General features: G+C 40.9%; 5 protein-coding genes, 1 long non-coding RNA gene, 2 other non-coding genes and 3 pseudogenes across 19 annotated transcripts; 3 read left to right on the top strand and 8 right to left on the bottom strand.

Annotated features, from left to right (window-relative positions):
* Positions 1-17,984: 17,984 nt before the first annotated feature.
* Positions 17,985-18,091, bottom strand: LOC131826140 (U6 spliceosomal RNA). Its single transcript, XR_009351436.1, has one exon. It is a non-coding gene; the product is annotated as a U6 spliceosomal RNA (small nuclear RNA).
* Positions 18,092-87,813: 69,722 nt separating this feature from the next.
* LOC131825588 (ATP synthase membrane subunit K, mitochondrial-like) lies at positions 87,814-88,001 on the bottom strand (annotated as a pseudogene).
* A 119,805-nt stretch (positions 88,002-207,806) lies between these two features.
* Positions 207,807-219,545, bottom strand: LOC131825587 (proteasome subunit alpha type-1-like; annotated as a pseudogene).
* Positions 219,546-227,415: 7,870 nt separating this feature from the next.
* Positions 227,416-231,683, bottom strand: RPL22L1 (ribosomal protein L22 like 1). 2 transcript variants are annotated; one of them, XM_059163488.1, is made up of 4 exons: positions 231,528-231,683; positions 229,748-229,840; positions 229,461-229,582; positions 227,416-227,666 (listed from the first exon to the last, which is right to left on the bottom strand). In XM_059163488.1, the coding sequence occupies exons 1-4, from the start codon at positions 231,534-231,536 to the stop codon at positions 227,522-227,524; spliced, it is 369 nt and encodes a 122-aa protein (XP_059019471.1). In that variant the 5' UTR covers positions 231,537-231,683; the 3' UTR covers positions 227,416-227,521. The 2 variants fall into 2 exon arrangements, with proteins under 2 accessions (XP_059019471.1, XP_059019472.1); XM_059163489.1 differs by having other exon boundaries at positions 229,748-229,837; positions 231,528-231,619.
* Positions 231,684-240,389: 8,706 nt separating this feature from the next.
* Positions 240,390-254,395, bottom strand: EIF5A2 (eukaryotic translation initiation factor 5A2). Of its 2 annotated transcripts, none has more exons than XM_059163486.1 (5): positions 254,260-254,395; positions 253,342-253,541; positions 252,701-252,805; positions 245,687-245,818; positions 240,390-245,123 (listed from the first exon to the last, which is right to left on the bottom strand). In XM_059163486.1, the coding sequence occupies exons 2-5, from the start codon at positions 253,504-253,506 to the stop codon at positions 245,064-245,066; spliced, it is 462 nt and encodes a 153-aa protein (XP_059019469.1). In that variant the 5' UTR covers positions 253,507-253,541; positions 254,260-254,395; the 3' UTR covers positions 240,390-245,063. The 2 variants fall into 2 exon arrangements, with proteins under 2 accessions (XP_059019469.1, XP_059019470.1); XM_059163487.1 differs by having other exon boundaries at positions 245,731-245,818.
* LOC131826254 (small nucleolar RNA SNORA67) lies at positions 246,116-246,258 on the top strand. Its single transcript, XR_009351504.1, has one exon. It is a non-coding gene; the product is annotated as a small nucleolar RNA SNORA67 (small nucleolar RNA).
* A 122-nt stretch (positions 254,396-254,517) lies between the features above and the next one.
* Positions 254,518-360,731, top strand: LOC131824870 (uncharacterized). Its single transcript, XR_009351015.1, has 3 exons — positions 254,518-254,608; positions 309,840-310,006; positions 355,538-360,731. It is a non-coding gene; the product is annotated as an uncharacterized LOC131824870 (long non-coding RNA).
* On the bottom strand, positions 296,979-329,876 carry SLC2A2 (solute carrier family 2 member 2). The gene is made up of 11 exons (XM_059163485.1): positions 329,766-329,876; positions 322,692-322,784; positions 319,618-319,880; positions 313,743-313,867; positions 310,842-310,957; positions 309,800-309,962; positions 309,117-309,304; positions 306,281-306,385; positions 302,941-303,042; positions 301,856-302,059; positions 296,979-301,769 (listed from the first exon to the last, which is right to left on the bottom strand). The coding sequence occupies exons 1-11, from the start codon at positions 329,778-329,780 to the stop codon at positions 301,569-301,571; spliced, it is 1,575 nt and encodes a 524-aa protein (XP_059019468.1). The 5' UTR covers positions 329,781-329,876; the 3' UTR covers positions 296,979-301,568.
* TNIK (TRAF2 and NCK interacting kinase) lies at positions 360,721-741,231 on the bottom strand. 5 transcript variants are annotated; one of them, XM_059163479.1, is made up of 33 exons: positions 740,791-741,231; positions 662,246-662,311; positions 515,725-515,781; positions 501,731-501,856; positions 486,132-486,242; positions 482,576-482,666; positions 480,358-480,488; positions 468,665-468,719; positions 466,677-466,755; positions 458,266-458,441; positions 453,613-453,679; positions 449,704-449,908; positions 433,590-433,700; positions 432,648-432,734; positions 431,414-431,602; positions 422,513-422,677; positions 420,122-420,361; positions 416,675-416,781; positions 407,085-407,248; positions 404,960-405,057; positions 404,077-404,100; positions 398,257-398,441; positions 387,691-387,820; positions 381,275-381,439; positions 379,638-379,749; positions 378,645-378,815; positions 376,930-377,073; positions 374,090-374,224; positions 370,445-370,545; positions 368,082-368,231; positions 366,084-366,243; positions 365,661-365,800; positions 360,721-363,436 (listed from the first exon to the last, which is right to left on the bottom strand). In XM_059163479.1, the coding sequence occupies exons 1-33, from the start codon at positions 740,845-740,847 to the stop codon at positions 363,353-363,355; spliced, it is 4,083 nt and encodes a 1,360-aa protein (XP_059019462.1). In that variant the 5' UTR covers positions 740,848-741,231; the 3' UTR covers positions 360,721-363,352. The 5 variants fall into 5 exon arrangements, with proteins under 5 accessions (XP_059019462.1, XP_059019463.1, XP_059019464.1 ...); XM_059163480.1 differs by lacking the exon at positions 404,077-404,100 and having other exon boundaries at positions 740,791-741,230; XM_059163481.1 differs by lacking the exon at positions 432,648-432,734 and having other exon boundaries at positions 740,791-741,230.
* Positions 472,922-475,662, top strand: LOC131826038 (mitochondrial import receptor subunit TOM34-like; annotated as a pseudogene).
* Positions 741,232-856,192: 114,961 nt separating the features above from the next.
* Positions 856,193-1,056,296, bottom strand: PLD1 (phospholipase D1). Of its 6 annotated transcripts, none has more exons than XM_059163476.1 (27): positions 1,056,166-1,056,296; positions 977,199-977,389; positions 976,779-976,906; positions 971,957-972,102; positions 971,630-971,735; positions 970,331-970,396; positions 961,854-961,912; positions 960,511-960,603; positions 951,609-951,761; positions 950,393-950,542; positions 949,653-949,736; positions 933,667-933,748; positions 926,189-926,299; positions 923,325-923,525; positions 922,090-922,303; positions 921,399-921,512; positions 918,503-918,631; positions 917,650-917,768; positions 915,634-915,747; positions 905,336-905,446; positions 902,877-902,965; positions 890,237-890,350; positions 888,017-888,066; positions 874,303-874,437; positions 869,885-870,038; positions 862,938-863,055; positions 856,193-861,312 (listed from the first exon to the last, which is right to left on the bottom strand). In XM_059163476.1, the coding sequence occupies exons 2-27, from the start codon at positions 977,356-977,358 to the stop codon at positions 861,088-861,090; spliced, it is 3,225 nt and encodes a 1,074-aa protein (XP_059019459.1). In that variant the 5' UTR covers positions 977,359-977,389; positions 1,056,166-1,056,296; the 3' UTR covers positions 856,193-861,087. The 6 variants fall into 6 exon arrangements, 5 of the variants coding, with proteins under 5 accessions (XP_059019459.1, XP_059019456.1, XP_059019458.1 ...); XM_059163473.1 differs by lacking the exon at positions 1,056,166-1,056,296 and adding an exon at positions 1,039,987-1,040,106; XM_059163475.1 differs by lacking the exon at positions 1,056,166-1,056,296 and adding an exon at positions 1,016,246-1,016,403.
* Between the last annotated feature and the right edge of the window lie 13,638 nt (positions 1,056,297-1,069,934).

Raw genomic sequence — 1,069,934 nt, 5'->3', positions numbered from 1 at the left:
CGCTTAGGTGTTATTAAATGTAATTAATTACTCAATGACCACAGCTACCAGACATCAGTCTTCTTGTTATTAGTTGTCAAAATATCACACCCAATTCCCAGCTCCCTTTAACTCTACCTGTCACCTTGTGGGACTCAAAAACTCTTAATGAAGATGTTAGGTATGCTAATTAACTTTGCCTTAGTGAAAATATCTTTCATTTTAGTGCCTTAAGAAATTAGCAGAAGAAAAGGCTGCTCGGAGGGAGAAGACTGGCAAACAGCACCCACTTTTCAATCTGAAAAGTGACAGAAGGCAATGGTCCAGGCCCCAAGGTATTTAGGTTTAAGAGCAGTGGCATTGACATGGCCTAGTTGGAGTTGTCACTGAGCTTGGGGCAATTCATTTTTAACCAAGAATGTATAAATGTATTTGAATGAGTGGGGATGAATGAGTGAGGGTGTATTTGGTTGTAAGTAAAGGAAAGTCCAACTCAAATTGACTTAAAAATAAAGGGAATTTATTGACTCATATAACCTTATGTCTGCCTTAGGGTCTTAGGACAAGAATGGACGACTGGATAGATAGAGGTATAGGTAGATAGATAGATAATATGTAGGGTAGAGTTCAGCATTTGTTTGACTCAGTGGCTTACCACGGTCATCAAAAAGAGCTTAACATGGCATTAAAAAAGCTTTACATCTGCTCCATATGCCATCAAGAAGGGGAGAGCATGTCTTTCTATCCCATGAGACCCTAGAAAATATACTCTCCAGTTTCATTGGCCTGGAATAGATCATATACCTCTTCCTGATCAAAAGCTCTAACCAGATATTTGGATTATGCCAATCGATATTCTGTCCCTGCAGTCAGACATGGGGTTCACTTACTCTGAATCATATGTGGGCTGAGTGAACTGGGTTGTTATCAAGGAATGAGAGTCAGATATAGGAGATGAAACTTCAAACAAAACCCATTAGGGTAGGATTATATTATTGTATACTCTCCCCCTACGCAATCTTTCTTACCTTTGAGATATTATCTATTTATCTTCATTCTACAAAGCATTTCAAGCTGACGTGGGCCATCTATAGGAAGGGGTTGAAGATAACAGAGAGAGAATAGGATTTGGAATTCATTGATGCCACATCCCACCTCTGTGACCTTGGGCAAGTCCCATATCTTATATCTGAAATTCGGTCTCTCTCATTGGTTAAATGAGAATAATATTTACCCTATTTACCTTACAAGGTTGTTGTGATCAAAGAAAAGATTACAAATTTAGTAGCATTTTCTAGTTTACAATGCAAATGAAAGTTGTTAATTTTTTTACGGCTGTCGTCATTTAATGAGGAATAGAGATTTCAGAGCAATCACTCAGCAGCATATTTGCTTTGGAAAATGTTCTATCCTAAACCTCCAGTTGCCGAAAAAAGCAGCAGCAGTGGCTTTTAGATATATGGTGCTGAGCACGGAAACAATGACTTTGGAATAGCTGGAGAAAGACCAGATGGATGCCTCTATGATCAAATGAGTTATTTTTAGAAACACGTTCAGTATCCTAGGACAGTGTCATGTGGGGAGAAATTATGCTCTGCAGTGTAAAGTACTGTACCAGTTATTCCCCCTTAGAATATCCAGAGGTAAAAAACATGAATTTTGGAACAGATAGACACAGTATTGTGGTATAACCAGGAACAATCATTAACCTCTTCGATCCTTAGGTTTCTCATATGACAAAGGAGATAATGACACTGGCCTCATTATATTTGAGAGACGTTATGTAAGTTGGTGACTATATAGTGCCAAATGGTGCCTCGCACATAGTAGCTGCTTACTAAGTGGTAATTCCTCAGGCTGTCTGTAACTGGTAAATTTACAAGTAGGTAATAATGGGAGGACCTTGCCTCTGAAGCTTTTTTGTTAAACCTCAGAAGCCCATAAGTATTTTGGATAAAATTCCTTATATACTTCATCCTAAAAAATGATTAGGAGATGACATTAAGACATTTAAAAATGTGATCTCCACACATCTTAAAGTGTCTTAGCATTCTTGGCTTAATGTTTCCAAGTTGATTTCTTACCAAACCCCTTACCAGAGGGATTTGGGTATAAAATACAGATAGCCATCCATTAATTATCAATATGTCAATTTATAGATCTACTTCTCACCTTTTGAAATTTGGAAAATCAATTTTCATCTTTACATACTGGAAATTTCATGCTGATCAGTATACATGTGAATTAATAGTTCAGTGTTGGTCAATATTTGTAATTGTGACTCTCAAGATATTGTTAGTATCTCTGAATTATCAAACATAGGCAGAGTAACATTTAGAACAGCCTTAGGGGTAAATGCATTTGTTCCATTTTAAACTCTTTGAAATCTGTACTTATGGCATAAATTCTTTCTTATCACTAAACATATTTATAGGTTGATACTGAGAACTTTGTTTCTAGACTGGAAATAATAGAGAAATAGCAATCTAATTGGGAATTCTAAGTAGACTTTGTACTCTAATAAAAGCTGTAGCTATTGTGCAAATGAATGGAAGTTCATGTTTAAGAATGATTAAACATTTATCAATAGTAATAATAACCAAATACTGTGGGCTAGTAGAAAGATCACAGACTAAGAATTAGAAGGTGTAGGTTCTAAACACTAAGCATCTTCATAACTTTGGGGAAATCACTTGACCTCCCTGCCTTCAACTTTGTTATCTAGAAAATAAGGGAGGTGTACTAGATGATTGCTGAGATGCCTTTAGCTCTTCCCATTTTATATTTCTCTTCTAATATGTAATATGTACTTTTTTTTTTTAAGGTTTATTTATTTTAGAGAGAGAGAACAAGAAAGCTTGACCAAGAGGGAGAGAAAAACAGGCCTATGTGCAGGGCTTGATCTCATGACCTAGAGATCGTGACCTGAGCTGAAGCCAAGAGTCCGACACTTAACCAACTGCACCACTCAGGCACCTGTACTTATTAAAGAACCAAATTAGATTACATTTGGAAAACTGGGAGTGGTCTATAGCAAATTTATTAACAGTTACTGCCCCAAAGTCATTATTTTTAACCTTAAGTAAGACATTGTAAAAAGAATCACTGTTTAAAACTTGAGTAAGGACTGGGGCACTTGGCTGGCTCAGCTGGTAGAGCATGTAACTCTTGATCTCAGGGTCATGAGTTCAACCCCCCATGCTGGGTATAGAACATTCTTTAAAAAAATAAATAAAATATAAAAATTTTTTAAAAACTTGATTAAGTACCGATCTCAGGGAGTAAACTGCAAGTGTGTAATTCATTATTCTGAGATTGAAGTATATTATTGAGTACTTTACTCAATAAGTATACTATTGAGTATACTATAACAAACTAACTTGAAAATCGATATATAAATAGGCCAGTTTTGAGCTAATTTGCTAATAACCTTCCATTATTAATACATATTACATAAAATGTAATCTCAATATAAGTGAATAACTTATCTTTTTCAACCTGGATATAAGTGAATAACTTCAGTTATAACACTGTTATCTATTTTATATGCTATTACAGCAAATGTCCATCAACTGGCTAAAATTCATTAATAATCCTCTAATCAGTATTTGTGCATTTGTTGACAATCTGCTTACATCCTCTAATGGACTGTTCCTTATTTAACAATTAATCATAAAAATACTTAGCACAACAAAAATATTTAAAATGTCCAATTATGATAATCACTGGGATCAACAAACATTGTTGGATGTGTAAACAGCTGTCAGTAAAGACAGCTTGTGTACAATTCTGAAAAGCCAGTGTTGATAGAGGTTAACCTGTTGGTGGACTTTGGTCATGGCATGTTCACTCAAGCTACAGTAGTATTTGTGAGGGAAACTTCCCCAGGAGTAGATGTAGCAGCATCAATTTCAGCTGATTAGATTGCTGCCTTATATATGCATCAGCAAATAACAATTTAAGGAGACAGCTGACATGCTAGAGGAGCTAGAGATCAGACACAATGAAGAATGTATTAAGCAATGGGAAGCAATGGGAAGTCAGGTGATGCTCAATCTATGTCAAGCCACAAAACTGACATGATTGTTGAGGTAAAGAAGATATGTTGTGACCCATACTATAACATGAAGCTTTGTTAGAGAAAGAAAATGTGGATTTATGTGAAAGCAGAAAAAAGGGAAGCTTTAATTATACTTACTGCGGTGAATAGCTAAATACAGATATATCCTTGGGGTTAGTCTAAATTGAAGAAAGCACTTATTATTACTCACATGGCCTTTTGTATGTTAATTTCAAAGTGCTCTTAAGCACTAACATGTTAATACTATGGCTCTCATTATAGAAAGAAAAACAGTCTTTCAAGATGGTTCAGGCAAACAAGTAGGGACCAGTGTTAAACCAGGTGTGTCTGACTGTCTGATAACCTGACAACAACAAGAACTACCAAAGTGAAATCATATAAAGAATAAGGAAATTTACCAATAACCCAGGGGTAGGTACTATCTATGCCAACTAAATTCATTTACTCCATCTTTATTTTTCTGCTGTTTTCTTGATTCTTCTCTCCCCCTGCCTGGTAGCTTCATGCCGATATTGAGTTATTGCCCTAGAATTAAACCTCCTATCGACCAATGAGGGAGCATAAAGGTAGACCGATAAAGTATTGCTTCCAGGGACTTCCTTCTAGAAGATCAAGGAATAACTTTTTCAGAAGCCATGAGAAAACATTTTTTTCCTATCTAATTGATCTAATTGATAACCTGTCTGGAGCCAGTTATTGCAAGAAAGGTGGGATGGTCTTAAGTGAATTGAGCCTACCTTTGGGGCTAGATGTGTGCACAGCTTCTGTCAATACAAGGGCACTGTGTGTGTGAGGAGTGGATATCTGAGTAAAATCAGGGTTTCATTAGGGAAGCAGTAGAAAGAGAAGAATGAATGCCCAGACACTAGTCTAGGATCTTTCTTCACTAACTGTATGAGATTGGGCAAGCCAGCTAGCCAGTTCAAGCTTTATTTTTCTTATCTGAATAATAGGGGCTGCTCACCTACTTGATATCCATTATCTCTTTCCTTAGTAATAATAGTGCCTTTCTGTTCTGATTGGAAAATTGCCAGCTAATGTCTATGTTTTTTGGTCTACTCTGTCTCTGAGGCTTTTGGGAAATCTTAAAAGCTGAACTGACAAGTGATGTGTGACTTTCTTGACTTTCTCTGTTTTATCTCACTCCCTACCTTGAAGCAGGTTGTAATCATTAGAGCCCAGGCAGCTATTTTGGATCAGGAGGGGATTTGAGAATGGAGACCATGTACAGGGGCAGAAGAGCAGAAAGATAGAAGAATACTGGGTCCTGGACTTCCTACAAAGGAGTTTTCTTTTATGTGTGAGAAAAATTCCCTTATAAATTTTTAAAGCCACTCTTATTTGAAATATTTGTTGTTGGTGTAGAATACATTACTCAAATGATCATCTCCAATAATCAGTGTATAATAATTTTTGTAGACATCACTTTGGTAAGTCATGGCTACTCAGATGGATGATCTGTCAAAGCTTCCATATGTCTGTGCAAAAAGAATTGTTCTCTTCCAATGGAATAAATTTATAATCAAATTAAATTATCATGCTTTGTATTCATTTCACAGATGAGTAGTTGAAAAATCAGAGCATGCACAAAAGACTGTGAATTTATAGAAAAAAATGAGTAGAATTTCTTTTCCATATTGCTTCAGTCTGCAACAATCTGCATCAGAATTCATGATTTATACTTCAGCACCAATTTTTCATGGAAAATTGCATCATTTTGGAGATACTTCTGTGAGTACTTCTGGGAACTAAGTGTAAAACTAAGTGAACAGTTCTTAAAATATCTTAAGTCATATTAAATTTGAACTGCTGTGAAAGTATGTCTGGAACTACTCAGTGATGGCAGAAATGACTAAACGCTTTGATTAGAAGTTGTCTGTGTTTATGCCAGGGGTTATTTGTGGAATTTTTTTTTTCTGGAAAAATTACATTAAGAGATATTTGCATTCAGTTTTTCTTAAAACATCTTTTCTTAAACATCTAAATAGATAGTATCTCAATGGAATATGACTTATACTTTCCTTCGTGTCTCCATGTTCAGAGATAATGGCACTCCCTGATGCTTGCTCTTGCTTCCAACTTTTAATCTGTACTCCATACTATGATGTCAGTACCTGCCTGTAGTTGCTTTGGCTTTGGACAATCTCCTCTCATTTTTCGCTGAGCACTCTTGTATCCTTCTTTTTCTTTTGATAATTTCTCTTTTGATTTTGGGAGTTGATATTACCTTAAGTGAAATCATCACCCTTTAGCTCCATTGAATTTCCCTTCCACCATCCTTCCAGCCACACCCAATTGATTCCTAGACCATATTTTTGAATGGATAAATAAATTGTTTAATGATTCTTCTTTTGATTTAAGATGGTGGCCTGAGTAAATGGGGCAGGGAAGGCTTGGGGCTGGGGAGGAAGCCAAGGAAGGACTGAGAAAGTAATAGTAAAATTTAGCCCTTGGTTTTAGTTTTAAAACATTGTATATCCTTTAGGTTTTTATTTAGACACATCATCAGGGCCTTTATCTCATTTATTTAAGCAATCATTTATAAAGCCTGTATGTACTCTGTGACATGCTAGTTTTTAGGAATAAATGGATAAAATCTGGGGCTTCCAGGAGCTTACTCTCTAGCTGAGGAGGTAGAGAAGTACACTGAAAATTATAGTACACTCTGGTGGGTGCTATTGAAAAGCCTAAGATAATCAGAGATTGCCTAAAACAATCATTAGTGTTTATGGCTTTCATTTCATGAGCTGGCCTGGAAATAAAGTAGGGGTTGATCAGCTAGACAGTAATGATCAGACAGTATTTATAAGTCCCTTTCACCTGCTGAGGATCTTTGCCTTAAACTTCCTGGGGTTCTTAGAGTGGCAGGGTCTACCATTCACAGAAGCAAGATGCCAGGGGTCGCCGCCCTTGGTGCTGGAACAGATATTTCTGTGTGGGTAAAACAGATTGTAAAAATGGCACTGGCTTCTAAAATTGGGGGAGGGAGATAGAAATGAAGACTTTTATCTAGAGGAAAAGCTGAGCAAAGGGTAGGCGGACTCCTTTTGGACTAAGAGAATGAAGTGTTTATGAGCAGTCATCACTGAGGACAGCACAGGTCCTGCATTGTTTAATTCCTTATGTGATTCATTGACTCCAAGAAAGGCTCAGTACACTAGTGTGGGGGAAGCACAGTGAGTGTAGGTGCTCTCTGCCCCCATGTCCTGATGCAGCAAATGCCATGGGTATGTGTAGGCAGCCGGGCTGTGGGTGTCTGGACACATAGTTCAGCAGCTGTTCATGGACCACTTTCCCCAGCAGTTATTGTCAGGGTTTTGGCTGAGACTGTATTTACAAATGCACCCTTTCCAGGGACCCACTTAAAACATGTTTAAACATGGGACTTTTTTCTATATCTTAGTCATATGATGTCTAGATTTTTCTGTCCCAAAGAGTTTGTATCTGTTTCTTTTTCAAAAACCAGTGTGGAGGCAGCACAGTGTGGAGGCAGCACAGTGTGGTAGAAAGCCAGAGAGGCCCGGAAGCTCAGTTTATTAATGTGTCGGATATATGACTTGGGGAAATTATTTCTGTAAACATTAGCTTGCTAATCTATAAAATGGGATAAGAAACTTAACTTACAAAATTGTGGTGAGGCTTTACATGTAAAGTGCAAGCACAGTTCAAGACAGATAGTAGGAGCCTCATAAATGGTGGTTATTAAACTTAAATATTACTATTTAGAGTAAGGATTTTTTTTCTCTTGGAGGTGGGTGTATGGGCAGAGAAGAAGAAGATATTATCTTTCAATAGGAGCCAATGCAGTCTCACTACAGGTAGGCCCAGAGCACATTCATTTCCCCCTTATTCTCGCTGAGGAAGAAGCTGTATGGTAAAGTGTATGGCACAGGCTAGGGCAGTGAAGAATGAGGCTTTGAGAGCTTTGAAGCTAAATTTCCTATCCAGGGTAGTCAAATGGATTATCCACTGTTCATGAATTTCCTTTTCTTCTCTTTACTCTGGAGTACAGAATTAGTTCATCATATATACTCCCAAGTTCATGCCTCACTGTCTCCTAAATTCATGCCTCACTCTCAACATTGGTTCATAGAAAACCCTTCCTTTATTTATACTTTATTTCAATATTAACTCCCATATCCCTCTAAACTCCATCTGTCTTTCCTCCTTCACTCAAAGGACCCATTCTTGCTTATTTTATGAAGGCCCATTTTACTATGCATATGCCTATGCACACATAGATGTATAAATAAAATACATAGTATTGGTGTTTTAAGTGTACAAAAATGGCATTTTGTCAGAAATATCATTTTGTTCTTTAATTTAAAATTCAGAACTATGTTTTGAGCTTTGTTATCATTTCAATATGCAGACCTAGTTCATTCTATCAGACACCTGCCTAGGTTTTCTTCTTGTATATCCAATTGCATTTTACTTATGAAATCCCCTGGTGTTGAATCTTATTCCTTACTGTTTCAAACCACACTCCAATTAATTTTAATTTATATGCTTCTCTGTGCATTTGTTTCTGTGGTTATACATCCAGGAGTAGAATTACAGAGCTGTCAAGTAGGCTTTGTAGGCTTGATTGCTTTATGGAATGGCTATTCTAATCTGCCTTTCCACCAGCAATGTAAGAGAGATTGTTTTCATACATCCTCATCAGCACTTGAAATTATCTGTTTTTTTTTTGTTTGTTTGTTTGTTTTTTGCCAACATGATGCATACAAAGAGGTATGTTTCTATTGTGTTATTTGAATTTCTCTGCTTACTGGTGAAGTTGAACATTTCTTTACGTGGTTATTAAGTAATTGTGTTTCTTGTGAATTGGTTTTATTATTTGACCACTTTAGTGTTTGCTTACCTTTCTTTGCATTACAAAATTCTTTGCATATTTTAGATCTTGTAAGTCATGGACATTATAAAACATTTTTTCTTAAATAGTTATATAACTGTAAATTTTGTTTATAGCTTCTCCATAAAGAGCAAAAATCTTTTGGAAGAGGTAGTTGAATTTAGCAAAATTTTCAGGTTGGGCTCTATCTGGAATATGACAGATGCAAATTTCGCACAACCTAAGTGTACAGCTTAATGGTTTACTACTAAATGAACACTCTTCCCTGTTCACTTTCAAGACAAGAAATAGAACATTAAGAATACATGTCTCCCTTTTGCTCTCTTCTCTTTACTACCCTTTCTTTCTGTCTTAGCCATCTATTTCTGCATAACAGATTACCCCAAACTTAGTGAGTTAAAATAATAAACATTTATTATCCCACAGGTTTTGAATGTCAGGTCTCTAGAGTCAAACTCAGACTCTCATGAGATTGAAGTCAAGATGTGGTCAAGGGCTACAAGTCATCTAAAGGCCTTATTAAAACTGGAGGATCTTCTTCCAAGAAGACTCATTCATATGACTTGACTGGAGTCCTTAGTTCTCTTGGCTATTGTAAGAGGCCTCATTCTCTCACCATGTGAGCCTTTCAAGCTCCTCAGAATGTGTTAGCCTCCTTTGCCAGAGTGGAGGTGGTAGAGGGAAGAAGAGAGAGTGGGAAGACGATCTATAGTGCCTTTTTCTGACCTACTGTCTGAAGTCACACACTGTCATTTTTACTTTAACCTATTTGTTGGAGGCTGGACTCTAAGTGCAGCTCACACTTCAAGAAAAATAATTAGACTCCACTTCCTAAAGCGAGCAACATCAAAACATTTGTAGATACACTTTTTAGATAATCACTATAGTTACCTTTACTTCTAACATCTTTGAAAACTTTAAAGAAATAGAATATATTCTTTGGTATCTGGCTTCTTTCACTCAGAATTACATTTGTAGGATTCATTTCTGAGCATAGCAGTATGCTATTTGTTTTAATTTCTGGATAGCAGTCCAATATCTCACAGTTGATATATTTGTAGGCAGGGGTTGATTTCAGTTTGGGACTATTACAAATAATATTGCATAAATATTCTTGTACATAACTTTTGGTACACATGTGCATGCATTCCTGATGGATATGTAGCTTAGAGTGAACAGCTGGGTCGTAGAGTATGTATATATGCAACTTTGGGAAATGATGCCAGAGTTTTTTTAAGTGGTTTTATCAATTTACATTCTCACCAGCAGTGTATGAAAGTTCCAGTTACTCTAAATTTTTGTTAGCACTAGGTATTATCAGTCTTTTTTATTTTAACTGTTCTCGGAAATGTATAGCAATATCTCATTTTAATTTTAATTTGTACTTATCTGATTTCTAATGAGATTGAACTCCTTTTCACTTCATTGACCATTTGGATAACTTTTCTTATATATTGTCTCTTCAGGTATTTTGTTCATTTTCCTATTGTGTTTTCTTATTTCTTATTGATTTATGGGAAATCTTTATAAATTTTCATTTCATGAATTACAAATACCTTTTTCTACTTTATACTTCCTTTTTCAGTCTTTTAATAGCATCTTTTGATGAACAGAAGTTTTTGACTTTACTTCAATTTATCAATCTTTTCCTTTGTTATTAATGTTTTTGTAGCTGTTTAATCTTTCTCTATCTCTAATATGAAGACATGAGTCTATATTACCTTCATTAAGTCGAAATGTTTTATCTTCTACAGACAGATTCTCAATTCACGTGGCATTAATTGTTGTGTAAAGTGAAGTAGAGATCAATTAATGTCATTCAAATAACCAATGGAGTCAGCATTGAAAGATGGCCTTTTCCTACTACTTTGCAGTACCACCTGTGTAAACACTTCACAGATCCTTGTGGTTGTTGCTCTGTTTCTACACTATTCATTTCATTGATCTATTTGTCTATTGCCAATCAACTCTGCTCTCTATTAAAGTTATATCTTCATATGTCTTGAATTTATTCATGTACTTCCATTTTTCCTTATTACTTAAGATTTTTGCCCATTCATAGCCCTTTGCATTTCTTTATTAATTTTGGAATCATCTTGTCCATTTCCATAGAAAAACCTACTTAGGATTTCAACTGGAAGTTTTCACTTACTCAGGTTTCTTTTATTTATCTCAGCAATTCTTTAGAGTTTTCTGGTAGAGGTTCTGTGCATCTTTTGTTAAGTTTATTCCCAGGGAATTGATATTTTTAATACTATTATGAAGATATTATTTTCTAATTTTTTGTTTATATATAGAAATACTATTGATTTTTTAATATTGACTTGGTATCCAGTAACTTTGCCAAATTAAATGAGTAACTCTAAAAATTTATATTTACAGTCTATGAATTGTCTATGCTACATAGCACATGCAAATAAGACAGTTTTATTTTTCTTTTCTAAGATCACATGCCTTCCATCACCATGCCTTCTCCCCCACTTCACATTGCTATGACTTCCAGTACAATGTTCTATTGAAGGGATGGTGGCACATACCTTTGTTCTATTTCCAAACTCGGGGTTTGAAATTTGTCCTTACTCATTTGTATCTACCTTCACATTTAGAAATTTAATCACAAGAAGGGTTTATATATATATATATATATATATATATATATATAGTAAGAGATGGGGATTCCCTCAAATTTTTTGACATACTGATATTTTTTCCCAATATCATTTTCTAAATAATAAGTTCTTTCACTATTGTTTGGTTTGTAACTTTGATTATATACTAAAATAAAAAATGATGGCCACTTACATCAGTGTGAGAGTGACAGATTTGGTGAGAAATGGCCAGGATCTGGAGGTTTTTTGAAAGACTCTTTTCTAATTTAAATGTTACTACAACCTGCAGATATAAAAAAGAGTGCACGTACTCTGAGCACAGCATGAAAGTGACGATGTTTTCTGATTGTTTTGCTTGGTCTAGGGTACATCATTTTTATCACAGATAGTCTTTTCAAGGAGGGGCACCTGCTGCTCACTGTAAGTCTTCTTGACATCAAAGGTCAAGGCAATGATGGATAACCTTTTGACACTACTATATGAAGTTGCTCATGTGGTATATGGCCTGCTGGAAAAGAATAGCAGAGGAAAAGGTAATCTTTCAATGCTGAGTCAGTTGGTTGGTTGAATGCAAGAATGCAGATAACTGCTCATCCCACTTCCTTACTAGCTTAAAAAAGTATATTATATGATGATCGTTTATTATCTCTCTCCCCCAAACTGCAGTCTGAGCCCTACAGGGGTAAGGATATTTTTGTGTGTTCACTTATGTGTCCCGACAGTGAAGCAGACGAATGCCTGACTTATTGTGGTGCTCAGTATGTATCTGCTGTATGAATATACCAGCTTAATTAGTGAAGAAATGGCATTACCACTCTTGTTAAGATTCAGGGCTTATCCAGTCTCTCCAGGATAGTCTCAGGTATTGGGACTCATAGTCCATGCTTCCACAGTACACCTTCTGAGATCTACTCCCATGACATCCTTTCTCCTGACTAGAGGAAGGAGACCTAGTTTTCTTAGGAACCAACCAGGCAGTTGGAACCATTCCATTCCCTCTTTACCATAAGTGCGAAATCCTGCTTGGAATGAGAAAAAAAAAAAAAAAAAAAACACTTCACTCTTTTCTGGTTGGGAGACCTACTTCCTTTTGGGATCCCTTTGGGACAAGGCAGATTGAAAGGCAGAATTAAAGCTTGGTTGGCTTTTACCTGTGGTTACCAGTCTATGTTCCCTGAATTAATGCCTACTATTAAAAAAAAGAAGAACTCACTTTTAACTCTACCTCTGGAATTAGAAAGTTAGTCTTTAATCAGGGAAATACAATCAAGTAATGATTCAGAAATAGGTTTCACAATTTATTGAGGAGATTTAACTCAGTGGAGTATAACAGCTTTATTTTTTTCCAATTACCATTTTAAACTATGCTCTGATAAGTCCTCCATTTTCTGTTTCTTAGCAGCATCTTCAGCCGATTCCATAATTCTCTTGTCACTTTTGCTAATTAAGAGTCCGTTCAATTTCAAAGTCTATAAAAACTCACCTTATCCCCTCCCTGCAGCACAGGCCTGAGCATGACCTCTGGATGCGGAAAGCAGAGGAGGTGAGATGCACACATCCTGCTGCCTCCTATTCTAGGGCTCCATCCTCTGAGGTAGTAGGGGGCTGGAAGGAGAGATGGTATAGGTAGGGGTCATATTATATGTCTGGCCATATATATGTGTCAAGAAGATGTCCGTGGCCAAGCTCTGTTTTGATCCCATTCGAATTGATACTGGTTGCCTTTGCTAATGGGGTGTGTTTATAGATAACTATTCAAGACTTCTTTGAGGGTGATGTCAAATTTTGTCTGATTCTCTCCCTGCCCCACCCTTGGTACTGAGGATCCCTCGGAGAGAGCTAGTTGTGTGTTTTTGGCCTGGCCAGTGGTCCATATCTTCACCCTCCTCTCCCAAGGGGATATCACTTCACCTGGCCTAGTGGCTTCCCTGTACCTCCTCCTTGTGCTACGATGTCTGTACTTCTTTGCATGGTGTTACTGAAGCCTTCTTAGCCTCTGAGAGTCCTGGGGGACTGAGCTGAGGCTTTCCCAACTATCATTTTCATACAAGGCATGATGCATTATAGTTCCTTTGCATTCTGACAAGTGGTCCAAACTGGAAAGCTTAGAGGGTCAGCGATGCAGGGAAGCAAGTTGTCAAGCATACCCACACTTTTTGGTGTCTGAAATTCCCACCATTAGAGTTAAGCCTTTAGGTTAAAATGGCATGTATGGCCATTTCCCAAGAGAAGTAATTAACATTGGTGCAGCTGCATAGAAGAGTATCAGAAAAGCTAATTCTAAAAAGATGAGAATTTCTTTGATAAGTTTGGTATATGAATTGTGAGAGGGAACTAACTTGTCTAGTTCCTACTATATTTTACTCATTTTTTAAAATCAGTGTTTTATTTAACCTTCCTGTCATCAACTTCAGGTTCACCTCATTGTTCTCACCTCACCGTAATTTGCCAAAGGACACACAGTTAGTAGGTGGCTGTGGCAAGGTGTAGTAGTGTTCCATATATTTGCTATCCTTTGTTGGGGATGAGTTAGCTCTCCCTGCTCTGCTGGTTTAAGACTTGGCAGTAGGACTAGTTTGGTTGGTAAAATATGAATGGAAGGGATGAGAGCAGAAACTTGAGAAGCCAGCGCATGATTTCATTATATCCTCTCCTTCCACTATAAGTTCAGTTTCCCAGAGAGAGGCTGGGTCTTGAGATGAAGAACTTGAAACAGAACAGCATCTGACCTACAAATGGAATGTGAACTGAGTGAGAGATAAACCTTTATTGTTGCAAGCTACCAACATTCTGGACTTGTTGGTTACTTCTCCATAACTTAGCCAGAACTGTTTAATACCGCGACCAAAAGAGGGTTGGAACCCAGACCTGTCTGACCTCAAAGCCCATGCTTTTTCTCTCATAGCATACTACCTCCCAGCAGGAAGGACACCGAGGCTTAAGCTCCACATCTGTGTAAATGTGACACCTACTCATCCCTCCTTCACCTCCTTTTACAAATGTCCAAAGGAAGCTTGGGAAAGTTTCAGGAAGGCACAGCCATCCCCAGAGGAGCCCGCCTAGGCATGAATATAATTTATAAGCAGAGCAGGTCTGATCCCCCAGTTTCATGTTGACCCCCTCCTTCTTGGAAGCACTAATGCGGGGGAGGAAAGGACAAGTGATGACAGTGAGGAGTCCCATGCTGCCCTTCCAGATGCTCTCTGGCTCGGCTTAGCAGGAACTGAAAGGATCTGGTGGTCAGACAGGCACAGACTGATGTGATGTACCAGCTTTCTGTTCCCAGCTTCCTCCCCACCCCTGAGATAACTGGAAAGTCCTTCATCCCAGATTGGATGTGGACACTCTTCTGTAGGAAAGGGGAAGGTCCAAGGACCTCTGATTCAAAACACTTAGGTGTTCTACTGAAAACCAGGCTGGGCCTTGAAGCAAAATGAAATTTTGTTATTTAGATTGACTGGTTAAGTCAAGCTAGTGGGGAGAAACAAACAGATAAACAAACCAGTGTGTGGAGCTCAGCTAATCCAAAAAAGTGGTCTGATGCTTTTTCCCCCTTCAAACATCTGTGGCATTTTTCCTCCAGAAGTTTAAACTGAGGAGATGACAGTTAACAACTTTCTTAGTTTGGATTCCCCCAGGATTCTGTGTTGCCCAGGTCAATGACTTAAAGAATTGTCCCGAAGAGTTATCCTTTCTGGCATTTGTCACAGAAACCAGGCAATCAGGAAGCAGACATGGCTGCCTGGCGCAGAGAGCACTGCAGGCTGAGTTCACTGTTATGCTGTGACCATGGCTTCCATTCTGGGGGAAAAGGAGATCTGTGGGGTCAACCTGCAGCCCCCAAGCTTCATCATTTGTTGTGTTTTTAGACTGTCTTTGAACCACTACATCGTCTTCCCCAAGTGATTAATCATATAGACTTGATGATGGGTGCTTGAGTTATTGGGTCTCTTCCTTTTCTTAGAATTCGGAGAACCAGAAATACCATTTGTTCTGTTTTACAATATATTCCCTTGGGATACCCGTAAGATAGGCATTTTGAAGGAAACTGCATAGTCAATAATGATTTATAAATGATTTTCAAAATGCAAGAAGATACTAAAATTCCCTTGGTTCCCACAATATCTATATTTTCTCCCGTGGGGCTTTCCCTCATTGCAAGGCTCCTCATTTCACACTGGAGGGAACAAGGACATCTTCTTAGCTCTGGTGCTCTCAGATCCCAGATGACTACAGGGCTGCTTGACCAGCTCCAATAGCCCAGCTTTTGTTACAGCTCTTCATTCGGCTTCTCCATGGTAGTAGGACCAGCTTTTGAAAAGGCTTCACTGCTGCTACATGCTTTCATCTGTATTGCCTAATCAAGCCCTCCCAGTTCTTGAAGGGTGGGTTGAACAGAATATTATTAGTAGCTCCTGTACGTAGTGGGTCGTACATAACAGTTATCATCGTATTGTGTGCAGCAGGGAGGTTAGGGAGTATGTCCCTTTGGTGTGATTCTGGATTATATGCTCTATCTATCTATTGAAAAAATACAGAGAACGAGACAAAAAGGGGAAAAAAGAGGAGAAGGAGAAATTGGGTAAGAAGAAGCAAGTAAGGAAGATGCGTCAGGGTGTTAGGATAATGGGTAGAGAGCCTCTAACCAACTGGAACCTTCAGTTGGCTGAATTATGTGCTCCCTCAGCAGACATGGTGGTTTTCTTTTCTGATCAATGCCAAGCCCTGAAAAGGCCTGGGCTCCTCGTAGGGGCACCCACTTCAATATTTGCTGCTTGAAGTGATGAAGCAGGATAATTTATAATGTCTTCTCTTGGATGGAGAAATTCCTGTATTTATGTGTATGAGTCCCACTCACCCGTTCTTGTCATAAACTGGTAACAAAATCTCCTAACAATCGAATTTGTTCTTGCCTAGGACAACTTCGAATAGCATTAGGGATAATATTTTCCCACTAAATTGATTGAATTCATGAGTTGCCTTGGTATCGTATGGAAACATGTGTCTCACATTATAATTTAGTGAAATAATCGTTTTCCCAAACTCGGTGCAGACAGACATACTACCTGGCACAGTAACCTGTGGCAAGGACTAACTACTGTTTTCTTCTTCATGGATTCCTGATTTTCTTTTCTCTTCTCCTTCTCCTTCCTCTTCCTCATCCACTTCCTCTCCTTCTCCCTCTCTCTCCTCCTCTTCCTGCTCTTCTCCTTCTTCTCCCCACCCCCACCCCCTCCTCACCCCTCCCCTCTCCCCCCTTCTTCTTCTCCCTCTTCCTCTTCCTCTCCTCTGCTAGGAGATTGTGTTTAGGAATCTCTACAAAGTCTCTCCCATTCTCTTCTGTATTAACTTTAACATTTAACTGTGTGCGGCCTTTAACATTGTTTCCTCAAGCGTATCTGGCTAAGCTCACTGACTCAAGTGAAAACTCTTCAAGGATAGTGTTTTGGACCAAATTGGGTCCCTCAAAATGCATATGTTTAAACCTTTAAAATGGGACTGTATTTGGAGGGACGCCCTTTCAAAGAGGTAGTAAAGTTAAAATGAGGCTGTTAGGCTGGGCTCTCATGCAGTCTGTGTTCTTATTAGAAGAGATTAGGACACACAAAGAGACGCCGGAGATGAACAATATGGAAAAAAGGCCATGTGAGGACATGACAAAAAGGCGGTTTTCTACAGGACAAGGAAAGAGGCCTCAGAGGAAACTGAACCTGCTAACACATTGGTCTTCCAGACTTCCAGAACATGAGGGCATAAATTTCTGTTGTTTAAGCCACATAGCTGGTGATATTTTTGTTATGGAGACCCTAGTGAACTCATACAGATAGTGACCTCTTCTATTTCTCTGATGTATCTGCGCCTTTGTGCCATGCGCAATGCTCAGCACACAATTTACACAGCACTTAATAAGGCTAGTTGTATTTGTTTTACTTTTTATCCTTCATGTATTTAAAAAAATCCATCGTGAACATATGTAACATAATTTGCTTCATAGGCAGTTGTTTTGGTTTGTCAGCAAATGGCTTTCTATCTTCATTAACAGAGACTTAATCATTTGTTTGAATTGCTAGTTGACGCCCAAGGTAAGTATTTAAACAGTGTGAAAGATCATATGGTGAAAAGTAAACCTCCCTCACACCTCAGTCTCTCAGTTCTCTTCCCTAGAGGCAGCCATTATTATCAGTGTGTTGTCTTTCCAGATAAATCTTTGCTTAAAAGCATGTGTGCACATGTGTGTATAGAATATACACATCTATATTATAGACATGCGGCATATATATTTATGCACAGACCTGCTTTAAGAAAAATCTCCCTATATACAGATTAAGGTATAACTATTCAGGTATAAATATATATCCTCCTCTGATTTTCTTTTTTGTTTTATTTTGTTTTTATCAAATGATGGTCTAATGCACACAGATTTCTACTGTATTTTTATAGTCAGATGTTTATTTATAGTAAAAACATGGAACACTTCATGATTTTGCATGTCATTCTTGCTCGGGGGCCATGCTAATCTTCTCTGTATCATTCCAACTTTAGCACATGTGCTGCCGAAGTGAGCATGACATGTTCCTACCTTTTTTTCTTTTTTTAAGATTTATTTTTATTTTATTTTTATTTTTATTTTTATTTTTTTTTAAGATTTTATTTATTTATTTGACAGATAGAGATCACAAGTAGGCAGAGAGGCAGGCAGAGAGAGAGAGAGGGAAGCAGGCTCCCTGCTGAGCAGAGAGCCTGATGCGGGACTCAATCCCAGGACCCTGAGATCATGACCTGAGCAGCCACCCAGGCGCCCTTATTTATTTTTTTAAAGGGGGGGCGTCCAGCAGGGGGAAAGGCAGAGGGAGAGAGAGAATCTTGAGCTGGAGCCCAATGTGGGCTCAATCTCACAACCCTGAGATTATGAACTGAATAAAAACCAAGAGTCTGACCCTTAACTGATGGAATCTCCCAGGCACCCAGACATGTTTCTGCTTTTTAAAGAAAATTAACTTAGCAATAAATCTTGGGACTTGTTATATATAGGACATGCAGATCCACCTCATTCCTTGTAACTTATCTTGTTGCATTTATTTTAAATACATCGTCCTCCCTTCTTCCACCACTCTGACCAATATCCTTTTGCACAGAAATCCTCATGAAGCACACATGGGAAATAGAACTTTAAAGAGACTCATCTTGCTGTCATTTCCTCATAGGAATATTTGAGTCAAGCACTAAAGCCATAGACATTAAAAAGAAGGGCACAGTTTTTAGGCAGTCCAAATAAGCAGGAATAGAAACAGTAGGACTTTCTCAGGCTAGCCCCAGGTGTTTCTAGACAGCACAAGAACTTCATGTATCTACCAACAACTGTATTTACAGCCCATGGTCCCTATGACTAATGTGCAATTAATATTGCATCAAGGAATAATAATAATTTTTAAAAGAATGTACATAAATCCAGCACACTAGAAAACCAAAGTGTTTTTTCCTGTTTCCTACTAGCACTTGTTCATTTGTATACATACTCTGATTGTTTTAGTTAAAAATCAGAGCAATTATGTATTCTGCCTTTGCCATTTAAAATGAATCATAAATACTACTGTTTGTTTCTATGTTTACATAATAATAATTTTATATGGTTGCAAAATAGTCTATCCAGTTGATGTATTGTTTCCTCTAATTTAAAAAAAGGGGGGAAACTGTATTATCTGGAGCTGTAATTAAATAAAACTTAAAAGAACATCAATCTGACACATATTAATGATAAATATAAATGTTATTGAGCTACAAGGCAATTGACTATAAAATGGAGAACAGCTCACATAAATTAGAATTAATATTCTCTTTACCCTATGAAAAAAAAACTTTCTAGAGGAGAGACTATAGAAAAGGAAAATGATCAGATGCCCTCCTGAAAAAGGAATAGATCTTCCCATTCTTTTAAGAGTTGGTATCAGGAAATGAGGCTGCAAATTCTATTTTCCCTTTGTGCAGCAAGACTTCTACTTGCACAGAGGTGGAGGGAGCAACGTAGTATGCCTCAATCAGATTAGGTTAACCAGAATGATATCCTAGCAACTAGCCATAAAGTATGAATACCTAATGGCCTTCTTTAATTAATTAACTTCATCAATAGGTGTCTATTGAATACCAGTTATATGCTGGATGTGAGATAATACGGGAGAGAAGACAACATCTACTCCTCTAATGTTGACAGTCTAGACCAGGTATAGAACAGTAATCAAAGACATGATAAAAATAATTACAGGTTTTAGAGAGTGCCCAGAAAGAACAAACATGCCACTGTCACAGACAGAAATGAAGGTGGGGCATCCTTTGGATGGGTAATCAGAGAAGATGTCTCTGTAGAGGTTACACTGACACTGAAACTTGAAGGAGAAGAGTCAGCCACACAAGGAGCAGGGCAAAGAGGGAACAGAGAGGCAAAAGCTCTAAGGCATGGTCACACTTGGCATGCTAGTTTGGCCAGTGAGACTGTAGTGGGCCTCCTGAAGCCCCCAGGACCTCATGGCATGAGCCTAGATTGCTTTCTAAGAACAATGGGAAGACAGATTTAAGTCTTAAATAGGTAGATGGCACAATTTACACCATGTTTTGAAAAGAACTTTTGGCTGCTAGGTGGAAACTAGTTTGGAGTACAGAGTAGAAGTGGAAGTAAAGAGAGGAATTAGGAAGTTATTGGTGTCACCCTCACAAGGGGTGACAATGGCTGGAACCTTAGTGGAAATGATTACGAAGGATGAAGAAGGAAGATACCAATAATGACTCCAGGGTTTGGGAGAGCCCCAAATATAGACATGGAAAGCAGAAATCAGGGGTTCTCTTTGGATATTTAAGTGGGAAATGCCTTATGAAGTGTCCAAGTATGGTCGTCAGCTGGGCGTGAGTCTGAGATCAATTTGGGAGTTGTCAGCAGCCTGATTATATTTAAAGCCAGAAGTCTAGGTAAGACTCTGAGGGAGGTTGTGGAGTTGGGAAAGAGAAGGGGGCCCAGGGCACACCTGAGTAGCTCAGATGGTTAAGCATCTGCCTTCATCTCAGGTCATGCTGGGATTGAGTCTTGCATCAGGCTCCCTGCTCAGCAGGGAGTCTGCTTCTCCCTCTGTCTGCTCCTCTCCCTGTTTGTGGTCTCTCTCTCTTTCTCAGACAAAGAAATTGGTTATCTTTTAAAAAGAAAGGGGGAGGGCTCAACACTGAACCTGTAACCTTCCTCCATGTTCAGTCATGTGGGGAAGTAAATTCATAGCTGGTGGAACCCCAAGCTCTCTGGAGATTCATACCGTATTCATTACTACCAGACCCCTCCGCGGTCAAGGAAATTCTCCAGGGAAATATTTCCCTTTCAGATCTTTTAGTTTCCTTTCTGCCATTTCTTCTAGTTCTGGTACCTCCTGGACCCTAGACATCCTCTTGTGAGGAAAAGACAGAGTGCATGCAGGTAAGGTTTTTCATGCTCAGTGACCACGTGGGTTGTTACCTTGAGCAGCTGTATACTGGAAAGTCTGCGCAGCTGCCAGAGTATATCGGCATTTGTTTTCACGAATGTAAGTAACTATCATGGGTTTTTCCTGAGAGCCAGAACCCCAAAACTCTCACTTAACATCTTCTAGGAGCCTTTATAGCAAAGCTATAACATAAGGAGCCAGAAGCTGGCTTTGAAAACATAAAGCCCAAGCCTCCCATTTTACAAATGGGGGAACTGACTCACCTACTAACATCCAGGAAAAGAAAGGTGTTTCAAGTTTCATTTCACCAACCACTGATAAATTTTTTGATCAAGGGGTGCCCATCAACCTTCATTGAGTCCAAGAGGTCATTGACTGACCTACTTTGGCCCATGAGAAAGGACCAATCCAATGTTCAAAACCCGTATCACTGGGAGAAAAAGTGGAGAGTATTTCCAGGTCCTGAAGCACACTAGGAAATCCCCTACTAATGCCGCACTTGCCCTTGGCCTGAAGAATTGGTAGGTTCTGTGACCCAAGTGCCCCCTCAGTTTGAGACACTGACTCCACAGAAGCTCTGAGAATGCTCTATCGTGAATGACCATTTAAAAAAAAAAAAGGCAGGAAAGACCTATAAATTGCAGACATAGGTTTTGTATTAGCATATGGAAACCCAAATCCTACATAAAATGTGTCATCTCTACTTGGCTCTATAACAATTGACTGACATGCACTGAGTGATTGATAAAGCTTGCTCTTCCATAAAGACAGGTTTTAAAAACAAGAACCAGAGGTTGTGATGAATTCAGTGGGAAAGACGCTGTTTAATCTTTTCTGAGAAATGCCTGATGAGACAAACACACATTGTTTTCTGAATCTATCCCTTCTCTGCCTGACATTTTGTACCTGATTTATGGGAGGAAGCATCTCAAGGTCTGTTTGTGATTTCAGTGAATTCAAGCACACACTCTTCCTTCTAGCATGTCAAGATTCATAGATTTGGGGGTCAGAAGGAGCTTCAGAGATAATTCAGTGCATCTCTTTTAGTTTCTGAAAGCAAAATTGGAACAATAAGGGGCTTGACCAGAATTACTCAGTGATTAGAGATGAGACCACTCTCTGGGACTTACGAGAGGTGGCACTGTTTTTCCCACTCTTTGAACTCAAGCTGGTGGAGAATTGCTCTTGATATGACATGGGTAGGATTTCATTTTCCTTGTAAATTATGCATTTTATACACGTTTGAATTTTACTCTTTTAAATTTTTTTTGGAACTTAAAAAAAAGAAAAAATATCATGCATGTGATCACTCTTAGCATTTTAATATATTTCTTCCCAGGTTCCCCCCAACCTCCAGGCATATTTTTAGATTATTACTTAGTATACACGTAGTTTTCTTTCTTTCTGTTTTTGGTTGCTATATCATTAACATTTTAATGGACACAGACTATTCAGGCAAATGGACATACTACAATTCACTTAATGTTTCTGTTAATGTGGGGCATTTAGAATGATTGCATTTTTTTGCTACAGTGTATCAACCTGTAACAGTATGTAACAGGTTTATAATATGTGTAAACATCTTATGGCATATAGTTTTTCTGATAGATTTTTACCTTAACATGGAACTCCAGAAATAGAATTAGAAAGCCAAATAGACACAGGGTTAACCCAATTAGCTATTGCTTTATGATGTCAAGCATTATCATTAAAAATATTTGCTCAATTCCTCATTTCAATATATGTGATTTCTGAACGTATTGTCTAGTTATGTGCTTTGTCTATTTACTTACTGGTGTTAGGTTGTTATTAGTTTTTACCAGTGTTTGAATATGAGAAGATAATAAGACTTTGCCTGTCACATTTGGGCTAATAATTCCTTCCAGCCAATGATTTACTGCATATTTTGAAAAAGAGAGTAGAAGTGGGTTCATCAATATGTCATCTGCTGCATCATAAAAGGTGATCAGAAGGTGGGGCAGGAGGAATGGAGTGGGGGAAGCGAGAGAGGAAAATTCTAAGGCAAAGCGTTCTGGATTTTAAGAAATGTCAGACAATTTGGTTATTCTATTTAAACAGATTGCATGGGTTGTTCAATGTGAAAAGTGGAAATGTGCTGAGCACATTTCAGGCCCTATAAAGCTGAAAAGGTCAAGCAGCCCCCATATGCAATGAAAAACAAATTCTACTCGTCTATACAGAGAGGGTAGGTTTCAATTAAAAGCCACACAGAGAAGCTGAGTAGTTTCTTAATATATTCCACTTGTTAATGAGAAGGGAAAATACTCATTAGTAATCCTTAAATGCTGGTGAATCAGCACTGTCCACAGAAAACAAACATACTACGCTGCTTACATCAAAGGGAGAAAAAAGACTCACATTGCTTTTTCTCTCTTTTGTGGTCAGCTATGCTCTTCATGTTTTTAAAAACATATCAAAAATGATATCATCACATTTCCCCTCTGGGTCTGTTGCTGCATTTGTAAACTTTAATATTTTTCTGTTTAATATCTTATAAAGCAGACAAACTCATAAAATGCAAGCTGTCAGGAGCCTTCAAGATAACATGAGCCCCCCTCTAGTCACCTAACCGGAAGCTTAAGCCACATAGCTGAAATAAAGAGAAAAGAATTCTGATTTCCCAAGATCGTTAGATCTATCCTGATTCAAAGGTAAAAGGAAGGAAGGAAGGAAGGAAGGAAGGAAGGAAGCTAAGCAAGCTAGCTCCCTTACTGGAACAAAAGCTGCTTCAGGTTAGGGACCCAGAATGGACAAATCAGAGTGTCCCCAGAACCCTGGGCAGTGCCTAGGAGACAGCTCTGAACATGTTTGAATGGCAAATAAATGATTGCAGCAGCTCTGCCTTGGAGCGTGGATACCTTCTGTGTGTGCTCCCAGGTCCTCTCCACCCTTTACTGGCTTTTCTGCCCAGCAGGCTGAGCGGCACAGGCCACATCAAAGAACTCCCTTCTCTGGCTTTCCAGGCGAGTCACCCAGTGAATCCTAGAAGTTTGGAGGGACAGAGCAGAGTGAGTTTGGGGTATTTATTCTCTTGACTTCCTCCCTGTGAGAATGCTTTCCACTGACTTCTTTTCCAAGGTCACAGTGTAGAAATTCTAGAACCTAGGTGAGGTTCGGTGGGGTGGGGTCCGGAGCCGATGACCAAGAAAGAATTCTTGAGACATCTTTGGTGCAAAATGGTGGTTTATTAAAGCACGGGGACAGGACCCGTGGGCAGAAAGAGCTGCTGCCTCGGGGATGTGAGGAGTGGCTGATTATATACACAGGAGTTGGGTAGGTGAGGACAAAGTGGGTGTCAGAAGGGCTATCACGGTAAAGAAGACTGTCAGGATATTGAAGGCCTGGTTACTATCAAGCCAAGGCTGTTTTTCCCTTTAATGAGGCATTAGTGTGCAGACAATTGGGAGTTTCCTGGTGGAATGTCACATTCCTGGTATCAAGCGTCCTTGTTAGTGAGATTTGGGTTTAGAAGAAATTTAACTTTATTTACATTTCTTTCTACCTCAGCCTCCTTCAGTTTTGTTTATGGAAACTGATGTTAGGGTTTGAGGAACTGAGTTATAGGTGCCTCTGGAAATTGGGCTATTGGTAAGGTAACTTCTTTGTTGTAAATCTCTAGGACATTTGTAAACCAAGAGAGACTCCTGCCTTGCAGGATTGTGATCTCTGCAAGTTAAATATTTGTTTTTCTTTTAGGGCAGCCTGGGGTGCCTAAGGAATGTCACATATTACAGAGGAGAGCGGGTGGAGAGAGGGTGCAAGGTGCCAGCTTTTGCTTTGCCCTCAGACAGCCTCCTGCTCCCTCATCAACAGCACCTTGCACGGGACCTTCTCCACCAACTCTTTCTTATCAGGGTCCGGTGACACTAAGACTCTCATCCCTTCAGCTGGGGAGTTCTGTGCTGTCTTTGGTGCTTCCTTCCCTACACCCTGCCCGCACCTTAGGAAATGTCTCGTTAGTAAACTTTCCTTAACTATCCTAATTGAATGCACCATTTCTGCTGGACTATGCCTGACACAGATAATCACAGAGTGAGTACATGTTGGTTCAGTGGCTGCTTCCTAAAATGCAGCCTGTAGTCTCTTCACCACACTGTGTGCTCTGGAGGAAGAGGTGCCTCTTTTTTTTCATTTTTTAAGTTTATTTATTGATTTTTTTTTTTTTTTAAGTAATCTCAAGACCCTGAAATCAAGTCATGTGCTCTTCCTACTGAACCAGCCAGGCACTTGGAGGTGCCCCTTCTTAATGCTCATACTGGAGGGTGTGGGTGGAATGTACGGATATGAGCTTCAACTTTCTAAAGGAGAAACTGTGCTGATAGATCCATTTTTTCCTGTCTCCCCTCCCAACAACCAATCCTGTGAATTACAGCTTCGCCTGCAGCCCAGTGAGTCATCTTTACCTACAGCTGCAGCCACAAAAGCAGTAACAAGAGTGGCTCCAAGAGCTCTCCAAATGTTGACTACTTTGGCTGTTCCTACAGCAGCAGAAAGACCACAAACCAATAAAAATCACCATTTGTCTGGTTGTTTGGTGTTTTGTGGCTGTTTTCACCTGTTCCTTCAGCTGTGTTTTCATGCGGACGCCCTCCCCTAGCTTACTGGAGGCCTGTGTGATGCAGGGCCAAGAGCAGAGTTGGCAGAACCTGAGCTCACCATTCCCATCTGTAATGGGTGATGACATCAGATCTAGAGGAGACCTCCATGCAAGGGAATGACCTGCCCTCATCTCATGCCCTCTCCTTCGTGGGATGCGAGCCCCAGTTCTTTGGGTGTGTGCAGACTCCCACCACCCCCCTTATTGTTCAAGTTGTTGCCAGTTGTTGCTGATGATTTTAATTCACTTCACAACTTCTGTCTCTGTGCCTGGATGGTTCAAGTAAGATGCTGTGAATTGCACCTTAGAAATAGGATGTGTCACTCTGTTAGATTTTCATGTGTTCCACGACTGAGGGTCTGCTGGGTGTGGTGGGTGATGGAGACAGTCATCTCTCTTCTTCTGCACAAAGAACTGACAGTTATCTGGGTTACTAGACCAGGCTAAGGCCTCTAACTCTGACTTGATTGCTGGGTTCAGCTATTGCTTCCTATTGTTCTCTTTCCTGTGCACTTGGAGCTCCTCTGACCCTTTGACTATGCAGCTCCTTGTACAGCATGGGCTACCGTCTCTAATGCTAGACTCAAACTGATTTTAGATCAAGATTCAAAAGAAGCTTCCAGCAGCACTCAAAGAGATGAAACCTCTAGCTGCAGACTGTCCTTGCTGCTTGAAAGACATGGGCCAGGTTTGAACAGCAATCATTAATTTCAAAGAAATTTTCCATCTCCAAGGCTTTGCATCTCACTAATTATTTTCAAGGTAAATTGAATTTGTTTTGCGGAATCTTCAAGCCCCACCCTGCAATAAGCAATTAACTTGAAATTGCTGACCTGCACTTGTTCAAGGGAGCCCTGGATTCCCAACCCTCCTATAGTTATATATAGTGTTACATTGTCTTTGAGCTGCAGCTGATTTTCCACCAGTGCAGTGATCACTTCCTTTATTTTTACCTGTAATAAGCAACACTGTAATGAAAGTGAATAGGAAAGCTTCAGTTGGTGGTTGAAAATGACAGACTATCCTTCTCTGACTACTGGGTAGGGGGAGGGTGGCGGCCTATTAGAAAATGGAACCGTAGGTCATTTGGGAAAAATGTTTTAGTGAAATCCTGGGTGATGCGCTGAATCTTAAACCAGAAAGAAGCAAGCCAAACCAAACAAAAAATAGATTTTTTCCCCCTTTGAATGAACAAAGAGCAACGTCTTTAAATGCTAAATGAGTCAGTCCTGAGCCCTCCCTGGTGCCCCTCAGGGACCATTGTCTCAACTGCCAATTAAGTTGCTTGGTTTTCTACCCTCTGTGCTTCTCTCCCAGCTTTCATTCAAATGCTCTCCGTGACTAATGGAGAGTTGTTGGTCTTGTATTTCACAAGCCCTCCCTCTAGTATCAGAGCTCTATTAGGTATTGACAAACCAGTTTAGCATAATGACTTAATTGTCACACCCACATAGCAGCCAGCGATAGCTGGAATCTCCAGATTTGGGATTTATTTCTGTTTGGCTCTAAGTTAGGTCATTTTGTCTTTGAAGTTGCCAGATGCTTTAGAAACCGATTCCCCTAGATGCCCCCTTGTTCCTCTTGTGAAGAAACAGCACAGTGCAGAGAGGAGATTGTGTGCAGGGGAGTCAGGGGAGACAGTGAATGGAAAGCCCATGGTCCAGGGGTCCAAGCGTGCCATTTCTGGGTCCTGGGATTGAACCCAGCCTTGCAGACCATTGGGATCCCTGCTTAGCCAGGAGTCTGCCTCTCCTTCTCCCTCTCCACACCCCACCCCCACTTACACTTTCTTTCTCTCAAATAACAAACAAACAAACAAACAAACAAACAAAAAACCCTCCCCAAAACACCACACAGTCCAGCAGGAGAGAAGATGCACCAGTTCAAGGAGTGCTCTTGACCCCAGAATGGAACCCACGATCTTTAAGAAAGACTCCCACAAAGTGAGGCCAAAGTTCTGAAGAAGGAGAGGGTTAGATTTCCAATGGTTTTCAACCAGGACATTCTTGTCCTCCACGGAAGAACATTTGCCAACGTCTGGAGACATTTTTGGTTGGCACAACATGAGGCGAGGATGGGCGCTAGTCTCAAAATAAGGGCATGAGTTAGAGGTCTCATCCTAGGAAATGAGAGAAGCAGACATTTAATGTCCTACCTCACCAGCTTTTACACCTCTCCCTATATGCCACCATTTCTAGGTCCAGCTCTGATGCCTCCTCCTCACTCCCAATCTCCCCACCTGGCTGCTCACCCAGCCCTCCTCAGCTCAGCATGGCTGTCCTGGCTTTGCTGTGGGGGGCGTCCGGTGTGCTGTGGGGGGGTCCGGTGTGCTGTGGGATATTTAGCAGCTTCCCCGATGGCTATAACTCACTCTCTCTTTTTGAGCCCCGAATTCCTCATCTGTTACTTCAGTTCTTTATTCAGACAACAAATATCTATAGAAACTCTATTATATTCTAGCAGTTGTCCCAGGCTTTGGGGATACCCATGGTAGATGAGAAAAGTTCCTGCCCATAGTTAGCTTACATTCTGCTGTTTTAGACAATAAAAACAGAATTAAATAAAAATTTAGTATATTGGTGTCCCTGGGTGGCTCAGTCAGTTAAGTGTTCAGATTTGATTTTGGCTCAGGTCATGATCTCAAGGTCATGGGACTGACCCCCCTCCCACACCCCTTGTACTGGACTTTGTGCTGGGAACCTGCTTGGGATTCTCCTTCTCCCTCTCCCTCTGCTCCTCCCCCTCTATTCCTCTGTCTCTTCCTCTCTAAGTAAATATATAAATAAATAGACATTTAATATATTATCGGCAGAGAGAAAAGCTGTGAATAAGCAAGGTAGGTGGATGGAGAGTCATAGAGCTGTTCTTTTGGCCAAGAACATCAGGGAGGGCCACTCTGAGGAGATGACATTTCAGGAGTCCTGAATGAAGTGAGGGAGCAGGCCATGGAATTGTGGTGGAAGGGCATTCCAAGCAGAGGGAACAGTGAGGGCAAAGGCCCTGTGGCAGGGATGAGCTTGATGTCCTTCTAACAGCCAGGGAGAGGGGGTGGCAAGAATCCTGCTCATTCTAAGTGTGCAGGGAGTGTCTTCTATGGCTGAGATTCTGCTGGCTGAGGAAGTCAGTCATCCTTAGCCCTGGCTGCACATCAGAGTCGCCTGGGCTGCTTCTTTCTGAGAAGTATCCACACAAGGGTTCATCCAAGACCACATAAAATCAGAATCTTTGGGGGTGAAGTCATCGGTATTTTATAAAAACTCACTGGGTAATGCTGATGTGTTGCCGGAGTTGAGAGCCTCTGGTTAACGTCAACTCAGTGGCAGAGACTAAAATCTTTACAGAAATGAGACTAGGAGGAATACAGGTTTCTTCCTGCACAGAGAAAGCGGGTGCATGTGAGTTAGGTGGGGAGGTTCTGAACACAGAGAACTGGGCATGGTGGAGGGAGACAGGTTGCTGCTGATGCTGATGAGGGGCTGGTGGCCCTCCTGGGCCAGACCAGCTGTGGGGAGCAGGCTGAACGGCACAGCAGAGCCTGGCCTGGGGCTGCACTCACCCAGGCAAGCCTGGCCTCTGCAGCAGGAGGCTAGAAGAGGTTTCTGTCTGGGCTTTCTTCAGTTTCAGAGTTCCCTCTGTCTGCCTCTGTTCCTTTAATTGCTCAGCTTGCACTTACCTCCTCCCTTGTCCCTGGTTTCTTTCCTGACTTCAGCTTCCAGATAGGGGGCTGGCTTTGATTCTCTGCTCCTTCTTAACCTCAGGCCCTTTAAACTCTCCTGCCCACAGCCCCCTCCCAGTAGGCATTCCCAGCCTGTACTGCGACCTTCTGATTCTAGCTTCTAGCCTGCAGTCCATAGACCTTTTTTGCACTTAGAGGGCAATTAATGTCTTTTTTTAAGGTTTCCTGGTTAGTGGACTGTTAGCGGTGAAGACGTGTAGAGAGCTGTGTACTGTCTATGATCATGTATAACACACACCCACTCACAAATGTTTCTCTTGGCTGTAACTGTGAATGGCAAATGCTAGGAACAGGTACCATCAGTCAGTTTCCTTTCTCACACCCACGCCAGATGAAATTTTCGTAATTGACTATTACGACTGTCCTAGCAGCCAGTGGTAATTGACAGACAAGAAGCAATCCTGGCTTAAAGGTGTAATCGGCCCTCAGAACAATGTACTGACCAAACATGCTTGAACATGTACCAGCAACAGGCCTCTGGGGAGAGGATGATATGCATCCTCGAAGCCGAGCAGCTGGGAACGCTGGCCCCGCTCAGGGTAGAACACCACCTGCTTCTTTTTTCTGTTGTCGCCCCTTCTCCAGAGACCACCTGTGGTTAACTAGATGATTCCTTTGAATGTGTTTACTCAACCACAAATCCTATACTGCTCCATCACACATATCTTGCTTATCTATAATCTTCTTCGACTCCTTTGTTGATTGTTGTATCTTAATAAATACAGGACTGAGGAGTTCAGGGCTGCAGTCTTCTCCACTGTGGACCCCTGTTCCCATTCTCTTGAAGCTGACCTTTTGTGCCTCATTCTTCTCCCGGGTGCCGTCGGGAAGCGGCATAAAGGTGCCACGTCCTGCCTTAAAAAGCAGCCTGTAGTGGGACACATGCAGGGAGAGTGGTCTGCCAGGAATGAAAAAACCTCCCAGCCCAGCCACCATCTGAGTGGTGAATTTTGGCTTTACAACCATCAGAAAAGGGGAAATTTCACGTACCACACGGAATTTCGAGTAAGTTAATCACAAAGGCATTTCTTTATTTATTTGACAGAGATCACAAGTAGGCAGAGAGGCAGGCGGACAGTTGGGGGGTTGGGGAGCAGGCTCCCTGCTGAGCAGAGAGCCGGATGTGGGGCTCCATATTAGGACCCTGGGATCATGACCTGAGCCAAAGGCAGAGGCTTCAACACACTGAGCCACCCAGGCGCCCCCATAAAGGAGTTTAGACACCATTTTGAAGTTCAAGCAGGAAGCTGTCATGGGGTTTTGGCAGGCAAGTGACATGATTTGAGCTGTTCTTCAGGAAGACTGATCTTGCAGCTGCATGTAGGTTGACTGTGGGTGGGATCGAGCGGACTCATTAGATAGGGTAGAAGGTGCTCCACAGTATACGGTTCCAGACTGCTCCCCTGCTCTGGCGCCAAGGCCAGCTGTGGGACTGAATAAAAAGTTTGGGGTTCCCAAAGGCTTTGAACTCCACCTTCTTTATACAAGTCCAATACCCAGACTTTGGAAAAAGACCCAGGGCTTCCCTGGAGACTGAAGAGGTCACCACACCACATATGCAGCTAAAGCAGCAGTTTCAATGGACACAGTCTTGCTACCAGAAATTAATTACCATCTAATTTGCATGGCCTGTTGATTAACTGTGCACATGGCCCAAAGGCCAGGGAAAAGCTTCTTAACTAAAAGCTGGCAATGCTTTCCTGCTGCTCTGGGAGAACATGAGTCTAAGGTCAGATGTGCTTTACTAAACCGTAACAACTCAAGCCAACGGCAGGAAGGCAAGAGGCCAGAGGACGACTTATCATCCATCCACCAGCCCCAGGTTCCCGCTCTGAGAAGATGTTTGGAACTTGGTGAGCCATCTGTGTGCAAATTGTATTTATTTATTTATGAGGTTGAATGTACACGCTAACTAAACACTGATTTATCAAGTATCTTGGTATGAAAAGGAAATATTTTTACTGCAGATCTATAAAGATTCTGAAACCCAATAGCACTCCATGGAGTACACTAATTAGAATCAAACACATTCCTGGTGAATGGAAACGAAATGAATATACACGGGTCTGTCCAGTGCTGGAGTCCCAGGAGTAACTTCACTGCTGTTATTGATGGATACCATTATGAAGTGGAAGCCAAAAGCAGCAGATGTCTGCAGAGGGAAATAAAGGACTTGGAGATGCAGTGTTGACGAGCTGGCATCTTATCTCCCTGCTAAATTAGATTTGGGCCTCCTCTTCCTAAAGAGCTTAAGTCTTGGCTTGGCTTCAGAAAAGATGACTATCAGCAAGCTGGCATAGAGAGGGGTCAGTCTGTCATCAGTCTTAGTTTAGAGAATCTAGTTTCTTTATGTTTTCACAAAAAAGCCTTTGGCTTCATGGAGTGAAGTGTGGAAATTCCTGATTATAATCTGGACACCAGAATCTATGGAAAATAAGTACCCTTTGGGGTGCTGTGATGACCAGAGCCAGATATACATTGGGACAGTGGGTCTGAACTGGAGAGAATTTCAAAGATTTTCCTAGGGGAAGTGGTGAGCCTAAAGCACATGGTGGTTGATGGAGACAGAGAAGCCCACCCGTAGAGAGTTTTCCTAGAACTAGTCTGGCCTTTGAGCTTGAACTGCAGCATGAAGAACCCAACAGTGTGAGTCCCCTCTCCTAGGACCAGTAGCACACCAGGTAATGACAATTTAGGGCTCAATCAAGGCTCAAAAAACGATGAAGCAAGAATGGTCTTTGTCCTAGGATGTAAAAAGCAGAATGTGGAGATGTTGTGGGGGATGGGGTTGGTTTTACAGTTAAGAAAATCCTGTGCCATGACTGCAAATTGCTAAATGTCATTTTGTCTATTTCACAATTACTCTGCATCAAATTACCAGCCAGTGCTTCCTGATCCTTTCCACATTTATTCAGGAATAAAATTTTCACCACAAAAAGTCCAGTGACCATCTATCTCTATTAGGAAAAAGAATTGCAATCAGAAGAAGATAGAACAGGTACAGAGATGAGACCTGGCTATGCGCTCCCTGCCCGCAGGCCTGGGCTGGGTCCCCTTCTCTACTCCCTACCCTGAGGGAATGCATCCTCCCCAGACCCGTGAGACACTGTTGGGGTTGGCTATGTGAGCTCCCTGTCTCAGACATAACTGGTCCACCTTCTAGAGGCCCACACCTGTACTGAGACCACACCTCTGCCCCCTCCCAGCCGCTTGCACACCAATCTGGAGTGGCAGGGTCTGCAAAACCGCACTCCCTTCTGTGCTTAGCTGATGTAGTAAAAGGTTTTTTGCTCCTGAGGACTTGCTCATTCAAGTTTCACTGTGGCATCTCTCTGCACACAGGGATTTCCTATGTCAGATGGGCACCATTTTCGATGCCTTTCCCCCACCTACCTAACAATATATTGACTAAGATGAGCCATTTGAAACCTCTAGGACTTGTTTCCCCTCCAGGGTGAGGGACCTTGCTGCCAAGGGCACCTGTGACACAGTTTTGGCTGGAGATGGGGCACCCAGGCCTGTAGAAGCCCGGTGCAGTGAGATTTCAAGGCAGCCACACAGCCCACCACCAGGGTTCCCCTGCAACCCCTCAGTCTGATCACCAGTTAGGAACTAGACCTTGGGGGCTGCAGGGGTCTTCTCTAAGTTTCTTGTTGTATTTGCATTAGCTTATCTAAGCAGTATCAGAAAGTTGGTTTTGTGCTTTACATTTGAAAAAAAGGAAGACTGAACAAAGGAGCCATGACCCCAAAGTTCTTGGAGTGGAGTGAAGACCGGAGATTTTCCTGAACCACAGTTTTATTCCCCATCAGGAGACAGTGAAAACGGCACAGGGCCTGACTCACCCACACCTCTTCTCCCCTGTCCCTGGGAAAGGCAGAGCTGAGGACAGAGAGTATTTCAAACGGTTCTGTGAAAAGCCATCCTCTTCACTGGGAGGGGCACGTTTAGAAAATACAGGAGTGAAGAGCGGAGTCAGCTGTAACCCCTGCCCTGGGCCAGGTTGGTTGCAGCCTGAGGCTGGTCCCCGTCAGCACCTTCAGCTACTTCTGCCAGGCCTCTGGAGGAGAAACGAGTGCCACGTGGAGGGGGACGTTCTGTCCAGAGACTGGAGAGACTGGCGCACAGCCATGTTGGGTGAGGCTGCGGTGCCGGCGACCTCCCAGCATGGCGATGCGCCGTCGCCCTGGAAAGGTTTATGCTATGGGGATGGGGTTGAGGTGGGTTGATGCTCAAGGAGACTGGGTGGTGTGTGGAGATGGTTTTTTGGCCTGGTTGTGGTCTGGTGTGTTTGGTGAACCTTTTACGGAGGTCGTGGCAGCACCCCCCTTTCCGACACTCTTGCTGTTGCCACTGAGCAAATGAGCCTTGGCTACAGCAGCTCTTGAAGCCCAGGCATCCCCAGTCTACGGGGGGCAGGGTGCTGTTTGCCAGTCTGCCATCAGCGCTCGCGGGACCCCTGCCACGCTGTCCCCCCACCTCCGCTCTCCTTCCTGCCTGCCTCCTCTGCCTTCTCCCTGCGCCGCATCCCATCAGAACCCCTCCCCTCATTAAATTTTTCCCCCTTCCTCTTCTGAATTGAACACTTTTCTCTTTCTAGACGTTAAGAAGTGTTTTGGGAACAAATGTGTGTGTGCAGGTCAAAAATAAGGAGGCCTGGGTCCCAGCAGCAGCAGCTCTGCCGTTTAGCAGGTCTATCACCTTGGACAAGTTACTGGCCTCCAGGCTGATAGTTGGCCCATATGTTCATTTAAGTTTTTGAATATATAAAAATATGGTTCAAATTTTTAAAATTTTTACAGCGTCTCCCATCCTTAGCCATGCAGTTTCCCCTCTTTATAGGCAAACAAGGCCATGGTGTGATCTCCCAGACAGGCAAGCACACACACGTTTAGATTCATGCACTTTTCCACCATTTTCATGTGAGTAGTTACACAACATACGCAACGCAGAGTTCAGGGTCTCGTGTCTTCCTCCGACATATTTCAGGTGCCTTCTCACGTGAGCACATAGACAACTGCTTCCTTCCTTCCAGTGCTTAGCATTCCACGGGGCAGTTAGTCCTCCATGGTGGACATGGGGGCAGCTCCCCATCCTTTCTGTGACTCACGCTGCAGTGAATAACCTTGCTTACACACCACCATGCCCGTGTGTGAGCACAGCTGTGGCAGACAGTCCGTGACATGGAATTTCTGGGTCAGACAACAAGTAGAGACAGCAGACAAACACATACTAATTAGATGTGTGACCTCAGGGAAGGCACTTGACGTTCCTGGGCTTCATTTTTTTTTTTTTTTTTTTAGTAAACTAGGAGGGTTGGCCTCGGTGACCTGCAGGTCCTTTCCACCTTGGGAGCTCCTGGCATTCAGCACCTCCCATCTGGGAGGACTTTGGCAAGAGACACTGTGGTGCCTCTTGTGATCTGCCCACAGACACAGTGTCCCTGGGTCTAGGCCACCACCTGGGAGCCAAAATTCATTCTGTACACAACCAGCAGGAAAGAACTTGAAGAGACAAGTGCAAGGGCCAGGACTGATGTCATCTGTCCTCAAGTCTCTTCTCTTTTGGCCTCTTTAAAGGTAGTTGCTTTGGTAGACTCTCTTTGAAATCAGAGGGGACATGGAGGCATTTTGCCTTGATTTACCAGATTGAGGGAAATGAAAGGGATGAATAAACTTTTTTTTTTTTTTTTGGAAAGGGATAAATACACTTAAGTTGAACTGAGTATAGTATCACCAGAATACTAGGGGGGGGGGTAGGAGAATATTAATGAGATATTAGGATATAAAGATTATTCAACAATGCAATCAACCAAGCAATGCATATTTTGTTGGTATACTGACTAACAACAACCTTGTCTGAAGGCTTTGCCCTCACTGAATATTGGAATTATGTGGCTGCTAGGCTAAGTCTGAAGAAAGCTACAGCCAAGTCCTGGGTTTTCTGCATGTGCTCTGACATTGTTATCATCAATCAGATTTGAGAGTCAGACAAGATACTGACAAGACATTTGACTCCCAAGATGCCCTAGGATCACTCAAGCAAGCCTCTTGGTCATGTGCAGATGAGGAAATGGGAAATAAAAATGGGCAAATACACCGGGCCTGTGGTAACTGAGAAGGAAAGGGTCTTGAAAGCAGACCCAGACGCTAGACAGGGTGGTGAGTTGATGGGGCAGTGGAAAGTCCCATCATGGTTGGTACAGCAAGCTATCTGAAAGGCATAACAACAGTAGCACAGCCAACATGTGTGAGGGGCCCAGCAGTGCATAGAAAGTGCAGTGGTTAGTTGGGGAACAGGTGGAATTCAGAGATCTAGGCAAAAGTCTTTGTGAACTCTGATAAACAGAAGAGGACTGTGAGGGCCCCCTCTTAGAAGGCCTGTGTGTGCCTGGCCAGGTTGTTGAGACCCAGACATAGGCATGAGGTCAGGAACAAGGCCACAACACAGATTCTAAGACTGAGACCTTTCATGGGAACAGTACAGAGTACATCTATCAGAACTAGGTTCCTACTAAGAGTAATTTGATTTTGAGCAGAAGCTCCTCGTATCACCATGTCTTGGATCAACATGAGCTCTAGAGACTTAGGGAAGTAAGCTTGCAGATGGGAACACTCTAGCCCTGACTGGGGAGGAGAGAATCAGGAACCAAGTGGTTCTGATTACCTCCTAAACAAATCCCCACTGAATCCTTCCCTCCTCCCTCTGAAGATCTACCACTGCCCTTGCTCAGACTCCCATGTCTCTCTCTTGGACTGATGCAATGGCTCAAATACTGTCCCCTTCTCCACTATGGTCTCCCTCAACTTTTTCACCTGGCAGCCAGATCTGATCATATCCCTCCTCTGCCCCAAATGCTCAGTGGCTCCTCAGGGCAACCTGAAGTGGTGTATGATCCTTAGTGACTGGTCTATCCCTCCTTTATAGCCTTACCTCGTGCATTTGTGTTCTAGGAGTATTAAAACATGCCATGGTATTTCTAGCCTCTGAAGTTGTGTTCACATTGTTACCTTTGCTTAGAACTTCCCTCTCTGTCTTATTTACCTGGATGACTCTTCCTTTCAAAACTCGGTTTGCCTCCTCCAGAAACCTTTCCTCTTTCCCAGGAGTGGCCTGGTCTCCACTAGGCCCCTCTAGTTCATGGCTTCTCTCAGAACTCTGGAAAAACTCAGGCTGTATGTCCAAGGCTAGAGCCCTACTCCAGACCTATTAAATTACTAGGTCCATCCAGTGCACATTGTTACTGTTAGCTGAGGTCATAATGCCTGCATCTTATTTCCCAATGGTTCAGAAATGGTTTGTGTGTGTGTGTGTGTGTGTATTTCTCTATCATGTATCTGTCATCTATCTATTCTATCATGTATTTCTATCTATCAAAGTGTGTATAATTAAGTCTTTCTTGTACTGTTATCCTACCTTTTTGGCATTTGAAATTTTCCAAAATAAAAAAATTTGAGAAAAAAATTAATAGTTCCATCCAGATTGGCCAGGCCATCTGTCCTTTTACAAAACTCCTGAGTGGAGCTTCTGCCTAGAGCCAGCGAAGATGACTGCACTCATCATTTTGCCTCATTATTGACAGGCTCCTTGTTGTGACTCTGACTTGCGTAGGAGATGGCCAGACCCTGAGAGCAGAAGCCTCTGTGTTTTAGATGTTTGCATCCCCTTGTTTTCCAGCTATAGTATGGGCTTGGCATGTTTTGTGAGTATTTAATATGTGTTCATTGAGTGTAACTAAAAGAAAATTAGATCCAAGGCAGGTAGGTGATTATAATATTTGTTATTCATTTATTCAATCAATATTTCATCATTTATTAAGCGCTTATTGTTTCCAGCATGTCTGAGGCACAATGGGTCATATAATCATCTCAGCACTATTGACATTTTGACTAGTAATTCTTTGTCATGGGGGCTGTTCTGTGCAATGTTGGATATTTAACATCAACCTTGACCTTTACCCACTAGAAGTCAGTAGCACCCCCTGCCAAGTTGTGACAACCAAAGATGTTTCCAGGTGTTGCCAAATGTCCCTGAAGGCAAAATCACCTTCAGCTGAGAAGCACTGATCTTCAAAACAGCCTGCCTTTAAGATGCCTGACGTGTAGGAAGGAAAAGAGACGCACGCCTGCAATGAAAGACAAGATGTGTAAGGATTGCGATGAGTAAGGACAGAGTGCTATGGGTCACAAGAAGTGGAAAACATTAATTCCACTTGGGGGCATTTAGGAAGACACTGTATAAAGAAATGGGCTCTGGGTTTTAATAGCTTTACAGATGGGGTGCTCTTTCAGGGTCATCACGTTTCCAAAGCTTCTGCCATCTGACATGAGTACCAGCAGTCTGCGGTCAGCCATGTCTTTTTCTGGTCCTCATCACAGTCCCAGAAGGTAGACAAAACAGTTATTAACTCTACTTTGTAGATACCAAAATTGAACCCAAGCTAGTCTGCATCAGTTGAGAGGCAATGATGTGGCTCATAGTATAGACCCTGGAAACAACCTGCCTAGGTTTGAATCCCATCTCCACACTTCTGATCTGTGACCTCTGGACTTGTTTCTTTTTTACTAAATATATTTTTCTTGGGGAGCCTGTGTGGCTCAGTCGGTTAAGTGACCAACTCTTTTTTTTTTTTTTAAGATTTTATTTATTTATTTGACAGAGATCACAAGTAGGCAGAGAGAGAGGGGGAAGCAGGCTCCCTGCTGAGCAGAGAGCCTGATACAGGGCTCGATCCCAGGACCCTGAGACCATGACCTGAGCCAAAGGCAGAGGCTTTAACCCACTGAGCCACCCAGGCGCCCCTAAGTGACCAACTCTTGATTTCAACTCAGGTTATGGTTTCAGGATAGTGAAGTTGAGCCCCATGTCAGGCTCTTTGCTGGGCATGGAGCCTGCTTAAGGGTCTCTATCTCTCTCCCTCTTCCCCTGCCTCAGCCCTGCTCAGGCTTGCACTTGTGTGTGCGCACTTTCTCTCTCTCTCTAAAAAATTCTTTATTGTAGTTGACATGTAATATTAAATTAGTTTCAGGTGTACAACATAATGATTGAATAATTATATACATTATAATATATTCATCATGATAAGTGTATTATAATATTATTGCCTGTATTTCCTATGTTTTGTTTTTCAACCCTGTAATTTATTTAATTTCTAACTGGAAGTTTGTAACTCCTAATCTTCACCCCTTCACCCATTCTGCTCATTCCTTCAGCCTCCCTTCCCTTTGGCAACCACCAGTTTGTTCTCTGTATTTATGAATCTGTTTCTATCTTTATTGTTGTTATTGTTTGTTTATTTATTTTGTTTTTTAGATTCACATAAAAAGGAAATCATATAATATTTCGCTTTCTCTGTCTGGCTTATTTCATTTAGAATAGTACCCTCTAGGTCCACCCACATTGTCAGGAATGGCAAGATCTCGTTCTTTTTTATGGCTGAGTAATAGTCCAGTGTGTGTGTGTGTGTGTGTGTGTGTGTGTGCGTGTGTGTGTGTGTATTACATATTCTTTTAATTTTTTTAAAGATTTTATTTATTTATTTGACAGAGAGAGATCACAGTAGACAGAGAGGCAGGCAGAGAGAGAGAGGGAAGCAGGCTCCCTGCTGAGCAGAGAGCCTGATGCAGGACTCGATCCCAGGACCCTGAGATCATGACCTGAGCCGAAGGCAGCAGCTTAACCCACTGAGCCACCCAGGCACCCTGTGTTACAATTCTTTACCCATCTATTTATTGATGGACACTCGGGTTGCTTCCATATCTTGGCTATTGTTATTGTAGATATGGATTTGTTTCTTAACCTCATCACACCTTAGTGTCCTTATGTATAAATCAGAGCAAATAATAGTTCCCATCTTGTGGAATTTTGTAAGACATTGACATGGGTCAAATACTTAGAACATTGCCTGAACTATAAAAACTATTGTAGAAGAGTTTGTTGCTATTTCTGTCATTACCAAGGCCATATAGCAAATTGATGACTGATGTAAAATGATAATTTGAATCTGTATTCCCCTTATCCAGTGTTTTCTCCATCTCAAAGTCTTCTTACTATTTGAACAAGAAGAATCAATTATGGATCAACCAGCAGTGCTGGGAAAAGCAGAATCCCTGGCCACCATCCTTTATCTAAACATCACCACCTAACAGAAATATCAGGAAAGCCACAGAAGTAGCAGTAGATTTTCTAATAATCATATTAAATAAAGCAAAAAGAAACAAATAGAACTAATTTGATAATATATTTTATTTAGTCAAATATATCCAAAATATTAGTATTTCAATATGTAATCAATAAAAAATTATTAATGATAGATTTACACTTTTTCTCCATGCTACCTCTGGGAAGTTCAGGGTATACTCATACAGCATATGGACTAGCCACATTTCAAGTGCTCCATATCCACACCTCACGTGTCTCTACAGTATTGGGACAGTATAGGTGTTCTAAACACAGCCAAGGGTTTGGTTTTGTTCTGTTTTTGGTTGCTGGATGCTCATATTATTTCAAACTGTGCCCTGGAGATGGCAAACCAGAGTAAATAGTGAAAGACTTCCTGAATTTTACTTGCAGGACATTCAAGCATCTCCTTGCTTGCTCCTATCTTAACTTCATTGAAATAAGCCAAATACATACTTTAAAAACTGTGAGTTCAGTTATTAATCTTTTCACTCTTGATTTAGCTTGAGTATGGCTTTCAATAAATCATGTCATAACATCCCAGATGTTACCCTTCAGGCTGCTCATGAGAACGCACACAACCTCTGGGAGCCTCAAGCTCCCACCTAGATGAAGCCTTGAGTGCCCCTCTGTGATCAGGCTGCCTTGCCGTCTCTTTCCATGGTAAACACAGAGCCACCTGCCATGACTCTGCTGGAGACGACCTCGTATCACCTGCCGGTCTCTGGAGCAAGCTGGTGTCATCCCTCCTCTGCTGTCCCTGGACTGGGGAATGGAATGGAGGCTGAGAACAATGAGTGACCTGTTTGAAGCCAGGCAACAATTTGTCATCACTGAAGGAATACAAGCTGTCAGACCCCATGGGTGGCCTCTTTAAAATGTTCTGCACTACAAGCATTGCCTAGTGCCAGGGTTTAAACAAAATTAGCATTCAGGAGGATGATAACTCAATTCTCACCATGCTTAGTGCCTTCCTTAACTGATTTCACCTTCACAGGGGCTCTCTGAGGCTGTTACCCTTATTTCCTCCGCGTTGCAGGTAAGGAAACTGAGGTACGGAGACTGCATGGTCACAGATGGAAGAGGCAGAGAAGAGTCAAACTCATTGGGAGCCCAAGATCCTCACCTCACCACAGTGAACCTTTGACTTGGGCTGACCCACCAGCATTTTCAGGGAATAGAGGCTCCTTCTCTGTCCTCAGTACCTAGAAGGTGCAGGACACTTACTAGGTATTAATAATTGTCCATTACTGACTGACCGCATCTATTCAGGGCTGGTAATGTCTCACATTAGCTCTAGACCACAATTCAGGCAGATAGTTGCTCCACTTGGCAACTTTTGTCCTGTACTTGAACTGAATTTGACTTCATGCCTTGCCTCCTGGGTTGCGCTTGACTTACCTGTGACCCCTCTGTAAATGATCTGAGGCTGGCTTTAAAGCCAGAGATGCATTCACTTGCAACTCAGGTTCAAGATAAACCTAATCTTAGCATAAGCACCACTGAGCCCATTTTCCTACATGTTGAACGATGAGACTATGCTAGAGGACTCAAAGGAGTACCAAGCTTTCCACTCTTCCAGGCTGGGATTGAAAGGCTGAAGGTTGGAAGTAGAGATAGGGTACAGGCTGATGTTTCAGGATTTCTGTGTCCAAGAAATTGAGCCCTGTGTCAGCCTTCAGTGTGGGGAGGAGAGCCAGGCACAAGCTACCCACCCATAGCCTTTAAAATCAAGCCTGGAAATAGCAGGTTCCCATTTTCTTTCCTCTTCCCACCCCAGACCTAATACAGGTCTGCCTGACTGCAGGATCCCTTTTGCTTCTACCCTGGCTGATGGCTATAGGCTCATCCCTATAGTGAGATATTACCCCACGTTCCCTTTCAGCTTACTCAACAACACTTTATTTTCTGCATCTGAATATTGGGCATAGTGGTCACCAAGAGCTTCCTTGAACAGAGGAGGGTGTTAAAAGGTGCAGCCTCCTTCCTTGAATGGAGAAGGGCGCGTGGGTGGCTCAGTCAGTTGAGCATCTGATTCTTGGTTTTGGCTCAGGTCATGATCTCATGAGTTGTGGCATTGAGTACCACTTTGGGTTCCCTGCTCAGCAGAGTCTTCTTGAGATTTTCTCCCTCTGCCTCTCCCCCCACTTGTGCTCTTGTGCCTGCACACTCTCTCTTTTTCTCTCTCAAATAAATCTATCAGTCTTTTTTTTTTTTTTTTTTTTTTTAAATAGTGCAGCCTTGGGAGAGCCCTAGGGGCAGGAAGTCACTTGTTGTCTGGAAAACTAGGCTGGTTCCTCTGCCTCTCTCCCCAGCAGGGTACACACCAGGTCTGGGGGTCTCAAGCTCATGTCTCCTGCTCTTGGTAAGAATAAGGAAACCCAAGAGAGAAGGCCTTGGGCTTTGTGGGAAGAAGCCAGAGAGCTGGGCTGTGTAAGGAAGGGATGTCTGGCTGGCTAAAGATAGGTCACACACACAGGTCTTCCCCCCAAGTTTGATTCTCAAATGGGTATGTTTCCGTGATACCACAGGACAATGTTTGGCCAATTTTCCCTCTCTGTCTCTCTCTCACACACACACATACACATCACATCAAGCCACAGATCTGAGGTCTTCAAAAAGAACCTGAGGAATATTACTCAGCCATAAAAAAGAAGGAAAACCTGCCATGTGCAACAATACAGATGGATCTTGAGGGTATTATGCTAACTGAGTAAGGTCAGACAAACAAAGGCAAATACTGTATGGCATCATTTATATGTGGAGTCTAAAAAAAAAAAAAATCAAACTCATAGAAAGAGGGAGTAGAAAAATGATTGCCGGGGTTGGGGAGTAGGAAGTTAGGGAGAGGTTGGTTAAACTTTCAACTATAAGATGAATAAGTTCCAAGGATCCAATATAAAACATGGCGACTATAATTGATAATGCTGTATTATATAACTGAAATTTGCTGAGAGTAGAACTTAAATGCTCTCACAATAAGTAAATAAATAAGTAAGTAAATAAATGAAGTGCTGATATGTTAATTAGCCAAATGGTGGGAAACTTTTCACAATGTATATGTACATTAAATCTCCACAAAATACACTTTAAAGATCTTATAATTTTGTCAATTATACCTCAATAAGCTAGAAAAAATGAAGGGCACAAGGGAAAGCCTCTCAGAGGATTTAGTATCACAGTTCCAAACTTGATGAAACAAAGCCATCTGGAAACTCTGTATCTCTCAAAGTTATTCTTTAACTTCCTCAAAGGCAGGGGTTAGTGGTGCTAAATGCAGACTGACATTTAGCTTACTGAGTAACCACAGCCCTGGGGGTCAAAAGCCTTGATGGAACAGCTAACTTTTGCCCCAAGCATTAGCAGTTCCATGGTTTGTGGAACATGGAACTTTGGCTTGCCAGGTGCTACCAGCCCTTCTGGGGACATCCTGGCCAGTCACCTCACACAAGTCCCTCCCTCACCAAAGCCTGACAGTTCAATCTTCCATAGGGCTTCAGAGCTTTCATGGTCCCCCCAACAAGATAACTGAAATCGGGAGACTCAGATACATCCCAGACGAGAGAGACAGAGCGCAAGTCACTCTAGAAGGCTGTGGAAGTGGTAGGCTGGAGATGGAGACAGGCCTGCTGAGGGGCCTGGGCTGAGGACCACCTACCTACCACAGGTGGGGAAGCCAGGGATGGGCTCCCAGAGAGGGTAACCCAGGCTGAGTCTGGAAGGATGAGTAGGTATTAGGCAAGGCATCCTTAGCAAAGCAGACAGCCAAGTGTGTGGATGTACATGGTCGGTGTTGCTAGAGGGTCAGGCAGTACACATTCGGCCAGAGATAAGCTGCAGCCCTAGGAAGCTGGTCATGGGACGTCTTGTGTGCTGCTGTGATCTGCAGCTCGAACTTCATTCTGACTGAAATGAAGCATCAGTAGAGTGTTTTAACTGAGGCAATAATATAGGCAAATAATAGTGATAGGTAGCATTTACTGAATGAATCCTTTTTGTCAAGTGTTGTCCTAAGTACTTCTCAGGTATGTATTAACTCATTTAATCCTTACAGCAGCCCTCTAGGGCACATACTAATGTTATTCCCTCTCCACACCGAGAAAGCTGAGGCATGGAGTACCCACAGAGTCACATGGCTCCTAAGTTACAAAGCTGGGATTTGAACCTAGGAAGTTTGGTTCTGGAGCCCACCCTTATCCACATTGCTATTACTTAAAAGCTTACGGTCATTTCTTTTTTAAAGGGATTTTAGGAGATTTATAATAAAACTACACCTATATAGAGTAAGCAAATTAACAATGAGATTGAAGATGAAAGAGAAAACAAATATAAGGAGAGAAGAAAGCAAGGACCTGTTTACAACAAGAGTCAGGCTGGGTAACCATGCAGCTCGAGCTCTAACCTCCATCTGAGCTCTCCGGAGAAAGAAATGCAAAACACTGCAGAATGCGACTCTCCAATTCCTTGCTGGGTGAAGGCAAGCATACACATTCATCTGGAGAGATACGCTGCTTCCTTGGACTGAATTCAAGAATGAAATTTGTTGTCTAATCCCTGACATAAAGTGTGATATAAGATGTGAAGTGTATTAGTTTTCTGGGACTGCTGTAACAAATTTATCTAAATTTGTGGCTTAAAACAACAGAAATTTATTTTCTCACAGTTCTGGAGGCTAGAAGTCCAAAATCAGGGTGTTGACAGAGTTGGCGCCTTCTGGGGTGTCTGAAAGAGAATCCTCTCTTCTAGCAACTGGTGGTTGCTGGCAATCCTTGGCGTTCCTTGGATTGTAGATGCACCACTCCAATCTCTGCTTTTGTCTTCCCATGGCCTTCTCCTAGTGCCTCAAACAGACTCCCTCTCCTTTCTCTTGTAAGAATACCACTCATCATCCAGGATGATCTCATCTCAAAACCCTTAACTTAATTACATCTGCAAAGACCCTATTTCCAAGTAAGGTCACATTCACAGGTACCAGGGATAGGACTTGGACATACCATTTCGGGAAGAAACCCTTCAATTCACTATACAAAGCACTCAACAGCAATTTTGCAAAATAATTAGAAGGATTTTTTTTCTTTAAATGGTGGTTTCTCACAGTGATAAAAGCCAAGGATTGAGTTCTGATTGCAATTCAGTCCACTCAAAATAGGAAGCTCCATTTAATTGGGTCACCAAGGGAGTTTATCTGTCTTTCTGAAAGTGTCCCTGAGTAGAATGTCTTGTGGGTTACATGTCTTTGGTGCAGAGAACTTCACTGTGGGTGAACTCAGCTGATAAACAGGACTCAGTGTGAAGCAAAGTTTTGGGCCAAAGCCTTTAGGTGGGAAGCTTCCTGATCTAGTAAAGAAGTTCCTAATAAGGAGCATACATGAAGAATCACCAGGGAGATTTTGTAAAATACATGTGCCCCAATCCCACCCAAAGCCAGTGATTCAGAAGCTCTGGTATCTATCATCCTTTCTCTTGTACTGACTTATAATGGGAATCTCAGTTTGTGTTGGAGTGGTTGGGACCTGTTCCAGGCTGCTGCTAGTTTACTCTCAATGTCACGCCATGGGTGAGGAGCACGTGGGCTTTACAAACTTTGTTTTGTTGTTGTGTTTGTTTGTTGTTGTTGTTGTTAAAATACACATAACATAAAATTCACCATTTTATAGTGTATAAATCAGTGGCACTTATAACATTCAATATTGTGCAACCATTACCACTATCTAGTTCTGGAACATTTACATCCTAACAGTCAATATTGTGCAACCATTTTCATCATTCCAAAGAGAAACCCAGTACTCATTAAGAAGTCACTCCCTATTCCTCCCTACTCCCAGGCTCTGGCAATCACGGATCTGCTTTTTGTCCCTGGATTCACCTATCCTGGTCAGTTTGTATAAATGGAATCATACAGTAAATGGCCTTTTGTGTTTGATGTCTTTTGTTTAACATGATTTCATTGTTCACCCATGTTATAACAGACATCAATAATTCATTTCTTTTTATAGCTGAATAATATTCCATTGTGCAGAAATACTACATTTTGTTTGTCCATTCAATGGTTGACAAACTTTTAGATTGTTTCCACCCTTTGGTTCCTGTAAATAGTAACAAAGATTTATTTACAAGTTATTGTTGGCAAGCCTTTTTCAACTCTTTTTACAAACTTTTTATTTATTTTATTTTTTAATTAACATATAATGTACATACTTTTCAAAGTAGATTTATTAATATCTTATTTTACAGATGAAGAAATCAGACCTTAGAGATCTTACTTTCTTTGGTCATGTATCTAGTAAGCCACAGAGGTGACATATAAATGCTGGTTTCTGTCTCCAGATTCTGGGCTTGCTCTACTGCATGTGAGCTGCGCCCAAGAAGTCAGACCTAAGTTGTCCCCTGTGGTAACCTTGGAGTTATACTTCCTTACTCTCTGCCGTCAACTTTGAAAAACTCCTTTTCAGGCACCTGAGACATGTTACGTCTGATGTGCACTTGTTCTCTCTTTCATGTCTCTCTCCCAGAAGAGCAGCCAAGACTTGAATTTATCAAGGGAGGAGATTTGTGTGACCAGCTCCTTGGATGCTTTATTAGAAAGGATTACCAGAAGTATAGTTATTTTTTAAAAATGTGTAAATATACACCCTGAATTGCCATTATGATAGAGTTCCTCCCTTATCATGATAAATGGACCTCCTGGAATCAACTTCTTCATTATGCTTGTCATTGTGAATGTGGGATTTATGGATGTTCACTTTCATAATCAGTCAAACGTTAATGACCAAAGAAGACACTGGACGTTGAGACGTGAGGAAAGTGATGGGAAATGATGGGAAAAGGAAGGACATGTGAAACCTCTCCAGAAAGAGCCAATAAGAAAGGATTTTTGAGGTGCCTAACATTTATTGGAAGCAAAGAGAGAAAACAGGGTCCCCGTTGAAAAATGAGAGTTTCCTTGTGATCTGACAAGGGTTGGCAAGGTTGGTGACCAAGGCTGGAGTCACCCATGATGCTTCGGTCTTAAGTGCAGGAACTGGAGTTTGGGGCTTTGGTATACTTCCAGGAGGAAAGTTCCCAGGTGGATTGAGGGACGTGTTTGAATCCTTGCCAGAATAATTCCAATATTCTCAAGAAGCAAGTAGCCATTTAAGGCTTGAGAGACGTGGATCAGAATAAATCAGACTTGGTGGTTGTTTGCCAAGGAGTTTGTTCAGTTGCAATATTGCTACAGAAAAAAAAAAAAATCCCCAAATAGTGGTTTAAAATGCAAACATTTATTATTTCTCATAGTTTCTGTGGGTCAAGAACTGGGGGACAACTCAGCTAAGTGGTTCTGGCTCAGGATCTCTCATGCAGGAATGGTCAGTCACCTCCCAGTGGAACTGAATGGGAGGTAGGGTGCTGGAGCAGCTGTGGTCTGGCCGGTGTCTTTTTCATTGGGTGGTCTCAAGGCTTTTCAGTAGCATCACACCACATGGTATGATGCTTCCCCACAGTATGACAGCCTTGGATTCCCTACGTGGTAGCTCAGGGTCCCAAACTGAGTATTTCGAGAGAGAGAGAGAGCAAGCCTGGTGGAAGCTGCACAACTTTCTACATCCTAGCCTTGGAAGGTCACATAGCATCACATTCGCCACACTCCTGACTCCCTCCCAGAACACCTTCTAGATGCTTCATTTCTTAGCATCCTTCCCTCCCCCAAATCATACTTTGAAAAGGAAGAGTTTAATCTTCTTACACTGCAAATTGTTTAAAGATGCTGCCTCTGGGAAACCTTGAGTTTTTCATAATCACCAAGCACTAAGCACTCACAAAAGAAAAGCACTGGTTTTTGTTTGTTTACATATTACCGTAGGCAGAAAATGAGTGTTGTAGAGGAAGTCCTGCTTAGCTAAATGTTATTTTTTTTTCCTATAACTTAAATTAAGGGTGGTAGGAAAGAAACAGAAAAACATGCTTTCCTTAATTAATTGCAGTGAATATTGTTTACCATTTTCAGTGTTTTTTTTTTTTTTTAAATGATAACTTGCCCAAAATTAGCTACTCTTGGCAATACTGTATCAACTGCTACAGCTCATTTTCCCCATGTTCAGGTAATTCTTCATTAGAAGTTCAGGAATACATACCAGAATGTATGTGTGTGTATATATTGTATATAAAAAGTATATAATTTTTCCTTCTGACGGTTATATGATACATTATGTTCTTTTTTTCATTTTTTTTAAATGAACTTAATTCTTAGAGCAGTTTTAAATTCATAGCAAAACTGGGCAGGGAAGACAAAGAGTTGTCATATACCCCTTGCATAGCCTCATATACACATGCATAGCCTCCCCCCATCAAGATCCTCCATCAAAGCGTTCTGTTTGTTACACTCAGTGACTCTACACTGACTCAGCATTATCACCCGAAGTCCATAGTTTATGCTAGGGTTCACTCTTGACATACATTCATTCTATGGCTTTAATCAAATGTATAATGATATGTACCCACCTTAGAGTATCACACGGAATGGTTTCACTGCTCTAGAATTTCTCCTTGCTCTCTGCCATCCTCCCTGGAAACCACTATTTTTTTTTTTAACTATCCCCATAGTTTGGCCTTTTTCAGAATGTTGTATAGTTAGAATCATACAGTACATAGGTTCTTTCAGATTGGCTTTTTATCATTTGACAATATGCATTTAAGACCACTCCGTGTCTTTTCCTGGCTTGATAGTCCATTTTTTTCCTAATACAAAATAATATCCCAGTTGTTTGGATGTACCACAGTCTATTTATCCATTCACCCAATGAAGGACATCTTGGATGCTTCCAAGTTTTGGCAATTATGAATAAAGCGACTATAAACATCAATGTGCAGGTTTGTGTGTGGACATAAGCTTTCAGCTCTTCTGGAGAAATGCCAAAGTGTCTTTCACCAAACACCAAACTGTCTTAAACATGGCTATACCATTTTGCGTTCATACCAGCAGTGAATGAGAGTTCCTGTTCTCCACATCTTCACCCTCATTTGATGTTGTTAGTGTTCTGGATTAGGGGCTTTCGAATAGGTATGTAGTTATTCACTCATTCTTTTGACAAATATTTACTGAGTGTCTACTATGTGCCAGATGATGTTATCAGTACTCACATCGCATCAGTGATCAAAACAGACATAGATCCCTGATCTCATGTGAGTTCTTATTAAGCATGTTGTCTGTGCTGGCTATCTCTAAGTAACTTTTGCATATGTGATCACATTTAGCCCTCACAGCTAGACTCTGAAATAAGTACCATTTTTATCCTATTCTATTCTGACACAGAAAGGATGAGTAATATGCTCAAGGTCACACAGCTAGCAGGAGGTAGAGCCACAATGTGCATCCAAGTGTTCCAGCTCCAGAATCTCTGCTCCATGCTTTGCTGCCTCTGGATCTGGAAGGGATCTTGGAAGTCAGTTAGTTCCTCTTCTGAATCCACAAATGTGGACTCACAGGTACCAAGTGATGAGGTGGCTCCTCTAAGATCAAATAGCTAATTAATATCAGGGCCATGGCTGGAATCCTCTCTTCTAGAACACGACTTTTTTCACTGTAACTCTAGATTATTTGGGCAAAGAATTCTTTGAAGGATGGGAACTTAGTCATAGCCTCATTTCCCCACTCTCCACTTAAATGATAGTTCTTTGAAAGATTAGCACCACTACTATTTTTTTCTATATTATCTACTGACCAGTGGTCCTTGTTCTGTCCCCGAAGGGTGAGTAGAAGATGCTCACATTCACAAATGATGTTTTCCAGCCCAGCCCAGCTACTCCTCATCTGAAGGTGCATCTCCTTCCTCCAGAACATCTGTGGGACAAATGTTCCCTGTGGGTGTCTGAGACCATCATCCCTCTTGTCAGTTTTTGTCTCTCTTTTTCTTGGCCATCAGGGAGCCCAGGTTCCTACACGGCAGTGTGCCTACAGTGGGTTAGTAAAGAGAGAGCTTGCTGGGATCAGTTGTTCCTTCTCAAGCATCCATCTCTAAGCATGAGATGCCATGGAGGAGGAGCACGCAAGGATGGTGCTCTGTGCGTCTCTCCTTTCCCAGTCAGAATCTTCTTGGTCACAAGTGTGGTCTCTAAACTGCCAGGAGCCTTTAGACAAAGAGAACAGAGTGGGTGCAAATATCACATCACGGGGGGCTGGAGAATAGACCTGCAGAATTTCAGTCTGGGAGTCAGTGTTTGGAAGCTATCCTTCTCAGATTTTCTAGAACAGTTCCAATTTCATGCAACATAATTGTTTTTAATAAAGTTGGCTCATTGAATAAGTAAGTAGTTGTTATTTAATTTCTATGCCTTTAACAAGACTCTTCATTTAAATAAATCTACTAATCAGGAAAAAAAAAAGCCTTTATCAGTGCCAAGGATACATATTTAGGCTTTGGAAATACATTCCCCTTATTTATGGATCATCTTGACTAGAAAGGAGTTGGCTCTGATCAGAAACTTAGGGAATCAGAATCAGACATCTCACCTGACCAAAAGATGATCATCCTACATGGCTGTATAAGTTACACACTGTACAAGGCTTCCGCATATTCATGTTGTAAATGTCATTGATTTGTATACTTATTACAACATCTCTTTAAATGACAGATGGACAGATTTTATTCTAGTATAATCAGTATATAATATTTTTGAATTTTAAATAGAATGAAGCAATGTATTCTGAGAGAAGGGTATCTGTTCTAATTTGCACAATAATGTCCTATAGACTACAGGTGGTCTAGATTGAATATCCAGCCCCCCAGAAATCATAGCGTGGGATAGACAAAGCAGAATGCAGAGCAATAAGGGGAAAGTAGAGCAATTGTCTGCAGGACCTTGGTTAAGCTGATGGTAAGTAAATTAACACATAGTTTCAGTGGTTCCTGAACTTCACTATGCACTGCAGTTTGGGGGGGGGGGGTGTTAAAAAATACTGCCTAAAAAATACTGTCCTACCCTAGAGATTCTGATTTAGCTGGTCTGAGATGCAGCTGAAGCACTGGGATATTTACAGTTTCTTCATGTAATTCTAATCAGCTGCCAAGGTCGAAACCATAGCATTATTTCTTGGATGGGAGACAGATGAATAAATAAATAGATCAATGGGGGCGTGACTGGATGGATGGGATGCAGAGATCGGTGAATAAATGAATGCACCAAGGAACTGGTCATAGGAGCTCATGGCTTACTATCGTTGTGATGATACGGCATGAAAATAGCATTTATCTCCTTTGTTTGTTAGACTTGTCTATGGTTTTGTCAATAGCTTGCATGCCCCAAATAACAAAACCACTTTGGCTGGCACACTAACTGACTTTTATTTTTAAGGTTAACACTAACTCCTATTCACATTTTAGTCCTCTACTTAAAAATAATTTTGTCCTGAAAGATTTCCAGGACTCCTCTAAACCCTGGGTTAGAGCCTGCCCTCTGTACTCCCACGGCCTCTTGGCCTACTGCATCAGAGCATCTATCACCTGGAATTGCTAACTTGGCTCAAATGGGGAGAAAAGGAAAAACCCAAACATTCGTGTTTCTGGGCCTCGTGCTGCATGGCCTCACACTGATTCAAGCATTTGAGGACAAGAACTTACTCTGGCAAAATCCTCTGATGACCTAATAAAGAAGCGGATGCATTTGGAGGATGCCCCCTGCTCTGCAGTAGTCCAGTAGTCATTTAAGTCTGCCATGTGTCGACCCATAGCATTCTCATGGAGACTGACCTTCTATATGGCCATTCAGATCAGGATGAAAGAATCTCACAATAAGGACCAAAGGTCCATTAGGAATATTCTCATCAGATTGTGCATCGCTGAGATGAGCAAATAGATATTTAACTGGAAATGACTTGCCCATGACCACACAGTGAATACGTGACAGAACTAGGACTCAAACCCAAGTTTCCTGGCTTCAAGCCCAGACTGCTGCCATATTCAAGCAACTTTGGAAAATTTCCCAGAACTCTAGAGCTTGGTCCCTTCTCCCATATGTCTCCAATACTGAGGCAATCATCTGTGAGCAAAGCCCTACATCAAAGTTAATAGTGAGGGTGTGGTGGGAGCAGTCACAGGAGAGTAGTACTGGTAATATGGGTGTAGTTACTCTCTGTGCTGCTCCTAAAGGTACTGTGCTCAGGGTGGGCCGCAGAAACCCTTTGTAAAAATTTTCCCTGGAGATTCAGAATTTAAAAAGTTGTCCTCAAGGCAGTCTAATAAAGTTACGATGGTGTAAGGGGCAGGTCACTGATAAATGTTCAGGAAGCTAAGAGGACAGGCTACTGCACTGAAGTTCCCTCTGAGAAAAGAAAGTTAAGGGCCTTTGTTTTTGAGCCAGAGACTGAACTACCTATTTATCCATGGGGGAACTGTAGGAAGCACATGAAAACACAAGAACAAGGTTCTCAAATTGGTGCTCTGTGGTCAGAATTTTCCCACAGACACATTTTCTTTGAGAAGCTTGGTGGTTTTTTAAAAATATAAGCCACTACATAAAAGTCAAGAGATTTCCCATAAAATAGGAAGATCTGGCAACACTGGGCCCTCATTCCTGCTGAGGCAGGGAGGGAAGTAGTGGCTGTCCCTTGAGATGGGGACTGAATGTCCCCATACCCTTGGGCTCACTGCTCATTCATGGTTCCCCTTGAGTCCTGTGATCTGTGTAACCAGGACTCTGAAGGAACAACTCAGCAAGTGCCTCCTACTACCTCCCTGTTCCACACCCTTCCGTATCTGACTTCTAGTTGGCATCACATTCTGCTTCATATGGCAGATTCCTGTGTGCCTGACTGACTCCCAGCAGGCTCCGTCCATACTCTCTGAGGGCTGAGGCATGTGTTACTCATTTTTGTAATCTGAGAGCCTGTACAGTCTCTGGTACAAAATAGGCCCTCAATAAATGTTCTTGAAATAAATAAATAAAGTCAGGGTTCTAACTTAAAGTTGCAACACAGATTTATGATATTTTCTCACATAAACTATTCAGGAGCTTGGTTTGTTACAAAACATTAAAAAGAATCTTTGCTGAATAAAATTGTCTGTAATATACTGGACCAGGAAAGCTAATCTTACTTTCCTTTTAGCTCTTTATTATAGGCAGGTCTCTGTCCCGTGAGGTTAAAGACAGTCATGCTGAAGGTGGGACTTAGGCTTGTTCAGATGGTGAGGGCTTTGGGTCAGCCCCAAGATCTCATTATATGAAGAGTGAGAACAGGACAAAGAGCACACTGATGGCAGGAAAACCAGTGGATTTAGAATGACACGTATCCAGGGTCACACCTGGCTTCATTGCTTTTGACCTTCTGTGACCTTGGGCTCATGTCTTTACTTCCTTGAACCTCAAATGAGGGTTACAGACTCCCTTAAGATAATTAAAAACAATTGTTTTCATAACTACTTCATGCATATGGCACAAAATTCAAAAGGTACAAAATGAAAATTAAGTCTTCCCTACCCTTAAGCCACTTAAGTCTTCTCACAGAGGCAGCCCCTACTACCAGGTTTTTGTATATCCTCCCAGAGATTGCCTCTAAATATAGAATAAATGTGGCTATAACTAAATGCTTTTCATACCAACATTAAATGTTCTGTATCTCCTTTTTTTCACTTAATTATACTTTGAAGATCCTTCTGCTTCAGGAAGAGTGCCCTCAATTTTAGTGACTGTATAGCATTCTATTGATAGATGTGTCATGAATTGATTTAAGCAGTCTTGTCAATGGACATTTAGTTCGCTTTCAAGTTTTTGTGATTCCAACTCAGCTGCAATGAGTATGAAGCACAGGCACATTCTGCAGGCGTGCATGCGACTGTAGGATCAATCCCACATCCTGGGATTGTCGTGTCCTGGAATATGTACAGTTGCATTTTGATAGATGGTGCCAAGCCACCCTATGTAGAAGTATAATTCAAACTAAAACAGATGTCTTAAAGCTCTACCAAAAAACTAGTCCATCTCTTTTCCTATGACAGTGATGTACTAAATGTTCATGGTCCTTTGTTTTCCTCTTGTCTTTGTTCATTGGCTGGCTATATTAATCTGTGAAATGGATATAGTTCCAGCTTCCCAAGTTGTTCTGAGGATGTATTTACAGTGTTTGGCACTGCTTTTTCACTTCTCTTCAGAAAGTTTCTGAGAGAATCCTCTTTGGTCATCCACGGTAGGCTAAGACCAGGCTCTGACTGCAGCAAGCAAAGAGTCCGTGCCAGTGGAAAGACTTCCAGATCGAGGCAGCACATTCTTGAGAACATATTGTTCTGAGCTAAATGAGAGATGTTCTTCTAACACCTCTGTCCGAATGTTTTACATTGTTAAATACTAATCAATTAAGAATTTCATTTAGGTGAAAGTAAAAGATGAAAGCAGTCATTCTTTGGGGTAAAAATATTGACTTATCACCAGTGAAGTGGAAAATGACTTGTTTCTCAGCCTTGAGTTAATCAAAGAGCAAATGCCATTGTAAATTGAAAAATAGCTCTTTGGATGGTCTTATATTATGATCACAATGACTCCTGATCTCTTGCTTTTCATGTACTATGCACCCTCTGTCTGAAACCTTCAGATTAACTTTCTTTGTTCCGTGTATAAAGACAGAGACTATTGTCAGTGACATTCCAATTCATTTTCTTTTTCAAATTCTCTTCTGGGTTCGTTCTCAACATCTTCCCCAAATAGAAAAATTGTGGTCTGATGAGGAAGGGCATGGGACAGGAGCCCAGCAGCCAGTCTGAGACATAAGACTGTCAGCATCAGAAAGGAGGTCCTCTGAGAGGTTCTAGAAGGCCACATGGAACTTTGCCTTCTGTGGCCTGAGGCAAGTGATCAGGATGGGGATTCTAGAGAGCTCAGTCCACACTTCAGCTTCCTTATATCCTTCCCGGAAAAAAAGAGCTGAGTACCTTCAGATTCATATGCAGAAGACTTCTAAGTAAATGAAGAGACAATTAATTATTAAGAATAAGTATTATAATTTTACAATTTAAAAATTTTCCTAAATAACTTTTGTTCTTGATTCAGATTTTTGTCAGGCATTGTGTCTTTTCAAATAGCGAAATGGTTTAGGTATTTCAGTTCCAGTTTTCATAGTAAGCTATTTTTATATTGATTTTTATCAGTGCCAAAATGGTATTAATAGCAAGCAAGGGAAGAAAGAACATATTATGGCGAAATGTATCCAAGTTCACCATTTTTGTCTACAATAGAGGCACAGACTCACCCAATGCTGCTAAAACAATGCCCAAGGATATCTTTCCCCTGAGTGAGGTCTGAGGGGGAGGGGCAGTTTGGGGTAAGTTGGCCTAAAACTAAAGACCTCTTCTGGGGTGTGTGTGTTGCAAAGAGGGAGTGGGGGAGGCGAGGTGGGGGGTGTGTTGTTGCTGTTAGAGTAGAGATTCTTGACACTGGCTGTACATTGGAATCATGCGGGACTTCTAAAACTCCCCATGCCTAGATTATTCCCTAACCTAGACCAAGGTTAGGGACCAAGTGAGTCAGAACCTCTGGTGGTTGAGGTGATAGTTGGGGAAGGTGAGTGGTCAGACCTGGGTGGGAACTACTGTGTTAGAAAAGATAGTTTCCAAAGGTCTCCATGTCACCTTTGCTCTGGGTTCAGTGGGTAGCAGGGGAATGGGAAAAGTGGAAAAAGGATGTACTGGGGGCTTTTCGACCACCTTAGAGAATGCACGTGCACTGCTGCACAGGTGTCTGCTCTCCCTGGTGGCAGTGAGCTCTAGGCTGGGCTCTGTGGGGGTTAGGTAGGTCTTGCATCTTCTCCTGGCTTCCTTTGTAGAATATATATATAAATGGATGAGGATATGCTTACATATATTTTCCATTTATATATTTATTTAAAACTATATTTATTATTTGTAATAATATAGAAAATGTTAATATATAAAAAGGTGTCAGCCACAAAGAGCTCGGGCACATTCTAGGTTTCAAATAGGCAGGTGAAGGTGAGGCCAAGCAATGACCCCAGATGTTTCTCCCTGGATCTCAGAGTGGTACCCACATAGAAGGGTAAGACCTGATGCCTTAGTCTGACCGTGTGAGGCTGAGCAGCCTCACTTAGAGCTCAGGTCTGACTTCTGGGTGGATTGGTGGACACACCCATTCCCCACCCCTTTCAATATGCACATACCCACACTTCAGTAGCAGCAGAGCAAAGATTTGCCTGTTGGTTTGTAAAATTCAGCGTTGGTCTTGGTCGATTTCCTCATACAGACTCCAACTCTGCCATTTTGTGTCTTTCTCCTCATGTTTAAAGCCAACCACACACATTTTGACGTGCAAACTTGCCACACAGAAAGCCAGGAAATCCTTCATTCCCACTTACAGAACATTTCTTGCCCCAGGACATGTTGCGGTGGTAGAGTGATAATGATTTCTATCCCGAGACTGCTGTGCTTAGCCCATCTTCTGCTGATTAAATTGAGGGTCCAGCCCTTTATTAAGAAATACATACTGCAGAGCAGAGGGGAGAGAGCAGCAAGCCATTAGCACCGCCTCTTGTGGGAGCAGGAAGACCATCACGGCGACAGACCCATGTGTTTCCCACTCAGGTGCATTCAGGGTTGAGGGTAAAACACCTATGGAGTCCCACACACCTTATGTCTTAATACCTGGCAGTTTTACATTGCGATAAGAGACTTAAGAGTCTCTTATGATAGAATTATCCTCATACTTTCACAAATACATCCTTATTAAGACCTGGGGCGGGGTCCAAGCTCAACTTTAGAATCCTTGGACTCCTCAGAGTTCCTAGAACACGATGGCATGGGGCAGCTAGCCTTGGCTCCTAATCCCTGCTGACAGACCACCCACCTTCCTTCCCCAGCCTTTGACTCTATTCCCTCTCACAGGAAGCCTCCTGCATGGAAGCACCCTCACTTACCCACTCAAACTCTGTCCACATTATTTGTGGCAGCCTCACCAGGGCCTAGGTGGGCTTAAATGCTAACATAATCCACCTTTTGGAAGATAGAGCCACAGCAGAGGGAACATGTGGGAAAGAAACCACCGGATCTTGAATACCTAGAATGTGGTAAAGAAGGGAAGATAACGGGCTCTATGTGAGCCATTCCCTAGGCCTTTTGAGGAGGGAAATGGCTGGAAGAGAGCGCAAGCCGGACCACCTACACCTGGGCCTGGGGCGGGGGGACCTCTCTTCCCTTTGTGTTCCAGAACTACTCATCTCATGAAGGGAATGGGACAGTTTCACTGTTTTTGGTATGTCTTCTGCCACCATTTCCTAAACTCGTAAACTCACAGTCACCCTTGTATTTCTTCCAGTTATAAGATTCCTTACCTAAAATTCCTCTAAGCTATGCCAAATTGAGGAATTCTTAAATCCTTTTGTGGTAATGCCTTTACATACTAAGTCATGGTGTCATATTGGAAAAATTGAGGTCAAACCTAGGAGGTCTCAGAGGATTGGAGGTCTACGGTTTGTTCCTTGAGCTAAAGGACAATGTTCCCTCCTGATGTAGTTGTAAAGATTATTATTCTGGAGTGTTGCACTGATGCCCAGGATAGAAGCAGTCTGGCCTCTGAAGACAGCCCCAGGGAGGGGAAACCTAAGGAAATGTACTTGTCACTTCTTGAAGATACCACCAGGTCCCAGTTTTCTGAGAGTTCCAGTAGCCCTAGAGTGAGGGAGGTGCCTTGTTTTTGGCAAGGTATTAAGAGTGAGATGTCTACCAGATAAATAAGTGGAAATGCCAGCCAGTTGATATTGGAGTCAGAACATCCTGACTGAACACTTAAATCTCTGGAGATGTATGGAGATGGTATTTGGAGCTATGGGAAGGGATATGTTCACAAAATAATTCGTGGCCAAAACAGAATTCTTGATTACCACCTATCTCTCCTTAAACCTTGTTTTTCTTCAAAACTCCCATCTCAGGTAATGGTACTTGACTCAGTTATGGAGGTTAAAAGCCTAGAACTTTGATTCCTGCCTTTTCTCCACTTCCCTATATTAGCTCTATTGGCAAGTTCTTATAGCTCCACCTCCGAAATATGTCCTGAATCTGTGCAGTCCTCACCATCCCCTCTGCTTCCAACCTAGTCCCGATCTTCTCTCCTGGGCTCCAGCAAGAGTCTCCAAACTCCTACTTTTCTACCCTTCCCCTCTAAAGTCCAGTCTCCATTTAGAAGTTAGCATGATCATTTTATAGAATAAATGGGACCATATATTTTTATCATTTTCAAAATCTCTGTAACTTCTTTTTGCCCTTAAAATAGAATCTAAATTCCTTATCTTGACCTACAAGGCCATATATGATGTGACCCCTAGTATCTTTCTGACTTGATCTCTGTGCCACTCTCTTTAATATTCACTCCAATTAAAAAAAAGTCATCAACAAAGGCATCTGGGTGGCTCAGTTGGTTAGGCATGTGACTCTTGGTTTTGGCTCAAGTCATGATCTCAGTCAGGGTTGTTAAGATGGAGCCCCCTATTTTTAACTTGTTGGGCTTTGTGCTCAGTAGGGAGCCTTCTTCCCCTCTCCCTCTCCTTCTGTCCTCTCCCCACCCAAGCTCATGTGCATGTGGACACACACACACACACACACACACTCTCTCTCTCTCTCTCTCTCTCTCTCTGTCTCACAAAAATAAATAAATAAATCTTTTTTAAAAATCGCTAGTATTTTTTAAAAACCACTCCTTACATATGCCAAATTCATTACTGCTTCACCCTTTGCATTTTCTGTTCCCCTATCTGGAACACACTTCCTTAAGATTAACACTTTGGTTCTTTCCATAGTTTGGCTATTGTGTACAGTGCTGCTATAAACATTTGGGTGCATGTGCCCCTTCAGATCACTACATTTGTATCTTTAGGGTAAATACCCAGTAGAGCAATTGCTGGGTCGTAAGGTAGCTCTATTTTCAACTTTTTGAGGAACCTCCATGCTGTTTTCCAGAGTGGTTGCACCAGCTTGCATACCCACCAACAGTATAGGAGGGCTCCCCTTTCTCTGCATCCTCACCAGCATCTGTCATTTCCCAACTTGTTAATTTAAGCCATTCTGACTGGTGTGAGGTGGTATCTCATTGTGGTTTTGATTTGTATTTCCCTGATGGTGAGTGATGTGGAGCACGTTTTCATATGTCTGTTGGCCATCTGGATGTCTTACAGATGAATGGATAAAGAAGATGTGGCACATATATATACAATGGAATATTATGCAGCCATCAAAAGAAATGAAATCGTGCCATTTGCGATGACGTGGATGGAACTAGAGGGTATTATGCTCAGTGGAATAAGTCAATCAGAGAAAGACAACTACCATATGATCTCCCTGATATGAAGAAGTGGAGATACAATGTGGGGGGATTGGGGGTAGGAAAAGAATAAATGAAATAAGATGATATTGGAAGGAAGACAAACCATAAGAGACTCTTAATGTCACAAAACAAACTGAGTGTGGCTGGGGGGAGGAGGGTAGGGAGAAGGTGACAGGATTGTGCACATTGGGGAGGATATGTGCTATAGTGAGTGCTGTGAAGTGTGTAAACCTGGTGATTCACAGACCTGTACTCCTGGGGCTAATAATACATTATATGTTTATAAAAAAAAATAAAGACATTTAAAAAAAAAGATTAACACTTTGGTAGCTCTTTCTCACCCTTCTGGTCTAATCTCAGGTGTCACCTCCTTATACAGGCCTTACCTACCACCATCTGGTTTTATTATCTCTATAGCCAAGGTGGCCATATTTCTTGGTTTGCCTAGTATAGCCTGGTTTATACCTGTTGTCCTGGCATATCTCCTTTCATTTTAAAAAAAAATGTCTTATACCACCTTCTTTGTCCAAAATTATTTTTCTTGTTTATTCATACCTTATTTCTTCTTATGCCCTGTATTGGCCCCTCACTTCCCACTCCCTGCCTAGGATTCTCATCCATCACATAAACTGTTGTGTCTGTAACAGAATCTGGCATATAATAGGTGTTCAATAAATGTTTGTTGAATCAATGTATATGATAACTCAGGACAGTAACTCAAATACTACTCTGTTACTCAACAGAGGAACTAGAGGGTGAGGAACTGCCTATCAAATGGAGCAAAAATGTCTGCAGTAAACCATGGGATGGCTGCAGGGGACCTCAGACCTCCTAGAAGGGACGAGGTGTTATGACCTCATGAAGTCAGCCAGACCTCATGTGGCGCAAAAATAATTGAAAAACTGCCCTTGTGGCTGTCTTTGTGTTATTTTCTCTGCCTGGAATTCTTAACTTGTACCCAAAGGTCCAAGTCAAATACTACCTCTTCCATTTTCTCTCTGCCTGCCACTCCCAACCCTGCCTACTAAAGACCCTTCTTCTCTGTGATGATGCTGTTCCATTCCCACTACCGTGAGGCTCTTTCTACATTATCCTAATGGATTAGAAAGGCAGACAGTGTTAAAATCAGCCAAACACTGAATGGTTTGACACAACAGAAGCTTATTTCTTAGCTGTGCAAGACTCAAGGTAGGGATTCTAGGTCAGAGATAACTCTGCCTTATGTCATTAATTTTGAACCTGGGGTGATGACAGCTCTGGTGTCTTCAGTCTTCCAGAAGTGGCTTCCAAGATTGATGTCATTGTCTCAGCCCTCATCAGCCAAAATGGGGATAGAACATGAAGAAGTATAAGCAGGAAACATGTGCAAGCTACACCTGAAGTAGCTCATATTTCTCTCATATTTCATTGGTCAGGCTCAGTAACATGACCACACTTACCAGCAAAGGAAGCTGACAAATGTGGTCTAGCCCTGTGCCAAGGAAGGGAAGGAATTTTGGTGACTAGACAGCAGTTCCCACTATCATATGACTATATGATAGTTATATCATGGTTAGTCATATGGTTAGTCATCTCTCTCTTAGACTAGGAACTAGAACTAGGTACAAATAAGGTTTTTTTTTGATCACTATATAAAGCAGAATTTTTTAATGGAATTTTTATTTTGGAATAATTTTAGATTTATAGAAAAGTTAAAAAAAAAAAACCAGTTGCAAGTGTAAGCAATAGGGAGTTCCTGTATATTCATCACCCAATCTCTCCTATTGTTAACAACTTACATTATCAGGGCACATTTGTCACCAGTAAAAAGCCATCATTGGTATATAACTATTAACTAAACTACAGACATTATCCAAATTTCACCAGTCTTTTCCATCTACCACCTCTTTCTGTTCCAGTGTCTAATCCAGAGTACTACATTGCATTTAGTTATTGTGTATCCCCATTTTCTTGTAATTTCTGACAGTTTCTCAGTTTTTCCTTGTTTTTAATGATGTTGGCAATCTTGAGGCAAACTAGCCAGGTACCTGTGGAATGTCTCCCCATCTGGGTCTGTCAGCTCTTTTTCTCATGATTAGACTGGGTTATGGGTTTCTAGAAAGAATCCTAGAGAGGTAAATTGCCCTTCTTGTCATTTCACAGAGTATATAAGATCCACATGGCATCATTCTTAACACCAACTAAATTTCATAACTTATTTAAGGTAATGTTTGCCAGATTTCTCCACTGTCACATTACCATTTTCCCCCTTCCATACTTTACCCTTGGTAGCATGTCACTAAGTCCAGCCCACTCTTAGGAGAATGTGGTCTAGAGTTCTATTAAATATATACATTTTCCATTAAAATATATCTGTATATATATTTCCCGTTAAAATATATTTAATGGAACTCTTCTGAAAGAATGATTTGCCTTTTCTTTTCCATTTATTTATTCAATCACTTATTTATGGTCAATATGGACTCATGTATAATTATTTTATACTTTAATTATAATCCAATACTATGTTATTTATTTTGTTGCTTAAATTATTACAGCTTTGGCCATTGAGAGTTCTTTCAGTTGGCTGCCAAGTATCTTTGACTTGCCCCCATTCTTCATTTTCTGAGCACTCCCTTTCTGGTACTAGAAGATGCTCCAGGCTCATCTCATATTTTGTCAACCTTAGACCTAGAATGAATCATTTCCCCAAGGAGCCCTTTTATTGAAGAATGGTATTAAGAACCAAGATTTGGAGGCTAGTAACAATCATGGCTACTGGAACTTTATTGTGAAGTAGGATGTTTGAATTCACTGTTTTGATTATGAGTAATGTTTAGAACTTATGTCCCCTTATCCATTCTCCTATTTAATGACATCAGAAGAGATAAAGTCATCCTGCATATGCTAGCAAGAGTGTAAGATGTTACTTGCTGTTCCCAAATGTGTGACTATGCCCCTTTTCTTACCCCCCTCATATGCAAGAAAGTCTCCGTATAAATCTGTTGGGGCTCACCTTGATTCTGGGGTTGGGCATCAACTTGGCCGAGGGGAGGGCAAAGAGACAGGCCATGCTGATGGTGGATGTTGAAGAATGGTGAGAGATAACCTTGGTGAAGTTGGTAACATGCATGTCTGCTTTTCTGTATGTCACACCAAGCACCTGAACATTGGCCTTATATATTCTTTCCTTCTAGGCACCATGCTGTTCTGAAGAGGTCCAAACTCAAGTAACTTCAGGGGCCAGGCAAGTAATGTAACTGAAATGAAGAAAGAGAGAAGAAAAGGAAAGGATATAATAAAGAAAGGAACAGAAGGCAGGGGCCAACCTGAGAGTGCTTGTTTAAACTAAAGGCATGAAAATTACAATTTTTTTCTTTACAATATTCTGCTGGCCAGATCAAACATTTTCTTGCTGAATTGGCTCCCAGGTGGTCTGGGTGTGGGGTGAGGGGTTGGGGGACATGGTGCCATACTTTTGCACAGAACCATATAGGATCATACAAACAAGACTGAGGTTTGTCTTTCTGGGCAATACTCGATCTTTGCTAATGTTAGTTGCTTTCAACTTTAGTACAATTCCTCAGCAAGAATTTTCTTGCAATATCTCAAGATCTAGAAGGAGAGTCTTCACTTGGAAGCCAACAGCTCTGGATACCAGAGATTTAATCACTTTTCAGCATCAATATAGCTAACCTCACCTTACCAAATTTGCAGTTATAGTGAGGTTCATCTGTTGGCCTTCTTGAAATGGGATATTGCTAGTTGTTTACATATGCTTTGACATATCAATCAAAATAGGATAGGCTTTGCTGCAGCAAAGACAACCTCTAAGTCAGTGGTTTTACACAAGTTTAGAACTTGCTAAAATGAACATGCATTTTTGAATTGTGTCTTTTGTTCCCTTTACTCTGGAATCCTGGTTCATCATGCTACATGTCCAAAGCAGGTCAGAAAAAGGGCTTAGTCCACTGTAAACCCCCAGAGACTCAAGCTGGCAGAGGCATTGTCTAGAAACCATCCTTTCAGGAGGGGGAAGGGAATATGGTGAGCTGCACATTGACTTGTAAGGCTTCCACTCGAAGATTATTGGCTGAAGATAATCACATGACCACATCAAACTTCAAAGGTGAAGTAAAGTGCAATGCTCAGAAAATGAAAGCTAGAAATAATTTATAAACTTCACTAATGACTACCCCACTTAGGATCAAATGTGTTACATAGCATTTGGAAACCATCAATGAAGGTGGTTTATAAATGTTTCATTTGATTTTGTTCCACATTTTTAAGTAAATAGATCTTATCTATCCTAATCTAACAAACCATGCTTCCTACTCCCAGAACACTCACAGGCCATTGTGGAAAAGGGGTGTTTGGGAACCCCATCTATTTGAAGGTCTTGAGTTTGGTTGTATTCTTCTCTGCCCATATCTTACTTGTGATCCCAACTTGCTTTCAAATTCCTTTACCACAGTTCTTACTACTTCTTAGCCCAATTTTTGCCTTCCCCTAATCCTTGAAAGTAGTAGCTCTTACTCAGTTCCTCTTTGGCCATGGGTCCTCAAACAGACACATTTCTTCAAATTTATCTCAGTCCCCAAACTCCTGTCCTTCAATTTTCATATTTGATTCCACATTTAAAAGGGTCCCCTTGAGTACATCAGGAGGGGAATGTCTAACATAAAGAAGAATGTAGGAGCTGTGCTTTACATAGGAATGGGAATAGGTAGGTAGGAAATATTAGGGTGTGTAAAGTTTAGCACAGTGCAGACATGATAGAAGTTACCATGATCCCTGTCACTAAATATTTGAAGTGCCCCACTGAGAGTGGTGCTAATATTGATACTCTGAATGTGGTCCTGGTATTATTGATACTCTGACTGTATCCTGATATTGATATTCCAGGGAGGTGCTACCACTACTCAAATGCTACTTCCACTTATTTTAATTGTTGTTTCTTTGGAAAGATCCTTCTGATATCATTCAGTTGGCTCATTGTTCAAGGTACAAAAAGGAGGGAATCTTTAAAAGGCACTGGAATCTTTCCTTTATCGCTAATTTCAGAAGCTGATGATAAATGTCTTTTGTAGAAAAAAAATGATATGAGTTGTTTTTTAAAAACACATCATGGAGCATGTACCTTGCTCAGCAAAGAACCATAATCTGACCCACAGGACTTGAGTTAAAACCTTAGGGAAGATTTTACATCATTAAAGAGAGAGGAACTCCTTATCTAAATCATTGATTTAGATAATTTATCTAAATTTATGTTAATTTATGGTTATATCCTTTCACAGCTGCTAGGTATGGCCATCTTAGGCATACACTCAGAAGCTTGGAAATTGGCCAAAGCAGTTAGGCAGTGAATGCTATTACAAACTTAGACTTAAATTTTTCTCAGAAGATTGTTCATTTCCCACCATGGCTTAAATGCAAAGTATGTGGTAAAAAAAAAAAAAAAAAAAAAGGACAATAAAAATGGATATCTTATAGTGGAAGACCTTTCTAGAGAATAATAAACAATCTTAAATACATACCTTGGTCTCCTAAACTTGGAAGTCTGCCACTTTGTTGCTTAGAAGCCTACTAATTATGGAATTATAAAAAATTTTAACACATTATTGGATGGATGAACAAAATTCCAGACGTGAGAAAATAAAATCTTTACTTTGCACCTTAGCTATTCCCCTACCTAGTCAATCCTTTTATCAGGCCTAGTACTTGGAAGCAAAATAAGATTGATCCATGTATTTTCTCAGTTCTAAAGGGATAATGCTATTAAGAAGTGAAACAAGGAATGGAAACAGAAAAATAGGGAGAAATCATGGACTTAGAAAGTCTACCATGTGCTGACCATTGGCGAGTTAAGAACTGTCTGCTGTCTATAAGTTGGGCACCTAAGTCAATCAAATCTTTATCCTTCTCTTCAACTCCTGTCTTTCTTTTACCTGAAGCCTTCTTATCCTGTGCCTATTCCTTGTGTAGGATACTACAGGTTCTTTTTGGTCCGTTTCTCTTCTCACACACGATTTTTTTCTTTAGCAATTACATATATCTCTACAACTTCTACTATGATTTCCAACCAGCTAATTCCCCAAATCAAAGCCTTCAATTCTTTCTTTTTTTAATTTTATTTATTTATTTGACAGAGAGAGATCACAAGTAGGCAGAGAGGCAGGCAGAGAGAGAGGAGGAAGCAGGCACCCTGCTGAGCAGAGAGCCCAATGTGGGACTCTATCCCAGGACTCTGAGATCATGACCTGAGCCGAAGGCAGCGAAAGCCTTCAATTCTAATGCTTCCTTGGGCTCCAAACCCATATTCAAACTGACTTCAGGTGCTCCATGTGGTTATTCAATGGAAAATCTCACTGTCTAGATAAGGGTGCCAGGCATCTAGGAGTCTGGGGTGGATATACATCATGAGACTCTGGCCCATGTTCATGGGGCTAAGGTGGGAGATCCATGAGACAACGTCTTACAGAGAAGCTGGTTCAAAATATACAGATTGTTGTGGAAAGATCTCGACAGATAAGGAGAATCTGAATATGACTATGAGAAAAAACAGGAAAAGCAGATAGCCAAGAGAAACCAGTGACTGTGAGAGGCAAAGCTTGGAGGCATTTACACAGGTAAGGAAGGTAGTTGTGAGGTTTTTACTAGAGCTTCTGTGTTCTATAAATCTGCTCTCTTGCCTCAATGGATTGGTCAGAAGTGGGAACAAAAGTCAAGATGGATCAATGAGATGCTTCCCAGTAGTTTCAGAGTTAGAATCAAGAAGAATGCAAATAGCTGAATGTTATTGAATACTTAACTAGAGAAGCAGAGGTAGTCTACAGGGAAAGGGGGGGGGGAAGATGCCCATGTTTGAAATGGTAAAAAGTTCATAACAGCATCCAAGTCCCTCATTCCAGTTGACTCTGCAACCCCACTGTATCACTGCCCTTTTCAATACTTGGATTTCCATACAGTAGTCCCAATAAAATCCACCTTCACTTGTAAGTGAGCTCAGGTTCATTCTTGAAACTGAAAGAGTTTTAATGCAATACTGTTGCCAAACCCTGTTGAAATTCTTCAATGATTGAGTCTCATGATCCTGCTTTTCCATTTCCTCTGCTCATGGATATTGTGCTCATGGAGCACAGTGGTGTTTTGCTTATCTTTATGCCCCTTCCAACTTAGCACAATGCCTTGTAGAGGAAGTACCAAGAAATCATGCATTGAGATAATTCTCTGCAGCATACCCCAGGAGCCCATCTGTGTTTCTTCAGAACTCCGATTCAGAGATGATCCATGTGCACCCTCTCACCAGTGATTTGTAGTGGAGGCTTGACCAGGATATAGGAGCAAGTGTGTGAACTTCAAGGCATGAACTTGATTTTGGCTTCAGCATCAAACAGCTTTCCATCATCACATTTGGTCTACATTCCTCACCACTCCTTCTCCAAGCAAAAATGATGAAGCTATTTCTTCTCAATCATCTCTGTGTTTCTCTCCAATAGATTATTTTTTTAGACAAAACAGTGAAAATAATTGAAAACTCAGAACAATAGCCTGACACATCCTCTCAGCATGCACCTCCTGAAGAAGACAGGAAATGTGGGGAAAACAGGAATGCAGAGTGATGCTGGCAGGGTGGGCTCTAGGGAAAGCTGTCAGAAAGACACACGTCTTATGGCCAGGTCTACTGTCAGACCCCTGCCTTCTGTTGACCAGAGGGCTGAGTTCAGCCTGTGCTCTTCTCTGACACTCCCTCCCCTTCTATTTCATTCCAGAGCATTGGAGCTTAAAGATTTGTTTTGGAAATGCTATCATTTGTTAACTTAGCTTTTATCTCAGTTGGATGCCTTTCCTGTTTCATTGTTTTCCTTTCAAGAAGGCAGAGCCAACACTTGACTCAGAGTTTTATTCAACACACCCCTGTTGTTAGATGAAGCTAAAGAAATTTTGATTAACAAGGCTATCGAGTTCTATGATGGCCTAGGGTGTGTTTCGTCCTCCCTCTGAAAGGGAGATGAAGTGAACAGGAGCTTCTGTTTGGAATACTGGTCTGCTAAACAACCCCCAGCAGCGAGGAGCAAGAGGAGGACCTGCTTGTGTCTGTGTGGGGCTGCACTGCGGCTATCAAAGTTGTTCCAAAGCCAACTCTAGAATCATGAATAAAATTCCAAGGTCCTTGTGATGAAGTTCTAGAACATAGGTGAGATTCGGTGGGGTGAGGTCCGGAGCCAATGACCAAGAAAGAATTCTTGAGAGATCTTTGGTGCAAAATGATGGTTTATTAAAGCACAGGGACAGGACCCAGGGGCAGGAAGAGCTGCTGCCCCGGGGATGTGAGGAGTGGTCTATTATATACTTGTAAACTGGGGAGGGAATTAGGGATGATGTAAGTCTCTAAGGAATTTTGGAAGCAAGGTTTCTCGGACCTTGAGGGGCTAGCTATTGTCTGGGGGAAAGGTTATTCATTACCAGTAATAAAACCTTCTCGTGAGACCCTTTAGATGTATATCAGTGGGCCACATGCTTGGGAATGATTGTCAACACTATCTTGGAGGTTTAGAGAGAAAGTTTCCTAAAGGAATTGTTAAAGTAAACTTGCAGGATCCTGGTTGGGGCTAGGGGTCAGTCAGGCTAGGATTGTCCTTTGCCCTTAGCAAAGCCTCAAGATGAAGGTAGTTGAGTCCCTAGAGGAGAGTCACTTGGCCTGTTTTATGGGCTTGTCAGTAGGTAAGGAAATTTAATAATTTTCTTCTGCCTGTTTCCCACATCACTTGTGCTACCCAGGCCTTTTTGGATAATAGTTTTCCCAGGCAATGCAGAATTCCTCACTGGGATTCTGGGAGCTTGAGAGATAAGGAGGGTAATAAAAGACAAGTCAGGAATTCAGAGATGGCATGATTGGGAAGAAGTAGCTACAGATTACTGACAAGGAGTAGGGGTATTGGAAATACTGAGTATCATCATCATTATCCTAAAACTTTATACTTAAGTAATGTTTTTTATATTTTTAAACATTTAGTTTTACAATTTATTTTCATAATCATCAACCTATTTATTCTTTAAAAACCTTGAGTGCTAGAACTATTCATGGAGGGGAGACCATAATATAATTGCATTGGTAATCCTTGAAGGGTGAAACCATCAGCTCAGGCTCAATACAGATAGAAAGGAGAGAATCTAAGAGCTAAAACTTAAAAACTAAACCATCATAAGAATTAGAAAAGAATATAGAAAACTAATTTCAGCATCTTGATGGGGAAAGGGGGTAGGTTTTGCTTATCAATTCACAAAATTCAGAAGCCCTATAGGAGAACATTAACATTTGAAGATATCAAGTGTTGTTGTTGTTGCTGTTAAAGTATTGTTCTCTTACCTTCATCATGAGGCTTTCATTACCTGTTTGGAGATTTTTTTTTTTTTTTTTTTTTTTTGCTTTTTAGTCGTAAGTGGCTTTATTGGGGCATTATTGACATACAATAAGCTGCACGTATTTAAAATATATAGTTTTGTAAGTTTTGACATACACCTACACCTGTGACACCATTACCACAATCAAGACAGTTAACATATGCATCACCCCCAAAAGTTTCTTGTCTATCTGCTCATGACTGTCAGTCAAGAAAGAGCTAATTGGAAATTGAGTGTGTGTGTAAGGCTTGTTGACTCAACTTCTCTCTTGGGGGAACTGAATGGGCCATTTATTGAGGAATTCCCAATGTCTTTATATTAGTTTCCTATTGCTACTATAACAAATTAGCAAAAATTTAGTGGCTTAAAACAACACAGATTTATTATCTCAAAAGTCCTAGAAGCCAGAAGTCCTAAATAAGTCTCCCTGAACTAAAATAAAGATGTTGTCAGGGTTGTGTTCCTTTCTGAAGGCTGCAGGAGATAATTTGTTTCCCCATCATTTCCAGCTTCTAGAGACTGTGTGCATTCCTTGCTCCTGGCCCTCTTCCATCTGCAAAGCCAGCAATAGCAGGTCATGTCTTTCTCACATCTCATTACTCTGAGGGCGCTTCTGTCTCCCACTCAACAGTCCCACAACACTTTGTAAATGCCCAGAAAGAGACTAGAAGGATATATACCTAACTGTAGAGTGAATAAAATAGCAGTGGTTGCCTCTGAACAAGGAAATGTAAATTAAGAGAGAAATAAGGGAGAACTATGATATTTTACCTGAGGATTGTCACATTTACTTTGGAGTAACAAACCTTACTTAAAAAATTTTAAACATTTTAACAAAGTATTATCAAATTTTAATTATGTCTGTCATTAGAACACAATATGTGTGATACTATGATATAAGAAATATATTTTGGAGGTGTCTCAGTGTCTCAGTTGGTTAAACATCTGTCTTCAGCTCGGATCATGATCCCAGGGTCCTGGGAGCCCATATAGGGCTCTTGCTCAGCAGGAGCTGTGCTCTCCCTCTCACCCTTACCCCACTTATGCTCTCTCTCTCACACACACACATTTTCTCAAATAGATAAAATCTCTCTCTCTCTCTCTCTCTACACACACACACACACACACACACACACACACATATACGTGTGTGTGTGTGTGTGTGTGTGTGTGTGTGTTCATTCCCTGCTTCTGGCCAGAGTTCCTAAATCTCTTGCAATTTCCCAAGTAATAATGATGTAGGAAAGATGTTAGGGTTCAAAGTGGACAACCAAGAAAGACTCCTGAGACATCTTTGGTGCAAAAGATGGTTTAATTAAAGCACAGGGACAGGATCCATTGGCAGAAAGAGTTGTACTGGGTCATGAGGAGTGGTGCATTATATACTTTCAAGTTGGGAGGAATTTAGGGATAGTGTTAACTCTCTAAGGAATTTGGAAGCAAGATTTCCAGCCCCTTGATGGGGCTAGCTATTGTTAGGAAAAGGTCATTTATTACTGTCTAATAACACCTTAGGAGACCCTTCAGATGTATATTGGTGGGCCATATGCTTGGGAGATGATTGTCAACTCATATCTTGGAAGGGGGTTAGAGATAAAGGAAGGTTCCAAAGGTATTTTTACATATTAAAGTAGACTTACAGGATCCTGGGGGTTGGGTTAAGATTGCCTTTTGCCCTTCAGAAAGTATTAACATTGAGGCAGCTGAGTTCCTAGGGGAATGTCACTCTGTTTTAAGGACTTGTAAGTGGACTGTAAGTAGTAGGGAAATTTAACTTTCTTTTGCCTTTGTTTCCCACATCAATAAGAGCAATAGGAACATCTTTTGATATAGATTTGATTATTATCACTGATTTGAATAAACTTCAGATCTATGAGGGTTGAGAGGAGTGTCTTTCAAGCTAACAAGCTCCTTTCAATCGCACTTGAGTTTATGTTAAAGCGGTTACTGTTGGGAATCCCCTAATGATGGGGAGATTGGTTACCTGAGAAATCAACCATTTGATTAGAAAGGTGGAGCTTTCAGTCCCACCCCCCAGCCTCTGGAGTGGGGAGAGGAGCTGGAGATTAATCACTAACGAATGACCAGTGATTTAATCAATTATGCTTGTGTAAAGAAGTCTCCATAAAACCCCTCAGGTTTAGAAAGCTGAACAAGAAGGTATCCACGTGCCCCAGGAGATGGTGGACCTCAACTCCACAGGGACAGAAGCTCCTGTGCTCAGCACTCTTCTGGACCTTGACCTGTCTATATCTTCACTGGGCTCTTCACTTGCATTCTTTGAAATATCTCTTGTAATAACTCAGTAATAGTAAGTAAACCATTTTCCTTGGTTCTGTGAGCCATTGTAGCAAATTATTGACGCTGAGGGGTGGGGTCATGGGAATCCCTGATTTACAGCTTGTCACTCAGAAATACAGATGACATAATCTAGCAGAACAAACTGAGGGTTGCTGGGGATGGGGGTCAGGAGAGGGTGGTGGAGTTATGGACATTGGGGGGGGGGGTGCTGTGGTGAGTGCTGTGAAGCTTGTAAACCTGGCGATTCATAGACCTGTACCCCTGAGGCTAAAAATGCATTACATGTTTATTAAAAAATTAAAAACTTAAAAAAAAGAAAGAAAGAAAGAAATACAGATGACAACCTGGGTCTTACAAAGGCATCTAAAAGGGAAAGTAATCTTGTGGGGTGTGAGTTTACTCCTGGCAGTTAGTCAGAATTGAGTTAAATTATAGGACACCTATTCTTTTTTTTTTTTTTTAAGATTTTATTTATTTATTTATTTATTTATTATAGGACAGCTTTTTTAAAAGATTTTATTTATTTATTTATTTATTTATTTATTAGGGTTTTATTTATTTTATTTATTTATTTGACTGACAGAGATCACAAGTAGGCAGAGGCAGGCAGAGAGAAAGAGAGGGGGGAAGCAGGCTCCCCACTAAGCCAAGAGTCTAATGTGGGGCTCCATCTCAGGACCCTGAGATCATGACCTGAGCCAAAGACAGAGGCTCAACCCACTGAGCCCTATAGGACACCTATTCTTCTGAGAATTGGAGAATAGTTTAGTGTGGAAAACCCCACACATTAGATGTCAGAAGTATTGTGAGGTTGGAGGACATCATTTCTTTTTAATGTACAATTTTAGTTTTAATGTAAATTTGCAGTTTGTAGTAAACAAGACTACACTTAATGGCTTCTAGAGCAGAATTATTGAGAGACCAACGTATAACTGAATAAAAACAGAGATATAAGTAGATTCTATTAGCAAAATCTGCCCCTTCGATTTGTTAATTGTTACTATAGAAATGTGCAGTGTATAAAGAACTGTCCTGTCTCCTCTGGGAAGTAGTCTTGAGTCAGATGGAATGGAAGACGTGTATAGTGTGAGATCAGTGTTGAAGTTTACAGAAAGCTGACATAGCTTCTGTATCACATTTTTCTGCCTTGGTTATATATAGCTTGTTAGTTATCACAGTAGGTGCTTTTATTAGGTCCTTTTATCACATTAGCCTTTTATTAGGCTTATGGCATTGCCCTCCTTTTGGTTTCTGATTCACCACCCTCTTCAGTTTTCTTTGTCTTCATAGTCTTGTACTTTTTCTCTTAGTCTATTTGCCTCTTAAAGCATTTCTTCTTTCTTTTTTCAACCATTTTTATAGTCCTTGAATTATTTAGATTTGATAAAATATTCTAAAGCACATGAAGGTTTTTGTAAAAATATATGATCACAGATGCATATAATTTTCAAAAATACTTCTATGTACTACTTTTAAAGTAAGTGATGCTAGCTTAAGGTTGCACAAAGAAATTCTAAGCTTACTTTAAAAAACAATACTTGAGCACATATAATTCTTCTAAGGACTATATCACATCTATGAAGGTAAATACTTGTAAATTAACAGATGTGGTTTTCACATGACCATAGACTGCTTGAATGTTCATTGACTAGTGGGAGAATGTGAAAAATCACATCAAGCTATGCCCTAACTCTTTGAAAAACTGTAGTTTTTATTTGATTTGAGAAAGAAAGAGAGAGATTTCTAAGTACAGAAGAATTGGAGGTTGGAACAGGTCAGTATGTGGTACAGTCTAGAAAAATGACTGTTTGACACCAACAGACCAAGAATTGGGGGACCAGAAGTGCTGGTTATCTCTACTTGTGGAGAATGTCTTCTTCAGGTAGCCCTTTGCAACCATCCCACTGAGACACTGAGGAAGACCTCTAGCTGGGAATGAAGAAACTGTGACTCCAAACTGAGGTTAAAGAAAAGCATTCTTCAGGGAGGAGTTTCCATTTTTGCTAAAGCAGAGAGAATAGGAGGGGGACACTCTCCTTTTTCCAGAGAGTCCAATAGTAGGAACACCATCCTGCAAGATTATCTGCAGGGACAGCAAGGGATACGTCAGTGGTCCAAATAAGTGATAACAGTTATGACCACAGCAAAAATCTCAGACTCTCTTCACTTCATGGCCCAAACAACCCACTGGCATACTCAACCCTTGGCCATTCATTCTGTAAATATTTCATCCAATGTGCTTATTAACAATCCTGACATGCTCTTTGACAGCCTTTGTGTTTCTCTACATGGTTTTCTATCTTAAGTTGTCTTCTTGGAGAATGAGCTTGTGTTTTTATAACTTCTTATGAATATACAACATGGACCTTACACAATTAGAGAAAGGAAAGCCCTCAGATTCATGCATTTGGACAGATCTCAGAGAACTGAAATATTTGAAAAGAGAGAGTGGAAGATTTTTGTTGATGTTGTTGTCATTGCTATTTTCCAACAAAACACAAGACATTTTGTATCCAGTACTCTTGAGTAATTTACTTTACTCAAAAAAAAAAAAAAAAAAAAAAAAAAAAGGAGTCAATATATCCAGAAAATATAGAAAAAGTCTAGGTAATATTCCAGTTAGAGATGCTAAGTTGAATCTAAGTATTTAATTTCATTTCCTCTGAAAATCCTACTACAATATCAGTAAGATGATTTTTAAGGTATAGGCTCACAAGGAAAAGAAATGGAGGAGAAGACCATGGCAACAAAATTGTGAAAACCAGGATACCAAAGGAACAATTGATGGCTGACATTAACAGACCAGAAAAGGCTGAATTCTGAGCTGCCTGAAGGAAAGGTAAGAAAGAAACTTCGGCAGATCTCTTAGTGACCTCAGGATTCAATGGTATCATGATGTGTAGAGGTAGGAGAGTGGGTCATTAAAGACCAGATTCATTTAAAAAGCAGTTAAGTCTTGAGATCCTCTCCCCAAATTTAAATGACTGGCATTTGCCTCTCCTCCATCCTGGATGAAGACTTGAGATTTATTTCCTGGATACCATAACAGAGGGTCTCTGGCCTGAGGGACTTAAAGATACTGTTACAGTTATGGTTGTTGCATAATTACCTTCCTGACCCTCAAAAAAACCCAGAAAGCAAAAAAACACCCTGAATGGGATAGAACAATCATTTTATAATACCTGTAGATTCTGTGAGTCAATTAATTTAGATAGTGTGTGGCAAGGACAGCTTCTTTTCTGCCCCACATGTCTGGAGCTTCTCAGTTGGAAGACTAAGTGATTTGGTGCTAGAATCATCTGAGGTTTTTCTACCCAAATAGTCTGTCAGTTGCTGCTGTTGATAACAGCCTCAGTGGCCATAGTACCTAGCTGTGGCACCAGTGTGGTCTCTGCCTCGAATGGCTTGGGCTTCCTCATGACATGGTGGCTGGATTTCTAAAGCAAGTGTCCATGAGAGCAAGCGAAAAGGATATGGCTTTCTCATAATCTAGCCTCTTTGACGATATGGTATTCCAAAGACTGAACTCTGCCTATGGTTTTGAATTATGCACCCACATCTCAGAGCAGCGATAACAAAAAATACATTCTCCAATTGAATTTTTTTCAGAGGCTGGTTTGGCTTTGATTCCAACTCTGACAATTAATCCCCATAGAAGCCATATCTGACTTCCACAATTACTTTTGCAGAGATCTCAGTTCATGCTGACTCAATCAAGCTGACTGCCTTCAGAACTCAACGGGAATGGTTTCCCTGCGATAAGTTCAGTTGCTGAGATGTTCTGATCACACAAGTCTGACATTATTCAGATAAGCATTTACTGTATATCTTTGGTCACTTTATATTTAGGTTGAAAATGTATCACTTAAGAGTCTGCTACTCTCAACTCCCATATAGAGTGTTCCTGCAATTTAGATATCCTGACTTGAGGTGTCTTAGTTTTGGTCAGAAAGTACATAGCGGGCAAGTGAAGTGAGAAAGAAGTCCTGCTTTTTATCCAACCTTCATCTTGTGAGATATATTATTAAAAAATACATATTGGAGTGCCTGGGTATCTCAGCCCATTAAGTGTCCAACTTTTGATTTTGGCTCAGGTCATGATCTTAGGGTTGTGGGATCGAGCCCTGCATTGGACTCTGGAATCGGTGCAGAGTCTGCTTGAGATTCTCTCTCTCCCTCTCCTCTTGCCCCTCCCCTGACTCATGAGCTCTTTCTAAATATATAAATAAGTAAAAATTAAATCTTCAAAATGTACATATATATGAACATCAAAGAACACTATAAATGTGTTCTTTGTATAGAGCAAAATTTAAAGAAATAAACACCTATATATATTTTTAGCATCTTATTGAACTAAGCCTCACTGATACATTTCCTAAAATTTCCTATTATCTTTCTATAGACAAAAGCCCCAACTTTTTTCTCTCCCTTTTTTGATTTTCCATTGAAGTGTTTGAGCTTATATGAAGCTTAACTCTGCCATGGAGTAATATAGTTGTACTTACAGAAATCTATAGTTGCTCTCTGACATTTTAGTCTTATGGTCATTCATTAAACTGAGGAAGAGCTGTGATCAGAGAGAGAAAAATACAGCATGATTTCTCTCCTCCTTGGAGGGGTGCCTCTCTTCCTTCTGCAGAGCGAAACCCGAAAAAAACACTGTGGTCACACTATAATCACACAGCAGTATAAAAACCTTTCTCAATTAGGGGGAAAAAAAAAGAAAGAAAGAAAAGAAAAGAAAAAAGTTCTCCTAGAAGCTCTCACTCCACGCTTATATTCATAAACAAGTCCTCCCTAGAACCTGAAGTGATGCTTTCAACAACTCAGTATATGGCTATGTAATCTGTAAATGAATTTTCATCCTGACCAAAAACTTTATAATAAACAGCTGTCAGTTTCAAAGCATAAAATAGTTTAAGCTTGATTTCTATTTAAAAATGTTAAAGAACTTTATATGTTTTTTTCAAAAGCACTTTTAATCTCGCCTTTTATGTAGTGCTTCTGTATGCTGAGTTCTGTCCAATTGATGAGATATGATTTTAGTTTTTACTTTTGGCCTACAGGCCCACCTCCAGCGGCTGGTCTCCCCCACCTTCCTGTTCTGTCACAGGTTGTAGGTTCCCACTTGGGTCTTTTCTTCCAACTCCACTCGCATCCCCAGCACCACACAGGCCAGCTTCCTACTTTAGACAGGGCAGTGGTGGAGCCCACAAGAGAGGGTGTGCCTCCTCAGTTACTTCTCCTAATTGGAATCTGTTGAGAAAGTCTCCTTAGCCCCTCAGCATACCATTCCCAGTACGAGAATAAACAGGTTCCGTAGGCACACATTTGAAAGAGAGAACTAGAGAGAGGTGAAAACTTTCTACTTGATCTATTCCAGTTTAAGGATGGTGATAAGCAAAGACACGGGGATGAGCATCAGCTGTTAGGGGGATGCCAATGGAACACGACTGAAAATACAAGGGAATAAGCTTCCATTCAATGTGCACAAAAACAATTGTAAAAGCAGACTCTATAGTGAGGAGATGTGATAATGCCATTGTGATTATTGCCATTTCTTGAGATGTCCTCGGGGACATAAAAAAAAAGAGTCCAAGAGACTGTCAAATGGAGACTAGTTTCTCCGTGGTCTTACAGCATTAGCAGAAAGAATGCAAATATTATAACGAATCACTTCCACCTCACTGGGGAGCCAAACTGCAATCAAGAGAAATACCTTCTTATTCTCTGTGCCCAGATCACGGCTCTTGGAGTTGTGGGAATAAACTTGGCTGCGACACACTCCGAGTGAGCGCGTCTCACCAGATAGAGACAACCCTCAGTCAACGTTTTCTGCTGTTGCCCTCACCGCTCTCTCTGATGTCTGCTACCTTGCTTTTCTTCTCCATCTAGCCATGAATTCTCTGAGGCCAGGCACTGTGTTTAACTCATCTTCGCCCAGTGCTTATACAGTGGCTGGCCTAAAGCAGGCACCCCAGCTGGGTTTATTAAACGAAAGATTTGGTGGGCAAAAATGAATGTAGGTAAGAAAATTTGTTCCCTGAAGTCTAAATTTTGTGTTGGCAGCTATCTTTGCCACATATAAAGTCAGTGTGTTTTTTTCTTTCTCTTTTCTTTCTTTTTTTTAGAGTTGTTGCATTTAATTTTTTTTCTTATTTAAATTCAATTTAGTTAACATAGGCTGTATTTTAGTTTCAGGGGTAGAATTTAGTGATTCCTCAGTTGCATGTAACAGCCAGTGCTCATTACATCACGTGGCCTCCTTCATGCCCATCCCCCAGTTACGCCATCCCTCTAGCACCCTCCCCTCTAGCAACCTTCAGTTTGTTTCCTAGAGTTAAGAGTGTTTTATGGTTTGCCTCCCTCTCTGTTTTCATCTTATTTTATTTCTTTTTTAAGATTTAATATTTTAAAAAATAATCTCTACACCCAACATGGTCCTCAAACTCACAACCTGAGATCGAGAATTACATGTTCTGGGGCACTTGGGTGGCTCAGTGGATTAAAGCCTCTGTCCTCGGCTCAGATCATGATCCCAGGGTCCTGGGATGGAGTCCCACATTGGGCTCTCTGCTTGGCGGGGAGTCTGCTTCCTCCTCTCTCTCTCTGCCTGCCTCTCTCTCTACTTGTGATCTCTGTCTGTCAAATAAATAAAAATAAATAAAATCTTAAAAAAAAAAAAAAAAGAATTGCATGTTCTATGGACTGAGCCAGCCAAGTGCCCCTGAATTAAGAGTCATTAGTTTTAAAAAAGTATTCCCTCTTCATTTCAGGAGCAGATTCTCCTTTATTTGGAAAGCCATTTCAAGGAATCTATCAAGCCTAACTATAGAGCTATTACTCTTTTGGAGTTTAGATTTTGAAGGACTTGTGTGAGGCAGGCTTAATTTACAAGAGCTGACCCCAGTCATCAGACCCCGTGTCCTGAAGGAGAGGAAGACCAACAGGAGCCAGGTAAGAAGATTATTGTATAATGTAACAGGAAACTTTGGAATTAAAACCAGACTAGTGAGTGTCAGACTGACAGTCTGTCCAAGGTTTGCATGCCCTTCTCCCTCTCTAGACTCTCAGCTTCTTAGGACAGGGATCAAGTCTTCTCTGCATTTCCAGAACGTGGTGCAGTTGAAGCAGAAATATCTGAAGTTATTTCATGTTTCTAGGCAGAGTAGGAATGGGAAAGCCAATATGTAGTAATGACAAGAAAGCAGGGCTCTTTCTCATATTGTCCCTGCCAGTGAAGGGAGAGGGAGGGAAAAACTTTTGGTAAACATTAGTTGTATGCCAGACGCTGTGTATAATATTTTTACATATATTGCAGAAGGTGATTGTTTCCTTTGTCTGGTATTAACAATATTTCTGAAGCTTGAGTATCTTAACTCCAAAGAGCAAAATAATAGAAAAATAATTTTTCAGGCCATAAGTAGTAAAATTTTTTCAAAGAATTTGTGTTTTTTAAACTCCTTTATTTCATATAAATACATCTTGCAAATCAGTTGAAGGATGCAGCATGTATCCATCATTACTCTGCATAGATTAAAAACATCTGGATGTATCTGAAAAAGGGAAAAAAGTGTATCTTGTTAAAACTCTAAATCTTTACACATGTAAGCATGTCTACAAAAAAGATATTCTATTCAGTATTTCTCATAATGAAAATCAGAATTCACAACGCTCACTCATTACCTTGAAACTGGTATGACATTCACGGACACACATATACATATAAACAAATATGTAAAATTTTTATTCTTTGGAAATGCTTATTGATTTGTAGCAAATTCTCCTACCCTTGGGAGTTGATACAGTTGCATCTGCAGAACAAAATTTGTAACAGCTCCTCTTAGAAATTTTCTCAGTGCTGTTCCTTGACTCTAACAGAACCTTTCCTTGCCAAGCTCCCCTCTCGGCCTGAGCTTCTGGAATATCTCCACGAAGTCTACGAGGTCCTCACAATGTCAATGTCACCCAGCTTGGGTGTGGACATCACCATGCAGTACCGGCAGCCAATCACAGCATCACACACACCCCTGCTGGAAGCCTCCTCTGCACAGAATCCCCCAGAAATGATCTTCTGTCTTGCCTTCTAATCCTCCCATTAACTGCCACTTTACAGGTAAGGAGCCTGATGCTCAAAAGGGTCTAAATACTGTGAATTTGCCCCTTCTCACACATCAAATAGGGCCTAGAATCTGGAGAGTTAGGACTCAAATTGAAGTGTCTGACTATAAAAACTGTACTCTCTTTACTTCACTTTGGGGGATTCATTGATAAGAACAACAGATATTGGGGGAATCACTGGGCAATGGGTAGAGCTTTCAGTTCACAAACTGGAGTATACAGATGTCTCTGTTTCATTTGTCTATAATTCAAGAGAATTTATTTAACAAGACTTCATTCTGCCAGAGGTAGAACTCTTATCAATCCAGGTTGCCTCCCTCCTGACTGCTCTGGCTTCATCCCAGCCCTGGGAGGATTTCGGGGAGCAGGGGGCAGGGGGAGGTTCTTAGTTGTCCACTAGCTCTGGGGCCACTAAGCCAACTGTTCCGTCCACAGGTCTGGCCCAGCATTCCTCAATTTTATGACAAACACCCTTCATGCCTAATGGTGCTCTCTGCTGCTTTTGTGCCCTTCTGGGGAAATGAGTCTCACTGGGCAATGCGTCTGGGGATCGCCTGGGTCCAGTCTCTACTTCTGGGCCGCGCTGTAGCTGGGGGACTCTATGAGGCTCTCTATGGCTCTCTGTCTACCCAGATGTACCAAGCAGGTATCTCTTCTCTGAGGTATTGCTTCTTCCCAGGTCAGGTACATGGATAGCAGGCTGCAAGTCTCTGCCCTCAGATCCCTTCTTCTCCTCTGAGGGTTCTGTCTCTTCCACCTGACTGTACAGGAAGCTCCTAACATGCAGGAGTTGTGTTTAATTCACCTTTGTATTCCAGTGCTTATCATCGAGTCTGGCAGAATAAAAAGCTCTCTATAAATGATTATTAATAATTTTCACCATCTTAGATGTGAAGCTGCGTCTGCTTTCTCCTGTTGTGTTAGGAGAAAGCTGTTTTTATAGCTTAGCCAATGTTCAATAGGTATATAATAGGGTGGAGAGCATAGACTTTATTTATTTATTTATTGGTCATTATTTTTTAAATTAACATATAATGTATTATTTGCCCCAGGGGTACAGGTCTGTGAATCATCAGTCTTATACAATTCACAGCATTCACCATAGCACACACCTTCCCCAGTGTCCATCACCTAACCACCCCATCCCTCCCAGCAACCCTCAGTTTGTTTCCTGAGATCAAAAATCTCTTATGGTTTGTCTCACTCCCTGGTCCCATCTTGTTTCATTTTTCCCTCCCTTCCCTCATGGGCCCCGCCCTGCCTCTCAAATTCCTCACATCAGAGAGATCATATGATATATGTCTTTGTCTAATTGACTTATTTTGCTTAACATAATAGCCCCTAGTTCCATCCATGTTATTGCAAATGGCAAGATTTCGGGGTTTTGATGGTTGCATTCCATTTGATGGTTGTATTCCATTGTGTATATATGCACCACTTCTTCTTTATCCATTCATCCATTGAAAGCATAGACTTTAGATCATGAATGTCCTCCTTTAAGGACTGGCTTGTCACAGCTTGAAACAACAACCCCATTCCAGGAAGTCAGCTGTGTGTTCCCTAAGGGTAGATTCTAACAGATTCTCTTGGCATCTCATCCATTTGCCCTCACCCCTACAACCTCAGTGCATACCAGCAGACTTCTAACCACTAATACTTGCATTCCTGCAAAGTTGGAGGGCTTTCCCTGGCCACAAATCCGCATTGTCTACCTGTGCCACAGGATAGTAATGCCTTCCAATAGGGGCTGTCAATCAGTGACTAACAGGATTTAGTAAATAAATACCTCAGGTCCCTGCCACTAGGGTCATCTCTGAGGCAGATGTCTACACTGACTCCAAGTGATTCTCCCAAGGTACTCAGTGTCAGTTACCCATAGTGGTAACTGACTTAATAAGCATCCTTTAGTGACTTCTTGCTCTTCCTTATCTCACCTTCCTAGTCCTCTACCCCCAGAAAAACTGCTTGCACCTGAATCTTTGTTCCGTAGGGCTTCTTGGGGAATCCAACCTAATATATTAGCAGATTTGCTAAGATCCTGAGGTACCTTTATGTTCTGGATATTCTGGATTATTTTTGGAAGTGATATATAAAAATAATGGGAGGAGTGTTGAGGAAGGAGAGAATGGGATCCTAAAAGATTGCTGTGGGTTGACTATGAAGAAAATTGCCCAACTTTCTTCAGATAGGGCTTGGAATGGCTTCAGAATTATTTCTTGTAGGTATGCATTTCCTGCTGGCTATATTTAAAAACATTGTAATATTATACACACACACACACACACACACGTACACACACTATATGTAATAACACTATATATGTGTGTGTGTGTATATATGTATATATATTTTAATGATATAATCTGTAGGCAAGAATTTTTGCATATCAATGTTCAAGGAAGTATTTTTTTTTATAATAGCAAGATATTGAAAACAACCTAATTGAGGATCCAGTTAAATAATTATGACATAATATGGTGTGTCTACTAAATGGAATATTATGCAGGCCCTTAAATGCGTATCTTAAAACATAAAATGCTAATCATATAGACCTGCATGTTAAGGACAGTTTTCTTTATCCACTGCTAGGAGTGAGGGCCCTCCTGCTTACAGTTCTTGTAGCCCCTCCATAGATATGACTTCTGAGAAGAAGGCCCAGAAGAAGATGGAATTGGAAGGAGAACAGATATACAGTCTGGCCAAGTGGACAAAATTAATGTAAATTGCACAAATTGAGGGAATGGAATGTAAAGGAACTGCATTTGCTGAGCTCTGCTTGCCACTCCACCTCCTTGGGCTGTGCACGCACCCCTGTCACCAACAGAGGGGTGATAACATGTCTACTAGGTGTTCTGGGCCTGTTAGATGCCACATACACCTTACCTGTCTAAGAAACATCATTTATCAATGTATAATATTTACAATAATCTTCTGGGAAAATATCACTATCTCCATTTTTTTCAAATATGGAAAATAAAGATTAAGATGGTATAAGGAACTAGCCTTGATCATTCAGCCATTACACAGAATTAAAACCCTAGTGTTTCTGTTGCTTAGAAAATGAGGGCTAAGGATGGAGAAATTGCATTTCTTATGTGACAGAGAAGTGATTGCTGAGCTCCAGAATAAAAGTAGGGAAATGTGTAAACACAGGAACTCAGAAAGAAAGTCCTTCTAAGGGACTCCAGGGGTGGAAGTGAGGGCTGATTTGGCAGTACTAAAAAGTGTTATTCATGAGATCCAATCTAATCCAAATATTTTAACAGCTAGGGTAACCGAGGCAGAAGATCAAATTAGTGATCTAGAAGACAAACTGATAGAAAAGAAGGATCAGGAAGATGCCTAGAACAAACAGCTTAGAAGCCATGAAAAGAGAATTAGGGAAATAAATGAAGCCATGAAACATTCCAACATCAGAACTATTGGGATCCCTGAGGGGGTGGAGAAAGAGAGAAGACTAGAAGATACAGTTGAACAAATTCTCAGTGAAAATTTCCCTAATCTACGGAATGGAACAGGTGGTCCATGTTATCACCCCTCTGTTGGTGACAGTTCATGTCCTAGAGGCAGAAAGGATATCCCCCAAGATCAATGAGTCTAGAAAGACCTCTAGACACTTAATTGTGAAATTCATGGTTTGCAATTTCAGCCAGGAGGTCTAAAGGAAAGTTAGGGGGAAGAGATTCCTTATGTACAGAGGAAGGACCATCAGAATAACGTCAGACTTGTCCACAGAAACCTGGCAAGCCAGGAAGGGCTCTCAAGACGTATTCAGGGCATTAAATGAAAAGAACATGCAGCCAAGAATACTTTATCCAGCAAACCTGATATTCAGAATGGATGGAGAGATAAAAGCTTTCAAGACTGGCAAGGTTTAAAAGAGTATGTGACCACCAAGCCAGCACTACAAGACATATTAAGGGGGGTTCTGTAAAAGAAGAAAGAACCCAAGAGTGACATAGAATAGAAGTTTACAGAAACAATCTATAGAAACAAGGACTTCACAAGCAACATGATGTCAATAAAAACTTATCTTTCAATAATCATTCTCAATGTGAACAGCCTAAATGCTCCCATAAAATGGCACAGGATTGCAGACTAGATAAAACGACAGGACCCATCCATATGCTGTCCACAAGAGACACATTTGGAACCTAAAGATACACCCAGACTGAGAGTGAAAGGATGGAGAACCATCTTTCATGCCAACAGTCTTCAAAAGAAAGCTGGGGTAACAATTCTCATATCAGATAAATTAGATATTAAGCTAAAGACTGTAATCAGAGGTACAGAAGGACACTATATCATTCTTAAAGTGTCCATCCACCAAGATAATCTAACAATTGTAAAAATTTTGCCCCCAATATGGGAGCAGCCAACTACATAAGCCAACTGTTAATCTAAATAAAGAATCATATTGATATGAATACATTAATTGTAGGGGATCTTAACACGCTACTCTCAGTAACAGACAGATCATCTAGGCAGAAAATCAAAAAAGAAACAAGAACTTTGAATGATACATTGTACCAAATGGACCTCACAGATATATACAGAACGTCCCACCCTAAAACAACAGAATACTCTTTCTTCTCAAGCGCATATGGAACTTTCTCCAGAATAGACCACATACTGGATCACAAAGCAGGGCTCAACCGATACCGAAAGATTGAGATTATTCCCTGCATATTCTCAGACCACAGTGCTTTGAAACTGGAACTCAACCACAAGAAAAGGTTTGGAAGGAATACAAACGCTTGGAAGCTTAAGACCACCCTGCTCAAGAATGTTTGGATCAACCAGGAAATCAAAGAACTTAAACAATTCATGGAAACCAATGGGAATGAAGACACATTGGTCCAAAACCTATGGAATATGGCAAAGGCAGTCCTAAGGGGGAAATACGTAGCCATCCAAGCCTCACTCAAAAAAACTGAAAAATCCTGCATATACCAACTCTCTTTACACCTTAAAAGAACTGGAAAATCAACAACATATTAAGCCAACACCACACACAAGAAGGGAAATAATTAAGATTAGAGCAGAGATCAGTGAGTTAAAAACTAAAGATACAGCAGAACACATCAACAAAACTAGAAGCCCTTTCTTTGAAAGAATTAGTAAGATCAATAAACCACTGACCAAATTAATCCAAAAGAAAAGAGAGAAGACCCAAATTAATAAAATTACGAATGAAAGGGGGAGAGATCACAACTAATACCAAAGAAATAGAAACAATCATCAGCAATTATTATCAACAGTTATATGCCAATAAGTTAAGCAACTTAGAAGAAATGGATGCATTCCTGGAAACCTATAAACTTCCAAGACCGAATCAGGAAGAAATTGACAACCTGAACAGACCAATTTCTAGTAACGAGATTGAAGTAGTGATCAAAAACCTAGAGCCCAGAACCTGATGGATCCCCTGGAGAATTCTACCAAACAAAGAAGAAATAATACCTATTTTCTGGAAACTGTTTCAAAAAATAGAAACAGAAGGAAAACTTCCAGACTCTTTCTAGGAAGCCTTACCCTGATCCCCAAACCAGGCAAAGACTCCATCAAAAGGAGAATTTCAGACCAATATCCTTGATGAATATGGATGCCAAGATTCTCAACAAGATCCTAGCTAATAGGATCCAGCAGTACATTAAAAAGATTATCCACGATGATCAGGTGGGATTTATCCCTGGGATGCAAATGTGGTACAATATTTGCAAATCAACCAATGTGATAGAACAAACCAATAAGAGAAGAGAGAAGAACCACATGTTCCTCTCAACTGATGCAGAAAAAACATCTGACAAATATGCAGCATCTATTCCTTATTAAAACTCTTCAACGTATAGGGATAGAGAGAACATTCCTCAACTTCATAAAACCCATCTATGAAAAACCCACAGCAAATATCATTCTCAATGGGGAGAATGAGATCAGGAACACAACAAGGATGCCCACTCTTGCCACTGTTGTTCAACATAGTACTAGAAGTCCTAGCAACAGCAATCAGACAACAAAAAGAATAAAAGGCATTCAAATTGGCAAAGAAGAAATCAAACTTTCTCTCTTGGCAGATGAAATGATACTTTATATGGAAAACCCAAAAGACTCTACCCCCAAGCTAATAGAACTCATACAGCAATTCAGTAATGTGGCAGGATACAAAATCAATGCACATAAATCAGTTGCTTTCTTATACACTAACAATGGAAATATAGAAAGGGAAATTAGAGAATCGATCCCATTTACAATAGCATCAAGAACCATAAGATACCTGGGAATAAACCTAACGAAAGAGGTAAAGGACCTGTACTTGAGAAACTACAGAACACTCATGAAAGAAATTGAAGACACAAAAAGATGGAAAAGCATTCTATGCTCATGGATTGGAAGAATAAACATTGTTAAAATGTCTATACTGCCCAGAGCAATCTATACTTTCAATGACATCCCGCTCAAAATTCCATTGGCATTTTTCAAAATGCTGGAATAAACAATTCTAAGAGTAGAGCTTTTCCCTCTGCTCTGTGGAACCAGAAAAGACCCCAAACTGCTAAGGAAATGTTGAAAAAGAAAAACAAAACTGGGGGGATCACATTGCCTGATTTCAAGCTTTACTATAAAGCTGTGATCACCAAGACAGCATGGTACTGGCATAAAAATAGACACATAGACCACTGGAATGGAATAGAGAGCCCACATGTGGACCGCAACTTATGGTAAACTAATCTTCAACAAAGCAGAAAAAAATATCCAGTGGGAAGAAGACAGTCTCTTCAATAAATGGTTCTGGGAAAATTGGACAGTTATGTGTAGAACAATGAAACTTGACCATTCTCTTACACCATACACAAAGATAAACTCAAAATAGATAAAAGACTTCAACCTGAGGCAGGAGTCTATTAAAATCCTAGAGGAGAACATAGGCAGTAACCTCTTTGACTTCGGCCACCGCATCTTCTTTCAAGACATGTCTCCAAAGGCAAAGGAAACAAAAGTGAAAATGAACTTTTGGGACTTCATCATGATCAAAAGTTTCCGCACAGCAAAGCAAACAGTCAACAAAACAAAGAGGCAACCCACGGAATGGGAGAAGATACTCACAAATGACACTACAGACTAAGGGCTGATATCCAAGATCTTTAAAGAACTCCTCAAACTCAACACACACAAAACAGATAATCACGTCAAAAAATGGGCAGAAGACATGAACAGACACTTCTCCAAAGAAGACATACAAATGGCTACCAGACACATGAAAAAATGTTCATCATCATTAGCCATCAGGGAAATTCAAATCAAAACTTCATTGAGATATCACCTTACATCAGTTAGAATGGTGAAAATCAACAAGACAGTAAACAACATGTGTTGGAGAGGATGTGGAGAAAGGAGAACCTTCTTAATGCTGTTGGTAGGAAAGCAAGTCAGTGCAGCCACTTTGAAAAACAGTGTGGAAATTCCTTAAGAAATTAAAAATAGAGCTACCCTATGACCCTGCAATTGCATTGCTGGGTATTTACCCCAAAGATACAGATGTAGTGAAAAGAAGCACTACATGTACCCCAATGTTCATAGCAGCAATGGCCACAATCGCCAAACTATGGAAAGAGCCAAGATGCCCTTCAAGAGATGAATGGATAAAGAAAATATGGTCCATATATACAATGGAGTATTATGCCTCCATCAGATAGGATGAATACCCAACTTTTGTATCAACATGGATAGGATTGGGGGAGATTATGTTGAGTGAAATAAGTCAAGCAGAGAAAGTCAATTACCATATGGTTTCACTTACTTGTGGAGCATAAGGAATAACATGGAGGATATTAGGAGAAGGAAAGAAAAAGTGAATTGGGGGAAAACGGAGGGGGAGATGAACCATGAGAGACTGTGGACTCTGAGAAACAAACTGAGGGTTTTGGAGGGGAGGGGGTAGAGGGTCAGGTCCTGGTGGTGGGTATTATGGAGAGCATGTATTGCATGGAGCACTGGGTGTGGTGTATAAACAATGAATCTTGGAACAACAAAAAATAAAATAGAATTTTAAAAAGAAGAAGAAAGAAATTCCTTCTAATCCATGCTGGACTGGGTCCTGGTGTGGCCACCTGCAGTGGCCTTGTTCTCATCTTGTTTCCTTAAATTATGTATTGAGCTGACAGTAGACTTGCCACTGAATTTGACACAAAAGCTTGGCCTTCCTCTGCAGTTGAGCAGAGGAGTTCTTAGGGCAGCAAACCGTCATCAAACAAGAATTTCACCTCAAAGGTGTGCATCCAGTCATGTGTCAGAGGCATCTCCTCCTGTATGTGTTCTCTGTCTCTAAAGGGGTGAAGTGGGTTGTGGAGTTGGCTCTTCACTGACTGGAGAGAGTAGATTGTGAACATCTCCTCCCAACTCTCTTCAACGATGTCCCAAGTATAGCTTGATAACAGCCATGGTGTGGATATTCCCACCACAGAGACTGGCAAACACTGTAGGTGAAGGCTTTTATCTTGGAAATACATTAATGACTGGGTATCTCCCCAAAGGACCAGAGTCTACTCATTAGATACTGCCATCTGTCCTGCTGTGGCAAAGACAAGGTGGTAACACCATGTGTAATATCAAATGAGTCTACAAACCTATTGAGATCCTGGGAGCACGTAAGTATACCCCTTTTCCCCAACCCAGTTCTGAACCAAATGTAGGTTGGTGAATGTGGTTTAGGTGTAATGGAATAAGGTTTCTAAAACAGTACTCCAGAATCGGGCAGACGTACCCACCTGTCAGAAGCCACCAGTCTCCCATATGGAACTCCCCTTCTGAAGAACTTGTAACCGAGAATCAGAATAAAATCCTTGCTTTCTGACTCCCTAGAATAAGGATAGAGGAAAAGTCTGAGCTCTCTTTACCTGGTTTCCCTCCCGAAGTCACCAATAAGAGTAGACCCTCCTTTCTGGGGAGGAATCAAGGAGGCTGAAGATAGACAGTAGAAGCATTTCTTGCACTGAGCGCCCACCACATGGAGGGAGATATCAGATTAGGGATAACCACTGATCCATGAAAACCTAGAAAACCTAGTGGGGAAGTGCTGAGAAATGTATACTGGGTTCTTTTCTTTCCAGGCTCATCATTTATTGTACAAATTGAGTATCACATGGTGAGTTGATATTAGCTTGTCCAGGCATGAGAACTTAACAGATGAGGTACAGACTGTTTAGAGTTCATATGTGGCTTTCGCAGCTGGAGATTTTTTAGACGTTAACTAGAAGTATAAAACTATCAAAGCAATGCCTCTGCATGTGGCCAGTTCACAATTCATTCTCCCTGTGGGAGTGTAAGTGTTGAAATATTTTTTTTAATACCAGAAAAATGGAATTTGGCATTCATTTGTGGACCTGCCATGATTTCAGTCTTGCAAAAGCAAAGATTCTGCAGCCTATACACAACATACACAGCTACCCCTTGGCTCAGCCAGAAAAAGCGCTATAGACTGGATTCTGTGAGTGTTAGTCTGGGCACACTCTGCCTTCCCAGTATTGATGTTGTCAAAAGTATCAGATTGCCCTGCATCTTGAGGAATATATAATGGTGTTCTTATCACATGTAAACACACACACACACACACACTTCTGACTATGGCATTGCAGATGGAGTCTACAATTGCAACTGTGATCTATATAAGCTTTTCATATTACAGCTCTTCTCCAACCCCGAGACATCCTGAGTGATCTGGCCACAGGTGAGAAATTCTTATGGGACCTGTCTGAGAGTAAGCTTTGCTTTTCCCTCACTCTGTGGGGCATTTTTCCCAGAGGCCTATGGGATACCCAGCCTTTACCCTGATATTACTGACCAGCCTTACAATGGCTGGTCAGCAGGCTACATGAGTGCTGGCATTCTGTAGTGTGTCTGTACAAAATTTTCTTTAGTGCATATTCCCCTGGTTCTCATTTAGCAAATGTGAAAATATTCTGCCCTTATCAGTCTGCTGGTATCTTACCTGCTAAAGCAGTGTAGGCCAGAGAATCTGGTTTCCAGACCTAGTTCTTAGCTCTAGTTCCATTATAAAGATACTGCCCCAGAACTGCATATCCCCTTGAAACAACAAAAGGGATATAACTGTTTCCATAGACCCTTAGCTTAGGGTGAAAACAATACCTAGTTAATGGTATGCTTTTATATACCCAACCTCTTAGTGCTTTATTATTCAGAATATTTATGATGTGGCAAAAAAAATGATAAAAATGTCTAAAAAATGGTAATTTGCTGATTGGGATATGAATTTGAATCCTGTGGAATTTCTCTTATACAAGTTGGGTCCTGGTATCAGCCTCCTTCCACTGACCTTACAAATCTCCTTCTGTCACAAAATGATCTAAAATATCTTCTGGGTCTAATTATATTTGAATTGTCATTTCTAAAGCTTTGGAGTTTAATTAAAACTGAAATAGGACTGCACTTTATATTTTATTAGTTGGATCCTTTCTAATTGATTATATTAGATTGTTAATACCTCCAGAAGATTTTCTTATTTTATTGAACATAAACCTGGACTTTATGGTAAAAAACAGTATTTGTCTGTTTTTCTATTCAGTAACTTGTTTATTGAATGCCCACCACGTACCAGGCTCTGTGCTGGGCACACTCAAGGAGTGGTATGAAGAGAAGGACATGCTGGCCAATCATTATTGGTAAATAGCATCACAATGGTGGGCTCCTAGAAGCAGTGGAAGGACGGGAGAGATGTTGAAGACTGTCTGGGTGAGTCCGGAAACGTGAATTAAACTCGAAGAGTAAAGTAGGGTTTTCAAGAAGACACCAACGGGAAGAGCCTTCCAGACAGTGTAAGGCTTAGAGAACATGGAACCAAGAGAAGTAAGAAAAGTAAGAGAAGTTCAGTATCGTTGGAGGACCAAGGGAAAAGAAGCAGGGGGTGAGGCCCCCAGTGTGCCAGATACTGTTCCAACCGCCTTATATTGATTATCTTGCCTAATTCTAGAAACACTATGGAGGTGGTGTTCTTAGCACCATTTAATAGAGGAGGAAATAGCCTTTAGAGGGGTTACATAACTTGCTCAAGATTACTGGCCTTGTGGATATTAGAACTGAGATTTGACCCCCATGTGGAAGTGGCATTACTATTTACTATACAAAACTGCCTCCCCTATGTTTATCTTCATGCCTCAGCTCATAGATAAACTTGGTTTTTTGTCCAATCAAGTAGCTGCCAAAGTCCCTGTTTTTAATGAAGATACCTTTTCCACAAGGTCAGTAAAGATAGCTGGTGTGCGGAATGCAGCCGTTTTACTGCATCATCACCCCTACACTGAAAGACAGACAGATCGAACCCCATTCTTCCAAACGTGACAATTTTTCTTTGACAAAGGAACTTCAAACTCAAATCAGAGGCTCAATAATTATCAGCTAATCAAATTGTAGCACTATCAAAACCCAGGCATACTCTTAGAGTAACTTCCACAGGGTTTGAGCTGGCAAGGGCGTTCCGGAGAAAGTTGTTTGAAACTAGAGGAATGAGTGTGTTTATTAAAAAAACATGAGAAAAACGGGTGTTAGGGCGTTCACCACTCTGCTTTCTGGGAGTCTCCCTTCTCCTGAGCCTAAGCATGAAGGGCCAGTGTGGATTGATGGAAATGCCAGTGCATCTATAGCATTAAATCTTAACTTGGTCACTTACAATCCTTTGGAGGCACCTGGGTGGCTCAGTTGGTTAAGTGACTGCCTTCAGCTAGGTCAAGATCCCAGGGTCTGGGGATCTAGCCCCACATGGGGTGCCCTGCTCAGTGGGGAGCCTGTTTCTTCCTCTCCCCTCTGCTTGTTGTTCCCCCTGCCTGTGTGCGTGTGTGCTTTCTGTCTCTCAAATAAATAAATAAATAAATAATAAAATCTTTTAAAAAAGGATCCTGTGGGAGCTTAGGCAAAAAAATTCTTGTTTTGATTTCCTTGCCTGCTTAGAAGAGGGGTTAAAAATGCAGCTTCTGGGGCCAGACTTCCAGAACTCAAATGTTCACTCTGTGTGTGCTTAGTGAACTGAAATGTTCACTCTGTGTGTGCTTAGGCAAGACCCACGACTGTGCATCGGTTTTCACAGCTGTATTTCAGGGATAGAAATAGTACCGACTTTGCAGGTTGTTGGGAGAGTAACTTTGACATGCACGGGAGATCTCAGAATAGTGTTGACAGAGAAAACACTGTCTCTGTTAGCTTTCATTACTTCTCTTTTCTTCTAGCTCTGGGTTTCCTGCTCCATTCAAGGCAAAGCTACCCTTTCTGGAGAAAAGCATTCTTTTCTCTTTAAAATTTTTTTTTCTACTTAAGGAAGGCCAATTTAAACTTCTATGTGTTCTAGTACACTTGCTGACATTGCATTGATCTCTGGTCTGGGCATGGCATGTCTGGCACTTTGCTGCAACTCAAGACCAATGACTCCTCAAGACCAATGGCTCCGTTTTGTTCCAGACAAACAATGGTGACCTTATCTCTTGTTTGCTCTGTGGTGAGAATTATTGTCTCTTTGCCATAACCAAACATTATAATCTTTGTAGAATGGAAAAACAATTGTCGTTGAACTTATTTGTTTCTTTCAATGAGGAGAAACCCATTTCAAGTTGGCCAATTCTATTAGAAATAAATCCTATCGCTATAGAAACCATGCACAATTACCCCTGGAATGTGGTTGCTATATGTGTTCTTTAAATGTACATGAGTGAAGCATTATATTTCAGCCCATATTCAACTTTCAATTGTTTCCATAGTGTTAGATGAGAGCCCGTCTGCTGACTGCTTCTCTTGTTCAGTCTTTTAGGATTCCTTGCTATCTTTGGGATGTGAACTTACGTGGTAAAGACCACAAAAATCTTGAGATTAGTTCTGGCTATGCTACTTCTGTCCATGTGCCCTGCGGCAGGTTTTCCAATCTTTTTGATCCAATAAAATTAAACTTTCTCTAGACTATAAAAATAAAGATAATGTCTCATAAGATTTGCACGAAGATCAAATAAAGCGATATCTGCATAGGTACTTAATACGCTCTAAAATGTTATATAAGGGTAGAATAGTTTCTCTTTCAGAACATTTACCCACTGTGTAAATGACATACCCCAAGTAATGTTTGGAGTTCCTGTGTCTTCCTTAGCATTCAGTTATAAGGGGTTGAAGGCATGTGAATGCATATAGGATGAATCCAGACCTACTGGGATATATATCCAGCAACGCTCTTCCCTATCTATTTAATTGTGGGCAGGTGACATAACCTCTCTAAGCGTCACTGTCTTCATCTTTAAAATGAAAAAACTGAATGTCTATCCAGTGTTATGGAATTGATTAGAAAAAAATCATGTGTCAGACACAGTTCTTGACAGGTAGTGAGAACTTAAAAATGGTACTTGAGCTAGAAATGATGATATTGTATCCAAGCTGACATCATTAAGCAAACTGCAAACTACCCAGGGGGAAAAAAAAAGGAACTTGCTCTGCCAAAGAGAATACCATTTGTCATCACCTTCAAATTCTTATCCAGTCTTGAAGAACTTTGTTCAGAGATAACAAATACTCATGGGTTCTGCCACAAACATTTACTGAGCAGCTACTACATGCATGGATAAGCAAGGTGAAAAGGCTATTTTCTTTCCTTCATTTCCTTTTCTCCTCCTGCCCTCCCCTTCTCTTCCTTTTCCCTCCTTGTTTTTCTCTGCTCCCTTCCTTCTCTTCTTTTCTGCTCCTGATTTTAAGGACAATGGAATGCCAGAGGAAGATCAAATCATTCATTTAGAGCTGGCAAATCTCTCAGACTGTTATGCCAGTCTCGTTGGAATTGACGGCACTGAGGTAACAACACAGATCTCTGGATGGATGCTGGGTCTGAATCTTACCTTGAACTTCTTTATGAGAAGCAGTTGAGCATTTCTTAAGCTTTCTCTAAGGAGAAATATCTTGCAGGGGAAGATGATACAGTAGAATCAATAATGCCCTCCAGAAAGGATATGTGGAGGCTATTTTGAATAATGTTCTTCTTCATAAAGAAATTGGACAAGAATAAAATTTTCCCTGAATAGAGTGAATGCAGAATCCTAGGAACTCTGACAGAATATACTATCTGCCAAGTGAATAAATTGACCAGTTTGGGAAATTGACCAGTGAGGGAAAAGGAGGAAGGGTTTGTGGAAGTAAAAATGGAGAATGAGAAGGAAAGATTACTTGAGGTTCCTAATTATCCTGCAGCTGCTTATCTTTTCTTCCTTGAATCACAGCTTCTAGCTTTCTTCCCAATACAACCTTCCTGCACTGCACCTGCTGAGTCAGAATAACACACACACACACACACACACACACACACACACATATCCCAGCTCCTATTTCTCTATAGCTGGGAGCCCCATCACTGTACCTTGAACCAGGACTCAGTAGACCTGAATCCCTATACACGTCATTGGTGCCAGCTCTTCAACATTAGTGACCCAGCAATCAACCACAGAGCTCCAACAGAACTTGACTACCTAACTTTGGTTGGGCAGGTAGTTCTTTTTGTGCCCTGGATGATCCTGTGCACATGGACTTATGTGAAGATCAAGGCCTTGTGGAGAAATCGAGGAGGTTCATCTTCTCAATTCCCACCCATTTCCCGGAATCCCTCTGTCGAGAGCTGTTTCATGAACTTGGTCTGCTGAACTCATTAAGAGGTGTTTAGGTAAGAGCTCCAGGCATGAAATGTGCCAAAGGAGTAGGTTTTTCATTTGGGGTGAGCCAGGATAGAGCTAAGATATAAGCCAAGAGGTCAAAAATGGTAGAGCCAAGACCCCCTAGAACTGGATGGGATGTCAGAGCTGGTGGTCAAAGAGAGCTGAAGAAAAAGGAGGGGGCTGGCATCAAGCCCAGACAATGTCAAACGGGGCAATAAGCCTTAAAATCAGAAGAAAACACAAAATTCTTATCTTGGTTTATTCATTTGTTTGTTTTAAAATTTATGAGTCTATGAACTAAAGCTGAATTTACCTAACCTGAAGACATTTTGATTTTTTTTCCTGGAGTCGGAATCTTCAATTGGTCACCATAGGTGTGGTCAGTGCAGACCCTGGGTATTCAGATGGTGAAACAGTGTAGCCTAGCAGACAAAGGGTGGTCTGGGTCTCACTCACACCAAGATTTGAGTGCTAATTCAGCCATTTACTGCTGTGTGAACTTTGGCAAGTCACTTAACCTACTCCAGATCTCAGTATCTTTATCTTAAAAATAGGTATTTAGAGGATGGTTATGAGGCTCAGATGAGATGAGACAAAGGACACACCTGAAACATGTGATGTTTTCAATCTGTGGTAGCTGCTTATGGGTGTTGTTGAAATCTACAGCATCTCACAGACCTCAGAAGACTTCCCCGTGAATTGCTTCTTCTTTGGAAGGGAGTCTAGGAGAGGGTGAGCATTCTTGAGTTTTCACTCGTTACTCTGACCCAGGGACATTTCATGGAGGTGGAAAATTAGACTGTCTGCCATGCCTTTGTAAGAGTGGCAGGTGGCCCTGCTTCCTACAGCTGTGCTTCAGGAACAATGGTGGAAGCGGCAAAGTGAACTACATCAAATGCTCCCATTTTGTGGAGAGCTGTAGCCCCATTTTGGCCTAACTTTTTGCCTTTTGCTTTTTTCTTTTAGACTCACAGGTCCCTGGCTGTCTGCTGAGAGTTTGAGTTGCAACAATTTAATCTGTAATGAGGAAATCTTAGAGCCAGCCATTTCTTTCTGCCCATAGTGGAAACCTTAAGCCCAAGTATAACACTCTGAAATGGCTGTGCTCCCATTTCAAGTCCTTTTTATACTAGATAACTTCCTGGATGAATGAAATGAAATGGAACAACTCTTAAATCGTGTCTTTGGGGTCTTCTTATAGAATGGAATTCTTTAGACCCATGAAACGAAATACACAAACCAGTGCCACCAAAAATCAGCAAAAAGAAAAGTAAGGGCCTTAGACTCATTAGAAGGTCATGGTTAGATCTGTAGCAGGCTGGACAAAATGGTAAGAAATGAATACAGAATATAATTGACATAGTGGGACCTTCCTGTGTGATAGTTGATGGGCCCTTAAGAGCTGATGAGACTCCACTCAAGGCCGGAGTATAAGGGGCTTTGAGCCAGGGTGCTGAGCCAGCCACCAAACCTCAGACGCCAGGGAGCTACTACTTTCTCATGTGTGTTCTTGATGCTGGTAGTTTGCTGGTCTGCTAAATAGCGCCTTCTACGAATATGAGTTGTCCTTCTAGTCCAACCTTCTGATCCCACTCCAACCTTCACAAACTGGCCTAGCTCAGTACAAGAAAGAGCTGAGTTGACATTCTGGCTCTACCATTTCATGATCTGTGACTGTGGGCAGGTTATTTAACCTTTTAAGAGTTTTCTCATCTGTAAAGCAACACACATTTCAAGGAGTTTTTCTGACCATTTGAATGACGTGACACAAAGGAAGTGTGTAGGACACCCAAACAAGTAAATGCTCAATAACTATTAATATTTTCCCACTTCTTCCACAGGAACTCAGCTGACATGGTCCTGAGCCTCATCTATACATTGGTAATACCTGCATTGTTGATTCTAAAGATACACTTTTGCACTTTGAAATCTCATAATTGGCAGCATCTATTGTCTTGGAGAGCCAGAAGGCAGGTGCAACATGGCTGTTTTACACTGGTGCCAACTGTGTCCACAGACGACTCTGAGGAGTGTCTCAAATGTAGGTATCAAGTGACACCCTCCCTAGACCACCATGTTGGGAGCAGAGAAAACACCAGAGTCTGGCTCTATAGCCTTGTTCTGTGAGTGGTGACTGACTTTCTAGAAGTACCCCTGACTTGAGACACTTGAGACACACAGACTCAGCCAAGAGTAAAATGGAGAGGAACCCAGGGGACCTACAGAAAAAGACAGAGAGGCAGAAGCCACCAGACTGTAGAACCAAGAACAAAGAAGCAGAGCTCCAGAAACAAAGTAGCAAAGGAATAAGAAAAGCAGGAAAGGAAAGAAGCAAAGATGGAGGTCATCTGAAGTAGCCCAGTTTCCTCTAATCCAACCTAGAGCTGGAACTCAGTGTCATGCATTCCTCAATTTTGCATTACTGATCAGATTTTTACAAGGAAATAAAGATACTTTTTAGCTAGTTCTTATAACTTCCTTTTCTTGTCAACTAAATCAGTGGTCTTTCCTCTTAAAGCATCTTTTTAAAACTTATAGAGATAAGGCTTATAGCCAATGACAATACCTAGGGCAATTAAATAAAATAATCAAAACATTTTTATATCAGTAATTCACAATAACCACAAAGACACTATACAGCTTACATTTAATTCTCAGCAAATTGTCTCAGGCAGTGATTCTCTTGCTTATGAATTTTGGGAAATAGTTAGTTCCCTTAATGTATTGCATATTTAGTATAATTAAAAGCAGATACATTTTGTTCTCAGTTCAGGTTTCCAAAAGCACAGTCTGTATTATGTTGATGCTACATTTAACGTTTGCAACACATTTATAATTAAACCAATGTATACTTTGTATATATAACTCTACATTTTCAATATAATTATACTGTGTATGTATATCATGCAAATGCATCTGAATACAAGAGGGAAGGGAGAAACCCACTGAATAATACCCTGTTCCAGGATTTGAATTAGGTATTTCGTATTTATTATTTTAGTATTCACAAAAATTGTAGGAGATAGATTTACCTTTTATAGCAACCTTGGTTGTTTTCAAGATTTCTTGAATTGCTTTCCAGGTCTTTTAGAAGCCATTTCTAAGGGACCAAAAGGTTGGTATCAGATTCTTCAAGTTGGTACCATCCTTCAAGCTGGTACCAAGTTAGCATCTGTCCTCTGACTGGCTAGGAACTTAACAGGCCAGTGGAGATGTCTTTGAGTCATCGTAATGATTTGCTTAATTCTAAACAGAGCTAAGTTGAAACCAATTACCTGGAGAAGGAAGGTACAATATATCATTATCAACTCCTGGCATCATTTAATTACCTATTTCCTTTATAATTAGATACTTTCAGTGTGTGTGTTTTTGAGACTTTAAGTAGGTCTGCTTTTTCTAATTTAGGTGTTCTTTACACAGGGACACATAACAATAAACGATGTGCTGAGTTGTGGCGGGATGGGAGGTGGTAAAGCACACAGAGGAGCACAATATGTATTTCCTGCCTTCGGGAAACTTGAGTCAGGCTGGAAATATGTAACCATAGAGGGAAATGACCACTAATTTAAGGCAGCCTTTGATATAGTATATGAAGGCTTAAAGCAATAAAAAAGTCCTGTGAGTACAGAGGGGAATGAAAAGGTATCTATCAGGGGCCTGGTGGGAAGAAAAGGTCAAGTTCGAATTGGGAATTACGGGAGATTTTATTTTCAAAGACTATTTACAAAGGTAAGTGTTGGGTAGAAGAAACCCACAGAGAGTGTTCAGTTTTGTTGTTTTTTTAAAGATTTTATTTATTTATTTGAGAGAGAGGGAGAGTGTGTGAGCACGCACAAGCGGGGAAGGGGCAGCGGGAGAGGGAGAAGCAGACTCCCTGCTAAGCAGAGAGCCCGATGCGGGCTTGGGGCTTGATCAGAGCCTGAGCTGAAGGCAGATGCTTAACTGACTGGACCACCCAGGTGCCCAAGAGTTCAGTATTTAGAGAGTAAGAGAACCCACCTGTGACACTCACTTCCTGGGGCTCAGAGCAGGGTGCAAAGTGGATCTAGAGGGGCAAACAGAAGCCCTGAAACTCACAGAGTGCTGGAATGATTTGGCAGAGGCTGCTAAGAAGTAAAAATGGACCTCAGCTTTAAAAGAATAGAAATAGAATAAATAGGTGTAAGAGGAGGGAACACAGGACATAAACATTTGGGTCTGGGAATGACAAGGGGCGGGGGAGTAGAGCATAAGGTTACAAGATAGTTCGGAGCCAAATTGTGAAGGCCTTGAATGTCAAGGCAAGGAGCTTGTACGTGATCCTGAGAAAACAACAACTGAATGTTTTTAAAACAGTAATGAAGCCAGCATCTTGGGAAAATTATCTATATCAGTCAGAAAACTTGTTTGGAAGAAAAAGGCACAGGGGAGAGTGTTCAGCTAAGATATATAACAGCCCCCTGTGACCTAACAGCAGGCAGAGAGAATGAGAAGATGAAGAAACAGACAGGAGACAGAATAAAGGAAGACACAATCCTCTTTAAATCAAGGCTGCCTTGGACACTTTCTTTCCTTCCAAATGGTAATTGTGGTTGACATGTACCATCAGTAAGCCAGTAATGCCCCATGCGAGCTGACAAGGTCCCCATCAAGCTGGACTCACAAATGTAGGGCTGGTTGGGGTATGGGGAAGACTTGACTGGAACCCACAAGCTGTGCTTTGACTCACTCTGCTCTGCTATGCATGGGCTGGGTGTCCTTGAGCAGATGTCTTGGCCCCTCTGAGCCTCCAAGTTATAATCTCAAAGTGAGACATTGACCTCTGTGGTGTTAGGGTGGTTGTGAGGACACGGTCAGTGAGATTCGTGGGGTGCCCACAGCCACACCAGGTGAGGACTACTTGGGGTTGCGGTAGAGGGTTACTCTTCTGCCTGGTCCCTCTGAATGCATTGCCTCTTTGAGCAGGATGAGCAGAGAGGAAGCAGGCTTTTGCCAAAACACAAATTTGAAAACCCCAATCTTCCTTGCCAAAGCTGCTTTGTGATCAGATTTGATTGATCCCTCTAAGCCTCAGCCTCCCAATTATCCCTACACTGCTGGGAAAGGCAGTCCATTTTATCTGACAAGGTGTGTGGCATTTTGTTTTATTTTGTTTTTAATTTTGGTTTATTTTCATTCTCACAGCCCATGACCCTAAAAGCTTTATTCTGTCGTTTCCTTGAGCTGGTCACTAATGCTAGTTTTGGCTGAAGATCATTTCTCCCAATGCTTGGTACTTTTGGACCTGAATATTTAGCAATATGTTGAAATACAGATTAACACAGAGATCCCATTTAAATAAAAATGCATGTGAAAATTGGTTGGTTTTGTTTGTTTGCTTGTTTGTTTACATTTTTGAGGTTAGTATGCAGGCACCTCTATGGATTCCTCCAATGAAACCGCAATTTTAGGACAACTTTTATAAGTAATTCTTTTTCTTCCCTTCACAGAGTGGCTGAAGAGCTGATAATAGCTAAAAAATAACATGGCAACCTTGAGAGGTAGACGCTAATAGCAGGCTACTCTCACTCACCAGCTAAGACTCAAAACCATTAAGTACAAATCCATGCTTTCACAAATTATAAATGACCTCCAGCCATGGAATTCTGTGGTTGGTTTTGGATAATTGACAGCATTACTTTAATCCCATTAAGGCAAGGGATACTCTTTAGCTGACACTAGTGGATTGGCAATAATGGGGGGGGGCAGGTAGTGCAGAAAGTGGTAGTTTATAGCAAAAAATCTGAGTTTCATGTCCCTGACTTTTCTGTGTTTCTCAATGGTTGAACTTTTTGTTCGACACTTAATTCATAAACTTCAGCAAAGCCCCTGACATACCCATAGACTGTGCTAGATGCTTGGGAAGATGGGCAAAGACTTACAAGACACGGCTCCTCTCCAGTAAGTGCTTACTAGGAACATAAGGCCCAGGTGGTAGTGATGAAGGGAGGGCTGTCTTCTGCCTCACCTTAGTCTGCAGTGATACCATGGACCTGGCTGTTTTGTGCATCCCACTCTCGGACTACTGACCATACCTTTCCAAGACACTCCCCTCAATAGTCCAACCCTAATAATTACTCAGCCTCACCGAAACCTATACTCCATCCCTTTCCCTGTCCCTCACTCCCCTAAGGTCTTCGCTTGCCCCTTACTGTTTCTGTTTCGTGGCGCAACATTAACACTCGCTCCCTTGTATTTACCGTCTTTATGCACATTCCCTTTAGTGGCTTTTCCTTTAGTTCCTTCCTCACATATGCCAGGTGAAACCCTACTTCAACCCAGCTTCCATCCTGCTCCTCCCCTGCACCCCGGCAGCTGACAGAAGCTGGAGGGAATGTCCACAGTCACACTGACGAGTCTCATATTCAACTCACGACTCCCAGCCTCAGTGGGCCCTTCCAGCTGCTGAACGTTGTGCTGCTGCTGCACATGGTGCTGCGGCTGGACATGGTGCTACATTGTAAAGATCCGCCGGTCCTCTGCTTGCTTAAATGACCCTTTCACACGTTCTCCCCTCTCTCGGAGTCTCCAGTGCCTCCTCCATCCTTGTGCTTCCCTTTCCTTCTAGTTCACTGGAGGGAAAACCAGAAACTCTCAGAAGAGATCCTCCCTATTCTCCCAACTTTCACACCCACCAACTAACTGTATCTGCACTGAAACACCCTGCGTTCCTCCATGTGGCCCTGGATGAGCCAGCCGGACTCCCATCTAACCCAGACCCTTCCACTATGCACTTGACTCCATTCCTTCTTGCCTGGCTATAAACACATTTCCAGCAATTACCTCTTCTGTTTTTTGAGTGACGATATTTCTTTTCCTGTGGAGTCATTCCCAACAGTATACAAACTTGTGGAATTACCATCCGCCCTACACAAATAAAAGAAAATCTCCCTTGACCCCTCTTTGCCCTGTAGCTACTGCTCTTATTCGCAGCAAATCTCTTATGTCCATCTCCTCTCTCTCCAGTCTTTCTTAGATACACACCAGCCAGGCTTTCATTCTCAACACTGCTCTCCTAAAAATGTTTTTATCAAGATTTTCATGACCTCCATGTTACCAAATCCAAGAGCCAGTTTGCAGTCTTCTTTTATCCAACTTAATGGCAGCATTTTATACATTGGATGACTTCCTTCTTCAAATATTTTCTTCACTTGGCTTCTAGAACACCATCCTCAGTCCCCCATTTAGACTGCTCCTTCTCAGTCTCCTCTTCCAAGCCCTGAAAACTTTTTCAGTGACCTCCAATCTCACAACTTTACATTTTATTTATATGCTTTGACTCTGAAATTCATGTGTGAAGCTGAGGTTTCTCCCTTTAATCCAGATTCCATACCCAACTGCCTACTGGCTCTCCACTTGATCCTCCCGTAGATATCTCAAACTCAACCAATACCAAAATGAACACTGTTGTCCCTCTGCCCAAAATTACTTCTCCCAATCTTCTCCATCCTCCCAGTTGGACAGACCAAAGAACTTGGAGTCATCCTTGAGTTATTTCTTTCTCTCATATTACATTCTCAATTGATCAGAAGCTCTTTTGGTTCCTTCTTCAAAATATACCCAGACTCTGACCACTTTTCACCACCTCCATTACTACCATTTTGTCTCTCACCTCTTACTGCAAAAGCCCCTTAACTTCATCTCTCCTTCTGTCTTTATTCCTTTGAAATCTATTTTCAACATAGCATATGGAATGAACCTTTAAAAAAATCTAAAATAATGTAACTTCTCTGCTCAAAACTCTCCCATGGATTCCCAACTTACTCAGACTAAAAATCAAAGACCTTCTCATCACCTTCCAGATGCTACCTCTCTGACTTAATCTTCTATCATTCTTTTCCTGGCTCACTCTGCTCAGCCACACCAGTGTCCTTTCTAGAACACACCAGGCTTTCTCCGACCTCAGGGCCTTTGCACTGGCTAGATGCTTTACTCTGAAATTTCATCCCAAGTTTCTTAATGCATCTCTGCCTCTATTCCAGAATCACTCAGTGAGGTCTTCCTGACCACCTGATATAAAAGGCCTCCCACTCTGGCATTCCTTTTTCTGCTTGCCCTATTTTTTTTTTTTCATAGCACTTATCATTATTTGATTTGGTATATATTTATTAGTTTATTAATTATGTCTCTCCTCCCACTATACTGTAAACCCAATAAGAGCAGAGACTTTGTTCATAGTTATATTTCCAACATTTAAAACAGTGCCTGGTACAAAATAGGTACTTCAGAAGGGGTGGGGGGGAAGAATGAGTGAATCAGTACATCTGAAAAAAATCTATGGCCTTTACTGCTATTTCAGAGAAGGTAGAGTATCACAGACTAAAGTCAGGGAAAGCCTTGATGTAATGGTAAATTCAAATACTGTAGAATTTTGATAAGGTTAGAGAAAAGCATTCAGGTGAGAAGTGGGTTTAAAACTAAAAGTTGAAAAAACCTCCAACAAAATTTTTGGGCATCTACCATATGCCAAGTACTTTACATTCATTCTATCATATTATCTTCACAATCACTACAGCAAAGAGGTGTTATTATATCCATTTATAAGTGAGAAACTTTGTTTCAGGGATTTTTAAAAAGCTGTTCTCCTTAGAGAATCTCCTTCTAGAATCTGCAACTAATAAAGTGTAAGCCATTCTTGCCATTGAGGTTTAGTAATCCAGACTCCATTCTCTTTCTCTTGTTATTTCTGTGTTATCATCATTATTAGTAGTGTGACTTAAGCTCATGCCCTCTCTACCTGTCATGTTCCCTTCCACACTACCTGGTGAATGAAGACCCTTACTGGATACACAGTGAAGTGATACCCAAGAAATAGAGGTGCTGGGGTGCCTGGATGGCTCATTCAGTAGAGTGTCCGATTTGATCTCAACCCAGGTCTTGATCTCAGGGTTGTGAGTGCCAGCTCTGAATTAGGCTCTGTGCTGGGCATGGACCCTGCTTAAAACAAACAAAGAAAAGATACAGAGGTGCTAACAAATGCATTCTCAGATTCTTCTCATTAAGCCAGCAAAGATGAATCCTCTCTGAGTCTATTTACATCGGAAGCACCACAAACTTCCAGCACTGTGCAGGCCATTTCCGTGGTGGTCATCCCAGCATGAATTGTCTGTCTGTTTATTTCTTTACAGAGCCTAAATGGAATATTCCATCACTGGAAAATAAAGCTTCAAGTTTAAATTTGAATTCTTTATCCCTATCTGGCAAATTGGTGATATCCTTAACAATTTGGAAGGAAATGATATTTCTGCTGCCATCAGCTACAAAGTGTTGGAAGCCCACAGTGCTCTTTATCAGATTTACATGGATTCCAGGTGAATCTGATCCAGTGGCTACAAGTACTGAGTATTAAGCTAATTGTTATTCTATCCCCCCAGAATGTCTCTGATATGGAAAAAACAACTGACTCTGAATATAGTCAGAAATTAAAATAAGATCTTGTTCACCATTTATATTCATAGACCTGCCAGGGACGGGAGAAGGGAAATTTTTTGTTGTCTTACAAAATCCGTTGCCTTCAGAATAAAGTAAACAAAAAATACTTGCTGGCTGGTTTTGCTATGGCAAAAACAACCCCAACATTTCAGTTACTTATAACAACAAAGCTTTATTTCTTACTCATGTTATATGTTAGTTATGGATCATTGTGGGGTTAAAAGTGGGTTTGCCGCATGGGTCATCTGCATTCTAGAATTTAGCTGAAGAAGCAGTTTCTCCATGGGATAAGCATTTTGGTGGCAGAGGAAAAAAAGCAAAAGAGGTATTAGAAACAAAGAACGGCTCTTCAGGTTTCTATTCAGACATGGCCTAGGTGGTCCACGTGTCATGGTCAAAGCAGGTCACATGACCAAGCCCAATGTCAAGGAGGCAGAAGCATGTCCTCCTCCAAAGGAGACATGGAAAATCCCACGGCAATAACTAGAGATGTATACCTCTCTTGCAGAATGAAGAATGGAGAACTGGTAACTTTAATAAAACCTTCCATACATTCATTATCCTAACATTCAAAACTTATGGTAGAGCCAGCCTCATCTCCTACCATAGCCCTTACTTATCTGTGTGCTGGACACAGCAGCTGGCCTCATTTCCCTACACACCGTTTGCTTTCTCACTTCCATATGTGTTTCTCAGCTGGAAATGCAGTTCCTTCCATTTTCTGCCAACTGAAACTGCTCTCAACATGCAAGATCAGCTCAGATTTTACCTACTTTATGAGGCCTTTCTCATTCCCTCACTGAAAATCGAACACTTCTCCCTTGGAGTCATTGTCTATCCAGTTCTAATTTTAATCTTCATTGGAAAGTCTGGATAAGAAGCTCCTGGACGCAGGACCCAGGGATTTTGTTGTGGTAGAGCTCTTCTCCAGCCTCTTGTGGTCAGAGTCTTGACCATACCAGATGCTTAATAAGTTCAATTACAACCCTACATATTCATCATCAAGGTTATCTGTAATGTGAAGTTTCAAGTCTTTTTTCTCTTTCTTCTTTCCTTCTTTCTTTTTTCTTTTCTTTTCTTTTTTTTTTTTAAATATAGGAGGTGTATGTGGCAAACCACGTAGAGGATTCTGGGAATTTTCTTCAGTTAGAACAGCCATGAAGATTATACTGTTTGTCCCATAATCTAGATTCTACCAGTCGTGTGTATGTGTGTTCCTTACCTTCCCACCAATAAAACACTGTGGGCACTATGTTTTCACAGCAACACTGTTTCCCTTGCCAATGATTCGTGTATTGAGAATTGATGTTTCTTTTCCTTCTTTTTCATCATCTTCTCACATTTGGTATTCCACGTGAAGCACTCGTCCATGGAAGCTCAATAGGAGGGGTGGCAGAGAAATGGCGGACCACAGGAGAGTGCTATGATGCAATGGAGAGAGTAGGAGCTTATAAGTTAGAGAATCTGGGTTAGAGTCTTGTCTTTGCCCCTTACTACCTTTGTGTCCTTAGGTGGTCACTTGATTCTACTATCCATTCAGTTTTCTTATTTGTTTAAAAATTAAAACTGAAAAGAAAATGAGACCAAAAGGAAGATAGGAAAGGATGCTGTATTAGCACAAACTAGCATGTGTGAGTGTGTTGTATTAGCATGACTGTGTGAATAGAGCCTAACATATTGTAGGAGCCCAATATCATCATGGTATGTTTCAGACTTTAAAAAAACAATGCTGTAGGACTTCCCATTTCATAATAAATCATTGGCTTCCTTGGTGTAATTCCCCAAATGGTCTTGACACATCGCCAGTATGAAATGGGTCACTGACTTCCAACTAGCCTAGCTTCCTTGATCTCATCCCATCCCTGCACACTTGGGACTTAAATTCATGAATCAGATAGGTGTGTTGACATGGCAAAGAAAAATCAAGGATAATAAACCTTCAATTTCTAGTTCCGGAGGGAAAAGCCAGACTTTACTGGGAAGTTAGGAAGAGACACAAGCTCCTGACCCTCCAGGTCAGTTACGTGACAACCACCCACTCACTCCACTTTATGGTCAAAATATGAAACTTCTATGATCAGAGGGAAAAAAAAGCTCACTTTCAAAGATGCTTTTTTCTTCTTGCTACTCAATAAATGTGCTGGATTTTATGAAAGGAGTCTGGAAGTTGCTTTGAATAGGTTGACATTGTAGGCAAAACTTTTTCTGTCCTGAGTATATGCTGAAGATCATAGGTTTTATCAGATTTTAGAGGCGATTTCATATTATATGTATATGTGTGTATATATACATAATATATATTATATACACACACATATCCTGTTGGTATTCTATCCATGTTATAATTTGTAGAGATAAAGATATATAGTTATAGGAGGGAGGGAGAGAGAGGGGGAGAGAGGGGGGAGGGGGAGAGGAGAGAGATTTTAAGGAATCAGTTTCCACAATTGTGGATGCTTAGTAAGCCCACTGGAGACTCAGGCAAGAGCTGCAGTTCAAGGCAAAGGCAGTCTGCTGGCAGAATTTCTTCTTGCTTGGAGAAGGTCAATCTTTGCTTTATTAAAGTTTTCAGCTGACTGGGCTTTCAACTGAATAGGATAAGGTCCCCCTACATTATGGAGAGCAATCTGCTTGACTCAAAGTCTACCAATTTAAATGTTAATCTCGTGCAAAGCACCTTAACAGAAACACCCAAAATAGTATTTGACCAAATATCTGGGCACCATCGCCTTGCCAGGTTGACACATAAAATTAACCATCACAGTAATATAAAACAGAAAATAGCGTGAAAAGTAGGAACAGAGAACAAAAGGGAAGCTTGGAGAACATCTAGTCTACTCTTCCCCATCTTGCAGGTAAGAAAACCGAGGCTCAAGATTACACACTGCTTTAGCCAGAGAGCTAGAGCTAGATCACAGGTCTCTGACTCTTTCTATGACAACCTAATTCAGTGTTGGTTGCTTAATGCAACATGAAATACAATTTAATGCCCTTCTATGAAAGTCAGACAGGGTCAAGTTTAGATTTGGGTTATTTGCGTGGCACTTGCAAAGCAAATTACAATTACATTTCCTTCTTAACACAATGTTAGAATATGAAATTTGTGACAATAACAACACAAAGGGGATGGAACTCATTAGGAAAAGAGTTTCTTATGTACTGTTAAAGCTAAATCAATATGAATTCAGGCCAGATTGATCTGAATTTAGGATGTTAATTGTAACCTTTTTCTGAGGTCTCTCAAGCCATGCAATTGGTCTAAATGTATAAGAAAAAAATTTATGTTTCAATGGGGAACTATGCCTCTCTAAAGCACAGCTTTCTGGGTTAGTCTGATTCTGATTCCATGGGAGCTATTTTACTCTGAAAATTGTAGATAACCGATAGCAATGCAAAATAATTCTTGTCTATAAACATGCAAATGAATTTTGTCCCAGGGAGACAGAGAAAGGATACTTCCCCCACTCCAAAAAAAAGGGCAGGTTTGCCTCCGTTTTCACATTAATTTCAACATTCCTTTACTCTATATAAATTCGGAGCATAAATTTATGCTTCTTTGACTTCTTTAATCCAGTTGTAACATCTGCCTGGTTTTCTCACTTAATTAATGAGTCTCATAAAATCTTTAACACATGTTCATTTTATAGCTCTGTGAGAGACATAATTTTGCCCTTTTTGGGGAAAATTATCCTTTAATGTCATGTCTTTTCCAGCACATGAAAAGGATGCTCTGCTGGAGTAAAATCGACCCTCTGTACAGCATCCATTCAGCTCCACTCTGCTCTAAATTCTCACATTCAAGAAAAAAAAAATTCAATTAGGGTTTCACAGAGTTTACTGCATTAAAGTCTGGGAAAAAAATAGCAGTGGAAATAGAGACTCTGGCAGCAAAAGAAAATAGGTTGGGGACGAAATGGAAGAGCACATGGATTTCTTCGCCACTTAGTAAAGGATCTGGGCAATTAGGCTGGCCAGGAAGGTGGGTAGAGGAAAATAGGATAAATAATGGCTCTAAGTAATTGCCTCTGAGACCTGCCCAAATCATCAGTTATCCCTTTACTGAGCTGTTTTACTCCACCCCCACACTACACAGAAACTTCTAAAATGGGTCCTTAGCAAATGGTTGGGGCTCCATTGATATTGGAAGGTTTTAGTTGGCCCAGAATCCTGTGCTCCACCTCTCCTAGGAAACAGCTAGGGAGGACCTGGGTGAGAAGTGCTCAAAAAGAGGACAGGAAAAGCAGAAAAGGAAAGGACTCAGGCAAATCTCAGTTCTGAGGTCAGTTCGGAGGTATTTTGGAGCCCTTTTGCTCCCTCTGTAGCCTGGGTTCCCCCAAAGCCTTATATGCATGTTGGAGCAAGGGGGGGGGGGGTGAGACAAACGAAGTGCTGGACACACTCCCAAAGCTAAACCTGGGACCCCCCCACCTCCGCCTTGCCCGGAGAGCCTGAGCTGCTTTCATGCTGTCTCGGCTGCTAGAGTTCTCCTGTTGTGTTTGTCCCTGCCGGGTCACCCTGAGCTCCCAGCTTCTGGATGGCTTTGTGGAATGTCTGTTGCCATGGCTACTACTTTTTCTAGCAATGCCTCCACCATCATCTCTGTTATCTGTTTGGCTACTTGTTTGTGGGCCCAGCTGCTCATTCCTTCTAGACAGTAGAGCTTTCCTTTGACTCCAAAGGATACATCACTCCTTAACGCTTCACCACCCTCTCTGGTGAGGAATGTGGAAAAATTCCTGGGGACTGAGTCACAGTTTACCTTTGTTACTGTATACCCCATGGCCACGGCCACATCTCTAGTCCAGATCCCCATTCACCTGTCTTCGGGGTCATGCAACAATCTTCTAAGTAAATTGCATTAGCTTTTGTGGAAATGAATGGATCCCCAAGTTTTAATGGTTTAACACAATAAAAATTTATGTCTTGTTTCAAGGTTGTTGAGGCAGCTCTCTCTGACACAATAGTTCAGAGACCCTGAGTGATGAAGACATGTCTGTGTTCAGTCTGGGGCCTCTGGGGCCTCTGTGGATGTGAAGACTCCAGTTAGCAGAAAAGGGGAACAAGAATGGAAAAACGTGTCTCGGAGTCCTTTCTGTGTCAGGTCTGGAAAGGGCACACCTCCTGCCTGTCTTTGTTCCCTCAGAATAAACAGTCATGTGACCACACCTAAGTTCAAGGGAGTCTGGGAAATGTAGACCAAGTGTGGCCAGTGAAGGAGAGAATAGCTTGGTGGGAAGGGGGGAAGTGGAGGTCTCCACTACAGAAGTTTCCTGCTTCCATTCCTTTGTACCAGCTCCTTTCCTAGAAGTTGAACCTGCAGAGTCCCACAACCACTGAGTAGTAAAGCCAGAACCCAGCCCAGGTTTATTGGACTCTGAATCCACATGCTTCTGCTCTACCTCTCAGGATCCCATAGCAGCTTTCCTCTCCTGTCTTCACCTTTCTTTGCTCTCTCCTCTTTAAATGTCACCGCATTCTCCAGAGCAGGGAGGGTTTCTGATAAGGAGCAAAATGCATTTTTTTCTTCACTCAACAGAAGCATAGGTGTTGCTGAGAAAATCCTTTCTCTTTCCCTGGTTTCTCAAATGTCTCCTTCCTAGGCTTCTTCCCACTGTTTCCCCACCGAATTCTTGCAAACCGCCCCCACCCCCATGCTGCTATTGACCGTGGGAGGTGATGTGACTCTACCCTGGGTAACTGACAGCAGTGTCTGCCCATCCCCTGTCCCACTGAGGGCTGGGCCTCTCCCTCCTCTGTTATTGCTTATCTCTGCTGTTAACCAGACTCTGGTCTGTTGGTCAAAGCTAGTCTCAGGCCAGTCCTGAGTTCATGTGTTCATGTAGGAGTCCCAAGTAGACTCAACCTCTTGATGGAGGCAGTGGCAAAGAATTTGTAGCAATCTTTAATCAGCCACAAATGCAGTAAAAATGAATGACAATAAACATTTGCATAGTGTATAGAGTCACAACATTTTTATACACATCCTTTTTAAAAGGATGGTTTTTATTTTTCCCCCCATTTTTCCAAATGGAAAAACCCATGACATAGTCGAGTGTCTCACCAACCATCACTTGCCTAGGAAGAGACAGAACCGGGGTTTGTATTAGGTTTCCTGGCTGTTTATTACATGCTTTCTCCCTTATGTCTCACTGCCTGGTTCTAGCCCTTAGAAACATGGAAGTGATTCCTTTTATTTCCCATTTACATTTACTGTGGTGACCCCAAATAAAAATGTTAGACAGCTAGTGAGAGACATTGAAGGGGTCTAAAAAATAGAATGAGCAAAGAGATGGGCTGAAACACATATTTATGACCCTAAATTTTGACTTCCAATATTCACCAAAACTACTTTGAATATGTTAAGCAAGAGGCAAAACCCCAAGAAAGCTATTAACTACTATGGGGTATGGACATGGTTTACATTTATCAAGGAAATGATCACAGGTATTTTAATGGTGGAATCTTGTAGGAAGAGTGGATCTGGGCAAGGTTTCCCTTGAGCTGATGACCCCTAAAGTTAGGTAAAAGTGTATAAATCTCAGTTTGTTATTTTGAAATCGCATATTCGAGCCATGATGGGGCTATGCCAACCACTTTAGCTGGCAGTAAGAAAAGAAAGAAGAAATAAGCAATAAGCAAGGAAGGACACAAAGGAAGCAGGAAGGGATGATGGGGCAGCTTAGAGAAGCCCAGGCTTCAGCTAGCTAGCCATGCAAGTTGCTATTCCTTCAGCCATAGTGAGGCCATAGCTCTGCAAAAGTCTGCCCTGGACAGTTGGGCAGGTTGTTCAGCAGAAGGGCACCCAGCTGAGGGACAAGTGGGAGCAGAGCTGAAATCCAGCCTGTATTCCATTTGCCAACCGTGCATTGTGGGCAGACCAAGCCTACTCAAGGTGGGAAGCGAGAGTTCCCTGATTAACTCACAGTCAGGTTTCCTGCCCAGTGTACATGTACTTGGAGTGGGTGCCTTTTCCTAATTTGTCCCAAATGTACCTTATATGCTACCAGAGGCCCTAACCCAGCAGCAGAAGAGCTGCTTACTACAGTGTAGGTTTTGATTTCATAAATTAAATGGCCATGCTCAAGTGATGCTCTTTCAGAAGCGTATCAACCTTGACCTTGACCTTCATGAGGCTCACACAGCAACCTCATGGCATGAAAACCACCCAGGCTGTATGGGCTTGTTCCATGGGCTCTTCAGCAGGTCAACGGATAGGTTGCTTAGCTTTTCTGTTTCTCCCCTTCCCATCTCTGAAATGAAGATGCTGAATTGAGTGACACTGGTGTTCCTTCCCAGTTATAATGGGCTGTAGCTCATAATTCTGTCAATAGCAATAAGCCTGGGAGTGGGTCAGACTTGCAAGTCCAGCCTGGGTTTTTCTCTGGACCACTTTACTTATTTTCTTCTGTTTGGCCATATGTTAGTCTTGACTAACACTGTGTTCAGAGGACTACAGCTATCTAGGGGAAAAACGATCTCAGCCTGAGACAGAATGGAGGCTATTAAATACACACAAACAGTAGGTCTTTTCCTCTCCCTCAGTTCTCTTGCTTGTCCAGCTGTATGCGTGTACATGCACGCACATGCACACAAGAACATGCATTCACACGCGGGGCTGGGATGGACTTCCCTCACTTCAAAGCATAAACAATAAGCTATCGTTTCCCCGCACATAATCATTTAATGCGTTCTAATCTATTCCTCTAAAACCCAGAAACAACAGAAGTGCAGAGAATCCATGCCCAGGGCATTCTATTTGCATATTTCCATGTATGATTTTTGAAGGAAGTAGTTCGTATTGGTAAACAGGTTGGTTTGCCTCCATCGCTTTCTCCTCACTGTAAGTACTATTAAAAACCTCATAAATCATTCCACACCTCCCAGACTCGTCTTTGTAGCACAAAGGGAGCCCTGTACCACTCTGAAGCCTCCTATTTATCTCGCATACACTCTATGCATTTCCATTATTTATATTTTTCCAAAAAGCAATGATTCCCCAGCTGCCCGAGGCAGACAGATGCTTTATCCTTTGTGCTGTAAGGAGTGGGAGAGAGAAGAGTCGAGGTGGAGAAGCAGGCAGAGAAAACCAGACTTGTTGGATTCTGAAATGCATGAAAATGAGGGAGAGGGAAATTTGGGAGGGGCAGGGGGGATAAAGGAGTTCAATTAATACTGATTAAATGCTTATCCAGTACTGTGTGCGCTGCTGCCTGTCAGAATGCCCACATGGGTGTGCCGTGGGCACCTGATACTCAGTAACTCCCAAATTGAGTTTACTCCCCACTGTTGCACGGATGTGCCCCACCTGCCTCCCACCTGTGAACGGCACCACCATCCATCCAAAGATTTTCACATATTATCTCGTTCAATCCTCCTCTCCTCCAATGAACTAGAAATGATCACTTCTAGCTCACATGAGGACGCTGAGGTTCAGAGAGGAAAAGTGTGATACAGTACTAGGGCTGCCATAACAAAATACCACAGGCTGGGTGAATTAAACAACAAATTATTTTCTCACAGTGCTGGAGGCTGGAAAGTCCAAAATCAATGTGCCAGCACAGTTGGTTTCTCCTGAGCTCCCTCTCCTTGGTTTGCATGTAGCCTTTTCTCTATGCACCCGAAGCAATCCCTGGTGCTCTTCTTCTTAAAGGGACACCGGTGCTATTGGATCATATCCACCCATGTAACCTTATTTGACTTTAATTACCTCTTTAAAGGTTCTATCTCCAGAAAGTCATATTGTAAGGTACTGGGGGTTAGGACTTGAACATAGGAATTTTGGGAGATACAGTTCAGTCCACAATGCCAAAGGACCCACGGAACACGAGGTCACATGCTTGTGTCTTTTCACTGCAATTCCAAAACATCTTTATCTGCTCTCATTTACTAACTTTTCAGAAGAGATGGTAGGTGGTAAATTGAGAGGAGGGGAGATTTCAGAGCTCGGAGGATTCAGTGTGATAAGCATGTCATATTCAGGTCTACATTCAGTGGCAACTGTTCATTTGTTCAGCTGCTGTTATTCACTAAGTGCCTATTATAGTCCAGATGCTTTTTCTAGGTGTAGGCAATATAAAAGAGAACAGAACGAGTCTTCGCATATTTACAGCCCAATACTTACTCAGCGTATGAAATTTACACGTGAATGAAAAATACATGGTAATGTACAAATTAATTATCACTGTGGTGAGTTGTGTGGAGCCAAAGCTGAGGTCTGTGGGGTCATGGGAGTCCAGCCGAGGGGCAAACCTGGTCTGGGAGGATGCTGTGGCTGATGTGGCACCCTGCGGCTCCCTTGCAGGACACATCACTGGATCCCCGTCCCGTGGCTGGCTCTCTGCTGAGTCTTTCTGCAGGAATTGCCCTTAGTCACAGAAAGTCTTCTCATACAAAGTGCCCTGTCCCACATTCAGTGACCAATCCATGTTGGGAGGAGGGGGTTATTGGGTCTAAAGCACGGGTCTCCTCTCCTTACCTCCTGATGCTCAAAGAACCGTCCCAGCTCCAGGGTGACCTTTTGAATCAGCTGAGCTCTCTATGGCAAATGCTTGACAGTTCAGCTCCTCCCTCGTACAGTTTCCTGTCATACCCCACAGGTGTTGATCTCCAAGGTGCTCCCCAGTTCACTTGCTTAATGCAAACCTTCATTTCAGATTCTGTTTTTCCGGGAAAACAGAATTAATTTTCCAGGGCTTCCATAACAAAGTACCAATGGGTAGCTTTAACAACAGAAATGTATTGTCTCACAGTTCTGGAGGCAGGAAGTCTGAACTAAAGATGTCTTCAGGGTCGGTTTCTTCTGAGGGCTGTGAGGGTCTCTCTTCTTGGCTTGTAGATGGTCATCTTCTCCTTATTTCTTTTCATACCATCTTCCCTCTGTGTGTCTCTTTGTGCAAGTGTCCTCTTTTTATAAGGACACCAGTCATATTGGATTAGGGCTCACCCTGAAGACCTCATTTTAACTTGATGATCTTTGTTAAAAAACTTCTCTTTAAATAAGGTCAGATTCTGGAGGGCCTGGATGGCTCAGTTGGTTAGGCATCTGACTCTTGATTTCAGTTCAGGTCATAATCTCAGAGTTGTAGAATCAAGCCCAATGTCAGGCTGTGCACTCAGCAGCAGTCTGCTTGAGATTATTTCCTCACTGGAAAAAATCCTCACCTCACTGTTTCTTTTGCTAAAATAAATAAGGAAGTCTTTAAAAAATAAAAGTAAAAAAATAAGGTCAGAATCTGAGGCACTGGGGGCTTAAACGGACTGAAACTTAGGAATTTGGGGGACTACAAATCAACCTATAACATTGTCTAACTCCACATACCTTTCTGGAGGGTAGTACTTGAAGGATGGAGGTGACTAGGTGAAGTTCAGGGGCAGTGGGCCAAGACCATGAGAGGAGTCCCGGGGAGAGGAAACCTTCTCCACCAAGAAGGGAGGGGGAAAGGAACAAGACACAGCCAAACAAATACAGTTCACGCAGAGGAGGCTGAGGCTGGGAGAAGCGCCTTGACCATTCACGCACAAGCCATTCACAACCCATCCCAGCAAGGACTGGCTGCCAGGGTAATAATACTCAACAAACTGTCTCAGGGCTTGCAAAGCAAAGATGTTGCTCCTTGAAGATTGTAGCTTTGTCTCCTCATGTCTTAGGGGAGAGTTGAGTCTGGTTGGACCAGAAGAAGTGAGATTTCGGTTGGAACCAGAATATATTAAAGGCATCTTTAAGCTCTACAAGTAAGTAGAGTCAGGCAAGGAGAGGGGCTGCCATGAGGAGTCCCTCAGAGTGGAAAGCAGTACTTAAGAGGAGAAGCCAGACAAATGGGACAATTGACAAGTCAGTCTGGAAATGCCCAGGTCCTCCGCCCACCCCAGCCCTTAAAGGAGAAGAAAGGGGAGAGAAGAGAGATAAAGCTGGATTTCCCCTACTTCATAGTTTTGCCTTCTCCTGATACCCCTGAAAGATGCACTGGCTACAAAACAAGGGCTTTTGCCCTTTAGGTAAAATGGAATAAACTGTCTTACCTGGCCAGACCAAAACTACCCAAAGAAGAACATCACTAAGCAGTAGGGAAGGCGGCTGAATCTTAGCTTCATTCTATTTTGAGCCTTTGGCACAACAACAGAGTCTGCACGTGGTAGGAATATGAAGAATACTTGAATATTTGTCTCTCTTTGGTCATCTAAGAGGACATTCCAAGGATACCCAGCATTTCCAGGTGAATCCTATGAATCTGTCCCCAGACTGGGAGACCTTCCTCTGGAAAGGAGAGCCGTGCTGTTCACTTCATTTTCAAATCTTTTCAATGCTGATTTCGTTTTTGATAAATTGTGACTGCCTGAGGCTTTTCAGGAAGGAGGCTGAGACTGCGTAGTGCACAGATCTTGGCGTTTAATAGCTCTTCTCCAAGAATGAAATCAGACTCTTTCTGAAAATTATCTAAAATACTTCATTTAATTACACAAGGAAGGCATGCTCCCTGGGAAGATGTGGATATTTTTAGAATGTGTGTTTTGAATTTTATGTTTTTGGTTCTATTTACCTTCCTAAGTCACATTTTCAACTTCCCTTATTTTCTGCCTCTAAACCTTAAGCTTCTTGAGTCTTCAAGAAGGTTAGCTTTGAAGAGTACCCAGAATGTAAATCTTCTCATCATTAAACTGCTACATTATTTATCAGACCCACTGTTTGGTGGGTTTTATATCAAGTGGCTTCATGATATCAAGAAATTGTCAGACAAGCTGAATTCTTCACCCTCAAAGGGCAGCTCTGAGTAAATAAATTATAAAGATGTAGCTGGAGCCCTGTTGAGTGTTTTTTTTATCTTTCCTCTAAAACAGGGTTTTAGACAATTTTGGTGGGAGGGTAGAGAGAACGGTAAGGCCTGCAGGTCTCCTAGGGGAGAAAGGCTGGTGGAGATAGGAACTGCTAAGAGCTCACAGGAAGTGACAGAGGCAAGTGAAAGACACATTTGACACCTACCATCTAAGGGTGCAGGTGGGAATACTGTAGAACAGATTGTCCAGACCTGAGAACACAGATTAAGGAAGAAGCATGCTGGAGATTTTTGACTGGATGTTAGCCATTGACCATTTCACCTTGTTGAGTGCTGGATACTTTTGTATTCCGGTAACCATTTATGGGATTTGTTCTCGTATACCATTAAGTTACCTAGAAATAGTCTGATCCCCTGGGCCTTGATTTTAAGCAGGATTAGGGCAGCATGTATTTTAGAGCTAATTTTCCTCCTCTCTTGAGGCAAAGACCTCTTCAAGACTCTCTCTGATGCCCTGTGGATTTTGACGTTTTCCACTCAAGCCAGTGGGATCAGAAACTATTTCTTGCTCTGTGTCAGCCCTAGCTGTGTTCTCTCTTATCCTTCGGATTTGTTCATTGACTGGCCCAGAATTTCCTTTCCTACATGTGACAACCAGTATGAAGCTGAAGACTCAAGGAAAACCATCTGTAGACACCTGGAGGTGTCCATGTGTGCAGCTTTTTCCTCTCTGCCACTCTGCCCTGAAAAGGGGCTGCCTTGCAGCCCCAGATCCCCACTCCATCTCCTCCCCTCAGAGAGGCCACCAGGCATCTGCATTCCACCTTCCTGTACCACAGCTTGGTCATTCTCTCAAGGCTGTAACCTGGTCAGTCATAGCACTATTGTCTATTGTCTTGGTTGTTTTATATACTTTATCCAGGTTCTATTTCATTTTTCAGGTGGAAATATAAATCCTATCCTTATTACTCCATTAGCTAGAGTGGAAGTCGGCTATATGTTCACTTACTTTTATGAGCAAGTCCAGAACCACAGACAGAGTCATGTCATCCTGTCTTGACAAAATTTCTTTATTCACAGCAGATTTCATTTCTTGGCGTTGTCTGATCTTTCTGTTAATAATGGACAAAAGGTAGTGCACAGGTTCTCTGCTGATTATCTTTTCTGTTCATTGTCATATCCTTCTTGAAAAAAAAAAACAGTGCTAAGTAGCAGTGTATAATAAAACAGAAGCTAAAGTGTCTTTAGACGAACATGGCTTTCACTACTGCCTCTACCTCTGTTTCTGCCAGCAAAACAGCAAGAGTGAAAGACAAGATGTGTTAAGAAAGAAACTCTCAATTTTATTATGCCTAATTCTGTACTCTCTTACAAGAAAAATGCATTTTCTTGTAACTTAAAAAATAGTTTAAAATAATAAAATACACAGTAAATCACAGTGATAATATCTGATCCACAGGGTCATTGAAAGTATTCATGAAAATAAAGCATCCTCCACAAGACGGAGTTAAAATTTAGTCCCTCTTTCCATCATTCCAAGTACAGAGCAATCATACTCTAAATGGACAATTCACAGATAATACAATCTGTCTTCTAATTTGCTGTCTTTCTCTTCTGTAAAACCCTGGGAGCATTCCTAAGGGCCAAGTAGGTTTTGGCAAGAATAGTTTGGAATTCCTTAAATGTGTGTGGACATTGCAGTCTAGATTTCCACTGAATGACCTTTGATTGGGCAAACCTCAAAAATGTAGCCAAAGGAGGAATTTAGGCCTCCTTTAAAATAGATGGGGAATTAAATTCATGATGGTAACTAGCTGAGGAGGGATGAGGGAAGGAAGATATAAAGCCTAGTTAGAAAGAAAAAACAAATCAACTTGGTGATTAATATTTACTTCATGCATACAATTAACCTCAAACTAGCCCTACCTCTTATGCTTTGAATTCCTGGCTCGTATCTCATTTAGTTTTCTTCTGCAGTCTGACTCGTGATATAGTCTTTGAACAGGTTATCACAAACAGGTACATAGTATGTTCATTACTCTTCCCTCCTTATATGGGCAAATATTGCTCAATATCCTGCTACGCTTTCTATCTGAACTTTACAACGTCTTCAGAATCCTTCTCAACACAACAACCCAGGCAACCAGAATACTCATAGTTGGCATAAAATCTGAAACCTCTTTTTCATACTATGAAGCTTTCAATGTTCATTTAGAAGACTCATCCAATAACCTAGCCCTGCAATTCTTAGACCTTGTTCTTTTAATAACAGAATGATTTCTTTTCCTTTTCAGCCATCCACTCTCCACCTAGAAACTCATCTGTTGGAACCATTGTCTAATATCCTTCCAGAAGATAACAATTTTCAATCTTTCCAACGCTTTCATGACTCCACTTCTTCTGCCCTTATTCTTTGACCACGACACTTCCAATTTATCCAGAAATTCCTCTCATGGCTTTTTTTTTTCCAAACTTGGATCCCATGGTGAGAGCTTAAACCACTCTTTGCCACCATCTTCAGTTTCTTTGACACTTTCCATTCCCCTGTCTCTTGCTATACTCATCCAGCAAAATACGGTATTGCATTAGTGCTACAGTTTCCTTTTTCCTTTTCCAAGAAGCTGAGCACTGATGAAAAAAATCCTACTACTACATAGATTCATGCAACCACAGACTTATGGCCCCAAATCTCAGCTGGACAGTCAGCGTTCCCTGTCAATCCTTACACTTGACTTTGATCGGCAACTTCCCCCATGTCTTCAATGATTCAAACATTCTCCCATTTTCTTTGAAACTCTTTCTCAATCTCTCCACCCTCAGCAAATAGTCTTATCGGTTAATTTACTGAGAAAGGCAGGAAATAGCATTTTTCTGGTCTTTTCAGCTTTCTGAACTATACCTGCAAATGTCTGTAGCAATGCCTGCCCTTACTGTCAGTATGCAGACCATGATAAATGGTGTTGGCCCATTTATGTAAGAATATAATAACAATTATTCTTTTTCCCCCAGTGTCTCATAATATTTTACAGTTTGCGTCCAAATCATGATCCAAATAAAGTCCTAAAAGAGTAATTGATTTATATGCTTTAAGTCTCTTTCCTCCAACTTTTCTATTGCTTTCTTACATCTATTTTATTTTTTTCTCTGAATTCCATTAGCCAACATGTAGTACGTCATTAGTTTTTTTATATAGTGTTCAATAATACAGCAGTTGTGTTTAACACCCAGTGCTCATCACATCACTTGCTCTCCTTAATGCCCAATACCCTGTGACCCCTTACACCCTCCCTTTCCACAACCTTCTGTCTGTTCAAGAGTCTCTCAAGGTTTGTCTCCCTCTCCGATTTCTTCCCATTCTGTTTTCCCTCCCTTCCCCTATGATCCTCTGCACTATTTCTTTCTTTTCTTTTTAAGATTTTATTTATTTACTTATTTGAGAAAGAGAGAGAGAGAGAGGGAGAAATAGACTCCCTGCTGAGGAGGGAGCCTGATCCAAGCTCAATCCCAGGACCCTGAGATCACGACCTGAGCTAAAGGCAGATACTTAACTGACCGAGTCACCCAGGCATCCCTCTGCATTATTTCTTTTATTCCCCATATGAGTGAAAACCATATGATAATTGTCTTTCTCTGATTGACTTATTTCACTTAGCATTTTAACAATTATCTTAAACTGTGTGCTTGCCAGAGAATGCCCCCAAACCTTGCTGATTGAATCTGCCCAAATTCTTACTACCAGCTTCAGCTGGACTGAGATGGCCACTGGCAACACCTGGGACCTGCTTAGGGCATGAGTACGTCTCTGAGGCCACCAAGACTACGTTAGCACCTCTCATCTTCTGAGTAGAAGGGGACACTGTTTCTTAGCTGTCACCTTGGACACCCTCTTTTCCATTCCCCCAGAGCTCTTCTTTATGCCTGTCACTGAGGAAGTAACTCCCTTCCCAAAACAGCCAGTCCTTCCACCTTAGGGTTAGCACCCTATCCATCAATCATCTTCTCTATCATCTGCACTTTTTGATCTCTCCCTATTGTTTTCTTATTGAAGTCCCTCAAGCCTGAAAAGCAAAATAGAATAAAAACATAAACTTTCTATTCAATTAAACTCCTTCTTCACCGTTCGCCTTCTTTTCATTACAAAGTGCTTTGCAAGTCTTCGCTATTATCTTTCATTTCCTTAAAACCTGTTTATTTCCTAACCCCTGAAAATGTGGCTGCTGCCCCTATAGATTTATGGAGACTTTTTTTGGAAGGTTGATGGTAACTCACAAAGCTGTGTTATTATCTACCTAAACCCCACATGGAAATATCTGTAATTTTTTAATCTTTCTGTTCTTAAAATGACTTCTTTTTTAGTCTAAAATAAAATAAGTATAAAAACTGTGCAGACTACATAAATATACAGCTTCAGGGACTGCTTTCCAGGACGAGCAATTAAATAGTGCTGGCATCCTGGGTGTGGGCTGTGATCCTTCCAATCCCTATCCCAGCCTCCTAAAGGCAACCAGTACCCTGATTTCTATGTCAATTATTTCCTTGTTTTTCCCTATTCTTGTACCACTCGTGTGCATCCCGAAATCCTTAGTGTTGTCTGTTTTTGAACTTTATATAAATGCAACTGCACAGTACATTACATTTTTGGATCTGGCTTCTTTCACTCAACATTATACTCATGAGATGTATCTGCTTTCTTATAGTCAGCTGTAGTCCATCCATTCATTTCTATTGCTCTTATAGTGTTCCACACGATATCCCACAATTTATTTATACATTCTACCCCTGATGGTCATTTGGGTTGTTTTCAGACAGAAGTAGTATGAGTAGCACTGCTATGAACACTATTGTATATGTCTTATGATGCGTGGGCACCCACATTTCTTTTGGGGATATGCCTAAGAGTGAAATTACTGAGTAATAGATTGCATGCATCTACCACTTCAGTAAACAAGGCCAAACTGTTCTTCAATATGTTTGTTCTAATTTACACTCCCACCAGCAATACATAAATCCCCACAGTTCTAAATCCTCACCAAAACTTGGCATAGTCTATTTCTTAAATTTTAGCCATAAAAGTAGATATGTGTTTTTAATTTACTTTCTCATGATTACTAATTGGGAATCTTTCACACATTTTTGGACGTTTGGATAATGCTTTTTATGAAGTACCCTTTTAAGTCTTTGGCTGGATTGGTTTTCCTTTTTCTTATCTACTCATAGTAGTTTTTTACATAGTCTGCATCACATCAAGTGACAGTTACATGTGCTGCCAACATCTTCTCTACTCTGCCTTGTATTTTCCCTTTTCTAATGGTTAATTTTTTAAGGATTTTTAATTTATTTCCTTGCCAGAGAGAACGAGAGCAGGAGAGAATGTGTGAGCACAGTACACAAGCAAGGGAGTGGCAGGCAGAGGGAGAAGCAGACTCTCTGCTGAGCAGGAGCCCCGTGTGGGACTCCATCTCAGGATCCTGGGATCCTGACCTGAGCCCATGCCAGATGCTTAACCAACAGAGCAACCCAGCTGCCCCCTAATGGTTACTTTTGAAGAACACAGTTTTTATTCCTAATGACTTTGCTCGGTATTTTCCCTAATGGCTAGTGTTTTCAGTCTCCTCATCCTTATTCTAGAAGTCCTTTCTTTTCAGTGTCTCGGGGACCTGCATTTTCTTAATTCTCTTCTCCTTTGCAAGGACCTGCCTCACTTTCCCTTCTGGCTCTATCCCCACCCAAGGGCTGCCCTCTGCCTCTTTGCTCCACACTTTCCCACCTTGCTCCCACCTCTGGAAGGGTGCTCCCCTCCCTGGCCCCAGGCCAGCATCTCTATGTGCTGAGCTGCCCAGCACTGCAGTTGAGGGGCACAACATTTGCTGAGCAAGTTCTCAGCATCAGGGATTCTACTGGTGCTGAGGCTACCAAGACAGACAGCACCCAGGCTCTTCCTTTGCGCAAACCACAGAATAGAGATGCTTATAAGCAGGTCACGCTGATGTCTCCAACACTCTAAAATCACCATTTCCTCATTTCCCAGCACGCTCTTGCTGCTGAGGTAATGGTATCATCGTTTATCTAAGCACTCAAAGTATGAGGGTCTTCTTAGGCTTCTCCTTCTTCCAAGGTTGGTTTGAACGCTACACTTTCAATTCCCATCTTTTCTTTCTTCCATTCCCACTGGTGGACCTCACATTTAGTTTCTTACTATGCCTCCAGTGGAGGCCTGAGTTAGCCTCCTCACTGGTGTCTCTCCATCCGGTCTCTTCCCTCTCATTCAGCCACTCCATTCTCATTGGGTCATTTCGCCTTGGGCACAGGCTTTCAGCAACAATTACCTGAATTATTATCTTATTCCTCTTACTGCCCTGAAATCTCTTTGAAGGCAAGGACTCTATCAGCTTGACCTCCTAGTCAGCATTCCTAATACCAAATCGGATGTCTGACCATGTCCCCTCTGTGATTCTGGGCTTTCTTGGTCTGTGATTAGGCTGTCATATCTACCTACAAAGCTTTCATGAACATCTCACCGTGTCCAAGTCTTGCATCTCCTTCAAGTCCCAGCTCAAATGCTAGCCTTTTCCTTGAAGTTTCATCGAAGCCTCCAGTCAGCAGTACATGTTCTGTCTCTGAATGGCCAGCATTTAATTTTCACTTCCAACCCCACCTATCATTTTCTCTTATGCTGAGTATCGTGGCATCCCTTGTCCTCTTAGTCTATAAGCCTGGGCCTTAGACATCTTTGTGTTCCTCACAGCCCCGTCGAAGCTTCCCACACAGCAGATGTTCAGTAGGTACTTGTTGCCTGATTGAGATGTTGATTGAGGACACATTTTGGGCAAAACTCAGTGGTAGGCACTGTAGAAAATATGTAAACAAATATAATCCCATTTCTGCTCAAAATATTTACAATCTAATAGGCATTTACCGAAATACTAACAGAGCAAATACTAATTTGTTATACATTTCATAGACAAGTTTCTAAATACTATAATCTTAATCCTGAAGCCAGTCTTTTTTAACTCGGAAAACACATAGACCCTGTGAATGGAAAGAAACTGATTGCACATTGTCAGCATTTACTTGAATTATTCTCACGAGATGTTACTTAAGTAAGAACAAGCTTAAAGCTTATGTGTGTAGCTCTTGCTACCTACAAAATCAAAACTCATTTCTAACTTGTAATCAAGCAAAATTATTTTTTATTGCATTAACTCACTCAGACCACAGAGTGCCTTTAACCAGTCAGGAGAATCTTGGTAGAGTGATCCTGGGTCAAGGAGACTGATTCTCAGGTCTCACTGCAAAAACTTATGCCCACTAAATGCTGGTTGGGAACACTCATTCTTGCAAGCTAGAGCTTCAGGCTGGGGTACAGCAAGTTTGTACCTCGAATTGCAGCAATGAGTGAGAAAGAGAAGTGGCAGAGGCAGCCAAGTAGAGGAGACCCTCAAGAATAAGGATTCTAGAACTACCAAGAGCTGAAAAGGCCAAAATGGTTCTCAGGGAGGACATGTAAATAACCCGTCAGAAGAATGCTCTTGGGGAACATTCATTTTGAGTCCTTGCTCTGTGCCGGGCTTTCTACTAAACACTTGCCATTCATTCTACATTTAATCTTCACAATAGAGATAGACACTATCATTACCCCAGTTTTATGGATCAGGAAGTGAGCACCAAGTCATCAGTCCAAAGTCACAAAGCTGGCTAGTGAGAGGCTGAATGTGCACACAGGTGTGCCAATGCCAGAATCTGAGCCTGTGACAGAAAAACAGGGACACCCCTTGGCTGGCCTCCTGGTCGCCTGGCCCCATGCATTTGTTTTCTTTTGTTTAGAAAGGCAGCCGGGAAATGTTACCAGGAAAATAAACTCCAGTCATGGAAGAGTCAGCATCAAGCATGCCTTGTGTTCTCCAGGGCAAAATGTAGGGAAGAGGAGGGAGCAGAGCTGGACTGATGTGTATTCCAGAGGATTCCTAGGGCAAGGCATCCTCACAGAGTCTAAATCTCAGAAGGACCTCCTGGGGGTTCTCTCAGAACGTTTGGTTTCAGCTCTGAATGTCTTCTACGCTTGTAATGTGTGCCTAGCTTTGTACTTGGTGGTGGTTTGATTCAGAATTTTTGAACCATCCCAGAGGTTGTTATAGCTCTGATGATATGAGCATGGTACCATGGATGAGCAGTTGTGTGTCAAACATATAAGAGAAGGGCCTGGGTTTGATAGGCTTGTGTTTGCAAGAGTCATTGAGGGACCATGGAGGAAGCTCTGTCCCCATGAGCTGGTGTTAACACTGATCTGTAGATTCATACCGAGAACCATTTTTGATGAATTAGTAATATATATTCATATGTCTCTCAAAAGCATGTATTTAGAATCTCCTGGGTGTGTAATATTGCATGCAGATTTCATATCAATAGCAGGTATCGTCTCTCTTCTTCCCTCTGGTTGATGATGGTGTAGCCGAGGAAACATGAAGATTTAAGTTTGTAGACCAACATAAACAGTTAAGATTAAAAATGACACCATTCAGGGGTGCCTGAGTGGCTCAGTCAGTTAAGCTTCTGCGTTCTGCTCAGGTCATGATCCCAGGACCCTGAGATGGAGCTCCCTGTCGAGCCTGCTTCTTTCTCTCCATTGGAAGATCCCCCTGCTTGTGCTCTTTGGCACACTCTCTCTCTCTCAAATAAATAAAAGTCTGTTTAAAAATCTAATGAATCACTGAACACTACATCAAAAACTATGTTGGCTAATTGAACATAATGATTAAAAAAAAAAAAAAATGGCACCAACCACTCCTAAAAGGTAAGGCTGGTTACAGATTATGTAAAGGAACGAGGCAGGGGAACATTGGTGTTCTCCCTACCCCTCTTCTAAATCTTTCCCTTGCGTCCATACAGCCAGATTGGAAGCTAGAAACCTGATTAAAACTCTCTTTCCTTTTAGATTTTTCAGCTCTAGGGGACCTAGAATGTGCTCACTGGGGTTTTAAGGGCTTAATACCTAAGTGTTCTAGGGCACCCCAAAGATTAAGAGATCAACTGACTTTGTCCTTGAAGATAGGGTCTGTGTGTTTGGTCACCGTTACCCATCACCTAGGGCAGTGTCCAGCACATAGCAGCTGTTTAATAAAGGTTGGCTAATGAATGAATTTATGAAGATGGAGGGACTTCAAATGCTTGATGAATGTAATGTGATAGTCAAGCATTGGGTGAGAGAATGGGGAATATCTTAGTAACATTTTTCAGAAGCTTCTGATGCCTACTAATGATGCCTGACTAACATAGATTCAAATCAGATGACTGGGCTCCACCAGAGGCTTCGTGTGGCTGCCTCTTTTTGAACAGGTGCCATCCCACTCTCTGATTTCATCAGGAAAGCGGAAGGGGAAAAAATGATATTTTGCCTGAGGCCATTTTTAGATGATGAGAGAAAAAGAATCATTTCTGCCTGTCACTGCTGCTTGTTCAATTTAAGCGAGCAAGATTCAGGAATGTGCAAGCCATTAAAAAAAAAAAAAAAGTCAATGCGACTTGCTCTGATGAGAACTCCTTGGTGATGTTTTGAAAACGTAGTTTGGGTGAGACTCAAATTGGGTTTGCATTACCATGACTGTTTGGGACATTTTGTTGTCCAGTTGAACCTACTTTATCTTACTTTGTACCTCAAGAAAGTCCAGCTTGTCAAAGAATTAGAAAGTAAATATCTCACCCTCATCAAAAAGGAGTTTTGAGTATAAAGTAAGATATGGTAAGGTTTTTTTTTCTCCTTTAGATGCACAAGCAAATTTGCTTTGGTATTTATAGATTTCATAACCTGTGATTCATGTTCAAAGAGAAAGCAGCAGCCCACCAGGGATTTGCTCACATGAAAAGTGCAGTTATTACATTAACTCAATTAGTTCTGCATTAGAATCTGTTCTCCATGTGGAAGAAACTGAACAATAGCACATAAAAATCACTGTAATTTGAGGTCTGGAGCAGCATCTTGGGTTTCAAAATGACTCACAGAAACATAATGAACAGCCCAAAGCTTACAAATTAGAACAAAAATATTTTTCCATAATTCTTCCAATACGGTGGTATAACAAAATTGTAGAAGTAGAAATAATGACTGATTTAAGATATCTGTGACCTAGAATAAGGGGTGACATGTTTCACAATTCTCGAGTCAACTGACAATTGCAAAAATTGTCAAATAAAAGTGAGGATTTCAAATCATCATTCAATGTTACAGAATTATTTTTCCTATTTACTCTTTTCCCTCATAATTTATTGGTAATATTTGTATAGCTACACTTACATTACTAATGGAAAATAAATCAATTTGGGTGGCAATGATAATGACCCATCTTTTGCATATATCAGCAATGTGTACATATATGTACATATGTATACATATGTACATATATGCATACAGATATACACACATGTATATTACATTTATATACATATACATATGTGTGCCTTCTTCTTATCATACCCTCTTTTGACTCTATGAGGACAAATTGTCTTGCAGAGTTCCAGTACTGGGATGAGATATACATGGAGTGCTGTGGACATCATATTATTCAAGTTTTGTTGTCTTTTCTCCCCCTAGGAAACTTCCGGAGTAATTATATATGCAAACCCAGAACACCAAGAAATTGCTGGTCGGAAATAAATAGCCACAATGAAACCGCTCTGCTGGTGAACTCTGACTCTCTTTATAGCCTCTTTAAATGAAAACAAGAGAATTGCCTTAATGCATCCGCTTTGCAACTTCTTCACAAATTAAAAACCCTCTTTTTCTTTCTCTCCAGCACATCTGAAACTTCTGAAACTATCTAAGTCAGTTTTCTGACAGAAATGAGTACAGGCAAGCTCTGAGGCAGCTCAGTCCTAGACTGTGACAAGAAAGAAGTGATCGCCTTTACCCTCATAAAAATATCCATTATAAAATAGGCTGATTTGACAGCAATGATAATTGCTATGTGTTGAATTGCATCCAACACCCCACCCCCACACAATTGGAATTGAAGTCCCAATCCCTGGTACCCATGAATTTGACCTTATTTGGAAATAGGATCTCTGCAGATGTAATTATTAAGATGAGGTCATACTAGTAGAGTAGGGTGGGTCCTGAATCCAATTTGACAGGTGTCCTTGTAGGAAGAGGAAAAGAAGCACAGACACAGAGGGAAGACAGCCACATGGAGATGGAGGCAGAGACTGGAGTTATGTTACCACAAACCAAGGAATGCCAGGAGGTACCAAATGCTGAAAGAGGCAAGGAAGGATCTTCGCCCAGAGGCTTTAGAAGGAGCGTGCCTCTACCAACACCTCGATCTCAGTCTTCTAGCCTCCAGGATTATGAAAGAGAAAATTTTATTGTTTTAAGCTACCAATTTTGTGGTATTTGTTACAGCAGTCCTAGGAAATGAATACAATGGTTATAGTAATAATATTAATAACAAGAACAGTGTCTCATATGGTGAGCGTTTTTTCTACGTGCTGAGAACAATTCCAAGTGCTTCATATGTATTGACTTATAGTAGTAACTACTTATTTCCTATGGTCTTATGGTAGTTCCTACTTACTACTTTTCATTTCACAGATGAGGAAGCAGGCATACAAAGCAAAGGAAAGCCTGATTGAAATGTGCAAAGGGGAAATTTGTTTTCAGATAAATAAAAGAAACCATCCAAGGAGCCTTCAAGAGAGGCCATCTTCCCAGTGCAGGCCTCCCGGACAGGGTGTGCGATAGGGTGTCAGGAGATGCTGCATCTGGCCTTGATTTTGCTACAAACCATCCTGTGGTGTTTCTTGGGTATCCATTTCCTTATCTGTATAGCGTGAAGAGAGATTGGATGCTCTCAAAGGTGCCTCCCAGCCTGAAGACTCTAGGATCTCACGAAGACTGTGATCCAAGAGATCAAAGGGTGGTGACAAGCTAGGGGCTGAGAGGTTTGGAAGACAAGACTAGACATTCCACAAGACTGGTTGTGCAAATACTCAAGACAAGGCTCTGGTTTTCCAGGCAGGCCTGTGGGCAAGTACCCAGATGCTGCTCTGCTCATCTGTCTCCAAGAGCTTAGGGATCAACAGGACACTGATGGTGGGAACACTGATTGGCCAGTGTAGGTGATCATCCCTCCTTAACCATGTTGGCCTTTGGGAAACAGCTCCGTAGCTTGCTGGAGGTGAATATGTGACCTCAATGGGCAGGGATTTTCCCAGGGAAGCCACAGACACAGAAGGCCAGTGTGGGCATGTCTACAAAGTTTGATTTCCAGTTGGAAGACTTGAAAACAATGACTGTTCAACCTCCTCATGTATTTCTTGCCTATTCCATTACATGACTCTGGGTCCATTAAGCCCTAACAGATGAAGTTCTAGCCAGTCATATCCACACCTCCCAATGATGCTTATTTGATGTCCCAGACAATCTACAGTACCAGACAAATTATCCTAAAATGTGGAAAATTTGAGAAAGTCCCAAATTCATCACCACAAGCCATGCTGCAATGCTGGGCCCTCTGTCTAGGATCTGCTCCTGCAATGCCATTTGCTGCAAATGCCTCCTGCCCTCCACTCAGCAGCAGATCAAACTCACTGAAGTTTTAGAAATTCTAATGCCATCTGTCACGTACTCTGACCCTGCATAACGTCAGAGTACACGGAACCAGAGTGTTAAAGGAGATGAAGCCAGTCAGGTAAGAAGCGTGCTGGAATATAAACAATACATAGGTAGAATATAGCAACAAAACTTGCATACTGAACCCAGCCTTATCTGGTCTAGAAGGTAATTTTTAAAACAACACAGGAAGTCTGCAGTGAGGCTCAGCTGTCAGGCTACACTGTTCTCCTGCCTAACTTTTTAGGAAAACTACAGTCTGCTTCTATAGGATTTCTCCTCTAGCTTTTGATGGAGCCTCTACAAGAGAATCATGTAGGCTCTAGAATCAACTGCCTCCCTTAGAGTCCCAGCTGTACCACTTACTACTTCTGGAAATTCGGAAAGTTACTGACCTTCTCTGAGTCTTTGTTTCTAACATCTGTAAGATGGAGCATAAAAACATTATCTTCTTCGTGACTGTCATGGGTTGAATTGTGTCCCTCCAACATTTGTATGTTGAAGTCCTAACCAACAACTCAGAATGTGACCTTATTTGGAAATAGGGTCATTGCTGAGGTGATTAGTTAAGATAAGGTCACACTGGAGGATAGTTCCCTTAATCCAATATGACTAATGTCCTTATAAAAAGAACACCATGTGAAAAGAAAAAATATACACACAGAAGGCAGACAGTGTGAAGAGATACAGGGAGAGAAAGGCCATCTGCAAGCCAACGAGAGGGGCCTGGAACAGACACTTCCCTCACTGCCCTCAGGAGGAACCAACCCTGCCAACACATTGATTTAGGACTTCCAGCCTCCATAACTCTGAGGTAATAAATCTTTGTCATCTAAGCCACTTTGTGGTACTGTGTTCGGGCGGCCCTCGCAATTATATTAGTGAGGATTCGATGAGCTACTGCAGGCAGAGCACTGTAAATGGGTCCTTGCACTACCTGAACAGAGCACAATCCAAACTGCCTGCTGCTCCTTGCCATCCGGGACCCCTCGGAAGTGGAGGAACCAAGGACTCACGTGGGACCTTTCAGGTACAAATCCCACAGTTAGGCCCCAAGAAGCTTCGGGATATTTTTCCACGTTCTCCAGTGGCTAGGCCTCCATGACCTAGCTCCGCTCCTACGATTTGTTGTGAGTTTAGTTTTACTTTAAAAAAAAAAAAAAAAAAAAAAAAAAGACTCGTGTTCAGTAAAGAACATTTTAATTTTCATAAAGAATAAAGACATAAAAGCAATCTGCTTTAATTGCTCACTTCTCAGAGGCAGCCAATTTCACTGTATTTATTTTCAATGTTTTTGCTGCTTTTCTTATACACTTGGCTTTATTCTCTCCAAAGGCACAGTGCAGTGCCTTTTTGTAGCTAGCTTCACGTCAGAGGAATTTTCCCAGTCACTCCAACCCTTCATAAGCGCAACTTTTGGTAGGCACAGAACAGTCCTTATGCAGATGCAGATGAACCTTATTCTTGCTTCTGTCTTTTGTTGCTCATTTCCCCGGTGTCTTTTAACTTCCAAACTGCTTTCTTCTTGTGCCTGCAGTTAATACCGCGAGTACTGATTTTCTCCTCACAGCTAACGCTCTTGTCTGCATTGGAGTCTTCCCTTCTCTCCCTCTCCTCATCCTGCTGCTCCCGGTCTCAGCTCTGCGAATTTACATTTATAACATCTTTTCATTAATGCCATTTCTAGAGTCAAAATGGGTTGTTTTTTTTTTCATATTCTGCATCTTATTTGCCGTCCACAAGAACCCTCTGGGAGAAGCAGGAGACACAGAAGCTAAAATTCGAGAAGTGATTTGCTTAAGCCAGGAGGCGTCTTATGTCAACATCAGACCACTCTAATGATGATTCTCTGAGAACCATGTTTTAAAAAGCTACAGAAAATACACGGATGTTTAGGAAAACCATTGTTTGTGTTTATAGGCTCTACTGAGAGTTTTAAAAATAAGGAAAAACAAAGTGGCACAAAGAAGCTTTAAGACCTCAAAGGGGCAGCAAGTGCTTATACATGGTCTTTCAAACCTCATCAGCAAGTATTATACTGGCCTTCGCATACAATTCCTTCCCTTGTGATGCTTTGAACTGACCCCCAGCTTTCTTTAAACAAAGAAAATACTAATTTGTTAGTGAGTGTTCGGTATTTTTCCTGGGACCTCCAGCTATATTAAGTTCTCTCACTGCAGAAAAATGATGCCCTTCATAAACATCCCCTTAGCCCTCTCTTTCTGGGTTAAAAACACAGCTTTCTTCAATTATGAGGTCAGATTTCCCCTTTGTACAGGTCTTACTAGGGCCAGTGGGCTTCCTGAGGAATGTGACGATAATCAGCTTTCCTGGGACTTCCTCGCTTCCCAGATGGTCTTCCCCAAACTCTGAATTTTGAATTTCCTCTTGTGAAAGAAAAAATGATACATCTTAATCTATGAATGACTACAGATTGAAACTCTGCTACTCGACTTTAACTTTTTCGGTTTTTCAGGATAGTGTTATTAAAGCACCAACTTATTTTAATAGCTGGAGCAATACTAGTATATTCTGATAATAATAGCGAACGCCTGTAGAGTGCTTGTCATGTGTTCTAGGCAGTTCTATGAATTCATTTCATTCTCAAAACAACCTTGTAAGGTAGACTCAGTTATTGTCCCATTTTACAGATTGGCAAACTGAAGCACAAGGTTGTTGGGCTTGCCCTAAATTAGACCTACAACAAAAGCCTGAGAGAGAATTTGAAGACAGTCCAGCTTCAGTCTGTGCTCTCACTTGCCACATTGTGCTGACCTCTCAGGCACTGTGCCAATCGTTTTATGTACTTCATCTTATTTAATCTTCACATGGGATAAGGTATGCTATTACCTCTGTCTTATAGATGAGGAAAATGTGGCTCAGTAGGTTCAAGCATCTTGTCCAGATCCCACATTGAGAAAGAGCCCATCTGCCTTCTTATTTCTTTGGGATATAAAGCCATTGACTGAGTGATAAGCCATTGCAGAGATTGAGCTGAATACTGATCATAGGATCTTTCTAGAAATAAAGTGGTGCAGTCAATAAACGCAGTCTAAATTAGGCTGTTCTGCCACTCTGCTGTGTGCTGCTGTATTTCTCCTTAGAAAGTAGCTTCTACCGCCACCATGCAAAGCTGAACAAGCCACCAGGGAAGGTGGGAGCAAGGGGGCTTGATGGCCATCTGCAAATAGATACGAGAGAGAGAGAGAGAGAGAGAGAGACGTTGGGGATGGGCTGTTATTTTCAGATTAGGTAGAAAAACAGAGGTGGTGAGACAACATACAGAGAGATTCTTTGAACTTGACCTTAGGCAGGAAGTAAAGTTCAGTTTAATCACGTAATAAAAGATATTCATCAAAGAGACCCAGCCTTCCACAGTTATTTCAATAGGCATCCTGCCCTGGTGGAAAAACAAGCTTGGTTTACAAATCATAGTAAGCTTGCATATTAGTGCCGCGGGGAGCTTAATTGAGAGGTAATGAGACCACCAAAGAAAATGAGAGCCATTAACTGAGGCACAGTGAAAGCGTGGAACCGTTGGTTAAGGAAAATGGTTATTTGTGGAGCTGTGGGGTGGGGGGCCAAAGGCATGATGAAGAGAACAGGAGGGAGGGGTGAGTCCTGAGCTGGAAGTAGGAAAACAGGAGATTCTTAAGCACAGAGGAAAATTTTTTTAAAGCACAACTTTACAAAAGGAGGATGTAGGTTATTTTTTAGTTAGTATCAGGAGGGGTGTGGCAACAACTTGTCAGTTATAGCTGGAAACACATTCGCTCAGAACCACAGATCCTTTGGGTCTTTTATTGCACTTGAGGGTTATTGCTGAAAATAAGCTGGATTTCTCTATGAGCTCATTGACGTGCACTGTGACTCCATCCATCCTAACTGGACAAGCAGTCGCCTTGGACTTGAGTCCTGTAATTTCTCTTCTTTCAGATTTCCTCCCAAGCCATCCCAGTCCATCACACTTCCCACTCCAAGGAAGCAGGAACTATTCTTAGCAAGAAAATACCCTTAAACATTTCAGAACCGACTTGTGTCCCATTCCTCACACGTGTTATTTGCCCCGCTCCAGCAGTCTGTCACAGGGAACACGGGCTGCTAGGGAGTCCAGCTGGGACGACTCAACGGACATGGGCAGAAATGAAAGACAGTGTCATACATCATTATTCAGGTGAACCCAGATCCTTGAGCTTTTGTAAGAAACAACCAACAGCAAAAACAGTGTTTTTCCGATTGTGTATAGGGTGCCCTATAAGTCGTCTGGATCCTGATCCGAAGTCCTGGAGGGTATTTCGGGGGACCCATTACTTCCGCTCTTACGGGATCTGGTGGATGCTTTGCAAATGGAACTGAATGATGACCACAGAGTGAGAAAGCGAAAATGTGATTAACATCCCCTCAGGAATGCACTAGCCACTCAAGCCGCAAGATTTCAGATCTTGATTTTCAGAAACATGTAGTGTGTTCAGGAGCACAGGTCAGGAAGCCAAGTCTCGTGGAGTCATACTGCTCGAAGGCACTGCGTGAGGTTCTTTGTATCTGTTCTTAACCTGGAAGGTGGCCTTCAAGGCATCCAAGGAGACAGCTTCCTGCATTTCACAAACTTCCCCCTTTCTATTGAGAATAAGAGACGATTCTCCTTGTCCTTTCTCCTGGCTTTCATATTTTCTCCTGAATTTTGCAGTTCTTTTCTTGAGTGTATCCCATATCTTTATCTTCTTGTCGATGTTTAAAACAATCTTTCCTTAAAAATTTGCTATTGTCTGGGGGAACCAGGTGGTGGGTATTAGAGAGGGCATGGATTGCATGGAACACTGGGTGTGGTGCAAAAACAAGGAATACTGTTATGCCAAAAATAAATATAAAAAAAAATTTGTTATTGTCCTCTGTATGCACTACAAAGATTAATATTTATTAATTTATTCCTTTTGGGTCCCAGCCTTGGATCCTGCAAATTTCAAAAATGGCTTCCACTATTGACGCCTATGCAAACCACAACTGTTTCCTATTATTCTCTTACTTTGTAGTTTGCCATTTGGGGAGCTGCCTTAGGTTTGCCATCGGTCATTTTGTCCATTTCCCAATCCAGCTTTTTTTCTGATTGTTTTATGGTCACACACCCCAGATTGTGAGATACCTAGTTGATTCATACAGGGCTTCACAAACTCAGGATGTAACTGCTAGAAACAACACTTCTCCAAGGACATTGTGTTATGCATAACATAAATCCCAATATTATTATATTTGCACAAAACAGTCGGCCTGTGAAATGTCGTCATAAAGGTAAAGTAAAATTAAAAAACAGCCTAAGGGAACATAAAGGAATACAAGAATCCTTTATCTTTAGGTTCACTGTGAAATCCAGCTGTTATTCTGTTATATTCCAGTGGTTAATCTCCAAAAAAGAGCAATCGTATGGAAAGGAAACAGGAAATAAGAAAACATCTTCCTCTCAATTGCTTATGTGTTTCAGCAATAATAACAAGAGCCACTGTTTGAGAACTTCCTACATGCTATGCACTGCACTCACTGCTTTACATACATTAACTTACTAAACAATGGTATAGGCTCCGGTTGTAGGCATTTCATCCTTTTTTTTAGCAATGTGATAACTGGGTTAAACAACTTGCTCATGGTGCCAGGATCAGCCCCGGGTAGGCCTGACTCCAAAGGTGATACACTTAACCACCAGGGATAAGGGGGGACTACCATAATGTATAAAAACACCCTAACAAGGGCCTGGCCCATAGTAAGTACTAAATAACTATTGAAATCGAGGATTGAAAAGGCAGTTACATAGATAGATTTGATGAGGTTCAGGAATGTTCCCTCTATCCCTATACTTTGAAGCATTTTTTGTTTTTGTTTTTGTTTTTTTAATTTTTTATTTTTTATAAACATATATTTTTATCCCCAGGGGTACAGGTCTGTGAATCACCAGGTTTACACACTTCACAGCACTCACCAAATCACATACCCTCCCCAATGTCCATAATCCCACCCCCTTCTCCCAAACCCCCTCCCCCCAGCAACCCTCAGTTTGTTTTGTGAGATTAAGAGTCACTTATGGTTTGTCTCCCTCCCAATCCCATCTTGTTTCATTTATTTTTCTACCCACTTAAGCCTCCATGTTGCATCACCACTTCCTCATATCAGGGAGATCATATGATAGTTGTCTTTCTCTGCTTGACTTATTTCGCTAAGCATGATACGCTCTAGTTCCATCCATGTTGTTGCAAATGGCAAGATTTCATTTCTTTTGATGGCTGCATAGTATTCCATTGTGTATATATACCACATCTTCTTGATCCATTCATCTGTTGATGGACATCTAGGTTCTTTCCATAGTTTGGCTATTGTGGACATTGCTGCTATAAACATTCGGGTGCATGTGTCCCTTTGGATCACTACATTTGTATCTTTAGGGTAAATACCCAATAGTGCAATTGCTGGGTCATAGGGCAGTTCTATTTTCAACATTTTGAGGAACCTCCATGCTGTTTTCCAGAGTGGCTGCACCAGCTTGCATTCCCACCAACAGTGTAGGAGGGTTCCCCTTTCTCCGCATCCTCGCCAGCATCTGTCATTTCCTGACTTGTTGATTTTAGCCATTCTGACTGGCGTGAGGTGATATCTCATTGTGGTTTTGATTTGTATTTCCCTGATGCCGAGTGATATGGAGCACTTTTTCATGTGTCTGTTGGCCATCTGGATGTCTTCTTTGCAGAAATGTCTGTTCATGTCCTCTGCCCATTTCTTGATTGGATTATTGGTTCTTTGGGTGTTGAGTTTGCTAAGTTCTTTATAGATTTTGGACACTAGTCCTTTATCTGATATGTCGTTTGCAAATATCTTCTCCCATTCTGTCAGTTGTCTTTTGATTTTGTTAACTGTTTCCTTTGCTGTGCAAAAGCTTTTGATCTTGATGAAATCCCAGTAGTTCATTTTTTCCCTTGCTTCCCTTGCCTTTTGCGTTGTTCCTAGGAAGATGTTGCTGCGGCAGAGGTCGAAGAGGTTGCTGCCCGTGTTCTCCTCAAGGATTTTGATGGATTCCTTTCGTACATTGAGGTCCTTTATCCATTTTGAGTCTATTTTTGTGTGTGGTGTAAGGAAATGGTCCAATTTCATTTTTCTGCATGTGGCTGTCCAATTTTCCCAGCACCATTTATTGAAAAGGCTGTCTTTTTTCCATTGGACATTCTTTCCTGCTTTGTTGAAGATTAGTTGACCATAGATTTGAGGGTCTATTTCTGGGCTCTCTATTCTGTTCCATTGATCGATGTGTCTGTTTTTGTGCCAGTACCATGCTGTCTTGATGATGACAGCTTTGTAATAGAGCTTGAAGTCCGGAATTGTGATGCCACCAACGTTGGCTTTCTTTTTCAATATCCCTTTGGCTATTCGAGGTCTTTTCTGGTTCCATATAAATTTTAGAATTATTTGTTCCATTTCTTTGAAAAAGATGGATGGTACTTTGATAGGAATTGCATTAAATGTGTAGATTGCTTTAGGTAGCATAGACATTTTCACAATATTTATTCTTCCAATCCAGGAGCATGGAACATTTTTCCATTTCTTTGTGTCTTCCTCAATTTCTTTCATGAGTACTTTATAGTTTTCTGAGTATAGATTCTGTGTCTCTTTGGTTAGGTTTATTCCTAGGTATCTTATGGTTTTGGATGCAATTGTAAATGGGATTGACTCCTTAATATCTCTTTCTTCTGTCTTGCTGTTGGTGTAGAGAAATGCAACTGATTTCTGTGCATTGATTTTATATCCTGACACTTTACTGAATTCCTGTATAAGTTCTAGCAGTTTTGGAGTGGAGTCTTTTGGGTTTTCCACATATAGTATCATATCATCAGCGAAGAGTGATAATTTGACTTCTTCTTTGCCGATTTGGATGCCTTTAATTTCCTTTTGTTGTCTGATTGCTGAGGCTAGGACCTCTAGTACGATGTTGAATAGCAGTGGTGATAATGGACATCCCTGCCGTGTTCCTGACCTTAGCGGAAAAGCTTTCAGTTTTTCTCCATTGAGAATGATATTTGCGGTGGGTTTTTCATAGATGGCTTTGATGATATTGAGGTATGTGCCCTCTATCCCTACACTTTGAAGAGTTTTGATCAGGAAGGGATGTTGTACTTTGTCAAATGCTTTTTCAGCATCTATTGAGAGTATCATATGGTTCTTGTTCTTACTTTTATTGATGTGTTGTATCACATTGACTGATTTGCGGATGTTGAACCAACCTTGCAGCCCTGGAATAAATCCCACTTGGTCGTGGTGAATAATCTTTTTAATGTACTGTTGAATCCTATTGGCTAGTATTTTGTTGAGTATTTTCGCATCTGTGTTCATCAAGGATATCGGTCTATAGCTCTCTTTTTTGGTGGGATCCTTGTCTGGTTTTGGGATCAAGGTGATGCTGGCCTCATAAAATGAGTTTGGAAGTTTTCCTTCCATTTCTATTTTTTGGAACAGTTTCAGGAGAATAGGAATTAGTTCTTCTTTAAATGTTTGGTAGAATTCCCCCGGGAAGCCGTCTGGCCCTGGGCTTTTGTTTGTTTGGAGATTTTTAATGACTGTTTCAATCTCCTTACTGGTTATGGGTCTGTTCAGGCTTTCTATTTCTTCGTGGTTCAGTTGTGGTAGTTTATATGTTTCTAGGAATGCATCCATTTCTTCCAGATTGTCAAATTTATTGCCATAGAGTTGCTCATAGTATGTTCTTATAATAGTTTGTATTTCTTTGGTGTTAGTTGTGATCTCTCCTCTTTCATTCATGATTTTATTTATTTGGGTCCTTTCTCTTTTCTTTTTGATAAGTCGGGCCAGGGGTTTATCAATTTTATTAATTCTTTCAAAGAACCAGCTCCTAGTTTCGTTGATTTGTTCTATTGTTTTTTTGGTTTCTATTTCATTGATTTCTGCTCTGATCTTTATGATTTCTCTTCTCCTGCTGGGCTTAGGGTTTCTTTCTTGTTCTTTCTCCAGCTCCTTTAGGTGTAGGGTTAGGTTGTGTACCAGAGACCTTTCTTGTTTCTTGAGAAAGGCTTGTACCGCTATATATTTTCCTCTCAGGACTGCCTTTGTTGTGTCCCACAGATTTTGAACCGTTGTATTTTCATTATCATTTGTTTCCATGATTTTTTTCAATTCTTCTTTAATTTCCCGGTTGACCCATTCATTCTTTAGAAGGATACTGTTTAGTCTCCATGTATTTGGGTTCTTTCCAAACTTCCTTTTGTGGTTGAGTTCTAGCTTTAGAGCATTGTGGTCTGAAAATATGCAGGGAATGATCCCAATCTTTTGATACCGGTTGAGTCCTGATTTAGGACCGAGGATGTGATCTATTCTGGAGAATGTTCCATGTGCACTAGAGAAGAATGTGTATTCTGTTGCTTTGGGATGAAATATTCTGAATATATCTGTGATGTCCATCTGGTCCAGTGTGTCATTTAAGGCCTTTATTTCCTTGCTGATCTTTTGCTTGGATGACCTGTCCATTTCAGTGAGGGGAGTGTTAAAGTCCCCTACTATTATTGTATTATTGTTGATGTGTTTCTTTGATTTTGTTATTAATTGGTTTATATAGTTGGCTGCTCCCACATTGGGGGCATAGATATTTAAAATTGTTAAATCTTCTTGTTGGACAGACCCTTTGAGTATGATATAGTGTCCTTCCTCATCTCTTATTATAGTCTTTGGCTTAAAATCTAATTGATCTGATATAAGGATTGCCACTCCTGCTTTCTTCTGATGTCCATTAGCATGGTAAATTCTTTTCCACCCCCTCACTTTAAATCTGGAGGTGTCTTCGGGCTTAAAATGTGTTTCTTGGAGGCAACATATAGATGGGTTTTTTTTTTTTTTTTATCCATTCTGATACCCTGTGTCTTTTGACAGGGGCATTTAGCCCATTCACATTCAGGGTAACTATTGAGAGATATGAATTTAGTGCCATTGTATTGCCTGTAAGGTGACTGTTACTGTATATGGTCTCTGTTCCTTTCTGATCTACCACTTGTAGGCTCTCTCTTTGCTTAGAGGACCCCTTTCAATATTTCCTGTAGAGCTGGTTTGGTATTTGCAAATTCTTTCAGTTGTTGTTTGTCCTGGAAGCTTTTAATCTCTCCTTCTATTTTCAATGATAGCCTAGCTGGATATAGTATTCTTGGCTGCATGTTTTTCTCGTTTAGTGCTCTGAAAATATCATGCCAGCTCTTTCTGGCCTGCCAGGTCTCTGTGGATAAGTCAGCTGCCAATCTAATATTTTTACCATTGTATGTTACAGACTTCTTTTCACGGGCTGCTTTCAGGATTTTCTCTTTGTCATTGAGACTTGTAAATTTTACTATTAGGTGACGGGGTGTGGGCCTATTCTTATTGATTTTGAGGGGCATTCTCTGAACCTCCTGAATTTTGATGCTCGTTCCCTTTGCCATATTGGGGAAATTCTCCCCAATAATTCTCTCCAGTATACCTTCTGCTCCCCTCTCACTTTCTTCTTCTTCTGGAATCCCAATTATTCTAATGTTGTTTCATCTTATGGTGTCACTTATCTCTCGAATTCTCCCCTCGTGGTCCAGTAGCTGTTTGTCCCTCTTTTGCTCAGCTTCTTTATTCTCTGTCATTTGGTCTTCTATATCACTAATTCTTTCTTCTGCCTCATTTATCCTAGCAGTGAGAGCCTCCATTTTTGATTGCACCTCATTAATAGCTTTTTTGATTTCAACTTGGTTAGATTTTAGTTCTTTTATTTCTCCAGAAAGGGCTTTTATATTTCTCGAGAGGGTTTCTCTAATATCTTCCATGCCTTTTTCAAGCCCGGCTAGAACCTTGAGAATTGTCATTCTGAACTCTAGATCTGACATATTATCGATGTCTGTATTGATTAGGTCCCTAGCCTTCGGTACTGCCTCTTGTTCTTTTTTTTGTGTTGAATTTTTACGTCTTGTCATTTTGTCCAGATAAGAGTAAATGAAGGGGCAAGTAAAATACTAAAAGGGTGGCAACAACCCCAGGAAAATATGCTTTAACCAAATTAGAAGAGATCCAAAATTGTGAGTGGGGAGAAAGGGGATAAAAAGAGGTTCAAAAAGGAAGAAAGAAAAAAGAAAAAAAAAAAAAAGAAAAGAAAAGAAAAGAATTTTTAAAAAAAGAAAACACCTAAGAAAAATGTAAAAAAAAAATATATATATATATATATATATTAGATAAACTAGTAAATAATCGTTAAAAAAGAAAAAGGTAACAGTTAAAAAATTTTACATGAAGGCGAGAAAAAAAAATGAAAAAGAAAAAATTAAATTAACTGCAAGACTAAAAAAAATCACAGGAAAAAAGCCATGAGTTCCGTGCTTGGCTTTCTCCTCCTCTGGAATTCTGCTGCTCTCCTTGGTATTGAAACCGCACTCCTTGGTAGGTGAACTTGGTCTCGGCTGGATTTCTTGTTGATCTTCTGGGGGAGGGGCCTGTTGTAGTGATTCTCAAGTGTCTTTGCCCCAGGCGGAATTACACCGCCCTTACCCGGGGCCGGGGTGAGTAATCCGCTCGGGTTTGCTTTCAGGAGCTTTTGTTCCCTGAGCGCTTTCCGTAGAGTTCCGGAGGACGGGAATGAAAATGGCGGCCTCCTGGTCTCCGGCCTGGAGGAGCCGAGAGCCCAGGGCCCCACTCCTCAGTGCGCCCTCAGAGAACAGCGCCCAGTCACTCCCGTCTGCCTGACCTCCGGCCCCGCTCCGAGCTCACCGAGCCTGCGACCGGTTCAAGGTAACCCCGAGCTGCGAGCTCACTGTCAGCTCTGTCTCTGTAGCCGGCTTTCCCGTTCCAATACCCGCAAGCTCTGCGACACTCAGACACCCCCGATCCTTCTGTGACCCTGCGGGACCTGAGGCCACGCTGACCCCGCGTGGGCTTCGCCCCGGTTTAGCCTCTGGAGCGATGTCCCTCAGCGGAACAGACTTTTAAAAGTCCTGATTTTGTGCGCGGTTGCTCCGCCGCTTGCCGGGAGCCGGCCCCTCCCCCCGGGGTCTATCTTCCCGTCGCTTTGGATTCACTTCTCCGCCGGTCCTACCTTTCAGAAAGTGGTTGTTTTTCTGTTTCCAGAATTGCTTTTCTTCTTCTCTTCGATCTGCCGATGGATTTGCAGGTGTTTGCAATTTTTAGATAAGCTATCTAGCTGATCTCCGGCTAGCTGAAGCAGTCTCAGCTTGCTACTTCTCCGCCATCTTGACTCCTCCCCACTTTGAAGCGTTTTAATCAGGAATGGATGCTGGATTTTGTCAAATGCTTTTTCTGCATCAATTGAGAGGACCATGTGGTTCTTCTCTCTTCTCATATTAATTTGTTGTATCACATTGATTGATTTGCAAATGTTGAACCATCCTTGTAGCCCAGGGATGAATCCCACCTGATCATGGTGGATAATCTTTTTAATGTGTTGTTGGATCCTGTTGGCTAGGATCTTGTTGAGAATCTTAGCATCCATATTCATCAGTGATTTTGGTCTAAAATTCTCCTTTTTAGTAGGGTCTTTGCCTGGTTTGGGGATCAGGGTAATGCTGGCTTCATAGAATCTGGAAGTTTTCCTTCTGCTTCAATTTTTTGAAACAGCTTCAGGACAATAGGTGTTATTTCTTCTTTGAAGGTTTGGTAGAATTCCCCAGGGAATCCGTCAGGTCCTGGGCTCTTGTTTTTTGGGAAGTTTTTGATCACTGCTTCAATCTCGTTATTAGATATCGGTCTATTCAGGTTGTCGATTTCCTCCTGGTTCAATTTTGGTAGTTTATAGTTTTCCAGGAATGCATCCATTTCATCTAGGTTGCTAAGCTTATTGGCATATAACTGTTGATAATAACTTCTGATGATTGTTTCTACTTCCTTGGTGTTAGTTGTGATCTCTCCCTTTTCATTCATAATTTTATGAATTTGGGCTTTCTCTCTTTTCTTTTGGAATAGTGTGGAAAAGGCAGTTACAGCTGAGATCCAAGAGTCAATACAATGTCAAGAGTGAATCGTAATGTAAACTCTGGGCATTGGGTGATAAGAATGTGTCAGTGTAGGTTCAGCAATAGTAGCCAATGTAGGGTGGTGGGGGGTGTTTGTAATGGGGGAGGGTGTACCTGTGTAGGGGTGGGAGAGTAGATGGGAAATCCCTGTACCTTCTACTCAATTTTGCTATGGACCCCAAACAGCTCTTCTTTTGTCTTCACATGTACACACACACACACACACACACACACACACAAATTCTTGCAGAACCCAAATCAGGGCGCCTGAGTGGCTCAGTGGGTTAAAGTCTCTGCCTTCTGCTCAGGTCATGATCTCAGGGTCCTGGGATTGAGCCCCACATCAGGGTCTCTGCTCAGCAGGGAGATTGCTTACCCCCATCTCTCTGCCTGCCTCCTCTCTGCCCACTTGTGATCTCTCTTTGTCAAATAAATATAATCAAATAAAATCTTAAAAAAAAAAAAAGAACCCAAATCAACTTTGCAAGGGAAATCTCAATTCTCTCTGTACTTTTGGTCTGTTGAAAGAAGCCTATAACTTTATACAGATAAAGTCTATTTTGTCATTTGGGCTTCTATGGAGAAAAACACTCTAATGAACCTTCACTAATCCTTATTTATAGAAATTAGACATTCCATCCTGCCACCCAGGATTTCAAACTTTTTTCACATGACATGTCACCACGTGCTGTTTCCTGCTGGCCCAGATGGAAGACAGTGTGGTACAGACACAGTTCTCCAACCTGGTAAGGGTACAATTTGGACACAGGGGCTTTGAAAGTCTCCAGTGGTTCTAATAGTTAGCAGCCACGTCGCAGAAGCCCTGCTACGGGGGCAGCCTGGTCACAGCTGTGGTGCTGGCTAATTGTATGGCCTGGAGAAGTCATACCCACTTCTCTGAGGCTTTGTTCTTTTATCTGTTAGTTGAGGTAAAAATTACAGTGTAGCGTTGTTGCAAGATTAAAAATGTGTGTAAAATGTCAGTCAAATGCAGTTTCAATATATGAGCCAGTTTTAACCTTTTTATTGAGATGTAATTTTTATACAATAAAAGTTATTTGTTTTAAACGTGTGACTTAGTAAGTTTTGACAAGTGTGTAAAGTCTTGCAACCACCCCTCAATCAAGACATAGGTAGTCCTTGCTTGAACAATATAGTGCAGAACCATAAAAATGAACATGCAAGCTGATACCTTGCAAAGTGATCTTAAATAATGGAAAAAATTGTATTGTTCTATGAGCCCCAATGAATAGAGAAATTTTTTTAAAAGGTCAAACAGATATTTATTTAGTACACTTCAATTTAAAATATCAGAAACCTTGAAAGTTATTTTATTCACTTGTGAAAAGCTTACCAAGAGTCATTTGAACAGTGCTGGCCTTCTTGTCATAGAACTTATAACACGGGGTGAGAACTTTTCTCTCCACCTTGGCAACTGGTCATACGCTTTCGGTTTTGTAGGTTTTTTTTAAAAAGAATTGTTTTATTTTATTTTTTAGACACAGAGAGAGAGAGAGAGGGAAAGTGCACAAGTAGGGGAGGGGCAGAGGGAACAGAAGAGAGAGAATCTCAAGCAGACTCCCTGCTGAGCAGTGAAGTCCCATGCTGGGGGCTCCATTCCAGGACCCGGAGGTAATTATCTGAGCTGAAATCAAGAGTTGGCTGCCTAAGGGACTGACCCATCCTGGCACCCCTTGAATCAGCTTCCAACATTGTATCCTTTGTGCTTTTAACATGTTGCCACTCCTGAAACATCCCTGTGAGAATGCCTTCCATGTGAGGGGTGTTTTGTTACCAGGGTCACTTCTGAGACACCTTCACCCCTTTCATGGTAATTATTGCCTTCACTTATGTTCATCATACTTTCTCCCTCACTGCATCCTTCCAGCTGCTTATCTAGAATCTCTCCATTGGTGGCAGCAGAACTATTTCCATGGTCAGCTATTTCTTCTACAATCCCGTTGACATTTGTTTTGAATTCTACTTCCAGAATGATCTCTTCATTTTTTTCAAGATCTACTTTTTTTTTTTTAAAGATTTTATTTATTTGAGAGAAAGAGAGAGAGCATGAGTGGGGAGTGAGGCAGAGGGAGAGGGACAAGCAGACCATGCTAAGCAGGGAGCTTGACATGGTGCTCAATCCCGGGATCCTGGGATTACGACATGAGCCAAAGGCAGACGCTTAACTGACTGAGACACCCAGCACCCTGATCTCTTTTCATTTCTTTGCTGCACTTTCATCTTTGTTAGCTAGTTCCTTCTCTTGGTTATTTATTTTTATAAAATGTCACATGGGTGTATCACTGGGACCAAGAAGGTAGCACAAATGTGTGCTTTGCTGTCTATGAGCAGCCTGGATAACAGATGGGCATGACCAGTGAGTGGCAGACTGAAAGTGACATGATCGGACACTGATCCTGATGCACAACTGCCCTTTACCCAGTGATCTGTGGACTGAAGAGCTGACTGCAAAGTCTTACATTATGCAATAACTCATGGATAACATATTGCAGTACCTGAAACCTGAGCTCCATTGTTGGGGGACTGGAGTCATCCAGCTCATCTGTGGTAGCCGAGATCTGGGCATTTCCAAAACACGCCCACCGATGACTGCTTCCATTGAGCGTTTCCAACAGCTCAAAGGGCTCCCTGGTGCCCATCTGCAGTCGGTGTCCAGGCCCAGCAACCCCGCACCCCCATGCCTGGCAAACACTGATCTGCTCTCTGGTGCTGTAATTTTGCCTCTTCTAGGATTTCATATAAATGGAATCTGTTTCAAGTCTTTTGTGTCTGGCTTCTCTATATAGCACGATGCTTTTGAGATTCATTTTAAGTCATTACATGTATATATGATTACGTGTGTGATGGTTGTTTTTCCTTCTTCTCTTGTATAGCACTGTATCAATCTCTCTCAAGTGCTACATACAATGAAACAAAATAAACAGATAAGTAAATTGGCTCCCTTGGATTCTATAGCATCCTTCCAGCCTCCCCTCTCTCTCTGTCTTCATAGTCAACCTTTCTAAAATGGTCACACTTTTGCTTTCTCTTCTGCCACTCACTCCTCAACCTACCGCATTCTGGTTTCACCTTTACCACTGCCTTTAAAGGGCCATAGACAACTCCTTTTCTGTCGTTAAACAGACACCTTCACCCCTTTCATGGTAATTATTGCCTTCACTTATGTTCATCATACTTTCTCCCTCACTGCATCCTTCCAGCTGCTTATCTAGAATCTCTCCATTGGTGGCAGCAGAACTATTTCCATGGTCAGCTATTTCTTCTACAATCCCGTTGACATTTGTTTTGAATTCTACTTCCAGAATGATCTCTTCATTTTTTACCTTTTTAGCCACATTTGACACAACTGTGTGCTCTTCCTTTATAGTCTTCTGGTTATCTTCTCTCTGAGACCCCCTTGCTCAGCCTCCCTTCTTGGCCTCCCTTCCTCCAGGTTCCTTTAGTGTCCGTGTTCCCTATGGTATAGTCTTAGAACCTCTGTTGTCACCTCTTGCATCCCCTCCCTGAGCAATCTCAACTATCCTCTAGCTCTACTCTCATTCCTGAATTCTAGACAAATGTATGCTACCCTCTAATAAGGATCTGCATTTAAATGTTCCACAGATACATCAGAGGCATATATTCAGAAATAAACTCACCATTACAATACCCTTACTTGCAAGAAACAACACCTGTTCCTCCACCTATATTCCCAGTTTCAGTACCAACCATTTTTCAACTAAAAACCCAGACTCCCCCCCCCTCTTTTGTGCCCCCCAACCCTGCCACATTAAATAAACTACCAAGACTAGTCAGTGCTACCTCCCAGACCCTCAGGTATCTATATGCTTCTCTCCATTCCCACTCCTGCCACTACTGGTTTTTGACACCATCATGTCTCCCCTTGCTTTTTTGCTCCATAATCTATTTTCATCACTATGTGATTTTTATAAAACACAAATCTGATCTTTTCCTTCTTTTTGAAAACTGTTTAGTGGGCCTCCATCCTAGGGTCCTGATGAAGAAAAGTTCTTTGTGACTGAGACCCTATCCCATTCCTGGGCCCCAGCTCACCATCCTAAAGTTTACAGATAATCAATAAATATGTGTCAGCCACTTGGGAAAAACCATTTGATCCTTTATCCCTTAGGTCCTAAATAGCAGAAACTAGGAATGTGGTAGAGTGACATATTCTTGGTTGTTTCCCATGAGGGTGGGTCTCCAGCAGACCTACTGTTTGCTTTCTGCTTCTGAGCAGAAGGTCAGTCCTCCAGTCCAGGCAGGCAAACTGTGTTCAGGCAATAACAAAACTTCCAAGGGAAGAGAAAGACATGATGATGGGCAGAGGAGAAGAATTTGCAGGCCCTGTTCTGGAATTGTGGGGATCCAGTAAATGGTCAGAGCCTTCTTGGCTCTGTGCTTCATACCACCCAGCAGCCCTGTATCCTAAAGAACTTGATCAGAAGGCTCCCAGTGAGAACATAAGCGTAAATGATCTCAGAGTTCTTCTCATAATAATTCAGAGCATCTTTGTAATCAGTCAGCTAGCGTTTGGGTAGCACTAAGAGAGCCCATGGGGCTGACGCCACTCCCTTCCTGGCTGTCTGGATTAAGATAAGCATTAAAGATTCAAACCTGAGCTGGGACCGTGGGGTTCAGTTTATCACTGTGTACTCACAGTGCCTGCTGTTTTCTAAGAATTCCTTTCTACTCCACACTTCACACCCTAATTCCTCTGCTCTTAGCAGAGTTACCTCTTCGTGGAAGAGGCTCAGTTACCAGCAGGATCCCCGCAGAGACAGGAAGACCATCTTTCCAGTGCTGAGATAACCAGGAGACAGAATAAACACATAATCTGGCCGCCTGCAAATCAGGAGCACCAAAATATTGTTTTCAAAGAATTTGTTTACTGTTCCCAAAAGAGATGTCAAATAGCCATTGTAGGAAAAAATGAGTAGTTCACTGCACTTCTTAACACTTGTTTCATAGGTTCATAGTGTTTTAATTTCAAATTAAATCTGAAAGCACACCAGAGGTTTAGTCCAGCCAGTTCTGTCATATGATAAGTGCTCAGAGAAAAACTGACCTCTGACAGACCCTTGAAGGAGTCCGAGCAAGAAATGGTAATCCTGAGCAAAAGCAATTTTCCTTTCTCAATAACTCGTAGACATGGCTGGAGAAGTCAAGAGGTCCTTAGAGGTCATTTACCCTTCCAACCCCCATTTTGAATTAAGGGAAGTGAGTGGCTGTGAGTTCAGGTGACTTGCTCAGGCTCGCACAAGTTGGGCTACTGTCAAAGTCAAGAGTGAAAATCTGGTGTAGCTCTAGGATACTATTTTCCTTCCGATATTATACATGGTTCAGCAGTCCATCATTCCTTCCTTGTCTCTATTCCCCAAAGCAGACACATTCCATTTGGGAACTTGAAAGCTGTGTTTGAATTTCTGATGTTATCATCCTTGGCTTACAGAGTTGGGTCACTTTGTTTCCTTTTCTTTATGGGGTGTCAGGGCTTAGGGGACACTGATGACTTCACCCCAGACCACGCACTGAGCCAGGGACTGAGCCAACTCCCCAGCTCCCTGATACCTCATTTTCCTTTCTGTTTCTGAGTCAACGGAGCTGGTCAACCACCCACGCTGTAAACACCACAGAGCAGAGAAACAATGAGGCTGTTTATTTAGAAAAGACCTGTTTCCCTGCTGGGGGTCGCTACATGTCTCTTTTTATGCACTTGAACAGTCTCTTCCTGCAGCTGGTTACTACGAAAACAGCCAAAGGGACGACCATGAAATAACCCCTTTGAGGGGCTTGCTCCGTATCAGCATTGAAGTGGAGACTGTGGCAAAGGACCAAGTCATTAACACCATTTAGCCATGTACACCTTTATTAGATCATGCCACATATCAAGAAAGAAACATTCCCTCTGCCCTGGAAAGGAAACCACGATCTTTCTTTTCCTTCCTTCCTTCTTTCTTTCCTTGCATCCTCCCTTTTTTTTTTTCTCTTTCTTTCTTTCTTTCTTTCTTTCTTTCTTTACCTTTTTGTTGTGTGACTTTTAAAATTTTAATTCTGGTGCAGTTAACATACCGTGTTATATTGGTTTCAGGTGTACAATATAGTGATTCAAAAATTGTATACATTACTCAGTTCTCATCACCATGAATTTACTCTTAATCCCCTTCACCTAGTTCACCCATTTCCCCTCCCCTCTGATAACCATCCATTTGTCCTCTATATTTAAGAGTCTGGTTTTTTGTTTGTCTGTCTTTTTTATTAGTTTTTTTTTTTTAACATATCATGTATTATTTGTTTCAGGGGTACAGGTCGGTGAATCATCAGGCTTACACATTTCACAGCACTCACCATAGCACATACCCTCCCCAATGTCCATCACCCAGCTGCCCTATCCTTCCCCCACACCCCCCAGCAACCCTCAGTTTGTTTCCCGAGATTGAGTCTCTTACAGTTTGTCTCCCTCTCTGGTTTTGTCCCATCTCATTTTTTCCCTCCCTTCCCCCATTATCCTCTGTCTTCTTTCTCAAATTCCACATATCAGCGAGATCATATGATTATTGTCTCTCTCTGACTTTTTTTGCTTAACATAATACACTCTAGTTCGCCATCTTCCTTAACAAAATCAAAGCTTCGGCATGCAAAATAGCCATGTTGGAGGGAAGAATCTACCTTCCTTTCCCCTTAGGCAATGTTTCTTAAACTGTAGGGAGCACTTCTTCAAAAGGCAGATATATATGGGTGTCGCTTCTAGATGAAGGGAGGTTTGGGGAGGGTTGGATGCCTGGGCATCTGCATTTCTAACAAGCACCCTAGGATAGTTGAGGTCCACTTCCAGGTGTCTGCTGCTGCCACGAGGTGGCTTCTGAAGGGCACTGCCTCTCATTTGTGACTCTTAACTCAAGTACCTCCCCTTCCAAACAAGGCTGAAAGATTTAAATAAGACTGTGCTAAAGGCCTTGGAATGAAAAACAAATAAATATGCACAGAGTAGCTTGTGATTAAATAATCCCATTTACAAGAGATAGTTTTCTCATCTTCAGTGTGGGGTCGTCTTCAAGGCTATTTCCCAGCTGGACCCCAGCCTGTCCGCAGGAGAGGATTTTCTTTTTACCACCCAACTGGGCATGCATTCAAGCATGTGTAGATGCCTTGAAGTTCAGACCCTGGAGAGGCAGGAGCTCAGGAGGAGGCTAGAGTTCCTGCTCTGGGCTACCAACAATCTACCTCCTGAACCCCCTCTTCTGTCTATGAAACTGCCCATCTCTTTCCTTGGTAATTGATTCTAGGAAAATCTAAATCAGTCAGCGGAGAAGACACAATACCCTAATGCTCATGGTTTCACCTAAGCCAGTGCCACATCTGGATCAATGTCAATGTTAGAAGATAAAGACAAGAGCAAGTTTGGAAAGGGCTGATGGTTAATAAAAGGGGTCAGTCCCTTTCAACTCAATCTGGACAAATCTTCAGGATAAGATTTGGGTGATCTGAGAGGCAGCAGCTTGCAAAAATAGGCCAGGTTTGATATTTCAATTTAGCCATTTGTTCATTCAATCAGTTTGGGTTTTTTTGTTTTTTTGTTTTTTTGTTTTTTTTGGAGCACCTACTAAATGTTAGATCCCATGCTATGCATTGCAAATACATAGAACAACTAACAAGACAAACTTGCCCCAGGAACAAACAGAATGATTTTCTTACCCATAGTTATGTGATCAGTTAATCTTTGACAAAGCAGGAAAGAACATCCAATAGGAAAAAGACAGTCTCTTCAACAAATGGTGTTGGAAAACTGGACATACACATGCAGAAGAAAGAAACGAGATCACTTTCTTAGACTGTACACAAAAGTAAATTTGAAATGGGTTAAAGACCTAAATGTGAAAGCTGAAGCCATAAAAATCCTAGAAGAGAGCACAGGCAATAATCTCTCTGACCTCCGCTGTAACAACTCTTTTCTAGATGGTTACCCTGAGACAGGGGAAATAAAAAACAAAAATGAACTATTGGGACTATATTAAAATAGAAAGCTTCTCCATTATGAAGGAAACAATCAACACAATTAAAAGGCAACCTACAGAATTGCAGAAGGTATGAAAATGATATATATGATAAAGGATTAGTATCCAAAATATATAAAGGACTTATTAAACTCAACACCCTCAAAACAAACCAGTTTAAAAACATGAATGGACATTTCTCCAAAGAAGACATCCAGATGGCCAACAGACACATGAAAAGATGCTCAACATCACTCATCACCAGGGAAATGCAAAGCAAAACTACCATGAGATCACCTCACCCATATCAGAATGACTAAAATAAAAAACACAAGAAACAACAGGTGTTTTCAGGGATGTGGAGAAAGGGGAACCCTCCTGCACTGTTGGTGGGAATGCAAATGGTGCAGCCACTGTGGAAAAGAGTATGGAGGTTCCTCAAAAAGTTAAAAATAGAGCTACCCTAGGATCTAGGAATCATACTACTGGGTATTTACCCACAGACTACAAAAACACTAACTGAAAAGATACATGCACCCCTGTGTTTACCACAGCATTATTTACAAATGTCCATCGATAAATACAATTGAATGTTATTCAGCTATAAAACAAGAAAGAAATCTTGCCACTTGCAACAACATGGATGGATCTAGAGAGTATAATGCTAAGTGAAATAGGTCAGTCAGAGAAAGATAAATACCATATGATCTCACTCATATGTTGAAATGGAGATACAAAACAAATGAGCAAGGGGGGAAAAGGAGAGACAGAGAGGCAAGCCAAGAAACAGACTTTTAACTCTAGAGAACAAACTCATAGTTCCCACAGGGGAGGTGGCAGGGCAGGGGATGGGGGCGGATCTGCGAAATACGTGATGGCGATCAAGATATGCACTTGTGATGAGCATTGAGTAATGTATGGGAGTGTTCAGTCATTATATTGTACACCTGAAACTAATATTACACGGTATGTTAACTAACTGGAATTTTGATAGATAAATGACAGATAGATAGATAGATAGATAGATAGATTGATTAATTGATTGAAAGGGCCCAGAAGTGCAGGCTGGAGAGTCTGAGAGCAAGGGGAGCAGGTGTGTCTGAGCAAGATAGATGCTGCTCACAGCTGGAGCTTGAAGTGAGAAGCTGGAGAGGTAGGCAGGAGTGAGTCCTATTTAAAATGTTGGCCTTCATCCCACGTTGCACAGAGGAAGCCACTGAAGGTGTTCAAGCAGAATAATGACCACCATCTGATTGTTTTTGGAAGGCTACCGGTGCTGTTTTGTTGAGAGTAGATTGGAGGGAATAAGATGGAGTTCGGAAGAGATGTTTTGGGACATTCATGCAGTCCCCCTGTACAGAAGCCCCTGAGGAGTGCCAACGGATGGCATCCTATCTTTTCTTCCTCTTGAGCATTTGTTCCTGCTGTGCAGTAGAGTCCCAGGCAAGAGCAGGTGCACAGAGCAGGGAAGGGTCCTGGCTCAACCCTCTGGCAGAAACAACAACATAAATTTCCAGTCCAGTGGCCATCTCACTTTGCACAAAGAAGATGCTCTGGATTTGCATAGAGCTGTGACCCTTTCTACATGACACAATGGAAAGGGTAAATTTTAAAAAATAATCACGAGAAGTGAAGCTGTCCTAAAGCTACTGACCTTCTCTCCCAGCTACTCAGCTTGTCTTTGATTTGTGTGACCCCTCTGTCTTAGACATGACTTCCTGAGAGGGAACACATCAGAGCTGCCAAATCTCCCTCAGATGTCCATCAGGTTTAAGGAAAAGGCATGAAAATCCCACAGACTAATAAAAAGGGGAGAGGTGCATATGCACGTGCGCAATAAAGTGGAAAATGACACAAACAGTTAAGAAAAGGCCAGATTTTTTAATATCAAATAGTGGAGAGAGGAGACTTCTTCTAAAGCAAATTTTCATTTTTCATCCTGACACAGCTGATCAGACTGGAGGTTATAGACCCACTAACAATTGATTTAGAGAGAGAAGAGACTGCTCATTTAAAAAATAAAGCTCCCCTTCCTTCTCTACCAAAAAGTATCAAATCCTGGTATGGGAGAAATCCATTAACACTCAGCTTTATAGTGCTAATGTGGTCTGCTTAAATTTCATCTACTGGAATATTTATTTTGGATAAAATGCAAGTTCTCTCTGGTAGTCCAGGGGAATTACAATAAGATGGAGCAAACAAGGCATTTTATAGATGAATCCAACCCCCAAGTGGGTGTTCCACTTAAATTTATTGACTCTTTTGTATCTATCGTCCCCCTTGTCTCATCTTGGGTTATCTGTACTTTATTCTAAGGTCTCAAATCTCTCTCTCTCTTTTCTTTAAAAGAGAACATGTGCAGTATGTGAGGGGGTGGTTGGGAGGAGAGAAGGGGCAGAGGGGGAGGCAGAGAAAGAATCTTAAGCAGACTCCACGACCAGCACAGAGCCCAACCCGGGGCTTGATCTCAGAACCCTGAGATCATGACCTGAACCGAAATTAAGAATTGGACACTTAACTCACTGAGTCACCCAAGTGACCCTGATCTCAAAGCTCTTTGGGGGCAGACATTTTTGTCTGCTCAAATTATTGCAGAGACTTGAAGTGCACTGCAATCAGTCAAATCAAGACATCCACTTACCTGGAGGTGAGTGGTGAGGGTCGGGGCCCAGAGTAGTGTTCCCAGTTGCCATATGCTTTGTGTAGCTAACTAGTATTCTCCAAGAACTTCCACACAGCCAAAAACTGACAGCATCTAGAAGACCACAGCCCTTGGTCATTTACACCCCAGGTATTGGGGATTTCTTCTCATTGATTATAATAAGAAGGGGGTTTAGCTGCCAGGAAGCATCTGGTATTCTCCAAACCAAGGAGTGCCTGGCCTTGTTCCGCTGTTTACTTTAGTTGAAGACCATACACCATAAACTTAATACCTTAGTCCTCATCTTCAAACCAATAGAATAAATCCAATCTTTAAACCAATAGAATAAAACCTGGAGACCTCAATAGAGCTCCACTGAAACCTATATCCTCAATTTTCACTCAACAAATATTTATGGAGCATCTGTTTTGTTGCCAGAAACTGTTCTGGGGCTATCACTGAACTAAACCGGCAGGTCTCTGCTCACATAGAGCTTGCGTTTTAGTGTGGGGAGGCATAGACAATAAGCAGATAGCTGCATAGTGCACCAGGCAGTGAGAAGTCTATAGGTGGAGAGTAAAGCAGGATGAGCGGTCAAAGGCAGCCAGGAAATGTCTTTCTGAGCAAGGTTGCATTTGAACAGAGGCCAAGCAGAGTGAGGGAGAAGCTACACAATCTGGCGAAAGAGCATTCTGGAAAGAAGAACTGGCAAAGGCAGAGTCCTGAGAAGAATTTATGTAACCCCCACCATCCTGTGGCACAGCCTGTGTGATAGACGCATTCCAAGGCCTTGAGGGCAGGGGTGCTGCCATTTTCTTCATTTTCCTTCCTCTTCTTTCCTTCTGTCCCTCCCGGTGCAAACCTTCATTTAGTAAGAGGCTTTGCTCAGTAAGGCCTAGAATAAGCCTCTCCAACCCCTTTGCTCCAGGCTAAGCCCACTCAAGATGACAAACTTGTCCTGTTTGTGGCAGGACAAGTTTCTCTTTTCTGGAACATGGTGGCTCATGAGACCAAGGGCTAGAAGGAAGGCTTTTGTCTTGTATCCCAAGATTGGCAGGCAGCAGATACTCTATTGGCACAGTCAGATTTATAGCTCGTGCTAGCAGGAGATCCTAGCAGGGCTTGTGTTTGTAAGGACTCTCCCGGGTCAGGTTCTGAAGAGGCGTGGAACACGTGCCCCAAGGGGAGCCCTGGGTGTTACACCAGAGTTCACAGAAGAAGAGGGGCAGAACCTCCATGGAAAGGGGAAAGGCTTAAAAAGGCCAAAGGACTGTGTGTGTTTGTGTGTGCATATGTGTCCGTGCAAAAAAGGACAGGAAGGATGAGTTCCGCCGACCCAGTTTTTAACCACAAGGTAGCCCCCAAGAGGCTAAGGTGAAATCCATGTGTGTACGCATGGATCTGGGGACAAGATGAATAGCATAAAAACGCTATGTCTGAACCTCCCTCAAGTTGCCTCACTGCATAGGAGTCTCGTCCTCATCCATTGTCCGCTGGGAATGGGTAAGGTTATCCATTGAACCCCAAGAACGGAACTCAGAGGTTTAGAATTTTGTGTGTTTGCTGGCTTGTTGACACTAATTGTCCGGTACTGACAGTGCCACCTCTTCTTCATATGTCAAGGAGCATAGTACGCGGATGGCACTCTCAAAACAGGACAACCCAGAGCCTCGCATCCTTGTTTTTCCAGAGCAGAGCGTGCTTTGTTATTCCGTGTCTCTCTCGGTTTTTATCTGCCTTTCTGAGCCTGCAGAAATCCCGTACTTCTTTTAAATGCACTTAACACTCCCGCAGCATTTGTTAGTTAAAAATGTGACACCACTGTCCCCACTTAGCACCAGCTTAGAAAATAGCTCTATTCATTTGACTGAGTGGTATGTTAATGGCTGTCAACTGAGTTTCCTTCTGCATCTTTGCTACCACGTTGTAGTGCTAGTGAATCTAACTGCGAAATCAGTGTTGGTGTCTTCTGTATCAGCCTCTTAGCCATTAGTGCACGCGCACACACACACATACACACACACACACACACACACACACACACACGGATCACTTGGAGCTTCCTTGTATTATTCAAGGAGTGAGAGTTACAATGGGTTAGTCTGAGGGACACCTGTGTGCTGCGTTCAGCTAGGGCCTTCCCTGCAGTGTAGAAACTGATAACGCAGAGAATTATCAAGCCATGCTTTGAGTAACCCTTTGTTAGTCTTGGACATGGTGCATCCCTGTGTTGTCAGATTGCATGAGATAGAATCATCACACATTGGAAATCAGGATATCCCACCTAAATCTGGCATATTTGGATGGCCCACAATTTCTTGTATTTGTTCTCTTTCAGCAAAAGAGATATTCTTTACTTGAGAACGTCCTTATCTACATGAGCATGTTTATTACCTGTCCTGTTTTCACTAGATTAGAGTACCTCTGTTCCAGCTGTCTTATTTCCCAATCATTTACTCACCTTGATCTCCTCTTCCCTGGGCCTCTGCATAGCACTCACTTTGCATCTTAATATTCCATGTCCTAGACAATGGGATGCAAGCCAGTTGGTCACAAAGCCAACTGGACTATGTACCAATAACCTCAGGGGCAGTTAGACACGTAGTTAATCAATTTACTGTGGTTTGGTCGTTTGGAAGAATTCTTACACACTTGTGGGAGAGAATGTGACTGCCCCCGTAGAAGGAACAATGCTCCTTCCCTGGGAAACTGCTAAGAACCCCCCCTTCACTCCTACACTGCTGCTGCCCCCACCCAATATCCACGCCAACGGAATTGCTTTGTATAGTGACAGATGTTACTGATGGAAACTTATTACATGTATAAACCATCTGGAGCCTAAAAGAAGTTGAAATCTTAGACTTAGAATATGGGCCAACAATACAGATTAAGAAAACTGAAATGGAGAAGAAACAGGTCAGTTTCACTCTCGCTGCCAACGAGCTCCAGTCGGTTCTACCCAGCTACCCTCTCCTGGGACCCCACCAAGCTGATTAGAGCCACATCCAGTCCAGAGGAACACCAGGTATGAAGTTCTTCTGTCCCCAGGAAAGATGCCTTAAGGTTTATCCTGAATCCAATCTAAGCAACTCAGGTATACTAATAAAATCAGAGATAGGCTAACAAACATCCCCATGTGCCCTGGACCAAGGGAGTTCCGGGATGCAGGATTTGCAGTACCCAAACTGGGAAAGTTCTGGGCAAATCAGGATGAATTGGTGGTCATCTTTTCAGAGATCATAATTATGTAAAAAAGAAAGCTTAAGAGCCGCCCTTTTATTACCAGTGCCATTACACCTGCAGGGAGATGATTTATTTGGCTATAGATGCGGAGAGTCATGGTACTCATGTATAAATTATATACGTTCTGAGGCTTATTTAAATTAAAAACATTTTAATGTGTCTTCTGCAAATTATTGGAACTCAATCAGTGACACTCCAAAATTAGTTTTAAGTGATAAAATTTTATGTAATTCTGACAACCATCTCTACAATAAGGGATTAAATGTTTCAATTTAAAAAAAAAAAAGAATGGTCTGAAAACAAATCTCTCTGGAATTATAAATATTCTGTAAGATATTTGCCCAATTAGGAGCTCTTTGAATCTTGTTTTTACATTCCTTGCCGAATTAGGTTGCTTAGCAACAGCAAGCCATCTCTTTTCTCTCATTAGTTTCTTCTCCCACCTTTGCAAATGCAGGCTAAAGGGAAAGAAAGCTACTGCTCTGTGATGACCTCCTCCTCTCAGTTCATAAACAGAAAAATGAGGGTTGTTTAAGTGCAATAATCCCTAATGCTAATATCAAGGCTTGTATAGTGCAAAATGATGTTACTACAAGAAGCTAAATTCTAATGGTGCTTTTAACTCATTAAAACTCATACAGGAGTCAAAGAGTTTTGGGCCCCAATCATTCTGGAAGGGCCATTACTTGACGAGCCTCGTATTTTTGTGTCCAAGAATTTTGACCCAATTATCAGCTGATAGAGAAGGAGGAAGATTAGTATTGTTGGGATCAGCTTTGTGCCATACCTTAGATTGGATGGGGCTGGCTCAGGTGAGTTGTTTTGTTTTGTTTTGTTGGTGGGAGGAAGTCAGGCAGGATTTCAGAGGGAGAGAAATCATACAGAACTCCCAGAGGAGGACCCCCAGTAGAACCTGGCCTCATGGAGCCTGGAATCACAGCCTTACCATCCCAGAGGGTCTTGGCGGAGCTTTCCCCTCTTTCCTCCGGTGCTCCATTTTTACAGCTCTCTCCATCTGCTCTCCTCGTATAGCTTATAGAGTTTCTTTTTGCTTTTACTCTCTACTCCTTATCCTTACCTTAACCACAGATCGCAGTGTATTCAAAACTCAGAGCTGCTGCTCCTATGTAACTGGTTTGCTCAGGGGCTCCTGTCTGCCTTAGGAATTCTCTCTGTGTTTCTTCCAGCTTCAGCTCTTCCTATAAACTTCCTGGTTGTCTCTAGACTTTGCAAGCCAAATGCCTAAAAATGACCTTCCTAATCCAGGCAATGTCATAGGCCAATGGCCAACTATGAATCAGAAACCCTGGCCCTATTAGCTGGTACCAGGGTAAAGGAGGTTTTGTAGATTAACTTGTGTGCCCTCACACAGAGGCTGAGGTTCTAACCCTCAGTACCTCAAAATGTGACCTTATTTGGAAATAGGGGCATTGCAGATGTGATTAGTTAAGATAGGATGAGGTCAGGGGTGCCTGGGTGGCTCTGTGGGTTAAGCCTCTACCTTCGGCTCAGGTCATGATCCCAGGGTCCTGGGACTGAGCCCCGCATTGGGTTCTCTGCTCAGCAGGGAGCCTGCTTCCCCCTCTCCCTCTGCCTGCCTCTCTGCCTACTTGTGATCTCTCTCTCTGGTCAGATAAATAAATAAAATCTTAAAAAAAAAAAAAAAAAAAGATAGGATGAGGTCATGCCAGAGTAAGGTAAGTGCTTAATCTAATATTACTGGTGTTTTTATCAGAAGGGGAAACGTGAACGCAGAATGCACAGGGAGAAAGCTTTGTGATGAGACAAAAGAAGAAGACAATATCTACAAGGCAAGGAATGAAGCCTGGAGCAGGTTCTTCTCTCATGGCCCTCAGACACAACCAACCCCGGCAACAGCTTGATTTCAGACTTCCAGCCCCCAGAACTGTGAGACAATAAAGCTCTGTTGGTTTTTACCAGTTTATGGTCTTTGTTATGACAGCCCTGGGAAACTAGCACAGATTCTGGTGCCTAAAAGTGGGGTGTTGCTGTAACAAGTCCCTGAATATGTGGAAGTGACTTTGGAATTGGGTAATGGGTAACAATGAGAAGAATTTTAGGGTTCATCATGGAACAATCAAGATTGCTCTGAAGTGACTATTTGTATTAATGTGGATGTTAAAGGAGATGCTGGTGAGAACTCAGAAAGAAAAGGGGGGGGCTATAGAGAAAGCTTCTATTGTCTAAGAGTATATATTATATTATCACAAACAGAATGTTGCCAGGAATGTAAATGTTAAAAGTGCCTTTTATGAAGTCTTTGCTTGGGCTGCTATAACAAAATACTGTAGACTGGGTGGCTTAAACAACAAACATTTATTTTTCACAGTTCTGGAAGCTGGAAGTCCAAGTCCATGCTGTCAACAGATTTGGTTCCGGGTGAGGGCCCTCTAGCTGACCTATGGTGGCCTTCTTCTTGCTGTGTGCTCATATGGTGAGGAGTGAGCTCTCATTTCTCTTCCTCTTCCAATAAGGACACTCATCCCATCATAGAGTCTCCACTCTCATGACCTCATCAAAATTTAATTTTATTTCCCAAGGACCCATCTTCAAATACCATCATGCTGGGGTTTAGGGCTTTAACATAACAATTGCTGGGGGTGGCACAAACATAGAGTCTATAACAGAGGTCCCAGACAGAAATGAGGGACGTGTTATTGGAAACTGGGAAAAAGGTGATCTCGTTATAAAATGGCAGAGGACTTGGCTGAATTGTGTACTATTGGACGGAAAGTAGAATTTATAAGTAATGAACTTAATGAACTTAGGTATTTAACTGAGGAGATTCCCAAGCAAAGTGTATAAAGAGCAACCTGGTTTCTCCTTACTGCTTATAGTAAAACTCAAGAGGAGAAAAATAAATTGGAGAAGGAACTGTTAAGCTGAAAGAAACCAGCACGTGATGATTTGGAAGAATTCTCAACCTATCCAGATAGTCCATTCTGGAAACTGAACCGTTACTTGCTAAAGAGATTAAGCATGTGATTCATAGATCCAACCAACTATCTGAGCAAAAGCCAGGAATAGAGATGGGGTTATCTAGGAAAAACCTTGGGACGACCCTCTTGTCTGGTGGCTTGAACCCCCATGTATTGCGTGAGAGGCCAACAAATTTATTGAGAATTCAGTATCAACAGAAACACTGTCAGGCTGGACTGAAAGGGACAGAAATAGGATGAAATGAAGGAATAATGAATGAGGATAGAGCCAAGGATGCTATGGCTGGCAGCATTGCTGTAACTACCATGGGCCCAGAAGACACAGATCTGGGGACAGAGCCATCTCCTCCTCAGCTCCAGAGTATGGAGGTTACCCAGGGCCAAAACAGATGTAGGAGAGGGCAGACCAGTCCCTGTCAGTGGGATATTTGGGCAGGAAGTTTCTCTTTGAGTCGTCAGCATGGAGAATAGCTCATACAGGATTTTAAATATTTTATATAATTCAATTCTCACAAAGACATGGGCATCAGTTTTACTTTCCTTTTAGTAGCTTGGAGACTAAACAGTTTTCTGGAGGTCTCATGTCTGGTAAATGGAAGAATCAGGGTTTAAATTCAGGTTTGATTTCAAGGTCTTTTCTACTCACCGGAAGGGATATTGAACCTGGCCCTTTGTAATGACAAAAAAAAAAAAAAAAATTAACTAAATTCACCTGACAGAATGAAAAGTAAGTATACTTTACTATTCAGATTATGTAAGCTTGAGTCTGTGAGTGTATGTGTGTATATGCAAGTGCATATGTGTATGTATGTAGAGGAATTGGATGTACAAATGTACAAGATCAAGTGTGTGTACACATAAAACAATAAGTAGCACAGGCCTAATAACAACTTTCAAAGTTTCAGTCCTTCTTAACTAGGAATTGCTGAAATCATTAGCCAGAGATAGCCAAGGGAAAAGTTGCTTTTTCGTTCACAGTCAATGTATAGATTCTTTCCTTTTCTGAAGGCGTTCACCACACTCACCACCTTTTGAAATGGTTGCTTCCTTTCAGCAAAGATTTTAGTACTGTTTTAGAGAATTCACAAATCTCTTGGCAGCAATGATCTTTAAAGTTCAGTCTTTAAGTCTTCATTATATGCCAGAATTTGAGATTTATTCTTCTTTAACATATTTCGCAAAATGTCAGCTGACGTTGCTTATTATCTGGAAGAGGTCTTGTCTCTATTTAAGTGGCATGACCTCCTTCTGCCCAGTCTTCCTGAGCTCTGATATGCTTTTCTTCATGTACTCGGTGGTAGGGTGCGTGCTATCAACTTGTGCCTTTAGAGCTGAGAGACAAATTCTAGCTTATTCTTCACATCAAGATGTGTCCCCAGCATAACAGTGGCTAGATTTGATGCTATTTCCCTGATGCACTTCCCTGAATATCCTCCTGTGTGCAGAAAAGTAATTTTGCAGTTTATGCATTTCCTGGCCATTATTATGTAAGCTTCATTAAGATATAAATAGCCAAAATAAAGTTCCAAGAACTCAAAATAACCATTTCAAGATCCAACCTCAAATAATCACAGAAAGTTCATCTCTGCAATTACTGCAGCCTTGCTTTTGTTTTGTTTCATTCTGTTTTGTTAATAGAGATTAATACAGTTCCTTTTTATATTTGTCTATCTTCCAGTGCTGGGTTTTTGGGCTTCTTGTAGTTTTTTAATGGTCAGGCCAAGTATAGCATGAAGTGGCAGCCACAGTCTTGTCCAGAGGTCCACAGAGATTTCTGCTGGAGGTGCTCTTATTTTAATGGTGGAGATCTGACAATTTCTTATGTAAAGCTCCATGAGAGTCTGTCTCTGAAGGGCAGAGTATATAGACTGTCTACTCCTGACACATGGTGATAGACTTAGTAATACAAACAGCTGAGAAGCTCTCCAGTGGAGGTGGCAATGTTTTTTGTCCTCACCCCCCCCACACCCCCTGCAACCCAATACCCAGTACCCCTTTTCCATACTAGGAGAGCCAGATTTTGTTCCACACCCTTTAGACCAAACTAATTATTGTGGTGCCATTTCCCTTATTATTGATTAACTCAGTGGTAGGCTTACCCTAACTAAAGAAATATGTGTGGGATTCTCCTGGAAGGCATGCATTTAGTAACATTCTTTCTGGGTTTTGCTTTTTTAAAACTCTTAAAGACACATAATAGATAAACAGATATTATTTTATGGGATGTTGCCTCTTCATGTGATATCTGGACCTGTGGCAGCAATCTTGGAAACATGAAGGTGTTTAGTACAAGGAGACTATGCCAAGGATAGCAGAGCAGGCCCCTGATGATGTCACCATAGACTCAAAAAACATTAGCAAAATATATATATAAAAGAAGGTTGCTATCCGGTATATGAGAAGAACTCACACAACTTGGTAACAAACTAACAACTTGATAAAAATGGACAAAAAAATTTGAAGAAAAAATTCACAAAAGGAATATATAAATTACTTAATAAGCAAATGAAAAGTGCTGCATTGTAGAAAAGCAGATTAAAACCACAATGGGACACAATATCTACTAGAAAGGCTACAGCAAGGAAGACAGCAACAAGGATTGACAAGGATGTGTCACAACCAGAATGCTCATACATTGTTGGTAGGAGAGTAACAACTCTTCTACATTGTTGGTAGAAATATAAAATTTTATAATCACTTCAAGGGAAGTTCTGGCAGGTTCTTAAAAAGTTAAATGTAACTGTTTTCTATGATCAGCAATTCCACTCCTGACTATGTACTTATAGTAGGCAGTACAATGACCATCCCAAAGATGTTCAGGTTTGAATATCCAGACCTATGCTACTTATCACAGGAGAATTAAGATGGAATTAAGATGGAATTAAGATGCAGATGGAATTAAGGTTACTAATCAGCTGACATTAAAATAGGGAGATTAGTTTGGATTATCTAAATCGGTCCAAGGTAATTATAGGGTCCTTTAAATTGAAAGAAGAGGCAAAGACGAGAGTAAGAGGGACATGAGATTGTAGAAGGATGGTCATCGAAATGCAATTTTGAAGATGGAGAAGGGAGACTATAAACCAAGGCAACTGGGTGACGTCTAGAGGCTGGAAAAGGTAAAGAAACAGGGTTCCTTGCCCCCAGACCCTGGAAACTCCAGAAAGGAATATAGCTCTGCCAATGCTTTTCTGTGTATTTGAAATTTTTTTTATAATAAGGTGTTTGGGAAATAATTGCAAACCTTGACTTATTAGTTGGAGGTAAAAAATACTTAAATGAGTTAGGTAAGCCTTTTTTAAAAGTAAAATAGAAGAGAACACAAATAATAATTTTAATTATACATAATACATATATACATATTAGATCATGATGTAAAATTATTTTGTACAGGGGTCAGGTCAAAACTATTGGAAAAATACTACCTTAGTCTCAGAGGTTTCCCAAGATTCCACTTTTTTCTCCTCACTATATCGCACTAATATTCTTACTCCCACACCTAATCCATGCATCATTTGCATAAACTCAAGAGTCCTTGTTCTAAAAATGCTTGCATATCCATCTATCTCTGATCCATTATCACAGTTAATGAACCACATTTTCCTAAAACAAGATTTTCTTCCAAGGGAATTCACAAAGCTCTTTGTCAGCTGTATTTATACCTTCAAAATCCCAGGGTAGCCTTTAGTAATTTTCTGCATCAGGACCCTAAATGGAAGCTTTAAAGAATTAGCAGAACTCCTACTACATGGTCTTCCTTTGTTATTCTTTTGGAAGGCATAGGCAAAATAAGCTAGCCCCTCAAGTAAGGCTACTTGGTCCTTTCCAGCTGTGCTCTTTGGAAGGTGGTCTCTATGCACAACCTGCACTTAGAGAGGGAAGAGTTATGGTGGAGTATTTACCCAAATTATTGGAGATTCTTCTGCACAAATGATATTTCTGTTCTTTCTCATTTATTTGTTCAATCATTTATATCAGTATAAACTCATGGGTACTTATTTTATGCTTTGGGTTATAATCCAACACTACATTTATTTTGTAGCTCTTTTTCCAGCTTTGGCCACTGGGAGTTCTTTCAGTTGACTTCTGTGTCCATCTGACACATCTCCATTGTTGTGAGGGTTTTTTCAAGCACTTTCCAGCTTTTTGGCACTAGAGAGTCATCTTGTGTATTTCCTCCTCCAGAAAAAGGAGACCTGTTTCTTAACTGGAGAACGGTATTAGAAACCAAGATCTGGGTACAACATGTGTTCATTACTATTGGTTTGTCATTGCTTCAAATCTCTCTTAGGTGACAGAGCCCAAAGATATATGTATGAATGTAATTCCACGTGTATAAATGACCTAGTGTATATACACATAATTATTAATATTTCTAATGTAACCATGTGAATGTCTATTAAGTCAAGCATCAGTTCATATGATATCTCCAACTTAATCCATTCCCACAAGGATCAGTCTAGCCTCCTCCCCCTTGTAACCTCCCACTCCAACAGTGAAAAACCTGGCTCTGACTCTCTGCCACCCATTTGCTTAATTATTCAGTTCCAGTATATATGCTCAGTGGCTTCAGAATTCTTAACTTCTACCTCTGTGGGAAACAATATTATCAACTAGAGTATTATGTTTATGTACAGTCTATTTTGCCTTTGGTTTTTATAGACTCCACTCACTTTATAAAAAAAAAATAAAAAATTAAATTTACTCATAAAAAAAAAAAGATAACTCATATCAGCGTTCTCTCTCCCCACTCCCTGTGATACAGGTAGATTCCTTTTTCACATTCTATGTTCCATTCTAAGATTTTCTGACCTCCTAAATGATATGTTTTTAAAAATTTGCATACATTAAGGTTTGTTTGTTATGCTATTAATTTCCATTGAGTGGATGTACAATTTGTTTATCAATTTTATTGAAAAATACTGTCATTGTTTTTTGGAGATTATGAATAAAGCTCAACAAGCAGGTTTTTGTGTGGGTATGTTTTCAGATCAGCTGAGCAAATACTTAGTGGCATGATTATTTGATCCTATAGTAAACTATTTTTAATTTTGCAGGAAACAACCAAACTGCCTTTCAGTGTTGCTGCATCATTTTGCATTCTGACCATCAATGAATGAGAGTTCCTGTTATTCTGAATCCTCACCAACAATTGATATTGTCAGTTTGGGGGATTTTAGTCATTTTAATAGGTGTATAGTAGATTTCTTATTGTTATTTACTTTGAAAGTCCCTAGTGACAAATGGTGTTGAGTATTTTTTCCATATGTTTATTTGCTATCTGTGTCTTCTCTCTGATATTTTACTGATTTTTTAATTGGATTTATTTGTTTTCTTATTGTTGAGTTTGAGTCCTTTGTACATTTTGGATACATCTTTAATCAGATATGTGTTTTGCAGATATTTTCACCCAGTCTGAGGCTTGGCTTTTCATTCTCTTAACAGTTTTTTTACAGAGCAGAAGTCTTTATTTTTTAAGAAAGTCCAATTTGTCAGGGTGCCTGGGTGGCTCAGTGGGTTAAAGCCTCTGCCTTCAGCCCAGGTCATGATCTCAGGGTCCTGGGATCGAGCCCTGCATCGGGCTCTCTGCTCAGCAGGGAGCCTGCTTCCCTCTCTCTCTGTCTGCCTCTCTGCCTACCTGTGATTTCTGTCATTCAAATAAATAAATAAAATCTTAAAAAAAAAAAAGTCCAATTTGTCATTTTTTTTCATTTCTATCGGTTTTCTATCTAAAAACTCATCACCATACACAAGGCTGTGCAAATTTTTTTTTACTTTTTCAAGAAGTTTTTATACTCTCACATTTTAAATTTATATCTCAGATCAATTTTTATTTATTGCTTATGAAAAATGTGAGGTCTGTGTTTAAGTTCATTTTTTGCATATGGATGTTCAATTGTTCTAGCACCATTTGTTGAAAAAACTATCCTTTCTCCATTGAATTATTTTTATTCCTTTGTCAAGGATTAGTTGACCGTTTTTGTGTGGGTCTACTTCTGGACTCTATTCTGTTCCACTGATCTATGTGTCTTTTATTTCACTAACACCATGCAAAAAAATTAAATATTTAGAAGTAAATATAATGAAATATGTCTACAACATGTATGTTGAGAACTACCAAATATTCTGGAGAAGGTCTAAATAAATGGAGAGAGATACTATCTTCACAGATCACAGAACATATTGTTATTATGTCAATTTTTCTTAAATTGATCTATAAATCCCATGCACTCTTAATCAAAATCCCAGTACACTTTTTTAAAAAAAAAAGATTTTATATATGTATGTATGCATGTATGTATGTATTTAGAGAGAGTGAGTAGGGAGCAGGGAAGAGGAAGAGGAGAAAGAAAATCCCAAGCTGACCTCATGCTGAGCACAGAGTCCAATGTAGGTCTCCATCTCAGGACCCTGAGATCATGACCTGAGCCAAAAACAAGAGGCAGATGCTTAACCGACTGAGCCACCAGGTGTCTTGCCAATACACTTTTGTGTCGAAAGTGACATGTTCATTCTAAAATTTACATGGAAATTTCAAGGACCCAGAATATCCAAAACAATCTTGATAAATAAAATTGGAGTAATCACACTTAATGGTTTCAAAACTTAATATATAGTAATCAAGAAGGTGTTGTATGGGCATAAGGATAGAATTGAGAGTTCAGAAATAAACCTTTGCATTTATGAGCTATATATTTTCATCAAGGATGCCAAGACCATTCAATAAGGAATCAATAGTCTTTTCAACAAATGGTGCTGGGACAACTGAATATCCACAGGCAAAACACTGAAATCGGATCCTTACCTCACACAAATACAAAATAAGTTAAAAATGCAGTATAGGGGCGCCTGGGTGGCTCAGTGGGTTAAAGCCTCTGCCTTCGGCTCGGGTCATGATCCCAGGGTCCTGGAATCGAGCCCCGCATCGGGCTCTCTGCTCTGCGGGGAGCCTGCTTCCCTTCCTCTCTGTCTGCCTGCCTCTCTGCCTACTTGTGATCTTTGTCAAATAAATAAAACAAACAAAGAAATGCAGTATAGGGCGCCTGGGTGGCTCAGTGGGTTAAAGCCTCTGCCTTCGGATCAGGTGATGATCCCAGGGTCCTAGGATCGAGCCCCACATCAGGCTCTCTGCTCCGCAGGGAGCCTGCTTCCCCCTCTCTCTCTCTTTGCCTAATTGTGATCTCTGTCTGTCAAATAAATAAAATCTTTAAAAAAAAAAAATGCAGTATAGACCTAAATGTAAGAGCTAAAACATAAAACTTGGAGAGTGAATCTTGGAGTGAATCTTCATGACTATAGGTTAGGCAAGATATTCTATGACACCAAAGCACAAAGAACAACGAAAATAGAAAAATTAGACTTCATAAAAATTAAAACTTTTTGTGTTTTAAAGGACATCACCAAGATAGTAAAAAGTCAACCCAGACAAAAATTCAAAACACTAATGATACCAAATGCTAGCCAGGATGTATAGCAACAGGAGCTCTCATTCACTGCTGTTGGGAATTCAAAATGGTATAACCACTCTGGAAGGCAGTTTGGCAGTTTCTCACAAAACTAAACATACTATTATATGATCTGACAATCTTGCTTCCTGGTATTTACAACTGAAAACATGTCCGCACAAAAACCTGTACATGAGTGTTTATAGCAGCTTTACTCATAATCATCAAAACTTGGAAGAAATCAAGGTGTTTTGCAGTAGGTGAATGGATAAATAACAGTGGTACAACCACACAACAGAATATACTTTAGCTCTAAAAAGAAATGAGCTATCAAGCTAAACATAGAGGAAACTTAATTGCATAATAGAAAGTGAAAGAAGCCAATCTGAAAAAGTCTACTCACTGTAAGATCTCAACTATATGGTATTTAGGAAAAGGCAAAGTATAGATATAGTAAAAAATCAATGGTTGCCAGGGGGGAGGGTAAAGGAAAGAGAAAATGAATAGCTGCAGTCCAGAGTTATTTATTTTTTAATTTAAATTCAATTAATTAACATATAATGTATTACTGTTTCAGGGGTACAGGTCTGTGATTTATAGTCTTATATAATACCCAGTGCTCATTACAACATGTACCCTCCCCAATGTCCATCACCCAGTTACCCCACCCCTCTATCCCCTCACCTCTAGTAACCCTCAGTTAGTTTACTAAGCTTAAGAGTCTCTATGGTTTATCTTCCTCTCTGGTTTCATCTTGCCTAATTTTTTTCCTCTCTCCCCTATGATCCTCTGCCTTGTTTCTTAAATTCCACATATCAGTGAGTTCATACAATAATCGTCTTTCTCTGATTGACTTACTTCATTTAGATTAATACCCTCTAGTTCCATCCACATTGTTGCAAACAGCAAGATTTCATTTTTTGATGGTTGTGTAATATTCCTGTGTAATATATACACATATATAAATATATACCATCTTCTTCATCCATTCATCTGTTGATGGACATATGGGCTCTTTCCATGGTTTGGTTATTGTGGACACTACTGCTATAAACATTGGGGGACAGATGCCCTTTTGGATCACTACATTTGTATCTTTGGGGTAAGTACCCAGCAGTGTAATTGCTGGGTCATAGAGAAGGTCTATTTTCAACTTTTTGAGGAACCTCCATACTGTTTTCCAGAGTGGCTGCACCAGCTTACATTCCCACCAACAATGTAAGAGTGTTCTAAAGAAGAACTACAGATAGTCAAAAGGGATCTGAAGTGATGCTCATCATTATTAATTATTAGGTAATTGCAAATCAAAGTGCAGTAAGATACCACTTCACATCCACTAGGATGGCTGTACTAAAAAAGGCCTACAATAACAAGTGCCTGTGAAAATGTGGAGAAATTAGAACTCTCATATCTTGCTCTGAGAATGTAAAACAATGCAGCTATTTTGGAAAACAGCTCCTCAAATGTAAAACACAAAATTACCATATGATCTAGAAAGTCCACACCTGGGTACATACCCAAAACAACTTCAAGCGGATCTTCGAACAAAAATGTCTCTGCTAAAGTTCAGAAGTATTATTTAAAATAGCAAAAGATGAAAACAACTCAAATGTCCATCAACCAATAAATCCATACCACAGAAAATTATTTGGCAATTAAAAGAAATGAAATAGTAATGCATGCTACATGGACGAACCTTAAAAACAGTATACAAAGCAAAAGAAGCCAGACACAAAAGCCATATACTGTATCATTCCATTCACATCAAATTGTCCAAAATAGGCAAATCCACAGAAACGAAAGACAGGTGTTATAAAGAACCGACTGGAGGGGAGAATGGGGAATGACTGTTAATATACATGGAGCTTCTTTGCACAGCATTTGAACGTGTTCTGAAACCAGACAGTGCTGAAGGTTGCACAGCTCTGCATGGGCTGACTACCTCTGAATAGTACACTTTTAAGGGGTGGACCTGATGGTATATGTGTTATGTCTCAAAGACGAAACCAGACAGGGCAACAAACTGTGAGAGACTCTCAAAGTCAGGAAACACATTGAGGGTTGCTGGGGGGTGAGGGGAAGGGAGGGACAGGGTGGCTGGGTGATGGACATTGGGGAGGGTGTGTGCTATGGTGAGTGCTATGAATTGTGTAAGACTGATGATTCACAGACCTGTAGCCCTGAAGCAAATAATACATTATATGTTAATTTTTTTAAAAAAAGAATAACAAACAAAAAATATTATAAAAATAATTCTGACTGGGCGCCTGGGTGGCTCAGTGGGTTAAGCCGCTGCCTTCGGCTCAGGTCATGATCTCGGGGTCCTGGGATCGAGTCCCGCATCGGGCTCTCTGCTCAGCAGGGAGCCTGCTTCCTCCTCTCTTTCTCTCTCTGTCTGCCTACTTGTGATCTGTCTGTCAAGTAAATAAATAAAATCTTAAAAAAATAATAATAATAATAATTCTGACTGTGTTGGCAAAAACTCAATAGCTAGAGTTTGTAATAATTTATTAAACTATCCCAGAGATTCTAGAGGATTAAAAGCATACTTACCATTTCTAAGAATCTGTATAGTCAAGTTTAATAAATGAGAAAAATGCTTGCTTTGTGTTTAAAAGACTGAGTCTACAGCCCTGTCTCCTAACTTCTCCACAAAGATTATTATTTGATTTGTTGTTTGGCAAAGCTTACTACATTTTCCTTACTGAGGTGCTTCTTTAGACAGAACCTAGAGAGCTCTAAGATGTAAGGAAGAATTAAATTCTGTTTATTTCCTGAAATCCTATGGAAAATTTAAATTACCAGTTTTCAGAAGAGTCGTTCAAAACTTCTTTAATCTTCACTGAGTATAAAGCAATAAACGTTGCTAAATTAAGTGAAAAATTTTTTTCTCCCCAGGATCTTTCATTCAAGAACAAAATTTAATGCCTGATCAGCTGTGTCTATGAGCTGATCGCCTTACCAGCTGCCTTTTTTTAAAGTTCCAGGCGGAATGTCTGTCCATGGTTTGCATCTACTCAGCTCATTGTCTCACTTCTTGTTGCTAGGATACCACTTTTTTAGTGATGTCATCCAATTGGAATATTAAAAATTTATTTCTAATTGAGTTTTTATTCTATATGGCCTTGGGAAAAGAAGAAAGTAGGGTGTGTGCTCATATAAAACAGCTTCCAGAATGACTTTAAATCTCTGATAATAAGTTCAAACGTATTTTTGATTTAAAAATTGAAAAACCTTGGGGCGCCTGAATGGTTCAGTGGGTTAAAGCCTTTGCCTCCAGCTTGGGTCATGATCCCAGAGTCCTGGGATCGAGTCCCGCATCGGGGTCTCTGCTCAGCGGGGAGCTTGCTTCCCTTCCTCTCTCTCTCTGCCTGACTCTGCCTACTTGTGATCTCTGTCAAATAAATAAAATCTTTTTTAAAAAATTGAAAAACCTGGGGCTCTTGGATGGCTCAGTCCGTTAAGCTGCTGCATTTGGCTCAGGTCATGATCCTGGGTCCTGGAATTAGCCCCACATCCAGCTCCCTGCTCAGTGAAAAGTCTGCTTCTCCCTCTCCCTCTGCCTGCCACTCTCCCTTCTTATATTCTCTATCAAATAAAGAAATAAAATCTTTTAAAAAAATAAAAATGGAAAAACCCAACTTTATCATTAAAATTGCAAGTCTTAGCTTTGTGTATTAGTTTGCCTATAAGTGGAAGGGGAGGTCATATCACAGAAACATTTCCTTCCTTCTAGAATGGCTGACTCACTTTGTCTCTCAAAGATGAAATCTCTAGGGTACAGAAAAAGTCCTCCTTCAGGAGATCCATTTTCTCCTTCTTTCTTAGGGCTCTCAGTTTCAAAACTAGAAACAAGAACAAAAAATTGTATATTTTTACAAGAAGTAAAAAATTGTATATTCTTTCATTTATTTTTATTCCAGTTAATTCAGTTCAGCAATGTGCTTTGAACACCCTGTATGTATAAGTTACTAACAGTCTGGAGAGCATGAAGGTGAAGACGCAACAGTCACTGTCTTTTATCTGATCATAACCTAGTAAAGACACAGACATGAGCACCATGTCCAGTGTCAGTCTACAGAAGAGCAGAGGATTGAGCCGCTCCAGGCAGCGGGGATAATCCCAGGACCTGCTTTGGTGTCTGCAGAAACATGGGTCTGGAGCTTGCTCTGGTTATCAGCCAAAGGGATGATTGAGATTGGCAGCATTGTCAGGGTACCAGAGTAGCATCAGAGTAACAGCTCAGAGTGGGTTACCACACAAGGGAAGCCAATGTGTGAAGAAATTCATCCATCGGGGCTTATTTGGACATTCCTAGATGGGGCCCATGGCCTCTGTCTTGGACACTGAGTGCGGCTGGTAAAGGAAGACATGGCCCAACACCCACCCCCTGGTAAGCTGGTTAATACCATGGAACGCGGCAGCTCTATCTGACAGGAGAATGGCTGGGGTTCAAGAAGGCTTTGCAAGCAGCTAAGCTGAGCCCTAAGGGAGAGGTGGGACCTTATTAAGCAGAAGTAACAAGGAGCGGGTATGCAAAAGTACAAGGAAGAGGAAAGCAGAATAGGAAGGCTAGAGAATGCTGCTATCAGTAGCAATGGCTAGTAATGGTGAATCAGGAATGTGGCGTGTATGCAGCTGTGGGAAGGAAGAAGGAGATTCAAAAGGGACGTTAGTCTAGATTTAGAAGGGCCTTGAAATGCCATGATAAGTAATTTGGACTTTATTCTATATGCGCAATGAGAATCCACCCAGGATTGCTGAGTAACACAATGTGGCATATGACCTTTCAGTAAAAAGCTGACTTATCAACCTAGCTCGATAATGATTAAAAATTACTTGCTTTTAACCTTGTCCTGGTTATTCTCTGTTTGCCTGCTAAGATCATCCTTCCCTGTCTCTCTCTCACTTGCACTGTGTCCCCGGAAGTTGGCTCCACCAGGCTCCCTTGCCCTCTGCCTCCCAGTAGGGTGTGGCCAGAGGGAGGTACCAACTGGATTTTGGCAGCCAGGAGGGAATGGTAAGGATGTGTTCCTTCAGGGACTGTGTTCCTGCATCAAGGCTCCAGCTCTTTCTGCAGCCACAGCACTCACCAAGTTCTGGTTACTTCTGCCTTCTCCTGCCCCTTCAGCTCCAAGGATGGTAATGGCTTCCTGCTGTTCCTGGTCCCTCGATGCCTCACCCTCCCTTAATGTTTCCCTTTACCTTGACGTATTAGGGGAGGGGAGATAAACCTCTCCTGGGTTTCATGGTTCACTAAGAGAACACACGTTGCTCAATACACAGTCATATCCAGGGCTGAGATTTATTACAGTGAAAGGGAAAATCAGCAAAAGTAAAAGGAACACAGGGTGAAGTCTCGAAGAAACCAGGCACAAACTCCAAGAATGCTCTCCCAGCAGAGTCCTACGAGATGTGCTTACTTCCTCCCACAATGAGTTGTGGCAGCATGGGTGAAATGTTTTCTACCAGGAATGCTCATTAAAGACTTAGTGCCCAAGATTTTTACTGGGAGCCAGTCACATAGGCACCTCTTATATAGCACCTACCAAAATCCCAGACTCCTAGAAGAAAAGTAGGTATCCAGCGTAAACCATATTGTTCGCAGAAGTGGCGTGTGCACAGTGAGCCATTCTTTTCAGGGAATAATGGGAACCTTCCCCAGATCCAACCTCTCGGGTGCCAGCCAAGGGCCAACCTCTTGAAGGAGAGCAGTCTACTATGCTAACTCTTTCCTGTATACCTGCCCACATTTCTGTAAAGGATTTCTTCATTTAAGACTTTTTAATCAAGCGCTTTGGAGTAAGTTGCTTATTTCCCCCGGGACCTTAACAAGTAAAAAACAATATCCAGGGGCGCCTGGGTGGCTCAGTGGGTTAAAGCCTCTGTCTTCGGCTCAGGTCATGATCCCAGGACCCTGGGATCTAGCCCCGCATCGCATCGGGCTCTCTGCTCAGCAGGGAGCCTGCTTCCCTTCCTCTCTCTCTCTGCCTGCCTCTCTGCCTACTTGTGATCTCTCTCTCTGTCATGTCAAATAAATAAATTAAATCTTAAAAAAAAAACCAATATCCATACCTATCTATGTATCTGTTCATATTCATATATAAATTGATGTGCAGTCACTTCAGCAAACTCACAACCTTTCTCTTCAGTTTTTCTTCAGCATTTCCCAGGTCTGAGACTCACCACGGAGCATCCAAGGCTCATCCACGGAGCGCCCCTAAGCTACTGAGGCACAGTCTAAACTGTGAGTCTTCCCCCCATTTTCATACTCACATGACTGTCTCTTTCCATTTGTCCTCTAAGGGTGCTCTGGGGATGGATCCTGTCCCTGACTCTCAGGCTGTTCATCTGAGGCTCTGAAACACTTCCTACCACTTCACATCTCTTCTTTTGGGGCTGAGGCCTGCACCCACCAGTCAGAAGATAGGGAATCCCAATGCCCTCATCTCCTGAGTCCGAGCTTGTCCTCTTTAAGAATCTTCTGCTCTAGCACCCTTGACACTGTCACTGACTAAATGGATCTGGAGTTTTCAAAGGCTCAGTAGATGCACAGTTGATTAAACTTTCAGGCATTTTGACCCCATGATGCCCTCCAATTGGGATAGTCCTCTTATGACTCATCCACTAGTCTCTGGCCTTTTTACTCCCTTCCCTCAGGTCCAAGCCCACCCCATCTTCCTTTCCTGCTATGGTATTTTGACTATCTATCATTACCTTTAAAAACCACCTCAAATTTAGTGGCTTAAGGTACCCACATTTCATTATACTTTATACTTCTGTAGACCAGGAAATTTGAGCAGGGTTTGGCTGAACAAATTTTCTGCTCCACCCGGTGTCAGCTAGGACCCCTCACTGTATTTTGTTCAGCTGGGCTAGGTCAGAGGGTCCAAGACAATAGGAAGGCTGGCTCAGTGGGTCTCTCCTCTACTTGCATGTAGTCTCAGCCTCCCCATGTGGTTTCTCTAGCGAGTTGGACCTATCTCTTACGCAATAGCCAAGGGCTCCAAGAAACCATGATAGGCACTGCCAGTCCTTGTAAAGGCCAGGCTTGGAGCTGCACAGCATCACTCCTGCCATGTTCTGTTGCTCCATGCAAGCAGAGGCCAGCCAGGTTCACGGAGAAGGGGCGCAGACCTACCTCTCTTTGGGACCAGTGTCAAAGAACTTACCGTCACCTATATGGAGGTTCCTACATATCTCACAGCCAAATTCATCCAGGTTATGACCAAAAGACTTCTTAAATGCCCCTATACTACATCTTGTTATTCCCAGTCTGAGAATCACCAAGCAGTTGGAAGTAGAACACTGATAATCATAGCAGCAGCATCAACATTGGCACAAGGCTGGGGTAGTTTGGCTCTTTCGTTTCCCTTCTTTTCCTTCTATCACTGTGGATAGTAATATCTTGGGCTAAAGAACCGTTTTCTCCTCCAGGCATTAAAGCTTGAGTCCTTCACACCAGGGGGATTATAAATCACAAACATGAGATTGGATTTTGCAACACAACTGGTGTTGAAGATCCTTTGGCAGTGACTTTTTCTCGCCTTGTCTGTTTTTTTTCAGAGGAGCATCTGTCAGGGGACTGTGGTGTCCTTCTGTGCTTATGATTTGTTTCCCTCCTGGTTCAGGCCAGGCCACCCACCCTAGGCGTGGGATGACTGTGATCTTCTTGAAGCCATTCCAGGAGCCTGTGTTCAGGCTTTGTTCCCAGGGATGTAAGGAATGAAACCACCCTATAGAAATCCTCCTGGAAAAGCCCCATGAACAGTGACCAGGAGACCCTCTTACTGAATTCTACTTTCTGGAAAAGAGTCTCTCAGGGAGGCTCCAGCATCCACATGATTTGCCACTCCAGAATGTACATGTGCTGTTTCTGAGTAAAATCGGTTAACTGAAGCACAGATGAATACCAATAGGAAACGTAGTGTTAATTGGGGAGAGGAGATTTTAAAGGACTATGAACATGTTACCGAATAATGTGCATTATTTGTACACACATTTTTAAAGTCAAAAAACACTAAAAATCATTTATAGCATTAGCATGTCCAAACACCTTTCACAGCTTGATCTCGTGGGAACCTCGTTTGGCCCTTTATAAAGTGCATCTACATCATGCAGGTGATGAAGTTTGAATGACTTACATCAATGGCTTAAGGTCACCCAGGTCTTCTGCAATCAAATTATGCATAGTAACTTTGAAAGAGAGAACAGATGGTTTTCTCATTTTTAATTAGAAAAAAACAGAACAATAAAAAAAAAATTGGGTTTCAGGGTCCTGTAAATAGGATTTTCTATCATTTCATACTTTGTCCATTTCCTCCATCCAAGTTGTAAAGCACCTTCTCCTTTTATACACCTTCACATCCTAAAGGGTAGTCTGCTGGCCTTAAGATTCACACCACACTTACAAAAGACAACAGTAGCCCCAGAGAGTCCCTGATTGCCATTTTATGTACCACTACTTGAGCTAAAGAACAGATCAAACTTCACATGTGAGAGCTACCCCTCACAAATGTTAGTGACTACCTGAACCGATCTGATTATTTTTCTTGAGAATTTGAATATGAGGCAGAGGAAAAGGTGCAGAAGCAGAAAGACTGCAAGGCAAAGGTCATGAAGCAGCAGAGGTCACGAGTTGATGGAAGACATGAGTCAATACACCATTGAGGGCCAGAAGATATTAGAAGGCAGAGGCCATTAAAGAAGAAAACAGGAGGAGGAGGAAGAAAATAAGAATAAACCAGGACGGAAAGGAATCTTGAGTAAGCAGAAGGTAAAGGACACATATATTAGAGAGGAAGGTGGTTGCTTGGGAACTGTAGGAGGCTAACTAGCAAAGAGTTGAGTTCCTATAAATTCAGAGCCCCTCAGTTAGGACTGACAGCTCCAACTGCCAAGAGGACATCCATGTCACTCAGCCTCTAGAACTGCACTGGACCCCAGTGACCTTCTAGTTCATAAATACTGTTCTCTCTGCTCCCTGGGGTCAACAACAATTTCTGGGGTCCCATGGGGGCTGATGGTTTGTTTCACTTAAGCCCAAGAGTATCCTCATGATAAATCTCCTATTATTCGAAGTGAATCCTATCTCTTGCTACTAATAAGACTAACTAATGAAAAATTACAACTGTATTCTTTATAAACCAAGTACAAGATGAAGGAAATGTTAGTGTTCTTAAAGGTTTGGTTTATCATATCAGGGGTGCCTGGGTGACACAGTTGTTTAAACACCTGCCTTCATGATCTCAGGGGCCTGGGATTAAGTCCTGTGTCAGTCTCTCTGCCCAGTGGAGAACCTGCTTCTCCTTCTTCCTCTGCTTGCCACTCCCCACCCCTACCCCGCATGTGCTCTTTCTCTGTCAAATAAATAAAATCTTTTTTTTTCCTGGTGTCTAATTTTTATTTATTTTTAATTTTTTTTAATTTTTAATTTTTTATAAACATATAATATATTTTTATCCCCAGGGGTACAGGTCTGTGAATCGCCAGGTTTACACACTTCACAGCACTCACCATAGCACATACCCTCCCCAATGTCCATATAAATAAAATCTTTTAAAAAAACGTTTGGTTTATCAAATAGGGTGCCATGCTATTGTGACAATACAGACTTAAGACAAAAAAACCCCATACACCTTAAGGATAATTTTTGCATCATCTCCCGAGTTATCCTGATGATACCAGTGAAAACACAATGTCACTGGATCAAGTGTGTATTCTCAGCCCAGAGCCCAAGACAGTGTTCTACATATAGAAAGTGATCAACACCCATTTAACCCCTGCGGTTGATAGGAAATATTGAAGATACAATCTACCAGAAGTTATAAACCAGGAGTGATAGCACTCCCTTAGGGGGCATCTGAAAAAAAGCTGGGACACTTTTACTTGTCAGTGACTGAGAAATTCTGTAGGTATTTCATGGAAAATGGTCAGGAAGGCTAAAATTGTTGCAAAGCTCATGACAGTCACATACAATGAGAAATTATCCCAATAGAAACACAAATGCTGCCTTCTTTAAGAACCCTGGAACTACTTCGCCCATATGTATGTGGCCGCCAAGCTAAACACTACAACCTGTAGCCTGATCTATGGTCAAACAACACAACAGCATATTTTAAATCACGATCATTCCAGAAAATTCATAACATGTGCTAATTTAGCTGCAGACCATTCCCAGTGCTTGTGTTCTTGCCTCTGCCTTGAAGGACAATGAACTCTCTTCTAGGATCAGTCTTGGGCTGGAACAATAAACAAGAAGATACATTTGTCAGGGTAAGAAGACCGAACATATTTGAAGTTTGTTAGCTTCATTTATTACTTGTACCTGTTGAGTCTCCTGGTATGTGGGCTTCCATTTTTAATGTTGCTCAGATCCCACATAAGTTAGAGGTGGACCTGCCCAAGCCCCAGTTGTCTGATCTATGTGTAATTAAAAGAAATAAAGCACATTGAAGGACTCAGAGAGATAATCGCTGATCTTAACTGGTATAATTGATCTACAATTTAAATCTGTTACCTCAAAGAAAACTGTGGGAAGGGTTTCTTTTCCAGATACATTGGCCAGATGCCCTCCTCCTGGGGGACCCGTCATTTGTCGAAGATTCGCAGGTTTGGCAGGGGCTCCTTGGGAGTCAGCTATGCCTCTGCCCTTGAAGTCTTGGCTTCCCATCCCAATATGAGAAAACTAGACTCTTTTGCTCACACACGAATCCTTATTTTTTGATATTCTCTTATTTTTGATGAAACAACTACATACCAAACATGGTTCATCACCTGGACTCTAAAGCACAGGAATTGAAAGTCTGATCACTAATCACATTAAGAAAAATTTCTCAGATGAATAATCCAAAGCTTGCTAACATTTCTTTTAGGGGATGAGATGAGAAACACATATTTTGCTTCCGTTAAGATCTTGCCTGGTGACGAGAAATGTCCGTGTCATTTCAGTTTCAGTCTTGGAGCGATTTTTTTTTTCTTTACCTTTGGTTAAAGCGTCAGTTTCTATTTGCTTCCTCTGATGACCTTGAAGGGAAATAAATATAACGGCATGTTTGAATTTTTTTCTGCTTTGACCCTTAATGCACAGAATTTTTCTTCTTTAGAAGACACCTAAAATGGCCTCCTTCTCAGAAATTTAACTGTGTTAGTACAGCATAGGGAATGTACTCAATAATATTGTAATAACTTGGCATGGTGACAAATGGTAACTAGACTTATCATGGAGATCATTTCATAATATATAAAATTATTAAGGGGGCCCTGAGTGGCTCAGTTGGTTGAGCAGCCAACTCTTGATTTTGGTTTAGGTCATGATCTCAGGACCCTGGGATAGAGCCCCACATCAGGTCCCGTGCTCAGCAGGGAGTTTGAGGACTCTCTCTCTCTCTCTCTCTCCCTTTGCCCCTCATGCCACTTGCACTCTCTCTCTATCTCAAATAAATAAATAAGTAAATCTTTAAAATAAATAAATAAAAATATCAAATCACTATGATGTATACCTGAAACTAATAGGATGTTATATGTCAATTATACTTTTTTTAAAAGTGTAGCTTCTACACACATAATCATCTTTTTCTTTCCACCTTTTTTTTAAAACGACGTGCTATTAGGACAATCACCCATTTAATTTCAAACAGGCTTTACAGTCCAAATGTGACTATTTCCTGAGGATGCTGGCTTGTCCTCTCAGCTGAAAAGGTGTGATGTCTATGTGGTCTCTAGCTCCAAGTCAGAGCACTAGATTAGGAGTCAAGAAATGGCTCAGATGCCAGTCAGGTGAGGAGCTATCTGGATTGCAGCTTCTTCTCCAGAACAGGACACTTACTGAAGTCACTTCCAACCCAAGAGGTCTCTAATTCCTCAGTTTAATCTCTTCATCCTGGAGGAAATCTCTGGAAAATTCCAGAGAGTCTCGGTCCAGTACCTCTACCAGGGAAGCAGCTGATTTTCCTCCTATTATTCTCCAAGAGAAAAGTAAAGGCAGAATGAAATGCACAAAGAACCAGATTCATTTTACCATAAAGGCTCTTAGACGTAGCAATTTTTTAATGATATCAAGTTCTTGTACAATATGCCTGATGTGCCAGAAACTGGTCTACAACTTTCAAATGTATTAACTCACTTAATCCTCCTTGCAACCCTATAAGATGGGCAATAATACTACATCACCAGTTTACAGATAAGGAAACTGATGTAACCAATGCTAAGTGACTTATCCATGGTCACTCGACTGTCAGTGGTGCATTGGGATTTGATCGAGAGACACAATTCCAGAGTCCAGATACTTACCAACCACAGTCAACACTTCCATCTGTAAATAAGCAGACTGGTATAGTGGGAAATGTCTGGAATTTGGGGTCTAACTATGTTAAAAGCCTGACTCTACCACCTCACAGACTTACCTAATCCCTCACAGCATCAGCTGTCTATCAGCAACACATACCTTCAAAGACCGGTAGTAAAGTTTTAACCAGATGATGCATGGAAAAGTATTCTGTAAACTTGAGAGCGTTAAAAGAACAGTAAAAAGGAATCTATCTTTGGTAGATAACAGCTAAAAGCAGCACTTTCATTAACCAAATTTGAAGTCATAAGCTGAAAGATACAGTTCTAACTTTAAAAATAAAGGCTTCAATTTCCTTTTGGGGAGGTGGTGTCTGGGGGCAAAACTATGAGGGCCAAGGGCAAAGAAAAAGTATGGCATTTTAGGGGGAATGAATCTTCCCAGGGGCCTAAAATAATACTACTTTGCCTGAACCAAAATAAGAGGAGGACAAAATGGTTTCTGAGTCACTTCCTTCAACTCATTTCGGTGCCAGCAAATACTGGGAGGATTTGGGCAGGACCTAGAAACCAACTGTCTGAAACAGGAGCCAGTGACAAAGCACAGAAGCGTCCAATATAGGTTTGGCTCAGCTTCCTTGATGGTCTGAATGCAGACCACAAGTTGGCTTGTTAAAGGATGCAGAGGCCCACCAGCAGCCATTCCCACACCTTCCCTTCTCCTCCCCATTCTTCTTTCCCAGGGGTCCCAAGGATTCAACCTGCATTTATCTCCTTTTCAGCTTTCCTGGTCTATCTCCTACTCCATACTTTGGGTTTCCTCTTCCATTAAGACATGATCTGACAGAAAGCACAGTGTTCCCAACCTCCCTTTCCTTACTGGCTAGCCAAATAAACATTTAGGTCTTTTGTTTGGAGGATTTCAACACTAACCAATTAGGTGAAGCAGCCAGTGGGTAACCAAAGGATCTTTGATGCTCATGTTATACCTTCACTGGTCTTCCCTGCTTCCCAAATGGCCAGATATAACCTCCTCAGAGAGCATCACTCCTCGAAGACAGTGCGAGCTAGACTGGATCTAGCCTTTACTGGCACCTGGATGGCTCAGTGTGGTAAGTGTCTGCCTTCAGCTAAGGCCATGATCCCAGGTCCTAGGATCAAGGCCCACATCAGGTTCCCCACTCAGCAGACAGTCAGCTTCTCCCTCTCCCTTTCCTTCCGCTGTTCTCCCTGCTTGTATGCTCTCTCTCTTACTTTCTCTCTCTGTGTATGTGTGTCAAATAAATAACTAAAATAAATAAAAATTTAAAAAATTTTTTAAAAAGATTCTAGTCCTTATGAGCTGCTTCCTAGTTTTGGTTCTAAGGGTCACTTGACCCATGTCCCAGTGTCAATCGACCCTTCACCCTCTCTTCAAGTCAATGGCTCTAGTGTCTCTACATGAGGACAGTTCTTTCCCCCTTAGCCTCCAGGAAAACATTCTCTGGTTTCAGGTAAGTTGCCTCACACAGCAGACATTTTCTTCACCTTCCCATGAACTCCCTTTGTCTCGGGCTCCCGCCCCTTCCTCACCCCTGCCTCCCCCCCCACCCCCCACCCCCCACTACAGGGCTCTTTCCTATGTGTTTTCTCTGTAACCAGCCACTCAGGAAGAACAGTTATATCTTATTTGGTCTAGAGTGGCTCATTTTTTTTCAACTGGAAATTTTTCTCTTCTTTTGTTTAAACTTTTCCAAATTATGGAAGTAACACATATTCACTTTTCTAAGTCAAACAATGCAGAGAAAGTCCATAGTCTTCTCATCTTCAGACCAATCCCATTCCACTAGCTTTACTAATGACATTAGTTTGTTTCCCAGTTTCTCCTCCAATCCTTCAAAACTGGATCCTTTATTTGCATTGATAGTTGCTCTTAATCTTTTTAGAGTCACAGGACTCTCCAATAAAAGCTATGGACACTCTTCCTAACGCCTACCTATGTGCACACACACAGATAATTTTGCATTTGGTTCCAAGGGATTCATAAGCCCTAATGTAAGAACTCCTATTTTTGTGAGCTTGTGCCTCAGGATCAACATTTCCAGCACACCTGTACTCTCAAGGGCTAGTCCCATAATCCCTGATATTTACTCTCCTTCCTCCAAGACTGGCCTCACAAATGCCTTTTTGACTTGTCTCTCCCACAAGAAGCCCTCCCTCTGGAACCTCTCACTAGAGTCCAACTTCCTGTCTGTGGAAGCTCTGTGATCTGCCGTTCATTTTAAGAACTGACAAGGAAGGGGTACCCCAGCTCAGTGGGTTAAGCCTCTGCTTTCAGCTCAGGTCATGATCTCAGGGTCCTGGGATCGAGCCCCGCACTGGACTCCTTGCTCAGCAGGAAGCCTGCTTTCTCCCCTCTCTCTCTGCCTACTTTTGATTTCTCTCTCTGTCAAATAAATAAATAAAATCTTAAAAAAAAAAAAAAAAAAAAAGAACTGACAAGGTGGTAGAACTGGATCAGATGCTAAACTAGTTGTTCTAGTGCTGAACTCCTGGCTTTTTGGTAATGAAGTTCTCCACCCATCCTTCCCCTACCATCCTCTAACCTCCCCAACGTCATCCTGCTTCCTTCCAATGTAGAACCCCTCCCATCTAAAAAAAAAAAAAAAAAAAAAACCGGCTCACAGAAAGGAGAGCAGATTGATTGGTGGTTGTGAGGGGGAAGGAATAGGTGAAGGTGGTCAAAGCATGCTAGCCATTGAGTCAGGACACCTGCATTCGAGTTTGGGGCCTGTTGTTTGTCACCTGTGTGGCTTCAGGCAAGTCATTTAACTTGTCCAATCTTTATTTTTCAGATAACAAGTTGGAAATTCTAGGGGTGCTTGGGTTGCTCTGTCAGTTAAATGTCCAGCTCTTGGTTTCAGCTCAGGTCATGATCTCAGGGTTATGGAATCAAGCCCTTCCTCCACTCCAGGCTCAGTATGGAGTTTGCCTGGGGATTCGCTCCCTCTGCCCCTCCCCCCAACTCTCTCTCTCAAATACATACATCTTTAAAGAAACAAAAGAAATTCTAATAACCTACCTCAGTAGAGCTGCTGCGAAACACCAAGAAAATGTGTGTTTGGAGGAGGCTCGTAGTACTAGGAAATATTGGAGAAACTATTACCTATTAAACCATGTTTTCTACTATTACTTATTAAAATAATGCCAACGAATATGCATTTCTCAAAGAGAATAGCCTCATAACTTCAGAATAATTAATGATAAATAATCAGGTTTCTTTGCCAAGAATCCTTTAAAAGCCAAGATGTCTTATATCAAGTGGAGGTTAGGTGACATCTTCTAGAGTGAGGAAGCTGACTCAGCTGTCCCTAGAGCTCGAGAATCTTCCCTCAGACACTGAGGAGAGAATAAATCGACAGAAACCTTTCAATATTTTCCTTCCAAGCCAAAGGTGCAGGGTACTGACAAGACACAGAGGAAGTCAAGGATACATCTCAAATGGCACTTACTCCCATTTCTGTTCCTTTCTGGCACCACAGGTTCTCCTGGGATTAATATGGCTTTTTAAAAGCATCCTCCAAGGAGCAACTGTGAGAGAGGCTCTATGTAGGAAGCACATCGCATGAGCTTTCAGTATTTTTTAAATTTTTTTTTTAAGATTTTGTTTATTTACTTGAGAGAGAAAGAGAGAGCATGAGAGGGGAGAGGGTCAGAGGGAGAAGCAGACTCCCCACGGATCAGACTCCAGGATCATGACCTGAGCCAAAGGCAGTTGCTTAACCAGCTGAGCCACCCAGGCGCCCCGAGCTTTCAGTCTTAATACAGTTAAAACCCAAACGGTTTGCAGCTGGAGAAAAACTCTGCTGACTCGCCAAGAATCACTGGGATAGTGTGCTCCAAACACTATCATTTAAGTAATAAACTCACAGCAGCGAGATTAGCCTTTGCTAGTTTCGTCCCTGAGGAACAGATATAGATTGTGATTTAAAAATTTCAGGAATAAAAGCCTTTGGCTGGGGAAACCAAAGGCAATGGCCAATGGCCAATTTGGCTCCGAGACTGGATTTGAACCACCTCTGAGGTGCATAAATACTGAACAAAATATCTAGAAGCCTATGATCACCTTGGCCTCTGGCAGACATCACATAAACACTTGAGTTGCTTTTAGGTTAAGGAGACAGAATGGGAAGGAGAGGCAAATTGACTGAAATGCTGAGCTATTTTCCTGGGTTTCTGGGAGGGATGAAGGGTGCTGTGAGCTGCAGACCAGTAGAATAATCATTCTCAAACTCATTCCATCTCGAAAATGGGCACATTTAGAGTTTGGAATACCAGCCTAACTCTACAGAGAAGTCCTCCAAAGAATATTAAGTAAGAGACGTCCATGAAGTGAACTAATTTTTCTATAGTCAGAATCAAAAGCCTTAGAAGCATAGTCTGAGTGTCCTCAGCCTACTTGACTTGGGAAATTCGCTGGGGTTCCTTTGGTGTGGTGTTGGACTCTGGCTATATTCCTTCAAGGAAACCGTTGGTATTTCTGTCACTTTAGACACAATCCTTCATTGTTTCTCATATCTGTGTCCTGTTGTAAAGGTCTCATCCAAACCAATGACATCCCCCTTCAGATAATCCTGCAATGCAAGGCATCTGCTTCTTTCCTCCTAATGTCCTAATGGTGCTTCTCCATCTTCCAACAACTATTTCCTTTCCAATCACATACACACATAGATAGATAGATAGGTAGATAGATAGATAGATAGATGATAGACAGATAGATACTCCAAAGGAGAGTCATATTGTCTTGGTGGAGTGGTGGTAGAATTTGTTGTAACTACACTCCCAAATTATAAATCTTAGCAAGAGAACAATATTAAATCAGAATGTTTCTATAATAAATTATAGAGTTTGGGGGGGAAAAAGGGTCTGCTTTCAACCTAGTGTGAAAAAAAATAGAAGCAGTATGCATAGATCACTAGTCTTCTTTGAAGTGTGGTGTCTTGGGGAATCCTACAGCCAGAGTGCCTGGGTTTAAACCCTGGTTATGTGATGTATCAATTGTGTGACACTGGGAAGTTATTTAGCCTCTCTGTGCCTCAATTTCCATCTATAAATATAAGTAATGTTAACTACAAATATTAATCCATAGAGTTGTTTTGAGGGTTAAATAAAATAATACATGTAAAGCATTTAGAATAGTGCCTAGGACATACTAAGCACTGTACATATCGACTATTATTCAGACTTGGCTTAGGAGGTTGTTTTGTTTCAACATGGATAATTAAAAGGGACTTAAAGGTAGAATAAGAGATATATGCATGTGAAATATACTAAGGGTTTCGCAGCATCTGGCACATGGGAAGAGAACAAAGAATTATTACTGTCATGGCATAGCCACAAGCTCAGCTGGCTGGAAAACAATGCTAAAAAGCTCTGTCTCTTATGGGTACCACTGCTGGACTTGAAGGAGGTTCAAATGACAGGGAGTGAGAGGTGCCGCATTATGTCACCAATCACAGAAAAACCACCTTTGCCAATGGTAGGACAACAGTGTCCTAGTTTGTGAAGGTCAGAATATTCTCTGGACATAAGGCTCTTAAAATGACAATGGCATAATGCCTCTCTCTCCAACACACACCTTCTGCCCTTCCCTCCACAACTCCCTCCAATGTACTCAAGTTCTTTCACTGGAAAGAATGTGATGAAAATGTCAGGGAATCATCAGATTGTGAGCCATATAATCTCAAAAGGTACTTAAAGGTAACCTCATTCAACCCCACTTATTTGAATAAAGGTGAGAATGAGGACAATGACCCGTGGAGTGGTACTGTTGACAGAAGAGCTGCCCCAGGTCCCACGGCCAGCCAGTGGCAGAGCCAGACTTAGATGCAGACTTCCTGAGTCTAACTCCTCCTTGTGACTTGCCTCCTCTTCTCACACTCTTCACCACCCAGCTCAGAATCTTAGACTCTGTAGTTTAAGAGTTTAAACTTAAAACTCTTTGTTAGAGAGTTTCTTTGTGTCTCCAGAAGGTACCCTTCCCCAAGATGCCACACCCTTACAGACTTCTAAATCCTTGTTAGCTGCTGCCACCTAGGGAATTAAAGTGAGTTCTCTTCCTTGGGCTGTTGCCTTGGGACAAATGCCATGCACAGGCATCCTGTTCAGTGTCTATCTACTTAACAAATCCTTTTTCATGCTCAGCTCACCAATTAGCAGAACTAGTCCTATCTTAGATACTCAGGCATACCCATCTGACCCCAGGTAATAGACATCTTTTTGTTTGTTCTTTGAAGTACTGTTAGGGAGGTTTAAAATATTACTCCAGGAGTGTTGACTGGTTGCTGAGACACAGTTTGATGTCTTATTTTTTTTTCAAGGTGCTGGAAAGAAGGGATTCATCTACTTCATCCCCAACATTGCAGACAGGAGAATACCAGACCAACTGACTCAAATTCAGTGGGTCAAGACGGATCAGTTCAAGTTCAATGACAGTCATACTTCCATGTCCCCTTGATCATTCCTCACATCAGTGTTTTATAGCCAGATGCTAGTAGCTGACAACAAAATAACCATCCACAACCTCAATCTCAATTACTTGAAAGCATTCGTTGAACCAGAAACACCCATAAACTAGGTTCCTAGGGATGAGCCCACTGACTGGTTATAGAAATGATGAAAGGGGCTTCTGAAAAACAGTAACAGTCCATGTTGGCTTCCCATGCAGTTAAAACCAGACTCCAGGAATTTCCAATACAAGAACAAGATAAATGAAAATAATGATGGTCGATTATTTTTCTAAGCAGGGAGAGTTGGAAAGCCTCCTATTTTAGCAGGTCAACATTTTTGCCTGCTTTATCAATATACTGTGCCACATAAAGATACAATTGGTCTCCTTTTTGCTATTATTATAGGTTTTTAAAGGATCTTTTGAATAGTCCTATAGCCCTGAGTTTTTCTCCATAGACTTAATACTTCTGTGATGAAAAGGATAGATAGCCTTGTAGTTTAAATACTAGGGCCTATGGACAGTTACACTGCAACTCAAATCCCAGCTCAATCACTTGCATGTTGCATGGCCTTGGGCAAGACTGCTAACACCCCTACGTATCAGGTGCCTCTGCTCTGCAATGGTGACTGTGGTACCAATGTTTAAAAGAGCTGCTCTGAGGGCTGAGGGTGAGGAAGGTTTGGTGCCCAGCACATTGCTTGGCCTGTAGTAAGTGATCAGTAAAAGTCAACTGTTATCACTATTTGCATAGTCATTGCCAATACGTATAAATTAGAGAATAAGGAAGGCATCGGAGATTAGCAAATGGAGAAGTTAGAGAATAAGGAAGAAGATTTCAGGTAGTTCCGAAAAAGCAGATGAAAGCTGAAGACAGGGCGCCTGGGCGGCTCAGTTGGTTAAGTGTCTGCCTTCAGCTCAGATAATGATCCCAGGGATTGAGTTCGACATCGGGTTCCCAGGTCAGAGGGAGCCTGCTTCTCCCTCTGCTGCTGCCTGCTGTTCCCCCTGCTTGTGCTCTCTTGCTCTCTCTCTCTGTCAAATAAATAAATATAATCTTTAAAACAAAACAAAACAAAACAAAAAATCATTGAAGCCAGGACTGAAAAATATGCGAGTTTTTAACTCAGAATGTCGAAGTTCAAATGACAGATCTGTATGACTGTTAGAAGGTACATTGCTTCTCTGGTTTTTGGTTTCCTCCTATATAAAATGGAAATAGTACTAGAAAGCCTGCAAATCAGAGTGAAGATTAAGTGATGTAATGACACTGACAGATCAGGCCTGATACTTGACCCACCGGAGCAAGCTTTTTCCTTCCCTTGCCCTACAACTCTCAGGGCCATTGCCCTTCAGCCTACCCCTTTGTGTAATTATCACCTCCTGCAGCTGAGGTGAGGAGGGCAAGCCCTCATCGAGAATGCTCCAAGGAAATCTGGCTTTATGCTTTCAATCTTTTTATCCCATAATCCCAAATATAAAGAAGGAGGCCCTTGGAGGTTTTCTCTTCAGTATTTGAGAGAAGAAAGCAAGTTACCATGTCTGGGAGACTTGAGGAGGCAGGCCCAAGAACATGAGGAGTACCAGTCAATTCTGGTACTGACCATGAGCCACAAATTTGTGGGCCAGGAAAGGTTAGGGAATGGTGGGTTGGGGAGACAGGGGGCAAGGAGTAGGACCTGGGGTTACCTGTGATCAGTGTCTCTGGCTGGATGACTCATCTCCTCCTAGCATTTGGTAGCATAAGTTGATATACTACTATTTATTTAAAGGCTCTCTGAAATATAGGTTCTATTTTCACTGCAGGTGTATTTTGAAAAGACTCGGCTTAAATACAACATTTTTTTTTCAAACAGAGGCAATATTTAGACAGTGTGTTGTATTAATGTATTTAAGTCAGTGAACATGGCTAATAATATGTGTGCGTGTGTGTGTGTGTGTGTGCATAGGTGCATAGCATTCTCCTGCATGATGCACAACAGGCTCACACAAATAAGTCAGTTATCTTAAGATGAACGGTTATTTGTTTGGAACATCACTCTCCAGAACTCTTCAGGAGCCTAGTATATAGGGACTGCTAGGTTTATAAAGGTCAAGGCCAAGTCAATATACACTATACTTATTCCTTAAGTAATTCAGTATTTGATATCCCTCCCCAAAAACCACAACAGCTTCTGTTCCCCACCCCCAGTACCACCCTGAACGCTCCACCCTAAAGCCGTATTCCCAGCAGAGTGTATCCTTCCCTTATTCCTCAGAGGAGAGGGAGGCCGTGCTCTCCCCCTAGTGGCTGAAGGGTAATTAGTGCACTCCCAGGCCCTTCTTTCTTTCTTGATTGACAGTTTTACCAGACCAGCTGTGGCCAACCTCAAGTGTCAAATTCAAGGACATTTTTGGGCTACAGTGTGGACATTTAGTCATATCTAGTGAAGAGCTTAAAAGTCTTTGGGTCTGTGTAGCATCCATTTTTCTCTGTCTGGTGTATCTTCTTTAGAATGTCCCTAGAATAGCCAAGACAATGTCCTTTAGAATGTCTTTTAGAATAGCCAAGAGAAAGGCCACACAGGAATTACCATGGGATGCAGATGTTTGTGTCCAGGGCCCTCACAACTCTAACAGCTATGGAGTCGGTCCCTAGAGTAGGAACTCCTGAGCCCAGAGACTGAAATGTCTTCATAAATCACTATTCTCACCTCCTAGCACAGCCCCAATACAAGTTATAGACCGAATTGTGCCCCCTCACCAAATCCCGTGGTGAAGTCCTAACACCCAATGTGACTGTATTTGAGATAGAGCCTTTGAGCAGATCATTAAGATCAAATGAGGCAATGAGGATAATTGCCTAGGACTAGTGTCCTCATCAGAACGGATACCAGAGATCTTTCTCTCACTTCATGAACATACAGGAAGAGTCATGTGAAGGCAGCTTTCTGTAAGCCAGACAGAGAGGTCTCACTAGAACACAACCTTGCTGGCACCTTAATCTTGGACTTCAAACCTCCAGAGCTATAAGAAAATAAATTTCTGTTGTTGAAGCTGCCCAGTCTGTGGTATTTTGTTAGGGCAGCCTGTGCACAAAGGAGAACATAAAGGAAAGCTCTTGGGGTGCCTGGCCGGCTCAGTTGGTTAAGCATCTGACTTGATTTTGGCTCAGGTCATTATCTTATAGTCTTGAGATCAAGCCCCATGGCGGGCTCTGCACAGAGTGTAGAGCCTGCTTAAGACTCTCTCTCTCCCTCTTCCTCTTCCCCACCCCCCAAATAAATTAATTAAAAACTTTTTTTTTTTTTAAGAAAAGGAAAGCTCTTTAATGAAACTCTTACAACTAGACCACAGTGCAGTTCTAATTTCCAAAGAAGGAGCTAGGATGGAAATTAATCTGTACTGAGAACCGATGTAAATGGTGCTTCTGTACCAGCTGCTTCTCAAAGACATTCACCCACTGTCCTCCCATCACATAAGGCCTCCAGGGAGACTTGTGTGCCTCCATCCAAACACCCCCGGTGAAGCCGTTACCCTGTGTTGTTTTCCTCCCACTGGCACTGTCCTAGCTGTTGGCTGTCAGTGATTTCATGGGTAGGAGAGCTTGAAATCAACTTTTCACTAGGTGAGACGAAATTAGGTAGCACAAAGCTCTCTGCCGCCCCCCACAAACTATGTAGTTCGTCGACACACCCCCCCCCCCCCCCCGTGAGTATCCGCAAGCACCCAGGAGGGAATGGTGCATTTCTCACCTAGCATTGGGTTTTGTGGCCTTTGTTCCATTTTGAGCAACAAAATTTAGTAAGAAAACTGGGCTTCCTGTGAGGAATGAGCCAAAACCCTTCTCCATATAAGGTTCTCACCATGAACCTTATCTTTCCTTGAATAACAGACATCAGGCGACCTGCAAAAACATATCCACAGTTACTAATGATTTTTTAGAAAATAAATATTCACTACGGCTTTGTAAGGGAGCAAAGGCTGTTGCCTCTGAACTTCAAGTGGCCATGGAGAATCTTCTCACCTTTGATCCTGGAAAGCATACACGTGGGTAAGACCGAGAGCCGGGCAGTCCTGCCTCCCGGGCAGGGCTCTTCCGGAGCTGCCGGCCTTGGATCCTAAGTGTCAGTCCCCAGTTGCAAGATGCGAGGCCTTGAGCAAGTTCTGTCACCTCTGCATGTCTCTGTTCTCTCATCCCAAATTCGGTGATGATAATATCATATCATAGAGAGGATTCAGTGAGCTGACACACACACAAAGCCCTCTTGAAGCGCCTAGCAAAGAATAAGTGTTCAGTAAATGTTCCGTAGTAGCTGCCCTTCCATCAGGAAAAGAATAAAGGGAGGGGCGCAGGGTGGCTCAGTGGGTTAAAGCCTCTGCCTTCCGCTCAGGTCATGATCCCGGGGTCCTGGAATCGAGCCCCGCATCGGGCTCTCTGCTCAGCCAGGGAGCCTGCTTCCTCCTCTCTCTCTGCCTGCCTCTCTGCCTACTTGTGATCTTTGTCTGTCAAATAAATAAAAATAAAATCTTAAAAAAAAAAAAAGAATAAAGGGGAAAGTGATTGTTAAAAAAGCGTAACCTTCTCCATAAAATAATCCTTGCAAGATTTCTTCCTGCAGCTCATTTTGTTGGCTTCTTGTCGAGACCTACATAAATATATATATGAAAAGTACATGTAAAGACAGTACTTTAAGATCTCCACATCCCCCCCTCCCCCGCCATGTTTCCTTAAGAGACTCCTTCCCTCCCCAATCATTTGGAGGCTTTTATCAAGCCAGATAACGGTGAAACTGGCAAAAAGGGGAAAGGATACCTTTGGGGACTAAAGTCAAAGTTTGGTTTGTAAATCCTAGACCAGGAAGGAAGCCTGTGAATAAACAGTAGATTCGGAATGTGGCAGGTGATGCACAAGACAGTCCGCCTGCTTCAGGGGAGCAGAAGTTTCTCAGGGTAGAAATACAAAGAATTGCACTGCAAAGCGGCTCTGTGCTCCGCCCACTCCTGCCCCAGCCCCAGCCAGTCCTGGGGGAGGGGAGACAAAACCCACAGGAAGGTTTGAGGTACACAAGTGGGGCTGAGGAGGGCAGCAGGTGTGACGAAGGAACCCCAAATGCAACATGCGAGATGGCCGCAGGAGTCTCAGGAAGCTGGGGCTGAACCGGCCTCGCAGACTTCCTGTTTCCCTTGAGGCTTGTTGAACACTCAGGTAGTTCCAGAAGCTTTGGAACAGGAAGGAACCGCTAGCATCAATCTGGTCAACCAACTCTCTTCAAGGCCAGACAGGAATCAGGACACTGGAACAAGAACAATGTTAGTGATGAATGGCCAGACTTCACGCCTTCCCTCCCTCCCTCCTAATCCAGCACCATCACCAAACTTCCTGGAATTTACCTAAAATACTGGATGAAAAGTAGGGTCTTATATGAGCTGAGCCCAGGACCACCACACACAGGAATACAGGTTGTTCACGACATGGAGACACCCCACCCGGGGAGCAGGAAGAAGCCAAAATGGAGTAGGTACCTTGCCATCGCACTCCTGCTAGGACAGGGTTGCACTGGCCTGAAGGGGCAGCTTTTCTGATGGGCAGTGTTGCTGTCGGCCAGTAGCAGCCAGATTGAGCAAAACTTTATTGGACAGGGTTTCCTTGGAATTGACTGAAGAGTTTTCATCATAAGCAGAATTGGGCTCAAAGTAGAAATTAATTTGTAGTATATAAAAATAAAGTTACATCTCTTGCACACCTGATTTTGTGGCCTGAGGTTTGTTATCTGTATATAGAGAAATGTAGAAAGAAACTCATCCCCCCCCCAAAAAAAAAACCCACCTCTAATTGTACCACAGTTAATTGGGGAGTATATTTTCTTCCAGTCTTTTCTTGATGTGTTTTTCCATAATTAATATCACACAGAATATGTTCTTTGATACCATGCATTTTTCAGTTTACAGTTCCATCACTGGGGAAATCACATAGACCGTGGCCCTCAACCTCGTCCACGTTTTTTGTTATTTATTTATTTATTTATTTAAGATTTTATTTATTTATTTGACAGACATAGATCACAAGTAGGCAGAGAGGCAGGCAGAGAGAGAGGGAGAAGGAGGCTCCCCGCTGAGCAGAGAGCCCGATGCGGGGCTCAGTCCCAGGACCCTGGGATCCTGACCTGAGCTGAAGGCAGAGGCTTAACCCACTGAGCCACCGATGTGCCCCTAGTCCGAGTTTTTAAAACACCTGAAGTGCTTACACAAGTGCCAGTCCCCAAGGCCATAGCTCAAGGCCAAGGGGATCAGAAACTTTCTGTGCTTCCAGGTGCCGGATCACCAGATCAAGGCACAAATGTATTTAGAATAGAGAAGATATCTGAGGATTGAATCTTCAATAACTCCTTACTCAGGTAAGTGCTTTTTGAAAAGTTAATGTGGTGTGACTCGCCTGGAGGGTGTTAAAATGTAGATTCTGATTCAGCAGGCCTGGGCTGGGTCTTGAGATTCTGTATTTGCATGATTGTACTGGTTAGTGAGCCCCATTCTGAGTACTACAAGCTTAGAGGTCAAGAAGATGAAGAAGACCGGGGGACCTGGGTGGCTCAGTGGGTTAAGGCCTCTGCCTTCAGCCCAGGTCATGATCCCAGGGTCCTGGGATCGAGCCCCACATCTGGCTCTCTGATCAGTGGGGAGTCTGCTTCCCTTCCTCTCTGCCTGCCTCTCTGCCTACTTGTGACCTCTGTCTGTCAAATAAATAAAGAAAATCTTTAAAAAAAAAAAAAAAAGAAGAAGAAGATGAAGAAGACCCAGAAAAATCATTCCAATTTGAAACATTTTCCCAAGTTATTTAAAAACTGTTTCTTAACTATTATTTTTAATATTTATGTATTTCAGACAATGAGTAAGCCGTATTTTTTTCCTCAACCACTCCCCTTCTTTTTTGTCATTTAAATTGTTTCCAACTTTGCTACTGTAACCAGGGCAGCAACAGACTCCTTTGTGGATACTTTTTGGTCACCAACTTTTACATGAGCTGCTAATGGAAGAAAATGATGAAGGTGGCCAAGCTCCCAGAGGACCACCACCATCCAAGGCACAAGTTCCCTTCCAGCATGGCCAGTGTGACTGTCCTCAGGCAACTTGAGCAATGTTTCTTTGGCTCAGTTTTCTCTGCTATAAAGTGGGCTTTTTCTTTTCTCCTATCTCTAGGCTAAAAGGAGTAAGGAGAGTAATCTGTAGCTCAGTACCTCCTTCTGTGGAGCCACTGTGTTATGAAGTATTTGTCACAGCTCAGGGATGATGGCTGAATGTGCTGAATGCCTTCCCTGGTGTCATTCTGCCTCAAAGCCTACCAGGGACAGAATTTCAGGTGCCACAGTAGTGAATAAACATTGGGATTTGGCCCACTCTTAGCTGTTTGGATTTCAGAGCCAGGGGTAGGAGATATCAAAGACATGAAAAGAAACAGCTGAATTCCAAGGCACTCCTTCAGATAAAGTTTCCTTTAAAAAATTTGTACCATTCTTCATCAATATTTATAAAGTGATGATTAGATACAGCTACATTCCTCTTAGGCTATGTCCAGAACACACCCAGAGTACCTGATCAAGATACAGTAGTTGTTTGTCAGGGGAGAGGGGCACTTTCATTGACAAGCTTCTTTGGAAATGAGGAACCAAGTTGGCCCCACACAGCAAAAAATTAAAATCAGAATTGGTTACACAAGAGATGGCACAAAGAGATGAGTACAATTTTTCTTTAAGGGTAGAAAAATCAGGGGGTTCGGGGTCCTGGGTTTGATTCTCGATAGGCCTCTTAATAACAGAGATTAACAAGCAAGTTAATTAACCACTCTGAGCTTCACGTTCTTCCTCATGAGGTACTATGGAATTTACTATGAATGCAAAGAAAAATATAACTTTTCTAGAAGGGGTTAGTTGATTAGTAAATATTTACTAACATGTTGAAGATTGAGGCCTCTTAGGATTTTATCCCATCTTCTTGGTGTGACCTTTGAGAGACAGTAGGAAAGGCAGCTGGCTTCCAAAGAAGTCTGTCCATAGATGCCATGTCCAAACGGCTCATCTTTCGGGTTACAATTCTCACCCCTTGCTTCTATTAGAATTGTCTGAGAAGGATTTTTAAAATCAGGCCCCACCCTAAACCAACAAAGGCCATGCTCTGGTATTGCTTACAGAGTTCCCACATGACTCTGTTGTACAGCCTGAGCTCAGAACCACTGAGTTACAATTTTAAGACACCTATTGGCAATCCAGGGCAGGTAAAACTGTAAATCATTTTCTTTCCAACAACCCTAGTTTCAAGAAATTTATCACCTAAGCTTGTCGGTCCCTCGCAGTACACTGCAGGAAGGGACTTAAACAGATGATTCTGGTTATGCTGATAAGGCACAACAGAGAAAAGCCAAGAGCACCATAGGAGCTCTGGACCTCCATGAAGAGTCAGAGACAGAAGGGGAGAAACAATCGTGATATTAAGCTTGTACATCCTCAACATCATCACCAGTGACCATTGACTGAGTCATTACCTGCTGCCAAATACTATGGACTAAGCATTTCACATTTTGTTCTTCCACTACTCGTGAAGAGGCTGGAGACAGAGACAGAGGTAATGGATATGGAGTAAAGAAGTGCAGATTTCCTGGAAAACAATTTGACAATATGCATCAAGAGCCCTCAAAATGTTCATATTCTTTGGCCAAAAAATTTCACTTCAAGGTGACAATCCCATGAAAAGGGTCTCAAATGCAGATGGTGGTTTTGTTCACCAAGATGTTCATTGCAGCATGGTTTATTTTAGTAAGAAACTGAGAATTACCTAACTATCTAACAAAATAGATGGCGATTACATAAATATTGCTACATTGTACACTGGAGTAAAATGCAGCCATTTAGGGTATTTTCCTCTACAAACAGATTTTATGACAAGATAATATTATATTATAAAATATTGAGAAAAACAAAGTAAGACATAAAATGGTACCTACCATAGGATTCAAAATTCCAAGCATGGAATTCAAATTCCAAGCATGGAATTCAAATTCCAAATGACTGTAAAACATGTTACATTACAAAATTGGTTGCCATTGGCAGAACTCCATTTGCACCCATATCTCCTTCAGAGAGCAAGCTTCAAATGGTTGCAAATAGAGGCACCTGGGTAGCTCAGTTGGTTAAGCATCTCCCTTTGGCTCAGGTCATGATCCCAGGGTATTGGGATTCAGCTCTGGCATTGTCCCCTTCCCTGCTCAGTGGGGAGCCTGCTTCTTCCCCTGCCCCCCACCCCAACACCGACCCCCCATTTGTGCTCTCTCACTCTGCTCTCTCCCGCTCTCTCTCAAATAAATAAACAAAATCTTTTTTAAAAAAAGAAAAGGTTTCAAATATATTGCCAAAATGGAAATCTTCTACTAGCAAACACTTGGATTAAGCACGTGGTAGTGCTGAGGAGACCTCCCGTTTTGGTTGGTACATTGAGGCTTGAGGGTGCATTCCCCTCTTGTGCAGACCCAGGCAGGGAGGCAGATGTAAATAGTCAGAGGAAATGGAAAACAAATGACAACTGATTTGTAATACAACCCAAATATTTGTTTCACAAGTTTTTCTCACTCCTGGAATCGGGTTCTCTGTGGGTGTGAAAAGAAGAGCTGAGAAGGAAGGGCAGATGTGCAGAGGAGAAGACCAAAGGAAGTGAAGAATGGGGGGGAGTGGAGCTAACAGAATCACGCTTTGGCTTGCATAAGCATCCTGAACTGTGGACTCAGGCCATTTTTATGAGCTATAATTGGTATATAATAATGATAGATGTGACAATAATACAATAAAGAATATAATTACAACATATCATAAAACAGGATACTTCTTTCAGTTTTTCAGTCTGGAAAGTAGGTTTTCAAAGAAGGCAGCAAAACCGAAATTATGGGAAGCTGAGGCCTTGAAAAATACAAGAAGCTGATATCATGTCAGTGTGCTTGAAAGTAAAATTGGTCTCCAAGTATTGCAGAGCAAGGCAGATGACTTTTGGTCTAAAGACTAACTGGTTACATTAAATTGGGCCCTGGGTTCCTTTGAGAATACCAGTGTTCTTTAAAGATTTCTTATAATCCAGATGTCCAAATCTCTTTAATCAGGGCGAATCCACCTGGGAACATATCAAAATGCAGCTTTCCTGTGAGGTTTTCCTCTTTCTTCATCACATCCGGGCTCCTATGAACTCAGAGCCCTGCCAGTGATTTGTCTCTTAGCATAATGGCCCCTTGTTTCAAGGCAAATCAGATGTACATTTAAATTAGTTGTAAGAGTTGACAAAAATTGCATAAAGAATCCAACCGTCTTTCATCTTTGCATTTAATAGCCAAACAAAATAACTCTAAGAAACCCAGTGCTTTCTACAAATTTTCTAGGAGCACTCACATTACTCTGGTACTCTCCTGTCACCTCTCACTCCAAACCTCCTCTTCTGGTCTCATTCCCATCCCCTCTGTTTTTTCATGACTATTCTCATCCATTGTGTTCTTTCCATGATCTCCTTATGCCCAACATGGACATTCTACCCTTTTCCTCATTCTCCAAGGCAACGCTGCTTTGCGTAGTAGACTTGTACTAAATATTTGGAAGTAATAGAGAAGAATCCTAGCATAGATTAAGGAGTAACTCAAACAGATATGCAACATCAGCATTCTTGAATTTCCATGGGCATCCTTTCCCAGATTGTAGCAATAAGAACTAGAGGTTGCAGTGTGGATGAGTCAGAAGAGAACCATCATCATTACTACTGCAAGACCAAGTCTGTGTCCCAGATCAATCCTCGGACCCCCAGGGCCCAGACTCATGTGGTATGCATTCAAAGAAACAGTTAAGGAGCAAAAACAAGCTTCAAGGGGCGCCTGGGTGGCTCAGTGGGTTAAGCCACTGCCTTTGGCTCAGGTCATGACCTCAGGGTCCTGGGATTGAATTCCACATGGGGCTCCCTCCTCAGCAGGGAACTTGCTTCCCTCTCTCTCTGCCTGTCTCTCTGTCTACTTGTGATCTCTCTCTGTCAAAAACAAGCTTCAATCTGTAACTGTATCAGCTGCAGGACATGAAAGTCATCTGGCCCATGGCCCACGAGCCCTTCTCCCCTCCTCCACTCCTGTTTTCAGCTCCTATGGTGATTCTGGAGACCCTCATTCTCTAAAGCCCCTTGCTCTCTGTTCTCTTCCATGACTCTTCCCAGTGCCCAGCCAAAGTGGATTCTTAATCCATCTCCCTCTCTTTAGCACTTTATTGTGTACATGAGTTCAGCCTCTCAGGCTTCCTTTAGCCTCAGTTTTGTCTAGTTCCAGGATTCAGCACAATAGAAAGGAAGATAGCAGTTGACCATCAAGCAAGAATCTTCACCCACTGAGAAGGTGGGAGGGGGAAGAGGTGCAGGGACATTGAAAAGGGAGGAGAAATCTGAAAGTTAGACACTGATCATTCCTGTCCCCACTGTGCATTAATATTTTTTAGCAGACAAACCCACCTTAGGTTAGGAAGGTAATAAGGGCCTGTTAGGAAGGCAATGTCAGGACCATCCTTCTGGTAGAGGGAGGCAGTAGAGCAGTGGTTGTCCGAGTCTAGTCCCTGGACCAGCGGCATCAGCACTGCCTGGGAATCTGTTAGAAATTCAGCCCTTCAGATCCCATTGTAAACCCACTGAGCCAGACACACTGGCGTGGAGTCCAGCACCTTCAACAAGCCCTCCACATGATTCTGAGTCAGCTGACATTTAAGAAGTAAACATTTTTTCTCTAGCCTGGACTTCTCCAAGCCAAGGAACCCATTGAACTTGATTCCAGTCCCAGCTCTGCCTCTTTATAGCTCCATGACCTCAACCAAACCATGTAAGTGCCCCAAGCCTGACAGTCCACACTGGACTTTCTATTGCAGAAATTCCTGTCAAAGCCTGGCCCCAAAAGAATTATCCTTCTTGACTCTCACCCACAAACTCTACATCTGCTTTCTCTCTTTCTCCCTCTTTCGGGAGCTGCTATCATCTACTCTGTCCCTTGGGGTACCTCTTCCCCAAGGTTGGGGACAATTTTAATAATAGTAACAATAAAATATAATAATAATAATAATAATAATTCATAACCCCTTTGTGATACTGACATCGAAACGACAGCTCTAGAATCTGCTTGGTCAGCTTATTCTTGGCCAAGAGCAGGATCAGATTTGCTTCCCTGGTGCAAACATACTCCCTGAAAATCGGAACCCTTGGAAATGGGGGAAAGCGCTTTGACCAAACACAGAAGTTCTATTAGGTAAATGGCTCACCCACAGCTAGAACAGGACCCCAGCAAGGGCTTAAAACCAAAAATTGAAACAATGTTTCAATTTTAAATCTCTCTCCCTCCACTCCTCACTTCCTAACCTCTCCTTCTCTTCAGCAAGCTCCTAGTTATCATGGGCTAGAATTCTCAGTAGCAATTTCTCTTATTTTAAGTCATTTAAAACTTGCTCTAGAAGCTCTGTCACTGGAAGCACAGCCTGAACTCTGTGCCCTTTAGTGCCTGACCAGAGGGGTTTTGGTCAGCTGGAGGATGGCTTCTGCCTAGTTTCTGATTCTCTGGGTTTCTGGGCTTTTCGGAAGAAGGTGGCAAGTAAGATTGGTTGAAGAGGGCTACATCTTCATATGTAACATAAGCTGGAAACCAAGGGAGAACAAGAGAGCATTTCCAGAGACCCAAGGTACCAGCTTGCACACATGCTGGAAAGACAAGAGGCAGGAAATAGAAATCATCTCCACACCATAGAAATGGGCTCACACTTTCCAGAAGAAACTTTCTGGCTACCTAAACAAATGCTTCTCAAGTATTCAGGTGCATATGAATCACCTGAGGATCTTATTAAGATGTACATTTGATTAGACAGGTCTGGGTGGGGCTGAGATTCTGACATTTTTGACCGGCTCCATGGGGACGCTGATCCTATGGGTGCATAGACCACATTTTGAATAGCAAGAACCTAATGTCTCCATTTGTGAGGTCCTTTACTAAAAGCAGGAACTGTAAAAACACAAGAGATTCATTAGCTGGGAGTAATGGCAAGCGTTTCTGCTGAGTATTATCATCAGCAGAGTGTAAATTAGCTGAAAATTTTATCTTTCTGGAGTGCCTGGGTGGCTCAGTCAGTCAAGTGTCAGACTCTTGGTTGGCTCAGATCATGATCTCGGGTCCTGGGATCAGGCCCCACTTTGGGCTCCGTGCTCAGTGCTCAACTTGGGATTCTCTCCCTCCCTTTCCTTCTGTCCTGTCCCTCCCCTCACTGGCGTGCTCTCTCTCTCTCTCTCTCTCTCTCTCAAATAAATAAAGAAATAAATAAAATCTTTTAAAAAATACTATCTTTCAAGGGAAAAAATGAACTATTGGGACTTCATCAAGATCAAAAGCTTTTGCACAGCAGAGGAAACAGTCAACAAAACCAAAAGACAACTGACAGAATGGGAAAAGATATTTGCAAATGACATATCAGGTAAAGGGCTAGTATCCAAAATCTATAAAGAACTTATCAAACTCAACACCCAAAGAACAAATAATCAAGAAATGGGCAGAAGATATGAAAAGACATTTCTGCAAAGAAGACATCCAAACGGCCAACAGACACATGGAAAGGTGCTCCACATCACTTGGCATCAGAGAAATACAAATCAGAACCACAATGAGATACCACCTCACACCAGTCAGAATGGCTAAAATTAACAAATCAGGAAATGACAGATGTTGGTGAGGACGCGGAGAAAGGGGAACCCTCCTACATTGTTGGTGGAGCTGCCACTCAGGAAAACAGCATGGAGCTTCCTCAAAAAGTTGAAAATAAAGCTATCCTACAACCCAGCAATTGCACAACTGGGTATTTACCCTAAAGATACAAATGTAGTGATTTGAAGGGGCACATGCACCCCAATGTTTATAGCAGCAATGTGCACAATAGCCAAACTATGGAAGGAACCCAGATGTCCATCAACAGATGAATGGATAAAGAAGATGTGGTATATTTATATACAGTGGAATACTATGCAGCCATCAAAGGAAATGAAATCTTGCCATTTACAACAATGTGGATGGGACTAGAGGGTATTATGCTAAGTGAAATAAGTCAATCAGAGAAAGACAATTATCATATGATCTTTCTGATATGAGGAATTTGAGAAACAAGACAGAGAGGATCACAGAGGAAGGGAGGGGAAGATGAAACCAGAGAGGGAGAGAAAATATAAGAGACTCTTAGTCTCAGGAAACAAACTGAGGGTTGCTGGGGGGTAGTGGGGGTGGGAGGGATAGGGTCACTGGGTGATGGAGGATATGTCCTATGGTGAGCACTATGAATTGTGTAAGACTGATGAATCACAGATCTGTACCCCTGGAACAAATAATACATTATATAATACATTGTATCTTAACAAAAAATATATATTATCTTGCTTGGAGTCCATTGTTACCTTTTCCGAAAATAAATGTTTTAAGTAGTATGAGTGTGTTGTTACTGTGTGTCAATGTGTAGTATATTTCCATTTTTTTAGCTAATTTTTTGCTTAAATACAAAGCTAATTCCAAGGAGTATGATACAAGTGTTGCTCCTAACCAGGCAAGTGGTTCAGTAGGTAGACCATGGGTTCAGAACCAGATGATTGAAGTTCCCAGCTTCTCACAGGCTATTTTCTGAAACACCACTTTGGCCAGTGCTTCTCATGCTTGTTTGAGAGGTTGAGTTCTTGCAAATCACAGTGCTCCCCACAAAGCACAGTGGATGAATGGATGATATGTATTTCACAGAATGATATGATACAATTTTACTGGCAGAAACTATGGCTCTAATACATGGATACAGCATGCAAGAACAACCTGCCCTGAGTCCTTTTGGAAGTAAGCCTCAGTTTCGTCATGGGTAAAACGAGGGTAATAACACTATCTCACAGAAGGAGACCTTTGAATCCTTCAGGGGGAACCAAAGACGCGCTGGAGAGCTTTGCTCCCAGTGCTAATGTAACGATCACTGTACGACACACTAGGACTTCTACCATTATTTTTATTTTTTTTAGGTTTTATTTATTTATTTGAGAGACAGAGATCACAAGCAGGCAGAGAGGCAGGCAGAGAGAGAGGAAGGGAAACAGGCTCCCTGCCGAGCAGAGAGCTCAATGTGGGGCTCGATGTGGGACTCGATCCCAGGAACCTGAGATCATGACCTGAGCCGAAGGCAGAGGTTTAACCCACTGAGCCACCCAGGTGCCCCAACTTCTACCATTATTCAGCATCCACGTGTGCCAGATACTATGCTGAGCACCTTGCAAATATCTCACTGAACTTGAGAACTATTCTGCTAACTAAGTATTTTATTACCTCGGTGTTACAGATGAGGGCAATAAAAACGGTTCCCTGCTACAGATCATTGGCAGAGTTCATTCCTTATTCATCTTGCAATGGGCCACTTACCAGCCCATGCTACCAGCTCCTTCTCCCTTGCTAGAAATTCGCTTTCTTCACCAAAAAATTAACATGTGGATTTTGGCCAAGCAAGCCTCCATGGCACCATTAACCCTTTCTGAGTTAAAAAATCCCTTTGACCTCCCATTGAAAAAATGTGAACCCTCTTCCCAGAAAAATGCACATAAGCAAATATGCCATCCTGCATTCAACTTCAAGTTCCCAAGCAAAGAACTTCTATCCTACAGAGTTTAGGAAGACAAAGAGGGCTTTTATGGGCTCCAAACTGAATATGACCTGCTATTCCAAGCACTGGCCTGAAATGTTTTCCTTAGCCATTTTCCTGATCATTTTATTTTTCAAATATTTATATTGATCAAAGATTAAACAAGTCCTAAATGTCAAAAATGTTTCTTGGCACCAGAGTGCCTATAGAGTTTCCAAATTTTTTTTAAGGCACTAGTCATCAAAGAGTCTATCTTTTAGTAGTAGACAATATCAGTTGAGATTAGTGAATGTCCAAAGAACGCTTGTTTCTCTTTCTCTTGGTATCTAAATGAAACAAGATACTTAAAGCATAACAATATTATTTCTCCCTCCTGGTTTTTTGACATAAGAAGAGACTTGAGCTGTTGACAAAAAATACAGAGGTGGGAAACACAGAGTTTGGTGGTTTCTATAACCTTCAAATATGAAAAAAATGAAGCAGGAGTGGGGAGGGAGGCAAAAAGGGAGAGAGAGAAGACAGAGATCAGATATTTATACTTGGAATAATTTGAAATTAACCTTTGTTGTACAGCCTGTAGAGCCACAGTTTTCAAAGTGTGCCCTCTGAACCAGCAGCAGCATCTCAGGGAACTTGTTAAAAATGCAAATTCTCAGCCCTCACGTCGGCTTCTTGAGTCAGGATCTGTAGAGATGACACCCAGCAGCCTGATTTGAACAAGGCCTCACAGTGATTCTGACTCATGCTAAAATCTGAAAACCACGGGGGTGGACAGATCTTCTCTGACAGAAGTGACCCTGCCTGCTGCTCCTCCATCAAACCACTGATTCTGTCATGAACAGGGAACATGAGGGGCACGATGGTGAGGAGACTAGTGTTCACTGAGCAACGACTCCAAGTCAGGCTCCCCATGCTCGTGACCTCATTTCACGTCAAGCCCTAAGCATGTTTACTCTTATCTCCCTTTTAAAGCTTCTTCTTTAAAAAGAGGGAGTCTGAGAGATAACACCACTCCTCTAGCTTACAGTCCTACTGAGGAGTGGGCTCACGGTAGGAAATTTGACAGGTATAAAAAGTTATAAAGAAGAATCAAGGAATACCCACAACTCCACACAATTCAGTGTACTTCCGCGTAGAATTTCCCCCTATCTAAGACCCAATTTAAAGGCTACTTTGTGGTGTCTAACAGAGTTCAGGCTCCAGGGAAGGTTCCTTTCTCTGAGATCTGAAAACCCAGGAGCCAAAGCCTTAGCCCTCGGATATGTCCTGCTTCCCCCTCTGAAAGCAGATGTCCAGATCCCTTAACTCTCCCTTCATCCCTATGTATGATAATACACAGAAATAAGAACTTTGTGAATTAAACAAGTGAGCTGCAATAAATGCTGAAAGCTGCCCTAAAATGAAGTGGGAGCTAAGATCCTCCTCTAAGATTGAGCAGAAGTGACTTTAAGCCAGATGTAAAACAAGCTGTTTATGCTCAGTGCCCTAGAAAAAGGATGGAGGCTCGTTCTAAGACGTGTGCATCTTGTGCCGGGGGCTAGAGAGAACCGCTGTTTCTGGCACCCACCGCAAGTATCTGTCCCTGGCACCCACCGCAAGTATCTGTCCAGGGCAGGACATCATGGTCTCTGTACCACGAACCAGGCATTGTGCTCCAGAGTCAGGGAATGGAAGTCATCAAAATTCTGGACGGCACTTTGTGATGTTTGGATGGTTCTCTGTTTAACCCCCTGTGGAGGCTGGTGTGTGTCTGTTTCATGCCAGACTCAGAGAAAATAGTAAAGATAAAAGACACGAGGCTTAGGCTTATAGATGTTGTTTTCATAAAGTATTTGTTTTCCTTGCTGTTAAGACCACTTGTCCAAGTGAATCATTTTGAGTTGTGTTTGATTAAAGTACCTCCAAAAAAAAAAAAAAAAAAGCCAAATGTTTTTCAAATATATAGCTGTAGGAGCCAAACATAATGAGTTTTCTCTTTTTGGAAAGAAAGAAATGGGAGGGGAGAGGGAGGGAGGGAAGGAAGGAAAGAAGGAAGGAAGGAAGAAAAAGAAAAGTTGAGCTCTTTTGCTTTTGCCACTGATTCTATGAAACCTGGACATAATTGCTGTCCCCTGGACCCAGAAGTCCTTAGCTTTCTCCTAACAAAATGAAAATGAAGATGACCTGCAAAGATTTTATATGGCAAAGGAGTGCCTGGGTGGCTCAGCCTGTTGAGTGTCTGACGCTTAATCTCAGCTCGGGTCTTGATCTCAGGGTCATGAGTTCGAGCCCTGAGCTGGGCACTATGCTGGGCCGGGAGCCTACTTAAAAAAAAGAAAAAAGATTCTCTATGATAGAGATTTGTTGTATTTAGCCTCTGGAGAATTGAAATTTACAATTAATAATTTCGTCAGAGGAATGCCTTTTAGTTTCAAGGGATCTTTATTATGTGTGTTAATGAGACAGTTTAGGATAAAGAAAGGAAGTGGTTTTGTTTTGTTTTTTTAAGATTTTACTCATTTATTTGTCAGAAAGAGAGAGAGAGCGCGCGCACAAGCAGAGGAAGGGGTAGAGAGAGGGAGAAGCAGATTTCCTGCTGAGCCAGGAGCCGGATGGATGTGGGAGTCCACCCCAGGACCCTGGGATTATGACTTGAGCCAAAGGCAGCCGCTTAACTGACTGAGCCACCCGGGCGCCCCAAGGAAGTGGCTTCTAAAAAGGACACTACCGTGATAGAAGTTAAGGAGTAACACAAGATACTCACTTGTGAGAGAAAAGTTTCCTCATGTTTTACTTTCCTACTTTTGAAGAGGCAATGCATTCGTGTAATTCAAAATTTGTTTGGTGCAAAAGGACAGAGAGTGAAACAATCTTTACACGTCCCTGTTCTGCACACCCCAGTTTTCCTTTCCAAGGCTTCTGCAGAGCCACCAGGGTCTTTTGTTTTCTGTCAGAGGGACATTATGCATGAACAAGCAACACACATAGTTCTTTGACCCGATTTTCTAATGCCAATAGGAGCACAGTATTTGACACAGACCATTCCACGCCTTGTTTTTACGCTAAAAATGTCTCTTGTATATGTTTACTTTTCAGTATACAAAGGACTTTTCTCTATGTGATCTTTACCTTAAAATCATGCCCCATAACACAGGTTCCTTCTGTTTGTATCTGTTTTGTCCCGTACTTGATGGTTTTTCTGTGCTTTTTTGGTTCTAAGCCTTCTTGCAATTCCTCTTACATTTCATTTGGCATAAAGGACGATCGGATCTTTGTGCCGCAGTGACCCTAAGCTTCTAAGAACTCTGGTGATGATGGCACGTCTGAAGAATGTTTCTGAGGTTGGAACTTGAACCTTTCTGCAGAGACAGATATGAACGGGAGGTAAGGAATGAGGAGTAGAGACTGGAGAAATGGAGCCAAGATTAAAGAGAAAAGTAACGTGAAAGAACTAACATTAGGGATACATATATCCCTAATATATTCATCATTGATCATGATTTGAACGATCGAACCAGTAAAAGCTATTTTTCTATGAGGGGAGTCCAGTACGTGCAGAGGTGGCTAATATACTAACATAGTGGAAGAGGGATTACGCTGGATAGGCAGCTGGGATTGTGGGTGGTAGGCTACAGACATCCGCATCGTCTCTACAGATGCCGGATGCAAGTCGATATATTTATATAGCCAATTTGGAAAAAAAAATCAAAAGGATTAAAAATGTACACATCCTATGAAATTGTTCAGAAACTCCTATTAAGAAAACAAGGATAAACAAATTCATCACATCATTTAAAACAGCAAAAAAATAGAAACCATCCAAATATCAAGCACAAGGGATTAACGAGTAAATCACGGCGTATCTGCAAGCTAAAATACTAGAGCTGTGACACGTTTACTGACATGAGAAAACGTTCTCCATAAATTTCTAAATTTAAAAGAAATTATAACAGCAAAAAGGCTCACTCTGTGTATCTATTTCAATGTAATGGTAATGGCAAATGTTCATTGAGACTCACCATGTACCAGACATTTTTAATATGTTAGTTCCTTTAAACCTTACAACTCCATAAATTAGGAGTTGTGAGGTTTTCCAGTTTGCCCGTGTGAAAACTGAGATACAGAGCAATTAAGCAACTTGGATGCGATCACACAGTTGGCAGGTGGAAGGCTGGGACTTGCACCCCGGTGTTCTATCTATACCTATACGCTTAACCACGAGCGACAGTGCCTACCTATGTATCAAGAAACCTAAAAGACAAAAAAGAATTAGGCATTTTCTTTTTTCCTATGGCAACCATGATGCATCTCTGCATGGAAGGAAGACATCCTTCGAAAGCAGCTCAGAGGGACACTGAGGGAGGTGGGTCCAGGGTCAGTTGCCTGGCTGCTTTGCAAGGCTTTTGTTCTGATAAGGCTGATATGGGAAACTGAAATCAAGGGTAAACAAAAACTTTAAGGAGAACTTCAAGGGACCAAAATGAATCAACTCAGTACTTTAAACTTAATTCAATCACAAAATATGCCATGCAACTGTCTGGATGTAGAAAGAGAAACAACAATAACATAACAATAACAATAATAAAAAGAGAAATAACAACAACATAACAAATATGTATACATACATTTGAAAAGTGATCAACTACTTATTTATTCACATAATAAATAATTTCTTTAGTCTTTAATGATTGCATTAGGATACTCATTATTTTTTTAATTTAAATTTAATTAATTAACATACAATGTATTATTAGTTTCAGAGGTAGAGTTCAGTGATTCATCAGTCTTATATAACTCCCAGTGCTCACTACATCCTGTGCCCTCCTTAATGTAGGATGCTGTCTTAAAGTGAGTTCTCATCATGTACTTACAATCAAATTAAATTAAAATATTAAAAATAAAAGAGCAAAATAAGGTTCTTTGTTAAAAGATAAAACAGAATCCAAAAGTCTCCATACTCACCAAGTATACTGAATAATTGTGTAAGGAGACATTGGTCATATTTTGTAACTTTTCCTGGGAAATGCTTTCAAAACCAGTTTTACTGTTAATTTATTATTCTACATTGTTTTTAGCAAAAAAAATCATTTCACCTACATGATTTACCATACTTGTCACCAAATGACCATGTTTCTAAAAGTTCAAACTCGCTGACAAAGGAGGCTTTGCCACTACAGAGACTTTGTTAAAAATAGATTAAAGCTTTTCAAGACTCAAAGAGCAATTCCTGTAACATCTTTAGTAATGTTAACATTGTCAGAGTAAGTATATCTTCCTAAGATGGCTCCTGAAATTCTGACATTTTATTTGTAAACAAAATCAGTCACATTACCTTTTGTTAATCACATATGTAACTTCAGGTTTTAAAAAATCTATTGTATAAATTGAGTTATATTTATATACACATATCTAGAATTTATTTCAAGGCATGAGAGCACAGGACTCCTTAAAGTACACGAAACACTATTTTCCTCTTCATTGCATAATGGTCTGGGGCCTTGAGCAAACTAAAATAAAGTACACTAATTTTTCAGTTGTATGTTAAAGCCTTAAATCCGCCACATAAATATTCCAAAACCAAGTCGGAGCAGTAAGCTGATGGCTGGATGGAGAGCACAATCAGAGGGATTATTCTGTCTTTGAGGGAGCAGGGGAAAAGTGTTCCTTGACCTTCTGTACTGAAAGGCTCCTTTTCATCTGGTTTCAATTCTCTTGTTTGTGCACCTTGCCGTATTTATTATTGAATTCCTGATTTCTGCTTGTTTCATGTTCCATGTTCCAATGATTTATGAGAAATTGCTGATCTAGATGTTATCTTTGGCACCCAGCGAATGCACAGAGCCCCCGAAGAATGCTAAGAGAATAAACGTGTTTTGAGCTGCACGACGCCCAAGTTCAACAGATCCATAAATTCATGACAAGCGCCAGCTGAAGATGCTTTAATAAGGCGTGTTTTTCTTCTTAAACACAACAGTAGCAAGGACCACAGGTATTTTTCCCTTCTTTGGTGGATGATTGCTAATAGAAATGATAAGATTTTGTCCTAAAATAGTGATTTGAGGAGAAATCTGGTCAAAGATAGTTTTGTTTTGTTTTGTTTGTTTTGCTTTAGTTTTCTAAAGATGAAGTAGCTGTGTTTTCTATATCAGGGATCTGTCCTGTTTGGTTTGACTAAGAAATGAAATATGCTAATAACATTTCAGTTAATTTCTAAATATCTCTGTAAAGCTGATTTAGTCTATAGATGTGTAGGGAATGAGAAGGATCTTTTTTTTTAATGGTGGCCAAATTTCTCTTGCTTAACTAACTAAAGACTAATTAACAAGTCTAATGTGCTCAGAAAGAATCATTAATTAGATAAATTTTGCAGGCTGATCAAAATATTTGGAGAATTTTCCTTACACTTCTCTCCACTAGAGGGGGTTAAACACATCTCTAGAAAACCTTGTTCTCACTGAATTTCATCTTTCTAGGCAAGTAAGTCCTCCTGTATTACCAAAATATTATACCAAACACCTTGAAGTAGACATGTGTACTGATGTCCTTGCAGGCTTAGTGTTTTTGACCTTGTCTGTAGAATTTAATAATTTTTAAATTACTACAGAGTGAGACAAATAGTAATAATAATTAGGATATCAAGTCTTAATTATTTAAAATTACATTCCTCATTTATTTCCATCTTATTTCTTCCAGTAAAATCTGAAAAGCTGCATAGACAACATGTAAAGAAGCTAAGACATGAAAATATATGGTGCACTTGCAATAAAAGGTATATAATTGTAAAAGGTGGAAAGAAGTGCCCTTTTTCTATGATAACAAGGGAGAGAATGGATGCTTTTCCTTGTTGCTCTTTTGCACACATGCATCAGCTATGCTAGTACACCTTGAACAATTAATATATTTCTAGTTGATTTTAATACATCAAATGTTCAGTTCTGCAGGTCCAAATACTTAAATCCTAGGACACTTAAGGAACAATTGGAGAAATTAAAAAACTGAAGATTTCTCCTGTGAATTTCAAGAATTTTTAAATACATACATCGATCTTGGCAAGGTTCCAATGTGCGATTTCCAGATTGTTCTTTATGGAGCTCATCAACCTAATTTCCAAAACTCAAAGTTAAACACCGTGGGCCACAAAGTTTTTACGTCTGAATGGCGAAATTCAGTATGATTTTCATTTTTCCTTATACTTTCCTATATTGTATTGTTTTTAAGATGTTTATTACTTTTGTAATTGGGGAAAATGTATTTAAAAATCCTGAGTTGCCAAACACACTTACCAAGTGCAATTAGTGGCACAATGATGAAGAAATGAGTTTTATTGAGACAGATTTTCTGAGGGATAGCTACTTACCTATTCTGCCTTCTGGGATTCAGAAATATAGCTGTAAATGTAATCTTTTTTTTTTTTTTTTAAGGTTTTACTTATTTATTTGGCAGAGAAAGAAAGAGAGAGAGAGAGAGCACAAGCAGCAGGGAGCAGCAGAGACAGAAGGAGAAGCAGGATCCCCACTGAGCAGAGAGTCCATGGGGGACTCCATCTCTGGATCCCAGGATCATTATCTGAGCCAAGGGTAGACACCCAACTAACAGAGCCACCAGGTGCCCCGCCATAAGTGTAATCTTGTATCTATCTAGTGTAGGTACCTAAGTCTCTTTTCTAAGAATTTTATAAAACAATTAAGAAAAACCAAACTCACACTAGAAACGATTTGTGATAAAGTTTAAAAACATTTAAATGAAGGCCAACACAAAAACAATATTATATAAATAGTGTACAAATAAAACTGTATTATCCTCAAACAGTTCTCAATTCAGAAGAAACTGTGAATCAGAAGCTACTGAAGAAGTTACTAGGAAAGCCATGGTCGGGTCTAGATTCTTGAATTCTCATAGCCTAGTTCAATGTCACCCATTGCTACCTCTTTGGGCTCCTTGTGGAACCAGATCACATGCTACACTGAGCCCTCACTCAAACATTTCATTTTGTTATGTTATGTGTGAATTCATAGTCTTTCTATGTCCAATTGTTCAAGGCTCAGACTTTAAAAACAATGTCTTCTTTAATTATCATGTTGCTATTGACCAGCTACTTCGTCTCTGATTGCTAGAGCACAGACCTTTGCAGATACAACTCTGTTCCAATGTCATAAATGCCCGCTGTTGTTCCCTGTTACAAAACACCTTCTTCTCTCTCAGACAATGGGTGCAGAAGGGTTTTTAGACCCCTGGACCTGCCAGGCAGTGCCCTAAGTGTTTTCCTTGAAGATGTAGGCTGTCACCCATCCTTACAGGCTAGCTCTGTCTTCTCCTCACACCAGTTAGGACTTAGGTGTTTTGTACAAGAAACACAGCCATTCCCAGCATTTGGAAATTTTTTTAGAATACACTTTATTACAGATCCCAAAGGAGAATCAGTAAAGAAGTCTTACGGTACACATTTTCAGCAAACCACTGCAAACATCCAAATCGGAGTTGACTCTCCCTGACCCCTCCAGGAGTTTTTACCCCTCGTACCGCAGAGAGGACCTGGCCCCACTGGTGCCTTTCCTTCCTCCAGTCACTCACCTGCAACCTGACTTGCCTACTTGTACAACAGTCCCCAGCAAATTAGAAGCCCTCTTTATAAAGTGAAGGGGAATTATGAATAACGATTTTATTTTCTTCTGTTACCTTCACACTAAATGGGCACAACGAGGCCTTGTAATGAGTTTCCTCACCCCCAGTTTACATTAAGGGAGCCCCAGGGACAAAGCCAGGTTTTCTCCAGAGCTTCATTCCATAGGACTACACAATGTCTATTTCCTTGTATAATCAAAAGGTGTCTGTATAACTCTTGCATAAATGAGTGTGAGATACCCAAATCAAAATCCAGACAACTACAGATCCAGGGATGGCTTTTATAAGGCAAGACAGGGGGAAAAAAAAACCCACAGAATTATGTTTTTGTTTGTCTCTTTGTTTTAATAATGAAGGAAATGATCTCAAGTTCAAATCCAGCTTTGAAGTTTTCTTCCCACCTGAGTCACATCAAAAGAAAAAAAATCATTTTTAGGCATCAAGAATTTATGTAGAATAACAATAAGCCACACATTACTCCCCCCAGGCAGATGAAACAATTTTATTTCACAGTTGTCTTCACTTTTTTTTTATTTTATTTATTTATTTGACAAAGAAATCACAAGTAGGCAGAGAAGCAGGCAGAGAGAGAGGGAAGCAGGCTCCCCGCTGAGCAGTCAGCTCAATGCAGGGCTCAATACTAGGACCCCAAGATCATTACCCAAGCCGAAAGCAGAGGCCTAACCCACTAACCCACTGAGCCACCCAAGGTGCCCCCTCACAGTTGTCTTTAAAACCACAAAGACACTATGTTCTTCATATAAAAACATTAGTACAGATAACTATACTTTCTAGAAAATGATGGTATAGAGCCTGTCAAAGAAAAATGCACACACCATTATATGATTTCAGACAAGTTGCTTGGGAAAAAACACACATGGACTGATTCCCAAAACATACCATAGGACGACCCTGCATCTTTTGGTTCACAGTATAGATTATAATCACCAGTAGTGCTCCTGCATTCTTACAGGCTTGATAATACGCATATAGACTGGTTTATGACTTAATGTTGCATCGGTTCATCAGCCCTTTCTACAGGTTCATCAGCAGGTTGAGCAGGCTGTGCCCTTCACTGTGGTCTTTCTTCAAGATCTTCCAGGAATGGAGATACATCATCATCATAAACTCCCAAGTTTTTACCAACAATTCCAATGGAAACATTCTTTGTAGTTAGGTCCTGTTCTGCAGGAAGTGTCCCTTGTAAGACATGCAGAACACGTTTAACCAGTTCATTCAAATTTCATTCCATAAACCCAGAGATGTGTCTTTCCAGGTAAGTACAAGCTGAGAGAGAACGGGCTCCAATGGACAGGACTCTACAGTCAAAATAGTTAGCAGATGGACAGGTATGGAAAATGTGAGGGCCCATATCATCATAACCAGCAATAAGCAGTCCAACACCATATGGTCTCTGGCCATATTGTTGTGTTGGTGTCTGGGTCTTGCCTACAATTAGAGATACAAGATGAGACCCAGGAAGAGGTGTGTCAAATACAAATCTGGAATCCAAACTCTCCTGGAGCATAACATTACAGAACAGTCTAGCATCGGCAGTAAGTCCTGTAACTGACATACCGATATGCTTGTCCACATGGAGAATATTTTTCTGCTGAGTTACAAGCTCTGACTGTGCTGTCTTCAATGCAACCAACATGGCATGGGGTTTTGATTTCAAACCAACTGTGGCTGAATCTTGTTTGACAACTTCCACTGCCTACTCAATTGGATGAATCCTGCCCTGAGTGCTCCAAACAGTGACCTCATTGTCATATTGGTTGCAAAACAGGGTTCCAGTGCGGATCTGGCTGCAGCTTCCTGCACAAGTGTGGACTGAGGAACGCTAAGCCACAGATTCTTAACCCCAGCATTTATAAAGATGCATGCAGGGGGCCTGGGTGGCTCAGTCGTTAAGCATCTGCCTTCTGCTCCTGTCGTGATCTCACGGTCCTGGGATCGAACCCTGAATCGGGCTCTCTGCTCAGCACGAAGCCTGCTTCTTCCTCTCCCACACTCCCTACTTGTGTTCCCCCTCTTGCTGTGTCTCTCTCTGTCAGATAAATAAATAAGTAAATCTTAAAAAACAAAAAAAAAAGATGCGTGCAATATAAAAATACACGTAAAAGAGAAAGGGAACACTAGGTATTTCATTGAACAAAAACCTGTCGTCAATGTTAGTAGAAGAAACTGATGTGGTAAAAAAGGCCTAGCAGGAAAAGACCTAGTAAATACATCATAAACACTGACACTGCTGTGGTGCATGATTCTTGTGTGTGTATAATCTTGTATCTATACCAGATTAAGGTTAAGTGTGTAGTAATAATACTAAGGTTTGGCAAATGGCTATAATGGAAGAAGGGAACTGCAATTATTTAATCTGAAAAGAGAAATCTGAGGAGAAAATCAATAGGTATTCTATTAAAGATCTACCAAAAGCAGACACATTTAAGACAAATTAGAAAGCATTTCTTAAGTAGCAAAATCACGGTATTCTGGAATGTAATGCCAAGGAAGGTAGGCAGTCTCCTTCCATAGGGGTTGTTTGTTTGAAGGGAAGGAAAGATCACCACCTCTCTTTCAGAAGCTAAGGTGATTTTGTTTTGTCTGGAGAGGATTAAATGATCTCTCCACTATCAGTTTATACTGTAGGTACACTGTGCTCTGTGTTATTTTTCAGATGTTCTTAAAGACAGCGGAAGACCAAGACGCACTTTTCAGAAGGAAATTCGGAGGTTTACTTCTAGTCATATTACCTATAATTAACTAATTTTGGATTTTTAAAATTTCTTATAGTACCTTCAAGAATAAACTTTTGCATAATTATTTCTCTTATTTACTAAAAAAAAATTACCAGAGAATCATAAGCTATCTTCTAAAAGCCTTGGAGACCGCTGTATTTTGGAATTCAGTACTTTTCTAAATTTGAAAAGATAATCTGGCACAAATACCATATATTATGCGACACCTCCAGCAGAGCCACAGCAGTGTCCATAATCAAACATGTTAATATCTTTGCAGTGACTCACAAAAACATTCACACTAAGTGAGGAAAAGACTATAAATAGTTTCACATCAATATAGGCTGTATTTTCCCATCAAATAAGTTACAAAAATCTTTGGCTTTCAGAATGGGTTACATGACAAAGTATAGAATGCCCAATTAAGTTTGAATTTTGGATAAACAACAAATAAGTTTTTGGAAATGTCCCAAATATTACATTGAACCTACTTACACTAGAAATGTTATTTAGTGTTTATACAAAACTCAAATTTAGCTGAATTTCTTGGTTTGTTTGTTTGTTTTCAAAATCTGGTTTTTATATTTCAGAATCCCAACAAGTGATTGTGGACCTGTTTCTAGAAATGTACTAATTGAAATACTATTTTTTAATTAACATACAATGTATTACTTGCTCCAGGGGTACAAGTCTATGAATCATCAGTCTTACACATTTCACAGCACTCACCATAGCACATACCCTCCCCAGTGTCCATCACCCAGCAACCCTAACCCTCCCACCCCACCACCCCCCAGCAAACTATGAAACCATAAGAGACTCTCCTAATTGAAATACTATTAACAGCTATCCTAGGAGAAAAGTTTGGTTTGGGTATTTTTTAAGGGGGTCACAAAAAGCAAAGTTTTTAAAATATGCTATCAATAACATGTAAAAAAATAAGACCTGTGCAAATGCACCCATATTAACAACTCAAGATATTTTAAAAGTTAGAAGTAGCATGGCTACTCCAAAAATGATTTTAATTTGCATCTCTTTCTGGCTCCACCTTAAAATTCTTTACCTATAAAACATTCCTTTAATAAAATTCATGAAATTCTCATGTAACAAAGATATAGCTCCATCTAATGGAAAAAATATCCAATTACAGCCCTTCATGAAGCTAGGACTATTGTGTAAAACTATAAAGCATATGTAGACTATACACAGTCATACACACACACACACACACACACACACACACAGAGTGGATGCTTATCTGTGCCTCTCTGGTTTTTTTTTTTGAAGCCAGAAAGGACCCAAAAGTAAAGTAGTCATAGCTTTTGCAAGATCTGCTCTTTTACTTATATTGGACTCTGAAATATAAAAACGTAAGTATATTTATATTTCATAGTCTATTTTATATATATGTATACACATATTCATACATGTAAATATAAATATAAATATTACACTTTCTTGTGTAAGCCTTCTAGGCCAAGGGCTTGAGGGTCCTATAAAGCCTTGTGAATTTGAAGGGGAGCAGAATATGTGGCAAAATATGCCACTTTGGCATATAGATTATCTTGAATTAAAATTACTTGAGAAACAGTCAGTACAAGGATAATCAGAACCTCCTCTGTGCCCCCTGAGAACAGAAAATAAACTCCCCATGTGAAAGTCACCTTCATTGTACTAAGAGGATAGGAAGGATTCTTATCACCAAAGACACAATTTAGGGCTGAGAAAGCTGCAAAAACAAATCTTGTTACTTCTTTATTAATTTGCTACCCTAAACCCAAACCCCTTTGTTTTGTCAATTCTTCACAAATTCATTGTTTCCTTATCTAAAAGGCATAAAAGCTTCCTGCTTTGGTCACTGTTTTGAATATTTCATATTTTTATGGGGTTCTTGTGCATGCAAAATTAAATTTGTTTTTCTCCTGTTAACCTGTCCTCTGTCAATTTAAGTATTAAGTTAGTTAAAGAACCTAGAAGGGAAGAAAGAAAAATTTTTCTTCCCTTAAAAATTGCATGCGAAATATTGTATGACTTGAATGTGTGCATTTTTCTGGAGAGAGATTTAGATCCTTACTAAAGGAGCCCATGATCCACTAAAGGTTACAAAGTTTTTGCTGTACTACCACGTGCTTCTCCCCAGGGACTATTCGCCTTCCCTCCACTGTTTTTCCCAGATGACCACAAACTAACCCAATACCAGAAGTTCCTTTTTGCTGCTGGCTGGGCTCAGCGCTTAAATACTGAGCCTGAACCAAACACAGGCTTCACTGTCAACAAGAAAGAGCCTGCCCCATGAAGTTTACAGGCTTTTTTCTTTTCTTTTTTCTTTTTTTTTTTTTAAGATTTTTTTTTTTTTTGAAGTAATTTCCACACCTAATGTGGGGCTCAAACTCACATGCATTTTTAAAACAAATAACAGCAAGATCTAGCAGATGTGGAACCAGGGACTAAAGGTAGGGTCAGAGACAAAGGGCATTAAAATAAGCAAGTCATTCTTTCAAAATTTTCAGTTTATCTCATTAGCCTTCTTGTTAAAATAAAGATAGTTCAGCTTTCCTACTGTTTTCATTTTTCTGAAATTTTATTAATTTATCACCCCATTTAGAAGGGAAAACCTTCTATTCTGGAAGCACTTCAGTTGACATTTCTCAGTATTAATTTTATTTATAAATAAACCACGTCTTCCTTGTGTAAGGTATTTGAATAAGAACTGTTATAATCAAAGGTTGATTTATTTTGGAAATATCTCCCTCTTGAGGTCATTATTATTTATGCCTCAGGAGATTATAAACTCGAGCACTCTGTTAGATACCAGTGGGTAGAAACGGAGGTTAAAAAGGGCAAACGTCTTGGAGAACACTCTAGACGCACCTATTAACATTACAAAACCCATAAATACTAAGGTCTGTAGGCAAAGACAGTCTTGCAAGCAATATGTGGTCACAAAAACTATAAGCCACCTAATGTCCAGCACTGGGACAAAGTGTGCTAATAATGCTCGCCACAATGAAATAACATAGAATTCCTAAAAGCTAGAAAATCTATGAGTATTGACATGGATTTCTCTCTCCTAGACATGCTTGCACATACATTTATACATATATAAAATTGTCTCCAGATGAATATTGGTAACAGTTGTTGCCTCAGTGAGAAGAAACCAGTCTGCAGGGGTCAGGAAGAAGACATACTTTTCACTGTATACCCTTTTACATATGAACTAAATTTTTAGCCATCTATTTGTATTATTTGTAAATTTTAAAAATCCAGCAAATTAAATGTTGCATATTTTTGAAGTAGAAATTAATTACAAAAAGTGCACAAGTCATATGTGTAAAGGACAACAAATGTTTACAAAGTTAACATATCCAGGTAACAAAAACTCATACTGAGGAAAAAAGCACTATCAGTATTTATTTAAAAGAAAATCCCAGACATTTTATCATTTTATCTATAAATATTTCAGTATGTATCATTTGTGAAAGAACTGCAATCTAAAATGGAACCAGAGGAAATGAGAGAGAATCTCACACATGTACCTTTAGGAAAACAAGACTTAAGAACTGAGAGACTGATTTCCTGCAAATGCCTGATTTACGGAAGACTGACATTTAGCTCCTGACCAGTGAACATCCACCAAGAAACTCTTGCCTTCCTCAAGCCAATGAACTTATTGTGTGGACTCTGGCTGGACTCTCCCTTTGCACTCCTTGCCCATAAATACAGTCCACCCCAAACACACTCACCTGTACCTTGTGGAGCATACATTTTCCAAACTGCAGTTCCTCCACTAATAAACTCTATTACTAATAATTTAAGCTTGCCTCAGCTTACCTTTTTATTTCAGTTGATTCTTAACAGATAAAAATATAACCTTAATGCCATGACCAAACCCAATAAAGTCCACAATAATTAAATGCCATTTATCTTGCAGAATGTCTCACATTCTGGATATGGCTAATTGATTGAATCCTCCTGGTGGGATTTAACATGTTCTTTATCCACTGCATTTTCTGGAAGCCAGTAGATAGACCTGAGAATATGCTTCTTGAGTTGGTAAGTAAAAATGTTCTACCATGTTGAGGAAATGCTATAGATTTTTGTAAACCAATGCACAGAGGCTCACAAATAATGACCTGAAAAATCCCCAAGCAAGGAAATGTTTAATTTTGCTGAAGTGAGCATTGCCCCATGTGTTTTGTTGTTGCTGTACCACCCATTACATTCACATGGAACCAGAGTCTTGTCTTACACAGTATGATGAACTCTAGGCGGAGATCTCAATGGTCTTTTCTGAGTTCTGTGATGTTGTGTAGTATAAGACGCACTGCAGATGCTCACGAGAGTGTGTTCGTAGATTAATCCAACAGATGTTAATTGTGTTTTCCATTTACAGAGTACTATACTTTCGACTACTGTTTCTGTTCTCAAGAAGACTGAATTGGTAAGTCAGCGTGTGTTCAGGAAGCAAATGCACATGCTCCTTTAAAGCGTGAAGGCAGTAAAAAACCCAGCTGTGCATGTTATAGAATTACAGAGTAGAGTGGCTTGGTGGGGTTCATCATGTAAACACCAACAGCAAGATCAGCTTTGGAGCTTAGCAACAAGAATTGGCAGCAGATCTGAGCTGATGAAGACCCCAGAAATATCTGGTATAGCCTCTTCATGACATGAAGCCCAGGAATAGCAAAGGACTCTCGTGGCTGATGAGGGATACAGTTTAAGATTAAAACGAGATGTTCCCGCTGCTAAACTTAGTGAAAGCCTGGGTAGGTTCCATTCAAGATAATTTCTTTGTAGGTAAACTGCTCTGTTTTGTTTTCTCTCCTAAAAAATCTCTTAGGATTTTCTATTTATCCTGTGGAGTTCTGAAACTTTTTCAGGATGTGTCTAAGTATGAGTTTTTCCGTATGAACATCTTGCCTGGCTTACCGCTCTCCCTTGAACTGTGGGGATTCAAGTTTCCTTTAGGCTGAGGAAAACTTTCTTCTGTTCCTTGTATTTCCATTTCTGGGTCAGTTGTTTCAATTTGTTCATCCCATTTGTTTTTCTGTGATGTTGTTTGTTTTGTTCATTTTTGGTGATCTTTGGTTGATCCTTCCACATTTATGAATAAAAAATCAGGTTAATTAGTTGACTTGGGACCCATTTGCAGTTTTAGGAGTTTACCCAGAAATGTACACGGAGATCAAGTTGACCTCGAAGTATTCACAGGCTAGTGAGGAAGGAAAACAAGTAAACAAAAAATCTGTCAAAATGTCAGCACACCTGTGTTGCAGTTTGAGCAAAGAGAAAAAGGTGGTGGGATTAGTTTATGTGACAGAGGGGTCCAAGTGTGCCTCTCCCACAACTTCCGTAGCTGTCTTCAGCTCCTCTAGGGTTGGGCTGGATGCAGGCAGGCTGCAGAAAAAAGGGAAGAGCAGAAAAGTTCTGACTTAAGAGCTATGGTTTGGTGGTGTGGCTCTCTGGACAAGAAGTTTAAGACTTTTTCTTTCTCTTGGAGGATACGCTTCTGAATTTCTCAAAGATTTATCACTGTGAATCCTTAGCTGCAACAGTTGTGACACAGGCAATGCATTTTCCTAGACTTTACACTTACTACCTATAGCCCCTGAGTATTTGGCGACACATTCTACAGATTCTTTTCACTTGAGAACTCATCTCTCTTCCAAGTAGTTCTCTTAGGTAGACAAAAACCTCACCCAGGCCTGGTCTTTCCCTATGGACCACATCTGTTCCAGAAGAAACACTAGTTCATCCCTGCATTTGTGAAAACTCACCTCTCATCACTCTGTCGTTGTAGGTAAACTGCTCTGGCCACTGAGTTTCCCAAGGGTGAGTCAAACATGCAGGAGTCTTCAATTTCTCATATGTCCTGCAAGCAGGTAGTGAACTAAGGCTTACAAAACTGGAACCTGAGCAGCTCTTCTGTAAGCTCTGCAGAGACTGTAAACACCTCACTTTGGAAAGTGGGCACATTTGGCAACTTTAGTTTTGTTCTGTTTGGGGGGCCTCAACTGAAAAGGGAAAGACAAGGTCCCATTATAAAAGCTTGTTTCATGCCTAAATGAAAAGTACAGAGGTGATGAAATAAGGAATCTTCCCTGCTGTTCCTTCCAAGCAGTGGGCCAGCTCTCATGACTGATTTTATTACAACAAATGTGTTTGCCAGACAGCCTCTATCAAGCCAGTTTTTGGTCTCAGGCAGGGTAAAAACAACAACATCAAAAAAACCACAACCAAACAAATGGAAACTAACCTTGGTTCCCCAAGAAGCTGAAGGGAGCCAGTTGAATGTACATCACTATGAGAAAGGATTACCTGGCAGAGAGGAGGTTAGAAACATGTTTACATTAAGCCATTTACAGAGCCATCAGCATTGAAGTCAGACAGGCCTGGATTGAGGTTTTAATTTGGAACTTATTTGCTCTGTGACCATAAGTGTTTAGCAATCTCAGCTCTTGCTTTCCTGATTTGTCTGAAAGGGAAGTAACAGCTAACTTGCAGGATGGCTAGAGAGATTAAATGAGATATAGGATATAAAGATTCTGAAAGAGAAGGCCCCCAATGAACAGTAGCCACTGAACCACCCCTCCATAGCCTAGAATCCCTTTGTTATTCTTTGTTCCATTAATTCCTACCTTTCCTATTTAAGGAAAGAGCTCAGGGTCAGCCTCATCCTCCAGAAGGCTTTTCTGGATTCCCTTTCCCACTACTCATGATATAGGTGCTTCCAAAGCACCTTGTTATTGTTGGGTCTGTAATCAAAAGAGCAAGACTGATACAAAGCGAAGGTCAAGCAAAGCTCTATTTCACACCAAGCATCGAGAATCAAACTGACCGGCCAGGACCCTCTCTTACAAAGAGGCGACCTCTCTCTGCCTTACAGACTAGCTTTTAAGGGCAAAGGCCACGTGGTTGGGCCTGGCCATGCACAGGTGGCCAATGAGATTGTAACACACAGAGAAAGCTACACAGTCACGCTAGGTCACACATAAGTGACCAACTGAATTACAATTTACCTTATAGTAGATATTTGAACTAGCCTATCATCTTGGTCAGAATTGGCACCCAAAAGGCACCCAAAGGGCGGGGCCCATACTCCTTGTAGCTAGGGAGACAGTATAATCTCCCACTGATTGGATACCTCCACCTGGCCTGACCCACCCTTGTATTTGGGCTTTGTTACCTGGGACTGGTTTCCGGGACTTGTTTTTAAGTAGGTTCCCCGGGGCTGCGGGGGAAGGGGGGGGGGAGGTTGTCAAGGGCGGTTTAAGTTTTACTGCATACACAACAAAATCACTGTTTAACTGGATGGAGCTGCTCTGGTTAAATAGGCCCTTACAGTTATGTCTCTATCATGGCACTAACCACACTTACCTGATTGTTCCTATGTTTGCTTCCCCCATTAGAACTGCAGGCTTCCTGAGTACAGACAGCATATCTAAATCACCCATAAGCTCTCAGGACAGGGCCCGGCAGAACAGAAATCAACAACCACACAATTGTGACATGTAATTTACCATCCTGCTTCAGAGAGATACAGAAAGAGCATTTGTATGTTAATAGATCCTGGGATGCCTGGGTCACTCAGTAGAGTAAGCATGTGTTTTAGGCTCGGGTCATGTTCCCAGGTTCCCAGGATCAAGTCCTGCATCAGGCTCCTTGCTCATAGGGAGCCTGCTTCTCCCTCCATCTGCTCTGCCTGCCACTCCCCGTTTATGCTCTTTCTCTGAAAAATACATAAATAAAATCTTAAAAGAAAATAGATTTCTCCCTTGGGGGAATCAATCATCCAATCAATCATAACTGAGAACAGTAGATCTCTGATTCCCAGTCTGGGTTTTTAAATCATAGAAGCCTAGAACAGGGAAAAACTTTCGAGAGTACCACATCAAGCTGGGGAGGGGCATATGCTACTCTCAAGGAGTGTGCATGTCTTAAAAAAAAAAAAAAAAGCTTATTTAACACTTTAAGTTTACATTTGGGAAATTTAAAGAATCTTACTTTGCTGTGTTTTGGACTAGAAATCCCAAAAAACCTTGGTTGGTGTGCATATATATGCGTCAGTTATATCATGGGGAGGACAATCAGAACTGCATAGGGCAACACCAAGTATCTGTTTATCAAAAGGAGGCAGGTTACTAAACTGCTAAACAATGGCCTGTTGGCAACTACTTCACATACAGATCTGCCACTGCAAAGAGAGCGGTGTTCAAGGTTACAGGGCTAGGAGGCAGCACAGGCAGTCTCCACCTCCAGATTAGTTCTCCTCTACTGCCCCATGACTGACTATGGCCTTGTGCAGAGAAGTGGCTCAGCCCCAGGATGGGAGAAGCACTGGGTGAGGACTGAGAGATGGATGACATGGTGTGATCTTGGGCAAGCCAACATTTGAGACTTGTTTCCTCATATGTGAAGTGGAGAAGATAATATTCTGCCACCCAGGGCTGTTGACAGATCAAAAAAGAAGAGAAGGTCCTTTATAATTTAAAAGAGGCCTTGCTGGCATTTAAATCATCCAGCTTACAAAAGAGTAGGCACAATTAAAGCAGTAAATGTAGACACTGCAATCACCACAGCATAACCACAAAGGATTTTGTGAGTAGGAAAATCAATGCTAATTAGAACTTCCTCACTACTTCTTAGTCAGGGGGTAATGGTGTAAGTGGGTAGCTACACAGAAAAAAAGAAATGTAAACTGGATTTACTTGTCAAACTATAAACCAGGATAAATTTAAAATAGAAGGTAGACTTAAATTTTGAAAGCGAAACCACACATGCAGTGGAAAAAAACCTGAATGAAGTCTTCTAAAACCTAGAAATGGGAAAAACTTTTCCAACTGCGGCTCAAAATCCTGAAGTAATGGGGCGCTTGAGTGGCTCAGTGGATTAAGCCTCTGCCTTCAGCTCAGGTCATGATCTCAATGTCCTGGGATTGAGCCCCCCAACAAGCTCTCTGCTCAGTGGGGAGCCTGCTTCCCCATCTCTGCCAGCCTCTCTGCCTACTTGTGATCTCTCTCTCTCTCTGTCAAATAAATTAAAAAATCTTTAAAAAAATTCTAAACTAATGAAGAAAAGATTAGTAGATTTAATTACATAAAAATAATGCCTCTAGAGCAACAAGACAAAACGAACACCATAAATATGGGGAAAAGACAAGTGACAAATTGAAAAGAAAATGTGCAACATGCATCACAGATGAGGGTTTAATAGCCTTATTATGGAGTGAGCTTCTCAAAATAAAGAATAAAAAGACCAAGAATCCATATATGTCCTACAGATATCAACAGGTGGCCCACAGAAAAAGAAATGCAAACGGTCCTTACCTTTGACGTGGCACTCATTCTCACTCCTAAGAGAAATGAAAATCTAGACTATCTTGAAAACCATGTCTCATCTATCAGATACACCAAAAAATGTAAAATGGACACTATACTCTGTTGGTAAGTCCACAGGAAAATGGACATTTTCATACATTGCTGGCAGGAATGATAGTGGAGGGAGAGGAATTTGGCAATATGTACTGAAATTACACATTCATCTATCTTTTTACATAGGAATCTCACTTCTATGAATCCACTCCAAAGATCTGACAGCAAAAGTAAGAAAAGATATGTGCAGGAGGTTCATTACAGCACTCATTATAGCAAAAGGTTGGAAACAACTCAAATGCCCATCAGTAGGGAACTGATTGAATAAACTATGCTATATTCACAAAGAAGTGACTGATTCCAGGATATTATTAAGTGAAAAAAGATAATGTACAGTAAGCTATCATTTAAATAATAGTATATACCTTTATAAAAAATGGATAGATAAACCATAAATTTCTTCTTAAATGGCTATGTGCAGGGGGAGAGAGGCCCTGGAATGAAGGGGACTAATAGATACTTTGTAAACATAATTTATTTTGGACTTTGGAACCTTGTAAATATTTCATTGAATTATAAAATACAAAAAGACTTTTAAGTTTTAAAAATCCAAAGTAAAATGAAACAAATAAACCTGTATATGAAGTTTGTGTCAAAACCAGAGAAAGATGAATCATTTCCAGTGGCTTTCAAACCTAGGACTTCGTTCATTCCTAGTGGGATATACCATTAGGACAAAAAGAACTGCAAAACGATCTTTTTTTGTTTTGTTTTTATTTATTTGACAGAGATCACAAGTAGGCAGAGAGGCAGGCAGGGGGGGGGAAACAGGCTCCCTGCTGAGCAGAGAGCCCGATGCGGGGCTCAATCCCAGGACCCTGGGATCATGACCCGAGCTGAAGGCAGAGGCTTTAACCCACTGAGCCACCCAGGAGCCCCCAAAACGATCTTAATTGCAAAATAATTATATTATTGGTAGTAATATTGGTATTGCTTTTTGAGGGACAATTATGCACACATTGTGAGGTAAAGCAAGCAAGTACTTATGTTGATGTCACTGAAATTTTCGGCATGGAGAAAGTAAACAGGATGATACAACAGATGAGGTAAAAATCTGTCATGCTAAATTTGAACTGGAAGTGTCAATATAAATTTCTTAAGTATTTTGAAAAACAAACATGTATTTCCTTGCTCTGTCCCCTTAAAAGGCCAAGAAACAATGACCAACACGGTAGCAGTGAACATGACTAGCACCTAGAGCACGATCCACAGCTCCTTGGAGAAATGCACGATTCCAGATCTGGGGAAGAAAATTTGGGAGAGCTAGAACATTTTAGCATACTAGAAACCAAGGAAGCAATAAAACGTTAATGAGGTTATATTACAGTACTCAGGAGCCAAGTTGAAGAGGCTCCAATTGGCCAAATATGGGACCATTTGAGAATCAATAAAAGTAATTATAATGGCTAAAACATATCAAATATTTTAACTTGAAAAATTAGTACATAATGGAAAGAAGTATGTACTTATCCTATCTTCCTTATAGGAAGTAACTGTACCTTGAGGTTAAGAGGGAAAGTACCTCTTTTAGGTGCATTCCAGCCAAAAAATAAAAAAAGAATGTTAAGAGTTTCCCCATTTGACAACCCCTAGGGAAATAATGAATCTAGGTAGTGGTCATCAGTGGTGCTAACATAACAAAAAGAGGAAAGTTAACATTATATTACTCTTAATAGATGTACACAATGACAGCTATAAGTATTCTAGCCAAAAAAAAAAAAAAAAAAAAAAATCAAACTTGAATCTAATATTTGATTAAGCTTCTAGATCTAACTTGCAATTCACAGGAAACACAACAAACAGAGTATGTTAAATAACACCACTGGGATTGTAGATGTGTGTCATGGAAATTCAGATCGTAGAAAATTCTACAGAACAAATGATTCAATTTGATCAATAAATAAATTGGGGATTAGGGCGTAGGGAGAGAGGAAGGGGAATTAGAATCTCTAGGTTAAAGGAGGCTTTAGAGACATCATTTCATTGCACACTTGGACCTTATTATAACCTTGATTTGCACAATTTAGAAGTTATGAGGTGTATGGGAAAATTGAGCCTTGATTGGATGTTGAATTACATTAAGAAAATACTGTTCAGGGGTGCCTGGGTGGCTCAGTGGGTTAAAGCCTCTGCCTTTGGCTCAAGTCATGATCCCAGGGTCCTGGGATCGAGCCCCGCATTAGGCTCTCTGCTCAGCAGGGAGCCTGCGTCCTCCTCTCTCCCCCTGCTTCTTTGCCTACCTGCAATCTCTGTCAAATAAATAAATAAAATTTTTTTTAAAAAAGAAAATACCGTTCATTTGGGGTGCCTGGGTGGGTCAGTTGGTTAAGCAACTGCCTTCAGCTCAGATCATGATCCTGGAGCTCCAGGATCGAGTCCGACATCAGGCTCCCTGCTGAGCAGGGAGTCTGCTTCTCCTGCTGACCTCTCTCCTCTCATGCTTTCTCTCTCATTCTCTCTCTCTCACTCTCAAATAAATAAATAAATAAATAAAACCTTAAAAAAAAAAAGAAAAAGAAAATATTATTCATTTGGTATAAAAGTGATAATAGCAGGATAGTTATACTTTAAGAGTCCTTATTTTTTAGACACTAAAATTTAAAGAAACAAACAGAAGTGTATGGATGCAATGAACAATAAATGAATAGTGACATGAAAAGGCAACATACTGAAAGGGAGAAAATATTTGTAAATCATGTATCTAATAAACTCATACCAATAGCAAAAAAAAAAATCCAATTAAAAAATGGACAGTCTGAATAGACATTTTTTCTAAGAAGATATACAAATGGCCAACAGTGATTATTAAACAATGATCATTAATCATCACTGAAATACAAATCAAAATCACAATGAGATATCACCTCATACCTGTTAAGATGGCTGTTAGCAGAAAGACTAGAAATAAGAAATGTTGGTAAAGATACAGAGAAAAGGGAACCCTCATTCATTACTGGTAGGACTGTAAACTGGTGCAGCCACTGTGAACAACAGTAAGGAGATTCCTCAAAAAATTACAAATAGAACTACTATATGATCCAGCAATTCCAATTCTGGATATTTACCCAAGGAAAATGAAAACACTAAGTCAAAAGGATGTATGTACCACCATGTTCACTGAAGCATTACTTACAGTAGCCCAGATATGGAAACAACCTAAATGTCCACTGATGGATAAAGACATTGTGATATAAACACACAATGGAATATTACTCAGCCATAAAAAATGAAATATTGTTATTTTTTATAAGGATGGACCTCAAGGGCAATATGCTAAATGAAGTAAGTCCCAGAAAGACTAACACTGTTGATCTTTCTTATATATGGAATCTATCTATCTGTCTATTCACCAAGACTATATATTTGAAGAACAGATTGGTGGTTGCCAGAGGTCCTCTGTGTGGAGGACCAGCAGGTAGGGAATGGGAGATAAAGACCAACTGTTAAAAGAAGAAAGGAAACATGATACTCTTTCGCCCTAAATGAGGCAGGAAGGGAAAAGCATAAACAGAAAAAACACGAAATAAAAATAGGGGAAATAGGTTCAAGTGATAGTAATTGGTATTACCAATTATTACCAATTACCAATAATTGGATTACCAATAATAATTGGTAACACAGGGAATGTAAATATTCATACAATGGAAAAACCACAGAAATCAAAACAAACTTACCAGATCTCTACGAATCAACACAGAACTCATAAACAGGGGCGCCTGGGTGGCTTAGTGGGTTAAAGCCTCTGCCTTCAGCTCAGGTCATGGTCTCAGGGTTCTAGGACCGGCCTCACATCAGGCTCTCTGCTCAGCAGGGAGCCTGCTTCCCTTCCTCTCTGCCTGCCTCTCTGCCTACTTGTGATCTCTGCCAAATAAAAATAATCTTTAAAAAAAAAAAAACCTTATTAACAATTGTACTCAGTGTATAAAATAAATTCAAAAGGATATACATAGGTTGGGACCACTTTGTAAATTATAACAGGACACAGAACAATGTTATATATATTATTTATGGATACAAATACATGTAGCAGAATTTGAAAGAACATACAAAAAATTAAAAAATTAAAAAACAAAAAGAACATACAAAAAATTAAAAAACAAAAAGCAGGTAGATTATTGTTTTCAGTTCATAGAGATGCTGGAAGGCAAAGAAATTTGAGAATCTTTCAGTCCTTCAGAATAATGACTTTATTTTTTTTTTTTAAGATTTTATTTATTTATTTGACAGAGAGAGACACAGCAGGGGGAGTGGGAGAGGCTTCCTGCCAAGCAGGGAGCCCGACACAGGACTCAATCCCAGGACCCTGGGATCATGACCTGAGCTGAAGCAGATGCTTAACAACTGAGCTACCCAGGAGCCCCTAATGACTTTATTCTTCACAGCTTCCAAACTGTGAAGTCACCTGCCAGAATGCATAGTCTGAGATTTCCTGATTTTCCATAGCTTCTTACCATAAACTAACAAAATATTCCACTATAAACATTCATTTAAAATATGTCAGATTACATTTCTCAGCTCAAGTCTACTAGTAGTTCCTCACTGTACTCAGGAAAATAGCTGAAGCAAATGGCCTGCGTAGCTAGCTCTCCCTACTTCATACCCCTGTAGTATGTAGCCTCCAACATGGCGTTGGATAGATTCCCACCTCCTGGTGTTCAAACTCTTGCACAATCCCTTCTCACTCTTCCAAGTTTGGTCTGTGTGCTCAATGGAATCAAGGAGAAGCAAATGCATAGAACTTCTGAGGTTGGGTTATAGACACTGGAGCCTCCATCCTGGTTGCTTTTTCCCCCTGGCTTGGCTCACTCACTCTGGAAAAAATCACCTGCTATGTCATGAACGGCTCCATGAAGAATGCACCTGGCAAGAAGCTATATTCTACCATCAGCCTTGTGTGGGAGCCTGGAAATAGATCATCCAGCTCCAGCCAAGCCCAAAGGAAAGATTTTTTAAAGGGCAAGAAAGTAAACAGTTCAGGTCTTGCAGGTTCTACTATCGCTATTGCAACTAGCCAACTCTGCCATTTTACACAATTCGAAAAATAACGTTCAGGACTGCAGTGCCAATAAAACTTTACTTTCAAAAACAAGCAGTAGTTTGCTAGCTTTTGTATGACTGCAGCTGAGTCTCACAGCTGACTACAACTTCATGAAATCCTCAGTCTGACCCGCTCAGCTAAACTGCTTCTTAGGTTCTTGAGCCTCAAACCATAAGCTGACTGTTTTAAGGTGCTAATGGAACTCATGCAACCCCATCCTCTACTTCCCCACCCACCGCCAAGCACATACACATACCCCTTTCACCTTTCTAATTTCACCTTCTACTCCACCACACATTCAGCTCAGGTCAGAGATCTTCTTATTGTTCCTTGAATATACTAGATGCACCCCTGCCTCAGGGCCTTTGTTCTGCTAGTCTTTGCCTGCCTAGATGCTTCTCCCATAGGTTATCTATTTGGATCCACTAGCTCCTTTAGGACTTTACACTTGAGCCCTTCTAGGTAAAGCCTTTTCTGACTCCATTTACAAGTGCAACATACCTTCCTCCTTACTACATTCCCTATCTCCCTTATTCTTCTCATATCTATCATGTACCATACATTTTACTTTACGGTCTTCCTCCACTGGAGTATAAGTTTCACAAAGACAAGTGTTTCTATTTGTGATACTGCATTATACAGCTGGCTTTCAACAGTTAAATAAATTTGCTGGTCTCAACTAACCTGCCAACTCCTTAAAGGCATAGTGTACAACAGGCCTGAGCACATATTAATGTGAAATTAACTTTGGAAACTAATTTTAAACATCTGAGTAACACATGAGATCATTTGGAAGGCACTCTAGAGGAAGAATGGAGGCATTTGGTGTCTGCAATACATAATCCTCACTGTACACTCCCAACAGGCAATTCCACCCCTCCCCATTACTACCACCTATGCACAGACCAGTGGACATCTTCACTTAAACCCTTCTTCAGGACATCTTGTGGAACACAAATTCAGCATAGCCTAAAATTAACTTTCCCCTTACTCCTGCCTTCTATTGTGATCAGCAAATGCAATCTTCTAGCCAATTATGTCACCCTCAACACTTTTCCCTACCACCAAGTTCCAGGTTTTATCCTCTGAACTCTCACTCTGTCCACTTCTTCCCATCTCCTCCAACACCCCAATGCTACCCACCATACCCACAGGATACTGCTATATAACTTCCTGTCTCCTTACATCTATGACCACTCTGAAAACCATTTTCCACAATGCAGCCATAGATCTTTTTCAAAATGGTCATCTCACTGGATCACATTACTGTTCACTCAAAATTCAATAGCTTCCCATTCTCTCCAGATTAAAAACATGTTTTTCTGTTCTGCATGGGCTGGTTTCCACCTTACCTTTCCAAATTCTCCTCATAACCACCACTCTATTCCAGATGTACTCTCTACCAACAAGTTTCTTAGTGTGCTGAGAACTTCACCTATGATGTTCTGCCTGAAACACCCTTTACCCAGTTACTACCATGTCTGCTGTTATGTCAGCTCAAATATTTCCTGTTACCTTGACTAGATCAAATTCCTTTTAGAAACGCCACTCCTTTGTTGTACTCAACAGTTTGTATGGCATTACTAGGCAGTGTTTCCCTAACCAGAGTAGGCTGTTGTTACTCCCTTGTATCCACAATGCTCAACAAAGGAATCTCAGGTGGATCTTGGTTACTGCTGGTAAAAAATGTGAACAATTCAAACAGAGCAGTTAAGAGGATATTACAACTGTCTGGAAAGAACAAAGAAGTTGCTGCACTACAGTAGTACATTAATGTTGGAGGGTACTTCAATAAGTTCTTAATGATCAAGAGAATTGACACTCTTGATGAAATTATTCCCAAAACCAATTATGTAAATCTGTACATTAGGCTGTAATAGTCAAGACATTATTTTGCAACATGTTTCTACTGCTATCAGGGTCTACCGCCCAAGTACCTGAGATAATGACACCACTTTTGGGTTAATCATAGAAAAAGACACATTACTTGGGACCACTGGAAAACAAGAAAATTGATAATGCTCTAGTACCTCCCTCCCGTTATTCTCTATCTCTCACAATCTGGATTTTTGCCAAACCATTCTATTTGCTACGAGGCCACTTTATTTGGAGGGAAGGGTCTATCCACTGAGAACAAAGCAATAGTTAACCACTACTTTTAGAATTACCAGGAAGGAGACTTGAGAAAAGGAGGAGATTCCAACTGTCTTGAGTAAATTATTTTTTGGACAAGGAACACAGCAGTAGATTTAGTGGCAAAGATATCAAGAGTTCTGATTTAAAGATTTTGAGTTTCTAGTGCCTGTAAGGCATCTGGTTTGAGACGTCTAACAGGCAATTAAACACTGGTTTAGTGTGGTACCACACTCACCCATAGAGCTTTTATGCGAACCAGGGAGTCAGCATCCTCTGAAGCAGAGGACAGGAGTGACTCAATATGAGCATGTATGTTTGAAAACTGTTCTAAGCACTCAGAACTGCATTAACAAACTATAAAAATGTTTAAGACTGCCAAGAGAATTTTAAGTATTTATATAAAGTCATACACAATACTGTGTTTCACTATTTCCTACACAATACTACATATTTTAACTTGAGGACATCCAAAAAAGGAATAAATTTCAGAAATCCTGAAAAAATTCTACCAGCTATAGCTACTTAAATATTACTTACAAAAACTATCAAAGGAAAGCCCAGAATCATATAAATGGCATATACTTAAATAAAAGAGGTGGAAGCTTAACATACAGGGTATAATGCTTTTTATTCACCAATAAACTAAAAGTCCATTTCTGGCTGTTTCCTTCGTTTTATTAACAAGCAAAACCCTGTAAGGGGCAGCTTCATTCACCTAATCTTCAGACTCAGATCCATCTTCATCTTGACTAATCTGGAAATAACGAAGTTCGTAAGTCTCCTTGTCAGATGCAACCACACGAAGCCAATCACGAAGATTGTTCTTCTTAAGGTATTTCTTGGTAAGATATTTCAAATACCTTTAAAATCAAGACATGAATCTCATTAATAAATACAATTATCGACTATGCAAAGGCTTACTATATAAAAAGCAGTTGTATTCATCTTTAATGTTCCCTCCAAAATATTTGTATCCAACATTGTTCAAGGTTGCTGGGGATCTAGTAAGGTAGCGGCTACTCAACCCCAATTACAATCAGTTGATGCCCTACAAACCCTATTCTCCCATCTCCCTAATATAAATATCCTTTATGATGACACTAAAAAGAGCAACAGCAGCTTCCTCATCAGTTTTATTGCCATAACCAGATTACCTTTTAATATAAAATTTCATTCCTTAGATGTATTATGCACTAACATGTCAACATTCCTTTCACTACTATCAACCTCCCTAACTTCAATCCCATGATCAATAAAAGGAAACCTACAACAGGGCTAAATTCATTTACAAGTTCAGGATTATCGACATACTTCCAACTAACGTATGGCTCAGTCATAAAAGCTTTCAACATGGTCTAATTTCATCACTCCAGCCATTCGCTTCAACTTACACTTTAAATTCTGGACTATCAAAGCTGTCCTTGAACTTCCCTGTTCTTAATGCTGTTCCCTTTGCTAGAATACTTCATTCCACAGGCAACACTACTCATCTCAGGTTCTCTGCAAATTCCTATGCCCTATCTTTTATCTTCGACACAGCAAATACAGCATTGCATTTTATAATAATAATGTGCATGTCTGTCAAGTCCTTGTGAACATAACCTTTCATCCCCAAATCCCTAGTGAATTCATAATCACAGATAACATGCACTTCTACTTTAGTCCGAGCCACCAAGGGCTCACCTATTCTCGCAATAGGCTCAGTCTTCAGCTTCCACCACCAAATCTTTTTCAGCCATAATCATGAATCCCCTAATTTGCATGTCTCACTCAAGCACTTCATTTAGATGAGATTTCCTTAACTACCTTATCTAATATCAACCCTGAAATCCTCTTTATGCATTTACACAGCACTCTCAACTAGTTAATACCTTATCATTTCTTTCCACTAGAATTGGAGTTAGTAATAGGTACTTGCCTGGTTGGCTATCCAGTCCTACAAGAGTGCTGCCATGTAAGTATTTAGTATTTGTTGAGTAAATTAGACGAACTGAAACCAGCAAAACGTTAGACTTTACCTTTGACTGGCTGCCCCTACTAAATAAACCACCAAGACCTTAAAAACTGAGGTATAAGAAAACACTTACATTACTTAATTTGGGACATTACTTTCATGTTACACATCTGACAGGTTTCTTGCAACATCTTCCAAACACCTAACACTGCGGAGCACCTGGGTGGCTCAGAGGGTTAAAACCTCTGCCTTCCTGGGACTGAGCCAGGATCTCTGCTCAGCAGGGAGCCTGCTTCCCTTCCTTTCTCTGCCTGCCCATCTGCCTACTTGTGATCTGTCTGTCAAATAAATAAATAAAATTTTTAAAAACAAACAAAAACACCTAACACTGTTTAAATTTATATATAATTGGGTTTCAGGGACTACTATGCACTGGACAAGAGCCCTATATATAACTTTCCTATATTCCAGCAATAAATTACACTTACTGACAACCAGCCTAAGGAACTGGCCCAGTTACTGAACCCATTTTCCATTCACATAGGCCATTAATAAGTTCAAAACATTTCCGTTTTTATCTCCCTGACCTTATCACCACATCTACTCCTGCCTATGAAGAGAAAATACAAGGACTGTGTATTCTATAAAATATTCAAACTATCATAATTTCACTAAAGTATTACGGGAAACAAATACCAACCTTTTAGAGAACTGTTTCTCAGAAACAACTGTGATTTTATTCTTGAAGCGTTCAATGTGAACAACGTTCCCCAGATTTCCAGTTTTTCCATTGACTTTAACCTTCTCCCGTAGAAACTGTTCCTGTTTTAAAACAGAAAACATGCAAAACTAGGGAAGAAAACCCTAGATATTCACTAGGGAAGGTACCCTAGGAATAGAGTTCAGGTTAAAATCAAGTATTACATACTTAAGTCATTAAGAACTCTATTACAATGAAAAAAACAAGCTGAGGAGAGCGTTACTTACGAAATTTCCAGAATCAAAAATTCCATCTTCTACTGGATGGGTAAGGTCCAAATTAAATTTCCAGGTTGACTTCTTAGGTTTCTTGTCTTTCTGCTACAGAAAGTTAACGTAATTACTACTATTCAATTTATTCACTTTGTATACAAAACTTAAAAATCTGTAGCAGCCCAAAGATGTACAATGTACTGTGATGTTGTATTTCTATATACACGAAATCGTGCAAGATCTAAAAAACTGCTTTGTATCTATTGGGTATAGCCTTTCCCCTAGCCACACTGTGTGAAAGGGGTCCTTAACTTTGTTTAAACCAAGTTTTTGTAAAATCCAGTGGGAATTTTCCCCACTCATCACCCAAGTGTCTCCAAAATGCAAAACTCAAGAAAGCTCAAAACATCTGGCAAGCCCCTATTAGTTCTCCTCATCAGATAATTCCAAAGAATCCTACACATACAACCACGAAAGACTATTACAAGAAACAACCTACTTTCTACTGTTAATTAAAACCGAAACCCACCCAGGGCTGGTTTGGACCTCTAATCAAGCCATTCTGTTCCAATTATCAAGTTTTTTAAGTTTTATGGGCTTTCAATATTTTCCAGACCATTGACATTCAATTTTAAATGATCAGGTACTGTTCACTATAGGCCAGGCCCTACGGGACAGAGGTAGTATACACTACCTTGCCCAAGCTCAATTATATGCCGGAATAAATTTATTAAATCCTTATAATAAAGTCTTAAATCCTTATAATATATACATTATATCCTTATAATATAATCTTATATATAATCCTTATAGTATGATATCCTTATAATATATTATATCCTTATAATAAAGTCTAGAAATTAAATCCTTATTTTGTTATATAGGTAAGGGAGAGGGGGACCTTTCCTGTAGAGACTTTTCAATTCAAAAAAATTTTAACATTAGTTTTCCATTCCCCAAAGTTAGACTAAAACCCATAACTGGGCTATCCAAGTAAAATGCTGCTGTGGCTACTATTAAATAGCCTATTACTATTACATTCAGGCAATGTACTGCAAACAGATCAGTAGAGGATACCATCTCCAAATTAGATCCACCCAAAAGTACACCACGTAGTAATGCCAGTTTGCTTTTAAGAAGCCGAGTAATTTGTACCACCACCACTCCCACATATCCAAAACTTAATTGCTGACATACACCTATTCTTTCAAATGCTCTTTGGACTGGATTAAACATTTTACTGATTCCCTTGTTAATAACATAAACTCTCTGGTGCACGCTTATATACACGCGAGTCTCGACTTTTATCTTTTAAAAACTTCCGTCAAGAGGTAGTAAAAAAACTTCTTCCCCAACTTAGTTCTGAAATTCTCTGAAACTTCTGTGGCCTCGGAGCTCCCTCCGCTCTAGCAAAGCCATCAGACCGATCCGATCACGCAATCTCCTTCCTGGCGCAAACCAATAGGCCAGCATCGGCGTTACCAGAAGCGAGACTGAAAAGAAACGGCCCAATGCTGCCCCATTAGGCCGGTTCATCGCTGTGAACCTCCTTCCTTGCGCTGCGACAACCACTCATCCAAACTTAGGGCCCACCTAGAACTCCACTTAGACCGCATGGCAGTCGCCAAGTGTCTCGAAAAAAACAACTCAGAATTTTCACACCGTGCTTCTGCTCCTGACCCAGTCTCCCTTTCTGCCGTCCCTTCGCCTCAAAAGAGAGTTCCCCAATTCGCCAGAGGCAAAAATCATTTACATTGGGGAAACATGCTCCCACCAAAACCCCACTCTCACCCACCGGCGCCATCTTGAAAGGCGGTCTGGCGATCAAAGAGGAAGTACCGTCGCGCGTCACGTAGTTATAGCACGACGTGCTGCGTCACGCGCCGGGAGCGTAGGCTCGCCGCCTCCCGGAAGAGAGCGAGTGGAGGCCAGTAACCCGGGAAACCCGGGCCTGATCGGGGGAGGGTAGGCTTCGGATGCAGTCAGGTTTTCTGCGAGCGCCGGCTAGCGGCCGTAGTCAATTGATGGTTTTCCACCAATGACTACGTTCGTCCGCTGACTACAAAAGACTCCGCAGTTAGCGGAGGTGGCTCCCAGAAGCGAGGGATGAAGGAATCATCTTTCACTAATCGCCTAGATCTTCTTTCCAATCAGGGCGAGGCAGTGTCTCAGGTTGCTCTGGGATCTTCTGTCTTACATTGGAATTACAATCCCACAGCGAAAAAGTTACTTCTATATTTGTGTTTTGTCTATGAGTCCTGTTTTCTAATTGACTGTTGAGGGAAATACCTGAGCCAAAGTAAACTACGTTCTCGAGGAAAAACACTCTTAAGAAAAACAGCAACAGGGTATTGCTCACTTGTTCACGTGTTGAGTTCACTGCTGCTTCACTTTTATCATGGGTTTTAGTTAACCCTGTGTAGAAATTAAGATGGAGTTACTCAGAACTTAGGTCAAGCTATGATGCAAGCAGTCAAGGGCATCGCAGCTAAGGACAGATGTCTTCCGAGCCAGCGCAGGCCGACCACACCAAAAACTGACAACCAGCGGAACCAGAGGAGGTCTGCAAAGGTCCAAGACTAATTGAATCCCTTTAAAAAGGGAGGATTTTTGCAGCAAACTGTCAAGACTTTCCAGATGCTGATTCTTTCATCTCTGACCACATCAAAAAGGCAACTGTCCTGAAGACCCTGCCCCAATAGTCTCGGGACAGCACAGAGATCTTCACTGCTTGAACATATCAAGTAGCAAGTGCTGAGAGCAGACCTAGACCGAAAGGAGGCCTTATCTCAACTGCACACTCACAAAATGACTGTATTTGCTTCATTAACTTCCTACCACTTGTTTTCATCTTAGGCAATTCCCTTGTGCTTTAATTTGTGTGATCTGTAAGAAAACAAGTTAAACACTAATAAAACGCCATTGTGTTTGGAATCCAGAACCTTCTGTATAATTATATTAGCCTTGCTTTATGATTGAATAAAGCTGCCATTATGGACAGACACAACTCATATGTGCACCTTCATAGTGTGCTCATGACATTCTAGGCCTCTCAACTTCCAACCAAAACACTTCCTAATTAAAATTCAACGAATGTTTGCTGAGACCGAACTACTAAAATGCACAAAGGACATGAAGGTGGATGTGGGTGGTGACAGTTTTGATGACAAAAGGAAAAAGCTTTTGAACTTTGAAGAATTTCAAGTTGACATCACATCAGAAAAGTGACATGCTTCTCAATGTTTTACACTTTTTTAAAAAAGATTTTATTTATGTATTTGACAAAGATCGCAAGTAGGCAGAAAGGCAGGCAGAGAGAGAGGAGGAAGCAGGCTCCCCCCTGAGCAGAGTGTCCAATGTGGGGCTCCATCCCAGGACCCTGAGATCATGACCTGATCTAAGGCAGAGGCTTTAACACACTTAGCCACCCAGATGCCCCTGTTTTACACTTTTTTATATGGAGGTGAAACTATCATACTTGGGGTCAGGGGTAGGGGTAGGGATGGGGTGGACTTTTGTTGTTCATTTGGAGACTGACCCTAGAAAGTGACAACTGCATATATCTTTTATGGCAGTCTTTAGTAATAGTGGAAGCTATGCTTTAATGAAGAATATAATGTATAGGGTCAAATAGAGGTATTGAATTCCTGGGAGAAATCCAGTTCAAGAAGATTTTTTTCATTGTTTACCTCAAGAATCATAATAATTCCACTTATTTCTCAAACATTAAGGTAAAAAAGGCAATTGGCATTTTCTCCTCAAGGGCTACTCAGTCTGCAGAGCAGAAATGATCCTTGCACTATTGGGTATTTTGAAAATAAGCCGTTAATTGTACTATTTTATTTCCATTGTTTTTGGTAGACTTCCATGTTATGACTGAAACAAAACAAAACCAAAAAACCCGTAAAGAACTGTTAAGTCATTTGTATAAAGGTGATATTGAAAACATGTGTTTCAAAATAGCTGGTAATCTCAAAATAAATAGAAACTATAGTGGGAAAAGATTTCTCCAAATTAGGGGAAAACCCTAAAAAGAATATTAACCAGAAATGCAGATGGTAAGATTAAATATTGTATATAACTTAGTGCTTCCCAAATTTTACACATATAGTATGAACACAATGCCTGTCAACAACCCTCTCCCAGATATTTTTGACAATGGATTCTAAAACATAAGAATTAAATATCTGAAAAGAGTCAATTTGGAATAAGGGGAAGTTGCTTTTCCACTTATTCATATATAAGATACTGTAATAGATGATAGATATATTTCTAATATTCAGTCATTTGATCAACATGATTCTGGAGCTTGAATTGACAAAATATAAAATAAGTGTCTTCAGTATATTTAAAAGCTATAAGTATTTAAAATATGTTAAGGGAGAGAGGAATAATCAAGTTGGCTGGACTAAAAGAACGTAAGTTCTAGAAATTAAATATAGAAAACCTCAGAAAGAGTGGATGAGTTAAAGAAGAGAGTAGCTACAGCAGGGGAGAAAATTAGTGAATGGGATATTACTTAGAATGCAACATAGAAAAGCACTACCCATCTCCAGAAAAATAATTCTCAAATAACATTGTAGCAAAAACAGTCCAATGGAAACAAACCGCACAGCTTTGACAAAGGATGTGCTCAGCCCAACTGTGCAAAACAATGATGCACTGAGAGAAACTTACCACCACTTAAGAATATTGCTTTTAACTCCTCCAACCTTTAATGTTCTTTGTCAAATACTCATAAATGAAAGTTCAGGGAAAACAGGTGGGGGAAATAGAAACTGAAATCACTGCTGTTTGTCCTCCCTTTACTAATTTTATTAGAAAGCATTAAAAACTATGAATAAAAAATTTGTGCTTGCTTCACTGCACCTCTTCTCTGTGTACTTAGGAAAAACTTTAGTGATAATTTGTTCTCATTATTTCTAACATTAGAGAAGTTTCAGAAGTAAGATTTTGTGTCAGTGCCACAGGAATTCTGAATAATTGATCAAACTTTAAAATAAGAATAAGTATGTAAGGGCCTGTTCAGCCAGAGCAGCCCCACCTTGGTTGAACAGCCATTTTGTTGTTTATGCAGTAAAACTTAAATTGACACCCCCCCTCCCCCCCCGAACTTACTTAAAAGCAAGTCCGGGAAACCAGTCCCAGGTAACAGCCCAAATACAAGCGTGGGTCAGGTCAGGTCAGGTCAGGTGGAGACATTCAATCAGTGGGGGTGCATACTGTCTCCTAGCTACCAAGGTGATAGGCTAGTTTCCATAGCTACTATGGGGTGAGTTGTAATTCAATTAGCCACCTGTGTGTGGCCAAGCCCAACCACAGGGCCTTTGCTCTATAAAAGTTAGTCTGGAAAGCAGGGAGTGGTCGTCCTCTCTGTAAGGGGCAGCCCCAACCGGTCTGTTTGATGGTCAGTCTGATTCTTGATGCTTGCATGAAATAAAACTTTGTTTGACCTTTGCTTTGTATCAGTCTCACTCCTTTGACTATGGACTCATTATTGGGGGACCCAACAAGTATCTTTTTTAATTGCTTAATTTTTGTCATTTTTGTATTGTTATTTTTAGCTTGGTCATTCATCTACTGGTGGTCATTTAAAATTTTCTTTTATATTATTATAAACAATACTTTAAGGAACTTCTTAAATTAACAAAATTAGTATCTTAAGCCAAAAGAAATGCTCATGGAAAGAAATACAGAGAGCAAAAAAGATAATGCATAAAAATATCTAAAAGCCCACTTGTTTGGAAATAGCTATTTAATGCTTTGAGGGCATGGATGTTTGTGGATATGTATGTATAAATATAAATCACTTAGATTACACAAATAATTACATTCATTTATAAAAATTAGATGGTACTATACATGTTTTCTGAATTAAGAAAGTTTTAGAAATAATCACCATACTTAAAATTGTAAAAATTATGAAAATAGTTCAAAGAACACACACACACAATTACACATATAAATACGTAAAAATCTGGATAAAATATATATAAATACATACATGTGTCTATATATATCCTTTATTCATATTTTTACCTATTAATAACACTTTGCCCTATTATTTATCATTTGTTTTCCTTTCTCTCCATTTATATCTACATCTATAAATTTTTGTGGGATGGTTTTCTTTTTTTTTCTTTAGTGCTTGGCACATAATAGGTGCTTTTGTTTTTATTTGTTTTCAGTGTACCAAAATTCATTGTTTATGCACCACGCCCAATATTCCATGCAATAGGTGCTTTCCATAATACCCACCATGAGGCTCACCCCTCCCCTCCAAAACCCTCTGTTTCTCAGAGTTCACAGTCTCTCATGGTTTGTCTCCCCCTATGTTTTCCCCTAACTCACTTCTCCTCTCCATCTCCCAATGTCCTCTGTGTTATCCCTTATACTCCACAGGTAAGTGAAACCATATATTTTACTTGTATGCTTGACTTATTCACTCAGCATAATCTTCTCCAGTCCCATCCATGCTGATACAAAAGTTTCTGATGGAGGCATAATACTCCATTGTATATATGGACTGTATCTTCTTTATCCGTTTGTCTGTTGAAGGGCATCTTTGCTCTTTCCATACTTTGGTGACTATGGCCATTGCTGCTTTGAAAATTGGGGTACAGGTGGCCCTTCTTTTCACTACATCTGTATTTTTGGGGTAAATACCCAGTAGTGCAATTGCAGGGTCATAGGGTAGCTCTATTTTTAATTTCTTAAGGAATCCCCACACTGTTCTCCAAAGTGGCTGCACCAACTTGCATTCCCATTAGCAGTGTAAGAGGTTTCCCCTTTCCTCACAACCTCTCCAACACTTGTTGTCTACTGTCTTGTTGATTTTGGCCATTCTGACTGGTGTAAGCTGGTATCTTAACGTGGTTTGATTTGAATCTCCCTGATGGCTAGTGATGATGAACATTTTTTCATGTGTCTGTTAGCCATTTGTATGTCTTCTTTGGAGAAGTTTCTGTTCATGTCTTCTGCCATTTTTTGACATGATTATCTATTTTGTGTGTGTTGAGTTTGAGGAGTTCTTTATAGATCTTGTATATCAGCCCTTTGTCTGTAATGTCATTTGCGAATATCTTCTCCCATTCTGTGGGTTGCTTCATTGTTTTATTGACTGTTTCCTTTGCTGTGCAGAAACTTTTGATCTCGATGAAGTCCCAAAAGTTCATTTTCACTTTGGTTTCTTTGCCTTTGGAGACATGCCTTGAAAGAAGTTGCTGTGGCCAGTGTCGAAGAGGTTACTGCCTATGTTCTCCTCTAGAATTTTGATAGATTCCTGCCTCATGTTGAGGTCTTTGATCCATTTCAAGTTTATCTTTGTGTATGATGTAAGAGACTGGTTGAGTTCATTCTTCTATACATAGCTGTCCAATTTTCCCAGCACCATTTATTGAAGAGACTGTCTTTTTTCCACTGTATATTTTTTCCTGCTTTGTTGAATATTATTTGACCATAGCGTTTGTGGGTTTGTTTTTTTAAGATTGTATTTATTTGTTTATTTAACAGAGAGAGAGAGAGATCACAAGTAGGCAGAGAGGCAGGTAGAGAGAGGGGGAAGCAGGCTCCTTGCTGAGCAGAGAGCCTGATGCAGGGCTCGATCCCAGGACCCTGAGATCATGACCTGAGCCAAAGGCAGAAGCTTAACCCTCTGAGCCACCCAGGTGCCCCTGGGATGGTTTCTTGATAATCTTTTCATTTTTTTATTAAAATGTTCTGTTTAGGCTATTTCTACTAAGGTTGACTCTTATAACCATATTTTCCTGAGAAATTATACCATATATCATTTAGTTTTTCAAATTTGAATAGAATTTGTTTTATTTTTATTTCCTCTGCATTATTAGTCATTCCTCCTATTATTTCTCATTTTTTATGTGTTTTCTTCCTCCACTTTAAATAAATTGGCCCGGAGTTTGTTTTGTTAGCTTTTCAAAGGACCAGAATTTTATTTTTTAATGTGGTATCTTTCTATTCACCTCACTAATTTCTTATTTATTTTTAATAATATAATATAATAATTTTATGATTAATTTATTATTTCTTCCCTTGTGCTCTCTTTTTGGTTTGTTTGCTGCTATTTTTCTAGTTGTTTGACTTAGGACTTTAATTTCACTTATGTTCATTCTTTCATTTTTATTGATACAGGTGTTAAGGCTACATTTTTTTTTTCCTACTGCTTTATATAGATTCTGATATACAGTGCTTTCACTATCATTGTATTTCAGGAATTGCTTCTATTTGTATTACCCTTTTCAGCATAGAATTATGTAACAGGTCTTTAAATTTCCAGGTAGAAGAGTTTTCTTATCTTTCAATTTTTTTTTTAATTTCACTTGGAATTGATATCAGAATGCTATTGTAAATATTTCTACCTTATAGAAACTATTGCTTTTTGTGTCCTAAATATTCATTCTGAAATTTCCATTTGCCTTTGAAAAGGTATATTCTTTAATAACAGTGTTATTGATATGTATGTAAAATCTCCAAAAGATTTATCTCATTGATTGCACAGCAATTAAAATGAACTACAGAGACAACAATTTTAAGTGAAACTCATATGCATAACTGTGATCGAAGAATAACCTAACAAAGTGTTAGGTAGGTGAGTTTCCATTCTCCTAATTAAAATCTGTGCTAGGAATCTGACGGCAACTGAGGTTGCCAAGCTTTTTCCACCCTCCAAAACACTGGGACACAAGTTGACATGCCCAGAGTGTGGCCCCAAAATTATTTTAACTGGATCCAGAAATAAATCTCAAATTGGACAATGAATTAATGCAACCTTGTAGGTGGGTCCCTTTTAGCCCAAACACACCCAGTGGTTGCAACTGATCCTGCTGAATATATCAGGGGAGTGTTAACATACCTCATCTTGTGCTTTGCTTGACTGCACTTCACAGATACTTGTTGCTTTGTTGTTGTTCTTGTTGTTTACAAATTGAAGGTTGTAGCAACTGAGTCTAGCAAACCCATCGTTTCTTCCAACACCATTTGCTTACTTCGTATCTCTGTGTCACATTTTGGTAATTCTCACAATATTTCGCTTTTCATTATTACCATATTTGAATTGCTGAAATCACATTAAACTTTAATGGTTTGGGGATTGCTTTTTATGGATGAACAAGGAAAGCGGGTTTCTTGAGATGGAATTTACTCCTCGTGAAGATGCTGTAAAGATTACTAAAATGACGATAAAGGATTTAGAATATAAAAGTTGACACAGCAGCGGCAGTGTCTGAGGTTTGAGAGGATTGACTCCAATTTTGAAAGAAGTTCTACTATGGGTAAAATGCTATCAAACAGCATTGCATGCCTCAGAGAAATGGTTTATGAAAGGAATAATTAATGCAGCAAATTCCATTGTTGCCTTATTTTAATAATTTGCCAAAGTCACTCAACCTGACTAGTCAGCAGCCATCAACACTGAGGTAAAACTCTCCACCAACAAAAAGATTATGACTTGCTGAAAGCTCAGATAATGGCTAGCATTTTTTAGCAATAAGGTCTTTTTAAATTCATGTATGTATCTTGCCCTTTTAGACATAATGGGATTGCACACTTAACAGACTATAGTATACTGTAAATGTAACTTTTACATGTACTGGTAAACCAAAAAATTCATTTGACTCTCTTTATTTTGGTATTTGCTTTATTGCAGTGGTCTGTAACCCAGCCCACAATATCTCTGCAGTACACATGTAGATATTTTAAATTCCTAGTGGAACACATACTTTAGGTAGATAGTATGAGTTCTAAATGTGGCAATTCCACAGAACACCTATTTGGATAGAATTTAATTACAAGATTGGGGATGGAGGAGAGGAGATTAAGACAGGCTGACACATAATAAATAATTAGCTTTTTCACTCTTCTTTTTTTCCTCCCATGCTTCCCTCTGGGAGACCAGGCTACTGATATTTGCAAATGGTAAAAAGAATGGGACTAAGAGCTGGAAGACTCTAATCTGGTACTTCCTTTATTGCGCAATTATCTCACTGGATTTGGAAAGGTATGGATATCAATAATATTGGCCATGGATATGAGGTCACAACTGCCATGGTAGTCCTTTGGCATGATTCATACGCCGGAGTGGGAGATGTTCTAGAATGGTACAGTGTGTAAAAGGAAGAAACGGTTGGGCTATCTAGAGATAAAACTGTCCAAATGGTATAGATTACACATAGGATTGGAAAAAGGATGAAGGGTTTGCTTCAGGGACTCATCACACCATTCATATCACTGTGGGAAGAGGAAAGCAATGTTGGTAGAGAACACCTGAGTCTGGGAGATCAGGGGTAAGGGAGGGACATTAATTGCTCTTGCATTAAATGTCTTTGGAAGAATGCAAGGAAAAGGATGAAGATGGGAATATGTTTTCACTCTTGTAACTACAGAATTTTGAACCATGGGACTATTTTACATATTTTAAAACTATTAAAAGCTTAAAAATAAAAACAAAATTGTACTCAAATATAGAACTAAATTTAAAAATTAACATTCTTAGCCATAAAGCTAGGGTGTTCTCTAATAAGGATTCAGACTATAAAAACGTGGTGAAGACAAGTTAGATTTTCTTTTAAAAGTGCTAAACACCTTAATCCACACTGTTTTCTAGTACGAAACGGTTTTAGGAATGCATATGTACAAGAATAGGGCAAGTTGTTAAGTTGACTTTATTTTTATTTAATATAACTGATGAAGTTACCAGACAAATATATCTAATGTAACAAAAAGTTACAATTGATGTTCATTATCTATAATGTAAAGGATTTCAATATTTTAGTATAGCCAAAGACAACATTTGAATTTTACCCATTTCTGAGATGTAAAATGCACAATTATAATATCCATACTACAGATGTTACGATTTTAAATTTTTAGCTAAAACATGAGTCTCTGTAGATAAAAGCAAGAATTCTCCTATACCTAAAACCAAGTGTGTTATTAATATCGTGCCACTGGATTAGACAATGCCATTTCAACTATTTCCCTTTTGGAGAGGAGAACACAAGTACATAATAGTATGGAACTAGTCATTTTCATTGTTCTAGGATAGAACTAGTATTTGCATTATATTTTATAACAAGCACAAGAGTGCTTATTTATAGTAGGTATTAACCATAATAAAGAATTCCTCTCAAGAAAGATCATAACTATGACTCACGACAAGCTGTACAGTCATCACTGAATATAGTTTAGCATCCAGAGTTTTTAAAAAATATAGTCTCAAACTAAGATTAAATCTTAGTCTACCAATACCAAGAAATAGTGTTAGGGACTTCTTCATATAAATAAAAGAACCTCTCTCTCTCAATTGTAAAATGGGTTTTACCCAATTCTAAGGCGAGAGGAATAGTGGTGGTTGGTAAAGTTTGGCAACAAGTATATTTCTAGTAGGTGAAAGCCTCATATGCATTGCTATAAGATGCATCTTTGACATAAGGAAAACTAGCTAATTAGATGTAGCAGCACTTTTCAGGCACTTGACCTCACTTGGTAGTTAAGTTGATGTCTAGATGTATACTGAATGGGGAAACATTAAATTATACAGTGACTTCAAGTCATGTTCTCACAGAACATCTGTGTTCCATAAGCTAAATCCAAATGTTCCCTGCTAAAATCAAATAATGATGCCATATATCCAATTCAGGGAAAAAAAAATTTAATAGAATAAAGTTAATAGATTGAATTTCCTCAATTTTAAGATTTTTTTCCACAATAAATTTTTCATAGCCTTTGTTGTCTATTACTTGTCTGAATGCTAGGAGGAAAAAAAGACTTAAAAACTATAAAATATTATGCCTAAGTTAGAAAATTTTAATCTGTTGATCAGTTCAATATAACACATGGTTTATGGAAATATGCTTATAGTTTGCTCTTATTTTGCCTAAGAGCCACATTTTCTCATAGTAAATTTGTTTCCAGTTCATACTATAGAATTCAGTATGTAAACATTTTCATGTACACAAAAGAGCATTATGAATTTTTGATCTGTTGTCCTTAAATATGTTTGAGAGCCACTACATCTTTCTCTGGCTCTAAAAACTATCTTTGGGGTCCATGCCAAAGGAATGCTTTCAGGTATATCATTAAGGTTTGGGTTATAAGATAAGACTATCAAATTCTATTCCAAAATGAAAAAAATATAGCAAGATTCCAGTATAGATGTGACCAGTTCTCCCATTTTTTTTCTTTAATACTTAGCATATAGGTTAAGTATGTTGATGTTAAGGATTTTTCTATTTGCATGTATCATTGTATTATAATTTGGGAAGTTTTTGCAATATATTTTCAGGCAGTTAGCTTTAAAATAATGCAACTTCAGCTCTTAGCACAAACAGCCCTGAGAACAATGCATTCAAATTACAGCTCAACTAGAAATAATCTAATTGAGAAACTTTAGTTACAAAACAAATTCTGGAAAAGTTGTAAATTAAAAAAAAAACTTACCAACATTTGAGGCACTACCAGACTACAGTACTTTTAAGAGTTGGAAGGATTTTGTAAAAAGAACAAACATACAAAGCTATGTGTGCATATGCACACACTCATGTTGTGCTATAATGAAAAATTGTGTCCCCAAATTTTATAACCTAAACATTTTATGATAGCATCTCCTATTAAAGATATCATGCTCTGGCTGCAGGAGAGTTTTGGTAATCGTTATAAAGCATTGGTACAGTATTTTGTACCATAAATGGTAACGGATTCAAGAGCTTGGTTAGCAACGATTTCAAGTGACAGACAGCCCTTGGAGGGGAGAGTGAAAGAACATCATATTATGTTGATGATGCAAATGCTATAAGTCAAAGTAGCAATGACTTGATCTATTTCAGAGGGTATACAACTTTGTAGTAGCAAATAAGATATAACAAAGTCTTCACAGTAGAAATAAAAGTTGCTCTAGAAAGAAACAAATATTTCACTTGTTAATATTGTATATAAATTGGTGAAATGCCTGCAGACAAAAATGATTTATCATTGTATAATCTAGTAACAGGACAGTCTACATTCTATACATGGTAACCTGTGATATTTAACATTTGCTACAAAAAAGTACAACAAATACTAAGAGTCAACTTTTAATATTTCTGATGTCAAAAAAGAATGAAGTCACTTCTGTTCTATGTTAAAAAATATGTTTACCTGCTTCCTTTTTAATATAATTTATAAAGCTTTACTAAATGAAATATTTTGTTCTAGAGAAACATATATTGACTTATGTGAAAATAAACAGTCCCGTATCTTTAAAATCTATACTTATAATTATATGTTAGAAGAGTATTTACACTTCATTATTGTACTTAAAATATTTATGCATAAATAGCTTTTGCCATTCAAGGTAGGAAGATAAGAGATGCATTATTATAATTTATATATGCTTACCTCACAACTAGAAATGTATTTATGTGAAGTTTGACAAGTTAGGAACAACAAGGGCATGCTAATCCAGAATTAATAGTAAACCAGAACACTAATATGGTTAACTGGGGTCATATGAGTGACCAGCAAGCAGCACAGATTGAGAACTTCCTGGGATTCCTGTGGGTAACAATACTAACCAGCAACAAGTAAAACACATGGTACAGAGTACTAAAAAACTAGAGCAGAATATAGTAGATACTTAAACGGAATACTGGAAAGAATTTAGCCTAGTTCCTAATTGTGCTTTAGATAGGAAAAAGCTAAAATGTTACACTAAAATGATTAAATACAACCTCAGTATTTCTTGTGCTTTAGAATTCTCCTTGCATTTCTCTTAAAGTATCTTATTTCTTGGGTTTGCTGAAGCCAATACAAGATTTAAAAATGTGCACAAATTAAGTAACTGAAACCTTTGGGATCTTCTATTCCTAATGCTATATTCAGTCACTGATTAGATGAGTTACAGCATCATGTATGTTTTCCTCTAGATGATAGAAACAAAGGCCTTCCAGAGGGCAAGGGATGATGGGAACGGTTTCATATTCAGTCTTAGAGAATGAAGGTATTAGTAAAGAAGTGATTTTGTTCTAAGTTTCATTTCAATATGATTGTTATTAAGTCAAAGGTCCTCACAAACCCATGTCTAGAATCCTGGAAATAAGATATACACAGTCCAAAAGACTAAAGAGAAATGTAGCTGACTCACCTAAAACAGTTTTTAAAATAATTTGGTTTGTAGAATTCTTTCCTAGTTATGTTTCATACCAGTAACTGAATTAAGTAAATAACAATCAGAAGAAAAAAATACATGTACTTCTTAAAATAAGTAAAATAATTATCGTATAAAATAACTCTTCTTCCATGATTTACTTTCATTTCACTTTAGAAAAAATGTACATAAATTTGACAATGTTCCAAACCAATTTAAAGTAAGAATTTTCAGTTCTTGTCTGACAATTAAATATTTTAATGTAAAAAAAAAAACTCCTTAAAAATGGTTGGAAAGGAGTGACTACTATAAATAACAACAATTTATTTAACATAATTGAAAAAAAGCACTGTATAATGTCCTATAAAGCAGGTCACTCCTTTAAATACAGAGAGAGAACAAAAGGAAAAAGCAAAAACATAACTAGAAAGAAACTTCCTATTTTTATGCTGATTACACAGGCCTCCAGTAAAGACCTGGAGCTCTAACCAACTCACTGTGCCACTGTTCCTTGCAGACTCCTTTATAATCTGACTGGCTAATAATAGTCACCAGACAGTTCAATGCCTCTTTGTCAACCACTAGCAGGTATCAAATCACTATATAGGTTATGTTTAGTCCTCCAACAATTTGGCAAAGAAAAGTATGACTGAGGTAATACAGGTGGCTGCACATGCCTACCAAGATAACCAACACTTTTCAATAACATGATTTCTGTTTAAGGATTTGTGCCTGCCACACACGGGCTGAAGCTGTGACAATTCCAATACATAATCTACTTATTCTATAAGTCTGAAATTAATGCAGAACAATTCAACTTAGATGTGGTACTTCAATACCACTAGATGCTACATTGTCTGATTTAAAACCCTGGTTTATCAACTAAAATTCAGGAACGATTTGCTCAGACAAATCATATCTGCTGAAGCCATCTTATCTGTTTCTTGGACTCACTGAAAACCACAGGAAAGGTATAGGGGAGACACCTACAAAACTAAAAAAAACCAGAATTTTACATCTTGATTCTTTTAAATTACCAAACGCCTGTAAAACTAACTCAGTATAATTTCAAAACAATTAAAAAAGAAATGAGGTTGCTTATGAAGGCAATAGCTTTGGTGACAACTTAGAACCAAACTTTAGATCTGTGGTTGGTCCAGACCTAAACATTTTGCTCATGCCTGATGGTCCCATTTATTTGCAGGGCTTTATGGCTACAGCATATTCTTCACTCATTGCACACATAACAGACACCTAGAATGGAAAAATGCAGGCAAAAAGTTATTCAGAAGGCAATACTCTATAAGATATATTTTACTTATTACATACTGGATATTTACAGATATTTTATACACACTGATTTTGGAAAGAAGCATCCCAAGACTAGATAATCAACTTCCTTCACAGATTTCCAAAGCAAAATTTCTCAAATTGTGGTTTTAAGATAAATTCCAGGGAATAGGGAGAAAGGAGCTGTAATTGCCTCAATATTCAGTAGATGTTACACTTCTGAGAGTTATAACAAAGATGGGGTAAATCATCTTCATGCTTTAGCATTCCCATAATACTTTTCTCATTCTTAATAGTGCAGATGCTGATCTTCAAAACAAATTTGGGGTTGGCAGTGTCTACCTAGCAAAAGGTGAACTTTAATACTTTCTTTGGTAATGGGTCTTTAAGGGTATCACAGGAAAACTCTTACAGAGATCATTTTCCATTTCGGCAGTATTTAAGAACTGTATTTCATAGTTGGCATATTTTGCTAACTAGATTAGGCCGAAGTCTTTATAAAAAGCAATCTCCCCATAGGTCTTTACCTGTACATCTTCACCTGCATTGTATTTTCCTTCTATTTCTTTACCTAGTTCACCTTCTGGCAGCTTAAGATCCTCACGAACTTCACCAGTTTCTGTCAGCAGGGAAAGGTAACCATCCTGAATGCATATTAGCTATTAAAATAAATTATACAATTTGCACTGATTAGATTATATTCACTCTTTGTAATATTTACATAGTTAAGTTGCAATCCACATTAATTTGTATAGGTACAGAGTAACACATTAATATACTCTTAGAGCTTAAAAATGTTGAACATACAAAAGTAGAAGAGCTGTAGAGACTAAAAATGCAAGTTCACTTCTTCCTGCATACCACCTTCCCCCAAATCTATATATAGTATGTCCTAAAGAATTCACATTTATGTACACAATACAAATATAGCTGCTTTAAAAAAAAAATAAAAGGGAATCTAAAGTGATTCCCTTTCCAAGGGGCCTGCTTGTGCCCCTCTCCAGGAAAGTAGCAACTTGGAATAAAATCTGGCATGCCTTAGGTTGTTGGGGGAGAGGGGATGTTTGTTTCCTTTGCTTTCCTTTGGCTGCCTACACATATACTTCAATCCCTTCTGGATAGATTGTGCTCTCTTCTCATTCACATGCTGAAGCTATCCTCTTCCTTCATACTAGACCAGAGGCATCAATGGATAGCAGGTTTCTTTAGTCACAACTATGACTTTCCCCCCAAAGGGGAAAACTATATCCACAGAATTGGTTGTGGTGGATGATTTGGCTCTTGGCTTATGGCCATCAACATGGTGACAGAAGATGACAAGAGGACTCTTCAAGACGTTGACACCTTCTACAACAGCTCCATTGAGAAGATGCACCTAATGTTGCTACATTATCCAAGGGGCTGCCCTGCTCTCTAGCCCTACCTAGGGTTCAGACATGGGGAGGGAAGGAAGGAAATCTTTCCAAATTGGAAACTAAGAAACTACCTTAGTCTCTTTAATCACTTCACAACTGTATAGATAGATTGTAACTGATTTAACTGTTTTCCCATTCATGCAGATAAAGTTAATTTTTGTTTTCTATGATTACAATGTGTTTTATAACTTGATTATGACAAACTTTGGTGGAAAACTTTTGGGTGTTCAGTTTACTATTAAAAACATCAGATTTTTTAAAAGACAAACACGAATGTTGATGACATTAATGAGACAAACCCAGTCTAACCTTCGAAAGGGCAATTCTGATATCACTCAATTTTTTTTTATTCTAGGAATGAGGAAATAGGCTGTACTCATTTATTCTCAAAGCATATACACCATCAGTATTCCTGTATTTTTAACAGATTTTATAAAAGGCAGTTGTTTAGAATTCAAGATGCTATCATTGACAAACACAAAAGGGGTCAAAGATATGACACTTACCTTCCTGTAACTACTATGATATAACACAAGCATACCACAGAGATAGATTTCAAAGCTCTCTTCAATGGCACTACCAAATCTGGCTATGACTCTCAACAAGAGATTTCAGCTTTTGTGCATGTCTAAAATCTCAAAAACATAAAAACCATCCTACAAGCAACCACAAATACTTTTAACTCATCTTTATGTCACTCAAACATATGTAAGGTGGTTGGTAAAGGAATGGGACACGAGGTTGAAGCAGAAGTGTGGTTTTTCTTGATCATACCAATCTTTGTATATACTACAAAGTGATCACTACAATAAGTCTAGTTACCATCTGTCACTGTACAATTGACCCACTTTACCCATTTTGCTCATCTCCCACCCCTTCCTTTTTAATAACCAACTACTAATCTTCTCTGTAGTTTTGTTTTGTTCTTGTTCATTTGTTTTTTAATTTCACATGTAAGTGAAATCATATACTACTTTTCTCTCTCTTATTTCAGTTTGCATAATATATTCAAGGTCCATCCAGGCTGTTGCAAATGTCAACATTTCCCAACATTTTTATGGCTGAGTAGTAGTCCCTTGTGTATATATATATGACATCTTCTTTATCCATTTGTCCATTAATGGACATTTAGATTGTTTCCATACCTTGGCTTGTAAATATTGCTGAAATGATCATCTGGTTGCATCTATCTTTTAAAATTAGTGTTTACATTTTCTTTCTTTTTTTAAAAAAATATTTTATTTATTCATTTGACAGACTGAGATCACAAGTAGGCAGAGAGGCAGGCAGAGAGAGAGGAGGAAGCAGGCTCCCCGCGGAGCAGAGAGCCTGATGCGGGGCTTGATCCCAGGACCCTGGGACCATGACCTGAGCCGAAGGCAGAGGCTTTAACCCACTGAGCCACCCAGGCACCCCTACATTTTCTTTATATAAATACCCAGAAGTGGTATACGAGGTTCATATGGTAGTTCTACTTTTATTTTTTGAAGAACCTCCATATTGTTTTCAATAGTGGATGTACCAATTTATATTCCCAGAAACAGTGCATGAAGGTTCCTTTTCTCCAAATCTTCTCCAACACTTGTTACTTTTTGTCTTTTTGATAATAGCCATTCTAACAGGTATGAGGTAATATCTCATTGTGATTTTAATTTGAATTTCCCTGGCAATTAGTGATTTTGAACTTCTTCTCCTATACCTGTTGGCCATTTGTATCTCTTCTTCAGAAAAATGTCTATTTAAATCCTCTGCCCATTTTTAAATCAAATTGCTTGGGTTTTTTGTTTTTTGGGTTTTTTTCCTCCCACTGAGTTGAATTCTTTATGTATTTTGGATATTATTGGATATGCGCTTTGCAAATATTTTCTCCCATTCAGTAGATTGCCCTTTCATCTTGATGGTTTCCTTTGCAGAAAGTTTCTTACAGAAGTTTCTTAGTTTGAGGTAGTCCCACTTGTTTATTTTTGCTTTTGCTGCCTTGCTTTTGGTGTCAGATCCAAAAACTTAATGCCAGGGCCAATGTCAGGAAGCTTGCCACCAACATTTTCTTCTAGTTTTGTGGTTTCAGGTCTTATATTCAAGTCTTTAATCCATTTTTTTTTTTTTTTTTTAAAGATTTTATTTATTTATTTGTCATAGAGAGAGAAGCGAGAGCAAGCACAGGCAGACAGAGTGGCAGGCAGAGACAGAGGGAGAAGCAGGCTCCCCGCCAAGCAAGGAGCCCGATGTGGGACTCGATCCCAGGACGCTGGGATCATGACCTGAGCCGAAGGCAGCCGCTTAACCAACTGAGCCACCCAGGGGTCCCTTTAATCCATTTTGAGTTAATTTTTGTGTATGATGTATGATAGTCTAATTTCATTCTTTTGCATGTGGTTGTCCAGTTTTCCCAGATCATTTATTATATAATTTTAAACAATTAGCCACAGGCTTACAAGGTAGATTTTTGATTTAGGCCCTTTTAGCAATTCCCTGAAGTAGAATTTGTCTATTTTAAGAATTAAAGTTTCCACTGTCATTAGTGACTAAAACATAAAAGCCAAATAATAATACTGATACTCAGTATTTATTTATATAATGGTGGTTTTTATTTCTAAAGAGTTAAGAATTCAGAAGTTAAAATGTGTGATGAAATAAAAAGCATTTCAAATAAAAAATGTATAGACATTATAAAACATCTAGTAAAACATATTTTAAAAATTAAACATCTTATTAAAATAAATTATGTGAAATAAAAGTAAAGTTTTCAAAAATAAAACGAAACTATAGAAAAATAGAATTAATTAATGAAAATTATTTTATCTTTTTATATAAATTATAAATTCTCAGATATACCAAAAAGTTACAAAATCAAATTCCCATATTTTTCCCTCAGACTTGTCCACTATTAACATTTAACTACATGTGCATTTTTTCTCTTTCTGGGTATAGGAATACATAAAATACATACAGTATACATTCTTATTCTTTTCTTCTTTTTACCGAACCATTTGAGAGTATGTTCAAACATCACAACTCTTTAGCGATTAATACTTCCGTGTTTTCCTAAGAAAGCAAACTCTTATTTAATCAGCTTATTTTGCAAAATTAAAAAATGTAGTATTGCTAAAATATTATTTAATATATAGTCCACTCAAACTTGCCAATTGTTCCAATATTGTCTTCGATAGAAGCTTTTTCCTCCCAAGTTCAGGTTTATATCTTATATTTATTCAGTGTGGATAGGGTCATGAAGACCACCACAGCACAATAAATATAACTGAAAAGACTCACAGAGCTCAATTTTTTAAATGAACAGAAATAAGTATTATATGTTGACTTGATAACAAAGGGATGTGCTTACTGAGTACTTACTGTACAAGGCACTGCTCTAAGTGTTAACTAACTAAACCTCACAATGATCCCTTGAGGAGTTTATTATTTTATTATTTTATTATTTTTTTAAAAGATTTTATTTATTTATTTGTCAGAGAGAGAGCGAGCGAGAGCGAGCATAGGCAGACAGAGTGGCAGGCAGAGTCAGAGGGAGAAGCAGGCTCCCCGCAGAGCAAGGAGCCAGATGTGGGACTCGATCCCAGGACGCTGGGATCATGACCTGAGCCGAAGGCAGCTGCTTAACCAACTGAGCCACCCAGGCGTCCCGAGGAGTTTATTATTCTTATCCTCATTTTATAAATAGAGAAAAACAGGCAAGAGGTTAAGTAACTTGCCACGTAAGTTCATATAATTCTTAAGTGTTAAAGTAAGGATTTGGACCCAGCCTGTCTGGCTTGAGTCATTCTTTTATCCATGATACAGTGTAGACTACATACCAAAGGTTGAGACAGGATAAGGCAAGTGAGGCACTAATTTTGTGTACAAAATTTAAGGTGGCAACAGAAAAACTTTTCAGTGATCAAATATTTTAAAATTAGAATTAATGCAAAAATTCCATGATGAACACAATTTCAAAATTTAAATAAGACAGAATTTGAATTACTGATTTTTCCTTTTTGCCTAAGGTTCCTATGTGGCTTGACATTGTCAGTAGTCCTGTTTTTATTTAAAATCTTGTGTTCACTTACCTCATTCCCCTAGAGCCTACTATATTCCCAAATAAAACCCAAACCAAATTTTTCCTTTATGTTAAATCTTGAGGTCCAATCAATGACTGATTAATTTGATCATAGCAGTAATTAGTGATAAATTACTGATACTATCTTTCTGAAACACTCAAAGGCAAAAGCATTTTATAGTGAATGCATATTAATGTATACAATGAATATTGAATATTCAAAGCATTCATATGTTAGGGATGAAAAGAGAAATCCATTTTTGGCAAAAGAAAACTCTATGCTTAGCCTTAGCTGCATTATACTTACTTTAATGAATACTCCCATATGCATTTAACAAAAGTTTATTGAACACCCACTATAAGCCATGTCTAAATAAGGTGCTCCAAGTATAATAAAATGATTAGATGGAATATTTATACAAGGAAAGGGGGAGCAGAATAGAACTACTTTTTGGTACATATCTACTGATGAGGTAATTATGGGATACATTTTCTCATTTAATCCTTACATTATCCTTACTTTGTAGAAAGGAAAACTAAGGCTCAGAGAGATTGTGTAATTTTTCCAAGGTCATCCAGCCAGAAAGTGACAGAACTAGATCCAAACCCATATTACCTGATGAAAAAAAAACCCATATGCTATTATTGTAATAAGACAATTCAAATTTCTACAAAGACTCCAAACAACCTTGAAAACATTTATAAGAGGGAAAGTAAAAATATAAAACTGCTTACTAGACTAAAACTATGTAAAAATATTTTTACATGTGGACAAAGAGTAAAAGGAAATCATATGTTAATTGTAGTTGATGGTAGCATGCTCTAAAGATTATGCAACACAATAAAAGGTGTAGTAAGTAAGAAATCAGTTTAAAATGAACAAAAAACTCTAAGTGTCACACTTGTATTTTTCACTGTGTAAAATGAACAGAAAAGAGTTCTATAAATGTATCCTTGACAGTGAGATTGAAGACTTACAAGACAGACTTTAGTTATGATTAATCTGAGCTCCCACATCCTATGAGGTCAATGGTTGGTTACCACCAATATTCCAAAACAACAAAATGCTATCATTAAACATGACCTATCCAAATGCATAACTGGAGCTAAAAGTTGGAAGTATATACCTATAATTTAACCAAAGGTCACAGCATGGTCACTAAATGTAAATAAAACAATTACATAGTTTTGCATGTTCTTTACCATATGCAGCGGCCATGTACTTTCTTTATATTAATGGCTTTCAACTTACTTCCTATTTAAGAAGAAGTGGCGGTGGGGTGGGAGGTTGGGGGAACCGTTGGGGCACGGATTGCATGGAGCACAGGGGGTGGTGCAAAAATAATGAATACTGTTATGCTGAAAATAAATTAAAAATAAATTTTAAAAAATTATTTTTATTCAAAAAAAAAAAAAAAAGAATACCAAATTCTGACTTATATTGATTAATACACAAACTTGGGTGGTGGAACATGAATTCCAATGATTTCTTAAAAATCTTAGGTTTGAGGGGTGCCTGGGTGGCTCAGTGGGTTAAGCCTCTGCCTTCAGCTCAGGTCATGATCCTAGGGTCCTGGGATCGAGTTCTGCATTGGGCTCTCTGCTCAGCAGGGAGTCTGTTTCCCCCTCCCACCCCCCTACTTACTTGTGATCTCTGTCAAATAAATAAATCTTAAAAAAAAAAATCTTAGGTTTGAGAAGTGAAAAGAAGTTATTTAGATAACTCCTCCTCCCATTGGGGAGGGAGTTATCTAAATTGGCAGTATTTTACAACAAAAACAATAGTAGCTAAACATTGACCTTATTCAGTCACAATATGCAGTCATGTGGTCTGAGACATGTTCAACTAAAAATGCAAAAATATTTTTTAAAAAATAGCAAATTAACCACAATTCTAGATAAGGTACAAGGGATAACTATCACTATCTTTCCAATTTCTAAGATAGGTAGTGCCTAATATTTGGTTAGAAAAATCTATAAAACTACTACCAGCTTTTGTTAAATTATAGTCGATAGAATGTATTTGCAACTTTAAGAAACAAAGCATCATTTTAAAGAAAGTTAGTACTCACTTGATAATCATTTCTCTTAATATTTGGAACATCCATGTTGTGAGTAGAAGGGCAAATATCTTCATATTTTTTGCCGGTGAAAATATCAATTCCAACAAGGTGAACCTAACAAAGAAGGGAGAACAGGAAACCTGTAATCTTTGCCAAGTATATCACTCATTACATACACACAGCACAATACCAAAGCTGATTATGACAGATTCTTTCTCCTTCCAAGGTCATCTAATTTTATTTTCTTAAAAATAAAATGCAGTGGTCATAGAATTGAGAAGCAGTGAACAACTAAACACTTTCGTGACATATGGAAACCCAGGATCATATACAGCCCAGTAATTCAATTATAAGAGTGCATAAGAGAAATGAAGTTAATGTTAGAACAGGATTTCTCATCTATAAACTGAACAGATATTCTAAGTCACTAGGATTCAGGAAAGTTTCAGTTATCAGCTAATGAAACATTGTAAAGGCCCAAAAAGGAAATGCTACCTTTCAGTGTTCAAAGCAATAGCTGGTCACCCCCAAATTGTGGTAGGAAGAAAATGTAATTATTGCAAAGTTATAAATATGGAATTCTCGTGTTCCGTACTGGAACACAAATGATCAAAATCCCAACGCAAAGAGAGATCTGGAAGGGCACTTACCTTGGCATGACCGTGCTTTCCAGTTTTGGAAGTTGACATCTCCACTATTTTGCATGGTCGTCCTTTGAGAACCACGAAGCCGTTTTTGCGCAGGGCCGAGCACTGCATAGGGTAAGTGCTGGAAGCTCCAGCATCTCCAGTAGTGAAATCAATTTCATCCGCCATGGTGGGCTGGGGAGATGGTAGCTTTTCCGAGGGAACTACGCAAAAAGTTTGTTTGCTTTTGAACAACGGGAACGCAGGCAGAGAAACATCGCATCTCGGACAGGTTACGTTCCAAGCATCATGGATCAATAGATTTTTTTCATTTATAGAACAGCCACCCAAGAAGAGTGGGCACGTTCTAACTCCGGCCTCTATAAACTTTTCCAACCATTGCTGGAGAAGTGGGGAGATGGGGAAGGAAGTCGCAGATGAGCTCGCTGGGGGTGGGGGGATACCCGCCCTGGGCACTCACCCGCGCTGGGGGCAGCAAATCCCGGTCCCCATTGTCCCACCGCAAGAGAAGCCGGCGACCTTCCCGCATCGCGCCGCGCCACCCGGCCCTCCGCCGCCGCCCTGATCCCACTGCGGGAGACCCAGCCCAGGCCGCACGTCTCCGCGAAGGATGGGGATAACGGGACCTAGCCAAAAGCACCTGGCCCTCTGGCAGCGGGCTTGCATTCCGCCCTCCAGCCTGCCGTGCCGTCGCCCCGACCTCTCAGGAGCCCCCTTGTCCTGCCGGCATCCCCGGCCCGGCGGGGCCGGGCCCCGCATGGGCCTGAGCCCTAGCAGGTCCCGCGCTCGCCTCCGTTCCCCCAGCCATCCTTCCTTCCTCCTTCCCTAGTTCAGGACTCGGTGCCCGCCGCCTTCTCCGGCCGCCTTCTCCGACTCTGCCTAGCGCTGGTCCCGGCCCCCCAGCTTTCCCCCTGTCTTCACCTTTCAGCAGGGAAAGAGATCCTTTCGCCTGCGCACTGGCGCCGGTCCCCTACAGCTGCGGCGGCAGCAGCGGTGGCGGCCCCGGCAGTTCCAAGAGACGGGGCGGGGCCGCCACACTTTCCACACCCCGGCCTCCCCGCCCTTTCCCGCCCCCACCTCAGCCCCACTTCCGGGATAGGTCCGGGCGCGTCACAGGCCCCGCCTCCTCGGGCTACCATTGGTTACAACGTTCCCGAGGCCCCGCCCAGTCACGTGAAGCGCGCCCTGGCAACCCCACGTGCTGCGGATTAATGCACTTCCGGCGTGAAGAACGCTTTCTGGAGTGCGGTTGCGGAGGGTGAACTCAAAGGTAAGTAAGCTTGTACCTCAAACTTTTGGGTTCGTTGCGCCAGGGTCCGAGTCGAAGTTAGCTGGAAGCAAAGCGGGCTCTTGATGGCCCTTGCCTTCAGGTGCGTGGTGGTTGTCGCGCGACTGTTGTCAGGACGTGCGAGGCACGCGAATTCAGTGGGTGTCCCGCGGGGTTTATGGAGGGAACTTTGGGGTCGAACTTCTGGCCCAGGTTGGTGGTCGAAACCACACTTGCTCCTGGAGGAAGAGACCAAGTGCAGTATTTTATTACCGGCTCAGCCCCAGCCATCCATGAAATTCTGGCAGTAACTGCCGGTGGGTGCCTGGGCGGGGTCAGCAGCGCCCTGGGGGGTGGGAACTGCTGAGACATCCCCGAAGCAAACAGCAGCGTGAAATGACCCAGCCCATTCCTCACACGAGTCTGTTGTGGAACTGTGGACGTGAATGGGTGTCCGACTCCTACCGCATAGTTGCGTCCAGAAACTCAGACCAGTTCAGTTCCGATCAATTTGGCTCTTCTTTCCTCTCGGCAATGGCATTTCTGTGAGTTTTAGGTATGTTCATACTCCATTAGAGCAGTTGGGTTGTCTTCATAGTCGACCAGGAACCGATAGAGACTTGACTAGGATTAAGGACCAAGGTTCTTAAAAGAAATGTGCTCCTTTATGTTCCATTTCACAATGCACTGCATTCTCCTTTGGAGAGGTGACCTACACTCCCCGGCGTATGGGGTCCTGTAATTCTGAATTGCTGTCTCATGAAGAGTCAGTCCCCTTTCTCACATTACTGTGTGGCTCTCCGGTTTGGGCAGATATTTCACACATACGGAGTTTAACCTCTGTAAGATGCAAAGGAACTCTCATAAACCGAATTCAGCCTGTAGCTAATATTTGAAAGAGTTAAATTAGAACCCTGGTTCATAAGTCCATTCAGCTTTTCCTTAGACCTCCTAACTTTTCCCTGTCTAGTGTTACCAGAATGATGGCTAGCATTTATGTGAGTGGGTAGGGCATTAAATGTTTCATATGCTTTATTCTTTTAATCTTAACTCTTGCTCTTTTTTAAACCTCGGGTTTAGGGGGCGCCTGGGTGGCTCAGTGGGTTAAGCCGCTGCCTTCGGCTCAGGTCATGATCTCAGGGTCCTGGGATCGAGTCCCGCATCGGGCTCTCTGCTCGGCAGGGAGCCTGCTTCCCTCCCTCTCTCTCTCTGCCTGCCTCTCCATCTACTTGTGATTTCTCTCTGTCAAATAAATAAATAAATAAAATCTTAAAAAAAAAATAAACCTTGGGTTTAGTAAGTTATAATTCATACAAAGTAGAATTTACCCTTCTTAGCTCTGTGAGTTTTGAAAAACATAGACAGTTATGTAACTATCACTATAATCAAGATAAACAATATTTGCCCCATTCCAAAAGTTTCCTCCTGCCTCCTTGTGGTCAGTCCCCTCTGCCCACACCCAGCCTCTGACAACCATTAACAACTACTGTTTTATGTACATTTTTAAGTGTGAGAAAAAAGCAGAGAAAAGTAATTTGCCTACAATCACACAGTTAGCAAATCAGAGAGCCAGGATTGAACTCTAGGCAGTTTGGCTCCACAGTTACTGCTTTAACTAATACCATTACTGCATCTGCATAAGATTTGGATTTGGAATCAAATGATCTAGCTTCATTCATTCAGCAAATGTGGTAAATTCTAGTGAAGTTGCTGGAACACTGAATCAGCAAATGCGGTAAATTCTAGTGAAGTTGCTGGAACACTGAATCAGCAAATACTGAACCATTGCTCCTAGGGGAAATGCAGAGTTAGGTTCCTGTGAGCCTCTGGTCATAACATTTTCAACTGACCAATACATAATCTTGTTTTATGTGTGTTTTAGTTTAAGAACACACAGCCAACAGCACTATAATTACGCCCGCGGGAGCCTATCCAACACATGTATTTTCTCTATAAGACACATCACAGTCTCTTGTGCTACAAAATACTACACAGCATTTTAGCACTATGCTCCAAGGCCATTTTAAATAGCCATGTCACCAAACGAAGTTACAAAAATGTGAGAAGTGGCACTAATAGACTGAAAAGAAACACTTGTTTAATTTGACAGCTGTAATAAGAAGGCAGTACATCACCTCATTTGGCCCCAGCTAGGAGAATATGCATTGAATGGCTTCTATCTTTTGCTGTTCTCTACTTGTCCATAAATGACTGTGAAAGCAGTGCTAGTACTGATTACAAGTAAATTGGATGCACAGGAAAATTTACAAATATGAGGTCTATGAATAATGGGGATTCACTTTTTTATTTTAGTACCCTTACACTGAAATCACCATGTTAACAAGACAGCCCCTAGTCCATTGATTTTATGCCAATACTATACAGTTTTGATTATTAAAGCTTTGTAATATAGTTTGATATCACAAAGTGTGGTGCCTCCAGCTTTGTTCTTGTCAAGAGTATTTTGGTTACTTGGGATGTTTTATGGTTCCCTGCAAATTTAAGGAGTTTCTCTTTATATGAAAAATGCCATTGGAATTTTGATAGGATTTGCCCTGAATCTGTAGATTGCTTTGGGTAGTATGGCATTTTAAAAATATTCAACAACTAGGTGTTTGTAGTCTACTATAGGATAAAATTTACCGTAACACATAAAATAAATACATCTAAAGCAAAAAACTACAGGGTATTGAAAAAAGGGTCTCCTCCTCATCTAGTCTAGGTGTGTCCAATTGAAATATAATGTAAGCCACATGTAATTTTGAGTTTTGTTGTAGCTACATTAAAAAAGTTAAAAAAGATAAAAATAAATTTCAGTAATATATTTTAATTAACCCAGTACATCCAAAATATCTCATATGTAATCAATATAAAATTATAAATAACATAATTTTATAATTTTGTAAACTGAGCCTTCAATCTCCTATGTAGAGCACATCTCAATTCAGGCTATCTGTATTTTAAGAACTTGGTAGGTATTTATGACTGGTGGCTATCTCATTGGACATCACAGGTCTAAAAGATTTCAAGACTGCTTCTCTAGGACTGACTATATTAATCTGACATGAGAAAAATGAGTAGAAAGTTGGCAGTGAGGAGGGCTTTGGAAAGGGCATTTTAGCCAAAGGGTTTAGGAGTACAAAGACTTACAGATGAGAAAATTGTGACATCATAGTTAATATCTTAATGGTAAAAAGCTGTAGGCTATGACTCTAAAATCAGGACCAAGACAAAGATACCCACTCTCACCACCCTTATTCACATAGTATTGGAAGTCTTAACCAGAGAGATTAGGTAAGAAAAGTAATAAATGGCATTCATATTGGAAAAGAAGTAAAATCATCTCTATCTGCAGGTGACATTATATTGTGTATAGAAACCCTAAGGTCTCTACCAAAAAGCTATTAGAATAAATTAATTCAGTAAAGGTACAGGACAAAAAATTAATGTAGAAGAACCAATGTGTTTCTGTAACTAGCAATGAACTATCAGAAGTTAAAAAAATGATCCATTTATAATTGTGTAAAAAAGAATGAAATATTTAACAATAAATTTAACTAAAGTGGTGAAAGACCTATACACTGATAACTATAAAATGTTGTTTAAAGAAATTGAGGAAGACACCAATAAATGGAAGTATTTTCTGTGTTCATGGTTTGGAAGGTTGAATATTTTTAAAATGCCATACTACCCAAAGCAATCTACAGATTCAGGGCAAATCCTATCAAAATTCCAATGGCATTTTTCATATAAAGAGAAACTCCTTAAATTTGCAGGGAACCATAAAACATCCCAAGTAACCAAAATACTCTTGACAAGAACAAAGCTGGAGGCACCACACTTTGTGATTTCAAACTATATTACAAAGCTTTAATAATCAAAACTGTATAGTATTGGCATAAAATCAATGGACTAGAGAAGGAGCCAGAAATAAACCCATATCTGTATGGCCAATTAATTTAGAACAAAGGAGGCATGAATATTCAATGGGTAAAAGATAATCTTTTCAACAAGTGGTATTGGAAAAACTGGGTAGCCACATGGAAAAAATGAAACTGAGCCCTTATCTTACACCACACAGAAAATTAACTCAAAATGGATTAAAGATTTGAACAGAAGACCCCAAACAATTTCCATTTGCAACACACAGATGGACCTTGAGGACAGTATTCTAAGTGACATAAGCCAAATGGAAAAAGACAAATGCTGCATTTAGATTCTATTATGTGTGGAATCAAAAAAAGTCAAACTCATAGAAACAGAGTAGAATATTATTGCCAGGGAATGGGGAGGTGGGGAAATGGGGAGAAGTTAGTAAAAGGGTATAAACTTTCATCTATACAATAAAAAAGGTCTAAGGATCTAATGTGTAACATGGTGATTACAGTTTATAAAACTATATTGTATGAGAGTAGAACTTAAATGCTCTCACCAAAAGAAAAACCCCGAAAAACCTAAGCTTGCAAAATGATGGATATGTTAATTAATTAGATGGGAGGAATCATTTCAGAATGGTGTGTATGTATATCATATCATCATGATGTTGCCTTTAATTTTTTTTATAATTTGTCAATTATACCTCAATAAAGTTAAAAAAAAGAAGGTAAAACATCTAATAATGTCTTATATTGGTTACATGTTGAAATGGTAATTTGAATATATTAGAGTAAACATATGTCATCAACTTCAAAAGAATTAGATGGGGGCAAATAGGAACAAATAAAGAGATTTATTTTAACCATACCAAAAATTACATAAATATAAGTGGATTAAGCATTCCAATTAAAAAATGGATTAAACATTCCAATTAAAAGGCAGAGATTATCAGACTGGAGAATCTCATACCCAACTATATGCCCTCTAGCAGATGCATTTTAAAAATAAATATACATATAGGTTGAAAATAAAGGGATTTTTAAAAAGATGTCAATCAAATAGAAAGCATTAAAATGCTAGAGTGGCTTTACCAATAACAGATAATGTAGACCTCAAGACAAGAGTATTACCAAAGGAAAAGAGATATTGCATAATAATAAAATGATCAAATCACTAGGAAAATCTAATTTAAGTGTATATTTATATATTATATATATATATGTGTGTGTGTATATTCATATACATGAAGCAATAATTGACAGAACTAAATACATAGCCTAGTCTACTGTCATAGTTGGGTATTTTAAAATACTTCTCTCAACAGACACAGCATCATTAAGAATGTGGTATAACTTGGAGTGCCTGGGTATCTCAGTTGGTAAAGTGGCTGCCTTCAGCTCAGGTCATGTTCCTAAGGTCCTGGGATTGAGCCCCGTGTCAGGCTTCCTGATCACTGGGGAGACTCCTTCTACCTTTTCCTCTGCCTGCCACTCGGTTTACTTGTGCACGCTCTCGTTCTTTCTCTCTGTGTGTCAAATAAACAAATAAAATCTTAAAAAAAAGAGAATGTGGTGTAACTTAAGATCATAATCCATCTTTAATGGACGTTTTCAGAGTGCTAAACTTAAAACTGGTAGAATACATTAAATTCAAGTGCATGTTGATCCGCATCCAAAATATGTTTGATGAATTATCAGAAACCATTGGCTCACCTCAGTGGAATTAAATTGGAAATCAGTTTTCATTAAAAACTGAAAACATTTAGAAATTAAGACATTTGCATGTAACCTGTAGATTAAAGTAGCAAAAACAAAGAAGATGAGAAAAATATTTTAAATTGAATAACAAAAATATGATAGATTAAAATTTACACCTTTAGAGAAAAAAGTGATAGCTTTAAGTGTTTATTTTAGAAAAGGAGAAAAAATTTAAATCAATGGCCTAGATTTCTACCTTATGCTAGTGGAAGAATGTCAAAGTAAATCTATAGCAGAGGTCTGTAAACTTTTCCAGTTAAAGGCCAGGTAATAAATACTTTGGATTATACAGGTCATACATGGTCTATTGTAGCTACTCACAAGTATGACTTTATTTCAATAAAATTTTACTTACAAAAACAAGAATTGGGCTAGATTTGTCCTATGGGATGTAGTTTGCAAACCCATGATCTAGAGTAAGTAGAATGAAGGAAAATAAAAATATAAGCTTGCTATCAATGAGGTATTTAAAAAACAGAGGAAATAGCCAATGCTGAATGTTTGTTATTGAAAACATTAGTTAAATTGATAAAAACCTTGCTAGACTGGTAAATTAAAAAAAATAAAAGGGATATGCAAATGACCAGTGTCAGGAATGAAAGAAAGGATACCATCATAGATCATATACATAATAAAAAAAGATAGTGGGGGGCGCCTGGGTGGCTCAGTGGGTTAAGCCTCTGCCTTCGGCTCGGGTCATGATCCCAGGGTGCTGGGATCGAGCCCCACATCGGGCTCTCTGCTCAGCGGGGAGCCTGCTTCCTCCTCTCTCTCTCTGCCTGCCTCTCTGTCTACTTGTGATCCCTCTCTCTGTCCAATAAATAAATAAAATCTTTAAAAAAAAAAAAAAAAAGATAGTGGTATTATAACCAATTATGACCATATATATATTTACATTTTACATAGTTATTTTAAAAACATTTTATTAACATAAATATATGTTACATATTTACATTTTATATATTTATATTTTATATATTTATGTAAAATACATTTTATATATATTTACATTTTATATAGTTTACATTTTACATTTACATTTTATATAGTTTACATTTATATAAAATTTAAGTTTTATATGGTTATTTTTTCTTACATTTTAAAAATTAACATATAACATATTATTTGCCCCAGGAGTACAGGTTTCATCAGGCTTACACATTTCACAGCATTCACCATAGCACATACCTTCCCCAATGTCCATAACCTAGCCACCCTACCCCTAACCCCCCTACCCCCCAGCAACCCTCAGTTTGTTTCATGAGACTACGAGTCTCTTGTGGTTTTTCTTCCTCCTGATCCCATCTTGTTTCATTCCCCTCCCCACCCCCCCATGACCCCCTACCTCTCAAATTCCTCATATCAGAGAGATCGTACGATAATTGTCTCTCTCTGATTGACTTATTTTGCTTAGTGTAATACCCTCTAGTTCCGTCCATGTTGTGTAAATGGCAATATTTCATTTCTCTTAATGGCTGCACAGTATTTCATTGTATATACATACACCACATCTTTTTTATCCATTCATCTGTTGATGGACATCTACGTTCTTTCCATAATTTTGCTATTATGAACATTGCTGCTATAAACATTGGGGTGCACATACCCCTTCGGATCACTACATTTGTATCTTTAGGGTAAATACTTAGTAGTGTAATTGCTGGGTCATAGGGTAGCTCAATTTTCAACTTTTTGAGGAACCTCCATACTGTTATCCAGAGTGGCTGCACCAGCTTCCATTCCCACTGACAACATAGGAGGGTTCCCCTTTCTCCAAATCCTCGCCAACATCTGTCATTTCCTGACTTGTTAATTTTAGCCATTCTGACTGGTGTGAGGTGGCATCTCATTGTGGTTTTGATTTGTATTTTCCTGATGCCAAGTGATGTGGAGCACTTTTTCATGTGTCTTTTGGCCATCTGGATGTCTTCTTTGCAGAAATGTCTGTTCATGTCCTCTGTCCATTTCTTGAATGGATTATTTGTTCTTTGGGTGTTGAATTTGAGAAGTTCTTTATAGATTTTGGATCCTAGTGCTTTATTTGACATGTCATTTGCAAATATCTTCTCTCATTCTGTCAGCTGTTTTTTGGTTTTTGTTAACTGTTTCATTTGCTGTGCAAAAGCTTTTGATCTTGATGAAGTTCCAGTAGTTCATTTTTGCCTTTCCTTGCCTTTGGTGATGTTTATAGGAAGAAGTTGCTGCAGCCAAGGTCAAAGAGGTTGCTGCCTGTGTTCTCCTCAAGGATTTTGATGGATTCCTGTCTCACATTGAAGTCTTTCATCCATTTTGAGTCTATTTTGTGTGTGGTATAAGAATATGGTCCAGTTTCATTCTTCAGCATGTGGCTGTCCAATTTTCCCAACACCATTTTTTGAAGAGACTGTCTTTTTTTTCCATTAGACATTCTTTCCTGCTTTGTCAAAGATTAGTTGACCATAGAGTTGGGGGTCCATTTCTGGGCTCTCTCTTCTGTTTCGTTGATCTATATGTCTGTTTTTGTGCCAGTACCATACTGTCTTGATGATTACAGCTTTGTACTAGAGCTTAGAATCTGGAATTGTGATGCCACCAACTTTGGTTTTCTTTTTCAACATTTCTCTGGCTATTTGGGGTCTTTCTTGATTCCATATAAATTTTAGGATTATTTAATGTTCCATTTCTTTGAAAAATATTGATGGTATTTTGATAGGGATTGAGTTAAATGTGTAGATTGCTTTAAGTAGCTTAGATATTTTTACAATATTTGTTCTTCCAATCCATGAGCATGGAATGTCTTCCTCAATTTCTTTCATGAGTACTTTATAGTTTTCTGAGTACAGATTCTTTGCCTCTTTGGTTAGGTTTATTCCTAGGTATCTTATGGTTTTGGGTGCAATTGTAAATGGGATTCACTCCTTAATTTCTCTTTCTTCTGTCTTGTTGTTGGTGTATAGAAGTGCAACTGATTTTTGTGCATTGATTTTATATCCTGACACTTTACTGAATTCCTGTACAAGTTCTAGCAGATTTGGAGTGGAGTCTTTTGGGTTTTCCACATAAAGTATCATATCATCTGCAAAGAGTGCGAGTTAGACTACTTCTTTGCCAAATTGCATACCTTTAATTTCTTTTTGTTGTCTGATTGCTGAGGCTAGGACTTCTAGTACTATGTTGAATAGCAGTGGTGATAGCGAACATCCCTTCCATGTTCCTAACCTTAGCAGAAAAGCTCTCAGCTTTTTCCCATTGAGAATGATATTTGCTGTGGGTTTTTCATAGATGGCTTTGATGATACTGAGGTATGTACCCTCTTTCCTTACACTGTGAAGAGTTTTGATCAAGAAAGGATGCTGTACTTTGTCAAATGCTTTTTCAGCATCTATTTAGAGTATCATATGGTTCTTGTTTTTTCTTTTTTTAAGGTATTATATCAAATTGATTGATTTGTGGATGTTGAACCAACCTTGCAGCCAAGGAATAAATCCCACTTGGTCGTGGTGGATAATCCTTTTAATGTACTGTTGGATCCTATTGACTAGTATTTTGTGAGAATTTCTGCATCTCTGTTCATCGAGGATAATGGTCTGTCATCTTCTTTTTTGATGGGGTCTTTGTCTGGTTTTGGGATCAAGGTAATGCTGGCCTCATAAAATGGGTTTGGAAGTTTTCCTTCCATTTCTGTTTTTTGGAACAGTTTCTGGAGAATAGGAATTAGTTCTTCTTTAGATGTTTGGTAAAATTCCCCTGGGAAGCCATCTAGCCCTGGGCTCTTGTTTGTTGGGAGATTTTTGGTGACTGCTTCAGTCTCTTTACTGGTTATGGGTCTGTTCAGGTTTTCTATTTCTTCCTGGTTCAGTTGTGGTAGTTTATGTGTCTCTGGGAATGTATCCATTTCTTCCAGATTGTCAAATTTGCTGGCCTATGGTTGCTCATAGTATGTTCTTATAATTGTTTGTATTTCTTTGGTGTTGGTTGTGATCGCTCTGCTTCCATTCATGATTTTATTTATTTGGGTCCTTTCTCTTTTCTTTCTTCCTTCCTTTCTTTCTTTCTTTCTTTCTTTCTTTCTTTCATTTTTTAAGATTTTATTTATTTATTTATTTGACAGACAGAGATCACAAGTAGGTAGAGAGGCAGGCAGAGAGGGGAGGAGGAAGCAGGCTCCCTGCTGAGCAGAGAGCCCGACGTGGGGCTCGATCCCAGGACCCTAAGATTATGACCCGAGCCGAAGGCAGAGGCTTTAACCCACTGAGCACTCAGGCGCCCCTCCTTTCTCTTTTCTTTTTGATAAGTCTGACCAGGGGTGTATCAATCTTATTAATTCTTTCAAAAAACCAGCTCCTGGTTTTGTTGATTTGTTCTACCATTCTTTCAGTTTCTATTTCATTGATTTCTGCTCTGATCTTTATTATTTCTCTTCTCCTGCTGGGTTTAGGCTTTCTTTGCTGTTCTTTCTCCAGCACCTTTAGGTGTAGTAGGGTTAGGTTGTGTATTTGAGATCTTCCTTTCTTCTTTCTTGAGAAAGGCTTGTGTTGCTATACACTTTCTTGCTGTGTCCCAAAGATTTGAATCATTATGTTTTCATTTTCATTTGTTTGCATGAATTTTTAAAATTCTTCTTTAGTTTCCTGGTTGACCCATTCATTCTTTAGAAGGATGCTCGTTAGCCTCCATGTATTTGGGTTCTTTCCAACTTTCCTCTTGTGATTGAGTTCTAGCTTCAGAACATTGTGGTCTGAAAATAGGCAGGGAATGATCCCTGTCTTTTGATACTGGTTGAGACCTGATTTGTGACCCAGGATGTGATCTATTCTGAAGAGTGTTCCATGTACACTAGAGAAGAATGTGTATTCTGTTGCTTCGGGATGAAATAATCTGAATATATCTGTGATGTCCATCTGGTCCAGTGTGTCACTTAAGGCCTTTATTTCCTTGTTGATCTTTTGCTTGGATGATCTGTCTATTTCAGTGAGGGGGGTGTTAAAGTCCCCTACTATTATCGTATTATTGTCGATGTGTTTGTTTGATTTTGTTATTAATTGGTTTTATATAGTTAGCTGCTCCCATGTTAGGGGCATAGATATTTAAAATTATTAGATATTTTTGTTGGACAGACCTGTTGTGTATGATATAGTGTCATTCCTCATCTCTTATTATAGTCTTCGGCTTAAACTCTGATATATCTGATATAAGGATTGCCACCCCAGCTTTCTTTTGATGTCCATTAGTATGGTAAATTGTTTTCCACCCCGTCATCTTAAATCTGGAGGTGTCTTTGGGGTCTAAAATGAGTTTCTTTTAGACAGAATATTGATGGATTTTTTTTTATCCATTCTGATACCATGTGTCTTTTGATTGGGGCTTTTAGCCCATTTACATTCAGGATAACTATTGAGAGATATGAATTTAGTGTCATTGTATTGCTTGTAAGGTGATGTTACTGTATAGTACCTCTGTTCCTTTCTGGTCTACTACTTTTAGCTCTCTCTTTGCTTAGAGGACCCCTTTCAGTATTTCCTGTATACCTCGTTTGGTGTTTACAAATTCTTTTAGTTTTTGTTTGTCCTGGAAGCTTTTTATCCCTCCTTCTATTTTCAGTGGTAGCCTAGCTGGATATAGTATTCTTGGCTGCATGTTTTTCTCATTTAGTGCTCTGAATATATCATGCCAGTTCTTTCTGGCCTGCCAGGTCTCTGTGGTTAGGTCTATTGCCAGTATAATATTTTTACTGTTGTATGTTACAGACTTCTTGTCCCAGGCTGCTTTCAGGATTTTCTCTTTGTCACTAAGATTTGTAGTTTTACTGTTAGATGACAGGGTATGGACCTATTCTGATTGATTCTGAGGAGGGTTCTCTGCACCTCCTGGAATTTGATGCTTGTTCCCTTTACTGTATTAGGGAAATACTCTACCATAATTTACTCCAATATACCTTCAACCCCTCTCTCTCTTTCTTCTTCTTGTGGAATCCCAGTTATTCTAATGTTGTTTCATCTTATGGTATCACTTATCTCTCGAATTCTCCCCTTCGTGGTCCAGTAGTTGTTTGTCTCTTTTTTGCTCAGCTTCTTTATTCTCTGTCATTTGGTCTTCTATGTCACTAATTCTTTCTTCTGTCTCTTTTATCCTAGCAGTAAGAGCCTCCATTTTTTATTGCACCTCATTAATAGCTTTTTTTATTTCAGCTTGGTTAGATTTTAGTTCTTTTATTTCTCCAGAAAGGCCTTTTATTTATCCAGACAGGGTTTCTCTAATATCTTCCATGTCTTTTTCAAGCCCAGCTAGCATCTTGAGAATTGTCATTCTGAACTCTAGATCTGACATATTATGAATGTCCTTATTGTCCCTAGCCATCAGTAGTGTCTCTTGTTCTTTATTTTGTGTGTGTTGAGTTTTTCCACCTTGTCATTATATCCAGATAAGAATATATGAAGGAGAAAATAAAATACTAAAAGAGTGGGAAAGACCCTAGGAAAATGTGATTTAACCAAATCAGAAGAGACCCAAAATCATAGGGGGAAGAAAGGGCATAAAAAGAAGTTAAAAAAATTTTTTTTAACGAAAAAGGAAAATATATATATTAGACTGGTGAGTAGAACAGAGCCACCCACTTAATTTTGGGAGTATTTTGGTCTCGTAGAAGAAGCTACCTCCCAAAATTTTAAAGAAAGTAAAATACACACACACACACACACACACACACACACACAAGAGTAAACATGATGTAGGGAAGGAATATGAGTATAAAGATGAAAATTTTTTAAAAATTCTATAAAGGAGTTGATAAGATAAGTTGGTTGGGAAAAGAAAGAAAAAGAAAGTGGAGAGAATTTGCCCAGGCTGGAGACTAGAACAAAGCCCTGTGCTAGAATCAGGGTGTATTTTGATCTATTAGAAGAAGTTGTATCCCAAATTTTTTAGAAAAAAACCCCGTGTATACAAAAAATAAAGTTAGATACAATGAAGGATAAAATATGACTATAATAATGAAGGTTCAAAAAGATTTTTTTAATGAAAGGTATTGTTAAGATAAACTAGTTAAAAAACTTTAAAAGAGGAAAGAGTAAAAGGTTAAAAAATTAGAATAAGAAAAAAAATAAAATTAAAAACAATAATTAACTTAGCAAGACTAAACAATTGTGGGGAGGAAGCCAGGAATTCTGTGCTTTGCTTTCTCCTCCTCTGGAATTCCGCTGTTCTTCTTGATAAGTGAACTTGGTCTTGGCTGGATTTCTTGCTGATCTTCTAGAGGAGGGGCCTGTTGTCGTGATTCTTAAGTGTCTATTCCCGAGTCGGAAATGTACTGCCCTTTCCAGGGGCTGGCCTAAGTATTTGTTAGGGTGCTCTTTGGAGCTTTTGTTCCCTGAATGCTTTCTGTAGAGCTCTGGAGGACAGGAATGAAAATGTCAGCCTCCCAGTCTCTGGCCGGAGGAGCCGAGAGCTCTCGGCCTTACTCCTCAGTGCACCCTCAGAGAAAAGCTCTCAATCACTCCCGTCTCCCTAGCCTTTGGCTGCACTCTGAGCTCACCCAGCCTGTGACCAAGCATCTCTGTCTCTGGCATACAGCCCCACCTATAGTCTCCAATCCCAACAGATCCCTGCCACTCTTCCAGGGGGGTCTCCCTGGATCTTCCATCTGTGGGGTCCCTGCTTAAAGAGCAGTGGCATGATTGTGCCATGGATCACAGTTTAAGGTAACCCCGAATTGAGAACTCACTCCTCGGCTCCGTCTCTGTAGCCACCTTTCTCACTCTAATACCTGTGAGCTCTCCGACACTCAGACATCCCTGATCCTTTGTGACCCCATGGGACCTAAGATCACGCTGTCCCCATGTGGGCTTCACCCCAGCTTAGCCTCTGGAGCAATGTCCATCAGTGGAGCAGACTTTTAAAAGTTCTGATTTTGTGCCCCATTGCTCCACTGCCTGCTGGGAGGTGGTCCCTCCCCCCGCGGTCTATCTTCCCATTGCTTTGGACTCACTTCTCCACAGGTCTTTCCTTTCGGAAAGTGGTCGATTTTCTGTTTCTAGTATCGCTGCTCTTCTTCTCTTTGATCTCCTGTTGGATTTTTAGGTGTTCGGAATGATTTGATAAACTATCTAGCTGATCTCCTGCTACCCGATGTCTTCTCAGCCTGCTACTCCTCCACCATCTTGACTCCTCCCTAAATTTTTTATTTTGAATGAATTTTAAACTTATAGAAGTATTGTGAAGATTGAATAAAGTTTCCATACACCCTTAACTTAGGTTTATATCTTATATAACCATTGTACCTTTATTTAAGAAATTCCTATTAGGATGATATTGTTACTAAGGTAGAAATTTTCTTTGACTTTTCCCACTGCTTCTCTTTTTTGTTCCAAGATCAAATTTTGGACACCATACCATTCTATGTAGCTAGTCTCCTCCAATATGAGACAGTTTCTAGGTGTTTTTCATGACTTAGATAGTTTTGAAGAGTACTGCTCAAGTTATTCTATAGACTATTCCTCAATATGAGTTTATGTAATGTCTTTTGTTCTGTGTTTTCTTAGGTCATGTATTCATTTATTTTGTATCCATAGATGACAGGGCCAGACTAACAGCCAGAGTTCTTTGCATCACCCCTATGACCTAGCATTCACAGCTACATGGAAATCATATTATAAACCTTCCAACCAATTCTGGTCTGTACTCTCAACCACGGTCTTTATCTAACTCTCACATACTAAACCAATATTTCCTCCACTTTAAGTCACCCAGGCCCAGGTACCATACTACTCTGGCTCAGAGTCAGTTGATGTTATTTGAAGTAACCAGTCCTAAGCTGTTTCTCCTCTCCTGTCTTGCCTGTTCCATGGAAAATACAATAGTTTTAGGCCGTGCTCCCCCTCACTCCTACTTCTCCTTCTCCCTCCTGACCAAATTTGGTGCTTCCCTCTGTGGTCCTGCTTGGCATGGCATATCCCTTTCTCTTGGGAATTGTAAGTAATAAATTCTTTCAAGGATATAAAGTCTCTCCATATCATCACTTATTCACCTCCATAAATTAAAATGCCATGGGTACATTTTAATACAATTTTGTCATTATTAGTCAAGTATTATGAGTTAGAGGGAAGAATAATATAGAAGCAAAGTGTTCTTATCATTTTAGGGGCACATGATACCAATATGACTTATTATTGGTTACATTAACCTTGAATATTTGGTTAAGGCAATGCTTGATCAGGTTTCTCTGCCGTAAAGTTAATATTTTTCCCTTTCTGTATTCTATTCAATAGAAATAAGTCACTAGATCTAACATTTGAGAAGTGGAATTAAGTTCCACACCTTGGTAGGAGAAATATCAAAGAATTCTTGGACATATGTTAAAAAGTAGCATAATTCTTAATAAACATTTTGGGGTAGATATTTCAAGGTTATGCACATATTCTGTTTCTCCTTAAAATGTTGCTCTAGAATTATAGCATTAATGTGGATCTTGCCTTCAGCAATTATTATTGGTGAATTGGTGAGTTATTGGTTGACTTTGGAGGCCATGCCAGAAGACAGTGAGATGACATATTCAATGTGATAAACAAACAAAAAATCCAAACAAACAAACAAAAACCCCATCAACCAAGAATTTTTTATCTAGCAAAACTGCCCTTCAAAAGTGAGGGAGAAATTAAAACATTAGCAGATAAACAAAAGCTGAGGGGATTTGTTACCAGTAGGCCTCCCCTGCAATATATGCTAATGGAAATACTGCAAGTTTTAATGAAAGGTTACTAGATAGTAAATTGAAGCCATATGGAGAAATAAAGATCTCAGTAAAGCTAAATACCTGAGAAATTTTTTAAAAACTAGTATATTGTAAGAATGGTTTGTAACTCTACTTTTTGTTTTTTTACATGATTGAAGAGACTAATACATTTAAAAAATAGTAGTTTAAAAGCTAGTATTATTACAACTTTGATTTGTAACTCCACATATTTTTCTATATGATTTAAGAAATTAATGCATTTGAAAGATTATTAGATTATACTAGATTATATTAGATAATTATCAAATCAGTGTATAAAGATAACATTTTGTGACATTAACAACTGAAAGATGTGAGGATAAAGTTGTAAAGGAGGAGAGCTTTTGCATGTTATTGAAGTTAAAACTGAAAACTTCCTTTAACATTAGAACAGGGCAAGGATGTTCACTTTAACCACTTCTGTTCAAGTACTAGGAGTTCTAGCCAGAGGAATTAGGCAAGAAAGATAAATAAAAGACATCCATATCAGGCAAAAGAAGAAATAAAATTATTTATGTTTATAGATGAAAGGCTCTTATGTATAGGAAATCCTGAGTGGTCCACAAAAGTATTGTTAGAACTAACAATTAATGCTGGGAAACGGGATATCCACATGCAAAAGAATGAAGTGGACCCTCACCTAACACCATGTACAAAAATTAACTTAAAATGGATCAAGGGCACAAATATAAGAACTAAAACTATAAAACTTTTAGAAGAAAACAGGATAAAATTCCCAACATTAGATTCAGCAATGATTTCTTATATATGACACCAAGAAAAAAATAGGCAGTTTGGACTTTTTGAAAATTAAAAAAATTTTGTTAAAAAAAAAGGCAATCCACAGATTGTATAGTTACCACATTTTATGTGAAGTGGTCAGTGTTGATGTTAAGTAGAGTGAGAAAAGTTAAGAATGTATATTGAAATCTCTGTAGTGACCATTAAAAGTTTCATGGAAAGTGGTATAAGTAAAAGGGAGCAGATAAAATGATTTTCTGTGTTTTTACAGTAGTTCATTCAAAAACAGACAAAAGGAGGATTAGGGGAGCAAAGAACAGGGAACATAGGCAGAAAGCAAAGTAATAAAATGGTAGACTTAAAGCATGTCATTAATCACATTCAGTAATTATAAGAAGACTCCTAGAAACACTCCAACAAATGCAGAGATTTTCAAATTGTATAAAAAAGTTAGACCCAACTATGTGCTATCTTCAAGAGAGGAGGAAAATAAATAAATAAATAAATAAAAACATAAATATAAATATATATATGTATATTTGGCATGCCATATATATTTATAGATGAGTATCATACATGCACATATGGCACATACAATGTTTTTGAAAATAAAAATAGAAAAAGATACATGATGCAATAAGTAAACAAAAATCTGGAGTGCTATATTAATATTGGTAAAGTAGACTCAAGGAAAAGTATTACTCGGAGATAGTACTGCAATAAAGAGAGATATGTTATAATCATACAAAAAGTAATTTATCAGAAAGACATAAGAATCACAATTGTATATGTGTGTAACAACAGGACTTCAAACCATGAAATAATTGATGGAATTAATATATAATTATATATATATAATTATAATATAGATAGCTCCTCAATAATAGTTGGAGATTTTAATACCTTTTTGTCAATAATTGATAGATTTTTTTAAATCAGGGAAGACATAAAAGATTTGAATAACACCTATTAACCACATTTACCTAACTGATATTAGTGGAACAATTCACTAAACAACTGAAGAACACACAGTCTTTTCACGTGGACATTGCTAAGTTTACCAGACTGCAATGTGTGCTGGGTCATAAAACAAGTCAAAAAATCTCCCAAAGGGCGTCTGGGTGGCTCAGTGGGTTAAGCCTCTGCCTTTGGCTCAGGTCATGATCTCAGGGTCCTGGGATCGAGCCCCACATCGGGCTCTCTGCTCAGCAGAGAGCCTGCTTCCCCACTCTCACTCTGCCTGCCTCTCTGGCTACTTGTGATCTCTCTCCCTGTCAAATAAATAAATAAAATCTTAAAAAAAAAAATCTCCCAAGTATTGAAATTTCACAGAAGATATTTTTTGACAAGAAAGCAATTATATTAAAGAACAATATGATATATGGAATAATCCAGTTACTTTGCAATTTAATATATTTTGAAATTGCCTGTGGGTCAAAGGAAAAATTCCAAGGGAAATTAGAAAATATTTAAAAGTAAATGATAATGAAAATGAAATATATAAAAAATTGGGGGATGCAGCTAGAGGATTTACAGCTTTAAAGGTTTATTTTGGAAAAGAAGAAAGGTCTAAACTCGGGAACCTAAGATTTTATCTTAAGAAGCCAGAGAAAGGGGGTGCCTGGGTGGCTCAGTAGGTTAAAGCCTCTGCCTTTGGCTCAGGTCATGATCTCAGGGTCCTGCGATCGAGTCCCACATCGGGCTCTCTGCTCAGCGGGGAGCCTGCTTCCTCCTGCCTCTCTGCCTACTTGTGATCTCTGTCTGTCAAATAAAAAATAAATAAATAAATAAAATCTTTAAGAAGCCAGAGAAAGTAGAGCAAAGTAAACCCAAAATAAGTAGAAAAAAAGAAAAAGAAAGATTGAAGTAGGAATCAATGAAAGGTGAAAACGGAAAAACAATACAGAAATTTCATAAATCCTAAAGTTTATTCTTTGGAAAGATCAGCAAAGCCGATGGGCTCCTATCCAGACTGATTAAGAAAAATAGACCAAAATAACCAGTATTATTAGGAAGTAAAGATGAGTGATCACTGAAACTCTAAAGAAAGTAACAGGATAATAAGAGAATGTTTCGAACAACTTTAAAGCAATGCATTTGACATCTTGGCTAAAATGGACAAAAGAAAACTTAAATTGACACATGATTAAATAATCCTATTTCCATTAAAAAGTGGATTCATTGTTAAAAACCTTCCCATAACAAAAACTCCCAAGTCCAGGTGGTTTTATTGTTTAATTCTATGCAGCATATAAATATAAAGCCGATTCCAACAAACTCCTTCAAAAAATAGAGGAACTACTACTTTCCCATTCATTTTAAGAGGCCAGCACAACCCAATACAACACCTAACAGAGACCTTATAAGAAAAGAAAATTACAGATCAGCATCCCCAATAATCTTAACACAAATATCCATAATCAACTATTAGTGAATCAAATCCAGTGATACATAAAAAGGATAATATTGGGTGACAAGTCAGTTTTATTCCCGGGATTAAAAGGTTGCTTTATATTTGAAAATCAATTAAAGTAAGTCACCATATTAACAGAAAAAGGAAAAAAACCCCTATATTGTCATTTCAATAGATACAGAAAAAGCATTTGGTAAACTTTATTCATTTGCTGTTAAAAACTCTCAGAAACTTGAAGAGAACTTCCTCGATCTAATAAGTGGAATATGTGAAAATGGCATATATGAAAAACTACATAATGGTGAAATATTGAATGCTTCCCCAAAGATTAAGAATTAGGCACGAATACCCATTCTCTTTATTTATACTCATTGTCTTTAAGATCTTAGCCCTTTCAATAAGATGAGAAAAAGTAATGAAAGGCATAAAGATTAGAAGAGAAAACCTGTTTTAGTTTTTGCTTTGTTTTTTTGTCCTGTTTTTTGGGCAGGTGTTACAGAGAAAATTTTAAGACATCTACAAAATACCTACTAGAAAATTTCAGGATACAAGGTTAATACGCTATTTTCGTATATTATCCTAAACTACTAGAAAATAAAATAAGTAAATTTCACTCACAATAGCATCAAAAAAGTTAAAATACTTAGGAATAAGTTTAATAAAAGAAATGCAAGATATTTTCATTGAAAACTATGAAATCTTGCTGAGAAAAAAGGATTACTTTATAAAGAAATACATACCATGTTCATGGATTTAATATTGAACTGACTCAAATGTTAGTTCTTCTCAAACTAATTGTAGATTCAGCACAATCTAGCCACAGTTCCACCATGCTTTTGATAGAAATTGACAACCTTTTTCTAAAATTTACTTGGAAATGCAAAGGATCTATAATATTTGAAGCATCTTGAAAAAGAGCAAAGTTGAAAGACCTAACTACTTATTTCAAGACTACTATAAAGCTATAGTAATCAAAGCTGTATGGTACTAGCATAAGAATTGACATGTAAGTCAGAGGACAGAAGAGAGAGAATTAGACTCACAATTATACAGGTATTTGATTTTACAAAGATGCCAAAGTCATTTGATAGGTAAAGGGAAATCTTTTTAACAAGTGATTTTGGAATAACTGGATACCCATATAGAAAAATTAACCTTCATGCTTACTTCATATCATAAAAAAATTTTTAGTTAGATCATAGACTAATACATAAAAAGTAAAGCTATAAAGATTTTTTTGAAACTCAAATGACTTAAGTTGAAAAAAATTCTTAAAACTAAAGCTATAAAGATCTGAGAAGAGTATCTGTGATTTGTGAGTAGGCAAAAGTTTTTTGGGCAGAACACAAAAAGGCAATAACCATAAAAGAAAAAAAGGGTAAATTAGACGTCACCATAATTAAAAATTATTCATCAAAAAAACCCACTATTAAGTGGTGCCTGGGTGGCTCAGTTGGTTAAGTGTCCAGCTCTTGATTCTGGCTCAGGTCATGATCTCAGGGTTATGAGTTTTGAGTTCCACACTGGGCTCTGCATTGGGTGTGGAGGCTGCTTGGGATTCTCCCTCTCCTTAACCCTCTGCTCCTCCCTCCATCCCTGTACACACAAGGAAACCCTAAAATAAAACAAAACAAAAAACTGTTAAGAAAAGAAATAATATAGTGAGTGAAAATATTCACAAACATAGATCTGATAATGAACTCTTACCTAGAATACAAAAAGTCCTTCCACTCACTCCATCAATCCAATAAAAATAGGTAGAAGATTTGAGCAGACATTTCACAAAGGAGATACATAAAAATGGCTAGTAAGCATATGAGAAACCAAGATCTGGGAGCTAGCTATGCTGTTGCTACTGCAGTATCTTTGTTTAACTAAGAAATAATTTTTTTTCTTAAATCATGGTTAGTATTGATAATTCTAATTTAAATGTAACATTATAGCATTTTTTCCTCACCTGATTTTTATATATGTATTTTTTTTTACTTTTACAGTGAAATCCTGGGTCCTAATTTTATGACTATGTCTGCTTATTTATTTTATTCTATAATTAAATGGAAAGTTTCAGAATTATGATACCTATAGGATTATTGATAATGTACCACTAAGTAAAGTTTAAAATTTCATTTTCTGTTCTTTATGTCGTTGAAATATAGCTCACTAAAGATGTACAGAATTCTTGGTCAAAATCTGCTTGAATCATTGTTTTCCCTTTTCTTATCAGTTTGATTTGTAGGTAGGTTAATTTATTTTTGTTTCTCTTTAATAACTAATGTTAAAAGAATGATATAGAAAATCATCATTTTGCAATTTCCAGTGTAATAACTGGCATAGGTAAGGAGTGTCAATGTATGTCAAAACCTTTGTGTAAAGATTTGTTGGGGTGAAGATATTCACATGGTCTCAAAGTAACACTCCACATGACATTAATTATAGGGGGTAAATTTTGCAGTCACGACTTTAACCAAGTGATCAAACTTCATGACACCAGTAGTAGAACAAGCTGACATTAACTTTTCCTGAAGAGGCGCAATTAAACTAGAGTCACCTATGAATTATTCTTGCCAAAATGTTTACTATGAACCTAATCATGGGGATAATAATCAGGCAAAATCAGAATATGGGACATTCTCTAAGTTAACTGGTCTGGATGTTTACAAAGTGGCAATGTCATGAGAAGTGGGGGAAAAAAGGTAGCGAAAATTGTTCTATTGTTCTAGATTAAAAGAGACCTTAGAAACAACAACCAATTGTGAAGTATAAATCTTGATTAGATCTTGGATAAAAAACATACATCTTTATGAAAACTGGGAAAATTTGAACATATATAGCGTTTTATATGATGATGTAAAATTGTTGTTGATTTTTCAGTTCAGGTGACGATGCTGTGTTTATGTAGAGGATATCCTTTTCTTAGGAGATTGATGCAGAAAATTTTGGAGCTTAAGTGTTTTTGTGTCTATAATTTATTTTCAAATGGTTTAGTATATGACCACATATAGAAAAAGATAAAGCCAGTGTAGCAAAACATTAACTTTTGGTAAATATAGGTGATAGTATAAGGGTGTTTACTTTAGTATTCTTTCAACTTTGATGTATGTGTGAAATTTTTTCAAAAAAAAAAACAACTGAAAGAAGGAATCAGGACTGTTAGGGAAGAGCAATCTGAAATATTGTCACCAGGTGGTGCTGGTGCTTTTCAAATAAAGCTAAATAAACCGGTGAACAGTCTGTTGACAATTGTATGTTTATTTAGGAAAAAACTTGGGTGCATGTGTAGGGGAACACAGACTACAAATTCAGCTTTTTAATTTTGCCAGTTTTTACTCTTCCTTTTGTTATTATATCCTATGTAACTTAACGAGTTTCAGCTATACATTTTCTTTGACTCACAGTCTGCCTCTTTACCTGCCCCTTTACTTTCCAGGTCCTTATTTACTTCCTCTTTTTTTTTTTTTTTTAATTTAATTTTTAATTTTTTTCAGTGTTCCAAGATTCGTTGTTCATGCACCACACCCAGTGCTCTGTGCAATAAGTGCCTTCCTTAATACCCATCACCAGGCTCACCCAATCCCCTACTTCCCTCCCTGAGACAAACTGTGGGTTTTGGAGGGGATGAGGATCCTTATTTGCTTCTTACGGGACTACTAAGTACTTCCCAATATGAGGTGCCTCTGTGATCCACGTTGCTGACACACTAACCTTTCTACAACATATCTTTCCCCTTCATTAACTCCCTATTTCCCTCCATATAGTTTCTGCTTCTCAGCAATGTATTAAAATTTGATTATCAGTCTGCTTCCCTGGTGTATCTCCCATTATTGCCTTACATTAACAATACTCATGAGACATCTCAATTGCTGCCCCCACTTCCCTTTGTCATGAATGTCACACACCTTCTTGTCCTTGGGCATTTTACTTTGTATGTCTTTGTACCCAAGATGCCTTTCTGCCCACTGCCAGTCAAAGTCTGACCTTATCTTTATCAAAGTCCATATTAAATTCCATTTCCTTTATGTAAACCACCCAAACATTCTATTCAGAAATATTCCTTTTCCCATAGCACTTTGTAATTTTTTTTTATTGAACTTACCACATTTTGTATTATGTAATAATTATATGTGAACACTAAATTATAAACACTTTCAAGGTAGGCAGATTGTAGTCTCCACATTGTTTTTAGTACTACGTGGTAGTCACTAAAGTTCAGTGGAATTGAATCTCAGGATAACTCAAAGCTAGCTAACAGTAGGGATGATGGTACTGACTAATCACCACCAATTGTTAGCCTTATTTTGACTTTCATTTCACAGATAAGTGATGAGAAGCCACTGTAGTGAGAAACCAACCTGGATGAAGAATATCCCATGGCTTATGAACCCCTACTAACCAAAAAATTCATTAACTTGAAGTAAAATTCCCATTCAGTTTGACACTGTATGTCAAAACTCAAAACTTTCGCATGTCATTTGATTCATGTATCCCAATTTTTGGAAGAATGTAAGAATGCTCAAAGATTTGCTTTAAAAATATTTAGAAGGACATATTTGTAGAAGGTAAAAATTGGAAGCAGCCTAATTACCCAACAATACAGAGTTGGTTAAATAAATTAATATACTTATATACTGGATTACTATGAAGCATTAAAAATGATGCTAGAGAATGGAAAGAGGTTCCCAATGTATTATTAAATGGGAGAAAATTACAGAAGAGTATTAACATCACAACACTTTTTAATGGAAGAAAAAAAAGAACATGCATTGAAAAAAGACAAAATAATGGCAGAGATATTTCTAGGTTTGGAGATTAAATGTTTCAAATATCTTTGTTGCTATCTTTTTAAAAGTTTTAATGATGAGCATGTTAAGAAAACAAAAAGCAAAGTTCATTTTAAAGAATTATTAAAGAATTACATCATGAAATTTATTGTATACATAAAATTCAGTAATGCATGAAAGAATTTCAAGCTCTAACACTATTCCTCGGGCTTCACATAGAGCCAAGGAACAGTGAGTCAAATGATTACACAAGGGAAGACTATATTAACAGACAGAATAGGTAAGGAACCCAGGCAGAAAAAGACGAGGGTCCAGGAGTACAATTATCATGCTCAGGCACAAAGGGAGTCAGGAGTACAAGTAGAACCATAGACATCAAGCAAGTACCAAGATTGTAATATAGCACGATAATAACTACACTTAGATATCTACATCCACGATTTAGTAATGTTTAGTATTATTGCGTATGAGGTAGGTGGTCTTGAATAAAAAATTTGTATATATATTTAAATATTTTATTTATTTATTTGACAGAGACACAGTGGGAGAGGGAACACAAGTTGGGGGAGTGGGAGAGGAAGAAGCAGGCTTCCCGAGGATCAGGGAGCCCAATGTGGGCCTGGATCCCAGGACCCTAGGATCATGACCTGAGCCGAAGGCAGACACTAAATGACTGAGCCACCCCAGTGCCCCCCAGATTCGTATTTTTACAGATCAGTAAATACTTTGGAGGTATTTTTATTTCCATTTTACAGATGAATAAAATGGCACTCAGAAAATATAATTGAAGTCATATATACATATTAGCTAGGATTTCTCAACATTAACACTCCTGGCATTTTGGACCAGGTATACCTTTGTTGTGGAGAGCTGAACAGGTAAATTAGTATGGGATATGATGATGCCAATTTCAAAAAGGAAAGAGAGACTTACTCAGTGAGAAGGAAAACAGGCAAGAGTGATTTTGTAATTCATCAGGAAACTAGAAATAATATGTCATTTTACATAAAATCTCACTAAATATTTAGTATATATCTCACCAAGGAGTGCTTTCCCCTGGGGGCACTTTGGAGAACTTCAGGAACTGTAGTTGGCAGGCATATGCAAAAATCCATTCAGGTCAAGTCAAGCTGCTAGCACATAGAATATCTCATGTCTGATTTTAAGTCCAGTGTTCATCAGAAAATGGCCTCATATCTTTCCTATCTATGCAGAGGTGGGTCCTTAGGGTAGGTGGACCTGGTTCCCAGGCTTTTTATTTTCTTTTTTTTTTTCCTTAGGATTTTATTTATCTATTTGACTGAGAGAGAGAGAGATCACAAGTGGGCAGAGCAGCAGGCAGAGGGTGTGAGAGGGGGGAAAGCAGGCTCCCCACTCAGCAGAGAACCCAATGTGAGACTTGATCCTAGGACCCTGAGATCATGACCTGAGCCGAAGGCAGAGGTTTAATCTGCTGAGCCACCCAGTTGCCCCCCGCCCAGGTTATTGCTTATATGACTCCAAGGTATGGAGATATGGAGCTGTTTATCTTCTGGTTACCTAATGCTGTCATTTGGAGTGTTACCTCCACACTTTCTATTCCTACTCCTGATTTTGGTCATCAAACTTCAATCCTTTCCCAAATGGATGGAAAGAAAGCCAGTTTTCAATGACTTGCAGGCACACCCTCCTTCACATATGCACCTCTTCCTCCTTTTTAAAAAAAAAAAAAATTCCTAACCATTATTTATATCAGTTGACAATTGGATTCTATTACAAGGACCAACAGCCAGCATTGCTCACTCCCTTCTGTCTTCTTTCTTATCCTCCTCCCTTGTCTCTTTCCACCCTTTCTTTCCTGTTGTTATGGCGAAGGAATAAGAAGATAGAATATTGGCATAACATTTTTCAGAAGTTGCCAAATCTGGGATTCCAGATTTGGAGGGAAAAAATAAGAAGTAAAGAAAACATCTAGAATTTTTTTTTTTTTTTTTTGGCTTGGAATTTTTGTATATGATTCCCCCCTAAAATACATAGTTCTAGGCCAGGAACTATCACTTCCTTAAACTTGTTTATTTTTTTCCATTTCTGCACCTAGCTCTCATTTTTCTTTTTAGCGGTACGCTGTTATACAGGATTTGTTATTGCTTTCTTGTTTGTTTAAATCACTTCATTGGGGAGTTAGTATCATTACAATGCACAGAGAAAGGCAAAACCATGAAGAAATTCATGCCAGCAGTTAGCCTCTGAATATGTTAGTCAAGTTTGGGTAAGGATGGTCTTCTGTTTGTTTCCACTTTGAAAAAATATTTCCCAAAAGCCACCCCTTCCCCTTACACAAAGTCACATATGGCATTTCATTTAAAGTATTGGGAAAAAGGGGGCGCCTGGGTGGCTCAGTGGGGAAAGCCTCTGCCTTCTCAGGGATCGAGCCCCTCCTGCATTGGGCTCTCTGCTCCACAGGGAGCCTACTTCCTCCTCACTCTCTCTCTGCCTGCCTCTGCCTACTTGTGATCTCTGTCTGTCCAATAAAAATAAATGAAATTTTTAAAAAAGTATTGGAAAAAAAGAGAAAATTGAGTACAGGATAGAAGTTGAACCCATTCCTTTCTAATTATTTTATGTAAGTAATTCATTTGTATTTAGCAAAAATGAAACAAAACCCACAACCCTTTATTTTTCCTCTTTACATGTTCATTGTGGAAAATTTAGAACATAAAGAAAAATGAAATAGAAAAAAACTTCACCTGTCAAAAGAAAAATTCATCTCCAATTCTGTAACAGACAGAAACATTATTGCTACTTAGAGTTATAACACATCCTTGCAGTAATGTTTATGTATAAATACCATTTAATTTTTTTTCTTTTCTCTTTTCTCAAATGAACAAAAAGTGGGTTTATTGGTTAATTAAAAGAAAAATTAGTGCCTTGAAAATGTGTTTCTATGTGATTAACTTATTTTTCCAACATCATTTTTAATAGAAGTCCAATACTCTACTGTGTGAAAAGATAGTAATTTATTTAACTAATCTCTTGTTAAATATATACATACATATTTCAGTAAGCAACATACAGTAAGGAGAAAGGGATATGGAATATGCTTTTTAAAGACAGTTAATTTCTATTATGTATCTGTTTTCCTCTAGTCTTCATTTTAGAGTCTAGTTCTGCAGTAAGACTAAATTGTAGAAAAATGGGATGTTAATGATGTTAATGATTTGTTATATCTTTTATTAACTTGCTCAACAAATTCACTGCCAACTTTGTGCCAGGCACTGTGTTAGATATTCAAGATATAATGATTAAGAAGGCAGAAATAGGGGCGCCTGGGTGAACTCAGTTGGTTAAAGCCTCTGCTTTCAGCTCAGGTCATGATCTCAGGGTCCTGGGATTGAGCCCCCCTGCATTGGACTCTCTGCTCAGCAGGGAGCCTGCTTCATCCTCTCTCTCTGCCTGCCTCTCTGCCTACTTGTAATCTCTGTCTGTCCAATAAATAAATAAAATCTTTTTAAAAAAAGAGAGAGAAGGCAGAAATAGTCCTTATTCTGAGGAAGTTTAGTTTTGTAAAGCAATTGGGAAGGTGTCATTATAGAGGAAGTACAAGCATCCAAGGGAGCACATTAGAGAGGTAACTATTTTAGACTCTAGGGAAGGAGTGGTTAAGTGAAAATGTTCACATTGCATGAAAATTCTGTGTGATATATTTTCATGATTGGAAAAGACTTCAAATGTCATTTAGTTCAAACATCCTCTGCTGCTGGAATTATCTGTGTCCAGTGCTGATCTCATGTCACAGGGCTTTGCAATATGGTCAGTGGATTTAAATTGCCTGGATTTGAGTCTGACTCTGTTTATTTACTATCTGCGTGTCTGATTTGGCTCACATTGTTTCAAATCCATGTGCCTGTTTCATCTGTAAAATGGAATAAATAATAGCACTGACTTAAAGGTGTTGTCGCGATAGAAGATTGAAAATAGGCAAAGCACTTAAAAGAGTGTCTAGCACATAGTGTATGTGTAATTCATGTGTACTCAATTGATGTAGTCGTCATGTTGATAGGGAACTCACTGTCCACTGAAGCCCTTGAATTGTTAGAAAGTCATTCTTAGGGCATCTGGGTGGCTCATTTGGTTAAGTATCTGACTCTTGATTTGGCTCAGGTCATGATCTCAGATTGTGTCTTAGGACTCTCTCTCTCCTTCTTCCTCTGGCCCTCTCCACCCACATCCCCACCCAAAATCATTCTTCATAATAGGCTGAAATTAGGCTGTTGAAACTTTTACCTGGAAAGTGTTCTCACCTGAAAAGTAGAAGAAATTTCAGGGAGGCAGATTTTGGTTGAAATTAATGAACTAGTTTTCAACATTTAGGGCTAAAAGAAATGGATTGCTTAAGGAGAGGTGATTAAAATAACCAAACCCCTTTTGGTTGTAGAGCATTTCTTGGATAAAATCCAAAATAGCAGATTTCAGAGCTTATCTGTACAACAAGTGGACTCTGAAATGTGTTTGGAAAGCACGTGAACACAGGCATGTTAAACTTTGAATTTGTACCACAGTAACACTGTTATTGGCAAACTCGACTTGAAATTATAGATTTGCATCAGGACATGACTGTATTATCTTGTATTCAATTCCACAAATGAGTTTAATATGCCTACCATACTCAGATTAAACTTGGCTCTATAATAGGTAATTGGAGACCACTCTCTTTTGCTATTTTTGAATTAGTATTTGTGGTGAAATTAGATTATGGCATTGGCAATCAAAACCTGCCTTCTACCAGAGACCCTTCAAAATATTTTTCCTGCAATAAAGAGACATTAAAAACAAGACAAACGAATCATTTTACATTTTGCTAAGCTTGTTTCCAAGGTTTAAGTGAAACAAATATGCTTACTACTTAGAGAAATTCTCACAATGGGTTTCCGAGAGTGAAAGGTTTATGACAGATTTTGGACTAATAGAAACAACTATGTTTTGGAACAGAGTTTAAGTGGGATCTGATGAGTGCTCATCAGTTTTGAACTGATTTACAATTCATGCAGCCCTTAGATGGCAGAAAAGAATGACTACTGCATGAGACACCTTGGTGAAGGTCACAGGAAAAATCAGTGTGTTGTTCCATTCTTCCATATGTTGTTTCAAATGTTCCAAGCAGTGCATGCGGGTTGTGAATGGAGCCTAGCAGAAGCCCACTGCTATTGTTGTAGTAGCCATTTGGTAACAGTGGGGGGTTGACTCTGTGGCCTGGTTCTTTTCTCTCCCTATATAGCATTTTCATGTCCTTTAAGATATATCTGTATTATACAACTAAGCAGTTTATTCTTTGAAGATATTATTTACATTGGATTATTTGTTAAAAAAAAAAAAACTATGTAGAGATTTAATTAGAAGTGGTGTCATATAGGATAGCATTATAATAATTATGGGTTTTTTTTTTTTTAAGATTTTATTTATTTATTTGAGAGAGAGACAGTGAGAGAGAACATGAGCGAGGAGAAGGTCAGAGGGAGAAGCAGAGTCCCCATGCGATGTGGGACTTGATTCCAGAACTCCAGGATCATGACCTGAGCCGAAGGCAGTCGTCCAACCAACTAAGCCACCCATGCACCCCTGTTTTTTTTCTTTTAAGAAAATGTTTGGCTCTTATACTTTTAGATGAGTTTACCAACTTTGAAGGGGCAATTTTGGGAGGGAGGGCATTTGAATTCAGAACTGACTTCCTTATCTTCCTCTTGAACCCACTTCTCTTTTCTCAGTGAAGATTAACATCATCTACTCAAGCCAGGTAGGCTCAAATCTGAGTCTCATAACTATAGTCTCAGGATTAGAAGGCACCTTGAAGAGTTCTTAGCCCAGTCACTCATTTAATACTTAAAGGTTTTACCATCATCTAAGTTGTGATTCCCCAAGTATTTGAGCATCTACTCAATACCAGTTATAGTATTCATTCTACTGAATAGTAATTGCTGCCAGATATTAAGCATCTTTGGAAAGAAAGATTTAGTCATAACAAGATGCAGCCTGCCTTAGAGACAGCTGAGAAATTTTAATACAGCAAGTGCTTTACAGAGGTAATGCAGAGATCTGGGGGAAGAGAGGAAGGATGCCTAGCTTAGAAGCAGCTCCAAGAAGGGGAGTTGGAACCTGGTTTCTAGAATAGGGGGCACTAGAACTAAGTCTTGAGGGATGAATAGTACTGACAATTGTGTGTCAGCACTAATAATAATAGCACTGTCAAGAAAACTATGAGGGCAAAATCCCAAAGGGACCATGTGTATCTTTCTAAATCTTAGTTTATCTGTAATATCTTAGTTTATCTGTAATAGTGTTTAGTTTACAGGATTGTCATGAAGAATAAATGAGGGAATATTTATCTTTATAAAGGACATAATAAGTGCTTACCAAGTTATTATTATAGCATTATCATAACTGCTACAATAGATTAGTGCAGACCAGATGACCCTCTAGGCCCATAATTCTTGCCTGATAAATATACTAACATGACTATAGCAGGAATGTTCCAATCTGAAACAATCTCAGAGCCTAATGCTACAAGATACTTAAATCGTTAACAACTCCCCTCACTTGCTAGCATTCCTTGTTTACTGAGAACCATGTCGTTTTGGCTTCCCTTGGGATCAGGTTAAGTCAACAGGAGTATCCAGGTTGCTTGACAACTGTGTTTCATCATTGAAAAATAATTTATCACTCTGGTATTGTGACTAGTGTCTTATTAGTTTTGCGATAACACTCATAGAGCATTAACTATATACCAGACACTGATCTTAAGACTTAGATCTCATAGCCCTTCCTCAACTTACTGAAGAGAGTGAAGAGAGTGATGGGTCATCTCTTGCTTTGAAGATATCAAATGCACTGGCCTTCACTGAGATTTCAGCTTATTTTTCATTGGATCCAGAGATTGCCCTATTCTGAATCTGTCTGATCTGTCCTAATCTGAGCTGGAAGGACCCTTAGGACTGAAAAAAAAAAAAATTCTGAGGCATACAGTGGAACATTTCTTTAGCCATATTCTGAGTGAAGATTTACATTTCTTTCGTTAGAAATGGTTATTCCATTCCCATGGGCAGTCTTATGGTGTAGGTTTTTCTCTGAAGAAAAAAGAGGTGGCCAACCACTCACCATTACAATCTCCTTAAGAGAGCCATACACAGTGGACATATTCCAGGAGAATATACATTGCTTTTTCCTGTATAACTTTGACCCCAACTCCTGTTGACCCCAAGACATCCTGGCCTTGCTAAACTAGGTGACCTGTGAGTGAAGGAGGAGGACTCCTTTTGCCTTTTTAACCTAAGGCCAAATCTGAATAGGTCTTCATCGCCCCTTTCTCAAAGCCCACATTTCCTACTTGACCTTTAAGGTCTTACCACACTGATGACAAAAAGAAGCAAGGACAGGTGAATTGCTAAACCCCAGAGTAATGTTGGCTTTAACTCCCTACCTCCAGGCCTCTCCAGGGCAGGGGGACTCTCTTAAGGCAGGATTCAGACCTATTCACACAAACATCCTGGAAGGGAATAAAAGCTAAGGTAGCTAAGAACTGAGAGAAGCTGGAAAGAAAGACATATCTCCATATAGCCCTTCATGCCAAAGCAAGGTCTTTTACCTTCTTCGGACCCAGTGAAAGCTGTATTTCCTAACAACACAGCTTTAGAGTGTCCTCTCTAGTGCTCCTTGAAGGGAGGATAAGATTGTGTTGAGTGGTGGAGATGGGAGAGAGTGGAGGCTGGGATGGCATTTGAGCAACCCCGGAAGTTGGCTTGTACCACAAATACCTTTACAAATACCTTGTAAAGGGCACATAAAGTTATGGTCTCATCTTACCTGCTCTTGAAATTCACAGATGAGACAATTCAGCATATAAGACAGGGTGAAAAGCAAGGACTCTGGAGCAAACTACCCCAATCTGCAATCCAAGTAGCCTTGTACATTTACTTACCCTTCCTTGTGTCTCAGTTTCCTTATTTTTAAAATGGCAGCTATAATAACAGTAGAGTTTAGAATGGTAAAAAATGTTAGGGAGGAGTATCTATGGGGGTGGCATAGGTTTTACAACTAGGCAAATCCATTTACAGTTGGAGATTGCATGGAGATTGCATGAAAATTCTGTGTGACATATTCTCATGATTGGAAAAGACTTCAAATGTCATTTAGTTCAAACATCCTCTGCTGCTGGAATTATCTGTGTCCAGTGCTGATCTCATGTCACAGGGCTTTGCAATATGGTCAGTGGATTTAAATAGCCTGGATTTGAGTCTGACTCTGTTTATTTACTATCTGCGTGTCTGATTTGGCTCACATTGTTTCAAATCCATGTGCCTGTTTCATCTGTAAAATGGAATAAATAATAGCACTGACTAGCACAGTTAGAGTAAGCTAACTGGAATTAAAATAAAAATTAAAAAATACTTAACAAAGTAGGTATTTCAAACAAGGGGAAAGTATATATAACTTGATAAATGTTTCTGAACATACTTACTAGTTAGAAAATATAAAGTTTGATGCCTACCTCACACTAACAAAAACATTTAGGCAAATGGAGAAGAGTGCTAAATTTAGGAAAGAACCACTAAAAGAGTCAAAAGAAAATGTAGATGAATATTTATTTAACCTTGGGGTGTAAAACATCTTTCTAAATAAAAGCAAAGGGAAAAAAAGAGCTTTTCTACCTAGGAATGAAACACTTGAGTATGTCTTTTACAAATCCATAATAAAGTGGGGGGAAGGGGAGCCTGGGTGGCTCAGTGAGTTGAGCCTCTGCCTTGGCTCAGGTCATGATCTCAGGGCCCTGGGATCAACCCGCACTGAGTCCCACATCAGGCTCTTTGCTTGGCGGGGAGCCTGCTTTCCCCTCTCTCTGCCTGATGCTCTGCCTACTTGTGATCTCTATCTCTCTGTCAAATAAATAAATAAAATCTTTTTTTTTAAAGTGGGAAAATGGCAAATATTATTGTCTAAAAAATAAGATGCCATTTTTTTTCCTGTCAAATCAGCAAATCTATCAAAAATAGTACCACTGAATACTAGCAAGAGTGCTAAGAAAACAGGGCCCTGATACATTGCTTATGAAAACATAAGTTGGTATATCTAGGCAAAATATCTATCTTTTAGGAATGAAGGGAAAGTAAAAGCATTTTCAGATGAAGAAAATCCAAGAGATTTATGTTGCCATTATACCTACTCTAAAAGAAATGCTGAAGACATTTCCTTAGCATTTCTTTAGGCTGAAGGAAATGATACTAAAGGGAAACTTGGAACTTCAGGAACAAAGGAAAAGTTAAGGAATCGGTAACTATCTGGGTAGATATTTTTTAAAACTATTTTCATCTTAAATTCCTTAAAACATGTACAACTGTTGAAAGCAAAGGATATAACATTGTCTGATAAGATTTTCAATGTATACAGAATAATATACATAGAGGTAATAATTACATTATAACACACAAGCAGGGGAGCAGAATGACTTATATGTTTTTAAGGCTTATACATTTTACTTGAAGGCATAATATATTAATTTTAATTAATCTATAAATTGTTAGGTATGTATATTGTAATACCTACAGCCATCACTAGAAAAATAATATAAGGAAATACAGCCAAAAGCCAATAAATAAAATGGAATATTAAAAATAATTAAGTATATAAAAGAAGGCAGGGAAAAGAAAACAGAAGAAATAAAAGAGATAGGAAAGACAGAAAACAAATAATAAAATAGTAGACTTAAATCCAACTACATTAATAATTGTAATAAATGTAAATGGCCTAAACAACCAATTCAAAGACAGACTGTGAGATTGGACATCATAAAAAATAAGATTTAATTGTGTTCTGTCTACAAATATAAAGACACAGATAGAAGAAAAGTGAAAGAACTGAAAAATTATATCATGCAAACACTAAAAAAAGGCTATAGTGGCTATATTAATATCAGATAGATTTCAGAACAAGAAATACTAAGGGAGATAAAAGAGATATTATATAATAAAAGGGTCAGTTAGCCAAGATGATACAACAATCCTAAATACAAGAGTTCAAAATACATGAAGTAATAGAAATGAAAGGGAAAAAACAGCCAAACCACAACTATAGCTGAAGACTGCAATACCCCTTCTCTCAGAAAATGATAGAACTAGTAGACAGAAAAATCAGTAAAAAAACAAAAAAAAAATGACATTTTAAAAACACTAATCAACATTTTAAAAACACTCTATGCTACAACAGAACACACATTCTTTTCAAGTGCACATGAAACACTCACCAACATAGACCATATTCTGAGCCAGAGAACATGTCTTAATAAATGGAAAAAAAACCTAAAATCATATAAAGTATGTTCTCTAATCAGAAAAAATTAAGCTGGAAATCAATAACAGAAAACTACCTAATTATACCAACTGCTAGTAGGGATACAAAATAACTGGAACCCTTATTCATTCCTGGCAGGAATGCATAATGGTAAAGCCATTTTGGAAAACAGTTTGGTGGTTTCTTGTACCATTAAATATATACTTAACATAAGACCCAGTAATCTCACACTCAGGCATTTATTTGAGAGAAATAAAAATGTATGTTTCATGAAAAAATGGTACATAAATGTTTATAGTGGTTTTTTTATAGTCTTCAAAAACTTAACACCCACAAGTCATTTATATAATGAATGGTTAGAGAAACTATAGAATACTATTCAGCCATAAAGAAGACTGAATAACTAAAAATGTGTTAAAAGATAACTGACGCTTATTAAAGATAAACTGAGACTTATTATAAATTTTAATAAGTAATTTTATAACTCAATTTAAAATTTAATAATTTTAAAAATGATTTAATAAGTAACAATTAATCATTTTAATAAGTAAAAAATTTACTTGAGCAAAATCAATTAGAATTGGATAGTGCCAAAAAGGTCATGGTTAGGAGTACTCCACCAACAGAAACTAGGAGCAAGACTTCCTAAGAGAAAATGCAGAAACAAACAAAAAATTAATTGATTGGCTATAGGGATGCTTTATTTGGGAAAGCCTAGTTGGCTGGTTGTGATCATCCATCCCAAGATTTAGATTTCTCACCCTCTAGGCATTTACAGACTTAGGTTCTGGTTTGCTCATATAGACTGCCAAGGCCTTAAAGCCACCTCCATCTGATGGCCTCTCTAATTAATTTAATACATGCAACAACATGAATGAATCACAAATATATTAGACTAACTGAACAAAATCAGACTCAAAAGGCTATCTAATCTATGATTCCACTAATATGATATCTGAAAGGATAGGACAGAACAGGACTAGAAATCAGAGTATGGTAGTATTTGCAAAGGATCAGGGTCAATTTGTAAAGGGGCTGCATGAGGGAATTTGGGGGAGTAACGGAACTGTTCTTTATCTTGATTGTAGCAGTGGTTTACTGGACTATGTATTTGTCCAAATGCATAGAACTATATACCAAAAAGAGTGAATTTTACTGTACATAAAATTTAAAACATCAGCTTAATGTTTTTAAAAATTTTGGATAAAATAAAAGGCAATGTACTTATCTTCTCAGGTTACTTGAGGATTTTTTCTCCATGTTTTCTGCCTATGGTCAGTTATCAAAGCATGAACCAAAATCATACCATTTAAGCCTTGTTTATTCTGTTAACTTTAGGTGATTTGCAGCAGAAGAGGAATATGCTAATCATCAAAATCCACAGATAATCCTAAAGCACAATTTTACCTTCTCTTCACAGTCTCTGAGCTACACTCAAAACCTCTTTCCAACTGCCAAGGAGGCTTGATTGAGTTTCAGCATTATTTCCAGACCTCTCCAAGTGAAGCCATTAATAATCAGTGAAATGGCCCAAAAAGAGCACTGAAAGGAACATGAGTTTCAAAAATCTGCTAACTGCATCATCAGTCTCTGATTGATTGAGAACTGAATATCAAGGCCATGGTACCTCTGCCTGTTTCACACACCTACAACACTCTGGAGTAGGAATGAACCTATAACAATGACATCAAGATATTGCATAACCCTAAGGAGACAGGGTGAAGCTGGCTCAGTCTGGAGCCGTGTTGGTTGTCATCCATCAATCTGCAAAGTCAGGAACATCCATAGTCAGAGCCTCTGACAACCAGATCCAGTTTAGACTTGTTTCCAAGGGACACAGGTGATTATTTTTATCTCCTAATGTTATAGTTTAACTAATTCACTAATGATTAAGGCAATTTGAAAGACTGAGCAGGTCCCACTAACTAAATGGCTGCTGCACTTTAGTTAACATGCAAGGGGTGTCCGCTGCCTGCAGCTAGCTAATAATGCATTATAATTAATAGTATTTGGAAAAAGTGTCCTGTCAGCAGGAACCCGGAGGTTGTTTTCCTAATGCTCCAAGATGATCTCCATCAGGCCTTCTCTTGTTTCATCAGATAAGTGATTGTGCTGTCCCTACTCTGATTCTTTTAATTCTAAAAGTAATTTGGTTCTAGTTCCAAAATCACAGAATTTTCTTCATTGAACTGACATGTGGGTTGCTGTGGCGATAAAAGTGAATAACCACCTTCTTATTTACTCATCTTCAACCCCACCTTGCAAAAGCACATCTATCTCAGCAGGAGGGCTTCAGCAAGCAAAAGCCAGGGGAAGTTAGGACAATGATTCATCCACCCCGGTATAGATTTCTTCATTTGCTTGCACTGCCTCATGCTCTTGTAATTGTTTTTTTTTTTTTTTTTTTTTAATTTCCTTGTATATAGGATCTGCTTTGCCCCACTATTCTTAATTGGTGCTAAGAAGACTATTTTGTGTGTTGGGAAACCAATCGTGAATGCCCTAGGCAATTAACTATTACATAACCTAACACCACTTTGCTGGAATAAGAAACAGATGATGATGAAATCAGAGCAGTTCAGTGAAAGCCAAGAAAATAATAACAAATAATTGCATGACAACATGGCCTAAGACCCATCTTCATCTTCATTATTATTTTTGGAAATTCAATACCCATCTCCAGATGTCCCTTCCCATCTCTGCCATCCGCCATTGCCCAACCACATTCCGGCACAGGGGAGGGATGAATGAGGTACATGTCCCTCACACCACAGATTCCAAAAGCAGAAAGCATCTAAATCATGTAAATATGATAGAACTGTCAGAAGGGGGGAAAATGGGAGATGAGTTATATATATATATCTATCTAGATATATATATATAGTGAAGTAAAAATCATTGTTCTCTTGGCTCTGCAATTGCATAAATTTTCATTTTTTGTCAAGTTAGAAATTAGATACAAAGAAAATCTCTAATAACTTTGGCATTGGGTCAGCTGGCAGAGAGTCTAGTTGTGCGGTCTGTGTCATGGGTTAGAGTGTTCTCTGAATGTCAATCAGGTCAGTAGTGTTAATAGTGGTTAATAGTGCTGTTCAGGTCTCCTGTTTCTTACTGATGATTTTTCCTCTACTTGTTCTCTGATTACTGAGAGAATGCTTACTGCAAAGAATGCTTACTTTGCTTAGCATTTTACTCCCTAGCTCCATTCATTCATTGCAAATGTCAAGATTTCATTCTTTTTTATGGCTGAATAATATTTTATATTATATATATACCACCTCTTCCTTATCCATTCATCAGTAGATGAGCACTTGGGCTGCTTCCATATCTTGGCTATGTAAATAATACTGCTGTGAACATAGAGGTGCATATATCCATTTGAATGAATGTTTTTGTATTCTTTAGGTAAATACAAAGTTGTTCTTTGGTTTTCTTTGTTCTTTGTTTGTTTTATTTATTTTTCCTTTAAATAAGTTTTATGCCCAACATGGGGTTTGCGCTTACAACTCTGAGATCAAGAGTTACACGCTTTACTGACTGAACCAGCCAGGTGCCCCTCCTACTTTGTTAAGTATTGCTTTTATGGAGTTGTGACTATTTCTGAGTTTTTAACTATATTATGCCAGCCTATGTATTTGTACTGTGCCACACTTTTTATAATAATTATTATTTATATTGCCAGAGTTAGCAAATGAAGACACAGAACACCCAGTAAAATTTGAATTTCAGATAAGTAATGAATAATATTTTTAGTATATGTATGTTCCAAATATTGCATGAGATTCTGAAATTCAAATTTAACTGAGTGTACTGTATTTTATCTGGCAACCCCAAAATCCACTATCTAGCCATACAGGTTCCCTCCAATCTTTCCCCCCTTTTAAAAGTGTTCTGTTATTTATTATATTTTTAAAGAGTCCTTTAAAAATTGGTGGATAGGTTCTTTGGGGAAGTATTTAAGTGTGATTAATGGCTATACCAACAAAAGAAAACAAAAATGGGTTACATTTTCTTCACAACAGCCCAATTTTATTTTATTTTATTTTTTTAAATTTTTAATTACAACAGCCCAATTTTAAAACATATTAATTCCCCCGAGGCTAGTTGGCCCTTTCCCTACTCCATCCTTCCCTTTTATCCTGATGGCAAAAGTTCTTTACCATTTGTCATGGACTAAACGTTTGTGTCTTCTCCCATTCCCTACTCCTTCCACTCATATGCTGAAAACAAGCCCCCAGTGTGACTTGGAGATAGGGCCTGTGAGGAAGTGATAAGGGTGATCGGAGTTTATAAGGGTGATACCCTAATCTGATAAAGTTGGTGCCCTTACAAGAAGAGGAAGAGATACTAGAACCCTTTCTCTGCTATGTGAAGACACAGCGAAAAGATGACTGTCTCCAAGCCTGGAAAAGAGCTTTCACCAAGGAAGAAAATCCGCTGGAAACTTAATCTTGGACTTTTTAGACTCTAGAACTGTGCGAAATAAATTTCTGTTGTTTAAACCATATAGTCTATGGTATTTTATTATGACAGCCTGAGCTCATTAATATACCATTATTGACTAAACTATTTGTGTATTATACAGCACATTTCGGGTAAAAAAAATTGGAAACAGCTATGTTTCAAAAAAATCCTATGGTTTAAGCAAAATTGTGCCATCTTCATTTTCATTTTACATACAAGCAAATGATTGACACTTTAGGAGATTACATAACCTACCCAAAATGACTTGGCTGTTAACCTTATATAATCAAGGCTAAACATTGGGGTACGATTGATTTCTTGGGGTTAGTCCAGGAATCATTTATCTCCAAGATTCCTTCCTGCTCTGAGTATGAGCTTATCTACCACTTTCTTTGCTGAAAAGGGACAGTTAATCTGATACAAGCAGCCTCAATTTTTCTACTCTTTATCCCAAGATGTTTCCATATCTTTATTCAGTTTTCACTTTTCTCTCACCTTTCTGTCTCCTTCTTCCTAATATCACTACCTGTGATTTCTGTAACACACTTTCCCATGCTTTGCTTATCCTCCTCTCATCCTAAAATTCTTCCTCTATTTTTCTTTTCCTTTAGTCTACAAACACATTTACACATTTCCCAAAGTAATGAAACTTCATATTGTTTCTCAGATCACAGACCACTTTATCTTTTTTTCTCACCACATATTTTTAAAAGAAGGTTAATTTCTCCCACATTTATTTTTATCCTATTACTAACATAATATACATGCACAATGAAAACAACTTAGACTGCATACTCACACACACACAATCTGAAATCCTACCACCCATGGATAACCACCAACCTCTGTTAACATTGTTCTCTCTCTCTCTCTCTCCCACTCTCCCTCCCTCTTTATACCCATTTCTCCCTCTTTATACCCCTTTTTACTTTCTCAGTCTCTCTCATCTCTCCAAAATCTATTGTTTATATATAATCTCATTTGCCTTTTTGCTACATAGTTTTTTTTAAGGTTGATTTACTATTTTAAATTAAAATGCTATTGAATTCTTTTTATTTTTATAAAATAATGCAAGTCTATAATTTAAAGGTCAATAACAACACAAAGCTTATATTAAACCTATTAAAAAACTATACACAACAGTTTCTTGCACCATTCCTTTCCACTCATGCATTTCCATATAGATGAACACTTGAAAAGTTTGTAGCTATCCCTTAAAACTTTAATTTTTATATTCTAATTTATATGCTGTATTGCTCAGGGTCCCAGTAGAAATGAGATGATTAAAGAAGTTTAATGAAGATATGATTTACAAAGGAGAAGGCCAAGTTAAGGAAGCAAAAAGGGATGAGAAAGCACCTGGGACTTGTATTAGTGGAACTAATAATAGTAGGATGCCATTATCAACTCTAGGATTGATGGGGCAAGGTCAGAGAAGCAATTACTAGAACACAATATGAACAGTAGGTGGAGGAGAGGGCCCACCTTCCAGAGTTGTGACCACGGGTAGAGGAACGCAGACACTGTCCAGCCAAGGGTGGGATGGTCAGAGCTATAGGAACCAATAGCCTACTTTCTACCTCTTCCTGTCCTCCTGGTTTCCGCTAATACATCCCATTAAGCAAACCCAGCTAGAAGCTAAAGACAAGAACCCAGATGATAGTCTGAAGAGACCAGCCTTCTGAGGCACAGTACAGGTTAGAAAGGGTTACAATAGATGTGCAAGAGCATAGGGAAAATTACCAGCACATAGGTCTATACTAATATTTTTTGCTTTATGAATTTATATGTTGACAACTATGATAATAATTAAGTGCTTTTCTCACACTTTCTCACCTTTTCTTTCTGTATATCTTATAGTGTAGTACTTTATAAATTTTATTTTGAAACAAAAATTGTAGCAATATCCAGTGTTTTACATAATTATGTAAATAATTATTCACTGCCCAGCCAAGTAGTGTACTATGATGTTTTCATTTTATAACATTCCCTACCTTACTGTAGCTCCACAAATTCATAATTACCCCATGTCTTCATTTGTATAGTTTTCTATGTGTTTGTCACTATTTTTTTCCCCTAAATATCCCAAATTATTCTTCATATGGCCAAACACATCAGTGAATCTTTCAGTTCTATTTTTCCCTGGAACATTCTTTTCCTTGCTTCAGGTTTAATCAGTTGCTTTCTTGGCCCTGATGCTAGCTCTTCACCCATGACTATGTCCTCAGATTCATCTTTCCTTCTTCCCTTTTTCTGAATTCCACATCTTACTTTCTTGTGGTTTTCTTCTTTGTTTTGGTAGAGTACACTATCTACTTGTTTCATGAGTGAAGGTGCAGAAGAGGTAAAATTTTGAGTCATGTATGCCTGGAAATATCTTTATTTTACTTTCACAGTCAATTGATAACATGTCTGGGGAGAGAATTCTAGGGTGAAAATCGTTGTCCTTCAGGATTTTATAGGCTTTGCTCCACAACGTTTTTAGCTTCCACAGTTGCTGTTCACATATTACACGCTGTGATGACTCTTGTTCCTTTGTATGTGACCTGTCTTTCTTTTCTTAATCTCTGGTGTTCTGAAATTTCATGGTGAAATTCTGGACTTTGTTTATTGTGTTTGACACACAATAAACTTTCAATCTCTTCTTGTTTTTCAGCTCAACTCAGCAAAATTCCAATATAATGTGTCTTTAATAATTTGCTCCCCTCTATTTTGTTTTTTCCTCTCTTTTGAACTCCTATTGTTTGGGTAATGGATCTTCTGATTTTCTAGTTTTATTCTGTACCCTGCCCCCACCCCAGCATTTATTTTGTGAATAACTTCTAATAACTGTTTTCAAAGTTGGAAATATTATCTCTTATTATGGGCAAAAGCATACACTTAGTACCCAATATGTGCCTAATATTCATTAGACCAGTTCTTTCCAAACACTTTTCATAATTGTCCTTCTCAGTGGATCCTGACTCTGCATGGTATGTTGCCCCAGAGTGTTAAACTTTTAGAGATACAAAACAAAGGAATACTTGGAAATAATGTTACCTGTGAAGCCTACCTTAATTAAGGTGGCATAAGAAATAGTATATTTTGGCCCAAGTTAGAATATTTCAAATTTGGGCTTTGTAGAACAAGATAATGACCACTTTTGTTTAGCAGACTTTACCCAATTATTTTCGATGTGTATTGCTCCTGAGGGAAAGACCCATAAAAGTACAGAATGTAAAGCATCTGTTCAAAATGGAGGAGACAGACTTATGGCAAGTATCCATGTGGTATTACTGGAATTCAAACATATGAAAGCTGTCACAGGAATGAGTATTAAGGTACTTACTGGAAGTGAAAAATTAAGTCATATAGAAAGTAAATCTTATTTGGAAAATTAATTTGACAGTGAGGACTGAGTTTGCCCACTAAGTTATTTATGATAGGTATTTCCCATGAATCGAGCAAGCTAAATCTAAGCTCTAATGGTTTGATGTAAATACTGCATGTGATCAAATAGAAGAGTTTTATTTTATATGTGAAAATATGAAAATTAGTATTTCATTTCTCCCAACTCCTTCTCAATATATCAGGTTAAGCAAGTTACATCTAAGTGAAAGATTTAGTAATATAATTAATAGTCTTTTATTAAATCTTAATAAAATCTTTTTGGTATACTGCCCAGAAACTAACTGAAGAATGATTATAACAACTGGATAACAAGTCCTTCAACAGTATAAGTTCTTTGATTACAGCAAAATTCAAGAAGAAGTGTCCAATGGAGTTGTTAGCTGATTTTAAAGCTTATTTTCATTAAAAAAATGAAACATTTTTATGATTGATTTTTATGTGTTTTTTGTCTGTGGTTTGGAAATACTTTATGGAATGAATATTCCATTCCTAGAGTATTATTTATGAAAATAAATTTTTTTAGAAGATTTTATTTATTTATTTGAGAGAGAGTATGAGCTGGGGGGAGGGGTAGAGAGAAGGAGAAACAGACTCCCTGCTGAGCAGGGAGCACAATGTGGGACTCCATCTTAGGGCCCTGGGATCATGACCTGAACCGGAGACTTAAATTTCTTTTAAGATTTTATTTATTTATTTGGCAGACAGATCACAAGTAGGCAGAGAGGCAGGCAGAGAGAGAGGAGAAAGCAGGCTCCCCGCTGAGCAGAAAGCCGAATGCTGGGCTCCATCCCAGGACCCTGGGACCATGACCCAAGCTGAAGGCAGAGACTTTAACCCACTGAGCCACCCAGGTGCTCCCGAAGATAGACTTTTAACTGACTGAGCCACCCAGGTGGCCAAAAATAAAATTTTTTAATATATCTGTAATGATACAGTGTAATAATAGAATTTATGCTGAATACTCTTTAACAGTAAAAAATATCCATCCATTAATATTTTAATTGATTGAAAAATAAATAACTCAGGCTTATTATTGAGATGAAATTTAAAATAATGACTTTAAAAATTAATAATTCTATCAAAATCTGCAATACAAATTTTTTTCATTTGTGTACTACTAATAATCATAAATGCTAACTCAGTCCAGAAAACAGTGTTAAACATTTTGACCTTTTTGAATGAGACATTTTTAAACAAAAATATTCAAATTATAGATAGTCCTGTTGCAGAAACTCAGAATCATCAAAGAATTGTTTTAAAGCATTTAAATTTGTTTTTTGGGATAAAATTCCTTGGGGAAATAAAAAGGAAATAGGAGAATAAAGAATGCGGTAAAATTTCCAACTGCTAATATATATGTATATATATCTCTATTTACATATATTTTAATGGTTGCATTAACAAATAGCAATTAACAAATTAAATAGTAATTAACAAATTACTATTGTATTTAAATTCCATTGGGTAAATAGAGCACAACAATTTTTAAATATCATCATATGCTATCGTTTTAAAAATCGCACCTTTTGCAGCTAAACAAAAATTGTAAAGGTCAACTTAAAAACCACTACAGTTTTTTTTCTATTTTCTCTTTCATACTGTAACTATTTGTTTTAAACTTTTATCCCTTTTATGAGAATGCAAGGGATTAAGCATATAGACAATGTTTTCTAAGTTTCGTGTCTTTCACAAAATTTTAACAAAGTATCTTATTCACAGTGGGAGCTCAACTAAACATTTACTGAAGAAATTATTTTTATTTTATCAAAGTGAGTCGGTGGTTCTTACCTAGACTTCAGGTTAGTTTTTCCTACTCTTGATAATCAAAACAACTGCCTAATGGAAATAAAATTTGAATTTAAAAAGTAACTCATGTGTTATCTTTAAAATGAGAATAGGAACAATACCATAAGAAAGAAACAAGGATATGTTACAGTAAGCCAATATTAATTTTCTTAAATGTGGTTATTTTTTATATAAAATAAAGCAACACTTAAGCATTCAGAAATGTATTTATTGACATAAAACTATAGCGTATATATATCCCTAACTAAAACCAGTCTTTTCTTAATGATTCTTTCTAATGTACACCAAATTAGAAAGCAGTAAAAAACACCAGCAGATGGCTCAGAGTGGCTGGCAACAAATCTTTTCTTCTCAGGTCACTGATAGAATTGTAATGAAAAATTATATATTCTTTTATACTTTACTCAGCATCTCTGCTTAGGACACTGTAAGAACAAGATATTGCCTAACATTGCCTTATTTGCTGCATATGCTATAATCCAGCAAGAAGTAGCTTATGCACGCACACTGGTTTACATGTATATAATACTTCTGCAGTTTTTGAGGATTATCAAGAAGGTTTGGTCTTTTTCTGTGATTATAACTTGTTGAATTGCATTTAAATATACAGCATTTTACTTGTACTTAGTATTATTCAAGAAATATAGAAACCTTTTAAAAAATAACTTAGGTAAAAACAAACTTTAAAAATAAAATAAAAACTCATAATCAACTTGGAAATGTCAAGTTTGGGTTTAAGAATTAGATAGCCTAAAATCTCTATTATTTTTTCACCATTCCTTTGTCATTGTGAAATTGTTGCTTGAAATGAGAAAATGTTATCTTGAATTTACAGAATTTCTTGTACTCAAAAGAAATTTGGAAAAAAATTTAAAAAATTCAAAAAGAAAAGAAAAATTTGGAACTGTCAATATATATGACAAACTTTTATTTTAGCAGTATCTTTGTGAATACTAATTCTAGGTAGCATTTACTAAGCACCTCCTTTTATACCAGGAACTCTTCTTAGCACTTTACATTTAATCCTTACAACTCTCTGAGGTAGGTAATATTATTGTGCCTGTTTTACAAGGTCCTCAAATCAAGTTTCATGGATGGCAAAAAGCACACATGGGGACATTCATATCCTGGGCTTCCTGAGCTGCTTATTAGACTGTGAGCTCCTTGAGGAAGAAGGGGGCAGAGTCTTAGCGTATCTCAGTGCCATCACATTGCTGATTGCATAGAGGAGAAAGATCTTCTCTTCATTGAGAAGATCCTTTCACTGGTATCATGACAGTGGGCAATAGCTAGGTGTAGCAGGTGAGTGACCAGACCAAGAATTGTAATCATGCATTGAATAAGCTAAGAAAAATCACATTGTTAGGACATTAGAGTATGAAAAGACTTCCACAAAAATAATAGAGTACTATGCAAATTAATTATTCAAACTCACATCTGATTTCCCTACAATTGTATCTAATTAACCAGTGCCAATTTTCATCCAGTTGAAGACCAGGGAGTTTCTATTATGTTAAGATAGTTCCTTTGTCTTATAAAGCTTTAACAGTTTCTTACTTCACCTTAAGGTTTCTTTTCAACTCATTTGTATCTCTGCAAGGAAAAATATATGGAATGGAAACAATGTAAATGGTTTCAATTTCTCTGAGGCATTAAACTCCAGGCTATGAATTTCTGGTGTTTACACGTTAGTTGAAATAAGTAGTTAGAACTTGAAAGTGGTCTTTTGGGTTCTTTATTTAAACTTTTACTACTTTATTTTCTTAGTAAATGAGATTGGAAATAGCAATTTGATTAAATCACATTCATCACCTATAAAAATGTTAAACTTCTTTATCTTTTAACTTTGGGCTTCTCAAAGACCACAGGCATCCTGAAGAAGAGGACAAGAGCCACACAGGAGCCATTCTCCTGCTCTTGTCCATTCAGAGTCCCCACAATTTTTCTAGAGTTCACAAGCTGGCACAAAAGTCTTTTGAACTATTTAAACTCACTTTAACTGTGTCCTGAGTCCTAAGTAACAATAATTTATTCCAAATTGATCCAAAGGAAATAAAAAGCAAAGTGAAAAGAAATCATTTTATGTTGTCTGGACTGCCAAATTATAGAAAGGTAAAACACTCTGGGGGGAAAAAAAAACAAGTGTTCAGCATTTTTTTCCCCTTCCGCACATAGAAAGTACTTTTTAAAAAGTACCTTCCTTTTATCCACATTAAAGCAAACATAAAAAGGATGGACTCTGCTCCACTTTGTGGGGAAAATAGCCTGGAGATACTTTAGCTCCCTGCTAAGCCTTTGGTATCCATCAGAATGTATTTCCATAGTTGTAAATTGACTATAAGTGAAAGTCTGTTAAATCATCTGTGCATTTCCAATTTGCCTAATAGGTAAAAGCACTTAGAACAGTGCCTGCCACATAGGACACAGGAAATGTTAGCAATAGCAATAGGACGGCTTAGATAGCATCTATATACTGCCATGACAAAGAAGGAACATCAAAGGGAATGACTATCTAACCAGAAAAATTAATAGGGATTTTGATCAAGTCTGAAATTGAGCATTCATGAAGTTTTCAGGAACCCATCTTTGGGATTTCTGGCATCCTACTCTTTCAATTTGTCTTGAAACACAAAATAGATAATGTGTTTTAACAAACAGAGCAATCCTTGATTTCAGATTTCCCTCAGACTGCTCTAACTTATTGAGAGTTTGAGGAGATATAAAAATGCCCAGCTTAATCACTGATTAAATGTATTTTATAAAAAATACAGCTGAGGAAACCAGGCTGTACTCAGTTTAAAAGAAAACTAAAATAGAGCTCAGAGGACTGAACTAGCAAGGAATTAGCATATGTTTATAATAGATATTAATATTAACAAGCTATATGACTAGATAGATATTATAATAGATATTATAGAATAGATATTATAATAGATATTAATATTAACAAGCTATATGACTGGTAAAAATCTTTTCAGTATTTAATCTTATAAGAATTATTTGGTCATCAAGCAAAGGAACTAACTTTTTTTCTGAGTCCCAGATTTGGTAAGCCTACCAAAAACAAAAGTTTTTCTTTATGAACATATATTAATATACTCAATAAACCATTCCACGTGAAAAGACAGAAAAAAATAAAATTTTAAAATAAAAATTCTAATAAAGAAAAGGCTAAGTGGGAGAAAATAGAAAATTTATCAATTTTAACATGGACCTTATTACCAACTAGCCAAAGCTCCTTTAGTATGAGGTCTGTGGGTAAGAAAATGCAAACATAATCATATTCAAATATGTAAATGAGCTGCAGCTTCAGGTTTCCAGTCACGTGCTTAATGAAGCAATAACATGATACATTGGAACTGCTTTCATTTTAGGAGAACCTCATTATAAAGAATAGAGCTCGAACACTATAATGTACTTGCTCTTTGGTGTAGTAAAATAAGCTAGACTTTTTGGTTCATTTAATTATAGAATCTTACTATCAAAAATAGATGCTCTAACTTAAAAAAAAATACTTTCTTTGGTAATTTTTGATGACATTTCTGAGAAGAGCCCATAAAAGCTCTCTAAAAAATAAAACAATTCTTTAAGACATAGATATAAAATTCTCAAAGAATCATCAATTAAAAACACACAACTTTCTTCCTGTTTCTGTTCTTGTCAAAAAAGCAGGTTATCTTTACACAGTCTCTGTAGCTCCAAGGAATTCCATTTCCACAGCAGCTTTTGGCACTTTAGCTGAGCTACTCTTCTTTCGGAATTCTGCTGCAATTTCCTCAAAGGACTTTCCTTTGGTTTCTGGGACTTTGAAAAATGTAAACAGAGTAAAGGCCAGGACCACTCCAGCAAAGAGGAAAAACACATAAGGTCCACAGAACTTCTGCATAGAGAACAAACAGAGTTCCAATTAGCAGCTGTTCTACTCCATCTCTACTCAGCAAATTTGCACAATAATAGACTGCTTACCGCAATGTATTGGAAACACAGAGCTACAATGAAATTGCATGTCCAGTTGCTAAATGCAGCTATTGCTAAAGCAGCAGGCCGTGGTCCTTGACTGAAGAACTCTGCCACCATGAACCAGGGGATGGGGCCAGGCCCAATCTCGAAGAAACTGACGAAGAGGAAAATGGCTACCATGCTCACATAACTCATCCAAGCCAGCTTATCCTGAGGAAAAAACAAAACGAAAATAGAAGTGGAGTTGAAACTATTGGCTGCTGCTTCTTTTAGCTAAGTAGACTCACTGAGTTCAGAAGTGACATAGCTCTGTTCTTGATATGTTTATGTGTAAAGAACTACAAATTATTCTTGTTTGAGACAAGTTTATTCAAGTCTGAGTTGTGCTTTTAAATGTTTTGAACTCTGTTAGAGGAAATCCTCTGGATTAGATTTTATATGATTCTCAGTCTTTTCCTGTGATAGAAGCAAGGCAAGAATCTAATGACCTTTGCTCCTATTCATACCAAGATTGCTAGACAGGATGCATTACCCTCCATGAAGTAGTGGACGAAGATGCTGGGTTGGCAAAGGCCTGGTACTTGTCCTAGGTCACATAGGTAGCCAAATGACAGAGCCAGTGTTAGAACATGAGCAGGGCTGACCCCAGAGACTATACTCTGACCGTTTTGCAACACCGCCTCCCTTGGCAACAAGTGCAGTTTACTTTGTGAAAATAAAGTCTTTAAACCCCAAAAGCTAGTTCCCCTTTTCTTTGCATTTCTCCCTTGTATTCTATGCTATTCCTCTGGGTTTATGTCATAAGTCAAACTCATTGTTTTTTAAGATTTTATTTATTTATTTGTCAGAGAGACAGAGAGAGCATGTGCACAGAGGGGGAGCAGCATGCAGAGGGAGAAGCAGGCTCCCCACTGAGCAAGGAACTCAAGGGACTCGATCCCAGGACCCGGGATCATGATCTGAGCTGAAGGCAGATGCACAACCAACTGAGCCTCCCAGATGTCCCTCAAATGTTTTTACTTACAGAGCCTGGAGCACAGTAGGGCTATCATGTGGTAACCAAATACCTCAGTGCAAAAATCTACACTTACCAGTAGTATAAGTCCCAGGGACATGAAGATGGCACAGACAAACATCCCACTCATTCCTATTAGAAACAGAGAGCGTCGCCCTGCCTTCTCCACAAGGAATACCTGAGAAAGTTTTAAAAACATACTGACTTAAATAGTTTTTACTGCCAAAGAGGTCATTTTAATTTATACAGCTGGAAGGAGGCAGTTCTATAAGCCCATTTTACAGATGTGGAATTGAGTTGGGGGGTGACTCTTACCTCAGGTGGCAGAACTGATCTCAGTGATCATTAAAATATACCTGCTTCAATTAGTCACAATCATTTGAACAGGCCATTCTGAAAGAACCATAACCTTACCATCACTCTACAATTACTACTTGAGAACACTATTAGAGCCTGTATATCTCAGGTATCTTTCAGTAGATTTCTTAAACATTTAAAATGGCTCTACATAAAAAAGGACATTAATTTATCTTTTGATAATTATCCTATTATAAGTACAATGTTTTGTGCACTGCAGAAAACCTACACCTAAAATAGTATAACTGTTGGGTTGTCAATCATTCTCATCCAACTTTCTAATTGCTTATACAGTCAAATTACAACAACTCACCTGGCAACTTACAGAATTTATCACTTTACCAAATAGATCTGCATTTTTCTGGTGTTTCTAAATGTATTTGGTGCTGGAAGTGAATTATCCATTTGAAAAGATAAGACTTTAAAGCAAAAGCTTAAAGTGCTTTCTTATCCTAATTTAGGAGATATGTCATTGATGCCTTTGGGTCTGTGGACCTTTGCATTAATGGTTAACATTTATGACTAGCCAAGACCAATATTTGTTAAATAGACTCTTCTTACTTGATCCTTGGGATACTGCCAGGGTTGGTGAATCACACACAGAAATTATCTGTCATAATTTCTCACTTCAATGAGTAAATTGGCTTGGCTCATAAATCTATCAGTAAATCAAGAGCAATCTAATACCCTTGAGCTTTGCCTCTGAGAATATCTGAAACATTTGTTTTCCACTATAATGAAAGCCCCTTTCATTTCAGAGACAATACATATTTGGTTTCAGATCACTTCAGGATGATGAACCAACAGCCCACACTTACTATTGAGAAGGTAGTATGAAAAACACCTCTTGCCCAAGTTCATAACATTTCTCTATATAATTTGTAAGTATGACTTTCAAAGTTGACTTGATGACACTATGTCAAGCTATCAAGAAAATAGAAGCATTTCTTCAGGAATGAGGGATTTTACTGTTTCCTCTGTTTCTGAATAATTTTTACTAATAGGATAATACATTCTAAACTCACTCCTTGAGGGTGGAGATGTCTGCCTGACCAGAACCCTTGTCTTTGCCCAAGACATATGTATCACACAGATTCTGGATTCTACTGCTTCTTCTCTAGACCCATCTGTGTCCCTGTTCCCTCCATGTTTCTTCCTGTTTTGTTTTCTCTCAAGTTTACAGGCCCTCTTCTACTGGCCCATTAGTGTGGAAGAAAATGTGAAATGTGGAAACATAATTCAGCATGGAGTTAGGAAAGTCTTTCTTTTCCCAAATACTCATTCAGAAAAAAAATTGATTATGTCCCTTCCAAGTTGGTGAAACATTAATATCTTATCAGTGCATATTCCTATTTGTGTGTCTTTATTGGAAAGGCTACACAGAATTCAATAACATTGGTAATTTAGAGGAGAGGAATTGGGTGACCAAAGGACTATCCTTTTTGTACTTTTTGATCCTTAAAACAAACTTTTCAAAAATAAATGTAATTAAAAATTTTAAATGTTATCTATAGCCCTGGAGGGTTAGACAGATGATTAGAGCTGATTTTAAAAATGTCACTCATCTGTTCAAAAACTTTCATAGAATTAAAGGATAAACTCTAAAAGCACATATTTAAAATAATCAAGAAAACTTTTTGAAACAACTCCTACTCCAGCTGGGTTGGGGGGAGAGGGGCAAAAATGAAATTCTGTATATGAATTCTGAATGCCTATAAATGCCTTTATAGGCATTTGCGATTTGGTTTACCCAATTTCGACAACTTGTTGTTTTACATACCTAATCCTGTTACATATAAAATGTTTTAAGCATAATCTCCATATTAGAAAAATATATTGAAGTAGGATTTGTAAAGAATATATCTCAGGAGACAAAAGAATGTGAGTAGATTACATCCCAGTAGCAGGCCTTCATCGATTTTGAGTGGCCTTTTGGCTTGAACAGGCATTATCTCTAAAGCGTGCCTACAGAACTCCTGGTGTTCCCTTGTTATCTGTTCTCCCTCTTTCCAAGGTCCAGCACTGTTTAATGTAGTCTGGACAAATCTGCTTTTTGATCTAGGTAGCTAGGCTGTAATTTATTGACCACCCTAAGGTAATAGTTAAAAGTCCATCTGCAGAGAATGAAAAACAAGTGACTAAAGTATATTGAATATAACATGGTGACCAACATTGGAAAGCACAAGCTTTTTGAATATCTTGTATTCAAAGATAAAAATAAGCCCAATATTCTTCATTTTTAGAGTGAATTACGTGAGTTGGGAAATTTTAGGGGCTTTTTGTTGTTTGTTTACTATTCTTAGATTGTTAATCTGTTCTTAGATTATTTATGTTAAATATTATTGTCAAGATACTGAATCATTCATTGTGTAAGGCATTCGGTCTTGAGAAGACTATGTGACCTTTCTTCTTGTCAGAAAAAAAATAACATTTCAAAAGTAATAACATTTCAAGTTATACCACTTCCACTCCATCTGTTATAATATCACACAAATTTTTATGCATCACCAGAAGTTATGGCCTTGTGAGCTATCTGGAAGCTCTCTCCATTAACCTAATATCATAAGAATTTGCTGAGTCTGTTTAACCATGTTACAGGCATAGATATGTTACAGAAGGCCTTATTTTTTTAAAGCATTTTTACCAAGACATCAGGATAAAAAAGAATTTCAACCATGGAAAGAGAAGAACCTAGGTAGAAGACCCAATATTGATAGAAATGACACATCACCTGATCCCAACAGATGTAAGTACAGAGCAAAGGAAAAGGAATCCAGCTATTTACACAAGGAAGAAGTCCTCTGTGCCCCAAGTCAGTTATTAATTCACAAATGAGTGACTAAATGGCATCCCAGCAAATGGGGACAAGCAGTGATCCATCTGTTCAGCTATGCTTAGTAGTATATTTGCATATAGGACTCTTCCCATGACCCACTTGGTTCTATACACCCAATACACATGAGCCATTAATTGCTGGTTGCTTTTAGATCACAAGGTGCCTCCCTCTGCCATTTCTGAACTGAGGAACAAGTGCATATTTATCTGGGGTATAAACTCACAGAGAGAGCCGTGAAAACCATGTTGATGGCACCAACTCCAATGGTTGCATAAACAGGTTGGCTGATTCCAGCTGTCTGAAAAATGCTGGTTGAGTAGTAAAAGATCTGTAAAGTAATAACAATTTAGCTTTAATCAAGAATCCTAACACTGATAGCTTGAAAGCAAGAAATATTTTAAGTTGTTTATTTTTAGTAGTTTCTGTGGAACCATGGTCCCTAGAACACCCTAAGCATTTTATCTGTCCTTTCCTTCCAGGCAGTGAGAAACCACTATCAATCTTTAGTGTTTGAAACTGATTCCTTGAAGTTCTCCTTAAATTTAGCTGAAAACTCTGAATTTACATTATCTTGATATATATTTTTTAATTTTTAAACTCTTGTTAAGGTGTAAAATACATACAAAAGTACACACAACATAAGTATACAGATTATTTTTCACAAACTGAACACACCTGTGCAAATAGCACACAGATCAAGAAATAAATCATTCCCAGTCTTCCAGAACCCCCCAGAATATCTCCCTATTTTTCCAAGGAAGCTCTTCAACTTCTAACATCATGACAAATTTTGCCTAATTTTGTACTTGCTATAAATGGAACCACACAGTGTGAATTATTTGGTACCTAGTTTCAACATTACCTTTGCAAGAATTATCCATATAGTTGTGTGTATTTGTACGCTGTTCAATATCATTGCTTAATATTTTTTTATTAATAAACCACTATTTATTATCCAGTCTACTACTGATGGGTATTTAGGTAGTTGTCATTTGGGTGAATATGAATGCTGCTGTTAAGAACACTCTAGTACAATCCTTGTGGTGAAATATGTACACATTTGCATCTAGGAATAGAATTATTAGACCATAGTGTATTTATATGCTCAGCTTTGAAAGATACTGATGAATGGTTTTCCAGAAAAGTTGTGTCAATTGACACTCTCACCAGTGTGTATAGGAATTCTGGTTGTTATTGCTTTTAATCCAAAAATTTTCACTAATCTCAGCGGACATGGAGAAATCCTCAAATCTCTCTAATAGCCTTTATTATTAATTGTGTTTTTACATGTATAATGTTTTTTTAAAGATTTTATTTATTTATTTGACAGACAGATCACAAGTAGGCAGAGAGAGAGGAGGAAGCAGGCTCCCCACTGACCAGAGAGCCCAATGTGGGGCTCGATCCCAGGACCCTGGGATCATGACCTAAGCTGAAGGCAGAGTCTTAACCCACTGAACCACCCAGGCACCCTATAATGGACTTTTTAAGGCCATTCTGTCATCCTTTCTCATTCCTTCCCTATTTAACATGTCCTGTGCTGGCATCTCTTCTTGCAGATAGGGCTAATGGAGAAGGACTGTACAGATTGTGCTCAGTGAAGAGTAGCTTATAGCACACTGCACACTGTCCTGCATTTTTAGGCTGCCCCACAGCCTCAGTTCAACATTTCCTGGATGCCTCTAAGTCAGGAACTGCGATAGGAGCTAAAGCAAGGAGGTTCAGAATGACTACGTATGGTTCTTTTGGATACACAGGCAGAGCTGGAAAAAGGATACATATCTGGTCTCCAAACCCTGAAGTTACATAGAGTGTTAGATTAAGAGGGATATCAAGGACCCATTAAAGGAGGATAGAGATGACAGGAGAGAGTATTCAGCTTGTTGAGTGAGGTTCAGGTCTCCTTTTGTTTCAACAGGTAAGAATTACATTCTTTACCTCTCCCAAGGCTCTGCCCATCCACAAGTCACCCCCTTATGGATCTGTGATTAGCTCATAATAGAGGAAGCCAAAACCATATTTTTAACAGCAGTAAAGGAGGGTAAGTGATTTTTAAAATCTAGTAATTTTTTTTTTAGCAAATGTTTATTTTTTTCTTCTAATAGCTAATTGCCAGTAGAACAGTTTTAGTCTGTGTAATGCAATGATTTCAGTTCAAAACCTAAAAGCTAGTGAAAACATACATTCAGTATGGTTTTCAATCATGTCTTATTTATTGCCCTTACTCCAGTGTCATGCCAGTTCACACTATTATTTTTTTTGTATGCTGGCTCTCCAAATAGAGTGAAAGTTTCTTGCATGGCAGGAAACTTCTTTGCAGCTAACTATTTGGTGTTATTTATTTATTTCTTTATTTATTTTCAAGTAGGCTTCACATCAAATGCAGGGCTCAACGCAGAACTCAATCCAGAACCTACAGCCCCAAGATCAAGATCATGAGTCTGATGCTCAACCAACTGAGCCATCTAGGCGCCCTGGTATACTTTATTTACATAGGTAAAACAGGGTAGGTGCCTGGGTGGCTCAGTAGGTTAAGTGTCTGCCTTCAGCTCAGGTCATGATCCCAGGGTCCTGGGATTGAGCCCCACGTCAGGCTCCCTGCTCAGCGGGAAGCCTGCTTGTCCCTTTCCCTCTGCACCCCCATGCTCACTCGCTCTCTCAAATAAATAAATAAAATCTTTAAAAAATAATAATGATACATAGATGGAGGGAACTATGGACTAAATCCTAAATTTGCTACTCAACTCTAGTAGAAGTCCCCTGTAATTTAGGGTGTTTGGGGGGGCATAATTATTCTCATTTTCCCTCTTTTGAATTAATTATAATTTTTGCTTATTACCTTCCATATTAATAGACATACAGTACCATTGATTATTGACATTTTTTAAAAATTCTAATCCAATTTTAGAAAGCAGATGCGGCAAAACAAAGAAAATTAATGCTCAATATGTTTTTTATAGTAAAACACGATGTCAACATTTTTAAATGCCTTTTAGCTATTTAATTTATGCCCCTTTCTTCCCCTATTTTAGGGGGTTAGAAAGTATTCTTAAACTTACCCCATTGATTCCAGAAAATTGCTGAGCCATGTGCAGCATCAGTGCTACTAGAATAGGCTGTCGGTAGCTGGAATTGGTGAAGAGCTGAATTATGGAGACTTTCTGTTCACTGGATGCTTCTTCTTTTTCTTTTCTCATCTCAGTGATGTCTTTGGTGACATCAACACCTCCTCTGAGTCTTTTCAAGCCTGCCCACAAATTGATCAAGTCGACACAACTCAGGTCAAAACAAAAGTAAATTTATTTTTGTTATGTTAATGAAAGAGCTGTAGTTCAGCAAAGCCCTTTCTATTGCTTTACAGCAGGAGTGTTGCAATTCTTTTTGTAAAATTAGATCCTGTTTTTAAATTTTGAGAAAAACATTTGACTTTTATCTAGTGACAAAGAAAACTCTGATCTTTGTTATCATAGAAGAATGATGCATGTAAAAGTTTTTTAGAAGCCTCTGGTTGAGTCCAATACCCTGCAGGTGGGTTTCCTATTTGGGCTCAAGTGTTTATGGGTTTGAAATGGCATGTGTGAGTCATATTGAAGTGATCTTGCACATTCTTTTTACATGTAATCATTGACTTCATTTAGAAAGTGCTCGTACCAACTTGACCAGTAAACATTCATGCACACTGTATTTCATTAGCTGATAGTTCCAAAACAATAGGAAGAAAAAAGAACATCCACAGACTTACTTTTCTTTGCTTTGACTTCTTCATCCAACTTGATGTAAAGGTACCTGGGACTTTCTGGACAGAAGAAGAGCAGCAGAGACTGGATGATGGCTCGCACAGCAGACAAACCAAGAAGGATATGCCATCGCTCATGATTGCCCAGGATGAAGTTGAGGCCAACAATCTGAAAAGGCAGGGAGGAAGCATGGCAACTGCACAATACTTAAGGTCTGCCTTCTGTAACCGTTGTTGAAAGTTATTTAATAGTGAAACCATTTGTTGAAAGCTATTTAATAGTAATCCCTGACAACTTTGACTCAAGTATGCCCAAAGCAGAAACTATTACTAGTGTGTCTTACTTCACTAAATTCAGGACTATGTGTTTTACAAAGAGTTCACCAAGGTTTATTTTCATTAACTTATATGGGTCATTTAGGATGGGAAACAACCAAACTTTTAAGAACACATTTAAAACCTAAAGCAACAACAAAAATCATGTGTAACTTTAGACCCTAAAAATTTCTTCTTCAACTACCCAGAAAAATAAAATGGGATTACATAAATAGAACAATTATTTTAGTGAGAACCAGATTTATCGTCCTATTGCAGTGGCTTACCCTTTGGATAATCCTAGGTTAGGGGTTCTGAGGACTCTGAGTCCTTGGGATAGAAGAGAATGATAGAGCCAGCTGAACAAAAAATTGCTATGGTAGTCATATACATATTAATTGTCTAGGTAAGGTGCCCAGAACAAAGGAAATCCAAGCAGTCAAAAATGTGGTTTCCTATTTGAAATCTAAACAGAATAATTAAATTCTAGACTAGCTCCTGGAGTTCAAGACCTGGCATGTTGGGTCATCTCTATTGCCAGTCCTACCACAGATCCAAGGGGAGAAGTGAGGAGTGGAGCAGTAATAATATAGCTTTGAGCTAAAAAGCCCAAGTCTCTATAGCATTCCCATTCCCAATGGTGGAACTAGTTTTTTCCGCTCTGTCAATCTATCAGGGAGGGAGAAGCTGGATAAAATAGAGGATGGGTGAGGTAGGGAATAGGAGTTTTTACCTGACTAATAAGAATGCCCGTGACAATGGCCAGCTGGTGAAGTGTGCCAAGAGCACCCCTGAGTGTGGTTGGAGCAATTTCACCAATGTACATTGGAACCAAGCCTGAAATTAGTCCTGCATAAAACATGAACATAAATGTGAAAGTGCAGCCAGGACTATTTCAATAACAATAATTTGGTTCAAGTATAGCCAGTATCCTGATTAAAAGGACATTTCAGAGTCTGTTGGAAGAAAGACCCCTTGTCCCCAGTAATAGACACAGTTTATGCAAAGAATATTTGTTGATAAGACTTGATTGAAGTTGTAGCTAGATATAGGAATAGAAAGAAATTCATAGCATTCCTTATTTAGTTAAAACCATTTAAAATCGACTCTCTACATCGTAATGCCTCAGATTGTCTTCAGAAAAGAGACTAAAGAATGCTTTAATAATATTCTTGGTCTAAACTCATGGTATTAAAGGAAGTTAGAACATATCTAAGCCAATCTCTTTACTTGATAGAGGTCAGAAACAGTTCATCCAAGATCATAGTACAATAGAACTTTAGCATGAGAACTACAAGCCCTGAGTCTCCACAGTGTGGAAGTGCCTCAAGGTCACTGTTAAAGTGATGAGGGAGGTGTGGACGGGTGAGGAGGTTAAGGAATTCAGGGACTCTTCCTTCAATTACTCTAACCAGAGCAACCCAGCTTCTTTAATCTCTCCTAACAGTGGGCTTCAGAAAAGACTTTGGTGCTTAAAGGAATACCAAAAAATTGAAAAGTTCTAGGCAATTCTGCCTTCTATAGCTTTCTTAAGCACAGATGTCATCAGTCATGTTGGAAATGGTGGAGTATCCAGCCATTTGCTGAGTGCATGAAATGGTCAGACACTATCAACAAGCAAGATTGAATGCAATGTTTAGCATTTTTTTTTTTTTTAAAGATTTTATTTATTTATTTGAAGAGAGAGATCACAAGTAGGCAGAGAGGCAGGCAGAGAGAGAGAGAGAGAGAGAGAAGCAGGCTCCCTGCTGAGCAGAGAGCCCGATGCGGGACTCGATCCCAGGACCCTGAGATCATGACCTGAACTGAAGGCAGCGGCTTAACCCACTGAGCCACCCAGGCGCCCAATGTTTAGCATTTTTTTAAAGAATTTTAAAAATAAGGCTTGTCAGAGTCTTGCTTTTAGACAGTTTGTTTATAAAATAGAAATGTATGGTTTTTGTGTAAAAGATGAATGTGGGAACTGTTTCAGTATGTTTTTAATGCTTTAAAATGTTCTTAATAGCTCACATGAACAGTTGCATGATTGATGTAGCATCTGAATTTTGGCTGACATTTATATGTGCCTCTAATGTGTGGTCTGTTGATCTTAAATAAGAAAAAACACACTTATTTGTCCCCTTTTCAGGCTGTACTTTCTGTGTATTACCTCCTATTGTATCTCAAGAACATAATAATGTAGATAAGATCACAGGTCTGAATTCACACAAATTTAAAGTAAAAATGTATATCCTATAATTTTTAGCAATTTTAATGCTCAGAACAGAACCAGGCGTAATTTTAAAAGATTGTTGGGGAGTATGAATTACTTGGCTATGCTAGTGATAGGTAGCTCCACAATGTTTATAACATTTCTTTTCAATTTTCTCAAAAATATTTGTGATTTTTTTCATACTGTATTTTTTAAAATGGAGAGAGAAGAAAGAAGAATCATGATTTGGACCTCCTTGATAGTGTTATTCTTTGCATTTTACAAAAGATCCAGTTAATATATCTAAACCCAGGCAGAGAGAGTGCCAGAATTAATTCCTTCTGAGTCTAAATCTCTCCACGTGTTGGTTGCCTCTTCACCTTAATAAAGCTGTCCTTACTCTCAGCTATTTGTATTAACATGGAAAATAATGAAAAGAGACTTTTAATTAAGTTATTAACTTCTGGCCCTTTAGAATTTTGTTTAGAATTTTGTTTCAAGGGATCATTGAAGACACAGAAGCTACAGTCTTTTCTCTTTGCAAGTAAAAACTATAAACATTTTATACATTGTTTGTGCTCTTGTACCCTCCCCTGGCCCCAGTGCTTTGAAAGACGGTTCTGTGATTTGGGACAGTGGGTTAAACCTTGGCTCCAAACCATCACCATCAGGGCTTCACTGGCACTGAGAATCTAAAAATTTGGCCATCTTAAAGATTAGGTGATCCTCCCTTCACTCAGACCTCTGCTGATTAAATTCGCTTCTGAAAGTTTGAAACTTCCAAAAGTTTGAAAAGCTGTTTCTAAGAACTAGTGATTCCAGATACTCAGATGTTAGGTTCACAAGGAAGGGGAGCAATCCTTTGTCCATTATGAACTCTTCTACCAGCTGCTCCTGCCTGACTCCCTCTCCCTGAGGTCACACCACTGTAATGCTTCACCCCGCCATATCTGGAATCCATCCACTAAGGGAAGGAGAGACAGAGACCTAGGTGGCCAAGTAGGCCACAAGAGCCGAGTTGGAGGTTCTGGGTGTAGCAGTGTGCCACTGTCTTCAGCACAGCTGGAGCAACAGCAACAGCTAGCTTTTCTCGTCAGCTGACTGGAGGCAGATTCTGTGCTGAACGTTTTACATGCATTCTCACAAGGGCCCTACATTGTAGATACTATCTCCTTCATTTAACAGAGAAGGAAGCTATGAATTAAATAACTTACCTGTGATTATGCCACTAGAAATTGCCAGGAGCGAGAAGATCGTTTCATAACTCCCACTTACTGGTCGCAAACCTCCCTGACTCAGGACTTCAAGTTTATGCTATTGCCTTTCCCTTTTGTGATGCCATCTCTGGCTCAAAAACTTCCCTGCATGTTACCAATCTGCCTTTAAAATAATTTCCAGATGTGTGTGTGTGTGTGCGTGCGCGTGGGTGCGTGCATGACTTACCACAGTAGAGTCCTGATATGCTTCTTCCTGAAATTATAAGAATGTGAGATGGTCCCAGTTTTGAAAACCCCATCAGGAGAGCTCCAACTAATGAGAGAATGTTTGCTACCAACATGGCTTTGATTCTGAAAGTTTAAAAAGCAAGGATTACAAATTCAGCATCAAAACTTGATAAAATTATTTGCTCTCAGAGTATGCTAAGATATTTACTTAAGAGCAGTTATTTTAATTTTGCTGAGAAAGTTAGCTGGGGAATTTTAAACCATAATTGCTAGTTTGACTTATCTGTGGACTAAAGCTTTACCAGTAAGTAATGTTTATAATGAGAAAATCCGAGTTTCATGCACGTGATCTCCACATTTTAATAGAGATGATTCAACTGTACTGATGACTGGTTTGATCTAAGATAACCCTTCTGAAACTTTTTCAAACAGTTAACTAATTAAGTTTTCTACAAGTTGATTGTTTTAAGTGATAATTGCCTGGTGATTGCTACATTCAACACTTTAGTTGCAACCTATGACATCCTCTTTCTTTCTCCTCTTTCTTCCTTCTCTTCTCTTTTCATTTCTCTTATTTTCACCTTCCCTCTTTTTCTCCTCCCTTCCTTCCTTTCCTCGCCTTCCTCCCTCCTTCTCTTTCTTTCTTTCTTAATGACACAGGTTTTTAGCTGATAATGTATAATGTATTATTTGCACATAGCACATATGATGTAAAGAGCTTCCAAAGTTAAATTTCCTTTAATATGAATTGTTTGGAAGTAAATTAAAATATTCCTTTACTTTAAGCCTTATCAAAGAGAGTACTCTTATTTTAGCATTGTGTGTCATATTTCCAGAACCTATAAATTAATGTCAGCCAATGTAAAATATGTAATAAAGCTGACAGTAGCAACAAAAACATCATTTTCAAAATTAATCATGTGAAAATGAACAATATTTGCAGATATCTGATACTTTTATTCCTATTCAATGGGAAAGTGGGGCACAAAAACCTTCTTTAAAATTCAATAGATGAAAGAAAAAATGAAACAAGATGGGATCAGGAGGGAGACAAACCATAAGAGACTCTTAATCTCACAAAACAAACTGAGGGTTGCTGGGGGGTGGTGAGTAGGGATAGAGTGGCGGGTTATGGACATTGGGGAGGGTATGTGCTATGGTGAGTGCCATGAAATGTGTAAGCCTGATGATTCACAGACCTGTACCCCTGGGGCAAATAATACATTATACATTAATAAAAAATAATTTTAAAAGTTTAATATATGTTAATAAAAAAATAACTTTAAAAGTTTAATGATGATGATAAGGCCAATAAAAGAATTTGAATGGACAGGTATAGAAATATTTGTGCCACAGAGAAGTGTAAGGATCTTTTAATATTCTGTGTCAATGTTTCAAACTTAAATAGCAGAGCTTTTTCTAAGCATGTATCTTTAATACCAGATAGATTTTTTTTTTTCTGGAGAGTAAAATTATGTGTCTTATACTACAAAGATTACTCAACAGATATGATAGGCTTAATAATATCCCCTAAGAGTCCACATCCTAATCCTCAGACTCTGGGAATATATTGCCTTATATAATAAAAAGGTTTTTACAGATGTGATCAAATTAATGGTATTGAGGTAAAGAGATTATCTTGGATTATCCATCCAATGATGGACTCACAAGTATTCTTATAAGAGGAGGGCAAAAGAGAAGATAATGTAATGTGAGAAGTATGATTGGAGTAATGTGTATTGCAGACTGAATGAGGTCCACAAGCCAAGCAATATGGTGACCACTGGAAGCTGGAAAAGGGCCAGAAAAAAGGAAACTGGAAATGGGTTCTTCTCAGAAGCTGCAGCAGGAGCCAGCCCTGCTGACACCTTGGCTTCAGCCAAATGAAACTGAATTTGAGCTTCTGACCTCCCAAACGCTTAGGCAATACCTGTTGTTTCAGCCACTGTTTATGGTAACTCATTAGAGCAGTACTAGAAAACCAACATATGGAGAATGTCAACTACTCAAAGGGAGGGGAAACAGTGTTTTAGAGCTGGCCAGTTTCAGAGCTGCAGAGCAGAAAAAGACAGGGCTATTTCTCTGTGAAGTGCCTTTTCTCTACTCAAGGATAGAGAGCAAACAAATTCAATAACTTTAAGAAATTGTTACTAGCTCACTCGTAGTATATATTCTGTTAGGGAGAAAAACTCTTAAAAGAGATAGCCTGAAAGTATATTTGATGCCAGGTTGCTCTAAAGTCCCTCTTCCTTACCAGCTAATGGATGCTGAAGCACTTTGTAAACTAAAGGATTTTAACTTCTGCTCAGACATGAGAAATGGACAAGAATAAATAATCCAAAAATACATGAAATCACTAAATCAGGGAAAAAGAAATACATTTCTAAGTGTATTTCTTCAAATTTTGCTCTAAATACTCCTGTTAGCACAGGGTTTAACACTGTCATCATAATGTCTTCATCATTAGAATCAGCATCAAGGGGCGCCTGGGTGGCTCAGTGGGTTAAAGCCTCTGCTTTCGGCTCAGGTCATGATCCCAGGGTCCTGGGATCGAGCCCCGCGTCGGGCTCTCTGCTCAGCGGGGAGCCTGCTTCCACTTCTCTCTCTGCCTGCCTCTCTGCCTACTTGTGGTCTCTGTCTGTCAAATAAATAAATAAAATCTTTAAAAAAAAAAAAAAGAATCAGCATCAATATCACCATCAGCATTAAAGTAAGGCTACATTCAGTGCCTGCTTACTATGTACCAGGCATTGTGATAAATCCTCTATCTGTGCTCTCATGTAAACTCTCACAATAATCCCATGAGTTAGGTACTATTTTTTTTCCTACATTGTAGATGGTTGGGAAAACATCTTAGAGAACCTAAGTAACTTGCTCATTTTCACACAACTATTAAGTGTCAGAGCCGGGGCTTGATCTGTGTGAAACCAACGATTAATGCTTGATTTTAGTGAGTTCCATTTTTATATAAAAGAAAGTGCATTCAAAAGCAGGCTGTATCTACCTTCCTTTGCTTACAATACTGTGGATTGCACAGACCATTATCTCCTCCACCATATCATAGTAATTAAATTTTAAGTGCACAGCTTCTGGAAAAATTGACCCTGAGAAGCCAAATCTATAAAACAATGGCCACCGACATTTATTGCCTACTACACTATTATAAGGAAATACTTTTTTTTTAAAGGAGCAATGAAAAAATAAGTTTTTATTTCCTTCTTTTTTATTGATAGAACAGTGACCTGGTCAGTAAGAAAAAATCATGTCATTTCTTAGTGAATCTTCCTAGAAAAATAGTCTTATAGGAGAGATTGAACTCTTTTGTCTTAATTTTGATGTTAAAATTATTAATTTTGTGCTTGTTATTCATGGAGAATCATTTTTCTACTGAGACTTGGAAGAAGCCTCACTCTTAGTTTACCATAAGTCATTTGATAAGTGATCATTTGACATTGTTTTGGGGTATCATCATTGTTAATGCTAAATTCCAATACTTGAGAGGGTATGCATCCTGTTTCCATCATGAGGACCTGAATTAAATACTTTAGTACATCACTGGACCTGTCAAAAATCTCATTTCTAAATAAGATGAGAACAAGGGCCCCTTCCTTCCTTCCTTCCTTCCTTCCTTCCATCTGTCTATCTATCTATCTATCTATCTATCCTCATGCCCACCTTGGGACTTGAACTCATGATCCTGAGATCAAGAGTCGCAGATACCACCAATGAGCCAGCCAGGCACCCTTAAATTTTTTCTTCAGGGGTGGGAAGAGGTATAAAACATTAGTAGCTGCTAAAAGAATTGATTGATTCATATTTTAAAATTTAACTTTGCTTAATTTTATTTATTTTAGAAATAATTAGTCTAGAAAATTTTCCAATTACTATGTAAACCAATTTGGTTCAAATTAAAATGATTTAAAATTTTTTGAACAATTAAAGTTGGTTTATGGACATTGTAACTTGCAGATTCTGATTTTTAAGTTTAGCTAAGTACCAGCAAATTGATAAAAATGTGAGAAACTATTATCTTTTATGGTAGAGGAATAATAAGAACAAGAATAATAAGAACAAGAGTAAAACTTGGGTTATTATACTACTCATTTTTAAAAAGATTTTATTTATTTGAGAGAGAGAGAGAGAGTAAGAGAGAGTATGAGAGCTATGTGAAGGGCAGAGGGAGAAGCAAACTCCCCGCCTGAGTAGGGAGCCTGATATGGGCTTGGCTGGATCCTGATCTTGGGTCATGACCTGAGTCAAAGGCAGACGCTTAACTGACTGAGCCTGTCAGGTGCCCCAATGCTACTCATTGTTGAAGAAAACTTCTTATAGTTTTATTATATAAAATCTCTAGTGCAAGAGGAGGAAATTATCAGAATTTTAATGAGAAAGATAAAATTATAATTTAAAGGTATTACACACAAATGATGAATCATGGAACACTATATCAAAAACAAATCATGTACTGATGGTGACTAATGTAACATAACAAAAAAATAAAAGTGAAATCTTGTCTTTTGAAAAAAAAATAAAAGTAGGAATTTTAAAAATTAGATTGTAATCCAGAATTACTAAAATAGTTACTTACATCATTTACATCTTTAGAGGTTTTTGCATTTTCTAAATTTTCCATATTTCCATATTTATTTTTATCATCAGAGGAAGGGATAACTAATAAATAAAAGGTGGCATCAAAACAGAAAATAAATCTAAAACACAAACATGTGATTTTCTCATTTTATTTCCTCTCTCTGTGGAGGGGTAGAATCCCAGTTTAGTATGTCACATGACTAAGTGAATGAAATTTTTTAAAATTTTTTTTTAACGATTTTATTTATTAATTTGACAGAGAGAAATCACAAGTAGATGGAGAGGCAGTCAGAGAGAGAGAGAGATAGGGAAGCAGCTCCCTGCTGAGCAGAGAGCCCGATGCGGGACTTGATCCCAGGACCCTGAGATCATGACCTGAGCTGAAGGCAGCGGCTTAACCCACTGAGCCACCCAGGCGCCCAGTGAATGAAATTTAAGTGTAAAGTAGTTCTAGAGAATTTTTTTTATTGACATTTGATAAAAATTAGAGCAAAGAAGTGGACACACTACTTGCTTCATCTCTGATTAGGGCTTTGAAAAACCAGTAGCAGCAGCTAAAAGCCCATGACAAGTATATTGGGCAATTTGGAGTTGGGGATATTGATTTGACCTTAGGACTTGACTGATCCAAATGCCAAATTCTAATTTGAAAATGAAAAATGATGTCTGAGAAATGGAGTGATTTGGTGAAGCAAACAATGGATTCCTTGGTTAAAAATTTCACTCTTGGCTCTGCCATTGAGTTTCTGAGTTAACCCTTTCTTAATATGTTTTATTTATTTATTTTTTTTTTAGTTTTTTAAAGATCTATTTATTTGAGAAAGAGAGAGAGGGAGCACAAGCAGGGGGAGGGGCAAAAGGAGAGGGAGAGTATCTCCAGCAGACCCCTCATTGAATGCAAAGCCTGATGGGCGGGGGGCGGGGTGGGTGTGCTGGGTCTCAGGACCCTGAGATCATGACCGAGCCAAAATCAAGAGTCAGACACCCAACTGACAGCCATCCAGGCACCCCACTGTGTTTTAAAACTAACAAATTTAGAGAATCCAATCATTTCTGTAGAAATACACACCAAACTCACTTTTGCTATAAATGACTCCATGATTTAAGCAGACTAGGGCAACTGCTTGCTCCATTATTTGTGCTAAAACCTAATTCATAAGGTCATGAATCAAAAAAAAAAAAAAACTCTAAAGCTATTCCACAAAACGGAAGAGGAAACAAAGTCTTAGAAACCCCAAATACTCAAGTTCCCATGTTTATGCTTATTTATGAAATTTGCCTACCTTCCAAGCTGATCTCCTAGCCACCCACCAAAGAATGATGCAATCATTCCACCAACTGCAAAGCTAGACACAGACAAGGACCAGAGCATGGTGATGAGGCTGGTAGATGCTGTAGTCTCTTCCTCTGCCAAAGGTGTTGGTATTGAATCCCCTAGGTATGGGACTGTGGTTATTTCCTTTGTACTGTTGATAGTATAGTTGTTGGTAACTTTTCGGTCATCCAGTGGAATACCCAAAATGTATCCATAATGGGATATTATTACCTAAGGAAATAAAATAAAAATAGTTCCAACATTTCAAATATTCTATACACCTTTTTTTTTTTCCTTTAGCATGTTTGTTAGCTGTTTAAAAGGGTCATCCCGATTATGTGTGTTTTATACACAAAATCATGGACAAATTTACTTATAGTTGACAATATTCTGTAAAACAGAGGTTGCAAATTCCAGTGCCCACAGGAACTAGGCAGGAACAAGTAAGTGAAGGAGAACCTTGATAACTAGAAGACTGAACTACTGTCTCTACTCTTGAGAATATAAAAGAAAGTGGGCAAGATTATAGCACTGGAGAGCATTTGCCCCACCTGAAGAAGGAAGCTGCAAATATGAGACTAGTATCGCATGACCTCTAATTTTCAAAAAAAAAAAAAAAAAAAAGAAGCCAGAAATCTGGGTTTTTATGTAAAATTCTTCCAAGTTTTAAATGCAGGAAGCTATTCAAATTGAAAAGGTACATTTTCACACCACTGTTACCTCTGCACAGCAAGGTTTAAATTGATTTATGTAAATATTCAATAGAAGCATATGGCTATAAGGAAAAAGATTACTAAAGATGAAGCCAAAAATAAAGTTAGTATACCAAATATAAGCATTGGGTACTATATCTTTGCTAGAAATATGCTACAAATTTACCAATAAACTTCCTGCAGCCAGCACAAGTAGGGGAAATCAATCACATATATTGATGAATTTCAAAGTTATAAACAACTCAGTGACCCCTGTGGAGGGATTGATACTGAAGGAGTTTCTTCCTCTGTGTCCTCCCAGATTTCGGTATGTAATAGAATGAACATTTAAAACTAAGTTTCACAGAGCCATAGTTTATCCCATGTTTCAGTAGAGGCAAAGGTCCTATCAAGTATAATTGAGTAAAGTCACAGCCTTTGGGCTTCTTCCCTTGTCCTTCCTCTCAGTGTGCTGATTTGGTCACTATTCAGTGGCACGAGAGGACCTCTGACAAGGACCTGGAATGTAGCTGCTCTAGGCTGCCAGTCATGGGCAAAGCCCTAGGTGGTAAAATCAGCTGAGTGAGGAAAGGGAATTGATATCCTCTTACGATAAAAGAAGTCTGACCAAGACATTTATCTCATTAGCAGACCACTCTACATGGGTAGTATGTACAGAAAAAAGCTATAAAAAATATATCTGGAATGTTCTCAGCTGTTTGTTCTATGCGGTAGAATAAGTATAGGTGATTTGTTCCAAATACTTTCTATAACAGGTATGTGTAGTTTTCACAATCATAAAAAGGTGTGATTTTAAAATAACCCTAAAATAGTGCCACGTGTCATCCCCCTAGCAAACACAAATGAAGCTGAACAACTATTCTTCTAGAATGATGTTTAAGGGGCTTGTTAAACACAGAAAGGGGCTCTAGAAAGGGTTCAAGCCCGATGCTCATGGGGGAATACCTATTTTCAAGTCTGGCTTGACTAATTTTCCTTCTCTTTCCCTGGAGAAGATGATTAAATAAGATGCGAAAAGGTCTTCCAAAAAAGAGGCTCTGCTGATTGTAAATTATGGTGAAGCTGAACCAAATTTCAAGAAGGCTGCTAAATTGGCACATGTTGTCATCACCCAAAAAAAAAAAAAAAAAAAAAGCTGTGACCCCCCAGCATTGTTATCGAACTCTCTCAGCCTTGGAAAGAACACCACACTTGTGATAATATGTGGCATCCAGAGCCTCAGGAGCAACACTTTAAGGTGATAGACTGTGGTCAATACACATTTTCCTTGGAGTCCAACAGTGTAAGTGAAGCAGATGAAATATTCATAGAGGGCACCCAACAAATGCTTTTACCTTCATTTTACACCGCTCTCCCACCCCCACGGCTTCTCTTCTCTCTCCCTCTCTTTCCTCACTAAACACTGTATTGAACACCTCCTTTATCCTAATCATTGTGCTTGGCGCTGGTGACAGGAAGGGGAAGAAGACATCTATCCTGCCCTAAATGACCTGACGGCCTTAGAGCAAAGGGAATGAAGTCTTGGTTCCCCCACTTATAGGCTGTGGGAGCTGAGAAAAATAACATCCTTCTCCTGTTTATTCATTGGGTACCAGAGTAGGGATGCACAAAATAAATGGGACAAAGGACAGAAATTATGCAATATTTTAAAAAACACCCATCCACATAGTTTACCATGGAGAAATCCAAATTTTGTTCGACTTCTTGACTATTACTTAGCAGTTATATATTATTTTACTTTGAACCATCTAGGAGAGACAGAATTAGGGGGAAGGATAGGAACTGTTTTAGTGTTAGGGCTCCTGAAGTCTTTCATCTGGCTTACAATTGGGATAAGGTTTTTGGAGGTTAGACTAGCGAGAACATATGTTAAAGCACCCGATGCACAGTGTGCTGGTGCCCAGTAAAAGTTTGCACATAAAATGAAATATATCCTTTTATTGCCTCTTCCTATTCCCCAGCATTTTTCATTCATGTTTTTACTCATATATGGCTGGGAGCGCTGAATAAAGTCTGCAATAAGCTCTTAAGTTTTTCCAAAACAACATCTGTAGGCACATGGTATCCGGCTGGAGTTTTCTGTGAGCTCAGCAGCAGCAGAGTCAGAGATCAAGAATCGGTCATTGCCCTTTCTTTTTTTGTGTGGGTTATTGAAGAGTCAAGGCCAAGTTATCAGCTTTGAAACCACGCACGTGGTGCCTGACAAACACTGGGACTGTCCTATATTTCCCATGTGGGAAATATATCTCTGTGTATGAGGAACACAGATCCCTCAGTCACTGACAGAAATTGCCAAAAAAGAGATTTGAATTGAACACGTTTCACTTGCCTCTTGAGGTGCATTGATCACACCAATGTCATATCCAAACTGGAAGGAACCCAGTACAGCAGTGAAGACAGTGAAAACCAAGGTCCCGGTGATCTGTGGGGAATGAAACACAGGGCTGGGAAACACAAGGCAATTTCCATTACCTACCGTCCTGTCAGTCTGCAGCTTGGACTTCTGGCAGGCTCCACAGGCTGGTTCTTGCTCCTTGGTACTCATTCACAGTGTGCCCTATGCTCCCAACAGGGGTCATTCATACGGGAATGTGAGAGGCATTCATCAAAGGCCCTACGTAAAGCTGAGAAAAGTTTGGGGCAATTTTTCCTAAGAGAGGAACCAAACATCCTTTTCCTTACACACACACATATATATATAAGATTAAAAATCAGAACTGAAGACTAGAATCGCCACTGACCAAAGGAAACCACTGTGATAAAACCAGCCAATTTATATCATTTGGAGAGATAAAAAAAGATACCAGTAACAAAGATCTAGGTGTCCTGGGCATTGCTATGGTACAAAAACACCTCAACTCTCATACAAGAGGCATCAGCCAGGCTTTATCATGACCACATCAATATCCTGGTGAGGATAATTTTTAAGATTTGCAGCTAGTTGAACCTAGAGTTATGGATTGAAGGATGTTATATTCTCTCCAACTTCATGTAGCTACAAAACTCAGTGTAGAAAGGGATGGAACATTCATTCCCTTCAACTCATAATTACATGTCTAGCCATCTTATAGAAATCATATCATCCACATGGAATCTCATATCAGGATATTTGATGCAGCAGTGCCTGTGTGTGTGTGTGTGTGTGTGTGTGTGTGTGTGAGAGAGAGAGAGAGAGAGAGAGAGAGAGAGAAAGAAATAGCAAAAATTTTAGAAAGAACCAAAATGTCATTCAATGGAAAATGCCCAGATAGATTCAAATACAACATGATACATACAACATGTTATGTTGCAGCTAAAAAGAGCAATGCAATCATTTTGTACTGACTTATTAAGTGACAAAGGAAGTTGTGTAATCTTATTACATTTTTAAAAAGGCTTAAACCTGAGTATTCTTTGATTTGTGCATGTTGCATGTAAGTCAGAATATTTTCTTGAAAAAATAACAAAAAGATGACCATTGAGGAGGAATGTGAGACTAAAGAATGGGGATAAATGGGTATTTTTTCTTTTATTTATACGGTCAGACATTTTATAAAGAAATGATTTCCTGCATAATTACATAATTTAAATTTAAATAAATAACATGGGATATTGTAGAAACTTCATTGACCAAATGAATGAGTCATACCAACATGAATTCTAGTTCTCACTCTGATGTTTAGGAGTATGTGACCCATACCACTTTTCCTATAGGATCTTCAGTTTTTCTCTAAGTAGAGGGGAATGATTGTAAATCCCTACTCCAGCATGAAGAGTAGGGTAGGTTATTAACCAAGTCCCCTCATTCCCTACTAAAGCTAGAGATCATAAATTTCACATCATCAATAAATCACAGAACCAGCCTGAGACCCTTGAAATTACGGAATCTAGGGGTTCTAAAACCAGACCCTCTTTAGAGAGCTCGTTACAGGTGTAGCTTCCTGGGATTCACCCCAGACCTATGACTGGATTGGAAACTCTGTGGTGAGAATTGGGAATCTGTAGGTTTGTTCTATCTTTTTCCACTAATTCAGAATTAATTTCACGACTGTAGGCTTTTCTTCCCAGCACCTTTCTTCCTGAAAGGACTTAAAACTTTCTCCAAAGATATGATATTATATTATCCTAAAAGAAGCATATATATCATATATCCATATATATCCCAAAAGAAGCATATATATATCATATATTATACATTATATATTGAGATATGTCATTATGCATATACATAATAAAATAATCACAAATAAATTCAAAGTATATTAACTATAAAATGTACCTGCATGTACACACACACACACACACACACAATATGCTACATGGTATGGGATTACCAGAGATTTTGAATTATCCTTTAATGTGTAACTAGATATCTAATACCTAGGGCCTCAGGTAACCAAAGCTAAAATGTGTTCCATTTACTTGGTGGTTTCTTCTCAAGTCCTTTTTCCCCTTGAGCTGTTTCCAAGGACAGGCAATCTTATCCTTTCATTTTATTTGTAGGAAGTAACCATTAGCAGCAGTGAGGGGACCAGGAAACACTTGGTAAGACTTCTACCGACTTCTCTGTTAGTCTCCATCACTACAGTCTAGACAATCTGATATTAGGTGCAATGCAAATACAACTTCAAGGCGTAATACTGGATATTTCTGCCTACTGTTTGGCTATTCATTGCTCTATGTGATCATCTCTTTTAACTATCAGTTTTCTCTTGCAGCTATAACATATGACACAAGTTTGTTATCTCACAGTTCTTGTAGATGAGAAGTCTGATACAAGTCTCACCACACTAAAATTGAGATGTTGGCAGCTGTGTTCCTTTCTGGAGGCTGTTGGGGAAAATTTGCGTTGATGGTACAATTCTGTTTCTCATGGCTGGAGGACCAGGATCTATGTTTTTGTGCTGGCTGTAAAGTGAGGGCCGTTCCCAGCTTCAGAGGCCACCACATTCCTTGAATAGTGGTACCCTTTCTTCATCTTCATAGCCAGAAATGGGCCACTCCGTTCCTCATATTGTGTCTTGCTCATCCTGACTACAGCCGGAAAAGTTCTTTTTGAAGAATTTATGGTATTAGATTTGGCCTATCTGGGTAATCCAGGTTAATCTTCCCATCTCAAGGTCCATAATCTTAAAGACATTTGCAAAGTCCCTTTTGCCTTTTAAAGTAACATATTTACACATATGAAGACCAGGTAATGGACACTTCTCACGGCAGCATCATCAGTGTCCCTATTTTATAGATAACTAAACTAGATTTTGGTCTCACAGCCAATAACTTGTACAATTAATGATTTAGATCCAGGAGATATGCTTTTAACTAATTGGTTATTTTGCATTTCTCAATGGTCAGAAATAGACATTCAAAAGTCAAGCACATCTAAAAATCTAGGATCATAATCTTTCTAAATAAAAAAAATCTAAGAGAGCACATATTCACAGAATTTGCCAAGTGTAATGTTAAAACCAAATCACCAACACCCACCAGTTTCAAGTGCATTTTGCCACTACCCACCACACAAATCCCTTGTTCCTCATCTACCCACAGAAAACATTGGTGATGTTTCTGTACAAAAATATAAAAAGGAAAAATCTACTCAACAGCTCATCCGTAGCTCAGTTGAAGAAGATCATCATGGCCTTCCCACTTCCAAGTCATGATATACTTACCCGGTTTCATCCCTGCATCTCCTTTTCTTCCTGTAGCAGAATGTCCAAGCACTTGGTGTCTTAGTGACTGCCCTTCCCACTCCATCCCTTGGCTTCTGTTCTCTGCTGGCTCTCTCCTCCTGCCCCCACCAGACAATCATATAGTTCCTTCTTATTGTAACAATCCAACTAGTCACCATGCCAATGGTGAGCAGGGGTGCTATGGAAATGGAAGTTAGGGGTGAAGGTGGTGGCCATAGCAGAGTTGGTTCCCCCATAAGCTTCAATGGCCCTTCCCGGCCACTCCAGATACACACACTAAGTCACAACAGTGTTAGCTGCTCCTACATTACTTTGATAAAAATGAAATTTAATTTTCAAAGACTGAAGTTCTTTGGAGCTCCTTTCTCATTACTTTCTAATCAACTTGTTCTAAGTCATTACTGAAGAAATTCTGGGGCTGCCCCTAAGACCAATTTCTCATATATAGGAATAATGAAAAAAAGGAACTATGAAGGAAATAGAGGTTTTTTTTTTAATTTTTTATTTTTTATAAACATATATTTTTATCCCCAGGGGTACAGGTCTGTGAATCACCAGGTTTACACACTTCACAGCACTCACCCAAGCACATACCCTCCCCAATGTCCATAATCCCACCCCCTTCTCCCAAACCCCCTCCCCCCAGCAACCCTCAGTTTGTTTTGTGAGATTAAGAGTCACTTATGTTATCAATTTTAAGAAGGCTACCTGAATTCTGAACTGAAGTGATAATCCCAATATAGAAGTCTCTGAAACTTTGTATCTTTCCTTCTTCCCTCTCTCCTTCCTCCTTCCATCCTTCCTTCCTGTCTTCCTTCCTCCCTCTCTCCCTCTCTTTCTCTCTTTCTGTTTTATTTCAGGTTTAATTTCCCTCTCTGAACCTTATCTTAAACTGGCTCTTTGCTTTCCATCTTTTCTTTTTCTGTTATGAAGTAAAAGAGATAACATTTATAGTCAATCTTCTATGTGTCTTGGTACTAGGCTTGGACAGAAAAGTTTTGTTTCTAAGAGGAGAAATTTCTGAAGACTGCTAAGTCTGAATGAACCCATCAGTTCTGCTCATTAATCTAATGTCTAAGAAGTTAACTCAAGGTTATGTACATAGGAGCTGATGAAAGCAGTGAGAACTTAAGATCTTACTTTGTCCAGGCTCTGGGTTCTAAATGGTTTGGCTTGTTCTTTCAACAGCTCTATAAGTAGTAGTTACTATTATCACGTTACATATGGAAAAATCAGTACACAAAGGGTAAGGAACTTGTCCAAAGCCACAAACCTAACAAAGTGGCTGAAGATCTTCAAGCTTTGTCTCTCACCTCTTCATAGGCTACAAGATAGCAAGACTGCCTTTGCTTAGAGCTTAACAATTTTAAGTTAGAGAAACTAGATTCCACATCTAATGAAAGATATGCCGCAGGATAAATGTGGGAGTACACAGATTGGGCAAGTGGGTTGTTACTGCATGGGATTATAGTAAAGATTAAATAAGATACACGGTGTGGTCTTCCTATAATGAAAGGGCTAATAAACAATTGCATCTTTAATCACATTAGCATATCATTTATCTCTCTTGTCAACCAACTACCTGTCAGCCTCACCAAAAATCTTCACAACAATACTACAAAGTAAAAGAAATTATCCCCATTTTGCAGGTGAGGAAACCAGGGCTTATAGAAGATGGAGTGATATGCTTAATACCATACAGCTAGTAAGTAACAGATATTCTAGCGTTCGAACCCAGAGCCGGGGTTCTTAAAACTCCCATTTCTAATAATAATAAAAAAAAAAAACATATTTTCAGGATCTACAGACTAACTAAGTAGGGAGGAGAAGCTGATGTCTCTCCTTTAAACTCCATAGCTCCAAATGCCAACCTAAAGGTGATCTTGCACCCAACTTTGGGAGAATCCAGGGGCCTCTTAAGCCATAGAATTTTCATGCTGAAAGGAACCTTAGAGAACAGAGAATTCTAGTCTAATTTCTTCATTTTTCACTTGAAGAAGCTGAATTCAGATCCTTTGTCTGAGTTACACCGTGCATTATTCAGTGTGAGAACTCGGGTCACTTAACCCTCAGTGCATGCTTACCCCACTTCTTTCAAAGTCTGGGCAGATTTACAAAGCTAAAACATCGTGCTTTACATCAATTCTCATTATTTCTGGCTTCCATTGTTAGGCAGGTCCTTGATTCTCAAAAAAAAGTCCTACAACAATTTCTAAAGGGAATTTAGTGGTAGTTCAAAATGAAGCTTGAGCATTCACAGTGTATCAGACACTGTGGTAAGCACATTACCTTCCCTTTTGCAATATCTTATATACTTTAGTTATTTGAACACTACCTTAATGATTTTCATCAAATCTACATACTATCTGTATAGTTACTAACTTAATATTTGTCTTTGTATCATCTTTAAAATGCTAACTACATTAGCTTTATCCTGGGCTATAATAGAAAATCTTGAAGTCCTAGTTATTTTTAAAATACATCATGTAAATACTTAACTATTAACATTAAAATGTTTGTCAGCTGTGTCTCTCAAATATTAGCTCATTTTTATATTCCCAGACTATAAAGAACTATTAGACTCCCTGCATTGCTTATCTTATATCCTCTTATTATCTCCCCATATGTTCTTATTTTGTCACAATATAGAAAACCCAAGCTCAGTTAAATAAACTTTGGTCTCACAATAGTTAAGTAGCACCAGCATACTCAAAATCCAAACCTGGCAAAGCACAAAGTCTGTGCTCCTAGCCTTGTCACTTACTCACATGAAATGCTCGGCAGAGTAAGTTACAACAGGTCAGAACTTCAGATATCCTACTCCTAACAGGGCCACAGATTTACCTACTCGTGTGATTGTATGAAGGGGTGGGCGTGTTTGGTTAGGGAAAACTTACAAGGGAACAACAGCACTATGACCTTTCATTTTTAAGTTTTTTATTTTGGAAAGTATCATATCTGCAGAGTAGCTGAAAAAGTAGGGCAATGAACACTTCATAACCTGTGTTCAGGAATGGTTAACATTTACATCTGGTTAACGTTCACTGTGTATGTGTGGGTATGTATGTTGTGTGGTTGGAATAATTTGAAAATCAGTTGCAGATATTAGTGTCACTTCATTCCTAAATACTTGAGCACGTACTCACTAAGAATGAAGACATTCTCCCACATAATTGCAATACCATCATCACATCCAAGAATGTAATAGCTATACTAATATTATCTAATGTAACAGCCCATTTAAAAAATTTCCCAACAGTCCCCATATTGTCCCTTACACTGTTTTCTTCTTTCCAAGATCTGAGATCACTTTTTGCACTTGGTTGTTAGTTCTTAGTCTCCTTTTATTTAGAATAGTCCTTCTATCTCTTATTTTTCATTCATTGTCATTTAAAAAATTTCAGACCGATTTTCATGATTAGATTCTGGTTAATCTACCCTTTTTTTGCACATTTCTTCAGTAATATGGTTATGCAGATTTTTCTTCAGAGAAAGTTACACAGACTGTTCAGAAAAACAGAGTAAATATCCTTAAAATTCTGAATAGATATATAAAATCCTGAATATGATATATATTTTAGCAGCTGAATGAACTATCAGTTGGCCAAGAGAAGTAGCTTCAAGCTATGGTCGCTATACCCAACATCCCCCAAATCCTCCCTATGGTCACCATTGAACAAATCCCCCTGTTCATTTCCTCAGGCCAATTTAAAATGAACATAATGCTGCTTTACCTTATCTTCTGTCATTTTATCGGTTGAGAGTCCTCCTCTTAATCCCAGTCCTGGGGTGAGTGTGGCCCATGCAACTGGCCAGCACCTGTCTTTCTCCAGCTTTCTACTAGTTATACATTAGAGGAGGAGGAGCAAGGCAAGGAAGCAGGCTGGCCATTACCTTTAAAGTCCAAATCTAATTTCAGCAGAGGCTGAATGTTGAGGAGAATCTAATCAATAAATGTTTTGCCTTAGTGACTTGTGGCTTCAGTGCTTGTGCACCAGCAAAAGAAAATGGGAGCAGGTCCCTCAAGTGTAAGTCACAACCCAGAGACGGTCACACTTTAACACATGTTGAATATGGCAGCAACCAGGGACAGGTGAAAAAAGAAAATCTTTGTGGCCTTTTGTAGAAGATGAGATGCTGGTTGGCATTTCATGTTGTGGGGGTGACAAAGACGAGGGACATGGGAGAAGCGCTGCACTCTGGTCTGCAGAGAACGAGTACTGTGGTGTTTATGCTTTAGAGCTGGGCTGCATGGCCAGAGGCCATTGTAGGCTTGAGTGGTTTCCCCAGGTGAGCTTTGGAGAGCCATGAACTTGGGTTTGAATCTCGAAATTTTGCTGGTGGTATTACCTTAAGCAATTGGCTCCCAGTGACTTTTCTGTGCCTTAGTTTTTTTCACTGAATAAAATGAAAATAACAGAACACTTCGTTTTGCTATATGGGTTAAATATGATAGGAAAGTGGTTAGCTTAGTGCATAAGAAGTGCCCAGCAAAATGTTGGTTGTTATTGTTTTTGCTATTATTATTATTGGTTTAGTGTATGTTGAGAGGTGCTTCTTGGAGTGTAAAGTTCTCAAATGTATCTGCTCATTTGGCTTAAGTCTGTGCCCTTCTTCTTCTTCTTCTTCTTCTTCTTTTTTTTTTTTTAAGATTTATTTATTTTTTAAGAGAGAGCAAGCGAGAGAGAGCCTGAGCTGGGGGGAGGGCAGAGAGCAAGGGATTAGCAGACTTTCCACTGAGCAGGGAGCCCGATGTGGGGATGTGGAAGTGGATCCCAGGATTCTGGGATCATGACCTGAGCCAAAGGCAGAGGCTTAACTACTGAGCCACCCCGGGCACCCCAAGTCTGTACCCTTCTGTGTCTCCTCTATCATGTTCAGTCCCTGTGGGAGCCCAGACAGTATCAAAATTTGTTGAGCTTGAACTGTGTTTGGTGACTGTTATCACTGGTTGCCCTGAGGCTTTGGTGGAACCAGTTCCCAGCAGAGGAGATACATAACAGACAGCCCCCCAAACCAGGGATGTTACAAAGAAGCAGACAGTGACAAAAAGTGAAGAGGTTTTTTGTTTTTGTTTTTATGACAAAGTGAAGAGGTGACGGAGACTCTGATTTCATGTGTCTTTTATTTCCCCATGGCCTTTTTATTTCTGTTACCTCCGTGGAGCAACCCAGCTGAGTAAATAATTCAGCTCAAACCACAAACTTGAGCCCAGCACAGTCCCAGGCTGTGAGATGCATGAGATAAATAAGACACTTAGGAGTTCATAATGTATAAGAACAGACAAACGGAATCACAAACACTCAATAGAGGGTTGTGGGCTTTTTTTTTTTTTTTTCTCAGTAGAAAAACACTAATGAACACTATTAGTGATAGTTAATCTTTACTGAGGTGTTGCTTGTTGCCAAGTGCTGCTCTCAGCATTTTACATGGATTAACTCGTTCATCAACATCCATTGTAGAGCTAAGCTTTGGGGAGCAAAGTTAGCCCAGTTAGCCCACACTGGCATTCGTGCACAGCCAGCGCCTGGCTCTCGGCGCCAGTTTCGGCGGGTGATGCGCGAGCCCCTTTTCAGGAGCGTCCGCAATAAGGAGAGGATTTCTTAGCAATCCTTTTCCAGTGACGGAAAATCCCAGCCCTGGGAGGACTGCCATCCACTGACACTGCAAGAAAGAGTCTTTGGGCGGCTGTGAAAAATGAGTTACCTTCTGATTTGTGCCAACCTTGTTTTTTGAATCTTCCTTTTGAGAGACAGAATTGGGCTTGAATGCGGCGTGGGATCCGGTGAGCCTTTAACTTCTCGCTCCGGGTGGGGGCTGCACGTGCGTGCAGGGAGCTGTCCGCCTCCTCTCTGGGAGAGCGCTGTCGCCGACCCCGACGGACGCAGGCCCTTGAGTCCCCAAACCAGCTTCCTCTGGTTTAGCCAGCCCTCCCCCGTTCCGCTCCTGCCCGCGAATGAGTAATCTCTGCACCCTGAAGGAAGGGACCGGCTTAAGTTGTCTCGGGGTGGGGGTGGACGGAGTCCGCTGCGGTGATTGCATCCGTGGATTTGAGCCCTGGGGAGCACTGCAATTTCATTTCGGCCTCTCGGGAGACTTGGCCGTGCGCCCGGAGGAGCTGCGGGTCCGATTGCTCGGAGGCATCTTCGTGTTTCCCTGGCTGTGATTAAGTCAGGTTTTTGTGTTTTGCTTTGGGGCTGGGGGCCGCTCAGAGAGGTGCTTCCATGCCCAGAATCCCCAGGAGATCTGGGCTGGGTGGGGTGAAACCGGTTCTGTGTGGTGGTTCTTGAGGCTTCACACCGTAAACTCGTTAGGTCTGATTTTGATTATATCTTGATTAATTTAATCTTCCTAATACATAGCAATAGCTCTAGATGGTGAGAGTTTCCAAGTATAGAAAAGGGCCCCTTCTTTTTTCATTCTTCTTTTCTGTAACACCAGACGTAAGCTTATTTCTTTTATAAAAGGGAAGAAAGAAACCCAGCGATCCCAGCGTGCTCTCTCGTTGGGGCAGGTAATGCAAAGGCATTTTGGGGAAACCAAATCAAGTAAGTTCAAACTAGGCCAAGGAGCAGCGCAAGGGAGGACTGGAAACTCCTTGTCCCCGAGGAAGTCCAGTGTGTTTTCAGATTTCTGCGTGAGATTTGCCCTCCTAGCTCGCCTCTTCTCACCCTCTCTAGGTACTCTCTCCTCCAAGCCGCCAGCCTCTGTCCTGACTTCACTACTGGCCTCCATAGCCCCATTCCTATCCTACAGCCCCTTTTGACAGAACAGCCAACAATGATTTTAAAAAATTAAACCAGACCATAACCCCTTTTCCTTCAAAGTATCCAGAGGATTCCCAGTTACCCTCAGAAGGAAACTCACATTATTTACTGTTGCGGGAGAGGCAGATTTGGTGTAACATTCATTCCTTGATGCTGAGACCTCTGTCCCGCTCCTCTCCTCCTCTGCTGGGCTACCCTGGCCTCAGACTTGTTTAATATGTTCCAGGCCCAGCACCTTTGTACCCCATGGGCCTCTGCCTAGATCTGTATGTGGCTGGCACCTCTGCATTCAGAGGACGGCTCAGACACTCTAACCAGGCTTCTTAATGTGGACACCACCTACCCCTTCCAACTCATTCTCAATCCTGTTACTCTGCTTTATTTTCTTCATAGCACTTATGCTTGAAATTTTGTTTACTAATATTTTATAACTGAAACATTAAACATTAAATATTTAAATAATAAATCAATGAATAATAATTATAATGATATAATTGTTATCTATAACATTGTTGTATTAATAACAAAATATTTAATTATTTAAACATTAAAATTATCTTAATTAAATTTTATTGTATTATTTACTTGTCTGTTATTTATTATGTTCCACTTTCCCCACCATATCTAAGTCCCATGAATGTGGAGACCTTGCTCATTTTGTTAGTTCCTGTGCCTGTGAGAGTGCCGGGTGCATAGTAGGCACCCTGTAAGTATTTATTTAAAAAATGAAGGAAGTACAAGAAGAGTTGCCGCGTGCTTTCTTGCAATGGGAGAAGAGGAGTTTAAAGCTGGCATTGGACATTTATTGATTTAACATTTAAAAAATGCAGTATTTACACTGCATTTTTCTAGGCATCAGTTATGACAGGGAACAGAACAGATAGGTCTCTGCTCTTATGGGGCTTACATTCTATAAAAGAAACAAAATGCATACTGAGAAAGAGAACAACAGGGCGTGCCCACTTTAGAAAAACATGTTCAGAAAAATGTTCTTTGAAGACTGTCTTTTTCCTTGATACCTGAAGGATGGGCAGTGGGGGGGGTGTATGTGCCAACTTGAGGCAGGGAAAATCTTTGGTTGAAGAATAAGAGAAGTTGGGTTAAAGCAAGGGATCAAGAGAAAGTGGCAAGGGATGCTTTTGGGGAAATAGCCACTGTACTCAGGGCCTGGAAAAGCCATGGGAATCAACTTAGATTTATGCCAAGGGCAATGGGAACTCCGTGGAGGGGATTATGCATGGAAGTAATACGATCCATTATATGTTTTAAGATTACTCATGCTGTTGAGTTAGGGGTGGATTGGATGGGGGCACCCGTGAAAGAAGAAAGGCATAATTAATTGCAAGGCTCTTAAAACAGTTCATACTTGCTATTGACCACCAAAAATAATGGTGGTAGCAGGGAAGGAAAAGTAACAAGATACATTTTGGCAATGAAGATGGACTTTTTCCCAATTGTTTTGGGAGAAAGAAAACTTAGAATGGAAGATAGGTTTCTGGCTTGTTAAATTGGGAGAGTGGATGCTATTTAATGTTACAGGTGCTGGATGGTATATTCATCTGAGTGATCATCTAAGCTCATCTCCCAGACCTCAAGGAGGATTGCAATAAAATAATCAAATACATATATTTTTAATTTTTCGAAGTTAAACTTTTTCAAATAATTTTAGTTTCACGTGTAGTTGTAAGAAGTAACACAGAATTCCCATATACCCCTTGCCCAGTTTCCCCCAATGTAACATCCTGTAAAACTACAGTATAATATCACAGCATATTCACATCTGTAGTCAAGATACAGAACATTCCCATTGCCACAAGGATCCCTCATGTAGCCCTTGTATGGCCACACCTACTTCCCTCTTACTCTTGCTGACTTCCAACGTGACAACCACAAATCTTTCCTCCATTCCTATAATTTTGTAATTTAAAGAACATAATATAAATGGAATTAGCTAGTATGTGTATTGGTCATTGTTCTCTAGAGAAATAGAACAAATAGGATGTGTGTATATAGATGAGAATATGAGAAAAAGAGATTTATTTTAGGGAATTGCCTCACATGATTGTGGAGGGTCGGTGAGTCCAAATTCTGATGAGGGAGACCGTCAGTCTGGGGACTTAGGAAAGAGTTACAGTTCAAGTCCAAAGGCTAGAGAATTTCCTCTTACACTGGGAAGGTCAGCCTTTTGGTCTATCAGACTAATTGGATGAGACCCAACCACATTCTGGAAGACAATCTACTTCACTTAAAGTCCACCAATTTAAATATAAGTCTCATCCAAAGCATTCCCCTCGAAACATTCAGAATAATGTTTGACCAAATATCTGGGTACAGTGGACCTGACAATTTAACATTTCAAACTAATTGTCGCAGCACATAACATTTGAGATTGCCTTTTTTTGCTCAGTATAATTTTCTCGAGATGCATACAGGTTGTTACATTATCAATAGTTTGTTGGTTTTTATTGCTGAGTAGGAGTTCAGGGTGTGGCTGTACCACAGTTTGTTAAACCACTTATCTTTGAGGACATGTGGGTTGTTTCGAGTTTTTGGCAATTCCAAATACAACTTCTGTAAACATTCATGTAAACAGAAAACAAAAACAAAACTTTTTGTGTGTGAACATGTCTTTCCTCTGGAATAAATGTCCATGAGTACATTTGCTGGTCCATTTAGTATTTGCATGTTTCGTTTTTAAGAAACTTCTATTTTATATTCCTATCAGCAACGTAAGAGTTAGCCGAGTTCTCTGCATCCTCATCACCTGATATCAACACTATTTCTTAATTTAGCCATGCTTAAAGGTGTATAGTGCTATCTCCTTATAATTTTATTGTGCATTTCTTTGTTTTTTAATTTAATGAAGTTAATTTATTTAAAAGAACAACATGTTCAGATATAATTTTTTTCATAAGACTGTTACTTTTCCTTTTTTTTTTTTAGTATAGTTTACACAAAATATGACACTAGTTTCAGGTGTAGAAGTTAGTGAGATGACAGGTTTATAAATTATGCTATGTTTATCACAAATGTTCCTACTCTGTCGTCCTGTTACATCACTATTACAATATCATTGTACTCATTATGTTCTACTTTTCATTCCCATGACTTACTCATTTCATAAGTGGAGTCCTAGATCTCCCTTTCCCCTTTACCCATTTTGTCCAACCCACCACCTCCCTTCCCTCTGACAACCATCAGTTTGTTCTCTGTATTGATTGTTCTGATTCTGTTTTTTGACTGTTCATTTTTTTAAACGATTACATTTATGAGTAGAATCATATGGTATTTGTCTTTCTCAGTCTGACTTATTTCACTTAGCATAATACCCTCTAGGTCCATCCATGTTGCCTCAAGTGGCACAATTAAATACTTTTTATGGCTGTGTAATATTCTATTATGGATATACACCACATTTTCCTTATACTTTCATCAATTGGTAGGTAATGAGGTTGGTTCCATGTCTTGTCTATTGTAAATAATCCTGCAGTAAACATAGGGGTACATATATCCATTCAAGTTAGTGTTTTCCTTGGGTAAATACTCAGAAGTGGAATGAATAGAGCATATGGTATTTCTATTTTTAATTTTCTGAGAAACTTTCATACTGTTTTCCAGAGTGGCTGCACCAGTTTACATTCACACCAACAGTCATAAGGGTTCCTTTTTCTCCATATCCTTGTCAGTGCTTGTTTCTTATTTTTTTGCATTTCTTTAATGGTTAGTGATGTTGAATATTATCATTTACTTATTTGACATCTGCATATGCTTTTTAGTGAAATCTCTTCCTGCCTTTTGCTCATCTTCTAATTGGATTATTGTTTTTCTTTGTTTACATGTGTATGTACGTGTTTTCTGTTGTCTTTTGACAGCTTCTTATATATTTTAACTATTGTGATTTATTGGGTAAGTGGTTGGCAAATGTTTCCTCCCACTTTCTAGCTAGTCTTTCCATCCTAACAGGGTCTTTTATGGAGCAAAAAATTTTAATTTTGTTTAAGACCAGTTTGCCAGGTTTTCTTTTTATGGATTGTCCTTTTGGTAACAAGTCTTACTTTTTGTGTAGCCCTACATCCTGAAGATTTTCTTCTTTATTTTTCTGAACATTTTTTTCTATGTCATTTTTTCCCTAAAAGTTATTATTTTATAATTTATAATTAAGTCTGTGATCAACTGTGTTGTTTTTGTATAGTGTGAGACCTAAAATTCATTTTTGTCTACAGATGGAAGTCCAATTGGTTCAGCACCATTTACTGAACAGCTATCATTCCTCCATTAAATTGCTTCTGTACCGGGGCACCTGGGTAGCTCAGTGGGTTAAGCCTCTGCCTTTGGCTCAGGTCATGATCCCAGGGCCCTGGGATTGAGCCCTGCATTGGGCTCTCTGCTCGGCAGGGAGCCTGCTTCCTCCTCTCTCTCTGCCTGCCTCTCTGCTTACTTGTGATCTCTGTCTGTTAAATGAATAAAGTATTTTAAAAAAATAAATTAAAAAAATTGCTTCTGCACCTTTGTCAAAAACCAGTTGAGCATATTTATGTGGATTTATTTTTGGGTTTTCTATTCTGTTCCATTTAGGTACATGTCTGTGTCTCTACCAGTAACACAGAATATTGATTACTATAGCTATATAAGTCTTGAAATCAGTAGACTGATTCCTTCCACTTTATTCTTCTTTCTGAAACTTGTGGTTCCTTTATCTTTCCATATGAAATTTAGAATAATTTCATGTATATTTACAAAAACTTTTGCTGGGATTTTGATGGGAATTCCATTAAATGTGTATATCAGTTTGGGAACAATTGTTATCTTTACCCTGTTGAATCTTCCAATCCATCAACATGCTCTTCTTTTATTTGAATCTTTGATTTCTTTTATAGGTATAATTTTCAGCATATAAATCTTATACATGTTTTGTTTGATTTATACTTACTTTTCTCAGTGATTGTAAATAGTATTGTATTTTTTTAATAGTATTGTATTTTTAATTTCAGTGTCCATGTGTTTGTTGCTAGAATATAAAAGTATATTTAATTTAATTTTAATTTATGTGTGTTCATTGTATATCCTACGACCTTGTTGAACTCACTTGTTAGATCTAGGAGTTTTTAGTAGATTTCTTGGACTTACCTAGGTAGATAATCATGTCACCTGAAAATAGGGAGAGTTTTATGTGTTACAATCTGATCTATATGTCATTTATTTCCTTTTCTTATGACACTGGCAACAACTTCAAGCGCTGTGATGAGTCAGAGTGATATACATGGATATCCTTGCCTTGTTCTTGATCATAGGGGAAAGGATTAGTGTCTCACGATTAAGTATAATGTTAGTTCTGGATTTTCTGTAGATTTTCTTTATCAGGAGGAAGTTCTTGTATTCCTGTTTTCCTAGGGCTTTTTAAAAAATCATGAATTGGTATTGAATTTTATCAACTGTGGGGTTTTTTTTTTTTTTTGCATCAATTGGTATGATCAGAGATATTTTTCTTCTTTAGTCTGTTAATATGGTGGATTACATTGAATGATTTTCAAATGTTGAATCAGAATTGTTTCTCTGGAATATTCCCCACTTGGTCATAGAGTATAATATTTTTTATATATGTTATTGAGTTCTATTGTTCAGTATTTCTTTAAGGATTTTTATGTCAATATTTATGCAAAATGCTAGATTTTTCTTTTTTGTACCATCTTTTTCTGGTTTTGCTCTCAGGGTGATATTAGCTTCATAAAAAGTCATCTTTTTTCTTCAGTTTTCTGGAAAGGATTGTATAAAAATGATGTTTGGTAGGATTCTCCAATGAAACAGTGTGGGTCTGGAGATTTCTTTTTGGAAGGTTTTAAATTATAGATTCAATTTTCTCAGTAGTTAACAAGATGATTCAAATGATCTGTTCCATAATGGATGAGTTGTGGCAGTTTGTGCTTTTTAAGGAAGTGGTATATTTCATCTAACTTGTCAAATTTATGTCTTTCCTAGTATTCCCTTATTATTCTTTTTATGTCTGCATGGTTTATAGTGATATATCTTGTTTCATTCCTGATACTGATAATTTTTGTCTTCTCCTCTTTTTTTGTCAGTCTTGCTAGAGGTTTGTAAATATTATTGATTTTTTTCAAAGAAGCAGATCTTTATTTCATTGATTTTCTGTATTTTTCTGTTTTTAATTTTGTCAGTTTCTGCTCTTATCATTATTAGTTTCTTCCTTCTGTTTGCTTTGGGTTTATTCTGGTATTCTGTTTCTAGGTTCTTGAAATGGGAGATTAACTGATTGCTTTGAGGAATTTTCTTCCTTCCTAAATAGGAATTTTGCCATAATATTCCTTCTCATCCCTGCTTTAACAGCATCTCAAAAATTTCAACATGCCGCATTTCAATTTTTGTTCTGTTCACTGTATTTTTTTTAATGTCCCTTGAGAATTTCACTTTGACCCATGGGTTATTTTAGAAGTTTGTTGTTTATTTTCCAAGTATCAGGAGTTTTTTCTCTCTCTGTTATTGATTTCCAGATTGATTCCACTATAGTCAGAAAAAACACTCTGTATGGTTTCAATTCATTTAAATTTGTTTAGGTTTGTGTTATAGCCCAGGACATATGTTCTATCTTGGTATATGTTCCATGAGCACTTGAAAGTTGTCTCTATTCTGCTGTTATTGGGTGGAATGATTGCTCAGTATTGATTACAGCTTATTGGTTGGTGATGTTGTTGAGTTCTCCTAGCTCTTTGGTCTAGCTTTTCTATCAATTATTGTTAGAGTCTACAATGGTAATTATGGAGTTATCTATTATTGCAAAATAAAGGTAGAAGTCCATGTTGCTCATTCAGCCTACACTGACGCTCAAAGTAGTGGGAGAGTTCTTCATTCCTGCTGGGCAGAGGTAAAATTTCCTACTCCCTAGTGGTCTCCATTGACACCAGGGTGGGAATGACCTCCTTACTAATAGGCAAGGTAAAATTCCTATCTCTGCACTACGAATCTTCTGACAGTACTCTAGCAGGAAGGGGGGCATTGTTATTTCAGGTAGTGGGGAGAGTCCAGAGTCCCCACATGATTTCCACTAATGCTGATGAAGGGGAGTCTCAAAAAAAGAGACTACTTGGCCTTTTTTGGACATCATTCTGGTAGAGATGTTGGGGTTTTTTGTTAGAGCCTCAAAAAACTGGTGGCGGTCTAGACTCCCTACTCAGTCTTTCATGACAACATTTGGGTTGTGACCACAATTTTTTCTGTGGTGACAGGCTGGAAAAAAGCAGTTGCTATCCAAAAGGGTTTTTTGCCTTACCAAGTTTTCCTTTTTTCTTGTCCTTTGGATAGAGAGAGCAGGTTTTTGAATAACTTTGTTTTTGCTTGTTTGTACCTACTGGTGTTTCTGGGTTGCTGACTTCTTCATTCCAAATCAAGAATATATGAGACAGTGGAATTCGTCCACTGCCATTTGTCAGATCCTGAGGTTTCTAGACAGTTAGCCCTCTATTCTCCACCTTCTATAGTCTTCTTATGTGTGTTTTATATTAATGTCTAGGATTTTTAATTGTACTTAGCAGGGGGAATAGGAAAAAATATGTCTACCTCATCTTCCTGGTTGCAAAGGGCTTGTCCACTTTTAAAAAGCTTTAGGGAAAGAAAATTAATTAATTATAAAACAAACACAGAACAAAGAAATAAACAAAAGATGAAGTCAAGCCAATTTAAACGAAAAAATTTATGGCATTTAACTTAACTTTCCCTTGCAGCAACTTCAGGTCTTCCCATTCTTTTTGTTTTTTCTTATTTCATCAATACTGGAGTTGAGAAGTTGCTCTTTTTCATGCCTGTACTTTGGCTTATCATATTTGGGGTGAGATTTTGGGGAAAAAAAAAGCTAAGGAGGTAGATAAATGTGGGCTCAAAACTATCTCTCTTCAAGCTTTAGAAAATTAGTTATTAACTGCTTACTCTGCTTATCTTCATGTGTCTAATAGGTACAATCTGAATTTTATCATAATTAAGCAAGAATCTTGATTTGTTACCTTCCTATCCTCAAATATGCCATTTTCTGCTAATGAGGCTTTGGGGCTCAGTATCCACTTTAAAAATAAATAAATATTTAAGAAATAAAAAGTCAGAAGACATTTCCCAGTTTAAAATGCTCCAGTTGCTTTCCATTTAAAGGAAAATAAATTAAAGCTCCTTACCTAAAAGGCCTGCATGATTTGATTCTTCGCTTATTTTTTAAACATCTCCTCCACCTTCAACTTGTTCATTTTGCAGCAACCACCATGTTTTCTGAGCCCATTGGGCTCGCTCCTTTCTGTCTGGAACACTCTTCTCAGGATGGATGCCTCCTTCTCTTAATTTAGTTCTCAATTCAGATATATCCCTCCCACACCCACCTGCTTCCTCCTCTAACCTACTTCCAGCCACCCACTTGCCCTGACAACCCTAACTAAAACAGCATCTTCCTTCCTTTCACTTATAACATAATTACCCTATTATAATTTGTTCATTGCACTTGTTAATACCTAAACTCACCTTATTTATTAGTTTCCATGTTTATTTTTAGTCTCTTCCCTAATTCAATACAAAATCCTTGAGGGACAGACTCTGTCTATCATAACTACTGTTGTATTCCAGGCCCCAGAATAATATTAATATCCACACAGTTAGGTGCTCCTAAAAGACTGACTTATTAATTTTAGGCTTTTCTGGGAGTATGATATTTGTTAATTCATAGACACCATTTGCCAGATTCCCTTCCTACCTCACATCTGGAGTAGACTGACTAAGTTGGAATCACAGTTTCATCATGTTCAGCTATATGACCTTGGAAAAGTTACTTGAATGTTCTGTGTCGTGGTTGCCTCATCTGTAAAATGGGGCACATAACAGTACTTCTCTTATTGGATGGGTAAAGATTCAAGAAGTTACTACATGGACCTGGAATGCTTCAAATAGTTCCAGGCCCATAATAAGCAGCTATTATTTTTAATGCTATTATTATTTATTACTGAACATATGCTACATTTCATTAAAGGGCACCTTCATTTTGAAGATTGTCAGTAAGGACATTGGGTTTCAAGGGATGATGACGATATTTCAAGAATTTCCTGTCTCTGATCAAAACATTGCAATTCTAGTGGTTATTATAAATTTTTATTTATTTAAATAACTATTTATACTCTTTATAATCCATGATACTTAGAATTAGTTCCAGGAAGCAGTACATAAACATCATCTCTTGCCCACTCAGAGAGAAAGGGAGAAAACTTGGGTAACTATTAGTGTGGCCTTCCCACTAAGGGGTTACTGATGGACAACTTTAAACCTTGGAAGAGCCCACAGGACCTTAGCATCCTCCCACTGCAGTGTTTTTCTGATGATGAAAGATCTTTATATTATCCTCTTTATTTTTTTTTTTTTTTGGCCATCATTTTTTTTTTTTTAATCTCTGGATTCCTAGAATTTCATATCTATTTTTAAAAATTTAATTTAATTTTTTTCAGTGTTCCAAAATTCATTGTTTAAGCTATCCTTAACCTTTAGAAAATAGCCATCAAGCCAAGAGGCAGCTTCACAAAAGAAATAGGAATTAGAAGAGTAATCAATAACCAAATTCCTATCCCCTCTTTCTAAACTACTGAACACCTGCCATAGTTCAAAATTTTACACAATTTTCACTTCATCCCTGTAACACCATTTGAGTAAGACAGTATTTTCATTTACCGGTGAGAAGACAGAGCCTCAAAGCACTGAAGGATCTATCTCAAGCTTCCACTGCTAATCAGAGGCAAAGATGTTCAAAAAATGTGTATAGATTATCTTTTACATGCCAGAACTGGAGTGAACACTGAACTAATCAGATAAGATTCCTGTCTTCCTAGGGTTTATATTCTTAGAGGTATTGGGATCCAAATTTTAGAACCTCTCTGTAGAGCACCTCGAGTTTTTCCAAATGACAACCTATGGTAGATAAGGTGGGAAATTAACAAATGTGTTAACAAATACATCAGAACAGTGAATAGCCACTGTAGCAGTTACAGATATTTAATGAACACTTTTGAGGGAGTAGTGCTTATAGGTTCTAAAGACAACTGGAAAGAAAATAAACACAATCCCACAGCTAACAGAACTTTCAAAAAGGTTGGCAAACAAGTGCTTAACATGGTGGGGCAGGTAACATAAATGGAAAGGTCTACGCATTATGTCCTTTCAACACAGATACATATATTCTTCAATTTTTCAAAGGAATATGCCTTTGTTTAATTTTCTGAAAGCACAGTTCCCTTTGCTTAGCTTTTGTTTTCTTCTTTTTGTGAGACGTTTTATCTCATTTCCCACTTTATATGGGGAAAAACAGCAACACACATACAGTGATGAATGGCATCTGACACTTGGCCTCAACATCAAAGAGAACAGAGAGAGATGTAGGGTAGGGTCTGTGACAACCTGGAGAGACTAATTCTTGTACGGCGGGTAGCCATGACCCAATTCTAAATGATTTCACCATACAGGACCAGGGATTTGTATTGCCAGAGCAAATGTAAGTCATAAGTAAATGGTGGGTTGTTTGTTTTGAGTTCTTCTAGGACCGATAAACCCTAGAAGGAAAGAAAGAAAAAATCTGAGGGGTTTAAAGGTAAGAATTGACTGAGCACATTTTCTTTTCCTGGTATTATCTGAGGATGGTTCTAGGCCTATAGATTCTGGAAAACTGATCATAACTTGTAATCTAGGTTGTCTAGTTATATGTTATTCACTGTGTGTTTTCCATCTGTCATCTCCAACCTGCTAGAAACGCTTTCAAGGGGAGCTAAGAGATGGGTCAGTGTCCACACTGAAGGGCTAAAGGGGACAACTAAGGGCCCAGTGACAGGATGGTGAATCTGGGTGAGCTTGAGTCAGTCCTGCAACTTCTAGCCACTGCAAACCATGTGGACTCTCGCTTTCCTGCTAAGATTGGGGACGTGGATTTACCTTTTTTTTTTTTAGAAGATTTTATTTATTTATTTATTTGATAGAAAAGCAGGCAGAGAGAGGGGAGGAAGCAGGCTCCTTGCCGAGCAGAGAGACCAATACAGGGCTCGATCCCAGGGCCCTGGGATCATGACCTGAGCCGAAGGCAGAGGCTTTAACCCACTGAGCCACCCAGGCGCCCCATGTGGATTTACTTTTAAGGGAACCTATAGATTTATTTCAAGAAAAGTAGGAGGTTTACAAGTATAACAATTAAGATGAAGTGATGTGAAATACAACAGTCCTGCATCTCTCATCCACACGCACTTGGGTGTGCCCACATATGTACATGAGAGATTCCTGAAGGTACAAGTCTTTGAGATTCAGTGTAGTTGCACTGAAGCTGATTGCTAGAACCATTTCATTTGTGTATGGTTGTGTCATTGATGGTTCTCATAACTAATAATCTCATTACTTTTCACATTTACAATGAATATAATTTTTTAAAAGATTTTATTTATTTGAGAGAGAGAGAGAACAAGCAGTGGCGAAGAGTAGAGAGAGAGAGAGAGAAGCAGACTCCCCAGTGAGTGGGAAGCCTGACTCAGGGCTCTATTCAGGACCTGGAGTTCATGACCTGAGCCAAAGGCAGACGTTTAACTGACTGAGCCACCCAGGCACCCCTATAATGAATATAAACTTATGGAGTTTTCACAATACCCCTCTGAAGTAGGTATTATTATTGTTCTCATTTTATGAACAATGAGCCTGGTATTCAAAAGTAGTTTGGTAATTTGTTCAAGGTCACATTATTAGGTAGTATTAGGGTTCCATTTGAACCCAGATTTTTTGCTTCTGATCCTTCTGCTCTATCTCGCTATCTTTGTTAAGGTCTGGAAGCCATTTATAAAGGTTGTCATCATATGATCTGAACCACAGTGAATGTTTGGTGCCCTCTACATTCATGTGCCTTATGTCTTAAGTTATTCAGCAACTAATAGCCAGATTCTTGATCATTAAGGAAAGGAGCAAACAGTTGTTTAAACTACAAAACTATTGTCATGGAAAACATACTCCTTCTTTTGTTTCTATCCATAATCTAAATAGAGAGTCATCTACTGCATGGAGGATCTCCATATAATAAGAATCCTTACAGTATTTTTCTTTGTGAAACATAAAATAAGGACTTCATGGAATGTATTGAAGTCAAGCATTGAGATGATTTAATTTTGAGGGCACTAAAGAATTTTAGTAAACAATTTAGAGATAATTTAGTGACCACAAAACTGTTTCAGATTCAAACCTTAATTAAACTTTGTGTCCATAAGCCATGTAAAGTAATTGGGCCAGTAACATCAGATCCTTATATCTTGGAACAGGTCTTTGGAATAAAAAAACCAATGAGCACGAAAGCCTGAGTTCTGATGTGATAGACTCAAGGGAAGGGTTTGGTAAAGCGTTGGTGTTTCTCTGATGGACAGTAGCGTGAGTGGGGGCTGGGTAGCACAATGGGTGGAAGAGGATAGAGAGAGAACACTAAAAAGAGTGGAGTCCAGGTCTACAGCCAGGCCTGCTGAGTCTGGTATATTGTTCTGGTATGCATGCTCTGGAATTCAAACTGACTTCTTGGACTTTCCCTGGAATGGCAGGGGTCTAAGAAGGTCAAGACATGGTCCCAGTGCAGTCATGGTCTCTATCTCCAGCCACACCCATGGCTGAGGGCGTCGGGGGGACTGCTAGGAGCTTAAGGATATTGTCCTGTGCTGTGATTAAAAGGGAAGAACATGGGGCAAATTATTGGTGCCAGTTCTGTCTGTGGCAGCCAATGCATTGGCCTGTTTCCTTTATTCCTTTTCTTTTCCTTCCTTGAATCTTACCTGTAATTAAGTCAATTCGATGGATTTGTATAGTGGGTCAGAAGGAAAGAGTGGACTCTACTGCTAGCTCGGTGGTTACCCAGAGAGACTCAGACAATCTAAGGTGACAAACCCAGATATACCAGAGGCCTGTGGGACCTCTTGACCCCATCCTAAAGGCAGACCCCTGTCTAGCAAGTGCAGGGCAGAGGAAATATCCCTGGGCACTGGGGCTGTGACTGTTAAGACTTCTTGGACAGACGCAGTGACCTTAATAGCCTCACAATGACCCACATTGGGAGTTACAAGTACCAGATGTAAAGCTACCCAGTAGCTCGTACAAGTCCAGGCACCATTTCCCCAGGCACCTTTTTGCTCTTTCTTCTAACTGGAGCTCATGATATTTGGCAATGAGCACAGCTCTTATTAAACGAGCAAGAGGCCTACTGAGGGGGCAGTCCCCTGAACTCGTGCCATTCGTGTCACGAAGGTTTGACAATCTGTGGCAAATTCCTTTGACAGGTGCACATCTATGGCAATTTTCCAGTGAGCACTGTCCCAAATTAATTCAGTCCAAATTGAATGGTGCTGCTGCATGTAGAAAATTTTTGTTTGTGATTTTTCAGTCATCTCAGTTTAAATTAACATCATTAAAATTCTCTGTTCCTAACCAGCTTCCAATCAAGGATGTCTAAATGGCCACAACACTCTGCAGGACATCTTTCCGTTATGAGCTTGTGTCTCTCTAATGTTCGTGGGTTAATCATTTTCAGACAGTGTTTGTAGTATTTTCTACCATTGCCTTCAATGCCATTTGCTGCTAATTTGCGGGGTGCTAAGGAGGCTTATGAGGTTGACATAAAAAAGTGGAAGCAAAGATCATGAGGTCATCATTGAGGTTTAACAAACAATGTTACTCTGTGCTGTTGACCAATAGGTCACCAATAAAAGGAGCAGTGTAAGGGAGAAATGGTTCTCGTGACAGCTGTTTACCCGACACAGAGGAGTTCCAGGAATGCACTGTCACAAGCAGATGGTGCAACTCGGCGGTGAGCAAGTTGTTGACCCAGGTCCGCCTTCGTCTCGCAGATCTCTAAGAGACACAGCCAGGCTCCGATTATTGGTCCCATTATTGGCCCCATTCCCACCAGAAAAATCTCTAGTGCTTCCAGACACCAAATGTGGGCTTCTGGCATCTCCTTAGAGACGTTTGAGAGACTAGCAGCAAGACCGGCAAACATAAAAGCAAATCGAATTTCTCTCCCTTGCAACTTGAAATCACCTCCTTTCTTTGAGCGAGGCAACTAGATTTGGTGAAGCACTCTTTGATGGTTGGTGGGAAGAGGAAGCAGGTTTTATTTGTCTTCAGTGACTCGAACCAGCATATCAAAATTGAAGGTTCGTGCTTCAGTGCCTCTGTGCAGTAGATGACTCCAGTTTCCCCAGTCCTGGGAGCAATCCTATGGGCCGCCAGGGATGTGCAAGGCAGCCTCAGAATGGAGCCCTCCTTTGCGGTGGGTACAGTCTCCTCTTACAGGGGGGAGTCTGTGCTGAGGCCATGTCTCTGCCTTTCCTCTCACCCTCCCTTCCCCTTTTTTCTTCTCTGTTCCCAAACTATCTTCAGGTGGCCTCTGCTAATCTGAAGGAAGAAATTGCTCTGCTTTGCTACAGCGAGAGCACAGGCACCCTTCTCTCTTACCCTGACCCAACTCCAGATTCTAGCCAAACCTTACAGGGGGGGCTCCGTGGCCAGACAACAGAGCCATTGCCTTTATTTTGCCACCAGTGGGAAAAGGGTGAAGAGGGTCAGAAAAACGGCTTGGTGGACAGGAGGGACTGCTGTCCTTGGAGTCTGGAGACAAACCTTCTTCTGTTGCTGCTGCAGTCCTTCAGGCCAGCTTGAGTCACTCAGTTCTGGTCTCTGCGGACTGAGGCTCTAAGTCCCTTGCAGGTATGCAATTTTCTCCTTTCGAGTCATGTAAGATAACGGCAGAGAGGATGACTAGGTTCCTTGCTGATGGCTTCCCACTAAAGGGCAAAGAGATGGTGTTCCCACAGGTAAGAGTCTTGAGCGCCAAATGCTATTCTAGTTCAATTCTGATGATTTTGGCCCCTTCAAGAGGAGGCCTAACACTCAACGTCCCTGATCCTTTGTCCTCATCATTTAGCAGCCAACCTGACTCGCCCATGGCCCTTACTCACAGGCTGCTCACCAGTGAGAATTCACTTAGCATTTTAATCCATTAACTCGCACAGCAGAGTCAGCTCTGCCGTGGAGATAACTGCTCCAGATGCCGCAGCCCTAAAAGATTGCAGTCTGAAAAGTTTATTGGGTAATGAAATTTTAAAAATCTCAAATACCAGATGTACAAGGTAATGTTTTTTTTCTCTGATTGTCATTGTTAACTTCCACAAAGACTGTAGCTGGAATGTTTATGGGAATGGAGGAATACAGAATAGATCAGGGAAGAAATTACGGGATTACCACAGAAGCTATTGCTTGGTTGTTGAGGCTAAATGTGAGTCTAAAGACAAACTTTATTAAAAAGAAGCTCTCATTAAGGTGGAGTTATGTTCATTTTTTTCTTAACCATCAAAACTTAGGGAATGAGGCAGGCCAGTGCATGCGTATAATGCAGGAATATAAACCCAAGAGCACCAGATGGAAATGTGCAAAAAACAATAGAAAGTCAATAAAAAGTATTTTTTTTTAAAAGGAGGAAGAGGGAAAAATATGATTTTGGGTATCGAGTGGCATAGGCACCTTATTCTTTCCCTCTTTTTTCTTTTTCTTTCTTTTTTTTTTTTTTTTTTAAGATTTTATATATCTATTTGAAAGACAGAACAGAGGGGTGGGGAGAGGGGAGAGAGGAGGCAGAGGAAGAGGGACAAGCAGACAATCTGCTGAGCACAGAGCCCAATCCTAGGACCCTGAGATCACTCCCAGTGTTCAAGTCAGACGCTTAAGCTTAGCCAGATCAAGCCACCCCAGGTGCCCCTATTCTTTCCCTCTTTAAATAAATAGATACACACCTTTAAAAAGCAACAATGGTATTCTTTTTATGTAGTGTTTCCTCTAACCTTTCTTGTGAATTTTATGGTCATTATAAAAGCAACTATGCACAAAATTTACAAAGAGGTTTTCCATCCGTGACCTGATGTGATCAACATGGCGCAGCTGTGAGGCAGGCAGGAATGGTCTCATCATCCCCTTGTTACAACTAAGAACACAGATGCTTGGAAAACTGTGTTTACCTAGGGTCATGTATTGCATTGGCTTCAGAGTCTATTCTTCCAAGTAGTTTAGGAATAAAGTCCCACTTCTCAGCTTTCCCCTTTTCACATGTCCTTTTCATTAAAGACCAAGTAGCAACTTTCTCCCTCAGTGATCACTGACATTGAATCAGTCTCCACTCTCATGTCTGAGGAACTAAATGCTCTTTGAAAAGGTGCTTCTCAGGTGTTCTTTATTTGAAAGAAGGGTCTTATTCGCACAGTCATTGTTATTACAGTGGTTTGGTAGACAGAGCACTAGACCAGTAACCAAAAGAGCAGGCTTCTTTGCCTACCTAAGATCTTATCATTTCCAACTCTTTGGATTTCAGCGTCCCCCTTTACAAAATGAGGGGATTAAATAGAATGAGTTCTAAACTAAAATTAAAATTAGGGAGAAAAAATTTTAAATATGATGAAAAATAATTATAATGAATTAAACAATGATTAGGACATAGAATAGACAAAACCAATAAAGCAAACCAAGAAACTGATAAATTAAGAGTAAAAAAAAAAAGAACAAAATGCAGACAAAGCATGTAGATAAAATGCTAGTAAAACAGGAAAAAGTTAAAAACAACATGCAAAAGTGAGTGCAGACATTTAATCATAAAAAGATTCAAAGAAGGAGAAGAACAAAGTAAGAAGAATTTAAAATCACAAAGATGTAGAAATCAAGACAGTGGCCAAATAAAAGGAAAAGGCTAAAAAGGAACAAAGTAAAGAGCTAAGTCGAAAGAAATTAGAATTTGGTTATCAAAGAGAGAAGTATTGAACTAAATAAGTAGTAATAAAAAATTTTATCACAACTGCTATCTAAGAGACAATAAAAGGGATGGTAAGAATGAATGGAGACTTGAAGATTTGAGACAGGCAGAGGGCACGCAGGAAAGAAATGGGAGGTTCTGGGCTGTCGCAGTAGTGTGCCTCCGGGGGTGCCGGGCCAGCTGGGTGCTGACCGCCCAGGGAGGTCCGTGCTCAGAGAGCCGGTTCCAGGTGTTTGGGCACAGCAGCCTCTGGGCAACCCTCTCTTCTCAAAGCCCTACTTGGGGCAAAAGATGGGACTGGAGGCCTGCATAATCTCAGAAAGGGGTGGTTTTTGGACACACTTTCTATGTGGGAAGCATGCAGAGTTGTTCACAGGGGGAGCAGAAAAAGCTCAGAAATGTGATGTTTTTCAAAGTGTGGGATCAGAAGGTGGTTCGGGGACATCAAAATTAGAGTCCTGTTTACAGCAGAGTGCATGATCCAGAAGTCTGCCTTAGTAATAGGCATGCAGGTGATTCTAACTATCTGGAGAATTTGGGCTAGTAGGGCCACAGCACAGCTTCATGCTTCAAAGCTGGTGTTTAGTGAGGAAATCGGGGGGCTTAGTCCTGCAGACAGTAAGTCCAAGAATGCACGGAATTATATGCAGAAAATGATCCGTTCAAAGGGCTCCTGCCACCAACACACAGGAATCACCGGCATTCCTAACTGATGGTGTGATTCATTCCCCAAGCATTGCCCAAGAGGGGCAGGCAGCTGGCTGAATCCGGATCTGGAAAGCCCTGGAGCCGGGGTCAGAGAATGGGCATAGTCCACTGATTGCTTTTCCTGTGGCACCAGCACCTTCTCTGTTTGGGCCGTACTACTTGTCCTTTACTGTGCCCACATGCTCTTCATTCCTCTGTTTCTTTGTACAAGCTGCTCCCTCCAACTGTAACGTCTCCCTCCCTATTCCTGTCCCATAGTCTGGTAGGGCCACCTCCTCCTGAAAGTCCTCCGTAAGCCTTCTCTTCAGTCCCATAGCAGTCCCTGCCTTCCTTTATCAAATGCTAGGCTCTGCTGTTGTGTTATCAACTCTGTGCCCAGTTGTAGCCCTCCCCTACAGTCTCCATCTCCCCCGTAGCAAAAGGAGACTGCAGCTCCTTAGGGCAGGGATCCCTCCTCCCTCAGCTGTTTCTGTCTCAGCAGCCAGTGTGGGGCCTGCCATGTAAGAGGCAACTCACAATCAATGGCTACTTTGCTTTTCTTCACACTGGCGGCGAGAGCTGTGTTTGCTTTCCTGGCTTGTCAAAAGACTGATCATAGATGCCGCAAATACTTAAAGAAATAAAATGGCTTATAAACAGGCAAAAATAAAAAAAAAATACTATGATGGTATTTTCTTAGTTCTCTCTTTTTTTTTTTAATTTTTTATTTTTTATAAACATATATTTTTATCCCCAGGGGTACAGGTCTGTGAATCACCAGGTTTACACACTTCACAGCACTCACCAAAGCACATACCCTCCCCAATGTCCATAATCCCATCCCCTTCTCCCAAACCCCCTCCCCCCAGCAACCTTCAGTTTGTTTTGTGAGACTGAGATTAAGAGTCACTTCTGGTTTGTCTCCCTCCCAATCCCATCTTGTTTCATTTATTCTTCTCCTACCCACTTAAGCCCCCATGTTGCATCACCACTTCCTCATATCAGGGAGATCATATGATAGTTGTCTTTCTCTGCTTGACTTATTTCACTAAGCATGACACGCTCTAGTTCCATCCATGTTGTCGCAAATGGCAAGATTTCATTTCTTTTGATGGCTGCATAGTATTCCATTGTGTATATATACTACATCTTCTTGATCCATTCATCTGTTGATGGACATCTAGGTTCTTTCCATAGTTTGGCTATTGTGGACATTGCTGCTATAAACATTTGGGTGCACGTGCCCCACAGATCATCCAAGCAAAAGATCAGCAAGGAAATAAAGGCCTTAAACGACACACTGGACCAGATGGACATCACAGATATATTCAGAACATTTCATCCCAAAGCAACAGAATACACATTCTTCTCTAGTGCACATGGAACATTCTCCAGAATAGATCACATCCTCGGTCCTAAATCAGGACTCAACCAGTATCAAAAGATTGGGATCATTCCCTGCATATTTTCAGACCACAATGCTCTAAAGCTAGAACTCAACCACAAAAGGAAGTTTGAAAAGAACCCAAATACATGGAGACTAAACAGCATCCTTCTAAAGAATGTATGGGTCAACCGGGAAATTAAAGAAGAATTGAAAAAAATCATGGAAACAAATGATAATGAAAATACAATGGTTCAAAACCTGTGGGACACAACAAAGGCAGTCCTGAGAGGAAAATATATAGCGTTACAAGCCTTTCTCAAGAAACAAGAAAGGTCTCAGGTACACAACCTAACCCTACACCTAAAGGAGCTGGAGAAAGAACAAGAAAGAAACCCTAAGCCCAGCAGGAGAAGAGAAATCATAAAGATCAGAGCAGAAATCAATGAAATAGAAACCAAAAAAACAATAGAACAAATCAACGAAACTAGGAGCTGGTTCTTTGAAAGAATTAATAAAATTGATAAACCCCTGGCCCGACTTATCAAAAAGAAAAGAGAAAGGACCCAAATAAATAAAATCATGAATGAAAGAGGAGAGATCACAACTAACACCAAAGAAATACAAACTATTATAAGAACATACTATGAGCAACTCTACGCCAATAAATTTGACAATCTGGAAGAAATGGATGCATTCCTAGAAACATATAAACTACCACAACTGAACCAGGAAGAAATAGAAAGCCTGAACAGACCCATAACCAGTAAGGAGATTGAAACAGTCATTAAAAATCTCCAAACAAACAAAAGCCCAGGGCCAGACGGCTTCCCGGGGGAATTCTACCAAACATTTAAAGAAGAACTAACTCCTATTCTCCTGAAACTGTTCCAAAAAATAGAAATGGAAGGAAAACTTCCAAACTCATTTTATGAGGCCAGCATCACCTTGATCCCAAAACCAGACAAGGATCCCACCAAAAAGGAGAGCTATAGACCAATATCCTTGATGAACACAGATGCGAAAATACTCAACAAAATACTAGCCAATAGGATTCAACAGTACATTAAAAAGATTATTCACCACAACCAAGTGGGATTTATTCCAGGGCTGCAAGGTTGGTTCAACATCCGCAAATCAGTCAATGTGATACAACACATCAATAAAAGAAAGAACAAGAACCATATGATACTCTCAATAGATGCTGAAAAAGCATTTGACAAAGTACAACATCCCTTCCTGATCAAAACTCTTCAAAGTGTAGGGATAGAGGGCACATACCTCAATATCATCAAAGCCATCTATGAAAAACCCACCGCAAATATCATTCTCAATGGAGAAAAACTGAAAGCTTTTCCGCTAAGGTCAGGAACACAGCAGGGATGTCCATTATCACCACTGCTATTCAACATAGTACTAGAGGTCCTAGCCTCAGCAATCAGACAACAAAAGGAAATTAAAGGCATCCAAATCGGCAAAGAAGAAGTCAAATTATCACTCTTAGTTCTCTTATACCCAAAGGTGAGAAGGGCAGCCTTAGTTAAGATGAACAAAACCAATGACCATTAACATATCCACATAAAACATTGCCATAAAACAAAACAAAGGCGCAAATGGGGATTCCTAGGGAAAATGTTTACAGTTACATTTTCTAAATTATGGATCAGGGACCTCAGCAGGGCTTAGGATGTGGAACTATATAACAAGGGGTCCAGTAACCCATGGGTATACCAAACATTGTTCGTACACTAAACAAAAGATTCATACATCTTAGTACTTTTTTCAGATGAATGTTACTTGCAAAATGCAGCTTCATTTGAAAGTGTTACTGAACTTCTTGCTGCTTTTCAGTTTCCTGTTACGGTTATGAAGGAGGTCATCATTTTTGAGAAGATTGGGAACCACAGGCTGATAGGTGGCTCGGATGCAGTTAGCTGATAGCATTCGTGTTTTGCCGTGTCTTCCCCCTCACAGAATGTCCCTTCTGTGACTGCACAGCAGCCCGTGGGAGTGGCCCGATTTCTGCCTCAGTTTAACCACCACTGATTTACTTTGAGGAAGCCAGCACTGTAAGTCTGAATCACGGACACCAGGGGGAGCATCTGCTTTGCTCCTGGTGCTGGAATATGCTGGTCCCCCCCATGCATTTAAAAATATTTATCCCATCAATTTTTGAGATGGTTAGTACATTTCTATACTGAAAAAAGATCTGGACTTTTGTAAGTACTCTGGAGCAGTCATTATCACCTTTTTGGGGGATTTTACTTAGCAGAAAAATTTGGAAAACAAAACGAAAGCCTCCCTAATTCAAGCCCAAATCTCGTGAGGACCTGCAGAAAGGCTGACAACTTTCAATTTTGCCGGACTAGAACCATGGGTCAAAACAAAAACTAACCACTGCCCCCAAACACCCCCAGAACTCCCAAGACCAACTCCATTCCCACTCCCCAAACCCAAACTTGAACATTTAATAAAATGAACAGCTATACATATTATCAGCATCAGCTCTCAAATACATCTTATCACTATACGATCAAAGCATGTTGTCTCCAGATAAGAGTGTCTTTGAATGAGCTTTAGGGAGAACTCACTATGTTATCCATTCTAATCATTTTGCCTTGGACTGGTGGATTATGAATGGCTGTTCCAGTGAGGAAGGAGGAGAGGGGGCGAAAAGCCTCAGGTTTATCTGAAGGCTATGCTGATTCTTTTTGCTCCAGGGATGCCTTCTGGTTCTAAATTCTTTCATCTTCCAACTGTCATCTACTTTACTAAGGGAGGTTAGTAATACAAGATAACCTGAGATCATGGAGCACTGGGTATAGGGCTGAAAAATCCGGTCATACAATAATGTTGCTAATCCATATTTTCATGACATCCTCTGATAAATTAACTTTGAATTCTGGAAACCAGGATGATGATTCTGGGGAGGGGAGAGGTGACCCCCTGTCACACTGTGGTTGTCACAGAACTTGGACTTAGTTGCTTAGAGAAATATGAGAACACATGGAGGCTGGTGATACTCAGTTTTAAAGAAAACCAAACTCCAAAATGCTTTTTCACATAAATTATGGAAGGCTCTTTTTACAGCAACACCTTGGGCATTCCCCAGGATCTGTTTCACGTGCTCCATCTGTAACTGAAACCCTGGTGCCTTATTTATTTTATAAAGAACTTCAGGAATCTGCAGCTAAGCACCATGGAATCCCCAGGTGGCTTTGGTCCTGGAAAAGGTTGATCAAAACCTTGACCCTGGCTATTTAGGATGAATTACACATTATCCTTCATCTTGACAGATTTGTGAAAAGACACAGATAATAATAAAAGAGCAAAAAAGTTATTTCATTGTTATAGTGCTTCATATTATGTCACTTCATCATCCTTTTCCTTTATTTTTAAATGTTCTTTTATTAAGTGAGCAGGAAAATACATAATGGAACAGATCAAAACTACAAGTTGTGCCCTTCACAAGACTGAGTGAAGCAATACATTCGTCAGAAGGCATGTTTCAGTTTCCTAAATGAGACCATACAACAGCACCCATTGGGGCTGGATATATACAGAAGTTAGAGCTGCCTGGGGCGAGCCTGGCATTCGCTTGGACAAATGATAAGGCCCAAACGTCGTTGGGTTTTCTTGAAGCTGCCTTGGGCAGGGGGATACATTTCCTGTTGTTTATTTCTTGTTTCAGGAAAGAGAAACGGTTGCCATTTTTAAACATTTAGACCAGGAAACAAAATGTAGACTCCTCTTCCCATTCCAGTAACTCTGCAGTACCAGGAGCTCGAGATGGATCATTATCTGTATAAATATGAGTTTTGAAATGCTTCTTTTCTGCAGGTTCTATATGACAGTCTCTCCTCCAGCCCTGCAGCTTGGCCTGTGAAGATGCTTCATGGAGAAAGTACAGCCAGGATCACAGTCAGGTATTTTCCATCCACAGTAGCCTTCCAGGAAAGAAGATCATAGGGCTTTCTGTTCTCTACATGAAAGCAAACTCTAGTGCTTTTATGATATGAACTTTGGACACAGCTTATTGTTTTGATGTTGAAGTAAAAGGAGCATATAGTTCTATAGCTTTTTTCAATGCCAGAACTCTGTTATTGTTTATTTTCCTTCTTTTATTAATTCATCCGATAAATACATCTACTGTTTGTCAGCTGTTCTACGAAGGATTGGAGCGAGGCCAATGACCAAAGTAGACACTGATAAGCTCTATGAAAAGCAATAAAGCAGAAAATGAGGGAGCAATTACAGATTGTATATGTCTCTGACAGTAAAGGAATATTTGTGTGGGACCTAAAGGAAAGGAGGAGCAAGTCACACAGAGGTGTGGGAGAAGAGATGCCCAGACAGAGGAAGCAGCCAGGGCTAAGACCCTGAGACAAGAGCACTCTTCAGGAGTGTTCTGGATAAAGCAAGGGCAGTGTGTTGGAGCAAATGAACTAGAGAGACAGTAGATGGGGTCAGAGAAGTGGTAGTAGTGGTTGGAGTTGGGGCAAAGGATTGGTCAGATTTATGAGGGCTTTAGAGAGAGTGTAAGGAGTGGGAGTTGGGAAGACATTACTGACCTGAGCAGAAAAGTGCCATAACCTGTGTATGTTTTTAAAAGTGTTGGGGCACCTGGGTGGGCTCAGTGGGTTAAGCCTCTGCCTTCGGCTCAGGTCATGATCTCAGGGTCCTGGGATTGAGCCCTGCATCAGGCTCTCTGCTCAGCGAGGAGCCTGCTTCCCCCCTCTCTCTGCCTGCCTCCCTGCCTACTTGTGATCTCTGTCTGTCAAATAAATACAATCATTAAAAAAAAAAAAAAAAAAGTGTCATCCCAGGCAAGATGTAGCATGGACTCATATCATGGATTGTAGATATATTCTGAAGCAAGGAAAAACAAATCCCCCTCCCCCCATGGATTATATGTGGTATTTAAAAGAAAATTTAAAGGTAACTATAAGATTTTCTGGTCTGGAAGAATGGAGTTGTTTACTGACATAGGACATATGTGATGGGAGTAGAATGGTGGGTGGGGGAGCAAATTAGTTTAGTTTTGGATATGTTGAGTTGGAGATCACAACTACATACCCAAGTGAAGATATCAAGTAGGAAGTCAGACATAGAACTCTGGCATTCAGGAAAGAGGTTAGAGCTGGAGTCAAAAATGTGGGTGTTTCAGTGGATAGAGTCCCAACACTGGAAAAGATCATTTAGAGAGGGAATGTTCAGGGCTGGGCACTCCAGGAACTTGGCAATGGAGACCAAGAAAGATTGGCTAGAGACATGAGAGAACAGGAGGGATATTCCAGAGCTGAGGAAGTATTTCAGGAAGTTTTTATTCACTGTGTTCAAGACTGCAGCAAAGTCAAAAGCATAAAGCCAGAAACCCAACCATTGCATTTAACAGCATGGAGATCACATTTTTCTCAGCAATATCTATTATGGTGGGGATGAAAGCCTGATTTAAGTTGGTACAAGAGACCAAGGGGGGGGCGGTTTGCTGAAGACAGTAAGTATACATATTTCCCTCTGACGGGTTTTGCTGTGAAGGGGAGCAGATAAATACGATGGTAGAGTAAGGTGGTCAAGGTGAGTGTTTGTAAAATAAGAGATAGCAGCATGAATGTCATGAAATCCTCCAGTGGGATGGGGGAAAGTGGTGAATCAGGAGAGGGAAGGAATTGTTGGGCCAGTGGCCTTTGTTAGGGGAGTTTGCAGGGGAGGTACCCAGAGCAAATAGGAGGAGCCACCCACTTTGAATTAAGTGTAGTAATTGGTAGTATGTTTCACTGGACAAGAGCAGGAAACTGAGAAACCCGGGTATTTCCAGGCTTGTCCAAGTGGATAATGAATCCACCAAGCATTAAGGAGGGGTGGTGTCGGAGCCGGTGACGGTGAGTCAAAACCTGAAAATACTTAAGCACTGCGAGGGAGGGCTGGAAGGGAAGTAGGACTTTGTAGGTTGATGGCAAGAGTTTTAAAGCGTTGCGTGTTTAGGAGGGACGGAGAATAGTCTGGAAGTGGCAATGAGGAACAAGCAGGCATCCTGCAACTATTAATGCTTTATTACTCACATTTTGACAGAGATAACATAATATATCCCAAGGCGTGGCAGTGACTCTATGGGAAAACCCTGGCTTAGAACCCACCAAATCATTTCTAACTATTGCTCAGAACAACTATGCACAAAAACTGAAGGCTTTTTGTATGCAGGAAAGAAATACTGGAAAGTACCCAAAAGGTTCAGACTAGAAAATATGCCAAGAATATTTTCTTTTATACCTTAACACAGGTAAGACTTACCCAGTTTGAGCATATTTTTGACAATGTGAAACACTTTAGAAAACTGAAGATTTCAACAATGTAGACACTTGTAGGCATAGCAGAATGACAGCCTCCCTTCCCAATCTTGTAAACTTGGCATCTCTATGGTTCTGCTGACATCGTAAATAAGAACGCTAAAATGCACAAAAATAGTTTCACAACATCCAATTTTAAAGTTCATCCGAGCTGTCATCTTTTTTCCCCCTTGCTGTGATTTCTTGCTGTCACCTAACAGTTGAAATTCTGATTCAGGGTAATAACTGAGGTTTTTATACAAAGCATGATACAATATTACTATTCCTCCACACTAACCCCAGGGTAAGAGATTAAGAGGAAGGTGCAACTGGGGCATGGACATTTGCTATGTACACAGAATGACCCACTGCTGGAAACAAAAACTCACCTCTCCACCAGCCTTTGCTCCGGCTCAGTAGTGCGATGCCTCCCACTGATGGTAAAAATAAACCATCAAAACCAAACCCTCGTGAGGAGTTGAGTTAGTTTGAAGATACCTATGCAAAGTCAAAACTCTGTAATCTTTAGAACATTTCTATTTCTAACTGTGTTGCTTAGTCTTCATCCAAATGTTTGGCCTCGTGGACACAGAGTCCAAGATTTTGATCTGAATTTAAAATATCTCAAAAAACGTATCCAGGGACTTCTGTTTAAAAACACACTTCTGTGGGGATTTTAGTTTTGCCGCATTCTGGCACTTCCTGGAATGGCAGGCCTACAATTAAGTTTGCAACAGAGAGTTAGGGTCCCCTACAGTTTAACACTATGCCATTTTTTTGAATCTTCTCGTTGCCCGTGGAAAACTTCCCAGAACAATGATACAGTATGGAACTCAAACAACACTTGAAAAATGCTTGGTAGAAATGTACCAATGGTCAGTTTTGAACCTGAAAGTTCTCAATGGATTTTCTTCTTTGCTGGGGCTTCTGAGAAGAGTTCAGTTTATACCATTTTGAGGCCCACGAAAGGACAGCACACCTTAGGGTTCCTGATACTACTATACTCATCAAAGCCAAAATGTAGTGGCATTTGAGAAATATTAGCAGGTAGATGAAATCACATTTAGATTTTTGGATTTTTACATTGTGACTATGTAGTCTCAAGGGAGACCAGTTATAGATTTGTTTGTTATGCTTCATTTGATTTGGTCAGATTCAGACTTTTGAGGAATGAACTAAAAGATAACTGATCATTCACAGAAACTGTTGAGAGGGCCAGAACTTAGTATCAGAAAGGATTTGGGAACATCAGGGGCTTGGGAAGATGATTCAGAATTGTTACCAGTGTGTTGTGGTTATTTTTCTGTTTTCCTCCAGTGGGTTAAAAAAAAAATTTTTTTTTCTTTCTTAAAAATAAGGTAGCACATTTCATATCTTAAAGCGATCAGCACAAATGCAGTGATGCCTGTTCAAGCAGACTTCCAAGGACAGCACACACTATCGACACAAAGAGCTCTTCCACATTTCCAGAATACAGTGACAAGAACTGGTACACATAATAATAAAGAACCCCCCTCCCCTTTTTTTTTTTTTAACTTCATGGAATGGGAGGTCAGACTTCAGGCACTTCTTTGTCTGGCAGTGGACAAAACCAAAAGGGTTCCGACCTGAATTTCACATCTCTGTCTAATCTACCGCACAAGAGGGACCAGAGACACCAATGACCAATGAGTCACAAGAGCAGACAGAAAACTGTTAGTAAGTCTTGACAACCAGGAATGAAGATGCTTTTTAAAAATATGTACTTGATGCCAAGTATGTAAGAAATGTATCTTAGAAAGCAATGCCATTGTATTAGAAAAATGGAGTCCCTGTCCAGGTGACCTTGTGGGATTTCATCTGGACCTTGATCTATACTGTTGAAATAGCTGTAGGTCTTCTTGAAGCATCATTTAAGTCTTCAAGAAAAATAGCGTCATCTTATATAACCAGAGCCATTGATTCTGTGTGGAACTCAGTGCAAGCTGTCTGCATTCATACCCTGTGCACTGGCAACAGCCAGGGTGTAACCCGCACGGGGAGAACGCTCACTGTTTGAACGGAGATCTTAGAGGTCTTCTGTTTCTGCAGTATGGACGCGGGAATTCACACTATTTTCCCCCTCACTGGCACCCCAAAATGATGGTCACCTGTCAGAACCTGAACCAAGACTATGGTTTGGGCAGGCTCCACGGATTTTATAGTATGATGATCAATTTAGAGCAGTAAGTCCTGAAAAGATCTCGAGAAAATTACTTTGGGGCAAGGGCTCAGTTTCACTTTGTAGAACAACAAAAATAAAATGAGCCAATTCCATAAACAAAATCCCCTCTGGGAAGAACTAAAACTAAACACTGAAAACTAATTAGTTTAAAAAATTAAAGAAATTTTTACTAGGGTGCTATTAAGATGGACAAAAAGCACAACCCTCCCCCCACCATTAAAAAAAAAAAGGAAGGAAGAAAGAAGATTAGCAAACCAGAAAACTGGGAATTGCTATGAACCATAATAGTCTGAAATACTCAGCACAACTGGGGTCTCAGTGTGTCAGGCCTAGGGCCTGTCCTGATGGAAGAGAATGTATTTTTGAAGATAAAAGCTACAGGGAAGTTTTTAGATATCTGTTAAGGAACACAGCTTTGTTAGGGGCCCTTTTAAATTTAGTTTTGCCTTGTACTCCATGTAAACTATTTGTACAAAAATATAGAAAGGCATGGCTTGATGTTTAACGTCTGTGTTTTATTGTTGGCACCAGAAAAAGCTCATGTTCTATGTTATGTCACTGTACATACTGTAAACAAGACTGCATTAATATTGTTTTTATGAGTTTTGTTTCAATGACTCTAGATTTTAAAAAATACATTCACAAACTACCTTATGTTTAAACACAATGATTCCCTTTTATTTCTTAACTGTACCCAAAATCCCACAATAAAAAAATCATTTAAAGCTGTGTGTTTCGAACTCATCACTTAGAAATCAAAACAAAACATAACATAAAAACAAAGATCAGTTTGCAACATAATTTAAAGAAGCTTCTGGTTTAAGATACCACAGCAGCGATATAAAGAGCTGGTGGCAATCACATTTGGGAATGAGACCCAAATCAATATATTTTGTCCACATCCGCATCCAATTACAGTAGTTGCTAAATTCAATCCAAAAAGTTATTGCTGAATTTGTTGCATGGAATTTGTGAAGATAGTATTGTTCATCAGCAGAGCCATAGCAGTAAAAATGAGAACGGGAGGATTTCATTGCTTTTAAGAGCTAAAGGGACCTTGATGAGGACATCTCAGTGATCGCCTGAAGGTAATCCCCAATTCCATTACTGTGTGTTACCTGTTTCAAATGGAAATGATGCTATGAGAACTACCACTACAGGAGGGCCATAATCACCTACTTCAGAAACTGCAACAATTCCCCTGCCCTTCCCCCTTTTACCCAAACCACCAGATTGAAATGGCTCCATTTTCCTAAGTCTATTTCGTTCTCATTAATAGTACATCAGCTGCTAATGTATTTAGGCAAAAATCAGTAGGATCACAGACTTCAAGAAATACAAAAATCTGTTTACAGGAATTGCTTTCTCCAGAAGCAAGTCGCATTAGTTTTTGTTGAAGTTGGATTTTTAAAAAATTTTTGAAGAACAATTTGGTCAACTACTGTTTTGTTTAAAAAGTAGGAAATACACCTGAGATTGCCAGTTGAGCTCTCTATATGTCTCCTGGAGATAACACTGCTGTGATGAACAGTGAAACAAAACAAACGAAACGAGGTAGGTTAAAACAGGAAGCGCAACACATATCGTTTTGCAACACCTCGATACCACAGGCGGCCATGCTTGTAGCTTTGGAAAAAAAAAAACCCAGACAGTCACGTCAAAGTTCAAAATCATCCGAGTAAGAGTTTATAAGGACACAAGTCAACCTGAACTAAATACATACATATCTCTGCACAAATGTTGTTTACCGTATGTTGGGTAATTTGGAGGAAGGGAAAATGATTAGGGTCTCAGAATTCTGGCCAAAGCCTTGCTTTTAAGTTCTATAAACTCTGAACCAATGATGCCTGCTGTGTCTCAGGCAGGCTTAGTAGTCTAGTCCCTTCTCTCACCAACCCAGAGAGAACACAGGCAGCTCAGAAACATTTATTATTATTATTTTTTCAGTCACAGTTTTCATCTTGAGAAAGTGGCACCCTCAGGAGAAAGCTGGGAATGACCAGAGTCTGGATGTCATTCACTCCCCAATTCCCAGAAAGAACTCAACAGTCTTACTCCTAATGAAGCCCAAAGCCAGTGACCTCTTTGCTAGAGGCTTTGTGCATTAAAAAAAGAATGTGTGTGTATATATATATATATTTATTTATGTATATATATATACGGATATAATATATAAATTTTTTTTTTTTTAGTTTGTTTCCCAGAAGCTCTTTTTGTCCAACCCCGTCAGTCATCCCATCTTTTGCCCTGATCTGTTGCATAATAGCTGAGGGAAAGTTGTGTTACAGAGTCCCTCAATCGCTAGAGCCAACTCAACTCAATGGCACTACTATCCCATTCAACACATTCCATTCTGCACAGGGCCATATAAAAATAGGGCCTGTCAGACTCACAAAAATGGTAGTTGATTTTATTAGTCTAAGGCTAGTAGTTTAGCCATTTAAAATCCATTTCCCCAAAGAGGGGAAAACTAGTATTTTTCTTCTCTTTTAAAAATTCATTAGCCAGTTGCTATCAAAAAGCAACCTTTGGGTTGGTGAAGGCAAAAGAGTTCTAAAATTACCCCACTATGCAATTATGGCCTTCAGTGTAAGGAGATAAGGTACATTTATTGTGCTGTCTCTCACCATTTGAAATTGGAAATTTCACAACATATCGTATAGTCATAGCTAGCAGGCAGACAGAATTAAAAACAGACTCATCTTCTCAGTATGCACTCTCTCCCCATTCTTACAAAGTAAGGGGATAAAGAAAAAAGGTAGAAAAACAAAACAAAAACAAAACTCAAAACCCACCATAACACAGCTTAATCATAAGAGCACACAATATTTGTTTCTATCCCTAACTCCGAAGGGCACATGGTCCATCTTTGTCCACAAACAACGCAGCATTCTTGGGGATCTCCTGGAAATTCCTGCCACCTTTTTCTCTCCTTCTCAACCAGGCTGCAACACTGAAAGATGGACTGTGGACTGTACTAGGACGGGTTGGGGGAGAGGAAGAGGGGAAAGCGGTAAGTTCAACCAAGCCTTCTGATTCTGCCTCTAGACTGGCATAAGTCCACATGAGTTATGTTCTTTTTAATTAGAAACAACGCCATGAAGATAAGTGCCAAGTGCTCTTCTGTTACCAGTTCATCATGGAATTTCTGTTGAGGGTCATGAAAAACACTTGGCTACTTCCTCCAGATCGCACGGATGCAAAAAATACCTGTTTGAAATTAAAAAGAAGTTAGTTCAACTGCATGGTTTCTTTTCCTCTTTTCTTCAACCGTCCATCCATTTCCTCTCACATGTCCTATCCTTGCCATGTGTCCGCTCTTAAGACTCAATGGCTGGTGTTTATAAAAGTGCCTTTGAATACAGTGCATCCTCTGTAAACACTCCTGACTTGATTGCTTTGATTGTGACTGTTATGTATTATGGTACGGACCTTCAGGAACATGGGAGGGGCTATATCTTGATTGGCAACATCCCTGAGGATGCTCATATTTTAAAAGGGAGTTTCATGCTAGGTAATGTGCTAGATTTGGGGCCTAGGACACAACAGGTCCTTTGTTAATCTCTGGAAAACCATAGAGGCTTCCCTTCTTTCCCCCATAATGACGATAGGGCAGACTTGAGGCCTTTAGAGAATCCTTTCAAATTCCCAAGGTCAGGGGAGGGGCAGAATTTTGGATCTATCGACTACTATACAACTTCAGTTATCAATTTTTTAAATTAAAAAAAATGGTGTGATCAGATAGGGTAAGTTGTTTCATGCTTATTCACTTTGGTATATCAAGAGTTAACTCTTGGCTTGTCTGCTGCTGCAGGCATATCCTAAGCCAAAGGAGAGATGGCATTAATAAACAGAACCACAGTCCATTAGGTCTGGGTCTGTTAAATCATTTTATCAAACAACTAAGCAAAATTTGGGTTACTGCTTGCTTGAATGTCAGTGAACCACTGCCCTGGGAAAATAATATTCTGGGCTGTGGCTTAGCCCTTAGTTAGCCAACACCAAACTTAGGTCCAAGGCATTTACTTTTGTCACTAGTGTAAAGTCTCTGCTACTTCATTTCCACAACTCCTTCAGAAGAATGCTGTCTCTCCCAACAACAACTTCTTAGGAAGTTCTGGGGGGAAATGCTTGTCATTCAGCTAATGCTACATATGTAAGTATAACTACTATTGGGGTCAGTGAATTAAAATGGGGAAACACAGAAGACCCATGGAAACACACTGGGTGGGGGGAGGGGAAGAAAGGGCTGCTGTTCTCTCGGCTGTGTGCACCCTGGGCTCTGAACCTTGGGCCCCGGATACTGGTGTGGTCCCTGCCTGCTCCAGTGGGTGTGGGCATGGCTTAGAACTGGCTTCCTAGAGTGGGTCGTCAAGGAACTGAAGTGTGAGGATTTATACCGAGATCACTCCTAGTCTTATGATCGATCCCCAGAGATTGCGCTGGGCCTAGAATTTTACTAGGGGTCAGGCCTATTTCCTGGCATACTCTGGGAAGGCCCTGGAACCATCCTTAGCACCCACAGCTATTGTCTACACAGACTGCACCAGGTCAGAGTAGCTGGCCAGGGTCAAATATAGTCTGGACTCACCCCCAGGGTTGGACTAAGGCTGGTCTGGCCTCTGGGGAACCAGGATGGACCAAGAGATGTACGTCTGTTCAACCCATCACATTCTTTATTCTAGGTGTTTCAGGCCTGCTATTTGGGGACAGCATTTCTAAGTTGGCCATAGTCCCAAAGGATGAATTCACAAATGAGCACAGCTTAGCGACTAAAAACTCTGGGTTAGTCTACAGGGAGGGCAAGGGAGAAGCCACACTGCTGCAGAGTACCCTTCTGAGGTGACTGATCATGCCAGACGGACGCCACCAATTTCACTGCAAAACAGTCCCCCTATGACACTTCAGAAGAAACATGGCTGGAATGACACAGGACATGGCACTAGTTGAGTTTGCGACTGAGCATTTCTTAAGGAATGGGTGACATTTTTTAAAAAGTTTGTATTTCTTCATGTCAAATGTTTTACATTTAAAGGTGAATATAATGTGATGGGTTGGGTTCCCCATAGTGACTTTGTGAAAAGTCTCGAAGTGGAGTGTGAAGCTGACCCACTGTGAGTGATTTACGATGGGCCAACTCTCCCACGTGTGTAGGAGAATTTGGGGTGTCTGCTGAGTTAGCATAAGGCCTGCAGGCCACAAAAGTTGCTAAGAGTTTACAAGAAATTCTTAGAAGTTTTAATGTCTTTTTAAATATGCAAATAATATATTTTGAGGGTTCATGTGAATCAAACCAAATAATGCCATTTCAAGAGAATATTGATTGTTTAACACAGATGTGATTCAAATCAGTATAGAGGAAAATGAAGGTTTCACAGGTACCTGGTGGTCTCTTAAAATGCAAACACTAATGCAAATGTTGAAACGGATTTACCTTATCATTTCTTTCACATAGAAACTTTAACCTTTGAGCTCGCTTATGCATAAATACTCCATCCAAATGTCCTGTTTCCACTGACCGGATCTCAATAGCTTTCTCGCCCCAGCCCATTATCTGATTGGAATGAATGTAGGCTGTCAAAAGGAATTTCCAAAACTGCATTAAAAACATTAGATGGGCAATAACTCACAGCATCTGTTCACATCTTAACCACAAAAATGACAAACAACTTGAGATAAACAGACAAAGCAAGTCTTACAAGTGTTATTCACAGACTTTTGTTTTTTTGTTTTGTTTTTTTTTGGTTTTTTTTTTTTTTTTTTTTTTGGTGGAATCAAATGGTCGTTTCACATTTCTTGACTTTCGTTTCATTTGGGGGGTGTAACTGCTGAAGGAGATAAGGAATGGTTAACCTACCCACGGACGTGGGCATTTCTCCCCATTGGAGCACCACATCCTTAGTTATCCGGCCATAGGTGTTTACATACACCCCCTCATCCTCATAGCAAACAAGCATTTCCATTCCATCTGTTTTAGGCAAGATGACAATGGCATGAGGAGTGATATTGCCCTGAATCTAGGAGACAAAGAAAGGCCAGGCATTATTCCTTTTAAAAAATACAACAGCGTCTTGGCTATGCATCTCTAAGATGGCAAAAAAGGGGATCCCCTCCCCCCAACCCCAGCCACCATTTTCATTCCAGAGACTGACATTTTGCTTTACTTTGCTGACTTTAACCACTGACCTGTCACATACCCCAGTATACAAATACAGAATTAGGCACTAAGTCGAGAATGTCTTATTCCTACAAAAAAACAACTGCAAGTAGGGAACACCTACTACGTGCTAAGCCCTGGGCTCTTCACATACAATATCTCTGGTCCTTAGAAGGGTTCCCTGTGGTGAAAGTCCTCTACAGACGAGGCGAGGCTTGTGCACGTCAGAGGGGCAATGTAGATTGAGCAGAGCTGCCCCGGTCTTTGGTGGTAGAACTGGGATTTGAGCCTGTGTCTCACGGACAATAAAAAATCTACTTCCATCTACTTCTAAAAAAAGATGAGCGGAATGCAAACCAGCTGAATCTGACGGAAATAGGTGACACAGGGTCAAAGGGTGGGACCCAAACAGATGCCAGCATATAGGCTCTGAGTGTCCAACATGGACTATTTATCTGGGTGCCCAAATGACAGAATAAGCCAAATTAATGGCTTGTTGAGAAAACATTTAAAATGACTGGTCATTTAAAAAAAGTCATGCTACTGGAATCAGTGTAGATGGACTTGCTGTAGGAGAGGAGATGCAGTGCGGCCGGGGTCCCTGGGCTAAAGCTGTCATAGCAGCCCACTATGTGCCTGGCGGGGAGAGGAGAGGACCGAGGGTGATCACAGTGACGCTCTAGTCACCTCACCAAGCATGGGAGCTGTTTGTCCTGTGTACACATGCACACACGTGTGAAAAGCTAGGACACAGCACGGAACATGTGCATGTGTGAAAGAGACTATGTTTGTGTGTGTATGCATGTGCATATGTGTGTTTGATGTATTGAAACTAGTTTTTTTCAATCATCACACTTTTTTGCAGTAAAGCTTATAAACTCTCAAAATACCAATCAGCAACAGATCAGGCTTCAGACTCTCCTGACGGTGTCTACTGTATGTTGGCCTTGGGATCAGGTGCAGGAAATATGACTTACACTGCACCCATCCTAAGAAGTGACACCACGGGCCATATTTCTGTTTGACAGTCAGGTTTTAGGCAGTGTTCCAGTGTTGTAATGTTCATACAACAATTTTCAGGGGTTTTTGCTAAGTATCTAGAGGTATTACTTCATTTAATGCTGATGATAAGCCTCTGGAATAGGTCCTTTTATTCCCATTTTACAGATGGGAAAGCTGAGGACTGGTGAGACTCTCTAATGTGCCCATTGTTGCAAAGTGAATACATGCTAGCGCCAGGGTAGCCTCCAGTGACTGATTCTACTACACAACACCCTCTCAAGATGAAGAGATCAATAAAGACAGCAAAAGGGGACGACTGACTTCCCGAGTCACATGAACCCATCTCCCTTCAAAAGCTGAAAATAGGACGTCATCTATTGTACTCTTGCTTAAAAACCACAATTTATGCCCCTGAAGGAAAAATGTCATATGTATTTTAATCCAAAGTCCAATAAGACAACATGTCTAGTAAATGGTGAAGAATCGCTGTTACCTATTACTCAGTTTCAAGCATTCATAAAGATCAGTTACACCCACGTTTTATGTATTGAAAGCGTTGTCTATTTAGTGATGGCTTTTAGCCTTTTTAGTCCATCTGCTGTACCAATTAGTAAAAATTAGCTTGACTTCCACTAGAAATATGCAAGAACAAATCCCTTTTCTACATGCATGTTGTTGTAGAACTCAAGAACTTACATGAGATGGTATGTAGATATCATAAGAGTTTCCTGAATCAACATCAATTACATGAAAACCAGTGTGTGAACCAAAAATAACCTTCAATCTTTGACCTTCTTCTACTGTGAGATCAACAAGCAGTGGCTTGTGCTGGAGATCTGAAAAAGACTTTAAAAAGCACCCCATGAGTGTCCACATCATTCAAAGAGGTTATCTTAATCATTGTTTCTTTTAGCCGCAGCCTGGTGGAAGTTAATGTCTGGCTTTCTTACATTGAAAAGCCAGCGGATTTCTCTTACAGCTTTAGATCTATTTGTATTCTGACTCTAGGAGGAAGAAAGGGTCTAGCACCCATCTTTGGTCCCTTCTCCACTCCTTGTCCTCTAGGGCAGAGAAGTGGTTTAGAGTTGTCAATTTCAACAGCATTGTTATCCTTGAAGAACTTGGCATCTGGGTGCCACTATTCTTTCCTGCTTATTTCTGGCCTTTTCCTTCTGGAGAATGCTCAGCCATCTCTTTGGCCCCTTTCTTTCCCATGGAACACCAGGCCCTCACATGGCCATGACCCTTTCAGAGACAGCACGGGGTGGGCAGCTGGACCAGGTCTGTGCTGAGTCTGTTCAGAATTAATGGGCACACTCTGGTTCTGATTTTCCTTCAGTGAGGGAGTGGGCATCAGATTGGTACCTCTTAAACATACCATTGTCAATAGAGGAGGGAGGGGGAGGCTGGAACATCACAAGACTCATGGCTTACGTTGGCTAGTTCAGCTTAAGTAGGAAGGAAAAAAGAGAGCTCTAGCCAAATTTATTAAGGTTCCATGTGTTTCAATCCAGAGCCCAAGCCCCAAGTAGCTGTTAAGCATTCCTCTGTTTTCTTTTGCCATTATTTCAGCACAGTCTACTCTTACTGGGCCTTGATGTCTGGGAGAGAAGAAACCACAAGTGACTCAGCTATAATGCCACTGCCACCCAAAGGAGCCTTTTCTTCAGCTTTTGCTAGTGGAGTCTCACAGTAGGGGAGGCTCCCATCCCTCCTGTTCCAGTCCTGGCTTTTGCACTGTCCTCCTGCCAGGCAGGGTGTGGTAAACAGAACACGGGCCTTTTGCACCCTCTCATGCACCAAGGCTGGTAGTAACTTCCAAACCGGAATCCAAACCGGACCTTGAGTGAAAAACTTTCGTGGACCTAGATTTGGGCACAATGGCAGCACCAATTTAATTTTAGGTGTTAGTGTTATTACTAACCTAATACAATCTAAAACTTTCTCTCCATCAAAGTGGGGAATGGAGGAAGCCCATTTCCACCGATGGATCCATCTTCATGAGCACATCACAAACGAGCACATCACAAACATCACATCCCTTGCACTAAGGGAACGAGACAGCCTCAAAGAGTGCCTCATAGTGCTCCCAAGGCACCTTCTGGCCTCACATGGTGTAAGCGGCAAGAAAGAATATATCAAGGGTCAAAGGAAGATGAAAGCCACAAGAGTGGGGAGAAAAAGTGAGGGCCAATGTGTTCTGAATAAAATGAGAGACATGGGCAGAGAGAGACAGGGAACAGATGATAAATTCACTTGGGCTCCGGATAGAGTCTGCAGCTCTGTATACATCCAAGTGCCTGCACAGACTGGTCTTTCTGGCATTTGGGGGTCCACTTTCATGAGCTGGGGTCCACTGCTCTAGCATATCTTCATCCCACTCCTGCTGAGGGGTGACCAATCCAACCATGGTGGGTCTAGACTCAGATAAGGTCAAAAAGGAAAAAGCGGAATGCAGAGAAACTAAGCCATTTCCTTATGGAACTACATTCAGTATTTACTTCAGGGGAGTCCAATAGCACTGGGGATATATGCGCATCATGTGAGTTGTTGGGGCTTTACCCCAAAAGGCTTATAAGGATGACAAGATTTGGAGACACAGTTCATCCTTGAGATTTGGTGCTGCGGTTGGCCTGCCTTTTTGAGATGACTTATCCCAGATTACCCCAGTTAGGTGCCTTTATAATGACTCTCATTGCCTAATATCACAATTAATGCTTTGTCTAGTAGCCATCCCATACTAAATGCCCCTAGGAGATGATGATTCGTTGACCTGATATGGAGGAGGGCACACCCCAATTTTTTCTTCTCCCATTCCCCAGTATATTTTATATTTATATTCACTCATCTCCCACCCCCAGTATATTTTATGGCATTTATTAGTGCTTAGTCTTTGCTTTCGGAATAATAAGCCTAAGAGTTCCTATACTTTTAAAAGGGGTTTATTATATATAGAAAAATTGGCCCTAGTCGATGTGCCAGACAGACCACTTTGTTAACTGGTACAAACCAAAAAAGAAAAAAGAAAATCTTTTTTAGATAATCACATGCCCGCTTACCTTAAATGCCATGAACTTATGATATGGTTTAGGAGCCCAGGCATATATTTCCACAGCATTCTTTAAGGCAATCACTAGGAATTTAATCCTTTCATATTTAACTGTAATAGACAAATGATAAATTGAGAAGGCATACCAACGCACTCAGAGTTTTGCATATGTAAATACATACGCCGCTCTTGGTGGGGGATTTGCTCATAGAACAGACTAAACTTTCTTTAAAGCACTCCTTCAGAATACTTGGGGCCTTTTGCTTTATACCGAAGGCTCTTTTCTTCATCTTAAGGGTTAGGACTCTCTTTAATCACTAGGTCTAGATATGAATTATTCATTGTAATAAGAACCTGCATAGTCACCTTCACGTTCCCCTCCCTGGCTTTTATAGTCACCCACATGCTAGAAGTTGAGAGCTGGTATGGCCAAATGGTAGAAAAATTAGCAAATGGCTAGACATGAAAGGGAGCCATTTGCTTATTATCCAAATATGAGTTCCGATGACTAGGGATTTATAAGTGGTTACTGCCTATAGAGAGATCCCCCTCTCCAAACACTGCATGAGGCTGTAGCAAAGACTGCTGTGTATGAACCAGGAAGCAGGCCCACAGCAGACAATGAGTCGGCCAGCACCTTCACCTTGATCTTCCCAGCCTCCAGACCTGTGAGAAATTCCTATTGTTCATGGTATTCTGCTCTAGCAACCTGAACAGGCTAAGACAGTACACGTAGCAGTCATCTCCTTCGTAGAATAGTTGAATGAACGGAATACCGGTGTCCAAAAGGGAACTGGACAGCCCATGGCAGTGAACCAAATTCTTGCTCCCTGAGCTCTTTTTCTTTAGTGTGCCCTTGCTGTTTACATATTCTGTCTTTAATATACTTTCAGCTACTTCCTTGGCTATTGACTTCCATATTTCTAAATAATATGCTTATAATGTTATTTCTTGATTTTTTTTTTCAGCTGGAGATATCTGTTGACTTGAGAGCATGGGAAGGAGTTAGTCTCTCATAACTGTCTCCTCTCTCTAGTTCTCTCTCACATGCACACACACGTTTCTTCCTCCCCCACACCACTGATACAGTTACAGTTCAAATTTTTGGTTAAATCAAGATCCCACGTTGAAATGATTATTGTTCACAGCTGAGGCATATAGCATGCCACAATTACATTTTCTTTCTTGTTTTTCACCCCCCCCCCCCCCAGTTCCTTCTTTTCCTTCTAAGCACATGTAGACTTCCTGCTAGCACTGTAAATGCCTTCAGCGTGGTCAAATGTAGCAGGTAATCTATTCATGACATTTTACTTTCCTTAAAGGCACCCCTTTTAGAATACTCCCTTGTCCCACTCTACCTTGACTGATTTCCTGATTTCTCTCTAGGCCTATGACAGAGTTGTCACCCACATTTCCTTCACCATCATTCCAGGTATTTTCTTCATTTTTTTTTTTACCTGGATTCCTAGATTTATGCCTTTATTTTGATGGAATACATCAGTCAGTAGTTTTCTGAGAACCAGTGTATGGAACATAAATGTGGTGAGCCCCTGCATGTCTGAAAATGTCTTCATACTACATTCAAAGTTGACTGATGGTTTGAGGGTGTGATGGCTAATTTTTATATGTCAACCTGACTGGGCCACAACGTGCCCAGATATTTGGTCAAACATTGTTCTGGGTGTGTCTGTGAGGGTTTTTCCAGATCATATCAACATCTGAGTGGGTACACTGAGAAGAGCAGACTGCCCTCTCAGTGTGGATAGGTTTCATCTGGTCAGTTATAGACCCGACAGAGTAAAACAACTGATTAAGAGGACACCTCCTGCCTGACTGCTGAGCTGGGACACTGGTCATTTCCAGACTTCAGACTGGGTCTGAGAGATTGGCTCTTCTGGGTCTCCAGCTTGCCAACTACAGATCTTGGGACTTTGTAGCCTCCATAATTGTGTGAGGTAACTTCTGTAATAAACTACTTTTTATACAGAGAGTATATTTACATACCCATATATGTATGTATATACCTCTTATACACACATACACCCAGGGTGTGTGCGCATGTGTATGTGTGTATCCTATTAGCTCTGTTTCTCTTGAAAACCTGGTTAATACTGATGGGTTATAAAATACTACTTGAAGGCTTTGCTCCATCATATTCTAAGCTTGTAGTATTGCTGCTAAATCTCAAGCCCCCTATATATAAACTGTTTGTTTATTTATTTAATTATAGTATGGAAGCTTTATAGACCTCCTCATTTCCTGGGTACTGAAATGTCATGTTAATATATCTTCCTTTGAGTCTTTCTTTTTTTTTTTTTTTTTCCATTCACTATAATGGTTATTCAAAGTGAATCCTTTTAGCTTGGGACTTCGAGTCCTTAGTTCTAGAGATTTTCTTATATTACTTCTTTGATACTTTCTTCCCTTTCTAATTGTTATCTTCTCTTTTTTCTAAACTCATGTTACTTAGATTTTGAAGCACTTGGACTGATCTTTTACCTTCTTGCCTTTTGTCTCCTTTTCTTTTCTTTTCTTCTGGTCCTACTTTCTAGGAGATGTCTCATCTTTACCTTCTGATACATCTATTACACTTTTTATTTGCTTGTCAATATAGTCAAATTTCTGAGACTTTTCCCTTGCTCTCTGACCTCCACTGACCCTGCTCCAAGTGTCTTCTTAATGGTCCCTAGTCTTCTCTTCTGGAAATAGTTTTTCTAATCTCTCTGAAGTTATTAGAGCTTCTTCTTTATTTTTCCCACTCCTCATTAGCTCTGGCTCCTCTCAAGTCCTTTCTTACTGTTAAAGTTTCCTTTCTATTGCTGGATGTCCCTGCTTACCCACTGCTGGGCTTCAGGTTTCAGTGGTCACATAGCAAGCTTCCCATGGCACTGCCAATGTTAGTACCTAGACATCTTTTCTTTCTGGCCATTTTGTTTCTCCAAAGACAAATCTTTCAGTCTCTTGCTTGGGTATATAAGTATGGCTGACGACATTATGGGAGCTAAAGGGGAGAAGAAGGGATGTGTGTATGTGTGTACATGAGGGTCCTGGCAATTCCATGTTCCCACAATTCAGATTGGCCATGCCAACTTTTCCTCCTCCGCTGCAGTGGGAGAGAAGTCGTGGCTCATCACCCTTCCAATAATCCTTCTGTTTTCAGTTCCACCATATACCTCCATCTCAGATAACATCTGGGGCCTCAGATTTTGGGCCTTTCTGGGTTCTGTTAAGTGGTTGGATTGAACTTGATGACTTAGACATAGAATTGAGCATTTCTTGATCATCTGGGTTAGTTACTCATCATCTAACTATTCTTGTTCAATTCTGTTGACGTATCTTGTTGCTGGTTTTTCTTCTTCTGGTCCCTTTGTCCTTGTGCGTTTAGGACATTTTTATTCCTTCACTGTCATTTTAATGGATATTTGGGAGGGAGTGTATATAAATGTTTAAACTGGAGCATAGGACTCTAGTCAAAATGCAGTCTTAGAACTTCATCAATCCAACTTTTTGGAAACAATGCAAGTATAATTAAAAGTTTCAACAATATCTCAAACTGGTAACAACTGTATCATCAATACCTAATAGAAAACAAATGGAATGAAACTTAAACTGAGTAATTAGGATTGAGTAAAATATTCCATGTCTTGACACTCACCAACTTTGTAATGTATGCAGCCTTCCAAGTCCCCAACTGTGATCCAGCCTTGTTTCTTTTCCACTTCTGGGTCGTTGTGTAGTATTCTGTTTCTTAACCATGAAAGATAGTAAACTCGTAGTTTGTTCTTCTTTCCTGTTGAAATAATAGAGCACTAATTTAAAGCCTCTGTGACAGACTTTTCTCTCAGTCCTTCCTCATCTGTTTTATTTTATTAATTTATTTTTATTTTATGTACAATTGGATAAGTGTGTGAAGGTACAATAACCAGTGTCCCCAGCAATATCAAAGTGTTGTCTATGTCAACAGCTCCAAGTGTTTTGGACAAATCACCATTTTATAATTTGTCTTTACCTTCAGGTTATTTCTTATTTGAGCAAGCTGCTTTTACTCTCTCTTTTAAATGCAAAGAGCAGTGTCAAGACCTAATTCTTCAATGGAATAGTTGGTCAGAGTTCCAGAACATTCTAGATCAAACTACATGAAGGAGTTGTTGATAGCTGGACATTTTAACATGCTTATGCATCACTGTCTTTCCCTCACCTTCTAACCTAACAGCATATGTTAATGAGGAGCCTCTTATTTGCCTATTACTTTAGAGATGACAGCTGGGATTAGTTTTACTTTATCTGACTAGCAAAAATAAAATAAAATAAAGTAAAATAAAAAAATTATAAGGAGGCAAGAGAAACAATTTTGATGAAGGCAACCTGAGCTTGGTGGAGAACGGTGGACACATTTACGATTCTGAGATCACTGCAAGAAATTTTAAACAAAAATAGCAAAGAAAAAGATATGTACTTGGGAAAAACCAAAGTTCCCTTTGGTAAAGTGCTTCTGGAGTTGGAATTCAACAATAAAAGACCATCTTAAAAATGCTGAGGAGTAGGGGTGCCTGGGTGCCTCAATGGGTTAAAGCCTCTGCCTTTGGTTCAGGTCATGATCCCAGGGTCCTGAGATTGAGCTCCGTATCGGGCTCTCTGCTCAGCGGGGAGCCTGCTTCCCCGTCTCTCTCTGCCTGCCTCTCTGCCTACTTGTGATCTCTGTCAAATAAATAAATAAAATCTTTAAAAAAAAATGCTGAGGAGTACATAGGAGCAAAATTTAATATCCTCTGTGAGATTATCTGAGTACCAGATAAGAATGTTCCTTGGAGTGGTTCTTCCTTTTCCACAAGGTGGGGGGTGGGGAGAGGTGGCTCTTCTAAGTGATCAGACATTTAGGCCTGGGAGTTATACTTCCTGAGTACTTATTTTCTCTTGATTTCTCTTAGGCATCAAAAGATGCTTTATATTTCATAGATGTGACATATATGAGAAGAAGAAAATTTATTAAAGCATTGCACACTGGATTTGACAGGACAGTGCACTCATAAATTAAGGGAATCACTGTGCAGTTACTATTCCTCTTTGTAGCCGAAGGTCCAGAACTGATCCTAACAGCTAGGATGGACAGAAAGGCCAGTGCTTCTTCCTTTCTGTGCCAACGCAGATCTGATGGCAGTTCAAGAATCATTTGCTCCTACTTTCATTCTCTTCTTTCCCCACCTATACTTCATGATAAGAGGAGGTGTTTATTTTTTAAAGAGTGGGAACATGTCACTCACAATGTAATGAAGTCTGACTGAATTTTCTGGCATCGTTTCCCCGTTTGGTAGGTGCGTGGCAGACGTACGTTATAAATTCTGATTTGGTGGCATAGCAATCAAGCAAGCAATTGACAAGAAAAGAAAGACTACGCTGAATTAAGCTCAAATGAGAATACAAGAAGAATTTACTTGCCTAACTCTTTTGGAGGAGAATAAAAAGAGATGAAACTCTAAGCATTCAGTGGAAACGCAGAAGAAAGAGGGGACGGTAGCTTCAAGTGAAGGCAATTTTTCAAAGCAGAAATATGGCTCACCAGCTAAAATTTATTCAAGGCTGAACCCAGTAGCCCTGTGTTTTCCCTTTGTGAAACAATGGCTCAATGGAGAGCCGTGGTTCTCAAACTTGGCTGCATGTTAGAAACACCTCGGGCACTATGGGAGCTAGTGATCCCTGGGCCCTACTCCCAGCAATTCTGTCCCACACCTGGGTGCATCCTGGGTTCTTGCTATCCATTCAAGTGGTTCTAATGTGCAGAGGTATGGTGGTTTCATACTGGATGAGACGGGAAGGCAGGGGAAAAAGGGATATTGTTTGTTAAACTCCTGCAAACATCATCAGAAAGCAAAGAACTTTCAATAAATACAGACTCTTTCCGGTTATGTTGTTAACTTGTCGGTAATAAGGCCTTCACTTCTGTGTCCATATTTCTTTAAAGTTCTTTTTTTGGGAACCGGAGAGCTGCAGAGTGTAGTGGTTATGATTCCCACACCCCAATCTCTTTGCAGACTCAGTCACCCAAAGGGTCCGCTTCCGCTTGCTGAGACGCCAATGGAGTATAAGCTAGAACAGTTCTTGAGAGAAAAGAGACCAGAGAGCTTCTGCTTACAGAATTTTCTACTCCGTGAAGCCTACATTTTGATGTTCTCCACCTGGGAGTAGGTACTAGAGCTCAGACTTCAAAAGATCCTTGCTAAGTCCTCGGAGAGGTTAAAGGCCTATAAACACAGAGCCTTTGTGGTACATCTGCCTGATTCAGAGATCGCGAGGTGAGCTCAGAGGTGAGAGGTTTCCCTTTGGAGGTCAGTATCTCCAGAGTCACAAAACAGGGGTGATCTCACTCCGGCTACACTGCTATAATGTATCGTATCACTGTCAGCCAGGGAGGACAGTTTTTCAGAACTGAGGTGAGGCCCTTCCTACCTGTGTAGACCTGGAGGTCTCGGTCATCCCAGCAACATACCAGTAACATACCTGATATCGTCACCAGGACATTCAGTCCCTCTAACACGTCCATCTGCTGAAATCGCCTCCGGTTGATCAGATTATAGACTTTGCCTTGCCCACTTCGGTCCAAAAGCATCAGGCCATTTTCTGTTCCCACCAGGAGGTTCACACCTGCAAATTGAAGGCGCACCCCAAGACTGACTTTTTATATGCTTCAGCCTTTCTGTATCTGGGGTCCCTGTGAAGCCTAAGAAACTGTGTCTTGTTACTATAAACTAATGGGCAAGTAGGTACTACAGTAGGGAGTGAAGAAGTAGGGGCTTGGCTGAAGTAATTAAATCACTGCCCCTCTGGTAACAAGATTAATCTTCTTTTATAAAGTGGTAGCAGCATTCATTACCTCTGGCCGGGTGCCGTCTGCTATATAGAATCCTTCTCCCGAGAAGCCTTGGGCACAGCTTCTACACCAGCACAATTAGCCTTTATTCCTTTCCTGTAACACCCATGGCTGTCCTGGCTCTCTATAAATCCCACCTCGAAACTTGCCCAAGGTTCATCCCCACCCCCGTTCATGCACGGATTTCTAGCTTACCTACCTTCAACATACAGCAGAGTGCCCCATTTCCATACCTCACTGGATGAAAAGCCTTTCCTCCTCCTCACACCAAAGTTTACATATGTCTCATACACTCAAGCTTCTGCTGTCAGGGAAATGACAAGCCAATGCCAGTGAAGGTGTTAACTGCCTGAGAGTCGCAGGGCTGTAAGGGACCACTCAGGTATCTAAATCTGGTCCAGCCCATCTCCCATGCACTTAGCCCTATTACAAAATTTCTAGCAGGTAAGTGGTTTTGTCTGGATAGCTGCCATCCTAAAAATTGCTGCAAATTAACTCCCACCTGCCCTGCAACATGCTTGCACACATGCACACGGAGGGTCCACTGTGTCATGGACTATGTTCATGAATAAGTAACGCTCTATCTTCTCTTCATCTAGTTTTTGAGTAACATAAATGTCTGTTCTTTTGTCTTTAAATTATTGAATATTAAACATGGCCATCTTGCCTCCTGTCTCTTCTCCAGAGGACAGAGCCTTACTCCTTACATCAGACTAGGCCTGCTATTTTAGATGGATACAGATGGCCACACGCTTCCTTTGTCAGTATAGGACATTTGCAGTAACACAGGCCAGGACTTGGATAGAATCTCGCCCCACCTAAACTGAGCTTGAAGTCAGCTAAAACCTAGGCATCATTTCCACAGGAATTGCAGGCTGATATTTGAACTACAAGGGGAAATTCATCATCTGTTGTCCTTTTCAAGGTTTATCTTGCCACTACTGGCCTTTATAAATTCACTCAAAGATGCTAGCTGTGAACTAGGGGTGAGACTCTTCCTCCCCTTGCAGGCTACATGAGGATCACAGAGTCTGAGTGCGGGCACATCACACAGTGCTGGGCACATAGTCGGTGTGTGGTAAGTGGCAGCTCGTTCTCTTACTGACTTTAGCCCACCATGATTATGTGATGAAGTCATTCTGAATCTGATGTTGTTGTCCTGGGAGTGAGGGTATCAACTCTTGTTACTTGTAAAACTGCTCCTGGATCTCTCCTGAGGCCAAGACAGTCCTGAGTCGGAACTCTGACCCCCATGATTCAACCACTGCTCTCCGGATGGTAAGCTCCACCATGTTTTAAGGTTTGAGGGTCGATTTATTAATGAGTGGTAAAAAGCAGCACTTACCCCACAGAGCTGCACAGAGTATCTCCGAGTTGAATCGTTTCTTGTATTTTCTGATTTCAGGTGTGTCGCTATGAGGTCGAATGTTGGTTGGGTTTACGTTTACCACTGAAATCTTTCGTGCTTCATTGAGTTTGGCCTGTTCTTGCCTAAGAAGTTCGCTAGTAAACAGAGCTTTGAAAAAAAGAATCAGAGAAGTCAGTGGTATCTTAAAAAACCAGTGGTGATATGGAGAAGGCACGTCAAAACACTACAATTTCTCCTTGTTTAGTGGGCATTATAGAAAAGGCAAGTCAATGCTGCAACTATGAACATTTTATACATTTTTTTAGTAGAATACAGTGTAAGTCATTCACAGAAGCAGTATTTTATCCATTAGTAAAACAGACTTATGGATACGACTTGGGTAGTTTAGAAAATAGATATTCATCTCACAAAATTGAACACACCATTTACTACAGCATACACAGGAAGATTTATTTTTTAAAATCCTGTCCCCTCAACTGACAAACTGGCCTAAGCTTCCCCTGATGATTAGTGAGTTGCATAAGTCCGGAAAGCAGGACTCTGCCCTAAAGCAGCCAGACCTGGGCGATAGGAAGCACAACTCGACACGTACAACTCGACACGCACTTATTAAGTGTCTACTGCGTGCACAGCATTGTACCCAGAAATTGCTTTTGAGAAGTATGTGGTAAGTTTGGAGGTCTCTGAGGAACAGCTTTTCCCAGGGCCCCTGGATACCTCTGGGTTCCTACCAGAAGCAAAATAGAAGAGATGGAAAAAAAAAATGGAGAGAAAGAAATTGTTTTAGAAATCCTACGAATAATAATAATAATAATAATAAAAACAAAACAAAACAAAAACCAACTTCCCTTTAAAACAGGACCTAAGCAGAAAATGGCTTAACTATAGGACCAATAATTCATTTCTTTATCAGATCTATCAGAAAGGAAACCTAAGCTGTTTCTAAAACATCCAGGCCTTCTAGCTTACCCGCAGCTGATGATTCTTCGTCTTCTTCCTCTTCATCAGTGGGAGACGTTTGGTACACTCTGGGGTCCACAAAGGGAGTGAAGGAGGCCTTAGTGCTGCTCCCCAGGCCGTACTAACCAATATGCAAGAGGATTAAGAAAAGCAGATAAATAAACACTATCGGAATGAACGATGCCAGGAATATTTTACTTGGGCTTTAAAATGATAACCGCTTCTTCCATCTGTTTAGCTGTTCACACTCTAACCCCTGAGTCCAAGTGTGTGCTTCTCTCTCCAGTTTCTCCCGGTCTCAGCTGGTCACTCACCATGTGCCTTTGCAAGGGCCCCATTAATCGTCAGACTGTAAGAGCTGCAGTGAGCAAATTACATTTGGGGCCATATGGTAAAGATGACCCCGGTGACAGAGCTCATCTCTCCTCTGAAGTAAAAACAACCTCATTTTGACCACAGGATCTGAAGGAAAGCCAACCCCACCAGCAACCAACTAAGGAAGCATGTCCGTGCGACAACATTTTGTCCCGAACGTATAGTCCAGCTCCTCTTGAAACTTTCGTATACGTTCTCTCCTTTGGTCTTTCGAAGAGGTCTGTGAAGGAGGTGGGGCAGGTACTAATACTCCCACTCAGAACTGGAGCAGCAGCAGAATCTGAACCAGATCCAATCCCTTGGGGCTCTTTCTGGTCCCGAGAGAGGTGTTCAGGCAGAGAATACCTGTCCATGCTGCGTGAAGTCACGAGAGTAGATGCTGCACCCTGCAACACACCTCTGTGCTTTTTCCCTTGGGGCAGACAAAGCTCGTCTGCTCCACAGCTTTAGAATCCAAAGGGCGTATCATAAAAAGTGTGTGGACAGTATCAAAACACCACTGTGCGAGCTTCATCATTAGCTTCAGGGCGTCCGTGTGACACAAGGGACTATTCGCACGGCAATGACCAAGCACCATGGACTCCTCCACTGCTCAAGCCTGCAGAACCTCCCCTACGAGCACTGCCCAGCCGACTGGATTTATTCACGCTGCTTCCGGGGACTGTTTCTAATGGGAAAGACAGTTTCTCAGTTCTCCCTTTTTCATGCAATTTGGAGTTCAGGAAGAGGAATGCTCAGAGAACCTATCTATTGATTTTTTATTTTTCATTTAACAAATAATTTCAACCTCATTTTAGGTCCAACTTAGTTTGACTCAATTGATGTAAACATGAACCTCAACTTGGCCTTGGGATCTCTACAGGCTGAAGTTTCTTCCACTGGCCTAGGGATAGGAAATCCAAGTTCTACAGAGATCTGTCACAAACCAGCTGTGTGCCTTGGGCAAGTCACTTAACCTCTCTGAGCCTCAATATTTTCATCTGTAAAAATAGGTTTGGGGCCAGATGATATCTGATAACAGTTACTGCTGTGCTTTTCCCCTATTAAAGGGGATTTACCCCTTTATTTTCCCCTATTAAAGTATTTGTAAATTTTCTGTGATTTTCCCCTATTAAAGTATTTATAGAAGTAGTTATGTAGTAGAAACCAACTGAACACATTTCAGGGAGCTTAGCGAGGCCTCATTCCTGAAGCCGGCTCCCTACCTCCCATCCTTCCCCTCTTCCGACCCAGTGAGAACAGAGCTGTTGAGGCTGTTGCCCAGCACCTACTTCAGTCCCAGATTCCATCTCCTGGGAATGGGTGGAGACGCGCCCCAGGCCCTCCGTTGGTGTCCCGGCTGGGGAGTGGCTCTGCTGCACCAGGTCTGGGAGATTGATGTGGCCAGCAAAGCCATTGCTGTCACTGTGGCCAGATCGCTTCTTCTCTCCAGATGTCTGAGGGGGCACAACACATGGGGAGCATTAGACAGGGATTAGAGAAAGAAGGCCAAGGCCACAGAGCAATGTCACCCTCCACACAACACAGGCACAATGGTCTTCAAATGGAAGGTCAAACGGGGGTCTGTAGGAAGATAACATTCACATTTCTGTTTTACTAAGAAAATAAAGAAGTTAAACTTCACTACTATTTAGTATATGGACTGACCATGGGGCCTTTTGCTTCTGCGTGAGGGGCCTTCAGGGCCACACAGGAAGTGGGGTTTCCCTGGGAAAGACAGGAATGCTGGACGCAGGTGGAGGGGCAGCACCCGAGGTCCGCATCCACATTATCTCTTTCTGCCATATTTATGTGTGTGCCTGTGAGCACACCAGTTACCTGAGCTTGCAGATTATATTATCAGATCACAAGACACAAATCCACAAGACACACACATGACCTAAAATATTGCTGAAATGAAAAGGTTGGGCGAGATAATGCTAAGAATCCAGTCATGTACCATGTACCCCAAGAAAATGCAGAGATGATATCAACCAGACCCACAGGGCTCTTTATCAGTAATGAGGTCAAAACAATGATGAATAAATCAGATCTAACAGGAGTTACCAAAAAATGTACTGGAATAATCTACAGATTATATGAAACTACGGGTTTATGTCTGGTATTAATTTTGAATTTCTCATAAGCAATTATAGTGCTGTGTAGTAAAAAATGGAGGAGAAAGGGGAACCTTCTTCCACTGTTGGTGGGAATGCAAGTTGGTGCAGCCTCTTTGGAGAACAGTGTGGAGATTCCTCAAGAAATTAAAAATAGAATTCCCTATGACCCTGCACTTGCACTCCTGTGTATTTACCCCAAAGATACAGATGTAGTGAAAAGAAGGGCCATCTGTACCCCAATGTTTATAGCAGCAATGGCCATGGTCGCCAAACTATGGAAAGAACCAAGATGCCCTTCAATGGACGAATGGATAAGGAAGATGTGGTCCATATACACTATGGAGTATTATGCCTCCATCAGAAAGGACGAATACCCAACTTTTATAGCAACATGGACAGGACTGGAAGAGATTATGCTGAGTGAAATAAGTCAAGCAGAGAGAGTCAATTATCATACGGTTTCACTTATTTGTGGAGCATAACAAATAGCATGAAGGACAAGGGGAGATAGAGAGGAGAAGGGAGTTGAGGGAAATTGGAAGGGGAGGTGAACCATGAGAGACTATGGACTCTGAAAAACAATCTGAGGGTTTTGAAGTGGCGGGGGGGTGGGAGGTTGGGGTACCAGGTGGTGGGTATTATAGAGGGCATGGATTGCATGGAGCATTGGGTGTGGTGCAAAAATAATAAATACTGTTAAGCTGAAAATAAAAAATAAATTTAAAAAAATGGAAGTCATCATGACTAGCAAAGCATTTGAAATATTGTTTATAGCATTCCTTTTTAATATCCTTTAAGGTGTTTTTAAAAAACATACAATATGCGTAGTAGAACACATGCATGATTTAGAAATAAATACAGTGTAATTATGGGGCCCCTGGTGGCTCAGTCGGTCTTGATTTTGGTTCGGGATTGTGAGATCGAGCCCCACATAGTGCTTAAGATTCTCTCTCTCTCTCTCCCTTTGCCTCTTCCCCCATTCCCCCAACTCCTATGTGTGGGTTCTCTCCCTCTTAAAAAAACAAAAACAAAACCAAAAACATTGTAATTATTTGGCATGCTCTAAAATTTTTACTGTTAGCATAACTGTTAGCAAGTTTGGAAATCTTTGCTCTGGAGAGTAAAGCCCCCTCCCAAAAATCCCAGGGAAGAAATACAGGATTAAAAGACAACTCTGCTTCCTAAAAGCCAGTGCCCACACTGTAGGCCTGGCTAGTACCGTGCCTCCTGACTTAACATTTAGGCGACCAGCTCACTGAGGTTTCTTAGAGCAGATGTGACATGTAAGGAGTCCCTTCTTTGTCTTTGCTTTCATTCATTAATTCACCTAACATTTCTGAGTGCCTACTGAGTGTAACGTGTTTTGCTGAACATGGCGGAAAGAGCCAGGATCGGGGCAGGCAGAAGCACTCCCCTGATGGCTGGCATGGGCTCACTGGCCTGATTTCCCCCTTCCAGGTCCTGTCCTGGTCTTGCAAGGACCACTCGGTACCTGCTTCTGGCTAAAAGTGAAAGGAGCCAATTTTTTTGCAGCGATTGGGGCAGGGGGTAGATGATGAAACAGATTCCCAAGTTCCTGAAAGGATGTATGTAATGGGTATTGCCAGGGAGTTTGAGAAATAACTGGAAAGCAGAGGCACACTCTGTTTCTTGGCAGCACACTCCTGGCCTGTAGGCTGCCCCAGCGAGGAGTAGTTTCTGGATTCCTTCTGCACCAGGGCTTATCCAGGTACTAGTGCCTGTTCTCAGCACGGAATGTTTTTTCTTCTAAATGACATTTATGGGGTTTAGTCCTGATTCATCTCAATGTCTCCAATTTTATGTATACTGGGCAACTTTTCCTTCCTTCTAACTTCTGTTCAAATACTGAGAAGATTTTTTTTTTTTTCCTTTAACCATTTCTCCCCAATCTCCCAGTAGCATAAATCACACATGGTATCTCTTTAGAGTTTCACGGGTTCTCGATTCCAGCCCCAGCATTCTGCCTCAAGCCAAAAATGGATGCAGACACATTGCTTATCAAAGAAGATCCTGAAGAGGCTTAACATGGGGAAAAGGCCCAGACAGTGAGAAGCCTGAAGGAATCCAGGGAGAACCCTGAATCTTCTCCCATGCCAATCCTTTTGTCCATTCGTCCAGCAGCTCAGAGTTAAATACCTTCTGTGTGCCAGGCACTCTGCTGGGAATGCACAGATAAATGAACAGCCCTGTCTCCCAGGACCTCCCTGCAGAGCCCAGCAATTTCTATAGTCTTTCCAGCCTCACCATTCCCATGGGGGTGGGCACTAAGATGTTCCGACCAACAACATGTATCTGGGATGGTGCCAAATGCTTTAGGTACAGTATTCCACACAATCTGTAAGATAACTCCACGGGTTAGCTTTCATTATCCTCATTTCACAGCTGGAAAAACTGCAGTGCAAAAATTCAGCTGACCAGCTCCAAGTGGCACGGGTTCTAAGGGCTGCAGTTGGGGGCGGCCTGGTGGCAGAGCCCAGATGTTTTGGGCTGTTGTCACACGAAGTGGCTCTGCTCTCGGCCGTAGCTGATCAGACCTGAACCATGCAGAATCAAATTCCCTTTTGCATCTAATGCTGGGGCTGAGAGACACTGGTCGGTTTCTGCTGGACGGCTGAACTGGGTGGGATGTGGTCCCGATCTTGTGATTGGTGGGGGAGGGAGAAAAGTGGGAGCTCGTGCATGTAGTGGAGACAAAGCAGGTCTGTGGAGTAGGAAGGACAAAGGAGCAATTGGAGGAAAGAGAAGTGAGGCCAAGGAGAGACAGGCATTGAGGAAAGCAGAGATGAGGGTAAGGAGAGACAGGAAGTGAGGGAGCCAGGGATGGGCGTGTGAAAGCTGCCTGGACTCCTGATGCTTTTTCGTTTTTGGTTCTAACCCTGCACAGAGTCCCAACTTACTCTTTGCCTTTGGATTCCTTGTATGAAACACCCCTGAATTTTTATGCCCCTATCTCTGATACACACCCCACATTTTCTCCCCCTCCTTACGTTGTTTTAAATGGATTATTTTTCTGATTACTTCTTACTACCACCTGGTCAGTAAGAAAGATGCTACAGACAGAGGCCCATGGAGCCCCAGAGAGGTCTCAAGGAGAAAGGGAAGGCTGAGCCAGACCCATAGGAATTTGCTGGGTAAGAAGTGGGCAGTGGAGGCAGTGAGGAAGGGAAAACAGTTCTTCTGGCAGATGGGTCCCTATGGACAAAGTGGGAGACAACAGCTGGTGTTGGTGGGTTCTAGAAATTGAGTAGGGAAAGGTCCTATAGGGTCATAGGATAGGGAAAGAAAACCAGAGGGCCTGGATATGCACTAAATTTGTGCATCTTGGCAAGACAGTGGGTCATAGAGCCAGGATCCACCAGAACCATCTTGTCCACTCAAGTGAGAATGCTGACTGACATAAGTGAGTTCTCCTTGATGTCCATCTTGGGGAACTGAATGAGAGCACCCTATAAGCTAAGTTCTATGGTGAGTTTTTCTTTCCTTATTGTTTTGTCAGGGACATACTTTTATTTGCATTCAACTTTTTAACACCTGTTCCTTTAATGGATTCCAACTCAAGGTTTGTTATTTTGAAAGTCCACTTTTGGCAAAAATTCTAGAAACTGAGAGACAAAAGATTTTGGGCCCTCCATAGATCAAATTCATATAAGACACTGGCAAGTGCTGTTTTCAAAGTCACTGGCTGTGGCCATAAAATACTGGAGTGCTTTAAATAACATGGAGCCTTCTGGATATGTCTGGTAACTGAACTGAAAATGTGCCTCTTGATAGTCTCCCAGGTACCGACTCTGTCATAAAGACTCAAGCCAACTGTAAACTGCATTAGAAATCAGAGTTCTTTTATTTAGAGTCAGAGAGTAACTCACCCTGGAACATTTTCCCTCAAGTTTTCCAAGTAGCAAGAGAGAGTGATAGCAGCATTCCACACCTGCATTGGGATTCTCCACTCACCACGCTGGGAGATTTATAAGCCAGTGCCATGTAATGTCAACTGTGGCAGCCAAGTCCCTTTCTTAGTTCAGGCTTACATGATAGGACTCTTTAAAGCCTACCTCAAAGATTCGGCAAGGCCATATAATGAGATTCTAGCAAGTTGCTTTGTGAAATACTCTTCCAGTTACAGCCTAACTGCCAATTATTATTTCAAAGGCCTTATTCATCTCAAAGCTACAGTTCCTTTCTTTCTTGGGAGAGCAAAGCCTGCTCTGATGGTTTCCCAAACTCTCCTGGCTAAAGAATGACAGATGATATACATTGTTTCAGAGGCAAGAGTGGGGAGCTATAACCAGTAACAGACGAACTCCATTCTGTGGTGACAGGGAGATAAAATAATATTGAGTTGATCCCTGAACAACACAGGGACTGGGGCCTTGACCCCCCCATCCCCGGGGGCAGCTGAAAATCCGAATCGAACTTTTGACTTCCCCCAAGCTTCACTATTATGGTAGCCCACTCTTGAGCGGAGGCCTTATCAATAACACAAACAGTTGATTAACACATATTCTGGATATGTATTATACACTGTATTTTTATAATAAAGTCAGCTGGAAAAAAGAAAATGTTATTAAGAAAATCATAAGGACAAGAAAATACAGTTACAGAATGAGACCGTATTGAAATAAAAAATCCATGTGTAAGCGGATCCACACAGTTCTTATCACTCGTGTTGTTCAGGAGTCCACTGTGTTTACGTTAACTGAATGCTTACACGTGTTAACTCACTGAATCCTCCCGGTCATCTTATGAGTCATCTCCTATTGTTTATGAAATTTTATAGATGATAACACGGACACAGGGAGACATCAAGTCATTTTTGCCCAATGTTATCAGCCATTACTTTCCTCCCAGGCAAAGACTTGGTGTCAAACTTGCACGAGGACAGTGAAGTGAGAGAGAAAAGAAGACAAATTCTGATTTGTCAAGGCCCTTCCCATTGGCACAGGTGCCGTGAGGACGGGCTGCCTGTGGGAGGACAATCTCCCCCCACCCCCCAATGAAATGATGTGCCTCGAGTTTAAAAAAACACAATCCTACATAGTGCCAAGGTACATTTCCAAGTAGATTATATATTTCTTTGTTCTTTCATCAAAATAGCTTAATAGCCTTTTTAATGTTGAATTAATTAGATAAGATGAAATCACCGTTTCTTGGAACTTGTAGGCATTTTCTACATAAAATCCACAAGGAAAAAGCCAGGAGGGGAGGAGGCATAACAAGGCCTCGGATACTGCTGAGCGAGATCATTCATTTCTGTTTTCCTGCTGTAGGAAACATCTGGCTTTGCCAGTTTTCTTATCCTCAGGCTCAAATTCTGTATTCCGATTTGCATAGCTCCTACTGAAGAATCTGGACTAATGTAATTAAATCACACTGCAGAAGCTTAGAAGGATACAGGAAAGGAGGTGATGGACGATTAAAATCACTCAGCCATTGAGAAGCGCCGGTGGCCCCGCCCAGCCCCATCCACAAGGCTTACACTACATGTCGTAAGCATTCTCCGCAAAAGCTCTAATACCAAAACCACTCAAGAAATGCACTTCCTCTGCACAGCTTTTATACCAACTTACCTCTCTTATCATCAGGGTTCCTTCTCTTGAAATACTGCTGCTGAAAGTGTCCGCGTGAGAGGTCTCCAGCCCGTGAGTGCCTACCATTCCCACATTGTACTGCTCCGTGTTTCCCGGGGCTCCTGTGGGTCTGAGATGGGAAGGAGCGATATTAACACCAATGTATGATTAGGGAATGCCGGTTTCTGGGTGTCCTGAACGGGCGGTCCACTTCTGCAGCATCCCCTCCCTGCCTGCTCTCTGTGCAGCAGCCCTAGTGAGCAAGGTTCCAACTCTCCAAGGACGAAACTGCCTGAATCTGCCCACCAGGCTCTGCAGGGTTTCCAAGTCCTCCCTACTCCTTCTTCCACCAGCAGGCTACCTTAACCTGCACTTTGCACATGCTGTTCCCTCTGCCTGGAAAACTGTCTCCCACCCTGGCTCTTGGCTGGTTGCCTTTCTCATACTGATACTGAAGTATCCACACTTCATCTTAAATGATAACTTCCCCTGAGAAGGCTTCTCTCAGCATCGAGGTCTTACCCCACCAACCCCTCTTCTTTTTCTTCACCCTCCGTCCTGTTCCTATTCGTTCTCACCAGTTTGTGACTCTGTATCTTTTTGAGTCTCTTGCGACTTTTGCCTTCTGTTTCATTAGAACATAACCCCTGTGAGGGCAGTCTTGTCTGCTGATTGCTGTATACCTAGCATCCAGCTGAGCACAGAGCGGGAAGGAGTGCAATACACAATTGTTTGATAAATGGGTTTTCTACTATTTATGGAGAAGGAATATCAATGAAGGGCATTCTGGCTTACCAGGACATCCATCAGCTAGGCTGTTTACCGATATGCAATACTTTTTAAAACCCTCTAATGACTCCACACTGTGGTGTATGTTTACAGCTTGTTCTTGCATTTAAGATGTAATGGAGAAGGTAACAGGACCTTGACATATGCCCTTAGAGCAGAGACTAATGTTTTCCATGTGTTCTGGGGCACAGAACATATCTATCATTAAGGAAAACTGAGAACCAGGTAGGTGACGTAGTTCGTCCACAGGATTTCAGTTTCCAATGTGGGCCTCACTGATACCCTGTATTTATTTTATTTTTATTTTTTTAAACATGTTATTTATTTATTTGAGAGAGAGAGAGAGAGAGAGAGAGGAGAGTGCACGCATGAGCAGGGGGAGGGGCAGACGGACAAGCGGACTCCTGGCTGAGCAGGAAGCCTGATGCAGGGCTCAATCCTAGGACCCTGGGATCATGACCTTAGCTAAAGGCAGATGCTTAACTGACTGAGCCACCTGGGCACCCGCAGGTGCCTCTCTTTTAGTGCAGGTTTATTAAAATAAAAAAGGCATCAAGGCTTGTTTCTCTCATTAGGTATTTTAATTATATGTTTTACTATTTTGTTCTCTTAATTGTTTCTAAAGTATTTAACCCCCCCCCCCCCCACATTTCTGGTCTCCTAGATCCTATCAAAATCCAAACATTTGATGAAATATTCAACTCAAGAAAGAAGAAACACACCAGATTTCTGACATCTCTGGGACAGAGAAGACATATGTTAAAGATCCAAGCAAAGAAGTGAGAAGATAAGAGGAGTCCACACTAAAAAAAAAAAAAAAAAAAAAAAAAAAAAGAAATGCATAGCAAGACACTTACGCCGAAACTACTAACAGGAGCAGTGGATTGAATGAATCTAAATTTCCTTTAGGACCAATGTGTTTGGGAAGAAATTCCAAAGAAGCAATTTCAATACTGTATTCCCAGAAAGGAGACATTACTCGTGTCCCAGAGACATGGTAAAAGGAATCACTGCAATGAATGCCTGACATATCGCTAGACCGGGCAGTCAGAATAGTTGTCAAAACTGTGATGTCGCTCATTTATTTGAAATTTTCTTTTACCTTGTATGTATGTTTTTTAAGCTGCCTTCAATGTTTGTTTATCACACCACACAAGATTGTGTGATACAAATAATTCAATAAATGAAGCATTTATAAAGAGCCAATGCCTTCTAGGAAGGGGTCACTTCCCTTCTTCACTGAGACATTCTTTGCCTCTGTCAGAAGCTCCATGGATGGTGGCAGCCACCATCGGGCTGACAGTGTGCAACTGAGTTCCTTTCCACCATCAGAGAGTTTCATGGGAGTTCAAAGATCAAAGATATTTTGGCCCACTTATATGTTTTTTTACCCTGATGATGATTGATTCTACCCATTTTAATCAGAAATATGCCAATATGAGTGAAATTTTCTTAAAAAAGATATTTTCTAGAACTAACTCCATTAGGACAATTCCTGGATCAATTTCCAATATGCTTCAGTTAAATTCTTTGCCAATTTATTTGTTTTCATTACTATGAAAGTAAAATTATCATCATAGGATCCAATTCTTTTCTATGTAGATTCTATAACAAAGATTCAGTAAGCCAATCAAAATTGTTATCCATAACATCTTTCAAAGGATTCTGAGGTCACTACTTCTACCAAGTACAGTTTGTCTGGATTGGTTCTAAAGGTGTCAATTTTATTAAGAAGATTTGATTCACCTGTCAATAGCAAGTTTTACAAAGGGCATAGTGTGAGCCACTGACAGTTTGAACTCTTGCTCCATATTTTCCCTGAGATTATTTTTTTCCCAGGTCCATTTTTATATTTAAAATTTTATAACCAAGAATTGTTCCATTTATGATAAATTTTTATGGTGAACAGTTTGTGCTGTTTTGAGTTTTTAAAAGTATCATTTCTACTAGTAATAGTCCTTATTGATTGAATAAAATACAATAATCTGTATTTCTTCCTTGGTCAATTGTCTAGAATGGTGAGCAATTTCTCTTAAGTAGTTTAAGGTTTTTCTGGTGTGTACAATTGGTCTATTTTATTATGAACCTTTTATACATATTTGCTCACTCTATGTACCCTGTATTAATTGACAACATCATTAATTTTTCTGTTACCAATAACAGCATTTGATTATGGAAAATTCCTACAGACTTCTGTATGTTTCAAATCACCTCTCTACAGATTTATTTTTAAAAATTTTAAAAAGTTTATTTATTTATTTAAGCAATCTCTACACCTGTTGTGGGGCTCGAACTCACAACCCTGAAATTAGAAGTCTCATATTCTTCCAACTGAGGCAGCCAAGCACTCCCAGAATTCTTTTTAAAAGGCGTGGTACCTTCCTTCAAATACTAACGTTCGCTGTTCAAATTATTGCTGTCTATATTTGACTTCTAGCGTCTCAAGGAAACTCCTTAAGTCAAATCTTAGCTCTCAAGTTCAATGACTGCTCTTTGGTACTTTGGGTATTTGACCTCTTGTCTGTCTACTATTCCTGACCCTTCCACTCCATCCTTCTTTGCTCCCCTGACCATGTCAGGCTTTCAAACTTCAGCAGTTCCCAGTTAACCATAAGATAAACCTGTGGCTTACAAGTCTTCTTTTATCTGGTCCTTGCCTATTTATCTAGCTTATGGTTTCAACAAAACCTACCTTCCATTTTTAACTTGAACAAGATGTGCCTTCTAGTAGTTTCCTACACATATCATGCTACCAAAACACTTGGGCAACTTTAGTCTATCTTATCTTCCTGAATGGTTCTTTTACATTCTCTGCCTCCCTCTGGGTACCTCATCCTTTAAACTACAGTCCAGGCTCCCAAACCCCAGCCCAGCCCCACTGGGATGGTATAGGTGACTCTCCACTCTGCTTCCACATTATCCTCTACATGCCTCTAACCACGCACTCAACACACAGTCCTGCAATGATCAGATCTCAGTACTGTTGGCATCCTCAGTGCCAAGCACTGTGCCTGGCAGGCAGGTGACATCCAGTAAATGTTTTATAAGTCAACAAAGGCTTTGTTTAATAACTCTAGCAAACATTTCACTCAAGTTCATTGGCAAGAGATCGCTCCTTTATGAATTGATGATCAATCAGCTATGAGAATAATTATTACCATGTTTAAAGTGTCCTGAATAACTAATGATTTATCTTTTTAAAATTTGAAAAGTAACTTCAGCATTGTATCACTTTCTTTTTTAAAGAAGTAATTTTTTAAAAAGATTTTATTTATTTATTTGACAGAGAGAGAGAGATCACAAGTAGGCAAAGAGGCAGGCAGAGAGAGGGATGAGCAGATTCCCTGCTGAGCAGAAAGCCTAATGTGGGGCTTGATCCCAGGACCCTGAGACCATGACCCAAGCCGAAGGCAGAGGCTTAACCCACTGAGCCATCCAGGCGCCCCTGGATCACTTTTATATACAGGCTATGCGAAAATAATTTTCTTTTAATTGTAATTACAGGATGACCAAAACATTTGTTCAGGTATGTCACTGAACTTTATAGTATGGAGAGTGAAATTTGATGTATGTGAATAAAAATACATCATATAGGAGGCTGGTGAATCCCGGGAAAGAAGGCACACTGTGAAAAGAGAATCTTACTGCACTACAAACATATTTTAAAAATCTCACTGAGAGGGGAATGGGGAAAATTTGACATATGTAACTCTGGAAATGAACAGAGTCCCATAAGACTAAAGGTAAAAGGAACTCTAACGGCTGCAGTTGTTTCCCGTGGGCATACAGTTAAGCATTTTGACGCTGCTATCCATGTGAACAATTAAACAAATGCTGGCGGTTTCCCACTGTTGGTGTGGGAATTTCCAAGTAAGGATGGGGGGGGGCGCTAGAATGATCCATGTGTTCATGGGTCAGAGTTGGAGATATCAGGATAAACTTTTATTTAATGTCATACAGATGGCTATATGTAGAAACACTTGTAGATACATGTACATAATGGGTTAATACACACATATACATTTCCTTGCTCGGTCAGCTGGAAGGGCCTACAAGAAATGATACACTAGCAGCCATGCCTGTATCTTGGTTCTTATACCATTTTTTAATGAAAGGAATCAAGGACCCCGGGAGAAATGGCTGATTCCAGGACTAGAACAAGAAATACACAGGATATGCCTGGAACCCCTTACAGTGTCAGAAAGTAATTGGGGTATGTCAGAAAGTAATTGGGGTATGTCTGCACAGGGGTGCAGGAGCCAACTGAAAGAGCTTCCAGTGGTTGAAGGTGGAACAATTCAAGCAGCAAAATGAAGTACTGGATCATAATCCAAAGTACAAAATAAATAACCATGTTCTTATAAATAAAATGACTGAGTAAGTTAATAAATGGAGAGGAGATAAATCTCGGCAGAATAATTTCAAATAAATTATGTAGAGACTCCATCCTAAAGGAATGGAAGTCTTCTCTCCTTAAGTGCAGGCTGTGCATGCTGGCTTTCTTCCAAAGAGTAAAGTGTGGAAAGGGGGAAAAATTACATTACAGTAGAGAAACCTGACAAACGTTACCTCAGCCAGATGATCAAGGTCAATGCCAAGAGTCCCAAGTCATATAGTACTTACCCTTGGTACGAAGTGATAAAATGACGTGACCTCTGTGATCTTTCTCCTCCAACCATAACCTTAGTCTAATCTAATTATGACAAGAACATCAGATAAATTCCGGTAGAGTCGAATTCTATGATATTCCTAATTAGTACTCCTCAAAACTGCCAAGTTCCTTAAAAACAAAGGAAGTCTGAGAACCTGTCACAGCCAACAGGAGTCTAAATAGATACAGTAACTAAATAACTAAATGTAACATGGTATTCTGGATGGGATCCTGATACAGAAAAATTGATTTGAGGTAAAAACTAAGGCAATCTGAACAGACTATTAAAATACATCAATTTTGGTTTATTAAGTACATATGAACATACTGTACTTATAATAGGGATAACAGTGTGCAGGGAGTAGGAGGGGTAATGGGTATTTGCTCAATTTTTTGTGAATTTAAAACAGTTCTAAAAAAACAAAGTTTGTTAACAATAAAAAAATGAAAAAAAAAAAGGGTGATGATTTAAAAAAACACTCAGGCCAAAACAACTAAAACATTTTATACTTAAAGTAATCCTTTTGTCCTAAAAATTATTTCCAAATAGAGTCAGGGTGGGAACAATTAGTTGTCCAAATTCCTATAAAGACTATAACAAAACAAGACAAAACACTTTCACTGATTAGAAGGAAAACTATAGGAAATTTACTGTGGTTAGGCCCCAGGTTTAGAACAGTAATTTCCTCTAATGGGATTTGTCAAAGTGTTCCTGTAGGTACTGATTTAATTCAATTCAGTACACATCTATTGAACACCTGCTCTGTGAATGACCCTTAGTTTGGGATTGGGGAGTGGATAGAAAAGCTGAGGAAGGGGCACCTGGATGGCTCAGTCAGTTAAGCGTCTGACTGGATTTTGCCTCAGGGCATGATCTCAGGGTCGTGAGATCAAGCCTCACATTGGGTTCTGCACTGGACATGGAACCTGCTTAAGATTCTCTCATTCTCTCTTTCCCTTTCTCTATGCCCCTCCCTGCCATGCATTCTCTCTCTCTCTCTTTAAAACAAAAACAAAACGAAAAAAGCTGAGGAAGACACGGCTCTTGAAACCAAAGACGTTAGCATCCGGAAGAGCATGAAAACATGACATGAATACTCAAATACAAGGCACGAGGTACGTGGGAATGCAAAACAGAGGGAGAGCTCATTACAAGAAAGGCACAAAGCTGGACCAGTACAAGGCATTATTTTGCAAGAACTGACAGGTCAGTTTGGCTGGAGTATAAGTTGAGGCGATCATGAGCCCCTAGAGATGAAGGGGGTCGCAGGGCACTAGAATCCAGCAGGACCGAAGCCACGCTTCCACAACACTAGTAATACCAGAACTGGAAAAATGGACAGGAGGGCAGAGAGGACCACGAGCGAGGAAGGGGAGCACACAACAGCCGGGGAGGGCAAGGCGTCAGAACCACGGCTTTCCTGCGATAACAGAATGAAGAGGACACACCATAAATGGCTTTCATCATCCAGACAGCATTTGATAAGACTGCACGCCACTCCAGGGCTATGCTGCCAGGAGATGGTCCTAATGGTTAAGACTGCCTCGCACGTACTGTTCTGACGCAGGCGCAGACACCCCAGGGAAGACACTGACACAAGAGGGTGCTGCTTCGGCTTGTTTGACCTGACACAAATCAGCTTAGTTCTAGAAAGCTTCTGTTTTTTTTTCCTGATTATAAAAATTGTAAATGCTCATCATAAAACTGGGGATCTACATAAAATAAAAACCACTCATAGTTGTATAATCCAGAGGTAATCATTTTCATAATTTTGGTCTATTCATGACGCATTGGGAAATAGTGCAGTTAGTTAGTTAGGGAAATAATCTTAGTTATGTACACTCTTACAGGTTCTACCTTATACTATAAATAGGAAACCAACATGGCTGATAAAAAAAGATGTTGTTTTGAGCATTAGGATCTATAGCCGTTTGTCTAAATGGCTGGGCTCCATTTCTGAGAAGCTCTTTTTGTATACACTTCGTGGCAATGAACTGTCTTGTTATATATATATGTATATATCAAGATATTATATATATATATTCTGATATATATATATATATGTCAAGACAGTTCATATATATATATAAAATCAAGATACATATATTATATCAAATATCAATCTATATAATGGATAAATATATATAAAAATATATAGCATAGTATGTAAAGGCTTAGCTTAACAATAGAAAATAAAAAAAAGATTAGAATGTATATAAGAAGTCTTCCAACTCTAAAATATCCTATTCTAAAAGAAACAATTGTTTTATAATGAATTTTTTTTACTACAGTGCAATTTCTTAGGTATACAACTATCATGCCATCACAGAACAAACTGCATACATTTTATATTCACAAAAATGCATGTATTTACCAAACTGGAATAAATACATATATACACACCCACACACTTGTATTTTATGGTATAGGAGATCTACTCAGAGACAAGGCAGGTTCCTGAGTGCTCTCTGAGTGCCTGAGTGCTCTCTGAGTGCCAGAGAGCAGGTTCCTGCCTTGTCTCTGAGTAGATCTCCTATACCATTAAATATTTTAAATGCTCTTTAGTGGATGATCATTTTAATCTGTCTAATATTTACCAATTCTTCCAGAGCCATGTCAACTTTTGCCTCCGTTATACGCATTCAGTGATAGCGCATTCATTATTTCTGGATGATAGCAAGAGATCCTCTGAATTGCTTTACCAGTGTCGAGCCTCTTCTTTTTATAGATTATCTTGTCATAGTGATTTCTCTCAAACATAGCACTGATCTTGTCACTTCTCAGCCCAGGAGGGCCTTCTGTGGCTCTCAACGGCCACATGATAAAGCTCACACTTCTTGGTCTGGTTTTACTAGTCCAGACCACCCCCTCCCTACCCCCAGGCGCCCAACATTCCTACCAAAGACAACCTTCTGTGCCTTTACTTCAATTTCCCCTTGACTGAGATTCTAATATTGTCCCACGTTCCCTCTATCTTGATGACGGTTATTTGTGAACATGTCTTTCTTTTGGATTGTGCCATAAACTCTAGGAAACCAGGACTTGCAATTTAATTTCAGTGCAATTAAATATAAATCAAAGTCACTGAAGACCAACTCTATGCCAGACATCCTGCAAGGTGTTAAGAGTAGAGAGAGAGGAGTGCGACACAGTTTTCCCCCTTGGGGATCTCAGATCCCGACAGGGAGACGACCTACAATAAACACCCTGATTTGAATACTACGTGAAACTGTAGGAGGACACTCAAGATCCAGGGCCCACACAGCAGAAGGTACAGGCTCTCTCTGTGCAGCCTGGGCTGTAAGCAGGTAATTTCCAAAGGGGCAGCAGAGTGCCAGAGAGCAGAGGGGAAGTGCAGCATGGCCTGTCCCAACCAACTTTGGACAGGTGAGTACTTCTTTAGTGTGGGAAGAAATGGATGTGCCCTTAGCCACAGCAAGATCAACACAAGCAACAGCCTTGCAAAATATGACTGGCCTTCAAAACCAAATGTGATTGAACATCTCTCCCAAGGATGTTTTGGTCATTCTTCCAAATATTTGTATTAGTTTGAAGTTTCTGCATATAATCTTGTTTCTCTTCAACTAGGATATACACTTACAAGGCAGAATGCATGTGTGTGCCCGTGCTGATTGTCTCAAAGCCCTCAGTCTGGTATAGAACACAGAGTGGAAGTTTTATCAATATTTAAAGTCATAATCCAGCCCTCACCCTAATAGTTGTAGGCTCAGGGCTTAAACGGAATTCAAAACATCTGTTAGAAAAATTAACCACTGCTGAGTCAAGATAAAAACTGAAAGGACCAGCATATTTTGCAGAAATGTTTTGGATTAGTGATTTTGCCTCTAGAACAATTTTATTTGCCGTTAAAAAAGCAATGAAATGCAATTTGTTTCAAATGTCATATTTTAACGTATTTATGGTTGTCAATAACTGCGTAATCAACAGCAGAACAAAAAGTATAAATTTTCAGCTATGATAATTGGATTCGCTTCTCAGAATTGCTTGTACGTAATGACTGTTAATCAATGGATGACATTCCCTGCAGACAGGCCAGCCCTCTCCCTCCGGTCTCTGCTGGACAGGACAGTAATCTGTGACCCGAAATGGCATCTTCTCTATAGGGAGTCAGTGTAGTGTGATGACTTTGGCTCGGTAGCAGAGCCAAAGAAATGGAAGTGAGTGAAGAGCAAATTGGAACCATCCGTGTCATACTCTGTCAAATTTATACCAAACCAGAGCAACAGCACCTTGTGTTTGTTTGGGGGAGGGAGTGAGAAATGCATGTGAGTGTGACTGTCTGAATCTGTTTGTTTAAACTAGAGAAGCAACAGGGCAGAGGAATTCTCTCAGAGGACCCTGTCCAATGAAGAGAAGAAAAAGAAATATTGAGACTAAACAAAGGAAAGAAAAGAAGTAAAGGCTATAGCATAACATAAGTGAATAATAAGGGGAATGTAGGTAGGCATAAATTCAGGTATGAATAGGCAAACAAAGACTGCAAAGGAAAGGACAGAACGTGGCAGGGGGTGGTGTGGGAAAGTTATAGTCCATAGAGAAAAGGATCACATAAGAGAGACAATGAAGAAGAAAATGATAACAGGGATATATTTAAGTCAGACCCTCAGAAGGTTCTCTGCAGGATGATTGGATTCTGGAACCTTTCGCTGGGACGCTAACCCCTGCTCTCCCGCGCATTCTTCCCTTGATGGTGGGGGCGGGGAGGCGGGGAGGGGAGGATGAAATATGTCTCCTGTCGTTAAATTTAACTCCTAAGTGTCATTGCCCATAATCCCACTCTTGGAGTTCTACGGGGACAGGGACGTGCCAACAGTCTGGCTGTCAATATCATTTTCCCAGGAGATGACAAGAACCACGGGAGAGTCACCAAAGGGAGAGTCAATCTCGCAAGAGTAGTTGGATAAAGCACAGGCAGGAGCTCTGATGTGTATTCCAAGGGACAGTGTCTGTAGAGAGAGGTAACTGTAGGGTTATGCTCTAATAAAAACTCAAGTCCGTTGATCCTGCCAGAGACCCATAAATGATCTTCCATTTAATTCCTATTTCCTGTCCTGTTTGCAGACCTCACCCACCCCGACAGACATGTAAAAAGCAGCTCTCTTACATGAGTCTGGGTATGTCACTGACAGCCACTGTCCCATCATGGGTCTCGCTCTCTCCATCTTCCTCCTCTTCATCGCTACTTTCCGACTCCTCACTGGAGGAGGAGTAATCAGTCACCTTCTTCAGTGGGCGGTTTGTTTCTTCGATCCGAAGTTCTCGTAATTCTTTGGCTAATGCCGTCAGATCCTACAAAAGAGAAGTTCGTTTGGCACGTATGAATTGTAGAGACGACCAAAGTCACATCTCTCAGCAACGCAGGGCTCCAGCTTAAGCAACAAGAAAAGAAAGCTCTAGATAGAACTGTTACAAACATAGTGGCTGCATGGAGCGAAGAAAACGATGTTTGTAGCGCAGAGAAACTAGAAAAAAAAGATGAAGTAAATTTAGACTTTGTTCAAAACCAATGGCTAGACTGAGACGGTTCAGTTCTGAATATACATGCGTATATATGTGTATGTGCGCTCTGTGTGGACACATATATACAAACATTGGGTTCTCGTTTTATTTTGTGAAGGTGACACAGGTCACCCTCAGAGTGAAGGGGAAAACACATGGACTGAGCAACTGTTCCCCGGGATTTTGGGACTCCTGCCCAAGCCACGGTCATGGCCTTTCCCCTCTTTGATTGCTACTGTACCAAAATCTAGCATCAGTCACAGAAAAGAGCAATTCCCATAGTTCCAGCTACCACAGTGGCTCACTTGATGTGTCATCATTCCCTGGGGAGCAGAGGCACCACATTAAATAATGGCCCGCCCCAAAGCCCCGTGCCGCTGAAATTTATAGCCCCAGAGCTGAGTTAATCAAGAGGAACAACAACGGAACAAAAAAAAAAAAAAAAAAAGAATTATTGAATTCTCTTCCAGAACGACAGGTGTTTCATTTTCTTTTGTTTAAAATCAGTCACCTGGCAGAAACCCTCATGAGGAATACTGAAATGAATGTGCAAACACCAAAAGGGAAGGGACCATTTTTCAGGTTTCCATGAGTATGATGCGGTCTTCAGCCTTATGGATGTGATGGTGTGGTATCTAATCACGAGACACATTGCAGGCAGTGGGGCTGGATCTCTGACTACCTTCGACTTCACATGCTTTCAGGGCAATGCAGAGGGGAGCACTGCAGAAGCGTAGCCGCTCTAATTTGCACGGGTTACACTGCCCATGGCGTGTGGCATGCAAATGAGGAAAAAGCAATTGGACATCGGTCTTACCATTTCTCCCTATATTAGTGACCCATGTGGGAATCAGAGCATTCAGTGAGAGACAGGGCATTAGGGAGAAAGAAACTCATTGAAAGATACTAAATCCTACAGTTTTCTTATGACCATATTCTCTCTTTATTTCCATTCAGAAATGTATTTGTTTGTCCAATTCTCCTGAGGTCAGGTTAGAGCGATATAGGTGATCTAAATGGCATCTCCTAAACTAGCCTAATAGGTTAGAAGAAACACCATGAGGAATGTGTATAGCTAAATTATAAAATGAAATTTTGTTCCGGGGGAGATCACAGATCATCACATTTCTTTATCATCCCCTCTGTGTCAGGCATTGCTATTTTGGTTAAGATTAGGAGAGGAAATGGTTCGGGTGTTTCATTTGGTCTAGAAATTTAGGAAGTTCAAGGTGGTAAAGGAAGGAATCATTTCTTCCAATTTCATAATAAAATCAAAGGAAAGCAATCATGGCTTTTAAATTTGTTCTGAAGGGACTTGAAGCACTGGAAAAGGGAAGATTTTGAAAATTCATATTGTGTGTTTTCCACCTAAAGATGCTTGCTGGGCTTTTTACACACATGCACACATGTATGGCCTCAATCTCAGTGGATATATGTACCCCATCTGTGAAAATGAAAATAGAATTGTATTAAAAAGACTCAAAGGTGTTAAATATAATGTATACCGCTAAAGAGGAAAATTACCACATAGATAGAATTTTATGCAAATATATTTCTTGTTTCTTTAGCAATGGGCCAAAATAGGAAGAGGCAATATTCAGATTTTGGCTTTATATTCCGTATTTCCTCTGGATATTGCCAATGTTTACCTTTATCAAATTGAGAAGATAGTGAAGGGTATGCAACACTTGAACACAGGGGGAAATACACTTTTGATATTTGTTAATGCTATAAATAGAAAAGGATATTATAATCATCCAAACCAGCAAAATAGTAACAGATAAATTTATTTTGTCTTCTATATTTTAGGAGCATTGTCAGTCTCACCAAAGAATGTAAGGCATTTAAAATGTTACTTATCATTATAAAATGCATTTATTATAATTTAAAAGAGAGAATATGGTTTAAGATAATTTATTTCTAATGTTAATATTCTGAGTAAAATATAATAATATTAGCTGTGATTTATTTATATTTATGATACATTTTCCCTGTGGGTTCATTTTCCTCATCTCTGACATTTCAAAACAAGACAAAGGAGATTTGAAAAAAATCAAAACTCTTTAGCAATATGAAGCCAGTTCAAAGCCCACTGATTTCAAGAAACTCTCATTTGTGAAAATGACCTGATTTTTTTCTAACACTGTATATAAGAAAAGTTTAAAGTTCTGATTTGTTTTATAATTTCGCTTAAAATTAGAATATTTGGGGGGATTCTACATTATTAAAGAGCTATCTTTCTTGAAACACTGAAAGTAATTGCAAATTCCTCTTAAGTTTACTTGGTAACAGCTTAGACGGTGAGACATATTTGAGACTCCCAAGGTAACAATAATGAGTAACTCAAAGGTAATATCCCAGTCAAAGAAAATTAATCTCCCATTGCCAATGGTCTACACGCTTAGCTGCGGTTTTGTTCCTTATCCATCCTCTCTGGAAGAATTTATAATAGCAAAGTTATAGAATATAGACACGATCTAAAACTGACACCACTGGGTTGAGATCCATTTTCATACATTTTAGTTTCTGACAATACCAATTTTCTCCATATAATGAGTTCTCGTGGTAATTTATTGCTTGGCTGTCTCAAGCCTAAGCTAAAAAGTATTAAAAAAAAAGAAAAAGAAGTGCTATTTAGCATGAAAATATTTGAGAAATGTATAGTATAACTAAAAAAGAAATACAGCAAAATGATGTTTTTTTTTTTTTTAAACTATGGAGTAAACAAATATGAAGATAGGAGGCTCTTAGCCTGAGGCTTCTTTGCTAAAACACTTCTTAAAATTAATTTGATTCGTTTTCATTAAAAAACCTCTTATTTAATCTGACAAATATGCATACTTGACCTAAAAAGGTGCTCTTTTAGGTCTCTTTTTAGAAACAATGTAGTTTATTTAGATTTTAGTTCAATATTTTGAGCTATTAAAATAAAAGTTAAAAATCTTTAAGCTGGTCTTTATGTATGAAAATAATTTATTTCCCTTTTAGGAAATCTTAAGAAATGACCTTGGGAAAGTTACTTGACTTCAGTATCCTCATCTGAGAAAAAAAGGGTTTAGACCACTAGCTATTATTCAAATTCTCTCCAATCTGTGGGTGTGCTCTGGAATTTTCCAGATTCTTACGTAGTAACAAAAAAATAGTGCTAAAGCCAGTGTTCGCTTTTGTATTTCATCTTCATGTCATATGTTTAATCGTGCTAAAGTAAAAAGGATATTTATTTTCAATGATTATGTTAATCACAGACTATATTGCACAATCTTATAGTCCATTACAAAGGAGTGCCAAACTAATGGACAACCCTCAGATGGATGTTCATGAAAAATCAAACGATTAGATTATCAATAGCAAGCAACACTTTTTTCAGAGTTTTGAGTCTTTTCATTTCAATTCGGGGTTATCTAAATGGCCAATCAGTCACTGTAGAAGGAAGTGATATCAAAACCTATGAATGAAGATGGGAGAGAGGTTTATTGCAAGATTTCTCAACTGTGGCACTAATGGCATTTGGGGCCAGATCACGCTCTATGATGGGTTGCTCTCCTGTACATGGGAGGACGTTTGGCAGCCCTTCTCTGCTCTACCCACAAGACACCACTGGCACTGCCTTCCCCCCCGCCAAGTTGTGACAACCGAAACTGTCCCCAGACTTTGCCAAATATCTTATTAGGGGGGATGGGGAGAGGCGGGAAAAGGAGAAGAGGAATCATCCCTGGTCAAGGACAGGTAGAACAAAGTAATACTGTATATTTTGTGATTTAGATCAGTGACATTCAAGGGTAGATAGGATTATCAGAATTACCTGGAGAGCTTTTTCCAACCACACATGGTTCCAGAGATTTCCGTGCATAGCTTACATCCCCTCAATTACTTATACTTCCGTTAGCCCCTGTGGTCTCTGTCCAGTGCATGAGAGTAAAACCAACGAAATAAAGCCATTTTTAAAAGCCTAAAATATCCTGGGTTTACCAGATGAAATCCATTTCCCCATGGCAGTCACCTTCAAGCTAATTTCTGTGCATATGAGATTCCCCTAGAGTTATATACCCACACAACCATTTTCCTAGCAGCCATGGCATCAGAATATCATTCTCTTTCTTCAACAATTTGGGAGAAAATTGATACAAGTTGTGATAGTTGTGTTCTTCTGACTATTTTATGAGGGGAAGGGCCAGGCTGTGTCAGAGAACAATGAACATTCCCTTTCTATAAATGCTGTCTACACACTGTCAACATGGAGAGTCTCATTTTTCTTTTAAGAGCAACAATCCTTTATCTGAGAAATAACGTTCTAAATCACTCTGAATTTAGGTAAAGTGTCCTAATTTTGAAAAAGTGAGGCTCTTTGATAAAGATCAGATGCATAGAAAACTGTTACTTTCACCTGCCAAAATGGCTCCATGTCTCCAGCCCAAACGAGGACGACCTCTTGGCTTTACACTTCATAGAATGCTCTCACACATGTGACCATGAATGATCCTAATCAAGCTTGTGATTGAGGCAGAGTGGGCGTCTTTCTTCCCATTGTATACAGGAAGAAACTGGCCCAGAGAGATTCTATGAGACTGGTCCTGGCCAGTTACTTCTTGGGGGAAGGGCTAGAATTTGAATTTGTTGACTCTAAAGCCAGTGCTTTTCCCATATCATTTCACAAAAATGGTGCTCAGCAGAGTACAGCTATAAAGCCATAATAGTAGTCTTCAGATTCCATGCAGTCAGGACTCTTGGCAAGGCCTGTCTCTTAAAAACAGCATCAACAACTATGCTGTGTTCATGCAGGTCTGACAAACAGCAGAAAGGCAGTCATCCTTCTAAGCAAGCTACCTAAGATTGACAAAGCCATATATTTTTCTAATGGAAAAATGTCTCCACAGATAAGGAAATAAAGTCACTTAACTCGCCAGGATTCATTAACTAAAGTTGATGTTGCTGCCGATGCTGTAGTTAATGTCCCACAAAACGAATCTAACAATACCCAGTAACTCCTTGTTCACAAATCACACACTATAAATTCAGAGTGCTTTAGCATGACGTCTCTCTTCTTTGTTAGTCAAACCATCAATCCCTCCCCCGCCCCCCGCCCTGCACAGCTGGGGTGTACAGGTAAAGGGCTAGGCTTTGCTACTGGAAGATACTGGGATAAAAAACTATGAATAACACAGCGCTAATGCTTATCTTTAGCCAGACTGGAACACTGGAAAAGAGACATTCTGCCTTAGAAGGAAGGTCCCTAGAAATTCCCACAAGTGTCTGAGGGCCTTGGGCTGGCTGCGGTTGAAGGGGCTTGGCTTCCAGCAGACCACACTCCAGAGGATCGAATTTTAAATCTCTGACCCATCAGGCCACCTCTCTGAATGTCAACATCAGGAAATCAGCTTAATATTTACATCTTGTGACAGCATGACCAAGAAAAGGTAATACTAACCTCATCTATTGCTTTCTTATAGCTCTGAGAGAGGAGGAACCCAATCCAGAAGAATCCACAGGTGAAGGAAAAGCCAGAAGAAAGGCAGCATGTTAGACACACAACGGGAACTGTTAGTACACAACCACTAAATGCCAAAGAGCAGAGAGAACCTCAACCCTGAAGGGGGCAAATCCCCTTTGGGATTATTCTCGCTCTGCCCCCGAACTTTAATATGTGTAAACCAGAGTAAACCAAAAAGTCCTCATATTTATTTCATGGAAAAGGTTCTCTGAAATTTTAAAGAAAGTAAGTGGATAGTCACTCCTCCCAAATTAATTTCCAACTTTCCCAAATGTCAGCTTTTACGCTCTTATTTCTTTTGCCAAAGCTATTTGGGGTCTGTCATGTCTCAGTGAGGAAGATAGATTTCGAGTTGTCAGGCCCCTTGACAAACCATGCTTATCACATTTGGATCCAGAAAAATACAGTCCTGAAGGCATGAAGAACAGCAAAAATTACATTAATTCATACAGAAAATAATGTAGGGAGAGGGCGGAGCAGACAACAGAAAGCCACAGAATGTGCCCACATCTCCGTAACTGCAGCTCCACATTTTTTTGTCAAAGCTGCTGAGTAGAAATTATGTAATGATAGGAGTTATTTCTCCCCCTTTTTTATTCTCTAAAGTAGCATTAATGATCAGCAAGATGCCTAAAGGCAGATAAGCAATCCAAAATCTCTTCAGTTCTTTCCTGATCAGGTATGACTTCCTTCTGGATGCTTCTAGCATCCACGCTTCTTCTTAATCTCAGTGAAGTTTTGTTTCATAGTCATGAGTGTATCCCCAACCACTTGATCCCACAGCTTCCCTGGCAACTCAAGAGAGTTCAAAAGCACTCACAGCTGGTCGACTAGGTCGGGTAATGTCTCTGGATTCTTCTGGCTTCACCTTGGAAGGCTCATGGGGGAGCACAGGAGATCCTTCCGACTTACTGTTGGCTAGACAGAAAAACAGAGGCCAAGAAAATTAATGGCTATCACAAAGTGTTGACTCCAGTCCCACATTCTGTGGTGAGTCACCCTTCAGGATTACTCAGGGGATACGTCATTCACTTAGGCAAATCCTCAGACACATCTGTGAAAACTGTTCATGTTCAGGCAAAAGCATTCAGGCTTGTGACCTGGAAGTCACTTTTAATCATAAGGAAAATCAGCAAGCACCACTGCCACGATCATTTACTGAGAACTAAATGTGCATCACACTCAATGCTAAATGCCTTCTACGTCAACTGTCTCATAGGATTCTTGCTCCCACCCAACATGTGGCACTCTTTTCCCATTTTACAGTTCAATAGACTTTGAGAAATGGCATAGTAGCCTAAGGTCCTGCAGAAATTATGGGCAGAGCTGGGATTCTGTCTGGTTTGTCCAAGTCCTAGTCTCAGTTATTACACTAAACCAAGCTTCTGTGTTAATATTCTATGCTAAATTTCTTCTTTTACCACTTACCCATTAGAATAGGTCATTTTGATGGCACAGAAACGTATTATATTTGATGGAATGGTTTTTAAATGGGAGGCAGGAGTTGTCTGGGTCCTTTAAGGAAGAAAGAATGAGGTGGGGATAGGAAGGAGAGTGTTGGTGACCACGGGAAGAGCCCCAGGACAGAAGTACAGAGCAAGCGGGGTGAGGGGGCTCCCCAAGTTCCAGAGTGAAGAGCATCTCTCCGATTATTTATAGGTAGAGAAAATCTATCTGGTATAGGGCAGATTCTTTTGTTGTAAGGTCTTTCCTGGGCAGAAACACTCTAGGGAGACAACAGTGTTCTTAACCCCGAGAACCTAGAGGCCAAAGGAAAGATAAGAATTAAACCCAAACCAGGTCGGAGAATTAAAATGATACCTAGAATTTCAGTTTTCTTTAGTTTGCTGTAAGGATATTGAGTGGCTTATGAACAGAAAAAAGATAAGCCAATGGCAGTTTTCTAAACTAAGCAAATTTATATTTGGATGAAAGCAACAAAAGTGCACATGACTAGGGGCTGGGTCAATGATGTGTGAAGAACACATACGGGAACAGCCGAACTCCAGTCCAGAGACAAGAGTATCGCATGCCAGGTTTCAACCTTTTCAAAATGGACAGTGATTTTACTTATTTAAAGCCTTAAAAAGATACTAGGGAACCAACTCTGGTTGTGCCCAACGAAGAGGCTAAGAAAAAAATAAAGGACTGGTGGTTTTTCTCAGGCAGAGTAATTTGTTAATATTTGTCAGATTGCACTTAAGAAAGTTCTCGTCTTTGTTGCGTAGAAGCAAAATTATCTTCTGAAGGAGGTGGTTCAGAAGAGTCAATTTTTCAGCAAGAAACAATGTGTTGTCATGTGTAATTAGCTGGCCATTCTGCTGTTTTCCACAAGCTTCTTCATTAATGAGAACTGCACAGTGATGAAAGACTTGAATAAATGGTCAGAGAGGCTCATTTTTTATTCCTCTTGAGTAGGAATAACCTGAAGAGTCAAATATACTTTTTAAGTCAACGGGTTTACTTCTTCTCTAAAGTGCATATGTATTCTATGTTAGTCTTTACAGAATTTCACTTTGAGAGATCCCTAGTATTATGAACCATATTCAGAATACCAAAGAGGGATGAGTGGCGTAATGGGAAAAGAGGATACTTGGAGGTACATGAAACTGGAAACAGGCAACAAATGGAAATGGTAATCCAGGTGACTCATAAGTGATGACCTTTTCAAATAAGACCAATAATCTATGATCTTCCCAGAAAACAACATCACCTGCAATGAGAAAAGATTTAGTCCAAACTCTGATGTCACACATGGGACTGGGGATGGTGGTTCTCTCATCTAAGGAGACCGAGGCTAAGGGCAGTTAGAGGACTCTGTAGCATCGCACAGTGGTGACCATGCCAGGAGCAGGAGGGCACAGAAGTCTGGAAGTGAGCTGAGTCCATGCCCATCACTCTCTGCCCGAGGCGGCGCTGTCAGGGAAAGGCAGGGGAAAGCTTACCTCGAACTCTGGTCCGTTCACTGGATCCCGCTTGCGATCCAGGCTGTGAGCCTCCTTGGGAGCTAGGCTGGGAGCTAGGGGTGCTGGAGCTGGAGGAACTGCCACTGCTGGTCCTCTGCAAGGGGCTCTCCAAGATGGGCTCAGTTCTGCGGAGGTCAGGGTTGCTGTACAGAAGGCAGAGCACCATGACTACACCCTCCAGACCTCGCCATTTCTAGACACAAGCACAGTCCAGCCCCACCCCGGGTACAGAGGAGCAGCCAGAGCCCTTGTGTCACCCTGCACAGAAAGGGTCACTGGGAATGACAGTCATGTCCTTCTCTGTGGAGCTCCCAGCCTGATACTGCTGATGAGATGAACTCCTGACCCAGCTCCTGGGTCATTACACTAAAGTATTAGCTCTGAAATGGTGCTCTTCAAAGGAGGCTTTCTTTTAAACCCTTATTCCCCTGTTCATTGTAAAAACAAAAAATAAAAAATAAAAAAAACAAAACAAAACAAAACAAAACAAAACAAAACAACCAAGCCTTGAAAAATAATAGAAGATTTTAAAAAGGCGGGGGCGGTGGAGAAAGCAACATATGCGATCTCTGACCCAAGAGAAATCCAGCTATATTTTACTATTTGGTGTAGTATCTTCTAGACTTTTTCCTCTTGCATATATGGAAGCATGCTACGCGTTCAGTTTTGCAGCTTGCTTTTTCCCCTTAACATTGCATTGGGAGCAGCTCCTTAGGCTTGCAAAAACAATAATGGCTGCTTAACAGTCAGTACATGGATGAATTAGTTGAACCGTTCCTCTACAGCTGTATATTAAGGTACTGCCAGTACATTGGCCTGACACATGACACTGAAATAAGTATCTCTCCAGGCACACAAATACCCATCCCTACCTCCTTTCCAGACCTGGAATTCTTGGGTGGAAAGACATGAACTGGGATGTGTGTGTTGCATATGTTTGTATGTGAGCATGTAATGGTTTCACCAGTTTTTGCTGAAGTGTAAGAAATAATCCATCTTACTGAATTGTTAACCACACTTTATTATGAGCAGTTCGCTAATTTGTTTTTTAAAAAGTATCTTGTTTTAATGTTGTTTTTAAACATTACTTTTCAAAGAAGACATCTAATGGCCAACAGACACATGAAAAAGTACTCAACATCACTCAGCATCAGGGAAATACAAATCAAACCCACAGTGAGATACCACTTCACCCGTCAGAATGGCTAAAATTAACAAGTCAGGAAACTACAGATGTTGGCAATGATACAGAGAAAGGGCAACCTTCCAATACTGTTGGTGGGAATGCAAGCTATTTTCCACTTTGGAAAACAGTATGGAGGTTCCTCCAAAAGTTGAAAATAGAGCTACCCTATGACCCAGGAATTACACTACTGGGTATTTACCCTAAAGATACAAATGTAGTGATCTGAAGGGGCACGTGCACCCAAATGTTTATAGCAGCCATGTCCACAATAGCCAAACTATGGAAAGAACCTAGATGCTCATCAACAGACGAATGGATAAAGAAGATGTGGTATATGTATGTATACAATGGAATACTACGCAGCCATCAAAAGAAAATGAAATCTTGCCATTTGCAATGACATGGATGGAACTAGAGAGTATTATGCTGAGCGAAATAAGTCAATCAGAGAAAAACAATTATCACATGACCTCTCTGATATGAGGAATTTGAGAGGCAGGGCAGGGGGTTGTGGGGGTTAGGGAAGGAAAAAATGAAACAAGATGGAACTGGGGAGGGAGATAAACCATAAAAGGCTCTTAATTTCATGAACCAAACCAAGGGTCGGTGGGGGGGGGTAGGGGTAGGGTGGCTGGGTGATGGACATTGGGGAGGGTATGTGCTATGGTGAGTGCTGTGAAATGTGTAAGCCTGATGATTCACAGACCTGTACCCCTGGGGCAAATAATACATTATGTGTTAATTTAAAAAAATAAACTAAAACAAGAAAAAAAAAACATTACTTTTAAGGGAGAATAATTTTATTCACATTTATTTACCATTTATAATTCTTCATCTGTCAATTTGCTTAATCAAGGTCTTTGCTTATGTGGTCAATGGTACATTCATATTTTTAAATTTCTTTCAAGAATTCTTTATGTACTTTGACTCTTATCAAAGGGAGGTGTGTTTTAAAGAATTATTACTAAGCCCTAATTCAAGAACAATACTAGTAGTCCCTACTTGTGATGAGCCCTTACTGTATTATTCACTTTGATAGCTTAACTGCCCAAACGGTAGTTATTTATTTGCTCATTCAGTTGGTCACCCAGATGCCACTGGGTCAGGCATCTGAGAGACGATGATGAACAAGATACAGCCCTTGCCCTCCGCCAGTGTGCCAGTCACGCCCAGCCAATTTCATCCCTGCTCTACCTGCTGGGAGCCCGGGGCAGTGAGCAAGGGCTACCAGGGCCACTCTTGGTGGTCATGGAAGCTGTACTGGGACAGTGGTGGGGAACAACTGCTCAGGTTTTTATGATTTTGTTATAAAAATTAGCAGTCTCCTCACTCAAAGTTTCCAGAAAGGTCTTTTTAATTTATAACTCCTAGGCCTTTTCATTTTTCCTTTAGATTTTCACAATGCTAGGCCTAAATGTTTATTTACTGAGACCTGAAACCAAGAGCTCAAATCTGCTGCCAGCCACCTGTCCCATGGATCCCTCCGTGTTTCCAGTGCCTTCTGTTCTCCAAACAGAACTGCACATCTTTGCTAACAGTCACCACAGTGAAAATGGAGACAAGATTTTTAATGCAGGAAGTCCTGTTAAGATGTAATTTTACACTTTCATCTTGCTCCGCTCATTTCAACAATGACAAGTGCACTCTGAACTGTGCTGGGTCTCCCACATTTCATGTATAAAAATGAAAATAATATGGTCTCTTCCCTTGAGACATTTGCATTTTAGTGTGCCAAAAATCTGGCCACAGAACAGCACCATTATAGTAGCAACTAGACCAAATAATTTTTTTTGAAAACACAAGATCCTTGCTTTTTGCTGAGGTCTCTGCCAAAAACATTTGGTCGAGTTACAAACATTTTTTAAAAAAAGATTTTATTTTTTTATTTGACAGAGAAAGAGAGAGAGCAAGTACAAAGAGGCGGAGCTGGAGAGAGAGAAGTAGAAGTAGACTCTCTGCTGAGCAGTGAGCCCGATGTGGGGCTCAATCCTGGGACCCTGGGATGAGATCCTGAGCTGAAGGCAGACATTTAACCGACTGAGCCACCCAGGTGCCCTAAGTTATGAACATTTTAAAATATCAGGTTATTGGAAGACATGGCTGGTGGCGCTGAAAAACACATGTAAAAACAAAGATATCCCCATAACTTTTTAATTTTGATTGTATAAATGTAAACTTTATGGCAACATTTATCTTTTAAGTTCTTATGGTGAAGGAGTTGCTAAGTCAACCCAGCAATATCACCAATTGCAGCAGAAGTAATTATCAAGTTTAAGGAAAATGTTTTAAATTCTCAATATTGTTATAGAACTCCTCTGCACAGTAATTATTTTTGTGAAAACTGCTATCATTTAATTGGCTTAAATAGATTTGGTTCCATACTAGAAACAGCTCTGATTTGGAGAACACCTAAAATGATAAATGTATAACATTTGCACAATATCCTACCTTTTGAATTCTCCTTAAATAAATAGTCTTATTGGGGCACCTGGGTGGCTCAGTGGGTTAAGCCTCTCCCTTCGGCTCAGGTCATGATCTCAGGGTCCTGGGATTGAGCCCTGCATCGAGCTCTCTGCTCAGCAGGGAGCCTGCTTCCCCCTCTCTCTCTGCCTGGCTCTCTGCTCACTTGTGATCTCTCTCTCTATCAAATAAATAAATAAAATCTTAAAAAAAAAAAAAAAAGAAAGAATCTTATCTTCTTTCATTCCCCAATAATAAATTCTTTCCCAAGTTCTTCTTATTAAACAGTGGTAGTTTAATTAATTATTTAATTAACTAAATTATTTGATCAATTCTTTATTATTTAATTATATAGAAATAAATTTTATTAATTTAATTTAATTAATTATGTAGGAATGAAATTAATAAAGTCCCCAAATACTTTTTTCTGAAAATTCTATTGCTAACCAACTGTATTGAAGACTGAGTGTGAGGGGCACACTAAGGCTTTTTGGTAGTTGCTTCCATTTTATAGAATGGTAATGTAGTGTTCCTTGAATAAAAAAAACAAAAACAAAAACAAAAAACCACACAAAAAATCCAGCTATGAGGAGAGGGTAACTGTGAGCTCTGAGATTTTTTCCAGCTGTTTGCGTGAACATAGCACTCGTTCAATCCTTTAACCAACACCTTTCTATGAAGCACCTACTTTGTGAGCCTCATTGGACCAGTATGAGGGATGGAGACAAGCACCGTCACAGGTATAAGGTTCAAGATAATTCTAGAGAAGGGATACATGCAGTGGAGAGCACAGTGGATAAGGCAAACCTCTGTTTGCTGTGTGTGAAAGGACCTTCAAGTATTGTCAGTGTTTGGGGAACAACGAATGTGGTCCAGAGTGGTTGAGGTGGGGGTCACCATGGGGACAGGACTTGACTGGGCCTTGGCGTGGGGAGCAGGAAGTCTGGGGGAAGGAGCTGAGCGAGGACACGGGGGCTGGGGTCTTCCCGGGGCTCGCCGGTATGGGGTGGACACCACTGTGAGGGAAGAGTAGGGAGGAGCACCACATCTGTGTCCGATTTCCTGGGAAGACGGGCTCATCGGAAGGGGTGGACAGTTGAGGCTGCAGTGCCTCTAATGCTGGACAAAGCACACAGACCTCCCAGGGCAGGGTTCCATCTGACCGGCTTGGGGAGAGAGGCAGGCTGACCAGATGGGAGGCCACCACCGTCCTGATGACAAGACCTGGGACACGGTTGTCAAGGAGGGGCACGGGGACTGGCAGAAGCAGCTGGATGTGCACACGTCTTCGATGGGACTCAGACCCTCTTTCTGTGTGAAATTAATTGGATCCCACGGGCATTAAATCCCTGACCTTGGCCTCATTAGCAAGAGTCCTCCTCGCTGGAGCTCACCAGCATGGGTGCTGGTCTTAATAGGCTGCTGTTTTTGCTGCTGGAGACTGAAAAAACTATTTCATTTCTATATAATACCACGTAGAAATCGGGAAAACTTTAAAATGCTTTTTCTACCTTATTAATTTTGGGGGGGGGAATATAAGTATTTTGAGAAAATGTCATACCATTCATATTATTCTTTTCCTTATTGTGTAGTAACATGGTCTGGCCTTGGGGCCATGGGGTCTGAGATAAATCCTTGTAGAGGGAATTTTAGAAGGATTCTATGAAAGAACAGGTTTCCTTTGGTCACATATTAACTGTAACTACTCAGATCCAAATGTGAAAAAAAATTGAAAACATTCATATATATTTCTTTAAATGCTAACTTTTAGTCCAGACATTTGCCATCCCACAGACAATGCTGTTAGCTCTATAAAACACACAGTAAAGTGAAAATGTGGCAATTATTCCATTTACTTAAATCATATAAAAAGTCAAAACAGAAAATTAGGATTACAAAGTGATTTCTTGGCCCAAATATTGGGCCAAGTCTATAATTAACTGGCTGACTGCCAAAATTCACTCTACTTTGTTCTTTGATGACACAGCCAATGAGACCAAATGAGCCATGGGAAGAGAGGTTTGGGATGGACGGAGAATTATTTTTTGAAAGTAAGCATTTAGTCATTGGGTTTGGACTGGGTGTTTCTGGCTTAATTTAAATCTTTTCATTTTCTGAATATACTTGTTTGATCAAACTTTAATTTGCTTTAAAGGAACACATGAATCAAAGTTAAATAATAAAGTACATGGAATTTTTTAAAACAGTATTTTAAAAAATGAACAAGTCAAATCTTGACTTGGACTCAGACGATCACCTTGACAACATAAGGCAGAGGGGAGCCCAGACAGCAGGTTAAGGACCGCACAGCGATGTGCGCATGTGTGAGAAGGAAGGTCGGAACAGGGCTGGGGGTCCTGGGGACTGACAGTGCTATCATGGAGACTGCAGCCACTGGCGATGGGAACTGTCACGTGCACATAATAACGTGAGTACCAGCTCGAGCAGGGAAGTTTGGGGGATATAAATATGTCCCAGGGGATGATAACTTTTCAAAGGTCGTCAGTATCACAGGAGGAGAATCGATAACCACAGGATTAAGAGGGGCTACTAACATAACCCCCAGATCGCTCGGTGGGAAGGGTGGAGGCAAGATGCTGTCTTGTCAGTCAGCCAATCAAGAGTCCTCTCTCCTCTGGGCACAGGAGGCAGCAATGCCAGCTGCATCTGTGGCTAAACATGTAAGCACAGCAGGGTACTTAAGAGTGTGGACTTGGGTGCAATGGTTCAAGCTGGAGGTTCAAATGGTGGCTCTATCACTTAGGAACCTTGTCACCTTAGGGCCAATAGACTTAACCTGTGTTGGTCTCCATCTCCCTTCTATAAAATGGAGGTGACTATGGCCACCACCTCCTAGAGTTGTCAGGTCATGGTCTCAGGGTCCTGGAATTGAGCCCTGCATCGGGCTCTCTGCTCAGCAGGGAGCCTGCTTCCCCGCCTCTCTCTGCCTGCCTCTCTGCCTGCTTGTGTTCTCTCTCTCTGTGTCAAATAAATAAATAAAATATTTTTTAAAAAAAAAAGGATCATTTCAAGGAAAAGAGCTGGGTGGATAAAAAGGAATACTGACCAACTCTAAGAAATACAGCTTAGACCATTATAAATTCCATTGTAAAGGATTGCTTATTTCAAAGCAACCCCTTTTTATGGCTTTATGGATGGACAACCGCCTGAAAAATGGTACAAAAAGAACTGTGAGAACTTCATCAAGAGCAATAAAAACAGGAGAGTGTGTTTTACGGTAAAGCGCGCCACCAATCACATCTCTGTTGTCTGTGCCCGTGTGTTTCCTTTATACACCGACTCAGGGCTTGGCCATGTGACTGAGGTTGCCAATGGGGCATCAGCCAAGATGATGCAAGCAAGGGCTTAAAAAGGTCTTGTTCACTGGGGCCTTCACTGAGGGGAGGTTGTCCTGAGTTCGGCAAAAAGCAAAGATCAGGATGAAAGACCATGTGACAGTACAGTTGACCCATCAGCTCAGTGTAGCTGCATTAAGTGAGCCCAAGTGAGACCAGCAGAAAAAGTCATTAACTAAAGTCTAAAACTAAAACTGAAAGAATAAAAAAGAACCATAAGAAATAATAAATTGTTACTCTAGCAGACCACTGCCTTTTAGGGTGTTTTTCAATGAAGCAAAGGTGACCTAAAGCTATCTTTATCACAGTAAATAAACCAAATCCTACAGCTTTAAAAAAATGCAATCCAATCTAGAGTTGCAAAAATCTGATTCACATCTGAAGTGTTGGTCACTCAGAGATAGGTAATAACAAGAAGCAGAGTGTTCAGGGATGCCTGGGTGGCTGCTTAAGTTAAGAGTCTGCCTTTGGCTCAGGTCATGATCCTGGAGTCCCGGGATCAAGCCTCACATCAGGCTCCCTGCTCAGTGGGGAGTCTGCTTCTCCCTCTGCATCTCTCTCTGTGCTCTTCCTCTCTCTATCTCAAATAAAATATAAAATCTTAAAAAAAAAAAAAAAAGCAGCAGAGTGCTTTGTAGGATTACTGCACGTGGCAGGGATGTGGATTTCCCATACCCCTCCCCAACAATCCCTCTGACTTTCATTGTAGGTAAATAATTATTACCTCTTAGCTCCCTCCCTCCATCCCTCAGAAAAGCAGAAAAAATGCTAGCTATCTCACAAAGTCTGCATTCTTTGGACAAAGTACAAATTTAAGTGGTTCTGGGGGAAAGGCTCAGTTTGACAAGCCACTGACCATCAAAGGCCAACTATCTTGGACCTAATGTCATTAAAATAACACTTCAGTGGGAACAAAGAGCTGCTTTTTTATTTGATTATATAATGACAGTGCTCTTTCTTTTTGGCTGATAGAAGGAAAAAAGACCGTGGAAATGACGCTTGATTTACGGGCAGCAAAAATTCCAAGCACCTGATCCAATGAATAGAGCCTGAGGGCAGGGTCCAAAAGATTAAGAAACGCTGATAATCGGGGGCTTATTGCTGCTAGAAGAGGGGGACTGAACAAAGTTCACACTGGCAATCCCAGGGCTGCTGTTCCTTTGGCTCCCGGGTCACAGAACACTCTGGTCTCCTCAGCAATGCCTAGCAACACCAGCTCAGGGAGAAGCTGACAAGTCGCTGGGAAAAAATGGTACATTTGAAGCTTCCTACAAGTAGCATATACGCTCAATATGGGCTAACTTCTTTGTCCTAAACGGATGAATGTGCTTAGTACAGTTCTATCTTATTTAGGGAGTGACCTCTTCCTAAAGCTCTTCATGTGAAAAGGAAAATTAGAGCTTCACCATCAAAAGCATCCCAATATTAAAGATAGGTACAAATCATCCTAACCTTTGTTTCCAGTCTGTCATTCTTCCTAGTGAGGGAGAGTCCTTCTCTAATGAACACAGTGAAGAATGTAACAGCCTGCCCAAGCTCATCCCTTTCAGAGTCTCAGCAGAGACCACTTGCTATTTCAGTTGATCCTAAAAAGCAGTGTATTCATCATGAAAGATCTGAGGGAAGCTCACAGAACTAGAGCAGCAAATGGCATCTGTTACCACATAAATCAGCTCAGATACAGTCAAGATATTGTTTACTTCTCAGATTCTCCTGAGACCTCTACACCAACTGGTGGGGGAATGTGGTTTCCTGACTGTACGCATATCCATGGTTGATGGAAAATTCTAGGAGAGCACAGAGCAGCAGTGGAAGCATAAATGTATCTCAGTGACTCTCCATAATGCCACAGAGGTGATTTCTTGCTAAGAAAATAGTCCTTTTGTAATTTGCCAAGCCATGAAGCTCTGAGGCTGGCCACTAATGTATTTCTTTGGCAATGACTTTCTAATGGCTTTTTTATTATTATTTTTTTTTTTTAAGTAGGCTCCACACCCAGCATGGGGCTTGAACTCCCCACCCAGAGATCAAGACCTGATTTGAGATCAAGAGTGGGAAGCCCAACCCACTGAACCACCCAGGCGCCCCAGACTTTGTAGTGTCTTACTGGCTCCCACAGAATATTTCTTGACCTGATGCTGAAAATCACCTCATACCAGGACATCTTGTTGTGCTGACTTCATAAGTGATGCTTTGGGGCATTCCAACCAGACTTCAATTTGCAATTTTACTCCCAAATTTTTAAAATTGTCCAGTGAGGCACACCTGCTTGGCTTCTGGACTGTCTCATTTCTTCACGCCCTTGCTTATTCATTCATGAGCTGCCACTAGGACAAAGGCTTGGGTCTTACAAGCCACTGATCATGAAAAGCCAACACTGACTTCTCTGAAAGGCTACTGAAGAAATAAAAGATATGTGTTCTGGACCCACCAAAGCTTACTATCCAAGAGGCCAGTCAACATGTCTCTGAAGTGAAAAAAAGGACAATGACAACTTTTAAGAAAGCAATAATGACAATAACAGGTGGGGGCTTCTTCCTTCACCCTAACCATCTTCCTTGCCTTACCTTGCTCTGATGGGTTGAGATCCTAGTCTGGGTCCCAAAGCACTACCATTTCCAGGAGAATTCTTTCTGGCTAACGCTGGGGATATAGAAGTTGTTCTTTGAGGCACCTAAAAGAAAAAACCAGAATTCAGAAATATTTTCCATACAATAGCTCCCACAGGCTCCTACGTGAAAAGCAGCCTAACCCTTTTCTAAAATTTACCAGGAGTTGCAGAAACTATCAGAAATGGGAAAGACATGGTGTTCATGTTTCAAAGAAATCTTTAACTCCCTAAACAAAATCACACAAAAGGCACAGAGGCACCTTCAGCAATTATGAAGGAGAATGGTTTTCAGTTTTAAAGACAAATTAAAAAGCAGACCAAGCTAATTATTTTTATCACCAGGCTAAAACACTTGACTTCCTTTCCTTGTGTAAGAGTGGCAGATACCAGAAATTTCTCTGGGGTACCATTAACTCAGTTGATCATTAGAAATTGCATCAGATGAGAGTAATCCAGAGAAGCTGAACTCCACCCCAAATGATAAACAGATAAGGAGATGAAAAAATCTGGTGAGAGAGAGGGTATCAGACTAGAACTTGGGACATAAGCCACAGGCTCAGGAGCTAAAAGAAACTCTTTCAATGGATCCTAAGTGTTACTACTTCCTAATCAACTTGCTGTCATTAATTAAAAACAACCCCCCTCGCAAATACTGTGCCTTGGAAAGTCAGTTTGCAAATGACAGAATTAATATTGAAAACGCCAGCGGGGTCTTCAAAAAGACTGTGTGCACACTATTAGGCACACAGTAGGAAAAGAGATCATTATTAGCTTATCTGACAAGGGCCTAAGATAGGAACTCAAGTCTGCCTCACTTTATTAAACATTTTTAGTGAAATCAAATATTGAAAGTGTACTAAAGGGGTCCAACATGAGGGAAAAGAATAATACTTCATAAAAGTGACCAGGAGGGGCACCTGGGTGGCTCAGTGGGTTAAAGCCTCTGCCTTCGGCTCAGGTCATGATCTCAGGGTCCTGGGACCGAGCCCCACATCGGGCTCTCTGCTCAGCTGGGAGACTGCTTTCCCCTCTTCCCCTCTCTCTGCCTGCCTCTCTGCCTGCTTGTGATCTCTCCCTCTCTGTCAAATAAATAAAAATAAAATCTTAAAAAAAAAAAAAAAAGTGACCAGGAGATGGAAATGTAGGTAACTCGTGATAACTGGTTGGATTAAACATTTGTTGGGTGTTTCAATCTTCATTCATCTCTTGGGGCTCTTTTTTTTTTTTTAAAGATTTTTTAAATTTATTTGACAGATGGGGCGCCTGGGTGGCTCAGTGGGTTAAGCCGCTGCCTTCGGCTCGGGTCATGATCTCAGGGTCCTGGGATCGAGTCCCACATCGGGCTCTCTGCTCAGCAGGGAGCCTGCTTCCTTCTCTCTCTCTCTGCCTACTTGTGATCTCTCTCTCTGTCGAATAAATAAATAAAATCTTTAAAAAAAAAATTTTATTTGACAGAGATCATGAGTAGGCAGAGAGGCAGGCAGAGAGAGAGGAAAGGGAAGCAGGCTCCCCACTGAGCAGACAGCCTAATGCGGGGCTCGATCCCAGGACCCTGAGAACATGACCTGAGCTGAAGGCAGAGGCTTATCCCACTGAGCCACCCAGGCGCCCCTCTTGGGGCTCTTTTAAAGTGGGTTTGTGTTTTATACTAGATATTTTAAATATGTGCTTTGCTATAATATATTTGGCTTTGCTAGAGTAAATGATATTTAACACTCATATAAATTTTATTGTTTATTATAATGCATTTTAAGATAAAGATCTAGAAAGCTGAGTCCATTGAAGAGAAGCAGAATGGCCAAAATCAGGATTCCCACCTGTTCAAATTAAATACTCATTTTTCTTTTTCCTTTTGTAAATTTAAATAGTTGTCAAGAAGAAAGTGTCTAACAAATTCTTAAAACTTAAAATCTTTATATGAATGTCAAATTTTCTCCCGGAGTTAGAAATGTATGCCTGCCTGTTTTAGAGAGTTGACCAATAAAGTCCCTTTTCCGTTTTCCCTGTTCTCAGGCCACTCCCCTGCCCGACCTATCTTTGACATTAAACTTTGCTCTCTAACTAACCTTTTCTGAAGGCATCCTTACTTCCATAAAAGGAGAGCACCAACAAAAAAAGTCACAGTTAGCTATTTTCACTTCCAAAAACCATGGAAATGCTGCTATAATATCTTTTTGAGTGGAAGATGAGGAAGAATATTTGAAAATCAGTGGGTAAAAAGTTCTTTTTGCCTGGTGTCAACAATGGCATTGATCTCCGGAAATTGTGGGGCATTCCATTTCCATAGGCAAAGCTCCTTTCAGGAGAAAGGAAGAATCAGGAAGAATGTAATGCAAAAATTTCTCTAGTATTTTAAAATGCTTCCAGGATGTCTGCAGTGAGATGCATAGCCACATTTCATGACAACTTTTGGAATGAGTAACAATGGGTATAGGTAAAAACAAAACAAAAGAAACGAATCCAGGATTATTCTGTCCAGTAGATGCTAGTTATTTCACCCTACGGTTTTATGCTCAGGAGTTAAATTATGACCTGGGCTAAAGGAGTTTCCTTAAACAGAGCCAATTTTAAGAGCAGTACTATCTTCTGAACATCTGCAATTCAAGTTGTGTTATTAAAAGTAGAAATAAATTAATTTTCTACTTTTTATCTGGAAGTTTTCAATTTGTCTAGATGTAGTTTCAGTCACTGATGAAAATACCCATTATTCCATTTCTCTCTCTCTCTCTTTTTAAAAAGATTTTATTTATTCATTTGAGAGAGAGAGAGAGACAGAGCACAAGTGGGGGAAGAGGCAGAGTGAGGGAGAAGCAGACATCCTGCTGAGCTAGGAGCCCAACACGGGGCTTGATCCCAGGACACGGAGACCGAGACCTGAACCGAAGGCAGACATTTAACCATCTGAGCCACCCAGGAGCTCCCCCACTTTTCTTTCTTTCTTTCTTTGGTGTGTGTGTGTTTTTGTTTGTTTGTTTGTTTGTTTAAGTAATGTATACGCCCAATATGGGGCTTGAACTCACAACCCTGAGGTAGAGAGTCAAGTCTTCTATTGACTGAACCAGCCAGGCACCCCCATTATTCTGTTTCTTAATGCGGACAGTAAAATAGTAGTTTGGAATGCTTGAGGTTGAGAGTTCTAATTCTGGATATAGGATAGATGTTTCCAAGTCACTGAGTTACCTGAGCCTCTGTTTCTTGGGAAAACGAAGATCAGAAGTGATAAATGACAATCCAAGTCTTAGCTTAGGAACAAGAAGGAGAACATGAGAAAGGGTGCTGCTCTGGCATTCTCAGGTTCCTCATTACTATAGAAGGTCTGGAATAGAGATGCTAATAATAATGAATACTAATAATGAACAATAATGATGATGATAGCTATGATGAAAGCATGCTAGCCTATTACCTTTGGTGGAATGTCTTCTTCCTGTCGTAACCAAGAGCTTCGGTCAAACTTCTCAATGCGAGTGGGGAGAGGAGGGTTTTCGGAGGTGGGATCCGAGTTCTGGCGTGGCATCTCAACGCGGTGGGAGGTCACGTTCAGAGCCTCCTGAAACCCAGAGAGGCCCTTGGTGGGCTGCTCGTGCACTGACTGGGAGGCGGTCAAGGCAGGTCCCTGGGATTTTACCGCTACCAGATGTGGAATCTAAACATCAAACCAACAGTAGAGCAACCATATTAGAATAAAAAGCAGAGCAGCTACTATGTCATTCAGTGGAAAGGAAAATACCATTTTAGAGCATGAGATGAGAACTGGAGGACACAGAGTCCATCACAGCTGTCTCCAGCAAGCTTTCAGAAGCTCCTCCAAACTTCCCATTTACAGCCATATGTAGCGCTGACCCAGGGCACCTGGCCAAAATTAACTGAGTCACTCCAGACTCCTAAGAAGTCGGTGAAATAGGTGTGATGCTAATAACAGCCAGTTTCAGTAAACATTTACTGGCCAGCAGTATAATATATATTTACAAGCACTTTTCTTCGAATATTATAAAATTCCTCCCTCAAAACCCTTAACTTTGACTTCAGAAAGCGCTATCACTCCGTAAAACAAAAACTGCTCTGGGTATCTTACTCCTCATGAACTCACTACATCCACCATGAGGTGAATACAATCATTTTCAACCTTTTTCATGTGAGACTGGAAGGTCTAGAGAGGTTAAGTAGCAGCCTGGACCTCATGGCTCATACGTGGCAGGGCCTGGACTGGAAGCCTCATGCGTCTCCTGGTCCCTACCCCTAATTCTAGGCTCTTCTGCCTTCTGGTGAGCTGGTTCTCACCACCCATGATCTTATATATCTCTCCACATCAGGATGTTTCTTTTAGAGGTGTGAGTCCTGTAACTGGGCATGCATTGGTATTGTTCATGCAGGGAAGACATGCTGTTTTTGGGTAGAAATGCAGCTCTTTAAGACAGATCACGAAAATCCAAAGTTCAGAGTGTTCTTGACCGTTAGCACTCTTCTCACTTCATTGTTACCATCTCGAAGGTAAAAACCCTAGAGATAGGAGCCAAGTCCGATATGGGATCTCTTGGTTTACACTGTGCCTGGCACGGGGAATGTGGTCAATGGATCTCGGCTAGGGAAGCATCTAGAATACTTTCTAAATTAAACACTTAAGTAAAACACTAATCTACTATCTGCTTCGTGCAAGGGACCTATCAGACCCTCTTTGTTCTGAAATCTCCAATGCGAGACCACTGGGGAGCATTTCCACGGCCCTCTTCTGCCAGCCTGGCCCTGCTCCTTTTGCCCTTGAAGTTTTATCCCTGGAGCAGCCCTGCCCTTGTCTCTTCAGACCCTTTTTGGTCTGAAATCTGAAATGTTATTAATTACAGCTCAGAGGAAAATCCTCAAGGTCTAGTTCAGGCGAATGTTATGCTTCAACCAAAAAAGAATTGTAACCAATCACATTTTTATTAGTGTTAATTACCACGAATATAATAATAATATTAAAATAGAGCATATTTTAAAAATGCATCACAAACACACCCCTATTTAAAAGAGTTTTCAAAGATATTTGGGTGAAACCAGCTGCATCTGCATCATTACCTTTATTTTTTGTAAAATTCCCTACTTTATTTCACTTCATATTTCATTTTTAGTGTTTACAATTTCAGAAGTCCTCTAAAACCTCCTGAAACGTGTGGAGTAACTTTTTTCTTTTTTAAATAGCTTACACCAGTGGCTCTCGAGTCCTAGAGTGCTTCAGGAGCACCCGGAGGGCTTGCTAACATGCAGATCGCCAGACCCCCACGGACGTGCTGATCAGCAGGTCTGAGGCGACCTGGGAACCTGCCTTTCTACCAAGTTCCTGGGTGACGCTGAGGCTAATGGTCCAATGACCACCCTCTGGAAACCACTGGCTTAGAAGACACAGTTTTATCCCAAGTCATTTCGTTTTTCTGGTTAAAGACCATGCCCAAATCCCGATGAACAGAACATAATGTAATAGTTTATATATGACAGATACTACACAAATGCTAGCTTGATAATTGTAACTGAATGGATGCTTGTTCCAACCTGGCAGACACCCCCATGGGTCTCCAGAGAGGCCGGTTTACCAAGAGGTGACCCTGCCGTTGGCTCAAAGTTAAGGAGGGTGTCTTTTCTTTCTCTCCCCTTCCCCCATCCTTCAAATCCAGTGAGGTCTCCTCTATTACTATAGGTTCTTCATTAAGGGCCGTTGTTGGACCGGTCCTATGTATGAATCCAAGTTACAATCCCCTGTCTTTTAGTAAGCTTAACTGTACACCCAGCTGAGATGGCCGATGGAAGAAAGCCGGGAAGATACCTGGGGATCGACGGGTCTGAGCATGGGGGGTGTCCGAGCAGGCTGAACCCCGCTGATACTGAAGGACTCCGACCTCGGGGGCAGGTTGGGGTCAGAGATTCTGTTGGCAACCTTGTGAGGCATGGCCGGAGAACTCTGCCGGTTGAGCCTTGACCGCTCTTCCACCTAGAAGCAAAAAAAAAAAAAAAGAAAGGTGCTTCAGTGGGTAGATGGATGGAAGCTGTTTTGCCGCCTTGTAAGGATTCTCTGTAGTCACCTGCACAGCCATTTTTGGGTCCCTCTGATCAATTCATCTTCAGGGGCCCAAACTCTCCATACCCGCTCCACAGTCTTGAAAAAGCTCCTTTCTGTCAGAGTAGGCACTAGCTCAAAACACATGGACCTCACAAGCTGTCACCCTTTGCTCCCCGGTATCCTGTGCTATTTCAGTTAGCGGGGGGTTTGGGACCTGCTTAAGAGTTTACCTTGCACTGACTGGATATTCTCTGGCTGACGGGTCACAAAGCCATGGAGTCAGTGAGGGACATGGAGGGAACTGGGGTGGGCATTGAGACTGCTCGGGAAAGCAGAAAACTCCTCACAAGCTGACTCAGGCGGCAAGGGAGGGAAGACCACTCACCCTGCGTTTCCTCACAGGCCCTACTGACAGGCCAGCGGGTGTTTCAGGCGCTCTCTTAATGAGCAGACCTATCTTCTGACGGCCTATATTGTTTCCTTTCCCCCTCGTTAGGACCTTGTCTTTTCACTTGTCTCCCTGCTCTCTAAAATACACCTTTCCATTTCCAGCTGGACTCTGCTGCCTCACTCTGTCCCCTTCTTCCTCTTTGTCCCTGTGTGACATTCGTTCTCGCTTCAACCCCTCCCTTCTCCCCACTTCCAACCCTCTCTCTTCTGGGGCCACTTTATTTCCCTTGTCATCCCCTTTCCTGCTGAGTCTCTCAGCCCAAAGCAGGTAACTGATCAGAAGCATTCTGCAGGAAAGGCGCACGGTCCCAGGAATGCCCTTTTTTGTGGGGAAGATTCCCCTCAGTTCATGTCTGCAGCAGACAGATCATCACAGAGGCTATTTTCAAATGGAAATTCAGATAAACAAGATGTACACCACAAGGCATGATTTAAGACCTCTGACAACTTTAAGAGGTCTAGCCCTTTTCTTTCAATGCATCTCAGCCTGTCCTTTATTTCTTTCGGGTCAATTAGGCAGCTGTATTTTCCAAACCTGCAGGGCAGCCCACCCACCCTGACGACTCTTCAGTGTGGGCCTGAACACCCTTTGCTGTCTCACTGAGGAGGGTTCCAAGGGCCCATCCCAGAACACACACACACAGACCCAGACATATCTATGTGGAGCTCTTTATTCATTTCACGGCCTGAGTTGAAAGAAAAATTCAAAAGAGCTATTCTTTCCCATCCTTCCTATTCCATTTTGGATCTTTCTAGAGGCAGACTCAGTCTCATATACAGAATAAGTCTGTTCTGAAGCCCTCATACTAACTGCAAACATTTTAACATAATAAGGTATGCTGCAGAATAGAAAACTGTCCCACAGGGACGACTCAACATCTCCTCTCCCACCATGGCTGTGCAGGGTACCTACAATTGACATCCAGTTGACTTTGGTTTTGAAACTTCATGTCCCAGAAGCTTACCACACACCAAAGAGTGTTAGCTACCACGAGCCAGCCCTATAAACCAGAACATGTATACTTTGTGTGTGCGTGTGGGCAAAGTATTACATCAGCGGTAATTATTTGGCTGCTGCACTGAGCAAAAGAAATGAATAAAGCCAGTTCTGAGCTGAGACCAGAAAGAGAAAGTCCCACAAAGACAGTGGCAGATCAACTGAAAGCAAGCCATGCAATGTATTGCTTTTCTAAATACTAAATACTAGAAAAGAAAGTGACTATTTCCAGACCATGGGAATTGGTCAAATATTAGCCATTTTCTTATTTTCGTGGAAGATCGTTAATAGATAAATGCCATGTACAGGCACCTCTCACCATCCAAACTCCGAGATTCCAAGCCATTTGCTGTCTGAGCTAAGGAACCCAAGAGATTCAGACACATTTTCAGATAAATATCTGGCTTTCCAAACCATAGGCACCTGTTACCCAACAGTCAGGAACCAAATGTATTCAGAGTGAAGACTATTTGCCATTATTATTTTTTTAAGCTGTAAAATACACTCAGTTTTAAACATACAGAGACAGCATATTAAGAACAGCACTAGAAAAAGTCTGCCTTGAGGGGATGGAGTCGAAAAAGACTCCATCTTGAGCAAAGAAATCATAGAGTTCTTTTGGCAATAGCCAGCAGCAAGGTTCCAGTAAACGAGGTATTCTTACCACAGGCCACATGGGCTGTCATGGGAAATGAACAGGGCAGAAAAGTGAGGGGCTGACTTTTATAGGCAGTTAATGGGTTTGATTAGTTGTGAACTATTACTAATCTCTCTCTAGTAAAGTTCCTTATGCCTTCTATTAGGTGGTTTGCATACGAAAACCTACCCTTGGTATGTGTCAGGCTGTACCATCCTAAACTACATGGTATAGATAATCTACGGTTATACTGTGCAAATTATTTCAGGATGATTCAGTCTGGTGAGATTTCCTGGGTTGAAGCTTGTCCAGAGAAGTCTGAAAATCTATGAGAAAGGTGTAATAATGAGCCATTTGGCTATATACTTTGTCTCAAGAGAACCTTGTCCTAAGGTTTTCAGGAAGAAAATGCTGCCCATTGTTTCTGCACCAAAGGAACAGCATGAGGACTGGAGCAAAGATATCAAATCAAACACCCAACTATCAGACAAAGAAAGGAGAAGCTAGGTGGTGTATCTAGGTTCAAGCCCCTTCTGATTAATTTGGTAGTGGGCAAAGGCCTGTCTCCTGATTCACCATATCTTATTCTAATAATTGAAAAGGAGATGGATATGTGAGTTAGACCAAAATAAATAAATTAATTAATTTTAAAAAGAGTGTTTTGTTTTTCACCCAGAATAAGGATATATGTGATTCAACACTGCAGTACAATGAAGATATGTTTTCATTTGCCTCGTGTGATACTAAAAATAAATCTATGAACTGAGCCTCTACTCTAATATCCTGCCCCAAGGAGATGTCAAATGTCAGAGTATCACCAAAAAAGAATGTTCTAGTAGCAAGAGACACAGAGTCTCAAGGTGCTGGACCATGACAACAAAAGATACCGGTTATGAAGGATTGCAAACTTGAAGGGATTATCAGTGAACACAGAGAACAAGATTAGGAGAGACTGATCAGTTTTAGTACAAAACCATTTTTTTTCTCATTAAAATGATGGTTTTAACATCAAAACTAAAATTTGGAGAGATTTTGATCACCTCAGCAGAAATGTTTTCCTATGTGTTGCTGCATTACAGGGAGACAAAAGAAACATAACTGTGGTCTCAGAAATAAAATTCTGCTCCAGACATGGCTGTGTTGTCCATGGGGTTCTACAGAAGTGATGTCTAAGGCCTCTGAGACACATAAAGGCTATCTAAACACAGAAGACCTGAAAATAAATTTGTTGATTACAGGACTTCAAAAAATTTCTCAAAATAAATACAAATATGGTTAAACATGTATAAAAGGAAACACAGCAATGTCAATCGTTAAATTAGTTTGTATGTTGACAACAATTCATTGCTTACAATGTCTCACTTAGCAATAATGAATAAAAGCTGCTGAGAGAAAAATCTCAGAACAAAATTATAGCAGTAATTTTTTAGATGTTGACAGCAAAAATATATTTACGACGTCATATGGGTGCATTTTTATAATATTTTATATGATGCAGCATATGAGGGGTCCATGAAAGGCTAGAAGGCTTTACTTAAAAGCTTATTTATACATGGTGAATTAAACACACATCATATGGGAATTCCTTTTCTTCCAACTGAACAACTGATGTTTTTGTTTTTACTGGCAATGTTGGAGAAAGAGAAAGAAGTCAATAAATAACATTTAGGTACTCACTCGACCTTTAGGACCCTGCAGTCACTCTGGTCACATAAAGAGCTGTGTCATATTGTTCTTTGGCAAAACCGCAGGAGCAGGAGCAGATGCAGGCCAAGACTGGGGACATGCCTTCTCTGAGGCACCTCTGAGAATAGGGGACACACTCATTCACGTGAAATGCTTAAAATGGAATTTCATCTGAAGTCAAAAGCCTGGACCACTTATCCAGAGAAGAGCAGAGAGGTCTTCCTGGGGATGGAGCACGTAACTTAAAAATAATAAGGCAAAGCTTTCCCACTCAGATGGGAAATGAAGACGTGTATGTGTATCACCGGGTGGATGGGGGTCGGGGAGACGGGGCTCCATGCGGACTGCCCTTGTGAAATCCAAACCAGAAACAACAGACGCTTACTTCTTATGGGGGACAGTGGCCTCGAAACAAAACAAGATTGTGTTGAAGACTAGATTTCATGTGTATCTGTACAGCGTTTATCATTTCAATGGCACATTTGCAGACAGGAGCGCCCAGAGGCATTCCTGAAAGGGAATGCAAGCTGAGCCTCAGGAAAGCTCCAAGACTCCTCCCAGGTCACCTAGTCGAGAGGTGGAAGAACTTGAACTCAAACTCCTTAACTCCTTTCCAGTTCTCTCTTAGGCCAGCTCAAAAGAGAGCGAAGCAGAAACTGAGCAAAGAAGGGAGCAGAGCCAAACACTCTCTAAGTGGTAATTGGGGACCTCATCTGTAAAATGACTCATATAAAAAGGGGGAAAAAAAACATATCAGTGTAGAGTAGGGGAAACCAACTGGAGGAGTTCTTCCATACAGAGATTGCAGAGTCCAGTGGGCTGACGAGATATAAAGAGACATCTTGGCTCATTGTTTGCCAAATAAAACCATGACCAGATGACTGGAATGTATCAGGGAGTAAGAACATGATGGAGTGTTGAAAAAAACTAAAATACAATCTCATACAGTATTCATGGAGAAGGAACATTCTGTCACGGCTGTGTGTGGAAGAAAATTTGAAAAAATATAGGGAGGGGGCGCATACCCAATCACTGCCAGGCCCAATCACATGTCATTTGAAGGAAAGGAATCTGCTCCATTATAAGCAAAAGGTATTATAAGAAAAGGAATCACTATCTTTCAAAAAGTGGAGGAAAAAAAAAAGACCTTCAGTTTTTGCAGATGTTCAACAGAATATCATACTGATGTTTTTACAGAAACAAATCGGACTTCCATCCCAATCCAGGAATGGTTGAGAACTTGTAAGGGGTGAAAATGCTGCCACCCATCCTTTTAATAGAGACAGGAAAGCTTCTCTCTGGCCGGAATCTGAATATCCCAATCAATGTGACCATCGGGAAAGATAGAATACTCTGCAAATGGAGAGAGGGAGGAGCTCAGCAAGATTTGCAAATGACTGAGTATTTTCATTCTTCTTATTACATCCAACAATTTAATGAGAAAGTGAGTGTCAAATGCGATGATGACTTATGTTTTACACAATGAAGCAACAAAATCACTAAGGGTGGGGCATGATAACATTATCCCAGCTAATGAAATACTGTCAATTTGAAAAAAGGAAGAGAAATAAGGGGATGAAAAAATAACTGAGGAGGGACAAACCATCTTGGGGAGGAGGGAGAGAGCTGAGTTAGAAGACAAATATGGCGCAAGTTAGAGGCTGCTAGGGGAGGAGACGGCTGTGGGGGTGTCTCAAGAGCACTGGGGGCAAGAAAGATCTGGACCCTGTATCACAGGAGCCTGTGGCATGCCCACGGCTGCCCATTCCTCCCTGGCAAGGATAATGTCCATTTTATACCCCGGTAGAGGACACATTTGAAAAAGAAAGGGTACCTTTTATTCTAACTCCTGAAGAGAGCTTGACTCAGGTTCTTATTCTTGGTTGATGATTTAGAGATGGCTGGGCTCAAAATTCTGTCTGTCTCTAAAGATCTGAAATGAATTTTGCCGTCTAGCTACTTTCAGCTCCATCTACCTCCCTACTGTAGGAAAGAAACCTTTAAATAGAGCTCAGGAAGTGCATACATTGCTACGACAAGTATTAAAAGGTCAAGAAGATAAGGATCCTCACACCCAGTTTTATTCCCATTTTAAGAAGTGGGTGTTAAGAAAATGATGAATCAAACCAAAGCAGACAATTATTTGTTCTTATTTGTACACGAGTCACTTCGATCCCAGATTTAGCACCGTCACTCATTCTGTGATCTAAATGGTTCATCTCTCTTCTAAAATATGAACACCCACTCTTTTAAGACTTGGGAATGGCTTCGTGAATAGATTGGTTAGTTGGAAGCTGGATTACGTTAACCATGCCCAGGAGGATAGGACTAAATATGATTAGTTCCCCCATATGTCCAGAACTGCACGAAGCCCAAAGAAGAGTGCCAGCTGCTAGTAAGCCAGGGACCTTGGAAGATGTCACCCACCAGAGGTGGCCCAGCTTTATGATGGCCAGGGAGCCTCACATCGGGAGTGCTTGCTGACACAGTTGGGTTGTTTGCACGCCCAACTGCTGTGTTTCTTTCACTGCTAGGAGCCTGGCCAGGGAGCAGAGGGGAATTAGAAGGTCTAGAAAACCATCTTGCTGGCATCTGCAAAGACTGGCCCCCAGGAATGCCATGGCTTCTGAGAGCTCGGGAACCGTGAACTAGTTCTGAACAGAGAGGATAGGCCAGGACACTTAGTGAGGAGGACAAAGAGTAACTCGGTAACAGTGGAGTCAGAGTGATCAAGTTCACATGAGAACGTGCGGGGGAGAGGTGGAAGGAAGGACGTGGGAACTGCTCCAGGCTTCTCCCCGTTTTCTGGTACATTTGCATGTGCGGGAGCTGCACAGGGGAAAGGAGGAATTCTGGGATGCTCTGCAGAGAATCACGGTCTTCTCCAATGAGCTCTGTAGGTGTCCCTCTCCTAAATCCATGCTTGGGGCTGGGAACACGGAGGGCCATGGGGTCATGCATCAAGAAGAGGTCATTCAGCGATACAGCAGTTCTCAGAGGCGTCGGGGTGCCTGGAAGGATGCATGCATTCGTGCCCCTCCAGCCACGAGGTCCACAGGGGTCTCTAAGGCCCTCCTTACTTGCAGTGATGGACAACTTGGGGCTTGTCACTTTGAAGATGTTGGGAGAGGACACACAAATGACCTCAGATCCTAACTCCTGAGTTGGACTACATCCTTGGGAGCGAGATCGCCTAGGGGATCTCACTGCGGTCCTCGAGGCTTCCTGAGCCTTCAGCTGTTCTTCAAGACCAACTCTACTAGGACAAGCAGGTCCACCTTTCTTCCATGAGTGAGGCTCCAGCAGGAGTCTTGATCTGGAATCATTAATTTCTGCAGGTGCTCCTGGCATTGGCTTAGTGGAGCCTAGTTTTCCAGCCTTCTGAACACCTGCCGTGATCAGGAGCTGTGAGGGTGGCTTAGCTGAGGGTTTCAACTTGGCAGGGCTAGAAAATGGTTTAGCAGTGGTGGATGGTGGCACACCTCTGCCAGCCAGGACACACCTCAGCTGCTGTCTAACAGCAGAGGGATTCTGCTTAGCTGGAAGAACAGGTGGGTTATTAAAGGGTCGGTGCCGTACCTGGGAGTAGGATCACAAAAATGAATTATTGATCTAAGAGAAAGAGGCAGCTGTTACAGACATAGGTAAATACAAATCATCTTTATAGACTCTAAAGGAAAGTGATCAAAAACATTCTTTATGTGAGATCAAATGATTTTCTCTACAGATTCCGTTTTTTAAGTTGTAAAAGAAAAAGGTTTGAATTTTGCAAAAATAGCACATGATCATTAGAAAAGATTTAAACAATATGTAAGAATACAAAAAAGCTTAAAGAACACACCCTGTGGTTCCACTGCCCTTTCAGCAATCATCATTAACCTTAGCGCAACATGGTTTCAAGCATTTTCTATATGTACATAAAAGAGAATAAAAAATTCAAAAAGAAACATTCTTGTAAAAATAGGATCTTATGTAAGAAATCTAGTTCTGGTAAGACTGTAGTCTAGATAACTTGAAATAAGCTCTGACTATAAATACCTGAAGACACTAGAACAAAATACAAAATAACACAAACATCCTCTTAAATGACTAGCTATGCTCACAAGAAAATAAAGGAAATCACTGGGTGCCACAAACCATGACAGAGCAGAAAATCAAGCTGTTATGCACACGAGCTGACACAGTGACTCCTAGGAGGGTGATTAATCTTGGCTGATTTGGTTTCTTTGCTTTGCCCACCTTTTTTCCTACCACCCAGATAGTTTTTAATTAGATATTTAAAACAGCTTGCCACAAAGCCACGTTCTTGAAAATGTGTCCTCACTCTAGTAGCTGATTTGCAAAAGAAAACAAACAAAACAAACCCTACAAATGACCTCTGATCCTGGAAGTGGTTACCACAACCACTGGTCTGAGACCAACTGTGCGTCCCTTCGCACCACAACAGAACAAGCAAGTGTCAGGGACAGTGCTAATGATCACTTTCAGGGTCTAGGTATGGACAGGAAAGGATTCTACCTCAAATTCCCTAAGTCTTTATTAAATCACATTCTTTCAAGGGGAAGTCACCAAAAGTCCTCAAGCCACAAACTCATTTGGATACCTATGAGAAAAATGATTTTTTAACTTCCTGTTATTACTTACAAAAATCCCTTATAACCACTTAAAAAAAAAAAATCAATCCCTGAAAAACAAAAACCACTAATGGATTAAGGTGCCTTGTCAATTCTCTACAGAAATAACCTTATGGCTCTTCTAAAAACAAAGCATGCACTTCTTAAGATGAATTGTTTTCCAGTTGTGAAGCACTAGTTTAATTCTCTGCTTCTACTGGGTGACGTTACTAGAGCCACCAGGCTGGCCAATAGGACGTGGCTACACTTGCTAGCTCACTTACCTCCTTGGCCCATGCTGGTTTCTCACTAGGACTCATCCCTTCTTTGTAATGGTACAGTGGCTTCTTCTCCACCGGCCTCTGCTCCTGCCGCTGATGCTGGAGAGACACCAAGTAGTCTCTCTCTTGCTTTAGCTGTCTCTGCAGTCTTTCTGCTTGTCTCTGTTCTTCCAATTGTTTGCGCTTATATTCCTACCCGGACCAGAAAAGAAAAGCAAAGGAAAAGCCAGATCACCATATGGAAACCACTGGCTGACACTGGAGAAACATGCAATGTTGCCAAAAGAGATGATAACGAGAAAAGCCAACAGAACCACCAAAGGATGTCAGGACATGCCACAGAGACAGGCTATGGCCGGGGCTAGCATTTCCTGAAAACACTATTGCTTTAATGGCAATCTCTACAGAACACTACCCCTTGCCAACTGACTTGTCCCTGACTGGGGGCCAAGAAAGTAGCAATAATGAGGACATTTGGATGGTCAGCGCCCAAGCCCTCTAAGGAGCCATCCACTTCCTGGTTTAGTAATTAAACTATTCAAACATGTCCAGTTAAGTACAAAACTAAATAAGTAGCTACAGATACTGCTCAAATCATCTTGTGTTTCACAAAACTTGGACCAACAAAGGTCATTAGCAACTGTATGCACAGGCTAAAAAATAACATAGTGCCACTGAATAAGAAGTTCAGTTAAAAAAAAATGTATCAAGCAGCTCATTTGGAGAGCAGGGCGATAATAATAAAAAAGTACTTGACGAGGAAGCCGCGTGAGCAGGGAACACAAAATGTTCCCATTATAAGGGTAAAGCTAATAGTCTGCAAATGAAATATGACTGCAGAGCTGAGTGGGTTCTTACAGAAGAGGTGTATTTCGCTGTGATTGTATTCCAGCATGTTGCAAATGACCTTAAAAATTACTCTGCAATAAACATAGTGGGTCTCGAAACATAGTGGGTCTCGAAATGACAGCCTGAACTTGTCATAAGCCTGGATTCCTGCTAAAGTTTCACAAAGAGACTGAGTTACTAAAGAATGCATGACAAGGGTCTCCAAGGTATTCAGATGGCCAACTAGGTCAGGAAGTGCATTGGGTTTCCACAAGACTTTTGAGGTCCAGGAGGCTTGGAGGATCCCCCCCTTGTGGGCTGGCATGTGAGGGGGACACAGGTAGGGACACACACACACACACACAGGATGAACGCAGAGCAGGTGGCTGGCCCTCTGCTTTCCCATTACCAGAAGTAGAGCTTGTTCATGCAGTAGCTGCTGCTGCAAGATCTCTAACTGTCTCTGCTCCTCCTCTAACTGTCGCCTGATGTACTCCTGGAGAGGCAGGCAGCAGAGCATTCAGAGGAACACAAAGAGAGAAAGAGAGAGAAAAAGAACCGGTAATTTCTTTGAGGTGACAAGTGCTGCCCTGCCAAGTAAAGTGAGGAAGGAAGGAGGGAAAAAACAACAACAACAAAATGCCCAGACAACCCCTCACCAAACAGGAAAAGCACCGAAGCAAAAGCATTTCAATGCAGTCAAAAGCACATAGTCCTCCACCTGCGACAGCCGACGGAGGGGCTCGGGGCTTTGCTGTGACTGTACGGTTTTCGTAAACCCAGCTACATTTTAAAGCTCTTCATTGCAGGTTCCCTCTTTATGGGCCACCCGGAAGTCACAATGCCATCAAGGTCAGAGGCTCCTGTGCAAGCAGCAGGAATAGAGTAACTGTGGAAGGCCGGCATGCGCGGTCTCTGTAAGGGCCCCGCCCTCCACCCTGCAGCGCGCCACCGCCGCGCGGTCAGAATGCGGTTCTACCCAAGACGGAGGAGGGACGGGACTCCGGAGACCGAGGAGCAGAAAAGCCCTTCGGAAGCAATGAAAGAGGACCATGTGGCTCATTTACCATGCTTCAGTGCTACCTTCAAAGTAGATACCCAGGGTCGGGAGAACCCAAAGATCAAGGTGTGCAGGGGACTTTGGCCTGGGCAGGAAGCGAGGCTCAACGAGTGGGCATTGCCAAGGGCTGTGCGTTTGACTTCTTGAATAGGTGAGAAGAGCAGCTTGAGAAAGAGTAAAAACCCGCTTTAACTGAGCAGTCCTAAGAGACGGTGACCCACACCCCAGGGACGGTCAACTGGCGCTGGAGCTCCCGCTGGGGCCAACTGTGGGCTCCGGGCCCCGCTGTACCTGCTCGTGCTCCGCGCGCCTCCTCTCCTCCTCCCGGCGCATCTGCTCCTCGTAGTGCCGGCGCTGCTCTCTCTCCTGCTGCTTCCGCAGCTCCTTCTCCCGCCGTTGTTGCTGTGGGGCCACAAGCAGACAACCATGAAGGAAGCGGGGGCTGGTGCGGGGGTGTGGGGAAAGCCGCAGGGAGGGCTGCTGAACCGCAGACCTCCGCCCTTCTCCATAGCTGCCTATACGCCTGAGGGCTCTGTCTTGTGCTCTTGGGGGACTTGCTGGCCAGGATGGGGGTGAGGGGCGCGCAGGGAGCAATTCAGGCACGCAAATACCCTGTCCTTCCCCGTGCAAGTAGACTCCCCAGGTTTGCCTCCTCCCAAGAAGTCCCTGTTGCTAGGTGCGTTCTCCCTGTTGGCTGACCCTGGTACATCATCAGACCCTTTACGACAGACTATGGGTTTTAAAATGTTTCCAGTGCTCATGCCAGCCACTCTTTTCGACGCCAGTTAGGGCAAACATTTCACAGAGAAGAGAAAGCAAAATCCACAGAAATGAAGTGACACCTTCAAGGCCCTACAGTAACTAATGGCTGAGAGTACAATAGAATTCTTTGTCCTTGACCCTGTCCATTACCCTATCCCATATCTCATGCTGCCTTTATCTTCCAGTTTTTACACTTGTATCAATTTCGACTTCTCATTCAAGTAAGACCCTTAAGCTCATTGTCATCATCTCCTACACTCACCAGCCCGCCGACAGGGACAGTGTGGTAAGCACCTTTCATGCTTTATCTTATTTAATCCTCACAAAAATCTGCTGACGTAGATATTATCACCCCCATTTTATATGAGAAAACTGAAGCATGCAGAGATTAAGCAGTTGTCAAAGGTCATCCTCATGTGCAAGGTCATGCCCCAGTAAGTAGTGGCAGCGCAGTCTGAACTCAGTCATTCCAGAAGATGAAGAGGCAACAGGAGCCATAGAGAGATCACAGATTAATTTAGCACTTCGTGATGCTCTCAGAAAAGGAGAACATCTTAGGAATAATGACAGGAACGAACGTTTCTCAGTGGGACAGGTTAGTTCCCCAATCCAGGGAGCATCTGGAATGTGCAAGGGCATGGGGGAGTTTTTCTAGTGGTCTCTGTGACTGGAGGCCATGACTGGCACATAGTACAAGGGGCCAGGGATGCTGAACATCCTGTAAGGCTCAGGACAGTCACATGTCAGACTGTTTTCCTATACCACAGGCCCTTAGTGGTCCTTCTGAGAAGTGCCAAAGCCCTTGGTGTCAGAGCCCTGTACCAACATTAGGATTTCTTCTTCCTCCAATATGAGGTTTGGGGGAACCTCTCAGGGGGGTCCATTCCCCTTTAACATTCTCAACAGCTCTTCCCTGCCTGGCTGAGAAAACAGGAGTTATCCAAAAGAGCATGGGTTGTGACTAAATCACCCTGACGGCTAGCTTTCTGCAAACAGGGAAAGAGCCTTCTAGGACAAAAGCTCTCGTCACAGCCCCAGTTAATCAGGCAGAAGTTCAAAACTCCAAAGAAGCCCACAGATGAGGTGGACTTCCTAATGCGGCTCCTGCCTACAATCTGCCAGACTTGCTGTCTTCCAGTGACCACTGAGTCTTTGAGATAAGCTACATATTTTGAAGACTCAATATCTATCGCTTCCAGATCAACAATTTTTTGTTCTCCTTAGATTGTGGGTGACAGGGAACCACTGGAGGACTTTCTGTAGTCAAATGCTATGACCAAGACTTGCATTTTCAAGGGGGCTCCTGACAGCCACGAGGCAGGGCAGGAGGAAGTCGGGGGGGTGGGGATTAGAAGCCTAAGTGCAATGCCGGGCCATTCTATGGGTGCATGCAGAACACGACAGGGCGTCAGTGAGTTAAGCAGAGGCAGTGGGAGAGTCCATGTTCACGGTCGCTGCTGAGAATAGAGACACAGACAAAAGGAAGGCGGACTAAAAGCTCTCCAGATTTCCAGCTCTTCCAACAGGACTGGAGTGGATGCCAACTTAGAAGTAGATATTAGAATTAGGCCAAAATCAAATAGGCAGGATTTGGGGACTATGGGGCTTGAGAGGGTGAGTGAAGTTCCTGGCCAAGGAGCAGAGCAGACGGTTTGAAGCAAAAGAAGAAAAGCAGGTTTAGGGAAAGGAATGAGGGTTATATTGAGGGATGGGAATGGGTCAAGCTCCAGACGTGTAATTATTTGTTTTCCTGAAAAATAATCCAGGAAGATGCGAGTAGAAAACATTATCAAAGGAACTGACTGAATAATTTGGATTATAGACCCAAAACAGAGATCTTTCCAACATGCAACCCAAGTGAATCAATGCCAGCACAGAGAGTAAAATAATTATGTGTATAGATCTGGCTCCTGGCAGGAACTAGCCCTACTTTAGCTAACATTTCAAGTTTTTGACTCCCATGTGGGTCTCTTTCTTGGCTAAATAAATAAATAAATAAATAATTATCGTCATCAAGGCTTTTTGAAGATTTAGCTGCTTTTTATGTGAAGGATTTGTACATTTTCAACCCCTTTGCTGGGAATCAATAGTGTTTTATAATTACATGCCACTCAGTTCCTTGTGCAAGGTGTACACAGTATTGATTGCAACTCAGGAGGGTCCTGTAGTTCCTGAGAAAGACACTCAGAAGTGACTAATAATTAATAATGATCTCACTCAGATCAGCTGCCGTGAATGCATGGAGGCATCTGCCAGGGCTTTGGCTCCTGTGGTGAGGCTGGAAAAATAAATCACTTCCCCAACCTTCTGAGGGCACCTTGCCAATTTCCAGCTGCTGTTGTTTCAATGTCAATGTCTTTCATGGAAAAAAATCTTTGCTCTCTTTCCTCCTGGGCACGGAGCTGTCTCACGGGACATACCAAAACATGTCAGAGAAAGACCAAGTCCCCGACCTCAAGCAGACACCTCTACAAAGCTCTGATGACTCTTGCTAGGAGGTAAGGCCTGCGCTTGATTCCTGTTGGACCTATAGTTCCTCCTGTGGGGCAGGGCACCTGGCGGGGACACAGGATTTTTTTGAACTGAATCAAGTTAAGAGACTTGAGGTAAAAGAACACAACACAGTATCTTAAATCTCTTTGGAAGCATTTGCTGTTTTCTCAATCCTAGGCACCTTGTGCCTTAAATTCTGGTTATCTGAATATGTCTTACCTACTCTACAAGCTATTTGTGGGCAAGGTCTCTGTTCCACTCCTCTTTTTCTCTTCCACTAAACCCCAGTAAATCCCTGATACCATTGGTATTTGTTGCATTCAATATGGTCAACTGTGTAGAGAGAAGAGGAGAAAGGCTGGCAGAACCTCAGACCACCCCTCCACCCTTTTATGCCTCTCTCAGACAGCCCTCTGGCCCCCAATGTTCTTTAGGCTGCACATAAACAAGGCTTGAGAGTATTTTTCTAATCAGAGATCCACCAATGACTGGCATTGGCATGGCATTGATTTGCCATCTAAAAGAAAGGTACGAAGATAAAAGAAGGGAATAAGTCTAAGCATTTGTAAATTTCATGTAAATTATACATACAGATGATGGTGGTCTTGTTGCCACAAAGGAACGGCTTAAACCAACTACCCTAAAACTTATGGCCGATGCCCCACCTTTACTGAACTGTCTAGAAGTATATTTTCATCTACATCTTCACAAGTTCTCTCACTTAAAATTAGATATTCAATGGGTTCTTATAATTTTCTTAATCTTTTTTGCTGGTTGGGGGATGATTGATAATACCCACTCTCAAAATTTTCCATGCCTATTGGAGTAGGTCACTGGGGTCTTCCTCTGGCTTCTGTGGATGTTCCGAAAGAGTACTTTTGTTTAGAGAAGTTTGGGCTCTGCCCTAGGGTGTTCCCCTCAGGCTAGGTCCAGGGGGAGGCTGTTTGAATGTACTTCAAGTAGGTGAACTGGTGAGTTTATCCAAATGAAATAATCCCATTCCCTTGCTCAGGGGACCCTCAAAGGTTATACATTTATCCCAAACTGATGATGCAGAATTTTGGCTCTTCAAATTCTTGCAGGAGAATATCACCTTAACTCTTAAGTATTCAATTCTTCTGAAAGTTGTAACTGATATTCCTCATGGCTGATTGTCATACAGGCCATGGTGTTGCTCTTTCTTTCCTTTTGTTTCTTTAAATGCTCCTTTTAGAAAATTTAACCAGCAGAAAAGTGTGAACTCCACTAGGGTGCTCTGGCTCCTGTAGAAGTGACTCTGATGAACTGTCAGGCCATAGGCTGCACTTTACAATGTTATCAGGACTGCCACATAGAGCTAAGCACTGTGTCTGTGGGAAGAACATCACCACAAACATTAGTCACAGCACGACTCAGCTACTGCTAGAAAAGGGCACAGGTTCTCAATTATCTCAGAATGCTTGCCTGAGTAACAAAGTTACTTGAAGGCGATGGACAACACAAATCTCAAACCACTCGAGTCTGCCTCTTTTCTTAGTTGCTGGGGTGCTCAGAGTCTGTCACCTTCAGGCACCTGCACCAGGCACTGTGCTGGGCAGGCATTTTGTGAACTGACCCTACCCTGGCTTTGTCTTGTTTCCTCTTCTGCTTTATAGTCCCTTCTCCTTAATTTTCTTTTTTACAAATTTTTTAGTTGCTATATTAATCTTTGTTAGCCACTTTGTCCTTTTTTTGGAATAAAGCAAAATCATAAGGAAGGGTGTACACAAACAAACAAACAACAGATCTTGGCTCCACAGATTTCAAAACCTCAAAACCTCCCTTAGAAAGATCAAAATGAGATAAACAAGAAATTGTAGGCTTGTGATTTGGTTCTTGGGTTAAGAAGGTGGCACCTCTGTTGGTGTTTCCTGAGCAAGTGGTTCAAGTTGTTTTTATAGCTGTGGGGGTCCATGTGCTCTGATCCCACCATGCCCTCTCACTGAAGGGTTGTCTAAGTGAGCAATGGTGGCCCATGTAGAACTGTCTGGGACCAAAAGGGAAACAACACAGTCTCCTTTCTAATCGAAAAGATCTTACCATGCACCCGAGCCAACGTGGCTAAACGCAGCTCACCCATCATTCAAGGAAATGTAATCTTTTGGGGGAAAAAAGTACAGGAATATAATCTGTATGTATGGCATTATTTTGACCAAAAAAAGTACTGCATCATAGATCATTCTAATTAGAGCCTCACGTTAGCTCTGTCAGGTAAGTGAAGCAGATGTCATTTTCTTTATTTTCCCTTCCAGACTCTCAAGAAGGTTCATTGCCTTGTCAATGGCCACATGCTAGGTTAAGGGAAAATCAGGAAATGAATACAAATCATCATATCCTACCTCCATCTGTATTTCCTTCAATATCCCTAAGAGATTCCAGATAGGATCCTTGGCTGCTTTTTCTACTTACTGAATGTTCAGACTGAATCTGAATCTTGTTCTCATGACATTCTGGTAGATTTGGGGGCTCTGGGTCTATCTGTTTTATACATTACATTTTCCACCTACAGACTGAGAGGTAACACCTACGTTTGAGAATGAATGTCCTATAGCTGCGGTGACATGTCACTGGGAGAGGAGGGGAAAGGTAAGAGAGGCTTTAGGGCTTGGGGAAAGAACACTGGGTCAGAAAGAGTAAGACCATGTGCCAGTTGTGCTCTGCCACCAAAACCAACATTTAGACCACAGACTCAATAACTATTTGTTTAACATGAGCAAATGTTGCATGACTTTGAGTAAGTCACCTTAACTCAAACTTCAGCCCAGGAGCAGATTAGGGGATCACACAAGTCTGTTTCATCTGAGTCTAAGCAAGGGTGTGCTGGCAAAAATCTAACTAACAACTCAGAACAGGAAGTGAAACAGAGCAGAAATCTGGTTTGCTTTTGGACAGCTCCACTTGCTTTTTCAATCTGGGTGATTCCACCTGGAAGTGGTGGACCCCAGTGACTGTGGAAGACCTGAGTTGGCCTCCAGAGAACAGGCCAGCAACTGTCACGGGATCCAGTTGGGCTCCTTGGCAAGTCCCTCCAACCATCCCCTCCCTCTCTGTTCAAAGACAGAATGAAAGGACCCACTGTGGTCTTTTGAATCTACAGCACAGCACACATGCCTCTCACTTAAACAGGATTCTTCTGTACAAGCTTTACATCAGCTGTAAGGAGAGGTGTGCAAGCTCTTGGGCCTTCCGTTCACCCATTTTAACGTCTGCTCATGTTTCAGCTTTAGAAAGACCATGGCAAACCAAACCCTTTCAGGGCAAGGGCATGGTTCCTTGCAACTCACACTAGGATTCTGACCAAAACCTACGTGGTGACCCTCACGATGCCAGGCCTCGCCCCGAACCCTCCACATGTATTAACTCACGAATTTTCACCACAACCCCACGGGCAGGCATGCTGTCTCCATCCCCCTCTGACAGGTGAGGAAACCGCGGCACGCACACACGCATCACTATCTTGTTCAAGTTCACTCGCTAAGTGCAAAACCAGGACAATACTCTGTATCTGGCTCTTGAATGCTGCCTCTAGGATTCGAAAGAAGCTGGCGGAAACATCTACATACATGAAGTGAAAGATGCTGTCTTGTGCTTTTTCAAGTGGCGATTTTCCCTACTTGTCACCTTTCCCCCGCTTTTCATCTCAATTTTCAGAGAGCTAGTGAGAAAGCACAACACACCAGAGAGCCTCATTCTTTATACTTACTTTATTCTACTAAAGTCAAACAGCCCAACCTACCCACTCAAAGATTTCCTGGAAAGTTAACTGCTTAAGTGACGCTCTTCCTTTGGGCTCCCAGGCCAACTTCTGATCAGTAGGCATCCCTATGGCTAAACATTGTCTGAGTGCCTGTGTGTGAAGCTGCTTTTCATGCAAGCAGCACAAGGAAAGAAAGTTCTAACCAGACTGAGCCAAGAGAAGGCTTAATGAAGGCTTCTGGTCCTGCCTCTTCTGCGGGTGTGATCAAGTTCCTGATTATGTCTGGGCTGCAGTTTTACCCCCAGGGAGAAGCTACTGGGGTTTTCCTGGATATCATATGGGGAAGCCAGAATGACATCCCAAGCACGTATGACTTCGCCGGTTACTGCAAAAGTCAAGGGCAGTTGTAACTCCAGATTCCTTCTGCCATCATTTGGAAACCTTAACAGGAGACTCTCAGATGGGGTCCTATGAAAACAAGCCCCTTGTGGACCAGTTTATTAACACAATGTGTGAGATAGTACCAAAGATACTCAATTGTATCATACATGGAAAGGTTGATGGGACTGGCAACAGCTGGGAAGAACATCCTCACTGCCACAGACATTTCTGGAACTGATGTGGAAGGTGATTCAAGTTTCCTTTGGCATAGCTTGCGTTAATGCAGGAATATCACAAGGACGCGAGTTGATAATACGATAAATTTTCTAACATTAGGAGCTGCTCAAGTACAGAATATGCTTCCTTAAGGCTCTAAGCATACAAGCAGAGATTATATGCGAAACTGGTTAAATGACTATCTGAGGACTATTGTCAAAGGGATTCCTGCTTTGAGAGAAGAATTGGCTTAGATCACTTTTGAGGTCCCCCATGTTTTCCACCCTCTATGATTCTACAAAAACTGCTCGCCGAAGAAAACAAGACCAAAATGAAAACAATTCAATGGAGGAGTCACATGAAATAATCCTTTCTGTGTGAAACTACTGTCAAAGTTCTATGATTAGGGGCCACCAAGAATATAGATGGTAAAGCACAGAGATGCAGGCCAGATGTGGTAAAAGAGGTTCCACGAAGACTAGACCCTGGAAGGCAGGCCTGTAATGCCCATTCCATGCTGTAACTGAAAAGCCAACCCCACCCTCCTTCCAATGTGCTGTAGAGCCACTGAGGGGCAGGAACTGCCTGGTGCCGGCTTTTTTCCAGTATGACACGCTCTAATATGAAATACTAGCGTATCTTCCCCATTCCTCAGAAATGTAAGAAGGAGTCTGGGAAAAAGGACTTTGAAAAGTAGTAACATTTGACGCTGCCACACAGGAATTTCAGGCCCCCTTCTTCCCCCTCTCAGAACACCCCTCCCATCACAGGTCTGGGTGACCGAGCAGCAGGGCGGGTCTGTGAGAACAAAGAGCCCTTTTGGGACACACTGTGGACCGGGGTCGCACACAGCTGTGCAGAGCACACGGCCTCCTGAAACACCAGTGTGACTCACACGCGTGCAGGCCGCAGACCATGGTCAGAAGCCCGTGGGCAGGCTCTGCCTGGGACCATAGGCATCCAGTTCGCCTGTCTGGCTCCCAGCTGTTTCGTAATTTCTGCTCAGTTATCGAAATAAAAGAACAAAAGCACAGCTAGCCAGCGTTCAGTCTTCACGCTGATGCTAAACGACATCCGGAGATAAAGGGCCGCTCTGCTTCCTGGCGGCCCACAGCCGCTCGCAAGACACATTGGGATGCCTACAGCTAATGACTAAGTGAATTACAGGCCATTTCTCAGCAGCACCAATGAATTAACACCCCAGGCCCTGAATGGGGGAGTTATTCTTGCTCATGGTGCTTTCCTCTAGCCAGGGAGTATGGTCTAGTGGGTGGGAACGTAGCCCAGGTGAAAAGTCACCCTGACTTCCCCATCTCCGGCTTCTGTGCACTGAGCTTGCTCACGCTTCCTTCAAAAGCACCTCTAAAAGATGACTCGGGAGAACCACAATGCAGATCGTGGGGTACAAAGATTCTTTGCTTCCTGTGCAACTCTCTTCTTGAACTGATTTAGGTACCTACTCAGTGCCAGGGAATGTTCCAAGTACTTTCTGGGTATTAACTCATTTAATCCTTGAAACGGTCACTATCCCCTCTTGGAAACAGGCCACCTGAGGTGCAAAGAAGCCATGTCTCACCCAGGATCACCAAGACGGCAAGTGGCAGAGCCGGATTCAAGCCCAGGCAGTTTATTACTGTAGCTCTGACTCCCTTGCCACTACCTTCTCAGTGAAAGGGTTCATCCTAAGGCATAGCGTCTCGGAGGCCCAAAAGCTTACTATTGAGACAGGACAAGATCTCTGTCTTGAGGCAGCTCCTTGGTGACCAGGGCAGGATCGCAGTTACACAGTGTGGGAAATGACAGCGAGAGCTACTGGTAAGAGAATACATCCCAGAGCAGAGTGTCTCCAGTGGATGGCACCGTGAGGCTTGGCTTGTAAGAGACTTCCCCAGGCAGCTGCTGTCAATCCTCTTATAGAAGGTGCATCCAGAAGAGTGGAGAATGGGCTGCCTCCCTGGGCCTGCGAGGCCAGGACTGCTGATAAGTCACCAGCAGACCGACATCCAGCAGAACACCATGAGAGAGGTCCACTCAGAAAAGAGACCTCGAAAAGGGATGGAAAAATCCATGTGTTTCATAAACGGAGAAGGTGCAGTAGAGAATTAAGGAAGGCAGACCATGGGAAACACCATTTCTATAGAAAGCCCTAACAACCACTTTGAAATCATCCCCATTCCAAAATAACAAAAACACATTCATCTAACGATATCAATCATTCTTGCGTCAGGATTGTGTCAAGCCTTTACTTCTTACAACAATCCTGCAAAGTAAATAGTCTATTGATTGTGTATATAAAGAAGCTGAGGTTCAGAGAGGGTAAGTAATCTGCTCAAGGCCACACAGCTTGAACTACACCTTGGTTTCTGCAGCTTCAAAGCTGGTATACTTTGCCTCTGCATCAATGTGTCATCCAGTCATTTAAAAACCACTGACATTTTTTTTCTTCCTAATGATGTAAATGAATTTCTACTAGTGTAACAAATATTCTTCCCTAGACATGAATAAAAGCTTACCTGCTGGTACATTTATTTTAATAAATTCAAGAGGGTTTTACTACTGCATGTAAAAGGGTTTAAACTTTTGGAAATTATACCTCTGACTTCAGCCAAAGGCACACACTCCAATAATAATAATACTAATACTTACTGAGTGTGTTCTACGTGTTAGTCCCATTCTAGGGTTTTCCGTGAAACAACTCATTTCATCCTCATGACAGTACTGGAAGGGAAACGCTGCTGGTTAATGCCCAGCTCGACTTCAGTGGTGGGAACAGGCTTTGTCGGGGGGGTCCTCTCCGCAGAGCCCCGGGGCGGGCTGGGGAGACTCAGAGAGTGGCCACGGTGTGCAGGAGGTGCACGGCAGCCCTCGGGTCCAAAGCGATGTCTTCGCAGCCCAAATTCAATCTTACTTGCTCAGCAGATTGCTTCTCTTTCTCCCCAACAGGAATTGGGCGCACTTTTGGAGTGTACAGCACCATAACTTTTTACATAAGGTCTTTGCCATTGAAGCTAATGGGTGATGTCATCTCACTCGACCTTTGGGCAGCATTCTGCAAAGCTGGCCCCTTTAAATTGTTCCTTACGCTGGAATATTTGATTTTCTTCATACAAATACCAAATTCTCCTGGTGTGTGTCAGTCTTCTTTCCTGGCTTCCACTCTCCTGTTCTGTGTTCTCGGGGTTCGGGCCCACGCCCTCCTCTCTTCTCAGTGTATACTTCCGGTACCAGAAGCCATAATTTCCCATCGATCCCATCCTTGCTCTCTCCACATAATCCAGCTGCATCTTTGGCATCACCACTGGCCACCTCGTGGGCATCCTAACTTCACTGCCTTCCGAACTGATCTTATCCTCCTGCTCCCAAACCTGGTCTCCCACCTGGATGCCGCCGTCCACCTCGGGGACTGCCTGTGACTGCTCATTCTTTTCCGTCTCCAACATCCAATCAGCGATCACAGGCACATTCTGCACGATCTACAGGCTGCATGCCTTCCAAATGTGCCCACTTCTCTCAATTCCTCCTTCCACCGCCATCCACGAGAACACCACCTTCTCTGGCCTGCACCAGCTGGGCTCTCTCACCCACCCCTGCTTCTTCCAGTCACTCAACCTCTCAGCAGCCAGAGTTCCCTTTAAATAACGCACATCTGATTGCATTCCCTTGGTTAATGCGCATCAACGGTTTCCCGTCAGTCCCAGGAAAAAAATTTAAGAACCCTTAACTTGGCCTGTCTAGCCCTACAGGACTGTGTCTTGGCCTCCCTGCCTGGCATCTCTGTGTGCCCCAACCCTCCCAGTCCTTCAGCTGGAACCCCTGGCAGACCTCCCAGCCAGGCCGGGCTGCTTTCTCTGCCCCGCACCCTCCCCAAACTTGCTCCTTAGCCCACCATTCCTCTCTACAACAGCAACCTGCCAATGATAATGAATGGCTATTTGGGTCAACTATTGCTTCAGTGCCTGTTTTCCCGCACAGATCTGATGAGCACCAGGAGAGACTGGATTCCTAGTGCGCAGCATAGCGGAGGTATGAATTCATGACATTTGTGACTGCCTTTAGGAAGAGGAAAAATGTTTTAATTCTACTGTGCCCTTTTAATTTTTTTAATAAATCTTTTAAAAAAAGATTTTATGTATTTATTTGACAGAGAAAGAGAGAGACAGGGAGAGTGCGAACACAAGCAGGAGAAGTGGGAAAGAGAGAAGCAGACTTCCTGCTGAGTGGGGTTCCATCCCCCCCTTGGATCATGACCTGAGCTGAAGGCAGATGCTTAAAGGCTGAGCCACCTAGGCGCCCCTTTACTGTGCCCTTTTTAAAAGGCAGTTGAACCCAGTGTCCTTGAAAGCCCAGCCACTCATGATAAAAAGTTAGAGGCTTATAGGGAATTCACCTACATTGAGACTGCCAGGCTCTCATTTTTTTATATTAGTGCTCCGCTCTGACTGGCCAATAAGATACTGTTGTATTTCTTTAAAAATTTTTTTCAGGTAATAGAACCAAAGCAGTATAGTGTCTTTGAGCTAGGACTGGCTGTTTCTATAACTGGCCGATGTTAAGACTGTCTTGAAAGGCACCAAATGAGACGCAGGCAGCTTGAAAAACTTAGCACAATTCTCTGAAGAATAAAAGTTACCACCATTGAGCACCTTGGTGTCCGTGTGGTCAATTTGATTATTCCTGTGACTTAAAGATATTCTCCTCCAAATGAATGCTCTCAGAGAGTTGAAAAAAAAAAAGTATAAATCACTAAAATCATTCCCAAACGCTTGAGCACAGTTAAGCATCACCACAAATCTTCTGGCCAAGGTTCGTCTGAAACGATGACCAGGGTAAATGCCTTACTGATTCTTGGCCTCCTCTCCTGCACCCTGCCCCTGATTCTTGGACCCTAACTCTGTGAGGGAGACTAAATCAAGAGGAACTTTGTGTAGGCCAAGTGATCGAAATTTTTATTGAACTAAATCAAAATAAAAGAGGCCTTCTTTGTACTCTTCTCACTGTGGATGGACTCATTCACCTTAGCTAGGTTTAATTAATTTCCTGGACCTTGGCTATAAATTGTACTTTATCAGTGGTCAAAAGCTGAACGTCTTGTACCCAACATTTCATTGGTCTGAAGCCACGTCCTTTTCATGTAGCTGATAAATGGCTATATCCAGTATACAAAGTCCTCCTAAGAATATATAGACACTGATGGAGAACCTACCCAAATCCACATGGTTATTCAAAAATAGCAAAGGCCATGCAGGGCTTCCTTAGAAACCCGACCTCCGGTAGGAGGGGACATCTGAGATCGCTGGGGAAGACAAAGGCTACAACCTACACAGCCCTGCATCACCAAAGGGGTATCTCATGGGCCTTTACTGGAGAATGGAAATGATTTTCGCAGGATGCCTACCTGCTAGGTACCCACAGGGAAGCTAAATGTGCAAGTCTGACTGGGGGCTTTAACCGCCGCCATGAGCGGGGTAGGTCAAGTTCCTCCTCTGGACACCATAAACACAAGTCATCCCCGTGGGCCAGGGCAGCACACACGGATGGGGACCCAGCAGTGGCAGGATGCTGGAGGGGAGTCCCTGGTGGCGGGGACAGTTATTACTTAGGGGTTCAGAATTTACAGCCATCGCAGCGTTTAGTGTTTCTTCTTCGTCCTAGTGGGTGATAGGAGCAAGATGAAGGTCAACAGATAAAGCCAGTATAATGTCTTCGTGCCCAGTGGTCACAAGGGTCCCTGCTTCCGATGAGAAGCTGGGGCTCATGCATGTTGGTTTGTAAAGCGAAGTGTCCTTGGGCGTGCTGTTGCCTTCGGTACAAGTGGGGACTCGGCGGGTATGTCCCCGTGAATGCGCGTGCCCGGCTCAGTCTGAACGCAGACCCACCTCCAAGATAGAAACTCCAGAGATGCCACAGAAGAGACACGAGGAGGCCTTGGCCGCAGCTCTGATGGGGGGCACGAGAGCCAGAACCCATCTCAAAGAAGAGCACCTGCTGGGGGCTGCTTCTTTGCTCTTGTGCAAAAATCCTCAAGTTCTTAGAGGAAAAGACCGCAGAAGCAGAGGCCAGGTAGAGAATATGGGAAAACGTGACTGGTTTATCAGCCGAGAGGCAGGCTGGAGGCAGTGACGGTGGGCTCTGGAGTCTGATCCCCTGGGCTTGAAACCCATTTTTCCCCTAAGCTGTGTGACCTCTAGCAAGTCATTAACCTCTCTGAGACTCAGCTGCGTTATTGAGACGATGGGTTATTGTGAGGATTAAATGAGACGATTCAGGTAAAGTGTGGAACAGAGTAACTGTCACAGGGTAAAGGCTTTGGACAGCATTAGAAATTGTTATTTTAGCAACTTGATGAGGAAACATAAAGCCCAAATAAATCATATCAGGTAAGAAGGGACGAAAATATAGATGAAAGCAAAACAAAACAAATAATGCAAGGCATGCCCTGAAAAGACTTTGCATTAGTTGACGATCCAGGCTTAAGGGTCAAAAGATCTCATGTTAAAATTAAAAAAGAAAAAAGAAAAAGAAGGGAATGTACATAAGCATGTGTGCATGCACAGGCATATTTACATTCTTGAGTGTCTGAAATGTTCTGAGGGATGACAGTGGGCATTTTATAGGATTTACATGGTAAGTGCCTTTAACTTGAAAGTAAGGGCAACACATTGCTAAGCAAGGAGCGCACTAACCAAGGGTTTTCAGGGTGTGAAGCTTCAGGCAGGTGGTGACCTTCAGAAATACTTGTGGATGGAACAAACCACAAGGAACGAAGCAGGAAAGGTAGGATGTGCGGCAGAGCCTGATAGGACACTGCTTTGGTGAGGAGAGAGGTGTGGCCAGAGTCTAGAGGAATAAACGTGGGGGTCCAACCAGCAGAAGCATCTGGTTCTCAGGAAAACTGGAGGATATGGCACAGCTCTGGGTCGAGGGCTCATCCCAGGAGCCCCAACTGGCGTGGCTGGCTGCAGGGGACACCAGGACGCAGCCTCGAGGAATTTCAACTTGTTCTCAGGAGACGAGCCAGAGGTGGGTGGGCAGGTGCATCGCTGCACTCTGAGCCCCACTACTGAGTGCTGTTGAATTAGCACCCACCCTCCCTTCACGCTGCCTCTGCCTGGGCCTTTGAAGGTCTCTGCCCCACAGCACTATGGGGACTGTGTCGACTACAGTGTTATTCTCACAATAGAAGATGGTGAACTTCAAACTTCCCATGCAGTGAGCATTCTTCCCCCTGACAATACGACACTTATAAACTTAAATTGGAAACTGTTTCGCTTGCCTACTACTGCTTGCAGAAGCCTGCGAGGTACAATTCTGAGGACCGCAGTTCAAGGCTTTGATTACTTATCTATACTTGCCTTCTTGGGGCTTGTGTGGACATTGAGATCAGATAAACCTGGGTGTGAACCCTGTGCATACACTGGCCCTGGGATATGGGGCTAATTACTTCCCCTCCCTGAACTTCGGTTTCCTGTATGTTAAGTGGGGTTTGTACAGGTTCTGCATGAGGGGCAACGGCTATATGCAAAGAGAGAATGATAGTAGATGAGATCCTGGGTATAAACAAAGAACCTCACCCAGGAGCAGGCACCCAGAAGTCACTAATAATTACAACTGTTGGGTCTTATTGTTGCTGGTCTCCCTATGAGGAGATATGAGGTTGATGAGATTTTACTGCAAACTGGAACAGAGGCCCTCACTGATTTCAACCAGGGACGCTGGACCTGGATGGGCCAGTTAAAAAGCAGTCTTCCCCTGGTGCCCGCAATCCGTCAGCCTCCAATGGCAGCGGCACTGACAAAGCAAGTGAATCGCCCTAGACTGTTAACGCGGAGCAACATGGTGTCTGGGCACGCTGTAAAATGGCCACCCTGTTCCTGGGCCATTAGTTTACCTCTCGTTTGCATCCTGCTTTCCCAAGAGTGATGCTCTCAGCTGCCTAATTGTGTAGAGGCTTTGATTTATTCAACAAAGGAAGGCGGCTTTAACAAACATCTCTACGGCCACAGGGGTGAGGGCCTCAGCCAGGACAAGGGTGGCCAGGGCTATGCTTGTTCACACAGATGGCAGCAGCGCCTGCCGGTGAAGGCCAGGGGGGCCTTCTAGCTGGAGGATCAAAGGGTGCATGACTGGCCTTGGGATATGCTTTCCCCAATGTCCAGAGGAGTAGCTAAGGCAGACCCTGCTTTTCCATACTTGACACCTCACTTGCCTGCCCAGTCATTGTGGTCTGGTTGACATGACACGTGACCTCAGTCACGGACTCATGTATTCCTGTATGAGTCCGTCCAGTCCACCAGGGTCCCCAAGGCACCTGCTGTGTGTGCAGCCCTGTTCTAGGCACTAGAGATTCACAATGCAGAGATGCGTCAGGGATAAGAGAGACAAAAGCCTCTGTCCTCAGGCACTTACACCACCGCAGTGTAAGACGCAGGAAGGTGTGCAGGGAGTGGGGTAAGAGCTCCATAAGAATAATGAAGCAGGGAAGCGCAATGGGATGTGCTGGAGGCAGAGGAGCAATTTTAAGCAAGGTGCTCCAGGGGGCTGCCCGGAGGAGGTGATATCTGAGTAAGACCTAAAGGGGTGGAGGCCTTTACTCATGAGGTGACCACACCAAGGTCAGGTCCCACCAAGGTCCCATGGCCACCCTGTGCCAAGTAAGGGACGTCCTTCCTGTGTAAGAGCGCTCAGGCCTCCTCCCCCTTTGCACGTTAAGGTGCGTGCTCCCCATGGGCTGTGGCCCCACACAGGGCAGGGACCCCAGCACCTCCCTGGATGCCCTATAGTTGACGTGGCCAGGAGACAAGGGCTCCTGCGGCGGCCCCGGGGTGGGGGGGCCCTCACCTCCTCCAGCCGCCGGCGCTGCTCCTTCTGCTCCTCTATGCGCTTCTGGCGCTCGGCCAGCAGCTGCCGCTTGTGCTCCTCGTTCTCCCGCTGCTGCTGCTCCAGCTGCTGCCGCCGCAGGGCCTCCGAGCGCTCCTTGTTGGCCAGCTGGAGCCTCAGGAAGTCCCGCCGCAGCGTGGACTCCCCAGGCAGGTTCAGGATGGAGCTGCGGGCGGGAGAGGGAGAAAGGTGGGGGTCCTGCGGGGGGGCGAGGACCCTCGGTGCCCGGGTGCTGGGGGAGACCAGTCAGGCAAGCAGGTCGCCTTGAGGCGGGGACGGGAGCCACACACCCCGTCGGAGCTCTCAGACCCTCTGTTACAATACTCAGCCCCAGAGAAACTGAGTCAAGGGAACAACAGAGTAGTGCGCCGCCTCCTTTTCAGTCACTGTGGGCAGACACATGCTGTCCCCATCCCCAGAGAGATGTCACCTCTCTCCAGCACCATCCACACGGCTCGCTCACCCTTGGGACACGTAAAGATCTGCTTCTACCAGTTTTACGGAGTGTGCGAGCCCTAGGGCCTGGATCAGCCGAATTTGCATGTTTAAGAAGGGCAGGAACAAAGCCACCAAATGAAAGAAACATCGGGGAGCAGCAAGGGAACGTGTTCTCCTAAGAGGACATCCCTGTCCCCGCACCACGTCCGTGACCCCTTGCACCCGACCCCGGGAGGCAAATGGCAGGCTGCTCCTGTGAAGACGTGATAAGCCAGGAAGGGAAAACATCTGAGTCAAGGTGGCCGCAGAGTAGAATGTGAACCCATGCCTGCCAAAGTCTGAGCGTTCAGGGCCGGTTTCACGGCATCACAGTTAAAGAGATGTGACACGGTTTGGCTCTGGAACAGTGTATCTAGGACTTCAACTCAAGCTCACGGATCCCTAGATTCTGGTGAAGCACCGTGGGTCTCGGTTTTCTCATCTGTAAAATGGTAGTTGTGCATCGTGCTCATTTGTGCACGTGTGTGTGTGTGTGTGTGAGAGAGAGAGAGAGAGAGAGAGAGACAGCAAAAAGGAGGACAGAAAACACCATAAAGACACTCCACCTGCTTCCTAGTGGTCCAGGTCTGCCCTGTCACATCTCACTGCATGTGAACAACTCAAAGTTAGTCTTCAGTTGTGCCCAGCACCCCAACAGGGAGGTGGGGCAGACTCCTATTTGTTCACGAAAACCTAGCCCTTCTAACCTTTCTGGCAACTTGCACCTGAAACGAATCCATTCAATAACTAGTGAGCCGCTTCTAGGTCTCAGGCTCTGTAATGGGCTCTCCTGATGAGAGTAGGAGCTAAACAAACTCTCTCTCTTGTTATCTTCTTGTGGGAAAGAGAGACAGACAAACAATTAGACAAATGACTACAAATAACACAGCTCCATACATGAACAGGCTCTATAGAAGATGTGATAGTTTAGGAGCAACAGTGGCAGGAGGCTTGGGTAGGGATGAAGGGTTGTGCTTCAGGTGGGGTTATCAGGGGAGACCTCCCCGAGAAGGTACCAGATGAGCTGAGACTCAAAGGATGAAGAGCCGGTCCCATGAAGAGGTAGAGGAGGAACCTTGTTGGCAGAGAGGAAAGCAAACGTAGAGAGGCTTGTGGTGGGAACAGGTGGGGCCTCTCTGAGGACTTCCCAGAGCAGAGTGAAGGAGAGAGGTGACCCGGGAGGAGGCCAGGGACCTAGGCAGCCCTGGGGAGGCACATGGCATGGAAACCCTGCACAGAAAGGCTATAGTCAGGAGACCGACGTGATGGGATGTGTTTGGATGCCGAGGGACAACTGTCTGCAGAGGGCAGAGGTCAAGCAAGGCCACCAGCTGGGCTGTTCCTGCAGCGGCTCTGTGGTGGCGCGGGGCATGGGGATGGCGGCAGAGAAAAGCAAAGGTGGCAGAGTTCATGAAGCCTATTCACAGGTGCGGTGTGTGGAGCGAGCGGTGACTTGCAGGTTTTGTCTTGGCGCCTGGACAGTGGGGGTGACGCCAACTGGGGAGGCAAATGGCGGGGGGAGCAGGTTTGGTGGCAGTTGACAAGGGCATCATTCTGGGTTGGACAGTGTAACCACTATGCTGTGTGACTGCCGTCTATGCCTACGGATGACATAAAAAGGCTTCGTTCTTGAGAGTGCATGGATTCCATGAGCACACGTCTTCTAAAACGTCCAGCTTTTGTGTAGAACACTCAAACAAACCCCAAGTGACAGTGCTCATGTACCCGCGCCACAAGCTCTGTGGACTGATAGTGGCACATGGGGAACCACGTCCACCAGGAAGCTCCATTAATATAAATCAATGCTGAATCAATGTCAGGCGATTGGAGCTGTCGTAGTGGCTCAATCACTAACTTGGTGTGTGGCTTGGGCGCCATCTTTGGGCTCTTACCCCATTTCTAAAATGAGATAACCACTGTCCCTTTCTACTTCCAGGATTTCATGAAGATTAATTACATGAGTCCTTAAGACAGGACTTGGAACATAATCTTCAATGTGATATAATCACTCGTTACAATTATCGAAGTGTTAAGTCACGGTTTGGCCCGCCCGCTCAGTGACTCCTAACATGCCGTTTGGCAAGTACTAGTTAAAACAGGCCTTCCCGGTTCTGCAGAGGGTGATCAGTAGCACTGACATGACATGGGCTCTGGAAAAAGAAGAGTAGCACGCAGCTTCTCTGAGAGCAGGGCATTTGGACCTCTGCCTTTAGAAGAATGTTCCTTTTCTATGTCACTACTTGACAAACATTGTCTTTATGGAGCTAAATTGGGGGCAGCCAATGTGTAAAGCATCGGATGGAGGGAAAAATACTCCTTCAGTCTTTGACCTTGAAAATGCCCGTAAGCAGGTATAGAGAAAAACTGGATGGCTCTGTATGTCCCTCCCCCTTCTAGTAGTTGAGCAATAATTCAGCTTCGTAGATGTGAATTCACTCAGAAAAAGAACCCACCAGCTTCTTCTAGCAGCAATGACTGAGCTGGCCCCTTTTCTGGGCAGGCAGCTTTGCCTCAGCAGTATGGGAATGACTTCTCCCAGACCACCGAAGTCTCCTCCCTGGATGGCTAGCGGATGGGGACCCATTTCCCCCAGTGAGCCTCCTGCTTGTGCATTTTCCCCAATAAATCTCACTTCCCAAGTGTGGGCCACTGACCATAGTGCATATGCCTGTGCATCTCAACTCACCACACTGCCACCAGCTGACCTCTCTCATGGAAGAGAAATCCTGGCAATGTGAGCACACTAACCTTATTTATTCACAAACAGACGGGAAGGAAGTCGGAATCAATGTCAAGTGAAATTCGAAAGGCACGGATCGGAACGACAGAGCGACATTGATCCTGGGAGTCCAATATATGACAACTGGAATGAGCAGGACATTTTCTATTTAAGGTTCCCCTCTAGAGTGTGATTTGAATTCCTGGAAATCATTTCCTCTCAGATTAGCTTGTGGTGAAAATACCAAGACATGCAGCAAGGACAGTGGCTGCCTACGTGGGCTTCTCAGAGGTATGAAGTCATGAACTGAATAATTCGAGTCCAAAAATACCACTTAGGTCTCCTGAATGTCATCGTTTTAGGACTTTTGAGTCTGGCATCATCCAGATAATGGTCTCCGACCCATTCCACATGTTCTGTATGTGAGGAAACAAGGTCTTCGGAGAGAGACCATAAATCTTAGGGGACAAGATAAAGAATGCACTGATTTCCACATTTTTATAAGAGTCTGCCTGGGGACATTTTCCCAAATTAATGAGTATGTTCATGGGCAATAAATTAAATGAGACCACCTTGCTAGATTCTTAAAAATGAACCAATAAATCAAAAGGAAGTGTGTTCCACACAAGCACAGTTCAGAACGTGAAAATAAGACTGGGCTTTTGCTCTCCTACCTGGGCTCTCCTGAGTCATTCTCCTCCTCTTCTTCCTCACTTCCGCTGTACTCGTACTCCGTCTCATCTAAAGAGAGACTCACAGAATGTTAGTGCACAAGAAGATGCTACAGCTCAGCCAATCCTACCTCCCTTGCTTTATGTATAAGTGATCTGAGGTGCAAAGAGTTGTCATTAATGCTGACCTGGGACAGGCTCCGGGCCTCCTGACTTGTGATCTAACAGTTTCCACCAGGTGAACGGGATTCAAGTACATGAAATTCACATAAAAGACTGCCCCAGCTGACTCTACATATCTGTCCCTAATGCCTGCTGTTCATACGAAAGGAACTGAAAAATAATTGTTCAGTTTGTGTTAATTCCCATTAGAGGACTACCTAAACCAATCTTCATTGGCCCACTATTAACTTATGTCTGTATAATCATTTTTTAAGCAAGAGTTTTATTATGACTTATTGTCTTTAGATATCACCAGAAAGAAATTTGACGGTGCATGCTATTAGAAATATAGAGTTAAATGACCTACTGGGGACATTCATTTAATTCAATAACATGTTAAGCAGGTTAACACATAATAATGAATAAGATTAAGTCTTTGCTTTGGAGGAGATCAGAATCTAATGGGCAAGATGGACAAGTAGGTCATTAGATCTGCCATGATTATTAAATTATTCTTTCTTGAGTGTCTCCCATGCTAGTCACCTGCTAGATACCTGACTTAGGTTCTCTCATTTATTTTGCTTCATAATCCTTTAACACACTACCCACTTTTCAAGCAAAGATACTATTACAAGAGGGTAAGTGATAGAACCAATGACTTTTTAGTAAACACTGGTTGCTCGATCTCGGATTTGGATTTAGAATTCCATCCAGAATTTTTTCAACTTTAAAACTAGTGTTCTCTCCTACATATTATATGCTAAATAGGAGTTCATAAAAAGAACAGTGAGATACCAGAGAAAAGGGGAAGTTCCATTTGTCATAGTGGGGGAAGGGCCCAGCAAAGTTTTTTGAGGAGGAAATGAGCTAGGCCTTGCTTGCAACAATGTTGGTGGCCCTGTTCCAGGCAGATGGCAGCTGAAAGTGGTGGGAAAGGGCATTGTAAGCAATATAACCACGTGAGTAGGCTGACGATAGCACAGGCCATGACATGTTCACAGTGAGTTGTGAATGGCTAGATGTCTGGCCATGAGAAAAGCTGATGGAATGAGTAAGCCCAGCATGTCTAATATGACTTCCTGATCCTTATATATACCTTGCTGAGGGCTTTTCTGTGGGCACTGGGGAATTTTGGAGGAGCTTTTAATTTTAAGCAAGGGAGGGTGTCACATTCGTATGAACCTTTCATAGTTGTGGCTTTAAAGGCATTGGTGCAGCCCTAAAAAGGAACTAAAACTGCAATTTGGTTGTGTTACCAACAGGGGGCAGCATCAATGATAAGAACTAAACACTGCCTTCCCTCCTCTGCACCCCATTAAGGGATAGTGAAAAGGAGCCCAAAGCACACGGACTTCAAGTATATTTTTCAAAATCACAAGTTAGCTTCAAGTGTTTAAATATGCGTGAGGTTTTAGAGCCTCTTATTTTTTGAGTATTATTTCACCAAAATGTAAAAGACCTTCATAAAGTGTTTTAATATTCCACATTGAGAGTTGACTACTCCAAACTTTTCTGAATCAATAGAGAATTTGAGGGAAAATGCAGAAATTTTATCTAGCAAAGGAAATCCTAGCAAGGGAAAGAAGCATGCAATTAATCCAAATATTTCTACTCTCCCGGGTAAAACCTTCATTTGTCAGCCTCTTCAATTGTAATAGTTCACCAGAATTCAGTCTTATTGTTTTTATATTATTGGCATAAATTTGAATATATCCACATATCTTAAGGAAAAAATAATATCAGGTTAAAAAATCATAAATCAATTCTCATTTAAATTGTTTGATTGTACCAAAAGCTGGTCTTAGAGCTACTAAGAGAGAGAGAAAGTATTAGAGGAAATAAATTAAGTCATTAGATAAAACTGAGCAAATGGAATGAGACTTCAATCGACTGACACTCTTTCTAGGGAGCAGACAAAAAAGAAGGCTTCTGATGGCTCTGAACCTAAACAGAATTAGGTCCCTCACATTACCAGGGCACTCCTGAGTTCATCTCCTACCGAGAATCTTACTCTTCTACTCTGCAGAGAAGGAACACATTAAAAATAGTCCATTGTCATAGAAAGGGGAATTCTGAGTCACATTCTAGCATCTGTGCCCCCTAAATGCAAAAACAACCCAAGGCACAAGCTTTACCCATACTACTCACAGGTCAAAGGGAAAGAGGTCATGAGTCCTCAGAAATTACTCTGAATTGTGCTGAAAAATTATAGGCCAATAAAGAACTGTTTATATAAGAATAGCTAATATTTATTGAGTATGTGTATATGCCAGACATTGTATTAAACATTTTAATGCCTTCTCTCATTTAATCTATGACACTGCCAGGCGATACTGATTACTATCATATCCTCTCTCTTATTTTAAAGAGAAAACTGGGATGAAGTTCACGTAACTATTCAGGGGTAGAGCTAGAATGTGAACTCAGAATTTGAATCTGGGAGCAACAGGCCCAAGGAAAGAGAAGCTTCCCTTTTAGAGAATCGAGAAGTCAGCCTTTAATCGTGGCGTGTTTGATGAAAAATCGGTCCTGGAACTTTTTTTTTTTTTTTTTTTTCTGGAGAGGTGGGAGGAGCAGGGGTGGGAGGAGCAGGGGCAGAAGGAGAGGGAGAGAGAGAATCTCAAGCATATTCTCACCCTCAGTCAAGCAGACCCCACCCTCAGCACTCAGCATGGAGCCCGACCCAGGGCTCCATCTAATGATGCTGAGATCATGACCTGAGCTGAAATCAAGAGTCAGGCACTTAACCGACCATGCCTTCCAGGCACCCCAGTGCTGGAATATTTTGATCTTGATTTACCTTTTTTCTCTCAACCCTGGTTCTTCCTGTTTCCTCCAGTTCCCTTTCCAGCAACTTCTAACAGACACTCATCCCTCTCCACCCACGACGAACTGGAGATGGGGCTCCTTTATTTTCATTTTTTGTTTTGTTTGGGATTTTTATGTATGTATTTATTTTCCACGGCTGTAAAAATTTTACATTCCATCAAAATAGCCAATGAAGCTTCATTTTCTACTTAGTACTTGAAGGAAAAAATACTTTGGTCCCCAAACATTGAACAGTGTTATTATTATTATTTTTAATTAAAGTATAGTTGACATACACTATTTTAGTAGTTCAGGTGATGGGCCTCCTTTTTGGCGTAACCTCATAATCTCCTGAGTTGAACCTGATCACATATTTCCCTGAGTTCCTGAGGCTGGCCTGGCAGCCAGGAAGAAACTCTTCCCTTGAACCTTCACTGAGGGTTTCTTCTCCTGTTTGGCCCCCCGCTGCCCTCACGTCTGCCCAGTCTTGCCTCACACTGCTCACCGCCCATCCCACACACCTGCTCCCACCTCGCCACGTTACAGACAGCAACAGCAGATGCAAAGAAGGGGAATTCAAATAAAAGGAGAGCTCCCGCCGTCCTGGGCTGCCCACCACCCTCCAGTGCTCCATCTGGCTTAGAAAGGACAGAGAACGGTGTCCAGGACAGAAGTGAGAAAAAGCACATGGCCAAGTGCCTCACGCCCTTGGTGCCTGGCCTTCCCTTTTCCCCTCCACTCCGCACATGCTCCGGGCTCATCTCGCCAGCCCTATAAAGTCTCCTCAGTGTCACCCCTCCTTCCCCCTTCCCTGCTGCTCCTCCTGCCTCCACGCAGGGAGGAAGCACCCTGTCTGTCATCTGGATCTTTCCCTTTCCTCCCCATAGCTCAACCTTCCATACTTCCTACCCACCAATTCTCAACTTTAAAATGAGTATAACCTGCCCCAGACCATGTGAGCTTTCTCCATAGTCAGGTTGCTAGACAAGGAGGTCTGAATCTCTATTCAAACAACCAAGATACAGTCTCAGGGCTCCAAGTTTGCCTCATGTTCTTTCCACTGACACACTGAGGAGACAGTGGTACAACAGCAAGAGCCATAAGAGAGAAGAGTTTTGACTCTATAAAATAAAGAAGTACATTAGATGATGTTCTAGCTTAAGGTCCAATGAATGTTCTCTATACCAAGTATGGCAACCCTGTGACTCTAAGAAAATTCGTTCTGACTTTTTTTTTCCCTTTTCGTTCTGATTTCTGAAATAAATTTGAAATAAGCCTCGGAGCACAAAAACGTATATGTTGAAGACCGCTGGTATAGAAAAATGTCAACTAAGTGTTTTTCTTTTACGTAGTTTTCTGTCGATTTTTAGTTTTTACAACATGAATATTCATTTGAACTAAGAAAATCACTTGTCATACTAAACCACTTCATAGTATTACTCAACATGACTTTTTGTCAGGGCCTGGAAAAGGGAATATTCCTGACAGTTCCGCCCTCTCATGAAGATTCCACTTCACAGTCTCACTCCACTGATGCCTACAGGCTGCGAGTCCAGAGGCAGCCCCTCACACGAAAGAATAACGCAGGCCTATCTGAAACCCCCACGGCCACCTACAAATATACCGAGAGCCCATGGCCTGCTCCCTCTTTTGTTTCCTTTGCTGAGATACAAATGTGCTTCTAACCTTTCTCTCCTCGCTTCTTCTTTGTTCTGTCGATATGGTCCTTGAGTTGAATGCGGACCTGTCGTTCGTTAGGTTGGTCTCGTATAAATGGATGCTTCATCAATTGTTCTGTTGCTGGTCGCTGGCTGTGATTCTTTACCAAGCAGCTCTCAATAAATGACTGGAATTTTTTTGACCTGCCACACGAAAGAGAGGAATCCACAGATAAAAGACAATCCAAAGAAAAAAGCAAACTTCCATTTTCTAAAACACGACCATGAAAAGAAGAAGAAAATAGGTTCCATTAGCCAACACAGGGATCAATCACGGAGTAGGTCTAGAACTTTATTAGGCAAAATGGGGTTCAAAGCCACTGTCACCAACAGCACACAGTTCAGGCAATGTATGGGAGTTACACGCATAAGAGCATTTTTGCACAGTTTATGTGTAATATCACCCATGAGACCAAAAGGAATTGGAGAAGAGAAGGACCTTGGTGAGACTCATATCTGGAAGGTATGTTGTAATAAGGGAGCCTGACCTGAGCTTTAAAGAAGGAAGAGGAAATCACTCTGGGAAGATAGTTCAGGGAGGCAGGAAAGGGTGAAAAACGAAGGCTGGGGTTGAGCACACTACACATCGGGAGACACTGAGGTAAGCTGTCTAGATGAGGCAGAAAATGCAAGCCGGAGGAGAGCAAAATCAAGGTTGGGTAGGTAAGGAAGAGTACATTTTATAGAAATGAGAAAGACTCTCACTTGGTAAAGTGAACTTGGTTAAGCAAATTTTCTAACCGGTGATTTCAAAATTACTTTTGCACTTTGCTCTCTAATTAATAAGAACAGGGTGTATGTGTATGTTTTTTTATCAACCTAAGGACTTGGAAGTTTGGGGACTAAGTTCATACCAGAAGTGCACTTATCTCTCTCTAGAAAGGCACTATTTCCTCAAAGATAAACCCTGTGCCAGAGAGGCCCAGGGCAGGGGAGAGCTGGTGAGAGACACCACGGCAGTGAGCAGGGGAGGAAGTCCACACTGTGGTAGAAACAACGGTGGACTTTCGCTATGATTCATGAGTTGGGCATGCATGTTCTTGTTAAGAGTTCCAAGAAATTGTCCAGCATCATAAATAATTACTTCACGACTATATAGCATGCCTTTCTGGTGTGTTCCACTGGCAACTTGGCATATCACCCTCAGAGGCCTTAAGGGAACTCGGGTGGCCCTCTCTGCTGCCCTGCTCTGCTCAGAGCAAGAGGGAATCCATTTTGTGCTCTCCGTCGCCCTCCTGTGGAGTGCTGTGGAGTAACATGAGCGGATCCCAGGAGCCTGCTTGCCTGGGCTGGCCGGCATGCCCTCCGCACAGACTGCAGGCTTGAAAGCTGTCCTTGTCACGCAGAACACAGCGGTGGGCATGTTATTTAAAATTCAAATACAAGAGGCCATTCACAGATGCACCACTCTCCCCTTCGGCCCAGGTCAAAGCAGTTTCTCATCTTACTCGTGATTTTAAAGGACTGATTATTCCTATTTTTATCCTCCCCAAATTTCTAAGCTAACTTCAAGCTTTTAAATTATTTAACATAGAAGTAGATGAACCCGGCTATGCTTGGGGTCACTCCGGCCGCCCTGTGGACTGTGAAAAACAGTTGTAACAGGGTGGACACTGTAGACCCCTTCTTGTGTGTCCTTCATGGCCCCTGGCTTCCTCCACACTGGCAGTCTCCAGTGTCCCACGGGCCTGAGTCATCTCTAGCCAGAGCACCCCTCCTGCCCCCAGATGCTTGATGAACGAATGAATGCCCCCATGGTTATCAGATGTGAGTTCCGGACAAGTGTGCGAAATGGCTCCTTTCCAATCTGTGCTTGTGAGGGACAGGAAGGGAGGTTTGGAGAGGACACAGTGTTGAATACGCTTTCTTTTTCAGGCCCACCAGCCAAATCTGTGGAGTCACAAACGTGACACCCTCTATCTAAGGAGAGACTGTGGGAAAGAAGCCTCATGGACTAACGGGCTGGCCTGAGGAATAACTTGAAGAGAACAAGGTTAACCCGCATGAGGAAACAGACAAATTCCACATGGCGCTTTTCTAGGTAGAAAAATCAGTATTGAGAACATAAAAACAAAAACAAATTAAGACAGGGAACTGTTAAATATTCAGGAGAAATGCAAATGAAGGCGCTTTTTTTTTCCTGCTTGCAACTAGAAGGAAGTGCTTTCTTTAATAAAGTGCTCAACTATTAATTAGAAGGTGCTAAATAAAAGAAATCACGCCCAATTTAAACATGAGATCCAGGTTTGAAAAACTGTACATTCCATTCCCTAATACCGACGCCTAAAAGAAGGCAGTGGCATCTCTAGGAGGAGGGTGTGTTCAGACTTCAGCAGAACAAACTGCGGTACAGAGCCCTTCTTCCGCCACCTCTTCCAGTGGGAAGGGACCTTCAGAGATCTTCAGGAGAATAACTCTGCGTCCAAAGGTTGGGCCAAGATGTGCAGGACCACAAAGCTCATGTCTTCTCATATCTCATGTCTTCTCATGTCTCATGTCTTCTCATGTCTCATGTCTTCTTAAAATGGTATCATTTGAAGAGAAAATAATCCTTCCTTAAAACCAATCTTCAAAGAAAGATTCATTGGCTCTTAGTTAAGTTAGTGTGACCAAAGAATCAATATGCTTAATTACATGTTTAATTAAAAGTAAAAACCCTTCCCCTCAGTTGCACACCACTTGACTATTTCCCAATTGGTCTAATAGGTTTAAAGTACATTTCTATAATTTTATTGTTTGCATCTCTGCTGCTGGGAATTTAGCTCTGTCTCTTTAAAAAAAAAAAATGCCCAAGATTAATCATACTGATTCCACCAGGACTGGCCTGGAGACAAAGTTCATGTTTGGTGCTTACAGTGGGAAGTCCCGGATCTAAAACCAGCCTCACCAAACACTTTATCTTCCTGGAGTTTCTTGGCTTTTATAATTAACTGTGTTCGAGGAATTAAACATGCCTGAAAGATTATCCCATTAATCATTATAACCAGTTTGTCTAAAAGTTTTCGGTAACCTGGGACTCCCTAAATGTAGTTTGAGTTTTCGAATTTGCATTTGCCCAGAACGACCCTTCTCCTCTACATTGGGCTCTATCACTTAACTATGTGACTTCGGGCAGATTATTTAACTTCTCTGTGCCTCAGTTTCCCTGGTTGCTGATGGTGATATTGTTAGGATTTCTCTCAAAAGTCTGCTGTGATGATTCAATGAATGAACACATGTGAAATACTTAGCACTGAGCCAGTTACATCATAACCTGTACTTATGTTTGCTGTTGTTGCGACTACTACCATCGCTGTGTTCACAAGGTCCCGACAAGTCTGATCATCACCAGGCTTAAACAATGGGAATCTCTCTGCCTTTAGGGCTGGAGGTAGAAATTTGAAGTTCAACCTCTGTGAAACCGAATAGTGTAGTGTTCTTAAAGGGAATTGTTTCATATATATTTGGGTTAGATATGCTAGAGGAACAGTCAACGGGACCATTATCTCCAAGGAGACCACACAAAAAAGGTTAATTTAAAAAATCCGTGCAGCAATTTTTGTTTTGATTTTAACAAAGTCCAAAGTCACATTACTACTAGAAAATTCAGTTAATTTGAAGTATTTTCTGATATTTGCTTTCTACTATTATTATTTCATTTAGAACACACACATACACACACACACACACACACACAAATAACTTTGTCATTTCTTAAAAAACAAAAGTGTTTGGGGCGCTTGGGTGACGACACAGTCAGTTGAGTGTTGGGCTCTCCATTTCAGCTCAGGTCGTGACCTCAGGGTTGTGAGATGGAGCCCCACGTCAGGCTCCATACTCAACGAGGAGTCTGCTAGAGATTCTCTGTCTGTCACCCCGTCCCTCTGCACCCCCTACCCGTGGTGCTGCTCTCTCTTAAAAATAAATAAGTAAATCTTTAAAAAAACACAACAACAAAGAACAGTGCCTGACAACCTACCAAGAATCAGAACTGGTGTCTCATAAAATAGTAGGAGGGACTATAAGCTTTGGAGTGAAATCAGAAGGCAAGGATTCTAGGTTGCATCTAGCAATGAGGAGCCTGGGAGCCTGGCTAAGCCAGTTCACCTCACCAAGCCTCTGGTCTTCATCTGGAGCACAAGTGTGCTGGGCCAAGGAACCTCATGTCTCTTTCCAATGACAGGCACTTAAGATTTTTCTTTTTTTTAAGAGACGTATTTATTCATTGTATTTATTTATTTAATTTTTAAATTTAAATTCAATTAATTAATATATAAGATATTATTCGTTTCAGGGGTAGAGGTCAGTGATTCATCAGACTTGTATTAATGTCCAGAAGCAGTTACGATTTTTCTAATGATCATCGTCAAGCACTTCTTTGCCTGTGTAGAATCGTCATATTGAAAGAGCATGGGGAAAGAAACAGACCAACCCTCTTTTACGGGAATGAAGTTATCCCTGAGTTTCTCCAGAAACTCCTGTGGGAAATTGTACCATTGGGTAGGGCAGGGAGCGGGGGTGAGCATGGTGGGAAGAGAAAGGAGAGGAATTGTGTTGAAGGAGATGGTTGGCCCATGTGGGTGGAGTCAGGCCATGTGTAGAGAAGGAGGAGGAAATGGGAGTCCCAGCTCACTGCTCATTTGCCCGTGGTGACATGGAGATAGGGGCTGAGAGCATCCTTGGCCTCTAATTCGCAGAGGTTAAAATCCTCTCAGAGACCTAATTACTGAATGGCTGGGCCACCTGGGCATTGACGGGAGCCCTGACCACATGACTTGCTCGGCACTGAGGCCTCTCCTCATCTTGCTGATGGGGGGAAGAAAGGGCCAGGTTCTGGTGAGTGGGTACTTCCCCCAACGCCCCCTGCCAACAAGGAAGGAGCAAAGAGCAGTGCTCCTGCCTTTCTTTTCCTAATATTAAAGCACAGGAAAATAATGTTCAACTAAGGGATCAGTATCCCATTCTCTATCAGTCAAAACCTTGAACTTAAGAGACCGGATGATCCAGTAGAGGGAACAGGGGTGACAAACCTGGGAAACTAACAGATTGTATAGACCTGTGCAAGGAACATAACCCACCCAAGCCTCCGTCTTAGAGCTGCAGAACTGAGGACTCAGAGCACCTGGCTGGGGGTTGTGGTTAAAATCATATATTTATATATAGATGTATACATATATATAAATATAATATATATATAAAATACATATATATATGTATTAAACACACACACACACACACACACACACACAGAGAAATTACTGAGTCTACAACACACATATGCCTTATATGTCCCGTATGTTGTAGGTTCTGCAAGTAGTTGGGAATGACCCTCAACTTAATGCTTATTATAAAGAGTTCATGGCCCATCTCTACCACAATGGTGCCCCCTTTGGCGGTGCTTTGATATACACCCTGAGAATAGTGTACTTCCTCTATCATTCATCAGCCAGAAAATACATGGAAAGAACATTTTGGAGTTTTGGAGTTTTTGGAGTTTTTGAGTTTTGTTTCTCTTGATGGGCGGGGAGAGGGATCCTCTCCCTTAAAAAATGAAAGAAAACAGCTAAAATATTTCACTTCCTCCCAAACACTAGGGCATATTAAAGCAAACCCTAACTTATTTTAAATCGCTTTGGACCTGGTTATTCAAGAAAGTACTCTGCAGCGCTTACATATTTTCACTTAAAAAAGTTGAATTCCACTGGGGCACCTGGGTGGTTCAGTTGGTTAAGCATCTGCCTTCAACTCAGGTCATGACCCCAGGGTCCTGGGATCCAGCTCCACATTGGGCTCCCTGCTCAATGGGGAGCCTGCCTCTCCTTCTCCTGCTCCCCCTGTCTCTTTCTCTCCATCAAATAAATTTAAAAAAAAAAAAAAAAAAAGTAGAATTCTATTGTGGAGAATTGGGAGCCACATCCTGTTTCCTATGGCCCGGGGCAGGGACTGCAAGGATTGGGGTGGGGGGTGCGGCGGAGTGGATGGGCTGCATGGCCATCTTATAAATGCCAGGTTCTGAGTGAGAAAGAGTCTTTCACCAGGGCTTCTGTTTTCCCACTCACTCTCTCAAACAGCCAAGTCATTTCCCCTCTGTCTGGCAGTGCGGCACTCCCACTCCTCACTGGCTCTCCTTTGGAGTCAGGGAGGCTGGGTGAGATGGAGGCCTGACCTCCTCACTGTCCATGGACTGATCCAGCTCCTGGCAACACCACTAGAATTATTTCCTGTTGTCTAAGGTTAGAAGGAGAAAAGCCAGCCTGTATTTTCCTTATTCTCAAACAAGGTCAATGCAGAGTTGCACTTTTTGGGAGCGGGATCAATGAAAATCCCAAACTGCAGTGCAGGGGCTGTTCATCCACTTTGCTAAGGGAACAGAGAGGTCATGCAAAGGACAGTGCAGGCCCAGGATAAGAGGAAAACAGGACAAGCACAGTGACCAACAGACTCCAGCTTCAGAGCTGGGGAGAGGTGGCAATGGGCAGAAGGGCCACCTGGTACCCTAAAAGAAGCAGGAGCCACTCAGCCGGGCAGTAGTGCCTCATCTTTGCAGAAAAGGCCCGAAATCTGAATGTGGTGCTCAGTCTCCAGATTCCTAAAAGTTGGTAATTAATACCAATGTTCCCGAGACACGGCGTGTGGCCACAATGTGCTGACCAAACGTAACACACGTGTGGATGGCAATTTGTCCTCTGCGGGCTGAACCCCGGAAACATCTGTCCAGCAGGGAGCAGGGAGCGGGAAGGGAGGGAGGGCACAGGGTAAGTAAAGCCCACTATATACAGTGTGTATATGGGGGGCAGAGAGGCTTGGCACGAAGAACAAGCAGAAAGCTAGCAGAGGGCTTTGGTGCTTCCTAGGAAGGAACCAAGACAAATTCTTTCCGAGGGAGCCTGTTCTGGGGAGAAGGGAGGAAGCAGGGTGTCCAGGCCTTGCTGGTCATGTGCCGTACAGGTGCCCAATGGAAGGCTGTTGCTGGGGAGAGAATGACTGGCTCACACAGTGACCCTCCGGAGGGAGGAGGAGCAGGGCTGCTCCCCCTCCCTCGTTTCCAATAGCAACCCTCAAGCTCTTCCTCTGCCGGCCTTGGCAACTCGGGGCTGCCAGTCCCCTCTGGCTGGTTCCCTCTCTTCCCTGTGTCATGTGCCTTTCTCTTGTCTCACCGGGATTGCTATGTCACTACCAGGTGACTGTTTGATTTAGACTGCTCTCTGTGTAGCGGAGGGTGAGGTTGTGGGTGGGAAGGGGAGAAACATAACGGTCCCGGTCCCAGTCCAGGGTGATCGTGAAGTGATCATGAGTATGAAAAGGGGCAGAAAGGTCTTGAGCCTTCATTCTCTAACAGACCAGAATATGCCTCTAGAAAAAGACAGGGGATCCTAAGTGGTCCAGGAATTGGCCCCAGGCCAGGGCAATCAGAGATTCAAGAATGTATTGGGAGGTATCAGGATACACCATATACACAGGGAGAAGAAAGGAGCCATGAATTTTTGTTACGCAGTGATATGGTACAAAGACACTGATATACGTACACACAAAAGTGCAACTTCTGGTGTAACCTACAGAACTGGATTTCCCAAACTCGAGTCAGTCGTATATTACCAACACAATTTTTTTGTTTGCTTGTTTGTCTTTTAAGTAGGCTCCACACCCAGCCTGGAACCCAACAGGGGGCTTGAACTCATGACCCTGAGATCAAAACCTGAGCTGAGATCAAGAGTCAGAGGCTTAGCCAACTGAGCCACCCAGGAGCCCCTCTGCCAACACAACTTTTAACCGGGCTCTTCCATCATCCAGCCTAGTACCACTTGGTATTTTTCTTTAAATTAGGTCAATTTCTGGTGTGAATAACTTTATTACATGGGAAGTTTGTATCACTGCCCCAAATAAGGAGCCAGTATCATGTGTCATAAAGGGAAAGTGATAATAAAAACAAATGTTACAAATAATTATGCACAGACCAGTGAAATCATCCCTCATGTTACCAGGTGTGTGTATGTACTGAACGGAATTACCATGTTAAGGAGTAGAAGAAAAGCCAGCCAACCTGGCCAGCTGACTCTTGGAACTCTCACCCTCTCTGATGAGATGTCTTGAGCTGTCAGGCAAGCTATTTCTTAGGAGGCTGATAAATCCAAGAGCTTTCATGTTAATACTTGGGTTCCACGACTCACTTTAGCTACTAGCTCCTTACCTTGATGGTGTGGTGATCAAGACTTGCGGCGCAAATAGTAGGTACTTAATACCTGCTTTAAGATGAGTGATAACCTATGGAAAGTCACCCCCCAGGTCTTGGTATATGTTGGTCTCATCATGCAGCTCGACCTAAGGATCTGAGCTCATCCAAGAGAGCATCGCAGGAAGACCCTGCCCTAGGATTGGCAAAGCCCCGAAGACCAGACTCACCACTTCTTCGACTTCAGGCGAGGTGCTGGGTTCCGGGGGATGAGGAAGAGGGCTCTCATGGGATGCATGTCGCAGAGAGCTGCAAGAGACCAAAGCAAGGGCCAGCTCAGGTTAGGATGCCAAACCCAGTCCGAATGGCTCTGAGGCCGCACAGGCCCAGTGAGCAAAGTCAGAAGACTGTCAAGCTTCTATGTGCTGAGCATTCAACAGAGCGGATGTCGAATCACAGAAGTCTCATAAAATTTGCATATCAACTGTCCACTGTTAACATTTCTACTTCTATTTCATATGTAAGAAAACCAAGTTAAAGGGTTAAAGTCTTTGCTTTGCTATAAAAAACATCTCAGATTCAGAGTGAACAGTATCAGGGTAACAACCACAATGGAAATGGCAGGTTATTCTTAATTTGTAAAAGTCTAAGTCATAAAATGAAAGCTAGATGGGCCATTTCTTACACACTGAAGGTTCATACACATGCAGTGCTATCCGCATAAATTTTTTAGAGTCTAAAGCACTAGACCAGAACACCTTTCTCTCTGTATTTCCAAATATCCTCATGGCTTTTCAGGTTTCATGACAGGCTTGTTTCTGGGTTTTATTTGTTTGTTTGTTTGTTTGCTCACTGGCCCCAGGAAGAACAGAGAGATGGAGGCAAAGAGGCTCTGGTAGAAGAGTTATTAAGATATCTCAACCTGTAAACATGGCATTATGGTTTAGAGAGAAAGCACTCACGCATTCTTATTTTAATCAAAATATTTCACTAGTTTACTTCTCAAAACTCTGGGGCTATCTTTTCCTTTTTTTCCAGAGTAAGAATATAGTCTCCTTAAAAACTAAAGGATTGTGGGAGTAGACATTTATTTTTGGCTGCAATATATGATTTTTCTGATTCATAAATGCCTATTAGCATTGAGAATGAAGGGAATTTTGTCAACAGACACTCCAAATCAATCACGCTACAGATGAATTCTACCAACTCTAAAGTGAGAAATACAAAGCCTAGGATAATGGGAAGATAAACAGCCTTATGAGCAGAATGACCTGCCAGGCAAAGAAGGGTCAGGTCCTCTGGAAAGCAGAGGCCAAGGCAGCACTAACCACGTGAGAAGATAGTTCCAGGGAGAATTCCTGCCTGAAAGCCAGTGGGGAGGGGGCCTGGTCAGCTGGCACACCTGTCGCATTGCTCTGCAAGTCTGATCGGAGTGAAAGCGAGAGGTGGACAAGGCAGATGAAATGTGTGCTAGACCGAGGAAAGGAAGCGGTGGACCTGAGGGGTGAGAGTTTGTGTCTTCGAGAAAAAGGCCTGCCTTCTATCCCTGCCACCCTAGGACACTGGCTGTGGGGTGGAGCGGGGCCCCGGGGGCCGCACCAGCAGCTGGACCCTGGGTGAGCCAGCTTCCTGCAGGGAAGTCCCCGGAGCCTGAGGTCACCGGCAGCACGTGGCTGCTGGAGACCCTCGGCAGCACGTGGCTGCTGGAGACCCTCCGCAGCACCGACACGCCAGAGGACAAGGCCTTTCCGACGGACGGTCCCCGACGGCCCGAGGCTCGACCACTCGGCCTCACACCTAAAGATCCGAACAGCAGTATCATGCGAGGAGGGAGAGCCACGAAGTACAAGGGTTTGCGTAATCGCGCGCTGGGAACCCGCTCTGATTCGTGCTGCGCTGGAGCTCCCGGGCTTTGCAGGTCGGCCCCAGCTCTGCTCCGAGCAAAGAGCAGATCAAGAATCAAGGACGCGCGGGATCCGTCAAACAACCCACATTGACGGAGTGCCTTTTTCCTTTCCTTCTTTCCCCTCTCGACACAAGATCCTCGCGCGGCTCTGAAACGAACGGATTCCTGGCGGCGCTAAGACGACTTCGCCCGCTCCAACCGACAGCCGGCTCCGCGTAGCGGAAGGAAAGCCTCGCGGGCACCTGGCAGGGAAGGCGCAGGGTCCGCGGACAGCAGCCCCGCGACAGATCGCACCCGGACGAGAGTACTTACGGGGAGCACCTTCTGCCATCTCGATAGCGGTGATTCCCAGCGACCACAGGTCACTCTGAAAGAGACAAAGGCACACACATCACAAATGCAGGAGACGGAGAGGAAGCTGCTTCAGCTGCTAACGGCTCCAGAACTCCCTGCAGGAAAGCCAGTCCTCTATGGACCCGCTTCATCCAGGAAGCTTCAAAGTGGCCTTTTTTTTTTTTTTTTTTTTTTTTTTTACTTTTTGTGGGTAGCATCTTTCACGGTATGATCTGACACACCGCGGATTTTCAGTAAATATATGAAAAATAAATATGAGGTTTTATAAATGAATTGATCACCAAAATTTATCTGTGGATCAAACCATATGAAACTGGTATGATCTGGCTGTTTTTTTTTTTTTTTTAAACACCTTTATTCAGGTATAATTATCATAGAATTAACTGCTTCTATTTCAAGTGTATCATTTGGCAAGTCTGGAGACGTCTGCCCCTGGGAAACCATCAAACAGTCAGCACTAAATATACCCAGCACCCCCAAAACGTTGTACTTGCTCCTTCGAAATCTCCCCTCCTGCCCTTGCTGTCCCCTGACCCAGTTCCTGCTCTGAGGCAACCGCTGATCTGGTTTCTGTCACCGTGGGCTAGTTTGCAGCTTCTGAAGTTTTGCAGACATTCAATCATTCCATTTCTCTCTGGAATGTAATGGACAGTGTGTGGGAGTACTTCCTTCCCTTTTACTGCCGACTGCTCTTCCATCCCGTGGCTATCCCTACTACAATTTGTTTATCCATTGTGGATGGACATTTGGAGTGTTTCCAGTCTGAGCTACGCCAAATAAAGCAGCTACAGAGGTTCCCGTACAAGTCTTTGTATGGACATAGGCTTTTATTTCTTTAATGTAAACACCTGAGCTACGCCAAATAAAGCAGCTACAGAGGTTCACGTACAAGTCTTTGTATGGACATAGGCTTTTATTTCTTTAATGTAAACACCTAGGAGTAGAATGGCTGAATCATATAGTAGATGTGTACTTAGTGGATTGTCTCTGACCTACGAAGACAGCAATTTCAGACGGTTTAACCAAATGAGATGAGGACAGGGAAACTGTTGGGTGGCGCCGTTCATGATAATCTCCAGTGCCCAGGACAGAGCCAGGCACGTGCTTGATATGTTTGTTGAGTGAATGAACAATATCTTCGATCCTGTAAGAAGGCAATATGCAAAACAGAGAGCCTGTACCCTTAAGTTCTTTCTTATGGTAAGACTGACTTTTACATTCTTGTCAGAATTTTCTAGACTGTGCCATTACCCCCTCCTGTACAATCCGAGTCTGCAACAGCATGCTTCTCCCCCTCTCTGTGTCTATGGCTCAGGATGTTGTCCCTAGGGATTGTCCCTAGGGATTGCACAAAAGGGAGCCAATCAAAAAAGGGGGAAACCAGATAAGGAACCTTGCTGCTTCAATGCCCCTGCACACTTGGTAAGATCATACAATGTGAAATTTGGTTCAATGGCCTACAATCCTGATGAAGAATCTCACCCTCCTTTCATTTTCAATATACCCTGCATTTTGTATGTCATTCTGAATTCTCTCCTCTAACCTCTCGCAGATGACAGAGATCAAAGTTAAGATTCCTTGTTCTTCCCATCAAACAAATTTCAAGGCAACAAGAAAGGAGATATACCTAGAAAAGGGACTATGAAATCCATGCTGAGCCATTAACCAGAACTAAACTTCTGAGCACCCCGTGAGTGACAACCAGCCCTGTTCAGCATCGGGACTGAGACCCACACATGCCCACAGGGGGCTTTCTGGCGGGGGAGGGGTGTAGCCTCTTGCCTGAAGTGTCATCTACTTTAGAGTAGGTGTCTGGGACACACACTAACCCTCTACAAGGACTAAGGGGAGATTCCTTTAATTCATGAGCCTATAAATCAGTTCACATGTTACATGTTCTCAGTTTGACTTGGGATAATAACACACCTGCACGATATCACTGTTCTCAGATCCTAAGTCACCTCTCTGCTTAGAACACAACTCAAGAAGGCAACTCTTGTTCTTTTTCTTTGTTACATTTCAAGATGTATTTAAAGTTGTCATCACACATGCACACGCACACACACACACATGTTTGCACAGCCCAGCAAGTGACTGAGGTTTCCTGGGGGCTCCTGGCCTTGCTTAGGGAGGCCCCGCTGCAGCTAATGGGGAAAGCCCATGCCCCTACTGTGCACTGACTCAGGAGCAGTAACTGGTAAAGCAGAGAACACAACACTCTCTTACCTGGGGCTTTAGGGTTGATCAATATAGATAATCATTTGACAACATGACAGAAACACCAAGTCAGGGGTGCCTGGGTGGCTTAGTCGGTTGAGCATCTGCCTTCAGCTCAGGTTGTAATCCTGGGGTCCTGAAATCAAGCCCCACATCGGGCTCCTTGCTCAGCAGGGGGTCTGCTTCTCCTTCTCTCTCTAACCCTCTTCCCCACTTGTTCATTCTCTCTCTCTCTCTCTCAAAAAAAAAAAAAAAGAAAGAAAGAAAAAAAAACCACTGAGTCACTCACGGTGCAGGAGGTATTAAACAGGAAACACAGCAGGAATAGACTGGAGATGGTAGGCTGTGCTATTTTGATAGTATTTCAATATCTCTAGGACTTGGTGGTTCTATCACTTTCCCTCTATCTCCAGAAATCAAGTGTTTCTCTCATGTGCAATGAGGTACAAATTCAGAGGTGGTGGCCAGGCTCTCTGTCCCTAAGGGCCACAGGAGGGTCAAATTTAAGTGGCCTTCAACTCCTGGAAGTTTGAGTGGGTCTGAAAGCCAACTGAAGGCCAACACTTCGAAATGAGAGGGTTCAGGAGAGAAGAGCTCCAGGCCAATCCTCAGATGGGGAAAAATCATACAGAAAACCCAGGCAACCATCTGGCTCTGAGTCCTTGCTCCAGCTCTCGCCTCTGCTTGCAGCCATGACCCTAACTGTGTGCTGGCTGACATCCTCCTCTCCGTGGAGCCTTTGCTCAAATGCCATGTTCTCGGTGGAGACCCCCGACTGTCTCCTCGGGCCCTGCCAGACCTCATCCCATTTCCCACTTTTGTGCCCCAGAGAACGAATCACCCTCTCACATCTGTGTAATTTACTCATTCCTAATCTATACCGTGTTACGTTTACTGTTTGTGTCCCGGGCCCCAGCGCACACAGAATGGATATAACACAAGGTCCATGAGGGCAGGGATCTTTGTTTTGTTGCCTAGTTTATACCAAGTACCCAGAGCAGCACCCAGCACACAGTAGGCACTTAAGAAATAATTGTTGGAGGAAGGAACAAATGAAAGACGCAAGAGGGAAAGGGGCCAAACCTGTGTTCTAAGACTGTTGGACTCCTCGCAGGGCATCTCCCTCCTTCTATTTCACAGACAAGGGGAAAGGAGGTACCCAAGACCACAGAGCAATTCAGCACCGGCTTTGGAGCAGAGCCAGGTCTCCTGTCCCCCAGGTCACTTCTCTTTTAATTGTCATCACGACATAAAAGCCCGAGTACTCATCTTATAAGTGAAACTTATGAGGGACCTATAAAAGAATTGTTCCAAATTCCTACTTCATTTACGGGTAATGAAGGTGCTGGAGACTCAACAAAGGTGCTGAGATCCAGAGAGGCACCTGAAAAACCAGTGCTAGGAAACTGGCTTCAATTTCCCAGAGGCAGCACGAATAGTCTTCGAAGTCCGATGGACCTGCATTCAAATCCAGATTCCTAACTACCCACAGAACACCGCTCAGAGCTTAGCTTGCTCAGTGTACAACAGAGCTACTGGGACATGCATGCACACGGGTCTGCTGCCTGGCACAGTCTCGGGCCCACAGTAGAGCTCAAGCATATGAATTTCCTTCTTCTCCACTGTTAGGTAAGCTGTCTGTGCTTGCCCAATACATTCTTCTAGGAGTCACCTCTCTCCGGTTGTGGCAGACCTTGTTTGTTGGCTAACCCCACAAGCATTTTTCGGTCCCCATTTCCCTTGCTGCCTCCAATTCAGAGCGTAGGAAAGCTAAGCTTGTTTTTCCAGACTCCCCTGCAGCGAAGGAGGATAGGTAAGGATGAGAAGTAGTTCTGGCCAATAAGACACAGATGGACATCCTCTGGGAGCTTTGGGGAAAGCTTTTGTTTTTCTTGATATGAGTGACAAACACAGTGGATGTCTTGACAACTCTTTCCCACTTCTTAGTGCCTTGAATAAAAACATGATATCTAGAGTTACAGCATCCATTTTGCAACCATGAGACAGTAAGTCAACAAATTAATTACAACAGGGCAGAATGGTAGGAGCCTGGGCTTTGAGTATATCCATGAGCTACTACACCAACCCTGGACGGCCTGCCTCTAGACTTCTGATGATGTAAAGAAACTTAAGAACAGCCAAAAGCCTTCCCTAGTGATAATATGTAGACAGCAATAATTTGAGGGGAAAAATTCTGACAGTAGAAAAATGGAGAGGTCCCAGTTGTTAGGTGATCTTGGTTTACTCCCAAAGGAAGCAGCAGAAGTCAGGGAAGAGAGAGGTTTTTCTTATTCAGGACACATCACCTCAGATCCCCTCTTAGGCAGCTTCCCCCCTAAGTCCCCAAATAATCCCTTAGGAGGGTGTGACTCTCCCAAGTCCTATGCAACCTCTGTCTCATGACCAGGCCAGAAATTGCTTCTTCTTTAAGCCCTTGTTTGATATCATCATTAGGAATAAATAAATAAATAAATAAGTGTGTGTGTGTGTGTGTGTGTGTATTATATATTATAACACACACACACACACACACACACACATTTCCCCCCTTGGGGTTCTCTTCCTTTCCAAAAGGCACATTTATATTCCTGGCCATATATACCCAGAGCTTCTTGTAAGCTACGCTTAGCTGCCCATGCTAGACAGCAATAAACGTCCTTGACGGGACTTGTTTTAAGCCTTTGGATACATTAGCAAGTCCCAAAGACACTTCAGAACTTAAATACGGGAGAAAATGTTCCAATTACAACTGGCAAGACAGATCACAGGAGACGAGAAAGGGAAGAGGGGGGAACAAGATGGGGAGAGAGTCGGGGAGAGATAAGTTTCCTTTGTGGCCATGGTGTGACTCGTTTTGGCAGGAGCTGGGTAATTCATTATTCCGAGGCGCTGTGCGGCCTGGCCTGTGGCATGATTAATAGCCCAGTCCTGTGTGCATTACGAATGGAACAGAGACAAATTCTAGTGCCTCTTGAGAAGGCTGGGGCGAGCACGCAGCTTCCGGCCGGTGTGGGGTGGGGGTGGTCAGCGGGCAGGCAGGAAACTTGAACACAGCCAAAGAGCACCCCTTTTGGGGCTCGGCTGCCCAACCCATGAAGAAAAGGACACTTGCAGATGGGTCAACCAATTATACAAGGAAAGAGAGGGTTACGGGGACACAGTAAAGAGCCCCTGCCCCTTTCCCCTCCCCCATCCCGTGCATGAAGAGGCAGAAAGAGCTCCTGCTAGACAGACAGACAGACTTAGATTTGACTCTCAGCTCTGACAACTAGCTTGCAAGCCACTTAACTCCTCAGAACCCATTTCTTGACCTAGAATGGGAAGAGAACACCTGTCTTGCAGAGTTAATACCAGAACTCAATAAGGTGATATTTATATATACATACACATATATATGTGTATGTATATATATAAACATACACACACACATATATATATATATATACATACACACACACACACACACACATATATATATATATATATATATATATATATATATAAATACACAGTGCTTAACACAATGCAATGCAAATAGTGGAGACTGCACAAACACTGGCATTGTTATCACTGACCGGCAGTGCAGCCAGCCCACCAGGGTCAGGGATGGTGGCAGTGAGCTCTGTCATGTCACTGCTCTCAGCGAAGTCACTGAGATGATGCAGGCATCTTACAGGAAGCAGAAGGAAAGGGCATATCCCACCTCCTCCGGCCTTGTGGGCTCCCTTTCCTGGAAGAGCCTTGTGGAAAGCCAGATGGACAGGTAGAAAAGGGGTTCACTGAGTGCTAGTGCCATTATCCCAAAGCAGAGGATAGCAAGGTAGTCTAGACCCGACAGACAACAGCGTAATAACTGGCACAACCAGGACAGTGGACTTGACCAAGTCTCATGGACCAGAAAACAGTCTTCTGTTGTGACGTATTGTTATTCTCTCTGTGGCAATGCTCCAATTGGAGAAACGGAATTGTATTTATTGCGTGCGAGCCCTAAGGGAAGCTCCTTCGCCTACGGGTAGAAGTTATGGAGAAGCAGGTTCTGACTCAACATAAGCAGACAAGTAAAGGTGTGTCAGACAAATATGAGGTTTGACTCATATGATGTGGCTGGCTTTTTTCGGTTAAAAAAAAAAAAAAATGACCCCAAACAGTAGTACCTTCCTATGACACACAAGCACAAATATCAACTATAATAGGTCGAGGAGCTTCAAGTGTTAGGCACAGCCTGTCACAGCTCAGAAGAGGTGGGATTCCTCACCTTTGGAGTACCACAAAGAGAACACTAAGGGCAAATTCAGAGAAGCCACAACCACCAAGGGCAGAGTGTCTTCTGCTGGGGATGTGGAGAGAGCCAGAATTCTGAAGGAAGAAGGCAATGAGCTTGTAAAGAAGGGAAACCATAAGAAAGCTATTGAGAAGTACAGTGAAAGCCTGTCCTTTAGTGACATAGAGTCCGCCACATACAGCAACAGAGCGCTCTGCCATTTGGCCCTGAAGCAGTACAAGGAAGCAGTGAGGGACTGCACAGAAGCCCTCAGGCTGGATGGAAAGAACGTGAAGGCGTTCTACAGACGAGCGCAAGCCTACAAGGCACTCAAGACTACAAATCCAGCTTTGAAGACATCAACAGTCTTCTGCAGCTTGAACCGAGAAACGGCCCTGCCCAGAAGTTGCAGCAGGAAGTTAACCAGAGCTTAAACTAAAGACCCAGAAGGTTAGCAGGAAACCTCTGCCGGAGCTCCCTCCTCTGTAGATGTGAGCTCACTTTATTCTAATGCAACCTTGGGATCTACGATCTAGTCTTCCCATTTCATGGAGACTCAGAAGGTTTCAATAGCTTCCCTAGGTTAACAGACAGGAGGCAATGTCTACATTGTAAGCCAGTCCTGTCTGACTTCAAAAGCTTCACTCTGATTCACTAGGCCTTACACTTATATATTCTACATTCTATGTAAAGAGCCAAGGGGTTGGGTCACTCGAGATCACTGAGGATGTTCAGGAACAGGGAGCAATTTAAATAATTCCATTTCCCACATAAAACAAACTGAGGGCAAGAATCTTCAGGGCCTCGTTCATCCACATTTGTTACCTGACCCAAGGGGAAATGTTAGAATAGCTTTATTACCTCCAGCTGGGGACATGCAGGTGGGGACGGGGGGTCCTGCTGTGTCTCAACGAGGACTTCTAGACAGGTGGATAGGAGCATGAAGCCATAGGAACGCATTTCATAGGAATGTCAGCTTCTTACGGGTGATAATAACACGTATCTCTATCATCCTTCCCTCCTTCCGAATAAGGCGGGGAGTTGTTGGACTCTCAGCAGTACACTGAGGCCGGGCCTCACTTGGGAATGTAAACCTCATTCTGCAATCTGAGTACTGTCCTCTCGCATCACACCCTGCGTGAATCTTGGTGACGCCCCATGAGTCGCGATTTCTCCTTTCAGCCTGCCTGATTAAAGCCAGTTATCTGTAACATGGGAGCCTGTGAGCTCGCTCCACAGCCCCAGCACAACATTCACCTGAGCCCGGAAGAGACACCCAGGGCTGCCAATGATCCACGGCACCTGTGTGCAAAGTCCCGTAAGCAGACTTGAGGTGACTAACATACAACATCAGTGCAGGTTGGGCCAGAGGATGGGGTGGGAGTTGGGGAGTGAGGGAGGGGCTATGCTGTTTCACTGGATTTTTCTATACTAATTTAACATAAAAGCAAGGTCAGTTTATGGGGGGGGGCACAGAACAAAAAAAATACATAAAATAAAATATATAAAAAATATATATAAAATAAAAACGTTAAGCTCTCCATTCCCACGTCATATATCCATGGGGTAGGGACTAGTAAGACTAGATGTTGTGTGCTCTATACACCGTGAACTGCTCTTAGCGTTTAACACTCTATCTTGGGATCTGTCCAGCTTCAGCACGCATGCTGCCCCATTGCTAAAATGGCTGCATGGTATTCCACTGGCCAGATGCTCTTGGCTTCACTCCACCAGTTCCCTATTGCTGAGAATTTGGCTGCAGAGAACTTTCATTAGTGTGAGTAGTTCCGTTAAAGCAATAGATCCACGGGACGGTAAAACCCTTGACAACTCCCATCCAACTGAACTGAAATTCAAATTTCAAAAATAACAATTTAAACAGCTTAGGAATTTTGAACGGCTTTCTTAATTTTAAATCTTTGAATGCTTGTTATTAAATGAGAAAGCACTCATTATTGCCCCACACACTTATCAGGGAAATGAAACCTTTCCTTTTGCCTGAAGTGTTTTGACAGAATTTCTGAAAACAAGAAAGGAAGGGCCTCTAGGGGAAAGTGAACACACCAGGCGTATGAGATTCTGGTGTTCCTCCTTAGGGGTTATCTCCAATCAGTTACTTACCATGCCTGGTAGGTATCAGACAAAACCAGATTGCACCGAAAAGCATGAGCTCTTCAGATGACCTTCCTACAGAGGCCTTTCTTTTATTGAATTATGGTAGTCTCTAGAAAAATCTATACCAGTCTTTGAAGATATCTTAAATAGTAGATATCTCAAGGTACTCATATAGTAGCTGATAATCAATGACTAATAAATCAAATAATAAAATTATATTCTTCTCTTACATTGATCTGTATTTTTAAGGAAGGGCTTTTGTGAAATCTAACAAAACCTGGTGGCTTTCAAGTCATCTTTTATTGCAAACATACCCTCTAGGGAAGATCTACAGCACATGAGAGCCCAAAGTGTTGACACACGTTTCTGAGGCTGGGAGATAACGGCTGGGTCAAATGGACCAGGGAGGCATGGTACCAAACACCGGAACTTGGACGGGGCTGCAAATGAACTTTATGTGTCAAAAACTGCATGGACAGATGAAGCTTGGTTCATTCTTTACATGTGGTGGGCGTTTAATAAATAGGTGCTGAGTGAATGAAGAAACGGTTTTGAAAGGCAACATATTGTAAAGTTTTCTCCTGGTGACAGACCACATTCCTAAGAATGGTGAGCAGAAAAAAGGATAAAATCTGGTGCCAAGAAAGAAGTAGAAAGATTATATTTCCAGAATCACTGCCTCTTTGGTTCACTGTAAAGGTGTGAGGGGGTTGAAATAAATCTTCCCATCTGCCCGGTTTTCCTAATTCACCCTTTTGTTCTGCCCGTTCTTGTACCCATGACAATGACTGGTGAGGCTCATATTCTTGCCATGGCTTCATCCGCCTCTCATACCACCTGCACTTATGACAATCCTAATAAAGTAATTCTCACTAAGGTGTAAATGACTAATATAGTGAAACTGTTCTTTCATCAAGATTCCTTATTTTTTTAATAAAGGACACTGAAATTAATCATCAGTTTATTAATGTCTTAGGATACTTCTATAGTCACATGGACCTTCCAGTACCTCTGAACTTACCCTGTGCTGCACAATCCCCCCGTGTTTACTCAGATACCAGGCTTTGTCCATACCTAGAATTATGCATTGGCTCCAAATTCGTTCACTGATCCCAAACTATTTTCCTTAGCTTTAATCCGAGGAAAGGGGATCATATCAGTATACTTCTAAGCTTTGGCTTCGCCAAAAAGAAGTTGTCTTCTACTTTATTGAAAATGACAAAGTCACAGTGACCGAAAAGAAGTCCCACATAAAGTACAACCACTCAGAATAGTTAGAAGGCTAAACCAAGGGTAAAAGTTTGAAACACCCTGATTCTCTATGGTATGTTATAAAGCAGTGAAAAATATCCGTGTCCCAAAAGCAAACTAGTTAGCGCTTGTTAAGTATAACTATTGTTTGGAGAATTACTTATAGTCAATTAGGATACACATATCTGGTCTGGGACATATATTTTCTAGTGGTTCCTCTGAAGGGATCTGCAAATTAAATTATTTAAATGTGCTTATCATTAGCAGTTGAAATAAATGACATTTATTTTGGTGACATTAATTTTTAACTTGGCAGCTGTTTTCAGACAGATTGTTTTCAGGTTATTACAGTGACTAACTTTGAGAGGAGAAAGACATTTACAGGAGATTATTTTGGTTTTAGACTTTCAGCTTGTATTTCTCCAAAGAGGCAAATAATTTTGTCAATGCCCTGAGATACTGGGTCCTGAAGACATTGCAATGTTTGCATCTTTGTGACCTGATTTCAATAATAACTCCACATGTGGAGAACTAAAAATGTTCTTTAAAAAAGAAATTCTTCAAATATACTGTTCGGAAGCTGTTTTGTGGGTAAGTTGATTTATATAGGAGTACATCATAGAGGAGCGGGGTAGTATATTGGTAATCTTCTGAAAAGAGAGTTGGAAGATGTGTGTTCAAGACCCAACTCTGAGAAGCCCAGTAACTTTGTGTGTACTTGCAAGGGCCTCGGGCCTCCGTTTCCCATCTGCAAGAGGAAGGCATGTGGAGGTGACCACTAAAATACTTTGGTGAAAAGTCCATGCATCTGTGAAGCCAGTGTGGATAGTGTTAGATCTGGCCTAAGGTTGTGCTGTGGTCTATACAAAAACCACAGCGTATCTCTTCATCTATTGCACTGAAAACCCACAGTTCCTACATCCCATTTGCCTCCAATTTTAACGTCTCAACTTTCAGCCACGATTCATGACTATAATGTCACCTGACATTGCAGCCATGAGTGGGATAGTAACTCCAAACTATGTTTGATTACTGGCTAGTAAAATGGAAAAGGTGGGGGGGCTTCCTGGAGAAGGGAACAACTGTCACCCTCTACTTAAACACTGCCTTGAATTTATTAGCAAATTGCCACTTTATGATACAAAATAACAAGCCTCAAATCAAATTTCAATGAAAGAGCATGATAGTCTACAAAAATAACATGAGGTAGCTACCAACATCCCATTTTTTCGCTCTCATTAAAAAGAAACTTCAATAGTTAAACTTTGAGCAATGGAGAAATGAGAAAGTCTATTTTTAATCAGAAAAAGATGACCCAAGACAACAAATTGGCTTTCTTTATAAATAAAAATCTCTCCGAATATATATATACAATATATATATGCATATCTATATAATTTTTTTGCTAAAAATGTAAACTATAATCAAAATAAAAATTTGTTACCTATTTTTAAGTTTTTATTAAAACGTCAGTAAGTTAACATACAGTGTAATATTAGTCTCAGGTGTACAATGCAGTGATTCAACACTTTCATAAGAAAACTATTTTCTAATAAGAAACAAGAGTAAGTTCAAGAGAATCTAGAAAATGGTCTCAACATTTTTTACAAAGAGGCAATCAGATAAAACAGGTGAATTCATGGAAAAGATTCTCACTTGAGCGTCTTATTTTAAATTCGAATAATGCTTTTCAGTTCTCCCTTTGGATTACTTAATCATAGGCCCAAAGGCATGTGAGAATTCTCCCACTGTGAACTCAGGACTAGACATGAGGCACAGTTTTGAAACAATGAAGAGGAAGTCATACCTTGAAATCATATGTGGCGTCTGGGTTTTCGTCGCAGGCAATGACTTCTGGTGCCATCCAGTAAGGGGTCCCGATGAAGGTATTTCTCCTGCCCACTGTTCGATCAAGCTGGGCACTGACACCAAAGTCCACTATTTAAGAGAAGATAAATGAATAAAGTCTTGGATGATTATATGGCGAATAAAATAAATGTGCCTTTTTTTTTTTAACTGCAGCAAAATAAGCATACCACAAAATTCACAATTTTTAGTTATTTTTACGGTTATAGTTCTGTGTCATTAAATATGTTCACATTGCTGCGCAACCATCACCACAATGCAACTCCAGAACATTCTCATCTTCCCAAACTGAAACTCTGTTTCATTTCAACAATAACCCCCCATTCTCCCCTCTCCCCATTCTACTTTCTGTCTCTATAAATCTGGAATATTACAGATACCTCATATAAGTGGAGTCATACAGTATTTGCCTTTGTGTGACCAGCTTATTTCAATTAGCGTAATACCTCAAGGGTTGTCCATGTTGGAACATGGGCCAGCATTTCCTAACTTTTTAAGGTTCAGGAATATTCCATCATATGTACATGCCATGTTGCGTTTATCCACTCATCTGTGGATGGCCGACGTGGGTTGCTTCTTCCCTTTAACTATTGTGAATGTCTATTTTTACAATGCATGTATAATGTCTAAAGTATACCAATAAGGAAAGCCCAAAATATTGTATTTGGTTAAACCAAGGGCCCGTAAGGGCCAAATACAGGTGTTAAATCAAAGGCCAGCTTGTTTGCCATCGAAGAGAATACTTGGGGGATACAAAGAAAGTGGTTAAGAGCCAAGTTTCTGGAGTCAGATTGCTTAAGTTTGCATCCCATTTCTGCCATATACTAGTGATCTGAGCTGAGGCTAGCAGATCAAGATTTAAGCTTCAGTTTCCAAATTTGTAAAACGAGGGTGATGATATTGACACAGAGTTGCTGTAATATAAAGGGGTGTGTCCAGGACCAACAGAGTATTCTCTCAACAAGTGACGGTTAATCAGTGATGAGCGAAGCTTCTGAGGATAGATTATTTAGGCAGTCCATACGAACACACGTACATGCACACACAGACACGCACACACACGCCTTCCCTAAGGAATGTGTGTTTTTGTTTTAAGAGGGAATATTCATGAGATGAAAGTTTGGCCCCAAATGCTGAGAAAAAAATGAAAGTTATATATTTTAACAAAAAGACAAGAACAAATGTTTGGGATATAAACATGGGATGTATTTCAATCTCTTTGAAAATAAACAATCATATGGCCAATAACTCCTTTTTAGATGACAAACTGAGTATCTTAGGGATAGCTGTCACTTCGTGCGCTTACTCAGAGATACCAAGCAGATGGAGGGGCTTGTGGAGCACGGAGAGATTCTTGACCTTATCTGGACAATCCCAGCACCAAGGGAAAGGGTTCCCTCTCTAATCACTGCAGCAAATGCAAGCAGGATAACCAGCATGCATTCAAAGTAGAATACTGAACACGCCTTTTGTACAGGTGCCCTAGGTAATAATGAAGTCGATGTAAATATAACTTAAACCATATGGGAACATAGCAGGAATTCATTATTCTAAATATGTCTAAATGTGGATATTTTTCAGTTAAAAAAAATGGGTCATCGCTGTTCTCCTATAGCAGCAACAAAGTAAACAAATGGTGAGATATAGGAACCATTTCAAGGTCAGTCACTTTAAAAAAAAATTATTTATTTACTTATTTGACAGAGAGAGACAGCGAGAAAGGGAACACAAGCAAGGGAAGTGGGAGGGGGAGAGGTGGGCTCCCCACTGAGCAGGCAGCCTGATCGGGGCTCGATCCCAGGACCTTGGGATGATGACCTGAGCTGAAGGCAGAAGCTTAATGACTGAGCCACCCAGGTGCCCCAGGTCAGCCACTTCTAATCTAAAGGGTTTTGCTTGAGAAAACCTGAATTATTTCTACATATTAAGCAAATGGTTCTGTCTGCCACATTGTATACCAGTTCACTTGTCAAATGCTTTTAGACATGTTTTGAAATGGACAAAGAAACATTTTCCTATCATTCCTTAGTACAATGACCTTCAAATTCATGGTGACAAATTTACATTCATTAAAAGAAGTAGAACAACAAAACCAACCAGCTGTTGAAATAATCCTATCAATTCCTTTGATTCCTCCACTCACTGGATTCTGTTCTTACCTAGTTTAACTTCTGCATTCTCAGTTAGCAAGACATTCTGCCCTTTAATATCTCGATGAATCACTTTATGCTGGTGCAGATGACTCAGCCCCTGGAGTAACAGAGAGTTAAGAAGGGTTAAGGAGAACGTAAGCCAAGATGCAAATAAATTATTTGGGTTGTCAATGATCCAAAAAAAAATGTAAACTCACCCAGAGCTACATTCTTTCTTTCCTTTCTTTCTTTTGGATACCTTCGTTATCATACTCAGGTCTTCCACATGTGTATAGTGCTGTTCTAAACTAGGTAATTGATCAATATAAACTGAAATACAGAAGCAGTCTTTGCAATGTGTGCTTCTGTATTAAGTGAACTGCTTACATATCAGCTATGATCTAAGGTAGCAACGAACCCACGAGGACAATGATGTGGTTCTGGCATGCACGAGTTTTAGCTAACAGTACTATGAAAAGTGAGGACTGCCTGCATGTGCTAGTTTATAACAGGAACATCTATATAGTCTCCATAAGGAAAACTAACCTGATTTAACTAAGTCCGCCACTCTTTTTTTTTTTTTTAACAATATTTGAATTCAAGAGTTAAAAGTTGCTCACTAAATTCTACTCCTGAAAATAATATTGCACTATATGTTAATGCACTTGAATTTAGATAAAAACTTAGTAGAAAAAAAAGTTAAAGACTACATTGTATCATATAATTTTAATTAAGCACAATCAAATATTTCTCAGACCAGTCAAGAAATCCCCCATTGCCTTTAGCCAATGTGGCTCACATTTTAAAAAAGAAAATAGCAGTTTCTATTTCCTTTGTTGACATCTGTAACTGTCATCTTTAGTGCTTTATGAGATTTGTGACTTTGTGTTCAATGTATGAAATGATTATTTGGTGACATCCAAACCTGTGTCCTGTTTCTCCATGAATTACTCTCTGTCGTATTTGTGGTGTGAGTTCTGAAATCTATGGACTTGCTCTAAGGTAGTGATACGTTTCTCAAAGTATAACCTAAAAAAAACTCAAATTGGAGTCTTGAAGCAAATTACATTATGCTAACACTTGCTAATTCAACATACTATATATGCAATTAATGTCATTTTATTATTTATAATTTTCTTTACTTTTAATTTTCCTCCATAATGATGAAACTCTGGCATGGAAAGATGAGGTTGACACAAAAAGAAACAAAACTAAATATCTGAATTCCTGTGTTGGAAAAACTCAGCATGAAAATCTGGATGCCCCCAAAATTTGATCCATGTATACATTCAGGAAGATCAGTAAACGTAAACCATGTGAGAAGCTGGACCACTTGTTTGGGTTTGAAAAATTACCTTTCCTCTCTAGTCAGTTCAGCTCAAAGTAGGCATCAAGCCGACTAAAATGTCTGGTTTTACAACATACTAACATCCTGTGAGTACTTCGAGGGACTGAAGATCTCCACATTCCTTCACTAGCACAGTGGTTGGAAGCAGGTACCAGAGCACATAAGTGAGCCAAACATTGTAGTAAATGAGATCATATGATGCAAGGAGAATTATGTCTAAAATATCTTGTGATTGAATGTTCCTTCCAATGAGCCACCTTATCTCAAAGGCCAGTATCTTCTGGGAAAATATATTGGAAGAAAATAATCAAGTACTGAGTGGTACTCATAGGTTGAGACATCCTGCTGTTTTCAGAACCCTGGAGAGCTCATGGCTGATTCCCCTGGGTTCCCCATTCCAAGGTTCCTCACCAGAGCAGAAAGGTGTATTGCAGAAACAGCCATGAAGATCCAACATATTCTTGGACTCACGGGGGCCTAAATAATTGGCCTAAATAACCCCTTGTGCATTCTCTAAATGAGTGAAATCCTAAGTCAGAAATTCAACTGAAGTTTACACAAAAGCACCTCAACACTCAAAAATAAATGTCAGATTTGAAGGAAAGCAGCAACCATACCTCCTTGTTTCCCACCCAAATTCTGTCTTGGGCTCAGAAATCTTTTTGCCCACCCCATGCCATGGAAGTTTTATCCTGTTTGCTCTTAAGAGTTTTATTTTTTTTATCTTTTATATTTATATCCCTAATCAAGCTAGAATTAATTTTTGAATATGTTATAAAGCAGATATCAAGTTTCATGTTTTCCCATGACTCTTCAGTTGACCATGCACTATTTACTGAGGAGAGCACCCTTGCACTCATGCTTTGCAGTACTTCTTCTGCCATAAATCAGGTGTCCTGATCAAGTGAGTCTGTTCCTAGACTCTTGATTCTGTTCCCCTGACCATTTGTCTATTCTTGTGACAATACCACTCTGTTTTATTTACTTAGTAGCTTTATAATAAGTCTTGCTAACTGGCAGCATAAATCCTCCAGCTGTCTCCTTCCTCTTCAAGATTGTCTTGCTATTCTTGGCAAGGCAATCTTTAAAACTCACCTTGTCATTATCCACAGCTATACCTAGAGGGATTTTGATGGGGAGTTCATTGAAACCATGGATCAAACCAGGGAGAAATCACTTCTTCACAATATTAAGTATTCTTATCTGTGAAATTGTATACACCTCCATTTTATTAAGGTCCTCTTTAATTTCTCTCAGTAATATTTTGTGGCTTTCAGTGTAGAAGTTATTCACACCTTTCTGTAAGTTTATTTCTAAGTATTTGACTTTTATGCTATTATAAATTTTGTTTTTAAAGTTCACTTACTGTTTTGTTTTGCCTAATGTGGTTTGAATATTTTTAATGTCTTGCATCTACCCATCCATCCACCCATCCATCCATTCAGCAGAAGGTTGCTGCACATTTGCAGCACATAATCTTTCTCTCAAAAGTGCATCTTGGACACATCATGAAAATAGTTTTAACTTTTATTCCCTTAGATTAAGAAGGAAGAGCTTATAAATTAGATTGCCAAGCACATCTAGTAAGAATGTTCAGTGAATACACATTAGCCTCCAAATCAGTAGCAAGAGATAATCCAACTAGTCTGACTGAACTAAAATATGACCAACTATTTTCTTCTCTCTGAATTGATCTCAGTAAATATGACACCATTGTCCAGTTTGCCTGATTGAGATCAGTGGGCAAAACTGGACAGACATAGTCGTGTCCAGTTATTTTGATCAGTTTAACAGACAAACTCAAATAATTTTTTTTTAATTTAATATCAGTTAAACTAGATTCTATATGCTAAAATGGTAAATATCATGTAATCCTTAATCTTGTTATAAACTTTCACAAATGGAAAATTCAAATGGAGTGATCAAAATACCTCTAAAAAAGTCATTTCCTAAGTGAGACCTTATCTCTTTGATCTAAAATCAGATTTCTAATTGGAAATATCATGGGAAATGAATCCTATGGTAAGGGAAGTCACAACGTTAACCCTCTAAATGAGAGTGCACGTAGCCTGTTCAGAATGGCTCTCGCCTTCATGGGAGCAGACCCTAAAACTACCACTACCACCATCACTGTTAGAGTAAAGCTTTAAACACGTATGCAATACTTTTGTGAATGTTAGCAGAAGGTTGCTACAAAGTTCAACGCCTCCCAAGAGACTCTGTGTTGTCACTTACTCGTAAGATCTCCCTGCAGATGTATGCAATCCACTCCTCCTTCAAGGTGTTACCTTTCGTGTTCTTGATCAGGTCAGTGACAGAGCCAGCACCACAAAACTCCATCACCAACTGGCAAAGGAAGCAAACATGCCATGATTATAATCACACTTCATAGCTTCCACTGGGTTAAGAAAGCCTAAGTCATTCCAGCTGGCTGCTTTAGAATGTCGTTCCTATAAAAAAGAAGTGATCAAACAACAGTATAGAAAACATAAACTTATATCTTAATTTTTTTCCAAATGATAGAAAAGAAAGATTATTTTTAAATTTTCCAACCTAAAAATTATAATTGGAAATCGAGGAAAATCCCCATATTCTAAGTATTTTTTTTTTTTTTTAATGAGGGAAGCTAGGTGGTTCAGATGTAGTTGAGAATATCTCTGTGTTTTTATCCAGCAATTGATCTCATCTTTCCTACAAAAGTGGATCATTCCCCTGTCTCAAAGAACTATAGTTTTCTAGGCAATCTGACATTAGGACAATAAAGTATACACTGTTTATGCTATTGGTTTGTAAGTGGCACTGTAAACTGTCAGAATGGGGACTGTTTTTAATTAACTTCAGCAAATGTTCACAGGAGGTTAGACACATCAAATAAATTCAATAAACAATAAGCCTTAATTTAGCACCTTTCATCCAAAAAGCTTCAAGTTCTCTATAAATATAAACTCATTACAGCACTCAAGCAACTTTATCAAACAGGCAGAAAATAGTCACCTCTCATTTAATGGGAAAATAGAGACAAGAAAAGGAAAAGCAATTCATTCGATTTTACATTCACTTTCTAGCATTAAGAAACATTTATTTTCTTACTTTCTCCCTTTTTTTCAAAAAAAAAATAGAAAAAAGAAAGGTCATCAGCAAATGGCATCTTATTATTAAGTACTTATTTTTTTGTAATTATATGATAAGAATTCAGAATAACTAGCAATCGATCTCTGACCAGACACTAGAAACAACTAAAGTGGACCCACAATGAAATCACATTGATGGTTTTGGCTTTGTCCAAATGTACATTCTTAACATCAACACCATGTATGCCTAGTAGAAACTCAGTGACACTCATGAAGTGAGTTTCATGAATGCGTTTCCAGTGCCTTTTCTGACTGGTCTAATGATTCCACAGAAGGTAGGGAAACCCTACCATCTTCTCGAGACTACCAGAGGGAGTAAAGAGACTTTCTGTAAGGAAATTTAAGAAGTACCACAATAGACCATACTGCAACCTAGTAACAGTTGTAAAATGATCACAGGTGATAGTCAGGAAGCTATCAAAGACCATAGGTCATGTTAGAAAGAACTCAAGTATCAACCTGAAGAAGCTCTCACTGGCCAAAGATGGGAAGATTTGAGCATCGATAACAATTAACAACTGCAATGGCTTGAAACGCATTAAACTTACCCAAATGCATTAACAAAGTGATAAATGGAGGGAAAGAATCAAGAATTTGTATTGCGATTCTTAGACAAATTTTAGCACTAGATAATTTGGTAATTAAAAGGGGCAAATCTTCTCTTTATAAAATGCAGACATTCCATGTAATAAATGAAGAGGACATTACAGAATCAAATTATCACTATTTTATAGTCCCTGACAAACTAATGAATTTAAGCACTGATTCTCAATGGCTGTTAACATAATAAACATAAGAAGTAACCAGACATTATTTGCTTCTTGATTAGCATAATAGCATCACCTAAGAAGTAGCCTTGCCAGAAACAAACAAATAACAAAAAACAAACCAAAAAACCCCAGAATCTGATCAAGCATCTGGTTCCCATTACCAAATTACAGAAAATTCAGAGAACTGAGGAACATGTTACCTCATGGGGATACAATTTAGAAAACCTAGAACAGGAAATTCCACAGGGCAAATGATCTATTTACTTCAACAAATAAATTGCAAGAAGGAAAAAAGAAGATGGAGGGGATATTTATAGACTTAAAAACATTAAAAAGATATACCAACAATTTGCAAGGGATGCGACTTATCCGGGTATGAGTTTTTCCCCCAAAGCTCTTAAAATTTTTGAGGCAATTAGAGCTTTGAATACAGACTAGATATTTGATTATACTAAAGAAACATGAGGGTTTTTGAAAGTGTGATAGTGGTACTGTGGTTATGTAAAAAAAAAAAAAAAGAGTTATTTTTATGTTTTTTAAAGATTTTATTTATTTACTTGACAGAGAGAGAGAGATCACAAGTAGGCAGACAGAGAGAGGGGGAAGCAGGCTCCCTCCTGAGCGGAGAGCCTAATGTGGGGTTTGATCCCAGGACCATGAGATCATGACCCGAACCGAAGGCAGAGGCTTAACCAACTGAGCCACCCAGGCATCCCGATACCCAACTTTTCTATCAACATGGATGGGACTGGAAGAGATTATGCTGAGTGAAATAAGTCAAGCAGAGAAAGTCAATTATCATATGGTTTCACTTACTTGTGGAGCATAAGGAATAACACGGAGGACATGGGGAGATGGAGAGGAGAAGTGAGTTGGGGGAAATCAGAGGGGGAGATGAACCATGAGAGACTTGGACTCTGAGACTCTGAGAAGCAAACTGAGGGTTTTGGAGGGGAGGAGGGCGAGGGGTTGGGTGAGCCTGGTGGTAGGTATTAAGGAGGGTACATATTGCATGGAGCACTGGGTGTGGTACATGAACAATGAATTTTGGAACACTGAAAAAATAAAATAAAATTACAAAAAAAGAATACATAAAGGATACTTACAGATCAACAACAAAAATAAAAATAACATAATTTAAAAATGAGCAAAAGGCTTGAATAGACATTTTTCCAAAGAAGATATACAAATAACCAACAATCACATGAACTGATGTCTAACATCAATAGTTCTTAGGAAAGTGCAAACAATGGGATAATCAGGTAATGGGCATTAAGGAGGGCACGTGATGTGATGAGCACTGGGTGTTATAGGCAGCTGATAAATTGTTGAACACTATATCTGAAACTAATGATGTACTATATGTTGGCTAATTGAATTTAAATTTAAAAAGGGAAAGTATAAACAAAAAATCACAATAAGATACCACTTTACACCTATTAGGATAGTTACAATAAAAAAAAAAAAGGCAGGAAATAACAAACGTTGCCAAGGATGTGGAGAAATTGCAACCCTTGTATACTGCTGGGGGGAATGTGAAATGTTGCAGGTTCGATGGTTCCACAATAGGTTAACACAGAACTGCATTATGACCCAGCCAGTCCACTTCTGGGCATATGCTCTAAAGGATTGAAAACAAGTATTCAAATAAAAACTTGCAATCGAATGTTCAAAGCACCAGTATTCATAAAAGACAAAAGGTGAAACTAACCAAAATGTCCACTATCAGATGAATAAACAGAATGTGGTATATCCATATAGTAGAGTATTATTCTGCTATCAAAAGGAAGGCCGTAGTGATGCCTGATACAACATGGATGACTCCTGAAAACATTACACTCCTTGTGAGAAGGACCAAAAAGGCTATGTACTGCATAAATGCATTTATATGAAATGTCCAGAAAGCAGAGGAGTGACTGCCAGGCACGATGGGGAGGGAAGAATGGTGCTGAAGGGGTACAGAGTTTTCTTTTGGGGTGATGGAAAAGTTCTGGACCTACATAGTGGTAACGGTTGCACAATACTATGTACTTAAGGCCACTGAATTATATATTTTAAAAGGGTTAAGATGCTAAATTTTATGTTATACATACTTAGAATTTAGAAAAAGTGAGATGAGAAGATTGGTTTCAAAATAATAGTAGAAGGGAAGAAGGGGGTGAGCATGTGTTTGGGGCAGGATGGGTGGTAGCTGGGCTAGTTTGGGGCACATCGGTATCCATTATATTGTTCTCTTTACTGTTGTGTGTTTGGGGGATTCTCTATAACACAGAGTTAAAGAAAATCCTATGATGTAGTGATAGGCAGCAGGCCAACCAAAGGAACATCCTTGCGTAGAAAGAAAATATCTTCTCCAATGAGCAAAATAAGTTTGTGCCCCTTCTCAAATCCTGTTTTGAAGGAACACAGTGACCAGACCTCCCACAAATGCCTCCATTGCTCGTCTATCAGCTGGAGAATACGTCCCACCACTGAGCCCCATTAGGCCACGTAATTATAGTTCCCAAGGAAAGCAGTGGAAGCCCAGTGGCTCCGGTCTTTTAAAATTAGATTGGACAAAATACTTTCAAATATTCAGTAGGAAACAATCCGGCCCTAGCCAGGCACTAATGTCAGTGATTTCTATAATTTGCTTCTCTATTCAGCTCCAGCTGAAGGCTGCTAAAGTCTTTTCATCTCACTACGGAATGAAATGATTGTTAAATTATGTAATGGGATTTAAAAAAAAAGAGAGAGCGCGAGAGAGAGAGCAAGGAAGAAACCAGCATTTGCCAGCAACTGGATCTTGGAGCCGCACAGCAACACAGATAATTACCTCCACCAAGCAGCAGGGACCCTCCCTCGCCACAAGTAACCTCATCACATTAATAAACAGAAACAGGGCTCAACATGCCAAGCCCAGCAGCGGCAAGTCAATAACTTCCCATCCCACAAGCAAGAAATGATGGATCATTAATGTTCTCCCCAAAAGAAAGTTCTAAAAGAGTTGGCACTGGGGCAACACTACTTGCTCACATTTACTGAGAATTTGCCACGTGCCAGGTGCTGGGCTCAGTGATTTGCAGCTACTGTTTCATTAACTCTCTTTCCCTTCAATTCCCTTTTCCTTATTTACTTGGAAATGGAGCTTAGTTATGCGGGTCTGCAGCCTTACCCGGAGTCTATATACTCATTAAGTACGTATAGCAGAGTGAAAGCATGGTGATCTCTCAAGTATTAGTTTTGTGACCTTGGGCATGCCTGTTTTCTAACCTCCCTGGGCTTTGCACCCCACCCCCAGCACTGTAAAATGCAAAATAAAATAAAATAAAATAAAATAAAATATATGTTTGATGTGAATATTGTGTGTCCGTGAGTGTAAAACTCCTAGCAGCCCCAAATCTTAAACTATACTTATCACTTATATCTTAAATTATATTTATTTCTTTTTTATCTATTGCTCTGTTTGTATGTTCAGGGGGGAAAAATGACAAAGAGTTTCCAACTTGAAAGATGGTACCAATAGCTTCCCCAAATCCACTTCACCTTGGTGGTGAAGAATGACTGACAGGTGCTTATAAAGGGCATTGGGTACTTATGTTTCTAAAACTCCTATTAATAAAGAAGCACAAAGGAAACAAGTCCTTTTTGCAAGCTTGTATCTCATGGCAAGAAGAAACAGATCTTTTTATTTGGAAGGCTGACGAGGTGGAAGGAGAGATTTAGAAGGAATGGGACATTTGAAATGCTCATTCAATGCCACCTAAACAACTTGGTCAGAGAACAGGATATTCCTATGTATCACTTAGGAAGAGAGAAGGATGGCTAGGTTGAAGGTGAGGACAGAACCAAGCTCATGCAGGATGGGGGTCGGACCTGGACCTAGAACTGGAACCGTTCCGCCGAGGAGATATTTAAGAAACAGCACAGTAGGGACGCCTGGGTGGCTCAGTTGGTTAAGCATCATGATCCCAGCGTCTTGGGATTGAGCTGCACGGCCGGCGGGCTCTCTGCCCAGAGGGGAGCCTGCTTCCTGCTCTCCCTCTGCCCCTCCCTCTGCTTATGTTTTCTCTTTCTCTCTCTCAAATAAAATCTGAAAGAGAGAAAAAGAGAGAGAGAGAAAGAGAAAGAAAAAAAGAAAAAAGAAAGAAAGAAGGAAAAGAAAAGAAAAGAAAGAAAGAAAGAGAGGAAGAAAGGGCGGGCACACTGTAGTGTAACCCAATTAAGAGGGTAAGGGTTGCTTGGATGACTTGGACATGGTAGTTATTTTTATCTAAATCAAAAAGGTAAACTTTTAAAAACAAAGCGTTCTAACATATGTCTGAGTTACACGGTTGTTCATCATGTATTTTTGCCAGTTGTCTTCTATTTCTGACCAAGAAGATGTTTTTTCTTAGACGTTGTAGAGGGAGGGGACATTATTTAAGTAAAAGATCTTGGGTCTCAGCTGGGCCCAGGGGGAATTTTGGAAGCACTGTCTGAGCCAGCCCTAAGCTCACCTCTTAATCGGGAGGGGCCTTCAGGAGGGAGTCACCTGCTGTGGTCACTTGTCACCTGGGCTTTCCAACCCCAATCACCGCTGAAGGAAATTTAAAACATTTATCCTTAGAGCCAGTGTAAGAAGCTTAGAATGATTGCTGGGGTCCCTACAGTAGTTGCTTATATGCTAGTTAACTGGTTTTAAGCTCCCATAACTTGAAACAATGCCTCATGATATTTTAACACTGCAGGAGCTAGCCAAAAATAGCTTGATTAGTTCTCCCCAAAGGTCACTCACTAGTCAGTCAGTCTCCCACACAAATAACTGACTACTAACAGATCCTTTCTTTTTTGTAGGAAAAGGAGGGACAAGAGACCGGCGAGAGGAAGAAGACGAGAGAGCAGGAAGTCGAAGGCCCGCCTAAAATGAGAGAAGTCTGAACGCAGGAACTGAAGGAGTACTCTAAGAAAAGGGTAGGAAATCTAAACATCCAAGAATTCACAGCTCTGCTAAAGATCAGCCCATTGACCTTGAAGGCCCAGAAACATCAGGAAGGCACAAGATATTTTTATCATGTGTGGGAATAGCCACAGATCTCAACTGCACGGTTTATGAAGGTGTAAACAAAACCAGGACTTTGTTACATAGAATGCTGCCTCACTTGCCAGAGGTAGTTGAAAGTCCCACAAGATCAAATACATGTGTATAGAAGTACAAGAATTGAAGGCACACCTATGAAACATATTTATCATTTAAATCTACTTCTGTAGGGGTGCCTGTGTGGCTCAATGGGTTAAGCTTCTGCCTTCAGCTCAGGTCATGATCTCAGGGTCTTGGGATGGAGCCCCACATTGGGATCTCTGCTCAGCGGGGAACCTGCTTCCCCCCCTCCCCTGCCTGCCTCTCTGCCTACTTGTGACCTCTGTCTGTCAAATAAATAAGTGAATAAATAATCTTAAAAAAAAATCTACTTCTGTAAAGGTAAGGTAAAACTGTCGGGAATTTCAAATTTGAAAAAGCAACGTAAACAATCCTTTGCATTCATTTTTAAACTAGCACGTATTTGAAAGAAAAAAATTCTTTTGGTGTCTACATATTTTTAGACTTGAAAGAAAAGTGCTTGGACTATACATTCTAAGTTTTCCAAAGATTAAAAAATTGAGTCCCCAGGACATGAAGTGTCCCCAAACTTTGTTGATATAGTTTCTGAATAATGAACAACTTTATAACTGAGAATGACAATGGCAGTTATATGGATTCAAATCGTATTTTTTAGCCACAAGAAGCCACTAGAAAGGCTCTAATATCAATGGTCACTGGTCATCAGGTCTAAGGAGAGAGTGTCTCAGAGTCAGCATAGCGGTATTCAAGGAACGAGGGACGTTAGTTGCATCATGTATTTGATTTCCCGTGCTCAGATTTCTCAGTATGCATGCAAGATCTGCTGGAGATTTTTTCCTGTTAGAAGCAAAGCATTATATGTCCATTCTGGGACCCTCTCACAGAAACTAACCTTATTAAGGCTATAAGAAATGTTTAGCTCTGCTGGTCAGAATGTTACACCCAATAGAAGAACGTGGGGAGTGGATGGGAAAGCAAGCTTTCAAACAAGTAAAAATGGGAAAATAAAATAAAATACTAGCCTTAGATTTATGATTAAACAACTTCATGGCTGAGGATTTGAGAAGCACAGACCTCAGCTCAGAATTCATCTAGAAAAGGAACTGGAGGTTTGTGTAGCCCAATAGTGGAATAAGTTTGGGCACACAGAAGTCTTCCTTTTGCCTGGGTGGAAAGCAGTTTAAGCACAATTCAAATGAAAGTCATTGGGATAAAAGAAGAAATCATTTGTCACAGAATCACCCACCATTAATTCATAAAAATGGTTCGTTTAAAGCTGAACTCAGGCCCTATTGCAATGTATTAAATTAGGAATGGCTTTTCACTCTGTTTATACCTAAGTAGCATATCCTGTCTCATAGGTCATGCAATAGGGTAGCTCTGAGTCTGGGAACCTGGTTACGATCACTCCTCCTAATATTTTAGGCACTCCTCTAATTATCAAAGTTAGTCTTTCAAAAATTTCTACTCACAAGCAATGAGACTCAGTCCCTTCTTCAGACAAATGACCTGGGTTCTACATATATGATGAGGGGAATTCTTTAGTTCTATAAGTGACAGATACTGATTAAAACAAGGGGGTAAAAAAGTAAAGAAAAGAAAAGAAAAAAAAGCCTCATTTCTGATACATAGAACTCATAAAAGAGAAATTTTAAATTGTTCAAAAGACTCAGCTTCAGGTGGCTTGAATTTTTATAACGCTACCCACAGCATTTAAATCTTAAAACAACCAACAGTGAAAGCAGGCCTGATCTTTTGCCAAACAGGATGCCACGGCAAATGTAAACTATACTAGACCTAGGTTTGGGGACAGTGGCCAACATCACGGAAGATTCTAGAAGGGTTCTCATGGGTACATCTTGGTATCTTACCCCCAGATGACGTTACGCAGGAGCTCGACAAGTAATGTCAGTGCATGAAGCTGAGCGTGTGTGGAAGGCCACAGGGAGCACTGGGACCTCTGTTCAAGCTGGAGTGGGCATGTGATCCCCAAACAGCTCACACATTCTGTGGCTACTGGGGGGTTTCGAGCCCAGCATTCCCATATCATCCTATTTTTCAAAACTGCTCAAGGAATCCAGACTTTTGTGTGAAACTGTCTGATATTTTTCTAATGTTGGCATAATTAAAACACCACCACCTTATGTGAATCAAATTAAATACATTCACCTGGACAGTATTTAGCGGCTGGGCTGACAATTTGAAAACCCAGACCTACCCTAACATTGCTTTTTTTTTTTTTTAAAAAGATTTTCATTTATTTATTTGAGAGAGAGAAAGATGGAGAAAGACAGAGGGAGAAAGAGAGAACAAGGGGAGGTGGGGCAGAGGAAGAAGCAGACTCCTTGTTGAGCAGAGAGCCTGACTCAGGACTCCCTCTGAGGACCCTGCGATCATGACCCAAGTGAAAGGCTGACACTTAACCGACTGAGCCACTCAGGTGCCCCTGCCATTTTTCTTTAAGTTACTGTTTTTATGGGGTGCCTGGGTGGTTCAGTGGGTTAAAGCCTCTGCCATCAGCTCAGGTCATGATTCCAGGGTCCTGTGATTGAGCCCCACATTGGGCTCTCCGCTCGGCAGGGAGCCTGCCTCCCCATCTCTCTCTGCCTGCCTCTCTGCCTACTTGTGATCTCTGTCTGTCAAATAAATAAATAAAATCTTAAAAAAAAAAAAAGTAACCGTTTTTATAAGGAAGAAACCGAATGTCAGAGATGCTGCCTGTGCCATTATTAGAATCCAGGTCTCTGTATTCCAGGTCAGGTTTCAGCCCATTGCTACAATGTCCCCAAAATGCATACCCCATAATTTGTGAACTCTTAGCTCTGCAAGGCAATACTGTTGCAATCTAAGGAATGGCTTATGGAGACTCTGCAGTATAGAAATCTGGTGTCTTACTATTTTACTCCCCTGCATTTCCAAAGCTAGTCAGAAATATATTATATTTGGTGTGCCTGAGTGGCTCAGTAGGTTAAGCTTCTGCCTTTGGCTCAGGTCATGATCTTAGGGTCCTGAGATCGAATCCTGCATCAGGCTGTCTGCTTAGTGAGGAGCTTGCTTCCCCTTCTTTCTCTGCCTGCCTCTCTGCCTACTTGTGCTCTCTCTCTCCCTCTCTGTGAAATAAATAAAATCTTAAAAAGAAAAGGGGGCTGTATTATTTTTATAAAATAGTTTAATCCTGTGATTGTGGTGGTATCAGAAGAGAGATAAAAATATGCATGATTTCCATTTCTAATGTCGGAGAAATTGGTGTACTCCATGGATGCTACTCGTCGCTCACTCCCGGTGCCTGAATGGTATGCAGCAGAATGGAGAGCGGCTCCCCACCAAGGCAAGGCGGATTGAGATGGCCGTGTCCTGTGACAGAGCTTGCTTATTTCCAAGAGATCAGAATCTTTATTGAAAGTGCTCCCTTTTTTGATTTCCGGTTCAGGCCCACAGCAGTTGATAAAGTAGAATTACTTAGCCATTATCAGAAGTAGTTGTATTTCCGCAAAGAGATAGTACTAAACAAGAATTTATTGCTACAACAAGACTGATAGAAATCACACAGATTATAATTCAATCAGACACCTAAAACAGCACACATATTGGTGCTGGTAGGCTATGTGCAAAACCTCCAGCCACAACAAAAGAAACAACTGGGGGATATTTCACGTAGCCTGAATACTGGGAATAAATGTTATTCGCAAGTGGTGTTTTGGGTGGCCACAGGTTTATCTCTATAAAATTCGCAATAACATTTTATATACATGCAGTCCTAACAGAATGCGGTTAGTCCAAAGAGTCAACTCTCTGTGACCTTTCCCGGCAGGTTTAATATACTCTTCCAAGCATATTTCCCAAACTTCGCATCAGTCTTATTAGTAACTAGCTGGTCCTCCTACCTCTTTGAAAATTGGGGAACTGAGGAATGGAAAAGGTTAAAGGTGAAGTCAAAATAATTGAAACCCAAAGCCTCAGTCCTATTTGGAACACCAACTTTTGATATCAAAACTATTTTTTGCAATTAAAAAAAAAAGAATGTAGAACTCAAGGGCTCGATTATACCATCGGACAGCCTGGGGTTGGCTAACCTGCTGGCTTTATCCCCCACCAGCTGGGAGACCCTAGGCAGATTTCCTAACTTCTCTGAGCCAAATTTCCTTGTCTGTAAAGTGGAAATAATGATACTATCTAATTCGTAGAGTGGCTGTAAATGTCTGATGATATGACAATGCAAAAACACAAAAACTTGGCATGTGATAAGCATGCAATAAATATCACCTGCTACTGTTATTCTTAACCTGGAATGGCTCGAATTTAGTGAGTGAGAGGCCTTGGAATAACTACACACTACCATATCCTATAATCAAGTTTCTACCAATATTGTAATCTGCTATTGATTTTCTAATTATTATGTTTCTATTCTGCCTTGACTTTTCCAAGATCTCCCTTAGTTTGTTATCAAATAGTAAGAGCACAACTAGAAAAAGAAAATGCTCTTGCCCTCGGGGGCATTTCATGGCTTTGTATTTTCATCCAGTGACACAGAAGCTAATGGATGATTAGGGACATGGGAATGGACAGACCAGTCCTCTGGAGGAGCACCAACTGATAAACGCTAGGTCCTCTGTCTTCCAAGCAGAACATGAGGCCCGTATGTTTAATCACAGGTGGGAAAATGGAATGTGAAGGCCTGGGTCCTCTCGCAGGGCCTGGGTTTGGGAGGGATCACTACTTGCAGATGTCCCCTTCTTGAAGTTGGCAAAGCAGACATCTTTCCCATGGTCTGAAAGGCCCTGCATGATCTGGCCCCATGTCTCATCTCCCCATGTTTCTGGTCACATCACTCCCATTGTTATTCTCAGAAAACACCCGGTTTGGAAGGCCCTTCTGTGAGTTATCTACCATGGGGCTACTCCTGCCTGCAACCCCATTGACTTCCCCTGCTCTACGGGTCAGCGGCAGCATCTTCTGCAGTTTTCTTACTAATTATGTACATTGTCTGTAGTAGGAGGATAAGCTACATATAAGTAGGGGCTTCCTCCGATGTTGTTCACTGATAGAGCCTAAGTGCTCAGAAGAGTGCCTTGTGCTAGCAAACGCTCGCTATATGTTTGTGGGATGAATGAATGGGTGGATGGTGAATGAATAAATGAACATTTACTCATGGAGACTCTGGATTCCCAACAGCCACCACTGTCTTCATGGAAGGAGCAACTGGCCAAGGCAAGAAATGGCGGGTAGCAACGGGTCCCAGGGGTACAGAAGCTCCCATTTGCTCCATGCAGATGCAAATAGGCATGCTACTTTCTCCCAGTGCCAGCTGGAAAATGGACTGCAGGTTTTGCTATTTAAAAAAACATAAAACAAACTTCCAGGGCCTTTCCCAGCACTTCAGGCCAAGCTAAACTGTCACAATTCAGGACGCCTGCTTTGAGGCCCTGGGAAAGTCAATGAACTTCATGGGGACCCAGCAAATGAAAGGACAACTAATTTTCTTTCCAACTTAAAAAATCACAGCCTCAGGAAAAGGTAAAAACCAGTCAATCCCTGCTTGACCACTCCTCTCTTCCCTTCAACCAATGATTTCCAAATAAATATGGAGGTTTTAACAATTCACTCTCATAAGAAAACCGATAACATCCTATCGGGCCCATCTCATGAAAGAAATGATATTACTAATGGGGTGTGACTCAGCTTGTATTCCTGCAGGTGATTCCTGAAGGTGATGGCTCCAAAGCCCCATTTATGCTTTCTTTTTCCCGAGGAACCATGCCCTGACCAAACCAAACATGTCTCTCCCGAAAGGGCTCCAACAGCTATCATTCTCCACTTGTTACCTGCTGAAGCTTATAGCGATATGGGGGTCACTGCTAAAAAGCTAGATTCTTGATGATGTAGAAGTCCTTTAAGGAACACAGAGATATTCCAAATTGCATCATCTCATCATTTCTGTTGAACCCAGAGGCCACAGGTAAACTGAGCTTTCCGAGTACCGGTAGAAATCTGCTTTGTACCAATAGTATTAGCAACCAAGTTCGCAGCAATGATGATCACTTTCCTTTACAGACCAACTATTCTGTTGCCATTGTATACCCAGCACCTTCCTAGCACCGAGGACACTGAGATGCAAACCACACCATCCTCGTCCTCAGGGAGCTGACTGTCTATGAGGAATAAAGATAGCCCCAAGAGAAACAAATAAAAAAAGAAGGAAGAGAAATGGCTCTCATGCTCAAGTTAAAAGGAAGTTTAGAAGAAAAAAAAAAGTAGACATAAAAAAGAAAAAAGTTCTCAAGAATTAAATTACTGAAATGACTACCCATATAAAAAATATCTTCAACACCATTGGTATATATTATTCTAGACAACCCACCATTTATATATATAGGTGGGCAGATACATTTTTTCCTTTTTCTTTCATTTTTTCACAAAAATGAAAATGTGTTTTATCTAATCACAGCATTTTTAAAATGGATTAAAAATACCCATTATAATAGTTAATTGTTTATCCATTATAAATATAAATCTACAGCTTTTTAACTGGCTGATACGTCCTTTCATAGTGTCCTTCAACGGACTTACTTTAAGCAATTACCTATTGGTTAACGTCTACATACATCTTGATGTAGTTGCCCAAATATTTAATTAGGATACATTCTTTTATATCTGTGTGTTTATCCACAGGTATTCCCAATTGTCCTTGAGTAAAGAGAGTACCAACCTCCAATCTCCATTTCCATAAGCAGGGGGTGTAAGTGTCCATTCTGTGTATATCATTAAAAAAAAAAATCATTGCCAATCTACAAGTTAAGAAATGATATTTAATTCTTGTTTTCTTTTGCATTTATGTTCTTGGCATGGTTCCATTTTGAGAACATCTTTATAGATAATTGACATCTCTTACTTTGTTCATCGTTGTCTTGTTCTTAATCTTTCTCTTAGTCTCATATTTTACTATTGATTTATAAAAATTCTCCATCTCTAAAGGCTACTAAATTCTGTCTCATCATATACCAAACGGATGTTTTTCCTAAATCAGTTATCTGTATTTTTACTTTGTTTATTATTATTATTTTTATAATGGGAAACTTTAAGAAATGTATATGGGCAAGTTCATCAAAATTCTGTTTTGTGGATATGCCCTTACATACATGCCCTCATATATCTTTCTTTAGTATTTTACAGTTACAACTATTTTTTCCTACTACTTTTACATTTTTAATTTTCACATTTACACCTACATTTAAGAGGGCATGATTAAAATCTTACTATAACTCTTTCAGAAATCACATAAGAATATATAAAATCAAGGTGATCATACAAAAAGGGTTTATTTACCCCAAAATACTTTTTTAATTCTAAATTTAAAGACAGGACTTATCGGGGAAAAAATAACCAGCAGCTCTTTTCACTTCCAAAGACTGTAATATTCAATTATCAAATGACATGAAAATCTTGTTATTTTTCTGAGCTAACATTATTATATTCCTTTTGGTCACCAACTCTATTCACTGTGCATGTTTTATCTTCTCAGCTGGACCACAAATGTCTCTTGCATTAAGAGAGTAGACTGAGATTCTTCAATAAATTATCCATGAAATAGTAGTCATGGGATCCACACAATATAATATATAATTTGGCATATAGTAAGCTCTGTCTAATTAAATAGATTTTGTGTGTCAGACACATATTAAAAACTCTAGAAAATGAATAAGAGAATAAGTGGTTAAAAGGGTATTTTTAAAGTAATTAATCCCACAGCAACATATGGGACAAATAAAGATTCAAGACAGAGAGAGACGGATAGATCAAGTAGAAGTCTACAGCAAAATCTAGGCTTCCACTGAATGAGCCCACCAGCCTGAGGGACTAAAAGTGAGTAAAAGTTCCATGGACAGTAATCAGGAAGATGAGAAGAAAAGCAATCTGTGCAGGGCAAGGAGGGGAGCAGTGATTTTGGTATCAGACGTACTGAATCTACTTTCAGAGGGACAGACTGTCAAAGATACAGGACTGGGGCACACAGCTAATGGGAAAGGAAAGCAACCTATGAGAGTAATTACACAGTATCACACTGTCTTAGGTATTTCACTCACACAACTGGAATTTAAATTTCAGTCATCCATACATTAGTGACAGGCAAGGAAAAAGACTCCCAGAGCTTGGTTAGATCATGGCTCTGCCATTTCTAGCTACAAAGACCTTAGGGCAATTTACTTACCATCTTTGTACGCCTAAGTTTTGTCATCTAAGAAATGAGGAAACAAAAATGTCTCCCTCAAAGAGCTGGAATAAATGATATAATATATAAAAAGCAAATGGCATGATGCCTAAAATATAATTAAAACTCAATAAATGTACTAACTAGTGGAAAAACCAGGGAACTTAACAACTTGCTCTAGTGATATTCTACATTAAGGTATAAAGGATAAAGATACTTAAAAGATGGAGGGGCACTTAGGTGGCTCAGTCTGTTAGATGTCTGACCCTTGGTTTTGGCTCAGGTCATGATCTCGGGGTCACATGATCAAGCCCCGTATCAGGCTCCACACACAGCATAGAGTCTGCCTGAGAGTCTCTCTCCTTCTCTCTCTGTCCCTCCCTATCTTGCCCACACATGCTCTCTCATTCTCTCTCTCTCTCTCTCTGTCTCTAAATAAATAAATAAAATCTAAAAAAAAAAAAAAGATGCTTAAAAGAAGGAGAGGTATATAGGAAAATGGGAAAAATCTTGAAAACACAATGTTATGGAAATCATGGGGCTAAGAGCTTCAAAGAAGTAGTTAATCCAATGTGAGGATAGACGAACAAACCATTTAGCCCTGGTTGTTCTTCATGTAAAAAGCAAATCTGGATTGCACTACATACCCAAAGTTGGTCATCCATGCCTGGTGGGTTCTTTTTGATAAAAGCACCATAGTAAGTTGCAATATTCCGGTGATGAGAATATTTCTTCAACATGTTAATTTCTTGTTTGATTTCCTCCTCTTCATCCTGTATTAGAATAAAAATATTCTGTCATGAAAATCTGTTGTCCTTAGTTGGATTTTGTTTTTGTATCACTATTCATATCAACTATGTAATAAATTCTTTCTTAAGTTTTTTCTTTTGGGGGTGCCTTGGTGGCTCAGTCATTAAGCATCTGCCTTTGGCTGGGGTCATGATCCCAGGGTCATAGGATTGAGACCCACTTCGGGCTCCCTGCTCAGCAGAGAGCCTGCTTCTCCCTCTCCCACTCCCCCTGCTTGTGTTCCCTCACTCGATGTGTGTCTGTCAAATAAATAAATAAACAAATTTTTTTTCTTCTGTGGTTGTAAACACATATAATTATTATAAAACTTGACTTTCTCTCTTGACTACAAGGAAAAATATTACAAGACAATAAATTGGCAATCTAAGAGGGTCTTCTCTTTGTACAGCAAACAGGCATAGCATACAACCTGCTAGAAAAAGAAATTGCATCCTTTGACCTGGAAAAGATCAAGGTAGACAGACTATTGAGATAAAATTCACTCTCAGATTCTGGGAACTATGTCCACTGAGTACCTACCACTGATCATATCTGGTAGCGGAAAGATTGGGGAAAGGAAAAAAAAATGCAGTGTCTGAGATTTAAAATTTGTTAGGTTCATTTTCTTTGAAGCCTACTTTTATTGAAGTAACTGACTGAAGATGATGAAAGTCAGATGGGAAAGGGAGCGAGGGTAGTTCCCTAGATCTGAGGAAGTTCACAAAACAGGAGTACTCATCTCACTTTCAGGAAACTAAACATAAAAAGAAAAGGGGGAATGTGGTAGTGCCATGGATGTGAAAAGAGCTAACTCTCCTACAGACTAAGTTTCCTGATATTCAGGTCTCATTCATTCTGAATTTCAATTTGGAGTCCATCACCTTGGGCCACTTTAGGGAGCCCTAGCATTACCATCGGAGTGTGCATGTGTTCTCCCATAATTTGATTTTGATATGTACACATTAATTGGACCATAAACCAGTATTTTATTTCAGAGATTGGTGGAAAAAAATTCCATCCCAGGAGAGTTGTTTTAGATGCAGAGGTAGCAACAGTGATCTCTGCATGTAGACTGCCATATCACCTTTACCTGAAAGGCTGCCCATGCTGTGTCCCTGTGTGTCCCCTTCCATCTTGGGCTGCTCAGCCTCACTTCAGTGTCTACGGTGTCATGCCCTTCTGTGGTCTTCCATGGAATCTTTTTTCCCTTCCTCATCTTCACATAATTTTTACTCATTATTCCTACTAACTTTATATGACCTCCTTAGGATGTCTTCCCTAATTCTCTCAGGCCATGTCAAGTCCCCACCTCACCCCTCATCGCTTTATCTTATCTACCCCCTACACTTAACACTTGCACCATATTGGTTTTGGTACGGAGATATGTCATAATTGCTCTTTTACTTGACTCTCTTCTCCATGGATTCTAAGCCTTCCTCTGCCTTCAGGTCTCTGTTCCAGAGTCCCTTCCCCAGCAAAACTCTCTGATCTGTCTCACTTGGTTTGAGCCTCGTGGATCATCATGTGTCTCTCCCTTTGTGGCACCTTTCCACATTTATCCCTCTGACCATCTGATCAAACTCTCTCTTCCTCATCAGCCCATAATAACTGTAAACACAGGAATGGTGCCTGCTTTTGCTCTTTGTAACACGCCTCGCACCAGGCAAAGTGCCTGTGAGGAAACATGAATAAAAGAATGAACACCTGCAAAAGAGGAGCTGCTTACAGCAGCGTTAGTGGGACTTGAAAGGAAATGGTAAGAATGAGATGAGAAGAATGGTGAAATGCTGACATTTCCTGACCATGCAAAAATAAGTTTCAGCGAAAAACAATGGAGATTTGCCAACCTAGGAAAACGAAACATGTTACATGTCACATGGGTTAACAAAATTGAAGACTAGGTGATCTCAAAATAGAATGTACAACCGGGGCGCTGAGCTGAGGAAAAGCATGTGGCCCTTATGGTGAGGAGGGAGGGGATGGCGTACCGCTGATCACTGGGTTCTTTCCTGCAACTATCAAGAAACTACTTATGCCTTTGCCATTGGCCTGGGGAGGGACTGACCTTCATGGATCTTCCACTTGGCAAAGGGTCCACACAGCACACCTCAGATGTCTTATTGTGGTGCATAGTGAGCTATTTTAAACCTACTATGTGAGGCCAAATTATTGTGGACAAATGCAGGATGTGAGCGGTACTTTGGGGAAGCCTAAACAGAAGGGGAGAAAACAGACTGAGGGTTTCTATGGGCAGCCTGCTATCGACTGCTGCTTCCATTAAAGAGGGAACTACATGAGGCAATAAAACACCCTTCTCTCTCCCATGGCAGCCTGCTGGTCTCACCTTCAGTCATTCTAAGCAACAAGTTGGTTCTACAAGCATTGCTGCCAGCCTCCTAGGTTCTCAAGAGGATGGAGGGTAATGTGGGAGAATCCACTGGGTGGGGAGTATAGTGTCTTAGAAAAAGTTTTCTGTGCTATTAAGAAAATAAGAATATATGAAACAGTTAAATAATAGTGTAATTCAATATATAGTTAAATCTAAAATAAATAGTAATGGAGAACAGAATGAAGGCAGCAGCTCTCTATCACTTTGCAAAGGTGAAGTGAGGCAATATGAAAATGAAGAAAGCATAGGCACTGAGTCAGAAAAATGAGGGTGGGCAGGTGGGGTGTATGTTCTCTTTGGGCTCCATGATCTTAGGAAAGTAACCTATCTTTTACAATGTCAGTTTTCTCTTCTATAATTAGATAGAGATTTTATAATAGAATTTTATTATAAGCCCCAGTCTTCTGTGATATTTGAATGAAGTATGTGAAAGTTATAAAGTGTAATACAAAATAAACATTATTTTTAATCTTGTCAACCAAAAAAATAAAAAAATAACAGTGGAAGAGCAGGAATGGAGGTATCTTGAATTTTAGTTTAAATTGCATGGTTTCTAAACACAATTACGGAACCACTGTGGGTTATTGTTATATAGCTCTAGCATAGAACCTTGATCTTTATCTTGTAAGTGGGCATACATTTTATTGGGCTACTATTTATCCCAATTTCTAGTCTAGGGCAGTGGTGGCAGCAAGTTAGCGGTATTGACAGGGAAACACTAGTAACTACAGAAACTTATTTATCCACTGGACAAGCAGTCTACCCTCTCACAACATGGCTATTGAAAAGCACGAGTTACAATGCTTTCAAAAAGACAAAGACAACAACAGAGGCTATAGTTAGATTACAAAGTTCTAAGAGAAGGATGTCTTCTGTTTTGTAAATGGATTATTATGTCTTGAGAATTAAGCAAAAGGATCCAGCCCACCAGGAAATAAACGACCTCTGGGTCATAATGAAAAACAAAATAATGGTACCAAATTGCCACAAATTTTAAAAGGGACTAGTTTTAATAAGCCAAGTCTGGTAAACAGGAAGAACCATTACTTCAGTCATAAATCTATTCCAAGTCAATTCATTATGTACCCTCAGACATTGCATATGGACTCTCTAAATATCAGTTATGTGAATGAAAATAAGAATATCTATTTAAACCACCTCTCAGGCTTAGAAATTATGAAGTGCTTATTTAAGCATAGCTTTATTATCAAAATAAAGAAGACTTTCTTTCACAAGATCACGAGAATCTATTGCTTAGTATTTGTGGTAGACTTGGATAGGGGAGGGGTGGAAAGGCCATGATGTTTGGCAGCCTCCCTCATGAGGAGATGGGAGTCCATTTCCTCTTCTTGTCTCTGGGCTCAGTCATGTGTCTTGCTTTGGCCAATGGGACATTAGCAAATGTGACCTAACAGAAGCTGGAAAATTACTTGCGGACTGGGGCTAGCTCTCTCTAATTGCTTGCAGACAAACCTTCTGAGTGAGAAGGCAGGCCTGGCCTCCTGGACGATGGCAAACCATGTAAGAAAAAGGGGTTTTCAAAAGCAAAGAAATAGATGTTTCTAGGAGATGCTTTTAAGCCACTGACTACCTCTGATGATAATACCATAGAATGATATGATACTGTGGTCAGAAAACAGAGCCAAAGCCAACCTTGCGTAATGTTCGCTATGTACGAGATAACTGTGTATTTAATATGCAAAACAGCTCTATGAAGTAGATGATTAAATGATCCCATATAAGTGAGGAAAATTAATTTCAGGGAGGTTAAGAAATCCCCCAAATTCTTTCATATCTTATATGTTAGAGCTAAGATTCAAAGCGAGATCCGTCTGACTCCAAAGCCAGTGCTACTGAAAACTCCTAGACAGAAGAGCAGTAACCCATGGTGATAAAGCTGCTAATCATGAAGGAAGTGTTTGGGAGCATTTTAAGCCAGGGATAAAGAGAAACCTGCCCTTGGTCCTCCAATTAAAGAAACTTGTTAGCACACAATAGTACTTGCTTATGAATGACATCAGGGATTTTAAGTTGCGTATTTAATACAGGGAATATACTTTAAGCATCTACAATATGCTAGGATTGAAAAATGGAATTAATAAGATACTTAATATTAGTGTGTTCTATGACAAAGACTTTGCCCAATATGTACGAGGTGTAGAGACTCATATATGTCACTTGACCCTAGCCATGTGGGCACTGGTTGGAACCGCGGCTGTCGCTCTCCACAGCATGGGCCGGCCTTAGGCCGTAGGCGCCTGTTTGTATTAACTTCCCCATCCTTCTCAATGTCACTGTCGAGGGAATGTGACACAAAGCTGAAGACAATCTATTGTTAAAGAATCACAGGCATTAGAATGTGAAGGGATGGTTGACATTTTCTAGGATGTAATTTTAAAATGTTTTAAAATAATTTGTAATGGTGAGATCCCTTCCTCCAGCGGAAGTTTTATTCAGGATGGTCACATACAGCATCAACAGAAACTGGATTTTAAAATCAGCAATATTTATTTTTGTGAGCTTATGTCATTTCTCATTATAAAATTAATCGGTGACAACAAAGAAGCTGCTTTAGTGACTACAAAATTAGAGTTTTTGAAAGCAATACAAAAGTCACATATCAGCTTCAATATCTCATTAATTTTCAGGTTTGTTTTGTTGACAAAGGAGAGAGAAAACCTACATTCCTAAGGCAAGTAGTTGCAAATTTCTCTTTTTAAACTGAAGGCTTTGAAATTTCTGTGGAAATTCTTCTTACCGAATGAAATTCTGCACCCGAATGGAGGAACCTAGCAGTCTAAATGAAGAGGCTGCCATAGCCAGCATGTTTGTTGGTAGATAGCACACAGCTTGAGGTTTGTTTTGTATCACAGTTTATTAAATATGAAATGCACTAAAAATTAAATGATAATTAATCATATATGTATCTCCTTGAATTATCTCACAGTGGGGTTATACACCTATAAATTATACTTTTACAGATCGAAAGTAACAGACCCAGCATGGTTCAAGGAGTCGCCTTAGCCTTAAAAGGACTGGAACTTTGCCGTGACCTCCTGCAGGCATACCTGGATTTGCTGTGCTGTTAACCTTAAGCGAATGAATGCATCCCATAGATTCGTAACTACTGACTGCATCCCAGGCGCAACGTTAAATGCTAATAGTATAACAATACAACAATGGGCGTCGCAGAGTCAAGCTCTGCCACAATGAAATTTACAATAGGCTAGTGGGGACACAGACGGAAATCAAAGAATGACAGAGATGCACGGAAACTTACAAACAGGAGAGGTTATGGGCAACAAACCTCACTGGAGGCATCGGGGGACACAGCACCAAGACTTTCAAGTTCGAGCTTAATTCTGAAGACCTTGTAGGGTTTACCCATTTAGGAAGAGAGAAAAACGTGATGTGTGACTAAGGAGGGAACTGTTCTTCTAGCAGAAAATTAGTGATTGCCAAGGCCCTGTAGCCAGAAGGACTGTGGCATCTGTGGCATGTAACCTCCTACAGGGATTGTTGGTACCATCGAGAGACAAAGGAAAATGTCTACATTTTATTTATTACAGTGTCACTGTAATAACAGTAAAACACCCTGAACACAATACTCTACATATTTCTCTCAAATGCTTTCTTTATCAATAACTCTGCTTACTTCTCACACAAACTTAATGAGACAAGGGGTATTATCTACAAGGCGAGGTTAAGGGATGTGCCCAGGGTATGGAGTCCTGAAGTGTCAAAACGAGGATATCCCCAGATGCAAGTGCCGATCTGCAGGGCTCCCCTTGACCATGAGGCTATGTTCTCTCCTGCTGGGAAGAGCCGGCCCTCAGAGAAACCACTAATGCCCCAATGTGCCTCTTTCTCACACTCAAGCCTCCACTGATGATGACTCCCAAGAAAACCATGAATTAAAAGGAAAAAACAAAAACAAAACAAACATGCTCAGGTAACCCAGAAGTAAATGAGTTCTGCCCCTCATAGTGTTGTCACTAACTGGCCTAAAGTCAGCCATAAATGAAGTGGTTTATGTCATCCTTAACCCACCTCTCTGACATGTTGTGCCTGCACGTAGGACAAGCCTCCCCATCCAGGCCATCTGCCCAATGTGCATGCACATATGCAGAGACCCAGGCACACGTAAGCCACCAAGCGGGGTATATATAATCCGTAGGCAAGATAGGGGGAGACGCGTAAGTGTGCATGTAGCTAGCAGCTTGGCTTGTCGTTTTTAGAACTCTAGAAGCTTTCCAAGTTTTACATGCTCTATGCCATACAGAACAGAAGCACTAAATACCTCCCAAAGGTAGAGGGTATTATGGAGACAAAAATAACCTTTATCTTTTTTTTTTCTTAAAAGATTTTATTTATTTATTTGACATAGAGAGAGAGAGATCACAAGTAGGCAGAGAGGCAGGCAGAGAGAGGGGAAAGCAGGATCCCTGCTGAGCAGAGAGCCCGATGCGGGCCTCGATCCCAGGACCCTGAGATCATGACCTGAGCCGAAGGCAGAGGCTTAACCCACTGAGCCACCCAGGTGCCCAACCTTTCTTTATCTTTGCTAAACGTTCTCATCAGGTACTTTATCAGATGGTCTGTCTGCCAAAGACACCTACCTGAAGAACCACAAAGGAGTCCCAAAGAGGTGTGTTCAGAGGGGTCTCTGCAGCAGCGGGCCTGGCATGGGGATTCCCAGGCTCTGTGGAACCCACGGGAGGGTCAGATTCCTGCAGCTGCGAGCACCCTTCTCTCAGGCCCAACAACGCAGAGCAAGATCTGAACTCACCCTTGGATCTCACAGAGCTGTCACTTTATCAGGAAACGTGAGCAGCCCAGATAGATACTTTCTCTTAAATTCTCTCTTAATACTTTCTGCACACTCCTTAAAAGTTCATCAGAACTGTGATTCAGTCATTGTTCAACTGTCTGTTAAATGTCTCTTTTGCATGTTGGAATGTAAGATTCCAGAAGACAGTGTGCGCGGCCGTTCTCCTCACGGCTGTCACTCTAGAACATAGCACATGCATGCATCCCTAAATGAATGAATACATGAATGACTGATTATGGCTTCCGTCTTCAGCTTCTGGAGGAATCTAGCCAAACATTCTCTCCTAGATCCTGCTCTTCACTAAGTCATCTTATATATGGTTGGGGTGAGGCTAATATTGTTCCTGGGAAGACTAATAACTCTGTAACTGAAGCTTACGACCAGGCTCCAGGTCTCTTTGAGGAGTAAGGAAGTGGTCTTCCAGGAGCCTCTGGTAGAGGGCTTTGCCTATAGTTAATGGGTTCAGTGAATGTTTGCTGGTGATGAAAGAGCTGAGTCAAACTATTTACACGGATTAATGAGTAGCTAACCCAGGGATGGTGCATCATTCATAGCACTGACTGCCATCCCCACACACTCATCTACTAATGACAGAAGTTCAAGGTACTCTTAAAAATCCTCTTGCCATTCCAACTGCCTGCCCCACTCAGGTACCCACTGGATCTTTCCAGGACTAATAATTAGCATCATTTTTGAGGACCTGTTATGTGCCGGACCCTAAAAATGATATCATTTTAGCCTCCACACAAGTTGGTGATGTGTGTATTTATACTAACACACAAGAAAAATGAGATTCAGCAAGGTCTGAAAGCTGCCCAAGGTTCCAGTCCGAAAGGAGGCCAGTACCGTGTGATCTGAGCTCTGATGAGTCAGCAGGCCAAGCTGCAGGGGTACGCCCTCATCTTTCATTCCTACAACTGGGCTGTGGGGAGGGTGGAGACACCCTAACTGGCTGAATTTGAACTTCAACTCTGCCATTTACTATCTGTGCGGCTTGGGCAAGTTACTCAGGCTCTTTATGCCCTCAATCACTCATTCATGAAATGAACACAGTAGCAGTGTCCACTCATGGGAGCTGTTTTGAGGATCAAATGAGCTAACATGTGGTTAACCAAGTACAGCAGTGTTTGGCACAGGGTAAGTATGGAGCCATTTTTATTTTGACCATGGCTGTTGTTGTTGTTGTGACTATTATTAATAATGCTATGTTCTATGCTACCAATCACTCCACCGAATGGCCTCTCTTCAAGAGGGAGGAACCAAACCTGGTTGGAGCAGTGTGTCCTCTGACTCTTACAAACAACTCAGGATTAAACACTTTTTTTTTTTCCTTCATCCACTGAACCCATTAACTATGTTCAAAGCCCTCTGCCAGAGGCTCCTGGGAGACCACTTCCTTACTCCTCAAAGAGAGCTGGAGCCTGGTCATCAGCTTCAGTTACAGGAATTCAGCAGGCAAGACAGAAATAGATACTCAGTCAAGCAGGGTTTAAAATGGGTCCTCCTAGTAGGCAAACGTTTAGTAAATGCTTATTGAATAAACTAATGGAAAAATTCACACTAAATTAAACACTAAGTGCCCTTCTATCTTAACTGGAGACCTACAGCAATGCGGTTGAGAGGATGGACTTTAAGGATAGAGTTAAGATACTCAAGCTGTGGGGTGCGTGGGTCAGTGGGTAGGTGGATGGGTTAAGTCTCTGCTTTCCGCTCAGGTCATGATCTCAGGATCCTGGGATCGAGCCCCGAGTGGGCTCTCAGCTCAGCAGGGAGTCTGTTTCCCTCTCTCTTTGCCTGCCTCTCTGCCTACTTGGGATTGCTGTCTGTCTAATAAATTAAAAAAATCTTTAAAAATAAAATAAAATGCTCAAGCTGAAATAGTCACTCCCCACGTACATGTTACACTGAGCAGGATACTTAATATGCCTGTTCTTCTCATGGTGCTTCTCAATGGTGCTGTTAATGGAAGCTGTTTGGTAGGTTGCCGAAAGGGTTAAATAATCAATATATAGGGAGGATTTAAAAGAGTTCTGGCTCACAATAATCACTCCACCAATGTTAGTTACCATTATTACTACTTTTGGCTGAAACATTACAAAGGCCCCAGAGAGGTTCTCTACTTAAGGACCACATCGGTTTTAAGCACATTCACTACAATGATATTTGCTATCATGGTGGTTTAATTCTCCTCGTTTTGCCTACTCAGATACCTTCCCACTCCCTTCTCAAATATCTCTCTTGTTTCCTTTGAGGAATCATCCTTTCCAAACTTTGGTCTTTCTAGGTTCCAGGGCCAGGGACCCAGTCCAGATACGGAGGAAGGAAAACAAGGGTTGGTTCAGGACTGGGGACGTGACCCAAGCTGATATTTGAACTGGCACTTGGCTGGGACTAACAATAATGAAGCCATCAGAACACGGACCTGGATTGTTGGTGGGAAGAAAGCAGAGCCAAGCGATGGAAAGAAAGTTCCTAATCACATCATCTGACTTCTAGTAAATTCCATCCTCAGCTTCATTTGGTTTGAGTGGGCTTTGAGTACTAGAACCCAAGCTGTGCTGAGTAGTAAGATCAGAACCAATTTCTGTAAAGGTGAGAACCTATGATACTAAGTTAGGATCTCCTTAAGTCCTATGTGGGCTTCAAGGTATCATTGCAAAGGGACTAGTTTACACCAGGAATTTTTACCCAAATGAAAATGAGGATTATTTACAGGGTTATCAAAGAACCACAGTCCCTTCACCTATGTTGGCCAGGAAGCAGTGAATAAAAAAGCCTAGAAAAGTGCCCCTCTGACTTTCAGGAATTTGGAGTTCCTTGAGGGGCTTGTAAAAAAGGCGGATTCAGAGACCCCACCCAGAAATTATACAGCAGGTCTAGAAATCTGCATTTCTCATAAATACCACCGGAGGGCTGACCGTTCACGGACATTGGTAGTCCACTTTGAGAAACATACCCTAGAGGGCCCAGTTTTGTTTAGATATTGTAGGCAAATCTGGAGTACACAAACCCAGCTGGGAAGGAATCCCCAGAAAGCTGCGAAATGAAGAAATTCTCATAATTATTTCAGGAACTAAAACAACTTCAAAGACTGAGTCTGAGTTGTAGTACTAATTCTGAAGCAAATATTGGCAAATTTGGAAGTGTCTCAGCTCTAAAACCAGAAGAGCAGAAGCATTATATCCAGTTCTTTCTGTGGCTAGTTTCTATTAGGAGAAAAGATGGGGGGGGGGGGGGGAGGAAGTGGTGTAGAGTAAAAACAATAATCTAAAAATTGATTTCATGCTTATGGTTTTATCAATTTCATTACAATCAACTATAGTAACTGCAGTAGATCACTGCAAACAATTAACAAAGACGACCTCTGAGAATTCATCTCGGTTTTTAGCGGAGCAGCTATAATAAGCACAATTATAATAATTGGTAAGAAGCTTTTACAGCATTCCATAATACACAAAAGATAACATGGCAAAATGAAATAGATTGTTTTCTGAGGCTACCACACAAATTTCACAAAGGAAATCTTATGCTGACTGTAACGTGTAGAGGGGTGATACAAGAGTCACTTGACGCTGTATCAGACATCATGGGAATTGAGAAAACTATCTCCTGGTGTGAGGCTTATATTTTATCTTTGTTAAGGGTCAGTGCTTATAAAACAGTCAGTGATGTGTATGAATCAGGGAAACTACCCAGCCTTTTCAACAAGGGTTCCCTAAGAAAATTAAGTCCAAGTCCCATAAAGCATCCCCTGTACACAATGGACTGACTTTCCTACGTCCTGACAACAGCCTTAGCTCTGTACCATCCTCTGAGGGGCTGAGAAAAGAGTCTCTCATATTCTTTTTCTGCAGGGCTTTGCTATCTTGCGAACCTAGTTTAGAAAGGCTAACTGATACTCCTTCAACTGAAAATACATATGCTGGGATAAATAGCTCTGTTGATTTCAAAACAAGGTGGCCTAACAAGAGTAAGTGGTTCTTCAAGCAACTTAAAGTCTCAAAAACAGAACCAGAAACAATGTCAGTAATAGTCAATGCTCTCAAGTCCTCCTTTATGCATCAACATACAACTTTGAGGACTGAGATTAAAGGTAGAAATCACTGTAGTTCCACGGAACCACACAACAGAACTTTCCAGCATGAATGTCTCGCAATGTCTACACCCAATAACTGTTAAATTGCCAAGTGCACTGCATTATGTGGAGAGCCTATTCAATCTAAGGAAAATAGAAGATCATGATTTCGGCAGAACTGCACAATAAATTCTGACTTGTTTTGTGTATAAAAACTTTGTAAAAGGCTTACATATTTATAATGGATTTCTCTGTAGAGACTGATTGTAGCTGATCTTGACTTTTGTGTTAGATCTGCTAACTGATCACAGCATTACCCATTCTCCTTCCACAACTAACAGAATGAGATTTTTTAAATTATGTTAGTCACCATATAGCACATCATTAGTGTTTGATGTAGCATTCCATGATTCATTGTGTGTGTCTAACACCCAGTGCTCATTACAACCCGTGCCTTCCTTAATACCCATCACCAGGATACCCCATCCCCACAGCCCCCTCCCCTCTGAAACCCTCAGATTATTTCCCGGAGTCCACAGTCCCTCATGGTTTGTCTCCCCGCTCTGATTCCCCCTCTTCAGTTTTTCCTTGCTTTTCCTAATGTCCTCCATGCTTTTCCTTAAGTTCCACGTATGAGTGAAACGATATTTTTAATTGCACCTAACTGTACCAGTTGGGAAAATAAAAGACTGCATTTCCCAGTTTGCCTTGCATCTAGGTATAGCCAACGAAAGCAGAAGTTAAATAGAAATGTATACAAGTAGGAAAGATTCTAGTGGAAGGAGCTCTTTTCTGTACCCTTCTGCTTCCACCCAGTCACTCTCCCTGTCTTGCTGCCAAAGAATGGGATCCATGGAAATTGACAACCAGCTTGAACCTGGAGTGTGGAAGCCACAGGGCCACATTGTTGCATAAACCCGGGCTGTAGATTCTGCAATCCTTTTAACACCAGAAAGGGAGACGCTATGGCCTTTCTTATTTTGAGTTCTCTGTTTCAGGTAGCAGAACCTAAATGTAATTAATATAAAATACCTGCAGTTTCTTATTCAGTAAAGGCCAAGTGAATCAATAAACTAACAGGGATCAAATATTTGAACTGATTTGCAACCTTTGAAATTTGAATAATGAATTTATTTTTATTTATATAGCAAAAAATGTATTTATTATATTGATTTATCAAATACATAATTCAAATAAAAGGACAAATAAAAGGAAGTAGTACTTTATCTAATGCCAATAAACATGGGGATAATTTTCTGCAGGCAAAGAAGACATACAATTTATTTATTTATTTATTTATTTATTAATTTTTTAATTTTTATAAACATATATTTTTTATAAACATATATTTTTATCCCCAGGTCTGTGAATCACCAGGTTTACACACTTCACAGCACTCACCAAATCACATACCCTCCCCAATGTCCATAATCCCACCCCCTTCTCCCCAACCCCCTCCCCCCGGCAACCCTCAGTTTGTTTTGTGAGATTAAGAGTCACTTATGGTTTGGAAGACATACAATTTAAAGACAAATTCAGATCAGTAATAAGGAAGGAAAGGAAGTCAGTACAATGTGTGGTATAAATGAACATTAGTGAAATTAGTATTCTGGGAGATGTGTACTATATGATATATATACTTAACAAAGGTAACAGACTGGGCCAGAAGAGACATGGACTGAAATCTGACAGGCAGATATATTGCTTGCCTTTTTAAATTTGCATGTTGGTTTTTGATATTGTGGTGTGATTCATTGATTCCATGTCTATTTACATTGAATAAACCACTTCCGGGCTGAATGGAAGACTTTGGTCTTTTAGCTTTTATGTAGGGCAGGCAGACATCTTAGAAAAATCCCCAGAACAATAGAAAATTATTAACATGCTTTTGATGTCCAGTGAGTGCTTTCAAGTCTCATTTTTGCTCTATACTCTCAAAAAGGCATTAAAGTATTTTAAATAAACCTAGCAAAAAGGACTGAAAGGATGAGATTATATTTACAATAAAGTCTATTCCTTCAATTGCTTTTGATCGCCCAGGCAGAAATTTTATTTCAGTGTTGCTCCATAATAATAAGAATTTTTGGTTGTGGGGATTATCTGGTCGATATTTTGGAGGAGGAAAATATTCATGTGAAATTTCCTAATTAAGCTGCAGTAGCTACCCAAACTTTTTCTACTCCAGTGTTAGGTGGACCTTTGGGAAAATTGCTAAGACCCATCTCTTCTGTGTAATCTCAGTATTATTCTTTTAATACCTTCAAATCCGTCTTCTGTCTTCATATGCAAATATACATGGTTGTGTTTATTAAATTTTCAACACACATTATCCACTCTAACTACATAAGGCAGTGGGTGGGTATCTAATTTAATTAGGGTGATTTATCCATGGTCTTCTCAGTCTGCTGTTCAATACTCTTAACTGCTTTATGTTAAGCTCAGTGGGGAAAGACTTTAAATGTTTAAGAAGATTCTATCTCTGAAAAATGATTTTTTATCACTAATTTCTCTATCACAAATATATAGCCACTGAGATGGCAAGATAAAGATACGTTACCCCTGTGACGTCCATAACTTTAATGGCTGCAAGCTGGCCCGTTTTAACATGACGACCCTGTAAAGGAAAAAAAAAAATAATTATTATTATTAAATAATAATTTATAATAATAATAATAATATTAAAATAATAATAAAAAGAAAATAATAAAAAATAAAAATAATTATTTTAATAATAAAAATAATAATAATAAAGCTTAGTCCTGATAAGCAATATCCACATTCAGTTCCACCCATAGCAAACAATTACCTAGATCACTGTTATAAAATGCAGTTGGGGAAATGGACACACACACACACACACACACACACACACACACACATCTTAAAAGCTTTAAGGATCAATTTCCATTCAGTGTTTACTTTGTAAAACATCTCCATCACTTTGCTTTTGGGTTTGTTTTCATGGTGATTGTTAAGTTAACCAAAAAAGGTAATGTTGAATAATTTGATTCTATCTTCTCTCCGAGGTAGGTAAGGGCTTGCGTGGGAGGAAGGGGAGGTAGGCCTGGGTGGTGGGGACATAAGTATCTCCTTTGTCAGGAAATACTCAGTATGTGAAGAAACTTGAGTTTCCTTGATTATGAAAATATCTTGGATTTTTAACAGTCTCAACTGGATAGGATTCTGCTCTTGCTTGAGATTGTAGATGTATCCTTATCTTAAAAGTGAGCCTAAAATAGAACAGATAGTAACAAGTCCAAACTTGTGATCAAAGAGGCAGCGCTGAGGGTGAGCCTCTGCGGCCCAAGGTAGGCCTCTTGGTCTTTGGAACAACCACAGAGTGTCAACCACAGAGAATTAGAAGAGCATTGGGTGTGGTGAGAGGACAACGCCAGAACAGAAGCTTTCTCTTGAATTTTTGGTTGAGAAACCCTTGCTCCCTGAGAAACTTGAAGTCTACATGCAACTCTCAGAAGGTAGAGAGGACAGTCAACGCGCGTTACTTCTAAATGCATTTTATATGTGGCTTCTAAAGTACATTTCCGCTAGGACTGCTACCAGGCAGTAATATTATACCGCCAAGATCAGCTGGGTTCAAATACCAGCTGCATGACCTTAGACCAGTCCCCTGACCTTCCCTCACCTTCCAGGCTTCAGTTTCCTCATCTGAAAAACGGAGACAGCGGTACCTGACTCCTAGTATTGCAGTGGGGGCTGAATGTGATAATGTGGCTACAGTGTGGGGCAGTGCCCAGCACAGGGGAGGTGTCCGCGGATGTGGCCCATGATTAGTTATGACCCTATCTTGTGATTAATGCTAAATGCTGTCTTTCTTCCTAGCTTATATGTTTCATGAAGTCCAGGGCCATGTCTTGTCATTGTATTTCAGTGTCTGGAGTGGTGGGCGCTCACCCCATAGCCGGAGTGGTATGGTTATGGTGATGGAGGCATGGATGCTTGTAGCTGGGAAGAGGGGATAAGTTTGGTGCTGTCTGTCCCTTTTTTTCTCATGTATCTCAGCTTTTTACAACTATTGACTCTGATTTTGGTAGTGCTTCCCTTCACCCTTCGACCTCCCATTCTGCTCCCCTCCTCCTTGGTCAGGAAAGAGCTAAAAGAAGGAGGTATCAGCACCATAACCCAATAGGATCAAGGGCACAGCCCCCCCTACCTCTTTCAACTTACAAGACAGTAAGGGAAGGGCCTGGAGTGCTTCCGCACAGAGTCCTGGACTGGAATTCCAGAGGCCTGGTTCTTGACCAGGTTCTGCTCATGCCCAACAGGTTCACTGGGGACAAGTGATGTAACTCATTTGGGCCCTAGTTTCCCTGTCTGCAGAATATGGGGGAATAGGGCTCCGTGGTTGGGGAAGGCGGAAGGTATCATTGTTACCACCACCCCTTTCCACCCCAAGGAACACTTAGTAATGCAGTTTCCAGAGGCCAGGAATACCGACTTCCTGCAGAGCTACTCTCACACCAGGGAGAAGTAGCTAGCAATAGTGTCCTCTGTTGATAAGCACTGAATGACCTCCCGAGTTGTCCGGGTCCCAGTAAGAGTCTAGGATGCTGCAATGATGACCTTGGCAAAGGAACCAGCAGCTTTTCTGTGGGAATACAGTTGACTCTTTAACAATGTGAGGGTTAAGAGGGTCTGACACCCCCCCCCCCCACAGCCACCAAAAATCCATGTACAACTCTGATCCCTCAAAAACTTAACTCCTACTGGTCTACTATTGACAGAAAGCCTTATCGCTAACATAAAACAGTTGATTAACCTACACCTTGTACGTTGTGTATGTTATACACTATATTCTTACATTAAGGTAAGCTAGGGAAAATAAAATGTCATTAAGAAGATCATAAGGAAGCAAAAATACATTTACAGTATGTCCTGTAAAAAATCTGCTCTACGCAGACCTATACAGTCCAAAGTCGCGCTGTTCAGGGGACAGCTGCCTCAAGTCTTTAACACAAGGGCCAGCAATCATACCTCAAACGATGGTGGTTTCTCTACTAAAGCACTAAAGGAGGGTAGGGAAACTGAAGACAAACACAGAGCAACTGGTGGGTGTCCTCTAGCCGATTCACCCTACAGTTCTGCTACGGGCTTCACACAGCCAGACACAGGCGAAAACCTGCGTATATGGCCGCCTGTGACCAGCCCTCTCCCTCTCATACCGCCTCGGGGGGCTCCCATCTGCTCTCATTCTGGGGTCCTTGAGATGAAACTATGTGTGTTCTCTCACTGTACAATATTGTTTCTTGCCTCTCTGGTAATGTGTTTTCTTGGCCCAAGATACGCGTCTCCTCCTGAATCTGCAGTAAAGTTACTCAGTCCTCTTAGATTCAACTCAAGTATCACCTCCTCTGAAACCTCACTGCCAATACCTTTTCCCCTCCGTGCTATCAATGAACATGTCCGTGGGGCCTATGACTGCACTGAGCCCAAAGGACCGGTGGTCCCTCCTGTCCCTCTCTGTTTTTCCTTCCCACTCTCCCTTCCTTGTCTTCTGACTTCATTTGCAACAGAACCTGGACCCCCCCCCCCCACCACCAAAAAGAAAGATAAATCTTAAATGGAATCCTTCTGATTCAAGCAGGGGCTTGACCCGCAAAATCTGATCTGCTCTGCCCACCACATCTTTCTCTTCCTCTTTGGGGGCCCCTGAGGCATCTCTGTAGATACACAATTTGAGAAACACTAATTTGATCTTTAACTCCTTAAGAAACAGGGAATCCTCTTGGAATGAATAATTTGTTACAAGGACACGTCAACACCTAGTTCTTTCCACCAGCGGTCTGGGAGCCCAGCACATCTAGCCCTTGGCCCAGGCCCGAGGCCAGGGAGCAGATAGAATACAAGTGATGCACTTGAGATTTCAAACCCAAGTTGGCATGGGGCAGTCCTTCCTGTGAGAGAAGTAAATGAAATACCTGTTACTTTTTTGAATGGAGGTATGATGTTGGGTTTTTTGTGTGGGTTTTTTTTTTTTTTTTTTTTTTTTTTTTGGTCTTTGTTTTTATTCTAGTAACGGCTAATAATGTCATCGAAGGCAATACTGCGGAAGAGAATAACCTACTTGTCTCCCGTTTTCAATTTCACTCCCAAGCTGCAGAACCGTTCTGGATGGTTCTGACAGATGACTGAAGAGTACACCTCAGGATGGCAGTTCGGGCTTAAATGAGATCCTGGAGATGGAACAATTAGCAGCCTCAGCTCAGTCCCAGGCAAAGACATCCCCCGTACTCTGGAACAGGAAGGCTGCTGAGCTGTCAACCTTTGACAGAGGAGGGCCACAAAGGAGACCGCCTACCATGAGGTGCCTTTTACATCACTGGAGAATGTCAACCTAAAGTAGAATCCAGATTAAGGCCGACTTTGAGGGAATAGCCGGGAGTCAGCGGACCCAAAGATCACTAGAAACCTGAGGCACAGTCATTGTTCGGACACTGTTTAAAGAAGCAACTTCATAAAATCACAAATAAATTGAGTTGGAAGAGCCCCTAAGGTGCCTAATCCAATACCCTTTTAGAGATGAGGCCCAAACCTCACAGTTAATGAGAACCTACACACAGGATACTTTCTCCTCTCTCTCACTTCTGCCATCCAGCTCTTGAAATAAAACTTCTTATTAGGAAAGGTTTAAGAGATTTTTTTTTTTTTTAAAGATTGTATTTATTTATTTATTTGACAGACAGCGGTCACAAGTAGGCAGAGAGGCAGGCAGAGAGAGAAGGGAAAGCAGGCTCCCCCCTGAAGGGCTCGATCCCAGGACCCTGAGACCATGACCTGAGCCGAAGGCAGACGCTTTAACCCACTGAGCCACCCAGGAGCCCCAAAAGTTTTAAGAGATTTTTAAAACAAATTTTCTTTTCATATTTTACTTCACTGGAGTTAAACATCAAACTGTTCATCTCTATTTCAGGTAGGCTTTTAAAAAATAGTATTTTTTGTTTGAGGGCAAGGCAACAGGGGAGGATGTTTTTATCATAGGAAAATTTTAAAGTGAAAATTTAACATTACTCCTAATTTTAATTTATTTCCATTTATGAAGTCATGAAAAACACAAACACAGACGCCATCTAAATTTGAATCTAAAAATGCATAGTCAGCCAAGGACAAAAACATTTTTAATTCTGGGGTGGATTTTAAAGGGAGACAAAGGGTTAACTTTTTTTTTCTCTACAAAAATTAGAAAAAATATCTTGTTGGACTGCAGTGCTGAGTCATTTTTTTAATAAAAAAAAAGAAGGTTTTTTCCTCCCGTGAAATAACCAACAAGAACAAAAATAAAAGACTAAATCTTAGACTAAAAAGCATAATTGGTATTCCAGTAGGACCCAGAGCCTATTGTCCATCCTGTCCTCAAGCGTCAAGCAGGCCCACAAGGAAGGAGGAAGAATGGGCAGCAGATGGAGGAGAACAAAGGGTGTGGGGTCACTCGGAACTGGGGGGGTGTGGTCCGGCCCCATCCTCAGACACACCTTCTGCCCCCCTTCTTCCTTTCTTCTCCCTCACACCTGACGTTAAAAAATACATATATGCTGGTTCTTGTTCATTACAAAATAACACTGCAGCGAAATCTCAATCACTCAACAATTATAGAACTCCACCCCTTTACCTCCTCCCTACAATGAATGCACAGGAAAAACAATGGTTTTGCCCAAAATAGCCCTGGAAGCCTTGGCTCTGTGATTGCTGTCCTTTACTAAGGAACAGCAAGATGGCTTTAGAGCCGCTAGCCTCAGGCTAGCCTGGAAGAAAGAGCACTTTGATTTCTAGGTCACTGAAATACATTTGTTTCCAGCGGAGCACGGGAGCAAACTGGGTTTGTGGAAAATGAAGACACTCTACCCACTATTTCCTTCCCTGCTGTCCAAGGACTCACACACAGGTAGAATGTAGTTAGCAAATCGTATTTAGCTTTGATTAGATCTCGCCTTTATTGAGGAAGATGTCTTCACTATCCTAATTGCGAGCAAGTGCCCTATCTTCATGTTTCCACAACACCCTACAAGAACCCTACTGCTATCCAACATTTCGATTTTCAACAGGTGCATCACAAGAACCATGAAAACTGGGGCACCTGGCTGGCTCAGTTCGTAAAGCTCGTGACTTGATTTCGGGGTCGAGAATTCAAGCCTCATGTTGGGCAAGAGCTTACTCAAAAACAAAGAAAGAGACAAAAAAAAAAAAAAAAACCAAAAAAACCCATGGAGAACCATGACAATAAATCAAATCAAATGGAAAAAAGAATCAGTGTAGCACACGTGGTTATGGCTATTCTTCTATGGATCAAATGTCATGGTTATGCCTGTCTATCTATTTGTCTGTCTGCCTACCTATCTACTTATCATTGATGCTATAGCACACCATCCAGATTCTCCCTTCAAAACTGAAACATCTGATGGCTCTTAGTCAGTTTGATCTCTGGGAATAGGCTTCAAACACAAAAGCACTACCAAAGTCATGCTCTTTCCTGGAGACAGCCAAACCAATGACTGGTTGACAGCCTTCTTGCCTTACAGTGGGACAATTCTGAGGGACAATCTTAGTTCCTGACCTACACTAGGGATGGCTGTGGTGTCTGTAAGACTGCATTGAGGTTATACTCTTTCTTCCACACAATTCTATTTTCTTCATAGGTGTAGACCCTAAGACCACTCCCCAGTAAAATTTCTGCATGTAAATCTCCATCTCAGGGACCATTTCTAGGGGGAACTCTACCTGAGACAGTCAGTGACAGGAATGGCCCAAGGAAACCGACTCTAAGAGTAGCTGTCAAGGAGACCCCCATCCCTGGTGTCAGTGGCTCTTGGCCAGCCCCTGGCCCACTGTGTCATGGTCAAGATGTTCACTCAGGGGACATTTTGGAGAACTGGAGTAGGATAGAGGTGTCAGAGAATACACTAGTGACTCCAACATTTCAGACATTAGAGAGGTCCGGAAGAAAGAGTAGTTTTTTGGTTTTTTGTTTTTTTAAGATTTTATTTATTTATTTGACTGACAGAGATCACAAGTAGGCAGAGAGGCAGGCAGAGAGAGAGGTGGAGGCAGGCTCCCTGCTGAGCAGAGAGCCCCATCTATCCCAGGGCCCTGGGATCATGACTTGAGCTGAAGGCAGAGGCTTAACCCACTGAGCCACCCAGGCACCCCGAAAGAGTAGTTTTAAAATACAGAATCAAATGGCTTTTGCTGAGAGTCCCTGATGTACTAGAGAAAAACAATGAAAAGCCAAGAGCAATTAATCACCAACCAAAGGCAACCTGTGAAAATCATCCAGGAAGTGAGGTTAAATCCTGAGGCCTGTCTTTAAATAAGATACGAACATCACTGCTATGGGCTCAGAGGGGTTGGGGAAATCAAAGATTTCAAGCTCTCAAGGGCATCAGTTGGGATGTCTCCATTCCAACCTTCAGAGTCTTATTCTTTCCCAGTTAGACTTGAATTGGGGATTCAACCTTTTTTCTTCTACCCTGGTAACTAATTCCTGGGCCTGCTCCTCAGCTTTTCTACTCTCAGAATGTAGAAGATAAGACTTTTTTTTTTTTTTTTTAAATGGCATCCAAAATTTTGGTAAAGGGACAACAGTAGCAGCCAAGCCTGAGAAAGTCATGGTAGGCATGCCTCAGACATCTCAAGTTGCTCCACTGAGTCAGCTACATAGACCAGCAAAGATGCTATCCAAGGAGAGGAGAAGTCAAATGGGTAGGAGAGGAGGGAAATGAGGAGCCTAGGTGGCACCCATCAGATAAGATGCAACTGGGGGCTTCTTATAACTTTATCAAGGAAAAGAGACGGGCTAGAATACTAAAGGAGCTGTTTCCAGACTTCTACAAAACAAGCAGGTCCAGGCATCACAAGACATTGCCTGTAATGGCCACTGTGGAGTGCCATCCAGGTCCTTTCTTCAGGACTGAAGTGTTCTGCTTCTCTTCAGGAGCTGCCCCTCACCAAGGAGAAGAACGGAACCCAGGGTCATGCTCCCTGCCTAAAGTAATGGCCCTTACGTGGAGGCCGCAAGCATTCAATGACTGGTCGATATAGGAATATAAAAGCCTACACCACTTCTGTCAAGATGGAACAATTCTGGGGGGCCATCCCAGCTCCAGGGCTCCTTTCTGGGATTCTTGGGTTCTTGTAAGTGCATTCAATTTCTTCTTCTGCTCAAATCTATCTTCACCCTCCCACAGGTATTGATTCTGAGAGCGCTCCCCAAAATACTTCTAACAATCTCTGTCCTCAACATTTGTTTCCCAGGGAACTCGGTCAAAGACTCCATCCTTGGGGCGCCTGGGTGGCTCAGTCAGTTAAGCGTCTTCCTTTGGTTCAGTTTCCAATCCCAGGGTCCTGGGATGTAGCCCTGCTAGATCCGGGCTTCATGCTCAGTGGGGAGACTTGCTTCTCCCTCTTCTCCCTACTCACGCTCTCTGTGGCTCTCTCCGTCTCTTGCTCTCTTGAATAAGTAAAATCTTAAAAACAAAACGAAACAAACAAAAAAGATTCCATCTTCCCATGTACCTTCATCCTCTCCTTTCCTTTCCCCTCCCTCTCTTTCTTTCTTTCTTTCTTTCTTTCTTTCTTTCTTTCTTTCTTTCTTTCTTTCTTTCTTTCCTCCTTCCTTCTTTTCTTTTCTTTCTTAATTTTCTCTCTTTCTTGGTAGCAATGAACAATATTTCTTACTGGATCTGAGGTGAAAGTTTTTTTTTCACAAAAACTCTTATCTAAAGGATGAACCGAATGAACTAAGTAATGAGAAATATATCCAGATAACAGGAACAGCATGTTCAAAGGTCCTGTTATCCTATCGCTCTTACAGCATTTCAGTAACTATAAGCAGGCCAGTATGGCAGAGCAGAGAGAGGGTGTCCAGCAAGCCTCACAGGCTACTTTGAGCAGTTCCACCTTTATCCTAAGACAAATGGGCAGCCACTACAGGGGCTGACGCAAGGGTATAAAGTCACCAAGTCCGCATTTTGAAAAGATTGTTCTAGGGGCAGGGCAGACACCAGAGGAAACAAAAACGATGTTGGAGAAATAACATCTATAATGTCACTTAGTAATTAATTCAGCTGAGAAAAGATGGCAACTTGGATTAGGATGGAAGCAAGGGAGAGGGTGAAAAGTGGATGGGACCAGAGATTTTCCCCAGGGCTTGGGAATGGCTTGGATACATATTTACCCTGCACCTCCCACAGTGCTTGGCACAGCAGGGACTGAGAGTAAATATTTGCTAACTAGTGGACCGAAACAAGTAGTGAGGGCTGAGGGCTGTATTCAGGTTCTTGGCCAACACCATCCATATGTCCACATCAGTTTCTCCCAGTTCCCCCCATTTGTATCCAGGGCCAGAGTGTACGGGAGCAGATGGGGTGGGGCTGTGAGCGAGAATTTCAATCATCTCACTCATAAATAAGACATGAGAAGCTGAATTTAGTGGATGAAGTTCCGAGGCCAATCTACTTCCCCTCCACAGATCAGAGAGGCTAGCAACTGGTTGTAGCTTTCCGTCCAAGCTGTAACGACGACATCGGTGAAGGTGAACTCTGGATGTGCCACAGTCACGACGAAAGCATAGTTAAGACACCTCCCTGCACATCTTCAAGAACACTACCTTTCTCGGATACAACATGTCTTGAGGCACAGAAGTAGACAAAACAACCTCATGAAAAGATTCCAATCAAGGAACAAGAATGGTCACAGGATATATTTGGACCAATGTCTACTCCTAGGATTTCCCCAGGTTAAATAAGGACTTTATCTTTCCTCGGCCTGCTATGCCATCCATCAGTAGCTTAAAAAAGTCCTGCTCTCTGTCTCCACAGAGCTGTGATCCAGCCTCCACCACTCCCAGACTTGTGGCAAGGATGAAGCAAGGCATCCATCCAATCAGGCCAGTTCCCAAGCAACCGCTCCCCATCTCAACACGGTTCCCTGTGAATTCCTCCGCTTGGCCCCTGTGCCAGGCAGAAAATGGATTGTTTTCAAGATTGTTCAGGGCTGGGCCAACTGAGACCTGAGGCTTGCTCGCAGACACAGGGTGGGGAAGAAAAGACTGTCTCATTTTGCTTTGTTAGAAACTAGGATTCCTATCTTCAGGGCTGCCAGTTTGGCTCATGGATAAATCAAAATGGATGATTAAAGGGGAAAAAAAAAATCAAAGAGTCACAATTTTTAGCAGACAATAGTTAATGTATGCAGATTCCATGGCAGGGAGCCTGAAGCCTGTACCCAGGAAAGGCACGCAGAGCTCAAGTGACAGCAGTGACGAGGCAGACGGGGAGGCAGGGTGATGAGAGCTCAAAAAAGTAGCAGAACCAGTCTCTTGGCCATGGCCGTCAGCCAAGAACATACTTCCCAGTAACCTCTTCTCTCAACTCCCCCCACCGAAAAAGGGAGCACAAAACCAAAGACCTTATAGGCTCCCCTCTAATTTATGCCACTGAATTATCACAATCTTTGGTGGCTCTTGTATGTTAATTGCTGGGAAGACAACTCCTTCCAGAAATTTCAACCTCCAAGACAGAGGGGTGCACAAGATGGAGAAAGAATGTGTGTCTGTAGCCAACTCCTAAGCCTCCCAGTGTCCCACCCTCACCCCCCGCCCCACCCCCAAAGCCTTCCCTATTCCCCGAGTCAGGGTGGTCCCTGCAGAGATAGATGGCGTTTAAAAACCCTGGTTCCCGGACACCACTCCAGGATGAAATATATACTCAACTTCAGTAAAAGGAGGAAAATAAGGAGCCTGTGGCATTTATATTTTTCTAGCTAAGTCAGAGGTATTCAACTTAAGTAGGTTTCTTTAAGATTTTTGGTGGAAAAATATCCTTAATGAAATGTTCTTAATTTTTAAAACATAAAAGTAAACAACTTTATGTTGATTCTCAATGGTTATTTTTGTGGGGTTTTTTTTAACTGGGGTTTTTCTATCAGGTGAGATTTTACTACTCTGCCATCTGAGCATCCAAGCACAGTGCCTTTTTTTTTTTTTTTAAATCAATTAACTAACATAGAGTGTATTATTAATTTCAGGGCACAGTGTCTCAAAATACATGGGTACTGCATGATAGAGAGGTCAGTGATCCCCTTAAGATCCAAAGATGGGCTGCCCTTGATGCAGTCTCTGAAAGTACAGTGCCACAGCGGACAGCTCTTAAGAGCCTACCATAGGCCGTGTGAATAATATTGGAGCCAACTTGCTTCTCCCCTGAGTTCCCTGAGGCCCCAGTGTCTCGGACCTTTAGTCCACCAGGCAAACGGCTGCCGTATGGTAGAACCAAAAGCTCCTCAAAGGCAGGGACTTGGCCTTATGTTTGCTTAAGTCTGCCATTACCTAGGACACCATCTGGCAAAGAGTAGGCATAAATCACACCTGGAAACATGAAGTTTCTAGGCCTAGTGGACCTTGTAAGCTGCCTCAAATCACAGTGAATGTAGAGACTCCAGTGATCCATCATGGCTTAACTTGGGAGAAGTATGAGAGAATTTTGAGAAATGTCTACTTAAGAGTGGCAGATAAATCTTCTCTTAAGAAATACGTGACTATAAGAATGGCTCTCAGTGTGGTGACTGAAGGAAAAGGCCACATGGCCTGATATGAGCATTTTGCTCAAGAAGGTCTTGTTGTTTTTCTTTTCCAAGTGCGAACCAACACACTGGTCACTGGAGTGAGGCCCGGAGGTGTGAGGAGAGACGTTAGCATTCTGTAGTTCATGATCTCACAGTTTACCTGACTGAGGAAACGGTCAGGGAGAGAAAGAGATGACAAGAAGGGAAGCCAGGCCCGGACTCTGCCCTGCTCAAGTTCCTCCATCTCTGCCCTCCATTTTCCTGAGAGAATACGAACCCAAGGACAGGTCCAGCTGTCCTAGAGAAGGGCAGCTCATTTTGTCAGATTTTGAGTCAGCATCTCTCTCAGTACGGACTACTTCAGGGGGCAAGTCCGTCTTCCCCTCCGGATCTCTGACAGACCCTTCTGCTCACTCCGTCCCATTTCCCAGCTGCTGATTAAGAAGATATATTATGTTCTCTCCCCAGGCCCGCATCGGCTTGTCAGTGACAGCCCAACAAGAGCCCTGTCTTTTTGGAGATTTACAACCACGTGGTCAGGACAGGGTGGGTTGGCTTTGCACCACGAGGCACCATAGGCAGCAAGGCAGGAATAAATAATACTGATGATAAGAAAGACAGTGCTGCATTTCATTTCACCTAATTTATGGCTTCAATAGGAAGCCGTTCGACCCACAGTGCCTCGGGCTTCCTTAATAACAGTGTGTCTGTGGCAGCGGCAAGATCAGGTCTGGAAGCTTGGAGTTAGGGAAAAAGAAGGTTGGCACCAGGGTGGTAAGGGAAAAACCAAGGGAAAGGACCACGGCTATCGTTGGGTCCCCGGCTATCGTTCTCGGGTAGCAGGGACACAAAGAGGGATGCACTTGACTCTTCATCAGGGCTGTTGATGAATAAACTCTCTCCCACAGTGTCCTCAAACCTCCAGAAGTTTTAATTAAAACAGAAGAAATGTCAGCAGGAGAAGCACTGGAATATAATTAGGGCCCACCAAATCTGAAGTAACGTGGGGAAGAAAAGAGTAGGAATGAAAGGGAAGCTTTCATGTTCTTACTGAATCCTTGCTCTGCTGCTGACACAAAAATCAATTTCAATAGGCTTTAGTTTTATCTGAGCAGGAACGCAGGCGACAGATGAAATTTAGTGAGCAATTTACTGGAGTCATAATGATTCTCATGGAAAAAAAAGACTACAATGAGTGCTTCCAACCAAATGCCTCCTCTGTAAGGACTCTGCAAATGTGTATGTGCATAGATAGCTGGTATGGGTATGGGGGTGGGGTGGGTGTAAGCATGGGTATGTGGGTATATGTATGGGTTTGGGTATGGGTGTGGGTATAGGTATGAGTATGGGTATGCATATGGGTACAAGTACGAGTATGGGTGTGGGCGTGGTTATACGTATGGGTATAGGTTTGCGTATGGGTATAGTGGGTATGCATATGGGTGTGGGTATGGGTATGGGTGTGAGTGTGGGTATAGGTATGAGTTGGGTATTTATTTATATATGTATGTGTATGGGTGTGGGTGTGGGTGTGGGTTTAAGTATGGGTTTGAGTATAGGTCTTCATATGGGTATGGTGGGTGTTTGTGGGTATGGGTATAGGTATGAGTATGGCTGTGGGTATGAATATAGGTATGGGCACATGTACAGGTATAGGCATAGATGGGAGTGAATTTTAAGCAGTCATATATGTTTTATCCTAAAAAAAAAAAAAAAAAATGTAGTTAAACTCTCTACTTCACTCCATTTAAATAAGGGTAATTTTCCTTCAGTCCCAAAAAGACATTTGGGGATGTCTGGAGGCATTTTTTTGATTGTCATGACTGGTACTACTGATACCTCATGGGTAGAAGCCAGAGGGATTTCCAGACCTTATACAATGCACCAGACATTCCCCTCCCCCAACAAAGAATTGTTGGGCTCACAATGTCAATGGAGCCAAAACCAAAGAACCCTGCTTTCAAAGAATTTGACATTTAATAGGCGCTCAGAGAATGCTGAATTCTATTAAAAGTCATATTCTCCACAAGATCGCAAAGATCAAAAGGCCTTGACCTCAGGGATCTCTCATAATGGGTGAGAGGAGGGAGATGAAGGTGGCATTGTTCTTTCTTTTCTTAGCAGCATTTACAGACGAAGGGCGTGTTCCTCAAATTCCAACAACCATTCTTGGAGCACAGGTGATACCCAATGGCCCAAAGAACACTTCCCGTCTGGCTTTCCTATGTGTAAGAGACACATTCCAAGATCTTCACTGTCTCCCAATTAAGGAGCATTTTCTAAATTTAAAAAACAAAAAACAAAAAAAAAACAATAAAGTAGTATTGGGGCTAGATAGAATTTGGTTTATGATATTTGCACACAGAGGTGTAATTTTGCTAATTCCATTAATTTTTGAAAGAATAGCCTATTTTCACTGCTGAACAAGTCTTTATAGTGTGTGTGTGTTCTTTCCCTCTTTTCAAATGTTTATAGTTTTTAATTACTGGCAGCCTGATTCAGGAATACATTGTTTTGTTCAATTAAAATATAAATCAAGGGGTGCCTGGGTGGCTCAGTCAGTTAAGCATCTGCCTTCAGCTCAGGTCATGATCTCAGGGTCCTGGGATGAAGCCCACATGGGACTCCCTGCTCAGTGGAGAGTCCGATTCTCCCTCTGCCTCTGCCCTTCCCCCACCCCCGCTCCTGCTTGCTGTTTCTCATGCATGTACTCTCTCTTCCTCTCAACTAAATGAATAAAATATTTAAAATATAAATCATGATGGAACTTTGAGCTTAAAATATAAGGGTCAACTGTAAGAGAATAAAGGTGTTTGCTTTTATCCAACTTAAGTTCTTCAAATGAAGGGATGTAGGAATCTTGCTGTTGCTGTGATCTGTTTCCAAGAAATAAGGCAAGCATAACTTGGTATTTGTAGAAAGAATAAGAGGAGCAATGCTGTGCTTTATCAGTGACGATCGTTCACCACCTCTTAGTTCCTTGAGGCTCCAGGAACTCAAGTCTCTAGAAGGCGGCCACGGAATAACATCCAAATATGGATCCCCACTCAGTGTCGGAGAGCACGGATCACCGCGTCCCAACCGCTCCACCTGCAATAGCGCGAGACCCGGATCTCGGCAGAGGCTGAAAATCTCTCTCCCCGCGACGGAAGTCTTCTGTGTCAGCACAGACTGCATTAGCGATTGTGCTTCCCCAGCGAAGGCCTGCAAACCCTTCTCTGGCTAGGAAGGCGAGAGGACAAAAAGGACATTTGAAAACGGAATGCCATTTTATGAATGCAGGACAGCTCCTTACATATTCATCATCTTTCAGACCGGTGGCCGCAAGGACAACAGCAATTTGTCAGCAGACACATCCATCCCTGGGAAGCGAGCTGCCGGAGTAAGAACTCAGGTGCCTCTCAGAAAAACACAGCCTCCTTCCCGCAGTAAGGCTGAGAACACTCCTGCCTGAAATCTGGGGGAGATGGGTGATACGTGATAACGTCGTGAGAAAGAACTTGGGCTTTTTTTTTTTTTTAAGATTTTATTTTTACTTATTTATTTGAGAGAGAGAGAATGAGAGAGAGAGAAAAGGCCAGAGGGAGGAGCAGGCTCCCCACTGAGCAGGGAGCCCGATCCGGGCCTGGATCCCAGGACTCCAGGATCATGACCTGATCCGAAGACAGCTGTTTAAGCAACTGAGCCACCCAGGGCGCAGAATCTGGGCTTTTTTTTAAGTGACTGTGACATGTCCTGAGCTCTGGGCAGGCTGCAATGGGCAGGTAGCTGACTAGCTCCTCAATCACTGATTTCCAGCTAAATTTAGCTGCAATCCGACCTTGACCTGTCAGGGAGCTTCCTCTTAAGGAGGGCAAGTTTTCCCTGACTCCAGTGAAATTCTTCTCTCCCACCGCATTTTTATGCCTCCCGCTTAGATGGACTGATGAGGAGTGGTGAGAAGAGAAAGGACAGCATCTGGCTGACTTCCCTTGACAATTTTCTCTTCTCAAGCAGGGAACTCCCCTGGTCCAGGAGAGAGTCTGCGAGCTGAGCTGGAGCTCCACAGCTCCTACAGAGGAGTGTGGAAATCAAGAGAAAAAGGTTGGGAGGAGGCGTGAGGTGGCCTTGGATGGTTTACCGGCTCTAGAGCTACTTTTGGTCAACAGTTTCCCTTTCTGTAAAACAGAATCCTTATTATAAAATAATAAGGATTAAATTAATAGATCTAAACACACTTGTTGCAGTGCCCGGGTAAATGACGAAGCTGTGGCAGGTTTTTAGTGTTCCTGCGGGGTTCTATTTCCAACCTCCTCTCCTGTTACTCCCCCACCCCACCCCGGCTTGCTCAGAGCGCTCCAGGCACAGAGAGCACTCCTCTCTCTCCCTTCCTTCTGCCATGTTTTCCCTCTCCCCCTGCTGCTCCTTCGCCTGCTTCTTCCAGATGCTGATCAACAAGTCACCTTCTCCAGGAGCCCTTTCGCAGCCATCTTATCCAGAACTTCAACTCTGCCCCTTCCTGCCCTCCATGCCTACTTGACTACCATCTAACAGATCACATGTTTTAGTTATGGTGTGTGGTGGACACCTCTCTCCAGAACGGGGGTGTCCTGAGGGCGGGCCCTTCTCTGTGTCTTGTTCCTATTCCATACTCAGTAGCGGTTGGGTGCCTACACAGAGTGGGCCCCCAGTGGGTGCGTACCGTCTGAATGAATTCCCAGCCTCTCTGCAGAAACACTTTTTCACGTCCCTTGGTTCTCCCTTTTGAAGAGCATGGCAGCTCTCACTTGAAGGCATAACAGCTCTGATCAAACAATACTGACATCAGATGAGGCTACTGAAGCTGGGGGAAGCAAGGTATTCGCAGGCCATAATTTCCTTTCACATTGGCCTTACATCGAAGGCAACCAAGCAAGAAGGTACCATCGCCGTTTTGTTCCCTGGAATTCTCCCTAAAGCTGAAAGGGTAAAGAATTCAGAGCTACAAATTCAAATGCCTGACAGTCTGAGTATATTTTCTGCAGGAAGATTGGTATAATTATATGTAACTGCTTGTATTTAGATAGTAGCAACCTGATTGACAAGTTACATAATATGGAATACTGAAACACTACTGCAAGCAGCAATCAACAGATCAACCTTACAGGTAGCAATTAATGACCAGGCTATACTTTTTGAACCAAAGAGAACATTGACCTTCCCTTGACACAGATACGAAAAGATGGAGCTAGAAACTTGGCCTAAACCTTTTAGACCCCAATCAGCTAAGGTCACCTGCACAAAAGAATAAGGAATTGCCTTTCCTTCCGCCTCTTCCTCACTTCCAGCTGTGGAATAGGTATAGGGATAGAGCCTAAGACTCACATAACAAGTCTGATTTAAACCTAGCTGCCAGAGCCTGATTTCTATCACCTGGGGCCTTAGGTTCTTGCCTACTACTCAAAAGATCGGTATCAGTCTGCATTCCCTTGTCATTTAGCTCAGCAATCTTGTGCATGCAACATTAATGGTTTATTTCTTTGGTGGCTTCTGTCTTCAGAAGGGATGGGAAGAAAATAAAAATGGTGCTCATTCAAGCAAATAACTGAACCAAGAATTTTTAATTACTTAAATATACCATGTGATATCTCAGTAACTCCTAACCAGAAATTTGTCTTAGATTTAATAAACCATTAAATGATTGTAATTTAAAGATTATAATTTAATGCCAATAATTATACAATATATTAATTTACTAATCATTGATGGACATTCAACAGTTTATAGATCTGACTATTGAAAGTACATAAGAATTGTTCTTATTATGCTTAAAAAGCTTAAACTATACTTAAAAAATACATTAAATTCTATTTTTACACTTTTTACTGTTTTCAAAAATATTTCTGAGAAGAACAGTTCTTAGGAAACAAATTCAAAAGTCAAAAAAATATTTGGAAGATAGTAAATACAATGGATCTGAAGGAGTAAAAAACTACATATATTTTACTCAAGATTTGGTCTGTTTTCAATTTTTCAACAAGGTTCTAGGCAAATTTTTCATGTATTTTCTAAAGAAAGAAAATGGAAATACTTGTTATGCCAGTTTTCCCTTACAGAACAAAAATGTAAACAGAAGCAACCAGATAGAGTGAGTTCTTATGACTCACCTTATCAAGTCAACACTTCATATGTGTTTTTCATGATCACTTCCAATGAAGCTATCTGACCTTAACAGTTTCTGTTCCAGTCTCACAATATATCATACATACCATCAGTACTATAGTCCACTATTAAACAAAGTAACATCAATAAAAAAAACTTGCCCAAAAGGCATCATTTCTATCAACTGAAATGGATTTCAGTGCATATTGGAATGTGGTCAAGTTTTTACAAAGAAAGGTCTTATGGGAGTGGCTGGGTGGCTCAACCAGTTAAGTGTCCAACTCTTGATTTCAGCTCAGGTCAAGAACTCAGGGTTGGGGGATGGAGGGTCTTGAAATCATGACCTGAGCCTCCTGTCGGAGGATTCGCATTGGACTCCCTGCTCAGTGGGGAGTCCTCCAACAGGAGGCTCAGGTCATGATTCTTTCCTTTCTATCTGGTCCTACCCCTGCATGTGCTCTTCCTGAAATAAATAAATCTTTAAGAAAAAAAAAAAAAAGGTCTTATGAAGAAAATATGCTAATTTCACATAAAATGAGCAGCACAATTATAATATTAAAAAAAAAAAACACCATAAACCCTTCTTACCCTAGTCACAAGTCAATGGTTACACAACTCCAGGAAACACCATTCTTATTCTTTTCTGTAATGAATGGGAGTTACCTGTATTTGACCAGCCCTGTAGATTGAAATGTAAGTTCATATGCTATTTACTGAGCCCTATGGTATAAAAAGCACTGTGTCCACTTCTGAGGGGTCTGAATCATCATCATCATCATCAAGATTATTAAAATTATCCTACATGAATTTAATTTCATTTTAATAAATTTTACTCCTAAAAGAAGATTTATAGAAATGTAAGGTCTTTTTTTTCATCTGTTTGCTCCCTTTTCAGAAGCTGCCTCAAAATCAGCCATCACCAACATAAAATCATGGTATGTTGTTTTGGGGAAGACACGATTAAAAACAAAATTCTAATATATGTTGGTCTTGTAAGTCACAATTTATTACCTTGAAGAAAAATTGCAAGAAAGAAATCTATCTTATCTCATTCAGAAAGAACCATTTTTATTAGATCCAGAATATTCTTCTCTAATTTACTTTGTGAGGTCTTCCAAAAACAACCCTAATGCAGAAAAACAAATTGAAGAGGATTGAGATTCTAGAGAGGCTGTTTTCTAAGGCCCCAATACAATTTTAATTTTGCATTTTGTACTATACTGTTCTCAGATACTTTTTTACTCTAATAATCAGCATTCTAATCCATTCTTAAATACACTCAATTATCCTGGGGAGGGAGAACTTTTCTCAAAGTTTTTAATAAATGGTAGCAAAATACAGGACTTCCTGCATTCTAATTTGTATTTGCTAGCACAAGATCATTTGCTAGTCTGGTCACATACTATTTCTGCCACAGTTTTAGGTGAATATACTATTAGGAAAAACCGAACATACTATTAGGAAACACATCACTCTTCAACTTGAAGTTTAATCTACTGGCTTCTGTGTTACAAAGGTCATTATGATTGTATTTTATTAATCGACACACCCCTATTTGATATCCTTCACTTATGAGAAAAACTAATTCAATGGCAATAGTATAACAACAACTTGCTCATTCTCTGCAGGTTATAGGAGCATGTTTAGATCTCAACAAGAGACCTAAATTATTATGGGATTTTGAAAAAAGAGCAAGGAAGTTAGTTAGAGCAATTTGTGTAAGCGTCCTAACTATATTGCTTTTCTTTTTTTTAATTTAATTTTATTTTTTCAGTGTTCCAAGATTCATTGTTTATGCATCACACCCAGTGCTCCATGTAGTACGTGCCCTCCTTAATACCCACCACCAGGCCCTCCCAACGCTCCACCTCCCTTCCCTCTAAAACCCTCAGTTTGTTTCTCAGAGCCCACAGCCTCTCATGATTCATCTCCCCAGCTCACTTTTCCTCTTCTTCTCCCAATGTCCTCCATGTTGTTCCTTAAGCTTCACAAGTAAGTGAAACCATATGATAATTGACTCTCTCTGCTTGACTTATTTCACTCAGCATAATCTCCTCCTGTCCCGTCCATGTTGATATAAAAGTTGGGTATTCATCCTTTCTGATGGAGGCATAATACTCCATTGTACTATATTGCTTTTCAATATACCAATAACTATTTATAAACATTTTCTCTCTGGATTGTCAACAGACTCTAAGGAAATACAGTGTTAAAGCAAATGCTTGGGAAAGGAAGTTGGAATAAAAGAACATAGTAGCACGGTTCTGTTGAACTTCTACTTCCATTGTATCTAAAGGAGCTAGCCATGTAGGGATTTGGGTCTTATAGAACAAAGACCTTTTTACTCTTCAACACTGCACTTAGGTAAAGATGTAATTACTACGAACCCCAACAATGTAAATCAAAGTCAGGGAAGTTAGAAGATCCTGTGGGAGTGACCTGAATGATTCAGGAGACAAAAACTATTAGAGAGAAGTATCCACACATTTATGATATTACAGTCCGAGGAACAGGCTAGGAAAAAATATAATGACAAACATTAAATATATATGTGTTACTAAAACTGTTTAACACCTTCCCATATCAAAACAAAAGAGAGATAATAGATTTAAGTCAGAATTAAAAATTTCTAATTTTCTTACAGATTTGTGAAGATAATCAAAGGGTTGGAGTTATTAGGAAGGTTGGGACATCTTTTTAAGATTACTTCTGCATAAACAAAATTAGGTCCTCATGATTTTGGTGTGAAGATGGTATCAAAGTATTCCATCATGGAAGAGAGAAAGACTAGATTCAATTTTTTTTTTAATCTATGTGGTAATTTATATAGTTTCTACATTTATTTCCTACAGATCCTCTCATTTGATTCTGATAATTTTCCTGAAAGGAAAGTTCTTACTCTAATACAAATATGAATAAAATGCTATTTCTTGCCCTCAGGTGACTTACAGACATAGCTTTCCTCTATTACACATTTGTAATATTGTGAATATCTTAATATAAGTAGATGGACACCATGCCCCGTCAGAAGTAGCGGGGAAAAGAGAACTAGAGCTGGGGAGCAGAGAAAGAGCAGCAGTTGGTGTTTGTGTAGGGCAGCCTTAGAAACATAACAGAAGTAGAGGCAAGAAAGGCAAGTAAACCGAGTAGAGAGCAAAGAGCTCTGAGGGTGTGAGCATGAGAGAGCAGGCTGCCAACAAGATTCACGAAGCCGGGCCAGACTGAGCTACCATTTTCTGGATGTCATGGGCATAGCTTACCCTGTGCTCTGGGGAAGGGAGCTGAGAAATGCATAGGAGGCTGCCCTGAGCTGAACCTGCTTAGATAAAAAGCAGCTCCAAACCCTTCCCAAGTCAAGTGAAAAGGTACATCTTTGAGACAAAAGTGGAAACCAAGATGACTCAACAATGATGAGGAATAAATTAGACCCTCTGAACATGCAGGTAGAGGATCAGTCGAAAAAAATGTGTCTTTATACTCATACTTGACAGATTCCAACCACTTTAGTAAAAGGAGAAATAATAAGTGCATAGCAATCATAGCTGGTAAATGAAAATTATTACTAATAATTAATACCTACTTCATGCCTACTATGTCAGGCATTGTTTTAAGCATTTTATGTATATTAACTCATCATAACAAGCTATGAGGTATGTAATATTATTATCCTCATTTTACAGACAAGGAATCAAAAGCACAAAGAAGGGAGGGCGCCTGGGTGGCTCAGTGGGTTAAGCTGCTGCCTTCTGCTCAGGTCATGATCTCAAGGTCCTAGAATCGAGTCCCGCATCGGGCTCTCTGCTCAGCAGGGAGCCTGCTTCCCTCTCTCTCTGTGCCTGCCTCTCTGTCTACTTGTGATCTCTCTTTATCAAATAAATAAATAAAATCTTTTAAAAAAAAAAGCACAAAGAAATTACATGACTTGCCCCAAATATCTATTATTTAAGATACGTAGCATCTTAAATACTATTTAAATTACTTAAGATATCTGACACTGACATTCATTTCACTGACAGCAATTTCCTTATTGCTTCATTTTAGTAAAATATAGTAAATTGAGTAAATAGTAAAAAAAAAAATAGTAATTTAGTAAAAAACATATTTCTCAAGGCTCTCAGGAGTTCACTAACAGCCTTAATCTTTCTAGCACTGGCTTCTCTTTCAAGATCTTGGCTTTTTGGCTATGATTGCTCAAAATGGAGTTCTCAGCCTGAGAAAGTTATAACATGATGGACCCATTCCCAAACATTACACAGCACTGAAGCTAGAATAGATCATTCAGACTGGGCTGAACAGAAATGGGAGTGAATGTAAAACTTTAATTTAGTCCTAAATGACCCAAAGAACTAGATCAGAAGAAAGACAGAGAAGGATATTTAAGGCACTGAGCATAAAGGCATTGATCGGCCAACATATTAGGAAAGGCCACAATCTGTGTATGGCTGTGACATCACGCATATAGAAAACAGCAGAAAATAAGCTTGGAAAAGTAGACAGGATCCCAATCAAGAAGAATTTCCCATGTTGTGCTAAGGAGTTTGACATAGGAGGGTTTAGGCTCAGAGTCACAGGATCCACCTTCCCCACTCCTTCCCCACCTTCCCACTCATTATCACCTACTCCAGCTGTGGGATTACAATTCATCAATTCTCCACCAAGTTTTGTAGACTATTAAACAAGACAGAATGTGAAACAAAGTCTATGGCAGAGAGAAGAGAATGGAACCAAGGAATAAAGAAGAGGTAGAATCAAAAGGAGTTGTACATGGGGTTTGGAGAATGGAGAGAGAAGAGCTCGAGGAAGAAGTTGGCATTTCTGGTGGGTGCATCTGGGTGGATAAGCATACCATTTACAGAGACTAAAGACTAGGAGGGAAACATGAAGAAGGAAGAAGGTGACCTCAGTTGAGATGCACAAGATTTCTAGGGTCATGATGGACATCCAGACAGAAGTGCCCACCAAGCATCCCAGTTGTGGGAGCTAAGCTTCCGAGGGTTGAGCTGCTTTCATGGATACACAAGGGCTCACAAAAGCCACTAAGAAAAAACACAGGTAGTGGAAAAAGAGAAAAGTGTAAAGCCACTAGAAATCAAGAAAGGAGAAAATTTCAGAAAGGAGGTTGGGATGTATTTCAAAAAGGAGGGTATGCTCAGAACCAAATGCTTCAGGAGACCAGGTGAAGTAAGGACTGGGAAGGGGTCACTCAGTCTGGCAATAATAAGGTCTTGGAGATAGAAGCAGGGATTATGAGACAGGGATAGAAGCCAGGTCATACAGAGGGAAGGAAAAAAATGGGAACTCATCAAGTGAAGACAAAAAAGGTAGGAAAAAAATTGGCCCAGCCTGGAAAAAGATGGCAACTAATCACAGAGATCTCATTGAAAACATCTTGTGTTAAGATGAAAGAGGCAGTACAGGGGAATGGGTGGGAGACAGTAGAAAAAGGAGGAGCACGGAGCCCACACCCTCGCGGAAGGTTCCTTCGTGGGCAGGAGGAAAGAAAAGTCTTGCACACAATCCAGGGCAGAAGAAGATAAGAATGTGGGTGGGCACAGAGAAGTTGAGGGAGGGGAGAGAGACACCTGAGCCATGGCTCCTTTCTCTCTAGGAGGCAGGCAGGAAGGTCATCATCTGCTGAGAGTGATGAAGGCAGAGACAGCAGATGGAGGAAAGATGAAGCTTTGGAAGGACCTGAGCAAGTACATACCGTAGATGACTGAATAGTACAGAGTGTCTCAGTGGGGTGGGGGTTCACTCTTTGCTCTGAGTTGTGCAACCCCAGTCCCAAAAAGGAAAGCAAGGGCTGGTTTGATCTTAGGGAGGGGGTCTGCAAAATGGAAATTCTTGAAGAAGAAAGAGCAAAGGATGTAACCTGTTGGCTTAAAGTGATTAAATTAAGGAATCATGAGGCCCATGGCTAGGTGGCCAATCTTGTAAAGTTTCTTGGGGACCGGGAGGCCTGCCAGAAGAGGCCTGAGGGCTTAGTCAACATCAAAGAGCACGTATCGGGGTGGGAGGCAGTATACTCTAGGAGAGTCAAAGGCTGTGTTCTGAGATTTAAGATTTTTAAAAGCAGAACAGAGGTGGGTCCTAATAAGTCCAAGATTTGAGTCACAAGAGTGGGGTGTCATTAAAGTAAATAGTTCCACAGCCACAGGATCAATATTACCCCTTTTATGAATGAGCCGAAGATGAGGAGACTTATTCAAAGTCACAGCTGGTTAATGCTAGAACCTAGGTTTTAATCCAAACCTTTGCTACTGAATCTGTGATCATGCCATGCAAAATCATTTCATTTGATACTGTTTCCCTCCAACCTCTGAATAAAAAATAGTAAGATAATGATGTGGCTTTTACTCTAGAACCAAATTAGAAATGAAAGAAAGCTATAAATCTGGCTTAAAATTCCAGTGAAAGTTTTATTTTCCATATTTGGGTTATTGTGTCTAGGTATATGCTTACAAAATTCCATTAAAATGTCTTTGCAAATGGCTTCTTATTATAAAAGTATTAAAAGTAAATAGCTATCTAATGTGACAACAAAAATAATTAAGAACCACCTTAGCTCATAAAACATAGATCCAACCTGAAGGTGGGGGGTGGCCATTATTTCATTACACGGTACCCTGCTACCTATCAGATGGTAGGTAGCTGTAGTATGACTCAGGCTGATTTAGGAAGTTAACGAGGTGCTCTATCCCGTATTTCTCAACCCAAGTACACGCAGGCATATTCCCAAATGTGAACACCGGATTTCCTCAAATGCAAATGGGGCTGTTATTTCATCTTATGAACAATCATTACTGTCACCAGACCACGTAAGGAGACAAGCTAGAGGATGCAGGGGTCTGTGCTAGAAATGGCCATTAGAGGCCCTACTGCCATTAGCTACTGCTAACCCCGTTGCAGGCAGCCCTTAGGTCTTTATACCTTCAGAAGTAGATTCAAATGGAATATGGGTGGTAAATGGCAGTAAAATGCAACCTTGAATAATTCATGACAAAAGATAAATGAAAAAATGTCAAATTTGCTACCTCTGACATTAGTTATCACTGCTCTTTACTATGTATTCAAGTGAGGAGCCTGCAGGAAAGCCTGTTCCTCACACATTCTCACACACAATCATTCCACAGCTCTTCATTTCACCCACTCTTGAAGCAGGCAGGGGTTTCGCCTATTAGCGGGTGGGGCCCACCCAACCCAACCCAACCCAAAACCAACTCAATCCAACCCAACCCAACTCAACCCAACCCAACCTACCAAGGCTCTCCAACTGTTCCTAGTTTTCCTGTTCCTCACCAACCTCGTCGCTCATAGCTTGATTTCCTGTGTATTTGTTTGCCGGGTCAGGACTTTACAAGGAAACTCTTTCATCCCCACATCAGCCATGTGAAGATGTACTGTTATCACCCCCATTCTACAGATAAAGCAAGTGAGGCACAGTCACAAGACCGAACAACTCGGAAGGCTCTTATCATGCCCGTATATCCTGCCTGCACTGCCTCCCCTGCCAAACCTCACCCAATCCCCTCTCTACAGCTCAGACACCTCACATTCAGAGAGGCTGCCCTCTGACTTCGGTCCACACTGACCTCTCCCTTCTCAGAGGCAGCTAGATCTCTGCTAGCAGCAGTATCCCCAACAGTCATGGGGAGGGCCTCAGGGAGATAAACGGGCCCTGCCTGACTGGGACACTGGCGCTGACAGAGGAGACCGCTTCCTCAAAGAAGTGAGGTCAGGGGTCATCAGCTTCGGCACTTTAAAAACCGTGAAGGCAACCCAAGCCCTGCTTCTCTGAGGCGTTCCGGAATAGAGATTTCTGGAAATCTGATGTATGTGCCTTTTCTTTCATCTCCAATGCTCAGAACCGGTAGATGTAAGAGACTAGAAAAAAAAGAATGTTGGAGCTGTTGGAGACATCTGTGCTTATGATATTAGCCCTTGCCACTCTGTTCCTCCAAGGCCACATAGCGAACTCAGAGGAAAAGCAAGGATTCCAACCACATTAGCCGTAAGAGAAGGCCAGATGCCAGCCTTGTGGCCAAAGACCCTGGGTCTGCACCAGGTGTGGCCACCCACTAGCCCTGCGGCCTTGGGCAAATCACTCAAATCTCTCTCAGCCTCAGTTTCCATTTTCCATCTGTAAAGTCAGAGAAATGATACCTAAGGCTGTTAGAAAAATTAAATGACTTGACCTATGAAAGTTTGAAAAATGTATAATGCTCTAAAAATGCCACAAGTTTCCATTATTACTTTACATTTAGGGTTTCCGGCTTTCACATTGGAGATTATTTTTTCCTCTAATCTTCTGTTTGCAGCAATCATCAGTTGTGTATATCCAAGACCAAAGTCAAATATAGTGTATATTGTTCCAAAGTACCACGTAAGAGTTGACCATCTGCCGAATGAGTTCTGTGCACCTGAAAATGTATGACCAGAGAATAGCTAAAGCTCACCCAGATGGCAGCAAGAAAGCCAGGGATGAGTCCTTCAAAAGATGATGTTCAAGACTACTCTGGTCTTTTCCAGCATGAGACTAGTCGCCCTGTTGTCAGAGGCCTGAGGTCATGTCCGAACAGGTTGGGGTAAAGATCCTGGTGACATGCATGGACGGCTGGGCCCAGAAGTGAGAAATAGGAAATGCCATTAGAGTCATTAGCCTTCCCGTCACTGCCGTGGGATAATTTTCTCTGGCCTGGGCAGATTAGCAATCTCAGGCTGGCAAACAGGGTTCAAGGGCAATGCAAGATGCTCCTTAGGAGATTCTTCATTGAACTCAGACCCACAGCACACATGTGTTTAGTTGGAGTCTAAATTATCCAGAACCTAAATTTCCTACATACACTATTCAATATTTAGTGTAAATAATGTGTCCAATCTTATTTAACGAAACTATCAGGACTTGCACTCAAAATGGATTTTGTCTCTAGGCTCTAATACCACTGATGCTTAAATCATTTTCAAATTGCCTTCATCATGTTCCTCTCAATATTGAAAAAGAATTATGACAGAATTATGACCCGTCTTTATTTGTTAGAAAATATTACTCGATTTTTTAGAAGAGGTTAATAGCTTTCCAAACAGGTAAAGAAGGGGAGGGATCAAGGTGGATAAAACAATTCGGAAACTGAAAAGATAAGCGATCCAAAAGTAAGTTTGTGGTTTGGGTATGTCATCGCCGGAAAAAAAGGTAGGCTTTGAGTATGCAGAGCAATTGCATCACTTTTGAAAGAAACAGGAACATCCCTCTACATAAAAGGAAAGAAATTCATTTACATAGATAAATTCCAGGAAAGATGTATGTTCTCCTAATAGCTCCCCTAAAAACCAAACACAAACGAACAAACAACTCTTGTATTAATCCCTAGTTTTTGTTTTTTAGTTTGTTTGCCCTTTTTTTCCCCCCATAAATCTATCTTCCTGTTAAGCAGTTTATGGGAGAGAGAATGCCTCTATAGCTTCCTTATGCTTATTGGTGGTTACAGCCTAGTGTTGGGCACACAGTGGGTATAGAATAAATGACTGACTTGGCCTTAAAACTCAACACTAGCTAAGTGGTCTCAACAAAACAAAAACAAAAACAAAAACAAACAAAAAACAACAAGGAAACCAAAGAGATTCGGGTATCTGGTGTAAAAATAACACGTTCACTGACACAGGTAATGCTAAAAATTGGGAGTGGGAGGAAAGGTTATAAACAGGAAAGGGAGGAAAGATCTAAACAGAATCACGGGGAGAACTGGCGTGTGGCCTGCCAGTCCGAATTGAATTAAAGCAAACTGTACATCAGTGCATAGAATGAATTTTTTACATTCACCATGTAACTGAGATACAAGAGAGAACAATTTGGTCGGTGACTTCTTTATAAGGGGGGAAAAAAACACTAGTCCAGGTTTGTAAGAAAGTAAATAAGGGATAAGGGGGGTGAGTTTGGGGAGCACTAGGTCCCAGTGATCCCACCCAGTTCATACAAAAATGTAAAAATCTATTGCTGGGATTTTACCAGGGAAGGCAGAGAAAAGTGACATTTACAAAATACTTAAATGGAGTGAGGGAGTGAAGATGTATTTCATATCTGAGAATGCGTAGATTTCCTGAAGCAGAAGGGCAAGCCATTGTTCCTTGATTTTGTGAAATAACCAAAGTGTCTGTGGATATTAACCCAGGACTGTAGAGTAGTCCCTCTGGCAGCCTGAGGGAGGCTGGCAAGGTCTCTGATTGCAGCGTCTCACTCTGGATCCCTTCCCCTACCCCAGGTTTGGTTTGTCTGGTCAACCCAGTTACAGCAAAATCCATGAAGAGGTCTCCACTTGCTCCTCTGTCTCCCCAAGCCTCACCTTGTGCCTGAGACCAATAGCTATTTAAAACCCCTCTCATGGGATGCCTGGGTGGCTCAGTTGGTTGGGTATCTGCCTTCGGCTCAGGTCATGATCCCAGGGTCCTGGTACTGAGTCCTGCATCAGGCTCCTTGCTCAGCCGGAAGCCTGCTTCTCCCTCTGCCTGCTCTGCCTGCCTCTCTCTGACAAATAAATAAAATCATAAAAAAACAAAACAAAAACCCAAAACACAAAACCCTCTCTCATAGATCTGATTTCAAGAATATAGGAAATCAGAAGATGATTTTTATCTTAATGCTCTCAAATGCCCCAACTAGGAGGCAGTTCAGGCTGGCAGAGCCACTCAGACCCTAAAATAAATGTGAATAATAGACCTTTTCCATCACCGTCTCCGGACGGAACTCTGACCAGCTAAATTCAACCCCTCTCTCCGTTAAAGAACAAAACTCACAAAATTCAGTTAAAAATTAGTTGTTGAAGATTGGAAAAATAGCAGGGAATGTCTTTATCCTACTTGTTAGTACTTCTGAGAAGTAATCAGAACAAAGGATGTAAACAGAGGCCCTTCCATTGTTTAAATAACTGTTTTGTAAAAATTGTGCAGAATTATGGAATGTTTCATCCATTGTTTAAATAACTGTTTTGTAAAAATTGTGCAGAATTATGGAATGTTTCATAACTGCCAGGATCTGGACATGGCTCAGACAACCAACCCTCTCAGTCTCCCTTAAATTTCATTTTTAGAAATTTGTTCTTAAATCCTCAATTCACACCAAATGCAGATGACTAATAACAACATTGTATATCCTCTTTCTTAAGCATATGTTCATTTTAGCAAGACATAACAGTAACTTTCAGCACTTGTAGAACACCATAACAAAGGTATTCCCCTAGCTCATTTATGTTGATCTTCTTAATGTAAGGTGTCTATTATTAAAAGCATTTTACAGGGGCGCCTGGGCGGCTCAGTGGGTTAAGGCCTCTGCCTTCGGCTCAGGTCATGATCCCAGGGTCCTAGGATCGAGCCCCGCATTGTGCTTTCTGCTCAGCAGGGAGCCTGCTTCCCCTTCTCTCTCTGCCTGCCTCTCTGCCTACTTGTGATCTCTCTCTGTCAAATAAATAAATCTTAAAAAAAAAAAAAAAGAACATTTTACAGAATAATAACCCAACCTAGTCTTAAGAAGATGAATGGCCTCTCTGAAAGTCCATTCTCCAATTCTTTGACCCCAAAGACCACTCGCCTCTTCCTCGATCAGATGCCACAAGGCCAAGGATGGTGAACTAATTTACAGAAGACCAGGTTTTACCCAGGCACCTGGAGGATACAATCCCTAGAGCTTCAGTATTTGCTCACTACTCCCCATATAAACTATAGAGTCCCACATGAAAACCCAGACTCCCTGCAACTCTTAAAAATTCAGTTTCTGGGTTTACATCACCAGTAAAGATGTAGTTAGATAAAAGCATCATCTAGAAGGTTTGCACTGTGTTGATATTAATAACCCCACCAGCCTCTCTTTTAGGTGGGAAACAAACAACCATATTATTACTAATCAAATTTCTATTATGAGATGAAGATTTAGCTGCTGACTAATACAGCTACATACCGTATATCTATCTACCCCTTACAACTAAGATTTAAGAGCTAAATGGAAATCCTACTTTTATAGCATTAATCCATCATTGTGATAAAGTTCATGGGTAGACAACACAACAGAGATCCATTGTTTTAATCCTATTTCATAATCAGAAAGAAGTGTTATGCAAAATCCAGGCGTAGAAAAGCGATTTGCAGAAAATACGATCTGATTTTTCACTGTTTTTGAATAAGCAAGATAAATATGCTCTCGTTTGGAGTATGGTAATGGTTTTGGGGATTGTGTTCTGAGGAGCCAAATAAAAAGGGATTTAGTATGTAAATTAATCATGTGGCTTTCCCAAACATTCAAAATGAGAGAGCCATTTTTAATGTATCTGAAAATCACTCTGAATTTGCAGTGCCCACCCCACCTCAGCCTCATCTCCGAATTTTTTGCAGTGCCCACCCCACCTCAGCCTCATCTCCGAATTTCCGTTCATCTTGTTCTGCTGGGTGGTGGCTGATTTTAAAGTTCCAAAGTGTTTTTATTCGATGCCAACTCAATTTAGAAAATGAAGGAGTAAAGTTCTTGAAAGAAACATCTGGCCACAACACCTGATATGGGCAGAGAACATATCAATCACTCCCTTGGCTTATGGGAAAAGCCACGGTTTAAATAAACCACAGAGATTCTTCAAGTTCAATCCCCTCACTCTCCATGAGGAAACAGTAGATTTTTCTCCAGCCGTCTGGGTGACAAATGCCGTCTGAGTATAAGTGATGCTCTGTGGCTTAGCTAGAGCAAAGACAGTTTCAAAACCAAACTACAAATCATTCTGAACGTTCCCTGTTTCACAAACCCCGGATACAAGCTTTAGCGACTTATCTATTCACTACCTAGACATCACCTGCTCATCAAAAGATTTTAAGACATTTTGCAGTGGCAAAGTTCCAAAAAGGTCTTCACAGGTAGCTTAAGTACTTATTATCCACTATACTACCTCTTCAAATACAGCAGGGAGTAGGGGCGCCTGGGTGGCTCAGTGGGTTAAAGCCTCTGCCTTCAGCTCAGGTCATGATCTCAGGGTCCTAGGATTGAGTCCCACATCGGGCTCTCTGCTCAGCAGGGAGCCTGCTTCCTCCTCTCTCTCTGCCTGCTTCTCTACCTGCTTGTGATCTCCGTCTGCCAAATAAATAAATAAAATCTTAAAAAAAAAAAAAAAAGAAACACAGCAGGGAGTAAATACCAAGTGGTCTGATGAGTCAGGAGACAAGACAAGTTCAAGCCCAAGGAACGTCTGGTGTCACAGGCCCAAAGAACAAAGCTGACCTTGTTGCATGTCCTTATCTGTCGTGGTTCATATCCTGGAGTTACCTTTAGAAACCACAGGGATGGTGCTCAGTGTTTCAGAAATGTCCTTCTGTGGGAGGGAAACTGAAAAATCATCAACTTTGACAGTTTGCCCTATACTTTCTAAGCCCCCGATGGTTTTGAAATTGGTCCCATCTCCTTGAGTTCACACTCATGAGCGGGTACAGGATAGCAATGAAGACGGGCTGGGAGAAGGATCTAGTTGCCCAGGCAGAGCTAGAAGGGAAGGAGTTCTACAGACGCACAGAAAGGAGCAGAATTCTACAACAAAGGATTCTGGGCAGCCAAGAAGACAGGCATTTACTACTTTCCTCACACAGAGAAAAAAAAAAAGGAAGGAAAACATAAACCCCAGCAAAGCAGAGAGAAAAGGTGTCACTGCCTCTCTGCCTTGCCTGCTCTGGGCATGGCTGCTGCTTCGGGAAGCCTCCAGCAAGTCTTGTTTTCTTCCTCAGTTCTTTTCTCTGCCTTCTAGGCTGGCTTCCTTTAGTTCTACGCGTCAGAACCAAGAGCAAACTACTAGAAATTCTCACACTGCCAGAAATTCAACAAATGATTCCACCATTCCCAAGGCCCAGGGCCTAGAGAAACACCAGCTGAGAATTAAAGTAAGCAGAAGGGAAAATCCATAAAGAGGTTAATTAGCTGATGTGGTACAGTCAGAGAGGCAGAACAATTTACTGAGAAATAGCCAGGCTGTCCTAACAGAGAGACACTATCTTCTTATACAAGGGAAAGGCCTTTCTGCAATCCATCAGGAACATGTAAAAACAAAAGCCACAAAAAAAAGGACAAAGGGCTCACCGTGAAGGATCATGGGAGGGAGTTCAGGAACACCTCAGGAAATACTATATTCTCCTCAAGTTCCTCTACGCTCCAAGGTCAAAGAAAACTTTACAGAGGGTGAATGGCTGAGGGGTCATTTGATTTGCCTCCTAGTGACATAAAGGAAGCCATTTATTACCCCTAGTGCCGATGGATGGATTCGAGATCATCCCCGTTCTGAGGCCTGGGCTTTTTTGTGATGCCGGGAGGATCTTTGGAAACAGTCTAGCTAAAATGAAGACTGAGGCCCAGGGTCAAAACAAACTAAATGCTCACTGGGGAAAGTACAATAACTCTGGCCTCTGTCGCACAGACAGAGTCCTCTGCTCTTCCCCAGGGAGGGCTGTGCGACCGCAGGTTAGTATAAAAAAATCAGAAAAAAAGGTAACTCTGCTGCTGAGAGACGCTTCTGCTTCCCCAGGGCCAAACATCCTTTCTATCTTCCGTTAAACTTGGAAAGTACCCCCAGGGGACTGTTCGTTCTGGTTCTAAAGGGGGTCTGGCTTGATGAGTTGCTGCTCAGAAATGGCCTGGAGAAGAGGGGAGTCATAAGGGAGGCAGCCCTCGGCCTGTTTCATCTCAAGGGAAAGATGCTGCTCTCACCATGGTGTGGCCCTCTGTGCTCCTGGGGTGTCTGAGAAAAATTGGGGAGTTGTGCCGGGGGGATCGGGGCACATGCTGCTCTAGGGCTGGAAAGTCATTTCCCATGTGCTCCACATAGAAAGAAGCCGGGGTGATGACCTGTCCCTTGCAGCAGCATGCAAGCATAGTTAGCTTACAGGCGTCCAAATCCCAGCTCTGTCTCCCCAGCCAGGTGGTCGTGACACCATTTTAGGCCTCGGTCTCCTCCTCTAAGAAGAATAACACCTCCCACCTCAAAGAGGAGCTGGGAGAGAGTCCACAGACCGCACAAAGGCCATGCTAACAGTCATGACTGACTGCATTTGCGCTTATCACAGCCCTCTGTCCTCTGATCTGGCTTCTATTCTCAGAATAGGAAACAGTATTTTGAGAACAATGAGAGCACACAGGACAGGTCGGGTACTTGAGAATCCATGCCACTTGGAAAGCCCAGTGAGGGTTCCCACTGGCAACCGAGTGCCGGCCAGGCCGACCGCCCCACAGCACCTTCCCTTGCAGCATTAACAGCCCATTCATCTTTGCCACCAACCAGGCCACACTTGATGTGCCATTCCGGAAGGCAGGCATCCCGACTCCTCCCTCGAGGCCCAGACTGTGATTGCATTACGCTGCCTGGGGGAATTGAATTCCATGTGTGCTGTCAGCAACTCCGCTTCTCGAAACACCTCTGCAAGACCAACGGTTGGTCGGGGTTCTGGTTTCACTGCTGATGAATCTCATTCCAGAGGCACAAGTCAGAGCGCCTTTTTTGGTTTCTGCATTCAGAGACTGTCCCTTACCACTGCAGACAAACACATCATTTTGTTCTTACAGATCGGTGCTTTTTTCCCCCTCATCTTCATTTTTCCGCCACAGGGATGATTGATGCCCTGAGATCTCATGAAGAATAATGGCAGCAAAATGGAAAGCATATGTGTCATCTCTGGGAAGACACGTGGGCAGTAAAATATGGCTGTACCAAGGCTTCACGGCCATAACTCTTAATATCTCTGTGCAACTGGAAATGATAAAGAAAACTTTATGATTAATATTTTATCTAGAACTCCCACTGCTGTGGAGAAACTGAACAAAGGCAATACACATCCCCGAGGTCCTTCACATCAATAAATAAGGAACTCTTAGAAAACCACATTATCCCACTAATAATTGCCTGACTGACCCAAATCAACTTTCTGAGAGAAAATTCAAGTAATAAAGACTTGGGAGTGGGGAGGATGACTTGTTTGTTTCTCCCTCTGTTTTCTAATTCCCCTCTCCTATTTCCAAAGCCCCTGTCAGGCAAAGAAAGAAGAGCCAAGAGGGACCCAGCCCTCAAAACAACCGCCGGCAGGCACCATGCAAGCTGCTGGGGAAACTGGTCAAGGGAAGCAAAGCTCAGGCTCCTCTTGGTGAGGATCAGCCAAGTTCCAACTTACAACAGATAAAAGGGAAGTTCTTTCAAGCCAAGCCCAATTCTCTCAGTCTCTTCCAAGGAAACCATGCCTCGGCTTGCCCCCTCTCTGCCCATTCAGCCGAGTTCCCATGATTTTTCTTTCTGTTTCCCTGACCCTCTCAGGTCAAGTGGAAGCCTGGTGAAGCACAAGCCAAGACAACAGGATGATGGTGATCTTATTACAATCTCAGTAACCGATTATCCTTGTCTGCCCTTCGTACTGCTCAGTTCACTTCCACACACATACACACACAGGCCATTTAAGTTTGATTTCTCCCTGTTAACTGTCCATGAGTCTGTCAGCTTTGTCATGTAGCGTAATGACCTCTTTGTGGTTTCCAGGTGCACACTTAGATCCTACAAAGTCAATGACCATGTGTTGTTCTGTGTGTGTGTGTGTGTGTGAGTGCACACGCACATGCATACCACAGTGTGTGCTTAATAAATATTTTGGGAATTAATCTGACTTAAGCCTTACATTCAGTCAGAGTGCTGACACCAAGTTATAAACACAGATCTAACACTTAAACATCATCTTTAAGGAGAAGACAGCCATATTGGTCTTTCAGGGGCCATCATCCAGGATCTAACTCATGATGGAATGAGCCTCTAACACTGAGCTCCTAAACAAAGACAGCTGAAAGAATCCTCACACCTTATAGTTTGCTTCACACATGTGTTGGGAAGACCTAAGGACACACAAATAGAAAGGATTGTCCCAACAGATTAATATATAGATGGAGAGAAGAAAAAAACAAATGATTTGTCTAACCACATGGCTAAAGGTCAAGACTTCATAGAACTTTAGGTAAAACTGGAAAGTGGTATCCACAACTAAAAATCACTCCCTTTTTATACATTTTAGCCAGGCACTCTTTATAATATCATAGAATTGCAGTTTTAAATTCTGCCATTTTCTGTTTCATTGCCCTCACCCCTTTATTTGAGAGCTCTAGTTAAGGTATAACTTGTTTTGTGCTCCCCAAAAGCCTTCTTTCTTCTTCTTTTTTTAAAAATATTTTATTTGTTTATTTGACACAGAGAGAGAGATCACAAGCAGGCAGAGAGAGGGGGAAGCCGACTCCCTGCCTAGCAGAGAGCCCGATGTGGGGTTTGATCCCAGGACCCTGAGACCATGACCTGAGCTGAAGGCAGAGGCTTTAACCCACTGAGCCACCCAGGCGCCCCTCCTTCTTTCTTCTTGCCCCCATTAACTAAAACCCTAGAAGTGTTCATCTGCAGTGCAGGGCTTGGCTGTCCCCCACACACCATGTGAGAAGATAAGAACCTGGGGAAATGGTATCCTTTTCTACCCCCTCCTCTTCCCTAAGATAGAGAGGCGCACACACACACACACACACACACACACACACACACATTTTACTGAAGGCATTAATTTTCAGGAAGTAAGTTTGTGTTGATTTGCAGGGATGGGGTGGACAGGGTGACAAGGGTACAGAGGCTTCCAGAATTAACTGCATCTTTGTCCTGTGAGTTCTGGGGAGCTAAATTGACATGCACTTCAGAGAACAAGAGAGTTGAGCTCCGCTCACAATGGTGGCTGCACCATCTGGTTCCCAATGAGTTGTTTTTAGCTAAATTTTCAGTTAGGTTCATTAAAATCTAAGACACTTCGGTGTTTAGTTTAAACAAATGGGTTCACGCAGCATTTTAAAAACTCAATAGAACTTTCCTTTCCTTTAATGGCTAAAATGCTTCATGAAATTCCTTTGGGTCAGATGGAGTGTTTTTCCAAAGCCAACTGTTTTAAGGATGTTACTGAATAACTTCTTACCAAATAACTAGGGTTACCACTGAATTATTATGGATCTTTATTTTCAAATCTTTTCCTAGACCAAGGGTTTATTTTATATTAGGTATTTCATAAAAATCTAGGGTGACTAGTAATACATTATTTAAAAGTTTATGAATTATATTTTCTAAAAATTTGTCTGCTTTCCTCCTCCATCAAAGCTCTACTGTGTACAAGCATGATGTTATATTAAACACTGGGGACTCAGCAGTGAGTAAGACACAGTCAGTCTATTTTCATGCTGTGGTGAGGCAGACCAAGCAAGACCCCAACCTCAGAATCCCCAGCCAGGGATTTCCTCTACCACTAGAGCCTATCCTGGCACAGCCTGCTTCATCTTCTTAACCACAGGTAAACTTAGTCACTTCTGGTTGCTTTGAGATTTAAATAAGAATTGGTGGAAAGCCCTTTCTCTAATGGGAGTGGCAGACGGTTGGGGGTGGCAGTAGTAATGGCAAGCATAGGAATTGCAGTAGTATTTTCCACCATTTTCCTCAACGCTGCCACCATTTTAAGTGAAATGTTGCTTGGCGATGGCCAGCCTGTCCTGTAGCGTACCATATTTCAGTAAGTTATAGGGAGGAGACTGATGGATTTCAACAAAAACATCTTTTTAACACCGTTACACAGAAGTAGATATGATACACAGAAAAGATTACAAACCCTTTTCACAAACTGCCTTCTAGCCAATGCGGAAGAAAAGCAATAATAGCAGTAAGCTTGGCAACTTAGCATGTGTCATTTTAACCTTAACGGGAAGTTCTGTAACTGCTCATACTTAGTTAGGACTTTCTGTCAACATGTCCATTCACACATAAATCCACCCATTTGCCTGTCATTCGTCTTTTCGTCTATCTATTAATCTTTTTATCTTTTTGAAAAGATGCTAATTCAAAAGACAGCTAGCTATGCAATGGTAAAATTCTGGAATATAATTATGCTATTTTCACTAACCCTGTAAACTGTGAGTCCCTGTTAGGTCCAGCTGCATCCTTTGTCTTCCCAGTTATATCCATAAAGCTTTCCTGATTCGAATAGAAAATAATAATAATAATAAGGGCTCCAAAGTCCCAAGATTTGGATTTAAATCTTCGGTCTGCTAGTTATGAAGCCATGTGAGTCTGGGAAGTTACTCCACTTCCATGAACCTCAGATCTTCATCTGTCCTTATTTCTCAGGGCTTGTTCATGATATGAGTAGCACATATAAAGACCCCAAAACTGTGACTGGTACATTTTAGAGAGATGCTAAAAAAGTTAGCTTGCTTTCGGTATACCAACTGCACTAATGTTCAAATATTTGTTTTTTACTGTGATATTTTCATTTTAAGGTTTTATGTATGGGGAGGGGAACTTAGTTATTCTAAGCAATCATGGAAATATATTATCAGTATGACCCAATTACTTTAAAATAAATGAATCCTCCTTTTTCTCAATTCATTATATGCAAATAAGCATACCCATATTGGAGATATTCATTTGAATAGTGAATAAACATAGCCTCATTCAAGGCAACACTCAAAACTTACAAAGGTTTTCATATAATTCCTTGCATACAACATAGGACAAGATTTCTATCCAATAAAGAAACTGCTCTCTCTAGCAAAGGCTGGTAAAATCTTACATCACAAATAATGTTTCCTTCATCACCACTTAAAACTGTATATGGAGACTCAGAATTAGGGACCATGTAGTAAAAAAGGCCGGGTTCACTTAGACTTGAACCTACTAAACACAGGATGCTACCTATAAGGCTGAGGCTTAGACACCCCATGTGTCTGAATAGGGTCACATTAGTAAGTGGTAGGACCCTGCTTCCCAAGCCAGAGCCCTTTACTCCAAATCCTCCAAATCTACTACCCTCCTCACTACATCTGTGTTCCAAAGTGGACAGACAAAGGAGGTTTAACTCCTGAAACCGAGCAGACATGAGACATTTAGATTCTAATTCACCATGACATGAGGGGTGCTTTATCATGCAGCCCCAGTTGTCCACTCTCATCTATTACCTCCTTCCATCCAGCAGGCACACTGAATCACACTTACATGCATCCCACAAACACCAACAGATGGCGGGTGCCCTAACCGTAGGGAGTGCTTCTTATCAATCTCCATAGCAGAATACCAGACACACAGCAGACACTTAGTGCATTTCTTTTGACTCACGAAGTCATCTTTACTCTTTTCCAAGCTTTCTTACACATGTCTTTCAAACATTTAAAGGTTCGTCTCATGTTTCAGATAAGGTATCTTTTCCCCAGATAACTACCCCTAGTTTCTATAACTGTTACTTTTGTATCAGATGGATCCCAAACTCTTCATTATTTTGATGATTTTCTTCCACCAGAAATACCCCCACATGGTCAATATTCCTGCTAAAATTTGGACAACCAAACCCGACCTTAGTATTGGGCAGAGGCAGGTGGGGCTGTTTACTTCCCTGAGCTAGACAACACCCATTCATTTCTCAGAAGAGCTACTTATAAGGATACCTTTCCCCTTCTCCTCATTTGCTAAGTTAATTCTGTGGTGTCACATTAGTCCCTTGGCAATGTCACCTCGGTTCATATTGCTTCCACTCCATTAAAATAATTTTATTTTTATCAACCCACAGATTAGTGATCCCCATCCCGTTCTTGTCATTTATAAATCCCATATTTAGGTGTCCAACATCTTCATCAAAGGCACTTGATTTTTAAAAGGTAAGAAAAGAAAAAAAGAAAAGGACAGCTGTCATTAGAAACCTCTACCAGACGGACGATGGCCCCTAAATCAACACAGGGCTGGGAGAGAAGCCACAAATCAAGACAGCTCTACTCTTATCTAACCAGTATATTTTCATAAATGATGTCTCCAAGACACAACACGGATAACTACATTGCCTCATGTAAATGTCCTGATAGCTCTTCATATTCTATTCACATCTATTTTATGGGCAAAAGTAAAAATCTTTAATGTAATACACAAAGCCCTCCCTGTACGGCCCTTGCCTGGCTCCCCGGTCTGCACTTGGACTCCACATCCCCTCCCTGCACCTTCATCTTTACAAGGCTACTCTCTGGCCACCTGGGACTAAAGCATTTCTTACCTACCAGTCCAAGTGATGCCACACCTCTTCGTCTTTGCTCATGCTGATTTTCCAGCTCTCCCTTTTTCCCCCTCTTGGTAAATAGGCACATATATTTCATGATCTAAACCAAGCATTTTTTTCTGGGGACATTTCTTCCCAGGCAGAATCAATCATCTCCTCCTGGTATGCAATATTAATCACATAGTATCTACATTGACTTCTTTACATGTCTGTCTCCTCTATTAAATGTCAATCGACTTTCATATAGGGGCCTCAGCACCAAGGATAGTTTGTAGTAAGTCATCAACAAGTATTTGTTGGGTGGATGGATGGATAAATGGATATCATTTTTGCTGAAACAAGGCAAATGGCCATGCCACATTACTAAGGGTAAATAAATCTGTTTTGATTTCCTGTCTTTCTGATATAAAGTGCGACTTCCTTGATTAAGTTATGACTCATCCATTCAACAACTGAGCACGTATCCTATGGGTCATTGTTCTAGGTGTTGGAGATACAGCAATAGGCATGGCAGACAAAACCCTCATTCTAATGAAGTTAAAAGCAAATACATGAAGTAAATACATAAATGAAGACTGTTTCAGATCAAGATATGTGGTATTCAGAAAATTAAACAGGTGTCAAAACCCAAGGGCAGGGAGGCTTGAAGGGAGCAGATACAAAGTTTCACATTGGTTTGGGTAGAAAAAAGTCTCTCCAAGGAGGTAAAATTTAAGTTAATTCCTGGATAACAGGAAGATGTCAGATCATATGAGCAACGAGAGTCAAATATGAATATGCCTATTTATAACCTCTTTGATTCTAACCCAACAGTAGGGTCAATGGTAGATCATTCTTGGGACACAGGGATCAAGTCAAGGACCATGATCTAGCTCTGCTCACCAGAGACCTCTCCAAAGGACTTGTCACTGCTGTGCTGATTAACCCTCCTAGGACAAAGATAGACTGACCTAGAGAGACTCACTTTTTCTTAGTTCTGTTTGTAAAATCTGTCTGCGCTGTTTGATTTCACTGACCTTTTACTAAAACAACAAGATTTAGTGCTTCTGCCTCTCTAGTGCCTCCCCCCATCACACTGCACCCCACCCCACCCCACCCCACCTCCTCTCTGAAATGAGCCTGAATGCCATTCCTCATCACTTTCATCTGGACATTGACAGAAAGAACAAAAGCTGGCACTCCACATCTCAATTTATCTGCTTCCCTTCCAGAGCCTATAAATGAAACAAAAAATTCCAATACAACTCCTAAATATACTCTGAAAGATGAAAGATCAATGTCTGGAAGCAACTTCTCTCAGTCGTTTAGGGCGGAATCAGCAAGTAAGACATGGAGCCACCCCTTCCTAAACTTGAAGTGATTTCACCTGGTTTTCCAAAGTGAGTAGCATTTGCAAAGCCCTGTGGTTGAAGCACGGTGGGCAGCAGCGATACTAATACATTTGTGGAGAATCAGAAAGGGATACAAGTTCAAGGTTTGTTACTAAGGCACTGATTATCTATCAAGAAAATCTTTTTCTCACCTTCTACCTGGGTAAGAGACCCATAGTTTTGTTCTACTACTCACCCCTCAGTGAAATTCCAAATTCAGGAATAAATCCTGAAGGCAATCCCAACACTCTCTACAAGTGACTGGCTTAGGGGTGGAGTGAACCCATTCTGGTTAAGGAGAGGAGGCCAAATCTGTGGGAGGCCTTCTGCGAGAAGTTTCCTTGCCAAGGAAACACCCACAGAAAGATAGAGACCCCTTGTGTTGCTGGACATTATCACACCTGTGTCTGACACATGGAACTTCAGCAGCCATCTTGAGGCTCCAAATAAGCCAGCCTAAAGTGAAGCTGAAAGCCTTCCAATTCATAACTTCTGTCACCGTGAAAAGTCGCCATGCCATTCCCAGACTTAAAAATAAGTGAGTTTAGCTACATAAATTTTAAGGTACTTTCTATCTCAGAAAAGAATGAGATTCTCAGAGAGGCACATGTAAGCACTGTTTTAAGCAGCAGAGCCAGTGCTGAGGCATGTGAGATGTCACCTACAGAAACCCTGCCCGCTGACCAGAGACTTGAAGAGGTTTTTGTTCAGAGGGAGATAGGAGTTCAGATTTGTATGACTAAAGGGTTTTGACTTTTTTGAAATGAATCAAGAATTAGAGAGGGTTAAGAAAGGGCCTTAGTTAGGAGAAAGATCAAGCTTATACTTACTATGCCAGATTGCAACTCCGTTAACATAAAGAAATGCTTTTGAGGAAAAGAAAATGTCAGGTACTCAAATTTCAGTGATTTAAAAATGATTTCAATGATGCGAATTTTTTAAACTTCCATGTATTCCCTTACCCATCCCACAGATATTTATGGAGCACCTAGTATGGGGCAGACAATGCCTGTATGCAATGATGCATAAAAAACAAAACTCCTTTCCTCAAGAAATGAACAGGGTGATGCAGTCTGTAGGTAGGTAGAGATATTACAGTATATCTGAGAAGAGCCATTAGTAGAAGAGAGCCCAAGGGATGATGGGAGGTCAGATGAGGGTCTCTCACCTTGGCCTGGAAACAGCTCTTAGAGATCTGAAGTAGGGGAGCACACTGTGGGGACACAAGTGTTTTTGTGAGGCTGGCTCACTGGCTAGGTGGCAGGGAGCTGTGGGGCTACAGAGATAAACGCAGGGGCAGATCCCAGGAGTTAAGGAATTGGGGAACTCTGACTAGCACCTTAGAGAGCCAATGGAGCAAAGAAGTTTGCCTGCAGTGGCATTCTTCCTTACCTCCTTCCAGGCCCCACAGCCCCAGTTCCCTCATGCTTTCCATCCTCTATGCAAAACTCGCCTCTGGAGGCATGAAAATTGGAAAGAGATCCCATAAACTAGCTTATACTGTAGAATAAATGAATGAGCACAGAGTAAAGTTCAATTACATGTTCTTAAAGGGGATAATCCCTGAACACAGAGGAATGAAGCCACAGTCCTGCGTTTTAGAGATGAAGGAGCTCCTGGAGACACATTTGGATCAACTCAATTTACCCCTGAGGAAACGGAGGCCCAGAAGTGTTGAGGAACACTCCTTAAGCTCACCCATAGTAGTTCAAACCTCTGCCATTTGAGGGGGTGGTGGTGGGATTCCCTTCAGAGGCTTTTGGGTGAGACGCCACAGGCTGCCAACTCTGGAGAACAGTCTGTCTTACCTCACTGAACACCTCAACCTTGAGAACAGGAACCATGTAAGTGCTTTTCATCACGGCACACAAAATATGCACCCATTACCCATTTATGAGAAGGGAGGGTCCTGCTGCTATTCTTCATGTGCGAGTGAATGCCCATTCCCTCCAATGTAGGCACCAAGAAGCAGAATATGGTGCATGAAGTGCATTTTCCAAAGAAAAAGCTGGCAAATGACAGAATCCAAAAAATTGGCGTAGCTGCTTGCCATTTAAAGAATCAAATACTGAAAATATTTCAAATAATAAAAGGAAAACTGGAAGAATTATGACTTGGGACCAATTTAGAAAGAATTCTGAAGCAGATAATGTTCAGTTTAAAGAGATGTGTGGATGCTCATTTTCAAACCTATATTGACTTCTTTTCAGAAAAGTCATAGGCTAGAAGAGGTTCCTCAGCGAAACTTGAGTCTTTTATCTTTAAACACAAGACAGGTATTTCCACAACCTGTGTGGTCCCAGACTGACATTCACTCCCATAGAGAAGAAGATATCAAAACTGTGTGGTGGGGAAAGAAAAGAAGAAAGTATCCTTCAAGCGTTTAATTTCTTCATATTTGTGGTTCAGGCAGATGTTCCCAACCGGTACACAGGCAAGAATGGTTAAAGGTTGCAGGAAAATGGTCATTAAAATCATCCTCATGAGGTGATTCCTTTTTGTGAACGTGACCAGTGACAGACAAGCCAACATTAATGTTTTCAAGGCTAACTGGAATGCAGCAGGAAAGGGGGACCATAAAAGAGAACAGCCAGTGCTGGAGTCTGAACAGAATTGTCCTGAACCACTAGCGTTTGCTTTAAAGAAGCACAGGGGTTTCCCCCCACCTTCGTATAAAGTCTTGAAAAGGGCAAAAATCACCAGATAAGGATCTACAACTTGCCTGTTCAGTAAGCCAGCAGCTCCTGGGGGCCTCCAGAGGCACCAGCCTGTCGCGGCAGCTCACATTTAGACATACCTCCTGGCTCAGCACACTTTCCAATGCAGTCTAGAATCAAGAGGAGGCTGAGGCTAATGGGGCAAGACCCAGCGAGCTGTCAGAGTTGAGAGACAAAGAGAAAGGGCAGAAGGGAAGAAGGGGGAAGGTGAGGAGGAAGGAAAAGGGGAAAAAGAGAGAAAGAGGAGAAAGGGGAAGGAGAAGGAAGCAAGGGAGTCCCTATTCCCTGTTGACCCAGGGCTGTGGACACGAGTTTTACAAAATGAAAAAAATAACGTAAGCAACTCAAGTTTCTAGGAATTGTCATTTCACGACCCTTCCCAGGGGATAACTGATCGGGAGAGGAAGAATCTGTCAATATTTTGAAAAATTTTAAAAACCTACAGTAGGGTCTCATACTTGGGAGTACTAAAAAAAAAAAGTTTCTGGAAGCATCTCTCTCCTAGGTTTCTTTTCATCTTCCCCCAGAGAAGGGAGGAATGAGTTTGACTAAGGTTGCCCCCAAGGCTCTATAACCTCAGGACATGGAGCAGGGCTGGCCTCCTCTTTATTTGAAATGCCTCTATGGGGTTCTTAGTCATTACTGTGTCCTTCTGCTAATTTAGAATGCAGCCTTGCTCTGCCACACTTGTGTGAGATTTGCCAAGTGTCTAATCCAACCAAGTTGCGAAATCTGGATGCTTACATGGGAAAACCTGGTCTTAGCAAAAAAGAGTGCATTTTACACAAAGGACACCAAACAGAAATTTGGAAAAAACAACCTGGAAAAAAAAAAAATCACACGATGCCTTGAAAACACTTCCTTCCTCTGGCCTTTGCAAAACCAGAGCCAATGTCTTCCAAGTTGCAAATTGGTCCAGCTTCAGTTAAACCGGCTTCCTTCTGTTCTCCAAAGCAGATGATTATCATATTTGACTATTCTCACTCAGAGTCTGTTCAGAACAGCCTGGCCAGTATAAAATCCAAAAACATTTCACTCTCAGATTGCTGTTTAAAATGCCTCTCTTATAATGACAAGCCTGGACAAGGCAAATGACATTTTTAGCTTGACTAGATTTTTTCTACTGGTAAGAAGCTGGAACAGATAAATCTATGTTATATGTATTGGAATGCAAATTTTTTTTTTTTTAATTTTCATTTGTAAGGATTTAGTAGAAAAAAATATTATTCAGGGTATAAATGAAAGGAGAGTTTGTGATCAAACCATCTTGGTGTGGTAGCAGTATTCACCCTGTGGGGCAGGAATGGGTCATTGCAGAAGAGTTGGGAAATACAGAATTGACATCCCGCTTAGAGGAGCCCAAATGTTATCAGAAAGCCAGCCAAGGCTTCTCATGCAGGACTATGTTCTTCACCTGGCTTGGTTAAATATAGTACACCAAAGGATTCCTAGATCAGCAGGTTCTGAGAGAAAATGAGGGCCCAACCTCTTCCAAGAAGAGGTAAGACCCAATCGAGAAGGAATGTGGCAGGGCTCAGGAGACTGAAATGGGAATCAGGTACTCCCAGGTCCAATGGACCCCTCTCTCCATCTGAATGTTCCAATCATAAGAAATGGTCATGAGTTCAAAAACCCTTCCCTTGAAGGCAAGGCTCCAGACTACAATGTACTATTGTGACCGAAATGCTTAGCTCTCATCCTTCTGATTCCAGAGACTAAATACGTACATGGCCATCAACCTCTCTCCTCATGGAGAAGTGACAGTATTGTCCATACAGCAGGTATGGACAATTTTCTAGTGACCATGGCCTTCGGAGAAGACAAGAAAAATAAAGGTAATTTTTCATAAAACTGAGCTGTGTAAGAGAAGAGAGCAAAGCTCAACCTCTCTATTTACCAGTTCGCTTATCTGTGAAACCAACCATCTAACAAATTTATGGATCTGCCCCTATGTAACCCTGACGGGTTTAAGGATTCACCAGGATACAGGATGGACACAGACCTCACATTCCCTCCCTGCCAACTCCAAACTTTGACAACATCCCTGAACCCTCAGCCTCCCTTTCCCTCTTTGTCACAAGAAACCTACCACGGCTCTTCCACCGCACTGCATTACATCTCAGAAGACCGGCTCAAACTTGAGCCAGATTTGGAGATGATTTGCTTCACATTTAATATATAACCCTTCCTCTTAGATTATTAGGCTTGCCAGTGACAATGAGTCTCTCCATGACCAAATTTGAGTTAGGCTCCTCTGTATCCTTTTGACAACTGGGTCTCCCCTTTTGGATATCCATGCCCACCTTTATATTGTCCAGTTTTAGCAAGAATCCTGTCAAATCAGTTTTGCCAGGATCCTTCACCTTTGATATCTGATCACTTTCCTCATAGCCCACTGTCCCCCAGGTAAGATCTTATGTCCCTGGACTGCCTTCAGCAAGCAACCTGTTACGTACATTGGCAAGAACTACCCTATTTTCTGCATAATTTTTCCATCCAACCACCCCACCCTGCTCCTTGGCTACAAATCCCCACTGTTCTTGTTGTATTTGGGGTTGAGCCCGGTTCTACGCCGAGGTCTCCTTCCCCCAATAGTCCTGAGTAAAAACTCTTCTTAACACTTTAACTACTATCCAATTCTGGTTTTCTTTGATGCCAGTGCCCCAAACCTGAACATAACTTACATCAGTGACTCCATGGTTTCTGACCTTAAGTAAGTAGCGACCAGCTGTGGGATGGAATCAGAGTTTCCTTTGGGGAGAAGCTGGGGGGTTGGTAATTCAGCGAGAAGACCTGGGTAGAATGCTCTAAGAGGAGGCATTGGACATGCCAAAGACAGGAGCTCCAGGAAGGGGGACAGAGCATTGCCAGGGGAGAGCAGGACAGGAACAAATTGCATTGTGTGGGTGACACTGTAGCTGGCAGAGCTCAGAAGTGCTTCCTTAGCCAAAATAATGGCTGCTACATAGAGGGAGACAAATACAAAGGCATGGCTGTGTCACAGCAATTACACTTTCTGGAAGTATATTCACCCCATGAGTAGAAAAGCTATTATATATGTATTTTTTTCCTCAGAATAATTTAACTCACATTTGATATAGTTCACTCAAGTTACCAAAGTTTTCCTATTGACATCGCAATATAAAAATTTTCTGGATTATTCAGAGCTTATTTGAAAAGCTTCAAGAAATTGTAATTAAAAGTACAAAATGGCTGCATTTTGGCTTCTTGCAAAAAAATCAAACTATAATTTTTCTTACAATGAAAGAGTAATACTGTCTGTAATTTATTTAGAAAGGATCTAGTGTAATGCAGACATGCATATTAAACACTCTCTATTTCATTTCGTCTGAGTAAATGAATAAATACATTATACCATCCAGACACACAGTTGAAACATTTCCCTGAGTATTCTTTAAACACAATGTTGAAGATTGCGATGGCATCATGACTGATAAAAATGACAAAGACGCTGTTAATCAAGTAAATAAAAAATAAGGGCCTGAATTATTTATACCAATAACATTTGTAACCATGCAAATTATATATTGATGTTATATCGAGTGCTTAGTATTTCAGCTAACATACATCACACAATGTCCCCATCCTACCCCCGCCTCTATATTTAATTTCCTTGAAAAGCTTTAATTCAGTAGTACCACTTAAAACAGAACCATGGAAACAATAGCATTTTTTTTTTTGGTTGTCTCAAAATGTGATTTCTCTCTTAAAATGAAATAGTTACTCTGCAAACGATGGCCACGGCTGGTGTTCTCTCAGAGCTCCGAACATGAAAGACCACCGAACTGGCCTATGCCAGGGAGACTGGAGTTCCATTAGCCTTCATCTTCAGAGAGAAAGGGGACACAAGACAATCACTGTTGGATGGTCTCTTCTCACCCCTGGATTAGTCAGAGTAAAAACAATTTAAGGGAGGGGCAGCTAACGCAACTCTCCTAAGCCAGGGGCCACACAAAGATCTTCTTTTGTTAACCTAAAATATGTTAACCTGAAAATATCAGAGAACTTCTGAAATACTGAACCTCCAGAAAGGTTTCCACTTCTCCTTCATGTATGAGATCTATCACTGACTGATTTCTACCCATCCAGACACACAGTTCAAACATTTCCCCCGAGTATTCTTTAAACACAATGTGCAAGATTGAGATGGCCTCATGACTGATAAAAATGACAAAGACATTGTTAATCAAGTAAATAAAAAACAACAGCCTGAATTATTTATACCAATAACATTTGTAACCATGCAAATTATATATTGATGTTATATCGGAGTGCTTAGTATTTCAGCTAACATACATCACACAATGTCCCCATCTCACCCCCGCCTCTGTATTTAATTTGCAGTAGAAAACACTCTCACAATCACACACATATTCACACCTGCACACTCACATTAAGCAGTTCAATTCCATCTTGGAAACTGCGAAGACAATAATTTTTTCCTCTCCAACTCCATCTTTCCAGGTTTGGAAGGCGCTACCCAGGTACTTGCCACAGGTGGGCTCGACACCCATCAGTGTGGGAGTTCCTCAAGGGTTGGGGGCAACTACTCCCATAGCATCCACTGTTATTTAAAATACTGCTTGATTACTAAACTGGAGTGGGTTACTAATGAAAAATTGAACCTCTTGGGAAAGAGCTAGAAGGTAAAACACATCTACCTGCTTGAGATGCATTTCCCCGCCCACGTAAAAATAGAATATATATGGAACACACTAGAGCATGTCTGCCAACATGAGAAAAGAGCCCAAACAGAGAATGCTGGGTAAGTTCAAAAGCACCCACCCACTATCTCCTTAGTATGACATTCCCATTTGAATATCACAGCAGTCCACATGATGCCCAACCTAAGACTCTTCTCTCATCTCCAACCTCCTTCCTCCAATTCTCTGTATGCCTTTCTATGTGTCTAGTTCCCTCACTGAAATACCCTTCCTCAGCTTTCCTACCCCCTCTCTAACCACCACCCAACTCTCTACTGATAGGATGTAGAGGTTCAGAGCATGGACTTGGGTTTCTATTTCTGCCTCTTCCACTGCCTGGTTGAGTGATCCTGGAGAAATTACTTCATACTCAGTTTCTTCATCTAGATAATAAGGATAATAAAATTTCCTGCTTCATAGAGTTGTCAGGAAGGCTAAATGAATTAACAAATGCAAAATGATTACAATGGAATCTGGCACATAACAGGTGGATTTTAAGTGATAGTTGTCATTTTTTCTGTTCTGTTCTTTTGTCCACGGCTGGACCATGAACATGCACTTTTTTGTTCACTCTTCAGCCTCCTCCATCAGCCAAATTCAGGAACTGTTTCTCACTCCTCTGAGTGCAGCACCTGAACTGAAGCAGAGACTGGTTAGGTGTGTGTGGAAGGGACTATGTTCTGCCTTCCCCTCAGGACAACCTCATTCTCACTGTGCCTGGGTTCAAGATGTGTCTGCAAGTTCTGTAGCAATTACGCTTCCAAACAAGTTATCTTTCCTATTTGTGTCGCCAACTCTTATAGTTTGGACACTGATACATCAACTGAACTTCTCCATGATTCTCATAATTTGCCTCCCTTCTCATACTCTTCCACGTCATCTGAATAATCTGAATGATCTGAGTGAAGCAGTTATTGCTTCACTCAGATCATTGATATCAAATTCAAGCCCTCCTGCCTGGCACTAAGACTCTTTTATGAGAAGACCCTGATTTACCTTTTCCACATCATTGCCCATGACCTGCCCAATATATACCTCTAACTTGCCTGGCATTTCCTAGCTCAAACTCTGTGCTCCAGCTGGGCCTTCCTCCTGGGAAAACTGCTGCTTGTCTGTTAAAATTGTATTCACTTCTCAAAATCAAAAACAAGTCCCATTTCCTCCATAAAAGTTCTTTTCAATATTAATCTCTACCTCCCATATGGTTCCAAATACTCTTTGTAGGAAGGCTGTTTTTATTCAAGTATTTGTGACTCTTTTGACTTTAGTTATTACTATATATTAAGTTCTTAGAAAACGGGAACTGGGATTTAATCATATCTGTATCCAGAAATGTACAGAGAGCAGTATTCCACAAACTATCACCTATGATATTTTTAATTGAATTAAAACCATGAACTTGACTGATGCATGAGATGGTAGGACTTATATATGCTCATAAGCAAACTTAAAATTTTTCATGAATTAAGTTCCAAATAGTTTCAGTTTCAGAGTAACCTTTGAGTGTTAGATATTTGGTTGAATCCCACTATTGAATTATAGGCCACCAAGCCTCCCTTGTATGCTGTGAAGCATCTTTCACACAATAGGCACACAAAATATTTACTGGATATAATGGTCCAATTAAAAGTTCATACGATCATAGCTGCCACCTGGTACTACACGATGACACCAAACTCCCCAGCTGCCATGCAAACACATGCATCACCTACAGAACTGACCTTGACGTTTTCCCCTATCCCACCCTTTTGGACCCATGTCTAGTGTTGGGATGACCCACGGCCTCCTGTTGGGGATCTATAGGGTACACGTGAGCACCAAGGGCTTCAGACACAGGGAAGGCAATCTCAGTATCAATTCCCGGGGAAGCCCAGAACCCAAAAGCCAGGCCTTTCGAAGATGGGAAAGGGATCTCCACATCTCATTTATGGGCTAGAGCTCTTCAGCTATGGTTTGGTAGGAGGCCTCTCCTAAGATCACATCCTCCACACAGTGTGGAGCCAGGAACCATCCCTGAAGTGGCTGTTCTCAGGTTGAGGAAGAAGCTGGACAATTTCTTGCTCTTTTGCTGAGTTTCCTGTTGCTTGCTGTTCTCTCCCAGTCTTTGATAAAGTGCTCGTTAGCCGTTCTAGCTATCTCAAACCACGAGCTACTGGTTAATAAGACAAGTAGCCAGTGGTGTGATGGTAATTGTTTAAGAACTGACACTCTAGGGGAAACACCCCTACCACTTGCCAATCTCTGTGGTGTAAGTGCTATCACAGCGGTCAATTTCAAACTACCAAATATGCTGTCAATTAACTCAGCACTGGGAAGAGACACACACAGTCCACTCCAGGCAGTACCAACTGGCTTTAGAATGCTTTTCACCTCCTCCCCACGGTGAAGTATTGCCAGCAAAAATTCATTAAAGGACCTACACCAGCAAAGGATGCTGGAAGGAAATTCTATTTTTATTATGGGAAGTAGTGTACCTTTACCACATATACCAAAATCCCAAGGAAAGAGGAAGTTTGAGATTAGTGTCAGTTGTAAATTAATACCAAAGTCTTCAAAAGCATCCACTTTTGTCTACACAACCTGAAAACACACAAAATTTGGTGAGATCGAGATTGGCAAAACCTGAAACAGCTAAGGCTACAATACCCTGTGTCCTTTCTGTGAGGTATGGACACATATTTACAGTCAATCAAATGTTGAACACAAGGGATGTGCAGTCCGTCCAGGCTTGGCCATAAGACCCTACCGATGTGATCTCCATCCCACCCAAATCTTTTCTCTTCCACTGGTTTGATGCAGACAAGCACTGCAAGGGAAATCAGAGTAAGGATCTTAAAGATGGCAGAGCCACAGAATTTAAGGAGTGCGGGTCCCTGAATTGCTTCCCAAAGAAAAGCTGATCCTCCTATAAGAAATACCTGTTTTGGACCTTACATTAACAAGAAATAAACTACCAGCCTATATGAGCTATCCAAAGGTTGGTTTGTTTTAGTAACAGCTAGTGTTAATATCTGCCATGATCCTGTGTACTGGGGATCATGAATATTCTGGAAAAATTGATCTTGGATACTCTGGGGAAAATCTTCCAGGCAAAGCTAGAAAAAAATTTAAAAGCAGATATTGAGGGCCACCTGGGTGGCTCCATCGATGAAGCCTCTGCCTTTGGCTCAGGGGGTTGAGCCCAAAGTCAGGCTGCCTGCTCTTCAATCTGTGGGGAGTCTGCTTGTCTCCCTCTGCCCTCGACCCTCCCCATGGTCCTGTGCGTTTGGGCACCCTCACTCTCAAATAAATAAATAATTGCTTTTTTTAAAAAGCAGGTACTTAGAAATGAAACTTCAAGCTCTTGAGTCACAAAGTGCACTCTGCTCATTTCAATTTAGCTGCCATTTGAGATCCCACTAAGTTTTTTTTGTCGTTATTTTGTTTGTTTTTTAAAGAAGGACTTTCAGACTAACAAGTTCAGGTGAGAACAAGAAGGGGAAATTACAAAAGGTCAAGGGAATCAGAGCAATGATCCATGCCTTGCTGCTTACACTGTGTTTTCCCTACAACTTATACATTCATTCTACTGCATTTCTATACCTACATATGCTCAGATACTAAGTGATAGTTAAATATTTATAAAACAGCAATACGTATTTTAACCATGCCTGCATCATTTTCACAAACTGGAAGTCCCATTACAAATTTTTTAAGGTTGTATTTTGAACGTTGCCAAATCTTATTTAAAAAGTCAGCTTATATTTATTTACATATTTGTGTAACACCAGAGGTACCACATAAGAGTCTTCTTACCCAACTTCAATGTGTGCCATTTTGCAGTGTTACAGTTATTATACATTTGTACCATATTAAATAAATATGATTATATTTGCATGTGGGTTGGTCTGACAGCTTAACCCTAACATATTATCATAATATGTAGTATATTATAATTAATATATTATAAATAACAGATGATATTGGAATATATTATATTTTTACTGTATTAAAGTTATTTTCACAGCGTACATTACTTATAGTTCATCAGTGCCCTGAAGGACAGTGTTCACGATCCACGTCTAAGCTACCCACATCTCTCACAGTGCAATACTGCGAGCAGAAGAGTGTAAGACGAATGAGTAAATTTTTTTAAAAAAGTAATTTTCCAAGACTTCAGAGACAGGGAATTTAGATTTTCATTAGCAGTAATTCCTTTCTAGCAGCTGATGAGTCCCTCTCCCCTTTTGAGTCCATACATCTGGTCTTGGACACACATCATCACAATGGGACCCGCTATCACCGAGGCTGTCCTAGCAAGCCATCTTCAAGAGGGGTCATCGGTATGTTTATGGAGACCAATCTGAGTGCTAGATCGCAGGACAAGGGTAGCTTGTAGTCAGCAGAACTGCATACTTCAGCTCAATAGTCACTGTTTCCCTATTAACCTTTCCCCTATTTCCTCTTGTAGCTTGGTTTAATAAACACAAGAGCATACTCTGCGTTCAGAGACTCTGCTATCCCAGAGAAAAGCATTCTGTCTAAAGGGAAATCCCATCACAGGCTGGACATGGGTCATCTAGACGCTTTCTCCTAACCGCCCGTATATTTCAAGTTTCTGAAGATCAGTCTAGACAAGGGTCCTGGACACTACACAAGCAATTAGAAGGAAACGATGGACGGCAATCTCATGGACACTTATCCAAGTTAGGAATGTGACTGCAGAGACATGACTAGCCCATACTCACCACCAAGTAATGGGAATCAGATGGAGCTTCAGTTTACATGGGGCACACCACCACCAAGACCTCATCCAAGAAACCTCATGAAAACTTTGGGTCCAACCATTCCTGATGCTTGTAGCAAGGCTTAAAAAATCATCATCAGTTTTTTGTTTAAATTAAGTAATTAATTAATTTATCTTCAGTTTTTTTAAAAAAATAAAACAGTTTACAGCTTTCTAATATCTTCTGAACTCTAGGAGCCTCAAAACTTACCATTCAGGTATGTGTTGCAAAGCTTATTATTACATTAAAATGTGAGTAGAGGGGCGTCTGGGTGGCTCAATGGGTTAAAGCCTCTGCCTTCGGCTCAGGTCATGATCCCAGGGTCCTGGGACCGAGCCCCGCATCGGGCTCTCTGCTCTGCAGGGAACCTACTTCCTCCTCTCTCTCTGCCTGCCTCTCTGCCTACTTGTGATCTCTGTCTAATAAATAAATAAAATCTTTAAAAAAAAAAATCTGTGAGTAGAGCCTAAAGAATCCAGCCTAGGGATATTGGACACTTTTCAACAATAGACAATAAACCATGACACCATTTGTTCTGGTTTCCCAGGAGAGAAATCAGAGCTAGAAAATCTGTGAATCCACAGCTTTTTTATTCTAAACTTGCATGAAAAAGCTGGGAATATCAATAAGACATAAGTCTTCCTAAGGAGCTGAGCATAGACACCCCAAATATCTGATTTCTCTCCCTCATTTTGAAGAACAAACATTTATATCATAAGGGCTGGATAGAAAGTGGGAGAGGGGGCATGCGTCGATGACCTGCCTTCACCAATTGCCTCGCTCTATGTTTAAGGTGAAATGAGCCCCACAGGGCACCGTGTCCCATCCGGCTTGCGAGGATTCCTTAGGACGCAGGGAAAGGCCTTAGCAAAGGGAAAGGAACACAAGAAACAGGAGTGTTTTCATTAGATTTTTTCTGCAATCCTCAAGGGTTAATTTGAGATGTTTGAAACTTTCAGGCCTAAAAAGCAAAACACACTCCAACGTAACAAAACACAATTTATTGTCAAAGCCAGGATAAACTCGTTCTCTCTCTCACACGTTGCTTGTAGGGACTGAGGCCCAGTAGGAAGTAGAAATCACCTGAGGAGCAGCTGACAGGTATTGGCTGTCTAATGAGTAAGGAGTTACCCCTCCAATCCCCTGAGTCTCTGAGGGCATCACACAGTGAACATATGAGGAGTGAATTAAAAAGAGGGAAGTAGGAGGAGTAATGTTATGATACAGGACAGAAATATGGTTCTATAATCCTGAGTTTCAATTAATTCTCACACACATAAAGGTTGAGCTGGCAGGCCAACCCATATACAACTATAAAATGGACAGTAGCATAAAATATTGCCTAATAACAACTCAAAATAAAATGTGGAAAACAATATTGTGCCTTCTGATTGACCACACAGTTGATCTTTTCTCCATTAATCGACCCCACTAAAATGAGAGTTAGAAAATTAAAAATAGTGTAAATCCACACCTTTTTTTTTTTTTTTAAATGTAAGAGTCCCAAGAAGGTAGGGGATTCAAGCCAGAAAGAAGATGTAAGTGTGACAATCAAACATGGCGGAAGAGCAGTCTCTCACGTGAAAATCCACGCAAATCACTCAACTGATCTTGCGGAACCAACACGTGGGATTCTTTGTAGGACAGAGAATGAGAGTAAGATATAGAACAGGAAAAATAATTTGAAAGTCTGTATATGGAGTAACCAAGAACTTACCTCTACCATGTGCCTCCTCCATCCCCCTAAGTAATGTTTTCTCTCTCTCATCCCCCCCATCTCTCCCTTCTCTCTGCCATCCTAGGGCCAGCCCCTCCACAGAATAAATACATGAGTTCGTAGCAATCTTCTTTAAAGAAATTGGAGGGTTCCAGAGAAAAAATAATCCATATTCAGACCCCAACCCATTCAGTTTTCATAAAACTAAGCCCATAGAGAGAGTCACAGAGCAGCTAGTTAATGGCCTGGTTCTTAATTGTGAATGGACAATAATGGGTTAACAGATAAATGGGAAAACCTCCTATAAGAAAGAGAACAAGCAGGATCTTAAAAAGGAGGGAAATGGTCCTGGAAGAAATACAAATAAAATAGGCAATAAAGAGAAACATCAAATGTGCCAAAAAGAATCAAGAACCCATTTAAAAAAGAAGAAAAAGAAGAAGAAGAAGAGAATGATATAAGAAAGGAAAAATGAGTATGCAGGAAAAAATCCTGGTAATTGAAAGTTCATTTTAAAATTAAAAATTGGGGGGTGCCTGGGTGGCTCAGTGGGTTAAAGCCTCTGCCTTCGGCTCAGATCATGGTCCCAAGGTCCTGGGATCGAGCCCCGCATCAGGCTCTCTGCTCCGCAGGGAGCCTGCTTCCTCCTCTCTCTCTGCCTGCCTCTCTGCCTACTTGTGATCGCTCTGTCAAATAAATAAATAAAATCTTAAAAAAAATAAATTAAATAAAACTAAAAATTGGGATGCCTGGGTGTCTCAGTGGGAAATAATTTTCATCACAGAATTCTATATTCAAACTAATTGTCAATCAAAACTGAGAATAAACACATTTTCAAACATCCAAAGACTCAGAAAAAGTTAGTCCTTTTATTCCCTTTTTCATAGGAATATAACTGAAGATAGGAACAACCAAATTGAAGCATCTGACTCTTGATTTCAGCTCAGGTCATGATCTGGCCAGGGGATCAAGCCCAGTTTTGGACTCTACACTCTGTGGGGAGTCTGCTTGAGATTCTCTCTCTCCCTTTCTCATCCTCTCCCTCTGCCCATCTCCCCCTCTCCCTCACTCTCTCTTTCTCTCTCTAAAATAAATAAATCTTTTTTTTAAAAATAAACTAAAAATTAAATGGAAGGTTAATCAGGAGTCTCATTCTCATTGAATTCACCCACAAAACACATCTTTGCATAAGGAGAGGGGAAAACGAAATTCACCCTCTGCAAAGGGATAGGAATCAGCAGAAGTGGAAATCAGGTTTTTCAGGAGCAAGCTTGGAAGACTGAAGACAAAGAAAATCCCTACTGCCAAGCTTCCCTTTCCCTCCATCCCACTCTAAACACTAACCCTCTCAATTTCTAACAATGGAGCCAGAAGGAAATACCTTTCATCCTAGAATTCTACATTCGACCTAATCATCAATCCAAACTGAGAACAAAAAACATTTTCAACATTCAAAGACTCAGAAAATTTTGTCCTTCTACACCCTTTTCCATAGGAATATAAGGTGGTACAGACCACTCAAAGTAATTTCAACAGAGATCTTAAATTTAAGAAATCTTCTAAAGAGTATGAGGTCCATTTCTTATTTCTAATTTGATGTTCTGTAAAATAGAAGTTGCCAATTGGTGATTTATGGTTCATACATGGCTTCAATGTGTTTAAAAGAAAATGGGATAGAGCTGTGTGGAAGAGGTCTACAATCCCTGATCTGGAACTCTTGGGGGCAGATGTTTCTTAGTATTTTTTATATTTCTTATATTTTCTAAAAGATATTGTATATGACACTGTTAAAAAAAATTCATGGGACTTGTTAAAGAACAATAAGGCAGACTTTATTCAGAGGCATCACTACAATGGAATTTTATAATAGGGTAGAGGGATCAGCTCAACTCTCAACACAACAAGGACAAGTAGAGATTTATAGCCAAGGAGCTGAGTGGGAGTCAGTACATAGAAAATTACTAAGAGGTAGGATAATTCTTTGCTAGACTGACCTAACAGGATTTTTGCTGAAGATGGGTTAGAGTACTGATCTTAGGTACAACCAGAGTACCAATCTTAGATAGTTACAACCAAACTGGAGGAGTGGCTATAGAATGAAAACCGGATGATTTGGAGGAACCAGCTAATCCCAAGCAGCAAACTCCCAGAGTGACAGGTGAACAGCAGGCCTGGAGAGCAGCGAGGAGAAGGCTGGGCGGGAGGGTCCCGGGAAAGGGCACTGCAGTGAACCAATGTGAGAGGGACAAAAACTGAAGTTGTGACAAAAGCACCAAAAGGGCAGGGAGAAGAATGGCTTTTGGCAATTCCATGAAAAGAGAAAGCTATACAAACAAGAAAATTGAACCATAGTCATTAGCTCCATTAGCAACAGTAAGCAGCAAACACTAATATCGTTTGATTTTCAAGTTTTAGAATCAAAGTTTCCGTAAAGCTCTAAAGATTTAAGAGCACTTATATAACAGAATGAAATATTATGAGCCTTGTTATACAAAAATAAAAAGAGGTAGGAAGAGCAGGAGTGCTAAAATCTTGATTTTACAGAAAAGGGAATCTAAAAAATACTATTAGTGAAAATTGGTCAAGCTATATATTTAAGAAGTGAACGTTTTGCTATGAATTTCACAACAAGTAGAGAAATAAAAATAATAATACAATTAGGTTGCAAATATGGAGGAACGGGCACATGACAGCAACATGAACTCAGGTCTCGCCTACTTTACCAGAAAGTCAACAGATGTCTAAAACCAATAAATTAGGAAACAACAATAAAAGCCTATTACACTGAGAGTTGAAGTCAACATTCAGAAGAAATGTTTTTTAAGAGATTTATTTATTTATTTATTTATTTATTTATTTGAAAGAGAATGAGCGGTGGGGTAGGGGGAACGGGACAAGCAGATTCCATGATGAGTACAGAGTCCAACACAGGGCTTGATCCCAGGACCCTGAGATCATGATGTGAGTCAAAAATCAAGGGTCGGACATTTGATAGACTGAGCCACCCAGACACCCTCAAGCAGTTGCTTTTTAACAGGCAGCAGTGCTATTTAGAGTTTAAAGTGAATACATTTTAAAGAATTTAGTATTGTTGTACATGTACATTGTATCAACAACTTGTAAGATAAATAAGTTTCTGTGAGCTGGTCTGGGAAATGAGTGGCCATTTATAACAGGCATTGACAATCTAAATCCAGTTCACTGTTTTTATAAATAAAGGTTTATTGTAACACAGTCACATATGCATTTGTTTACATATTCTCTATATCTGCTATCTGCTACGACAGCTGAGGTGAATAGTTCCAACAGCCCACCAAGCCTAAAATATTTATTGCCTAACTCTTTACAGATAAAGTTCACCAATCCCTGATTTATAAATACTGGCTTTCTAGGAAAAATATTATCTATAGTCAATTTGATTTTTAGAGAAGAGTTGGTTTCTAAGTTGGGGTTGCCACTCTGTCTTAAAAGTAGAGCTCACTCAGTGGGAACAGATGTGCCCCAGGACCTGGTGTGTAATGTTTTCCTGTTTGGGGGTATAAAAGGTGCAATACGCTATCCCTGTCTCTGATCTATAGCAATGGAGGAGTCTGTCATTACACTGTAATTCTCCTGACCTTTCAGATGACAGTAAAAACCCAGCCCTTGTACTTTTATTGCTACATGCTGGATGTTACCTGTCAAAGAATAGCAGCCCTCACACACTCACATAAAAATGAATTTCTGCCCATATGTCAATGTGGATATTAGAATGAAATTTATTGACACCCACTAGCACAAGCACTAAGCATTCTGGGCAAAGTCCCAGCAGCTGGGTATTAAAAGACATACTACAGATACTTGTTTTGTTTTGAAAAAGATACACTAATCTAAATGCCCTATCCCTGGCCTGTTTCATCATGGCCCTTTAATTTGACGTGTTTCCTGGCGGTTAAATCCGGCTATGGGAAGAGGAAATGAGAACAGAAGTAATGGTCTGGTAAGGAGACCACTGAAACAAAAAAGCAATATTCTTCCGAAATGACAATGGCTGACTTTGCCTCAATTGTGTATTCATTCTGAATACATTAAATAATAACAAATAATCACATTTCTTGAGTATTAAGAAATACTCATTCACATTGAACCCATTTGACGTTCAAAAGAATTTAGCCTGTGACAGAAACCTTCGTTCCATATCAGGGATTCTCCATGGGTCTGATGGCAGAATGTATAGGCGTCATGTCCGGAATTGTATCAAAATTTCAGGGTGGAAGGAGCATTCTTACATTGCACTTGCTCAGGTTAGTGAGAGGTATTACTGCACTGATGAGAATCTGTTGCTTGCCTCAGGTGGATTGATGAGGATGACAGTATTACATAATTCTCCTCTCCAGGGGAACGAGACTCCCATCCAGATCTCATAATTCTTAATATCTGGATCAAAGTTTATGTGTAGACATTAACTGATAAACCAGTACATAACTAGCAAAAACAATGTGTAAGCAAATTTCATAAGTGAGAAGTTAACTTATTACCTCTGGCTTTAAATAAACTAAAACAAAACCCATAAAGCCCTCATTTGAGGGTATCTACTAAGGCCTGTCTTTAATAGGAGACATCTGTGTGTGTCATGTTCGTTGCTTGTATTTTTTCACTTACTTTAGTACCAAACCTTTTCATGTCCATAAATGTAAGTCTCGATTTTTAATATCCGCAGTTAACATTCTTGTACATAACTTAGGCATATGTCCCATTGCTCCTCGGGCAAAACTCCTAGGTCAAAGGGCTTGCCCCTTTTTAGGACTTTTGCTACAAGACCTCCTACCTGACCTGCCAAGAGTTATCGGACTTGTTCTACCACTACCAAGGCATGTGATTGCGCGAGATGCCCAACCTTCTGCCAGATCTAGTTATTGGCATTCATTTTTATGATTGCTGTCTTAATGACTCTTAAAAGGGTGCATAATTTGGTAGGGCTCTGTTTGAGCTGCTCTATCCCAGGCCGCTGTTAAGTGAACTCAGCATCTCCAACCGCAGCAACAACAATGGTGTTAGTGGGGAGGATGGCATAAAGGGGTACAATTTTTACAGATCAGGAAAGTAAGGGTCAGACAGACTGTTTAAATTGCCTAAGCCTACAAACCTAATAGCAAGTAGAGCGAGGTAGGATTCCAACCCCTGCAGACTAGTGCTACAGTCCTTCAGAATCATTCTTGCCTCTCCAGATACCAATATGCACCTGATCAGAGTCCATCCACCGTTAGGAAAAAAGACACACAAAACTAGAGCAATCACCACCCATTCCTGCCCTTGAGAAAATAGTTCTAGTTTCTGCAGTTTTATAGCTGTGAGCTTCCTTAAATACCATTAGCTGAGTACTTTCCCATTTGGAAATGGGAAATCAGAAAATCAGAACCTATACCCTGCCTCCTCCCTCCTGCATACATGGCCCTGGTGAATGGACAAGTATCATCTCTGTGTATCGCACCCGTCAATCAGCCAACCTCTCAGCCTTGCCCCAGTTAGATGGCCTGAACCCTGCTCAGTATCCAGATAATCACAAGAAACTTACACTGAGTCAATTCTCACTAATGCTGTGGTTCTATCTGATCACTGTTCATAAGAATTTTTGAACAGGATAAGAGACTTCTGGGTTTTAACAGGCAATTGAGTATCATTTGCAGAGGTCCTGGGTTCTAGTAGCCACCATTTATGAACTGTGTGCTCTTGAATGACATGTTTAATCTGTAACCTCATTTGTTTTTATCTTATAAGTGAGATAAAAAATATTTACATCTTATAAAATGAGAAATGTGTATCAAAGGCTTAGCACTATGCCTGGCACATAGTAAATTCTTGATAAATAGTAATTACTGTTATTTCCAGATGTTTCAAATGTTAGCTCCTTTGGTTAATTTTCTCGACCCCACCTTGAGAATTATCTGAGGCTATAGAGTCAAAATTGTATCTAAATTTAAAATGGCCTCCAGGGGCGCCTGGGTGGCCCATTTGGTTTAGGATCTGACTGGTGATTTCCGCTCAAGTCATGATCTCATGAATAGCGTGATCTAGCCCTGGGTAGGGTTCTGCACTAAGCTGGGAATCTGCTTGAGTTTCCCTCTTCTTCCTCTGTTCCTCCCCCCACTTGCATGATCTCTCTCTCTAATATAAATAAATGAATCTTCAAAAAAGGAATCGCTTCCAAAAGAAGAATTCTTCAGGGATGTATCATAAGATGCAATGAAAGCATTCTTCACTTTAAAAGGAATCAGTATTAATGTATACTATTATATAGTATTTTCTTCATATCAGATCTATAGGCTTTAGGATTATGCTGTTACTCAAATTAGGGCTAATACTTTAATACTTGTTACTCAGTAAGTGGTAATTATCAACATCAATGCACTATTTTTAATATTGGTACAGTTAATGAATAATTATAATTACCGATGCCATCTTATACAATAATTACTATAATACTAATAAAGAAATTGATATTGCATGCTACTGTAATGCTGATCATGACTCGAAGAATAACCTGACAATATCTAGGGCAGCCAGGAAAACAGATGGGGCTGAGAACCCACTGAATAAATGGTCTCAGCCACGTGTCCAGGAAGTACCCCACTGAAGCAGCTTAGCACGGATCATATCCATAGAGAAAGGCAGAGCGTTCAACACAAATAGTTCCTATTATTAGAGGGAAATATAATGTTCTTGTTAAATTGAGAGGGACTAGACCTTGTCCCCAAATCTTGGCTTGGATGGAAGCTGCTTTCTATTTCCCTTGTGGCTCAAACAAGTAACAGAGCACTACAGGTTGAGGCACTGGATGAGAGGGGGAGGGAGAGGGAGAGACAAACTTTCATGCCCTTTCTCACATGAAAAACCTGAAGCTGGCAAAGAAGAGGAATGACATTACACAGTCAACAAGTTCTGACCACATTAGATCACAACTAGACGTTTCCTCAGGGTAGCAAAGCGCATAAGAACTTTGTTTTGGGGCACCTGTGTGGTTCAGTCAGTTGAGCGTCTTCCTTTGGCTCAGGTCATGATTCTGGGGTCCTGGAATTGAGTCCCAATTGGGCCTCCTGCTCAGCAGGGAGCTGCTTCGCCCTCTGCCTCTGCCTCTCTCGCTAAGATAAATAAAATCTTTAAAAAAAAAAAAAAAGAACTTTGCTTTTAAACCAGAGAGATATGGGTTCACATTCTGGTGCTACTACTCACATGCTGTGAAGTTATAAACAACTGATTTATCTTCTTTTAGTCTCAGTTTGTTAATCTGTAGAATGGGGATTGTCATAGACTCTCCCTTACAGGGCCGTGGGAGGATTAAGTAAGGCAATACACACAGTGCCCAATGAGCAAGCAATTTATTTTAAATGTTGTTAATATTTTCAATGTATCAACAGTTAACACTACAACTGTATCCAATACAATTATTTTGCTCTGTCATACACACACATACACATCTATATACATCTGAGCCCTCTGGAGCTTGCTGAACCTCAGGGTCAGTGAAGGCAAATGTTTGCTGCCCCACTCACAGGGCAGACCAGAGATGTGATCTCTAGAATGACTATTGGGGCTACAAGAAATCATCTAGGCCATAATCAGTGTCTCCAAGCCGGGTACAGGTTAAAATCTTTGGTTATCCTCAAAATACCATTTTCCTCGGGGCATCGGGCCAACATCTCCATCCCAGTGAATCACAAAGAAGAGAGGGAAGAGCCAGCAGGAGTATTTATAGGTCACTGCCTTGGTGCAGGGCCAAACGTATTTTTCTAACGACCATCCATGCCAAAGGAACTATCTGCGGGTTCTCCTAATAGTATCTTGTAGCTTTTTCAAATAACAAATGAAATTGAAAAGAAAAATAGAGATATCAAAACAGCTCTACTGAACTATTCTCTGAAGCTCATGAACAAATGACATAAAAAAATCTCATGAAAGACACTGAAACTATTTTCTTTAAAATTCAGAGCAGAAATTTAGATGCGGAACTCCCGATAGAGAGAGAGAGAGAGAGAGAGAGGGAGAGAAAGAGAGAAGGAAGCAACAGGAAGGGCCCAGAACCCTAATCTTCTAACAGACTTAGGCAATTGCTTGTTCTTTATTCTAACACAAGGATGAGGCAGGCATGCTCTGTATTGGCTGGTGTCCAGCCCGTATCACCTGCAGGGGAGGGCAAAACCCTGGAACACACAGGCCTCCCACTACCTTCCTATGAAAACGCTTATGAATAAGAAAGCAGTGGCCTTTATAAAGGAATCCTTTTATTTAAATTGTGTAAACTAGAAATTTCTCACAGTGTCTTGTGGGGGAGAGGGGGAGGCAGCTAAATTTTCGACTAACTTTTTAAAAAATCTCATGTAATCTTAACAACTGACCGAATTCTCCTTGAATTTCATATGTATCAGGAAAAGGAGCTTAGAAAACATTACAGTCTTCTGAAATGTTTCCTGGATTCTTTCCTCTTTTTCCACAAAAATAGAACTACCCTTTTTTTTCTTTTTTGATGGGAGATGAGGATTATCTAGGGGATTTGGCAACACAAATGCACATATGAGAAAGCCAATTGTATAACGAAAAGAAGTAGATCCTCCAAAATTATTCACTTAGGAGAATTTCAAACTTTGGTGTTAAAGCTTCAAAATAATTACTGTCATCCTCTGGAAGTTCCTTCTCACCAAGGGGCTGAGGAATCAGGTCTTGCTATCTGCCAGTTAAGAGCTCTAGAAAAGAAGGGTTTTTTGACAGCCAGACAAAGCTGATCATCCAGAAGGAGCCATCGTTCCTGCCCTCTGGAAGCCAGGGGAAAGAGGGAATCGAATTCTAGGTGGCCTGGAAGAAATCTTACAAATCCAGGACTGTGGGGAGGACAGATGAGGAACAGGAATTCCCACCCACCCACGAAGGTTCTGGAAGTTCTGGTAAGCTGCCAGGCACTGCAGTATCAGTAACTGGTTCCCAGAGAAGGGCCTCAAATCACAGGACGCAAGGAAGCCCCACAAGTATGGAGCTGCATGGGCGCGCACACCAACCCATCTCCCAAGAGCTACCTTTGAGGGCATTGTCTCTCCACCACCTGCCAGGCCTCCCCAAGCCCCTGAGGGTTCCTTCAAGTGCGTGTAATTTGGGTTACATGCGAGATGAAGTAATAGTACAACTTCGCTCAGGGAGGCTACATCCCTCAGGCCAGAATTTTCTGGGTTTCACTACTGTTTGCTCATTATCCAATCAGAAGCAACAGCGTCACCTGGGCACTTGTTCAAGAAGGCCAATCCTGGGCTCCACCCCAGACCTCTGAATCTGAGACCCTGGGGGAGGGGCCCAGCGATTGCTATGCTAACCAGCACTCCCGGGGATTCCCAGGCACAGGAGTTTGAGAACCTCAGAGCCTTCATTATAGAGCAACACAATCTCATGAAAAATCAGCCTGGAGAACAATGTGTGGATGCACGTCAGGCAACAGACGGGGGCCTGAAGAGAAGAAACCCTCTATCCACTGTCGGTTTCCACTCCCTAATTGTATTACTGAATAGCTCCCCTTTGCAAAAAATGTCCTCTCACAGGCAGCACTTTGTAACAAGCAGTCTGTTGCAAGGAGCCAGCGTCACATAAATTCCCCTGCCTTTGTAGTTTCCCTCAAAATTGCGCATTATTGGAGGGACCTGTCTTTCACACGTTTTTAAAATAACACCTAGGGCAATACAAATCCTCCACGAGTGCTAACAAATATGGACTAATACAATAATAAGTAATTTAGGAGCCAGCACTCAAATTAGTAAGGTCTGGTTTCCTGCAGATTACCAAAGGGTGAGGAGGGGAAGGGGGAAAACTCAAGATAAAATGTGCATGGGCTACAAGGCAGAAAGGAAGCAGAAAATTTATTCTGAACGGATGCCAAGACTTTGCCACATGCTTACAGTAAGAGAAACGAAGAGCAGAGAAAATTATTTTTAAAACCTTCTTTCCTTGAGAACTATGTTAATAATAGCCCTGCTTTAAGCTATTAAGCAAATACATTTTTCAATGGAAGACATTAGGCAAACACAGAATATTCACATGAAATGTGCCTTAGATTATGTAAAGGATACAAACTGTTTATCTTCCCTGGACAGGAATCACCTGTCTTCAATGATAAAATTCAAGCAGATAGTTTTTTGATAAAGCTGTTTTCTTTATAGGCTGTTGATAATGTATCATTTATATCCCAAGGCTGGGATAAACACATCAGCCAGTGAAATTCCTCAGCGGTTCTCAGGCTGGGGAACTTGTTAGCGATAGTAATAGAAGGTAGCCCGGCTGGCTTTACCTGCATTTACTCAAAGGAAATTCAAAGGATTCAAAGGAAAAAGTGCAAGAATGTAGAAATGATGGAACAGAGTAAGGAAGTGATGAACAAACAGTAATTGTGAAGAAGCACCTGTTTTCACTTTCAGTCTATTCATCAGATGCTAATAATATTAATCCTTGTTCTTCTATTTGGCAGGTAAGAAGGTTCTAGCCCAGGATTTCTCAAACCTGACTGTACATTAGATTCACCCAGGGTGCTTTAAAACAAAACCAAAAACTGCCAGCCCACCACAGAACACCCAGATCCCAGCGCCTGGGGGATGGAGCCTGGGCATTGGCAATTCTGGTGTGTTCAGAGGGTTAAGAAACATTTTGCAGTTCCTTTTTCTTTAAAAAAAAAAAAATCAATTTGGAGCAAATTATCTATTCTGGAACTTGGTCATTTGGTGGACTGGTTTCTCCATTCCTAATTGTGATTAGGACACAGCCTTAGCCTATCTTGGTAGTCCTGGGAGATGTCAAGTACACCATGGTTATGAAGAAGAAGGAAAAAAAAAAAGCCACTTCAGTATTTCCTTGTCACCTTTTGGTGGGAAGAGAGGGGACTGTATTTTAAAATGAGCCATTGCAATAGCATATCTGAATTAAGTGAGAACAGACAAAGAGAGAGAAGTGGAGTTAGCTGTCATTCTTAAAAAAACACACTTCTTCTTCATCATCATCTGCCGCCATAACAGATAATATAAGGAGACCCTCCCACAGCAACTAGAACACAAACTGAGAGTAAGAGGATAATTCATGAATGCCTTGACTCCTCTTGAAATAAGAAAGTAGTTAAGAGACCGATTCAAGCATCTTTGGAAGAAGCCCACATCTTCCAATACTTCACAGTCAATGATATTCTTTTAGACTCTTTCACAGCAAAAGTAACAAATTGCCAATTGAGATATAAAATTGTAGATGCAGACATGTCACTTTGGAGAGCAAATAGATGTTTAATGTTTGACCTGAGTCAATTAAAATGCTCAGGACTCTGCAAGGTACTTCCATTCACACAATCTCATTTATGACAGTGTTGTAGTTGGAAGAGTTCTATGTACCATTTTCTAGAACATAAGGACCTCTTATCATAATCAATTGCTGTAGAAGCTTTATGATATATAACTTTATTCTATATTTTGAATCTGTTTCTAGAGCTTATTTTTGGCAACATGGTTTATATGATGCCAAGTCTTTGTTCAGAAATGCTGCTTCCCTCCATGATGTTGTCCTCATAAAATATGTTTTAAAATAAATCACTTTGTGTTACTGTTTCCAGGAATATGGGGAGGCAGAGTGTAGGCACTTTCACTGTGGTCCTCAAGGCAAATCAAAATGATTTTGAGTATGATATACTGTTGCAAATCTTCTCATTTTCCTTACACAACTCAAAAACTGGACAAAAATTCTCATTTTAATTTTTGAGAAAGTTTGCAACACTAATATCTTAGTATATGACATCAAATCCTATTTTTATCATTGGTTCTTTCAAATTAGATAGCTCTAACCAATTAGTTTTGTGGTTTCTCTTTTGGTTCTAATGCACACACCAGGATAAAAAGATCTACGAAAGTCACCCAATTATGCAGAAGGTGAATCCAACAGGATTCCTGTATGTAGTAGTTTCATGTTGGAATAAAGGCTCATAGACAAATAACCATCTCTCCTAAATATTTCCATTTAAGGAATGTTTTATGATATATTTTGGAAATATACTGGGGATTTTGTTGTATTCCACAGTGATTTGGCTTTAAAGGATTATAAGCTTTTATTCCAATCAAACCTAGTACAACAGCCAGTCAAAGAAGATTGTTGCATGTGGTTGAGTATTTTATCCAAGGTCAGTACTCACAGCACTGGCAAAACTATTCAAGATTACCAAAGTCAGTGAACTTCCTCCTTTACACGTCCTCCCTTCTTCAAGTTCATTAATCACCCTCAAATGATAACTTGTCCCAAAATGGGTTAAAAAAATTAAGTTATAGCATGTATTTTCATTTTAAGCAACTTTTCAGGGATAGTAGTTTAAGAGACATAAAAGGAAGTCTTCACAAAGAGCTCATTACCTGAAGAAATAGACTAAAGGGAAGTGGAAGGAAAACATGATTAGGAATGCCCTAAACTGGGAGTTAGAATTCCTGAATGGTAGCCCTCATTCTAGAATGACTAATTATACATCCCTGCCTCTGAAGCAGACATTAAAACCCTCCTGTTCTTGAAGGTACCTGTAGAAAGAAAATAGGAGAAGAGTGTTCTTTAAGATTCCTTCACCCTTTAAAAGGCTATGGTTCTGAGTATACTGGGAATTTGATTTTATAAGGTCTTAAAAACTCTTCAGCTTTCCAATTAAAAACTGTTTCATCTCTCCTGTAAATGTCACTACCAATCTGATATCCTGCCATGACATTCCAGACATGAGACAGGAGAAAAATGTGACAAGCTTATGTAGATGCTATTCCCATCCTTTTACTACTCTGACTTTGCCAGGAGCCAGCTCAGTCCTGGAACACTTCAAAAAACATGTCCTTACCACTAAAGTTCTAGAATAGGGATTCAAATTTAAAGTGTAAGGAAAGGCCTCAGTTTAGATCTGAGCCCAGACATATGACTTCACACCCTTCTCTTACACTACCATTCATCTGGGCCTCAGTTTATTCTTCCAAATAGTGGAAAAGAACAAACCATGTAGGCAAATGCTATGAGACCTATGTAGACTAATGATTTTTAAGACAGAGGTGGAGGAGGATGGGGAGAAGAGCTTCTAGCATCTTGGGCTCCTGGGAAGGCGTGTTCTAGCCCTGCCATCACCACTGGACCAAGTATCTTATTGCAACTTGTTATTCTCAAGTGCTCAAAAATATCCAGGATGATGACAAAGCCCGTGCCAACCTTTAGATGTGACAGACTTCAGAAAAGAGGAAATGTGATGTGTGGGAAGGGTTTCAAATCCCAATCAACCATCATTAACTTGACCTCCCTATGCCTATTTCTCCATCAGACAATAGGGAAATTATAATCTTCTTTGTTGACATTGTTTTGAATATTAAGAGATATATGACGTGTAAAGAACCAGTATAATGCCTGGCACATAATAGGTGTGTGAAAAATGGCAGGGATCCTTATGTACCAAAGATTGACTATATTCAGCAAACTCAAATATCCTTGTCATCAGATTCCATTCACCTACCACTAATAGTATTACGAGCTACTTGAAACACACCCTCAGTCATCTTTGACTTATAATTTGCTAGAACCTTATCTTTAAGAAAGTATTTTACTTCATCTGAAACTTCCAAATCCTCATCTCCATAATTATTCCAAGTTTACTTAGAACCATAGCCTTTCAAAAGAATAAAGGAGATTGGCATTCTCATATTCCATTTTTTACAGGTGTTTCTGAGACCAAGAGAGAGTTAATGTCCACTTCAGAGGCAGGGACATACAATTAGTCATCCCAGAACCAGGGCTACCATTCAGGTGTCCTACGTCCCAATGTAGGGCATCCCTTACCACATCACTGAAGAAACAGCACTAGAAGCCCGAAGCTCACACATTTATGGGGAATGGAGAAAACTGTCATAAAGTGGACTCCGAGGGAAAAGTTCAGTGAAAACAGCAAGAGAAGTAAGAAGGAAAGAATGGTAAATACAATGAATTCCATGACCAGTCTGTAGAACTAAAAATGACTGGCTGTCCTACTATGTTAGTCTATCCATACCACGAACACCTCAATTAGTTTTTAGAATTCTGTTGTGTTTTTTTTTTTTTAAGATTTTTATTTATTTATTTGACAGAGATCACAAGTAGGCAGAGAGGCAGGCAGAGAGAGAGGAAGGGAAGCAGGCTTCCTGCCGAGCAAAGAGCCCGATGCGGGGCTCGATCCCAGGACCCTGGGATCATGACCTGAACTGAAGGCACAGGCTTTAACCCACTGAGCCACCCAGGTGCCCCTAGAATTCTGTTTTAAATTATCCCTTGGCTTTATACCTATGCCTCTTTGCAGTATTTTTTTTTCCTTAGTATGGCCCTACAGCAATTACTTCCTTAACTTTTCACAATCTACTTTGAGTTAATGTTGTACCACTTCACAGAAAATGTAGAAACCTTGCAACTGTATATTCCATTTAACTCCCCCAAACACACAATATACTATACTTCATACGCTATGGTGGTCATATGTATTGTGTCTATATACATTATAAACCCCACATGGTAATGATATAATTTTTGCTATAAATAGTCATATATATTTTTTAATTGAGAAAATGCAAGTCTTTTATTTACACAAATAGGCCCCATTTCTGATGCTTTACATTACTACCTAAAAAATTCAGGTTTCCTTCTCAGGTTATTTCTCTATAGCCTAAAGAGCTTTCTTTAGAATTTCTTGAAGGACAGATATGCTGGCAATGAAGTCTCTCATGCTTCTTTTTTATTTAGAAATATCTTTGCCTTGGGGCACCTGGGTAGCTCAAACTGCCTCTTGGAATTGGCTCAGGTTGTGATCTCATGATCTCGGGGTCATGGGATGGAGCCCAGTGTTCGGCTTTGTGCTCATTGTGGACTCTGCTGGAGATCCTTTCTCTCCCTCTCCCTACCCTTCTGCCCCTCTCTCTGCTCATGTGTGCTCTCTCTCACCCTCTTTCGCTCTCTTTCTCAAGTAAATAAAATCTTTAAAATATATACATATCTTTGCCTCTATTCTTAGAAGATATTTTCACTGGGTGGAAGTTTCTGGTCTGACGGGGATTTTTTTTTCTCCCTTCTAGAACTTTCAGGTATTGTTCCACTCTCTTCTGGCCTTCATAGCTTCAGATGGAAAGTCCACAGTTATTGGAATCAGTTTCCAACATGTAGTGTGCCATTTTCCTCTGCCTGTTTTCAAGATTTTCTCTTCATCATCAGTATGTCTATAATGTGCTTTGGTGTGTCTTTCTTTCCAATTAGCTTGCTTTGGTGAGCTTTTCGAATCTGTAAATTTATATTTTTCATGAAACGGTAAGTTTTGGTGACTTTCTCTTCTATATTTCTTTGCTCCATTCTCTCTCTCCTTTCTTGCTGGAACATTAAACATACATTGGACTTAATTTTTGTCCCACAGACTTAAGACTGTTCACTTCTTTTTCCAATCCTTTTTTTTCCTTTCTTTCATTCAGGGTCATTTCTATTGATTAATCTTTAGGATTACTGAATTTTTCTCCATTACTACCATTCGGTTATTAATTTAAGTCCATATGGCAAATTTTTAAATTTCAGACACTAATTTTTTAAATTTCCCTTTATTCTTTTTTATATTTTGCTTTCCTACTGGAATTCCTTATACTTTCATACATTGGTAACAAGAATATTTCCTTTTATCTCAATTTTAATAGTTACTTTAAAACTATTGTTTGATAATTCCAGTGTGTGGATCATCTCAGGGCTGGCTTCCGGCAATTTTCTCTTGAGAATGGGTTACTTTTTCTTGGTTCTTTGTAGGTCAAGTAATTTCAGATTATCCACTGAACACTGTGAGTGTTACGTGTAGAAGCTCTAGATTCTGTCATAGTCCTTTCAACAGTGTTGATGTTTACTTTAATAGGCAGTTAATACTTTGAGAAATTATAAATGTTATCTTGCCTGCAGTAGGGAACAAATCCAAACTTTGTTAAGTTCTTTAATATTTTCCTTTGCTGCCTTGAGTCTGTCCCAATGCATGTATGGTTCAGGAATCAACCAGAGACTTAGGCACAGTTTATGCACACCACCTGGGGCTCTTCTTATCTGACCCTCTCTTTTCTGGAACTCCCCTCACTCTCAAGTAGCTGTGGTCACTCTGACCTCAGTCCTTTTGTAACTCAGGCAAGTTATTAGGCATTGTTATCAGAGCTTCAGCTGATCTGTGCCAGGGACTCCAGTACAGCCTGCTTCCAGGTTTTTGTTTTTGTTTTTTAAGATTTTATTTATTTGACAGAAAACACATGTAGCCAGAGAGAGAGAGAGAGAGAGAGAGAGGAGGAAGCAGGCTCCCTGCTGAGCAGAGAGCCCAAGGCGGGGCTCGATCTCAGGACCCTGGGATCACGACCTGAGCCGAAGGCAGAGGCTTTAACCCACTGAGCCACTCAGGTGCCCCTTCCAGGTTTTAATATATATATAATTTATAATTATATATGATTTTCAATTGTGAACTGTAGGCTGCCGGGTTTCTCTGTGCCTGCTTCAGTCTCATTTTACCCCACCCTCACAAGAGTCATGCTGGGTCTACCTACCATGGCCAATAAGCATCCTCCATTGTACATTTCAACCCATCCTCAAGCCTTCATTCATATCTAGTCTCTACTTAGCAAGTCTTTGTTTTCCAAGTGCAAGATGTACACCACTGCAGATGACTTCAGGTGACTGAGATCTAACATTAATAGCACTGCATCTGAATCACACCAAGGGAAAGTTATTTTCAATTCTTTTTCAACTCTTCTAATTCTGTCAAGGAATAAATCTCAGTTTGGTGCTAATATGCCTTTAACACCTTTCTAATAAAGGCTAATTTCCCCCTTTCAAGCATAGAGACAACAGGTCTCATGTGAAGAATCTTCTCCAGGCAACAGCACCTAGCCAGAAATGAATAACATTATTTTGTTCCACTCAATGTATTTTTAGAGTTGCCTTCTATTTGTAATGATACTGTTTTCCATTTGTGATAGTGATATAAAGTTTCATTTTAAAATCAAAATGCACAGAAATTAAATTGATTTAAAAGTAATAAATGACAGGCTAGGTCATAGAGAAGGCTGGGAAAATTATTTGTAATAGAATAGATAATTCTAGGTGTGATACCAGATATCCAACCCCCCTTCCCAAATCAGTAGCTCAACACAACAGAATTCATTTCTTAATCATGAAATGCCAAATGAACGCTTCTGATGTGTGGTAGTTTCCATTTGTTCATTTAGGGACTGAGAACTGCAAAGTTTCTACCTTCTTTAACACATGGATTCTAGGATCACTTTAAGTATACCGGGCCAAGAGACAGGAAAGAAAAAGCATGACATACATGAGGTATGGGAGGTTTTTATTGGCAGGCTTAGAAAAGACATACATCCTCTGGCCACATTCCCCTGGCTGGAACTCAGTCTGTGGCCATGATTAATTGTGAGAAGCCAGGAGAAAACTGGTTTAACTCTGTGCCCAGGAGAAAGAGAATTTGGGGGTGTGGGTGAGCATAAAGTTTGGGAAACTACCCTCTGGGTTATCTTCCTTCAAAGCAAAGGGGAGTATGGAGTCATCACATCTAAGAAACTTCCTTTCATCTTCTAGGAATGACTCTAATAACAGCTCTTCTTCCTGCCCACCTCCCTGCACCTGGCATTAGACCTCTACCCAACACATGCAGAGAGACAGACAGGCAGTCCCAGAATTGTTCTGTGCATTTCATCAGTAGACCTCTTCACACACAGGATCCTGGGATGCTCACTCCAGCTCCACACTGGCCAAGGCTCCTGTCCCCCACCGGTCCTTTTCTTCCAGGCAGTTTTGCAATCACAGTTTATGAAACCTGCCTCTCATCCTCTGTACAAAGTCTTTGCTTTCCAAGAGTTCAATGGGCTAACCTGAAAAAGTAACCAGTGTTCATGGGAATTGAAACCCACTCTTCCTTCCTTCCTTTCTTCCTTCCTTCTGGGGAAATTAAGAACATTTTACAAAGTGGCTTCCTGGAGCCCATGTTCCCAGTGTGTCCCAACAAGACACACTGACTGCTGCTCCTGCTTCGGCCCCCACAAACCAGGGAAGGAGCCCTTGTGGGGAGCTGCGTGGGGGGAGAAGAGGGAGCGTTTTCCTGATGGGGTCTCTGCCACTCCACCAACCCCACTTCTAGAGTATCTGGCCGGTTCTTATTTGGCCACTTCCTCATGTAAAAAAGGGTGCCAAGATGTTTAAACGCCGGAAATGTTCCTCCCTGGGATCTTTCTTGGATCTCCACAGATCACAAGCATCTAGTCTGAGTTCTCTACTTGACTAAGTAAATGTGACTGAATCAAATTCCAATTCTTTTTTTTTTTTTTAAGACAGTTTTTTTTTTTTTTTAAAGATTTTATTTATTTATTTGTCAGAGAGAGAGACAGCAAGAGCGAGCACAGGCAGAGTGGCAGGCAGAGAAGCAGGCTCCCTTCCGAGCAAGGAGCCCGATGTGGGACTCGATCCCAGGACGCTGGGATCATGACCTGAGCCGAAGGCAGCTGCTTAACCAACTGAACCACCCAGGCGTCCCCAAATTCCAATTCTTGATTCAGCACCATCGAGACACTAGCAGTCATTCAAATTATGTTCTAAGTAATCCTTAGAAACAGTATAATCTCAAATGATCAGGAACAGTCAGTGCCAAACATTTGATCATTCCCCAAAATGCTGTAATTAAAGAGTCAGCTCCTCACACGTGGTCAGAGCACAGTGGAAAACCCCCATGGATCCGAGCCTTTCCTCCGAGGTGACCAGTCAAGCACTAGTCACCTGCGATGTTGCATTCGCGAACAGCTGGCAGAGCATGGCAGCAAATATGAATTTGTGTGACTGAGTTTCAGGAGAAAAGCAGCTCCTGTAACAAGCTGGTGTTTCATGAGTGTATCAATAAAATGCCACACTAGAGGAGAGGAATTCTGATATCGAATCCCAAGCCCACTCTCCACACACTCACACCCTTCTAAGAACGCAAGTGAAGCACTTAGATTCAAAGATGGGTTGGGGCGGGGTGTCCCTGGAAGGTTTTGCTTAATAGTCAATTATACTGATTTTAAGAACAACTCCAATCTAAGTGGACTTCTCCTCTGCCTTGTGGATCCCCCCAGAGCTTCTGGAACCAGACTGCAGAGATCTGAATCCCGGATCCACCACTTCCTAGGTACGAGATTTGGAGTGAGAGACCGCATGCAATATTAGGATCAATTTGGAAAGTTTCCATCCAAAAAAAAGGGGGGAGGGCTGTAACAGAGTAGTGAAATTGGATGGACAAAATATTGATGATTACTGAAGATGGGTAAGGTCCAGGTTAAGTCATTCTAGCTACATTCATGTTTGTTTGAAACTGGTATAATTAATTCTTAAAGAACACTTTTTAGTTATTGAGAACATAAATAATTTTCAAGTCCTCCTTTCATGAAACAACTTTCTCCCGTTTAGAAAACAAAAACAAAAACAAAAACAAAAACCCTTTCTCCCGACTTTTTAGTTAAAACGAAAGAGTCCAAATGGTTTCACTTAAGCCAAGTCACGAGGTGGGGGTCACATAACACCTCACCTAACTGCAGCTTCAAGGTCCCCAGAAAGGTCCTAACCAGTCAGTTGGGAGTCTTCCGATCAGCATTCATGAGGTCATCCATCCCATGGACCCTCCTCATCCCCCACAAGAAACATGAGGTCAGCTGCATAATACAGCTCCCTCTGATCTGCTCCCATAACAAGAGGCCATCTTGCCTGAAACATTGTTTTTTTCTTTTGCTAGTAACTTCCTTGCCCCACTCTCTTTTCTATGAAAACTTTCCACTTTGTACAAGTCCTCAGCCCCCCTCTGCTTGTTAGATGGGACACTGCCTAAATATGAAGTGTCTAATAAAGCCCATGAGATCTTCCATCTTCCAGTTTACAGGACTGAATTCCATTTTTTAACACTCCTCTATTGGAGAGATACGTGATGGACAATACCCTGCAAATTCTCCCTTATTCTGCAGAACAATTTCTTTCAGGTTTCCCTGTCCTTCTACATTAATGATATAATAAGAATTTTATTTTTTTTTTCCCTTCTACCACTTCAGCCATTCAGATCTAGTAAGAAATCAAATTTCCTGGCATGTATTACACTGCAATCCCTGCCCCGTATGCAGGCCAGTTAAGATCCTGGGTATCTGGACACGGCTCTAATTTAGCGCCGTTCTCAGTGTTTGCTCTGAGATTCCAGATCCTCAATTCTTCCCCTTTCCAAAAGGGAGGAGACACTGGAGGGGGAGATGAGAAGAAAAGGAATATACTGCCTTCCTTTTTCGAGCACCAAACACGATTCTATTTTTCTCCATTCCTCCCGGTTGACTCAACATCTGGAGAGAGCAAAACACAGACGCCAAATCCACAAAGATGGGAGACAAGTAAGGTGATGTGTTGGGACCAATATAGACTTTTTCTTTTTTACCCTTACCTGCTCTTTCACATGTCAGTAACACGTTTAGAAAACGAGATGGTTTCCTGCTGGAGCTCCAACAGTGCCAATTAAACTGCTGGCTTCCCCCAAGTTATATTAATGTAACTAATTCACTAGTGATCCCTGTCAGGGCTACATGTGATAACATCAAAGCTGTATAGCTTGGGGGAAAGGCTGTTTAAAACGCTTTCCCCCAAATGATCAATTTTCAATTATATCCCAACAAAATACTGATATCTCCTTTATTACTAGCAGAGCACATCAAATTCGGGCATGTTTCCCTTCATGTCTTTGAGAGAGACTGAACTCAGAATCTAATTTTATTACTTCTTTCCTATGTCTTCATCAATGAACTTAACCTGGGTCAGTTCTTCTAAATTAGTTGAAGTGTAAAAAATGAAATCAGTTTGAAGTTTATGCTAAAAATTCAATAATTATAACCAATGTAAAGGTTAGGAATAGATTTGAAACAGTTAATATCAGCATCACAGTGAGAGAAAGCAGATGATGACGGTTGTAGTTATTATGTGCTCTTGGTTCTCCCTTCTGAACAGCAGCAATTAAACTCGACTCAGACTTATGTGGAGAGGACAGTGGTTTGCATATGTAAGGCTGACACTGTTTCACTTCCTCCAATGGAGGAAAAGTTTACCTCCTGATGCCATAGATTCCGGGTCAGAACGGTGGATGCAAATTGTTTCAAGAACAGCACAGTGTTTCTGATGATCTAGGATGGTGTTCATCTACCACTTGATTTCCATTCAATATGAACAAGTACAAAATGATCTTCCTGGCCTCTACCAAAATCAATACAGACTGAAGCTTGTGTTGGTTTTCATCCAAATAGCGAACGCAGACCAATGATAGTTCCGAGGACAGAAAATACCTTCTTTCGGTGTCTTAGCCTTGGACCAACCCCTTCCTCCAAGCCTCTGAATCTCTGCCTCTTTCTATGGGTGAGTACTGTAAAAGCATTGTTGTAAAGTCTAAAGCATTCACACATGAGATTTTTCTTGGTCGCTATCCACTTGCAGAAATGCTCAGTCAGACTGATAGGTTGACTGCAAAAATGCATGCCTGTGGTATGGACAATGTGCTTACTAAATATGCCATCTGTTCCCCCACAGTTCTCATCCCTCACAGTTAGGTTGGGCCGTGTGGTAGTTCTGAGCAGTAAGCTGTGGGCAGAAGTGACCTGTGTCACTTTTAGGCAAAAATATGAAAGGGCTGACACATGATCTTCTGGCTATTTCTTTTCCTGTCATGGTGACTGAGGGGGCCCTGAGTTACAGATGTTACCACTACAAGATGTTAGACTGCTGGCATCAACCTGAGTCCCCAAATGACCATGTGGGATACGACACCACCACAACTCTTGCTGGATACGCATGGGGAAGAAACAAACCTCTGTGTGTTATGCTTCATACAAAGATGAAAGATGGGGTTATCTAGTTCCTGCAGCACATCTATCCTATCCTGAATAAAAGATGTCTTAAGTCCACAAACCATAAAATGTTCACCTAACCAGCTTCACACAACTCCAGATGCCTTATTTTCTGCACTTCCTCCCACACTGATAGCCAAGATGAAGGGCAGTACGTAGGGAATAGCCCCACCATGGCTCCCTGGCAACCTTGCCCATCTCCTCACAGGTCACATAGGCCAAGCTTACCCACAGTCTGACTCGAGTCCTGGCAGGGTGCCCTGCAATTCCTCCCAAAATGAAGGGAGATAAGCAGCCGTGTAGGGAGCTACCACATGGAAGTTTCTCATCTACCTCCCAATCTTGTGAGACGACCACAAGATGGCTTCCCACCCATCTTCCTCAGTTCAGTTGAGCACAGGACTTTCCTCCTAACCCCCCCTTTCCACTTCCCCTAACCCACTTCCCAGCTGCAGGCTTCTGTGTCTACAGCACTACTTGGCTGTCATTTAGATATGGTTTATCTAGGGCGGAGTGACCCATCATCCATGCCACCTGCCAGCTGGACCCTCTAGCTCAGTGTCACTCTGTGTGTGGAACAAGGGAGATAGGGTCTTGCTTTTACTGTCTGAACAAGTAATACAAATAATACAAGTAATACATGTCTGAGTCCATGTGGACTCTTGTCCTCTTTCGTGGCCAAATCTACGAAGTGTGGAGAGCCAACGAAGAGCCGCCCTATTAGCCATCACCATGAAGCTGCTGCCTGGGGACTGCTTAACCACTTGCCACCACAGAAAGCATTTTCAATGATAACTATCTGTTGTCCAACCTCAGACAGTTTTGTGCTAGGATGTGTTTCTCCTGCTTAGAAGAATGAAATGGGGCTCTAAAGGGGGACCATAAATAGCTTTCTGATTTGAAGTTGGAGAGCAAATGAGTCAGGCCAATTTTCTACCAGTTTCGCCTCTTCAACATTCCAGTCAAGTTAGCATGAGGTTTTCAGAAGTTAGAAGGCTCCACCGATCCAGACCCAGCTTCAGATACTTGGTGGTAACAGGGGGTGACAGAGTCTAAAATGTGCTGAGTGGTGGCCTCAGACATCGGTGAAACCTGAAAGAGACCATCAATACACTACCTAATGTGCCAAGGGGCGACATGTGGCATTTCATATTTTTGCGATTCCAATGAGCCAGAAACATAGATCACAAAAATGAGTGATTTCTTTCAAGTTAAATAATCTAATGGTGATGCTAACAGTACATTTCCTGAGTATCAACAAACATGAATGGTACACAAACTCATCTATGAACTCCTAAACAGGAGGAAGTGTGACAGAGAGGGGGTTTACAAAGATGAATATAATTCCATCTTTAGGTGTAAACCAAAAGTTTTCCAAGATGGGCAATGTTTCTGACTTGGCAGCGAGGTCCAGAAATATACCCTGGATTTTGAGCCTTTGGATATGAGATGACTTATAAGTAACTTTGTGACTGGTAAACCTGTTGCACCTACTAAACTAGTGAACCACACAGAACATTCTCTGTTGGCAAATGAGGCAACACTGCCATGCCCAACAGAACCACTGAGAACGGTGGTGCAGGCTTGCTTCTCTCAAGATTACAAATATCCTATAGGGAGCGAAAATCAATGTGACATATTTTGCTGGCTGAAAGGGGGAGATTTTCTCAGAAAGAGAAAAGGAAAAATCACCTCACATTATTTCTAGAGAGGAGACATCACTTCCTTACAGGACTTGGAAATACATTGCTTTAAGGATAATTCTGGAGGAGACTGGCCAGCTCAAGAGGTAGAGGATATGACCCTTGATCTCGGGGTTGTGAGTTCAAGCCCCATACTGGGAGTAGAGATTGCACTTAAAAAAATAATAATAATAATCTTTAAAAAAATAAAATAAAGATGATTCTGGGCTAAGAATGGTGAGTAGAAATCTGGGCTTTCAATGACAACTTTGGGGAGAGAAGAACTGCTTGAAGGCTGATAGGAACCCCACTCAAACATTGGTGCTTTTCTGAGGGAAAAGGCCTAATGTTCTAAGCAGAAACTGTTAGAACTAATCTAAAGGAAATAGTAGAGTGTTGTCCTTATTGCTATTCTCTCAATCACAAATGTGTGTGTGGGCCTTCTTCTATGCCAGGCATGCTGCTAGGGAGAAAGAGTATAAAGAATGGAATACATGTCTGGTCAATCAGTGCCTTGGCACTGTTAATTGAAGCTTCATTTCCTTGGAGCACCCTTGGTTCCTACGGTAACCAGTAGTGCTCAGTTAAAAGTTTCTGGGCTTTGGCCACTTTCAAAATAATAACGGATTCAGGCAAGGATTCTCAGTGGATGTCAAAACCACTGGGTCAGTTTGGAAGGGATAAGGAGAGTCGCACAGTTCTCAAGGAATGACCCCCTACGTTACTTATGGATTATGAAAGGGAAAGAGAAATCACTGTAATGGAGAAATGCAGGGGGTGCCAGTTGAACCAAGGGACTAAACCCAGCACCACCAGTAATGGGATAAATATTCCGCGGCTCCTGACGTGACGCAACAGGAAGGACAAAATACTGCCTAAGTGGTACTCTCACAAAATGAATTAACTTGAATCTAATCATGAGGAAGTAAGCAGACATGCCCAGTTTATGAGCTATGGTACCAAACAACCAAGCTAGACTTTTTCAATTCTGCGAGCCAGTTTTATGAAAGACAGGAGAAGTGGGTGATTCTAGATTAAAGAAGTTGAAAGCAACAGAACAGCTAAGGCAACTCATGAGCCTGGATCAAGCCAAACAACGGTTCAGACAGTTCTTCGAACTACCGGGGAAATCTAAGTAAGGTCTGTGTGCGACATGGCATGATCGTGCTATTGTCAAATTCCTTTGTACTTCATGGTTTTGTGATTTTGTTTATAGAAGATATTGCTGAAGTACGTGGAGGGGAGGTAGCATGGTATCTGCAACTTACTTTCAAATGGTTCAGAAATAAGCCAAGTATGTGTGTGTGTAGCTACCTACATATGGGAGGAAACACAAAGCAAAAATGGCAAAACATTCACAACTGGTAAATTTAGATGAGAAGTATACGGGTGTACACTCACTATTCTCACACGCTTTTGCTTTATTTGAAACCCTTCATTTAAAAAGGGGGGGAGAGGGGGAACAGCAGCTGGCCAAGCTCGGGTTACAGCGGTGGGTCACAGGAAACAGAAATGCTAAGGGGCCAAGCAAACAAAGCCCAAGCTGTGGGTCTCAGAAGCCACCCTCTGCTGGAGTGGGCCTCCTCTGAGTGAAGGGACTGCCCAGGAGGTGTGTTCCTAGTGTGAAATGGTTCAAGGCACTCCCACGGCCCCATCTAGAGAGATTCATCATGTTTCTCTACACCTGCAGACTTAACAGAAGCACACTTCAAAACATGGACAACTTCTCGCTTGTTACTTAAGCCAACGAAACCCTCATAAATTCTAAATGGAAATAATATGAACGACTCAGTAACCGACTTCAGAATAGAGACCGTACAGCTTTGGGATAATGTGGGTAGTGTGCCACTATCCTCCAATGTGGTTGAAACCGAGGTCTGGCTCCAGTGGGAACCTAAACATTAGGGTTTGATTTTTTTCTTTTATTTGAATTATGAATTTGAATTATGAAGAGTCAAGCCCTTAAAATACTGGCAGAGTCCATGTATGAATGAATTCATGGTATGTTTTAAAGGGAAGTCCTGGATTCTTTGTAAATATTCTTTTGGGATCGAAAGAGAAAAATCAAAAGATGTTATTTGTACGTAGAAGGAGGACAACTCAGAGTCCAACCTTCCGCCCTCTCTTTGCAGCTGAGAAGACACCGAGCTCTTTTCCTTCCTAGAGCCCCCCTCTCCACCACCTGGCACACATCCAGTCTAAGTCTCTCTTGTTCAGGTCATCGAGTTTCCTTACTATGATCAATCAGCCTTTTCCATTTGTGTCTCCATGATGCAAAATCAGATTCACATTACACGGTGATTATTTTTCTTTACAGACTATCTGATACAGACAGAACAAAATGCCTTTATGACAAAGCCCTAACACCAACCAACACAAGATTCAGAAATTCAAATGAAGTAAAATTTCTATAACAGAGTTCAAAAGTAATATTCCTACAAAAATTGAGGAGACCAAAATGACTCTTCCCTCATCTTCTATTGTTCAGTAACAGTGTAAAGTAAATAGGCAATTATGACTCAGAAAAGATTTGAAGGTGAAAATAGTCAGGCATCTCTCCTCCATACACCACAAAGAATCTGAGCCTCCAGGTCCGTTCCTCCAGGTCCAAATTCTAGACTCTATAGGTAGGGGCTGATGTATGCTTTTAACATTAGTTAAATTAACAATCAGTGGCATTTTCATATTATAACTTTCATTTAACATTGTGAAACACATAATTCAAGTATCAAAGTATCTGACGTTCGTATGGAGCTGGAACAGTCTTTTATTCAACTTAAAAATACGTTTACAGTCTACCACATGTCCTTATTTTTCTAAATATATACATAGAGAACATATAACATTTCACAACATTCAGATTATGTGACTAAATGCTTGTTTTTCCATCAAGAATTTGAGGCATAATATGGCATAGTCTTCACACATAAAGCTTGGAACTAGGCACCCCATGGTTCAACTCATTTTTCCTGTGCTGACTCCAGTCTGTCGAACACCTGTATTCAATCATTCTTCTAGGACCAACTCTTTAAAAGCTGGCATGTGTGAGTAAACTCTCCAGGCACGGTCATCTTCCACCTGAGTCCTCTGGTGCTGTAAGGAGAATGTCATTGCTGGCCTGTGGAGTTGTCCCCAGTGGGGAGGCGACGCCAGGACTTGCATGATAATGTAGAGTGTACGCCGGCTTTGGGCAGAGAACTGGGAGAAGTCCAGCAGTGCAGACCTACAACTTCGTTTGGGCAGGCCCAGGAATGGAGCACTTGGGGGGCTCAGTAGGTTAAGCTTAAGATTCTCTTCCCCGAAACCCCCACCCCCGTCTGACCTCTATTGGATCACGGCCCCACCTCACTCTCTCTTAAAAAAAAAGAGGGAGCGGGGTGGGGGGCTGTTGCGGGAAGGCCCAGGGAGGAAGCATGACCTGAGCTGGGCCTTGAGGGAAGGGAATCCGAGGGGGATCTACATGAGAGGAGTTCTGCAAAAAAGCAGAGTCAGAAAGAACAGCATGGGACATGTGCAAGGAACTCAAGCTACCTGGGGCTACCCCAGTCTGATAAGGATTAAGAGGTAGTAGAAAAATGCCTCTTGCTAGGTCAGCAGGAGCCCAACAAGAAAGCCCTATGGGGAAGGCAGGGGAGGAGCCAGGTCCATTGGCTAAGAAGGAAAGAAGAGACCAATGGGCACACTTTCTGTAAGAAGGAGCTTGAGAACAACATTCCGACAACACCCTGGAGTGACAACAGTAAGAATTTAGCAGCTAAATCTGACCCTGCTGCAATGTGGCCATTACACGGCATATGTGATCTTTTGTTGTTTTTCCTTCTTTTTCTTAGTCGGACTACTAAGAAAAAGGCCACACCGAGGTCAGGAACAACTGAAGATCCGAAGTATTCTTTACCCATTAAAGAAAATTCTTGATTTGGAAATTCCGCTGGAAACCTTTTGATAGCTTTGCATCCCAGATCTGGTAGTGTGGAGCAGAAAGCACCATTATATAAAATAAGAAGATAGGTTATAGATGCCAGCTGTGGTCCTCAGGGCGTGCAAAATGACTTGTTACCGGATTTAAAGCAGAAGAAATAAGCAAGTGAAATTTTTTAATCTTTCCGTTTCAATGATCAATGGCGAGACTGTTAGACATTTGGACTCAATCTGAACCAAAAAAAGAAGTATCTTTGGATGCCAAATGTCTCACTTAAATAGATATTCATAAAACAATGAAATGACAGGGCCCAAATGTAAATACCACCAAAGCCCCAGGAAGTCGAAAAGGAAAACAACCAGTAGGGAAAATTTGCTCTGGGTGGTCAGACACAGCAGCAGTCATTCCCAGCAAGTCCGTCCTCGGCTTTTCTTGAAATAACAAAGTCTCTAAAGAGAGAAGAGAAGGCGTGTGTGCTCTGCTGTCGTGGTGATGGGAAAAATCTCGGCTGGCAGCAATGGGAACTGACTGGGCAGATTTGGCAGACACCCGGCCTGGGAACAAAGTCAACAGCATGCTTCGAATTTTAGGGAGGGTCCTCCGTGTATCCTCCGAACAAAGACTAACAATGGGATTCATGGCCACAGTCAGAGGTCGCCTAGAAAAAGGGCAGCAGCAAGTGTCAGAAAGATCTGCCCTGATACCAAACCTTCCCTTATATAAGCTTGCCAAACCCTGGTTTTCCATTGAATTCTTTTGGCCTTTGAACTCTTCAGGCATAGAGTTTTATGAGTGGGGGTGGGGAGTGGGGGGCTGAGGGCAGCTGGTTATGGCAGAGTTGCGATTCTGTGCTATCGCTCTGGGAGAAGCCTCAAAGAAAGTGATGGCTGACCAGCACTACTCAAGTTCAAACCCTGCCTCCAGGATCATCCATGTAAACCAGGTCTCTGGGAGAAGGTCTCTTCTTAAATAGTTCCCAGTTTAGAGATGCCACACACATTCCAAGCTCACGTACGCCAAGGCCAAGAAGGTCCTTATGATATATGATTAAAATACATTCTCTTCACTTGATTGACTCAAATCTAATTTAAAATATTTAAAAACAGAGGAAAAGTTAGAAGCCATCAAATACTTTCCTTGGGTTGTAACTGTTGAATTTTCTTTCTTTTTTACTACGGGCAGTTACAATCCTGGACCACAAAGCAACGTGTCAGATTCAGCCTTCTTTAGTTTTAACCCTTGGTACAAAGTGATTCATCGTGGAAGAAGGAGCAAGTGACAGCTGACTGAATGAGAGAATGAGCACAAACACCCTCAAGTCTCGAGTACAGACAGTTATTGTGTCAAGACTGGGATGGTTCTCAAAGTGGTTGAGGGGCCCCTGAGGATATCTGACACCATTTCCGGGGGTCCACGCCATCGAAGCATCTCTATAATAGTACCCGATGCTCTTAGTCTCCTTCACTCTCTCCTTCCACGGTTGTGCAGTTGAGTTTTCCAGACGCTACAGGACTCAAGAGGGGATCATCACTCTGAAGCTAATGGAATATGTGTTGGTATATTCTTATACTTTAAAAATTCCTCACTGTATTTTATAAATTCTCATTTATTGATAATACAATAAAAAGTGATCGATATAACCCACCTGAACAAAAGTGTCTTGGAGACCTCGGTATCTTTTAAGAAAGTAAAGGGGCTCTGGGACCAACATTTTATAAGAGGTAGGAGTCTTTCTAGAGAGCCCTTTTGTTCAGAATCTTACTACGTCATAACCTTGTCACATGGTGTCACACAAGCAGCTGGGTGTTTAAAGAATGAAAAACCTAAATATCCTTCAACTTTTTCTTTCAAGCGGTAGAATGCTAGGGATCTCCAGCTCTTACCAGTAGCCTGGCTTTGTCCTTCCCTGGAGCTCTATTTGCTGATTCACCTCCGGGGAAGAAAGAATTCATCTAATATGCCATCACTATTCCTCCAATCTCCTTTGCAAATAAGTCCTTTTCCTGAAATGCCACAGGACAGTCACTCACTGAGGCTCTTAGTCCCATATCTCCTTGCCTATTATTTAACCTCTCCCCCTGGTGGCAATCTCCTTTACTTCTTTACTCACTTTTAATTATGACTTACAATTTATCTACTCCTGAAAATTTGCTCTACCCCAAAAGATACACATTGCTGCCTCTCATACAAAGTCTTTCCCATAGCTCTGCGCCTGGCAAAGTACATGATTCCCATGGGCAGCCCTGCGCTAGGTCTTCTCCCTCACAGACGGTGGGTCTGTTCTTGATGGAATACAGCCTCTCTTGAGCCACAGCTTTTGTTCACAGGGTTTCTCAAGATTGTGAACTGTATAGGATTTTTTCCTTTCCCTTTTAACTAACACAGAAATATGTTTGATGACCGAATCAATAAGTGAATATATGATTATTAATTTAGAAATTAAAACTTTAAGGAAGAAAAAGGGAAGCAAATGAGCAAAATAACAAAGCTACTATTTATAGTAAGTTAAATCTGATTCTGGCCTTCCAGCAGCCTAAAGCAGAAAAAATAAATAAGGGTTTGTCTTCATTTCCCCCATCTAATACAAAAGGTACTTAATAAATACTCCTTGTAAACTAATGCCTCTTCTCAACAAAGTCCGAGTTTTCTGCTTGATGATACACTGCATATCACTCAAGATGCACCTCTAGGCAGGTGTGACTTCTTCTGAAGGATTCTCTGTCACCCATTTCTAAAGATAGAATCGGACTTCAGACTTCCTGAAGACAGACCTCTGTCTTTCCCTTCAAGATGGGTTTAATGACTAAGACAAAGTTACTCCACTCTGAAATGACAAAAACTTAAGGGAATTCAGTTTATTGGAAGGAAATGCATCGAGCTTAGAAAAATCGGCTAAGGAGTGAGGGGGATTAAAACTCGGGGTTGGAAAATAAGGACTTTCCCTCAATTTCTTTTACTTCTTCATAGGAAAATTTCTCTCAATATCTTTTCCTACTCTACACTATTATTAAGCAATCTCTTGCTACATATTAATTTATATTAGCATTTAAAATAAGCTTGTGTTTTCAAGCATTACAATACAAAAATCTACTTGTCCCTCGACTTATGCATTAAGAAGCGAAATAAAAAGCTAATAACACACTCTTCAGAATGGCGTCCACAAGCAAAACGTAAAGCTCTTTACTTTTACATTTTTCTTCCAGGGATCTATCAAGCACTTACAAAATACATGTGCCCCCGAGTTACTGCAGATCATAATCCATCTCCCCAAATGTGTCTATCTTTTCAACTCAAACACAAAGTAACCCCCAAATCCCAATCTCCCCTCCCTGCTCCCACTCACTGAAAATCTTGGGAATTGAGGAGAATGTCATAAAGAGAAGCGCGGCCAGCTTTATTAATAAACATAAGAACACGTTCTGATAGCAAAGCAGAGAAGACTCAACAGTGACTTTCACTCTCACCCGAACCTTTTTAGTATGAGGGAAGGAAATCTCAAATCACAGCATTTAATGAGAACCTTTTCTGCTGATTACCATTATACAAATTGTTTTGTGCAAGGTGTTTATGTGGGTAAATATTAGCATCTCATTATCACCATCACTTACTGCCTCGAGGATGAACTGTATTCCTCTGCACACTTCCCAGAAACCTCCGGGGAAAACAGCAGGAGCAAGCTCACTAGTAAGCACCTACTATGTGCCAGGGAACGCCACATATCTTTTCACCGAAGCTCCCTAAACATCTGGGAAGTACACACCACTGCCTGTAGCCCACAAGTGAGGAAACTGATGTTTATAATCGTTATATAACGTGTTCAAGATGGTGCTGAGAAACTAAGGGGAAACTGGCACTCAATTCCAGGTCTGTCTTCTTCCAAGGCTCGCGCTAGGTCCTCATACGAGGTTGCCTCCTGGGAGCAATCTTTTAATATCACAAACCTGCCCCCAAACCAAACATGTCATCTGACCCCAGCTGACCCCAGCTGAAACACTAAATGGAAAGTCTTCAAACATGTTCTCGCTGCCTTCCTGTGATTTTAACAAGTTCTGTCACGTGGAACGACACAGTCACTGATAGCTATGGTTTATGAGAGAATTTAGAGAAGAGACTCCATCATTTATATTTTGCTCTTTCACCATCAACTTTGCTGTAATTTAGATAAGCTAAATTTCGCCCAGCCACCCAGATGTTTATAGCTGGGTAGGAAGGAGCAGGGAGGGTTTCAGAAATGAAGACAGGAGCAAGGCCAGGAAGTGCCAAAGCCCAAGAGTACACATGACTTCCCCTCAGGGCGTGACAAGGGAAGATGCCTGTCCACTGTGAACAGGGTGTCTCTGAGTCCAGCCCTTCCTCGGGAAGGGGCCGGTGCACTCGCCACCCACTGGAGTGTGGAGAAAGGAAGAGGGAGGGGAGAAATTTTATAGCCCTGATCCTCATGCCCTCAGCTCTCCCTCATAGCTGCTCCAAACCAGAAGAGATCAGACAATACTTCACATATTTTCAAAATGTGAGCACCATTATGTATGTGTTGTGTTTAAAATATGAATGAAGAAAAGACTAGAATGAAATATAGCAAAAGGGTGACTAAGTTGGCAAGATTAAACAATTGTGGGTTCCTTTTGTATTTTCCTACTTCTTCCAAAATTATCAGAAAATAAGTTTATAGTAAGAAAGAAAGGTCTATGTAACTAGGTAGCATATCATTTAAAATATTTCCATTTTCAAATTAAAATTAAGTTGAAGCTAGAGGGTGGTAGCTTGACTACCCAGAAGAGCTACTTTCTGATGGGTCCCAGAAAACCACAGTCCTGTGGTGGATTTCACTACTACGGACACAGACCACTTGAGATGTGTTTGCCCAAACTGTCCTGTTCTTGATGGATATCCAATGGGCCAGACATCTATTTAACTGAATGCTTTCAATCTTCTGTGCCAGGCCTCTTCTTTCCACGGGGGTCTCTTTTCTGTTTCATGATCGATTTTCAAATTTCTACAACACATCCAGTCAATTTACCGTTCCCTGTGTCTATTGTGCTGAATCTTAATAAACTGCCCCACTTTTTCAGCAGAAATGGCACAATGCCCAGTTCATTAATTCAGTAGTATTACCTGGCCGTCTCTGGCAACACTAACCACTTTGGCTTTCACGAGATGCATATATCCAAATTCTGGTTTATGGCTAAAATCCAGCAGCTCCCAAATGGGGCACTTCCTTGAGTATGGCAATTACTAATGCTTAAAGGCGAGGCTATGGGACCACAGAGTGCCATTAGGTGTACTTCTGACCTTCAAGATCTGTGCGTGCTTAACTTCACATGGATCCCACAAGCTCCCAGCGCGCCACGATGAATAAGAGATTACATTTCGAAGGTATCGCTCTGCAATCACCGAGATAGTGTTTTAAAAATGAAGGGAGAAAGAATACAAATGTTTAGAAACCACTCAGGAGATTTTTTTTTTTAACCAGCAAGTAGTTTATAAATTCAATACCAGGAATATTGCCTCTAAGGAGTCCAGCTTGTCCAATTTTGAAAAATTTATCTTCGTCATTATTTGTGGTACTGTTTGCCAACTTTTAACTTACATGCAAACAAAAGGCTAGAATTACACACAGCTAAAATCACAGAACGGTAGAACTGAAGGGAATTAAGAGGTCCTCAGCTTCCACCTGCTCGTTTTGAACATTAAAGGAAGTTGTGGGTGTGAGAGATTAAGTGACTGACAGAAGACACACAGAATGAGTGGCAGAGAGGGGTCCCACAAACAGCTTCACTTTTTCTTATCTACCGGTCCTAGAAAGTAAAGTCTGCAATTGCTCCTTTTGTCATCAAGTGAATATTTCCTAAGGGTACTCCTGCAAGTACAAATAACCCCAACGATGTGAAATTCACTTATAATAATAATTTTCAAAAAGATTATTGTGAAATAACACACACATAACCATGTTTTCTCAAAACAGCTTGGGGGAGAGGTAGGAGAAAAGGAGTCCCAGCATTTAAACAACGAAGAAAAAAACACATATATAAAAACAGCAGGTCTATCACCCTGAGACCCGTAATCCTGAGAATAAATACCGACAGAAGTTTTCTCTGCAAATTCATTCCCTTCAATAAATCATTTCTTATACTAAATTAACTGCTAGGAGACTGTCTTTCCGCTTGGTACTGTTCCATGATCTGAGGGTCCTGAAAACAGGCCTTCATCAGGCTCGGTGTGTGTGTGCGATCAATGGGTACACAGAGCACCGTTACAGGTGCTCAGTCCACGTTGACTGCTCTGTGCCATATCATGTGACACTCATCCAGACACGTAAATGGCACATAACAACGTGGGGAAAATGAACCACACTCCAGAGTTGAGGACCGCTATGCTGTTGCCGGAGTCCCCTGACAACCACGTCCCTTAATGCAAACTTAAGGCACGACAGAAGGTTTCTGTATGAGGAGAATCCCTACTTCTGCCTTATCCTTCCGCACGGGGAGCCACCATGGCTGGTTTGGCCTGCCTCCTCTGACTATGACTGAGACATCTGGTTGGCACCTCTGAGCAAGTGTCTCATGAGGACAGCCTGGGAAAATGGCTGACTCAATTCTCCACTGACAGCACAAGTAGGAGAGCTGTGGAGAGCTAAAGGCTGACTGTCTCTGGGCTGCAGTGCTGTCCCACTCCTGCCTCTGTGTGATTTAGATACTCACCACAGTGAGTACCCACTCCTGGGTATGGTCTTAGGATACAAAATGGGAAGCTGGCTGCCAAAGGACTGGCTATTCCGAGCCTCAATCAACCTAGGAATTTCATTCATTCATTTATCCGATCACTCATCCAAGAGATGGTTCCTGATGCCCACTGGGTGAGTCTGCTTACTGCCCTCCAGGGACTCATCATCTCCTTGGGAAAACCCATATAAACAAAACTTCATCAGTCAAGTGCAATGGAGAGTTGTGAGACAAGAGGAGATCACACAGACTTTAAAGAGGTGGTGGCGTGATGGACTGAGCCTGAGAAGGACTTAGGAGGCAGAGGAAGGGTAAGGGTCCCCAGGAAGAAGAAAAGGGGCCGTACCCCCAATTAGTGACTAGCTGATCAGTGTAGCTTTCAACTGTCACTGACCATCTTGGTCCCTTGTTTTCTCTTAACAAACAGAAAACATTACCTCACGAAAGCCTGAGTGCTATGGAACGCAAGCAACAACTGTAAAATACTTTATAAAAATATAAAATGGGACACGAATTCTAACAATCATGAACAACAACCCCTCCCCGCCCTCCAAAAAGAATAAATGGTGCTTAATCTTGAAGCGAACCATCCAACCAGAGGGACAAGCAGAAATTGCTTGAGAAAATTGGGGATGGAAATATAAAGACTACGTCTCTACTTTAGAGCAAAAAGGGCAAAGAGTTGCTGCTATTTCAATATTTAGTAATCCCAGCTTTTTAAAACCCCTTCACTAGCCACAGTGACAAAGACACGCTTTATTTCTAAAGACAGAGTCCCATGGGCAATTAAGTAATTCAGTAAAACAGCCTCCTCAACCAATGACAATGTTGCTGTTAACTGGAAATCCACATTTCTTTTCTTCTTCTTAAAAAAAAAAAATAGTTGGAACACAAAGAAATATCCTGAACTCACCCTGGTCTGTTAATATTGAAGAGAACAAACACAATACTCTATTCATTCATTCAATCATTTATACAAATTCATTCATTTACCCAAACATCAGTGCATTGTGGTGCTGTGTGCTAGCTCATAAGAACTTCCCTCCAGGACAGTATATTTGTTTCCTGGGACTGCCAGAACAAATTACCACAGACTGGGTGGCTGAAAAAAGGAAAAAGAAAAAAAGAGAGAGAAATTTATTCTCTCACAGTTCTGGAAGCTTGAAGTCTGAAATCCAAGTGCCATCACAGTTGGTTTCTCTAGAGGTACTGAGGGAGAATCTGTTCCATGCCTCCCCTCTAGGTGTTGGCAATTGCTGCCATTCCTTGGCTTATAAATTCATCACTCCAAGCTGTGTCTGCCTTCAACTGACCTTCTCCCTTGTGCCTGTGTCTTTTCTCCTATTCTTATTGGACCCCACATATTGGATTAGGGCCCACTCTAATTGAGCATGACCTCATCTTGACTTGATTACATCTGCAAAGACTCTATTCTAAATAAAATCATGTTCACATGTACTGGAGCTTAGAACTTCCATAAATCTTTTCAGGGGACTGAATTCAACCCCCAACAGAGCACGAACCCCACTACATGGCTCTAGCTGACTTATTCTATTGCCTTCCTTATCAAGCAAGAGACTATCACTGACATTAAGGAGATTAGAGTCTAGAAAGAGAGATACACAAATCTTTCTATCTTCCTTACTCTTATCACAGCTGAAGTTTTAGTTTCGTGGGTTTTGCTGTGTCCTTATTGCCCGTCTCCACCTGAAGACTATTAGCTCCCCAAAGCACAGGCGCCATGTCTGTTTTCTGCCTCCCACTGCATTCCCATATCCTTGCACAGTGCCAGGGATAGAGCAAGGCTTCAAGAAATACTTGTCAAATAAATGTATAGATAGAGAATGAATTAAGTAGACTTAAGCAAGAATGAAAAAAACCAACATCAGGTAACAGTGATACACACAATAGACCAACAATGAGGAGGAAATCATTGATTCTGATGCAGGACTACGGAAGGTTTCATGAAAGAGAAGGCATCTGAACTCAGTCTTATGGAATCCGTAGGATCTTCTAAATGAAATAAAAAGTAAAATGACCAAACAGAATGAGCAAAGGCCTGGACATACAAAGCTCAGTCTTTGGGGGGACAGCTAAAAGACCCAGTAAGCTGGAGCAAAGGGTGCTTAAAGGATGTGAAAATACTTGGGATGAAAAATGAGATGAAAGGCAGTTCTTAGAGGCTTCTGAACACAGGCTATTCTGGGTATAGTAAGATCGTTACTGGACTTCACTGAGAAGGGAAATGACATGATCCTACCTGTTTCAAAAGGAAAACCATACACACAGTTGACCCTTGGGCAACACAAGTCTGAATTGTGCAGGTCCACTTATACACAGATTTTGTTTTTTGCAAATAACAAATAATAACATTTAATAACCTTTTCTTTTCTCTAGCTTACTTTATTTTAAGAATATAGTATATAGTCAGGGCACATGGGTGGCACAATAAGTTAAGTGTCCAACTACTGGTTTCAGCCCTGGTCATGATCTAAGGGTCATGGGATCAAGCCCCACATCGGACTCTTTGCTCAGCATGGAATGTGCCTGTCCCTCTCCCTCTGTTCCTCCCCCTCCCCTGGCTCCCTCTCTATCTCTATATCTAAAATAAATAAAGAAAATATTTTTTAAAAAAAGGAATACAGTATATAATAGATATAGCATACAAAATATGTGCTAATAGACTGTTCATGTTATCAGTAAGGCTTCCAATCAACAGTAGGCTATTAGTAGTTAAGTTTTAGGGTAGTCAAAAGTTATATACAGATTTTTGACTGTGTGGGGTATCAGCACCCTTAACCCCCACATTGTTCAAGGGTCAACATAAGTGCGCATAAGTGGTTATATTTCATAATCATTAATTAATGATATTAAATGTACTCTATTATATAATTATCTAATTAATATTAATTTTATAATTAAAAGATCACATCTTGGAAGAACTTAAATAGGATGATCTCACAGGTCCTAATCCTCTTCTCAGAATAATAACCTGAAATTTAAAGCCCAAGAAAAGATGATTTTCTACCATTGTAATAAGAAGGACTTATACCTGTAGTGAAGCATTCCAACTTCTGGGTCTAGCCTAATTCTTTGGTTTGGATTTGAGCCTGGCAAGCCCACAAACTAGCTACATTCAAATTGGAGGCAGGGCAGGGTTACCACCTGCTGTTCTCTCCATGAAGCACCAGGGACCCCACCCCTAACCACCGATATCGGGAGAACAGCCAGGAGCCATGATGGTAGGACCTGAGAAGACACCCCAATCATCCATACAGGCCTGTTCTGTAGCTGAAATACTGTCAAATGAAGAGATGTTTAGTATGATCTTGACGCCTCCAAAGGTCTTTGGTAATAATGCAAACATTCTCAGGAGGAAATATTTAGCCATTCACCTGTAAGACGACTCATTGTACGGAACTGTTAACCAAGAGAAACAGCTACCCCAGAGAAAACCTGGCCCAGCCCACACGTTCTGCTAAGGCAAATGGAGGACTGATGGCGCAGAGGGCCTGAGTGGATGGAGGTGGCACGAAAGAGAAAGAAATCTCATTTCATCCTCACACAACCTAGAAGGTAGGGCCCAGGATTTCTAGTTCATGGTCATCTCTTCATTATTCAGACCATAAGACAACACAAGGGTCAGGACTGTGCTTACCTGTTCCCTGGTACACAAGTCCTAGGACTATGCCTAGCACATACTTAGCCTTCCAATTAAAGTGTGCTGAGAACGAGTGAGCTGCCAGGCAGAAATACCCCTACGCTGTTGCACTTTGAGCACATTTCTCTGACCATAAGCACACCCATCACGTACATTAAGATTTTGCTTATAAGTCTGCCTCTCCCACAGGATAATAACCTCCCTACGAAAAGGAAAGATGTTTGCTTCTTCCTAGTGTAGTGCCTGGCATTTAGAAAGCATGTAATTCTTGAGTCTCAGGGGGCTAAAATAATGTACACAAAGTACGTTAAGAGGCTTAGGTCTGAGCTAGGTCTCTATCTAAAACTTATGCTTTTCTATATACTTCCCTGTAGAAAGGCACCCTACTACATGGTTTAACGGGAAACTGGCCTTGTGAAAGAAGGTTCATTGAAAAGAGTTAGCCACTGTGGTCCATCCTTGTAAGACAGGCAACCTGTATTTCTTACTGTGAGTGTTTCAGTTATTTAATGCTTGGTCAAAATACAGGCATAACAAAATTTAAACACACGCAAAAGCACATACATCTCAAAAGCTGAGTCCAAGTAATCATTTTCCAAAATATAGATTTTTAAATTTCTGTTTAAATAGGATGGGCTTAGGTAGAGATGGAAAGTTTTGGGAAAATCCAAAGCAAAATTTTTAATAAGTCAATTCCTATTTTATATTTTAGTTCTCATTAGGAAATACTGAAAATGTCCTCTTTAAACCTATTTCCCTAAAACCCCTAGCCATGTTCACACTCAAATAAAAAAAGAAAAGAAGAAATCTTTAAAAGCTAATTTCTCCTACACCGCAGTTCCTCACATAGACTGTGGATTTTATTCTTTGCCAAAAGACCAAAAAAATTTTTTTAATTGAAAAAAGCAACTTCTAAAACTCACTAAACTTAAATCCTCTTTTATAAACTCTCAAACTGAGTTAAATTTGTTTAAGTTTTCAAGCAATATATTCCATTCTAGTGAACTCCAAAAATTAATGTTTTACCTACCAATATTCCAATAATGTGAGTGTAAAAGAAAATTTATACAAGACTCATAGTGTGAAATATTGCATGTAAAAACATCAGGGAAGAAAGTCTATCCTAAGGAATGCTTTATCCTTTTAACTTTATAGTTTTACAGATGTACAACTTTCTATAATTTTGTAGAAAATGTTGCTGTTCTTAGACAAGAATTATGCATAGTTCAGCCCTTAATAGGGCTGGAAAAAACTTAACATGGAGATAAGTTAAAATGACAGCATCATTTACCTCATTACTGATAAATTGACAAGTCTAACTATTAAGTTTTATAAAACACACCTGTACCATCCTTTCTTGGTATTCTTAATAAGCTTTATAAAGGTTTTAAGAAAGAGTTCCAGAACAAGACTTACTCAATGAAGTTGGCTGGTTGGCTGTTTGGTTGGGTAGCTGGTTGATTGAATAGGTAATTGATTGGTTGGACAAATGAATTTTAAATATCTATCTTGGATTTCTGAACCAAGAAAATGGATTTCTGAGCAATTGCTTGGAGAATCAAGTTTCTTAAAACTCTTGTAGAGCCTACAGTTTCTCCAGACATTCAAGGGAAAGTACTGGGACCTTTTAAAGTACTATAAGTTAACAAGGAAAAAGTCTCAAAAGATCATCAAGAAACTCTCCAAAAGTTAGAACCACTTTGTTGTAGATGCCAGCTTCCCCACTGGGTATTCCAGTGGTGCCTTCCAGAAGCATCAATTTGAGAAAGCAAGACGCCTTAACTACCTCTATACAGGGTCACTTTCTAAAGGCTGAAATTTAAAACATTGGTCCTCAAATACTCTTGGAAGGATGTCAAGAAAATTAGGAATAAAGTGACTGAAAGCATTGTCCTCCAGAAGAGGATGGTCAACCCTGGGCCTACTCATAAGTATCATTGACCCTTGAACAACAATGTGGGGCTGGGGGCCTACCCACCCACCCCCCCCCCAGTCAATAATCTGCACACAACTTCTGACTCCTCAAAAACTGAACTACTAATAGCTTACTGTTGGCCAGAAGTCTTAGGATAACATAAAGACACAGGGCTCAATCTCATGACCCTGAGATCATGACCCGAGCCAAAATCTAGAGTCAGATGCTTAACCAACTGAGCTACTCAGGCACCCCTATACCATATTCTTATAATAAAGTAAGCTAGAAAAAAGAAAATGGTATTAAGAAAAATCAAGGAAGAGAAAAGTCATTTACAATATTGGACTGCATTTATTAAAAAAAAAAGTGGATACCCGCACAGTTCAGACCTTGCCGTTGTTCAAGGGTCAACTGTGCTTGATTGCCAGTGCCTGCAAAACCACCTCATTCTTTTTTTTTTTTTTTAAACAGATCCACAGAAATAAAGAGTTTATTGTCCCATAGGTATTTTTTCCTAGACATCTCAAGCAAAACTCCAACAGTACATTCATGTTCATAAGAAGTAGATCCTTAAGTAGATTTAAGAACTATAACCCTACAATAACTATTAGAGATGCAAAGGAAGTATTAAGTTTGTTGGGGAACCTAGGTGGCTCAGTGGGTTAAGCTTCTACCCTTGGCTCAGGTCATGATCCCAGGGTTCTGGAATCAAGCCCCACATCAGGTCCCCTGCTCAGTGGGAAGTCTGCCTCTCCTTCTGCTCTTCCCTCCTGTTCATGATCTTTCTCTCTTACTCTCTCTCTCTCAAATAAATAAATAAAATCCTAAAAACAATAAAAAATTTTTGTTGAGAAAGGGGCGCTTGCATGGTTCAGTTAAGCATCAGACTTTTAATTTCAGCTTAGTAAAACCACCTCATTCTTAGCAGAAGATGACCACCGTGATCTATTTGCTTCTTATTACCGATCAAGCCAGAGGAAAGGCGCCTTCCATGGCCCCTGGCTTCTTCCACGTTGGCTCACTACACTTGAGCTGCTTACCTGTTATTTAATTAGCAGCCAGAGCCAATAGAATAAAGATATTTTGATTTAAATGTTCTAGTTAAGTACCCATGGTGACATCCTACTACATCTCATCTTTTGCCTATAAATTGACTAATAAAATACTAACTGCTGTTGGGAATTTCACTAGAATGATCTGCAAATAACAAGTTAAACTGAGTAAAGATTAAAAAAAAAAAAAAAAACCACTCAGGAAAATAACCTCCAAAGGAAAAAAAAGGAAACTGGGCCATCTCATGGTCAGTCTCCTCAAGTTGAAACTGTAAAGTGGAAACAGATGAGGTTGAGTTTTATGATATTTAAAGAGAAAAGGCACTTCTCATTTCAGTACTATCAAAAAGGATGAAGTCACTACTTAATTCTCTGTTGCTCAAAGGTATGAGTTTCTCATCCTCCAGATTTCCTTCCCAAGGACACATGCAAAAAGAAACAAAAATGATCAATGCCTGTCTACTGGTTTGGACGCAAGATGACAGCAGCAACAACAGCAAACTTGCTGGTGGTCTTCTAACAGAATAATAATAATCCCATGTGGGCCTACTTCATGCAGAGTAGTATCACTTGGACCTCACATTTATTAGAGAGCTCTGGCTACCTTCATTCATTGACTTTCCAAAAGACAGGGCAAAGCAAGACGGCTTTGCAAAGAGGCTGTGTCAGAGAGAAAAACTTGCTCGGTTATTCACATTCTAGCTCCTGCTGGCTTGCCTAACCCAGACAAGTGTTGTGTTACTGTGTCTCCTACCACCATCAAGAAACAATGGGACCTTACAAATCCAATATGCCATCCTCCACCCAGAGGTGCCTTTACAAGTAAGCAGGCTGTCAGATCAGACACCCAGAAGCTGTGACATCTGTAATTCAGTTAATTTCAATTAAAAGTCCAAAAGAAAACATAATAATAATAGTAATAATAATAATAGTCTTGAAAACCCTGTATATTAGTGACACTGGAAGGAGGAGGAAAAACAGCTATTTTTTTTTTAGCAACAGCTGTGCAGACTAATTTTTTTTTTTTTTAAATCACTCATATACTTTCAAAAGCATTCATTCCCAACTGCTGTCTTCGTACTGGCAAACCCAAGAAATTCAAGACATGTAAACAAGAATAGATTTGCCCTTAAATCCCAAGGTCAAAGACAGCATCTGTTGTTTCAGAGAACAAGGAGGGCTTTCTTTTCGCTGGTTAGATTGTTAGAGATTTTTTTACAGGAAAAAAGAAAGTACACACAAATTTTCTAGATGTTTCCCCATCGCTTTAAGTGGAGCAAAGAGAGAAACCTGCATAAAAGAAAACAAACATGCACTGGTTTGATATTTGAGTTGCACGGATGAAAGCCTGGCCATGCTGTGATTTTTAAAGCTGACAGGAAAATTCATTTTCATACCAAGCTCCCCTCATGCCATTTGGCTATTAAATTATTCAAGGAATTTCTCTGCTTATAAAGATTAATAACATCAACCCAAACCATTTCTGGAAAGTCCTTTCACCTCCTGTAGGAGACAGATGGACAACAGGAAAGCAGCCTATCATATTACAGGCAGACAAAAAGATTTCAGATTACCAGATTAACACACCAGGCGGACAAAGAATGATGGTAAAAGCAAGCTATGGACTACTGACAAAGGGAACTAAATATTCTTCTGAGTCTTCACTGTGAAAGAGAACATAATTTGGAGCCCATTGTATTTCAATTTTACCTGTTTCAGAGCTCACCAGCCCAGCTAATTAGCATAAATGTCAGTTCCAATTTAACCAGAGACTGAAAATCTTGTGGAGCCTTATTAAAACACATTGGTATCGGGGGACAAAGGCACCACCTGCTTTAAAGGCCTCTTAGTAAGAAATGCGTTTTAAATTCTGAGGTATATAGCTTGGATCTGTAGTATTGCAGACTGTGGGCTTTTTTTGTTTGGTACTTTTATGTTGCTTTAAATATCAGCATTTCTTGAGAAGATATTCTTGTGCCTATAAAACCTAACCCTTCCTAATTATCAATTCTCTCATAGATGAAGGGATTTCTCAAAAACTGTATTTCAGAAAGTGTCAATACGAAAAGAATACAATTAACATGAAAATCACAGACAAATTGTAGGGTTCACAGAAGCAGGCAGTGTTTTCTTTCTCATGAATATAGTTTTTTTAATTAAATATTTAACTAATTTGAATCCCACAAATAATACAAGATTCCTTCCCTTTTTAAAAGCAAATAATTCAGAAAAAGATCAGGGACCCTCTCTCCTGACCAATCCCACTACCAAGAGTAATGGGCAAACCACTCTTACCACTTAGTAAACACACAACTTCCAGAACTTTTGACAAGCATTTTTTTGGCATAATGTGCTTTAAAACAAAAACAAAAACAAAAAAAACCTGGGATAATACTTTATCTTCTACAATTCCCTCTCACCATCCCAAATGGCTAAGAAAATAAATTAAATGCTATCTGAACACTCGGTCTTACTTCTATTAGACAGATATGTGAGCACATAGACAAGCATCCATGTATGTTTAAATACAAAATTGCACAAAAATAAGTCACTAGGGAAGCTATAAAGCAGATAAAGCAAAAATGCTCCCTTTCCGCAACACAGCTTTTAATTTGTCTGTTGTTGTTGTTTTTTTTAATTTGTTTTTGTTTGTTGGTTTGCTTTGGGGGGCGGGAGGGATAAGCACCAAACTGGAGATCACCTAACTGACCAGTGAGCTCTATCTGACCTACTACCTATTTTTATATAGCCTGTGAGTTAAGAATGTTTTTACATTATTAAACGTTTGGAGGAAAATCTTTTTTTATTTATTTTTAAATGGGTAGCTTTTTTTTTTTTTAAATTTTACTTTTTAGGATTTTACTTATTTGAGAGTGAGAAAGTATGAGCAGGCAGAAGGGCAGAGGGAGAAGCAGACTCCCCGCTGAGCCGCGAGCCCTCTGTGGGACTTGATCTCAGGACCCTGGGATTATGACTTGAGCTGGAGGCAGACACTCAACTGACTGAGCCACCCAGGCATCCCAGAAAATATTTTCTTAAAGAATAACAGTCCATGATATGTGAAAGGTACATGAAATTCACATCTCAGTGTCCATACCTGTCTGATTGGAACACAGTCATGCTCACGCCCTTTGCCTGTTGTCAGTAACTTCTTAGTCACTACGAGGGCAGTAACTGAATAACATTTCAACAAAGACTATAATTCCACAAAGCTTGAAATATTTACTCTCTGACTCTGTACGGAATATTTTGCCAACCTCTGTTTCAGTACATGAGATTTATTTTCCTAATATCTCACTTGTGAAACAATTCTTAATCTGCCATGTGGACTCTCTTTTAGTGGGTAAAGATGATCAGAAGTAGGCAGAGATGGAGGAGTAGAAAAAGGTCACTTAGCCCAACAAACAAGTAATTCACATACGGACAAATCTCCAGCTTCTCTTTCTAGACTTTCTGAAAATTCTCTTGGTCCTAAGATACTACTGACCATCTGCTATTGGAGTAAGGGTGTCATGGATTATGTTGCTAGAAGTCCAACACAGGCATCCACCTGTTGGCCCCTGCTGTGCTCCAGAGTCAACAAGACGGACGTAGTCTCTGCCCTCAGGGACTCCCAGCCCAGTACATACATTACGGTTGTGAGAAGCTATGAAAGCACAGATCAGGGGAGTACACCTGACCTAAGGCATGAGGTGGGATTAAGAGAGATCAGAGGTAATTCTACCGTCATCAGATTGCAAACTCTTAAAAACCAAAGTGTACTTACCGCACAAAAAAATCAGGTAGCAGTGAGAAAAACTGCCACCACCTGACTGTCCCTGTGTCCTCACTCTGCTTTTTATAAGCTATGATTAAGAGCAAAAGGAGTATTTTAGCTCTTGATTAAGATCTCGATCCAGTTTATGAGCAAGGTCAAACTATGTAAGCGCTCTGCACCATCAACAGATGGTGAGTTTAAATTTCATTTCTTTTTTTTTAGTCTATCTAATCCAGCCACCAAACCCAAGACCTTTCCATGGAAAAAAGAAATGAGACTGCTGTACATCTGGTTTTTGGAAAACAAAAAGCAAAAAAAAAAATCACTCTGCCTCATTCCACAATGTAATCCCAGCAACCACTCCCAAATAGAACTCCACCCAGATAACAAAGACTTCCTGTCCAAATAAAAGAAATCAACAGTATTTTTTTATACACCTGAAATCCCCCTACACACAAAGTGAGAAGAAGAGGAGAGGAACAGGAAAAAGATGATTGTAATCCCAACATGAGGTGGAGTTTGTGTGAAACTCTAGTAACTTCTATGTCCTGCGCCTTTAAGGCTTGACAATCTTTTGAGTAACTGAACTATGGGGACATTCGAATTAGGTCAGAGTTTCTCACTCTTACAGACTTCTTTGGTGTCCTATGTTCCTGTTGACTTCATAGAGAACTAAGCAAGCATAAAAGGTCTCTAGAGAGAGTCAGCAACGGGAATCTGGGACAGACAGAACAAAATGACTTCCCATTGCTGCTCCTAGGTCTCTGTTACTTGCACAGAAGGCTGAGTGAGCCCTATTGAGTAAAGTTGTATCTGACACTATCTGCGCTGGTTTTCCCATTAGGATCTGAGTTGGTGGGGGTCAGGTGTTCTTATTCATCTAATTGATGGTAATTAGGGGGGCTAACATTGCCGACACAAAGAACTAGGTTTGAAAGTTAGGTTTTGTGATTCACCGACGATAAAAATCATGAAAGAGAACTAGAGCTAGCTAAGCTTTCAGAAACACCAGGCTTTCTGAGCCACAAAGATCCAGACGTTACCTAGCTCCAGAACAGAGAGATTAACCTAACCTTCAGGGCGAGACCTGTCTGTTAAACAGAATTCAGTTTGGCTGATACTGTGTCTAACAGGTCAGCCTTTGTCTCTGCCAACAGGCAGAGATCAGCAAGACCATCTCTCCAAGAAAGAAGAAAGGAGAAGTTGCCCAAGACCAGAGCGGCAAAGAGAAAGTAATAATGGCTTAATAAACAGAGTCCAAAGGAAAAATGACACTGCTGACCAGGGGCCGTGTCTAGGGATTCATAAGAAGTTCTGCACATCTTGGGCACCTGGGTGGCTCAGTGGGTTAAGCCTCTGTCTTCAGCTCCAGGTCACAGTCTCAGGGTCTTGGGATCGAGTCATGCAATGTGCTCTCTGCTCAGCGGGGAGCTTGCTTCCCCACCCCCCCTCCCTCTGCCTGCTTCTCAGCCTACTTGTGATGTCTCTGTCAAATAAATAAGAAAAATCTAATAAAAAAAAAAAGTTCTGCACATCTTGGTGGCTCCAAGTATTCCTTTACCATCAGTTACATGAGTTGTAGCTAATAAAAGTTATTTAGCAAGTAAACGTTTCTGGACATCCAGTTAAATTTAAATTTCAGAGAAACTAACTTTTTAGTATAAGTATGCCCCATAACTAAGAATATAACATGGAATATACTTAACTCTAAAAAAATATATAACTAGTTGCTTACCCAAAACATGAATGGTCATACTTAATCTATATTCAAGTTTTCAAGTTATTCAAATATTACATACATATAACTATAGGACATACAGTTAACATGCTATTCACTGTTTGAGAGTCCTGTATTTCATCTGGAAAATTTAGTCGTGGCGAACATAAGCAGCCATGGTCAGTGACATCTGAAAGATTTAGGGAAGCAGAGGGCCACTCCTTCCCATGCTAAAAGACCATTTTTGGAAGGGCTTATTTTGGACTTTGATTCATTCACTGATATTTGTAGAAGGGCCAGGAGAGTGGGCATTTTTATCTTCAACCTGCTTTTCTACTTGCGTGAAATAGAGGCAAATGTTGCTGACCCCAGAGGCTTGCTCCAGGAAATAAATCTTAGATTCCTTGCAGCATTGGGCCCACTCTGTCCCCAAGCCTCCTCGCCTCCGCCCTGCAGACACCGTAACGGCTGAGGTCCATGATATTTTCCTCGGGCTCCTGTGGGTTTAATTTATTTATAGCTTTTCATCTGTGGGATGTGGTGGGAGAGGAGAGTTGAAAATATTTCCAATAAATAGGTTAGGATTACACATTGCTGGTCCCTACAAAACCATTGTGCCCAATGTTCTGGGTAGACAAAGAAGAGAGTGGCCAAAAGTGATCAGTAAAACCAAGAGGAAAATTACAAACGTATTTTGAATCAATCTCTGCTTTAAAATGATTTTAAAATAGATTAGCTCATTTCTTCTGCCTTATTATGTAAGGTATGTGAAAAATAACTGGTACTCTTAGGCACTTGAACTGCCTTGAGTTACCTTTCTAGATATTGATTCTCCCTGTAGAGTATCGTAGTCACACATACAAAAGAAGCAGGCATCTAGTCTAAAAGAGTAGCAGTTTCTCTGTCAAGTGTCCTGAAGGCTTATGTCCATCTCTTTCTCCCACAGGGGGAAAAAAATCCCATTTAGATTCCCTAATTACTTAGGTTTAGACAAAACAGTATGTTCAATCTATGCCAGTGATTCTCAAACACTGATGTGCATAAAAATCACCTGGAGAGCTGTCAAAACATAGATTGTTACCTTCATCCCCACACCTACAGAAGTAGAAATTCTACTTCTGTAGGAGTGGAGTCGGATCTAAGAATCTGCATTTCTTAAAAGATCCCAGATGATGCTAATGCTTCTGGTTCAGAGACCAGACTTGGAGAAACCTGGGTCTGTGCAATTATAGGTAATTGTACTGTTTAATTCACTTGTTCATATGGAGTCCTTACGATTTCTCACACCATAAAGGCAAACCACTCCTACCCTTGACTGTGCCCTTCCTAGATTCTTATCTTGTCTGCTTATATTTTTAGACTGTCTAGAAAGTCCCCAACTCATAAACACCATACTTAGAATCATCGCCTCCTACAGGATGTCTGCTCCGGCCCTTAAAAACCCCCGCTGCCAATAACACAAATGATGAATTTTTGGAGAATCTATGCTAAAGAAAGGAAAGAAGCTCTGCCATCCCCGTGATGGGATTCCTACTTTAAGACCAAAAAAAAGATTTCTGGAATGGATGTGGTAGGAGGATCGGATATGTGATTACATCTCTGTGTGAGTTAGTTTAACCAGGCTGGGATCTTCCTCGTGCTACAGTGAACCATGGCTGACGTCAGAGGGGCCAGTAATCCTGAGCATAGACTTAAGTACCCAGCAAAACTGGTAGAAAAAACACAAAGAACTTGCAGAAAATTCTAACAGGGAGTAGCCGTGTGTATGCTCACCAACTCCTTCCCTTGCTTCTTGAGCATATAATCTGACTTTCTTGGCCCCCTGCATCTGGGAGGAGACAAGTGACTAGTTCTGCCTAATAGAATAAGGGCAGAAGGGCTAGACCATTCCAGGCGTGACCCCTAAAATGACCCATAAAGACACTCTGTCTCTTCTCTCCTGGAAGGCCCCAAGGGACACAGTATAACTGTATACAGACAGTGGTCCTGAGCTCAGTGCAGAGCAAGAAACAGACTTCAGAGCATTAAGCTGCTGAGATTTGCAATTGTTACCGCAGCACAGCCTAGCCTTCCCTGACTAATACAGCTACGTAAGGGAAACTGTGACGATTGTCCCTTCTGCATCTGAGCCAAACAGGATGGATGCCGCATTTTGTTCTTTTGTATTACACAGAACCTATCCTGTCTTCATTCAAACTGATGGCCCGCAAATCGGCTCACTAAGAGAATCACTTATTGGGGGGGGGGGGGGATCTTGAGCTCTCTCCAAAACCAATGAATCAGAATCTCCAAGTCTGAGATAGGTGACAGGCTTCTTAAGCACACAGCCAATTGGCCTGCCTGTGGCTAACCTGAAATGTCTCTTTCAGAAGGCCAGTTTGCCCCCTATCTGGAGACCTGGGTTATGCCTTGCCAGGTGCAGAGTTTAGGACATTTTCGAAGGCTTACTAATCTTTACTAAATTATTTCTGAAGAGAAGGTTTTAAATTATGTATTGGCAGGAATCAAATATTCAAGCGTAATGGACTTAATTAATTTAAAAGCTTCTCTTTTAAGATGATGCAATAATTGGCGTAAAGCCGAATGCCTGAAATACCTACCAGTGAGAAGGATTTAAATGCTCAATTAAAACAATTTGAGTTTTATTGGTTGTGAAGGAGGTATTTAAATATGTAAACAAGATTGACTCTCCAAGCTCTCCAGGCTGGGAGTAGTTTCTGTCTACCTTTACTCACCCCCTTTAAAGGAGTTTCTATATTGCTTTGAGGATGGGAGCAGCCAGAGTGAACTTGGGCCATCCCTGGAAGTCAGTGAGGAAGCCCAACCCACTCTTGGTCCAAGTGGAAGATCCCCATCTGAATTATCTAAGACTGCCAATTCCTTGCTGTTGCTCAACTATAACACCATCACTCTACCTCAGGGCCTTTGCACTTACTACTTCTGCTGCAGTCTTCCTGTAGTTGTCTCAAAGAACTGCTCCTACACTTCCCTAATGCTCAAATGTTACACTATCCTTGAGGCCTTCAATGAAGCAAAAACCCCTCACTACACACACACACTTCCTTATACCCTATTTTATTTCTTCCCTCTTGCAGTTTCACCATCTGACATGTTAAATATTATTTGTTAATTTGTGTATTATCTAATTCTCTCATTTATATGAGTTCCATGTATCCTTAGGGTTTAGAAGCTGGCATATGTGTGCTCAATAAGAATTTTAAATGAAAAACTAACCAATTCTATCCTTCAAAGCTTAGTTAATTTAAATAAACTGAGTATTGGGGGGGCTTTAAATAAAAGATGAGTATGGATTAGCCCTGATACATTGGCTATACAAATGAGAGGGTTTTCTTTTGACAAGATTGGATGGTTCTCATTCCATACTGTCTAGTAATTTGCTCCATTCTAGGCAAATTTGCCACAGAAGTAAGGACACTTTATTTAAAGAGTTGCCCCCAAAATGTTTAATTTCTCATGCCCAGAAAAATATATTTAAACTGATTACTTTTTTGTTTTCTGTTTGCAAACTTATGTTTTAAAACACTGCATATATGCAAGCCTGCAGATAAATTGTGTTCTAAAAACATGTGGCAACTCAGGGCCTGATTCCCCTCAAAGGGATGTAATTAACATGGTGGCCAGTCCACTAGCTACTAAAGTGACTCTACCCCAGCCCCCAGTAATAGGCTTGTGACATGGCAAATCATGTCTTAGGTAGAATGAGAAGGTTAAGAATGTCTCCTCCTACTACTGTGTCAATGCAAGAATGGCTACAAGCAAAATTGCAAAGAACTCAAGGTTTGACCTCAATGTCCTACCAGGAGCTTTCTAACCTCTCCTGAGGTCACAAGTCCCCACCTGTAAGAGGCCAGCCTCACCTGCAATCAGTCTTTCAGAGGGAGAAAGTGTAACCATTAAAATACTCTTCAAAAATTTGTTCAGAGGGCACCTGGATGGCTCAGTCAGTCGAGGGTCCTACTCGGTTTCGACTCAGGTCATGATCTCGGGGTTGTGAGATTGAGCCCCATGTCAGGCTCTGCGCTCAGTTCAGAATCTCCTGGAGATTCTCTCTCCCTCACCCTATGCCCCTTCCCCCACTCACAAGCATACTTGCTCTCTCGCTCACTCTCAAATAAATGAATAAAATCTTAAAAGAAAAAGAAATTTGTTCAAGGCAAGAGGATTAGAAGAAAAACAAACTTCATAATTATTTTTACATGAAAATTATTGATACTTACACCAAAAATATTTTTTTCCGTAATAAAATATTACAAGAACACAAAACCAAAGACCAGTATTTAATTTCATTGCCATTTATATTTATCATTTACAGATCATTACCACTTTATGCTAAACTCAAGTTGTTATAGTGAGATGAAGCCTTTGGGGTATGAAGATGGCTGGCCCAGGGTTTGGATGCCTGCTTTTCCATTAACTGCCTTTGTGACCTTCCTGGAACAAGTGGCCCAACTTGTTTGAGACTCATCAGTAAAAAAGGGGAAAAAATGGAATGCATCTCTCTGGATCACCTTATGAGTTAAATAATGTCTTGTTCATACTAAGTGCTCAATCCAAATGGTGCTGCATTCATTCTTTTGAAATTATTTAATATTACAGTGAATATTTTTCATTGTCTTATGAGACATTAATATTGCAATTTTGGAGCATCTGGGTGGTGCAGTGGGTTAAGCATCTGACTCTTGATCTCAGCTCAGGTCTTGATCTCCAGGTTATGAGTTCAACCCCTACGCTGGGCTCCATGCTGGACAATTTTACTGCAGTTTAATTATGTTTCACTAATATATTTCAAAAATTTAAAAAATTCTTTCAAAGAAAAATAATGTAGTAGAAAACATCAGGACTTCCAACAGAGAAATGTGTCCAAATCTTTTACTAATGAGCTAAATGTCCTTGGGCCATTTACTGTGAACTCTATGAGTTATCAATTCCTGCACATATAAGAAAATGAGAATAAAAATACCAAATTTCAGCATTGTTATGAGAAAGAGAAATGAAAAAGGAAAAGCCCCTAGCACATAATGGGCCCCAGTGATATTCTGAAGGAGTAGATGGCAAAATAAAGAAAATAAGAAAATCAATGCCTCTTCATTTAGGCCAGTCATTTGCTAACGATCAGCCACTGTGGATGAAAAAAGGCCTAGTAAAGTCAATAAAATGTGAAGCCTAATTCATTTTTACAATACGACCTACTTTCAGCTATTTTTGATTCACATGAATGACCAATGTTACAAGGAGCTGATTCTGCAAAGACTGTTCATTAAAAGCATTTTCTTTTCTTTTCGTTATGGCTTTCAACTTTGAGGGGTTACGAAAAAAAAGATTTTCAGTTTCAGTTATAAGCATCTACTATAGTAGAAAGACCCCTGGTATTAATCTTACAGGGTGACTTTCAAAATCTATGCAGTGTCAAAGGTGGCTGCAGGTGGGGGAGGGAGGGAGGACCTGAAGCAAATCGGTTTTTAATTCCACTCAATTATGCAGCTTGCATCAGGCAGCTCTGAATGCCCTAAACAGATTATTTAGATCTTAGCATTTGCAAAAATAAAACTCTGAATGATCTTTTCCCTTCCTACCAAGTACGGATAGATAGACCTCGGGTTTGTGATCTGTGGAGAAGACTGAGCCCTGCTAATTTTTCATTTGGGTAGCAAATGTGCTTACCAGATACCGACCCCAAATCACTTAAGTGCCTTTGAATCATATTCAGCAAAACAGCTGAAGGAAGATATTTTCAGGTGCTTTGAAGTATCTTTGTAAAGAGCCATTGTCTTTGCTCTAGGGGACTACAGCATTCTTTAGCCAATTGAATCTGCCTGCTAACAAAGATGGAAGAAGGAAGGCCTATTTTCCCAAAGGCTAAACAAGGATTAATGACTGCCAAACAAATTGTCTCTTAATTTTCTTTTCTACTCCCTCTCTAGCTGGCCTTCTAGAGTTAGAGTGTACAGACCTCCCTTTGTTAAGAATGTTAACTCAGAAGGCAGATGTACGCTAACACCAAAGGAATGGGGTTTTGGGGTTCTGGGTTTTGTTTTTGATATCCCAGGGATTCTGCCTCATAAACTGGAGGAGGCATGGGGACATTTTATAACTGGGGTATTTCTAAGCAGCAGATGGAAAATGTGGAGGATTCTTGAGAGAACCTGATATAGGATCCCTATATATTTCCCCTATATTTTCCAAACCACACCCAAATGAGAACCACTGGTCCTTCAGAACCACCATCTCAATTACAATGACAGGAAAGGATTCATCATGGCATCTCTTACTATCCTAACAGACCCCTAGGGTTAAAACATCCATGGGGCTCCTACCCCAAGAAGAGAAATGGTGAGTGAGCAGATGGCATAGATCTGCTTCTCTTCGTTCCAGAATAAAGAGATGAAAGACAAAGATGGTCATCTTATAAATAACAGAAAAACTAATGTTATAGAAGTGTCAGTGGTGATTAAATTTTTGAAGTTAACAACAGAAGCCTTTGCAATTGTGACATGAAAACAGGATTTTGTGATCCTCTGGAGGGGTAGTACATGTGCTAATCCCAAGGAGAGAGAAAAGCACTAGGGATTGTTAACTAGTGCCCAGCCCTCGGGTGAAGCAGCCCCTCCCCTCCCTGAGCGCAGAAAGGAGCCCCACAGGGCCTTATACTACAAATCACACAGGAGCAACGTAGCTCCCAGGCCACTCCGAGGCCCCTCCCAGGACCCTTCCCATAGAGCTCCCATTCAGGGATAACATGGCAAGGATAACCACCTAGATGCCAGTTGCTGTCATTTCTTACTGTTTCCTGTGATGGCTTGACTTGCTAACATGACAGGGTTTATTATTTTTAGCTTCCAGCTTTGGTGAGCTGATCAGTCAAAACAAAAGATTAAAATAGCACCTACTTGGTAAATTCAATTTCAGATGACTGCATCTTAAACCCATTATAGACTCCCAGGAACCTGACTTTCACGTGGCCACGGAAGTTTGAGAAGAAATAATCGAGTTCTAGCTCCAAAAAGGCAGGATGAATAACGTCTTTTGTCTTAAACAGGCATCTATTTTGAATCAAATCTCGAAGTCAGTGATAAACAGTAGGTTCATTTAAGTCATTTCAGGACAAACAGCAACGATGGTTTAAGAAGGTTTCTGAAAGTTCTAATGTTCTACCTGGTACGTGTGAAATGCTTGAGATCTCGGTTAAGTACAGCGTTATAAATAAGTATGAAAGTAAGTAAATGGTCATCCAAGTCACATGGGTTTTTTCTTATGAATAACATTTTTTTTCTTTAAAAACTTCCATTAAAATAACAAGAGGGGTGCCTGACTGGTTTACCCAGTACAGCACGGGACTCTTGATCTCAGGGTTGTGAGTTCAGGCCCCATGCTGGGTGTAGAGTTTATTTAATAAATAAATAAATAAAATAACCTAAATAAGTATGAAAAGTTCTCTTGTAATAACGTAAGCCACAGAAAGCTGTTTTTAATCATTTTTAAATAACTTGTTCTAATTTTTAAAAATAATGTAAGTATCTGGGTACTGAAACTCTGTACGACCTTTGCAACTTTTCTCTGAAACAGAAAAGCTATTCTGAAATTTAAAAGTTTATTTCTTAAAAATCTTTGTTTTACCAGAGAATATTTGGAAAAAATATAGAAAATTATAAAAAATAAATTAATTAATTAATTAAAAGGAAAAAAGAAAAGAAAAATACCTATAAAAATAGAGATACATATAACTATAACTGCATATATATATATATATATATATTCATATATATAGTTTTATATCCTGTCTTCTTTGGATATTACGGCATTTTCCCATATCATTCAAAATTCTTCATAAATATTCTTTTAAAGGCCTCTTACCATTATCTCATAGGGCTAAGCCCAAGATCTGTTTAATCATCATCTAACTGTGGAACGTCTAACTAATTTACTATTTTTAGTTATTGGAATTAGCCTTACAAACAATATAATTATGCATATTTCTGATCATTTCTTCAAAGAAGGATGTACATTTTTAGACATAGCCCAACTGCTTTCCAGAAAATTAACTTATTCTTAAAGAGCATGCATCACCCAACCTCAGCTCCAAGCACTATCACACATGACAACCTTCCACAATGGAATGCAGCCAGTTTAGCGCTAGGGCTCTTCCTGGGAAGAGCCTCAGGACTGAGTATCTGCTGTGAGTCAAGGCTGCTAGAGCCAAAGAAAGGTGTGAGATGCTCAAATGTCTCCAGGTAATCCTGTTGCCAGCCAACCACCTCCTGATTCTGCCATAACCAAAAGCCAGGTGCATTTACTCAAACAAAATCCACTGAAATCAGAGTGAGCGGAAGAATAGCTAAAGCAGAAAGATTTTACTAGGGTTTAAAGTGTCGTATTTGGCCCCAGATTATTCTCAACAAATGAAATGCAGACAGAGATACTTGGATATTATCTATAATGATTCTGGAAAACAAAAACAAAAATAAAAGCTCAGCTGGGGGGTTAGGAATATGGTTTTCCTAGGAGTTATCTGCAAATCTGATGGCACTTTACCTCAGCAGAATGACAGGAAAGCAATGCTGGGGGGAAGGAGGTAAGGTGGGGAGACTAGAAATCTGTGAGTTCCAGAGGAGAAAGAATTGTTCTGTTCAAAATGCCAATAACATAGTGACATTCTTAAAGATACTTTGCCCAGAACGAGAAGCAGAGGGACTCTTTTTATTTTAAATTCAAATTTAGGGCATCTGGGTGGCTCAGTCAGTTATGGGTCCAACTCCTGATTTTGGCTCAGGTCATGGTCTCAGGGTGGTGAGATCAAACTCTGCCTCAGGCTCCATGCTGGGTGTGGAGCCTGCTTAAGATTCTCTCTCCCTCTCTCTCTGCCCTTCCACCCCCACCCCACCCCCCAAAATCATAAATTCACATTTAACATTTGGAATTTTAATACAAAATCTGGTTTCTCTCAGAAAATTGGAAGACCTGACAATATTGAGCCCAAATTCCATGGCAACAGCTGCTGGGAAATGAGTAGTGCCTGCCCCCTTGATCTGAAAAGACTGATCAATATCATGCATTAGAATTACCTGCCCGCCAAGCCCCTTCCTAACCCCAAGGTCTTTCAAGGGGTTCCTCAATTCCCTCAACTGGGAAAATTCTAGGAAGGTCCCAAGTAGCGCCCTTCCCCCTTGCCCCCCATTTTCAGTTACTGGAGAGATACAACATTGGAAACTCCTCTGCCAAAGGTCATTGTCACTCTGGGGCAACATCTTGGTCTTTTATCTGCCATCTCCTGGACAACCCAGAAGTTCTCTTCCTGGAGACTGAGAGCAAGTTTTCCAGTACCAGAGTCTTGTTTCTTCCCCAACACCATCACCACCATTACAACCATCATGACCTGCCTCCAGACCAATCAAGCAGCAGTGCCTCCTCCAGAAAGAACCCCCACTCCAAACTCCAGAGGAATTTCACAGGTGCACCAGGAGCTGCAAACTAAAAAGCCTTAGCAGAGCATGGGGCCAAGAATAAAGAAGACATAAACAACATTAAGGACCCTGCTAGAGAAAAGAATCCTCCCAGATCCACACCTCTGGTCCAGACTCTGAGATTACCTCTCCTATGATCTTGGCCTTGACACTTTTCAAATTTCCAGTTTCCCCATCTGTAAAACAGGGATAACAAGACATCCTTCACAGGGTTGCTGGGAGGTATGAGCAGAGATCATGAATGTGCAAATCTCCTTCCTGCAGCTCAGACTCAACGAATGCCAGAGGAACTTGTAGCGCATTAATAATAATGCTTTTACTTGCTCTGCACCTGGGCTCATGTCCCTGTCTGGACAGCTGCACCTGGGAAAACAAAGTATCAACTACCTTATCTGCCCGTGGGCACAGGGCATTATTAGCTGCTTCCTGTAACTTCTGGTATCAAATGCGGTCATTTCTTTTATCATTGTTTATTCGATGATGCTTTGAACATGCATTAACTAAGTACCTACAATGTGCTAGGGGCAGAGATACACAGGGGAAAAAAATCCCAACTGCAAGAAATCAAAGTGTAGTGACAAAAGCAAGCATATATAACCCATAATTAGCCCTTAGCCTAATAAATCCTCTATCAGTGATTTGCAGTGTAGCTCAGGGCATAAGGGTTACTGATGCCTCCACGCGAAAGGGGGCCAAGAGATCTGGAAAGAAAGGGAGAGCTTTCAGTTCCACCTCAAGGCTGCCTGGAAACTACCCAGAGGACAAAAAGAAGGGGTGGCATTTTGGACAGAAGGCACAAAAAACAAAGCCACAGAGAGAGCGGAGAAGTCATGGTGCTTTTGAAGAAATACAAGCAGTTGGCATAACAAATACAGGTGCTAGGGAGGGAGTGGGGCAGGGGTTAAACTCGAGGAGAGATCCCTCTTGGATTTTGGAAATAAGAAGGGTTTTAAGAACTGGAAGGTGTCTGATTTGGCTTTTAGAAAAAGATGACCCAAGCAGCATGTATGCATCCAGTTTCTTTCTCCCTCTCTCTCTGCATACAGGCGCCCTCCACTGTGACTGTGGGAACCCAAGGGCCCCTCCCTGAGGAGATGGGGGGAAAGGACCAGAATATTGGAGACGGTGCGGTGCGTGGAGAGGTGAAGGAGCAAAAATGGAGAAGAGACACGGAGAGCTTTTGGAAGAATCTGCGGGCTCCAGATACTTGTTGGGCCATAGGACTGATTCATGGCCACACCAGGGATATCCAGAAATGGCCTTGCCCTGCAAGGATCTCAAAACTGTGACATTCAGGTACAGTGTGGAAGAGCCTTCTAAAAATAGGCTAGACACAAGCTGCATTTTCTAACTGTTCCTCCTTCTTTCTTTTAAAGATTAACTACCCTAAGGCTGTGCCAAACAAACAAACAAACAAAGACAGAACAAAATAAAAACAAGGGTGGGTCCGGGGAACAGACTCCTTAAGGCCTGAGCAGCCACTGCTGTTTCCTCACCAAGGCTGACAGCACCATATTGTTTGTGCACCTCAAACATGCCAGTAATTTCCTTAGGGAGAGCAAAGTATGAAGGGAGGGTAGCTTGTACTAAATTGAAAAACCTGAGTCTTGAAAAGGTAGTTATCTTTATAAGCTGGGGTTTTGGGGGTTTTGACCATAAACTGTCACAATCCCTCTGATGATGGAATCTGTTACTCTACTCGAACTCACCACAGAGCACCACCATTTGAGGTGACTTTCAGACTCCTTTTAACTCTTTTTATTTTTTTTTAAATTCAAGCCCCACCCTGAGATCAAGGGTCAGAAACTTAACCAACTGAGCCACCCAGGAGCCCTAGAATCTTTTTTTTTTTTTTTTTTTTTAAGACTTTCTCTCTGGAAAAAAAAAAAAAAAAGATTTTCTCTCTGTAAGGAACTATTTTATATTTTTATATTTTAGCAAGAGGCTTTCATTGAGGTTAAACAAAAACCTTGTTGTTTAACCCTTAAACTGTCCCTGCTCCCCTTCCCCAGGGGATTCACTTAAAAACAAGTCCTGGAAACCAGCTGCAGGTAACAAAGCCCAGATACAAGGGTGGGTCAGACCAGGTGGAGACATTGATGGGGGGGGGGGGGGTTACACACTGTCTCCCCAGCTACCAAGGAGTATGCCCCCCCCACCCCCACCCTTTGGGAGCCTTTTTGGCGCCAATCTTAATCAAGGTGTAATAGGCTGGTTCAAATGTCTACTAGGATAAATTGTAACTCAATTGGTCACCTAGCCTCACTGTGGAGTTTCCTGTGTGTGTTACAATCTCATTGTTCACCTGTGCGTGGCCAGGCCCAACCGCATGGCCTTTGCCCTTAAAAGCTAGTCGGTGAAACAGAGAAGGGTTGCCCTCTCTTGTAAGAGGTGCGGCCCCGAACGTTTGGTTAGATTCTTGATGCTTGGTGCAAATTAAAGCTTTGCTTGACCTTCGCTTTATATCAGTCTCGCTCCTTTAATCATGGACCCATTATTGGAGCATAACAATTTTTTTATTTTACAGAGAGAGAGAGCACAGTAGGCAGAGCAGCAGGCAGAGGGAGAGGGAGAAACAGTCTCCCTGCTGAGCAGGAAGCCTGATGTGGGACTCGATCCCAGGACCCTGCGATAATTACCTGAGCCGAAGGCGGACACTTAACTGACTGAGCCACTCAGGCATCCCCTTAGTCTTTCCAGAGATCGAGATGATTAACAATACATCCTCTCAAACATACCCTCCTAAAAGCCAGGCACTAGCAATCTTCTATTAGCTGGGTTAATATTGGAGACTCTTCTCTAATGCAAAAGGGTCTAGAACTAAACAGAAAAGGTGCCAGGGCAAGGTCACATCTTATTTATATTTCTACCCCCAAGGGCAAGCATAGTGCCTGGCATACTACAAAATTTTGTTGAAAGACTAAAAAATAAAAGGAAATGTGTAGATTATTTATTAATTTAGAAATGTAGTTTCCAAATATTTGGATTTTTAAAAATTGGTGTATGATTTATATATAATAAAATTCACCCTTTAAAGTGTACAGTTTGATGAGTTTTGACCAATGTGTACAGTCATGGAACCACCACCACAATCAGGGCCCCCAAATTCCTCATGACCTATTGTAGTCAAGTCCCTCCCCGTAGTGCTAGTCCATTACTATGGTTTGCCTTCTCTAGCATGCCATATTAATGGAATCACGGAGTACACAGCCTTCAAGGTTGGCTTTTTTCACTTAGCATCACGATATTGAGCTCTGCCCATGTTGTTGCTTGTATCAGTACCGTATACATTTTCATTGCGGAGGATTCATTCATTGTGCTTATTTAGCTATAACATAAATTGTTTTCCCACTCTTCCACTGACAGTTACTCAGATCATTTCCAGGTTTGGGCTATTACAACTAAACCTGCTAGAAACATTCCCATTTAGATCTTTGGGTGGGCAGGTGTTTTCTTTGTCCTGGGTAAATACCTACAAGGGGACTTGCCTGGTCTTATGGTAAGAATACGAATAGCTTGATAAGAAATTTAGAAAGTATGAGGGTTCCTGGGTGGTTCAGAGAGTTAAGCCTCTGCCTTCAGCTCAGGTCATGATCTCTGAGTCCTGGGATGGAGCCCCACATCAGCCTCTCTGCTCAGCAGAGAGCCTGCTTCCCTCTCTCTCTCTGCCTGCTGCTCTGCCTACTTGTGATCTCTGACAAATAAATAAACCAAGTCTTTAAAAAAAAAAGAAAAGAAAAGAAAAGAAAAGAAAAGAAATTGAGAGAGTATATTCAAAAGTAGCTGTATCACTTTATATTCTATCAGCAATGTATGAGAGATTTGGTTGCTTCATGTACTTGCCAACATTTGATATTGTCAGTCTTTTTAATTTTAGCAATACTCACTGTGGGGAGCATAGCTCATTGCAATTATAATTTGCATTTTCTTGATGAGTGATGTTGGGTATCTTTGCATGTGCTAACTGCACTGCATATAGCTGCTCTGGTGAATCAAATATATATTTTTTTGAACTAAATATCTTTTAGTGAAAATTAAAACTACATTACTCATGTAGATTTTTCCAGTACATTTCAATTAATATTTAAAACTGACAGAATACTTTTTCATTTTCTTCTGGTTTTCATGGACAATTTCTAAGATGAACTAAACACTTCTTTGACTCCTTAGCATTCTTAACCATTTTCTTACAGAGATGACTGAGGCATGGTACCCGTACCAGCCCACTATGTGCTTTTCTTTTAAAAATTAGGTTTGTGTTTCATTTTCACAGTTTTTCTCTCTCCTTCTTGTTGCTGTCCCTGTGCTTGTCTAAAATCACACATTGTAATCTGTTGTATAATTAGCTACGAGCTTGTGTAGTCACTTAAAAAATAAACATAAATGGCTCTGAGTACAGGCCTGAGGGTCTCTCCAATAATCGGGCCCATAGGCTTCTCCCAGGTACCTGATGACATACATTTTGTGGCTTCTTTCCAGATCAGGACTCTGCTTGAGAGATAGGTCAAGTCAGCGAATAACTGACCTAAGGATCAGGGAAGAGAATCTCTCTCACCATTTCCAAATATACAGGACGTTTGGGGAGGATTCAAGGTTTTGGGAAATGCAACTCTGATGCACCCCGAAAGGAACCGATTTTTCTATTCTAAGGCCATAATGATACCAAGAAAATACAGTTCATGCTCCAGTACAGTGTCTTAAAAGAAGTTCCCAGCTCTCCTTTTTGTTGGCTTCAACAGCACAGCTCCCCATGACAGACAGCCTCATGCAGACTGAAACTCCAGTAGGGATAAGAAGCAGGGGCACCTCCTGCCTGGAAAGTTCTGGATTCCAACATGCCTCCACCCATCCCAGAGACTCCGACCCACTGCTGCCGGTTTCCTCATCTATACAATGACAATAAAGTACATACCACCCACCTCAGAGCACCTCGTGCCCATCAAACAGGAAAGAGAACGTGAGCGTGCTACGTCAAGAGTATCTGACTGTAGGAGACCAGTCTTCCCACTACAGCTCAAAGGGAAGCCTGACTCATCCCAAGGCAGAAAGTTCCTATGAAGAACAACAACAAACACGCAAATACCCTTTGAACAGGACCAAGGAAGGACAAGAGCCTTCCAGGGAGGCAGAGGGACACAGGTGCTGCCTCGGAAAGAGGAGAACAGAAACAGATTTTGAGCAGAGAAGAAGCAAGAGACCCAGATAAGCAAGGGTAACGAAAGGACAGGAAGTCCAGAGGCTGAATGAAGAAACAGCAACGCTGGGGATAGCTTAAACCTGGCATCCTGTCTGCGCAGTGACAGCCACAATCTGGAGTTAGCAGTGGGCAAGGCTTCTAGTGAAACTTCAGCTCTCTTAGTCCTACTTAAGTGTTATTTATCCATAAAAACAGATGCCAATTACATATATTTCCCACCCTCGTATTGCATCTCCTCATAGAATTTTTATCGCAGCCCAAGCTTCTCAATAGTCTGAAGTAGATCATCTGTTTAAAAGTGCCTGGCCATTCGATTACTTCTACAAATATTTTCTCAAGGCTTTCTGTGCAAGCAACAGACCTTCAGAAGGCAAAAAGATTCCTAGACTCTTCCCAGAGTGAACACTTCAAAGTACCCTTGGGACCAATGAGCCAGAGTCAAAACAAAACAGAATGCTGATGGTGAGCCCTAGTTCTGGGTCTTTTTTCCTCTACCATCCTAGCCTGAGCAGGAGGGAGAGGCTGTTCCCACAACGAGAAAACAATAAATCCATTTAGCAGTTTAATCTGCCCCTTCAACCATGTACCTCCAAGTCTCTAATTCTATCAGGCCCTTACACGTGAACCCATTTTTCAGTAATTACTATCACAACATGACTGAAGAAAGATAGATTCATCATGTGGTTTCCGTCCCGAAGCCTTTTATGTTCAATCAACCAACAAATAAATTTTAGATAATTTTGCATACGCTAAACCTTCCGCTTTCCCTTGCCTTGTCTCTAAACTGCAAGAAGTCTTCGTTTCAGTATGAACAGCAGGTGATATGTATAGATAGGTGTGCATAAAATTCCGTCATAGTTCATCTTCTCTACCTCTCTCAATTTTCTAAGGTTTTTCATAGTGATAAAAAAAGAAAGTCGGACTTCACCAGAGAACACATAATATGTTAATAATATCCCCCCAGAAACTGTTCATTAAAAAAATTATTATTGTTTTTTTTTTATTTAGTAAATGCCAGGAAATTTATTAAGTGCCAGGAAATGCACTCAGCTCTTTACAAGAATTGCCTCACAATCCTAAAGTGTGGTAAGTACGGTGATTAGTCCCATTTACAGATGAGAAAACTGAGGTTCAGAAATGTTAAGGAATCGGTTCAAGATCTCAAAGGCTTTGAGAATGGAAGAGCTAATATCTGATTCTAGGACTCCAGAGCCCAAACTCATAATGACTACATTATAGCTATTAGTCTTAATTTTCTTTCTCCCATGCCTCTCCCATAATGTTCATCCTTCTTTTCTCCAAACTTTATGCATTCCCTTTAACAAAATTTTATTGAAAACCTATTAGAATACATGCCAGAAAGGAGGCTAGCTGCTGTATCACATTCTTGAATTCTGCATTTTGGTCGCTGGCACTAAGTTAATTCCTATCTCCCATAACCCGGTATGGACATCCAGGTACCAGCACTAGACCCCTATTTGTAGGATGAGCCAGCTGCTCCTGGTTTGGACCAATTAGACCAGAAAGGTGTACTTCCAGGCCTCTTCTCTTTGACTTGGTGGTTAAGTCACTGTTGCCAGGAGTTTGGCTCTGGCTTTGTGCATTTGAAAGTCAACTCTGTCCCTCCCCCACAGCTGAGTCTGTATTCCAGTTCAATATTCCAATTTCGGAAGAACAAGGGCTCTACCATGTCTTTGTCAGTCCCATCCAAGGAAGATTTTCCTCGCTAGAATGTAAGTCCCCTGGGAGCTCTGGGCATAGCGCCTGGTACGCAGTAGATGCTAGATGGTATCTGCCGGTATTAGAGACTTGGGTCCTTTGGCTGACTGATAGCCATGCTGCTTCCCAAAAGAATCCTGACACTTACTTCCTCTTTTCCTTTCTTAAGACCATCTCAGCAGACTTCTTGGGAAACTCTACAAGTCCCTGGAAACCCTGAAGCCAAGTGACGACCAGAATCCAGTCTGGTGCTACAATTTTCAGATTGTATGTCTTGGCTGCCAGACAAGGCCTTCTGGCCGCACCTGCAAGGTGTGTTTGTTGGCACATCCCAAATCATGGGCTGGTTTCCAGCCCCTCCCAGCCTGTCTTGTTTGGCAGTGTTTATTGGCCTTTAACTGGTTTTATCTAGAAATACTAGATAACAAAACTCACGTAAAATTCATAGCAATATATGTTCAAAGATGTCATAGCAAAAAATTGGGATGAATAATAAAACTGTTTAATAAAATAAGGCAGATACACACAATGGGCTTTAATGTGGCCATCAAAACATTATAAAGAATTCTGATGACATGAGAAAATGCTTATATAAGAAGTTATAACATGTTAGATGTAGTATGATCTTACCTATAGGAAAACACATTTTTAAAGACCAGCAATAATACCAGAATCATGAATGATTCAGGTTTTTCATTAACAAGCTTCTGCCTATTTCCATATTTCTGTAACAAGCTTTTTTTACTTTCATAGTATGAAAAAGCCTGTAAATTTAATGTTGCAAACATATCCTAAAGCAGGTATCTCTGTGCCTTGACAATACTAGACTCAAGCTTCTCAGCCATTAGAATCTGAATTACTAGTCTATGGTTATCAGGAAACCTAATTAGATAAAACAAAATGAATACAATTTGAATTTTAATTTACTCCCTTTTTTATTCCAAACTAGTGAATAAGTCTACGGCTGGGGTAAGTTAAAGCCTGCTCACATGGCACAGGGCTCAAGTCTTCTGGAATGTCTGACACCATGCCCTGTTAATTACACTTACTTGTGGACTTCACTCATTTCTCCCAAAAGGCTATCAGGTCCCTAAGGATAGTACTGGAGTGCCTAACATAGAGCCCACATGACACCTATTGAGTAAATTAATTTTTGGAGTATATCAAACTAGTTCTAAAGCAGTCAGCTTCTTTCAAAGTTACCATAGACCCCCCCCCAAAAATAATAATAAATAAATAAATAAATAAATAAATAAATAAAGGCAAATAAAAAAATAAACCCAGTGAGTCCCTCCTTGGGGCAGCTGGGTGGCCCAGTTGGTTAAGGGCTGGACTCTTGGTTTTGGTTCAGGTCATGACCTTAGGGTCATGAGATTGAGCACCAGGTGGGGCTCCATGCTGAGCACGGAGTCTGCTGGAGATTCTCTCACTTTCTCTCTCTCTGTCTCCGCCCTTCCCCTCATGTGCTCTGGCTCTCCCTCTCTCTACCTCTCTAAAATCAATCAATCTTTAAGAAAAAAAAAAGTCCCTCCTCTATCTCTATCATAACAGTAGCATAAAAATCCTTGGTCTTTTTTATTTTAAAAGTTTAGTTTTATTTTATTTTATTTTATTTTATCTTATCTTATTTTAAACTACAAATTCAAAAAAAAAGCAAGCTGCGTCCTGTAAGGCAGACCGCAGTTCTGGAAGAATGGATGAAGAAGAGTATTTAAGAGGTGGAAATTAGGTGAGGTATTTCAATAGTCCGGTTGATCAAACTGCCAAGTTACTGAGAGAATCAGTTCAGATACTTATCAATCACTCAGGCTATCCAAGGTGATTTCAGAAGCCCAAACAGATTTCCTACATCATTAGCCGGCCACAACTCCACATCCCACTCAAACATTCCCCATCCACCAATGAGTGCTTTAAGTCTCACAATGCAGTAAACAACCCTTTCTCTGAAGTGTTTCTCAACATTTTAGGTGATAAACATTTTAGGTGATACGTGAAATTAGTTTTTCTAAATTAATAAACATGCATTGAATTTAATGTTGACTAGAAAGTACATAACGGACTGCGACACCATAAGTTTATTGTTATCAAAATAGTTGTAATTCAGGCAAAAAGAGTCAATTTACAAAATACTCTTTTAGTAGTATTTAGTAGTAGTTAGTAAAGTACAGATGAAATTGTCAAACCTCATTAAGTGTACACTTGAGAATTTTACATTTCATTGTATGGAAATTTGACCTCAATTAAAAAAAAAAAAGTAATAGAACAGAATGGGTTGAGTGCAGATTTAGTAGAAATCCCAAGGTGTTGTACGGAAACAGAAGTCTGAAAAACAGTATGCTCATTCCACAAATATTCAGAGTTCATACAATGTATGTACCAGGCATTGTTTTAGGCACAATCCAAAGTCTTCCTCCTTGTGCTACTTACATTCTAGTAGAGGAGAGGCCCAGTATAAAAATGATCCCATTTATTCATGCTGGCTTACCAAGCACTGTTGAATTCACCAACTTCTTTGATCCTAGTAAGGAACCCCTGAAGTCCACAGAGCTGCTATTACAGGTCTACAAAAATGGATCCAGTGTACCCCATCTCTAAGCAAGCTCATGTACCCCATCTCTAAAAATATCACTCCACATCAGAATATTTTCAAGATTTCTGGTATCTTCATTTAAAAAAAAACAAAAACAAAAACAAAAAAAGCAAAGCAAAAAACAACCAATCATCTTGGTTTAGAGTAATTTTTTAATGTTTTCCTGTAGAACAACATGCCTTACTCTAAACACTCATAAAACTCATGAAATCTGTTGGTGGCTTTCAAACTTGAAGAATGCATCAGAATCCCCTGGAGGGTTTGATATACAGAGGTTGCTGAGTCTCAGTCCCAGAATTTCTGACTCAAGAGGTCTAGAATGGGACCAGAGAATAAGCATATCTAGCAAGTTCCCAGGTGACACTGATTCTGCTGGTCCCAGAAACACAGTTTGAGAACCACTCCTCTAAGATAAACTTCAAAACAAACAACTCTAGAATCTCACTGGCTTAACAGAATTTCATTTTCTTAATAAGAATAAATGTTCTTCACAAGTTAATAGAAAGGCTTTGCTTGTTGCAGTCCTTGAATACCAAGGCTCTGGGGCATCCTATAACACCAGAAAGTAAGAAAGGACTCAAAAAACAAAAAAAGTTTCTGGTGTCAAAGGGACACAGCTGATAACTGAAAGAGTTTCCAGTGGCCAAAGCCAGAACAATTTGAGCAACATAATAAATAAGGTAGTACTAGAGTATAACCTTAAGTACAAAATACAATATCCCTGTGTCCATACTGATATAAATTAGAGAGAAAAGATAAATCTCGTGTGCAGAAGAATTGCAAATGATTTATGTAGATACTCTGTTCTCAAGGAGGAGCATAACTCCCCACTCCATAAGTGTGGCCTGGGCACAGAGACATCCTTCCAAAGAGGACAGTAAGGAAAGGAGGTAAATGTACAATGGAAGAACCTGACAGATGCTACTTTAGCCAAGTGATCATGGTCAACTTCAGCAGGGACAAGTCACATCGATCGTATGCACCTTTAATGATATGACGAGAATGGTGTTTGACTTCTGCAGACTTCCTCCCCAAAACCCAGTTTAATCATAAGAAAAACATCAGACTACTGACGAGCATTCTACAAAATATCTGATCGGTACTCCTCAACTGTCAAGGTCATCAAAAACAAGGAAGTCTGAGATGCTGTCATAGCTAAGAGGAACCTAAGGAGACATGACAAGTAAATGTAATGTAGTGTCCTAGATGGGATCCTGGAACAGAAAAGGACATTAGCAGAAAACTAGTGAAAACTGAATAAAGTATCAACTTCATTTAACTTTAAAATAAAACAAAACACTGAGGTACAATGAGCAGCCACCATCTCTAAGAATGTTGGTCATTTTGATGATGGAAAGAGAAGGCTGAGGTGCTGGCACCTGTAATGAAAGGCTTTACTCTGTCACTTTCATTCGTCGTAACTAGTCACATGGCCCTACCTACCCAGAAGAGCACCAGGACATGTGAGAACCACCATATGCCCAGAGTAAAGAAAGAACACAGCTACTAGATGAATAGTACCAGGGACTCCCACAGCACCTACTCTCCATACTTTTGAAACAGAAACTTGGGCACTTAGGACTTCTTCCTCAGATTCTTTGAGCCAACCTCTAGACTGATGGGCACCATAACTGAGCATGCTGTCCATATGGAGATTATTTATGCTGCATCTAATTTTCTCCTGCTCCTCCAAGTGTCTCCCAGGTTGTGTATCATAATCACTGTAGTCTTTGTCACCAATGATTCTTTTGATTTTACCTCTGACCCAGCACACAATCACATCTAAGCTGGCTATTTAAGAGTTATTGGGTGGTTTACGCAAAAGGCACAAATGAGTTTCAAAGCCTCACTGACTTGTTTCAGTAAAATGAAAAGGGCAGCCCCTTCTTCACATGAACCTCCTCAACCAATTTACAAACCAAGCCCTCAATGTGTCTGATCTGAGGAGAAATCAATATTTCAAACTTAGTGTGCTTCCCCTTTTCCCTCCCATTAGTCAACTCAGTTCTTAGTCTTTGCCTCTTCCTAAGAACAGTTCCGTTTCATTTCTCCTCTCTTCCATATCCACCCCCTCCCCCAAAAAAGCAAAAACATGCATGCATACATACATACATACATACATACATACATACTTACATTCATAAACAAGCAAACCAAGCTTAATTCTCTTTCAATGCTGGATCTTGATTCTGTTTGCATTTCTCTCTGTGACTATAGGGAGACTTTAAATTTCATTTTGGTTTTGCATGTCTGGGAAGGTAAACACATGACCGTCAGTGGGCAGTTCTGGTAACTCCCTCCTAAAGGACATAGTTTGACCTTGAAATTGTCTACAAACTCCAAAAAATCTCTCTCTCTTTCAATAAACAAGTGTTCTTTATATTCTTTATAGGCTATGAGACAGCCACAAAAAGATCTTGCTTCTGTGTAGGGGTTCTCTGACAATAGGTGGTGTGGAGGTGGTGTGTGTCTGTGTGCGTGTGTATGCACACATGTGTGTATTTTCATCTCTCTTTCTTCCTAATACAGTAGTTTGTATAGCAGAGACATACTATGGCCATTCAGTACTGAAAACTGTATAAAACACATCCAAGCAAGGAATTACTGATGGCCTCATTCCAGCAAAGTATTAATGATCAAACCTCCTTACATATTCTGCATAGCTCAAAATTCTCAAAGTCACAGCCTAAGTTTTGTGAATACTGCCCAAAAATATAATCACACCAAGATCAAGTGGTTTACCCCACTAAATATATTTTTCTTAAATTATCTTTTTACATCAATATTAAGAAATTCTCATTTTTCTTAATAGGCTCCTCCTGCTTGAAACCACCCCCATTTTCAATTATGACAAATTTGCTATGATGATTTAGGATTCTTAGCCTTGCCAAAATTACAGATTCTGTTTTCTGGAGTAAGAGTATTTAACTCTTTCTATATTTATGATATTTGTTTATTTCTATATTTCTATATGTACTTACATGATTGCCCTAAGGACCAAACCAATTTAGAAGCTGTTGGGATCAATATCTCATTTGTACACATATCATGTACTTTGGCCCAGGCTCTGACACCATCAACACTTTTCCTAAATTGGTGTTCCCAATCCCTTTATTAGAGATAATGAATTCATCTCATCGTTGGGAGCGGATAGTGATTTCCAAGGTCTCAACTGATATGAATCAACCCCCTCAGGGCTGGGAATATGTCTTAATTGTATACTTGTTCTTGAACAAAACTACCTTTTCCATTTGATTTCTTCCCCCCTTTACTTACCCAAATGATTTTCATTCTTACCTCACTCATCAACTTGTCAATTGGAGAACAGGAGCTATTTCCTTTCTTTGTTTGGGATTCTGGCCACAACCCAGGCACCATTTTCCAAGTAATTAATGAGCCCTGCGATGTCCTGGCTTGTGACCACCAACCTCTTCCTTTGTTCTGTTACATCTTGCCAGGAGAAGGACTGAATATAAGAATAGGCTAAGGCTTAATGATGAGCAAGCTGCTATTTTTAAGCGAAAATACCCTAAGGTCTTTTACTTTTGCCACATGGCAAAAGTGTGTGCTTACAGTTAAATCTTAGGCTCCTGAAGAAAGCTCCAGAAGCACAAGTATTTAAGAGTTATAGATTTCTTACAGACTGTCAAGAGCTGAAATGGAGCTCACAATCTGGTAAGGTGGGAGGGAACTCGACCTTTGCTCCTAACTGCCAGCCCCCCCAAAGCTGTTTTCCCTGCATGAGTAATGAGAAAACACCAGGATCCCCAATTTGGGGTGAAGAGCAAAAAGAGGCCAAAAGACAAAAGTGGACTTTTCTTTCCTTCCTTATTCCTTGTTCTTCACCATGGTCATTCACGCATTCAAAAAATATGCTTTTAGTGTCTGGTAGGTATGGAACATTAATCTAGTTGCTAGCGGCAGAGTACTCATCAAACAGAATCCTTATCCTTAAGTGAGAGGTTAGTGGAAAGAGACTGAAAAGAATGAGTGAATGAGGGAAGGAAGGAAAAAATGAATGAATGAGTGGCAGATGGTAATGAGTCCTACAGGAGGGAAAAAAAGACAAGCGAAGTAAGGAGAAAAAGGAATGGGAGGCCTAGAGGGTGGGGCATTTCTATGAGACGATCAGGGAAGGTCTGTCTAATAAAACGACACTTGAGCAAAGACCTAGAAGAGATGAAGCAGAAAGGGACAAGGTATCTGAAGGACAGAATTCCAGGCAGATGAAATAGTCGGTACAAAGGCACTGTAGTCAGCTCCTGTTTGCACAGTTGATCATTAATTACTCTAAAAGCTTAACAATCTTTGCAGAACTGAACTACTGTAGATAAATACTTACTCTTTTAAGTCCCCAAACATTCATTTTTACCATTTTTGAAGAAAAGTCTTTGAAAATGAGTTACATAACCCTCTACCCTGTTAGAAATATGGTCCGCAGTTAAATGTTCCCTGATGACTCCCATGTGTAAGTATTATCCTTTATTCATGTAGATATTAAACATGTCATCTATGTGCCATATTTTAGTTCCTCTTTACCTATCAAACATCTACTCTTTACCAGGCACCACATTAATTACTGAGAATACTAATACACAAAGCAGAAATCCCTGTCCCCATGGAGCTTCCAGTCTGATGAGGGACAAAGGCCTTATCCAACAAATACATACCACTATCATCTGAGCTTCATGCCCTGAAGGAATGTGTAGGGTCTAGGAGAGCTCACAACAGGGCCTAGAATCTTCTGGAGGATGAAGAAAGGCTTTCTTTTTGTGAGGACATGACATGAAGGAATTCATAAGAACATTCCAAGAAGCCAGAACAGCATGTGCAAAGGCCCTAAGATGTGCAGGAACAAATAGGCTTTGCTGTATTAAAAGAAAGCAATGTGTCAGGATCCCAAAGAGTGAGGGGGAACTGCAATAAAATTGATTTTGGAGAAGGAGTCTATAGTCACATTACACTGGGCCTTGTTGGCTAAGTTTTGTCTTGATCAAAAGGAAAACCATTTGAAAGGTTTGGGGCAGGAGAAACACATGGTCAAATAAGCATTTTTCTACAACCTCACTGGCTGCAGTGGGAAGGAGGGGCTTTAGGGATACTATCAGGGATCAATCCACTGTGCTCGGCAGGCAAAGAGAGATAGCCATTGCCTACACAAGGAGAATGGCAGTAGAGATGGGTAACAGAAGAGGGATGCAAGAAGCATTAAGGAAGGAGAGTCAGCCAAACTTGGTTCTGGATTTAAATTCAGGAGATTAAGATGGGTCATGGGTGACTCCTACTTGGCTTTTGGATGATGCCCAGCATTCTTTTGTTCATTTATTAGGAGAAGGAGAAGAAGGATGGAGAAGGAAGGGAGGAGGAAGAGGAGGAGGAGGAAGGGGAGGAAGAGGAGGAGGGGGAGGAGGAGAAACAAGCTATCCTAGCTCAGGCACCAAAACTCACAGAGCACAGTATCTCTCATCTCTTTGGCAGCCAGGCAGGTCCTAAGTTAGTACCTGGATCCCTGGTATTCAAGTCCCTGGTGCCTTGGCTGGAAAGGGTCTATCACAAAAAAATTAAAAAGAGAAGCCCGCAGTCTACATTAGACTGGGGCTAAATGAGCTACTGATCCAAGTGACTTCTGCTCCAACTCCATTATTGTGACACTTAGCTGGGTCACACCTACAAAGAAATCAGCAAACTGGGTGACTCATTAGGATTTTCTTTTCAAGAGAGCACCTAAATAAAGGGCCTCTCATTTAGCATACAATACCAAGAAGTCATCCAAGCTCCAGCAGGAGCAATTTGGAGAACCTCAAGTGTGGCATTTCGGCTTGAGAGGGGAAGTTAGAAATCAGAGAACTGATCTCACAAACAAAAAGCTTTTATAATAGCCTGTCCTGGATAAGGCAGTAATGAGAGGACTAAGAGAACAGCCGTCCTCCTCTTAATGCCAAGGAAACCTAAGGAAGTGACTTCTTAAAAAGGAGCAGGTGAAAAGAAGAATTTTAGTGTCATCAGGAGTGACTGCTCTTCCTCTTCACTAGAAATAGCTGAAAGACTCTAACTCACTCATGGGGCCCTGAGAAAGGAGGTGCTTGTAAATGAGCTTGAAGCCAAATGGTGCTGTAGAGACTCTTCTAGGCTCTTCTAAGAATCCTGATGGACTTTTTTCACCCGAAGATCATCTGTTCATAGTCACAAAAGGTTAGGATGCCTGTAGTTTATTCATTTTGTATGCGAATCCTTTCCTTGATCTTATGTTATTTAAAGAAAAAAGAAAAAGAAAAAGGAAAAAGTCTTTTTAATCCTTAAATGCCTTATGCTTGTGCTTTCAAACCAGAGAATGTGTTCTATGTCACCTTATGCCAAGTAGGGGCAGGAAATGACAGATTTTTTTTTTTAAGTCTACCTTTCTGTAGCAATTAAGTTCTTTTTTTTTTTTTTTTTTTTTTAAGATTTACTTATTTATTTGAGAGAAAAAGGGAGAGAGAGTATGCGCACAGGCACAAGTGGGGGAAAGGAGCAGAGGGAGAGGGAGAGGGAGAGAGTCCCAAGCAGACTTCCCACTGAGCGAGGAACCTGAGAAGGGAGGGACTTCATCTCAGGACCTTGAAATCACCACCTAAGCCAAAATCAAAGATTCTGACATTTAACCAACTAAGCCATCCAGGTGCCCCAAGTTCAAATAATTTTAAAATGAAGCAACAATGACTTCCACAGTGTAAAAGGCAAACTCCAACTGAACTTTTTAGGATAAAGCACAAGGTTTCAAATACATTTCATTCTTGTGATTTCCTCGCTACCACCTTGAACAAAGCCCCCAGACTTCTCATGAGGATGGGCAGGTACAGGCCGACCCCTACATTAGGCATGGTGGACACAGTGCCTAGGGTCCCACAGGTGCTTTTCAGAGCTGTCAATAATGTCATGTTAATTTTTATAAGAAGAAAACAATTAACTCTTAGGTAGAAAAAAATGTTTTAATACATAATATTAATGTAATTGTCTTGAGGCCAAAGTAGTTGCAAAATCTAATTGTAAAATGTTTTTATGGACTCGGGTAATCAGAAAGGCAAAAATGCCTAGGACCCACAGGAGTCCCACTGTGGCCCTGGGTCCCTCCTAAGGTAAACCCCAGGATGAAAGTGACAGTTGATGTAGGAAAGATGTTCAGGTTCAGCCAAGAAAGATTTCTTGAGATGTCTTTGGTGCAAAAAGGTGGCTTTACTGAAGTACAGGGACAGGACCCGGGGGTGGAAAGAGCTGCACCGAGGTCATATTATATACTTTCAAGTTGGGCAGGGGTTAGGGATAGTGAAAGTCTCTAAGGAATTTTGAAAGCAAGGTTTCCAGGACCTTGACAGGGCTAGCTATTGTTAGGAAAAGGTCATTTATTATTGTCCAATAAAATCTTAGTCATGAGACCCTTCCAATGTATATCACTGGGTCATATGCTTGGGGGATGATTGCCAACATGCATCTCGGGGGACAGAGATAAAGAAAGTTTCCAAAGGAATTTTTATATGTGACAGTAGAGTTACGGGATCCTGGAGGTCAGTTAAGATGGACTTTTGCCCTTAGCAAAGTATTAACATCGAGGCAGCCGAGTTCCTAGAGGAATGTCACCCTGCCTTGTTTCAAGGACTTGTCAGTGGGCTGTAGGTAGTAAGGAAATTTAATTTTTCTTTTTGCCTTTGTTTCCCACACAACAATGGTATGCGTTCAAGTATGGTGATCCAAATATTACCGTGATTTGGTGGGACAGTGGCAAGCATTTTTAATTTGGAAAGTATGTACTATGTTTTAAAGAGTGGCTAAAAATGGTGGGTTTCCTACTGATGGTAGCAATAAAGTTTCCTTTTTGGGAAGTTAGAATTTTTGAATACTGGTCTGATTGCTTACTTCCATTTTTAAATCATATATCTTAATGTTTTTCAGAATTAGTGGGTCTAACTGTTAAGAGAGGAAGAACTATGTATTGGTTGGGACAGAGATGTCTCACTAGCCCATGAAATGATTCTACCTAGCTCTTGCTTTATACAGATGGAGGCAGATAATTGATAAAGATTCCCCACAAGAATGAGATGTTCACATAAAAATGAGGTCAGCAGGTCCAGTCCTCCCAGCCAGGATAATTTCACAAGGGTGAAAGGCAGCCCTGGGGCATAAACTAATCACCCCGGGGGATGCAGGAAGCGGAGTCCTGATTCCCAAGAGGCAGTATCACACAATTAGATTGTTTACCCTTACTCAACACAAATCTGACACATTTTCCAAAAACCGCCTGCTGGGATCCTGTCAAAATGGATGATGGAAAGTCAGAATAATTTTCTGGCCCAGAATGCCTAGTATTCCAATAATCCATTCCATTTCAGTCCTGTTTTGGATGTAGAGAAGGATATTTTCCTCAGTAATATCTGAAATCAATCAATCAATCAATCCATTCTTGCACGCTTTAGCTCCCGCCTGCCCTCGCCTCCCCTCCAAGCTTAGATTCACTGTTGAATCAGAATCAGAAGAAGCCAGAGGCATCCAGGACCTTCTAAAAGTAGCATCCTAAGGCCTCTTCTTTTTCTTGAACATCAGAGAGTTGTTAACTCAGAGAGAAGGAACTTATCTACTCCCAAAGCAAGAAGGACTTACGTTATTTCTAATGGCCAATGAAATTTTTCCCAGGTTGCTAGAAGAGAGCTGCCCAAAGAAAAATATTTTATATATTTTTTCATAAACATTTGGACTACAAAATAAATAAGACACAGAATTCAACATTGTTACAAACTTTTAAAAAAGATTTTGTTTATTTATTTGAGAAAGAGTGAGAGAGCAAGAGAAGTGGGGAGGGAGAAAAGGTAGAGGAAGAAGCAGACTCCTCAGTGAGTGGGGGGGTCTGATGTGGGGCTCTATCCCAGGACCCCAGGATCATGACCTGAGTCAAAGGCAAACGCTCCCCAGGTGTCCCCATTAGAAACATTTTTTAAAGGGTAAATAAAATTCTCAAGTGGTTCATTCATCCCTGCCAATATTTGCTATACCATCATCCTCACCTAGCATTTGCATAAAATATTGTCATTGGTAATAAGCAGAATTAGGATTTGATCTTGTGTCTGCTTAGGCTTAAACTGCTCTTACCCCCTATATTAGAACAGTTCCTTGAACAAAGCTGGTAGTTAATATATAATTTTGAATCTGAATCTAGATTAGGAAGTGGGCTGCTTGATCCAGGATTCTGAGGTATTTTCTGGACATACTTTACAGCTAATCTCAATTCCCAGCATGAAAACATTTGTTAAAAACCTCTGATAGGATTCGAGGATGGCATCTGATAATGCCCTAACTCAAATATTCTTTCAGATTAATTTTACTCCTTATTGAAATCCAATTAGGATGAGAAACATTTACTATTACAACTAAATAAGCAAAAAGAAGTAAGAGATTTCCATCAGGAAGATTAAAGTTCTGTTGCTTTAAAGAAAGGAATGACCAAAGAAACTCACGTCATTTAACTGGATTCCAGATCAGAGGATACTGTATATATACAAAACTAGCTAATTTGGTTTGGGGGGGTTTTTTGAGTACTCATTGCATTCTTGAAACTCTTCTAAATGCATTTTTCGCATTATCTCACGTAATCCTTCTATTATTACTATTCCTATTTTTCAGCAGAGTAAACCATGGTGGAGAGAAGTGAAGCAATTAACTCCAGTAAGTGACAGAGCCAAGATTCTGGACCCAATGGGTCTAATGGGAAAGCCTATGCACTTAACCACTTTGCTCTGTTGCTTCCTATAATAATAACTACAACTTACTGGACACTTCAACGTGTCCCAAATATCCTTTACACACAGTATCTCATTTACTATTCCCAGCAACCATAGGCTTGTATGTACAAGCATGTATATGAATGCATGCAGATATAGAAATAGGCTTGTGTGAATAACCCCATCTTTTATCCCATCACTGTAAATCATCTGACCAATCTTTCAACCCTTGAAAGTGATCTTAGAACCTCTATGATTAATCACATGAAGAACTCATACAAAAATTGCATAATGTATCATCCTTCTCAAATTCCCTTCAGGTGTTTTAAGTGACTCTTCATTGCAAGATTTTAAGTTGAACAGAATTCGTGTACTTTCATGTTCTTGTTCTGTTTTGTTTTGTTTTAATTTTAATGTGAACTATAACAGCACCAAAGGAAGTTACGCAATATCTTAAAGGAGAGAGTTTTAAGGCTATCAGAGTTTTAGGACTATCACTGAACTTATAAAAGTTCAGAAGAAAGTCTCCAATGCATAGTGGCAGCCAAATGCTTCAAGTCTGTAAGTATGTTCCACTAAGTATTATCAGACTCCATCATGTGACTTGGTTATCGTCAGAGCTAAGAAGATCTGCCTTCTCCTCTTCACTTACTCAAGTGTGTGATTTATCTCTGTGGGGTGTGACAAGCCAAACACCACTGGGCATCAAAGCCTTGCCCTTGTCCTCTCACTTCCCAGAAAAATAGTTCAACATGGAAGTTAAATAGTCTGTTCAAGGCACCAGCCCACCCTGAATCAGGTCTTACACCTTCTCTTTAATCAGGAAAGGTGATCACTTGATCACCTAATCAAGAGATTGCTAGTTCTCAGGGCCAATGAAGTGGCCTAAGTTCATGTTTCCCAAATTTAAATGTGCATATAAGTCACCTGGAGAATTTTGTTAAAAGGGGGGTTCTGATTCAATAGGTCTGGGAGGGCCTGAGAGTCTGCATTTCTAACTCTGCCAGGTGGTGACCACTGTACTACTGGACAGCAGGCCACACTTGGAAGAGCAAGGCTCTAGTTAATAGGCAAAGCAAATAGGTCTGTGTTTCTCTTTTTGGGGGCTTCATCTTGGGTTCAAATCCAGAGGGATCTAAAAAACCTTCCATTATCTTCAGTGTGGCATTAAAACTCTGGACAACTCTTAGAAATATCTATTCACTTTTTTAGACTTCAGACTCTTCAAGATTTTCTCACTCCAGGTAGGATGGAGACCGTTACCCCAGACATGAAGTTAAAGGCATCCCTTCTGTCACTTAGCCGTGAGTCCTCTTACATCCATTTATCCAAAGAGTGAGCAACTAATGACTTCGAAATGGTGACTCTGTGACACAGATGTGCTTAATACTCAGCATCTCTAACTCAGACTACTTTGGATGCAAGGGTTGGTACCACTATGTAAATAAGGGACAATTTTACTGTATAGCTTAATGAACCAAGTACATGCAGCACAGATTCTTTGGAGAAAATGCTTTAACACTAAAGAACAACTTGTGGTTAGCATATCAATAGGAATAAATAAACAGTAGATTTAAGATACCTGAGGGTACTTAAGGACAGAGGTTTTTCAACAAACTTCTTAAACTTCTGTTTATACCCCTGAACTACTTGGTCAATTCTTCTTAGACACTTTAAAAGGTCAAGTTCAGCCTAGGTCTCCCTCTGAAAACTAATAAGGTTTTAACATACTCAGAAATGCAGAAGTGGTGTCAAGGTTACTTGAGTGACCCAACCAAAGAAACTTCTAGAATAGCAACATATTTTGGCTAGGTTTCTACCTATCCTCTTAAGTGTGATATTTTAAAGAACATTTATTTCAACATACTGGCAGAATTAGTAGGTCACTTGCAAGAAGCAGGATAACTCTTTAACCATTTTTAACCAGTCAGAGAGGAGCCATAAAGCATGTAGACAATGCTAAAGGAAAAATAGCTTGTCAGTGTGGTTTCTCCACTTTGAAAAGGGACCCTAGGAAGTAGAGACAGTAGTTCTCCATTAAACCAGAAATGTTAAATGTTCAGATCACTGAACACTTGAGTTAAACAGCAGCCCCACCAGGGCACCTGGGTGGCTCAGTGGGTTAAAGCCTCTGCCTTCGGCTCAGGTCATGATCCTAGGGTCCTGGGATCGAGCCCCGCATCGGGCTGTCTGCTCCTCGGAGAGCCTGCTTCCTCCTCTCTCTCTCTCTACCTGCCTCTCTGCCTACTTGTGATCTCTGTCTGTCAAATAAATAAAAATCTTTAAAAAAAAAAAAAAAAAAACAGCAGCCCCGCCATGTTTTCCTTCTTCCAATGAATTTTATCTGCTTACATCTCTGACGTTGAAAGTCTTGTAGACAACTCACCACTGCTAGATTGCACCCGTTACTGTCCATGTGACCTAGGGCAAGTCAAACTTCCTAAGGATTCTTCATCTATGGAGCAGAGATAATAAGTAGTAAATATCTATCTTCCTCATGACGTAGCAGAATGGAGCCTTTCCTAAAATAGGCAGAAGTACTATTCATATATTCTATACATACGAGCTTGCACACCAATACTGCTTCTACTGTTGGAAGAATGGGGTTCAGTCTGTGAGCTTTAAAAAGACACATGAACCACAAGAATACACAAGAACTCCCACCTAAACTCCTTATTAAATCAATGAAACTCCTGAGCACAGAGAGGATCAGGGATAAAAAATAAGAAGAGATTGTTCCTTCACAAACTGTGGGAAGAATTCTGAATGCTGCTTAACTTCTAAGGTTCCAGTCTAGAATGATGGTAGCATGTCACCTCAGTGTGACCTTCTAGAGCACACAAGCCCACAAGGCTGTTTCACCTTAAGTCAGTTCTTAGGTTTAGGTGTTTCTTTGTGATGTCCAGTCCTTCATCTGAGCCAAGTTGGTATTTGTTATTTCTTATGACTTTTACCTAGAGGATCTTTGTAAATAACCACTACCCTCCAAATGACATACACAAAAGTGTATGTCATTATTCTAACAAAATCAGCTTTTTGGGCCACATTTATATCAGAGGGTGACACTGCACCAACAGGAAAAGAAATGTCCTCAACTGCTACTTCTTCTTAGGGAAAGATCTAATTTGAAGAATGCGCAAACGCAGTCAACATGAACACCAAATGGAAACATATATCCTTCTATATATACTCTTCTTTTTTTTTTAAACTAATATTCAGCACTACACATGTAATTGCTCCTACTTGAACCCAATACACTGGCTGTAAAGAAGGGATTTTTCTCCCCCATGTTTACTTTGGAAATAGGCACAAGCCATAGAGAAGTTAGTTGACCTCACATGCCCACAAACTCACAGCACCTCAGCTGATCAGCTCTCTGAGCTGTGTTCCTTGAGGAAATCTAGAAAGAAATCCTCTCAGCTGTAACCAGGACCTCAGAGAGCTGAGAGGGCAGCTCCAGCAGAGCTTTGTGAACTAAGACTACAGGGTTAGGCTTGTGTGTGTCCAGTCCTTCCTGAGAAGCAAGATCCTGAGTAAGACAGTGAAACCTCACTCAGCAGTAGGTATCATAATCCCAGCTAATCTCCAGAATTCCTTGTTAGAATTACAACATAATGACCACAGACTTGGAAATGCAAAGATGTTCCTTAGAAGAAGATTATTTGCAAATCAGAATATCCATGAAGGGGTTAATAACCAAAATATATAAAAAACTCCTACAACTCAATAACACCAAAAAAATCCAATTAAAAAATAAAGGCAGAGGATCTGAATAGACGTTTTCCAAAGAAAACAGACAGATGCTCACAGACACATGAAAAGAAGTTCAACATCCCTAATCATCAGGAAGATGCAAATCAAAACCACAATGAGATATCACCTTATACCTGTCCAAATGGCTGGGATCAAAAAGACAAGAAATAACAAGTGTTGACAAGGATGAGAAGAAAAGGAATCTCTCGTGCCCTGTTAGTGGGAGTGTAAATTGGTGCAGCCACCATGGAAAACAGTGTAAAGTTCCTTAAAAAATGAAAAATACAGCTCTCATATGATCTGGCAATTCCACTACTGGGTATCTATCCAAAGAAAACAAAAACACTAACTAACTGGAAAAGTTATGTGCACACCTACTTTCATTACAGCATTATTTATAATAGCCAAGGTATGGAAGCAACCTGTGTCCATTGGTGGATGAATGGATATGCCATGTATAGAAATGCTGAGTCACTGTTGTACATCTGAGACTAATAGAATGTTGTATGTCAGCTATAAATAATAAATAAATAATAAATTTGAAAATAAAATTAAAAAAGAAATATGTGAAAAAAAATTAGTTAACTTAAAAAAACAGAGATGCTCCCTAGAGACAACTGCACAAAATAAGGAGTACCTTCAACACTGAGATGCAGATGACAGAATGCTGGGGCATGAGTGGGGTGGGATGGGAAACCTGTTTACTTTTAGGTATTAACGAATACATAGATTTGAACAAGAACTTAACGCTACGAGGGGCACCTGGGTGGCTCAGTGGGTTAAGCCTCTCCCTTCAGCTCAGGTCATGATCTCAGGGTCCTGGGATCCAGCCACGCATCGGGCTCTCTGCTCAGCGGGGAGACTGCTTCCCCCTCTGTCTCTGCCTGCTTCTCTGTCTACCTGTGATCTCTCTCTCTCTCTCTGTCAAATAAATAAATAAAATCTTAAAAAAAAAAAAAAGAACTAATGTTACAAAGCACAGTATTCAAGCCAAATATCAAAGAACACACTTAACCATGGTGTTACTCATCAACTCAACCAGAAATTCATAAATTTCTTGTGCTTCTGGACTGAAAGTCAATAGTCAACGCAAAGCTTTTGGTTTTGGGTTTCGCTGGTAGGCCATTTTCTTGTTTCTATTTTGTGCTTTCTCCCCATCCCTTATCAATACTGGTTTCTTGACCACGTCTTAAATTTATAACATAATTAACTCAGATGATTAACTGTTGGCATTAGTCTTGTTCAACCAAGTCTTGTCCTGAGCAACAGATAAACTGGAGACCCAAGGAAGAAGGCATCCATAGCTTCTCCTCTGTCAGGGGCTCACCTCACCCCATCTCCCTGTCTCTCAGCAGACCTGTAAAGCCAGGCTTAGCTGGAGGGCTGGGCGCCAGGCATCCCCCCCTGTGAGCCCTCACAGGGGCATATTCATATACAAAGGAGAGCAGTGTGGGTGATTAGCTTCCATGATGTGTTTCTTCAGGGACTGAAAGGTTTTCAAACTTCTGAAGGATCTCTCAAAGTGCTTAAGTGGGTACAAAATGGTAGGACAAAATGTACTGAACATTTAGGTAACAAAACATTCCTCTTCAGCTAAAATCACCAGAAGGGTTAGCTAAGGGAAATCAGGATTATGCTTCATTTGAAACTCCTTTTACCAGAATCTATGATCGGGACGGGGAGAGACCTGGCTGGGCTCAGTGGGAAGACCCTGCGACTCTTGATCTCGGGATTTTTGAGTTTGAGCCCTATGCTGGTGGTAGAGATGCAAATAAATAAATAAATAAATAAGCGCATAAACAACCTTATAGAAAGAGAATCTGCAACCAAGTTTGACTCCATTCAAAGGAAAGGACACAGTGCCTGTGTTTTCACTAGCCTTCACTGTTTTGACACACAGTAAGAGAAAGAAAGAGATCGATGTGGGTAAAACTTGCCACTAGATCACCTGATGATAATAGCTTTTAGAGGCACTGCTAGTCTTCTTGGGTCACAGGTGCTACATATCTACGACATGCTACATATCTACGACATCTACGAGGAAAAAAAGAGGGATACTGTGAATACTGTGGTCCTTAATGGGAACAGAAATGGAGAATTTTTACACAGGTGTTCCCAACTTGCATTCATGATAAATCATCCAGTAAACAATTTGCATCCTCATAATGTAACCAGGTCACTCTCAGAAGTTCTGTCCTGAGCAATGGATAAACCAGAAATTCTTTCCAATCATCTACTATCTCCTTGTTCCTTGAAGCCAGCCCCCAACCCCTAACACACAAACCTAGGTTCCCTCCGCTCCAAGAGGGGAAAATATAATAGCAAAGAGTAAGCATTTTGTCACAGTGCCATGCCAGGTTACAGCTACCTGGCTTTCCCTCTGCTTAGGATAGAGGAAAGTACGGATTACGCACCTGGCAAATATTTGCATGGTCTCCAGAGCAGTTAGATTCATCCATTTGCTCACAAAAGTACATAACTACAGCTGAGAGAATAAATCAATTCAATTCAACAAACATTTATCAAGCTCCAGTCTGATTGCAGCCTTTTGCCAAAAGGGGGGAAACAAAACAAAACACACCTGGTTATTGGAGCTGATTTTTTAAGAAGTCTAGAAACACACTGGTCTCCCCCTCTCCCACCAAAAACAAATCATGAGAAAAGAAACAACCAATTCCCTCAAATGATCAGCACAGCAGCTTTTCTTTTTGTAAAATGTAACAAGCACAAAACCTGCCAAAGCCTTTTTGTAGATGGAAAAGAATTCCCTTCTTATTATCTTCCTGGGAAAATAGCAAATTTGTTTGTTGTATTAAAAAACAGTGTCTCCACTTGCTAACAAATCAGTGATTAATTACCCAGCCATTGAGCCCACGTCAGTATTTTGGATAGAAAGATTAGAAGAACTACATATTGAAATAAGTCACGACATCATTGCTTTAGGTTATAAATTCCGACGTCTCAGGGATCTACTTAAGATGAATTCTAAATATGCAGTGCAAAGGGAGGGCAAAACCAATCCCCGCCAAACATTTAAAGAGATTCAGGCTACTTGACCACAAGTCAGGCTCTGTCGCCTACTTGATGACATCAGGAAGGTCATGTATAAACTCCGAGACCTCAAGTTCTCCATCTTTAAAACAGGGATAGCCATACCTCTTCGATCGCATTGGTGGGGGAAGTGTAAATGTCAAGGGAAATAATAAGTAAGAGTCAGGAGAATGGTTACAACCATCAGTGTCGCTGTTTAACTCCACCGTCCCGAAGACAGGGCAGAAGGAAAACCTAAGAAAATTCACATATGTGAGCATATGTACTACTGTATAGCAGCATCTTTACGAGTTCAGATGAACTGTGGCCCCTTTTGTTTTCCCACAGGGGCAGTTTTAGAATCATGTCCATGAAGCTAGTTTTAGAAAGAAAAGAAAGCATTTTTTTTCCCTATCCTATTTTTGTTACACTACATGGAAGGTGGACACTTTTTATTTAAATTATCAGTATTTGTTTAAGCTGCTGTTGGCTATTAAATATTATATAGTTAAGAAAAAACATTATATATTTATACATTATATTATTCTAGAAATAATCCTGGATTCAACACTTGAGATTAAGCAAAAATGAAACATATTCCATTGAGAAAGAGCATTTCAAACTCAGCAGAATAGAGTGGTATGCTCTTTTTTTCTTAACCATTTACCCTGCATTGGCACTAAAGAAAAAGTAAAGTAATGTTCTGGACCTCAAGGAGCTCAGAGGTTAGATTAGAAACAACCAGAACATTACCAAGCTGTGAGGTCAGTGCAGCAAGAAGTCAGCAGGCGTCACAGGGTATAGAGAAGGGGGTCACTGCCTGAGCCAGCAGTTCAGGAAGCAGGGTAGCTAGCACGAATAGAGAGCATGTAGGCTATGCATGAATGCCGAGCAATGAGATAGTACTGAAGAACACAGTAAGACAGGATGGGACAAAGGCAAGGCTGGAAGGAGAGACAGAGATCCCATCATGAGGGACCTGGGAATGGGGGGTGTAGAACCTAAGTGTGGGGCTGCTGTGTGGATTGATGCAGGGAAAGGAGTACCAGGTGAGTGTCGCATTGATGAAGGAATAGTTACATGAAGGAGACCCCAACAGTTCTCTATCCAGAACATTCTACTGTTGAGTGAAATGTGGCACCTCTGATGAAAAAAGAAATTTCCTGGGGGACCTGGGTGGCTCAGTTGGTTAAGTGTCTGCCTTCAGCTAAAGACATGTCCCCAGGGTCCTGGGATCAAGGCCCACGTCAGGTTCCCTCCTCAGCAGGGAGACTGCTTCTCCCTCTCCCTCTGCCCCTGCTTGTGCTCGCGCTCTCTCTCTCTCTCTCTCTCTCTCTGTCAAATAAATAAATAAAATATTTTTTAAAAAAGAAAGAAAGAAAAGAAAAAAGAAATTCTGCTAGAAAAGAAAACAGTTGATACATCTAAAGGCAATAGGGAACTTCATTCATAAAACTGTAATAAATACAAGCACAACCTAGAACATATTTATAGAGAAAACATTAACTGCACTCTTTTAGGATTCATACAAAATGCTTGTACATTTTTTGTTGACCTTGACCTCTACCTCCACCCCAACCTGAGAAGGATCACTTTATTTCAATAAAAACAGGGTAGAAAAATCAAGGACTCAGGTGGCTTTGGCTTCCTAGAACAAGATGCAACCCTCCAGGGGCTGGTGGTCAGTCACCTCTGAGGATAAAGCGGGCTATCTGTAAGTCATCTTGAGGAACGCCAATACACGGATGGACAGATGTGCAGAACCTTTCCAGGCTTACTGGAGAGCCTGAGTTGCAAGAAACCCTCTGGGAAACCATTACCTCTACAATTAAGTTAACCAGGAGTATTGTTTAAAAGAAAGATCAGAGGCTAGAGAGGAGGAAGGGAAGTAGGGAATGAGGAGTTAATTGTCAAAGGGTACGAGTTTCAGTGAGGGACAGTGGAAAGTTCTGGATTTGGCTGGTGCTGATTACAGCTACTCAATAGTACTCCATGGCATTTATATTTTACCACAATAAGTGGAAGCAAAACTGAAAAGGAGCAAGGTTTCCAGTCCATTCAGCTAGGAGCCTCACACTGCCTTCCTAAATGTTAGGCATAAGACCAAAACTCAGTAGCTCAAGGAATACTGTAAAGACAAGCATCACCCAGGGCACTCTAGTGGCCTGCCAAAGACTCTATCCTAGCAGCCAAATTATGTAACCGGGGCAAGTTTTCTAAAGTAATCAAGCAACTTCCCCCTAAAGAAGACTGAGCTCTTCACATCATCTGGCTCATAACTCTTCTGCATAGCCTAGGAAGAGAATATAGTTATTATCCCCATATTCAAATGATAGCTATTTGGTATTTACCAAGAGTTCTCAGTAAGTAAGCCACTCTTCATTTCTCCCTTGTTGTAGACAGGAACAACAACAACATCAAAAAAGACAAGCTGTGTGCCTTGCCTTGGAAAGTAAGCAACAGGACCCAAATCAGAAGCAAAGGTCAGGGCCACAGTACTTGGCAAACGGGTTGCCCTCAGCCTGATTTGGAAGCCCTGGCAATGCTTTGTTCCCCATTCCAAATCCTCACCACCAAGCCAGGTTTCGACTTAGAAAAGAGTATGTATTTGCTTATCAAACAAGAGATAGTTATTTTTGCACATGCAAAATGTCCAATTCGATTTTATAAAATTACATTTGAGGTTAAACCACAGAGATAAGAAATTCAATCTCAGGGCTCCAATTAATTAACTGGTTAATAAGAATTGGTTATTCTTTTCCAAAGGGGTCTCAAATGTTTCCCATGTACAAAATAGAACTGTGCATGACTCTAAATTCTGTGTTTATATTCCTGGCAGAGTTTTATTTTACAGGTTACAAATGTTCCAAAATATGGTGGTTATACATAGGAAGTACTGACTATTTAATTACATGAGACTGCCTTATAATCACCAAGTCATTAAGGGTGTTACAAGATATAAAAACTACAAGTCACCAGGGTGTTGTGCATCCAGTGATTTGGCAACTCACTGATATGAGATGGAATGGAAGCATTTTAAACTGAAACCATCTAAGCACTTCCAATGGAAGGTGGGCACACGCATGCCAAGCTGATAATAGATGCTTATTATAAAGGCTGATGCTGAAAAAATGAATAAGTAAGGTAAACAAAACCCCAAGATGGAGATAAGAGTGTCAGAGACTCCTCCCAAAGGCAAGGACATCAAGAAGTGCCCCTGGATCACCTGAGAAGCAGCACATTAGTCCAGTGGCCGTCAGTTCTGGTTGCACATTAGAAGCAGCTGGGAAGTTCCAGAAACCAACTCTACCCAAACCAGTGAAAACCAAGTCTCTAGAGAAGGGTCCAGGTCTGTCTAGTTTTTCAAAGCTATCCAGATGATTTCTACAAACAGGGAGGGCCGAGAACCACTAGTAGCTACAAGAAAACCCACATCATTCACTGTGGCAAGTTTTGGATGCTCCCCCACTCTGGAGGTCCTGCCACCTAACAGGGAAAACAACCTTTCCATATGGCATGTGACATACACCCGCTCATGAAAGTCTTCCCTCTGCGCTCACATGGCAACCATCTAATTCATTACACTCAACAGATCAGAGCACAAGGTGCCATGGTCTTGAGCCAAGTTAGCTGCAAACAACATGGCGATCTATGAGGATGAAGAGCTCATCAAGACAACACATTTCAAGAGTAAATGAGTCCTCTCACCCCCACCCCCAAAGTTCCAGAGTGCTACAACCAATTTTTTTTCCCCTTAATAATCTATCTTTTCTTTACAAATTACTGGGAAGCTGGGTTGTTTTTTAATCCTAAAAATCAACTCTAGTATCTCATTGGCAATGACATCATCAAATGCCATAAAAGAAGTATTACGAACTGGATTTAATATAAATCATGCAATTCGGAGCCTACATAAATACCAAGAAATCCAAGGTAGAAGGGGAAGCACAAGGCTATATGTGTTTCTGGCTTCATCTTCTGCAAATACCTTTTTCAGGTCATAAATTTTACAAAAATAAGACCACGGAAAGAGCTAGGAAGCTAGGCTCCACTGGCATGTGTGTTTGGGGAGAAGCAGAGGTTGCTGATGCCTACTGTGCTGATATCAGGCACTATGCTGAGGTGATATACCCTACACCTCAGGCTTCTTGACAGCCCTCCACTGCACTATTATGAACAGATGAAGACGTCCAGATAGGGAGAGTGAGTTGGCTGTCCTCACACAACCAGAACCAGGCAGAACCAGACTGGGAATCCAGCTCAGTCTGGCTTCAAAATCCTTTTTACTACACTCCTCTCCAGTTACTAAAATGCTGAATTACACTCCAACACGAGCAAAAGCCAAAACCTCCAGGCTTCTTCCAGATCCACCCCCGCCCCCCATAGTCCACTGGTGTCTCCATTCTGCCTGGGCAGCACTACTGCTCCATACACTACACTCCCACTGTCTCTGCCCACCAATTTTGAGAGTTTTGCTATCTCGTCTTCTTAGAGAAGTGGTTCTAACTGGGGATGATTTTGCTCCCCAGAAAATAGTTGGCAAAGTCAGGAAAAATTTTTGATATCATGATTTTGAAGGGCTACTGATACCTCATGGATAGAGGCTGGGGTGCTGTTAAATATCCTACAATGCCCAGGAGAGCCCCCCACAACAAAGAGTTAGTCCTCCCAAAATGGTAACAGTTCCAATATTGAGAAACCCTGCATTGGAGTGATAATGTGGTTTCACAAACAGTGCTTTAGTTTCTTTGCCTGCAGAATCATGAGGAGTAACTAAGACAGTATCTAGGAATACTTTTAGCATGTAGGAAGCACTCGAAGTCCCAGTGAGATAATCTGATTGCACACTTCTATCCAGTAGGAACCATCTCAGTTGGCTCTATATTCTTCCCACACAACGCACAGGGCTTTTTTCATTGGCACTCAACAACTTTGAAATAATGCATTCTTTGTGTTGGAAATTTTTTATTTAAATAAATAAATAAATAAAGGCCACTATTATCTAAGAAACACAACATTCTCTCCATACCCCTTACCAAAAGAGAAGTGAATAGTGCAATTCATGATTTCTTACAATGGACTATGAAAAGCTACACTGCATCCTGAATATATCAGTCAGCCATCTTCATATCAAGTTTATTGATAAGCTCACTATTAAAATGGCTTATCTTATTTTAACTGAAAGTTAATTAAGAGATCACACTATACAGACTTGAGGAAATCTCATGTAACAGCTTCAGATTCTTCTATCTATACCAAGTCGGTTTGGCCATATTGATTCTTAGGTCTTGAGTTGAATTATTCAGGACAACCTTAAATTGTAATCACAACATGTCAAACAAAAACACCAAAAGTTTAATCTTTCAATGAGTACATCAAAACTGGCTGGCATCATATCTCAGGTCAGAATCTTTATGTTTTTGACTTCTCAACTGATGTAACTTGGGAGTCAGCATGGAAATCCTAAAGTAAATAATTACAAAAAGCATTAGGATTAGCGTTCACTCAAGTGGCACTACAACAGAGTAATCTACAATCATTTTTGCATTTTCTGGAGGCATGGCCCCACAGCCCTAACCCTCAGAATGAACCCATATGCTTAGTGAAAGTGCAGGTTCCTGGACCCCATGGCAGACCTACTGAATCAGAATTTCAGAGATGGATCCCAGCAATCTATACTTTTAATAAGTTCCCAAGTATTTGTTTTGCACACTAGAGTTTAAGAGACCCTGCCAGGAGACTGAAACCCCAGAAAATGGATCTGCCTCATTCTGTAAATGTCCAGCATGGGTCTGGCTTCTAGAGACTATCAACAATTCATTTTACACAAAATCCACAACCACTTTCCAGCATAAAGTGTAAGTAGGGCATTTTGTTAATTAAGTTTGGGCAAATATGCATTTTTGAAGTAAGCAGACTAATATTTTATGGGAAATGCCAAAAAAAAAAAAAAAACCTGGAAATGAATATAAAAAGAATTACCAAGGAGAATAAAGCTCAATTCTGGGCCCCAGAGTCATCAACATCTACTATGTGCCAGACGAGGGATACAATGCTGGTTAGATACCACCACTAGGTCCCTACCCTGATTTTACTTTAGTTATGCATTTAAATTATTTACCACATGCTCAAACAAAGAAGCAGGATGATTTTGGAGAATGGCAATGCCAGGAAGACAATAAAACAAGTTGATGTAATAGAGAAAGTCTATGGCGGGGGAGGAGGCAGAGGTAGTGGCTGTGTGTATTAGACACAAGGATGGAAAGTGGTTTCCTTGAGGAGGTAACATTTGAACTAAGACCTGGAGAAGGAGCCAGTCATGAGAGGGTTGGGGGAAAGTTTTCTAGACAGAGGAAACTATTGCTAAAAAGATCTTGAGTTGAGAACAAACTTCTCATGAAATTAGTATAGGAATTAAATCAGAAATCAGATCACATATACAAAATGTTTTGTAAAATAGAAAACTACTTAAAAGTATAAAGTATTGTTTTTAGGGGCACCTGGGTGGCTCAGTCTGTTAAGTGTCTGACTCTTGATTTCAGCTCAGACCATGATCTTATGGGTCATGGGTACTGCCTAGCATCAGTCTCTGCACTCAGTGGGGAGTCTGCTTGAGGATTCTCTCTCTCTGTGCCCCTCCCTACCACATGCTTGTGCTCGCTCGCTCTCTCTCTCTCTCAAATAAATAAATAAAGCCTTTTTTTAAAGGTATAAAGTATTTATTTTTAGTAATATATTGGACTAGCTCTGGGTAAAGGTTGGAATAATGAAGGGTCTCAGGTCTGTGTCATATGAAGAATTAATCAAGCAGTTCAAGGCTATATTGCCTAAAGAACAGGAGACACAAGTATGTGTTTAGGGGAAGAACAGAGAAGTCTTCAAACATCTGAGGACTACAATCTTGTGGAAGAAGATTTAATTTTATTTTGTTAAAGTAGCTCCAAGGGTATGCAATGAACCTGATATGGTAAATACTTTAGGAAGGCAGAATGTTGGCTCAAAATGATGATGAACATTCAAAGAGAATTGCAGGCAAATGAACTGACATGGAAGTAGTGAGTTCTACATGACGAGAAGTATTCAAGGTTGGGCTGAACAGACATTTGGCAGAGGAATGATTAGATTAGATGCCCTAAAAGGACCTCTGCAACCCTTTGAAAGCACACAGGCTCACTCACTCACATTGCTCCCCACATGTGCACTGCAACACGCAAGGCAGCCTCCTTAGTCCATGCTATACAACCTTTAGGAGGTTTTGAGAAAAACCTGAGCGATAAAGAGGATTCTACCATGTTTCTAATTCACACTGACCCTGGGATCAAGAATGTCTCCATCTCTGTAATAAGCAATGTGCATTTCAAAAAGGGAAACTAAGAAACAGGATAGGGGCCACCTGTGTGGCTCAGTTGGTTAAAGCCTCTGCCTTCAGCTCAGGTTATGATCCCAGGGTCCTGGGATCGAGCCCCACATCAGGCTCTCTGCTCAGCGGGGAGCCTGCTTCCTCCCCTCTCTCTCTCTGCCTACTTGTGATCTCCGTCTGTCAAATAAATAAATGAAATCTTAAAAAAAAAAAAAGAGAAGAGAAAGAAACAGGATAGACTAACATTCGTTTTTGAAATCTGTGGCTAAGATTTAGTGGTGTTTTAGCAGTGAACATTAAACAACTATCTCAACTTATTAAAATAATTACTTTAACAAAAATGTATCTGAATTCCATTAGCTCCCAATATGTGGCATGCCAATGAACAGCCGAAATTGTTAGTAAATAGGCATGTGGCCTTTGGTTGGTATGGTTTTTAATGGGAGCCATGGGCCCAGGAAGATGATTTCCACAATAAAGGTCCTGACAGACAACCAACCACTACTCTATTATTTAGGTACTTGGACCAATAAATAAAGTTAAAAAAAAAAAAAAAACTGAATTGTCACTTAACCACCTGGGACCAAAATGCTAAAGATAAACAAATCTAGCCTTCCAAGGACAGAGAGCCCAAGCCAGACCCAGGATCAAGACTAGAAATAACTTGGAAAAGCTAAACATTACTATGACCTTTATATGAAATATTTGGATTTCCAGATCCAGATGTATGTGGCTCATATTCAAACAGACTGCAGAAAACATTCTCTTAATATCTATAATTTTTGTGCACATTTTTGTTTATTGGATTAAGTAGGTTTCTTAAAAACTACTTATAAATAAAATTATATCATGACTTTCTTAGGACAACTTATGAAAAGAAACTTAAAATGAAATCTTTCTGTAAAATAAAGACAATGTCTATATAATTGTCCCCCAAAAAACTATACTTAATTTTATGAAATTCAGGAACATCAAAAACTGGATTTACAAAAAATTAAAATCAAAGGTTTAATACTTAATATAAAGTGAGAATTTATCACAGAAATTTTTGTGAGTAAGAATCTCTTCTTAGGGCTATAAAATTTCTATTTATGTCTCTAGTATTTTAGAAATACACCTATTTCCTAGAAGGTAATATAACCTATAATGTAAACAATCACTTCATAACTTATTTTTAAGTTCACATGTATTTGATTTTGCTACATTATTTTTAGAGATTTATTATTTATATGGGGGGAGGGGCAGGGGAAGAGATGAAGAGAGAATCTCAAGCAGACTCCCCACTGAACCTGAAGCCAGACAGACACAGAGCTCACATCCAGGACCCTGAGATGATGACCTGAGCCAAAATCAAAAGTCAGACGCTTAATTGATTGAGCCACCCAAGGGCCTCTGATTTTGCTCTTTTTTTAAGCTTAAATCCTTCAGAACTCAGGGTGACAAAAGGACTGGATTAGTGGCTCAGGAAACCCAGGTATCTCTGTTCATAAGCAGATGCCACTTAATATCATCTGAGTTGCCTAGAAATGAACCCCTTGAATGAGCAGGGGTTTTTTAATTCTTCAGATATATCATTACAAGTCCCCCAAAACATTTCTAACTATATTCTCACTTGACTAATGCACAGAAAAGCTGTGATACCACAAAACAATACTTAGAGCTGGTAAAAGAGACCAAATCTTCTGTCCCAGATGCCAGTGTGTTAGCTAAGACCTTTCTTTGCAGTTTCCCTTCAGCTTGAGTGGTGCCAAAGTTTTATATCAACCACTAAAACTCCCTCCCTTCCTTCATTTAACACAGAGCCCTATCTCACCACTGTGAGATCAAGACTTGAGTCATGATCAAGACCTGAGCCAAGATCAAGAGTCAGACACTCAACCAACTGAGCCTCCCAGGTGTCCCAAGAATGGCTTCTTTAGAATAATGTTAGCAACATAGTTGGTAAATATCTTTCCTTTCTAAAAAGACCTAACACCTCTTGACATTTGCTTCCTTTTCTTTTCAGGTGACAAGAAATTAGGGGTAATTATGAATTTTCCAAACATTCTCATCCTTAACTTCATCTCTTTGTCGTCTTCTTTTTCAAGAGTGTGTGTCTACTTCTTGGATTAGTGTACAAAGCTGTGACTTTTTCCCCCAAATGCACATTCTACAGGTGGGAAGCATGGTACAATGGAATGATTCTACGAGAAGGCACCATAAAACCAAGAGCATGCAACAGAGTTGCAACTCCATACTGCGGGCAAATCAGAAGTAATTTTCTACCTAGATCAGAGCTTAATTCATTAGCCCACATTAATTCACAAGTTCAATCCAATTTCTCAAAATGCAATAACACAATCTTCCAGGCTAATTATCTTCATCGACAGTATTTAAAAGCATTTGCTGAGACACATTTCTTTCTTGTGTCAGACAGGATCAACGTCAAGTGAATAGCTTGGGTGGACTACATTCCGTCTAATCGCAAAGGGCTGATATTTTAAGAAACAATGGTTTCTAGCAAGGGAGAACTTTTCCCCTGGGTAGATAATAAAGTGTCCCTCCCAATAAGGAAAGGTTTAAATGTATCTATTTACAATTGTTTTCAGATTCTCAAGAACGTCAATTTTGTGTGTGTGTGTGTGTGTGTGTGTGTGTGTGCTTTTTGACATTCTCTAGAATTGGAAATATTACAATATGGATGGCTATTACAGTAATTTTAACCACTAAGAGAAGTTTGGGGATCAGAGAAAGAACTTCTAAAAACAGAACAAAAAGAGATCATTCATAATGAAAATACCAACCCATCTCATGATGGGTATTTCCCTAGAAATAATCATGAGAAAAGGACTGGTTTGTTTTGAAGCCATTTATTTCAACAGCTCATTTACTAAAACCCCCTGAATTTTAATCCAAAACAGTCCATTTCTGTTTCCTTTTGATAACTGAAAGGGAAATCAACCCACATTTTTAATAGGATTTTATTTACTTATTTGACAGAGAGAAACAGCGAAACAGGGAACACAAGCATAGGGAGTGGGAGAGGGAGAAGCAGATCCCCACTGAGCAGGGAGCCCAATGCAGGACTCCATCCCAGGACCCTGAGTTCATGACCTGAGCCAAAGGCACGCTTAATGAATGAGCCGCCCAGGCGCCCCTCCACACACATTTTTTAAAAAAATTTTTTTTAAGATCCTTTCAGGGGGAAATATCTTTTAAAAGCATTTTTGAGTGAACTCACAAGCAAAATTTAGTAAAAGGACAAAAAAGATATTTCTTATTCCTTGACTCAGGTTTAACTTTTATTTATTGCCTGTCTTCTAAAAGTCATTGCTGCCATTACACCTTTGCTTTGTGAGGTAGCCAGGTTTCTCCTAACACTGTTCACTAAGCTCAGTTTAATTCAGGCCCTGGGCCAATAACAAATCTACTTTTCCAGATGCAACACTTTAATACCTTAAATTTTGAAAGTAAAAGGCATCCTTTCCGCCTTTGAAAACCAATTCTAGCAGTGTTAAAGTAAAGGAAACCAAACACAGAAAGAGCTTCAGATAGGCAGCACTGAAATTCATGTATTGGATGTAAACATTGTAATATACAATGAAGGACAAGGCCCAAATCCCGCCGTTTAGGCAATGGGACTACAGATATATTTTAAAAGATGGAGAGTCAATTAAGAAGCATATTATTTTGTTTTAAATCTGCTGTAAGGCATATATGAGCAAGAAAAGACAGCACTGGTGTTTGGCATTCATGAATCAAAAACCACACAGAAGTCACGTTCAAACTCAATGAACTTACCTTATAAACTTGTCCATATGTTCCATTTCCAACAAGTTCCACTAATTCAAAGATCCCTGCAGGATCCTAAAAGAAAATAAACAAACAAAATTTCAAAACAATATTCCAGACATTGTCTTGAGCAAAAGCAAACATTTAAAATAAGCAAATAAATAACAACTTCAGCTTTGGGAGCGGTCATGTGTTAATTTTACTTGCTATTAAAATTTAAGTCAGCTGCAGATAGGAAACTCGTCAAAATTCACTTTGTTTTCATTTTATATTTCTATGAGATATGTTTAAAGCAGACAAAAGGAGACACGACTTCCACCAAAACAGTAAAAAAGAATGAACACATTTCTCACTACCAAATGGAAATACACTTGCAGGTACATCCGGATAAAATGAAAGACCCATCATCCTGGGAGGGATTCTAATTTTTGAGATCTTTCCCTTTGAAATTTCTGGGCTGTCCATTTTGTTGAACGCAGTTAAGAAAGGGGTGTTTCTATATTGTGGGGGAATCGTGTAAGGCAGTGAACGGTTCCCAAGAGCCCATGCAATCAACACGGCTGCCCACTCCCCCGAATGTCTTCCTTTGGCTTCACCTCACCTCTCTACAACACCAATCCCTGCCACATATGTTCTGTGCCTAGTCTCCGGATCTTGTACTGCCCACAGGAAGCGTCCCTGCAGGATTCTGAATACCAGCTGAATCAGAGATTTATGCACATCGTGACCACCAAGCGGGAGGTCCCTCTAACCCTCAGAGTCCGCTAACTGTTAGGGTGCTCAATAAATGTCCAATAATGGCTGCTATTTATTACTAAATTATTATCTCCCTGAATTGAAAAAAAGTACAAAGCCTGTAAAATTCAAGTCAGAAGCATACACTTAATCTGACCTCTATTGCTACCTCACTGGACAGAAATTGTTTCTTTAAGGGCCTAAATGAGGAATCACAAACTTAAATGTCCACAGAGGTGAATCACGTAACACAAAGAATGAAGGGGGCAGCTGGGGTCTTCAGCAACCTGGAGAAGCCACGTCTCCCTCGGGCAGTGGGGGGGGGGGGGGGGGGGGCGGAGTTGGTCACGTTGGTCACACAGCTGGACCCAGTTGAGATTATGTCCATCTATGAGCACTATATTGCCTGGTCTAAAGTTTTTCATTTCGTTTTGTTTCCAAGATGTCCTAATATTTAAATGTTGGGCACTAACTCACTTAAAAAAAAAAAAAAATGCTGAGGGAGGGACAAGTAAGAAAGACCAAAAAAGAGTCAACACTGTTATGAGAGCACTGCCGTATATCATTAGGGTGACTGAGAGGCAGGGGAGGGAATGCCTGGGCTTTGGATGCAGACAGACCTGGATTGAACACCAGCTTTCCCTTGATCGGATGCATCACTATAGCACACGGCGACAGAGCAGCTCGGGCTCTGGGCAGATAAGATGGAAATGACCCCTGCCTTGCAGAGCTCTGATGAAGAGGGAGTAAGGGCTTAGCACCACACCCCACATACAGCTGGTAATCTGTTCGTGTCTCATAGCAATCATTTTTAAGCTGAAGAACAGCATGCCACTAGTAGCATTTAAAGGATGAAGGGCTGCTTCAGGGCTGCTATTCGTGGGGAAGGAGCCAAATAGATTCCACGTGACAAGTGGGAGTTCTTTCAAGTTACAGTCTTTAGGTGCGCCTGGGTGGCTCAGTCGGTTAAGCAACTGACTCCTGATTTCTGCTCAGGTCATGATCTCGAAGTTCTGGAACCGAAACCTCTGTTGGGCTCCCCGCTCAGCAGTGAGTCTGCTTGTGGTTCTCTCTTTCCTTCTCTCTCTGTCCCTCCCCCCACTTGCTATCTCTCTCTCTCTCTCTCTCTCTCTCTCCCCCTCCCTCAAATGAATAAATAAATCTTATAAATAAATTAAGTAAGTAAGTTATGATTTTTATCAAACCAGGTCCAAGACAAGCCCTTTGCTATGTGCCTTCAAAGAGTCCACACAGAAAATAAAATAATAAAATAAAATAAAATAAAAACCTAACAGTTGAAGCACTTTACCCCTGAGAAAGAATTGTCATCCGTATAATCCCTTGTTCTAAAGCCATGAGGGCCAAAAACCCTATTCCAGACTCGACTCAGACTTCACAGCCTGAGAAGTCCAGAAGTTCCAGCCACACCACACCAGGTCAGGGGGTGTGAACAGCGATCCCAATGGAACCGTGTGACAGGAACCACGGTAAGGGCCCAGAGCTCTGGCGACAGAGACCCCGTAGCAGAAAGACCACCTGGGAGGGCTCAGGATGGGCAGGAAAATGATGCGTGTGAAACTGCTAGGCTGCAGAGCAGCAGGTTCTATTACAAACAGAATTAGAAAGAAATGAGGGAACAGGAAAAAAAAGCCCACAAATGGTGGCAGCTGCTGTTTGTTTCTAAGCTGTGCTCCCAGTAGTTTGTTTGCTCAGTGGTGTTTCTGCAACAAATTTTGAGAGAGGTTCTACATTTGCTTGAAATATCTCAATTGTGTTTTCAACATTCGTTTTTCTTCTTTTTTTTTTCCTTGACTAAAAAACAAAATTTGAACGAAAGAGAGAAGCAGGACGGTGATTACCACCTGCTCCAAGGAGCCTAGAAAGCATAGGGGGAGGGGTGGGGTGGAAGGGGAGCACAGGAGCAGAAACAGGAAATGGAGCTGGGACCAGCTTCTATGCCCAGGGGCCGCCCTACCACACGGACCCATCCTCCGGGCTGAGGTTTAATAGGCTGGTCTCAGGTAGAACTAGGCTACTGACTTCTAGCTCTTTCCTTTCCTTGAACAGGCCACTAATGGGCCTATGGCTCCGTCCATTAGTAGACTGATGGCTCAGAACCAAGGAAGTGCAATGTCGAGACTTTTGTTCCTACTTCTGGGAAATGGGGTCTTTCCCCTGGACACACCCAAGGGGCTCAAAAGCAAAGGTCAGAGTAACCGCAGTTGGACTGGCGACCCACCTTGGGTAGGCAACCAAACTGGAAACAATCATCAAATGAGGGTGGTTCCCCAGAAAATGGGACTCAGAATTGCAGAGATTTACAGAGGGAGTTTATGGGGGTGTGCCTCGGAATCAAGACCAGTTGGGAGTGAAGGAAGAAGGACCGGACTGAGGAAAAGGAATGAGTTCAGCTGTTATGCAGTGGAACCAAAACTTCATCTGATCCCACAGGAGCTCTAGAGCTTGGGTGAACCTCCAAAATTACCCTACCCTGAGGTATGGGGGCCTTTGCACCCACCTCCATTGACTAGTCGTTGCATGCAGGCTGTCCCCTGTCCCCAGCCCAGAGGTTATGATCTTGCATGAAGTGACACTCTTCTGCTAAGGACAATCTCCAGGTGACAACAATCACTAGCTGCCTATACTCTCAGCAGGTGGACAGTGAATGCCTCAGGTGCAGAGTGGAGATCTGGGTGACGTATCACAGCAATCACTTACAAACATTGTGGCTATAAATGAATACCAGTTTGGAATTGGAAGAGAAACCTATAAGCATCTATCTTCTACGGAATGCCAACAGTAATAAGACAGAATGGCACAATTGGAGTCATGGTATTTGCAAGGAGGGGGCTCTCTGAGACCTCAGAAAGCAGAATGCAGTATTGTTCAGGGGCACTTGAACTAAGCCCCGATCCAAAGCTTCCCTCTCCCCTACCTCCACTCCAAGTACCTGGAGAGCTGAGGTTTGTGAACACTCCCTTACACAAATGAGTCTAATTGCTAGTTAGGCTTTTGTGGAATAGTGCTACAGCTTGAACATGGTAAGCACTCACTCCTCCGTTTTCTCCAGTCTTGGAGGACACTAACATAATTTCTCCCAAGGGTCACCAATGACTCAACCTCTCTCTATAACAGTCTCTTCTCAGTCCTGTCCTAGTTGTTCCCTTTGAGGCACTACATGGCTGAGCACCATCACTCTTGTTGAAATACATCCCCTCCCTTGTCTTCTAGCATACCACTCAGTCTTTCGCAGAGATTCTGTTTCTTCCCCCTCCAGACCTTAAAGGTAGGCTAGCCCCGAAGTTTCAACCTCGTGTGGTTCACTAAGTGCTAATGAATTCATCTCCAAGTGTCCTTTATAACCATGCACTCCACTCCATTCACGCACCAAGCCTCACCTGCTCTTGCTGGGACTATTTACTTTCAATCAATTCTCCCCCCTTCACACTGAACATTCTTTTTTTTTTAAGATTTTATTTATTTATTTGACAGAGATCACAGGTAGGCTGAGAGGCAGGCAGAGAGAGAGGAAGGAAAGCAGGCTCCCTGCTGAGCAGAGAGCCCAATGTGGGGCTCTATCCCAGGACCCTGAGATCATGACCTGAGCCAAAAGCAGAGGCTTAACCCACTGAGCCACCCAGGCGCCCCCACACTGAACATTCTAAAATAGACACGACACACCATGCTTTAGGACCTTACACAATGACTGAAAGTCAAGGTCCTGTCATTCTTAGGCCCAGTCTTCATTCCCAGTCTCATGTTCCATCATTCTGTGCTATAACCAATCACCTCAAACCACCCGCCATTTCCCTGACACACCACACAGGCCGGGTCTCTTTGCCTGGGTTCATGACGTCTGTCAGCCAAGATTATTACTTCTACCATTCTCCACCAGGCAAGCCCATCCCTAAAAGCCCAGTATGCCACCGCCCCTGTGAAGCTTTTCTCAAATTAGCGCCACCAACTCTCTGCCCCCACAGCATGTTGTACATAGCTCTGTGATAACCATTTCACATAGTGCCACCCCTTCTTCCATTTCTTGCCCTCGATAAATGACAACTGCCCTGAAAAACAGGACTGTAACATATTTATTTTAGTATCTCCCAGCACGTAGCATGGTGTCCACAACATAACTTCTAGACATAATTATCCACCAAATAAGGTGAATATCCCACTCCCAAATCTCCACAACACGTGTGGAGGAAGCTGCGAAAAAATGGAATCAGAATGTTGAGCCAAAGGTCAAGCAAACTTACATCATTTCTTTTTCAATCTAGACAAGGTGTCCCAGCCCCTACACCCTCCACCCCCCTTACCCTGCTTCCAACTGCACAAAACCATCACGTGCATTAGCTCCTATGGTATTCCCAGCTCTAAAGAAAATTCCTGAAGTGCATGAGTATAAGCTGTGCTTCAGGGGCGTTGAGAAGGCAGGCTGTCGGGATGCGGCCCCGTGCAATGCAACGAGATCATATACCTAATAATCATGTTACAAAGACAGGAAAGCTAAGAGACAAGAATCAGCTTAATTCTCTCCTTGTGTTTGTTCAGCTACTCACAAAGCCAGGATGGAAGGCATGGAAGAAGGTTACATACACCAAGGAGGAAAGAGCAAATCACTGACATTTACCAAAGTCAGGAATCCCTGTTGGCTATACATGCCTTTATTCAGATCTTAACCTTTGCTGGGAGATGGAGGAGAGAATTTAATTCTAAGGTAGAGTAGTTTACATTATTTCGTAATGAAATATAACTACATATCAAAAGGCAAGCTGTTCCATAAAAGAAAATGCAACTTTTCAGCAAGTACGGATCAAGGCAAATTTGCTTCGCCACCCTAATGAAGACCACAGTAATAGCCCACAATTCACAAGCGTTTATACGCCAGACACTGTTCTAAGCATTTTCCATGAGTAGGTCATTTAATTATTTCGGTTGCGTCACGTGGATGCTATTGTTGTCTTCATTTTACAGACGAGGCCATCGAGGCACAGAGAGGTAAACCAGGTGGTTCAGGTCACACCACCCATGGGCGGCTGAGCTAGGATGGGTGCCTGGCCGGTCAGACCCGAAACCCTGGGCTTTTAACCACTTGGTACTCCATCAGCTTCGTGGAATCAGCATTCCCAGCCCTTGCCTCACCACTTGTTAGCTCTCCAGCCTCGGGCAAGCTTCATAACTGCTCTGAGCTTCAGTTTCATCTTTTCTTTTTAAAAAAATATTTTATTTATTTATTTGACAGAGAGAGATCACAAGTAGACAGAGAAGCAGGCAGAGAGAGAGAGAGAGGAAAGCAGGCTCCCTGCTGAGCAGAGAGCCCGATGTGGGGCTCGATCTCTGGACCCTGAGATCATGACGTGAGCCGAAGGCAGAGGCTTTAACCCAGAGAGACCCAGGTGCCCCTCAGTTTCATCTTTAAAATGGGGATAATATTACCTCCCTCACAGGGTCACTGTGATGGCTCTGAAAAATCTCTAGACCAGCTCAGGGCCTGGCACATAATATCATCTCAACAAAGAGTAACCTCCTCCCTTCCTTTTTTTTTTCTCTTCGGAAACAAAAAAAGTTCATTTATTATACAAGGAATATGCCACAGAGAAATTCCATCTGTATTTCGTCTGTTTTCAACGAACAAAGCCAATAAAAGAAAACCTATTGTTTTTTAACCAACACCACCAAGCGCTTGGCAAAGAGGGTCAAATATTTATGGACAAACAGATGTCTCTTTAGAAATTACTGAGAAATTAGGAAGGCACATTGACTTCTCTGGGCTCCTGGGATATTGGAGTAAATTCTCTCTTCCATCAGCTGATGCAATTCAGGCGGCATCGGCAGCTCAAGCCTGACTTCACAGCAGAGTCCAGAGATGGAAGACGTAGGGGTTCACGGTCTCCATCACGGAGTTATACTTTAATGCTTCCAAGCCCTCTGAATGACACTGGATTTATCAGAACACTAAATAACATCTCTACACTAAATCCCAAAGATTGAGAAAGACCAACCTAAATATAAAACCAGGATGACTAGCTCCTTAGCATCATGAAGGATGATGTCTAGCCTTCCCAGCCCTTCTCCCTTCTCTCAAATGAAATTAAGAGAGGGATTGGGAGAGATCATGGCCAATGGCTTAGGTTCCAGACATCCTTTCTCCCAAACTCCTCTCAAAGACAGCCCGTTCTGTGACAGATCTTTCCCTTGGGGTCACCCATCGTTAGGCAGGGTGAGAGGGACCCCGACAGAGCATGAATGGCTGATACGGCTCCCAGAATGACTGCCCACCCCCAGATTCCTTACGGACATCTGTCAAATGACTGTGCTTACTCTAAACTTATGGGCCTTGAAAAGACCAAAATGTTATTTCTCTTAGAACCATATTTAGCAGCTGTTTCGTTCGGTTTCTGCCCTAACTGACAAGCATATGCTTACAAAAGCAAAACAGCACAAAGAAAACAGGAGCAGTAGGAGAACTCTCCATATTTATCTTGAGCCTTCAGGCTTTTCTATGCCATCCTTCTCCCAAAGTAAGCACAGTGCTGGGAAACACCGTAAGGATGTATAACATGACCCGATGCCAGCCCACACGGCGCTTACAGACAGGCAAGGTCGCTCGTTTTGCACTGACCTTCCCTCCTTCCAATGTAGGGATCTGAGGAGCCAAAGGTCTTACTTTCCACAATGGGGTTTATTCAGTCCCTGAGTTCTACCTACACCCTCCACACCCCGCTACCTTCCAAAGTAGAAGGAAGGGTGCACTGGCCTCTGCCTCCTGGTGCTTCCAATCTGATGGAGGAATAGACACGAGCACATAACTACACGTACACAGTCATTAAATTACAATTAAATTATAGTGACAAGCGACATGCAGGACAAAGGCAAGGTGCTCTGCGATATACCTGGGAGATCTAGAATATAACCCAGCTCTTCTTTATTAACTCACTGCCCAAGCCAGCATCTCAAATAAAACAGGTAATTCAAGTAAAAGAATATATTTAAAAATATAAAAATAAAATAATTGCTGAATTTTCTCATTTGATCATTTGTGCCAAACAAATTACATAATACGGACCTACCAGATTATTTACACAAAAACGTTAGGGTTTGGTTTGGGATTTTCCTCTTTGCCAGAATTATCTGACCTTTCACATTCGGGTTTTCCCATCTGTAAAATGGGATCATCCCGCTTGGCCTGCTTTCCTGGCAAGGCCGCATCCTGCGTATGAATGTGCTAGACCCCACCCAGCTCCACATGTCCAGTGTTGAGCTTTGGGAAGGGTGGTACTGACTGCAGGTCGACTCCACAACACCCTCAGCTCCCCAGTGTTGGGCCTGGCTAGATGGTATCGGTGTCCAAAACTGGCTCCTGGCAGGGTCAGGACATGGTCCCAGCCAAGCATCAAGCAACACCTTCCTTGATGATGGTGGCCTCTAGCTCATGGAACAGGGAGGTCAGAGCCTCCTCATCTCCTGCTTGGTTTGCCACCTGTTTCATTCCCCCTGCTACTGTGCAGCCATTGGTAGTGAGACATACTCCCACACACTGTGCTCCTGATCTCTTGCTCACTCAGGATGCTGCAACTCCAGCCTATCCTCACAAAGGTAGCCTTTAAAATTAGGTCTGGGCATGCCTGGGTGGCTTATTCTGTTAAGCACCTGCCTTTGGCTCAGGTCATGATCCTGGAGTCCTGGGATCAAATCCCACATCAGGCTTCCTGCTCCACGGAGAGCCTGCTTCTCCCTCTCACTCTGCCTCTCCCTCCCCTGCTTTCTCTCACTCTCTCTCAGATAAATTAAAAAAAAAAAAAAAAAAAAACTTAAAATAATATATAAAAAATAAATAAAATGAGATCTGAAACCTGACTCCTCAGAGTTATAGCTGTCCAACCGTAAGCTATAATTGTCACTATCACGGTCTCTGGGACAGACGATGGCCTAAATGCTCTATGTTTTTGTTTCCGTTTTTTCATATTTAATCCTTACAGCAACCATGGGAAGTACAGGTTATGAATCCCCCCATTTTCTGATAACGAAAGTAAGGCTTCAAGGAATTAAGCAACGTCCCCCAAGTTAAATAGTGTGTGGTGGAGATAGCAGCCAAGACCAGGCTGTCACAGGAAGAGAAAAATACCTCCTGTCTTGAGGACTGTCTTGAGCCCCAGCAACAACAAATGAAAAGCGCTTAGCACAATGCACAGTAATGTTTCATAAATACAAGCCACTGATATTATTACTGCCATCACTGCTGGTATTATTCAAAGTTGTCCAAGTGACAGCATTGGTTAGTAGACGTGAAAGTTAAATCTAGTTATTTTGAATGCAAGTCTGTCATCACTCACTTCTCTGCAAATGGCCGACGCTGAAATTAACTTGGGGTTTCAGAGATGGTCAAGACTTTGCGGTTTACCAATGGAACCAGAGGAGGGCCACTGACCTCCAGCCAGGTAATGCGATGAGCCAAGCAGCTGGCAATCAGAAGTAAACTGTGTCAGTGGTTTCTCAGTGCTCCTGCCTTCCCATCAGAGCCTGGAAGGACTTGTAACATTAACTTGGATATTTATTCTGATTTTGGTAGGCCAGTTGCTTTGATCCTTTGTCAACTGTTGGGATGGGCCCTCCTCATGCTGATGCAGAGATCCTAAGCCGTGCCAACAGATCGGCCTGTGCACATGTGCAATGCACAAAGCCCACTACTCTGTTCAGAGACTATTTCCAACTGACCCGCTGTCAGAGAAAGAGGTACTAACTCCATAAAGTGGACTGAGAAGTTTCTCCAGGATACTAGGCCAAAATGTGAATTTTAGACAAGGATAGGGATGTTTACCTTCCAGAACATTCCTCAATTCTCCCACAGTCTGTTTAAGCTCAAACATGGTAATTTGCTGTAAAAGTCAGTATGTGTGTAAGGGCCCTTACCCTGGTCCCTTCCCTCCCATCATCAGGTTGTCCCAGAGATCATACAGCTATTTGGGGAAATGTATAATAAAGTCTATAGACATATGCAAACATGAGACCTCTCTAGGCTTCTTAGGACAGAGCTTCCCCTGGATGGCTATGGAACAGCTTTTAAGGAAATTTCATGTTTCTCTAAGTGCTGGTGTTCTGTAGAGCACAGGACAGAAAATGATAAGGTACAGAGCAATCTTTCCCTTCTGATCCCCACCTAACCAAAGTTTGCATTTTACCTGACTATAGCAGGGACTGCTCAATCACCCAATGTTCACTCTCCCATTGTTCCTTAGCAACAAAAATTCCGATTTTATTTGGGAAGGCAATGCAACCAAGTCAAAAACTACATGCCCTAGCTCCACTAAAACTAGGATTAGATGTGTGACTAAGTTCTGGCCGATGTTATATAAGCAGAATTACTGTGTATGAATTTCAGACAGGTTGCTGATATAGAGCAGACTTAGCTGAGAGAAAGACTCTTTTGTCTTCCATCTTCCTCCTTCGACTGTCTGGAATGTAGATGTGATGGCTAGAACTCCGTAGCCATTTCTGACCTTAAGGTGAATTTAAGAACTGAAGCCTTTTGTTAGATTGTTAGAGCTGAACGATAAAATAATCCTAAGCCTCTAATGACCATGGAAATACCATATACCACTGCTGTACTCTGTGTGGACCTCTCTGTCACGAGAGAGATACAAACTTCTACCTTCCTCCACTCACTAATATTTTAGGTTCTCTGTTTGATGCAACTGAATTCCAATTGGTTTGCTTGAATTCTACCACTCAGATATTTTTATTTATTTATGTTTAACTAACAGCCCTTCTTTAAAGTAGTCCTCTCCATCAGCCTTTTGATCTTTGACAGGGATGACAGTCATTATGTTTGTTCAACAAATATTCCAGTTCTGCTAGTGTGTTATATGATATTAACCCCTGCCTCACCCCCCCCTTTCTCTCTCTCACTCTCTCTCTAGGTTGGGTGTGGCCACACGATTTGCTTTTGCCATTGCAATGGGAGTGAAAGTAATGTGTCACTTTCAGATGGAACAGGACATTGTTGTAGAAGACACTGTGATGACTTTGAAAGCATTCATGGACACGAAATCTCCACTGGTCTGTGCCTTCGGGTAGCTAATGAATAGAATCCTCTCTTGATAAGCTCTGGACATGTGGCACGGTCAAGAAATAAACCTTAGCTACATTAAATCTCTAAGCGTATTTATCATCACAGTATATCCTAGCCTATGCTGACTGATAAACTAGAAATGACCAAATGGCGGTGGTACTAATAATCTCATTGCATAATGCTTTATGATTTCCAAGACGCTATTTCTGCAAAGAGCCACTTCTGACTGGACACATCTGAATCCCCAGACACTGTGCAGGCCATGTTGCAAAAATCATTTTATTTCATCTCTGCATTGATCCTGTTTACACCAAAGAAGACCAAAGCAAGGAGAGTAACCTACACAAGATCAATGTCCGATGCCAAAATGCACATCCTCCCCACAGTCTCCAACCCGCAACATCTAAAGCCAACCCTGGGAAAATAAAAATCCTTACAGAGCTGGCTGGTGACACAGGAATTCCAAGAGCTCTTTGTTACCAAGAAAGGGGAGGAAAACATTAAAACACGTAATTGGCATTCACACAGATGACCCCGTCTTATAAGCCTACACAGGGGCATGCTGGGGCTTGTAGTCCCTGCACCCACCGAGGACAGCAGAACGGCAGGTTCCCCAGCTGCTCCTTTGAGTCCTTTGAACTCAAAACCTGCTTTTGAGCCACTGTCAAGGTAACCACGCAGCTGAAAATAACTAATTGGGCAACATTCTCTGACTGCTGGCATGGGTAGTTACAATCTCTGCATCTCCGTGGCAACCTGACTAGAATTCTGGTTATTCGCACAAAGAGAAACCAGTCTCCGTTCAGACCAGGGCTGCATTCTGTCTCTATTCCACTTTTCTCAGTACGAGCTGCTACTGAAGGAACAATGCTTCTTTTATGAAGAAGGTTTATTCCTGGTCTGTGGCCGAACAGCATTTTCGTAATCTGGAAAAATTTGGAAAGGGGGAAAATGGTAATGTATCCTTTATAGCCACACACAGAGAGGTTTTATTAAGATAGGCTCTATTACAAACAACAGTGAAGGTCACCGTGGAGTAAGTGACCTAGAATCGGGCCCCGGAATTCTATGCAGATGTCAATGGCATCATTCAGGAATGTATGCCTAACAACTCATCGCAATAAATTGACCCGTGCTCATGTCCTGGGCACCGACACAGAGCCCAGTGGCTCTGCTGGCCACTGGGATGCTCCACCATCCCACCCCACTGGGTATCTGTCATGAGGGAACATATGCTGGGGGACCTGCTGTGATCCATTTCTCCAGTACCTTGCTCAAACAGGAGAACGGATAGAGTGTCACAGCCCTGCTCCAACCAGCCGAACAAGCTGAACACAACATAAATGCTAAGGGAGTTCAGATGGGTGGGAAACCAATTCAGACTGATCCAGCCAAGGAAGGCTGAAAGGAAGTGGTGGGCATCAGGAGGGACTTGGAAATACAAACAGGATTTGCAGAAGTAGAGAGAGCTGAGGAGAGGACAAAAATTGTATTCTTAACGGTGTCATTTAAAAAGGATACATGTTAATCGTCTGTAGCACTTCTGTCAGAAAGGACAAAAGGTTAGAAACATGTCACTCTCAGAATAGCACCTTCATTCAGCAAGTTTTACCTCATTTTTGGAAACGATTCCATAAGCATTTCATAAGGCAGACAGACTTCAAGTACTAAACACACATGCCAAAAACAACAGGATAAACACACATGGGCTAAAGGATTTATAAGGCCACTAATTTTTTTTAACAAAATGCTACATGTGTTCCAGGCAACAAAGGAACCAGTATATTAATGGCATTGCTGTAATAATTTGCTTTCATCCACCTTCCACACTCACTTGTGCCCCTCCCACCACAGAGGAGGGGCCAGGCTCTCTACAAATTAATATCCTTAGAGACATGCACAGCACCCAGGCTAGCAAAGACACTAAATAAAACATTGGTTAAGTCAATAAATAATTTTATCCAGACTGACACGTTATTTACATTTTCACTGGTGAAATAAAGACATAAATCTGGAAGACTATATGTCATGAAGATATGGAGACCAATTCCTCAGGAGTATGTAGCTGGTTACCAGAGAAAGTGCGAAGCCACATTCAAACATGAAAAGGCTTCCTGGAAGCTCATTTTCCACAAGGAAAATGAGTGTTGTTATTTTCATATATTTGGTTACATGTGGGTAAGTTTGTATCAATATTTTTTCAGCAGAGGTGCCATAGTCAGCCTACCAGAGTGAGGGTTGTAATTGAGTCCCCTTCACCAATTTGGTATTTGGTAGAAATATCAAGAAGCACATTGTCTACCAATACCACTTATATCCCTCATCTTCAAATACAGTAAATGCTCTTTGTCACAAAGGGGAAGGACAAAGGGAGAGGGGGAGAGAGTCTCAAGCCGACTCTGCCCCATGGAGCCCAACACAGGGCTCGATCCCACAACCCTGAGATCAAGACCTGAGCTGAAATCAAGAGCTGGACGCTTCACCGACTACACCCTCCAGGCACCCCAGGAAATGCTCTTTATTTCCCCTCTGTCATTCAGAACTTGCCATTACTTAGATGAGACCTGGACAGTGGTTTAATTTTCCATTGTCCACACAGAGAAGATTCTAAGAAAAGGAATAATGTAAAAAAAAAAAAAAAAAAAAAAAAAAGGAAGAAAAGATAACAAAAGAAATACTTCAAAAACAAAACCAAAAACCAAAATATTTCGAACAGTCAGGTATCATTCACATCCAGATGGCTAATTGCAATTAGACACGTCTACTAAAGCTGGGGCTCTAGGACCCACGTTAGACAACACTGTTATTTTAGTATCTCTTAGTGATGTCTCCACTGAAAAGAGAATAAGACTCTCTACAAATTATTGTCTTACTTTTCACCAATATAAAAATACCCCCGTTCCTCCCCCAATTCCTTGGATTAGTAAAGTTGTCCTGTGAGGCAAAAAGGATCATCCTAGTTCTCAAATAGAGAGATGGTCTAGTGGTCACACTCATGCTAATTAAAGGAGCTGAACATTTTTGTTTTGTGCACTTTTCAGTATATAGTTCACAATCAAAAGGGTCAAAATAATGTAATCACAAAGAAGACAGCTTCCACAGGAACAGATAGAAGCAGCAACCCACCGATTAAAATATCAGTTCCCTATCCTAGGAGTGCCTAGGAGCTCAGTGAGGCCTAGCTAAAACCCTCTTAGGTAAAAGTCTTTTGTTACAGCACGGAAATTCCTGCCCTGATTATTGAATTCCACTCAGCAGTGGAATTGTACCATCACATGGTACAATTCTTGTACAATTCTTGTAGAGTATCTACTCCAAGGACTACTGTTTGCCCGGGAATATGTAAGTAAAAGAAATCTATGGCCACATCCCCAAAACCTGACATCATCTCTCACGTCTTCCACACTTGTTGCAAAAATCTTCCAGAGATAGATCCTTCAAAGACCCTCTCCTGTGCCCTTCTCAGCTGCTGGTGGTGCATTTTCAAGACAAGAAGCCTGGGGGGTATGTGGCTGGGTATATTGTTAGGAAGGTGGAATTTTTGTGCCACTGATTGTCAAGGCAAACAATGAATTAAGAATTATGGCAATGACTGAAAAATCTACAGGCCATTAGAGTAAACTTTCTCTCTTGAGTAGAAGCATTTGGCTTGTACCAAAGCCACCTGCAGACTGAGATTCTAACCATTAAGTGTAAGGCATGGGAGGTTCTAGCAAGCACTGGTGGGGAGACACTAGTTTTCTTCTCCACAGCACCTCCTGGGTGAAGGTGGAGTAATTCTAAGTTCTCCGTGCGAGAAACACACAGAGTAAAAGGGAGACAAACCGTAAGAGACTCTTGACCTCAGGAAACAAACTGGGGTTGCTGGAGGGGATGGGAGTGGGAGAATGGGGGGGGGGGGTGCTGGGTGATGAACATGGGGGACGGTACCACACTATGGTGAGCACTGTGAATTGTTTAAGACTGATGAATCACAGACCGGTACCCCTGAAACAAATAATACCTTACATATTTATAAAAATAAACAAACAAAAAAATATGACACTGTATTTAAGTAGAAAAAAATTAAAAATAAAATAAAATAAAATGGCTTACTGGTGCAGAACTGGGGCTCCAGGCAAAATCAAAGCAATGGTGGCGCCCTCAGTAATACTGACAGAGGAGATGAGAGGCAGGGGAAACCTTTCCAAAGTAAAGATCCCTGCCAGTGAACTACCTGGCTATTTGACATGCTTCTTTTACGTTAATCCTCTCTGGGAATAATAGAAAATGACTGAATGGCCAAGACACTGTCCGGGGTGGAGCTGGTGAGCCTGCCTTCAGCCTCCATCTCTTAGCACTACCTCATTCCACCAGAGGTTGGGTCGTTGTCTCCTGCTTAAAGGAGCTTCCTCTTGTCTTGCTGGAGAAGGCCACCAGACCTCACTGCATCTCAACAACCATGGCTAAGAGCCCGGGCTGAGAGCCTTATTTTTATAACCCAAAACTTGCTGCTGACACACATTATGAACTAGAGAGACTCTCCCCCTGTTAGAGTTGGGGCTCTAAGAAGTACTAGAAAGCATATTTAAGAGTGTAATTCACTTATTTTTAAAACTGGGTACAAAAAGGTAGAAAGAGCCCCGGCACCACAGAAATCCTTTCAATCCAAATTTTAGATCCTGCTTCTTGCTAGCTGTGTGACTCTGAGCAAGCTGCTTACTTTGGTGAGTTTCCCGAAGTTTTTGGGAATGAAAAGTATCTCCCATATAGGGTATTTCTTCTCCTACCACGTCTGCACACACTCACACACACACACACACACACACACACACCAGTTCCTGCTCTACTTCAATTACTTTCCTTTCTTTTTTAAGATTTTATTTATTTATTTAAGAGAGAGAGCGCTTGCAAGTGGGGGGAGAGGGGAGCAGAAGCAGAGGGAGAGGAAGAAGCAAACTCCTTACTGAGCAGGGAGCCCAAGGTAGGGCTTGATCCCAGGAGCCCGAGATCGACCTGAGCTGCTTAACCAACTGAGCCACCCGGATGCCCCTCAACTACTTTCAATTAGTCTGTGCACAAGCGACTTCTTACAAGCTGGTTTTCACCTTCAAATCGTATGAGACCTCACATCCAAGCCCTACCTCAAACTCACCTCCTTCTTCCTAGCAGAGCTTAGTTGTCCCTCCTCTGTGTTCGCACAGTATTTGTTTTAGAAAAGTACCATAGTACCTGCCATATATGGCAATTATGTGTTTAAGTGTCTGACTCCCCCTCTCGACTATAAGTAAGTGACTTGAGGTATTTCTGAGTCATACTGATAGCTCTGGCTTCTAACAGAAGGTCCTCAATACGTGTTAAATGAATAAATGAGTATATATTAACAGTGTTTGTTTCTTGAGCACTTACTTTGTGACTCGGCATTTACATGCATTATTTGTAACGCTGGCCAGAGTTCTATAAAGTGGACATGAAAATTGTAATTTTATAGATGAGAAGCTAGAGGTTCAAACACAGCAAACAAGTGATTAAAGTCAGAGTTGGACTAACCTATAATCTGCCTACAAAGAACCTAGTAGAACACCTACTACTTATTAGGGCCTCAAAAAAATGGCATCTTCCTTCCTTCTGTGCAATCAACAATAAGGGTATGACTTTCATAGTGCATCAGAAACTAGGCTCATTGGTGTTGGTTAACACTAACCTAGAAAATTTTAAAGAAAACTCATTTTACCAAATTCTGCCTAGCACTCAGGATCAGTTTGGTTATTTTTTTTTTTTTCTCACTCACCCATTAATCATTCCCAAAACATTTTCCAAGTGCCTGTTCGAGCCCAGCTCTGTACTGTGCATGGGGGGATCTCCAAATACGAAGTCACAATCCCAGCCTTCCAGGAGCAGACACCAGGAGGTACCGGCCTTTGTAGAGTGCCGGCATGGGAACTTCTGAGTGCCTTACAGCACAGATTCTTAATGGGCAGATGTTACACACCCATTAAGTCTGCCATTAGGAGATCTATGAATCATTTAATGGAACACAGGGCAGCCTGCTCTGTGCAATGTATGTGGCCACAGAAGATTCTTTTAGGAAGATAATGTTCATGTTACAGTTGAGAGCAGCCCACACGTGGACTCCTGCCACCTGGGGTAATGAAGTGAGTCCTTAGGGAACAGATCAGAGTTTCCAAAGGAAGGGAAATATGGCTGCCACGTAGCAAAGCACTGAAAAACAAGACATCAAAGCCATTCATCAATGAGATTTTACCACACATGCCCTGCCAACCTGTCCCTGGAGGAGTCCCTTATTTCCACCAACCCATTACGTACACCTTAAGGCCGGCAACCTGGTGTGCCTCTGCTCACAACACCAAGAGGCACCCTTCACACAGCATCCTGTGTAAATCGCACCCTGGAGCACAGCACAGTGTGATGGGAATATGTCTTGAACGATGTGTAACAGAAGTGGTCCTGGCTACCAAAGGAGCTCAGATTCCCAAACACCTTCAGTGGCCACGCCATGATCGGCAAATCCAATTTTTAAGCAACACGTGGGAAGTCTACTATGCTTTTCCAGCACTGACTGGCTTCAGCAAAGCAATGTCTAATGATCAAGGTGCATCTTTCTGCCCAAAAGCTTGAGCCTGCCATCAGTCACAGAAAAGAGACCTTGACAAATCACCTCAGCACTTTAATTTAGCTATTAAAATGCCACCCAACTGAATAGTCTTGCCAGATCTCCACTCGCTGTTAATAACTGCCATAACAATGAAACAATGCCAAACAATGAAAGCCACACAGAAATGGTTGAAAGTGGATAATAAATAATAATGGTCTAAGACTGCAGTCTCATTTTATGTCCTTTGTCACATAACCACACCTAATCTGTGTTCTATACCTTCAGTTCTCCCCATCATTTCTCATGGACTGAGCAATTATTGTTTACAAACCCCTCTGAAGAGCCCCTGCTTCATAGGGTCTCCCACATAGCCACCCAACTAATAGAACTAAATGCCTCAGGCAGGTATAGAAGCTGCCAGCAAGCTGCACTTGGCATTTGCTTCCAAGGAAGAACTTGATGTTGGGTGATGTTGGTCATTCCACCTCTTGTAGGTGAAAGTCTGAGACCATCACCCTGATTAGCTGAAAGGATGCATGTTAACCTAATACCTGCTCTTCATGAAATGAATGTGCTGGCTTGTAGCTATTGTAGGGGTTTAGAATATTCTATTCCAAGTATGCCACTTTGACATATGGATTATTTTGAGCTGAAGACAAAGGAAAGGAAGCAGACACACAGATACACACACTCTGCCCTCTCCCTCTCTACCAGGAAGGGCAGAAAAATTCTTATCAACTCCCAGAGACAACCTTAAGCTCTTATAGCCCAGAGACACACCAAAGGAACCTACACAGCAAATCTTACTAATGAGCCCTTATCTTCCATTATCTTCCTCTACATGTTCACCTTCCCACAATGCACTCCTGGAAGCTTTAAATACTTTTCCTTCATTTTGTCACTTGTCTATAAATTTATTGCTTTTCTGGTAAGAGTTGTTATGTAAGTCCAAGTTTTAACCACCTCTTTGAGTTACTCATCACTGAGTTCTCATCTGTATGCACAATGTACTGTTAAAAAACTCCATGTTTCTATTGTTAATCTTTCTTTTATCAGTCTAATCTGCAAGGCCCCAACGAATGAACCAAAGATGAGTGGAGAGAAAAAAAAGCATTTTTTTCCTCCCCTACACTATCTTTCATCAAATAATTCTTAACCTGTGCTCATGAGGGGTACAAGGCCTGTGAATCTCCTGAAACTAGATTCCATTTTCTGTGCATGTGCATTTCCTTTAGGGAAGGGAATCCAACATTTGATCATCTGAAAGGACACTAATATCCAGACTCTCAGTTGACCCTGCAATAATCCTTCAACATGAGCTAAAGTGGTGATACACTCACCTCCATTTCATAAGGGAAGAACAAACTCTGAGTTATATAACTCATCTGAGTCATCTCAGAAAGGTCAGGGAGCCCTCCCACTCCTAATCCACATCCTTTTTTTTTTTTTTTTAATTTAAAGGTTTTATTTATTTATTTATTTATTTGAGAGAAAGAGAGAGGGCAAGCATACAAGCAGGGGGAGGAGCAGAGGGAGAGAGAAAAACTTAAGCAGACTTGAGCTGAGTGCACAGCCTGATGAGAGGCTGAACCCCATGACCCTGAGATCATGACCTGAGCCAAAACCATGAGTCAGATGTCTAACCACCTGAGCCAGCCACACTCCTAATCCACATCTTTACATGGACTGCATCCACCATCTTCAGGACCCACCCTGCACAGACCACCTTAGTTGGGATAACTTACCTCTCACCTAGACACTAAGTCCTTGAGGACAAACTATTTTTATCAGATATTTCCTATCATCTCTGCATGTATTAGGGGAAGGGGCATTTGTGTATAACAAATAACCATAATCAGTTTATTGATGGGAAATACCTTTGGTTTTTAGAAATACCTATTTCTATTTTCTTTCACAAGATACTCATAAGACAGATTTTTTTAATGACTGTATATAAGGCCATAAGATGTGAGGAGACAAGCTTTCGACAAACCTGTAACAGATAACAGGATAAGCCTGCTAGGTGACAGAGAGAAACTTCAAGATTTGGACGTTCCCAATACTCTATAATTGCTGAAGACTGACTAAAATTCTAACAAAGTAATAGCTCAAAAACTCCTTTCAAGTCCTCACAAAATCAACCAACTCATTCGAAAAAATATTAAGTAACTGTACCGGGGTTTTACAGAGAACAAGAAGATCAAATCAGGTGTGGGCTCTGCCCTCAGTGCGCTTAGGGTGTATGCTTAGCAGGAGGAAAAGCGCTAAGCAAGAACACCTGCCCCTTCACAGCTTCCCAGAATGTCTCCTGGTTTCAAGTCCTAAAGCTGCAGAGACTGTGCTCATCTCTCAATAAAACAATATCTGGTCAATGGGTACATAGAAAAGAATGCATATTTGACCCCAAAGCTCAAAACACAATGTGAGGTGAAAGTTTCAAGTCACACTTAAAACTCAGTTGGCATAAAAGCAGAATGATGTGTACATGATTTTGCAAAGTGCCTGATTCAGCCAACAAGGAGGGTGACCAGAAAGCTAAGGTGTGAGCATTTTATAGCCTAACAAAAGAGCTTACTCATTAGTATTTTTACTGTTTTAGCTACACGCTAAGAAATTGGTTGGGGCTTTGGAGTTGACATGTAGCAGAGTCTAATTTTTCTCATTAAAAAAAAAGAAAGAAAGAAAGATCTCCCCCAAGTAGTTTTTCAGGCAGAATGTCTCATTTTAGGAAAAATTAATGCCTATATCTATGACATAGTTAACAAAGAGTTAGAAGCACCCAAACGAGGACAAGTTAAGCTTTGGCAATTGAGAGAAGGGAGACATTATTTCTAATAGGTAAGAGGGCCTAAGTTTGACCTCAGACATTGAAAGGCAACATATAGACAAATACGTATTGGTAGGGATTGCCCAGCAGAAGGACTAAAAATTGGGCAGAAAAGTTCAGGGCAGGGAAAATGTAAAGGCAGCATGAAGCGACCAATGGAGAGTTGGTATTTCCAACAAGTTCTAGTATTCACAGTTTCTTAAGTTTTCACAAGAGCCAAACTGGTGGCTATGAGAAAGGTGGGGTGGGGGTTGATGAGAGCGAGCAAAGTTAATGACAGAAATCCCCCCCAAAGCTAACAAGGGTCCACCTAAGAGAAAGGCACAGTGATATAATCCATGTGCAGTAATTCAACGTACGAAAACAGCACATCCTTGGATCTATCCAAAGACCATCAGTTTTGATTCTAACTTGCTTAAAAAAAAAAAAAAAAATACAGTTATCACACACAAGGATCTTTCCAATGCATTCTCTTGTCTTCTAAGAAAGGAAAATTTCAACCATTTTATTGGGCACAAAAATAACCATCCTAGTCTGTTTCTGTCTTATTGTCCAATAAAAACAATGGCCTTTTCCCTTTGACACAATGTGGCATGCCCATATAAGTCACATTTCTAAGAACCATGGTAAGAGGGCCACTTTATCAGTCTATCTGAGGGCAGACAGCCCTTTCAATCCTCTCTCCTCACTCAGTGCCCCCTCTCCGTTGCACAAGTACAAACACATGGAGAATGTGAGGAATGTATCTAAGCTTGGCAGAGCTTCCCGCATTCTGCCTGTAGAAGTGCCCCCGAATGGTGCTAACTGAAGCAAAACAGCCATAGAGGCAAAATGCAATCTCGAGGTCGGTGCAGACCCAGCTGCCCTTGTCTCTTAGACATTCCTGGCTGGAATCCCACTGAGCAAATGTGGGGGAAGAGCAGACAAGACAGACTGGAGGATCAGGAAATACCCAGCTGCGCCAGGAGAGAGCAATCACCAAACCCCTAAGCTAAGCAGGGAAACAGCAATTTCCCTCCAGGGGTGCCCCTAAAGGCTGACCGGTAAATTATCCCGGGCTGCTTCTTCGCAGTCCTGCTCCAACCGGACTGCTGCTTTTTAAACCCCGCCTCTTGAGTTACAGGGGGTCAGGAGGTCCACAAGCACCGCTTTTGTTATTCCGCCTAAATCGCAATAGAATAATGTCACCCCCATAGAGCAGCTTCATCGTTTAGTCACTTCTGAAATCTTTTTTCCTCAAACTTCTATCCAGAGTGATCGTTACACACACGAAAGGACAAGGATTCAAGGAAAACCCACAGTTATCTCTTTCGTAATCTCAACGCGTCAACTAAAGGAAGCTGCACGACGTAGAAACCAAGCGTAATGTTCATTTCTCAGGTATTTATTCTCTTCCAAGTCTACACAGGAAAGGTCCACGCATTCATTCTTTGACAAATTATATTAAGTGTTTACAAGAGCATTTCATCAATTCTAAAATACACATTTTTTTTCCACATCTTAATATCTCCGGAATTGAGATTCTGCTGAGAATTAACATATTGGTTTCCTTCTTTTAGTATATAAAATAAAATAGCATGTCACAATCCATTCCATGTGCCACACAGGGACTGCTCAATACTTCCCAACTGAGAAAAACCATCTTTCCCCTTGACTTTGACCTTCCCTCTCCAAAGCATCTTTGGATACTGCTACCCAAGCAATCTCCACAGCAAATCTGATCATGTTACCCTTCCCCTGGTTGGGACGAGCCAACGAATTCCCTTTACCTATGGCAAGCAGAGAGTGAGAGGCCCTTCATGGCAAGCCCCAGGACTACTTCCTCAGGATCATCTCCTTGTGCCTCCTGCCCAATGATAAGCATTTTCCTCAGTGTGCTACATTTCTCTCAACTCAACACAACTTTCGGGATTCAGCTCAAGTATGGACCACCTAAATCTCTTTCTCTGACATCTCTCCCCTGCCAAGGCTGAAACAGACGTCCATCCTCTGAGATCTCACCTGTGTGCTATTACAGCATTCTCATGCTCTAATTTGGGTCTTTTTGCCCATATCCTCCAACAGACCATGATTTCTGCAAAGGCAGACTGCATCTTGCACGTTTATAATCAAAGCCCTTGGGACCCTGGGACGCTGCCCAGCATGGAGCTGGAGATCAGACCATAATTAATGAACAGATGGGTGAGCAAACCTCATGACATTCTCTTCCTTGGTTCACAAGCTGAGTCACAAGTTCACAAAGTTTATGACTTATAGAGTTTCATGTCTTCTTGGTTACTCTTCATTTCAGGTCCCCCTTCTCTGAAAAATGACATTCCTCAACTGCTGGTCTCTAGTCCCTTTCTGTTCCACAATTCCATTATTTGTACTCCAGTCAAAGCTACCTGCCATTCTGCTCATGTAGCTTTGATCAACCCTGATTCTGAAGACCGATTCTCAGATTGGCCAAACAGCCCAGCTTTCGAGATTCTCAAGGTTTTTTTGTTGACAGGAGAGCATGTCTAAACTCCAGAGGAAACATGTCATTTGAAAATGCACATTCAGTATAATTCTAGATCTGGAAATCAAACAAGCCATTCCTTATAAAGACTATAAGGCTTAACAAAGTGATCTTAGTGGGTAGAGAAAGAAAAATATAGTGATTCTCATTTGAAGACAGATGACATATTTTTATGAAGTTTACCAAAGGGGGCCTGGGGGCTTTAGAAGTTCACAAAACACTGGTAAAGTAAATGCTAACATGGCCTAGTCATGGAGAGCACAGACACTAGTATCCCTCTGGGTTGAAATTCCAAATCTATCCCTTACTAACTACCTCTGTGATTCTGAACCCTTAATCTCCCCAAGCCTTAGTTTCGTCATCAATAAAATGGGACTTACATACACATATCATGGGGTCATTATAGGAATTAAATTTTAAAAGATTGCACATAAAGCTCCTCCAACAGTGCCTGGCATTTAGCAGGCCTCTAATGAATGATCACCATTATTACAACTATTACTAATATCCCTTCTCCAAACACACAGACCACGTTATATGCTCCATTACACTGCACAGGTTACTGGAGATGTACACAGGCACTCAAGACTCAAGAAATATTGGCAAATGGTGATGGTAATGATGATAATGAGACAATGTAATAAGTACTCATGGAATGACATCTGATTTATACTGAAAAGAGATCTTTTCTATGATGTCACCAGCTTTTTCTTTTTGGATCAGAGATTTTTTTTTTTAATTCATTAAATACATCACAGATAACCCAGAGTGCTTATGATATATGTGTGTAATTTACATAAAAATTATGATACATTAAACACAGTGAATAGCCATGTACTCACCACGCAGCTTAGAAAACAGAACATTACCACTGTCTCTGAGATCATCCAGATGCTCCACGCCCTTCCCTGTTAAACCCTCCCTCCCACTTCCCAGGGTAACTACTACCTTGAACATTAGGTTTCTCATGTTGATTATTTCTTGCTTTAAAAAAAAAAAAATTCTTGATTGAGATATAATTCACAAACCACAAACCACCATTTAAAGTGTACAATTCAGTGCTCGGAGCAGATTCACAGATAGGAGCAAGCATCAGCATAGTCAATTTTAGAATATTTTTATCACCTCAAAAAGAAACCCTATACCCCTTGGCTACCACCTCCATCCCCTCTTGCTCCCCACCCTCGCTCTAAGCAACCACTACTCTACTTTCCGCCCCTGCACATTTTCCTGTTCTGGACATTTCATATTAAGGAAATCATCCAATATGTGACCTTTTGTGACAGACGTCTTCTACTTAACATAATGTTTTCAAGTTTCATCCATGAAGTAGCACGGATCAATAGTTCATTCCTCTTTATGGCGGAATAATATTCCATTGTATGGCAATACCAAATCTTCTTTATCCATGGATAGACAGGTGGGTTGTTACCATCTTTTGACTGCTGCTGCTAGGACCATTCCTGTACAGTTTTCCTAATGGACATATGTTCTCATTTCTCCTGGGCATATAACAACTAGATAAGGACTCGCTTAGTCATAGGGTAACTCCGTTTAACTTGCGAGGAACTGGGTTCACCAGCTCTCAGACTGATTCCCAGAAGACAGAAAGATAAAAGCTTACTGATGACTTATGATGCTAGCCAACCTATTCAGCCATAGACCCTCAGTGCCAGTGGCAAGTCCTCATCTACCTTATAAAGATAGTTACATACCAATCATTCATATATGGGCAAGGCCCATCTTGTAAGAATGGAAATTTTCTAGCGGTTAAAGACAGCCAGGAGCAAGAAGAGAAGTAGATTTAATAGAATCAAGGTGTCCCCATTCCTTGGCCATTCTTGGTTGACGCCTTCCACTTACAGGAGGCCATGTTTAAAACATTTTCTTTTAGACTCAGTCCATTATTTTGGTGGATAGCAATTCTAACAATGAAATCATTAAAGGTAGAATATTTAAAAAGCACCAATATTGGAGACTGAAAGAAATAACATCCCATTAAGCATAGCCCATTTTTTTCAGACTTACTTTCCAGCAAGTAAATTTATAAAAATTAAGGTGAATCTACTTCCCACCAAGAGTTTGAACTGGCAGGAATATGTGATGATATTATATGATGACCAGAAAGGGGGCGAGGAGTGGCAAGAAAGAGGCTAAGGAACAGAAACTTCATTTGAGAACCTCTGAAATGTGACATCTGGAAAATCTATTCACACCCTTACAAATCACTACAGGTCTGACACGTCGGTCTCTAAAGCCTTCGATACAAGAGTCGGTCTCTAAAGCCTTTGATACAAGAGTGCTAAGGGCATCTGTCTGTGATTTTCCTACTGAATGCCTGCCTTGTTTTCCACGGTCTGCTGCACTCCTCTTTTATTAGTCATGGCTGGATTGATGGACAGAGAGAGGTGACAGACTAAGGAGTACATTACTTACCTTTCTGTTAGAATGTTGAGGGGGTTAAGAAGTTGGCCAATGCAGAAATGTCTCTGAATTTTAATATGGTATTTCTGAGTGTCTTTGACTCATGTTATGCCATTGCTCAGAAAAATGTGGGATAGGCTGCAGGAAGCAAGGACTCTAAATGCTCCATTGTAACTGGCATGAAAATATTCTGACTGCTCATTCACTCATGTCAATGCCACGTACCCCTATTCTTGAAGGGCAATTAGTTAAGAACAAAGAGAAAATAAAATTCCTCCTTGTAACAACTATACTTCAGTGTAAAAAAAGTAAAAAAAAAATTAATTCTTCCTTGCAGTTACAAATGGACTTGCAAAATAACAAGAGATTAAAAAACTGTACTTGACATTTGCAACAGAGGTATCACTGTAGTACTTACATCTCAAAGGAAATACATACACAAAGACTTGCACGCTTTCCTAAAATCCAAATGTACTGAAAAGGTGCATACGCGCCAGGCATTAGTATGGAGCTTATCAACAAAATTATTCTATACCACAACATAAACTCTTTTTCTTTTCTACTTAGTCCTATGGTTGAGATTTACAACATTTACAAAACACAAAAATAGTAAAGCCACGGGTGACCTCATACCCCTTTGGGGATCCTAACATTTTCATCTTTTTTCTTAACCTTGCCGCTGCAGAATTCTTAGATCTTAGAGATGAAGTGATACGGGTAGAATAAGAAATGCTGCAAAAGAAAATACAGTGGTGATATGTAGAGGCTTAATTTATGTTGGCCAAAACACAATTCTCCCATTTACTGATTCTTTTCACACCAGTCACAGTAAATAGCACAGAACTTTTGGAGACACCAAAATAACTGATGTTTTACTATTAGCACTTTTCAAATCATTCCTCCTTAGACTGTCACCTTTTGCCAGCTCAAAACAGACTTCACGATTGCAAGTTTCCACTGTGTAATTCCAACGTTGCAATATTTTCCCCCAAGGAGGTGTGAAACAGGTCAGTGTGCAGAGCTAATAGCATCAAATTGTTATTTAGGGGGAAAGAACACGAAGTGTGGAATCGTTACGATCGCAGAATAGGAAGCCAGTTGCGTTACTCTGGAGGCAACTTGAGGACCCATGTCTTCTCCTTCCACAGTGGTCTGTCATGGAAGGACCGTCCCTAAACAGCGGACAGAGGAAGCCAGACTCCTCCTTGCCAGGCCCACAGATCAGCCCTTCAAAATCCACACCCAGCCCAACCTTCCACTTCATGGGCCATGATCCTTCAGCCATGTGCCCAGACCAATACTACCTAACTTCCTCATATGGCACACTGAGGTAAAGGATGAACCAACCCAGGGCCCTGGGATGGACAGACTTAATACCTTGTGTGGCACTGAGGTTGGCAAGTTTCGCCCAGATACCACCCACCAATGGAAATGTATCTCTGGGTTCCTGGACTTGTCGAGTCACCATCACAACTCTGTGCTCTTTCGTATGCCATTCCCTCCCCACTGTAACACCTCCCCCCCCCCCCGCCCCCCCACCTGCAGCAAAAATAAAGAGTTCTTGTTCTTCAGGATTCCACTCAGACATGGCGAGCTGGGTTGTGAAGCCCTTAGCCTTAAGAATGGGAGACTCTTTCCTATACCCTCAGGGCAATTCTCAACAAAAAGCCTTTCTCCTATCTGTCTCCTGCACTGCAAGTAAGCCCATGGAGGGCCTATTTAAGTCGGCATCCCGGGTGGTAAGCACAGCGCCTGGCAAATTGTAGGTGCTCACTGCTGTTCTCTGAAATAATTAATTCATCCAAAGCACGATGAGAACAGAAAGATTTTAGAACAGGTCTCTAGCAAACAGGGATTAATTCTGAAGCATATGTGTTCAATTTCACTTGTGGTGGTGCTTGCCATTTATGGAATCCTGAAGACATTCTTTAAAGCCCCCTTCTGAACCCAGCATGCAGTCCGAAGATCTCAAGCAGATGTGAAGAGCAGCAGGCAAATTCACTCTGCCCCTCATCCTCCCTCCCTCTTGGGGGCCAGTTTATCCGGAGGCCAACAAATCACAAGAATCCTGGTCTCCCCACGAAATCCAGCAACCTTCAGCATCTAGAAATTTATGTCCTAAAGAAATAATCAGCAATGCACAAACAATTATGTTCAAGGTTATTAAATGTAGCATTATTTATAAGAGCACAAATTGGAAATGGCCTGAATGTTCAACAACAGGGGATTAGTTAAATAAATTATGAACGCCTCAGTGCTGGAATACGAGGAGACCATTAAAAAAATCATGCTGATAAGAATTTTTCAGAGCATCATAAGGATCACTGCCAAAAAAACACAGAATAAACAACTATATACAGTTTTATCCAATTTAATTAATAGAAACATGTATATGCGTGTCTGCATAAATAAGAAGCCCGGAAGGAAATATATATTTGGTGGCATCTATATCTAAATGATGGAATAATGGGTGATAATAAACTTTATTTTGCTTTTCACTCTTTTTCGGTGTTTTTCCAGGTTTCTAATACTAAGTACACTCTACTTTTGCAGAAAGTAGGAGGTTGACTAAGACGGGATGAAAAATAAAATCGAAGCAGAAGGAAATGAACACCGATTTATGGGTTGTCCTGCTCTGGGTGCACATAATTGTCCTGCCAGGTTCTGGGAAACAGGTCCACTGTCAGTGTCACAGGGCACAGAAATAAGAAGGCTTTTTCAGGAATATGTATACAAGGATGCCCCAGATCTGACCTAGCTTCCAGTAAATTTATCAGACTCAAAAATGGATCTAGGGATTGACAGATTTTCTTAAATTTGTAGAAGTGATACTCCGGACTTGCATCTAGGACTCCTTGCATCCTAGGACTAAACCAAAGACCTAAAATTGTACATTTTCTGAATTTCATATTTAGGACTAAATTCTCCTTGCATCCTAGAACTAAACCAAAGACCTAAAATTGTACGTTTTTTGAATTTCATATTTAGAGATATATAGAGGTTTGAAGATATCACACCAAATTCTTCTACTGAAGTCCTCATTTTCCTCATAGAAAATGCTAGATCCAGATCTCTGCCAAAAAGACATTTCTTCCCCATCTATACTCTCCTACCACTCCATTTCATTAAGTAAAATAAAATTCTGTTTTATTCTTAATGTTGCCGGAAAAGAAAATTTTTTTGAAAACACTCAAAATGAGGAAGAGGTTGATTAGAAGAACAAGGAGTGGTGACAGAAGAGTGTCTCCTGAGCATCGTTATGTTCCAAAGAAACTGAGAGGAGACAGAGCCCAAAAGCATCCTTTGGATTTGGCTTCTAGTGAGCACTGACAATCGTTACCAGAGTGATTCAGGCAGAACCAAAGTCAGATTCACATTGGGTAAAAACTATGAACGATTCTTTCAGGTGCTTATCTAAGAATGGCTGAAGAAACATAGGCCAGCTGTCACATAGATCAAGAGAAGAATTAAAATCTGTGTTTGAAGCTACGGTGAAGGACACAGAGAAAAGGAGACCAATGAAAACTCAGGCCAAAAGAGAAGAATGGTAGAGCAGGTCTAGTCCTGGGAGAAAAGAAAGAGGCGCTAAGAACCAGAGCCCAGTGAGAGATCACTCTTGAGTAAAAGAGGCGCCTTGTCTTCTGGAGCTCAACCTGGTGATTCTCACCCAGGGAGCACATCAAAATCTCCTGAGAAGACTTTACAACTACCACACAACACACCTGGACACCCCCCGGCCCCCGCTAAACTATCACCTTCAAGGACAGGGAGTAGGTTAATAATTTTTTAAAGTTCCCATGTAATTCTGAGGTACACTGATGGGGAAAGAGGAGAAGGTGAGTTCAGAGGGAAACATATTCATGGGTGTAAGGGCAGAAAACTGAAGGAAGAGAGGATTCGAAGTTCAGTCAGCTTAGGAGGTAGGTCATACAGAGCAAGAACGCAGGAGGTGAGCAGAGCTGTGAAGTCTTAGAGTGGTCTCTGGGCATGGCTCAGAGCAAGGCATCTGGGAGCAGGAGGTGGGAGAAGCCATCATATGTAATGTCCAGGAGCGCCAATGAACACCATGGAATTGTTTCTCCCCAGTAGGGCTCAACCCTGCAGAGACCCAGTGAGAAGCAGATGGTCGGATGAATCTAAATGTGGGAGTTTCACAGGGAATTGGCATAAAAAAGAGTAAAGAAGCAATTTCATGTCAACCTCATAGGGCTGTTGGAAGAATTAAAGAATGCACTTAAACACAGCCCAGTGTCTCACAGAAAATGAGAGCTCAATAAATGCTAGCTGTTATTGTCACCACTGCTACTCTGTTGTTACTCATCTCTGAAACCAGGCAAAGTGGTCCCTGTTTCTTAGGGACCTACAAAATATAAGTCAGCAGTTATTCCTCAATTAATGGGAAAATCCACAAACTATGCGGGTACTTAAACCCTTAAAAAAGGGACGCTAATAACCATGTATTTCCATAGTTTTCCATTTACCCTTACTTTTGAATAGTCAGTGGTCGAGCATTCTTGTGATAGTGATTAAAGATAACTTGTACCACTGTTACCACCAATATGGCAGCACAAAAGATTTTAAAAATTGAATGGAAAACAATGCTGTCTTTACAAAGTCCATATGAGACTGTTTTAGGGTAAGATATTTGGAACCCACGTATTCCATTATTGCTGCCCCCAGCTCATTTTCAAAGGATCTGTGGAGGTGGTCAAAGACACAGGCAGAACAAAATTAAGGAAAAAAAGTGAAGCAATTTGGGGTGCCTGGGTGGCTCAGGGGGCCTTCGGCTTGGGTCATGATCCCAGGGTCCTGGAATATAGCCCCACATCAGGCTCTCTGCTTAAGCAGGGAGCCTGCTTCCTCCTCTCTCTCTCTCTGGCTGCCTCTCTGCCTACTTGTGATCTCTGTCTGTCAAATAAGTAAACAAAATCTTAAAAAAAATTTTTTTTTTTAAATGAGGCAATTAGTCTAAAAAAACCAAAGGGTAGGGAAATATATACTTGGTGCCCAATGGAAATGAATGGACATGCTAACAGGTCCCTTTTCTTGATGCCAGTGGTCTGTGTCAAATTTGGCTGTGAATCACCTAGCAGTGCATGCAGAGAGAAAAGCAGGACCCACCGCATAACCATTCACAGTGTCCAGGAGTAAGGGAATATGCTGGGGCCGCGGTTTCTGAAGTAGAAATATTTCTTCCTTTATGCACTGACTGACAAGAACACGGTGAACATCTACAATATCATCCTTATAGCAATACTTAGCTCATTAAAAGATATCATCCTTTCATCTTCAAAAACACTCTTAATTCCTGGAAAAGGAGACTGGTACCAGCATCAAAGCCTAGCTCTCCAGAATCCAGAATTGTGTTCTATATTGTTTATTAGTCCTTTTGGTTCCACAGTAGGCAGAATCACTTAGAAACATACCCAGTTCAAATCTCTTAATGTTTCTCCCTTTTGGAGGAAATAAATTCACACATTACACATGACTGATATGATCACTCCTCTACAAATGGAGTGTAATTTCCAACCTAGAATCCCTTACCAGAGAAAATCACCCAAACAAAAAATCATGAGAACATGATAACGAAATGTTCAGACAGTCAGTGTCTAAAAACCATCTACCTTTCCTCTGAAAGTTACTGAAAGATGTGCTCCTTGACAATAAGGGATAAAACTAAGAAAGAGAGGAGATGGGATCCTGGAAAGATCCAACACAGAGCGGCAAAGGATGACGATGAAAGGGAAGCCCAGGATCAGGCCAAGGGCACAGGCATTACCACCCGGAACGATCAGAGGCCCCAGAAGAAATGACTCTAAGCGGATAGAAGGGTAGAATTCCTTCCTAAATATACGATGACCGGGGTTCATACACAGGGTGGGAGCATAGGGATCCGTTGGCCATCGATGAGTATGCAAGGCACCAACCATACAAGCAAGACTTTTGCATTATGAAAGGGAGGGAATTACTCCAGACATCCACTTCCGATGTGAAGAAACAATGGAAGCATAATAAGAAATTCATAAAAATGGCTACTTACAGGAGGCAGAGGGAAATGAATAGGTTAGGACAAGCATAGAAGTAAGACTTTTTCAAGTCTACCTTTTATGTTGTTTTAATTTATGAACCATGTGCATGTATTTCCTAATCAAAAATAAATGAAAAGAAATATTAAAAATGAACAAAGAAGGAGCGCGTGGGTGGCTCAGTGGGTTAAACCTCTGCCTTCAGCTCAGGTCATGATCTCACGGTCCTGGGATCGAGCCCCACATCAGGCTCTCTGCTCTGAGGGGAGCCTGCTTCCCCCTCTCCCTCTGCCTGACTCTCTGCCTACTTGTGATCCCTCTCCCTCTGTCAAATAAGTAAATAAAATCTTTTTTTTAAAAAATGAACAAAGAAAAAGGAAAGTTGATTCCCATTAAATGGATGGTCAGTGAGTGGCATTACACGTGCTAGTTTTTCATGGCACCAACTGTTGACTTTCTGGATCACACACATCTGCAGAGAATCAAAGGCAAAAGGTCACAAGACAGGGCTACAGCCTTGAAAATTAAATCAGTGTAGATAAAAGAAGTGGGGAGAAGCATTTCCAATTTATCAAAACATGAAATATAGCCATTTGTTTTCTCTACAAGTAGTATTGGCTATGTATCCATTGTAGGCCTATGTTCATGGATAGAAATCGGGTACCAAGTTGTTTTCCTGGGGGCACTATTAGAGTTCTGGGCAGGATAAGTCTTTGTGAAGCTAGGCTGCTCTGCTCATCACAGGGGGTTTAGAACCCTTCAGCCCTGCCCACCAAATGCCATTAGGACTCCCCACTCATTGTGACATCCCAGAATGCCCGTCCTGGCACCCTACATCTCCGAAAGCCTCTATTCCTGACTGAGAACCATGGTATGCAATAAGAAAAAAGAATTAAAATTAAAACTTGCCAGCTTTTTTCCCATCACTGCAGCTACTTTTCATCAGTTAATTAATTTAATGAATCTTCATAACACACGCGTTAAGACATCATGAGCAATCTGATCTGACAAATGTTTGACTGTTACCAAAAATAGTTGTGCCTTGAGTTAAAAAAAAAAAACAAAAAACTAAAGAAAATCTGAGGACTCTAGAATCTCTGCCAGCTTTCAGTCAAACCTACTTTGCAGAGTGCACAGTTTAATTTTTTTTTAATTCATACATATTCTCTTATTGATTATGCTAATTAAATATCTTAAGAGTCCTGTAAGCTTGGCAAGGGAAATATCATTTTCCCCATTTTCACAGGCAGGGAGTCTAAGGCTCAGAGTAGTTAAGTGATTTTTCCAAGCCCATAATTGACAGAACCTGGGGTAGAAACCAGAACTTTTGGTTGCCAGGCTGGCGGTTTTTTCCTCTCACTCTAGATAGTATTTCCTCTATGCCAAGCCAGTAACACATTGATTCAGTTCAAACCTTTAAGTCAATGATTATAAATTCGAAATGTAGCATCGCCTTTTTAAATAGTTAAGCCAGAGATAATGGTCCTCAGGACAGTGTGACTTGAAAATCAATAAAGCTGACTTTACAAGCCCACACACGTGGCAGAGGTGGGTGCAGCCGTTACTCCATTTTATAAGTGAGGAAACGGAGGTAGAGCAAGGGGTAAGCCCTGTGATAAAGGTCACACATTCATAAGAGTGGGATTTGAATGCAGGCAGTCTAACCCCAAAGGGAAAACTTAAAATCAATTAAATTTTAAAATAAATCACAAGAAAAATTTAGAATTTAGACTGCTTTAGATAAGCAATGAAATGTTCTCTTTAGCTTTGTAAATAAATCAGTATCCCTCACTAAATTCGGTTGATTTGTGGAAGGGATTTCACAGTATAGAAAAAATCAGGCACAGGTGCCTGGCTGACTGGGTCCTTAGAGCATGTGACTCTTGATCATGGGGGTCCTGCGTTCGAGCCCCACACTGGGTATAGAGAATTCTTAAAAATAAAAAAAAATTTTTAAATTTTTTAAATATTTTATTTATTTGAGAAAGAAATAGAGAGAGAGTACAAGCAGGCAGAACAGCAGGTAGATAGAGGGAGAAGCAGGCTCCCTGCTGAGCAGAGAGCCTGATCTGGGACTGGATCCCAGGACCCTGGGATCATGACCTGAGCCAAAGGTGGATGCTTAACCAACTGAGCTATCCAGGTGCCCTCAAAAATAAAAAAAAATATTAAAGAAAAAAAAAATAGAAACAGGGACACCTGGGTGGCTAAGTCAACATCCAACCCTTAATCTCAGGTCTTGATCTCAGGTTCATGAGTTCAAGCCCCATACTGCGCTCCATGTTGGGTGTAGAGCCTACTTTAAAACAAAAAAGAAAGCAAGCAAAAGAAATAATCACGCAGCTAGTCCTTTGTCAAATTAGCCAGTATTTTAACTACTCAAGTAGCAGGCAGTAAGCAAGTTATTGATTTTCTACTCCAATAATGCTTCTGTGAAAACAAAATAACTCCAAAATAATTAAATAAGACTCTTGGACATCTTATTTGGATGACATGAAGGACTTAAAATTTTTCTTCCCTAACACTATCAATGTATAGCTTGAGAAGACTAAATAAGTAAATGCACAAAGAATTCCTTAACACCAATTCAGCACAGGACTGCAACAAAAATAATGCAGAGGCAGTCAAGACAGCAGTCAAGAAAATAGATCCAGGGGGGCACCTGGGTGGCTCAGTGGGTTAAAGCCTCGCCTTCGGCTCAGGTCATGATCCCAGGGTCCTGGGATCGAGCCGCATCCAGCTCTCTGCTCAGCGGGGAGCCTGCTTCCTCCAATCTCTCTCTCTGTCTGCCTCTCTGCCTAACTTGTGATTTCTGTCTGTCAAATAAATAAATAAAAATCTTAAAAGAAAAAAGAAAGAAAAAGAAAATAGATCCAGGGGCACCTGGGTGGCTCAGTTGGTTAAAGCCTCTGCCTTCGGCTCAGGTCATGATCCCAGGATTCTGGGATCGAGCCCCACATCGGGCTCGCTGCTCGGCAGGGAGCCTGCTTCCTCCTCTCTCTCTGCCTACTTGTGAGCTCTCTCTCTGTCAAATAAATAAATAAAATCTTAAAAAAAGAAGAAGAAGAAGGAGAAGAAAAAGAAGAAGAAGAAAAGAAAAGAAAAAAAAATAGGTCCCCTTAGTTGCAACAGCTTTAAAATAAAAATGCATAAGTTGAGTCCATTCTACTCCACTTAGTAAATTACAACGGTCATGGTGCATAACTAGCAGATGATGGGTTTTCTCCCCTACAATTTCTACAGAGCATCTCAGAATTCTAATTTTTAACTAAATTTAATCTCTTGAAATAAGAGTATGATACCTCACTAGGAAATACTACTTAAATTAGAAATTCGAAGTTGTCAGATAGTTTCACAGAAAGGGTCATGCTAGTGCCTAAAAGCCAAACCAGGTTGAGAGAAAGTGAGAAATTAAGGAAAAGCTCAAGCTATAGCTAAAGAAATCGTTTGCTTGACTTCTCAGAGGAACCAGAGCTCTATAGAGGTAAGAACCAAAGGGATGGAGAAAAGGCAGTCTGTAAAACTCTGTGTGACCTTAATTCTGTGATAATTTCTGTTGGATGCCACAGTACAGGTTGACAAGTATATTTGGGTCTACAGTCCTAGGATTACCAACACACAACTGAGTTAATAACGGGGTACTCAGTGATCCATGACCAAAGAAGAGTTAGAAGAAAAAACACAGCATCTACTTGCTATTGATTCAGGGGTGGACCTTGCTGCCCTCACACATCCATTAATCGTAGAGCCTTACCCTGTCTTCCTAGATGACAGAAATCTGACGCCAGTGGGCATTCCAGGAGCTGTCTGGCAGGGCTCTGGAGCCAGATCAACGGGGAGTCGGGGCCTGAGAAGAACCCCGAGTTCAGCGGCATGCAGCAGACATGCCACATACCGAGAGCAAGCAAGGTCCAAAGGCTCTCCAGAAAAGGTGCCCCAAACTAGCACCCAGAGTAAGAGACTATGCTCCCATTTAACAGACGGCAAACAGAGGCACCCAGAAGTGTGACAGTCGTCAGTCTACTGGGTCAGTCTACTGAGATAGCAAGCTTAGTGATTTGCGGACAAAGATCATTATAGATCCCCTGAGACTCCCGCTCAAGGAAGAGGGGGAAGAAGGCAGACGATGAGTGGAGGAGGCCCTTCCAGCCGCGCTTAGTTTGGGGGTGGAAGTGGGGAGACTTCGAAGAGCACAGGAAGAGGCCCTTCCAGGAGTGGGCAGGAGAGGCAAGGTCAGGAGGAGTTAGAAGGGGATGGGGACTGGGAGGGTCATCTCCACTGCTATTTAGTGGGGGGAAGGGGGAAGGAAACGCAGAAAAAACTGTTAAGCTAAAGGAAGTGGGAGACAGAAGTAGAAGAGAACCAGGGTGGCTCTCACGGCAGTCGGCGTGGAAAGGGAGGAAGGTGGGCACGGGCAACGATGAGGATCTTGGCAGGACGGTCATAAAAAGAATGCAAGCATCAATCTAGTTGACCTTCAGTAGTGCTAAGATTCTATTAACTTTCCAGAATTATCTGCTCCAAATTTAGAAACTCTTTTTTGCTTGGGAAGCGAAAAGCACCTTGCTGCTGTGGTCTACTTTCTCTCGTTTTAAATGGAGGGCGTTGGGGGACAGGTGACCACCCTTATGGAAATAACAATTTTCCTAGCACCTTGAATAGCCTGGGGGGCAAACACACCCCCTCCCTATTCTGCGCTGGCAGGGAAGGCAAGCAAGGAAGAGCAACTTACACCTCCATTTTCCAGGGGAACACAAACATCCAAGAGTTTAATGTTTTTAACTTGAATCTAACAAGTGTTTGGAGGCTCTGGCTACAGGCTAGGTTTCCCCAAGTGTGCACAGGGAGACACCGGAATGTCTCCCTATGGAACACACGAGAATCGAAGAGCTGTGAGCTATGTCCATCCACCTCATCAGGCTCGTCTGAGCATCCCCCTCGACAGTCCAGAAAGGAGTCCAGGTGCCCCATGGCTGCTTCCTTCTCCAGTCCCTCCAGTAATTACGGTTCTGAGTCAGTTTTCCTAACCCACCCTGAGCGACACACCTTCTCTGAAGCACACACTCCGAGAGCACAAAGCCCATAAAAGGCTAAAGATAAAAGAGAAACTCGTAATAGCATGATGGGAATCATAACAAGATATAATTTCCATAAAAATCATCTCAGTGGCAGCTTCCTCTAAATAAAGGAGCGAAATAAACATAGCATCCCTCACGTTACGTTTATGTTCCGTACCTGGTGGAAATTCTATTTCTTCATTAAATAGAAGGGAGGAAAAAGTCTACATAGAGAACTAAACTACTACAGGAGGAATTTTCTTTTTCCCTTGTAAACGTGAATCATTTATTTATGGAAGCCTTAACTTTCTCACTTCATTTAATAAGGAAAGCTTCAGCTTCGATGAAGGGAAAAGACCACAGTGGCCATTGAGCCACTTAGGGAAGCTTTGGCAAGGGCAGGGACCAAGACGCATCCAGGAAGGCCCCTGCAATAAGGAGGCGTGGGTAGGGGCCGTCAAAGTCATTCTGCCACTCGAGACCCTTACTTGGCATCAGAAGATGGGCATTCTCTTCTCTTTGAACCAGAAGACTCCAGAAAGCAGGCAGATATGGATCAAACCCAAGCTCTGTCACTCATTAGCTGCCTCGGTGGTGTGACTTAATCTCCCTGAGCCTCAGGTCCTTTGATGGGTCCGATGAGAATGAGACCAGTACCTACCTCAGGGTGTCGTCGTGGGGAGGTGAAATGTTAATGGTTTTGGCTTGTACTACAGACACCAGACCTCTTCCACTTACCTCCTTGCTGGCTGAACCCCATGCCAGCAGAACAGCATGCTAAACATCTCTAAATTTCACTTTCCCCAGCTGCAAACTGATGAAGGCTAATATATGGGAAAGCATTAAATCGATGTAGCGATGTTAGGAAGTATTATTAGTAGCAACCAACACTCCTCCCTCAAAGCTGTATTTCATGGAACAAGAGTAAGAAGCATCTCTCGGGCAGTTTCTCCCCCACCTGCTTACCACTAAATGTTGATATACTTTTACATTAGTATGCCCTGAGGGGGATTAAACTGTGCTTTATGGTTATTTTCATTTTCATTTTGTGCATTTAATTAATGCTTTTATTTCCATGCCCGTACTCTGGGGTAAAATTTGAGAAAACCAGAATTTGAAATGCTAAAGACAAATATTAGCAGTAAGCAACCTGATTTTTACTTCTCCTTGCACCCACAATCCAAAAGGGATATTTAGAGAACATACAGGATTTAAAATATATATATATATCATTGAGGCAAAAGGAATATGAGTTCTCCTGGGGTGAAATGTGCCTTCGAACCCTCAGTGCCTAGCAAAGCGCCCAGTACTTTCTCGATCTGGAGAAACAACACAACTTCAATCTACCATCACCCATTAATGAGAAGAAAAAGTTAAAAACTCAATCTGAAAGGCATTAATATCCTTCTACTGGTAGGTATTTCCACTGAGTAAATAAGAGGGCCATCTGTAGACTATAGATGTACATGGCCTTCAACTCTGAACTGTTTAAAATACACAGACCTTAACCCCCATTACCTGTCTTGTTGAGAAGATAACCTTGATGGACAGGCAACACCTGGGATCAAACCCCATCCTACCTCTTCTACACAACACACCTGCCTCATGGCTTTCAAAGAAACCACCAGAGCACCCAGTCACTCTGAACTGTCTTCTCATTCAGGATGCCAAATGGTAAGTAATCATAATCAAGACCAAAAGTTCTGAACTTTTCTCTCTCTCTCCATTCTTAGTACAAGTACCATTTTTTTTTTTTCCTAAAGGCTAATGATTTTTCCTCTCTCCTTTCTGCCAATTTCTAGGTTCTCCCCACCTGCCTCAGTGTTTCTTCTGGCCAGTACAACTCTAGCTTTGCAGGGCTATGATGCCCGAAGAATGAAAATTTATATTTACAATTTTGTAACAAACAAGAAAGGCAAAGTTAAAATAGAGAGAAATTAGAAGCCTGATGAGAGCAGCAACTTATACAGGGCTCTTTGGTCCACCAGAAATCTTAAAAGTACCCCAGAAACATCAATCTAAAGAGGTCCCCAGCATCCAGCTTTAGAAATATACAATTCTGGACTGTGAAATCATCTTCTCTGCCCTGACAGTGAAGAATAAAACATCTCCTTACTCTGGTTTTCTGATGCTGGATAACCAACCACTTCAAAACTCAATGGCTCAAAATCACATCTTTTTCATGGTTCTAGGGGCTTGCTTCCCATCTGAAGCTGGAATCACCTGAAGGCTTTTCTTCACACGTCTGACACCTTGCTGGGATCACTGGTTGGCATCCCTTGCTCCAAACAACCTCTCCAACCAAGTGTCTTGAGCTTCCTCCCAGCATGGCGGTCTCAGAGTCATCAGACTTCTTACCCGGCAGCTGGCTTCTCCCAGGGCAGGTGTTCTGATACACAGGAAATGAAGGCTGCAGGCTCTTCACACTTCTGCCCAGAAAACTGGCACAGAGTCACTTCGGCCACTTTATCCAACAAAGCAGTCAACAGACCCATACAGATTGAAAGAGAAGGAGGGACAAACCCCAGCTCTCAAGAGAAGATCCGAGTTTGAAGACGGGCATTAACACCCTGTGCTCAGATAGCCTTGCCTGGTCTAGGTCACAAACGTAGGGTGATGACAGACTGAGACCCACTGGATCAGACTTGCACACATGTAGACACTCACTCCCACGGGACATCATCATCTAAGTGCTGGGAGATAAAGCCACTGGTCAACTGTGCCGGTTAGCTATTTACAGTGCTTTTATTTTAGTGCGGGTCACCAAGGTTGGAGAAGTGATTCTAAAGAAAGAATACAAGAGTTTTCTTTGATCGCTAACAACCATCAAATTTACATATTTACTGCATGTGTTTTTTTTTTTTTTAAGATTTTATTTATTTATTTGACAGAGAGAAATCACAAGTGGATGGAGAGGCAGGCAGAGAGAGAGAGAGAGGGAAGCAGGCTCCCCACTGAGCAGAGAGCCCGACGCGGGACTCGATCCAGGACCCCGAGATCATGACCTGAGCCGAAGGCAGCGGCTTAACCCACTGAGCCACCCAGGTGCCCTACTGCATGTGTTTTAAAGTCTTCTGAGCTTAAGAAACAAATAACAAAAAAAACCAAAAACAAACACCACTAGTAATTTCATGGAGATGCAATAGGCTGAACTTCAAATTTTGATCATTGTAAGATCACCCTCATCTTCTCGTACTGGTCCTCCAAGTGCAAATGAATGGATACCTAATCAGTTACTGGACAAACAAATTTTCAGGACGTTAGCAATGTAAACCTGAGCATGAGTTCCTCTTGTGAATATTCATCTAGATAAGCCTCCTAACTTCTGGTTATTTTAAATTAGACCCAGAAATCAATCCTACTAATACTGGAGACAATATCTCTATATAAAACTGCTCATTAAAGCCAGGCAAGAGAAAAGTAACTCCTGCAAAGGCCAACTGAGTAATTACACCAAAGCTTATCCCCACCAGTGACTCGTTAATGAATATCTCTGGCATTCTAGGCCCTAGAAGAACACACAAAGGACAAGGCAAGGAGTTTTCAGTTTTTGATGACTATTAAGTCCCGTGGGAGTTGGTTCTTTGAATCCTTTGTCTTCCCCCTTCCTGATAACTGCAACCAAGTAGGTGGCTTTCTTGCCCTGCTTCTCTGGTTTTATAACCGCCTATTTCAAATGTGTTGAGTGACTTCTTCGGAACTCTCAAACCATCAATTACTTGAGTTCATCCTTGCCTCACACAGTCAAAATAAGGTAGGGCAGCTCCAATAACTCCTCAGTGCAGGGAAAGGCAGCTCTTCCCTGGTGGGGACCAGGCGAGGGGGACGGTGAGGCAACATCACCGCCTTCTTCTTTCATTCACGTCAGGTGGCCAGAGTAGAGCACGGAACACCAGCTCATGGTGACTGGGACGGGCATGGAGGAGAGGGTGGGTAGTATCAACATGGAAACCCGGTTAAGAAAATCCCAGGGAAGAAGAGATAATTAGAGATTTCCGATCAACACACACAAACTGGAATGAATTTTCAAAGACGTTCTCTTTGCGTGTGTGCGAGAACTTAAGCCTTTTTCTGAGTACCAGAAAAGGTATGGCCAACAGAAGGATTTGGCATAGAAAATAAGAAGAAAATTAATCCTGAAAGAGCTATTCATCGAGCCCTTTTAATATGCCAGGTGGATACTACGACTAATCCCACTTCACACTTGAGGAACATGGGGCACAAACTATACCTTTAATAACCTGCCCAGGAGCACTTAGCAAGCCAGAGGGCAGAGCTGGCCAGCAGTTAAGGTCATACTCTTAACTACCACTAGTATCAAAGAAGAAACGGGGTTTATCTGACTAGACAAGACTAGTTTCTAATCCCAACTCCACCATCACTGTGCTAATTATGTGACTTTAATTGTTAACCTCTCTGAGCCTCAGTTTCCCCACCAACAAAAGGGAGATACCACTTCATTCTTCCAAATGCTGTGAATTCCCAGAACATAGTTGGTTTTCAATAAATGATAGCTATTCTTATTAAGCAGGCCAGAGGGAAAATGGTCCAGTTAACAAAAATAAACCACAAAAACGAGAAGGAAACCTGGAAGCGTTAAGAACATGAACACCCCATGCGGAGCTCCTCAGGAAAACCATACCTTGGAGAGGGCTCCCTCTCTGCAGCCTTGAGCCTCTCCTCACACGGAGACTGGACACAGTCTTGAGAGAGCATGTATAGTCTGTGTTCATGACTCAAGGAATTTATACAGATTTTCCTTTTCCTTTGACTTATTGATACATAAATATATAATATACAACATACAAAAAGATGCTTTTACTCCTAACCAACTTTTTCCAACTCCAACAGTTCCTTACATCTGATTCTAAATTAAGTCCTCTTCCGTCACAGCTCTGGTTAAATCTCACTGGCTTCAGAGCCACTGAGGGAACTTTAATGCTAATAGAACAAAACCCAGTCCCTGCGGTCTGGCCTCCTCTACCTCACAGCAGAGAGTCAGACTTCCATTCACACCCTTTCTCCCTTCGTGCCTCATCTGGAACTCCCCATCAGGGAAGGACAAGGCCCCCTCAGCCCGCTTGTCCCTGGACATAGCTGGCCTGCTCGTTCCCCTCTGGCTCTTTGCCCTGTTTCCCTTAGAACCAGCTCCTCTCCTCTCTTCCTGTTCAAATCCCTTCCACCTCTGAACGCCCCACAACAGGGCGTCCTCTTCCAACAAAACTCCTGATATGGGTGGAATGTTGGAGCCTCCCCTACAACCTGTATGTTGACATTCTAACACCCAAGGTGACAGCAGTAGAAAGTGGGCCTTTGGGAAGTGATTACATCATGGGAGTGAGCCTCATTAATGGGATTAGTGCCCTTCTTTTTCAAAGGATCCCAAAGAGCTTCCTTGCCTCTTTCACCATGTGAAGATGCTATAAGTCTGTGACCCAGAAAAGGGCCCTTACCCAACCATGTCAGCATCCTGACTTCAGAGTAATAAATTTCTGTTGTTTATAAGCTGCCCAGCCTATAATACTTCGTTATAGCAGCCCAAACAGACTCAGACATGCATCCCGTAAGCAGTCCAGCCCCGAGTAAATCATTCCCTTCTCCCTCTAAATTCCTACCACGTAGTAGCCTTTCTTCTCTCCATCGCATGTATGCATGGTTCCGTATTGGTATGTAACTTCCCTCGGAGACAACTCTTCTCTCTCCAATGATACCGTAAGCCACTTGAAAGAACATGTATGATTTAGAATGCAGGTTTGTAGGTAGGAAATCCAAAGTCAGACCCCAGCTCTGCAATTTTCTAGCTATTTGACCTTGAGCAAGCTATTGAACCTCTCTAAATGGTATTTTCCCCTCCCATAAGATAGGATAATAATATTACTTACCACGTCTGATTTGAGGGAGGATTCATGCAGGCACATGTAAGTGCTTAATAATGTCAGCTATAATTATTACCAACACCCATTTTTCATACACTTTCCTGCCCCCCACAGCACCAACTAGCTAATCTATTGATCTACCTACCTTCCCTTCCTTTCATCTTTCCATTTACCTGTGTAAGACACTCAATGACTCTTTGCCTACTGCCTAATTTAGATGCACCCATCCTTCTCACGTTTCCATTTCTCCCAGAAGCACAAAGCTGTTTCCAGTTTATTAATCTGGCATTGAAACTCAAGAAGATGCTCCAGATAGGATCTCACACAGAGCTCGCTGATTTCCAGGAGGCTGAAATGGGAGTGAAAAGTGGTCATTTCCTTCGTTCAGATATGCTGGTTTGAAGAACAGCTGAATAATTCATTACCTCCTTTAAAGTGCATTGATCAGATTCTACTCTTCGAGAAGCATTTTACCTTGAAGTAAACTATTTTTCATTCTCCTTTCAAATGAGAGGTAGATAACAGACTGCCTCTATTTAACGAAACTATAATAAAGGTCTCAATGATAATGGTCCCTTAGATTTGCAGAGTGTATCACAGTTGATAAAGCACACTCGTATCTGTCATCCCATTCCATCCTTCCAGCTGTCCTAGCACACAACCAGAGGGCTTCTCTCAGTGTGATAAATGGGAATGCTCAGGAATGTTCAAGAGCTTTCCCACATGCCAGTTTGCTGGCTCAAGTCTTCCAACTCCTGATTCAGTGCTCCCTTCACAGCACTACGGGACTCAGAACTATCTGCACATCTTTACAAAAAGATACCCACTTGGAAAGAGTGGAAACCATGGCTAACTTATCTTTTGGTTCAAGTACTTGTGTTATCACCTTGGAGATTATGAATGCAAAGCAAGAATGTCAAATGGTATTTAATGCAGTTCGATACCACATGAAGCTAAGTGGGAGTCCTCAGCGGAAAGTCTATTTTAATGCTAGCCATTGTCAGGGCCTTTCATACTTGTTTTCCTAGCAGTAACACGGGAGTATAGAGCTCCAGCCTCCAGGGATTTCCTGTTCCGATTGTCAGGGTGGACCACAACGGGCTACTCTTTCCACGTCTGGTGCTCTGCCAGGCCCCCCTCACTCACTGCCCTCCAGCAGACCAACCAGCTCCCTGGCTCCCTGGCTCAGGGGGCCATTCAGGGGCTAGTCCCACCTGCAGCGTGCCCCCTGACCTCATTCACAACTTTGCCCCGTCACCTCAGACAGGCTTTCCGCCCACCTCATCTCATTCCTGTTCCCCCCATCCACGCCCCCAGGCACCATTTCCCTACTGCTCCGTCACGGTACTTCTCACTACCTGACATTTTACAGCCTTTTCATCTCTCTGTTTATGACTGGTCTCCCCACTAGAACGTAAGCCCGGCGAAGGGCTTTGAAGAGCTCACGGCTACACCACCAGTACTTAAAATCAGGCCTGACCACAGGAAACTCCCAATAAATAATTGTTGAATAAGGGAACACGGCCCACACATTTCCCGGTTTAGAATCTCTACTTCTTCCAGTGTGAAAAGATCCTTACAGATGAAACTGAAAGAACAAAAACAAATCTTGCAACTAGGACAAAAGCAAAGAAAATTAGCTCCATGGAAGGAACTCGGAACATGTGGGCAGAAACCCTGGGACCAGAGCAACCACGACTGCAACTAGGTGACATCACTAGAGCAGTTGGTAAGAACAGATTGGCGACCAACACTCCTCTCCCATCCCAACCAACTGGTGTCTAGTGGCCTCAGGTAAGTCCATCAAATGCCTCAGGCTGTTCCTTCTGCAAAGATGTCCAAGTTGTTTCTTGGATTGTGCACGTATGGCAGTAACCGGCACCCAGCATGTGGGAGTAACCCACATGTGATGGCACCATCACGCCCTTCCGTCTGAGGTGATAACCACGCAACGTCGTCATGAAGTATTCTTGCTGAAAATATTTAACCTGAAGGTAATAACGAGAGAATCATCACGTGCCCAGAATGTGGGATATCCTACTGGGCAACCGGCCAGGAATCCAAAAAAAGTTAATGTCAAGAAGGGGAGCTAAAAAGAAAAAAGAAACCAAAAAAAAAAAAAAAAAAGACAGGACTAGATTAAACAAACAAACAAATAAAAAATAAATCAATATAAATCAATAACTAGGTTGGATCCCAGGGATGGGAAAACAGCTATAAAATTAAGAAACCAGAAAAACTGAATACGGACTACATAGTTTACCAAAGCCCCATCAGCTATACCCATTTACTCCGTATTATTGAAAGCCAAGACCCAATTTGTCATTAGTCACCCCTACAGGGAATCATTCTGCATTTTCCGCCGACATCATATCCTCCAGTTGCATACGTCTGGTCACAATAAAATCTATATCCCGAGTTCAACAGGGCTAAGCCTCCATGGAGCATCTTTAATGCTAACTGGAGGAAACAGTTTTTGTAAATCCTTATTTACAAGATTATTATGAAAACTCTCTTTCCTAAGCCTGCCTTTTGCATTTCTACTATTCTTTCTATATAGCTCGCTACCCCTTCCCTCTCTCTCCCTTTGCAGCAGGGGGAGGGTGCCTAGTAACGTTTATTAAAGTTCTTATAAAGTCTTACTTCAGCCACTTAATTGTAAATTCCTTGAGAGTAGAAATGATACCTCTTTATTCTTTGCATTCCTCATGGCAAACACAATGTCTCACATAGAGTACACAGCTCATAAGTTGTTGCTGAATTCTAAAAGTCATTATACTTTAATTTAGTACACGTAATGACTCTTTATTGGCTTGAATTTTTAAATGACCCTGACTCTCTGTACAACAAAATGGACCAAGGAACTAAAACATTTCCCAGATTTTGCAACTTTTATTCAATTACCAAGGCTCTTAAACATCTCGTGAAATATTTAACAATAAAGCTACTCTTCACATCTCAAGAAATATTTTGAAGAAATTGGAAAATCAAGACATTCTTTCCAGGTATAAAGAAAAATTCAATAAGTGATTCAATAAGTCAGTATCACACCTTCTTTCAAAATGAGATGGCATGAAGAGCATTTAGTAAGATCTTCTGAATACCCTTATCCACTAGAAAAAGTCATGTTTCACTCAAATAACCCTCACATCGTGATTTCCCCACGTTTCTGCATCTCTGTCAACCACGTCTTCACTTACTCTCTTCAATGCGAAATTTTACATTTTCTTATTTCCTTAGTACCTTAGTACCTTATTACCTTAGTACTTGAATTGATGCCTGTAATGTGGAAGGTATTCTAACATTTAAAAATCATTTAACTTTCTGCTTTTCAGCTCACACCTTGCTTTTTTAATTTCCATTTCCATTTGCGAATCTTGACATTTGTCAATGTCCTGGATCATCGGGCTCTGCGACATTCACAGTCTACCTTACGGAAATCAGACAGCCTGGTGCACTTCAACAATCACATTTCTTTTACACTTGCTGACACTCATTCTCTGACAATCTCTGAGACCAATACCTCCATGGGAGCCTCAGGTTGTCTTGCAAGACATGCTCTCTCTAAGGCCACGGAGCATATCCCGAAGAATTACCATGACCTAGTTCTAGAATGTCACTCCACATAGATTTCAGCCAGCGGCAAACAATATATGAAGCATCTTTACTTTAGCAACTGTGTCCGATTTCTAAGAACCACTCCCTCTTTGAGAGGTTAACCAGAGGAAGTCACCCCCTTGGAGAAAAAGAGACCATGTGTTTGGTCCCCATCCCACTACCTGGCTGCACCATCCAAGACATGTGTCTGTCTCTGAGCTTTAGTTTCCCTGTCTTTAAAATAAAGCAGTTATACTAGGTCAACACTCGCTTGCCTTCCACTTCTAAGATTCTATAATTCCACTGAGTGTTCCTATGTGGGACAGAGGACAAACAGGATTATCAAATGTAAAAAAAAAAAAAAAAAAAAAAAAAAGGCATAAACCTTTGGGTAGCTCTTCTGTATTTTGCTACCTCAAAGTATGGTGGGCACTTGGACAACTTCCACAAGGATCTGTAAAACCTCAGAGATTACAACATGGCCCAAACCAAAGCCACAACAGTTGCCTTCTTCGGTCTCTACCCAAGAGAAATAAAAACGTGTCCACACAAGACTTGCACACAAATGTTCACAGCAGCATTATTCATACTAACCAAAAAATGAAAATAACAAAAATGTCCATCAACTAATGAATGGATTTAAAAACAAAAACAGGGGCACCTGGGTGGCTCAGTGGGTTAAGCCTCTGCCTTCGGCTCAGGTCTTGATCCCAGGGTCCTGGGATCGAGCCCCGCATCGGGCTCTCTGCTCAGCAGGGAGCCTGCTTCCTCCTCTCTCTCTGCCTGCCTTTCTGCCTACCTGTGATCTCTGTCTGTCAAATAAATAAATAAAATCTTTTAAAAAACAACAACAACAAAAAAACCCAAAACAAAAACAATGGCACATCCATACAATGGTACATTATTCAAAAAAACTGGAATATTCCTAACCGCCACAACACGGATGACTCTTGCAACTATTAGGCTGAGCAAGAGAAGCCAATCACATGTGTTATGCAAGCTGATTTCTGAGGCTCAGTTCCCCTCAGAGCCCAGAGCACAGAACCCTGCACCCTGAGCTGAGAGGTCAGAGTTCTGGTCCTAACTCCACCACTGCACAGCCGTGAGTCTAAACCACTTCAGCCCTTGGTGCTTCTGTTTCCGTCACTAAAATAGGCAGGGCCTAGCCTAGACATTTAACTAAATTTCTCCATCACTTAAAACCGAAAAATGCTTACACTCAGTACACATAGATTTTTCCCAGCTTCACTGATACAAGTGACATAGAACATTGTGTAAGTTTAAGGTGGACAACATGACAATTTGATTATATGTAAAATTGAGAAATGGCAATAAAGTTATTTAACATATCCATCTCTAGTTGCACATAGAGTGTGAATGACAGAGACAGTTCTCAGTACAAATTAATAAACTAGTACAATGTTCCTTACAAGGTGCAGATCACACACCCCCCACCCCGTACCTACCCACCTGTGCACACATGCACGCACACACACACACACACACACACACACACAACCCAGGACACAAAAATTGAGGTCCCTGGCAGACGTGACCCATTATGGTAAATACACCCATGTGAGAAGTGTCCTCCAGGGAGACAGCCTACCAACCTATCCTCTAGAAAACACACATTTCTTTCCACGGCCCTTGTATGGTACTGCACATAAAATAATACTATAGTTCAACTTTGATGCATATTTTTCCTCTGAGGTCATACTATTATCGGCCTTTTGGGTATCCATGATTGTACACCACCAATACACACACACTTTTATACATAGTATTCAGCTTCACACATCGTTTCTAATTGGGCCATTTACTTCTGTGAATTAGTAAACCAGACTGGAAACATGAAGATAATATTTATATGGTTTTTAAAAACTAGCAAAGTGGTGTTTGCTTTAACTCAATAACTTAGTGTTTTTTTAACTCTACTTTCTCAAAACTACCTTTTGCTTTACTACTTTTTTAAGAACTGCTATCAGAAAATGGGAAAATAAACTTATTTTGGCAATTATACAGTCATCAAACATTAACACGGGGTTGGGAAAAATGGGGGAAGGGGACTTACGAAATGAACAAGTCATGGGAATAAAAGGCACAGCAAAGAGAATATAGTCAATGGCATTGCAATAGTACTGTGTGGGAACAGATGGTAGTTACACTTGTGGTGAGCACAGCATAGCATAGCATAAGGTATAAACTTGTGGAATCATTATGTTGTACACCTGAAACTAATGTATGTTGTACACCTGAAACTAATATATTATTGTGTGTCAGGTATACTAAAAAAAAAAATAACATGTATAGAAGTTGTACTATGCACTCAGATACAAAGATGAAGAAATAATATGGGGCCCTAGTTAGCCTTAGCACTTTAAAGTGTCCAGTGAAGCCATAGTTAAAAATAATAATAATAATAATAATAATAATTTTTAAAAATTATTTTCAGCTTCATTGAAATATAATTCACATATAACACTGTGTAAGTTTAAGGCATACTTAATGTCAATTTTGATACACTTACATATTGTAAATGATGACTGCGGTAGCATTAGCTAACACCTCCATCCAGTCAAATAATTACCATTTCTTTTTCGAGGTAAGAACATTCAAGATCTACTCTCTTTAACAATTTTCAAGTATATAATACATTATTGCTAACTATAAGCACAGTGCTGTGCATTTGTTCCCAGAACTTACTCATTTTCTCAGTGGAAGTCTATACACTTTAACCAACATCTCCTTTCCCCCAGCCCTGGCCCCTGAAAAAAAATTTTTTTAATCAACTAAATTAATTCTCCTTATTGATATAAAAGAGTGAGTTCTCATTAATGTTCTAATACCTCCCAGATGGGTCAACTGAGCAGCTAAAATCTTCGGGAGCTTAGAAACTTCCTCTGCACAAATGAGAAGGCAGAACAAAAGGTCTATCACACTCCTTCTCCAGTGAAAATATGTGCTTCCGGTTGTCATTTTAAGCAAGGTTGAACTTTCCCTCAGTTTTTATAAGGTTCCAGGGCTAAAGCTAAAGATATTTTAGTCAATGTGCAAATCAGTCAATGTGTAGCACTGTGTCAATATGTGAATAGTTACTTATTGTTATATAAACCTATACCCAAGTTACTAAATAGAGGAAATGACTACATTCACCTAGACCATTTAAAACCAAATTCTTTACATTAAAAAAATAATCTGAATTCATATCGGTATATTAAGTACTCCCATTCAAGTTACACATGATTAATTTGTGTGCTTCAGAAAAAAAGCAATGAAATCAATACCTATTTTTAATATTCATATATTAATTTCAAAAACCACAATTTAAGCAATGGGTATGCAAACTAATAATTCTTCTCAGATATCTGTTATAGTAATGTTATAAATAGTAACACTAATTCACACTAACATATATGCCAACTTTTTAGCACCTCTTTGGCTAAATAGAGAAGTATGCATAATTTGACTATCTACCAATTCTAATTTTAAGAAATTATATTTACCACTCATGCTATATATTTATTACCCTTACCTACATAGTGTTTATCCTAAATTCTATGCAGAAGACAACCTATGGTTATTTTTTCCCATATTTAAAGAAAAGGTTTAATATGAACAATATGGGTTCTAATTAATTTTTTAAAAAAAGGGAAGAAATAACAGCAACATGTATGTGAAGTGCACCTTTTTTTTCCAACATCAAAGTCATCTTGGAATACATACAAAACTATTTTAAGCAGGAATGAGTTTTACTGAGGTCTACCTTGCTTCAAATCTCTGCCCATTTTGACTAGAGCTCCATCTGCTCTAGACCCTTCTAATCCTCCTCCCCCTCTTAGTAGCTGACCAATACCCCTTCTCAGCACACCCTGCCATGTTAACCCTTCCCTGCTTTCCTTATAAGGCCACAGATTCCTCAACTCCAGCCACAGGTACCAGTGACTGAGAAGGGGCAGAGGTTAAGGTCACTGGATTTGGAGAGGCAATGAAAAGCAAGAGCCAGGTGTGGAATGGCCTTCTACCTGGGCCAATAATTACAGTCAAGAATGATGAAGACAGGTGCAGCCACTAGGGAAAACAGTATGGAGGTTTCTTAGAAAAATTAAAACTAGAACTACCCTATGATCCAGCAATTCCATTTCTGGGTATTTATCCAAAAAGAATGAAAGAGGGACGCCTGGGTGGTTCAGTTGGTTAAGCATCTGCCTTCAACTCAGGTCCTGATCCCAACGTCCTGGGATCAAGCCCCAGCATGGGGAAATCTCTGCTCAGCAGGGAGCTTGCTTCTCTTTCTCCCTCTGCCCCTCCCCCTACTTGTGCTCACTCTGTCAAATAAATAAATAAATAATTTTTTTAAAAAAAGAAAGAAAGAAAACACTAACTTAAAAAGATTTTGTACCACCTTGTTCACTGCAAGATTACTTACAGTAGATCAAGATACAGAAACAGCTTAAATGGGTGCATGAGAAAAATCCTCCCTGATTTCTAGCATTAATCCATCTGCTTTTGATCCCCTTTTCTTAATCAAGTATAGTAGAGGGCCTCCGTAATCTAAGAGTAGGGACCAGCTGACTAAGCTTTTGAAAGCTTATAAACCTTCCCATTACTCAGCTTCCTTAGCTGTAAAATGGAATGGAATGTCCACGGTTCAAAGCAGTTGTAAGACTTAACTACGATACCAGATTACAGTAGCTGCCACAGAGCCAGGTGCTTAACATCTAGTAGCGATTACTGTTACCCTCTAAGGCCTGTCTCCCTCAATGACCAAGCACACTTTCTCTCACATTAATTAAAGATTCCATTTACAGCCCACTTCTGAGAGCCCTTCTAGCCCTGGGAATGCAGCCATGAACCAAACCAAGGGAAAACCTTGCCCTTATGGGGTTTACAGCCTAGCAGGTAGAGAAAGATGGGCAATAAGTAAAACAGAGAAGTAAATTATATAATGTGAGAAGATGCTAAGTTCTACAGAGTTGTAATTTATGAAAGCATGTCCTGGTAGGCTTCACTTAAAGATGACATGTGTGTAAGCAAAGACCTGAAGGGAACAAGTGGTCAAGCAGATGTCAGGAGCTGAGTGGTCCTCAGACAGCCGAGGCAGGAGCTTTCTGGACCGTCCGAGGAATAGCAAAAAGGCTGGTGTGGCTAAAACCTGTGAGCAGGGCAAGACCAGTAGTTGAAGGCAGAACAATGAAGGGAAGAGGGCAGGAGGGGGGCACATCAGGCCTGACAGGGCCTTGAAGGCCATTAAAAGAAATTCAGCATTTACTCTGAGTGAGTAGAAGCGTAGAAGACCCTGGTAAAAATCTGTACAGTGGCATGATCCAACTGAACCTTTGCTAGGATCACTCTGAATACCGTTGAGGACAGGCTCAAGGTCAAGGAAGGAAGAGAAAGACCAGTAAGGAGACTATTTCAGTAATTCAGGAGAATGATTAGCGTGGCTGGTTGATGTCAATAAAGGTGAGAAGTCGTTGGACCCTGGATCTATTTTTGAAGGGAAGGTAATACCCAAAGGATTTTCTGATGGATCCAATGCATGCTGCAGGAAAAGGGAGGGGCCAAAGATGACTCTCAAGGATTTTGTCTCCAGCAACTAGAAGAACCCAGTGGTCCTCTATTGGGCCATGCCTTTATCTCTCCTGGACCATTGCTTCCTGCCCACTAACAGCCCAAAGGTCTTCCTTGCTCTAAGAGAAAAGAAAGTGTATCAGCTTTCTGCTGTCCTAATCTCTCCAAATGCTTGACACTAAATTTCCTTGCAAAATTTCTCTGGAACCACTGCCTTTACCTCCTCGCCCCTACAACAGACACCTCCCCCTCCCTTTCAAAGAACAATTCTGCAGGGCCATGAGGACATTCCAATCATCCAGCCCAGCCTCTGGAATTCTCTACTGTAGTGTACCCTTCTTGCTACACTGTAGCATTTGGCACAGCCTAAATACCTCCTTCCTCAAATTCTGGCCTTGGTGGAAAGATCCGGTTTCCTGACTTACTGTAACAATTGTGATCATTCCTTCCACCGTCTCCTTTCTCTTTCACTCTCCCCTTCATTTCTGCTCTCCAGTATCACATCCTCTAAATTCCTCCGTGTCCCTCTGAAGCTCACAGCCATTCTGACTGTTCCCTACATGGGGTCCCTAGCCACCGGCTCAGCGTGTGTAACATTGTTGATTGCACAAGTGAGCCAATCAATCCGTCCATCAATCACCACGTCTCTATTTAGTTCTCACCTGTTTCCCAGGCTCCTGCTCTGTTATTGCAGCCATGAGCTGCACATTCCTGCTAAGTTCTCTGAGGCTAAAGGAAACACTCCGTTTTAATGACGCCTCCACAAAGCGAGCGGCTTCACTCTGAATACCGTATTTATTTTATATTTAAGGATGCAACGATCCCTGTACAAAAAACTTTTATTTCCTCAAGACTGAGATTTCTGCACGAGCCTCCCTTTTGCCCTCTTTAATTCTTTTTACAATGCTACCCACTTAATTTTCTAAAACACTAGTTTGATCATGCCATTCATTTAATCAATAATATTTATTGTCTCCACATTGCCTTCAGCAGTTGAGAGACAGAGGGAGACAATCAAGAGAGACACAGAGAGAGAAGGAGAAAAAAAGGAAGGAAGGAGAGAGAGCAAGAGAATATTAGCTAGGCTTGATTCTGTGTTTGTTTTGTTTTTTCTTTTCTCTTAAGTAAATTTTCTTCTTTTTTGCACCCCCCCTCTTGCACACCAGTTTTATTCCAAGCCGTTCCTCAGGACTGCTTTTTAGATATATTTTCTCTTCCTAAATTCTGACATACTCTATCTAGCCCCTTGACTAGCCAAAGTATAATACAAGCCCTTCACTATATATTAGATTTTTTAAAAGTCTCATCTGTATCAACCTCTCCAATCTTAGTCCCTCCAAATGTCCGCCAAAAACCCTTTCCTCCTTCAGATGGTCTCTGCACCCCTCCAACAAGCCATAAACACTGCTGCTCTCATAGTTCCCTGCCTGGTTGTTTTCTCCTCCAGCTTCTCTTGGTACCCTGTACTACGCCTCAGTGTCCTGCTCAAATCCTACGCTACCCAGGTGCTGTACACACATATCCCAGCCCAGAGCGGCTTACAGCATTCCTGCCTTAGAATTTACTGTGCTTGCCACTCCTGTGTCATTGATGACACCGGTTCTCAACGTGGGGCCCTGGGACCACCAGCATCAGCAGCACTTAGCTAAAATGCAAATACTTATTGTCTCCAGAGTCTCCAGAGGCAGAGGCCAGCCATCTGTGATTCAACAAACTCTTCAGGAAAGGCTAATGTGCACCGAAGTTTATGAACCACTGACTATAATAAAATACTGCCTTACAATGTTTTATCTTGCCCACCAAACAATATGCAGAATGCCAAGAGCAGCAGCTAACGTATAGCTGTCCCTCCAGAAACTTGAGTTTTGTGACACTGTTTTCAGTAATGGCATTGCATTAAATATCAAGTGAATTTTGCCCCAAGCCCCTAATTTGGGGGGGAGGGGGGGTGGAATTACAAGAGACAAGAAAAGTACTCTAATTTTCAATATGACCAAAGAAAATAAATTAAGATTATTTTAATCAAAAGTTTAAGCTTTTTAATACTAGAGAACATAAAGTTAAATGCTTTTATCTATACTCAATAGATATTTAATATTATACTATTATAATATTAATTAATTAATATATTAATATACTATTATACTATACTCAATAATTTAATATTAATTAAAAAAGAGAATCTTCTTTCTTATTCCTTTATCTTTCAGCTTTGGAAAAACAGTTTTGAAATTTTCAGGTTGTACCTTAATCATGAATACAGGAGAAGGTACCTAAATAAAAATCCCTGCAACAAGATTAGGCCTTATTTTAAACAATTTGTCTGTTACAGAAGACAAAAAGTCAAACCAAGTCAAGTTGAACATCCAAGTTTAATATTCTGCTTTCAGGAAATTCAGTAATAATGAGCCACACTTAGGTCCAGCCTACTTGGTTCCACTCTTCAGACAACCATGTTTAAGAAAGAATTAATTAAAAGGCCCAAAATGAAAAATTTTGCATCCTGGATAAAACAGAAATAATTACTAGCACTAAAAATAATTATATATATTATATATATTACATATATTATATAATAGTACATATATTATATATACTATAACTAATATATATTACATATATTATATATACTATAATTATTTTTAGTGTTAGTATAATTATATATTATAAAATAATTATAATATATGTAGTATATTATTCCCTATATTGATTAACTTTTTTTATGTTTAATGTGAAAAAGACGCAGTGGTAGCTATACTAGGTCTTAGCATATTTTTGTATACTTAGCCTCTTTGTGGAGTTTTATTGCCAAAATGTCCAGGGTTCCAAATCAGTACCTTTTTTTAATATAATTATTTTTAAAAAACAGAAAGACTGAAAAAGACTATGCCAAACTAATGAAAGGAGTTATCTCTGGTATCACATAACTTTTTTATTTCTTACTTTGTAATAATTTTTCTTTCAATGAGCATATTATTAACTTTCAAAATCTGGAGGAAAAAAGTTTTAAGAACATATTTTAATTTTATGTAAGTAATAGTATAATAGCTCATTTCTTAATTTAGGAGAAGTGTGTGTGTATGTGTGTGTGTTTCACATCTCATTTAAAACAATAGCTCTATAATAGAGGCAAAGTCATTATCCACATTTTGCAGATAAGAAAACCGAGTCACAGAGAAATTAAATACATTGCACATAGGACTCTAACATGCGTGGAATGACATTAAAGTTCACTAAAGTCGCCTACTGGGAAGCTGCCATCCAGAATGAAACTTCCATCTTGCCGTTTGGCAAATCTCAAGACCCATTCATTACTTCCTTTTGAGAATGTAGAAACAGAAACAGAAGTGCAAAAACAACAGACCTGTAACATTGGGTCATTATCCCATTTCTCTCATTTGTACCATGTCTTGATGACTCAAAAGGAAACATACAACAGTTTGAGAACGAACCTCCATGGTGTCCTCCAAAGGGGGAACTGCAGGAGGAGATGGCCTCCTTAAGACGGAAACAAACAGCTAAAAGGAAAGAAAAGACTGAGAGAAGAACAGAAATGAGGAAGTTTGCGCACACACACACACACACACACACACGCACACACAGAAGCCTAAAATCTCAAGGCAAAAGTGTAGGCAGTAAAGAACAGAACTGTGGAAAATAATACCCATATTGTGAAAGACAAACAGGAAACACCACCAGCAGCAATTTAAAGGACAGATACAAAAATAAAGTCAGGAAAGTGACATACAAGGACCATAGGGGACAGAGATCCAAATCAAGCACATAGATATTTCACAGGATGAAATTCAACAGGAAAGAATAGAATTTTTTAAAAAATAGTAAGGATATGGGGCACCTGGGTGGCTCAGTGGGTTAAGCCTCTGCCTTCAGCTCAGGTCATGATCTCAAAGTCCTAGTATCCAGCCCAGCATCAAGGCTCTCTGCTCAGCAGGGAGCCTGCTTCCCTCCCTCTCTCTGTATCAAATAAATAAATAAATAATCATTAAAAAATAGTAAGGTATTACAAATAAACATACGTGGACTGAAACCGCTCCCAGGAGCCAAAGCACACAGAGTTCTAAGCAAAATAACTGAAGACAGATCCCACCTGTGCCCAAAAAAGTAATTCCTAATTTTTTTCAAAATCCATATAACTAACCAGGCAGAAAATCAGGCTTACTACTAATATTAAACACCACAAGCCAATGAACCATCTACAAACTTTGATGAGGAAAAAGTGATGATAAAGTAACTGTGTTCCCCAATTATTATTCACAAAAAAAGGCAAACAAAAAATTTGAAGCTAGGCAAGAACACATAAAATATGACTAACACATAATATTCATAAAAATGAAATATGTATTCCAGCTAATTGAAAGCTGAATCAAAAATAGAGAACTCAAAAATAGAATAAGAGCAAAAAAAATTTTTTTAATAGAATAAGAGCCAAAAAAATTTTAAAAAATAGAATAAGAGCAAAAAACAGCCAATTTAGTATAACTAATTTAATGCTAAACACAAAAAGTATCCCTGAAAAATAATGTATTGTTTTTAATACCTTCAAATTTTAACTTTTAATCTTTTGTAAAAATAAGTATATAATATTAAGTTGAGATCAGACAACATAACATATATATCCAATCTATAATGTCAGATTGAATTAAACACTGGAAAGACTGGGAGAAGCATGGGATCAAGGTAGGGAAATAAGATTTCACTCTGTTACACAATGGGGACATTAAAGGCTCCCATTTTACTATTAATTTGCATAACTTAAGAACTATAGGCTTAAATACATACTTAGATTGCATTTTGGAAAAAATTTGATATAGAAAAACAAAAGACACTAGGAAGATGGGATTTTTATAAAGACAGACAATCAAACATATCATAAGTATAAGTAATCACCAAAACCAAATGATTTAAACTCTCCCTCTGAAAGAAAACCCTCAGATTAGGTTTAAAAATAAAATCTTATTCATGGTACATACTTCTATCAAATCCTAAAACTAATACAATGTCAAATATATTTCATTAAAAAACAAACAAAAAAACCCAAAATTATATTATGTATATGCTTTTTTATAGCAAAATAAATCTAGACAGTCTAGAAATTAAAAGAAAATCAAAACTATCAAGCAAGCATAAAGAAACACTCTTAAAAAAACAAAAATAATTTCTTCAGGAAAGCACTGATTAATGTACATAATTGTTGAATCACTATTTGGACAATGGAAACATATGCTAACTATTCTGGAATTCAAATTAAAAGTAATTTAAAATAAAAATAATAATTAATAATAATTTCTAAGAAAAGCCATCACCTGGGATAGAGTGTTTTTGTGTTTATAAAAATTATAATTTACTATGAAATTGTAACCCTTAAAACTTTTGTATAACAAATGATACAATAAGACATATATGATGCACACAAATGACAGAAACACAAATCATACCAGAAGACTGGGAAGCTATTCTTGTCTCATCATTCTTTCAGATGAAATTTAGAATCATTCTGTAAAATCCTAAAACAAATTCTTTTTTTTTTTTTTTTTAAGATTTTATTTATTTATTTGTCAGAGAGAGAGAGAGCACAGGCAGAGTCAGAGGGAGAGGCAGGCTCCCCGCGGGGCAAAGAGCCCGATGTGGGACTCGATCCCAGTACGCTGGGATCATGACCTGAGCCGAAGGCAGTTAGTTGCCCAACCAACTGAGCCACCCAGGTGTCCCCTAAAACAAATTCTTGCTTGATATTTTTATTAGAACCGCATGTTAATATATGAAGAATAAACACCCTTACATTACTGTTTTCCTATCCAGGAACAAAGGATATCTTTGCATTTACTCAAGTCTTCAGTATATCCTTTGTTAAGATTTAAATTTTTCTTCATACAAAGATCTTGTTAAATTTATTCCTAGAAGTTTTATATTTTTTGATATTATCGTAAAGATATCATTTTTCAAATACATTTTCTAATTGCTTATTTTGGTTCTCTAATAAGAATGCTATTGGTTTGGGTATACTTATTTTATATCCAACCATACTGTTGAATTATTATTGCTCTATTTTTTTCAATTGATTCTCCTAAGTTTAAGTTATTAGCTGTAAATAATGAAAACATCACTGTCATCTAATACTTGTAATTCTTGTTTCTTCAAGTCTTGTCTTATTTCAACGGCTAAAAGTTCCAGACGAGTATATATTACTGTTGGTCCTTATCCTAACCCTGACATCTTTATATGATACCTGATTTTAAAAAGGAATGTACCAGACAGTCCCTGACTTACGATGATTTGACTTACAATTTTTCTACTTTAAAGATGGTGTGAAAAATATGCATTCAGTAGAAACCATACTTAGAATTTGCATTTCAGTCTTTTTCTGGGCTATCGATATGCAGTACAATACTCTCTCATGATGCTGGGCAGTCTCACTAAGCAGTAGCTCCCACTCAGACACACGGCCATGAGGGTAAACAATCAATACACTGACAAACGTTCTGTATCTATACAACTAGTCTGTTTTTCATTTTCAGTGCAGCACTCAATCAGTTTCATGAGATATTCAACACTTTATTATAAAATTGGACTTTGCATTAGATGATTTTGTCCAACTATAGGCTGACACAAGTATTCTGAGCACGGGTAAGGTAGGCTAGCCTAAACTAGGATGTTCAGCAGTGTATTTTTGATTTATGATATTCCCAACTCACAATGGGTTTATTGGGTCGTAACTCCATTGTAAGTCGAGAAAAATCTGTGTATCACTTAGATGTTTACAAGTGTATCACTTAGATGTTTACAAGTGCCAATAAAAGAAGACACAATTAAGGTGGCTTAAAAATTGAGGAAATTGTTAGCTAATGTACTATGAACTCTGGAGTCAGGACAGTTCTAGGGTTGATTCATCCAGCTACTCAGTCAACAATGTAGGGATCTAAATCGGCTTTTCTGTGGTTCTCCAGACTTTCCCTTCATGATTGTCAGATAGCTGCAGCACAACTAAGTATCATGGTCTTACACACACTAGCTAAGTCTACAAGAGGGGAAGTCTCATTTTTAAAAACTTACTTGTAAAAGTGAGGGTACCCTTCCCACAAACCCCCCTGATTCCTTCATCAGCCCAATTGTGTCACAGAACTTGCCTAAACTCATCAACAAAAAGAATGGAATCTAATCCTTAATCCAGTCTACCTCCTCCATGCTGGGGCCAAGGGGTGTGTGTGGGGGGGAGGGGTGTCCACATCCTCTGAGAATGTGAGAAGGGGAAACATCAACACAGATTCAGAGCACTGACATCAAGAAAGGAAATGGGAATGGCTCATAGGTAGTTAACCAACAGTACCACCACACAGAGAACCTCTGGTGTTTGATAAGTAGGGATGATGTGAGCTGTTGGTTTTAGACACATTCTCTACCAAGTTTAGAAAGAATCCCCCTATTCTTAGTTTAATAAGAGCAATTGGAATGGGGCACCGACTGGCTCAGTTGGTAGAACATGCAACTCTTGATCTCAGGGTCATAAATTCAAGCCCCCCATTGGGTGTAGAGCTTACTTTTAAAAAAGGGGGGGGGTGCCTGGGGAGCTCAGTCAGTTAAGCATCAACTCTTGATTTTGGCTCAGTTTGTGATCTCAGGGTTGTGAGATAGAGCCCCACCTCGGGCTCTGTGCTGGGCATGGAGCCTGCTTAAGATTCTCTCTCCCTCTCTGTCCATCCCACTTCTCCACATAAATAAATAGAATTTTTTTTTAAATAGTTGATTTTTGGTGGGGAGCAGGGAGGTTAAATCAAGAATGACAGCTCAATTTTACCAATGCCGTTTGCCATCTGTTGAAATGATCCCAAGGTTAACATCCTTTGGCCTACTAATGTGTTGCCTTGTATTAACAGATTTGCCAAGAGGGAAACAAAAGTGCTTAAAAGGCATTTTCTGCTTTCAGTTCCATACTGGTTTGCAATATTTAGGCTTCCTTATACAAAGCAGGACACACACACTCCTGCTTATTAATAAACAACACTTCATATATGATCCCATGTGAAAAAGACTGAAGAAGCAAAGACTAGAGTTAGGGCGTGGCAAATGGAAGAGAAAGAGATAACAATCCAGGCACGGAATAATTCAGCTTGTTGTGGGGTAAGGACGGCAGGGCAGAAAGATGCAAAGGCTACTTCTAAGAAACAACTCACACTTCATCCATGTCAGTATCTGGCACCAATGGCAGCTCCCTACACAGAACCAGTGAAAACTGCTTTAAGTTATTTCAGCCCCGTGAAACATCCCGCTCGCCATCTTGGTCTACTTCCCCCAACTCCCTCTCCCCTATACAGCTGGCTTCCACCAAACATCTGTTTTTATGTCTGCCTCTACCGCTACTCTTGGAGCTCCCTGAAGGCATAGCCTATATACATTATAAGCCTACATACACCCAATCGCTTGCACGGCCCCAGATTGACAGTGGGCTCACCAGTTGTTTAAACAAAGCAATGCTGGTGTTGAACGTGTTGAAAATTTTATCACGCATTTGCAATACAGCAAATGCTGTCCTAAGTACTTTACATAAAAGATGCTTAATTCCTGCAATATCCCCATGTCTTACTATTATCTCCATGTTACAGGTGTCGAAAAAAACTAAAGAATTTATATAACTTGCCCCAAGTTGCAAAGCTTTTAAGATGTAGTGCCAGAGCCCAAATGCAGAGTCTGACCTCAAAGGTAACCTCTAAGCCAGTTCACTTCCTGTAACTCCGAAGACAAATGAGATAAGCCATGAGCCCACAAGGAGCCTCGACTGTGTCATGGTCACCGCCTCTATAGGTTACTCTCCGCGGAACTGCCAAAAACGTTCCGGCTGACTCCACTGCCAAAGTGGCACCTGGAGGAACCTAACCAGAGCCCGGAGGCCATCATCATTCATTTCCACCCCCTGATTTTAGAAGGACTGAGAACAGGTGGAAGAGTTGAACATTTCAGCACAAATCCCCATCAGAATAGGCATCGTGTCCACCGTTGTCATCCTGTCCCTGTCGACATTCCTCCAGAGCCCACGGCTCATTTCCCCCCAAGGCTTGCCAAGAATCGCACCACACCTCCAAAAGAATGAAATCAAGTGCGACTGTATCTGTGCCCGCTCCCCTCTTCTTTTATTACCACCCCAAAGCCTTAAAACGTTTGGAATCTACTAATTCTATATGTACAGCAGGAATTTCTATTCATTATTACCTGGAAAAGGAAGAGTCAATTTAATACACTTGATTCCAAAGATTCTATCCAACGAAGCCAGAGTCCATTACAGTCATATCAACTAATTACTGGAAAGTGCAAACGTCTGCATTTGTTGAAGAAAAAAGTATCCAAGCTTAGCAGGTTCTACCCAGTGAAGTACACAGAGACACAATGATCGCCTTTGTCACTGAGTTGCATTTTTCAAAGATGTTGAAAAATCTCCCCGTTCACCTCGCTCTGTCCCCAGAATGCCAGTTAATGGCCATGGGCCTTATCCCCCTACAGCTATAAAAAATGAACCGCAAGAGCCAGTGAGCACTCACTGGAGCTCTCAACAGCTTAGAAGCTAAAGAGAAAACAAAGAAATAGACAAGTATCAGCACATGTGGAGGTAAGGGGCTCTTTCCTTGTGCCCCAGAGACTCCATTCTAGGCTAATTCCTGTGACTGTTTTTGAAATGCTCTGGGATTTACAGCTGCACCAAGTACTCAAGCCCCTAACCTCTGCGGAATGGCCGAGTGCTTCCTTCTGTCTCAGGCCAGCCCAGCATGTGTGAAACTCCCTCCCACAACAGTCAAGGAGGCCAGAGCCAGTCTGCAGCCAAGGTCAGCCTCGATCATTCCCAACTTCTATTATGTAACTGAAATTCATGTATCATCTGCGGCCACACCAACGGGAGATCCTTGAACTTCACCTGATGCCTCTGGATAAGGGACAGAGAACCTTTACAGACACCTCACAAAAGTCAACTTGGAAGGTTCCAGATGACTTCATTCGATAGATGGGAGTGCCGACAACTGTGCCATAAATGACAGGTGCTGAGGAAATCCAGGGGCTTGATAACCAGCCCTTTGGCTAGTTAGCCATCCGCATCATGACGTAACATAATATCCTTGACCCTGCCTTCCCACTAGTCACTGGGGAAGCTGCCCATAGGCAGTACCTTTTAGAGTCCACGGAACAAAAGTGGGAAAATACCACTGAATGTGCACCATGGCTTGTTAACAATAAAAATTCACCCGTGTCTCAATTCACTGAGCCTGGTTTTATAAAGAGGTTTACAGTCTGCTCTGTTAATGAACCACTTTAACATCTGAGGGGAGATAGAAAAGCAATAACTACAGGTCATTTTGCCATCTCAGAGCCCCTTTCTGCTTCTTGCCATTAAAGTTTGTAGGACCCTGGAAGATTTCTAATCATGCCAACCTGAAGTCCCACAGTTGCCTGGGACATGGATTTTTCAATTTCTCGGGAGTCACCGTGCTTTGATGTCCCGATATCACAGTCCCTCCTCTCCAAGGCTGGAAACACACTAAATTGATAGCCAGTCCCCCATCCATTCAGTGCATGGTGGGGACGCAGGATCCAAACAGAGTAACTCCAGAAATGCACCTTACTCTGAACTATGTGTTAGGCGTTCTACAGAACACAGATGTAAACCAGACACGGTTCTTGTCCTTAAGAGTTTATAATTTAGGGGTGCCTGGGTGGCTCAGTGGGTTAAAGCCTCTCTGCCTTCGGCTCAGGTCATGATCCCAGGCTCCTGGAATCAAATCCCTCATCAGGCTCCCTGCTCAGTGGGGAGCCCGCTTCTCCTTCTCCCGTTGGCCCTCCCTCCACATGTGCTCTCTCTCTCAAATAAATAAATGAAATCTTACAAAAGAATAGCACATACCACAAAATCTGACTGTGTTAATAAGACCAACCTTTTTAAAAATAAGGAGCCTAGCGCTTCACGCATGGCAAGTGGTCACAGAGGACATTAGCTATTAATATTGGCATCATTATTATTAATAAGTAAACTATATTCCAGAACAGTGTCAGGTGCTCCCATGTGTCACTGTGACCCGAAACTCATGTTCTGGGAATTGTAAAGCCAAGGAGCAGATCTCTGCCTTAACCGAGGGCAGCCTGTGCCGTCTGCCGTCCAGCCCCTCCCTCAGCACCTGGCACACACGCAGACCCCAAAAGCAAAACATGGATTCAGTCTCCACTGTTTAGGGAACATTATACCCCATCCCCCAGCTGCTCAGAGAGAAGGCCTCCTAACCTCACTGGGGCACACAGGACAAAACTGCTCCTTCCAGTCTTCCCGGGCATAATTCGACAGGTCTGTAGTTTGTCTCTGTCTCCGTTTTTATACTACCCAAGCCCATGTGAACCTGGGGGGTGACCTCAGTGGTAACTGGCTCTGAGTCCCCACCCCATTCTGCTACTTTCACTAAGTTCCCAAGCTCCCATTCCCTCCCCTCTTGACATTCCCCAAAGGGCATTCTTGTGGCCACAGTGGCTCTTGCAACATCCAGCAACTTGTTCCTCCATGAGGAATGACCCTTTCAGTCCTCAGCTGTCACCCCCAGAGCTCAGCTCTTCCGCTGCCACCATGCTGGAGAATTCCTGTTATCAGGTAAGTGATCATAGCTCCCTGTAGCGTCTTGCCTTCCTCCAGTCTCTCTGCAGACACCCAATGTCATTGGATGAGAAGTAGCAGAAGACGTGTCTAATTCCTCCGAGCGAAACTCTGAGAGGTGAATAGATCTCACTACAGAGTTGGTGGGGCAAAGGTGAGGTCTGAGGCACCCCAAGCAGGAGGAGCAACAGTACACACTTTTGCAGCTCGCACCCGGATTGTATCTCATGTTCGCCAGGGTGAGGTATGCAGGGCCCCAGCGGTGCCCCCAGCTCTCAGAAGGTGTTCCAGAGACAACAGGAGGCCGCAGTCGGCTAGGGGGGACATCAGCGACTGCGGTGTCTTATAGGTTCTTAAAATGCAGAACACATACATCCAAACTGGGTGTGGGTCTCAGAGCTGCAAATCTGTGGGCCCCGGGCTGGATTACTGAACTAGAATTTGCAAACTGAATTCCCTCTAGGTGTACAGTCTTCTGACCTAAGCCAGAGCAGTGAACTTCAGCCTTGCAGTGCCCTTACCCTGTAAGAAATACATTCTATGCTGTAACTTAATACACATGTATATACAATAAATGCACAGTAATAGTTTTCTACTCTAGTCTAATTAATTTTTTTAAAAGCCAACTGCAACCCATTAAACTCACTCCACAACTTGTTAAGCTTTGAAAGGCCCTGGAGAGGGAGGAGGTGGAGATTGCTGATATTGTAAAAAAAAAAAAAAAGTAGGGAATGGTGAGGCCATCAAAGGCGTTGCTAAATTAAGGAGTTTAGTCTTACGCTGTAAGTCATGAGAAGTCATACATTTCATTAATAAATAGAGGCAGATCAACAAAACACAGGACCTGCCCTGTGGAAATTACAGTTTCCTCTGGGGAGAATGGTAGGGGAAGAGACAAAGAAATTATCTGTGAACCATTGGGATTGGAGAAGACTTCGAGGCAGGGGGAACAGCATACGGATTAGCAGAAGGGTGAGCAGACACACGGGAGAGAATGGAAAGCGGTTCAGTAAGGAATGGCTTCAGACTGGAATAGCTATTCTAGTCCTTTCTCTGGGAGGGGAGAGAAGTTATCAGCCACCTTTTCTTAAAGGAAATTCCTACAATTACATTTATAAAATAGGAGGCATCCATAGAGTACGAGATGACATGAAGGTAAGTACAAGGCAGAAGACTGGACCAGACTTCCCATCCCTCAAGTTCTTGAAGAGATGGTCTTCCTAGAGATACCAGAGCAGCCTGACAGGCGAGCCTGGCCTCATGGTGTATGGAGCTGGCATAGCTGTGAAGCAGTGTCTCAGGCACGGGGTATTTTAACAGGTTTCTCAAGGTGTAATTTACATACCATAAAATTCACTTGTGTCACCACCATCCAATTGGAGAACATATCCTATCACCTCAAAAAGATCCCACATGCCTATGTGCCTTCACTCTTCTATCTTCATCCAGCCAACTACTAATCCACTCTCTGTCTCTACAGATTTGCCTTTTTGGACATTTTGTATAAATAGAATCATACACTATGTGATTTTTTGCGTTGGTTTCTTTCACTGAGCGGACCATCCTCATCGCAGCACGCCATCAGCACTGGGTCTTTCCCACTGCAGGAGAGCACCCCATTGTATTCCACCATATTTTGTTTACCTCTTCATCAGTGGGTAGACGCTCGAGTTGTCTCCACTTTGGGCTATGATGAACATTCAGGCTGCAAATTTTTGCTTGGACATATGTTTGCCTGTCTCCTGGAGAGACATTCAGAAGTGAAATTGCTGAGTCATAGAGTAAACGTCTACTTAATTTTTTCAGAAACAGCCAAACTGTTTTCCAACGTGGCTTAACCATTTTATAATCCCACCGGCGAAGTATGAGAGTTCCAGGGTATCCGCATTCTTGGGGATATTTTAAAATCAGATTTACGTTTTCCATGGCATGAAGCATAGCATGGATACGGTTTTAACTAGCTGTTCTGGGAACTGTGAGATTCGCATGGCCTCATAATGTATTCACATTCCAAATTTCACTAAAAATTAGAAAAGAAAAGATCAGAGATGGTCATTTGAACCATGCTTGAAATCCCTTAATAAATGGTCACAGAAAATTTGACCAAACTATTTGTCGAATGGGGAGTTATCAGGGAACCAAGCACGACAAATGAAAATGGGCTTTTGCACACTAAACAGAGTCTCTGCAGAGACAAAATCCTAATTGTGAATCCTGCAAACAAGCAGCAACTTACAGAAGGCAGGAACCCAGAAAGAAGGTCACGGAACTATTGCTTTAAATCTGATGCAACTTGCGGAGGATCAGGTGATAAGCTAGGAAGCAGAGACCCTGCTTCCAGAAAAGAAAAGAAACAGACCTGGCCTCAAGGGGAGAATACTCACAGTAATGCCCCTGCTGCTCTGTAAACCCCAAGTACCTTTTATGAACACGCTCCCCAATTAAAGGAGGGGGTGGGCACCCAGAGAACAAGCAAGGGACTTGGTTCAGACACCAGAGGGATACTAAGCTCTCAAACCTCTGCCATTTACATTTTCCAATCATGAAAAAAAAAAAAACCTGTGTCTGGGGCTGGGATCTCTGCGCCTCTCACATTTTACTTTTAATGGCACAGATACTTCACTGAATGTGTACCGTCTCCCTCTCTTCACAGAGAGGCTTCCTCCTTGGGAGAGACCCTCTTTGTTCCTACGGATGTAGAGACCTAAGCTAATTAAGGGCGAGCACTCTTTCTGGGGCCACCAGTTAAGTGGATATCTAGGTACCCAGCTGGTTGGGTTCCAAGAGATTTCCCCAGCTAATTTTCAGTCACTCAAGGAAAACAAAGGAGTAACTAAGATTGAGTTACCATGGTCTTAAAGAAACAGTGTTCCTCCTTCCTCCTCTCCCCAGCTCCCCAGCCCCACCCTGTCAAAATGTGTAAACTTCTGTATTTCTCACTTTTACATCTGTTCTCCTCCCAAAATAAAAACTGTTAATATTCAAGAAATTATAACTACAATACCAATGCGAGTTACATCTTTAAAATACTCACCGAGAGAACATACATATTGTTCTGACCAAAGTGTGTGCAGTGTTCTTTCTCAGAGTAGCATCTGGGTATTGGGCTTCAAGGGGAGCTCCGTAGGGCTTTTGTTTATTCACATGAGAAGAGAACCCAGTTCTCTCTGACTGGTGCTAGAGCCACCAGTTTAAGGTAAAGAAAAGAGAGGGGTGCCTTTTTAGGAACAGCAAGCACTTGGCTTTGACCTAACAATGATACCCTTTCACCCATGCAGATAGATGGCTGAAAAGAAGCCATGTCAAATTCATAGTTTCCTTGGGTGTAAGATACCACCACTGCAGAAAACTGTTTCCCAAACTTGGTCCCAGGAAGAACTTCTTGAATGACACAGAGTCACTGGCAATTAACCCCAACTAGAGAGTCGCTAACACTCCTGATTAAAATGCTTGCACAGTTTGATGATATCTCAATGATATTAAGACCTCTTCTGAAACAGATGGATCTGCCCCACCCCCATACTAGCTGCAATATTATAAAAATTGAATAATCTTTAACTAGGTATTTCTTATATCCAGGCTAATGATGATCATCTCGTAACTTTTCCCTTTAAAATAGGCCTTCTAAAGGTTAGGGTGGGAGGGGTCTTTGAATTCAATTTCTTAAAAGCATCTTCCCAGCAGTAAGTGTGACATAAAATTTTGATACATATTCATTATCAAGTTGTATACAAAGTTACCTTAACAACCCCAAATTTAAAAAAAAAACCATAAGCAGTGTGTTTATCTAAGAATTACAGATTAAAATAACAGCACAGGACAACTTGGTAGCTAGGTAGGAGATGTTTATGGATTGTTGTTATAAGGAAAGTCATATCCTTTAACCTGCCTAGATTACAAAAGTCCATTTCATTTTTCCTTTCACAAAATAAGTAACTCCAAGCTTTCAGGCTTCAAACAAAAGCAGAGCTGAAGGAGCTGTGAATACGGATTCCTTTTTTTGCCTCTATGCAAATACCAGCACCTCCTGGGGCTTCAAACTGAATCCCTACCAGTCCATAGGGAAAACAGGAAATAAGCACCAAAAAGATGGTGGAGGTGGGGTTTCTGTTCCCTGAATTAAACTTGCTAATAAAAAAAAAAAAAAAAGGCAATGCAAAAAAGAGTCCAGGATTATCACTTGAAAGTGTCTCAACTTTTGCAGTTCTTGCTTACAAACAATTCAAATGCATATATTAGTGTGAAGTTTCAAATTCCATATTCCTGAAAGTATGCGTCTTCCACAATTTGAAGCCATACGCCTTTATGAAAAAGTTCCAGTTACCTTATATAAATAAATCACTATTTTCTACTCGGCAACATTTTCAGGCATACTCCAATTTCTGTGGATATGCTGTGTTTTTCCAAAACAACCTGTATTTAGTAAGTCATTCTTACAATTATTTCTTTAACATATGCTTCTCCCCATTCATTAGGCACCAAGATCCATGAGGACCGTGTTCACATGTGTCTTCTTCACCAAATTCTCAGCGTCACAATGCTAGGCACACAGTAGATGTTCCATTAATATTTGTTGAATGAATGAATGAACCAGCGTGAAAGAAACGAGAAAAAAGAAAGCTGAATTTTAAAAATGCAGGCCAGTGATTCCAAACTTACGAAGTACATCAAAATTACCTGGAGGGCTTCCTCATGCACAGGTCCCGTTCCCAGTTTCTGATTCAGTAGGTCACAGAAGCAGGACCTAAGAGATGAGCGTGACGCTACTGCTCCAGGGACCCCACTTTGAGAACCACTGTCGAGGCAGTGAACCCATCAACCAGCTCTTAGTAAAATCACAATGCACAGGATAACATTTACTAAAAATCTACCAAGGGCAGACTCCTCCACTTCCTACTGAGAAAGCCACACAGGTCCTCGCTCCAAACTCTATCGAAATTGCCAACACAGGACAGACGTGCGCAGGGAGGGTATGCAGACACGTGTCCAAAACAGCAAGAAGTCATTAGTACAGTCGAGCTAAAAAGGTTTCATTTCTCCAGTGCATTTCTTTATGATGTATCCTACTGTGCAGTTTAATCTATTTTTCTCAGATGGAAATTACTAAACCGCGATGCATGGTCGTTCTTCCTTGCACGACCTCACTTCATTTCACTTACTAATGGGAGTTTCATCAGAGGCCAGGACATGAAATGCAGCGAGGAAGCCCATTTTAAAGCTTATTGATGTTGTATGTATTTTAGTGTCTGTAAGGACCAGAGCGATGAATAACACTCGGTTCTTAATGATCAGAAAGTAAGCGGAGGCATTACCAAGGTATAGATTTAATCTAAACCTGTCACCAGGTTTAACGAGAGGATACACAAAACCAGTCTAACAGAATCCCAAGCTCGAACTCTGATCATTGCATAGGTTTTCAAAGAATGGCTAACATTAACCTACCAATGCATACGTTTCTCATGACCCTGTTCTGAATTTAAGTGCATTTATGTCCAAATTATAATCAGAGAGGGTATTTAATTAGATAATGTTTGCAAGTACGTTGAAGATATTAAGTGCTCTATAAATGCTAAGTATTATTATTAATTTTTATTATTATTATTTAAATACAGTTTGCAATTACTGCTTACAACCTATTCCACCCACCACACTGCTATATTTTAATTACAGGCAGTTAAAAGAAAATTAAAAAACAAAAGAAAACAGAAAAAAAAAGTGTAGACGTAGAAATGATAAAACAATGTCCAAGTGAAGTTCTGGATTTCCATCCTAGGCATGAATAATTTACGAGCATTTTAAATGAAAGGTTAAGGTATAAAATCTAGTAAAGAAGGCAGCTAGCCTCCACAAAGCTGACACCCCCAAAGATGTGTCAATTTTAATAATTTCTTACCTTATTATAAACGGAAAAGAGACTGTGGTCCAAAATGCAAGGCCCTTTACCCTTCTGGCTGCCAGCTGCATCTTCCATTTTCTCCACTGTAATCTTAAAATATCTATAACCATCTTAAAGAAGGTACAACTGGAGATTTTGACTTTGATAATTATCTGACAGATAAAGGCTCAAGCATGGCCCCCTGCTATAACATATCTTCTGGTTCATCTTGCTGGCCTCTGCATCAGTGGTCTGCAGTTCTTAAAAAAAAATGGAAACCTCTGAGGCCGATTCCACAAGTTTTCCAGAAACACCTGCCACGTTATTTTCCAAAGAAAATGACAGATTGAAAGAAAACATGCCTTGTACCCAGTGTACAAGGAAACCACTGCTAATCCCCAAAGGGTTCACATTTTATGTTTTCACATTTTCAAGGCAAGAAGAAGAATAATTAACATATTCTAAACTGACCTTGGTTATTTAAAAAACAAAATCACAAGCTAATAACACTCAAGCACCATAAGCTCATCAAAGAGAGGTTGTGCCCAAAAGAGAGGCTTCTGGGAAATCTGAGAACTTTAGGGAGATAATACATCAGATAATTCTGATGTCCTGACAAGGTCTACTGGGCAAATAATGGCCATGTGAGTCACTATTGGCAGTGGCTTTGGGGCAGGTCAGTTGTAAGTGCAGTCATTTCGTAGTTCTATGACTTTTGGTAAATTAATTGATTTTTCTAAGCCTCATGTGTTCACCTATAAATGATAGATGCCTACCTCACAGGAAATTTAGAGGAAATCTGACAGTATCAAGAGACTTAGAGGTCACTTACACACTTTCTTTTTTTTCTTTTTTAAGATTTTATTTATTTGTCAGAGAGAGAGAGCGCAAGCAGGGGGAGTGGCCAGCAGAGCGGGGAGCGCCAGGCAGAGGGGTTAGCGGCAGGCAGAGGGAGAAGCAGGTACCCGGATGAGCAAGGGGCCCAATGCAGGACTTAATCCCAGGACCCTGGAATCCTGACCTGAGCCAAAGGCAGAGGCTTAACCAACTGAGCCACCCAGGCATCCCTAATTTACATCTCATCATAAACTGCACTTCTAAGAAATTATTCTAAGGACACAGAGACCTATACAAAGATGATGTATGTTTATTGACACATTATCTACAAGAAATAACCAAAAGTTCATCAACAGGAATTGGTTAAATATAATAAGATTCATCCCCACAATAAAATGCTAAGCAGTCATTAAAAACATATGATTAGAAATTTGAACCCTGACTGAATACTTGAAGAAATATTAAATTACGAAGCATGATAATAGAATTGGGGTGATGTATTTTTAAGAGTGTTTATCTTTTAGAAATGCATACTGGGATATTTACAAATGAAAGGATATGATGCTTGAAAATAATATGGGGGAGGAAGTGGACAGAGCTGTAGATAAAACAAGACTGGGTATGAACGGATCATCGTTAAGTTGGGGCTCATTCTACTCTTCAGTCTATTTTATGTGTCAGTTTTATTCAGATTAAATTCACACTCCACAAAATTCACCCTTTTGAAGTGAACAAGTGATTTTTAGTATGTTCACAGAGCTGAGCAACCATGACCACTGCCTAATCTTAAAACATGAGCAGTCCCTTTCCACCTCCCCTCAAGCTCTAGAAACCATTAAACCCCTTTTCTTCTCTATAGACTTGCCTATTTGGGGCATTTCCAATCAATGGAGTCCTCTAAGATGTGGCCTTCTGAGTGTGGCTTCTCTCACCCAGCATAATGTTCCTCCATATTATAGCACGTATTAGCACTTCCTTTCACTAATGAATGATACTCCACTGTACGGATACACTACATTTATTCACTCAGCAGTTGGTGGCCATTTGGGTTGTTTCCCATTTTTGGCTAGGATGAATGATAATGCTACAAACAAATATTTTTTTGGATATATGTTTTGCGTTCTCTTGGGTATACACCTAGGAGGGGAATTGCTGGGTCACATGGTAACTCTATCATTTAACATTCTGAGGAACTGCCCACCCGTTTTCACATAGGGGCTCTACCACTTGACATTCCCACCAGGAGTGTATGAGCATTCCAATATTCCTTCGACTTTCACATAAGTTTAAAATTCCCCATGGCAAAGAATTTTTTAAATTATGTTACAGAAAAACATTAACAGCATGCAAAAAGGGTGACTATCAAGTTTAAAAAACAGGTTGCAGGAGCGCGTGGCTGATTCAGTCAGTAGAGTATGGGACTTTTGATCTTATGGTCATGAGTTTGAGCCCCACACCTGTGTAGAGTTGACTTTATAGATAAATGAATAAACAAACAAACAAAAGCAGGAAACAACTGAAAACAAGTTTTTGAAAAAACAGGTTGCAGATAATTTCAACAATGTGATCTTAATTTTGAACGCTATCTGGTTAGCGGGGCACCTGGGTGGTGCAGTCTGTCGGGTGTCCAACTCTTGGTCTCAGCTTAGGTTGTCATCTAAGGGTTCTGAGATCCAGCCCCACCTCAGCTCCACACTTAGGAAAGAGGCTGCTTGAGGCTCTCTCCTTCTCCCTCGCTCCCCACCACCCACCCCGCTCGCTCCCTCAATCTTTCAGATAAATAAACAAATCTTTAAGGAGAAAAAGGGGTACCTAATTACCTACACATAGAAAAAAAAAAAAAACCTACTAAGCCATACACCAAAAAGAGTTCTGCAGCCCCAAAGGCCATCCTGGTGGCAAGTCCTAAGAAAATCAAATCTATGCACTGCCTTCATGCAACTGACTGTCTAGTAGTGAACAGAACTAGGATAGAAAGTTCTTTTTTTTTTTTTTTTTAAGATTTTTATTTATTTATTTGAGGCACAGAGGGAGAAGCAGACTCCTCTTGAGCAGGAAGCCCGATGCGGGCTCAATCCCAGGACTCTACAATCAAGACCTGAGCCGAAGGCAGACACTTAACTGACGGAGCCACGCAGGTGCCCCCCAGGATAGAAAGTTCTATGTGTGATGTCAGTTTTGAAAGGGTATACAAATGGGATGGCTACTACTACCTGGGAGAAATCAGGGACAATTTTGTGGGAAAGGTGGCAGTTGAATGCTTAGTGTTAAGCTAGTAGGTACAGAAAAGGGCACCGGCTAAAGAGCATCCATGGGGAGCAGGAAGTTGTTCTCTGTGGCAGGAGTAAGGATTGGTAGTCAGAACCGCAGCGCATGGCGGGAAGCCCAGCGGAATTAGAGCTGGCCTGACTGTTGTGCTGAAGAGCTCAGGCGTGGGTCTGTAGACGGTGAGGAGTCAGGGAAGGCCGTGAATAAGAAATCCCGGAACTGAAAATGCGCCGCCTGAAGAGCAATGTGGCTGCAGGGACTGGTACAGAAAATCTAGTCGGGAGAAGGCTGGTGGCAGACGCTTCGGGAAGCAAGTCTTGTCACGGCTGCTGCCCAGGGGACCATCCCTGAAGTGCTTGTAGAGAGGAATGGAGCAAAAGGCCTCAGGCAAGAGACAGTAAGGAAGGTCATGAAAGATTGGGGTGAAATCAAATGTGTTTCAAGAATTTCCAGGCACCCCTAGAGACAACTGGAGAACAGCCTGGGTGTGTAAAAAGCAGAGAGCGAATCATCTTTCTCTAGAGGGAAATAAGCTTCCAACCAGAATGAAAGAAATTACAAGCGGAATTCATCCAACATTTTCTATTTAAGTCCTCCCTCTCTCTCCTCTAGGAACCTTATATTTATATGAGCAGAATAACATTTCATTCAAAAAATATCACCCAGATTTTCTTGGAATTCTCAGCACACTGCTAGTTCAGGCCCTGTTCTAAGGCAACTACTTCCCCCACAGATATGGAAGAACCAATTTGACACAAAAGCATTTTTCAAACCCTAAGTTACCCCCAATTCCCTCAGAATCACAGACTCAGAGACCGGGGGTACTCAGCTGGGCGTGGCAGCCATGATCCAATCACAGTAGCTCAAAGCCAGGTGGACATTCAAACCGTACCCCCTGAAGGAAGGAATGGGAACGGACGAGAAGGGCGTGGAAGACGAATACCAGGGCAGACACACAGAGACACAGCAAGAAGACTCAAAATGACGAGATTTAAAGAGCCTTACAGGTAAGGTGGCAGGCAGTGTGCTATTTTCGTGAAGGAAAAAGGCTGGGTATTCTTTAGTCAAGAAAATATTCTATGACCTCCTAAGCAGACAGTTACTCAAACAGCAAATAATGACTTATATTCGCTTTTGTACCAAGATTACTCCAGTTAGTAATGGACACTGAAAATGATTATGCACATTTCTCTGATGTTCTGATAACTACCACTACACACTATTTCATTATGAGGCAATGTCATGGCAGAGAAAACACCTGTTTTATATCTCGAAAAAACAAAAAATGTACCTAATTTTAAAAAGACTCTGATATTACTTTAAGATACTGTCATCTTAGAGTTCTTGCAACTTCACTAAATTCTCATTTAAGACCAAATTTAATTAAGTGCTCTGGGATAAGGTATTAATGTTTTAAGATTTCTTAACCCCGTGAGACCTCTGACCCGAAGGCTTTAAATACAAGACAAATATTCTATCATTTCAGGTGCCCACTCTCCTCCCCAAAACACAAACTTTGAAAAGGCACAGGCATAATAAATGTTGTTTTACTTAAATTATGATAATCCATAAAGAGGGGGAAAAGTTTAAAAAGAGAGAGAGAGAAAGAGAAGAAAAAAAGAAGAAAGTTTTAATGAATAATGCTGATACCTGACACCGGTTTAGAAATACACTAGGGGCGCCTGGCTGGCTCAGTCATTAGAGCATGCGACTCTTGATCTCGGGGTTGTGAGTTTCAGCTCCATGTTGGGTGTAGAGATTACTTAAAAATAAAATCTTTAAAAAAAAAAGTAATGAATGCTGACCCTGGGGCAAAGGTCAACCCAGGCCCACAAAGAAACATACAAGGTCATCTTGACACATAAAAAGAAAAAAGGTGCTATTAGAAAGATGCCAGACCTTCTGATATCTTTTTCTCAGGATCATTTTCAATTAAGTGGAATCACTGGCATCAAATGGTAGAATCAAGATTCCCATAAAATTCAATTTAATCATGGAATAGTATATTTGTGTAGTGCTTTATGGTTTTCACAGCATTGCCGTAAACACTTTGATTGTTGAAGCCAGCATATGAGAAAGCAAGCGGTTGAGATCATTCCCATTTTTTTTTATTATTTTTTTATTTTTATTTTTTAAAGATTTTTATTTATTTATTTGACAGAGAGAGATCACAAGTAGGCAGAGAGGCAGGCAGAGAGAGAGGAGGAAGCAGGTTCCCTGCTGAGCAGAGAGCCCGACGTGGGACTCGATCCCAGGACCCTGAGATCATGACCCGAGCCGAAGGCAGTGGCTTAACACACTGAGCCACCCAGGCGCCCCAAGATCATTCCCATTTTTAAATGAATTATGGTTACAGGACTTACCCAGAGTCATGGAACTACTATGACACGGACACAGAGCCCAGTGCTCAGTCCACGCCATTCACTTACTCACTAATTTGTGCATTTATCTGCTTATGCAACTAACTGCAATTACACACTCCAAGACGAGCAAGACCTAACCTCCGACCTCATGAGGCCAGAGTTCATTAAGTAGGCAGAAAATAATCCCCACACCATTTATAACACCAGGACAGAAAGTGTGGCAGGAAAGATGTGTGCAAGTCTTCCAGATGAGGTCAGTTCTTAAATCTAGGTCTTAAGGGACAAAGAAATAGCTGGGCCTAGAAGGCAGTGAGGGGCAGGGGAAAGACAAGCGGAGGTCATCTAATTCTGTTCACACAGAAAAGTGAGTGCGAGTCCTGGCAGAAACTTAGAGCATGAAGTCAGCAGCAGCCAATCTTGGCCTTGAATGCCTGCCTCCGTGGGCCAAATTAAGGACAGCCAAGGTGCTCAGACTCAGATATATGCCAATCCCCAAAAAGCTTTCTGGGCTGATCTCACCTCATATGTAATAAAGCAAACCAGTGGCAAATTTCATTTCTTTTAATACTGTGATGTCTTGAAGGGAGAATGACTCAAGCCTTGAGTTTGAATGAGTAGATTGTTTTCCGTAGCCTATGTCTGTATACACACATTTCATACACCCACACGGGTAGTTTATAACCATAACACTATATATGAGTATCCACATAGATTATGCAAAACATCCATAGGCTCTATAAACCTCACATGCAGAGACATCTGAATAATGTCATGTCCAGACTGACCCCATGGGACCAATTCAGCTGGAGATGGGTAACTGAGAGAGAGTACTATGCAGGACAACCATCTGTCCTAGATGATTCAGACCGTCATTTGCCAGCAGGGGAAGAATTGGGGTGGGGGAGGCTGGAACAAGATGAATTCCAAAGGTACCTTACTGCTCCACAGTTTTATGTGTTAGGAGCTTACCTGCATGAAGCAGTTTCTCTAGTCTCGATAAATACAATTCCATGACTCTGGTGAAATAATTCCTCTCTACCATTTTTTGGTGCTCAGGCAGAAAATGTATTATTGATTTCTGATTCAGCCACAGACAGTGTGCCTTAGAGAAAAGAGCCCTGAGTGAGAAGTCAGGAAACCTAGATTTTTCTCCCCAAACCACCCTTTTTACCTCTCTCACCCCCACCCCAGGGCAGACAGAGCTGTGTGACCTTGGACAACAACTACACCTCTCTGGCTTCAGCTTAGTATTAAATGAAGGGAGTGGCTAAGGGTTCTCCAATTCTCTTTCAGCTCGGAGTCTATGAAGTCATCCCCTTCCTCCAACACTTAGTTTTATCTCCAGAGCTCTAAAAATTGGGAATAATAAAAATGGATTCAGATCATCTCTTTGCTAACCGAAGAGGATGCTGTTTTATCTTACTTTCTAAAACCATCCAAATCTTGCATAATTTAAATGATCAGTGCTGTCACCGGTTGCTCTGGTTTAAATTATGCATTGTTGCTATTTGGGGAAAATTTAGACTGGGTCCAGTCTGGGATCACTGGCTGAGAACAATAAGCCCCCAAAGTGAGAAGGATAAAGGCCTCTCCAGACAGGATCTGCTTTTAATGCACTGAGCTCAGGGTTTACAAAAAGAGCATTGATTGTGTACATTAAAGAACCACGGAAACAGCAAGGAACTGGTTAAGGCTGCAGCAAATTCTCCTAGATGCCACTGACCTTGGCTGCATTTCAGGGGTCAGGCTTTCCCTGCCAGGTTCTCAGCAGGCAGGCTTTTCTGAGGGGTTACGAACAAATGAGACCTCTCATCTAGATAAACCCACCTCTCCTAATTTGGGAAGACAGACATTATCTGCCCTCTGGTTTGTGGAGATCACCTAGATGGCCTGTGGACTCAAGGGCCAACCTACACACCTCACCCCCTACAAGACTGGCCATACCCCCCCAATGTCCAGGAGGCATTTGTCACTACATCTGCATTTAAGTCTTCCAGCCAGCAGTTCCCATCTCCAGAGCCGGCCTTGGCCCTCCCTCTTTACACACCTCCTGCAGGCAGAAATACAGAGGCAAAGCACTAAGCCCAGGCCACAAAGAGCGATTTCAGTGAAGCCTGCAAAGATATCTTTTCAAAATACAGATCTCTGGAGCACAGGCCTCCTGTGTGTGAATCACACTCCAGGCAGGCCGGTGAGCACTCGTGGTTGCTCACGAGCCTGCAGGCTCTGTGCTCCATATCTCAGGATACCTTCCCCAGGAAAAAGCCCACAAGTGACACCTCTGACCAAGCCCAAATAAAAAATCGGAGCGCTTTCCATTAGAGGAGCAATGACGAGATTCTAGCTCAGGAAAACCACAAGCCTTGTGCATTGTTCAGACTCTTTCCCCCTACCCCCCCCCCCATCCCACTCCCTACTGGGCTTTGCCACTCTCCTCTACCCTGTAGTCTGGGCCATCCATCCACCTGATTAACCCGCTGGCAGCAACTCCCAGCGCAGAAAGTAGGGCAGATGAACACACACAGTCTGTAAAGCAGGAAACCACAGTCTTAGCCAAAGCACCCACCCTGTCACCAACCCCCACGCCCAGCTGCCCAGGGGGCAGTGGGTTCTGAATGTGGCATTTCTGCGCCAGGGAAATAGACAGCTTACTGTAATATCACATGAATGAGCTTTTGCTGCCCAACGATCAAAAAGCCATTTCAAATGGCATCTGTGTTCCTTCTCAACCCCTGGACTGCCTTGCAGAAACCTCACCTCTTGGATAAAAAAGAGGAAGGGGAAGTTAAAAAGGAGCTGTGTAGGGAGAGAGGATTAATGAGACTAAAGAAAAAGTACCACTTTGACTGTAAAGGTAGCTCTTTAAAATAACCGTGGAGAATGAGGCAGTGTCAGGAGAAGTAATGAAGATTCAGGTCTATTATCCCAAGATTTAGCACCGGTCTAACAATGTATGCCTCAGGAGGGCGTGTGAACTTCTCAGCTTCACCCATCCTGGGTGTCTATATGGACAGACACCATCGATTTGGTCTCAACAGCCCCCCATGCTTCAAGTATCTATGTGGTTGTTTTTTTTTTTTTTTTTAATTTTATTCTTGGCTCAGGAGAGGAAGAAGCCATCCTTAAATTGGCATCCAATTCTTCTCAGCGCCCCCCCTCCCAACGCTGCTGCCGCCTTCCCCACCCCTCACCCCCTTTTCGGCAGGCAGCATCTAATTAAAATGGCAAGAAAGCTCTGCCCCCTTCCCCGAAAGAGTGTGCTGGGAGTCGAGGGTGGGGGTGGGGAGTCGTCGAGGCTACACTGGGATTCCTGGGATTCTGATCTCAAAACAACAGCAAAATGGATTCTATAGCAGTGATGTCTTAGTCAATACAATGAAAAGGCGTCTGAAGCAATTCACGTGAAGGTAAACGCAAACCCGCGGGGCTGGAGGGAAGTAGATGCTCTCTACAAAGGACTGACCACAGACACAGAGCGAACACGAACACACACACACACACACACACACACACTCACGGGAGTTCCGGTCTGACTGGGGAAAATCTGAGAACACCTCCTTTCACCTGCTTAAGTTCAGCCATAAAACTGAAATGTCAGAGGCACCAAGTAGGAACGCACAGGCAGGGCTAAGTTAAACCATAAATAAAGGTGAGTGGCAGACTGGCACAGAAGAGAGTGCTGAGAGGGAGTCGCGGCGCGGAAGGCGGAAAGGGGGTAGAGGAGGCAGTTGCCATCTACAAGACCAGCATTGCAATAGCTGTCCCCTTGGAGCGGCAGCTTCGGCTTCGTGGGGACAGTCGGGCTCACAATGTCATCCTGCAGGTAGCTGGAAAAAGTGAGTGGCCAGTGCCTTTATTCACGCTGCCGTTATTCTTTTTGCAAAAAGGGACGGTGGGGTCTCGCGCCTTGGCACGAGGTGACCGTCCGGGGCGTGTGTGCATACCACGCGCGCGCTCACACACACACACACACACACACACACACACACACACACACACCACGAGCATTGCATTTCATTTTTACGGCTATTACACCGGTCTAGGACGAGACTGGCATTAGCTCCACTGGTTCTCGGGGGAGCCTTGGCCACAACCGAAGGAGGACACGTACCGCACAGCCCCTGCGTGGAGGCTTAGCCAAGAGCACCTCAGCAGACCCCGAATCAGAACGAGAAGCCAGGTTCCCTCCACGTCGCATTCATCTCTGCCCACCGATGCCGGCCCCAGTTTACCCCCCGAGCCCATCAACCCCGACCCAAACCACTGGAAAGAAATCAGAAAACGTGTTCTGCTCACCCTCAGAGCCGAGAGATCGATTTCATCCAGGCTGCGAGCCGGGGAGTCGCTCGCCATGTCTATATCTTCGCGTGAGAAATGGTCCAAAACCACCCTGAAGCTTCTCCCTTGGAAATTCCACCTTGGTCTATTTCACTCGCGTCCTCATGCGGGTGTCGCGCCAGAGGCCCGGGGCCCAGCCTCCCCCGCCCACCCCGGCCCCACAGCACCGGATCCCTATCCTCCGCTCTTCTTCGGTCCGCCGGGTCCGGGAGCCCAACCTGCGCGGATCTCCAAGCCCGGAGCCGCGGTGCGTGTGGGCTGCGCGCCCTGCTCTGCTAAGGGCGCTGGGGCTGCGTGGGTGTATTTAAATGGGACATGCTTCTTTGCTTGTGCGTGGATGGCGGCTGCATTGGCTGTTATAATGAGACACATCAACTCCTCCACTCTGCTGGGAGGGGGGTAGGAGTGGGGGTGGAGAACCACACAGAACTGTCTATCACCGCTTCCTGGGAGGAGTAAAGACGGTGGGGGGGAGGCGGAGGAGGCGTGGTCTCCAACTGGGGAGAGGCCGCGCTTCCTGACCCGGTCCCTCTGCACCAGCCTGGGTGGGGGAGGGGCACGCACCCTTTCCGCCCAGGCTTTTGCAGGCTAATCTGGTTGGATGTGAAAAGCTGTTCCTGAACCCTGGCCCGCTTATCGTAGGGGCAAAGGGGCTTTATTTTTGTGTGTCCAATTCGTGCACTGCAGCACAATGGCTCTCAATCGCATCAGGGGGTTTTTCGGAAGGTTTCGCTGCTCTAGCGCTGAACAAATTCAGAGGGGGGAAAAAGAGCGACGGGCCTCCCTCCCCCATTAATTATTTGTGGGGCTGGAGTAAGACGGGCTGGTGCAACCGGTGCATATAAGGACTTATGTGCAGGGAAGGGGATCCGCCTCCAGGCGTGGAACGAATGGGGGAGAAGCGCACTCTGCACTCCAGAGGTTTGCTTCGGCGGCGGGGTCCGTCCGCCAGCGACCCCCGGGATCCCGGAAGGCGGGTGTCGCGGGCGGGTCGCTTGCCGGTCGGGGGCTGGGAAGGTTTGCCAGAAGCGGGAAGACGGAGATCTGAGTTCCCGGTTGGCATCGCCACACCCAGGACCTGCCCGTACTGCAATTCCCCACGGAAACGACCGAATTGAAACGAGAAGCTTTTTCTCTGGGTGCAAGAGCTTGAGTGCTTCAGGTAACTCCCACGGCAACACCGGGTAAGGCAGCACACGCCGCCTCCCGACCCTGAGTTTCCCTTTCAGGCAGCATTTCCGCCGCTGACCTACTCAGACTGATGGAGAAAGTTTGGCTGGTGGGTAAGATGTAACATACAAAACGCAGGGCGTGAGAGCGATCTCCCTCCACCCGCTTTCTCTCTTAAAGGCTGAACGTTTACAGTGGCAAACATGACATTCCGTAATCAAAAGTATGAAGTCACTTCCCCCAGCCCCCCGCACAGCCCTTCCCCTCTCCTTTGGCCACGCGAAATACATAGGGAGAAATGCTAAAATTCAACTTTTCCCCAAATACAGCAGTAGTTTTGAAAGCATTGTCTGCACCTCTGTTAATATGACAATTTACATCTGGCCAAGTGCAGCGAGGGCTTTGGAATCCTGTGGTGTGAATATCGGTTTCAAAATAAGACTTTTGAATGAATGAACGGAAGTCAGTGCAGTTAGTTCATCATGACTGCAGACATGGAACACTTTTAAACAGCATTCGCTATGCGCTGTGTTTTATTGTTGTTGTTAGTATTATTGAACTATTTATATGCACTGGGGAACATGAAACTGGAAAATTGTTCCAACATCTCAATGGCCACACAGTTATTTAGGAGCTTTTGCCCTTAAAATGTCAAATGTTTAAATGCCTTATGTTCAGAATGCTCGATTTGATCTCTCATTTTCTAATGAAATCATCCAGCTTAAGTAAGGAGCAAGAAGCCACCGAGTGATGTTGAAATGACATAAAAAACCTGTCATTTCCCATCATGGTACTTCCCATCATGGTCCTTATTTTTCCCTTTTTACCCTTAATCTAGATGACAAAGTAATGTATTCTCTCAATGTTGAAAGAAATCATTAAGATCAGGTAGTTAGATCTATGAACATAACTAGTTTTAAAACTTCAAACATATGAGAAATGAGATAAATATTTTTTTTTCCAAGGACATCTTCATCTTAAATGACAGGTTTTATCTGAAACATCCTTTCTTCCCATCTTGAGCAGCTGCTCAGGCCAGGATGATGCTATGATACTGGAACTAAATTCTACCCTTGGATTTAGAATTGGAAGACTGTATGTTCAGTACAGTAATGGGTACTAAGTGGGGGAGGGCTTCAATAGAGGCTGACTGGATGAGCAGAGTCAAATGGAGGTGGGGGTTGGTGATGGGTGCAGGAAATACCATAAAAGGAGAGATTACCATAGTCAGGGCCCCTTCAGCTAGGAATGGAAGGAGCAAACTCCAAGCTGTTTGTGCTGGAGGTGAGGTAATAGTGGTAACTAGACTGAGAAAGGAAGCAAAGGTCAGCTTCTCCTGTCTCATTAAGGAACTTGAACGTTATCCTTGAGGTCAAGTGTGTATCAAATTTCAGCCATTTCAATACAAACTCCTCTAATTTTTTGTCATGTCTGTGTACCTCCCATACTATTATCTACTTGATATTTTTCTTTTCTTTCAAGCAACTCTTTTCTTTTTTTCTCATTTAATTTAAAAGGAAACAGGGGTGCCTGGGTGGCTCAGTCGTTTGGGGGCATCTGACTCTTGATTTCGGTTCAGGTCATGATCTGAGAGCAATGAGATGAACCCCACAATGAGCTCAGCGCTGGGTGTAGAGCCTACTCAAGATTTTCTCTCCCTCTCCTTTTGTCTTTTTGCCCCCTCCGCATCCACTGGCATGGATGTACCCTTTCTCTCAAATAAATATACAAATAAAGAAATCACTACTGTAACTGGAAAGGTACCAACACTTGCTAAAAAATAGAAGGAACCATCAAAATAAATATAATGGGAAATAAAGCAATATTATTTAATTCTGCTTATGGCTGCCTGCTCCAGGCTTCTAGCCTGAAGCCTGCTATTCCTTTCTTAAAAGAAAAATTAGGGGACGTCTGGGTGGCTCAGTTGGTTAAGCAGCTGCCTTCGGCTCAGGTCATGATCCCAGCGTCCTGGGATCGAGTTCCACATCTGGCTCCTTACTCTGCGGGGAGCCTGCTTCTCCCTCTGACTCTGCCTGCCACTCTGTCTGCCTATGCTCGCTCTCGCTCGCTCTCTCTCTGACAAATAAATAAATAAAATCTTTTAAAAAAATAAAAAAATAATAAAAAATTAAAAAAAAAAACAATTAGCAATGCCAGAAAAGGCACTCAAAATTTGAACAAAGTGAGATTTTTCTCTTGGGGTAATCTGAAGAATTAAAAGAATTTGTGTCATTTATTTGCAATTTGAAATCCTGTAAAACAGAACAATATTATGTTTATGCCTATAAACATATAATATATGTTTATAAAACATAGATATGATTATAAAACATGAATAGAAAGCATGGACACAGGCAGGAGGGACACAATCAACTTCAGGATAGTGAGAAGGCTGGAAGAGGAATGGAATGAGAAGGTACGGAGGAGGCTCCAACAATGGTATCTAATTTAGTAAAAAAAAGAAAGATCTGGGCGCCTGGGTGGCTCAGTGGGTTAAGCCGCTGCCTTCGGCTCAGGTCATGATCTCATGGTCCTGGAATCGAGTCCCACATCGGGCTCTCTGCTCAGTGGGGAGCCTGCTTCCTCCTCTCTCTCTCTGCCTGCCTCTCTGCCTACTTGTGATCTCCCTCTGTCAAATAAATAAATAAAATCTTTAAAAAAAAAAAAAGATCTTAAGCAAATATTACTAAATGGTTGGAATTGTGAAATCTGGATGATTACTAATTAGTATTTATTATATTGTTCTCTGTATCTTTCTGCATATTTGAAATATTTTTATATTTTAAAAAAAAATTTATAAAAGAGAATACCAGGGCGCCCGGGTGACTCAATGTGTTAGGCCACTGCCTTCAGCTCAGGTCGTGGTCTCAGAGTCCTGGGATTGAGCTCCGCTCAAGCTCTCTGCTCAGCTGGGAGCCTCTGTATCTCTCTCTCTCTCTCTGCCTGCCTTTCTGCCTACTTACGATCTATGTCTGTCAAATAAATAAATAAAATCTTTTTTAAAAAGAGAGAGAGCAAATACCAAAGGGGGTTAGGGTCCCTCTATTAGATTCAATGTAATTTAATATCATATCCATGCTTCAACTAAAATAAGCACTGGAAATCAGTAACACAGTTTGTCGAGCTTCCTTTTTTTTTTTTTTAAAGATTATTTATTTATTTATTTGACAGAGAGATTACATGTAGGCAGAGAGGCAGGCAGAGAGAGAGAGGAGGAAGCAGGCTCCCTGCTGAGCAGAGAACCCGATGTGGGACTCGATCCCAGGACTCTGGGATCATGACCTGAGCCGAAGGCAGCGGCTTAGACCACTGAGCCACCACACTCTGTATGTCTTCTATCCCCACAAATCCCTAGATATAACAGGAAATAGATTTTTAAAAATTAGAGTTATGGAAGACAAAAAAGGGAGCATCAGTGGTCCAGCAATTCAGAGGTCTTCCTGGATTACATAAAGGAGATAGGATTTGATTGCCAGTAGATCTGTAAACCAAAACTGTACAGGGTAGGACCAGGGCAAGAGCTGGGGAGGCTTCAAGGTAAGAGGCAATAGCTACAAAGAGAGGCACTTTCATCATAGCAAGCAACTAAAGAATGCTATTAACCCATTCATTCTATAAAGACATAAATCATTTACTCTATGCAAGACCCCATACTAGGTCCTGGAGATTTGCTTTCATGGAGGGAAATAATCAAATTGTAAATAAATCATCCATAACTAAGATTATGTTTGATGATGACAAAGTATATAACAAAAATCAAGCAGGATAATGAGAATCAGCAGGTGGACATGTCCATCCCCAACCCAGACAGATGCTCTTTGTAAGTAGGGGTGCCTGGGTCAAGGAGAGAGGGTATCATCCCAAGGGACTGCTGACCAGTGGTGAGGAGAAAGGAGACCACATACATAGACACACACACGTGCATGCACACACATGCCCACAGAAGGTAAACTACCCGCATCCCTTGCCACGCAGGATATTGTGTACTTCTCCCCTTCCCACCACAGTCAGCAAAGCAAACACCCAGAATTAGAATGAGCACCACAAGGATTCCTGGGTGGCTCAGGTGGTTAAGCATCTGACCACCCCTATCATTTTCAAGGTCTCTCTCTATCTATCTATCTATCTCCAGTAAATAAACAAATAAATAAAGTCTTTGAGTTGGCACCAAAGATAGGCAAATGAGATTTTTCAAACAACCCACCAACTGTTCCTAAAAAGCTATTACTATGAAAGAGAGGAACCCACTGCAATCAACAAACAGACTGAATCCCAAAGTTATTGTTCATAGAGCAAAAAGAAGTTTTATAACATAAATATTTTTTTATCCTTGAAAAAATAATACAGGATCTTACATTCATAAAACAACCAAGCTATTATGAAAAAAACCCAGTTAGATGAATAATGAATATATTTATTGAAATTTTTAAAATGAATATATATGGGCACCTGGGCGGCTCAGTCAGTTGAGCCTCTGCTTTTGGCTCAGATCGTGATCTGGGGGTCCTGGGATTGAGTCTCATGATGGGCTTCTTGTTCCATGGGGAGTCTCCTTCTCCATCTCCCTCTGCCCCTCCCCCCACCCATGTGCATGCTCTCTCTCTAATAAATAAAAAAATCTTCAAATCAAATCAAATCAAATGAATGTATAGATTGAACAATAGTAAGTGATACTATGCTGCAGATACTCCTCTAAGCATTCATGCATAACATATTTAATCTTTATAATCTTCTAAAGTAGGCAATAATATTAGCATACTCATTTTACATATGAGTAAACTGAAGACTTGAAAGTTTAATTAACTTACTCAAAGCAACACTGTAATAAATGGCTGAACCAGGATTTGAACTCAGGCTTTTAATCACCATGCTATGCTGATTCAAGCTGAACTGAAGGGTGAATTAGTAATCTAGAAGATTGGGTCCAGTTTTATCCCAAATTGCAGAAGAAAGGATAGATAAAGCAACGAGCAAAAATTTAAGTAATATGGAGAATAAATCAAAGTTCCAACATTCATCTGATAGCCATCTACAGAATGGGTAGAAGAGAATACTCAAAGAGATAATAGAAAATGTATCTTCAGGGCACCCGGGCGGCTTAGTCAGTTTAGCATCTCCCTTCAGCTCAGGTCATGGTCGCAGGGTCCTGGAACTAAGTCCTGCATTGGGCTCTCTGCTCTGCGGGGAGGCTGCTTCTCCCTCTCACTCTTCTGATGTGTTCTCCCTCCCCCCCCCTCAAAAAATAAATAAATTCTTTTTTTTTTTTAAAGATTTTATTTATTTATTTGACAGAGAGAGATCTCAAGTAGGCAGAGAGGCAGGCAGAGAGAGAGGAAGGGAAGCAGGCCCCCTGCTGAGCAGAGAGCCTGATGTGAGACTCTATCCCAGGACCCTGAGATCATGAAGGCAGCGGCTTAACGCACTGAGCCACCCAGGGGCCCAAATAAATAAATTCTTTAAAAAAAGAAAAGAAAAGAAAATTTATCTTCAGGCTAAAAGCTCCCATTCAGTACATAAGTAAAAAAATACCACACTTGAACACATCATGATAGAATTTCAGAACATCAAGGATAAGGAAATTCTAACCAGCTCACCTATTTTTCATCACCAACAATGGATGCTGAGACAAATCATTCTAACATATGGGATAATGGGACAAAGTATTCTAATGTAGAAGTCTTTACCCAACTAAATTAGCATTTGAGAAAGTACAAAATAATCACATATTTTCAGAGACTGAGGGATTTAAATGGTTGGTTTTTGTTTTTTTTTTTTTTTAGATTTTATTTATTTATTTGACAGAGAGAGAAAGACTACAAGTAGGCAGAGCGGCAGGCAGAGAGAGGGGGAGAAGCAGGCTCCTCACTGAGCAGGAAGCCCAGTGCTGGACTCGATCGATCCCAGGACCCTGGGATCACAACTTGAGCAGAAGGCAGATGCTCAACTGACTGAGCCACCCAGGCACCCTGGTTGGTTATTTCTTAAATTATTATTGGAAAATGTATTTCACCAAAGAGAAAAGTGAATCCAAAAGCAAAATATATCATGCAAAGGATAATGGGAAGCAAAGACAGCAAACCCTATGTATGACTCATACAAAATCATTCTCTTTCTTCCTCACTAGCAAAACTCCGAGTTTGAGAATTTACCCTCCATGTATTTAAAGAATATGAGCTCGGGGCTGCTGGGTGGCTCAATGGATTGAGTCTCTGCCTTAGGCTTGGGTCATGATCTTGGGGTCCTGGGATCGAGCCCCGCATCAGCTTTCTGCTCAGCGGGGAGCCTGCTCTCTCTCTCTCTCTCTCTCTCTCTCTGCCTTTTTGTGATCTCTGTCTGTCAAATAAATAAATAAATCTTTAAAAGAAAAAAAAAAGAATATGAGCTCTCCTTAGTACCAGAGGGAGACAGTATTAACTGGTCTAAAATCATCATATAATTTTCTATTCCTTGCCCTAATGATTGCCGTGGGCACAGACATATCTTTCAACACTGACTTAAGGGAAGTGAAGAGAAGTCTGGTGGGGGTTATAAAAATTATTTTCCTCTTTGAAAATTGAAAAAAGAAAAGGAACCAAAGAGAATAGGAAAAGGCCAGGAACAGCTTTGCGCCTGTGGTAACCGTTCTCCAAGATGGCTTCCAACAAGCCTCACCTCCTGGTATTTACACCCTTGTGTAGGGCTCTCTAACACAGAATACAGAAGACTACCAAAGCTGGGTAATAAGAGGCATTTCAGCTTTTGTTTTGTTCTCTTGGTTCACAGCTCAAACACCAGGGTTCTTCACGTCAACACTATTGACACTTTGGGTCTGATAACTCTTATTGTAGGGGGCTACCCTGGACAGTATAGGATGGTTAACAGCATTCCTACCCACTAACTGCCTTCCCAGTTATGACAGCCCAAAATATGTCCAGACATTGCTAGATGTCCCCTGGCAGGCAAGATCATCCCCAGTCGACAGCCACTGCTGTAGGGGTGCCAGTCACCACATTCTGTGGACAGTGTATGCAACTTAAGCTTTGGAGTGAGCTGCCTTGAGATGGATGTTCCAGCCCAACCGAGCCCTCAGACGACTTCAGTTTCAGCTGGCTCTGACCACCATTTCCTGAGAGGCCCTGAGCTACAACAGTTCATTCAAGCTGCTTGCAAATCCCTGACCCACAGAAACCATGAACGATGATAAATTTCACTGTTCTTTTAAGCCACTTGATTTGTTACACAGTAATAGATAACAAATACATTGTCTTTAGATATGGGTGTGTGTGGATATAATTGCTAGAGCTTTAGCAGCCATCTTCCTGCCATGTCAGGATGAGCTTGGGAATGAAAGCAAAAGATGATTGGTATCTAGATCCTTAATGACATCATTAAATTAGTCACTAAGTTAACTAATCCAGGAACAAGATGTCTGACCTTCTTCTTATGTGACATAATAAGTCTCAATTTATTTAAGCCACCTTTAGTTGGGTATTCTGTTATTTGTAACCAAATACTTCTTGTTACAGAAAATTTAAAAAATTCCCTTTGCTGATTCATAAAGTAAAAATGAAATAATGATCACCTGTAACTAAAATTATCTTATCTTGAGGGGAAAAGGAAGGGAGAGAGAGAGAACCATGAGAAGATTTTTATCTTTTCTGGAGATGTAGTTATGTACAATCTCTAAATACACACAGAAAAATGTAAGACAATTATGCATAATAAATATAAGGGTCACCACATAGGCAAATATAAATTCGATTTTTAAGACGTGCCTGGGTGGCTCAGTCAGTTAACTGTCTGGCTTTGGCTCGGGTCATGATCTCAGGGTCCTGGGATCAAGTCCCACATCAGGCTCTCTGTTCAGTGGGGGTTCTGCCTCTCTCTCTTCCTCTGCTCCTCCCCTCACCCCCAGCTCATGCTCACTTTTTCTCTCTCTCTCTCAAACAAATAAATAAAATATTTTTTTTAAAAAGCCAATAAATCAGATATTTAAGTTACAAGCTAGTTAAGTGGGGGACAAAAGGGGGAAAAGGACAGTTTGATAAATTTAATAAAATGAAGAAGAAAATATAAACCATTGAGATTGACTAGTGTAAAGGGTGTGTTTTCAGAGTGGCAGGCCTACTCAGTATCCATTCTTATTTTGTATACTATGTTAGGTAAACTGATAGCCCCACAAAGATGTCTGTGTTCCAGTCCCCAGAACCTACAAATATGTTATCTTTGAAGGCCAGAGGAACTTTGCAGATGTGATTAAGTTAAGGAATTTAAATGAGAAGATTATTCTAAATGATCAAGATAAGTCCACTGTAATAACAAGGTTGCCTAACAGTAAAAGGAGGCAGAAAAGGAGTCATAGAGGAAGATGTGCTGTAGAAGAAAAGCAAAGAGAAATGCAACATTACTGCCTTTGAAGGAAGGTGCCAAAAGCCAAGGAATGCAGACATCTGTATATGCTGTAAAGGGAAAAAAATTCTCCCCTAAAGCCTCCAGAAAGAGGTACAGCCCTTGCTGACACCTTAATTTTAGCCCTGTGAGATCTATTTTGGGTTTCTGACCTGCAGACTGTCAGATAATAAATTTGTGTTGCTTAAAGCCACTATGTTTGTGTTAATTTTACTGGGGCTATTTCTTAGGTTTTCTGCCCAAAGTGTGAGTCAGAATCTGAAATCAGAACTAATTCCCCTGCACAGAATCCTAGAAGTTAGGAAGAATGGGAAGAATGAAAATGATTAGTGGTCATTCCTTCCATATGTGGTATCCTACCCATAGATATTAACCATTTCTCCTTCCTATTTCTCAGAAATTGCCTTGTTTCCTGCCCATTTTTAAGCTTAGTTTTCTGTGCTAGTTATCTATTGCTGTGCAACAAGTCACCCAAAAACTTAATGAATAAAACAGCAATTAATCTCTTTAGCTCACAAATCTGTAATCTGGGCAGGGTTTGATGGAAAAGGCTTGTGTGCTCCAAAGACCATCAGCTAGGGCTGGAGGACCTGCTTTCACAATGACTCACTCACTCACGTAGTAAGTTTGGTGCTGGCTACCTGCTGAGTGTTCAGCCAAAGCTGATGGCTGGAAATTTTGGTTCCTCTCCAGGTTAGTCTTTCCGTGGGGTGTTGGGTCTTCTTGGCATGGTGGCTGAATTTTAAGAACAAGCATCCCATGAAAACCAGATAAAAGTTGTATCACCTTTTATGATCTAGCCTCAGAAGTTATGTGATTTTAATTCTGCCATTGTCACAAATCTACCAAAATTCAAGGGGAAGACACATATTTCCCATCTTTTGATGTAAGGAGTGTCCAAGTCCAAGTCACATTAAAGAAAGGCATGTGAGATAGAAGTTGTTGCAGTATTTTTGGAAACTAAGACCTACTGCATGCTTCCAGCCTTACTAATAGTTTTCTGTAGTCAATATCTTTGCCTTTTGTTCATGTTAACCAGAGTTGGTTTCTGCTGTTGCTTTGCAACCAAAGAATAATTTAGCAGGCATAATCACAAACATATCAGACTAAGTGTAAATATTTAAGTTTCCTTATTAAAAGACAGAAGCTCTCAGAGTAGGTGAAAGCAAAGCAAAACAAGCACAGTAAACTAAGAATACACATGCTTTCCAAATCTGCCATAGGAAATGGACAAAATTTGATGTGGCCACAAGGTAAAGTTTGACACTTTCCAAAGGCAGCAATCATAGATACCACACACTCAGACCACCTCATTGGGAGCTTTCAGTATTCATGCCACAGATTTATCTAAATACATAATTCACAATTCTTGGAGTTTCTTCAAGAAAATTTGTCTCTCATCATACTAAACTTACTTCCAGGCACCCAACCAGAAATTTATCATCATCTTAAACAGCTCTTCCTTAGAAAATAAAATTCTAATTTCCTTTTGCACAATTATAAACCCAATTCTTCTAGCTTTCTCATCGTCTTCACTGTACATTACCACTGGTTTCAGCCACACAGACTCCATTTCTGTTCATTGGTAGCGTTTGTTATTTTGTTTTTTTGCAATTGATTTTCCTCTCACTCTTACTTCCTTCCCTTTCCAAGTTGGACCTCAAAGTATTTAGGAGTCCGAAGTTTAATTTACTGCATTCTATACAGTTTGATTTAAGGTGAAGACCATGGTCCCTGAAGTTACCAGCCTGAGATCAAATCCCAAAGTAGAAAAAGAAAAACAATACAGTTGTTTTATAGTTCTCATTTTTTGTTTCTGATAGAGAGACAGATAGTTTTTTTTTTTAACCTTATTTACCCTTGAAATAAAAATGCCAAGTGACTACATCTCTTTTGTATTAAATGGGTACAGAACAATTTTCATAATTATCTAGCACCATTTAAGCCCAAAGACAAACACAATACTTTATCTAAAATACCATTATTTCACTTTCCCCAAAAACAGAAAACTATTTTTACTAAAAATTTGGCAAGGCCTTTCAAAACAGTATTTTCTGTTTTTATTCTTTGGGAAATTCCTAACAGCAAATATGTATAGAAAGTTTAATATGCAGCTGTAATCCTCCAATATTTATTATAAAACTTTGTTATTATACCATATATTCACTAATGAATTTAATAAATATTGGAAAAAAATAAAAGTTGAATTATCATCTTTTTAAGAAGTTTTTTGATCTTTTTAAATCCTGAAGCAGTTTTAATTAATATTCTAGCCAAATAATGGAATTTTCAGCTTACTTTTCCCTCAGTATTTTTAGGACCTAATCTAGTGTCTTGCAACTGTAAGCATTCTTTACATTGTTGGTCAGTGACCAAACATACTATAATAGAAATGATGAAAGGACCATCAGACCCGTCCAGACCATGTCAAAAGCCTATGCTGCTTGCTTTGCCCCCTGCTAGCTATTCTACTTTTTCTTTTCCTTTTTTTTTTTTTTTAAGATTTTATTTATTTCTTTGGCAGAGACAGATCACAAGTAGGCAGAGAGGCAGGCAAAGAGAGGAGGAAGCAGGCTCCCTGCAGAGCAGAGAGTCTGTTGCGGGGCTCCATCCCAGCACCCTGAGATATAACCTGAGCCAAAGGCAGAGGCTTAACCCACTGAGCCACCCAGGTGCCCCTTCCTTTTTTTCTTTAAATTTTATTTATTTTCAGTAATCTCTATACTCCACATGGGTCTCAAACTCAAAATGTCAAAATCAGGAGTTGCACACTCCTCTTAACTAAGCCAACCCGGCAACCCTCACTTAGTTTCCACTTTTTCTATATAACTTTTCTATAGGACTATATCTTTTTCAGTTTTAGAGTCTAAGCTCCTCATGTCCCAATGTACACAGCTTTTCAGGTTTTCATTTCATGTCCCTGTATTTAAATGGCATAACCCCATAGATTAACCCAGAGCTAGGAGAGGGGAGGAGTCGTCCAGCTGGATCTTTACATGAAGTCATAGGGTAGATAATAGCTCTTATCAGACTTTTCAAGCTGGAAGGAACATTAGAGATAACCTGGGTCCAACCCTCTCATTTTACAGATAAGGAAACCAAGGTCCAGAGACTCTACGACTTGCTTAATGTCACAGAGTTAATACAGGAAAGGGCTCTGGGGACTGAAAGCTTTGTGCAAAAAAAGAGGAAAAAGAAAAAGGAAAAAAGCAAGTCTGTGTTTTTATTGTACGGTTTCCTCTTAGAGTCCTGAATCTCTGTTCCTTCTACTATACCATATTGCTCCCCAGACATTTAAAGTACTATCTACTTGCGTTGTGCTTTTTATCTTAAGGAAACTGTAAAGTATATAACTGATGTATTTAACTTATCATATTCACCTTAATGTGTGGGCTGCCTGAGAGCTCCCAGCTAAATGAGTAGGTTTGCCATACCTGGTACTGGCACGAGTGTGGGAGGAAGAGCGGAAATTGGAGGCAAAAAACTTGTCTGAGTGGGATCTTTAAGCCACAAACCCTAGGCAACAAAATGAGGAATGGGGTAGTTGTTTTGATCCCTTGGCCACAAAAGGTAGAGGCTGAGCATTTCTAGAGATTTAACACCCTCTGTGCATGCAGTTACACGGAGTGAGTTGTAAAGTCTACACTGGAAAATGTGTTCTCTCTCTTAGTACATTTAGAACACTGTAGTGCAGTGGTTGGTTTTCTTTTCCACCATGGAGCCATCGAGCACTGGGAATTTTCCTCATCCAGCTCTATTTCTCTAGCGCCTTGTGTAATGTCCATGATAAAGGTGGGGTTATAAAATTAAACAATAAGTCAGTGTAATGAAGAAGCTGGTAAAGGTGGACAGAACTAGCCACACTGAAACCAGAAAACTTGGTGCAAGTCCTTTTAAGTCCTTTTAAGTCATCATTTTTTTATACTTGTTATGATTTTGCATGACTAGTGGATTTTGAGAGCAAAGCAAGTGACCTACAGCTAAGACTGTGTCAAAAGCTGAAAATAAAAATTAGTTGTGATCCATTTTTCTCTTCCATTCACAAAGAGTATAAATTCATTCACTCATTAGTGTATCCATTCATCAGAAACATGTATTAAATATAAGGATCATCAAGATGGTCTTTGCCTTTATAATTTAGGTAGCATTTCTAAAAGAATGGTCTAGGAAGCACTTACATCAAACACGAAGACAGAGCTTAATTAACATGTGGAGTCCCAGAATCTTGGGGGAGCAGGGTTCAGGAATTTTCACCTTGAAACAAATACCTTTCCAGGTGATTTTCCCCCTCATTTCCAAATATTTATTGAACATCTTGGATGGACAAGAACCTTACTTCGTTAAACCAAAGGAATAATGGGAGTAAATTATGCTTTGCAGGTATCTTGGTCTGTTTGGGCTGCTAAAACAAATTATCATACACTGGGTGGTTTAGACATAACAGGAATTTATTTCTCATAGTTTTAGAGGTTGGGAAGACCAAGACCAAGGTATTGGCTGATTCAGCATCTGGTGAGACCCTGCTTCCTCATAGACAGCTGTCTTTTTACTGTGTCCCTCAAAAGGCAGAAGGGGCAAACTAGTTCTCTGGGATCTTTTCTTTTTTTCTTTTTTTTTTTTTTAAAGATTTTATTTATTTATTTGACAGAGATCACAAGTAGGCAGAGAGGCAGGCAGAGAGAGAGAGGAAGGGAAGCAGGCCCCCTGCTGAGCAGAGAGCCCGATGTGGGACTCGATCCCGGGACCCTGAGATCATGACCTGAGCCCGAAGGCAGCGGCCCAACCCACTGAGCCACCCAGGCACCCTCTGGGATCTTTTCTAAGGGCACAAATTGTAATCATGAGAGTCCCATCCTCATAACCTAATCACCTCCCAAAAGACCCAACCTTCAAATACTATCACCTTGGGGGTTAGCATTTTAACATATGATTTGGAGTTGAGGGGGATAACACAAACATTTAGTCCATACTAACAGGAGATAAAATACAATTTAATAAACATAATTTATTAGGTTAAACTTATTAGGTTAAATGCACAAGAGTCAGAAGAGATAAGAGGGGTGAGAGGAATTCAGGGACAGGTCCAGTTTATGAAGAAAAAAATAGGATCCTAAAGCTGATATTCTAGACATTATACATATTGTAGGTGATCTCTCAATGAAGGAGACCCCCAAAATTGTTGAAAATTCTTTGTCTTCTAGTATATACATTGCCTGCTCCTGTAGTCATAGGTATATCACCACAGTTAATTTTATCTATCTCCCCTCTCTGGTTTTCTTTCTTTGTTAAAATTTTTCTTTTATTTTTTAAAAAGATTTTATTTATTTGAGAGAGAGAGAGAGTGAACAAGAGAAAGCACAAGTGGGGGGGAGGAGTAGAGGGAGAAGCAGACACCTCATTGAGCAGGGAGCCCAGTGTGGGGCTCAATCCCAGGACACTGAGATCATGATCTGAGCCAAAATCAAGAGTCAGAAGCTTAACGGACTGAGCCACCCAGGTACCCCTGCTAAAATATTTTAAAACAAATATTTAATATCATGTTATTTCATCTCTAAATATTTCAGTATGTAGCTAAAAATGCTTTTAGGGAGGGTGAGTGTGGACTGTGCTTATTGACTTTTTTCCAAAGAATAGTGTATGGAAATAATGTATGGAGTAACTCACAGTGGAAAAGTCTAGCAAGCAACAAACACTACCTTAGCCAAGTAATCAAAGTTAACATCATCAGTGATAAGTCATGTTGATTGAATGCACCCCAATATGATATGAGAACGACACTAGTAAAATTCAAATAATGCACATAGTTTAGTTAATAGTATTGTGCCAATATTGGTTCCTTAATTGCAACAAATGTATCAGAGTAATGTAAGATGTCAAAATAGGGAAAACTGGGTCTGGGATATGTAGGAACTCTGTACTGTCTTTGCAATATTTTGGTAAACCTAAAACTATTCTAAATTTCTTTTATTACTTAAAAACAGGGAAATATAACAAATTGGGTAGTCTGGAAGAAGTAGTTAGGTTAGAAATGCTTGGAAACATACCAAAACTGAACCATGAAGAAATAGAAAATTCATTGAACAGATCAATAATGAGTAAGGGGATTGAGTCATAATACAAAAACCTCCCAATAAAGAAAAGCCCAGGACAAGATGGTTTTACTGATGAATTCTATCAAACTTTTTAAAAGAATTAATGCAAATCCCTCTTAAATTCTTTCAAAAAGTTAAAGAGGAGTGAACATTCCTAAACTCCTTTTTATGAAGCCAGCTACATAAGGACTCTACGAAACAAACAAAGACAAACAAACAAACAAAACCCAAAACAACAGACCAATATCTGATAAATATAGATGCAAAAATTGTCCACAAAATACAGAGCAAATCAAATTCAATAGTCCATTAAATGTATCAGACACCACAATCAAGTGAGATTTATCTCTGGAATGCAAGGATGGCTCAACATACCCAGATCAATAAATGGTATATATTGCATTATAAAATGCAAGATAAATATCATATGATCATCTCAATAGATACAGAAAAAGCATTTGACAAATTACAACATCCTTTCATGATAAAAAATATATTCTCAGGGCACCTGGGTGGCTCTGTGGGTTAAGCCTCTGCCCCTTTGGCTCTGGTCATGATCTCAGAGGTCCTGGAATCAAGCCCCACATCAGGCTTTCTGCTCAGCAGGGAGCCTGCTCCCCGCCCCGCCCCCGCCTGCTTCTCTGCCTTCTTGTGTTCTCTCTTTCTGTGTCAAATAAATTTAAAAAAAATTTTTTTTCAACAAATTGGTATAGAAAGAATATACCTCAACATAATGAAAGCCATATATATACCAAGCCCAAAATCAAAAATCAATTGTATTTCTATACACTATCAACAAAATACCTGAAAAAGAGAACACTTCCATTTACATAGCATCAGGAACAATAAAACTCCTAAGGAATAAATTTAACGAAGGAGAAGAAAGATCTGTACCCTGAAAACTATAAGATTTTGATGAAAGAAACTGAGGAAAACACAAGTAAATCTCATGTTACTGGGTCAGAAGAATTAATAATATTGAAATCTCTATACTACTCAAAGTCATCTATAGATATAATGCATTTTCTATCAAAATTCCAACGGCATTTTTCACAGAAATAGAACAAAAATTCTAAAATTCATATGAGAGGGGCACCTGGGTGGCTCAATGGATTATAAGCCTCTGCCTTCAGCTCAGGTCATGATCTCAGGGTCCTGGGATCGAGCCCCACATCGGGCTCTCTGCTCAGCGGCAAGCCTGCTTCCTCCTCTCACTCTGCCTGCCTCTCTGCCTACTTGTGATCTCTCTCTGTCAAATAAATAAATAAGATCTTTAAAAATAAAATAAAATAAAATAAAATTCATATGAGATTACAAAAAACTATGAATAGCCAAAGCAATCCTGAGAAAAAAGAATAAAGCTGGAGGCATTGCTTTTCCTGATTTCAAACTATATCACAAAGCCAGTTATCAAAACAGTATGGCACTAGCATAAAAACAGGCACATAAACCAATAGAACAGAGTTGGGAGCCCCCGAAATAAACCATTGCCTAAATAGTCAACTAACATTTGACAAGAAAGCCAAGAATACTCAAAAGGGAAAGGATGTGCTCTTCAATAAATGGTGTTGAGTAAGCTGGATAATCACATGCAAAAGAATAAAATCAAACCCTATTTTGTACCATTCATAAAAATTAACTTGAAATGGATTAAAGGCTTAAAGATAAGACCCAAAACCATAAAACTCCTAGGAAAAAAGTAGGGAAAAAGCTCCTTGACATTGATCTTCACAGCGATTTTTTGGATATGACACCAAAAGCCCAAGCACAAAAGCAAAAATAAGCAAATGGGATTACATCAAACCCCCCAATTTTCTGTACAGCAAAAGAAACAACAAAATGAAAAGGCAACCTATGGAATAGGAGAAAATGTTTGCAAGCTACCTATCTGGTAAGGGGTCACTATCCAAAATACTTAAGGAACACATACAATGCGATAGCAAGAAAACCAGGCAATTAAATTTTTTTTTAAGATTTTATTTATTTATTTGACAGACAGAGATCACAAGTAGGCAGAGAGGCAGGCAGAGAGAGAGGGGGAAGCAGGCTCCCCGCTGAGTAAAGAGCCTGATGCGGGGCTCCATCCCAGGACCCTGGGATCACACCCTGAGCCGAAGGCAGAGGCTTAACCCACTGAGCCACCCAGTGCCCCCCAAGCAATTAAATTTTTAAAAATGAGAAAAGGAATTTAACAGACATTTTCCTAAAGAAGACATACAAATGGCCAACAGGTATAGACAAATGTTGGTGAGGACGTGGAGAAAAGGAACCTCTGTGAGCTATTGGTAGGAATGGGAGCTGATAACAGCCACTATTGAAAACAGTATGGAGATTCTTCAAAACACTAAAAACAGAAATGCCATGTGAGCCAGCAGTCCCACTTCTGGGTATTGAAATGAAATTGGAAATGAAAATAGGATCTGGAAAAAGTCTGTGCAGTCCTATGTTTACTGCAGAATCATTCACAGCAGCCAAGATACAGAGGCAATCTGTCTGTCAACAGATGAGTGGTTAAAGAAAATGTGATCTATATGGATTTCCTCCTTTCTCGTGGCCATGAGAAAGGAGGAAATCCTATGATATGTGACAACATGGATGGACCTTGGGGGCTTTATGCTAAGTAAAGTAAATTTGACAAAGAAGAACAACTATTGTATATTCTCATTTATCTGTTCAATCTAACACAGCTGAACTCAGAGGAGCAGAGAGTAGAATGGTGGTAGTTGCCAGGGGCTGGAATGGTGAGGGGTCTGGGAATGAAGAAGTATTGGTCAAAAAGTACCAGCTTCCAGTTATAAGACGAATAAGTTTTAGGGATTTAATGTACAACATGGTGATTATACATATAATACATATATGTATGTATTATATACTTATTATTATTATTATATACATATAATATGTATTATATACTTGAAAGTTGCTAAGAGTCCATCTTTTTTTTTTTAGACTTATTCATTTATTTGAAAGAGAGAGAGAGCGCAAACACATGGTGTGGGGGGCAGAGAAGGAGAGAAAGAATCTCAGGCAGACTCCCCGCTGAGCACAGAGCCCAAGGCATGTCTTGATCTCCCCACCCTGAGATCAGGACCTGAGCTGAAACCAACCGATAGAGCCACTAGGAGATCCGAGAGTCAACCTTAAACGTCATTACACAGGCAAAAAGTTGTAATTAGGCAAAAAATTATAATTATGTGAAATGACAGAGGTTTTAACTAACTATTATGGTAATCATGTCACAATATGTAGGTATATGAAATCTTCACATACATACAATCAAATACACATCAAATACAAAGTTGTGCACTTTCAACTTACACAGTGCTATATATCAATATTATCTGAACAAAGTTTGGTAAAAATAAAAAAGAAATTAATAGTACAAACAAATGAAGTATGTACTTCCAACCTCATAATTGTCTCATTCTGTCCTAAATTAAGAGTAAACTTTTGGGGGAAAAAAAAATCCATTGTTTTCAATAAATACTTACCAAAATGTTAATTTTTAAAAAAAGGGGGGGGAGGCAGGTTGACAATGTCACTCTCACACTTAAATTGAAAACCTGTGGGACACCTGGCTGGCTCAGTCCATAGAGCATGCAACTTTTAATCTAAGAATCATGAGTTTGAGGCCCATGTTGGGTGTGGAGATTAGCTAAAAACGAGTTGTCCTAGCGAGGTCAGAGACAGACACTTTTGCATAATGGAATTCATAACCACCATCTGCAAATATATTTAATTCATGCTAAAATTCTTAAGCACTTTTCTGATGAACATAATGAGACTAGAGCTTTTCTGAAAACCAGTTACTGAGCCACCGAAATGGCTGTCAGTCAAGGATCCAGTGAACTGTAGTTTTGTTTGTTTGTTTCTTTGTTTTTAGTCTGTTCTATATTGAATATTTTACCAGTCTCTTTTTCCATAAAATAAGAGTGAATCTTTGAATGGGCCCACCAAGACCTTTCGTCTTAAATGGTAGCAGTGTTTTTGGTGAAAAATATTCACATATGTTAATAATTTAATTATCTGAAAAGTTTTATTTAATAGCACCTAAAAAAATTAACCCTTAACATCATCTAATTCCCAGTCAGATTTGTATTTGTCTATTATATACAGATAGTTCTTAAATTTGTTAATGTTTGGGAATCACAGGCCTCTGTGGGACAGATTGGAAGAGCCGACAACAGCCTCTGGCTTTGTAAAAGGCACGTCAAAATCCACGATCAAGGCATGGACTCCTTAGTGTACAAGTTCCAAACTTCTCTTGTTTTATGGACACTTTTGATAATTTTGAAGTTACACACCATCTCCCCAGAAATATGCATGTCTGCACACATCTGATATTTTCTTTAAGTAGGCTGATGCCCAATGTGGGTCTTGAACTCGACTCTGAGATCAACAGGTACATGCTCTACTGATTCAGCCAGCCAGGTCACCCAGCACCCATCCGAAATTTTTGCCCATTATTTCAGGGGTTTCATGGAACTCTTCAAGTTCATCCAAAGGGTCTCAGATCCGGGCAGAGAACACACACTTAAAACATTCCTTCCCTATTGTCATTCTGCTTCTCTCTCAAGGGAACCGTTATCAATAAGACTGCATTGCTTTGTTTTTTGAAGAGAAGACATCATGCCATTGTTATGGCCTCCACTCTCTGTAGTTATAAGATAGAGTAGAAAAAGCCCTAAGTTTGGTGGCAGAAGATTTAGATTCTCCAAGATAGTTTTTCAGTACTTTGAGCAAATCACTTAAGGGGACAAAGATACCGTTCAGGTTAGAAACTTAACACGGCAACCTTATCATTTCCATTTTACAAATTGGGAACTGAGAATTGGAGAGGTGCTATAATGCATCCAAAGTAGTCTCCAGCTTATATATGGATATTGAGTCACATTCCATCAACACTGGGCTTGTTCAAATTCAAAACTTACATTTCTTTTCAAATGACACTGGTGGTCTTCAAGTGGTGCTTAAGAGAACATTCTGGAAGTGGTTGGCTCCAACAAGGTGGGGGTAAAGGGTACCTTGGGCCCACTGGTGTTTATACATAGGTCTTTTTAATTAAAATTTGCTAGGTTGCAAAAATGTTTGGAAACCACTGTGTTTCACTCTGTTGTTCAGTCTCCAGAGGTACACCGCTAATAACTACTTTATTATGAGGGGTGAGCGGGAAGTACATGTGCAACAGCTGTGTAAACTTCTAGGCATTATTCAGATGGGAACTATTAGTGTAATTGCTGCATGGTGGTGCAATGAAGAGTTTTCCTCCTTAACAATCTTTACTACAATCCACCCACAAACTTGGTGTCATGTTTCACACACCTGAGAAAGCATGTTGGCTTGCAAGTGGTTTGGGGGTGCTAGTTTAGATCTGAAAGCTCTAAAGGTGTCTGGTGGTGTCTCTCTATATTTTTAAAAGTTCAATGATCAATACACTATTAAATGCATAATCGGGTTATAAGCGACCATGGAAACCTCTTCTCAGATGGGTTTGAACAGATCCACCTTTCATTTAAAATCCATAAGGCTAACTCAGACTTCCTGAGAAATTTCAGGTATGATTTGGGGTTTATCATAATTTTAAAATATTATGATGACTTTTTAGTTGGGGACTAAAAGTCAGTTCTAGGATTTGGAGCCCAGCCTTGTCTACAAGTGTTTCACTTGGTGACTTGGTGACACCATGTCAGGCTGTAAAACCATAATGAGTATAACAGGAGAATAGCCTCCAAAAGTCAGCTGAAGTTTTCAGAGTCCAGGCATCCAACATCAAAGGAGAAATCTAGAGCGTTGTCGCTGAGCTGACTTGTGGGTAAATATAACATCTTCCAGAACTGAGACCTCTCAGAGGTGGAAAATGTTTCCATTTCCAAAGAAAATTTTTTTGAAAAATCGAACACTGAAAAAAAAAAAATACACCTACAAAAAGAAAAGTCCCCTGATATGCTTCATACTTCAAAACAATATCACTTTCATCACTGAGTCATCAAAACTTCCTGAGTATTTCTTTTTTAAGTGAAAAGACCAATCACTAACCTATTTCGTTTTCCATCCCAGCATCTACAGCAAAAACAACTCAGAGAGTTTCAGTAGAACTGCAGAGTACGCAAGGTTTTTCTCTGGTTTCTTCCACCTCCTCTCTGTTAGTCCCCCAACTCACTGCTGGCCCAGTCCCCTCCCTGCTCCTCTGAGCCCCAGCTATCTTAGGAGATACAATGTTCCCCAAAGTGACTGTCTCTGAAACTTTCCTCTACCAAAGTTACCTTTTCCCTCCTTTCCTGACAAACCCAACCTCCATCTTTCCCTTCCCTTTCCCAACCGCTGCGATCTGACCTTTCCTACATTTCCAGTTCATGCCTATCTCATCCCAGCATCCTTTCCTTGCATTTTCCTGCTGCCGGGCCCCACCACACACACTCACCTTGTGATCTTTTTGCAAGCCACTTTGCTGGCTCCCACACCATCTGCTGGGCATGGGCAGCTGGTTGCCTCCACTGGCTGTGAATTCCATGTAAATGGAGTCCTGCTGGAGCTGTGCACCTGAACCTGATATGAATGAGGCCCGGGGTAAGCAAAGTCACTGTCCTGGGGGAGGCTATCTGAAGGGAAAGCCAAGAGATTAGCAGCCAGTCTTCCTCAGGATTCCTCTTCGTTTTCATTTCGTCCCTCTCCTTGGACCTCTTCTTCCCTTGTAAAACATGAGCTTTGAATTTAGACAGACTGGTTTGAAGGCTGACACTGCCACTTCCTAACTCTGGGACCTGGGGAAAGTCCCTTAAATCTTCCAGATAAGCAAGATAATAATGACACGTCTAGTGTAACCAGGTGGACTAAACCAGAAAGTGTTAGTCAGTTGGCCCAGGTGCAAGCTGGACAGTTACCTGACCAGGGGCGCCTGGCTGGTTCAAGCAGACTCTTATCTCAGCATAGTGAGTTCAAGCCCCACCTTGGGGGTAGAGATTACTGAAATAAGTAAGTAAATAACTTAGAAAAAAAGTTACCTGGCAAAGTAATTCTTAATTCCAAGGCTGAGGTTAGACCCATGAAGTCCACAAAGCCCCTCTTGAAACTGTGTAGAAATTATCTTTATGCTTTCCTCAGTTCCCCCATACTAATTTTAATTGTTCTCCATAGTCTTTGAACACATTTTATGAGATTGATAGTTCATCCAATTAAAGCAGTCCTTATATCCTATCATGATCAAATTATTAACACGGTCTCTGCTCAGAGTTTTGTGCCCACTCTCTAATGTATTTTAGCCTTGTATCTCTTATCCTGTGTACTTCCTCACCCTGTGTTCTTTATCAACAACAACAACAACAACAATAGTGGTAGTAGTAATAATAGTTACCATTCACTAAATGTGTCTTGTGCCAGACACCTTATTACATTTCTCAATTTAATCTCCACAGTGGGTTGGCATTTTTATTTCCATTGTAGAGTCAAAGACACTGAAGACAGGAGTTTTTAAACACATGATCCAAGATTTCAAGGCTTATAATGTTGAATCCAGGGGGGTTGTATTCTAAAACCCATCTCTACTCTTTGCCCCAGGCAACCACTAGAGATAGCCCTCTGTCTCTAGACACAGGGTCTTTGTGTCAGAGAGACTGAGGTTGCCTATTCTGGACATTCCACATAAATGGAATCCTATAATACGTGATCTTTCATGACTGGCCTCTCTCACTTAGCATATTTACAAGGTCCATTCATGTTATTACATGAATCAGTAAGTCATTCCTTTTATGGCTGAATAATATCCCATGGGATGGATATAGGGCATTTTTGTTTATCCGTTCACCAGATGATGGACTTTTGGGGTCATTTCCATTTTGCCCATTATGAATAATGCTGCTGTGAACATTTGTGTAGAAAGTTAGTGGAATCGCTAGATAGTCATATAGGAAACATAAGTTTAAGAAACCGCTAAGCTGGGGTGCCTGGGTGGCTCACTGGGTTAAAGCCTCTGCCTTCAGGGTGCCTGGGTGGCTCAGTGGGTTAAGCCGCTGCCTTCGGCTCGGGTCATGATCTCGGGGTCCTGGGATCAAGTCCCGCATCAGGCTCTCTGCTCAGCGGGAGCCTGCTTCCTCCTCTCTCTCTCTGCCTGCCTCTCTGCCTACTCGTGATCTCTCTCTGTCAAATAAATAAATAAAATCTTTAAAAAAAAAAAAAAGCCTCTGCCTTCAGCTGAGGTCATGATCCCAGGGTCCTGGGATTGAGCCCCACATCGAGCTCTCTGCTCAGTGGGGAGCCTGCTTCCTCCTCTCTCTCTCTGCCTACTTGTGATCTCTGTCAAATAAATAAATAAATAATCTTTAAAAAAAAAAAAAAGAAAGAAAGAAAAAGAAACTGCTAAGCTATTTTCTATAGTGGTGGTAACTTTCTGTACTCCCACCAGTAAGGTATGAGAATTCCAGTCTCCTCACATTCTTGCCAACACTCGTTACTGTCCATCTTCTTTATTATAGCTATCCCATGGGTAGGAAGTAGTATCACACCATGGTTTTGATTTGCATTTCCCTAATAACTAATGACATTGAGAGCATTATCTAATTTTACATTTGAGTTCTTTGGGTGAAAATACAATGTCAAAGTTTAGTGGATGCTGAGTGAAAAATGATCTAGATGGGACACTTGGCTGGCTCAGTCATTAAGGCATGTGACTCAATCTTAGGGTTGTAAATTTGAGACCCGTGTTGGATGTAGACATTACTTTAAAAAAAATAGTAGCTAGACTTTATTAATTATTAGAGTGATGGAGAAAGAACACAAGTAGGCAGAGACATAAGCAGAGAGAGAGGGAGAAGTAGGCTCCCCACTGAGCAGGGAGCCTGATATGGGACTCGATCCCAGGACCCTGGGATCATGACCTGAGCTGAAGGCAGCCACTTAACTGACTGAGCCATTGAGGTGCCCCCTAAAAAAACATTATCTTTTTAAAAAGTTCTCGATAAATGTTTCTCTTGTCTTTAATTCCCATACTAAATTTAACATAACATTTAAAAAATTAATTTGCAGAGGCAGCTGGATGGCTCAGTCAGTTGAGCGTTCAACTCTTGATTTGGGCTCAAGTCATTAGTTCAGAGTCCTGGGACTGAGCTCAGTGGCTCAGTGAGGAGTCTGCTGGAGGATTTCTCTTGCTCTTCCTTTGCCCTTCCCCCGGCTTGTGTGTGCGCTCTCTCTCTTTCTCAAAATAAATAAATACATACATACATACATACATCTTGGGGCACCTGGGTGGCTCAGTGGGTTAAGCCTCTGCCTTTAGCTCAGGTCATGATCCCAGGGTCCTGGGATCGAGCCCCACATCGGGCTCTCTGCTCAGCAGGGACCCTGCTCCCCCCCCCACCCCTGCCGCCTGCCTCTCTGCCTACTTGTGATCCCTCTCTGTCAAATAAATAAATAAAATCTTTTTTAAAAATAAATCTTTAAAAAATTGATTTTTTTTGGTACTAGCCAAAAAAAAAAAAAAAAAAAAAGCTTTGTCCTTGTTGCAAGGGCATGTGTGCATGTATTTTGTTTTGAAATAAAGAGGTTTAGATAAGAAAGAAATAAGTGTATACCCTGGTGTTCTCTGAAGCACATGCTCTCAGCCCACCTAACTCCAGGGCGACTGTGATGGCCAGTTCCATGTAGTTCCCATGCCCATCTTGAGTGCTTATGTCTGGCATACACTGGTTTAGGCCTCAGGGCTTTCTTCGAGACCACAGAAGGCTGCTTATCCCATCCTAGAGCCCAGAAGCACTGGGGCAGGAGACTGGAGGGTAGACTGACCCCCAGAAGGAAGCTGCAGTCTGTAAGGCTGGGAGTTGATGAATAAACACTCCCATGCCCTTCCCCCTGCTTGTACTTTCTCTTTCTTTCTCTCTTTCTCTCTCACAAATAAATAAATAAAATCTTTAAAAAGAAACAACTATCATATGATCTCCCTGATATGAGGAAGTGGTGATGCAACATGGAGGCTTAAGTGGGTAGAAGAATAAATGAAACAAGATGGGATTGGGAGGGAGACAAACCATAAATGACTCTTAATCTCACAAAACAAACTGAGGGTTGCCGGGGGGAGGGGGTTGGGGAGAAGGGGGTGGGATTATGGACATTGGGGAGGGTATGTGATTTGGTGAGTGCTGTGAAGTGTGTAAACCTGGTGATTCACAGACCTGGGGATAAAAATATATGTATATAAAAAATATATGTTTATAAAAAATAAAAAATTTAAAAAAAAAAAAAAAAAAAAAAAAAAAAAAAAAGAAACAATAAGGCAAGTAAGTTCAGAGTAGTGTTGTTTTCAGAGTGAGAAATTAGAATTGTACTTAATTTAAATATCCAAACACAGGAACCCAGTTTAATAAATTATAATGTAATCAACAGGATCTTTGATTCTAAGTTGCCTTAATGGGACAACTCTACAGCCATGTCCTACTCAGTCCCTTAGAAGTCCCTCGTAAAAGTAAGACATAGTTGCTCACAGCAGAAACCTACCCATCAGCAAACATTATTTTGGTGTTTCTCCTTTCCTTAGAAACTTCCCAACTCCCGCCCTCCTGCTTCCTGGCATCACTTCACAGATAAGTTCCTGCTCACAGGTCCTCATCTCTGTCTTTGGTTTTAGGGAAACCCAAATGAAGCAAAATTATATAAATGAAAATTGGTTAAATGAGCAAAGTCAGCATTAATTGGTTGAAAAGTTAGAACTCATTCACTTTGAAGATTCTCTTTTGTTATATTTCCACTGTGGACCTAATGTTTTAAAGATTACTTCTACAAAATAAATTGCATTTATGAAATAATAATAAATGTAATTGTTTTAAGACCAATGACAATCTGCTTTCAATACCAATGTTTCTCTGCCAAGATAACATCCTTTTTGCCAATGAGCAAAGGAGATTAGAGTTTTAAGTAGCCCACTTAACCTTATTGTAGCTAAATGCTACATGCTAAATGCTAATGTGTTTCATTAGATTTGTTCAAAAACATTTCCCCAGGGGCACCTGGGTGGCTCAGTGGTTTAAGCCTCTGCCTTCGGCTCAGGTCATGGTCTCAGGGTCCTGGGATCGAGCCCCACATGGGGCTCTCTGCTCAGCGGGGAGCCTGCTCCCCGCCCCCCCGCCTGCCTCTCTTCCTACTTGTGACCTCTCTCTCTCTCTCTCTCTCTCTGTCAAATAAATAAATAATCTTAAAAAAAAAAAAAAAACTTTCCCCAAATCTGATTACTAACACTGTATTAGTGATCAAATTGGCACATACCAGAGGCTGGGAACTCCATGTTAACAAGTTCTTCACGTGATGGACTTTGTGAGGACTAGGGAGTAGGGTGGTGCCCATTCTCAGTTCCTAGCTGCATTCAGAGTTCTTACAGCCTTGTCATGAGCTGCTCCCTCCTTGACTTGTGGTATTCCAGTTTGGCTTGCTGTCCATGAGCATTTCACAACTCCCCTGACTGTGTTATCATAAGTCTGCACTCTTCCTACTTAACCCAGACTTGGCAGCTCTGTTTGGCCATCACTCCACATATGTTTGTCATCCCCTGATACTCCGTTCTGCTGAACTGCAATCCTTTGCTAAGCTGAGAAATGAAGAGACTGACTTAGATGGTATAGAATAGGGGCAAGCACCCCGAAGTCCTGGGTTCCTGTTCCAGACCTGTCCCTTCCCAGCCTTGAGATATTAGACAACTCAGAACCTCTCTGAACTCTATTTCCCCATTATTATTTTTTTTAATTAAGATTAATGGTTTGTTTTTTGTTTTTAAACTAAACTTTGCACCCAAAGTTGGTCTTGAACTCATGCCCCTGAGATCAAGTCATATGCCCTATAGACTGAGCCAACCCATCGCTCCAAAGCTTAATGCTTCAGAGCAGTTTTAGGTTCATGGCAAAATTAGGGAAAAAGTGTCTTCACACATGCATAAATTCCCCAATTATCAGCCTCTCCCACGAAAGTAGTACATTCGTTACCATCAATGAACCCACACCAACATACCATAATTATTCAAGGCCCATAGTTTGCTTTATGGTTCAATTTTGGTGTTTACATTCTATGGATTTGGACAAATATACAATGGCATATATTCATTATAGTATCATACAGACAAAATTTACAGTCTAATATTTCTTCATTTCAAATGTGACACAACATGGTCAATTCTAAATCCTCACAGGATTTCAGAAGACAAAAACTGTTTAAAACACAATAAGGCAGGGGGTGCCTGGGTGGCTCAGTGGGTAAAGTGTCTGCCTTTGGCTCAGATTGTGATCTGGAGTTCCTGGGATTGAGTCCCAAGTTGGGCTCCCTGCTCAGCAGGGAGTCTGCTTCTCCCTCTCCTTCTGCCCTTCCCCCTGCTTGTACTTTCTCTTTCTTTCTCTCTTTCTCTCTCTTTTTCTTAAAAAAGAAACAATAAGGCAAGTAAGTTCAGAGTAGTGTTGTTTTGAGAGTGAGAAATTAGAATTGTACTTAATTTAAATATCCAAACACAGGAACCCAGTTTAATAAATTATAATGTAATCAACAGGATCTTTGCAGTCATTAAAAATTATGTAGGAGAATAGTTAAAGGTACTAGAAAATTAAGTGAAAAAATTATAAAACAACATGTACACATCGAGGTTATTAAGGTCTATGGGGAGGCAGGGCTGAAGAGTTATCATTTACTAGATACAGAGTTTCTGTTTAGGATGTTGGAAAAGTTCTAGAAATGGATAGTAGTGATGACTGCACAACATTATGAATGTACTTGATACCACTGAATTGTATACTTAAAAATGGATGGGGCGCCTGGGTGCCTCAATGTGTTGGGTCTCTGCTTTCGGCTTAGGTGCTGATCTCAGGGTCCGGGGATCAACCCCCCAATGGGACTCTCTGCTCGGCGGGGAGCCTGCTTCCCCCACTCTCTCCTTCTGCCTTTCTGCCTACTTGTGATCTCTCTCTCTCTGTCAAATAAATAAATAAGATCTTTTTAAAAAGTGGTGAAAATGGTAAACTTTATACCATGTATATTTAATCCCCCAAAACTAAAAAAGAAAGCTGGAAGTTCGCAGAGAGTTCTTAGCAAGGTCAAAAATAATTCTCATGTGAAGATATGATGGTTTCTTACAGTTTGCTGCTGTTTGCATTATCATAATTGATGTTCTATTAAATTATTTACTGATATTTTCAGCACATAAAGAAAAGTGTTTGGTTTAAAATAAAACATGCATAAGATGAACCTGTTCCTTAAATCTATCTACCTCTTATATGTATGTCTCTATATATCCATATATAGATATATACACACATTACATGCATGCCTGCCTTTTTTAAATTTTCTGTGATGAATATATATTACTCCTACACCAAAACTTTATTTATAAAAATGTATGAAGCATTATATAAACCGTAAGGAACTTTTATTATCCATTTAAGGGCTTTGGCCTATCATAGTGTGGAATATACAACTGTTGCCAAAGAAATCTTTCTCAGGTCATCTCCAAGACAGTGGTTGACTTTAACTTACAAGAAGAGGACAACCATACATGCAAAGTTCAAAAAGCAATGCACTACCTGGCTCATTTGGGACCTTGCAATAAGCTCATTATGTTTGGAGCCTTAGTCTGCGAGTGGATGATGTTGACGACAAAGGTAGGCAGGTAACAAATGAAGAGCTGACCAAATTAAAGAGCTTGGACTTTATCCTAAAGACAACAGCAAACCACTAATGGCTTTTGAGCCAATGATATGATTATATTTGCATATTAGAAAGATTATGGTGTTTGCATCATGGCAAATGGCCTGGAGAGGAGCAACACTGGAAGCAGAGAGGTTGATTAGAAGTCTGTTGTAGTCATCAGGGCCATCTGGACAGGAATGGTCACAATGGGAACAAAGCACATGGAACTCAGACCCATTAGAAAGTAGAACTGGGTCACACTTGGTACTAATTGGCTATGAGAACCAGAGGATCTAGGGTGCATCCTGGCTTTAGCCTTGGGCAATCAAGAGGGGCTGTGTCACTCACTGATACAAAAGTTGAGGGAGGCAGAAAGTAACAAGTTCAGCGTGGAACCAGATGAGCTTGAGGTGCCTATCCAGTTGGAAATCCAGGAAAGGGAGAACTCAGAAGAAGGATCAAAAGCCAGTGGAACATAGGTCAGATTTCCATGGAAAGAGATGCAGAGAGCAGGTTTTTAGCCTTTCTCAAAGGTGAAGGAGGGAAAATCGGATGAATACTATGAACATTTTCTCCAGAGATTTAGATTTATATCTTTGGAGAATCTGGCTGTTAATGGTATGAAAGAAATCAGAGACAGTTGAGGGTTGTCATAGGATCATAAGAGTTCTTTTTCTGCTGAGAGACTTGAGTAGTGAGGAAGTGATTAAAGAAACAGGAAAGAGGAGGAATAGTTGGAAGACCAAATCCCTGGGAAGAGACAGAGAAACAGCCTCCATCCCAGAGCAAAAGGTATGAGTCAGGCAGAGTAGGGACAAGTATTTTAAAGGCAGGACATAAGGAAGCAAGACTAGAAGAGAATGCAAGAGACTTTGAGCGTTGTATGCCTGGAAGTTGAAGGCTTTCTTATCAGATGATCCCTCTGGACTTAAAAAGTAGGAGGCAAGGCCATCTATAATGAGGGTTACCAGAGGTCAGAAGTCTGTCAAATGGTCACTGCAGAGATTAGGGCATATAATCAGGGAGACGTCATAGAATTTCTAGGCTGTAGAAGCCCAGCCTAATATTTATAAGTAGGAATCAATCTGGGTGATTTTTCTGCAGCACATCTCAGGATCTTTGAGAAGTGAGAAGATGGCAATAATACAATTTTTTGAAGGCTATAGATTTGCCAAGAATTGTGAGTGGGACAAAGGACAGTGGGGCAAAGCAGATGAGGAGTCAAGTAAGAACTGACCATAGATTCCTCACAACATTAAAAATAGAACTACACAATGACCCAGCAAATCTCACTTCTGGGTATTACCCAAAGAATTCAAAAACAAAAAAGTGTTTAACATCACTCGGCATCAGGGAACTATAATCAAAACCACAATAAGATATCACCTTACACCAGTCAGAATGGCTAAAATTAACAAGTCATGAAACAACATATTTTGGCTAGGATTCAGAGTAAGGGGAGGCCTCTTACATTTCTTGGTGGGCATGCAAGCTGGTGCAGCCACTCTGGAAAACAGTACGGAGGTTCCTCAAAAAGCTGAAAAGAGAGCTACCCTATGACTCATCATTCGCACTACTGGGTATTTACCCCAAAGATACAAATGTGATCCAAAGGGGCATCTGCACCCCAATGTTTATAGCAGCAATGTCCACATTAACCAAACTATGGAAAGAGCCCAGATGTCCACTGATGGATGAACAGATAAAGAAGATGTGGTTCATGTGTATAATGGAATACTACTCAGCCATCAAAAAAAGGAAATCTTGCCATTTGGAACAACATGAATGGAACTAGAGGGTATTATGCTAAGGGAAATAAGTCAGTCAGAGAAAGACAATTATTGTATGATCTCACTCATATGTGGAATTTAAGAAACAAAACGAGATTATAAGGGGAGAAAGGAAAAAATAAAACAAGATGAAATCAGAGAGGGAGACAAATCATAAGAGACTCTTTTTTTTTTTTATAAAGGATTTTATTTATTTATTTGACACAGAGAGAGAGATCACAAGGAGGCATAGAGGCAGGCAGAGAGAGGAGGGAAAGCAGGCTCCCCGCTGAGCAGAGAGCCTAAAGTGGGGTTCGATCCCAGGACCCTGAAACCATGACCTGAGCTGAAGGCAGAGGCTTAACCCATGAGCCACCCAGGCGCCCCAAGAGATTCTTAATCATAGGAGACAAACTGAAGGTTGCTGGAGATGAGAAGGCTGGGGAGTTGGGGAAACTGGGTAATGGACATTAAGAAGGGCTCATGATATAATAAGCACTGGGTATTATATAAGACTGATGAATCACTGACCTCTACCTCTGACACCAATAATACATCATATGTTAATTAATTGAATCTAAATAAAAAATTTTAAGAAGAATACAAAAAACCAATTCAAAGGGATATGCACACCCCAATACTTATAGCATTATTATGTACAATAGCCAAGATATGGAAGCAGCCCAAGTGTCCATTGATTGATGAGTGGATAAAGAAGATGTGAGATAGATATATATGTGTGTGTGTGTGTGTGTATACATATATGTATGATATTACTCAATCATAAAAAAGAATGAAATCTAGCCATTTGAAACAACATAGATGGAGCTAGAGAACATAATGCTAAGCCAAATAGGTCAGAGAAAGACAAATATCACCTGATTTCACTCATATGTGGAATTTAAGAAACAAACAAAAATGACCAATGGAAAAAAGAGGGAGAGACAGAAACAAGCCAAGACACAGATTCTTGGGGTGCCTGGGAGGCTCAGTCATTAGGCGTTTGCTTTCGGCTCAGGTCATGATCCCAGCATCATGGGATGGAGTCCCACATTGGGCTCTCTGCTCGATGGGAAGCCTGCTTCTCCCTCTTCTGCTTCACCTGCTTGTATTCCCTCTCTCACTGTCTCTGTCTCTCTCTCTGTAAATAAGTAAATAAAATCTTTAAAAAGAAAAGAAAAGAAAAGAAACAGATTTAACTATAAAGAACAAACGGATGGCTACCAGAGGGGAGGTGGGTGGGGGAGGGGTGAAATATGTGACTGTGACGGGATTAAGGAGGCCACCTTTTGTGATGAGTACCATGTTGAATCACTATTTTATACACCTGAAACTAATATTACACTGTATATTAACTGTACTGGAATTAAAATTAAACTTAATTTAATTTTTAAAAAAGGAAAAAAAAAATTGACCATAGAATGATATGCCCATTTTCAAAGCTATATAGAAAAAAGTGAGGCCAAGAAGGATGTGGGGGAAAGAGAAAATGAAATTATCTAAGAATTGGAAGTACCAAAGTTCTCAGTGATTCATTTTAAAACAGGACATTTACTTTCAGTTTTGTTATTTTTTAAAATTGCCAAGTGTCTTGATGCGTCTATGCTGTAGGTTGATCATGAAAACTTAGCCAGAACACTGAAACTAAGAGAAGCCATTTGAAATAAAATTCCTTGCCTCGACGTAATTGCAAAGACTACTGTATAATCGTTCATTTGTATTTCAGATATAAGACCAGAATTAGCCATTAAAATATATCTTCTTTTCCCATACTCAAGGCCAATATTACTCTGCATAAATAAAGTATATGGTCTGGGTATTAGATAATATTAGAGATTTAGAAATATTCTTACATGTATAAAGAAATTGGTTATGTAGGTCAATATCCTTAGTGTTAGTAGGCGCTTTCTGAAATATATGGGAGTGAGGGGTGTGTGGCTGGCTCAGTCAGTAGAGCATGGGACTCTTGATCTTGTGGTTATGAGTTTGAGCCCCATGTTGGAAGCTGAGTTTATATAAAAATAAATAAAAAAATACAATTAAAATTTTAAAAATATATGGGTGTGAACCCCCAGTATATCTGCAATTTATTCTCAAATGGTTTTGGAAAAAAATTATATAATAGAGCAGATATAACAAAATCATAGTTTTTTGGTTTTTTGGTTTTTTTAAATCAGATTGGTTCTTAGTGGGGGAGAGGAAACAATTACTTCCTAGGAGATATTTTTCAATGTTTGGAGACATTTCTGGCTGACACAAGGTAAGAGTGGGGGTACTACTGGCATCTGGTAAGTAGCAGCCAGGAATGCCACTGACCATTCTACAATGCACAGGACAGCCTCCAACAACAAAAATTACCTATACCCAAATGTCTTATGCTGGGGTTGAGAAACTCTGTTCTGGATAGTAGATAAACAGATGACCATGGTGCTAGTGCTAGCCTTTCAAATGTCCAAAATATTTTAGAATTTTTATTAAAGGAAACTTAAAACAAAAACTAAAGTATGAGAAGAAAAGAAGAAAATCAAATCTTTTCCAAGTAGTCAACCATAAATTGTTTTTGATGGTCGTCAAATACAGACCACTGTTTTGAATATGAGAAGGGATGCTCTCAGAAACCATGATTTTTAGGTGGATGGTTGGAAACCATTCCTCATCTTCCTTCAGTCAATCAATCAAGAAAGAACATTGTCTTTATCCAGTACTGGAATCTTTGTATAAAATGTTTTCAAAGAGAGGAAAGGAAGCAAAAGGAGGAGATATTTGTAGATCCCTTTTTTTGACCCAACCATCCTGCAGGGCACTTTCCATACATCATCCAGGCTGGCTTGGACTCAGTTAACAAAGTGAAGTCAGTTGTGTCACACAAGGACTAATTACATTCATTCAGTGATTTATTTGTCCATTCAACAAACCTTTATCAGATACCTACTAAGTTCCAGACAGTATTCTAGGCCCTGGAGATAGAGAAATAAATGCAGTATGACTCCTTGGTCTCAGGGTACATACAGCCTATTGAGGGAGACAGAAAATTTAATACTGAGCAATATAAAATGATCATCCTTAGAGGAATGGGTAGGTTTCTCTGGGAGCACACAGTTGGGTAACCAACCCAGAGGAGTCTTCTCAGACCTGGAATAGTGAGGAGTAAATCACCTCAAGGGATGCTGAGACAAGAATAAAGTAAGCGAGGATAAGGAGTGTGGGGAGGCAGAACCAAAGGCATCCCAGGCAGGTAGGACATCGTGCAAAGGCCCAGAGTTAAGAGGCAGGGAGTGGACGCCTTAGAGAGGGTCTCTAACTTGAGCATATATCAGAAGCTCCTAGAGAGCCTGAGCCCAGGCAGGTTGATATGTAAAATTAACTATCACAGCCTATATGTCTTCATCTGTAAGAGGGGAGACATAACTACCAGATTGTCTAACTATCTCTCAACATTCTTTTGAGAATAAAACCAAGTGACATTATGTATATAAATCTAGGTTACTGTAGAGGTATCAGAGATACTTATTAAAATCAACGCATGTATATGTCAGTTATACTTTAGTACAGCTGAAAAAAAATAAAATAAAATCAGTTCATTTAGAGCCAGAAATAATGTCATTTTCCAGATAACAAAACTGAGGAACAGTTGGCAGAGATGGTGCCAGCCCAAGCGCCCTGGGCCTGACTCCTGCACGCTCCCCACTGTACCGCCCTGCCCTCCCTGCCACTGCAGTTCATAAAAGCAATTCCCAGGCCCAAAAAAGCCCTCCTCTCCCAGTGGTCAACCTATCTGCCTGTTGCCCATAACCCACTGAATGAGGTAGATGACAAGGCTGACTGGCCCAGTTCGGAATGTTAGAGAATGACTCACCAAGTAGTTAAACATCTAACCCAGCTGAGCAAAGGCAACTGGTAAACCCAAGGTCAGACAGACTCATGAACTCAGTTTCACCCACTAGATCATACTTGAGGTTCAAGAACAGGCTCAGGGTTGTTTTCGCAGAGGGAAGCTAGGCCCCGAGACTGGCTTGGTCAGCAACTCAAACCCAAAAGGAGAAGTCAGAAGCTTCATTCTGGAACCTCTGTTAAGGGAAAGCAGGATAGTTTGGGGAATTGGCATCTTCGGGCATTCCTATTATGAATTACAAGAACCTTGCCTTTTTAAAATCCTCACATTTACATATCATTTTACACTTTAGATTTGCTTTTACTTTTTTTATTTAGTTCTCATGGGTAGTACTATTGTCCCATTTTACAAATGAGAGTTTCAGTGACTTACTCTGGATGACACACCTAGCAGGTCTTTGGATTCCAATTCTTCAGCATTGAACTCCACCAAAATATTTACGTGAAGTGGGTGTGGCCTGTGCCAATTGTTTTCAGTAGACAGAGTGATTGTGTATGTAGTATATGTGTATATATGTGTGTGCATATGCATGTGCGTGTGTTTTACATGCCTTTATTTCCTAGTTTTCTTTTGTCAATACCACTTCAGCATGTCATTTGCTTATTTTGTTGTTGTAGCTTGTTTTTTGTTTCTGTTTAACCACCGGAATCTGTTCATAAAAAGTAGAAAGTATTTTTGGTGAAAAAAATCTTTAAAGTATTAAGATTTAAAGCAGTAGGCCTTTGTGATTTGATGGATAAAGTGAAATTACTTAATGTAAGTTTAATGGTGAACACTCTGTCCAGTAAAAAGAACATTGAGTCGGTTTCAGGATCTATCATGAGTTTTTTTTTTTTTTTTTTTAATTAAGAAAACAAAGTTTCAGCAGCTCCTTGAAACATTTTCCACAAATAACACACACAGGACTTCTGTGAGGGAAGTCAGAGGGCTAAGTAAAGTAAACAGAGAGACCTTGATCAGCTCCCTCTACAACTGATAACCCAGCTCCATAAAAACATGAAGGTCTCAAGGTTGGGTAGAGATCAGTGTTCAAGTTCAGAAAGCCACAGAAGCAGAACTGGAAAGACTTAGGCCTGTGAGTGAAGCCAGCAGTGGGAAGAGGTACACAGCTAATGATACACACATCATTTATGTATTTTAAGCATTGCTTCTTCTCTTCCTGAATAACATCTGGTTTGCATGGAAGACACTTAGGGTAATCAAGTTTTCACCTTACAAAAATACATGTATACAAGCTGACAATGACCTGGGCTAAAGAGGTTTGTCTTTTAAAAATCCAGAATCCTTTCATTTTTCAAGAAAATATACTACTTTGCTTGGAATCACAAAACACCTTGATGCTGACACAGAACTGTACATCATCCAGGTGAAGACAGAATAATTTATCCAGAGTCACCCAGCCAAGTGGGCCCCTAGTTTCCTAACTTCCTGCTTTGATGCTCTCACTGAGGCGATGAGGAAATAAAAGAGATGCAAATAAAAATAACATGAAATATTTAGTGGCATGGGGGAAATATTGGCAATAAATTTTTGTGTTAAGAAAGCACATTCCATAATATGTATCACATGGTTCTATTTTGGGAGGAAATAGAGAAGGTATGTGTGCTAGGTATAAAAAGCGTGGGGACAGATTAGCAGGCCAAATCTCTAAGGGAGTAATTAGCAAGACTTGCTCTTTTCCTCTCTTATTTGTTTAAAAAATTTTTTTGGATTTTATAATAAATAAGTATAACTGATTTGAATAAGAAATTAATGTTATAAACAAAGAATTAAGCCTGGTTGGCTCAGTCAGTAGATCATGCAACTCTTAATCTCAGGATTGTGAGTTCAAGCCCCACACCGGATGTGGAACCTACCTAAAAAATAAGTAAGTAAAATAAAATAAAATAAAATAAAAATGTATTTCTTGTAATCAGCACATAAACAAAGAATTAAGAGCATCCTAGGAAAGTCAGGCAGGTCCATTTCAGAAGTATAGAGACAAGTAGCATTAGAACTCTTTCTTCTCAAGGGTTGAGAGAGAGAGGACTCTATCTATAGAAGCAGAGTGTTTGACCAGGGTTGTACTACAGGATGGCTAGAGCTGATGGACAAGTGGACACCTAAGAGCCAATGCATGGGCTACAAAACAAATATTTGGAGTGAAGGAAGGTGTGAAATCTTCCCTTTAGAGGGAATATCAGCTTACTGCTTCCGACTGCTCTTAACATCTGAACGATTGGAAAATATTGAGCCGTGAACCCTTTTGTTCACTTATTTTGAGGCACAAAATATTCCTCTGAAACTGATACTTTCTGAATGAAGATAATCTTTCATGGCTACTCCATTTCTTTTTCCTACCTTGGCTGTATAGCTGATACTCAGACATAATAAAGATCAGGAAAAAAGGAATAAAGATAGTAAGTAGAAGGATGGGTGTATGGATGGAAGGATGGATGGATGGACTACTTTTATTTATGGAGCACCTCCTCTTTACTTGCCAGACTAATTTATGAGCTGTATAATTTCTAATCCTTCGCATTGCTCCTAATCCTTACATTATTTCTAACTTCAACAGGAAGCCATTATTATTCCCATTTCAGAGATGGTAAAACAGGCTGAGAGAAGTTAAGCTACTATAGAGAACAGGATTCGAGCCTAGTCCTGTCTGATTCAAAGACCTATGTCCTCTTCCAAGGCCACTGCCTCCTTTTCTGCACCCTGAGATGGTCCAGCCCTTCTCAGTGGATCCAGTAGATTGCCGAAGCAGTAAGAAGAGCACTGGATTAGAAGTCTATTTCTGGATGCACCCCAGGCATGGATAGTTGTCTAAATGATCTCCAAATGGCTCCTGGCTGACCCTCTCCCATCTTCATAGTTTGCCCACACAAGAGACAATCTTTGCCACAGTTGGTTTTTTTATTTGTTTTTTTTTTAATTTGTTGACCCAAATCGACTCATTGAGATAGAAAATCTCCTACTTACATTAGAAAAGATGGAACTTGAAATGAAGTCTGTTTCAGAAACCAATTTAGTACAGAGTATAAAGGTAGGATGGGTTTTCTGAAAAGCGAACCCCAAATGGCAGAGCCCTCACTGTCAAACTTTATTTCCTTCTCTCATTTCCTTTTCATTTCATGCGCCTCTCGTAAATGCTTGTCTGTCCTCTGTGAACCAGCTAATGTTAGGACAGAAAGAACCTCAATTTCCTCAGAGCTCTTTTAAGGGGACCAACCCTAATGTGGTTTCTGTGTAGTTAACTGGTAGGCTCTTGTTAAGTAAACAACCCAACTTTGATACCAGAGAGTCTGTGGTCAGGATGGGGGTTGAGGTTGAAGGGGAGAAGAAGCAGGCTTGGAGGAAGTTTCAAGTAGAAGATTTCTCTACAAGATAGCAAACAATATCTTGACTAAAGCTGCTCTCTATTTCACCAGTTGGGACCCATCTCCACTCTACACTGACCACATGCTGCCCTCTGCTCTTTATACTAGCCCTGCCTTCTACTCTTGGCCTTGGGCTGCAGCTCTGCTTTGAGTGATGTCAGAGAAGCTGCTCTATGTCCTACATGATCATTGAGAATATGGCTCATTTAACCACACAAGAGAAATTCTTCTTAGTGTTCTGTTCCAGAAAAGCTGCCTTTCTACCGATGATTGGTATGTTTTAGCTTATGAATGTTGGGAATCGAGTAGTTGATTTTCTTTCTCTGTTAGCTGCAAGGAAACTCAACAGCCAAATTTGGGCTGGGCCTTGTGGCATAATTTGAAGCACCAATCCTACTTCTTTTTTGTTGGATTCCTCCAACTACTTCTTTTCCTGTCCACTAGGTCTCTCTGTTTAAATATTTTTTGTTTAAAAAAAAAAAATTGCACAGTGGGGTACCTGGATGGCTCAGTCGGTTAAGCATCTGCCTTTGGCTCAGGTCACGATCCCAGGGTCCTGGGATTGTGTCTCACATGGGGCTCCCTTCTTGGTGGGGAGTCTGCTTCTCCCTCTGCCTTCCCTCTTGGCTTATGCTCTCTCTCATGTACACATACACTCTCTCTCAAATAAGTAGATAAGATCTTTAAAAAAATAATAATAATAAATAAATAAATAAATAAATAAACAAATAAAAATTACTGCACTGCTTGTGTCTTTGGAAGCTGCCTTAAATTATTCTGGAACATGTAGGAACAACTGTATTATTTGCCATACCATGCTTTTCCTAACCTATAGTGACACCCTCCTTTTTCTTTAAGATTCATGGGAATGGGGTTCCCTGCAAATCTGTTTGCATCATGGGATCCTGCCTGTTTGGCCAACTTGACTGGAATTGAGGTAGCTACCTGACCCAAGCTAAGCCACAGATTCTTTCCTCCAGAAATTTGAAATTGGAACTTGACAATTGATCTGCTCAACTGATTCCCTGACCATGTAATATATCTACAGCATTGATTCTCAACAGTAGAGGCCCTATAAAGTCACTTGGAGCACTTTTTAAAAATATGGATTCATTCCTGATGATCAAGGAAGGCAAAGATACAAACAGATATGTAACCAAATAGATCTCCTGGTTGGATTTACCTGATGTCCTTTCTGTAAAGAGTTGTGACTGGAGAATAGTAGCACAAACCCCTAAATGACCCACCTCTCAGAAAATTGTTGGCTAGGAAGCATGAGACTGGAGTGTTTTCTCTTCACTGAAGTCCCAACCATCTGTGTGCAGACAGACAGAATTGTGAATGGAGTGAAGGACCTTTCACTACCCCTGAACTTTATTTTCTGACTGTTTTACTAGATTTCACTGCCCCCAATAGATTTATTACTTAACAAAGATTTGTTGAACCCATCCTGAATTGGAGTCCCTCTGCTGGATGCTATGGGAGAAGGTTGGGGAAGAGAAAGAAAGTAGGCACCTAGATGAAACTGACCCTAGGGAGACAGGCGACAAGAAATGGGGCAGAGCATGGTGCTCACATTCTCAGGATATAGCAATCGAAGGCACCAGAAGTTTGTTCTAAGCAGCACTAGTGGGCTCTCCTTATCTTGTTTTATGCACAGTAATTTATTATTCTTTCCATTTGTGGAAATAATCAAGGGTTGGCTAAAGTGGCATCGAAATTATGCCCATGAAGAGGTAGATGCAACCAGCCTCCAGTCTCATTTAAATCTAGATAAAAATCTATCTGATATTCTGCATATTAGAACTCCCACTTGAATTCCTTGCTCAACACCAATTTTCTCAGCTGGCCTTTCTTGCCCTTTCTTTTTATTGTTTATCTACCTTTGAAAATAGCAAAGAAATGGAGTGGGAAATGGAAAATTACTCTGTTGGAAAATCTTACCTTCCTAAATGCGAGCTTTCAATGCACTCAGAAATAGTCTATAGCTTTGCTGAGTGCTCCCAGACATCCCCAGCAGCTAGTGTAACTGACTCAGGTTCAGGTTGGAGAGGAAAGAAATAACAGTAATACTTAAAATTTATTGAGTACCTACATGTCAGACATTCTTCTAAGAGCTTAGATGCAATATCTTATTTAATAGTCAGAACAGCCTTTGAATAATTCTACCTTCTCTGCATAACAGAAGAGCAAACTGAGGCTTAAGAGGTAAAGGGAGGTGCCCAAGGTCATGCAAGGTCATTCATGGTAGAGAATGGAGTGGTATCTCAGCTGTCCAATAGAATGCAAGGTCTTTATTTTTGATGGTTCAGTATCTAAAGTGCTTCAAGCAGTGCTGGGCACTTGGAAAGCACTCAATTAATATTTGCTAAATGAGTGAATAAGTGAATGACTATCTGGCTACAGAAGCAAATCTTCAGCAAGCAGGCAGAAAGAATCACACAGCTAACGGGTAAGTGCCCTACACCATGGATTCTGAGCTTGGGTTCCATGTGGCACAGAGGTATCCTCTTTCAGAAGTGATTGGTGGCACAGAAATAAATAGTATCCCATGACCCAGAAGAGCTAGGTGCTAATCTTGGCTCTCCTGTTGCGTGACCTTGGACCCATGATCCCTGTGCCTTTCTGAGTTTCAGTTGTCTTTTCTGCAAAATGAGACCCCTAAGACTATCTCTACATTCTTTTCCAAATCTAACAGCCTGTCATTCTCAAGAATGTTTACGCTTATCTTTCAGATGAACCACTCTATGGACAAACCAAAAATGGCACCAAGAGCTGTGGGAAAAGAAGCATTCCCATTTTCCATTCTGGATTTGGTATCACCTCCTGTCTTCCTAGATTCTCCGCTGGGACGCTTCACAATGTGAGGGTTTTTTTTTCCTCCCCTTTTCCTTTCTTTTTCTTTTTTCCATTTTTCAACTTTTAATTCTGAAGTAATTTTTGACTTGCAAAAAAAGAAAAACAGTAGAAAGAATTCCCAAATACCTATCACATAGTTTCCCCAAATGTTACCATTTTTTACGCATTTTTCACAGTGAAAAGATCACAATCAGAAAGTTAACATTAACAAAATAATGTTATCTGATCCACAGTCCTCACGTTCACCAACTGTCCCACTGATGTTCTTTTTCTGGTCCAGAATCCAGTCCAAGTTCACATGTTACATGTGGTTGTCTTGTTTCGTTAGTCTCCCTTAATAGGGAACAGATTCTCAGTCTGTCTTTGTCTTTCTTGCCCTTGACACATCTGAAGAGTTACTGCCCAGGTATATTTCAGAAGATCCCTTAATTTAGGTTTGTCTAATCTTAATTGAATACTTTCAGTAAGAACACCATACAGGTGGTTTTATTTCCTTCTAAGTGCACTTCCTCAGAGGCTACATGGTGTCAATTTGTTGCTGCATTACCCATAAGGTAACTGATTACTCCTTTATTTTGTTTTTCATATTCTACATATTTAATCAGAAAAAAAAAAAAAAAACCAGAATAATAATAGTACCCGCCTCCCAGGGTTGCTATAAGCACTAAATAGAAGAGAAAAATGGTACATGAAGCATTTAACCCAGTTCCTGGGACACAGTGAGACTGAACTGTTATATTATTACCGCATCATCATTTTTTTTTTCCTTTTAAAAGCAGATCGAACAATGAGAAACTTGTTTAGGTAAAGATGGGAGTTGCTGATGGAGCTGTACTCGGGGCATCTGCAGACACACATTCTGCTTTTGCATTTGCTGCTGCAGCTGTGCCCCCTAAGCCAGGAGAGTTCCAGCAGGCCCAGAGGGATCAGAGCCCTCAGTGTTTCCCTGTAAGGGCAGCAAATGTAACTAGAGTGTCATTTGAGTGTTTGGCGATTGTACACTCAGTGGCAGGGGACATGTCCATTCAGCCCCAGATCTGGCCTACAAGATGTCAGGTAACCTTTTCAAGGCTATGAGATTTTAATAGACTTCCAAGTCAAGTTGCCAGATATGATGTTTTTGCCTGGGTGAAACATGATTAATGTATAAATCCAGGTTTTACAAGTGACATCTGCATACTGTGTTTACTTAACTAACTGCAGACTGATTGACGTGTAGGCATTCCATAATATTTTTCTCTTAGTCTGTGAATCGGCAGTCCAATGAATTATTTATTGGTCTAACACATCCTGCTGCTTTTTTATTTCTTTTAAGAGAACAGTCTCTATTGGAAGTCCTGGCCTTGCTTAGCCAATTAACCTTCCCCTGTCCAGATCTCCTCTCTTGAGGACTAAACCATCAAAATCCAAAGTAACATTTAGTGTGTGGATGAAGGGATCATGCCTGCTCACGACCTCAGTCCCTTCCTGTTGTCATCTCCCCAAAGTCAGATGTAAAACTTTATTCCCAAATCAATTGCAATTGATGTGCACACATCTAGTTCCTGTGTTTTTTTCTAAAAATGAGCTAAAACCTCTTGGCAAAGGAGAAAGAGAGATGGCAGACCCCTGTTCTTGCTAAATTTAGCCTCGTTGCCCTGACAATAACCAACAGGGCCAGGGATGGGGATAGGGTGGAGGATGGAGGAGGTGACAACAAGAGCTGTTGAATCAGGTGTCGCTCTTATTTCCCCCTTTTCTTTTACTCTCTTGCTCTCTCTGGTGCTACTTTCTCCCCTCCTCCCCTCTGCCCCAAGGCTATGCTGGTAGTTCAATTGAGACATGATGGTGGCCCGCAATGGCGATCAGTGGGGTTAAATTCAGAGGCTACTTTGAAGCTCAAGTTGACAGGACTTACTAATGGATTGGTTGAGGGGTGTGAGTGAAAGATTTTTGGCCTAAGCAACTAGCTGGGGGCTGGTGTCACTTACTGAGGTAGAGAACCCAGAGGAGAATGAATTTGGGGGTGGGGAAACTCAAGACTCTATTTTGGCACTTCTTGTTTTGTTCATTTTCTTTTTTTTTTTTTTAAGATTTTATTTATTTATTTGAGAGAAAGAGTGAGAGAGAGAGAGAACATGAGCAGAGGGAGTAGGACATGGAGAAATAGCAGACTCCCCACTGAGCAGGGACCTCAATGCAGGGCTCAATCCTGGGACTCCAGGATCACAACCTGAGTTTAAGGCAGACTCTCAACCGACAGAGCCGCCCCGGCGTCCCTTCTTTGGGAGCTCTTATGTTTAAGCTGCCTCTAACAAAACAGAGGAGAAATGCTGAGTAAGCAGTTTGGATACACAACTTAAAATTTAGGGTAGAGTATAGTGAAAACAACATGGGTCTTTATGTGGTACATTTTGAGTTATAAACATATTATAAGACTTTAACAATACATTTAACTTCTCTGAGCCCCAATTTTCATATTTGTCAATTGTACTTATATTACCCATATTTTAATTGCTTATTGCTTTGTAAGAAATCACTCCAAAATAGAGCGGCTTATGATAACATTTACTATGTTTAATATAACGCTTAAGATAACATTTTTATGACTCTGTGGGTGGGACTCAGCCCGTCTTCTGGGTCTTCTACTTTTTCTGCTAGTTCTGTGGGTCTTCTCGTTTTGCCTGAAAATCTTATGCACCTGCATTTAACAGGAGTTTCACTAAGGCTGAAATAATCTAAGATGGCCTCTCATCCCCTTAGAACTTCTTTCCATGTGACCTCTCATTATTTTGTAATTTAGCCTGAGCTTTTTACATGGCAACTAAATCTCAAGAGGAGAAATCTAACGTCAAAGCACTTATTCAGCCTTGATTTACACTGTGTCTGCTAATGTCCCATTGGGCAGAGTAAATCAGCTGGCCCAGCCCAAAATCCACGTGGCAAGGGAATACCTAGGGTGTTGACACTGGGACACATGATGTGAGAGTGGATTTGGGAGCAGATAAAATTGTCTGCCATGTGGCAGATGTTCAGTAAATATTAGCTGTTATTATTAAGATTTAGCAACCTTCAAAATCAATCCCCAGGACCTATATTTCCTATTTTACTTATAAAGGTACTGGGAAAGAAATTAACCTGCTTTTTTTGTCTCTTCTCTATGTTCTCCAACAGAAGTAGAACTGTAGTCTTTTTAACTTTGCCCTCGATTATGCTACCTAAGAGACGTACTGTGATTATTTAAAACTCAGCAAAGATGTGGTCTAATATTATGATTTTGAAAAAGTAAAAATTCTCATATCTTCTCATTAAAAATGGCTTTGAAACCAAAATTAAAAATCTGAACATCCATGCTCTTCCAATGTTTTTTTTTCAAGCATAAAAGTTGTGTTTCAGTTTTGTGATTTTTTAACCTAAGCCCATTACAAGTCCTTATTTCTAACTGTAATTCTCCCACTATTTCTTTGCCATTTGGTATTTTTTCCTACATCAGTCTCATCCAAGGTCACTACACATATCTCAGTACTAAAGGAACAAATCACCCATGCTTTACCCACAGCTCTTCTCCTCCACAAAAACACACAAAGCAAGTCATTGTTTAGCAGTGACTTGGAAATATAGAGGGGGCACATAAGTGTTGCTTGTCCCAGTCTGGGCCCCAGAATCTTAACTATAATGATCACAAAAAGAATCTGCCAGCCCAGATATCTATATCTCTATATAGGACTGCCCAGAAGGGTTCTGAAACTTGGGACTTTTTAAAGATGACAAATAATTTTTTTTTAAGATTTTATTTATTTATTTGACAGACAGAGATCACAAGTAGTCAGAGAGGCAGGCAGAGAGAGAGAGGAGGAGGAAGCAGGCTCTCTGCTGAGCAGAAAGCCCGATGTGGGGCTCGATCCCAGGACCCTGGGATCATGACCTGAGCCAAAGGCAGAGGCTTTAACCCACTGAGCCACCCAGGCGTCCTGACAAATGATTTTTGAGAATGATTGTACTTAGGCTATGACTCTATCTATCTATCTATCTGGATGTACACACATCTTTTATGTATAATAACAAAAGCTATGTAGGAGTGCTCTGTTATCCTTGGTAGGGTAAAAATACTTAACCAGTGGTGTTTGGTGAGTATTTCTTTTCTTCTTGTATTTTATTAAGTTCCTGGCCCCAGATCTCAGGCCTACTCATGCAGAAAGGCCATTTCCTTGGGTCTTTCATTCCTATGGCAGAGCACATCTGGTCTGTCTTCCAAAATGATTTGTAAAATCTTATCTCCTTGTTGTACATGTGAGCCTCTGTTTCCCCTGCCATGGCCGCCCTAGCTGACCTTTGGCATCCTGTGTGTGCTTCTGCTTGTGTGACCCTGGGAAGGATAATGTATTCCCTTTCCTTTGACAAGAAAAATAACTTCCTGGTTGGGATCCAAACATAAAATGCTCCATCCACTGGCGGTGGCTTGATTTCATAACATGTTCTGTGCAACACCTCTAAACACCTCTCTCCATCAGACCAGCACAGGGGTGCTCTTGCTAAATCACAATGCACACAATGTTGTCTGGGTAATAATAGTCGAAGGACACAAAGCAGATGGGATATGGATCGATTCTGAGTCTCAGAATTGACTTTTTCCTTTCTTACTGAATTGTTGGTGCCACTTTCATAAAAGCCCATGGTTTACTTTATTCCTATGAGTCAAACAACTTCCTTTCTTCCCTCTATTTATAGAAATGCATTAGGAAATTATTTTCAAATTGGAAAATCATTGGCTAGGGAAACATCTTTTTATTTGTTTGAGATCACACAGTGCTAGCACCACCTTTTGCATTTTCGTGAAGTGAAAAGACATTGATCCACTTTTCACCTTATTTTCATATAATTATTACATAGAACTATATTAGTCAAGATAACCCCAATTATTTTGTAGTAACAATTATCCCTGAATTTCAGTGCTTCAAGGTTTATTTCTCACTCATTCTACCTCCTAGAGTGAATTGCCCAGAGACCTCTGGTCAACAAGGTCACCCAACGACCTAGACTGGCAAGAAAGAGGCTGTATCTCAACTCATGCTTTCATGATCATCCAGGTAAGGTATAATGAATGTGGAAAATTGTACACTGACTCTTAAGCTTCTTTCCAGAAGTATCCCATCACTTTACTCATATTTCACTGGCCCAAACAAGTCATATAGCCAAGACTCTCTTTAAAGGAGGGCAGGTCCAAATGTACGATGTTTCCAGCTGGACAATGTATGAAGGGCCGCAGTGTTTGCTCCAGCACTTAACTAACCTCCCAAAGATCTAAGTAGCCTAAAATATGTGACTGAAGAAGAAAAGAAAGAAAGTGGGACACCTGGGTGGCTCAGTCGGTTAAACATCTGCCTTCGGCTCAGGTCATGTTCCCAGGGTCCTGGGATTGAGTCCCGCTTCCTACCAAAGTAGCAGTGATATCGTCACTCTCTCAAGGGCAATGGACTGTTAAGAAGCCACCAAACATGACTAAAATCTTATAATGACATGGTAAAATCCTCAAGATGTAATGTTAAGTGAAAACTACCAAGGTATGACATCCTTTGGACTTTTTGTTTTTGTTTTTGTTTTTTTAAGATATGTTTATTTATTTTAGAGTGAGAGACAGCACGAGCAGGAGAGGCAGGGGGAGAAGGAGAGAGAATCTCAGGCAGACTCCGCACTGAGCTCAGAGCCTGGCACAGGGCTCAATTCCAGGATCCTGAGATCACGACCTGAGAGGAAACCAGGAGTTGGAGGCCCAACTGACTGTGCCCCCCAGGTGCCCCGGTGTAGTACTGTTTTCAATATTAGCTCATTAACAGTGTTAATAGGAGTTATCTCTGGCTGGTAGGATTAAGGTTTTTGTTTTCCAATTTTTTAAAAAAGATTTTATTTATTTATTTGACAGAGGAAGAGAGATCACAAGTAGGCAGAGCAGCAGGCAGGGGGGCGGGGAGTAGGCTCCCTGCTAAATAGAGACCCCGATACGGGGATCGATCCTAGGACCCTGGGATCATGACCTGAGCCAAAGGCAGAGGCTCAACCCACTGCCCCTTTGTTTTCCATTTTTATACCTTGCCCATTTTCTAAAGTGCACATGTAAATTTTTACTGAAAATTATAAATGAACTTTAAAAACACACAAAAACTCTGTTTCATTGTTTTAGTGGAATATAACTTACATACCTTAACATTCACCCATCTAAACTATACAGTTATATGAGTTTTAGCAAATATATACAGTCATGCAACTATCACCGCAATAAAAATTTAGAATATATTAAATACCCAAAAGTTCCACAAGTCCCTTTGTGGTCCACCCTTGTACTCTCAGCAAGCCTCTCCATCTGTTTCTTGCTGCTACATAGTTTTCTTTTGCCAGAGATTTCGTATAAATGCAACTACACAATATCTTCTTTTACTCAGTGTGTTAGTTTTCAGATTCATTCATGTTGTTACATGCATCAGTAGTTCATTCCTTTTTATTACCAACCAGCCTTCCATAAAATGGAAACAACATTCATCAGTTGGTAGACATTTGAGTTGTTCCCAGATTTTGGCTATTACGAATAACACTGCTATAAACATGGCATACAGATCTTGGTCAGATACTTTGAGTTCCCTTGGGTAGATACCAACGAATGGAGTTTCTGGGTCATACAGGAAATGTTAGCTTAATTTTTCAAGAAACTGCCAGCTTGTTTTCCCAAGTGGCTGTACTAGTTTGCATTCTTATCAACTATGCAAGAGGGTTCTAGTTTCCCCACATTTTCGCCCAAGCTTGGAATTGTCCGTCTTTTTAATTTTAGCTGTTCTAGTGGGCGAAAAAATACATAGCACTTGGACAACTCCCTCGCAGACATTTAGTTGGCATTCAGCATGGTGGTAGCAAGCTCCACTTACACAGTAGCTGAAATCTCGAGCTCCATGATTGCAGGCTTTCAGCAATCCGAGTGAAGCCAAGGTAAATCTTCATTAACTACCAAAAGCTTCATGTCCTCATTACTACAGACTTGGGCCACATAAGTTTCTTACTGTAACACAACATAGGCAACTCAGCTTACATATAAACTAACTAGAATAGATATCTGTGCTTCTTGGAAATGTGTGTGTTGGGTGCCCGGGTGGCTCAGTTGGTTAAGCGACTGCCTTCAGCTCAGGTCATGATCCCAGAGTCCTGGGATCAAGTCCTGCATCTGGCTCCCAGCTCCCTCCGGAGTCTGCTTCTCCCTCTGACCTTCTCCCCTCTCATGCTCTCTCTCACTCTCTCTTTCTCTCTCAAATAAATAAACTCTTTAAAAAAAAAGAAATAAAGAAAATGGTGTGTTGCAGGGAGTGGAATGGAGATAGAATTACATTGTGAAATTATCTCTACACATTAAAGCTAATCAAGGAACAGTCATGCCACTGGATTTTTCTTCCTTTTGTTTTTCTTTTTCAGCTTGACAAAGCAAAGTGTGGACTGAATTTATAATTATTTTTTTAAGGTTTTATTTATTTATTTGACAGAGAGATCACAAGTAGACAGAGAGAGAGGAAGAAACAGGCTCCCTGTTGAGCAGAGAGCCCGATGCGGGGCTCGATCCCCAGGACCCGGGGATCATCATCTGAGCTGAAGGCAGAGGCTCTAATCCACTGAGCCACCCAGGCACCCTGAATTTATAATTATTTTTTGATAACTACAAACACGGGAAGCAACTGCTATAGTACTAATGGGATCCTTTGGCCTGGGATGAGCCTAGGGAAATGGGATACTTACATGGAATAAAGGTAAGGGAGAAAAGTCCTGAGAGAAACTATGAGTAAGGTTTATGTTACATATGGGGAGATGTGCTGCACTGCTGTTGGTGAACATTGTGTTAGAAGAAAAATGTTCTAGGTTCAGATTTAGGTCTTACATTTATCAGCTGTAAGGCCTTAGATGTGTCATTTCATATCTCTGGTTTCCTCATTTGTAAAATGAATATAATACTATCTGACCTACCTAGTGCATAGTGACCAGGGAGGCAAGCCACCCTACAGAACCAAATTTGTACTGGAATTTACATTATTTGTACACAGCACATTTGTACTTTTCGTCTCATCTTATGTGATTGCCAAATAATCTACTGAAGTAGGAAAGAGTAGTTATTATCTCTATTTATAGACTAAACTGAGACTCTGAGGGCTTGAAATCCCCCAGGGAATTTGTTGCAAAAGAAAGACTTCTAATTCCCTGGCTGATAGATTATTATTTTGCATTGTAATTCTTATATGTTATATGTTGTGCTATAATTTGTAATGTTTTAATTGGAATATGGCCACAGTCGATTCATTTGGTATTGTCTGTGACTTCTTCTTTTTTTTTTTTTAAGATTTTATTTATTTGACAGACAGAGATCACAAGGAGGCAGAGAGAGAGAGAGAGAGAGGGGGGAGGAAGCAGGCTCCCTGCGGAGCAGAGAACCTGACTCAGGGCTCCATCCCAGGACGCTGGGATCATGACCTGAGCCAAAGGCAGAGGCTTTAACCCACTGAGCCACCCAGGCACCCCTGTGACTTCTTTTGTGCTACAAGGGTAGAGTGAGTCATTGCCTGAGAGACCACATATCTTCAAGCCTAGAATATTTACTATATGGCACTTAAAAAAAATATTTGCTGACCCTTGTTTTAAATGCTTTGTGTATGTATTGATTCATTGTTTCCCTCTTAACAATCCTATGAGGCAGGTTGTGTTAGGATCCCCATCCTCTGTTTGAAGAAACTAAGGGATAGAAAGGTAGAGCAAATAGACCAAAGTCAAACAGTGAAGTCCAAGGAGGAGATGAAGATTGTCCCCTAAGCACTCTGACTTCAAAACTTTGGCACTTAAGCCCTTTCATTATTGGTCTCTCTTACTCCTGCTGGTCTGTATTTCATTCAGGCAACAGAAACTCATTAAGTAACTATTCACTGCCCTGCTCTAGGAAACGGACACCATTCTAGGGACCAGGGACAGGGCGAGACAAGCTCTCGTGGAAACCACAGTCCAGTGGAGGAGAAAGACAATTAGAAAGGCACCCAAGAAACAAGCAAGATTGTCTCAGAGAGTGATGAAGGCTGTGAAAAAAGGGCCAGAGTGACAAGGACAGAGAAGTGGTTGGTGGTTTCTTCTTTCATACAAAATTACGAGCCTCCAATGGTCAAGACCTCTGACTCGGTGTTCCGGGGACGTCCAGAGTCCTGCCCAGAAAGGGCCCTCAAGAGTAATTTCTAATCAGCCGTCAGCCTGGAGTGTTCCAAAAATAGCTGTGGAAGTTGAAAAGGTCATTAATACTGCGCGTCCTCCATAGTTCTGTGTGTCTTTCCTGAGATAACAGGGAGGCGGCTGTGGTCATGCTGGTACTCGTACTCTGTGCGGCTCTGGGAGGGCCTGTGGCACTTCCATACCATGGCTCCATGTCCCTGCCCTTGAGTCCTGGGGAGTCCAGCCCATGGTGGTGGGGGCAGTTCGGGCTTCAGCCTTTGGACATAGAAGGTAGGAGGAGGGAATGACCTAAGTCCTATAGGTAACACACAAATAGGGTGCTAGACTAGTAGCTGATTTGAGGTTGATTTTAGACTGATACTGTCATCTCATGGGGAACACGGCTTTCCAGGAATGATTTAAGTAGAAATTCCATCCTAGTGCCAAACTAGCCCTTTGCAAGCATAAGCAAGCCCGGAGCCCCCGTGATGTAGGATGGAAGGAATGATTGAATGCCTGGAGAGAATCTGACACGGGCATTTTCCATCCTGGCTCTTGGCCTCACCTTGTGTGACCTTTGCAATCATCCTGGGCAAACTGACTTCAGGACACCTGTTCTCTATAGCAACTGTCCACGCCAGCCCCACCTGGCCCCACTCAGCTGGAAGCTGGCTCCAGCCGCTGCTGCCTGCTGCTACCCTGCTGATGCCCACATTCGCCGTTATGGCTTTCTTTTTGCCCCTTATCTCCATCTCTGCCCCCTCTTGCTTTTTTTTTTAAATTAAAAAAAATTTTTTCTTTTCCCTGATGCACTCCAATGACTACTCGTTGCACATGTTTGAAAATGTCCTGCTGCCGAAAAGTATTTTGTTCTGGGTATGACACTTTTTCCAGGAAGAGCTGGGAACAAATCTGGAGACTAAGGGAAAAAAGCTATTTGTATGTGTATTAGTGTCCTCGGGATGCCATAACAAATTGCCACAAATTGGGTGGGTTAAAGCAACAGAAATATATTCTCTCAGAGCTCTGGAGGCTAGGAATCTGAGATTAAAGTTTTGGCAGCACCTCGTTCCCTCTAACAGCTCTAGGGAAGAATCCTTCCTCGCCTCTTCCAGCTCTGGCGGTTGCCAGCAATCCTTGCCATTCTTTGGCTTGGAGCTGTATGAGTCCAATCTCTGTCATCACATGGCTTTTTTCCTTGTGTGTGCTTCTGTGTCCCAGTCTCCCTCTCCTTTCTCTTGTAAAGACACCACTCATTGCATTTAGGGCCCACTCCCATCCTGTATGACCTCATCTAAGCTTGATTACATCAGCAAAGATCCTAGAAGTTCCCATAAAGTCACATTCTAAAAAAGGTCACATTCTCAAATACCAGGGATTAAGTCTTGGACATATCTTTTTTGGGGGGCACAATTGAACACATTGCAGTGTGTGTTGGGTGTATTTAGGAACATGGGGTCACATTTGGCCCACACCATGCCACCATCCAACTTATGGACTACACTTTGAAAGCCCACCTGCAAACGAGGAAGGGAGTGGATTCGGTGAGATGGCAGAAGCCCAAAAAGTGAGACTGGTCTCACAACGTCTTCCTGCTAGTCACAGATAAACCGGATTGGATCGTGCCATATGTCCTGTTCCGCACGTTTTAGACAGGAGTCCAACTTGCCAGAATTCGAGGCGGTCTCCTCTTGCCCCTTGTCCATTCCCATCGTTCCTTTATTGAGCATCTACTATGTAGCAGACCTTATACGAGTCCTTTCTTCCCTGAAAATTCTGAGGTGGATCCTCCTAGCTCTACTTTGCAGAGAGCAAACCTGAGGCTTCGAAAGCGTAAGTAACGTGCCCACAAAACACACCTGGCAAGTGGCACAGCTGGGAGTGGAGTTCCATGTTGTCCGTGTCTTTAGTCCACTCTGTTTCATTCATTCATGTATTCAACCGTGTATTCATTCAACTTATAATCATTCAATATCAATTACATATTAGACCTTAGTGATAAAGCAGTCAAGCCGATGGCCATGACCCTGGGTCCAGAGAGTAGAAGTAGAACTCTGGAATGAATTACATGAGAAGTCAGGAGATGGACATTCCATGATTTCTCTCAAAGGAGCTAAACTCTCTGAAAGGCTGTCGTGTTTAGCATGGAGGATGTGACCTATTTTGTCATTTTGGTACACCTCAACAATCAGTGAAAGGAGTTTATCTTTAGAAGGCAGGGAATTTGTCGGTTAAGATGGCTTATGATTCAAGCCTACTCTCATTCCAGAGACCCAGCATTCACCACTCTGTTGCTAGCCTCTCTTTGATTCAGTTCCCAAGATTGTAAAACAGAGAGGGCAACCCCCTGAGTTAGTTCAAGGGCTGTACAAGGGTCATGTTGAGTATAAGATTCAAAAGTGAATATGACTGGGCTTTACAAGTAACCATTTAGCTTGACCACAAGGTTTAATATTTATGTCCCACAAATTTAAGATATTGTTAATCGCATTCATTTTATTATCAAGATACTTTCAAAGAAGGTGGAGACAGAGCTACAAATTAGCTGGGCTGCCAAATGTGTTTTATGTCACTGAGAATGTTGTGATCCTTACTTGTGTGGTGGTCTTAGGAAACCTGAGGGCTCATGGTTTGGCATTTGGACTGGGCCCAGTTGCCACCTTTGAGAGCACAGTGCAAGGAGAGATGGTGGGCAAGACCCTGCTGCTCCATTTGCTTTCCTTAGAGCTGGAAGGCACAACCTACCCCTGAATAACAATGCCCCACACCAGTGGAGGTTTCATCCGATGGTGTCATTTTCCATCTCACAGAATGTTGGAGAGCTGCCCAGGGAGTGGAGAATATGTTTAGTCCAGACATCCTCCCTCTGCCTGGCCTTCAAAGCCCTCTGTGGTCTGGCTTTTTCATTCTTATCCCCCCTAGTCTTCTACTTCCTTCTACTTCCTCCCTGACCTGCCATGAGGCAGCGCTGTCAGTGCACGTGCCCCTCATTATGCTCGGCCCCATCCAGTCACCCAACCCGGCTGAGCCTTTCCCTCCTGCTTCTGTAGCAGATGGTAAAATGGCCACAGCTATGTATTTTCCTCGCTGTACCCTTACCGCTCTGGAAGGTGACTTTTCATTTTCTTTCCTCAAAAAGTGGAACTTCTCCCCAGCCCTTGAATGTGAGCTGGACTTGTGACTCGCCTTGGCCAGCAGGATGGGACCGAAGTGATGTAATGCAAGTTCTGAGCCTAAGCCTTAAGGGGCCTGGCATGCTTTTGTTCACTCACTTGGAACTCTACGGTCACAGTGGGGGCCAGTCTAGGCTGATCTGCTGGATGATAAGACATATGTGGCTCAGTCACCCTGTCCCTCAATCTGACAGCCATCCAGCTGCTAATGGAGCCACCAGAGAATTGTGGATGGTACAGTGAGTGATGGCTGCTGGCATGGGGATCGGCCATGCTGAGCCCAGAGCAGCAGAGCTGTCTATCTCATCTGTGGACGGGCAAGCAACAATAAATGGCCGTTGTTTTGAGCCACTAAGTTAGGAGGTGGCTTAATGGGCAGCATGAGATAACTAAGACACCCCGGAATTTCTTTTACATTCATCCAACAAACACACACTCCATGCCTCCATGTCACTCCATCTGTGCTGGGCTTGGAGGGCTTGGAGAGAACAGAGACTATCTCCAAGGAGTTCCCATCTATTCGGTTTGGGCCTTTGAAGTTCAGTTCTTTCAAGATAGTCAAATCCTATTTCCCAGACATCTTCCCAAATCTTCCCAGTCTGGATGAGTGCTCCCTCCCCACCCCCTACACCTGCCTTAACTGAAGCATCTACATCGTAGCACGTGACTGGATTCTCCCTCTCTCCTGGACTGCTGTGAGGACTGAGGAACTGGTCCCTCTGTCCAGCCTGGTCCCCAGTCTGCCCTCCACAGTCTTACAGTGAGCTTTCTGAGTGCAAATCATATGACTCCTGAGTAAACTGCTGCACTGGTTCTTCTCTCAGCATCCCTCCACACCCCGCTCTGCTATGACGCCCTCCCCACCCCCACCCCTGCCACCCTCTAGCCACATATTCTGCTATTCCCAGTCCCAGCTCGCACTTTCACAGTCTAGCTATCGGTAATTCACTCTTCCCAGGTCTCTTCCAGGAATTCTCCCCACCCTAGTTTGCCTGATATGCAGCGATTTATGTCTTAGGCTCAGTTGTCATCCCTTCTAGGAAATATGTATTGAAATTTCCCCCCACCCCGCCCCTCCAAAGAGAGCTGATTTCTTCCCCCCTCTGCGGTCTGTAATATCGCTGTTGCCTACCATTAATTGCCTGTGTTTACATGTCTGCATTCAATATTTGTTCATTCAAGGCCTAGGCATTAATAGTATCTGTATACCTAGCTAGGCCTTAGGTAATCTTTCTAGTTAGGAGACACTCAATTACTGTTCTTTGAGTGAGTGAGCCAATAAATGAAAAATGAAACGAATAAAGCTCCCCCCCCCATGTACACCCCAAAAGGGTAATTTCACATATCTATACAGCACAGGTATCCTATCCTTGTACATATAAGATTTCTTTATTTCCTAAGAGAAAATTTCACCTACCAGATGAAGGAAGAGAATCCAAGTGTCTTGAGAAAGAGTAAAGAAATACCAGTCATAATGGGAGACGGGTCATCTGAAAACCAAGCATTATCCATCATCCAATTTTGTATGATCTTTATGAATCCCGGGACATGAAGTCAGGTCTCTGTATTTCCAAAAAGAGAATTCTAATCTTTAACATTTCTGAAAAATAGTAGAGGGGACCTCCTTTATGCTAGAGCCATTGCCTGTTTACTTTTGTCATCCCTCCCTGAGTCTTGGGCACCAATGGCCTTCTGGAGTCTGTCATCCCCAGCAACATGTCCGCACAAGGAAAACTACCCTCATGTGGTGGGATGCTTTTCCCTCTCTCCCACTCGTCATCACCTCTCTCCTTCTCAGTTCTTTAATTAACTTCTTTTTTTAAAAAATATTTTTAGTTATTTGTGTTAAAATATAATTGACATACAAATATTGTATTAGTTTCAGGTACCCAACCTAGTGCCTCAATATTCATAGATATTCCAAAAAGGTCACCATGATCAGTTGAGTTACCATCTGTCACCATGAAGTTGTTACAATACTACTGACCACCTTCCCTATGCTGCCTGTTATACCTGTTTCATCCCAGTGTTCTATTTATCTTATAACTGCAAGACTCACCTTCTAATCATCCCTAACTGGTCCTTCTCTCCTTTGTCTTTTCCAAATTTCCCCCATTTCCAAATCACCAAAGCCAAGGAACATGTGTGGCAGAGAAATCTAACTTTATTAGAAAAGAGGGGCCTAGGAGAGAAGAAATTTTTACAAAATTTATCATTTTAAAAATAATAGCATTCTCTTCTTGAGAGTAAGGTGGGTGAGGCTAGGAACAATTATACTCTAACACAGCCTGATAGACTTAATTATTCTATCCCCACTTGGTATGATTTGATTCATTGGTCCATAACAAAATGAGAAAAATAAAGTAAACCAGAATGTTTTTGAAAACAATTATTAAAATGAATTTTAAAAACTGCCTTTTATTTTTATTTTTTTAAAGATTTAATTTATTTATTTATTTGACAAAGAGAGATTGAGATCACAAGTAGGCAGAAAGGCAGACAGAGAAATAGGGGGAAGCAGGCTCTCTGCTGAGCAGAGAGCCCAAGTCAGGACTCAATCCCAGGACCCTGGGATCATGACCTGAGCTGAAGGCAGAGGCTTCACTGAGCCACCCAGGTGCTCCTAAAAACTGCCTTTTAGTTTAGTGTCTACCTTCCTAGAGTTGTCTTTTCTTTAATGAAACCATTGTGATTGAAGATATTGGTTTAATGTTCTTATTTAGCAAAGTAGAAAGTTGGCGAACAGATGCAAGTCCACTGTTGAGAAAAAAATTTTTTTACTAGACCATAAAATCTTAAAGTATGGGAACTATTAATCTACTGTTAAGAGTTAAGAAAAAAAAAAAAAGAGGGATGCTTTAGTTGAGGTGGAAGAACAAGGAAAAGAGAGCGGGATGGATGTCCCAGACTCCAGTAAAACATTTCCGAAAGCTATTCTTACTCTTTGCCCTGCTCCCAATCTGAACTTCTGGACCCTATGGACAGTCAAAGGCATTCTAATGAGGGTATTCAAGCTATTGGCAATATTTCAAGAAGTCTAAAGAAAACTATCATTTGCTTAAAAAAAAAAGTCTGACTAGACAGTAAATTCCTTTGCTGTGGCTACAAAGATAAGAAGTCACTGTAGGAGCAAAGGTGACCTCATGCTGATTAGAAGCACCAATTAAAATCTCTGTGTTTATTTAAAAAAAAAAAAGGAATACTGCTGATTAATACTTTATTTGAAAAAGTTTGGCAATTTCTTAAAAGTTAAGAGTTACCATGAGACCCACAAATTCCACTCCTAGGTGTATCTACCTGAGACAACTATAAACCACATTGCATATGAATGTTCATAGTAGCTTAAAAGTGAGGAGAAGGGAATGGGTATGGACTGCTTATGGGTTTCAGTGTGGTATTAACAATGTTATGGAATTAGATAATGGTGGTGGTTGTCATTTTGTGACTATACTAAAACCCACAGAATTGGGCACTTTAAAAATAAAAACTAAACTAAAAATGTCACATTCATTTCATAGGTAGGATTATTTAAAACATATCAGGGAAAAGGAATCAAGATGAATCCTTGGAGAGAGGTTGGGAAATACTGCTATACACAGATTAAATCTGTATCAGGAATCGGGAGTTCTGTATCCTGAGTTTACCCACATCCAATTACCATTACCTCTGATGTCTAAGTTCAAAGGTTCCCCACCCCTTCCTAAGTAACACTGTGGGTGCCCAAACAGGCCTCCCTGGGCCAAACCACATGGAGTTCCAGGAAGAAAGGAGAAAGGGGTCAAATCCCACATTGTCTCTCTTTGCACCCAGGCTTTGTTCCCCATAGCATCACAGAAAACCTTATGAGCTTGGGGGCTTGTACTTCTGCCCGTGGCCACCAGATCATCTCTCCAGGGCTCAGACTGGTGGATGGTCCCTGCTCAGGACCAGAAGTGGGCTATTCCCCTCCATCCCCTGCCCCCCTCTACTCCTACAGGAGCATAGGCCTCCTGATCCCAGTTCATCAGACTCAGTCACACTCAGCTTCAAACTCCAGTGCAGCCAAGGCTGCCCTTGAACTTCCACGGTATTACATTCCCAAACGATCTTCACCACATCAAGCATTTTGAGGCAAAGATTAAAAAGAAAAGGAGATGGAAATAAAGATGAAATGAAATTAAGGAGTGGATTTTCTCGAAGTTTTCGCTGTCTGAAATTCTAGTGTCCTATCTATTCCCTGACAAAATAGTGTCCATCACATGAAGGAAAGGAGTACCAGTGAAGGATTGTTCTAATTTCCCGGGGAAACGGTTGATGTCAGAGAGTATAGGGCTGGAAGAGGCTTCACAGTGCCTCTGGTACAACAACACTTCAGCCACCACAGGGATCAGTTCTAGTACATTCCTGGCTAAAGCCCATCAAGCTCTGACCTTCATACATCTCAGGAAGCGGTGGTCTCCAATTACGTATCGCTCTATAATCTTCTGTGGACCCCTGCTTCTCCTTTTCATTAAAGCCCACTGTTTATATACTCTATCACGACCAAAATCATGCTCACGTATCTTGTTTTATTTTATTTTTACACCAATCCTGTAGGAAAGGCACGGCTACCGCTATGTTACCTTTGAGGAAACTGAGTTTCAAAGGCGTTCAAGGAATGTCCCAGGTTGCAGAATCAGGATTCAAAGTCTGAGCTTCTAATTTCTTTATTTTTTTAAGTTTATTTATTTAAGTAATCTCTACACCCAACATGGGACTAGATCCCATGACCCCAAGATAAAGTGTTGCATGCTCTTCCAACTGAGCCAGTCAAGCCCTCCTGAGCTTCTAATTTCAAACCTAATATTGTTTTCGTACTAACCTGCAGCCTTCTAGAGCTTTCAGAGAATGGAGATCATATTTTTATGCCTTTTTGTGAAGTGCTTTAATAAATAGTTTTAGTAAATCAATTCACTTTCCAGATATAATTTTTTTTTAAGATTTTATTTATTTATCAGAGAGAGAGAGGGGGAGAGAGTGAGCACAGGCAGACAGAATAGCAGGCAGAGGGAGAAGCAGGCTCCCTGCTGAGCAAGGAGCCCGATGTGGGACTCGATCCCAGGACGCTGGGATCATGACCTGAGCCGAAGGCAGCTGCTTAACCAACTGAGCCACCCAGGCGTCCCCAGATATAATTTTACTTAGTAGATGGAATATATCGTAGAAGAACCATAAAGTGTTAGATCTGAGCTCCACCTTGGCTGCCTATAAGCTCTTTGACCTTGGACAAGAAACTTAACCTTGCAGACCTTAATTCTCTCATTTATAGTATGACTTGTTATAAATATTTATATTCTGCTATAAATGTGTATATCTGCTAGACTCCCAGGATTATCTCTCAGTGAGTCATACAATTTAGTATCTACACCTGTGAATCTGGATTGGTCCCGTGACTCATTTCTGACCGGTAGAATTGGTGACTGCAGCTTGGTATGACCGGAGCTAAGTCTTGAGAAATCTTGCAGCTTCCACCTTGGGACCCTCAGTCTAGGGAAAGAAAACTACTATATTAAAAAAATCGGAATCCTCTGTGATAATGATGCTTTGAGGAAGCACAAGCTGGTGGATGGAGAGAGACGAGTACCCAGCCAGCCCCCAGAGGTCCCAGCTTCTCCAGCGAGGAGGACAGACAGGAGAGAAGATGCCTCCCTGGCTATCCAGCACGATGCATGCAATTCTGAAAGAGATCTGCTCTGCTGAGCCCACAGAACAATGAGGGATAATGAAAAATTATTTTAAGCCCCTGAGTTTGGGGGTGGTTTGCTAAACAGCAGCAGAGAGACAGAACCCACGAGGGCGATGACCCTGCCTACCATATAGATATGTGGAGAACATTACATGATACAGTAGGCAGGCAGTAAACTGCAAATTATGATTATTGTTGTTCATCCTAGGCCTCACTGAAGTCCCTACTTAAGGTGACTAATTTATGCATATGCCCCACAAAGGTACGTTTCACAATTCTGAGAGCAGAGAGTATTTAGCCCCGGGGAAAGTGAGCGTCCATCAGCCCAGAGCCCTAAGGAGGGCTGGACCCTCTGCCCTTTGCTGTAAGTCTTTCTCTCTAGACTTCTTCTTTTATTTATTTGTTTGTTTGTTTGTTTGTTTATTTTACAGAGAGAGAGAGAGAGTGCGAGAGAGGGAACATAAGCAGGGGGAGTGGGAAAGGGAGCAGCAGGCTTCCCACTGAGCAGAGAGCCCAATGTGGGGTTAGATCCCAGGACCCTGGGATCATGACCTGAGCTGAAGGCAGCCGCCTAATGACTGAGCCACCCGGGCACCGGTCTCTCTATTCTTTGTATCTAGTTTTTTGGGGTTGGTTCCAGCTCCCTCCAATTTCAGCAAGTCCCTAGGATCTTATCTGCCACGTTTAAGGTGTTCCTTTGATCCACCAATACAAACCACTTAAAATGAATCATCATTCACAGCTGTGCCAGTTGTTGTCAGCATAACTCCACTCAGTTTTGCTCTTTCCAAAGTGGGGGGGGGGGGGGAACAACTTTTAAAAAGTACATTGGTACTGCCAAAAATATTTATTAATCAAAGGACTAGAAGGTCTTATTTTGTAATATTTATAGAAGGGAGACGGAGACCAACACAGATTAAGTCTATTGGCCCTAAGGTGACAAGGTTCCTAGTGATAGAGACACCATTTGAACCTCCAGTTTGAACCATTGCACCCAAGTCCACACTCTTAAGTACCCTGCTGTGCTTACCTATTTAGCGACAGACGCAGCTGGCATTGCTGCCTCCTGTGCCCAGAGGAGAGAGGACTCTTGATTGGTTGACTGACAAGACAGCATCTTGCCTCCACCTTTCCCACCGAGCGATCTGGGGGTTATGTTAGTAGCCCCTCTTCATCCTATGGTTATCAATTCTCCTCCTGTGATACTGATGGCCTTTAAAAGGTTATCATCCCCTGGGACATATTTATATCCCCCAAACTTCCCTGCTCGAGCTGGTACTCACGTTATTATGTGCACGTGACAGTTCCCATCCCCTATGGCTGCAGTCTCTGTGATAGCACTGTCAGTCCCCAGGACCACCAGCCCCTTTTCCCTTATTTTGTAATATTTAGACCCTAAATACAACCTCCACAGCCCTGTCCCTCTGCTTTTTTTTTTTTTTAAAGATTTTATTTATTTGACACAGAGAGACACAGCGAGAGAGAGAGAGAGAGAAAACACAAGTAGGGGAGTGGGAGAAGGAGAAGCAGGCTCCCCCCTGAGCAAGGAGCCCGAGGTGGGACTCTATCCCAGGACCCTGGGATCATGACCTGAGCCAAGGAAGACGCTTAATGACTGAGCCACCCAGGTGCCCCTGTCCCTGTGCTTTTAAACTCACACCAATATGTAATCATAAGTTTGTCCAGGTATAATGTCCAACGCTCACCTATGTGATGAAATGTAAGAGGGCATCAAGACTCATATATTGATGATGAACGGGTTGGGCTTAGGTGAGCTATGGAACACATCTACTTTAAATCAGAAAAAATTCTGTAAAAGCCAAATAAGTGATCACCAATTGAATGGTCGTGTGGCTTGGTTTTGATAAGTACATCTGATCATTTTGGGGTGGTTTCCCATTTCAAAGGGCTTTCCCATTTGCGTCTCAAACCTGCTCTGGAAAAAATGAGGACTGTGATTTTTCATCCCTGTTTTACCGAAGAGGAAATCAAGGCTCAGAAAGGCGGAACAATTTCATTCAGGTGTCCCAGTTTCTAGTCTAAGACTGGTTCTGTGACAATAAAGAAACTCTTCTTAGGCCAAGAACCAAGTCCCAAAACAGTAAGAGAGAGAAATGGAAATTCATGGATATGAAGATGAGGTCACCCTTTTCATTAAGTTATTAAGTAGGGACTTTTATGGTGTTTGTATACCATGGGTCTATAATTCCTTATCTACAATCCCTGAAGTTATATGTGCTTTGAGATTTAGAATATTTCAGATACACACACACACACACACACAAACTAGGGTATACCTTATAATTAAACATTAGTTTTCTGTAGCACAATCTGTATATATTCCTGCTAAACCAGATAAAGTTTACAAATAGCTTTGTGCCAGCTCATGTCCAATTTTACCACCACATGAGCTTGCTGCAGATTTCCAAACAAAATAAAAACTTACTTTTCAGAGCTTTTTAGACTTTAAGGCAGCAGAAAATGAGTTGTGAAATTGTACCCAGACTATGAAAATGATTATTTTCTCGGGGCTTTCTGCTGTTGGGACTGTCACTTGTTGGCCTAGCGGACTTGTTCTCCAGCTTTCTGCAGGAAGGCTGACTGGAACAAACAGTTTGCACCTGCTTGCCTGTCTTCCGTAGTTGGCATGCTCTCAAAGGAAGGGCTTTGGCTAAGTTTGAAGCATAGTTCCAAGCTTTTGGGGAGACAAGCCAGTGAACTCGACTAATAGACTCTTTTATCCCAAATCCCTAAGGGTGAGAGGAGAAAAGAAAAAGAAATTAAATTGGAATAGCAGCCGGCTTTCAACTCCAGGAGAGCTGATCATATGATGAAGCCAGGGGCATCTCATCAAGAAAGTCCAAATTTGATGAAGCAATTTTGTTCTGGAAGGCTTTGACTCGTCAGCCCTGCAATGAACCCATTAAAAGGTCATCAAGATGGGTCGACAGAAGTGGAATCCATGTATTAATAATCATGGTAGTAATAATTATGATACCACGCCCCATATCAGTCGGTGCCTGTGAGACAAGGCTGGGCCCCTTCCTGTGCTGAGAGGAGCCAGAGAACATTTTCCAAGGACGCCGATGACTTGCTGTGTTGTCCCAATTGCCCTTCCTTTCAGCCTACTTCAAATGGACCTGTGTCCCTTCTGCTGTCATTCCCGGGGAACGGCATCCATTGAAAATCATTTTGCATCCAAGATGATGACAGCTCTTACTGGAGGTGGGTACATGATGGGGAGGTGGATAAGTGAATGGTATGGGTACGAGCCCAGCCCCCATATGCCCCAGTGACCTGCACCCTGCAAGGGTCTGCTGACCCCTACACAAAGAGCAGGATGAGTGCTATTGCTGAGTCCGTGTGGCCTGTATGCTAAGCATATGTATGCTGTGTATATACTCCGTGCATATATACTCACCGCATATATACTGTATGTATCTACTCTATGTATACTCAGTGTCTGCTCAGTGCATGTATACTCCGGTTATGCTGGAAGGCGGGGGCAATTGCCCCACAAGCCGCAAAGGAAAAACACCCATCCAGGAGAAAGCATTTTGAACAAAGCTTTTCTTGCGCCCGCCCCCTTTCTTTTTTTAACTCCGCGCATTTTCATTTCCCTTGTAGTTTATTTACTATAATCTCTGAGATCTAATCAATTATTTGGTATCTTCCTTGTTATGAAGGGACAATATCAGGGCCTCTAATCTCCTTAGGGCTAACTTCTCTTGCCAAGTTATTCCCTTATCTCTTAGTGCACCTGACTCGATTCAATTTTTGAAGAAAAAAAAAAAAACACAGTTTTTGAGCATTTCCTGTGTGTGCAGAGCTCTGATGGCACAGATAATCGGGGCTGAATTCCAAGCTGACTGCTTAGTTACTGTGTGAACCTGGACAAGTTACTTAACCACCACAGGATGCAATTTCCTCAATTATAAAATGGTAGTAACACAGGAGAAATTTGTTATGAGAATTAAGTGAAGGACTAAGAGTGCTTACTTACCCAACAGACACTAGAGAAAGTTTATTATAATGCAATGCTGATGGGGACATGAAGATAAAGAAAACATACATATTTCTTCAGTGCAGGGAAAAATATATAAAGGATCTCTAAAATGGCATGAGAGAACAGAAAGAAGTTATGTTAATGAAATTGTGCAGTGGAGGGTATGCATGTGATCTGGATCTGGACAGACACAGAAAATACTAGAATATCAACAGGCTGGGAAATGAGAGGAGATTGAGAGGGAAGGAAAAAAAAATGCTTCTAGGTATTAAAAAAAAAAAAAAAGTGATACGGAAGCAGGAAAGAAGGGGGAAGGAGAAATCCCACCACAAGACCTAGACTTTTCCAGTACTATAAGATAGAAAATATTCTCCCCTGATAGCCTCACAATTATTCTTTTATTTGTCAGAGAAAGTGTTCCAATCAGGGGGTAGAAAAATAGTCATGCTAATATCTATTGTGCCATTGCAACATGTAATAGATGTGAGGTTGGAGTCATGGAGAGCACGATAGCCAATTGTGATTGCAAAGGCTTCGAATGCCTGGACAGGAGAGGAGATGTTCTTGAAGTGCCCTCTAGCAAGATGCCCTAATCTGCTTTGGGACCTGAGGGGCACAAGTTTGGGAAGGTTTTGCCATCCGTGTGCAGGATGAGTTGAAGGGGAGAGAGACAAAGCAGGAGTTACTGTAGCTAAGGCAGAATAAAGAAGAAATCGTGCAATTTTCCAAACATAAGAGGAAAAGACATGACTTCACAGCCAGAGAGCAACTTCAGGAAAGCAGGCTGGTGGCCAGAAGACCAAACAGGACTCAGGGAGGCTGTTGTCACGTTCCAGCCCTGCTGGGGGACTTGCTCTATCTGTGCTGCGAACTCGGCCACTCACCTCCAGTGACAGGGCGTGGCCCTTTCAACATAGAGCAATCCAAGAAATGAGTCCCCATGCTTGGCTATTACCATTAAGACCGCTATCCTCATCCCAATATGCCTGTCTGAAGAGGATCTCATAGAGCAGAGCATTTGAAACAGGTGGCAGAAGTGGGCAAACACAACCTATTAAGCGTGGCGAGCTCCTGAGTCACTGTGGCAAACAATTTTATGCGATCAGAACTTTGCTGTCCATGTAGACGGTGGTGGTCTTTCTTTACATCTGCCTGTATGTCTGTCTTGCCTGCCTTCCAGCCTTTTCCCCTTCCTTTCTTAGAAGAGGTGAGACCAACCCATCTGGAAAGTTCTCGCTGAGATCTGGAAGAAAATGCAGGAAGCTCAGATAACTTGAAGATGGTTTGGAATGCACTGTGATAAGGTGGGTTGTCCTAAATGCATTCAAAGGCCTTCTGAGCAGTTATTGGTTATAATTTATGACGAAAGAATTTTCTGCTGAATTGACCAAGACTAGCAAGATACTTCTAAATTTGTACACCTGGGAACTCCTATGACTTTCTCTGGTTAAGTCTTGAGTTTTCCTCTAGGGAAATCATTCTGCTTCTCTCCTCCTCTCCTCTCGGAAGGTCAGCCGTGTAGAAATTGCCTGCAGCCACCGTGCTATGCCTAGCAGCACCCTCTAGAAAAAAATTAAATGCATTCAAAGATCAGTCATCCTCTTGAATGACAGGAACAGGGATGTGAGGCAAACTGGATAAGATGGTCCAAGTGTTTCTTTCTTCCTGGCTTCCAGGCGGACCCTTGGCTGCTAGATGGAATGAGGCGTGGGATAGAGCTATGGTCTTAAGGGAAAACTAGACGTCTCTGGCTTGGTCTAGTCATTTCATCTGTCCAGCCTGGCCTTGGCAGAAGCTGTCTCAGTATTTGTTTTACAGGCTGATTTGAGCAATTGAGTTTGGGAAGAACTTCAGAGAAGATGCTGAGGCATATGCTGATAGAGTTTGCAAACAGAGGCTCTGACAGTTAGCATAGGGCTTGCCTGCCTGGGAATTCAGCTTGTCTTAAGTTCTCCTCCACCCTTTTTTTTTTTTTTTAAGATTTATTTATTTATTTGAGAGAGAGAGAAAGCAAGCAGAGGCGGGGGGTGGGTGGGCAAAAGGAGAGGGAGCATACTCCCCGCTAAACACAGAGCCAGGTTCGGGTCTTCATCCCAGGGCTCTGAGATCTTGACCTGAGCTGAAATCAAGTCAGACACTCAGGGGCGCCTGGGTGGCTCAGTGGGTTAAAGCCTCTCCCTTCAGCTCAGGTCATGATCCCATGGTCCTGGGATCGAGTCCCACATTGGGCTCTCTGCCTGCTTCTCTGTCTACTTGTGCTCTCCGTCTGTCAAATAAATAAATAAAATCTTAAAAAAAAAAAAAAAAAAAAAAGTCAGACACTCAACCGACTGAGCTACCCAGGTGCTCCAAGTTCTCCCTTTCCTATAACTTACTGTACCTGGCATTCAGCTCCTACCACCCTCTGGGAGAAAGAAATGTGGGTTTCTTTAAATACTGACCAGGGTTCCCTTTGGCACTCACACCTTGCCTTAAGTTGGTCACTCAATTCCAGAATCCTTGGAGCTATTTCCCTCGTTCCTTTCATATGCCAGAGACATTGTACAAGCCAGTGCAACCCCTTCTCCTAGTGTTCCATCTCCGTTCTCTATAAGTGAAAGTTTCAGTTCCAGTTTATTAGCTGGACCTTTTCAGTTACTTCGATTGTTATTGTTATTTATTTTTAGTGATTGCCCAAGGATTTACTTATGCACCTTTAACTTACCATAGTCTACTATGGAGGTCTATAAACAGATCCCCTAAAATCTTCAACTGAATACTAACCTGTGAGTGTAGAGTGAAACCATGAGGCTGGAAAAAGAAAAACAAAAAAAGTAAGCTGAGCAATTCCTGGAGTTTACCCTGGGGATAATCTGTGAGGTTACTTCCATGACTGTAGACCAACTTCTCTGGGTCGAATTCCCCATTTATAAAGTTTTAAAAACCCAAAATGCATGATTCCTAGCTCTAGCAGGGAATAGTTATAACAATGTGCTAAGTGACTGAGATGAAAAGAACGACTTCTGAATTTTACTTGATACTTGAAAACATGTCACTATTTTTGTGTGTGTGTTTGGATTCCAGGTACAATGAGATAGAAATTAAAAGAGATCCTCATAGTATCTTTAAGAAGTTTAGATTCTAAAAAGGCATTGATACTTGTGATCTTGAGAAGTCCTACATAAAATAGTTGTTGCTTGCTTTTTTTTTGAGCATTGTGTCTGTATTTAATTTCCTTTCTGATATATGGCGCTAACTCAATGGCAAAATAGAACTACCAGTAAAAGCCAAGATTCCAAGGCCCACAAAGAGCAAAAGTTTGCACTGGGAGGGTATGGGCCAGGTATCAAGTGTTGAGTGATGTAACGATCATATCCATTCCACTGCAGTGCCAAGATTATGCTCTAAAATTCCATTGAGCATGCTCCAAAAGGAGTATGCTCCCTCTCCTTTTGCCCACCCACTCCCCGCCTCTGCTTGCTTTCTCTCTCTCTCAAATAAATAAATAAATCTTAAAAAAAAAAAAAAAAAAGGGTGGAGGAGAACTTAAGACAAGCTGAATTCCCAGTATTAATATAACTTACCCAAGCCCTTTTTAAGCCCACTAATGAATGGTATATCTAAAATCTGGACCCTTTAATAAAAAGGTTTCCCTACATGGGCTCAAATAGGCTTATATAGGCCTAGTACAAAGTATTTGTAGAATTCTTTCTTCTTTCCTCTCTCTCTTTCTTTCGTTCTTTCTTTCCTTCTCTCTTTCTCTTTGGCAGTTACAGCTAACTTAATTCATATGAGCTTAGGTATAAGTAGGGATTTATTGGTTCCGTAATTCTACAGGGGAAATGGCAGAGCTGCTTCTAGGACTTGGGTGTGCTTAGACCCCAGCCTTTTCTCCACCAATTCTCTCTGCTCCAGTCTTTATGTTGATTTATTCTCCACGACAGGCTTTCTCCATTTGCATGGAAGCATAACCTGGCTCTCATCTCTCTGCTTTACCACTGTGAAAGGGCGGAAAGCTCACCTTTTCTGATGCCAAGTGAAAAACATCCCAGAGAGAGACTTGACTGACCTGATTTGAGTCAAGTGTTCACTCCCTGATCAATGAGTACGACCACAGGGATCGGCTACTCTGATTAGGCCTTTTGAGTCACATGCTCACCACTTTACCAACCCAGGGGTCAAGAAGGGTCACTGTGAGAGGAGAAGAGCTCTTCCTGAACCTTAGGGTTAGAGTCACGGGAAGGAACAAAAGAAGCAGTGTTCAGGCACCTGCTCTGCAGAGTAAATATACTATTTTCATTTTTTTATAAAGTTTTTTTTTCCAAGATTTTATTTATTTATTTGACAGAGAGGAAGAGAGAGAGAGCACAAGCAGGTGGAACTGTAGGCAGAGGGAGAAGCAATGTGGTACTCAATCCCAGGACCCAGGATCATGACCTGAGTTGAAGGCAGACACTTAACTGACTGAGTCCCCCAGGTGCCCTTTAACTATTGTCATTTTTAAGGATGAGATAGCCATGTCTCAGAGAGGGCAAGGGACTCGTTTAAGTCTATAGAGGTAATAAGTGCAAAGCTGTGATTGATGAGAGGCAATATATTATAGGGATAAGAGCTCAGATCCTAAGACCAGATAGAGCTAAGTCCAAACCCCAGCTCTGCTCCTTACCTGCTGTAGCCTGGGATGAATTACTTTACATTTCTGCCTCTGATTTCTCCACCTAACTATGGGCTATATTTATATATACCATATATATGTAAGTATATATACTATATAATTATAGTATCGCCTTCATTAAGATAATTATGAGGATTAAGTGAGGTAATACATGAAAAGTACCCAGCGCAGTGTCAGCCGTAATTGCTGCTTAAATATTTTCTGTTACTATTGGCTGGGAATTGAACTTACTAATATGTCTGTTTCAAAGCAGCCTTTATGTGGTTTGTGAGTCTCACAGGAATTACTGTCACTGATTTATTCTGTTCTTGGGCCCAGTAACTTTGGAATTTTTACATACGGTCTACAGGCACATGAAGTTATAAACATAGTCTCCATCACCACTGATGAGAGAGAACACTACCAGTCACTAAAGGAGCTTGAGCAGTTGACTGGAAATCCAAACCCAGTCTCAGAAATCAAGAATTCTAGCCAAGTCCTATTACTAGAGGACATTCTATCCATTTACCCAAAGAGCTAATGGAGTCTCCCAGCTCAGAGCCCTAATATCATCCACATTCCCCAACTGGACACAGGCAATGATGGCCTGTCACTCATTCACTCATCAAATTGTATTTTGCATTTACTATGTGTAGCCCCTGAGCTCTGCATATTTGATATTTACACATCAAAAGAGTCTCTCCTGGTTGAAAAACCAAAAGGGTATTGAGTTCTTTGACAGAAGAGCAATCAGGGAAGAAAACCTAAAAATACATATTATCTGACAAGATTCTCCTTGAAACCAAGCTTGTGAAAATTTGAAAAAGTTTCTCAAGAGTGAGAAATTAGAAATGGAAATTAGGTGTAGTATCCATTCTTACCAACTCATGGTGTATAAAAATATCGATGATGTTCTCTTAAAAGCACAAAATGTACTTTTTTGTGTTGGACAAAACTTCCATGAGCAAATTACCAAGGGAATGTTTCTGGCAAAATATATGAGGCTAAAAGTGCTTGTGTGAAAGATGCCTCAGCTTGATAACCTTTGGAAAATGCCCATTATACTTAATCACAGTTTATTGATAGGCATTCATTAATTATAATAATATTTTGTTGATCCATGGATCCTGTCATCCCTAATTTTCAAAGTGCTTTACAGCCAGTAATTAATTCCTCCAACATCCTAGAGACACATTTAAAAGAAACTTGTGGCAAAACTTGCAGTGATGCTCAGAATACCTTACTCAGGCATTTCAGGACTTTGAGACCCAGATGTGGTTTTGTTGCCTGAAGCCTCAGAATGAGGAGCAGCTGGTTCCCAAATTGTACCTAGAAGGAGCCCTCACAGAGGGAAACTCTCATACGCTGTTGAAGGAAGACATTCAGGGTGTGGGAAAGGCCACTCATGATGATGGCACTTACAGCTGGCGTGACCTATTGGCTAAAACAGAACCCATGAGGAGTTATAGGAGAAAGTTCCCCAGGTTTCACGAAAATGCCTATTCTCACCATTCATAATAGGAGAGAGATGTTCTCTCCCGTGACTCAGTTCCATGCAACATGTGGGCTCGGACACCGAGAGGTAGGGAGAGCCCTCACACAGGAGTCCAGGGACTGGGCTGTCACTCCACTGCTTGGCTGTGTGACCCAGAGTGAGACACTTCCCCTCTCTGAGTCTTATTTCTTCATCCACAAACTTAGTTTGGATTAGTTGAAAGCCATATGTCACAAAAGGCAGCCTGCGGGACAACATTGGCTGGGAGCCCTGTTTTCTTTGGCTCACCCAGTGTTTTTTTAAAATACATGTACTTCTGGTTTGCCTCAGCCCCCACCATTCCTTGTGACCTTCCACCCAGTCTTCCTCACTCATTTGTGTCCCTTTCCTGGCCCCTGCAGGCATCTGAGGTTGCGGCTGCTGGGTTAGGTGATTTCAGACGCTACTTCTCTCCCTGACACCTGGTAGTCTATGTCCTGACAGGTGACGAAGCCTCAGCAGTCAGAATTACAAGACTACGAAGTTTGGAGCTCTTTTTAAAAAAATATTTTCCAGACTCTTCTATCTACAAGCTGATGGTATAATATAGATCCCCAACAGCCAAGCTCTCCACTGTAATCACACCACAGGCCTTTCTATCTCTTGTTCACAGCAAGTGATAGCACTCAGCTTAGAACCCAGGGTTGGTTGGTTGGTTGTTTTTTTGTTTTGTTTTTCATTTTTTGTTTTTCCTAATTCTCTCTCCTTGACTCTTGGAGGCCCGCTAAGTGAATCACCCAGAGGGCAAAAATCTCTTGTCAAGGGCCAGACTTGAAGCAATGATGGAGGAAAGAGAGGTCAGTGCCATGGGAGAGTTTCCCTCCAAATTTAAGTTAGAAAGGGGTCACAAATGCAGGCTAGCTATTTTAGGATTATCTTCTGCAGATTCCCAAACTTCCTGACTCTTTCAACAGCTCCACCCCTTACTGAGTGCTTTCCTAGTGGGGCAGGTTTCTCCGAGCCCTCCAGCACGGCTCCCTGTCTGCAGGGAAATTTGTTCCCGTTGACCCGAGGGCGCACAGCTGCGGCAGCCACCCCCTGCCCCCTGGGACACAGGCTGTCTGTACAATGCAACCCTGTTGTCGAAACTTCCCCACATATGTCTGCACACAGGAGTTCTGTCCTGAATGCGGTCTGGGTCATGGGGTGGAATGCACACAGGGTGGAGAAAAAGACCTCTTTTTCAAAAGCGTTCTTTTTATAAGCTTTGTCTCCTCGGGCCCCTGCCCCGGACAACTTGGAATTTTCTCTTGTTGCCGAAACATATTTCTATTAAATACGACCCAGGCAGTTGTGTGCCCCGCCTGCAGGATCTGTTGGCCAAACATTGGAAAAGGACCCAACTCCAGGTGAAAATCAAGGAGATGAGTCCATGAGCCACAAAAACCATTGTGGTTTAGCAATCAACTCTCCTTTATTAAATAGTTAAGTGTCTTCTTCATGATCAGAGTCAAACGTGCTCACTGCCGAAAACGAGGGGAGTGAATAACAATCACCCATCACCTGACCACCTGAAGATTTCATGTTAGCACATTTTCTGGAGACTTTCTATGCCCAGGAATATTTATTTTAATGAAGTTGAGATCATACTAATCTCATCACTTAAAGCCATGCTTTTGTTTTCAGGACACTGAAATTTCTCTCAGGGTAGACAAAAGCTTATGTCATTTAATTCATTTGTAATAAGATGGTCAAGGTTTAAGGAGGAATGGAAATATTGGTCCAGAACCACAGAACCTTAGTCATTGAGAAAGGAGATTCAGTGCCTCTTTAAAAAAGCTTATAGTTTTAATGGACGTAAGAGGTGGAACCCAGATCTTGTTTCTTGCCCACACACATCTTCCATGGGACTCCTGTCTATCTACTGAAATTCATTCTCATGGAAATACTTGGGAAAATAACTATTTTTCTTTTCCTATTATTATCTCTTAATGAACCTCTGAGATTTAACTCAGAACCACTAGATTTTTTTTTAAAGATTTTATTTATTTATTTGACAGAGTAAGATCACAAGTAGGCAGAGAGGCAGGCAGAGAGAGAGAGAGAGAGGGAAGCAGGCTCCCCGCTGAGTGGAGAGCCCGATGTGGGACTCAATCCCAGGACCCTGAGATCATGGCCTGAGCTGAAGGCAGTGGCCCAACCCACTGAGCCACCCAGGTGCCCTAGAACCACTAGATTTTAAATCAGGCTTGGGAGAAGTCCCAGTGTATGCCCACTTCCCAAGGGTTTTGCTCTGGGAGCATAAACAAGTGGTCTATATGGGGAGGGAGAGAGGATACATACACATAAGGGAAGGAGAGCTAATAAGTGGTGTTCTCAGAGTTAAAAAATAAATGAAAAGCTTTATATGAATGACTCTATGTTCAGCCTCAAGCTTTAAATAGATTTAGCGCTGCCTAGAAAGCATGAGCTCAGCACGAGAACTGGTACGGCATAAACACGTTTCCCTTGTTGTATTCACCTGCAAGGTGAAGAGACTCCCAAGAAGAGGAGTTGTTGAGGAATTCGATAAGATGGGGGAGCCGCAGTACTACGGCAAGAGCTCTTGCTCTGCCCTAGCCTGGCCAATCCCAGATTCAGGGAACAGAGCCCATCTGATATTGCCACACAAGGCAGTTTTCAAGGGTGCCATGCACTCAGGGCTCTTTGTCCCCGATTGAAACAAGCCCCAGAAGCCCACTGATGAAGGCGTTTCCATCAGGGTTGTTATGGAGATGAGCCTCGTGGACACCCTCAACTGTGTAGATTGCAATCAGCAGGCAGAGAAAATGAAATGCAGAGCTGCCCTCTCAGTAACGGGGCATTCAGCACAATTATGTGAACTCCCCAAATGGCTCAGGTAAATGAGAATTTCAAAATTCTACCACCTCATTTATTCAGGCCCTGGAAAACAAGTGATTTGTCTGAAACTAGCGCTTACTAGATGGGCAGAGTACTCTGGGGGCATTCATGTTTGAGAGCTTTACTGAAGGACAAACATGACACACTCCTCACAGGAAGGAAAGGGCCAAGGGAAGGCAGGTGCTGCACCCACCCCTTCTGTCCCTCTGCCCCCCTTCCCCCTCTTGGTTACAGTCGCCCAATCTGATTCAGGCAGAAAGCCTACCTGTCTGACTTTCATGGCTTGCCTGCTACCTGACTGGCTCCAGTAGGTGTCAGCTCTGGCCGCAATGGGACAGAATGTGGGTCTCACCTCCCTCAGGGGGTGGGCTTATCCAAAGTGCCAGGAACCCCTGCCCAGCTGCCCCATGTTGCTAAGAGCCGAGCTCATGCTATATACCTGAATCCCTAGATGTACCTATTCAAGGCTTCCCCTAGAAAATTCCTTTCCCTAAAGTCTTACTTATTAGAAAATTGAAAACATTCTTACTTATCTTTTCTTATCACCAAAACAAAATCTGTTCATTATAAAAAAAAATTGGAATATAAAATATGTACCAGGAGGGGGAAAAAAAGAAAGAAAACCCCCACCCACTTACTAGAAACAACTACTGTTAGTACTATCCTTGTTATACATATTTGTGTGTGAGAATATATATACTGTAATGTCTATTGCTTTGTAACCTGTATTTTGTCCTTACTCTATGGTGATTATCTTTCCGTGTCATTAAATATTCATTCCTCAACAACTGCACTTTTTGACAACATCAAAAATGATACCAATTCCAACATGGATTGCTCATCTAGGAACCCGTCTTGAGATATAGGGAAGACTGTTGCACATTCTGCTAAGGACAGCTGTCCCGGCACCTCAAAACATTTAAAGTTCTAACAGAAAGGTCTAACCTTGCCAGCCTGGTGGGACTCTGACTTTGGGCCATTTCCTTGACTCTTCCTTCTACACAAGCAGAAGTCAGGGAGAAAGGGAGCACTGCCCTCTTCAAATGTAAGGCTTCCGTAGATTACAAAGTCTTGCCTGAGAAAAAAATCATTGTTCATTCAGAGAGAAGATGTAGGCTAAGTACCACACCGAGCTAGAAGCTCAGAGTCCATGAAAGGAGAGATTGCATCTCTAACACTTGGATTTTCAAGAAAGTTAAAAACCTGTCAAAATCTTGAAATATACCAGGCACTTCTCTTCTCCACAGTGACAGACCTTCCTGAAAATAAACTCAGGGATCCAGAATGTTCTTTTCTATTCTGGTTTCTGTTCAGTCCTTAATACACTCTTCCCAGTGCTTCATGGCTGAGGACCTGAACATTTTCCTTTGGTCATTTGTTTTTTGTTTGTGTGTTTTGGGTTTTTTAAGATTTTATTTATTTATTTGAGAGAGAGAGAGAGAGAACATGAGCAAAGTGGAGGGATAGAGGGAGAAGGAGAAGCAGGCCTCCTGCTGAACTGGGAGACAAACTTGGGCTCGATCCCAGGACCCCAGGATCATGACCAGAACCCAAGGCAGATGCTTAAGCAACTGAGCCACCTAGACACCCCTCCCTTGGTCATCCTTTACAGCCCATGTAGGGAGGGGTCTTCTGTGAGTGGGGACATCGGATGGAGGAGAGTATTGTGCTATCTACATAACTAATTTTGTCTGAGCTAAAGTTCTCTTTCCTAGCTTTGGAATCAAGCCAAGCCAGCAACTATAACTGGGAACTTCCAAGGTGCTGGCAGTTGTCTCAGAAATGACCTGGGAGTCATCTCTGCCTTATTCTTACTTTGCTCAGTAAGAAAAACTGTGAGAGCTTGGCTGTCCATTAAGCAGTTCAAGATGAAGGTTAGCAACAAAATTTGTAATTTCATTCTCCTACATTGTTACTCAAGCTACAGATAACTGTGGGAACGATCTGGTTCTTCTGACACTGTTATCCCTGATAACTCTGTGTTATAATCTGTTTTCTAGCTGGCCCCGTTTGGAGAGGAGATAAAAATGCACACCACGTTGCTAGCAAAACAATGTAATAATATCACTGGTTTTGAAAGACATTTTTGGAAAAATGAGGGATGGAAAAACTTTTCAGTTTTATTTACATGGATCCAACATTCATTTATTCATTCAACAACCATATGTGAGGCTCTGCTACTGAATTGTAGGAGATGCAAAGATGAAAAAAGGCGCAGCTCTGTCCCCTTACCTTCTAGCAGGGAGATAAACTATGTTTACCAACAAGCATGTAGTATAATTTAATCAGTGTTAGAAGAAAAATAAAGATATACTTTATGAGACTCCAAAAAAGGGAAGGAAGTAATGAGAGGATGGAAGAAGACTTCACCGAGGAGATGACGTCTGAGCTGGACCCTGACAGGTATGTGGGGGTGGGTGGGAGGCAACTTCAGGCAGAAGGAGCAGCATCAGAAAAAGCACAGAAGTCAAGAATGTATGGATGTGTAGCAAACAGTGAGTATTTTTGTATGACTAGGGTGTAGGATACATAAATGGAGGGACAAAGAGGGAATACGCTTAGAAGTCAAAGTCAGATGAATATTTTGGAGGATCTTGAATATCAAGCTAAGAAGTGTTGGATTTTATTCCAATAGGTTGGTGCTTCTCTAGCTTTATCAGAATCACCTGGAGGGGTTGTTAAGCTACAGACTGTGGGCCCCATCCCCAGAATTCCTAATGGAGGTCTGGCACGGGCCCCCAGAGACTGGCATTCCTAGCAAGGTCCCAGGGGACGCTGATGTAGCCAGTCTGGGTTGAGAACCACTGCTCCACGGCTCACCTCTGTGGCTCAGAGAAAGCGACTGCAAAGGGACAAGGTAAGGGAGGGAAGGCAATAATTAGAATCCTTCTAAGTGCATTCGAGGGGACTAGGCCTTTGAACCTACAGCATCCTAGATGTCCTCAGCAAAAGGGCTTGGTCGGAGTTGTTTACTGTATACAAAAACATTTGTATCCGTCTCTAAGCTGGAGTACCAAAGGACATGAATCTAGGGATAGGGTGTTTTTTGTCCCTCTTTGAAAATATAATCTTACGGGGAGGCAGCATTGTAATGTAATGCTAGAATCCACAGCCCTGAGTTAAAACCGCCCCTTCTGCCAATGGTTTAACTTCTTGAAGTCTCGGTGGCTCTATATTCAAGATGGGGTAACAATACGAGTGCACAGCATTGTGGTGAGAACGTGGGGAAAACCACAGGGAGCACTTGGCACCGTGCCCAGCGCACCGTGGGGCGGGGTGAATTTTGGTTTCCTCCCTACCTCAACCCCTTGGAGTGGGAGAGAAGTGTGTGTCGCCTCTGCTGACAGCCTCAGAAGCCTCTCTGGGGCGAGCAGCCCGTTAGAGACCCGAGGTCCCACAGTGACCCAGTCACACCTTTGGCATCAGCCTTGCCACAGTGTGGTTCTCCTTCCATATGGCGTCGGGGACTGCAGCCTGGCCAGCTCTCTTCTGCCTGCTGGGAGAGCACTGGGAAGGGCTGAGAAGGGGCCTCTGAAATGGGACAAGGACACAGAGGGAGGAGTCGCTGGAGCAAAGGAAGGTTCTGTCTGCTTTAAGATTGTGTCCAGGCCCCGGGGGCCTTGGCCAGAGCAGTTTCATTTTGGGCCTCTTGAGGCTTTGATCCTCGCAGGGAGGCCCATGTGAGCTGTACAGGACTTTCAGATTGCCTGGGGAAAGAAACGAGTGGGTAAGCATTTTCTTCGTTAACCAGATCAATCTGATGTCATAACAGCCCCAGACAGGAAAGCAGGACGCAGACTTGGCAGTGAATCACAGGGGGAAGGGCGTCTCACTGAGCCTGTGTCGCGGGAACTTGATGACAAAAGGGGGCCAGAGGCCCCGCACCCCCAATGGGGGAGAAAGGGTTTGGGAAACAGGCAGCCAGATGAAGCCATGGTGGGGGAGGGAGACTGGAGTAAAAGGGGGTGTCACACCATTGGGTCTCCTGTTCTGGGCTGACCAAACCAAGTTGGCAGGGTCAAGGTTAGTAGAGAGGTCAGTGCCTTATTTGTCCATTGGATGGGGAGATGGAGTGAGGGCAGGGAAGCTGTTTCACTAAATGACATCTCTGTGCCTACCCCATGAGCCATTTTGTGGTTCTGTGATAGGAGCTAACAAGCCCTACAAGAGCCCAGCTTCCACCTGATGTCGATCCAGGGATGAGTAATGAAAGGGAGCATCAGGTCCATGGGGTCTCCAGCTGTGAATTGGCACCCTTCATTGTTTAAAGTTTATTTCCTTTCCCCCTAAGTAGATGCAGTACAGAGACAAAGGAATACTACACAGCTAAAATAAGTGCCTTTGCAAAGCACTGCAGTGATGAGGAAAGGAAAGGCAGGTCACAAAAACAGTATAACCCTGCTATCAGTAAAAAATAGAATGAAACGGGGTGCCTGGGTGGCTCGGTGGCTTGAGCACCTGATTCTTGAAGCTGTGTCAGGTTATCTCAGGGTCATAAGATCGAGCCCCTGCACTTAGGCTCTCAGCTCGTGGAGAGTCTGCTTAAGATTCCCTCTCCCTCTCCTACTGCACTTCCCCTAGCTCCAGCTCTCTTTCTCTCTAAAATAAATAAATAAATAAATCTTAAAAAAAAAAAAAAAAAACAAATGAAATAAAGACTAAAAAACATCTCGGGGCTGACTCTGATGGTCAAATTACAGATACTTTTTTTCCCTTTTCTGCATTTTTGAAATTATTTACAAGTAAGCATGTATTCCCTTTGAAATAAGAAAAGACAAAATATACATATATATATATTTTTAAAGATTTTATTTATTTATTTGACAGACAGAGATCACAAGTAGGCAGAGAGGCAGGCAGAGAGAGAGAGGAGGAAACAGGCTCCCTGCTGAGCAGAGAGCCCAATGTGGGGCGCGATCCCAGGACTCTGGGATCATGACCTGAGCCGAAGGCAGAGACTTTAACCCACTGAGCCATCCAGGCGCCCAAGACAAAAATATTTAATTAAGAAAATAGGTTCACTATACAAAGTGGTGCTCTCTTTTACTAAATATGAATATGAACTATCTGAAACTAATAGAACGCTATGTATTAACTACACTGGAATTAAAATAAAATGTTTTAAACTGTGAATATAAACTATATACAATTTTGTGACCTATACTTAAGCATTTTCCATGCTGTTAAAAAGTCTCTAGTATTATTTTTAATTGCTGCATGGTATTTTGTCACATAAATATAGCATACATTTTTGTCTTAATCCCCAATTTGTTGGCTGTTTATATTGCTTCCACCTTTTTATTATTACAAAGAATGTTACAATCAATATCTTTTTAGCTTATTAACTTTCCTGTAGGTTTCTTTGAAAATTAGCCTCCTACAGATTTTATCTTGCCTCTAATTCCCTTGGCAGGATTGAATTTCCACAGATTCACACAACTGCAGCAACATCTTTTTCATGATATAGAGATAAACTCTTTACCTTTTTTTGTAAGCTCCCTCTCTCATGCTAAGATTGTTAGGCATCTGAATTGCCAAGATAGTTGTCAATCACAAAGTGGAGTTTTCAAGGTTACTCAGTCCTATGTCCATTTATAGGCAGGAAACTGAGGCCCTGAGAAGTGACATGACCAGCCCAAGCGCATACATGGTTAATTGTGACCCAGCTGGAAAAACAACTTTGTGACTATTTTCCAAGTACTGGGAACTTTGGAGGAACTGCAGCAACATCTTTTTCATGATATAGAGATAAACTCTTTACCTTTTTTTGTAAGCTCCCTCTCTCATGCTAAGATTTTCTTGTAAGATTGTTAGGCATCTGAATTGCCAAGACAGTTGTCAATCACAAAGTGGAGTTTTCAAGGTTACTCAGTCCTATGTCCATTTATAGGCAGGAAACTGAGGCCCTGAGAAGTGACATGACCAGCCCAAGCGCATACAAGGTTAATTGTGACCCAGCTGGAAAAACAACTTTGTGACTATTTTCCAAGGACTGGGAACTTTGGAGGATCAGGAAACACTAAATGATGATAGAGCAGAAGACAGAATGAAAAAAGATGAGGTGGTAAGAGGGGAAGGAATAGAAGGATTAATAGGACAGAAGGAAGGCAGGGTTGCTTATGGGGAGAGGGAGAGAATGAACCAAGAACAGAAACGTAAAAGGAAAAAGAAAAAAGTAATGAGAAAAGTAACTGAGATAGTTCACAGCAGAGGTTCTCAGCCTTGACAGTACTGGCGTTTGGGACCAGCTGATCCTTTGTGGTGGACGGCTGTCCTCTGCATCGTAGCATGTTTCATAATGTCCCCAGCCTCCTACCCACAAGACACCGCCAGTTGCCCCTCCCGCCCAAGCCGTGACAACCAGAAACATTTCCAGATATTGCTAAATGCCTCCTGGGAGGCAGATTAGCCCAAGTCCAGAACCATTGCTCTGTGGCATTGTTCTCCACTGGAGAAATACTCCCCCTGCCTCACCTTATTGCTGGAAAGGTGTCTAAAATACCTGCTCTAAGACGAAATTGGAAGCAAAACATTTGAATGCATTTTAGAGAATGTCCCCAAACCATAAGGTTGTGTGTGCTACAAGGCAGGGAAGGAAAATGAATCAATGAAGCCCATTTTTCAGATAAAGAAAATAAGACTGTAATATGTAATCTGCTTTGGGCGCTAAGATGAGTCAGAGAGAAACCAGTAAGAGAAATATGAACTTAGGATCTGACCTTTAGAAAGAAGAAAAACAATTTGATCCCTGACCCCTCCCCACTTCAATCCTGGATCTTTGTGAGAAAAAGGAAGGAAATTTCCACTCTACTAAGAAGCTGATGAAGCATCAGGAATTGGTAAGAACATTAAAAAAAATTTTTTTCCTGTGAAGGATAAAAGCAGAGAGTGGCTTATAAGAGTTAGAGTCCCTGATTTAAATTAAAAAGAAGAAGTCATTGTGCACCAAACGCTCTCTAGTGCCTCAAGATCATCATCTCCCCAAAACTTCACATCAGTCCTTTTCACATGGGTCTTGTTATTATTTGACAGATGACAAGCTGAGGGCCAGAAGTTAGGTAACTTGCACAAGGTCACACACTAAGTGAAGAGACAAAGTTTTCAAGCCAGGCCTCCCCAAATCTCAAGGCCAGGCACCGACCTCTTGGCATCCCTGCCTCTATGCCACTGGCAAAGCCTACTCCTGTAAGGTCGCCATTTTGCCTCATTCCAAAGTATTTTTTAAGGAATCCCACAGTTCACTTCATTGGGGACACGGACAAGAGTTGGGGCATTGCCTGTAACTAAGGGATCCCATCTGCAATCCCCCCTGGGGGGGTGCTCACCTACATCCTAACTATGCAGGAAAATCAACAGATTATATCTCATAAGCTGCTGTCAGAATCCCAGTCCTGGGCTTGTACTCACCCCAGTCCCTTCCTCTGCCTGCTCGCCCCAGAACACAGAGGGTATGTGCCCCACACCAGCCCCCCACAACCACTGCTGCCCCAGCCTGGCCCAGTTGCCATGTTGCCAGCAAGTGCTTCCTTCCTTTCTTTCTTCAGCACAAAATCTTCCAGTGGGTGCAGGGCTGGAATCACTGTCAGACTTAAATTTTTTTTCATTATTGAAGTATAGTTTAACATCCAGTGTTATATTTAGTTTAGGTGTAAAGCATAGGGGTTTGACAATTCTATAGCTAAGCATCATCACCATGTGTCACCATATAACATAACTATATATTATTTTTTTTATACTTTTTTAATTTTTTATAAACATATATTTTTATCCCCAGGGGTACAGGTCTGTGAATCACCAGGTTTACACACTTCACAGCACTCACCAAATCACATACCCTCCCCAATGTCCATAATCCCAACCCCTTCTCCCAAACCCCCTCCCCTCGGCAACCCTCAGTTTGTTTTGTGAGATTAAGAGTCACTTATGGTTTGTCTCCCTCCCAATCCCATCTTGTTTCAATGATTCTTCTCCTACCCACTTAAGCCTCCATGTTGCATCACCACTTCCTCATATCAGGGAGATCATATGATAGTTGTCTTTCTCTGCTTGACTTATTTCGCTAAGCATGATACGCTCTAGTTCCATCCATGTTGTTGCAAATGGCAAGATTTCATTTCTTTTGATGGCTGCATAGTATTCCATAGTATAGTATACCACATCTTCTTGATCCATTCATCTGTTGATGGACATCTAGGTTCTTTCCATAGTTTGGCTATTGTGGACATTGCTGCTATAAACATTCGGGTGCATGTGCTCCTTTGGATCACTACATTTGTATCTTTAGGGTAAATACCCAATAGTGCAATTGCTGGGTCATAGGGCAGTTCTATTTTCAACATTTTGAGGAACCTCCATGCGGTTTTCCAGAGTGGCTGCACCAGCTTGCATTCCCACCAACAGTGTAGGAGGGTTCCCCTTTCTCCGCATCCTCGCCAGCATCTGTCATTTCCTGACTTGTTGATTTTAGCCATTCTGACTGGTGTGAGGTGATATCTCATTGTGGTTTTGATTTGTATTTCCCTGATGCCGAGTGATATGGAGCACTTTTTCATGTGTCTGTTCGCCATCTGGATGTCTTCTTTGCAGAAATGTCTGTTCATGTCCTCTGCCCATTTCTTGATTGGATTATTTGTTCTTTGGGTGTTGAGTTTGCTAAGTTCTTTATAGATTCTGGACACTAGTCCTTTATCTGATATGTCGTTTGCAAATATCTTCTCCCATTCTGTCAGTTGTCTTTTGATTTTGTTAACTGTTTCCTTTGCTGTGCAAAAGCTTTTGATCTTGATGAAATCCCAGTAGTTCATTTTTTCCCTTGCTTCCCTTGCCTTTTGCGTTGTTCCTAGGAAGATGTTGCTATGGCAGAGGTCGAAGAGGTTGCTGCCCGTGTTCTCCTCAAGGATTTTGATGGATTTCTTTCGTACATTGAGGTCCTTCATCCATTTTGAGTCTATTTTTGTGTGTGGTGTAAGGAAATGGTCCAATTTCATTTTTCTGCATGTGGCTGTCCAATTTTCCCAGCACCATTTATTGAAAAGGCTGTCTTTTTTCCATTGGACATTCTTTCCTGCTTTGTCGAAGATTAGTTGACCATAGATTTGAGGGTCTATTTCTGGGCTCTCTATTCTGTTCCATTGATCTATGTGTCTGTTTTTGTGCCAGTACCATGCTGTCTTGATGATGACAGCTTTGTAATAGAGCCTGAAGTCCGGAATTGTGATGCCACCAACGTTGGCTTTCTTTTTCAATATCCCTTTGGCTATTCGAGGTCTTTTCTGGTTCCATATAAATTTTAGCATTATTTGTTCCATTTCTTTGAAAAAGATGGATGGTACTTTGATAGGAATTGCATTAAATGTGTAAATTGCTTTAGGTAGCATAGACATTTTCACAATATTTATTCTTCCAATCCAGGAGCATGGCACATTTTTCCATTTCTTTGTGTCTTCCTCAATTTCTTTCATGAGTACTTTATAGTTTTCTGAGTATAGATTCTGTGTCTCTTTGGTTAGGTTTATTCCTAGGTATCTTATGGTTTTGGATGCAATTGTAAATGGGATTGACTCCTTAATATCTCTTTCTTCTGTCTTGCTGTTGGTGTAGAGAAATGCAACTGATTTCTGTGCATTGATTTTATATCCTGACACTTTACTGAATTCCTGTATAAGTTCTAGCAGTTTTGGAGTGGAGTCTTTTGGGTTTTCCACATATAGTATCATATCATCTGCGAAGAGTGATAATTTGACTTCTTCTTTGCCGATTTGGATGCCTTTAATTTCCTTTTGTTGTCTGATTGCTGAGGCTAGGACCTCTAGTACGATGTTGAATAGCAGTGGTGATAATGGACATCCCTGCCGTGTTCCTGACCTTAGTGGAAAAGCTTTCAGTTTTTCTCCATTGAGAATGATATTTGCGGTGGGTTTTTCATAGATGGCTTTGATGATATTGAGGTATGTGCCCTCTATCCCTACACTTTGAAGAGTTTTGATCAGGAAGGGATGCTGTACTTTGTCAAATGCTTTTTCAGCATCTATTGAGAGTATCATATGGTTCTTGTTCTTTCTTTTATTGATGTGTTGTATCACATTGACTGATTTGCGGATGTTGAACCAACCTTGCAGCCCTGGAATAAATCCCACTTGGTCGTGGTGAATAATCCTTTTAATGTACTGTTGAATCCTATTGGCTAGTATTTTGTTGAGTATTTTCGCATCTGTGTTCATCAAGGATATCGGTCTATAGCTCTCTTTTTTGGTGGGATCCTTGTCTGGTTTTGGGATCAAGGTGATGCTGGCCTCATAAAATGAGTTTGGAAGTTTTCCTTCCATTTCTATTTTTTGGAACAGTTTCAGGAGAATAGGAATTAGTTCTTCTTTAAATGTTTGGTAGAATTCCCCCGGGAAGCCGTCTGGCCCTGGGCTTTTGTTTGTTTGGAGATTTTTAATGACTGTTTCAATCTCTTTACTGGTTATGGGTCTGTTCAGGCTTTCTATTTCTTCCTGGCTCAGTTGTGGTAGTTTATATGTTTCTAGGAATGCATCCATTTCTTCCAGATTGTCAAATTTATTGCCGTAGAGTTGCTCATAGTATGTTCTTATAATAGTTTGTATTTCTTTGGTGTTAGTTGTGATCTCTCCTCTTTCATTCATGATTTTATTTATTTGGGTCCTTTCTCTTTTCTTTTTGATAAGTCGGGCCAGGGGTTTATCAATTTTATTAATTCTTTCAAAGAACCAGCTCCTAGTTTCGTTGATTTGTTCTATTGTTTTTTTGGTTTCTATTTCATTGATTTCTGCTCTGATCTTTATGATTTCTCTTCTCCTGCTGGGCTTAGGGTTTCTTTCTTGTTCTTTCTCCAGCTCCTTTAGGTGTAGGGTTAGGTTGTGTACCTGAGACCTTTCTTGTTTCTTGAGAAAGGCTTGTACCGCTATATATTTTCCTCTCAGGACTGCCTTTGTTGTGTCCCACAGATTTTGAACCGTTGTATTTTCATTATCATTTGTTTCCATGATTTTTTTCAATTCTTCTTTAATTTCCCGGTTGACCCATTCATTCTTTAGAAGGATACTGTTTAGTCTCCATGTATTTGGGTTCTTTCCAAACTTCCTTTTGTGGTTGAGTTCTAGCTTTAGAGCATTGTGGTCTGAAAATATGCAGGGAATGATCCCAATCTTTTGATACCGGTTGAGTCCTGATTTAGGACCGAGGATGTGATCTATTCTGGAGAATGTTCCATGTGCACTAGAGAAGAATGTGTATTCTGTTGCTTTGGGATGAAATGTTCTGAATATATCTGTGATGTCCATCTGGTCCAGTGTGTCGTTTAAGGCCTTTATTTCCTTGCTGATCTTTTGCTTGGATGACCTGTCCCTTTCAGTGAGGGGAGTGTTAAAGTCCCCTACTATTATTGTATTATTGTTGATGTGTTTCTTTGATTTTGTTATTAATTGGTTTATATAGTTGGCTGCTCCCACATTGGGGGCATAGATATTTAAAATTGTCAAATCTTCTTGTTGGACAGATCCTTTGAGTATGATATAGTGTCCTTCCTCATCTCTTATTATAGTCTTTGGCTTAAAATCTAATTGATCTGATATAAGGATTGCCACTCCTGCTTTCTTCTGATGTCCATTAGCATGGTAAATTCTTTTCCACCCCCTCACTTTAAATCTGGAGGTGTCTTCGGGCTTAAAATGTGTTTCTTGGAGGCAACATATAGATGGGCTTTGTTTTTTTATCCATTCTGATACCCTGTGTCTTTTGACAGGGGCATTTAGCCCATTCACATTCAGGGTAACTATTGAGAGATATGAATTTAGTGCCATTGTATTGCCTGTAAGGTGACTGTTACTGTATATGGTCTCTGTTCCTTTCTGATCTACCACTTGTAGGCTCTCTCTTTGCTTAGAGGACCCCTTTCAAGATTTCCTGTAGAGCTGGTTTGGTATTTGCAAATTCTTTCAGTTGTTGTTTGTCCTGGAAGCTTTTAATCTCTCCTTCTATTTTCAATGATAGCCTAGCTGGATATAGTATTCTTGGCTGCATGTTTTTCTCGTTTAGTGCTCTGAAAATATCATGCCAGCTCTTTCTGGCCTGCCAGGTCTCTGTGGATAAGTCAGCTGCCAATCTAATATTTTTTCCATTGTATGTTACAGACTTCTTTTCCCGGGCTGCTTTCAGGATTTTCTCTTTGTCATTGAGACTTGTAAATTTTACTATTAGGTGACGGGGTGTGGGCCTATTCTTATTGATTTTGAGGGGCGTTCTCTGAACCTCCTGAATTTTGATGCTCGTTCCCTTTGCCATATTGGGGAAATTCTCCCCAATAATTCTCTCCAGTATACCTTCTGCTCCCCTCTCACTTTCTTCTTCTTCTGGAATCCCAATTATTCTAATGTTGTTTCGTCTTATGGTGTCACTTATCTCTCGAATTCTCCCCTCGTGGTCCAGTAGCTGTTTGTCCCTCTTTTGCTCAGCTTCTTTATTCTCTGTCATTTGGTCTTCTATATCACTAATTCTTTCTTCTGCCTCATTTATCCTAGCAGTTAGAGCCTCCATTTTTGATTGCACCTCATTAATAGCTTTTTTGATTTCACCTTGGTTAGATTTTAGTTCTTTTATTTCTCCAGAAAGGGCTTTTATATCTCTCGAGAGGGTTTCTCTAATATCTTCCATGCCTTTTTCGAGCCCGGCTAGAACCTTGAGAATTGTCATTCTGAACTCTAGATCTGACATATTACCGATGTCTGTATTGATTAGGTCCCTAGCCTTCGGTACTGCCTCTTGTTCTTTTTTTTGTGTTGAATTTTTATGTCTTGTCATATTGTCCAGATAAGAGTAAATGAAGGGGCAAGTAAAATACTAAAAGGGTGGCAACAACCCCAGGAAAATATGCTTTAACCAAATTAGAAGAGATCCAAAATCGTGAGTGGGGAGAAAGGGGATAAAAAGAGGTTCAAAAAGGAAGAAAGAAAAGAAAAAAAAAAAACAAAAAGAAAAGAAAAAAAAAAAGAAAAGAAAAGAAAAGAATTTTTAAAAAAAGAAAACACCTAAGAAAAATGTAAAAAAGAAAAATATATATATTAGATAAACTAGTAAAAAATCGTTAAAAAAGAAAAAGGTAACAGTTAAAAAAAAAAAAATTTTACCCGAAGGCGAGAAAAAAAAAAAAAAATGAAAAAGAAAAAATCAAATTAACTGCAAGACTAAAAAAAATCCCAGGAAAAAAGCCATGAGTTCCGTGTTTGGCTTTCTCCTCCTCTGGAATTCTGCTGCTCTCCTTGGTATTGAAACCGCACTCCTTGGTAGGTGAACTTGGTCTCGGCTGGATTTCTTGTTGATCTTCTGGGGGAGGGGCCTGGTGTAGTGATTCTCAAGTGTCTTTGCCCCAGGCGGAATTACACCGCCCTTACCCGGGGCCGGGGTGAGTAATCCGCTCGGGTTTGCTTTCAGGAGCTTTTGTTACCTGAGCGCTTTCCGTAGAGTTCCGGAGGACGGGAATACAAATGGCGGCCTCCTGGTCTCCGGCCCGGAGGAGCCGAGAGCCCAGGGCCCCACTCCTCAGTGCGCCCTCAGAGAACAGCGCCCAGTTACTCCCGTCTGCCTGACCTCCGGCCGCGCTCCGAGCTCACCGAGCCTGCGACCGGTTCAAGGTAACATCGAGCTGCGAGCTTACTGTCGGCTCTGTCTCTGTAGCCGGCTTTCCCGTTCCAATACCCGCAAGCTCTGCGACACTCAGACACCCCTGATCCTTCTGTGACCCTGCGGGACCTGAGGCCACGCTGACCCCGCGTGGGTTTCGCCCCGGTTTAGCCTCTGGAGCGATGTCCCTCAGCGGAACAGACTTTTAAAAGTCCTGATTTTGTGCACGGTTGCTCCGCTGCTTGCCGGGAGCCGGCCCCTCCCCCCGGGGTCTATCTTCCCGTCGCTTTGGATTCACTTCTCCGCCGGTCCTACCTTTCAGAAAGTGGTTGTTTTTCTGTTTCCAGAATTGCTGTTCTTCTTCTCTTCGATCTGCCGATGGATTTTCAGATGTTTGCAATCTTTAGATAAGCTATCTAGCTGATCTCCGGCTAGCTGAAGCAGTCTCAGCTTGCTACTTCTCCGCCATCTTGACTCCTCCATAACTATATATTATTGGCTATATTCCCTATGCTATACTTTTCATCCACATTTTTTTAAATGTAAATTCCATCAGCCAACATATAGTACATTATTAATAGTTGATGTAGTGTTCAATGATTCATTAGTAGTGTATAATGCCCAGTGCTCCTCATGTCACGTGCCCTCCTTAATGCCCATCACCCAGTTACCCCATTCCTCCCACATTTGTTTTTAAGGCCATTCTTTTTAGAACAGTTTTAGATTCATAGCAAAATTGAGGAGAAGGTGCTCAACTTTTCATCCACCCTTGTCTCTACACAGGCACAGCCTCCCCCATTACCAACAGCCCCTCCGCCCCCAGAGGGGTATATTTGTTATCATTGACAAACATATGGTGACATATCGTCATCACCCAAAGTCCATAGTTTACATTAGGGTTTACTCTTGGTGATAAATCTTTTAATTTTTTATTTTAATTTTAAAAAGGACTTCTAGGGGATTATATTGTAAAAGCCATTTTGTTTCCACCCAAAGGGGGACTTTGGAAGGCAAGAATTGTTTTTCATGCCTTTCCCCTTGCGGGAAAATACTCTGTGAATTATTTGGGTGGGTAGTACAGTGTTTCATGCCTCCCCTTGCTTCCAGGCTGACAAATAGTTACATTCAGCTATTTAACCGTTATATATTATAGTTATAATGACAAGAGCAGGCGGTATAATCTGCTTATTCTGAGCCAGGCACTCTTCTGCAGGAGCCACACTCTTTTGACTTTGGTGTATGAAGAATCAAGATCCAGAGAAGGTAAGTTATTTGTCCAAGGTCATACAACTACATAGTGCAAAAACTTCATACAACAAAAGAGTGGGAACTTTTCATTATTATTAAAAGGGATGTCTGCTTTCAATACAAGCTGCAAACTGGCTGTTCTCAATGTGCAGCCTTGCTTTCTTCCACAAATATTTACTGAAACCCTCTTAGGCGCCATTCAGAGAAGGGTGGCGCCTCAGGCAAGATTAGAATTCCTAGCCTTGATTTCAGCACTGGATAGAGACATGCAAGGTCCTTAGAAAGTCCCGATAACATGAGAAAGATCGTTCTCTTATTTCATGCCCCCAGGCGACAATACCCCTCCCATTTCCCCTCTAGGAGACAGCCACAAGCACCTCCTTTCTGTTCATCTTTGTCCTCTCAACCCAGGGCTTCTGCTCCTGCTTCACCAAATGCCGCCCAAGGTAAACAGCGCCCTCCTACAGGCCAGGGTCCTCCTCTTACTGTCTTCTCTGTGGCATTTGACACTCTTACCAACTTCCTCTTCCAGGAAACTCCCTTTTCTTGCAACTTTCTGAGACCACCCTGTTTCCCACACCCTTCCCAATCCTCTGAGGCTCTCTCGAAGTTTTTTTCAGTACAATAAATTTCAAACCTTGGAGCTTGAAACATGCTTTGTGTATCATTAACCTACAAAGGTTCTGATGAATAAAATCAGCATCATGCCCACTGGTGGGATGGGCAAACCAGAAGGGGAAGGCCTCAAGCTTGCCCCGTGACTCAGTGTGGCACTGGACTCCCAGCACCAGCACAGAGATGAGCGAGGCTGTGTCTCTTCTGGGCATTTCCTGGCAACCTTCAAAGCAGGAGCAGTTCGTTGTTTGCTATGAACTATATTTAGGGAAGACAAAGCCTGCTGAGCATGGAAAGACTGCAGGTTTGGGCAGAGGGTGGGGCTTTAAAGGCCTGGACCTGTGAACAACACTCATTTCATTGAGTGCTAATTTTAAATGTGAATTTTCTAACAATAGGGCCCCAGGTTCTGCTGTCCTTAAAGGGTTGTAGATTTTCCCTCCCAGTGACAGATTGCACAGCTACATCCCAGAAGACATAAAACTCCTTCCAGTCATCCCAGAATTAGGTCCATAGATTTCCAGTTATAGAAGAAAGCCATTCTGGGTAACACAGCAGATGTAAATTGTGTGCCTGAATTGATTTTGCATTAATTTCTCGTAGGCTATTTCCATGCCGCTTAAATACCACTTTTTAAAGCTTTTATGGTATTGTATTTTAAAAGCTAATCTGTTTGCACCAAAGAGAGAGCTCCAAGAGGCAAGAGCTGTTTTTCAAACCCTTCCCCTTGTGGGAAAGTATTTTCACCAGTGACGAGTTCTTGGTAATGAGCTGTCTGTTTGCACAACTCCTGTGTGCATCTTCTAGTGCTCCTTCTGGATTCTTCCTTTTGCAAGACAGTTCATGGGACACAAGCTTCAGCTTTCATACCTCCTTAAAGGACCAGTCCTGCACCCACTGGAAGGGAGTACAGTGGCCGTGTAGGGGCTCAAGGGCTCAGATAAGGGCACCATGTGTTCTTACTATATGGTGTCCTATGCTGTGAGCTCTTGGCTCTCCTACTTGAACCAAATGCTTCTAGAAACCACCAGGTGAAGAGTAAAAAGATAGTCTATAAACCCACCTTTTTTTTTAAAAGAGAGATAGTGGGTTGGACTCAGACTGAAGTCCTGAACATGATACAGGAGCTCACCTTACAACTATCAAAGCACACTTGCTCATAGGTAAAGCTACACAGCATTCAGCAAAGAACAGCACCAACATGTGCCTGGAACAGGGGCTCTGGAATTATGCTTCTCCATTGCTGTGGCTATGTTTGCTAGGAGTAGGCTTATTTTTGAGGCCTTTTCCAAATGGTTTGATGAATTCCTAATTAAGTCTTAAAGTACTGAGAAAATTGAGAATCCAGTCCAACAGGTGTGTGCAGCTATGATGAAAATCAAAGTTTCCACGAAAACGTAAAGAAAAGGAAGATGAATATAGATCAATGATAAGAATCATTCCACAGGACAAAGAGGGAGACATACAACACAGAATGTGTAATTGACAGTCTGCAAGTGGTTAGAACACCAACACTGATGTCAGATTTCTGTTAACCCAGCATTAATTCAGAAGAAGGCTCTGGACTCAGGACCATTGTACTAAAAATTCCCTTTGGGGATGTAGTCTCAGAGGGAAAGGTAATTTTGCACCAAGCCTCGGCATGTACCAGGGACCTGCTCATTTTTAGATTCTAGCACCACCTAGAGGCAAGAATGAAATAATTTCCACCCGCCGCTGAGTCAAAGGAATCTCTCCTCTCTCTATTAACCATTTTCCCGTTTAAAGGCACTTGCATTTTAATATCTCATTTGATACTCAGGTAATTTTCCTTCAGTTAGAAATTCCCAGCTTCATGGTATGGATGAGAAAATCCATCTCTCAGCAGCTTACTGCACAAAGAATTTGACCAATTTTCATGTGATCGAGGGCTCTCCAGGAGTTAATTTTTTTAACAAAAGTATTCGAGTATAATTTCCATACTGTGACATTCACTAATGTTAAATATACAAGTCAGTAATTTTTAGTAAATTTACTGAGTTGTGCAGCCATCACCATAATGCAGGTTTAGAACATTATCTTTAGCACAGCAAGATCCCGTCAGCCTCTTTCCACATAGAATCTCCCTTTCCACCAATACCCCCCCCCCGCCCCAACCCCTCACCCCATCCCATCCCACCCTCCTCTCCACCCACCTGCCCCAGACCATCGCCACTTTGCTTTCTGTCTCCATAGATTTCCATTCCTAGGTATTCCATCTGAATGGAATGATATAACACGTGCTCTTTTGTGGCTGGCTTTTTCCACTTATCACCATGTTTTTGAGGTTTACCGAAGTTCAGCATTTGTCAGTATTTCATTCCTTCTAACTGCTGAATAGTGTTCTATTGTATCGCTGGACCACATGTTACTTGTCCACTAACTAGTTGGTGGATATTTGGGTTGTTTCCAGGGTTTTGCTATTATGAATAGTACTCACGAGAAAGTCATCTTTTTAAGCAAGAATCTCTCATTACTGAAGAGGGAAGTGAATAAAACATGTAGGATGAGATTGACTACATAAATTATGTGTATTGCGGGCCGGGAAGGAAATTAGGATAAACTCTCTGGAGATGCCCAAGACAAAGACATCTGGGTCTTGTATTCAATATATATACCGAGGAACCAAGGGGCTCTTGAAAATATATTCTTGCAAAAGCAAAGTATGAGGAAATAATTGAGGATGTACTTTAGTGGCTTAACAGAATTCAAAGAGAGTTGTTGTTGAAGTAATCTTTCTGCCCAATGTGGGGCTTAAACTCACAACCCCAAGATTATGAGTTGCATGCTTTGCTGACTGAGCCAGCCAGGCACCCCTCAAAGACAGTTCTTAAGAGATTTTTTTCTTATTGAGTCAATGCAATATGTAGCAGATACAGACTTTGTTAACACATCTGAGGTTTGGGGTTCCATTATACTCTTCTCATCATGAAGACAGCATAAGGGGTCCTTTCAAGAATTAAAAATAAACTAAGGCGTCAGATACATCTGAGTCTAAATTCAGACTCTGCCAGTATGTTTAAGGCCTTGTTTGGTGGATATTCTCATTAGCATCCTGGAAGGCAATAGCATCCACTTTACAGGGCCCACGTGAGGACTCACTAAGATGGTGTATGTAAAGCACTTAGCACAAAGCCTGGCACACAGTGAACCCTGCTGTTATTTTTATAGAGTTGGATTGTGCCCTAGATGCCAAGAAACAATGACCTTGACCTCTGCTTACTCTACAGAACGTTTTATGTGTTTTCATTGGATGCTTCTGGCTTAAGAGCCGGGCAAACAGAGGTATAATTTTCTTTGAGGTGATACAATGTTTGTGGAAGTGGAACCTTATTAAAAAAAAATACTGCTTATCACCCAGAATGCCATAGGCTGGTAGGAAGATGTAGCGCAAATATGTAGGGAGTGCTTAGGACTTAGAACAATTAGCATGATAAGTCAGCAACTCATTTTGCATATAAAAACATTGCCTAAGACTCTACAGAGTTTTCTCTATTTATGGAAGCCAGTCAGAAGTTCTTGGGTTTAATCAAAATTTAATACCCTGTGAGGGAAAATAGGAAGAATACAAATTCTCAGTAATAGGCAATATGTCAAATGCAGTAATTGCCAGTTTTACACAGTCCTTTCTGCTGTTCCTCTCCTTGTCAGCCCGGGCACCTGATTTGTAGTTAGGAAAACATGGCCAGGGCCGTATTACATCTCCGGGAAAACAAAGGAATGAAATATATATTCTGTAGCAGGAACTATGTCAGAGACTTCACAAACCCACTATCTTTAAAATGACAAAGTGACATATTCAAAAGGATTTAGATCAGGGGATTTCCCGCCAGGAACATTCGAAGTCTCTTATTTCCTGTGAGGCAGGGCAGGTGAGACTTCCGGGGAGCCGCACACACCTTGATATACCCCAGAGTGTAAGTTTTTAAGAGGCTGAAATAACTGCGAGTTCCTGAAATTGGTCGGTGGCAGAAGCCAAAATCGGAGAGGGAAAGTCACTGACGTGCTGCTCTGAAGAATGCAAATGCGCATGTGCTGTGGGCCCTAGAAATGCGCATGTGCCGCAGGCCCTACTTAGGGAAACACACTGAACCGGAACCGGAACCGGAACCAACGTGGTGAGGCACAGGCGTGGGGGAGTCGGGAGCCTATCATATAGGTTGGTGCATTGACTTACGGGCACCAAGTTTTGTCGCCTCATCGCCCCACCCTTCGCCCTGTGACTTTGCAGTCTCCCCTAGAGGCATGGGTGTTGGCTTTAAACACAAGACTTGCTGTGGCCCCTGGAAGGTGGGCAGGGCAACCAGGTGCCGCAGCCACTCAGTCTTGAGGAGGCGTGTGTGCCTACCGTGGCGCCAATGTACCTCGGCCACTGTCCTGAGAAGAAAGTGTCGTGGCCAGCGCAGGGGTCTGGGGAGGAGGAGGAGAGACACTGGAAGCAGGTCTGGACGCACACCTACATCAGCCGCCCCCAGCCCACCCGCAGACGCACCAGCCAGAGTAAGTCCTCGTTTAAAGCCGCGTGTTCTGAAGCTGTCATTACGGTCACTGATCTACATGGCTCTTTTATAGGGTTAGTTGAAAGAAACTCTGAGAGAATATTAACGGTCAGATCTTCCTCTTCACATTGATTCTGTCTGGATAGTAGAAAGTTAAATTTTCTACAGAAACCTGAGCATATCCTACATCGAAAACCGGTAGTTGGACCATGTGAGAACCTACAAAACAACTTACATGCAGACTTATCTAGGCCGGGGTTGGGAACAAAGGTGCTTGGGTTTTTATTTAGCCAATTCTACCTCATGCAGCCCACTCTGGAGACCCTCCTCTTTTCATACCCTCTTCCCCCAAATGACAGAAGACCTGCCCGTTTTCTGTTTTCCTGCCTGATGTCCTCTCTTTCCAAATCCAGCTGGGTTTTCTGCAGCATGAATTCCTATTTGTCAGCCGTGTAGACTAGTGTTGGGGTACCCCTAGGGCTGGCAGAACCTTCTGGCCTAAAGTAAGAAGAGAGCAGATTTTTAGGGCCATGCTAACAGCCTAACGAACCACTAATACAGCTGATTCGAGATAGGAATTGGAACAAGCTTGGGGCCAGGTCTGGGTTGGAACTTTATTCCTAATTGCTGACATTTCCAATTTTGCTGTTTCTTATATCTTAACTCCATCTTGGTTAAATGGAGGGCTCCAATTCCAGGCTGGAATTTCAGAAGCCTGAGTTGTGTATGAGGTTGGGTTTGGCCAGAGGACAGCACGTATGGAGCAAGGATCCATCCTAAGCACCAACCAGTAAGAAGCAATGTAGTCAGAACCCAACTGGAGCACGGGACAGCAGGTAGGATCAGGGTCTGAAGAGATGCTCTGGGCCCACTACATGGCTGTAGGAAGAGCCAGTGGGGGTGGGGGGGAGAGGGGCAGGTGGGGACCTTCCTTGGGAGGTTGGGTATGTCCTACTGGCTTTGCCTAGCTAGGGTTCCAGGCTAGTTTGGAGGCAGGCTCAGTGAGGATGAGTTGGGAGAAGTGGTCCTGGTCTTGGCCTACCAGTCACGAGTAGCAGTGAGAGCCCTTCCTTCATATTGGCCTTCTTTCCTGAATTTTTATCTCTGTCTGAATAAGATGAGTTAGGAAGACCAAAAAAATCACCTAGTACGTTCCAGCTTTTTGACTGTTTAGATCTCGCTAGAGAAAGGTCTTTCTTCTACTGCCAACCAGGAATTTTTGTACTTCAAAATGTCTGAGCCCACCCCTGCATGCCCCCACCACTTGATTTTCCTGCCAGGAAATAACAGCTTTCTGCTTCCTTGAAGGGGATTAAGTCAATGTCTCACTGTGAGCTGAAGATAGAAGCTAAAGAGGAGATGAGGCATGATCCTAAGAAAAGGAGCTTTAGCTTCTCTTGAAGAAAGGAAAGACGTAGGTGGCTATCTGCACGTGGGGGTGACCTACCATGCCATTGGGGTGACAGATCATCCAGTTTGCTTTAGACTGAGGGATTTCCCAGGACAAAAGGTTTCAGTATTAATACTGGGCCAGTCACAGGATTTATGCCCTAAGAGATGACAGAGTTTTTAAAGGGTTAGCATATGGATGCAGAGGAAGAGAATACCTGATAATGTGGCTGTATAGGATATACACTGCCAAGTAACAAACTGTATTAGTTTTCTATTGCTACATGACAAATTACTGCAAATTTAGTGGCTTAAATCACACATTTATTATCTCACAATTTCTCTGGGTTAGGAGTCCGGGTATGGCTCAGCTGGTCCTCTACTCAGGGTCGCACGAGGCTATAATCAGGGTGTCAGCTGGGCTGCATTTTCATATAAAGGCTTGTCTGGGGGAAAAATATACTTCCAAATTCATTCAGGTTGTTGGCAGAATTCCTGTTGACTTGCTTCTTTAATAACAGAGAAAGAGTCACTGGCCTCAGAAAGGACCCAGTTCCTCTCTTAGGCCTTTGATTAAGTCAGGGTCACCCAGAATAATCTCTCTTTTGATTAACTCAGAATCAACAGACCTTATTTATATATGTGGAATCCTTTCACCTTTGCCATATTCTGTTGGGTAGAAGCAAGTCCCAGGTCCCATCCACACTTAAGGGGAGGGGATCGTGCAGAGTGTGAACACCTGTGATTTGGAATCATGGGGTTGGGGAGGGCATCCTACAAAACCTTGTCATACAATTCATCTTAAAATACACTGGCTTAAAAAAACATTTTTTAAAAATGTTATTTCCTTCCTCATGATTCCATGGGCCAGTAATTTGGTAAGGGCTTAGCTGAACAGTTTGTTTGCTTGTTTTTTAAGATTTAATTATTTATTTTAGACAGAGAAAGAGAGGGAGAGAGGCGGGGAGCAGAAAGAGAATCTGCAGCAGACTCCCTGCTGAGCATAGAGCCTGATGTGGGGCTCAAAACCATAAGCCTGAGCTCATGACCTGAGCCAAAATGAAAAGTCAAACCCTTAACCCACTGAGTCATCCAGGTGTTCCTAGCTAGGCAGTTATGCTATCACACCTGAGGTCACTCGTGATTACAGACAGCTGACAGATTGGCCAGGAGCTTATTAGTCTAGGAAGTCTCCGCTCAGACCGCTTGATGTGGCTCCATGTGGTCTTATCCTCCAGTGGAAAGACCAGGGCTTCTCCACCTGGCAGTCCAACAGTAGCCAGAGAGAAAAAGTCCTAGTGCGCAAGTTGTTTTCTAGCTTGCATCATGTTTTCTAATATCCCATTGGCCAAAACAGGTCATCTGGTTGAGTCAGTGTGGGAGGGAACCGTACAAGGGCATGAGCAGTGGGAGACAGGATTCATTCGGAGTCATTACTGCACCAATCTACCACAATAGCATTGGAAGATGTAATAAAAAATTCTCTTGCTCAGCTGCGGAAGAAGGGCCAACAATTCCTCATCTCTAGTGGAACAGGAAGGCTATACAGCCCACATAGCAATAGCATTTCCCAAGTCCTTAAGAAGAGAACCCTGTCCCCAGGTTTTCTGGATGGTCTGAGCTTTATGGATTTCATAAATGACCCTAGGTAGAGGGAGGGACTTTCTTAATAACAACTGACATTGGACCTCTCAGTACTTTGGCAAGTACAGATTTGGAAATGGCTTTAGCTTGACATAGAAAAAGTATAGCAAAAGAGGCTTGAGCAGCAACTTTATGCTAACTGCATTTTTACTGGGATCTTTATAATTGAAATCATAACATCTTGTTGCACATTCCACATCATGATCATCCCTAGAAAAGCCCTAGTCAGCCTTTTCCTTACAGCTCCATTACTCAAACTGGATAAATTTCAGCATAGACAAGAATCTTTTATGCCAATACCCGAACTCCTAATAACTCCAGTCATAAAGGCCACTGAAATATTTGCATCATAGGTGAAAAGAATGAAATCACAGAGTTTTAAATGAGAAATTATGAGCAAAAATAACAAAAACTTTGAGATTTCACACACATCCTGATTAAGTGAGGGAGAGGAAAAAGTGGATGAGAAAAGAAAGTGAGATAAAGAAACATGGTGCTCTTTTTCCTTTTCAGTTATTACCTGGATTCAATGATAATGTTTTTTTAAACATTACTAAAATTAGGTGGTGTATTACCTTAAACCATTTTGGTCTTCCATGTAGGTTCTGTGGTCTTGGGTATTGGGAGCTTCCCATGACTGGAGTTTGTGAAAGCCATAGATGTCCTCCACAACCTTTCTACTGGGTAGTATGCTACAGCTAAAGAAATCTCAGTGCAGTGTTTCCATACATAAAAGCATGTGTTAGCAAACAGCCACATGAGAAGTCATACCTATGCCTTAGGCTCAGAAAAAAGACTATAGCCCTTTGCATGGCTGAAGGCTCCAATATTCTGACAGTAGAGTATTATCCTTTTTAGCCTAAAGTTCAACTGGATAGTCTTCCACTGGATCATGCAACAGACTAGCTGCACTTCTCTTAAGTGTTGGCACACAGGACCTGATGGAATCCTAGACTTGAGCTGTTACTCTGATGACAGTAGGATGTGGACTTGCCTGGTTTTGACACCATATATCTTGAACACCATGTGCCCATGAAAATCTGTTTCTTATGAATGTAATATGCAAAGGTACTGTTGAAAAATTTGAGACATTAGAGACAAAGTTAAAATCTTCTCTATGATAGTCCCCAATCTCAGTTTCATTCTCAAAGGGAACCACTATTCTGTGAGTCTTCCTACAACTTTTCTATGTGTTATATACTTAGATATGTTCTTATAAACATTTTACATAAAGATCATGTTATTCCAAGGTGAATTTTTTACTTTTTATGTCCCCAACTCTTTATTATGAAAGTTTTCAAACATGTGGAAAGTTGAAAAAGTATTAGTCCTCATATACTCTTCACCTAGGTTCAACAATTGCTTAAATTCTGCTATATTTACTCTTTTTCTGTAAATTCATATATTTTTTAAGTATATAATTTTTTAAGTATACAATGATACTTTTTTTTTTTTTGAGAGAGAGAGAGGGAGGCATGTGCACATGCCCGTGTGGTAGAGTAGGGAGAGGCAGAGGGAGAGGGAGAGAGAATCCCAAGCAGACTCCATGCCCAGGATGGAGCCCCACATGGGGCTCAATCTCATGACCCTGAGGTCAAGCCCTGAGCTGCAGTCAAGAGCTGGACGCTTAACCTACTGAGTCACCCAGGCTCTTTAATACCTCATTCTTAAATAGGCCACATGCAGCTCTGAAAAATATTTCTGCCATTGAAACATATTAAAATCCTTTGATTTTGATTCTGAAAGTGTTAAAAACTTTGGAATGAAAGAAGAGCATAAAGAAGGAAAGGAAAAGCAGAAATAAGACCATCACCCAGAAATAGCTCTACTCACATTCTGCTCTTTAATTCTAATCTTCTTTTTGTTCTTTTTTTTTTTTTTTTAAGATTTTATTTATTTACTTGACAAAGAATGTGAGAGAGAGAGAGAGTGAGCACAAGCAGGATGAGAGGCAGAGGGAGGGGGAGAAGCAGACTCCTTGCTGAGGAGAGAGCTTGACATGTGACTCAATCCGAAGACCCTGCAGCGGTGATCTGAGCCAAAGTCAGATGCCCAGTGGACTGAGTTACCCAGGTGCCCCTAATCTTCATTTTGAGATACATATTTCATAAAGCTGATTTTTAAGCAAAAATCAGCATTTCATAAGGTGTATTTCATGAGATGTTAAAAGGCATTCTGTTATAAAAAGATTTCACTTGTTCACTGAATTTTAAATATGTAAGTTTTAAAGCTTTCCATGTGATCCCAATGTGCTGCCTTACGCCTGTGCTTATCAAAATGCAGTGTCCATAAAAGTCACACAGGGACTTGTTAAAATGCGGATTCTGATCAGTGAGGACCAAGATCCCACATTTCTGGCCTCTTCCTTGTTGATGCTGAAGCTGATGGTCTGTGGACTCTCTTTTTAGTATGAAGACTTCACAGCACAAGAGAAAGGTCATGGGTTAGGGTGGCAGATGTGGTGTAAGTTTGGAAGGCTCTTTCTAAATAACTACTGTACCTACCTGAGGCCTGCTGCTTTAAAAGTCTCAGGTTATAAGTTTAGTGTAATAATAAAAACAACCACCTTTTATCGAGTAATCCCTACTTCTATGTGCTCTGGATACATTATCCCTCTTAAACCTCAAAATACTCCTAGGGAGTAGTGCAGCAGTGTTGTCAATGTCCTATCCCACCCTCGCTTGCTCCATGTCCCCATCCACCTACGGTCGTGGTGGACAGTTACCAAGCACTTGCATACCATCAGCACCCGTTTTGGTCTGTCGCTTAGCTACAGGATCAGGGAAGCCTGGAATGCCAACCACTGTCCAATCATGGTTTATTTCACATACGCTATTTAAATACAAGAGTGTTCATAGATGTTTTATTAATAATAGCTCCAAGATGTAAATAATCCAAAAATCCATTAATAGCAGAATGAATACAGTTTATCTATACACTGGAAAACCACAAAGCATTAAAAAAATAATGAACTGCTGCGCACTGCAGTATGGCTGAATCTCACAGATACCATGTCAAGCCAAAAAAGCCTAACAAATTACAAGAAGTTCAAGAACAAAAAAGCTGGGGCACCTGGGTGGCTCAGTGGGTTAAGCCTATGACTTTGGCTCAGGTCATGATCTCAGTGTCCTGGGATCAAGCCCCACATCAGGCTCTCTGCTCAGTGGGGAGCCTGCTTCCTCCTAATCTCCCTCTCTGCCTGCCTCTCTGCCTACTTGTGATCTCTCTGTGTCAAATAAATAAATAAAATCTTTAAAAAAAAAAAAAGAACAGAAAAGCTAATTAACAGTGATACAAGTCAGTACAGTGATGGGGGGAGGTGAATGAGGAGCATTAAGGGGGAAAGGCACATACCAAGGTGCTGGAAATGTTCCGTATCATGAGCTAGGTATTGGTTTCATGTACATATGCAAATATTTCTCAAACAGTACTCTTCAGTACTTGTGGGTTTCTTGGACTTCACTGTATTTTTTTATTTGACACCTAAAAACCCTCCAGAAACCAAAAATCAAACCAACCAAACAAAAAGTACAGACCATGGTGGCTAACCATGGTTCTGTGGCAGCCTCGCTAAGCAGTGCTTCCATTCCAGGGGCTCTGCCAGTGACGGCAGATTTACCAGATCTGATCAGCCCAGTTCCTGCCACTAGGTGCCAGCTAGTGATCTGGTGAACACCTTCTTTTCTTTCTTTCTTTCTTTCTTTTCTTTTCTTTTTTAAGTTTTTATTTTAGTTCTGGTTAATTTACATACAGTGGGATATTAGTTTTAGGTGTATAATTTAGTGATTTAGCATTTGTATACATCACCTGGTGCTCATCACAGGTGCCTCCCTTCATCCCCATTACCTATTTCACCCCTACCCCCATTTCCCTCCCGTTCGGTAATCATCAACTTGTTCTTTTTTCTTTGACCCCCCACCCCCGCTCTTTTTCCCTTTGTTCATTTGTTTCTAAAATTCCACATATGAGTTAAATCATATGGTGTTTGTCTTTCTCTGATTGATTTATTTCACTTAGCATTATACTCTCTAGTTCCATCCACGCTGTTGCCAATGGCAAGATTACATTCTTTTTTATGGTCAAGTAATATTCCACTATATAGAGATACTACACTGCTTTTTTGCATTTTGGTCAAACTTTTTATTTAGTATTCTGTAGTTGCTTAACACACTTAAATGGTCTTATGAGAAGAGGGAAAAGAGGAGCTGCTTGCAGATTCCCCAGGAAATGTCAGAAAGGCAAAATATGGCCAACATTTTCCATTTGCTTTTTTGGATTACTGGGTGAACAGCATTTTCCTTATGTGAGCATCTAATTTCAGGTTCTTTGTACTGAGAACATTGACATTTCATTTTGAAGACATTCTGAAATCCTAGCCACCCTCTAATAGTTTGCTTCTTTGTGCAGGCAGAAGGATACACCTCACCATTTTAGATGGTTGAAGTTTGTGGAAGATCTTGGAATTGCTTGCCTCATTTACTAGGTAAAAATCAGATACGAAGTGGCTTTTAGGGTCACTTTTATTTTATGTACCACAACTCTTCATCCATTGGTTATCAATGGACACTTGGACTGCTTCCATAATTTGGCTATTATAAATAATGCTGCTATAAACATAGGGGGGCATGTCTCCCTTTGAATTAGGAACATATTCTTTTCCATTTCCTTCAGTAAGAAGTTGACAAGCAGCTTTGTTTTTCACCAGAAGGACAGCAGGACACATTCATTTTCTTGTCCCAGGGCTATGTTAACTCTCCTGCTCTCTTTGATAAAATACAACCCAAAGGGGTGTTAATATTTTGACACTGACAGAACATAGTAGTACTCCACTGTATTGGTCACATCAAGTTAGCTTGGGAAGCAGTAAGAGGTGAGTTCTCCGGGTGCCTGGGTAAGACACATGTGAGCAGGATGCTGTGAGAAAAACCCTACCTAAGTCCAGGGCACAAGTCTGTAAAGTTTTTAGAGATCCAATTATCTGCTGCATGCCTGACCATCCCTACTAAAGAAAAAAAAAAAAAAAAGAACAAATTACTGCATCTACATTAACAAAGAGGAGCAGCCTTATCACAGTCCTTCAGAGAGATGATCACCAGCAGAGGTATGAGGCCCAGGTTAGTGGGTCCTCTTCTTCAAGCCTCTAGGTTTTTTAAAAACCCCATCTTGCCTTTGTTTTTCCAGCTCAGGGGTGGCAGCTGCTTCCCTGCAGACACCATTTCTAGGGTATATCAGTATTACCGTCTGGCCTTTTCAGTCCTCCGATGACCGCGTAGTCCATCCTTACATTAAATGCTGTCTGTTCAAATGACCAGTGTGGTCCCTTCCTTTATCAGTCATGGTTGAAAACCAGTAAGAGATAATATATTCAGAGATTTCTTGCAAAGAATTACCTTATGCAGTTGTGGGGGCTGGCAAGGCAAGGCTGAAATCTGCAGGGCAGGCCATTAGGAATGGGGTCTGGAGCTGCTGGGTGTGAACTCTTCTCTCTGCAGGCAGAATTTCTTCTTCCTTAGGAAAGCCTCAGTTCCACTCTTAAGACCTTTCAGTGGGTAGGCTCAGGCCCAATCAGAGAATCCAGGATAATTTCCCTTGCTGAAAGTCAAATGACTATGAACTTGAATGACCTCCGTAAAATACCTTCACAGACGCATCTGGATGAGGGTTTGTTCAAAGAACTGGGGACTGACTAGCCATGTTGACCCTAGCCCTGTTGGCAATCACAGCCTACTTCTGACCTCTGACTTCCCCCAGAAATGTGATAGATGGCCACGGAGGGCTTCTCCAGTGTCCAGGCATCTCTGTTGCTTTGCCCGAGGGCTGTTTCAGGCTACGAGAGTTGTGTTGCATGTGATACCTATGAAGTGTGACAGCGACCACTGCTCATAGTTGCAGTCTATTCACAAATGCTCTCATATCAGTGCTTCCCCTTCCCTGCCTCACTTTTCTCTCTCCTCCATGTGGACTTTCTGGGGTTACCTCCCCAGCAAATTACTTGCATCCTAGTCCATCCTGCAGCGCCTGCCCCTGAGAAAGCACCGAATATGACAAGCATCATTGTCAGCTCCATTCTGTGCCTTCTTTCTCTCCATACTAGCTAAAAGAACACCCTCAAAATGTATCCGTCCTCCCGCCTCAACCCCACTTACACTCCTTTAGTGGATTATTAAAATTTAGGATAAAATTCAAACTCCTAACTAAGACTAAGACTTAAAAATTCTACCTGGCCTGCCCTTGCTGTGACTCCAGTGTCGTTTCCCGCAATCTCCTCACTCGCTTTCAGCCACACTGGCCTGCTACCTTCATGACACCAGAGTCATCCCTGCCTCACGCTTTGCCCTTGCTGTCCCTACTGCTGGAAACACTTCCACCTATGCTCTTCTCTGCAAGACTCCTTTCACCACCCAGATGTCTCTGAAATGCCACTTCCTTAGAGAGACCTTCCTTAATCATCCTAACATAATCCTCTCTCTTCTAAGCCTGGGAAATTCCTTATTCAACCCCCAGCCACCCCCACCCACCACCATTTTTCTTTTAGGACTTTCTCCCATCTGAGATTCTTTTCTTTTTCTTTTACTTCCTTATTACCCGTCTCTTTTCCCTCTGTGGGCAAGTGCTGGCCTATATAGTTCACCAGTTTTCCTCACCGGTCAGAATATGCCCACAACATTGTAGACTATTGTTAAAATATTTGGTGAATAAATCAATAATTATAAAAACACACATTGTTTAAAAACCTGAAAATTACTTCAGACCATGTTTGTGATTCATCATGGGGATGACTAAGGTGGAGTAAATGTGAATTTCACAAGACTTGGAGTAGACGTCAGGATACTGAGAGGTTAGGGTATTAGAAGAGATGGCTGTCTGGATGAGATGACCCTCGTTAACAGTAAATAACAAAAAAACCTCTGCGGTTTGGGTGGGAGTGAACAAAGGATTGGCAGATGATAGGTAGGGAGTGATAAAATATAAAATTGAGGCATTAGTTGTTTTTTGGTGTTTTTCTTTTTAGGATTCTCAAAAATCCCTTCCAGATTTTTTTATTGTATTGTAAATTCTAAAGGCACTCCATAATCCTATTGTTAATTTCTTACCATGTTTAGATGTTACAGATTTTCTTTCCATATTTCCCATAATACTCTCAAATACAGCACAGGGATTCACAGAAAGTAAGCACTTAGTAAATGTTTGTGTGGTAAAAGAACTGAGGTTTAGAATGATTGTGTTAGTTGCCCAAAGGTACTGTGTAAAATATTGACAGAACTGGGATTTGACTCCAGAGTCCATTCTCCTAATTATTAAACAATGCTGCCTTTGTCTATGGACTTTTAGTAAATAGACTTATGCTTTCCTGAAGAGTTACAATTGTATATGGTTTTAAAATTCCCCAAATACTTTTAGGATAAGACTCAAGAATCCAGCAGATCATTAGGACTTTTGTAAATGCAATGGAGAAGGTCCAGAAAGGTCAATAGGCATTTGAACCTGGGCTAGAGTTGGCAGGATTTGCAGCCCAGTGGTATGGGGGAGTGAGAGGAAGCATGGCATAGTTTGCAAGCTTGCTCTAGCTGGACGTACTCCTTCAACCTCATGGGGTCAGCTCTAAATCCTTGGGGGGAGTGTCCCTTTCTCTTTACCCATTATTTAGACTTCATCTGTGGTCATTTAATCCTCTTGGTCCTCTATGTTATAAAAATGGACAAAATAGCAGCTGCTCTGATCTGCCATGAGATCTGGGATCATACTTGGAAATGTTTTCGGCTCTTTGCAGAAGGGTAGATTACTGGATGGCATTACGCTGCTCTTCTGTAGGCTTGCCTGGGCAATAGTTCTCATGCATCCCAGGCAGGTTCTAATGACGGCTGTCCTCAGTTGGCGAAGGAAGTAGCAGCATGGTCTGCGGGGAGAACTCCCACACATACACTCCACATCATCTTAGGCCCCAGTTTTTTCCTGATCCTGACTCCTCCTACCAAATTGAAGATGTCTATTTTACCAGAGAAAATGCAAGGTACTTGGGTCTGGTTCATGGTCTCTGGAATTACCAAGCCCAAAGCAATAATGCTGAAGTAATTCCAAAGCAGTTTCCAGCCGTGGGTCATGCTTTATGTTTGTAGAGCCCCTTACGATTTGCACAGCACTTTCACTTACTGACTTACGTATTCTTTACTACAAGTCCTATTCTCCACAGGAAAAGCAGAAGCTTAGCTTCTAATGGATATTCAATTAACATTATCTGTCTTTAATGCCTCCAAATGTTCATTCCTAACTACAAATCTCTGGAGAGAGCAAACAAGGTAAAAAAAAAAAAAATCTATTCAGCTTACTTGAAGTTTACTAATTTTGGTGCCATTTGTGAAGGAGATAAATTAATAGTCCCTTGGCTTGTGTCTGCCTCCAGTTGGACACAGGCTGAGCAGCACATATCATTTCTCATAGGAGGTTGTTCACAGTTCATCATGTGCTTATTTTAGACAGGAAAAAGAACTCTTTGAAGTTCTCACCCACTCTGGGTACCTCAAAATAAAAAGAGTAGCCAAGAAAAATTATGTTGAAGAAGTTTGCTTCTGTGTTGAGGCTCTTAATCGTGGGTAACTATACAAACTCAGGTAAGGTTCAATAATTTATTTCTCTGGCCAACGTGATGAGAGAAACTCTCCGGTTGAGTGACTTTACTTTCCCCTTGGACCCTCCATGCTCATCTGTATCTCGCTTTGGATAGTAATGGCTGCATTTGTGCCGAACAGCATTTTTGCTTCAATAAATACAAAATGGCTGGGATAAATTTACATTCTTTTTATTTTTTCTAATGAAAAATGAATATTAGGTTCCCTGTTGCATTGCTGTTATCTATGATCATTAATATTTGGTCTGATGTGCGTCCCTGTCTTCATGTGTAAAAATCACAAGGGCCAGAGTAGCAGAAAAAAAAGGAATACTTATCACGTAAGCTTTTCATGTAGTATCATTTCAGAGCTGTTATCATGACCACTTTGTTTGTAATAAAACCTCCCTTTCAGAGACCACTGCATTTGTTGTAGCTTCCCCCGACCAATAAAAGTGTCAAAGAGGATGCTTCTCTCTTCTGTACTTCTCTTAACTTCTAAAAAGGTAAGATATCTTACTAATATGTTATGTGCAAGTACATTTTTAAAAATGAAACCAGTGAAACAGATTCCACTACTTATAACAATAGAAAAAAGAGTTGAGGTTGGCTTAAGTGAATATGAGATACTGTGGCTTCATCGGAATTCTGGTTCCTGAATACAATGGGCTGCTTTTCCAGGTGTTGGAAATCTGTCACTATAGAGATCTATCATGACAGCATTTGACAACCATTTAACATTCTTACACTAGAACTCAGTGTGAATCTGAAGACAACAGGCTTCAGAGTTATTTCAAGCATGGGAAGGTAATGTACATCTTCTAGGATGCAGAGTTATCTTCAAATAATCAACTCATGAAAAGAATAAAGCAATAACCAGAGGTACCTGGGTGGCTCAGTCCATCAAGCATCCTAGCCTTGGTTTCAACTCAGGTTGTGATCTCATGGGTTGTGGGATCGAACCCAGATCGAGCTCCACTTGGAGCTCTGTTTAGAGTTCTGTGCTCAGTGGGGAGTCTGCTTGAAAGAGTCTCTTTCTTTGCCTTTCCCCCCACTCACTCAGGGACTCTGTCTCAAATAAATACATCTTATAAAAAAAGGGAATAGAACAATAATTAAATATCTACTAGGAAAGCAAGAAGTCTGGGAAAAAAACAAAACAAAACAGGAGTATAATGGACAATGTGTATGGTAGTTAGCCACCAAGATGACCCCAGTAATACTTGCCTCCTGGTATTCATGAGTGAATACTCTTTTCACACACTGAATAGGGCTGACTGGTGTCATCGATAAAGTATTATTGTGATGATTGCTTATGATTTCCAAGGCTAGGTCATAAAAGACATGTGGCTTCTACTTTGCCCTCTCTTGGACCATTCACTCTAGGGGAAGCCGGCTGCCATGTTGTGAAGTCATTCAAGCATTCCTACAGTATGGCAACATGTGTGTGGTTATAGGCAGCAGGAGGTAACCCAAGCCTCAATCTTTGGGAAAGTAATGGGTGAAGTGTGGTGATGACCTAAAATTAAACACTATGATTAAACTCAAGAGATTAAACCTAGATGCATCAACAAAGCTGGTTGTTTAAAATAGTGCTTTGTCAGAAATCTCACCCATGTAGATAAAAATTCCTCAAACAACAGTACAGTTTGCAAGAAAACGTTCAAATATAAAAGATATACAGAAATACTTTAAAATACTGATCTATGGCAAGGAGGAGAAAATGAATATGGTGTGGAGATAAAAACAAACAAATGAATTAAGAGAAAGAATCTTAAACTCCAGTTAGTTAACATACAGTGTAATACTAGCTTCAAGTGTACAACTAAGTGATTCCGTACTTCCATACAACACCCAGTGCTCATCGCATGTGCACTCCTTTATCCCCATCAGCTATTTCACCCATCCCCCCCCACCTATTTCACCCATCCCCCACCCACCTCTCCTCTGATAACCATAAGCTCGTTCTCTAGAGCTAAGTTTCTTGGTTTGCCTCTGTCTCTTTATTTTTCCTCAATGATCTTTTGTTTCTTAAATTCCACATATGAGTGAAATCATATGGTATTTGTCTTTCTCTGACTGACATTTCTGTTAGCATAATACTCTCTAGCTCCATCCATGTTGTTGCAAATGGCAAGAGTTCATTCTTTTTTTTTTTTTTTTAGAATATTTTTATTTTATTTTATTTATTCATGAGAGACAGAGAGAGAGGCAGAGGGAGAAGTGGGCTCCCCATGGAGCCGGGAGCCCAATGTGGGATATGATCCCAGGACCCCAGGATCATGGCCTGAGGCGAAGGCAGACACTTAACCATCTGAGCCACCCAGGTGCTCAAGAGTTCATTCTTTTCTATGGATGAGTAATATTCTGTTACATATATACACCACTACTTCTTTACCCATTTGTTAGTTGATGGACATTTTGGCTGTTTCCAAAATTTGGCGATTGTTAAAGCTGCTATAAACTTCAGGGTGCATATATCCTTTCAAATTAGTGTATCTTTTGGGTAAATACCTAGTAGTGCAATTGTTGAATTATATGGTAGTTCTATTTTTAACTTTTTGAGGTACTTCCATACTGTTTCCAGAATGGCTACACCAGTTTGTATTCTCACCAACAATTTTAGAGGGCTCTGCTTTCTCCACATCCTCGCCAACACCCACCTTTTGTTTCCTGTGTTGTTAATTTTAGCATTCTGACTGGTGTGAGGTGATACTTCTTTGCAGTTTTGATTTGTATTTACCTGATGATGAGCGATGATAGTTATCTTTTCATGTGTCTTTTAAATTCCAGTTTTATTATGTTGAGGTGTGTTCCCTCTAACCCTACTTTATTGAGGGTTTTTTTTTTTTTTATCATGAATGAATGTTATACTTTGTCAAATGCTTTTTCTGCATCTACTCAAAGGATCATATGGTTCTTAACCTTTCTTTTGTTAATGTGGTCTCTCATGTTGGTTGACTTGTGAATAATGGACCACCCTTAGAGCCCAGGAATAAATCCTACTTGGTCATGGTGAATGATTCTTTTAATGTGCTTTGGACTTGGTTTGCTCGTATTTTATTGAGGATTTTTGTATCCATGTTCATTAGGGATAGCTGCCTGTAGTACTCTTTTTTAGTGGAGTATTCGGTTTTGGTATCAGGATAATGCTGGCCTTGTGGATGAATTTGGGAGTTTTCCTTTTGTTTCTTTTTCTTTTTTTTAAAAGATTTTATTTATTTATTTGACAGAGAGAGAGAGAGATCACAAGAAGGCAGAGAGGCAGGCAGAGAGGAGGAAGCAGTCTCCCTCCTGAGCAGAGAACCCAATGCAGAGTTCGATCCCAGGACCTGAGATCATGACCTGAGCCAAAGGCAGAGTCTTTAACCCACTGAGCCACGCAGGCGCCCCCTTTTGTTTCTGTTTTTTGGAATACTTTGAGAAGAATAGGTATAACTCTTCTTTAAATGTTTGGTAGAATTCGCTGGTGAAGCCATCTGGTCCTGGACTCTTGTTTGTTGGGAGATTTCTGATTATAGATTCAATTTTTTTGCTGGTTATCAGTCTCTTCATGTTTTCTATTTCTCCCTATTTCACTTTTGGAAGTTTATATGTTTCTAGGAGTTTATCCATTTTTTCCAGGGTATCCAATTTGTTGACATATAATTTTTTATAATATTCTCTTATAATTGTTTGTATTTCTGTGGTATAGTTATTTCTCCTCTCTCATTTGTGATTTTATTTATTTGGGTCCTTTTCTTTTTAATAGTCTGGCTAAGGGTTGTCAATTTTATTAATTTTTTCAAAGGACCAGACCCTGGATACATTGATCTGTTCTATCATTTTTTAGTTTCTGTATCATTTATTTCTGTTCTAATTTTTATTATTTCTTTCCTTTTGCTGGCTTTAGATTTTATTGTTTTTTTTCTAGCTCTTTGAAGTGTAAGGTTAGGCTGTTAATTTGAGATTTTTCTTGTTTCTTGAGGTATGCCTGTATTGCTATAACCTGCCCTCTTTGAACAGCTTTTATTGCACCCAGAGGTTTTTGAACTGTTGTGTTTTCATTTTCATTGACCCATTCATTCTTTAGTAGTATGTTTAACCTTGATATATTTGTGGTCTTTCCAAATTTTTTCTGTGTTGACTTCGTTTCATAGCATTGTGGTCAGAAAATATGCATGGTATGATCTCAGTCTTATTGTACTTGTTGAAGTCTGGTTTGTGACCTAGCATGTGATCTATTCTGGAGAATGTCCCATGTACACCTGAAAAGAGTATGTATTCTGCTGCTTTAGGATGGAATGTTCTCAATTTATCTGTTAAGTCCATCTGGTCCAGTGTGTCATCAAAGCCATTGTTTCCTTGTTGATTTTCTGCTTAGATGGTCCATTGATATAAGTGGGATGTTAAAGTCCCCTACCATCATTGAATGATTATCAGTGAGTTCCTTTATGTTTGTTATTAATTGTTTTATATATTTGGGTGCTCCCATGTTGGGTGAATAAAGATTTGTAATTATTAGATCTTGTTGGATTTTCCCCTTTATGGTGATATAGTGCCCTTCTTCATCTCTTGTTACAGCCTTTGGATTAAAATCTAGTCTGTCAGTGCCCCTGGGTTTGCTCAAGTTGGTTAAGTGTCTCCCTCTGACTCAGGTCATGATCCTAGGGTTCTGGGATCCAGCCAGGCTCCCTGCTTCTCCCCCTGCTTGTGCACTTGCTTTTTTTCCTCTGTAATATAAATAAATAAAATCTTAAAAGAAAAATAAAAATATAAAATCTAGCTTGTCTAATACAAGTTTTGCTCCTTCAGCTTTCTTTTGCTGTCCATGTGCATGATAAATATTCCTCTGCCCTCCCCCTTTTAATCTGCAGGTATCTTTAAGTCTAAAATGAGTCTCTTGTAGACAGCATATAGATGGGTCTTGTTTTTTTTTTAATCTATTCTGACACTCTATGTCTTTTGATTGGAGCATTTAGTACATTTATCTTAAGAGTAATTATTGATAGATATGTATTTAATACCATTTTATAACTTGTTTTGTCATTGTTTCTGGCCAATTTTCTCTGTTCCTTTCTTGTCTTTGTTACTTTTGGTTTTTCCTTTCCACTCAAAGAGTCCCCTTTAATACATCTTGCAGAGCTTGTTTCAATGTCACAGACTCCTTTAATTTTTGTTTGGGAAACGTTTTATCTCTCCTTCTATTCTGAATGATAGCCTTGCTGGATGGAGTATTCTTCACTACAGATTTTCCCATTCAGCATGTTGAATATATAATGCCACTGCCTTCTGGCTTGCCAAGTTTCTGTGGAGAGATCTTCAGCTAGCCTTGTGGGTCTTCCCTTGTAAGTTAGTTCTTTGGTCTCGCTGCTTTTAGGATTTTTTTTTTTTTTGATCACTATATTTTGCAAATTTAATTACAATATGTCCTCATGTTGGCCTGTTTTTTATTTTGTTGGGAGTTCTCTGTGCCTCCTGGATCTGGATGTCTATTTCCTTCCCCAGATTAGGGAAGTTTTTAGCTGTTATTTCCTCAAATAAATTTTCTGCCATCTCTTCTCTTCTTCTTCTGACACTCCTGTGATATGAATGTTACTGCATTTGATGGAGTCACTGAGTTCCCGAAGTCCATTCTGTGTTTTATAATTCTTCTTTCTCTCTTTTGTTCAGCTTCATTATTTTCCATTATTTTGTCTTCAACATCCCTTATTTGTTACTCTTTTTCCAGCCTTGTGTTCATTGCATCAAGCCTGTTTCCAATCTCAGTTACTATATTTTACCTTTCTGATTCTCATAAAGTTCTTCTTTCTCTGTGGTGAGGGTCTCCTTGAAGTCTTCCATTCTTTTCTCAAGCCCAGCGAATATCCTTATGATTATTGTTTTAAATTCTCAGCAGGCACATTACTTATATCTGTTATGGTTGGATCTCTAGCCATGGCCTTTCTTATCATTTGGGATGAGGTCCTCCATCTTGGCATTTTGTCTAATCCTCGGTCTTCTCTGTGTTAGAAAAGCCTATTATGTTTCCTTGCTCCTGAGAGTAATGGCTCTATGAAGAAAAGGTTAGATACTGTCCAGGACCTGGCGCTTCAGGAAATATCTCCAGTGTGTGCTGCGTGTACTCTGCTGCTGTGTTTTGGCTGCTCTGGCCTTCAGGCCAATTATCTGCAGAGGCTCTCCTTGCCTGTAGTGGGCAGTGTTTGGTCCTTGGCCAAAGTGTGGCCAGTTTTAACTCAGTGTGCTCTGGTCTGCTCATTACATGAGACCTGATACTACTACCTCCACTAGAGATGAATCCTTGCAGAACTCTCTGGGCAGGAGACATGGTGTGGGCAGGGTTTCTGCTGGTCTTCTGGGGAAGGGACCCACCACACTGGAGCTGAGGCAAGTTTGAACAAGAAGAGCAGTTGCAGGTGTCTCTGTGCCTATGCTGAGGGGTGGGGAAGGGAAATGGTGCCAGCCAGCTTCTTTGTCCCAGGAGAGGCACCTTGGGGCCTCTCAGGGATGCACTTCAGGAAGAGTAAATCATCTCTCCTCTGTGTGGAGGAATACCTGGGAGGGACTCCCAGGTTTTCCTCAGACCACTGTTTCCATGCTGTCTGCCTTCAGGTTGTTTGCCTGTCTTCTCTGCTGGAGCAGGGCAGTGCCCTCAGGACTCTATCCCAGCCAAGCCCATGGACCTCTAAAGCTCCAGTCTTTGAGCCCCACTGCTTCCAAGAACTCACAAAAACCTTGTGTGCTCCCGTGTGCTCCTCTCATTCTCTCTGTCTTTTCTGCATTTCTCTGAAATGACACCAGTGCATTGAAAGATCATGGAAAATTAAAATTCAATAGTTTTCCTCATGATATTTGGCTATTCACTAGTTGGATAGTCGCCCAAAGGACTTAGTTCAGAATTGCACCAGATAAGTCAGTAGGCAAACACTTGGTGACTTGTGAAAAACAACAAATGGAGTATCTTTCAAATGTCTTTTAAAATAAAGACATATTTCTGGACTCTTTTTCATAACCCTTCTTCTTTTTTAAGAAATTTAAAATTCATTCCCTAGATAAAGACACAGGGACCTCAAAGTGAAGTAAAAATCCAGAAGTTCCTAAAAAAAAAAAAAAAGAAAAAGAAAAAAAGAAAATCCAGAAGTTCCTGACTTACTTCAGCTTTCCCTCACCAGGCTAATTAGCCACTTTTCTGACTAGAACAACCCAGCTCTATCAGTCTACTCTATGTTTTGGAACAGGTCTGAGGGGTGACTGGGTGCAACTCCTTTTTTTTTTAAATAACTCCTTCGTTTGGCCCCCTCTTTTTAGTCTGGGTTTTTGGAGAAGGGAGCTAAGATGGTGGCATAGTAAGAAAACCCTAGACTCCTCTCATCCCATAGTTACCAACTAGATAACTATAAAATCATCCTAAATACCCCAGAAATCAACCTGAAGACTGACGAACAAACTGCCCAACTAAGGGGAGAAAAGAAGCCACATAATGGAAGGTAGGAAGTATGGAGACACAGTTTGGGGGAGAAATGGATCACTGGTGCTGCAGTGATTGAATTTTATTTTATTGAATTTTAATTTTCCATGATCTTTCAAATGATATTTTGACCTCATGTTTAAAAGTTACATTATGGACGCCTGGGTGGCTCAGTGGGTTAAGCCGCTGCCTTCGGCTCAGGTCATGATCTTAGGGTCCTGGGATCGAGTCCCACATAGGGCTCTCTGCTCAGCAGGGAGCCTGCTTCCCTTCCTCTCTCTCTGTGCCTCTCTGCCTACTTGTGATCTCTCTCTGTCAAATAAATAAAATCTTTAAAAATAAATAAATAAAAATAAAAGTTCCATTATGACAGCTTTAACTAACTATATTTTATTTTTATTTTTATATATTATTTTTTTTAAAAGTGCCTGAGATTTAACAAACTAAAGAAAAATTTAGAAATCCAACTCTTACCACACCACTTTAACACAAAAACAGCTCATTTCTTTGGGTTCTCCTCTGCACTTTCTGAATTCACCCAAAGCATCCCATGTATCAGAGCACAGATAGATTTGCGGGTAGAGGGTGGAGACGGCAACTTTTCAGTCCACCTTGCCCATAATCTGAACAAAGTGCTCTGCATAGTGATAAGACAAATGCAGAGTATTTAAAAAGTTGGACAGGGCCTGCTTTCAGGGAAGTTATGTAACTCTAAACAGGGTAAAAATAACATCATGAAAAATCAGAGGTATATGCTAGGGTGCTGTTGATGCCTCACCCTATATGCCCACTGCTTGCCTCTGAGCTCTCCTGCAGCTGCAGTTGAGGTTCCCTATGTTGCAACTTTGCCTCATGGGCTTCTGGCTGCTTCTCCACTGGCTGTCTCTGACCCACAGCAGCTTGCTGAGCCTGCCTGCAGGAAGTTCCCGAAATGCCCAGGATGTGACCCTGCTGGGTACTTTCTCAACCAATGAGAAATGGAAGCTTGAGGATAAGGACGGCTGCCTCCCGAGCCTTCAGGGATCTAAGCAGGATCTGACCCTGCTGCATTCAGTGTTAACTCCCTCTTTAATCTATTATCGAGTGGCTTTGCCTGGCCCCACCTTGCTTCACCCTCTCCTCCACATGTGCTTCCTTAGAGTTCTAAGTAAACCAGATTGCAGGTGAGCACACAGCTGGTAGTTGGTGGGATCACCTGAGCATTGTGTAGAGTAATAAGATGGGGGAGCTCCAGCCAGGACCTGGGGTGGGATCACCTGAGCATTGTGCAGAATGAGAAGACCCAGGAGCTCGAGCCAGAACCTGCGATCATGAAAGGGGAGCCACAATGATTTTTTTTTTTTTTTAAGATTTTATTTATTTGACAGACAGAGATCACAGGTAGGCAGAGAAGCAGGCAGAGAGAGAGGAAGGGAAGCAGGCTCCCTGCTGAGCAGAGAGCCCGATGCAGGGCTCAATCCCAGGACCCTGAGATCATGACTTGAGCTGAAAGCAGAGTCTTTAGCCCACTGAGCCACCCAGGTGCCCCCACAATGATTTTAAAGTAACCAGTCACCTGGAAGCCAAGGAAAGCTAGACTTTCTCTAGTGAGATAAACACTGAATGTCATTGTTGAAAAAGCCAGTGAGGTACAAAAATAAAAATAGGCAAAAGGAATTTGTGTTTTAAGAATTGAAATTGAATTGATAGTGACTGGAAGGGGAGGGGAGAGAAGGGAGCTTCCCTTTCTTGATCTGGGTGTTGCTGAGCTCTCTATGTTAAATTCCTGAAAAAACACCAAGCTGCCTATTTATCACATTGGCACTTTCTGTAGTTATGTTACAGTGTGGAAGAAGCATAAGTCAGTCAGTCTAGGTGGAGGGGCTGGAAACCAAATGGTAGTAGGTCATAGAGCAGCTAGAATGTGAAAAAGGAGCAACAGAACACCCTGAAGAAGCTTGACTCTATCAATTGTCTGTTGCTGTGTCACAAACCAACCCAGAACTTAAGGGCTTATGATAGTGACTGTTCATTTGCTTATAATTCTGTGGGTCAGCCATTTGGGCTGGACTCAGCTGGGTGGTCCTGCTGAGTCCAACTGCCAAAGAAAGTTGGACTGGGTCAGGGTGATCTAGGGTGATCTACCTTACACCCATGTCAGGTAGTTGGTGCTGGCTGTCATCTGGTCCTCTCTTTTAGTTTGGTCTCTCATCACTTGGTGACAGCATTTAAGGATTAGAGTGGAAGTTTGAAAGTTGTGCAGTTTCATTGCTGCCATATTCTATTGGTCAGAGCAAGTCATAAGGCCCACCCTGGTTTAACAGTAGGGCATGATGGGGACCGTGGGGCCCTAGACAGCACATGCCTCATCTTAAAGGGATAGCTTTTCAGCTCCAACAGAAGTTGATACCATGTGTCCCACTGTTCCTAGACATTCTGATTTTGTGTAAAAGTCAGAAACCTTAAATGTCATGTAAAATCTCTCAATTTTTATGTTTAGCAACAAATTCACAATGTTAAACAATGTTATATGGTCCAAATAAATATGCCTATGAGTCTTACAACCTCTGCCTCAGATGATAGAAAGATTTAGAAAAATTGAGACCATCATTTTCCAAATCAAAGTGGAAACTAATTTAAGAAATACATACTCTCTCTTTGGCCTATGGGTCATCAGCCTGTGACTTTTGGTACATTTCTGTAGTGTAGGAAACCAACAAAGTAAGCATAATAGGAATTTGGAGAAAACCACCTTTTATTTCCTCCCCTTAGACACCCCTCTCTGCCCTCCCTCCAGCTTAGAACCTCCACTTGGAAATTACTATTATTTTTATTTTCAGTTGTTTTTTTAACTGAAGTATAGTTGACATATATCCTATTACTTTCAGATATACATCGTAGTGACTCCACATTTTTACACATTATAAAAAGATCCTCAGGATGGTCTAGTTACCATCTGGAAATCCCTCTCATTTTATGGCCTTCTGGAAGTGCGAAAAAGTCTAGACCACGGGTTTGGGTGTGAGGTGTGTTGTCCTCTCTATTCTAGATGGCCTGTCTCACTTTCAGAGAGTAGATGAAAGGCATCTGCTGTAGTTTGATAGAAATACCTACTGTGTGCAAGGCATTGCATCTCTTTGGCCTTCATGAGTGAGGCTTTATTGCCACATTTGAAGACCTCTGGATTATTTGCTGGCAGAGTCCCATGACTGGCAAGTAGCAGGGTGGAAATCTGGTGTGAGCTCTCTTGAATGCTGAAGCCCATGCTTTTTCCACTGGTGTTTGCTGTTCAGTCCCACACCTGTACCTCATACACCTGGGGGTTTTATGTGAGCCCCTGGAGCCTTGAAGAGGGGGTAAAGGACAGTCTCAAGGCTATGACCATTCCTGTGTGTGAAGCTCCAGAGCAACTGAATGAGCTGAAACGTGTAACGTGCTTAGAAGAGGTCCTGGCCAACAAAGTCACTCGTGATAGCTCTTACTGTTACTGGTAGTAGTAATATGGTTGTTTTCCTGGTTCCTACTCTGGTGTCCTCAAAGACTGGTATTTATTCTATTTCACTCTAGTCATTTGTTGTTTTCTCCAGCTTGGTAATTCCCATACTTGCACCCAAATAGCTCTTATTTCAGGCACTTTCTTATTTTAAGAAGGGAACTTTGCACTCTCAATTCACTAGAATGTGGGCCCCATGAAGGGTCACCTGGTCTTTGTTCACTGATGCGCCCCAGTATCCCTACTGGCCTTGCTCAGTATGTGCTCACTGGAAGTGGTCTCAGTCTTTTAAAAGAAATTCGCCACCTCTCTCTATCGTCACACCCCACGGGGAACAGAGGTCTGGGAGAAGCACAGGATGCTGAGACTCTGAGGCTGACCTGTGTGGGGGCTCACCACCGGGGTGTGGGGTGGGGTTCCACAGACACACAGGTGTGTCTCAGGCCCAGACATGCAGCACTCTGGCTCTCAAGGTCCTGGTGTGGAACAGGGAACTGTTTTTCGGATAAAGGGACACTGCTCATTTCACACTTTTAATTATTTAATGAATATTTACATTAAAAAAAAAAGCAGTTAAGGAACCAGGCACAGAGAGCATTGATTGTGAGGCAGAGAATGGATACATGGATCATTTCCAATGCTTCACAGATGGAAAGTTCACAGGAAACTGAGTCTTCTGAGTTTAGAGTTCTCATTCTAAATACAGATGCTTCAACCAATCCATCCTCATTTTTTTTTTTTTTTTTAACATTTTAGTTACACACGTTGTCAGCCATGTATGCCTGTGAGTGCTCAGCTGGGAGAAGCCTGCTTTAGCTGATAAGATCTCTTTTCAGAACCAAAACCATGTGATTTTACTCCTGAAACAACCTTGTTCTTAAAAATAAATCCATTGTAGAATGCTGGACTCTGGGATAGCAAGACTTGAAAACCTTGTTAGCGAAGAGATTATAACTCCTCCAACTCTGTTTGGTTGAGGTACTCTGGAATTCTCTGCTCTCTCTAGAGGAAGGAGCAGTAGGCTTTTCTTAAATATGGTGAATATTTTAGCATTTGCAGATCATTTGGTCATGAATGCATGTAAATGAATGGACATGGCTGTGTTCAAATAAAACTTTATTTACAAAAACAGGAGGTCCAGCCTTGGTGTGCCAAGTGCTGCAATAGAGGTGAGGCTCGGAGCCTGAGTTCTGTCCAGAATATTGAAATACTCTGAATCCATATTCCTTGCCAAGTATTTGTTTTTTGTGTCATGACATGTGCTCCAACGGCAGTACTTCAGTATGAAGTTTTAGAGTGGTTCAGGAGAATGCAGTGCCTTTGGCCCAAACTATTTTGTGTGAAGAATCCAAGTAGATCGACATTACAGGGCATGATGGTCTATTACCTAGTGTCTGGCAGAATTAGGGTGACATTCACTTACATACATTTATTAAGAATAAAGTGGACGGTTATAGCTGCTTGGGGATGGAAGAGAGTAGTTAAGCCTGCATTTTGGTTCAATTGCCATCCTAGTCTCTGACTTTACAACTTCAAATCGTCAGCATGACAAATTTTCATTTATCTTATGTTTGATTACTGTTTTTAAGCTTAAAAGTAACAATAATATAAGGGGAAAATAAAACAACCTATAAGAAATTAAATCATAAAACATTCACTTCTTTTAGTGAATGCTTCCAATTTCAAGTCAGTCAGTACTATCTCACATGTGAATTAAATGCCATTAGGAATCATTTTATGGTACTTGCCCACCCCCCTAAGAATAATGCGAATTCACTGACTTTCACCTGCAACTTTCTGAGAGATGCTGATGATGAATTCCTTTTCTAGTGCATTTCTAGATTCAAGATTCTCAAGGCCCATCCATTTTAAACCTCCAAACTGTCAGTAGTAATTGGCCTCAGAGGATCTTCTAGGGTAATACAAATGTATTTCTAAGCACACTTAAAGTCCTTTAGCATTTGCTCATTTTATACAAGAGACTGTAGAGAGGGATGAGGAGACATGAAGGATCCTCTTTGTCCCTGCTACAGAGGGTGACAGACATCAGAAAATGCTCAAGTGCCTTATCAGATCAGGGAGGTTAATAAGACGATTATCTCTGTTAAAAAATAATAATATTTTGTCAGTCACTTAAAAGGGTAAGTTAAACGGAAGATTTGTTTAGAGACCTCATTTTTTTTTTCCCCAGAAACTCTTTTCTTGTTCTCTGAAATGGTTAACGTAATAAAGAGGTCCTCTACTTGGGGACAGAGGCTGAAGGAACAAGGGGTGAGAAGATGCAGGAGGAGGAACAGGTGGTTCTTGATGAGCATACAGATCTGGTCCACCTATAGGCTGGCGTCTGCAGAAAGGCTTCTCAGCCTGCTGTTTTCATCTGGGAGACTATTCATTCATGATGTATTACATTTTCCCACGTTAGTACACAAGATGTGAACTGTTCATGTTTTTGACTACCTACAGATGAAATTTTCTTCCAAAGGGGGCATTAAAAGAAAACCAGTATTTTGTTTTACCATATGCCACTCAACTATCTAATGACTGCCTGCCTCTCCAAGCCTCTGGGTGATGCCTTAGAGTTGAGAATGAAGACTGTCCCAAGGGAAGGGCGAGTCACCACCAAGTGCACACTTGATACCAAGCAAATGCCTGCACCAGACCAGTACTCTCCAAGGAGTAGGCTTGGACAGTCTGAGTAGTCTGAGTAGCTAGTCTACTTTCTGCCAGTCATTTTGTATAATCATAGAATTTTTCCTTCTTGAAAACAAAGTATTAGAGATTGTCAGAGTATGGGGGACAACATTAAAGGGCATTTTAGAAGATCAAAGTCAATTTAAAATATGGAACCGATTCATAATAGCTTTTCGGGGGCTTTAAATCATTTGCATTTTGAAGTTGATATCAGATATTGCAATGTTAAAGATAAGTTATTTGAACTTCTACTATTAGGTAGTAGTGGTGTTAAAATGCCATAATTAGGCCATGCAGTACACCATGTGCCCACACCCCATGTAACTTTTGCAGAATGCTGCCCTACCTAAGCTGTTATTGCAAATAGGCAATCATTACACGGAATCTTCCAGAAAATCCACCCAAGTAAAGTGGTAGCCTCTCATCTTTACGGAAGAATGTCTTGCCTTTGAGAAGATGCAATAGAAAGGAAACTTGCCCCAGAAGCCAACAGTAAGATTTCTTGCCTGAGATGATGTAAGTTTGTCATTTCATTAACTCTGTCCTCCACCTCGTTTATTCACCCACCGAAGAGTTACTGAGCACCTCCACTGTGCCAGGTACCTACCGTTCCAGGATGTGAGGACACACTATGAACAAAACATGGCAAAGTCCCTGCAGGACAGGGGGAGACAGAACACTTAAGTACATGACACCACGGTGTTTGAAGCAGCTGAGAGACATCCTGCCTTAAATTTGTTTGCTGCCTCTCCTCACTTGTGGATACTGATGACATCAAGGGGGAGGCCACAGATGGACCAGCACAATTTCACCAGTCCTCCCTCTACTATCTCATAGTTGGGTGAACTCAAGGGAGTCCTTCAACCAATCTGGGCCTCAGTTTCCTCATTTATAAAATGGGGAGAGGCTGGGTTAAGTGATTTTTTTTTTGAGAGAAGGGGAACTTTTAGGCTTTTATTTTTCATAGTGTTGAGAGCATTTTGCACAAAATCAAAAACCAGTGTTGACTGTCGTACAGTTTAAAAAATATGGAAAAGTAAACTATAAGGAATCCTTAGGTAGTCCACATCCACTCAACATTTTAAATGTCAATCTAAACTTCATAAATAGCAAATGCCTTATTTACAGCTGCTGTAGAATGAAGTCATTTTATACCACCTCCAGCCATCTGAGAAATTATTCATAAAGCACAGCCCCACCTCATTTGTGAAATGTTCTCTAGTTGTGAAATCCTCTCCTGAGTGTGACACTCTCTCCTACTCACCCAGATTACTGACTTTGTACTCCTGCTTAACATTTTCCTAGCTCCATAAAACAGGGATTGGATCCTCACTTTTTTTTTTTGAAGAATGACTCCAGTGAGATCTGTCCTGGTAATCCATTCATGTGTGATCAATGCACCTACATCATGTTTTATGGGCACAGGCCTTTTGGGAACCCACATTAGCTCTTCAGGCTGTAAGAATAGTTCTGCTTAGTAACATAAAAGCTAGGGTGTACCAAAGGGTATGTTACCATTCAAAGAGGAAAAATGGATTTCTAGAAAAATTCATAGACTAGGACAATGTGAATTAACGAATATCCTAACCTCTTTGGAAGCGGGGTGGAATGTCAATGCGTATTTAATAAATACAATAACACAGGTTAAGTAGCAAGCATTTTGCAATTTTTCTTTAAGAAGGTAACATAGCTGGGAGAGCTGAATGTCAAGGTTAGGCTTCTACTTACTAATTTGGTATGAGTTATGAAGCATCTGGTTCTCTTAAAAGACAAATTGCAATTTTCAAATGGAAAACCTCTAATTTCAATCAATCCAGCAGCTAAAGATGACAGGAAATTTTCCAGGACTATAAGGAATCTTCTTTTCTTGTCTGGATCAGATCCCCATGGCTACCTTGGAGGCTTCTGAAGGCTGTGTGCTCTGCCTCTGAGTTTTATCAGCTGCTGTGGAATGAAATATCCTACACCTGTTTTCAGATTTGATCAGGTGGGCCCTATCAAAAGACTGTATCTAGTCATTGCCTTTGAAGGCAAAGTAAAATCTCTGCCTCAATAACCAAATTTAATTCCTTCCTATTGTTCTGTGGTGTTAAGATCTATAGTGTCAATGTTATCAGAAGAACCTAATGTGGGCTGCTGTGTACATAATGTCTACCGTGTCCTTTCAGTCACTGAAAAGGGATAAGGACCCCATCCTTGCCTGGCTGAACACTCCTACTTCAGGACCAGATGGGCAGGGGCATTCCCCTGTCACCTTGAAGAACCTGAAAGCAGCATTACAACATCTTCTAGGAATAAACAATGTCTCAAACTGTGTGTGTATGTACTAGGGCAGGTCCAGCAGTCATTGCTGCATAATGGGGGTCAGAGAAGAACAAGGAGGTTTCAACAGTTTTTGGCAACCTAGATCACAGGCACAGGTAAATTCTTGTTAGAAAAGGAAGAGCACTCTGGTGTACACCATGGAATTTGTTGTTGAGTATATGCTACCAATAAGAATACAGTCCCTTTTTCAGAGGGATAAGCAGGAGGAGTTAGAAAGCCCACCTGATGTTCAGCGTCCTTCGATCAGTAGGACCTCAGCCCTGCCCAGCCAATCCAGAGGGTCCCTGCGGCAGATCCCAGGGTATACCAGGGCTAGCTGAGGCTGTGAGGATCTCCCTAAAGTCACAGTGTGCAGTGTACTTTTCAAGGTGGAAGTCCTTGAGCTGCAAATGAGTATCTCCCTTAAGTCCAAACCTCTGTGGGCACTATGGCTTCTTTGGTTCCAACAGAAGGCAGGAGGCTTTCTTCAGACAGGAAATAAAAAGGGAATTGCACTAAGAACCCACGGATCTTTTTCAGTTCTTCCTCAGCTCTAATGGGATCTTCCCTTGCTAAGACGGGCTTGGTTATAAAGTCTCTCAATTGAATTAAATTGTGTACTTCATCATTGGGAAGGCACCGGAACACCTGATTAAAACACAAATAGGAAGAAATGAGGTCGTGAGTTTAAAAGATATCCCCTTTATGGAAAATACATGTTCTGACAGACCAAATCTTTGCTTTACGAAACACGTAGTAGTTTTAAGCCACAAACCTGACTGAAGAGTTGCTTTTCTTATTTGCTACCAAGAGATGACTAGATTTGCTTCCATCAAAAAGAAAAAATCTTAGAGCCTTCTATCTGATCTACACGAGTCACTGACTTCAGGATAAAGTCAAGCTAGTGGTAGGGGAATTCCACTGATGTTAGTCCACATTCAGGTTAGGATTTTGGATAATAATTCTCAGAATTTCACTGGAGGTTCTGGTCAAAGGGGAATATTGCAGATTATATTGTCTCTTCATTTTTCAAAAATGTTCATATCTGTACCTTTAAAGGTACCAATTGTACACTTATTGTGCTAATTGAAAATGAGCTTCTTATATCACAATAGTTCCCTCCTAAATTCTTCAGCATGTATTAAGAATATGAATGTGCCTATATAATCACGATAGCATTTTCACACCTCAGAAAATCAATTCCAAGTCATTTAAGATATGGTCCATATTCAGATTCATCCTGTTGTTCCCAAAATGTTTTTTTATAGTCGCTTTCCTGTACTGCATCCCCCCACCACCACCATGAGGATCAAAACAAGGCTATGCTATGCATTTTTAAAATTACATTTTAGAAGACTCCATGCACATGACCTATTTGACTGTGGCCTTGAGTCCTCAGTATCAAATAAAGCTATATAGACTGTCATGTTTCATTAGGAATGATGAATTTTCCAGCTGGAAGGGACTCCAGCAGTCATGAAGAACAGTAACACACTCTTAACCAATTTCTGCTAGATGGTAAGCAGATCTCAGCTCGAATATTTCTAGGACAGAAAGCTGGCTACTTCAAGAAGTAACTTGCTCCCCTGTTGCACAGCTCCTACCTCTTGTACATTCTTTATCATAACCAATGTATACAACTTACCAAAGGATACATTTGGCCTCCCTAACACATGGAGCTTGTTTTAAAACCTCTTTCCAAAATTAGAGCTGCCCAACAGAGAAGTGTTTCGTTATTAGTAAGTTCCATCATAAGGATGGATATCATTTACTATGCTATGTGCTAAATACATTTAAAAGCCTACTCTTTATTATCATAAGCGCCCCGGTAGATACTCCTTCCAGTATATAGAAGAAAGGAGAGCTCAGAAAGTCAAATCACTACATACATAGTTCTGTCACCAGCAGCTGGGTGAGCTGGGTCGAACTCAGGTCTGACTCATTTTTGGATACCATTTGCCTCTTTTCTCTGTCACTAGACACATCCAAAAGCTGGGTAAGCACCTTCCAAGGATGCTCATGATGGGATCCCAGAGTCAGATGAGAGATCAGTATATCACTAATGGCTCTTCGAAACCATAATCCATGATACTTTTTGACTCTGTTTTTTAGGGTCTACAAAGAGGTATTTTATTACAACTTGGAAATGTACTGTTGTTTTTTTTTTTTTACACTCATTAAGAATACTCTGTTCCAATAATATGCAACAATAACAACGTGCTTTTGTGATGTGGTTCAATTAAAAAAGGGGAGGGGAGATATGCAAACCTCACCTTATCATAAATTGTAGCATTACGAGCTGCTGTTGCAACCCACACCTCCTTGAAGAATTTGTCACTCACTGGATCCTGAATGTTTTCACTTGATTCAGAAAGATAGCCAAGGACAACCCTGAAATACAAGTATGCTCCAAAATGAGTTACTGAGATCAAAAAATTTGCTGCAGGTATTGTTTCTAAGGTAATGTAATTCAGGCTCTCAACCACACAAGTCCTTTATTTTTATTTATTTTTTATTTTTTTTAAAGAAAATCAGAGGAAGCCATTAAACTCTCTCTCTGTGTGTATAAAACCTTCCTTGCAAAACAAAACAAATCTAAGCTGTTATGATGCTTGAAAATTTTAACTGTTGGATAGGCAGAAACACCTGAATTCAGTTCCAAGAGAGTCCTTGGAATTTGGCCTAAGGGGATGAGACTTGGAGTATAGGGTTAGCATTCAAAGGGTCAGCACCCAGGGGGCACCTGAGTGATCTGGTTGGGCATCTGATTCTTGATTTTGGCTCAGGTAAAGATCTCAGGGTCCTGGGATCAAGCCCTGTATTGGGCTCCACACTCAGTGGAGAATCCCCTTGGGGCTTCTTTTTTGTCTCTCCTCCTTTCTCTCTCAAATAAATAAATCTTTTTTTTTTTTTTTTTTTTTTTTTTTTTTATTTTTTTTTATTTTTTATAAACATATATATGTATATAAATAAATCTTTTAAAATACACACACACGGGGCGCCTGGGTGGCTCAGTGGGTTAAGCCGCTGCCTTCGGCTCAGGTCATGATCTCAGGGTCCTGGGATTGAGTCCTGCGTCGGGCTCTCTGCTCAGCAGGGAGCCTGCTTCCTCCTCTCTCTCTCTCTCTCTGCCTGCCTCTCTGCCTACTTGTGTGATTTCTCTCTGTCAAATAAATAAATAAAATCTTTAAAAAAATAAAATACACACACACACACACACACACACACAAAACCCCATGTACCAGCAAAAGTGCCAAGTCCTTTCCAAGAACTGTCTCAACAAAGTTATGAATAAGCAACTATTATTATCTCCATTTTACAAATAAGGGAACTAAGGCACATAGAGGGTAAGTGACTTGTTCAAGGTCACCCAGCTGGTAAGCTATAGATCTGTGACTCCAGACCATTTGACTCCCAAACCTATGCTCTTAACCAGAATGAAATAGTCCTTTTTCTTCCCTTCCTCTTTCCCTCCTTCCCTTCCTTCTCTTGGGCCAAGAAATATTTCAAACTCTAGAGCACAGAAACAAACACAAAAGACATGGAGCTTCTTTTGGTAGTTAAATTAAATGGGTAAGGTCAATAATGAATAAATCATATCCTTAAAAATAATGAAGTAGTGTGATAAATACTGGGTGTGCTTTAAAAGTATGGGAGCCTTCCCCTCCACCCTTCCGGTTGGCCTGACCCCACCTATCTTTCAGCATTCAGTGCAAGGCTTCCCCTTGATTCATGGCTCCCCCTTCTCCCAGCTCCCATTTTTCCCTGTCAGGCCTCAGAGATTTGGACATTCTTCTTTTGCTCCCCCACTGAACCTCATACTTGCTTTATCAGAACACCTGCAATACTTCATGTACTTTTTGTTTTTAACAGGTTTATGTCCCACAGCTAGCTGGTTAGTTCTTTAAGAGAACATGACCTGGCTACTCATAATCCCCGAAGTGCCCGGCAAAAAAGAAGCCACATAACTAGATGTTGTCCTATTCGATCATATATAAACAGTGGACTAGAAACAATTTCTTTTTTTTTTTTTTTTAAAGATTTTATTTATTTATTTGACAGAGAGAAATCACAAGTAGATGGAGAGGCAGGCAGAGAGAGAGAGAGAGAGAGGGAAGCAGGCTCCCTGCTGAGCAGAGAGCCCGACGTGGGACTCGATCCAGGACCCCGAGATCATGACCTGAGCTGAAGGCAGCGGCTTAACCCACTGAGCCACCCAGGCGCCCCTAGAAACAATTTCTTAAGCAAAGCAAGATACATTTTAGAGGTCGCATTTGAAAACAATAAAAATCCTTGTACTCATGGAAGGCCTTGAGTAAAAAAAACATTTCTACCTCAATCCTGTGAGGTACATGGTACATGATTCCCATTTTGTAGATGGAAAGCTAAAATTTGGAGACCTACTACTAACAAAGCTAGATTTTAAATGGGACCTAAAGCCCTTTCTCACATGCCTGATTGGTTCAAAGAAAATCAAAAAAGTCTTATGTTACACTGAAGATAGAAGTGAGGACTAGGCCTTAGAAGGACTTCGTCTTTTACACTGAGAGAAGCTGGGACATATTACAGACTCTGGAGTGATAGGATCTGACTTTACATTTGAAAATATGGCTGCTATACTGAAAATAGAATGTGGGGGCAAGGGCTATAACAGCGAGACCACTTAGGAGCTCCTGCAGTAATCTGAGTGAGAGATGATGGGGCTTGGGCAGTGGAGAGGAAGGTGTGGAGCCAACAGGTTGTACTGACAGAGCAGGTATATGATGTGAAAAGAAGTGAGGCTTCAAGGATAACAATGGGGGTAGTGCCAGTTTGTGGGAAAAGACTAGTAATTCAGTGTTGAACCTGTTGAGACTTCCATTAAACATTCACAGGGTAATGCAAAGTAGGCAGCTGGAGAAAGGAATCTCGAGTTGGGGAGAGTATAAATTTCCAGTTGGCTGGAGTATAAATCTGAGAATTATTTTATATATGTATTCATAAAGCCATGGACTTTACCTGGTTTACCAAAGGAGTGAGTTTAACCGAAAAGAGGCCCTGCTGAGCTTTAGTGGGAGGGAAAAGAAGGAACAGCAAATGAGCCTGGAGAAAAGCAAAGGTGTTGAATCTTGGAACCACACTAAGTTTGCCCAGAACTGTGTCAAATTCAAATAAGAATTGACCACTGAATCCAACAGTGTGGAAATCCTTCTGCTGTTACCCTCTCTGTATTTAAATAAATGTGGATTGACATCATTGTTCTTAATGGTTGCAAAATTTCCCATCATGTGAAATTTCTTTAACCAAGTATTTTATTATGACCTTTGGGATGGTTTCCAGTTTTTCATTATTCTGCACAGTTTTACAATGAACATAATTTATTCATCATGCATAATACTTTGTGAATTTATAGGACTCTTTTACTAGGAAAAATTTTGGAATTAAATTTTACTTCAAGAAAGGCTGTTCCAACACAGACGCTGTGACCGTGCCTGTTCTCTCCAGTCATCCCCAACATGATTAATTCCTGAAAAAGCTCAGCCATTTTTACAAGGATAAAAGGACATTTCATTTTAGTTTTAGTCTGCACTTTTCCCACTATCTAAAAATTCTTTAAAATAAATGGATTTGGCACCATGGGCTCACTTAGGATTTTTTAGAGCTTTATAACCTCAAAATTTTATTTCCACTTCAAATAATGTCTCCTTCAGACTATCGAAGAATAACTTTTAAAATGGATTTAAGGAAAAAAAAATGGATTTAAAGAATGGTGTTTGCACACAGATGCTGGCTGCTAAGACCCAAAGCAAAATCTGCAGCAAATCTGACGGGCAGTGCAAGTCATGACAATACATCAGTTATAATACCTTTGATGGGGATCAGGTCTAACAGCTGAAAACTTGGCAGAAACAGTTCTATGATGTTGCTTTTAACTTCAAAACAGGAGGTGACACAATGTGTCTAGCAAGTTATCGGTTAAGAGCTTTGTTTGTAGAATAAGTATTTAAATAAGTCTATAAGAGCTAATTTCTAGTAATAAATTATTTTCCCTGTCAGTTTTCTGTTAAAATGCACAGTAAAGTGAAATTCTCTGGATATTCTTTTGAGAACTAAGGTGAGGGAGAACATGTCTGATTTAATGTAGGTGCTTATAATGGGAATTATTTAATGGTTTATTTTTTATGCATCAGTGGAACAGGAGGAAAACTGCAGAAAATAGTTCTTGTTCTTTCCATTCCTCATGTCTATTGCATGACATGATTCTGAGCCGTACTTGGGTGGATAATGGTTTCTGTTGAGTGATGGTTACATCCGTACGGTTGGATAATTTTCCAGGACTTAATGAACTGTTCGGTTCAACATAGTTGCGACATTCAGTGCAGTACCCTGATGTTGACTTTATTTAGAATTGACTTCACATTGAAATGTGTCTCTCTATTTCTAGTCAAAAATAACCCAGATGGAAAATGGATTGAAGCTGCTTTTTTTTTAGTGAGAAAATGGCTGTGTTCTAGGCCCCAATATTATCTTTTAAGAACATTTTCAAAAATTATTATATTTTTAAAGATTTTATTTATTTATTTAACAGAGATCACAGGTAGGCAGAGAGGCAGGCAGAGAGAGAGGAGGAAGCAGGCTTCCCACGGAGCAGAGAGCCCAATGCGGGGCTCGATTCCAGGACCCTGGGATCATGACCTGAGCTGAAGACAGAGGCTTTAACCCACTGAGCCACCCAGGCACCCCAAGAACATTTCTTACCAAAAATAGCATGAGGTTTTCTTGTGGTATTTTTCTAATATATTAGCTGTGTTTCCCATTGGGGCAAAGTAGAAAATGATTGTTCATGAACAAATACCTTTTAAGACAGTTTGAAAACACATCCAGTTATTTATTTATTTATCTTAAAGATTTTATTTTTAAGTAATCTCCACAGCCAGCATGGGGCTTGAACTCTCAACCATGAGATCAAGAGTCAGCTCTATTGGCTGAGCCAGCCAGGTGTCCCTGTATCCACTTTTTTCTATCAGTGAAAAACCTGTCTATCAGTGAGGTATCAGTTAAAGGAATTACAGCATATTCACATGATATAATACAATGCAGCCATTAAATGTTATAGAAGAATACTTGATGACACAGAAGTATGTAACATTATTTAAATAATAAAGAACTTCCTAGGATTGCAAGATTCCAATTATGTTTTAAAAAAGAAATACGCTATAGTAATATATATGTGTCAAACAAAGGGGAATGATGTTTGTAACATTTTTTAAATAATGAAGAACTTCCTAGAACTGCAAGATCCTAAAAATGAAATACAGTGTAGTAATACATATGTGCCGAACAGAGGGGAATGATAGACAGCAAATGTTAAAGCTGTTAGCTCTGGGCAGTGGGACTACAGATGAATTTAATTTTCTTATTGCTTAACTATTTGCCAAATTTTCTACCACAAAAATAGGTTGTAATAAGAACCACCTACACCTTTATAATTATTATACATTTAGAAAGTTATAAAGAAGCTCACCACTTTAACGAGAATACTTAAGTTCTCACAAAACTGAAAAGACTGGTTTATACAAAGAAATACTTGCTTCCTCATAGATGCTGCCGTAGGCAATCGGTGGGCTGATTAACAGGGTACTAATTTTAATCTCCTCCCCACTAAATGAAACAAATTATCACCAGAAGCTAATTGAAAATCAGTGGTTTGAAAAAAAAGATCTTACTGGCAAAACAATTAGTAATAATGGCAATAAACACAGCCATAAGAACTGTGAGGAAGTTTTGACAGTCAGATTTTGAGGGATGGATTTGCCAAGCTCCTGGGGCAGAGAGAGCAGATTGACCCCCTCTCTGGAACTGAGGGAACTGAAGCTTATCTTGCTTCTCAAGAGTTGGAGCCTGGGCTGCTGGACAGGAGGAAAATGGCGGCCAGCATTTGCAGGGAGCCTAGTACTCAGGGTGTGCCTCTCTGCCAGTGAACCCATGTCCAAGCATCACCATTCACACCACAGGGTTAAAACAACGGCTCCTTTCCCCAAATAGCTTAAGGCTTCATCAGGGCCACTGGCTGCATCTCGCTGTGGAGGCCACAAAGAAAAACCCATCCCTGGCGGATGCAGCTCTAGAATCATGGACTGAGGAGCTCACTGCAAGGGCCTCGCCATAGGGGAATGCTCAGGATATTCCATGGACCATGAGTGAAGTGATAGGATCGGGGGTTCTAGAAGGATCCGTCTGACTACTGAGACTAGATTACAGGGTCTGGGGTGGGGCCAGTTAGAGACCGGCCCTAGAAGGTTCTCAGAAACATTAAGAGGAGGAGAGAGTCATTTAGGGTCCCCCAGACCTTGCTGCTCTGCCTAGTGTTCTCTCAGTTTGAGCACAGAGCAGTGTAGAATTCACATCTTGTTGCAGAAGATGAAGAATCTTTTGTGTCTGGGGCTGAAGTTTCCAAACTTCACCATCAGCAGTCACGGGCACCCTCCTTTAATACTCTCTATTACATCCTTGTATTATTGGGACTACTATAATTTTAAAAAATGAACTCCAAAAAACTTAAACAGGTCGGTGCCTGGGTGGCTCAGTTCATTAGGTGACTGCTTTCAGCTCAGGTCATGATTCTGGAGTCCCAGGATCGAGTCCCGCACTGGGCTCCCAGCTCCATGGGGGGTCTGCTTCTCCCTCTGACCTTCTCCCCTCTCACGCTCTCTGTCTCTCTCTCAAATAAATAAAATCTTTTAAAAAACCCAAAAACTTAAATAGGGGTGACTGAGTGGCTCAGTTGGTTAAGCACCCAACACTTGGTTTTGGCTCAGGCTTGTTCTGGGGTTGTGGGATAGAGCCCCCAGTCAGGCTCCATGCTCTGTGTGGAGACTGCTTGAGATTCTCTCTCCCTCTGCCCCTCCCCGCTGTTCACTCTGTCTCTAAAATAAATAAAATCTTAAAAAAAAAGAAATTAGATGGGTTGACCTGGCCTGGTCCTAAATCAATGAATAAATTTAAAATGCTATTTTTCTTGATTACACATAAAAATAATAAAAATGATTAAAATAGAAAATATTTACACCCACATAAAGTCCTTTTGCACACTACTGGTGATTCACATCTCCTACTCTGGGAGATGCTGTTTTAGACAAGAAGGACCTGGAGATGACATTTGTGTTCAGGGCAGGAGGTGGGGTTCCAGCACCCACCACAGTGAAACAAGATAAGAGGGCCACAGCTCTGGGGGGCCCACCTGAAGCACTGCAGCCGAAGTCCCTGGGCGAAGCGGCCAGCCTGGTACTCTTCTCCATCCATCACCGAAGGGACTGTCTCTGTGTCCTGCACGATGACAGCCATTTCACTGTCACGCTTCCCCAGCATGCTTCGATCATTTATGTTGGCAGAGCCTATAATGGGAAACAGTGACGTAGAACAACCTTCTTGGCAAAGAGAACTGTTGGTTGCCTTCCCTGCTCAATTCTTCCTTCCTAAGAAAACCTTAATTTTGTTCAGGTTATCAAGAAATGCTGAGTTTTGGGAAGGGGAGGCCCACCATAACCCAGGCATAAGTCTTGATCAGTCTAAGCCAGCTACAGTAATTTTGTGATTTTTACCCATGACTGGCTTAGGAATGGGCACTTGACATCAGTGTAGCCAGTGTGACATGAAGAAAAGTATGATGGGGCCTTCTGAGAAAGTCTGTCTCTTTATAAACAGACACCAGACTGGGATGCCATCTCTTAAAGCCTTTTGATATTCTGGGTTGGATGTTGGATGAGGACATGATTCCAGGAGCTGCTGTAGCCATTTTGTAACCACTAGGGGACAAGCAGACAAGTGGAAGATGGCAGAGCAGAAAGAAAAAAAAACCCTGAGTCTTTGAGTCACTGAACTAGCCAACTTTTTTACCTGCTGGTATGTGAAATAATACAATTTTCCTTATTGTCTCACAGACCTCTAGCTGAATTTTTCATCTGGTAGCTCAAAGGCTTCTAACTGATGTAATCATTATGCACACACACAAAAAAGACACACCAGTTTAATTTCGTCAGCTTTTAGACTTACTCTTTTGGAGTCTGGTAACTTAACTCAGCCGTGTAATTATGAATGTCAAAGCCCCAGAGCAGCTTCACAATCAAGAGCCCACTCTCAAAATACAGATTAGCATGAGTGGCTTTGGTTTTTATGTTCTCTTGCCTCACTTGTGTGGCATGCCAACTGCTTCTATATCAACTTTTTCCCATCTATTTTTAAATCCAAATGAGCTGAGAATGTTGACTTTCACATGTGAAGGGCAAGTATTTTAATATTAGTTCAACCTGGGCTTTCTCCATTCCTCTGCATATATTTGGAAACCCCAGCATGTTTTTCTGCATTCGTCTTTTGGATTCGTGCTTTTGAATCCTTGAGGTGTCCTATAAACTACAGAAGGAACCTGCCTCTTTTTTCTTCTTCCCCTTATCACACATTCCACAGTTTCTGCAGGCATGGAGTGGAAGGGCTGGACCGAACAGGAGCCAGAAGGGACCCTCTGGGATTGGGACCGTTAGGGTGTAAGGTGATAGTATAGCCCTCCCCTGAGCCCAAATGGCAGCAAGCTGTACATGAGGAAAAGCTGGCCCTTCCTAAGGAGGTCTTATTGCCATTTGCCACAATATTGTCCTATATTTTATATGCAAATCTGTGAGAACTATGGATGTGAATGGTGCCCCCAGTGACGATAGCTGACAGAGAAAGGGTGGAGCACCTCACAGAAATTTGGGAGCACTACCAGAGCTCTGTAAGGTGGGAATGAATGACATACTTTGTCTTGTTAGCAGTAGATTGTCTTTTATACATGCACGTAAATTTTGATGATGCTGTAAAACTTGCAGCCATATCTTTGGGCTTCAGAGTTGGCCCAGCATTAATCTTTTAATATTTTTTCTTACCTTTAATTTGATCTTTTACTAACTGAGATCATAAGATAGATCTTTTAAAAAAGCAGGGATATTTTTGTTTTTGGTTTTTTTCAAGATTTTACTTATTTGACAGAGAGGGAGGGCACAAGCCAGAAGATTGGCAGAGACAGACTCCCCTCTGAGCAGGGAGCCTGACGTTGGGCTTCATCCCACCTTCTTACTCCCGCTCAGCAATACCCACTCTGATGTTTCTGGTGTTAAATTGAGCTTTGTAAGGCAGAGGCAGTGTTTCATTCAATTTTTGTATCTCCCCTTTATGGATTAATGAACACTGAAAAAAACTAGTTCACTTCGTCAACAGGATAGGCTCAAATTCTACTTAAGAATAGTCTTATTTTACTTAGGAAAGCAAACAAAATGTTAGTTTGGTTAAGTGCCAATATTAAGATAGATTAGAAAAGTGGACTTGGTCACAGATTTCATGACCAGCAGGGGCACTCAAGGCAAGAGATAATTAAACCTCCACACAAAAGAGATCTTTAGTGTGAGAAAGCAAGTATTTCCTTGTGAGGAGAAAGGAAAAATAATTAGTTGTTTTGCTTCCGTTAGTTATTCAATGATTCTGGCATACATTTGTCATGTTAGAAAATTTAACCATAGGTTACTTTAGCTTCTTTGAACACCTGTAAAATATTTTCAACCTAACGTCTCAAACTCCTCTCTGAGAATTTGAAATATTGTTCTCAGTGTTAAGAATTTAAGTAGGGCTGATGTGTGAAACCACCAACAAACCTGCTTCTCTTAGAGTTTCCCTTGAGATACAAAAACCAAAAGTATCTTTGGATTTTTCCCATGGGGAAATCTGTTTTGTCTGTGAAGGAGAAAAAGAAATCTAGCCCCTAATGACTAGGAGGTAAAACCTCTCCACATTCCCAAGGCCACTTTGGTTTCAAGAAAATGGGTAAGTATTATGTACAAAATTGATCAATTATTGGGACGCCTGGGTGGCTCAGTTGGTTGAGCCACTGCCTTCAGCTCAGATCATGATCCCTGGGTCCTGGGATCAAGTCCTGCATCGGGTTCCTTTCTCGACAGGGAGCCTGCTTCTCTCTCCACCTCTGCCTGCCACTCTGCCTGCTTGTTTGTACTCTCTCTCTCTCTCTCTCTCTGACAAATAAATAAATAAATAAATAAAATCTTTAAAAGACTGATCAATTATTGCTAGCCTAAATAAATTGAGAGCTTTCTACAAAATAAGTCAGTTAAAAACCTCGACCTATTTAATCATTAGTTCTGTTACTGCAAACTACATTTATACTTTATTTAAAGTATGCAGGCTGAAAGCCAAAATGATCTTTAAAAGGAAAATATTTATATCTGTCAATATTTACTTCAAGAGTTCTGAAATCTTACTGAAGAAATCAACTAAATTTGTTTGTTTTTCCATTTCAGCAAACATCAGTATTTTTCCTTTCCTAATGTCATTGCTAAACTTAATATGAAAAGTTTCTGAGATTGGCTTCTGAAGAACAAGGCCAGAGTGGCTTGGGGGAAATTAGAGAAACTGTGTTTACTGGGGGACTAGGAGAGTAAAAAAATCCCTAAAGAACTTTGATCCCTAAAGAGCAAGAGATAGAAGACACATATTTTTCTAAATGCCCTATGTATTAAAAGAGTGTGTCTCTGTGTCCATGCATATATATGTATCACCACACCGTGGTCTATATATTTTCTGGCTTTGGAATTGCTTTCTCTTTCTTTTCAAATCATGTTCCAGATAAGATAATCTCATTACTCCTAGATATAAGCTTCCCCCCCGCCCCTCAGTGGAGGATAGAAATGGAAATGGCATATTTACTGCCAAAAATTTTCAAAACACTCTACAACTTTTAGTTTCTCATAGAATAGGGAAGATAAGGGAGTATCTAATTATAGTTGAGAAACTACACTTTACTTTTTCTGGGAATTTAATTTTTTTTAAGTTTCTATTTAAATTCTACTTACTTAATATACAATGTAATATTAGTTTCAGGTATACAATGTAGTGATTAAGCACTTCATATAATACCCCATGCTCATCACAAGTGCACTCCTTAATCCTCATCACCTATTTTCCCCATCCCCCTAAACCCTCCCCTCTGGTAACCATCAGTTTGTTCTCAGTGGTTAGGAGTCTGTTTCTGGTTTCCCTCTTTTTCCCTTTGCTTGAGTGAAGGGAAAATACCATATGAGTGAAATCAGATGGTATTTATCTTTCTCTGACTGACTTATTTCACTTAGCGTCATATTATCTCCATCCAAGTCTTTGCAAATGGCAAGACTTCATTCTTTTTCACAGCTGAGTAATATTCCATTGTGTATATATACCACATCTTCTTTATCCATTCGTCAGCCAATAGACACTTGGACTGCTCATTTTTCTCTCCCCATGTTTCCCCCTCAAGCTCCCCAAATCGAGGTACTCCAATTTATAAAAGGGGGTAATAATGAATTAATGAGAACAGGCTGATTACTGCTCTGCAGGGCTAACCCACTGCTCTCTGGCTACTGTAATTTGCACAATGGCCATTTAATTTCTCCGTGCCTCTGTTTCTTCATAGATAAAAACAGGGATGAGAAGGGACTTAAGTGGAAAATACTGCTTCAGAAATATTTTAGATGTCATGTTACAGTCCCTCTCAACTGTAAAGGAATTTTGGGAGAAAGAGAAAGAATTTTGACATGAAGTCAGTCAACTAGCAAGCCACCCAATTATAGACCATGTACTTACCAATAATAACAGTGTTATCATCAGCAATTAGCAACTTGCTGTGGACATAGATGAGCTCAGTGACGAGGTTGCCTTCAAGTTCTGCATGTGTTCTAAGGCCACAGAATGATATGTAATTTATCCACTGATTGCCAACTATAAAATAAAAAATAAAGTACTAACATTCAATGACCAAGTTCATTCAAGGGACATTAAATTTTACTGTTTCTTAAATATACTACTTAAACAGATGGTTAAGAATAGATGGTTTAGTGTGTGTGTGTGTGTGTGTGTGTGTGTGTAATTTCAGAACACACCCAGGATCTGTTTTTGCTATCAGAAGAATCTTTTACTATTAATATGGATGGACATTAAAAAAAAAGTACTATAGTGCTATGAATTACCTTTTCCAAGGCAATAAAAAAAATGTATCCAATATGAGCACTTTATTTAAATGATTTGGCGAGTAACTACTGAAGAGTGATAATTAAAGCAGAGCCAGAGTGGATGACCCAAGAATTCAGTGTGACATTTGCATCAATCTTGGTTGACACCTGCTGCAGTTTAAATCAGATGTAAAAATAATGCCCACACGACTTGATGTAGAAATAGTGTAGCCTATTCAGTGCATAGCAGCAGTTAAATTTTATAGACTTCAGGTAAATAAAAATGTTGGCAATTAAATAACACTCCTTCTACATCAGTAACATCAGGAAATGAAAGAATCCTAACTACATTTGACTTTGGAGAATCTGCCTCAGAGCAGCGGTAGCAGGTTTGTAGTTTAAAACGCTGCCCCATCATCACGTGAGGGCCATTCGGGTGATAAGAAGAAATGAATTCCATACCAAGCCAACCCATGACCATTATCCTGGCATGAACGTTAGTCACACAATTTTATGGTCTCTCTCTCACATAGCAGTTGTCCTGGATAAGGAAAGTCTTATACTAAGAATAAATGGAGTGGAACCAAACCATCACAAGTTCTAATAGAAAAAGAATGTAATTTTTTTTTCTTTAAGCGAATCTGAAGCATACTAATAGAAACAATGGCAGTTCATGTTCTGTTTACTGAAGTTTCCATGTATTACTGATGATTTCTATTATTCTGTTGCTGTTACTCAGTGTTTCTATTAAATCTGGGTATCTTGGAAAGAAATTCATTCATAGGTTATATATGCAGATTCCTCCCTTTACAGGTAAACGTTCCCTTATACATGTAAATAATATTGTAGCTGTTTGCCAAGAGTTGATATGTTGGTGTATTAGTACATCATGTGTAAGAGATGCATGAAACTAAGAAGTTTCATGTAAGTAAGATTTTTGTACATCAGTTTCTTCCCCATTTGTTAATGTTATATCGGAAAGATGTTTCATTAAAAGCATCAACTTCTCTTTAAAACTTCTCTGATCCAGGAGAAAGAGGTATTTCCTCTTTTAAGCCCATCATACCCATGAAATTCCTGGAAAATATTTCTAACATTTAATATATTATTTTACAAATATTCATTTCATCCTCCATTTCTCCTACCACTATCGAGGTCTTACACATTTTGTATCCCCATCCTCACATAATGCTAAAAGAAGTTGAGTAAGTGAGTGAATTGATGAATGGGTAGTCAGGTGACAGCTATTATTTTAGCTTTTGGTTTTTTTACATCATCAATTTTTCTGCAGCTGGCTCATGATTTAAAATTTGGAGATATAAAGCAGATTTTTAAAGGAATCATGGAGCGACTTCTTGGCTAAAGTAAGTAATTTTTTGCAGTAACTTCCCATAAAAAATTCACATAGAACAATATGGTAGCCCAGTGGTTCTCGGTGTGAGTAAGGACTGCCTCTCTGAGGGCCTGTTAGAAATAAAATCTGGAAACCCTCCCCAGAGGTTCTGTTTCAGCAGAAATCTATAATTCAGTAAATGCCCTAGGGGATATCATTCTTTGAATGACACTGTTATAGAGCTTTGGTATTTATAGTTTTAAGAGTAGTGGCACAGTTTCAGGAAATAATACCCCATGACAATCTGAGATGCATTCCAGTGTGCAAGTCTGCTCAATATGAGGACATCCATTAATATAAAACATGATATTGATCAATCTAGACAGAAAAATCTTATGATTGTTGTAACAGATGCTTTTGACACAATTCAGCACCCATTCTGGATAAGAACAACAAAGAAAGAAGAAAGGGATGAATACTTTAATATGCTTAAAAATATATAATATATACATTACACATATATTATATGTCTATGTGTGTAGAATATCTTCAGTACTGTTTAACATTGCCTTGGAGGTATCAGCCAACTCATTTAGACAAGAAAAATCACATAAGGAAAACCAGGTCCATTTCCAGGTAATATGATTGTATCCTTGGGGAATCAATGATAAAACTATCTCATAATAGGATGTGAATTAGCATACAAAAATCAGTAGCCTTCATACACATAAGCAATAACCATTTAGAGGTTATAATCAGACAAAACGTTATTTATGATGGCAGCAAAAAAGTAAAACATGGATAAACAATAAACTTACCAATAGATATGCGAAATCTTTATGAAATCTTTATGAAGGGAAAAAACGCTATCAAAAGACACGAGAAGAGACTTGAACAAATGAAAAGACATCCCTTGTTCTGGGATAGAACGATTCAACGTCAAAAAGATGCCAACTTTCTGCATGTTAATTTATAAATTTAATATAATCTCAGTGAAATATTACCATGTTTTTGTGGAGTTAGAAAACTTGACATTATAGTTCATGTGGAAAAGTAAACATCCAAGAATGACTATGAAAAAAACTGGAAAAGAAAAGCACTGAGGAGGGCATTAGCTCTATCTGATATTAACACATACTACAAAGGCTGTATAATTAGAACAGTTCTGCACTGGCACATAAACAGACAACTACTGAATAGTATAGAAAGTCAAGAAAGAGACCCAAGCACATACAAAAATTTTGCATATGATAAAAGTGGCATCTCAAATGACAATGACTTTCACATAAAGGTCCTAGGACTTTTAAATAAAAGATGCTAGTATCATTGCATAGCTATTTGAAAAAGAAAAATTACATGCATACCTCATACCAATCAAAGGAATAAACTCCAAATGAACCAGAGACCAGAATGCAAGCATATGAAATGACACAAGTGTTAGAAGAGAAAACAGAGTAAATTAAACCCGAGTATTAGGAAGGCTTTAACTATCTATAGGCAATAAAAGAAAAATATGAATTAACCTTGCCTAGATTAAAAAAAAACACAAGACACAAAACACCACACACACAAAAAGAGACAAACGACAAAGTGGGAGAAAGCATTTGCAGTGTATGTCACAGATAAAGAGCTTAGAGTCCAAACCTATAAAGAAATCTCAAAATCTTGATAAAAAGAATGGGCAGAAGACATAAATGGACAATTCACACACACGAAAAGATATTTGAAAGATAGTCTTCCTCACTCATAACAGAAATGCAAAACTACACTGAGAAACCATGTCTTACCTACAGTACCAGCAAAAAAATAACATTCTGTCAGTGAGACTGGGTTGAAGCAGGCTCTCTCATACATTGATCATGAGAAACCAAACTGGTACAAATTCTTGGGGGCGGGGGAGGAGTTTGGCAATATCTAGCAAAAAGTATATTTTAAAAATTATTTTTTTATCATGATAAAGTGCACTCCTTTATCCCCTTCACGGATTTCCTGCATCCCCCACCCACGTCCCCTCTGGTAGCCATCAGTTTGTTCTCAATAGTTAAGAGTCTGTTTCTTGGTTTGTCTCTCTCTTTTTTCCCTTTGCTTGTTTGCTTTGTTTCTTAAATTCCACATATGAGTGAAATCATACGGTATCTTTCTCTGGCTGACTTATTTCGCTTAGCATTAGCAATCCCATCCTAGAAATTTACCCTATACACTTCCAACAAATAAGAATATATATACACAAGGTTATTCATTGCGTAACTGTAACTGAAAAATACTGAAAATATTTCAAACACCCATACAGAGGGGAACGATTGAACTGAGTATGGCAAATCTCTACATGGAAGACCATGCAGATATAAAAAAGGAATGAAGAGCTCTATGAACGGACAGGTGTGAAATATCATATACATATATCTGCACGAAACACTGCAAGAATAATCTAGAAACTGACAAAATTGGCTACCAATAGTGGATGTGATGGAACAGGTTAGAAAAAATGGGTGCGGAGCAAACTGACAAAAGTTTTAGGAACTGACACTTATTGATGTATGCCATTTTTACAGTTCTGTTGGAAGTATACTGCACACACTCAAAAAAATTTGAGAAAGATACAGAAAAAAAACCCTCTAAAATGGAATACAAATGGAAGGAACTGAACCCAACTATATTTCAAATTAATAACATAATCCAAGTAAATTTTGAACACTGATTTTTCAGTATATACCCTTAGGCTAAAGACAAAAAGAACTGTAAACAAATACTGAATTCTAGTGAGTAGATTTGTTTTTCAGAATGGTATGGGCCTGCAATTCTAAATCTATTTTCTGTATATTCTAGGATTGAGGAAATAAATGCATATATTATAGATACTAGGAGGTGAGAAAAAGGAATCATAAAAACAGAGAGAGGACTAGAAGGAGTTCTGTGGTGTGGATTGGACTGGAAGCATTAGTACAGAGGCAGACAGATGGGTAAGTAGATGTATCGATGGGTGATAGGTAATGTGGGCTAGGCCTTAAAGCAGTGATATCCCAGGAGCCATGATCATATCAGCACCTGGATTTTGGTTCCTAAATGTCATTTTCCACTAGAAGAATCTGGGTTTCTTGGTTGATTCTAGGGCTATTGCTGGGGATATACAGTCCGAGTGTAGAACACTTCTTGTGCTTCTAAGAAAAAAGGCTGATATGGGAACATATCAAAAGCACAGAGAAGCCAACTTATAAAGGTGCTCACTGGCCAAACCTGTGCAAGCTAGGCATTACACTTACACTCACTGAATAAAATAAGAATCCATGAGTCCATACCATTCAAATCCATAAATATGCCAATGGGGAAGAAGAAGGGAAACTTTCCTTACAGTAGAATTCCAAATAAGAAATTGAGAAGAAAGTAGTAAATATAGGAGAAATGATGAGATTTTAAAAATCAGCACTTGGCAACTATCATAGTAGTAATACTAGAATCATAGTAGCAATAATTGATTCAGGTAAGAATCATGAACGTATGCTAAAACCAGCGGGTGAATGTTTGATGAAAAGTAGGATATTTATATAGACTGAAAGTATTTTCCTTCAAAATTTTATGACAAAAGGAGAACTAGTAATTTTATTGGCAGGGTGGGGTGTACCTGGCAGATACCACATTAACTAAATGATCAGAGTTATAATCAGTAATGGAGCCAATCAGTCTCATGTTTCTCCTGATACGATGCACAAAGAAGAACCTATCACTTCTGTGATACTCCTGGTCATAATGCCTGAATGAGGAAACAATAGATAAAGCCAAACTGAAGACTATTTTACAAAATAACTAGTGTGTCCTCTTCAAATATATCAAGATCACAAAAGTACCCCCACCCTCCATTAAAAAAAGATTGAGGGATTATTATTAAAGGAAAATAAAGACGCATGACAACCAAATTGCAACACGTGACTGTTGAGTGTCTCCTGGACAAGGAAGAAATATTTCCGCCCTTTTGCCATAAAGGACATTAGTAAGACAACTGGCAAAATTTCAATAAGGTCTACAAACAAGATAATATTATTATACCAATGCTAATTTCATTAATTTTGACTATTGAACTATAGCTGCTTTTTAAAATGTCTTGCTTTTCCCAGAAACACACACTCAAGTATTTACAGATAAATGGGCATTGTGTGACTTATTCCCAAATGGTTCATATGGGAAAAACCCACCTATCTGTCTATGTATCTATTATAAAGAATGATAAAGTAAAGAAGGTAAAAGGTTTACATTTGGGAAATCAGGTGAAGAGTGTATGGCAGTTCTAGAATCCCTTCTATAAGTCTGAAATTATTATTATTTTTTTAAAAAATTTATTTATTTGAGAGAATGCATGAGAGAGAACATGAGTGCCAAGATTGGGGGCAGAGGGCAGAGGGAGAGAATCTTATGCAGACTCCCTACTGAGTGTGGAGTCCAAGGCAGGGCTTGATCCCACGTCCCTGAGATCATGGCCTGAACTGAAAGTAAGAGCCAGACACTGAACTGACTGAGCCATCCAGATGTCCCAAGTCTGAAAGTATTTTAAAACATTTTTTAGAAAAGATTAGTGATGCTGACTAGCTAAGCACCCTGAAGGTTTAAGACATGTAATAATCTATAATTTTCTAGGGCACAGATCTGTGCCATTCCCTAGTACAGAGAATATTGACAACATATCCACTAGCTGGACAGGTTGACAGTCCACATCTGTACGTACTTCCCATCCATCCTTGCCTTCGAAATAACTCCTATGAAGTGATTAAAAAGAAAAACCTTCTTTGTGAAAAATGCCCCTCACAAAAGAAGAAAGCTAAAGGTTAGTAACAATAAGATGTAGGTCCTGCCAGAAAATGGACATTTTGGATTAAAGCATAGCCTGTCAAGAGCAGTGGGGCTACCCATCCAAGATGTGAATGCTTCCACGAGAAAAGCAGAAAAAGCAAAGTGAGAAGCTATTTTGGCCAGTACCATATTCTGTGAAGAAAAGTGGCTCAACAGGTAATAGATACAAAGTTGGCAATGTTAACTTGAGGTGTGAGGACATACTGAGGAAACCAATGCCTTCTGAAGAACGGAGGAGAATGCCAGGAGTATGCAGAAGCAGTGATATAAAGCCATTACTGAGAAAGCATCAGGAGGTTTCCCAATTATATGTCATGGAGGTATCTGAGAACCTGGAGGTGTATACAGACCCCTAGGACATATCTGTCAGGAACACGGTGCATATATACCCCAAAAGATGGAAATTTAGTACAACAGACTCTTGATATTTACAAGGAAATTTAGTGAAAAGACTAAAAGAAAGAAAAGACTAAAAGACTAAAGAAAAGACTAAAAGAAAGAGTTGTTACAGATTTTGTTACTTAAAAAGTTGTAGCACTTTGTATAGGTATGTTTCTACATCCTGACTGAAAACCTCTAGACCTTGTGCTAAATTATACTCAATTGGCTGCTGAAGTACCATAATTGACAAAAATTATAAAAATGAGACAGAAATACTTTAAACCCTAAATCCCTAAAGATTGGTGTATATGATAATTGCAGTCCACTAATAGCTGCTGGTTTTCTTTTCAGGAATTTCAGTGTATTCATAGCAGAAGTTCTGTTTTTTCTACAGAATTGAAATAGGAAAGAGCTACAGTTCTATATCCAATTAGAGATTAGCTATTTCATGTATTTAAAACCCACTACACATTTACAAAAACAAAACCAACAATATAACACTGTACCCATAAAGGGGCATTATATAATTAATCTGTTCTTTATGTTTAGAGTATGAACATTTTTCCCACTGAGATGCCTGATTTTGACTTGTTCCCAGGATGCTTGGAAATCTTTTCATAAGAGGGCTTAACATTGAAATTACTTCTTGTGTTAAAAGCCAATTTTTCCCCTGAATAGGCAAAGACAGGCAAAGGGTCCAGAGCCAAAGGAATGCTTTATAATAAGCTCAAACATTTTTATGGTTTAGAAACTAAATAATAGGCTTGTTCTGAGTTTTTGTTCTCCTAGAGCCTCACCTTTGCATTTTTGCTAGTCACTGTCACCACTGAATGGCTTTCCTGATATTGTTTTTTCAGTACTTCTTTTGGAGACTTGTTCATTATCATCTTCATTTTAAACCATTAGAAACAGAGACAGTGATAATGCTCTGGTAAATCTTCTCTGTCCTAGATGCAATTAGATACAACTTCTGAAAGTATTATGGGTGATGTACATATCTCATGTCTAAAGTTGTTTCTAGAGAGTTGACTGAGCAGCCCATTAGTGAAAAATTATTAAACATTCAACACACAGACACACACACACGCACAGTATATATTTTAAATTATTATGTACGTAAAGCTTAGTTATTTGGAAAGCTTCCAAATCATTTATAAATCTATATACCAGAAAATTCACCCCTTTAAAATGTACAATTCAGTGAGGTTTTTGTTTTTGTTTTTTTAGTACATTCACAAAGCTGTGCATTCATCACCACTACCTAATTTTAAGACATTGGTATTACATCAAAAAGAAATGCCATACCCATTAGGAGTCACTCCCCACTCTATCCAGACCCTAGCAAGGACTAATTTACTGTCCTGACTCTACAGATTTACCTACTAAAAACATTTCATAAAAATGGAATTATATGTGACCTTTTATGTCTGGCTTCTTTTTATTTACCATGATATTTGCAAGCTTCATCCATGTTGTAGCATGTAACAGTACATTCCTTTTTATATGTAAGTAATATTCCATTGTATGGATATAAACATTGTGTTTCTACATTCATCAGTTAATGGATACTTGGGTTGTTTCAAGTTTTTCACCATTATGAATAATGCTGTTATAAACATTCATGTACAAGTTTTTGTGTGAACATGATTTCAGTTCTTTTCAGTATATATATTGGAGCAGAACTGCTGGGTTACATGGTGACTCTATGTTTAATTTATAGGAAACCACCAACTGCTTTCCAGAAAGCCTGTACTATTTTTTTAAAGTTTTCATTTAAATTCCAGTTAGTTAACATATAGTGTAATATTAGTTTCAGGTGTATAATATAGTGATTCGACACTTCCATACAACACTATGCTCATCACAAGTGCCATCCTTAATACCCATAACTTTTCTCCTCCATTCTCTATTCACCTCTCCTCTGGTAACCATCAGTTAGTTCTCTACAGTTTGTTTCTTGGTTTGACTCTCTTTTTTCCTTTTGCTCATTGGTTTTGTTTTCTAAATTCCACATGAGTGAAATCATATGGTATTTGTCTTTCTATGAGTTATTCTACTTAGCATCATACTCTCTAGTTCCATTCATGTCACTGCAAATGGCAAAGATTTCATTATTTTTTTATGGCTTAGTAATATTCCTGTGTGTGTGTATGTGTGTGTGTACACATACGACATTTTCTTTATCCATTCATCAGTTGATGGACAGTTGGGCTCTTTCCATAATTTGGCTATTGTAGATAATGCTACTATAAACATTAGGGTGCATGTATCCCTTTAAATTAGTATTCTTGTATCCTTTGGGTAAATACCTAAGTAGTGCAATTGCTAGATAATAGGGTAGTTCTATTTTTAACTTTCTGAAGAACCTCCATACTCCTTTCTAGATTGGCTGCATTGGTTTGTATTTTCCAACGGTGCAAGAGGGCTCCCCTTTTTCTACATCTTCTCCAACATCTGTTGTTTCTTGTGGTGTGGTGTGATGTGGTATCTCATAGTTTTGACTTGTATTTATATTACTAGATTCAGTTTAGTAATATTTCACTGAGGTAGTTTGTGTCTGTATCCATAAGATATATTGGCCTGTAGCTTTCTTCTCTTATAATGACTTCAGATTTGATACTAAGGTAATACTAGTCTCAAAGGATGGGCTGGAAGTATTTCCTTCTCCCTTTTTGCGAAGGAAAGGTTTATGAGTAATTGGTGCTCTTTTGTGGATGGTAGAATTCACCCACAAAGCCATCTGAGTCTGGGCTTTTCTTTGTAGGAAGACTCTTGATTACTCAATTTCTGTGCTTATTATAAGTCTATTCAAAGTTTGTTTCTTCCAGAGTCAATTTTGATAGTTTATGTCTTTCTAGGAATTTATCCATCTTATCTAGGTTAACTAATTTGTTGACATGTAACTCTTTGTAATGTTCTTTTATACTCCTTTTTTTTTGGTAATTTGAGTTTTCTCTGTTTTTGTGCTTGGTCAGTATAGCTAAAGGTTTGTCAGTTTTGTCAAACTTTTCAAAAAATTAATGTTTGTTTTCATAATTTTATTGTTCTTCCATTCTCTCATTTATCTCCCCTCTGATCTGTATTATTTCCTTCATTCTGCTATCTTTGAGTTTAATTTGTTCTTCTTTTTCCAGTTTCTTAAGATATAGGGTTTGGTTATTGATTTGAGATCTTTCTTCTTTCTTAATTTTTTTTAAAAGAAAGACTTTAGTTATTTATTTGACACAGAGAGAGAGAGAACAAGCAGGCTCCCTGCTGAGTAAGGAGCCCGACATGGGACTTGATCCCAGGACCCTAGGATCACGACCTGAGTCAAAGGCAGATGTATAACTGAGTAAGCCACCCAGGAGCCCCTGCTTTCACTATATTTTAAAAGTAATTTCATTAGCGGTTTTCCTGGGTATTACAATCTAGTTCGGATTACTATCATAGCTCCCTTCCCTTCCCCTTCTCTTATGCTATTAACATCATACAAATTAGATCTTTAAAAATTATATACCCATCAACACAGATTTATAATTACTGTTCTGGTTAGCTGTCTTTTAATTTTGATTGGAGGAAAAAAATTTAGATAAAGAAAATATATCTATTCTGTCTTTTTAATTTACCTAAGTAGTTGTCATTGTGCTTTTTGTTTCTCTGTGAAGATTCCAGTTTCTTCCTAGTAACTTTTCATTTCTGCCTGAGAGCTCCCTTTAGCATTTCTTGTCGGGAAGTTCTGCTAGTGATAAATTCTCTGTTTTTGCTTATCTGAAAATACCTTAATTTCTCCTTCATTTTTGAAGGATAGTTTTTCTGGACACAGAGTTCTTGGTTGATAGTCTTTTCTTCCAGCACTTTGAATATGTCATCACCGTACACACAGAACTCCATGGTTTCTGATGAGAAATTGGCTATTAATCTTACAGAGGATGATGTGTGTTTGATTATTTGCTTCTTTTGCTACTTTCAAGATTCTCTTTTTATCTTTGTCTTTGGATAGTCTGATTATGATGTGGTCTGGTATGGATTCCTGTATCTTTGTTGGATTTTGTTGAACATCTGGGATGTATAGATTCATATTTCCCATTAATTTTGGGAAGTTTTCAGTCATTTTAAAAAAAGATTTTATTTATTTGAGAGAGAGAGAGAATGAGTGTGGGGAAGGGCAGAGGGGGAGGAAGAGGGAGAGAGAACCTCCAGTAGACTCCCAGCTGAGCATGGGAGCTGCGGCAGGGCTTGATCTCATGACCCTGAGTTCATGACCAGAGCCAAGACCAAGTTGGATGCTTAACCGACTGAGCCACCCAGGTGCCCCTCAGTCATTATTTCTTTAAATATACTATTTACACTTTTCTCTCCTTTCTTTTTGGGACTCCCATTATGTACATGTTGCTATGTTCGATGGTGTTTCACAGGTTTCCAAAGCTCTGTTAATTTGTCTTCTTTTTTTCCTATCTGTTCCTCAGGCTATATAATTTCAATTGTTCTGTCTTCAGGTTTGTTGATTTTCCTGCCTACTCCAGTCTACCACTAAACTCCTCTATTATACATTTTATTTCAGTTATTATACTTTTCAACTCCAGAATTTATAATTGGCTCCTCCCCCCAAAAAGAAATTTTATAGAAACATTTTAATTAAAAAAAAATTCTGGGGGCGGCTGGGTGGCTCAGTGGGTTAAAGCCTCTGCCTTTGACTCAGGTCATGATCCCAGGGTCCTGGGATCGAGCCCCACATCAGGATCTCTACTCAGCAGGGAGCCTGCTTCCTCCTCTCTCTCTGCCTGCCTCTCTGCCTACTTGTGATCTCCATCTGTCAGATAAATAAAAATATTTTTTTTAAAATTCTGTTTTTTTAACATTTTCTATTTGGAAAGAAATTCTTTGTTCTCTTTAGTTTTTTAGCTGTTACTTCCTTTAGTTCTTTGAACATAGTTAAACTGTACTATATTCACACAGTTACAGTAGGTCTTTTAAAGTCATTTAAACTGTCAGGTCACATTATGACACTTCCCTGAGAACTTCCAGAGGATGGGAGCTTCAAACCCATGGCTCCTCTGAGAGCTGATAGGCTGCTGGTTTTCACAGTGATGAAGAGATTGATTTTCAAGGCTACTGTAGAACTGAGGAGAGGGTAAGGGGAATATGGCAAATTAAAATAGCACAAAGATTTTGCCATCCTCCTTCTTCTTTTTTCTTTTTTTTTTAACAAACATTCCTCAGAGTGTTATAGGCTTTTGGTTAGCTCCCAGAGTTCTAAAAATGTTGATTCTAACCATCTCTGTGAGTGTTTTGTTGCTTTTATGTGAAGAAGTGGATTTTTGGATATCCTTACTATGCCTTCCTGCTGATGTTCCAATTCTTTAAGTGAAAAATATACATACGTGGAAGGACTAATATTCTCTCCCACACTATTTTTTAAAAAAAGATTTATTTATTTGAAAGAGAGTGTGAGAAGGGGGAGGCAGGAGGAGACTCAAGCAGACTCCCACTGAGCATGGAGCATGATGTGGGGCTCAATTCCAGGACTCCAAGATTACGATCTGAGCTGAAATCAACAGTTGGCTGCTTAACTGACTGAGCCACCCAGGTGCCCCTCTCCCCACATTCTGATACATCATGATCTCTTGCCTATGACCAGTCTCCCTCTATTTTGCTTACCAACAGTAGGTGAATCTTTGCATAAAACACCATATTAATAGGTTCACTCCAGGGAACAGAGACTTCCACCAACCTTATCTTGTCTTTTTCAGGATAAAATCTAGTTCTTTTTTAATATGGCCCTCCAAGTCTGCATAATCCATATTCAGTCTGAACTGGAAGTCAGACAAGTTGGGTTCTAATCCCGTCTTACTGCTTGTGGAACATTCTGTACCTACTGTACAAAGTATAGAGCATTATCAAGAACCTACTATGTGCTGAACCTAGTATCAGGAGATATAGATAAGTAAACCCATAGCTATAATATCTGGTAGGTGGGAACTATGTAGAAGGTCAATTAAGAAGATATCTGAGGGGTGCCTGGGTGGTTCAGTTGGTTGAGCATCTGACTTTGGGTCACATCATGATCCCAGAACCCTGGGATCAAGTCCCACACAGGGCTCCCTGCTCAAAAGGGCATCTGTTTCTCCCTCTCCCTCCGCCCCTCCTCCCACTCATGCTTGTGCTCTCTTTTTCTCTATCTCAAATAAATAAATAAAATCTTAAAAAAATATATATAACTGAGAAAGAGCCTTTGAAAATATGAAGAACTACAGAAGTGAAAGGTATTACTGTGAGCTTCTGATTTATTTACCTCTAATACCTTCAAAGATTTAGTCTAAAATAAATGAAATAAATAAATAAAATCAGTTTTCTTCCCTAAATATAAGACAGTACTGTGACAACGTTGGGACTTCTGCATAACTGACAAGTGTGAAGACCTGTTGGCCCTGCATCATTTGTGCCCTCAGCTTTAAAGCAGAAATGACACCTGTCTTGCTTACTTCCCAGGGCTGTGGTGAAGGACCACAGGAGAAGACACATGGGGGGGTCCTTGTGAAGTTCCTTATAAATCTCAATTGTTATCAAAATAATTAGTATAAATAAATTAAAAATAATAAAAATACCCTTATTTTTTTTATAACCTACACATCTGAAGTTGTTGCATCTTCATCTGAACTTTGCTTTGGGCAATGTAATAAGTAACTTGTCTCAGCTAAATACTTCATGGCCTACCTTTTGTGAACGGGGTGTCACAATCACACTGTGAAAACATCAGTGATTAGGGATATGGCACCAAAAACAACCATGGGGGAAAATAAAAGCTGTTACTTACGCTTTTCTTTTAGCTGGCCAAGGATGGAATATTCTCCTCTGCACATGGTCCTGAACACATGTAAAGGAAAGAAACGATTATGGAGACTTCAAAGGAACCCATCTCAACTGCAATATCTGTGAAACATCATCCTGCCCCCAGTAAAAACAAAACAAGCGCTTTTATAAGATGCTACATGGATTTTTAAGAAGCTAAAAAAAAGCCCACCTGGATATCACTTTTGTAATATTATTGATGGGACAAGATAGTTGTTTTGAGGTAGGGAAATGGAAAAGTCATAAAATCGATGTTAGATTTCAGAAAGAGGTGCTATTTTTAAAAGATGGGCTATGAATGAACTTTCCCTCTTAGAAAATTCAGTGATGGCAAAGATAAATTTAGAATACCTCAATAGGTGAGAGCACTTACAGACTCACGTTTCTTTCAGAGATGTTTAAAAGGGCAAACACTTAGCAGAATAATTGCAGAGCTAAACTCTATACCAAGGCAAATGCCTTGAAAGTGAAAAACAGAGTTTCAAATAACTGACTCTGCTAATGATTTTGTTTCTCACCACTCTGATAATAGTCAATGAATTATAAAGACTGACAAAAACAAAACAAAAAAAATTCTATGCTCCATCTGCTTGCTCTGTAAAAAGTAATTAAAAATACAGTTTCACTCGGGAAATACTGATATTCTTAAAGATGATGCCAGCAAATAGAGATGTTTTTGCATAATAAAAGGTTAGAATTTTAGTTGCTGAACAAAAGCCAAGAATGTTATTTCACTCAGCTGGTTCAAACCCAAGAAAATAGTCATCGAAAATAATTACAATTGACAATATTCCAAAAATAATATTAGAATGGCAAATGAAGTGGATAAAATCCAATTAAACATTATGTCAGTGCCTTAAATACATGAAAAGCTTTGTTTGTCATGTTATAAATCAGATAATATTAGAAGTGGGCAAATCTTCAATCAAAGCATATAGACCAAAGCATAAAATTTTCTCATACTGTAACCAGGCAAAATTACCCAAGAAAAAACTAAAAAAAAAAAATCTTTACTTGAGATCCTAACAAACAGGCATACCTCAAAAAATAAAAAATGAGAGGATTTAAAAAAAAAAAAAGACCACCATATCTGCTTTACACACTGGGAGTTATGTGTAAGGGCTCCTTAGCCCCTCCCCAACAAAAAGATTTGGTTAGAAAGGTGGGAATCTACAGATGGTTCTGAAATATAAGGGACAGTAAAAGAAAATATCCAGGTTCTTGTCCTTGCTCTGACTTAGAACGAGTGTGATTCTGAACAGAGCTCTTTGGTATCCCAGGTCACAGTGCTTCTTACTGGGAGCTGGGATTCATGCCCAAACCTGCCCACTTACCTCTTCACTGCCATTCTCTCTCCCAGCTAAGGGACCCAGAGAGAATGTCAGGGGGCCATCACTGTCTACACCACCTCTCTACCTCCACTCACCAGACATACCTCCCAACCCTACTCTTAATGCTCTACTGGCCAAGTCTGAAGCTTCACAGGTTTTTTTGTGAGTGAATATGGGATTTCTGCTTTTTAGAATATTGAGAATAGGATTTCCTACTTTCCTTTAAATTTTACAAAGCTGTGGCAGAGAAAGCAGAATTAAAATCCTAGGAGCTAAGAAAGAACCTTCATACTTCATTTACTGGCAAAGGTCATGCTGAAAACCTTGCTACCTAAAGAATCATAAAGAAACACATAGAAAATCATACTACTTTAAGCATTTAATTTTTTTCTTCAGAGACTATGGAAAGCTCAGTAACTAGGTGGTGGCTTCAAGGTAATTTCTGAACCAACATTACATATATTATTATGTGTATATGTCTGTGTGTGTGGGATATATATATATATATATATATAGATATATATATATATATATATATATATATATATATCCCTTGTCTCCCTTTATAAGATATATGTATATGTATGCCTTGTGGATAGGCAATGAATATAAAAGAGAGATTTATATTTCAGTTCTTTTTATATTTGCCATGTGTTCTAGGCCCGCCATTTACAATTTTAGGCTCTATTTGAATTTTATCAACTAGTAAACAGGCCAAGATCCAAAAGTAAAAGAAAGCGTTCATCTGTTCACCACTCCCTGAATAGATGTGGAGAAACATTTCCATTCGTTTCACCAGCTTACGTGCGTGACTGATAGAAAGCTGAGAAGAGCCTACTTTAGAGCTTTGGCACCTGTAATTGAAGTGCATGATTGCCTGCAGGGCATTTCCTCCTCCCGTGGAGATGTCGCCTTCAAATCCTGGCAGCAATGGTATCACCACATACACCCGGTATCTCTGGCTTTCCCTACAAAAGTCAGATGCAGAGCCATTCACCAAAAAATGACAGGCAGATCACGTGGTTTCAGAGATTGAGCTAACGGCTTCCTATAATAGATTCTACCCCATTTCAGGGCTTGGACGGTGCTGCTGGATTGGAGGCCAGAAGCTGCTATCCAGGTAACACTTAATAACAACCTAAAAGAAATAAGTTGAACTTAGTAGTAGAATGGGGAACTCTGCTCACTATCTCTCTGCAGCATAATTCTTCCGAGGACAGAATCCACTGTAAGCAACCCATGCTTGGATCCCATGGAAGGTGGGGTGGGGGGTTATAACAAAGTTTTGGAAAAAGATGTCATCGTAATAGTTTTATATCTAACATGTAATAGTTTTATATCCACGAGTGCCTTGCTCAGAGCCCAGCAGTTAATAGTCATCCAGTTAATGATTGTTGAGTCAGTGAGTTCCCACAGCCTAGATCTCAGGGGCTGAAAACATGCTAGGCCCAGTACACTTTCCAATGCAGAAATCATCATTGCTTAGAAATTGCGATTCGGCTCTGAAAACTGGGTCTGCTACAAAAGAATTTCGTATCTGGGCCCTTCAAGAATTCTGAGTGACTGATGATTTTTTAAATCCTCTACACATGAAACCCAACATTTCTTGGCCCCCTATTCCAGTGCACTGAAGACAGCCTTTGAAAGAAAAGCCTTTGAGTAGCCTTTGTTAACGCAATCGTGTAACAAATAGAAGAAGGTGGTGGGGCTACTTACTTTGGTCTCCATTCAGAAAGGTAAGTGTTTGGAGAATTATGTTCAAATGGGTATCACTATTGGGAGGCACAGCTGTTGAAGTCCCTGTCTTTCTTTATAAGCTACACAGGAGGGAGGGAAAGCTGTGAATGACTGTGGTATCTATGTGGTCAAGAAATCTTGTCCATAGATGGGAGCGATCCATGGTCACACAAAGATGCTGCCACTTAAACTCTTCTTATACTTAATTTCTAAGGATTACTTTCTTCTAAACAACTACCTTTCTCTTTCACATGAATATTACTCCTCCTCTCTGAGGGGTCAGATTTCATGAGAGTGTGTCCAAACACCAATGTCTGTATCAGGGCACGTGGCCAGTGAAGTTCAGGGAGGAAATGGCCAGCAACACGAGTATAGAGGCCCGTGAGCCTAACTGCCAGGCTAAGGAACAAGGCGTCTGAATTAGGTTGTTGCAATGGCATGAATTAATCACTAGATGGCAAACATAGTTTGAGTTGGAAAAATGAATTAAAAAAAAAAAAAAAAAAAGTAAACTCTTCCAAGTTCTCTGCCTGATAAGGGTAAGAGGCTCACATTTTTAAATGGTAAACAAGACAGTGGGAAGAGAAGAACAGAAAGAACACCTAAGCTATTTCCCCGTTACCAGCATTTAAAAGCCCAAATGAGTTAAAGCAGATACTTAGAAATGGACACCATCTGGCCTCAACTGCCTTTCCAGAATCGCCTTCCCATAGGATCTTCCCAGACCCACAGCCCAGAGCCAGACTACTGCCCTTTGCTCAGTGGTGTCCCTACCTACCAAGGTAGGTTGGTCATCTGCCCTCTGAGTCTAGAATACCCCCTCCTGCTCACAGAATCCCACTTCCCCTTCCAGGGCAGCTGAAAGGCACCTTCCTTGGTCAAACCATCCTGAATCTTCCAATTAAAACTGGTTTGTTCCTCCCTCTACACTCCCATGGCTCAGGGCAAGCAGGTCTATTCAGCATTCTTTTTGCTTTACACAACAGTAAACACACAGATCTGCTGCCTAGGCTACAGGATAAGCCCTTCTGAAACCCAGGACATATGTCCCCATATCTTTCTACTTTGGGCAGTGCCCCATGGAGGATCCTTGTACACAGTATGCATGCAGTACTGTCTCCTTGGGAGAATGGGGTCAGGTTGGAAGCAGGTTTGTTTCTGGGAAGCCACTGGTAGAGAAGAGATGAAGCTGCAAAAGTTAAAATTAAGTTTCTCTTTAAATTCCATGTTATTTGAATTTTTATTGTGGTACAGTGTAACACAAAATTGGCCATCTTAACCATTTTAAGTGTACCGTTCAGTGGTATTAATTCCATTCATATATTGTGCAACCATCATGATACCTACTTCTACAACTTTTTCATGAGCCTAAAGAGAAACTCCTTGATAGTTAAGCAAAAACACCTATATTTTCCCTCCCTCCAACCCCCGTAACCTCTCATCTACTTTGTGTCTCTGTGAATTCGCCATTCTAGATATTTCATCTAAATCATACAGCATTTGTCCTTTTCGTGTATGACTTATTCCACTTAGAATAATGTCAAGATTCATACATATATCAGAAATTCCTTCCTCCTTGTGGCTGAATAATACTGCATTGTAGGTGTAATCCCCATGTTATTTTATCCAGTCGTCTATTGATGGACAGCTGGGTTGTCTCCACCTTTTGGCCACTGTGAATCACGTTGCAGTGAACGCTGGCGTATGGAACCTCTGTCCCTGTTTGCAGTTCTTCTGGGTGTTTACCCAGGAATGGCACTGCTGGCTCATAGGCTTATTATAGATTTAGCCTTTTGAGGAATCACCAATTAACTTCTATTTCCTATGGGTAATCTATTGCTCAGAGTACAAAATTTAAGAAGTAGAAGATTATATGATGAAAACAAAATTCTCTTTCCTTTGTCCCCAGGCACTGTTTCTCCTCCCTGAGGGCAACTTCTGTTACTTTCCATGTTCCTCCAGAAAGAGTCTATGATTTAAAAATATATATATATATACACATATAGTATATATATATAAGTGTATATATTTTACATATTAAATGTATTTAATATATGAAATATGTTTATAATTGTATACATATATATAATATTAACATATAATATATATTTTTTCTTTTATGGAAATGTTAGAATACTATAAGCACTTTTACAAATGTTATTTTTATCTAAATGTCTGTACCTTGTCCATTTTCTAACAAAGTGATAAAGAATTCCACATCTTTACCATACTATTTAAAGCATTTCTCTATTGATGGGTGTTTAAATTGTTTCTGATTTTTTACTATTTCAAAATACCTGTTTTCTTATGGCTGCTGACCTATGTAAGTCATTTCTTCACAACTGTGAAACATGAACAGCCCTTTGGAGTGATACTGATGGTCTTAAACACCAAGTGTTTGTGATTCTGTTTGTAAAAGATGGTTCCCTTTTAACACTGTTTTAGAAGAGCAGAAATGACCTCAAAACAGAAGCCTCTTATGTAGGATATGGGAAGAATGTCCTATACAGATCTTAATCTTCAGATAAAACATTCTTGCAAATTCAGTCTGTAGGAATCAGAATGTCCACATTTTCTTGTTCTCAGGACTCTGTTCGCTCCATATCGAGGGCTTTGCCTTTTAACAATGCAACAGTTCTTGAATTTCTTGAAAGATGAAATTTTTAAACCGGCCGGCCGGTTAGCAGAAATAGCTTAGATTTCCACTGTTGTAGAAAAAGGAGCTCCTGAATCTCAAACCAGAAAATTGTGGCTGAGTTAAGCCAAGGAAGAGAAAAGTTGGGGGTTGGGGGTGCAGGTGATAGCCATCATTTTAGGGCAAGAACTGGAGCCCCTAGTGGGCAGAATTCTTAATGATTTTTTAAGATTTTATTTATTTATTTGATAGACAGAGATCACACATAGGCAGAGAGGCAGGCAGGGAGAGAGAAGAGAAAGCAGGCTCCCTACTGAGCAAAGAGCCTAATGTGGGGCTCGATCCCAGGACCCTGGGATCATGACCTTAGCTGAAGGCAGAGGCTTTAAACCACTGAGCCACCCAGGTGCCCCAGAATTCTTTATGATTTTAAAAACAAGGTAAGAGCGAGTGGGCTCCAGGCCTTCATCTGCAGGCAATCGCTTCATCCACTGCGGCTCAGAACAATTTTACAAAATTGCTCTCTCAGGCTTTTTGTTAAAGTAAGTTTTCTTTCAGACCTCACAGACTTACAGCAGTGCTGTGTCTAATATCTAAAAATTGGAAATCAATGTCCAATAAAGGGGGATGGTTAATTAAATTATGTTATAGTCACTCAAAGAGTGAGCATTTTGCAGCCATGGAAATGACCACCACTTCCTAGCAAAATGCTGCTGGTACTGTTTTAAAATGGCCCTGATGCGAAGTTACAATTACAAAACAGTTACAGATGTGGCAGGCTGATACTACGAAATATGCAATCACTTTCCTCCTTAAATGCATTCCCTTCCCTCACCCTCTGCCTAGAGATACGAAGCAGGCATTGTTCCCAAGTGGCATGCTCCCAGAGGAACCTGGGCACAAGAGAGCAACTTCTTAGATCTGGGGAACTGGGTAGAGATCCTCTGAGCTGAGTTAAGAGCGTAAAGTCTCTAAGAGAGAGACTCAGTGCAAGGATTCTGGTCTTCACTCTCAAGCAGAATTCCAGGGAGAACAGGACAGACCCCATCACCTTTCAACAGGATAGGATCTGAGTGTGAGACATAATCTTGCTTCCAAAGGAGCCCCCCAGAAAAGTCCAGCAGCCCACATGATGTGGCAACAACAGAGGAGGGAGAAGTGGAGGAAGGGCAGGCCTGACAGGAGAAGGGGGAGGCCCCCATGCCACCGTAAGCCTACGGCAGAACTGGCCCAAGAGAGATCAACAGAGAAGGCTGGAAGTCTCTTCGCAAAGATCCAGGGCCCCTCACCATCCATACCCAGGATGGGGTGCGTCGGGGAGGGGAAGAGAGGAGAGGCTGGGCTGTGCCTGAGTGACAGCATACAGAGCAGAAATAGCAAACAGCAAGAAATGGCTGAATTTGGCCACATTTAAGTGTGGAGGTGACTAGACTAAATTTCCTTCTATTGTATGGAAATGGGATTTGAAATAAAAACTCAGGCGAGCTATAGTAAAAGGAAGTAAGAGACAGCTCAATAGAAAAATATATGTATATTAATATGAACAAAAAAAGGAAGTAAAAAGTGAGTTTTTCGGGTGGTGAGAGTATGGGACCTTTAATATTTTCCTTTTTTGTTATTGCTGAAATGTTGCCTGTATCTTTAAAAACAGCACTAATTCACCATGTAAATGGCCATGGCTGTCCTACACTACCCTCCTCGTTCTTCCCTCGGGAAAACCCTCTCCTCCTTCCCTCCCCTTCCCTCTTCATCATGAAGGGCTGTCGGGAGAAGTGGGGAGGCCTAGAGTGGGGTCTCAGGATCTGGACGCAGGCCCCTGAGGAGCTTGCCCATGCTTCTCTGGTGAGGAGATGCTTTGTTTTTTTGTGTTTTGTTGTTGTTGCTGTTGTTTTTGTTTTTGTTTTGGGGTTTTTTTGTTTTTGTTTTTGTTTTTGTTTTTGAGAATTTGGGATTCATAGAGCATTGCTATAAGCTCCAAGGGTGGGTATAAATCCTATCATTGTAGATTTTGCAGCATGGAACACTGCCAGAACTAAGCAGAACTGTGCTTGGGGCAGAGTGTTCTTGTGGGGAGAGTTCTATACTGTAGTGGTATTGGTTCTTGAGAATTGGATCTGTAGCTTCTCAGTGGTTTGGGACATAACCCATTTTATTTTATGTTTGGCCAATCTTTAAAAGCGCAGTAGCCTTTTTCAGACTTCAGTTTTCCCAGCTGCAAAGGAGGGGGTTGTCTAAACCATGGCTAGTCCTCCAGAAATGCTGGCCCTATTCAGCAGTGACTTTGCCTATCGTCCATGCAGTGTTATAGATGACGGCATGATACATATTGGGCATGCACACTTGTGTCCTTTTTCTGTGGGTTATCTTTTGGAGACACAAGCTCTTAAATGTAAGGATGCTGAAGGTTAGCCCAGCGCATTGAAAACTTCATTCTCGGCTTGATAAGCTATGTCAGGCAAGCTCCCCTGTTGCCCCCAGGTAAGATCCTACAAAATGATTGCTGGCCTCTGCCCTGTGCTACTCTTTCACCTCTCAATCTTCTGAGATCACCATTTCTATAATTTTTGGAATCAAAAGCCATTAAGTGATCTAAATCAAAGGTCCTCCTCCCATAATCTCATGTCATCTCTGCCCCAGGGTAACCCCTTCTCAGGGTGTTTTACAGAGCTTGGAGGTTGGCCCACAAGAAAAAAAATATGAACCCAGCAATTGGCATGCTCAATCTACATGCTTTTTGTTCTTTCTATTATAACCGTAGTTTAAACTTCTTTAAGACAGTGCTTCTGAAACACGCCCAGCGTGTCCTTTCAGCATGGTACACAAATTATAGGATATGGTAATAACAGGAGGCAGATTTTTCTGTAAGCCAAAGAACTTCTTACCTATCAAGCAATTACTTTAAAAAAATAAAATGTTCATCTGATTTCTTCATTTTAAAATTAAAGTTATTTCTCATAGATTTCTGGGAGGCTTGCTATTAAAACGTTTCTACTTCCCCTGAAATGAGGGCCACTTTGTAGCTGAGTGGTACAGGGCACAAGATGAATTTCCTGAAGACGCGGTTTCAGTCTCAGTTCCGCTCATCAGTAGCTGTGTGACTCATGCCAGTTACCTAACCTCTCTGGGCTTCAGGGCCTCATCTGTAGAATGGGAAAAATTAGGCATCCACTTCGTAAGGTAGGTGTGGGAATGAAACAAGGTAGTACATGTTAAGCAGCTCGAATGTGGAAAGACTCAGAAACTAGTTGGTAACATGATTATTCAGTTTATAACCACTGATTTCAATGAGAAAGCCTATACACCATCAGAGAATAATAAAGGAAAATGAATGCTTAAAATTAAAACAAATTAAAGTGAAGCTGAATTCATTTGATGCTACAGAATATCTTCTATTTTATTTTAGAAGGGGGTGGGATGTTTACTGAACCAATAATAAGAAGTCCAAGTATGGATTCCCAGGAGGAGGAGGAGGCAGCTACGGACTTCTGGTAGGACACCCGGGACAGTGTTTTCATATGGTGTCTCTGCTTGTCACAGGATGAACGAGCACCCATGGTAGGCAACCGAAGTAAGTTTTACTTATCCAGCAGTCGCTATTAATAATTTAAACCAAGGCACATTAAACATCTCTTTAACTAAAACACTTGTTTCTATCATAAATATTAATTCTGAAACAGTTGATTTGAGTATTGTGCTTCTTTTTTCCTTTATCCCATTCCCACACCTACCTTACGAAATGGATGCCTAATTTTTCCCATTCTACAGATGAGGCCGTGAAGCCCAGAGAGGTTAGGTAACCAGCGTGAGTCACACAGCTACTGATGAGTGGAACTGAGACTGAAACCACGTCTTCAGGAAATTCAGCTTGTGCCCTGTACCACTCAGCTACAAAGTGGCCCTCATTTCAGGGGAAGTAGAAACGTTTTAATAGCAAGTCTCCCAGAAATCTATGAGAAATAACTTTAATTTTAAAATGAAAAAATCAGATGAACGCTTTATTTATTTTTTTTTAATTTATTCAAATTGACAGTGAGCCACCAGATTTCCAGAAGATGAATTTCCTGGAAATAACCTAATCATTTCTCACATGAACTGATGTGTTATGGTTTTAAAATGCTTTCACATTCATTCATGTGAGCTGGGTAGAACAGGTCTGATTTTCTCTTTTAGCCTGAGAAAACAGTGTCAGAAAGATCAACTGATAGGTTGAAAGGTCACATGCCTGTAGGTAACAGAGTTGAAAAGAACCTGAGTTGCCAGACACCTGGTCCCCAAATAGTTCCGAATACCCCATGCCACCCACTCCTGGGCAAACCGCAAGCACCGGCTGGCACTGTTCTACGGTCAGAGGGAGCAGGAAGAATTTGAGCAATTTTCAAAACTGTGCATTTTTCAATGTAGTTCAGTATTAAAATGTGAAGGCATTAAACCAATGGCCTATTTTCATTGCATGTGTCAACTCTGTTGATAAGAATGCAAAATGGGCTCTCTCACTTCCTGTTTACCAAAGCAGCAGAATTATGTGTGGCAGGTTTCTAGAAGCAGAACTGTTTCATACTCAGAAATCATTTATTCATGGCACACACTGTTTTAAAATTTCTACCTGGATTAGTTGTTTCTCTTTCTCTTGGCTTATACAAACATGGTATAAACCAGATGATCTCTTCTCCCTGGTCTCCAGTCAGATCTGAGTTTTCAAAGACGGGCTTCCAGTGGCTTGAGAGCTGGTCTCAATTCCAGGACAGTTTTCCTTATTAGAGGAGACCTCTGTTTTCTGCATAGATTGCCACAGCAACTCTTGGTTCGCCATAGGATGACCAACGTTCCAAGGCTCTAAGTCATGGATCAGAGTGTGAAGTCTTTGCAAAAACCTGTTTCTGCAAAGCATTATGGCTGTTGAGAAGGAACCAGGAGGAAGCGAGGAAGGCAGAGAACTCACTTCAGGGAACTGGTGTTTCCTGGATTCCAGCACTGGCATAAAAATAAAGTCTCAGCCCAGTCGAGAGAGTTGGCAATTAAAAGACTCTGATCTTTCCAGGGTGGGAGGGACCTGGACGACAGCCTGTGTTCCTTGGTCAGGCCTGGCTGAATGCTGACTGTCATTTCCCTCCGTCTGCTTTGTGTAGATTCTATTCTTTTTCCAACAGCCAAAATTATACTTGTTGCTAGGCATGTGACATTGGCAGGGAAGCTCGGAGTCTCAGAAGAGTGGAGCACAGAAGAGTCGGGGAAGGAAGCAAGGGGGTGAACTTGGGCACGGCACTCCGTGGCCCTCGGGGAAAGGGGGGTGGGCAACATTGCCGGCTGGCGGCAGGATGAGCGCTTTACCCACCTCTCCCTTTCCTAAGAGCACAAGCTCACAGACTTGAAATTATCAAATGAAAACAGAGTTTACTGTTACGATGAACACAGGAGGTGAACAATAATGTGGGGCTAAAGGGAAGGGGGGAAAATGTAAAATATATTTCCAGGATACTGCGTGTATCGATGAAAAATTTTATGTGTGAAATACAGACCCTCTGAAACGTGACTGTCAAAAAAAAAGGGAGATGATGGAGAGATCAGGGCTAAACAACACAGTTCATTTGAAATTCAGTGGACTCATTTCCCATTCTCTACAGAGTAGTCTTGAAATTGCATCTTTAATGTGCTCTCTGAACTTCCACGTGTGAGACACAGTCTGCAGCAGATGCTGGGGCTCCCATGCTATCTCCCCACAGATCCCTTTTCCTTTTAGAAGCAACTCACGGGATCACTGGGAAATGTTCAATCAGAAAATATCTTAAAGTTCCTTCCGGCCCCAAAATAGTATGATTTCAGAAGAAGTCCAGATTTTTAAAGACAAATTAGGATGCTAAGGAAAAATGTTCTTTCAGACTTCCAAACCCTTTAAAAACAAGTATTACAGGTACTTATTAATGTATATACTACAGGGAACTAATAACTTGGATGAGTAAAACTGAGATTCATCCTATTCTCCTTATTAGCTGATCATGGTCACCACATTCCTCATTTGCCGCAGCCCAGTGAGCTCATCTGTCTGCTTATTGGATTTCTGCAACTCATTTCAATTTCATGAAAAAAAAAATACTTTTTTGTCAAATGTGCTTTACAGATAAAGTGGATACTCCTGCATCAATGAAATGCAAGAGCTGACAGATAATTTAATTTCGTAAATTAGACTGGCATGATGCAAGAAACCTTTGCGTGTATGTGTTATATTTAACTGTAAACAGGACTGTTTTTAAGTCATCTTGGAAACAGATCCCATGCTTACTTTCTTGAAAGAAGTATGTGAGAGGGCAAAAGATAGAGGTCACCTGGAGAAAGCACAGATCGCTATTAATATTTAGGACCACGCACGCTGTTCTCGTTGAGTACTGAGCAGTCTCGGCCATGCCCTGGAGTTACCGGTGGACCATTATGAAACACAAGTGCCTGGGCCCCACTCCAGGAAATTCTGACTCAGCAAGTCTGGATCAAGTCCAGCTCTCTGGATTTTTGTAAAAGTCCAATGGTGAGGGGTGCCTGGGTGGCTCATTTGGTTGAACATCTGACTCTTGATTCTGATTCGGGTCATGATCTCAGGGTCATGAGATTGAGCTCTGAGTCAGGCTCTACACTGGGCATGGAGCCTGTTTAAGATTCTCCCTGCACCCTTTCTTTAACATAATAAATATTAAAAAAAAAAAAAAAAGTCCAGTGGTGATTTTGATGTGTAGTAAAGGGGCAAGATCTACTGTATACCTTGCAGGATGTGGTGGGTAATGTGACGTGCTACCTAAGTGCCCTGACCATGGGCTCAACTACTGCGTGTGTTGCCTGCTGACTACTCACAGTGACGTCCTTCTCTAGGAATTGCCCTCCTTGCCCTCACTCAAGGTCATGCTTATTTCCTCACGTCAGCCTGTACCTGATGACTGGTTGTGGGGGGACAACAAAGGCCCAACCCACTTGCTCCAAACTGTGGCAACCCTGCAGGGGTCTTAAATCCTACCTGTCAATGAACTCAAGTCATGCGGTATGGGGAGAGGCACTGGGTTGGAAGTCCGAAGGCTCGGGCTCAAAGCCATTTTTGCCTATTGTTGTTAGTGGCTTAGTCGAGTGACATCGCCTCTCGAATCTAACATTTGTCTCCACAAATGGGGACAGCAACGATAATAACGATAATAATAACAGTAACTATCACAACTACTTGTGAAGGTTCAGTAAGAGTCTCAAAACTACTGATCATAAAAAATACTGGTAGTTACTGTTGTAAAATGTTCTTAGTTCTAAAAATCCCCACTATTATGTGTAAAAAAAAAAGATACTAAAGTGCCACGTGATGCTGGAAGTAAAATGGTATTTAAATCCCCAAATGTGTATGTACTTAACATTCCCCACTGCATGTATTCAAGGAATTTAAAAGGTAATGGTGTTGTTTATTTTGTTGCCTTTACACAGAGCCAAAAGCAGCCATGAAAAGAAGTAGTCTGGACGGAAGACAATTCAGTGGAGAAAGAACAGCCTTTTCAACAAAGGCCACTACCTCACACCATGTATGACAAATAACTCAAGATGACTCAAAGACCTAAATGCAAGGACTCAAACTATAAAATTCTTAGGAAAAAAGAAGTGTAAATCTTCATAATCTTGGATTAGGCAGTGATTTTGTGGCTATGGCACCAAAGCTTAAGCAATAAAAGAGAAAACAGATAAACTGGACTTTACCAAAATTAAAAAAAACTTTTGTGTTTCAAAAGATACTATGAAGAAAGTATTAAAGAAAGAAAGTATTAAAGAAAACACCCTGAATAGGAGAAAATATTTGTAAGTCATAACTCTGATATAATATTTGTATCCAAACTATATAAAGAGCTCTTACAACTCAACAATAAAAAGCCTAATTAAAAACGGGCAAGAAATGTGAATATGTATTTCTCCAGAGATATAATACATGAAATGGCCAATAAATAAACAAACAAAAATGCTCAACATCATTAGTAATGATGGAAATTCAAGTCCAAACCACAATGAGATATCATTTCAAACCCATTAGGATGGCTATAATCCAAAAGAGATAATAGTAAGTATTCACAATGATACAGAGAAATTGGAGCCCTCATACATTAAAGGAATATAAAATAGCGTAGCTGGTTTTGAAAACCTTCTGGCAGCTTTTCAAAATGTTAAACATAGAATTACCATATAACTCTGCAATTCTACCTCCAGAGTAATAAAACTATGTCTGCATAAAAACTAACACAGAGTATTTATAGCAGCATCAATCATAATAGCCAAACACTGGAAATATCCCAAACATCTACCAACTGATGAATGTGTTAGGAGAATATAGTATACCCAGGAAATGGAATATTACCTGGTAATAAATATAAATGAAATACTGTTAACATCCTATAACATAGGCAAGTCTTAGAAACATTAAGTCAAAGAAGTCAGTCACAAAAGACGACATATTGTATGCTTCCACTTATATTAAATGCCCAGACTAGGCAAATCTATAGGGAAAGAAAGTAGATTTGTGGTTGCAAGAGGATAAAATAAGAAGTAGATAGTGACTGTTAATAGACACAGGGTTTCTTTCTAGGGTGATGAAAATGTTCTATAACTGACTACGGTTCAGTTGCACAACTCTGTGAATATGCTAGAAGTCATTGAATTGTATACTTTAAGTGGCTGGATTGTATGGTATGTGAATTATATTTTAATAATGTTGTTATTAAAAAATAATCCCATGCGCTGAAGAAACAAGACAGGATAACAAGCATTTAAATATAACCCATGGAAAAATACGATGACTGTTTTGCTTTGATTTTTAAGTGAACACAGTTCACTGTCTGCCACTAAATAAATCAAATCACAACTCCAATGGCGTGGGAAAGAGACTGGCCAGGAAAAAATGACTATGCCCTGGAAAAATTCCGATTGCTTAAAAAATGGACTCAAAACGCTCAGCAACTGAAATCAGATTGAAGGAACCGATAATCTACTGCTAGCTGAACCCAATTTATGCCTGCTAGGAAAAGACAGTATTATAACACGGGCTTTCCAAAGTCATTTTAGCAGTAAATGCAAGAACATTTGCAGTAACCACTCCTACCCAAATGCCAAACCGTTACCTGTGAGCTTTCAGTATCCTCTGTGCAATGGCATCACCAATCTTGTTGAACACAACTTTGTCATCAGCACAACTTATGAAAAACTGGTTCTATGAGAAAGAGAGTGACCATGTAAGTCTTTCTTATCTTAGTGGCATATAGTATATATATGGAAAATGTGCTCTATAACACTACACTGATATTTTTAAAAAAAACGTTTCACAAAGCCTACGTGTTCTTATTACTAAAATCATTTATGAAAGCAAATAACAGAATAAAAGAAGCTTCATCTCACTCTGTGCCTCACACATTTCAAGGTAATGTCACATGTCATATCTCAGTCCAGTGGGAAGCTATGCTATTATTTCATCATGTGAGTTCTTTGTAGCTGACATCTTTAGGAAGGTAGAACATTCCAAATTTATCAGCAGAGACCCTAGGTTTATAAATTCACATGTTGTGTAAATGCTCATGATTTCAAGTCCTATACTGGTGAACCCTTCTGTGTCATGCTAAATTTACCTTTCTAATGGAGTAGATGGCAGAATCCTGGTCTAATATTCCCCACCCATTCTCTGTCATCTCCTAGAATGTGCTTTTGCCTTGTCTCATTCGTTCAGGTCACTAATTATTTCTGAATTTCTATTTAAGTAGCTTCAAATCAACTTCACAAGTATGTTTCATATATATAAATAAGCCAAGAAACTGGAAAAAATGTTTTTCTTTTTTTCTTTAGGTAACCTTCACTCTTCATTGACTTCTGAAACGCTATTTAAAACTCTTACTAAAGAACCCGGGTGCAACGTTATTATCATAATGGTATAAAAGATTTAGCTGCTGCATAAAAGAATGCTAGTAATTAGGTACAAATATGATCACTATTACATACTTCCATACATTGTTATAATACACCTGTAATTTATAAGTACAATCATCATAATCTTCCCTAATCATCCTAAAGAGACATAGAAGCAATGACTCAAACTGTGATTATCATCCTTTTGCCACATCATCATTTTTACGAGTTTACATGTTTTTATACTTAAGCACATAAATCTTTAAACTGCCTCCATTAGACAACCTTATAGGAGATACTGCTTGGGAACTCATCTGAGAACATGTCTTCCCTTCAGGCATCCAACAATAAACATTTCAGTGGCAACCAAACCATGTTTGTTTTCTGTATTCGTATTACAGAGAAGCTTCACATTCCTCAGCAGCTGCGAACACTCACAGGCCATGTGGCATGGCCCGTTCTCCTCTTTTGGGGTGAGCAGGTTAGGTAGGTGCCAACCACGTGGCTCAGCTAGAGGCGGAAGAGCTAGGTCCGTGCCCACAGCCACGTGTATCCACATGGCATTCCAGAGCTCACTTAGGACTGTGGTAGCACTAATAAGGCAGGCTGACTTAATGCTACTAAAAAGAGATGAAGCAAAAGGACTGTGGGTAATGGATGGGGCAGCGGTTGACATTGTCTATTGTGATGGTATAACTGATGAAATTATAATACTAATTGTATTAGTACTGCAATGCTCGAGGCTTTGATAGAGTTCTTTTCCTGTTGTGTTGTTCCACCCAGGATACCATATTGCATTTGCCTGCTCATTTTTTAAAATCAGCTTTTCTTTCTCCAGGCCTGTGAAAGAAACAAAGCTCTAATTCTTTCCTACTTGCCCTTCATGATTAGTCACCGTGTGGAGGGGGAGAGAGGAAGGAACTTAGGGCTAGGATGGTTTCTCTAGGAAACCCATTTCCCTCCGTACATTTAAAAAAAGTCAGTGGGAAAGACAAGATGAAAATAAAAAAGGGAGTTGTGCTCTGATTTATTTTTACATTACCGTGACTGTGACTTCTGATTTTTTTTTCAGGATTTTTCACGTGCTCTGAACTAGGTTTGTATCTACTTTGAAGTGCAGTTAAGGTTCCCAGACTAAACTCAATGTCCCTAGGTTTTCTCCTCTTCTCTGAACACAAACTCTGGGATCTGATTATGCTTTAAAATGAACAATGGCTCATACAGGATTGAAGAAGGTGGAACTTGCCCTCAGTGTTCTCCTGTCATCTTTTTCCAGGCTGCTTTCCCTGCATGCTCCCTATTCCAATACTGCCAAACCGGTGGCATCCAATTTAAGCAGCTTACCCTTGTGTGCTCTCCTGACACAGTACCCGCCTCCCACTTTGACCCTCCAACTCAAGACAAAAACGAACTCGTCTGTCTTGTATTTCCGGCTAATAATATTATAGTGAGTTGACACACTTTAATAACAAGAACTTGGGGGACTACTGCTAGAGTCCCAAGTTGATGAAAAATGCAAAGTACATGTTAGGTATGCTGGGGACGTAAAAATTCAGGTGACTCGAACTACCATCTCAACATATGCCAATTAATGTAGCAGATCCGAGTCTGGGGACCCTGCAGTCTCTGTAAGCTGTTTATGGGAAGGCAGGCTGTCCCACTAGTTCACATGAGCGGGACTTACCTCTATATAGATATAGTGCTTGCTGTTCTCTATCACGTGGATGTAGGCAGCGTGGATGGACTCTTCGTGGTACTTTATTCCGGCCGACCAATCAGCAGCAGAGCGCAGCAACTGCAAGGCAGCAATCGGAAATGGAAGTGAGCGAACGGCTGAGAGGATGCCACGTATTCATCAAACGAAATCAATCCTTTTTTGTCTACACTACCGAATGAATATATCCTCCTCCACCCACGACTGCTTTCATTCAAAACTGGGAACCATAAAGTGTAGTTTCTACAGAGTATTTCGGAAGTACCTCTTCCAGTGGCTATGCTAGTGGCTAGGGCAACCGCTGGTGTTCTACTTCCATGATGGTTCCACAATTACACCGGAATGCCCATTGTTCTGGGGACTTTAGTAATAGGACCACTTTTACACTCCAAATTGTCCCATTTTGAACTATACGATAGGGTCACCCTAGCTCTGACTATGTGCTGATTCCTTTTATCCCAAATAATACTGTTCAGATTAATACATTTTAAAACACAAATAGGTTCATTTAGATATATAACCTTGACTTTGCCATTAATCAGCTGATTCTTGGGTATCTCCTTACTGCTCAGTTTTCTCATCTGCCTCCCCCATTCAGACCCTCACCTGCTCCCACCTGGATTTCATGTAGACCCTCCAGCTCAGATACCCGAGTATATGTTAAGTACACTCATACTTAGCAAGACTGCCTAGTTCAAAGCTTAATCCAGCCCCTCAGTAACTTTGATCTTGGTCAAGTTTCTCAACCTCCTGGTGCCTCAGATTTCTGATCTATTAAATTGAATATTTTATAGGGTGCCTCAGATTTCTGTTCTATTAAACTGAATATCTACTTTATAGGATTTTAGGGAGATTAGATGAATTGCCAGGAAGCATGCAGGAGGCCTACCACCTGGCAAGTGGTATGTAAGTGTTTGCTATTATTAATGAAAACATTAGAGGATGCATTTGAGCCGCAGCACACTGGGTCAGAGCTGCTGCAAAGAGTGTGGCTGTGCCTAGGATGGTGGACCAGAGGACATACAAGCCTTTCAAACTAAGAACCACTGTTCGTCCCTTTTTCCGGTATTCTATGACTGCAGTAGACAGCAGAGATTAGGTGCTCAGTAAATATTTATTAATTGATTTTCCTTAAGTAATGGCATGACATTGCAGAAGAATCACTGTAAAAATAGATTTGCGATTCCTGATTTGAAATGAATATGAAAGTGTCTTTCATGAGGGCAACTGAAATTAAAAACAAAAGAATGGCTCCACATTATTAGGAATCTGTAAAGTGATCTAGTATGTAACTGGTTTTACGTCTGTGTTCATATATATATATATATGTGTATATATATATATATGAAAGAGCCCATAACATTCTTGATCTAATCAATAACTTTAAAAGTTGCATCTCTAACACTCCAGAAGTTCGAATTAGTACTTACTAACATCATTGAGTTAATCCTCAAAATCTTACTCTGTAGTATGAAGTATTCATTACAAAATAACTTCCTTCAAAACACTTATTTAATTTTATCAGATGAATATGTGCTATTGGAAAGTTTTAATTATGAGCAGCAATAGTCAAATATCTCAAAAGAAAACTCACAAGGAAAACAAATAAATATGATCCACACTGGGAAAATACCCTGATTTCATGTAATCTCTAAGGAACTGCATTATTGTCCATCAGTAGAAATGATGTTTGTTGTTCTGAGCAAATGAAAGTTTCAGCTGCTAGTCCTCTCAAATTTAAGTTGAATTTGGTGCCAAGGGGCATAGCCCTGAAAATGTAGGCTACCTCGAGAAGGTTCTTATCCTCTGCTACACAAACTATCAGGTTCTACGGAACTCTGGAAACAACGTATAAAATGGAAACCTATGCTGCCCAGATAGGAACTCTGGTTCAGCTCTGCCCTTACTAGCTCTTTCACTTTCAACAAGTCATTTTAATATCAGGGAGGCTTGATTTCCACCACTGTACAACTGAGATCCCTCTCTCTCTCACAAAGACACACAAACACTCAGACATGCGCATGCACCATAGCTGCTGGGTGAAGAAATAAATCACCTAACACCCACAGAACTATGGTATGGGGCACGTGGTAGATATTGGATGTATAGGATTAGAGGTGAAGTTTATATACCACCTTTAGTGGTCATTTCTCAGTGCTCCCCTCAAAAAGAAACATGCTTTCCTTTCTCACTCTCCAAATTTGCCCAGATTCAAAGATTTAATAAGCTCATTAACATAAGATATAAATGAGGAGTGCCAAATAGATTTCAAGTCTAATCATTCTGAAGTAGTTTCCGGAACAGCTATGCAAAAAAGAGACTCCTTGGAACAAGACACACTGGGGAGGAAAGCTAAGTTTGATGGCGGACAGCTCCATGAAGGGAAAGCAGGCAAGTCACGCATTCGCCATCTTTCCTATGAAAGATACTGGTAAATGCTTCCCTTTTAAGAATTAAGTCAATTTATAAGCCAAAAGAAGAACCTGAGGGAGAGCATAAGCAGTATGGGGTGGGGGAAACCTGATACCCATTAAACCAGAGCATGTGGGAGGTTGTCCCCCTCCTGGGGTGGGGGTCAGCATTATCAATCCCATTGTCTGAGTCCAAACTCTAAAGTCATCATTTTGTATTCAATCTGAACATATCTATTAAGTAATAGAGAAAAAAAAATAACTTGGTATTACTCTGCATTTACTATTATTCTAATTAGTTAAAATCTATCTCCATAAGAAAAGCTAAAAATACAGATTTCCCTTTGGTCTGCCTCTACCCTGAACCAGAGACTCTGAGGGGATATACAGATGAACTCAACTACTTTATGTGCTTCACGATCTCGAAAGTTTGTAAACAGCCAAAAAGGTCAAACCCATTATGACTGACTCCATTCTATTTTTTTTTTTAAGATTTATTTATTTATTTGACAGAAATCACAAGTAGACAGAGAGGCAGGCAGAGAGAGAGGAAGGGAAGCAGCTCCCTGCTGAGCAGAGAGCCCGATGCGGGACTCGATTCCATGACCCTGAGATCATGACCTGAGCGGAAGGCAGCAGCTTAACCCACTGAGCCACCCAGGTGCCCCTCCATTCTATTTTAAATTTAAGATTTACTCTCTCCTTTTTCTTAACTGGTCCAACCAACTTATCCTGCATTTCTGTTTTAAACCCGTGGAACTCAGACAAGCCTCAAACCCTTGCTTACATGTGCAGAAATGGGCCTTATACGGAGAATCAAATCTAACCCTCACTTTTCAAACCTCAAGTCTGAATACACAATTTTAAAGCATATAAAAAGACCATGTTTCTAATTTTATGTTTTAGTCTCTAAACTCTAACTAGAACCAGTCATTTTCTTTTGTACCCTGTCCTATTTTTTAACCTAAAAGATAGGCTTCTCAAGCAAAATAGGTGAAGGGGATTAAGAGGTCAAACTTCCAGTTATAAAATAAATAAGTCACAGAGATGGCATAGTGGATAGAGTCAGTGATACTGTGATAATGTTGTATAGTGACAGACAGTGGTCACACTTACCATGGTAAGCACGGAGTCATGTACAGAATGGCTGAATTGTTTCATAAAAATAGATGGCAACATAGACAAAGAGCCAGAGAGAAAGGTAACCTTTTCTTTTACCACAAGGCCTGATCCCCTTATATACAGTGGGCCCAAGCTGAATATATGGATTGAAATTCAGAAATCTCTTCTTGAAGGAAAACTCTCAAAACTTTCTTAGAATTTGTCCCAAGTTGCTTTTCTCTTACTGTAATGCTTTCCTTTCCTATAAAATTCAGCATATATCTTAATTTCTTTCTATTTCCCCAAACTCCCAAGTCAGTCATGGACCAGAGACTGTTAGGACAAGAGCCATTTATATGTCTCTCAAGCAGAAGCTGGCTTCCATGGAGACAGCTCACCAGTGGCACGGGTCAGGAGACAAGGGAAGCACTCAGACTGTTGAGCCTTATTCTTCCAGTCTGTACTGAGGAGAAAAGCAGGCCAGGAACACCAAAGAATGAACTTTGTTCAAGAATTCACCTCATACTATCAAGCCGTTCCTTTTAATAACCACTTTTGTCCACTGAGGGTCATCCATTCACCACGCAACATGGGATGATCCTTTCACCTGAACAATAGGGAAGAGTGGAGCTTGAGGCTGAAGACAAACTTTTGAAGAGAAAAACTTAAGTGGAGAGAAGTCCTAGGAAGAAAGGTGTAGATGTGGGCTCTGGGAAGCCAGAAAGAAAAAAGAAGAGAGTTGCTCAGGGTGGGGGGCACTTGGGGTAAGAAAAGAGGATCCTATATGGCAAGGTCGACATGCAGCTTTGCCTTGCGGGACCCGTTGGCCATTACCACCAGCCAGACCTCAGCGGAAACAGCCTCTGCCTTGTGGGGCCAGACCACTCGGCACCCAGCCTCAACCTTACCGTGCCTCCCTAGCCTATTTTAACATCCCAAAGTCTTGCTTTCCTCCTCTGTGAAAATAAGAGGCCACACAGGAGTCCAATTCCGGGACTGGTGAACACTGAATGAGACAATCCACAAAACGCTCAGTGCAGTGCTGGGCAGGGGGTGAACACTCCCTGTTCCTGGGTCTTCTCCCTCCAAGAACCACGGCAAAAAGAACAGAAGTGCTCCCGCATGGAGACCTGGTCCCTAAATGGGAAACAACCCCCATAGTAGGAAGCTGCCTTAGAGGTTAGTGAAGTGGCTTTCTTTTACCCCTCCCTGACTTCTTTACAACACAGAACGTGACAGTCCTTTGAAATCTACAATGATTCCTACGTTGACATCCTACAGAGAGTCATGTGGCCATTTTCCCTGAGTGTAGGAACAAGTTTTTCCACTAATATAATTCGGATGTCATTCACACTGACCTGTATAGTTTCTTTTCTGTTCAAAAAAAAATTTTTTTTTTTTAACAGAGATCAAAGACATAAGTCCAGCAGAATCATTTCCCTCCATTTGGCAGGACTTCTCAGCAATGACGGTCTAAGGGTTGACTTTTCTACAATAAGCTGCGCGATTTAATCAAGAGGATTGTTCCCGATACTGAGTCTGTATTGATGCTATTTGGCATCAGACATTGTCTTTTACCTTGATAGACCTGCTGAGTGTCCTCTGTCTTGATAACCATGATAGCCCTTGGACATCCGGATTGTTCTTTTTCGGGAGAAAGCAAGTTCTTTTACTTACTGTCTGTGCATGAGTGGTTTCAGAGCCATCTTTCCTCTACCCTTGGGCCCCAAGCCTTTACCCTGCTTTGTCTCCTCTAAATGTTCTTGGTAGGCTTCTTAGAATGCCCAGCTCCGAGGCGAAACACCCAAGAATATTTTAAGTGTCTGCGGAAGTTGCTGAAGTCAGCTTTCAGGTTCAGATGACCTTTTTTTTTTTTTTTTTTTTTAAGATTTTATTTATTTATTTGACAGACAGAGATCACAAGTAGGCAGAGAGGCAGGCAGAGAGAGAGGAGGAAGCAGGCTCTCTGCTGAGCAGAGAGCCCGATGTGGGACTCGATCCCAGGACCCTGAGATCATGACCTGAGCCGAAGGCAGCGGCTTAACCCACTGAGCCACCCAGGCGCCCAAGATGACCTTTTTTTTAGGAGCAGAAATTCGTGTTGGTGGGGGCAGCCTCTGTTCTCCCTGCCCTGGCTCTGTTCTCCCTCACCAGTCACCCTGGCTGCTGGTGACAAGCCTTCTGCGACCGCTGTGCATCACAGCTGGTGTGGGATTACCAAGGACGACTGGACCCAATGTTTTTGTGTTAAAAGAATTACATCATTGGGTTCCTTTTTGCAAATAAAAGAACATGAATCTTACAGACTATCTACTTTATCATGTCAAATGTTCTTTCTCTCCTTTTCAATAAATATATAGCATAAAGATTTTTGGATCCAGAACTACCCTTGTGACCCATCAACAAAAATGTCCACTGCTTTGTTCCAAACTCTTGAAAACACTCGGGAAAGCTTGAGAACTGAAGCTAATACTGACATAATCCAAGGGCTGTTGGCACGGATTAATTTGGCTCTCCCCACCAACACTATGAGGCAGATACTGTTATGATCTGTTTTATTGATGAAAGAAATGCATATGGAGATGTAACTTTTCAAGGCTGCACAGCTAGTATGTAGCAAAGCTGGGATTTGAACACTCTTGACTCTAGAATCTACTTCTTCCCCTTGCTACATCCCCTTGCTTCTTTTAAGTTAATTAAAGCTTATGGGCTCTAAATTATGTTACAAGCCATAAACTGTAAAAAAATTATCTTAAAAATTTTTTTAAAAGAGTAAACCTAGGAAAAAAAAAGAATAAACCTAAGAAAGAACTTTGTTAAGTAGCGTCAAATTTCTCAAACGAGAGTATGTAAGAGTTATCTGGCTATTGCCACATGATAGCTGAGAGAGGAAAGGGCCTAAAAGTATTAAAAGACACTAAACTTTCTAAAGATCAAGTTACCTACAGCGCACTGGGTCCCACCCCCCAGCTCCCTTCCAGATTCTCTGAAAAACCAAGGATTCAGCTAGATTATAGCTTTGGGCCTCTAAGCTCTATTCACTCATGACCTGAAAAGAATAATGTCTAGAACAAGACGAATAAAGTGGAAAGCCAGTAAATAACACACGGTGAAACAACACTGGTCAGAACTTTACGGAAAAGGAGAAATGAAGCAGGCTGGTTTCTTTTCTTTTTCAGTTTCTGGTCCTCTCAGACTTTCCGGACTTCAAAAAGTTGGCACTGCCTGGCTGTGCCCGCTGCTTTCACAACTGGAGTTATTTTGGCAGTTCTGAAAAACATCTTCTGGCTACCAGTGACACTGCTTAAATTGTGGGGGAGTCCTCTTCAAGAAAAAGAATACTAATTTACAAATGCAAACTTTGTGCTAGAATTACAGCCGCAGCCTCCTTACAGGTGTCCTTGCTTTTACTCTCTTTCTAGTCTAAGTTCTTGGTATGTATAAACTTTAGGTCCCCAAGTGTGTCTGTTCAGAGAGATGGAAACAGACACATGACAAATGAGAGCTCCTCCAGCCGTTCAGCTGGGAAGATCCTCATAGCACATTCATTCTTAGCAACTCCATGATACCCACCGGCGTAACAAAGGCACTAAGGAATCCTGTGTTTAGATAATCTGCCAAAACTTCTCTGTCCACAGAAATATTTTTGGTGGCATAGCTGTTAGCATTTCACAGGTAAAACCAGGTTTGTAAACTCTGATCTGGGTTAATTTTCATAAAGCATTCCTATATCCTAATTCTTCCTGGATAGGGAAAAAAAAAAGTCCAAAGTTCATGAATGCCTTCAAGGATCAGGTCCAGATTACCCAGGCTGGCACTCGGGGGCATCCCCAGTTGGGCCTTGAGCCTCTCTCTCAGCTTTACCTGCCAGCACGTCAAGAGCAAATGGTCTGTGGGAGTTGATCTACCATCCCCAGAGCGGGCAGGCTCATTGCTTACAGGAGACGCCCAGTTCTCCCGTCCTCACTGCCAGACCCTCCCAGCGTGCTGGGGCCCCCACTTTCAGGCTAGCGGTTAGTCCTGGACCACACCTAGCTTTGTGAACTGAATAGTTCAACGTCACAGCTTTCCCTCTCCCAGCTAACCAAGGCTTCCAGAGGCACAGAACTTTTTTTTTCTTAAAGATTTATTTGATCTGAGAGACAGAAATAGCAACAGAGAGCAGGAGTGGGGAGGGCAGGGAGAAGCAGGCTCCCTCCTAAGCAGGGAGCCCAACGCCAGGCTCGATCCAAACAAGCTGGGATCATAACGTGAGCGGAAGGCCGAAGGCAGCCGCTAACCGACTGAGCCACCCAGGCGTCCTGAGGCAGGGAATTTTTGTCTTCTTCCTCAACCGCAAGTATGCATGGATGACTTCACTGTGCAAACAGATAGCACTTAATAAACATACGCTGACTAAATAAATGATTTAATGAGTAAGTCTTGGTAGACCTCCTTTCAAATCAACTGGCCCTAGAGCTTCTGGAGTCCAGGCCACCCCAGCACATGGAGGACAGACATAGAAGCGTATCCGGGAAACCCCGGATCCAGCCCCACGGGTCAGTGATGCAGAGAAGGGGACTCGGGAGTCATTCGATAGAGTGTACGTGCAGAGATCTATGTACCGTGCCAGGGGACTGGGTGAGAGGGTATAAAACAGGGTCCAACAGCAGGTAAGAGAAGATCTATGTGAAACGCCAACATACAATTTCGTTGGCTGATCACAAAAATAGAATTCCCAGAAATTCCTTTTCAACAGATGCTTCATTCACATCTGCTAACTTCAATAAGTTGATCACTGAATCAATTTTAATGCCATCTCAAATCCTAAATTAAATTCTCTTGTTTTCTTAACATGAAGGCTCCTGTGTTATCTTACAGCAAGAGTAGTTCTTCCCTCCAAGTAGAATAACATTAAATGGGTTCATAAAATATTCATTAACTTACATATGAACATATATATATCTGTGCCTCTAAGTTTGAATTAATTGTCTCCTGTAGCCTGGGCTCACTCAGTATTTGCTATAGGTATTTCTCTCAAGCGGTCTATCTCTTTGATTGTTCTCTCAGCTGATCTGTGGCCTGAAATGTCTTTTGATTTCTTAGCTGCAAATACCTCTACTTTTATATAGTACAAAGTAACTGATTTAGGGATTTCATTTACGTAATCATAGTCACTACAATCCATGTCCAGATTATATAAATCTGTATTAGTAGCAGACTGCCAGATCTTTACTTAAAGAATCCTTTTTTTTTTTTTTTTTTTAAGGGGTGGGGTTGGGGAGGGGCAGAGAGAGAGGGAGATTTTTAAGCAGGCCCCACACCCAATGCGGGGCTGATACCACAACCTGAGATCATGACCTGAGGCAAAAATCAAGAGTCAGATGCTTAACCAACTGAGCTACTCAGTTGCTCTCACCTAATACTTTTGATGCTGATAGTGATGACCTTGAACAAAAGGCAATGTCAAAGATGGCCCATCCTAGTTCTGCCCCTGATGATCTCAAGATACGTGAGAGTGGTGGTAACAGCCGACAAGCGCAGGATTTCAACTCCACCCCTACCTACAACCAGCCAGTGACCCTGGACAAGTCTCATAGCCCCAGCGGGTCTCAATTTTCCCACATGTAATTTGAGATGCTTTGACTGGACGTGGTAAAATTGTGGGATCTATTAAGCAAATTCCATATTCTATTAAAAGAGCCTCTAAAAGGCATTTGGTTAATTAGGAACTAAAATTAGATTGAACTATAACTAGCTTCTTAGATAGGAAGTTTCAGCCACATTCCTGGTGCTTCCCGGGAATCCGTCCCTGCTTCACTGTGTGTTATCATGTTGCTAGGGTGACTTCAGAAGGAATTAAAGGACAAGCCTTTTCCTTGACTGGCCTTTCCTAAGAATATTTATTTATTTACACATTTTCCAATTATGAACGCATTCACTGGAATCCTTGGGACATAAGGATTCTTAACTTACATGTAAACTTAATACATTTTTGAGGAAACTAAAACCAGACCCTTTGGAGCTGTTATGAATGGAGGACAAAGAAACTTTAAAAAGTATTTTTTAAGTGTAGACGGGCTACTCCAAACTGATGAACCCTCTGTGGACTCATTCTGCAACCTATCAGTGATAGTATCAAATGTAGTAAAAAAAAAATAAAACCAAATTTTTTTAAAAAAGGCAAAAAGATAGGAATATAAATTTCTTGAGCGTTTGATGTTTTTACAATTTATGCATGAAAGATTATACAGATTAAGAATATACATGCTTTCTGTGAGACCCTCTCATAAGGGAAAGGCTTCTTAACAATGACTGTTTTATATTTCAGTTATAAAGCGACTTAGTTAAGAAGATTATCCATCACGGACTCTAGGATAAGTGTAAGACGCTAGGACAGCTACAGTGGGAGGAACAGAGGCATAAAAGAGATGAGTGTGTGGCTGAAGAAATTGACAATACAGGTGAAATAAAAGGTGTACACGTAAAGATAATGGTGAATACACTACAGCGTAGAATTAGAGACGAGTGATAGAGGTAACATGTGTTAAGGAAGTAAAACAGTGTATCTGTTATATTTATAAAAGAGTTCTAAAAAGAAGATAAATGGAATACACTTTAAATAGGAAATGTAAAATTAAATTTAAAAGGTCTCTTCAGATTTGCTTTGGTGTCATCCTCATTGAAAAATCTGAAACCAGTGTACTAGGCACTTAATCCAAAAAGAGTAATTTTACCCATTAGCATTCAGTGAAAAAAAAAAAAAGCCAGCCTTACCTGTACATTGGCATGGATGGACCCAGGCACTTGGTATTTCAACTCATGCGCTGTTGTTTGAGATTTGGGAAGCAGGAAAGGATAAGAAAGGGATCGATATTTTGACTTCATAATCTAAAATAAAGAAAGGTAGAAAAAGAAAAGATCCATGTGAGAAAACAGCTCCATTCCTTGCTACTTTGTGATTATAAAAGAAATTCAGAGTCATTTGAATAAGAAAAAGAAAAACCGCTCACAGTGGAGTGTTTCAATAGATTATTTTTGTGCTCTTTCTGTTTTCCAGAGGCAGAGAACTCCTCCCCTCCGGCCCTTTTTTTTAACCTTTTGTAGTGGGCATGTATCTTTTCATATTTCTTTTTTTAATTTATTTTTTTTAATTTTTAATTTTTTATAAACATATATTTTTATCCCCAGGGGTACAGGTCTATGAATCGCCAGGTTTACACACTTCACAGCACTCACCAAAGCACATACCCTCCCCAATGTCCATAACCCCACCCCCCTTCTCCCAACCCCCCTCCCCCCACCAACCCTCAGTTTGTTTTGTGAGATTAAGAGTCACTTATGGTTGTCTCCCTCCCAATCCCATCTTGTTTCATTGATTCTTTTCATATTTTTAAAGAAAGCTTATATGTAATCTAGAGTTATAGAGTTATATAATGGCAAAAATGGTATTTGTTTTGTAACTGATTTCTTACTATGTTGTAGATATCTTGTCATAGCAATATAGCACCATATATCCTAATTTTAAAACTTCCTAAGAAAATGACACAGAATGATAGTTTGTTAACTAAATTCCTATTAATGTGCATTTCAGTTTTTCCTATTTTTTCAGATTAGAAGAAATATCAAAATAAATTACCTATCAGATTTCTTTTTTTTAGATTTCATTTCTTTATTTGCCAGAGAGAGAGAGACAGCATAAGCAGGGGGAGCAGCAGGCAGAGGGAGAAGCAGACTCCCCACTGACCAGGGAGCCCAACGTGGGACTCAATCCCAGGACCCTGGAATCATGATCTGCATCAAAGGCAGATGCTTAACCAATGAATCACCCAGGCATCCCCAGATTACTTTAATTTAAATACCCAAAAAAGATTTTCTGAGTTAAAGCTTGTATAGTTTTTTAAAAGCTTTCGGGGTTTACCAATTTATCCTACCAGCAATAGAGTCTTTATAAAGGCATCGGAAATCCCAACACCAACCACAGATACTAGTAGGTTAAAAAGTAATACTCCTTCATTTATTCATTCATGCTCCCTTAACTTTTGTTGAAAATATTTCCATTATTTCTCAGACTCCATGATCAGTGGGGACTCTGCTTGAGATTCTCTCTCCCTCTCCCTTTGGCCCTCCCCCACCACTCTCTAAAATAAATTAAAAAGTCTTTAAAAAATATTTCCATTATTTCTAAAAAGTTGTAAGGTTTGTGTAAATAAAAGCTTACGTAAATGAAAGATCAGATGAGATTCTCCGTTGTTGATAAAACAATTTCTTCCCAAATTATCAAGACTAATGCCTTGTCATAATTTATAGTAAATGAGAGGGAACCTTAATGACACCTGGAAGGTAGGTACTTAAGTTCTTCCTGTATGTAATGAAGGCATAAAACACAGTCTGAAGAAAAGAGAACTGGCCCTATCTTCGCACACTGCTCCCCTCACTCAGAGCCGCCCCCCAGAGGCCTGGCCCAGTATGAACCCAGCGTAATGCCAGGACAGGAAGGACTTCAAAGCTTGAGCTCTCCCATCTAAACAAGGTCCCTGCCCCCCTACAACAGCCTTCCAGCTGACCCACCAGCCCAAACCAGATGCTTGATCAACAACACTGAGTACCCAAAATGTGAAAAGGATCACAACAGGCCCCAAAAGTGCCATCTATCTCCCTGTGCTCTGGCAAGCAGGTACTCGAGAGCGGATGGGCTATCACAGCATCTTCTTGCCAATCCTCTAGAAGTTTCTCCTCTTCCAGGCTCTCTCTCTTTATGTGGACAGAATCATGATAAAACAATCCACATACCTTCGTGAAGTTCCAGCGCTGGATGAAGTGACGGGCCACGTCCCGAGCCGCCTTTCCATGGACTGCAGAGCCAATGTCATGCCAAGGCATCCGGGGCGTGGAGTATCTGTCAATGAAATCTGCCCAGGGGCCCCAGGCATGGATCGTCACTAACTGCTGGGCTGGGGATGGAGCCCTCTGATTCCAGCACCAACCCGACCATGATACGGCAAAGCAAACATGGTAACATTCACTGTGCCTCTCACACTGGGCTTGGGTGGGACAACACCTCTATAGCCAAGGAAAACATAGATACACACTGAAGAGCACAGGCCCCCACGGACCTCCCACAGGATGTGTCCATTTCACTTCGTAGGAGATAATCACTAAGCCAGGCAAGGTGTGAGTTGGTGTAAATGATCTAAGGTTGTGGACTTGATATTATATTTCTGTGCTGAAATAACCTCGGGCTATGTATACAGCCCCATCTCTAGCTTCTCTTCAATCCACCAGCACAGTGATAATCTGAAAATGTGCCGTTTTCATGCTGGAAGATGAAGATGATACGCAGAAAAAGAGATGATCAAAGGGAGGACACCAGCTCTTGCAGAATTATAGATTGTTACCCCCAAAATATGCCTAGATGAAACCTGGAGGTTTCACACAGTAAGCTACATCTCATGCTCTTTTCTTGTTGTAACTACAAGGAAAAGTCCTTCGGTGTACGACCGAACCATAGTCTCCGAAGTTTTACCAAATGTTCAAAACAAAACAAAGCAGAACAAAGGGCACTCTATTCCACAATGCGTTCTTGCTCAGGTGCTGACGAGTAAAAGACAAAATATAAGCAGTCACCTGCTATCGTGGCACTCACCAGCAAAAGGTTTATCCAGTTGAACCCAGTCTTTGAAGACAAAATTGCAGTAGTCCTTTCCATGCCAGAACCTGGTTTCCCCATGCAGCTCTCCCATGCCTGTCTGCAAACTGCGGATAGAGCTGGTGTCTAGAAGGCAGCAGAGACTGTGTTCAGGTGGGCCCTGAAGAGGGGTGGGGGAGGCTCCCCTCTCGCTCATTAAACACCTAGGGACTTCTGGACTGTTCTCTTAAGGCTCAGAACTAGGGCAGCATGCGTTTCTCCAGTCTGAGGCTGTGGGCTGGCAGGGTTTCACACTGCACACAAGTCTGTCATCAGTGGGTAGGCAGGCCTGTAACCAGGCTCATTGCTGGACAATGAAATTCAACATTCTTCTCTGCATCTACCAAATGACCAAAGAATGGACCACAGCATTAACTGTGAATAAAGAACTCACTGGGAGCGTGATGAAAAAGCAGTAAAGCCAGGTCAGGCCGAGAAACATGAAAGGCAGAGGCCATGGAGAAATCACGCCCTTGGCCCTCGGCAACCAATATGGTGCACACCCAATAGGTAATTCTTGTCTTGCGCATCTCAAAAGCAAAATCCTCAAATTCGCAGGCAGTCCCTGTTCCAGCCCTGGAATTGTCAAGCTCGGTGACATTGAGATTCATTTTCTGGGGTCAGAAATTCTTTACACATAAAAGGAAGAATTTGGCCTAGATGGCACTACTAAAATCTTTGGGCTCTAACATTCTACATTCCCAACATCATAAATGACATCCATTAAAAAATATCACAACAACACACAGAATTTACGATCACATAGGCGCAAAAGCAGCCATCCGCTACAATGTTTCACAAAGAGCTCTGCTGGGACCATTTGACTTCAGGGTGAATACTTTGTCTTAAACAGTTTGTACATTCATGGGGCATGCTGACCACAAAGACAACTGAGCAGGAAGACAACCGGAGCTACAAATCACAAATGCAGCGTGGCACACAAGAGGCACAAAACAAACAAGACACTGGATGTAAAACAATTCGTTGAATGAATACATGGTAGCACGCATCAGTGAGACTACCCGACTCTCCCCGCCCCCAACACCCACCTACCCCTGCCACCACACGTCCCAGCACTGTCTTTCTAAACTGCAGACTGCTGGCTTAAAAGCATTTTAAGACCACCTGCTGCCTATAGGGAGTCGAATCCTAAAAGCTGCATGTGCACAGAAGGCTCTTCCCAAACGGGTGCCAACCTGCCTTTCTGAGCCTTTTCTTCCCAAAGCCAGGCACACCACATTTCTCATAGGATTTTGACAGGCGTAGTCTGTTACATGTTCGTGCAGCTGGCACACTATTCCTTCGGTCTGAAATGATCTCCCCTCCCTCTCAGCTTCAGCTTCACGTCCTTCCAGAGCTACGTGAGCTGGTACCTGCCCTATGGATACCTCCCAGATCCCCGTAGGGGGAGGCAGCCACTGGAGGTGCTGTAGAACCATCAGTGGCCACATGCCCTGGGGCCTCTGACTCGGTGTCATGACCCTGTAAGAAGTAAGGAAGCTCCCCATCAGGTGGTAAACCCCTCAGGGCTGGACAGTGTTCTTTCACCGCTTGGTGTAGCTCTCAGTAGTCAGTAGGCAATCAGTATTTGAAGAGCACAGGTTTTGGTTTTTGTTTTGTTTTTTTAAAGGTTTTATTTATTTACTTGACAGAGAGAGAGAGCACAAGCAGGGGGAGCAGCAGAGGCAGAGGGAGAAGCAGACTCCCACTGAGCAGGGATCCTGGGATCATGACCTGGAGCCAAAGACAGACGCTTAAGGACTGAGCCACCCAATGTCCCAGCAGAACAAAAATTCTTAAACGATCACCACACACACTGCTAGTATTGAGCTACCCCGGGCTCAATGTGGGGCTTGATCCCATGACCACAGAGATCATGATCTGAGCTGAAAGCAACAGTGAGACACTTAACCAACCATGCCACCCAAATGCCTCATCTGAAACTGACACTGCAAAGAAACTAGCACTTTATAGCCTCAGGAAAGGAAGTTATTAACTCAAGTATTAGTTTCAGTTTCTCATGAAGAGTGACTCTACGTTTAATTCGGGTTTCAAGTCCTATGAGACAATGTAAGTTTAAGTCATTACACAGTTTAAATGTAGAGTTGTGCTCTTTAAACTCCTTTAATAGCAGACCCTTATTTTTTTTTCCCCCAACACGAATTCTCATGGAACTTCACCATATATACGGAAGCAGAATTTCTCTGCTTGAAGCAAGTACCCATAGCACTGGGAGGGTCCAGGGCCCACCTCCTCAGAATTCCTCTCAGAGCCCCTGAGGAACTCCAGGGTCCACAAGTACCCAGCCACAGAAACTGGGCTCTACTTCAGTCTTCTCAATAGCACACAAGAACCATGACCTTGGACTTTAGCCACATGCTTGGAATGCAGTAATCTGCATTTTTGCTAAATCACAAATCTGAATTATGAGCTCTGGGAGGCTGATAAACTGGAACACCATTGTGCAAGCTGCTTATCATCCCTGACCCTGAGTTTCCTCATCTGTGAAAAGGGCGATAACGCTAGTACTACCAAGTACCACCAGTGCTCAGCGGCATCATAGGCAGTCAGCACACAATAAACCGGTTTATGATTTTACTGTGGTCACCATTGTAACTTATCCCTTTATGTGATCTGTTGCCAAATCCCTCTTCATCCCCACCTCCGTATTTTGGGCCCTGATTAACTTATTCAAATACTTCATTCTTGCAAAAGCTTATCAGATTACAATTTCTAGTAACACGTGTGGTGTGGATGCGGTGCAAACAGAAAGCCAGTCCAGAAACACACACGCTCTGCTCATGCAGCGAAAGCGGACGCCGGAGGACGTTCAGCCGCCTCACACATCACTTACCCACGTCAGGTCTAGCGAGCCCCTGCTCAGACTTACTGGAAGAGCGAAAGAGTTTCAGGTGGGGTTTTAAACCATGGATTAAATTCTGACGACTTCTACAGTGATTACAATAACCTGGAGAAAGCCAAAATTTCTTTTTTTTTCTTTTTTACAAAGAAATATATATACATCAAGTTTTCTAAACCAAAACGCAGGCTCCGTCATTTTTAAAATGAGACAAGGCTATAAAATCAGTCACAAATTCTGTGCAACAGAAAACTGCCGAAATTTAAGGCAGATGGGAAAGGAAGAGCCTATTGACCAGATGTAGGAAATCTAATGTCTGAAGATAAAAGCTTCACATATTTCTGGATAGGAAGAGAAAGGAGATTTCTTCTCTGAAAAGTGAAGGACGCCTAATACTTTTCCTTTTTCTTTATGACTTGGCGTTTTTTTAGAAACACCGAGTCATTTGGCTACCATCAGAAATATGAATTGTGGTTGTTATGACTCCTTCTGTGAATTAAACAATCAATCGGTTCTCAAGTGAGGCCAACAAAGCCACAAAATGGCAAGGATACTGAATAAACAGGGTGACAGAGCCCCTATGACTCCATTCCGGAGAGACAGGTTTTAAAGACTGGTACACCGTATCCAGCTGTGGAAGGACAAATTGTCATCAAGACACATTGTAGCAAAGACCAAGACTTACTGGAGGCGCTGTCAACGCTGCTGATGCTGTCCGTGTTGTGCAGGTGGTGCTTGTACAGCTGCCTGTAGAGGCTAAATTTAGAGAACTTTCTGGACTTTCCTATTCCTTTCAGTTTTGAATCCATATCATCAACACTCTTCAGGGTGGGCGGATTTTTACTAGATTTATTTTTATCTTTGAGGCTCAAGGATTCCATGGACTCTGTTGTTTCAGCCTGAGAAAATTATTGGGGGGAAAAAAAGACACTGTGTAACATTCGGGGCCACATGATCCCGTCATTCCAGCTGAGGTGTCAAGTTCACACCAGAGGGAGGCTCTCTATCAGACACACAGTAGTGGGTGAGGTCAGCCCCCGGGCAGTGGAGAATTCTTCCGAGCTGTTTCAACACTCGCCAAGAGAGACCTGGTGTGCCATAGTAGTTCCTCCTTCAGTAGACCGAATTCTTGAAATTTCATACCAGCTAACCTTTGTATCTCAAACACAATTAATTACACAAGTTATATTCACTGTTGAGCATCTGAACTTCTGCCTCTGATAAATGTTAAGTAGTGCTTTTTCTGCCAATTGTTTTCCTGGCTACTTATTCACTAAATCTCTCTCTCTCTCTCTCTCTTTTTTTTTTTTTTTCCAGAAAAGTTGCCATGATATCCAGCAGTAAAATAAGATGGAGCCCATCAAAATTTTTAATAAGTGTATTGATATTTTGGCAATGGTTCGAGTTGAAACAGTAAGTGCTGCATATGGTTATAGGCAGATGGATGTTTTGGCAGCTCTTGGTTTGAAAGGTACTTTGAGAAGTTATTAACTTCCCATATTCAGAAAGAAGTCCCTCCTGTGACTCCAGACTGACCTTGCCTCTATTTGCATGTCTTTAAGAAGGAAGATTTCAAAAGCCTTGGCATTTGTAATAAGACTGCTTATTTAACTTAAAGCCCAACTGATGCGTATTTTTGATTATGAATTTTTCTTCCAAATAGGAAATGAATCGTTTAAATGGGAAACAAAGATGCTGACTGTGAGCTAGCAAATGCACTATTGGATCTCTTCTCTCTTACAAGGGAAGAGACTGAGATTAAGAGATGCAAGGTTACAGACTTGCTGGGTGGTATTTCAAACCAGATCTGTCCATCCAGAAAAGGCCACTCCTCACTGAACCAGTCAGTCATGCTAATGATGCTTACTTGTATAAATCGTGTCCCGTTTATGCAGTTCCATAAAGGTGAAATTTACTTACTGTGAGGGAACCCAGAGATGGTCCTCCAGTGACACGCTTCACACTGCCCACGTCCGTGAGTCTGTGTTCGTTGTCATCCCATCTGCCATAGGCCAGGTCGATCCCACCCACAAAGGCCACTGACTGGTCAATGATAACAAGTTTCTCATGATGAGCCCACAGATATACAGTGGATGACACATGATCTGGGTGTCTCATCACCTTGGGAGGGAAAAGAAAAACCCACATGTAATGCACTTTTCCTTCATGGTAAAATAACATAGATCTGTTTTCTCCCCTGAATAACACTTTTTTTCTTCCTTTCTTTCTCCCTCCCTTCCTTTCTTTCTTTCTCTCTTTCATTTTCTTCCAAGAGTTTTTTAAAATTCAAGTTAGTTAACACATAATGTAGTATCAGTTTCAGGGGTAGAATTTTGTGATTCATCACTTGCTATTAACACCCAAGGCGCATTACAACAAGCGCCTCCTTAATGCCCATCACCCCATTTACCCCATTCCCTCACCCACCTCCCCTCCAGCAACCCCTAGTTTGTTCCCTAGAGTTAAGAGACTCTTATGGTTTGCCTCTCTCTTTATTTTTATCCTTTTTTTCCCTTCCTGTGTTCACCTCTTTTGTTTCTTAAATCCCATATGAATGAAATCCTATGGTATTTGTCTTTCTGACTTATTTTGCTTAGCATAATACCCTCTAGTTCCATCCCCGTCATTGCAAATGGCAAGACTTCATTCTTTTTGATGGCTGAGTAATATTCCTTCGTGTGTGTGTGTGTGTGTGTGTGTGTGTGTGTGTGATTCTATATCTATTCATCAGTCGACAGAAATTTGGGTTCTTTCCATAGTTTGACTATTGTGAACACTGCTGCTATAAACATTGGGGTGCATGTGCTCCTTCAGATCACTATTTTTGTATCCTTTGGATAAACACCTAGTAGTGCAGTTGCTGGGTCACAGGGTAGTTCTATTTTTAACTCTTTGGGGAACCTCCATACTGTGTTCCAGTGGCTGCCCCAGTTTGCATCCCACAACAGTGTAAGAGGGTCCCCTTTATCTGCATCTTTGTCAACATCTGTTGTTTCCTGACTTGTTATTTTTGGCAGGCTCCCCTGAATAGCATTTTCTATAACTCAAATACCAAAATGTTCTATGTAGACACCAAAGTTCTAATTTCATTCTCAATATTTAGAAGAAGACTCCTACTTACTTTTTAAGCCTCTCAACCAGTCCCACCCCATACCACATTTTGCTGCCATTTAGCTAGAAATTTGGCCACAAGGTTCAGTAAAAGTCAGCTCAACACAATAGCTGTTTCTTTTTTCTATGTTATAGAGTTCCGTTATACCTGCTATTATTTAAAAAACTCTGAAAGTGTTTAAGCAATATCTATCTCTGACAAAATTTTTAATAGGTATATTGACATTTTGGCAGCCGTTGAGGTAAAATGGCAAGCATATGGATACAGGAATATACATACTTCGACAGCTCTTGATTTGAAAGATATTTTGCGATGTTATTAACCTCCTGCTTTCAAACAGAATTCTTTCTAAATGATCCCAGACTGACGTATTTTTGTGTATCTTTAAGTAGAAACATTCCAAAAACTTTGGAGACTACTTATTTTTTTAGTAGCCTACTTCTTTTGTGTGTGGTAAAATATACATAACATAAAATTACCATATTGACCATTTTTCAATGTACAGTACAGTGGCAGTAAGTACATTCATTTTGTTCAGTCATCCCCACTATCTCCAGAACTCTTCATTTTGCAAAACTGAAACTCTATACCCATTGAACCATAACTCCCCCATTCCCTCCTTCTTGCAACCCCTGGGAAACACCATTCTACTCTCTGTCTCTATGACTTTGACTTACATATGTATCAATAGAATCATAAATATTTGCCTCTTTGTGAGTGGCTTATTTCGTGTAGAATAATGTCCCCAAGGTTCATCTATATTTTAGCATATGTCAGAATTCCCTCCCTTTTTGAGACTGAAATATATTCCACTGTATGTGGAATCTCAACATTATTGGGAGTAGGATAGGAAAGTGTCCAACTATTATTGTAGAGCTGTCAATTCTGTCTTCAATTCTATCAATATTTGCTTTACCTATTTTGATGGTCATTACTAGGTAGGTACATGTTATAATTGCTGCACTGAAACTTTTATTAATATAGAACATCCTTCCTTGTCTACTATAAGCTTTTTCTACTTCAAGTCAATTTCATCTGCTATTAGTATAGCCACCCCTGCTCTCTTTTGATTACTATTTACATGGGACACCTTTTTTGGAACCAAATTAAATATATAATTGTTATGTATTTTAAGCCTGCTGGAGATTTATTAATTCATTGCTTTGCTAGATCTCAAAGACTGAGGAATAACTACAGATAGGCTTTAAATCTTCGGTAAATACTGAATAGCTTTTTTTAAAGCTGCTTCCTGTATTTATTTACTTTATTAGTTTTTTATAGAAGTTGCTATTAAGAAAAAGCTTCTTAAATCCTAGAGGAGCTCTCTGTTGCTACCAGCACTGAAGGGGTATCACAAGGAGATCACATGTAAGAGGTTCCAGGACAATCTTAATGAGGAGCACGGGACTTTGACAGAGCTTCTGAACCCTGAAATAATTCTAAAAGGTGTGTTCTTGGCTAAATGATCAGGGTCGGAAATGTGAACTCTGCTGACTCCATCAATAGCAGATGTACAAGAAAGCAGAGTATTTTATTTCTAAAAAGGATACGATGCTATTTATTCAAACTATCCATTAGAGAACTCTACAGATAACACTACTCCAAGCAAAACACATCTGAAAAACTACAGAATCACAGAGAAGAAGTACTGTTAGAAGGATGAACCTAATACCTTTATGTTGGGGTGTAGACGCATCAAAGTTCTCTTGCTGTATTCACTGTTGATCCCAAGAGCAAGCTCCACCTCTTTGTAAAGCATCACAAAAATTCTCACTCCCTGTTGCTGTCAAGGGGGAAAACACAGGGAGGAATGAGAGCTTCTGGAAGTCGGTGAGGATTTTCTTTCTCTTTTTCCTTCCCGCGCATCACAAACTTTCCTCTACCAACAAGTATAAGAAACTATTTAATGAGAATACAAGAAGGTGACACGCAAGTGTATTTTAAGGTACAAATATCAAAAATAAAAATCTATCTCCCTTTCATTCCTGTAACTTGTCATACCAGGAGACAGTGTCAGTAGCCGATTCATTAGAGCCAAAACGCTGAAATGGTAACCTCCTTACTGAAAGTGTCTGATGATCTTATACCTCTGAACATTTTCAAACATTTGTCACTGAGCATAGTTTTTGCTGGATTCATGTTACAAGATTAGAGTTTTTGGTTTGTTTTTATTATACTTCAATTAGTTGAAATAGTAGTGACATGAAACTCTGATGCAGTAAATTATAGTAAATATCCCCTAAATGTTTCTGGAGCAATTTAATAGAATTTTTCTTTATTAAAAACTATTAAATAGAAAAACATTTCTTTATCTTCAACAACAAATATATTGATTCATACTCTTAATCCACAATTACATCATTAATGTCTGTTTGTGAAATGACTCCTTTGGAAGTCAGTTTCTCTAACATCCAAAAATCCCTGAGTTTTAACAACAGCACAAAATTAACATCAATCTAATTTGAGACCCTGGTCTTAAAAGAAGATAGACAAGACTGTTGTGAGGGTCAAATTAAATCAGAAGAGCCTGATAAACTTTTAACATGCTATACACATAACATTTTTTATTAATATTAACTATCAAAAAGACAATGTGTAACAGCTGGTAGTATTAAAAAACCCAAACTCCTGGGGCACCTGGGTGGCTCAGTGGGTTAAGTCTCTGCCTTCGGCTCAAGTCATGATCTCAGGGTCCAGAGATCAAGCCCCACATGAGGCTCCTTGCTTATCAGGGAGTCTGCTTCTCCTTCTGCCCCTTCCCCTGCTCATGTGCTCGCTCGCTCTCTCTCTCTCTCTCTCGCTCTCAAATAAATAAATAAATAAATAAAATCTTAAAAAAAAAAAAAAAACTAATATTTTCTCCTACAGTTCTGTGTAGTGATAAGGTTTTAGCCTGTATGAATCTGCCCACACCTAAATGTCCTTCTTCCTCTCCCTGTCCAGTCACATGGTTCCCTCACTAACATACAGTTCAGAATGTGTACTCCTCCAAGAAACTCTTATCTCATTTACCCGCACGTCTTGTATGACCTTTTTACTTTTTTAGGTTTGCATCCTCAGTATTGTGCAATTTGCAACATCTGAATTTGCATCATCTATATCCAGCAGCTCTGAAGGCATTCTGACACACACTGCACACACACTGGGTAACGTACATACACTTAGGCCCTTGATAGCCTACCGATAAAGGCAAGAATTTCCCCATGATACAGTACCCTCTAAAGTATTAGAAATACAGGCATATCTAATAAAACTATAGTGACAAGTGACATATCTAATAAAACTAAAGTGACAATTTAGTTAGAATTTAAATTAACAATCCATGGTAATTAAGCACGGGCATAGTTCATAGTGGAAATCAGAGTCATTAATTTAAGAAGCCAATTGGGTTGAACACATCTAATTTATAAGAAGAACTGGTTACTTTTACAACACTATAAAAATGTGAAGTAACATAGGAGTTAATATTTTTAGGTTGCAGGGTATAAAACCAAATATATATATAGTTTCCCAATAATGATATGCCAATATTAAGAACCATTTTTGGCCCCTAAATCCTTATAAGAACACATCACTTCAAAGTATGAACATTCTGTGAAATGCGAAAAGTGTATACATTTTTGGAGGAACATATACTAAATCTATGTTCTAAGCTGCGTTAATGAAATTTGAGTACTATAAGACCCATTCTGACTCAAAAAAACAGATTGAAAATATATATGTAATCTTCTTTCTGGTTAACAGCTGAGTTTTGGAACTTGCTTATTACTGATTATAACTATGCAACTATTATTGCAACCAAGTGTAAAGTACAAATATGAGTAAAAAAATAGGAAGTGAAACAGTAAGCAAGGAATAAACTGATTAACTTCTAACAGTTTTGGCCCTCAGGGCTCTGCAATAAACCACTGATAGAGGGCTTTAAATGAAAACTAGAACATTATTTTTTTTTTCCCTTACAGTTCATATTTACTCTGCTATCTGAGTACTTTAGGATTCAGCACTAGAAACCAGTGATTAAAAAAAATGCCTCCCATTGAAAGATACAGTATAAAGTTTAAAACCCAAAATTGCAACTTAAATTATAAAATGTTACACCTGACATCTTTCATCATGGTTCATTTGTTTTAAATGGATGAAATTCTGCTTCTCAGGCTTATGCAATTACCATACTTGAAGGACAGTAGCTGCAGTTTAGAAACTGGCCTAAATCTGACAGTTTTTGATTTACCTACATAACTAATGGATTTTTGAAATAATAGAGATGTTAACACTAATGGATTACATTACTACCCTCCATCTATTAATACCTGACATCTTCTTCTATAATTTGTCTTTTCTCCTTGAAATAAATTAACTCCAAAGGATAAAATTTAAAGAAAAAAAAGGAAACAGGGTAGAGACTTTCAAGTCTTTTTAGCTTATATGCAAAGTACTAATAAGGAAGTAATTGAAGAAAACAGCTCATTTTAGGTAATTTGGTTTACAATTATTTACTGACATCCATATCATAATAAATGGTTAACTAGTGACAAGATTTCTATGATCATAAAGCAATAAATTCCTCTTCTTTTGGTCAAGGTACTACAACCCTATCATAAACTCTAAACTACAAAGGGCAAAGGAAAAATGTTTCTGGACAATGAAGGCATTTGCCAGATCACAGTAGTGCAGACTTACACAAAACATGGGAAATACTTGTGTAAAATGGAAGTCAAACTAGAACAGAAACCATGAGAGACTGTGGACTCTGAGAAACAAATGGAGGGTTTGGGGAGGGGGGGTAGGGAGTGTAAGGGGCGATGGGTGAGCCTGGTGGTGGGTATTAAGGAGGGCGCATAGTGCATGGAGCACTGGGTGTGGTGCATAAACAATGAATCTTGGAACACTGGAAAAAAAATTAAAAAAAGAAAAGAAAAGGGGACTGATATCAATTCTGTAATTTAAGAACCACACATCTGAAGCATCCAGTGTTTTACTAATGCAAAGGATTAATAAGGCAAGCAGAAAAATGGATGGCTTGTAGTGGGCTTGTGATGCCATGTTTCTGAACTCCGCTGAAGTCATGTAACCAAAAGATTAGCAGAATACACTTCACGGTGTAAACACAGAATAAACTTCGTGAAACTCGAATTTTACAAGATGAAAGTTCTGTTCACTTTTCTAATTAGTGTTGAATCAAGTAAACCAGACATAGTACTAGACACAGTAGGAATTTTTAGGAGCTTTACATGTATAAAATACATGTAATGACAATAAAAAATGAGAATTTTTTATAGTTAAAGTCAAAAGAGACTTTTTTTGAGCCAGTGTTTTCTCTAATTTATCAAGATACTGTGGTCACAATGTTTTCTAAATGCTGCCAAGTGTGTCCACTGCTTCAAGATAGCCTAACTTACACATCCCCAAGACAATCCTAATTTTATCAGGACTTCTGCAGAGAGTATAGTAGTTTGGGAAAATGAAAAGTAAAAGACAAAAAAAAAATCATACCCTCATTACTCAAATGTAAGCACAGTGAAAGAGCACAAACGCTCCTATGCCTTTTTCCTTTTTTTGAACCACTTCTTTTTGAAGCATTGTTCTCAAGGTTAAAGACACATTCTTCCCTTCCCAGACATGCCCCTCTAGCCCACCACTTTGATAAGATCCTGTTTGATTTTTCTGGGTGAAGACGTGATTATTTGTCTCATTTGACCATCCCAAACATCTTTCCCTCCTAATGATCACTAATTGCAGCTCTAGAATGTGTCTTTTGGTCTAGGACAGAAAGAAACTGCCTGACAACAAAATCCCACCTGAGGACCTAAACCCTTTTCAGTAAGTCTCTGGGTTGCTGCACTTGAAAATTCTTTTGGTGCAGATCCCATTAGCAAAATCATAGGTTCCCAGGGTTGAAATATACACACTGGATACAGGAATACAGTTGCCGTAACTATGATGCAACTTAGCTCTTGAGGCAGAGGCAGAACGTGCAGACCTGTGAGAAACCTGGGATGTTGACTTGAGCTGTAATCAGTCTGTAAGTCAAGGCTGCCTTATACTATTTTAAATTATAACACTGCTTATCAAAAGGCCAAAGAAATGGGAAAATACCAACTTGGCTATCACCAGAGAAACAAAATATTGTATTTCTTCCCTAAAAACTGCCATTATAAGTGATGATTGCCTATGTATCTGCTATGAGGCAGAGACATTGCCCCCAAATCTACACAATGAGATAGAAGGAAAAGGTCTTTATTTAACTATTTCTCCCCCCAAATCTACAAAATGAGATAGAAGGAAAAAGTCTTTATTTTAATCAGCCTTGCGGACCTCCAGGACCCATTAATGTAAGAATAAATGTTATTTCAACACAGTACTTTGTGAAGGTAGTGGGTTTCAGAAACTAAATTATTTATGTGAAACAGTGTTTACAAATAGGAAATGTCAATTTAGAATGATCAGGGAGGTAAAAATTTATGACCAAAATAATATGGTGTAGCTAGATTAAGGAAGAGCGATTCTGCCAAGTGAACCATAGGAAATTTGTATTTAACAATATTACTATTTCCGCAGGAACTTTTTAAAAATCATTATATACAATTTTAAAATTTCAAGTTTCATGAAGCAGATGAAATTGAAAGGAAGCACCGTTCTCATGCAATAATATTTACTTGGCCACAGTGTTCACCTAGGACCTCTCCAGGGTTCGTGGGCCATAAAAAGCGAAGACAATCCAGGCTAGTGATAGAAAAGTAAAGTGGCTAGTAGCCTAAGGAGAAAGCAAACACAGGAGAGCTAACATGACATAGAGGGCCAGGCCTGCAGTATCTACTTCCTGAGCCCTGCTGGGGCATTTACTAGCTTTCTGGAGTTACTCAGATGTCCCCTAGGCACCTCACACTCAAGTCACCTAGAATGTAGCTCCTTGGGCCTGAGTTCTCCCCACTTTCTCCCCCTGCCAGATTCACCTTCCTCATACACCACCTTGATCAGATCATTCCTCCTCTACCAGGCTCCATTCCCCAATAGTTCCCCACTTTCTTCCATAAAGTCCAAACCACTGTCGTGGCTCACAAGCCTCTACATCTGGCTGCAACTGCCTTTCCCACTTGATCCCGCCACCCCACCTAAGCTAACACTCAGCTATAATCAACCTTGTCACTCCACTGTCGTTGACAAAGCTTTCAGACTCCCTGTCCCCAGAATGTTTCCTCACCACATTTTCTACACCTAGAAACTTCCTCCTGTCATTTCAAACTTTTTTCGCCCACTCTAAATGCCCTAAATGCCTCATATTGTGAGGGGCTTCCCAGTTAGAGCTACCCAGTGGTCTCCCTCCTGCCTTTGAATCTTGGCACTGCCTCTGTACCCACTTGACTCTTGTGTAGATAGAGTTTTAAGCCCTCTCCAGTCAGGAATCATGTCTTTTATTTATATACATCCCCATATGATAACCCAAGTGCCCTGCACATAGTAGACACTCAGCAAATACATGTTGATTGAAACCTACAGCGGTGAAGTGTTTCATAGGTACCTTGAAAAGAGGATTTACTAGTATGGTTGACTATTGGTAGGCAAGGCTGGAACAACTGAACTAAAATGGGATCTTGAGGACGCATGGGAAAGATGCCATTTCACACAGAGAAACATGGAGAAAGTTATAGCCCGTTCCATATATAGAAGTAAGTTTGGTAAGGCTAGGACTGAACCAAGTCTTTCAGCAAGCCCTCCAAGGGCAGGGATGGAGTCCTATTCACACATATGCCACCTTTAGTAATTAATGTAGAACCTGGCTCATAGGAGACACTCAGTAACTATATGCAACATTATTTAAGGGATATGCAAATAATGCTTTTCAGGACCAGAATTTCCAATCTTGTGACCGGAATGCTATTGAGACAATAAATTACACTTGCCAGAAAAATGATGTTGTTTAGCAGTACACGCGTCTGAAATAAAGCTGCTTTTTCCACCAATATTTGCAGTGAGGTCTTACTGTATTTATGGATGCCCTCAGAAATCTTGAAGCAAAGGCCCAGGGAAAGGACACTGAAAGAAGGGAGATGGTGAGTGGGGAAAGGAATAGGGGAATTTGTGGAATGGAAAAGAAGAAATGGGTCATGGTTCTAAGAGAAACAGAAAAATGCTATCCCCTATTACCCAGGATCTACAAATCATGCTAGCATGTTTAATGATAGAATAAAAGAGATTAAGACGATATAAAAAAACAGTAACAAGTCCAGCACTTCCTAATTTGGACATGACTAATAATAAATCCAGATCTAGGGGTGCCTGGGTGGCTCAGTGGGTTAAAGCCTCTGCCTTCGGTTCAGGTCATGATCCCAGGATCCTGGGATCGAGCCCCGCATTGGGCTCTCTGCTCAGCGGGGAGCCTGCTTCCCTTCCTCTCTCTCTCTGCCTACTTGTGATCTCTGTCTGTCAAATAAATAAATAAAATCTTTAAAAAAAATAAATACAGACCTATTCTAATTCAACTTTGTTTAACAGGGTTGGGAGACAACTGCATAATAACAAGCATTAGAAATATGGATGTAAAGTAGCTATTTGTGAGCTTATACTGCTTCAGTTACTGACTTTTTAGACCAAAAACAATACACTCAGTGTTCACCCAGAATCTACACAGTCAACTGGAGAGGAAATAATTTCCCATTTTTACCACGAACTGTTCCCAAGCTGGGACCAAAGCAACAACCAATTCTTAATGTCCTTCCTCTTCGATGCTCTTCTACATTAGCTTGGCCCCATCTGACTGAAATAATTCTCTTCATGACTTTATCTTTTGCTCAAATGGCAAAATAATGAATAGAATAAAATGCTGCATTTCATTTCACCCTTTATTATTCAATAATAAAACCCTGTTACAGGGGTTCTTTTTGCCTATAAAATTAACTGCCCATAACTGATGAAAAATCAGAAATTAGAGTTCCTAATATAATTCATGCTGTGAATTAGGCTAAAATATTTATGTAGTCTAGAGTAACAGGGAAAAACCAGAATGAAAAAAACTTGAAAATAAGTATTCTACTTTGGTCAAACTCTAAAGAAAAATGTTGTCCTTATGTGTGAAGGGCTTTGGAAAAGAAAGACATTTCAGAGACAACAAACATTTTAAAAATTACATCGGCATATGTTTAGAATACGCACTGCTTTTCGTTTGAGAATGCAGTCCAACCTCCAACGATTTCCTTCAACCACCGGGCGTTTCAGGAAGATTTCTGGACTCAACCTGAAACCGCAAAAGCAAGAGTTTAAGAACCTAAAACAAAAAATAAAGTTCCGATTGTGTCGTAGAAAACAAAGGCAATTAGCCCAAATGCCATCACCCACCTCCAGGGTGGTGGGTCATTCAAAGTTCTGCTATGAGTTCACATATAACTTCACCTGGGAACAAGAGCCATGAGCCATAAAAAAGGGGAAAAAAAAAAGCCTTCTGGCTTTCTCTCATGTACAGATACATAACATATGTGGATACTGCTGACGGCCTGGCCAACAGCCATTCTCCAGCTTCTTTCTTCAGTTAGAACCCCAACCTAACTCCTACTCTACCCTCTGAATATTCTACAAGACTTGCTTCCCCAGACTCCTGTGGGCCCAGAGCACGATGTGACCCAATCCTGGACAATAAGATATACTAGAAGGCACATGTGGGATTAATGGGCAAGTATTTCCTCTTTGATTTCTGCCACACACACACACACACACACACACACACACCAGGGAAAGTAGCAGTAGGACAGATGTTGCATGCGGATCTGATTTTTACATCATATCCAATATGGACAGCCATATTGAAATTCCAAGGGGAAGACCAGAACTCTGAAATCACTAGACCATTTCACCAACTTCAGGACTGCCTAACTTTGGCTTTCTTACTAAATGAGACAAATAAATTCTCACTCTTGAAGCCACACTTGGTTGAGCATTCTGTTCATCCAAGCCAAGAGTATTCTAACTGACAAACATAAACCCTGACTTCTTATACCAGCAAGTGGTGTCCACAGGACCCCAGAGCTTTCTGAGCCGGGAAGAAGGCAGGTTTGCTGATAGAGATATTCACAATCTAAGAATGAATCCCTGGGCTCTTCTCTTTAGTGCCATAGGCAGCTAAGAGTACAGTACAGTCTTTTTTTCCCCTTTGGGGTTGAGCTCTAAAATCAGTATCTGAGTTAAACCTGTATGTGATATAACTCCTCTATAACGAGGAAAAACAAACAAACAAAATGAAAAACAAAGAAAACTGTATGGCATCTGAGTGGCTGAGCTGGTTAAGCGGCCGACTTGATTTCAGCTCAGGTCATGATCTCAGGGTTGTGAGATCCAGCCCTGCCTCTCAGTGCTCAGCGGGGAGTCTTCTTGAGATTCTCTCTCTATCTCTCTCTCTGCCCCTGCTTCCTGTGCGCTCTCTCTCTAAAATAAATAAATCTTAAAAAAAAAAAAAAAAAGGAAGAAAGAAAGACAAGAAAACCTTATCTGCTGAAATGCCAGACTTAGAAGAGCAAGAGTAGACTGTATGAGGATCAAAACCTGTAGAATTCTGGACTGGATACTGCCTTGCTAGGGAGTCCTCCAAGCACGTCAGACCAGCAGGGTTTCAAAGAGCTAAAGAAATTTTCAAAATCTTTTCATGCTCTATTTCATTCCATTAAAGAAAAAACCACAAAGATAAAGGACCTAAAGGAAACACATACTGGAGAACATAAATAAGGATACGGGCAAATAGTGAGGTGTATGCAGTATAAATACTTACATATTTAGAGTACAAAAGTGACACATAGGTAATCTATGTCCAAACCAAGAAACAAAAATGCAGCAACTGATAACCAAGGATCGAAAATGAATTAAAAAGACGTCTGTTTTAGGTAGAAAAAATGCATTGCTGTACAACACAACATGCGTTCACTGAAGGTGAGAGATATCCGATAATATATAGATACTTGCAATTTTTTAAAGATTTATTTATTTGAGAGAGAGAGAGTGCTGTAGAAGGGGGCGGGGCAACAGGAGAGGGAAAGAATCCTCTAGCAGACCCCCCACTGTGTGCAGAGCCCCACACGGGGCTTGATTTCAACCCTGAGATCATGACCTGAGCCGAAATAAAAAGTCGGACCCTCAAATGACTGAGTCACCCAGGTGCCCCTTATAACTTTCTGATGTACACATTAATTGTAAAGTCAGAAATCTTCCATTTGGGGGGCAATTTTAATGCTATACTGGGCAATTAATTCTTTATCATTATTTAATCTATGAGGACTGTGTACACTGTGTGAGGAATGTCCTATTAGATACTTTGGAGTATCTTAAGATAACTCTCAAGGAACCCTCAGTTTTAAGGATAATGCATAAAAAGGTAAAACACCAAAATTCATGCTTTAAACCAAGTATAAACAATGGTCTCACTGGCAAAAAGAAAGTAGCTATTAGAGTTATGACTCACGAGCATCGTATCAGGATCTTCACTAAGCAACTATTAGATAAGCGAAGTTCCAAAGAACATGTGTATAATAACCACATGTCATTGACTCTAGGACACTAATAATTGTGAGATGCATCCTTACCATTTGTACCACTGAGAAAGAAAAAAGTATGACAAGTATAGATGTGAGATGAACATGAGTGTAAGATGCATCCTGATTTCAGAGATGTGAACATGTACTTCTACACCAATGTTCCTCTTAGAAGATTTTATAGGGGGGTGCCCAGATGGCGCAACTGGTTAAGTGTCTGCCTTCGGCTCAGGTCATGATCCCAGGTTCCTTGGATCGAGCCCCGCATTGGGCTCTCTGCTCCGCGGGAAGCCTGCTTCTCCTTCACCCACTCCCCCTGCTTGTGTTCCCTCTCTCACTGTGTGTCTCTCTGTCAAATAAATACATAAAATCTTAAAAAAAGAAAAAAGTAGATTTTATAGCTTCCAATGCTTCTATCAGAAAGACCGTGTTTAAAACCAGGGATCAGAGCATCCATCTTAAGAATAAGAAAAGAGAGGGGCATCTGGCTGGCTCATTTGGAAGAGCATGTGATTCTTGATCTCAGGGTCACAAGTTCCAGCCCCACACAGGGTGGAGCAATTACTAAAAAAAATTAAAAATTAAATTAAAAAAAAAAAGGAAACAAATTAAACCTGAAGAAGGAAGAGAATAATAGACAAGTGTAGAAATCAATGGAGTCTAAAACAGAAAAATATGGAAAACTCAATGAAACTGGGACAGCTGGGTGGCTCAGTCCATTAAGTGTCTGCCTTCAGCTCAGGTCATGATTCCAGGGTCCTGGGATCCAGCCCCAAGATAGGCTCCCTGCTCAGCAGGTATCTGCTTCTCCCCCTCCCTCTGACCCCACTCTTGTGCTCTCACGCTCTCTCTCTCTCACTCACTCTCTCAAACAAATAAAATCTTAAAAAAAAAAACCAACAGTGAAACTAAAATCTAGTTTTTTGAAAAGAGTAATAAGACTGAGAACAAACTTCTAGCTAGATTAAAAAAAGAAAAAAGGGGGGCGCCTGGGTGGCTCAGTGGGTTAAGCCACTGCCTTCGGCTCAGGTCATGATCTCAGGGTCCTGGGATCGAGCCCCGCATCGGGCTCTCTGCTCAGCAGGGAGTCTGCTTCCTCCTCTCTCTCTGTCTGCCTCTCTGCCTGCTTGTGATCTTTCTGTCAAATAAATAAAAAATCTTTAAAAAAAAAAAAAAAGAAAAAAGGGACGTTCACAATTTTCGATTCTTCATGTAAATGGAATCATGTAGTATTTGTTCCTCTCTGTCTTGCTTATTTCACTTAGTATAATGTGCTACAGGTTCATCCACATTATTGCAAAAGGCAGGTTTTCTTCTTTCTTAAGGCTGAACAATATTCCAGTGAATATAAATATGACACTTTCTTTATCTATTGTCCCTCGAAGGACGTTTAAGTTGCTTCCATGTCTTGGCTATGTTGAATAATGCTGCAATAAACCCAACAATGGGGACGCCTGGGTGGCTCAGTTGGTTAAGCAGCTGCCTTCGGCTCGGGTCATGATCCCAGCATCCTGGGATCGAGTCCCCACATCGGGCTCCTTGCTCAGCGGGGAGCCTGCTTCTCCCTCTGCCTCTGCCTGCCATTCTGTCTGCCTGTGCTCGCTCTCTCCAACTCTCTCTCTCTGATAAATAAATAAAATCTTAAAAAAAAAAAAATAAACCCAACAATGCATTTATTTCTTCAAGATCTTGATTCAGTTCCTTTGATTCTATGTCCAGAAGTGGGATTGCTGGGTCATATGGCAATTTTATTTTTCATGTTTTGAGAACCTCCCTCCTATTCTCCACTGTGGCTGCACCAGTGTATATTCCCACAACAAGGGTTGCATCTACACTCTGCAATTAAGTATTTATCATCCTTTATTCAACCTACAAGCACGGTGTACCCTGTATGCAGAGCAGTCTATTAGGTATTTTGGAGGATCTTAAAATAGCTCTCAAGAGGTCTTCAATTTTAAGAATAATGCATTAAAAAGATAAAAGACCAATATTCGTAAGTGGTGGTTACCAAGGCCTGGGAAGAGGAGGAAATAAGGTCTTGGTCAAAGGGTACAAAGTTCCAGTTAGGTGAAGATAAATAAGCCCTAGAAATCCACTGGAGAGCACAGTGCCCATACTTAACAATGCTATATGGCAAACTTAAATATTTGCTAAAGGGCAGATCTTAAGTGTTCTTATTACAAAAACTAAAAACAAATAAAGAAGATGGGAGGAAACTTTTGGAGGTGATGGATAGGTTTATGGCACTGATTATGGTGACAGTTTTACAGGTGGATGCTTATCTCCAAATTCATAAAGTTGTATATGTTAAATATGTACAGCTCTTTTGTCTGGCAAGCATACATCAATAAAGTATATGGTTTTAAAAAAGGTGACTAAACACCTGGACATTGAAAATATATCATATATTCACAGATGGAGAAATATGCAATTTTTATATATGCTATTATATGTCAGGTTTTTATAATAAGTGCATGCATATATACAAGGATTGGAAGATTAAAAAATAAAAATTTTGTTGACTTAAAGAAAAAGGAAAAGCATAAGTTACTGATATTAAAAAATGAATGAAAGACAAAAAAATCACTACAGGGCCTGCAGACATTAAAATGATATTAAATAGATAACAAGTAAATATTAGAAATAATCTTATAAGAATATGATAGTTTCGATAAAATGGACAATATCCTTGAAAGAAATGAGCTACCAAGACGATAGTAAAAGAAACTGAAACTTTAGTCCTATGTCTATTAAAAATTGAATTCAGAATTTGAAAAACACCACAACTTATAAGAAGGATAACAAATGATGACAGAGTGAGGTTATCCTAAGAATGCAAGGTTGCTTTAAAAGTTGAAAAATCAATCAATACAATTCACCACATTAACAGAAAAACAACAACAACAACAACAACAACAAATGATCAATTCAATGGATGCAGAAAAAGTTTTGACAAAATTCAATACAATTCATAACAAAACTTCTCAAATCATAGGTATAGGCAGAAAGGAATTTCCTCAACATAATGAAAGGCACCTACAAGAAATCTAACTAAAGGGGCGCCTGGGTGGCTCAGTGGGTTAGGCCTCTGCCTTCTGCTCAGGTCATGATCCCAGGATCCCAGCACATCAGGCTCTCTGATCAACGAGGAGCCTGCTTCCCCCTCTGTCTCTGCCTGCTTCTCTGCCTACTTGTGATCTCTCTCTGTGTCAAATAAATAAATAAAATCTTAAAAAAAAAAAGAGGTAACCTAACTAAAGTGTAATACAACAAAGTGAATGCTGAAAACATGAGATTTCTCCCAACACTGAGAACAGGGCACAGACATCCATTCTCATCACTGCTGTTCAGCACTTTACTGATGGTCCAGCCAAAACAATAAGACAATAACATAAAATAGAAGGTATACAGATTAGGAAGGGAAAAGCAAAACTGTCATTATTCACACATCACACGATCATCTATGGAGAAAACTCGAAGTCATCTACAATGAAGCTACTAGTACTAATAAGTGAACTAAGCAAAGTTGCAGTATGTAAGCTCAATATTAAAAAATCAGTTGTATTTCTATACAGCAGCAGTGAAAAATCAGAACATAAAGTTTTTAAAAATACCATTTACAGTAACATTAAAAAAATATTATGTGATAAATAACAAAACGTAGGCAAGACCTATACAGTAGCACTCCCTTATCTGTGGGACATGCATTCCAAGACCCTTAGTGGATGCCTGAAACTACAGATAGTACCAAACCTTGTATGACTATCTTACATATACTCTGTTTTCCCCCATACACATATTCCAATGATAAAGTTTAATTTACAAATTAGGGACAGTAGGAGATAAACAATACTAATAAAATAGAGCAACTATAATAATAAGTGTAATAAAACTGTAATAAAAAATAAAATTATAAATAAAACTGTAATTGATTTTAGGTGAATGTGGTCTCTCTCTCCCAAAATGTCTTATTATACCGTAGTCGCCCTTCTTCTTGTGATAATGGGAGATGATAAAATGCCTACAGGATAAGATAAAGTGAGATGAATGATGTAGGCATTGTGATGTAGCTTTAGGCAGACTACTACTCACCCTCTGACAACGGGTCAGAAGGAGGATTGTCTGCTTCCAGACTGCGGTTGACCTCAGCTAACTGACATTGCAGAAAGCAAAACCATACATGAAGTGGGACTGTTGTGTATGTAAAGTATAAAACATTGTTGAAAAAAATCAAGTAAGATCTAAATAAATGGAGAGACATATGGTGTTCATGAATTCAGGAAGAACACATGTACCATCTAACCAACGGGGACTTTATCAATTTTCCCCCATCTGAATCATCAGCCTGAAGGGAGAACCTAGCAACAGGCACTGGCACAGGTAGAGAGAACTCAGGTAGAACTCCTCTGCTTCAGGCTTGAGAAGAAAGAATGGTATCTTCTGGCAGTAATGGGGTGGCAGCAAGGAGCTCACAGGCACCAGAAACACTGAGTGATTGGAACTTTGATCTCCCAACTAGAAGAGCTGTGGTTCCGAGAGGACACTGTAAATATTTATTGCTTGGCTCTGGACACAAACATCATTGCAGAAAGCACATTGCAGAGTGGGGAAAATAAAGCACCACATTTCTAGTTAAAGGACAAAAAACAAAACAAAACAAAAAAACTACACGAAACCCAAAAGTAGTGGAGAGATCATGGAGAAAGCAGAGCTCAGGAAAGCAACCCTATAAAGTTGTTTATGAACTTCTAGCTCACTCCCATGCTGCCCTTGCATGGATTTGATCCTAAACATTGTATCAAAGTTTGAGAACTGATCTAAGGATTAGACTATTGCCAAGGGATGAAAAATCATTCACCATACAAATGGAAGTGAAAACAAACAAACAAACAAAATAAGCCAGAGTAGCAGTCCTTATATCAGACAAAATAGACTTTAAAATAAAGACTACAGTAAGGAACAAAGAAGGGCAATACATAACAATAAAGGGATCACCAGTTTGAATCAGTAATCAAAAAACTACTAAGAAATGAACATCCAGGACTAGAAGGATTCACAAGTAAACTTTACCAAACATTAAAAAAAGACGTAATATCCCTGCTTCCCTCTCTCTTTCTCTCTGCCTACCTCTCCATCTACTTGTGATCTCTGTCAAATAAATAAATTTAAAAAAAAATCTTAAAAAAAAAAGACATAATATCTATTCTCTTCAAACTATTCCCAAAAATAGAAGAGGAAGGAAAGCTTTCAAATATATTCTATGAGGCCAGGATTATCCTGATACCAAAACCAGACAAAAGACACCACTAAAAAAGAGAACTGGAAGCCAACATCCCTAAAGAAGAGAGATGCAAAACTCCTCAACAAAATATTAATAAACCAAATCTAACAATACATTACAAAAAATCATTTGCCATAATGACTTATTCCAAGGATGCAAGGATGGATCAATATTTGCAATCAATTATCATTATACACCACATTAACAAGAGAAGAGATAAAAACCATATGGTCATTTCAACAGATGCAGGAAAGCATCTGACAAGATTCAATATTAATTCTTGATAAAAACTGTCAACAAAGTAGGTTTAGATGGAACACACCTCAACATAATAAAGGCCATCTATGAAAAACCCACAACTAACATCAAACTCAATGGCAAAAAACTGAGAGCTTTTCCTTTAAGATCAGGAACAACATAAATATGTCTCCTCTCACTACTTTTATTAAACATAGACTGGAACTCCTAGCCACAGCAATCAGACAAGAAAACAAAATAGAAGGCAAAAAAATCCGTAAAATATTCACTACTTGCTGATGACAAGATACTATAAATAGAAAACCCTACAGACTCCATTAAAAAACTAGTAGAACTGATAAAACGAATTCCATCAAGTCACAGCATACAAAATCAATGTACAGAAATCTGGTGCATTTCTATACACTAATAACGAAGCAGTAGAAAGAGAAATTAAGAAAACAATTCCATTTACAACTGCACCAAAAATAATAAAACACCGAGGAATAAATTTAATCAAAGAGGTGAAAGAGGGGCACCTGGGTGGCTCAGTGGGTTAAGCCGCTGCCTTCGGCTCAGGTCATGATCTCAGGGTCCTAGGATCCCACATCGGGCTCTCTGCTCAGCAGGGAGCCTGCTTCCCCCTCTCTCTCTGCCTGCCTCTCTGCCTACTTGTGATCTCTCTCTGTCAAATAAATAAATAGAATCTTAAAAAAAAAAAAGAGGTGAAAGATTTGTACTCTGAAAACTATTAAACATCAGTAAGAAAAATTCCAAAATGACACAAAGAAATGGAAATACATACCATACTCATGGATTGGAAGATCAAATATTGTTAAAAAGTCTACAGTACCCTAAGATTTAATGTAACGTGTCAAAATATCATCAGCATTTTTCACAGAGCTAGAATAAACAATCCTAAAATTTGTATGGAACCACAAAAGACCCCAAATAGCTAAAGCAACACTGAAAAGGGAAAACAAAACCAGAAATATCACAATTCCCAACCTCAAGTTATAAAGCTGTAGTAATCAAAACAGTATGGTACTGGCACAAAAACAGACACATAGATCAAGAGAAGACGACCCAGAAATAAACCCAGAATTTTATGGTCAATTAATATCTGACAAAGCAGAAAAGAATATGCAATGGGAAAAAGACAGTCTCTTTAACAAATTGTGTTGGGAAAAGTGGGCAACTACATGCTAAAGAATGAAACTGGACCACTTTCTTACACCAAAAACAAAAACAAAAACAAAAAAACCCAACAACCTCAAAATGGATTAAAGACCTAAATGTGAGACCCAAAACCATAAAAATCATAGAAGAGAACACAGGTAGTAAATTCTTTAACATTGGCCCTAGCAACATTTTTCTAGATAGGTCTCCTGAGGCAAGGGAAATAAAAACAAAACAAAAAAAAACCTATTGTGACTACCTCAAAATAAAAAGTTTCTGCAACTGGTCTTAATCCACACCAGCAGGTGGAGCTGCAGTTACAGTTAACAGCAGCTCCCCACCGAGGCTCTGCAGGAAGGCAGGTGTTTGTATTTCATACTGATGCACCTAATCCAGAGCTCCTTACAGGTACAGACACAGCAGGTGTAACAGTTGTGCTAATTACATGTACCTATTAAGACTGAGAACTTCCAGTTAGCTATTACGTAAATAATGAATAAACCAAGACAGAATGAAGGGAAAATCTGCCAGTAAAACCAGACTAAAGAGTATTTTGGGCCAAAGGAAGATTTTGGTACCTAATCCTTGAGTCACAAGATTTCACATTATTTGGGAAGATAAAACAGAAAAACTGGAAGATGTAGAGAGAAGTAATCCAAATCTACAATCACTTCTTTCAACAGATGCATTACCTTCAGCATCAAAGGGATGGTCCATGTCGGAAAATTCACTAAAGGGCATTTTAGAATCCCATACGATCTCCATGTGACGACCTGCCTTCCTTTTTGTACAAATTAAGCTATTAAAATACACACAGCTGTTTCCCTGAAATTCCATAAGAACACAGTCAAGACACAATAAAGAATTTCTTTTAAAAAAATCCTATTGAAAGTTTATAAAAAAAAACAGTATTTGGGTAAATTGTGAAATGTAAACACAACTATTTTTAAGTAAGAAACAATCAAAACAAAACAAAAACCCTAAAAGGCAACCTACTGAATGGGAGAAGATATTTACATATGACATATCTGATGATAAGCGTTTATTTAAAGTATATAAAGAACTGATATAACTCGATACCCATAAAGCTAATAATCTGATTTTAAAATGGGCAGAAGACATGAGCAGACATTTCTCCAAAGAAGACACACAAATGACCAACAGACACATGAAAAGATGTTCATCATCATTCAACATCAGGGAAATGCAAATCAAAACTATAATGAGATATTACCTCACACTGGTCAAAATGGCTAAAATAAAAAGCCCAAGAGATAACAAGTGTTAGCAAGGATTTGGAGAAACAGAAACCCTCGAGCACTGTTGTTGGGAATGCAAACTGGTATAGACACGGTGGAAAACAGAACGGAAATTTCTCAAAAACTTAAAAATATAACTATCCTACAATCTAGTAATCACAGTACTGGGTATTTCCCAAAGAATACAAAAATACTAACTCAAACAGATCCATGCACTCCCATGTTTATAACAGCATAATTTACAACAGACAAATTATGGAAGCATTCCAAGTGTCCATTGATAGATAAATAGGTAAAGGAGTGGTGTGTGTTTGTGTGTATATTATTCAGCTGTAAAAAAGAATGAAATCTTGCCATTGGCAACAACATGGATGGAGCTACAGAGTATAATCCTAAGTGAAATAAGTCAGTCAGAGAAAGCCAACTATCATAATTTGAATTATCACTCATAATTTGAATATAAAAAACGAAACAGACTAACAAGGGGAAAAAAGGAGAGAAACCAAGAAACAGACTGTTTTTTTTTTTGTTTTTTTTTTAAGGAAAGGGAACTTTTTTTCTTTCTTTCTTTTTTTTTTTTTATTTAAGAGAGATGGGGGAGAAGCAGAGGGAGAGGAAGAGAAAAAGAATCTCAAGCAGGCTCCATGCCCAGTGCAGAGCCTGATTCAGGGATCTATCTCATAACCCTGAGACCATGACCTGAACTGAAATCAAGAGTCAGACACTCCAGTGACTAAGCTCCCCAGGTGCCTCCCAAGAAACAGTCTCCTAACTAAAACAGAGAAAAAACGAACTGATGGTCCCCAGGAGGGGAATGGGTAAACGGGTGTCAGGGATTCAAGAGCACAGAGTAATGCAGAGATTAAAGCCATTTTCACCTGAAACTAACAAAACACTGTTAACTACACTGGAATTAAAATTAACGATTTTTTTAAAAATGAAAAGTCTCTTTTTAAAAATTATTTAGTTTTACTGCTCCTGTCTATTTCTGACACAGTTAACACACCGGCTGGGCACAGAGGCTGTGGCGGAGGACCCCACCTGCACCCCCAGCCCTGACGGGCAGGATAAAGAGGCAACTGTGGCGAGCATCAGCACGCTTGCTGCCTACCTGCCGGCTGCCCACTGGTAATCAGAGCTGCCCAAGCAAGAGGAGATTTGAGCTGAGCCACTGGATCTGCCCTAAGAGCCATTAGCAATTTGATAATGGAGCTTGTAGCCACATGTCGGTGTTGGACCTCATTTTTGGACATATTCCCGTGAATGCTGGATAGTTGATTCAGAGGGGACTTGAAATAGTACCAAGCACAGAGAAGGCATAAAACGATTGTTCCTCTGGTCAATCCACGTAAACCATGTAAACCAGTGACGAATGCTCTCCCTCGTCTTTGTATAGAAACAACCTGTTAGGACACCTTCAACATCCAACTGGAATTTACTCTTCACTTTAGTTTTCAGACAGTCTGGGCTGTTGAATGGGTCATTATCTCTTCTATACCTTGACGGCCTACCTCAGGATTTACCTCTTCAGAACATTTCTCCAAGCCAAATCTACCCAAATCTGATTACTAATTTATCTAGTACCTCAAAACAGGTCAGTCTGTACTTAGAGAATTTCAGATCTAAGAGGAACTGCAGGGGTGCCTGGGTGGCTCAGTCAGTTAAGCATCTGCCTTCGGCTCAAGTCATAATCCCACGGTCCTGGGATCGAACCCCATATTGGGCTTTGCACTCAGTGGGGGCGGCAGCTTGTCTCTTTGCCCGTTTCCCCATTCGTGTACACACACACACAAACACACACACACTCTCTCTCTCACTCTGTCAAATAAATAAATAAAATCTTTAAAAAATAAATACATTAAAGGAACTTCAGACACCATGTCTTGCGGCCGGCCCTCTCTGAAAGGCAGCTCTGGGATCCAGGGGTTCTAGAGCAGACACACCTGGGTCCCAGCCAGCACTGGCTCCTGTCAGCTGCCTGACTGGGGGCAGTTTCCTCACCCACCTCCTGAGCCTCACTCTTCACAACTATAACACAGCCTCTGGCCCTTGTAAGAATTTAACAAATCATAGCTGTTACCATCAATGTTACTTTGTGCGGTAGAAACCACTTGCCCTATGGCTGTAAGAGCTGGGTCCCTAAGGTGTTCAGAGCAAAGGCCCTCACCATTTCTCTCCTGCACTACAACAATAGCTTGCCAAGTGGGCTCTACAACCAGGGATTAATTCCTCTTCTACACTATTACCAGAATGTTCCCTTTTAGAAAACAAATCTGATTGAAATCCCCATGCTTAAAAATGGTCAGTGGTTCCCAGTGACCACAGTAGAAAGTGTAAACTGCTTAGCAGCTCCCCCGCTGCCCTTCACGGTCTGCCCCTGGCCCCTTCAGGGCCATCTCCACCTGCCATCCCCAGGGATGTTGTGCTTCAGCTCTCCACAACCTCAACCCTCCTCCCAAGTTGCTGTGCCCTCTCACACTTCTGTGCCTAGGTCCCGGCTACCCCTCTGCCAAAAGCATTCACCTGTCTTCATCTGGCCAACTCCATCACCAAGCCCCAGGCCAGCCTTCACTTTCTAGAAGCTTCCATGGCTCCAGCTCCGTAGGCTCCGGCATTGCCCCGCCTCTGGGCTCCTCCTTCCTCACAGCCTTCCACTATCTTCATCCTCATCACTCACTTCTCCCCAGTCTGTGATTTTCCCTCTGACTTCCTGACTCTCTTGTTCTGGGGGAGGAGCTGCTTCTCAGGCATCTTCATACACACAGGGCCCCCGTTCAGCACCTGTCCCAGGGTGAGCACTCGCTAAAGAGCTCTGGAATGAAGGACTAAGTGAACAAGTGAGTGGATGGGTGATTAAATGAATTAAAGAACTAGAAGCTTCCAGGTTGTTTCTCATTTCACTATATCCACCTTATCCACCTTTGTTTGCACACTAATTATTTAATAAATTTATTAGTACAGTTTTCACTTAAGCATAGGATATCTCTTGAATTAGATTAGAAGCTTTTTTTTTTTTTTAAAGATTTTATTTATTTATTTGACAGACATAGATCACAAGTAGCAGAGAGATAGGCAGAGAGAGAGAGAGGAAGGGAAGCAGGCTCCCTGCTGAGTGGAGAGCCCAACGCGGGGCTTGATCCCTGGACCCCGAGATCATGACCTGAGCCGAAGGCAGAGGCTTCAACCCACTGAGCCACCCAGGCACCCCAGATTAGAAGCTTCTAAAGGACAAGTTCGTCGTCCAAACTATACTCAATATACCAATACAGGACATGCCAGTTTTGGTTAAGTTTCTGAATGCTCTCTTTTGTAATATACCTGCATGGCAAGAATTTTCTTCAGTTCTTACAAGGGAAGTTACAATGAAGGCTTCATTTCAAAGGGAGTGTGGTAATAAGATGTTTTTCCTAAACAGTCATAGAAAAGGAATAACCTGGTTTATTTTCTTTCCAATAGCAGAAAACAGGTTCCTTCTCTTTAGATGTTTAAATAGAAACCTGTATTTTCGTGTTCAGAACCTTCAAAAGAGATAATTTCTTGCATAAAACATGAAAACATGGGCTCAATGGAAAAATATCTTCAGTCTCTCTCGTGTCTTCATCAAACTTTCCAAAATATTATCTAAAGAAATATAGTACTACGTTAAGCTTAAATTTATTCTCATAAGTGTTTATAAAGTATTCAACCAAAGAAATAGCTCCTAAGTATGAAACTTATTTTTATTCCTGATAACTGAGTGCAGAGACAAATGTGACAATAAAAGCCTACATTTACTCCTCCATACACATGAGAATAAACAGGTTCACAAGCATGTTGACCATCGCACACCTTGTCTATCGACCCTAGATCAACTGTTCTCAACCAAGAAGGACTCTGCCCTCCAGGGGACATTTGGCAATGTAAGAAGACATGACCGTAACCAGGAACTTGCTACTGGCCCCTAGTAGAGAGCCAAACATGCTGATGGTGCTAAACCTTCCACAACACACAGAACAACCTCCCATAATAAAGAATTATCTGGCTGAGGGGCGCCCGGGTGGCTCCGTCAGTGAAGCAGCTGACTTCGGCTCAGATCATGATCCCAGGATCCTGGGATCGAGCCCCACACCAGGCTCCTTGCTCACAGGGGAGCCTGTTTCTCCCTCTCCCTCTCTGTGTGCGCGTTCTCTTCCTCTCTCTCTCTCTCTTTCTCTCTCTCTCTCTGTGTCTCAAATAAATAAATATATAAAATCTTAAAAAAAAAATTTGTCTGGCTCAAAATGCCAATAGTGCCAAGACTGGGAAAGCATGCTCTACCAGGACAGATTTCCATATCACTAAGGCAAAATAGTAGAAGAGGATGAGTTCATATTCCTAATTACTCTCCCCTTTCCCCAAACTGCAGAATTAGGAGGAAATAAACTATGATATTGTCACAGTTTATACATGAGATAGCATTTGAAAGGAAACAAGATAGGGAAAAATAAGGAGCATTTCAGCGACTGAATTCTTAGAATTTTAGACACGTTCATTTCTCCGGTAGTCAATTTTGGCATCTGCAACTGGTTTTAATTGTCCAGGCAGATGGGTAAGTGGAACTAAAGTCAGCCTATAAAAACTACACCAAGGGACACCTGGGTGGCTCAGTTGGTTAAGCCGCTGCCTTCCGCTCAGATCATGATCCCGGTGTCCTGGGATCGAGTCCCACATGGGGCTCCTTGCTCGGTGGGGAGCCTGCTTCTCTCTCTCTCTGCCTCTCCCGCTGCTTGGGTGCTTTCCCTCTCTATTTCTCTCTGACAAATAAACCAATAAAATCTTTGGAAAAAAAAAAAAAACCTACACCAACTCCAAGAGGACAATTTTCCAAGAGCTAAAGGACTTCTGAATATGAGATTTCCAGTGGCCCTGATAAGCACTGCAACTCCCATGGACATTTGTAAAGGGGGTCAAAAAGCTGAAGTCTGACGTATCTCCAAAAAAGTTGACCAGGCCTAGTCATTCTGTAATAGGCAAATGGAACTACTCTAGCTTCAAAGGGACAATTCAGAAGTATATTCACTGGACCTGTGACTGAAATACCAAATGAAGAAGGCACCCAAGGAAGATTATTTTCTACCACTTCTAAAACTGCATTTGCATTGCAAAATATCTTCACTAAGATGGATATTTGGGTGTCTATTTCCAAATGGAATGACAAAAATAGGAATGCCTGGGGGGCTCAGTTGGTTAAGCGTCTGCCTTTGGCTCAGATCATAATTTCAGTGTCCAGGGGCTGAGCCCCACATTGGTCTCCTTGCTCAGTGGGGAGCCTGCTTCTTCCTCTGCCTGCAGCTCCCCCTCCTTGTGCTCTCTGCCTCTGACAAATAGATAACATCTAGAAAGACAGAAAAAAAAAAAAGAAGAGAAGAGAAGAAAAAAGAGGAGGGAGGGAACGGGCGAGGGGGGCGGACAGAAGGGAGGAAGACAAAAACAAAATTGTTTAAGCTAAATATTTTAAGGATATACTTGGAGTTCGAGTTTTTTGAAAAGATGTTTCACTGAAGGCTATTATAGTTAACTGTTGAGACTTCAGCCAAACCATCTACGGGTACTGCTGGTTTTCATAAAGTACGATTCTGGAACAGCACAACACTGATTTACATTTCCAGTCGTAGAAACCTCCCAACCCAATCCCCATGGATAAATACTAACCACCAATCCGTGATAAAAATCTCTTCTTCTGCCTCTTCCATAGCATTTGCCACATCTTCAAAATACCCTTTGGCATTAACGTACCTGAAAGACAAATGTTTTTGTTTCATTTTTTTTTTTTTAAATGAAAAGAAAAAGACCTTACGGTAAAATAAAAGATGAAAGCCACTGCCTGAGTCACTACAAAGTACAAACTTTGTATAACTGAGGACCAAGGACTGAAAATCCCATCTTCCATCTGCCATGCAGGAAGTACAGGAAGGAGACAGAAGGAAGCGACCGGATTCTGCTGAGAGAACAACAAGTTGGTCTCATCATCATGAGTCAGATGAATCCCCTCATCCTGTTGAACTCACACCATGGTTTGTCTGGGACTGGGAACAGACCAATTTCCAAATCATGGGTAGAAAAACATACCTAGCAAATAAATTCTTATTCTTTAATTACAGCTAATAACTTAAATAAACATTCCATGTGTATCACTAAAAATGGAAAAATTAGCTTTTAAAATCAAACTTCAAAATCTAAAGCTAGCTATTGAGTGCTCACTGTGAAAATCTTAAATACAAAAATTGGATAACTAATCTACGCTCAGGTAGTCCTCTAAAGAAAGGCCCTTGTCAAGTATAAGGCAGAATACATTTCCACAGCTTTGAAAACTGCTTCCAGATGAATTTAGGCCTGCTATAACAACAGATACTATGACTATAAGAAATAGTCTTAGAGCAAAACAATCTTACCATTTAGCTAAAGTGTTCTCTTGGATAGCAGCGTATGACCCAAATCGATGATCTTTGAGAAAGTTGGTGCCATGTTTCTGGATGAATTCTTCTATAGCCCCTCCCCACCACCGAGCATGTCTATAGCTGTTGCATTTTAAAATAAGTGTCCTTCAAAAAAAAAGCAAAGTGTGGGGAGAAAAGTAGTGATCATTCTGTGTTCTGTTTCTTTAAAAAAATTTTAACAAGTAAGCTTGTGCCATTTTGTTTTGGTATTGCAGCAAACATAGGTTGAAATTTTTAAGCAAAGAACATCTTATTTATATCAAAAAAGCAGACTCCTGAACATTTTGGGCAGGATTTTAAACTATATTCCATATAGCAAAAATAAATTTTCAGGTTATTTACTCATTCATTCATTCTAAAATATGTAAACATACTTACTATGACTAGAACTATAGTAGGCTATGAGGGAAAAAATCTTAAACTTTAGGGTCTCAGAGAAGATCAGGAAGTTTAGCATCTTTTTACACACACACACACACACACACATACACACAAAACTCATGCCAGTGTGTATTAGACAGAGTATGTGTGTGTCTGTGTGTGTAAATACATATGTATTTATGTAAGTCAATGTGTGAAAAGAAAAAAAATTATATCTGTATTCATGAGGCTGAACTTTGTAGAACCAAATGTATATATAGAGAAAAAGATACACATATTACGTAAGTACAATCTTCCAGAAAAAACATTTATTAACACATACTCGCTAATAAAATCTATAGTTAATGTACATTTGAGTATCCCTTCAAGATTTCATGCTTAAAATCTGTGTGCAAACAGAATTTTTGTAAATCAAATCACTGTTTATGTGTTCCTGTTAAGTAAAAGATATCAATTTATAAAGTAAAATTTTATTTTTTTAAAAATATGAAACTATCACTCCTTAACTTATCTGTTTGGTAAGTTGGTATTACCGAGTCATTAATTTTGTAGTAGCCATACATTTTGTTAAAACACGCATAAATTAACACATGTGATTATTTATTTTGTTTCACTGGGTATTCTATACTTAAACATATATAGAAAGAAAAGTCATTTCATTATTTTTGGTTGAGGATGAGTTCAAAGTAACAATTTTCTAACACTTAAATTATTTTACTTCCTTCACTCAAGGTTGGGAGAGAAACTTTGTTTTTGAGAGAAATCTTTTAAAAATACTTGAAATTTCTACCTTGAAAGATTATCAATTCGGAGCCCATATTTGGTCTCTGTCTCCTTCTTTCCCACTTTAATCTTGAATTCTTTATCGACCAGCAGGACAAAGGCAATGGCACCACTGTCTGGTTTCATGTAGAGCAAAAATGAATCTTTCACTATCAGCCACCTGTTAGAAGGTAATAAATATTTTTAGACTTGATTACTGAAATAAAAAGAAGAACAAGTTAAGACAAGTAAACACTCTACCAGATTGTAGATATTTTATTTTTTACATAGGAGATTTATTTTTTAAACATCACTATGCAACAGTCACAATCACAAAAAACGAACAGGAGGTCTACTATGTTTTTCTAAGAAGTACTGGCACCAAGCAATTCAAAGCAATTCATTAGCTTAGTATACATTAATGGCAAAGCCTTAAAGAACACCCCTGAAATGGGCACGTAGAGCTTGCAGGATGTACAGTAGGACCCTTAGCTGTTGGAAAAGTGAAAATGCATTGGAAACATATTTGCTAAAATAAACTGTCATAAAAGAGGCAAATTAAGTCTCTTGGGAGGTAAAAATCCTCCTTTAAAAACAACCCAGTAAGCATCTAATACTCCACATATTTTGTTCTTTAATTCAAGTTACTTGTGGTTTTAAAGACTATTAATAAACAATGTTCAAAAGCATCTAATATTTCATATATTCTGTTCTTTAATTCAAAGTACTTGTGGTTTTGACTATTAATAAACAATGTTCAATAGGACATGATCTCTTAGAAGCATATATGTATTCAACTCAATATATATTTAGGAGTTTCATAAAGGGGACGCCTGTGTGGCTCAGTTGGTTAAGTGACTGCCTTCGACTCAGGTCATGATTCCGGAGTCCCTGGATCGAGTCCTGCACTGGGCTCACAGCTCCATGGGGAGTCTGCTTCTGCTTCTGACCTTCTCCTCTCCATGCTCTATCTCTCAAATAAATTAATAAAAACTTTAAAAAGTTTCATAAAGGGAAAATACCATGATAAGCTGGATACTAGGGTAGAGGTAGCAATAGCACAGAGGTAAATGAGACATGCTCTCCAAATGGCTTACTCGGCTAATGGGACACAAAGAAGATACGAGAAACTGTAGGCATAATGTGTATAAGGAGGAAGGAGTCCTTAGTTTGGACTAAGAGAAAGAGGTAGAGGCACTGACTCAAAGAGGTGATATCTGAGCACAGTGGCTGAGGCGTATATCCCACATGGAGGGAAGAGTGGGCAAAGGCATGGAGGTATGGAAATGCTACATGTGTTGGCAGAAAGTCTGGTGAGGTCGGGTCTTAGGGAATATAGTAAGGAACAACGGGCAAATGAGTATCACGTGGGGATGATGGGCAAAGGCTACACTGAGGAGGGTTTAAGGACCCTGCTCAGGACGCTGATTTTACAGCATGGAACCAGCGTTTCCTAAATTTGTTTTGCCATCAGAAGCTCTTGAGATGCTTGTTAAAAAACAATAGTTTCCCAGGCCCCACCACAGATCCATTAAAAAGGCCTGACAATCTGTGTCTTTAACAGAAACACCAGGATGCTTATTAAATAAGAGAATCCTCATGCCCCAGCAAGGAAGAGGATGAGACTATCACTGTAATTGTGTTCTAGAAAGAGAATTATGAAGGATACAGAGGGATGATGGCAGGTTAGCAAGCTCCAACAATAATACACAACAACTCCTCTTATACTTTACTGTGAATATGCCTCACATGGGTATCCTGTTAAAATGCAGATTCGGTGCAGTATCACAAGGGCAAGAAATGACAAGTGCTGGTGAGGATGTGGAGAAAAGGACACCCTGGTGACCTGTTGGTGGGAATGTAAATTGGTGCAGTCACTACAGAGAACCATATGGAGGTTCCTCAAAAAAATACAGAAATACCAAATGATCCAGCATTTTCGCTTTTGTAGTATTTACCTAACGAAAACAAAAACACTAATTAGAAAAGATGTACACACCCCTACATTTGTTGCCACATTATTTATAATAGCTGATATAGGGAAGTAACTTATTGATGAATGGATAAAGAAAATGTGGTAGAATATTACTCAGCCAATAAAAAAAAGATCTTGCCATTTGCAACAACATGAATGGACCTAGAGAGGGTATTATGCTTAAGTGATACAAGTCAGAAAAAGACAAATACCATATGACTTCACTTACATGTGGAATCTAAGAAAACAAAAACCAACCAACCAAAGCAAAACAGAAATAGACTCATAAATACAGAGAACAAATTACTGGTTACCAGAGCAGGGACGGGTGGAAGGATGGGCATACTGGTGAAGGAGATTAAGAGGTACAAACTTCCAGTTGTAAATAAGTCACAGGGATGCAAAGTACAACGTAGGGAATATAGTCAATGATATTTTAATAACTTTGCATGGCCACAGATGGTAACTATATGTATCGTAGCGAACATTTGATAATGTACATAAATGTTGAACCACAATGTTGTATGCGGAAACTAATGTAATATCATGTGCCAATCATACTTCAATGAAAAATAACAGTAATAAATAATAAAAATAAAATGTAGATTCTGATGCAGTAGTTTTGAGGCAGGGACTGAGATTCTGCATTGCTCACAAGTTCATGCCCAGGCTAGCATGACCTTTGAGCAATAAGGACATAGATAACAGGCATGACAATGACAGTGAGAAGGCAAGACCATATGGGATTGATTTAAAATGAATACAAGTGGCAACTGTGTCATGCTGCCTACAACACCACATAATCACATTTACTTCTGTAAATGTGTCATTGTGTCGTTATCAAGTAAGTCAGTTCATAACAATAAAACAATAGTGGGCATATTATATCACCTATCACACAAAGCCAAAGCCCATTATAGAACAGGAAAGGCTGGAACACCTTATTACAATAAGTAATATTGTAAATGTGACATGCAAGTCAGCATCTAAAAAAAAAAATCTGTAACAAATTGTTACTGAAATTGCTAACTACATTACAATCTAGTGGCTTTAGAGTTTGGGATTTAACACACACAAATCTATGTTGGGCTCCACCTACGTTCATTTCATGCATCTGTTTCTTAAAATACAGCCTGGCTTCTTCCCAATAAAAGGGAATGGGATGGAGTTAGGATGACTCACGATGAAGGACATACATATGATATGTTAACAAAAGGAAAAACATTAAAGTCCCAGAAAGCCAATACCTAACCACAACATTAACATAAATTTGGTGACGGTATGCCAACCTGTGTCTGAGCCTCCCGGTTTTTCTTACCCAGTGAATAAATTAAAGAAATAAAAGGTGTCTTCCCCAAAAATTAAATTCCAAAGGAAGCTTCTCATTTGGGACCTAACAGCAGGCAACTGAGCAGTATAACGGATACCATTCTTAATAATTGTCTGCAAAGGCAGGAATTCTACTTTTCGTAAGCATTCTCCTAACATGGCTCAATGTCAGTGATATAAACAAGGACTCAGTGGTTCGGAAGGCCTGAGTTGTGAGGTCAGACATGCAGGCTGCCTATCGACTAACCTCAGTTCAGGATAAAAGAGAGCGGGGCGCATCACGTATCTGTCTAAAGCTCCTTCTTTAGCCCCAGTCCCTTCTCCCAGCTGCACCCGCGGTAGAAGTTAGCGGGCACGAGGCATGGCCCAGGCCCAGAGAACTGCCGTGCCGTCCTGCTGACTGAGAAGGAGCCAGAGGCTTTGAAAACCACAGCTGCCGGGCCTGTTGGTCAGAGAAGAAAGTCAAACACAGCAGCCTGGTGAACCTGTGTGCCTGGAAGTAAAGCACACCTAAACAGCAGCAATGCGAGCTCTCACTGGAGTGCCACACCGGGGTCCACAGTGCGGGATGATGGTGGGGTGACCCCTACCCAGGGGTACCAGCTCCCATGATTGGCATTACAAAACAAATCTCAGAAAAGCTTCTGAGAGCAGAGGCTGGTGGCACAACCACCAGGACAAAGGCTGCCAAACATGGCATTAGGGACAGGCCACAAGGTACCATTGAGCAGCCAAGTCCTATACCAGGACATTTGGTACATGACACCCTGCAGAAATGGTACTTTTCTCTAACTGGCACAGAGGATTGTACAGGCTCTCAGCAACCTTGTTCAGCAATGGCAAGGAGAGGGCTGGGTGTTCTATGGGGCGAGAGCATGGGTGAACACTGGCGCTGCCATCCATGGGGTCTCCTATGTACATTCTGCCTCTGCCCCTCCAAGATGAGGCAGCCTGCAAATACAGAAGAGTTTACCAGTAACAGCTGGATTTTTTTTTTTTTAAAGGTTCCATGCCCAGTGTGTTGTCCAACATGGGGCTTGAACTCATGACACTGAGGGCTGAGATCAAGGGTTGGACGTTTAACCAACCAAGCCACCCAGGCGCTCAGGTGTCAGCGGGATTTTTAAAGCTGAATGTCAAAGATAACAATTTTTGTTTTCATGAATTCTTTTTTTTTTTTTAAAGATTATTTATTTATTTATTTGACAGAGATCACAAGTAGGCAGAGAGGCAGGCAGAGTAAGAGAAAGGGAAGCAGGCTCCCCGCTGAGCAGAGAGCCCGACGTGTCTCGATCCCAGGACTCTGGGATCACGACCTGAGCCGAAGGCAGAGGCTTAACCCACTGAGCCACCCACGTGCCCCTCATGAATTCTTTTTAATAGTCATTAAACATCAGGGTAAATTGACTCCTGGTCTTTATATAAAGCTCTTAATTATGTCATTCATTAAAATTCTTCTGATTTCTTTCCTTTCTCTGCATCAACAAAGGAATTGGTCAAGTTGTGTTCTGGAAGTCGGCACCGGTTACCCAGGGAGTAAGCACCTACCTACCCGTCATCCTCCCTGAGCTCCGATTCCAGCTCAGCCACCTGACTGTGTGACTTGGGTGACTAAGCAGAAGGTCTCTACCCATGAAATGAGGGGAACAGCGATGCCCAGCTCATCTGTGTTTGTGCGAAATAACAGAGGTGACTCACGTATGTTGCTCAGCACCGCGCCTCACATTGACAACAAGGCACTTCACAAACGTTCTTGTTCTCAAGGAGGTGAGATCATAGTCCCTTCGAACAAGATGCCTCCTGCCTGGGCCACTCCTTGCTATGGCACTAAAATGTGGACAAACCACCAGAGCCGGCCTTCTCGGCCTCCTCCTGTTGTCTCCCACCACTGATGTCTGGCTGTTCCTCAGATTTGCCAAGGTCATTCTTTGAACCTCTACATTTGCTATTCCTCTACCTAGAAATATTTCTTCCGGATCCTCCCAAGGGCAGTCATTTCCTGTTCATCAGCTCTCCGCTGATACTCTCCTCCCCAGGGAGGCCTTCCTGGGCTACTCAAGGGTAAAAAGCTGGCCCAGCCCCCAACCCACCTTCCATCCTGTTTGGCTCCTCAGGACACATCCCTGGGATTATTTGCTTATTCACTGTCTGTAGAATTCTTGGTATAGCTCAAAGTTTGCAGAAATAAATGCTACATTTATTTTTTAAAATTTATATGTCTCCTTCTTCTCAGACATCATTTGAGATAAGAAACACATCGTCTAATCCACCACCTAATGCCAAGAAGTTGCTCAACAGATAGGCTGTTCAAGCAGATGTTTTAAATTGTGGAAAGAAATGTCTGCCATGTTTGTCTTTTTTTTTAACTTGTCCCTGAGACAAGGTCATTATGAGACTTGATTAAAGGTTTAATTGCCCCATTTGCTTTAACCAGATTTGTTAGGGTAGCATAAATAAGAAAGTGATCAGAATGCTTTTTATGGGCATAAAAATAAGAGAGAGTTATGAATGTGTCATCCTTAAAAGCAACTCCTGTTGAGATACTAATAGTTTCTACTGTGAAAAAATTTCCAAACTAATTTTGTCAGCTCTGTCTTATCATTTTATTTGGTACTGACACCTTATAACCCACAAATGTAAACTCAGGAGATCCTTATTAATGGGGAACCAAGGCTTCAATCTTTGTGGAAAGATTTATACAATTTAAAATGACGACACATTTCATTCCAGGGAAGATCATATCTCTTTAGGCTGTCCTGGTTGAAGCCTGATTTAATCCCAAGTTTAAGATGTGAGGGAGCTAGGTTCTTTTATATAACAAAGTCTGGCCCCCATCTTTTCTGGCTGCCCCTTCTCTGGTTGGTTGTAACTCCAACAGCAGCTTCCTGACACTGGGAGCTAAAGTCACCCACCCCACCCCCAACCCTCGAGTCCCTCACCACCCCATGCCTTCTGGTCACAACTGCACAGACACCATCCCCAGTGCTCGTCAGCTTCATCACTGCCTTCCTTTCTCCTCCAGTAAAGCTCTGTGAGGGCAGGGATTTTGCCTGATTTTTATAGGAGCTAGGACACAACCCAGCAAACATTAGGCACTCAATAAATGACTGCACGGACCAGACCAAGGTTTCCATGTCTTGAGTCGAGGTCTCAGGTTGGTTGGCCCACAAGTCCACTCTGAGACGAGGTGGTAAGTCAAAGTCATTTAAAAAGGGCGTATTAGGGAGTTATTAGGAGCCAAGGCAGGGAAGGAGAAGGAGGAGCAGGAAAGGAGCCGTCAAGGATGTGTTGTGGTTGCATGTCCTTTATTGTGGGCAGTTGGGTTGCAAACCCTTCAGGGGCCTCTGGAGACAGTGCAGAGCTTGTAGCAGAATCACCCATCAGAGGGCTACCAGGGTCAGACTCCTGCCAGCTCCTGGCTAAGGGCTGCTCCTGGAGGCCATGAATGCTTCCGGTCTGCTCAGCATGCACACAAGCAGATCCGCATCGCCCAGAGTGTCTGCAGTCAAAGGCTTGCAAGGGCTTGCCTTTGGAGCCCTCGGGACTGGCCCCCAGCAGCTAGCTGCCTTAGCCGAAGCCAACTGGGGGCGTATGGGGGTGTAGGGGGGGCTGCTCAGGAGGAATCTGCACCAGGGCCCTTCTGTGTGTTTATGTAAATTACAGAAGTTTATTTGAAAACACACATTTTCTAGTATACTACTTCCTTTTTTGTTTTAGTAAAACGGTTTTACTGGAACACAGAAATTTTCAATTTTCTCTAATCTCTTGATCTCCTCCCTGTAATTTCTGCCATCCCTTCAAAACTGAGATAATGAGAGCATTACTTAGTGGTGTTTTTGTTGTTGTTGTTGTTGTTGTTGTTTTGCTGGTAGTGTACCTTAACTATGTTTAAAGGTAAATCTTAGTTCAGGGTTTATGTATTTTTAATATACACTTAGCTCAATTTCATATGTACACGAACTCACAGAACTTTTTCAAGGCTGGGGAAATAATGTATACATCTCAATATTTCTCCAAAATTCCAGTAAAATATTATTATTAACAAACAACTATTGTCTATTACATTCAAAACATTGTGATAAGTGCTTTGAGGACACAAATAAGAATCAGATGAGAATACTGACCCACAGGAGTCTTTGGTTGTGTAGGATATAGGATATGAATTAAAGTTCTCTGTCTATATCACATAGCACATTATACATCCTCGCAAATGTAAGTCTAAAATTATCATCCTTGAAGTCTGACAAATTTTTTTTGTTTATTTTTTAAGTGTACAGTTCAGTGGTTTTTAGTATATTTGTAAAGCTGTGTACCATTACCACTGATATCTAATTTCAGAATACTGTCACCACCCAAAAGAAACCCCATTTCCTTTAGCAGTCATTTCCCATTCTCCTCTCCTCCCAACCCCTCAAGACCACTCATCTACTCTGTCTCTAAAGATTTGTCTATTCTCGACATTCCATATGAATGGAATCATATACTATGTGGCCTTTTGTGTCTGGCTTTTTCACTTAGCATAATGCTTTTGAGATTCAGTCAGGACACAGAATGAATTAGCACTTTATTCTTTTTTTCATTAAAAATTTCTAAACAATTTATTCACATACTGTAAAACTCACCCTTTAAAAGTATATAGTTCAGGGGTTTATAATATATTCAAAAAATTATACCACCATATATCTTCATCAACCCAGAAAGAACCCCCATCTCCCTTCATCTTCATTCTTTTTTATGGCTAAATAATATTCCACTGTATGGATATCCTCACCCCTCTGGTGACAGGTGAAAGACATTGGGTGGCTCATATCTTTTGGCTATTCTAAATAACGCTGCTATGAAGATTCTTCTATGAGTTTTGATACATGCACATTTTTTCAATTCTTTTGGCTAAATACCTAGAGTTACTATAGCCCCCAGTAATCCCACTTCCTATGTTTAACATTTTGAGAAAGTGCTGCAGTTTTCTAGAGTGCCTGCACCATCTCCTATTTCTACCAGCAATGTAGTAGTGTTCCAACTTCTCTACATCCTTGTCAACAACACTTGGTACTGTGTATCTTTTTCATGATAGCCATCCTGGTGGGTGTGAAGTTGGACCTCACTATGGTTTTGAGTTGCAGTCCCCTTATGACTAGTGAGGTTGAGCTATCTACTTGTCCTTACTGGCCATTTGTATATGTTCTTTGGCTGACCCATGAGTTCTATTGCCAACCAGTTTTTACATATATAATAAAAGTTTGCACACTCTGCCTACAAGTCCAGGTTTGAGTTAGAATGTTGGCATGGATGCTGAGATCTGGAAACTAAGATAATTTAGGGGTGCCTGGGTGACTCAGTGGGTTGAGCCTTTGCCTTTGGCTTGGGTCGTCATTTCAGGGTCCTGGGATCGAGGCCCGCATTGGGCTCTCTGCTCAGCGGGGAGCCTGCTTTCCCCCTCTCTCTCTGCCTGCCTCTCTGCCTACCTGTGAGCTCTGTCAAATAAAATCTTTAAAAAAAAATTTAAAACGTGCTCTGTTGTGACTTTCAAAGGATATAGAACCGATTTGTAATTGAAAACCAGTCTGTGAAAATTCCCCAAATATCCAGTTTCGTAAAACAAACCCACAGAACAACCAAGACCTACCTTTTGGACCAGCGGTAACAGGCTCTTCCTTGACCACAGCAATTCAAGCCTGGTATTCTGTGTCCCCCGGATCTTTTCATTATCATACCTTCTCTGAAAGAGACACCAAGTTAACCCAGGGTCTTTGGATTTCCAACTCGCGCTTGGCTGATACAGCCTCACAACTTGGGACTAAATAAACTGTTTCATTCTCATATCACATTCCTCTCCTTCCTTCTTCACCAGCACATTCACTAGGTGGATACTCTAGCAGCTGATCCCTAAAAGCACCTGGTCGGATTGGAGGCAGCAAAAGTCTCTTGCACATACTGCAGGACTTTAAGCATCCTAGCTTCTGGTTACCTGTCCTGAGTGTACCCTGCAGTCATTGGGACAAGCTGAAAAAGACCCCGCACGTTGCCAGAGGCCCACACAGGGAAGGTTTACCTGCTGTTGAGACCACTGGGGGTGCTCGCTCACCAGTTCCCAAATATTCCTCGTCCTTCTACCTACAGTTCTAGGACCAACCCATACCAAAGGAATAGAGCACAGCTCTTAGAGCTTTGGAAAGAGAAATGTCTTGATTTTGAAAAGTAGGACAAGACATAACAATACTAATGGCCTAACAAAAGGAAAAAATGAAAACCACTACTAACAAGGCTCTTAGCCCTAAAGAAGCCCTAAAGAAGCTAAGCGCTCAAGCGCTCACTTTATAAAGGAAAATTATCATTAAGTAATTGTCAATCTCGTTACTTAGCATAAATTTTACACAGCAGCATTTTTAATCATGAAAATGAGTGATAAACAGCTAACTTTTATAAGTTATTAAAAAGACAGGATTCGGTATATTTGATTTTTTAAAACTGAGCTATAGCTGATATACATTACACCAGTTTCAGTGTATAAGACATTGATGTGGTATTTGTATACACTGCAAAAATGATCACCTCAATACATCTAATGAACATCCATCACTGTACACAGTTATAACTTTTTTTTCTTGTGACAAGAACTTTCAAGATCTCTTCTCCTAGCAACTTTCAAACATGCAACACAGTACGTTTATTTCTAATGCTTTCTCCTACATAACATATTTGCTACCTGTATGAAACACCCCTAATGTTGGGCCAGAGGCAACCGTATGTGCTGGAAGCACAAAAGAAAGGGGATGGGGCAGCTGCTACCAGTGTTCAATACAGCAAGGTAGCACCGTGTATAAATAGATGCCCCCAAGTGGCTTGGACTCTGTTGGGAAGAAAAGCAGCAGGTAGTAAAGCCAGTAAGATCTGTCCCCATGGCCCGCTGGTAAGTCAAAGGGTGGTACTTATCAACTTTACCCCTTCTCACGCAACACTGGAACTTACATGCCCTTTGGTCCCAAATCATGGATGAAAGACAGCTGGCTTATGTCAAGGAATTCTGTCTGAAAAAGAGGCCAAAAATCCATACTTTAGAAAGACAGAAAGAAAAAAGAAAAGTTTATACATTTGAAAAAAAAAAACCCCAACAACATGCATTAGATACCCGTATGTGTAAACACATCTGGGGGACGACACGAAGCAACACAATGGCATCGCCCTGGAAGAACATCTATCATCTATGTTCTTCTTCCTGGAAGAAGTCTATGTATAATTAAGACACAACCAAGAAAGTGATGTGTGCTCTCAAAGGTAAAGACAGAATGCTCAAAAAAATCAATAGGAGAGACTTTTTCCCCCAAATTCTTCTGTGTTTTTGTTGCTGGGGAAGGAGGATTGTGTGGCATAGCATACACACTAACAATAGGGTTGTGTGAAGGCGGTGATGTTGGTGCCAGGTTCTGGAAGGTGGATTAGGCTTGGTACGTGGAAATGGGAGATGAAGGGGGAGAGAGGACAGGGAAGGTGTGCAAAGGTCATCAGGTATATAGTTGGGCTACAGTAAGCAAGATGAAGAGAGTAATGTAAAGTTAAATGGTAGAGTGCGTTGAAGGGAGTTTGCAGAGATCTTTGAACATCAGGAATACCAGAATATTTTAATACAAATGAAATAAAATAAGGGGTGCCTGGGTAGCTCAGTTGGTTGAGAATCCGACTCTGGATTTCATCTCAGGTCACGATCTCAGGGTTGTGAGATCAAGTCCTGGCAACAGGCTCGTGCTCAGCGGGTAGTCTGCTCAAGATTCTCTTTCTCCTCCCTCTGACCCTCTCCCCATCCCACACTCTCTCTAAAGAAAGAAATAAAATAAAATAAAATAATTTTACATACGAATAATATAAAAATAACTTTTTAGTGAGTAGAAAAGGAAGAGAATTTCAGGCCCACCTTTACCTTATAAATTATGGGAAGATAAAAACTACAAATATGGGACACCTGGGTGGCTCAGTTGGTTAAGCAGCTGCCTTCGGCTCAGGTCATGATCCCAGCGTCTTGGGATCGAGTCCCACATCGGGCTCCTTGCTCCGCAGGGAGCCTGCTTCTCCCTCTGCCTCTGTCTGCCATTCTGTCTGCCTGTGCTTGCTCTCTCTCTCTCTCTGATAAATAAAATCTTAAAAAAAAAAAAAACCTACAAATATTATGATGACAACATCAACAGCTAACATTTACTGAGTGCTTAATATCTGTTGGCCCTGTACTAAGCATTTTTCATACATTATCTCAGATCTCTCTTGTACAGAAGAGGACACTGAGCTTTAGAGCAGGGATAGGCAAACTTTCTCAGCAAAGAAATCAGACATAAAAATTTTAGGCTCTGTGAATCATATACTTGTACTATTATGAAATAAAAGCAGCCACAGATAATACATAAATGAACAAGCATGGTTGTATTCCATTAAAACTTAATTTACACATACTAAAATACAAATTTAATATAATTTTTATGTCACAAAATACTGTTCTTTTAAAAAAATTTTCAAGCATTTAAGAACATAAAAACGATTCTTAGCTCATATAAAAATAGGCAGTGGGATTGATCTGGTCCATAGGCCATAATTTACCAACCCCTGGTGTAGAGATATGTTAAATAAATTGTTCAAGATAGAGGCATCTAGGTGACACCATCAGCTAAGCATCTAACTCTTGCTTTTTATTTTTTTTCTTTTAAATATTTTATTTATTTATTTGACAGAGAGAGATCACAAGTAGGCAGAGAGGCAGACAGAGAGAGAGAGAGAGGAAAGCAGGTTCCCTGCTGAGCAGAGAGCCTGATATGGGGCTCAATCCCAGGACCCTGGGATCATGACCTGAGCCTAAGGCAGAGGCTTTAACCCACTGAGCCACCCAGGTGCCCCTAACTCTTGGTTTTTAGCTCAGGTCTTGATCTCAGGGTGTGATATGCCCTCTCCACCCCCGCATGCGCTCGCTCTCTAAAATAAATCAATAAATCTTTTTAAAAAACTGTCCAAGATAACAGAATTAGCAAGGGATAGATTCAGAATTAGGTCAGACCAAACAGTTTCTTCAAAACAAAGCTGCAAAAGCAGTAAATCATTCGCCATGATTATTAGATGAAAATGTGAAAGCACAAAGGTGAAGACCAATGAACATTATGTAATTCTCAGCATATGCAGGAGTTGCACCTCATGTATTACTTGAAAGAGTTAGAGTTGGACATTATTTGGCTCCCAAATTACGAAATTTTCTTAAAAGTAGCCACAGTAGGCCCAGATCTACCAGTGGTTGTACATCATGTCAATAACTGCCTTAACAGAAAATTCAAAATCAAGAAGATATGCTCCTGGCATCAGGAAGCAGAGGGGAGACCAGATATAGAAAACACTCCCCATCAACAAAGTTCTGTAGGAAGAACCACAACAATTACATGTCAAGTAGTTACAGAGGAAGGTGTCCAGTTTCCAAGCTGATTTGACTCCTAAGAAGAAATGGCATTTGAGCCAAGCTCAAATGTAAATGGGATTAATAAAATAAAGCCTAACAGTCGGGGCACCTCGGTGGCTCAGCCTCTGCCTTTGGCTTGGGGCATGGTCTCGGGGTCCTGGGATTGAACCCCGCATTGGGCTCTCTGTTCAGCAGGTAGCCTGCTTCCCGCTCTCTCTCTCCCTGCCTCTCTGGTTACTGTTATCTCTGTCAAATAAATAAATAAAATCTTTTTAAAAAAATGAAACCTAACAATTTTCCTTTAATGTTTTATATATGTGATTAGAAATAATCTATTATTAAATTTGTAAGCAAAAAATTACCAATCTCTCACTGCTGTGAGTCACCCAATTAAGTGCTTCAAATTCTTTCTTAGATTATTTGTAAAAATTCAGACAGACTTATTTTTAATACTTTGAGGAACGTTCATACTGTTTTCCTATGACCCGGGAGTTGCACTACTGGGTATTTATCCCAAAGATACAGATGTAGTGAAAGAAGGGGCACATGCACCCTAATGTTCATAGCAGCAATGTCCACAATAGCCAAACTGTGGAAGGAGCCCAGATGCCCTTCAACAGACAAAAGGATAAAGAAGATATGGTCCATATATACAAAGGAGTATTATTCAGCCATCAAAAAGGATAATTACCCACCATTTGCATCAACATGGACAGAACTGGAGGAGATTGTGCTGAGTGAAATAAGTCCAGCAGAGAGTCAATTATCATATGGTCTCACTCATATGTGGAACATAGGGAATAGAGCAGAGGATCACAGGGGAAGGAAGGGAAAACTGAATGAGAAGAAACGGACAGGGAGAAAAATCATGAGAGACTCTGGACTCTGGGAACCAAACAGAAGGTTACAGAAGGGAGTGGGGTGGGGAGATGGGGTGGCCAGGTAATGGTATTACAGAGGGAACATGTGGTGATGAGCCCTGGGTGTTATACGCAACTAATGAATCATTAAAGACTACAACTAAATACTTACGATGTACTGTATACTGGCTAACTGAACATAATAAAAAAATTAAAATTAAAACATTAAAAATTAAATTCAGAAAGACATGGGGCACCTGGGTGGCTCAGTCCATTAAGCATCTGCCTTTGGCTCAGGTTATGATCTCAGGGTCCTGGGACCAAGCCCTACATCAGGATCCCTGCTCAGCAGGGAGACTGTTTCTCCCTCTCCCTCTGCCCCTCCCCCACTAGTGTTTTTTGTCTCTCTCACTTACTCGCTCTCAAATAAATAAAGATAATCCTCAGAAAAAAAATCCTGAAAGACTTAAAAACCCTCAATCAAATATATCTTCACATTAAATTTTTTATAAAGATTCTATGAAGACTTTACAGTTCATTCTTGTATAAAACATTGTAATTCAGTACCGTATTTTTAAAATCCCATCTGTGGAAATGCTTGTTATTAGAAGTGACACTGCAGACTCTGAACATAGAATCCAAAATGTTTTAAAACCCTAAACCATAACTTCTCATTTAATCTCTAGGGAGCAGAGAGAAAATGTCAATCCTAGTTTACACTGGAAGAAATTACTACAGAGGTATAACTAATTTATATGCAAAGCTACAGAACAGTTAAATGGAGGAACAGGAAATGAAAAGCAAAAATCAAGGAAACCATTTATCTAATATCTGGATAGTTTCTTATTCACATGGCTCTTATCATCGAGTTGACAGCAGAAGTATTCTTGGAAATAATTCAGAAATCATAACTTCAAAATATAATAAAATTGCTAAGTGTAAAGAATTTCATCTAAATAAAAAAATGTGTTAGTAATGCAGAGATTTATGTACCAATATAAAATTTAAAACTATCCTTATCACTTTAGTTCAACTAGGGAGAGATTTCAAGAAACAACTAGCCTTGTTATTGATTAAAAAAAAAAAAAAAGAATCTCTGGCAATATGTGCTCTAATACAGATTTATCAGATTAAAAGTAAATGTGGCAAGGTCAATTTAGAGGCAAACCCAAATAACACAATGTGAAATTGAACAAAGACTGTGTCGTCCACACTTCTCAGTGCATCCTGAGTGGTAACAATCAATTCTCTATTTGCCCAGGTGAGTGAGTCTCAAGAACATGAATTTAATGATCAGTTTAGCTGGACAATATTCCACAGGCTGACTGATCTCTTGAATGTATTAATCAATATTATTTTTCCAACTTGTGAGAAGTACAAGTAATGTTAGGCAAACAGGGAATAAAGTTCCAAAGACAAGGGACAAGCAATTAGCTCAAGGGGTAACAACAAGCCCTGGAAATTACCCGGCAATCATGCATTCATAGTTCCTCCAGTTCATCTTTGTACTGGAAGGGGAGGGGATGTTCAGAGGCCACCTTGATGCCTGAGGCAGCAAAATGCCCAAGCAAGTGCCCCAGCGGGAAATTCTCAGAAGCAAGGGAGACAAAAGTGCTGGGTTGGGCAGTGCCCTTCTGGGAAGAGTAGGAGGTTGGCTCTCTTACTCCAGGAAAGCTTGCCTTCCAGGTCAGACAATGAACACAGCCCCAGAGAAAAGAGAAGACATCTCATCAGTGGAGGAAACGGAGAGGCCAGATCCTCTCAGCTCTTAAGACTCAATCATGAGAACGACAAGACGTCCCTTACTTTGCAGGCGCAGCTGTTTAACAGCACAGCTTCTCCCCATTGGCATGGAAACACTGTGGGCATCTTCATTCACCTTTACCCATTCTTCCCCTCAAACTGAATTCACTCACCGTATAAAACAAGGGGGGGGGGGCTCAGTATTGTCTGTCTGTGGAATGCTTTCAGATTCCTTACTTCCCAGAGGGTGATTAGCCTGAAATCACCCTCTGGGAGGTAAGGAATCTGAGTTACCACAGTTAAATGTCAGTCAAACTGGAAGTTAGCAATAGCATCCTGTCAACCTAGGATGCTTCTAGAAATGATGCATTTCATTCCCTTTCTAGATTTTAATCTTCAGCTGGAAAAAAGGTACATTTCCTGTTCCTTTTTTTCTTTTTAAGATTTTATTTATTTATTTGACAGACAGAGATCACAAGTAGGCAGAGAGGCAGGCAGAGAGAGAGGAAGGGAAGTAGAATCCCTGCTGAACAGAGAGCCCGATGCAGAGCTTGGTCTCAAGACCCTGAGATCATGACCTGAGCTGAAGGCAGAGGCTTCAACCCACTGAGCCACTGAGGCACCCACATTTCCTGTTCCTAATGACTCTTCCTTTAAATTCCCTGCAAGCCATGCATTTTCCAGTTACTAATTAAAATGCTCCCTTTCACTATTAGATATTTCAGTATCCCTTTTATTATTAGGCTTCAGTATTAGAGCTAGCACCAATACAACTTAGAATATAAAAGGAATTCTGTTTGAGATTTTGTATTTTGTATGTTACAATTGAGTAAACACATCCCTTTTTTAAAAACAGATTTATGCCTTAAGCAGAGTACAAAGACATGTATCCCTATTTTACAAATGAGTAAACAGAATGGATTACCAATAATCTCTGAGGGAATTATCTGATGTTAAATTCACTAAAACACTAATGACATGTTTTTCAGACCCTCAAGGAGGAAGAAGGAATTTAAAAAGTTATACTCCTGGAAAAAAAAATTCCTGATCTAAATACTAACTTAACCAATGACCATAGGAAAATTTAAAAAAAAAAACAAAACTGTTCATGTTTGGTTTCATTGAAATTCTATGGAAATTAGAGATGTGATCCTATCTGACCCTTGACCTATGATCCATGATCTCTGGCCTAAAGACCCAAATTAACTTCTAATAAGCTTGTTTTACAGTTAAAAAGTATAAATTAATTATATGTGATTGTCGAAAAATTACTTTTAATATGATTTTACAGACAGGAGTTTTAATATTTCTCACAATTATCAAAGGATACACAAAGATGCCAATCTAATTTCACAAATATGAGGCAAAAGCCTGTAAATCTAGTCTCTAGGCCAAATTACATTATGTGACAATTTAATAACGTTAGAAAATTAAGATAGATTGAATTGTATCTTATGTCTGAATCATTATGGAGAATTCCATTCTTAGGGTAAATAAGTAGCTATCAAAAATGTAGGGTAACATATATTTGGGTCAGTTGAGACCAGGTTTTCCCTTTTAGAGGAAATGTTTAGAAGACATTCTAGAATTTCTCGACAAAATACGGCTCAACTCTGGAAAGATTTTCATGATTAGAAAATAAAATAAACATTTAAGAAAATGTCACATTTTTTAATCAACATAAGAATCTAAAATGTAGTACTATACACAGAAAGAGAAGACTAAACTTAGCAATTACTGTTCTAAAGCCAAAAGAAATAGTAGCAATAAAGTCACAGGCAGGCAGAAGAGTAAAACAAATGCAAAACCATCACATACTGGTACTGGCACACATTTAAATACTCCTCAGCATATATCTCTTCAGAGAACACAACAGGAAACAGCATTTTTAGCCGTAGCAATGACCAGTTATATAATCGGAAATAACAGCAGTGACATCCTTACTCGTTACACTCTCTCAAAGATGCATGTTTCTGAGTCCTAGAAGGGAAGAAATCTCTCCTATCCTTCTTCTCTTGAGAGCCTCTGGTTGGACCCAAGTTGCTGGTTTTCCTGGGAAAACTCCTCCAGGATTAGGAAACCACATATGCTCCTTCAAGTCCACCAAATGGAACAATGCAAGTTGCCGCAGAAGGTGGGCCATGGGCTCTGCCCCAGATCATTTGTGCTTGGGGGAACTAGGGGACAGAATGGGGGTTTGTCCAGCCTCCAGATAATACCCTGGCAGGCAGCAAGATTGCAGCGAGTCACCAGAAAACGCCAAAGGGTCAAGGAGCTCTTGCTTCCTCTCCTAACACAGAAGACTTCCTTCCTTATTTCCTTTCTTTTTTCTTTCTTTCTTTTTTTTTTTTTTTAAGAATTTTTTATGTATCTGAGAGAGAAAGCAAGCACACAAGTGTGGGATGGGGAAGGAGCAGGGGAGGGAAGAGAGAGGGAAAGACTCTCAAGCAGATTCTGCCTTGATATGGAGCCCCATGCGGGCTCAACCTCAGGACTCTGAGATCATGACCTGAGCAGAAACCGATAGTCAGATGATTAACTAACTGAGCCCCCAGATGCCCCTTCCCTCTATTTAAGTATTTAAGTAATGGCATTCTCTAAACTAGAGGACACATCTAGTAGGCCGTGACTGCCTATTCTTAATTTCCGCCCCTTATACCATATACATACATTCAACCCCCGAGCATTACAGTTTCTACACATACAGATGCAAAAATACAATAACTCAGGACATTCTCAGTTATCTGGACTTTTAGATAATTGAAGATTAACCCTTTAAAAACATGCCTTCAAGGCCTCTAAGAGGACTGACCTTACTGTTTTCTGAAAACTTCTACAAAAGCCTGGTCCTTCCTGCTTGGCACCTGTGGGCCTTCCAGCTGCTTCTAAGCCTCACCACGTCTTCTCTCTTTTATTTCCCCAGAGTTTTTTCCTCCCCCTCATTTTTCCCATGCTTCTCACTTTCACATGAAAAGACAGGCCTTTCATAAGCATCATGGGCTAACCTGATGGCCAACCAAGCAGCTCTGTATAAATGCTGGGTATTCGACTCTGCTCAGCTGTTTCCTCACTTACTACTCAAGTGTTTTTTCCTTTAGGCTTAGAAATGCTTTGGGGTATTATTCTGGAAACCCGAGGAGACAAAGACGTCAATTTCTAGATAATCTAGCCTGGAGCAGAGTTTCAAGTTCGTTTAAATCTACTGTTTTAGACACATTAATTTATACATGATTTTTTAAATGGCATCGCCATGAACTAAATTATTGCTGTCGAGTCAATTTTGCGCTCATTAACTGTAACTTGAGGAATGCTGGAGAAGTGGATACAAGCACTTCTGTTAATAAAACGATCCAACATTCAGCTGACAACTTATGATTTTATAAACTATTTCAAAATTTAAGTCACTGAACAATACTTACTGTTGCATGGTAGTTTCTATACATGGGCATTTTTAGTAGCTTTGTCAAATAATCTTCTAGTTGTTTCTGTAACACAAATATATTAGATGAGAGATAACAGTGACAGGGATGTGATCATTATCTCATTTTACCTTCTGCAAACTTATTCAATTCTTTACTCCTATTATCACAGGAAAGGAATCTTGAATAGCATTAATGAGGTATTTCCATAGTACCCCTGAGCCATTTTTCAAATTCCTTCTTGCTATTTAATGTTTTACATGCTTCTGTCTTTTAAAAACTGCTGACAAGACCCAAGCTGTACATTCTTTTAATCTTCCATAGTTACTAGCACAAGACTTGTCCATGGTAGACAGTCTAAAGGCATTTGTTGATTTTATTAAAACCCTGAATTTCCTTAATTATAACACTGAATTTACTGGTGGATATATTACTGTATTTTTCACAGCTGTTTTGGTGGGGGGGGGGGCAGGGAGAGGTTAAAAAAAAAGGAGAGAGAGACTTTCTAGTAAGTTGTACCCTGATTTCAAATACTCAAATGCACGAGGGTAATGTCCATCACAGTGACTACGATGATGTGTGTGGAAGCACTAACTGTTAAAGCCACAGCTTCTCATTTTCAACTGCATTCACGTAAGTGCACACAGAAACCCCACACTGTAGAGTATCTTGGAAAATATTTGTTCTAGATCGCTAAAAAGATTTCATACAAGAAGACAACTACACAAAGAAGAAATCAAATATTGCTTTCAGAACATTAAACTTTCAGATTACAGAACAGAACTGACATTTACTTGGTAACTTTCCAGCAGAAAAACTATCTCCTCCCCTGCGTGTCTCTGCATCACTGGGGCAGAGGACCAGGGCCTCGGGATTCTGTCCTACCACTCTCTGACCTGAAGAGCTCCCCCCACAGTTTGGGAATGAGACCTCCACAGATTTAGGACAAGCTACTACAAAGCCTGGAACAAAGAGAGGGAAATATAAGTTGTTAAAAGAGTAGATCTCAAAACACTCAACGATGAGCTCAATCTTGACTCGCAAGGAGCCCTAAGAGGTTCCCGCTGGGAGGAAGCTTCTTCACAGAACACTCCTCCTCTTCAGGGAAACACACCCTCCCCAGGTCAAAATGGCTTGGGGAAGGACTGCCTAACAAGTTCCAGAGAAGCCAGCCTGGGTGAGGGTTCCTGGGGCGAGAACAGTTGCAGCTAGCCCCCCAGCCCCACCCCTCAGGAGCCGCCAGGTTTCTACAGAACTACAAAATTCTACTCTGAACAGCAGAAGACTGGAAGGACTTACCCTTCTGCCAAAGAACTGTTCTTCTCTGATCATGTTTTCAGAGGAACGGGGCAAACTTGGCATCTCTCGAGGCTCTTCTTTGACGTTCTGTCTTCTAAACGTGTGCCTAAAACACCCACGCGTTGGAAACATTTATTATTCTTTCCAATATGATTCTAATATTACTCTTATAAAACCTTTCATAAAATGGTTTATTTTTAGAAAAGCCTATTTTAATAGAAAATATCCACTGACAATGGACAAGCTAACCCATAATATCGATAAAATATTCTTCCCACCCAACTTGTATACTGGAATAACTTTATATAATTATTCTGAAACAGTTACCTTCTGGTGGGAATGGGGATTCGGATAAAGGCTTTGTACTTGAGCAGCTCTCTGTGAAATTCTTGAAAGTGTTTGAATTTCCTCTTAACTTGCCACTTAAATTCCCCATGTGTTAATTCAATAGTGTAAAGATTGATACTTGGCACCTACAGTGATCAATAAAAATGATTGATATTTTAGATAATAATAAAAACTCTAAAATCTCTCCATGAACTATAGCTAATTAATAAGTAACTTAAATTTGGCTTACATGTTTTGGATAAGTACTTAAGCAAAATGTTTTCTAAAACAACTGATTACAGAATTAATATTCCCTTAAATGTTCACCTTATAATATACATAAAGACCAATTCTGAATTGCACCAAAGACAAACTCCACAAATCCTACTGCTCCAAAAACATAAACACACACACGCACACACACACACAACCCTGAAACAAGAAACCAGGTAAAGGAGACAATGAGTGAGGACCCTAATTAGTTATCAGAAGTAATTTTGCTTGTCCAAAAGTATAAGCAGAGAACAGACAACTGGAGTGAGGTGAGAGGAAAGCTGGAGGAAATGGATTCCAGGAACACAATATGATCTTAGCCCACTTCTCGCCCTTTGCAAATGACATTAATGTCTTCTCCTCCTGCAACATATTCCAAGGTCTATCCTGTCTACAATATCTCCCTGCCCTGAAGCACCACCAGTGACCAGCAAGATATAGGACAATTAGAGGGAAAGGAGCCCAAGATTTTCCTACATGCAAAATGCTTTTCCCAATTACTTAACTAAAATGAATCCCCACTTAAAATTTTTAAAAGATTTTTTATTAAAATGCCAAGATTGACTAGTGAATTATTTCAACCGGAAAAACTAACCGATCTGGGGGATAGTTTTGATAGAGTACAAAGTGTCAGGAAACTGAGGGATATTTCTAAAGCAGAGGAGCAGGGCGCCTGGGTGGCTCAGTCGGTGAAGTGTCTGCCTTTAGCTCAGGTCATGATCCCAGAATTCTGGGATCAAGCCCCGTGTCAGGCTCCAAGCTCAGTGGGGAGTTTCTTTCTCTCCCTCTGCACCTCCCCCCTCTCAGGCTCGCTCTCTCCCTCTCTCTCTCAAAACAATAAAATCTTAAAAAAAAAAAATAAAAAATAAAGCAGAGGAGCAGAGGAGATCTTGAAGGAAGGTCTGTGAGTTTGGAAGGCGGGGCGGGGAACAGGGGGTTGGGTAGGGCACAGGGCACTCTGGTCCACCTAGAGGACACTGGCCTCTGCTGGGAGGTTTAGGAACCAAAGGTGTTGGGGGCAGGAGAAAGTAAGTATCTCTTTCTCCGCTAGTTGATCCAGACTCTGATGTCACCAAGCCCATGGGGGATCCCCGGCCCACTGTCACTCATTACTGATGTCTGGCACACTTGGCAAACTTCTAAAGCATGACCGCTCTGGGTAGATGTCGTATATAAAACATAAGCATGAGGATCAATGCAACCTACATGCTCTTAAGTCTGGAATCCAACCATATCACTGGTTAATATTCAAATCTAGCATTTGCTTTGCCTCAACTTAGGATTCGTGACAGTTATAACAGCTGGAAGTTGAAAAACACCACTTCCGGGGTTCAGAACTGTATGCTGCCTTTTACTTTGGCCAACATGATAAGCATCATCCTCCATCATGTATCACACAGAAGAATGCAGGAAAACTTAGAATGGCCAGAAATGTTGCAGGCAAGTGAAAAACATTCAATTTAAGATGAACCACATAGGGATGCCTGGGTGGCTCAGTTGGTTAAGCAGCTGCCTTCGGCTCAGGTCATGATCCCAGCGTCCTGGGATGGAGTCCCACATCGGGCTCCTTGCTCCGCAGGGAGCCTGCTTCTCCCTCTGACTCTGCCTGCCACTCTGCCTGTGCTCGCTCTTGCTCGCTCGCTCTCTCTCTCTGACAAATAAATAAATAAAATCTTTAAAAAAAAAAAAAAGATGAACCACATACATAAGAAAAATTACACAATTTAAGCAAGTGGCCACATTTCCTGGGATTATACTTTTCAATCCTATGAAAACTGAATACTTAGAAAATACTGCAAATGCCAAGTTTTATCCCTCACATATAGACACCCAGTTTCATACTAAACTTCTTAGCAATTATGAGGCAGTATGGTACCATGAAAAAAGACTAGCGCAGCCTTTTTGAAGCTTTTAAAGGTCTGAAACCCTGAGGTGCAGCCTACCAGCTGTGAAACTTCAGCCAAGTGTCTGTCAGACAACATCCCAGGAGAATTATGGGAATTTTTTAGAATTGGAGTAATTCGAAGAGTTTTCATAAAGGAATTGCTTACGAAGACATGATGGGGTAAGGAAACCCTAAAGGAAGGAAGTTCTGGGTTCTGAAGGCATCCCCACTCTTGAAAGGACAAGAGGCAAGACCAGGTACTGAACAAGAAGGAGAGAACCATATAAAGATGGCTGCCTTGGTCAAGGGACACAGCCAGCCTAAGGGGACCCCCACTTCCTATCTGGGCTCTCCACTGTCTGAGCCCTACCACAGGACAAAAGCCAAGAGCCTGGAGGGGCAGAACACAGGGTGGAGAAGGGTGGGGCACAGTCAAATGCAAATCTCCAGCCTGATAGGGCCCTAATAACATCAGTCTCCCTGGACTGTCATGCAAATGAAGAGAGATGAGAGAGATGTGCCTTGTCTTGAGCGGGTACAGAGAATGTATTCGGTAATTAGAAAAAGTGTATTTTTATAAACCTGGAGTCACATGTAAACCGCAAGAATTTAGTTCACATGTCTTAGTAAACCAAACACCAAGGAGGGTACAGATAATCCTTAGGGAACTAAACCAAACTCATTCCACGAACGAACAGGAGCACAAGCCAAGGAGAAGGTCCTGGCTTGGGAACTTGAATACTTATCTTTGTGAATAACTTTAGAAGAACTCTCATGTTAATAATACATAGCATTGTACAGTATATGCTTCTATAATACTGTAAGGGCCATATGCTTCTATAATACTGTAAGGGCCAAGAGCAGGCTGCTTTGGCATGAAGATCACTTTGAGTTAAAAAGCAACCAAACCCAGCAGATCCTGGAAAAGCTCTTTATCTCCCTGACCTCAGCGGTCTAGAAAGAATTTAGCTAGAGGACCTGCTCCAGAAAGAAAGCTCACCACAGATGACTACATTATAATATGAACTAAGCAAGGTAGACAGGGAGGAACTAGCAAGGTCTGTTCGATCAAAGTCCTCCATGTCTCCTTGTTTCCGAGTGGCCCAGCAAACATTTGTTTACCAAACATTCGCTCTTCCTCATCTCCCTATGAACTGAATTCCTTCCCTTTGAAGTTCCAGACCCCGACCCAATTCTCCATAGTTCAGAATAACATAAATACCTGATTTTGCCCGGTTTTGGAATTTCCATGTCTATGTGGATTCCCCATACACATGAAATTAAATTTGATTTTCTCCTATTAATCTGTCTCACGTCAATTTGAGTCTTCATCTGGCTAGAAGGATTTTTGAAGGGGATAGAAAGTTCTTGCTCCCTAATAATATAATATACAAAATTCTTGTATAATGCTATGTATTATTATTAAATCCTCATAACAAACCTATAATGTAGGCACCATTACACCCATTATTCACATAAGGAAATGGGAGAAACAAAGATTAAACAGCTTACTAGAGATCACAAAGCAAAAACAGGAATTAAACCATGCAGCCTGGTTCTGGAGTCTGGACATTTAATCCTGTGAGCATGCTTATCCCCTCCCAATCTAAAAGCTGGTAGGCAAAATAGGAAAGCAAAGGTCATCTCAGAGACATTACTGAGCGGGTTGTGCTTAGCAGTATAGCAGAGGGTACAGACTCATCTCATACAAACAGCCTAGAGGAAAGGTGGGTGTAAACTAGGAGTCAAGATGTGCAGGCAAGCACAGGTAGTCAGGGCAGACCACTAAGCAAAACTGTGAGGACCAAGGTAGCACGTGGCACCCTGCAAAAGACGAGGAGGAAGGCCAGGCAGACCCTGCCTCTGGAGCAAGGTTCTTCTACCCTTCCCCTGAGGCAGGAACCAAGGTGGCCTTCCTCTGTGGGGAGCCAGAGTTTAGCCCCAGGGGACAAAGGCCACCAGCCTGCAGCAACTCCACTTATCAGACTGGACCTCTGTGATAAACAGTAACTGAGCAAAGGCAGTGACTCTAACAGCCTCTAGTTCAATACATTTCACAAAGGGATGCTTTGCTTGGTGAAGTCACCTTCACAGAAGATGCCTTTCCAGCACTCAAAGAGAAAAGCCTGTGAACAGGGGCTCAAGGACAGGTGCTAGGAGCGAATCAGAGTGGCAGAGGAGGCCGGCACAATTCGCTCAGCTGGGCTTCTGGGGAGTGACCCGGACCAGTCCACTAGCATCCTGGCCTGTTTCAAGAGCCAGGTGACATCATGATTTTCTAGCTAAACAAGCATTAGGAAAGCTAAGCTTTTCCTTGGCTTCTATGCGGCATTCTAGGTGGAATGGCTATGCCCCAGGAGCCCACATTAAACAGAAAATTGGGGAGAGAAGAGGACTAGGAGAGGCACTCAGCAATTTATTAAACTTGCCTTAGGTATCCCCCCCCCTTTTTTTTAAGAGAGGCATTTTCCAGAATGAGGAAAGAGGCATATGAGAATAAAGACTAAATGGAAAGCAAAAACTTGAGAGTCAGTGAGGACTTAGAAGTGGTTTTAAAAAAAAAAATCTAAAAACATAGTCATCACTACAAGGAAGGAAAATGGAAGTCAGTGCATCGACTCGTCTACAATGGCTAACACAAGGTGAGTCCATAAATATGCTGACCCTTGTTGTAGATGTAAAGCGTTCCACTTCCAGGACTTGGGCTTTTATTGGACAGCCGGAAAGATACGTCTGTATGTTAGGCTCCTTAAATCCTTGAGTCTTATAAATAGCAGAGAACGGAATACACGCTAAAAAACAAACAAGTAGATAACGTTATTGCAGGAATACAATGACATTGCAAGGATACACGATATTAGCCTAACTTGCCTTTTCTGGGCATGGGCCCAAGAATCATAACTACTACAAGCACACAGCTAATGAAGCAGTCTCAGCCCTCGGTGAAGACACCCACAGGAAGGTCTAACATAACACAATTAAAAAAGGGGAGGGGGGAATCAATCATTTGCCTGTTATTTCAAATCCGCGCTCTGCCAAGCAACGCCGATCAACTCTCGCCTTGCTCAGACCATCGGTCTTTACCTTCCTGTATCTTGGGATCGCTGGGGGAAACATCGTAATCCACCTCTTCTCCCTCAAAGTGCAGCTCCCGCGTGTCCAGATTTTCTATCAAATTACTCATGTCAGCAGCGATTTTCTGCAGTGCAGAGGTATTGACTCTTGGCTCATTTTTCAGGGACATGTTGGCTTCCGACAGGGTACGAGCAAAGGGGCTGGGGAGAAAAAGGAAGGGTTACAAGGATTTACTATTTCGAATGAATCCACACTCATTCCACGGTATGAAGCCAGGCTTAGAGACCGCACATGGAAACAAGTCAACCCTCTCTGTGTGAGCCTCGGTTATCTCAAGCAACCTTGTCATTGATTTTCCTGTTTCATGTTTAAAGGATTCCTAGCCTGTAAATTAAATCAGAGTGAGATCCTTAATCACAAGCAAATAAGAAAGAGAAATGCTACATTGAAGAAATGCCAACATATTTTTCATCCAATTTCATTAACTTGGATAAATGAGAGACTCCAGGGAGGCTGGTTTGGCGATGGTGATTCAGAGGGAAGGAATGGATTCTCCACGCTAACAAATACATTGGGGAAAAAATGTCAGGTAAAATTAACCCACTTTAAGTATTTTCTAAAGAAAATTGAGGGCATTTTACAATAATTTCAAGAAGCAGATTTAAAAGTTATTTTTGCAACAGCAGAAATTTTCTAGATGTCCTCTATCCCAAGCAAAATGTATATACGATCTTTTTGAACTAGGAGGTTTGGGCCATGACAACGTACGTGTCTTGAAAGGTAACTGATGAGCATACTTCTTCTGAAAGATACTGGAGGTGTTCGAATTGTACTTCTCTCCTTTTTTAAGAAAACCGGTTCTATCTCATTTCGACATTTAATAACACAAGTCGTTGCACACCAATACCCAGGGAGGAAGAGTTCACACAGATTTTATTTTTCCTTTAAAATACAGAGATTTACGCCTTGAGCGCTGTCATCAGAGCTGGATGAAAAATTCCTCTTGCTGGAAATAATCTCTCTGTTACAACCAGGCCTGAAAATGGCAGGATTTTCATAAGAACAACTCTGCCATACAAGCTCACTTATTACTATACCTCACAAACATTTACAGAGCACCTGTCGCTCACTCATTGTGAGGTGCCATGAGCAAATACATAATGATGAATAAGTTCAAGTTCATTCCTGGCCTCCTCCAAGGTCTTTAGCCTTCCTGAGAAGAGCATGTGCTGAGCGCAAGACCTTCAGCCAGGTTCTCTCCTACCGGTATGATCAAGAATCTGGGGGAGGGGGGTCAGGGGAGAAGGCTCTGTGGCCAACGCTAAGAGAGCCTGACCAGACCTGCACAGCCCTTATGGGAACTCATCAAGTCTCTGAAACCTGTACTGCCATGTCTGGTAGAAAGAGATCATGTCTAGTAACTCAGAAGACTGGGGTAGAGGAATGTGGCTCTGGTTTGCCCAGATCTATATAATTAATAAAACAAAGTTCTCTGTGAACTACATAATTGGTCATGTTTCTTTCTCCACGCTGGCTGTAAGGAAGCCTGGAGCCACATCAGTGGCCTACAGTTAGCAAAACAGAGGCCCATTCTTGCCTACGTTGCTTCCCCTCACCTCTCTTTCCCACTTCTAATTTATATTATAATAATAGTTAATGTATACTGATTGCTTCATATGCATTTGGCTTGGTGATAGCCCTTTATATACATTATTGTGTTTATCATCAATAATAAATCTATGCAGGTTTATTTCTATTGAAGAGCTTACCATCCCCTCTTCACAGAGAAAAACACTGAGGCACAGAGAGATTAGGTAATTTGATGAACACCTCAGACAATGTGTCCAAGGTCACAGAGCTTACAAGTAGTGAAGAAGGGATTTAAAACCGGGTCTCTCTGACCCAAGAGCTGATGTTCTCAACCACAGTCTTTTATCTTCCTGTACACCTTTGGTAAATACGTACATGTCCCTGCAATAGATGGAAGTTTTAGTAAATTCGAAGTGCCCCTGGACAAGACTCAAATGGAAAGAACAGAAAGGGACTTCCTCTTGAAGCTCAGTACTTTGGGATGGAGCCATTTACTCTCTCGGGGCCTTCGTTACTCCTTATAGGCTAAGGAGGGTGAGAATTTCATCTCTAGGGTCCCTGTAACACTAGAACCCTAACTGTAGATAAAAAATGTCCCCTATTGTTCAGCTTCCCCATATAAGTTAATCACTTTAACCCAAGAAACTAACCCAAGTAGTTTTTTGTATGAACACGAGAAGCAGGTGGCAGATGCTTTCCAGCATGGATAATTTACTGAAGGTCGGCTCGGCTTCCATGGAGGAGCTTGTTGCCTCTGGTCACAATTAAAATATTTATTTCCTTCCCTCTCACCTCAACAAACACTTACTAGATGCCACCCATGAGCCAGATTTTGCTTCATTTAAAATACAAGTTAATGAAAAACTTAGAGGAAATGAGACAAGGTAAAGCAAGTAAGAAATTACCTCATATCACAGCTGCTCATGAATCTGTAAATCTTGGGTATTTTCTATTGATTAAACTGTCTTACGGCTAACTCTGCCAACTTCCTTAGCACAGCAAAGGAAAACTGTCCTCTGGGACAGAATGTCAGGTTAAAATGCATGTTGAAGTTGAGATATACAGAGATCAGATTACACTACATACTGCAAGAAAAGTGGAATAAATAGTACAGAGTCACTGAAATCGAGCTAAAAGAAAAAACCTTTTTCAGATAGAAAGAACAGAAGCATATAAACTTGTGAAAAACTTAGAAATAGAAAGGAATCTTCTTATCAGTTATACTCAAGTGCTTATTATGTGCTAATAAATAAGCAAATTTCAGCACAGCTATGTTATTTAATACTCACAATGGTACCACCTGATATTTATGATTATTCTGAAAGACTTAGTTAAGGAACTTGCCCAAAGTCACTCAACTTGTTGTGAGTATTGAGTTTACTTATAAAGCAGATTTGTTTGGCTCTCAAATCTCATTGACTTGGTTATAGAAGTTCATAATCATTGTCATTATGTTATGAAACATAAACCTTATATAAAAAAGATTAATTTATAGGGCGCCTGGGTGGCTCAGTGGGTTAAGCCCCTGCCTTCGGCTCAGGTCATGATCTCAGGGTCCTGGGATCAAGTTCAGCATCGGGCTCTCTGCTCAGCGGGGAGCCTGCTTCCTCCTCTCTCTCTCTGCCTGCCTCTCTGCCTACTTGTAATCTCTGTCAAATAAGTAAATAAAATCTATTTAAAAAAAAGATTAATTTATAGACATTCAACCCATTAAATAAAATCTTGGTTATAGAAGTTCATAATCACTGATTTTATTTAATGGGTTGAATGTCTACAAATTAATCTTTTTTTTTTTTTTTTTAAAGATTTTATTTATTTATTTGACAGAGAAATCACAAGTAGATGGAGAGGCAGACAGAGAGAGAGAGGGAAGCAGGCTCCCTGCTGAGCAGAGAGCCCGATGCGGGACTCGATCCCAGGACTCTGAGATCATGACCTGAGCCGAAGGCAGCGGCTTAACCCACTGAGCCACCCAGGCGCCCCTACAAATTAATCTTTTTTACAAGGTTTATGTTTCTAACAACAAAAGATGTTAGCTAGTTCAATCCCTGTACCTTCAAAGGGATCCTACTAGCCCTACAGTCATTGTAATTATAAAAACAACATATCCCAACAGCCTCCTGCATTTCTTTTTAGCCTTTCGTTTTTGTGGTTCATAATATTTTATAATATCACATGGAGTTTCAGTGGACCCTAACGGTTTGTAAATTCCTGTACCTTCAAAGGGATCCTACTAGCCCTACAGTCATTGTAATTATAAAAACAACATATCCCAACAGCCTCCTGCATTTCTTTTTAGCCTTTCGTTTTTGTGGTTCATAATATTTTATAATATCACATGGAGTTTCAGTGGACCCTAACGGTTTGTAGATTTTTTTTTCAAGCTTTTGTGAAGACTCTAACCATTTAATAATGGAAAATGAACCAAACTGTCCACATTACTGCCTCCACTCATGTCCATGGTTGCTCTGTGTTGACGTTTTGTCCATCAATTGTATTGCTGGTTTCATTCTTGAATATCAAACTGTAACGCCATCCACACTTGTATGTTGTCAAACCTTAATTTATTAGCCTATGTTTTCTTTTATCTAAATTAATCTGTACTGGTGAGTGAACAGCTGCCACAGTCACAGCCTATCTTAACCAGCAATGGGATAAGGCCTTCAGTGTTTACATTTGAGATAATGTAATTGATTTTGTTATCTCCTTATAAAATACTGCAAGATCATTATCTCTCTCGGTACCAAGTAGAGATGGTGCCCATGGATGATAACAGCAGCTGTGTTTTATTTCTGTTTGCATCTCAATCTGGGAAGTAAATGGGGTCGATTTTTTTTCTTCCTGGTATTGAATACTAGAATTATAATTTTTTGCAGGGAACAGTTTTAAATGACCTCCTGTTATTCACTGGTGAAATCAGAGAACTCTAGAGTTTTCTTCTAATCTTAATGGTCAACATGACTGAGAAGGAGAACACCAAAGGAAGCAGATATTTTCCTTTCGGATAGTATATAAGCAATGTCTACGCCAAAAATATAATAATAATATTAGAACTATTAATTTTTTAAAAAAGATTTTATTTATTTATTTGACAGACAGATCACAAGTAGGCAGAGAGGCAGGCAGAGAGAAAGGAGGAAGCAAGCTCCCCGCAGAGCAGAGAGTCCCATGCAGGGCTCAGTCCCAGAACCCTGGGATCATGACCTGAGCCGAAGGCAGAGGCTTTAACCCACTGAGCCACCCAGGCGCCCCAGAACTATTAATGTTAAAATAAATGTTAATGTTAGTTAATATTTGCTGACAATATACTGTATGCCAGGCACTATTCATAAAGATTAATGACACTCTCAATGAATCTCACAACAATCTTAGGAGCAGGGCCCTATTATTACCCTTTCGTTTTGTTTTGTTTTGTTTTGTTTTAGAGAGAGAGAGATGGTGGGGGTGGTGTGGGATGGGGCAGAGGGAGAGGGAGAATCTTAAGCAGACTCCATGCTCAGCATACCCAGGGTTCAATCGCATGACCCTGAAATCACAACCTGAGCCAAAATCAAGAGTTGAAGGCTTAGCCGACCAAGCCATTCCAGGCACACTTATTACCCCCATTTTAAAGAAGAGAAGCTTAGAGAGAATGGGAAACTCTCCCAGAGCCTGTGGCTAGGAAGTGATTAGAGCTGGACCCAACCCTGGTTGACCTGACTCCAAAGTCCAGCTACTTAACCAGCCAGAAGTGAACTGGGGGATGGCAGGACGGTTAGACACTAAAGATGTTTACTCCTTAACATTCTCACAGAATAAAACAATTTAAAAAGGAACAACAATAACAAAAAAAATTCAGCATTCATTCTGTGAAGACAACCGACTGATTTCTTGCTTCCCTTTCTAACATAACATGCAAAGTTCTCCTCTATTTTTTAACACATTATTTGTGCTTGCCAAGAAAAATAAATGCAATGTATTTCCAAATCAAAAATCACAGCATAATGTTTGGATGTGAAACGAATTATAATTAGATCATTTAAAACCAAACTGAGTCACGAGAATTTCTTGTTTTCCCATTTTTCATTCTGTTGAAGTTAACTGGTGGGCCCATATAACCTCCCAGAGCACACTATATAGCAATGATTTGTCCAGAACTGACTTGACGTTCCCTGAAAGGCAAACATCATAAATGTGGACTCAAGTACTAAACTCAATATCTAGTGACATAGTAAGCCCTGAATAAATATTTTTTGAGTTGAGCTGACTTTGAATAAAGTAAATGATATTATCATAGTTTACATGCCAGATAATATATTTTGAGAAAATAACACATTGAAAAAAAGGAAAAAAGACTCCTGGTGTTTAGTTGGATCTTTGTGTTTTTTTGTTGTTTTTTTTTTTTAAAGAACATGAGTTCCACAAATATCAGCGGAGGGCTTATTATGCATCTTGGACATGTAATTAAATGTCAGGGGTGCAGGGGAGAGGCCGGATGACCAAGGTTATTCTACCATTATAATCAGTGTAACCTGGGCAACCAACAGCCTCCAGGGTTTCAGCATCCCCTCTGTAAAAGGGAAAACAGAGTCACCTACACTTCCTACCTTAGGAAGCTGTGAGGAGGCAATGTCATAATGCATACACAGCCACAGGCAAGGTTGCTAATATTACCTTTACATTCTATTAACAGGAGGGATACCTGGGTGGCTCAGTCGGTTAAGCATCTGCGTTAGGCTCAGGTCATGATCCCAGGGTCCTGGGATCGAGTCCCGCATTGGGCTCTCTGCTCTGCAGGAAGAGTATTTCTCCCTCTGCCTGCCTCTCCCCCTGTTCATGCTCTCTCTCTCTCTTTCTCTCTGACAAATAAATTAAAAAAATAAACAAATAAAAATAAATTCTATTAACTGGCAGCCCCTGAAAAATAACCTTAAGAAACTTGCTTTCATTTCAGTATTTTTCAGGGCTGACAGGCTAGGAAATATCCTGTCTTTCATTACTTATTTAGCTCCAAATTAATATACCATCCAGTGGCTGTCTTTCTGGCTGTACTCCACTAAGAATGGGACTCTCCCAATCAGCCAGTCCTGAAATTTTCTGAACCTGACTCCACCATTTGCAGAGAAACCACCAGGCCTTCCCCAGCAAAAACAATCACCAGGTGTTAAGCAGTCAAACCCAGTTAGGGCACTTCCTGTTCCTTGCACATTTCCCCAGCCTCGTCGTCCTCTCCCTGTCTGACAAGACATCACTACTGTTGCACTGTGTCCCTTGTGTCCATTGCAGTGACTCCTGCTCCCTTTTGGATCCAGTCCCCTTCATGACTTTGATGAGATCTATGGAACCTCCCCCAACCCCAGAAAAAAATGAACATATTCTTCATATCCCTTCATAGGTTTATGGTTGTCCCTTCAAAACCCTTAGGTTCAGAAGCCCTTCCACTGAGCTGCCATCATGAGCTGATATGCTGACGTGGCCATCTTCCCACCAGATGGGGACACTTTGAGGTAGGGGAGAGGGGGAGCCAGACCTTTCACCACTGACACCTCGCTGAGCACCTGCTCAGTAAATATTTGTTGGATGGCTGTAATGGGCTACCTACAGAGAAACCAGCTGGCTCCAGGTTGTCCTGCAAATGCCACAAAGACACTTCCCTCAAATGCCACAGATACTCTCAGATGGAAAAGCCTTCTGGTTGAAAGACCCTCTGAGAGGAGCCATGAACTACAAGAAACACACAGGCTGCTGAAGTAGTAGCAACTAGAACACTGCCCTCCAAGCTCACCATGCACCAGGATTCCGCCAAGAATCTTCACGCCTCCTCACAACAACGTCATGCGGGAGGTACAGTCCTCATTTCTTCGTTATAGCTAACAAAACAGGCTGACCAAGGCGACAAGTCAGAAAGCACACCAGCTCTCAGCACAGGTCTGGCTGAGTGGGGAGCCAACTCCCGTTCTGCTACTGTGTCCACTGGCACCCATGTCAGAAAAAGAGACGCCACAGAATCACATGCAATCCCTTCTCCTGTGCATGGCCTTTGCGGTCAGGCTTGCTGTCACTTGCCTGGTTCCGGGAAGTAGAAGTTTGGCTCCCAAACACTATCCACCCCTCTGAGCTCCAGATCTGATCTGACCTTGGGGCCCGCTGAGTCCAGCAATCTCCCATTTACTTATCCTTCTTTCCTGGATTCGTATCACAGCCCCCACTCGGTCTAACACAGACTCTGCTCTTCTTCTCCCTGAGGTGCCCAGATTGCAGAGGAGGGTGCCGAATATTCTAGAATATTGGTGCACCCATGGAACCGAGTTGGAAACCATGTTCTCTCCTTTTCCCCCAGCTACAACCAAAACAGATCTACAACTACACAAAGCAATATTTGTTAGCATGGTAACCACTTCTTGATTCTCATGATTTTCCCTGAATCCTCTGACCTCCTTGGATGGCCTCTCTTCTCTGCCATAAACTGTCTTAGTCATTTCCTTTGCCGTGTCCTCGGGTTACATATCCCCCTCTTTGCCGTAGCATCATCTCCCTTTGTTTCGTCTCAGTCCTATCTTTGAAATCAAACAGATGTTTCATTTCCAGAGCCAAATACCAGTGTTAAGGAAAACAGAGATCTATTTCAAATATGGGTAGATATGAAGGTCTGACCTGTCATTTACCGAGTTCCTCCGCTGAGCCAAGTACTAAAGGCACGTTATAGAGATTTCTCCTTCTCCTAATCTCCTAAAATGATAGTCTCATTTAGAATCGAGGACACAGAGCCGTAGCAGCCTTACTGAGACTGCACAGCGGTGAGTGGCGAGGCCGATCCCAGCGCAGGCCACCCCGATGGGTCCACACTACCCACCTCCCCAGCCTCAGTCACTGGCTCAGTGGAAATCTGCTCCATTCTTAGCTCTTCTCCTCATCCCACCATCTGTGTCTGCCTCTTGCTGGCTGAGGGCAGGGCTTCCGCACAGCCTGCCCAGGACACAGCCCAGCAGGGGCTAGGATGGGTCCAGCACCCCCACTCCACCCACCCTTCAGATCCCCAGACGCACTGGCTCATCCTCAGGCTTCTGGATTCAGCTTTCTCCAGAGTTGTGGGCTATCGGGGCATGGGGGACTGAGTCACATAGCCTCTGAGATCAGGGGAGTTAAGATGGATGCATGCCCTTCCCCTCTCCTCCCAGCTGACAGCACTGAGCACTTGAGTACCACACAGCCAACCCGGAAGCAGGGGGCAGGGGTTAATACCACCAAGCACCTTAGCTCAGGCTCTATTACCCAGGAAACTTGGGCTAGGGTCGTGTTGTAATCAACAGGAACCATGAAGCATCCTACCTCCTGCAGAAATCCATGTTGTGCTGAAGTTAATAGCAATAAGAAAAAGTAAATTTGGCATAGTGCTTTTATGCCCAACTGATCTGGACACATTGCACACGTTAACTCAACTGTCCTTACAACAGCCCTATGATGAGGGTACTTTTTTTAACCCCTTCTTATAGACGAGGCAACTGAGGGCCCAGACAGGCTAAGTGACTTGCTCAAGCTCACACAGCAACCTGATGGGAGTCAACTGCCTAGAGTTTGCTCCTGTTTTTGCTTTCACTAACCTGGACAAGATCACTTCAGTGCTCAGTGTCCTCATCTAAAAACTGAAATTAACAACCAGTTGTCTTGTTTAGACTTTACAAGAGACACATTATTGTAAGAAAGACTCCTCTCTCAGCATCGCTAAATGCCAGAGAAAACAACACATTCTACACAACCCCACCCAGGAGATAAAAACCTACCCCAAATGCCAAGGGTATTCAGATGTTCTGAGCCAACACCTAAGTTAAGACTTGTTCCTGCTTCTGTTGACGGCAGTGTACACATAAACATTTGTATTTGGAGGAAACAGGGGAGGGCCCCTCTTAATTCCAAAGTTTGTTAATAAGCTTATTAGGTGTAAGAGACTTTGTATAAGCACCACATTGATTTAAACAATAAGGATCCAAGAAGGAAAACTCTTCTTTATTTAAAAAAAAAAAAGAAAGTGATTAACCCTGCTAAAATCTGTGGTCAGACTTCCAGAAATAACATCCTTTGGTATTAAGTAAATGTTTAATTTTTTATGGCCAAGAGTAGAACACGCAGGCTTAGTGATGGGACTTTAGGAGATAGACACTAACTACATATTAATTTATAGGAACAAGTATTACGCTCGTTGACAAACTCTGCTAAGTAAACTAATATAAACCTTTCTCTCACTAAGGCAGACTTAGGCCACCAACGATTCAGTGGGTGAGCAACAGATGAACAAAATAAGTATTTTTTCCAGGATACAGTTCATTTGCATCACATGGCTTTAAGAAAAATTCCCTTTCACTGGATCAAAATATTAAAGATTGTTTTTAGTGAATACATGTTGCTTCTGATAAGAATTGATCAAGATGCTATGCTATGGATTCAAAAGTTTTGACTTCATTTCTACTATCACTGCTTCTTTTTCTTTTTTTACTGTGTTGTGTTTTTATTTAAATCAATTAGCCAACATATAATACATCATTCTTTTTTTTTTTAATTTTTTTTTTAAGATTTTATTTATTTGACAGACAGAGATCACAAGTAGGCAGAGAGGCAGGCAGAGAGAGAGAGGGAGAAGCAGGCTCCCTGCTGAGCAGAGAGCCCAATACAGGGCTCGATCCCAGTACCCTGGGATCATGACCTGAGCCGAAGGCAGAGGCTTTAACCCACTGAGCCACCCAGGCGCCCCTTTTTAAAAAATATTATTTGTTTATTTGACAGAGACAGACACTGTGATAGAGGAAACACAAGCAGGGGGAGTGGGAGAGGAAGAAGCAGGCCTCCGCTGAGCTGGGAGCCCCATGCGGGGCTCAACCCTGGGATCATGACCTGAGCTGAAGGCAGACGCTTAACAACTAAACCACCCAAGCACCCCTACATCATAAGTTTTTGATGTAATGCTTTTTTAAAAACTGATCTTTGCATCTTTTGATGGGAGCCCCACTCAGCAAGAATCGGCATTCCCTCATACAGACTTTATCATTAATATTCTTTCCAGCTGTCTAAACGTCTATGACTCCTCCCTTTCACTTCTTTCCAAAGGAACAAACAACCTCCTTTACAATGGTTTTAGGCAACACACAGAGCATTTTCAGTGATAACCCATGGATCTCACCTATGAGAAGAATGAAGCTGGCAAATACACCTGGGTAAAGTCTTCCAAACATTCTCCAGGGCTAATGAGCCCTCCAATTCTGTCAAGACTGCTGATAAACATAGCGAAGTCTCATTTTTTCTTACCCATCCACATACTTACAAAAAATATTTGTTGAGGCCGCAGAGTACCATGGAAAAAAATGTGATTTTTGAGTCAAACAGCTTAGACTCTCCTTATGCTGAAACAATTTATCTACATCTCCGTAAGGCTCAGTCTCTAAATCTATAAAGTAGAAGTAATACTGTTCAAGAATTGTAAGAATTAAATGATCTAAAGGGAGTAGCTAAGAGCTGAGGCTCTAGCAGATGCTGAAATGTTGGTTGTTCCTATGCCCTCAGCTATTCCTCCAGCTAAAAGACCTATGACCAAGGCCCTGTATCCACACCAGAGCCCAGTCCCACCTCTAAGAACAAGAACTAGCAGTCAGAGTTGTATTCTGGGGATGGTCTGATGTCACCCACTATAGAAAACACTGCTACAGGGGCGCCTGGGTGGTTCATTTGGTTAAGCAACTGCCTTCAGCTTGGGTCAGGATCTCAGGGTCCTGGGATCGAGTCCCACATCAGGCTCCCTGCTCAGTGTGGATCATGCTTCTCCCTCTTCCACTCTCCCCGCTTGTGCTCTCTCTCTCTCTCTCTCTCAAATAAATAGAATCTTAAAAAAAAAAGAAAACACTACTACAAATATATGAAAACAAAGCGATTAAGCTAATATAGTTGCTCCTTTCCCACTACAAACAGAATTGCTGAATAAATTGTAATCCTATTTTAAAAATACTTAGTTAAGGATAAAAGCAGAGGCAGCAACAACAAATGCAATAATGAAGGAAAACCTCCAGTTTCCAAGGAAGAAGACACAAAGTCAGATGAGTACCCTAGAACTAAAGCTGAAGGGGCTCAACGGTTTTGGTCTTGGATAAAAGTTCTGGGATTACAGTTCTGTCCCCACATGAATGTTAGAAGACAGAACCACAGGACGATAGGCAGCCGGGGCCTGGAAGCAAGCCTCCAAGAGTTACACTATCTGTTTCAAAGAGACTAGAAAAACTATACCCAACAATCCTGGGAAGAAACTGCATGGAACTGAGGTAATTACAAAATGAGAACCTTTAGATAAAACTGATCCAGGATTACAATTTATGGCTTTCAGAAATGGAGGTGCAGTTCCTGTTACATCAGTCACCCGCAGATAAGGACTATAAATTCAATTATAAAAAGTCACTGAAGAACAACTACAGAGAAGCAGAAATGGGAAGGTAATCTACATTTGGAAGAAAGGAATGGCAGAATTTTTGTCCAAAAGCAGACTAAGTCTGTGCTAGGTTGGGTGACGAAAATTCAGATAGAAAATCCATAATCCTGTTGGCTTGAAGACCCAGACAGCAGGCTTCATGGCTTTCACAACAGCTGAAAGGTGAAGTGGGAAACTCTGGAAAGGGGAGCCACAAAGGGGAGTGCCAAATTCTGCACAGGCTGACTCTTGAACTACACAGGCATGGATACAATGCAACTCAGATAGTAGTAAAATGACTTCCACTGGGATTTCTGCAGCTGCCCACCACAGGAATGACAGAGCTTGGAGTTGAAGTCCAGGCAAATTAACTACCCACTCAAAACCCAAAAAATCTCTTGAAAGGAACATAACTGAATTGAGCTTCTACAATATTCAGTCAATTTTCATCTAACATTTTTAGATATAGAAGAAATAGAAAAATGTGACCCATTCTGAAGAGAAAAGACTATCATCAATGGAGACTCATCCTGAGATGTTGAAATCAACTGACAAGGATTTTATTATATTTTTTCTAAATGATTATTTATTTATTTTAGGGAGGAAACCAAGAGTCAGATGCTTAACTGACTGCACTACCCAAGGACCTCCAGCAGACGAGAATTTTAAAGCAACTATTATAAAAAACTCAAGAACATAAAAGAAAATACGTTTTTCATGAACAAAAGAAAATCTTAGCAGGAAGAAAGAAAAATTCCCTGGATGGGCTTAACAGAAAATGGCAATGACAAAAGAAGGTGTCAGTGAACTTGAAGACAGATCAACAGAAATGATCCAATCTAAAGAAGAGACAGAAGAGGAAGAAGATTTCTAATAAATGAATAGCGCTCCAGTGACTTATATACTCATGTCAAAAGATCAAACATACATGTAATTTGGAGCGCGGAAAGTTGGGCTAGAGAAAAAATGAAGGAAAAAAAAGTATTTAGGGAAATAATAGTTAAAAATTTTATCAACTTTGGTAAACAAAATAGATTTACAGATTGAAGAAGTCTGGTGGATCCCAAGCAGGAATAAATACAAAGAAAATCACATCTTTGCATATTAAAGTCAAGCTGCTAAAGTATAAAGAAAAGAGATGTTAAGAGTAGGAAGAGAAGAAGGACTTATGACATTCAAGAGGACCATACTAAGGACCACTAGACTCTCATCAAAAACAAATGGGGGTGGGGTACCTGGGTGGCTCAGTCAACTAAGCATCTGACTCTTGGGATTTGGCTCAGGTTGTGGACCTTAGGTTGTGAGATCAAGCCTCACTTCAGGCTCCACACTCAGTCCAAAGTTCTTTCCCCTACTCCCTCTCCCTTCCCCTCTGCTCCTCCAACACCAAGCTCTCCCTTTCTCTCGCCCTCTCTTTCTCTAATAAATAACTAAAATCTTTAAAATGGCAAGAAACAAACTGGGCTATAAGACAGTGAAATGATATCCTAAAATTCAATAGATATAGAACCAAATAAATGAATATGTTACTTTTCCTGAAAATAATCTACTAATTCAAATTCCAAAGAATTTCCTGTAGAACTTGACAATATGGCCCTAAAATTCATAACAGAAAAGAATTAAGAATAGGCAGATAAGTTTTGTCCAACCAGGTATCAAGAATTATTATAAAAACGGAGAAATTAAAATAGTGTGGTCCTGACACAGAAATAGACACATAGAACCAACTACGTTCTTATTTTGGTTCCCCAAAATAAGCCCTTGCATATATGGGTCTTGGCAGATGACAGAAATGGCATGAAAAAGAATTAGAAAAAAAAAAAAAAAAAGCTCTTTGATAAACAATGTTAGCACTACTGGCAATTCATAAAGACATAGAAAATAAAATTAGTTCTCAATCTCACAGCTCCCATAAAAATACTTTTGTGCAGATTAATGCCCTAAATGTGATTAAGAAAAATTCTAACCTATAGAAGAAGTCTTTATGACCTTAGAGTCACAAAAGCATCTTCACAAGATATAAAAAGCACAGCCCATAAAGGAAAAGCTCATAAATTTAACTACACTAAAACTTAAAACTTCTGTTAGACAAATGACAAAATTAAATAACAAACCCAAATCTGGAGAAAACATACACAGAATATACAAAGAACTCCTAGAAATACGAAAGAAGAAGATCCAAAGACCAGTAGAAAATAGACCAGGAGTACATGCAGGCAATTTACAGAAGATGAATTCTGAATTTACAGTGAATCTTTAAACATGTTTAACCATTCCAGTAATCAGGGAAGTCATTTTGAAACAATAAGATACTTTTCATATCCAATGAACTAGTAAATTTTTTGCAAATCAGAAATTATAACATATTAGTAAGATAATGAAACTCTCATGTACCACTTGGTAGAAGTATGAGTTAAAATAGCATGTTGAGGGGTGCCTGGCTAGCTCAGTGGGTTAAAGCATCTGCCTTCAGCTCAGGTCATGATCCCAGGGTCCTGGGATCGAACCCCACATAGGGCTCTCCGCCCAGCGGGGAGCCTGCTTTCTCCTCTCTCTCTCCCTGCCTCTCTGCCTACTTGTGATTTCTGTCAAATAAATAAATAAAATCTTAAAAAAAAAAAGAGCATGTTGGAGGAGCACCTAGGTGCTCAGTTGATTAAGCATCTGCCTTCAGCTCAGGTCATAATCTCAGGGTCCTGGGATCAACCCCCACATCAGGCTCCTTGCTCAGCAGAGAGTCAGCTTCTCTCTCTCCCTCTGACCCTCCTCTCCGCCTGTGCACTCTCACTGTCTCAAATAAATAAAATTTTTTAAAATAAAATAGCCTGTTGGAAAGCAATTTGACAAAGTCTAAAAAATTGGAACATGGCATAACCTTCCCCCGCAATTCTTACTCTAAATATATTCACCAAGAAACTCAACCATGGGAGAGTTTATATAGGAACATATATTATGAATGAGCACTGAAGCACTGTTTATAGTAAAGAAAACTGGAAAACCTAAATGTCCACCTATCAGAGAATGGATAAATAAATTATATTTTTAATGAAGTACTATATGGCAGAGAAAATAAACAGACCAGAACTGCCTGTATCAACATGAATAAATCTCAACACAAAGTTTGGTGAAAAAAGACAACTTAGAATTTTTTTTTTTTTAAAGATTTTATTTATTTATTTGACAGAGAGAGAGATCACAAATAGGCAGAGAGACAGACAGAGAGAGAGATGAGGAGAAGCAGGCTCCCTGCTGAGCAGAGAGCCCCATGCGGGACTCGATCCCAGGCCCCTGGGATCATGACCTGAGCCAGAGGTAGAGGCTTAACCCACTGAGCCACCCAGGCGCCCCACAACTTAGAATTTTTGTTTAAGATTAAAAAACACACAGAATAACCCTATATGGTGCCCATTAACATCTAGAAGTAGGACATTCAAAGAAACTGGGGAAATAATATACAACAACTTCAGAAGAGGGGTCACCTTTAGAGAGAAAGAATGAGAAAGAATGCAATTAGGAAGGGGCACTAAGAGGACTCAATACACCAGTAACATTTTCTTTCTTATTTTGATTCAGAAGGCTATGAGTCTAAATGATAAAACTTATTAAATGTACATGTTATAGGTACATAGGTTTTTATTTCCTAAATGTTAACCTGTATTTTCATAATATTTCACTTAAAATAAGTTTAAAAACTATCCAATATAAGTGACTTTTACACATGTCCTTAAACCTAGTCTTGATGATTTTTGTATTCTTTACAAAAATGAGATTCACTACTCCTTCTAAATTCAGCCAATACTGGTGACCCACTAACAGGGTAACATATGAAATACCACAAAGTGCTTGGTCTCCCACTGTCCCTCACTCGCCCTTGGGAAAGCATATGTCTTTACAGACTTCAAGCTGATTTCCCTTAAAATCAACAGCTGGCACGCACAAATTTTGGCCTTGGTTGGGGATTGGTTCAACATCAACACTAGAAAGATGAAGTTAAATGGGCCAGTAGTGGAACTGAAATTAAATCTGGTCTTTTTTGAGGCAAATAAACCTTCCAAGTGGAGCCTTGATGATCCATGGCTGTGATCCACAAAGCTGTGTTTTCCACTGTTAATGGCAGTGATGCTCAGGCAAGTGAAAAATGGTCTCCAAAACTAAAGCTGTATTTGCTTTTGCCTTCTCAGGGGAGTTATTAAAATTGCTTCAATTAAATTTTTTTTTTTAAAAGAAAGCCTTGATATATGCACTTAATTTCCCCTCCTTATCACCAGGTAATTTAACACTTCAAATTAGGAAGTCCCTTTCTTTACTCTAGAAGTCCAAGTATTTCAAATATAATGAAGCTCATTCCATAAGTTCCTCAAAAATATAGAAGTAAAAATGATAATACACATTATTAAAATTATAACCAACATATGGCGAGAATGCAGAGAAAGGGGAACCTTCCTACGCTATTGATGGGAATGCAAGCTGGTGCAGCCACTCTGGAAAACATCATGGAGGTTCCTCCAAACATTGAAAACAGAGCTACCATACGACCTAGCAATCACACTACGAGTATTTACCCCGAAGAAAAAAATGTAGGGATCTGAAGGGGCATGTGTACCGCAATGTTTATAGCAGCAATATCCACAATAGCCAAACTATGGAAAGAGCCCAGATGTCCACCCACAGATAAACAGATAAAGAAGATGTGGTATATATATACAATAGAATACTATGCAGCCATCAAAAACATGAAATCGTGCCATTTGCAACGACATGGATGAACTAGAGGGTATTATGCTAAGTGAAATAAGTCAATCAGAGAAAGACAATTATCATATGATCTCACTGATATGAGGAATTTGAGAAACAAGACAGAGGATCTTAGCAGAAGGGAGGGAAAAATCAAACAAGATGAAATCAGAGAGAGAGAGAAACCATAAGAGACTCCTAATCTCAGGAAACAAACTGAGGGTTGCTGGCGGGTGTGGGGGGAGGGATAGGGTGGCTGGGTGATGGACACTGGGGAGGGTACATGCTATGGTAAGTGCTATGAATTGTGTAAGCCTGATTGATTCACAAACCTGTAATACAGGTTAATTTAAAAAAAAAGAAAATTAAATGTATAAAAACTAAGAATTACTTGCAACTTACTTGGAAAATGGTATGAAAACTGCTTTTTAAACTTTGAAGTCTTCTAGTCCCCAAAATTTGCAAGTAATTTTGTATCTTATACATAATGCATGCAAAACTCATACAGAGCTCTGAATATATTACTTTATCTAACTTTATAAGGATGTTTCAATATCACATTTTTCATTTATTCTATATTCACACTTTAGCAGCATTTTTGCATAATAAAGAATAAAATCACTCAACATTAAAAAAACATAGCCAACACAGCATTTTACTTCTTTTAACACATTCTCCTATACTTGACGTCACTGATCTTCAGAATACTCAACAAAAGGAGTATCACTGCCCCTTCTACAGCAGAGGTGAGCAAACCAAAGCTCAAGGGAGAGAGGAAAGGGGCCCCACGTCAGGCCGTTCGGCTACAGTGTGTGTGTTGGGGGAGGGGGCTCACTCTCGAGCTCTAGTGAAATTGAGAAAAACACGTACCTCAGACTAAAACATGTAGCCTCCCTGTTACAGAAACACCTGAGAAACCACTGGCCCCAGCTACCACCCGGATTCTGGTTGAGAGGTAGTCTACGAGCGTGATATGGCTACCTACATTTGTATGTCCGTTCCACACTTACTGGCTAAGGATCCTAGGCAAGTAACTTAACCTCTCTGTGCCTCATTTGCCAATCAATAAAAATGGGGTTGACTAAAAATGGCTCCATTACTGGGTTGCTGTGAGGTAAATTAATTAACATACAAAATGCTAAAAATAATATCTGGCCCAAAGCTAAGTGCCATGCACATGTTAGAAACTCTTATCATAAATGGGCCTTCTTACTTTTTAATGCAAAACAAGGTAAATAATGACACCAAAAACTTCCTCAGAGAAATAATATTTGTGAGACCACTATCCTGTTTTTTATTTTACTTATGTTCAGTTAGCCAACATATAGCACATCATTAGTTTCTGATGTAGTGTTCAACGATTCATCAGCTGCATATAACACCCTTGCTCATCACCACACGTGCCCTCCTTAACACCCGCCACCCGGTCACCCCATCCCCCACCCCTCCCCTCTGCAGCAATAGCCACTGTCATATTTAAATTCTCCTCATGGTAGGGGCTGGCTCAGGCAGAAAAGCATGTGACTTTTGATCTCAGAGTTGTGGGTTCCAGCCCTATGCTGGGTATAGAGATTACTTAAATACATAAAATTTTAAAAAATAAAAATAAACAAATTCTACTCACAGTAGCAGTTTTCAAAAGCCATCTGGAAAAAGTGACTATTTTCAGATTTCCTTAAGTACAAATCTCTTTCAATAGACAACCTTCTTAGATTTCTTCTTCTTACTTAGATTTGTTCTTTTTATACTTCTTTAAGACTCATGTTTCCCCCTAGACTGATTCTTATAATACTTGTATACTATTCACAGAAGTATTTATACTAAGAATTACCATTCCCTATTACAGAGTTTCACTTAAGAAGGATTTGTAGGAAATTGTTAGGAGCCTTATATCACATACTACAGAAAACGACAACCAACCACCTGCACATTATTACAAGATTCCAGACTGTCTTTAGTTCCCCCTTTTAACATCGTCACCAATGCTGTCACTTGCATGTAGATATGTGGCTGGGAAAGACAGCTGTGAAGACGCTCTTCTTTAGCTCAGAAACCTACAGTGTGGGCCTCCCCATCTCCCAGCCCCCTACACACACACACACACACACACACACAGCTGGACCATAGCCCAAGATCACGATTATCGCATTTGGATTTCTGATTTGTATGCAAAATGCCTTTATAGCCCAACCTTCTACTTAGGTTCTACTAATTTGCTACTGTCTGGTCAGTTGGTTTCTGGGGATTGAGCCTCAGTCTGATCAGACCTCTAGAGTCAACTACCAATGCACAGAAGCTAATAATACAGAGGAAAATGTTGAACTGTACCATGAGGATACAGTTGCAAAACCCAGCCCACAGGCAACTCTACAGGTCAAACAGGCTGGGGTTTTATTCAAGAAAAATTACAAGGAAAAGAAAAGGATGCAAGAGAATCTGTAGATTAAAACTGGTACAAAATACATATCAAATAAGAAAATCATAAAACAAGCAAAATTAAACCCTAGCATCTGGGGATGCACACTCACGTGATAAAACTATGAAGAAACACAAAAAGAGTGATTACTTTGGGGGTCAGGGGACTGGCACTGGGGTCGGCTTCTGAAGTGGCTGGCACAGTTCCTTCTCTTGATCTGAGTTACTAGTTACATGGGTGTTTGATTTATAGCTATGTACTAGCCTGTACACTGGGCCCTGGTCATTCCCCCAACCTGTGCATTCCCCTGTCACTCTAAACACCCCTCCTCCTCCAATTCTCTGCCTGCTGAGACCTTCCACATTCCCTCTTACTGAAACTTTCCAGGCTCTCCCCAACCCATCCCCTGAAGGCAGAGATAGCCTTTCTCTGGACTAAGCTTTGCATCATCTGGTTTCTACGTTTCTGGTGGCACTTATAACTCAGAGGTCTGGGGGCAGGCCTCATGTCGTCTGTGATATTGTCAACTCTTGGGAACGGGAAGCTCGGTCATTCCCACAGATGAGCACAGTAATCAATCAAAAGATTTTTCCAAGTTAGATAAATAAACTAAAAACAACAACAACTACTAGTCGATTAAAATTAAAAATGGGATGAAAACTTTGAATCCACCAGGTTTACTGGCTCACAAAATCCCCATCTCCCTTAAGATTCCATAGTCTATACTCACTCACTCCTTTGGCTTATCTGCAACCAGTGTACAGAACTTGAGCCCACCGGCTTACAAGCAGAGGCCCTTAATCTTGGCTCTGCCACTTAGAGGTCTTGTAACCAGTAACCTCTCACTTTACTTATATTACTCTGGGCCTCTCCAAGCGTCAGTTCTGTCATCTATAAAATGAGATGAATCTTAAGGATCTAAGAAAGTACTTAACCCAGCACCTGACACAAAGCAAGAACCCAATACATCATCGATTGTAGAACTGTAATTGCCAACTATGAGTATTGTTAATGGGAAAGGTATATCAATCATCAAACATGGCCGCTCTAGCCAAGAGAAGTGACGAAATAAAACCCCCTAACAGACATGTTTCCTAAATGCCAAGCAAACCATGGGAAGTAGAAAACTCAGTGCATCTGTCATTCCTTTGGTCACCATCATACAAAGTCAAACATTTTTTGCTAAAGCGAAGTTGTCTGTTTGTGTTGCGTTCATTCTTCCTGAGCTGGGAGCTCCTTGGAGACCTTGAATGACCATGTCTTGAACTCGTGTGTCTGGACTCCCTAGTCACAACCCCATGGCCAGCATCGTTCTGGGAGCATAGCCACGGTCTCCTCTGAGCCTCTGCAAAGCCTGACTTCTTCTGACCTCCCACTTTAGGGGCTTCACACTCCTTACCATCTCTGAAAGATAGCAATTGTGATCTGCCTTATACCTTTAGCATTTGTTGAGAAGAAATGGACTGAATGAACAAGTAAATTACACTATCAATGGGTACTATTTTGCTTTGCATGCAGGTGTGTGTGTGTATGTGTATAAAAAGAAGAGCTGATACAAGTCTATTCAATAAACCTGTAGCACGCGTATTTGGTAGCAGCCCCTAAGTAAGAACTGAGGCTACAACCTCGGGACAGACGAAACCAATGGATAGAAAACTCGGTGGGTGCCATCTAGCACACGTGATGATCTCGCCATCATTTTGTCCAACCTCCTCCCATGCACGAGAAGGCAAAAGCCCTGGGGGCACACAGAGGAAGCAGAGGCAAGTCTAGAACTTGGGTCGCTTGTGTTCCGCGCATGCGCACATCAGTCTGTTTCTGGGCCAGCATGTTCCCACAGAACAGCTTTGACTGTGTCCAAAACGTGTAAGAAGAATGACCCGACAGGCAGGATAAACCGCTTTGGTCTCAGCTGCGGCCAGATTCTGCTCGGGAGGTGTGGACGCGCTGCCAGCCTCGCAGGAAAAGAACGAGTTTGGGATTGCTCAAGGAACCGCCACTCCCCTGCTTCTCGTTAAGGAACAGAATTTTCTAGTGACACCTGACTCTGCGACATCCCTGAGCCATCAAAGGCACATGGGTTGCATCAAGGCTAACAAGAAATGGCCAACAGAAGGATGCGCGGCCAAACTGCAGTGCAGGGGACAGAGGCAGCGAGGACCACGCAGACCCGCGAACCTTCGCGCCCTCCAGTCGCGCTGCGCTGCCTCTGCGGCTTCTCAAGCGGCTGGGGACCGTGGTCATTCCCTCAGCAGCTGTGCACTGGGCAACCATGATGCGTTGGGCTGCGGGAACACAAAATGACCTCCTGTATTCTACTTAATTGTGAAAAGAGGGACTCGAGGGAAGGCACCCTCTCATGACGCCTCACCTTCCTCTGTATTTACCTCCTTCCCATCAACCCCAGAAGCAGGCCCCTCTTCCCGGAACCCATCTCCTGCCCATACTGCTTTTGAACTCTTTTTTCCATTCATCAAGTGCCTTATCAACCTTGCTGCCCTCAGATTTCTTCCTACCATCACTGAAAACATCCTGAAGCACTTCATTTACACATCTGTTCCCTTCTACTTCTCATATCTCTTATGCTGTGACTTCATAGTCAAGCTTTGGAAGGTATTGTGTTTTCCCTGCTCAGCTGGACTGAGCCAAACACTCCCCATGCTCTCCAACTTCTCAGCCTCCCAAAAGGCTGCTCCCTCTACAGCTTTGCCTTCCTCCAACTTCCTTCTTGGCCTGATTAACTCTTTACATTCAGGCTTATCACAGGGGCCACCTCCTCCAGGAAGCCTCCCATGACCTCCCAGTCTGTTTCAGAGGCCTCTCCTCAGTGCTTCTACAGCATTTAGGGGAGTCCACTGAGAAGACTTTTTTTTCCACTTAGCCTCTGTCTCCTCTAAAAGATTCTCAGTTGCCTGAGGAGAGAGGTAATCTCTAGATTCCTAGTTCCTCATGTGTTCTAGACTCTGAGTAACTATAGACCAACTGAGGAATAAATATGAATAAGACTTAGAACAACTCACAATATGAGCAAAACAGAGAACATGTGCATAATGCTTTCCAGATTACAAAGCATTTTTCACAAATACATCTTACTTGATTTTCCTCGTTCTACAAGCAAACTATTATTTCTTACCCTCTTTGCAGCTGAAAAAGCAATGAGTCAAAATGATTATGAGGTCTGATGAGGGTCATACTGTGTAAGTAGTAGCTCTGAGGTTCAAATCATGACTCCTGAACTTCATATTCCTTGCTTTGTCCATTCCCTAGAAGCTAATGTCTTCATATTCAGAGGTGCACAATACTCTATAAATATACTCTCCTTATCAAGCCTGATATCTGGAAATTTTTTCTACATGCCTCGTGCCTAACCAAACTACTTAACAAAAGGGAAATAAATGGATTTTGTATAATCTTAACAAAACAAATAAATCTAGAAAAAGAAATAAGGCCAGAGCAATAGAGATATCATTTCCATCTTCCCTCGGTGGGATGGATGAACATCCATGATGAGTGGCATCCTATCTTCCCCAAACCTGCAAAGCTTCCCAAATTTAGGGCTCACGATGAAATGGCCACAGATCTGCCCTGTGACTCATTCATTGTTAAAACCAGGTGGCCATCACTTCTTTTTGGTCAAACAGCAGCAAAGACGACTTGTCTCCAGGAACACCTTTGACACCCAGAAACAACCACATCTCCGACAAGCCATTCCCGTTCCCTCAGCGCATGCCGGGCCTCACGACCCCTGTTCATCCAGCTGACAGCACCACGTCCATGACTCTAACTCCCCTACTGCTGAAAACCTCTCCTTTCGGGTCCCACTGTCCTTCTGCCACAGTCACTGGGAAAACCAAAACCTGGGCCAACCCAACTCTCTACCTTCTTGACCCCTTCCCCCAAGGTCTAAACACAGGCGCAGAAAAAGCATTCAACTGCACAGACTCCAACCTCAGCTGACTCTCTCCTGCTATCTCTCTCTCACCCCTGTTTCAAGGAAAACAGCTTTAAAAAGTCATCTACTTGCTCCTTTGTATCTCATCACTCCTCCCTCATTCTTCAACCTACTGTACCTGGCTTCCACCTCAACACCCTGCCAGCATTCACCAAAGTTCATAACCACCTGCATATTGTGCAATCCAAAGGACGCCTCCCCATTCTTGTTTTCATTTAACTTTCTGTTGCGTAATCCTTACCTCCATTCTTCTTGACTCCCTACTTTCTCTCGGCTTTCATGCTCCCACATCTTTCCAGTGGTCCTCCTCCTTCTCCAGCCACTGAGATGGAATGTTCTTTGAAAGCTGTTCTTCTGCTCAGTATTTACATGCTAATATTTTTCAGGGTCCTATGATCCTTTTCTCCTCACTCTCCCCACCTCTCAGGGTGATCCCATTCATTCTAAGGGTTACAATACGTGCTGAGGTTTCCTTTTGTTGGCGGTTTCAATGGCTTCCTACTGACAACACCATTGAGTACACTCCTTTCCATGGAATACATGCCTCTGCCTCTTCTGGAAGACGGGGAGCTTCCTGAAGGCAGAAACCAATCTCTGCATTCCCGGTGGCCAGTGTCTACGAGGCTCTCGAGAGCTGTTTCCAGCCTACTCTTTCTCCTAAGCTTCAGATCTATATGTCTCTCTGCCTGTGAACTTTCCCATTGGGTGAACTTATTATGCTCAAATTAGAATTCATCATCTTCCAAATACCAAAACATTTCCTAGTCCTATATTTCTTTCCTGAATGAACTGGAAACATCATCTACGGCTGCATAAACTGAATCCTGGAACTCATCCTCAGTAATTATCTTTCCCTAATTCTCTATTCCCAATCAATTAAAAAGTCCCACCAAATTCTATGTACCTCTTCAATATAACCATGATATTTTACATCCATAATCATGGCAGGTTGAGGAAGTTTTTAAAAAGGTACAGTGTAGCTGGTATTGGGTCAAAGCAGGTGATTAAGGCATTTAGATTTAATCTCAAAGTCGCTACCCACCACCTCCCATTCCCTTCCCTAGACGCTGGAGGCCTAGAGCTAAAAGGCATTCAATGATACTAAGCTTGGGCTGCCCCCAAACAGAATTCTGTAGGAAAAGTAACATCAATTTCAATTGATTACTTTTTTATTAGCCAGCTAAACAATGGTGTTCTTCCACAAATAATAAAATACTGAGCTGAACAGAAAACTGGTTCTGCTCTGCTTATGAAGTCACTGCAGAAAACAATGACTTCCAGACAAGCTTCTGCCATGGGGAGTGATGCCTTCCTGGGACCATCCGAGTTCGGTTTGGTCACACTATAAAATCAATGCAATATTTCAAATAAGCAAGCCAAACTGGATGTGTGTGGAAGGTGAGGTTTGCAGGAAGGAAGGACAGAGGAGTAATGAGAAACATGCCAGGCTTAATAAACACATAGTTGACAGATGATGATTCATCATTAAAATGGCACTAATACAGAGTTAATTAAAAGCCGCAATGTGATCAGGAAGAGCCTTCAGTTCGTCGCTTCCACAAACTCATTGTTATGGCCCCTTTGTATGTCCCAAACTGTAAGTAGTATGAAGATTCATTAAAGGAATGGTAATATGAAGGGGTTTGGGCTCCATTGTAGAAAGAGGAAAGAAAAACGTATGGCAAAAATCTGCAAAGATGACTCTGAATATATGAAAAACTTTGAACTCTACAGTTCAAGTGGGTGAATTTTATGGTTTGTGAATTATAACCCAATGAAACTGTTGATTAAAAAAAAATCTGAAAAGACATGGAAATGGAAAAAAAAAGACACAAAATCATAAAGAGTTGTAAAAATCGATCAACACGTATCAACACTCAGCGGGAGAGCAGGTAATTTTCCTTGATCCTACAGAGGAAAAGCCAGTGCAAAACCACTTCTACATTTCTTACAACAAAAACAGACCAACTGCTATTTATAAGCGCAAAGACACAAAGGAAAAAGCCATCGTCCAAATATTTAAAGAAAGCAATCTGTCTGCACCTATGAAGAACATTGCTCAGATTCTATTGTTTCCGCTATCTGGGAACTGCTCAGTGAGATGATCATGTTTTCACAAACACAACAGTCACATTGAAAGTTTCTGCCAAACCAGTACCTTTTTCAAAAAATCACAAGAGTATGTGTACCACACATACACACAAACTATTGTAAGCTCAGAAAAAGCATGCACTCTCAGGTTACTAAAAAAACAACTAAAGAAAAGATAAATTCTGAGTCAGTGATCTTTCCTCTCCTAAGAAATGTAGTAGTGGTAGTGAAAAGTGGAAATACCAGATCCCCAAAGGCACACATGGAATTGTGCTGGGTTGTTGGCTCGTTGAAAAAGAGGCAGGGTGTGTATTTTTTTTAGTCTGTATTAGGAAAACAAGTTAGGTCATGCAAAGACCTTTTGAAATCACTTTAAAAGGTAGATACCAAAATGGAGGGCAGATGTATGCTCAGAATTTGATCCACCAGAATAGAAACTGATGCCACTCCTTCCCCACCCACCAAGCAAAATAATTCAGCGGGTAAAAAACAAAGCAAAAGCCGATCCTTCAACTTCTGTCCTCACAGATAACTCGTGCAAACCCAAGGAAACCAAACGTAACTTACTTTTGGTTTTAAAAATTAGAACATGTTGAAACCACTGAGATTCAGTGTATGGGTTCCACTTAATCAAAGTAGTCTGAAACCAGGTTTGCTTTAACGTAGCTACACATCATAAAAAATAGCCAATGAGGGAGGGACATCTGGGTGGCTCAGTTGGTTAACCATCTGCCTTCAACTCAGGTCATGATCCCAGGGTCCTGGGATCAAGTCCTGCATCAGGTTCTCTGCTCGGTAGGCAGACTGCTCTCCCTGCCACTGTGCCTACTTGTGATCTCTCTCTCTCTCTCCGTGTCAATGCTTTCTGTCTAATAAAATCTTAAAAAACAAAAAAGAAAGAAAAGAAAAAGAAATAGCCATAAGCACAAAGAATTAAGCAGGAAGGGCACTGGGCCTGGAGCCAAAAATTTTAGATCTAATCTCATCTCCAGGGACTCCCAAATAATTAAATCCCAATTCAATCCCAAATGAAATTAAAGAGTTGCCTTTTACTCTTTACATACCTATCTGGACATGCCAGGCATGCAAGAAATGTTCAATAAATGCTTTCTGAATTATTACTACTAATAACCACTAATAGCAAGCACTCCCTAAGCACGTCTATACATTTTATCATTTAATCATCATGATAATGTTACACATAGGTTTTCAGATATCTGCCTGTCACGAATTCAGAAACTAAGGTTTAGAGAAATCAGTGATCTGCTCATGTGATTCAAGTGTTGGAGGGCAGAGGGAGGGCTGCAGGTCCCAAGCTGCTTTATTATTTTTTTTTTAAGATTTTATTTACTTATTTGTCATAGAGAGAGAGAGGGAAAGGATGAGCACAAGCAGGGAGAGCAGCAGGTAGAGGGAGAAGCAGCCTCCCCCCTAAGCAAGAAGCCCAAGGAGGGGCTTGATCCAGGACCCTGAGATCATGACCTGAGCCGAAGGCAGACATTTAGTGGACTGAGCCACCTAGGCTGCCCAGGTCCCAAGCTTCTTCATAATGTGCACTGTTGCCTCTCCGAACTCAGCTGGGCACCCATCAAAGTAATCACAGTCATCAATGAACATCTGCGTCTCCTCCATGTAATGTTTATTTTATCACCCAGCCTTTCCCACCCGCTATCTCCCTGGGAGCACTGACAGTGAAAACCTTGGGATTTCTGTTATTCAAAGTGTGGTCCATGGACAGGAAGCAAGGGCACCTCCCTGAAGATGGTTGGAAATGCAGAATCTTTGCCATACCCCAGACACAGAATTTGCATTTTTTAAAACATTTTATTTCTATATTTGGAGGGGGGCCCGGGGTGGGGGAGAGAGCACAGAGGGAGATTGAGAGGGAGAAGTAAACACCCCATCAAGCAGGAAGCCCAAGGTGGGGCTCCATCCCAGGACCTGGGATCATGACCTGAACAAAAGGCAGCGGCTTAACTGACTGAGCCACCCAGGCACCCCTCAGAATTGGCATTTTAACAAGATCCCAGGAGATTCAAATGGACCACAGTTTGAAAGACACTGGTTTAGACTACTCCAAAGTGATCTATTACTTTAATGACAGGAAGAAGGGAGGTCTGAGAAGGAAAATATGACAGAAGGGTTCTATTCCTGAGAACAAAAGCAACTTGTCATGGCTGTATCAGGACCTCAGTTCACTTGGATAGTGGCACACGGATACTGCAGAGGACCTTGAAGGATCCCCAGGAAACTGCTAATAGAGGCAAGAGCTGAATCTATAAAGGTGTACCTGTAGTCCCACTCCTTTCTAAAATTTCCTAACCTGCATCTCTACAGGTCTCTAGCATGTAGCATATAAAAATACATGAAGTCTTCAGCAAACCCTGAACCACTCATCAGTGATAAGGCGTATTGTGGCAAAGAGTAGGACTGTGCTGTGGACTGATGAAACTCAGTATCTGTAAAACTACCTTCCTACACAATCCAGGGGTCACTTCTTATCAACGCAGCTTTGACACATTTTTTTAAACATAACACTGACGTCAACTTATGTCTGAGTTATACTTGACTTAAACGAGTTATTCCAATATGGTACACAGTTTTCTTGTAGGCACAACTACATTTGTAGACACCAAGCAGCTTACATTTTTAGCCAAGAAGTGCAGGACAGTAACGGTCCTTTTGCAAGACACAGGAGTTATGCTGGGCTCAGAGTCAAAATCTAAAGAAGCATCTGTTGGAGTTAATTTTTACTCAAAGTTTCTTACCTGTTTAAACCAAGTTATGAAAGCCAAATACTCCACAGACATAACTATAACTAAAGGTGGCCTTCATAGAAGGTAGATGTATATTTGGTTTTTTAATTCCCATTTTTATTTTTTTTTAAGATTTATTTATTTATTATCTGACAGAGAGAGATCACAAGTAGGCAGAGAGGCAGGCAGAGAGAGAGAGGAAGGGAAGCAAGCTCCCTGCTGAGCAGAGAGCCCGATGAGGGACTCGATCCCAGGACCCTGAGATCATGACCTGAGCCGAAGGCAGTGGCTTAACCCACTGAGCCACCCAGGCGCCCTTAATTCCCATTTTTAAAATAAAAAAATATTGTGTCTGTTTCCTAGTCTCAAGTCTATAATTCCAGGAGCTAAGACACTACACTGTGTATAGATAGAAATTCTTTCTCCTTTCTATCCTTTTTGTCATTTCAAATCTCGTAGGCAGGTGCTTTTCCTTAAAACCTTCACTTATACATTCTAGACACTCTATTTCCTGTGTTCATCTAGAAAGAATGAACAACTAGAGGGACACAGGGGTGGCTCTGTGGGTTAAGCCTCTGCCTTCGGCTCAGGTCATGATCTCAGGGTCCTGGGATCGAGTCCTGGATTGGGCTCTCTGCACAGCAGGAAGCCTGCTTCCCCCTCTCTCTCTGCCTGCCTCTCTGCCTACTAGTGATCTCTGTCTGTCAAATAAATAAATAAAATCGTTTAAAAAAAATAGAAAGAACGAACAACTAGAAAGGACTTTTTGCTAATTAATCATTCAGATATCTCCTAGAAAGTTTGCAAGACATTCCTCCTTCAACCACAATGGATCTATAAAAAAAACTGCTTTTTGAATTGCCAACCCACTCCTTCTCTTACCATCATGATGATCCTCTGGATTCAGGGATTTTCTATGAACTACACCAACCAACCCAGGATTTTATAGCAAAAGAAAAGGAAAGACGTGAGCATGCTCAAAGTCAGAGGGAAAGTGGGAAGCAAAGTTTGGGGGCAGCGTGTCCCCCAGGGATTCTGACTCAGAGTCAAGTCCAGAGGCCACAGAAACAGGGAGGCACATATTAACCACAAGGGAGCACTGACAAGGCAGCTCACAGGCCTGAGTCAGCCTAGGATGGGCGTTTCAGGGAACCTGGAGACAATCAAATGCAGGAGTTTCCCACAACAGATCCAAATTCCCAGTCCCAGTGAGACCAGCAATGGATTGTATTTTAAAATTCTAACAATTGTGCTAAACCAACCGCATTACTGATAGCATTATTAAGGAACACATCACTTTGAAGCATACCTAAGTAATGTGTCTCTATAGACACAAAAACCATGGATATGCTCTGATCTGGTAACGATACTCTAAAGTAGGAGGACAAGAACATACAGTAAGTTATTCACTGCTAAGGATAAATGCAGACATCTGCATTTAGGTTGAAACATACTGACAAGTTCAGGCTGGGGTTGCCTGGACTGACAGCTGTTTTGTGAGAAAGCCCTGGGAATTGGAGAGGAGCCAACTTCACCTTGAGCTCCTTGGGAGAGAGATTTTTTTATTGATTTATTGGAAAGAGAAACAGAGAGACCATGGGCCAGGGGAGGTTGCAGAGGGACAAGCAGAGTGCCCGACTCGGGGCTCGATCCCAGAACCCTGAGCCAAAGTCAGACATTTAACCGATGAGCCACCTGGGGGCACTGACTAGAGCATTTTATATCACATTCAGTGTGATGGTATTTTCTTTCCTCTCTTTCCCCTGAAAAGCTGAAATGTAACTGATGATGTATCTTGCCATGAGCAGTATCTTCAAATCAAGGAAATACAACAATAATCCTGACCTTAGCATTGTGAAGATTAAGTGCCATAACCTATTTAAGTCTCTTTGGCACATTGCCTTGAAATATAACAACTGTACCAAAAAAATGGCACATGTTAATATTGGTATTTTTATCATCTGATGCATTCTTAGGATACATTAACAGAAGAGCAGTATCCAGGAAAGCAGCCGATAATCCCAGCCTGCCACTCAAGTCTACAGTTGGTGTGCCTCGTTCAATCTGAGGACCTCAGCACAACAAGGACAAACCATGGCCACTCAGAGAACAGGGACCAGGCTAGAAAAGAGTCTGCAAAACATGGTATTAGGAGAAAGGGTCAAGGGTGCCTGGGTGGCTCAGTCGTTAAGCGTCTGCCTTTGGCTCAGGTCACCATCCCAGTGTCCTGGGATTGAGCCCCACATCGGGCTCCCTGCTCAGTAGGGAGACTGCTTCTCTTTCTCCCACTCCCCATGCTTGTGTTCCCTCTCTCACTGTGCACCAAATAAATAAATAAATAAATCTTTAAAGATAAAAAAAGGAGAAATGGTTGAAAGAATCAGAGGTTTTTAGGCTGAAAAAAATGAGAATCCTCTCGAACAAGTAGATGTTTCTTCTGTGGATCCAGTGGATGGAGCTGAAATACAAGGATGGTTATCTCTAGAGGCCCATGTCACATCAACATACAGAAGAACCTTCTAAGGGCTCCCTAGGACAGAAAGGGCCCTGGGAAGCAGAAAGCTTCCTAAAACCGAAGTAGGCCATCAGTGCCTCACTGGCACCGCATCAGTACGCTCTAGAAAAGTCTTCTTCTTGGTCTCATGGCTGCACTTTGTGTCCACTTCAACTCTAGAATTCTCTGCCTCGGTCTTCTTCCTCCAGACCTAGGTCAGATGTCTGGGGCCCACTCAGAGCAGCAGTGGCACCCTAGGCTGCCACCCATGCGGGCTCTTTTCCTAGGGAAAAGCTAGTACAAATATGGCCAAAAAGTCAATGGAGAAGGCAGATGCACTGGGATGACTGGTTAATACCAGTTCTATCTCGTGTTCTTCTAATGAAGAACGTCCACAGGAGGTGGGGACTCAGTCTGAAGAGAGAGGACTGGTATATTCAAACTCAAATGGCAAGAGGCAGAGCTCCACGGTCCACACAGAGAAGTAAGAAGTCTAGCTCTCAAAGAAGGCATTCCACGGCTCCTGAGACTGGGTCCCACCAGCCCTGCACCTGTTATAGGTAAACTGTCCCAGCTAGGGCCTAATGAATTCATTTAAGACACACACCAGTTTTCTGAATTACAGCAAACCTGGGTGAGATCTGCATTCTTTCTTCCAGACGCAGACCAACTCCCTTATTGCCGCAGTTACATATCTTCTCTTAAGTTAACTCTCTTTCCATGCTTAAAGGAAAAACTCCCTACTCTGTGAAAAAGTGTTATGATCTCAAATTAAAACAGAATTATGACTTTGGACTGTATCTTCTTATCAGCATTTACTTGAATACTGGCATGAAACTTCCTGTGAACTTTGTGACTCAATCACATTGTCAACGTCATTATCATTTTATCTAAATCTTCCTGAGCAAAGGTATGGGTATCAGCTTTGTCCAATACACAAGGAAGCACCTCACTTGTATCAGGCAATCAGTGGATAATTTCACCAAGTGAAAATGAATGGCACAGTAGCCAACCAAATGAATGGCGCAGTAATCAACAGAAACCAACCTCCAGTCGGCTTCCCAAAATGATGCTACTTTTGGTCCAAGGAAAGCCACGGGCTACAGCTTTTTAGTTTTCTACCTCAGCCTTCAGTTAATCAAAATCTATCTGCACATCTTTCGTCCAAATACATTTATAACCAATAGCTCTATAAAATCAGATACAGTTAGCAATCCACAAGGATGTAAGATCAAATTTCTCTCTGCCACTGTATCAAGGCGTTACCCCATGTCCAGTGCAGGGACGGAGTTTAGGAGCACAAAGGTCAATAGCTCTCTGACAGGGGTTCACAGTGCAGGGGTAGAGACAGACTTGTAAGAGCTGATTTGCAGAGTGTGAAGAGAAGTGTAGTGGGAGCCTAGAGGAGGACGTGCTCAGTCTGGGGCCCAGGAAGGTTACTACTGGAAAGGCACATTGTAGAGGACTTTGAAGACTGCTTCAGAGTTCACTCTGCATACTTGAACAGAACGCATTCCAGGAAAAAGGAAAAGTTGCAGCATATATATATATACACACACACACACACATATATATATATGTATGTATATATATATATATATAATCTAAGGAACAATAAAAAATATATAATCCAAGGAACTATATAATCTAATAACTATATAACAATAAAAAAAAAAAAACCACAGGTTTGAGCAAGAGAATGATAATTGTCTTCGGATATCGGAGGGACTGATTAGATGCCTGCTTCTCTGTGTAGAAAATATGAAAATTGGGGGGAGGGGAACCTACGAGAGTGCACAGTTTGGTTTATAACATCTAAGAGCATTCTAAAAAAGAATTATTAACAAAGAAAGTGGTTGCCTTAAGTAGGCATGTTTACACAATAATTATACAGTTTTGGGGTCCACTTGGGCTCTAATTCTAGCTTAACTCATAGGAGTGCTTAAAAGTTGCTATACACATTGTGAGATGGTGTGCTCACCTTGACATTGTGAGTTCCAACACCACACCAAGCTGGCATCTATGGCAAGGTGCTCTGCATGGCATAGGAAGGTGGACTGGAAACCATTGAAAGGTTCCTCCAGCAGGAGCTCTCTCCAATGGTCTCTGCCCACTTCTGATCTGATGTTACTCCCTCCGCTCAAAACCCGCTACCTAAATCCCAGCTATTGTAACTACTGTTATTACATCTTCTTCTGATATTATCTTTCTACTAACTTGATCATCCCTGGTTTTGTCTTATTCCTGTGTGTGTGTTTAATAGTAGGCAAATCCTCTTGCAAAGCCTACTCAAATCCTTAAGAGGGCACAAATAAAGTCATTGGAAAACAAAGTAAAATAACATTCTATAGTTAATTATAAATGACACTAGGAACAACAGTAGCTAATGTTCACTTAACCCCTATGAAGCATCAAGTTCTACAGCAGGCCTTTTATATATATTATTTCATTCCATTCTCACAAGAATCCTACAAGGTAAGTACTTACATTTCAGTCCTCGTTTTATAGATTAAAAAAAAATTAAGTCTTAGCAAAGTCTAGTGATTCGTTCAAGGTCCCAATTAGTAAGCAGTTATCTATTCTAACAATTTTGCAACACAGTCTGCAACAATCTCATACTAATGCATAGGTACTCCCATATAGTTTATAAAATTTGAATACCGAATATTTCAACACAGATCTTAAATATAGGAACTCCAGAAAACACAAATGAGTCACAAATGAGTTCATTTTGCCTCAATATCATAGTTCAAGACACTACTGATTTTAAAAAGGGCCCTTAGAGTGACCAGGTCATGTTTACTTAAGTCATCCTTGAGCATCAAATTAAAATTCCCAGCTTTCTCACATAAGTGTCCTGAGTAGGCAAATCTAGAGAAACAGATGGTTACCTTGGGCTAGAGGAGGAAAAATGGGGGCAAAAGAGTGAGTACAAGCCTTCTTTTTGGAGTGATGAAAAGGTTTGAAAATTACATTACAGTGATGGTTACACCTCTGTAAATACACTAAAAACCACTGGATTGTACACTTCTAAGGGGTTAATTTTGTGATATGTAAGTTATACGATATAATAAAGCTGTTAGAAAACAGTTTCCAGGGTTCAGTATCAAGTGATCTCTAGTCACTCCACGTGGCTGCTGTCTTCCAGAATAAACATGAAAACCAGATGTTTTGATGATGAGAATAAAGACCATGCCTGTGAGGCCGGTGAGTTTTCTTTGGAAGCAGTAGTCGGCATTCATTACTCAAATGCCATTAGGTAAGTAGTGACTGGTATTAGCTTTTGACTCTTACCAAGCCAGAAAGAATGGAAATATAATTCATTCATCATTACTAAAATGCTTTTAAGTGTACAGAATGAAATATAGGAAATAACAGCAACTGGGGCATCAAAAGACCTCAAAAGTCCCAAAAGACTCTGAGTCAACTAGAACCTTGTGGCCTTGGGGACTCAATCATTCTTCAGCTATAAAATGAGGAGGGGGAACAATGAAGTCAACTCCTCTAAGACTCATTTCCATCTTTGTTATTCCAGTTGAATCATTTCTAATAAGGATCATCTCACTATAGGACTCGTCCCTTTCTAAACAGCATCAGCTGCTTTTACAACAAGCCAAGTGTCAATGAGACACACTGGAAATCCATTGAGAGTATCTTTCCTAGATTCATGTTTCAAGTGTTTAAGTGAGCTCCCTCCCACATCCCTTATGAAATAAACTATCTACCTTAACACTGGATTGGCTAATCTATTGACTAAAATTTTAAACCTGACACATAAAATCAAAGGGCAACTTCCTATAACAATGTATAAACATAGCAAAAACAATTGTTCTCCAAAGTGAAATTATCCTGGCCTTTACAAAAATTGATCTCACCTCAAATCGAGCTGTTTCTCCCAATCTATTTTAATTTTCATTATAAAAATGATAATTTCTTCTTAAAAGGAACCTTAGGTTTGCAAACTATGTGAGGAAAATTAAAATCATTCTTAAAGTGACCACCTTAAATAGATTGTGGGTGACGTTAACCTACAATTAAACTTTGGTACATCTTGTTCTCATCTTTTTCTCTCTACGATAGTTTTTTTTTTCCAAATATAATCATGTTTTAAAATATTAATATGTGGAAAAATATATAGAGAAAAGAAAATATAAACTACCAGAAATTCCCACTTTCAAATAATCCCTAAACCCCTCATCCTTAAGGTGACCACAATTTCTGCTCTCCCTAAGCATAACACAAATAGGTATATATATATATATGTATTTTTTTTAAGATTTTTTTTGACAGAGACACAGAAAGAGAGGGAACATTTGATTTCTTTTCTTTCCTTTCCTTCTCTTTAAACTTAGTTCCTTAATCTATGAGCTATGTTTTTAAACATTGTCAAAGATTCCAAACTTATCTGTCACATGTTTAAGTTTTAGCAAAACTAGACTAAGTTATCTGTCCAACATTTTCAAATGCACATTTACATTTTTAAAGGAAATACACTTCTCACAGTCTTCTCTGAGAAGAAGACTTCTTTCCACTAAGCCTCAGAAAGCCTTCAGGACTAACAAAATAACCAGAGCTTTGATTACCAGCAGGAAATCCTAGTGGGCAGGAATACAGAGGACACTCCTCATACAGGCCAAATCAAAGTGAAACAATCTGAAGATCCAAGCCTTAGTGGTTTTATTATTTTAGCTTTTTAAAGTCTCAGAACTCCAAGGTTAGCTTAAGTACAAAGTTACAACACAGTTTTCAGTGCTGTGGGTTTACACTCCAGGTGGACCGGTCACCATTCCACCATTCATTCAGTGACCCTGGGCAAAATCTGCCCCTTGCCACTGGTCATAAGCAGAACAGGTGAGAAAGCAGGGAACAAGCTCACCTCCCACCCGCAGAAAAAGAACACAAAGGACATGTCCTGCTGACAGTAGGTCAACAGAAACACCCTGGAGTATGACAAGCAACACAGATGTCAGTGTTTATATGGCTGTTTCTCATTAATAAGAAATATTGGATGGGGAGCTCCCTGCTTATGTTCCCTCTCTTGCTGTGTCTCTCTCGGTCAAATAAATAAATATCTTCAAAGAAAGAAAAGAAAGAAACATTGGGTGATATTTCCCAAGAACATCCACTTCTTATACTAATTTTTCCCCCCACTAGAGCATTCCTCTGAGACACAACACTGTTACTGCTGTTACCTGCTACGACTTGGGATAAAGGGCATAACCTTCCCCAGGGCAGTTTCCTTCACCATAAAATGAGGAGAAAGACAACTGGCCTCTTAGGGTTGTTGTGAGGAACACCTAAGAGGCTTAGGACAGGGACTGCCCTTGGGAAATGGTTTCCGCATTAGCAGTTGTTGTTGTTCTATTATTATTATTATTCCCAGCACCGGCTCTTCTACTCCAGCTAGGACTATCATTACCACCCTCTCCCACCAGAAATGCCGGAATGTAAAGCTTAGGTGTTTCAGAATGAAAGGGGGAACTGGAAAGGTCTGTGGTCAGATCAGCCTCAGGAGTCGTCTGTCCTCAGGCTTTGCAATCTGTCTGGGAAGTTAGTATTTACTGTCACCGTGAAACAGTGAGTGTCTCAGGTCGGGGGGACCACAATCCCTCCCCCCACCCACACCCCCATACACTTTCTGACACACCAGCACAAGATTCCTGTGCACCAGTTCCTTCAGTGAGCGGGGCTAAGCAAGGGCCCAGGGGTTACAGGACGCCTTGGTGGCTCAGTCAGTTAGGGGTCAGCCTTCTGCTCAGGTCATGATCCCGGGGTGCTGGGATCGAGTCCCGCATCGGGCTCCCTGCCCAGCGAGGAGCCTGCTTCTCCCTCTGCCTGCTGCTCCCCCTGCTCACGAATACACTCTCTGACAAATAAATAAATAAGATCTATCAAAAAAAAAAAAAAAGAACCCTGATTCCAGGGGTTAGGTGTGAAAAAGGCAGTGGTGGTCCTGCTCCCTGGAGCCTTTCTGAAAATCCCACAAAGCCTGAAACTGCAGACCAGGAGCCAAAACCTCCCCAAACGGGCACCGTGAAGATCCAGACCAGAGGGTATAATGCGAGCCACCAGGGACATGAACGGATTTATCGAGGTTCAGCAGTCAGAAAGCGTTTCTTCTAAGATCACCTTTCCATACTCATTTCTTTCCTCTGAGTGCCTACCTTCCACAGTCAGTCAGTGCTCCCATGCTTGGGGCGGGGGCCAATTCATACTAACACCATGTGTCTAAAGATTTGTCTCCAGCCTTGAAACTCTCAGTGTTTGTCAAAGAAAATAAGGATCACGTGCTTCTGCGTCACCAGCTAGATTCGTAACATTTAGGAAACACCAAGACTACTCCGAATACCAGCAAGAAGGCAGGCTTGGTCACAAGTGATCTGCTCAAAGTTTCACTTAACATTACATGGTATGCAACAAGAAAAATACCCGCCTCTACTTGATTTCAGGCAAAAGGCAGAGGCATAACAAAACTAAACCAGCCCAGCAAGACGGAGAACAAGAATGACAGCAGGTGGTCCTGACCTAGAGTCGGGAAGATCTGCTTAGACACTTCATCCTCAAATTACCATTTCTGAGCACCCTACTGTACGGTCTTTTTTTTTTCTTCCCCATGTTTGCAGGAAATTATTTTAAATGAATATTCTCTGGGAAGACCCTAAAATCTGGCTTTTTAGGGAGTTTCCCCTCTTTTATATACTTGTCACATTTCTTTATTTGTGCTTCTACTCAGTAGTATTGATTGGTTCTCTCTCGTTACAAGGCAGGGAAGCCCTTGGGAACACAGAAACAGATCTCCCAGACAAAAATGAGTTTTATGTGAGCTTTTTCAGACTCTTATCTGTGCCAATTAAGGAAAATAATTAATGAGCAAAATATTCTTAACATTGTTCTTTGTTAAGTTTGTGCCTGCGGGGCTCAGTGGGTTAAAGCCTCTGCCTTCCACTCAGGTAATGATCTCAGGGCCTTGGGATTGGCCCTGCATCTGGCTCTCTGCTCAGCAAGGGGTCAGCTTCCACCTCTCTCTCTGCCTGCCTCTCTGCCTACTTGTGATCTCTACCTATCAAATAAATAAATAAAATGTTTTTTAAAAAACCACACTGTTCTTTAAAATCATGGGACAGCTATAATCACTTTGACAATCGTCTTCCTTTAAGTTTGAAATTAAGCACATTTAATATTAATAGTATAATGGTGCAAATACACAGTGAGAACATATATTAAGTTATAGCAGTCTTTGCTTTTTTTCTTTCTCCTTTTCTTTCTTTCTTTCTTTTTTTTTTTTTAAGCTAAAATTACCTACTGGATTTGTTGTTAAAAAAAAAAAGATCTACAGAGGCAGGGGCAATAACTTAACTGGACTATTGTCTCTCAGGGTATAAAGAACAATCAATTTTGTAACTCTGAAATGACATGCGGCTGTAACTTTACAGTTTCAGCAGATAGAGAAACTGTGATCCTTAAGGAACTGCGGTCCTCAAAGATTTTTTGAAAGTTCCTTTTTGTCTTTCTTTCCCCTCAATTGTATTTTTTTAGACAGGGAGGAACATGCAAGAACAGATCCTTTCTTAAGACACGGTCTTTCCCAGTGGGGGAATAAAGGGGCAGAATAAAGCAGCAGTAACAGAAGCGCACTTGCATTCTTTAGAAATACAAGTACATTACCTCGAAATAAGGCATACTTAACGTGAAAACAGACTATCCCGTAGAGTGTTCCAAACTTTCAAAAGTCACCCACTTTAACTACTCTTGCAGAACAATTTCACGCGGGGTGGTTTTGGTGACAATAACAAAGGTGAAACTGCTCTCTAGGTCTTTAATGAAACTAAAGAAGATACGCTCTCAGCACTTACTGCTATTCACTGAATTTCATTTTGTTATACTATTAGCAATACTTCAGTGTCTTACAGGGCACACTCCATCGTCAGTGGGATTTACTCCAGAAGTAATCTCGGATTCCGAGGAATTACATAAGAATGAAAACAGGGACAAATAAAGAAGGGACTCAGTCCAGCCGGACCCACCTGTATACTCTGCCCACATCGACAGTTACTCGTGTAGTTTATGAGGCATTCTAGAAAAACGCCAGACTTTCCAAAGAGAAAATTACAGTGATATTCGGTTCATTTTAACTATGAGAAGTAGGCCCAAGGGAAAACTGCATCGGGCAATCACAAGGCTGTGAGGCACCACGGCTGTGGGCTGGACGACAGCACACAGCTGCCTAGGGTTCAAGAAACCTACAATCAACCAGGTATAAAATCACAGTTACAAGGAGAAGATTTAATGGGGTGGGAGGGTACCCAAAGAAAGGAATTCAGAAAAAGGAACTGAAAATGCTTACAAACAAGTACAAACTACCAATCCAACACACACATGCCATTTCATCCTAGCTTGCATGTGCCTTTAATATTGCCAAACAATGCATATATTATAAGGAGAATCCTAACCTCCAAACCTCCCCAGGAGCAACCAACTCACATTATTTTCTAAAAGAACACAGCAACGGCACAAATGCTGTGCTGACTGTCATATCGCCGGGGAGGACAGACAGAAAATCGAACACATGCAGCAGAAAGTTCAAAATGTTATTTACTAACCTGGTGCCCCTGGGAAAGTAGTCGCTTCATACTGCTCTACACAAAGAATCTTTACTATGAAACTAATCTCCAAAGCAGCTGATAGCCCAGAGGGGAGGAAGCAGGCTACCCAGGGAATCCACAAATACAAGGAAAGCAGTTTGTTCCCAACTTGGCAACTTAAGTCATAGCCAAGCCCACAAAGCACTTCAGCCTATAAGCTTTAGTAATGAACTTGAAACCACTCCCCACGTTAAAAAGACACTGGGCTGCTGTGAGAATGAAAACCCACACAACACAATTGAGCAAAGGCTTCAGGCTTCATTTTTGAACTTGCTGCCTAAGAAAACCGTAAGGCAACACTCACTCCCTTCTCCCTCTTTCGATACTGTATTAAAGCGAGTCGTTCATTTTAAATAGGAGGAATACAGTCTCGCTGCCCCCCCCCACTCCCTGCCCGCCGCCATTAGAGCCACAAAATGAATTTTACAATCTTGTCTAAGTGGTTAAGTGGTGGTGATAAGTACTAGGATTTCATTTTACATAAGAGGGACATATGAAGTTACTATTTCTGAGAGAATCCAAGTCACATACTGTTTTCAGGTGGGGGGTAGCATTAATTAAGCCTAAAATCTCATTAATTATTCTAAAGTTCAAATCTACTTAAGTTCAAAAGGAATATTTTAAAGAACCTTCTAGGAACGCTGGGTGGCTCAGTCGGTTAAGCATCTGCCTTCAGCTCAGGTCATGATTCCAGGGTACGGGGACCAAACCTGGCATCATCAGGCTCCCTATTCAGTGGGGAGCTTGCGTCTCCCTTTTCCACTTGTGCTCCCTGGCTCTCTCTATCCCTCTGTCAAATAAATAAATAAATAAATCTTAAAAAAAAAAAAAAAAAAGAACCTTCTAATTTTTTTTTTTTAATTTGAGTGTAGTTAACACACAATGTTACATTAGTTAGAAGTGTATACCATAGTGATTCAATATTTCTATGCATTATGCTATGTTCCCCACAAGTGTAGCTACCACCCGAGGACTGGATTGTTCTAACTTATGATTTGGATTTAGTGTCTGTAAATCTAAAAGCCACTCATAATTCAGTTTCACCATCTATACTTTGGATATCTTTAGGGAAAAAAAGACTTTTTGGCAGTATTATAGTATTTTTTTTAATAGTTTAAAATGGAACTGAATAGGTTTCTCCATGGTTTCAAATTAAGAAATTTGAATTTTATTTCTCATTCTAGAAATATGCATTTGATAATTTCTTGAAGGCATTTAAATCTTAAAACAGTTCATAATGTTCCAGCACATTGCTCAAGAAATAATGAAAATCCATGCTCTGCTTTTTAACGGAACGTGTTCACAGTACCATATATACAGTCTGCTCCTAGTTTTTAATTCCAAGGACAGTTTTAATTGTCATGGCTTGCTTCCATGATTTCCACTCTGTTTAAAGAAGATCTATTTAACAAAATGCTCAAGATTACCTAACTCTGTTGTTTCTTCTACGCCAAAAGATCAGACCAAACTTTCAAGGAAAACTCGATTCACTGGCTGCCAAACAAGATTTACATGTATTGCCGATAAAATCAAGTTACTCAAAACCTGTGAAACTTAAGCCATTGGCATATAAGCACAAGAAGTTCAGGCAGGAAAAACCTGGAGACTCCCTGAGATCTCACACATGCCCCCACTTGCCTCCCCCACCCACTCCCAGGACAAGATTCAACAGTTTCTCATGGGGTCACTTTAGAATGACAGGGTCAAGACAGTCACCTCAGTGAGAAAATGAGAGAAGAGGCTGACGCCTTTAAAAAGAGCCAGAACCCCACCTGGTGGCAAGACCAAGAAAACGCTGGAACAGTTAAACCTCAGGGGAAATACAACTCTGAAGCTGGAAGAAAAACAAAAAAGAAGAAAAGGATCCATTATGAGTACATTAATGTCACACACAATGTGTGGTAAAGGTCATGGAAAGTTTTCCACCCCCCACGAGAGCAGAATATTTCTTGAGAATATGAAAACACGCAAAAATAATAATAATAATAATTATTATTATTATTATTACTCTGAAAACCATCTCTTTCATGTAGATCTGGTCTATAAACATATATAATGATTTACATTCCTGGAAAAATTCTCTGATAAGTAATATTCATCTTTCCTTTACCCAAAAAGCTGTGATAAAAATGCCTGTGAGGTCAACATCATCTCTGAAATGGAAAAAATGTGGATAAACCCCAACCTAACCAGATAAGTACTGGTGGGGCAGTGTCCATCACTCTGTTAAAAGGCTGTATCCCTAAGACTGTTCCTGTCTTTCATCAAAAGTATTTCCTTCTGGGGCACCTGGTGGCTCAGTGGGTTAAAGCCTCCACCTTCAGCTCAGGTCATGATCTCAGGGTCCTGGGATGGAGCCCCGAATCATCATCAGGCTCTCTGCTCAGCAGGGAGCCTGCTACCCACCCACTCCCACCCCCACCTGCCTCTCTGCCTACTTGTGGTCTCTGTCTGTCAAACAAATAAATAAAATCTTTTAAAAAAAAATGTATTTCCTTCTGCTTGATCTATTTCATATAAGTCAGCATTGTCTCCTAGAGGGAAGGGGGGTGGGGAGATGGGTAAGTCTGGTGGTGGGTATTAAGGAGGGCACGGACTGCATGGAGCACTGGATGTGGTGCATAAACAATGAATCTTGGAATGCTGAAAAAATAAAATTAAATTTAAAAAATAAAGGATTATCCATAATGGAAAAAAGTTATTTCTGCAAACAATCCATGTATAATATCAACCTCAATGGAGATAAAGAATAGTTAAATTCTGAGTTTCGAATCACACGGGAGTAATAAATGTTAGAAAAAGATAAAAGTGGAGTAAGATGTGATTTTTATTTTATTTATTTATTTATTTATTTTAAGATGTGATTTTTAAATAAGCCCAAGCCACACTACTGAAACTAAAACTAATAATACTAGCAGCTACTATTCAAGCTTTTACTACAAGACCTTAAGTGGTGGGCAAGGTTCTAAACTTCTTCACAAGTAGTAAATCATTTAAATCTCACCACTGTTTTCTTATACCAGTTTTATAGATGAGAAAACTGAGGACCCTAAAGGGTAAGTACCTTGCCAAATCGTGAGTGATAAAACTGGGATGAGAACCCAAGCAGTTTAGCTCTGATGTAAATGCTCCTAACCATGTACTTTATTAATTCCGCCCTCCTGAGTGCACACCACTTGGGAAATCCTGCCAGATTCTGGGCAGATGCAAGGGAGGAGCAGATGGGAGAGAACTGTTCCACTGACAGTCCTCACGATGGTGCAGAGTGGGAAAGGCTCTGGACCCAAGAAGACACACAACTGAGACCGGGAGGCTTCATGGCAGGCAAGCAATCCCCAGCAGAGGGCACCCACATAGTCTTCCAAGGCAGAGAGGGAAATGGGGAGCCATGCGGCCACTGGAGGGACCACAGGGAGCAGAAGAAAACACTGCAAGGGCAGCAGGGGTGCTCTGATGTGGGTCTCACAGAGGCAAAGAGGCATCCGGAGAGTTTTAACTGGAGGGTATCCAGATATGCACGTTGGAAAGATAAGTAAGGAGCCAGGCCTTGTAGAGTGAGTAGAAATTAAGAAGATGGTTCAGGTACAGGAAGGGGCAGACCAGTGCTTTCAAATGTACAAGCTTACACTTTCCCAAGTGTTACCAAGGAGGCCGGGGCCCTAATGCCGGCAGCAGGGGTGCTTGCTAGCTCTCTTGAGGAAGCTAGGTTCAGGGCCTGAGCCACACAGAGTTTGTTGAGCCCATCCGCAGAGCTGGGAAACCAGAAGGAGGAGCAGGCTGGTGGGAGGAAGAGGCATTGCGGAGCCAAGCCCAGGACCCGGACTTTGGAGGCGGAGCTGGAGGTCCCACGGGCCAGCCAGGGTGGATATGCAGGAGAGAGGTCTGGAGCTCCAGCTCCTGGCCTGCACAGAAGGGACCCAACTAGCAGACACTGCACAGAAAGGATGGAGGACTGCGGCTGGAGGGCAGCAACAGGGCACAAATGAGTCTGCCCCGGAAAGCACGGGGCATAAGAGTAAAGGGAGAAGATTTGGATTTTTTTTTTTAAAGACTTATTATATATTTTAGAGAGAGTGTGTGAGCAAGTGGGGAAGAGGGGTAAAAGGAGAGAAAATCCTGAAGCAGGCTCCTTGCACGGAGTCCTACACAGTGCTGGAGCCCAGAACCCTAAAATTGTGACCTCGGCTAAAGTCAAGAGTCGGAAGCTCACCCAAGTGAGCCACCCAGGCACCCCAAGGGTGAGGTTTTAAGGCAAGGGGTTTCTGAAGACCTTGGACATAATTCAGGATGGAGATGGGAAAATTGTTCGTTTTAATTTTTACTAACCTCCAGCTGAACTTGAGCGTTCCCTTCCATTATAAACGTAGGCAATGATCCACAGTAAAAGTAGCCAGACCTGTGACTCATCACAGTAGAAATCAAAGGTGCCTTCATATCACATCACAGTTATTGCAGACAACTCAAAGTATCATTTCCATGCATCAGTACATCAAATTATAGGAGTTACTACACCTGCCACTCGTTCCTGATATGTAATGTGTTAATAAAGGATATATATTAGTACATAGTTTTTGGTGTATGGGTAACTGTATATCAGTATAATTGGTTTCCTTTGTAATCCAATGCATTCTAACTTTATGCATTTAAGTTTAGGCATTTAATTTTATGCATTAAACATTATTCTGAAAAGGAACTCATTAACTTCACTAGCATGCCAAAGGCACCCACAGTGCACACACAAAAGTAAAGAACATCTTGGGGCACCTGGGTAGCTCAGTCAGTTAAGCATCCAACTCTTGATTTTGGCTGAGATCATGATCTCAGGGTCATCAGATCAAGTCCCACTGTGGCAAGCTCCCCACTTGGCAGGGAGTCTGCTTAAGATTTTCTCCCTCGGACCCTGCCCCTGCACATACTCGCTCTCTCTCACATGCGTGCTCGCTCTCTCTCTCTCTCTCTCTCTCTCTTAAACACACACACACACACACACTTTCTGTCTAAAATCAATAAATAAATCTTTTCAAAAAAGGAAAGAACATCTATCTGATTTAAGGGGGAGGAGAAGAAAAAAACGGAAAGGTATTTTTAAAAAGAATTCAGAAAAGGGGGAACCTAGTATGAGATGATTCAGTATTCAAACCCAGTAGCTCTGACCTGTGTTCCTCCACCAACTGCACACCCTAAAAATACTACATAAAAATACTCCATCCCTTCATTTGCATCAGCCAAGTGCTTTCACAAGTATTAGCTCATTCACTCGTCACAGAGATCTAGAGTAGGAAAAGTCAACCCCAAGGGCATGAAACTTCAGAGAGGTCACAACTCAAGAAGATGCCACACCTGGGGTGTGAGAAGACGCAGTATCTCTCGTCCTCACTCTATGGGGTTGCAGCTGTGAGCCCAGAAGACTGTGTGAAATCTATCCCTTTTATCAGATCAGCTAGAACCTGACCCAGAGAGGAGAGGAAGGGAATAGTGAGTGCCGAGCCCAGCAAGGGGATCTTGCTTCCTTCCAGGCTTCCATCTACAGGCAAGGCTAACAATTTATTTGGATTCTTTGCTCCAAGCTCTTTTATTTTGTTCTCATTGGTGATCCAGAGTGTGTTACCAAATTTACAGTATTCCAACTATTTAATTTTCCTTTGGCTATAACCAGAACAGAAGCCTGTACTTAAGCAATTAGTTTGAAATTAGATAGACAAGCTAAAACAATGTGCTCTCTGTTCTCTGCTAACTGTGCCCGCTAACTGGCGTTCATTATTTAATCTGTGACGCGTGTTGCCAGGGCTGCATTAGTAACAATGCGGCTTACTGTCTTCACATCCATTCTCTATTCTGCAACATTTGTCATGGCTCATATCTATATTTTATTTATTTTGCTTCCTTCACAGGGTCATTTTCTTAACTGCTACCAATTGCTCTAAACTATATTCTAACCCCCAAAAGGTAATGACGTTTTGGAACTCAGTAATGAGAAGAAACTTAAGGTGCAAGGACAGACACCCTTTTAGATTACTGCAAACCTACACAAAATTGTATCATTAAAGCAGATTTTATTTTACGGTCGGCTAAATAACCTATCTTTAATTTTTTCTTATAACCTGATTAATTCACAGATTACTTGGCATCTTCTCATATAATGGCATGCGGTTCCTTTTTCATAATGGGGCTTTATATGACTGATGTAATATAGTCTTCTGAAAAAAACTCACAGAAGTTGACTATTTCTTAACATGTGTATTAAAACATATTAATATGCTTATTAATGGACCTTTAATTTCTAAGGTCTCTATTCCTTCTTTCCATAATAAGGACCCATAGTTAAAGTGGTTACTTGCCTTCTACTCACATTAGAATAGGAATTAGAATGGGAATTCTTGTGGGTGAAAACAGAAGTTCAAAATTGGTTTATAGACTCCGGGAACAGAATGGAGCCCTCCTGCTCTTGCCTCTCCATGGACACGTGGACATGTTGGATACACAGAGTCAGCATAGCCACCCACTCTATGTGCTGTGAAGAGTAGTATCCTGGCCACCTGCACGGGGGTTGGGGGGAGAAGGGACTGAAAGCAAGCCTTTGATGTTACCTTCTGTCCTAACTACCCAGAAGCACTTGCGCTTGCCCAATCTAAGTAGCTGGAAGGATCCCCGTGCCCTGGCAGTTTCTGTCGCCTGAAGCCACCTGCTCTTGTTCCTACCCTGTTTTCTTTACATTGCTCTCAGACAGCTTCCTCATTATACTTCTTCCACCAGTCACAAAGGTTTGGTCAATTTTTCACACCCCCTAATTCTTCCCCGATTCGGGTTTATGTCATTGCTCCACCTGTGATGCCTTTCTCCTTCCCAACCAGTAAAAGAGTGAAACACTCCCCAGCTTTTCTAGGAGCAACCCAAATCCACATCCTTTGCAAATCCTTCTCAGATCACCTGGGATTAGGGGAAAAAAAATCGTTTTTATTTATCACACCTAGAACAATCAGCAGCAAACATGTTAGACAACTAATCATGCCTGATGAAGTTCCCATTGTTGTCTGGACTGCTTATTTAAATATCCTATGGCATTTAATTTTTCACATAGTTGTATCTGTTTCCTCTAACTAATTTACCAATAACAGCAGATCATAGGTTACACCTCTAAATTCGACCATTGTAGAAAGCATACACAAGGCAAATTAATTTTACCTTATATAGCATTCATATCTATTTGCTGATTATGAGACTTAATTCATTTATATTTTTAAATAGTAATTATAACAACAGCTATCACCACACTATCTTACTCTACACGATATTTTTATGACGTTCGCATCTGCCCTATGAGGTAGATAACCATTATTTTACCCATATCTCAGATGAAGAAAATGGGGCCAACAAGGTTAACTTGTCCATAGTCATCCATTCTACATATATTTACTGAGCACGCATTATGTGACAGGCATTGTTAACAGCATTTAATGATTCCAAGGAGAAATTCCCTTTCCTCAGGGAACTTGTATTCTATTGGGACAGACGGACTACCAACAAATAAATACCGAACCAGATAATGCTAAGTGCTAGGAAGAAAACCAAAACAGGGTGAGGGACTGGAGAGTGATCATCAGGTAGGAGGCACACTCCTGAGGTAGGGTAGTCAGAAAAAGCCTCTCTGGGGAGATGACACTTAAACAGAGACCTGAATGGAGTAGTGTAACAAGCCATGTCATTATCTGGGGGAAAGGTCCCAGACAAAAGAAACAGAAACAGCAGAGGCCCTGAGGTCAAAACAAGCTTGGAGTGTTCAAGAACCACAGAAAGTCAGCACCCTCCGGAAGAGAATGAAGTCAGAGAGATAACAGGGAGGTCTGATCATATAAAGCTCTGTAAACCATTGCACAGTTTCCGACCCCCCAAAATATAATGGAAAAGCTCCAAAAGGTTTTTAATCAGAGGAGTGAAATACTGTGACATTTTAAAACATTATTCTAGTTGTACAGCTAAAGAACAGACCAAGAGAAAGCAGATTACGTAGAGTCCCACAGTAAACCCCGTGGGGGATGTCGGTAGCTTGGACTGAAATGACGGCTTTGTAGGGAGATCTAAGGTATACTGTGAAGATAGAGCCAAGAGAACATTCTATGAGGGTTGTCAGTCTTCTGTGTGGGATGTAAAAGAAAGATGTCAAGGGAAATTCTAAGACGGGCATATAAGTAAGCAACAGGGATAAAAGTCTAAATACGGAACTGGAAACACAGTGGGTGGTGGAGAGTAAGGAAGAGCAGTATGTTTTAGAGGAAAATCAAGAGTTCCTTTTTGCATGGATTAAGTTTGATACACTTTATTTAAGATTGTATTTATTTATTGAGAGAGAGAGAGAGCACATACATGCAAGTGGAGGGAGGAGAAGGAAAGGGAGAGAGAGAATCTCAAGCAGACTCTGTGCTGAACATGGAGCCTGACACAGGGCTCGATCCCATTACCCTGAGATCATGACACAGGGCTCGATCCCATGACCCTGAGATCATGACCTGAGGTGAAATCAAGAGTCAAGACACTTAACTGGCTGAGTCCCTGATAGACCTTTTAGATACCCAAAAGGGGATCAGTAGGATGTTGTATCTGTAAGTCTGGGGTTTGGCTATATAAGGCCAGGATTCTGAACAGAGATATAAAATTGGGAATCCCGTGGCTTTAAATAACATATTTACACCATCTGACCTATTGAGGATGGACAAAGCACAGGAGGTTAGAACTGAGGCTCAGGACCTTCTAACATCTAAATGTTAGGAAGAAGAGAAGGATATAGCAAAGGAGGCCAACACAGAGCAGATGGGAAGAAAAGAGGGAACGCATGAGGAGACAGAAGCCAAGTGAAGAAAATGCTTCAAGTATAAAGTGACCAGTTATGTCAAGGCAGCTGAGAAATGAAGAAAGAGGAAGACTGAACTTGCCACTGAATACAGCAACATGGAGGTCACGGTGATGAGACAAGAGTGGTTGCAGGGGAACTGGGCACAAAAACCTAAATGGAGTGAGTTCAAATGAGAATGTGACTACATGACGTTGCTGAGAGAAATTAAAGATCTAAATAGTGGATATATCATATTGATGATGATAAAAACTAAATATTGTTAAGAAGTCAGTTTTCCACAAAGTGACTAACAGATTCAGTAATCTTAATCATAAATATCTCACTGGACTTTTCTTTAGAAATGGACAAGCTGATTCTAAAATGTGTGTCGAAATGCAAATGACCTAGAAGAGCCAAAGCAATCATAAAAAATAAGACCAAAGTTGGAGGGCTTATACTACCTGAATTTAAGGCTTTGACTAGTAAGTCTACAGTGTGATACTGACAAGGAATCAACAGATGAATGAGACAGGACAGACCCACATTTATATGGGCATTCGAATTTTCACAAACCAACAGAAAAAGCCAATAAAGGAAAAAAGGATCTACAACTGATGCTAAAACACCTAAATTCCTGTATGACAAAAATAAATAAATCTTGACCCTTAACCTTGTACCATGTATAAAAATTAATTTCAGATGGATCAGAACCCTAAATGTAAATGCTACAGCTGTAAAGTTTTTAGATATGACACAGAAAGGAATAAACACAAAGGGAAAAAAAATTAGACTCCATCAAAGTTAAATATTTCTGTTCATCAAAAAGACATCATTAAGAGAATGAATAGGTAAATCTCAGCCTGGAAGAAAACATATGTAAATATATGTAAATCATATATCTGCCCAAGGACTTCAGTAAAAAGAGAGCAAAACATCTGATGGGAGACTTCACAGAAGAAGATAAACTAATGATTGATAAGCACAGGGAAAAAATGCTCAATGTTAATATTTATCAAAGAAACTTGGGGCACCTGGGTGGCTCAGTGCATTAAAGCCTCCGCCTTCGGTTCAGGTCATGATCTCAGGGTCCTGGGATCGAGCCCCACATAAGTACCTCAGCTCAGCAGGGAGCCTGCTTCACCACCAACTCCCCCTCCCGCCGCCTGCCTCTCTGCCTACTTGTGGTCTCTGTCAAACAAATAAATAAATAAAATCTTTAAAAAAAAAAAAAAGAAGAAGAAGAAAAGAAAAGAAAAGAAATTTAAATAAAAAGCACAAGGAGATATCACTACATACATAAGCACCAGAATGGAGAAAATCTAATGCTGGCAAGAAAGTAGAACAATCAGAATTCTGACAGACTGTTGGTCCAAGCGTAAAACAATTCAACCATTTTTTTAAAAGTTCTGGCAGTTTCTTATAGAACTAAACATATACCTACCCCATAACCAAATAATTTCATACTTAAGTGTTTAGTCAAGAGAAAAGAAAACACATACACAAAAAGACGTTTGTGTTTGTTCATGGCAGGTTTATTCGTAATAGCCCAAACTGGAAAGAGCTCAGGCATCCATCAAAAAGAAAAAAAAAAAAAAAAAAACGAGAAACAACTGTGGCATAAACAATGGGAAAATAATTAGCAATAGAATACCTAATGACGGAATGACACGGAGCAACAGAAAGGCATGAAATACACATGACATGGATGAATCTTCAAAATATTACGCTGGGTGAAAGAATTTACAAAAACGAGTACATCCTGGAGCATGCGGGAACTTTCTGTGGTGATGGTCATATTCCATACCTTGATAAGGGTCTGGATTGCAGCAGTGGTGTGTGCATTCATCAGAACTCTGAGTGGTTCACTCCAGATCCGTGCAGTTCAGTGTATATAAATTTTACCTCAAAAGAGAAAATGATTAAACAAATACTGACCTGAATTTAACTGGAGAGATTAGGACAGACTCTACTGATGCCTGCAACTTAGTTTAAAATGTATCCAAACATAAGATGTACTGATCAGAGGATAGGGGATGGACAGATGGCAAGATGTGCATTAAAGCAAATAAGACAAAACAGAATCTAGGTGGTTTAAACTTAGAATTCTTTCAACTTTTCTATATGTTAGAAAATATTCATAATAAAATGCTGGGCAGGGGAGAGAGTAAAAGATAAGGAATTGGAGGCAGTGAGAGCAGACAATTCACTAAAAAGAGTTTTGTTTTAAAGAGGAACAGAGAGGGGTGTCTGGGTAGTGGTGTCCATTAAGCGCCCAACTCTTGGTTTCAGCTCAGGTCCTAATCTCAGAGTTGTGGGATCAAGCCCCGAGTCGGGCTCCGCTCTCTGCCCGAAGTCTGCTTAAGATTCTTTTTCTCCCTCGCTCTGTGCCCCTCTCCTGCCCTCACCCTCTCTAAAATAAATGAATCTTTAAAAAAAAAAAAAAGAGGAACAGAGAGGTAGGGCAAAGCTGGTGAGAGACAAAGGATTAAAAGGTGTCTCTTTAAAGAGGAGACGTATCACAGAATACTTGAATAGTAAGAATGACCCAGCAAAACGAGTAAGGAGGATGAAGCCAGTGGGAGAATCCTGATTGGAAACCACGTTCTGAACAGAGAAGAGCACAAGACGTGGTTGAACAGGGCTAAGGGGACCTCCCAGGAGCACACACAGCTCATTCACGGCAAAGAGCGGGCCTTCGGGGGACAGAATTATGTGTGAAGACAGAAGGATTTGGCAGTGGGGAGAGGAGGTGCTGCTCTTCTGATTGCTTCTAGTTTCCTAGTGAAGTAAGCAGCAGAATCATTAGAAGATAGACAAGAGGAGATATTAGAGGTTTGAGCACAGAGGCAAAGGTGTGAAATAGCCACTTGGGAGAGGGAGAGAATGAATTTACTGGGAAATGTTGTAGGATGGCCAGAGAGTGCTGCGTATCACTGGAGAGGGTGGACTGGTCATTTTAATGTCATCAGGGGAGTGTGTGTGTGTGTGTGTGTGTGTGTGTGTGTTTCCCAGGTACACTCAGCTGTTTGGAAGAGGAGTGCAGAGTAATACCGGTACAAACCCAATTTTTGCCAGGATTGGGTTTTGCAGGAGAGTAAGGCAGAGGGAGGAGAGGGGCAACACACTGATCATAGACAAAAAGGTGAGAAGGGGAAAGGCAGAACACAAGGATCCCTGATGGAAAGCAAAAAGGTAGCCATCAAGGGCTAGAGGTAAAAATCAATCTGGGGATATCAGAAGTGAGCAGAAAAACTGGTAAAGTGTAGAGCTGGGATTTGAACCCACATGTCTGACTCCTGTGTCCACTCTCCTAACTGTAACACTCTCCAGCATCTTCAGCCCTGTGGCCTCTATAACTCTCTGCACTTAGTGTATGAACCAATTTGGTCTAAGAGTCTTACAGACCATTTGCCCTCATTTGCTGAAACATAGTTTCTATAGAAATGTTCTTCCTTTTCTTTTTTTTTTTAAGATTTTTATTTATTGGATAGACAGAGATCACAAGTAGGCAGAGAAGCAGGCAGAGAGAGAGAGGAAGGGAAGCAGGCTCCCAGCTGAGCAGAGAGTCCAATGCGGGGCTCGATCCCAGGACCATGGGATCATGACCTGAGCCGAAGGCAGAGGCTTTAACCCACTAAGCCACCCAGGCGCCTCAGAAATGTTCTTTATTTTCATGGAATGGGAAATACAAGACAAAGAGTTGGTATGATTTTCCATCCCGACTATTGACTGGGAGATAAAAATTTATTCTCCTGCCTCTTAACACATGCCTTCTGGTCTAATATTTCCCACTCCTAAGGAGAATGAAATGCTATTTGGAACAAAATAAATAGAACATTAGAAGGATTTGAAGAAACTAGACTCGAAGTAATTATTTCAAAAGAAGTTATTTTAAAAACATTTAAGCCCTGGGGCGTCTGAGTGACTCAGTCAGTTAAGTGTCTGACTCTTGCTTTCAGCTCAGGTCATGATCTCAGGGTTATGGGATGGAGCTTGGATCGGATTCCACGCTCAGTGGGGAGTCTACTAGGGTTTCTCTCTCCCTCCCCTCTGCAACTCCCCCTACTCATACCTGCACACTCTCTCAAATCAATAAACAAAATCTTTTTAAAAATTTAAGTCCCCTCACTCTCAAGGAAAAAAAAAAAAGATGCCATGACTCCTTCAGGCATTTAGAATTTTAGATGGACTGCTAACTGGAATTTTGAGAGACTGTTTTAAGGTCCCACACACTCACTAGCATTTAAGCACTACAGGGAAAAGTCCAGATTCCCTAGCCTGGCCTTCCGCTATTCAAGCCCAGCATTTACCACCTCCCCTCCCCTGCACAAACATCATGTCCCAGGCAGGTGAACACCCCTTCTGCCTACAAGACCCCTCCAGCCTCACCTCTGAGCTTCTGTTCTTCCTGCTCCCTCTACCCAGTTCACCCCTTCCACCTGCCCAACCTCTGCCCATGCACATCCTCTCACCCTTCAGGTTCCAGCTCAAACACAGACTCTACGCCACACGGGGACCACAGCCCTCTGGGACAGCCAACGCTCTACATTTGATCTCTTCAGATGTCTATCTAGTCGTATCCTTAGCATAGCTATTGGGTACCTATAGAATCTATTTCCTTCCCGAGAATCATCTAGTATCCCAACCTGGAACGCTCCATAATTTATCTTGTATTGGACTCTGAATGCCTCACACTGTGCCTGGCATACTAATGAACCAATAAACAGCTGTTGACAGGACAAGTAAACATTTTAGAGCCTCTAATCAGGAAAAGTTCCACACAATGGAAGGTGTGTCTATTTTAAGCTCAGCATTCTGTGCCTGATGGTAAGTTAACTCAGAGGTCCAGATTTCTGAATTGTGGGCTATTGCCAAATCATCGTTCAAAAAGTTTACCCCGGGGTGCCTGGGTGGCTCAGTGGGTTAAAGCCTCTGCCTTCGGCTCAGGTCATGATCCCAGGGTCCTGGGATGGAGCCCCGAATCGGGCTCTCTGCTCAGCAGGGACCCTGTTTCCTCCTCTCTCTTTGCCTGCCTCTCTGCCTACTTGTGATCTCTGCCTATCAAATAAATAAATAAAATCTTAAAAAAAAAGTTTACCCCAACTTAAATGTCCACTGCGAGGTTCTAACTATGTATGTACCTCACCTGTATAATAGCACTGTCCAACAGATGCAATGCGTGAACCAAAAATGTGAAAACCACATATGTCATTTTAAATTTTCTAGCAGTCACATTAAAAGGTAAAAGAAACAACTGAAAATAATTTAATGACATTTCATTTAACTGAATTTGTCCAACAACACAAGGTAATTTCAACATCTGATTCATATGAAAGTTATTAAGGAAATGTTTTACATTTCTTTTGTTCCCAATCTTTGAAATCCAATGCACATTTTACACTCAGAACACACTTCGGTTTGGACTGGCCACATTTCCAGTGCTTTACAGCCACACGTATCTGCACCAAACTGGACAGCACAGATCTGGAATATCCTGAAGGACAGAGGCTGCTTCTTTTCAGCCCCATGGTCTCCACAGTGATTTCAGTACCACAAGCATGTAAACTCTAGTGTGTAAAAGGACCATGCTGGCACAGCATGGACCAGGCTTGCAAGCTGGCAAGGACCAGGCTTGCAGCATAAAGGGTTCAACAGCTGCCAGCTACCACTCCTTTACGTGCAACAGATGCTTAAGAAATGCCTCTGGGGAAAAAAAAAAAAAAAAAAAAAAAAGAAATGCCTCTGGGATTGAACTTCCCAGGTGGAAACGGTGCTACCTTATTAAGGCCATCAGGCTACTCCCCAAGGACCCCTGTGACCCTAATGTGATCTCATGGCACCTTTTCATAGTATAAGAATATTTTACTCACCAACAAACTATGAACGACATGGAAATAATAGCTTCTTAAATGAATAGTATCCTGGTCTTCATTGGGCCCCCATGAGTTTAGTTTCTAGCAAATGTCTAGGGTTCATTGACCCCTGATGAATTCATGAAAGTGGATTTCTGAAGCTGCAAAGCTGAAGAAAATATTCAGGAAGCTAGAACCATGGAGGAGTCGATCTAAACTGGCAGGGCGGGCAGACCGACCCGACCCTGCGTTCCTGCATCAGAGATTAGTAAAGCAACTGAGTGACCAAAGCAGTTACGCAGGTCTTGAATTTTGAAGGAATTAGAATAGGGTAAACAAGTAAGAATCCTAAAAATAACCTAACATAATTAAACACTATTTAAGAATTCAAAAGGCATTTCAGAATCTCTTAAGCATCAAAGCAACATTATCATCATAAATTTATATTGGATGGCACCATAAAACTTGTTAATTTAAGCATTCATGTTGCCTGAGCTTCAGTGATATTTGATTACATACTCAAAATGCAAATGAACAAGTCTATTATATAGATATACACATAGATAACACATACATAATACAAAGCTCGACCTGACAAAATTTCGACGAGAATAGGTATCACGGGAATTTCCCTAGCATTCTGGGGTCAAGAGAATACATCATACAACACATGCATTGCCTTGTGGTTATGTCTCCTGCTAATTCACTCTCTTTATTAGTAGGTCATCATTGCATAAAATCTTCTCTCCTCTGTCCACTCATTCTTTGCGACTTGTATGTTCACTCACAGCACCCATGCAGTCGTTCACCAAATTGTTGTGAGTGCACATTTCCAGCAGAATGCTAAGCCCCCAGCCCACAACAGAGAATGAGTCAGTGTGGTCTTGGCCCTGGGGAAGCTTACTGTTGAATTCTCACTGCTTATTCTGCTTTTCCATTGTTAGCCTCCCTCGGAGAAGCCCAAGGCTGCAGGCCAGGGCAGAGGTACCCACTAACAGGAATCTGGCTGGAGTTTTACGCACTCCGTACCATAAATCAGGCTGTCTGGTGAATTTCCTTCCTTAGAATGTGGTCATCTGTGTTCAACACAGACTGACTTTCCAAATTAGTTATGTTGAAATGGTCTATCTGCACTGAGTATCTTCCCCCTTTTTCCTTAAGAGCAAATTATTTTCCATTGGTAATTCCTGCTGTTTGGGCTTTTTTTTTCGTTTTTGTTTTTGTTTTCATTACATAAAAACCTGGGTGCCCCCAAGTGGCTAAAGCTTCTCTCACACTGACCGACCGTACAAAATGCAGCACCCCAGAAAAATCTCACAACCATAATATTAACCCAAGTGAATTTATACCTCAGGAAAGAAATCTAAAGTATATTTGCTTATGTTATAATTTATTTGATGTCAACATGCCTGGAAAATAAAATTAAGGACATTTTTCCCTTTTTAATGTTCGCGGTATGGCATTCATGTTCATGGTGTTTAACGTTCACCAGGTGGTGTGTATGTGGGGGGGGGGCAGTTCCAGGATAAACGGGGGGGCTGATGCGGGCTGAGGGCAAACACCTTCTATGAAGCAGCAAATTCACGGTGCCTGGTTACTCATTTGGGAAAAGGGTCTCTTCTCTAATTAGCTAACGAAATTCCGATAATACAAGAATTAATTTGGATTTAGAAAAAGAGAAAAAGATTTTTTTTTTTTTTAGAAAACCTGTTATGACCATCAGTGTGAAGAACTGTGGTTGTGACTGTATCTGCACTTTCTCTTTGCAAGAACTAAAGGCAGGATACGTGGACCTGTAAACCGAGGAGATGCCTGATAGACAGAAGCAGGAGGATCCGTTTACCCGCCACCGCGGAGAAACCAGGCCAGGTCCACAGGCTGACAAGGCTGGCCGGGGCGGTGGCAGGCATGAACTTTCCCGTCATACCCAAGAGTCCCAGATCACTCACAGCTGAATTCATTCAGTCAGCACGTCAATAAACCACACAGCTCGCCTCTGGTTTTCTAACAGTCTGTCGCTCATTAACTCCCCAAATGAAAACCAAAACCAACGGACAAAAAACACGCAGCAACAAATAGAACAGAACGACAAACTTCTATTACACATTCTTTGGATTGTTAAAATAGTTTTCATGTCCCCTGAACGCTGACTCAGGAAAGTACTGTCTAAACGACGACCGAACTCAGTTCAGGCCTAGACAAAATAGCTTTGACACATTCGCTGACCTGGGGTCCTCCGGGTCTACAAAAACACGTCACGGCTGAAGATGCTCACACTCATTAGAATTCCATTTCAATACTTCAGCTGCCAAGTCCAGTGATCTGTCTGCGCTTAAATTCTCTGTGGCCGTTACAGGGGTTGGCTGGCATCCATTCATAAGACTACTTGTTTGAATTTTCTCTCTCCGTTCCAGGATCTACCGAATTCCTACTCTCTGCTGGGCACTCTGCTAGGCACTGAGGATTCAAAAATGAGTAAGGCAGTCCTCAAAAAGCTTGCAGACCCATGGAGGAGGCAGTCTAGGCAGGCCAACAACAAACATATACTGGGCCCTAGCACAGCTGTGCACGAAAGGAGGGGACAGAAGTGGTTCAGCATGCAGGACAATGGGTGGTCAGCGAAGATTCCAGAACTGCATATGATGTTTCTATGTAGAAGTGGACGAGGGAGGAAGGGCATCTTAGAGAGCCCCAAAGCTGCAGAGGACACAGTATATATTTGCTCTGGTAGTGAAACTCCTGGGCCGGGGCCGAGAGAGAGAGAGAGAGAGAGAGAGGATGTGTGTGTGAAGTCACATGACTGCCTCGTTGCAAAAGGTCTTGCTTTGGCCCAAATGTTTAAACATCCCCCCCAAAACTCCTAGGCTGAAATCATAACCACCAAAGATAATGAAGTTAGGAGACAGGACTTGGGGAAGTTCTTATGTCCCACACTTTGTTCTAGATCCTTCATCTATGAGGCTACAAATCTTTATCAGCGCTATGTACCAGACGCAGTACTAGACATGGTACTGGGGAGAGGGGCAGCAAATGAATCAAGACATCTGCTCTACCAGGGCCGGCATCATGAAGAGCAGCGGGGTTGGGGGGAGGCCGCAATGATGGACATCTAACACAGAGCCCAGCAGAAACAGCAGAGCACGGGATGCAGGGCAGGGCTCTCTTTCCGAGAGACAGTCGGGGAAGGCCTCTCCGATAGATGGTGATTAAGGAGAGAATAAGAAGGAAGGGAGGATGCAAACCGCACCGCAGCAGAAACCCTTCAATTCCTAGCTCACTAACTGCAGCAACACTCACTGCACTTCCCAGAACCTATGTCCGCTTCTTGAAAGACCCCAGTAACTCGGCTCCTATCCGCTCTTACACCAACCCCTAGGAAGACCTGGGTTTCTCATGGGATGCTCAGATGTGTTCTCCAGATCTGTGTTCCCTTCCCTTCTGCAAATTCACACTTCTGGGATCTCCACACATGGGGTCTTAGAGCTCCCGCAGCTTCGTGCCTCCTGGCCTAGCAGGGATCTTACCCATCCCTCCCCCGACCTAACCACAAGGTTTCCAACAAAGTCTCATTGGACACTAGCCGGCCACCGAGGAAAGTTCGATAAATATTTGTTGAACAAATGAATGAAAGCCCCGATTCTGAATTACATCGGAGGGAAAAATATACTTAAATTTGGTAGAAAATCCCATAATGAAGGCCTTATGTGTAGTCTTTTCACAAAATTAAGCTCAATTGTTTGCAGCTCTGCCCTTACCAAGTCAGCAACTTCTGTTTTGAAGTGAATTGAAATCAGATAACCGAACTAAGTCTTCCAAACTCTTCACTGTCTTAAGATATTCACATCTATACTTAATATAAAAAAATATAGCAGTTCTGGAATTAGTGGTGATTAATTCAAAGCTTTGTGAATATACTAAAAATCACTGAATTGTACACTACAAAGGTGAACTTTATAGTGTGTCAGTCATATCTCAATAGAGATTAGAGCTCTCAATAGAGCCATTATTTTTAAAAAGAATATAGAGAACTTTTCCAATAAAAGATTAATGAGCATCTAAGTCGCATCAGGAAAAACAAATCTGCAGTGCTAATTTTTCCTTTAGTTACAAAGCTATTTTTAATTCAAATAAAGAATGAAAGGCGCCATTCACATCTCTATATACAGAAGACGGAAAAGGTGCAGATGAGAAAAATGATCTGTGCAATTCAAAAATTAGACATCTTGCCATAATAGTTTAAAAACAAATTTTAAGTTCTGTTCATTTTGATAAGCTGATGAGCCTCATATCCCTTTCCTTAGTTAATGAAAACATCAAGTCTTAATGATCTACAGAAAAGAGAGAGGAAAAAAAAGCAGAAAAATAATTAAAGTGCACAATACGAGGCTCTGACTAGCTACCAATGATAGATCAGTCCACCTTCCTCCAAAACATTGGAAATTAGAAAACATGGATTTGTTTTCAGCCCTGCTCTCTCTAGATGACAACCAAATCATGGTATGTGATGGCTTTGGGATGTGTCAGATTGGCTAGCCGAAACTCCAGGTCCCAGAATTACCTTTCTCGTATGTTTTCAGCACGGATTGGCAGCAAGGAACATTCTCTCCCCAGCGCTGAGCGCCGAGCACTGGAGGAAAGAAGGGAGGCAGCGGCCTTTTGCAGTATACACACACCTTTCCCCAGTTATTCAATCACATACTAGTTTATTTGCTAATATAATGCTGCTATGAAGGGATCTTGCAGCTGTAATTAAGGCATGTCATCAGCTGACTTTAGTCAAAAGAAAGATTATGATGCTGAATAAGACTGAGGGAATGAGCTGGGAGCTCTTTTGTTTGTTTGTTGTTTTTTTTTTTTGAGATTTTACTTATTTGACAGAAAGAGATCACAAGTAGGCAGAGAGGCAGGCAGAGAGAGAAAGAGAGAGAGGAGGAAGCAGGCTCCCTGCCCAGCAGAGAGCCAGATGCAGGACTCAATCCCAGGACCCCAAGATCATGACCCGAGCTGAAGACTCAGGCTTAACCCACTGAGCCACCCAGGCACCCCAAGCTGGGAGCTCTTTTAAAAAAGGCTTATACCCTGCAGGAATTCAGAGACTCCAAGCTTCAGCTCCTGTTCCTGAAGATCCAGTCTGCTTACGACAGACTCTTCTTGACTGCCTGAATTTCAAAATCCTTATGGATTTCAAACATGCTTTGCAAGCCCCACAACTGAGCAGCGAATTCCTTGGAATAAATCCTTTAATCCATATAGCTGACTAGCTCTGCCTCTATGGTAAACCCTGACTGGTTCATGACACTGGAGTGACTACTATTGAGAAGACGGAGGACGACTGCTTGGCATGGACTCATCCAGAAAGAACTACAGAATCTTACTCTTCCATGAGCCCCCTCCCAATCTCTTGCAATAATGACCAGGAGAACAGAAGATCGGGGGTGAGTTCATTTTTCAAAAGATGAGATTTATAACAATTTAGGGATGGAGTGAATTGAACACAATGCCACAGCTAGGCCACCGTGCTTCAGCTCTGGCTGATGAGATGTACATGCAAGAGTGACAGAAATCTGGTGTAGGTCCTTGGGACACAGCAGGCCTTTCTTCCCCCTCTTCAGCCTCTCCCTGCTCTGTAAATGGGAGGTTTGGAGCTCCAGCAGCCATCCTCGACAAGCACCACAACCTGGAGAGGGCAGACTGAAGAGCTGGATAGAGCCACCGGCTGGGGGGACCTGCAACCATCATGCCAGGTCACAACTGCCTACTTCCAAACTGCTTTTTACATGACAAGCAAAGCCACCATTGGGGGCGGGGGAGGGTCTCTGATACCTGTAGCTAAACACAATACCTAACTCATCCAAGGAATTTTTTCTCTAATTTTCCTATTCCCATAGCAGTCAACTAACACACCCATGTCGACGAATTATAAGGACTAGCCATATTTAATCCCACCCACTGCTGTGTGCATGGGGACACACTGAGTGTTTAAGAGGATTAGAGCAGACAGCTACAGTAGAAGTCCATCCTAATCTCTTCATGCGTCTACGCTTGGGCAAAAGAATATGAGAACATTTTTGCAGTCTGCAATAAATGTCTTCCCAAAGCCACTAACTTGGATTCCCATGGAGTAGAATTTCATATGGCAAGCCTGTGGTCGCATCCAAATTCACTCATTCGACAGATTTGTGATGTAGAAAATTCACTCTGCTATCCCTTTAGATAGGCTGTCTTTTCATGGTGAAGTCCTCTAATTTCACCCTAACCAACAACCCCTGAACACGTCTGGGTAGATTTTTTGCTGAATGCACACTGCACAGTCACCTCAAAGCCTATAATTCAGTTCAGTCACACCGGGCTTTCTGGATGCTCAAGAACAGAACCACCAAGGGTGCCACACACTTTTGGTGGTAACCTTGCCTGCTCAAGCTCCCCTGGGTCAATCTATCATGAAGAAGAAATTGCCTGACACACAAGGTCGCTGACAACTATGAGAGAAAAAAAATACCAGGCCTGTGACCAAGGGGAAAATGAAGTGATTAATATAGAAAACAGTAAGAAACATCAAACAGGAAAAAGTTGACCTTTCCCTTTAGCTTAAAGTAAGTTTGTTTACTCCTCGAACGGACTCTAAAAGGCCAGATCAAAGTATCGACCTGGTGCAAAAGTGCCATATGTCTTCCTGACCCTGGGTCATTTATGATAACTGCAGAGTCTCTGACTCTTTTTCTTAGAGGGAGGAAGGGGGCCAGTGAGCATAATCATAACTCTGAAGAGATACACTTGGGAAACTGCACGCGTGAACACAATGGGCCAAACGGTTCCCAGCATGCGCCTCAGCTCCTTTGTGCCATTTCCTTCTGCCAGAGTTCCCTGGACACTCCTCCCTGCCCGGTTCTTGGACCCCGGACCGCTGACCCCATTCCTGAATACTGGTGCTCCCTGGGATTCTGAGCTCTACCTGTCAACGTCTCTCATCCCACCTCCTCATGGGAGGAGCGCCCCAGACCCGGCCTCACCAACTTTCTGACTCGCAATACCACCACTGCTCTCCTCTCTTTCTCCCAAATGCCTCCAACCCACTCAACTATTGTTCCACAGGCATCTATTTTATCTAGTTCAAAACTGAACAGGATCAAAATCTGCCTTGCCTCTGGATTCCATCCTCCCTCCCTTTCCCACAGCCCCGCCACATACATGCCACAACCCTACCCCACCCTCCGCCATATTCCATATCTCAGTTCCTGGCTCCACCATGCACCCAGGGGCCATGCCTGCCCTTATTTTTCTACTCAGAGTAGTGGAGGCTGGAGGACCCACAAATGAAATTCACCTACTCTGGGAGTGCAGATGGATCAGGGGGCCTGTGGCCTTCAGCCATTCATCTCCACCAGCGAATCTGCAAAAGGGGAAGAGGGCCTTCAGACAGAGAGACCTCTGTGACTTCTAGGGGCCTAGGAGAGGGCAAAGAGGCTGTTTCAGGGCCCAGCTCCACAGCAATGGAGACTGGCAGTCAGCAGCTTTGGGAAGGCATGGAGAAAGCTGTCTGCCCCCTAGCCTCTGTGAGTCACGGAAGAACAGCCCGGCAATGTCAGGCTCCTGGACACAAATGCATGCAAGGTGTCTGAGGTACACACCAGGTTCCCATATCTTTCTAGTGCCTCCTCCCTCAGATTTGCAAATTTAGGAAAATAAGGCCAGCAGGTCCATCGTTGGCATGGATCCCATCCTATGGGATCCCATAGCCATGGCGGGGGCAGGCCTCGTCCTTAAATCCCTTTTAACCCATGGTCATCAACCAAGAAGACAAAGCAGAAGACTGCCAAAGGCTCCACAAGCCAGGAAAGAGGTCTCTCAGACTCCAGGAGCACCTGGAGAAGACTTTGAGTAAAAGTCCTACATAGCCACATTTGAATGCAGACCAGTAAATTCTCTGTTACCTCTATTAACCAGACTTCATTTGAATCCTCATGTTGACAGAGTCTGAAGGCATTCTCCAAGTCTGTCTTCTAACTTTCACCCCTACTATAACTCAGATAAACTTTTTTTCCCCACACCCTCTTTCAAAATATTTCTACAGATGGCAATCAAGGTGATCTTCTACAACTGTAATTCCCATAGTGTCCAGGCTGGCTCCTCCCGGCTCCTTAGAACTGATCAGTAAGTTTTCAAAAATTTTATGACTCAGCTGTTAAACATAGCAATTATGAAATCTTAAATTACATACAAAAAACTTACAGTAAAATAAATCATATTAAATCCACAGATAATAAGTATTCAAAATTCATCACTTTTTTACTACTTTAATACATTTTTACTAATATCTACGTCCTTGAGGTTGTTTAGGTCCATTTTATACTGTGAAATGTGCTACTAGGTGTCTATTCCCTATAACCTGAAGTTGACTGTAATGGGAGTGTTTTCACCTAGAAATTGACAACCCCTATAAGTTATAGTCTGATTTTTGTTTTGTTGATCCTCTGGGCTTAAAATGATGGAGAAAATGTCCATAAAATATTTGGTAGGTATTTTGTGAATAAAATGAAAAGTTGAGGAAATAATTCTTCTAATACCAACCAGTTTACGAAGATGCTTCATGAACAAATGAAGTTCTGGGACACGCCTTCATCATTTCACTTTGATCTTACTCCATGCTCTAACAAGAAAACATCAACTACCCTCTTTCATTAGTTGTAACCACAGGTTGGTTATAAACACAAGAGTTCAGCAAAAACCAAGAGAAACCTGTCAGAATCAAGGAGCTATATGGCCTTTACAATAAAGAAAATCGTATTTTTTATTATTTATGTATAAATTGTGTGCTACACATCCTTTACATCAGGAAACTATATGACCGACACGTATATGTATAGATACACATTTATTTTTCTGGAAAGTTGGTTGTTAAACATTTACCACATAAATCTGCATAAATCTGACTAGGCATTTCCTTTGTTTCAAATCCTTCCATAGCTCTCTACGTCCACCTCTCTACGTCCATGCTCTGCTTCAAATCCTCTCAGACTCACCTCATACTCCCGCCATTGCGATGGCAGCCAGTCCCGTGAAGAATCTGACCAGCTTCATATATGGACAGCCTGACGGCCTCTCCAGCCCACGCTGCCCCACACTGCTTCTTGAGGTGCCCATGGGGACCCACCTGGCAGTCAGGTATGCCCAATCTGAAAAAGCAGAGCTGCCTCCAATCAGTGGGAGATGAGAAACAGATAAAAGCTTCTCCCTTCACCCACCCCAGGTGAGCTGTGCTGAGAGACATTTCATAAGACTTCTCTTCAGATCCCCTGGAATCAAGCAAACCAGTTGCTTGTTAATGGCCAACTCAATCACTCCTGCTTCCCAGTGGGACTCTTCCTGGGCCTTCACTCCGGCTCCCAGATAGCATTCCCTAGTAAACCACCTCACACGAGACTTTCCCATAGGATAGAGTCCACACTCCTTATCTGAGCAGTAATGACCTTTGGAAACTGGGCCTCTAGCTAGCGTGTCATACCCTGGTCACAAGAGAATGGGCATACTCTTTCCCATCCCTGTGGCGTGGCTTTGCTCATCCCTGCTCCCTGCTTATAATTCTGGGGTGTGCAGAGAGGTAGAAAATTCTGTAATTTACTACAACCACAACCTTACAAATGAGGAAATTAAGACCCAGAGTACAAAAGTCTGGCCCAAGAGGCTTAATGGCTAATTTAAGACAGAACTGAAAGCTCTCCTGGTTTTTATGAGCTTCTATTTCTAGTTCCTAAAGTGTCCATGAATATCTATGTTCTAGTCCTGAAAGTCTACTGAATTATTCGTTTCTACTTTCAATCTCTCAAAATACATGGATGCCCATTTCCCTCTAAACTAACACTTTTTATTGCCTGAGGAATTTTGTCTTCCACTAAAGAAACAGATAGTAATTGACTTTTACTCAGTGGTTCAATCCAGTTCTCCAGCATTTGCTGGAAACATTATACAATCACTCATGATGAGTGCAGTGAGGAGACAAAAATGAGTAAGATATGCCCTTTACTCCAAAGAAGTTTATAACCCAGTGGATGAAAGAGAGGACTGTGAGGAAATATATCAGTCTATGCTGTGATTGTTATAATGGGAGAGCGAGCCAAAAATATTTAAAATATCTATACTCTAGTTATTCAAAACATATATAAAGAAACACATGCAGAAGATGTCCACAGGCATAGGATATACAATAGGAGCAAGAACAAGTCAACATACTTAGAAAACTAGAAGTTCAAAAAGAAAGCTATTTACAGATGTAAGTATTTTAAAGCCAATAATCACCCAGGATGAACCAATGAACAAATACATTAGTGCCTGTTACATACAGGCCATTTGCTTCTTATACAAACATATGCTGCAGTGTTTCACACAACCAGCAACCAAAACACTGGTTACAATCAAACAAAAAGAGACCTCGAAAAGCATCTGGTCCACTGCCCTCCTAAAGAAACCAAGGTTCCACGGGTTCATTTTCTTCTCCAATTTATTTCCCCCGAGGGATCCAGCCACTCCCATTCTTCCCCAACAACTCAAACTTGAATCCTCAATCTCTCTTGACCTTTTCATCTCCCTCATCCCCAGGAGTCAATCAACTCCCACATCTGTGGCTTTTGGGCAGATCCATCCCGTAACTGTATCCCTCCCACCTTCACGCTCCTCTTCACTCACGTCCCTGCATGGAGACTGGGCTGCCCAAGTAATTCCTGAAATCACGCTCTCTTCCCAAGCCATTCATCACAGTGCTGGACTTCCTAAGCATGGCTCTGATCATGCTGATCCTTTGCTGACAAAAAAATCCTAAAAACCAAAAACATGTTTGGTTTAATTGCCGAGCTCTCTCATTCTCAGCCCCATCTGTTTCTGGTTGTTCCTTCCCCCACACCAACACTCAGTCCACCTAGGCTAGACTACCCCCTGCTCCCACACTCTTCCTGCACTCCCTCTCCCATCCAAAGATGGGATGGTACCATTCCCCAAAATGCCCTACCTGTCAAGGCTTGCCAAGATCCTGCTGGACTGCTCCCTCTTCCATTAGGGCTTCCTAGATCTCCAGCTGTTCATTCATCTTTTGACCCACTTCTCACCCTGTTTCCAACTGTGCATGACTTATACTTACTTCACAGCATTTAATCTTTGAATTGTGATTCCTGATGTGTCAGCTAAACCATTAGATCAGTGCTTCTCAAATCATGCCCCCATACCAGCTGCATCAGCATCATCTGGGAACTTGTTAGAAATGCAAATCTCCCACCCAGCCCAGAACTACTGAATCAGAAACTCTAGGGTGAGGCCCAGCACTCAGCTCTCATGAGCCCTCCAGGGGATTCTCTTGTGCAGTGGAGTGTGAGAACCACTGACCGAGACTGTAAATCCCCCAAGGATAGTGGCTAGGACTAGTTTAATACACACCAGTTTCAGAGGCAGGGCCTGCAACAGACAAAAGAGCACTAGTGGAATTTCCGGAAATAAACTGCCCAGGGTCACACTAAGTCACTTGAGGAGACAAAACCAGAACTCAGGTTACCATGAGTATCAGACCAGAGTTCTTTCCAGCACGATCAGTCTCTAATGGTGACTGTAGGCCATTGAAGTTCATGTATAAGTGTCCATGTGTTGTAGGAAATGCACTTAAATTGCTTAAGAATGACAAATTGTGCAATTAACAAATCAGGTCATTTTCAGTCCCTAACTTCAAAAGGAGGAGTTAGTGGAGCTGGTCCAGGAGGCTTACTTAGAGATGTCGTTCTTGTGTAAAGGGAGATCCTGCAAGAACTGAAGAATAACCAGCCGCTGAACTTGTGTGCCTCAAAGTCTCTAAAAAACTATGAAAAAGTATATTACGCTCACAGAATGGATTTAGAGGTGGACCCAGGAGATTGCCTTTTAAAAAACATACCATATTGTAGCTATAAATGCCTACTTATAAGTTAGCAGCTTTTGACCAAAACTTCTGCAAATATCTTAATAATGTGGAAAAAGCTGGCGTGTACTGATGTGAATAAGTATCTAAATTTCTCACTTATTTATTTGGGCCTCCTATTTAAAATTGACTTAAATTGGCTGAATTTCTTGAGAGTTTATTCTTTTTTTCCAAGTCTTTAGAATCTTCAAAGGCTTACTACTCCTCAAGCGCGTTCTTCCTTACATTTTGTGATGGCTGTCATGTGAACCGTTGCCTGGGAAAATTCATTTTCCGTTTTTCAGGACTCCTTAGTAAAATGATAGATAAATGGAAGAATCACTGATCCCTTAAATCGTGAAACCTAAAGAAACTTTAAAGGGAAGGGAAAAGTGCTCAGGCTACTGGGTCCAGGTAACACTCACCCAGGCAGGGCTAAGACTGTCCTTCTGTTATTTCATCAGCTGCAGCGGGAAAGTGGGCTTGGTAAGATCAAAGGGGACCAGTTCAATGTTATGGGAGGCATTGCAAAACTGAAGGATGAGACTGAGCTCAGTACATGACCATCACTTAAACATCCTCCACTAATGTAATTCTAAACTCATTTTTGCAACCTTAAGCAATGCACCTACATTTTGAAGAAAACCAAGCCCTTGTTTTGGGAAACAATGTCTTCCAAGCCCACCTACCCTCTGAGGAGAAGAGGCTCCAGGGTGGCTGGAGAGCCCAGAGGCTAATTCAGGGCCTGAAGACCTTCAGGTGAGGTTGGGGTGGTGGGGGGGATGGGAGGGGGGAAGTAACCATCCTCTCTGCCCTGGGGCTGCTGGAGTCCTACATCAAGCTTTCTGCTCAGCAGGGAGCCTGCTTCTCCCTCTGCCTGCCTCTCTGCTACTTGTGATCTCTCTCTCTGTCAAATAAATAAATAAAATCTTTTAAAAATAAAAATAAATAAAATAAATAAAGAAGCCAGGCCTTACCTGAAGCAATCCCTTTCCTTCCCTGCCCAGACCCAACTTGGCTTATGTGCTATGACAAAGAAAAAAAATTATATTCATTTCTGGTCATTCCTACTCGTTGAATATATGGTCATTTTTTAAAAAGATTTTATTTATTTATTTGACAAAGAGTCACAAGTAGGCAGAGCAGCGGGCACAGGGAGGGAGGAAGCAGGCTCCCTGCTGAGCAGAGAGCCCAATGAGGGGCTCGATCCCAGGACCCTGGGATCATGACCTGAGCAGAAGGCAGAGGCTTAATAACCCACTGAACCACCCAGGCATCCCTGACTATAGTTATAGACAGATGTCATAGCCTCTCTAGGTCCTTGGCCCTAAGAAATCAGTGTAAGATAACATTTGCTGTATAGAAGTCATCAGATTAAAGGACTATGATTTAGTGAATAAACAAACTAAATTAAGAAAAAAAATTCTGGGTGGAATCAAAAGATAGTATTAATACAGGCACCGGTTTGGTAAGAAAGAATGAGAATTAAATGTCTGATCTGGTTGTGTTAAAATCACTCTAATTACAGGCAATTAAGTGAGGTGCTTATCCTTTATACTTAACCTATGCTTAATTCTCATGCAATACAATAATGACTTCTCAACATGTTCTAAATTAATACCGTTATTCTTTATTGGACTGCAAAAGTAAACCCCTTGTGCCTGTCTAGCCAGATGTCAAGGTCCAGCTCTGTATCCTACTGGCAACTGATTTACAGGCCCGAGTTCATTTGGCCACTTACGGGGTCGGCCCTGCTGGAACGGGCCTCACAGGCTCTGTAGCAGGACTGAGTCCTCAGTGGGGACATCAGAGCATAGGGCTGCATGGGTAGCCCACTGCACACTAAGCCATTAACCAATAGGGGACTCAGAAACATCTCTCTGGCTCAAATAGCCAGGTTGTCTGGTCTCCGCATATAATAGCCCACAACTTTGATTTTTAAAAAGGAGAACTTGCTGCGACTAAAACCACTCTCTAAAGTATTTCTGTCTGTGTGAACTGGGACAGAAACAAGAATGCCTAAAAGCACTGAATTTTAGAACAAAATTAACTAATAAAATACAGAAGAAAATCTAGAACACTAAAAGATGTAAAGGGAATGAAGTATTTTGGGATGCTTTTCCTTTATTTTAAGCCAGGTCAAAAGACAGGCGAGGACACGTTAGACTTTTAGATGATTTTTAAAAAGGTGAGATATAAGTTTACATACAGTCTCTTTAACTTTATAATAGAGAAAAATTCGGCACACTGGAGATTTGTCTTAAAACAGAAAGCATAGAAGACTGGCATGGGGGCTTCTGTAACAGGTCTACCATTCTCTCAGCAGTAAGACACTATGCTGAGCAGCATTTTCAAAGTTTCCACTTAAGGAAAATCTAAAGAAAAAAAGATAGGAAGATCAAAAATTATTCTTAAGAGTTATTCAACTTCCTAAGGAGTTTTTAAAAGACAGATGCCTACAGGGACTCTTGGGTGGCTCAGTGGGTTAAACATCTGACTCTTGGTTTCAGCTTAGGTCATGATCTCAGAGTCCCGAGTTCCAGCCCTGGTTCAGGCTCTGCGTTCTGCAGGGAGTCTACTGGAGGTTCTCTCTTGCCCTCTACCTCTGCCCCTCCACCCATTTATACTCTCTAAATAAATAAATAAATAAAATCTTTAAAATACAGATGACTACAAATCTCCCTAGAGTGAATCTCAGCAATAACTTAAAATACTGAGTGCAAACTCAGTCTACAATAGAGGAAAAGACACATTTTGACCTCTGCTCCTCAAAAAAACCACTGAAATACTTCTATTTTAAGGTATTTTTTAAAGATTTTATTTATTTATTTGATAGAGAAATCACAAATAGGCAGAGAGGCAGGCAGAGAGAGTGGGGGAAGCAGGCTCCCTGCCGAGCAGGGAGCCCAATGCAGGGCTCGGTCCCAGGACCCTGAAATCATGACCGAAGCCAAAGGAAGAGACTTTAACCCAGTAAGCCACCCAGGCACCCCGAGAAATTTATTTTTGATAAAAAAAAGACTATCAACAGAACTATCAGCTGAAATACTTCTATTTTAACTTTATTATTACAAAAATAAAGAAAAATCTAAGTGATAATTTCTTCTTTATTGTTCCAAATAAATAAATGCAGAAATTGGATATTTAAAGGGCAAACAAAGAGGTGAAGATTAAAAAAAAATAGTTTTCTAACATTTTTTAAATAACAGGAAGATTATTTGTTTGAATAAAATTCCTAAAAAGCCCAATATAAGTAAAAAAACAAAGTATTGGATTATATAATCTAAAGTAGAAGATAAATATCCATGTGTCCATATAAATAAGTAATGGAATAACTAAATAAATAAATAAATAGGGATGGAAAGATAAATCTTCCATGCAGACATAATCTAAATAATTCATAGAGCTACTACCCTCTCTAGGAGGTAGAGCATAACTGCTCATCACAACATATGTGAGGGGGCACCTGGGTGGCTCTGTGGGTTAAAGCCTCTGCCTTCAGCTCAGGTCATGATCTCAGGGTCCTGGGATTGAACCCCATATCAGGCTCTCTGCTCGGCGGGGAGCCTGCTTCCCTTCCTGCTTCCCTGCTCTCTGCCTACTTGTGATCTCTGTCTAATAAATAAATAAAATCTTTAAAAAAAAAAAAAAAAGTATGTGACATCTTTCCAAAGGGTACAGTATTGAAAAGAGGCAAATAAATAACTTGGCGATAGAGAACCCTGGCACTCCCTCAGCCAAGTGATCAAAATTACCATCGACAATAATATATCATGCTGATGATGCGTGCCCTTAATACAATGCGATGAGAATGGTATTTTACTCCTGTGGTTTTCCTCTCGAAACCCATAATCCCAGTTTAATCAGGAGAAAAAAATCATTAAAAATTATGACTGAGGGACATTCGACAAAATACTAGTACCCCTTTAAACAGTCAAGGTCATCGAAAACATGGGAAAGTCTAAGAAACAATCACAGGCAAGAGAAGCCCAAGCAGAGAGGACTACTAAATGTAGCATTGTATTCTGGATGGGCTACTGGAACAGAAAAAGGATACTAGGGAAAAGCCAAGGAAATCTGACTAAAGTATGGACTTTAGTTAATAATGCGTTAATATTGGTTCATTAATTCTAACAAATGTACCCTACCAGAGTAAGATGTTAATAACAGAGGAAACCAGAGCTTACCCATGTACACTATCTTTGCAACTTTTCTGTCAATCTAAAAAGTTTATTGGGGTCCCTGGGGTGTCAGTCCATTGGGCATCTACCGTTGGCTCAGGTTATGATCCCAGGGACCTGGGATAGAGCACCAGGTCCAAGCTCCCTGTTCTCCCTTTGCTCCTCCCCCAACTCATGTTCTCTCTCTCCCTCAAGCTCTTTCTCAAATAAATAAATAAGCAGAAAATCTTAAAAAAAAAGATAAAAATATTTTTTAAAAGGCAAATATACTCAATTACGGGATTTTAATGAGATGCCTTTGGTGTACGTGGGGTTTAGAGAAGCCCCAGAACTCTGCTCTCGGCATCCCAACCCCACCCCAGTTCCAACTGCCCCTAAAACATGGAGCAGTTTGAAAACCACTACCTTGAAAAACTGGGACATGGGATCATTACAAATCCCAGCCCATTCCAGGCGGTGGGGCAGGCCCTAGCTGCACGACACAGTCCTGCCTTCAGCGGACTGATCAATTTAGACCACAAGCCCCAGGCCAGCAGAACACACATGCACGTGCATTTGCTTAGCACTTGGTGGGCATTGAAGGACTCCGCTTCATAAACTCTCCAACCCCAGAATGAGCAGGAACCACCGCAAACACAGGGTGACAGCTTTCACTGTCAACCCAATTAGCCTTCTTGGCAATGGAGTTGCAAAAATTACCTCGCCATTAGTCAAGCCTGTTCAGTGTCTTCCGGTGGGATTGGACAGGGCAAACCTCGCCAACATGCATATCTGTTAACCTGGTGTCTTACGGAGTGATGCATACGCCCCAGTTCCCATCACCCTCCCTAAACTGTCCCTCCTAGCACTCAAAAGAAGAGGGGGAACAGGGGCTTCCCGAAATTGATCGGGTTTACTTTCCATTAATTTCATGCTGAATTGATTCCTTCTGTCACAGGTAATTCACCCCTAGGACAGATAGGTGCAGCTGAATCGACTCCTCATAAGCTCTCCAAAAATGAAAGGTGACATTGACACAGGAAGCCACAAATTGTATTTCCCACGGGTCAACAGGGACCCTTGTTCCAAATGGCAGTAACACTCATCAATGAATCGTTGCCATGAACGTGATTAACATCTGCAGGGTCAGAAAAGAACAATTAGGAGAGCAGTTGAACTGTCTGGGAAACCAGGGTTCACACTAACATCATATGCTCATATAGCAATTGGGAGAGGCATTCGCTGAACAAGTACTTAGTGAGCACCTACTATGTGCCAGGCAAGTCCCTGCAGTCACAGAGCTTACATTCTTGTGTAGGAAACTCGGTGTTCAAGAAAATCAGACCAGAAGAAGAATTCAAACAGGGCAAGTGCTGGGATGAAAATAACACATAATGACAGGCTAGGAGGGATGAGCTGGGAGGCAAAGCAATGCAGACTGAGTGGGGAAGCAGATCCCACCGTCAGGGAAAGCCTTTCTAGGAAGGTAACATTTGAACTTTTTCTCATGACCTCAGTGTTAAAAAGATGCAAGCCATGCTGGGACTGAGGACAAGGGCGTCCCAGGCAGAGGGAACAGTGCCATCGATTCAAAGGCCCTATGGTGGAACCCAGCTTGGAGTGCTCCAGAAACAGAACCCTTCCAATAAGCCCAAGAGATGGGCAGTGGCCCCTGAGAAAGGTGAAAACTGAGGCAGTACCTTCACATCTGCTCCTAGGAGCCCTGGGGTTCCAGCACTGAAGGGCAGAGGATGCCAGGTGGTAGTCAGGGAGGGAATACTGGAGGAGGCAGCTGGCTCAGTGGCGGCCATCTAGAACTGTCAAGAAGAACAGCTCTCCTTTTGGGTATTTACATAATGGGATTTTACAGAGGCGCTCCTTTAGAAAAGAGGTTTTTAGGGGTGGGGATGGAGAACACAACAGCCGATACGTATTATCCACAGCCTTACAAAGATAATGGTGCTAGCGATATCCTTCTCCCATATAATGTGGAGCTGAAGAATGTCATGGGAAGAGAGTTTTTCTGACACACCATGAACTAGTTCACTCCTACCTGGAGACTATACCCTGTTCTTAATTCTAAATGCATTTTAAAAACACACCTCTGTAACTACACTCATTGGTAAAAAGCAATGAATCATGCTTCTTCTATTAAATACTATACTGCTATTAAGTGAATCAAGGTTCCTCTATTATACGCTATGCTAGACTTACGGGTTAAGAAAAAATCAAATTTTCTAACTAATGTCAAAACATATACCCCAAAAGCACAATTATCAAAGGCAAACAGTTCACTCCCTCTAGTTAGAACCAGATTTGCAGCCAGAAGTCTTCCCACTACTTCTCATCACTGGGGTCTCATGAAATCCCACTCCCATTCAAGATTTCCTCCCAGGCAAAATTCATCTCTCCCTCAGCCATATTCCCATTGAGCCACATCTCCATGTCTATTCTGGCAGCAATTCCAGTTTGCTTGGTTCTTTTTTTTTTTTTTTAAGACTTTATTTATTTATTTGACAGACAAAGATCACAAGTAGGCAGAGAGGCAGGCAGAGAGAGAGAGAGAGAGAGAGAGGGAAGCAGGCTCCCTGCGGAGCAGAGAGCCCGACTCGGGGCTCGATCCCAGGACCCTGAGATCATGACCTGAGCCGAAGGCAGTGGCTTAACCCACTGAGCCACCCAGGCGCCCCAGTTTGCTTGGTTCTTATTCACGGATGTCACTCGTACACGATTTGGGACGGAGACAGGAGGGCAATGTGTGAAAGAGGAGACCTAACATATCCTGTGCCATTTCTGTGCTCCAGGCTCATGTTAATCCCTTTCTAGGCACTGTTTCCTGCGGTCTTCACCATAGTCCTGGTGAGACAGGTACAACTTTTATCCCTGTTTTACAGATGGAGAAACTAAGGCATAGAGAATTTTGACCTTACTTGTCTTATACCACATGGTGGTAGAGTCCTCTAGATCTGAACGCAAGCTCTTTGGCCCAAGGCTGAGGTCCACAGTCATTATTTCTCCCAGTGGGGACTTTGTGGAGCCCAACTGTGCCTTACAAGCCTCACAGACCTACTTTGCTTAGTCAAAGCCCCTTCACCCTGCATTCCCAGCCCCAAGAGTAGCAGCGTGGTATTGGGATTGAGGCAAGGTAAGAGTTGGGGTTACAGTCTTTCCACCATGTTCCTAATTTTGAAATATTTACCATCTACATATCCCAACAGGTGGGTTTTTCCTTAGGATAATAGGATTCTAGCTGGATTTCTCCTCTCCCTTTTCTGTTTTTGTTGTGGTAGTAGTGGTTGTTTTTGACATCACTATTATGTTCGTACCACAAATATACTTCCTCTCCAAATCCTGTACCCTTACCTTCACTTCTACATTTTTATTCCAAAGTGGAAGCAATGGTGAGATTTTTTTTTCAAAACAATGTCCGATTTTTTCTTCAGTTTGCTATTTTTCCTACTGTTAGCCCTTTTTACCAAATCTCCTACTTTGGGTTCTGCATATTCACACCACCTCCCTTCCATACATCTGGAGCTGTTTTCCTGCTGCTCTAAGCCATGGAACCCATATCCCAATCCATTGCTACCCCTCCAATCTCATTTCAAAGGACTCTTTCATCAAAACTTGGGTAGAGAACATTGCAGGGGAAAAGGCAAAAAAAAAAAAAAAGAGTACAGATGATAAATCACACAGACTGTTCACTCCACATCTACAAATGTATTTGTAAGAACAGTTAAATGGCACAATAGAACAAATAACTCAGTAAAACACCCATAAAAATCTTCTTTTCTGGAAATATCTATATATTTTGAATAAAATGAATCACACCATATTCCTTCATCCATTAAATGCACCTTTTCATTCAGTTCACAACTATGGTTCACCACAATGGACACTGGAGACACAATAATGTCAAAAACACAGGCTGTGGCCTCAAGAGCCTTCTCCTCTCGCAGGGAAGGTAGATAATAAAACAATGGCAAACCTAGTGATTCCAACATCATGCTCTGTATAAAATCTATGCATACGAAAATGATGTAAACAAAAACAGATTAGATGGGTAGGAAGATCCCAAGCAAAGGCCAAAGAGCCACCCCGTATCTCACTGTCCCCATTCTTTGTTGATTAACAATGGTTTTAAGCAACATTGAAGTCACTTCATGACAAACCAAAGGAAAAATAATTTTAACTCCGTTTGCATCTCGAAGGGCAGTAAGAGGTAACACACTAAAAAGCAGCCTTGTAGAAAGAGCTGGTAAGGTTTTCGCCCTGTCTTCTCATTCTTTGCACCCTCTTCTGCTCTCTCCTCTCTCTGCATTTGTTTCTACCTCCCTGTCCACCACTTTTCTTTTCCCATATTTATTCCTTATTCCCCCTCATTCAAACTTGGGGGAAAAAATCGCTGTTGGATACTGAACTTTGATGTCCCTGTTCTTAATATAAAGTTTGTCAGTTTATGCCCTTAGAGGCATCTCTCTCTCTCAACAGAAGGACCAACCAAATGAAGTTATTTTTATTTCCGTGTTGCTCTTGGCTGATTTTCTTTTGGGCATCAGAGGTTTTCAAAAGTTTCCCAACTCGAGATCCAAAAAACTCAAAAATGATTGAGTACAGAATGACGATTCCCTTTGTGCAGAGGGGAGCCCAGGGCCACAGGCATCAGCAACAACTGGGAAAGGAATCTGGGATCTGGAGCCCTAAGCAGCAAGACTTCCCATGGCCCACAGTTGGCCATAAGCTTCTGCTCTGTGCACCCCTGACATCACCCAGGATTTAATTGAGCAGATTAACTCCAGGATGGTCAAAATGATTATTAAAATACTGAAGCATTTTCCTCCCCTGATTGGTAAATATCCCCCACTCCACTCCCCTGCAAAAACAAAAAGCATATAAATGGCTAACAGACACATGAAAAAATGTTCATCATCACTAGCCATCAGGGAGATTCAAATCAATACCACATTAAGAAACCACCTTACACCAGTCAGAATGGTCAAAATCAACAAGACAGTAGACAACAAGTGTTGGAGAGGATGTGGAGAAAGGGGAACCCTCTTACACTGTTGGTGGGAATGCAAGTTGGAGCAGCCACTTTGGAAAACAGTGTGGAGATCCCACAAGAAGTTAAAAATAGCTACCCTATGACCCTGCAATTGCACTACTGAGTATTTACCCCAGAGGTACAGATGTTGTGAAAATAAGGGCCATATGTACCCCAATGTTCATAGCAGCAATGGCCACAGTTGCCAAAGTGTGGAAAGAGCCAAGATGCCCTTCAACAGACAAACGGATGAAGAAGATAGGGCCCATAGATACAATGGAATATTATGCCTCCATCAGAAAGGATGAATACCCAACTTTTGTATCAACATGGATGGGACTGGAGGAGATTATGCTGAGTGAAATAAGTCAAGCAGACAAAGTTAATTATCATATAGTCTCACTTACTTGTGAAGCATAAGCAATAACACAGAGAACATGGGGAGAAGGAGAGGAGAAGGGAGTTTGGGGAAATCGGAGGGGGAGACAAACCATGAGAGACTGTGGACTCTGAGAAACAAACTGAGGGTTTTGGAGGGGAGGGGAGGAGGGGGTTAGGTGAGACTGATGGTGGGTATTAAGGAGGGCACGTATTGCATGGAGCAGTGCGTGTGATGCATTAACAATGAGTCTTGGAACTCTGACAAAACAAAATAAAGTTTAAAAAAAATAGAAAACTGGAAAACAAAACAAAACAAAAAAACCACGAAAAAACAAAAAACACTGTGGCCTTTTCAGACCTTCCCAGGATCTCTATCCCAACCTTCTCAATCAGGAGGTAAGGCTTAATTAGCCCCAAAGAAGTTTTCCAGGACCTTGCCTTGGAAATACAGGTCATAACCAAACTCCCCCTTAATTTCCTCTTCTGAACAATAAGGGAGTCAAACTGATTTTCTGATTGCAATTATGTCAAATTTTTTCTCCCTAAGGACAAGGACAAGCTAGGAATATCACAACCTGAAAAAAGTTTCTTTGTTGGGAGGATGGAATCACAAGTTATAGGGCACCGGTGACACACCTGTGCCCAGATTCTGGGTGCAGGCCGCCAGAGATAGGACCCCAGGTCTGCCATATGCCAGCTGTATGATCTCTCTGTGCTTCCAATCACCTCATCTATGAAACAGACATGATATTTTTACCTCTTCACCAGGATTATTTTGAGGATTAAATGTGTTCACATTTGTAAAATGCACAGAAATAATGCCTGGCACATGGTAAGCCCTACATAAATGTTAGTTAAATAAAGCAATCATTTTCCTCTGTCCCTGCAATGTTTGTTTAATAAATTCAAAAATTAAGAAAATATAACAGCAGAAAGAGAAAAAAGAAACCCTGTGACATTACAAAACACTGACATACACTATGGTTGAATGACCCAGCACGAAACATCTGGGACCCAGATTTTACACTGCACTGTGAATTCAGGGAGACCAACACGCTGGAATGCATTCCCACCGCAGCCAAAGATGTGATCTGTACAACTCTTTTTCTAATCAGGAAAGTCACGGGCTTATGGGAAATGTAGGTTACAAGTTTCTCATTTTCACTCTGCAACAACACTTATCCACAGCCCAGCTGGAGAATAAGTTTTATTGTGTGGTGCTAAAACTTAAAGGATTGTAAACATACAACCAGGCTTGGCACAGGGACAGCTGTCTCCTGAACACAATGACTCAGACCAACTGTGAGTTTAAAGAGCCACATCTCCTGTGCTGAGTCCTCTAGCAGCAATGTTTAGTAAATACCGGGAGGGCAGAAGAAATTACTATACCCAACAGCTAGCTTGGTCAAAACTGCTTCTACTTATGAAAAAGGTGCGATGATCTGAGCTCAGGCATCATTAGATACATGCTACTGCACAGCTAAAGGAGACAGAAGTATTTGGATGTTCTGTGAGATATATTAAGGGGGAGGAAACAATCAAGAACAATAACTTTGTCCTGGACTCCTCCCGATTCCTCCCTCTCATCCTCCCTCTGGAAAGCTGAACTTCACCATAATTTTATATGCAAATTTAACTAGCTCACCAGCTCACCCGTATCTAGTGAAGTCACAGATCTTTCTTGATGGAGATAAGATTGACTAAACACAAACTGGCTGTGGCTTTTCACCTTTCCTCTTTAAAAGTGCATTTCTGTAAAGCTACGAGAAGGATCTCAAACTCTGCTTCCTGAGAAGACCAAAGCCTGCAGCACAATCATGGCCATCAAAATATTCTGGAAACCCTAGAAGAAAGACAAACAGTGTTCTGTGGGTGGACAGCGGGGATGGAAGCACAATGAGAAGCACGTAACGCGGCTGATCTGTATGCTTACAAATGGCTAACGGGGCAAATTTTATGTGATATATTTACCACAATAAATATAAAACAACTTTAAAAAACTCTGTAAGTTCAAGGTAAACGAATATCATAATAAATTCTCATTAAGAAACCCACACTTGGGGGCACCTGGGTGGCTCAGTGGGTTAAGGCCTCTGCCTTCGGCTCGGGTCATGATTCCAGGGTCCTGGGATAGAGCCCCACATCGGGCTCTCTGCCCAGCAGGGAGCCTGCTTCCTTTCCTCTCTCTCTGCCTTTCCTCTCTCTCTGCCTGCCTCTGGGCCTACTTGTGATCTCTGTCTGTCAAATAAATAAATAAAATATTAAAAAAAAAGAAAGAAAGAAAGAAAGAAACCCACACTTGGCCATCAGACAACTCCCAAAGAGCAGGTTCTCCCACTATCCCATTTTAAGTGAATCAACAAACCTAAATGAGCTTTATACCGCACTTATCACTGTGAGTAATATCTACTGACATCAGGGACAAACATGGTAAAAACACACCTTCCTCAAATCCTTAACTACCCTGCTTCTTGTATGGATTGTGTTATACTGGATCCTGGAAGGGCACACTGGGAGTTCACACAATTAGCTGAAAGATCCCCAAACAACATTTAAACGCTGTAGACAAATTCAAGTTAAAAGCCAATGTACAGATTCAATTATATGTATCTTACAAAACATTTAATACTGAAAGATCTTTATTCAAACAGGCAATGTGTAAATGTGGTTTCTGTGAACAGCTCAAGCTGTCGATTCTTTTCATTCTTTAGGCTTTCATCACATCACCATTAATTAGCCCTTTTAACAAATCACAAAGGTCTCTGGGTACCTAGTCCTCCAAAAGCCCTCAGAAGGCCCACAAGGGGTTATCTCAACTGAAGTTGGCAGACCTGGCAGATAAAAGTTAATGGAACTCTCCCTTCTGGGGAAAGACCTAGAGATGATCAAACACAGAAACAAACCATGTGGTCTTAAGCATCCACCTGCATCTAGTACTTGCCAGAGTAAGTAAAGAAGGCAATAAACCGAGACTTGGAAAATAGCGATAGCTCTGGACTGATTGTACAAGGGCAGTTCTGAAGGGCATCACAAGATCCTATCCAACGCTGGGAGCACCCCGCTCCTGGATCCGAGACTGAGGTCCCAAACACCTCGAGGTGAAGAGAGACAAACGAGCCCTTTAACCTACGTCCCGCTCCCGGCCCGCTTGCCCTTGCCCCACCCCACCGTCACCACCTCGTGGGCGCACAGAGTAGCTGCGTGCCCACACGCCCAGGGCCATGCATCTGGAAGGCTGGGCTCTAACGGAGCGCAGCACTTCCTGCTTGGTCTGGGATGCTGGTCCCCTAGCGCCGCCATCCCCGTCATCCCGGCGCAGGGCAGGACCCGGGGCCACCGGCCCCACGGCACAGGCGTGGCCCACGGTGCATCCCGAGGCACGCCCCCATCTTCCCTAAAGCCCGCGCGCCTCTGCGCTCCAGGCAGCGCCCATCCGCGGGAAAGCGCGCCGAAGTTGGCTCGCGTCGACTCCGCGAGCCCTGGGCCCGAAGGCGCGCACGGGAGGCCCCCGACCCCAGGGAGGCTGGTCCCGCGGGGCCGTCCGAGGCTGGCGCCCGCCGCCGACGCCTCCGCCAAGGTCCCGTCCGAGCTGGGCGGGGAGCGGCCGGCTGCCCGGAGGCCGGCGGGAGGAGGGACGGAGGGCTAGGGCGGCGGAAGCCAGACGCCTGCGGCAGCCTGGCGCGCCCTGCGGCGGCGCGGCTCCTACCTGTAGGGCGAAGGCGGCCGCGGGCACCTGCGCGGTGACTGCGAAGTCTCCGGGCTCGGGTGCAGCTGGCACCGCTGGAGGCGCGGAGGCGGGGAGGAGGGAGGGCCTGAGAGGGGGCTGCGCCGCGCCGCGCCGCGCCGCGCCGCCGCCCGGAACTCGCCGCCCGGATTCGCCCGGGCCTGGCAGGGGTGGAGCGAGGCGGTGGCGGGTCCGTGTGCGCCGCGGCGCAGGCTGGCCGTCCCCGCGGGCCAGGAGGGCTCCGTCGGCGCGGCCTGTGTCCTTGTTTCCGTTTCTTCTTCTCTGTCCTCCCCGAGTTACTTGACTCAACCGTGTCATCCTACGGGATGTTCACTAGCATTATTGTTACTACTTTCAGGAACTCTCAACCCACCAAGTGCCCAGGCACTGTTCCAGGAGCTTTGCCTGTGTTACTCTCCTCTCATCTACTGCAGCCAGGAGCCACAGGGGGCCCACTCTGCAGGCAGGGAAACACGGGTGGAAAAGGTGAAATGACTTGCTTGAATTGACTGAGTTAAGAAGTAGGAGGCTTGATGACATCACCTATAAGCCTTCTTCCAACTTCCCAGACTGGTGTTACTGCTAATTTATAGGTAAGGAAACGGAGGCCCAGAAAAGCGAAGAAACCAGCGTAAGGTCACACAAATTTAGAGAATACTGGAATTTGTGCCTTGATGTCTAAAACGCAAGCTAATTCAGAAATATTAGCATAAAATAATAGGTTGGGAGTAAAACATGGAAAATTCCTATTCTGCCCATGAAACTGTACAAATACAGCAATTTTTAGGTTTTTAGTCCACCTAGAGTAAAGTCTTAAGAGAAAGAGAACCTGTTGCCTTGTGGCTTGATGAGCAGGCCTTTTGGAGTATGGTTTTGACTCTAAGCCAGCTCCAGCCTCATTACATAATATTACATTCGGCCAAGGCCAAAGGAAGCAATCCCTCCACGTACAGCAAACTGTTAATAACGAAGGCCACTTTAGAGAACTTAGTGGATATGCACAGCTGAGACAGGCGGACTTACATAATGTCTTCCTGCAAACATGGAACTACATGAAATGAGAAATATAATATTCCAGTCCAGGGAAAGGAAGGGGGGGTGAAATTGCAGTCTGGAACTCTTTTTCCTGTAACCTATAGTTGCTCATCCCTCCCAAGACTACATTTTTTTCTCTTGAGCACATCTTTTCCTAATGATAGGAGAGTCACACAATCGTCACTCTTTCCTTGTTGACAGAAATGATTGATGTCTTTTACATCCTAGGATACTGACAGATTTTTACAATTAAACACATGGCCCTCTGACCAAACAGAGTATTGCCTAAGGAGAGTTTGGCTGGTGTAAGACAGGCATATTACTGAAAGGCGGATGCTCTTTCCTCCTCTTCTTTCTCAAGTTTTATTAGTCACAGATGATTTGGTAAGTATTCTACACACAATTAACTGCACTCTTACAAGCTTGTCTTGAGAAATTAGAATACTTTTGATTGAGAAGCAGCAGGCTATAAAAACTGCATCCCAAACCTAAAACAATAGGTCTTTCTATTAACTATGATTAAAAATAAAATTAAGTGCACTGCCAATAATTGAATTTCTGCTTCCCTGTGCTAGAGGAATCAAATAGTAAAAGGCCGTTATGGACTGCCAAAGAGAAGTTTTAGATATGGTATGATTCTGTATGTAATCCTTTCCATTTTCCTGAGTGATTTGGTGATTGGTGGTGGTTGCTGTTATTTTCCCAAATCTTGCCTATCTTCAGAGATGTGAAGAAAAAAGTGACAGCAAAATCCTATTATATATGCATGTGGATACACATTTGACATTTTTATCAGACAAATGATATTCTAAATCCTCTTTAATTTTCATCTTTTCTTCTCAGTATAAAAGAAATATATGCCCATTTTTATTAATTTCTACATTTCTATTTTACAAAAATAGAGAGTTTTGGAGATGAGATGACAGAAAACAAATACTTTCAATTAAAATTACCTCTAAGCCCCCCAACATATCACCCCATTGTTAACATTTTGATGTATTCCCTTCTTGTTCGTTCTCAAACCATAAACAAATTTTTATTATAAAATTAGCACCATGCTATACAAGTTAGAATCTTGCTTGTCTCACTGCTTCAGTATTTATGAGTATTTTTTACTGTGACTAATTTTTTAAATATAATTTTTAGTGGTTGAAAAATGTTCCAGCCATTTTTTAATCTATTTATCTATTGATGGCTTTGAGGATGTTCCAGACCTTTGGGCAGTTTACAAACATGCTAGAATGAACACTGTAAATACCAATCTTTGTTGAGATCTCTAAATTCCTAGGAGAGACTCCTTAAAGTGGAATGACTGGGTCAATGTTTATAAACATTTCAAAGCTCTGTGAGATATTGCAAAGATACTTTCCAATCATTAAGTATCATTTGCCTATATTAGAAAATGTGATGGATCAAAATCATATCTTGTTTTAATCAGCCCTTACTCAATAACAATAATGATGAACACTTTTTTCATGTTTCCTTCTACTATTGACTGAGAATGGTATATTAGTGTCCATTCCCTGTTTTTTTATGTAATATTATTGCTTTTTTTTGTTAATTTGCATTAATGCTTTTAAGAGAAACATTATTTATACATACATATACATTACTTATAGAACAGTCTATAAAATATAATGATTATTAATACACATATCATTTATAGATTGCTCTATAAAATTTGCATACCAGTGTGCTCCCCCAGATTTTCCCTCATGGTATTTCTTTATATGTAACATTGTTGCCCAAATCATCGAGGTCAGTTTGGGATGCTCAGCATCTATCATCTTTTAGAATAGACCCATTTTCTCTCTTTTTCTTTTTTTCTGTAGAGAGAAAGGGAGGTGAGACAGAGACAATCTCAAGTAGGCTCAATGCCCAGCATGGAGCGGGATGCAGGGCTTGAGGTCATGACCCTGAGATCATAACCTGAGCTGAAATCAAGAATTGGGCGCTTAACGGACTGAACCACCCAGGCACTCCTGGTAGTTCCATTTTCTTATAGAGCACCCTTTCCCAAATGTGTATAGTCTCAGTAAGAGAGCAGTTTGGGGCAGCCGTCTCTAAGGCAAAGGGCAGATCCTTTCTCTGACTCCCACCACCACTCCATTTACTCCAAAAGCCAGGTGGACGGAATCTCAAGGAATGAGGAAGCAACCAGATGCTGTGTGGGGTAGAACTCACTGAGCAGAGGCAGAAGCAGCTCCAGCAGCAGATTTGCCCTGACCAGGGCAACCCACTGAGAAACAGTTAGTTTCCAACTTCCTGATTTTTTTGTTTTTAACCTTCTGCACTTCCTTAGCATTTGCTGTCCCCAGCATTGCCTTAAGTCTGTGGGCCCCCAGTGCTCTTTTCTTTCAGGTGGCAAGCGTCTGTGTGCATTGTTTGCCTCACTGACATAACCTGTGTGATTTCTGAGTCTTTCAGTCCACCTAAGAGTCCCCCGATTAGCAACCATTCACTCCATTTATAAACACTTAATTATTAATGCTAATTAACTAACCATAGCACATAGCTACTCTAAAAACACAGATACAGAGGAAGGTATTTTATCCTTGATCACCTACTGACATAAATCAATTCAGCCATCATAACAGTGACAGAAAGATGAGAATAGTGTGGTTATCAAGACTTAAATTTTTTTTAAATGCATGACCACGACTAGGACCAAGGGGCTCAAGAGAGAATGAGGAACAGAGTACACGTTACCAAGGTATGTCAAAGCTCCGTGTGTCTATATCTTAATCTTAGCTCTCTGTGGATCCTTCATGTTCTGTAATTTCTCCCAGCAATGTTCAGCTTGTGGGCTGTCTAGTCCATGACTCTTTAAAAAGGGGCCACCCTTGACACCTCAGCTCCAGCTGAAACACCTGAGATGAAGCTTCTCAGTTGCCCTCAGCCTGTCCCTTTGAAGGGTTTTCTTATCCAAAAGTTGTTAAATAAATCTAATAACTTTTTTAAAATATCTCTGTGTCTTCAATGTTTACTTAATGTTCAAAATGGTACTGATTGTCGGGCACCTGGGTGGCTCAATTGCTTAAGCGTCTGCCTTTGGCTCAGGTCATGATCCCAGGGTCCCCATCAGGCTCCCTGCCTAGCGGGGAGCCTGCTTCTCCCTCTCCTCCCCACTTGTGCTCTCTCCTGTTCTCTCTCTGTCATTGTCTCTGTCCCTCTCAAATAAATAAAATCTTTAAAAAATAAATAGAATTCTACTCATTTTCATGGATTTGTACATATGTATAAGGTGTGATTATTAAATAAGAAAACATACAAAATAACTTAAGAGTGAATATTTGTTTAGAACAATACAAGTGTATGTCAACTGATGGCTGCAACTGTATTGGAGTAAACTATAAAAGCAACTGTACTCATTTTCCCATAAAATCCAGAAATGGCACAGTAAAAACTGATCCCAAGAAAGTAATGGCTTTAGGAACCCATAATAAAGAAAAACAACCTTTTTCCCCCAAAACCAGCTCTATCTAAATATACTAATATATTTTTGTCTTTTAGACTTAACATCAAATACAAGTGTTTCTCCATTCATTTGTCCTGAATACCTACTATATTGCAGGTCCTGTTATAGGAGCTGAGGATACTGCCTGAACAGAACGGAAGACTCTGTCTGTCTGCCTGAATGGAAGTCAGTCTGTAGGCAGACAGACCTGAAATATAGAGGAGAGACTGGTACCGTGGAGGACTATAAACCAGGGTAATGAAAAAAGCTTCACTGGTGGGGTTGGGGGAGACAGGGAAGGCTTCCCGGATAAGGTAACATTAGAGCAGAACGAAAGGAGCAAGGCTTGCAGATGCCTGAGGATAGATCATCTAGGCAGAGGGACTAAGGAGGTACAAAGGCCATGAGACGGACATGTGTTTGGTGTTTTCAAGGAAGGCTAAGGAGGCAAAGGTGAACAGAGTGCCGTGAGCAAGGAGAAAAGTAACAGACTGAAATCACAGGGGAAACAGGGAGCCAGTCTCTAAAAGGAAGAAACCTGAATTTAATGTCAGTTGATGTCGAAAGCTTCAGGCCAAAGAATGTCGTGCTCTGACTTCTGTTTCAGAAGGGCCACACAGACTGCTGCGTGGGGAATAGACCCCACGGGGGGTGAAGGTCGAAGCGTGAAGACACAGCAGCTGCCCAAGAAGGGGTGGACTTGAGCGAGAGTCGGGGAGGTGATAGAAGTGGTCAGATTCTGTATCTTGGTATAGGAAGGAGAGAAACCAATATTCAGAAAGCCAGATATTCAGGATGAGCCTAATATCCACTACTTTTCCCCAATATTAAAAAGTTCATGGGGAGACGAATTAGTGAAGCCATCGGTGGGGCCAATTAGTTTCATTCATTTTGCAATTTTTATTTTCAGTGAGGCAAATGTTCTATTTGTTTGTGAAATGAAAATTTGAGCTCTTAGAGTTTACCCCTGTAGAACTTAGTTCTACCACCTTTAGTCCCGTTCCTGTCCCGTACATATTCCTATTTTAAAATTACAGACAGATTTCTTTCCCGTCAAGTTCTTTACTCAGCCTTCACCTATATAAACATACAACCAATTCAGCCTCTTCATTCCTAACTGCAGTGCTGGTTGAAATCAGATATGACATCTTTAGTCTCAGAATCATCTAGCATCAGAACCCTTCTCCTCCATTATAATTAGCATTCTTTGCATTCTTTAAGAAAAATATTTCTGCAAACACTTGTTTGGTTTTATACTTTCCTAGTTCAATTTAGATTTAGAAAGTTATGTCTGTCATACCAGCAAATGTTTTTGCTTAGAACAGAAATAGAAGGACTTGTTATAAAAGGTTTCTTTAATGGTAGTAAGAAAGGCGAAACTTTCCAGGGTGAAAGCCACTTGGAGCCTGCCTATGTGCCTTCTAATTTATAGAACCTCCAGAGAATTTTGGAAGTGTTTTCTTGGTAAACAGTTGCCAGCAGCTAAAGGGGTTGGGAAACATTTTCGTCTCCCTGCATCTTTTTCATTTTCTAGAAGTGCAATCCTAGGGATAGACACTCACTCTAAATTGTTGCTGGCATAGGATCTCACACTTGTACAGTCTGTTGAATCAGATGGGCACTTCCAAACTCGTGTCTTTGGGTAGTTTGTAAGGCCAGTCAGGACACCCCTATGCTCACACCCCAGATAGAGCAAAAGCAGCTCTCAAAAACCTCTTAGCTCACACTTCAGTTGAGCTCAGAGTATTTCTGTGTAAAGACAAAGTGGAATGAATGAATGAACGGTTTCTTTATCAGGGACAATTTATTTGGCTTACTTTTTTTTTTTAATATTTTATTTATTTATCAGAGAGAGAGAGAAAGAGGGAAAGAGAGCGAGCACAGGCAGACAGAATGGCAGGCAGAGGCAGAGGGAGAAGGAGGCTCCTTGCCGAGCAAGGAGCCCGATGTGGGACTCCATCCCAGGACGCTGGGATCATGACCTGAGCCGAAGGCAGCTGCCCAACCAACTGAGCCACCCAGGCATCCCTTTGGCTTACATTTTAACTTTGGCTTACAGACCCTCTGCCCAAAGATGTAACTGTGCTATCCTTATAACAACAAAAAAAATCAGGGGACAAATTTCAGAATTATAGATCCTTAATATAAAAATACAATAAGAAAGAACCTTGCATAACATCAAAAATACTTTCGAATTCTTTACTCATCTCCTGTTCACTGCTGGGAATCTGCACAGGCCCATGGGCTCCAACACCCTTAGGACCAGAAAAAAATAGGATATTCAGAATTTTATAAATTTGGGAAAATTCATATAGCATATATTATATTCACCCCCAGCAAGCCCTGGGATTGCACCCCATAATTGAACCCCTTATAGTTTTGCAGCAAAAGATGTAATAAGCACACTGCACGTAAAAATGAACACACTTGATAGTCTTTTTTTGGGAGGGGGAAGATTTTATGTATTTATTTGATAGAGACACAGTGAGAAAGGAAACACAAGCAGGGGGAATGGGAGAAGGGAGAAGCAGGCTTCCTGATGAGCACGGAGCCCGATGCGGGGCTCAATCCCAGGACCCTGGGATCATGACCTGAGCTGAAGGCAGACGCTTAATGACTGAGCCACCCAGGCATCCCAATACTTGATAGCCTTAAACCAATGCAAATCAGGTTTTGTTGTCAAGTGAGTTATGAACAAAACTTGGTTTTCAGAGTTTCTTGAGTTTTAGAATTGCAAATAAGGCATCAGGGGAACCTGAATTAAAACAGAACTGAACAGACTCTTCAGTCAAAGAACACTTTAAAAGCCTTTTCCTACTCTCACCAATTCATTCTGTATCTTAAAGAACAGTATTTTCTTTTCAACTAATCAGAGGTTAGTGGTTTTTTTTTTTTTTATAGTTTTTACAGTTTTAACAATTGTTTTTAGCAAGGAGAGCCAAAACCCATTTGATAGTCATTTGGGGGAAGATTTCTAAAATAAATTCATAATGTCTACCTCCAAGTTTTTTAAGTGGGCAGATATGAGCATTTTTACAGGTGGCATGTTTTTCTCAAGCCAATCAGGAAGGAAGCACTTGCAAAGGTATGTTATCATTACGCTCACACCACAGTCCAACTTTCCTTCAAAAGTAGAAACTCCCACTTGTGATCAAAGGAACACTTTCATTTCGGAGGTATAGGGTGTTTTAAATTTCTGCTGTCCCATAACAGAATTGCTAGGCACTCGTTATCCTAGAAAAGACAGAATGTGAACACTAATGTTTTTTAAAAATAAGAACATGTAGTTCCTTTATGTTGGACAATTCTGCAAAGTACTCAGCCATGATGAAATTGAAGACCTTGTCCAAGATACAGAATGTTTTCAACATCATTCATCATCTACTTAGAACAGTGAATAGTTTACAATAGCTTAAAGCCCTGGCTTTTATACTATTATCTCTATCAGCGACATCTTATAACGATTTGTACACTTCTAGCTTCACTTCCTTTGCTGCAAGAACTTCTTACCTCTGAATGATGCAGTGAATAAACATATTTTTGAAGCTATTTATGTATCTCTATCCCAGAATACAAATTTTATTCCAGACAAAGCAGTTTTCCTGTCAGTGGTGACATTGACACAGTTTTTCCAATAAACATTGTTTTTATTATGGAATTCATATATGTTGGGAATATATATTTTCTCTGTTGGTACATCTTTCCATTATTCAGCAGCTCTCAGCCCCTATCAGAACAACACACCCTTTGTATTGTGGTAACAACCTCTTTATTATCTTGAAATGGAATTAATTAATCATTTCAAAAATCACATATAATGTATTGGCACTAAAAGAGAAGAGAAAGTAAGTTATAGTGAAATAGACTATCTCTCAATATGTAAAATTCTCAAACAACATCAGAAGACATAAGTAGAAGGATCAGATGTTGGTATTACCTGCAGTGAATACATTTTTTAAAAGATTTTATTTATTTATTTGACAGAGAGAGATCACAAGTAGGCAGAGAGGTAGGCAGAGACAGAGTGGGGAGGGCAGGCTCCCCCGCTGAGCAGAAAGCCCGATGCAGGGCTCAATCCCAGGACCCTAGAGTCTTGACCTGAGCTGAAGGCAGAGGCTTTAACCCACTGAGCCACCCAGGCACCCCTATAGTGAATACATTTTTATTTAAGACAGATTTCCATCTAATTATGGTCTACGTAATTGCTCCTCAAGTTTTGATGTGTATATAAGTGACCTGTGGTTCTTGTTAAAATATGGATTCAGATTTCACAGGTCTAGGACTGAGCATTTCTAGTAAGTTTGCAAGTGATTACAGTGCTACTGGTCTCCCCAGAGCTGGACATCTTGAATAGGGAAGGTCAACATAATTGCTTTATGCTGACAATTGAATGTGACAGTTACAACTGTTGACGGATAAAGGTGTTGACGGTTAAGGTGTTGCTGTGAGTGACATAATTTTCCAAATAGCCTCAAATCAGCTCAGGTCAGATTTTGCTGCCAAGTCAGTTACAGGCAATCAGCCTATAACTGATGAATGAACGAGAATTATGGGGAAACAGCTTTTAGCAAAGTTCCAAACAAAGTACAGTTTTTCCTCCATTTGTACACTGGTTACTCCAAAAATGCAGTGTCTATGAAAAGTATGCAAGCAATATTTTATATTTATATGTAAAAAAGTTTAGGTTCTAGGCTATTAGCAGGCTTGTTGCTTACATGAATGTCCAATGAGACCTTTGGAAGTTGTGTGGGACAAGGGACAGCTCTTCATTGTAAAAAACCATCCCACACATAGCAAACTTCTAGAACTCCCAACTTCTACCCATTACATGTCAGCAAGTGACTCCCAGTCACTGTTGATAAAAACCGCACCCCCGCCCCCAATTTCCAGAATATTCCAGTGAAGCAGGCAGTATGACCTCTGTTGATGGACCACCACTGCTTAAATGAAACTCAAAAATTACTTTTAGCATTTAATTCAAGTGGAATCCAACAGGAACCCAGACATTATAGAAACATTCATTCTTTCCTCCAACTGTGTAGCAAACCTCTCAGTGTAATTTGTTCTAACACTTGTTTCTCAAATTCTTCCACAACTTAATTTATGCCTCTTCCACAATTATTTGCTGATGTTTGTGGCCTCACATTATTTTAATTATTTTTACTTCAAGAAAAACGTGAGGGATGCCTACATCTATCAAAATGTCTTATTGAAACAATTTTCTCCTTGCGGCACCTGGGTGGCTCAGTTGATTAAGCATCTGACTCTTGATTTCAGCTCAAGTCATGATCTCAGGGTCCTGAGATACAGCCCTGTGTACCCCCTCTGCCCTTGGCGATGGAACCTGCCTAGGATTCTCTCTCCCTGTCCCACAGTCCCACCCCTTGGCCCCACTCATGTGCTCGCTCTCATAATCAAACATATTAATTAATTGATAAGATTTTTCTCATTAATAAAGTAATAAGAATTATTCATTGTATGTGCATTATACATTAATTAATATATTGATATAAATTTCATTAAATATAAATTCTATTATTGGTATATATTAATATATAATTAATATATGTTAATTGTAATGTATAAATGTCATTAACAAATAATTTAATCTTTTATTCCTACTCTTCTGAAAATTGCAAGACAATTTCCTTTGGGTAGTACAGTTTAATGTTTGTTCTCAGAAATTCTGATTTCTAAGTAACAAACAAATAAATTATAGAGTGTATTCTTATGTTAATCTTCTTTCAATTAACTGTAAGAAAATTTCTGTAAGCTTCAATCTTATGCAAATAGGTTGATTAATATATAGTATATACAAACCTAGGAATCTTTTCTCGTCACTTTGTTTACAAAGCCAGAACTTTAAGAAGTCAGTTAGGCTAACACTTAATAAAGATTGATATTTGCAGTAAATGTTCAAATGCAATTTCAGTTCAATAGTTAAAAAATGAGAAATATATTAACTTCATTTTTTTTCCTTTGAGCTTTGTTTTTATATAATTAAGCTAGCTGTATACCAATTACAGCATATGGATAGTAAGCAACATAGCTTTTTAATTTTACACTAATTAAATATGGATCACCCAAATTTTGCATATAACTATTGAACAATAATTATTGAACAATGAATAAGTTAAAATCTGTTCAAAGAAATAAAGAAAATGAAGCAACTAGTTATGTACAAGGGAACACCCATAAGGCTATCAGCTGATTTTCCAGCATAAAGTCTGCAGGCTAGAAAGGAGTGGCACTGTATAGTCAAAAGTGTGGAAAGGAAAAAACCTTACAGCCAAGAATACTTAGCCTGGCAAGGTTATTATTCAGAATTGAAGGAGAGGGAAAGGGTTTCCCAGGCAAACAGAAGTTAGAGGAATTTATCACAACTAAGCCATCCTTACTGGCTTAAGTGGGAGGAGGGGGGAGCATAATTAGAAAGAAATTATGAAAGACAAAATTTCATTGGTAAAAGCAAACATTTAGTAAAAGTAGTGGTTCGATCACTTGTAAAGCTTCTATGGCATTTAAAAGACAAAAGTGGTAAAAACAACTATATCTATAAAATTAGTTAAAGAGCCAACATTGCTTTCCACTCCCATAATACCTCTCACTCTTCCTTTCCAAGCAGGGGCCTGACAGAATGGCTCCTGCAAAGAAGCCTATTCTATTACCAGTGACGTCGTAGTGACCAGAGAATACACCATCTGCATTCACAAGCATATCCATAGCGTGAGTTTCAAGAAGTGTGCCCCTTGGGCACTCAAAGAGATCCAGAAATTTGCTCTGGAGGAGGTGGGAATTCCAGATGTGTGCATTGACACCAGGCTCAACAAAGCTGTTTGGGCCAAAGGAATAAGGAATGTTCCATACCGCCTTCGTACAGTTGTCCAGAAAACATAACAAGGATGAAGATTCATCAACAAGGTCTACACATTGGTTACCTGTGTATCTGTCACCACTTTCAAAAATTTACACACAGTTAAAGTGGATGAAAACTAATCATCAATTTGTCAAATAAAGGCAAAAAATTAAGGAATACACAAAATAAAAAATGTAAAATATGACATCAAATTCATAAATTGTGGTTGGGGAAGTAAAAATCTAGTGCTCTTAGAATGTGTTTGAACTTAAGCGATTTAAAATAGACTGCTATCTATAGAATATTATCTATGAACCTCATGGTAACCACAAACTGAAAACCTATAATAGATAAACAAAAAGTAGCCTGGGTAGCTCAGTTGGTTAAGCATCTACCTTTGATTCAGGTCAGAACCCCAGGGTCCTGGGATCGAGCCCCACATCAGGGTCCCTGTTCCTCGGGGAATCTGCTTCTCCCTCTCCCTCTGCCTGCCGCTCCCCCTGCTGTGTGCTCTCTCTCTCTCTCACTCTCTATAAAATAAATAAAAAAAATATTTTTAAAAAATAAAAAGAAAGGAATCAGAGAATATTATTAAAGAAAGTCATCAAATCACAGAAGTAGAGAGCAAGAAGAGAATGGGGAAACTACAAAAATAACCAGAAACAATGAATAAAATGGTAACAAGTACCATTTGCTAAGTACATATTAGCAATAATTATTTTATATGTAAATGGACTAAATGCTCCTATCATATGCTCTATATCAAAGATATAGACTGACTAAGTGGTTAAAAAAAAGCAAGACCCGTCTATATGCTGTCTACGAGACACTCACTTCAGACCTAAAGACACATACAGACTTGAAAGTGAAAGGATGGAAAAAGATTTCATGCAATAGAAGAAAACTAACAAAACAGCTGGAGTAGCAACAGTTATATCAGACAAAATAGATTTTAAAACAAACTAGCAAGAGACCAAGAAGGGCATTACATAATGATAAAGGGATCAATCCAATAAGAATATATAACAATTATAAATACCTATGCACCCAACGTTAGGAGGACCTAAATATGTAAAGCAAATATTAACATGAAAGGAGAAACCGACAGTAATACAATAATAGTAGGGGACTTTAAGACCCCACTTACATCAATGGATAGATCATCCAGGTGGAAAAGTAATAAAGAAACGGTGGCTTTGAGCAATACATTAGAAGCAGATGAACTTAACAAATGAATACAGAACATCCCATCCCCAAACAACATAATATACATTCTTTTCAAGTGCACCTGGAGTGTTCTCCAGAATAGATCACGTTAGGCTACAAAAGAGTCTCAATAAGATTGAAGTCATATCAAGCATTCTGACCACAGCAGTGTGAAAATTAGAAATCAAATAAAAGAAAAAAAAAAAAAAAGGAAAAACAAACACATAGAGACTAAACAACATGCTACTGAACAGTCAGTGGGTCAATGAAGAAATTAAAGAGAACATTTCTAAAATACCTGGAGACAAATGAAAATGGAAACAGAACATTCCCAAATCTTTGGTACAAAACAAGAGCAGTTCTTTTATTATTATTATTATTATTATTATTATTATTATTAAAGATTTTATTGATTTATTTGACAGACAGAGATCACAAGTAGGCAGAGAGGCAGGCAGAGAGGGAGGGGAAAGCAGGTTCCCCGCCAAGCAGAGAGACCGAGGTGGGGCTCGGTCCCAGGACCCTGAGATCAGGAACCAAGCTGAAGGCAGAGGCTTAATCCACTGAGCCACCCAGACACCCCACACAACAAGAGTAGTTCTAAGAGGGAGGTTTACAGTGATACTGCCCTACCTCAAGAAACAAGGAAAATCTCAAACCTTCTAGCCTTATACCGAAATTAATTAGAAAAAGAATAAAGCCCAAAGTTAGTAGAGCACTGTCTTTTTGTGTCTGGCTTATTTCACATACGGTAATGTCCTCAAGTTTCATGCATACTGTGGCATATTACAGAATTTCCTTCCTTTTTAAAACTGACTAGTATTCCATCATGTATATATTATTATTATATAATCATATGTGATATAATGCAGCATATTTTGCTTTTGGTAGGTTTTGTGTTTCTAGTTATTTGTTCATTTTATCTAGGTTATCTGATTTTTTGATGTACATTGTTTAGTATTCTCTTAAAATTCTGTTTCTGTAGAATCAATAATATTGTGCCACTTTGATCTCTGATTTTAGTAACTTGGGTTTCCCTTTTTTTTTTTCCTTTACTCCGTCTAGCTAAAAGTTGTCAACTTTGTTGATTTTTTCAAAGAACCAACTTTGATTTCATTGATTTTTTCCATTGTTTTTGTCATCTCTCTTTCACTGATCTCTGCTCTAAAGTTCAGCATTTCCTTCTTTCTGCTAGCT

This window comes from Mustela lutreola, chromosome 2 (assembly GCF_030435805.1).
Source record: "Mustela lutreola isolate mMusLut2 chromosome 2, mMusLut2.pri, whole genome shotgun sequence".
Lineage (NCBI taxonomy): Eukaryota > Metazoa > Chordata > Mammalia > Carnivora > Mustelidae > Mustela > Mustela lutreola.
Note: the sequence above shows the minus strand (reverse complement) of the source record. Positions and strands in the feature narration are given on the sequence as shown.

Coding starts and splice junctions, on each gene's coding strand:
- TNIK (XM_059163479.1), bottom strand. CDS start 740,847: ATGGCGAGCGACTCCCCGGCTCGCAGCCTGGATGAAATCGATCTCTCG. Junction 432,735..433,589: donor GGCGCGCGGAGCACGAGCAG/GTACAGCGGGGC, acceptor CTGCCTCTCCAG/GAGTACATCAGGCGACAGTT. Junction 381,440..387,690: donor GAACCCTGATGATAAGAGAG/GTAAGTTGGTAT, acceptor GTGCCCCCTCAG/ACATCTGGAGAGAAGAAGCG.
- PLD1 (XM_059163473.1), bottom strand. Junction 976,907..977,198: donor CGATCCCAAGATACAGGAAG/GTAAAGACCGAT, acceptor TTTGTTTTTTAG/CGTGTATTCCGTTCTCTGCT. Junction 950,543..951,608: donor CGAATTGATAATCTTTCAAG/GTAGAAATTTCA, acceptor TTTTTTTTGAAG/GACACTTATTTTAAAATGCA.
- EIF5A2 (XM_059163486.1), bottom strand. CDS start 253,506: ATGGCGGATGAAATTGATTTCACTACTGGAGATGCTGGAGCTTCCAGC. Junction 252,806..253,341: donor GAAAGCACGGTCATGCCAAG/GTAAGTGCCCTT, acceptor CTTCTTTGTTAG/GTTCACCTTGTTGGAATTGA. Junction 245,124..245,686: donor ATGCAGGTGAAGATGTACAG/GTAAAGACCTAT, acceptor TTTCCATTCTAG/GTGTCTGTTATGTGTGCAAT.
- RPL22L1 (XM_059163488.1), bottom strand. Junction 229,583..229,747: donor TTTTTGATTCTGGAAATTTC/GTAAGTAACGCT, acceptor GTTTTAAAACAG/GAACAGTTTCTACGGGAGAA. Junction 227,667..229,460: donor GAGAAACAGTTCTCTAAAAG/GTTGGTATTTGT, acceptor TTGATTTTAAAG/GTATTTGAAATATCTTACCA.
- SLC2A2 (XM_059163485.1), bottom strand. Junction 310,958..313,742: donor CATATCAGGACTCTACTGTG/GTAAGTCATGCA, acceptor TGTTTTATGCAG/GACTAATTTCAGGCTTGGTT. Junction 303,043..306,280: donor TGGTTTTCACGGCTCTCTCT/GTGAGTTTATAC, acceptor AAACTTTCTCAG/GTATTCCTTGTGGAGAAGGC.